Source organism: Lepidochelys kempii, chromosome 2 (genome assembly GCF_965140285.1).
Source record: "Lepidochelys kempii isolate rLepKem1 chromosome 2, rLepKem1.hap1, whole genome shotgun sequence".
Taxonomy (NCBI): Eukaryota; Metazoa; Chordata; order Testudines; family Cheloniidae; genus Lepidochelys; species Lepidochelys kempii.
The window spans coordinates 49,477,310-50,630,742 of record NC_136381.1 but is presented as its reverse complement, the minus strand read 5'-3'; the positions used below and the strand labels follow the sequence as shown (position 1 = coordinate 50,630,742).

Below are 1,153,433 nucleotides of genomic sequence, written 5' to 3'. Positions count from 1 at the left end.
TCGTGCTATAGACAGACAATGAATTTGTAATGTTCTTTGAGGTCTGAGTCATGTGGGTCAAGCTTGACTCCAGTATCTTGTACAATTTTTCAATTAATATGGAACCTAGACTTGTTGCCTAGAAGAAATGGCTTTAAATAATTGAATTATAATGATGAAGGCCAAGTTTGCTCATAGTGTAAATTTAATGAAAGAGCAAAGAGTCAACTGCAATTAATCCTCATGTGAACAATGACAGAGGGAAGGAGAAACATTTCTAAACAATTGTTAAGCCAAAACAAAGTCAGTGGTGAGTATTTTTTAGTTTTCTTACATTTCCCCCCTGAATTTTAGAGTTCAGGAAAAAGCAACCCTCAAGACTTTAAATATCTCCCATTTATCCACCAAATAATTTTACCATGAGGAGCTTTTTTCACTGACACAAGTACCAACCTACTCTAGCCATCTGGAGTTTCCATATTCATTCAGCCCTTGGCCATTCTGCTAAGGTTGTTAATGCCAGTTTAGCAGTGTGGACACTCGTATGGGTGGACTGGGATTTACTATATTTCACAGGGGCAATTATACCGAGTGGTAGAGTGGATAGGAGACAGGAGAGGAGACCTGGGTTCCATTTCACGTCTTTCCACTGACCTTGTGTGTGTTTGTACCATGTCTTGCAGAACTGGGCCACAATCTCAGTTGCATCTTCCCAAAACAACTGTAATATTATTACTACTAATAATAATAATTACCAGCTCTCTGTGATAATTTGAATCATCTCCAATTGAAGATCTACTTTAACGTGGTATGGTTTTATGTAGATGCAAGAGTGTCCACAGTCCTAATCCAAAACTCATTGAAGTCAATGGAAATGGCTTCAAATCCCTTTGTCAAATCCATAAGCCACCCACTCATCCAATAGGATCTATGTTCATTTACAGGTCAGTCACAGTATGCAGACAGAAATTATTCTAGCAGACTGTATTTTAAGAGGAGAATTTGGTATCATTCATATTGATTTAATTCAGGGTTTACACTGAGATGTGAATTGGTTTATCAGTTTTCATTGTCTTGCCTTAAAGAATGCCCATGTTCTCTCACTAAAGGAATGAATATATGCAACTAGAGAAAAGTCATTTGTATAAGGATTCTTAATCAAATATACAATATTATTTTTTCTCTTTTTTTAAAAACCACATTTTCCTTTTTAAATTAACCTCTTGTTTTGGAGTACTTACTTGTGCAGAGATCTTCTATTTAGGCATAATTAACTAAAAAAAATAAAAACTCCTGATTTCCAATGTTAAAAATTGTAAGGGGCCAAATCTGCCATTTTTATGGTTGAGTAATGTATATTTTTATACCTTCCCATGAAAACATATTTTACTTGGCAAAAGCCTGAGGAAATAAAGCATTTAAACTGGAGGGAAAGAACTTTAAAGTTGTCACTTTAACTCATGCAGTTATAGGTTTTTTTCATCATAAGAGTGACACTATGCCCTTAACTTACTTTAACTTCAAATTTCCTGCTTTTTATTGGTTTGTGTCAAATCTTTAATATTATTTAAAGATATCTCTTTGTATTTAATTAAGCAATGACGACTGTTACAGGGCATTCCTAGCTATTAATGACTGACTGGCAAAAGCTGAGTGTCTGCGGTACAGCTAACGTTGTATGGTATAGGAGGAAGCTGGACTGATGGGGTAGAGTAGGGATCTTAAAGAGGGCAGACTGTGCTAAGCTCATTAATACTATGACACTTTGAGGCACTCACCTGAGATGTGTCCAGGCACCTTGCGTTTTGCACTTAACCAGTCACAAAGGCTTTATATTCACTAGCATTGTTCTTAATATGTCCCACTGCAGCACTAGCATCAGTGCAATTCTACCAGTAGTCGCAATGGTTGGAGTGCTGGGTATAGATCAGACACCATCATTTGAACAAGCATAGTCTCTAACTCTACTCTGAGGAGGTCTAGCTTACATAGTGGTTAAAACACCAGCTACTGCCAGCCTGTCAACATTAGTGATCTCACTGTTGCCACAAGAGGTGGAGATGAGCCAGTGGTAGGGCAATTCAGAGACATTTTCAGAAAAATGGTAGTTGAGACAAGACCAAAGTGCAAGTGATTGTGAAACATATTAGCTCTTAATTGTTGGTGATAGAAATGTTGGAGAATGATGCTCTCACAAGCTAAGGACTTGGCCTGGTTAACAACTGGATGAGGTACCTCCAGGCAGAAACATCCTTAGGTATATAGTAGGTAGGCAGCATGGTCACTCATAGAGAGAATGCCCATATTATTTTGATTGATATAGATTGTTCCTCAGCTGGTATGGCAGCAAGGAAAGGGTCATAACCTCACCCCTTCTCTCTACTCACTTAAATATAGGGACTGCTATTGTGTCTGGCCTTTGTTCATGGAAGGCTCCTTGAGCCCTTCCACTCTTGGCATACGTTTGGCATACACTTCGTCACACACGCTGTTGCCCTTGAGGGAGTACCCAACCAACTGTAGGACATGTCATGGTCACTCTCCAACAGGGTAATTCCAAATGATCCCTTCTAGAAAAGTTCTGTAGAATTTCATAGAATGTCCCAGTCTATAGGACTTTTAGAACCATTGTATAGCATTTATCAAACAATTGCATATATGCTATAAAATTCTGTTGGTTCAAAAAACTTAAGAAAGGAGGTTGATTATTATATAGTTTTTTTTACAGTAATTTCTATAAAACCCTCTTACACTTCTATAGGACCCTGTTGGTTTCCTTCCTATTAAATTTTCTAGCATTTCTGTATAAAGAATCATTCCTGGCCTGCAATGAGTCTAGTCATCTACTCTCCACTAATTGCTGCATGTAATTAAGCAGAAATGGAGACAACCTTTTTCGGAGGATAGGAAGAAGAGAGCAGGGAGTGATGAGGGAACACTAACCTACACCATTACTTAGTGTGCAGTGAATGTACAACCTAGGAGCCAGAGAGAACTTTGGTCCTGTAGGAAGTGGAGTTGCTAATTCAGTTTAATAGAACTTTTCTACTCCGGGATTCAAGTTCAGGTTCTGGAGGGAAGTGATAGCTTGATGGTTTTGTTTACCTTTCATGTAAATGAGTTCCCATGGTCTCTTAACATACTTTGGAAGTACCTTCAAGATGGAGGAACCACATTCCTTTGTCTAGGGTAGGATAATTTCAGTCTTGCCTGATAGGTACACTTTAAGAACATAATTACTTATATGTTTGTAATCTTTCATTTGTCCTCTGTATGTACATCATGCAATAATAATGATTAGTATGTTATTAGCTTTTCACTGACATCTTACATGACACCTTTTACATCTAGGTTATGACATTAGTGAGTTGGGTACCCTGAAACAGTCAGTCCAGCTGAAACTCATTATGAGATAAAAGTGAGCTCCTTGCCCTCTTGCACTGGGATGTTGTTAGGTCACAGGTACCTTTATCCAGGTGATGGCATGAGGCCCAACTCCAGAAGAGGGTCCTGGATCTAGAGGGCCTTTCTAATGAAGAGCCTGGAGGAGGAGAAGGAGGGACTCGGATGCAGGTAGACTGATTAAAATTAACTCTTCCCCTCCTCCCTAGCTATGATGCTGGAGTGAAGGCTGATTTGCATGCCCCATTTGGCCTTTCATTAAATTACTCGACCCTTGAAGTGGCACTGTCCACTATAAACAAGCCTAACTGACCTTCTTGATCCCTGGAAGGGAAAACTGAGGAAACGACACAACCATGTCTGTGCCCTACTTATTTCCTCCCAACAGTCATTGAATCAAAAGTTTATATTTAGATTTTCAGAAAAACGTTTAAGAAGGCCCCTCACCAAAGGCTCTTAAGCAAAGTCAGCAGTCATGGGATGAGAGAGAAGGTCCTCTCATGGATCAATAACTGGTTAAAGATAGGAAACAAAGGGTAGGAATAAATGGTCACTTCTCACAATGGAGAGAAGTAAATAGTGAGGTACCTTAAGGGTCTGTTCTGGGACAGTGCTTTTCCAAATATTCATAAAGGATCTGGAAAGGGGGATGAACAGGGAGATGGAAAAATTTGCATACAATGCAAAATTACTCAAGATAGTTAAGTTCAAAGTTGACAGCAAAAGAGTTACGAAGGGATCTCACTAGACTGGGTGACAAAATGGCAGATGAAATACTATGTTAAGTGCAAAATAATACACATTAGAAAAAAGTATTCAAAATTATGGGATTTAAATTAGATGCTACCACTCAAGAAAGATCTTAGGGTCTTTGTGGACAGTTCTCTGAAAACATCTGCTCGATGTGCCATGGCAGTTATAAAAGCTAACAGAATGTTATGAACCATTCACAAAGGAATAGATAATTGGACAGAAAATATCATAATACCACTATATAAATCTATGGCATTCCCACAGTGTGCGGTTCTGGTCACCATATCTCAGAAAAGATATGTTAGAATTGGAAAAGATACAGAGAAAGGCAACAAAAATAATTAGGGTTATGGAACAGCTTCCACATGAGGAAAACTTAAAAGGACTGATTGCTCAGCACACAAAAGAGATGACTGGGGGAGAAGGATTCAGATGGAGACTATAAAATCATGAATGGTAAGAAGAATGTGAATAGGGAAGTGTTGTTTGCCCCTTCACATAACAGAAGAACTAGGGGTCACCAGATGAATCTAATAGGCAGCAATTTAAAACAAGCAAAAGGAATTACTTCTTCACACAATGCTCAGTCAGCCTGTAGAACTCAGTGCCAGGGGATGTTGTGAATGCCAAAATTATAAACAGGTTAAAAAAAGTGTTATATCTGAATTGTTCCCATGTCATTGGATTGTTCCCTTGTCATTGGTTGTTTCTAAGAGCATGAACAAGACTCTGGCATTACTTACTACCATGGTATTTGCCAGAATGGCTACTTTATTGTGTGCCATGGAGGATAGCTCCATCAATGGCTATTAGCCAAGATGATCAGGGACACAGCCTATGCTGCAAATGTCCTAAATCTCCTAATTCCAGAAGCTGGGGCAGGAGAACAGGGGATGTATCATTCAAAATTACCTTGTTTTCTTCATTCCCTCTGAAGAATCTGGGACTGGCCACTGTCAGAAAATAGCATACTGGACTAGATGGACCATTGGTCTGACACAATATGTCCATTCTTATATTCTTATGTGCAGATGACTTCTGATTATGTCACCAGGCCACTGGGTTTGTGACATGCTGCTGCTATAGTTTTTATATCACATGGCCCTTGGGATTGGGGAAGATAATGGAGATCTAGTGCCCCCACAGTTCAGGTCTGATGGGATGGATCTAGCTATTCAATTGGATTACTAATGGTTATATGGCACTTATTACAAGGGTAGCAATTTTGAATTATTGGACTTCAGTTATTGGATTCATTTGATCTTATTTCCCTCTGTAGTTTCAAATGCACAGGGTAATCCACTGCATTCCTCTTCTTATATGTTGTGTAGTGTTTCTTTGTGATGTTATATTGCTGCTGAATTTGAGAAGTGGATGAAGAATTTCCTGTGTAATGTCAGCCCACATACTCCCTGGCTGTGCAGTTCAGAGGAGGGCAAAGCTGAGTTAAGGCCGTATAAAGGGAGAAGTGGCTTTCAGAGATGCACTTTCTTTCCATGAAGCCACCTATCTCCCCACTACGAAACATCAGCATAGCCCAAAAAATGTGTGGAGTCAGAAATGGTTGGGGATGATTCCAATTCCTACTGGCAATGGGTGTGCTGGTGTTTCAGTTTGCAGTTATCACCAGGTGGAGAGAAGGATGTTGAACTTAACCCTTTATATTTAAAATAGACTATAGGCAAGTCTCCCTTCCCTGTGAACTGCATCTTGACATGGTGGGGTGGCTTGTTTGTTCCAATTACTATGAGAGCTAGGCCAGCAGGAGTTTTAACTCCTGGTGGGGCCACCCACCCCAGACCACTCAAAGTGTAGGGACCAGACAAGAAGCAGTCAACTGGCCCTCCAGGGTGGGGGTTGAGCAATAGGCCAACTACCTATCCTCATAAAAAATTAGGTTATAGAAACACAACAAGGTAGCCACTCTGGCAAATAGTGTGATAGCCAGTAATGGCAGAGTCTTGTTCAAGTTCTAAAAAACATCCGATGGCACAGGGATGATTCAGGTTCAGATATTCCTTTTAGATTTGCAAAATTCCATTGAGTCTAATGCAATAGACATGTATTTATCACAAAACCCAGAATTAAAAGAATACTGTGTGTTCTGTAACATAAAAGACAATCTCTTATTTAAACATAATGCATTTACCTTGCCATAAATACCACTACTAGCCTGTGATCATCCAAAGGGAATATACAGCCCTTTATACCTGTGTTTGAACCCCATTGATCTCCATGAAAATTGAATGAGCAAATCCATGGTGATGATATATTTCTCTAAATGTCCTTGGGATAGTTGAGAGGCCAAATATCATTACATTATTTTTCATGAAAGTGATTTCCCAGTGAAACTTCTGATACAAATAATTTATCGATATACTTAAAAAAACATAGCTCAGGTCTATTTCTACCATAAAATCTCCTTGACAGAGAATTATTTTTAAGTCTTTCAAACTGTCCGTTCTGAATTACTTCACTTTTAGAAATGTGTTTAACCAATTTAAATATAATACAGAATAATGATTTCATGAGGACTTTTGGACAGAAAATAATGACCTTAACCATCCACTTTAGCAATATGAGTGATGTTCTGTACAACCTTCAAGGTAAGGCACCTGCAATTTCATGTTCTCTTTATCTCCATGTTTAAAGCTTCCAGAGTCTACCTTTAATCTAAAATAACTTGGAAGCTTTGTCCTAACTGTTTTCTTTAGAAAAATAAGTTTTAAGCCTTCTAACTTATAGGTTATTACTGAAAATTGAGATTTTAACCTTCTTGCAGTGCTACAGCATAATTTGGATCATCCCGCTGGGGGACTTAATCTAAATTGAAATTATGAAGGGAAAAAGGTGTTAACTCCTTCACAGTGAGTCAGAAGATTTCAGAACTAAGACAGAATTCTAATCTCAGACTGCAGTAGGTCCACTGACTTCCATGGAGTATGCCTCATTTACAGAAATAATCTTGAAAGGAGAATCAGGCTATAAAGTAGTAAATATCTCCCATGGAAGTGAGAAACAGAGAAGAATTTAGTATATGAAAGAATCAAAATGAGTCTGTTATGCCCACCTGTTTCAGCAAGGTTTCAGCCAACTCCCATCCCAATCCACTTTAATTTATATGGAGACGGAACACTAAATCATGGGCCAAATTTTGAAATGTGTATGCACTTGATTTTTCTTACAAGAAAGTTAGACTTTAGACACGTGCACTTGTGCAACCCGTCTGACATCACATGATCTGTTGCACGCATTCAAATGATGCACAGTTTCTATGAGTGCAATCTCTTCAGAATATGTAGGCCTACATATTCATAGAAGTATGACCAACAAATGTTCTGGGAGCATGCAAAGATACGCAATTGTAAAACCTGCAGCAGGAATATAGAGAATCAAACTATATAGGACTGTCAACTATCCCCATCAGCCCTTCTACTTAGCAATAAATAGTTGGCTCGTGTCCCAGCCCAGCAAAACAATGACGCCTATGCTTAACTTTAGATTGTATTCAGGGATTGTCTTTTTACTCTTTCTTTATAGTGCCACCATCCACTGGGTGTCCAATCCTGACCGGAGCCTTTGGATACCACTGTAATATGAGTAATTACTATTACTACTACTACTAACTGTAAGGATGTGAGTAGTCCCATTGAAACACAACACATGTTTAAGTCCCTTGCTGGATCAGGGCCCAGTATTTTATTCTGAACTTTGCTAATAGAGCTGTGGGTGTTTCAGATTTCAGCAACAATTTCCCCCTCCCTTATGTCCATCTTCTGTAGATGGACATTGGAAAATTTTGTTCAGTGTATGTCAAACAAGGTTTTAAATGGCTATGAACCTAAATGACACAGTGCAAATGTTTTGAAAGGAACACCTTTAGCTACCATTGACCTTTTGGTATTAACAGTTGTTTTCATTTATGCTATAAGTGATGAGCAAAACTCTCTCCTATCCAAGCATCACAGAATTAATTTACTTAATTGTCATCTACGCTTAATTTATCACAAATTTCTCTTGTACATCTGCATTGGAACTTTCCTTTTTAAATTTCCCATGACTCTCATACTCATGAAGTACCGCTGAGTTCTCATTTTTCAGTATATTGTGTATTGTTGATTTTTATTTTATGCCTGCTGTTTTGCATACAATCCATCTTACTGTAGCTTCGTCAGTGATCTATGAGGCAAATGATTCTCTCTGTCAGCTCGCAGTGCCTCACAGATCCACTGAAAATGAACACAGTGGAAGCTGAGCTCAAGCTATACTCACTTCTGATTTGCTTGTTTCTGAATCAGAGCACTTTTCCTGAGCAGTCATATTGTGTGCTGCTGTTTCATTGTGTGGTTCAATAAAACAAAAAGACCATTTTAAATTTTAGTTGCTGCTGTGTGGCATGCAGTGCTACAAATAAGAAACATAGAAGCAAAAGTATTTTATACATATACTAACGGAACTGATGCTGTGCTAAATACAACTGAACCATAGATTTCTGAATTTCTTAGATTTAACCACCAGGGGTTTACATTAAGGGTTAGATTTTTGAGAAGTATGTGCAAATAGTTGAGGAACAGATGAACCAATATCTTAGATGTATGTATGACTACCACTGAAGTGAATCTGGGCTATATGTAAGTGTACAGAGGCACAGTTTGGTCCTCTGTGTGTTCTTGTTATAATTCACATCACAGATATGGGTGAGTGCATATGATAAATTCATATTGAATGTATAGTGGACTCAGTTTAGGCTGTAAGCCACACCCTCGGTATGAGTGGGTTGGAGCACGAGCATTTCCATGGAGGCATAAGCATGTATATGTACTGTGACTGCTATTTGTTACATAAAAACAAACAAAACATTAACAGTTTCTCACATATTCTTGTGACCTGAAATACTTTTGTAATACTACCATCTTATGTGGTCAGTAGTTAGTTTTTTAAACTATTGACTGATAGTTAATGGCTGTGAGCAATTCACTTGAATCTCTATCTTCAAAGAGAGAAATCTTGGCACAGGGTGATTCTGATGCTTCAATATAAATTAAAAAACAAAACCCTGGATGAAATCTTGACTGCCTTGAAGTCAAAGGCAAAATTCCCATTATTCCATGAAGCCAGGAAATCACACACAGTATTTAAACATATTTCATATTTACAGTAGCATTTCTCTTTTCTTTCATGTTTTGTCAAGGTTACCCCATCCTGATTTTAGAGAGAGGTCTAAAAAAATATGGCACTTTCCTAAATATGTGCAAAAGCAAGATACATGATGGAGTGGAATGGTATGAAGCTTTATTGATATAGGTGCTTGGAACATTTTTGACTGACCATTTTTTCATCATAATATTCTATTCCATTGTAGCCAAAGTGTTTTGGGGAGATGTATCAATTTCAACAACATTGTCAACAAGAAATTATCTGGGTTCCAGGCTGGATTCTGGGGAGAGAGAGAGAGAAAGACACACACACACACACACACACACACACACAAATCCAAATCAGAAACCAGATTTTTCAATCTGAAAAGAATGTTTTTCACACAATTCCATTTTGTTGGATTCCATTTTGCAGAAAGAAAACAAAACTTCAAAACTGCAAAAGTTGTTGCTAAATGGAATTGTCATTCTCCAGTGCTATTTATTCGCTTTCATATAGGATGACTTGCTTAATTCACTGCTGGCTTCACTATCCATAACTTCTGATGATCCAAAAATCATCTCAATAAATTCTTTATATCATGCCACTGCACCATGTATTCTCACTCTCACTTGTATATACATTTTGCAGAGATCAGAGAGAAGATCCAATTTGTTTCAAAGAATTGTCCCTTTTTTTTCCCCCTGCTTAAGGGACCAAATTGAAGCCGGTGAAACCAAAAGCAAAGTGTATCCAATTTTGAAATCTATCCTTCCAAACTCATAACAGTTAAGTCTTAGCAAATATTCTCAAGGTTGTAACAAAAACAATTATGTCAACAAGACTTTAAGTTGTGATAATTACCAGAATCCCAATGTCAGCCAGATACAGTAACTGGTCACATAATTTATTATACAAATCTTGAATATTTTCTGTCCTTTTTTTTATTATGTTCATGAATAGCAAAAAGTTCCTAGAGTTTATTAAGGAGTCAGTCTGTTTCCCTCTGTCACTGAAATGAATCTGTATTTGTTTTACAAAATGGATATTCACCATCTGGTGCCCAGATTGATATAAAGCTAAGCATATTTAATATGCATATTGATATCCATGATTTGCAAGCCTGGAGGGATGTATATTCTAAATAATCATTGATTATTTGCAAGAAATGTATTTAGGAAAAAAAGCTTTGGAAATTACATTTTTAATTCCCTAATAATAATAGAACCAGTTTATTCAACAGAAAAATAGAGCATGAGACTTCTAAAATATAAGTGTGGTCCCAGTTAAATGTAACATTTGGGCATTGTGCATGTATATATTTTCCAAGCTGCTGATGGGATTTAAACACAATATTACCATTAAAATATATGGGACCTGTTGATCTAAATCTCTTAGGTATGAAAACATAAAGGCCATACGGGGTCAGACCAAAGGTCCATCTAGCCCAGTATCCTGTCTTCCAACAGTGACCAATGCCAGGTGCCCCAGACGGAATGAACAGAACAGGTAATCATCAAGTGATCCATCCCCTGTTGCCCATTCCCAGCTTCTAGCAAACAGGCTAGGGACACCATCCCTGCCCATCCTGGCTAATAGCCATTGATGGACCTATCCTCCATTAATTTATCGAGTTCATTTTTGAACCCTGTTATAGTCTTGGCCTTCACAACATCCTCTGGCAAGAAGTTCCACAAACTGACTGTGCGTTGTGTGAAAAATACTTCCTTTTGTTTGTTTTAAACCTGCTGCATATTAATTTCATTTGGTGGCCCCTAGTTCTTGTGTTATGAAAAGGAGTAAATAACACTTCCTTATTTACTTTCTGCATACCAGTCATGATTTTGTAGACTTTTGTAGATTTTCATATCCCCCCTTAGTCGTCTCTTTTCCAGGCTGAAAAGTGCCCGTCTTATTAATCTCTCCTCATACGCTAGACATTCCATACCCTAATAATTTTTGTTGTCCTTTTCTGAACCTTTTCCAAGTCCAATATATCTTTTTTTTGAGAGACAGAGGTGAGACCACATCTCCACAAAGTATTCAAGATGTGGGCGTACCATGGATTTATATACAGGCAATATGATATTTTGTCTTATTATCTATCCCTTTCCTAATGATTACCAATATTCTGTTCACTTTTTTGACTGCTGCTGTACATTGAGTGGATGTTTTCAGAGAACTATCCACAATGATGCCAAGATCTCTTTCTTGAGTGGTAACAGCCAATTTAGACCCCATCATTTTATATGTATAGTTGGGATTATGTTTTCCAATGTGCATTAGTGTGCATTTATCAACATTGAATTTCCCCTGCCATTTTGTTGCCCAGTCACCCAGTTTTGAGAAATCCTTTTGTAGCTCTTCACAGTCTGCCTGGGACTTAACTATCTTGAGTAGTTTGTATCATCTGCAAATTTTGCCATCTCATTGTTTACCCCTTTTTTCAGATCATTTATCAATATGTTCAGTAGGACTGGGCCCAGTACAGACCCCTGGGGGCACCACTATTTACCCCTCTCCATTCTGAAAACTGACCATTTATTCCTACCCTTTGTTTCCTATCTTTTAACCAGTTACCAATCCATGTGAGAACCTTCCCTCTTTTTCCATGACTGCTTACTTTGCTCATGAGCCTTTGGTCAGAGACCTTGTCAAAGGGTTTCTGAAAATCTAAATACACTATCTTGGATCCCCCTTGTCCACATGGTTGTTGACCCCCTCAAAGAATTCTAGTAGATTGGTGAGGCATGATTTCCCTTTACAAAAACTATGTTGACTATTACCCAACAAATTATGTTTATCTATGTGTCTGACAATTTTGTTCTTTATTATAGTTTCAACCAGTTTGCCAGGTGCTGAAGTCAGGCTTACTGGCCTGTAATTGCTGGGGTCACTTCTGGAGCCCTTTTTAAAAATTGGCCTCACATTAGCTATCCTCCAGTCATTTGATACAGAAGCTGATTTAAATGATAGGTTACATATGACAGTTAGTAGACCTTCAATTTCACATTTGAGTTCCTTCAGAACTCTTGGGTGAATACCATCTGGTCCTGGTGACTTATTGCTGTTTAATTTATCAATTTGTTCCAAAACCTCCTCTAATGACACCTCAATCTGGGACAGTTCCTCAGATATGTCACCTAAAAAGAATGGCTCAGGTTTGGGAATCTTCTTCCCATCCTCAACCGTGAAGACCAATGAAAAGAATTCATTTAGTTGCTCTGCAATGGCCTTATCGTCCTTGAATGCTCCTTTGGTATCTCGATCGTCCAGTGGCCCCACTAGTTGTTTAGCAGGCTTCCTGCTTCTGATGTACTTAAACATTTTTTTGCTATTACTTTTTGAGTCTTTGGCTAGCTGTTCTTCAAATTCTTTTTTGGCCTTCCTAATTATATTTTTACACTTCATTTGCCAGAGTTTATGCTCCTTTCTATTTTCCCCATTAGGATTTAACTTCCACTTTTTAAAGGATGCCTTGTTGCCTCTCACTGCTTCTTTTACTTCGTTGTTTAGCCATGGTGGCTCTTTTTTGGTTTTCTTACTATGTTTTTTAATTCGGGCTATACATTTAAGTTGAGCCTCTATTATGGTGCCTTTAAAAAATTTCCATGCGGCTTGCAGGGATTTTATTTTTGGTGCTGTACCTTTTAATTTCTGTTTAACTAACCTCCTCATTTTTGTGTAGTTCCCCTTTCTGAAATTAAATACTACAGTGTTAGGCTGCTGTGGTGTTTTCCCCGCCACTTGGATGTTAAATTTAATTATATTATGGTTACTATTACCAAGCAGCCCATAATTCCAGCAGCTGTTTGTTGCGGGACTGGAGATATCTATGAAGAAGGGAAAAGTCCCACATAATCATTTTTTCTTCCCACAGCTTTTCCACAGTTTTCTCACTTTGCAGTACAGTTTTCACTTTTTGCCATCAAGTTTCCCACACAGTTAGCATAAAGTAGCATGTAATGTTAACTTTGCATTGGACTTATTTTCCTATTGTGTATATATTGGAATACTTAGCAATAGGGATGTAGTTTCACTAGTGGCTCAGTTAAATAGAATGAGCTTTTCACAAATGTTTCTCTACTATTTATTAGTATTATGTAGCACCTAGGAGGTCCCCATTTATTCAATTTTTTAAGTGAATTTAATGCATGTGAAATGTGCTGGTGGCAGTCCTGGGAAATGAAGTACATAGAACTGGCCGAACATGAGCATGCATAATAATTATTTCCCCACACTGTCCTCCTAGTGAGATTTACCGTACGCCTGATTTGGAGGGATTACTTATAAGGGATAGAGGACAGTTCAGTACTCATCTCTTTCAGTCTTTGGCTTCTTTGTATACACGGCCATCAAGAAAGTGCTAGTGTTGACAGATGATTTGGTTCATGTACGGTATATGATTTGTCATCTTTATCTTTAGGTGACTCTTTTAAAAGCTGGAATATCTTAAAACAGTTTGTAGCTGGGTCAGATGATTGGTGGCCTATCTACAATAAGCTGGTAGTTTTAGATGTCTGCATCATTAATATTTTTATATAAGTAAGTAAATCCACATTCCTTCTTTGTAGATATGGCCCATTTTTAGACCAGATCTAAAGCCCATCAAAGTCAATGGGAGTCATGCATTGGACCTTCCTAAAAAGAACCTTGATACTTTAAGAGATACTGAAACAATTGTTAACATCAGGCTGAAAGGAAGCCTATTTGACACTTTCCTCTTAACAAGGCTCAGAAAGTATATAAAAAATGTTTTGAAGCAGGCATTAGGCTTCAGAAATTAGGAACTGAGACCTAATCCTTTAGAAAAAGGATTTGGTAACCGAAACAACTATCAGTGAACACAATTTTAAAATTAGAAAACTGAATTCTAAAATATTGTTTTGTATAGGTTTTAATGGACCCATAATAGTTACAAAGTTGCTTAGTACTTTGTCTTTTCTAATGTCCGACGTTCCAGTTTGGACCAAGAACGTTTCTGGACAAATTAGTAAATGGTGGTATTTTTCAAAAATCTGTTGAAAGGCGAACAAACTCAGTCTGACTCTCTGTTTAACTGTGTTTTATATTTGTCTTGCATCCAAGATTGGATATTTTTAACCACATAGGTACATGCTAATCTGTATTTGAAGTATCATTATCTGGTTGCAGCAATCTAACTAATTTTTAGGTACAAACCCTTAAGGAACAATTATCACTGCCAGTCTTTTCCAGCTAATCTAATGCAACAGTTAAATCCCATAATGAGAGTATCGTACTAGGACATGCAAGCTTTACTAATCTTTACCACACTGTCATTTTCTAGAATGACTGAAAAATAAATCTGTTTAGGATGTTGCATGTATGTCTGCAATATCCAAAGTTTTAATAAAATTGCTCTCAAAATCTAAATGAATTCTTGTTTTTAATTAAATGAGAAGCTAGAGCTGACCCACACTTCTTTATAATAACAGTAGGAAAGTCTGATGTAAGGGTTTTGCTTGCTTTAGATTTAATAAGCCTTTGACTTGAGTATAAAGAAGCTGTCAGATCCATGTCTGGGAAAGATATAAATATACTACACATCTGACTTGAGCAAAAGATTTGAGGATTTTCACAATTCAACAGTTGTGGCATTTCAGGAGGTTTGGGTGTTGTAGGCAACAGGATTTTCACACAGAGAATTTCCTATCTAGGATATGGTATTGAATCTGTCATGGAAAACTGAACCACACCTTTTTTTGGAATCTGAATGATCTCTGAGACTTTACTCAGCTTTAGTAATAAATCTGCATCTGAATTTAATATTGAAATCATTATCTGACCCACAATCAGCAACTTATCAGCATTCCTGTGTTTATTATTATTAAAAAGAAGGGGACAGCTAATGTCTCTCTAATATGACATTTGAAATGGTCCTTGTTTTGGCACCTGGTATTGGAACCTCTGGCAAATTGAAAAATGAATGTAATGAATAGCATAGACCTGTGGCCATCTAGCAGGATATGGGGATGCACAACATAATACCTGTACTCCCTTGCCTCTAATCCCACTTCCAAAACCTTGTAAAGTGCCTTCCACATAAGTTTCAGAGTAACAGCCGTGTTAGTCTGTATTCGCAAAAAGAAAAGGAGTACTTGTGGCACCTTAGAGACTAACCAATTTATTTGAGCATGAGCTTTCGTGAGCTACAGCTCACTTCATCAGATGCATGCCGTGGAAACTGCAGCAGACTTTATATATACACAGAGAATATGAAAAAATACCTCCTCCCACCCCATTGTCCAGCTGGTAATAGCTTATCTAAAGTGATCATCAGGTGGGCCATTTCCAGCACAAATCCAGGTTTTCTCACCCTCCACCCCCCCACCCCCCCCATCACCAGCAGGAGAGTGAATTTGTGTGGGGGGGTAGAGGGTGAGAAAACCTGGATTTGTGCTGGAAATGGCCCACCTGATGATCACTTTAGATAAGCTATTACCAGCTGGACAATGGGGTGGGAGGAGGTATTTTTTCATATTCTCTGTGTATATATAAAGTCTGCTGCAGTTTCCACGGCATGCATCTGATGAAGTGAGCTGTAGCTCACGAAAGCTCATGCTCAAATAAATTGGTTAGTCTCTAAGGTGCCACAAGTACTCCTTTTCTTTCCACATAAGTAAGTCCCACACTATATCAACCTTTGTAGGATGCTAGGGAGTGAGAATGGGGTACTTCCAAGAGGGTAGAGGAAAATCCACTTTCAGAGCATCACCTGTGTGTACAGATCACCAAGGGATGATCCAGACCATAAGTAATTTTGTTTTGTAGTTTTGGAACAGAATTATTATACTCATAAATTTGCAAGTTATTTCTTCAAAGACTGACATCTTACTAGATGTACTACTATACTATGTATAGTATGGTGTAGTTTAAGCTTGAGGCCATTCTTTGTCTTTGCTCAATATGCTTCAACCATGTTTGGGGCTGTCTAATCAAAAATGTGATCTATCCCATCACTTGCTCTCTTACACTGTTTTTTTTTTAGCCACATTGTATAATTTTCTGCTGAGTATGATCTAGTGATGCTTTTTCTCCCTTCTGCTATTGCTAACGTAGAACAAAATATTTTTGTTTGTACATTTGTTTTAGTGGAGGTTTAAGGGGGAAAAATCTCTCTGAACTTAATAGGCTGGGTATTTATTCTAAGAACATAAGATTTGCCATACTGGGTGAGACCACGGTCCATTTTGCCTAGTATCCTGTCTCCAACAGTGACCCATACCAGAACTTCAGGATGAGTGTACAGAACAGGGCAAATATGGAGTTCTCTTCCACTCTCAGCTTCTGGGAGTCAGAGATATAGGGTCACTCAGAGAATGGGATTGCTAATAGCCATTGATGAACCTATCCTCCATGAACTTATCCAGTTCTTTTGAACCAATTATATTTTTGGCCATCACAATAGCAAATGGCAATGAGTTCCATGGGTCAGTTGTGCATTGTGGGAAAAGTACCTCCTCTTGTTTGTATTAAACCTGCTTACTATTAATTTCATTGGGTGATCCCTGGATTTTGTATGGGGTGAAAAGGTGAATAACCCTTAACTATTCACTTTTTCCACAGCATTCATGATTTTATAGACCTCTATCATATCCCGCAATAGTCATCTCTTTTCTAAGCTGAACTGCTCTAATCTTTTTAGTCTTTTCTTGTGTAGAAGCTATGCCATACCCTTGATAATCTTTTTTGCCTATCTCTGAACCTTTTGAAGTTCCACTATTTCTTTTTTCAGGTGGAGTGACCAGAACTGGACACAGTATTTAAGGTGTGGGTGTATCGTGGATTTATATAGTGGCATTATGATATTTTCTGTGTTATTTTCCCTCCCATTCCTAATAGTTCCTAACATACTGTTAGCCTTTTTGGCCACTGCTCGGCATTGAGTGGAAGTTGTCAGAGAACTGTCCACGGTAACTCCAAGATTTTTCCTGGTGGTAATAACTCATTTAGAACTCATCATTCGAAAAAAAAAAGAATCCCAGCTGTACATATAGAATGCACACTACTGTGAATTTATCAACACTGAATTTCACCTGTCATTTTTTTGCCCAGTCACCCAGTTTTGTGAGCTCTCTGTAATTCCTCACAGTCTGCTTTGGAGTTAACTATCCTGAGTAATTTTGTATCATCTGAAACCTTTGCCACCTCACTGTTTATCCATTTTCCAGGTCATTAATGAATATGTTGAACAGTGCAGGTCCCAGTACAGATCTTTGGGAGACCCTGTTGCTCACCTCTCTATTGTGAAAATTGACCATTTATCCCCTACCCTTTGTTTTCTGTTTTTCAACCGTTGCTGATCCATGAGAGGACCTTCCTCTTATCCCATGGCTATTTAGGGTATGTCTACACAGCCGATGTTAAAGCTGTGTAGTCGCAGCTCCAGCGCCTGGAGAGAGCTCTCCCAGCGCTGTAAAAAAACCATCTCCATGAGGGGAATAGCTCCCAGCACTGTCTACACTGCCATTTTACCGTGCTGAAACGGGCATCGCTCAAGGGGGTGGTTTTTTACACCCCTGAGCAAGGACAGTTTCAGCGCTGTAAGTGGCCGTGTAGACAAGCCCTTAGTTTCTTTAACAGCCTTTGGTGAGGAACCTTGTCAAAAGCTTTCTGAAATCCAAGTACGCTATATTGAATAGATCACCTTTATCTGCATGCCTGTTGACTCCCTCAAAGAATTCTAATAGATTTCTCCCATGGGAGCTAGGCACCTAAATACCTTTTGAGGATCTTGGTCTAAGGGACTATTTGAAAGTGGGACTAAGACTCTTAAGTCACTTAGGTGTTTTATTTAAAAATTTTACCCTCTGTAACTCAGTTCCACAGCTATAAAATGGAGATAACAATACCTCCTTTCTCACTTTGTCTGTCTTTTTAGATCAGAAGAACTCTTGAGACAGGGACTGTCTCTACCTATATGGATATATATATATATATCTAGCAGAGTGGAGTCCAATTTTAATTTGGAGCCTGTAGGCACTTCTGTAAAGTAAATAATTAAGCTTGAACAGCTGATTGACCTATGTTTATTCAAAGATTTTAAGGCCAGAAGGTACCATTGTGATTGTCTAGTCTCACCTTTCATTAACCACAGGCCATAGAACTTCCCCCAAAATAATTCCTACATCATATCTTTTAGAGAAAATATCCAATCTTGATTAAAAATTGTCATTGATAGAGAATCCACCATGACCCTTGATAACTTGTTCAAATAGTTAACTATTTTCACTGTTAAAAATGTATGCCTTATTTCCGGTCTGAATGTGTCTAGCTTCAACTCCCAGTCACTGGATTGGGTTATACCTTTCTATGTTAGATTGAAGAACCCATTATCAAATATTTGTTCCCAGGTAGGTTCTTTTAGGCTGTAATCAAGTCACCCCTGAACCTTCTCTTTGTTAAGCTAAAAAGATTGAGCTCCTTGAGTCTATCACTATAAGGCAGGTTTTTTCATCCATTAATCATTCTCGTGACTCTTCTGTGAATTCTCTCCAATATATCAATATCCTTTCTGAATTTCAAACACCAAACTTGGACACAGTATTCCAGTAGAGATCATGCCAGAGTAAAAAAAACAAAAATAAAATAACCTCTCAACACCTACTTGAGATTCCCCTGTTTATGCATCCCCCATCTATTGCATTAGCCCTTCTGGCCACAGCATCATGCTGGGAGCTCATGGTCAACTGATTATCCACCATGACTCCCAAATCCTTTTCAGAGTCACTCAGAAAAAAGTCTGCCATCCTGTAAATTATGGCCTCCATTCTTTGTTTCTAGATGCATATATTTACATTTAGCCTTATTTAAACATATTATTTGCTTGCACCCAATTTACCAAGCAATCCAGATCAATCTGTATCATTGACTTGTCCTCTTCATTATTTACCACTCCTTCAATTTTTGTATCATCTGCCAACTTTGTCAGTGATAATTTTATGTTTTCTTCCAGATCATTGATAAAAATATTAAATAGCACAGAGTCAAGATAGGTTTCAGAGTAACAGCCGTGTTAGTCTGTATTCGCAAAAAGAAAAGGAGTACTTGTGGCACCTTAGAGACTAACCAATTTATTAGAGCATAAGCTTTCGTGAGCTACAGCTCACTTCCTCAGATGCATATCGTGGAAACTGCAGCAGACTTTATATATACACAGAGAATATGAAAAAATACCTCCTCCCACCCCATTGTCCAGCTGGTAATAGCTTATCTAAAGTGATCATCAGGTGGGCCATTTCCAGCACAGAGTCAAGATACAGTCCCCGTGAAACCCCATTAGAAACATACCCTTATTATGATCTCCCATTTATAATATTTTGAGTCCTAGCCAGATTTTAATCCATTTAGTGTATGACATGTCAATTTCATCTTTTTATTACTTTTAAATCAAAATGCCATGTACTACCATGCCAAATGCCTTGCAGAAGTCTAAGTATATTACATCAACACTATTACCTTTATCAATCAAACGTGTAATCTCATAGAAAAAAGATATCAAGTTAGTTTGATAAGATCTATTTTCTATAAACCCATGTTGATGGGTATTAATTATATTACCTTCTTTCAATTTTTATCAATCCAGTGTGGTATGTGCCACTTCATAATCTTGCCTGGGATTGATGTCAGACTTTGAGACTTTCCCAAAGTTCTATATGGTCTATGTGCATATCATACAATCTACTTACCATTTGTATGGGTTGATAAATTAATGTTAACGTAACTGTTAACTTAATAGCTTTAACCCAAGAGTGGGAGACTTAAATGGGTCTCTGGTAAAGCTCAGCAAAAATTGGAATGCCCATCCTGCAGGAAATTCTGAGACATCAGTATTTGATTTCATCCCAAAATGGAATAAAAAGTAGGGTTTTTTTCCAGAACAAAAAGTTCTGAAAAATTTTATTAAGAAATAGTAAAACAATTCTTTTCAGTATTTTTCAATAAGAATTAAACACTTCAACATTGCCAACCCCAAATGTTAAAAAAATCCTGAGTCAGGCTCACCAAAAATCATGAGACTGGCTTTTAAATCATGAGATTATCTAAAACGAATAGATTTGGGGTTCTTTTTATTTGCTTTCTGCTTTCTGAGCCTTTAGGGTGCACTGGGGTCACATTCTGAAGCTTTCTCCATAGCCACGAGGGCTAGAAACGTACTTTTCCTTTAAGAATGAAGGCTGAAATCCATATATCCACTTGACGCCAGGAGCTGGGGCTTTAAGGAAGACAATAATTATCATGAGATACATGACAAAGTCATGAGAGTTGGCAACACTGCTTCAACATTCCTGGAATGAAACATTTAATTTAGGATTGTTGAACTCACATGAAACACTTTTTTTTTTACTCAAGTTAACATTAAATTGCATCAAATTCCATTTATCTGTTTATCTGACAACCTCATGGGAGCTGTCGTTCAGGTTCCCTGAAGCCATCATTCTCCGATATTCACCAGGCCCCTGGGCTAGACTACACCTGCTGCCTGCAGCCATGTGACACCCATGATGCACCAGTCAGAGAGAAGTCTGCAATGCATCGTGGGAGATATAGTCTGGCCATGGATCCCAGCCTATAGGAGAGAATGGAGGCTACAACTCCCAAACTTCAACTCCTATATGGCAATGTGCCACAATAGGAAAGTGTGGTTTAATGTAGAACTGTTTCAAAAAAGCCCCATTTTGGATCAGTTCAACAATCAAAATATTTTGGTTTGAGTCTAACCAACACAAAACAAAATATATTGTTCTGATTATCACAATGGAAAGTAGAGAAACTTTGGTGAAATCATAATTTTCTTTTGTAAAGGTAAACAGTGGTCCATGCTCGCTGATCATGTTGCAGGACTGAAGTCTTTAAGGTTATTGGTAAAATTTTCAAAAGTTCGTAAGCAATTTAGGAACCTAAAGCCAATTGATTTTCACTGGGACTTAGGTGCTTTTGAAAATTTTACCCTTGGTGTACTGGCTTTGAAATACATTCAGAAGAAGCCAGGGGCCCAAATCTTTAAGGACAGTAAGGGCTGGTTTATTTGTTGTAACTTTCATTAGGATTAATTTAAATAAACAATGGTGGAGAAAAGAAACTTCTTATCTAAGACAAGTCCTTTTGGATCCCAGAGAATACGCACAAGGATGCTTTGGCAGTTTCATAACACACTGTACTATATTTTGAATCCATTGTTGACACTATATAACCTAAGCATGTTTTGTTCCAATACAGTAATCCAAATTGTAAAGTCTCCCCTGAAAGCAGAAACTGCTCTAGTATGCCCAGATTTTATTGATTTTGGAATACAATTATAGAATACAATTCTATACGAGAAATCAGGATTATGCCAATGCAATTCTATTTACTTATACATTTTACTAATGACTATTGAGATTCCCTCCAATAAACTCCATTTGATCTCACTTTTATGTGCAGTAAATCTTTTTATAAATAGGATCAACACAAGTTAATTTAATAATTTTACAGAATTTAAAATCTAATGTCAGTATGGATGAATAAAACCAATTTGGAAACAACAAATTTTGTGCTCTCACCAAAGCATTTTGCCATAACAACTGTGGCTGGCAACAAGAGCATTTTGTTTATTTTGAAACTACCAATGCTACAGGATCAGTTCTGCTACTCTTGGGTCAACCTATCTGTAAGCCTCTGACATATTTAAAGCTGTTTGCCTGCACTGAATGTTGAGAATACTACAGCTAAGAATATCTGTAGTATTTAACCTTCTAGGAGAAAACACAGTGGATCTTCTGTAACAGAGAAAGATGTTTGATAACTGGTTAATGTGGATAAGAGAAGACTACCTATGTAGTCTGATCCCAAAGTCTTATGAAAAAATGTATCTACTCGTGTGTAAGGGGTATGTGGCAACTGTTCAGGTAAGATACAGATGTGGACATGAGGAACTCTAAGAAAAGCATCAAAAAAGTGAATATTAGATGAAACCAGTAGCGAAACAGGCTGCAATGAAAACAGGAGAACAGCCTCACTTTGCACTGAAGTAAAAAGTACAAGATTATTCTGTTTCTTTTCCTGCTATGTGCTAGGGACAGAGGGGAAGTGAGCTGAAAGGCCATTCCAGCACTCCTCTGGTGGCCTCATAAACTTCTGAATTTGTGTGCATGTGACAATCCTCTTTGTCTGTAGCAGTTGATCATTTCAGCAGAATAATCAAGCAAATGGATATCATAGGTGTTAAAGAGGAAAAATACTTCTTAGGTCATATAATCCATTTGTTGCCATGCATGGTTACTCCCTAGAGCAGCAGCGTCCAATACGTTCGCCACTAGCCACATGTGGCTAATAGGCTATTGAATTGTGGCTAATGTATGTGGCTTTTTTATAATGTGGCTAATAAGAAAAATTCAAAACCACAAGCGTAGCTAGCCGTGTGGCTAGCATCGAATTTCTATTGGACACTGCTGCCCCAGAGTATTTCCTCCAGGGCATGTAGTCAATTTTGATATGACCTGAGGTTACCACTCCTTTCTGTACTATTCCACAGCTTATTAGGAATTTTCCCACCATTATGAACAAGTTTCCTGATCTTTTTTCCCCACCAGATATTTCTCTTTTTTTAATTTCCTCCCACAACTCAGTTGCAGACCAGAACTCCAAGCAAGCCACTAGCAATGGATAAAGTGGGATAGTAGTCAGCAGAGAAGAGAGGAATTCTGATCTTTATTTTCCCCCTCTTCAGTCCCTGCATGGGGCTATGAACATTCTTGTTTCATAGACGCTACACTCTTTAACTGATTTTTTTTTCTTACCTGTTGGGACGAGACATTAAAACCGCTTAAAAAAATGAAACTACATTTTAACTAAAGTTTTCTAGCCCTCTTTTCAAAAATATACCTTTAAAATGAATTTGAAATATTACCTGTTAATTTGATATTCCAGGACTGATAGAAAAATGAGCCCAGATCCTACAAAGATTTATGCATATGCTTCATTTTACATCCTGTGGGTAGTTCCATTGACTTCCCTGGGGCTACTCACAATGCATAAAGTCAAGCATGTGCATCAGAAGTTTCTGTAGGATCAGGGCTTTGGTTTCTTCTTTGAACTGCACACACACAACACATTTATTTGTCCTATGTTCCCTGTTATATTTGTCACAACAGTATGTTCAGCACAGGCATGTTAGGAAGAAATGTGAACCTAAGATCATTTTTTTACAATTTTGATTTGGGATAAAATCTTGATTTACTAAGAATAAGCACTTCAATAAATGACAATCGTATTCTTTTTATGTATTGAGAAAGCAAAATCATTTTATGACACGGGGCAATCAGACAAAATGAATATTTTCAAAAATAAAAAAGCTGCATATATTCATCTTATCACTTTCCATAATGTCTTTTACTAGGAAATCCATTTATGTTATGGCTCTAAATGTAAATACTTTAATGCATTAATCCCCCAGGCTAAGATAATATAGTCATAGCCTGTGTGGAATTTCAATATTTAAATTTTAAAACCTCATTGACATGTCACCAAAACATATACTTTTCACCCCTTTACTTTAAAGCATCTACATGTACTGAAATTACTTCTAGCTAAAGCCTTCTGGTAGAAACTTCTCAAGTAACATCTAATTAAACAAAACTGTTTATATTAAAGCCCACCCTTATTGGAAATGTTAACTAAACCACACTGCAAGGCTGTGTACCCTCAAAACTTATTAATTGTCCATGGTATCTTAAGCCAGAAAGTAGTTAAGGCCCTGATTCAGCAGTCTATCCTTATTCAAAAAAACACATAAGCATTCTCTTATCTTTATGCATTTGCAGGATTTAAGCATGTGGTTAAAGTTAAGTATGTGCTTTAGAGCTTTGAATACTAAAAGACTTCAGGTTAAATGCTTTGCTGAGCCAAGACCTTAAAAGACTAATTATGGACACCATTTTTCACATGTGAATCAGGCAAAACTTCATCTGAAGTTAATGAAAATTTTACCTAAATAAGAAAAATATCTGGAAAGCAAGTTCTGGGTCTCTCTTGTAGCCCAGTGGGCCAGCTTACCTCTATTGTATTCACTGCTTTCCATTATATTCTGCTTTATTATATTTAGCAGTAATGCAAGGAACCTACAGGCTTGTATCCTGTAAGATATTGGCTTCAGCAGTTAGCAACTTCAGCATAGATAAACTTAGGGAACTCATAAGTTTGGGGGAACAGGAAGTAGAGTGTAGGAGGGAATTTTGTCCATAATGACATCAGCCAACCACAGACCATGAACTGATAACAGCTTCTGGAAGGTTTTGGACAGAACATCCGACCAAAAGTGCTTTTCCTTGGTATGGGCAGCATGCAAAGCAATGCAATTTTTCACAGCCCGCCACTGGTAATCCTTCACAGGAGCAATCCTTTATGCAACTGCTTTGGCAACAACAACAAAGAAGATTTTGAATAGCTCTTCCAGCATAACAATGCGATGAGTAAGGGGACAAAGGACTGTATGTTCCTGCAACCCCTGAGATGATCATCATGATGAAGACAACTGTTTTCAAAACTCTAAAGAATGAATATTCAGAAAAGAAAAAATTGTCCTATCCTCCTCACTCCAGTGGAAGCTGTATATATTGTATAAGGCAAATAGCACATCTGGCAGCTGGCAAATATCTTTCACTTTCTAATTATGTGTATTTTAGCTAACAGGAAAAGACTGATTGCAGCACGTACTCCTAACTAAGTGATTTTTAAAATAAATGGTAATGTGCGGACCTCAAAAAAGCTTAGAAGACTGATTTGGTGTGGGTAACACCCCCCAACTGTAAGACGCATTCAAATTTTATCTGATGAATCTAAATCTCTTGGCTATGCAAAACTGGATTTGCAAATCTCACAGAACTAGCCTCTCTCATAAGAAGAAAATTAACACTTTCCAGCTAAGGATGAACCTGAAAAAACTGATTTTTTTTAAAAAACAAAATGTATTGGTGTGCAGAATGAGGGAGTTATATGTACTACTCTTTACAATTACAATATGCCTCTCAGGTTATCTGTGTAACATTATTCTGCCTGAATGCATAAAGTTATATCAAAGCAGTTGTTAAAAGTACCCCCAGGAAAGGCAAAACCTTGACACAGAAGAGTCTTGAGAAGACAATGGGGAAGGTGATTATTAGGGAACAGGCCCTGCCTGGCTCCAGCCAGAGTAAGAATTGTTAACTCTTTCCAAGACTAAGCCTGGGATAAAAGATGATTCTAAATTTTAAAGATGAAGTCCTCAAGAAGGAGTGAGAACTGCCCAGGAAGTGAAAGCCAACAGGCATGCAAGCAGACACAAAGATATGTCTACAATGCAACTAGGCACAAGCTAGCTTGCTAAAAAGAGCAGTGTGGATGCTGTGGCACAGGTGGAGGCTCAGGCTAGTCACCTGAGCTCAAGCCCATCCTACCCCCTTGGTTAGAGCCTGGGTAGCTAGGCCGAGCCACCACCACTGCCGCAACATCCACACAGCTATTTTTAGTGCACTGGCGCGAGCCCCACTAGTGCAAGTCTGTCTACCTGAGCTGGGAGGTTCGCTCCCAGCTGCAGTGTAGACATAATGCAAGTAGGAGAGTGTGCTTCTTCCAACAAGAGAGGGGGATCTGTTCAGCCAGAGTAAGGTGCCAGAAGCCAGGCCTTTTCACCAGAGGGGTGCACTTGAGAGGGACAAAAAAGGGGCCGAAAGCACAGCTTGCCCAGTAACTATGAGAATAGGTAATAGTCTTTTAAGTGCAGAATAAAAGCATTTATTCAGGTTTGATTTGAGTCTGGGGCAAAAAAGTCTGAACTGGTTCTCATGTTTCTGGGGTGGTTACATTATGAATATGAAACTAGGTAAGGCTGACTCCAGATAAAATAATAGATCACATAATGCAAATATAATAAATTTAATAGCAAGCCAAAATGTATTCACTCAAACTGAATCACTTATTACTAAAACATCTTCAAAACCAGCTTCCCTTTATGTATCATTTCTCCCTTCTCTTTTTTCAGGTTTTCCGCTAAGTCTACTCTGAAACCTACAGCTGCATTTGTCTCTCTTATTATTTTCTTTTTGGCCTGATGGTGCAAGCTTTCTTTGTCCTGGTGGCCTTTACTCACATGCATTGTCCGCATTCAATCAATATTGAAAACAACCATTAATACCTCTAAAACCAGTAATTTTAGAAAGCAACAAATAGGCCAAGATTTTCAAAAATAGAAGCCTAAAGTAGGTGTCCTAAACCCATGTTTAGTCATTTAAATACAGTAACTCCTCACTTAAAGTAGTCCCGGTTAATGTTGTTTCCTTGTTACGTGGCTGATCAATTAGGGAACGTGCTCATTTAAAGTTGCGCAATGCTTATAACGTTGTTTGGCAGCCGCCTGCTTTGTCCACTGCTTGCAGGAAGAGCAGCCCGTTGCAGCTAGCTGGTGGAGGCTTGGAACCAGGGCAGACCGGCAGCCCCCCATCAGCTCCCCATTCCCCCAAGTTCCCTGTGTGGCAGCCGCCCAGCAGGCTACCAATTGCCAGCAGTTCAGCTGTCCCTCCCCCCACTGCCGTGTGCTGCTCCTGCCCTCTGCCTTGGAGCTGCTCCCCGGAGCTTCCTTCTTGCTGTGTGGGGGTGGTGAGGGGGAGGGAAAAGGGGGGATAATGTCAGGGTGTCCTGCTCTTCCCTGCACCTCTCTTACCCCATCTTCCATAGAGCAGGGGGGGACATACGACAGGGCTCAGGACGGAGGGAGCTTCCTAGCAGCAGCTGCCATCTGATTAACTTAAAAAGGTAGTGTACTTAGAGTGGAGTCAGTGTACTTAAAGGAGCAATGTGCATCTCTCTCTCACACACAGGGCATGTGTCTCTGTCTCCCATGTTGTCTCTCCTCCCTCCATTCATGCTGCCTTGTAGAGTGTGAGGCTACAGTAACAACGAGTTAACCCTTGAGGGCTCAGCCAATTGCTAGTTCATCATTTAGCAGTAAGGCATTTCCTGGGAAATATCCCACCCTCTGACTTCACCACCTCAACCAAGCTTCAGAATCATCATCACTGTGTACCAGTATTAAATTGTTTGTTTAAAACTTATACTCTGTGTGTGTGTGTGGAAATATAATTTTTTTTCACCAGACAGAAGACTAAAAAATTTCCCTGGAACCTAACCCCGCTATTTACATTAATTCTTATGGGGAAATTGGATTCACTTAACATCATTTTGCTTAAAGTCGCATTTTTCAGAAACATAACTACGTTAAGCGAGGAGTTACTGTAAGCAGTTTGACTTTTAAAAGTGCTGACCTCATTGGTCCTTTGGAAAATCAGATCACTTATTTAGGTGACTAGTTATGGATTTAGGATTACTTTAGACTACTAGAGGGAAATTCCCTGCTGGTGTGACCCGGAGCATTCCCACTGAGGAGAAGAAAGACTACACCAAGAGAATCTGTCCCTTATTTTTGAAAATCTTGACCAGTATGTTTCAAGCTCTAGAACTTGAACTGGTGACCAGCCTGATTCTGTAAGTGATACTCACAGTGGTGTGGTGTCCATGAGACATAGGGCAGGTCTACACTACCACTTATGTCGATATAACATACATAACTCGGGGGTGTGAAAAGCTACCCCCCTGAGCGACACAAGTTACAACGACCTAACCGCCGATATAGCTTCTGCCTCTTGCAGAAGTGGAGTAATTATACTGATGGGAAAGCTCTCTACTGTCGACATAGAGCATCTTCACCAGACACACTACAGCAGCACAGCTGCATTAGTATAGCTGTGCTGATTTAGCGCTTCTAGTGTAGAGTAGCCCTTAATTGTATGAGAAAGGGCTGCCCAGACCTTTAGTAAGATGCAGTATATATAATACAATGTTCATTTTTTAAGAATGTTGGCTTCTTTTCATTAGTGGTAGATATACTGCTCCTGAGCGCAACTGAGCAGCCAGAACACCTATGTCAACACGTAGCAAATGTCAGGCTCAGGCTATTGGCCAATCACAATGGCTCCAGTAGAAGTAAAATTGTTCTCATATGGTACGTTCAATTAAGGCTTTCGATCATTATAATTCTGGGGCTGGGTGTAGCCTTGCCCTATTTATTTTTGTTCATCTGGATCCTCATCACTTTTCACAAGATAATCCTCCCCTTCAGATGAGCCTTCAATACTTGAGTTTCAAGAATAGATTTCTCTAGCCCTATACTTTTTTTAACCTTATTTTGGGATATAGGCAGACACTTGCCACTTCAACTTCTTCACATTCTTCAAGCTAATTCACCACAGTTTCCTCTCTTATCCATGTTGTTCTTCTCTTCCTTATTATTTTTAGCAGTATAGTATTCACTGACTGCAGTTGATCCACTTTTGAGAAATTAGTTATGAATCCTGCCTGCTCCATCGAAGTCCAGAGGTCCCTGCAGTCTGGTCAGCAGCACTTTTGTAAAAACCATGTGTAACGTTGGCAAAAGGCCTTGAGATAATTCATGTCTCCTTTCTTTCTGATTAATATCAGTATTGCAGTGTCCTGACTTGATCACACTGTATTCTTCTGGCCTATTGTAAAAATGAAAAGAAAAGAAAAGAAAAGAAAAGAAAAGAAAAAGGCAATCTGTCTCTGTACCATTGCTCCACCATTTAAGAATATATCACGGGTAAGTCCATATTCTCTTGGTTTGCGCTTTTTGTGCTTGTTACTAGTAAATTCAGAAATTTGGTAATAGAAGATATTGAATAAGTTATAGGACTATAAAGTCACAAATTTTACTATAAATTGTTCTCTCTCGCCTCCTCCCCTCTATACCCAAGTTTTACATGGTTGTAGTTCTGTCTAATTAGTTTAACAGTTAGGATTAGAGCTGGGAAAACTCATTTTACCTAATTTCAAACACACACTATTCTCAACTGGGTTTTCAAGTTCACTATTTAGGTGTCTCTAAATTATTCTGGGAGCCATGATGGCCCCCATCCAACTTCAGAATGGGGAGGTTAAGAAAGGTAACATGAACCCACTTTACCTCTGTGCTATCTCCTTACCCGTACCAAGCATAAGCAGCTGAGGATTTGCCCCACATAAGTGCTCTAGAAGTTAATGATGTCTGATACCTACTCTTTATTCTAATGTCTGTAGTATTTGGTGGGCATGGTATCAAATTCACATAACAGATATTCGTGTGAAATACAAAATCCTTATTGCTGGTGGTCAAAATGATTCATCATTGTCAAATGAGTGGTTATATTACTCTCAGCTAGGGTCCTGTGTTTAGAAAAATTCCATCCTTTGAAGGAGCATGTTTTGACTAGAGATTTAGCACTTTGTTAGTCTGCCTGAACTCTTCAGCATCCGAAATAGCAATATTTGTACGCCACAGTTGTTCCCTTGCCTGAAGTGTTTATTTATTCCACTGGAAACTTAAGTTGCCTTTGTTAGGGAGCTTATTCCTTCACCCACTTACTTCCCTGGTCCTTCTCGCATGAACAGAGAGCAACAATACCCAAAGTCCAAAGGTGCAAACAATTTGATGTTTATTGGGGTGAACTTCCAGCAAGCATGATTCCAGTTTCCTTCCTTAGTATCCTCCTTCCCAGCTCTGACACCACAGAGCCTTACACCTGTGTCCCTGTTCCCATTCCTGCCCTTAGCCAAACATGATTCCAACTTCCTTACTCCCATTCCCTGGTTCCCATTTCCCCCTTTAGCAAAACATGATTCCAATTTTCTTACCCCCATTCCCTGTTCCCATCTCCCTCACCCACATGCCCATGCCCATGCCCACCCCTAATAGCCTTTTATATATTAAAACATATCAGGTTGCCTAATGGATAAATAAGAAGCTTTAAATAATTGTGATGTCTTTTGAGAATGCAGTATTTTGAAATTTCATAGAGATACCTTTCTCGGGTTTATTTATTACTATTTCATCACCTTCACACAAGCTACACAAAACTCAGATAATTGGACCTGAGGCTAAAATACCCCAGACTATACATTTTCCTGGGAGAATCTCATCTCTGTCCCCGAATGGCATTATGTCACTCATCTGAGTTCAATCTTGTGTATTTTGTAGGTCCCTAACTTTCTATCAGGTCAGTGGGGTATTCAACATCATTATTAATACATTTTAGGAGTTCTGTTAAGATTACCAGATATTATACGCACATATAGAAGAGAAGATATCCTACAAATAATTCAGCAACATACAGTACACCGTAAATCAATTAAACATATAGGTGCAAACATCAAAGATGCAACTGAAGATTTAAACAGCCGAAAAGCTTTGAGAAACTTTTTTTTTAAGAAAAGACTTAAAACATGAAAAGCACTTGGAAGGGCAGAAGAGGTAAGCAGTGCCATAAGCACTGGCCTCATACAAATAGTTGTGGAGCTCACACTAAGTGGGAAAAAATGAACTCCCCTTTATTCCCATTTCCTTTCTTCCTTCTCTTTTATTGCACACTATCCCCTTTTCACTGGGCTTCCCATCTCTCTTTCCTTTCCCTCTGCTGAAACAAGGAGCTTGTCCATTACTCACCCTCTGCCTACAGATGATGTTCCTGACAGTGGAGTCTTGAGGTGAACTCCTGGCCCTACTGAAGTCAGTGGAAATTTTACCATTGACTTCAACAGGATTTCACCCCTTCAACCACAGACCCTTCTGTCTGACCTTCCCCTGGTGTTGACTCCCACAATACATATCATCTATGACTAGTTAAGTCAAACTCCAGGGATGAGCTCCTGCAGTGCACACGTCTTCTGGCTGGCTGGCTATTTCTCGTAGTTGAATTCACTCCATTCCTCATGTTGCTCTGAAACCTGACATCCTAGCTTCGCCTAAAGTTTTCACTGGAAAAAGAGGAATGTATAATATCAATGAGGGGGAAAGGATACAGATGAAACAGGAGGCAGACTTAGCTGGCTCAACAGGTCAGCCTTTCAGAGGAAATGGATCCATGTATATTTTAAAATTTTTGGCAGGTTTTTTTTTGGGGGGAGGTTGTTTGTTACTTTGGGGGGTGGGGGTAGAGAGGAAGCTTGTAGTTATCCTCTGATCCTTCTATAATATGTTATTAAAATTTGGTATCAATTTAAAATTTCTGTTATCAAAGAATGTAAATGGTATTGTTGTTGTAGACAGGGTGTTTTCCAAGATAAGATTTGTTTATATATGTATAAGATCAAACTCCTTTATGTGTACATCCTGGGGCATAAGCAGGTAATACATGCACATATGTTTTCCAAAGGGCAGGGCTGGACATGTTTATACCATAGCATTATTGCTTGCAAATGGAAGGTGTGTCTTTATGGACACATCTATTTTCAGAACACAGCACAGTGCATTCAGGTTTTTTTTGATGACTGTGATTTAAGAGTAGTTTGGCAGGGGTGAGCCAGAGGCACAGGGAAAGAAAGTTTCCAGTCACTGCTGCACTGCCTTCTGCATCAGTCAGCCACTCCTACTCAAAAAACACACCAGCTGAGACTTCATTTGTGATTGTCTGGGGAAACTACAAGCTTTGTGACTAGATCCGCGCCACTGCTAAGGTTTCTTTATGCTTCCACTATGGCAAAAGAATCACATTAAGCCTATATTTAAAACACTTTGTCTTAATTTGCACCAGTTTGGCCTCAACTAGACTCAGAATTAGGTGAGAGGGAAAGGTGTCAAACTTTGCCTCTTCTTCCCTTAACTGGGTTGAGCAGGATACTGGAGCAGTTGAAGACTGAGTCCTTGCTGGTTGGGTCATGGTGTCACACAGCATTGTGGCAGAAAAATAGGGTGAAATATGGGTCTGGGAGGAGGTGGCAAGGAACAAGAAGTAATATCTATTTGGCCTGATGTGGATCCGAGAAATGCGGCAGGCTTGAGAACTGGGGCAAAAGAAGGGAGGACCACTGAGCACACTACTGGAGTCATCCTTCGTCTGGAATATTTTTGCACTGACTAATGCTGGGTGTGCAGCAGTTGTTAGCATAAGTTAGTGGTTCATTTGTATATGTTACTGTCACATTTGGAGCATAGCCATCCTTCCCTGTGTGAATGGCTAAGTAGCTCATATTTCTTGAAAATTTTATAAGACCAAAATATGTGCATGCCCAGATCTTGGTTTCATTTGTGTTGGGCCTAATTTTCATAGGCTTAAGCATACCACAGGCCAAGTAAGGAGCCATCATTCTGGCCAGCAGCACACAGAAGTGTGTGCCTCCAGGCATTTTCACATGTACATGTTGTTAGATCACTGAAACTTTATCCTAGCAGGTTGTCTGTTTTGACTTTTGGAATTTAGTTGGCAAAAGCATACCTGAGCTATTAGCAACAAGGGATCTTTTTTGAAAGTTATCTGTCACCATAGAGATAAAAATGCACTAAAAGTGGAACTAAAAGGTAAGCATTTTACAGAGGGGTCTGTTTTTTAACTTTTTTAAATAGCTTATTCCCTGGAGTTTCCTAATGTACCTATGTAATGGCTTTGAATCATGATAGACACTTTTTTCTCTTGTTTATTGTCAATTTAAAAGAAATGTTAAGAAGAGTTAGCAAGAGGTAGCTCTTTTGTTGTTGTTGGGTTATTTACAAAAGGTGAGGAAAGGGTTGCTTCTAGGTACACAGACAAGAGATCCTTGTTCCTGAGCCTGACAGAAAAGGGCTGTCTGTTTTTCTGATTAGCTGGAATCGTTATCTGTGCATGCTACAAATTTTCAGCTGCTATGAGATCGTTACTAATGTTGATATTTTATGGCATCTAACCTGCTGACTTCAACTCTCCTTGTCGGAAAGCTAAGGAATAGTGAAACACTCTATTTATGGGAAGGATAATGTGCAACTATGCCATTCATCTGATCAGCAGGTATTGTATCTGATAAATAATTATTGTTAATATTTATAGCACTTCAGTTACATATATTGTACATTTTATTAGCGTTACAATGTTTAAACTAACGAGGAAAAAGTCTAAAATAATTCAGATAGAATAATACAAAGCAAGACTGCTGACTATCAACATAACCAATATGTCTTTGTTAGTGTCTCACAGAGCTGTAGTCTGTAAAATATATATCTATTTACCTAGAGGGAGGAGGTGCTTCGAAGGGGAAAGCCTGAAATGTATCTTCCCAGTTCAGAATGGATTCTAGCAGTAAGGGCCATTGCTGGGCTAGGGCCTCGGGTAGTGTAATCCGCATAACTCTATTGCCTTCAGATGACATATACCAGCTGAGGATCTGGCCCTTAGATTGCAATCGTCAGAGTGACTTAACTGTGAAAGAATTTCTCCTTGCTTCCCTGTGTGACAAGCAAACAGACACAATTTAAAGGTGGCTTGTCTGAAGTCTAAACATGGAAGACCACCTAGAAAAGAAATCTTATGGGGAAGAAAATCTCCAAAATGATGGAACAATTTGAAGGGTCATTGCCTACCTCATAAAAATGTCTGACTGTATCTGGAGCAGGGACCCCCTTGCTTATCTGGGAAGATAGTTCAGCTCGAAAAACAGACATAGAGATTGGAATCTAGTACATAGGTTTCCCAAAAATATTCATATTTGGCTTGATTCCCGAGACAAGAAGGGTGTCCATATACAATTATATAATAGAACAATATCAATTCCAAATAGTCAATATCAGGGCTTGGTCCAGCATCCGGTGAAAATCAGTAGGGATCTTTCCATTCGTTGCAATGGACGTTGTAGCAGGCTCCTAACACAGAAGGGCTGTGCCCAGCTCTACCAGAGCCTGTATTTGGGTGCTCCCTTCCACTAGCAGAGCAGAAAAAACAAAGAACAAATTAAACTGATCTTTGAAGGAAAGGCAGCCTATAAATGCCAGTCATTTTAATTATTTTCCACTGAATTATTGAATCCATTGTTTTAGCTACGGACAGAGTTCTTAAAATCAAAAGACTGAATCTTGTTTAATGAAAATTTAAGAAAAACATTGGTTGCTCAGAATTGTCATGCTGTATAATTTATCTTAATTATATATACTGCTTTCTATAGCGTGCTTACATGTATAACACAGTAAAAAATATATGTAGAGATTACAAACATATTTTTGCTAGAGAAAGAAAAGATACCAGCTTCAACACATTGAATCCAAAAGAGAAAACTAAAATAAAACCACACCACACTGAGGCTATACTAGACTTTAAATATATACATTATATGTACATTTTTCATAATTTATTGTATGTCATTGCCCTACTTTAGTCTGTATAACAGTCTAATCAAAACAACGCAGGTTCTCACTGATGACAAGTAACTAATCACTATCAATCCTGCTTGCATTGTCTGAGGGCTTTTTTATTTTATTTTATTTTATTTTATTTTATTTTTTGGTTTCTTTGTAACTCTTTCTTGTCCTTAGCACAAATCCAGAGGAAATACTTGCTATATGTAGGTCACATTCTAGAAAGAACAAGGAAATGTTATTAATATTTCATTGAGACACACTAATTTTCTGGGTGGAAGATGGTTTAAGGTAGTATTAGATCACAATCCATGCTGATGCTGTCCTGTTGCTTTCCAATTAATTTCTTTCAGAGCTTTTTGAAAAAGAGGCAGACTGTGAGCTCATCGGCTATGTGCGTGTGTGCATGCACACACCACACACGCTCACAGAAACATAATATGGACCAGCTCCTCAACTGGAGTAAACTGAGAGGTAAGGCCACGTAGCTGCATGTTTGCAGCCTTGCTATCAGAATGGGAGGTGGGATACGAAATGAATGTATTGAACTGTGAGAATAGAAAGAATGTTTGGATTAATGACTTTGCTCTTGAGCGCCTCTGACACCTTTGACATGTAAATTTTATTGCTGTTATGACTAATGGCCCCTCTGAAGCCTGGCCACTAATCCTTTGGAACCATTTCAGACATTTTGGGTGACTATAAATGAATGGAATGCTCTAAACCTATTGCAACAGTGTGTGTCTGTGTGTGCACTTGAGATCTAATAGAAAAGTAGTTTTAGGTGAAAGTACTTTTGTTTGTGCCAATAATTTATCAGACAGAGGAGCTTTGATTTTATTCCTGATGCCGCCTGGAGAGAAATAGGTAAGTTAGCACTGGTTTGGGCTCTGAATACCCTGGGTAACACCAACAGCAACATCAAGCCTGCAAACTGCAAGGAAAGTTGTGCCCTCACCCTAAGGTATCTACTGGGGGTAAGGGTTAGTCAGGAGCAGAAATAGTGGATGGAGATATCGGTAGAAAGAAAAGAATCTCCCCAGGGCTCAGGGCTGACACATGCAAGAAAATCTGTTATATGCTCCCTCCCACTCCATTGCTCCTCCCTCAAAGACCAGGATCCACTGCCTAGCAGGTCACCTCCTTCTACTCCCCATCTTAGTAAGAGCTGGGATGCTTCTCCCCCATTATTAGGTGGGGAGGGCATAGATTTGTGTAATACAAATACATGCTTACTGGTATTTCCTATTGGAACAAGGGTCCACATACTCCTTTAAGTGTGATTGTTTATATTCAGAATAGTCAGTTTCCATTTCTACTGGTTCTAAAATAATAGGTGAAATCCTTGCTCCATTGAGTGTTGCCATTGACATCAACTGAGCCAGGATTTCACCCAATAACAATAACAAACGTACTCCCATCAGCCCTGGTGTGTATTTATATGCTGTGGAGACATCTTGCTTTTTTTTCCCCACAGTAGGCCTAATCCTGTATATAGTCTGATGACTGAATATGAAAACCCTGGATAGGTAGAAATACTTACATCCTCCTGTGAGATGGCGAGTGCTGTGAGCAACCATTGATTTTGGTACCTGACAGAGTTGGGAGAAAATACAGCCTACATATGAATACTAATTTATAGCTACAGATGTGTTTTCTGCCACCACTTGATAAGTGTTATAAAGTCTGAAGTCAAACATTATCACATTTTAAAGTGTAGAAAGCCCTATCTAGATATTAGTTTTCTTTTGTGTATGAAGTATTTCATAAAAGAGTAATGGCATTTGTATTTCAAATCACATTGAAATTGTATATAATCCAATATTTTTACTTTGGAGTAGACCGTATTTTAATACTAGCCTGGACAATTTCCATAAATCTAAGCACATTTTTATTAAGCTCAAAACTACTGTATACTGAACACATTTTTAGAGATGAAGTACAGAAATCCTTATGTCAAAGGTGTGCATCTTTTCTAATATTTTAATATAAGCTCAAACTGTAGCATGGAAATATTAATTTTCAGATTCATCCTGACCCATGCACATTAGACATTTTACTAAGCTTAACAAAGCTGAATACATAAAATCATTATAAGAAATCATCCATGCTCACAATAATGAGAATAAACCAATATTAGTATGCTTCTTGAACAAATTGTATAGATATCCATTTTATTTTTCCAATGTATAAAAATGCACTTCTCTGTAGGTGTAAGTACAGAGGGATATAAAATCTACATGTATATGTTAATCAACTGATACAATGTTAAGAAATAATAAACAACTCCCAATCACAAACCACCCACTGAAAACAGCCCAAAGGAAAAGTATGCATAAATTGATAGGCCTTACATGTTCTGAAGTTCAACAAACCGGGAGCTGAGAGCCCTCCCCTAAGAATGCCCTGCCTCACTCTTAGGGGAATGAATCCAGGGACTATCACCTCAAGCATCCTGGCTCCTTTCAACTGACAAGCTAACCATACAGAGGTAGAACCTGATGCTGTCCCACTTAAGGTAATGGGCGTTTCACCACAGATTTCGCTGGGGAGCTGGATGAGGCCCGTGGTCTCTAAAATAAAAAGGACCCAAATTATAAAAGGCTTTACTGATCCAAGTCAGCATCTTGAATTCTCCTTCACCTGACCTGAGCTCTTTCCCTTCTTCCCACCCTATGTAGAGCACAGGTCAGGAGGGCTGAGTATCTCCACAAGGACTGAGTTATGGCTGGAATGGAGCAGAGGGCAGCAGTAATATGAGGAGGGATAAATTTGCTTTGTCCCACTCCTCCCCAGTTTCTGGTGGGTTCTAGTAGTCAGAAGCTCTTGTTTTATTTCTCCACCTGTAGAGATACCCATCACAATCCATTTCCGGTTGCACCCTCCTGGTTGAAAAGTACTGTTATAGAGGATTCAAACAAGACGACTGACCTATATAATTAAGCCATATTGTTCCTAGCTCATTTTTTAATAACACATTTTATGACCTCTTAACACTTGCTGGAATTTCCTTATTCTCGTCTGAACTATAACTTGAGCTGAGGTTGGCAGGCCAAAAGTGAGCAGTTACAGTACATCCTAACCATGATGTTACAGAAGGGCAGAGGTTGCATAGCTCAGAGAGGAGCACAAGATAAAGCCTTCACATTTTAACTACCTCTTTTAAAGCACACTGCAGTATTAACAGCACTCTACTAATGTAATCTGACTTGGAGAATGACCAAAATTATTATTTTTCCTTTTACTTAATTTTTGGTCATGCTCCAAGCCAAGTGGAGTGCTCTAAATACCTCAGTATGTTTTAAAAGAGGTAGTAAAATGTGATGGATTTTGCTTCTGCTCATATGTGAACTGTGCATCATTTGCCCTTCTGCAACATCTTCACTAGGATGTAGTTTAAATGACATTCTTTAGCTTGCCAACCTCAGGGTCAACCCAGGTTAAAATTTAGAAGAGAATAATGACGTGAACAAGTGTCAATAGCTCATAAAATGTGTTGTGAACAAGAATGACTAGGGAGCAAGATGAGAACTTGACTGTATGATACTGTCAGTCCTCCTTACATTGAATCCTCAATAAATGTTGAGAGCAGAACATAGTAGAATATTTATAAGAGCTTAGCCCTTGGCTGTGGATTTGCATTGCATCACTTACATTAATGAAATTCATAGAATCATAGCAACGAGAAACTTCATTAGGTCATCTAGTCCAGTCCTTTGTACTAAGGCAGGACTAAGTATTATCTAGATCATCCCTGACAGGTGTTTGTCTAACCTGTTCTTAAAAAACCTCCAGTGACAGAGATTCCACAACCTCCCTAAGTAATTTGTTCAAGTGATTCACTGCCCTTAATTAAGGAAGTTTTTCGTAATGTCTAACATAAATCGCCCTTACTACAATTTAAGCCCATTACTTCTTGTCCTGTCCTCAGTGGACAAGGAGAACAATTTATCACCTTCCTCTTTATAACAACTTTTTATGTACTTGAAGACTGTTATCATGTTCCCCATCAGTCTTCTCTTCTCCAGACTAAACAAACCCAATTTTTTCAATATTTTCTAGAAGGTCATGTTTTCTAGACCTTTAATCAATTTTGTTGCTCTCCTCTGAACTTCCTCCAATTGGTCCACATAATTCTCAAAGTGTGTTTGCCAAAACTGTACACAGTACTTCAGATGAGGACTTATCAGTGCTGAACAGAATGGAAGAATTTCTTCTTCTGTCTTGCTTGGGATAGTTTGCTCTTCTGCCATTAGTAATGTCTCTTCAAACACTGCCAATTCTCCTGAACTCTGCTTTCCCTTAGATTTACTTCCCACAGGATCTTACTGACCAATTCTCTGAGTTTGCTAAACTCTGTTTTCTTGAAGTCCGTTGTTTTTATTCTCATGTTTTCTCTATTACCATTCCTTAGAATCATGAACTCTATCATTTCATGATCACTTTCACCCAACCTGTCTTCCATCTTCAGATTCTCAACTTGCTCCTCCCTGTTTGTCAGAATCAAATCCAAAAAGCCTCTCTTCTACTTGCTTTCTCCACCTTCTCTAATCAACAGTTGCCGTCAGTACATCTGAGAAACTTGTTGTATAATCTGTGTCTTGCTGTATTGTTTTCCCAACTGATGTCTGGTTAGTTTAAGTCCCCCATCATCAGCAAGGCCTTTGTTCTGGATGATTTTGTTAGTTGTTTAAAAAAGCCTCATCCACCTCTTCTTTCTCATTAGGTGGTCTAGAGTAGATACCTGCCATGCCATTATGCTTGTTTTTACCCCTTTCATCTGTAATCGGAGACCTTCAACAGGTCTGCCTCCCACTTCTATCGCAATCTCAGTGAAAAAGTCTAGATCTTAAATATACAAGGCAATACATCCTCCACTTTTCCCTTGCCTGTACTTCTTGAACAAGCTGCACCCTTCTATACCAATATTCCAGCCATGTGACTCACCCCCACCAAGTCTCTTTGATGCCAATTGTGTCATAATTGTAGTTATTCACTAATTCTAGTTCTTCCTGTTTTTATTCCACATACTCCTTGCATTTGTATACAGACATCTAAGATGTTTGTTATATTTCCTTTCTATATTCCCTCGTGTCTCTCCTTTGTCCATTCTATGATTGCCCATGTTCACTCCAGATTCTGACCCTTCTCCCAGGTCTTTTGGATTTGCCTGTGGGCTTTTGTATCCTGTCCCATCAAATCTAGTTTAAAGCTCACCTCACTAGGTTAGCTAGTGTATATCTGAAGGTACCCTACCTCTTCCTTGATAGGTGGATCCCATCTCTCCTCAAGAGTCCTTCTTCCTGAAATAAATCCCATGGTCAAGGAAGCCAGAGCCCTCCTGGTGACACCATCTGCGCAGCCATGTATTTACCTCCAGGAGGTGTCCCTCTGCATGGGCCCTTACTCTTGACCAGAAAGATTGATGAAAACACCACTGTGCCCTCAGTTCCTTCACCCTCCCCCTTCACAGAGCCCTGTAGTCACTTCTGATTTGATCAGGGTCATATTTTGTAGTATCCTTAGTGCCCATGTGGATGAGAAGCATGGGATAGTAGTCAGAGAGCCAGATTATCCCTGGTAATCCTTCCATAATGTCTCGGATATAGGCCCCTGGAAGGCAGCACACTTCCCAGGTCAGTCCTTCAGATGCCTCTGTCTCCCTCAGAAGGAAGTCACTGACCACCACCACCCACAGGCACTGATTCTGTGGGTGTTCCAAGGCTTCAGCATCCACAGAAAAAATGAGTGCCTGCTTAGCACCCACCGGCAGCCAGCACCCCACCTCCGAACCAGTGCCTTCCGTCTGCTGGTGGCCGCAACGATCAACTCCTCCCGCTCCCTCCCAGTCCCTCTCTCCTGCCATGATCAGCTGTTCTGCAGCATGCAGGAGGTGCTGGGGGGGAGGAGCAGGGATGAAGCATGCAGTGGGGAGGGGACGGAACTGGGCAGGAAAGGCAGGATGGGGACCGAGCACGGGATGGGAAGAGGCAGGGCCTGGTGGAAGCTTCAGGGAAAGGGGGGTGGGCGTGGGGGTGGGGGCAGGTCCTGGGGCAGAGTGGGGGATTGAGCACCCCTAGGTCCTGGAGGAAGCCAGGTGCCTGTGCAACCACGTTTGTTTTCTCTTGACAGAGGTGGCCGCAATCATCCCAGCCTTGGGGGTACTCTCCTTCTATACCTTTGTGGGAGATTCCTCATTGCACATTGTCAGGGCAGAGTACCATTTTTTAATCTCTGTGGACGGTGGGTAGGGAGCAGGGCTGGAGCACTGCCTTTTGCCAAAAGTAACCAGCGACCTGTGAAGGAGCCATTTTCTCCTACTCTAGTTGTGTTACAGCATTCCTTTCCAGCTGGATTGCTTCCTCAGACTTGAGGGTCTGCATATGCATTCATCCAGTGCACAGACGCTCCTCAGCCTAGCCACCACCTGCTGTAGCCCTCCCACCTGCTTCCTAGAACTCTACAACTAGGCACCTCTCACAGTGGATGTTCTCCCCAGCCTGGCTTTCTGTGATGGGGGAAATCCAGTCTCTGCAAATCCACACTAGGACCTTGGTAGAGGCTGCCATAGTTGGGTTCTCTGTCTGGACACAGGGGCTTTGCATACAGACTTTACCCATCTGTAACTGCAAATGTGTAAGAATGTACTAGAAAACATATCAGGCATAAAAGATAACATTTGAAACATGGAATATAAAGACTAAAATCTACTAATTTCTGCCCTTTCCAGTCCTAGGACAGTTTGTGGGATATGCCTGCCTGATCCTAATGACTAAACTCAATTGAATGCGTTAGAGAAGAAAGGCCTTCTCCTATCCTCAACTCTAGGCAATATCCCAAGTTGGGAAGCAGTTGAATTGCTTCTCAACCCCCAAAATGGTGTGCTAAAAATACAACTGTATTGAACTGAACTTTAAGAAAATCTGTGCAGGCTTAAGCTGCAACTTTGGGATTTTTGTCCCCTAGTAATTTATAAATAAAAAATGAGGCTAAATCCACCCTTTTTTTTGTATAAGTGTGTACATCACTGGACTGACTTTGTTCCAATACACTCTGCAACTCAACTAGCCAATTAATGGCACACAATATTTGTTTGCACCATAGGACAGTCAGCGTACGAACTCCAAAACAATAACACAAAAATGATAAACACTGATCATTTAAAAAATAATTATCAGCTCAGGATTTTCAAAGTGAAAATTGTCCTCTAAGCTTTAATACCTACTGTATCAGTGGTATAGTGGCTAATGATGACTTGGAATAAATCTTCAAGCAGAAATAAAGAAGGCAATAGCAAACTAAAGAGTATGATTTGGAGTTTGTGCAGAAGAAAAATTTCACAAATGTCTATCGGATGTATATTCTGTCATTTATCATTTGGCCCCTGCATTTGTTTTGTGGCCCACTTTTAAAGTAAATCAAAGTAGCATTGTATTTAGTGTCATGATTAAGTGATTAAGTGTAAAATATGATTAAGTGTAAAATACATCCTTCAGCCATTGTACTGTCACATGATTGGATGAGGTAAATGCATTATTAAAAAAATGTAGCTGTATAGCCAAGTCATAAACAGCAGGTCTGTTGTAATGAATCTTAGCTATTATCATTTTCAATAGGCAAAGATGTTTTACACCTATAATTGGTTGGGTAGTCTTTCATATTCCCTTGGCTCTTTAGCAGAGTGACAGACATATAGGGCTTTATTTGCTTATATAAGCGATCCAAGCTCTGATGAAAAATTGCTACTAGTTTATTACTCCACAGTTTGACCATTTTAAAATCAGTATATTTATATACCTGATTAAAACAGGCTTTAAATGTGATTGACTGGTGGTTGCTCAGACTGTGCTGATATCCAGTATAATAATGTGAATCGGGACTTATTAGCCTGTTATAGGATAAAACATGTATGAGTACTAACACACATTGGGACAAATCATGGACTTCTTACTCAGGCAAAATTTCCCAATGGCTTTTAAAGAGAAATTTCACCTGAATAAGATTTACTGGTTCAGGCCACCTAAGAATTGTTATACTAGAAGGACAATGATATGGTAAAACACTGGGCTGGGACTGATGAGATCTAGATTCCAATTTCTGACTCTGTTACAGAATTCCCATCTGTCCTTGGACAAATTACTTAATCTCTCTGGGCATGATCAAAAGCCCAGTGAAATCATTGGGAGATTTTAGTAGGATTTGGATCAAACCCTCTGTGCCTTAGTTGTACCACTTTAAACAGGGATAATTATACTTCCCTATCACATAGGGGCAATGTGAGAATAAACTAATGTTTGTGAGGTGCTCAAGTACTGAGGTGATGGAGGCCACATAAGCACTGAGATGGATAGAACCCTTCATTTCCTTGAATGGCTGATGGTGCATAGGCCTTGTTATATCATTGTTTATGTGAAGGTGCCTTTTTACTACCTGGTTAGGGTGAAGTACCCCTAGAGCACATCAGACTCATGCCCATGATTATCAGTCAGTTGAATGAATTAGGTCAGATTAGAGCTGTCTAGAAAATGGAAATCCCTTCCCACAATTTTTTTGTGTGTTTTTTGAAAAAAAATCCAGAATTGAGACAAAAAGTCAAACACATTTTTAACATACGTGTGTGTGTGTGTGAAACACATTTTTAACGTGTGTATGTGTGTGTGTGTGAAGGGATTTCAAGAAAAATTGCATTTTAAGAGAATGGAAACAGAATTTTTCATTTCGCTAGGAGCTGACCTGGCAAACTGGCCAGCTCCCCAGCTGTCCCATTCCCCAGGCTGTCCAGGAGTTCGGAAAGGCAGCTGGCTGGGGAACCAGCTGGCTGGGAAGACCAGGGAGACTGCCAAGGAGTTGGGGATCCAGGAGGTGGGAAGGCAGATTGGCAAGCTAGCAGGAAACCAGCAAGTTTCCACTGAAAGTTTTGAGGGAATCAAAATGTTACCAAAAACTGTTTCCACTCCATTGAATTGGTATTTTCTAACAGAAAACCATTCCAGCACAGAATTGCTGACCAGGTGTAGCTTAAATAAAACAGGGACTAGACAAGACCTTTGCCCTTTCTTAGAACCCAGCCAAAACAAAATTATTTGAAGATGTATATGAGTTAGGAAACTCCCTTCCCAAGATTCATCACCTCAGGTCCACAGAAGGGTCTTAATCTTATGGAGGGGATAATGGAGAGGAGAATGCATGAGCTTCCTGTACACCACAGTTTCTTATACTAGACCAGTCTGTTCCTTCCCTCTCTATTCAGATTAGGATTGCAGAGTCCGTGGGCTCCAACAGCCCAAACCTCTGTAAAGGATAGGCACGGGTAGTACTGTAGCCTGCAGAGGACCAATTTCGTTGTCACTCTGTGGCCTATGGAAAAGAAGTCCCTTCCCCCTACCCAGACAGAGCTCTCCTGGGCAAACCCTGTTTACCAAATCTCTGCACAGTGCAGAGATTTAAGCAGGAGTCAAATTTCCTGTGAATGTTCAATTCAGTTCCTACTTTATCCTAAGTTATATTTTCAGGTTGGGAGGAATGGGAGTGTAGATATCAAAGAGCTGTTGCTCCCTTGCTTCAGCACTGGAACTTGCTGTTTACAGCTCTGTCTGCACTTCGGGACCAAAAGTATGGTCTGTAATGGTGCCTTCTCCTGCTCCTGCTTCCTCCTGTCATGCTTGTTACATGGAATTAAGCTACTGATTGCTGAATGCTGTGGAGTGTGATAGCATGTTATACTCAGAAGAGCCTGGCTACCTTGCTTGAGGACACTTTTCCCCACATTGGAGTAGACCTAGTGAAGTGGGCTGCTGCGCCTAGCCTCCCTTTCCTGGTGCTGGCACCCACAATGTGTTCTGGAGGGCTCCAAGAGAGGCAGCCAAATGAAGAGGACATTGCAAGACACTCTCCTGACTAGACCTGTTTTTATTTTGGGGTTTTGCTTTTTTGTTTTTCTCACAATTTTAAAGGGACAGGACTCTCATTTCCAACAATGGTGATGTTTTTAAAGCTGTGCTTGGCTGGGGACCAGTCCAATCCTAATTCTAACTAATTTGCTTATAGCTAGTTATCCTTATAGGACCAGATCTTGGTTCCATTGAAGTCAGGAGCAAAGGCCCATTAACTTTAGCAGAATCATCTCACCCAGCGTAATTTAGATACCAAATGTATTAGACTTTGATTAAGGCAGTGTTCACTTATTTTCCAACTTAAACTACCCTGTAGTACTGGTGTGCCTCATTAAGCAATTACCATGTTTCACTCCAGAGGTGGCTGCATTTCAGTGTTTGGACGAATTAAGTCCTATAAATATAGTTCAATCAATTTTTACTGTTTCTAAAGCACTTCAAGATCATTCTGGATAAAGGGAGCAGTGTAAATAATTGTTGGGAAACTGTGTATTCATCACGGAAAGGGGTATTTGGGAGCCTTTTGATGGTTTGCTTATAGTAATAATATTAAACAAATTAAAACATTGCCCTTCTACGATACCTCTCATCCAAGTATTTCAGAGTACTTTTAAGTATTCACTAATAAAGTCTATTAGTAAGGCATGTTAAGCATTATATCTACTTTACAGGTGGAGTAAACTGAGTCACAAAGAAATTAAATGAATTTCCCAAAGTCATCCAGATAGTCAGTGGCAGAGCTGGGACTAGAATCCCCAGTTATGTCTAATGTACTTGTAACCCTTTCTGTGCCCAATCCACACAGGATGAGATTATTTTATAGCCCCCACCTCCGGATCTTGGTTCTTTATCTCTAACTGTTGAGATGTATGCTTTCAGCTCTGGAGAGCTCTGGCTCAGGCTGATGTTAGCCCAGATGGTATTTAGCACATAATCATCTAACCGTAGGAGAACTGCATGGAAATAAAGTGTGCAACGCTAGAAGTCCAATATGGATGAACAGTTTCCAAATTACAGAGTAGGCCTCTTAATTAGCATCAGACTCTTCTCTTCTAGAGTGCATGCTCCATTTCCTTTAACTTACGACTGTGCACTTGTAGACTTTTACACAGAACAGCCTAGAAGGTGAATGATATATTTTTATTTAAGGCATATTAAATAAACCTTAAAGCAGAAGCACAATTTCTAGTCGAGAACTCCTCAACTCACTTCTAGGTGCTGTGGACGTGTGGAGCTCCACTTCACCAAAACAGCGGCATCACTGTGAAAGCTGGCCCTGCCTCTCAAGCTCTGATTGGCAGGAGAATGAGTCATCAGGAGCGGGGCAGAGAGTTGGCAGGAAACCCTGAATCAATTTCCTGTGGCAAGGTCTCTCAGGAAGTGAAAGGAACAGCTGACGCATCAACAGTGCAGACACAAGCACTGGGAGGGGTGTCCACCCCAAGGCAAGGGTGGGAGTCTAGCAAGGGCAGCCCTCACTTGAGACTGCCCAATGAGAATGGTCAATTGCACTCAGCACAACTGGATTGCTCCCATTTCTGTATTGTGTATGTGACTGACAAAAGCTGGGATTATCGTTTCTGCAGCTGGCAGGGCACAGTGAGAAAGATAATTCTCTTCTTAAACACCGAATTGGGAAAGGAATTGAATTTGTGAAGAACAGTAGTTTTCTGACTGGCTGTCCCCTTGTGGCAATTTGAGGATTTGCCATTCTACACCCTCTGTAGCAGATCTGCCACTCCCAGAGAAGGACACACTAAGTTTGGGCTGCAGTGATGTGATAATCAGAACATCAACCCGAGCAGCTTAAGCTTTCTGGGAGACTTCTGAGCTTGGAGACAGTTTTAGTATAAGAGACAGTTTGTTTACCATTTTCTGGCTCTCCGGTTCTAAGGAACTTGGACCATGCTATTTCTTTTAAAAGTCACAGCAATAAAACTGTGAAAGAAAAAGAATGTCTAACCAAATGTCAGTAAGAAAGTTTTGGTTTAGAACATAAGAACGGCCATACTGGGTCAGACCAATGGTCCATCCAGCCCAGTATCCTGTCTTTTGACAGGTTTCAGAGTAACAGCCGTGTTAGTCTGTATTCGCAAAAAGAAAAGGAGGACTTGTGGCACCTTAGAGACTAACCAATTTATTAGAGCATAAGCTTTCGTGAGCTACAGCTCACTTCCTCAGATGCATATCGTGGAAACTGCAGCAGGCTTTATATATACACAGAGAATATGAAACAATACCTATTCCCACCCCACTGTCCTGCTGGTAATAGCTTATCTAAAGTGATTTCCAGCACAAATCCAGGTTTTCTCACCCTCCACCCCCCCACACAAATTCACTCTCCTGCTGTCTTTTGACAGTGGCCAGTGCTGATGCTTCAGAGGGAATGAACAGAACAGGGCAATTGTCAAGTGGTCTATCCCCTGTCATCCAGTCCCAGCTTCTGGCAGTCAGAGGCTTAGGGACACCCAGAACATGGGGTTGCATCCCTGACTGTCTAGGCTAATAGCCATTGATGGCCTTGTCCTCCATGGACTTAACTAATTTTTTGAACCCAGTTATACTTTTGGTCTTCACAACATCCCCTGGCAATGAGTTCCACAGGTTAACTGTGCATTGTGTGAAGGAGTACTTCCTTTTGTTTGTTTTAAATCTGCTGCTTGTTAATTTCATTGGATGACTCCTGGTTCTTATGTGAAGGGGTAAATAACACTTCCCTATTCCTCTTTTCCACGCCATTCATGATTTTATAGACTTCCATCATATCCCCACTCAATCATCTCTTTTCTAAGGTGAACAGTCCCAGTCTTTTTCATCTCTCCTCATATGGAATTTGTTCAATGCCCCTAATCATTTTTGTTGCCCTTCTCTGTACTTTTTCCAATTCTAAAATATCTGTTTTCAGATGGGGTGACCAGAACTACACACAGTGTTCAAGGTGTGAGTGTACCAAGGATTTATATAGTGGCATTATGATATTTTCTGTCATATTATCTATCCCTTTCCTAATGGTTCCTAACATTCTGTTAGCTTTTTTGACTGCCACTGCACGTTGAGGGGATGTTTTCAGAGAACTATCCACAATGACTCCAAGATCTCTTTCTTGAGTGGTAACAGCTAATGTAGACCCCATCATTTTGTATGTATAGTTGGGCTTTCATTTCCAAAGTGCATTACTTTACATTTATCAACACTGAATTTCATCATCCAGTCGCCCATTTCAATAAGATCCCTTTGTAACTCTTCGCCGTCTGCTTTAGATTTAACTATCTTTGTTTCCTATATTTTAACCGATTACTGAACTATGAGAGGACCTTATCTCTCAGATGTTATGACTGATGATGACTACTTTATTAAAAGTCCACTCTTCTCTCACAAAATTAGGTGAGCTACTGGGTTCAGTGCTGGACAGTTGCAGCTATATGGGCAGCCCAACAATTTTGCATCTGATCTTAGACAGTCATCTTTTAAATGGACTCCTGTCACTTGCTGCCAAAATCCTTAGCAGGATACATTCTCACAGAGAACCAAGTTATAAAACCTTGGGCCATAGAAGCATCATCTTAAATTTTCAAACTGACTATTGAGGTAGAAGGGGGTTGGGGAAGGAAAGCATTAGATTGGAATGACTATGAAGCAGGTTTTACTTGCAATGATTGTCAGTCTGCTGATTTTTTATTCTCTTTTGCTGAATATATTTGGTACTTATTTTTTCTCAAGGCATGTGGAATATATTTTTTGTCAATTAAGAAATATAGGTGTATCTTTTTCTGAAGGAAAACATCTTCTCTTCAATTGAATTTTGAATGGCATTTCCAACAAGTGTCTCAGATGAAAAATACATTTTCACCATGGGCAATTAATTCTTCTTGGATTTAGAACTCTGTTTCATCTCTGGCAGTCCTGTTCAGCTATCATTTTTCCTCTGACGCCAACTGCAGTACTGTTAATCTAAAAGGACACAGTCAAGACAAAAAGAAAAGGAGTACTTGTGGCACCTTAGAGACTAACCAATTTATTTGAGCATAAGCTTTCGTGAGCTACAGCTCACTTCATCAGATGCATACTGTGGAAAATACAGAGGATGTTTTTATACACACAAACCATGAAAAAATGGGTGTTTATCACTACAAAAGGTTTTCTCTCCCCCCCACCCCACTCTCCTGCTGGCAATAGCTTATCTAAAGTGATCACTCTCCTTACAATGTGTATGATAATCGAGGTATAAAAACATCTTCTGTATTTTCCACAGTATGCATCCAATGAAGTGAGCTGTAGCTCACGAAAGCTTATGCTCAGATAAATTGGTTAGTCTCTAAGGTGCCACTAGTACTCCATTTCTTTTTGCGAATACAGCCTAACACGGCTGTTACTCTGAAACGGTCAAGACAGAAACCATGTATTTAACAATCCCTTAACTATATTACTAATCACATAGATCAGTAAAACAAAGACTTTTTTAAACATCTGCTTTATTTTTATTGTTTCTATTATTTTTTCTTTACTTTTAGCATTTCATCCATCCTGGACACTGAACCTACACTGGTCAATTTCACTTTATTTTATAGTCAGACTCTCTTTCTGTTCCTCTGGTGGCCAGATGCACAAGCTTTATGCTGCATTGTACTGCCTGACTGGTGCAAAACAACCAGAGAATGACACACTGTTTTTGTCTTTTTTTTTTTATTTTATTTTTTTAACATGAAGTATGTAACTAATGCCAGGATGGCTGCCAAGGATGAACTGAAACTCTGTGAGACATTTGCCTTGAAATAAAGCACCACCATAAAGGGGAACTGGTGACACCAATCTGAGTTTTCTACTGGAACATTACACACACACACACACACACACACACGGAAATCAGACTACCAACCCTATCCTGAAGCTGGCCAGAGCTGTTATTCAGTTCAATATACTGGAATGTGAATGTTGATCATGTAATCCCAGTTATAATGAATTCAGGAACAGACTAAATTCTCTTGTTGGCACACTGTAAAACTGATATTCCAGTTTGTAATAAAAATCTCCATGTTGTTGTATTAATGATACAAAAGGATTTGTTTTGATCATTGTATTTTGTGTAAAAGCACGCTATAATTTTGTGCTATAATTTTCCATTCACTGAAGTATGTGCTACAATTTGGCAGCAGTAAGTTTGCCAGGTAAGTACGTAAGTATAAGTATGTAAATATATGTAAGCATGTCAAGAGAATAGGGTCACACATTAAAAAAACCCCACTCTCTTTCTCTCTTTCACACACACACGCACGCACACCACCACCACAACAACAGAATAATGGAATAAAATAATGAATTTAAATAAAATAAACAGTGCAACAGCTGCTTTCTCATCACTCCCACACCTTCTAATCAGAAGAAAATACAGGAATTGTGTGAATTCTAGTACTTACTGTTAGATAAAGTAAAATGCATTCCCCGAGATTTGCATAGTACGATCTACTATGGGCTCTTAGAGCCTGATCATGCAACTTTTACTCATGTAGATATTTTTAATCATGTGACTAATCACGCTGAATTAAATGAGAGTATATTTGTAAATAGGAGATGTAGGCCTTGGTTTAGTGGAGTTACATAATGGCACATGTTCCACTGGCTAAATGGTGCCTAGTGGTCTGCAGTCTGTGCAGCACTCAGATTTACTGCGCAACTTGATGTGGTCCAACATAATAATCTATCAGGACTTGGCACATTCTCACAGTATGTGTAATGAAGGGGCCTGTGATAATGTGGAATATAAGATGTTTCGTTACCATCAATTGATCTTTGTACTTCCAGGTGATTTGTCTTCACTGTGAATTGTAGCATTTTACAAGGCTGCAGGCTGAAATGCCAACTGTTTTTTTTCTCATGTTGCTTTATTAAATACAATATTGATTATATCCTTCTTATATCCTCATGCTGTAAATCTATCAAACACTTCCTTTGATTGAATTTCAAAGTCAGTTAAATTAGAGCAATCTATACAATGCCTCTTAGGGCAATTTTTAACTAGATGTTTTTTGAATAAATCCAATATTATATTTATATCACTGAGATTTTTTATGCCGTTGTGATAAATGAAGGCTGGGGGGGAGCTCCCTTACATGGACAAACAGCCATCCAGTTATCTATTGAGTCTCTCTTGGTGGCTGTTCTCTGCTTGCTTTACCTGTAAAGGGTTAACAAAGTCAAGGGAGTGGGCACCTGATCAAAAGAGCCAATGGGAAGGCTAGAACTTTTTAAAAATGGGGAAAAAGAGCTTTCCATTTATCTCTTGGTTGTTCTCTTTTGGCTGAAGAGACAAGGGAGCAGGAATGCTATGTAAAATTTGAACCAGGTATGAAAAATTATCTTTCATACCTAGAAGGATTCATTGGGACAGGGAATTTAGATAGACACAATCAGGTTTATTTCTTTATTTTGGCTTGTGGATTTCCTCTGTGCTAAGCTCAGGTATTTTTGTTTTCTTTTGTAACATTAAGCTGGACCCCAGGGAGCCATTCCTGGTGTTTAACCCCTTTTCAGTTACTCTATAACATCTAGCAATAGCCTGATTTTCCTGATTTTCTTCTTTTTTTAATATAATTTACCTTTTTTTTAAAAAAACGTGATTGGTTTTATGTCTTAAAAGGTCTGTGCACATGTTTTTCAATTAGCTGGTGGCAACAACTGGGTTTCCCTTTTGTTCGTTTTCTTTCTCGTCTTCGTCTTCCCCGAGGGAGAGGTGGAAAAGCCAAGGGGCCTCAGGGAAAACTTCCCGAGTGAGTTTTTTTCAGGATTTGCAAGAGGCAGTCTTTCACTTGGGTTGTGGCAGCATTAACCAAGCCAAGATCAGAGAAAAGCTGTAACCCTGGGAGTTTAATACAATCCTGGAGTGGCCAGTATTAATTTTTAGAATCCTTGCGGGCCCCCACCTTCTGCACTCAAAGTGCCAAAGTGGGGAATCAGCCTTGACAGTTGTATTACTAAAATTGTTTGAAAATGTTCACATTTCCCCAAATTGATTGAAATAGGATCACTGTTTGGGATGAATTTAAAATACAGTATTGTTAATAAAACATTTCAAATTTTTGTTTATATATAAGTGATTATCAATTTTTTTCCCTAGAGTCTCCTAAATGGATTAGCATATTTTTGGAGAAAAAAAACCCTATTCAGTCACACATTCATCATGAGGAACATTAATAGGAAAATGTAACACATCCAATCCAGTCACCCATTTAGAACTGCTTAGCTTGTACTCCTTTAACATATTTATAAAAGAAGCTGGATTTTATATCTTAATTTTTGCAAATAATTTTAAATTTAATCAAGAAGCCTTCTTAGGGACTCACAATAAAGAAGTATGTTTTTTCCAAGCGGGCTAACAAACATCTCTGAATTTTAGAAAGTATGGGCCCTATCCAATGCCCACTCATGTTAGTGGGAACCTATCCATTGGCTTCAATGGACATTGGATTAGGCCCTATAATATACACAGATTGTTATACTACTAGAAAACTGTGGCTGGATTGTACAAATGGATTCATAAATATTAAAGCCAAAGGGGACTATTATGATCTTCTAATCTGACATCCTGCATAACACAGCCACACACTCTAATAATTTCTGCTTCAAGCCCATAACTTCTGTTTCAGCTATGGCATATCTTTTAGAAAGATGTCCAGTCTTGATTTAAAGACTTCAAGTGGTGAAGACTCCATCAAGTTAATGGGGCTTGCATAGAAATCTTCCTGCACTGATCCATTTGCAGGATCTAGTCGCTAGCTGTTACTTTGTTTTCCCCAGTAGTAATTTATCCGTTTTTACAGGAATATTTTATTAGTTAGTCCACCAGTTTTCTTTTTACCTATTAATGTTGAGGTAGTAGATATCCTTTACTAAAAAGCATTTAATTGCTTATCTTAAAATGTCCATTGCATATTTAAAGCTATTCATAATAACTGTTCCGCCCTTAGTTTTGCTTCATGAAATTCTATTAATTGATTTATTATTTACTATCATCTATGGCAAGACTGAAACTTTATTTGTAGCCCGAAGTATAGTGTGGCAGAGGCTATGCTACCTCAGAAGGTGCTCTATGGACCTCTATGTGACTCAGAAGCACCCTTCTAAACCACAATTCACCCTTATGCCCTGTACTGTGCTGGGAGGGAGAATATGCTGTGTCAGCCCATTCCAGACACACACAGCCAGGGAGGAGTCCATTTAAATTGGGGGTAGGATGACATATACAGAGAGAAGCAAGGAAAATAATTCTAATGACTGTGTTTCGTATGGACTGCTATTGTGGGTGGCAGGATGGCCAGTGAAGAGGAGATTACAGTAATCGAGATGGGGATGAGGGCCTGGATAATAATTTTAGATGTACATACAGAGATAGACGATTTTATCTTCATAATATTGAGTAAAAGAAGCTGCAAAACTGGGCCAATGCCTGAATTTGTGGAACAAAGAGGAGGGGACACTGAAGATAATCCCCACATTATGGGCCTGAGTGACTGCAAGGATGATGGCAGCAAAAGTGGAGGTAAGAGGATTGTGGAGGAAAGATAAGGAGCCCAGTTTTGGGCACACTAAGTTTAAGCTGATGATGAGACATCCAAGAGGCCAATGCAAGATTAGGTAGAAGGAGTCAGGTGTGGAGTCCTTGGACTTGTGAGTCCTCATTGCTGAGATGGTAGTTGAAAGCCACCTTTCAGGTGGATGATACCATCCACAGACTTAGGGTAGAAAGAAGGAGTATAGAGGAAAGGGAGATCTAGGACAGAGCTCTCTGGTATCCCAACTGAAAGTGTAAAATGAGAGAAGGATCCACCAAAAGACTTGATGAAACAGAAGTGGCAGGAGATAAGCCAAACAAGAGCAGGGTACTGAAAGCCAAAGACGTACAAGCTGTTAAGCAAGAGGGCATTATCAAATGTGTAAAAAGCAGCTGAAAGATCAAGAATAATAAGGATGGAGTACAGGCCCAGAGATATGGCCAGGAAGAAGTTGTTAGAGACCATGGAAAGAACTGTGTCAATGGAGTAATGAGGATTAGAAAAATCAGACTGAAGAGGATCCAGGATGGAGTGGAAATAATTTTTTTAGGCAGCACAACTGAGTTTGGAGGTGAAAGGAAGAAGGGAGATATCATCATGGTATCTCAGTGCCCTGTTGCTATATAAATGTATTTTTTATTCATTACTTTAATCTGGGTCTCCAGATGGTGACTGAGCACTAATAAACTTTGCATTTGGTGGGGTTTATCACACTTCCTTCATTGTAAATATTCAGCCAATTAGCCATGCTAACCAGGAAGAACTTGCTACTTCAAGGGAGAATGAAGCATGTATTCTTTGTTGAAAGAACATGAGTGGACACAATCCCAGAATCCTATGTTCCTAGCCTAGTTGATTCCCAGATATTTAGTCTTATTCCTGAACAAAGATAGTAGACATAACAAGCTATACAGAGCTCTTTATTCACATCTCCAGGCAAAACTGTTCATCTGTTTGGTTTCAGAGCAAACAATGGAACCTGAAGGCTTACTCACACATTAGGCCTGGGGTTTAACTAAAACTGTGATTGTTTTAAACTTATTTAGTGAAACCGGTGAAAAGCCTGTTTGGACAATTTTATTTCACACTAAACCAGGATTATGAAATTAAACCAAAATAAATCACTCTTAAATCAGAGCAACCTCTCTGGGGTTTCAACCAGTGCAAATTTGTGTGCAGGCAACCCCTAATTCTCCTCTCACTTACATCAGCTTCACACCAGTGTAATTCCATTAACTTTAATGAAGTTACTCCTAATTTACACCAGTGAAACTGAAAGGAGAATGAGACCCATTATTTCTGCTCAACAATAATCCCCATCCCTCTCAGTCCTAAACCATATGATTTCATTTGTTCTCATAGCGGAGCATGACTTGGCCAGGTGGATCTGGGTATTTTCCTTTTGACCAGCAGGAAACTTAGTTGAATTCAGTGATCATCTTCCTTATACAAAGGCTCCAACTTCTGCTCTGGCTACGTAGAAGCCTTTGCTTTAGTATCTTGGAGATACTGAACACTGGGAGGCTCTCTGTTGTTTTCCCCTTCTGCTAGTAGTTTCTCATCAGGTATTCATTTCATGAATACATTTATTTACCTCACAACTGATACACTTCTCTCTGAACAGAGTTGGCTTCTGCCTCCAGCCTCTCTCTTCTCCTCTTCCCATGACCTACCCTGTCCCCACAAGCTAGCTACTTCAAGCAATTGCAACTTGTTTGTAGTCATTCTGGTTCCTCTGATCTCATTTGCTTTTGTTCCCTCATCCACTCATCCATTTCTATCCACAGGTACCTCTGTTCCCCCATCTGCATCACCCTTTTTAAATTTTCTTAGCTATGAGTTCCCTAAAACCCACCAAGCAACCCACTGATTTCCCACCCACCCCACCCCCACACACACACCTCCCAATTCCTTACATTTAGAAATATTTAGAATTTAAGGTGTCCATGAGCAAAGTATGAACTGTGGAAAAAGGCAAGCGTATTGAATTTATTTTTTATAGAATTAGTAAGAAATAGTCCCAACATTTTTGATTTTCTGTAACACCTTGCATTATCATTGAATGTGCTTTTTCATGTAGGAATAATGGGATGTACTTATATTACTGGAAGTAGTTCCATCCTTCCTGTTTGTTAAATGAAACCTTACCTCTATTAGACTGCTACTGGTGACATAAAATTGAATTGAAAGTTGCACAGTTCAGGACTTTCTGACCTTCCTGTTACACTAAGATACTATTTTACATATAAAAAGCTTTGTTTACCCCATACGCTCATGTGAAGTGTATAATTTACTTATATTGTTCCGTTCTGAGCTGCTGGCTGATTTTAGTGAGGGTGGCCTAAAACACCACACTTGAATATGAAGTCTTGTTTTGTTCCAGATAAGTAAGGCATGCATGACCCTGTGCTGTATTTCTTTATATACGTTACCTAGTGGATAATAACTGTAACTGCAGCAGTAATCAGAATTATGATGCAGCTTGATGTGATACAGCATGCTGATCTTTCATGACCTACCAGCATTCTCACAGCATGCTTAATGAAGGGATCTGCGATAAAGTGCAAGATAAGCCATTTTCTTCCCACCAGTTGATCCTTGCACTTCTTGGTGATTTGTCTTTAAAGTGTCTTGCAGTGTTTTACCAAGCTTTGGGCTAAAATGCCAACAGATTTTGTCCCTTTAATTATAGGATGCCTGAAGTCAAATATAAAGACAAACACAACAACAGATGACGTGTAATCAGAAATCATATGTTGGCCACTAGGAAGACGAAACAAAGCTGATTCAATTATTCTATTTCTTTCCAATGATGAAAGGATTATGGTAGAAACAGATATGAAATGTGTAAATATTTTTATTAATAAAATGTGTTTTGTAGACTTCAGAATCAACAGCAAAATAAAATGTCAATATTTAAAAGGTAGTTTAATATTTTCTATCAGTGCTGTGGTGAAGCAGAAAGTGAATGTCCATTAAGGATGTAAGTGGGGAATAGATCTTGTGCAGGCCCCCCCTACACAGTGGTGAATTTCACCAACTTGAGCACCCATTGCATAATATCTAAAAATGTAACCTTTTTCTCAGGTGTCATTAGCAGTAGTAAGGGCTAGGATGGTTCTGATTGTAACTATGGGTATCTCTATCCTGCTGCTGGGAGTCCAGGTAGACAGACTCACACTAGCTTCCGCACTTGTGCTAGCATGCTAAAAATAGCAGCGTGGATGTTGTGGCATGGGTGGAAACTCACCTGAGCTCAGCTCCAGGGAGTCAGGAGGCCTTATATCTAGGCAGTTCGTCTGAGCTTCCACCCATGCTGCAATGCCCACACTGCTATATTTAGCATTCTGGCTTCAGCAGAGCTAGAGTGAATCTGTCCACCTGAGCTGCAGGGCTCACTCTCAGTTGCAATGTGAACATATCCTGTGTGTTCCAAGACCCCACTTAAAATCTCATCCACTTCCAGGTTTTAGGAACTTTAAATTTAAATAAAAGCTTTATAGGTATTTCTCCCCTCACCCAGGAGACCTTGGGATATGAAACCACAAATATGTATTACAGTACTTGGGATGAACAAGATAAATGTCTATTTATAAAAAGAAAAGGAGTACTTGTGGCACCTTAGAGACTAACCAATTTATTTGAGCATGAGCTTTCGTGAGTGAGCTGTAGCTCACGAAAGCTCATGCTCAAATAAATTGGTTAGTCTCTAAGGTGCCACAAGTACTCCTTTTCTTTTTGCGAATACAGACTAACACGGCTGTTACTCTGAAACCTGTCTATTTATAGTATAAAATTAAACTGGCAAAATCTAAACAGTATATAATGGATATGCATGACCCCAAAGTCACAGATGATTGCCTATTTTTCATGGGCTCATATTATATTCACAAAACAATCCCTCTTTCCCCCCACTCATTAGTCCAATTGGACTCAGAAATAGTGAGTTGGCACCAGGAGATGTCTCTCCTCAGCCTGCCTGTTCTTGTTATGTGACTTATACCCTATCAGGCACCACTCAGGCCTGTGGCTCCCAGGTTATTTCAAGAAGGTTTTCTGCTGCCAGTCCTGGTTCAGAGAAATCAGCTCCACCCGCTAACCCACTGCTTCCAGGTCTGCTCCACCACGTTGGCTGCTGCTGGGTCCAGTCATGGAAAGTCATATCCAGGCAGGTTTCGGAATCTCTTGGCAGGAAACTCAGAATGAAGCAAGATCTCTGAACAATCTCTGCTTTTTCCAACAAAGTCCTTGATTGCCTTATTTCATTTGGGCTCAGTACCAATCAGAGCCCACCACCTGTCAGATCAGGGAGACCCACTTTTCCCAGACTATAACCCTCATAATATCACATACACCCTTTAAATACAGTTACATGCATCATTTAATATTTCCAGAAAATGGCAAACAAATAAACTCCACACAATTTAAAACACTGTACAGAACTTATGTTCTGATAATGAAGTTATGATAACGTATGTAAATAAAGATTTAGTTTTGTCTCCTATAGAGGGAGCAAAAAGCTCATTTTCCCTTACACCCTTCTTGCTCTGGGGCGTACATCTGTCTTCTTTACTGTTTTGTACTGTCACCCATCATCACACTATCTGAGCAACTTCCACATAAAATTGTAAATGAGGTCCCTAGTGGAATTCATGAAGTCTTCAGTTCTTCTTCATGAACTGAAGATAAACTACTGAAACTCCTAAAAAGCAAAGTAGTTATTTTAAAATATAAGTTATAGGAGATCAAATATTTACAGTGAGGTCTGAAGGGGTATACTATACATTATTCTGCACCAGTAGGTTCTACTGTATGATAGAAGATGTGACATAGGGTAAGAAACATTAACTAGCTAATCAAGTGAAGCAGATATTAGGGACTGTAAAATAATACCGTCAGTCCTTCTATTCTTACAGTGACAAACAGCAACTACTGATAAATCATCATGATAGACATGATGCTTGATTTTCATGGCTCTTGTCAAGACCAGTATCTGGGATTCAGACTTCTGTAAATTTTGTGGTCTGCTGAAGTTATTTTAAAAAAATCAGAGAAGAAGCAAACAGTTTAGCAAGAGCAAACACACTGCAAAATCGAAAGGTCCCTAGATTGTTCTCAAATTCCAGCAAACATTCTCTTTTTCGAGAGGAATCATGGTCTAGTGGATTTGAAATGGAGTTGGCAACTCAGTTCTGTCTGGGGCTCTTCCACTCACTCATTTGCTGGTCTTGGACAAATCACTTAGCCTCTCTGTACCTCATATTCTCCTTGTATAAAATACGCATAATAATACTTACTGTTCCTACTTCACAGAGGTTTTATGTGGATTAATTAGCTCATGTTTGTACAGCACTTTGAAAATTGTAAATCGCTACATTAGTGCCAAGTATTATTATTATGAAACTTATTAAAAACACAATGCACTGATCAATTAGCTCAGATCAAAGAACATGTAGCTGCAAAGGATCTAATTAAAATTTGATAAATAGAATTATTGAAAATAGATGAATTTCTGCACCACCTTTCTCTTCAAATGTGCAGAGATCTATCTGCTCACCACTATGCCCTATATTCCTCATGTCACAGACCAAGCAGCTAGAGGTTTGAGGAAAGTCAATATTTTCTTTATTTAAGAGCTCATTAAGCAGACTGAAAGACCTGTTCCACAACATCTAATGGCCCTTATATAAAATGCCACGTGAATGTGGTCCAGTGTATATTGGCCTACGATTTTGCATTAATATAGACTGAAGTTGATAATTTTAACTAAAAACAAGGCTACATCATTTCTTCTAAATATATAAATTAAAGGAGATGATTTGCATTTTGCAGCTTCCGAACAACAGCAAGAGCTTATAGAAAATTGTGAAATTTAGGACAAATTTAGGACAAAATTGTAAATAAGCTCTCAGCTTCTAAATCAAATAATGTAAATTCTGCCTGTTACAAAATCAAAATCAAACATTGTTTAGTTAGTTGGCAACTGTACATTCTTTGATCTGAGCCAACTGACTGATGTACTGTGTTGCATGTGTGAGTTTGGTCATGATACCCAAGCTTACAGGGACATTACTACTTTCTAATATTTTCAATTACAAAACTGACATCATTAGCACAAAAAAGCAGCATCATTAGCAAAAAACTAACTCAGATAAAAACTTTTAAAAACAAATTACTTTTTAAAAAATGTTAAAGCTGATCATCATTAGCAAAAAAACCAAACAAACCAAGAATTGTTTTGTTAACAGGCATATTATTACTATCAGGTTGAGATTGAGCCTTTAGGGTCAATCCTGATTTTAGAGTGGTGTGTCACTGCACTGTCCAAAAATAATACCATAAATATTTGTACCTCCAAGACACCATTCTGAGATACAATTCCTCCAGAGAGTGAATGTGAAGAAAGTATTCTGCATCGGCCCTTTACAAGAAACAGCTCCCCTGGATTAGAACCATTGCTCCACCTACTCTCTGTCACCTACCTACCCACTTGCTGCTAGGAGGAGAGGAAGTATTGGGCATAGTGTATAGCCCCATTTTCCTCCCCACCCCTGCATCTGGTCTGGTCCCGAGATCTGGTTAGATCTTAGACAGCTGCACTGGGGAGGGGTGGAGGTTTGAATGTGGAGGACATTACTCCCCTATGCAACCACATAGGACCAATGGAAAAATCTCATCCTTTGTGATTAGATGAAAAAAAGGTTAAACTATTGACTTCCAGTGTGAAAAACGTGCCTCACTCTTTTCCTCTTTCAGCCTTCTCTCTAAAAATATCATTAACTCATACTTAAAGTATTCTTTTGTTTTCTCATTCAAAATCAGTTCCATCTACCAATAAGGATATATCAGTATCCTCTATCTATGTATATCCATCTAGATACACATCTGTTCTCTTCTTTCAGGAGTCTAGTTACATAATGAATCTGAAATAGAATCTTAATAAAATGTAATAGCTCTAAACCAATCAAAAGTCAATCAACATTTAAAATTATGGAATTAAAAAGAAAATATGCTGCCAGACCTCTCATTCTTTTTTTCACTGTTTCATCTGTTCGTTTTTCTCCCTCTGCCTTTGTTTAGTCTTTTTGGTTAGGGATTCATCTACATCATTTTCCTTTTCTCACTCTACCTCATGAATACACGTTGCAGTCATGGACTCTCTGGGTACGGTGTATAATCTAATGTGCTATTTAAAAAAAAAATTCTGTGAAATAAATTCCATACAATCCGCTGCCCTGAACTTCCCCAGTTCCAAGCTGAAGTTCTAATGTTTAAATGGTAAATAGGTCTCGATTCTTCAAACACATAAGAGTGTACACAACATTGCACAGCTGAATAGCCCCATAATGTGCAATGGAACTACTCACATAAATAATATATGTGCTTAAGTGTGCAGGATCAGAGCCGTAATTTGTGGTATACCTTTATTGGTGCATGGATACATTTTCAGAAAAACCTCTACTGAGTCTCCCTTTGATAAACAAGGCTGTGCATGCCTGGACATGGATCCCCGTTGTAATTATTCTGAGATTTGCTCATACATTTTCAATATCCCCAAACTACTTTAAAATGGAGTTAAGTTTGAGATTATGATCTGTAATATAGAGTAGAATACATTCCGAGGTGAAATATTTATCCTCAGAACAGGCATTTCAAACTCTGGAAATTCAGAGTTGAGGTTACACTAAAACAAATTCCAAATGAGGTATGGAAATACACATGTAAGGCACCCAAACACCCATAACCCTTCACTGTAGTGGCACCGTGCAATAACTGCATTTCAATGTTCTTTGATGCCAGGTTAGATTCAATTGATTATTACAGACACATTAGGTTTTTTCCTCCTCCCCTGTTCCATTTGCTGTTGCAAAACATACACTGTTTACATATGCAATGTTGAGCATGCACGTACAGAAGACATGGTCTAAAAAATTACCTCACAAAGAATTTATTTAAAACGTTTTGCATTTCTTATTCCTTTAATGTCAGTGGGAGTTTTTGTTCAAGGAATGCTGGATGAATCCCCTGTTTTTTATCTCTTATGGTGTCTGTTAGGTCTCTCTGAATTCTTCTCTTTTCCAACCCTTGTTTTCCCAATAATCTTTTCACATAACTTACATATTTGAAACCTAATGTTTTGGGTGCTGCACTTCTTTTAACCTTCATAAAGTATTTTGAAATATATTTTACATAGTATTTGACATGAGATATAACCAGTGGAGTAGTATTCTCTTCTTTGATTTATACTTGTATTCCTCTACCAATAAAATTTAGCATCCTGTTTGCTTTCTTCTCTACAGCTGAATATTAGGTGGAAAGCTTTATGGATTTTTCTATAATAGCTCCCTAATCCCTTTCCTAATAAGTATTCTGAAGTATCTTTCTACAAAACAGATACATTTTAGACTCAAAATGCAATGAGAACAGGATTACTGAACTTATATCATATTTGAACTATATTTATCATTCCTGCACCTGGACACTTAAGGAGTCTAAAACCTTCAGCATACCTACACTTTCTTTCCGATTGATATCTATACCAGGCAAGGACCTTTGCATTTCTTACAAAAAACAGAGGGTTCATGTTCATCCCAGGAGTCATTTTGGGGTGGAAATCAGAAGGGCCTAAGTGACTTTATATCCCAAGTCCCATTTTCAAAAGTCTCTTAGGCACCTAAGGCCAGGTATGTCGGTGCCTAACTCCCATTGATCTTGATGGAAGTTAGGTGCCTAAATACCTTTTAAAAATCTGCATTGGAGGAGCCTAAATCACAAGGATTAGGTACCGAGGAGACTTTTGACAATGGGGCTTAAGCTAGAAAGTCACTTGACAAAATGTCTTTTTGCTTAACTATTTCTTTGCTTGGAAGCATGTTGCACACTTAGTTATTTGAGACAAAAACCACGTTTCCAATTTAGTAGGCTCTTTTCCTGAAGAGACCTGTCGTTCGTGTTGCTAAGTGTTGCTAATGCTGCAGTTCTTGGAGCTCTGATGTTAGCTGCTCTAGCAAAGAGTGCCGGGTGTTGATTTAGCGGACCTCAGTGTTACTCATACAGAAAGACCACAGGCTCGGTTCAGTGTGCAAGGTGCTCTGCCAGACTTATTGTTGATGAAGCATGGTACTAGTGCCCCATGGAAGCTACAGGTGAACTAACACGTGTATGCTCACAACAAAGGACCAGCTCAATCAACATAACACGAGGCTGTCCCTTAAGTCAGTACAAAGATGCCCTCCTTCCACTCTCCTTTTACACAGTACATAGATACAAATAAGTTGTGTATTACATTTCATACCTAGGGCTCCAGTGAAGCCTACAAGACCTTTTTAATATTTTACAACCTTTTTTGGGTGCTACAACATATCACTTCTGAGCAGTGGAGTAGAGGGAATCATAATGGTATCTCCCCAAAAGAATGATAGCATACCTTTCCCAAATTGATAATGTTCACTAACTTTTATTCCTGTTATTTGTTCTTTCCCCAGACAGCAGCCTTAAGCCATTGATATATCGCAAGGGCAGTGGAGTGTAACAGTTCACCAGATACATGCACACGTGCAGACACACACAAACAGATCAAGCACTGTTGGAGGCATTAGCTGATTTGTAATACAGAGCTTGATGCCTAAATGCTACAGGATTGAATGACAGGCTTGGCTAGTGTTTCCACCATCATAAAATATTTGCAACAGTATATTAGTTGCAATTGCTGCATCACACATCAGAATGCAAAAAAATGAAGCACTATTTAATTCTGATTTATAAGAAGTCTGATAGTAGGCTAGCATTAATCCCATGCTACTTTGGTAGAAAGAACTTAATCATAGAAATTATAAATGGAAATAAACCTATGTTAGGTCATCCACTCCATTCCATTGCCAATGCAGATTTTTCCCTTACAGTGTATTTTGTCTAGTGCTTTATCCAGTTACGTTTTAAATGACTGAAATGAATGTTCTGCAACCAATCCCTTTGGTAGTCTATAAAAAGTGTCCAGTAGATATTACTGTTAGGAATTTTTCTCATCTTCCGCTATATATTTATTAGTAAATAAATATTCAGTCTAAATTTCTTTGCTCAGTTTCACCGTATTACTCTGAAATAATTGCTCTTATTCTTTATGAGGTGTTTATGTCATCTAAGTACTTCTAGATACTTCTGCTTGCTCTTCCATAATTGGACTGGTTCTGCCAAAATAATAGCAGAAAAAGCAAACTAGCGAAAAACCCAATAGCTTTGGTTCTCAGAGCATGAATCTTTATTTTCAGCTCAGTTCCAATAAGTTCACATGCCCTGAGTTTTGCTTTGCATTGGGTTCTTTCAAACGCAAAATTTAAAAGTGAAACTCAATGAGAACTGATGAGTTTTGCCTAATTTGCCATGGAAATTAAATATCAGCCCAAGTTTGCTTGAATTTCAGCAGTGGCTCACTGAAAGAATTGCAGACTTCACCCAACCTTTCAGTAAAACTGTTTCAAGGTTTGTAATAATACTGAAATAGCAATTACTATAAGAGCTTTGACTACAGTCTTCTATCAGATTAAAGCTACATGCAACCAGCTGCTGACTGAAGAAACTCCATGAAGCCTGGTAGGTGATGTTAAACTAAGGTGTTGGATCTTAATGGCTAGATCTTGGTTCTGTGAAGGTGTTTGCTGAGTCCCTCCACCCCCAGACCTAAATAATTCTTTTTCGCACAATTGAAAAAGACAAGCATTGTTTGGGTAGAAAGGTCAGATAGTGTGAAATTTGCATGCCTCTGGAAAATTCATCAGACATAGACACAAATAAATGACCAAAGGAATGCATTCAAGGAATGTATTTATTGAAAGAGTTCAGTTTAGCATGTAAACCATGGAGAGGCAGATTTTTCAAAGGGATCATGACTAGATTTTCAAATATTCAGCCCCCACAACTGGGTCAGATTTCAAAAAGAGCCCTGTTCCAATCTAGGCACATAAATTAAGGACTCAAGTTTCAGCACCCAGTTTCTGCTCTCATTTGACACAGGTTTGTGAAAGAGCACAGCACCCAACCTACTGAGCACTTTTGAAAATCTTGCCTCTTATTTTGGTGCATATGGCAAAGCTTCTCTGTCTTGAAAATACAGCCCCAATTGTGGATGTTGTGCTCTTAAAAATCTGGCCCAAATGCTTACGGTAATATTTAAAAGGCCTGACTGCTCTCAGCAAAACTCTGAATTACACCTGCAGGCTGAGAGTACTTTTTGACCTCTTGTTATCTAAAACCCCTTTTTAGTAGCTACCAAAAACAAAAACAAAAACGGGCATAAATTCAGACATATGTGCTCTGCAATGGAGAGATGTGAGAGAAAAAAAGTCAACAGATGGAATATACTTTGAATGCAAAGAAAAATATTTACTTAGAGATGTTTACTGTATTACAGAGATCTCTTCTCATCCCTTCACTTCCACTATGGTAGGGTTTTTAGTTGTTCCTTAAGACCAGCTTAGACAAATGGAGAAAAACCTACAGTTTTGGCTGCATTGTTGTTACTATTATTTATTATTTTATTGGGGCCTTATTTAGGTGCCTAAATATCCATTTGGATGTTCATTTGATTGATTTATGTGAACTTCACAGTAGTTACACACAAAATCGAGCAGCCTAGTTGTTTACACAACTGGGGACAATACTTAAACTCTTACTCCTTATTCTGGGAAAATTTTAGTTGAAATTAATGGTTTGAAAATTTAGGGGTTCAGTTCCCAGATGTGTCAACTCTACACCTTTTTGTGTGGACAGTAGGTCTGTGGGGAAAACTCCTGTACTATGGAAAAATCCTCTTCTGCCTGCCTTTCCCCATTCACCTACCTCCTAGGGAATGGCAGCCAAATGGAGCTGCTGACTGTACTGAAGGACAGCCTGGTTCCCCAGTATTACTAACTCTAACGATTCAGTGAGTCTCACAATATTTGGTGTTTATAATTGAAATCCCAGCTTCTGGAGCCATGTGATTCTGTGAGAATCTCAGCTTTCATGAAAAAAGGAGAAACACAGTAAGTTTCTAATCTTCTTGGTTTTTGAGAAAACCTTGATAACATGAACATTGCAGGCTCAAAATACCAAAGGTAAATAAGATGAATGCACATTTGTTTACTTTTAAAATTTTCATGATTTTTAACCCAAATTAATGATTTTGAGGGCCCTGAGTCATGGTTAGAGCAGGTCTAAAAACAAAATTTCATCCGTAGGAAATTCTGAGATTTCAAAATTAGTTTAAGTCCAAATGAAAAGAAAGATGAAATTTCAGAATGTTCCATGAAACAAAATATTCCAGAAATTGCACTTCCACCTCACTGAAATGTTTGGTTTCAATAAACTCAAAACACTTCAGTTTGATATGGTTGAAACATTTTGTATTGACTTTATCCTTTCCAGTATAAGAAAGTAAATACTAAACATTCTGATAATTTCCTGCAAAAATTGTATTGAACTCTAGATGTTCATTGAATCAGCATTTTCTGACAGAAAACTGTCTAGTCAGAAAGCTTTTGCCCATCTCTACTCATGACTTTTGAATGCTTGGTATTGGCAACAATTCCGTCACCATGTGCAGCACAGAAAGCCCTTTCCCATTTCCCCTACAAACATAGGCCTGAAGTTCACCTGCAGCCCTCAGTCCCTCTGTTAGTTCTTGAGGAGGGGATAAGAATCCTACTATTGTTGCTGGTCCTCTAGGCAGGTGAGATGGGAGAAGATCTTGCTGCTATTGTCAGTCTTGCAAATCTAGAATTAGGGTGAAGATCCTTCTGCTGTTTCCTCTTTCCCAGTCCTGGAAGGATGAGCTTAGGATTCCATTACTATTATTGGTATCATATATCTGGGAGCTGAATGAAGATTTTTCTGATGCCCCTTTCCCAGTCCTGGAAGAGTGGGCATGAGAAACCTGCTGCTCCTGGGGGTAGGGGAATGGTGGGAGTGTGGCAAAGAACTCCCACCACCCTGGACTTCTTAAAGGGAGGAGAAGGATTTTAAAAATGAAATGCTGGAGAGCTTTGAGGGGGAGGCCTAAAGTGATGCTTGGTGAGTAGTATTACAGTTAAATGCTCTGCCGCCTTTCAGCTTTATATATGAATAGTTATGCAAATCTGTACACCTTTATACCAATGTGCCATCTATGAGTTTTTGATCTGAGGATGTTAGGATCATGGACCAGAAGATCTGAACTGACTGCAGAGTATCCTGTTATGACCTATCACCACCTACCACTCTATGGCTCAGCAGTAGCACTAGCTTAAACAAACAAAAGCAGACAGGACAAAATTTTTACGTTTTTTTTTGTTTCGTTTCAAATATGGAAAGATTTTAAAAAATGAAATTGTTCAAGTAGCAATTTCAATCTGATTTAATTAGTTTCAATCTGATTTAATTTTATATGGCATCAGCCCTGTGCTATACTCAAGCTGTGCTAAATTTCTACATATACATTCACCTGGAAGTAAGTGTATTGAACCATCCATTAATGCCCCAACTTGCTGCACACATGGAGCACCATTAAATTACAGGATCAGGGCCTTCAATTGCTATTGCTACTGGTATTCTGCTGTCTCTGTTTTATCTTAATGGTGTCTTCGGTCAAACTTTCTAAGTGGTGGATAGAATGACTTTGTTAATTTATATCTCTACCTTTTACAGTGTGAATTTAAAACTTTCAAACCAGTTATGCCTTAGAATGTGGTTTGATATTCTAAGTGAAAGCCTTTCTATATATTGCACCAGTTATTGCTTTTTGGGCTATTATCCAGAAGGACTGTTAACATTGCTACCCAGAAATACTGTAGAAGAAAATCTAGGCCTTTTTTTCCATTACTCCAATTTGCATTATAAACAGAGGGGTGGCAGAGAGTAGGCAATCTAGTTTCAGGCTTAATTTTGGTAGCATCAGGTACTTATTTAGTGTTTCTGCTATCACAATATTTGATTTGATATCAAATTACAAAATGGATATGGTCTGTATTATTGTGGCCCTGAAATAAAATGATAGAATGAGTCTGACAGAAAAATGAGGTATATCCACAAGATTATATGTGAGCCAATCTCAGACACAAAAAGAGAGGTAGCTATATTTTACTCACATTTATTGTACCCTTTAGGTTTCAAACTAATAAGCACTTTTACTTTCTTGAGTGCTTTACATTTATGAATTCTAATTTTGTTCTTCTCTCCTATAAAATGTTCTATAGCCAAGTTCTCTGAGAATTGGCAGAGTTTAAATTCTATCAAGTGTTTTTTATCTGGAATATTCATCGCTCATAAAAAAGCACACTTCTCATTTAGTGATTTACTTGGTCATTTAGAAAAGTTCAGTTTTCCATTTATTTAAAAAAAACAAGTCTGGGGTTTTTATTTTTTCATACTTTCCAGTTGTCTTTATAATTAAGGTAGTTACGTATGTGGTCATCATGCTCTTCTCTCATTGATTCTGCATTCAAAAGCTTTATTCCACCATAAACTAATGATACATATTGTATAAGGCCAGAAGGGACCAGTATGATCATCTAGTCTGGTTCTCTACATAACACAGGCCATAGAATTTCCCTGAAATAACTCCTGTTGGAACTAGAACATATCTTTTAGAAAGACATCCAGCAATATGTATAATGAAGATGTATAACTCCTATTTCTTCAAGTGGCCTCTGCACACTCATGTTCTTTGGATGAATTGACAGTTCAGCTTGGACTGGTAGAACCTTCTAATAGCAGGGTCAGTTGGAGTGCGGTCATGCCCTCAGCATCTCTCTTTGCAGCATATTCGGAGAAGGAGGCTCGAAAAGGAGGCATGATACACCAACCACTTCATTTTCTTCCAACCACTGTAGCAGAAACCTCCCCAGGTCCTTGGACCCTGATTTGTCATAATGGACCATATCCGGTGCTTCTGCCTTCTTAGTGAAGTGAGTTCTTTTTTCTTTCTTGTTTTTTTTGACTAAAGATCTTAGTGCCCTGACAGAGGTCCTTGGTTCTGCTGTGTGGGAACAAAGAAGACAAAGAAACACAGTTTCAAGAAGTAAGCCTCTTGTCCTGCTATTTTTCCTGCTTTGTATGCATATGTGCATTATTTGGCCTGCTTGGGTGAAAGTCATTTGGCCTTTTATTGCTCCAGATGCAGCACCTTCATCCACAGGGCCAGAAAGGTTCATCAGAATCACCTCCTAGCTATGTTATTGCCAGAAACATTAGCAGCTAAACCTTCTAGCTCCATAACACAGGAGCCATAAGTGTTGGGAGACAAACCTTAGCTACAACTCCTGAGGGGGATTAAAAAGCTGGCAGTCTTTGACTGGGGGCAAACCTAATGTACCGGTCACTTTGAACAGGCAAAGATCAGATCTGACAGACTGATAAACACCTGGCCTCGCATGTCTCTGCCTCAGTTGAAAGAGCCAGTCCTAGAGACCATAATCATGAGAATCTGGTACTTCCCATTCCACACACTGAACTGCAAATACATACTCATAAAGCCTTGGCTGTGGAAGTCAGAGCCACAGCAAAGGGCGCTATTGAGGGCCAAACCATGGTATAAATCCACACCTTGGCCTGGATCTGAGGCTATTGGTTCCATGACTGAAAAGGCTCCTGATGCTTCCTCAGAGATATTTGTTCATACTGGATGCACAATACCATGGAGGTTCAGGTTCATCTCCCTGAGCCTTTGGAATACCCGATTCAGATCTTCATTTGGATCAGAGGGTCCCTCATGTAGCACTGGATACATTATCCTCAGTATTTAAAGATAAAGGAAAGAAGTGTAAAGTGGTTAGATTGGTTCCTCTTTCTCTGAGAATGAAAAAAATCTTATAAGGCTAAACCCTTTCCATAACTATGCAAACCTCTCTGGAGACCCTACACCCTAGTAACCTTACTGGTCCCCCAAGGAAATATGTCTGATCTCTATTAGTTTTTCACTTATCCAAGTCATTGTTGTCACCCTTAGAAAATGTCTCAGATCTGAACTCTATGCGGAATTGTATCATGACATATTTACATATCCTTTCCCTCCCTATGAAAGAGTCAGGGAACCTAGAGAGCGTTATGGAGACTCATTTTTTCAACTTTTTATACTAAGACCACTTTCCTTCACTCATGGATTATCAGGAATTCCCTACTCATAGACTTTAAGGCCAGAAGGAACCATCATGATCATCTAATCTGACCTCCTGCACATTGCAGGCCACAGAACCTCGCCCACCCAATGCTGTAACAGTCCATAACCTCTGGCTGAGTGATTGAAGTCCTCAGATAATAATTTAAAGACTTCGAGTTACAGAGAATCCACCATTTACTCTATCTTAAACCTGCAAGTGACCTAGGCCCCATGCTGCAGAGAAAGGCAAAAAACAAAAAAATCTCTGGGTCTCTGCCAGTCTGTCCCAGGGGAAAATTCCTTCTTGATCCCAAATATGGTTGTCAGTTGGACCCTAAGCACGTGGGCAAGACCCAACAACCAGACATCTGGGAAAGAATGGTCTGTAGTAACTTAGAGCCCTCCCCATCTAATGTTCTGTCATCAGCCTTTGGGGATATTTGCTATTAGCAGTCACAGATGATTCTGTGATCAACCAATACAGCCAACTGCAGGAGCGCTGGAACCTTTGTAAAGGTTGGGCGGGGGGGGGGGGGGGCACGGCCAAAGCTGCAGGGCAGTCCAGGCACTGGGGCAATCGGAATCCACTGGGAACCTTTTGGGAAAGGAGGAGTCTATACAGGAAGGATGGACTACTCCTAAACCAAAATGGAACCAGATGGCATGTACCATTAAAAAGGTCATAAAGGAGTTTTTAAACTAAGGGTTGGGGGAAAGCCGAGAAGTGCAGAGGAGCATGCGGTTCAGACAGAGACATCCCTTAGGGGAGAATCTATTAATGAGGATTCTCTATATCATAGTAAGGAGGAAAGAATGGAAGATGATAAAGTACAAGTAGTATCTGATGAGAAACAGTCAAATAAAAGAGTCCCATTCAATTAAATCACATGGAGGCAGACAATTAAAAAGTGATAAGTGACAAATGCTAGAAGTCTAAATACTAATATGGCTGAAATTGAGTCCCTGTTATTAAATGAGGATATTGACATAATAGGAATCACAGAAACTTGGTAGAATGATGATCAACAGTGGGATACAGTAATACCAGGGTACAAGATATATAGGAATGACAAAATAGATCATACTAGTGAGGGAATGGCACTATATGTGAAAGAAAGCATAGAGTCAAATGTAGTAAAAATCTTAAATGAATCTCTATGGATAGAAATACCATGCTTGAATAATAAGAATATAGCAGTAGGGATATACTACCGACCACCTGACCAGGATGGTGACTGTCAAATGCTCAGGGATATTAGAGAGGCTATAAAAATAGAAAACTCAATTATGGGTGTGTAGTGAGGCGGTGTGGCTCCCCGCTGCCCCGGAGAGGGACGAGCCCATCCACGTGCCAGAGTGGGTGGAGCTAGGGAGCTCTGAGCCCGCCCCTCAGAGGGTCAGGCGGCGACCCGGAAGTATAAAAGCTTGCCCTCAGAGCTCATTGGGGGCCCAGCTGCTGGGGAGGCCAGATGCTCCAGCCTGGCCTGTGACTGGGAAGCCTCCGTGGTCCAAGGTGCATGCCAGGACTGGTCCAACCTGCCCTGCGGCCGCTACCCAGAGGAGTTGCCAGACCTGCCCTGTGGCCGCTGCCCTGTGGCCGCTACCCAGAGGAACTGATGGTGTTGGATGCCCCGGAGGACACCACCTGGACCCAGGTACCCCAAGAGAGGGAATCAGGAAGTAGCCCGGGGGTCAGCTGACCCTAGTCTGGCTGAGGCATTGCCAGAGCCTATGACAGTGTGTTGCGGCCAGGAGCCCCACTGATAACAGTAGCGGTCTTCTGCCACTGCTAGGGCCCCGGGCTGGGACGCAGTGGAGTGGGAGGGCCTGCGTCCCCCCTGCCACTCAACTCATGGGTGGCAGTCTCCCCCTCTCCCAGGTCCTTTAGAGGCCTTGGCCTGCTACTATTGAACTGTTTGCTCAGCCCCTGCCTGAGGGCCAGAGCTACTGACTTGGTTGCCCTGCCCTGACCCAGGGTCTGGGCCTATTTCTGTATACTGTTTGCTACTGCTCAGCCCCTGCCAGAGGGCCTGAGCACCTGACTTATTGTTGCCCCCCTTCCCCCCACCTAGGGCCCAGGCTTATGGTGCTTGTTTCACTGGCCGCAAGGGCCGCCAAAGGAGTCTCCCATGGCCGGACTAATTTCCCCAAACATTATCTGTGTGTAGTGAGCCAGTGTGGCTCCCCACCTCCCTGGAGAGGGTCGAGCCCTGGCTAGCCGCTTTGTAGGGAGATTTCAATTATCCCCATATTGATTGGGTATATGTCACCTCAGGACGGGATACAGAGATAAAATTTCTTGACACCATAAATGACTGTTTCTTGGAGCCGCTAGGCCTGGAATCCAGAAGAGGAGAGGCAATTCTTGATTTAATTCTAAGTGAAGCACAGGATCTGGCCCAAGAGGTGAAACACCATAATAGAGGCTCAAATTAAATGTGTACCTGACATTAAAACATATTAAGAGGACAAAAGAGTGCTGTGATTGCTCAACAACAAAAAAGCAGTTAGAGGCAAAAAGGCATCCTTTAAAAATTGGAAGCTAAATCCTATTGAGGACAGTAGAAGAGAGAATAAACTCTGGCAAGTCAAGTGCAAAAGTATAATTAGGCAGGCCAAAAAAGAATTTGAAGAGCAACAAGCCAAAGACTCAAAAACTAACAGAAATTTAAAAAAATGTATATCAAAAGCAGGAAGCCTCCTAAACAGTCAGTGGGCCCATGGCAATCAAGGTGCTAAAGGAGCACTTAAAGAAGATAAAACTATCGTAAAGAAACCAAATGAATTCTTTGCATCAGTCTTTACTGAAGAGGATGTGAGAGAGATTCCCACATCTGAGCCATTCTATTTAGGTGACAAAGCTGAAGAACTGTTCCAGATTGAGGCATCATTAGTGGAGATTTTGGAACAAATTGATAAATTAAACTGGAATAATACACCAGGACCAGATGGTATTCACCCAAAAGTTCTGAAGGAACTCAAATATGAAATTACAGAACTGCTAAGTGTGGTATGTAACTTATCATTTAAATCAGGTTCACTGCTATTTCTTCTTTCTTTGGTTTCTTTTAATTTATATATCTGTAGAACATTTTACTGTTGGTTTTAATTTCCTTTGCAAGATCCAGCTGTACGTGGCTTTTGGCAGTTCTCACTTTTCCCCTTCACTTTCTTACCTCCAAGAGAGAGCTTTCTTTATGGATCCATCCCATCTTCCATTACTTGTGGACTTTCTGCTTTCTCTTAATAATCAGTTTAAGATGCTTGTTCATCCAGCCTGCTCTGCAATTCTTCCCTACAATTTTTTTTTCCCCTTGCTTAAGATACAGGCTTCAGATAGCTTCTGCAACTTAGACTAAAAGTAATTTCAAGCCTTCTCCACATTCAGATCTTTCAGTTCTTCAGTCCCTAACTAATTCCCTTCATTTTTTAAAATTTGTCTTTTTGAAATCAGACCTATATTTGTTTAGCCTTTCATTTAGGATCAATTTAATTAGCTCATGATCACTTGAACCAGTCCCCTAGAACCAGCTCTTCTATGAGGTCCTCACTAATCAGCAATACCAAATCTAAAATGGCATCACCTCCTGTTGGTTTGATGACTATTTGTGAAGAAATCTGTCTGCTATCCCATCTAGGAAAATATGAGCCCTACTGTTAGTAGTAGCACTTGTCCTTCAGTCTATAACTGGGGAATTAAATCTCCCATAATCACACAATTCCCAGTAGTATTTCTTTCATTAAAACATTAGAGACTTCTATCTATATCCCATCAGACCTCAAACTACATTGCATCTCAATCTCCTTCTGACAACAAAACTTACTACACAACCCCAGAAGGGAGGACTGAAGCCTGAGCCCACCCTAGCCCTACTGCCCTGGGGTGTGGGGGGTGTGGGGGGGGGCGAAAGCCCAAGGGTTTCAGCCCAGGGTGGGGGGCTGTAAACTGAGACCCACCACTTGGCTGAAGCCCTTGGGCTTCAGCCCTGGTCCCCAGCAAGTCTAACACCAGCCCTGGTGACCTCATTAAAACAGGGTCCTGATCCACATTGGGGTCCTGGCCCAATTTGAGAAACCCTGCTATATCCAAATTTGATCCTGGAGTCTGTAGCATACACCAAGCACTATCACATGGGAGCCTCTGGTAGCTTTCTTCCCCAAAGTCATTTTGACCCAAACAGATTCTGTTTTATCCATTCCGTAACTTAATTTCTTTACATTCTACTTCATCATTAATATACAATGTTGCTCCACCTCTTTTATTTTGTCTTTCCTGACCCACACATCCTTTCAATACCTATACTGCTATCCTGACTAATATGCCACCAGGTTTCCGTTATCCCTGTAATATGTGGTTTTACTTCCTGCACCAATTGTTCTAGTTACGCCATTTTATTGCCCAGGCTCTTTGCACTGGTGTACAAACATCCTGAATTGTTTCTGCTTGGCTTTGCTCTGATTCCTCACTCTATTAGGTACAGTCATTCTACTGCCAGTATAACCTACCTGACTGTTAACATCACTGGCGTTTTTTCTGTTTTCCTACCCACTGCTGTTTCTTTCTCCATTGCTGTATTCTCTTTCTTGAATTTTTTTTCCCCAGTCAATATTAGAATCAGGCATGGAAACTACATGAGCATCTCCCAACCATCTCCTCTGTCTCCCAACTGTCTCCCCTTACTAGGTACTGGCAGGACTGGGAGGTATCATCATAGCCAAAGTACCCATGTTGGCCTTCCACAGGTATTACTTTGAATGTAAAAGGCCTGAAGAAAGGCAGCTGCAAGGGGAGCTTTCTCACTAAATGGTTCAAGGGAAATGTCCTGCCTGGACTCATTGTTCTTGCTGGCACCAAGGGAACAGTCTCCTTTACTTTAATCATTCTAGACAGTTTATTACACACAGCTAAAATTTCCTCATTAAATCCAGCATCTGGACGGAGAATTAAAAAAAATCTGCCTCTTGAGGGCTTCTTGTTCTTCCAAACTACATAGCTTAAAATTCATTGGTAGTGGTGGCTGCTGTTCAGAGCTAAAGTGCAACAAGTCCACCCTACCCCTTTGGATAGAATGAGTTAGAAGCTAGATGCTCTTGGTAGAAAGATGTTCTACTTTGCCACAGTGAGCATTAGAGTGGCAAACTATCAGGCAGTAATGTCCAGATAGCTATATCATCTGTCGGAGTAAATAGCATTGGCTGCCCAGTCACTGCTAGAAGACCAGAGAAAACTGGCCAGAGTCCTGATTACTGAACATCAGTGACTTGCTAAGTGTGCCTGCAAGGGCTGGGGGGAGGGAGGGGAGAGGTACCAGTGAAAGGAGGACACTCAGGCCTAAGAATAGTAAACTATGCTTTACGGAAGGAAGGAAGGAAGAACTTAAGCTCCAATCTGCGCTGGGAGCCCCTAGGACGCACGGAGGGGCTGCAGGGGACTCTGGCCGTTCAGGACAGCTGACCAGGCAGGATTCCACCCGCGGGGGGCGGGGGGATGAAGTCCTCTGCGGCACTATATTCTCCACGCTTATCTCGGGATTACATGGGGTCAACAGCTGGTTACATTCTTATATATGTATATAATTTTTATGCTTATTACGTAAACTGACTCATTTACAGGCAAAAATATGCTGAGCTGTGCTACAATATCTTTTGGCAGGGTCTGCTGGACAAAGTTCATTGAAACTGCCTGCATCCTCTGCTTACATCCAGTCACATACTCAGTCCACCCCTTAGCTCCTCTCCAATCTTCCGCAACCTTGCCCCTACACTCCACCCCTTGGCAGACTGAGGTGTATTAGTTACTGCCACCAACGCACTTTGAGCGTGCACACTGGTTTGGGGGTTGCCAGTCGGGCCAGGAGGGTGGAGGAGCAATTCACGCAGCATTGAAGAATGACAAACACACATACAAAGCCCAGTAGTCCAATCAATAGCAAAAGCCTGATGCGTCTCCCCCAGGTGCCAAGATCCGGAAGCCAAGAGGTTAGCCATCGCCAAGGGTCATCCCATACAGAAGCCTCAGAGCCCAGGTCATGTAACACCTTCAAGTGGTCCATCATATTATGAACATCAGTCTCGATGCGCTTATCTTGATTTAAGTAAAAACAACAACTTTCATTAATCAAGGCACAAATGCCGCCTTGAGCGGCTACTAAGGAGTCCAACGCCATACGATTCTGTAATACAACTTGCAACAAAGAAGCTACTTCTAATTGCAGGGCCTGGATTGCATCTACGGTATTATTCTCTATAATCTCTAATGTGGCTGAAATATTTACAATAGCCCTCTCCAGTTCGGCCACCCCTAGCCAGGGGAGGAAAGTGCGGACAAACGGATGGAAGCCCGTGGGTCTCTGCACAATGGGATTTGGGTTCTGTCGTGGATGTGCTACCAATATGTAATTATGCAGTGCATGAGCATGCATGGTTTGCATTCCATACGTCTAGGGGAGGAGCCGTCCCAACATGCACCATCCACAGCATTGGTTGGGTAGGGTTTTATATGCCCAACGGCCACATAGCCAGTACAGCCCCAGTACTCCTGCCGTGGACAGCCATTTTTATCTGAGGCATTGTGACACCAACTATCAGAGCTTTGGTTACACTGAGACCAGTAATGTGCATGTGGGGGTCTGTCCGCCTAATTGAGCTGAGGGGCATTTTCCTTCGGGGGCACTGGCATTGTAGGAATACAGAAAACCACAGGTATGTAGTCCCCACTTGCCCCAGCGCCACCACCGATGGCAGAGGGTGGTGCCATTGGTATAAGTCAAATTGGTTTCAGAGGAACTAGAGCAATTGTCACTCGAGAACCATGCCTCTCCGGCCATCCACTTACTGTGCATTTCTGGTGGGCCAGCAGTATATTAAACTGCCCGGTGTCTGGCAGGTATTCTGCTATCACTGCACACGAGGAAAGGGGAAGTTTTCCAACAGGATGAGCAGCGTCCGTCGCCGAAGGCCGCTGGACACACCAATACGCATCCCCCAGTATCACTACTGGTGTGTCTTGGTGCCGTTACATTATATTTAGTGAGAAAGGTGGTGTTGTTAAGGGCCTAGGATTCATTCCACGGCACTGCGGCCCATGGAATGTCGGCGCTTGCCAATTGGGGGGCATGTGCGCAGTACCAACAGTCCGACTTGTTACCTGCTAGTGCCATCGACTGCATCCACTGGACGGCCAAGTTGTGGTTGAGCACCTATTGCAGCTAAAATCAGTGCAAGGATTATTCCGTAGAGAACACACCGTAGGGCCAACACCGGTGTCGGCCTTCGGGTGGCATGACCAGGACGCTCCATGGACCCGCCCAAACTGCAGTGCGGCGGTTATGGTTGCCTGGAAGAAAGACACATAGAGGGCGCATAAATTGGGGCATCTTCCCCTTTTAGCAGTACAAGGTGATCTTCAGCTAGGATTTCCCCTTTGAGTGGGTTATGTTTGGCGGGGTCATGGACCCAAACTGCATGTCCAGTCGAGCCAAACCCTCCCGCTCAAGTGGTGGGTGCAAGCGCATCCATCTCCTGGACATCAGGCAACTCAATGCGCTCACAAATCAACCGCGCAATACGTTTGCCTTAGGGGAGGGTTACTGCCTGCGGGCCATTGTGAACCAACGGCACCTTCACCTCCCCGGTACAGTTGGCGTTGATTACTCCCACTGCAACATCTATGCCCTTAAGGGCCAGACTGCTGCATGGGGCAATGCGCCCATAATAGCCTTGCGGGAGCCCTATGGCTAATCCAGTATTTACAAGGTTCCAGCTATTGCGTTGTAGAGTGAGGCCCTCTTGAGGGACCCACAGATCGAGACCAGCACTTCCCGGGGTGGCCTGAATGGGGAGGTGGGCTTGCGGGTGCAGGCGCTGCACTCGCAACACACGGGGCCGCTCGATGACCTCCCCCTTGAATCTAGTGTACGGGGTGGAGCCGTAGAGAGGGCCGTCATTGAGCGCAGCCATAGCCTGGCGGAGATTACAGCTCCACCCGGCCAGGGACTCAGTGGGAGATAGTTTGAGTAACTGTTCTTTAAGCAAGCCATTCATGCGTTCGATGAGCCCGGCGCCCTGCGGGTGGTATGCAATGTGGAACACCCACGCAATCCCCCATCCCCTAGCCCATTCTCTTACTTCCATTTCAGTAAAATGGGTTCCCTGCTCACTTTGCACCTCGAGGGGGGATCCGTAGTAGTGGATGAGTTCTTCCAACCCCTTTGTAGTCTGCTCCTCTGTGGCGCTTGTGCATGGGTATACAAAGAGCAGACCTGAATACGTGTCTACTGCAGTTAGCATGTATTTATGTCGCTGACTTTCAGGCAGCAGGCCGATGTAGTCCACCTGCCATACTTCCCCAGGTTTCTGGCCTCGCTTCAGGTACCCCTTCTCTGCTTTTAAGCACTGGGGGGAGAGCCTGATACACTGTGGGCAGTGCTGACGGGCATCCCGCTGCACACCAATCGTGGTCTGCAAGCCACGATCCGTGGCCCATTGCATTGCTTTTTCCCCTCCCAGATGACCACTCTTTTGATGTATCCACTCAGCTAGGCCGGGGGCAGCTACTACATATACTGTGACTATGTCATCTACCTCTCTGTTGAACCGGGCCTCCTCTGATTCCCCTGTCAGGTGGGCATCTACATGACGAACAGCAATGGGTCTCTGGCTACAGGCATCCCAAATAGCAGACCACATGTCGTAACCCCAAAGGGGTTTGTCATGCACCTTCCAGCCAGCCGCATGCCAGACGGCCATCCACTGTGTCATGCCTTTGTAGACTGCCCAGCTATCCGTATACAGATGAAGGGGCCCTGGGTTCTCTATGATGGTCATGAACGCTGCCCATAGCTCAGCCCACTGGCTAGACAGGCCAGGGCCGGTTTCGAACAGTATTTCCTCAAGGCAGGGATTATATGCAGCCGCTCACCACCATCGTTCTGTCCCCCTGTACGAGACCGATCCATCAGGAAACCACGCGACCTCTTGTTGCTCAGTTAAGGAGGCGTAGGGAGGGGCCTCTGTACAGGGGGGTTGAGGCACTTCGACCAGGGGGGCATGAGTGTGCTGGCCCCCAGAGGGCAGTTCCTCGAAGGTGACAGCACCCAAAAGCCACGCCTGCGCATCGGTAATGCTTGCCTGGGTCATTTGCATATGCAGCTGCAGGTAGTGTTTCCACTTCCATAGGGTCTGAGTCTGGGCTACCCCAGTCTGTGTGAGCGGGCTTTCGTCCCAGACCCAACCCATAATCTGAAGCGGGGTACGCACCTTTACAGGCTCCGCATCCGCTATGGGCTCAGTTTGCTGCAGGGCCCACAGTACTGCAAGCAGCTGCTGTTCAAGGGGTGTATAATGCTCAGCCGAGCCTTGCAGGGATCGCGACCAATACCCTATGGGTTCCTTTCACGACGAAGCTTGCTGCCACAGCCCCCATGAGGCCACGTGGTCAGCCACCATTACCTCAAATTTGAAGGGGATGCCTTGTCTGCCTGGGTTCAGCACTGTGTGTTGGTTGAGTGCCTCTTTAGCCTGCTGGAATGCGGAATGCTGCTTGGTCCCCCAACTAAATGTGGCTTTCTTCCTGACTACTGCTTGTATGGGCTGCAAGATGTACCCTAGATGGGGAATAAATGTACGCCAATACCCAAGGAGGCCCAGGAAAGTTTGGGCTTGGCTTACGCTAGTGAGCTCAGGGTAATTGTTTCGATGGCTTTTTGTGGGATCTTATGTTGAGGCCCCGACCAAAGTATTCCCAAGAAGATCACCTCCTGGCTGGGCCCCTGGATTTTACTAGGGTTGACAGCCCATCCCCTGGCTGCCAGAGCCTGCAACACGTTGTTCTTGGCCTCGGAGAGTGCCGCCTCATGGGGCCCACTCAGCAGGACATCATCAATATAGTGCTCTAGTACCACTCCCTCTGGAAGAGTCACCTGCTCCAGGTCTCAACTGACCAACTGGTGGCACATGGTAGGGCTTTGCTTGTAGCCCTGAGGCAGCACAGTGAATGTATACTGCTGATCCTTCCATGTAAAGGCAAATTGATCCTGGCTCTGTGGGGCAATGCAATGGGAAGAAGGCATTTGCCAAGTCTACCATAACATGCCACTGCCCTACCCGCATCGTGAGGCGCTCCATGATGGAGACCATGTCAGGAACTGCTGCTATCAGGATTGGGGTGACCCTATTCAGGTTGCGGTAATCTATTGTCATGCGCCAGGTTCCGTCCTTTTTATGGACTGGCCAGATTGGGCTGTTAAATGCGCTCATGGCGGGGCGAATGATGTCTGCCTGGAGCAGACCTTTAACGATAGCGGTTATTTCCTCGTGCCCACCAGGTATCCGATACTGTTTGGTGTTGACCACTGTGGTGGGGGTTGAAAGCACCATGGGGTCCCACCACGGATGCCCCCGCAGCATGGTTACAACCGCTCGGACATACAGTGGGCGCCCAAAGGAAAAGGATCCCCATTGGGTATCTATGGTCTGCCCTCGGAGGAGGTCTATATCCAATATATATTCATGAATGGGGGAGATTAAAACGGTGACCTCGTATGAGGGGGGGCCTTCTCGATAGCCAGCCATAACTGCATCGGCGCGGGCCGAACGTCTGCCCCTTTGAGGCCGTTCACCGTTACCGACCAGCCTCGATGGGGCAGGGTGCCATGCAATATAGTCACCTCTACTCCTGTGTCCACAAGGGCCATTACTCGTTGCCCCCCGCTAGGCCAGTAGATCTCTACTGGGACATAAGGGTGGTGGTCCCACACTACATAGCGCCTTACCTCCAGGGCGGGAGGCAAGGGGGAGCCACCACCCCATGAATACTGGGTGAGCAGCTTCCATTCAATATAGTCTGTCGGTGGGGCAGACAGTTGGGGCCACTGGGGGTGCCATCTACTTTGTTTTGGGGTCCCCCTGTCATCAGGGCCCCTACCCTCTCCTTGGTACGCTGTTCCAGCTTAAGCTGCAACCAGTGTTTTAACAGCTCAGCATTGGTTTTCCCATCCACTTCCCCCAGGGGGATCCCTGCTTTCAGTAGGTCTTTAAACATAGTATTGCGGCTAACCCTCTCCTTTTGCTTCACATTCACCTGCCATGGCTTTGTGGTTTTCGTCACACCGTCAATTTCCATTAATTGCATCATGAGCTGCGCCACATTCCCCACCAACCCTACGGACCCTCCAACCATCAGCAGGATCATCGCCTTGAAGTGGAGGGAGGGCATTCTGCAGAAGCCGGGTGTGGATGGTATGGGTCAGCTCCATGACATCAGGCCCTTCGGAATGCTCAGCAAAGATGCCGGTGAGCATGCCCTGCTGCTGGAGCTAGCTAACCCCCTCTGGGATGGAGGCCCACTGTTCCAACCCATCATCCCTGTTTGCGGGTGAGCTCCAGACGATTTGGTCAACCATGGTCAACCATGCCAGGAGGGAGGGATACGGATAATTCACCTCTGAGTTGGCCCCTATCTTGAGATGCCTACGAAGGAGGAGGGTCAGTGGTGAGCAAACCCATCCTGCCTAGCTCAGGGGGGTAAGGGTAATCACATCTGCTCCATCGTCCCACAACCGTAGCAGCAAGGCCAGCAGCGACTCCTTGGGACGCTGCTTGAAACGCTGCATGAAATCCTGTATCTCAGAGGATTTATACTCCCGGATAAAATCCCTTCCTACCATTTGATCATTCTCCCCGTGCGGTCCCTCGTATCATGTCTCGACAATAGGCTGCAGTTGTGGGTACAGTCCCGCCGTCCCCCTCCCCGGGGATTCGTCCTCGCTCGTCTCCCAAATGTCCCCATCCCAGGTCTCTGGATCCCAGTCGCTTTTGCGTACCAGTGCATATCTTGCCGTCCTCCCTTTCACCGCCGGCGGGTCGCAATGCGAGCCGCCATAACCGCACATTGGTGCTCTAACCGATCGATCCATCCGGCTGCACTAGTGATGACTTCTTGGGTTAGTGAATGGGCCTCGTTTGCTTTCTGCAAATCAGCCTTTAATCTTCCCATCCTCTGGTGCTGAACCAGCAGTACCTCATCCACTGCGCAGACTGCGGTCAGGAAGACCCATCCCAGGTCCCCCGCCGCTTTTCACTCCACAGAAACGCTTTTTTCCAGCCGGAGCTTGGATATCAGTTCCTCCAGCCTAACTGGGGAACCCCTGGCTCCTGCTCTAGCTCTGGCCATGCGGCGGGGGCAGCCAACTCCACCACCTTGCGAGCCACCAGTGCCCACCGTCTCGTGGAGGGCCACCCGGGGATGCAGATCTCTCCCTCCACCTTATCCTTCCTTCCCCAAAGAGGCATCCCTCCGCTGGTATCCTATTCGTGATGCCAATTTGACCTCAAGGGCTGGGTGGGGGAGAAGACACCAGCGAAAGGAGGACACTCCAGGCCTAAGAATAGTAAACTATGCTTTGTTGAAGGAAGGAAGAACTTAGCTCCAATCTGCACGGGGAGCCCCTAGGATACATGGAGGGGCTGCAGGGGACTCTGGCTGTTCGGGACAGCTGACCAGGCAGGACTCTACCCTGGGGAGGGGAGTCCTCTGCGGCACTATATTCTCCACGCTTATCTCAGGGTTACATGGGGTCAGCAGCTGGTTACATTCTTATACATATATATATAATTTATGCTTATTACATAAACTGACTCATTTACAGGCAAAAATATGCTGAGCTATGCTACAATATCTTTTGGCAGGGTCTGTTGGACAAAGTTCATTGAAACTACCTGCATCCTCCGCTTACATCCAGTCACATACTCAGTCCAACACTTAGCTCCTCACCAATCTTCCACAACCTTGCCCCTACACTAAGTATGCCTCAAAAACATCCTCCGACCCTTCTAATGCTGTCTATGGTTGTGATGTTCATGATTACTTTGAGGTGCCACTTGTGGTTATATTTGTCTGAACTCCCTCTGGAAACAAAAACCCAGGTAGAAGAACCCTCATTTTATGGTGAAAGGTTTTTTTTTTTTTTTTCAGGACAAGTATTTTAATATGATGACTCTATTAGATTTTTGTACTGTGAGATTGTCCATCACCTTGCATGTTGGCTATTTATTTATTCCTATGCAAATAGAGTGAGGAGTACACGTAAAATACTACTAGGATGATTTAGAAGTATTTTGCACTCACTCTTCACTCACTTTACCCACATTTAGATGTCTACATAAGGTTCACCAGGCCCAGCATCTCCTTTTAAGGTGATTCATGCTAAGTATTCACATCTTCATCACTTACTCACCACTATGGATGTAGAAGCCCTCTACACCAACATTCCACACAAAGATGGACTACAAGCCATCAAGAACACTATCCCCGATAATGTCACGGCTAACCTGGTGGCTGAACTTTGTGACTTTGTCCTTACCCATAACTATTTCACATTTGGGGACAATGTATACCTTCAGATCAGCGGCACTGCTATGGGTACCCGCATGGCCCCACAGTATGCCAACATTTTTATGGCTGATTTAGAACAACGCTTCCTCAGCTCTCGTCCCCTAAATCCCCTACTCTACTTGCGCTATATTGATGACATCTTCATCATCTGGACCCATGGAAAAGAAGCCCTTGAGGAATTCCACCATGATTTCAACAATTTCCATCCCACCACCAAACTCAGCCTGGTCCAGTCCACACAAGAGATCCACTTCCTGGACACTACAGTGCTAATAAACAATGGTCACATAAACACCACCCTATACTGGAAACCTACTGACCGCTATTCCTACCTAATTGCCTCCAGCTTTCACCCTGACCACACCACACGATCCATCGTCTACAGCCAAGCTCTGCGATACAACCGCATTTGCTCCAACCCCTCAGACAGAGACAAACACCTACAAGATCTCTGTCAAGCTTTCTTACAACTACAATACCCACCTGCAGAAGTAAAGAAACAGATTGATAGAGCCAGAAGAGTTCCCAGAAGTTACCTACTACAGGACAGGCCTAACAAAGAAAATAACAGAACGCCACTAGCCGTCACCTTCAGCCCCCAGCTAAAACCCCTCCAACACATTATTAAGGATCTACAACCTATCCTAAAGGATGACCCAGCACTCTCACAAATCTTGGGAGACAGGCCAGTCCTTGCCTACAGACAGCCCCGCAACCTGAAGCAAATACTCACCAACAACCACATACCACACAACAGAACCACTAACCCAGGAACTTATCCTTGCAACAAAGCCCGTTGCCAACTGTGCCCACATATCTATTCAGGGGACACTATCACAGGGCCTAATAACATCAGGCACACTATCAGAGGCTCGTTCACCTGCACATCCACCAATGTGATATATGCCATCATGTGCCAGCAATGCCCCTCTGCCATGTACATTGGTCAAACTGGACAGTCTCTACGTAAAAGAATAAATGGACACAAATCAGATGTCAAGAATTATAACATTCATAAACCAGTCGGAGAACACTTCAATCTCTCTGGTCACGCAATCACAGACATGAAGGTCGCTATCTTAAAACAAAAAAACTTCAAATCCAGACTCCAGCGAGAAACTGCTGAATTGGAATTCATTTGCAAATTGGATACTATTAATTTAGGCTTAAATAGAGACTGGGAGTGGCTAAGTCATTATGCAAGGTAGCCTGTGTCCTCTTGTTTTTTCCTACCCCCCCCCCCAGATGTTCTGGTTTAACTTGGATTTAAACTTGGAGAGTGGTCAGTTTGGATGAGCTATTACCAGCAGGAGAGTGAGTTTGTGTGTGTATGGGGGTGGGGGGGGATGTGAGAAAACCTGGATTTGTGCAGGAAATAGCCCAACTTGATTGTCATGCACATTGTGTAAAGAGTTGTCACTTTGGATGGGCTATCACCAGCAGGAGAGTGAATTTGTGTGGGGGGGTGGAGGGTGAGAAAACCTGGATTTGTGCTGGAAATGGCCCACCTGATGATCACTTTAGATAAGCTATTACCAGCAGGACAGTGGGGTGGGAGGAGGTATTGTTTCATATTCTCTGTGTATATATAAAGTCTGCTGCAGTTTCCATGGTATGCATCCGATGAAGTGAGCTGTAGCTCACGAAAGCTTATGCTCAAATAAATTGGTTAGTCTCTAAGGTGCCACAAGTACTCCTTTTCTTTTTGCGAATATAGACTAACACGGCTGTTACTCTGAAACCTCACTCACCTCTGTCATATCTCTGCTGGACTACAACAATGCATTATACCATACATGAATCCATCAGCCCTTAGGAATCTCCAAATCGTATAGAACGCTGCAGTATATCTCAGCAATACAGGCTACTGCAAGCACATTAAATCTGTGCTTTTCTCTGCATTGGCTTTCTGTAGAATAATAAGTCAGGTTCCAGATCTCAGTCCTTATCTTCAGATCACTCAATGATGTGGGGCCTGGATATATAAAAAATTGTCTAAAGTTCTGGGATGAAAACTGTGGTTGACAATGTTGCCCCTCTGGCTCAATGAAACTTTCTATGAAAAGGATAAAGCTCATTTAAGCACAACATAGTTTTCTTGGGGGCCAGTCCAACACTGGAATGAACTCCCACAGGAACTAAGGACCATTACAAGCTTCACCCTCTTCCGCTTTAGGTGCCAGGTGCATTTCTTTGACCTTGCCTTCTCTAACCAACATAAAACAATGTGTGTTTTATTTCATTTGAATTATTTTATATAATAATAAACCCTGCCAAGACAAAAACACTCCACTGTACACATTTCTGCCCCTGAGCAGATGATGAGAGGACAAATACATGACAGGTATTAGTCATGCCACATAATGCACTGCTGGAAGGTACTCAGCTACTACAGTGATGACCACGGGATGAGAACCTACATACAATAGAATAGGTGCCAATAATAGGCATTTACTAGGACTGCTTGAAACCTTGAATGTGTGTAGAGGCAGCAATCTCTTAAATTGTCCTTATCTCCTTGAGTACTGGCATCAGGATTTTCACATATAATAAGTACTTGCTAATACAAAGGGCATCACTTCTGCTAATAGGGGCTATGCAGTCACCAACACCAGAGTACAAGAACATATATCCAGGAAGTTTCTATTTCTGACTATAAGCTATTGGAACATAAGGCCAATCTCATTAAAGCACCAAGTTACTTTCAAATATAATTCCTTACTAAAGGCAATGTTTCCTCATCCTGGTGATTGCTGATATCCAAATGAGCATGGTAAATCCCTTGAGGGTACCAAAAGAGCCTAATTTCTGCACAGTAACTTCCAAAGTCAATTCCTGACTATTGTCACAGGGCTCCCTAATAAATAAAATAAGTTCTGCAGAACCTGCTTTTTGTATTTGGAATGCCATCATCATGATCATAGACACAGATGAGAACTACTGAGGTTTGCTTCACTGTTCTGTCAAGAGACAACATTTTACTACATAGAAGCTAAAATTTACCCTCATGCAGAGGCCCAGCACAAGCCCTACATACAACTTAAGATTCACATAAGCCCCATTTTGAGGGCTCCAATTGCAATTAAGTGGTGCCTAGACCTTGATTTGTCCCTCTGTACAGGAGTGTCTCTCACCTCACATGAAAAATAATGTACACAAAGCACCTTCCATCTGTGAAATTTAACCTAACAAACATTACTGAATTGAGTCTTACTGTTCTGCTCCATGGCAGGATAGCATTTGTATTTTATTTCAAGTTGTTTTCACATCAAATTAGTGTTAATTTTTTAGGCTTCCATATTAAAAGAATGAAATTATATATTTTAATTCAGGAGAAAACCAATTAAGTTTCCCATATAATGAGTAATGATGCTGAAATAACAAATCAATTTCTATATAATTTGGAGGATGAAGTACTTTAAATCCTACAGCCACAATCAATAATTGGCAATAAAATATCAAGCTATAATTCTCCAACTTCCCCAGCCAAACTACACATCTATGTAAACGTAGAACTTAAAAGTTTGAGTTTACAGTCTACACATAATCCACATGGTCAGAAAATGTAATGGATCCAATCAAAAGGTACCACCTAGAATCACTCCAACAGACCTAAAAGGCATAAACGGACACTTTATACTCCTTCTGGGCCCCATTAAGGGCTCTCCACAGGGCTAGAGATACAGAAGTGAGGAGCAGGTGGACAGAGGTGAGGTCAGGAGAGACACTGAACCTCAAATTAAATCTCAGCCATTTGGGGAATGGGCTAAGGAGTAAAAGACAGGCTCTGTCATATGGTAGGGCACCTTCTTACACACACACACACACACACACACACAATTTAAGGTGAGTTCCGTGGGCAGCCTGTGCCAGGAGAAATGCAGGGGACTTGGAGGCAGCACAAAGTCACTCAGCTTACATTTGAATGGCCCTGATCAGACCAGAATCCTAAGATCTGGAGAGTTGAATACCTTCGTCTGAGTGTGTGTACACACGTGTGGACAAGTCCCATCCCCTATGAAGGAATTTGGAGAAAACTCCATAAAGTTCTCCTGTAACAGGGAAATTCTATTGCCTGTGTTATGCGGGAAGTCAGAGTAGATGAACACAGTGATCTGTAAACAGGCTCCCCCTTCCTCTCCAGGAAACCCTGGCTGGTAAACCTTCTTGGTGAATTAAGCAGCACACAGGTCTATGGAGGTACCTTCACCACATGTGTTTGTTGTTTGTCTCCTTCTGAAATTCCAGGCACAATACAACCATATAGCAGCAGTTATGAGGAACCATTTCCTGCTCCATGGCTTAGGTTTTTTTTTATATACTGCTTGCTTTCCTTTCTAGAGTCTCCAGCTGGTGAGCTAATTACCTCATTAATTCCTCCGGCTACCAGCAGGTGTAAGTGCTCCCTTCTACATTAACCATACTCAGTGCCCTGGGTGTTCTAAGTGACCAAGGGGCTGGCTTCCATAGATCCCAATTTGATGCTGCTAAGAGTACCCTGTCACAGATTCCTTCTGGTCTTAAAAATCTCTGAATCCACTCACCATAATCCCTGGCCACTCAGAGTACATCTACACTGCAAATAAAAACCTCACAGCAGCAAGTCTTAGGACCTGGATTAACTGACTTGGAGAAGACAGTGCACCAAAATATATGGCACTAGTAAATCATGTGGTTACGACAGATAGTTCAGCCAGACTATAGTTACACAGAATTCGGAATCTTTCTTACGGTTCTGATTCATGTGAAAGCCACCTACTTACTTAATAACAGCTCATGTGATAGCTGCATGGTTCTGTGTTTATTGGTTGATTGTCAAAATATATGTTGTATGTTGTTAGCACTTTGTTGGAGTTATCTGCTGGTCAGGTTACCTCACTGACTCTGCTGCTTAGCAGAGCTTCAGTGTCTTGTAACCTTGCATCCTTAATAAAACATTGATAAGTACTTACCAAAGTTCCAAAGTCAGTTGTCTCAGACCTGGTGGGTAGTAGGAGGCAGCCCAAGAGGATTCTAACCACGCAGAGGGGAAAGATAGAGTGGAAACCTCCAACATTTCTCGGTGCATGAAACCTGGGGTGCTGTCTATTGATCCAAATAAGATCATTCTGGTAGAGAATGATGGAAGGGTTTAAAAATTCTGAGAATGATAGGGGCCCTAGAAGTGTGGATATAACAGAAAAGAGACTCTTTTGAATTTCTTCAACACTCCACGTTGGATTGGTGTAATTAAGAAATCTTTCAATAACAGAACGTGAAGGATAAAAAACAAACAAAAAAAGAACAGGGTTACGTGAGTCCTTCTGCGAGGCCTAATGTTTGGAATTCAGGCCGTGGATCAGGAAAATAATGCCCTTATGATATGATAAATTGGAAGTGCAGTTAGCAGATAATATTGAGCAGAAGGAAGTGTATAAATTACATGCTCTAACAGCTAATAGTAAATACTTGGGCGGTGTGGAGGAACATTAGAAAGTAATGGCCTGGGTCTCATAGAAGGCCATTAGCTAAGTCTACAATGACAAACTCAGACAGGAGAGGGAGGATTTATTGCCATGGGAGCCATAACAGGAACTGTTAAAAGTACAGCTCCTTCAGTTGATCAAGAAAGGGTGAAAGAAATGGTCCTTATGTTCCCATGTGTGTGGACTAGCAACAAATTGGACAGTGGATACATGAGTATTAAAATTTTCCTGGAAGGGTGAGAACCTCCTCCACAACCAGGGTATCTAGTGCCCAGGGAGGCAATAGCACCTGTAACGGACATCTATTTCTATATTTACTGATTACTAACCTGCCCACCAACCATATGCCCAGCTAACAAGGTCTTGGATTCTGATTGTGTGTTTCAGGGACTGTTGTTGCTCCTAGCATGGTGGGTCTGAAATAAATATCAGGCTACTGGTATTAGTTACATTAAATTTATCCATGTCTGGCAGTGGACTGAGGACTTATCTTCTCAATTAGACAGAGTTGATGTCGTTAAAGTAAAGGCTCATGGGAAAAGAGAGAACATTTTAATGGGGGAGGGGGAGGCAATAATCTAGCTGACGTTTTAAAGGAGGCTGCTGTATCAGCACCCACCTGACCTGGCATGGCATGGGTAACTGCCACTCTATCTGTAGTAACTCGTAATTTGGTGGTGGTGTCTCAGGTGAAATCCCAAAGAATTCAGGCAATCCAAATGCATGACAGAATTGGGACCCTTGTATCAAAAAGCCAAGGAGGGTCAACTGAAATGGGAAGAGGCTACCCTGGTCATGCAAAGGGACATTATTTGTGCCCTAGTTGGTTCCAGCCTCATTTGGATAGTACCAAAAGGTAGCCGTAAAGGTTTATTAAACTGGAATAATGGTTCTAAGGCTGGTGGCCACTCAAAACTAAAAGAAGCTACTGAAAAACTACAATACATGGGATGGTGGCTGACCTGAAAATCAGACCAAAAAATGATTTGATGCTAAAGGAAATATTACTGAACACTTAGTTGGAACTCAGATTATGGTTAGAAAGAGAGACTATTGTCCTCCTTTCCTAAAACCAAGTGATTAGGTCCTTATATAATCTCTGACAGGCTGGGTCCCTCCCTGTATTTAGTGGACCTTTGAGCTCAAGGTCATAAATGGTACCATGCCAGATAAGTAAAATGGTATTGTAAGCATTCCATTAATGAATGAAGAATAACTGTTTTTCCTCTAGAATGTGGAAGTTGGTAACTTTTGGAATCCTATGGTGGCTGGTGAGGGCACAAGATGGCCTGTCTGTGACCAAATCTCTGCTCTCAAATAGTTTGGTAAATTTATCCTGTGTTAAATCAATTTCTTTAATTGGGTATGGTGATTTAATTGGGTATGGGTCCTGCTTTTGAGCAGGGGGTTGGACTAGATGACCTCCTGAGGTCCCTTCCAACCCTCATATTCTATGATTCTATGATTCTTATCCCTTAAGACTTTCAACTGATGTGGGAATTCAAAAGAAAACCCTCTCATGCTTGGAATATTCTTCAGGTGATCCCTGCCATGGTGATGTATGTAAAACCAGGCGAGTGCACCCAGTCGATCCCTCATTGGGACTGGACTGAACTGTCACCCATTAACAATCTTTGGGAAGGACTATTGCCTATGGATTCAATGAGAATGTAAACTTGTGAGACTTTACCGCTGTAGAATTCAATAGGGGATCAAACCACAACTCTAGTTACTGATGTTAAAAGATTCCGCAGTCTGAATGTCTGACAATGGCATCTCCTTATAATCAGGTAAGAAGGGCAATTAGTCAACCCTTGGCAGCAAATTGGCCATGCGTGAGCCATGGACTATTAGTTCAGAGAGTCTTTGGAAGGCCAACAGAACATGGAGGGTCCCTTAGTGATGTAACTATGACTCTGGTGACAATTGTGGGGCATGTTACCTTCATTATCCCCTTGGCTATAACATGGGGGGTGGGGGAAATCCTTGCAAAATGCATCCCTGGCATAATAATATCTTATTGGTATTAGGCTGCTGGGTCACCAGGGCAGGTGTTTGCCTTTGGCATGCACCCAATGCACATATCCTGACAGTAAAATCTACTGCATTTGATGATGAAAGTTCCATCCTTATTTGTTGGGTTAACATTACCTTTATTCAAGATGTAAGTTTCTCGTGCTGTGGGTCCAGTACATGGAAATGTCAAGAGGTGCCTAATAAAGTTTATTGTGCCCCACTTGTTAGACAATTAGTGTTTGTGCCTCAAACTACAACACCTACCACCATTACCTTTCCCAGTCCCACTCCTGAATTACCTAATGTCCAGAGTAAGGCCCTGCAGCTGTGCCTGCTCAGTACTCGTGATACCCTAGTGAGCCAGCTATGTTGTCCAACTGACCAACCTGCCTGACTGGCTGAGGAAACCAGCAGGCCAGTTCTTAAGCTCAGCAGCAGCAGCAGCTCACTGGCTGCTCAGTGCACATGCCCACAGTCTCCTCTAGGACTACGTTCATCTCTTGCCAAGCCCTGCTCCTCTCTGTTCATCCACAGCTCCAGTCCAGATTCAGCCCTACACGAGCCTTATTCCCATCCTGGCCCAGCCTTCTTCCTGCCTCAGAACCAGCCCTGCTTCTGCCTTTCCTGACTCCTGGTAATCCAGTTCTGACCCTCAGCTCTGATTTCTGACTCCAACTCTGTTTCCACCCTTGCCTCTAGCATTATGACTGACTCCAGTTCTGACCTTTGGCCCTCCTTCCTGGTTCTGGCCATATCTCTGGCATTCAGACTCCCATCACTAGGCCTGACTCCCACTCTGAACATTAAGCATGACTGACTACGACCTGGTCTCCTGACACCTAAACAACTAAATAATTGAGACCTCCCTTTAGTAAAAACAGGAACTTTCCAGATCAAAGTGGACCAAAAACATCTGGCTTTGGATGCTGCTCTTTCCCTAACCACAGTGACGCTCACTTTTATTAATGCCTCTGTCACTGCTTTTTATCCCAATTATACCCGTTTCATAAAAAAAAAAATAGTGTCACTTGCTCCAGGTACGGTGGGCACAGGACAATTACAGCAGGTAGTCATAAAAAGAAACAACATACAAGTATCGTATTAGAAGCATTTGGCATAGAAGTGGGAATACTTACTGGATTGGAAGCAGAGACATTACAAAATAAATTAGCAGTGATTTCAGATGCCACCAGCACTGTTTTTAAACAACAGATTGGGGCTAACACTCCAAACAATAAGTTAGGACTCATATTGAGTCAAGCTGTAGTAAATTCCAATAACTTTTGGGCAAGTAAAATTCAGTTGATCGCACAAACCAAGGACAAAATTACAAAAAAGGTAGCATGGGTTTTGCCTTGTCAACAAGCAAAACAGTCTATCATAGATAATACAAATGAAATAGTACTCATCCAGAAGACGCCTGATGGCCATAGCTGCTATGAAACTGTGTGGCAAATAATTTGGATCCAGAAAGTAATTATTAGCAATGCTGGTATATTAATATGCATTGCACAAAAATGCATTACATAAAAATGTACCATTGATATATAAAGTCCTACACAAGGTACAGATATATCCAGTTGTTAATATAGGTTGGGAATAGAGTTCTAGATTATAGTATCCTGTTAAAGATTAGCATTGGGACATTAAAAGGGATAATTTCTCTGTTATGTGGGCGGGCGGGTGGATGTATTGATGCTATCACCTCCAAAATGGATGAATTTGTCCAAATGGGGAAATGGGACACTCATCAACTCAAATGTAATAATCAGCAAGGGGATTGTGAATTGTTTGTTGCATCAGGCACAGATAAACACTTCTACTATTTGGGAGAAGGCAAAATTTGTTATGTTAGAGAGCCTGCTAATTTTGAAACAAACTCAAAATGCTACTTTTGTGGGAACTATGTACTATCCAAAGTATTCAAGAAATACAAGTAGGAGACCAAAAATATACTGTACTTATCGTTGCATTACAGAGTCAAGAAATGGCATTACAATTTCAGAGCATCTTGAAGGGGCGGGCATGGGATTGTCTGACCAAGTCCTAGCTCATTTGGAAAACATGACATATATTACATGACTTAATGCAGAATTAGAACATAAGCTAGGAAATATTAAGGTAAAATCAATATTGTTAATGGAAAAATTGTAAAACAAGTTGAAATCACTGAAAATGTTGGACAGCAGAGTTGGTGGGAATCAGTTTTGGGATGGTCACCTAACACAATGGGAATTTTGAATGTATTGTTACAAACTATAGTATTATGTAGTATACACATTTGTATGTTGTAATATTTTTATTAGTCTTTTAATATGTTGGCTCAAACGAACGTATTTTAGCTTGTGAAAGGTTCAAGAGAAAATGAAAATTTCAATGAACTTCTTAAATAACTTATATGTTAGGTAAACAAATTGTAAATAGATTCATAGATATTCAGGTCAGAAGGGACCATTATGATCATCTAGTCTGACATCCTGCACAATGCAGGCCACAGAATCTCACCTACCCACTCCTGCAATAAACCTCTCACCTATGTCTGAGCTATTGAAGTTCTCAAATCATGGTTTAAAGACTTCAAGGTGCAAAGAATCCTCCAGCAAGTGACCCGAGCCCCATGCTACAGAGGAAGGTGAAAAAACCCCAAATATGGTGATCAGCTGAACCCTGAGCATGTGGGCAACATTCACCAGCCAGATACCCAGGAAAGAATTCTCTGCAGTAACTCAGTAACACACCCCATCTAACATCCCATCACAGGCCATTGGGCCTATTTACCATAAATAGTTGAATCAGTTAATTGCCAAAATCATGTTATCCCATCATACCATCTCCTGGACCTGGAATGAATCATAACCTAAGAAGTACTGGAGTACTGTCATGGATGGTTATAAACTGTTCAGGAAGGACAGGCAGGGCAGAAAAGGTGGGGGAGTAGCACTGTATGTAAGGGAGCAGTATGACTGCTCAGAGCTCCGGTACGAAACTGCAGAAAAACCTGAGTGTCTCTGGATTAAGTTTAGAAGTGTGTGCAACAAGAGTGATGTAGTGGTGGGAGTCTGCTATAGACCACCGGACCAGGGGGATGAGGTAGATGAGGCTTTCTTCCGGCAGCTCACAGAAGCTACTAGATCGCATGCCCTGATTCTCATGGGTGACTTTAATTTTCCTGACATCTGCTGGGAGAGCAATACAGCGGTGCATAGACAATCCAGGAAGTTTTTGGAAAGCGTAGGGGACGATTTCCTGGCGCAAGTGCTAGAGGAGCCAACTAGGGGGGGGGGCGCTTTTCTTGACCTGCTGCTCACAAACCGGGTAGAATTAGTGGGGGAAGCAAAAGTGGATGGGAATCTGGGAGGCAGTGACCATGAGTTGGTTGAGTTCAGGATCCTGACGCAGGGAAGAAAGGTAAGCAGCAGGATACGGACCCTGGACTTCAGAAAAGCAGACTTCGACTCCCTCAGGGAACGGATGGCCAGGATCCCCTGGGGGACTAACTTGAAGGGGAAAGGAGTCCAGGAGAGCTGGCCTTATTTCAAGGAATCCCTGTTGAGGTTACAGGGACAAACCATCCCGATGAGTCGAAAGAATAGTAAATATGGCAGGCGACCAGCTTGACTTAATGGTGAAATCCTAGTGGATCTTAAACATAAAAAAGAAGCTTACAAGAAGTGTAAGGTTGGACATATGACCAGGGAAGAGTATAAAAATATTGCTCGGGCATGTAGGAATGATATCAGGAGGGCCAAATCGCACCTGGAGCTGCAGCTAGCCAGAGATGTCAAGAGTAACAAGAAGGGTTTCTTCAGGTATGTTGGCAACAAGAAGAAAGCCAAGGAAAGTGTGGGTCCCTTACTGAATGAGGGAGGCAACCTAGTGACAGAGGATGTGGAAAAAGCTAATGTACTCAATGCTTTTTTTGCCTCTGTTTTCACTAACAAGGTCAGCTCCCAGACTGCTGCGCTGGGCATCACAAAATGGGGAAGAGATGGCCAGCCCTCTGTGGAGATAGAGGTAGTTAGGGACTATTTAGAAAAGCTGGACATGCACAAGTCCATGGGGCCGGACGAGTTGCATCCAAGAGTGCTGAAGGAATTGGCGGCTGTGATTGCAGAGCCATTGGCCATTATCTTTGAAAACTCGTGGCGAACCGGGGAAGTCCCAGATGACTGGAAAAAGGCTAATGTAGTGCCAATCTTTAAAAAAGGGAAGAAGGAGGATCCTGGGAACTACAGGCCAGTCAGCCTCACCTCAGTCCCTGGAAAAATCATGGAGCAGGTCCTCAAAGAATCAATCCTGAAGCACTTGCATGAGAGGAAAGTGATCAGGAACAGCCAGCATGGATTCACCAAGGGAAGGTCATGCCTGACTAATCTAATCGTCTTTTATGATGAGATTACTGGTTCTGTGGATGAAGGGAAAGCAGTGGATGTAAGGTTTCTTGACTTTAGCAAAGCTTTTGACACGGTGTCCCACAGTATTCTTGTCAGCAAGTTAAGGAAGTATGGGCTGGATGAATGCACTATAAGGTGGGTAGAAAGCTGGCTAGATTGTCGGGCTCAACGGGTAGTGATCAATGGCTCCATGTCTAGTTGGCAGCCGGTATCAAGTGGAGTGCCCCAAGGGTCGGTCCTGGGGCCGGTTTTATTCAATATCTTCATAAATGATCTGGAGGATGGTGTGGATTGCACTCTCAGCAAATTTGCGGATGATACTAAACTGGGAGGAGTGGTAGATATGCTGGAGGGGAGGGATAGGATACAGAAGGACCTAGACAAATTGGAGGATTGGGCCAAAAGAAATCTGATGAGGTTCAATAAGGATAAGTGCAGGGTCCTGCACTTAGGACGGAAGAACCCAATGCACAGCTACAGACTAGGGACCGAATGGCTAGGCAGCAGTTCTGCGGAAAAGGACCTAGGGGTGACAGTGGACGAGAAGCTGGATATGAGTCAGCAGTGTGCCCTTGTTGCCAAGAAGGCCAATGGCATTTTGGGATGTATAAGTAGGGGCATAGCGAGCAGATCGAGGGACGTGATCGTTCCCCTCTATTCGACATTGGTGAGGCCTCATCTGGAGTACTGTGTCCAGTTTTGGGCCCCACACTACAAGAAGGATGTGGATAAATTGTAGAGAGTCCAGCGAAGGGCAACAAAAATGATTAGGGGTCTGGAACACATGACTTATGAGGAGAGGCTGAGGGAGCTGGGATTGTTTAGCCTGCAGAAGAGAAGAATGAGGGGGGATTTGATAGCTGCTTTCAACTACCTGAAAGGGGGTTCCAAAGAGGATGGCTTTAGACTGTTCTCAATGGTAGCAGATGACAGAACGAGGAGTAATGGTCTCAAGTTGCAGTGGGGGAGGTTTAGATTGGATATTAGGAAAAACTTTTTCACTAAGAGGGTGGTGAAACACTGGAATGCGTTACCTAGGGAGGTGGTAGAATCTCCTTCCTTAGAGGTTTTTAAGGTCAGGCTTGACAAAGCCCTGGCTGGGATGATTTAACTGGGAATTGGTCCTGCTTCGAGCAGGGGGTTGGACTAGATGACCTTCTGGGGTCCCTTCCAACCCTGATATTCTATGATTCTATGATTCTAAGGAATATGCTCCCTGGAGGACTGGTGAGCCAACGACGAGTAAAATCCTGGACAGATAGAGGCAACCTAAAACAGGCCCGGTCATTGGGAAGGAAAAGAAAAGAAGCGGAAAAGTAGGCTGCACTAACAGCACAATAACAGGATGTGGCTAGCAGAGTAAATGCAGCCTCAGGCTGTCAATCAGTGTTTGTTGGGTGACCTTTATAGGTCTGTACATGCACAGAAGGTGCTCCTGATCTAAGGAGAAGGCAGCATGCCAAAATACTTGGCACTCTACCAACGTATATTGAATAAAGCTTATGGTTATGATGGATGGTGCAGCCAGACTACGGTTATGCAGAATTCAGAATCTTTCTTATGGTCATGATTCATGTGAAAGGCATCCAGAGGAGAAAGATAGAGCGGTAGCCTCTGACTGTCCAGTCCCAGTTTCTGGCAATCAGAGGTTTAGCAACCCCTATAGCAGTGGTGGGCAACCTGCAGCCCACAGGCTGCACGCGGCCCATCAGGGTAATCCACTGGTGGGTTGCCAGACTGTTTGTTTACATTTGCACGGTCACCTGCAGCTCCCATGGGCCGCGGTTCACCGTTCCCAGCCAATGTTACCCTCAGGTTGCCCACCACTGCTCTATAGACAACTGGAGAGTTGTTAGGTGGTACCAAGCAAGTAAAACCTGATGAATCTGAAAAAAGGAAACAATTTTAACTCAGACTTCTTTTAAACCTCCCTGTTCATTTTTGATGACACCTAACAAACAACTGGAAGGAAAGTTCTTGTGAACAATTCATTACCCTAGCTCCAACAGCTAAAGGCTAGAAAGCTCCCAAACTGTGACAAAATGGCTGAGATCTCTAACAAAAGCAGGAAAACCAAGATTAGATTTTCTTGATATTTTTAAGCTCAAAACCCCAAGAGCAACTGCTTTCCCTTTACATTATTTAAACTTTTCAGGCCTTCTCTCCATATAATTATAAAGAAGTGGAAAAGGAGATCACTCCAATTTATTTTTTTTTCCCCACTGGTCACCTTTAAGAAAGTGAATGTTCCCACTGAATAGGTCAGTAATTTGGTTCTAACACAGAAAATGGGGCACCAGAGAGCTAAATCCATTCACAAGCAGCATTGGTCTTCAGCACTGGCAGGGAGACATTTTTATTATTCTAGGCACGAAAGACTAATACTGACAAGTGAAACTGGTTAAAGACTCCTCCTTGTTATGTACATAGAATACCAAACAGGGTTGCTAGCAATCCAACAGATTATCATTTGGGAATAAATATGCTAGTGTTCTATACCCATAAAAGACAAATGAAACATGATGATGTTCCTTGAATATGTACAATTGCTGATTACATGGTTGCTGCTGCATCTTATGAGACTAAGCATGATGGCCCACTAATAAATGTCATGCAGAGAACAAGAAAAAAGCATTAAATTGAATATAAAGGGTACACAGAACAAAGTAGCTGAAGGAAAGAACATGGCTGATGTATTGACTTCACAAGAGACTGGACCTGATAAACGGAAGGTTAGAACTATAACTCAAATGTTGGCTCCTGCATATAAAAAGGCTCCACTGTGAATGCTAGATATGATCAAGTGTCTAATCCAGCAGTTCATTCTCAATGAGGATGGTATCACTACATGTGTTTACAGACGCTATGGGGTACCTGTGGCGGCAGCAGCAAGGTACTGCGACTGGATATATTTACCAGTTCAGTGGTATTTTAACCCATATCTTCCAGTAATGATCAAGGGACTGCCTTGTGTAAATTTGATGCTCAATATGCACCTAGAGTTGTAAGTCTCGTGAACAGAAATATGCACAAAAAGAGAAAGTAGTTTTAGGCAATGGTTTACATTACTGAAATGTTTAATCGATGTGTTTGAAGCATCTGACAGATTGCAAAAACGTTGTTGCACTAATGAAACTATGACTGATTAATAACATTTACTCTGGGTAGAGAATTGCCTGTAGGTGATGCTTTATCCAGAGAAGTTGTAGATTCTCCTGATCAGGTACTAGAGACAATGATTGAGGAAAGAGTAGTTTATTTGGTAAGTACAATGGAGATGTGAAATGGTCCCTAGTTGGAACCTCTATGCATGGTCAAGACAGAGCCAAACTGTCTTAGTGCAGGTTACAAACACCTGACACTACGTTCAGAGAAACTCTGAGGAAGGAAACTGGAAAAAGGTGATGCAGTGCATTTCTTTATGCAGATGCTAAGAAGTGACTAACATCATAGAAACAAACAGGTAGATCAGACACTATGATCGTTTTGGGCTGCTAGGGATTACTAGAGATAGCTTAGTGTTTGTCCCATGAGAAGCTAGGGAATAAATATTAAAATATCTGCACAAGAGCAATTGGAATGTCTGGAGGAGAACAGTTAGGGCGTGAGCAGTCACGTATTGGCATGGTGTGTCCTGTGAGTGACATTCAAATTATTGCAGAAGCATGTAAAACTTGTAACTACCGAAAGTGTTTAGGCCACTAAAAATTCAGTATCTGAGGTGGCAAAAAAATAGGTACAATCATATTTTAATTTTTAAGGGGAGTCTTTCTGTAACAGTTGACTATTTCTCTAAATACCATGAACTCTTAAAAAAAAAGAGGTGGGGGGGGGTGGAGACAGAATTACCCAGATAATAATAAATAAATAAGTTTCTAGTGTTGTCACTAGATGACTAATAGGAATGGCTATTAACCACGTATAATTTACAAGTTGAGAGGTTAGAGATTTTCCAAATCAATGGGGAATATATGTGATAAACTGAAGTCTGGGGTATGCATAATCAAATGTTATGCAAGAAAGAATGATGTAGATAGTTTGGGCAATGTTAAAGGCAATGGAAGCAGGCATTTTCTTTAGTTTGTCTATAGTACTAATCACAGCTAGAAGAAAAACTACACATCATCTTGCTCCTTTAGACTTAAAATGTGGCTATCATAAGAAAAGTAACTATATAGAAACAGCATCTGTTTACTCAACAGGTCTGGTTCCTGGGTGAAATTCTAGTTTTACTGAAATTGAGGACAAAACTCCTATTGACGTCAATGGGGCCAGGATTTTATCTCCGGAGTTTATTCAATATTAGTGTCAGGAATCAGGACCTGCAGCAGAGCCAGGGCAACCTAATGCACACAGCTAGCCTGTAGTAGGCTGCCTGATTGGCTACACCTCCTGATTGGCTGCAAGAGTCAGCAGACCAGCTCTTAAGTCCAACAGCAGCAGTTCAATTGCTGCTCAAAACATTTGCTCATGGCTATCATGGCTCCTGATGCCCTGCCCCTGCCCCATTCCAGGTAATCCTATCCAGACCATCAACTCTGATTCCTGACTCCTGGCATTTGGCTCTGACTCTGACTCTGAGCCCCAATTCCTGACTCCTGCCCACATCCCAATCACTGACACTTATTTGCTCAGTTTTGTAACAAAAATAAGCTTGTACTGCTACTTATCCTTGTTAGCACTGCAGAGCCAACACAGCTAGGGGAGAGAGAATTGGGTTCTATTTTTGTCACATTCTTATTGCTAGTGATGGCATAAAATACAGTTTCAGAGTCTAGATTGAGTTTGCCCAGAATCCTTTCTTTGTGATCTAAGCAAATCTGATGTAGCAGTCGCTAAGAAACAATGAACACAGAGCACTAGAGAGGTGACAAAGTAAATCATGTACTAGTGAATATAATATATGTAGTCTCTTCCTGACAAGCAAGACTAGCATCAAAATAAACCCTATATTATGAACAGAAACTACATACAGTTAAGGTAATAAAACTTCCTACTACTCTGTTCAGCTGAGTTTGAGATCAGTTTCTGCTTTGAAGTTTTGGCCATAGAGAAAATTGTGAAATCTTGTACTTTCATACACCAAATTTAGTCTCTTTTTCACAGCTTGTATGTCTTTTCTAATGCTGTCCATAGCCCTGTATGCTTATGAGACTGGCAACCAATCCTTTCCATTACACTGTAACAGTACTGCTCTCAGCCCTCCTTTTGAGGCATCTGTGGAGAATCTGGCATCTTGCAGTGGGTCAAAAAAATCAAACAAACCTGCAGCACTGGAGCAGATGTCAGAATGTGCTTTAAATCACTGAACTCTTTTTTTATGCTCTGGCATCCATGGCCATTCAGTGACCTTCTGAAGGAGATCTCTTTGGTTAGTTGTGTGAGCTATATAGCTAGGTATGAATTTGCTGACATAATTCAACATTCCTAGCAGCCTTTGAATTCCCTTTTTATCTTCAGGTTCAGTATGTTCGTTATTGCCTGAATCTTTCATTCATCAGGCAAGAATCCTTTTGAGGTCAGTCTTCTCTCCCATGCACGATATTTCTGTTGTTTGAAATTGATATTTGGCTTTATTCTCTTAAAGGATATTAGCTCTTGCAATTTACAGCACCCTCCTCAATTGTTCCTGAAGTTCAGTGACAGCTGCCCCAAATTCTTATGTCATCAATGCACACTGTGAGCTGTAGCTCACAAAAGCTTATGCTCAAATAAATTTGTTAGTCTCTAAGGTGCCACAAGTCCTCCTTTTCTTTTTACTTTCATATCTGTTAGACTTTTGGCATCTGGCTAACTGCAGGGTGAAATATTTCTGGAGCAGAACATATCATGAAAGGTAGTCTTAGGAAGCAATATTTATCAGTGTGTGTTGAAAGATGGAGCTCTCTGTGTCCAAGAGGATCTGCTAAAATCCTAAAGATGAATCGAACTTGCTGAAGAATTTGGCTCCTGCCATATCAGACAATAGTTCACTTGTTATGGGCTCCTTAGGGCTTGTTTAGCTCCTTAGGGTCCATCCAGTCACTGATCAGGAAGTGGCAATGATCTTCAAACAGTTCCATTATTTCTGTAATGCTTTCCTCTTTCCATGCCACCGTCTTCATGGAATGAATTATGTACACCTGGGGCTCCTGTGCATGACAGTATTAAGAGCAGAGCAATCTTTTGCTCATCGTCCAGTTTATTTGACCCTGTAGCTTTTTATATAAAGCTGAAAATGCTGTCTGAACCTTTTCCAGGCACTTTCAGCATTCCCCCTGATATTCAGGGATGGTGGGAGAGTTCCATGAAGTTGCACAGGCTCCCTAGCAGCCATTTCACTGTCACCTCTCTCACTAGGTCTGCCAGTGGCAGTGTATTCCACTCCTGGTAACAGGCAATATCTTACTAATGAGCAGAGCCGTAACAAGACAATTGTACCAGAAGGGGGAGGGGCAGGGGGCCAGGGGGCCAGGGACCTCCCATTTTCAGACCTCCCCACAGCTGCCTGGCCCCGCACAGCTCTTATCATGGCCAAACTGTGGCTCCGAGATGCCCCTCCTCCAACCAATCGAGGAGGGCTGCGCGGGCAGCTGTGGGGAGCGGATCCATGCACCTGCCCTAGGCAGAGGGCCTTGGGGTCAGGGACATGGGCAGAGTACTGCTTTTGGCCCCAACCACCCTGGGCAGGGAGGGGCACGGACTACTCAGCCCCGCTCCGGCTTCCATCTTGGCTGGGGGCAAGGCCTTGGGGGGAAAAGGAGGGGTGAGGTCACAGGGGGCGGAGGCCCTGCCCCCCACTTTTGGGAAGACTCTGACACCCTTGTGTCAAGATAAACCTTTAATTATTAACAAACTATGTTCAGCTATGAGCTAGCAATGTCCTCTGTAGGTGTGGGCTGTGACTGTCCAGTACTGGACTTTTTTTGTTTCTCACAGGAGGAAGTTAGTCACAGGGAACCAAACACTGCATCTAGAGGGGACAGAAAGTGTGGGCTCCCTACACTTCTGGAGGACTTCCTCTCTTCGTTAAAACCTTAAAGGGCTTTATAAACCCTTCTATATATCCCTAAATCAACAAATCATCCTTTTTTTTTTTTTTTTTACTATTCAATCACTAGTTCATTTATAATAAGCTTAATTCAAAAGTCTAAATCACTGGATATTGACTCTAAAAAGTTCCCAAGCAGCATTTTTCTTTGTTAGCTTATCTGTAAATTTCAGTTACTATAGATGGAAATATTTTTTTTTGCTGGATTCGGTGTGCTTGGTGAAATCAATGTTTATCATCATTTATTGATAAATCCAATCTCTCAAAGCCTACATATACCTTGATATAAAATATTTGTAACTGTTATAAATTGTTTAGACTGTGACCTATATAGTGGATGCATTTTCTCCTTAATTGTCTGTCCAACTTGTATATTAATAATGACATTTATAGAGCACTTTATTAAAAATTTTAAAACTTAGTCCAGCTAAGAGTGCACAATGTGTTTACAAATCAGATATAATGCTAAACACTGCATTACATCTAACTCTAAATTCATTAATAGGAAAGGGAATTAGGTGCCTACATAAATTAATCTTTTATCTTTCACTGTTGGGGCTAAGGTTTATATCCAGCACTAATAAGAATACCCAAAAATTACTCTCCTCAGACTGCTAGAGTAAGCTGTGTTGAAATTAATTTCATGACCTCAATTGTAATCTGTTTGCAAATCTTATCCACCTAGCAGCACAATCCGTAGTCCTTGTTCTTTAAGCGAGGTTACCGAGTTGATGTGAATTTTGTTGTGAGCAGAGGAGGATTGTGTACTAACTGGGCATTAAGAACCAAAATGATATATCAAGCCTGCAGTGTTGTTTTTATTGATAAGCATGCAGAACTTCAGTTTAGCTCCTTCTGCAGAAACCAATAACAAGGATGAAGGATTGTGAATCTTAGTCTAAGTTTAAGCAAGGGATCTTCATCCCAGGTAGCCAGTTGACACTTCACATTAATTGTGGCAGACAGAAATTCTGATCCTGCAGTTTGATCTGCATGGACAAAACCCTCTGTCAGTTCAATCTGGGCATAGGGTCACAGATCCAATTGCAGGATCTGGGCCATATTACTACAATATTTTGCTATATTACTATAGACTTACCGGGCTTTCTCATATGAGTAAATAGAGCAGAATTTACCATCCAGAGAGAGAGGGGGAAACACAACTGATATAATAAGTCTTTGGATAGATATACTTGCCTTAAATAAACTAAAAACATAATGGAGGTCAACACCTCCATAAAGGAGGCATAATAGGGTAGTGTTAAATATAGCACTCCCTTGTGACAATGCACGTAAGGGTTGAGCTCTATTTTCAGGATTAACATTTGTCCATGGAGGCTTTGTTTCTACTTCCTTTTTGGAAGGGGTCTGCCACTTCCTGTTTGCAGCTGGATGCAGTTAATGTCAGTGTTCATACAATATCAGGGTTGGAAGGGACCTCAGGAGGTCATCTAGTCTAACCCCCTGCTCAAAGCAGGACCAATCCCCAGTTTTTGCCCCAGATCCCTAAATGGCCCCCTCAAGGATTGAACTCACAACCCTGGGTTTAGCAGGCCAATGCTCAAACCACTGAGCTGTCCCTCCACCCCAACTTTGTTCATCATTTAAGACTATATTGTGGCCTGCTTAACACTCCCATGCAGGCAAGTAAGAAGCACATTGTGAACTCCCTGCATTGGCCCACCCCATCATGAAGAGGAGAGAGAGAGAGCACGCAGCATCTACAGGCTATTACTCCCCTGACTGCACAGGTGAATGTAGAACACGCAGGTCTTTGGTTCATCCCCCTGTACTGGCCAGCACAACTGCATTGACCTAAAAGCTGCCATTGGAGTGGAAGAGAATTACAAAGCAGACTGCAACTGAATTGGGTGGGGAAGGGGAACTGCATTCAATATTTTTAATAGTTCAGCGCAGAAATATACTCTAATCATATGGATAAAGCAACAAAAAGGATAAAACCTGACCTATGAGGAAAAGTTTAAAAAAAACCTGAGCATGTTTAGTCTTGAGAAAAGAAGACTGAGTGGGGACATGCTAACAGTCTTCAGATATGTTAAGGGTTGTTATAAAGTGCATGATGATCAATTGTCATGCCTTGAATGGACATGGAAAACAAGTAGCAATTGGCTTAATCTACAGCAAAGGAGTATGACATTCTGGGGTGCAATCCATACCAGTAAGGGGCTGTCACCCTTACCCTAAAAGCTCATTGCCACACAATGCTTTGTTGCTGTAGCTCCCACCTGAACCACTCACAAACAGCCTTCCAGCATGCAGGTAATACCCTGAGTGTCTTTATATTGCTGCAGCTTGCCTGCTACGCGTCAGTCACATTCTGGCTTTCACCAGCCTTGTTTACCATTTTCAGGGTGACCCCAATGCACTCCCAGTCCTGGATTCCCCTAACCCGCCAAACATGTGTTCTGCACTGTCCAGCTGTTGCCTGGACAGTCTGGGTATATTAGGTCTGTTGCCTGTGTATTTATGATTTTATTAAGATCCTTTCACGGGCCACAGTCCACCTTCTCCTTCCAAGTGTTGAAAAATCCCATTATGCAGTGGGAACTGGCTGAGGCATGGCTGGCTGTTCTGGTTTGCCACCTTTCTGCTCTGAGATGGGTGTGGTGGGTAAGATCTCTTCCTTGGGCTCCACAATGCTGACATGGTCTGGCAGCGGTTTGTTGGGTCCAATCTTCCCACTTGGGTCCCAAGGCAACATAATCTTTACTTTAATACCCAGCACACCCTGCCTGAGGAGGACGTGGCGCACAGCTGTATCGACATAGTAGTTTACAGGATCTCCACTGTGGATCATCAGGCCATCCACAAACTTCATAGACTTGGCTTGCTGGCCTCTGAGTTTACCGGACACCACCACCTCACAACCCTTAGCACCACTCTCCATGATGAAGCGGAGGACGCCATAGCAGGCTCGACGCACTGCTAAACCTCCCAGAAGTTTGTAACGCAAGGATTCTGCTTGGGCAATAGCACAAAGCCCTCTTGTGGCCACCTTCTCAGCATAGAGCTCAACGCTTCCTTCAGGAAATCCAAACCTTTTCTGTACAACAGCAGTCAGCTCACGGATTCGGCGTCCCTTCTCACCAAGAACGTTTTGTGTTCTGGTAGCAAGGATGATAATTTCAGTCCTCGTTGGAGTAACTCGGACCTCTACTCCAGAGTATCCATCTTCAGCCAACTCACGAGTCAGAAACTCATTTAGCTCAGCTTTGAAGATACCATCAGCAACAAACTTGCGCTTCTTGGAGATCTGCACCGCCATCTTGCATCGCGCCGCCCTAGTGAAAGGGCTCCGTTGCCTGTGTAGCGGGGCAGTTACCCTGCTCCTGAGAGAAAAGGCTAGGCTGATTGGGGAAGCAGCCACAGCTGGGGCCATGCCCCAATCAGGTCAAACCTGGCCCTGTTATAAGGGCTCAGGGAGGAGCTGGGCTAATCTCTCTCTTGCTGGAGAGAGAAGGACCTGGCTTCCTGGGACATCAGGGTACCAGGAGTAGAGCAGGGTTGGGGAAAGGCCAGAGGAGCTGGGGAGCTCCAGCCTGGCAAATCTCCAGGCTGCAGGCCTTGCTAAAGGCTAAAACAGGTAATTGGGTTGCAGAGGTGCCACCCAGGATTAGGCAGAGGCAGCTGGTCCAACCTCCTTGCCAATGATGAGTGGCCATGACAGACTGCAGTTTGCCCCAGTGAGCAGGGACTAGATGATGACTGGCAGTAGCCACTGAAGCAAGGTGGGTTTAGAGGGTTGGGAGTTCCCCTGGAGGGGAGACCCAGAGCATGGTGGGGGTACAGCTGGGGCAGAACCCCAAGGTAAACTGCACTGGGGACTGGGAGGGACATGGGGGCCAGCCACAGGCGAGACAGGGCCAGTAAGAGGCACTCTTTAGGCTGGAAAGCTAATTCCCGAGACAACTGGCAGGAGGAGCCACACTGGTGAGTCTTTGCTTTGCTACAGCCACTATAAGGGGATCAATATACAATAGTTTGCTACTGTAAATGCAGTTACCCACACTCTTCAGTTTAAAGACAACACTGAGTTAGTTTTAATTAAAGAATAAAACAAGTTTATTTAACTGCAAAGAGAGACTTTAAGTGAGCACAAGTAGAAGGCATTTTAGTGAGGCCCTACTTGAAATCCTGGGAGGTGGGCAGGCAGAAGCAGGGGAGGCAATCAAACTAACACTGAGAGTTTGGGGCAAGGCAGGCAAGTGACATGTTGCCATCAGGATCCCTGCTGACCCAGTGGCAGACTGCTCTGCTGCTGTTAGGGCCCTGGGCCTGGATACAGTGGAGTGGGTGGGACTGCTCCCCCTCTCTTTGGCAAGAAGCCTGCGCTCGTTGGCCCTCCGCTAGAGTTAGGAGACTCAACTGTTTTGCTGCTCAGCATGAGTCAGAGACTCTTTGCTGCCCTGCCCTGCCCAGGGGCTGGGCTTTGTAACTGATCACAGACCTGCACTCATGTCTCCCGTTGCCCCGCTGATTCATAGAATCATAGAATATCAGGGTTGGAAGGGACCTCAGGAGGTCATCTAGTCCAACCCCCTGCTCAAAGCAGGACCAATCCCCAATTTTTGCCCCAGATCCCTAAATGGCCCCCTCAAGGATTGAACTTACAACCCTAGATTTAGCAGGCCAATGCTCAAACCACTGAGCTATCCCTCCCCCCATGATTCCTCATGCCAGGTGACCTCCCAGAGACATAGTGAGGCGGATTGGCTATCCGCAGACCTGGAGGGGGAGGAGCCTCCCCCACCCCCAACAGACTACACAGCTCAATAAAAAATTACTTATAACACTGATAACCCTTCTACCCCGAAATCCCAACCAACCAAACCCTAAAACAAATCAGCTTTAAAAAAAAAACTCCGGAACCCAATAAAAGGGATCAATAAAATTAGAAAAACCAGCCCCATGCAGAACTTTTATCTCAAAAAGGAAGAAGAGCCATTACCTCCATGGAGTTGTCAAGGTTCCTCCCCCACTCTGAACTCTAGGGTACAGATGTGGGGACCTGCATGAAAAAAACCTCCTAAGCTTATCTTTACCAGCTTAGGTCAAAACTTCCCCAAGGTACAAAATATTCCCCCCGTTGTCCTTGGACTGGCCGCTACCACCACCAAACTAATACTGGTTACTGGGGAAGAGCTGTTTGGACGCGTCCTTCCCCCCAAAATACTTCCCAAAACCTTGCACCCCACTTCCTGGACAAGGTTTGGTAAAAAGCCTCACCAAATTGCCTAGGTGACTACAGACCCAGACCCTTGGATCTTAAGAACAATGAACAATCCTCCCAACACTTGCACCCCCCCTTTCCTGGGAAATGTTGGATAAAAAGCCTCACCAATTTGCATAGGTGACCACAGACCCAAACCCTTGGATCTGAAAACAATGAAAAAGCATTCAGTTTTTTACAAGAAGACTTTTAATAAAAAATAGAAGTAAATAGAAATAAAGAAATCCCCCCTGTAAAATCAGGATGGTAGATATCTTACAGGGTAATTAGATTCCAAAACATAGAGAACCCCTCTAGGCAAAACCTTAAGTTACAAAAAAGATACATAGACAGAAATAGTTATTCTATTCAGCATAATTCTTTTCTCAGCCATTTAAAGAAATCATAATCTAACACATACCTAGCTAGATTACTTACTAAAAGTTCTAAGGCTCCATTCCTGGTCTATCCCTGGCAAGGACCAGCATATAGACAGACACAGACCCTTTGTTTCTCTCCCTCCTCCCAGCTTTTGAAAGTATCTTGTCTCCTCATTGATCATTTTGGTCAGGTGCCAGCGAGGTTACCTTTAGCTTCTTAACCCTTTACAGGTGAGAGGAGCTTTCCCCTGGCCAGGAGGGATTTCAAAGGGGTTTACCCTTCCCTTTATATTTATGACAGAGTCCACTAGGGACTTCATTAATGCTCTTTATTTTCAATGGAAGGTGCTCAGATAGTACTGGTGATGGGTGACTGGTGATCTCTAAAACAGATAGCGCTTTGCAGGGACATTTCTAGGGCCTAATGCCAGGCAGTGCTGTCACAGGGGAATCAACAGAAATAAGAATATTTCCTTAGTGCAGAGAGGACTCTGACACGACTACACTCCATCAGATGCTGCATACCCCTCTCTGTATGCTGATCTGACACATTGGCTAATAAAAGTAGTAAGTGAGGCAGTGGTGGGGAGAGGATCTGCAATTCTCTTTGGTCCTGCACAAGCAGGGAGGAGAGAGACTCTAGACAGGTTCCCAGCTGAAGGCCAGCCAGAATCTGTGTCTCCATGAAAAAAGGGTTTCTCAGCATTTTTACTCTAAGTATATATGGCCAAGGAGTTGCAATTTTGGCATGGATGTTCCTACTTGGATGGAACTTGGTATATAGAGTATCCTATGAGAAACCGTTGGTTGTAATTTTTGGAGCAGAAAAATGTCAAGAAAATCAATTATGTAGTTCTATGGACAGATTTAAATGTTTTAGTTCTAAGAGAAGTGAAGAGAAGAGAAGATAAATTACAATAGGCATTTAAGGAATGGAAATTGCAATGGAATGGGGGGGAAATGCAACATTTTTTTTTCTTTTTTGCTTAGAACAAACAGATTCTTCTTCTACTGAGGACAAAGTGGGAATAACATGGAGGGGAGAGGGAAAACAGATTTAGTAAAATCATAGAAATGTATGACTGGAAAGGACCTTGAGAAATCATCCAGTCCCCATCACTGAGGCAGGACCAAGTAAACCTAGACGATCCTTTGCCGGGTGTTTGTCCAACCTGTTCTTAAAAACCTCCAATTACTGGGATTCTACAACAACCCTTATGATTAGAAAAGTTTTCCTAATATCTAACCTAAATCTGCCTGTGATTGAATGCACCTCTGTATTTACACTCTATACACCATTGTAATAAGCTTTGTACAAAATGTGCCTTGTGAGGTATCATTTGAAAACAAATAACTTGCTGGTCAATAACATCATGGTAAAATGTGTCTAGCAGCAGTTATGAATTCCTCCAAATGATGTTGGTGGCACAAGTTCAAACCCCAAGAGCCCTGAGTAGGCAGAAAGGGTCAAGCAGGCCTATCTTAAACAAGGAAAGTGTGTTTACATCAGTTACATATAAATAGTAAAATAAGGTACTTGAGACAGCAAGAAGGAGACAAGGCAGAGCTGCTTTTTAGCAAACAGCATGTAACCTCTTTCACCACCAGAATCCTTGTCTCTCTCCTCACAGTGGGAATGAACTTTTTGTAGGGGTAACTCTCAGAAAAATGCATTACAAAGGGTGATTGCACTATAAAAGTGAAGGGCAAAACTATTCCAAATCTCATTCCCTATTCATCTTTCTTCTCTATCTAAGAAGATAAAAGAAACAGCCTATGGACTTTGGTCAGCCCTGTTGCTGGGAGCATGTGGTAAAAATTTTACCTTTAACTGAGTCTAGTTTGTTAAGTTTATCACTAGAAAATGTTTTCTCTTTATTTCTCTTGTAACCATTTCTGAGTTCAATGCCTGTAGTGTCTTAGCAGCAGGGTTCTTCCCCTTCTGGGTTCGCGGGAGCCCACTCCGCCTCACTATGTCTCAGCAAGTCACCTACTGTGACTCCTACTGAGGAATTCGTGGGGCAACAAGAATCTATCACTTCGGTCTCTGTTCGGGGGTGTGCAACAGACATAGTCAGGTAGCCCTGGCCCTTATTCAGGGTGGGATAATGAGTCTATAGCTCAGGCCTGTGGTCAGGGCTGAGCACCAAATGCATCTAGGTAGCCCCCGGCCCTTAGTCAGGGCGGGACAATCAAGATCTATGGATCAGGCCTCTGTTCCGGGCTGAGCAACAAAAGGTTTGGGCATCCTAGCTCCAGCGGATGGCTGACAAATGGTAGCCTCTTGGCTGAGAGGGGGAGACTACCACCCCAGGGGGCTAGGGTGGCAGGGAGGGATGCAAGCCACTCTCTCCATTGCATCCCAGACCAGAGCCCTAACAGTCGCAGAGTGGTCTGCCACAGGGTCAGCAGGGATCCTGACCTAAGCTCAGGCAGTGCTGCAGCCAGACTAGGGTCATCTGCCCCTGCGGACTTCTTAACTCTCCCTGGGGTTGTACCTGTGTCTGTAGAGGGCTCTCCAAATTGCCAGGGTAGAAGGCCTGCAGCAGTCCTGGAAACTCTTCCGTGGGCTGGTCAGCATATGGCTCCAGTGGCCCTGACCAGTCCTCAGCGCCCCTGCAGCGGTCCCCAAGCTCAGCAGCAAGCATCTGGCTCCTCTGACGGCTGCTGCCCACCTGAGATTCCAGACCTGCTTTTCTACTTCCTGTCTCACCCACTGACTTCCGGCAGGAGGGATGAGGACAGCCTGGCTCCCTCCACTAGGGCTCAGTGAGGGGTTCCTCCCCCTCTGGCTCAATGGGAGTTCCCTCCACGCCACTCCAGCGCCCAGCCAGTCTGCTAGCTGTCCTGCTGGCTGGAGCTCTCTCCCTGGCTGCTACTGTGCAGGGGGCCCTGTTGGCCTGCCCGCCCTCTGGAGTGGAGCGACTGACACCACCCCCACCCTCCCTGGGTCTCCCATGGCTGGCAACTGCTGCACTGGAGCCTGCTGCTTTCAGCGAGGAGGAGGAAGAGGGGACATTGTGGAGAGGGTTTGTTCTTGAACTGAAAGAAAAGGAGTACTTGTGGCACCTTAGAGACTAACCAATTTATTTGAGCATAAGCTTTCGTGAGCTACAGCTCACTTCATCGGATGCATACTGTGGAAAGTGTAGAAGATCTTATTATATACACACAAAGCATGAAAAAATACCTCCTCCCACCCCACTCTCCTGCTGCTAATAGCTTATCTAAAGTGATCACTCTCCTTACAGTGTGTATGATAATCAAGGGGGGCCATTTCCAACACAAATCCAGGTTATCTCGCCCCCTCCCCCCCCCACACACACACACAAACTCACTCTCCTGCTGGTAATAGCTTATCCAAAGTGACCACTGTCCTTACATTGTGTATGATAATCAAGGTGGGCCATTTCCAGCACAAATCCAGGGTTTAACAAGAACGTCGGGGGGGCGGTTAGGAAAAAAACAAGGGGAAATAGGTTACCTTGCATAATGACTAAGCCACTCCCAGTCTCTATTCAAGCCTAAGTTAATTTTGTCCAACAATAATAACACATTATTAAGGATCTACAACCTATCCTGAAGGATGACCCAACACTCTCACAAATATTGGGAGACAGGCCAGTCCTTGCCTACAGACAGCCCCCCAACCTGAAGCAAATACTCACCAGCAACCACATACCACACAACAGAACCACTAACCCAGGAACCTATCCTTGCAACAAAGCCCGTTGCCAACTGTGCCCACATATCTATTCAGGGGACACCATCACAGGGCTTAATAACATCAGCCACACTATCAGAGGCTCGTTCACCTGCACATCCACCAATGTGATATATGCCATCATGTGCCAGCAATGCCCCTCTGCCATGTACATTGGTCAAACTGGACAGTCTCTACGTAAAAGAGTAAATGGACACAAATCAGATGTCAAGAATTATAACATTCATAAACCAGTCGGAGAATACTTCAATCTCTCTGGTCACGCGATTACAGACATGAAAGTCGCTATTTTACAATAAAAAACTTCAAATCCAGACTCCAGCGAGAAACTGCTGAATTGGAATTCATTTGCAAATTGGATACAATTAACTTAGGCTTGAATAGAGACTGGAAGTGGCTTAGTCATTATGCAAAGTAGCCTATTTCTCCTTGTTTTTTCCTACCCCCTCCCCCCCTCAGACGTTCTTGTTAAACCCTGGATTTGTGCTGGAAATGGCCCACCTTGATTATCATACACAATGTAAGGAGAGTGGTCACTTTGGATAAGCTATTACCAGCAGGAGAGTGAGTTTGTGTGTGTGTGTGTGTGTGCGGGGGGCGGAGGGTAAGAAAACCTGGATTTGTGCTGGAAATGGCCCAACTTGATTATCATACACATTGTAAGGAGAGTGATCACTTTAGATAAGCTATTAGCAGCAGGAGAGTGGGGTGGGAGGAGGTATTTTTTCATGCTTTGTGTGTATATAATAAGATCTTCTACACTTTCCACAGTTTTCAGAGTAACAGCCGTGTTAGTCTGTATTCGCAAAAAGAAAAGGAGTACTTGTGGCACCTTAGAGACTACTTAGAGACATACTTTCCACAGTATGCATCTGATGAAGTGAGCTGTAGCTCACGAAAGCTTATGCTCAAATAAATTGGTTAGTCTCTAAGGTGCCACAAGTCCTCCTTTTCTTTTTGCGAATACAGACTAACACGGCTGTTACTCTGAAACCTGTCATTCTTGAACTGAGTGACTTTTAACATCTTTGCTCCTGGGGTAGTGGCAAGTTCCCTTGCTGGGGAGCAAGGTGGAGAGGCATGGAGCTGCACTTACCACCACTGCACTTACCATTGGGACCTCCTCTTCGCCCCTCGACGTGGCTGTTTGCTTCACTCCTGCTTACCATCTGGGACTGTTTGCAGCAGCAAGCAAAAGACTGAGAAATCAGAAGCGCACATGGGCGCACGTGCCCCTCTTCCCCCCTCTTTGGATTTGCCCTCCCTTTTTCAGCTACGTTTGGCTGGTCCTCCCCACCCCCACTGGTGTGCCCACCAGTGCCCCTGCCACACTTTGTCCCTTCCCTCTTGCTGCCTGCCCCGCCCATCCCTTGTTGCCTGTTTGTCCTCCACCCCCTCCTGCCTTAGCCCTTTGGGAGGGTTTTTTTTTTCTGTTAGTTTGCCTATCCTAACTCAGTGTTTGTTAGTTTGCCTGCCCCATCCTGGCCCCTCAGTGTTTGTTACCTTGCTTCTCCCACCCCAAACTCTGGGTGTTAGTTTGGTTGCCTGCTCTGCCATCACTCTTGCAGCTCCCCCCCTGTGATTTTCCTGCCCCACCCCTGCCCCATTGTCAACCTACTCCCTTACCTTCCCTTGCTCTCCCCAGCTCAGTCTATCTCATTTGTGCACCCATGCCCCCTCCCTAAGTGCTTGTGCCCCCTTTATGTTGCCCCCCCCACGCTGTTCGCTCTGCCTAGATGATACTGTAGTCCTCCCCCTTCCCAGTGCAGCCAGAGGAGCTGCTATCCCCACCTGGGCCAGTGCTTGTGCCTCCCTTTCCCTTCCTTTCTTGCCCCTCCCCAGCACTCATAGGTGCTGACTCTGTGGGTGCTCTGGGGCTGGAGTACCCATGGGAAAAAATTAGTGGGTGCTCTGCACCCACAGGCAGCCAAGATCCCCCAACCCCACCTCCTCCTCCTCCCCTGAGCACACTGCATCCCCGCTCCTCCACCTACCTCCCCACGCTTCCTGCCTGGCCACCAACAAACAGCTGTTTGGCAGCGTTAGCACGCTCCCGGAGGGAGGGGGAGAAGCGGTAACATGGCACGCTCAGGGGAGGAGGCGGGCCTGGGGTGGCCTTTTGGGGAAGTAGTTGAAATATTGGCAAGGAGGGGGCAGAGTTGGGGCATGGACTTTGGGGATGGGGTTAGAATGGGGGTGGGGAAGAGGCAGGGCAGGGGCGGGACCTCATGGAAGGGGTGGAGTGGGGGTGGGGCCAGGGGCAGAGGTGGGGGTCAAGCACCCATGGGAAAGGGGGGAAGTCGATGCCTATGCTCCCACTCCATTGGCACCCTCCTTCCCAGCTTGCAGCCTAGCGGAGAGGAGTGGTAGGCCTTTCCCCTATGTTTCCCTTCTCCCGCTCCCTCTGGTGTTTCCTCCCACGCTTGATATAATGGCAGGGGTAACTGTGGGTGTAGCCCCTCCCACTGACTCTGTGGGCCTCTCCCCGCCAAGTCCGCCATCTCTCCCAGCAGCCAACCTCTTGACCACTGGTCTGGACTCTGCCGCTGCCATGGCCACTATCCTCTCCGGTTTGGGGGAGACCCCCCAGAAGGTAAAAAGGACCAAGTGAATAAAAAGGGCAAGGACCCCACCCAGAAGGCACAGGCCCCCGTGGTTGGGGCTGCCCACCCCACTGCAGCCCCATCGTCTGCCATGCCCCCCACCCCACTGTTCCCTCCTCCAGCTTTGGGGGTGTTCCATCCATGGCTCCCAGACCATAAACCCAGGTGGCCACAGCCCCTCCACGTGCCACCATATCATCTGCCCCAACCATCACTTCCAGCTCCATCCCTGGTAGCCAGGGTCTCTTCCCCACCCTGACCAGGAAGCACGGCATCCGTTGCCTCCTGGTACCTGCTTCGCCCCATGTGGAGACCTACGTGCGGTTGCTGGCGCAGGTGGCGGGGCCCACAGCCATGGTGGTGGCCTCCAAGATGTATGGAAAGATTATCTTCTTCCTGGCATTGGAGGCCACTGCCCAGAAGACAGTGGAGAAGGGCCAGGCAGTAGGTGGCATATATGTTCCCATTGAGCCCCTTGAGGACTTGGGTGTATGGGTGGTTTTTACCTCCGTCCTGCCCTTCCTGCCAACGCTGCCCTTTTATCCCTTCCTCTCCACCCTGAGAAAGCCCATTTCCAATATCAGCCCTCTCCCACTGGGCTGCAAGGACCCCACCCTCTGTCAAGTCCTGTCCTTCCACTGGCAGGTCCAACTTCAACTGCCACTGGCAGCACGTGACGGGGTAGGGCTCAAGGGGTCCTTTTTAGTGCCCTTCCAGGGGGCCCACTACTGGGTTCACTACTCCTCGGGGGAGGCCTGGTGTTACCTCTGCCGGGCGACAGGGCACATCTGGAGGGTCTTCCCTTTGGCCCGGTACAGAGGGGTGCATGGGACACCCAAGACCCGGGAGGGTGCTGGCCCTGCTATCACCATCGATCCTGGTGGCCCGGCTCCCATAGTTGCCCCTCCTCCTTCTGCATTGGTTCCGCTCAGGCCCTGGGGGAAGCCCCCTCATCATACCCAGATGAGCAGGTGGGCCCCGCCTCTATTATGTGTAGTCTGGTGGGGCCCATGGAGGAGAGGGTGGCAGGTCCATTGCCGGGCGAGAGAGAGGGCCCAAGCACAGGGAGAGGTTTCCCTTCCCTCTGCTGTCCACCCCTTGCCACCCCAACCCATGGAACCTTGTCCCCTGGCCCCGCCCCTACTGGCTGGCCTTCTACCTCCACCTCGGAGGGCTGGGAACTCATGCAGGGGAAATGCACCAAAAGGAAGACTCAGGCTCAGAACCTCCCCCTCGATCCGGAGGTGGGGAGGGAGGCGCCCCGCAAGACCATGAGGACCTCCCCCCTCTCGGAGTCTCTTCCCGAGGAGGCCTCAGATGGAGCTCCCCCAGCCCTTTTGTTACCTGTGTCCCCCCACACACACCCCGTCGGCACTGAGACAATCGCTGCCTCGGTTGCTAGTGGGGAGGACTCTGGGGCAGTGGGGTGAGACTTCACCTCCATCTTTGAGGAAATCGCGGCCCTGGGTCTGATCTCGATCACCCAGGGGGGAGGATGACCCTTTGCCAGCGGGCCTCAATCTGGGTGGTGGCTTGGTCACGCTTCCCTCTCCTCCTCTTTCCCCCTTGCCCCAGGCTGCTGCCCCCGCTCTTGACATTGGGGCACTCCTGGGTTCGTTCATCTGCCTGGCCACAGACGGAACCCTGCTCATGGCTGCCAAGCCTCTGGTGGCGACAGCTGGTGCTGAGTGGCCAGGCTCCACTTAGGTGTGCCCCTTTCTGAGGCAGGGCGGCCGCCTCTCCTCCCGGTTGGGGGACTTGCCCCTGATGCAACCATGCCCGACGCCGTGGTTGTGCGCACCGAGCTTGTTGAAGTGCCCAGGCCCATTGTCGGTAGGGGCCCCATTCCCATCCCCGCCCCCTTGGCCCCTGAATCTGGTGGAGAGGTGCCACACCCCGGTGACATAACTGCCAGGGATCCCGCTCCCACTTTTGCCCCGTCCCTTCTCCCGCCTCCGTTCCAGGCCCAAACCCCAGCCCCACTCCTGCCCCTGGTGACGTATTGCCCGCCTCCTTCCCCTCCACCCCCCATATCGTTGCTGCCTCCGGAGTTGTTTCATTTCCCCTGTCCTCGGACAACCTTCAGGGGGCCATTTTCATGTCTCTATCTCTGACCCTTTAGGGGCTGCTTTCTTCCCTCTGCCATCCCTTCCCCTACCAGAGATGGAGATGGGTTGTGCAGTGCCACAACTACAGGCGCCAAGCCAGGGGTCCACCCCCTGTTTGCCTGTCTCCATGGACCACAGGACAGTCACAGGGGCCCAGCCAGAGGATGGCAGCGGGTCTGTGAGCCTTCTCGCCACTGTGCTACGGGATGAGCGGTGTCGCTTCCTGTTGGAAACCCATGGCTTCAAGGGTAAGGTGCAGCTTGCTCTCCAGCACTGGGGGGACTTCCATCTCATCCTCCAGGCTGTGAGGGCTGTTTTGCAGAAGGGGAGGGGAACCGAGAGGCAAGACATCATGGCTTACCGGCGGACCCGCAACTTTCCTGCTGGCTTTCAGGGTTGGTCACGGATTGTTGCAAGGCTGCTGGGAGCCGCCAACACCCCTGTCCACGAGGATCCTCCCCAGCTCTCACTATGAGACCGACCATCTTGGCTACCTTGAACACCCAGGGCTGTAGGGAAGGGTCTCCGCAGGAGTCAGGTGAGACCTGAGAGAGAGAGTACCCCCTCTCCTTCCTCTGGGAGGGGGGTACTCTGTGATTTTCCTGCAGGCGACCCACACAGCTCTGGCCACCAAGGTTAGCTGTCAGCTGGAGTGTGGGGGACGGGGTATACTTTAGTCACCTTAGTGCTCATTCGGCTGGGATGGTCACCGTGTTCTCCCCGGACCTATGGCCCAAGGTGATGGGGGTCGCCCTAGCAAGAGCTGATTTTCTCCATGTTCTCATCTCAGCTCCAAATCAGGACTCCCATTTGTACGCTCCAAAGGGCTCTCAGTGTGCCCCTCATTGATCTGGGGAGTTGTTGCTGATTGGCCGGGGCAAAAAGTCTGAGGGAGTGGTAAGATGTTGCAGTCTCCCTCAGGGATTCCTTAAGGCAAGGATCAGATAGGGCAGAGTTAAGATCATGGAGGAAGTGTCCCTTTAACTCTGTATTTCCTGGTATTGGAACATTTGAGTTTTGTGAATTAACTTCTCATGTTCTGGAAAGACATCGGGAGTACAAATCACTGTTTAGCATTTACATCCTAAATGCCACATTAGTGAAGTTTTTTGCATGTAAATAGTATCTGAAGTCTGTTGCTTTCCGAAGTGCCAATTCAGTATTGCAGAAAATAAATATATGTCAGACACACTTCGTATTTCTAGTGTCTATGGAGGAGCAGTGGAATTACTGAGCAAAAATAAATAATAGAAATTATGATTTTTCATTCCTTTCCCATTTTTTTCATTGAATTAGACTATTATCCTATAGTTACATAGAATTCAAAATTAAACGACAACCAGGGTTTGTATTTTTTTAAAAAAAGGGTTTTAAGGATTAGTCCCTGAGACGGTCTTAATAGTTTAAAATAATAACTTCATTGTTTAATGTAGAGAAACTCTAAAAACTGCAGAGAGCTTCGGGGGGGGGCCTTGATGGGGGTGGGTGGGTAGAAGTACAAATAACTAAACTTCCAAACAAAATGTGTTAATAGTCTTAAAAGGAGACCATCCTATACAGAAGTAATTTATGAGAAACCAATAAATATATGTTCAAAATTAAAACAAATGGCACTATATAGGGAAGAAATGTCTTTCCTCAGAGTGAAATTAAATGTCTTTCCAAAGTCGTCAGTGTTAACTTCCATTTTCCTAAGAGAACATAATACATCACAAATGAAAAATGACATTAAGTTGTCTGTAAAGCTGCTGAGAACCTTTAAAAGCAATGAGACCCTTAACCCCATTAAAATTGTCCATGATTCTTTTAAAGACTTCTGCTTCTAAAATATATGAACTCAATCTGATGAGGGAAATGCTGTCTTGAACATTTTCCTCCTATCTCTTTATAGACAGAAACATGTTGATTGTTAACCACTATCTAAACTTTTGATGACCTCTCCTATACAAGAAAGAATGTCATCCTGTTAGTTCTAACATTGCTGCAGATATCATTAAAATAGGTAATAAAACAGATGTAACAGTTACCTAGAAAAGAGATAAGTATGTCAAGGGATACATAGACAGCTCAGTGATATGACTAAAGCATGTACATGTATTTAGAGATGGCTAGAATAGCAAAGTTATTAAATATTCATTGGACCTGAGAGAGATTGACTATAGTCTAGGGCTTAGGACACTCCACCATGGGATGTGGGAGACCCGTAATCAAGTCTGTGTTCCAATGACTATTTAAGTATTTTATACAAACTGGAATAAACTTCAATAGGAGAGATTAGAGATGCCATCCCAGAATACCCTAAACCCCAGTGGTTAGGGCACTCACTTGATATCTGGGAGACTTTAAAGTCCCAGCTGCATATTAGGATGATGTGGGAGATCCAGATTGAAAACAAACATCATGGACGATGGCATTAACCATTGGGCTATTAGGAATGAGGGGACCAGGACCACCAACACCAGTGTTTTATGCAGGACCTAATCCAGCAGCCATGCTCTAAGGCATGCTTTGAGCACGCATACAAGATTAGACCCTATAGACAAGATAGGAACCTAATATGTGAATCCCATCAAGGCTTAGATGAAAGTAAGGTGCTGGGATGTTCTATGATGTCAGGACTGAGGTGGCTGTGCACATGCCCACCAACAGAAATTGAGGTACCTCAGGGATTGAAACCAACAAGGTTAGGCCATGGCTGAGCAGGGTTTTTTATAATCTAAACTTTCCACGTAGGCACCTAAGTCTCCCTTATGAATCTAACCATAATGGGCTAAGACAAAATTTAAAATGGCCTTAGGTAGCACTGGTCAGGAATCTTTCAACTAAATAGATTTTTGTTTGAATTAGTCTTGATTAGTAGAAACCAAAACTTTTCTGGGCACCACATCGATTTTCAACAAAATGTTCATTGGGAAACATTTCTTGGGCCCAGGATGGAATTTCTGATCAAAATCTGAGGGCACGAGACCTAGCTCCAGGATAGCCAATTCCAAATATTTTCTCTCTCTTTCTCTCTCTCTCTCTCTTTTTCAAAGATCTTGGTTTCATTCCAATGCAGAACAAAACTCTTTTCCTGAAACAAACTTCTCGTTTTCTTGCCAGACTTCTCTTAGGCTCCCAAGTTATTTAAGTACTTTTGAACATTGTATCCCTAAATTTAGCTGTTACCCGTCAGGAAAGAGATCTTGGAGTCATTTGCAGTTGTCTGGCTATGTTTCCAGAGTACTGCAACTTTATAAGAATCCTTCCACTGTGTCTGTATCATCCTGAACTGTGGAATGCTCATTCTTCAGCTTCAGAAGACTTAAAAATTATCTCGAGTAATCAGTGAGACAGATGCAACTGAATAATGTAGCTGTCCTTAACGTACATCAAGACCCTACCAGGTAACTAGATATAAATAAGATTGAGACATAATGTATTTAAACTGGAACGTTAGTGAAGACAGCTTGTGGGTGATTGCAATGATTTTAATATACTGTAATTCATGATAATGTAATTACGTAGTTCATAACAATTTAATCATTATTAAACTAGTAAAGATACCAATTATAGACACACTCAATAACTAGAATATGAAAGAAGTGTATAAATATGCTGAAAATAGCCTCTCTCCAAAACTGGCAGTGCCCTTCCTCCCTCTGAACACACACACACCTCTTCAAAAGCACTCACCAGCAAAAACAAAAGTCAGCACTTATAGGTTGGAGCACCTTTGTGGGCAGGTCAAGAGAACTTGCGCTGCTGCCCTTGCCATATCTATTCTGTGGCTACGTAATTAAGGGTACTGGGCTATAAATCCAATACTCTTTAAGAGAGCTAACTTCTCTTATTTTTTAAAATGAACAAGCTTATGTTGAGAGTTTCTTTTTACTTTGTACAATTTCACAAAGAGACTCAGGCATCTCCAGTAGGACTTCAATTTCTGAAGCCAAGCAGTCGGCAGCCGCTCTAGAAATGTGACTTCTTCATTGCGGTACTAGCGGACCATTCTGAATTGGCACTTGAGACAGTCTTGCCACCGTCTTATTGCTGACTACACAGATGATAGAAAAGTGGTGATGATGAAAAGGACTATTACATTAGTGATCTTGGTATTTTCAGTCTCTATAAAGGACTGAAAGTCATAACGATCTATCTAGAATTGCAATGGGCAGAATTATTGACATCTTGCCACCTCTGACAAGTTCTTAAATGCCTGTGAATGCTCCAAATCAGTTGGAACCTAATGTGTTATCGCATTATCCCCCAGAATTACGGTCTCTAGAAAATATTATTTCCACTTATCTCATAACTTAATTCAAGGAAGAACCCATTTCTGAGGTGGAACTTCCCCGGTTAACAACAAACAAGATGGGGTCACCTACCATTTTGGAAGTAGGTCAAACAAGGAAAACATCAGATCTACAATATCTGTGCTCCTTGGTCAGAAGTATGTGTCTACCTAAAATTGAATATATTCATGTGATCTCTAAGCTTAGCCACGCAAATACGGTATTAAGAAATTCAGAATACCCCGAGAGTTGGTTATTATGCTTGACATAATTATTTCTCCTTTATTTCAAACCCAAAGATAACTAACTTGTGCATTTTTACAAGAAATAACAGTGTCTTGCCTAAGCAGCAGAGTGATTTATTTTTGTTGTTCATGTTTTCAGTTGGCAGAATGATACGTAATTAAAATGTGCAGCTTGCTCTAAGGCAAAATGCTGTTGTTTTAAATGAAAAACTATCAACTGTTACCATTATCTGACAATGAATTTTGAATCATATACTTAGTGTACTCAAGAATCAAAACAAAACAAATTTTAACAGGCCTTGGCAATAACAAATGACCTGGATTTTTGTTAAACTTCAATTTTTTTAACCAAAGAACATACTGTCCTCGAGAGAAAAATACCAGCTAATCAGAGTGCAGTGAAAATACAACACAAGTTTTGGGGATACCAATAAAATTACTCTTAAATGGTACACTGATTGAAACAGTAATCAACCCACTCCCTAGATGCCACAGGATAGTAACAACGGAGCATTAAATTATGTCTGTATAGATATGTAAGTATAATTTAGCTGACCAAAATGCAGAAACTCAAATTTAGGTGCACAATTAATTATGTGGAAACTTAAGGTTACTAGTCACTTAATAGTCTGTTAAAATTCATCAGACAACCCACAGTTTATAACCTTTGCCGAGTGATTTCCTTCCTGTTTTGAAACCTGTCCTCTTTGTTACTCCTTCATTGAACATGCCGTTATTTTTTTCTAAATCTGTTTGGAAAGGTAAACCCTAAATCATCTAGACTGTAATCTGCATGATTATAGCTAGTGAGGCAGCACACTGTCTGGAAGGTAATTAAACCATAAAAACAAATGTTAAAATCACGTTAGTCAGAGAACAGCCCTGTGACTGAATGTTAGAGCAGCACACAGCCAAGCAAAGCTGTGCGTAGGCTGCCTGAGACCCTTGGGACCTGAGTGTATGATGGAGATGAGGCTTCGAGTCCTAGGGAGGAGGCTAGAAAACTAGCCACTTTGGTATTTACCTCTGCTGGCCACTGTTAATTTTTCCTCAAACAAATGGAGGCCTGTCCCCCCATCTATACGTGAATAAATAGTGAAATAGTCCTACTGCAGGAAAGGGAATTGACCGTAAAGCATGAACCATCCTCCATATGATGAAAATGAAAATGATGGGTGAAAGGTGAATGGATCAGTAAAATGTAGAATAAAGGAAAAGCAAAAATCAAATGGCTTTCCTAAAGTATGGAACAGTTTTCCCGAGTCACAGAAACAAGTGTTAGCAACAAATGAGAGCAATAATTCTCTGCCCATAGGGACAAGTAGGAATGAAACCTGGAGTTGGATAAGAGAGCAAAAAGTAACATATTTTTTCCCAAAAAGTAAGAATTTCAAAAGATGGCACTCCATCCCAAAAAACGTTTAAGGATAGTGAATGTCAACAGGAGAGACCAAACTGTGCACTAACCATAAGGGGCATCATACACATTGACATAAATAATAACGAAAAATCTAATAAACTTTGCAAATACTAGCAGTGATCCCAAAACAATGTCATGTACCTACTGTAGTTACAATTCATCCAACAGAAGCCATTTCCAGTTGAGGAATCTTCAAAAAGTTACCCTGGTTTGATTACTTTGTGCATCACCTTTCAGCCCACACTGAATATTTGTGGCTGAATTATAAACCTTTATAAATGAGATTATATGGGAAAGACAGAACCTTAATTTCAACAGCAGTGTAATCATGTCCTGTGGAAGTTTGGGGTTCATCCTACTTTATTATGTTTTTTCTCCCTGATTATCTGAGAAACAGAATGATGGCAAGTGGATATAAAGATTAATCCATTCCCCTGTACATGTTTCCATTTCAAAGTTTGTTAATTTTCTTTCTCCTTTGTCAGTTTTAATTTGTCACTCAAACAAAAATGAAATAATTGCACCAGTGTTTAAGTTCTATTACGTAGTCAAGGTTTTACTAGAGGTATAAAATTGCTTTTTACATTCTACTGACACAAATTAATAGATTACAAAGTAACACATGTTGAGACAAGGCTCCTGACATGTCAGATTAAATCAAAATCAAAATTAGTTCAATCCCATCTTGGTGCTGATATTCACCAGTACTGGATCATATTGAATAATTATAAAGTTACTGTTTACAAAATGTAGAAATGAAATGAAAATATATCCTTTGAAAACTAAATGGAGTGAATTTTGAGCAAAGATTTTTGGTTTAGACTCAAACTTTCAAATATAATTTAAAAAGAAAAAAGGACTGTCTCCTTAACAAAAGAATTTGTAATGCACCCGTCTGTCACATTAACATTATTTGACATGATTAAGCACCAAAACTATCAAAGTCATTCTAAATTTTCAGAACTCACCTTGAGCAGTTTCCTACATTACTCATAAAAATAGTACAAAGCCTACCTTCATTCAGCCTCTTCCAGCTATTAAAACAAATTGGAATATATAATTCACACTCTGACATTCTTTCAGAAAAGAGATCAGGAATAGGCAGTCACAATGCTTTGTAGAAGATCACCAGATGGCATTCCAATGCCAATCCATAGGGATGTCGAAAATAACATGGTACCTTTCTGAAAATAGCTACCAAAACAAAGGAGGCACAAACCTATATGACTTGAAAGTAAATGGTGCAACTCTATGCTTTGTTGTATTGCCAAACCAGATGCTGCAATCTTTAATTATGGCTGTAGAGACAGATTTTCTAGTGTATCCAAATGTCAACAGAAAGCTGCTTAGTGTGATTTTCAAAAGTGCTCATGTGGCTAATTTCCATTGAAATCAATGGGAATTAGATGCCTAACTGCTTTTGAAAAATCCCAGTAGATTCCTATTAAAGCACCTAAATACCTTTACAAATCTGGCCTGTATTTCCTATTTACACAGTAATCCTATTGTCTTTAATGGGATTACTTTCATGAATATGGGTTGCTCACATACATAAAGGCTGCTGGATTGGGCTCTTAACTTCCAGTGTGTGAGTGACTTTAAATTTATTAGAGATTGGTTCTATGACACACCCAGAAGTGTTTGCTGTAGTTAGCGTTGAATATAGAAATAGAAAAGCTAAGGGTTAAATCTTATGTGGCTTTCTCGTGTGAACTGTCCAATTGAAGTGACTGGATTGAAACTGCTGGCCAACTAAGGGCTATGTTGCTCTCCTTCCCTGGAATTCATGTTCCTGCTTTGACATGTTTATGATAACACTTCCTGATATCATCATGTACTGCTGTTTTTCAGCAGATTAGAAGGTGGGATTTTCAAAAGTGTTTATAATGCCCTAACTCTTCTCCCATAATTACCATCAAAAGTAGGATTTTGATATGTGTTGTTATCTAAAGAACACAAAGGCTCAAATAAGGGTCAGCCTAAACTCAGAATTACCTTGTGTTGTGGGTTTATAACTGAACTTTAATAGAGTACATGTGTATAATGTTTTTTATAAATAAAGAATATGAGGATAACAGATGGAGCAAAGTGATTGCCACATGCTAGAGTACGATTCCTTACTTGTAATATTAGCCTTGTTTGATTTTTTGTTATTTATTGCATATATATTTGGCTGTAATATGCCATGTGCTGGCTCTAGCATGATATCTGTTGTGGGCAGATTGCTATAGTTTATGTTTCTTAATTAAACTGCTGCACCAATGGGCACTCAGTAAATCAATAAAATGGATAAAACAAATTATTATAAATATCACCAAAATGTCATGGCAATAGGCACTTTAAAATATTAAGCGAGTAATAGTGTAGGCTTAGTTATGCATTGTTTGCACTCATATTTCTATAGATTTTACTCCTGTAAAATAAATACATCAGACATAAGCATATATTATGGTTTTGTGGTTTGCCAGGGTTGTTTTCCCTTTTCATCAATGCTTATACACCACCACATCCCTCAGGGTATAGATTCAGCTACATTGTGTACAAGTGTCCCTTAGACACAGTGCAAAACAGAGATCTATAATCAGATGAACTGTTCCCATTTATAGGAGCAAGTTATACACTTCAGAACCTTCAAATTATCTATATGTTCCCAGCTATGAGAGAGGGAACAGGGCTCCCACACTTACCCCACCTCTCCAAAAATACCTTCATGGAGAAGTCCTATAGAATTGAATAGGGATGAAACCAATAGGATTCCATAAGAATTACTTAAAAAACTTAGAGCGCTAGTGGGACAATTTGGGGAATAAATCTGTACTATTTATGAATTCTGTGAACAATTATGAATTCTCTGTATGTGTCTTTACCAAGATGTGAACTCCATTTTAATTGTGGAGGATAGCTACCTTCTTTGTTGCCTCTCTACCTCCATGTTGGACTGAAATTCCAATGGGTAGTGATACAGGGCTGACAATACAGGCTCATTAACTCAGGATGATCCTCTATTATAATCCTAGACAACAGACTGGCTCGCAACCAGGACAACTGGTTTGTTGGGGGGGAAATTGCCTAGCAACAAATTCAGCTAGTAAAGGTCTGGGATTACCTTAAGCAGTGATCTAGGAATCACCTGACTGAGGGACTGAAAGCTTATAAAAGGACTCACAGGGGAAAGACTGAGAGAGTTGCACAGGAAGTTTTGTCAGAAGGAAGGAAGGAGACAAGCCAGCCAAGATCAGAGGAGGTGAGCTGGGTGTAGAAGGCTCCATATTTCAAAACTCAACCCCCACACTGCAACACTTGATGACCCAGGAAGACCCTGACTCCAGCCCACAAAATGCTCTGGAGTGGTGAGGCAGGGAAATGCATGTAGGCTTTATGTGTTTGGGTATTTCTTGTCAGAGGCACTGACTTTCTAATGTGCTGGGGGATGCTTGACCACCGGCTCCGGTGCAGGCCCCGCCCCCACTCCATCCCTTCCCCCAAGGCTGTGCCCCACCCTGCCTTTTTCCACCCCCACTCTGCCCCAACTCCACCTCTTCCTGCCCCATTCCGCCCACTTCCCCAAGCGTGCCCCGCCCTTGCTCCTCACCTCCCAGTGCCTCCTGCATGCCACAGAACGGTGGGTGGGATGTGCTGGGAGGGAGGGGGATGCGCTGATCAGTGGGGTCACTGGTGGTGGGAGGCACTGGGGGGAGGGAGAGGAGCTGATTGGGAGGGAGAGGAGCCGTTTTTATTCCACCATTTTTTTCCTGTGGTTGCTCCAGCTCCGGAGCACCCACGGAACTGACAACCATGTTTCTTGTGGTATTACAGAAAAAACAGTAGTGTTTATAATCTTGGGCAAAGTAGGTGTGGGTGGGTGTGTTGAGCATATGCACTTTCATAGAATATCTTTGTCATGTGTCCCTCTGAACAGGTAAACCAGAAAGCTCACACCTATGGGTGGAGTTCTGGGATGTATCATAATCAGTGGAACAGGAGTCAAGAGTCCATATTCTCTGGAGAGATTTTTGTTGAGGGTATATTAATGGATCAGGGAACATGGAGAGCTAAGCTGGAAGCAACTCAGCCACATGGATTAGAGCGGCACACAGGGTTTATTGAACTTCCACTTATTCAACTTAACCTGCATTCAGTTTCACTCTGTTTGAGAATGAAACATATAAGAGGCTTTGTTTAAGCAAAGGGGAGAGTGTAGCACTGGTTCTGGAGGGTGTATGGACTAAACTCTTAGGAGGGGACGCCAAATAGAAGAGCTGCACCCCAAGAGTGTGCTCAGAGGCACTAAGATAGGGACAGTGCCTGGGCTCCATTCAGATTTTGGTGCTTAAAACAATTGGAGATTCAAAAGCTGGATCCCTTCACAGCAGTGTGGTGAGTGGCCAAGAGGGGCTGCCTGGCTGGAGCTGTGACACCTAGAACCCCAAGTGTGCCAGAGCACCCTGTAGGGGGCTGGCTAGGCTAGGGAACAGAGAGGCAGGTATGATAGTCTTACAATACTCACATGGGATGAGGGGGGACCCAGGTTCAAATCCGATATGATGTTGACAGAGAAGGGACTTGAACCTTGGCAGACATGCTGTCTTGCTCTCTCATTTTGATGAGAGAGAAATTCCAGCTTATGGGAAAATTTTGCTGAAAACTGATACATTCCCACAAAAAATATCAGAAATTTTCAGAAATTAGCTAATTTCAGAAATTAGCATGTTCTGACGAGAAAACATGTTGTTGAAAAGTTCCTGACCAGAAGAGTTGGTCAGAAATTTTTCATTGAAACTTTTTTTTAAATAGATGGATTTAGGACCCCAAATAGCTATGATCTGGGTTTGAGAGCCTAACCCACTCCTGCCTCCTTGGAAGTCAGAAGTTATTATGCCTTCCTATTCATCTCACTCACACCAGTTTTATACTGATGTTACTTCACTGACTTCAGTTAAATGACTCCTGATTTATACTGGCAAAAGTGAGAACAAGGTTAGACTTCTTATATTCAGAAGTATCGGAGAGTGAACACTTCCAAAAACAACAACAACCCCCAGCAATTACAAATTCAGCCTGTTATACAATAATTAAAACTCAGTGTATTAGAGAAAGAAGGAAAGAAGCCTACAAAACATACAAACGTAGATATCCCATATTCAGCATAAAAATATCTCTTAGCAGAAATTTATTAAGCAGGAATAAAAGCTTACATGGCAGAAAGGTCAGTATTTTTCTTACCAGTACTACACTGTCTCAGTATGTCTCTAGGGTCAGTGAGTGTCTGTTAGTCCACTCTGGGTAATTGTAGAACTTTAATTTATACTCTTTATAGGAGACTCGGTTCATACGCAAAAACCCGTCATTAGGATGAGGGACATCATGAAAGTGTTCTAATTCAAACATCCTTATAAAATTATCAGTTACAATATTTTAATTAAGTTCCTGATCCACAAATTTATCCCAATTTGCATTTTGAGTTTACTGGGCATTTCAAAGGTTATTGCTTATTACAGAGATTTCTTTTGATCTCCTGTAAGAGGTTGGTGAATATGTAACTAAAGAAATTCATCCAACAGTGGTCACATTTTAAAAGTTTCTCCCATATTACCAGTCCCAGCAATATTTTAATTATAGGGAATGTCTCACTCCAGTAGAATTTTTCAGAACAGAAGAGTGTTTAAGTGAGAATATTGCTAATATCTTGGTAATTTACAAAAGATGTCCATACTCTTAGGGTACATCTACACTTAAAACACTACAGTGGCACAGTAGCATCACTGTAGTATGTCAGTGTACCCAGTCACTACTACAGTGACAGAAGAGGTTCTCCCATCACTGTAGTTAATCCACCTCCTCGAGAGGCAAAAAATTCTCCCACCAACCTAGCACTGTCTACACTGGGGGTTAGGCTGGCATAGCTATGTCTCTCAGGGGTATGGATTTTTCACATGCCAATGTAAGTTTTCAGTGTAACCCAGTCCTTAAATGGTTTCTGGGCAAATATGTCCTCTTTGGAAGAGTCTCTTAGGATGTTCATAGACTTTGTCCACCATGGAAGGGTCTTATTTAACCACTTATTTAGGCTCTGATTCAGCAAGGTACTTAAGCACATGGTTAACTAAGTACATAAGTGGACCCACTGAGTTTAGTTGTACTCCATGTGTGCTTAAAGTATGCTTAAGTGCTTTCCTGAACAGGGTCCTTAGCGTGAAGTCTGTTTGCAAAACTAGCTCCTAGGAAATCCCTTAAGGGACTGAGTACTCTCCACTTCCCAGTGCCTGCAACTGGAGTTGCAGGTGCTCAACAGTTCTAAGAATGCTTAGCACCTTGCAGGATTGATCCCTGACAGTCTAGCAATCAGCATAATCTTATTGAGACACAGGTCCTGATTTATAAGCCTCACCCTCCCTTCTGTTTTTGAGGATGCAATTTTGTACTTGCAAATAATTGCACCCACATTTGTGTGCCTAAAACAAATAGCGGGCACAATATAGGCAGTTATCTATCTATCTGAAGAATATTTTCACATGTAATTAATTATGCATGCAATAATTCAGGCTCAATTATTTGTGCATGCAAAGTTGCAAACACAAAAAGGCCATTTCTTAACATCTAGAACATGATATTAAACTCACTATATTTCATACAACAACTACTGGCTTGTCAGACTATTGAAAATATCTGACTTTTATATCCATATGGGTATTTATGTTTTAAACTGGTAAAATAGGGGTTAATGTAACTTCTAGCTGTGTTAAGATGAAGTGAATTTGTCTATGGGCTGGATAGGAGGAGACCTTTGTTACTCCCTACAAGAACAAGAAATATACTTATCTGGACAGAGATAGGACAAAGATATTTGCTAAAAATACCCACCAAAGACAATAGAAAATCTGTATTAACATTTATGTTGGATAAAGTATTCCTGTATTTGTATGTGCCAACTGGTTGTGTTCAGAATGAGAATATATATTTTTTTAAAAATAAGAAATGTTGAGCGGGGTAGAAAAAGGCTCAAAAATGTCCAAAAAAGAAGAGTCAAAAGAAGCAGAAACAAGACTCTATCACAGTGGGAGGAAAAAAGGAAGTCAAATGTATGAATGAGGCTCTAAGATCCTTCCAGCTCCACTGAACTTCGGCCTTCAGCTACATAAAAAAATACCACGAGGAAAAATCTAAACTGGGAAATTAAGTGGTGAGACGAACTCTTTTTGTAAAGGCTGAGAATTGATGATTCAGCACTTTATTATGTCTACTCTTAGGTAACTGAGGGGAAAAGAGGAGAGTTCTGACAATGGGTAAAGCGAGGGAAGGAGAGACCGGGAGGGAAGCTGGAGAGTCACTTGCAACCTCCTTGTAATCCAGCCAGCATGGATTCACCAAGGGAAGGTCATGCCTGACTAATCTAATCGCCTTTTATGATGAAATTACTGGTTCTGTGGATGAAGGGAAAGCAGTGGATGTATTGTTTCTTGACTTTAGCAAAGCTTTTGACACGGTCTCCTACAGTATTCTTGTCAGCAAGTTAAGGAAGTATGGGCTGGATGAATGCACTATAAGGTGGGTAGAAAGCTAGCTAGATTGTCGGGCTCAACGGGTAGTGATCAATGGCTCCATATCTAGTTGGCAGCCGGTATCAAGTGGAGTACCCCAAGGGTCGGTCCTGGGGCCGGTTTTATTCAATATCTTCATAAATGATCTGGAGGATGGTGTGGATTGCACTCTCAGCAAATTTGCAGATGATACTAAACTGGGAGGAGTGGTAGATACGCTGGAGGGGAGGGATAGGATACAGAAAGACCTAGACAAATTGGAGGATTGGGCCAAAAGAAATCTGATGAGGTTCAATAAGGATAAGTGCAGGGTCCTGCACTTAGGACGGAAGAACCCAATGCACAGCTACAGACTAGGGACCGAATGGCTAGGCAGCAGTTCTGCGGAAAAGGACCTAGGGGTGACAGTGGACGAGAAGCTGGATATGAGTCAGCAGTGTGCCCTTGTTGCCAAGAAGGCCAATGGCATTTTGGGATGTATAAGTAGGGGCATAGCGAGCAGATCGAGGGACGTGATCGTTCCCCTCTATTCGACATTGGTGAGGCCTCATCTGGAGTACTGTGTCCAGTTTTGGGCCCCACACTTCAAGAAGGATGTGGATAAATTGGAGAGAGTCCAGCGAAGGGCAACAAAAATGATTAGGGGACTGGAACACATGAGTTATGAGGAGAGGCTGAGGGAGCTGGGATTGTTTAGCCTGCAGAAGAGAAGAATGAGGGGGGATTTGATAGCTGCTTTCAACTACCTGAAAGGGGGTTCCAAAGAGGATGGCTCTAGACTGTTCTCAATGGTAGCAGATGACAGAACGAGGAGTAATGGTCTCAAGTTGCAGTGGGGGAGGTTTAGATTGGATATTAGGAAAAACTTTTTCACTAAGAGGGTGGTGAAACACTGGAATGCGTTACCTAGGGAGGTGGTAGAATCTCCTTCCTTAGAGGTTTTTAAGGTCAGGCTCGACAAAGCCCTGGCTGGGATGATTTAACTGGGAATTGGTCCTGCTTCGAGCAGGGGGTTGGACTAGATGACCTTCTGGGGTCCCTTCCAACCCTGATATTCTATGATTCTATGATTCCTATCCACTATGAGGCCCGTTTGTGCCCTTCACAGTCCCAAAAGTGAGTGGTGCTAATCAAGGTTAGGTATGGCTATGGCAAGAAGGAGATGTCTCTATTGATGGGATTTCTATGGAGTTTCCTACAGAACTTAAAGCTGCTGCCTCCCTCTGCAAATCCCCAGTGGTGCAACATTCCCTGTTGTCCACTATGGGAAAATTCTTCATGCACTGAGACACAGTCACCCTTGCTGGTGCAGAGATGCAGCTATTACTAATGAAGGTGAATCTGACCCCACAATTCTTTTGAGTAAGGAATGCAGAACACATGTCTGATATGAGACCTTAGCAGTTACATTACATTCCACTAGAAAGTAGGGTTCCTACTTCTTAACGTCTGAAACATATAGCTGACCAAACCTGAACCAGATACACATTGCCCTATCGTATGAATTTTACTTTCCTTGACGAATAGTGAGCTGCCAAAGCAACTGCATGGCAGTTTTAAAGCAGCAGTGAAAATAAAACACATCTTTGTAATCCAAATTTCCTAATAGTAGTAATTTGTTCTGTAACACTTAGCTCACGAATGACAATCAGTTGGAGGAGCCAAGCGATTTTTTGAGCCATTGGACCCACATAGTTTCCAAACCCTACTTAAGAAGCAGATTTGTAGTCATCTCAGAAATTACTATCTGACTGTACAAATATATAATTGCTGTGAGTTTTAAAAAGGTAAATATAACAGAATCTCTGTGATATTACATGCAAATAATTTTTTCGGTAAACCAAAATATATTGGCTACCGGCTGAAATACAGGTGCATCAAAGGAGCAAGCAAATTCTCAATTTCAACTCTATTTTTCATTTAAGAAAATGTCCTGAAAGCCCTTGAGTTTAGATAATCTTCCATCAGCCTGCTGCCTGCAGCACTCCCCTGGGCCAGCATTTCAGATGCTCTGAGCTTGAGATCTACAGTAACCACTAAATCACATCACAAGCACAAGTTTTTCTTGCATATTCATAAAAATTGTATATGCAGCACAATAGAGTTCCACATATCTAGGAAAGATGCAATCTTATGTTATCTATCTTGTACACTTCCTCAAGAAGCAATACAAACATTTCCTGCCTTTCTGTAATGTCATCTATACAAACATCACAGGGTGCATTGCAATGTCCAAAGTTAAAATTACAAGCGAAAGACAACTGAAAGTTCAGAGAAGAATCATTTAAAAAATAACTAGGTGCCAAATTTCCAAAGGCAAGTGACTCAGTTGTACTGGTGACAGTGCTGAAAGTGTGCCATATCACAGACCCCGGAAACAGAATTTCTACAAAGCAAGCTAGGTAGGTTGCTGAGAGGACAACAGGTTTTGGCATGGGGGAAATCCCCATCTTATTGGCTTCCTTCTCCACTGCCCTGCCTATGGGTGACAGCAGCTAATCAGAGCTGCAGCAAGGTGCAAGCAGCAGGCAGTTTGCTCTCTTCTCCCTTGGCCTCAGGATCCAATATCTGTATTCCAGGAGGGGAGAAGCAGCAGCAGGAGTCTAGCAACAGCTCAGCACCTCAGGGTTATTTTACTCCCTCTTCCCTGCCTCCGAGCAATGGGATGGCTCCCCTGCTCCTCCCTCCTCACCTCTACCTTTTCCCTCCCTGGAACACGTGGTCAGGGAAGAGTGATAAGAGGACACTGCTGCAGCTCCCCCAGGTCTGGGAGAGCGTGTGAAGAGCCCCAGGAACTGCAGGAGGAGCAGAGGTGAGGCTGGGGAGACAGAACACACGTGGCAGAATTGATGTGGGTGTTGAAAGGGGCAGACCAGATGTGGGGGCAAAATTGATGTGAGGAGTCAGAGGACAGGATTCATTTGGGGATTCGGGCAGAATTAATTGCTGGGCAGGGGAGGGGCAGATGTGTGGGTGAAGACAGACACCCCACTTCAGACCACTTTAAGCATTGACTTGTGACAGATGTGCATGTACCAATTGTAGTTCTCTAGTCTGTGTGCACAAACACATATTTGTATGTGTGCTGTGATATAGCATACGAGTCCTCTTCTTTGAAACTGGAAAGGATCTAACAACATATTAAAGGGAACCAACACGTGGGTTGTTTGTCCTTTTTAGAAGTGGCAACTGCTCCAGGTTCAGTTTTAGACTCATAGACATTAAGGTCAGAAGGGACCATTATGATCATCTAATCTGACCTCCTGCAGGCCACAGAATCTCACCCACCCACTCCTGCAATAAACCTCTCACCTATGTCTCAGCTATTGAAGTCCTCAAATCATGGTTTAAAGACTTCAAGGTGCAGAGAATCCTCCAGCAAGTGACCCGTGCCCCATGCTGCAGAGGAAGGCGAAAAAAACCCAGGGCCTCTTCCAATCTGTCCTGGAGGAAAATTCCTTCCCAACCCCAAATATGGCGATCAGCTAAGCATGTGGGCAAGATTCACCAGCTAGATACCCAGGAAAGAATTCTCTGTAGTAACTCAGATCCCACCCCATCTAACATCCCATCACAGGTCATTGGGCCTGTTTACCATGAATAGTTAAAGATCAATTTTGAGCTGAACAGAGAAATATACAGAACTAGGTCCCTTTCAGTCTGGAAATGTGTGATCTGACTTGCTGGTTAGTGAACTAGTCTGAAATATTGCAAACAGCATGAAAATTTCCTTGGCAACGTTGGAGTCCTATGCTGTTGTATGTTGTCTGGGACTATCTGGGGGAAGAAAGAGAGGGGGTGAATGTTGAGAGCTCCCAAACTACTTGAACAGACACTCAGAGGATGCATGCACATGAGTAATTGGGTGTGCGCAAACAAATTTTGAAAGCACAATGGCTGCATGCACAAATTTGAATGGGATAGATGAACCTAACTGTCTGTTGGGGACACTGGGGCATGGCCACTAGGTAATTCGAGGGGATGGAAGACCACGAGTGTCGATGAAGCCCCCTCGCACTAGGCCCAAGTGTCCTTGGCCACTTCCCCCTCCCCGCCTGGAGGCACTCGCAGCAGTTATGCATACTAGGCCCATGTGTCCTTGGCCCCCCCGCCTGGAGGCACTCGCAGCAGTTATGCTGAGGATCTGCAACAATATGTTGCAGAGTCAGACTGCCTGAAACTAACCAAGGGCAGATATGGAAGAACAATGCTGAATAAAGCAGCTTTATGTATAGTTTAACAAATGATACAAAAAACAAGGGAACTAGCTGGTAACTGGATTGGCTGGCTATATGGATACTTAGGGCAGCTTGCTATTAGATAAGTATGCTGAAGAAAGGATGTATAAAAGCCTGTGTAACTTCCTGCTCTGTGTGCAGGATTTGAGATTCTATTCTCCTTGTACCTTTTTGCAGCTGCAAATAAACTTTTCTGCTTATCCACCCCGTTGTGATTATTGGGTGAAGCACACCAAGCACACCGGATAGCGAACCAACCCCTCCTGTTGTTTTGCCTCTCGGCACTGGGTGCCGGCAACATGTCCATCTTTGAAAATTTGGTATAAATTTTCAAAAATATCTTGAATTTCTCACTTCGATGAATGCCAAAGCCAGGGAGTAAAAAAGACTTAAAGGATCTCTATAACAATCTGACTTCAAATTACAATCAAGAATAGAAGGAACACACAGAGAGAAAGTAAATCATTTAAATAGAATCATAGAATTGGAAGGGACCTCAAGAGGTCATCTAGTCCAACTCTCTGCTCAAAGCAGGACCAATCCCCAATTTTTGCCCCAGATCTCTACATGGCCCTCTCAAGAATTGAACTCACAACCCGGGGTTTAGCAGGCCAATGCGCAAACCACTGAGCTATTCCTCCCTCTGCTGAGCTATCTGTCAGAAGCTTTTTGCTTCTCAGAAACTTTTTGCAATGGTTAATCCTCTGAAAACAACCCACTTTAAAGGTAAAATCTCAGCAGCATTTAGTTTGTGAAGATCGGTGCTGGCTAGGTAGTAGAGTATTAGGTGCTATGTTCGTCTTGCTTCCATATAACAATCAATTGCTAAATAAGGACCCGATCAATGATAGTGGAAGGAGCGGAGTAAATCTCAGCATCAAGCCTTGTGTGAATTGCTAGCACAATGTTCTGCCGACATTTCGTGCAATTTTCTGTAGTGTTTTTCACATTTTCTCCGTGGCTTTATGTGTATGTCTGGGCAGCAATTTTAAGATAAATATGTTTAATATGATACCAAGGAAGCAGCTGCAGAGTGTTTTCTGAAAAGTCCCCCTGTGTCACCTTGTCTACTCTGGTGGTAATTGTCTCAAAGAATATCATCAAGCTAGTCAGGCATGATCCTTTCATGAACCATACTGACAACCCTTAATCAGACTGTTTTCCTTATGCATCTCTTCCTCTTTGATCCTGAAGTTTTTAAAACTTTCCATCTGAGTGATGTTAAACTACCTGACTTGTAATTTCTTTGTGTGTCTCCAGGTACTTCTGTTAATCAATTTCATATCACTAAAATACCAATCTGTTCTTAGCAATGTTGTACCAATATATATTAAACACCAGTTCTGATTTTTAAACATTTGGGAGCTGCTCACATACTATGGCTCTGGAAGCCACATAAAGCAGAATCTAGTATTAAGGCATAGAAGCAAATGCATATATTTGAAATACTGTATATTTTGTTTCCTCAGGTTATTGTCTGTGTGCAATGAGTGCCAGATTTTGGCTTATGCTCTGTGAGGAGCCTTAGGACTTGAAGATGCAAGTGAGCAAATAGAGGTGCTGTAAGGCAGGACAGAGTAGACATAAGTCCCATGGAATGTAGAACACTGTGTAATGGTCCTTTAAATATAGTAATGAAAGGTCCTGTACTAAATATAGTCTGGACTGGTTTGAGTGGGCTGTAGGATCACACAAATAAAGACCATACTATTAAATTTGTGAATACACCATTGCCATTTTAAATCTTGTGTGCAATAGTTACTGAGAACTTCAACTCACAGGTGGAAGGATGGCACAGTTAAGTGTACTGGAGACTTAATTGCAAATATTCTGAATGTCATAAGAACATAAAAATGGCCACACTGGGTCAGAACAGTGGTCCATCTAGCCCAGCATCCTGTCCTATGACAGTGGCCAGAGTCAGATGCTTCAGAGGGAATGGATAGAACAGGGTAATTTCAAGTAATCCATCCCCTGTCATCCAGTTCCAGCTTCTGGCAGGTGTAGGTTTGGGGAGCATGAGGTTGCATCCCTGACTATCTTGGCTAATAGCAGCCATTGGACCTATCGTCCATGAAATTACCCAACTCTTTTTTGAATTCCTTTTATACTGTTGGCCTTCACAATATCCCATAGCAACAAGTTCCACAGCTTGGCTGTGCATTGTGTGAAGAAGTACTTCCTTTGTGTTTTTTTTTAATTGCTGCCTATTAATTTCATCAGGCACATTTCTTCTTCTGTTATGTAAAGAGATAAATAACATTTTCCAGTTCATTTTCTCCATACCATTCATGATTTTATAGACTGCCATATTCTGACTTCAGTCATCTCTTTTCTAAAATGAACAGTCCCAGCCTTTTTAATCTCTCCTCGTATGGAAGCCTGTCCATCCCCCCAATCACTTTTGTTGTCCTTTTCTGTATCTTTTCGAACTCTATATATGTCATTTTTAAGATCAGGCAACCAAAACTGCATGCAGTATTCAAGGTGTGGGCATACCATGGAATTATATAGTGACATTATGATATTTTCTATTTTATTATGTATCCCTTTCCTAATGGAGCCTAACATTGTTAGCTTTTTTAACTGCTGCACATTGAGTGGATGGTTTGAGAGAACTATCCATAATGATTCTAAGATCTCTTTCTTGAGTGGTTTCAGAGTAACAGCCGTGTTAGTCTGTATTCACAAAAAGAAAAGGAGTACTTGTGGCACCTTAGAGACTAACCAATTTATTTGAGCATAAGCTTTTGTGAGCTGAAGTGAAGATGAAGTGAGCTGCAGCTCACGAAAGCTTATGCTCAAATAAATTGGTTAGTCTCCAAGGTTCCACAAGTACTCCTTTTCTTTCTTGAGTGGTAACAGCTAATTTAGACCTCATCATTTTGTATGTGTAGTTGGGATTATTTTTCTCAATGTAAATGAGTCTGAATTTATCAACATTGAATTTCTTTTGCCTTTTTGTTGCCCAGTCCCACTTAGTGAGATCTCTTTATAACTCTTCGCAGTCAGCTTTGGACTTAACTATCCTGAGTAATTTTGTATCATCTACAAACTCTGCTACCTCACTGTTCAGCCCTTTTTCCAGATCATTTATGAATATGTTGAACAGTACAGACCTTTGGGGGACCTCGTTATTTACCTCTCTACATTATGAAAACTGACCATTTATTCCTACCTTTTCTTTCCCATCTTTTAACCAGTTATTGATCCATGAGAGGGCTTCTCGTGTTATCCTATAACTGCTCAGTTTGCTTAAGAACCTTTGGTGAGGGACCTTGTCAAAGGCTTTCTGAAAGTCCAAGTACACTATATTGACTAGATCACCCTTGTCCACATGCTTGTTGACACCCTCAAAGAATTCTAACAGATTGGTGAGGCCTGATTTTCCTTTACAAAGTAAGCTATGTTGACTTTCCCCCAAAATATCATCTTGATCTATGTGTCTGACAGTTAGGTTCTTTACTGTAGTTTCAACCAGGTTGCCTGGTTGAAAATAGGCTTACTGGGCTGTAATTGTTAGGATTGCCTCTGAAGCCTTTTTTAAAATATTGGTGTTACTTTAGCTACTCTACAAACATCTGATACAGAGGCTGATTTAAGTGATAGGTTAGGTTACATATCACAGGTAGTAGTTCTGCAGTTTCCTACTTGAGTTCTTTTAGAACTCGGGGGTGAATACCGTCTGGTCCTGGTGACTTATTACTGTTTAATTTATCAGTTTGTTCAAAACCTTCTCTATGGATACCTCCATCTGTGACAGTTCCTAAAAAGAATGGCTTGGGTCTGGGGATCTCCCCTTCATCCTCCATTGAAGACTGTTGCAAATAATTCATTTAGCTACTCCACAATGGCCTTGTCTTCCTTGACTGGTCCTTCAATACTTCGAAAATCCAGTGGCCCCACTGCTCCTAATGTACTTAAAATATTTTTGCTGTTAGTTTTTGTTTCTTTAAGTAGTTGTTCTTCAAATTATTTCTTATCCTGCCTTATTATACGTGTACACTTGACTTGCCAGAGTTTATGCTCCTTTTTAATTTTCTCACTAGGATTCTACTTCCAATTTTTAAAGGTTGCCTCTAACCACCTATTTTACTCTGCTGTGTAGCTCTGGTTGCATTTTTTTAAATTCTCTTACTCTTTCTTTCTTTCTTTTTCTTATTTGGGGCATACTTTTACTTTGAGCTTATATTGTGGTGTTTTAAAATAGTCTCCATGTAGTTTGCAGGCACTTTTCATTTAATTAGCTTCCTCATTTTTGTTTATATTTCCCCTTTTTGAAGTTAAATTCTACTTTGGTGGGTTTCTTTGGCATTTTCACCCTACAAAGATATTAAATTTAATTACATTATGGTCACTTATACTGAGCAGTTCAGCTATATTCACCTCTTGGACCAGATACGGTGCCCCACTTAGTACTTAATCAACAATTGTCTCTCCCCTTGTGGACAAACTGCTCCAAGAAGCAGTCATTTGTGGTGTCCATAAGTTTTATCTCTGCATCCCATCCTAAGGTCACATATACCCAGTCAGTACAAGGATAGTTGACGTCCCCCATTATTATTGCATTGTCTGCCTTTGTAGTGACTCTCATCTCCTTGAGCATTTCACAATTACCATCACCTTCCTGCTCATATGGTCAGTAGTATATTTCTACTGCTATACTCTTATTGTTCAAGCGTGGAATTTCAGTCCAGGGAGATTCTAATCTATATTTTTATTTATTCAAGGTTTTTTACTTTATTTGATTCTACGTTCTTTCACATATAGTGCCACTCCCCCACCCGTGTGACCTACTCTGTCATTCCTATAATTGTACTCTGGTATTACCATGTCCCATTGATTATCCTCATTTCCCCAAGTTTCCATGGTGTTTATTATGTCAATATCATCATTTAATGCCAGACACCCTCGTTCACGCATCTGAGTATTTAGACCTAGTATTTGTATACAAGTAGTTGTACATTTTGTCAGTATTCAGTTGCTTGCCTTCATGGGTTATATTTAAATGACACTCTTTTATGTCTGACAGTTCCTCACTAGCAGCTATATGTACTATACTGACTTCTTTCTTATCCTCTTTAGTAGGATATACATCAAATATTATAGGTTTGTATTTAAAATTATAATGCCTGCTTAATGTTTTAAAGGGTAATATGTCCTCAAACATAACGGTCTGATGATTTTTGTCAGTGCTATATATAATATCAGCTTCATGAAATTCAGTGAAACCGGCCAAAACTTGTCATCTGGAAGTGGCTTGTTGGTCTAGGATTATGGATTCTTTCTTCTTTAGTTCACAGGAATTAATTCAGGGAAGTCCTGTGGCTGTATTATACAGGAGGGAAGACTAAATGATCACAGAAGTCATTCTGGGCTCATAATCTATTAAAATTACTTACTGTGTACATTTTTACAGTTGACAAAATGTAATGAAATATTCCAGGCTTGCCACAAAATGGTGTAAATGCAGATTTACTCAGATGTAACAGTTTATTGATTTCATATCTTGTGGTATAAGATTTCGTTGGATGTTCTATTGCTATGCACATGTAAGTGCAGTTTGAATGAATGGAAATCACACAGGTGCATTGAAAGGAGACTATACCTTTAATTTACTCATGGTTAAGCTATGTAATCTTGCAAATTCAATGATATCAGGCAAGTGAATCAGACTGTTCAAGAGTAGTAACTAGTTTTTTTATGTTGCTGCATGCTTCCATTGTTGCCTTCAGAGTTCAGTGGCTACTATAAAAATAGTAAAGCAAGGAGTTAGTCTTTCTGAGCAACCAACCAAAGCTTTCATACGGTCATTGAAACTAAACCATTTTAGTAAAAGAAGAACATGATTTATTCATGTGTTTAAATGTTGAGCTGTCTTTTTAATTTTGGTGGTTATTCTGAGTTTTTACAGAAAGACATAACAAGTGTGTACACTAGTTAAAGTGCATAGCAGTGATGTATTTATGGATTCTTTACTAGAGCATATTCAAAAGCAATTCAGTGTCAATTTTTCTTTAATAATAACCAAACTTTTTATACTTTTATACTGTATTACTATCATAACTGGCTTTTAGCATGTAATCTTCTCTCTAGCCATAGGATTTCAGTAGAACTGTAAATGTTTTCTGTACATTTGGAGAGTCGAATACTTTTTGAACAGAAAAATTAATATTTTAATGCTCCCTCAAACCTGCTAAAATATGTATAAAGTGAAAGTAAAAGTCCACTTTAAAAAAATCCAAAGCCGGGTACTCACTTGCTTTCAGAAGGTAAAGGTCAGCCTTAACTATGGACATTTGTTATTCAAGAACCCTAATCTATAACCAGATAAAAATGCATGATACATTTTTTGTAGCTTGTGTTTATTATTTATTTTCTGTTACTGCAGACATGGATGTTAATTGCACAGATGAATTCTGATCACAGTATCATAGAAATTAAAAATGCAAAAAACAAAGGATCAGTGTCACTATATGTGCTGTTTGTGGTATGTTTTCAGCACCACACAGATATACAAACAAAAAAAAAACCCTGATTAATTTTAGTAAAAGAACTGCTTTATTGATCATAAAACTCAATGAGATTTTACAGTCAGTGGGCCAGATTCTGATCTCAGTTACGAGTCAGTGGGGTTATACCTGATTTCTCCTGGTGTAGTTAAGATCAGAATTGGAGTCAGAATGCTTAGTTTAAAAGCATGACCCAGTTTCCCCTAGGAGACTCTTTGGGATAATTCACATATTTACCCAGACTTTTAAGAAAAGAGGTGTATGATAAAGTTTGTTCTTAGTGGATGAAGTAAGGTATTATGAAAAAGACCATTAAGAAGTTAATCTTTGGTTTGGGATGAGGAAAAGTAATATTCTTATCTGTGTCTCATGCTCTGTAAGACCATTTTTATTTTATTTATTAATGTATTTTGGTTTGCTCTCACCATTTCTCTTGTCTGTACCTCAGAGACTCAATCCTTTATTCTGTGTGCATATAAAATATGATGGAATTCAGGAACAGAAGCCACATGATGAAAGCTGTGGACAGTGAATGTAGCTATGTAATTGTAAAGAATTATCTGCACTGCTACCTTTAAAAGTAAAATGGGCCCCCTTGCTTGCGTCCTGGGTACTTGTGAATTGCTTCAAGATGGCTGCTGTTACAAAGTGAGCTGCACATGCTGTGCTCTCTCCAAGAGATTATATATTTTTTCTTTGCTGTTTCTATTAATCTTAAGCAAATGTCATTAAGACAGAAAGTACATGTTTTGCTCTTTGTCCGTGGAAAAGCTTAACAAATGTGTTGAGGCCCTTATACGTGGTTATTTGCAATAGTTCTAAGTGCTTGTCCCTTTCCTGTCTAGAGAAAACAAACTGTAATACATTTCTTTCAATTTAAAGTGTCAACATGTTGGAGAATTCTACTGCTCCATTAAAGGTTTATTTAATGAAGTAGCGTCTGTAAATGACTCATATTACAGTTCTTGTTTATCATAATTTACAGGATGATTCCAGTTAAGCAACAAATATAACACAAGGTTTTTACTTCCAAGAGCTTAGACTGTAACTTCTGATTATTTCCATTGGAAAATGGTGGATCCAAATTTCTGTAATTTAAAAAAATATTTGAGGGTTCAATTTCACCATTTCAGGCAGACTTCCACAGCATAATTTGCTCACCCAACACATAAATTTGCGACAAGGAAAAATGAGCCTGTCAAATTTGCAACATGGCAAAGTGAGCCAATCAGCCTGTCCTCCATCCCATTCCACCTCCAGCACAGGCAAATACATGCTTCTACCTAGGGAAAAGCTATGCAAAGTCTGCCTTGAATTTAGTAAGTTTTGTTTACAGCTATCTAGTACTTTACATCTAGTTTGTATCCCTATTATTTCAGCATTCTCAAATGTATGTTCACTGATCTAGCGCACTAAGAATTTTTCATTGTCATGTAGGGTGTTATTTGTACACCTGTTTCTTTAGCTTCTACATCTACTTTTATTTATTTGTTGTCTTATTTAGACAAATGTCCACCCATTTCATGTGAAAGAAACAAGCAACATAACTTTCCAACTGTTCAGTAATTTCCATTCACTAACTCTCAATTGTCATTGTTATTTTCATTTGTATGTATCAAAAGTGTTGTTAGTGGAGGCATTCTTGATCTGTTTAATTATAGAATTTATTCCCCTTAGAATATACTAGTATTTATTATTTTCAGTATCCTTCAATACATCAGATATTTGGGGTGAAGTCCTATGCTTATTACAGTGCCAAACTGGAGGTGGAAAGAAGGTCCTGGCTTCAGACAGGTGCTTTGCAATCTACTCTTAAATGTCAGGGTGGCTCAAGGAGGCACGCTTTGTAGTGAAATTGAATTCTGCAAGAAGCAGCTTATACCTTTACTGCTTGGTACTGAGCCCAGCATAGCCTCAAGGGGGCCCAGAATCCTGATTAGCCCTCCAGACCAAAAGACCACATTCCTTTGTCTTTGATGTGCCATTCATGGCAGTGTCCAGTTTCATGCTGAGTGCTTGTAGAGGCTTTTGGGTGTATGTGTATGGGAGGAAGCAGTGTAATTCCTTATTCCATCTCCATCTTTAGGAGCATAGTAATTATTATAATGGAAGAGGCCAAAGATCTATCTAGTGCAGTGCCCTACCTCAGACAGTGGGCAGTACAATACAATTTAGAGGAAGATACAAGAATTTCAGTAATGGGCAACTATGGAGTAGTAAATTGTCTATGAGGGTATGTTTCCTCCTAATCCCCAGCAGTGCTTGATTTTGACCTTGAAGCAAGAGGGTTGTTAACCCTTAGACTTTTTTATACTTTTCCTCCAGCTGTTCATATTACCCATATAACTGTCTATTCTTGTTAATTTTGCGAAGCTTTGGATTGGGTAGTGTCCTGTGGCAATGAGTTCTGCATTCCAGTTATGTATCATATAAATAAAGAATTTGCTTTTCAATTACATTAACTGTCCTATTCTTTTGCTATGAGAGGGGAAAACTGAATTTTCAAATTTGCCTGCTCTAAAGTATTCATTATGTATATACCTCTGTCCTGTCACCTCTTATTAATCTCCATTCTAAATGTTCCCAATATTTACAGTATCTCCTCCTAAGGAAGTCATTCTATATGCCTCTAATCATTTAGGATCTGAAATAAAATCCACAAAAGTCAGTGGAAAGATTCCCATTGGTGTCAGTCAGATCAGGTTCCTTAGATCCTTTCTCTTTCTTTATGACATGGGGTGAGCATACTGTACAGAGTTCAAGGTGAAGAATATACTATCTATGCCTTAATGTTATTGTAGCAGGGTTGCTGCTTACTGAGCACCTTGTCACTCTGCAAGTACCTTGCACCTTGAGCACTACAGAGAGTCTTCATTATGGCTTACAACACCCCTTTCCAGGGATGGTTTAATATCAAATAAAGTTCACATAGTCCTCAGAATCCTCAATGGACAAAATAATCCAAACAATCCTCAATGAGCCCCCAACATAAAGCCCATAACCACAATTCAATTGTTCATTTTTAGCTCCAGTTCTCTGGACACACCCAAAGTGCTTCCTCTGTTGGTCTGCTCCCCCAGCGCTGCGAGTGCCAACACTTTCTGGCTAGAGCTCAGCCCCTTGGCCCTGCCTTCCTTCTCTTTCAGTGTTTCCCTTGTTCTGAGACAGAGGTAGTCTCTATACTGCCCTCCTCTAGAGAGCTCCTTCCACTGCCCCAACCTATTCTACAGGGCTCCTGATCCAACACCTATTTTTTCTTAAACGGCCAGTACACCCCATTACAGTAGTCATAATATTTTCAGCATTATTCACATTACCATCCTTCATACAATCCTCTAATGTTGTTTGCTTGTTGGACCGTTGATGCACATCAGGCAACATTTTCACTGGTGTGTCCAGTGACGACCCAGGTTGGGATAGAAGGCACAATTTTGTTATTGGTGTTTCTCCATAACCATTTTTCTTGTGTTTTTGCTCTTTATTGATCTGCAAAGCATTTATTTTCATTTTGTAAACTCTTTCTTTACTAGTGGAATATCTGTCCAAGAAATGGGTATATGTTGTAGAAATGATAGGGACCTTTTTCATTTGTTTGTTTATTTAAGTAATTTGAGTTCCCTGTTGTAAACTGATAAGTTCTAGCAAATCTGCAAGAGGACGTGCAATGTTTTTCCTGTACAGTAGCTTGTGGTGATCATTAGTAACATTAGGCATCAGGATTTCGCTTATGATCTTATCTCTTATTACAAATCCAGGTAAGATACCTTTCCAAATGATAAGCATCTTATAGTTCCTCATTATCTAAGTTAAGGAGGTGCATTCTAATTCTGTATACAATCTATTTTTATTCCGATGTCCAGCCCATAACCACCTAGGACAGAATTTCTGCCACCAGTGTCTAGAACAATAGAAGATGGTATAGTCAATGGACTGAACCCCATCCACATTGGTTAATTTAAATCATTCTTAGCAGTAGCATTCCACATGCTGTCAAAGTCACTCTTTGCGTCACTGCTGGGTCAAAAGCATATTATCAGGAAAATATGCTATTATACTCACTTGAACATAGATTTAATTGCTTCTTTGTGCATTACATGTACTTTAAAATAATCTCTGACCTCATTGGTTTTTTCAGAGAATAACGTGACAAGAGTGTCAGGTACTAGTTCAAGCTTAGCTCATACTCAGAGAATGGCATTATTTTTTCCCTCCAAAGCGCTCATTGTTGGCTTAATTCTGCTCCCTTTGAAATCAATGGATATTTTATCATTGACTTCATGGGAGCAGAGTAAGGCCAACTCAGAGAGGACTCCTGAAATCCTATCTATTATTTAAAATGACTTATATTTGTATTTGTTCTCTAAGCCTTTTTATCTGCTGATCTGCTATGTCTTTTTCACTTTGCCTTGAGTGTTTATAAGAGGTTTTCCATTTGTGTATATCCACTTGGGTTTTGCTTTCACGTTGAGCCAAGTTGAATGTTGCATTTATCCAACATTTACATTTATATTTTTTGTTGATTGTTATGTCTAAAATATTGTATATTTTGCTGTATTCTCTATTTCACTAAATTCAGGAATCACAAATTAGGCTTTCGCTAAACCTTTTAAGGAAGGGTGTGTTACATGAAAGATTTCAAAAGAAATGTTATGAGCTTTTAAAAGCTCATACTCTTGTGCTAAGAATTTCATGCACTAATCATATATTCCAAAATAATTGCACCTTGGTAAACAAACCTAGACACTGGCAGCAGCATGCAGGGTATGTGTGCCTCAGTGAAAAGCAGGCTATGTCCACACTGTGGTGTGTAGCTACATGCCACAGTGAAAGGCTCCGGTAGGGGACCAGAGTGAGAGCTGCAGGACACTTTCCCCACAGTCTCCCCCTGCCAAAGCCTTTCCCCACTGCTGGAACCTTTCCCTGAGCTTTTATTCACCATCTACACTTCTATTTATACCTATGCTAGGAGGGCTGTGTGTTTATGTACAGTGCACACTGCCAAAAGGAGTGTTCAGTGTAGATGTACCCTAGAATGCAACAAAGAAACTGCTGCTAACACCACCCACTGAATGGACAAGTCCCATGGGAAGAAATATGTTGATGGTAACACAAAAGAGCACCTGGCAGTGTGTTCATATCCACCTTGGGAGCCTCTAGCAGTAGCAAAAAAATGGGTATAGGCCTGTTTAAAGAAAGAACAGCTATTTCTTACTAAATTATCCTTTGGCTCCTGAGCCCAGCAGTCCTAAAGCACTTGCTCACCAGATCAGTTTTCCCCAGGCGCTCCCTGCTCTTCTGTCAGTCAAAGGCCTTTCAAGGTTAGTTTGAGTGAAAATCGTTAACACTGCACTATGACTCATGCCATTTGTTAGGGTTCTTTTGCATAAGGCCTGACGTATAAAAATAAATAAGTAAAAAGTATTCATAGTTACAGGAAAAAATCAGAATCCTTTTCTCCTGTAAAACTGGTCTCTGGAGAACAAGAAAATATATTTTAGCAGCCATTCTCATTTATGGCATACTAGAACAGTAAAGCTCAAGTTGAATTTTTACCAGTGTGTTTCAAGGTGAAAGTAAGACCTTGTCAAACCTTTGTAGTAGTTGAAGATGAGAGAGAGCATGATTAATAGTGGTAGAAAAAGTTCAAATAGCCTTGGTGCCAAATAAAGAAAGAATAATGTCTCTAAACTCTGCATTGATAAAGCAAATAGTTACATATACCTGTGCAACTTCATTTTATTTACACTTTTAGTCAAGATTTTCTAGATTCTTCTTGTTTATATTTGCAGTTAACAAATATCCTTCAATGCTTCATATTCTACTTGTGGTATTTCTGGCTGAAGTACCTTGTATATATTCATATAAAGATGTTGTTAAATATTTAAGCTGTCTAAGAATAAAATATGTTGATTGTTTCCCCAAGTTTTCTGTGTGCTACCCAGAATCCACAAAAGATCACAAACTAGCTGTGCAGGAAGCCAATCTATTCACAGAAAGGTTAGCCTGCCACAGAGATCCATTAGCAAAAAGAGAACAGTGTGTGGGGAAACAAACCAAGGAAATGTTGCTTGAAATCGCCAGAAAAAAGAGAGCAGATGAGATGCACAATTTTTGAATCACAATCACTCATTCTAAATTTAACCCTACCTTTCCTACATACCTACTACTCTGCAGAAAATTTCACAGTACGGAACGACTTGACTTGATCTGGAAGACAGTAAGATAGCTGGAGATTTCTGGCAACAGTGTATACAAATTAGATAACTATGTGCATAAATGTCCAACAAAGGACAGACATGATAGTGGGCTTTAAAGTGACCTGCATCCTATTTCCCCTCTGAGTGATGCTGACTAGAAAAGTATTTTATTTTACTAACTATTGAGTCAATATGCAGCCACACAGAGGCTCTAGAGGAGTACGCATCACACTTGTATGGTCTACTTGAATCCTGAGTCCCAGGTGTAAAGAGATTGTCAGAAGACTTCCTACTATTCCTCCTCTACCCACAGAGCAGGTGGGAAAGGGCAGATCCAATACATGGGTATCGTGTACTTCTGTACAAGATATGGACTGAGTAGAGAGCTTGCTTACACACACCTTTCATCATGAGATTCTTTAGTGCTCTCAGCCCAAGTGTCGCTGAGGTTCATTTAAATATGGTATTTTACACACAGCGTCCACTAGTGGCTGAACTAGCACAATTTAGAATTTCATTACATCTCCCCCCTTTAAGTTCTACATTCCAACCATTTACAATATTTACACTGTTACTCTTGTCTTTGAAGTTCAGTACATATCAGTCTGTTAAGTGACTCTGAATTGTACTGGTTTTCTAATTACATGACCAGAATATGTAAAATGTGGTCATCTGGCTGTCCATTAGTTGTGATTAGTTGGTATTTGAGAAGACCTAGTGATGGACAGCAGACCACAATTCATGTCAGCAGAATATGCAGTCATATTCTGAATGGAATATGATTTTGATCATATTACTAACAGCCCACATTACCCACAAGAGAATGGAGAAGCTGAGAGAGCTGTACAGACAACCAAGAAAATCCTACAGTAGGAAGATCAATTCCTCACTCTTCTGAGTTACAGATCAAAACCAGTAGTAGCTAAGATATAGTCCAGCAGAACTCCTGATCATCAGCATATGCACAATGTGTCCAACCATTTAATGGCATCATCATCAGCCAGATGAGGCGCTGGTAGCCCACCATTGAAATAAGTCAGTGGGCACTTGACAGTAATATGCAACATAATCTGAAGTTGACTGAAGCTGCATAATGGGTCATTAGTAAAACTCCATTTAAAGAGATTGGCCACACCGTTACTCTGCCCTGTTTGAAACTGGTTCAGAGATGTCCAGAGGTGTCTTGGCAGACCAAAACCTGGTGGACTGATGGTTGGGTCAGTGACGAGAGAGTAATAAACAACTATCATCGTTGACTACTCGTTGTGCCAAGCAGATTCCACCGTCATGTCCTGTGGTGGCATAAATGGCCATAAAGAGTGTCGAGTAGAAAGGAGAGCTGATCGGTGGTTGAAGAGGTCTGCATATAATGGCAGGTCACTACTTTCACAGATCTTAGCCAGGAGCGTGACAGAGGCCTTTGCACAGCAAATATCTGGCAGTGCTATGTTGCTAACTATCAGTAGCCATGGCAACAAAGTTGCCCATAAAATCCCGGTAGCAATACTCATAGCTTTGTTAAACTGTACGTTGACCAGCCTCATGTGAGACGAGCAGCACCGGACAGGAGCACAGTACTCTGCTGTTGAATAGCAGAGGACAAGGTCTGATGATCTAAGCATCCAGGCTCTCACACCCCAGGTTGAACTGGCCAATTTTCTGAGCAGGGTGTTCTGAGTGCTGACACATAAACACACTGTCAGCAAGGGTATTGGACAACTCAAAATTTGTAGGGGTCCTTGCCCGGTTTAAGAATGGCTATAATCTTTGCTTGATGTCAAGTGCATGGTAACTTCTTCTCATTGATGATCCATATGTAGAAGTATAGGCAATTTGGAATCCTTCAGTCTTCTTCTTCTTGTTCTACATCTGCCATCTATAGAGTTTACTCTGTTGACTGTTATTTCTGAGGAATAAATTGTAGATGTTAATGGTTTCAGCTGAACTATCCACCGTCAGTCTCAATCACATGTGGCCTGGGCATTAAATTATTTTTCTTTACAACAGCTGGAGTTGTCAATCCTTTTTCTCCATCCAATTTGATGTGAACATGGTCACCAGATTATAGACCTGACAGTTGTCTGAGTGATATTTGTTGTAAAAGTTTTCATAAGTTTTTTTTTATCTAACTTGACTGTTCTCTTCATGTCTGGTCACTTTGAAGAGAGATTATTTTCCAAAGTTTGAACAGTAGTTCTGAGTTGTCTTCCCAACATTTATAAAGCTGCATGCTTAGTTATACCATGGGGCTGTCATCCAATTTACACTCCCTGCCTGAGGCTGAATGTCAAGCCTAGCTCAGGAAATTCAAATTATCTGGCGACTTGGACATTGCTGACCACCTGATTAAGTCTCTGGATACCGCCAGGCTCACTCAATGGAGAAGCTTAACTTCACCTATTCCAGCCGGAAATGCTAAAACTTGATCCACTGGCTGGGCACTGCTCAACAACTTTCAGGTCAAAATTGCCCTCTGGTTAAGCTCAGCAAGTTTGCAAGCCATCCTGTGGGTAGCAAAGGTCCTCCTGGAGAAGCAATTCAAATGCAATATATATGATGAATGGCGCCAACTTTGACATCAGAATATAGGTAGGAGTCAACCAGACTCATTTACGGTCGATGAGCTACATAAAACCTTTACCTCCATCAAGCTAGGCATAGCAGTGGGCTAGAATAACATCTTGCTGGAATTCCTCAAGTGCCTTGGACCAAAGGCATCACAGTGGCTTATTAACTTCTACGTATGGATCATCAATGAGAAGAAGTTACCATGCACCTGACATCAAGCAAAGATTATAGCCATTCTTAATCCGGGCAAGGACCCCTACAAATTTTGAGTTGTCCAATACCCTTGCTGACAGTGTGTTTATGTGTCAGCACTCAGAACACCCTGCTCAGAAAATTGGCCAGTTCAACCTGGGGTGTGAGAGCCTGGATGCTTAGATCATCAGACCTTGTCCTCTGCTATTCAACAGCAGAGTACTGTGCTCCTGTCCGGTGCTGCTCGTCTCACATGAGGCTGGTCGACATACAGTTTAACAAAGCTATGAGTATTGCTACCGGGATTTTATGGGCAACTTTGTTGCCATGGCTACTGATAGTTAGCAACATAGCACTGCCAGATATTTGCTGTGCAAAGGCCTCTGTCACGCTCCTGGCTAAGATCTGTGAAAGTAGTGACCTGCCATTATATGCAGACCTCTTCAACCACCGATCAGCTCTCCTTTCTACTCGACACTCTTTATGGCCATTTATGCCACCACAGGACATGACGGTGGAATCTGCTTGGCACAACGAGTAGTCAACGATGATAGTTGTTTATTACTCTCTCGTCACTGACCCAACCATCAGTCCACCAGGATTTGGTCTGCCAAGACACCTCTGGACATCTCTGAACCAGTTTCAAACAGGGCAGAGTAACAGTGTGGCCAATCTCTTTAAATGGAGTTTTACTAATGACCCATTATGCAGCTTCAGTCAACTTCAGATTATGTTGCATATTACTGTCAAGTGCCCACTGACTTATTTCAATGGTGGGCTACCAGCGCCTCATCTGGCTGATGATGATGCCATTAAATGGTTGGACACATTGTGCATATGCTGATGATCAGGAGTTCTGCTGGACTATATCTTAGCTACTACTGGTTTTGATCTGTAACTCAGAAGAGTGAGGAATTAATCTTCCTACTGTAGGATTTTCTTGGTTGTCTGTACAGCTCTCTCAGCTTCTCCATTCTCTTGTGGGTAATGTGGGCTGTTAGTAATATGATCAAAATCATATTCCATTCAGAATATGACTGCATATTCTGCTGACATGAATTGTGGTCTGTTGTCCATCTCTAGGTCTTCTCAAATACCAGAGTAAGCAAGAGTGCACTTCAATTTCTCAATAAACTGAAACATATTATGTTTTTCAACTACATTATTTCTAGATAGCTGGAAAAATAGTCCATGACCGCTAGGTAATAATGTCCTCTGAATTCGCATAAATCTATATCTAGTTTCTTGATTGGTAGAGGTGTTGTTATTAAAGGTTCTATGTGTTGTGTTAGTCTGCTAGTTCTGTGATGTTCACATGCAGATACTTTATTCTTTATGTCCTTATTGATGCCCAGCTATCACACTGACTGGGTGGCCCATTCATGGCATTTAGTTAATCATGGATGCAGTTTAGGATTCTTCCTCTCATTTCATTTGGAATTATGATTCAATTGCTTTTAATCATGAGTCCACTTGACTTGCTTAATTGTCCATACACCACAAAGTAGTCTCTTTTCACTTCCTTAGTGTACTTCAGATACTTGGACCAGCTTCTCCTAGTGTAACTTAGAACTTCCTGAAGTTGTGTGTCTGTCTAGGTTGCTTTTTATAGCTGCTGTAGTGTTTTCTGACACTGGTCTGTATGTGTTCACAGCATCCATATATGCCTTTACCTCATCCTGGAGCTCATGGGTAGTTGAGTGCAATGCTGGGGTCCATGACAGAGCACAACCAGATTTTTCTCAGGAACATATTTAGTAGTTTGGGTTAAATCAAATTAAATTTAGCTATAGATATTGGCATCTCAATGGTGCTTAATTCAGGTCTTTCCCACTGATGAGGATTTCAAGCGATTAGTGGTCTGTTATCAGTATAAACAAATCCAGCTCACACAGATATCTGTAAAAGTTCTCATATGCCCATATGCTTGCCAGGCACTCACTTTCAATCTCTGCATATCATTTTCTGCTTCTGTGAGTGTACAAGAGCAAAATGCAACTGGCTTCCACTCAGACCCATATTGCTGCAACAATACACCACCTAGGCCATAGCTGCTTGCATCCACACTGACCATTGTGGGTTTGTTCACACTGTAGAATCTGAGAACTGGAGCAGTTGAGATAATTTATTTTACCTTTCTGAAGCACTTTCTTGATTTGGCCTCCATAGCCAAGATGTGTTGGATTTCCACAGTTCATGCAGTGGTTTTGTCACTGTAGAAAGGTCTTGTAGGTATTGACAACAATATACATTTTAGTTCTGGCACATTAGTTGCTGCATTCAATTCTTAAATTGCTTTTATTTTCTCTTTGTTTACTGTCTATTCCGAAAACTTGATTTAGGGTCGGCAGAAAATGCACTTTTCCTTGTTTAGCCTCAGTCCTGACTGACTGATTAGACTTAGGACTTCACTGAGCATTTTGTTGTGTTCTTCCATCAAAGATACATATACCATAATATCGTCCATGAAAACTACAACTCCATTTGTGTTCTGCCATCATTCTCTGGAAAGTTTCAGATGCACTGTTAATCAAAAAAAGTAGTCTTCAGAGGCAAAATCTTCCAAAAGGTGTGATAAATGTAGTCAATTTAGCACTTTCTTTGACTAAATGAATTTGCCAGAATCCACTCTAGGTATCCAACTTGGAGAATAATGTAGCTCCTTTCACTTCCGGGAGGATGTCATCCGGTGTTGGGAGGATATATTTTTCTCTCACAACTACTTCATTAAGTCTTTTAAGATCCACACAGGTTCATATTTTTTCCATTTTTCTTTATAATTGGTACCATTGGAGCACAACATGCTGTTGGCTCAGCAATTTTCTTGATTATGCCAATCCGCTCCATTCTCTTTAATTCAGTTTACACGTTACAAAGTAATGGGATAGGAATCCTGCAACGTGTATGTACTGTATATGTTTCAGCATTGTCTCTTTAGGTTATTTGTACTGGATCTCCTTTCAAAAGTCTAATATCACCAAATATTCCACCAAGTTCTTCAACATTTCTCACTGGACCCCTCATGGCTGGTAAGCTATGGCTGAGAAGGCTGTTACCTTTAGCCAAAAAAATGGTGCTTCTTTCCTGGTGGATGACTTGGCTGACAGGCTAGCTCCTGCCTCATCACCAGTCAGCCCTGAATTTAGCAAGGTTCTGTCCTTTTCCTTTCCCCCCAGGCCTGGCGTTGGCTGCAGACATAACAGGACAGGGCTTGCTGAGCCCCCAAGGCTCTCTTTAATCCTTTCCATGCTGGCAGATGGTTTCTCTGCTTCATCACATGTTGCATGCAGTTCAGAATGCCTCTGGGGCTTGTCAGAGCTGTGTCAGATGACTTCAGCTTTTGGAGGGGTTAAAGGTGATTGTAAATCCCTTCTGAGATGTCTGGTGATGTCAGCTCCTGAGTCAATTTTAAAGTCAGTAGTCTTGCCATGAATATTCAGTTTCATGCAGGCTCTGCATCATCAGAAGTGATATATCCCAGAAGCAATCACTGTTGATTATCTGTAATATGAGTCAACGCCCTGAGTGCTTTGGTGCAGCAAACAGCCACAGAATGTCCATATTTCATGCATTTATTACACCATATGCCTGCAACTGGACATGCATCATTTCTTAGGCTATGACTTTTTCTACACCTTGTGCATGTAGTATGGAATTTGTCCCTCTTAGCCTGGGAATTCACTCTCCTTGCCTACAGGGTTTTATGATAATCAATTTTAACACGCCAATAATGTATGCTGTTTCTAGGCTAGTTTCAGATTTTTCAGCACTGTCAAATTTCTCTAGATTTTGCTGTCTCATCAGTTCAGACCATTTTTCTATTTGAATAGCTGTGGCTAGGGTTAAATCTCTCTTCAGTTGAAGCTCCTGTGGAAGGTTTGTATCTGCTAACCCAATAGCCAGCCTATCTCTGATATTTTCATGTTTTGCATTCCCAGAATACAGCCAATGTATGCAGAGCCCTTATAAAACATTCAACATTTCCCCCTGGTTCTTGAATTCCCTGCTGAAAACATGCTTTTTCATAAACCACATTCCTCTAATGCATAAAGTGTGCCTCAGACATAGCCAGAACCCTGTCATTGCCAGCTTTGTGACCATCTACAGTAAGTCAAAGGATTTAAAGAAATGATCTGTTTACTTCTCCATAGCATAAATTTTAAAAGATACCCGTATATCCCCAGTTTCTTTGTGGAGTTTGTTTGCAATTCAAAATCTTGCTACCTACTGATTCCAGTCTGTCCATTGTGAAGGTTTGTCAAAGCTGAAGTTCACTGGGGCATTGAAGAGTGACATGATGATGAGATCCTGCAATTTTTGTTGCTGTTTTCCTTCTGTTTGCAACTTTTGTTGCTGTTTTTCAACTGTTTCTATTCTTAGTTTACTCCTGACACTGCATCATGTCCTTCTGTACCAGATATGGACTGGCTTGAGAGCTTACTTATACACACCAAATGTATTCATCATAAGATCCATTAATGCTTTCCCAGGTATGGCCCATGTTTGCTTAAATATTTTATACATAGTGCCGCCTAATGGCTGAACAGTATAATACAGTTTAGCATTCTATTACTTGGGGGTACAGACATATGTCAGCAGAAAATTACTACCTAGGGTGACCAGACAGCAAATGTGAAAAATCAGGACAGGGGGTGGGGGGGTAATAGGAGCCTATATAAGAAAAAGACCCCAAAATTGGGACTTTCCCTATAAAATCGGGACATCTGGTCACTCTATTACTACCATCTTAGAACAATGGAGGAATAGAACGGGAACTGTGGCTTGTTGAGTACCACTCCTTCTCTGGGATGCGCCTAGGGCAATGCAGCAACTCACCATACCTTACTGTTGGCTATATTCTGGTATCCCAATCTAGCACTTAAAGTGTAGTTATGACACAAGGGAAATATTTTACCTAATGATCACATCCTGAATCTGAATCCTACCTGTGCCATCAACCATCTCTTAGAGCACAAGAAGGCTGTTCCATTCCTTGTTTCTGTTTTTCTTACCAGGATTGGTTGACCTATCACTCAACCCCCAACCTGGAGGGCCAGTGGGCTGCTTTTTGTGTTATCTTTCCAGCTCAAGTGACCCTATCAGGATTTAAAACTCCTATTGGCATAGCTTTCATGGTCATTGCAATACACAAGCCGTCCCACCATGTCAAGCAGCAGCTTACAAGGAAGGATCATACGTCCTGCTCTCTATCTCTGATCAAACCTCTCTTTGTTATCAATGGGTCAACCACTGGTAGTCAAGGACAGTAGAATGGACTTTTACTTTGTGGACTCAACCCAAACGTGTCTGAACCATGTTTAAAACATAATTTTTAATATACTTTAGCGCTCTTCACAAACTGAGTTCGACACATACCTCCCTGCAGAAGAAATCAGTTGGTATGTTATTTGCTACACTCCTAATAAAATATGATCATGTATCTTAACAGTATTTTTGGTACTTTCAAACAGGTTATGTGCAATATTTATCAAAAGGAATGTGGCCATGGCTGAGGGGCTTTTAAAATAAAATGCCATGTTTGTGGTGTTTGAATAGCACTTGCACATTGAAAAGTAAGTGCATCTCACAGCAAATGTGTGTATAAAAAGACAGATTTGCAGAAATGGCACCCAATTTTCTGCATACAAAAGGTTGCTGTGCATTTTATAGTACTTAAGTATGTATGTGCCTGGCCACATCCACAAAACAAGTAATTATATACCCATGTGTAAGCTTGGCAGAATTCAATGTTTATTTTTTATAATTTTGACAGATAATATCTATATTAGGGCTGTCAAGTGATTAAAAAAATTAATCATGATTAATTGTGCAATTAAAAAAATTGTGATTAATCGACTGATTAATCGCAGTGTTAAACAATAATAGAATACCATTTATTGAAATATTTGTGGATGTTTTCTACCTTTTCAACTTTGCATTTATTTTTGATTGCAAGTATTTGCACTGTAAAAAACAAAAGAAATAGTATTTTTCAGTTCACCTAATACAAGAACTGTAGTGCAATTTCTTTATCATGAATGTTGAACTTACAAATGTAGAATTATGTACCAAAAAAACTACATTCAAAAATAAAAAAATGTAAAATTTTAGAGCTTACAAGTCCACTCAGTTCTACTTCTACTCAGCCAGTTGCTCAGACAAACAAGTTTGTTTATATTTGCAGGAGATAATGTTGCCTGCTTCTTGTTTACAATGTCACCTGAAAGTGAGAACAGGTGTTCTTGTGGCACTATTGTAGCCGATGTCACAAGATGATTACGTGCCAGATGCACTGAAGATTCATATGTCTCTTCATGCTTCAACCACCATTCCAGGTGACGTGTCCATGCTGATGACAGGTTCTGCTCGATAACAGTCCAAAGCAGTGAGGACTGATGCATGTTCATTTTCATTATCTGACTCAGATGCCACCAGCAGAAGGTTGATTTTCTTTTTTTGGTGGTTCAGGTTCTGTAGTTTCTTCATCGGAGTGTTGCTCTTTTAAGACTTCTGAAAGCATGCTCCACACCTCGTCCCTCTCAGATTTTGGAAGGCACTTCAGATTCTTAAACCTTGGGTCAAGTGCTGTCGCTATCTTTAGAAATCTCACATGCGTTTTGTGAAATCTGCAGTGAAAGTGTTCTTAAAATGAACAACGTGTGCTGGGCCATCATCTGAGACTGCTATAACATGAAATATACGGCAGAATGTGGGTAAAATAGATCACATACAATTCTCCCCCAAGGAGTTCAGTCACAAATTTATTTAATGCATTATTTTTTTAAATGAGCATCATCAGCATGGAAGCATGTCCTCTGGAATGGTGGCCAAAGCATGAAGGGGCATACAAATGTTTAGCATACCTATCATGTAAATACCTTGCAATGCCGGCTATAAAAGTACCATGCAAATGCCTGTTCTCAATTTCTGGTGACATTGTAAATAAGAAGGAAGCATTATCTCCTGTAAATGTAAACAAACTTGTTTGTCTTAGTGATTGGCTGAACAAGAAGTAGGACTGAGTGGACTTGTAGGTGCTGAAGTTTTACATAGTTTTGTTTTTGAGTGCAGTTATGTAACAAAAAAAATCTACATTTGTAAGTTGCACTTTCATGACAAAGAGGTTGCACTACAGTACTTGTATGAGTTGAATTGAAAAATACTATTTCTTTTGTTTGTCATTTTTACAGTGCAAATATTTGTCATAAAAATAACATACACTTTGATTTCAGTTACAACACAGAATTAAAAATATATGAAAATGGAGAAAAACATCCAAAATATGTAATCAATTTCAATTCTTATTCTATTGTTTAACAGTGTGATTAAATTTGCAAGTAATCACTATTAATTTTTAAATTGTCATTACTTTTAATCATGATAAATTTTTTGAGTTAATCGCATGAGTTAACTGCGATTAATCAACAGCCCTAACCTACATTCATTTGTAAGCATTTTTCTATTTTTATCAATCTAAATTTTCATAATTGTGCAAAATTATGGGGTGTAAGCATTTTTAATTTTTTTAGCTATTTTAATGTTCACAGTTGCAAGAAGAAGAGGCCAGAATTAGGGGCTCAGACAATGATTATTTAGTGACAGTAGACTTTGAGATTCAAAAAGTTAAAGCTTTATTAAAACACAGATTGTCAACATCACTTGTCAAAATATACAAAGTAAATATCTTTAAATAAAACTCTGATAAGTTTTCAAGCAGAAAGCTTTTTCTTATGTTGCCTGTCTGAAAATTTCTATTATTATCAATAGAAATATTTTTCTGTTGGTTTGTGTGTGTATGGTAAAATCGATGTTTACTGACATTTACCAATAAAAATCTAATCCTGCCATGCTTACCCATGTGTTATGAAATGGGCCCTCAGTTTGATGTAGGTGCAGAAAATGTGAAAGCATAATCAAAGGTCAGTTTGAGGAAATCGGAGTCTAAATCTGTTTTCTGGCCCTTTATGCTTTACTTACTTTGTATTCCATTACATGCTGCTCAAAAATATTCAGTTAGAAGGAGTTGAGAACAATCAGGACCTCAAGGAGAGACTCAATATCTCATGTTATTGGGCTCCATGAGCACAATTGTGCTAAGTGCTGGGCAGTCTGCTCTTGACTGGTCAAACCCCTTAAAGCACACGCTTAACTTCCAGCCTGGGCATAGTCCCATTGGCTTCAGTGGGACTATACAGGTCTTCAAAGTTAAATACATGTGTTAAGTAGTTTGCTTGATCTAGACCAGATCTTTGCTTTGCGGGACTGTGTTATTTAATTCATCTTTTGTGTAGATTTAATCTGTGTGATGTAGGCATTCCCAAACTCAGTTTCTGAAATGTTGGGTGTGTTTCACCCTGCATTTATTTGCAATGTGTTCCTGAAATGTTTTAATACAATCAGTATCATCCAGATTGCTTAGCTATGGCTGTTGAGAGCAGCCACCAAAACAGCAAAATAAAGAATTGCTTCTCGAAAGCTCTTGAATTAGTGTATATCTCTGTCCACCTGTTTCTTTATGAAATAAAGATATCAAACCCTCAGTTTATCCATATGTATTTCTCATTTAGACTTCACTCTCTTAGGCAATAGAAATCCAATGTGTGAAGCTAATGGCTTCTTCAGAAAAACCTTCTTCCACCTGCAGAGCTAATCTCCCATTTTAAATTCAGAATGAAATCTACTTTATTTCTTGTTTGTGGGTTTTTTTCCAGTTTTGTGATTGGAAAATAAAACTAATCCTATTATGGCAGCATGCCTTAATATCTATTTAGTTTTCATCAGTCCCTCTTAAATCATCTTGCACAGCAGTTTAATTGAAGGATGGAATGCACTGAGGAAGGGCCCTTGGCTAGTAAGAACCAAATGATAATAGAATGGAATAGTTTTCCTGGCTCGGTTAGTAAGTGTGTTTGTTGTTGTATGAGGTCATTCACCTGGTTTAATTTATACTGACCATTTGCTGCACATGTTGTGTGGATTACACTCAAATTTCTGTACATGGATTTGTTTCAGATAACGTAGCAATAGTTTTGTAAATACAGTAGGGATCTAGACACAATCATTTAAATAGTATTTTTTGCAATCCTAAGAGTGATATTGTGGCTTGTGTAGTACAAGCACACTGGGGTGCAAGGGATAAGTGTGTAGTGCCCAAGAGACTGGACGTATTATGCATCAATGGGGTAGAGTCAGAAAAATAATGCTTGTGTGGCTGGAAGCAGCACTTGCAGCAGCTTTAAAATGGTGCAATGTGAGTGCTCCCTCCATGCTGACCAGCGGACATGATCATATGCAGGGATGGCTGGAAGGACCCTGGATACATTCCTTACCATCTTGGGGCATTAAATGCATCCAGCAGTACTAGTCATCCTTCTGTATATACTGAAAGAGCACAAGCCGCAACAATATGGCTGCTTCTTTAAACAGGGGTTGAGGGAATAAGGATAGATACCTTCTCATTTTCTTCCCTCAGTCCACACTAGCACACACATACACAGTAGATGTAATTTGGCCCTAAAATTTTGTTCAGCACTGTTTTCAGCAAGAGTAAATTTATACATTCCTAATTTTGCCCCCTTCTGTTTAGAAGCCGAAATAACATTTTTCTTGGAAGTAAACAAGAACATTAGTCAGTGCCCATTTTTTTCTTTTGTGTCCATGTGGTCCAATTTTTATTGAAAGAAAGTTTATAAAATTGAATTTGGCAATAATTGTTGTTTTCATTTGTTTTGTTTCATGAATTAAATTGTTTTTTTCATAAATTCAAAGGCCGGACGGGACCACTGTTACCATCTAGTCTGACCTCCCTGTACAACATAGACCACAGAACTTCCCCAGAATAATTGCTAGAGCAGATCTAGTAATAAAAATATCCAATATTGATTTAATAATTGTCAATGATGGATAATCCACTGCAACCCTTGGTAAATTACCCTCACTTAAAAAATTATGCCTATTTTCAGTCTGAATGTGTCTTAGATCAACTTCCAGCCATTTTCTTTTGTTTCTTTAAGAAACATTTATAGAAGTTTTTTATTTTAAATCGTGTCTCAGATACTTGGCCCAAGAAACAGAAACCAAATTGAATCCATTAATAGCCTCTTATTTTTTTGGCAAAATATAGAATTGCATAACGCATAAGACAACTATATGAAGTATTTAATCCATATATCTGTCTGCCTATGCCATTCTAATTGATGAAATGAAGGCAAAAAATGTAAATGCTAGATCCAGGGACTCTTTACAAAAACACCAGCTAGCCCCACATTCTCAAATCAGCATCCTTGACTTAATTTTCTCTGGCTCTGATAATGTCCTTTTAAAATGTTGATGCTGTCACTCCCTTGTCTGATAGGTACAGTAACGTACAGAAGCATCCCTTTTTATACTCCAGGACTTCATGCCTTGTTTAAATTCAATTTAAAGTTGGCTACAGTAAAAAGAAAAATCCTGCCATCCAACTCTCCTATAGAAATGGTATTTACCAACACAACATATTCACCACGCAAAGGAACATTTCACTGGCACATCTTGAGCATTTGCAATGCCAAAAAGAAATGACTATCATATATATAGCAGACTGGCCACACAGACACTGACCTTGGCAGTATTATGAAGGTAATTTTATACAGCAGAATCAATTGTTTTCACATAATATTACTAATTCATTAGGCCTGTTGGAGGTTGGTCAGGAAGTGTTCACCGACCAAGACTGTGCTGATTGACATTGCTCTGCTTGTGGAGAAGCCAGAGAATTTCAGCCCTGCTCTTCAAGGTTTGCAAGATATTGCCCAAACTATGGCGTTGAACATCTTATGCCAGAAGAGCAGGGTCCAGAACCTCAGCAATGACTGGCAGAACCCCTGATGTAGTTGGGGTCAAGCATCATGGAAAGCATTAACAAGTTCATCTAAATAAGCTGCAAGTCCATATGGTTGCAGCAAACTATATATCCTCTGATGACTAGGTCTTGCTGCCTTCTGCATGAGTCCATGTCTCGCTTATGGCCACAAAAACAATTCTGCTCTGAGATAACTTTGTGCAAAATGCCATCATCTCACAGAGATCTCGTCATCTTCCAATCACTCACTACATTCAAAAGCAGCATTGCATGCTCTTCAGCTATGTCACCATGATGGACAAAAACACCCCACCACATCATGCTCTTAAACTTTCCATTGATGTGCATAGGGTGCATACCTTGACTCTACCTGGTGTCACCCGTGGGGCTGCCTCAGAGATTTGTGGACTCACAGGATTGAGCCAGATCTGGAAACTTCACTCTATGATGCCTAATATGATGCCATCATCCCATTGTTATTCTGTCTGGCGCAACGGTTCTCAGTAGATTATGTGCATTGATGACTAAGATCAGGCCTGTGAGCAGGTAACTTTCCCACTGGCTTCAAAACACACTCAACACATGTTTTATAGGTCAAAACTCCCCACTTCCTGGAGTTTGACATGATTAATAGGCAAAGGAACAACATAACATGTAGTCCAAGACTCCTCCCTAGATTTGTCTGCTTTTATGGTTCCCAACTCAGGGCTGCTCATCTCATCTCCTGGTCTAAGATCCAAGATCCCACTGTGAAGGAGTAAAGAGAGGAAGGTAATTTGACTCAGAAATGAGAGGCAATTTGAGGTTTAGAAGGTAGGCTGGAGGAAGGCATGATGATGAGTGGGGAAAGGATACAACTGGCTTGCATTAACAGAGGGACTGAATACTAAATTAAGAAGGCGATATATTCAGTTACTATGTATGGCACTTGTTGAAGCCCCATCTGCAGAACTCTGAACAGGATTAAAGCATGAATGAAATGGTGCTTACATGATTATGGGAGTGACACCTGGCTATGCTTTTGAAGGAGGAGAATCTTGGAGGCATGGTAAAAACCCAGAAAGATGAGATTAAGATTAAGCAAAAGGGAGGAAGCCAGTTGATCCCTATAGCCTTTACCTCTGCAAATATATCTTGTATTCTGTTAGAACAGGCAGTATGATTCCTGACAATTTTAGCAGAATTATACATAGCAAATATAAGGCTGAAAGCCAAGTAAATTTAACCACCCAGGAAGTGAAATAATCACTATGAAATGCATTGCCTGGAGTGCCATCTTGTTTTTATTAAATTTACATCCAAATGTAAAGAAGAGAGTATGTGTACTGGACATGATAGTCAGAGCCAGATCCTAGGAATTTAGACAGAATAGGGGCTTTATCTCATAAAGAGAACATTGATGGTTGTCACTAATATCCCATTTATGCCCACACTTCTAAAGTAATTTCATAAATCAGTATATAGTTAGTGTCACCTGAATACAGAGCTAGACCCTCAGCTGGTGCAAATTGGCATAGTTCCACTGTCTTCGATGGATGTATATTGATTTACACCAGCTGAGAATCTTCCCCCATATTCTCTGTATATCACTCGCTCTTTGTGTGATATGAAACAGTGACTGATATATAGGGAGAACAGGGCGTGGATTGATAATGAAAATGGAAGGCTAGAATCGGACAACCCAAAATAAAAATGAGCAGCATTAAAATGATCAAAGAGAAAGAGAGGTTAAGCTCGGTTTTATTGCCAATACTCCTGTGATTCTGGATTATAATGTGAAGAGGCAGCTCTTAATAACCTCAGCATCTTCAGTTCATAGCACTCTTAATTAGTGAATCTAAATCAAGTTGTTAAACATTACAAATATGGAACACTGCTTAAATTGGTCTTTATTTTGGCTGGACACCAGCTTGATCTCTGGGCTTCCCTATTTTCAGCAGTTGAAAACAGGGTAGTTCTAACTAGTAAAGTCTGACTGAGCCCCCCAGCTTTGCTGTTCAACCAAAGGGTTCTAGTGCTCAGGGTTGCAACCCTGAGATCTCCCCACTGGCCTCCCAGTGGCTGGCTGCAATTTGTCTCACCAGAAGCAGTGGTTTGCCCTGACCACTGTAGGCTGCTGGAATACTTGGTACTGGGCTGCCTGCAGCTGCTTCTCTTCCTTCTGGAGGGAGATGCTCTCTCTCAGTACTTGACTACTCTTGAATTAACAATTGTTGACTAACACAATTAAAAATTCTAATGAAGACAATGACACAATTGCATCAGCAGTTCATAGTTAAATGTACAACCTACTAAACAATCATGCCCTCATTTATGCTAGTTTTCAGTTTGATAAATATCATGTGCTGAAGTGTCAGTTGTCTTGAAGTGTCAGCAGGCCCTGGGATATCTGGATCCAATCCAGTGGGGGCCTTGAATACTAGAAAAGATCTTTGAATTAGACTGTGTCCTCAATAAGGAACTATCCTGGAGAACGGAGCATTAGAATGATGTGCTCTCAGCAACCTGTGTTGCTAAGCAGACAGGCAGCTGGTTTTATATCAGCTGGAACTTTTCCATATCTGTGTCTTTAGTCCTAGATAAAATGCACTGCAAAAGTCAACAGATGTCATGAACGTGTGGTGCACTGTGTCCAGGTCTGAGTCCAATGGGGTGGGATGTGAGTTTCTGGCTAGTCACAGGTGGCAGTGGAACTGTTGCAGAACTTGAATCTAATAACTGATACCACACTTTGAGAATTCAGTGTTTTGTATGTGGGTGTTTTAATCAGGAACGTATATTTCCCATAACAGATTGCATTTCAAAATAACTGAAACAGCTCCCAAAGGAATAGCGAACTGATGAGAATTCATTAGTTAGGCAGAGTGACAGGCTGCAAGCATTTTTTATAATGACAGGCATAAGGGCAAGTTGTGAATGAAAGTCATAGACACTATCGATATGAATTATTTAAAATGAGATCAGATTAAATGTTAATCATCCACTGTGTTGTATAGTAGTTGTTTTTATTCACTATTCATTTCCAATACTCTGCATTTATTTAACATTGTATTTTTTTTCCATAGATGAGTAGATCCAGTGCAACTGTGGGCAAAGATGTGCCTCCTGTCTCCTTATCGTTTAGATACTGTGGTGATGGGCTTTCTAGAAATCTCTATGATAGAAAAGGATAAGACAAGAATGAATGCTTCTCCATTAACTGGTTAATTAGAGGTGCTAGAAGTGGTACAATCAACACTTGTCCTGCTGGGCCATATTCAGAAATACTTCACCTTTCCCTTCCCATTCAACCACTGAGAAAACACGAGTGACGTCTCTCTGATATACATCTTATTGGCAGATGAGATTTGTTTTTTTGGAGACTTTCATGAATGTTTACAGAATTCTGGTACAACACTATTCTGTTGTACATTACATTGCTCCAGGGCTTATGCTGTTGCATATGCTATCTCCTCACAAGGAATGCTTTGGCATATAACTATAACCCTATACTATTCTGGCAAAAGACCCCTGGTGTGCACAGCGAAACTGACAAAGCTTGGCTTTGTACAGGTATAGTAACACCCCCAGTGAAACAAATGATACTTGTAAAAACATAGTTTGATAAGGCTTACTTCCATGACCTTTTAGACAAGAGGTGGAAGAGCCAATTATTGCACCTCAAGTATTAGAGGGGTAGCTGTGTTAGTCTGTATCCACAAAAACAACGAGGAGTCCGGTGGCACCCTAAAGACTAACAGATTTATTCGGGCATAAGCTTTCGTGGGTAAAAAACCCCACTTTGCATCTGAAGAAGTGGGTTTTTTACCCACGAAAGTGTATGCCCAAATAAATCTGTTAGTCTTTAAGGTGCCACCAGACTCCTCGTAATTATTGCACCTGTGACTGATTGCCTACAGGCTGGGGGCGGGGAGCTTAGCACCTACGTCTTATAAGGAACTGGAGGGAACTCAATAGGGAAAGAGTCTACACAGGACATAAGATTCTCCTGTAGAGAGAAACTTACAGGGAATAGGTCAGAGTCATGGGGGATGCCCTGCAATAGGGCTTAACCAGGCAAGAAACCTGATGGGGAGATCCACAGGAAGCTGGTTAGACTGCTGTGGGGGGAGATAAGGTCAATAAAAGTACTTCAGTGGAGCCTGAGAGGGGTGGAAGATTTATTTGTTCAGCAGAGAAGGGAGAGGCAAATGGCCAATAGTATGGTGCTGGAGATGAGAATCCCTTTCAGCATCGCACCCTGACACAAGAGGGTGCTATGGGTGATGAGTGCACTACTTTACACAGTTTGCCAGTTTAGCTGCATCTATGCTACAGACTCCTGCTGACACAGCATTGATGCTGAGGGATCACACCTCTCCACATGGTTAACCAACGTAGCTTTACCAGCAGAAGTCCCTTGTGTGGATGCAGTTTCACTGCAAAAAAATAGCTTGTTTTGCTCATGTGGGGCGGATTTACTATATTGTTACAAAGAACAGTTTTGCTGTTATAGCTGTGTCCATGCTTGGAGGGCTTTGCTGGTATAACATACCTGTAATGGTAAAGCGCTATAAACATAGCCTCAGTCTCCTTCATGCAAGTCTGCCATACATAATTATTTCCCTGTGTTTTTTAATAGAGGAAGCTGGATCTTTCAGCAGCTGGGTAGGGGTCACTGGGGAATGTATGGCACTTCATGAAATGTAGGGAGGTGGATGGAGATTGTAAATACATTAATTGGATATTTTTGTAAAAATAAATTGTAAGAAAATAGTTCTATGTTGGCTTTTAAAGTATTCTGTTAGGTTTCAGAGTTAACAATCCACTCAGATGAATGAGGCAGTTGACACCTCTGAGACCCACTGTTTCTGATTGCTTATAGACTCAGAAAGACAAGCTTGCCTGATTTTACCCTCTGTTCCCACCTTCCATGCTTTTCTTCAAAACCAAGAAAACTGAAAATTTGGATCTAAAAAATTAGAGATTGCTGCATACTCCTACTGCAAGGGAAGGATTCTACAGCAAATGTGAAAGCTGTGGAGCCTTAACTGTGTTCGATGAATTATTCACTGTTCACAGTGTGTGATCGATATTCTCTTTGTTTATCCTTTGCTCTCAGTCTCTTCAGCTATTATTGTCAACCTTTTTTTTCCGCTTCTTGCATAACATGCTCATTTTTTTGTTATGTTTTCAAATAGAAAACTGAGCACAGTTATTTAAATTTCAGCCATTTTGGAGTCATTACTTACCTATTCACCTTTCACATTTTTCTAGCTGTTCTATCTTTCCATAATGTTGTTCTTTTTTTCTGAATACAACCCTTTCTTATTTCCTTTGACTCCATTATCTGGCATAATTTAATCTTACTTTTTTGCATTCCTTATTTTATATGTGTATTCCTTGACAGCTAGCTTACATCTATTCCTTCCAATCTTCCCTCTCTTCCATTTCCTATACAGTTCCTTTCTGCATTTCAGTTATTTCACTTGCCCTCCTTTCACTAATGTGGCTTTCTAAAATATGTATTAAATGTTAGTGATGTTAGTTTTGGTGCTTCCAGTATCATGTCTTTTTTTAAAAAAAAGTTTTCCTTTTCTCTACCACCTGTCTAACTAGTACTGTGTCCATTTTACACAGCAATGTATGCTTTAAGGGGTCTTAATCTCCTGATGTGGCTATTCATTCCTGTAGTCCATCTTTGTGCTACAAATCCAATTAGTTTGTCCCCCAGCTGCTGCAAAATAGTTCTACACTTTTCTTTGATAAATATCTCCTCACTTCCATTCTCAACATATCTCCGAATGACTTAAACCACCCAATGTCACAGCATTAATTTATATTTTATATTTCCTCTGTAAGGGCCAAATCCTATCCTCACCTTTCTGGCTGCAGAGGGACTCTTGGCTGAGTTGCACTGTGGGAAGAGGACATGGTTTAGCAGGGCTTGTGCAGGATGTGTGTGATATTGAGCCTCGCTCTGTTGAAGCTCCACAGGAGTTTGAGGGCACAGTGGGCTGGGCTAGGATCCCCTGATCCTCTACTACTTATTCCCCTGAGATTAGGGCCAACCTGAAATAGCTTCTGTAAAGCAGCTACATAGCCACTGCAGGATTCCTTCCCCTTTTCCCCAGTAAACGTTCCTAGTATTCTAGTTGGCTATTTATGCCAGGCATTAGAACAAGATTTATCCCTAAGGTTCTGATCCTGCCTTCATTTGAAATCAACAGATCTTTGGCTGTGAACTTCAGTGGGAGATAGACTGGGTTCCAAGTGCCTTATCTCCCCGTTCTCTGTTTAACTATTACAATGAGTGGGTTCCTCATCCAATACATTCTCTGTCGTGTTAACCATTCTGCTATTATGTCTACATGAAAACTATCCTTTGGAAACTTTTGTTAAAGTTACACACAAATAACAAGATTAGGTATTTGAAGCCTCAGTTTCATCTTCACACACCTTTTTTTTTTTCATTTTGACATTGCATAATGATGAGTCTGTATTGCATAATGATGAGACTGCCAAATTTCTTTCTCTAAACTGGGGAGTGGGAGTTCATCTTCAGAATTTTCCAGATGCAAGAAAGCCTTAATCCAATACATTTCATGTTTAAATGCCACATATATAAAATGCAAAGAAATCCATTTGCAGGGAGAAGCTAAAATATTTTGTAACAATGTTCAGGGGATAGTGACTCTTCCCCTCCCCCCTCCTAACAGAGAACTTTTTGGAAACAGACATCAAAAAGAATCCTAATGAAACCCTCGCCATAGTTCTGTGCATGAGCTGGCACAATACAGTCAAAATCTGATAGCAGTTTTCACATTGCTCTTCAAATGACTGTAAAGGACATAAATAATCAACAGCCTTATCTCCAGTGATAAACCACCTCGGAAAGGTAGGATTTTAATCTGTCCTCAAAAGATGAAAGTTGCACTTGCAAATGGAGTACGCTAACTGTGGTGAATCAAATGAAATGAAACTCCCTTGCTGTTCTAGAGAAACGTAGTGCCCTTGTGTGGGCAAACTATCAAATTCAGCTTAGCTGCAAGCACAGCCAATTCTACTGAGTTCAGTGGACTTGTGCCTCTTCTTGCCTGTGGTGAATTTGTCCAATAGTTTTCTTATATCAAAAAGATAATAGCCAATAGGAGAATTCAGGAGCAGAATGGTTTCTTAGCCTGTTTTAGGATGGATAAATAAAATAAATAAATAAATAGAGTTAATCTGATGCAGCTGTTCAGTAGGGCGGGGTGGGGAGAGGGGAAAGCTATATAATATTCAAGAAAGAGGCAACATATTCAAACTTGAATCACTGGTGGGTTTTTTTGTTTTGTTTTTTGCAGTTCAGTAATGTGCTTAGAATGTTAAGAGCTCGTTCTTTTGAAGGTATGGGATTTCAAGTGTCTTTCTAGACTAACATCTGATCAGAAAACTCTTATAAAGTTATTTGTTACAATTGTACACCATTTAAGTGAATTTGACACTAAATAGCTTTCATTTAAAGGCCTGTTCTAGGTCAAACTGAAGTCATTGTGACTTCACATTGTGAATGTGAATCTTTTCATTGTCCTCAGTGACCTTTGGATTAGGGACCACAGAAGCAAAGAAAGAAACAGCATGTTCTACAGGAAACACAGACTTAATGAAAAAAATCTCTTCCTCAAGTACTTAAAGGTACTCTTATTTAGCTTTAAATAAACTGAAGTTCTGAAACAACATATATTTCTTTGTTAACTTGTGTATTTGCCAGAACAAGGTATTTGTCTTTGAAACAAGTAAGAAACATGTGTAGAAGATTTAGAAACAGCTTGAAATACTTATCCATTTCAGCCTAATGTTCATAAATAAATTTACAAAATAAGTTAACAGGAAAGCGGGGGAGAAATAATTAGCATACATATCTCCGTAACTCAGTTAACCACAATAGAGAATAATAAAATTATCCACCATTTCACATTAGAATTTCTTAGATATTTGTAGTTCACAGAAACACTACAAGATAATTATAGAACACACTAATTAGTATATGCATGTCTTAACCTTATTACCAAAATGATCAATATCTGAATCCTGATTAAATTTCTCTGGTGACTTTGCACTATTTAAAAATGCAGATTATCAAAATTTTAAGACACGCCTAGTCCCCTTACATCCCACTATCTTTGTAAGTTAAAGAATAGCTATTCCTGATCTTAAACTTTTCAAGTCTTCTCAGCAAAGAAACAAATCCCTTCTGTTCTGAGTAGATTTACAGTGTAAGGAAAAATGTGTTCACCTTGTCAATAAGTCTCTCATACACAAGGAATACAGAATACACCAACATTTTATTCAGACATGAGGGTCTGATTCTGATCTCACTAACCCCAGTGTAATTCAGAGGTAACTCTACTGAAATCAGTGGAATCACAGCTGTGTAAAACCAGTGCAAGTGAGACTAAAAATCAGGCCCCAATCCTTCTCCCACTGAATTCAACAGGCATTTTATCACTGACTTCAGTGGGACCAAAATTAGGCCTTTAAACATATAAGCAGGTGGGTAAGCACTATAGCTACTAAAGATCATACTGGCTGAGTCAGTCTAAAGCATTGCATGCAAAGGACTCATCACCCTATACCCTCTAGGTGAAATCGTGGCTTCACTGATGTCAATGGCAAAACACTCATTAACTTCAGTGGAGTCAGGATTTCATCCTTTACTTTTCTTTCTCTGTGATGCTTCCCCTTGATGTATTTCTTTTCCTGGTACTGCAGAAGATTGGCTAGTATTTTTAAATTAAGACGATGATGACATGAGCTGCAGTTGGTGTTGGAGGAGTCTCTTCATGTTTTTTGAAAAGTTTGTCAGTATCTAATGCCCTGGTAAGAAGCGTGGGTATTGCTCCTGATCTACTTTCCTCAGTATGCTATGTGGTAGTAGTTCTCTATTTTATTCTTCATGATCACATCCATGATCCTGTCCTGAGCAACTGAAGGGGAAAGTATATCAGTTTGTCCCAAATGTACACTGTCTGGTGGAGTCTCAAGGAAGAGGGATGGTGCCATATATGTGGTTGACACTCTCCACTCCACAAGATGTGTGACCATTATCCATCCTGCCAGGGTCCAGTCCCGCAGTTGTGAGTGAAGTTATACCGGGACGTGTTCTGCAAGACTGGACCCTTAACTTGCATTTTTGACTGTCTGATTGTATTTTCTTTGAGATTGCTTTTGAGCTTCAAATTGCCCATGTAGTAAAACAAGACCGAAAAATGTCAGACAAATCAAAACTGTTAAGATGAAACTAATAGTCTAGACCCAGCCAATGAGATAATGCCAGACTTCTGTCAGCATCCATGAGACTAGTGGGCTCAGATGGTGCATTGCACACTCAGGCACCTGCAACTGTTCGACCGTTAGGAGGATAGGTGTGATCATAAGGAACAAACAAACATTTCAGTGTTAGACTCCTTCCTTCCTAACCATATTTAGAAATTTATACAACAAGATGATTTACAAGATCAAGTGTGGTTTTTAAAAAAAAAACTACAGAAGCAGCATTAGCATGAGTTTTTCAACCTTTGTCTTTGGAGCTTTGCAAAAACATTCTTTCAAATATATGTAGTTTTCTGGGATTTTTTTCCTCCTCAATCCCAGTTAATCATAGATAGTAGAGATTGCCCTAGGGATCTTGTCTAGCTCCTTGCCAGTTCCATTTTTTCCCTGATGATATTTTCATTGCTTTGTATAGTCCAGTTCTAAATGACTAATGTGCTTCCATGACTTCCTTAGGGAGATTATTCCACAATCTTAAATAAGTTTTTCTTCATATTTGGCCTACATTTTCCTTCTCTTATTTCCATTTCATTAACCCTTGTTACTGTATCAGTCCTTTAATACTTTAGGAAATTCTTTCTTCTCTGTGGTGTTTACACCCTTCAAACACAAAAGCAATTATTAAGTTCCTCCATGGTGACATTATTTAACCAAGGCAGACATCCTCAGTTCTCTTACTCTTTCCTTCTAGTTACTCATTCCAATCCCTTAACCATGTTTGCTCTTCTCTGAATTTCCTCCAGTGTCTTTTTTTCCCCTCATACTGAGGTGCCAAGAACTGAATGCAGCATTTCCAGAGCCAAGTAGAGGGATTGTCCCATAACACGATGCCTGTGTTTCTCTGCAAATTATCTTGATGGTAAAGAACTTGTTCTCAGCCTGTTGCTTTGAGGCTGCATATCTGGGGCACAGCATGTGTCCGTATCTCAGAGATGATTTGGGATTGTCAGAGCCAGCAGAGTGCTGCTTTATAAGAATATTACCACTGGTGCCCAAAACACTCTGAGGGCCTGATTGGGATCCAGTTAATGCACTTATGCATAGTAGAAAGATAAAGAGTCCCCTTTACTCCCCTGTGCTGGTTACCCATATTGTGGAGACCCACCTCTGTGGGTATGCTGTTTTGTTCTTTTCAGGCATGATCTTCTTTTACACTGCATTTCTCATTGTGATCTGAATGCCTTCCAGTAATGCATTAACTGATAAGATGGACTACATGTGACAGGAATTAGTCCCTTCACCCCAGGGGAGAATTGTGTGGGCAGGTTTTTTGGTATAACTTGTGTGTTCGTTCTGTTATGAGTTTGTACTAGTGAAGGCAAGGTTGAAGAAGTGCCTCTTGCAGAACTGGCTGAAAAAACTGAGTTTCAAAATTCTTTGAGAGAAGGGATAAACTATTCACAAAGTATTTTCTGACCAACTGTAGTGCTTGCATGTGGAACACAGGTGATGAGGAATGGGCAGAGAAGGGTAGGGAGTAGGCTAAACCAGCTCTTTAAGGCAGTACCCCTGTCCTAGATACAGAGCTGACAGATCACCCTTGCTGCCTTCTCTCCCTCCTTCCACACTCAGCAAGGGGAGAGCTGGGAACTTCGTGGTGTCAGCCAGATTCCTGCTCTGCTTCTGGGACAATGTGACTGTGCTGCCCTCTATACAACGATTGTGGTATAGCAACTGATAAAACCTAAGTTGCACAGGGGATTCTGAATCAACAGAATGGAGACATCAGGATCACTCCTTGTCTTTCCAAGCTGACAGAAAGGGGAAACGATAGAAAAACCATCCCAAAAGCCAGGAGTCTGTGTAAGTGTTTAGGAGGTCAAAGTACAGGGGATGGGAGGATTTGAAAAGAGAGGAAGTACCATCAGTCAGAATTACAGACACACACAAAGGAATCTTGTCTTGATTACTGCTGCATTCTGATAAATCACTTGTTCCCCCACCTGTATACCTTCAAAATGCTGCTGCAAAGATCACTTTTCTGAGTCATTGCTTTGACCATGAAAACCCCCTCTCTTCTCCATTGACACCCCTTTCTCTATCACTTCAAATTTAAACTATTTGTCTTCACTGTGAAGGCCCTTCACAGCTTATCCCCGTCCTACCTGTTACATATCATACATCTTTGAGAAAACAGCCAGTGCCTCTTCTCTGACAATGATGCCCATCTTGAATTTCCTATTTCTTATGTTTTTTCCAAGATGCATCCTCCCACTTTCTCACATCCTTCCCCTTATGGCTAGGCAGAACTCCCTGTAAATAGCCACCAAAACACCTCCTCTTGTCTTTTAAATCCTTCATTAAACCTGTTCTCCACTGATGCCTACAAAAATATCGACAATGATTACCAGCTAGTGTCTTGTGATCACTATTTAATGTTGAACCATATCATCTCATTTCCTTGCATTCCCCATATGTCCATCTGTCGCTGCCTGTTCCTTCTTATCTTAGACTTAGGCCCCCAATCTTGCGAACACTTACACATGTGCTTAACTTCAGTAGTCCCAAATGCTTCAGTGGGGCTACTCCTTGATAATAAAGTTAAGCTTGTGCATAAGTGCTTGTTTATACCACATACCTCCTGGGTATAGTGTTCTGTCCCACCTAGGGGTACTGAGACCACTTAGAGATTATGAGTCTGCTTTTAGCTCATGCAATAGAGGCTCATGCACTAAACTCCAGAGGTCCCAGGTTCAATCCCACCCGGTGTTACACTTGCAGGATTGCTACCTTAGATTGGAAGTTATTCAGGGCAAGCATTGTCTTTGCTATATGTTTGTACAGCGCCTAGCACAATGGGACTGTGACAGGGTGCTGGGCAAAGGATTTGAGATTCAGCCCTCTGTCATGCCTGCTTCTCATTAGGGGAGCAAATTAGAGCGGGCTGGAGATAACCTGGCTCTAACTGGGGAGATGAAGACAGCTGCTACCTAATTAGCCTGGGGCTGCCTAAAAGCCTAAGGGGAAGGAAGCCAGGGGAGAACAGGAGGAAAGGGAAAAGGCAGGGAATGGAACTAGGGAGGTAGCTCTCCCTTCCCTCCTGCCTGCAGACAGAGAAGGGTTACTTGTTCATGGTAAAACAGTGGTGCGAACAAGCTGGAGAATAAAATGCACCAGTGGTTACTAAATCCAGGGTCTCTGAGTGACTTTTGTGAACCTAGCAGAGGCAGAAGCCAAGGGGGCCCTGCCACACCATGTTACCTCTAAGCACCACTATAATACAACGATAGTACATTGTAATGTCATGTGTTAGGATGTTTGTGTCATAGTGCTGCAATTAATATATGCTGCTCACGGGATGACATAGTGCCATAATCCAACTGGACATCTCACTGTAATTCTTTCTGCAACTCTATTCACTGACAAAGGGGCTCTCCAGTTCTGCAGGGCATACAGATGATTTCCATTAACTTCTTCTTTCAGCAAAATCTGGATGAAAGGGATTAAAGAAATTTTCAGTTCTCAAGAGTTGAAAATGCCCTTGCAAAGAAAAAAAATTGTGAGTATAATGATCTATCACCAAAAACCGTCATTGAAATAAAGCTCTGTTAAATGTTTGAGAAAAGGATGCAAAAGATTGTCTGAAAGGACTAACAACAATAGAACTTACAAAACCCTGACTCTGTTAAGGGTATCTAAAGACCTAGTAATAGACTTGTAAATTTATTTTTTCATTCCATTTTATGCAGATATTCTATTTATGAAATGTAAAAGTTCAGGTAGAACCTGTGTCCCTTTCATTCATCTCCAAAATACTAGCCACCTCACACACTTCAGTTTTTATAAAGGGAAGTTATTCATTTACTTAAGGTTTATTATATTTGTGCTCCATTACCCTTTCCCTGAATCCCAGCTGGAACTTGTCAGTCATTATGAACAGCCTGTTAAATCTCATGCCTGCAGCAACTCTTATCCAACGTTTCTGAATAAAATAGAGTGAGACACCATTACGTTCTACCAGGAACTTAACTATTGAAATATGGGAGCATAGAATATTCAATGGGCCTTCTAGCTTAGTGCTCTGTCTTCAAGAGAAGCCTATATTAGATTCTTCAGAGCAAGTTAGGGGGAGGGATAGCTCAGTGGTTTGAGCATTGACCTCCTAACCGCAAGGTTGTGAGTTCAATCCTTGAGAGGGCCACTTAGTGATCTGGGGCAAAAATTGGGGATTGGTCCTGCTTTGAGCAGCAGGTTAGACTACATGACCTCTTGAGGTCCCTTCCAACCCTGAAATTCTATGAATCTAAGGTGAGTGAGTGAGATGAAACATGATGCTTTTCTTATGCAGTGCTCAGTATTCTACTGTGGGGGCTGAGATTCCTACCTGATCCTCGCTGGTTATCAGTTTATTCCCTGTATCATTAGATTTGATAACCCTAATAACCGTATCCTACCTAGTGACTGCAGATGCTAGTCTATTCTGGTTTTAATCTAATTACTTGTTTCAGTAATAACCTGGAATAACTCTTTCTGAATTATTCCTGCCCAACTATGCTCTGCCAAGATTCTAATATCAATTGTGCTTGTTCCTTTAGAGCATTTTCAGCTGGTTTTAGGTTATGTTTAATTTTCAGTTTCATGTGACAACATAACATTGGAAAAGTTGAGCACATGACAAGATATTTTGTTTGTTCTGGTAAAATTCCACTTTTCCTAACCAAATTAAACCAATGACCGTTCTACTTGCATGTAAAGACAACGTACAACTGCGATCCTGCAGAAATTTCTACATGAAGATGTTTTGGGGACTGGGATCCCTATTACTACCCACTTTCTTAAAGTTAAGTGAGTCTCCTCACAATGTGTTTGCAGAGAAGGTGGCTATGTGGCTACAGTCTGGGGCATTTACATGATTAATAACTACAGAAAATTATGTCCTCACTTCATATTGTATTTTTCTGCATTGGAGATTATGCATAGGCTACAATGACCATAACATCAACTCAACACCAAATAAATGTTACTATGTTTCCTGATAAGTGAATCTGGTAGTGACATGAAGGATTCCAGGGTCAGAAATCCCTATGTAGGTCTGATGGTTTGTTTATTTCCACAGGGCTTTGTGTGGTTCATGAAGCCCCCTTTTCACCTATTCTAGACCATTTTTTTATCACCATTGAATAAACTTTGCCATATATTTTAAAGGAAGCTTAGTGCTGAGAACTTCAAAACTTGCCACAGGTCCTGAACAGTTCCCTCTGCACACACCTTCACTGGTGCATATCTGGGGGTGGGCATCCAAAGTCCTGAGAGACAAAGCTTGGTCATGGGTGCTCTTCACCACATCATCCATCTGAAAATCTGTGGGGATTCCCTGACATAATCTGATCCCTCTTAGCATTGTTTTAGGTGATGGCCCCTCTTAGGGTGACCAGAAAGCAAGTGTGAAAAATCAGGGCAGAGAGTAGGGGGTAATGGGTGCCTATATAAGACAAAGTCCCAAATATCAGGACTGTCCCTATAAAATCAGGACATCTGGTCACCCTACCCCCTCTGCTGAATGAAGTTCCTAAAAGGGGAGGTTGGGAGCAGTTTCAAACAGGTTTTTCATTTGTGCATGGCTTGTGATGGTGTCCTCTGAAGCTGTGTGAAAGCGCTTGCTTTTTGTGGTTGTCCCATTATCCACAAGTTTAGGAGGAGAAGCTCCTTGCCTGTTTCCTGGGAGACTGGGGTGGAGGGAAAAAGAAGGGAAACTCTACTGCCTCTCAGACTTATGAGAGAACAACCTTACTTTCCTGTCCCTGGGTTATATAATACCGGTAAGCAACACTTACAAGCAGCCACTTCCTTAGGAACATCTCTTTGTAAATTGCTGTCCCCTAGTCACTTGTCACCAAAAGGCTCAGTTTATGTCTGTGTCCCATATGCCAGAAGAAGAAGAGAGAACTTGCTCTGGGGACTGGAAGTCTGATCTGTTGTGTAATCCATAGTTTAAAGAATGCTTTGGTGTCAAAATACTCTGTTTTCACCATGTGTCTTCAAATTACTAACCTTTCGTCTTATCTACATAAAAGCACAGGCTATTGAAAAATATCCTTCCCATCGATTCCTTACAGCACCTCTTATAATTTTTATTTCTTAAGATTGATTCTAATAAACTTCATAATGCTGCTTATAAAACAGCCCCTTCACCAGTGATATAAGAATTAAAAGCTAACCTGACATTTGTTGTGTTGTGGGAACGTCGGGGCTGTTCGTATCGTTGGAATGAAATAAACTATACTAAACATCTGCATTCCAGATAATTACTTCATTTGATGGACACAAAACACCCACCCAGAATTTACCTACTTATGTGTTACAAGAAATTAATGTTGTCTTGACTTCTCTAGGTTTAATTTGTGTGGTAGATTCTCTCATCAGTGCAGGAGAATGAAGTGACCCTCAGGGAACTGGTTACAGTTCTCTGATTTTGTGGGCCAGTCTGCACTGTCTCTAGCCTTTGCCTTCTCCCTAGGACCAGCATGAGTTAGAGCAGCCAAGGGGATTTATGCTAGCTAAGGAATGCTGCCACAGAGCTCTTCCCTGTCTCTGATTTACCCTTTACTTTCCCCTGACATGCCCCCTGTGCTATGGGTGTAGTGCACCGGTAACTGGTTCCACCAGCTGAGAATTCCCCTCCACTTCAACTTCCACAGCTGGCACTGCACAGAATTTCACCCCATGTCTTTTCTCCAACCCGTCGAGGAAGGGAAGGGGTTTGAGGATTGGGGAAGATTATATTTTAAATTTTTCTGGCTTGTGTCTGTGAACTGATAGTTCAATATGTGATATTCAGAAAACTTAATACTGTGAAATTTAATCGTTATATGAACCCACCCAAGAGATGGGACGGGTATTGATTTAAATGATGTTTAAATATGTGGGTATAAAGTTTTAATTCTCTGTGCTGTCTTAGGCACAATTTAGAGGGAAATGGTCAATTGAATCAAAGTTGTTGGTATTGCAAAATACAGTTGGATAGAAACACATTGGAGACAAATATAGAACTGTTAATAATGGTTGCAAAGGAGAGAATAATTCAATTTGTGTTGAAAAACACACAAAAAAGGTAATTTTTCTAACTATAACAGTATGTTCATTGAATTTGTTAACTGAATATAACATCTTTTGTGTTTTGAAAGAAGAGATAAGCAGTTTTTCCCAGAATAAATGGAGTGTAAATGATTTTTCTGCTTGTTTAAGTGGTATTTGCTATTTTGCTAAGCTTATGGGAAATGTGTGGAGAAACTGAGGGTGAGACTGTCAGGTTTTAAGGTGTGGTGTCATTTACATGCAGCATACTAGATACTTTCACATGAGTGAAGTATTATTAACACAGCACACTGATTTTTGCATGCGCACATTGGACTCTATTGCCCATATTATTCCACTACAGTTCAGAAAAGATGTGGAAAAAAATGGAGAAAGTCCAGAGGAGAGCAACTGTGATGGGGTGCCTGCCCCTCACTGGGCTCTAAGAGGTTAATAGAGCCCTAGAAAGGCTGTGCAGGAGGCAGCCAATCAGAGAAGGGGCCAAGGGGAACAGCCACTCAGGGCCTGACAGGCCACTATAAGAAGAGCTGCAGGGCAGAGCAGCTTCAGTCACTCTCTGGAGCTTGAAGAGGGAGAAGGACTGGCTGATTTGCAGGCTGAAGGCAGATAGCACCCTGTACAGATTGGTGCTGCAGGTAGAGATGCGAAGAGCTACAGGCAGCTCCTGGTGGGCTGTGGGGATCTGCAGGCTGAGGCCCTGAGACAAGGGCAAAGAGGGTGCTAGGGCTGCGGGGAAGGGGCCAGGGAAATCTACTGAGGAGTCAGAGGGAGTGCAGCAAGCAGCAACCTTTTACAGGATCCATCTTCTCTCCCCCCCTGCACCTCTCCTCACTAGAGGGGAAGTGGCTAGACAGACTGCAGATGCCACTGAAAGAAGTGGCTGGACAGGGACTGTAGAGATGTCCCCTGGAATGGGGGAGCACAAAGTGTGGTGTGACTGGAGGGCTGTGTCAATGAAGAGGACACCATGGTCCTTGGAGGGACGTGGGTCCAGCAGCAGAAGAGGTGATGGGTGGATCACCACCAGAGCAGGGCACACTGGCTACCAGAGCTAATTCCCCTATTGGCCACGAGGAGGCACTGGAGTGGTGACTGAAACCCATTACAGCAACAAAAATGATTAAAGGTCTAGAACAGTGATTCTCAACCAGGGGTACGTGTACCCCTGGGGATACACATAGGTCTTCCAGCACATCAACTCATCTAGATATTTGCCTAGCTTTATAAAGGCTACAGAAACACTAGCGAAGTCAGTACAAACTAAAATTTCATACAGATAATGACTTGTTCATATTGCTCTATATGCTATACACTGAAATGTAAGTGCAGTATTTATTTTCCAAATTCATTATTTTATAATGAGAAAGTAAGCAATTTTTCAATAATAGTGTGCTATGACACTTCTATATTTTTATGTCTGATTTTGTAAGAAAATAGTTCTAAGTGAGGTGCAACTTGGGGGTCCACAAGACAAACCAGACTCCTGAAAGGGGTCTAGTAGTCTGGAAAGATTGAGCCACTTGTCTGGAAAACATGACCAATGAGGAAAGAATGAAAAAAACTGGGGTTCTTCTGGAGAAGAGGAGACTGAAGGGGGACATAAGTCTTCAAATACAGAAATGGTTGTTATAAAGAAGATGGTAAATTTTTCTCTTTGCTTTTTGTCCTGTCCTCAGTGGATAATGAGCTTAAATGGCAGCAAGGGCGGTTTAGGTTAAACATTAGGAAAAACTTCCAAACTGTAAGGGTGGTTAAGCATTGGAACAAATTACCTAGGGAAGTTGTGGAATCTCCATCACTGAAGGTTTGAAGACTAGGTTAGACAAAGGCCCTATCAAGGATGGTCTAGATAATATTTAGCCCTGTCTCAGTGCAGGGAACTATACTAGATCTACAGAGGTCCCTTACAGTCCTATATGTTGATTTTGTGCATAGTTGGGATTAGCATCCTAGTTCTTCAACCTTTACCTCTTGAGCTGAAAATATCTCTTAGCTGGTAGTTGCAATGGGTTCCTTATCCTACCCCAATCTAGTACATTATAGAGTCATAGGTCCACCAGTGGTACTAGACACTACAGAGGACACAGTGGGTATGGGATTACAATGTCACCCCTTTCTACTCTATTGAGAATCTGTACCTGATATATGGTGGAACAAATACTGCATCTCCAAAAATGAGGTGTAAAGACTGTTCTGCAGCACACTTACCTCAATGTTAATGAAGACACCCTGTCTTCTTCTGTGCTTCATGGGCAACTCAGTTCAATGTTTTCCCTCAGTGTACAGCAATGGTCCATCCTGTATTAATGCAGTGATAAGTTGCATAATTAAAATAAAATTTAGGGGGGAAAGAGTCAGGAAATGTTAGAGCAATATTAACTCAGCCATGCTGTACATCCTTAATAGTTTGGTACAGTAAGCTTCCTATTTCCTGAGAAAAGGAGGGCTAGAATGTAGAATGTAGGTGCAATGAGGTTTAGTCAATGTTGCTTTGGTAGTCTTCACTTTTTGTGGTTCCTGACTTTTTAAATTTAAACCTGATTACCTTCATGGTGTTAACATTGGCTTTTATTTATTTATTTTTACATTTAATAAACTGCAGATACACACAAATGCTTATTTGACTTTCCATATATAGCCATAACTTCCACTGGATTAATGCATATACCGAAAGAAGAACGGATCCTGAATTTATAAGGGGGAACAACAAACAAATGACTAAAGTATCAGACTAAAACAAGTCTATGGGTTCTGTATGGCTCAAGGGATAGTAATGAGATATGCAGCCTCTCACCTATCATGTCTAATCAACTACCTAATCTAGTTAATGCACCTCTGTAATCCCCTTAAAGCATACTTCCCAAATACATTATCAGCCATTTCTGTAAAAAAGATGTTATAAGAATTCTCATCCTCCATTTTTTTTAAAAGCACTTACCTTTTCAGACTGCATAGTTTACAGTTTTGAAAGCATCGTTCTTGAATATGTATTCTAACAGCCTTGTTTCATGTTTGCAGTTAATATTAGAAACAGCTTAGTTTGTCCTAGAAATAGCAAATTACAGTAATCCACCAGGGTATAGTGAAACAAATATTTTCTATGATGCCTACCCTAAATGTTCGCCTCTGAGCACTTCACTAAAATGGTCTGAGTCATCCTTTTTAAAGAGAGGGTGTGGTGAAAGAAAATGAACCACAAGTTGGATATCCTGAGGCAAATGCAGACCAGTGCATATGGTACATCATTACAAGTCTGATTTTAATGAAGTTTTAGAGCTTTAAATTTCACATCACAGTTGGTACTGATACACATTTTACTGTTATTGCCTTTCATTTGCCAAGTAAAGATAATTGATGGTTTTTACTAGTGACTTTTTAGATTTGGAAGCTCTCTATCTTTAACAATGAGTTCTGTTCTTTTTTTGTGTCTTTACTCATATTTATGCAGATTTTTATATTATGTCAAATGATTTTCAAGTGGGCTTAAAATATAAATCAGCAAGGGGCAGATTCTGCTATGTTTATCCCTGCTGAGCAGTAATTTACTCCTCAAATAGCATAAGTGAGAGAAGTGGCACTATCCATGGAGTAATAGTCCACTAGTCTGAAGGAAGAATGGGAAAGTCCTAAGTGAGTTTTTCTTCTATTGTAAAATCATTCAGTATCTAATATCACTGTCGCTTAGCTGAATATGTGTACTTACTCATCCAACCCCATTTGGAATAGTCAATGAGGGGAGAGGGCTTTGGTTTTTAATACACCTTGTGTGTGAAGACACATGGCTGATCAAAAAATAAAATTGAAAAACAATATCATTAGCAAGAATAATTAATATTTTAAAACAGGTGAAGATGAACAAAAATTGAATATGAATTGAATATGCATTCATGATGTATAAAATGGGAAAAATAACAAATGAGCAAGAACAATTATGAACATTAAGAAACCAACCTAAAACAAACACCAAAAAAAGTGACAAACAAGACATGCACCTGCCACTTACCTTGACAACACTGCACGTGTGATGTACCTCCCCCCATTCCCTCAGTTGTCTGGGTTTTGTCATTTTAGACACCAATCCTGGACCAGCCTTCATGGTCCTCTAGCACAGAACAGCTAGCAGGATGTGACCCTTAGGTTGTAAGCCCTGTGGAGCAGATTGTATCTTATTATGACTTTGTACAAGGACTGGCACAATGGTTGCTACTTCTCTATAAATGTATTTTAACAAGACATGTTGATTCATATCTATCACCCATTTTACTAATGTAAAATGCTGGAGATCAGTTTGGCTACAAAGCTTCTGTAAAGCATTAAATCTCAAGGACATCTAGCCCTTATCAATAAAAGGTTGATGACTGCTTGGATAGAGGAAGCAATGCATGTTTTGTAAGGTTACATGGTAAGGGGAAGAGCCAATGATCATAGGGAAATAATCCCTAATGATTACAGAACTAAAGCTCTACTAACCAGTAGCCATTACCACCAACTCCATGCTGTGGGTGTTCAAAAATACAGATTTTGAAGTATCCAGGTTAAAAATTAACAAAACCTTTTATCTTAGAAAATGATCTCTGCCTATTTGGGATTTGGGGGGGGGGGGAGGTAGAGCTCAGTGGTTTGAGCATTGGTGTGCTAAACCCAGGGTTGTGAGTTCAATCCTTGAGGGGGCCATTTAGGGATCTGGGGCAAAAATTGGGGATCGGTCCTGCTTTGAGCAGGGGGTTGGACTAGCTGACCTCCTGAGGTCCCTTCCAACCCTGATATTCTCTGATTCTATGATATCTGTGAGTGAATTCTGTGCTATTATGCTTATTAAACAGAGGGATTTAGTTAGATGCATGCACAGGTTCTCTTCAAACTCTCCACATTGCTTTGCCAGACCTGCAACACTTCTGTTCTGCCAGTTGTGACAAATATTATGGTGACTTAGGTCTTGTCTTCATGTACAATGCTGCAGTGGCGCAGCTGCACCACTTTAGTGAAGACGCTACTATGCCAACAGGACTGTTTCTCCTGTCAGCGTAGTTAATACATCTCCCCGAGAGGCAGTAGCTATGTCGACTGGAGAGCTTCTCCTGTCAACATAGTGCTGTCTATACCGGGGGTTAGATCAGTATAACAGTGTCATTCAGGAATGTGGATTCCCTTGAGCGATGTAGTTATACCGATTTAAGTCTCTGTTCATATTACTAAGGCCAGGTCTATACTAAACAGATAATAGAATGAGGCTACTAAACTCCTTATCACTTAGATTCTGAGCTAAGATTTTAACAATGCTCTGGTAGATATGAAAGTCTAGTATACTGACCCACTGTACCATTATCCCTGAATCGCTGGCTGTTTTAGAATGACTTATTAGGATTTACAGACTTGCAAAAAAAAATTTACTGGAAGGCCTGCTAGGGAAGAAAAGTGTGAGCAGAGAAGAAGGAATTATGTTAAAGGGGAAATAAAATCATTTATTAACTTAGTTAACAGTGGTCTTGCATCTCTCTGCTGTACACAGATGAGTTTCATAAATTCTGCTAATCTCTGCAGATACTCCAAAGGGAAAACTTTAGTGTCTAAAAGTGTAGATGGAAAATTACAACATACTTCTAGAGGAACTGTGCTTCAAATCTGCTAAGACAGAGGGTGAGTCAATCCCAGGCACATAGTGACCCAAAACCATCACTGCCGGAGGTTATTTGAAGTCTTATGTGAAATTAAGCTGGTGATCCCAGTCCAATTGCTGGTGGTTAGGCATTTGCACCACAGAACCACCTCTCCATGTGTCACCTGCATGTGCTGTCTTGGCAAAAAGGCCCAAGATTGGATGCGTACAGAGACTGATCTATCCTCCTAACCAAAAGATGCTCTCACCAAATTAGGAACGATATGGCACAGTGGCAAAATGTTGTGGGGAAGCCTGTACTGTTGCTATCAGTGCTATACATGTTCTGTTGTTAAACAGACTTCGGTCTGCATGACGGTCAATTCAACATGATTCAAAAGCAGATATCATTTCTAAATAATGACGGTATGACTGGCTGTATTATAGACTTGCCTCAAATAGCGTATGCATTTTTTGAAAAGCATGCATTAAGGACTCCTCCAAACATCCTCAGTGGTAAGTGAAAACCTAAATAATATGTCAGTTTTTACAGATTCAGAGTTTGTGACTTGGTTCAGGCTACAGATGGTTTTGGTGCTACAGCTAGAATTTAAAACTGGAGAATCCCTGGCTTGCACTCTACTGTCCAGTCAGTCCAGTGAATCACAGCTTGCTTCCATGATTAATGTTCAGTGAAAAATTAGTTTCTCTGATGCTATAAGGATAATTTGGGACTCACATCCTTCCCTCATCAAGGAAAGATCAGAACGAAGCCAACACACATGAGCAATTATCAGCTGGTATCACACTGAACCTCTACAATAATGGTTCTCTAGTCTAGCTGACAATTTCTTGCCAAATCTCTCAGGTGTAATTGCAAACTCAGTATCATGCTCACTGAGACCCTTCTGCTTTCATACGATCTGACATTCCAATAGAAATCTGTGTGTGTATAAACATGAAATGTGTTATGCTATAGGTTTTGCACTCCTAATAAGTGAGTAAGCAATGGGAAATAGATTCCTCATTCTCTACCTTGTGAGAACACAGTATTTTTCTTTTTGGCCAATTGACCATCAGACTACCTCAGACTTCTTTCATTTATAAATGAAACTACAAAACTGTGTAAACTATAAAATTTATATACTGTGACAAAGTTCCTCCTCTGCCTTGGTGGGTCCTGCACTTATTGGTGGATTTTTCTCACCTCAGAGGTTCACGGCAGCCCTCAGTTTGGCCACTTTCAAATCTGCTGTTCACTCAGTTAGCCTCACCACTGGCCAGCATGGGGAAAGGAAGAACAATCCCCACAGTCTCTGCTGATCAACCTAGTGGATCGGGGAACAGGCCAGAGACCTTCCCCTCTGGTGGAACCCACAGTCCAGTTCAACTCCTCTGGTATCAAGTAAGGAGTTGGAAGGATGGAGGGAACCCGGGCCTGCCCTCTATTCCAGGTTCTAGCCCAGGGCGCTGTGGATTGCAGCTGTCTACAGTGGCTTCTGTAACAGCTGTGTGACAGCTACAACTCCCTGGGCTACTTCCCCATGGCCTCCTCCCAACACCGTCTTTATTCCCACCACAAGATCTTCCTCCTGTTGTCTGATAATGCTTGTACTTCTCAGTCTTCCAGTAGTACACCTTCTCACTCTCTGCTTCTTGCTCCCAGCTCCTCACACACACCACAAACTGAAGTGAGCTCCTTTTTAAACCCAGGTGCCCTGATTAGCCTGCCTTAATTGATTCTAGCAGCTTCTTGGTTGGCTGCAAGTGTTCTAATCAGCCAGTCTACCTTAATTGTTTCCAGAAAGTTCCTGCTTGATCTGGAACCTTCCCTGTTACCTTACCCAGGGAAAAGGGACCTTCTTAACCTGGGGCTAATATATCTGCCTTCTATCACTCCCCCCTCCCCACACCCTGAACCCTTGAGCCTGACCGAGAAGTGCCACCACCCAGTTGCTCAGCTCCTGGAGCTCAGAATCTTGCCTCTGCCCCTACCCCTGTCCCTGACCCCGGCCCTGCCTCTGATGCCAACCCTGTCCCTATCCCCTCCACCTCCTGCGATGCTATTGCCGCCCCTGGGGCTGTCTCATTCCCTTTTCCAGAAAATTACCCCCAGGGAGAGGCCTTTGTATTTCCCTGTCCCGACCCACTAGGGGCTATCTTCCCTCTGCTGCCCCCTATTGCCCCAGGGTTCGAGGCTGGCCACGTGGCGCCAGATCATTGGGATCCCCATGGGGAGTCCATACCTTGCCTGCCCATCTCGGTGGGCCACGGGGCTGTGTCAGGGGCCCCACCAAAGGATGGTCAGGAGTCAGTAATCCCACCCCCCCACATGCACTGTGATAGGAGCTGCTGGAGTTTTTAGACGTCCGTAGCTCCCACAACAAGGTGCAGCTTGCTCTCCAGCGATGGGGGGAACTTTCATCAGATCCTCTGGGCCACAAGGGCCCTTATGGGGGAGGGTAAAAGGACTGGGAAGCAGGCTGCCGCAGCCTACCAGCGGGTCCACGGCTTCCGTGACTTATTGCTCCCCTACGGGTAGGTCACAGTTTTCTGCATGGCCTAATGGGGGCCGCGAGCATCCCTGCAAGTGAGGATCCCCCCCAGCCCTCCTCATGGCACCGCTCATCATCGCAACATTGAACATGCGGGGCTGTAGGATGGGTTTCCATAGGTCGCAGGTGCTCTTCGTCCTTCGTGGGGGGGGGGACTCTGTGGATTTTCTGAAGGAGACTCATATGGATCCAGCTGCCAAAGACAGCTGTCAGCTGGGCTGGGGGGACAGGGTCTACTTTAGCCATCTCACAGTTCGTACGTGTTCTCCCCTGACCTACGGCCCAAGGTGCTGGGGGTCGCCGAGGCTGTGCCGAGCCGTCTGCTGCACCTCCGGGGCCATATGGAGGGGCTCGTAATCAACCTCGTTAACGTCTATGCCCCGACATCAGGCCCAGAGCAGCTGTGATTCTATCAGCAGGCATCCGCCTTCCTCAGCACCTTGGATCCTCACGAGTGCCTGGTCCTGGGCAGGGACTTCTGCTCCTCAAGGGTGGTGTTGGACCGCTCAGGGACCGAGCAGTGCCTGGCCACCACGGACGTCCTCCGGGAGATAGTGGAACATCACTACCTGGTGGACGTCTGGCACAACCACCACCCAGATGACATTTCAACGTTCACCTTTGTCCAGGTGGAACCCCATCGGTTGCACCTCTCCCAGTTGGACTGCATTTATTTATCACGTTTCCACCTTTCATGAGCCCACTCCTCCAGCATTCGGCCAGCCCATTTTCTGACCATCATTTAGCCACCATGATGGCCTCCCTCTGAGCAGAGAGGCCAGGACCAGCCTATTGGCATTTCAACAACAGCTTATTGGAGGATGTGGGCTTCATGGCGTCCTTCCGGGAGTTCTGGCTGGCCTGGTGAGGGCAGCGGCATGCCTTTCCCTCAGCACGGTGGTGGTGGGACCTGGGGAAGGTGCACGCCCAGCTCTTCTGCCGTGACTACACCCAGGGCACCAGCCGACGGAGGGATGTGGCGATAGAGTAATTGGAACGGGAGGTCTTAGAGCTGGAGAGGTGTCTGGCCGCCAGCCCCAAGGATCTGCCCCTCTGTGAAGCGTGCCGGGAGAAGCGGGAGGAGCTCTGGGCCCTGGAAGATCACTGGGCCCAGGGCAGCTTTGTTCAATCCTGAATCCGTCTCCTTCGGAAGAGGGATCACTGCTCCCGCTTCTTCTATGCCCTGGAGAAAAAGAGGGGGGCCAAGAAACACATCACCTGCCTTCTGGCAGAAGACAGCACCCCCCTCACGGATCCAGTGGAGATGTGTGGGAGGGTGACAGCCTTCTATGCAAGCCTTTTCTCCCCAGATCCAACCGATCCTAATGCTTGCACAGTGCTCTGGGAGGAGCTCCCTACAGTCAGCGTGGACAAACAAGACCGGCTAGAGCTGCCTCTCCCTCTGGCTGAGTTCTCGGAAGCCCTCAGTCACATGCCCACCAATAAATCTCCGGGCATGGAGGGGCTGACCATGAAGTTCTACCGCGTGTTCTGGGACGTCCTCGGCCCAGACCTAGTCACCATCTGGGCCGAGTCTTTGGAGAGCGGAGTCCTCCCTCTTTCATGCAGGTGAGCCATGCTCGCCTTATTGCCGAAGAAGGGGGACCTTTTTCACTAGGAGGGTGGTGAAACACTGGAATGTGTTACCTAGGGAGGTGGTAGAATCTCCTTCCTTAGAAGTTTTTAAGGTCAGGCTTGACAAAGCCCTGGCTGGGATGATTTAATTGGGGATTGGTCCTGCTTTGAGCAGGGGGTTGGACTAGATGACCTCCTGAGGTCCCTTCCAACCCTGATATTCTATGACCTCCACAATTTACAAAATTGGTGTCCCGTCTCACTCCTCAGCATGGACTACAAAGTCGTAGCAAAAGCAATCTCGCTGCGGCTAGGGTCCATGCTGGCAGACATGGTCCGACCACACCAGACCTACACCGTCCCGGGCCACAGCATCTTTGACAACCTATATCTGGTCCAGAACCTTTTGGAACTCAGGTGTAGGGATGGTCTGTCATCGTCCTCCTGTCCTTGGATCAGGAGAAGGCATTCAACAAGGTGGACCATGGGTATCTCCTGAGCACTCTGCAAGCGTTTGGCTTCGGACCCCAGTTTGTGGATTTTCTCCTGGTGCTGTATGCCTCCGCAGAGTGTCTGGTCAGGCTCAACTGGACCCTGACTGAACCGGTCAGCTTCGGGCGAGGAGTACAGCAGGGGTACCCCCTCTTGGGCCAGCTGTACGCTCTGGTGATCAATCCCTTCCTCTGTCTCCTCCGCAGGAGGTTGAGAGGGTTGGTGCTATGGGAGCCTGAGTTGTGGCTGGTCCTGTCGGCGTACGCCGATGACGTGCTCCTCGTGGTCCAGGACCCGGGCAACTTGGCGCGGGTGGAGGCTTGCCAAGCCATCTACTCAGCAGCCTCCTCCGCCCGGGTCAACTGGGTCAAGAGCTCTGGCCTGGTGGTCAGGGATGGCTGGCAGGCGAGCTCCCTCCCACCCGTGCTTCAGTCCATCCGGTGGAGCGCAGGTCTGCTGCGCTCTCGGCGTTGACCTTTCTCCCACGCATCCCTCTCTGCCAGAGAATTGGCATGATTTAGAGGGCAGGGTGATAGAGCAGCTCCAGAAATGGACAGGACTACTCCGGTGCCTCTCCCTTTGAGGGAGAGCACTGGTGCTTAATCAACTAGCCCTATCCATGCTCTGGTACCGGCTCAACACTCTGGTCCCGGCCCCGGGTTTCCTGGCCAACCTCCGGACGTGGATTCTGGAGTTCTTTTGGTCAGGACTGCATTGGGTCCCAGCAGGGGTTCTCCATCTATCTCTGGAGGAGGGAGGGCAAGGCCTGAAGTGTCTGCACACTCAGGTCCATGTCTTCCGCCTCCAGGCCCTGCAGAGGCTCCTTTATGGTGCAGGTAGTCCGGCGTGGAGCATACTGGCGCACGCCTTCCTGTGCCGCTTCCGAGGGCTCAGATATGACCTGCAGCTCCTTGACCTCTCGGATGGAGATATTCCGCGAGACCTCTCCGGGCTGCCAGTCTTCTACCAGGACCTCCTCTAGACCTGGAAACTACTTTCAATGACCAGGTCCATGGTGGCCACCGAAGGGGCAGACCTCCTCACGGAGCCCCTGCTACACAACCCCCAGCTTCGCGTGCAGGTGGCCAAGTCCCCCTCAGTGTGCCAGAGGTTGGTCCTGGCAGAAGTCACATGAGTCGGAGACCTCCTGGACTAGGACCAGGGAGACTGGCTGGATCCCCTGACACTCACTCAGCGCATGGGGCTCTCCAGACCTCATACTCCCCGGCGCGTACCTCAGGAGGTGAGGGCTGCTTTGCCGCCTGCTGCTCAGGTTTACCTCAACCGGGTCATGCATGAGGGCGCATCCCACCCACCCTCCACCTCAGGCCCGCTGGACCTTTTCATCGGGTCCCTGCCACATGGACCCAACTGACCCCTCCCCCCCGCCCCTTTACCATGAGCCAGCTGCACGAGCTGCAGCCAGTCTGCTTCCAGACCGCACCAAGGAAACATCTATACATGCTCATGCTCCACACCCTTCACATCCTCACCCTCACATCCCGCCCCAAGACAAAATGGCAGGACCTTCTGCCGCCTCTGGAGGGTGAGGAGCCCCAGTGGGCCAGCCTATACTCCACCTTTGGTCCCGAGGCCTGCCGGGGATATCAGTTGACAGCTCCTTCATGGAGCCATGAGCATGGGCATGTACTTGGCATGGTTCACCCCTATCCCAGACACCTGCCCCTTTTGCAGCGTGAGGGAAACCCTGGCGCACACATACTTGGAGTGTGCTAGGCTGCAGCCCCCACTCCAGCTCCTCACCAATATTTTGTTTACGGTTTTGGTTGCACTTTTCCCCTCACCTTCTTATTTATGCACTCCCTATCTGTGGTCTCACAAAGTTACGGGATCTCCTGGTCAGCCTCCTCCTGGCCCTAGCTAAAATGGCCATCTATAAAACCAGAGTGAGGAGGTTGGCCGATGGAGTCTCCTGTGACTGTGGGACCTATTTCCAATCCTCTGTCCATTCACGTCTCTGGGCAGAGTTCCTCAGGGCGGCCTCCACTGACTCCCTTGATGCCTTTGAGGAGCAGTGGGTGCTGTCCGAGGTTCGCTGCTCAGTGTCCCCGTCCGGTTCCCTTCATTTGACCCTTTGACCACACTCCTTTCCCTGTTATTTCATTAGTTGTCCCCCGTATTCATTTGATATCCAGGTCCTGTGGATCCCCCTCTTAGGCTGGGGAAGGGATCCTTTAGCACTTCCTGGATCCCAATAGGATCGCTCTCTCCTGTAGCAATCTGGCCCGACCCTGTCACAGTACGTAACAGTTTAATGTATTGAGGCCCAAATCAGAACTATTCACAAACACTACTGGCCTGACCCAACTTCCACTGATATCAATGGATAACTCGCATTGACTTCAGTAGGAGGTGGATCAGCCCTCAGTCTGATAGTTTTTGCCCTTAAATTTTGAGTTTAGTTTCTTTTCTGAAATTTACACAGAACAGTATTTCTTTGCAGGAGCCAAAATTACTTTTATACTCACTATTTAACTTATCCATTGTTAAGAGTTGTTTGTGTTCCCCCCCCATCCCTGCATGGCTCTGATCAGTGAACAAAAACATTACTCACATGTATGAGATTATTGTATTAGTTGCTACAGCATATTTTTACTGAAAGTAATTTAGAAAATGACTCTAAAAAAATTACCTATGAAGTATTAATTCTTGGGAAATCACAAAGATGCTGTCAAACATATTTCAGTAAGTGGTAAATGAACCCTGCCTGCACTATAAATCATTGATGTTTAATCACCAGCCAATGCCTCAATAAACTCACTGGCATGGAAACTCGAAGATACTCAAAGGATAGTTCTAGCAAATCTGGCATGCATGGTTGGCTTGTGTGCTTAATTACTGTTTATGCATCGGCAGTATCCAAGCATTTGTATGTAATAAATAGAACACTGTCACAGTGTCCAGATGGTTTTAGATTCAAAGCCTAGGGAATATGTTTGAAGATTACAGGCCTGATTTACTAACAGTTCGCACCAGTTCAGTTGCTGAAAATCATGCTAATAGTATGAGTTTTAGGGATTGCATCAATGCAGAAATAAATGCACTGTTAATGATTTATTTAAAAAGTCATTTAATCCTCTATTTAGCCACCCTTCAGAGGACATGTAATGATTTTTGTGGTTTAGGGAGAGTAGGGGGGCAAAGCAGCTGTATTTGTGCACAGTGTCCAGTTGATTCAAGGAGAAAAATATTGGCCTGAGTTTATATAGTTATTTGTATTACCACAGTGCCTATATTGTCATATCACAGGGCTATTCCCAAAGCACTGCAACTGACAATATATAATGAGTAGATGTCTGGTAATAAGATGCCACAGTCCATGCTGTAATCAGTTTCAAATTCAGGATAAGATCCATCAGATCATTGACTCATTTGTGAAAAAACACTTGTAAGCCAAAGACGTCTGCCAGAGTTAGCTACAAATAGTTATAGATAGGCTTGTCATTAATTTGGTTTTTATTTTTCAATATTTCAACAGATATTGACATTTGGTTTTAAGCACTTTTTATTTTTTAATCAATTTAATTTTTACAGTTGCAGGGGTAAGACAATAGGGGGATCAGATTAGTTAACGGCAGAGGTATTTGAGGTTCAAAAATCTAAAGCTTCATAGAACACACATTGTCCATTTCACAAGTAAATATCCTTAAATCAAACTCTAAGATGTTTGTTTCTTCGCCTGTCTCTAAATTTTGATTATTATTAATGGAAATATTTTTCATTAGTTTGTGGGTGTACTGACACATCGTTTACTGTCATTAACCAATAAATATCTAATCCTTCCAAGCCTCGTTATAGATGAGGGTAGGTAAGTAATTTTCCTCAGTCTTAGGTTTTGCATGCACAAAGAGCCAAATATGTACTGTACCAATATGCCTCCGTGAGAGAGTGCGCGCATGTGAACACTCAATCTGTTACTCTAACATTCTGCTTCTGAACTGAATCACCAAATGGTAAAAGTCCCAGCAGCAGGAGTATAAACACCCCTACATTTAAAAGTGCACAACATAGGAAACAGAATAACAAATCTCCTTTTAAGAAATGTAGGTACACGCATCCCAACCTAAAACGTGTGTGTTTTGGACACAAAGCAATGACGAAGTATTTTACAAACATATAGTGGTTAAACCTAAATGCTCTGTTCCAGTATTACCAGAGTATTGCCTATTTTAATTATAGAGAATCTCTCACAAACAAGCAACTTCTGTCGGAATGATAGAGCTTTAAAAATGTTATCACTGTAAAGTGAGCAATGAATGTCCAGCAGCATGGTCATGAAAAGGATAGCCATTTTGCTGATCCAACCTGGTATGAAGCCCATTGTAAGAATTAGTCAGAGAGAGAGAGAGGATGGGTGAGGCAGTATCTTTTATCAGACCAAGTTCTCTTGGTGAAAGAGGCAGCAGGAGTTGGTCCAATGAAAGATATTACCTCATCCACCTTGTCTCTCATATCCTGAGACCAACACTGCAAACAATTACGGTATATAGCAATCCATTTTGTTTGGAAAGAGTTTGCCTGTTTGAGAGACATCCTATGTAGCCAAAATGAAAATCTCTGCAACTAATACCCTTGAAAATGAAATTAACTGAATGTAACCACTGTACTATAAATTCTTCAGATTAGAAAACCTGGGAATAAGCAATAAAAAGCAAGAATAATATATCATAAAACATATTTTTCTTTTACTTTTAGCAAATGTTTTGTTTTAATTATTCATGATAGTACTTCATACATTACTAGTAAATGTAACAGCATAGTTTGTAAAATAGTCTTACTACTTCAAAACCCCACGACAGCACTCTGCTATAAAATCTTCACTCAGAAGTGGGGAAGAGACCAATGGTTTTCATGTGCGAATTAGGGGCTATGAGGATTAGTGATGTACAAATTAGTGTGGTCTATGTATTAGCAACCAAGCATGTCCTGTGTGTTTAGGAGTTTGAAGATCATTTAAAGACAGTCTGTACAGAGTAGCCATGGTTAAAGTTGGTTTTTCTTTCCCCAATATAAACATCTCCTATTGCTTGAAATCATCAGAATTCATTTCTACTGCACTCAAAATTTTGAATTTTAGGTGGTGGCCAGAATTCCTCCCTCCCTGCCCCCTACAATTAGAGGAGACTGAGGAAAGCCTTTTTTGAGGTACACTACTCAGAAAAAATGTGTGTGATGCCTTAAAGGCTTGGGAACTTAAATGAGGTTTATTGGAAATCTTGAATAATTTTGAGAACAAGTGAGTCACTTTGGGAAGTTATTCACTGGTGAATTAGGGATATCAGAATGGTCAGCTGAGCTCAGACTTTAACATGGTGCAGAATGACCAGTGGTTACCAAAGCTTTCATTTAAAACAAATTTTGCGTCCTGGCAAAGACAGGTTTCAAATTATGATTTAATTGCTAGGGACATTTGTTATGCTGGAAGTGGTTGGTTTTTTTCCACCCATAACTAAATGGAAGGGGGGAATCTCAGCACGTCCCCACACTTCATCCCACCTGTCCTGCCCTACAGTCACCAGAGCTACTCTGTTACCTACTGTTGGCATATTCTTTCCTTGCCCTGTTAAAGGAGAAATTATACTATACATTTCCTGTGCAACCCTCTATCATAGCCACTCTTGGCATCAGTAGCTGTGCCACCAAGGGAAACTGTCCATACCACCTCCCAGCTACCTGCAGAAACTCAGAATAGCCTACCCTTTGCTGAGGAAATAGTATTCCTGAAAGGAATGCTTCCTCAAGGCATTTCTGATCATCAAAACTAATCCAGGAAATGAGCCTCCTCTTCAAACCACATTTGAGAAGAAAAAGAACTACTCCTCCTCTACTTCCATTCCTCAGAATTTGAGGAACCCTGCTTCCTCCTCCTCCTGGAAGTAGCCATGTATCAAAAGGGCTAACCTTAGGGAGACTTGGAGATGAATACTGCTCTATTCTTCCTCCATTGGAGGAGTCACCAATCCCTCACCCTCAGGGGCTGGGTTGTGGTATTACTTGCCCTGCATAGCCAACACAAGTGGAAGCAGAATCTTTGCACTGACCCTTGGAGGTGATAAGTGGCAGAATCTTTACAAATACGCCCATTTACTGTGGGTGCTTACGCACACACATCCACAACACAAGGGCCAGGTGGTAGAACTCTCATTCTGTTTGTACAGAAACTTTTCCAAATTTAGAATTTTTTTCTAAAAACTTTTCTCAAAAAAGTAATCTCCCAAAGCAGGTAGGAGAAGAACAGAAGGAAAGATGGAGGAGTGATATTGCTATTGGAGTTGACGTTGTTTGAGTGTCTTATGTATGCATCTCATTTGAAATGTTTGCATTTTTTTTCTACTATGATTTTAACCTATGAGTCACAGATTTATAAATACAGTGAAAGGAAAGAGCAGCAAAAGTCAGGAGTCCATTAAAAAATCTAATGCAATAAATGATTTTAATTTAAGATCCCACAGAAAGCATTTTCATTTAACTTGCAAAATTCCTATACAACTTCATAAGAAAGTAATATTCCTTTATGAATCCCTTCTGTTAAGGGCAAAGAGGTTTCTAACTTAAATCTCCTGGCAGTCAGACTAAAATAAGTTCCCCAAGTTAGAGCAAGTGCCCTGAGCTGAATGAGGTTCCCAGGCTGAAATAAACTACTGAAATAGAGTGAGCTTCTGGGCTAACACACCTAGGTTGAAGTGAATTCCTGAACTATACCAAAATCTCAGAGGGAAATCTTGGTACCATTGAAGTCAATGGGAGTTTTGCCTAGATTTCTCCCCTCCAACTCCCCAAGCTAAAATAAGTTTCTCAGGGTTGGAGCAGATTCCTAACTAGACTAAGATCTCAAACTAAAGTAAATCCCTCAGAGTTGGGGTAGGCTTTATAGTTCTTTAACCCCACCCCAATATGCTGTGACCAATCAACCCAAAATGGAGGGTCACACAGCTAGTAGCACACAGTGCAGCCTCTCTCAACTCCAAGAAGACTTCACTAACACACTGCTCAGAGGTAAAAATGCCCAACTCTTATTTCAAGATAAGGCCAACTAGGAGGAAGAAAGGAGAAAGCAAACCTGTAGACTCAGTGCAGGCTCTATTTCTCCAGTTCTCCTTGAGATTCATTTAATGATTTTTAGTACAAGTAACTTGTATTACCCATTTAGCCCTCACACAAACTTGCTCCCTGAATTTCTTAGTGTTCTCATGGCTGTTTTTGACAGCTATACATTGCTGTAATATTTTCTTACCCTTAAATTGCTGATATGTACATGGCTGTAATTCCACCTTGAAATTCCTTTTCTGTGACTGAAAAAAGATATCAAATGCCTCTTGTAATTATACTTGAGTTTTCATCCAGATAGCTTAATATTTTACAAAAAGGTTTGGCGTAAGTTCTTAGCTCTGTTTCACAAAGAGAAATTGATGTATGTAGAGGTTAAGATCCTGATTAGGCACATCCTTAAATTGCACACTGGCTCAAGTATTTGCATTCTTTACTAACTCTGATCTAGCACACAAGAAGTGTTGCTGTGGTGAGAAACATGGGAATAAAACCCCCAAGCGACCAGATTTCTAGCCCACATTCTTGGCAATTAAATGAAAGGGCTCAGTGCAACTGCAGCTAGCATTCTAGCCATGGGCACCCACAGACTGACTTGGTGGTGCCTTTCCAAGTGGTTCCCTTCTACAACCTATGCTCCTCACTCCAAATTCCGTGCAAGCTGGTACATTCACAAGCCTCTGGTCCACTCGTGCCCAGCTCTTTTGAGCTATATTGGCTTTTATACTGTCTCATCCAGTGAATGGAGTAACTTAACATTTACACACTCTACATAAAACAACAAGCAATGTCTGTGTATGATAATGCAAGATGTACCTGCTTAGGAAAATCCTGGAACATGTTTGCATTTCTGACTGTCTTGTTTATATCAACATACACTCAACTATAAATATAATAAACACATTTTGCTTACCTGCTGTCAAAATCTCATGTTGTATATTATAATGGTACACTGTAGTACATCACAAAGCTTACTGTAGACATTAATAATAGGGAATATTTAGTTCCATAGCAGAACATCTGAAATCACACCTTTTATTTCTAAGAGGAGGCCTTAATTCAACAATATATTTAAGCAGTGCTTAGATCCATCCCTGTTCAGCAAAGCATTTAAGGATCTGCTTAAAGTTAAGCACGTCCTTGAGTGTTGTGCTGAATCAGGGCCAGAATGATTATCATAGCCTAACATGTTCATCACTGTGTGAGACACCAATAAAATGGTGACAGGTTTCAGAGTGGTAGCCATGTTAGTTTGTATCAGCAGAAGGAACAAAGAGTACTTGTGGCACCTTAGATTAACAAATTTATTTGAGCATAAGCTTTTGTGGGCTAAAGCCCACTTCATCAGATGCATGCAGTGGAAAATACAGTAGGGATATATAGATAGATATACAGAGAACATGAAAAAATGGGGGTTGCCATATCAACTCTATACAGGACCAATCGATTAAGGTGGGCTATTATCAGCAGGAGAACTTTCCGAGTGATAATTAGGATGGCCCATTTCAAACAGTTCACAAGAAGGTGTGAGTAACAGTAGGGGGAGGGGAAATAAGCATGGGGAAATTGTTTTACTTTGTGTAATGACTCATCCACTCCCAGTCTTTATTCAAGCCTAATTTAATGGTGTCCAGTTTGCAGATTAATTCCAGTTCTGCTGTTTCTCACTGGAGTCCGTTTGTTTTTTTAATTTTTTGTAGAATAATTGTGACTTTTAGGTCTGTAACTGAGTGTCCAGGGAGGTTGAAGTGTTCTCCGACTGGTTTTTGAATGTTATAATTCTAGACATCTGATTTGTGTCCATTTATTCTTTTGCATAGAGACTGTCCAGTTTGGCCAATGTACATGGCAAAGGGGCATTGCAGGCACATGATGGCATATATCACATTGGTAGATGTGCAGGTGAACAAGCCTCCAATGGTGTGGCTGAGGTGATTAGGTCCTATGACGGTGTCCATTGAATAGATGTGGACAGAGTTGGCAACAGGCTTTGTTGCAAGGATAGGTTCCTGGGTTAGTGTTTTTGGTGTGTGATTGCTGGTGAGTATTTGCTTCAAGTTGGGGGGCTATTTGTAAGCAAGGACTGGCCTGTCTCCCAAGATCTTTGAGTGAGGGATAGTCCTTCAAGATAGGTTGTAGATCCTTGATGTGCTGGAGAGGTTTTAGTTGGGGACTGAAGGTGACAGCTAGTGGCATTCTGTTACTTTCTTTGTTGGGCCTGTCCTGTAGTAGGTGACTTCTGGGTACTCTTCTGGCTCTGTCAATCTGTTTCTTCTCTTCAGCAAGTGGGTATTGTAGTTGTAAGAATACTTGATAGAGATATTGTAGGTGTTTGTCTCTGTCTGAGGGGTTGGAGCAAATGCGGTTGTATCGCAGAGCTTGGCTGTAGACAATGGATTGTGTGGTGTGGTCTTGGTGAAAGCTGGAGGCATGTAGGTAAGTATAGCATTCAGTAGGTTTCCAGTATAGGGTGGTGTTTATGTGACCATTGCTTATTAGCACTGTAGCGTCCAGGAAGTGGATCTCTTGTGTGGACTGGTCCAGGCTGAGGTTGACAGTGGGATGGAAATTGTTGAAATCATGGTGGAATTCCTCAAGGGCTTCTTTTCCATGGGTCTAGATGATGAAGATATCAATGTAGTGCAAGTAGAGTAAGGGCGTTAGGGGACAAGAGCTGAGGAAGCGTTGTTCTAAATCAGCCATAAAAATGTTGGCATACTGTGGGGCTGTGCAGGTACCCATAGTAGTGCCGCTGACTTGAAGGTATACATTGTCCCCAAATCTAAAATAGTTGTGGGTGAGGACAAAGTTCAGCCACCAGGTTTGCCGTGACATTATCGGGGATACTGTTCCTGATGGCTTGTCCATCTTTGTGTGGAATATTGGTGTAGAGGGCTTCTATATCCATAGTGGCCAGGATGGTGTTTTCTGGAAGATCACCGATGGATTGTAGTTTCCTCAGGAAGTCAGTTGTGTCTTAAAGATAGCTGGGAGTGCTGGGAGTGTAGGGCCTGTGGAGAGAGTCTACACAACCAGACAATCCTGCTGTTAGGGAGCCAATGCCTGAGATGATGGGGCATCCAGGATTTCCAGGTTTATGGATCTTGGGTAGCAGATAGAATACCCCTGGTCAGGGTTCTAGGGGTGTGTGTGCAGAACAGTGAAATCACTGATTCATTACTTCCTAGAATTTGATAAATGGAGTATGTTCTATGAAACATGTACAGAGCTTGTTCTGTAGCTATACATTATGATAAAAAGACAACATTAAATTTAAGAGAGTCTTATAGTTTTCTAGGGGCCCATTCCTATAGTCCTTTCACAGAAATGCCCATTGAAATCAATTGGTCCTATGTAATGTCTGCAGGATTTGGCCCTAGATTTGTACCACTGCAAGATCAGACCTAAACCAGCTAGCTAATTTATTCTTAATTTGATGCCATCTAATTCTTACCCATGTGTCCACATTCTACTTTTCTTTTCTCTAGTAGCTTCAATAAATTAATATCAGTTACTTCAGCTTAACTCTGGTGTAAATAGGAGCAGAATTTGCCTGTATAAACAATTCAATATGTGCACACCAGATTTTCAAATAGAGCCTTGATTTTTGCAGGCATGTTTTTGTGCCTGCAATTAAGTGTACTCAAAACTCATTCCTGTTCTTTTCCAGTAGTTAATTGCACTCATGAAAATGGAGATGTGGCTTGAAAATAACTTCTTGTATTTTAATTAATTTTTGGTGGCGAGGCGGGGGGGTGGGGGGGGGGTTGTGTGTGTTACTTGTATAGAGTTCTCTAACCAAAAGCCATGGATTTTCTTCTGGCTGCATGTGTATGTACTATTTTTGCATAAAACATTATCTTGCCTCGAGCCAGGTGAACTGTGGGGGAAAATGTAATCATGATTTGATCTGCTCTTGCTCAGACGCTTTCTTTTAAAATTTGCTTTTCCATTGTCAGAGACCAATTGCTGTCTGCTTGAATGTTTGAAGAGGATCTTTTATTACCGTGAATACAGGCATTTTTGTGGAAATGAAGAGTGTTTTGTATTAGATGTGCTTACACACATAAAGAGCATATTTGTGCATCTGTATATTATAGCAGGAGCTGGTAGTGTCACTGATAATTAAGGCTGTCTGATATTTCACCTAAGTCTCTATTTTCAGCTGATTATAGCTTTGCCAAAAACTAACTATTAGGCTGAAATTTTCCTTGCCAGGGGTCTGCTTCAAAACATTATTTTTAAATTTCAACTAAAAAAATTCAGCTGTTGCGGGGAAAGGGGGGAATGTTTTGCTCATGTTTAAAACAGCAACAACAACTCTGGAAACATTTTTTTTCTTTGAGAAGCTCTAGCTATTTTAGAGCAGAGTCTTGACCTTGGTAGGGAGGTTGTTCTTGTGTCAGACGTGCTTTGTCCTGGCCCCACAAAAATCTGTAAATTTGTCAGTTATGAGCCTTTTGGGGGGGGGGAGGAGGAAATCAGCTTGCACATGCTCAGTAGAGGCTTGTTAGAACTTTGCAGCTAAATTCTCTGAATGTGGTAGTTGCACTAAACATGCTGTTTCCCAGGGCTGCAGGGGCCAAAAAGGGATTTTCCCTGCAATTGCTTCATCCTCACCAGAACAAAGAGCAAGAAGACTGTCTCCTGTGCTCTCAATGCTCCCCTGCTGGCAACCAAGTAGTATGTAAGAGAAAGTCACCTTACTTGAATGTAGAAAAGGCAAGAGTCAGACCTGGGGGCAGGGGAATAGACTGAGAAAAGGAGACTGGGGGATCAGGGTGGAGGTTAGAACTGGAGGCTGGTGAGACAATGGGGCGTGGGATTGGGTAGGTGTGGGGGTGGGGAACTGGGACTGGGAGTCTGGGGAGTCAGGTAGAGACTAGGAGCTGGGGAGAAAAGGACCCAGTAAGGATGGAGGGAGGAGAAACTAGGAGTGGCTGATAAAGGGGACTGGGAAACATTGGGAAAATGTATCCAGTGCAAAATGGCCTGGAAGACACCAAAACTTTCCAATTACCAAGCATTCAGATAAATAGAAGTGCTATTTTGAGCTATGTTCCAGCTACCAGCTAGAAGACAGCAAATGTCCAGGTACAGCTGGAGTGGTGTGCTGGAGTCACTCAAAGGCATTTCTTTACCTGGTTGACTGCTGTTCTTCTCATTCTAGGCTATGAGATAGCAGTACTTTGGGTGTCAGTCCCTGCCCCATCTTCCCTGTGGTTGTCCTGGGATTTATGATGCCTGTCCCAGGCTATGGCTGGATGTGGCCAGTCAGTGAAGGTTTTTATATTGGTGAGATCCTTGCTTCTCTGGTCACTGGGAGTGGCCGTGTCGGGGCCTGCTTAACTCTGATGGGAGAGGTGTTTTGACTGAAGATGCTGTATGGACACAACTAGTTACACAAGCGGTACTTTGAACTGGACACAATTCTGCAGTTGTGGAACCGCATTGTGAGTGGATCCATTGTTGCACTGGTGTAGCATGAATTAGATATGCTGGGGAAGGATATCACTGCTATTTTCTGTTCTTGTGTATGTATTTTTTGTGATTTGTAAGAGCTACATGAGGGACACTATGGATTCAGTTAACTAGAATTTTCAGATAGAGGGAATTCAGATAACAGTGTACAAAGAGGCGACTTTAATTCTGGCACTTTTTAATTTCTGAGTACTTAATTTGCAACCTTAATATTCTTTTAACATTGTTTTTGTGTGTAATATATGCATTTGTGCAGTTACACAGTGGAAATGTGGCATGAGAAATTTAAATATAAAGTTGGCTAGACAGCTAATTTTGTTTAGAGCTTTATCTTCCTTAATCAGAAGAAACCTAGCTATGCTTTAAATCTGGGCTCCATGTATGAAGCCAAATAGAATGCTTTTACATGAGCAAAAGAGAAACAGGGAAAGTTGTAAAATTTCCTAGGCCAACCTATCTCCTTTGCATCTCTCCTTAAAGTGCTCCCACCTTCTCCCACATTCAACACACAATATGAGGAAAGAAGAAAACCCATTGACTACTCTAAAGAGTACTTGCAATCAATTTTTAGTGGGGGAAAAATGCCAAATATCATTCACCAAACAAATCTCAGTAGCCAACAAACCTGGGGGGGAAGGAGCCAACTCTTATAAATTTTGCAATTAATAGTTCAGCCAATTCTAGCCTTTTCTGTAGGGGGATTTCCTCTGTTGGCCACAGTTTAAAAGGGTTCTTGTGAATATAAATTCTTATCCTGTAATTCCAATCATTTCCTGTAAGCACAGGCACCAAACAATAGCTAAAGATGCTACTGAAATACATTTGCTTCAGGGATCTGTCTGAGGCTGTCATTTTTTTACATTGTTACCTTACATCTTATCAAAATGTCTCAGAAGTCCAATGTATTCTTGTTTCCTTGTGACATTGTGCTTTGATACTGAAGCAAAGCTGAGGAGATAGTTGCATAAGTTTTGTCAAGGGGAATTAATAGGAAAATATCTCACTGGCTTTATTTTGAATTTAACAAACAATTCTATTCAGCTGAAAAATAAAGATTTAACATTATTTTGGCAATAAAGAGGTATCATTTTCTAGTTAATGGTACCATACTAATACCTCCGAGATACATATAGATAGTACTATGTTCTCTAAACAACTAGTAAAATTTATTAAGAATTTACCTACATATATTGGCATTTGTAAGATGTAAAAGGATATTTTTATACAAAAAACTAAAACCTGTGCATTTATCTCCTTTCACACTTTGCCTTGGATGATATTATATGATGATAGTATACAAATGGCTCTATACTACATAGGCTATAAATGCTGCAATAACAAAATTAAAAGGATAATTCTAAGTTGTCATTCTGAATAGTAATTAAAGCAATTGTGAAACTGAAATGGTTGTGCCTGTTTATAGGAAATAAATCTTGGGATAGTACTGTATAAACATGTTAAGAACTCTATTCCAAATAGATTCCTGTGGCATTGCAGCCTACTAAGGAACTGGAAGCTAATAATATTTATGAATAGTTTCTTCTTGTTTGTTCTATGGTTTCTTCTACACTGCTCTGAGACAGATATCACTTACTAGTAATCAATACTCCCTTTCCTTAGATAAGGAAACTGAGGCAAGGAGAATTGAAGTGACTTACCAAAGGCCTCCATTTGAGTCAATGGCAGAACTAGACTTAGGTCTTTAGCTCATTACTCTCAACTTTATGTATTGTCCTCTGTACCATGCTGCTCCTGAACAGCTAAAGGTATGCAATGGGCAAAGGAGAGAATAGGAGGAGAGAAAAGGTAAATATAGGGCCAGTAGTGGTTAAAATCTAAACCAGATATGAAAAGGCTTGCTGTGCCTTTTTAGTAGTGGGGTGAGATGTTGAGGGAGAACAAGTTGCACATTCTAAAGCCTACTATAACAAAAGTGCTATCTCCTGCCAATCTTAAAACACAATAGAATATCAGGGTTGGAAGGGACCACAGGAGATCATCTAGTCCAACCCCCTGCTCAAAGCAGGACCAATCCCCAATTTTTGCCCCAGATCCCTAAATGGCCCCCTCAAGGATTCAACTCACAACCCTGGGTTTAACAGGCCAATATTCAAACCGCTGAGCTATCCCACCCCCCAAAATAGTCGGTGGTATCAAAGCGCAGGCACTGATCAGGTTAGAGTTCTTTGAGGACCAAACTGTGACACACTTCACAGGCCCACACTGCTCTCCTGCACTGATTACCTGCATTGCTGGTCACAGTGTAGTGAGGAGAGCGGCCACCACTCCCCTTCCACCTATCTGGGCATTCTGAGATCCAGGAGTTGGTGGAGCCTTCATTCTCCTATCACAGTATGCCAGCTGTCACAGCTAAGGTAGCATCCAGGGAAGTAAGATATAGCAGATATAGGGCTGGCAGAATTTACTTCCTCCCCAAAGCAAGAAGGAATCAGGAAGCAAAGTGTGATTTATGAGAGTCACAGTTTGATGCCTGTTTTGCTTCTAGGACACCATAGCTATGCACTGCCCATTATGAGGAGATATTTCAAAGACTGGGACTTTTGTGCTTGGGAAAAGAGATGGCTAAGGGTGGGATATGCTAGAGGTCTATAAAATCATGAATGGTTTGGAGAATGTGAATAAGTGTTATTTACTCCTTCACATAACACCAGAACCAGTGTGTCACAATGAAATTAATAGGCAGCAGGATTAAAACAAACAAAAGGAAGTATTTCTTCACACAACACACAGTCAACCTATGGAACTTGTTGCTAGGGGATGTTGTGAAGGCCAAAAGTATAAGTGGATTCAAAAAAGAATTAGATAAGTTCCTGGAGGATAGGGCCATTAATGGCTGTTCTGTGCTAGGCCGCAGGCCTATCAGGAGTGCTCCGAAAGAACGAGGCCTACACGCAGCAAAGCAGTGAGTTATTGGCTTTATTGAAGGTAAGTGACAGACCCGCAACGGGGACTCAAAGCATTGCTGTCACGGAGGCGGGGAACCCAGCGCACCGGAGCTCTGCCTGGGACGGAGTCCGACGAAGGGGTAAACAGCAAGCCATAATAAGCACTACACAAACAGCTCATGAATATATAATTAGGTGCTTTCCTAAAGGGGCTTTCCGCTAACTGGCAAAGGGCCATGCAGGGCAGACAGAACCGGCCTAAAGCTGGTTACAGCTGGTTTTCATGTCCTACAGTGACCCGTCGGCTCTGAGAAAGCGGAAGTTCCCTAGCTAGGCTGTAACACAGTTTTCCACAGTCCCTTAAACTGGCTATTAGCCAAGATGGTCAGGGATGCAACGCCATGCTCTGGGTGTCCCTAGTCTTTGAGTGCCAGAAGCTGAGAGTGGACAAGAGGAAATGGACTCGATGATTGCCTCTTCTGTTTGTTCCCTCTTAAGCACCTGGCATTGGCCACTGTCAGAAGACAGGATATTGGAATAGAGGGACCATTGCTCTGATACAGTATGGCTGTTATGTACATAGTATCTCTGATTTACCCCTAAGTAAGTCTCCAATATCAACAGGTCATATACCCTGCAGGCTTTAAAACTCAACTGTGGCAACATATATATGTTTAGCAAAAACAACGAGGAGTCCTTATGGCACCTTAGAGACTAACAAATTTATTTGCCTCCTCGTTGTTTTTGCTGATACAGACTAACACAGCTACCACTCTAAAATATATTAATTTGAAACTCTATATGAAGAAACAGGGCAGAAGTAGCATGATCATGGTTGCTCAAACTGGTGGTAAACAAACATGCTGCTTTAGTATGAAGAAGCTGCAAGGAACAGAGATTCCCACCCAAGATTGTAAGATTATAATAAAGTTTTAGGATTATGAAGGCATATATGTTGCTGATATGAAGATATGACTGTGCAACTGAAAAACAAGGAATATTTGATTACATCTGACAGACTTTTGATGGAAAAGGCCTGATTAAAAGTGATTTATTATAATTTATGCAGTACAAAAAGCATTCTAGACAACTTTACAGCCACATTTTAAAAGGAATCATCCCTACCCTTTACAGTCTACTTTTTCCATAGATTTTAAGGCCAGAAGAGACCATAATCATATGTCTGCCTTCCTACATAACACAGACCATAGAACCTCACCCAGTAAATTTCATGGCACTCCCATAAATTCTGTTTGAGCTATCACACATCTTTTAGAGAGGTACCATTCTTGACTTAAAGACTTCCAGTGATGTAGAATTCATCGTGTCTCTAAATAAGTTGTTTCAATGATTAATTACCCTCCCTGTTTAAAAGTTTTATTTTACTTCTACTCTGAATTTGTCAAGTTTCATCTTCCAGGCACTGAATCTCATTATGCCTTTTTCTGCTGGATTAAAGAGTAATTCTACTATTAGAAATCTTTCTCACAAAAGTACTCTAGACTATGATGAAGTCCACTCCAAACTTTCTCTTCAATAAACTACATAGATTGATCTTAAGTATCTAAAGGTATGTCTTCTAAATCTTGAATTCTTATTGTAACTTTTTTAACTATTCCCAATTTCTAAGATCCTTTTTGAAATGACACTAGAGTTGGACATTGTATTCCAGACTGGTCTCACTAATGCTATGTACAGAGGCAATGCCACCTTCCTATTCCTCCTTGGTATTCCTCTTCTCATATATCCAAGGATCATGTTCACTTGTTGGAGTTCAAAAAAGAGCTAGATAAGTTCCTGGAGGATAGGTCCATCAATAGCTATTAGCCAAGATGATCAGGGATGCAACCCCATGCTCTGCGTGTCCCTAGTCTTTGAGTGCCAGAAGCTGGGAGTAGACAATGGGATGGATCACTCAACAATTGCCTGTTCTATTCATTCCCTCTTAAGCACCTGGCATTGGCCACCGTCAGAAGACAAGATACTGGTTTGGTGGACCATTGGTCTGACCTAGTCTGACCGTTCTTATATCTCCCATCTTATAAGTGTGACCTACATTCTTTGCTTCTAGATGTATGACCTTGCATTTGGCTTCATTAAATTGCATGTCGTTCAAATAAGTCCACTTTACCAAGCAATTCAGATCAGTTTGTATAATTGACCTGTACCCAACATTATAAACCACTCCAATTTTTTGTCATCAGCAAATTTTATCGGCAATGATTTTATATTTCCTTTCAAAATATTGATACAAATCCTTAAATAGCAGTGGGACAAGAACAGATCCTAACATGACTCTATGTTTCTAGAACAGTGTTTCTAATCCCTAAAGGATGATTCCCCATTATTGGTTTCAGAGGAACAGCCGTGTTAGTCTGTATTCGCAAAAAGAAAAGGAGGACTTGTGGCACCTTAGAGACTAACCAATTTATTTGAGCATGAGCTTTCGTGAGCTACAGCTCACTTCATCAGATGTTTACCGTGGAAACTGCAGCAGACTTTATATACACACAGAAATCATGAAACAATACCTCCTCCCACCCCACTGTCCTGCTGGTAATAGCTTATCTAAAGTGATCAACAGGTGGGCCATTTCCAGCACAAATCCAGGTTTCCCCATTATTGTTGCTTAAACAGAAAAAACAAGACGACCAAACAGTGTTTAAACAAAAATAGAAACTAGCAAGTTTTGAGCCACCCATCTTTGCTACACATTTAATATTGCAAAAATACATATTTTGAGATCTCACCAGTGTTAGACACTGAATTTTCCCAGTCATGTTTCAGAGATGAATTATACACAGTAGCTTTGTACTGATCCAATGTGAAAATGTGTAATATTCAATGTTCCTTAAAATGTCAAATTAGTTCAGCTGCTTAGCTGTATTTATCTAGCTTTCAGCTGCATAATGACAGATACAGACATTTGTTTCAATCTGATTTTATATTTAACTTTTAAAAAGAGAGAGGTGAGTGTCACACGGTAGCTGAACCTTGTAAGCAAAGTTGGTCCAGCATCTTTGTGTCAGAGCAGCTGTTGTCAGTTAAGCCATTCAAGGGAGGGAGGAAGGTGCTACATATGTGGCTATAAAGGCTTGTCAGAGGACAAGAAGAGGAGGAGTTGCTGGGACAGGCTATGGCTGGGGAGAAGTGGATAGGTCTCCTGTGATAGGTCCCTGGAGCAAGGTGCCTAGGAAGATTGCCCTGGAGCAGCAGTTCCAGAAGAGTAACAGAGCTGGCTGAATGAGGACTGGCTGAGAAAGGAGCTGGTTGGGACAGGGAAGCTGCAAGAAGCAGGATTACCCCTGGAAGGGGAAGCTGTGAAACCCTGGGACAAAAGGTAAGCTGAAGGACTGATTTTTCTTTAATTTGCTTGTTTGATCATAAATCTATTTAAAGGGAGACTGGGGGTGGCAGTGCATGCTTAGAAGCTGTCACGCTTGGTGGAGAATGAATTCTAATCAGTCTCTGACACTAGGGGGAGTGATCTGGACCCCAGGGGTCCAGAAAAAATAAAAATGAACTCATAATATTGACTGACTTATATCGTTTAGGTGGTTAAAGGGAAAAATGGAGGAAGTGGTCCACCTTTTGGTAACGAGGTAGCAGCAGCAGACAGCTATGTTGCAAAAGGAACAGTAGCAGACCTAGGCTATGGGGCACAATGCATGGAGATCCTTCAGAAACAGTAGGAGCCACAATCCAGTGCTTTCAAGAGCCCCATTCCAACAAGAATGGCTACAAAAGCAGTTGGGACGCTGGGTAACTCTGCTGGTGATGGGAGCTTGGGCTGGTTGTCCCCAGGCCTGGCAAAGCTGGGACCAAAAGACAAGGCCTTTCTCTGGATGTTTGTGTGACTGGTGAGTGCTGCGAAATGGGAAGAATCGACCTGGGTGGTTTGTGTAGCACTCTTCTTTGTGGGCAAGGTTCAAGCAGCTTACCAAGCAGTAAGCAGCAAACTGGTGAGCTCCTCTCCAGCAGTGAAGCCTGCCATCCTGGACCAGCTGGGCTGACTCCAGAGCCATATAGACATCTATTTCCAGTAGAACACTTTCCACAAAGAGCTTGACCATGGATGGTGGCTCAGAATGTACAGGACCTTGTGTCTCAGAGGCTTTGCCCCGAGGCCAGCTCGATAGAGAATCATGGACCAAATTGTCCTGGAGTAGTTCCAAAACATCCTATCCATGGGAGTCCAGAGCTGGTTAAGGTGCTTTGAGACTTCCTCAGTAAGGGAAGGTAGAGGCCTTTTTTGAGACAGAGGGAGACAAACAGCCTGAGTGACCTGGTAAACTCAATGAGTGTCCAAGGAAGGTGCCGCGGAAGAGACCTTGAATGAACAAAAACTGAGGGATACACAAGCTATAATGAGCTCAGGTAGTCCCATAGTCTACTGGAAACACTCATGAGGATGACTGAGGAGGCCCTGTTGTATGCTTCAAGTGTGGTAAGCTTGAGCATATTAAATAAGAATGTCTGTCATAGAGTGTGATTATCCAGGCAGCTACTACAGCTGGGTTGGGTGTCCACAGAGAATGATGTGGGATCTCAGCCATACATGGCACAAGTTAGACTGGGAGAAGCAATATGTGGAGAGGGTAGACAAGTTAGACCAGCATCTTCTGGTGGATGCATAAAATATACATGATGAGACCTGTGTCTATCCCATAGCAGAAGTTGAGCTTGAAAACCAGGCCTGGAGAGCTCAGCTGCACATAAAGGTGGTTAAGGTGCCTTTGCTGATGATTCTGGGCACGGGCAGTGGGTATAATAGGCCAGAGAATGCTAAGCCTCCCCAAACAGGATGTGACATATCTTCCTTTGGAAGTGTGCCACTAGCCTGCCAACTTTGGAGTGTCACCAAAAGGACTCCTGGGCCATGGCCCCACCCCGAGCATTCAGCTCTTCTCCCATGGCCCTTCAGAAGAGGGGGCAGAGACTCCGGGACCAGGGTAGGGTGAGAAAATAATATTCCCTTGCTTACTGTTACCTGAGGTCTACCATGTGTGGCCCCCTTTCCTGGCTCTTGCCTTTTGAGTGCTCACACTGGTCCTCTTCCTGCCCCTGGTCTGCCTCTTCCCTTGCGACCTCCTCCACCCACCACTTGTGCTTCTTCACCACTTCCCTCAGAGCCCACCCCCATCAGCTGCTCATGCCTTTCACCCCCTGAGAGGCAGGGAGGCGTGGGCGGGGGGGCCCTCAAGGGAGAGGGCTAGGAGAGAATGTGGGTGGGGGAGGCCCTGACGGGATGGGGTCAAGGAGGCATGAGGGTCTCTTGGTGGAGAGGAGCCAAGCGGAACCTGGGACAGAGTGGGGGTGGATCATGGGCGGGGCCTCGAGAGGAGGAGGATGAGTCAGACCCTGAAGGGAGCTCAGCAATAAGCCAAAGTCCAGATAAGAAGCATGGGGTCCATTGCAAGGGTGGAGACAGAACACCTGTTTTATGGTTCTCACCCTGGTGGCTAGAGAGCCTGCAGGACAATTAGAGGCAGCAGAACATGAGTTACAGGTTCTCAGGCAAGAGAGAGAACAACTGATGAGATACCATCGATTTCTCAGGCAGTGAACTTGAGAATGAATTAAAGACTCAGGGCACGGAGACCTGGTCGCCTCTGTGTGAAGGAATGTCAAAGTCCAAGAGAAGATGAAGCTCTGTATTGGCTGTGCCATGATGAGGAACTGGAAGCCACAGTACATAGGACCCAGGGTGACATGGACTAGGGACTTGTCCCCTTATGGACTGTCTTTAAGGACTGTAAGTGGGGGAGAGTGGGAGTTGAGGAATCCTTTTGTGATATATGTGAATTTACAGTGAATGTTTTGTGTAAAATGGTTGTGGAGAATGGTTGTGTTTTTTGGTTTAGGAGGCTGGGAATAAGCCAGGTTGAGCCTCCAAGGTCAATAGAGGTCGGTGGTGGGGGAAACATACCTGTGACAGAGGCAGGGTTGTTCTTTTTTGAAAGAGGGGAGGTATATCACAGGGTAGATGACTCCTGCAAGCAGAGTTGGTCCACCTCCCTGTATCAGAGCAGTTGTGGCCAGTGAAGCCAATCAGAAGGCTGGGTTGTGCCTGGGGCTATAAAGACTTGACAGAGAACAGGAAAAAGAGGCATTATTAGGATAGGGTGTGGCTGGAGAAAGAAACTACAGAAGAGTGGAGCTAACTCCTATGGTGAGTGCCTGAAGGAAGGCACCAGGTGCCGAGGAAGATGGCCTTTGGAGCTGCTTTTCCACCAGAGGAGACTGAGAAATGTCTGAGAAGCCATCTGGTCGGGACTGGAAAGCTGAAAGAGGCAGGATTACCAGAGACCCCTGGAGTGGAGGACGTGAAACCTTAAGACAAAGAGTAAGTTGAGGGACTGTTTGTTTGCTTTCTATTTGTTTGTGTTTGGACAGTACAGTGCCACACCCAGTCTTCTTAAGTAGGTTTACGTTTGGAAGCTGGAGAGAAGTCCTGCCATCTTAGAATGAGGTTTAAACATGCACCTGTATGATTTTAAGAGGAAGTTGAAATTCTGTATAGATCTGGAGAAAAATCATCTGAAAGAACATAAAAGTATGATCTGATCAGTCAGTGCAGTTCAGTATATTGCCAGAAATCAAAAAGGGTACATTGAATGAGGTTCTGAAAAGTGTTTATAGGACTGTTTTGTAATGATGATGACTGTCAAGGTTCCTCCCCCACTCTGAACTCTAGGGTACAGATGTGGGGACCTGCATGAAAACCTCCTAAGCTTACTTTTACCAGCTTAGGTTAAAACTTCCCCAAGGTACAAATTAATTTTATCCTTTGTCCTTGGAATATCCACTGCCACCACCAAACTCTAACTGGGTTCACTGGGAAACGTAGTTTGGACACGTCTTACCCCCCAAAATCCTCCCAACCCTTGCACCCCACTTCCTGGGAAAGGTTTGGTAAAAATCCTCACCAATTTGCATAGGTGACCACAGACCCAAACCCTTGGATCTGAGAACAATGAAAAAGCATTCAGTTTTCTTACAAGAAGACTTTTAATAGAAATAGAAGTAAAGGAATCACCTCTGTAAAATCAGGATGGTAGATACCTTACAGGGTAATTAGATTCAAAACATAGAGAATCCCTCTAGGCAAAAACTTAAGTTACAAAAAAGACACACAGACAGAAATAGTCATTCTATTCAGCACAGTTCTTTTCTCAGCCATTTAAAGAAATCATAATCTAACGCATACCTAGCTAGGTTATTTACTAAAAGTTCTAAGACTCCATTCCTGTTCTATCCCCGGCAAAAGCAGCATACCGACAGACACAGACCCTTTGTTTCTCTCCCTCCTCCCAGCTTTTGAAAGTATCTTGTCTCCTCATTGGTCATTTTGGTCAGGTGCCAGCGAGGTTACCTTTAGCTTCTTAACCCTTTACAGGTGAGAGGATTTTTCCTCTGGCCAGGAGGGATTTTAAAGGGGTTTACCCTTCCCTTTATGTTTATGTTTATGACAATGACTGATTACTTACAGTAGCATTTACATAATCTTTAAGACAGTGGCTTTTAATGTATTGAAATAAATAAATATAAATGAGTGTGTCATACTTTAGAGGTTGAAAAATATTTATGAGCAGAAGAAATAGCTAAGACATCTATCATAGAAATGTTATAGAAAAATGACACTTTCAAGGACAAGATAACTAACTATGAATTCTGCAACTGCTAATGGATGATTTATACAGTGTGTAATGACAAGGTTAAACAGATGACCACAAATGGAATTAAAAAATCCTATCAGAAGAAGCAGCAAAAGAATAATATATCAGAGTCAAAATATATTAGTCCTTATTCACACAGGCAGTTACTGTAAATTCAGTGGGACTATTTGTGAAGATAGAGGCTTCAGAATGGGGTCCAAAAATTACTTATGTAGGGAAAAGGATTGAGGGTTTTTTCTTAATATACTAGAATTATAGAAAATGGGAAAGAAGGGTTATAATACAGGATGGGCCTGAACCACAATGCTCAGATCTGGAGCTGCATATTCCCAATACTTGGTGATGTTTTGATCCTATCTGAAATCCTGGTATGGAAGATTCTTTATAAAATACACACTCCACTGGCTTATTTTGATGTCCTAAAAGCAAAGATTTCCTAAAGGTGTTGACTGAGATGCTGTGAAACTTGGCTCTGAACTTCCCAAGTTTTATTGCCCTAGGAGGCTTCAACATCCATGTTGACAATGCCTTTGATACAATGGCCCCAAATCTCCTTTCTGCACTTTAACATCCTCGGTTTCCCATAAGTGATGGACCTGAACACATGGCCAATCACTATACATATAGGAAATACCAACACCACCTCTCTCCTGGACTAATCACCTCCTTCAGACCTGAGATCATAACCCTCCTTGTTTCCAGGCTAGAAGCAATCAGAATGGCTCACACCTGGAAGTTCATGGAGTTAGTTAAATTCCAAAACATCCTATCAAGTAGCACCAGCTCACCAGAAGGCCATGGAATTAAAATATAAAGTGAGTCATTAAGACCTTTTGTAACAATAACTTTCGACAGTCTAGTACTAAAACATCTTTAATGCTCTCTGATTCCTTCTGAGAGAAGTGCGAAGCAAGAAAAACTGAGCATTGGTAGTGGAAAACAAGAGTAGACTCAGGCTCCAGGGTGAGAAATTTGTGAGAGCTTATGCACTATTCATAGAAGCATCAAATAAACCCCACCTCTCCTCCACTGTCAGCAGCTAACTGATACCCATCTAAACTTTTCTGGACCATGAATCTTTGTTTATGACAGATGTCTTCATAATGGGAAATGCTGACTTATGGAGTTGAGTGAAAAACAATCAGCTTGCTTCTCAAAGAAATTCACCCACATCCAAGATGGCTTCTAGGAAACCAGACACATGAACTGGTGACAAGTCCAGTAACATTCTATCTTTCCTCTGAATTGATCCCATTCAAAGCTCTTCAGGCAATGCAGAAAACCTGAGTCATCACTCAGGGCTCTGATCCATTCCTTTATTTGCCCTTGAAAGAACTGTGTATCTACCCCTCCATTCCTGAGCTAGTTAACTGACAAAGTTACCAAAGATTTCTTCCAATTCAGTTTAGTTATTGTCAGTTTTCTGGACCCCCCCTCCCAATCAGGCTTCAGGCAAAGACATGGAGATTATGCTGGTGACACTGAAAGAGTCTCCTCTAGGCCAGAGAAAAAGGTGTTTAACCATGGGATTCTGCTGTCTTTCCTCAGACATAGCAGGGTAGGCAGGATTAATCTGAGACTGCTTCAGTTATTCCTCTCTGATAGCACTGAGTCATGAGTACACGCTCTTCAGCATTCAGTGCACTCACCTGCGTGGTTCAACAAGGATCCATTATTTTTCACATATTGTAAAACCTCTATATAAAGCCATAAAATGAGGCTGTGAAACAGCACAGACAGAAGTGTCAACATTATGCAGCCCACACCCAGTTCTACATCGCCTTCAAATCATAAGCAAACAGCACCATCTCCCAGCTAAAGGAGGCTGAGTTAGCAATTTTAGGAGGAGCTGCTGGCTGAAGATTAATCCTTGAAAGGTTGAGAAGATGTTCTTGGGGAGAGGGAGCACCTCAAAGAACTCTCCACTTCAATAACATGTCTGTCTATGGACCCTTAAGAAGCTCTATTTTTTTTCTCTACTTCTCACTGCTTCTGGATAGCCACATGGTCATAACCACACAAAAAAAGTCATTCTCCATCTATGGCTGGCAAGTAGACTGTGCCATCACCCGTTTGAGTTGGCATTAAGTTAAAAAAAAATGCATGGATCACTGTGACTACAGTCTTGATCAAGTGACTCTAAAAGAGGTGCTGTTGGTTTAATACAACAGTCTGCCTACTCAGCATTAGAAACCACACCAGGTCAGAGCTCCACTCCTTACAGGCCATCTGCTGAAAAGCAGTTTTAAATTCAAGAGTTCAGTCTTCCCTATCAAAGCCCTGTATACAGTTGGAACACAGTTCCAAGGACTGCCCTATCCTTAATGATCATGCCATCCCACAACACCTCTTTTTTGAACAATGAACCTGTAAAACACAAGAAGCAGGCTTAGATGTACAGGACAGAGCTTTTTCAAGGATGTGCCCATGAATCTGGAACTCGCGTCCAGTAGTGATGAGAATGATCATGAGCCAAAGTGGTGTCAGAACAAAATACAAACTCTCTTATTTGAATTCTTCCCATAATAGCAAAACCAACCAAAAAAAGAAGTCTAGTCCCTGGAGATGGAAATATCTGTATATGCACAATTAATAATTTTGTGAGCTATTTTAATACCATAGTATGGCTGGTAGAAGCTGAAAAAGACGCACACAGCCAGGTTCATAGTGTTGGTTTGGCCTGTTCTAGCATTGGGAGCCAGTCACAAAGTTTAGATCCTAATTTTTTGTTGTACCAATAAAATAAAAACCAGCAGGATCTTATTAAAGGGAAAAAGGCAAAATACCACATTTACTGTGAATACAGAAAGAATCATAGTAAGCAGTTAGTTATAGTTATAACATTCCATTCAATCTCAAATTTATTCTCACATTCATTCATACAAACATACACACACACACACACACACACACAGGTTCTGCAAGGTTGTTATCATAGTTACCAGCCTTAGAGTTGCTCATGCCAAGCCACTGGCCAGGTGGCCTGGACATGAGGAGGGAGAAGGGCCTTGTCAGATGCTCATCTGATGCTCCTGGAAGTTGGTTTGCAGAATCAGACCCCAAAGTTCTCACTTTTTAGAGTCTATTTTTATAGGAATTTCTTCCTATGCCAGTCTATGGGAATTGCTTCATCATGCTGTTGCTGAATCAATCAGCAGATAGCACATTCCTGACGGCTCCAAGATGTTATCTTGTTCTTTGGTTCTCCCATTCTTGAGGCTGTTGGGTGGATGATTCCAGTCTGCCCTCCGGGGGGGGGGGGGCGGGGGGGTCCTCTGGTTATTTCCACTTGATGCCTTCTTCAGCTGATGGACACTGGATTCTTAGGCTGGCACCTCCCTGATCATTCAGTTATTATCCACACCAAGCATCCATCCACATGCATCCTCTATCTCTATTTTAATCACAATGGTTAATACAACAAAAGGGCGGGGAGTCTCTGGGTGCTGTTTCTGTTGTTAGAGTATTGCTTTGAGAATAGACTCTGTCTTAGAATGTACTAACACAATTAGCAGCTTGCAAGTTTCACACATAGAGGGAGAGAAACAGTACCAAAAACCAAGAGACCTCTTAATTAGTAATACCCTGGAATTTAAACTCTGGGGAATCAAACTCATTTGTGATTTTAATACAGAACTTCTTTAATATGATCCAACATTTTCAACAGTTCAAAGTTGTTCATATCTGGCATTTTAGTTTAGTTTAGAAGAAATGTAAAAGCTGAGATATTACCATCTTATCATTGATTCAAATACCAAAAAGATACAGAAGTTGTAGCATTAATCCATTTTATTTTCCATTATTTCTTTTTAACTACCGTGTGGCAGCTGTGCTGTACATGATGTCAGTTGGGAAATTTAATGTGAGAAAAGATTGTTCCAGAATTACAAAGATTCTTGTGATATTACATAATCATGAAACATTCATTATTTTCTTCAGAAAGCTAAATATGTCCTCCTCTAATCTGATACAGAAGTTCTCAAGTCATATGAGCATTCAGGAAGACTTCCCCATAAAGTTATTTTCTTCTGTAGCATCTGTCAGAGGGATTTCACAGAATATGAAATGATGATACTGATCACCAAAATTTAGGTTTTTTTAATCTCCAGTTTAAATACTTTTCCTGTTTTTAGGCAGTCGACACCATGGGTTTCAGCACCCTTGGGGCGGGGGGGTGGGGAGGGAGGGAATCACATCACTTGTATTTAGTAGACCTGGTTGGTTCTCAGCCTCCAAGAGTTTTTAAGATTTCAAAAAAGGTCTTGTGCTGAATGAGGACAATCAAAATCTTGAAAAATTTCACAAATTAATAATTGGAGACAAAAATGGATCAAGTCAAATTAAACATTTCAGTAATTTTGAAGCATTGTTTTGATTTCAATTTCTTACCATATATTAACTAAAAATTCAAATAGTCACGTTGAACTAGAAAATGAAACTTTTCATTTCAAAAATGTTGAAGCAGTCTATTTCAACAATTTTGAAGCATTGTTTTTCAATAATGTTTAAAACGGTGATATTAATCAAAACCAACTTTCCCATTAACACTTTTTTAGCTTTGACAAATCAACATTTTCAGACAAACACTTTAGAATATTTGCCACCAGTCTTGAACATTTTGGTCATAAATGTTTCCTTCATTGCTGTGCTTCCCTATTACATAAGTCAAAAGGCCAGATATTGAGACACTGATCTATTATACTCAGACAATAAGAGGTATCCTGAGACATTGGAGTAAGGACTAATGTGTCTGACAAACATAAAGCCTTTAAAAGCAAACTGGAGGTTTGTACTGGAAAAATCTAAGTATCAGTGGAGGTTTTTAAGACATCTCATGCCAAGTCCTCTTAACAGTGACAATGTGAGATCACACAGTAAGGGACACAATGACTAATAAATTTGAAAAGTGTGTAAGTTATGTATTTTTTTGTTTTGTTTTCCATCCTTCAGGTTCAAAGATGACCATGATATCACTGGTTGGTTTGGTTTCTGTGAACACGAGTGGCTGATCAGGCCAGTTTGAGCTTTGAACTCTCTGTGGCACACTGAACAAGAGATGTCATTGGGTTGCTTGATTAACAGCGGACATGCTTCTGTTGCGAGATTTATGCTGCTGGCGCTTCTGCTCTGCCTTAGTTCTCCTCTGCTCAGACTGCAGCTTCCATATGGATGAGGCTTCACTAGGTAGAAAAGTCTGTGTCAAGGTTGAAATTCCCCAAGGATAACTTAAGAGTCCTTGAAACATTTCTTTTGGCCTCCCTCAGAGTGCTTTTCCTCCTTTAGCTCACTGTAAAAGATCTTTGACAGTCACTCATCTTACATTCTGGTGACATGGCCTGCCCATCTCATCTGTGATTTCATCAACAGAGTATGGAAGCTGAGAGAGCCTGCCCATATGGGAACCTCAATATCTGGAACTTTGTCTTGATATCTTATCCTCATCAGTTTCCCCAGAGAGCCCATGTGAAACTGATTAAGCTTCATAGCATGGTGTCTGAACACCAGCCAGGTTTCACATGAATACATCACAGTTGGCAACATGATGGCTTGTAGACCTTCAGTTTTGTTTGTTGGACTGAAACCTCTACACTCCCGCACGTTTACACGTAGTCTGCCGAAGGCCACAATTGCTTTGGCAACTCTGGTGTTGATTTCATAATCAATGTGAACTTCACATGACAGTGTATGGTCAAGGTAGGGAAACTTGTCCACTGCCTGAAGGGTTTGGTGATTCACTGTGATAGTGGACTCTATGTAAGGCTTTCCTGGTGCATCTCTTCTGTCCTCTTGATGTTGATTGTGAGACCAAAGTAGTCACAAGCTGAAGAGAAATAATCCTTACTCTGCTGCATCCAATACCCTCTGTTCCATCACATGTAAACATCAAGATTGGTTTGATGAAAACAATACTGAATAGAGAGACTGTTTAAACAAGAAACATCTCCATAAGGCCTGTTTAGAAGACAGTACTTCAGCATCTAAGAAGGCAACTTTTGACAACATCATGAGGACTGTATAACACAAACTTAGAGAGATGCAAAACTCATGGGTGAGCAAAAAAACCAGATAGGAATAACACAATCTATGGGCCACAGTAATCGGGAATATCTCCAATACTGCATGCTGATGGTACCACACTGCTCACCGACAAAGAAAAGATACTGCAAAGTGGGCAGAATACTTTGAAAACATCCTCCATCAGTGATCATTTATTAGAGGAGGAAACTGATCAACTGCCCCAGATTGATATCAGCGTATCACTTGCTGATCTAACACTGACTGAAACTGAGTGATTTGACCTGCTGTGAAATGGCAAAGCACCTGGAGCACATGCTAAACCAACAGAAGTCTACAAGGCTCAAAGCTCACATATGGCTCTGAAATTGTAATTGCATATAATACATATCTGGTACTTGAGCTGTCCTTCTTTATGAGAATGTGTAAGAACCTCATTGCAGTGTGCCATTTCCTATGGGAAAGTGATCAAATGTCTAAATAACAGTAAGCACACACAGGGGGAAAGGGTAAAGATATTAAATATTTGATATGGGAGCCCACCTGGCTAAGGGTTAACAGAATCTTTTGCTCAATACCAAACAATTTCAGTGGTTGGAAGCTGAAGCTAGACAAACTTAGACTAGCAATAAGGGTGAAAACTTATGGGGTATTTAACAATTAGAACATTGCTTGAAGTCTTTAAGGCAACACAAGATGTCTTTCTAAAGGTATGCTATAGCTCAAACAGAATTATTGGGTGAGTTTCTACGACAGAGGGACCTAGACAAATTGGAGGATTGGGCCAAAAGAAATCTGATGAGGTTCAACAAGGACAAGTGCAGAGTCCTGCACTTAGGACAGAAGAATCCAATGCACCGCTACAGACTAGGGACCGAATGGCTAGGCAGCAGTTCTGCAGAGAAGGACCTAGGGGTGACAGTGGACGAGAAGCTGGATATGAGTCAACAGTGTGCCCTTGTTGCCAAGAAGACCAATGGCATTTTGGGGTGTATAAGTAGGGGCATTGCCAGCAGATCGAGGGACGTGATCATTCCCCTCTATTCGACATTGGTGAGGCCTCATCGACATTGGTGAGGCCTCATCTGGAGTACTGTGTCTAGTTTTGGGCCCCACACTACAAGAAGGATGTGGAGAAATTGGAGAGAGTCCAGCGAAGGGCAACAAAAATTATTAGGGGACTGGGACACATGAGTTATGAGAAGAGGCTGAGGGAACTGGGATTGTTTAGTCTACGGAAGAGAAGAATGAGGGGGGATTTGATAGCTGCTTTTAACTACCTGAAAGGTGGATCCAAAGAGGATGGATCTAGACTATTCTCAGTGATAGCAGATGACAGGACAAGGAGTAATGGTCTCAAGTTGCAGTGGGGGAGGTTTAGGTTGGATATTAGGAAAAACTTTTTCACTAGGAGGGTGGTGAAACACTGGAATGCGTTACCTAGGGAGGTGGTGGAATCCCCTTCCTTAGAAGTTTTTAAGGTCAGGCTTGACAAAGCCCTGGCTGGGATGATTTAGTTGGGATTGGTCCTGCTCTGGGCAGGGAGTTGGACTAGATGGCCTCCAGAGGTTCCTTCCAACTCTATTATTCTATGATTCTATGACATGTGTATGCAGATGGTCAGATTAGATTATAACAATCCCATTATGCCTGAAAATCTATGAATCTACTCAGTCATTGGGTGCCTCCAGCTCTGTCACTAACTTCAAGTGAGAGTTTGGTGCTCAGCATCCCTGAACACTCTATTGTTGGTTGTTTAAGTTAATGACCCATTAACACAAAAGAGTTGAGGCCTTGGGCCAAATTATGGCTTAACCAGTGTGTCTTAGTGGGGGGAGAGGATTCCGAGTTATTTCAACAACTTCATGTACCTACTCTACTTGCTCACGGGGTAGCCTTAATGTCTATAGGCCTCGGAGAACACTGAGAGCATGTCACACTAGCCAGTCTCCAAAGAGGTGTGTATTGGTGGAACACAAGTGCTGGGCCCTCACTGGGGATGACAACACCTTGCTAAATTTTTAGGGCAAGGTATCCTTTGCTGTGCTACCCCAAGTGCTCAAGAGGCATTAAGTCTTTCCCAGACATGATGCCACTTAGGTACCACTTCTCACGTATCCTATCTTGTCTTTGCTTCCCTTGAAGCATAATCAAGTCCCTCCAGTTTAGAAAGTGGGAAGTTAATACTTAAATTGAGGTGGACATTATTTTGTTGTACAGAATAATATGTAATGAAGTTAAAAGGTCATGCGATGCTATGAGATTCTTTGGCTTTAGGACTAGGAGCATTGCTAATGATGGCATATCCCAAAGTTCATTAACATGAGTGAGTGTTTTTCCTATTGACTTTGGATCAAGCCTCTTAGTGAGTAGCTGGAACAATTTGGAGAGAAGTCCAGAGACTAAGACCTAGATCCACAAAGGTACTTAGGCACTTAAGACCCAGTTTTAGGTTCCACTGTGATCCACAAAACTCCCACTCAGCTCCTGCCTAACCCTGTAGGCGCCTAAACTTACTAGTGCCTACGTTTTTGCAGTAAAAGTTCCCTAAGCATCTATGTTTCTGCCTCTGGGTATGTGCCCTGCTGCCTCACTCTAGGTGTCCAGATGTCTATATCCCATCTAAGCCCCAGAGTAATCCATGAATGAGGGGAAGGTAGGTGGAGGAGCACATCTCTCTCCAGCAGGTAAATTCAGAGGTCACCTACCAGCTCCCATTTAAAATCTGGCCTTAGGAAGAGACAATTACCTCATAACTTTGAGCCCAGTGGTTAGTGCACTCACCTGGGATGTTGCAGACATGGGTTCAAGTCCCCCCACCTCTGGCTGAGCAGGAGAAATGATTTGAAAAGGGGTGAGATAAATGAAGAGGGGGTAGCTCCCTTTTATGGACACCCAGCCAGCCAGTTAGCTATAAAATTCCTTAGTAGCTGTTCTCTACTTGCTTTACCTGTAAAGGGTTAACAAGCCTACAGGTAAAAGAAAGGGACTGGCACTTGACCAAAAGAGCCAATGGGAGGGCTAGAACTTTTTAAAATGCTGGGGGGCGGTTAACCTTCCCTCTGTCTGTGTTGTGGCTCTCCTGGAAAGAGCGGAGAGACAGAGCAGCTATGCTGTAAGCAGCTTTAAAACCAGGTATGAAAAAACATCAAATCATACCTCAGCCCTACTTATCTGAAAATCCAAATGTGTAAGTATATCAGAAATCTTTAGAAAGATGCAATTAGGGTTATTTCTTTTATTTCTTATTGGCTTGTGGATCTCCTCTGTGCTAACACCAGTTGCTTTTGTTTGCTTGTAACCTTTAAGCTAAACCCCCACATAAGCTATTTTGGGTGCTTAATTTTTGGAATTGCTCTTATAAAATCTAGCAAAAGCCTAAGTTCCAGGTGTATTTTCTTTTTTGTTTTTAATAAAATTTATCTTTTTTAAGAACAGGATTGGAATTTTTGTGTCTTAAGAGGTTTGTGCATATGCTCTTTTATTAGCTGGTGGCAACAGCTAATTTCCTTTGTTTTCTTTCTCAGCTCTTCCCCGGGGCCAGGGAGGGGTGTAGGAGGTGAAAGGGCTTGAGGTTACCACACAGGAAGGAACTCCCAAGTGCATCTTCCTGGATTCCAAAAAGGGGTTTGCATTTGGGTGGTGGCAGCGTTTACCAAACCAAGGTCAGAAACAAGCTGTAACCTTGGGAGTTTAATACCAGCCTGGAGTGGCCAGTATTCATTTAGAATCCTTGCGGGCCCCCACCTTCTACACTTGAAGTGCCAGAGTGGGGATTCAGCCTTGACAAGGGAAATATGAAACAGCTCTAAGCACTGAGCTAGGTGGGGTCCCTCAATCCCTCCTGTTAAAGCTGTTCTACTTTGGATAAATAGTCACTGGGAACAGGAGGTGAGGACCTAGGGTTTCCCACCTCTCAGATGGGTGCTCTAAGCACTGGGCTACAGTCACTCACCTCTGTCTCTAGCCCAAGGTGCCTCTCTCCAGCCCAGATTTAGCCTCATCTCTCACTGGATTAGGATACACCTATCTGGTCAACATTTTCCATTGGCTAGCTTAGGCAGTTCTTTGCCTAGCCTCTTGGCTTTTGTGGATCACATCCTAAGGCACCTGTCTCTGGCTTTGTGGATCATAGAGTGGTTCCTGTGGTGTTTTTTTTTTAACTAGGTGCCTAGAAGTTAGGCATTGTGAAGCTGTTCATTGTTGCAATACCTATTGGTCTGGTTGGGAAGCAGGACCAAGCTTTTTGTTGAGGGTCCAGTGTTTCACAACCTCTCTTTCCTCTGGCCATCTAATAGCCTTATTCAAATGTGTACATATTTCTAAGTATATTTGACCATAGTATAGCATCTTGTGCCTACATTAATTTATTTCTCTCATAACTAGGAAATAATCCCTTCTGGGTTCAAGTTTGTCTGACTACTTGTAAGCCAATGTAATTTTTGAAAGCTATAAGTTTCAGAGTTTGTTTCTGTTACGATTACATGATATAAGGATCCTCTGAGACCAGTACTGCCACTTTATTTACATTGCAATTGAAAAATGTCACTGGCTCCAAATCTCATTCTGAAATCATTTTTGTGATTATAATACATTCTTGCTATATTTATATCAAAATTGATTTGCCTTTGTTATGATGTTTTCATAGATGTCAAGTGACATTATTTTCTTTTGTAATCTTTCACTGCAATGAAGTCTCCATAAGTTTACATTTACATCATTTTGTCATTGTAGTAATCCATTGTAATGAAGCCTCCATGTAGCTGCAGTGAGATCATTCTGACATTGGCACGAAGTAGCTGCAGACTTCTATGGAAACTGATTTGCCAACCTACTTGAATACCATAGCATGGTCTTCCCTTATATACTCAGAACATTTATTTTATACCATATTATCGATAGATTTACAATGACAATATGGAGGCACTGCCAACTTTAAAACACCAGGTAATGGACGACGAAGTGAACTTAGGCCCCTGCAATTAATAAAGAAAGTTGTAGGGAAAGATTTCCAAATTACTATTTATAGAAATATTTTAACAGTTTCCACACTACAGTGATTGCTTCTCATCTTAATATAGCTAAGCAAAGTGGAACCAAAAATATGAGGATAAAGTGAAAGGAATGGGGATCTCTGAAACAGCCATGATTTTTTCCAGGAATTAATATATATCTGTGTTAACATTTTACTCTGGATAACAATATACAATTTAACGTGTTCTAAGAATTTGTAAATTAGGCCATAAAGATAGGAGATAAAGAACAGTTCAAAGATGCCTAATGAGTAATACACAAACCATTTTCTGTATATGTCTGTAGGGAGAATAACCACTCAGAAATTAATGAAATCTATTATCAACAGCTATGGCAAAGCTACTTCAGGCAAAGTACAGATTCTGTATTAAAAACATGAAAGTATGGGAGTTCTGGCTGCGTTCAGCTCAGTGTACACTACATGCTCATGCAATGTTATTTCTTTCATAACTCATGATCTTTGTGATCACTACTGCACTTAACCTATGAACTTGTTGGGGGTTTTTTACTGCTATTTTTAACTGATACACTAGTTTAATAGTAAACTTGGGTTATCAATCAGCAAATAAACCCATGTTAGGAATCATCACCTCAACCCTTTAACTAGTGTCATGAGCAGAGTTTCTTTCCTACTCGACACATTGCCACCCATTGAGGCTCCCACTCCTATCTCAAGACTAGAGTAGGAGACTTCTGGGAGGCACCACATTACCATAGGCACCCCAGAATTCCCCTTCCTTCCTTCCTTGGTATGGATGTGTCTGCTCCTAAATCTGTTCCACTTACCATCAGTTTCTTTCCCATTTCTGCTTTTTAGGCAGCCAGGTGGTTGGCCTTCATGAGCATGTCAAGCAGCCTTTCGTGGTCGAAGCTTTAGGAGCCCCCAGAGACCCTATGGTCTGTACAGCCCCTGTAATAGTGGAAGTAGACCACCAGTATTCTTAAGCTGTCTGATACTAGAGCAAAACCATCTGCTCAATGTCTAGAGTGGGTGACCTATTTCTCTGGGCACATAGTTCCCACAGCTGGCCAGAAAGCATAAATCTCCACTTAGGCTTTTAAGTCCCCTAACTTGTAATATTCACACTTTTCTGATGTCTGTCACAGTGTGACAAGTCCCCTTTAAGGAGAGATGGGGCCAGCTGCAGCTGTGCAATCATTAATTAGCTGCTTCCCATCCTGGAAAAAAAAATGGGGAAAGGCTCTCAGGGTTAGACCAGAAAGGGGCTTGGAACAGCCCTACGGGGTGGGCTGAAGAGACTTCCCAAAAGGGCAGAAAAACCTTTTTTGTTGGGACTTCTTGTTTTGTGACTTGGCCAAAAGGTTAAGGCAAATCTCCAAGACTGACCAGTATGTGAAGAGCTGTGGCAGAGGAGGAGATAAGGAGGAATCTGGAGAACCAGATTTCTGTTCTTTATTGACAGGTGATGGCTGTAGAAAAAAAATTCAGAGCCATGAAGACAGGAAAAACTGTGCTGATAAAGGAGTGAACACAGAGGCAGTAGAAACAACAGACTCTTCACCAAATCCCATACTGCCAAGACTGAACAGAGAAGCCTATGCAGCATTGAAGAGTGTGGCTGTGAAGAACCTAGTTTCTGTGATGGCAAGGCACCAAAGGGAGCTCTAGAAGGCACTCCTGGAAAGGGACCAGCTAAAAGGACTGTAAGAGATGTGCTTGTGCCAAGAGAGGGTCAGGGTGCAAGCCATAAAGCAGGTGCTGACCTGCCTCAGAGAGGGAAAACTAAAGCAAGGTGTTGCAGAGTCAACCCCGGACATAAGAGGGAGTATAGAAGGCAGACATCCTGCTTACAGTTCTACCTTGAGTAGGTAAAGGAAACAGGTGGCCTAAATAAACCTAACACAGGTTTCCAACAGAAAGGTCCTCTGCTCCTCATGCCAAAAATATCCATCAGTTCCACAACTTCAGCTCAGGCACAGACAACAACACCTGGCTCAGTTTTCATCCATAGCGGTCAAAGAACTTTGCAATCATTATTAGTCTTATTTTGCAGATGGGGAAACTGAGGCAAAAAGGTTACATGACTTTATCCTTACCCAGAGGCTAACATCCCCAGCAGGCTGGGAATAGACCCAGGTCTCCTGAGTCCCTGCCCAGTGCTTGATTCAAGGGCCACACTGACTCACTCTTCTCTGCTGGTGGCAAAGGCAAACAATTTGATTTAGTGACTCCAAAACATTTAGACCTTTAGGGGTAATCCCCTAAGGTCATCAACAAAAGTCTTGAATCTGTGTCTGGCCCAAAGTTAGCCTTGTTGTAAGCAGCTGCAGCTGCTATTAACTTCAGTGCTAGGTGAAAAAATTTGCTGAGGGCTGGTGTTGGTTCCAAGGCCACATCTGGAATACTAATGTGGTACTCAAGAGTAGAAAAAAATAAATTTCTCATCATCTTGAAGTGACTGTCAGAAGAGCTAAAGCTGCGTTTTGCTTCCAGTCTTATGCAAGAAGTCTGTCCATTCTCAGAGATGTTGAATTTGATTTGTTTGTTTTCTTTCCATTTGTTCAATTATTAAAAGGCACTTATCACAAACTCTAGGCGTCCTTGCTATATACTTTATATACAATCCATTATTAATTATAAATCCAGCTATTTCACTTCAACCCCCACAGCAGAGATAACCAAGGAAGACCATTCTCCCTCTTCCCAACAGCCTGGAGAGTGAACAGTCTGTGCAGAGTGCCTTGGAAGTCCACAGATTTGAGCTCTTTTGCACCAGTGTGTGAAGTAAATTTCAGTGAGGGCCTCAGAATTACATGCTTTGTTTTAAATGGAAGGGGCTCTCACTCAGATATCTCCATGATCACAAATGTGCCACTATCACATGCAGAGAGAGGAGATCTCACTTGGGGATTTATAAGTGATTTAGGCTCCACCCAGAACCTAGCAGATCCTGAAGCACTGGTATAGTGTGCTCATAGTGACATACACCACTTCACAAGCATGCTGTAGCTTTCATAACATAACTCCAATGTTGAGCCAGGTGACAGCAACAAGATATTAAAAATTTAGATAGTGATAATCCTCGGTCTCTGGAGAAGGAAATCCTAGAATGCTGAGATCCTCAAGTCTTAGAGGTATTATGAGCTGCATGAGCATCCTGAAGAGAGTGGAGAAGGAGACAAATTCCATTTCTGCTTCAGGTCCATTGCGGATTACGTTCTAATTCCCACAAAAAATGAATACCTAACAAACATTTCCATATAGGCAGATTCAAGGGCTTCTAGGACACGGGTTGGAGCACTGACTGCAAGGTAACAAGTATCTAACTGGGAAGCTGTCACAGACTACTTGGCCATATTTCATTAGGTTGATAGGCTTCCTGCACTAGCCCCACTTATGATTAGGGTAGACGCTATTGGGAAGAAACCTTCCAGAACCTAGAGGTTTTACTATAATGGTTTTCCCAGTGTGCTATTACAGAGCTGGATCTCTTTGCTAGCTCTCAGAATCACAGAACTCAGCAATATTTCACAAAGGTTCCCGTGGAAGACTGCAGTAGAGCGATGCTAAATGGGGGGGAGGGATAGCTCAGTGGTTTGAGCATTGGCCTGCTAAGCCCAGGGTTGTGAGTTCAATCCTTGAGGGGGCCATTTAGGGATCTGGGGCAAAAATTGGGGATTGGTCCTGCTTTGAGCAGGGGGTTAGACTAGATGACCTCCTGAGGTCCCTTCCAACCCTGATATTCTATGATGCATTTCCAGTAACCCCTTTCCTAGTGCTCTAGAAGGTGATGGTCAAAATAATGAACAAGCTGGAAAGGGCGGTGTGCAGAGAGATTACTCAGGCTTTGTTCTGGGAGGGTTAGTATTTACCCAAAATCTTAAAATACAGCAGTTAATTTTTGTTTTGGTAACACACCACAACAAACAAACACATACAAAACTAAACCAACATATCTGGTAATCATAATTGTGAGTTCTTTTGTTCTTATTCTGACTGAATAGAATGGGGGTGAGGGGTGGGGAATTCCTTCTAAGCTTCTTTGGTTCATTAGGCATGTTGGAATTAATTTTCAGCTTTTCTCCCTCTATAGCATTTCCTGGTTATACCACAACATCTGTTTATCCTGGATGTTATGACATCAAATTAACTTCAATGTTTGCTGTGCATTTACAATCATTTGCTGAAAATTCATCTATGCATTAAGATCCAAACCCTGCTTTCCAATGTGTGTGTGAGAGCGCATGTGTGACCCAAGAATCCCTTATTGCCAACTGGCAATGGGGTTACAGGAATAGCTTGTGTCAGGGGGTCACTGGGCGACTCATCAAGGCAGGGGTGGAGCCAGTTTAGGGAGGTGCAGGTGCTGGTATAGGGCTCGCTGGGGAAAGAAGGCTGTATGCATGAGACAGGGATAGGGGGAGGAACAAGCTGAAGGCCTGAGACAAGAACAGGGGCAGAAGTAAGATGGAATGCAGGGGCAGTCTGTAACACCATGAGGCAAAGGAATAGTTGAGACTGGGTTGCTGCTCTTCCTGTGGGATTAAATAGCTGCCCCCGGGTGTCATCTGAATGGGTTATGGCTCATGATTGGCTACTGCACCACACCTGAGGTATGAATCACCTCAGTCTGAGAGAGAAATTATCACAGGCTCTGGCTGGGGAATTACCTCCCATCTTGATTCTGGTACAGACATTCTGGTTCACCAAAGAATCCTATCTGAGTTCTTAAATGAAAGCTATGGTTACTCTGGTCATTAATATTGTCATGAAAATGTATTTACGGACACTATCAAAGAATCATAGGACTGGAAGGGACCTCGAGAGGTCATCTAGTCCAGTCCCCTGCATTTGTGGCAGGACTTGTTATCTAGAGCATTCCTGACAGGTGTTTGTCTAACCTGCTCTTAAAAATCTTAAATAATGGAGATTCCACAACCCCTTAGGCAATTTATTCCAGTGCTTATCCACCCTGACAGTTAGGACGTTTTTCCTAATGTCCAACCTAAACCTCCCTTGCTGCAATTTAAGCCCATTGCTTCTTGTCCTATCCTCAGAGATTAAGAAGAACAATTTTTCTTTCTCCTCCTTGAAACAAACTTTTACATACTTGAAAACTGTTATCATATCCCCTCTCAATCTTCTCTCTTCCAGACTAAACAAACCCAATTTTATCAATCTTCCCTCATAGGTCATGTTTTCTAGACCTTTAATAGTTTTTGTTGCTCTTCTCTGGACTCTCTTCAATTTGTCCACATCTTTCCTGAAATGTGGTGCCCAGAACTTGACACCATACTCCAGTTGAGGCCTAATCAGAGCAGAGTAGAGTGGAAGAATTACTTCTTGTGTCTTACTTACAACACTCCTGCTACTACATCCCAGAATGATATCAGCTTTTTTTGCAACAGCGTTACACTGTTGACTCATATTTAGCTTGTGGTCCACTATGACCCCCCCACCCCACCTCCCACAAGATCCCTTTCCGCAGTACTCCTTCCTCGGCAGTCATTTCCCATTTTGTATGTGTGCAACTGATTTTTCCTTCCTAAGTGGAGTACTTTGCATTTGTCCTTATTGAATTTCATCCTATTTACTTCAGACCATTTCTCCAGTTTGTCCAGATCATTTTGAATTTTAATCCTGTCCTCTAAAGCACTTGCAACCCCTCCCAACTTGGTATCGTCCGCAAACTTTATAAGTGTACTCTCTATACCATTATCTAAATCACCGAGAAAGATATTGAACAGAACCAGACCCAGAACTGATCCCTGTGGGACCCACTTGTAATGCCCTTCCAGCATGACTGTGAACCACTGATAACTACTCTTTGGGAATGGTTTTCCAACCAGTTTTGGACCCACCTTTATAGTAGCTCCATCTAGGTTGCATTTCCCTAGTTATTTATGAGAAGGTCATATGGATGTAAGCAGTGTCAGGATGAGCTCCACCCTGACATCTGGTGGTGAGGTGTGAAAAGTTGTGGAAAAGAACTTCAGGGGCTGATCTCATTTGCATAGGCACACCCACCCCGCCTAGAATGAGACCATAGCTGCCCAAATGGTCACTTTGGCTGCTGTGGGCTCCCCAGTGTCTCTGCTATTGGGGCAGGAAGAATAAATTGTTATTACCCTGATTATGGGAACTTTGCTTGGAACTGTACTTGGCCTTTTGTTATGATGGAGGGACTCACCAACAACTAAGTGGCACTCGCTAGGCAAGGGTCATGGGTTCCAAAACTCTGTGAATTGAGAGAGGTTGGGGACAAGTATTAATACTTGGTGGTATGGGCCCCTTGGTGAGGGCTTTACATGCTAATTGCACTTCCTCCTTTACTAAAATCAAGATATACCATGTTTACTGCTTCCACAAGGCTTGTTACTCTGTCAAAGAAAGCTATCAGGTTGGTTTGACATGATTTGTTTTTGACAAATCTGTGCAAGTGTTACTTATCATCTTATTATCTTCTAGATGTTTGCAAATTGATTGCTTAATTATTTACTCCATTGTCTTTCCGGGTACAGAAGTTAAGCTGACTGGTCTGTAATTCCCTGGGTTTTTTCTTATTTCCCTTTTTATAGTTGGGCACTATATTTGCCCTTTTCCAGTCTTCAGGAATCTCTCCCATCTTCCATGACTTCTCAAAGATAATTGCTAATGGCTCAGATATCTCTTCAGTCAGCTCCTTGAGTATTCTAGGATGCATTTCATCAGGCCCTGGTGACTTGAAGACATCTAATTAGTCCAAGTAATTTTTAACTTGTTCTTTCCCTATTTTAGCCTCTTCCAATCCTACCTCATTTTCACTGGCATTCACTATGTTAGACGTCCAATCACCACGAACCTTCTTGGTGAAAACCGAAACAAAGAAGTCATTAAGCACTTCTGCCATTTCCACATTTTCTGTTGTTATTCCCCACCACCACCTCCATTGAGTAATGAGCCTACCCTGTCCTTGGTATTCCTCTTGCTTCTAAAGTATTTAATCATAGAATCATAGAATCATAGGTTTCAGAGTAACAGCCGTGTTAGTCTGTATTCGCAAAAAGAAAAGGAGTGCTTGTGGCACCTTAGAGACTAACCAATTTATTTGAGCATGAGCTTTCGTGAGCTACAGAATCATAGAATATCAGAGTTGGAAGGGACCTCTGGAGGCCATCTAGTCCAACTCCCAACTCCAACTCCAATCCCAACTAAATCATCCCAGCCAGGGCTTTGTCAAGCCTGACCTTAAAAACTTCTAAGGAAGGGGATTCCACTACCTCCCTAGGTAACCCTCCCAGTGAAAATTTTTTTTCTAATATCCAACCTAAATCTCCCCCACTGCAACTTGAGACCATTACTCCTTGTCCTGTCCTCTTCCACCACTGAGAATAGTCTAGAACCATCCTCTCTGGAAACACGTCTCAGGTAGTTAAAAGCAGCTATCAAATCCCCCCTCATTCTTCTCTTCCATAGACTAAACAATCCCATTTCCCTCAGCCTCTCCTCAGTCTCTCCTCATAAGTCATGTGTTCCAGACCCCTAATCATTTTTGTTGCCCTTCGCTGGACTCTCTCCAATTTCTCCACATCCTTCTTGTAGTGTGGGGCCCAAAACTAGACACAGTACTCCAGATGAGGCCTCACCAATGTCGAATAGAGGGGAACGATCACGTCCCTCAATCTGCTGGCAATGCCCCTACTTATACACCCCAAAATGCCATTGGTCTTCTTGGCAACAAGGGCACACTGTTGACTCATATCCAGCTTCTCGTCCACTGTAACCCCTAGGTCCTTCTCTACAGAACTGCTGCCTAGCCATTCGGTCCCTAGTCTGTAGCACTGCATTGGATTGGATTGGATCCGTCCTAAGTGCAGGACTCTGCACTTGTCCTTCTTGAACCTCATCAGATTTCTTTTGGCCCAATCCTCCAGTTTGTCTATGCCCCTCTGTATCCTATCCCTACCCTCCAGCGTATCTACCACTCCTCCCAGTTTAGTGTCATCCACAAACTTGCTGAGGGTGCAATCCACACCAACCTCCAGATCATTAATGAAGATATTGAACAAAACCGGTCCCAGGACCGACCCTTGGGGCACTCCGCTAGATACCGGCTGCCAACTAGACATGGAGCCATTGATCACTACCCATTGAGCCCAACAATCTAGCCAACTTTCTACCCACCTTGTAGTGCATCCATCCAGCCCATACTTCTTTAACTTGCTGACAAGAATACTGTGGGAGACCATGCCAAAAGCTTTGCTAAAGTCGAGGAATAACACGTCCACTGCTTTCCCTTCATCCACAGAACCAGTTATCTCATCATAGAAGGCAATTAGATTAGTCAGGCATGACTTTCCCTTGGTGAATCCATGCTGACTGTTCCTGATCACGTTCCTCTCATGTAAGTGCTTCAGAATTGATTCCTTGAGGACCTGCTCCATGATTTTTCCAGGGACTGAGGTGAGGCTGACTGGCCTGTAGTTCCCAGGATCCTCCTTCTTCCCTTTTTTAAAGATTGGCACTACATTAGCCTTTTTCCAGTCTTCTGGGACTTCCCCTGGTCGCCATGAGTTTTCAAAGATAATGGCCAATGGCTCTGCAATCACATCCACTAATTCCTTTAGCACTCTCGGATGCAACACATCTGGCCCCATGTGCATGTCCAGTTTTTCTAAATAGTCCCAAACCACTTCTTCCTTCACAGAGGGCTGGTCACCTCCTCCCCATGCTGTGCTGCCCATTGCAGTAGTCTGGGAGCTGACCTTGTTTGTGAAGACAGAGGCAAAAAAAGCATTGAGTACATTAGCTTTTTCCACATCCTCTGTCATTAGGTTGCCTCCCTCATTCAGTAAGGGGCCCACACTTTCCTTGGCTTTCTTCTTGTTGCCAACATACCTGAAGAAACCCTTCTTGTTACTCTTAACATCCCTCGCTAGCTGCAACTCCAGGTGTGATTTAGCCTTCCTGATTTCGTTCCTACATGCCCGAGCAATATTTATATACTCATCCCTGGTCATTTGTCCAATCTTCCACTTCTTGTAAGCCTCTTTTTTGTGTTTAAGATCAGCAAGGATTTCACTGTTAAGCCAAGCTGGTCGCCTGCCATATTTACTATTCTTTCTACACATCGGGATGGTTTGTCCCTGTAACCACAATAAGGATTCTTTAAAATACAGCCAGCTCTCCTGGACTCCTGTCCCCCTCATGTTATTCTCCCAGGGGATCCTGCCCATCAGTTCCCGGAGGGAGTCAAAGCTGCTTTTCTGAAGTCCAAGGTCCGTATTCTGCTGCTTTCCTTTCTTCCTTGTGTCAGGATCCTGAACTCGACTATCTCATGGTCACTGCCTCCCAGGTTCCCATCCACTTTTTCTTCCCCTACTAATTCTTCCCAGTTTGTGAGCAGCAGGTCAAGAAGAGCTCTGCACCTAGTTGGTTCCTCCAGCACTTGCACCAGGAAATTGTCCCCTACAGTTTCCAAAAACTTCCTGGATTATCTGTGCACCGCTGTATTGCTCTCCCAGCAGGTATCAGGATGATTGAAGTCGCCCATGAGAACCAGGGCGTGCAATCTAGTAGCTTCTGCTAGTTGCCAGAAGAAAGCCTCATCCACCTCATCCCCCTGGTCCAGTGGTCTAGAGCAGACTCCCACCACGACATCACCCTTGTTGCTCACGCTTCTAAACTTAATCCAGAGACTTCGTAGAATGTTTTCTTGTTACTTTTTATGTCTCTAGCTAGTTTGATCTTGTTTAGTGCCTTGGCCTTTCTAATTTTGTCCCTACATACTTGTGTTGTTTGTTTATATTCATCCTTTGTAATTTGACCTAGTTTCCACTTTTCGTAGGACTCTTTTTTTATTTATTTATTTTTTTTAGATTATTGAAGATCTCCTGGTTAAGCCAGAGTGGTCTCTTGCCATGCTTCCTATCTTTCTTACGCAGTGGGATAGTTTGCTCTTGTGCCCTTAATAATGTCTCTTTGAAAAACTGTTAACTGTCTTCTGTTGTTTTTCCCCTTGGACTTGCTTCCCATGGGATCTCACCTACCAACTCCCTGAGTTTGCTAAAGTCTGCCTTCTTGAAATCCATTGTCTTTATTTTGCTGTTCTCCCTCCTACCATTCCTTATAATCATGAACTCTATCATTTCATTATCACTTTCACACAAGCTGCCTTCCACTTTCAAATTCTCAACCAGTTCCTTCCTATTTGTCAAAATCAAATCTAGAACAGCCTCTCCCCTGGTAGCTGTCTCAACCTTCTGAAATAAAAAAAATTGTCTCCAATACATTCCAAGAACTTACTGGATAATCTGTGCCCTGCTGTGTTATTTCCCCAACATATGTCTGCTCTTCTTCCTGGTTAGGTGGTCTGTAGTAGACCCCTACCATGACATCACCCTTGGGTTTTTACCCCTTTTATCCTTACCCAGAGACTTTCAACAAGTCTGTCTCCTATTTCCATCTCAACCTCAGTCCAAGTGTATACATTTTTAACATATAAGGCAACATCTCCTCCCTTTTTTCCCTGCTGGTCCTTCCTGAGCAAGCTGTACCCTTCTATACCAATATTCCAGTCATGGGTATTATCCCACCAGGTATCTGTGAAGCCCACTATGTCATAGTTGTTTTTATTTACTAGCATTTCGAGTTCTTCCTGCTTATTCCCCATACTTCTTACTTTAGTATACAAACATCTAAGATACTGATTTGATTTTGCACCCCAAGTTCTGACTTGTGTCTCCTTTATCGCTGCTATAACAGCCCATGCTCCCCACGAATTCCAAACCTTCTCCCAGGTATCCATGTTTTTATTTACCTGTGGGCTTTGGTCACCTGCCCCCTTCGAACCTAGTTTAAAGCCCACCTCACTAGGTTAGCCAGCGTGCATCCAAATATGCTCTTCACGTTCCTCGGTAGGAGGACCCCATCTCTGCTTAGCAATCCTCCTTCCTGGAACAGCATCCATACATAACTATGTAAAGTTATGTATAAATACTGAAAATATACTTTACATCTGTTCAAGACATCCGTCACTAGCGGAGATGAAAAACCAGGTTTTCTTCCAGACCAGAGGTAAGAAATGTTTCTCTCTTTTATCACAGAGGTCCCCAAATTGTGGGATGTGCCGCCCTAGGGAGGCACAGAGGAATGTTCTGCGGGATGCAGCAGGCCAAGCCAGTCCTCAAGGAGGGAGAGGAGGAAGCACCACCCAGCCTCACTCTACCCCGCCCCAGCTCTGTTCCAGCCCTGCCTCTAGGTGCACTTCCTTCACTCCCAGCCCCATGCCTGTCCCTATCCCTAGCCTACAGATGCAGCTCCATTCTGGTCCAGAGCCGAGACTGGGATGGGGCCAGGAGCAGAACTGCACCCGGCCATGGGCCTGGATGCCAGCTCCCACCGCGGCCTGGCTCCCGGGAGGGGTGGGGGGTACCAGTAATGCTAAGGTGGGTGTGAACCTCAAAGCAGTGGTCCCCAAACTTTTATTGGGATGTGAATTAAGCATTGTCAACTAACACAATGGACGCCCATTTACATATGAAGTCAAATGCTAATGAAGAGATGTGGGATCAACAGGGAAGCAGCACGCAGGTAGACAAGCCACATGGTGTTATCCTGTCTCTGAGAACAGACAATAACATCTGGGAGTATAGGTAGAAGGCAAAAAAAACACCCACTCATCCTGCACCTAGGAAGTAAATGGACAGCACGTTTCCATTCATGAAAATGGGATCTGAGCCAACCTTGGCTGTAAAGGCTTTAGAGGACATTGTGTGAGATAAACTGCTTTAGGCAGAAGGTAACCTGTTAGTTAAGGTTAGTCTCTAGAAAGCATGTTATGATTTGGTGTTCTATGTAATCATTTGTTTCCAATATTCTTACGCACTATCACTTGAATCTTGAGTCTTTGATAATAAACTTCTTCTTTTCAGTATAAATACAGTATAGCTCAGTGCTGTGATGTTAAAGTGCTGATCCGGACCTGAATCTTACAAGCCGGTGTGTACACCATTCCTTTGGGGGCAGCAGACTGGTACTTCTTTGAGTGTTCAGTAGATAAGGGGATGGACACAACAAAGGGGCTTCAAAGGGACTCAGGGGCTGGGGTGCACCTGTGGTTAACCTGCAAGGCAAAGTAAGGGCTGGCATAGCTCAGAGGAGAGTGCTTGAGTGGCTGATAGCCTGGTGATAGGAAACTAACACCCAACTGAACACAAGCAAGACTCCCTTTCGCTAGTGGCAGGGGGGTAACAAGGTGACTCCCAGTCCTGGATACCCCGCGAACCGTCACAGCATGATTCCCGTTGACTTGGATTTTTATCAAGTTGGAGTAATGGCTATGAACCAAGGTTTGTTCTGTTTGCCCCCCCTCCCCGCCCCATATTATTTCTTCTATCACCTACGGTATGGTATTTATCATAGGTCTGAAAAAACAACTAAAAAACTAGGCTTTAAGGTAGCATTGGCTTGCACATTAGGGGTCATTGATGTATAAGCATGCAGGTCTTCAGTAAGGAAATGTATAAGCACTCTCCCTTCACTGGAAGTTAAACCACAGACGTTCTTTTCGTGTTGTAAAGCAGCTGCACAGAGGAGGATTGATGTCCAGACTCAACTTTCAAGGACATATGGTTACAGGGGAGGAGTTTTGAACAAGGAGAGTTTTCAAGATGACAACTCTAGGCTTGGGCAGGATGAGGGAATTATGTTTTAAGCAGTTAGATTGGAGAGAAAGCCCAAGAAGGACAGGTACCAAGACAACTATTTCTTCAGGAAAGAACAGAGGCACTTTAGCTGAGGCTTCTACAAGAGAGATTTGCCTGTGGCCCCGATTCTGCACCCATCAAAGTCAATGGGAGTTGTGACCACCTTGTTGTGAGGTTAGTTGTGACCTGTTTCAGGAAACAGGACCTGTGTGAAATTTGCATATAAATAAATTACATTTTTATATAAAATTTTATATATAAACAATTACTGATGGTCAGTAATAATATTATGTCTGAATGCTGTCCATTGATTTAACATGTTCTAAAGATCAATTGTATTTCATATTCTAGAAAGCAAGAGATGAATATATTTAGGATGAAATCCCACTGAAATCAAAGGTACAATGCCCACTGACTTCACTGAGGCCATAATTTCTTTATATTTGATCAAAATAATTAGATGTTCTATTTCAATTACTGTGGTAGTATCATGCATATTAAAATTTATTTTAAGAAATGTGAAGCTTTTGTACGAGGGGGGAAAAAAGGACTTGTGGCTTGTTTGAATGTGCATCTTTTTATTTGTTGGTCAGGAAGGCTGCATCTAAACATTCAAAAAATGGGAATCATATTTCACTGTCTTTCCAGATCCATACCTGGTTGCAACAGCAGAAGCTGTAGCATGGACAGGGATCAAGTGGGTTCAGGCATTTTTACCACCATGTCTTCTAACCTTGAGCAGGGTTGACATTATAAGATTATAATGCCTGAACACTGTCTACACTTTAGCTTCACCTTTGCTATCGCTGGTAGAGTTGTGCTATTGATAAATTACAGGTGCCATTCTAGGCAATGTCGAATATTCAGTATTTAGTACCGTAAGGAATTGTAATTGTAATTCCTTATGGTAGATTCAAATGTCATAGCCCCTTCCTGTAGCATATGAATCTCAAGTTATCTATATTAGGCAAGCAATCAGATGCTACCGGGATGGGCACTTTAGAAATGTACACTGTACCTAATGAAATAAAATAAGAATACTGATTTGTAGAACAGAAATTATAAGAGTTCCCTGATAAAAGTGTGTTTGAGCACCACTCTCCTCACAGTGACTTAGGAGGTAGTTGATTCATCCACAATATGTATCAGCCAGTATAGATTGTTTGCCTAGTTTCACTTAGCTGAGTACCCTTCTGCTATGTCATCTATTTAACTGTGGGCATGGTCCAGTACTGAGTCTTCAAGAAGGTTCTAGGACTGGGTCATCATGGCAGCATTTATCTTGGAATTATAAGAAATCTTGATTTCCAGCTTCTCCATCTCTCTTATCTATCTGTCCCATAGTCTTCATTATTAGAGACGACTTTAGCCTTCCAAAGCAGGATGGCAAAACAAAAGTCCAGCAAGGATTAAGAGATCAGGTTGTTTGTTGTAAAAGGCTGGTTTTCCTACCATTGTCCCAATGAGGTCTGCTGAGAAATGAGGAAGAGCCTTCGACTGTTTAGACTTGGAGACTCTTTCCCTCCTTGAGGACGACTGGATAGGTATAGCCACTGGAGCAACCTTCTTCTTGTCATTTAATGAACCTATTTCGTACCAAATAGATTATTATGGTAATTTCAGCTTTGCTTTTCTTTATGAGGGGTCCATTCTTGTGCCGACTGAAGTTCCTTCTAGATTTGCCATTGACTTCAGAGAAGCAGTATCAGACCTACTAGGTATCAGCAGTATTGTGTTACTTTTGTTTGTCTCTTGAGTGACCTACTGTTAACAAATATTTGTTTATTAGATCTGTGAATTTCTTTTGAAAAACAAAAACCTGTGCCTTTCTCTCTCCCATGCTCTTTGTAGACCTTGGTGTCTCATAGGCCACAGTATCTGAAATACATTCTTTCACTAACTCACCTGCAGATAATACATTTGTGTAAAGTTAAGATTCCACTTTGATTTTAAATATAACACACAATATTTTTAGATTTCAGAGTAACAGCCGTGTTAGTCTGTATTCGCATAAAGAAAAGGAGTACTTATGGCACCTTAGAGACTAACCAATTTATTTGAGCATAAGCTTTCGTGAGCTACAGCTCACTTCATCGGATGCATACTGTGGAAAGTACAGAAGATCTTTTTATACACACAAACCATGAAAAAATGGGTGTTTACCATTACTATTACCAACAGAAGAGTGGGGTGGGGGGAGAGAAAACCTTTTGTAGTGGTAAACACCCATTTTTTCATGATTTGTGTGTATAAAAAGATCTTCTGTACTTTCCACAGTATGCATCCGATGAAGTGAGCTGTAGCTTATGAAAGCTTATGCTCAAATAAATTGGTTAGTCTCTAAGGTGTCACAAGTACTCCTTTTCTTTTTACACAATATTTTATAATTCCCATTATTCAAGGACACTTCATTCTTGGGCAAAACTCATCATGGGAAGAGGGCCAGGCTGTATGCTAGTGACACAAGTACTGGATGTCTTCTATGTTTTAACTTGAGTCACAGAGAAGCCTTTCTAAATATTACTTGCATTCTGGCACCTTTTCTTTGTCCTATTTTTCTTATACCCTCTCCCCTGTGTACTGAGTGTTTATATGTATAAGAAATCTATTATCAAAATTATGAAGAATAAAACCCCAGCTGCACAAAATTCCAATAGGCCACACTCATTGATTGTAACCAAAACAGACTTTACAGACATTAAATTAACTACAGAAACATTGAGTATTATAAGGAATGCCACAGGTTACAGAGTTCAAATGAAGCTTGCTCATGCAAACAAGGTTTAATTTACAGTATTGTGGTTTGTGTCTTCAATAGAAGAGTGAGAATGGTAAAGATAAGAATTTTCTTATATTTTAACAGCACATAATAGGAAAATGTCAAATGATTGTTATTTTGTAGCTCAGAGGTGGGCAAACTACAGCCCGCAGGCCACATCCGGCCCCTGAGCTCCTGGCCTGGGAGGCTAGCCCTCAGCCCCTCCCCTGCTGTTCCCCCTCCCCAGCAACCTCAGCATGCCGCTCTGCCGGCACAACGCTCTGGGCAACCAGACAGAGCAGTTGTAGAGCCGTGGCCTGATCCAATGCTCTGGGTGGTGCGGCTGTAGCACCGCCAGCTACCGGTGCTCCAGGCAGTGGGGTAAGGGGTCGAGGGAAGTTGGATACAGGGCAGGGGAGTTCAGGGGTATGGCCAGGGGTCGGGGGTGTGAATAGGGGTTGTGGCAGTCAGAGGGCGGGGAACAGGGGAGTTGGATGGGGCAGGGGTCCCGGAGGGGCAGCCAGGAATGGGGATGGGGGGTTGGATGGGGCAGCAGAAGGCAATCAGGGGTGAGGAGTCTGGGGGTGGTCGGGGACAAGGAGCGGGGATGGTAGATGGGGCAGGAGTCCCAGGGGAGCCGTCAGGGGACGAGAAGAGGGGAGGGTCAGATAGGAGGCGGGGGCTGGGTCACGCCTGGCTGTTTGGGGAGACACAGCCTCCCCTAACCGGCCCTCCATACAATTTTGGAAACTTGATGTGGCCCTCAGGCCAAAACATTTGCCCACCCCTGTTGTAGATGGTGAGAGTAATGAAGACTGAGTGCAACCTACAGGAGGAATTAGTTTTGCAGCTGAATGTAGAGTATTAATAATAGCTATCGGCTCAATCCTGCTTCCATTGAAATAACTGAATTCAGTGGGACCAACTGGGTAATCAGCAATTCTGTAAATCAGACCGCTTATTCAGGCACCTAAATATGTACTTAAGGAGCTTAACATTAGGTCCCTATTTTTGAAAATCTTGGCCCAGATTCAGATATTTAAATACATCAAAAACAGAGACTGTTCTACAAACTGAAAATCTTATGACTGATCTCCTTCTCTCCTGATATTTTCCCCTTCTGTATCCAGTAATGTCACCATGAATGCCAAGCTCTAATTAGTGGTATGTAAGTAATTATTAGCATGTGAAGTGAACTCTGTATAGATGACAGTAAATACTTTGCATAGGTTTAATAGCTCAGGTATATATTTAATAGATCATGTATAAGACATTTGTTTGGCTGCAATAACCCAAATGCTGCTCTCATTTACATTAATATAAATCCAGAGTAACTCCATTTTGTTCCTTTGTGACATATAGCTTTTTCTGTTCTATTTCTAAGTTAAATTCTGGTGCAGCATAAAAGAATGCTTGGCATCACATTTGAAGAATCAGTAATAAAATCGGTAATTTACTTCTGGGGGAGGTCTGTGCCACTGTGCAATGCAGAATTTCCAGAAATTAACGTTGTGCACACAGAATTTCCTTCCCCTCACAGAAATAGGCTGAAGTGCTGCTAGCTGCCACTATTGGCCGCTGGACCTGGCACATAGAAGACACTGCTGGGGTGAGTGAGAGGGAGCTAGAGGGTTCCTGGCAGCTGCAGTTCCCAGCATGCCCTGTGGGAAGGAGAGGGCTGCGCACAGGAAACTCCGTGCAAGCCTGGGACCAAGCATCAGGCTGTTTCTCTCTCTGGTTCCCCGGAGTCTGGGGATGGGGAGGGCATTTGTCTGGGCAAGGGGCGGGGGAACAGCTGGGCTCTGGCAGGGAAGGACTTGTGAATGTCTGGCCCCTGGCTGGACAGTGAGGGGGCGGCAGGGAAGGGGCAGAGAAACAGGAACTGGGGTGTCCTATGGGGTTTCTTTACTCCTCTCTACTCCTGGGGGAATTTCTGTGTGTCTGTATTGTTACAGACATACTTGCTGACAGGCATTTTTAAATAAATTACCAAAATAATTGAAACTGGCGTGATTATGTAGTGTTATTTTGACAAATGAAATTTGCAGAATTTTGCAGAAGTTTAGAATCTTGTGTGCAGAATTTTTAATTTTTTTTTTTTGGCTCAGAATGCCCCCAGGAGTAATTCAAAGGCCAAATTTACAGACATGGCATTTATGGATCAGCAGTTACTTTATAGCAGCTGATAAAATAAAGAAATGATAATCAGGTAAATTTATCTGTAAAACAGAAGTACACATTTTTCCTGACTGACATCTCAGATTTCAGGGTAGCCAAATGCATGCAAAACTTGGTCAAAGTAAATTTCTTGAGAGAAAGTTCAAATGATTTCTTCTGGTTGATAATTATTTGAAATTTTTTTTTCAAAATCTTCAGTTACATTGATCTTAATGGGATTCAACCACAGCACTTATTCAGAATGCTTCCAAACAAAGGTACCGTACAGTAGGTCTGAATCCATCAGTAGAGAGCATTGTTCATGTATATATACACATTAGCCAGCGGATGATTGCAGCTTCAGACTTTTAGCTTTTCATATTATCATTTTCCCCTGCGCTAGAGATTGTCAAAAAATCATTTGTAAATGCTCACTGAAACTATTTTAATAAAACCCAGAAAACCCTTATTTTGGCATCTCCTGTTTAAAAAATGCTCCAATCATCAAAGAAGTATGGATTGCTTTTTTTCAGAAGAAATGTTTGTACATTTCTGAGCCACACTCTTAATAAAGGTGGTTGTTTATTTAAAAAGAAACCTGAATAAAAACACGCTCAGATCAGATTTTAACAAAAAATAAATGTAAACAAATATGCCTGTAGACAAATGTGCCTAAACTAAATTGTTTTCCTGTGCTGTGCATCCTCTCAGACAGACACTATTTACCAGAGCCTCGAATTTCAAGCATTGATCTAGACATATCAGAGTTTTCTTTGATCACTTTTCCATGACACAGTAGTAATATGTACATAAAGGCTAAGTAGTTGCCTCATGAATACCATCTTTCAGAGGTTTTTAATGCCATGCTAATGTATTTAACTGATGTATCAGCTAACTTTATAAGGAGAAATATACATGATAAATTTTAACTATAATTTTAAAATACTGAATTTTTATTTTGGTGTGCATAAATAGATATGGTAAGTCCACATCATTGAAGGCTGGGTTGAGCTGAAGTCAGAGTTTTATGATTTTGACCATTGTGCTTTCAAATAATTATACAGCTTGACTGCTGCAGAGCCTAAATACTGATTCTGGAGCTGTAGGTTTTTAACACTAATCTCAAGAGCTTAAATTCCAAATCTTGACAGCACCTTTGGACTAGTGAAATCAGATGTGACACCTTCCCCTCTGCCCTTACACAGAAGATGTCATTATGTTGGCCCAAATGAACCTGTTCATATAAAGAAGATTTGTAGGGTTAACTTGTAGAGGGATGGCTCTCAAACATAGACATCCCTGCAACTTATCCAAAGTAAAGGAGAAACATTAATGTGACTGTCATAAATATAAAGGGAAGGGTAAACACCTTTAAAATCCCTCCTGGCCAGAGGAAAAATCTTTTCACCTGTAAAGGGTTAAGAAGCTAGGATAACCTTGCTGGCACCTGACCAAAATGAGGAGACAAGATACTTTCAAAAGCTGGGAGGAGGGAGAGAAACAAAGGGTCTGTGTCTGTCTGTGTGATGCTTTTGCCGGGGACAGAACAGGAATGGAGTCTTAGAATTTAGTAAGTAATCTAGCTAGGTATGCGTTAGATTATGATTTCTTTAAATGGCTGAGAAATTAAGCTGTGCTGAATAGAATGGATATTCCTGTCTGTGTGTCTTTTTGTAACTTAAGGTTTTGCCTAGAGGGATTCTCTATGTTTTGAATCTAATTACCCTGTAAGGTATTTACCATCCTGATTTTACAGAGGTGATTCTTTTTTACTTTTTACTTCTGTTAAAATCCTTCTTTTCAGAAACTGAATGCTTTTTCATTGTTCTTAAGATCCAAGGGTTTGGGTCTGTGGTCACCTATGCAAATTGGTGAGGATTTTTACCAAACCTTCCCCAGGAAGTGGGGTGCAAGGGTTGGGAGCATTTTGGAGGGAAAGGCATTTCCAAACAACGCTTTCCTAATAAAAATAAACCCAGATAAACGTTTGGTGGTGGCAGTGGAAGTCCAAGGGCAAAGGGTAAAATAGTTTGTACCTTGGGGAAGTTTTAACCTAAGTCGGTAAAAGTAAGCTTAGGACATTTCCATGCAGGTCCCCACATCTGTACCCTAGAGTTCAGAGTGTGGAAGGAACCTTGACAGTGACTAAAGCAGAGCTGTAAGTACACAGTACTAGACAACTGGTGGTCTAACTATATAGTTCTATAAACAACACTTAATATAATTCAATGAGAATTACAGGACTCAGATTGTAGGGGGCTGGATGAAAAGTCTTTTTCATCACACAAAGCCCCTTGGGGATCTTACTTGAGGACACGCAGTACTTTCCAGCAGGGGCTGTGCACCTTGCAGGATTTATGTCAACAAGACAGATAAATGACTGCACCTTACATTGATTTTGCCAGTAAACTGCAGGGAGCTGCTTAGGTGGGTAAGAGTTCATACTCTTTGAATTACTCTGTTCCTCAATGAAAGAAATCAAAAAAGTGTTGGTTTGGTGATGTCTGTGTAGAAAGGGCTTCCACAGATAAATATCTCTATTTACGGTCTTAGGAGATTCCGAAGATGCTTACTGATGCCCAACCTTAACTGCAAGTTGAAGTTCCTATGAAATTTGTGTCTTCCTTCACTTTTTTGGTAAATAAAAAGTAATATGGCATTGCTTTTTCTAGGGGAAATGTAGTGAGGCGTTGTTGTTCCCCGCCGCCCTGGAGAGAGACGAGTCCCTCTGGACACCAGAGTGGATGGAGCCAGGGAGCTCTGAGCCCACCCCACAGAGGGTCAGGCATTGTCCCGGAAGTATAAAGGCCTGACCTCAGGGCTCACTGGGAGAGCAGTCACTGGGGAGACCAGATGCCTCCGGCCTAGCTTGCGATTGGGAAACCCCAGTAGCCTGCGGTAAACACGAGAACTGGCCTGACCTGCCCCACGCCAGCTACCTGGAGGAGTTGCCGAGTCTACCCCTTGCCAGCTATCCCAAGGAACCCATGGTGTGGGACCCCCCCACCCCCCAGAACACCACCCTGACCCAGGTACCTCAAGAGGGGAAGTCTGGAAGTAGCCCAGGGGCAGCCAACCCTAGTCTGGCTGCAGTACTGCCAGAACCCATGTCAGGGTCTTTTGCCGCTACTAGGGCCCCGGGCTGGGACGCAGTAGAGTGGGAGGGCCTGCGTCCCCCCGTCACCCAACTCACGGGTGGCAGTCTCCCCCTCTCCCAGGCTCTTTGGAACCTAGGGCCTGGACCTACTGTCAATATACTGCTGTTGCTCAGCTTGTGCCCAAGGGCCTGAGCGCCTGACTCATAATCGTCCCGCCCTGACCTAGGGCCTGGGCTTACTATCTATATACTGTTATTGCTAAGCCCCTGCCTGAGGGCCTGAGCATCTGACTCACCATTGCCCTGCCCTAAGGCCTGGAATTATTTTGTTATTTCTACCTTCACAAAAGCCACAGAGGACAACTCCTGCAGCTGGACTAATTCCCTGCAAGACCTATTCCCCAATTTAGTGAGGCAGTGTGGTTCCCTGCTGCCCCAGAGAGAGACGAGCCCCAGCTAACCTCTCTATAGGAGTAATTTTCAATTGAAGAGAAAGTACAAACACTACTATTTACACTTCACATGTTCATCCATATCCTGATGAAAGAGCATCATGTACATTACATACCTCAAGCATGAAGGTATAAGCAAGAATCTCTCATACAAACATAAAGGCAAAGAAACATGCTTATGGTTAAAGGGGAATGCAGTCTCCTGAACTCTGTGTATCCACTGTTTCCTGTTAGTGTATATTTCAATTGCACTATATGCAGAACCACTACCCTATAAAGATATTTCTAACTTTTTCCTGTTAAAACTGTATTTTACACTGCCACTGCTCCACAGATAGAGGATCAAGAAAACACTGAATATGTGATTGCTCTTGGCTGGATTAATTTTAACCAATAGTCATAGCTATCACAGGTGATATTTTTGGCCCATTTGAGTAAGGAAGATTGATTGTGGAGATGGAGGGAAATACTGGAGCCCAAACAGGCTTCTGCACCTCCTAACATTTGGCAGAATAGACTGGCAGGGTATAGAAACATATTACACAGCCTTCTATGCATGGAAGAGTTGCCTAACATTTGGTACAGTACACAGAATCTTAAAGAATTACACATTTACCAAAGGCATCCATTGAATTTATTCACACAAATGGGAAACGCACTGCAGATAGGGGAATTGTACATTTCTCCTGCTCTGCAAAGATGTATTCATCTGTGCATAAATAGCTAAAATTACTTGTGAAGCCAACAGAGGTGCAAGCCAAAACTCCACCCCCACAGAGAAACCAGCGAAAGAATGGTACATTTCCCATGCATGTTAGCTTCACATTTCACCAACTGATTCAGGGAGAATTCAGCCAGATTGCAGAAGCCTTTTTTATTATCATTTATGCAGGCTCAAATTCTGGGAGCTACAGCTCTACTTGAGAGGCACTGTATAAAGTATATGAATACTATCTGCCCTTGGAAAGGGGGAGAGAAGGGAAAATGCTGGTGTATGTATGTATCATAAAACTGAATCAAAGTAATATTTTAAGGCATTCAGATGCCATGGGAATGAGAGTTATAGATAGATATTGATAGACAAAGCATATAGATTAAATAGATAGAATTAACTTCCTTTTACCTGTGGACTCTTCCACCCAGTTATCCATTCTACTTCCATGCCTTGCACAGCACAGAAACTGCCCTTTCTAAAGTCACCAGTGACCTCTTCCTGGGACATTATCAAGCAAAGGCATCACCGCTGTGGAAGCTATCCCCTAGCTGTTTACTATTCAGTTGATGTACCCTGCAGTGCAGTTTTGAGTCTTGTACATTTTCACACTGATTCTCTTGCCTCCCAACTTTGTGATTGCAAGTTGGGACACAAAGCCTTCTTTTCATTCTCACATTACGAGATCTGTCTGCTCCCACTCTCTCCACTAGAGACATTTTCCTTCCCAAGCTTCTAAGACTTTCTGCTTTCTTGGTTCTCATTGTACTGCTGCAACTGCTCCTTCAGTATTTGCATTGGTGACGCCTCCTCCTTGATCTCACTCTCCATCTGTGTCCCTTGAGGCTCTCCTCTTCATCCTCTTCCCTGACCTCCGTTACTTGGCTCATTCTGTCCTCTCAAATACATCCAGAGTGTGGTTGCAAAAATATACCTTGCCCACTGCTCTGACCCTGTTCACATTTCTATTTCAAGTCACTTCACTAGCTGCTGCTTGCCTTCCACATCAAACTCAAGCTCCTTGCTCTCACCTCCAGTGCCATTCACAATTTATAGCTTACCTACTGCTATCACCTTGTCTTTTTTCTTCCCACTTTGTTTTTTTTCACTCCACCCAAACTTCATGCCTAATCATCTTTCTTTCCAGCTGCTGTCCCCATGCATTTTTACATTCTGCTCCCCATGCCTGCCATTCTTTTCCTGAGACAAGGTGGGTGAGGTAATATCTTTTATTGAACCAGTTTGTATTGGTAAGAGAGATAAGCTTGTTGGTCCAATAAAAAATATTACCTCACCCACCTTGTCGCTCTAATATCCTGGGACAGACATGGATACAACTACACTGCATACATTTTTTTTTCCTTAGCAGCTCTGCCACGCATTCACTCCTTTTCCTTCAGATCCCTTCTTGAATTTACTAATTCCATATGCCCATAAACCTTAGTTCTCCCTTTCAAAGAAACAAGTCAGTTTTTTTTAAATGTGGAATGAATGAGGTGTGCCTATCACAGTGGCTCCTTCATAGTTTTTATGTTGACCTATCCTCTTTCCATCATTGGTATTTTTCTGTTGAAACTACTCTCATTTCAAGGCAGGGAACTTGTCATCTTCCACATTGATGAACCAGTCAATGCACTTTTGGCTCTATAGAAATAATAATCCATATAAAAAAAATCCTCCCACAGCTGGATGTGGCTGCGGAGTTAAAGATGACCTTTGCCAAGTCTAGAACCTTTGCCAGCAAACTCTTACTCCTGTGAGTAGTACTCACTCACAAGTGTATCCCATTAGAAATTAATGGTACTACTTATACAGTCATAGAATTGGAAAGGACCTCAAGAGGTCTTCTAATCCAGTCCTCTGCACTCAAGGCAGGACTAAGTATTATCTAGACCATTAATGACAGCTGGTTGTCTAACACACTCTTAAAAATTTCAAATGATGGAGATTCCATAATCATAGAATCATAGAATCATAGAATATCAGGGTTGGAAGGGACCCCAGAAGGTCATCTAGTTCAACCCCCTGCTCAAAGCAGGACCAATTCCCAGTTAAATCATCCCAGCCAGGGCTTTGTCAAGCCTGACCTTAAAAACCTCTAAGGAAGGAGATTCTACCACCTCCCTAGGTAACTCATTCCAGTGTTTCACCACCATCTTAGTGAAAAAGTTTTTCCTAATATCCAATCTAAACCTCCCCCACTGCAACTTGAGACCATTACTCCTCGTTCTGTCATCTGCTACCATTGAGAACAGTCTAGAGCCATCCTCTTTGGAACCCCCTTTCAGGTAGTTGAAAGCAGCTATCAAATCCCCCCTCATTCTTCTCTTCTGCAGGCTAAACAATCCCAGCTCCCTCAGCCTCTCCTCATAACTCATGTGTTCCAGACCCCTAATCATTTTTGTTGCCCTTCGCTGGACTCTCTCCAATTTATCCACATCCTTTTTGTAGTGTGGGGTCCAAAACTGGACACAGTACTCCAGATGAGGCCTCACCAACGTCGAATAGAGGGGAACGATCATGTCCCTCGATCTGCTCGCTATGCCCCTACTTATACATCCCAAAATGCCATTGGCCTTCTTGGCAACAAGGGCACACTGCTGACTCATATCCAGCTTCTCGTCCACTGTCACCCCTAGGTCCTTTTCCGCAGAACTGCTGCCTAGCCATTCGGTCCCTAGTCTGTAGCTGTGCATTGGGTTCTTCCGTCCTAAGTACAGGACCCTGCACTTATCCTTATTGAACCTCATCAGATTCCTTTTGGCCCAATCTTCCAATTGGTCTAGGTCCTTCTGTATCCTATCCCTCCCCTCCAGCGTATCTACCACTCCTCCCAGTTTAGTATCATCCGCAAATTTGCTGAGAGTGCAATCCACACCATCCTCCAGATCATTTATGAAGATGATCTACCTAGGCAGTTTATTCCAGTGCTTAACCACTCTTGCGTAAACACTATTTGTATGAGTATTTTTAGGATTAGCGCCCCCACCCTCCAGGTTGTTTTACTACTAGGAATTTTTCACTCATGCAGATTTGATCAATATAAATGTTCTTTTGTGTATATGATCACTATTTTTAAAGGTACAAAAAATAAAAGAGTGGAAATGTAAAAGTTCACTTATCTTTTTTAAAATCCTCTTTTTATTTGATTCAGTAAAATAAAATTTATCTTGCAATATCTTACATATAATAAAGGTATGTGATTTTTTTTATTGTGGAAAATCTTTTCATATCAGCTAATCTCCATAGTATGCTCCATATAGGCTGACAATTACAGTGTGTTGAGAGGGGGTGGAAATGTTATTCTGTTGTGACAAATGAGCATCATATTTACAGTGTACAGATTTATTTGGTGCCACAAATTATGTGAATGGTTATGTTCTAATTACAGTCTTAGAAACCACCAATAATTTGGGTTTCTAGCTTCATGTTTAAACTATCATTAATACCCAATTTGGCAATGCTCAGACTAGTTCATTTTTTTCTTTTATTTTTGTCATCCTCATTTAGAGACATGATCACTGGAACCCACTGATTCCAGCTGGTTTTATATTATTCCTTCTGTGCTGCAATGCTACTGACCACCACTATCATTATAAACTAAAAAGTATACACTGCTTTTTGAACAGATGCATAAATAGGATGTAGAAGTGAAAGGAATATATGACTATAAATGCATTTTGCCACAACTTGCAATCGTCCTGTGGAATACAGAGGGAGAAAATATGAGGCTAATGTTAACAGAAAAAATCCTTTGTCTGATCTCATAAATATCATTGCTATCAAAGCATAGTTGTTAACATCCCTCACAATCAACCACTAAATTACTTTCTTTTTAACCTTCCTGTAATCTGACTACTATTTCCTTAATATTGATTTAATTTAGCACAGAGGGACTGCTATACTGTTAGCATTGTCAATATCACTGGGAGTGACTCACTTCCTTTCCCCTGTATTAGCTAAGAGCTAACATTCACTTGTGGAAATACATGCTAAAAAACTACTTAAGCCTAATCTAAATGTTATGTGTTTAGAATTTTTTTATTTTAGTTTTACATTAATAGTGCAAAATAGAACCAAATAAATTAAAGTTTAGATTTTTATTATAGCTTTGTGTACACAAAGCTATCACTGAGACCTACCATCATTCCTTTCATAAACTTCTGTATTCAGGGTCATTAATACTCACCCCTCCCAAAGCCCCTGGCTGGGCACAGTCTTCCTTCCTGTGGACACCTATCTTCTTTCTTCTTCCCCTATTCACACTTTGTGGTGCATTTTCAATAGAACTAAAAATTATCTAAGGATTTTCTATTCACTTAATATTGCCATATTGTTTCCACTTTACTGCCTAAACCAAGGGGCCAGAGATAATTTACATCTCCCAGGAGCCTTGAGTTTCACCTTGTCACTTGCATTGCTAAGAGAGTTCCTGAACATCCCACGGAAGACAGACATCTCTAGCATGGAGAGATTCCTTGCTCGGACTGCATTTCCCATTATATTTTTTTCTTGGCATTCTATATAAGAGATGTGCCAGAAGAACTGATGCACCTGACATGCCAGGAATGTTGCTGGTAGGTCGTCTACAAATGTGACAGTCTGCATGAAACTTCATTTGAGATTTTGATGATTGAATAACTAGTAAAGGCTTGGTCATCGGGTTATAACAATTCTTTAGAGAACATGCATGCTCTGTCTTGGCAATGGAAATGTATGTGTCATTCTGTACAAGATGGAATGGCTTCCTGTTTCTCTCCTTCTCTTTTTATTCATAGAGTGCCAGTTACTGCAATAATAAGGCACTGACCCACCACCATGCCACATAACTATTAGCTGCTTCGGGACCTTCCCCATGATATAGAACCTGTTGATAGCTGGCAGAAACAATGTGAGCAGCAGTATCAGGTGTCACTACTTGTGAGATGTTCACCACTAGCAGGTAGCACTCAGACTGTCTCCACTTTAGTGTGCACTGGGGACACAGTGGCCAACTTTGCTTCATTGCTATTATGTGGTATGTATGTTTTAACTGATCCTAGGCAAACTTTCTCACTCAGAATTTGAACACAGGTAGGACCTAAATGAGGTCGGACCTGCTGCTGCCTCTAATGCAGATTCCGAAGAGATAGCATGCATTTCTAGACATGAGTGTTGTGCACTTATATGAATCTGATTTGCTGGTGGGTACCAAAGTAAATGTATTGATTTCAAGCTAAACACAGCTGGTGGACTATTATGTGCCTGTTCTCTTGTACTACCATGGAAGGGTGGATCTTTTGCAGGATAGGTATAGATATGAGCTGGCAACTCATAAAGAACCATTGTGATCTAGTCTATGACCTGGGCTAATCAAGAGGTCAGAATTTCACCCAGGAATTCCTGCATCAAGCATAATAACTTGTGGTTGGAAGTCAATGGTATCTACCAAAAGGAGAAAAAGTCTGTAAAGATCTGAAGGCTACGTTTGAAATAGTTTTGGTTTTGAAACCGCCAGATTGTAAATAATGCTGAGTATACATTTAGCTTCCATAGGGCTAAGCATGTATTTTTATAATTCATGCTGATATGTATTTAGATTCCTTACGGTTTGATTGTGCCCTATAAGGAGTAGTATGTGAGTTAACCGAGGAGAACACCTCTAAGGCATGATTCCTCCAGCTTTTCTCTTTTTTTTTCTGCTGGATGGAGGGAAGTGTGTTGCATTAGTCATCTACAAACTGCAAGGAACTTCTGCTTGCTCACAAGGGGGAGCATCAGCAGCAGTGCAGAGGCCTTGCTCTGCTAAGGATCCAAACCCAAGATCAGGTTAGCCCTAGTGGGACTGCACCTGAGAAAGGGGGAAATCTAGCCCTTTATTGTTTGTTCTAGATTGGTCATTCTCATAATTGTGTGGGATTCCAGAAGACTTGGTATTGGGGAGGGAAATGAGCCCAGAAACCTAAGCCCAGAGGTAAGTGGGGAAGTGGGATACTGGGAGGAAACACAAGGAGGAGGGTACAAGATGGGAAGCCTCCTGAATCATACTGAAAAAGTAGGGCAATCGGCTAGTTATCTTAGGTGCATGTACACAAACACAAGAAGCCTAGGAAACAAGCAGGAGGAATTGGAAGTCCTGGCACAGTCAAGGAACTATGATGTGATTGGAATAACAGAAACTTGGTGGGGCAGTTCACATGACCGGAGCACTGTCATGGGTGGGTAAAAACTGTTCAGGAAGGACAGGTATGGGAGGAAAGGTGGAGGAGTTGCATTGTATGTAAGAGGGTGGTATGATTGTTCAGAGTGCCATTATGAAACTGGAGAAAAGCCTGTTGAGAGTCTTTTGGGTTAAGTTTAGAGGAGAGAGCAACAAAGGTGATATTGTGGTGGGCGTGTGCTATAGACCACTGAATCAGAAGGATGAGGGTAGATGAGGCTTTCTTCAGAGAACTAACTGAAGTTTCCAGATCACAGGCCGTGGTTCTAATGGGGGACTTCAATAACCCTGATATCTGCTAGGAGAGCAATAAGCAGTGCACAGACAATCCAGGAAGTTTTTGGAGAGTGTTGGGAAACTTCCTGGTACAAGGGCTGGAGGAACCAATTAGGGGCCATGCTCCTCTTGACCTGCTGCTTACAAACAGGGAAGAATTGGTAGGGGAAGTAGAAGTGGGTGGCAACCTAGGCAGCAGTGACCATGAGATGGTTGAGTTCAGGATCCTGACAAAAGGAAGAAAGGAGAGTAGCAAAATATGGGCAGATGACTAAGGAGGAGTATAAAAATATTGCTAGAGCATGCAGGGGTGTAATCAGGAAGGCCAAGGCACGACTGGAGTTGCAGCTTGCAAGGGATGTGAAGGGTAACAAGAAGGGTTTCTACAGGTATGTTAGCAACAAGAAGGTCAGGAAAAGTGTGGGACCCTTACTAAATGGAGGAGGCAACATAGTGACAGATGGTGTGGAAAAAGCTGAAGTACTTAATGCTTTTTTTGCCTCGGTCTTCACAGACAAGGTCAGCTCCCAGACTGCTGCACAGAGCAACACAGTATGGGGAGGAGGTGAGCAGCCCTCAGTGGTGAAAGAACAGGTTAAGTACTATTTAGAAAAGCTGGACATGCACAAGTCCATGGGTCCAGATCTAATGCATCCAAGGGTGCTGAGGGAGTTGGCTGATGTGATTGCAGAGCCATTGGCCATTATCTCTGAAAATTCGTGGTGATTGGGGGAGGTCCTGGACGATTGGAAAAAGGCAAATATAGTGCCCATATTTAAAAAAGGGAAGGAAGAAAACCCAGGGAACTACAGACTGATCAGCCTCACTTCAGTCCCTGGCAAAATCATGGAGCAGGTTCTCAAGGAATCCATTTTGAAGCACTTGGAGGAAAGGGAGGTGATCATGAACAGTCAGCATGGATTCATCAAGGGCAAATCATGCCTGACCAACCTGATTGCCTTCTATGATGAGATAACTGGCTCTGTGGATATGGGGAAAGTGGTGGATGTGATATATCTTGACTTTAGCAAAGCTTTTGATACGGTCTCCCACAGTATTCTTGCCAGCAAGTTAAAGATGTATGGATTGAATGAGTGGTCTATAAGGTGGGTAGAGGGCTGGCTAGATTGTCGGGCTCAACGGGTAGTGATCAACGGCTCGATGTCTAATTGGCAGCCAATATCAAGCGGCGTGCCCCAGGGATCAGTCCTGGGGCCAGTTTTGTTCAACATCTTTATTAATGATCTGGATGATGGGATGAATTGCACCCTCAGCAAGTTCACAGATGACACTAAGCTGTGGGGAGAGGTAAATATACTGGAGGGTAGGGATAGGGTCCAGAGTTACCTAGACAAATTGGAGGATTGGGCCAAAAGAAATCTGATGAGCTTCAACAAGGACAAGTGCAGAGTCCTGCACTTAGGAAGGAAGAATCCCATGCACTGCTACAGGCTGGGGACTGACTGGTTAAGCAGCGGTTCTGCAGAAAAAAATCTGGGGATTACAGTGGACGAGAAGCTGGATATGAGTCAGCAGTGTGCCCTTGTTGCCAAGAAGGCCAACGGCATATTGGGCTGTATAAGTAGGAGCATTGCCAGCAGATTGAGGGAAGTGTTTATTACCCTCTATTCAGCACTGGTGAGGCCACACCTGGAGTATTGTGCCCAGTTTTGGTCCCCCCACTACAGAAGAGAGTAGACAAATTGGAAAGAGTCCAGCGGAGGGCAATGAAAATGATTAGTGGTCTGGGGCACATGACTTACGAGGAGAGGCTGAGGGAACTGGGGTTATTTAGTCTTCAGAAGAGAAGAGTGAGGGGGGATTTGATAGCTACCTGAAAGGGGGATTCAACTACCTGAAAGGGGGTTCCAAAGGGATTGGAGCTAGGCTATTCTCAGTGGTGGCAGATGACAAGGAACAATGGTCTCAAGTTTCAGTGGGGGAGGTTTAAGTTGGATATTAGGAAACACTATTTCACTAGGAGGGTGGTGAAGCATTGGAATGGGATACCTATGGAAGTGGTGGAATCTCCATCCTTAAAGGTTTTTAAGGCCTGGCTTGACAAAGCCCTGGCGGGATGATTTAGTTGGGGTTGGTCCTGCTTTGAGCAGGGGGTTGGACTAGATGACCTCCTGAGATCTCTTCCAACCCTGATATTCTATGATTCTATGAAAGGGTATGTGATATTTAGTACAAAGGGACTAGATGACTTAAACGATATTACTCAGCAAGCTCATGTGCATTCTAAGGTACTGGAGGTAGGTTCTGATCTCAACTATTATAATTATAGAGTAACTCCACTCATGTTAGTGGAAATACTTTGGAATTTATTCTGGGGAAGCTGTGGTCAGACCCAAACATCTGTCTATCTTTTCAATCTGCCAATTACAAATTATATTTTCCATGAATAAAAAATAAAATTGTATAATTATGTTAAATTACACAATAATATGATTTTACTTTGAAAGACTTCTGTTTCTTTGCTTTGCCCAGTGGTCTAGACTTGGTGCTTTGCCTTGTTCTGTGTGTTCCCATTTCTCTCCAAGGCTTCAGATGAATTAAACAACATATAAAAAAATCCACTCCATTCAGCCACACTGCCATAGGCTGTGATCATGTCAGATCTCATAAACTTAAGCAAGATAGATTCTTGTCAACATTTAGAATGGAGAGATAGAAGAAAAAAAATCTGTGTTTATATACAAGGTATCTGTACATGTGTATGGATGACTGTACATAATTCAGACATACACACAAACCTATGTTAAAAGAGCTAGGGTTGCAAACTCAAGCTCTCAAAAGTTAGGAAATGCCAGAATTCAGGTTACCTGTGCAACTTTAATTTAGGCTCCTTGTTCATATGCATTATGAGGCAGTTTTTAATTATTTGATCTCATGCTATTTTTTTCCCCATAGGATCCCTGGCTCATTCAGTGCACAGAATGCACAATACTCTGCGTATGAACGAAGGGTGTGTAGAGAAGGAGGCTGCTGCATGTAGGACTCCTGTTTCATTTGTTAGAGAAGTTGAAAGATGTGTAGTGAATGAGGCAGGGACCTGCAGGAAATGAAAGGAAGTCAGTTGAATGCTGTGCTGGAGAATTAGATTCTGTCCCTGCCTCTGCCATAGCGTTCCTATGTGATCCTATTGGGATCCAGGAATTGGGCGGGCGGAAGCCTGCCCACTGCTAAAGGATCCCCCCCTCAGCCTAAGAGGGGGATCCACAGGACCTGGAAACCAAGTAATTCTGGGGGACAACTAATGAAATAATAGGTACGGGAGTGCAGTCAAAGGGTCAAACGAAGGGAACCAGACGGGACCACTGAGCAGAGAACTCCGGAGAGCGCCCACTGCTCCTCGAAGGCATCAGTGGTTGCTGCCCAGAGGAACTCTGCCTGGATACGTGAACGGACGGGGGATCGGAAGTAGGCCCCACAGTCACAGGAGACTCCATCAGCCAACCTCCTCACCCTGGTTTTATAGATGGCCATTTTAGCCAGGGCCAGGAGGAAGTCCCACGACTTTGTGGGGCCACAGATAGGGAGTGCATAAATAAAAAGGAGAGGGGAAAAGTGCAACCAAAATCTTAACAAAATGTCTAAGAGGAGGGGCTGCAGCCTGGTGCACTCCAAGTAAATGTGCACCTGGGTTTCCCTCACGCCGCAAAAGGGGCAGGTGTCTGGGATAGGGGGGAACTGCACCAAGTACACGCCCATGCTCATGGCCCCCCATGAAGGAGCCGCCAAAGGATATCCCCAGCGGGCCTCGGGACCAAGATGAAGTAAAGGCTGGCCCACCAGGGCTCCTCACCCTCTAGAGGTGTCAGGAGGTCCCGCCACTTTGTGTAGGGGCGGAACGCGAGGCTGAGGAGATGAAGGGTATGGAGCACGAGCGTGTATAGAAGTTTCCTTGGTGCAGTCTGGAAGTGGACTGGCTGCAGATCGTGCAGCCAGCTCATGGTGAAGGGGTGGGTGGGCCAGTTGGGCCCACAGGGCGGGGGCCCGATGAAAAGGTCCAGAGGGCCTGCGGTGGAGGGTGGGTGGGGCATGCCCTCTCTCAGGACCCGGTCGAGGTAAACCTGAGCAGCGGGTGGCAAAGCAGCCCTCACCTCCTGAGTTACATGCCGGGGAGTACAAGGCTGGGAGAGCCCCATATGCTGAGCGACCGTCAGGGGATCCAGCCAGTCTCCCCGGTCATAGTCCAGGAGGTCTCTGACTCTGGTGTCCTTTGTGTTTTTAGGCAGTCACTTAAACAAAACTTTTCACAGGTGGTCACTATTTGTGTGTTCCTCATTTTATGGGTGTCCATCTTGAAACCCTGGGATCTGATTTTCAGAGGGCTGAGTACATTCTCTCTCTCTCTCTCTCTCTCTCTCTCTCTCCCGGAGTCCTTTCACTTATGTCTCCAGACTCCTTACAGATTCATAGATTGCAAGGCCAGAAGGTACCGTTGTGATCATCTAGCCTGACCACCTGGATAACACAGACCATAGGATTTCCCTGAATTAATTCTTGTTTGAACTAGAGAATATATTTTAGAAAAAAAAATCTTCAGTTGAGCTTTTATTCTTTCTGGTCTTGTGGACTCACAGATGTGCTCTCTCTTGATCTAGTCCCTGGCCTGTCACATGCACTCTCAGGTTCTATGCCTGACTGGCCCTTTGAATGCTCTACTGTCTCTCTCTGGGTCCCTTTGAATGCTTTAATATGTCTCTCTTGATGTTTTCATGTTTTTACAGCTCCAGTCATCAAGCCATCAGATACCTCTTGCTTAAAAAAAAAAAAAGCATGTTTTGAACTGTCTTTACATAGAGAAATTGTCATGTAGGAAATTATTGCATAATAGCAGATGGTGCCAACCAGTGAATTTTGTCACTTGCAGCTATATCTCATACTGTGCATAGACTTATTTATTGCCAAACTCTCCCCCCCCTCCAAAAAATGCCTCCTTTATTAGTTTTATTTGTTAATTAACTCTTCCATGTAGAGAACAACTTAAAACAGCAAAAAACAACTGTTTTGAAGACAGGAGGACACTTGCAACAATATTAATAAACTACAGGGGTATATGCTCTTTTCTTGGGGCTTAAAAAGAGTTGATTTATTTTTTTATTTTTTAAAATATAGATGTCACTTGCCACATTTGGTTTGTTATAAGACTATATACAGTATGAAGTCAAATGTGGGGACATGTACACTCTACAATTCTAATAAAGCATGTTGTACACTATGTACTTTGATTGTAATGTGATTACCTTGAAGGTCACGATATTCAAGTAGTGAAAAGAATTAAAGCAAGAAGCATTCAGGACATAACGCTTCCCTCCCCTCCCCCCCCGCCCCCTCAACAACATGAGTTAAAAGTGAAAAAGGGGTATTGAAGATTTTATTAAAATGTTTTTATTCAGTTTACTCATATTGTAGGTGCAGCATTCATATATTTAATTTGCCCTACTTTACAGTAGAGTTGCCTTTTGCTTTTACTCCTTCTGTCACTTATTATTGGATTTTTTTAATCTACATTGTGCTCTTGAAAGTTTCAGTTGAAAGGGAGGTGATAGAAGTGAGCTATTCTCACTATATACAAAATATAGCATCTTTAAAAAGCATTGGAAACAAAATAGGAGGGGAAAGAGTGCTAAAAATTCTGTGAACATAAAAAGAACTGGAAAATGGAGAAAAACAGAATGAAGATCTTAGAAACAGAGACTAATATAAAAAAAAGTAGTGGTGAAAGAGGAGAGTGAAAAAGTCAAGAAGATGCCGAACACGTTTAGTTTTTTAGGCTTTAGTAATGTCTCAGGAAGCACAGTAGTCTTCCAGTCAGAATGAACGTTATTTAAAATGTGAAATATATCTGTTTGGCTGTCTCTAAGCTACAGCAATGAAACAAAAACAAACAAAAGACAAAAACAAAATAGATTATGTTTGTAATGATCTTACACTCACATAACTCAGAGATGTATTCATGCTTTTCAAAATTATATTTTGCAGATTTCTGAGAAGCCTATGTTATTTCTTGTCCTTCAAATGTTGGCTCACAAGTGCAATTATAAAAGTTTCACTTAGGTAGTTCCTTTTTTTGTTTTTATTTATTGTCAATTTCATCAATTCTCAATCCCCAGTCTTTACTGCAGCTGTGAAAGTCATACTGGCTGATCTTGCAGTGCTCTAGCTATGCTGACTGGTCATATAGTCCTTGCATATGACAAGTTACCAATTAAGACAGGATCAGACCTAAAATCTGTGTCTGAAAAGAGATATATATTTTATAATTTGTAAACTCTGCCTGCATACAAGGGATGCTAGACAATGTTTGGCCATCTAGGGCTCAGTCCTGCAAGATGCTGAGTCATGCTCACCTAGAGAGGACATGGAATCTCCTTCGTTAGAGGTTTTTAAGGTCAGGCTTGACAAAGCCCTGGCTGGGATGATTTAGTTGGGGATTGGTCCTGCTTTGAGATGAGGGTTGGACTAGATGACCTCCTGAGGTCCCTTCCAACCCTGATATTGTATGATTCTATGAAAATGTTGAAAACCAAATTGCTAGTGCTGGCTGGGTGCTCCGCACCTGTGCAGAGAAGCTACTGCATATTTAAAACTAATGTGCACCATGCTCAGCAATCTGAGTAAACCTCTAGCCACTCACTCATAGTAGCATCAGCAGGAAGGTGGGAGAGTTGTTCCAGCAGAGGGGATACACAGTAGACCACAGGTAAAGCACAGAGTCTTAAATGCAATCCATTGAATACCATGGGCTTAGTGGCAATCTTTAAATTCACTTATTTCTATACCCAAATGGGGGGCTTGATCCTGTGGGGGTACATATAAAGATTGTGAGCGATTGTACTGAGTCAATATTAGGACTACTGAGCATAGTACAGTCGAGGTGGTTTATAAAAACATTTCTTAGAAAGCACTGAGCAGCTGATTGTGAGAAATAGTGTTTCATGGGAACCTTCAGAATATTTCTGTGTCAGTGGCCAAGGTATGGGTGTGTAAGTGCTTATGCATGCCCCTACTCTTAGTTACTTTTATGTGCAGCTTTTATCATACTTCAGTGAGGCTCTATGGCTGGTTCAGAGAAGTCAATGAAAATCTTAGAAGTGGCCACTAGACACAACATTTGCTTGCAGTGAATTGTATTTAGATACCTATGCCCCGGCCATGACTTCAGTAATGACTCTAATCCTTCTCTTCCAACTGGGTATTCACTGCAGTTGTAGAGACTTGCTCACATTGTTGAGCGCTATACTCATTTCTCCATACCAAATTGTAACATCTCTGCACAGGTGCTGAGCACTGAGCTCTCACTCTGCTCTGCACACTTTTCAGTAGCACTCAGTATCCTGTTGGTCCAGAAGTAATGGCTTACATGAGTACGCTTAAGAATGCTCTTAGGAGAAACTGATATTGGGGCAGCAAGGAGGACCAGTCACTGACACAGAAATGTTTCCTAAAGTTTCAAGAAAACAGTATCCCTACCAACCTGTTGCTCAATGCCTCATGCTGGGCACAGTGTTCTAACCAGACCACCCATAGAATTCACTCCCTACAGCTTACTTCACCTTATTGGATTATGAATAGAAAAGCGCCATCATTTTGGTAGATCAGTGCCACTGTCTCCTAACTCTCCTCTAAACTGCTGCAGGGTCAAACCTTTAGAGACTTGAAAGTTCATTTTCTCAGTGCTCACAACTTTGGCCAAACTGAGAAGTGAAAGTTTTGTTATAATTTCTGAGCTTGCTCTCCCATAGAAGTGTGCACAACACTGTCCATAGGCCATTAAATCATCCTTAACAATAACATTTTTTAAAGTGCTCAAGTACAGATCCTACACAATGTATCATAATGACTTTTTGGCTCAGTTACAGTGTATCAAATAAATATGCCATTTCAAAATGAGGACAGGGCACAAAATACATACTCACCCGATATCCAAAATGTTGTAATCCTCTGATAAATAATGTGTACGACAATACGTAAAATGTGTATTCTAAAAATTATGTACTCTAAACAAATTCCTAAATATGTGTTTGTGATCCAGATTTACCAGTGAGTTCTATAATGATTTCTTGGACAATTAATATATACTCTTACATGAAATAATTTATTTTTTTCTTCTTTGTACAGGAATAAATATATATTCAAATGTCTGTTTAAAAAACAATGGTGGAAATGGGGGAAAGAGGGGCATTCTAATTTAGGCCTTGATCCTGCAAACAGGAAGTCAGTGGGCCTATACACACATACTTGAAATTCAACACTGCATAAATATGCAGGATTGGGACCTTAGTCCTTAATTTGTTCAGTCATAGTCCTTCATGCAGTGTCTAATACTAATGAGAAATTAGTGTTTGCATCCAAAAAAAAAAAAAATCTCATACATGCTGAATCTCTAGGCTTTTGGGAGTTTGTACCACAACCATAGCTGATGTGTTAGTTACAATATAAACCAGTCTATGTTTCCTGGAGGTTTTCTATATCCATAAGGATCCCTTAATATTTTTCCATTTTATAACTACCTATGAATTCTGAGATGCACAGCCCTGCTGCTGAGAGCCAAATTCAGCTGTAAAGAGTTGCTGGAAGCAGTGTGAAAAGACAGAACAAATCCAACGCAGAATATAAAAATAAAGCAACAACAAGTAACAAGTCTTTTATTTGACATTTTTTAACCTCTAGCCTTTATTCATAGAATCATAGAATCATAGAATATCAGGGTTGGAAGGGTTATTCTTTCCTCTTGTTTCTTATGGAGAGCTGGAATTTTAAAACAAGTCAAGAGAAGGGAAGAAACAGAAAGGGAAAGTTTATTTGTTTGCCAAGAAGTCTAGGGGACAGGTACAAGGATGGAAGGAAAGAAATTGGAGTGATTTACACATGAATAGGAGAAACTGGGGGAAAGAGGAGAGGAAGGTGGGATGATGTCATCAATCTTTTATTCAGCAGGACAGCATGTTACCGTGCAGGATATATAATTTTATTGTGTAATACACTCACTGTAGCTTCTGCGTCCTGATTTGCTAAGAGGTTTGACTATGTGTAGTATGACTAAATGACTAAACAGAATGTTTTTGAAAGTTCTTCATGGAATGTCAGCTGCTCAAATTAAATCCACACAGAATAGTGGGAAGGGCAGAATTGTTTCTCTGCTAATGGAACAATTGTGGCAGTTCCTCTCACTGAATGGATCCCACACAACAGCAAAGAAAGGTTGTGAGGGCAGATGTGTTTTTCAGTCCTTTCTTCTATTTACCAGAAAAAAAATAGTTGACAAATATGACAGCTCTGTCTTTAACTGACTACAGCTGGGAAATACCAAAGGGTAGGCAGTGGGAGAATGAGGGGTTGGAAAAGGAGCAAGGAAGTAAAAGAGGGGGAAAGTCCACTTACGTTTCTTGTTAATGGAGGTATTTATAGTCTAAAATGAATTTATTTCACACAAATATCTCATTATTTCTCCTCTCTGTGTAAACAATAAGGCCTCAATCTCATTAGGTAAATATTCAGTAATATTATTATTAGTTTTAAATATTTTTTTCATTGTTTATGAAATTACAAATATTTTCTGGCCCAGTAAATTTGAGCCAGAATATTTAGGACACAGAATTTGCTAATGAGATGGTTTAGCTGTATAGTGATGCGGGCTTGACAATCCTGTTCCGAGAATGTCATATTTCTAACTGTAGTTCCAGAAAAAGCTACTCCTAGTTCCAGCAGACGGTAGTTCCAGAAAAAGCTACTCCTAGTTCCAGCAGACTTCTATGTGCAACTGCAATGTTTGTTAATAAGGGTGGGGGAATTAAAACTGAGTTGGATTATTAAAAAATGCTAGTAACTCCCTATCTCTACTAGAAATACTTTGCCTGATGCACCCTAAAATTGTGTTAGTGTTTTCACGGACACATTGCATTGTACAAGGCACTGGTGAGACCTCATCTGGAATACTGTGTGCAGTTCTGGTCTCCCTTATTTAAGAAAGATGAATTCAAACTCGAACAATTCAGAGAAGGGCTACTAGGATGATCAGAGGAATGGAGAACCTACCTTATGAGAAGAGACTTACGGAAGTTGGCTTGTTTAGCCTAACCAAATAAAGGCTGAGGGGAAATATGATTGCTCTCTACAAATATATCAAAGGGATGAACACCAGGGAGATAGAGGAGTTATTTAAGTTAAAGGCAAATTGAAATTAGATGTCAGTTTCTAACTATCAGAAGAGTGAAGTTTTGCAACAGCCTTCCAAAGGGAGCAGTGTAGGCAAAAAAACCTAACTTGTTCTAAGACTGAGCTTGATAAGTTTATGCAGGGAACAGTATGATGAGACTCATTACACTGCCTACAATGGCACATGGTCCATTCATGACTACTATTAGTAAATATCTGCAAAAGCCAGAGACAGGACACTAGATGGGGACAGTTCTGAGTTACTACAGGGAATTCTTTCCCAGGCATCTGGCTGGTGGGTCTTGCCCACATGTACAGGGTCTAACTGATCACCATATTTGGGGTTGGGAAGGAATTTTCCCCTAGGTCAGGTTGACAGAGACGGGTTTTCTCCTTCCACTGCAGCATGGAGCACAGGCCACTTGCTGGTTTGAACTAAATAAATAAATTTGTTAGTTTCTAAGGTGCCACAAGTACTCCTTTTCTTTCTGTGGATACAGGCGAACACAGCTACTACTCTGAAACTGGTGGATTTTCTGTAACTTGAAGTCTTTAAATCAAGATCTGAGGACTTCAGCCACAGGTTATGAGTGTATTACTGGTGTGTGTGGGTGAGGTTTTGTGACCTGCGATGTGCAGAAGGTCAGACTAGATTATCATGATGGCCCTTTCTCGCCCATCTAAAACAAACAAAACAAAAAAAACCTAGGGCAGCTCTCACACAGTAATAATGGTGAGTGATGCCTGGGATACTTCTTTGTTTATAATGGGGCTGTCCGGTCCAGAACACCATGTGTAAGTTGCTCTTGACTGATTTGGGGCCCCTTCACTCAGACAAAACCTCAGGCGAGTGAGGGATGCAAAGTGGGGTCCCTGATGATTGCAAATGCCCTTTTTAGGTAACACATGCTACCGTTAAACGTGGGCAAGGACGGCTGGTGGGGAACAACAGGTTCACCTACCATCTGGCTGAAAGAGTTAACCTGCCGAGGAAGTAGCGGTCCTGCGTGACGATGCATTGCTGCTTCTCTGGCTAGCACACGCCACCTGCAAAGCGCTCTCCCAAGAGCAGCCTTTCGGGAGTCACTTGTTTGACTTTAGCCTCTGCCAATAACTTTGTTATTAAAAACAACAGCCCCACCGCACCAACAACAGAGCAGAAGCCAGGAAAGCAAAACAAAGTAGCGAAATATTGAACGTGTCTCTCGGCACTTTCTAGTTTCTGTCCAGCTGCAACCGTGAGCATCTGCTGCCCAGTGCGCTCTGGACAAGCCTTGCTTCGGGTTTGCACTTGGACGGAGCAGATCCAGCCCAAGCAGAGAGTGCAGCTCCAGAGCACTCAGCCCCGGCCCCGGTGCCTTGGCAGGGGACGCTGGAGCAGCGCTGGCTTGCACCGCCACTTGCCACCCAGGCTAGCCAGCCCCATCGGCAACCCAGAGCAGGGGACTATTTATGGAGAAGGTAAAACCCTTAATTTGGCAGCACCGGAAGCAGCCGCGCGATAACTTTGAAGTGAGGAGGCGGCAAGTTGTGGCAGCGCCGACCCGCGCCCGCGCAGCAGCAGCTGCTCCCGCTCGCACGGCGCCGGCTTCCAGCTCCCCTCTGCCTCCCGCCCGCGCCCCTGCCTGTGTCTCCGGCGCGCGCGCGCGCGCGCGCGCGTGTGTGTGTGTGTGTGTGTGAGTGGGTGGATGGGTGGGTGTGCGCGGCGCGTGGCGCTGGGGCGGGAGGCACCTGCTCGGCTCGCGCCGCCGCCGCCGCGCCGGCTGCCCAGGCTCCTGCCCCTGGCCCCTGGCTGCGGGCTCCCGCCTCCCGCTCGCCGCCGCCGCCGCCGCGTGAGTGAGTTGGGCTGCTCCAGCGGGGCTAACCCCTTCCCCCTGCCTGCGAGTCAGCCCGGCTACGAATCACGTGTCCGCTGCCTGAGGCAGAGACTAGAGAGGAGGGGAGGGGGGGGAAGCGCCTCATTCCTTCTTCCACCGCCATACTGTATTTTATAGTAACTCATTTTTATTCCTCTCTTTTACTCCCGCTCGGTGAGTACCTTTCCGCTGACATTCTTGTCCTCCTTTTTTTGTCCTTTTTTTTCTTCCTTTTTTTATTTTTCTCCTTTTTTTCTTCCTCTTTGATTATTGTTTCAATGGATTTGATCCTTTTTCTGATGACAAGTTTTTTGTTTTTGTTTTTTGTTTTGTTTTTTTCTTCTTCTTAGCATGCGATGGTTACTAAACTGTGAGCAAAAGGTGCTGCTGGGGCTGGGAGTCACTGGGAATTGAGCAATGCAATAAAATTAAGACTTACCAGTCCAGCAACAACATAGATAAATTTACTATCTCTAGATCTAGATATGCAACTGGTTTTGTTATGGCACGAGAAAAGAAAGCAATGTGAAATATGCGTTTTTTAAAAGATGAGGAAAAAAGGCATGTTTCTAACTCTTTTGCAGAGGATTTTTCCAGATGTTGTTTTGATGCTTTTTTAATTTTTAATTTTTGGTATATAGATGTGAATTGCAAATGCATTTTACAGCAGTGTTTACAAAGAGTTTGTGATCTTGCAATACTGGTTTAGGCCACTGAGCAAGATGTTAATTTTATTATTTTTGGTTGTTGTTTCCTTTTTTGACACTCGGTGCAGTTAGCAGTTTTTTTCTTCTTTTTCTTTGATGCCCGTTTATAACGTGAAACTTTTCTTGCAGCTTGTTAGAGTTGATCATTTTTAAATACTTTTTTCTCCTTAAAAAAAAAAAAGCCAAAAAAAAAAAAGCCAAAGCAATGATCGTTACTTTTGCACATTTGACTTTTTTATTCTTTTACCGAGATAATTTTATTATGATGATTATCAGGATGATGATGATAGATATGCACATATATACAAATAAATACATTTTAAAATGATGGCAGTGGAAGGTTTTCCTGGAGAATGAAGTGCGGTTTGGTTTCCTTGTCAACGGAAGATGAAGTGAACAACTGAACATCTCCCCAGTGCAGGTACTTCATCTCCTTGTAGGCGTTTCCACTCTTTGTAAATTACATTGTGGGAATAATAATGATTATTATTAATAATAAAAATATCTCAATCCCTCGCTAAATATGTGTCCTCAATGAAATGAAGACGAAACTAAATTATCTGCCCCTTGATCGCTCGGATGTGTCCAAAATACTGCGCTAATTGAGCCTAGGTCGGTTAAACTGCGTGTGATAGTTTATGTACTATCCTAGACATGCGGGTAGCCAGCTGACAAACCTGAATGGAACCGTGAGATGCAAGTTATGAGCAGGGACTCTTCTAGGGCTTAAAAATAACGGAACTGGATTGTGAGTAAGAAGGGGTGTGTGTGTTTAAAAAATGCCTATTAGAAAATCTTGGGTGGCTGTGAGAGAAAACAGTAGCAGCAATCTCTCAGAGGGGCTGGCTCACTGCCATATGAGCTTGACACATATTCCAAATCCATAGGGATAACAAACCCCCTTATTTCCAATTCCTACGCCTCCTATTAACAAGGAATAATCAAGGCAACAAGCAGGTCGTCTGTCAGGTTTAGCTCATTGGGCTGGCGATTAATTATGAGCAGATGCATATTTTGAGGTGTTTCCTTTTGTTTTGGTGATTATTAATGCTGCTGTCTGCCAGGGAATAGGAAACAGTTACTTTCCGTGACGGTCACTGAGAGTTCAAGATTAGGGAAGCAACTGTTACTTTGCTTTAACAGCACCTAAACTGTTCCTGATTTAGAGACAGGATATTGGTGCACTGAAATATGATTTTGAAAGATTTTTCCGACTGGCAGTTTTTCCAGAAAGAAGATAGAGCTGAGTATTTTATCAAAGTTGAGGTGTCCAATACTTGGATCTGCAGTGTTCTGCATGGTTTGCTTTATTGTGATGGTGCTGTTTAGTGTATTCTCTATTAAAAGATTTCAGGGATTTTATAACTTGGGTCATAAAAATTTGCTCTGCATTTAAGCATTGAAAAGAAAGTGTCTTTTAGGGAATCCTTTTTTTTTTCTTTCCAGATGTAAAGAGAAACTTTTTCTCTATTTTTCGTTTATAGGAATAGAAATGCATTTGGAAGTTAGAAACTTCAGACACATATTTACATTCTTGGAACTCGCAAATACATTCTCTTTTAAACTGAAAAGTTTTTATCCAAAGTCTGTAATGTGCACTCATTCTGTTGAATATGTTGTGAAACAAAACCCAATAAATGTTAGTTATCTGGTGTGGAAAAGTAACTATTATACATGGCTGGTGGGTTTTTACAACAACACTGTGATTTTTTAAAAAAGCCTAACTAATCTAACATAGATTTAATTTGCAGTTGGGTCAATAATCCATCTTTCTAAAAGTCACTATCTAGATATTTACGTGATAGATTATAATACCTTGTTTGGAGTAGTTACAATCCACTGGGTCAATCATCCACATTTTAAGAAGACCCCTACTTTTATTTATTCTTGGAAGGATTAGATTACCAGTAACTGTTGGTAAATGTCTATTTCACCACACACCCACAAACTGATGAAAAAATATTTCCATTGATGATAATCTAAATCTGCAGCTATGTAATGTAAGAAAAATACTGCTTGAGAAATTTTTAGAGTTTGATTTAAGGATATTCACTTTTTATATTTTGAAATGTGATTTTGACAGTTTGTGTTCTAATAGTTATAAAGCTTTAACTTTACTGTCATTAAATAATTATTGCCTGAGCTCTCCATTGTTTGGCCCTCCCATAATTTTCTGCAACTGTAAAAATGTAAATGAATAAAAATTTTAAAAATCTAAAAATAAATAATGGTATTATTTATTGGAGTTATATTAACATTTTAATTCTGCTTAGCCTATTTCTATTTTCATAATTCAGATTGAAAAAAATCTGTGAGTACAAAATAGTGATCAGCATGCTATGCACTATTTTCCCGCCTAGTTTTAAATTATTATTTTTTTCAGTTTTTCATAAAGTTGAGGAGAATGGACAATAAATCCAGAATTCTTAGTATTGGTAAGTTGTTTTAAACAAATAAATCAGGCAAGTAATTTCTGGACCGACATTCCTTTGGCCCATAACTTGTCTGTTTTTATGGGCAGTGATATATCAGTAATTTGGACAGATAGTTGCTGACTATGAGTAAAATCCTGGTCACTTAATCTTTCCTTGAAATCCATGATAAAAAGTTTAGAAGTGCACTACTATGGACACTCAAATGGAGTGTATAAAATACCCATTGCATGTACACAAGTCAGGAATTGATGTGCACACATACCTTTCATGTGCACAAGTTGAGGTTGTATTGAATATTTTACATGTACAACTTGGGTATGCACAAAACAGCATATGCACTTTTAATAACATGGGCCAAGGGGCTTACTTTTGTAAGGAGAACGGTGTTTGGCTCTGTATATGCTGCAACATCTATGCACTGTACAACTTAATTGAGAATGCTATATCAGGCTCACCTTGAAATTTCCATGCTTTATGTCATAATGTAATGTTATTGAAAACAGGACTTTGTGTGTTAATTTGCATTCATGTTTGGAAAGCCACCAATATAAATACTGTACAAGACTAGTAACTGTTCAGTTATTTTCAAGATATAAAATTTTATAAATAAACTAGAAAATTTGAAAATGGACATCTGATTAACTCTGTTATTACCTTTGCTATAATATTTGCTGCATTCCCTACATTTATAATGGGAAATACTGCTACTACTATAGTAATTTTAACTTCTGCAAATGGAACATGTCCAGTCTTGAATATTATCTCTTTATATTTTAAATCTCTCTTCTGATATTTAAAGGGAGGTGAGAGAGTTAATTTGCCCTTCCAGAAATTTGTGAACTGAAAACATTGGAAGGCAATTCTTGTTATCTTTTTCACCCAAATAATAAATTTGCAGTACCTGCTGAATGAAAATCTGACTAGTGAACAGCCTGGTTTCACAGGGTTCTGGGTGCCCTCAACATCGGATGAGCACTGAGTCATAAATAAGCAATACAGAGGATATTAGCCATCCCAGGGCTGGATGATAGAAGCAAATAATGGATGATAAAAGCAAATCATCCTTTCCCCATATCTATATCCCAACACTGGGGATGTTTTTTCACACAACTCTTTAATTTCCAGTATCTAGGAATTTTCCATTCTCCCTTTCTTTATATTCATACCACCTTGTCCTTTGGATAATGTATTGGCCAGTATGCATTACCATGATAGACTCCTTTTGTTTTGCATGAAAATGAAAGTTTGCTAGTTACTTTTTAAAACAATGTTTCTAATTACAGTTTCTTCTCAAGGTACTTATTTCCTAGACTCTGTTCATAGTCATTATCCTAAAAGCCGTACTTCCTATCAGCCATTAACAGGCTAGTTCTGTCTTATAGCAATTTTTCTCTCATTTAACTCAGGCCAACCATCAAAAAATTCACAAGATAAACAACATAACACTATGTATAAAAGGTGCAAGATATTGAAGGGCCTGATTCTGCCCTCATATATGCATGTATAATTCCCACTGACCTCATTGGCACTCACACTGCCCAAGGACATAGATGAGTCCTTATTTTTAATTACAGTTGGATTTTGTGAACCCAAGTTGAAAGTGGCTGTTTGCTAATGAAAAACAGAGTTGTCTGTGAATGTGGGACCCCAATGGAATAGTTTGTAATCCAGTGTATAGCCTTATTCAACATAGGTCTATCGTAAGAAAACAAAACATATCTAAATAAATGGACATACACATTATGACACCAATTTGTTTATCTGCTGAAATTCTTTTATGATTTTTGAACAATCACTCTATTTAGCTAGTTTTCAAATTATTGTTTTAGGCTTCATCACTGTAGGTAACTTAAATACCATGCCTTTCCAAGCAATGTCCAGCACTAGATTCAGAAATGCCAACTATAACCCTTAAAATACTTTTCAGAATGTATTCATGGGGGCAAGTGTTTATTTCTCTACAAACTTCCTTGTGGATGAGGCAGAGCAAAATAGGCTCAGTTTTCCTTTAAGAAAATCCAACCGTGCAGAACTGAGCATGAAAAGACTTATGGCAGAAGTAGCATTCACAACAGGAACATATTAAAATCAGTGAGAACTTGAAAAAGAGCACAAAGAGATGAGGAAGAAAGGGAAAGAGCGAGGATGTTGAGTAGTGAAAAAAAGTGAGGAAAGTTTGGAGAAAGAGATTTTATAGACCATAACTTTTTGGTTATGATCTATAAAATATAAAATAAATATAAAAACTCAATAGAATGTGTAAGAGATATCTTAAATAAAGGATGACCATGCCTTTTTATTGCTTAGTGTATCTGTGAACAACTAATTATTCAGAACACTATAGCCCTAATCCTGCAAACACACTGGAATAATATTACAGGGGTGAGTAGTCAATCGCACTACTTGTGTGCATGAAGTTATTCACATGTGTGAATGTTTGCAAGATTAGGATCCAGAAAAGAGAAAACTGTACATTAGAGGTGGTGCAAAACTCATCATTATAGTATGAGACGTTAGACAGCTGTATAGATTTGTTATTTCACAGATATAGACTCAAAATACTGTTGCTCAAATTGTGGATTTTGCTTTGTTTTGATTTTTGGTTTGAGTGACCACTGATGTTACTTGTTCTTTTGTTGAACACTGCATAAATTCAGTTATTTTTCAGCTGATATGCTGTACAGTAACATTTAAACAAATCTCATTATTTGTTAGTCTAAAAAAGGTTGAGGTAGTATTTCAAACTCCTCCACCTCTTTGTTGATCTTTCTGATGCAGCTGAATAGATTGCATCATTTTAACTCATGATTATTTTCTTGCCATTTAGAAATGCAGTTTTAATTTCAATAATTAATTTAATCTTTTAGAAGCATTTGGACTTTGATTTTGGATCACTTTTCTGGGAAGCATTATTTTTGCAAAATTGAGTGTGATTTTCTGACTGGATGAGTCATGCACCAGCAATTAAAACAAATAATCAAATTGCCCTTTCAAATTACTAAGCAAATTTCAGGTTGCTAGGCACTAATACAATTAATTTGTTTTATCACTGTAAAAGCCTGGAATGTATTTAAAACATGTGTATATAATTACAGGTAATTTCAGCCTGATACAGAGTTAGTAAAATATTTAACTAATCAATTAACCCATAGTGCATACATTGTGTCTTAGTGCTTACATAGTTATTATGCCAACATTTTTCTTTTTAGAGGAATTGTATCTGTATGGTTACCTACTCCCAGTTCAGACACTCCAGTGTGAAACACTGATTGATGGCTGAAGTTAAGTAGAAAACTCTGCAACCTGTAGTCCACGTGGTTTCTACTGGTTGGAGAGTTTTGTACAGATTGCAGCAGGGACAAGGGCTGAGGTCTCCAACCTTGGGATATACTAAAATCTGTTTGGGTTATATTATAGATCTCAAGATTTCCACTGTGGATCAGGTTATTCAGCCAGAAAGCCAGACTTTCTATGGTGTTCTCTATCTATCTGTCAGTCTGTCTAATTTTCATTTTACATCAATCACTATGGATGGTATTGTAGCCCCTTGGTCCTCCCTGTTATCAGACTCCTTTTAGAGCCATTCTGCTATGTCAATGTCTAGCACAAGGGGACCTGACCTATTTGAGATTTCTAGGGGCTGCTGTGCTATAAATAATCATTTGGCCACAAATCTAGCCTCTGAAGCATTTACAGGGACCCATGGAAATTAATTCTGACAGAGTCCTCTTCATGAGGATGATACTAGATAGAATGGTGCTCTTTGGGCTCTTTCCTCTCACTGCCCAGTCATGAGCTGTTTACCCAAACTCTGTGGAGTCCTGGTTAAATGAGGTTTGCATGGAGGGACTTTACCAAATGATGGGAGAACTGATGTCATTAGGTTACTGCCAATTATTACTACCTCCATTAAATTGTACCCCAGTGAATCAGTGCAGCAATATGAGCACAGGGGATATTTTGCTTCAGCAAGAATGAGCTCCTCAGGGAAAAAATGGTCAGAGCCTCTTGACAAACCACAGATTATAAAGGCAGTACAGAACATACCTGAGAATCAAGAAGCAACATGGATCTAACAGAACCTTGATACTATTAACGAGTTTGGTGAAAAGCAGGCCCCAGGCTTCTAGAGGTATGCCACGCAGAATCACACTGGCAGGGCTTGAGTTACCGTGCTAAAAGTATAGTATGGACATTGTGTCTTAGGCTCAGGTGGAAGGTCAAGAAAAAGGAGATAATTGGCCAAAGTGAAATATTAGTGGGATTTTGACATGATTATAACAAGTCTCAATTTGGTCTGTAGAGCAACATATCATATTGATGACACTCAAAACCAAAGATGTCTTGCTTTCAACTAAGAGCTTCACATAGATATTCAGTGGCTGACATGTCAAGTGAAACAGAGAACTTGTAAACTCAGAATGGTGGTATTATGTTTTGAGGACATCCTGTGTACATGGCAGTTTTTATTTTGCTTTCAAGTGTTTTGGATTTATAAATCCAATTTCGTGGAACCCGTTTTGATTTGTTTTAACTGTGCTGTTTGGTATTAGAGTTGTTTAGTATTTAAAATATTAAAATGTTTTCCTCATACTAAGCATTCATTTTATTTCAGCAATAGTGATTAATTAAATATAGAAAAAAAGTAATTAATGAGTTTGACAAAGCTTTTTATAAATACCTGAACAATCACACAAGGCCTCATCCAAAGAGGTGGTGAGCACCTGCAGCTCTCAGTGAACTTGGTGGGAGTTATAGCTGAATCCCATGGTATATAGTAAGTGGAGCATCATGTTTCTAATGCTGTCCAGTACCCAGACTGTAAAATAAAAAGCTCCTTATGACAGAAAAGAAGGAAATTCCTGCCCAATTATAATACTGAAAGAGCCTTTTTACTTAAATATTTAAAAGGATGGAAGCTGTTTAACACTGAAAAAATGCTCTGTGCAAACAGTCACTGTACGTGCTGTATAATACTATGTGGTTACCTTGTAGGTACAATTGAAAACAAAACACTTACAGTCAGATGCCTATGAAAGGGCTTGATTATATCATGTTGTAAGTGTCAACCTTTTGGGTCCAATTCTGCTCTTGAAATTCCCATTGATTTAACTGTGAGTAGCCTCAGACCTTAAATTAGGAACGCAGCTAGTGAGGTCAGTTTTCGCCATTCTCTAAATTGGATAAATTCAGGTCAGTCTTTTAAAATGCTGCAATGGGAGAGTGGAATCATTTTCCTCACTATTGATTCTGTTTTCCTTCTGCATGCAAAGCTTCCATTGATTAAAATGGGGTTCTACGTGGAACAGCTGCAAGACTGGCTCCTCCAGATGTATACACGTAAATCTTATAAACAATTCATGAAAGTTATGCCCTTTGAAAAGAAAATTTACCCTGAAGTTTTGGTGTTACTGTCTCTTTTGCCATGGGGGATAATTCTTCAATGTAGCAGCTGCTGTTATTTATTATTGTTATTATTATAACACACAGTGGCCCTTATCATCAGGATTGGTACACCAGGGTGCTTTACAAATAAATACTGATATTGCATGAAATCCTAGCCCTATTTAAGTCAGTGGTAAGGAAAGCTGAAAAATTTCCATATAAACTGTATTCACTGAAGCTCTGTGTGGTGGTTCCTTGTCCAACTGGCTAGAAGAAAAGGAATTATTGCCCCTTTAAAGAATCCTCTTACAACTGGATAGTAGAGGGGAAGGAGAGGGAAAGTGTACAGGGAAGGAGCAAGGAAGAGCAAGAAGCAGTTGGAACAAGGTGGTGGTGCTGGAGGGGGCACTACCCTTCCTACTGATTGGAAGAGAGGCGGTATTTATACCCTGTGCAGTCCTGGAAAAGCCCTCTTTTGAAAACTGAAATTTTGACTAAACAAAATCTTTTGCAAAAATTGTCTTCTTTCTGTGGAAAATTTCAGTTTTTGTCAAAAGATTTTGGCCAAAAACTGGAATGATTGTGGGTTTTGAGTTTTTGGTGAAAATTTAAAAAACGGAGTAGAAAATTTTGAGGAAAAAAGGAAATTTCCACCGGGGGGGGTGGGGGGGGAAATCAGACCAGCTCTAGGCAATGGCTAAACTCCCATTAGTCCCAGTGAAGTCAGGATTTCATTCATTGTTCCTTCCCAGAAGAGCTTATAACCTAAGGCCCTGATATTGCAGTAAGTTCCACCACGCATGAGCCTGCACAAAAATCCATTTACTTCATATAATGGATACAAAGGGTCCACCTGTAGGGAGCTCATGGTGCCTGAGAAAAGAGGCAAAGTACAAAGGGTGTGGGGAGAGGAATACAATCAAATATACACAGTTTGGATATACTGATATACAGTTACAATTTTAAAAATTTATGAGTAAATAAAGTAAGTGGCAAAAATCCCCCTCACCCTCTCAACTTAGTTATCATTAATTGCTCATTTAAATGAATTCCTAGAATATTACTGACAAATGGTCTTTCAAAGTCCATTGGTAAGTGGAGGATTTAGATCAGTATCCAATGGCGGAACTGTAGAGCTTGTCTACTGTCATGGTTCAATGGCCTTGCTATGAATATCACTAACTAGTGTAGTATGAGGTCATAATCTATTGCAGTACAATGTGAATTGAGTCCAATTAGAGATAGTGGTGAGATCCCATTAGCAGTAAGATGAAGTGTGACGAAAAACAACGAGCTATTATAGCTCATAAATAATATGGAGTCCTGTTTGATTGCAAGGGTTTCGCTATTGCTGTATGAGTGTCTGCAACATTTTTTGTAGGATTTTAGAAGAATGATAACACTATGTAAATAGATTGAGATTTATGGAGAGCTTTGTGAATTCCACAATGCAAATTCCTGTAAGGAACCTGAGTTGGCCACACTTTTCAGCTGTCTTCACCATTATGTAATTTAAATTATACTGTATAGTCCAAAGTACTATAAGAGGAAACCTGAATCAAGCTAGTAAAGTATATAGTTCAATCTGATATGAATAAGTGCAAAACATGGCATGTCCTGAGTTAATTCCCAAAATAGCATAGTGTTATTCATATTCTAAAATAAGGCACATCCAGGGTACTATAACTGCCATGTTAAAATGGTATGCATTAAGTCAGAAATCTGATTGATTAATAAGACTCAAGAGACATAGGTTGGAGCTCACAGTGTAAAACATTCAAATAACCATTTCCTAAGGGCAATAGAGTGTATAGTTACAATATCGTGTACACACTTCACCAGACGAGGAGGCAGTTGGCCTTCATATTTATTCTTCAAAGTGTATCTATATATCTACTGTAAGGTTTTGTACTACCTATTGAAACTGTAGTATCTGAGCACCTCTTACATAAAATATCCTGGTAATAATGAAGTCCTTGGTGGAATTCATGGAGTCTCTGGCTTGTCTCCCTTTTTTGTGTTATGCACCTAAGGCACCATGGCTGGACACCATGCGAATATATGTATTGCTAACACATCTAATATCATACATTAGTTACAAACAGAATGTTTGTCATTGGAATATAAGGAGCATGTGGCATAATGCATTTTCAGTATATGAAAGTATACAACTGCTGATTGAGCTACTAGGTAATAGTATGACATATGAACCAAATTCTGCCATCACGTGTCATAAGGTCCCCATTCTGCAAGCTGCCTCTGTGTGAGCAGATAATCAATAGGGCTCCAAGTGGATGCAAGGGTTTGCCTATGCAGAGAAGCTTGCTGAAAAGTGCTAATGCTCTGATTCAGGACAGCAGTTAGAGCAAAAAGCTTAAGTGCTGTCCTGAAATGGGATGTTGTCTTGAATTGGGGCCTAAGACAATAAGCAGGATGGTATGGCATACCACAGCAGAAATTTTAAAATGGGTTCAGAAATCCCTGCTACTTGGTCAAAATAATAATGAATCTTGCAACAGTAACCATAACCACAGAGTTACAGCAGGAACTATTTTCACTGCCTAAAAAGTGCCATTTATCAGAAGGGGAAAAATGCATTAAACTTTGTTGTTTTATTTAACTGCATTTCTGAACCCATTTTATCTTTTCTTTGTAATTTTTTTTTATTTCAGACTTGCTGGACCTTCCCTCCTGCTCTGGACCTCTCCCCTGGCGTCGGCAGAGCTCAGAAGGATGAAAGAAAAAGAAGCAATAGGAGAGGGATGGAAGAGGGGAGAGGAGTAAAAGGAGGAGGAGGAGGGCAGCAATTGAAATGGAGAAAAATTCAACAGCGGTTCAGTTAAGGCTTAAACAATGGAATGTTTATAAGATCCCCTCCTACTGACCTTTCCTTCTGGGTCATTACCCTCTCCCGCTCTGTCACCTTAGCTATGGGGGCCTTTCATCAGCACTTCAGCCACAGCAGCCTCACTTTTAACTTTTGCTTATTATTATCAAGAACAAAACAAACAAAAAATCCCAGAATGCAGCACCCTGCTTACAGACCTAATTTCCAGGATGGTGGGGTTTTTATTTTTGTTTTTTAGATGAAATACGGTTACATTGTTAAGTATGCAAGTCAGTAGGAGTACTAGCGTGATTAAGGACTATTTCTGTGAGTTACGCTGGGACCAGATTTGCAGTTAGGCAGTCCTAAGTTGCATCACTGTTGCAATGGCCCCTTATGTGCCATTGCAGGAGTGCAGAACTGCTGGGCTGAAAGGATTCCACAGCCATGCCTCCTCCCATTCTGATGTGCCCCTTCCTCTTCAGGCCCACCCCTATCTGGAATGCCTCCTGCATAGTAGGGCTGTTGCAGGAGGGATCACAATATTGGTAGAGACAGTACTCAGCCTAGAGGACTCCTAAAATGGGTATTTCCTGAGTGGGGGGAAAGGGGACTTACATCTGTTCTATTGCACCTCTGTACAAGACGAGCATAAAGGGGCCATAGGGCAGCCATTGAATGGGTACAAAGGCAGCCTACCATATCAAGTTTGCAGGCTCAAATCTTTATACTGGAAGTGGTAACAAATTCCTGATGTTGTATTTCAAATAAAAATTGAACATGGTTGTTAGTGAAGTTCTTTTGTTTTTCACATCTAGCCCAACAGGTGCTGGTGGAACAGGTCCAGAGCAGAATGGTCAGGTCTGAAAGCCTAAAAGGAATGTTCTTGACCTAAGCAAACAATCTTTTTTAATAATAATGTGCACGCACACACAACACACTCGTTAAATAAAAGTTTGAGAGAATAGTAACTTGCTGAATTTGTTAAAATATTATTATTTTATAAACGTTTTCATTTTATAATTTCTCTCCACTTACAATGTAAACATGGACTGTTGTCTCATACATTACTCTATATTTATAATATTCATTAGTAATAAATGCTCCATAGTGTACTGGTCTTAGTGCTGAATTGTTTCCTAAATGGCATGTTATACTACTCAATCTAATTGACAATAATTCAGTATGGTACATAGAATTGGCAAAATCCTGCCTGCTTTTATACATACAAGTAGTTGTTTTGAAGTCACTGATCTTATTGAAATCTATGTAACTGCCTGTGTAAGTAAGGTAAAGACAGATTTGATCCATAGGGCCCAATCCAAAGCTCTTTGAAGTCAGTGGAGAAACTCCCACTGACTTCCAGTAGGCCTTGGGTCAGGCCCTTATTCCTGATGTCCCCCTGCAGTATCAGCAGTGTTGTAGAATAACACATTACAAGTTATTCTATAACTTTGTGCCTTGTTTTGTAACTTTCAACTTTTATTTCAAAATGCAGTGAAATTGCTAAATACACTAGTTGCCATTTCATTTTAAAATGTAGCCTTCAGCCATAATCATCAGTTATTTTTATGACCAAATGCTTGGTATAATATTATACTACCTTCAGAGCCATTGGAAAAGAAGTTTTATAGCTTTGGGGGAATGGTATTGGCACCTTGAAGATACGGACTTTTGATTAAAACTTTGAAAGGCCACAACTTCTGATAGGGCAGTGCATTTTGGGGGGTGTTAAATTTATACTTATTTCAAGTCAAGAGCTATTATTGACATTGGAATTTGTAACTGAAACATGTTAGATGGCCTCAAACGTAACTATAACATGTTTAAGAAGTAACATTAACAAACCTGTATCAATAAGCTTGGGCCAATTTTTTTTTACAAGGGTGCCTAAAGCCATGCATCTACTGTAAATCCATAATTAGGTACTTACATAAAAGCAGCTCAATTTTCAGAGGTGTTAATCACCCACAGCTCAGACTGATCTCAGTGGGAACTATCAGTGGTCTGCACCTCTAAATAAAATCCAATTATTTATATGTAGATGCTTAAGTGTTGGAGCTAATCAGAAATATTTTTTCTGAAAACTTTCAATTTTCTCAAAAGTTGATTTTTTCTAACCAGTTCTATTTATTATGGATTCAGATGCCTGATTTTAATAATTCCAGTTTGAAAATGTTTTAATATATTTTTCCTTTAGCAATATAACCTCTCCCACTGAAGACAATTACATTCTTTCCATTGACTTGAATTGGGAGTTAGACTAGACCCAAAAGATCTTAGTGTACTCTGCATTTGAAACTTATAGAATTGGTAAAATTTCATTTTAGTGTGTGTGATTCTCTTGCCATTACATCGACTTTAGGGGCCAGATGCTGCTCTTATTTATAGTTGTGCGACACTTTGACATCAATGAATTGGCCTCAGTTGGTTTGCACTGAGAACAGAATTTGTCCTGAAGTCACTACCAAGTATGGCTTGCTGTCAGTTATTTCTCAATATGGTATTACATACTGTAAATGTCAAAATATAATAAATAAAGAAATAAAATATGCCCATTATACCTTCTCATAACAGTCAGTCTTATGGTGCATTGGTGCATTGTTTTGTTGTAGCACAAATACAACATGGTACATGTGTATAAATAACAGTATCCAAGCGGATGATACCTATTTCCAGTGAAGTCTGTGAGAATTTTGTTATTGATTGCACTGGAAATAAGATCAGGCATCAGTTTTCCAATATGGTAGGATGTGGTTCGGATACAAATATGGTATAATGTACTGTTTCAGTAGAATAGACAATTTGATATTGGATGATTCAGTAGTTCCCTAGGTGGAAAAATAGAAATGATATTTAACTAAAAATGTGTACTGCTGTTGCTTCCAGTTAATGATATGGTGCAAATTTTGTCCAATATGCTAAAAGTACAGTATGAGTAGAGTGCTATTTGCTAATCAGTAAAACAGAGTAAAGGATGATGGTTCAAGAATGGTTAGTCCGGTGTAGTTTAATATTATGAGATCAATTCTTTGTTCAGTAAGATACATATTGGGACAAAGCACAGAGTTTTATGAAACATTGAGTAATGTCTACTAAAAATCCTAATGATTAATACCATAGAAAGTAATTTACCATACAGTGTCTTAGTATGCTGTGAAACATTTTCATTTCCTTAGAACTTTGCAAACCTTTAATCATTTGGACTACCAGGTGTCTGGCTCAGGCCGAAATGTTTTGGAACGTTTCAGCCAAAATGGAAATGGTTAATTTCCAAGAATGAGGCTAGTGAAAAATATACTGTTTTGCCCATTTTAAAAAAATTCTAGTGACTTTTTTGTGTGTGAGAAACTCTAGTATCTCCATTCTTTGGAGAAAGGACTTGAAATTTGGCAAGAGGATGTCTTTTTCTGACAGGGATGTGTTTTGCTATTCCCATGAAAATGTACCTAAACTTAGTCAAATTACAAGATTTTGAAAAAATATCAGTTTTCACATGCTAAATAGAGACCTGCTCGAGCTTCTCAGCTGAAACCAAGGAAGATTCCATTTTTACTGAGCATGCTCCAGCCCAATGCTCAGTAGAATTGTGCTGCAATGGCAGCTTTGCACTACTGCAGACCAGGCTAAAGCCAGGCACTGGAACTCAGAGCAGGGAGCCTCTCTCTTCTGTGTTCTCAATGTCCACATGCTGGGTCCAGTCAGCAGTAGGAAGCTGCCACATTTGAATGCCGAGGGGGCAAGAGCCAGACCTTCATTAGTGTGTGTGTGTGGGGGGGAGTAGATTGGGATAAAGGTCCTGAGCAGGGGGGTCTGGGGTTGGACCCTGGCTGAGAGAGAGGGAAACTTATACTGGGAGTTGGTGGAGGAGGGGCGGGGGGGAGACAGAGACTGGGACTGGCTGGGCCAAGAGACTGAGACTTGGAACCAGTATGGCAGATGGGAAGAGGTGGAGGGGAGCAGAGAGTGACAATGGTGTGGGGGGAAGAATTTGGACTGTTGGGAAAAGAGACTGGGACAAGAAACTTGCAGAGGAAGGGAATGAAATTGGACAAGGACCCCAAGGAGTTGACTGGGATGAGGAATAGAGGCAGAATGGGGGCGATAACTGGATGCTGAGAAGAAAGACAGATTTCACAAGAAGCCAGGAAAAGGAGAACTGGAACTGACTGGGCAAGGAGACTGGAACTGGGTAAGAAACCCGAGGAGTGGAGAGTGTGACTGGCTAGGTTAAGAGAATAAGACTGGGATGAGGAGCCATGGTGAGGGAGCGACAAGACTGAGACAGGGACAAGTCGGAGAGGACAGGGCAGAAAGGATCAAGCTTTGGGGGAACAGGCAGAAGAGCCTGTGACCACTAAAACACATTTCCCTCCAGAACCTGGAATGAAAGCTAGGATTCCTGCATCTCACCATTCTTAGAATCATAGAATATCAGGGTTGGAAGAGACCTCAGGAGGTGATCTAGTCCAACCCCCTGCTCAAAGCAGGACCAATCCCCAACTAATTCTTCTCATGTGATCATGTAAATAAAGACTATTGTAATGCATATGCACAAGGAGAGCAATTAAGTTTGCACTGGCATTTGATAACTTTTGAGTGCTTGACTTTGCAATCTTAATAATGTCCTTTTAACATATTTCTGTATATAATATATCAATCATATATGTATCTATACTGACAATATATACTGCAAACTTTACAACAAACTGTGAGATATGATATATAATCAAACATTATAAAATTGGATTTATTTATAAACTTTTATGGAATGCTCTACTGTAGTTTTTGAGTTCCTAACAAACAGTAATCACAGTCCCTCTGAGAGGTAGAGAATGTTATCATCTGCATTTAACAGAGAGAAAAACGAGGAAAAAAAGATTAACATATGACTTGTCCAAAGACCTAGCCCACTGAAGTCAATAGGAGTTTTCCCCTGATTTCAGGGGAGCCATGGTTTCACACAGGGAGTATACAGCACTAGGCTAGCTCTAATTTCTGGGTAAATTTGTACTCCATGCTATACCTCTGATTTCAATGAGATTACGTGGTATAAATTGGTATAAAAGAGCATAGAATTTTTCCCTTTGAAAAATATAACTTTTTTATGAATTGAAGTCTAAAATATTAGGAAAAATGTACTAAATCCTATAAAAGTATGAGTTGACCGGAGGATAGGTCTGTTTTTGGTATGTCATAGATAATTTTGTAAGATTATGAATATTTACTCTTATTTACCTTGCCAGTTTTCAGAGAGAGATTATGAACCTGAAGTTATAAAGTCTTTGTGAAAAGCAGTTAGTGAGCATGTGCAACAGCTACTTTTCAAAGTTAAATTTATTAATTTCAGTAGCAATCAAACTATAAATCAGAGGTTCTCAAACAGGGAGATGCATCCCCTTGGTGGGGCATGGAATGTGTTTGGGGGGAGGGAGCATGAGAAGCGTTAGGGGAAAAAACTTACTGTGCACAGTTGGAGCTGGGTGGCCAGAGAACAGTGGTTGCTGGCCAGACACCCAGCTCTGAAGGCAGCACCGCTGCCAGCAGCAGTGGAGAAGTCAGGGTGGTATGGCACTGACACCCTTACTTCTGTGATGCTGCGGGTGGTGGCGATGTTTTCAGAACTGGGCGGCTGTAGAGGGGCGGGTGTTGGCTAGGCGTCAATAGACGGGAGTAAACTTCTACAGACACAAAGAAGGGGAGGGGATCAAATAAGTTTGAGAACCACTTTTATGGGCCATTCACTGGCCAAATTTTGTTATATAGATCAGAGACGTGTGAGTTACAGTATAAGGGAACAATCCACTATAGGGTAGGAAGATAACGCAGTGTTGCCAACTCTTCCAATTTTATCACGAGTCTCAAAGTATTTGACATTTTACTTGGAGCCTGGAGTGAGGCATCATGCGAAAATCCCATTGGGGTGTGATCTGAGTATGGAGTACATAATTGGACTCTTCTGCTGTGCAGTGCAATAATTATGAGTAGTCAAATTATTTTGTGTTTGTATTTGCAAAATATGCAAAGAAAATTTTATGACTGCTTGATTTTGGTGTCGACAATGTTACTTTAAACATTGAAGACAAATTCACAAAAGGAGAAAAATGCAGTATTAATGGTAAATTCTTGAGGCATTATCTAGGTACTTTGAGGTGGACTGAATGTGAAGTCTTATGTTTCTTAACAATATGAAATTTGAATATATAATGATAAGTTTCCTAACATTTGCAAGGTTGTTACAGATCCTTAATGTTATTTTTACATGAGTTTTTATCAAATAAACCACTTGCCATTTTAAAATACAATTCCTTATGTATTCCATAATTATTGTAAAGATTACCTTAAATGTATTTCCATATGTGAAAAGACAACTTTATATCACGATTATATCATAAAAATGTAATGTCATTGGGAGGCAGCATGAGTTAGTGGACAGAGTAGACAATTGAAAGCCAGGAATGCCTGTGTTTCAATACTGACTTTATTTATCACTGCATGAATTTGGAAGTACCTTAACTGCTCTGTATCTCAGTTTCCCCATATGTTTATAGAGGCAATATTTCTTTGCCTACCTCACAAATGTGCAGACATGAGTTAATCTTTGGACAGCACTGTAGCACTTTTAAATATAAATCATTATATGATTACAGTTAATAATATAATTTTGTTAAACACTCAACATTCACCTGCTAAGGTATCTTAGCCTGTACTTAGAATAGGATATGCCATGATACTGTACTAACTGTAGAGTAGCAAATGCTAAGTTTGTATAGGTGCCTACTATGCACAGCCCCTTTTATCTAAGAATTTCAAATCCTTTGCAAACAATAATTAAGCTTCATGACACCACAGGCTTTTAAGTATCAATTATTATTTTTATTTAATTTTATTGCAGTAGCACCTAGGAGCCCCAATGATGGATCGGAGCTCCACTGTGCTAGGTGCCATACAAGTATGTAACAGAACAGCTTCAAAGAGCTTACAGTCTACTATAAGTGTTAAGAATGCTAGAGTATCATATATTCACGTGACCTAATGACTATTTCTTTAAAAGAAATTATGCATATACCTGTGGTTACTTATGCATGCAAATATTATTTTCCTTGTGCAATTGACTATTTTGCATGCAAAAATGCAGGTTTTGTATACACAGTCACCTCTGTGCATGCACAGGTGCACCGTTTTTGTAGGTGCAATTATGACAAAAATGTGTTCTGTAATTTTCACTTTTTCAAGACTTCCTATGAAATCTCATGGTCATGGCCTTCTTAATGCACATTTATTACATCCTTATTTTGGTCAAGTGCCACCTGAGGCACATTGCGCCTACTCTAAGAAGATCCGCATGAGTGAGGAGAGTCATATTTTCCTCTATCTCCCTGTCAATACTATGCGATGTAGAGCAAAGTATCTGATAATTCTACAACAGTGTATCTGTCCCAGGGTGACAAACATCAAGAAAGGACCTGTAACTCTGCAGGAGAAGAACCCTTCTCTATTTTTTTGAGTTCTTGAGAAAATCTTAAGCATGTAAGTTCTTGTAAGTCAGGGTATGATAGCAGGTCTCCAGGTTGCTATGCTTTATATGAAAGTGGTGCTGGACAGACTCAGGAATTCTGAGAGGGATATAAAAAAATGATATTCTACTGCTACCAAATAGAAACAATGTTACCCAAGTTATTGAGATCAGTGTCAAGTATCAGAATCTCCAATAATTTTCTGCAGTCCAAAAATCACTGAGATTTGAATCAAAACCAAATTCAATTAAAAAACTCCAAGCAGATTTTTATAAAAAACTATGGAAAAAAAGCTTCCAGGGCTCAAATGTGAAGATTCAACCCAAAATATAATTTTACAGCCAAATAGTAAACTTCTAATACAAATGTTGAGAAACCATTGTATGTGGAGATATGAATAACACCAAAGTAATATTGAAAAACATTTTTAAACATGCTACTGCATTCTCTAATACCTTTGAGCTCAGTTCAACCTTTAAAAAAAGTGGCTTCTTTATTAATAGAATAATAACGCCAGATTTCAAAGCAGATGGACCAGAAACAGACATCAAAGACAAGTTAACAAATCGTGAAATTACCAGAGTGAAGTCTGCAGAAAAATCATACAGAAATTTTGTAGGTAAAGGTTTAAGTAGACATGTAACTAATTTAGATTTTTAAATAATGAGCTGATTTTGAGTGGAAGTAGTTATCATACATACAGTAATAGAACAGCTAGCAGAAGCTACTGGAGGAGCTGAGAAATATAAGTAAAGATTTTGTTATCCTGGATGGGCTAAAATTGTCATTAGCAGCAAATGTTGTGGCTTTCAGAGACAAATCTAAAAGGAAAATTATATGTACTCAAATTTCAGTTGATACGTGTACCATACCTATAATAAATTGCTTGTGCTTGAGAATTAAAGCACAAACATACATAGGTGTTCTTGTGAAATATGAATTCACAGAAAGGCATTATATACGTTTTTATTTCTGGCTTAAAAATATCTTTCATTTATATATCTTACTTTCCCTCCAGAGGATCCCAAAGTGCTTTGGAATCCTATGTATAGCACTATAGCACTCCCTACAATTAGGGTGACCAGATATCAAGTGTGAAAAATTGGGATGGGGGTGGGAGTTAATAAGGGCCTATATAACAAAAAGCCCCAAATGTTGGGACTGTCCCTATAAAATCAGGACATCTGGTCACCATACCTACAATATATAAGGCTTGCATATGTAGGTAGTGCTAGAGTGATAGCTATAGATAAGACTGCATAACAGTTTACATTGTTCCCCAGTGTTCATAAGGTGAATAGGGCTGTAAAAGTTTAACCGATTAACTGATAATCTCGATGCTTAATGGTTTCAGATAACGATTAAACTCTGCTGCCACCCTGCGTGCCCAGGGTCTTGGCTGCTGCCCCGTGCAATTTCCTGTTCATGCATGACTTTAGCTGCATAGTGAAGTCCAGTCAAGCTGCAAATTGGTCAGGATACCTGGGAATATAATGAGAACTCCTTAATATCTCATAAATTGGAAAGAGAGTGGGGAAGGGCTCCTACAGACTTTGTAAAGTGTAATGAAGGGAGCCCTATGCCTGTGTACCTTAGAAACTCTGCTGTTGGAAAGACACAAAAATACTATCCTCAACTGTGAACTAATTTAAGTTCCTAGATGTGGAGATCTCTCCTGCAAACCTCCTAAAATGCACAGGAGAGGTGCTCCCTACTGCAGATTTTCTAAGATGTGACTATAGTAAGCATGTGTAGTATTTGATCATATAATTAAAGATCACACAAATCTCACAAACCACCACTCTTTCTAGGATGGAACATGGTTACTATTTAGCAGATCACAGAACTACACAACACTTGAGGGAAAGAAGTGAAGAATAACTATCCACCTGAATAATACCAGTGGTTTTAAAACTCCTCTGAAAGTTAGTTTCTCCAACAATGGCATGCTCTCTAACTTTGTATTGAAGAATGGCTCTGGTAGTTATTCAGAAGAAAGAGTGACCTCTACTCAATCAACATAAAACTACTTCTTGTAGTCCAACCCAACTCATCCAATTTCTAACCAAGGTCAACCTTGAATTGCTGGTGAGATCTTTTGAGATTATAGTCAGAATTGGCTGATATATATAGCCACCTGGCAACCTATACTTCTATGCAAATTTGTTTGGCAGGAATAGGTAGTATTTCCCAGAATCCAGACTGCATTTTAAAATAAAGCCATGCTGCAAAACCAAATCAAACCGAAATGTTGTATTAGGTATTTTATTCAAGAGAAACAATAATAAAATCAAAATAATGATGCCTTTACTAATGTGGAAAGCTTGTGTGATCGTGTGCTACACCCCTTCACAAAATTTATTCCCTATCTTATTGTTGAAACCCAAACATACATTTAAATAGTCTGGATCATAGTGATGTTGTGTATATATAATGGAATGGAAAAGTCACTGGAAGAATGCCTTAAAAATTAAGCTATTGTAAAGTGCAATAAAGTTATTTTTACCCTTTTGAACCAAGCAATTAGCCAATATTTGGAGTTTTGCAGGTTGTTTCTGTTAGGAAGAGAAATTGATGCTGGAGTCAGGTATTGTATTGATACAATCCTAATTATTTACAAACAATTCACACAAAGTCTTGTTTCCCTGAATACAGTAGAAATCAAACAATGGGTTTCTTTGTTCACTGTTCTAAGCTTCTTTTCAGCCAGCACTCTGCCCAAAAGCTTTCTCTCTTAGCTTTTTTCTCAGGATCAAACTGCTGGTTCTCCCTGGGGCTTCCTTTCTGCTTTCTTTGTCTGCTGCTTGGTGTTTCTGCTGCTTCTCTGCCACCCACACACAGCTCCCTCAAACAATGCCCAGCCCCCAGTGAAACTCATCTGCCCACATATTTCAGATTTTTGACCAGCCTTGCACATGGTCTATGCTCTGGATGGTGGCACCTATTATTTCAGCTATTTTACTCCAGAAAGGATCTTACCTTCTTTTTTCTATTTATCCTGAATAAAGGGAAATGTTACACTCACCCACCCACCCATGAGGTTTTCTCCAACTGCCAGCTTAGCATTGTAATTCCTGTGAGAATCAGTGCCGCATATTGTGCTATATATATGTATGTATGTATTAGTTAGAATCCCCCATGCCCTTCTGTGCTGGGCACAGGTGCTGGTAGATAACCTAAGGTAGGAAGCCTGCACCTATTCCTCCACAGGCTGGGCATTTGCCCCTTTTGCTTATGTGGGTCTGAAAACTTTAGCTTGCTCAGGACTATTTTTTTTTAAAAAAATGGTTAAAGATACAGAAAAGAAAGAAAAAGAGTGAAAGTATTTGAAATATAAAAGTAAGGTTTTAATTTTAACAACATTTTTTGTTTTATTCCCTTTAGCTGGAGAAAGTTTTAGAAAGGAAAAAACCCTTGTCTGAGATTCTCTTAGATTGTATCAAAGATGGTAATAACTGTCCTTTGGGGTAAAATGAGAAGTTAGTTGAGATGAGCTAGAGCTGTGGTTGTTGCTGGTGTTGTTAAAATCTGATCCCCTTTTATCTCACATGGTATTTGGGATTCAGCTGGAGCTGGTAGAGGCTGGTTCCTTCTCTGGTCTCAGAATTTCTCAGAATTAGGATAATGAAGGCCCTGGGGTCCCAGGAGATGGTTGGAGTGACAGCCACGATGGTGAAGCTTGCTTCAGTAGCCTTTGCCTGTTCTTCATATTTTCCCCCTGAAAGTGTCTTTAAGGACCCAAAAAGGGTGTGATGGGTGGAATAGTGTACCCCCTCATTACTTTATCTACCAATTAGGCTTAATATTTAACACCCCGGTTTTGGTTTATTAATTTCCAGATTCACATTTGCTTGTTTATCAAGCATGACCTTACCACAGACCATGAGTTACATCAATAGGCTAATTCAGTTTTTCTGTCTCATTTTCAGACCTTTTTCCAGCAACATTTGTTATTATAGGCTATTGTGACATTTTATGAACTTTCACATACTTTTTACAGTTGAGTTCACAATTAAGGTAAATTTGTTGTCCCAATTATTACAACAGTATTCAAGCTATTTACATAAAAGAATATTAGGTACGGGAATGGGGCAAACCAGCTGGTTGAAATGGGGATGGGAAACTTAAGGAAATTCCATAACAACAGTAGGAGAGTGAAACAATAGCACAATCTCTTCTCCTACCTCCAGATCTGTCTCAAATCTTTATTCCCCCTTGTGATAGGTTTGGTTACAGAGACCCCCTTGGGACTGTCACCTGGCGTGCTTAAACTACCTCTGAGCCCATTTTCCCTGTCAGCTGGGGACTCCAGAATCCTGTCTTGTTGAGCCAGACATGTCAGTCTGCTGCAACACAGACCCAGGGTCTGAACCATGCCCCCAAAGCTGCAGACTTAACTGAAAACAGCTTAGCAGGTTTCCTATCTCCAGCACCCAGCTCTGAATGGGATCCACATCCCAAATAAATCCATTTTACTCCATTTAAAACTTATACAGGGTAAACTCATAAATTGTCCACCCTCTATAACACTGATAGAGAGAGATGCACAGCTATTTGCTCCCCCAGGTATTGATCATGCACTTACTCTGGGTTAGTCAATAAACAAAAGTGATTTTATTAAGTATAAAAAATGGGATTTAAGTGGTTTCAAGTAGTAACAGACAGAACAAAGTAAGTCTCCAAGTAAAATAAAGCAAAACCACGCAAGTCTAAGCCTAATACACTAAGAAACTGAATACAGGTAAATCTCACCCTCAGAGATGTTCCAATAAGCTTCTTTTACAGACTAGATTCCTTCTTAGTCTGGGCCCAATCCTTTCCCTGGTACCGTTCTTGTTAGTTCCAGGAGGTATCTTAGGTGAAAAGCAGGAGATTCCACATGACTGGGACCATTTTGTTCTGTTCCACCCTCTTTTATAGCTTTGGCACAAGGCAGGAATCCTTTGTTTCTCTTTGGGTCCCCGCCCTCCTTCTAAATGGGAAAGCACCAGGTTAAAGATGGATTCCAGTATCATGTGACATTTTCACATGTCGTGTGAGACTTCGTTACCTACTTACTGGCACACATGTCTACAGGAGGGCTTACAGTAAACAGCCATCTACAACCAATTGTCCTAGTTAATGGGGACCATCAAGATTCCAAACTACCATTAATGGCCCATACTTTGCATAACTACAATAGGACCTCAGAATTATATTTCATATTCCTAATTTCAGATACAAGAATGATACATTCATATAAATAGGATGAACACACTCAGTAGATTATACGCTTTGTAATGATACCTTACAAGACCTTTTGCATAAAGCATATTCCAGTTATGTCAAATTTACACTTATAAACATATTTCCATAAACATATGGAGTGCAACGTCACACCCCTACCTATCCGCCCAGGCCTCTGATCCCATTGTTGATACACACAGAGCTGAGATGTGCTTGGCTGGTAAGGTAGCTGTGCCTCTGTTTGCTGCTCAGTCTGGACGCCCAGTCTGGTGGGGTCACTGCTCCTCAGCTACTCGGCCTTCACCCTTGGGACATGTGAGTCTCAATTCAAAGTGCTCACCCGCACCTTCAGTCTAGCTGTGTCCAACACAGTCCTTTCCCCTTGCTCATGCACATCCACTCCCACAGAACACAGCCCTTCCTTCCATAGAGCCCCATCACACACACTGCAGGCAAGATAATGCCCACCCTCCAGCTCCTTTCTAGGGTGAGCAGATGTCCTGATTTTATAGGGACAGTCCTGATATTTGGGGCTTTTTCTTATACAGACACCTATTACCCACCCCCATCCCAATTTTTCACACTTGCTATTTGGTCAGCTTAGCTCCTCCCAATTATCATGAAATCTTCTATCTTCTTGCCCCTCTAGGCCCTTGATCCACGAGGGCTTGGCTGCTTGCACTTAGGTGCCATCCGCTGGCTTACTGCAGGAAATCTGTTGCAGCAACATTTGTTTCTTCATTCATGAATTGGTGGTGACTCTTATGAGTCTATTTCCTTCAAGCACTTTTGGCTCAAAGTGATAGTGATTGCACTTTCAAGCAAAGATTGACACCCATTTTTATCTTTACTTAAAAAGCAAAACAAGGGATGTACATGGAACACTATGTTGCTGCAACAAATTTGAGGTTCTTTTAACACAAAATCAGGAAATTGACAGTTGTGTTTCATTATTGTAACTTGGCCATACATTGCTGATAACCTCTTCTACATAGTATTACAGTGAACAACTTCTAGAGTGAAACAAGATATGGGCCCAGTTCATTTCTACTGGGGGAATCCAGTTTGTGGTCTTTGGTGGCAGAAGGTCCAGTCTGATCTGTCAGCTATTAAAAGACCTGAGCAAGTCCATAGGAGTGTTGTACAGAGACCCCCTTGGGACTGTCACCTGGCGTGCTTAAACTACCTCTGAGCCCATTTTCCCTGTAGTGGAGTAATATTTGTGTGGGTTACAGAGGCAGGGGACAGTGGGGTGAATGGAAGTTGTAAGAGAGAAACTTTTGTGCACAATGAAAACGTTTAGGGTCTGATTCATCACTGTTATTAGTTTTATGCCAGTGTAATTCCACAGAAATCACTGAGGTTGAAATCAGTGGAGTTACTCCAGTTTTATACCTGTGCTACACAGTGGAGAAACAGGCCCTGGATGTTTAAAAGTTTTATATTTAGCAAAATTTAAGTATCTAAAGTTTAACATGAATAAAGGACTCTCTGCCTTTCTCAGCCACCTTGTGACATCTCCATATGCCCCTTTTATATAACTGTTTAGGTATCTCTGTAATTCTTCCATTACCTCTGCAAAACAAAACAACAACAACAAATACTAAAAGGCACTTCTCTTTAACAAGGCCAACAAAATGTTTATACATTTGTTGACCAACCCATTTTGGAGTTAAGGTAAGCCTATATTAGGAAAATGTTCAAAAGTCAAGGCTATGAGACATTTTTAAACACCATTGTGAGATTCTGAGCTGGTGTCAATGAGCGTATCTCTATTAATTTCATTGTTGCTACACTGATTTACAGAAGCCAAGGATCCACCTTCATAACTTATGTGCATGAAATTTAATGGGGGTTGCTTTTTTTGGGACCGGGGGGAGGTGGGTTGTTTGGACTTATAATGGGGAGCTAGTTTCAGTCTTAACTATGGAGTGACTACTGCTGCTATATAGACACCTGTCTTTGTGAATGAGTGAGAGAGAGAGATTAATATGGTGACCATGAATAAAGGGTTCTAGGGAGCCATTTTTGCAATGAAATCCATCCAGCTCCACTGCCTACCTTGTGCGGTTTGAAAATGGTTTCAGGAGAGTGCATTATTCATGGTGACAGAATGGTCAAAATATCAGTTGCTTCTGAAAAGGGTAGAGGGCACCAACTTGCACATTTTTTACCTCCATTCTGTTACATTTCATTGCAGAAAAATCCATCTTCAGACTCGAGCGGTGTATTGATTAAAATCAATAACACATTTTACGTAGGCTAAGGTTTACCCTCCCTAGCAGGAGTTGCATTGACAAAGAGAGTATATTAATGGATTCTAGAGATTGTTGGCATGTGATTAGGCCAGCTATAGACAAACAGAAGACTTGTGTGACTTGTTTTCTTCACAAAAGAAAAATGTTTTATTCAGTCACTTGACAGTTTAATTTTAGAATAATTTTTCAGTATCACAGTTTATAATGTTAATCTTTAGGATGGGTTAAATAACACAAGGAACAAAGGTAGCCAATTCCCAGAGATCCAACTGTAAATGATCTTTTTATCCATTCTGCTTTGCCCCAAGGATTACACTTAAGGCACACACAATGAGTAAACCTTGAAGCCAACAAACAACTTCTTTGTGTATGGGCTGAAGGATCAAGCCCGATATAGTAATATCCCTAGCTAGAAGACACTAAATTTTACTGATATTAAGAAAACTTGGGTTCTTTCCATGATGACAAACAGAAAACTACCTAAAAGTGAGCATTGAATATAACTCATATTAAGTTTAAAAAGATAATTATAGAGTAGAAATAATATTATAATAGCAAATTTTTTTCTGTTCTATGTTTTAAAGCTAGTATTTCTGTTCGGTTACCATGTGTAACGAGCTGGGTGAAATGTATGCCATTGTGCTTAACTTCTTTGACTATCAGCTTTCCATTATGCTCCATTATCCAAAATGGAGTAAATTACCTACCATGGATAAAAATTGAAAACATATAAGATGTGTGGCACAGCAAGGTAAAGTATGTTATTTAGAGGAAGAGGAGAATTCTGATCTAGCGGATGAAGTGTAGGACAAGGGGGTAAGAAGACCTTGGCTGTGCTATTGGTTGTGTCAGTCTGGGCAAGTAACTTAGCCTTTCTGAGTCTGTGTGCATTCAAATGTATAATGGGAATAACGGCACTTTCTTCTTGGATTAGGGCAATATAATCAATACTATTTATAATGTTTTATATGCGTGTAAAGAATTTTTAATACCAAGGGATAATTGTGAAAACTGCTCAACCTACGTGCCTCCTAGCCCTGTATTCATACTTCTTTAGGAAACACCTTCTTTTCTGGCAACTTTTTCAAAATTCATAAATGTGACTGTTCAAGCAAAAAACAGCTTTTCCGTATTTTTGAAAACATCCAGACAGTGAAAGAAATGTGTGAAATCTGATAAAATTGCTCCTGTTTAATGGAAACTCAGTGAACTTGAAAAATAGGCAAATTGTATTAAGAAGCATTCACTATGAGTGTTTCATCCAACTCGATTAAGAAGCATTAAAATGTCCTCAGAGCCAGATGACCTCTGGTTATTGCAGGGCCCAAGAGGTTGTGGGGTGTGTGTGTGGAGACAAAGGTGTCTGTATGCCAGCTTTGCACTCCCCTGATTTCTCAGGGCTACTGGAAGCTTCTACAGCTTGTGTCAGCTTATAAAAGCCCCAAAGAGCCAATTTACATTAGCTGGGAATTGGCAAAGTGCCGCGCACTCCGGACACACCTCCTCCTGCCCCTGGTGTGTCTATGCCAGAGATGGTGGTATAGAACAAGATATGTCAGCCAGAAATTCTGCTATGCTGGAGGAATCCTCAAAAGGTTAGGGCATCTTTCTGTCCCAGAATCATAGAATAACAGAGTTGGAAGGGACCTCTGGAGGCCATCTAGTCCAAGCCCCTACCCAGAGCAGGACCAATCCCAACTAAATCATCCCAGCCAGGGCTTTGTCAAGCCTGACCTTAAAAACTTCTAAGGAAGGGGATTCCACCACCTCCCTAGGTAACGCATTCCAGTGTTTCACCACCCTCCTAGTGAAAAAGTTTTTCCTAATATCCAACCTAAACCTCCTCCACTGCACCTTGAGACCATTACTCCTTGTCCTGTCATCTGCCATCACTGAGAATAGTCTAGATCCATCCTCTTTGGATCCACCTTTCAGGTAGTTAAAAGCAGCTATCAAATCCCCCCTCATTCTTCTCTTCCGTAGACTAAACAATCCAAGTTCCCTCAGCCTCTTCTCATAACTCATGTGTTCCAGACCCCTAATCATTTTTGTTGCCCTTCTCTGGACTCTCTCCAATTTCTCCACATCCTTCTTGTAGTGTGGGGCCCAAAACTGGACACAATACTCCAGATGAGGCTGCACCAATGTCTAATAGAGGGGAATGATCATGTCCCTCGATCTGCTGGCAATGCCCCTACTTATACACCCCAAAATGCCATTGGCCTTCTTGGCAACAAGGGCACACTGTTGACTCATATCCAGCTTCTCGTCCGCTGTCACCCCTAGGTCCTTCTCTGCAGAACTGCTGCCTAGCCATTCGGTCCCTAGTCTGTAGCGGTGCATTGGATTCTTCCGTCCTAAGTGCAGGACTCTGCACTTGTCCTTATTGAACCTCATCAGACCTCTTTGCATTGCCTGAGTGGTGCAAAAGGGCTGGCTCTGAATAACCTTCCTCAAATATTTCTAAAATTGGAAGACAAATATGTTAAAATAATATAGAAATAATGTCTCAAGCTTGACTCAGAAATGATCTATGTGCCAAATATTAACTATTTTTAATTCAAAGAAAACCTTTTGAACTGCTATCTAATACTGTGTGTATGGGATTAATAAAACCTGGTTGTCACAAAAGTATAGTTTAAACATTCCCTGTTATTCATGAAAAGCCTTGTGGGATGCACAATGCACAAAATGTCCCTGACATAAATAGCTCCAGTGGTGACTGTTACATTGATTCAAAAGAAAAGCAGTGCTGGAAAGAGTAACCAAAATTTGGTATTCTTTGTTTGTAAGAGTTCCTACAAGTATTTTCTTCAGGCCTAATTTGAAGAGGTTCATAGCCTCAGAATTTCAGTTTGAATGTTGGATTCCAATAAACCCCCAAAATTCAAAGCGCACTTCATTCACATCTTCTAAATTTTATTAGGTTTAACTGTGAAACTATAGATTAACCCAGTTTGAAACTCAGAACAGGTTTATTAACCTTTCTGGTTCTTCTGATTAACTTACGCTGCATTCTCGGGGCCTCAGTTTTCACAACTGTGAAATGGGAATAAAGATATTCATCCTCACAATTCATACTTGCAGAGTAGTTAAGATGATGATTTGTATATTTAATTATCTTCCACCTCCTCAGGGCTTAAGAGCAAACTTGCTGCAGCAGCTGTGGCTTGATCCATTGCCACTCATCTCAGAACAAAAAGATCTAGAAGGTGGCCACTGAATCTAGTATGCACTAAACGTTACAAAATATATCTACAACCTGTTTTGCTTGCTGCATTCAACTGAAGGGGACTCTAGGCAGTGGAAGAGGAAAATATATGCTCTGAGGATGAGGGATAACTTTGTTTTTTTTCCTTATCCTCTCATTCTTCCTTCCTTTCAGCAAAGTACTCAGAGATAGCTGTATTGTTCCACATGTTGGCATCAGCGACAGTGCTGGCACAGGAAAGCCTCTCTGCCCCTCAGCTAAGCTCTGGAGTGTTGGGGGGAAAGCGATTTCCAGCCTGTTCACACCCCAAACCTGCAAGCTCCACAGTAGTCCCCCAGGGCAGGGGCCTAGCACCCTTTTCAGCCCTCCCCCCCCCACCAATCAGGGTCCTGCCACCAGGGAGCGTGAGGCTGCTCCATCCTGTAGGCATCCTCCTCTGCTGAGCCGGGTTTGGTTTGCTGAAGCCCCTGCAGTCAGGTTCCCTGGGTCCTGGTGCACAATGTATCCTTAGGGCTTAACCCCTTCCTGCCCACTCTGTAGCCGGAGGACAGGAGGTGGCTGGGTTATGTCAGTAGCCAGCAGCAGCCTGGAGGTGTTAGCTGCCTTTTGACACTGTGTGAGCAGGAAGGGACAAGCTGCTTCCAGCCACATGGGAGCAGTGCGGGACTGGGGAAGAGATGAGCTCTGCAAAGACACAGGCCAAATCATCCCTTCCCTCCACGCTCCTCCCTTGTGGCTGGAAGCAGCTCCCATCCCTTCCCTCCCGCACAGTGGCAAAAGGCTGCTACTGGCCACGTTCTGGTGTGAACCCTTGCAGAAATCTGGGGGGCCTTGTGACCCTGCACGCCCTCTCCATGTGTTATCTCAGGAGGATGTGGTGCCAGGTACCAGGAGAGGCAGGTCTGTCCCGCAGGGCCAGCCAGGCATGGAAGGTGGAGAGCACTGGGCAGGTAGGGTCAGGTTGCTTGGTCAGCCCCGCATGTGAGAGAGGTATGCAGGAGTGTGTGTGTGTGTGTGTGTCACCCCTCCCAGTGTGTGTGTGGTGGGGTAGGGGTATGTGTGTCACCCTTCCCCATGTGAATCCTAAAGCCTTAAAGATAAGATAAATAAATAAAAAAGAATCCAACTATGCAGTATTTCTTTTTAACAGGGGCTCAGTCAGATTTGAACGTTTGTACAATTGATTGCTGTTGAACTTGCTTGAATATGAGTAATTTCACCAGGTATCCCGTATTCAGCATAGGGAAATATGGTCACCCTAAACATACACCCCAATCTGGACCTAGGTTAGGCTGATTAGTTTATGTAAGCGTGTGTAGTGATTTTGACTTTTTAGACAGAGGATAATGTTTATGAGAAGGGCCAGTGATTTATTATTATATTGGAATGTAGTATTTCTGAATGAAGTTTTTAATTCAGTGTACTCTTTGGAATGAATCATTCTACTAAGAATGTCAGAGGGTGGATTTGTCTGCTACTGGACCTGTGACTGAGATTGGTTCTGATCACCCTCCAGTCAGATGCTACCATCATGAAAGGATTGATGGATTTGGTTGATTAGAGAACAGAAAATTGCAGGCAATCAAAATTTTCCTAGATACATAATTAAGCTGAACTGCTAAACAAACATTGCACTGTATTTTGTCACTGGAGATAGTTCTTTATGAGATGATGACTCATCATTGATCTTTGCTCTCTGTCTATGGAACAGTTGTTCTGGGAGAAAAGCATAATCTGTTTCTGTCTTATTAGTGTGATGAGTTAAAGAAAGCATATTTTAGAAAACACAATTCTCTTTTTATGTGGGTGATTTAAAAATACATTTTCTCTTTATTCTAAGAAGATGGCTTTGAATCTAGACTACACAAATGCTGCTTTTTATAAGCTTCAGAAGCATGTTTTATTTTCAGTTAACGAATAACCCTTTACCAGCAGACAGCTGTAAATACATAAAGTGTTCAAGTTTTTTGAGGCATGACTCCAAATGCCAGCACAAAATCAATGATAAAAATCAATACCTTATATGTGCTGTACTTTGCTTAATAATTTTAAAAAAAAATTATTTCAGGGAGACATAATAGGCCAGATCCTGAGTGGAGAAAATTGGCATAGATCCATTGGCTTCAATTGAGTTACACTGGTTTACACCTGCTGTAGATCTGGCCCACTACATTCATTGATAAACTATGAAACTACATTTAATACAGTTTCAATCATATAGTTATATATTTTGCTGAATATTTTCTGAAACCTTCATAGTGGACCATGTGTACAGTGTATTCTTTACTGAGTGACTCTTTGGGTTTGTCTGCACTTGAAATGCTGCTGCGATGTAGTTATACTGACCTAATTTCCTAGGGTAGGCCTTAGTGAATTAGTGAGTCTACACACAATCACTTAAAAAGAACTAAAGCTAGAACATAGTTTCCCAAATATACTTTATGCATTGATTTAATGTGTGTCATTCAGTTGTAATGATTTATGATAGCACTTGATATAGGTAAATGTTCTGAAGAATATTTTGTAAAAGTACAGAAGTCTTAGAAGTATTAGACATCAGTGCAGGGCTCTGCTACTAAAACTTTGCTAATGAGGGGAGATCACTATTTTGGGTATGGTAATTATTGGAGGCATTTCTCCAAACGTTACTCAATATGCATAGGATTTACTCATACAAGTAGTTTCATTATCATTAGTGGAATTACTTGTTTGTGTAAGTGCTCAAGTTTGCACAAGGAGGCCCTATGTTCCGTGTGGATTCGGTTCTCCAGCATACATGAAGAGTTGTATTTTCAGACATGCTGAGTACTTGCATCTTCTCTTAACTTCAACTGAAGCGGAGGATGCTCAGCAGTTCGGAGTATTATGTTCTGATTTGCAAATGGGTAATTAAAATATTTTACATTATACTATCAAGTTAATGTTATTGTGAGTATCTCTACTACCTCAGTTCCTGCCTTAATGAATATGAAATTGTAGCCGTCATGTTTAAGTCTAATCCTGCAGTCCTTATTCAGGGAAAACACCCATTAAAGCAAATGACAATTTTGCTTGAGTAAGAAGTGCAGGATTGTACTCTCAATTAGTGGATCTTTCTCTTCTTAGGTAAATAACCTGACTATTGTTGCTTCTTGAATGATATACTTTTTTATTTCTCTCTTTAAACAGTTAACACTTCTGTACTTTGCTTTGTCTTTTGCTAATTTGCTCTACTCTATCTGTGACACCTCATTTATTATCAATTGCTACAACTTGTATCCAATACCTTCACCAATTACTGTGCAGAGTATACCAGATTAGGTCATACAGCAGTTTTTACCTTTGGGTGAAAAAGATAAAAAAGGTAATTTATGCGGCATACAAATCAACTTTGAATCATGATCAGCTGCAGTTTGTATACCAGTAGTCAATATGACTTCCTATACTTAATATATAAAGTGTCCTATAGTCAGATACATTTTGCCAAAATTCATTTATATTTTTGAGAAAGATTTCTGTGGGTAATATAAAGACTATTCTGCCTAGGTACAGTCCTTTCTTGAATTTAGATAAATTTAGTGGATGGATTAGGCATTGTGATTAACCCTTGGATCAGACTTCATCCAAATGCATAATTAAATTAAAAATAATTATTAGTAGGGTGAATTTCCTTATTCTCCTATTCATGAAAAGATAGAGTGACTTCTGTTTAAAAGTCAATTAGACAATATTGCTCTAGATTTTAATTGTATTTTTAACATGTATATTTGATTGATTTGTGTCTGGTTGTTTTTCCTACTACGTCTTTAGATTTTCACTGTTCTGTAAAATATCATGATTGTTGATAGTTTGTATTCAGCATAAAGACAACACCAATCAACATTACACCTACACCCAAAGGACTGTGTCAGTGAAATCATACCAAGAGGCAGTGCTAAACCACTGTGCACTTGGAGGAGAAATTGGGTTGAGATTAAAATGATGCAGCTCTGTGGTCTGAAAGGTCAATGACAGTGATAAAAATGGGATTTAGTTATACATTCCAACACCATTACAGTATTATAAAATAAATTAATATATTCACGAATAGATATTATTTCCCTAATGATATCTTAAGGTTGTGGAAATATATCAACATGTACTAAAGGGGGAACAAATGCAAATTTTCATTTAATTAAGACAGGTTTCTGAATCAATTGCTGATTTACTGGAAAAGCTCTTTAAAGTGAAACTTGGGTCAGTCAAGGGACAGTGAGGTAATATATGAGGAAACATTATTCTTTGGATAAGGAAATAACTACATGGCTCTTTGGCTGTTGCTGAGGAGTATATAGCCAGTGTATATTTTGTTGTAAAGGTACTCCCTGAAGATGAACCAGCTGTGTGCTAAAGACTGCAGGAAAGTACACCAGCTCCCAATTGCCCTGGGGCTGTTACCACATTCAGAGATTGCAGGTTTGCTGGGAGGTCTGTGTCACATCCCATTTCCCCTGGCCACAGTGCTGGTGCTAGCTGTAAGGAGGGAGACTGATGTAGTCTGCTTTGCCAGTTTTGCAGGGTCTTGCTACACTGCAGTGAATTAAGCCTGGTACTTTGGTTTGAGGAGCTGTTTTGTGACGGTGGAACAGTGCAAAGCAGCTAGGATGCAGGTGAGGATTGGGGCCTATATCTCTAATGTAAGTGAATATTTATTCACAGTTTTAAGAAGTTATCTTGCAGAGGCAGTAACATTAAAATTTGAGAGAGGGTGAAATCATGGTTGCATTGAAATCAGAGGCAAAACTCCCATTAACTTCAATTGTCCAGGATTTTGCCTAGAGTAGTTAACAGTGATCCTCCACAATGAAGCTGCTTTCTCTGTGACCCCACTTTCATAGGCTCCGTGCAATGATAGAACTGTTGGCCAAAATATTCTTCCTTGTGAAAAGCCAAAGTCCACAGGCTTTATGTAAGGCTTCTCTGCAGAGCTCCTTGGATGGGATCCTCCCTCAAGCCCATGGACTGCTAGCAGCCTTCACTGCTTTATTGCAGCATATGGTTTTGCATGAAGGGGGATTAGCCCACTGTGCAGAATTAATTGACATTATGTTTAATATTGTAATATATATAATTGCTCATAGATGTGCTTCTCTGAATCATAGCATTATTACTGTTCTAATTACTTAAAGTAACTAACACAATCATGATAATACAGCTTATATTTCAGTACAGGATAAGGTCTTTAACATCAAGTCCTTATCCAAGCAAAACTCCCATTAACTTCAAAGGAGTCTTGACAGAGGACCAAAATTTCTTAAATGGAGATGTGAAACTGCTATGTGAGGACAGAGGGCAAGTCGCACAGAGGAATTTTCAGTCATGAATCACTTTTGCATAGTGGTTTGGGGGTTGGTCAGGGGATAAGTGGTATGGGATCATGATTAGCCTGTTTCCACTTGCTAAAAAAAATCCCCCATCACAGGAGAGTAAGGACAACAGCTACTATTACATACAGCCTATGGGATTATAGTAGGTTTGGTGCAGCTGCACTGCTTTTCTATAGCTAGGGAGAGCATTTTGTTTCCACCAATCCCCTTATGATTCCTTGTGCATGGACTGTTTTACTTAGACTTTGCTTGGAGGCTGACTGTGATATTGAGTAAAGCATGCAGGATTCAGCTGCAACTGTTAGCAATTGACCAAAACTATGTTTCTGATGGATCTTGTGTGTGATTTGATGAAAACTTTCATTCTAAGTAAAAATAGTGAAAAGGCCTGTGTGCTGTATCTTGGAAGGGATTACTTGTATTTTTACAAGACTCTAAACTGAGCTCTAGAAAGGGAATGCATGAAAGCAGTAATGCATTCTTGTAGAACATAGTTCCATATAGCACATAGTAAAAATTATCAGGAAAAGAAGCAAGTGCTTGAGCTTCTGATCTTTCACTTTTGTAAATATGAAAGAATATTTTTTCTTATGGGTTTGAGTGCAGGTTTTCAATAGTGTCCTCAAAGGTTTGGGGGTCTGCATTTTTGAGTGCCCAGTTTAAGACTTAGGTCTATCAAGTTAGGCATCCAAAAACTGAGACACCTGTAACACAAGGGCCTCTTGATACCAACTGCCAGAGGGCACAAGTGTACGTAGGGGTACAGGGATCCTATAGTTTCACCAAAAGAATGTCATGTAAGGTCTCTAATGAAATCCTGTGTCACATTGGTTGTCATAATCATTGTGAGATGTATGTACAGAAAATGTGAAGAATTTATGGATATCTACTAAAAATCTCTAGATCTGAGAGTTTACAGGTCATCAAAAGATGATCCACATACTCCTGGCAGGCAGGAGGTAAGAGATGCTTATCTCATTCTGGCTGGCCATATACAAATTGGGTATTCTATGGTTCACAGTGAATGTTCATTAAAGCCTGAGCAAATACTAGTCAGTAGATTTGAGGGGCTGGAGAAGAAAAGAAAAAAACAGCAGCAGTTATCCTGTTAAGGAGTAAGACAGTGAAAGTTTGAAACGATATCTGGGGAACAGAAGAACACCTAGGGTATGTCTACACTACAGAATAAGGTCGAATTTATAGAAGTCATTTTTTTAGAAATCGGTTTTATATATTCGGGTGTGTGTGTCCCCACAGAAAATGCTCTAAGTGCATTAAGTGCATTAACTCGGCAGAGTGCTTCCACAGTACCGAGGCTAGAGTCGACTTCCGGAGCATTGCACTGTGGATAGCTATCCCACAGTTCCCGCAGTCTCCGCTGCCCATTGGAATTCTGGGTTGAGATCCCAATGCCTGATGGGGCTAAAACATTGTCGCGGGTGGTTCTGGGTACATATCGTCAGGCCCCCCTTTCCTCCCTCCCTCCGTGAAAGCAAGGGCAGACAATTGTTTTGCGCCTTTTTTCCTGAGTTACCTGTGCAGACGCCATACCACGGCAAGCATGGAGCCCGCTCAGGTAACCATCACCGTACGTCTCCTGGGTGCTGGCAGACTCAGTATGGCATTGCTACACAGTAGCAGCAACCCATTGCCTTCTGGCAGCAGACGGTGCAATACGACTGGTAGCCGTCCTCGTCGTGTCCAAGGTGCTCCTGGCCACGTCGGCTGGGAGCGCCTGGGCAGACATGGGCGCAGGGACTAAATTTGGAGTGACTTGACCAGATCATTCTCTTTAGTCCTGCAGTCAGTCTTATTGAACCGTCTTATGGTGAGCAGGCAGGCGATACGGATTGCTAGCAGTCGTACTGTACCATCTTCTGCCGGGCAGGCAAGAGATGAGGATGGCTAGCAGTCGTATTGTACCATCTTCTGCCGGGCAGGCAAGAGATGAGGATGGCTAGCAGTCATACTGTACCATCTTCTGCCGAGCAGCCATGAGATGTGGATGGCATGCAGTCCTTCTGCACCATCTGCTGCCAGCCAAAGATGTAAAAGATAGATGGAGTGGATCAAAACAAGAAATAGACCAGATTTGTTTTGTACTCATTTGCTTCCCCCCCTCCCCTGTCTAGGGGACTCATTCTTCTAGGTCACACTGCAGTCACTCACAGAGAAGGTGCAGCGAGGTAAATCTATCCATGTATCAATCAGAGGCCAGGCTAACCTCCTTATTCCAATAAGAACAATAACTTAGGTGCACCATTTCTTATTGGAACCCTCCGTGAAGTCCTGCCTGAAATACTCCTTGATGTAAAGCCACCCCCTTTGTTGATTTTAGCTCCCTGAAGCCAACCCTGTAAGCCGTGTCGTCAGTCGCCCCTCCCTCCATCAGAGCAACGGCAGACAATCGTTCCGCGCCTTTTTTCTGTGCGGACGCCATACCAAGGCAAGCATGGAGGCCGCTCAGCTCACTTTGGCAATTAGGAGCACATTAAACACCACACGCGTTATCCAGCAGTATATGCAGCACCAGAACCTGGCAAAGCGGTACCGGGCGAGGAGGCGACATCAGCGCGGTCACGTGAGTGATCAGGACATGGACACAGATTTCTCTGAAAGCATGGGCCCTGCCAATGCATGCATCATGGTGCTAATGGGGCAGGTTCATGCTGTGGAACGCCGATTCTGGGCTCGGGAGACAAGCACAGACTGGTGGGACCGCATAGTATTGCAGGTCTGGGACGATTCCCAGTGGCTGCAAAACTTTCGCATGCGTAAGGGCACTTTCATGGAACTTTGTGATTTGCTTTCCCCTGCCCTGAGGTGCATGAATACCAAGATGAGAGCAGCCCTCACAGTTGAGAAGCGAGTGGCGATAGCCCTGTGGAAGCTTGCAACGCCAGACAGCTACCGGTCAGTTGGGAATCAATTTGGAGTGGGCAAATCTACTGTTGGGGCTGCTGTGATGCAAGTAGCCCACGCAATCAAAGATCTGCTGATATCAAGGGTAGTGACCCTGGGAAATGTGCAGGTAATAGTGGATGGCTTTGCTGCAATAGGATTCCCTAACTGTGGTGGGGCATTGACGGAACCCATATCCCTATCTTGGCACCGGAGCACCAAGCCGGCGAGTACATAAACCGCAAGGGGTACTTTTCAATAGTGCTGCAAGCTCTGGTGGATCACAAGGGACATTTCACCAACATCAACGTGGGATGGCCGGGAAAGGTACATGACGCTCGCATCTTCAGGAACTCTGGTCTGTTTCAAAAGCTGCAGGAAGGGACTTTGTTCCCAGAGCAGAAAATAACTGCTGGGGATGTTGAAATGCCTATAGTTATCCTTGGGGACCCAGCCTACCCCTTAATGCCATGGCTCATGAAGCCGTACACAGGCAGCCTGGACAGTAGTCAGGAGCTGTTCAACTACAGGCTGAGCAAGTGCAGAATGGTGGTAGAATGTGCATTTGAACGTTTAAAGGCGCGCTGGCGCAGTTTACTGACTCGCTTAGACCTCAGCGAAACCAATATTCCCACTGTTATTACTGCTTGCTGTGTGCTCCACAATATCTGTGAGAGTAAGGGGGAGACGTTTATGGCGGGGTGGGAGGTTGAGGCAAATCGCCTGGCTGCTGGTTACGCGCAGCCAGACACCAGGGAGGTTAGAAGAGCACAGGAGGGCGTGGTGCGCATCAGAGAAGCTTTGAAAACCAGTTTCATGACTGGCCAGGCTATGGTGTGAAAGTTCTCTTTGTTTCTCCTTGATGAAACCCCCCGCCCCTTGGTTCACTCTACTTCCCTGTAAGCTAACCACCCTCTCCTCCTCCCTTCGATCACCGCTTGCAGAGGCAATAAAGTCATTGTTGCTTCACATTCATGCATTCTTTATTCATTCATCACACAAATAGGGGGATGACTACCAAGGTAGCCCAGGAGGGGTGGTGGAGGAGGGAAGGAAAATGCCACACAGCACTTTAAAAGTTTACAACTTTAACATTTATTGAATGCCAGCCTTCTTTTTTTTGGGCAATCCTCTGTGGCGGAGTGGCTGGTTGGCCGGAGGCCCCCCCACCGCGTTCTTGGGCATCTGGGTGAGGAGGCTATGGAACTTGGGGAGGAGGGCGGTTGGTTACACAGGGGCTGTAGTGGCAGTCTGTGCTCCAGCTGCCTTTGCTGCAGCTCAACCATACACTGGAGCATACTGGTTTGGTCCTCCAGCAGCCTCAGCATTTAATCCTGCCTCCTCTCATCACGCTGCCGCCACGTTTGAGCTTCAGCCCTGTCTTCAGCCCGCCACTTACTCTCTTCAGCCCGCCACCTCTCCTCCCAGTCATTTTGTGCTTTCCTGCACTCTGACATTATTTGCCTCCACGCATTCATCTGTGCTCTGTCAGTGTGGGAGGACAGCATGAGCTCGGAGAACATTTCATCTCAAGTGCGTTTTTTTTTCTTTCTAATCTTCACTAGCCTCTGGGAAGGAGAAGATCCTGTGATCATTGAAACACATGCAGCTGGTGGAGAAAAAAAAAGGGACAGCGGTATTTAAAAAGACACATTTTATAAAACAGTGGCTACACTCTTTCAGGGTAAACCTTGCTGTTAACATTACATACATAGCACATGTGCTTTCGTTACAAGGTCGCATTTTGCCTCCCCCCACCGCGTGGCTACCCCCTCAACCCTCCCCCCTCCCTGTGGCTAACAGCGGGGAACATTTCTGTTTAGCCACAGGCAAACAGCCCAGCAGGAATGGACTCCTCTGAGTGTCCCCTGAAGAAAAGCACTCTATTTCAACCAGGTGACCATGAATTATATCTCACTCTCCTGAGGATAACACAGAGAGATAAAGAACGGATATTGTTTGAACACCAGCAAACATACACTGCAATGCTTTGTTGTACAATGATTACCGAGTACGTGTTACTGGCCTGGAGTGGTAAAGTGTCCTACCATGAAGGACGCAATAAGGCTGCCCTCCCCAGAAACCTTTTGCAAAGGCTTTGGGAGTACATCCAGCAGAGCCGCGAATGCCAGGGCAAAGTAATCCTTTCACATGCTTGCTTTTAAACCATGTATAGTATTTTAAAAGGTGCACTCACCGGAGGTCCCTTCTCCGCCTGCTGGGTCCAGGAGGCAGCCTTGGGTGGGTTCGGGGGGGTACTGGCTCCAGGTCCAGGGTGAGAAACAGTTCCTGGCTGTCGGGAAAACCGGTTTCTCCGCTTGCTTGCTGTGAGCTATCTACAACCTCCTCCTCCTCATCATCTTCTTCTTCATCCCCAAAACCTGCTTCCGTGTTGCCTCCATCTCCATTGAAGGAGTCAAACAACACGGCTGGGGTAGTGGTGGCTGAACCCCCTAAAATGGCATGCAGCTCATCATAGAAGCGGCATGTTTGGGGCTCTGACCCGGAGCGGCCGTTCGCCTCTCTGGTTTTCTGGTAGGCTTGCCTCAGCTCCTTCAGTTTCACACGGCACTGCTTCTGGTCCCTGTTATGGCCTCTGTCCTTCATGCCCTGGGAGATTTTGACAAGGGTTTTGGCATTTCGAAAACTGGAACGGAGTTCTGATAGCATGGATTCCTCTCCCCATACAGCGATCAGATCCCGTACCTCCCGTTCGGTCCATGTTGGAGCTCTTTTGCGATTCTGGGACTCCATCATGGTCACCTCTGCTGATGAGCTCTGCATGGTCACCTGCAGCTTGCCACGCTGGCCAAACAGGAAATGAGATTAAAAAGTTTGCGGTTCTTTTCCTGTCTACCTGGCCAGAGCATCTGAGTTGAGAGTGCTGTCCAGAGCGGTCACAATGGAGCACTCTGGGATAGCTCCCGGAGGCCAGTACCATCAAATTGTGTCCACAGTACTCCAAATTCAAGCTGGCAAGGCTGATTTAAGCGCTAATCCACTTGTCAGGGGTGGAGTAAAGAAATCGATTTTAAGAGCCCTTTAAGTCGAAATAAAGGGCTTCATCGTGTGGACGGGTGCAGGTTTACGTTGATTTAATGCTGCTAAATTCGACCTAAAGTCCTAGTGTAGACCAGGGCCTAGATATTCCTTCAAGGTGTGAGGACAAGCTGCCAGCAGGCTTGAACTTAGGAGAAAGGGTTTCAGTCAAACTGATTGAAAATGTTGGGGAAATAATTTGGGGTAAGCTATCCCGTATTGGGGACTGTCTTGTTGGTTAAGTGTAATGATTTTGTTTCATAGGTAACCATTCGTTTCCAATAGTCTCACTCTGAATCAGTTGAAGCTGTTATTTGATAATAAACTTATTATTTCCATTATATCTAAAATAATGCTGTGTGTTAAGCAAAGGCATGATCCTAAGTTGACTCTTGCAAGTTTGTGTGTACTATTCATTTGAGAATAGTGGATCTAAGATTTCTGTGAGTGTTCAGTGGAATGGGGAGCTAAACATTCCAGAGGGGGACTTGGGGGGTTGGTGTGGGTCTATTGCTAATCTGCACAGAGAGAGTAAGTCCTGTGGGGGCTTGGAAGGCAGACGCTGATGTTTTCAGGGAGCTGATCCAGTGCAGGCGCAGACAAGACTTATTGTAAGGGCAGATGGTGGTGGCAGTGACATGCCTCACAATTCTAGGTAGTCCTGGGTAGGGTTGCCAGGCGTCCGGTTTTTGATCGGAACGGTTTTTGATCGGTCGAAAGGGGACCCTGGCGGCCCAGGTCGGCACCGCCGACTAGGCCGTTAAAAGTCTGGTTGGAGGCTCAGCGGTGGCCCGGGGGCTGAGGCAAGCTCCCTGCCTGCCATGGCTCTGTACACCTCCTGGAAGCAGCTGCCAGGTCCCTGTGGCCCTAGGCCCTGGGGCACCTAGGGACTAGGAGGCTCCGCAGGCTGCCCCTACCCTGAGTGCCATTTCCACAGCTCCCATTGGCCGGGAACTGCGACCAATGGGAGCTGCAAGGGGAGGCGCCTGTGGACGCGAAGGCAGCGTGCACAGTCGCCCATGCGCAAAGAGGCTGCAGGGACCTGGCAGCTGCTTCCTTGGAGCCGCGGTAAGCACCACCCACACCCCCTTCTGCACTCTAACCCCCTGCCTGGAGTCCCCTCCTGCACCCCAAAACCCTCATCCCTGGCCCCAGCCTCAAGCCCACACCTCTGGCCGGAGCCCTCATCCCTTCCCGCAACCCCTCCCCAGCCCGGAGCCTTCTCCTGCACCCCAGCCCTACCCCCAAGCCCTCACCCCCCTGAACCCCAGCCTGGAGCCCCCTCCTGCAACCCAAACCCTTCATCCCCAGCCCCACTCCAGAGCCCACAGCCCCTCCTGCTCTCTGAACCCCTTGGCCCAGCCTGGAGCCCCCTCCTGCACCCCAAACCCCTCATCCCTGGCCCCACCCCAGAGTCTGCATCTCCAGCCCAGAGTCCATATCCCCTCCCACACCCCAGCTCCCTACCCCAGGCCAGTGAAAGTGAGAGAAGGCGGGGAAGAGAGAGTAAGGGAAGGAGGGGGATGGAGCTAGCAGGGCATGGGTGAGCCTCGGGGAAGGGGTGGGGCAGGGGTCTTTGGTTTTGAGTGAATAGATAGTTGGCAACTCTAGACCTGGGAAGCATCACAATACCACAAGTTAGTGAATATTTTTGAAAATGTAGGAATTAATGACTTTCAAATATTTAAAGTTGTTGTTTTAAGTGTCAGAAGTCCATATAAACATCTGCTGACTGGTTTGGGAAAGTTTTTATGCTCACATAAATTAGTTAGATTATTATCGATTTTGTAAATCATACCCTGTAGGTATTTTTCCCCCCTCCTGCAGTGCAAGTGAAAAACAGTTAAATAGTTTTTACAAGAAAATCACTTCTAGATGGGTTACTTTAGGCCTGGGAAAAAGCAATTGCTGAATTGCTAACCCTGAAACCAAAACCATTCAATGGAAGTACTGAAATACCTTAGCTGTTGCAATACCAACAGTCAAAGCTTAAAAAATGGGGTTAGACTCTTTTAAAACAGATGCCTGCTTATTACTGAAGACAGATTAGCCTCTGAGCCTGAGCAATTGTTTTTATATCATTAATATGCAAATCTGACCTGCTGTGAGGTTCTTCCTCTTTCTAAAACTATGATCCATTCAGTGTTTCCTTGTTTTCCTGTGAATAATTTTGCCCAGGAGGTTTATTTTGCATCCCAGTTTATTGTGCACCTGTAATTTCCAAAAGCTGCTGTGTTTTAGGTCATTTTCTTTAAAATACTAAATAAGAAACATCATAGTTTCCCAAACACAAAACTGGTAATTTTAAAAATTAAATGTCTATATTTATTATCCCCATATGAAAAATATGGGATTATACCATATATTTTAATGTATCAATTTATTAATTTAACAAGCGTCTGACTGCATGGAGCAACACGCAAGATTGATACCTTAGATTGTATGCTGTTCTGGGTAACAACCACATCTGCCCTTATTTCTGTGAGGCAGTGAGCACTCTTTGATGTGTTTCATATCAGCACCCTAGTGAAATCAGATTCACGTATGAGGGGCAAATTTCTCTGATTTGCACTGATGGTTTCTATTTCACACATTTCATTTATTCTGTGTCCAGAATTCCCATGTTAGCCTGGTCTAGTTCTTAGAGCAAGGGTCTGGAATTCAGGAGACCTGACGTTTATTTCTCATTTTTCCAGTGGCTCACTGTATGACCTTGCATAAGTCACACATTCTGTCTGGGCTTTGGTTTCCCTATCTGTACAATGGAGATAATCTTGCAAAAGTGAGTATGCAGTACCTTGGAGATTTTCAGATGAAAGGTGCTTTTAAAGTGCAAACCTTTGTTGTTGTTTTCTTATTGGCCATGGATAGTTTTGTATGGAATAAGTGCATTTTATGCTTCAGAGATTTGCAGTGCTTATCAGAAATTTGCCCTAGGTATTAATACAACTAGGATGTAAATGAGAGTGCTGAAAAAATAGAAAATGCAAAAACATATTTAAAATATATTTTTACCATTATTTTTTTATGAGTTTGTCTGACTGTTGGAGCTCTGTTGAGAAATTGCCTCTGTGAACCTTTTGGCGGGGATTATTTTGGAAAGACTTCCTGCTCATAGGTAACTTTAGAAACGTCATTTAGCTTTATGAGGCCTCCCAATAAAAATTCAGTACTTTGGGGCAGACAGGATGGATTGACCTAAAATAAAACAATTTAAATCAGTACACAAGAAACATTTGACTTAAATTTTTGATTTTAATGATGTTTTGTATTTGTATTGTTTAGTTATTTTCCTAAAGAGGAATTAAATACAGTCTTGATGCTAATTTTGGTGCTGCTTTATCCTAACCAAGAGGGTACAGTATATCTATAAACATTTATTTAAGCAATTATATAGCTTAATTTACATTTCTTCTGTTTTTTAATTATTACATTTTGTGCTAGAAAATGGTGAACGATGCATTTCTTATGTACTAGATTAATTTCTTACTGGTGATTTGTATCCAGCTCAATTTGGATGGAAATTCAAGTTCAATTAAAAATGCACAAAATCAGCATTTTATTTGTTTATTACTTAATACTACTTTAAATGTACTGGATACAGAAGAAAAATGTTTACTAAATATCTTTTTTGCTTTTAAAAATTGTTTATTAAACAAAGAAGTGTTATCTGTAGTTAGTGAACTGAGCTGATTGTTTCTGGTCACCATGTCCCTCAAGGTTATAGAACTAGTAGATCTCAGTCTCTCACAACTACTTTTTATTCATAGATTGGAAGAGGAAAAACAAGCTTTCCTGCTTTTTCACCTCTGAGTTGGTTTCTTAACTTTGAATGAGTAAGTCATTGAACTGAACTAGTTAAATAGAAAAGAAAACATTCTTTCTGCCCCTACAGAAGAGCCTAGTGCTGTCAAAAGCTGGTTTAACACTTCAACAAACTCTGGCTGCAAGTGCTAAGCCAGTGACTTCTACCAGTTCAGTGCTTTAATTTTCATTAAAACTTGGCAGCAAACATATATTGCTTAATATTTTTTGTATTTAATTTAAATTATTTTAATAGATTATAATAAATTTAGGCCTTAACATGAGTTGACAATTTCAAGTGATAAATAGGCTTATTTTTAGAAAATAAACTTTCTTTAATTTAATTAGAAAAGAACATTCAATTTAAATACAAAAATCAATTTTTTGATAAAATCGTATATTTTTTCCACTTGTGGAGTAGAGCCTGCAACTTCATCTCATCCAATTGGTAAAGTAAGTCGTTTGCTATATATAATAGCCTATGAAACTGTCAGAGAAGTAGAAGAGGCAATAGGTTGAAGGTGAATTATGGGAAAAGGGAGAATCCCACAACAGTGAAGGAGGGGAGAGACCTCCAAAGTAGCAATTGCGGTCAGGGCCTTTCTACCATATTTGGGATAGGAGAGTATCAACAACTCACTTGAAGGTTCGTGTTTGCTAGGATCCTTGTTTGACTCCTGTCTTCTACTAGAGTCAGATATAGTGCAGGCTCTGTGAAGCTGTACTCAGTTGTGTATCCGTAGTCTAAAGGGATGGAAATGAGGGATGTGAGAATGTTTGTCTGTAGTGATGTGTGCTGCCTCATGAGCTTCCTGTCTTCAGTCAAACAAATTCCAAATGTGAAATGGATTTATTTTTCCCTGTCATTAACTCCTTCTAAATAGGTCAACCCACGTGCTGCATGCTCATGGCCATCTGGCTGTGGTGCCCACCTGAAGACCTTTTAAATTTTAACTGGAACGGGCCCTCAGGCAGCAAGCTCATCTTGTGGAATTTTATTTTGACTGTTCAGTTCTTTCTCCTCCTGTATAGCGTCTTCTAGCTGCCATGTTCAATAGCTCCCCAGAGAGAATTGGGCTTTTCCAAGTGTGGGTTTAATTAAGCAAAGATAAAGTTCTTTTTAAACTAATAATAAAAGTAGAATGAATCTGAGTTGCCTCTGGAAGACTGCACAGCATAGGGTTGGGCTTTGGGACTTCAGATAGAAATGCTGCATTCAAGCAGAGTCCCACTGTCACACCTGGCTACCAAGTTCACCGGCATCTCACAACTGCACATGCAAGTAAGCTGTATTATAATAGTGGGAACTTCGCAGCTGTGTCCTGTCCCATATTAACATTGTAATAAATATAAAGGATGTTGATAACAATTTTATAGTAAACTATACACAGCTGTTCTTGCACCACAATTTTACTATCTACTGATCAGACATTAGAAATGGATTAGGGCTGTTTTGATATCAGTCACATGGACATCCTGGAGTCTTGGTTCAAATGATATCGCTTACATACACAGCCTTAAGGGATAATTAAAATAAAATACCTCTACATATAGAAGGAATGTGGTACCATATAGTATCTTAAATACTTCAACTTAGCTATCCAAAAATGTCTTACGAAGCAATGAGTTATTGCTGGGAATGAAATTCAGAGCTGAAGTGTGAGATGGTGTAAATTACACATTGGCCAATGGATATATGTGAAGGGACAGTAAGGGAATCTAATGGGATATTAGTAAGCATAGAGGCCCCATCCTGTGAGGTGTTAAAAAGCCAATGAAGCTGAGGGTGCTCAACACCCAACAAGAATGATCCCTAAGTGAGTGCCAAGGTATCTGATGCCTTCATGGAAAAAGCCAGAGTAAGGTATAATTTAAAATGGAAATGACTGACTTTAATTTATTCCCTTCAGACTATTGCCAACCCCAGGTTTTAAAAATTGAGTCAGTGCCCCCAAAATCATGAGACTCTCTTACAAATCATGAAGGTTAGCGAGTAGGTCTGAGTCTAAGAGAATCTGAGGGACTGTAACGTCATGTAGCAGGCATGTAGGTGATTTACTCATGTAATTGGATGTAGACTGAACTGGAAGCATCTAAATTCACCTCTGAAGTTGGTGCTGGGAGTTAAAAGGATACAGTAAAAGCTTCGTTATCCGGCATGTTGGGGAAATGGGGGGTGCCGGTTAGTCAAAAATTCCGGTTAACTAGGAGTTATACTTAGCAATGGAGGGATGGAGTCTGGGTGCGGGAGGGGGCTCAGGGCTGAGGGTTGGGGTACAGGAAGGGGTGTGGTGCAAGGACTCTGGGAGGAAGTTTGGGTGTGGGAGGGGGCTCGGGGCAGGGAGTTGGGGTGCAGGAGGGGTTTGGGGTGCTGGATCCGGGTGGCGCTCACCTTGGGCGGCTTCCACAAGTGGTGACATGTCCCTGCTGTTCCTAGGCGGAGGCGCAGTCAGGCAGCTCTGCACGTGGTCTCCGCCCGCAGGCCCTGCCCCCACAGCTTCCATTGGCTCTGGTTCCCAGCCCATGGGATGTGTGGAGCCAGCGCTTGGGGCAGCGCATAGAGCCCCCGTGGCTGTTTCTCCACGGAGCAGGAGCAGGGATACGTCACCGCTTTTGGAAAGCCACGCGGACCCAGGTAGGCAACCTGCCGGCCCTGCGCCAATCCAACTTTTAATGGATATCAGAAATGCCGGTTTCTAGAGCTTTCCGGTTGGTAAAGTGCCAGATAACACAGTTTTTACTGTATTTAGGCAAATTCAGCAGTCATTTTGACTGAGCAGTAGCCCACTCATGTTGAAACCATTCTAGTAACTTTGGCCTAAATCTGCAAAAGGACTTAAGCATTGGAATGCTCAGCTTAAAGCATGCCTATCTGATTGGACGCTGCAGGTGAGATGGGTGGGACAATGCCTATCTCCACCTGGTTTGAGGATTCTGCTGGGGCTTTGGCATGAAATTGGTGTCCAGATGCACATACCACCTAACTTTAGGCATGTCCAGGGTCAGGGTTAGGCACCTAGGGGACTTGTGTGGTGAAAATTTAGGCACTGAGGGATTTTAGGCACCTGCAGGATTAGCCAGTAACTGAGCAAGGATTTTGAGGATCTCAGTGGTGCTTAAATTTTGGACTTAGGCAACTAAGTCTTTTTGTAGATCTGGGTTTTTGGGGCTAATTCTTCTCTCAGTAACACAAGTATAACTTATTGACTTCAATAAGTTACCTCTGATTTATTTTACTGGTATAAATGAGAAGAGAATTAGGGCCTTTGTATTTCAGATTGTTTCTTCTTCACCAGAATGGTGGAGTCATATTGTTCTATAAAGAGAGAAACTCAGCAGAAACTGTAAAGTGGCCACGCATCCTGTCAGATTATACCCCTCACTCTCTCTCACAGATGGATGGGCGGGGAGAGAAAGAGAAGAGTTCCTGAGACAGCCATGAAGCAGGTTCATTAGGCAGACCAGACATGAAGCCAGACCAGATACTAGAGTAGCAGACAGTGATAAATTTCCTTTGTTTTTTTTCCTTTCTTTTAAATATATTTGTTCTCCTGAAATAACTCTATCCTCACCTTCACTTTATAAGCCATTTTCCAAAAAACTGAGATATCAATGATAAAGGGGCACAAACAAGGAAGTATAACTCTACCATTAATTTCAAACTTCATCAAAATCAAATTGTAAGAAAAATCAAGTGGAAAAAATCCTCTTTCATATGGAGATGGAAGTTGGTAGGAGATTTTTATGCTCGGTCTGATTTTCGAAAGGATACTTTTATTTTAACTCTTCTATTCATTGTGCTTGCAGTGACTATTTAATTAATTACCTAATTTTTAGCATAGAGGAGTGTTGGGTGTGCAAGTAGGGTTTCCAACTTTCTAATCACACAAAACTGAACACCCCGTCCCACCCTATGCCCCACCCCTCTCCTCCATCCCCCTCCCTCCTTTGCTCGCTTTTCCCCACCCTCACTCACTTTCACCTGGCTGGGGCAGGGAGTTTGGGTGCGGGAGGGGGTATGGGCTCTGGGGTGGGGCTGGGGATGAGGGGCTTGGGGTGCAGGAGGGGGCTCCAGGTTGGGGCCAAGGGGTTCCATGTGCGGGAGAGGGTGTGGGCTCCAGCGGGGGGTTTGGGCTCTGGGATGGGGTCGGGGATGAGGCGTTTGGGGTTTGGGAGAGGACTCTGGGTGGGGCAGGGGGTTGGGGTGCAGGGGAGGTGAGGGTTCAGCCTTGGGTGGGTCTGGGGATGAGGGGTTTGGGGTGCAGGAGGGGGATCTGGGCTGGGCCAGGGGGTTGGGGTGCGGGAGGGGGGAAGGGCTCTGGCTGAGTGTGGGGCCAGGTATGAGGGGTTTGGGGCACCGAAGGGGACTCTGGGCTGGGGCAAGGGGTTGGAATGCGGCAGGGTGGGAGGGGTGTCGGGTACCAAGGAAGCGGACACCAGGTCCCTGTAGCCTCTAGGCCATGGGCAGCCAGGGATGCTCCATGTGTTGCCTTCACACCTGCAGGCACCGCCCCCCACAGCTCCCATTCTTTCCCAACCAATGGGAACTGCGGAACCGGCACTGGGGTGGGGGCAGCAGACGGAGCCTCCCAGGGCCTAGGGGCCACAGACACCTGGTGGCTGCTTCCAGGGCTGCGCAGAGCTAAGGCAGGTAGGAAACCTGTCTTAGCCCCAGCCCCCCAGTACGCCACCAACCGTACTTTTAACAGCCCAGTCAGGGTGCCAACTGGAGTTGCCAAGGTCCCTTTTCAACCGGGTGTTCCAGTCAAAAAACGGACACCTGGCATCCCTAGGAATGCAGGATCCAAGCATGTGTTGTGACACCTAAAAACAGTCTGGGATTTATATATTATAAATCGGAACAAATTAGCTTCAGTGAGTTTAATGGAATTTTACAAGAGAATCTCAGCCACAGAAGAATTGTCCATCTTCTTGAGATGGTACTGAAACGCTCTAATTGTCAGATGAGCAAACTTTCAAAGCAGAGCGCAGTGGCTGAGCCTTGTTGTTCCCACAAGGGTCAGCACAAGACCTATCCATCACTTAAATTTCAGTTAAGCCAATTTAAGTGGTGCAGTGAAGATAGAGGGGTGATTTCACCCATAGGACCCTATGCTACCAGCCACTTTCAAATCAGGTGTTCTTAAACATCCAGTAAGGCTTTCAGCTCTGTGATTTGCGCTTGTAAATGCTGATTTGAGCATGAAAACATGAGGTTTTGCCAACATATCTGCTTTTGAAAATGTGAATCGTGCATATCTGTCCATCCACAACACTCCTTGTAATACAGTCATCTTGGACTCCTGTATTATTTTTAAACCCACAATCAGAACAGTTATCACACATTTTTAGTTTTATCCCTGCTTGGTTTTGCATGTTGGCCAAGTTCATGTGTGTGCCACAGAAATGTCAAACAAAGAGGCAGCGCTTTCAGATGCTCATAAGGCAGAGATTGTTTTCCTTGTTTTTCTTTTTTCATGTTGTGGTTTGTTGTGTAAATCTCTCTTGCTTTGTAATGTATGTGTAATAAACAGGGTTTGAAATTCATTAAACACTTTAGCTTTACTTAGACTATAATCTCAGCAGCCATTTATTGGTTTGAATACTCCAAAGGAATGGAGATTATCCCTTAATTAATTCCATTGAGGCGTTCTGCCGCAATCATCAACCACAATATGGTTTCATAAATTAATCTTGTAGGGAATATATCATACATTTTATATTAAAATACATGTAATACTGGAAATCGTGTAACAAAAGGTAATTTTATATGTATATATCTAAGATACACTAATTTTAAAAAGTCATACTTCTTTGTAGCCATACATTTAGTCTTTGCTGAATGTAGTGACCCTTCAGAAATGTGTAAAAGAGGAATCTTTCTGCAGTGTATCCTCCTCAGCAGGAGGGGATTTTTTTTTTAGTCGTGTGTAAATATTTAAATGAAAGTATAGTTTAATATACACATGAAAGACAGAGCCTAAGAGATCGTTAGAGCTTGAAGTGAGCTCTAACTTTTTAGATTCCCAGCTTATAGTGTTCTAATTTAAATGTTTGTAGTAGCGTGTACAATGCAAATAAACTTTTTTATGTTATATGAAACTTTTTCATGGGGGGGGGAGGGATAGCTCAGTGGTTTGAGCATTGGCCTGCTAAACCCAGGGTTGTGAGTTCAATCCTTGAGGGGGCCATTTAGGGATCTGGGGCAAAAAAAAAAAAATGGGGATTGTGCCTGCTCTGAGCAGGGGGTTGGACTAGGTGATCTCCTGAGGTTCCTTCCAACTCTGGTAGTCTATGTGCTTCTGGGAAGCCCAATCCTGCTTTCATTGAGTAGCCAAAGCCCCACTAAGCTTAATGGGAGGTAGGATTGGGTTCTGAGTTTACTTAATTTTAAATTTTATAGTCTAAATTAAGACACCCCCTCCCCCCAAATAAAGGTATCAATGTCAGATATTTAGAATTAAACTTGTCTGCTCTTAGTATCAGAACTGTAAAACACTTACTTTAATAATACGTACAAGTATTTCTACTTATTGGTATCCATTTCATATACTAACTGCATTTACAGTATATGACATGTTGATTACTATTAAATTTAACTAGCTATTTTAATAATCACTTATCAAATATGAATATTTAATGTAATGGTGTAATTGTAATTCTGTTACATGAAACCCATAATGTGGAAGTTATTCTCCTCCTTGAGTAGACACCCCAGGCTAGAGCCAAGGATTGTGTAGTCATTTTAGTAATTCCAGACTGGCCAAAATGGAGGAAAAGTAAATATTACAACAGGTATTCCCTTTCTGACATTTTTCAGAGTAGCAGCAGTGTTAGTCTGTATCCGTAAAAAGAAAAGGAGTCCTTGTGACTAAGGTGCCACAAGTACTCCTTTTCTTTCTGATATCATTTGTGTTAGGAATTTGCAGAATGGCAACTAATCTATGTAGTAAATTAAATAGAGTGCATGTACTGCCTAAAAGTCTGCATAAAACTTTATTAATTACATTAATTAAGTAGAATTCTCAAGGCTTTTTAATGCAGATTGTCTTATTAAACCCCTGAGCTTTGTAATATATTGCAAAACCTCTCTGTGGCTTTGATGTAAATCCTAATATTTCATTGATCTGGGTAAAGCAATTCAGATTGTAAAATGGGAGGGAGGGGAGTTTTCCTTAGTGATATTTTTTTTCTTATACAAATCTGTTGTGTTGAGTTCTGTCCCATGCAGACCTTAGAATAAATAGAATTGTACACAGTATTTTTTACTAAATTACACAGTATAAGGCTGACTCCAGTATTTAAAAAAACAAGAAAATTAAATTATATTTGCAGAAACTGTTTTCTAGTTACACAAGTGCAATATGTGAGTTTAGTCCTGCAAAGAGACAGGCAGATCCCCTGTACCATGTGCTCTTCACAGAATTATATGGGATCAATACAGTGCATATCAACACAGATTAGAATGGCTCTCACTCACAAATAAAGTAGATGGGAAAGCACTGCATGGCATAAATTGGGAGCCAGTATACAGTGTAATGAGTGCAAGGCCAGAATTGTATCAGTCAACAAGCACTCTTAAAAGAAGTGTGGAAAGCAAAAATGGCAGTGCTCTTCTATTCCAGTATGTGCTGAGGCTTCTGGATTATGCAGCTGGATGCACACAGTACTTAGCAATGGTAGCATAACTCTGCACTCAGAGTGAAATCAGCATAACAGAGTAGTGGAAGGAGGGGATATAATTAAAGGAGGAGACAGGGTGTGGCCAGGACATAGGTGCTTAAATAATATCTACTTCTCAGGATGTAGAGCAGCCAACTGCTCAGTAATTGCCACTGCATCTTTAGGGTCGCAATTATCTCCAGAGCCTTAATGTGCTCCCTTAGCAAGGTTTATAGAACCTGAGGATCTGCATAGCAACAGATCCATACTGCTTCCTCTCTTTCTCCTTTGTTCCCTCACACCTTACTGACTGGTATCTGTGAGAGCCTGCCTGCTCTATTCAACAGAAATACATCAGTTCTGCCACCATGACTTGTTCACATGCGTAGAGGAACAGGCAGGATTTGTTCCTTAAGAAGCAAAATATGTCTTGTGAGGCAGCGTGTGCATTTGCGCTCTTACTACTCACTATACAATTTTTCAGCATAAGGTGTAAGTTATTTACATATTTTCTGTTAACATACTGTAGTAACGGCCTGAACCAAAAATCCATTGAAGTCCAAAGACTCCACTGACTCTTATGGGATTGGGATCAAATCCTTAATGCTGGTATGGGAAAGAATTTTGTGTTGATGCAAGACTTTTGAGTTCACAGATGGCAATAGAAGCAGGGTCATAGAAACGTGTCTCTGATTTACTAGCTGAAATGTCAAATGATGTTAGTCCATCTAATGATGGGAAGTAAGACCCACTCATATTGGATAAAAGAAAACTAAAGCATGATTCTAGAGCCTATTTGATTAAATTGTTTATGAAGTGACAAGATGCACCCAATTTATTAATACTGTTTTTGATACTATATTTAATTGTTTAATAGAAGCATTATGACATCGTAATTATACTGATTTTGTATAGCATAGTGAATCTGAATGTCTTTTGGGAGCTAGCCAATAAAAAAGGTTTTAATACTTGCTTGAACATACTTATATATAGAATTTGTATTTGGAGATTTGTACATGGGAATCAAAGTACAATAAGTAACTTTCTTTTGTTTTTGAACACAATAACGTCTTACAGGTTCATATATTTACTGGGATTCGCTTTGTAGCAGGTAAGCTTGACATCAATAGTGTCTTATAATACTGAATAACTGATCAAATTAAAAAGCTGAAATTTACATATGGTGAAACTTATCCCAGTCAAAGGACTTCTGTACATCCCTTTGGATTGATAATGCTCCACTTAAATCCTGTGTTAAGGATTGAAGTGGAGAATTAAAGTTATTTACTGGTGTGATGGGATTCCCAGGGTATGACCTGGAACTGGGGTACCGCTGTGCCCTCTTAACTCTCCAGCCTAGACTGTCTCTCTCAATGCTTTGCTAGTGACAAGCAGCAAACCACTCCAGATGCTGTTGTCACTCAGCACAACAGCATGCGGAGCCCCACATCCAGCTAGATTGAGTGAATGCACCCAGAGCCACTTGTGAAAGGCAACAGCCAATTCTCCCCAGCTTCACAGCCTTGCACCTCCAGAGCTGTACCATCTTGCCCTGGTTAGAAGCCTGTTCATTTGAAGTTTTTGCCTTCTCAGCGTTCTTATTGCTTCCAGTGTGGGTGGGGAAGGAGAGAGGCGAAGGTATGATGCGCCACTGTTCCCAATTTTATATCCTTAGTTTATGTGCCTAGAAAACATTTGCCCAGACATGTCCTGGTGGGTTTCCTGAGCAATCCCTGTGGTGGTCTCGTGCAACTGAGCCATAGAGTTGAGCAGTCACCATTATGTGATGCTTGTGCAACTGTCATTGAACTGTAAATCCTTTAGTTACAACTCCACTGGTGATTAATGGTGGAAGTGATGAGCAGTAGAGACTCTCAAACTTAAAACATATTTCAGTAACAACCATACAGCAAAATCTCATAACTTCATACACACTAATGATATACATATTTGGAAAGAACAATGGGTTTCAGCAGATCATTACCTTTCATAAGATATCTTACTTGGCATGCTTTGTATGAATATCACAACTGTATATAAATGATGACTATGAGGGTTACAGGGTGCTATTTTTAGGTACAGTGTGTCACAACTAGGCCTTTTGCTAGCCCTCTACAATGTGATGTATTTCTCTCATAGAGAGTAGCTTAAGGAAACAGAAGAATAAAACTTGACTGTTCAGTGACAAAATATGAATACAAATATGAACTGATCATAACACACAGTCTCAGACTTGGGAGAAAGACCTGGGTTTAAATCACACAGGAAGTCTGTGCTGTAGTGGTGAAGTCAGGGAATTTACATAGGCATAAGTACTTAGATTGTGCAGAGTCCTGTGCGTGTGCTCTCACTCTTCTAACTTTTTACCTTTGTCTCCCTTCCTTCTAACAGGAAGGATGAGATTCTTTTTAAAGTCTTTAACGTGATAGTTTTGTTACCAGTTAGTTTATGGGGTATATTTAGGAGGTCGGGGTATATGATACATATAGATTCAAGAAAACTGCATGACTTTCATTTAATTGTTCTTCCATCATTTCTTTGCCCAGTGCTAGCTACAAATTTACCTTTACATTTTATCCTTGAACTAAGGTGATAATTACTGTGCCTGGAAGTAACCCTTTTTCTTCAAAAGACAGTTTATTCACGGAGTTCTTACAGTTGGTGAATTTGGGTGGTGTGACCTGTTTGTTGATACAAGTGGTATTACTATACTTAGGCTTGGCAGAATTTGATTTTTGTATAATTTTGACAGATAATATTGATATTAAACATTTTTATTGAATTAAATTTTCACACTTGCTTTGGAAATTGTGTGTGTGGGTCAGAAAATAATTATTTAACAACCATAGACATAGAGATTCAACAAGTTAAAACTTTATAACAGTTAAAACATAAATTGTCAACATCCTATATCAAAATTTTAGCCTTAAATCAAACAGTTCTCAAGCTGCTTTTTCCTTACTTTGTCTATCTGTAAGTTTCAATTATTATTGATAGAAATACTTTTCATTGGTTTGTGTGTATAGTGAAATTGACATTTACCAATAAAAATCTAATCCTTGCAGGCCTAGCTATATATGATCCAGGGTGCTGATTCTTTGGCATTTGTGCATGTACAACTGCCACTGATTTTAGTGGAAGCTGAATATGCAAAACTGATGGAATAATATTCCAGGATATTGGAAGTGTTTTGTCACCCATCCTAGACTCCATACTTTGGACTACTAGCACTCATAGTTTGGTCTAAAATAAATAAAAAAACAAGAGTTCTTCCAATAACATAGATAACCTGAAAAATAAGGCATAAATATAATATCAGAAGGTCATAAAAATGAAACTAAATCTAGATTTTTTTTCCCCTGCCCCCTACATTTATCTTTTGGATTTATAAAGGTAAGGAACCAGATTCTCAGCTGATGTAAATCACTATAGTTCCACTAGTTTCAGTGGAAATTTACTCATTTACACAATGGCCCAGGTAGGAGACCTTCTAAGAAAGAGGCCCAACTACCTACTCCTTATACAGTCCTTGGCATATGCAAGATTCCTCAAGCAAAACACAAGAAGATTTTGAAACAGTGAAGAACATGTGGCAAAGTAGACTATTTCATTGATTTGTGGTGGTGATTTATCCTGACTATCACACTCTTGGATAAAATTGAAGAAAATGTCTGCCTGCCAAGCAGCAGATCCAGGAGCTCTCTGGAGGCTTAATCTCTCACAGATAGCAAGCAATATGAGCTTAGTTAAAATGTGGAATTCTCCAAAATAGAATCCTCTGATGCTGTGATGTTGCTTTCTGTTTTGTGAACACTGTATTTCTTTTTGTCATTTTATGAGAGTATTTCTGAATTGTCCCATGATGACAAGAGGAGATGCTGAAAATCTGTGTGTCTTTTAGTAATACTTTGCTTGATGAAATAGTTTTAGTGATGGAAAACTTTTAAGAGGGTCACTCTTCAGTGATTGTCTTTTGTCCTGCTAGTTCTCCAGTGAAAGGACTAATTTATCCCAAATTGTATCACAGCAATGTAAGCAGGCAGCATTCTCACCTAGATCTGAAAAAAGTTCACATATTCCATATGTAGAGCAAACCCATACCCCCCTTGAGTTTGGCTTTAGTAACATAAATAATAGTAGAAATGCTACTAGAAATGCTAGCCCAGTCCTTCCTCCCCCTGGCTTGGCTATCTCTAGGTTTCTTTTTATTGGATCTTTCTTTTCCAGATCTGATCTCTTTTCCTGCAGACAGATATTCCAAACTTACTTATGTTCAGGATGGAGTTAATGAGTCACCTGCCACAATTGTTATGTCAAGACTGGGTTTAAATATCATTAGCTAGCATGTTCTAACAAGCACGTTCTGAAATGCTAGTGTGGACAAAGCACTTCATAGTTGTACACATGCTAGCTGGTCACGCTGAAGTCTAGCAGTTAGCACATGTTAATGTCATCACTGGACTCTTAAATTGTGCTAGCTAACACATTTTAGAAAAAGGCACCATTTTGTCCTACTCAAGACAAACCCATTGAGTATTTAGGAATTATCATCTCTCTGTTGAGTATCAGTACCTACCATGAGGGTGCATCAACAGAAGAACCCAGCATCCCTGTTGTGTGGAAACTATGTTAATCCCAAACCTGATGTATTTTTCTCCCTCTCATTACAATAAATATATTGTGCCTCTGACTGATTAGCTATGTTCCCTTTTTAGGTTTAGTCATAAAATTCCTCTGCTTTTTGTTTTCTTTAAACTGTCATAAGAACATAAGAATGGCCATGTTGGGTCTGACAGTGGCTAGTGCCAGATGCTTCAGAGGGAATGAACAAAACAGGGAAATTTGTCAAGCAATCCATCCCCTGTTGCCCTTGCCCAGTCCCAGCTTCTGGCAGGCAGAGGTTTAGGGATACCCAGAGCATGGGGTTGCATCCCTGACCATCTTGGCTAGTACCCACTGATGGATCTATGCTCCATGAATGTATGTAATTCTTTTTTGAACCCAGTTATACTTTTTGGCTTTCACAATATCCCGTGACAACGAGTTCCACAGGTTGGCCATGTGTTGTGTGAAAAAGTATTTCTTTGTTTGTCTTTAAACATGCTGCCTATTAATTTAATTGGGTTACCCTGGCTCTTGTTATATGAAGGGGTAAACAATGCTTGCTTATTCACTTTCTCTGCACCATTTGTGATTTGATAGACCTCTATAATATCCCCCCTTAGTTCTGTTTTCCAAGCTGATCAATCTGTTTTTTTAGTGTCTCTTCAGATGGAAGCTGTTCCATACCCCTAATAATTTTTGCTGCCCTTCTTTATACCTTTTCCAGTTCTGGCATATCTCTTTTTTTGAGATGGGGTGATGAGAATTACATGCGACATTCAAGGTGTGGGCGTACTATGGATTTATATAGTGGCATTATGATATTTTTGTCTTATCTATCCCTTTCCTAATGGGACTTAACATTTTGTTACCTTTTTTGACTGCAGCTGTGCATTGAACAGATGTTTTCAGAGAACTATCCCCAGTGACTCCAAGATCTTTCTTGAGTGGTAACAGCTAATATAGAACGCATCATTTTGTATGTATAATTGGGATTATGTTTTCCACTGTTCATTACTTTGCATTTATCAACATTGAATTTCATCTGTCATTTTGTTGGCCAGTCATTCACTTTTGTGAAATACTTTTGTAGCTCTTTGTAGTCAACTTTAGACTTAACTTGAGTAATTTTGTATCCTCTACAAACTTTGCCACCTTACTGTTTACCCCAGATCATTTTTGAATATGTTGAACATCACTGGTCCCAGTACAGATCCCTGGGGGACCCCTTTGTTTACCTCTTTCCATTGTGAAAACTGACCGTTTATTCCTATCCTTTGTTTCCTGTCTTTTAACCAGTTACTGATCCATGAGGGGACCTCTCCTCTTATGCCATGACTGCTTATTTTGCTTAAGAGCCTTTTGGTGAGAGACCTCGTCAAAGGCTTTCTGAAAGTCCAGGTGCGCTATATCCACTGGATCACTCTTGTCCACATGCTTGGTGACTCCCTCAAAGAATTCTAATAGAATTGTGAAGTATGATTTCCCTTTACAGTTGCTCTTCCCCAACAAATTATGTTCATCCATTTGTCTGATGATTCTGTTCTTTACTGTAGTTTCAACCAATTTGCCTGGTACTGAAGTTAGACTTACCACCCTGTAATTGTCAGGATCACCTCTGGGACCTATTTTAAAAATTGGCATTACATTAGCTATCTGCTGGTTATCTGGTACACAGGCTGATTTATGTGATAGGCTACACACCAAAGCATAGGTGCTGGAACTAGGGGTGCTGGTGCACCTCCTGACTTGAAGTAGTAATAAAAATCCAAATACATGGTTCCTGCCTTCATCACCCTCACTAGTACAGTGGTGTTGAAACAATTTTTCTAAAGTTAGTAGCTCTACAATTTCATATTTGAGTTCCTTCAAAATTATTGGGTGAATATCATCTAGTCCTGGTGATTTATTACTGTTTGTTCCAATTTGTATCCACTTGTTCCAATTCCACCTCTATTGTGGACAGTTCCTCAGATTTGTCACTTAAAAAGAATGGTTTGGATGTGGGACTCTCCCTCACATCCTCTGCGGTAAAGACCAATTCAAAGAATTCTCTTAGCTTCTCCACAATGGACTTGTCTTACCTGAGTGCTCCTTTAGCACCTTGATTGTTCCATGGCCCCACTGATTATTTGGCAGGCTTCCTGCTTCTGATGTACTTTAAAAAAATTGCTGCTGTTTTTTGTGTTTTTGGCCAGTTGCTCTTTTTTGGCCTGCTTAACTATACTCTGACACTTGTTCTTATCTATTGTATCTACACTTAATTACTACACTTGTCTTTATTCCTATGTGTTGACTATCAGGTTTTCTTGATGCTCTGCTTGTTATAAGGAAGATTCATATACAGTTAGGTGATACTACAGCTATCTAATAGGTCTAATCTGTAAAAAGAAAAGGAGTACTTGTGGCACCTTAGAAACTAACCAATTTATTTAAATTGGTTAGTCTCTAAGGTGCCACAAGTACTCCTTTACTTTTTGCAAATACAGACTAACACGGCTGCTACTCTGAAACCAGTCTAATCTGTAATGAGCAAAAACCTTTTGTTGGGATATTTCATTGTGGAACATTTTGCCCCTGTAACCTTGGATTTTAGACTTCCCAATTGAAAACAGGAACTTTCAGATTCATTTTTAAATGAATCACAATGAAACAACTTATCAATGACAAATTGAGGAGGATCCCATCCTGGCTTGTATCCTGGCAGTTTTATGAGTGAGCCTCTGAAAGAGGATATCTGTGTAGGTTTGTTTAGAAAAGTTGTGGGACTATATTACATAGAATTACATGGGGATTAGATTTTCTTTTCTTGTGGATTGTGCAACTCTATTCTATGTTGAGTGTTGCCATTTTTTAAAAAGTTAATTAAATGGTTTTGAAATGTTGAGACAATTGTTTTCTGCTTACAGTTGATATGGTATTGTGTTCTCTGAACCAGTATATGCCTTTGCCACCTTCAGCTATAAAATATCGTTTCAAGCTGAAACTTGTCAAACAAGGTCACTGTGGCTTTATTTTCTTTTGAAGGTTTTGTTCTGAGCTAATTTAGTGCTTGTGAAAAGTCAGAGTGACGACAACACTGAAAACTGAAGTCTTCTTTTACCTACAGAAAAACCGCAGTGCTACTGCAGCCTTCTCCATATTGCCCTGACAACCTGTCATCCGGCTGTACCAAAAGGAGAACAGGAGACACTTGATATGGTTTTAATCAGCCGCAACTTTATTATTAGATGTTTGGGACTACCTGGCAGATAAAATACAGTGCAGGTAACTCCATGATCATTCAATATCTACTGGGGGGGAAAGGGGGGCTTCTACTAGCCCCCTCCCCCCTTTTTTTTTCATCCAGGTCACCAGCCAACCCATTCCAGGGACCTTAATATCCCCTTCTCGAATGAGGGTTAATGTGGGACTATAAGGAAGGAAGGTTGGATCCCTGTTGTGCCAGTCATACGAGCCCTGAACCTCACTCCCTTCTCCCCACCCCCCGCTACTTTAAAAAACACCTTCATGTTAAGTACTTTGCCAAGCCATTCATCTGGAAACTGACTGTGGAGTACCTGCACTGACATCCGCCATGAGGAAGGACTAGCAATTAGCTTGGCTGCCTGCCCAAAAGCTCAGTTGGGTTCCCAGACATCTCCTAACACCCCCTTTTTATATCTGCCAATAATGTACCTGTGCCCAAGTCTGATAGGTAAACCCCATCTTCCCAAAATAACGCTGGTACCCCTTATGCTATGCCAGGATATGAAATTACTGCCCTTCCTGTGGCCCCCAGGAATTTGGCCACCTCCCTGTTCACATACCTTCTCGCTTTGTCCACCCAGGGGGCTTCACATTTCCCTGCCAGACCCCATGTCCAACCACACAATTTTTACTCCTGGAAAAATTTCCAGGATCTGTCTCAAGTCCATCTTCACTCCAAGCAGTAAGTCCACCCATTTACACATTCCCAAATCATTGGGGAAAATGTGTACCACAATTATATCTGGTGGGGGCTGATGCCCCCCACCCCCAGAGTACAGTAATGGCATCAGCTGGTGCTATCACACGCCATTCCCTCTATGCCAATTGAGGATTGCTTCATCACCGAACCCCAGCTGTGAACCCTTGGGCAACTGGGAAGCCCACGTAGGTGCCCAATAAACAACACTATGCCCACAGATCCACACCACCATCTACATGGCTAGTCTGCCCACATCTAGAATAAAAATACAACAAATTAATGCTCACTCACCTGCTGGGGTCTCATATATGTTCTGTATACTTCTGAATGACAACTCCTGATTGCCTGAATTGCCTCTGCCCCAATGCCCAGCAGTGCTGCTGCTGTAGCTACCCTGATCCTGAATACTTGGGAATCAAATTCCAGGCCTGGCAGCCCCAACCTCTTCAGTCCTCATCTCAACATCATAACGAACTGGCACGTTGTGAGAGGACATCCATCACTGTTTATAAAGAGGGGCCTATCCTTCCCCAGTTGTATTGACATGTATGCCCTCAAAACCTCCACAGGGCAGACCCCGGACTCACCACTGTCCCATGGATAACAGATTCACCCAGCCTCCCGGATCAGTCTTTGACCTTCACAAGTTTAATATCGCTGCTTGCCCCTGCCAGTGTAAATCCCACAGTTCCAAACCTCTTCCTGTAGATTCCCTACAAGACCCAGGTACCAGCTCAATGATCCTCTCTGTCCTGCATCCCCGTGGTGCCATGCAGACTCATGTGCTGCAGTCCTCTGATTCCCTCCTGCTTTGCTGCGGGGAAAGGGCTTCTCCTACTCCTGGCCTGTCTTTTTTTCAACTCCCCAGCCCTTCCAGTCTCTGGGGGATGAGTCAGCATCACCATGCTGACACATTCCCCTTTTGCAGCAGCTTCTGAGCCCTTCCTCCCACCCATAAACCACTATTCCCCTTCCCCCAGCTAGCTGGACAACTTGCCTCCCCCACCCACATCAAAGGTGTGGTCATTTTGGAGATAGCACTTTTAGTTTAGTTCACAATACCAGTAAATCCTTGATTTTTCCTACTGAGTCTACCAGCAAAGATGTCAATTGCGTTGTGTGTTCCTCTGATACAGACAGATACCATTGTCTCAGACATACAGGAAGAAAGACTAGATGCAAAGGATGTGGTTTAATTAGGCCACAACTTTATTAATTTATCTGGGAACTAACCAGCAATAAGTCTTACAGTGCAGGTCAACATTCCTTTCTTAATTGTTTCCATCTGGTGGAGGGCTGCTGTCAGTCTCCTGCCCCTCCGCACCTGGTCCCTCAGCCAGCTTCTGGGACTCCACCTCTGTCCCCTCATATGAAGTTAGAGGGGCTTGGGAAAGGGGGTTTTCTCCTCACTGTACCAGATATTAGTAACCCTAGACCTGACCCTCAACTTCTTCAGGGGATGCCTTCCTCCGAGTCCAGTTCCAACTCTGGTTTATCAGGGAACCACATAACCTTATGAAAGGAGTATGTGCACTAGATATCTGCAATCAGTTGACTATCAACAGCTTGACTGGTACCTCTTGATTCTACCTAGCTGGGTCCTGGGGGGGAAATGGGTGTGTCTGTCTGTGTGTGTGGGGGGGAGGGGTTGTATCCTGCCCAGGCCAATCTGGCAGTGAGGTTGTAGGGGTTATATTAGCAACTGAAAGGACACTGCTAGCACTTTACATAGGTAATTGAACAGACTGATGATAAAAGCTCTCAATCAGGAGACACTGACCACACCTAAAGGGATTTAATTCAGATGTTATTGTCTAATCAGAGAAGGAATCTCCTCACTAATTTTGTAAATGTGGTGGGGAAAACTCCAAAATTTTAGTGGGGAGACTTTATTTAAAATTAGTGGTGAGGAGATGCACAGTGTAGTGTGCAAAGTCAGCCCTTCATTGCACCAGATTCACCAATACGCTATAAATATTCACAGCAAGGAAAATCATAGTAAGGTTGAAATTCCGCCCTTAGCTCATTTCCCATTGCTTCTGTGGGTTTGTCATCACAACCTTTGCTTTATTTTAATATAAGGGGATTTGTTTTAATTATATTAACTGGATTTTTTAGAGCAGTGTAGGAGTGGAGGATATGATATAAAAATAGCACATTGGTATCATTTAGCTGGTTCATTAGTAGAAATAATTGCTAATGTTAGGTGTGTTTGACAGAGAGTTTGCAGCAGCACTCTTATGTGAGTTGTCAAACTAGATATATATTCATTACAATGTGTCAAATGACTACTTTAGGAAAAGAAAAAGCTGGGAATTTTTAAAAAATCATTTGTAAGCAGTAAAACTGTCAAACGGGGATAACTACAAAATTATTTAAAATGAACGTAAGTGTAAAGTGGTAAGATACTGTTTTTGTTAATGATTTTCTGTAAAAAAAAAAGAGGGTATTTTTAATTCTCTGCAATGTACTTACACTAAAGATATTCTTTTTCACTAATGCCATCTGTAATTATTACAAATTCTGGGCAATTTGGCTCTCATGATGGATAGGATAAGAAAAACAAGGAAAGGATAATTGCAAAGGTAGATTAAATATATATTTATAATTATTATACCCTGATTTAGGTGTAAGTATCCAGAGCGTCTACTAGGGAAACCCTTCTTTTCATACGTTTCATACTTCTTTTCATACTTTTCATACCTCTAGTCCCCCTTTTAAACCAGACTACTTGGCAGATGGGTTAGGGGAAGCAGAGGATATCATGAAAGGAAGACTTTAGAGAGGAAGGATAGTCTGGTGGCTAACACATAGGATGGGGATTGCCTGAGACACAGATTTATCCAGTCCCTATCCACTGTCCTGCACTCAGGGCTGTGGCATAAATGCCACAATCTAGCTAGGAGGACAAAGCCAGAAGTGTGGAGGGAAGCAGATTTGTTGTTTCACGCAGAGCATCACAAAGGCTTGTGCCATCCCTGCTTGCAAACTTTCACAACAGAGTCAGAACATTGCCTGGGTATGGAGTTAAGACGGAACAAATGGTTGGTGAAGGGTCACAAAACAATGGAATTTCTATTCATTTGTCTGATGGACAACTGTGGGGCATGATAGTTACTTCCTGACCTTGCAGATATACCTGTTCATTTTCAAACACAGTTTAGAGTTTGTCTGCGTGGCCCCAGAGTGTGGACTACCAGAGTGTGGACTGCAACATGTGCCAAAATGCAGTGCTGTAACTATCCTGTGTGAACACTGTTTACACAAACTAGTTACCTTGTAGTTTGTGCCATCGGAGTCCACACAGGGAAGTTACCGCACAACATTTTATTGCACACTGCAGTTCATACGTCTGGAGTCTGCCCTGCACTGCCACGTAGGCATAGCCATATACTGAATACTATACAAGCAATTCCAGTTATCACCTTTTGGATATGGAAAAGTAAGAACATGAAGACACATTTTTGAAAATGATTATTCTCACTAATCCTTCCTTACACCTTTTAGCATTTCAGTTGATTTGTAATCTTTAACTGAAGACCTGTAAAGTCCAAGGTCATTCTATATTGACACATCTGTAAGTTTGGGGAGAAAATAATTTCTGGGAAAAACGGAACAATGCAATGGCTTTATATTATATGTTGTCAGTATAATGGTCATCTTTCAGTTGAGTTCAGTCTGTAAGATCTTCAAATATGTATTGATGCTTTTGATAAGCGAGCAAAGGAAAAAGCATTTTATACTGAACAATCTTACTCCGAACAAAAATTACAAGAGCCAGGAACTTTACTGCAAGTCTGTATATACTTAACCTTTTTGCTGTTAGTCTACCCTCTATGATCCACTAATAGTCTCTTAAATCAGTGACACATTTGGACATACTAGGTACATTAAGTTAACAGAGCGGGTTTGTTATGTGGCTGTGTCCTGGAGTGTTCAACAGCCACCAAACTCTTAATGCTGTCCAAAAAAAGAGTGCAACTTTTTTATACAGGCATTAGCACAGGGCTTTAGAAGACTTTAACAGAACATCCTCCTTTGTTTTGTTTTTGTTTGTTTGTTTGTTTTGTAATATAATTTACTCTTAATTTACTCGTACAAGTGTGACCTTTAGAGTCAAGATCTACATTGCCATTTTGATAACCTACTCAAGGACCAATTTTGTAATCCTAACACATGGTGAGCTTTCATACTGGGAGCTGTTCCTTCACAAAAACTGCAGGACTGTGCCCAAAATATTGTCGTATATTTAAACGCGTAGGGTCAGATTATTCTTACACCAACTTTACCCTGGTGGAAGTGAATCTCCACTGACTTCATTGGCATCACTACTGATTTACATTGGTGTAAATGAGAGGAGATTCAGACTCAGCTTCAAGCATTTCTTTTGACATTTGTACATGTCAAAGTAGTTGTCAAAGGAATCTGCATTAAAGCTGTTATTGTCTATGGCATAATGATACTTTTTTTTACTTTGCATTTATAATATAGACGTCCTCCTCATTTTGTAAAGCTTCATCAAATTACATGTGATTTATCTGTCTGATTAAACAATATCTTATTTTTCTGTTTCCTGCTGGATATTTTCAATATGTACCACATACAAAGTTTCCACTGACATTTATTTTATTGATGAAAATTCAGCACTCCCTAATTAAACTAGAATTTATGTACAACAATTAAAAGAAGTACTTTGAGGGCTATTTTTAAATAGCTATAAAAATGTATTGTGTTGATTAAAGATTAAGTAATTTAATTAATGGAAACTGCAAAATAGGGTGTGTATTATAGGTTGTGCAAGTACAGATGACAATAGTTAAAGTTGCCCCACGCTTCCGTTATAAGGCTCTCTTTCAGTTGCATATAATTTTACCAGATATAAACCGCTGCTGCTGAAATTTTGCAGGCCAGTTGTCTGCCACAGGCTGATTTTTTTTTCTTTTGAAAGATTTGGCTAAAAATGTTCAGCCATTTCGTAAACTGAGGTAGCTCCTCTAGAAGCTGGTCCAAAGAAGACAGTAGTCTTCTATTGCTACCAGTTACTCCCTTAGCTCAAATGGTAGAGAGCGTTGTGCTGAGCACCTATAGATCCCAGCCATACTGTTGATCCATGTTGGGAGTCAATGGGGTCCCAGAGGATTAAATCTTTTTTTTTTTCAATTTTTTTTTAAACTTCGTTGTGAGGGGATGTCATTTCTTATGTTAAAAAAATGTTAAGGCTGAAAAGCCAGTCATTCAAAAGTTGTCATGAAATGTGTGAACCGAGGTTGCCTGTGCAACTTTAATTCATGCACCGCCCACATTATAATGGATTACGCATTATGATGCAGTCTTTAATCAAATGCTGACATGCTGACTTTTTTTTTTCAAAGTACACCGTTTGCATTCATCCCTGGCCCTGGCATGGGGAGTTCTGGGGTTAAAGGAGAAGACTCCTTGTGTCCTTTCCCTTTCACACCACCCACTTTAGACTAGGGACAGACTAGCCCTTTGCTTGTAGAGTACATAAGACTTTACACTGGATTTTATGAAGTTGATTTTCATGTAAGCAGTCAGGAAGGCTAGACATCACTCAAACCTGTTTGAAGCTACAATTATATGCTTACCTTGTTGCTTAATGTGTTTTGATAAATGTTGTTGATTGAGTACAATATTTGTTTGTCATTATTTGGCATGGGAAACTTTTTTTAAAAAAAATTTTGTTACTTTCCTCTGCTTCTCAGTAGCAGGGAAATGCTGTAGGTGATCCTGTTTGTGTTTTATTTTACAAAGATATTAAAGGGAATTATTTCGAACAAAGGAGAGTTAAACATAATTGTATGTCATCTTAATGTAATACTGTAGAAATGATTAATATTTCATTCACCTAATCGAAGTCACGGAACTACAGAAAGGACTGGTGTGATGGCATGTTATTGTGTATCATGAATTCTGTGCTCTACAGTTTCTTATACTGTCTTATTCCTGGTAACATCTGAGTACCTTCCAGCAATACGCTGAGCAACATGCCTAACATCGGTCATATGTGGTTTGTTCTCTCTCTGTATGTGCGCGTACACATGCGTGTGTACAATGGAGTGTTTTCTTTTGGTAGGACTATTTTGGTTTGTTTTTAAAGTATACATTGCTATGCGTTTATGTAAGAGAAGGCTAGGTTGAAGAAGTGCATCTTGCACTTGGAGAAGAAAGTGGTGAGGTTTGTGATGGCCCTTAGTTCCTGCAGGAGTTCATTCCACACTCTTGGGCTGACCCCTGAGAAAATTTGACTCCTGAACAGGTAAACGTTGTGAAGTACCTGGTGATGTCCTGCCAGTCAGTGCTTGTAACTAGAATATTTCCACACCTTTTTGCTAAAAGAGATGTACTGTCATGCAATGGAGTATCTAATTGACAGTTCCATTACACTCTCTGTTGGGAAGGGCATTGAAAATGAAAATGTGAACAACTTCTGTGCCAGGTACTGGGACCAACACATTCCTAGCCAGGGAATCTCTGGTGCAGCTGATTTTTATGTGCCATCTGTGATTAGCATTCTATTTTTTTTACTGAGCTCTAATTTTTAAAACTGATGGTAAAATCCTGGCCCTTTGAACTCACTGCCAAAACTCCCCTTGATGTCAGTGGGACTAGAATTTCATCCTAGGTTTTCAGCTATGTTCTGAATAAAATATAGAGCTCCCACAAACATGATCCCTACAAATTAAATAATATATGTTTGCACAATGTCTAGCAGAATGAGATCCTGATTGAGCCCCAATGTAATATTGAGACCTGTAGTGTACTTAGACCTCTACATCACATATACAGTATCCTGTCTGGACTGCTTCAGGCTGAAGAACGCACTGTATACTGTATCTGGATCTAATAGGTATTTGAAAAAAGACATTTAAGAGATGTGGATTGAGAACACAAGTTTGTTCAGTAAGTTGCATCTGAGATAGATATTTATTTTCTTTTTCTAATTCCTTAATGCAGCAAGGATTGGTTGAAAAAAGCATGTTGGCAGTTCTTAAGATGAGACCTTTTCGGATGACACAATTATCCAAAAAGAAAAGGAGGACTTGTGGCACCTTAGAGACTAACCAATTTATTTGAGCATAAGCTTTCGTGAGCTCACGGAAGCTTATGCTCAAATAAATTGGTTAGTCTCTAAGGTGCCACAAGTCCTCCTTTTCTTTTTGCGAATACAGACTAACACGGCTGTTACTCTGAAACAATTATCCAAGCAAGCAACATTTTAGATTTAGCAACTGCTTTAGCCAGAAACATTTTTTGTCTTATTTTTGTGAATTAGTATTAGTATTCAAACTTGAATAATCCCATCAATGTCTTGGCAAATGCTAACATTCCAAGGTCAACATCTCATGATACCTCTATTACTTATATTTAAAATAATCAAAATGTGTGGCTTCGCTAGCAGGATTGTATAAAACATGGGACATAGACGCTGTATGTTTTTTATCTTGTGGGTTAAAATGAGATATGGAGAAATCTACATAATATTGATAAATCTGTGGCCGTGCTTCCTGTTTGTTGCATGCTGTGAGAGTGGTGTGAGCTACTGTTAAAATACTCTGGCGAGAGTTAGCCAACTATAATACTTGCTTTCATACTTCGCATGAAATTGTCATTGGTAACTTATGTCCTCTACCTTTTTGTGGTACAAATTCTTAAAAAACTTAGAACTGCCTAAATGTTTGAATTGAAAACCCCAAGCCCTGTGAAACCCACCTGGCTTTGGGTTTCACTGAAATTTTCCAGCTATGTTTGTATGATGCAAACCCATGGAGATTCAAAGAGAATGAAATGCTTGTTGTGAAGAGACACCAATGAGATTCACAAAGCTCTTTGAAATCTGAAAATTAATGTAGACTTACCAATGTCAGTATTGATTTTTAAATCTCCAAGTGTTAGTAAAAAGAAAAGGAGTACTTGTGGCACCTTAGAGACTAAGCAATTTATTTGAGCATAAGCTTTCGTGAGCTACAGCTCACTTCATCGGATGCATCCGATGAAGTGAGCTGTAGCTCACGAAAGCTTATGCTCAAATAAATTGCTTAGTCTCTAAGGTGCCACAAGTACTTCTTTTCTTTTTGCGAATACAGACTAACACGGCTGTTACTCTGAAACCTGTCAAGTGTTAGTATTAGCACAAACACAAGAAAGTTTCAAATATGACAGTAAAAGCCAGTGAGATTATCCTGCAAGAGGACCAGAAGGGGCCGCAGAACATTGGTAGAGTGGACTCCTGAGGGGTTTGAGGCCATCTACCAGCATCCTGCTGCCTCCTCCTTTTCACCCCCTATTCCAAAAAGCTCACAGCTGAAATTATGCTGACATAGACATGTTCAGGTTCAACAGGAATGGAGATCTTCTCTTCAACCAGCAAATCTGGGAGAAGGAGCGGGAAAGATGAGGAGAGACAGACACACAAAGCCAAGGTGCCTCTGCTGACAACAGTGAGAGTTCGCTGATTCCACTCAAATATGTAATTACAGGCACCCACACAACTAAATGTAGGAATAATAGTATATTAGTTAAAGTAATGAAAATACGGGATGGGCTCAGGAATCATTGTATCTTTTTCTCCTGCATAGGATACTTTGTCTATGTTGAAGTTTTGGGAAATAAACTAGTTCAGCGTAATTCTTATATATATAATTTTTTTAAAAGATTAACCAAGCAGCTATAAAAACAAATGTGTTTAAGTGCAAATGTCACTGTTATGGTATTCCTACCTTAATTTACAAAGGTATAACGCAATGGTCAAATTGAGGTTACAACTGAAATATAATCAATAAGTCAATGGTTCAGTTTATTTAGCTTTCCCATTAGCAATTAATTATGATGAGTAAGTTAAGAAAAACAGGTTTTAAGATCTTACAGGAAGGCGAGTGGGCAGTCCATTGCATTTTTAATTTAAGCCATTTAGTTAAGCATTTAGCAAAGGCAGAGGCTCCAACATGCCTTAATTTTAAGTAAGTGAACCTCTCAAAATAATTTCTTGGTAGATTGCTTTTTTTTTTGGGTGGGGGGGGGAAAGCTACTTTTTCTCCCAGTCTGCAAAGAATACATTAAGCTTGGTTTGTTTAAATGTATTTCCCTCCCCACTCTAACACAGTGCCTGCATCTTTCTGGCAGGTTAGCACAGATGTAGAATAATCTATGGAAGAATTTTTGCAGCTTTCTGAAGTCTTCAATTCACGTGATTGGTCTTAACTTGGATCTAAACTGCTATTTACTGGCATCTTTGTTGCTAAGCTGTAATTTAAGTACTTTCACAGGTGAGGAAGACAGGTGGTCTTTTTAACTCTTCGTTGTTCAGGCTTGGCTCAGCCAGTGGTCAGAATCTTTTGCCTCTCTTCCTTTGGAGGGCCAGTCCAAGGAGGAAAAGAGCAGGATACAACTTCAAGTGTTGTGCTGATCTGAGAGGGGGGCCCCCCCTTTACTCCACATGGTTGGCATCTTTTGTAGGGATCAGTGACTCTTCTACTTCACCTCAGGAGATGTTCGTGTCCAATTAGGGATTCCAGCATGTTGGCTGTAGCTCATTGTGGAGTAGTGACCTGGAACCTTGATCCTGGAGTCACATAGTCACAGGTGAAAGAGAAACCAAGTCATCGCTAACTGAAAATAGATGTCTCTCAACAACAGGATGCAAGAAGTTGCCACGTGATAAGGATCTGGTAGGCAAACTTCCAGTTAGGCCCCAGACATAAGTGTCATGATTGTTGAAATATAATTCATGGCTAGTCAGCATTATGCACCAGCTCATTTCCACACATTCTCTTGACAATGAGTCAATTATGACACTTGAAAAGTAGTTTAAGCAGGTAAAGGCAGGGTGTAGGGCAAGTGAGTGACCTTATCCTTAATAGCCTTTTTGCCTATGTACCAGAAAGCTGCTTTAAGAATCTCTCAGCAACACTAACTTAAACATTTTTCCAACCAGTGTTACTCAGGCCTGAATCCAAATGTGGCCTATGTTCCTTACATAAAGCAACCTTCTCCAAACAGTGTCTAGTATTGAATTGTTGCAGCTGCTATTAGGCAACATGTTAGAATTAGAGGGTCGTGTTTCTTCAGAAAAGGAGCAAATGCAGGGCATGGCTGCCCAAACTAAGAAACACCCTAGGGATCTAAAATCAATTAAATCTAAATTGGTCAATCTGGAAGGCAGATCACACAGAAACAATCTTATAATCGTAGGAGTCCCTGAGGGGACAGAGCAAGGAAATTATGTAAAATTTATCCCCAGACTTTTAATAGAAATACTCCATCTGCCTGAGGACCGTGTATTTGATATTGAAAGAGCCACAGGTCCCTGACTCCAGTGCTTGCCCCCTGGGCTAAATCCAGATCCTCAATAATCAAATTTCTCAAGTTTGTAGCTGAAGAAACAATTGTACAACAGGCAATGGGGGGAAAAAGAGGTTCAGTATGGCAATCTCCCAATTAAAGAGCCTTTTCATGACTTTGCAAGGGAGGTTATGAAGCAAAGGGTGGCTTTTGGCAGGGCTGGGGCACTGGCAAACCAAGGGAGCTCAGATATTACCTGCTGTTTCCTGCAAAGCTTCATGTAATATCTGGAGAAGTAACCCATTCATTCCAAGAGCCATCAGAGGGCAAGAGCATCATTAATCATTCTATAAAACTATTTTTGATGTGTGCTGTTCCTGATTACTTTGATCATGGGCATTTTGTTTGCCTTTACCATGTGGATCCGGCTGGCCCTCATTACATTTGATCCTCTGTCCATCTGGGTCTTGGCTATGAATAGTGAAGATGAAATCCATGGATATACTGGGCTGCTGTGTTCCCTACACAGAAGTCTGGAACGACAACAACAACAATATACCATGGATATGCATGGACCATCTCACTACTGAATATTCAGTGCCATGCCCTTCCGTGCTGATTTGCTGTGGCTTTTATTGCCTTATACACAGCCTTATACTGAGGGAGTAGAGGCACACAACTCCCACACCCAAACCCTGCACCAGTGAGCAACACAATTCCAATCTGAACCACTTCCTAGCCACTACTAGGTGGTTCTGTGCACAGGATGCTGACTTGACTTAAGACAGCCCTGCTGGCAATACTTTCCTGCTGCAGTAGGAACCAGCTCAGTAACATAAAGATGCACATAGAGACTCCAGTCAGTAGCAGCAAGTCAACTGGGCATCTTTGGGAACCAAATAGAAGAGAATCCCTTTTGACGTAGACTGTGCCATACTATCATTGGTGGATACCCTAGAGAAAGAAATAAGCTACATATGATTGCTTTTGCAAACCTCATCATTTTGCTGTAGGGCCATAGTGCGACCATCAAACACGTTTAGCTCACAAATCGCATCTCTAGGGCGCTGCTATATGTCCATGTACTTACAGGGTAAGGTAATAGTTTTTGGATTAATTGTTAATTATTTGAAGGATGGCGGTGTGTGAAAATTACCTCACATGGGAACTCTAACAGGGACCTACATGCATAATCATAAAACACAAAGTTCCTACTCCGGAACGCTGTAAACCCATGCAACCTATACTATCTCAGAGACTGATGTAACCACTTGAAGGACTCTTGTTATAGCATGAAATATGAACTCAAACTTTGCACACCCCCTGAGTTGCGGATGTGTCTTCTACATTTAGCTGTTCTTTTCAACCCCAGTAATCGATGACATCAGTTCTGGCTGTTGCCAAGTACGTACATGTTAGTATATTGCTCTACTTATAACTTTATTTTGTGTTTTCCTTTGTTATGCTCTATTTGATTCCCTTTTGTCACCCACCCCATCATTCTTTCTCTCTTCCTTCTTCCTCCTGACCTTCATAACTTAGAGTGCATTGGTCTTGCTGGCAGTACGTGGTCCCAACAAGTGAGGTGAAGGTGCATCCCTGTCAGTGCCTCATCTTTCCCTTTCCACGTACTCCAGCTCCCTGGCGGTCTTGCCTCTGTTGTACTTTCTGCAAGGTAATCAAACTATCAGCATTAGACATCTGGGTGCCCCTGTCCCTGTGGCCCATTGGGTTTCCACAAGCACCAATGCCCTGAAACTTTCCTATCTATGTTTAAAACCCATCTTAAAATCTCTCCTCAGGCCCACGTCATCCAGGTATGCTTTTTTGATGAAAAAAGACTCCTTGAGTCTTGAAGTTATGACTAAAGCCTGGAGCATCTTTTAAAGGCTCCACAGTGGTCTGCTGTATTACTCAGTATCTTGCATTTGCATACTGCTTTACAAGCTGCTTGCAACCTAGAGAAGAATCATTTAATCAATCACAGAAGTGCAGCCAATGCTGCAATAGAATGCAGTACCCATAATGCACAGCAACACTTATAAACTCCCAAACAGTTGAGAATAGGTAGAGGAAGAGAAGAAAAATATCATATCCAATTGAAACTGCCGTGAAAATGTATGTAGACACAATATCATTACTCCATTGGTAATTTGGAAGGGGGGTAGAGCTAATGCTTTGAAGGCTTTCTTTTCAATAGAGTTGCAGTGTTTGTTTTGGCTCATTTGTGGCTTAAAGATTGATTGTGTCCATACAAAGTTCTGCCTTGCAATCACATAAGTGCTCTATCATCTTGATCCAGCAGCAGAGCTCCTGCATGTCTACCCTAGAGTTAGCAGCAGCTATGCATTCTGGTGACTTCAAAAGGCTTCCTGTGTTCTGGGGAACTATGGAAAATATGTGCCAAAGGATCATTAATGACTATGAAAATGTAGATATTTGCAAAATCATTTTGAGTGCCAAGGTATCAGTAATAGAGTGCTCAGGGCCTTGACTTGACATCTCATCTGAAAGATGCAACCCCTAGTAACAGTCCTCTGTGATATTATACTGGTTGAAAAGCATGACACAAATTGAATTATCAGCTCCACTGCTTCAATACCTGGACTTTTTTCCTTAAAATGAATACTTTATCCTGCAAATATCACATAGCTCCTGATCCTGCAAGCTGCTGAGCATTGAGTAATTCCCAGGGAATTACAGACCAGTCAGCTTAACTCCTGTACCAGGAAAGATAATGGAACAAATAATTAAGCAATCCATTTGAAAAATTCTAGAAGATAATAAGGTGATAAGTAATAGCATAGATTTGTGAAGAACAAATCATGTCAAACCAACCTGATAGCTTTCTTTGACAGGGTAACAGGCCTTGTGGTTAGGGGGGAAGTGGTAGACATGGTATATCTTGACTTTAGTAAAGCTTTTGATACTGTCTCGCATGACCTTCTCATAAACAAACTAGGGAATGCACCCTAGATGGAGTTACTATAAGGTGGCTGCATAACTGGTTGGAAAACCATTCCCAGAGAATGGTTATCAATGGTTCACAGTCAGCTAGAAGGCCATAATGACTGGGGTCCCGCGGGGAACAGTTCTGGGTCCGGTTCTGTTCAGTATCTTCATCAATGATTTAGATAATGGCATAGAGAAAATACTTATAAAGTCTGTGAACGATACCAAGCTGGGAGGGGTTGCAAGTGCTTTGGAGGATAGGATTAAAATTCAAAATGATCTGGACAAACTGGAGAAATAGTCTGAAGTAAATAGGATGGAATTCAATAAGGACAAATGCAAAGTACTCCACTTAGGAAGGAAAAACCAGTTGCACATATACAAAATGGGAAATGACTGCCTAGGAAGGAGTACTGCGGAAAGGGATCTGGAGGGTCATAGTTGACCACAAGCTAAATATGAGTCAACAGTGTAACACTGTTGCAAAAAAAGCTAACATCATTCTGGGATGTAGTAGGAGGAGTGTTATAAGCAAGACCCGAGATGTAATTCTTCTGCTCTACTCCGCGCTGATTAGGCCTCATCTGGAGCATTGTGTCCAGTTCTAAGTGCCACATTTCAGGAGAGATGTAGACAAACTGGAGAAAATCCAGAGAAGAGCAACAAAAATGATTAAAGGTCTAGAAAACATGACCTATGAGGGAAGATTTGAAAAAAAATTGGGTTTGGTTAGTTTGGAAAAGAGAAGATTGAGAGGGGATATGATAACGGTTTTCAAGTACGTAAAAGTTTGTTACAAGGAGGAGGGAGCAAAATTATTTTTTCCTAGCCACTGAGGATAGGACAAGAAGCAGTGGGCTTAAATTCCAGCAAGGGAGGTTTAGGTTGGACATTAGGAAAAACTTCCTAACTGTCAGGGTGGTTAAGCACTGAAATAAATTGCCAAGGGAGGTTGTGGAATCTCTGTCATTGGCGATTTTAAAGAGCAGATTAGACAAACACCTGTCAGGGGTGGTCTAGATAATGCTTAGTCCTGCTATGAGTGCAAGGGACTGGACTAGATTAATTCTCAAGGTCCCTTCCAGTATTTATTCCAGTGCTTAACCACCCTGACAGGAAGTTTTTCCTAATGTCCTACCTAAACCACCCTCGCTCCAATTTAAGACAATTGCTTAGGATTATGGTTAGGAACTGCTGCTGTTACTGATTTTTAGGAAGTCCTTTATTATTACAGAATTTTTAATCTCTCTCACTGTGACACCATTTTCGAGGACAGTATCTCCTGTTCTGACCCAATAGAAATAATGTAATTGATATGGGAAATAGTTTTTCTATTGCTTATTAAGACTAGAGCAGCAGCATTGATTATTTCTAGATTAAAAAGCTAATTAATTTGGTATTCATGAACTGGTGGCCACTTTTTTTTAATGCCAAGACATTTTAAAATGCTTTAGTAGCATCAACATTCTATACACTTAAAAAATCAACAGAAGTGTTTGCAGTTGGACAGATTGACAAAGCTGTGGAATGCAGCAGTGTTGATCAATGCACATTAAGCTAAGGAGAAGTTTACTTATTTATTAAAAAGACATGCTGTGCTATGAAATCTTATTTAATTAGTCTCTAAATAAACATACTTTCTCTTGAGTTTCTGCCCTTTCCATATTACTATAGCCACGTTAATTTAAATTCCTTTGTAATTATAAACCACATGTTGTCAATGACAAAGATCCAGGTCATTAAGTTTTAATTAATAGCAGAGACTGATTAGCAGTGAATGAACATCATCAAAGTGACTTTTTTAATCTATTTAATGTTACCAAACCATCTACTTATTTTTTTAAGAAAGCTGTTTCTATTAGCAATACCTGTTCTTCACCAGTTTGCATCTTTATAACTTTATTTGAAAAAAAAATGGAGACGATCAACTGTCTACTAATACATGTTTTTTGTTCACTTCCATACAGTTATTGATGATCCTTAATGAAGTAATTTAAACACATGATTGCAGTGGAGACACTTTTTGTTCTAATAAAGTCAAATTATATTCATTAAAAATTATGCTAAGGAGGGTATTATAGTCAAAACAAAAGACTTTTTTAATATACAATAGATTCTGACGCTGGTTTCACACTGTTATTTCAAGGCTTTCTAACTGCTGAAGCATTAAGCAAATAAGCTCCCAATCCTGCAAAATTTTGTTCATGTTTCTACAAAGATTTACACAGGTGCTTAACTTTAAGTGCATTGACTTCACAGCCTCTGAGTAGTCCATTATAGTTTAAAGTGAAGCATATGAATAAATCTGTACAGGACTGTGTCTTAAAAGCTATATAGATCCAGTCCTACTTTTACTGATGTCAAAAAGTGATAGTATACATTAATTTAAATAATTAGAATCCCACCCAGGTGACACTTTGTGTGCCATTTGGAAAGTTTACAGAGATGCATTATTTACTGCAGCTTGTTAATTTCTGTGAGTTTGCATAGAAAGGCTTGATCAAACATTTACCTAAGAACAAAGTGAGGCATATTGTTTATAATATGCTTATCTGAAATTAGCTGTCATACATCACCGATCTGATTCTACAGGGAATTTCACCAGAGAAAATTATTATTTTCTATTATAAATGTGGTGTATAATTGTTAAAGTATATTTCTTTACATTTAGGTGTTAATAGCTGTTGCATACCGTCCTTGCTCTTACTCAGCACATTTGTGGAAGCTATTTACTGCAAAGTATATTAATAGGGAAGTAATATTATAATTTTATGGCTACATAAAAGCAATAATAAAAATGTCACTGCTATTTTGTGCCTCTTCCTCTTTTCCAATTTTAGCTTGCTTCTGTGATGAGTATGGGGTAACCTGTTAAGTTTACAGCAAATCCGAATATAGGAAAACTGAATTTTATAGAATACTTGACTAATTTGGTTAGCAATTAACACTTTTTAGCTTCTAGAAGGATAGATCTGGTAACCCTGCATCCATCATACAATCCAGTGTATAAACGGGAAGAGAAAACTAACTTTATGCTAATGAACATGTTTCCTTTGAAATAATTATATTACAATTCAGACCTAGAGCATGAATGGACCTTTCCTGTTGCATTGTGTTGCAGGGAACATATTCATATTATAGCCATTGCCAAAAATCTGAATTCCCATTTATGCTTATGGTTGAAAAATATTGTATTAAATTATTAGGAATTCACAATTTGGAGCTATTTGAGGTTTTGTAGAAATTGAAATGTACTCTGCAGGAAAAAAATACATTCTTTCTTGAGATTTATTCCTTGCCATTTAATTGAAGCTGTAAAGTGCCACAGACATAATACCTGTAAGAACATTTGAAGGTTTAAGACACTTAGGGTACAGTGCTTACATTTTTATTACTTGCACACATGTCATTTTTTTATCATTGACTGATTTTTTTAATGGTTCTTGGCCTTACCACTTTATCTCTCTGTGTTATACATGAATTAACGTCAGATTTAGGAGCATTGTTGATCTTTATAAAGGGGGATATGATAATACAATCTCAAATAAGTGGGAGTAATGAACTACAGTAACAAATATCAGATTTGTTTTTTTTTTGCAATGGTAAAACTTTGCAGGACATGTATCTCACTTTGGAGCATGATATGTATTTATATGTATTATAAAATTTCTTTATTTAGTGAGACAATTTGCCACAAGATTTTTCGCTGTGTTAAAGGTTACTCATTCACAGAAAGTCAAGCATTAAAGTAGAATATTTCTGTTTTGAACGAGACTTTTTTAAGCTCATAACATCATTCTCTGCAGTACTGGGGAAGTAGATGGTTTTAGAAGCTATAAACTCATTTCTTCTTATTATCATAATGTTGACCCTGGCATTTGGTAAAACAACCCTGCATTTAAAAATAACAAAAATGAACAAAATAAATGAACTGTTCAGATTAGGAATCATCTCTGAAGTGATATTGAGGGACCAGTTTTAAGAACTCTAATTTTCTTTTGTTTGCTATCCTATAAATTGAATCTTGAAGTATAGCATTGAAGGCATCTACTGAGAATTTCATATGCATTGCATTTGAAGAACACCAACTAACACTCTTTACTTTATTACAGTTAGCAGAGATAGACACTGGAGATTTTATGATGAAAGCAGACCATGGTGATGGTATTATCAAACCAAATCATGGGTAAAATCTTCAGTCACAAGACTCTCACATCCACCATTAAAAAGGCAAGAGAATAATAGTATAAGGAAAGCTCTCTGTAATTTCACACTTTAAAAATATTATTTTAAAATTAATCTAAGTACAGTAAGGTATTGCAGAAGCCTAAAAAACATGTTGGCTTTCATGACATCAATAGATTAAACTCCAGTTGTTCTGACTCCACTGGTATCTTTCTGATGTGGGAAAATGTAGAGGTCTGTGATCGAAAACACGCTTGTGTTCACACTCTATACATTGTGATAATTTCTGTGCAAAATATGTCTTTTGAGGTTATCATTTTAAAACTAATAGAACACGGATTGTCAGTATTCTTGTGTAATGTATGTACATAATAAGAGTTATGAACAAAACCTGAAATTATGACTACAATGTGTTTATCAGACAAGTCTGGGGAGTGGGTAAACTGGTTTCTCATTGACAAAGGGCAAGCTGATGCCTCTAACCAGGTGTTATTAAACTGGCAATTACTGGTCAAGTGGGAGGGCAGGAGCAGATGGATCTGCATTTTAGCAAACAACAGCATGAAACGTCTTTCACCATGAGACTCCATGTCTCCTTCCGCACAACTGGAATGAAGTTTACCGAGAGATAACCTTAAAAAAATGCATTTCAAAGGGTGATTGGACTATAAAAACGAGGAGCAAAAACACTCCAGCTTCTCTCTCTGTGTGTTTCATCTAAGAAAACAAAGGAGCCAGCCCTTTTATTTTGGGGAGAAATCCTGACCTGAGAATTTGGTCATCGATGTTGCTGGGAACATGGGGGTAAGGATTTTACCTTGAGCCAAGTCTAGCTTGTTATAAGTTTTATCTACTAGAAAGCATTTTCTTTATTTCTTTTATAACCAGTTCTGGCTTTAATACCTTGTGCTTTGTATCTATCTCTTTGTAATTAAATAAGCTAGTTTTACTTTTAATTTAAATGAAGCCAGTGCCATGTTTTGAAAGAACTGTTCAGTAACTCCTGTTAAAGTAGTAAAATGTTGAATATTAACTCTTTTACAGGGCAATGGACCTTCAGTATCTGAACTGTCCAGGAGAGGGCTGAACAGTGCAGAACACACATTTTGTTTGTTTGCTTGTTTAGAAAATCTGGGACTGGGAGTGTGTTGTGGTCACCCTGCAAGTAGTAACCCAGGCTGGTGGAAATCAGAGCATGACTGGAGACAGGAGCAATCATTTGCTGTCAGACTGCTGGGGTCAGAGCTTCTGGACCAGGGCTGTAGCTATACACAGATGCTCAGGTGTGAACTGTATGCTTTTAGGCTATTTGTGAGAGGCTCAGATTGGGAGCTACAACAGCAAAAGCATTGTGAAGCACTCAGGGTTGTGTGGCAGGTGGTAACACACCCCCTCACTGGTCTGGTTTGCACTCCAGAACTTCACAAGGTGAAACAGCCATTTAAGAACTGTAAATTAAGATCTGTTTTGTATGGGGAGACATGAGAGGGGGGCAAAGGGTGTTCCATAAGTTGCGTACTATTCAGAAGTTGTTTGCTTGCATGAATGGTCATGTTTTCCCAGGATTGGGTCCACAAGAGTGAAGTGAAGGATACAAAGTCAGGACAGCTGGAATTGAAACTCTGAGTGTTATACAAGCTGCAGCAATGCTTAGTCTCTAGCAGGGTTTTAGGCCTGATTCTGCTTCCTTTAAAGTCAAAGGAAATGTTGCCCCCTGACTTATTTGGGAGTAGGACTGGGCCTTTGAAATGTACCAGTTCACTTTAAACAGGATATGCTGGGGTGGTTGGTGTTTTTCTGCAACCTCAGTTGTTTGGTTATGATAGCAAAAAGCAAACTCTGCCCCTATTTATGGTTTTTGTTTTTAGATTCATAGCCCAAAACCACTGTGTTGCCCTCTCCTGTATTTAGATGTTGTAGTCATGGTTCTCATGACATTGCCTTCTGCACAACAACTGGAACTTTTGGCTTGCCCTGCTTCCTGGCCTCAAAGTTGAGCACCCAAAGTTTCCAGAGTCTTCAGTTTGAGGTGTTGGGGCGTGAACCTGCTCCCATAGTCTTCAATGAGAGAAGGACTGGACAAGGCTCTGGAATATGTTCCTTTGTCCCACCAGTTGTTATAGTAAATATTGAAAAACTAAGACTAAGGACAGAATATTATAAGTGTTTTTCCTTCCATGGACATTATGTATAATATGAGAGGAAGGAAATGTATTGTTATGTGATAACATATCATAGGTAAAGCCCTATTTGTCCAGCTTATATGATAAACATTATAAGCATCACTTTTATTCCTTCATTTAGATTAAATTTGCAGAAAGCCAGAACAAGACCTATACAGCACTAAAAGCTTATTTTGAGGAAATAAGAGGAACTGAATTGGTTCAGGTATCTTGTGCTAGCCCTCTGCATAGGGATGCATTCCATCTTTTAAGAGGAGGGAAAAAATGCCAGATGTAGAAGTCCATGGTAGAAGAGGGTGTGGGTGTGTAGTTAGTTAGTCAGGAAGTATAAATGTCAGGAAGTTACAAGTTAGAATTTTTGTATAGGGTGTTTCTTGTTTTTTGGTTTTTACATCAGAGGATGACAATGCATGATTTTAATGAATCAAAACAAGACAAAACACACTTCTGAAGTAGTAAGCTGCTCTCCACATTTACAAAGGGATATTTTCTCCAGTTTAAGGGAAAGTCAATAACTTTATTTTATTTGACTAATTGACTAAAGAATTGAGATAACTTTTGTGGATTTCATTAGGATTTAAAATGAAGTACCAACCTCAATATCTTAATCTTCACTTGAATATGAGTCCCAGTCTTATTACATAAAAAAAACCCCATGGTATATTTTTTAAAAATATGGAATTTCATTTGAAGTAGATCTCCAGCGGTAAGGTTATTAGTCATGGTAAGAGTAACTTCATACAACACAGACTCATTGTTATGAACAAAGGTGTGTTTCAGGTAGAAGGCAATTAATAACATTTTTATCAGTTAAACAGTGCTTACTCATTCCAGAAAAAATTGAAAAAAAACCCTTTATCTAGGTGGATCCGAAGGAGTTCTACAAACTATGTGATATACAAACAAGTATAAGAATCTTTTCATGCACTGCTGTAGTGCAACTTACCTCTTATACAAAAGTAATCACTGCATTGACTCTACAGGACTTGATGTGAATATATTTTTTGTTGGGATCAGCTGATATAACTAAAGTAATTAAAGATGTGACAGCCAGAGAGCAGTATTTACAGAAAATAATTAGAAGCCGAATTTCTGAGAGATGACCAATTTGATTGATATAAAAAAACATTTACAAGTAGAATTATTTAAATGAAGGATTAAAGACTGAAGTTGAATCAATGAAAGTTGTTTCATCTATCCCAATTAAAGAGAATCTTGTTTTATCTGAAAAATTGAAGTACTAAAAAAATCATGTTGAGAAACAGATATGGCTATGGCTCTTCATATCCCTAGATATTAAAGATGGAACTATACAAGTTCCATCTGTGTGTGTTCTTTCTGTTGTGAGAAATTTTGAATGTGAACCTGTATTACACTATATTCAACCTACTTGTCCTTGTGGAGAAGGGATTCAGGATTGAAGGTTCATCTACTGGTCCTGACATAGGTAGAAATTCAACTGGATCTAAAGACAAAAAAATAAAGGACTTTATGTTCACAACCACCTTTGTGCCGGATATAAAGGTCACAAATAATAAGACAGAAAAAGGTCTTCCTTCTTGAACAAAGAGTGGATATGTTCCTTGATTTTTTGCATGACCTACCCAAAGATGTTGAAAGGTTGATGCTTGAAGGAAGAGTTCTCAAACAGGAGACTCTTTCCCACAAACTGCATGTTTTTTCCATGTTAAGTATTGTGGGTTGTTTTTATTGCAATTTTATGTCAAAAAATCTTTCTGGATACAAAATATTTTGGATTGTGATATGATGAATAGAATAAGTGGATTAGTATCTATTTAAGGGTAGATTCTAGCTGTTTACCAGCAGAGGCACACTGGAAGGAGTCTTCAGAGAAGTTATGTTCCAGCAGGAGAAATTCCCAGGAGAAATTTTAGCTAACTGCAACAAAATTCCTCTTGCTGTCTCATTGGAAAGCATGCCACAGCATCAGCACTAAAGCCACAGCAAGCGGAATTTAATTTGATTGGAGATTTGATTGAGTATCCTCAAATAATAAGGGGTGGCCGCTATGCACAATATTGGTGTCTACTATGATAATAGGATAATGTGTAGTATAAGCTGTAGGGAGCTTTCTGAAATATGCAGAAAAAGGACCGGGGTGAGGTGGGGTGGGGGGGTTAGGGCCTAATCCTAAACTGCCCCACTGATGCATTAAAGCCTTGAGGAGTCATGTCACCTCTCTGCCTCAGTTCCCCTATTTTAAAGTGAGGATAATGACCCTTAATTAGCTACTGCCTAGGGGTATTGTGTAATTAATTAGCTAATGTCCACACACAGCATTTAGCATGTTCAAAGTCTTTATTATTATTGATTTATACGGTATCACCCTCTTATCCTTCTGTTATTGAATGTAATTTATGCTTAATATGTGAATTATTGTTTGATTTCATACAAATACAATTTTCAAAGCTGTAAAAATGAGACATACTTACCTCATAAATATGTGAGTTTAGATTTAAACTAGTTCTTGAGAAGCCCTTTTACAAAGCTATCTAATTGTGTACTGGCTTTTATTGAGTAGTGCTGACTGCTAGAATCAACATATTCTTCATACTGGCTCCTAAATGAGAGAGACTCTTCTTTATTAAATCTCAGACTTCTCTTTATGTCCAAGATTTACCCACACTATTCCATTTTCAGGAACTAGCAATTCTCTTTTAATCCAAGTTTAATGAATCTCAAATTCCATAAATGCCATAGGAGAAAAACAACACCGGCAATTCAGCCCTATTTGTGTATGTAAAGCCTCAAATAGATTTAGAATACAGAAAAATGTTTTTTTATAATTACTTTGGCACCCTGATCAGCAAAGTAACATTATTTAAGGAAAAATAGAACAATATTTCTAACTACATCAGCAGAAATAGCCTACATCAAAGATGGCAGCCATCAACCTACATTTCTCAGCGTGCTATGAGTTTAGTTCAAAGTAAAGTAAGATTAGCAAAACAAAAATCTCAGCTGCTGCTAATCCTTTTCCCGCATATAAGGACATCCAGGTAAATAAAAAGCTTTTTTACTTTAGCTGGCAGTATTCTTGCATGAGCAAACAGGGGAAAAAAGAAAGAAGTACCTTGTTTAAGCAAAGCCAAACTTTTGGACATTTTTAGTTACAGATACCGTATCAGGATTGGGTGGTGCAGAGGGTCTTGTGCTAGTCCTCCACACTAGAGCTGTCTGGAAGATGACCGTTTTCATTTGTGGCAACTTTCATAGTTTTGAAATTTTGTTTTTGTTCAACATTGAAATAAAAACAAACCTTTTTTGAGTGTATTAAACTCAGACTACTCCAAATCAGGCAGAGTGGGATCTTGAACCTTGGTCTTGCATATACCAGGCCAGTACTTTAATCACCAAGCTTACTCCTGGGGGAATTCTGTGTCACTGTGCATGCACATATTTCAATTTTTTTTGGCAGAAAATAGTTTTGGCTGAAAAGTTGCTGTGATCCTGCCTTTTGCCCACCAGAGGGTGCTGTGGCACTAGAACAGTGCAGCAGCTCCCAGCCAGCTAGGGAAGAGAGAGAGCCTGCCTTCTTCACAGTGGCTGTCGGGCCAGGTCAGGAGACTGGGGCTATGGGGAGTCAGACAGTGTGGGCTGCTGGGTGGTCAGATGGGCTCATAGGGGTAGTGAGGGAGGACAAATCAGGGCAGGGGATGAATGGGGAGTGGAGGTGCAGGGCCACAGGGGAAGGAAGATGCAGGGCCACATGGGCAGAGGGGGAGGAAGTGCAGAGCTGGAGGGGGATGGCTGAGTGGGGGCACAGAGACACATGGGGACTGGGGATGCAGGGACTATGGAGATGAGGGGAGGGGGCTGGCTGAGGCAGTGAAGGGACATATGGGGAAATGGGGGAGGAGTGTAGGGCCACATGAGGATCGGATGGCTGAGTGGGAGCACAGAGACACATCGGAACAGGGGGAGAGGTTGCAGTGCCACATGGGGGATGGGGATAATGGGTGTCAAATCAGGCTAGGACGTTACATAGGAGATGTGTTGTCAACATGTTTAAAAATGAAATTTGAGTACGTTCTATAATTCTAAAAAACGAAAGTTGTGATTAGCATGGAAGCCTATTTTTTCTGGGTGTATATTGGTAGCTATATGGGGTCTTGTGTTTAGACTATGTAATGTCATATTTATTTAAAACTGTTTAAACTGTGTCCATATTTGAATATCTGCTTTAATTCAGATTTTTATTTCCTTTTTTAAAATGCTTAAGATTATTTTTTACCTAGAACATTCTTTATCAGATTGAGGCTGGAACTCTGGACTTGCACTCCCTCTACTACTTAGCCTAAATTCCTCATTGACTTAAGGGCTTTGCTCATTCAGGGCCTGATCTAAATTTACTGGAGTATGCCTTTTAGTCTTAAGTACATGCTAATCTTTATTAAGATCATCATGTACTTAAGTCCCAATGGGATTTAGGTGCCAGTTTAAAGTTGAGTCTTTCCATTGATTTCAATGAGTTTTGGGTCAGACCCTTAGTCACTTTTTCAATAAGAGCTGTAAAATAAGGCCTTTAGAGCTTTATCCTGCAAGATGCTTATACTCTGGCCCATATCTCACAAAACCTTTGGGCCCCAATTCAAAGAAGGTTGTAAAGCATGTGCTTCGCATTAAGTTATGTGTGTGTATAATTAAGTTGACCCCTGTTTGGGAAAAAAATCAGGATCTAAAGCATGTGTTTAATAGGATTACTCATGCGCTTAAAGTTAAGCATGTGCTTGAAAGCTCTGTAGGATCAAGGCCAGAGTGTTTATTATCTCTCAAGACTGAGCACTTAGTTCCAAAAATGACAATATACAATGCCACTCTTAGGTGGACAAACACAAATAGATTACAGAAGGAGAGTAAACTCAGAAGAGGTCAGATAGATACAGTATTAAAAATGTACATTCTTAAAAAAAACAGTCAAAACATGTCCTTTTATGTTTATTAAAATAATAGCTCCACCAAGTTGTGCACATATGTGAACTGAGTAACTATGGGATCTCAATTTTGTAACTTTAATTCAACTCACCTACCCACTCCCATTTTTTATTCCCAGTCAATGTGTCATGTCTAATATTAGACCCTGATCCTGTAAACACTTACCCATGTAACTACCTTTATCAATTTCAGTAGTCCCATTTAAGCCAACTTGACTATCAGGGTGAATAAAGTCACCTATATTTGTAAGTATTTGCAGCAATTTCAGAGAAAAATACAACGAGCATGTGAAAGCGGGGATTGTAATGTAACATTAACTATAGCAGGCACTACAAGGCAACTGCTACAATTGTTTGTCAAGCACTGTGGTATCCTTCAGGTTGAAAGGCACAGTATAAATGTAAGATCATTATCATGACTTTAGTAATAGGGATCCAATTAGGAAGGGATTGTTTTCCTCCTTGTGGCACCTTCTAATTGAGTATAACATCTTTGATAAGATTTGAATTAAATGGCATGATAAATTCTGCAACTTTTGTTAGCATGAAACAAATATGCACTGTATTTTTTTCAAATAAACTGAAATAGGCTCTAATCCTGCAATCAAATCCATGTTTGGAATCTCGTACCCTGCAAATCCCCTTGAAGCCAGAGGGCCTTTGTACAGACAGAGGTCTACCTGCATAGGTCCCACATGTTCCAAGCCATAGTTTGGATAACTGAAAGAGATTCAGTATTTCTGTAATATCTACCTTTTATTAAAGTTATGTTATTGTTAAAATTCCAAATAAATGGACACATTGCAGAGTTTCTGACAAAATAAGAATATGAAATAGTTTCTTTTGCTTATTCTGTACATTTTAAATGGTGTTTAAGTACATCTGATATTTACCGAAGATTAAGTGGAGGTTACCCTGTGTACACATGTAAGATCAGACCTGAAAAACTGTTGTATGAGCAGAACAAAAATTATTAGTAGTTGGACATTTAATAGCTATACAAGTATATCCTAAAAAACCTTGAGATGGTATAGCTGCCTTGTAATTGCTGACTACTGTGTAGTTGTAGGTTGAAGATCATGCATGCTTATCAGAGATTCTGTTGACTCATGCTCATTCTGTTTATTGATTTGCTTAATTACTTTCTAAAATAGCTAATCAGGGACAAATAAGTGTAGACTTGTGACACCTAAACTACTCAAAGCTCAAAATTTTGGAGCTGGGGTGAGACCTATACAAATAAAATGAATTTTAGTGTACTCCATTGGCATGAATCATGCTAAGGGTACAATGTTGGTGCAGGAGTGCATTCATTATATCATGGCTATAAAGAATATAGTGAGAAATTAGCATTCTGACTCATCCTGTGGCTTTCTGGAACAAAGGACTTTTTCTTTTCCAAAAGATAGGGCAACTGCTCTTCTGTATGTTTTTTCCTACTGAGACTTGACTGAGTGCCTAGAGTAGACGGTACAAAAAGCTGCTTGGTTGACAACCTACTCCCTACCCATATCTATGGGTTTTTTCTGCCACTTTAGCCTTTTGAAAAATAATCAAATACATGTAAACATTGTACATTTAGAACCTGGTACTGTGATGGGTTCGGTCACAGAGACCCCCTTGGGACTGACACCTGATGTGCTGAGATTACCTCTGAGCCCATTTTCCACTGCCAACTTGGAACTCCAGAACCCTGTCTTGTTGAACCAGACATGCTACTCTGCTGCAACACTGACCCAGAGCTGCAGACTTTAACCCAAAACTGCTCAGCAGGTTACCTATCTCCAGCACCCAGATACCCCACTCCCAATGGGATCCAAACCCCAAATAATAATGGTTTACTCTGTATAAAGTTTATATTGGGTAAACTCATAAATTGTCCACCCACTATAACACTCATAGAGAGACATGCACAGCCATTTGCTCCCCAGATATTAATCACTTACTCTGGGTTCACTAATAAACAAATGTGATTTTATTAGGTATAAAAAGTAGGATTTAAGTGGTTCCCAGTAATAACAGACAGAACAAAGTAAGTTACCAATCAAAATAAAGCAAAAACAGACAAGTCTAAGCCTAATCCATTAAGAAACTGATTTCAGGTAATATCTCACCCTCAGATAAGCTTCTTTCACAGACTAGACTCCTTCCTTGTCTGGGCCCAATCCTTTCCCCTGGTACAGTCCTTGTTAGTTCCAGCAGACATCTTAGGAGAAAAGCAGGGGATTTCACATGACTGGGACCCCCTTTGTTCTGTTACACCCCTTTTATAGCTTTGGCACAAGATGAGAATCTTTTGTCTCTCTGGGTCCTCACCCTTCCTTCTAAATGGAAAAGCACCAGGTTTAATAGATGGATTCCAGTTCAGGTGACATAATCATGTCACTGTAAGACTCCTTCATTACCTAGGAGCTGGCCGACACGTGCACAGGAAGGCTTGCTGGTAAACAAACCCATTTACAGGTCATTGATTCTGAAGCACTGTTAATGGCTTCCACTTAATATGTTTACATCAGTAATACAAGTTTATATCTTATTTTCCTAACTCGAGACATAGAACTAATACATGCAAACAAAAAGGATGAACACACTCAGTAGATCATAAGCTTTGTAATGATACCTTACAAGAGACCTTTTGTATAAAGCATATTCCAGTTACATCATATTTACACTCATAAGCCTATCTCCATAAAACATTATGGTGTGTAACGTCACAGGTACATCACTCACAGTACTTCATTATGAAGGGTGTAGTCCAGCAGTCTCGGTGCAGAAATGAGAGCAAGGCATCCCTGATCTATAATCCTGACTGTTACTGACTCCGTGTGCATGAGCAAATTACTAGAAGTCTCTTCTTTAGTTTCCTTATCTGTAAAATGGGATAGTATTCGTCTAACAGAGCTCTCAAGAATAATTATTAGCAGATTTAAAAAAATGCATTAGACATTTTTATTTTTACACACACACACACACACACACACACACACGGCACTGTGTTAGGTAGGATCAGCATTCAGAAGGAATATAGACTTTTTCATTAGCTTTGAAAGAATTATCAGTATCTTTCACAGTAAGCTCAGCCTCTTTATCACATCACATTTGTGCTATTTTCAGTGCTTTGACCATAAGGTGGGGATCAGCGAACCACAGCAATCTGTCTAGGTCAGCCTGAAGCTGAGGGGTTTAGTTTGTCTTTTCTAGCCCTTTCATCATGTGAGCTGAGTACTCCAGTGCTAGAGTTTCTCAGTTACCTGAGATACTACTATAGCACGCTATTATAGCTGTTTAACCTTTCAGTGACCTGGGCCACCTGTCTGTAAGCTTGCTGTCCAGACTGGAGGCATGGAAGGTAGTAAAACACTTTTTAAATGCAAAGTACATGAGCCAAGAGAGCTTAACAGAAGTCAGTGGAGACAAAAAGTGAAAAATTAAAGCAGCAAGAAACAATTTTGTATTTCTAAAAAACCTTTATTTAAAATGATTCCTCTGTCTAAAAGACTTAAAAATAAGGAACATTCGCACCACTGTCAAAAAGGCAATATATCATCACCTAAAAATTTTAACAAATATTCCAGCATGTCGTGTACTTACACTGATTCATATGCATTTAAATTTGCTATAACACTAGGCATTTTTGTGATCAGCAAATTACTTTCTTGTAGTCTCTCATTCAAAATGGACTTGTTTGTTGCCATTGCCACAGACAGTTATTTTTTCAGATATGGTTAAAATAGTATACATTAATTTATCATCTGGAAGAGTCTACACCTGCCACTGATTCATCACTTATAGATGGCATAGGACTATGAACCAATGGCAAGTTCAAATCCAAATTACTAAGGCAACGAAAGGCTTCTGTGCATGGCTCACAATGTTTTGTTCCTTGTGGATTCATTTGCCTCTTGCTGCATCTGCTGTTGCTACCACGAGGTAATTTAATTCTCCTTTGTTACTTTTTCATTAAAGTATTTTACAGGGGCAGCCAATGTGCGGTAACTGCCACAACTAGATAGTTTTTAGAAATCCTAGGAGATAACTAGTCTTTGAATTTGAAACTAAATCTAAGACCATCTATTGGAATAGATGTATTGTTTAGAACAAAGATATGGCCCATTTCCATTCACCATTTAATTACATCAAGACATTTCCATTGAGTACTTCTCCACATTTTCTTCCATCTATTTGTAAATATTTATGTGAGCAGATCTCATTTTATAAATTCAGAATAATTTGGAACTTTTCTCTGATTCAAAGGAACCTGGATAAGTCTAGGAGATCTTACTTAATAAAAGCCAGGAAATGTGTAACTTTGGGGTTTGCTAGTGGTATATGGCTGTACCAACCATCTGTGATTGTGATTGGCATGTGGTTGAAGAATAACAAGAGGAAAGTTAGCCTCTCCTTTGAAAGGTTTGATGGAATCATTCAGGAATATCAAATGATGCCTAAGCTCCCCATAATCATGCTTCCTAGAACATGTGTTCTCTCTCTAATGCACTTGAATAGCCCTGAGCACTGTAGTAGCTGAGTGTTTCACAGTCAGTAATGGATTTGTTCTCAAGCATTAAGAATCCCTATTTTACAGCTGGGAAGCTGAGGCTCAGACAGACTGTGACTTGGCCAAGGTCATGCAGGAAGTCTGTGGTAGAGCAGGGAGTTGAATCTAGGTCTTCCTATTCTTAGGCTATTTCCCTAGCAGCTGGACCATCCTTTTTCATGATGCTCATTCCAAGATTTAGCAATTCTTGTATTCAGCTTTTAAAAGGCCATGCCCTATTTTTCTCTTCTAGTAGAGCATAAACAGAGAGGAGTAGATTCACCTTCAGCCAGACAACTAGGATTAGGCTGAGGTTGTCAAGTTATTTATCTAAACGAGGAATGGAGGGTTTTCCACCCCAGCGTACTAGATACGAGAAGCTGAAATCTCCACTAAGGGAACAGTTCCAGACAAAAGGCAATCGTGACTGTTTCACACTGAAATGTCCAGTTAGAACAGAAGAACACTGTCTGTTAAAATGGAGCACAAAGCCAAACAGGTTATTTTTCAGTTCAGTTTAAGGTCTAAATTTTCGAAAGTGGCTACTTGTTTTGGGTGTCTCTATTGAATCCACAGGCTCTTAGAGCTTCTGATAATTCAGCCCCTTATAGTGTCTGTAAGGGCACATCTACACTGCAGTTGGAAGTGTGCTAGCAGCTTGTGTAGGCATTCCTGCACTCACTCCAGTTTGGCAAGCACAGCTAAAAATAGCAGTGAAGACAGTGCATGGGCATGGGCTGTACAAGGCTATGCTAGATATGTCTTTATATCCTAGCCTACACCAGCGTTTGTGCTGCACTGCTCTTTTGAGCCATGCTAGGTAGATTAAGTTTTAAGCTATTTTGGGTGTACCTACACGAACTGTAATCCATACCTCTGACAACAGTGTGGATGTACCCTAAGGGAACCTAAAGTGTGTGACTTCTCAAAATCTGGCTGTAAGCTATTACAATATGATTATAGCAGAGTGGAGGGCACCACAGGAAACATGGTGGCTGTACAAGAAGAATACAAATTATTGGACTATGAAGCTTACCAGGAGGCTTGGGAAGATACCAAAGCTGTTTGACTATGTCTGCATCAGGTACACACCCATATCATGGAGTTTACTTTGAGAGATACCATAGAAAGGACAGCGAGGTGCCACTATAATTGTTCTGCCTAATAGCACATCCCTGCAGAAGTAAAAAATCTGACTTGTGGTAGCTGGTCACTGTCTCTGAAGCTCAAAGTATTTCCATTGTGAAATCATTGTTTACCCTTGGAACCAAGTCTTTCTTTTAACTTTGCACTAAAACATTTTATATTAGCATTAGGATCTCCAGAGTCCACTGGTTCCAAAGGATTAATATATCAATTTACATACATTTTTGTAGTCAGCACCATCATCAACTCTTGAGACAAAGGTAGCATAGACATGCTCAAAATAACAATTGGGATGTGGACAAACACTTGATCACATTATCGGCACGGCTCAGTGACTATGTTCCAGAAAGCAAGCCTCTTAGTCATTGCAATGATTTTAAAAAATAAACTGCTCTGTGCTTACTCTCTGAGGGTAATGAAGATCACAGACTAAGAGGTGTATGGAGAGGTGACTTGCCTCTGTGTAAACAAGATGAGAGCTAGCTTCTCCTTATCGTGTTGTTAAAATTCTCCTTAGAACGTTGAACACTGAGGCTGGTTTTGTCAGTGGTGCCTAAATGAGCTCAATGCCCAAATCCAATGAAAGTCAATGGCACACTTAACTCCTTTGCAGTCCTTTGAAAAACCCAGACTAAAATTAACAAATCTCTGGGTTACATTTTGAGTAAAATTCAAGCAGTTATTTGCATTACAGCCCAAACATGCTCAGTCTGAGACTGGCATGATGTTCAGTGTGTTCTGCAGCATACAAAGATTTTTATATAATCTTAGCTAAAGAGATCAAGACATCTGGGAAGACAGTAAACTGTCTTTCCCTTGCTAGTCTTTCCAGCTCCACCCAATAAGCATTCAGATGCTAAATTGACAGGTGCTGTGGAAAACCCTTAATTAATAAGAAAGTACAATCCCCAGAACCCCCAAAATAATGGCAATCTTTTTGCTTGCTAAGAGGGCAGATTGTGCCAGTAGGGAAAAGGTGAGGCAACAGTTTCAAATCCCTTCAAATTAAAACTTCCGGTGCAACTCCAGAAGTTACTCCATTTTCAGTCCAGGAGAACCAAGCTGCAGGGTTTAATTTCCAAACCCCTTCACAAATGAAAATCTGTAGCTTTACAGACCTCATTTCAGGTCTTCCCTGTTATTGATGTCCAGGACGATGGGTACATTAGTGATGTGTGGTGTAAGATGCCTAATTCATATCAGTACCTTCTTTTACATATTGAATTTACTGATGCTTAGCTTTTCTCAGCATGGTGGTATTATTTTTATTTATTATTAATTTATTAGCCACCAGGAGACACATGCCGTGTTCTACATATAGTAGAAATAATTCAGTAAAAGCAATATCTCTCAAAAATCATTAGTTCTGATTCAGCACAGTATTTAAGTATGTGCTTAACTTTAAGTACATGAATAATCCCAGCCCTCTTCAGCAAAATACATAAGCACATGCTGAACTTCAAGCACTTGCTCAAATGCTTTGCTGAATGCAAGTCTTAGAGAGCCACAAGATAAACATATCCATTTGCAATTCAAGCTTTTGCTTTCTGAGCATTGTTTTAAGGAAAAAGTGGGAGGGAGGGAGATCAGGTTGACAAGGGCAAATAAGGAAATTATAGCCTAAGAAGGCATGAGCATTGTCTGATGCTCAAAATAATCTTAACTTTCCTATAATGTTCAGGTAACAGAAAGTGTAGTTTGGTTTTGCTAACATTGGAAGTTTCGCTGTTCCAAAGCTGACCCTCTCAAGTACAATTTAATGTTGCATGTATTTGTTTATTATAGGAGTTTTTTAGGGTTTTGTTTTTTTAAATACCTTGGTAAAGGGAGAAATATCTCGTTGGAATTCAATTCATTCTCAGGGAGTGCTTAGTGTGGTCATTTCTGTTACCAAAAGGGCTTTGTTGAATGCCTGCTCTCTGCTACCCTCCCCTATGGAAACAAGTTTAGCTCAGCAGCTCCTGAGGTCCTCCATAAAACACTCACCTGTATAGAGCATGAGTATAACTGTTCAAAACATGTAATCCATGACTCCAGCCAGAGAAGCACAGAGTTGTTAATAACCCATGCACAACGTCAGATGGCACTGGGCAATGCACACTCAATGGAACACTTTTTTGTTTGTCAGAAAGGTTCGAATACCTAGTGAAACACATTCATTTAGAGAGAGAGAGAGAGAGAGAGAGAGAGAGAGAGAGAGAGAGAAATGTATACAGTAGGTAGGCGTGGAATGTCTTCTGATTTTGAACAGTGGCAGTTTATGAAATAATCATATCACCTTTGGAAGGAGAAATTATTTGGACCAGAATAGAACACGAGCTGTGGGACCTTAACCTACATGTATCACACTATAGTGTCATACCACTTCCATTTTAGGCACATTTAGTGTAGCCCTGAGCCTTCTCACAGGTTGCCACTGTTAGGCTTTGGTTGGGCTACTTAGAGTGTAGGTAAAAGCCTAGTTAATTTACAAAACAACAGTAGCATTATGTGGAAATAGACGGACCTGTGAATGCTCGTTTCTGAAATGGAAATATAGGTTCTGCCTTGCTATAACTACAGTTTACTTAAGCTCCCTGGTATTCATTAAAAGAGTGCTTGTAGTGCAGCTGGGAATGTTGTTACAAACAGATGAGCGCATCTGAAATGACTGACATTCTGAAAAATAAACATGGAAGCCTTTCACCCAGAAGAGGTGGCTGCTATTGCACATGCTGATGTAATGGGCTCAATCCTGATTCCAGTGGAGTCAGTGCGACAACCACTCATAGGAAAGGAGCTTGGAGTGATACTGACTAACTGAAAGGTACATCCGGAGAGTACAGATAATACTAAACAAATGTATAAATATTTCAAAGGGAGATGTAGTATTTGGCAGGATTCAGCAATATTACTCATTTGTATCTATTTACAGAATGTAAATATAGCTGAAAAACTGTAAATATGGATCTAGTTGGATTTTTTTTTCTACTTTTTGATATTCACTTTTCTTGTCTACTGATTTCTGTGAAACTCTCTCTTGGCTAATTAATAGAGTTGAAAAAGAAAAGGGGAAGTTGCTGGACTAACAGTTTTCACCATCTCTCATTTTTTTTGTGTGTGTGTGTCCAATCTGCACTCTTCCCTTGGCCACCTGGAACCAATCAAAATTCCCATCCTTAACTTGAGTGACTTAACACCACCTTCCACTAGTCTAAGTGATTTTTAGTGTCTATCAGAGTCTACTTCTTGCTGCTGTATTTTTAGCATATTATATTTTCCATCCAGGAAAGTTTACTTACGCAAGTTTACGTTGACTAAGTGGGTGTTTCCTTGCATGTAAAGACTGAGTAACAGCCAGAGGATTTGGTCCTGTTCTATATTAAGCAAATATACAGATAACATTCTTGTCAGGCAAACATTTACTGTTCTCTTATTTTCTGTATCTCTTTCTCTCATTGTTTTTTAATGTCAATTCAGTAAATTGGTCCCATTGGACTATTCCTGTGTATGCCGTTTGAAGATTGGGCTGTTAAGCTGTAAGCTGTCTCCTACAAACATGCTTTTCTTTCAGTTATATCTTTCTAGAGTGAACAGTACTCGGTTTAATAGAAGAGGAGGTATATACACAAAAAACATCATTTAAAAGAGCTACGGTTGAAAGATCATTTTTCAGTGGAGTCCAGCTAACACCCAAAGATAACATCTTCACAATTTTTCTACAACTTGATAAAATATAGTTTCTGGAAACAGATAAGGGATCAAGTCAGATTCCCATTGCCTCAAGATGAGACAGCTGTATCGAGCAACACTTTAAAACCACCCCAAAACTGAAAATGGTACAGAATATGGTGGCCTTCTTGGTAAGTGGAGTATCTTCCTGTGAGCAGCCTTGATCTGCAATGGCTGCTTGTGAGTGTTAGGGTATAGATATTCAGGCCTGTCTGCAAAGGCCTGTACTTTAAGAATTTAGGTGTATTCTTATCGCTTGGCTAGTTCTAGAGGTATAAAAGAAAGAAATCACTGTCTGCCGGTGTAAGGGCCTTCGGTGACAGTTTGTGGACCTGTGCTTTGGCTCAGGCCTTTGGCTAAGCAGCAGAGGCAGCCATAAGCTGGGAAGCGAACGGTCACATCCTCACATTCCAAACTAGTCACATTGAAATAAGGTGCTATTGGGCTGTTAGGCACTATCAGGACAGGATTGTATTCCTATCACCTCCAAAGAAAGGGAAGTGCCTAGAAAATGTAAAAGGAAACTTAGTTTGATAGCATCCTGTCTGGCAAGAACTCACTTATCAATAGCTGGGATGTGAAACCCTCACTTCTGTATTGTCTTGTCGTTATAGTTTCCACTTTGCTATTGTTTGTCTGTATAATCTCTGTCTGGTTCTGTGATTGTTCCTGTCTGCTGTATAATTAATTTTGCTGGGTGTAAACTAATTAAGGTGGTGGGATATAATTGGTTACATAATCATGTTACAATATGTTAGGATTGGTTAGTTAAATTTCAGGAAAATGATTGGTTAAGGTATAGCTAAGCAGAACTCAAGTTTTACTATATAATCTGTAGTCAATGAGGAAGTGAGTGGGCGTGGGCATGGGCATGTGGGTAAGGGAGATGGGAACAGGGAATGGGGGTAAGAAAATTGGAATCATGTTTTGCTAAAGGGGGAAATGGGAACAGGGAATGGGAGTAAGGAAGTTGGAATCATGTTTGGCTAAGGGTAGGAATGGGAACAGGGACACAGGTGTAAGGCTCTGTGGTGTCAGAGCTGGGAAGAAGGGTACTAAGGAAGGAAACTGGAATCATGCTTGCTAGAAGTTCACCCCAATAAACATCGAATTGTTTGCACCTTTGGACTTCGGGTATTGTTGCTCTCTGTTCATGCGAGAAGGACCAGGGAAGTAAGTGGGTGAAGGAATAAGCCCCCTAACAGTGGGCATTTTTGGTTACAACTTATAAAGCCCTTAATGGCTTAGTACCTTCTTGTCTGAGAGACCACTTCTCTCCTGTACCATGCTACCAGCTGAAGTCAGAGTAGATACTTGAGCTGAAACACCATTGGTATAAATGAGAAGGGGCCACTGTTAGGCCATTCACTGGTGTCCTACAGATTTGAAATTCACTTCCAGCATTAGCCTGAAATAGTCTGAACCTGGTGCTCTACAGAACATGCTGCAGAGTGTATGTATCTTCCCCGGGCATTTGAAAATGGTGGAGAATTAAAAGAGTGATGAGCAGTTGAGGAGAGAATGATTTTAGACTCTAAGTTATCTGGTGATGGGGTGTATTGAATTGGACTGCTGCACTGTACTTCAGTTTTAGTATTATTTTAAGATATTTTTAATTATGTCCAAGGACCTAAAGGGTATGGATAGGTGCCCTGTCACAACACTTGTATAAATCCAAATAGATACATCCATAAATATAATCCTTCATCACTCTCAATCACCCCTCTTGATTTGGACTCCTCAACAACCTTAACTTTGCCATTTGTTTTGTTCTGTCATGAAAATATGTTGACTGTATATTTACACATTGTTTGTGTTTAGCAAATATTTGGAAAGGAATAGCATCCCAGGCTCCATTAAATATGTCAGAAATTAATATGTTGGAGGACTAAAAATGTTTTCTGATTGCTTAAACTATTTGATATTATATAATATCTTGAGCATATCAAGCTTCAGGTTTATATCTGTTTAAGTGTGTCATAAATATAAAGGGAAGGGTAAACCCCTTTAAAATTCTTCCTGGCCAGAAAAAAAAATCCTCTCACCTGTAAAGGGTTAAGAAGCTAAAGGTAACCTCACTGGTACCTGACCAAAATGACCAATGAGGAGACAAGATACTTTCAAAAGCTGGGAGGAGGGAAAGAAACAAAGCGTCTGTGTGTCTGTCTATATGCTGTTTCTGCCTGGGATAGACCAGGAATGGAGTCTTAGAACTTTTAGTAAGTAATCTAGCAAGGTATGTGTTAGATTATGATTTCTTTAAATGGCTGAGAAAAGAATTGTGCTGAATAGAATAACTATTTCTGTGTATCTTTTTTGTAACTTAAGGTTTTGCCTAGAGGGGTTCTCTATGTTTTGAATCTAATTACCCTGTAAGGTATTAACCATCCTGATTTTACAGTGGTGATTTCTATTTACTTCTATTTCTATTAAAAGTCTTCTTGTACGAAAACTGAATGCTTTTTCATTGTTCTCAGATCCAAGGGTTTGGGTCTGTAGTCACCTAGGCAAATTGGTGAGGCTTTTTACCAAACCTTGTCCAGAAAGTGGGGTGCAAGGTTTTGGGAAGTATTTTGGGGGGAAAGACTTGTCCAAACAGCTCTTCCCCAGTAACCAGTATTTGTTTGGTGGTGGTAGCAGCCAATCCAAGGACAAAGGGTGGAACATTTTGTACCTTGGGGGAGTTTTGACCTAAGCTGGTAAAGAGAAGCTTAGGAGGTTTTTCATGCAGGTCCCCACATCTGTACCCTAGAGTTCAGAGTGGGGGAGGAACCTTGACAAAGTGTAAACTTTATATCAGGTTTGTATGAATATATGTAGATCTTGTAAGATTATAGTTAACTATATTGTGTCACAACTGATAAGTATTTCCTGTAATGCAGGGGTAGTCAATAGGCAGACCGTGGGCCAAAGCTGGATGTCCAGATGCTTTTGTAAGGTCTGTGAAATCTTTTATTTACTTATTATCATTATTATTTTTGTATTTTCTCTGGAGTCTGGACTTTGACTATACCTTGACCAAGAAATTGGGACCTTGACAAAAAATAATTGATTACCCCGGCTGTATTGAGTAATGTTGTACTAGGGTAGTGCTGGAGAATGTTGGAAATAGATGTTTGTAATGAGATATGGGATTTTGCAGTCTCCTTGTGGCAGAACTTGACCTGGAGTATGCCTTGGGTAGAGGTGCTTAATCCCTGTAGATTTTGAACCATGTGCGATTCACAAACTGAAGACCAGGAGCTGGCATCAAACCAACCATTTTTGTTCTGAGTTGTACCCTAGAGAGGTGGTAGGGACAGGGAAGCAGCAGTGCCATCTGGCCAAAGGAGGCCCCACTGCACCCAACAGCTCTGTGAAAAGAAACATAATGGACAGGTGGGAGTGAGACAGGGAGGAGGTGGCCAGGCATTGCACATGATACATAAATATTTTTGTATCCTCCACAGCGTGCCCTCTCAACTTCTCAGTGCAGGGGTCATCCCCATTTTTATCGTAAACGGAGCCAGGCACATTGTTGACACTCTATCAAACAAAAATAATAGTTGGCTTATCTCGCCTGTGCCTAGGGCCTCCAGTGAGCCACTTGAATAGAAATGTTAGTCACTTCCAACCTAAAGAGCTTGACATTAATTACAACGGGAAATTTAAATCTCAGGACAGTGATTTTAATCATGCATAATAAAATATAATTTTCACTGTTGCATTTGCAACTCACCACAAGACAAATATGCTAGGTTATGACTCATGTCACAGTAACTATTATGATTTAATCACTAGGGTGAATTACCAGAAAGCTTTTGCAGAAACTATAGTTTTGCTACAGCAGCAATATAATTATCCTTTAGTATGTTCTTCTGAAATTCCCAACCTGAATATATACACTATATAGTGGCTTCACATGCTGTAAGGCTGCACTCTTTCTCTGGCTATTGTGGGAGTCCTGCTGTGGTTCTATAATTAAGAAAAATGCCCTGTACTTTTGACCTTTTGATTTTGAAGTACATTTCTCTTTAAATAAAAGAATGGTGTGTGAATGGGTGAGTTGTTAAATCTTTGAGGGTCTTCCTGAAGCAGCCTCTCTGAACTTCACAAAATCCTAGAAGAGAAAAGAGAACTCGCCATGAAAGGCAGGGTGCACATAAAATCAAACAAGAAAGATGACCTAATCGAGGCAAGGCCATAACTTTATATGGGACTAGCAGTAAAATACTAAGAGCCTAACCAATGCTCATTGAAGTCAACGAGTCTTTCCGTTGACTTCAGTAGGTGTGGATCATGTCCTGATGCAGCACAAGAAAACCAGTTTGAAGGAAAACATGCCAGCAGAAGGGTGTCTTGAGTAATTCAGAGGCTCATTAACCCTTACAACAGAACTAAAAATAAACCTGAGGGCTCTCAGGATGGTCCAGCATCTTCACACCAATGAACTTGTCAGTTTTCTATTAAAAACTGTTTTATGTTACATTTTCTTTTAAACCAGCCTTTCAAGAGCTCTTATTGTATTTCTCATAAACTGTTAATACACAATGAGCATTCATTGTGCCAACACTAATCTGGCAGACATTACACTTCAAATAATTGCTGCCTGCCTTAATTCCTGGTTTGTCCTTTTGTAAGCATTAATTACATATGTCAACTACAATCAGTTTAGAGTAAGATAATTGCAGGTATGGAAAAAGGTTACTCTTAGCAAATATGTACTTGAAAGATAATGTCTTCATACTATTAGTTTTATTTGCTTCACAAGCTTGAGTATAGTTTGTAGTGGGGTCCCTTAGGCTTAAATACATAAATAAAATGGAATGCCCTGTTCAAGTTTTGTGCCCCTAGCTGAAGGATTCCTGATTTTTGCAATAATTAACATGCATATATTTGTTAATATTTAGGGATAAACATTACACACACTTTTTAGATGTTTAGCATAATTTTTGTTCTACTGTGTCTGAATATTACCCAATGGGTTTCATACATGGCATGAATTTTGTTGAATTCTATTACTTTCCCATTAGATTAAGTTCAATTTGTCTAATCTGCAACAATTTACAGAAGGATTTCCAATGCCAGCCAAATGGTTCAGAGGAGGTTAACAATATCTTCAGCTCGTATTTTATGGGTTCTTGGCCTTCTGTTGGGTTTTCTCGTGTGTTTTGTTGGTTTTTTAAGATGACTTAGTCCTGGATTGCAAATTTGGTTATGATTTTTTTTTAAATCGATCGGTTATATGTCCTTCTATTAAGGAGAAGCTATCAGTATGACTCGCACTTAAAAATCTTGACTGGCGTAGCTGACCTGAGGCTGAAAATGAAAACAGGCTTCCCACTTCAGTTGGGAAAAAAATTGGACCAGTTTTCTGCACCAGCCCCCTAATCTTCTCCTCTTGTTCAGATCAGCCATTTGCATCTTAAAATACAGGAGAATATGCAACTGCTACTTTAAAAGAATACTGTTTTAAAAGAATACTGCAAAGGGAAGTGTTGTCATAGATTGCTGGGAGGTTCTTTAATAAAAGCTCTAAGACCTCATATGTTGAGGTACATAACTGGAATTTTATGATACTAACTAAAATTCTAAAGTTCTTTTCCTGCATACACTGGCCTCAGTCTGAAGCACTGAATACCCTCCAGGTCAGGGGAGAAGGTTTCTTCTTTGTTTTTTCCTAAGTCTTGGTCAGAGACCATATCAATTACCATTTGAGCCTCATGTTGGATGTGGACTGATGTGTTAATTGGTCAATTAAACTTCATTTGTGTGGACCTATATTTTTTTACTACGGCTGCCAGAGAATAAGCTTTTTCCTAGCCTGTTTGATTAAAATATTAACTGTGCATTGGGGAACAGAACCTACCTGCTTATTCACATCTGTCTGAAACCTGCCAGTGGCATAGTCTGAGCAAATGAAAAAGCCTATTTGAGTCAGTTCTCAACTTTTATTTAAACTGTTGAAATATCCCAATTCAACCTACAAAATACCAAAGGACAGAATATCGATTAAAGTAAAATGAATGGTAACATTTTATATAATTAATGTATATCTGTTTATAATTTATGAATGTATAAAATCTCAGGTTAAGATCTTCTTAGGTTTTAAAGTTATGGGGGAATTCTTAAATAAAAAATTACTTTTATCTACCCAAATCATCTACTGATGCAGTGCATTAATAAAACATCTAGTACTTTTTAAAAAGGTTGATAATTAGTTGTCAGCACTTAACTAATGGCAGCTGTAGAGAATATATTTTTATCTTGTATTTTATTCAGATAATATTAACAGTTAGAGTTAGAAGCATAATTAGCGTAACTAGGACACGATGATTCATGCCATTATTGATTTTGTTGCAGCCAACTTTATACTTCTGTGCCAGAATCGTTGATTATTTTGTGCCTGATGGTATGAAGTACTTATATCAAATCCCTGTCTAGACAGTAACATCTTTGATAAAATGTTTAGTAAGAATGTTCATGGCTTGAGCATTTTCAGAAAGAGTATAATAAATGAAGCTTAGTTTTACTTGTTTTTAATTGTAAGTGTAAGGACAAGAACTGAAAATATGGCATGGTTCCCCAACATGCCAGTTCTGAATAATCTGTTTCTGTCAGCTATGTTTTTTTCTGAATCTGGTTTTAAACGTGTAAGGGTACATTTATGCAACTGGAAAATTATCATCTGTTATGTTTATTAATCTTAAACTTGATGCAGAATTTTTTTGTTGGGAGTGGAAGGGGGCTGTAAGTGATGATGTTTTCAAGGCTACATCTGTCATCAGTGGGAGTTTAGCTGGCAACAAAACTTTTCATGACAGTCATCTTGAATCTAAAGAACTGATATTTTCTAATGTAATATTTCTGCCTTTAGTGGGTGCCAAAGAAATGAAGAGCCAGATGGTCCTTTTATGTGGGGGAAAGCCCGTGCAGACTAAATTCTGAAAATACACACAGGTTGCCTTGTTCCAGGAAAACGACCTGTGATCTACCCAATTTATGAGATCCATGCATAAGGATCCTCTAGAGCCGCCTTGATAGAAACTCCATTTCTCCACACTTCCAGTTCCCTGTCATTGTGGCTACTAACCCACTTCTATGTTTTCCCCAAAACCACAGTGTGAATAGGTACAGCACACTTGTGTGCTGTGGTCCACAAAGAGAACGGATTGAGTCTGAAAGCGAGCAAGGGTTAGAAAGTAAATGGTAATGTCTATGGTTTCAATGCAGGTTTACTTTAAGTTTTTAGAATTAGAATCAGAGGGTTAGAACGGACCACAAGAGGCATCTAGTCTAACCCTCTGCCAAGATGTAGGATTTGTTGTGTCTAAACCATCCAAGACAGATGGCTATCCAGCCTTCTTTTGAGAACCTCCAGTGAAGAAGCTTCCACAACCTCCCAAGGCAGTCAGTTCCATTGTCCTACTGGTATTACATTGGGAAGTTTTTCCTGAGATTTAATCTGAATCTACTATACTGTAGTTTGAACCAATTCCTTCTTGTCCTGCCCTTGGTGGCAAAAGAGAACAACTTTTCTCCATCTTTTTTATAGCAGCATTTCAAATATCTTGAGAACCGCTATCATATCCCTCCACCCCCCATCTCCTTTTTTCCCCAAACTAAACATACCCAGTTCCTTCAGCCTTTGCTCATATGGCTTGCATTCCATCCCATTGATCATCTTTGCCGCTCACCTCTGGATCCTTTGCAGTTTCTCTACATCCTTTCTATACATTGTTGACCAAAATTGGTTACCAATTGAGGCCTAACCACCTCTGAGCAGAGCGGTGCTATCTCCTCCGGTAACTTGCATGCTATCCCTCTGTTAATGCAACCTAAAATTGCATTTGCTTTTTTTGCAACAGCCTCACATTGCTGACTCATGTTGAGGTTGTGATCCACCACAACCCCCACATCCTTCTCAGCAGTGCTGCTGCCAAGGCAGTTTCCCCCCATTATGTATTGTGCATTTGGCTTTAATTCCCTAAGTGTAGCACCTTACATTTTTCTTTGTTGAATTTCATAGTATTGTCTATAGCTCAGTTCTCCAGTTTATCAAGATCTCCTTTGAATTTTAGCTCTGTCTTCTGAAGTATTAGCAAACCTCCCTCCCCCACAGCTTTGTGTCATCTGCAAACTTGATCAGTGTGCTCTCTGTAGCTGCATCCAAGTCACTAATAAAGATACCAACATCATTCCATTAATAGATACTCTTTGTTTGTGATTGTTTAACGAATTATGTAGCCACTTAATGGTAGTTCTGTTTAGACTGCATTTCTCCAGTTTATTTATCAGAATTTCATGTGAGACTGTCAAAAGCCTTGCTGAAGTCCAAGTATATTATGTCCACCACATTCCCCCATGCACCAAATCAGTTACTCTGTCAAAGAAGGAAATAAACCTGGTTTGGCATGATTTGTTCTTGGTAAATCCATGCCGGCTGCTAGTGGTGATCCCTTCATGCTCCAGGTATTTGCAAATTGATTGTTTTATACATTGTTCTAGTAGCTTCTCCTATCATCCATGAGTTTGTAAATATTATTGCCAGTGGATCAGAGATTTCTTCAGCTGTTTCCTTCAGTACCCTCGGGCAAAAGCATCTGCCCCCACTGCTCTGAATTCATTCAAATTGGTCAGAAGGTTTCTGAAGTCGTCTTTATTTATCCAGATCCACATACCTTCCCCTTTATTGTCTATAGTAACTTCACTAGTTGTCCAGTCATGATATATTTGTGAGAAGTCTGAAGCAAAGTAGGAATTCAGCATCTCTGCCTTCCTGTCACCTTCCATTACCAGCTCACCTTCTCCATTGAGCAGCACACCCAAATGTCCTTGATCTTTCTTTTTTGTCTGACATATTTGAAGAACCCCTTCTTATTGACTCATTTCTTGCCAACTGTAACTAGTTCTTTGCCTTGGCTTTCCTGATTCTGTCCCTACACTTTTGTGCTTTTCCTATGTATACTTCCTTTTTTGTCTCTTGGGAATAGGGGAATATCACTGTATGGAAGGAGGGGCCTAATGTAGCTTCTTGAGTGTCAGGATAAGGTGGATAGGCCCAATTACAAGAGTGAGTTTGGAGCCAAGGTTCTACTATGTGTAAACAATTAGATTATTTTTACTAAGGGGGGGAATGATTTTTTTCAAAGCTCATAACGTTTAGTTGTAGGTTACATATTGCTAAAACAATGTTGGTGAACATTCATTTGAATGCCAAACGTCTGTTAAGTTCATTCCCCATGCTATTCATACAAATTGCATTTGGCTTGTACACCCTTCTGGGGAATGGCTATTTGTATTAATGCCCTATTGTGCATGCAAACATATATACATGCTTAAGCCAAAATATTTACCATTCATTCTCCACTATTCATAATTTGTTGTTCTATTCTTTCAAAATTTTTAATCATCTAATGAGGGCAAAAACAATACTATGTGACCAAAGAAACCAGTCACAAAGCACAAAAAATGAATAGCAAATAGCTGAATTCAACAACATCCAAGAAGACCCTAGATTGAAATTTGTCCACATTATTCACTCAGTACTGCTAATGACAAATAATATACACAGAATCTGGGACATGTTTAATGTTTTATTTTCAGAATAAAAGGGTTACATTGTCAGTTAATTTTTTGCACTGAATAATTCAACCAGTTTTATAGTTTAGATTGTAATCTCTGTGGGTCATGAACTCTTTCTCATGCTGCAAGGCACATAGCAACTATTGATACTGACTAAATAATAATGGTAATTATAGTGTAAGAGAGGGGTTTTATAAATTTGAAAGGGGCAGACAGATTTTTCACAAAATCAGCTTCTGTAAGGAAAGCAATATATTGAGTCAAATACTTGTGCCAGAGGATCCCAAGAGAAGATCCAAGGAGGAGGGAGAAAAAATATTTTCCCTTAACCTCTGAGGATAGGATAAGAAGAAATGGGCTTAAATTACAGCAAAGGAGATTCCTAACTGTCAGGGTAGTTAAGCACTGGAATAAATTGCCTAGGGGGATTGTGGAATCATTGGAGATTTTTAAGAGCAGGTTAGACAAACACCTCTCGGGGATGGTCTAGATAATACTTAGTCCTGCCATGAGTACAGGTGACTAGACTAGATAACCTCTCAAGGTCCCGTCCAGTCCTACAATGATATTATTCTATGAGTCTATCCTTGTGATATTGTCAACCTTGGGGCTTCTCTGGAGGTCCTATGACACAAGCATGGTAAGCTGTCCAGGAAAAACTTTTAATTGAAGGTATTCAGACACATGGCTTGCCTTACTTGTTCAAGCTACCTGCATATGTCTTATAGGACTTGGGTAATCAATTGGCCGTTAGCCTTAATTTCACCATTTGCAGCTGGCATGGGAGCATTGGTTTTCTTCAAGTTCAATGGGAGGACAATTTTCTAAGACTCAAGAAGTGATGAAGTGATGATACAGTTTTCTTCAATGCGTGTCTGAAAACTGAAAACATCCACTCAATGTGCAGAGACAGTCAAAAACACTAATTGAATGTTGGGAATCATTAGGAAAGGGATAGATAATAAGACAGTAAATATCACAATGCCTCTATATAAATCCATGGTATGCCCACATCTTGAATAGTGCATGCAGATGGGGTCGTCCCATCTCAAAAAAGATATACTGAAATTGGAAAAGATACAGAAAAAGGCAACAAAAATGATTAGGGGTATGGAACTGCTTCCATCTGAGGAGATGAAAAAGACTGGGACTTTTCAGCCTGGAAAATAAATAACTAAGAGGGGATATGGTTGAGGTCTATAAAATCATGACTGGGGTGGAGAAAGTAAATAAGGAAGTGTTATTTACTCATAAACACAAGAACTCAGGGTCACCCAATGAAATTAATAGGCAGCAGGTTTAAAACAAACAAAAGGAAGTATTTCTTCACACAATGTACAACCCATGGAACTGTGTCAGAGGATGTTGTGACAGCCAAGACTATACCAGGATTCAAAAAAAGAACTACATAAGTTCATGGAGGATAGGTCCAACAATGGCTATTAGTCAGGATGGGCAGGGATGCAAAACCATCCTCTGAAATGTCCCTAGTCTCTGTTTGTCAGAAGCTGGGAATGGGTGACAGGGGATGGATAACTTGATGATTACCTGTTCTGCTCATTCCCTCTGAAGCACCTGGCATGGGCCACTGTTGGAAGACAGGATACTGGGCTAGATGGACCATTGGTCTGATGCCAGTATGGCTGTTCTTATTTTCTAATGTGCAGTCTCACAGTCTGGGGTGGGAATTCCACAGACAGCTCTCTCACTTGAATACTGGGATGCTGAAGAAGGAGTCTGTTGCTGTGGTGGAGCTGGGATTGTGGTCTATGTTGTGTGTGGCCTCAGTAGTGAGCAGACCACCATAGAGCTTTAGAGGATAAGCTATATTCTCATCCTTCAAGTGTTGGCATGCACTGTTTGCCATGCTGGGAGAGATGACCAGCACTCTGTCACAGGTGATGGACAAATTAAGTTTTAAGAAAGTAACTACTAGCTCACTTTTTCATGTTTGCATGAAGTGTCAAAGCAATGTAGATTGGTAAAGGTGATTCTCGAGCTTCGTTGTGGTACAAGCTTTCTGTTTCTTCATGGTGACTGATATTGCTTTTGTACTGAAACAGTTGTACCAAAGTAAAGCCAGCTGGATGAATGGAAACTTGTTCAGACTCACTTTTAACATTTGGACCATTCTATATCCTGAATATCAGTGCTCATAGTGACACAAGCAAAGATTTGGCTTGCTCTACAGTAAACTGTTTTCATTTGAAACAGTTCCCTTCGGATAAGTTTTAGTGTGTGCGACAAAGAAGCACTTCACCTATCCCAGTCTTCCTCACATGATTTTGGAGAGCATGTCCAATATCCTGGTTGAAGGCAAGGAGTACATCATGTCCTTATTTGTGTGGTTGGAGATATGGAAAGAAACAGGTTTTTAGTTTAGTGCTAAGTGCCCCTGAGCCAGTGTCATCCGAAGCTGTTTGGAACCTTGTGAGGTCAGCTGGTTTAAAGACTGGAGCCATGCCTTCATTTTCTTGTCTGCTCAATGTATGCTATGAGTTCAGCAAAGGCAATCCCATGCAACATCATCTGTTTTGCTTTTCTCAGTTTTCTTCCCTGACTTCGTTGTAGAAAGACATCAGACATCTTGCATGGTACTTTTTCTCTTGGGCCATTAAGCCCCCTGCACTTAGGTTTGCAAGCAAGTGGTAGTCTAGCAGCTAAAGTGCATGTTTGCGGACTCGACTACCCAGGCTGACGTTAGAAGCTTCATGGAGGTCTTCTGATGAAATAGAGCATGCCTCTTTTTCTGGAGGTTTTTGTGTGGGTCACTTATTCCTCTGTAACATGCCAGAGTGATCCACGGCATTCTGGTGATGGGTTTTTATTCTCAGCCCTTTTAAATTTGGTCCTATTAAATCTGATGTAGCAGAATTTGTGCCAATGTCCATTGTTCTTGTTGAAAGTCTTTTTCAATACCATCAACATCATATAATCTACGTTTATCTGTGGACAAAGGAAGTGCATTCAGATTATGGAAACATCTGATACTTTCTGCAAGAGTTCGATAGCTATATTGAACATGCTTTCCTTTTGGTTCTGCTGGGTTAATCAACACTGTACTGTGTCTTTCTGACAAAGCACAGAGATGCCCTAGTCAGTAGTGGAATGGAATGTCTCTGAGATCCAGATCCATCAACAAGCTTGTATCTTTCTGACATGTTTGAAGCACTAGTAATAGCCAATAGTAATCTCACATCTTTTGTTACTCTGTACAGTTAATATTACCCAATCACCAAGCAGCTTTCACACAACCAAAGTAGCATCTGAAAGAAAAAAAGAGAAATGTGATTAAATTCAGCCAAGACCATGTTGACAATCAAAAGTAGTACAAAATGTGACCAATTTTAAAGTCATGTTGAAGCAAACCAAGAATATACCACAACAGTAATACAACAACATTTGCAGATTATGACAGTGTTGTTAAAATTGCTGCCACAGGCAACATGGCATCAGTTGGTGATGGCCTCATATCTGAAAATCTTTTAGGTCATGTCCCAAGACTGTGGCAATCTTCATGGTTTTATCACAAGCCCACAATTCTTCTGTTCCTGCCCCCAAATCTGATCAGCTACAACTCAAGACACTAGATAGCAAAGAAGCTGTTTCTCAGCCAGCTCTTCCATGTAGATGCCTGAAACATCCAACTAGGAACAAACTGGCAGTTTACTATATATTTTTAGCTGCCTCCAACCTTTCATTTATCTTGTATAAAATACACAGGGTAAAGAGGTGAGGTTCCAGGTACCTCCTTAATTAGTTTTAGGAACCTAGTATGCTGGTCAGATCCCTATTTATTCCCATCCCTTCTCCTATAATAATCTCTGAATATAAGTATTACTCTAGTTTTACACTGATGTTTATGGGGTAGTTAAAAATGGTTTTACAAAAGTATGTAGGAACAGTGTATATTATACAGTAGTTAACCAAGGAAACGTGTGTGTGTGTACAGAAATGGTTGTAGAATTGAGGCCTTTGCAGTTTCCCCTTGCAAAAGTATGTGTGTGTGTATACATTTTATGAGAATAATTTAAATAATTATTGTCCCTTAACTTAGATAGTTATTGTCCCATAACTATGTAACACTGACAGACTCCGGTCGTCAGCGGGCGGGATCAAGCCTGGGACCTCTGTAGCTGAATGCATGAGCTAAAAGCCATATAGATCTTAGCTAATGCTATAGAGCAGACTAATTAATCTCTCTCTCTCTCTAAGTGGTCTCTGCCACTAGATGGGAAAGAACACCACACCTGGAAAGTGTGTGTGTTATGTACTTTCCCTAGCTGAGGAAGTGCGTCCAGAGCTTCAGAGACTTTCCAATTGAAATCCCAGACAAGCCCCCATTTGTAACACCAACATGCTGGTTGTTGGCAGGCAGGATCAAACCTGGGACCTCTGTAGCTGAATGTATGAGCCTCTACTGCCTGAGCTAAAAGCCATATGCCTCTTAGCTAAGGCTGTAGAGCAGACTCATTAATCTAGCTCTCTCTAAGTGGTCTCGGTGCCACTAGATGGGATAGAGCACCCGGAAGGTGTGTGGGTTAGAACTATTTAACAGATTTCTATATAGAGTTAATTGTTTCTAATTAAACCATATCTAAATGCTGTCAATTGATCTATGGATAAGAGTGATCTCTTTTTTTTCCCAGGTTGTGTTACAGCTTTGCAATATTGATCTACAGTTCAAAATAGTGTTCCCCATCCCAGTGTATAGAGGACTCCAACCTCATTTCCTAAAACTCTGTCTAAAGTCCAAATTCCCCACACTTGCTCCTGGTCAGGCAAAGTGGTGGTAGAATAAGCAAAGCCTGTTTCAGAAATTTCTGAAACCCACCTGACCTCATTTATCAGTTGCACTGAATCTAAAACTAACCCATTAATTTGACTCTTACAGCCTATACTTTCTCCAATACTTATTACTGCTAATCCCACTGTTGTTCTCTGTTGTTTAATATCTGGTTATTTTTTAAATCTTCCTAAGCATTTGAGTATATTTTGTAAATGTGAATTAATATTGAATTCTATTTTTAATTTTGTTTTGAAGTGATGATTGACATAAGGGTATTCAAGATACAAGTGGGGTGAGGACCAGCTTCATTTGGTGAGAGAGACAAGTCTGTCTGGTCTCTCTCACCAAAAGAAGTTGGTCAATAAAAGATATTACCTCACTCACATTGTTGTTGTAATATCCTGGGACCAACACAACTACCACACTGACAAAAGGGTAATATTCTTATTTAGGGATATGCCGGATATGAAAGTTTTTATAATAAAGATGCCAAATATTGTATATTCAGATACATTTAAATGACTACTTATTTATATTATGATAGCATCAAAAATGTGCAAAAGTATATCTAAACATATTGGAAGACTAAGTCCCTGAAATGGATAATTTATTCAGCCTTCAGAGTGAGAGAACCTACAGAAGATTATTCATCCATATAGTTTTCATTATATCTTGGTGCACAATAGATTGTTATTCTTTTTGCCCATATGATACATGTCTAGAATAACACTGAGGTTGTTTTATAACTTTTCAGTACATTGAACGAAAGAAAAGTATGACAGCAGAAAGCATCTGATAAATTAAATTTGACATGTTTCTTATCTATATAAAATGGATTCTGAACAGCTGGTAATTGTGAATATTTTAGCAGTCATTTTTTATGTAGAATATTGCTTCTGTGCTCAACACTAATGAGATGTGAGTTGTACTTCATCAAATTGACAGTTACTTTTTCTGATGAGCACATGGTACATTTTTCAGAGTACTTGTTAATGGATACACTTACCTGTAAAGACAAGAACAATTTCTTAGTTTCAGTACCCAACAGTAACAAGGGCTTTGAATTGAGAAACTGAGCACACAAATAAAAGGGTAAACAAAGAAACAAATTGGAAACATATATTCAACATTAACAATGAATACAAACTTTGAACAGATATGTACAACTGGAGTATAAAAAGCCCTCAAAGAAAAATTGAAAAGCACCTTTGCACCCATTCAAAATAACTTAGAAAGAAAAGTCCTCACTATTCACCTTTGATTAATGACTGAGACTTATTATAAACTTGTTTGTGACACTATTTATTTTATAATTTTCTTATCCTTTTTGTCATTGAAAAATTAGACCCTGATCATGACTAAGACTAACTGTAGGCTCATGAGTACTTTCATTGCCTCAAAGTGACTACTCCAAGGCAGCTACAAAAGTGGTTGGGGCCTTTGATTGCAATTTCCCCTTGCACATTTTTTTCTGTTGTCCAACGTGTCACCTACAATATAAATGTGATGTATTGAGTATGAGGTTGTTTGGTAGTTCATAGGCCTTGAGGTGCTTGTACGCATCTTTGACCCTTTGGGCACTTTGAAACCTCAAGCTGTAGTCACAGGCATATGAGCTGGAGCAAGCATTTGACCTCTGTGACAAAGTTCCTCCTCTGCCTTGGTGGGTCATGTGCTTATTGGCGGATTTGCTCGCCTCAGAGGTTCACAGCAGCCCTCAGTTTGGCCACTTTCATGGCTCAAATCTGCCATTCACTCAGTTAACCTCATCACTGGCCAGCATGGGGAAAAGGAAGAAGAACAATCCCCGCAGTTTCTGCTGATCCACCTAGTGGATCGGGGAACAGGCCAGAGACCTTCCCCTCTGGTGGAACCCACAGTCCAGGTCAACTCCTCTGGTATCAAGTAGGGAGTTGGGGGGATGGAGGGATAGGGGGAACCCGGGCCTGCCCTCTACTCCAGGTTCAACCGAGGGCCCTGTGGATTGCAGCTGTCTACAGTGGCTCCTGTAACAGCTGCATGACACCTACAACTCCCTGGGCTACTTCCCCATGGCCTCCTCCCAACACCTTCTTTATTCTCACCACAGGACCTTCCTCCTGATGTCTGATAATGCTTGTACTTTTCAGTCTTCCAGAAGTATGTCTTCTCACTCTCCGCTTCTTGTGCCTCTTGCTCCCAGCTCCTCGCACGCACACCACAAACTGAAATGAGCTCCTTTTTAAACCCCAGGTGCTCTGATTAGTCTGCCTGTTTTAATTGATTCTAGCAGCTTCTTGATTGGCTGCAGGTGTTCTAATCAGCCTGTTTGCCTTAATTGTTTCCAGAAAGTTCCTGATTGTTCGAGAACCTTCCCTGTTACCTTACTCAGGGAAAAGGGGCCTACTTAACCTGGGGCTAATATATCTGCCTTCTGTCACTCTTCTGTAGCCATCTGGCCTGACCCTGTCACACCTCCCAGAAGCCTGCTTTATGAACCTTCTTCAGGGGCAGCAGACATGAGACCCCGAGGAGCAGGAAAGCCCTACTGTGGGTGTATCTACAGTTGCCAAGAATTGCTACTAAAGGGAAGGTGTATGAACTTTCCCTTTCCAGCTGTCTGAAACTGGAAAGGTTTCAGAGGGTTAGTCCTAGGGCTAGCCAAAAAACAGTAATGCCATTCTGCAGAAAAACTGAGGTTTTGAAATGTTCCTTTCTGATGCAGAAACAAAATCAGAACTATAATTGATTTTTTGAGGGAAAAAATACATATTTTTTTTCAGATCCTCAGTAATGCAGATAAATAAGTGTTATTTTCACCAGGATCAGTTATTTTGTCTCACTTTAGCAAGCAAATATATTATTCAAACCTGATAGTAATATATCTGTATGTATGAAAAGTAGTGTTTGTCCTCGCTCATTTTTTTTCAAGAACAATAAAATGCAGGATTGTCTATGACGAATGACTGGAAAAAGGCTAATGTAGTGCCAATCTTTAAAAAAGGGAAGAAGGAGGATCCTGGGAACTACAGGCCAGTCAGCCTCACTTCAGTCCCTGGAAAAATCATGGAGCAGGTCCTCAAAGAATCAATCCTGAAGCACTTGAATGAGAAGAAAGTGATCAGGAACAGCCAGCATGGATTCACCAAGGGAAGGTCATGCCTGACTAATCTAATCGCCTTTTATGATGAGATTACTGGTTCTGTGGATGAAGGGAAAGCAGTGGATGTATTGTTTCTTGACTTTAGCAAAGCTTTTGACACGGTCTCCCACAGTATTCTTGTCAGCAAGTTAAGAAAGTATGGGCTGGATGAATGCACTACAAGGTGGGTAGAAAGCTGGCTAGATTGTCGGGCTCAACGGGTAGTGATCAATGGCTCCATGTCTAGTTGGCAGCCGGTATCAAGTGGAGTACCCCAAGGGTCGGTCCTGGGGCCGGTTTTGTTCAATATCTTCATAAATGATCTGGAGGATGGTGTGGATTGCACTCTCAGCAAATTTGCGGATGATACTAAACTGGGAGGAGTGGTAGATACGCTGGAGGGCAGGGATAGGATACAGAAAGACCTAGACAAATTGGAGGATTGGGCCAAAAGAAATCTGATGAGGTTCAATAAGGATAAGTGCAGGGTCCTGCACTTAGGACGGAAGAACCCAATGCACAGCTACAGACTAGGGACCGAATGGCTAGGCAGCAGTTCTGCGGAAAAGGACCTAGGGGTGACAGTGGACGAGAAGCTGGATATGAGTCAGCAGTGTGCCCTTGTTGCCAAGAAGGCCAATGGCATTTTGGGATGTATAAGTAGGGGCATAGCGAGCAGATCGAGGGACGTGATTGTTCCCCTCTATTCGACATTGGTGAGGCCTCATCTGGAGTACTGTGTCCAGTTTTGGGCCCCACACTTCAAGAAGGATGTGGATAAATTGGAGAGAGTCCAGCGAAGGGCAACAAAAATGATTAGGGGACTGGAACACATGAGTTATGAGGAGAGGCTGAGGGAGCTGGGATTGTTTAGCCTGCAGAAGAGAAGAATGAGGGGGGATTTGATAGCTGCTTTCAACTACCTGAAAGGGGGTTCCAAAGAGGATGGCTCTAGACTGTTCTCAATGGTAGCAGATGACAGAACGAGGAGTAATGGTCTCAAGTTGCAGTGGGGGAGGTTTAGATTGGATATTAGGAAAAACTTTTTCACTAAGAGGGTGGTGAAACACTGGAATGCGTTACCTAGGGAGGTGGTAGAATCTCCTTCCTTAGAGGTTTTTAAGGTCAGGCTTGACAAAGCCCTGGCTGGGATGATTTAACTGGGAATTGGTCCTGCTTCGAGCAGGGGGTTGGACTAGATGACCTTCTGGGGTCCCTTCCAACCCTGATATTCTATGATTCTATGAATCCGCAGAAATTCTAAAATAAAATACAGGATAATGTTTGAATAATAAGAGAGTTCAATAACCCAGCTGTAAGATGAACATAGCTCCTTATTTTCTATTTGCAAATTTTTGTCTCCATCTTTTTGAAAAACTAGATTGCCTTAATGGGAGTGGAGCATAATTGTAGTTGGCTTTAGGGAGAGACTTTGCCCTGTTCTAAATGTCTGTGCAAGTGGGAGGTGGACGGTGTATGTGGAACAGGGCCACTGCACAAAACACAGGCACCTTTCAATATGTCCTAAATTAATCAGCATAGTTAGAGCCAAGGCAAGTTACAATGCCACCACATGAGGCCCTGACTTAAGTCCATCATTGTTGTCTAACATTGATTGACTCTACGACTTTTACAAGTGTTGATGAATGCAAGTAATTGTTTGTTTATGCCTCAAATTAAGGTCTTATCTACACTGGCAAGTTTCTGCACAGGAAAGCAGCTTTCTGCGTTGTAACTCCCGAGGTGTACACGATGCCAGGCCACTTTGTGTGCAGGAACTCCTGAGTTACAGCATTGCAAAAAACCCATCTCAACTAGAGTCGTAAGCCTTATAGGGCAGAGGCTCCAATTCTGTACTGGCAGTGTAAACACATTACAGCACAGAAAGCAATCAGTTGGCCTCTGGAAGTATTCCATAATCGCTCAAGTGCTGCTCTGCTCATTGTTTTGAACTCGGCTGGCTGCCCTGAAGGCTTGAGCCCCTCCCCTTTCAAAGCTCCATTTCTGACAGCTCTTGTGTGCTATGCTGATCTGCTCCGGGACACAAAGCAAACCATTAATCTGGAATGCTCATGCTGTTGAACACAGAAGCGGGGTGTGTGTGTCTGTGTGTGTGTGTGTGTGTGTGTGTGTGTGTGTGTGTGTGTGTGTGAGAGAGAGAGAGAGATTGCTGTCCAGAGAGCTGGAGAGGGAGGCAGGGGCTGATGTTGGGGTTTCCCCCTCACCCTGCCTCAGGACTGGTTGCTTCCTGTTGCTGTCTGGACTTACAAGACAGCATGCTGACACACACTCTGTCCCCCAACATACACACACACTCCCTGTCACACACTCTGCCATCCCCCACTTCATTGGAAAAGCAGCTCACCATGTAGGAGGATGCCCATGGAACAATGGGATTGGGAAACCTGCATCATGTGGTGCTGTGCCTGCCCCATGAAGCATTGCAAACCCTTCCCGAAGCACCCTGCGGCCAGTTGCACAGTGGGATAGCTACCACAATGCACTGCTCTCTTTGCTGTTCAAGAGCTGCTAATGTGGATGCGCTCCACAATCACAAGGAGCACAGTGTGGATACACAACAGCAGTTTAATTCCAGTGCTTTAATAAAAGTGGTATCACTTGTTGCACAGAAACTTGCCAGTGTAGACATGCCCTATGACACAGGAAATTCCTGAATATCAGTCTCAGAAAGGTTAATTGGGCAAAAAGTAAAGCTGTAAAGCTTTAAATAGAAGAGGCAGTACAAATTGGGACTATAAGTATTTGATCCTACTGATAGTTGATTTAGAACTGTCAGCATCAGCATTCCTAAAACAACTCTCACAAGTCTTCCTTGGATTAAAATAAGATTGGAAATTTGCTTATAAAATGGTTAAAAATCTGGCATTTTAATCTTTCATATTATAATAAAATAATCTTTCCATTTGGGAACCTGTGAAGTTGATGCTAATTAATAAATTAGAGATTGTACAAAGGAAAACTGTTAGGCTTGTTATAAATAGGCATTCTGAAATTGAACCTATTAAAACAATTATGATGGACTTGAACTGGTTTCCCTGGAGCTTATGTAGACAGATCTGTAGGTTCAAATTTTTTTCTCTTTCTTTCTTTCTGATAATAACTTAATTGGAATTGATAAACTAAATATATTACTGAACCATCATGCTTCTGAGACAGTGTCAGACTAAAAAAAATTACTGTTCAGTTGTTTTACTGATGGCTTAGTGAATTCTTTTCTTTATCTAAACTATTAAATGGAATACATTAACATCTAATTGTGCTAATTATTTTAATAATTTAGGGTGAAATTCATAAAGGAAACAATTTAGCAAGGAATGTAAGCACATTCATGACTTTAAGCCTTTGTTTAGTCCCCTTGATTTCAGTGGGATTATTCAGCCGTTTAAAGTTAAACACATACTTATGTGCTTTGCTGAACTGTCATCTTAGGTTTCTGTAGCTGTGGAAGGGCCACTGTGCAGCTGAAGAGTTCTACTGTTTGGGTGGAGGTGAGCAGTTATGAAGTGGCCATGCAGGGGAAAATCCAAATCCCTTGAGAGCTAAGGAAGTTCCTTGCTCGTACACCAGTGTGAGAACAAAGCACATTCTGGCCCCTCGTGAATAACTGTGATGCATTGTGTTTTCACCCTCTTATGAAACCTGTATAACATAGGTTTATGAACATGTTTTAAATAATCTGAAAATTGTGCTTTCCTGAGGAGTGCCTGCAACTCATGTGGAGAATGGGTGCATGCAGTTTCCAGTCTCAGTCAAAGAGAAGGCATCTAATCTAACCCACCTAACACTCTTACCCCTACAGAAGTCTTGCCTACATCTCCATGTCCAAATCAAAGCCAACAACCCACTGGCAGTAGCATGTGAACTGGTGGGAGGGAGGCCACCAAAAGCATCCTGTCCTTTCCAAAAGACACTTCTGTTCTGTTGTGTTTGGTCTGAATAAAATCCCAGCAGGTCGCTGAGAGCACTTCATGTCCAAAGCAGACTAGTTGAACAGAGCTCATGTCCACCCAGAGGAATGGTCCCATCAGACAGATATTTAGGGGATTGACAGTCAGTCACTTTGTTACACAATTACAGACAAAGTACAACACCAGATGAATAAGTAGTGCAGACAATTCCCAGGCACTGAATGTGTTCAGAAGTAGCAGAGCCAGGAGGGCTGGTTTCTGAGTCTTTAGTGTGCACCCATGATTTCAAGATTTCTCTGCATCCACAATGGCTAGAAACTTACCTTAAAAAAAGAACAGATTATCCTTCAATTTGCTGACCATAAGAGCTGGGGTTTTAAGAAGAACACCAAATGTCATTAAAGTCCCAATAAAATTACAAGAGTTGTCAACACTACATAATTCAGGAATAGTTTTATTTTATAACATTGGTGTATGGCCCACAATGGTTAAGTGTTTTGTCTTTCGCTTCATCACTCCTGTTAACTTTGCAACTGAGCTGTACCATCACATTTAACTTCTGCACAAACAAGGAAGTGATGATAAACCCACTGATTTCACTTCAACTAGCAAAACAAAGAAACAATTAATATTCTAAGGAAAGGTCAAAATTAGTTAGAGAGAAATATTTCCAAAGAGTGTATTACAAACTATATGAATTAAAAGAAGACTGACTACATTGATTAAAACTAACTGATAGGGCTTGTGACCAGGTACATGGATGGGCCACACTAAGAATGCCACACTCAGGGCAGACTGCAAGTAATAAGTAAGATAATCCCCAAAACTGCTGGTTTATTCTATCATTATATTTACCAAGCCAGTAACAAAGAGCTTCTGTACTACCACACTGGTTAACAAGAAGCCAAACACTCTCTCCTATTGGCACTTGGCTTCCATCTAGACAACAAAGTCTACTATAGTGAGGGGTTACTGAAAACCTGATTCACCATATGTGAGGTTCTCCAATCCCAAAAGACAGGACAATTATCCCCAGGTCTATGAATCTCAGATCTTACCCAAATATCATGCTGTCAGCCAATCCTTAATAAATAAATCTAAAATTTATTGTTAAAAGGATCAAAGTATGTTAACTTAATTTTATGTATGCAGAGAAGATTTCTTCTGGTTCCTTGCATACAGTCATAACATTGCATACATTCATATTTAATTAAGGGCTTTATCAGTAAGTGGGTCTTTCTTTAAAATTTATCTCTTGTTAGGGGTATTTTGCTGTATGCAGAGGACAAAGGGTTCTGTTTCCCTACATGCATTGTTTATAATTGTGTTCAGTTTCTGTAATTGTCTAGCTTTTTTACAAACATAAATCAGTGACATTTGAAGCCATTTATGTGTATTGAAAGATGTGGTATTTCAAAGTACATAGAAGACTAGCTTTTTTAATATGCTTAGTGAACATCATAGAAAATGTGAACTGTTTAGTTGGGAAATGGTATCAGTTCTTGAGAGAGACTGTGTGAACCCAATCCTGCCAGGGTTTCTGTAGCTGTAAGTATTTGGCATCTTGCAGAACCAAACTCCACATGAACACCTAATATAATTCCCAGAGATGTTACTTAAAGTCCCTCATTCAATGTTAAATCACCCTTTTATCTTATCTCCTCCTGTGTTTCTTTAAGTTTAAAGAGCGAATCAGATCAAATTTCAGAGCCATACATAGAGAAAAATAATAATAAAAACTGTAAACCAAACAATGCCCTCGTATTATATGTTCTGTCCTCTTGATATGCAGAAGTGAAACACGAATCCTAGAGTTTGACAGAAATAATAATTTGAGATGTTTATATTTTATCAAGGAACCTCTTCATCTGGAAATCTCATCAAAGAAATCAGCAATGGCATTCCCATTCTAAATGTACTAAATCTGAAATTTATGGGTCCAAGAAGATGCAATGATTATACAATAAATAAATAAACAAAACAAGAAAGACTCAGTAACTTTAATAAAATCAGTAAGTATGATAAATATGGAACTACTCATCCTTAAAGAGTTATAGGAAGGTTGGAATCAGAATCTGCCATATCCTTATATGTAGGTTGCTTGCTCCAATCCAGCCATCATTCTGCTGATGTACTCCCCCAAAAATATTACACCAGGATATTTTTCAGATATTTTTGCAGGGACAATTTTTGGACACCAGTTCAGTTTTAGGCTAGATTGGATATTTTTCAAATGGGGTCATGTGTTGAGAGGGTAGCTAGAACTGAAATACAGTTCCTTTATTTTCCCATTTACCATTTTTATATCACTTCTTTAAAAATGAAAAATCACTATGTTGTTTTTGCCTCCAGTTTCTTGAATTAATTCCTGCTTGTTTTCTCTATGGAAAAGTAGATTCTCCTCAGGGTTTTCCTACCAAATGGTCTACTGCTACTGCACTGAACGGCTATCCAAGAGACCTGTTTTTGTGGCAAGCATAAAATGCAGGTCTAGACACACATTTCTTAGACACAGAAAAACTATCTACTTTCTAATTGCAATATTTTCACCACCCATTAGCTTAAAAGACAGGGTTCCTGCCCTCTTTACTGGTTGGCAGAGCTACGATTATAATACTGTGAGCGTGAGAGAATGTGGTTTATGTTTTAGACTTTGTCTTTAATTATAGAGTTCTCTTTTCTTCAGAATTGTCTGAGGAATATGATACGTGATTATCATTTGCTGTTATAGGCTTCTAATTTTATCCCCATCTCCATCACACTCTATTCACCACTACCTCTTATGCCTCCAAATTATTCATTTGTGAGACTAGCTGGCCTAATTTTCGATCCATGCCAGCAATTGTTGTTTGTGAGAGAACAGATTTTTTACTAAGGTCCTCCAGGAATAATACTGTAGTGTGTGTTAGACAAAAATCTTGCAATGACAGATAAACCTTTGCCTTGCCTTTCAGTGGGTAAAGATGCTGGCCTTGGAGCTTTTGGAGTATTGTCTCTTAACTGAAAAAATATATGCTGATGCCATTTATTTTTCTTCTTTTTCCATAGTAAAACTTCAAAATGTCATGATCCTGACCTCATAGAGTTTAAATAATGAAAGTAATTAAAGAGGAGGTGTGGTTCAGTGTACTTTGTTCCTGAGGTTATACCAGCACCTCCATCACCCCAACTTTTAAAAGAAAAATGGCTTTTTCCACATAGCAGAATAAAATATGTTAAAGCTTAGCAGTTTGCTGGTTGTAAATTTCAAACAGGACAGGAATATACTCTGTTTCCCCAAGTTACCAGGCACCCTCCTGTTTCTGCCAATTTATGTGAGTCTTACTGGGGGCAAAGATGAAAAACATCTAGAAGGAACGCTGGAAGGAATATTCAGAAGCATATTCATGTGTCAGGGTTGGTCTCCATGTTGAAAACAGGTTTCAGAGTAGCAGCCGTGTTAGTCTCTATTCACAAAAAGAAAAGGAGTACTTGTGGCACCTTCATCAGATGAAGTGAGCTGTAGCTCACGAAAGCTTATGCTCAAATAAATTGGTTAGTCTCTAAGGTGCCACAAGTACTCCTTTTCTTCATGTTGAAAACAATGTTCAAAACCAGAAATACTTGAAAAACTTCAGTGTGCCATAACAGAATGCTAGAATTCAGAGGAGGATAGTCAACATTGTATGAGGCTGGTGTTGTGAGTGTAAAGCTGTGGCTTTTCTAGTAGGAGCGGAACACTTTTAGGAGTGTATTGATAAAGCAAAGACATACGCAAGCTTATCATTTTTGAAGCACATTTTTTGTTTAAACCATATGCTCCAATTTCTATTTACGTAGCAATACGTGCCCTATGCTAACAAACATTTTAAATTTTGTGATAGCACATATGCACTTGCATGTATAACACATTGTGTTTTCATTACGTTTGGAACATCCACATCCTACAGCTGTAAAGAGAAATTCCAAACTTTAATTGCAGTCCTAGTGCTTTGACTACCCAGAGAAGAACCATTTTATTCCTTGTGCCTAATTACTTTGCATTAATGAGAAATGATTAAAGGCCAGATCCAAAGTCCATTGAAGTAAATTGAAAGTCTCCCATAGACTTTGATGTGCTTCAGATTAGGTCCTAAAAGATCAGCCATAGCATACTTTATGGAAGATGATTGAAGAATGATGTGAATTGTGCACACAGTTAGTCAGTCCAGACTGAAGTTTTCTAGTTTTGTTTACACCAGCATTCTTCTCTACCCCCTCCCCTCTTCACCCACTTGTTTGTTTCATTCACCTGTTATGTCCAAGTCTTTTTTTTTTAGACTATCAGCTTTTGGAGGCAGGGAATGGTATTTACTATACATTTGTGCACTATCTAACACAATGCTGTCCCAACCTGATTAAAGCCTCTAGGTGCTACTGCAATATAAATAAGAATTAATGTAACTGTGCTTGAAAAATGCCATTATCCCTTTTTGACCTGAGCAACTAGTCAAAGTTTGGGGCGCTTGGGATGTTCCAGTTAGGAGTAGAAATTGATGATGATTTGGTATGTTCTCTGATGCAGTCTTGTGACCCAGGCTCCTTCAGGGTCACACTGGGCTTACAGGCTGTGGCGTGGCTTTTCTGCCTGCCTCTGAGTCTGTCTCTGTGCTACCCATGCACGTAATGATACTCAGTAAACGTCCCTCTGCTCAACCAGGTCTAAAACTCCTGGGTGGGTTTGCATGATCCTTTTGTCTTAAATTGGGTGGTGATTAATTTATCCTTAAAGTTATGTTAATGGAAAAGGTGCCTTCAAGCCCATCAACCTCACTGTGGTTTTAACTTGGCCAACAACAAGATTTCACTCAGCACGCAACAAGATAGATGTAAATTTACTTATGAAATAAGTGTCTGAAAAAGTATAAATATAGTTATAGGGCTACTTTGTAGCTCCTCTTTCAAGAAGATTCAGTGAAATCTTGTGCGGGTATAGATAACTGTTTTTTGGGGGGTGAAGGCTGTATGCTCCCCTCCCCTAAAATAGAGATTGCATTAATAACTAAAGGAAATACTGAGTTTGGAACAGAAGCTCATTTATCTCACTTTATAAAGAGTGGACAAATTTAATTATGGTACAAAACTACTCCTTGAAATGATATTGAACAGCTGTTTTATTTTTTAACTCTGCTCCTGCTCCCCAAGTAAAGAAGTTGTCTGTGTTCCTGCTTTGTGATAGATGCAGAGGTTTCCTTTGAATTGATAGCTAATAACCTTGAGCTCCTCTATGAAAACAATTCAGCGAGCCATTTACAGGGACACTCAGGTTTAATACATTAGAGTAAATTCTTCAGCTGAATTGTGCAGGAAACTGAAGATTATCTGTCTTGGAGATCTGAACAGAATTTTACTTTTAATAGTCTGTCCTGCTTCCATTAAAATTAATGGGAGCAGGAGCAGAGCCAGTGTCTTGTCAAGCACTTATGTCCCTGGTGGGTTTTGTATCAATAAAATTAGTATTGACTTCATCATTATTAGTATTATCATTCTAGTTTAAGGAAGTAAATTAGAGTAAATGATGAAGAATAAGGTGGAAACTGGATATTTGTGTTCATGAATGTTATCTCACAGCCTTCTCATAGGAGGAACATTTTGGTACCAGGTATAATGTCATGGATTGTATTTGCATCATCATCCTAAAATGGTGATGTTCAAGACCATAGGTAGCTGAGGTTCAAGTTAAAGGACCAAATTCATACTGGCATAAGCAAGGTCTTGGCTCAAGGGATGAAATCCTGGCCCCATTGAAATTAATGGGAGTTTTGCCATTGACTTCACTTAGGCCAGGATTTCACCCAAGATGTCAAGTAAGAAGTCAGTAGAAAAGAATAGAGGGTGAAGGAATTAACCTTAAGGAACTCCAAAGAGGAGAGGTTTTAGCATAGAAAATCAATCACCAGTGGCTAAAATAAAGGGGAGGATAACAGAACATAATAGGAGGATGGGAGATGTATATGGATAGGGTGCTGGATGGCTGAGGAATGATAGAGGTATTGCGAAACTTTGTTGGGTAGGGAGGGCAAGGATGAATGCAAAAACAATGATTTGTGTTCCCACTTCTATCCTTAGCAAGGGAAGGGCTTGGAAAGACAAGAAGGGGTGACAGGGAATTGGAAGGAATTGTGGCAATTCTAATTGCCAAAGAGAAGTATTGAGAATAAGAAAACAAGGGTTGAGCTGAGGAAAGAAAGAAGTGGTAGAAAAGGATAAGGAGAGAAAAGGAGCAGAGCAGACTGGGGAAAGGTTTGAGGTGTGAGAGTTCAGGAGGTTTAAAAAAATGATTGTGAAAGGGAATTGAACATGGAGGGGAACTGAAGGATGAGGAAGGAGCAGGAGCAGATAGTATCAAAATGATGAAGAACAGAGGAGTCTGGGGAGAAGTGAGAAAAGGAGAGCTACCTCTGTAGGCATCATCAAGACTTTTTGAGACGCTTGCATTCAGGCAATCTGTGGGTCAGATAGGTGGTGACTTATTTGGGTCTTTGTTTGTTTTCATGTCATGTACAATGCCATTCCTTAACAAATACATAATAATTAATAAAATGGAAATACTGCTCCTGGGGGTATGAGACTTCAGAATAAGATGACAGAATAGAGGAACAGAGTCAGAAGACAACATACAAGGAGGGGGCGGGATTACAAGTGTAAAGAGTAAATTAAACATAGTCTCTAGGGGAACAAACATGGCAGGCATAAAACATAGTTGTTGGAGGTTAGAAAGCAGTGGGATAGCAGTTACATTTACACACACAACTGACCATGACTTTCAAGATTCTGGGTGGCTCAATTTTAAGAGTGCCCAACATTAAATACTTTAAAAGAGTCTTAATTTGAAAAAGTGCTGAGCACATTTTAGGCCCTGTTAAGGTATCTCAAGTTGGGCACCCAAAAATTGAGGCACTCAATATCCTAAGTCATCTTTGACAGTTTTGTCCTTTGATGTTCCTCCATACAAACGGTTAGTGGAATTCAGGTAAATGAAATGTTAAAAGTGATCCTGTCAATGAATGATATGACTTGAGCATCTATTATGATAGAACCAGATGGAATTCTTTCTTCACTCTTGCATCTAAGTCTAAATAGAAGACATTGGATAAAAATCTACTTGAACACTGAGACATGTTTTCCACTTACATAACTTTGGATCAAATAGTAAAACCCTTCAGAAGCTACAATAAATCGTTTTGCTTGGTGACACATCAGGTGTACTAGTTTCTTGTACTAGTACCAACAATATTATTCTTGGTCACAGATCAATCATATGATGAACACTTTTCTGCAAGACAAGCAAGATAGCATTATGTTGTAGCATGTTCCTTAAATAATAGGTTCTCCCATGATACTGTTATATAACAAAAGTGAAGAAATTGAGAAAATAATGCATTGAAAAAAGATGTACTAAAGTACTATCATCACTGAATGATTGAGGGTGAAATGTGTGTCTCATTGCAGTCTATGGTATAGTGGAGTATTAAACAAGTTACCGCACTGGCTCATTTTTTGATGCAAAAGTTCTTTTCAAAATAATATGATTAAACTGGCTATAGTATATGTTAACCAGATGCACAGACATAGCAATTCCATGTCGCAGGTGTTTTTGAGGGAGACATACTCCCTTGAGCAACAGCAAAAAGAACTGCAATGTGTTTGGAGTGCAGTTGAGGCACACAGGTTATGTGCAAGAGATAGGGAAAGTGTGTGTTTCAGACAACTGTCTGACAGTTGCTCTAAAAGTGTTACTCTTTGCTGTATATTTCATTGCTGTTTTTGCTGTCTTGTCAATGTTTGTTCAAAAGATAGGAAATCTGTGCGTGTTGTAAATACAGAGAGACTGAGGAAGGATATCCTTAGGCTGTATCCAATCATTTCTCCCTCAACAGGGAATTGATGCACTCCAAAAGTCCTTTCCCTGCCTTACAGCTTGGCAGTTAGGACATTAAATATTAGCTATGATTTTTTGCTACAGGGACATTAGTTGAAAATAAGAAAACAGAACTGTATAAAGAGTAAAAGTCTATATTTGAAAAACTGTTACCTATAAACAAGGTAAGTATTTTAAACTGGGCCTTGACATAGGCTGTATCTCCCATTTTACAGGACACTAAAAAACAGTTCCTGAGACCTCTAGTCTGGTTACAGTTATGCTGGAGACCAGTCATGTGAAGAGGGTTGAGGAAACACAGAGTCACAACCCTCCCTTTTCCTTCCCCCCTCCCACCCTGGAGATGTTCAGTACCAGGCAGAATCTTGAATGAATTCACTTATTAGCATTTCTGCAGTCGAACTTGTAGCACTGTAGAAATTATAATGTATACGGTAATGTAAGATAGCCCTTTTTGTGGGGCGTAAAGTCTCTAGTTTACACAAAACTTGATGGGATGCCAAGGCTATATTTTTTTCAGTGCTCTTTCTCTTTAAGGTTTGAAACTCTGATGGAAGGTTAAAAGAGCACAGCCCTGGTGAGCAGAGTGTGACCATATCCAAGTTTGGTGCTTCTGGAAGGAGCCTCGCCAGTTGGTTTTTGTAAGTAGTGCGTGTGTTTCTTGCCAACATGTCAATTAAATGCTCCAGTTGGAAGCAGCATGCTGGTGTGGGAGTGTAGCAAACCCCATTTAATAAGTGCCCAGATACAATGTTGATAGGTGCATTATACAGAGTTCTCATTTAGACTACATTGAGAGGTTTTGTGTAGATGGGAGGTGAGGCCAATCATAACATGGATCTTCCAGAATATATAATATTGCCAACTTTTGTGATTTTTTTTTTGGTCATAAATCTTACCATATTTAGTGTTTTTCTATTAAAGCCCATCTTTTTGAGGCATGTTCCTGAGGACCTAGGTATTTGTTTAAAAAAAAAAACCCTCCTGGTTTCAGCGTAAAGCTTGAAAATGGGATGAGGGGGCACCCTAAAGGCTCAAAACCCCAGCATTTTTGAAAAATCCTATGGTTTTTAAACCAGTATTATAATTTTGAGGGTCTCAATGTGTGATTGATGAAAGCTTGGGGTTGGCAGTATTGGGAAAATTTGGCTCAATCCTGGATCCTTTAGTGCTGCTTTAGTGGTGCAACTGATCTAACTATTATTGCTGACTGATTTAAACAGCCAGAGGATGTAGCCAGCTCTGTGCCACCCCTCTCCCAGCCTCTAGTGTAGGGGCATGTCAGGAGGGGCCTGAGTGGAAGAGGACACCTGGTTGAAGCATAGCAACTGACAGATGATCGTTTCTGGAGGCCATTACAACAGAGGCATAATTTAGAGCAGACACAGGGTCAGGACTTTGGCAGCCCCATTACTGCTGCCTGTCCCCCAGGATTGGGCAGCCACTACTAGCTCTTTTGTGGCTTTATTGTACTCCCCAAGGATGGCTATAGCAGAGTACTGGGCCCTCAGTAGTGAAAGGCTGACCCTTACAGTTATGGATTCTCTTCCTTGTTAGAACCTCAGGACATGTAGTATTGGGACTGCCCTGTCTGAGCCTCCCTGCCCCAATCCTCCCTATTTAAGAGAACTGGGAAGCCCTGCAAACTGGGGTCAGCCCCTTCTTTCTAACTCTGTCATCCTTTTTACCATCCCACACCCCATTCTTGGTGCTTCTAACATGGTACAGTAATGAAATGATACTGTGTGTATGTATCATCTTCTTTCCACTCCTAAACCTAGTCAACAAGGATACCTTTTGTTTCTGCTATGAGTGAACAGAAATGAAAATGTCCCCCTAAAGTGCCAGAGACAAGCAGGTCGAGCATGTCAAATGTGAAACATTCCTCCCACCTCCCTTTCTTTAAAATTTTCCTTGGGTTGCTTAACTTTGCTTAATTATGGCAGTAACTGGGGTTAATTTAAATGAACTATATCACCCTATCAATTAGTAAACAAGAAAGTCAATTAAACCAATTAAAATTTATTGGAAATTGGCTACTGCCATCTGGAAACTTCCACTGTCAGAATTTACAGCTGGAGTGACCTTTACATTTTGAGCTAGCAGGACTCTTTTGAGATTTTTCTAAGAAATGTTCAGTATTTGCAACGCTTGTTTAATAAATGCACCACCATAGATATTTAGAAACACATACAGTGTGTTTCAGTGTCAGTAAAGATAACAGGTGAACAGATGAAGATATGCAGCTTCTGATTATGGTATATGCTGTATCAGGTGTATGTACTGAAATAAAATACACAGTGATTCTTATTTTTCTTTTATTTCTTATGTACAATATTCAGTCTGTTGATGTGATGGGCCTTAGAGTCACAACAACAGTGGCCTTGCTCTAGAAAACTTTAAATGGTATAGTTCTTATTTATATATGAGACTGCCTTTTCCCCTGCGATCTGTTAGGGGAAATTGAGACCAGATGGGACCAGTTCCTAGATTTAAACATCAATGGGCATATCCCATTCTGCAGCTGGTGTAAATTTGTCATAGCTTCATTGATTTCATTAGAGCTATAACAATTTACACTGGCTGAGAATAGGCATCTTAAGAGGTGCAGACAGTATTCTCTCATTGGAGAGCCTTAGGCTCAGAATTCGCTTCCTCAGCCAGCCTCTTCCCATTGCTGGGCTATGTTCAACTTGTAGACTTCATGCTTAAAGATAATAAATTCAGACAACTTTGCTTTTTCATTAAATTATAAGTCACCTAATTATTGGTGAATCACTATAGAAGGCTATGAGCAGGCAGCAGAAAGAAAGTGAATCTCGAAGAGGAATGAGAAAAATGTCCCAGGGCAAATAGAGAAAGATTTTGTGTGTATTCACATTGTATAAGTAACTTAAGTCTGTAGTGTAAACATCTACATGTAAATGCAAAGGAAACAAATCAGTTTTGTCCTTGCCTTTCCTGGGCATACAGAAGTGATGGTAGGTAATCTAGTGCCAGTGCATTAAAACTCTTAGCTGCCATGGCAATTGCAATGGTATGGTTTGGTTTAGTGCATTTGCACACTTAGCTGCTGCCATTGAGAGAGCTTCCCTTAGCCCATGTATCAATCTATCTCAGTTACTACTAAAGTGCCGTCATTCTCCAGTCTATTCTCCAGGCCAGCTTTTCAACAAATCTTTCAACCTAATTGAACCATTTTGATGATTATGGAGAAGTGTATTTTTGAAGAAGTAAACACAGTGGGTCATGTCTCTGGCTGAGTAAGGGCCAAACAGCATGGGTCCTGTGGGAAAGAGATGGGGGGATTGCAAAAACGAGATCATGTTCACCTTTGCACTCCCTTTATACCGGGTGGTACTGTGCCGCTCCAGCTCTTGGTTAGAGAAGTCTCCACATCCAGATTCTGCTGCCGGTGATGCACAAAGTGGTCCCACCACATCTGAGGATATAGCCCTGTTTATTCACAGATGTATTTTTTCCTTATAGTATATTTCCAGTGACAGTCTGTTGTTCCATGACTGGTCATTGCTCTAACATGGACGCTTGTAGTTTGGTTTCCTGCTCTGTTTGTTGTGTATTTATTACCATAGATTAGCATTGCTCAGATTAGTAAACCTATTTCTTTCATATTTAAATCACTGTTACATAACTAAACACTTAAAGGCATTCTTCCCTTTACTGAGTTACTGTAAATACACTTTTATAAGACTACACTGAGCAAAATCCTGACCCACAAGCTCAGCCTGAGTTCTAGAGCCATTCTGGGCTTCATTCCTGAGGAACTGTGTTGGTCCTGAGCTTCTTGACGGCCATCCAGACTGGATGCATATGGCACTTGAAGTACGGTGGAAAGAGGTGGGGTGGAGGTTACCTCCTTGATGCCCCTAAGTGCGGGTCTCACAAGCTGACAAAGCTCTATCAAGGAAACACGGAGGAGGCCAAATGGTCCACTATCCTGGAGACACAGCAGCTGGCTGAACAGGTGTCCAATGGGCCATAAGACACTATGACCATCAGCCCCTCAAGAACAATTCGGGGTAGACACAGCTGAGCATCTCTGATATATTCCTTATCCCTTCCTCTGCTCCATGGAGCTATCTACAATAAGGAAACAGAAAACCTAAGGATCAGAGGTCTCAACTTTCTTGTCTCCTCCTCCTGACTTACAGCTATTTTCCTTTTTAGAGGAGGAGACTCATTTCTGGGCTCCCTGGTTCCCAGCCCATCTGTCTCCTTAGTGTAGGTAGCTCTATGGGGGCAATTACAGACAGCAGCCCCTGCCATGCTAGCACGAGAGGCAGAATGGACGGGATCTGCAGAGGAAGGGTGGAGTAAGAGTAGAGTTAATTCATGGTTTAGCTGTGTTAAATCTGGGTATTTTAGTGAGGTAGGACTCCAGAAAACTCATGTTTTATTTCCCATAAGGATTGGATAAGAGGCAGCTAATGACGCTCACATTAAAGAGTGAGGATAAAATATAAATATTGAATAGGTGCCTCACTCACTGAGCACTTTCCAACCTGTTCACAGAATGCAGGAGAAGTCCCAGGAGAATTATAAAAATAGTATGTGAATAAAGGCTGAATTCAAATGCACAGAGGGCAGGGTTAAGGTGTTTTGGTTAACACTATCATTACCAAAAAGAAAATGAGTACTTGTGGCACCTTAGAGACTAACAAATTTATTTGAGCATAAGCTTCTGTGAGCTACAGCTCACTTCATCGGATGCATTCAGTGGAAAATACAGTGGGGAGATTTATATACACAGAGAACATGAAACAATGCATGTTACCATACACACTGTAACGAGAGCGATCAGGTAAGGTGAGCTATTGCCAGCAGGAGAGCGGGGCGGGGGGGGAACCTTTTGTAGTGATAATCAAGGTGGGCCATTTCCAGCCGTTGACAAGAACGTCTGAGGAACAGTGGGGGCTGGATGGAGGGAATAAACGTGGGGAACTAGTTTTACTTTGTGTAATGACCTATCCGCTCCCAGTCTCTATTCAAGCCTAAGTTAATTGTATCCAGTTTGCAATTAATTCCAATTCCGCAGTCTCTCGCCCCCTCCCCCTGCTGGTAATAGCTCACCTTACCTGATAACTCTCCTTACAGTGTGTATGGTAACACCCATTATTTCATGTTCTTTATGTATATAAATCTCCCCACTGTATTTTCCACTGAATGCATCCGATGAAGTGAGCTGTAGTTCACGAAAGCTTATGCTCAGATAAATTTGTTAGTCTCTAAGGTGCCACAAATCCTCCTTTTCTTTTTGCGAATACAGACTAACAGCTGCTACTCTGAAAACTAACATTACCATTTTCACACTCTTCAGTGTTGCACACAGCTTTAACATTGTTCTGTTATAAAATTTTGTATGCAGAATTATATATGGGGGAGGAAAGGGGAGATCTGTTTTGGCTTTATGAGTTAGTTCACAACAGAACTTACCATTTCCATTATTTTTACTAATTTTCTCAAGAGCTATTTTCTTCTGAGGTGAGGATTTTCCCTCGAGATAAGTGGTAGATAAGAGGTGCTTGAATTCTTATAAGAAGTTGTTGAAAACAAACTCTGCTACAGAATTTCCATAATCTAATGCTACTTTCTTGCAGGCATCTTCTGCATCAGCGTAAAAACTAGGCATTATATCAATCTTACATTCTTGTGAACCTAATATAGTGGACAAATGAAGTGTTAGCTGTCCTCTTTTGGAAAGATTTATGCATAAATTTAAAAGTGCCCTGTACTGAAGGGAAGTGTGAACCCATTTATTCTGATTATAATAACATAAAACACTGGTCTGAAATGTGGTTTAGAGGCTTATAAATTCTTAATGTAGTTAACTCTGCCTGGAGATTACCTCATTCCTTTTAGTCAGACGTTGCAGAATTTATGGGTGCTTATAATCACAATTGGGTTTCTGTTCACTTATGAAGTTAACCTAATTGCCTTGTATGATATTTCTGCAGTATAGAACATGTATGTAGTCATTTGTGCAACATAGGTGAGCTCCTCTCTCACATAGATGATTTGAAGTGACTTAGTTGTGCCTCTGCTTTGCAATTACTATGATCCTCAATCAGGGAGCTGCAGAATATTGGATGCTGAGGCAGACCGTAAGACCTGTCATGTGGATATCAATAGGATGAATTAGGTGTCAGCCTTAATTTTGACAACTTACATTTAGTTCTTTATGTCCTTGTGCATGTCCCAACCTATCATCAGTCTGAACTCCATAATGTGTTTTTTTTTAAATTACTTAGAGATTTCGTAGCAACACATGAATGTTTGTGATGGTGCATAGCAAGCAGCATTCTGAGCACGCTTACGCTGGTAACTCCACTGACTTACTGGTAACCAGTTGCTCCAGATTTGAACTGGTGTTTGATGTCAGAACTGGGCCCCGAATAGCTCTCTACTGTGATCCTAAAACAACACGCCAAAGGCTGTTACAAACTGTATTGTACTTCTTATCCTCCGAGTGTTTTTTTTAACATATAGAATGTTGACCGGCTCAAGCATAAAAGTGTTGTGAAGACCAAGACTATAACAGGGTTCAAAAAATAACTAGATAAATTCATGGAAGATAGGTCCATCAATAGCTATTAGCCAGGATGGGCAGGGATGGTGTCCCTAGCCTCTGTTTGCCAGAAGCTGGGAATGGGCGACAGGGGATGGATCACTTGATGATTACCTGTTCTGTTCATTCCCTCTGGGGCACCTGGCATTGGCCACTTTCAGAAGACAGGATACTGGGCTAGATAGACCTTTGGTCTGACCCATTATGGCCATTCTTTTGTTCTTAAATATTATTTTGTTATGTTCTAAGTGGAAGATTTTCACAGTGACAGGTCAGTGCAATAGACAAAGTTTGCTGCACATTGGCTTTCTCAGATGCAATAAATAGATTGTAATGCTGTGGTTCATTAAATAAAAGAAGAGCTTTAGTGGTGTATTGTTCTACAATAGATTATTTTCCACTAGCTTTTAGAAACCAAGATCAGTATATTGCTGAAGAGACGGAGCAGGGGGCCTTAAAATACTATCCACTGTTTGTAGTTGAATACTTAGAGATGTATTTTTATCAGATGAACCACCAGACTTTGTTATAGCTTGATGTTTGAATATTTTCCTTGCCTCTGGTTAAAAGCAGAAGGCCCAAGTATGAGCCCAAGATCCACTTATGTAGGGGACTCTACACACGCAGCTCTTCCCCTCCTCCCAGTGCACACATTTACATCCTGCTTGCAATGCCCCCCTTCCATACCATGTGAGGGAAACTCCATGCGGAGGGACGAGGCAGGCACTGGGCAGCCTAGGCAACCTCATGGTGTGTCAAGGCAGGGGAAGCAACTCATCCTTCACCAGAGATTACCTAGGAAAGGTAATATGGCCTAGGGAAGAACTTTTTTCTGCAGAACCCTCTCCAGAATAGGTATCCTGGGCGCAGTGGAAGCTAGAGTTATTCTTTAATGATGTAGCTCCTTTGGAACTATGCTGTGGGAAATAGGAGGAGGAAGCCACCAGGAGCTTGGACCAGTAATCCCTGCCCCTTCTCTGGAAAGATAGGGAAGAAATTTCATTGGGGGATTCTTCCAATGTTGTTCTCCTCTGTAATTGCTTTGCCATGGGGATTTTCTATGGGGGGGGGAGTGAGATGCTGTGGTCCTGACTACAAGTGTATGTGAATTGAGAGAGAGGCAAGGCAAGTTCAAAAGTGTGGAAGATAGACTAATAGCAGTATTCAGGAGATGTAGATGCAGAGTCACAACTCCATCCAAGTACAAGCATTTACAGTTGGCTCTATAGTCAGAATAGCCTGCTAACAGCAAATATTGCTGTCCTCCATCAACTTTATCAACTCCTATGTTCTCAGAATATTTGGAATAGAGGAGGTGACTTACTGGATCCGATCAGTGGCCCAGCTCATTCAATATCCCATCTCTAACAGTACCAGCTCCTTCAAAAGAATGAGCAAGAAACCCTGCAGAAGCCAATTATGGAATAAGCACCCTACAGGGAAGTTTCTTCCTAACTCTTCCATGAGTTTAGTTTAAAACATATGGCTCTGCCTTGGTGCTTGGTTATTTTATTATCTATAGTTGTTAATCAGCTATATTTCAGTAGCACCTAAAGGCTTTAACCAGGGTGGGAGGGGGCCCATTGTCCTATACACTTATGGAGTAAATGACAATGCCTGCTCTGAATAGTTTACACTCTAAAAAATCAGACATAATTGGCTGAGAAAACAAAGAGGCAGAGATGGGCAGGGGCACAAGGTAACAAAGATAAGAGGATGTCTGGTTTAGAAAAAATGTTGGCTGAAATTTTCAAAATCCTCATAGAAATATTTTTAATTTACCAAAATGTTGGTTTTCAATAAGAAAACATGACTATTATGATAACAAATAATAAAATTTGAAGAAACACTTTAGTAAAAATATAATGGAAAATGGACTATACAAAATGGAAAGAACTTTGAAATTGTGTGCAAAGTCTTCTTCCTATTTCTCAACCAGCTCTAGCCTGAGGTGAGTTTTTTAAGGAGTGACTTAAAGGAGGCTGGTGGATTTGAGGATTTGGGCCGAGAGTTCTCCCCCAGCCCACATTATTATAATTTACATTACCATTGTGCCCAGGAGCCCTAGTCATGGACCAGGACCCCATTGTTGCTAGACACTGTACAAACACAGAACAAAAAGACAGTACCTGCCCTGAGGAGCTTACAATCTAAGTATAAGATGAGAAACAACAGGTGGTTGCAGGCCGACAGACTGGGAAGTACAAGGAAACAGTGAGGCAATATTGGTTAGCATGATTGGCACAAGCAGGCATGGTAAAAACTCCAATCAAAATCGATCAAATCATGACAGCCTCCTTTATTTTGCTCCTTAATATTCACCTTCTCTCCTTACAGTTAAGAAACCTGATTGTTGGTATTTATTGCATCATTGTGATGGAAGAGCTCAAGGAATGGAAAGCTAAAGTCTTTTGTAGTGATGACTGACTGGCAAGCCACATCAGTTTCACTACTATCCCAAAGACTGGATGTAATCGAGTGATGTTATGGCAGCAGTAAAAACAACATGTGTTGTAAATAGTGCTGTTTATTGATTTTTATTTGTATTGCTTTTTGTTTGAGAGTGTTACTGCACTGAGTGGCTTTCCTGTGGCTTTGGTGTTTCACAATGATGATCTCATTGTGCAAAGCCCTGTTAATAGTCAGTTGAAATAATAATTTTCATCCATGGTGTTTTTATTAAAAACCTATTCATATGATTCTAAAAGGGGAAAAAATGTGTTTTTTGTTTTTGACAAAACTTTGAGAGACGATTCTAAATTTTAACAAAACTTTGAGAGACAATCCTATATTTCCTCAGACACAGCAGTCTGATGTGCAAATATTTGGTTTTTTAAGGTATTTTTGAGCCAGAGTGTGTACTATCACCAGTACTGTAAGTATAGGCTGAAACAATCATTCAATTCAAAACTCCTGTTTCTTTATCTTGTAACTTTCTCAAAAACTTTCTTTTGTGTGTGTGTGTGTGTGATCTCAGTCATTGCTCTTGCTATTAGGACGTATCTGATCAAAATTACATGTAGTGAAATGTGTATGTTTAGAAAGGTATCCCATGTGGGTTGGGCTGTGTCTATGTAGATACAGAAACAGTTTTGCTTTCTCCTTTTATTGTAATTTGTTTGTCATATTCTTCAGTAGGTAACAAGGGAAAATTTTACTGTTGGCATAAATAGGTGCTACTCTACTGATTTCAGTGGATCTGTGCCTGCTTAAGTCAGTGGCAGATTTGGCCCTTTATCTAAATGCTTTTCTTCTGAAAGATAAGCAACTCTTGTTTCTCTAGCAATATGCTAAAGTTTATTATAGTATTGGTCAGTGAAAGAGGGCTGGTTCGGCTCCTCCAATTGGTTTTTGTATTAACCAGCTGAAATATTTGGTTAGCATTGCTGGTATGATTGATGTCTCTCTTCTATGATTTTCAGTTGTGTACAATTAGTGCAAAACTTTCTAGATTTACCCGTAACTAAATTGCACTCCGTGACTAATGACATAACATGAGAGAGAAGCTATGAGAACAATCTGTAATGTGGATGCAGGAAGATGTGGTACTATTAACACAATGCTTGATCATGAGCATTGTGTCCAATGGATTAGCTACATAGGTTTTACAAAAGAAAGGATACTGTTGCTGCTATTAATTATTTTATGTTAGTTGGTGTTTCAGAGTAGCTTAGTAAATAACTTGTGCCACGACAATATAATACTGCATGAAGAGCATTTCCTTCAATTGCTCATTCTTCTTTACTGTTTTAACTTCCATCCATCCTTTCACTCATTGTTACATAATTTGACATCATATATTTCAATGTAGCATCTTACCTTGTCAATACTTCAAGTTAGCTTAGTTCAAGTGATGTTATACTCCCATGCCACTATGTGATGACAATGTAGCAAGTGTCTTTCAGGCCACAACAAGAAAAATATACCATTCTAATTGTGGTTTGCAGCAAGGGCATTCATAGTGGATCAAATTGTAATGGATACAATCCTGCAAATTCTGTTTTTCTTTTTGGTCAGCGTTTTCATTGCTGCTTACATTTCCGACAACTGGTGATCAGCATCTTCTACCCTGTATTCATCTCCCTTTTGATTCCTTTAGGACAAGTTTGATTTCTCTCATCATTTTCTTCTGTTTAGATGAAGAATTTTCAGCTCAGAGTAACCTTTTAAGCACAAATTATTATTACTATTTAATTCCATATTTAACGAAAACTCTATTAATTGTCTATTAACTCTATTAATTAAGTCATGTGTGGATGCTGTATTTCAAAGATGAGGCAAGTAGACAAAAATGATCCAGGCATTTGTAGCATAATACATAAAATAGAGGCATACATAGACTCAATAAGTGCTGTGTATTGTTTCCTTAGGAATTGCTCTATTAATGTATACTGCCCTCTGGTCTACAGATCACTTTTTGCAGTGGAAGAAGTTGCATTGGTTGCCTGATACAAGTTAACAACAAATGGTAGCAGAGAGACTGGAAGAGGATGTACTTTATAAAAAAAAACTTTCATTTTGAAAGCTGTTAATATTAATTAAAGACTGCTATGAGAAAATCCACACTCGGCTTGCAGAAAACATTTTGGTGGTCATGGCATTGGCACAAAATCAACAATATTTCCTCCTCATAACCAAGCTGTAGAATCATTTTCAAATAATTGCAAAAACAAAAAATAAAATGCATGTAGAAATAGTGACATAGGGCCCAATCCAAAGATCAGTGAAGTCAATACGACCATTTCTATTGACTTCAATGGGCTTTTGGATTCCCACTACTGCTCTTCTAGACATTAAACTATTCATGTTCTGAAAGCATCATCTGAAGCATTGAGGCTCGTATTACCCCTTCATTTTCTACAAAAAACACAGTCAGTATTTTCATTAAGGAAAAATATATATATTGTCTTTAACATGGAATTTGCTGGGAAAAGAACTGAAGCTTTAATGTCCAGTGGGAAAAATAAACTCTGACAAAAGAGTCACAAATAGTTTAAATTTGCTGGTATGATTCAATAGCTTTGGCCTCAGGTCTGCTAAGGTAAGACCCCCACCCCTCCAATCCCCCCTGCACATACACTGCCTTCAGAATACTTTTGTTCTTCCATGCTACCTACATAACTTTATCTTTGTCAGTAATGAGGATAAAAATCACAATTAAATTCTACTTCATATAAAACAGGCATGGCAATCAGCAGCCTGTTCTTCAGCTGGATTTTTAAATACTTAGGAATCCGGTAAGGAGGAATTAATGTACTGTGTCTATTAATAAAAACAAATAATAATGTATCAGAAGACTGTATTTCCAGATCTTCAGGTAATCCTAAAACATGAATGTAACATACTTTGGCATTATTTGCCAATTGCTCAGCTTTATCAAAGGAAGCATTATCCTTAGTGATAACAGCAGGTAAGGTCGTTAAGCTATATTCTGTGTCTGAGGTTCTGCACTACTATTTTCCAAATTGTTTGTATGTTCACCAGTAAATTCTGTCTCTTTTTAACAAAATCCAGTATTTTGGAATGAGACCTAGATTTAATTGAATCACAGAGAATTAACAAAGCCATGATAATGTCATAGTTCTCGCTTAAGGCATTGGCCTATAGTGTCTTTGCCCAAGACATTTATGTCAGCATCACAGCTTTCATTCCTGTTAATGGTTGCATAGAAAACTTGAAAATGTATGCCAGGTGTAACTGATAAAGGGACGTCACCCGGAGTCTGCGGAGAGCATAAAACAGTAGTTATTAGATGTGCGGGAACTCTCGCGTCTCTCTCAATGGTGGAGTAACTCCAAAACCTCTGATCTAGGTGGCCTTGCCAACACCATCCTAACTGAGGACTGTGTGTGGTGGGAGGAGAAGAGTGCGGGGATCCTGGCCTACCCACAAACTGATGCACATCTGCTATTGGGTTAAGTGCTGGGGGGCTGCTCCCATCCCTGATGCTCCTGAGGTTGTGCATGTGTGTGGGGATGGGGGTGGGAGGTTTCTGTTATTCCTGCAGGTGGGTGGAAGTGGGGAGGGAAGCACCCTTCTGCTTCTAGTGGGGAAAATCCTTGTTGTAAGCCAAGGGCCCTGAGTTGCCTTAGTTTAGCCCTGTAATCAATATGACTTAGAGCTTTAAGGAACCTTGATGTAGGGATGCTGTAATAGGCTGACAAATTTATTTGAGCATAAGCTTTTGTGAGCTACAGCTCACTTCATCAGATGAAGTGAGCTGTAGCTCACGAAAGCTTATGCTCAAATAAATTTGTTAGTCTCTAAGGTGCCACAAGTCCTCCTTTTCTTTTTGCGAATACAGACTAACACAACTGCTACTCTGAAACCTGTAATAGGCTGGCAGCACTTCCTAACTTATCTACCCAGTTAGCAGCAACTTTGAAGCTGGATAAGAAAGGGGAACTAAACCATTGTTGACTCATTGCTGCAGCTGACTTAAGCCACCTAATATAAAGGAAATGAAATGGACCTCCAGGATCCAGCTGGGGCCTGAGCAGTCAGGTCTGAGGAGGCAGGACTGGCAGTCTGCAATAGACTAGTCTGGTCACAGAATCCTCAACAGGACCAGTGGATGAAAGGTTTCTGGTAGGGGTGTGTTTGTGTGTGTGTGTATGTGCATGCAAAATAGGTTTCTGGTAGGGGCGTGTATGTGTGTAATATAAACAGCAACCATAACCTCTGATGAGGAATGACTATGCATGTGGGAAGTTATCTGGGTCAACAGACCAGAACCCAAGAGAGCTGGCTAGCTTTGAGAATGGAGTTTTGTGTGAACAAAGCCAATCCCAGAAGGGGTGACATCAGTTGGGCTTAGTGTCTGGGGTCTTGTTTAGAGTGGATTGGGTGAAAATAGGACCTGCTTATGCATGCCCATTGATCATCATCACAAATGGTCTCTCTTGCAGTGGCTGCAAAAGGAAGTGTGGAAGGAAATAATTTAAAAAGGGAAAGGCTATTCTTGCCAGTGCTACATTGTATTAGACTATTCACAGAAAGTGCTTATTCCACTGATGAATTTCTTTGTTCCTTGGCCTTCAATTACCTAGGAGACCTTTTCTAAAGAAGGAAAGGAACAAAGTAATAGCTCCTTAAAGCTTAACACTGTGTTTTTAATTCATAGATTTTTTTAAAATGGCACAGCCTGAGATGGATTGCAGTGTGTTCTTAATCCCCCCACCCCCTCCGCCAATATAAAGCAGGCAGAGATTTCAATTCACCCTTTGACAACAAGAGAGCGAAAACTAATAACCCCCTGAACACAGCCCGTGGCATTTTCCCTAATAACTATTTACAGAATTAAAAAGAAAAGAAATCACTCAGTCTTACTACAAATGTTGTTTTTTGTAAGTTTCAAAAGGTCAGGTATGTACTTATCAAGTTGCAATGATGAGCAGTCCCTCAAATTCAGGTATAGGTACAGTAACTGTGAGGAATTCTCTTAAATGCATGTTATAGAATCATAGAAGGTTAGGGTTGGAAGAGACCTCAGGAGGTCATCTAGTCCAACCCTTTGCTTCAAGCAGAATCAACCTCAACTAAATCATCCCAGCCAGGGCTTTGTCAAGCCAGGCCTTAAAAACCTCTAAGGATGGAGATTCCACCACCTCTGTAGGTAACCATCCCAGTGCTTCACCACCCTCCTAGTGAAATAGCTTTTCCTAATATCCAACCTAGACCTCCCCCACTGCAACTTGAGACCATTACTCCTTGTTCTGTCAACTGCTACCACTGAGAACAGCCTCGTTCCATCCTGTTTGGAAACACCCTTCAGGTAGTCGAAGGCTGCTATCAAATCCCCACTCATTCTTTTCTTCTGCAGACTAAATTAGCCCAGCTCCCCCAGCCTCTCCTCATAAATCATGTGCCCCAGCCCCCTAATCATTTTTGTTCCCTACGCTGGACACTCTCCAATTTGTCCACAACCTTTCTGTAGTTGGCGGGGGGGAGGGGGGGAACTGGACACAATACTACATATGTGACCTTACCAGTGCCAAATAGAGGGGAAGGCAGGCAGGCAGACAGGGAGGGATGGGCAGCCCCTTTAGTGCAAGTGGACCTTGGACACAATTTTGAAGGAAAGACTGAATTCAGTGAATAGTCTATAGCTCACAGTCCTGTTGGAGATCACTTCTGTAAACACAGTTACTTTCTCATGTTTTGTCACTGTAGTTAAATTAGTTCACATAGATTTCCCCAGTTCATAACTGTATGTTTTAGGACTTATTTTTGTAAAATATTCTTTTTTATTCTCTAGGGTATTTTTTTATAAGTGAATTTTAAATTAAAAGAAAAAAAACATTTGCTGTGGGGCACATTTATAGGGATGTGAGTGATGTGCTGCCAAGACATTGTTAGTATTATATATGTACTCAGCTTACAAATATCTGCCAGTTATTTATTTCTCTGTTCTTCTATGACATCCATTGATCTTAACTTTTCTTGACATACTGGGTATGGAAGAGGAAGATGGAAGAAATCTCAGCTATGAAAAGTTTTTTTTTTTTCTTTCCCTCAAGCAATAAAAACATTCTTCTTGGGAGAGAAAAGACTAGCTATGCACATTTTCCGGTAAGGGGGCAAATTTAAATTTCATTGGATTAAAAAAGAAAAGAAATACTTAGCCAGTATTTTTCTGTTTCTTACAAATAGTCTCCAGCAATAGTTATTGTAAAATCCAAAGCATACAGTAGCTATATTAATTCCCACTCAGATATATTTTCAGTGATAGTCATCTCAATGCATATGAGTGATGCAGTAGACAGAACCACTTCCACTTATAAGGGAACTGTACCCTATTAAAAACAGTCACAAATATAAAAAGTGTCTACAACAGTAACAAAAAGTTTTGATTGTTCTAACAAGTAACAAAAAGTTTTGATTGTTCTAACAAGTAAGTAGAAGCCAAAATCACTCACAAGAAGTTCTCTATTTAAAGGGCCTGATACAAAGCCCAACTTAAATCAATGAAAGTCTTTAAATTGACTTACGTGATCTGTGGATCAGGCTGAAAAGCATAAGTGTACAATATATCTATAGAGTAGACATCGTTCCTTAGCTTATCAGAAAATATATTGTTTAGGTGTATAGTTGACTGAATCTACTTTTAGACACACATTAGTGTTGACAGACCCAAACATTTACCTAAATGATTAACTAATTGTAACAATTAAAAAATCACAAGTGAACCAAAATACTAGAGGCCGATAGGCTCATGCTTACATAAAATATCTGTATATCCATAAGGCAGAATATTATATACTGCACGGAGTGTATGGTCCCAGTTTAGTGGCGATGTAAATCCATATTGCCTGAAGGGAGGAACAGGCTAAAGATCTGTTCCAAAGATCTCCTAGCCCAGTGGGAGATGGAATTGGAGGAAGGATGCACAAGTGGAGAAAAATGTGTTATGAAAATAGAACTCAGCTTTAAGTTTCCAAAGGCATTGTTAGCAGCCAGTCTAAAGGGATAAACAACAACTCTTATCATTTAAATGAAAGATATTTTCATCATTCCCTAGGCTGCTGTTCCTAAAGGTTCTGTGGTAGCCAGCCCTAAAATATACAGGATAGCATTTGGGGTATCGGCTGAGGGCTGGTTTTTAGTTCGTAGGGTAGTTTTGGTCTCTGAACAGCCTCCAGTTCAGTGATACGCAGACTGAGACTCGTGAGCTGCAAGTGGCTTTTAAAGCGTCTTCTGCTACTCTTTGGAGCACGTGATATTAAAACACTCTGTGATTTAATTATTAACCAATCAGGATGCTTTTACTATGTTATTAATCAATTGTATTTGATAAAATAATAATGGTAATTTTTCTGTGAGAAAACATATTGATATAGTTAGATATTTCCCTTATCATGCTGTTTAAATATGAATATGTAGTAAATGAAACAATGAATTCACACTACTGTGGCTCTTTTGGGTAATGATGATCAATAATTTGGCACCTGAACCACTGAGGGCTGAGTGTCACTGCTCCAGTTGATCTGTGTATGTGGGATATAGCAATTTTTCATAAAACTCAGTTTGAGCCTTCTGAATGCCACCTTACTGATGGCATTCTCTCAAGTATTAGACCCAGACCCTGGTGCAGATCCTCAGCTGGTGTAATCAAGGTGCCATTGACTATAGTAAAGTTATGAACTTACAAAAGCTGAGGACCTGGCCTCTGATGATATTGCTCTGAAGAACTTTAACATTACAACTTCTACTGTGTTGTTCTGTATTGTTTCAGAGGAACAGCCGTGTTAGTCTGTATTCGCAAAAAGAAAAGGAGGACTTGTGGCACCTTAGAGACTAACCAATTTATTTGAGCATGAGCTTTCGTGAGCTACAGCTCACTTCATCAGATGTTTACCGTGGAAACTGCAGCAGACTTTATATACACACAGAAATCATGAAACAATACCTCCTCCCACCCCACTGTCCTGCTGGTAATAGCTTATCTAAAGTGATCAACAGGTGGGCCATTTCCAGCACAAATCCAGGTTTTCTCACCCTCCACCCCCCCACACAAATTCACTCTCCTGCTGGTGCTAGCCCATCCAAAGTGACAACTCTTTACATAATCAAGTCGGGCTATTTCCTGCATAGATCAAGGTTTTCTCACATCCCCCCCACCCCCATACACACACAAACTCACTCTCCTGCTGGTAATAGCTCATCTAAACTGACCATTCTCCAGGTTTAAATCCAAGTTAAACCAGAACATCTGGGGGGGGGGGGGGGTAGGAAAAAACAAGAGGAAACAGGCTACCTTGCATAATGACTTAGCCACTCCCAGTCTCTATTTAAGCCTAAATTAATAGTATCCAATTTGCAAATGAATTCCAATTCAGCAGTTTCTCGCTGGAGTCTGGATTTGAAGTTTTTTTGTTTTAAGATAGCGACCTTCATGTCTGTGATTGCGTGACCAGAGAGATTGAAGTGTTCTCCGACTGGTTTATGAATGTTATAATTCTTGACATCTGATTTGTGTCCATTTATTCTTTTACGTAGAGACTGTCCAGTTTGACCAATGTACATGGCAGAGGGGCATTGCTGGCACATGATGGCATAGATCACATTGGTGGATGTGCAGGTGAACGAGCCTCTGATAGTGTGGCTGATGTTATTAGGCCCTGTGATGGTGTCCCCTGAATAGATATGTGGGCACAATTGGCAACGGGCTTTGTTGCAAGGATAAGTTCCTGGGTTAGTGGTTCTGTTGTGTGGTATGTGGTTGTTGGTGAGTATTTGCTTCAGGTTGCGGGGCTGTCTGTAGGCAAGGACTGGCCTGTCTCCCAAGACTTGTGAGAGTGTTGGGTCATCCTTTAGGATAGGTTGTAGATCCTTAATAATGCGTTGGAGGGGTTTTAGTTGGGGGCTGAAGGTGACGGCTAGTGGTGTTCTGTTATTTTCTTTGTTAGGCCTGTCCTGTAGTAGGTAACTTCTGGGAACTCTTCTGGCTCTATCAATCTGTTTCTTTACTTCTGCAGGTGGGTATTGTAGTTGTAAGAAAGCTTGACAGAGATCTTGTAGGTGTTTGTCTCTGTCTGAGGGGTTGGAGCAAATGCGGTTGTATCGCAGAGCTTGGCTGTAGACGATGGATCGTGTGGTGTGGTCAGGGTGAAAGCTGGAGGCATGCAGGTAGGAATAGCGGTCAGTAGGTTTACGGTATAGGGTGGTGTTTATGTGGCCATTGTTTATTAGCACTGTAGTGTCCAGGAAGTGGATCTCTTGTGTGGACTGGACCAGGCTGAGGTTGGTGGTGGGATGGAAATTGTTGAAATCATGGTGGAATTCCTCAAGGGCTTCTTTTCCATGGGTCCAGATGATGAAGATGTCATCAATATAGCGCAAGTAGAGTAGGGGCTTTAGGGGACGAGAGCTGAGGAAGCGTTGTTCTAAATCAGCCATAAAAATGTTGGCATACTGTGGGGCCATGCGGGTACCCATAGCAGTACTTGATCTATGCAGGAAATAGCCCGACTTGATTATGTAAAGAGTTGTCACTTTGGATGGGCTAGCACCAGCAGGAGAGTGAATTTGTGTGGGGGGGTGGAGGGTGAGAAAACCTGGATTTGTGCTGGAAATGGCCCACCTGTTGATCACTTTAGATAAGCTATTACCAGCAGGACAGTGGGGTGGGAGGAGGTATTGTTTCATGATTTCTGTGTGTATATAAAGTCTGCTGCAGTTTCCACGGTAAACATCTGATGAAGTGAGCTGTAGCTCACGAAAGCTCATGCTCAAATAAATTGGTTAGTCTCTAAGGTGCCACAAGTCCTCCTTTTCGTTCTGTATTGTGTTCCCCGGACATTTCTTTTCCTCGTGATTTTTGTTTTGTTAATTACTTAGTTCCCCAGACTCCTCTGGATCTGCTTTTAGCGGAATATAGAGTATAATATACTTTGGCTTATTTGTTAGAACAGTCAAAACTTTATATTGAGCTGTTACTATAGTAGATGCTTTTTTTGTGATTGATTTTAATAGGGTGCTTCTTTCAGACACCCAATCTCACGTGATTAGTTTCATTGGCATCAGTATTGTTTTTCTATATAATGTGAGTGTTTGTTTAAGGATACATTCAGTTGAGTGTAAGAAGGTCAGTGATTTTTGTGTGGTTTTGTCCTTTAACTGTGGTGTAGGTAGGCTTCACTGATATGCTATACAGTATAACTGAGAATGCATACTGAATTTAGAGACCACAGGGAATTCTCTTGCTACAATGATTTTATTGAGTTCTGAGTGGATTGGGCTTAATCCTGCCATTTGAACCAGACAGGTAAATGGTTTCATTTATTGCTCTGTAACATGTATATGTTATGTCTGTGTGCATATGTTCATTATTTTATTTGTATTACCATAGTCCCTTGGAGCCTTGGTCATGAACTGGAACCCATTATATGTGTATGTATATAACATTCATATGTAATTTTTATGGCTCCTAAGAATGAAAAGGATTGAGGCCTTTCTAAAGAATGGCTTGAACAGGAAATTTATTTTATTTCTCGGGGAGAAAAGAAGATGTAGTGATCATGGAAAGAAGGGGGACTTAAGGAAGGATTGGATATCTTTGCTTCACAAACATTAGTTCAGTAGGAGGAGCTTCTGATACTTTAGATACCATTTTGAACAGCAGTTTAATCGAGATTTGACAACATACTTTGCTTCAAGCTATTAAAGATTTAGAAGTTATACTTGATTCTGCAGTAGATTCTCTTGAACATAGATTAGGTGCACTTGAAGAGAAATGAAAAATGTATCAGATGGATCTAATGCTTGTCAATCAGAGATTGCTACTGCAAAGATTTTGCCAGTGATTCTAATTAGCGATAGTGAGCTGCTACATAGATTCAGGGCTAGATAATGGCAGGTCTTAGTGTGGGTGTGCAAGAAAAGGAGGGAGTAAGGAGTTTGTACCACTGTGCAAGGCCAGACAAAATAGCAATTTCAGCACAGGAGAGAGTATCGACTGCTCTCTCCTAAAATCCTGTCACCCCAAATCACCACAAAGGGAACAGGGTAGAGTCAGGACTTTGCCCCGTTCCCAAACCTCTACTGGCCCATGTGCTGGCTAGACATGCAGCAGGGTGCATGCTTCACTATCAAGAAGGATGATGTAGCATGCACCCCTGTACTGCACAGTGAGAACCTGGGGAGGTGCCTCAGGTAGGCCAAGTCCTTCCTAGAGCACCTCTCCACACTAACCCCATCATAGGTAAGTGCATAATGCACTCACTATCTCACCATTAAAACTTAATAAATTCTCTACAAAAATAGTAGCTCCTTAACCATTTTTTCCCAGAGAGAGCCTGTCACGAGGCAAGACTCACCCCTGCGGCACCTCCTGCTGGTCTCTCACAGAATTAGCTCTTCCAGCTTCCAGAGCACCCTCTGCAGGCCAGTGTCCCGCTTGCCACTGTGTCCCTCCCAGACCCCAGTGCCCCTTTTACTCAGGGTGCTGCCCCCAGCAGTACCCCCACAGTCTCTGGGTCTCCCCTTCCCAGGGCACCCCCACCCACTATCCCCACCTCACCTCAGTCTTTGGCTACTGCCAGTCACCACTGAGCCCCCACGCCCTGGGGCAGACTGCAGTGTATAAGCCAATCATCACAGGCAAGGGTGGTTTGGACCTGCTGCCTCTGCCTACCTGTGGGCTGCCCCCTGCAACTCCAGTACCCTTTCTGGCCTTCCACTTGGCCTTCAGCCTGGGGGGTTTTCAGGCCAGTGCTCCTCTGGCCTTCCCCCAGCCCTGCTCCACTCCAGGTACTTTCTCAAGCTCCCCAGCAGCCACAGGCATCTCCCTCCACAACTAGAGGAAACTCTGTCTGCTCCTAGCCCACTGCCGTCTTATAAGGGCCAGCTGAGCCTTGATTGGGGTGTGGCCACAGCTGAGCCTGCTTCCCCGAGTCAGCCTTGGAACTGCTTGCTCCCAGCCACAGCCCTCTCCTGGGCTGTTTTAAGTCCTTTAAGACTGGAGCGGGTGACCACCCAGCTACAGAACCACATAATCAGTCCTTGACACTGAATATGAGACTTTGATAACAATGGATGGGGCATCTCCAATACGGTTGGAGTTCCTAATAAGTTTTAAAACCTAACCTGGAAGAAAGGATTATGTCCCCATTCCTGCAAATATTTAAGCATGTGTATAAATTGGCTCATCTGAGTATTTTGGCTGAATTATAGCATGACTTGCATGAATAAAATTAAATACACATGGGACCTAAGATATTGATTGTATATATTTCCTATTCCCACACAAAAAGAGAGTATAAAAGTTCTGTTTTCCCAATAAGAAAGGAACATTTATATTTTCCCTGAGTTAGCCTGGGTGATGCAAGCATATAGGAACAAATTTATTGCCCTGAAAAATGGACTCTCCTTTCTTTGTGTAGGCATTGCAGCACTCTTCCCCTGCAGAGATGAGAATGTTTTGATGGTCAAAAATATTTTTGTGGTCCAAAAATAACTTTGATTATAATAAGACTCAATCGTTTTTTTTTTAATCAAAACAGGTTAAATATATGGGTTAAGTGCCAACAATGCATGAGACAAAGATGATCTCTTTACAAAATGTGATTACTCCTCAGTCTTGGAAAAGATCAATTGATTAATTTTATCTCCCCTAGATTTTTTTTCTGGGAGTTTTATGAATGTCTTGAACAATTGCAAGCACAATTCTGTGACCATCGCTCATGTGAGATTTTTTTCTTTTACCAGAGATAACTCTGGTGATACTGCTAATATAAGAAAAGACCTCTCCCATGACTGAGAACCTGATAGCAACCTGACGTAGGCCCTGACCCTTTGAGGATATGTAAGATCTTGAAGAGGGAACAGTTGTTTATTCTGTGGGGGAGGAAATCTTACCTTTGTTTCTGTGGCATAGTCTCCCCAAATAGAGCATAATTATAGAGTTAAATCGTAGAAAGGACCACTAGCTCATCTAACAAACTAGGGAAATCTCTTTGAGGGGACCCTGGAGATTTCTTCCAAGTCCCCTCCCAGAGGCTGTCTTGTGGAAGGGGACAATGAGGCTGTATAGTATGTCAATGATGAGGACAAAATAATCTGCTTTAAGTAGGGCTTCTTCTTTAACTACATATAGATAAGTACGCTCACATTACGGTGTCTTTACCCAAAGCAATTCATGAAAAATAAATCCCTATGGATCCTTCTCCTCCTCAAGAAAACAATCTCAGCATTCAATAAAATTAAAATAATGGATAGAAAATAGAACATTATTCTTATGGCACAATTTCAAACAGAAGGATTACAAAGGCTCATTTCTATCCTGAGCATTCATCATACTTGGAATTTCAGCATGTGTTCGTGTTTAGCCTCTCCTCATTCTAACTCTAGCATAAGGACACATGAAACCCAACAGTGATACATGAAACTGAAACTTAAAAAAAACAAGAACATAAAAACAGAAGCATGGAGATTTTAGTGTCCTGTGCTATTTTGCCATGCAAAGAGAGTTTTGTTTCTCTCTCTCTCAAAAAAAATTGACATCTCAGGTTTCACTGAATATTGCTTGTATAAACTTGAAATGAATAAGCAACAGTGCTTAAGATTTCTGTTTTTTTCTACTGTAGAATTTGAAAGATTTGGAGACTGAGCACCATGGTTGGGGCATGTCTAGAAGTTATCAGGACAATGGGGAAACAACATGGTCCCCCCCCCCGCCCCCCATTCTTAAGATCACAAAATGGGACGTTGACACTCTGTTCTTGTTTGTCTGCTCAACTAGTGGATGGTTCCTCCTGCTGCTGCTTCTGTGTCTGGGGTGGCTGAGAAAGTGCAGAGCCAAGCCTTCACTGTTCTTAAACCTCTGCTGGGGCTATGAGTCTGAGATACGACTATTTGCCATTTACATTGACCACTCTCTCCTAAGCCACCCATGCAAGGTGGATTGATTTAAATCACCATATTAATCATAATTGACATTGGAAAGCAAGAAAGCTTGGTTTAAATACTTGGTTTTAAGCTTGTTTTGCATTTATACTTTTTAATAACCTTCCTTAAAGACACATTCATTCTCACTGGCTGGTAACCGTTAGAACATATTTATGTGCAATGAAAAAATAGTCTTTTCACTAACCTGTCCGTGTGTTTCACAACTACTTTTGAGTCACAATGAATCATTCTTATAGCAAACTGTACCTTTCTGTCCCGCCCATGCATACAAAAATATTTTAAACTAAATTCTGTCATTAAACACATCTCCTCCAAAAATAAAATAAAACCTGATTATTGAAAGGTGATAGTCCGTACCAAGGCCAACATGTAATTCTGGAGTTTCTCATTCAGGAAGTTCCTGCATTTTGGCAGATCATAAAATCTTTGAGGTGAGGCGACCTAATTTCTTAAGCCTCCTCCCCAGTACTAGCCTGGCTTCACTCAACTTAGCAGAAAAAGTCTTTATATAAGACTTTACATGTGCAATTTCAGGTTGATTGAATCATAGAATATCAGGGTTGGAAGGGACCTCAGGTGGTCATCTAGTCCAACCCCCTGCTCAAAGCAGGACCAATCCCCAGCTAAATCATCCCAGCCAGGACATTTTCAAGCCTGACTTTGGTTTAGTATTTAGTATTTATTATTAACAAAGTTAGGCTTGGGGCTGGTGGTCAAAATCAGGTTTATCATGAAAACCTAGCATCAGCTTTAACTATGGCGAGCCAGGTATTGTCTTTTCCCCATATGGGTGTTGACTTTATGGACTTCGTAGTTTTGACCACATGTCAAAATCACTTTTAACTTAGCAATCTTCCTGGACCTATTTCGTAACAACAAAAATGTGGAAACAATTCAGTTGACAATCATTTAAATCTCAGGTTTCATCTACATGTTGTAGATTGATTCCAGTAACATGTTTAAATGGGGCTAGTCAGTTACCACATATGTGTTATGGTATTGTAACCTTTTAACTCTCTTACAGAACAGTTGATAACAAGTAACAGAAAGTTTTGACTGAAGGAGAATATGTATTAAGGGGAAAATATTTTTTCTCATAACTCAAAAACTTATCTGAATGATTTCTCCCTTTACAAATTGTATCTATTGCATTATCTCTCTACTATGATATAGGAAGAAAGGATTTATCTTTTGTCATGTCTCCTTTGACACTATGTGTAATCTGCTACTACAGAGATTCTATCTGATGGGAAAAAATAAAATGAAAGGAATTCACAAAAGTATATGATGATAATGTGTCTGTATTTTTTCTCCCATTAAAAGAAACTGTAGCTTTTCAAAAGGAGACAAAAGATATTCCACAATAAAGTTAGCCTGTTAAAGTAATTCATGCTGAGTGTAGAATGTACCAACCAAATCTGAAGCATTCTTGCCAGGGGTGTAGCCTTTTAGAGTTATGCACAAAGATGAGTTACAAAAAAGGCTAATGTAATTCAGTTGGTTTTTCCACTTTGAGCCAAAATGTTTGATTAGTGTCTGAGGAACATATAACTAACAGAGAATGAGGTCAGAATCCTGGGATTCTGATATAAAACTAGTTTTATGGTTTTGTACAACAAAAATACAGAGGGATGTGAACTTATGGTTCATTACATTTTAGCTAGACATCCAAAAGTTGGGGGAAATTTTATTCTAAAAATTGAAATCTTTTGATGTTACTTGTCCCTCAGTACTTGAATAATGTGTTCTCCCTCACTCTGATAGAATCTTCTACCTGACAAGCTCCAGTTGTTCCCTACTTTGTTCTGTCACTTCTTTATCCAGATGTTCTCAGCCAGGCAGGGAGTAGCGTTCTCAAGACAATTTACAACCTGAAGGAGAAAGTGGTGATTGTTGCAGGCTGGAAGGGTAGATTATCCAAACCATTACTTAGCTGGACACTGGTCCTTTCTGGCTTCATTCATAAGGATGGAGAAAGGTGTGGGCTGCTATGTACTATGCGTGAAACAGTTAATCTGTGCCTACACTAAAGACGTTAACTTAATACATGTTTTATGTTGTGTAGCATATCAAGGGGTTGGTCATGAATCACTGTAGTTAAGGATGTGTAATTCTTTTCATTCCTCCTCTTGTTTTTACTCAGCCATAACTCTTACATTTCTACCTTTGGGGCTGAAATGGTTAATCTCTGCCTGAAACTGATTTTTTGGAAAGCTTGGATAAACACAGCTGAGCTGTTCTTAGATAGCAAGGAGAGTATGGAAAATTACACATACTCTTTAATTAGTAAAAATTGTGTCTTTTTTGTTGTTTTTTAAACAACTGAAATAGCTTGGCAAAAATAGTCTTTTGTGAGGAAGGGTGTATGACCTAGATCTGGAGGAAATTAGAATTGATTTGAGTTTTGAGGTGTTGAATCATGTATCTGTTGAAAATGCAAATTCAGTTCCACCAAAACGTTTTGCTAACTTGTGTCCATATTGGGCAACATGGGTAGTGGGCATAATAGGCCAGGGGAGACTATGCCTCCCCTAACCCAGGCCCTCATCCCACCCAGGCTCCACCTTCTCCTGAAGCCAGCAGGGGCTCAACTTTGGCTGGAGGCCAGCAGATGGCTGGGACCAGCGGGTAGCCCAGCGCTGAGGCCAGTAGGTGGCCCAGCGGCTGGCCCAGGGTGGTTCAGGTGGGGCTCAGCTGGGGCTCCTCTGGCTGTGGGGGAGGGGCAGGAAGGGAAGGGAGGCTTGGGGGGGTGGTAGGGGTGGGGCCTCGAGTGTAAGGGGGGGGACATGGCTAGCCTCCCTGAAGGGGCGGGGGCTCTCACACTGCCCATGTTGGCCAACTCTTTTGTTAGAAACTAATAAAAATCAGAAATGTTGAAACAGTTTATTTCCACATTTTCAGAATGAAACGTTTCAATTTTTTTATTCACGAGACAACTTAGGTGCCATTCACAAAATGGAGGAGGAGGAGGAGGAGGAGGAGATGATGGTGGCCCACTTATACACTATAGCCCAGTGATTAGGGCACTCACCTGGGATGTAGGAGACCCAGCATAGGTTAGTCTCATTCTCTCTTGTTAACACTGTTCTACTTTGCATAAATAATTAGTTCTTGGACAGGAAATGGGAGCAGGATACCTCCTCGCCCTCAAGCGAGTGCCCTACCCATGGGACTATAGAGTCATTCTCACTCTCCGACTCAAGGAATATCTGGAGCAGGGACTTAGTCACAAAGTGTAAGACTCCAAGGATATGTCTGCACTACACACTAAACATGTTTCCAAGGCCATGCTTGAGCATCTGCACTCCATTGTAAACCTGGGCTTACAGTTGCTAGAACTGGGTCCGGCAGCCATGCTAACATGTCCATACTGCACTACACAGACCTTCTGACTTGGCTCTGCAGCTTGATCTGCATCCGCACTGCAAAATGACAGGGCTTAAACCCAAGTCACAGTGGGACTTGAGCTCTGAGCACCCTCCTACTAGCATCCTAGGACCCAATCCCTGTGTGTTTGCTGACCTGAGTCAAACTGATTTGTGTGTGGATGGAAAGGGGGCTTGGACTCAAACCTGAGTCAGAGCCTGGCCTTAGTGTCTTTGTTCCAGACTTGTACCCAGGTCTCCAATATCCCAGTGAGTGCCTGACCACTAGACTATTAGGCATAAGCAGGAGGTAGTGGTGCCCTCTTCTTCCTGCATTTGTGACTCTAATCTAGCCATTTACTTCCAAATTTCTTTTGCTTTTTAAAAAAATACAGCTAATATGTTTTCTGTCAGGTCAAACATGCCTTTTTGTTTATCCTAAAATGATATTTTGTTTTTTGTTTCTTTGTAAACCAACATTTTGGGACTGCCAGTGAACTGAAAAAAATCAATTATTCACTCAGCTACTATTTCACCCATTGGGTCCATATATGTGAAAAGTACATAGTAAATCAAACATACAAAACTATTATGGCCTAAGTAGTACAGACTAATAGTGAAATAGACCACTTAAGTTTTCAGCTATGTTAGCTTTGTAGTTAAGTGTCTCATCCCATGTGTATCTTGTGTTAGAAAAAAGACAAGTCATTGATTATTAGGGGTATGCAAAGATTTTTTCTTGAGGTCACCAGAGTGAGAGAGTCCAAGTAGTTTTCCCTGACTCCCGCAACCTCTGCTACTTAATGTTGCCACATATGGTGTACTTGTGTCATAGCATGGAGTAAGTGGACATGGAATGGAGGATGCTGGCTACATTGCAGTCCCCTGAATTGCACCAAACAAAGGTTGTGCCAATGGTTGTCAAGAAAATGATAGAATAGAGGGGTTCTGACAAACTTTTCTCCCCCACCGCCTGCCTCTTTCTTTCACCATAGGAAAAGGGAGGTGGTGAGTAAGGTGAGAGAGATGGGGATGCATGGCAAAAAAATTAAAATAAATAAACTTTAAAAGTCCTCTTTAACCAACCCCCCCACCCCCCAAAAAATCAGCCAGCTTTTTAACCAGCTTTTTGAATGAAAAATTTCAGCTAACTCTGATTATAACATATACATACAAGGAGGCAAAAATAAGCTCCAGGATTCCCTTACTGTTCAGTTCTTAACTATGCAATCTTAATTGTGTTTTTTTCTTATATGTTTTTTTCTTATATATATATTTTTTTCATATATATATATATATATATATATATATATATATATATATATATATATATATATATATATTTCTTTAATTATGGAATATAGATAGATATATAAATATAGTGTTTAATAGCAAAGATTTTCAAAAGTGACTAATTGTAAAGTTTTGGATACCTTACTGGAGGCTACTAATTTTCTGAGGGTTGGCGATTGGCACTTTTTTGAACATCCGTTTTGCTCAGCAAGCTGTTGGGTGCTGAGTCCTTTTGAAAATCTGGTCTTACAGTCCTGATTCAAAGTTATCTGAAGTCAAAGGAAAAACTCCCATTGACTTCAATGGGCTTTGGATCAAGTCTTAAGAGATTTTAGGAGATATTTCCTACTACAAATGTTAGTCTGTGGCATACGTTAACCATCAAAGGCAGCCATAGAATCTGCCATCATGAACACACTTTAAGGAGTTAAAACAGCATTTAGAAGGAGGAAAAATCTTCCCAAAATATTATCACTAGACATAGACACAGATGGGCCGTATGCTATCTTTCTGGTCCAAAATATAACCAAATAATATGATTGGTGAAATCAAAGGCTTTATTACAAATAATTGGGCTCCTACAGTCTTTTTATTCTCTTTGGGAGATTAGATTCTCATTTGTAATAATGTCATGCAGTGCACAAAATAACAGCTTAATTATCTAATTTTTTCCTGCTTAAATTAGCCATAAATTGTTATCAATAGCAAATGAGTATTAAGGAAAAATGAGATGGAGTTGAAGAGTTTCAGAGACTGAAAATATCTTACAAAGCTCTGTTTGCAAGATTCAAAGGATTCTCTGCTATTTCAAAATTTAGCACTTCAAAAGAAGTTTTCAATTTGCAAAACTCCATATGTAATATATACTGATGCACAACAAAAATGCATTAATTAGGCAGATTACTCTGAGATGGATTGAATTATCAACATTTGCAAGTTAAATTCAATATCTCCGTGAACAAATTTGAAGAATGATTCAGAATTTGCATAGTTTTTGTGCCCATAGTGAATAACTAAAAGCTGGGGTAAAATTAACCTAAATACAATTTTAAGTATTTATCAGGTGAATTGTCATTTCATTTTTACTTCAAAACCTATGGACATTTACTGGATTCTAGGCTCAAATAGCCAATAAAATGTGAACAGATTAAAGTTTTAGATGAGTCAAAACCAGGACAACTAACTATCCAATGTTTACTTCATACATACATGCATCTCTACTTCAAAATGATGCTAAACCATCAAACATGTATGGAATTTAATATTAAAAACAATAACCACATATTTCCAATGTTTCCTAGGTAAGAAATGATGAATACAGGACAAAACAAGGGGAACATTGTCTGAATTTACCATACTCTATTGTGACATGCTAGTATTTTGGTTATATTTGCAATGTATTATTTCAAGGCATTTTTCTTTTCCCTTTTAATAAAGTGTAAGTAATGCCTTATTTATTTGGCATTTTTCCTGGTATTTAAGAGATTGCTTGAGTTGTAATTTTCTTTAACATTTGTTGTGTTCTCCGTAGGCTGCTGGACTTGGATGCAGTGTAGATTATACTGGTGATCTATTTATTTATTTATTTTATTTTATAATTGCAGCTTGTGTGGCATGGGATTTAGCACTGCTGGCTTCTAATCCCCAATCTGCCATATTACTACACAGGAAATGACTTAAATGTCAGAGCCTCAGTTTACTCATCTGTAAAATGCATGTGATAATGAAACTTTATTCAGTGATTGTAAAGTCCTTTGGGGGTCCTTTATCGGAAATAAGCACTGTATATAAATCAATACCAAGATAGGTGCATTTTTATAAATAGATGATACAGTATTATTATAGAACATTTTATTTTAAAATGGGGTAATTTTTATCTGGTACATTGTCTTGTCTTTCCAGGTATTGATATTTACCTTCCTTAGAGTAACCTCACATAACTTTTATCAGAATTGAGGTAGGATTTCTGTAGTCTTGCTTTTTAGCCATTTTGTTGGCTTTTACAATTTTAAGTCTCTGCTTGGGCCCTGGGGTCTAATTTCTGTGCTGCTGTTAAATGGATGTTCAACTCCAGTCAATAGCTCCACCGGTAGAGCTAGGTTTTGCAGCCAGGGGCAGGGGGCAATGGGTCACCAGTGGTGGGCTGGAGAGTGAACTCACTCTGCACTCATTTGGCAGTGGCAGCTCCTGCTAGTGGGGCTGGGCCTGGCTTCCACCCCAGGCATTGAAATTTGGAGCACAGGGTTGCAGCGCCATTCAGATTTGGCCCATCCTTTGGCCAAGCCAAATTTGGGAACGTGGAGATGCAACATGGGGCACAGGGACACAGCAGCATGTGACCCTGTGCATCATGTTGAATGCATGGAACAGGAAGTTGGTTCCAGCCCTGCAGAATAGGAAACACTGCTGCTGGGCATGTGTGGGGCAGACTTACTCTTCAGCCCCATATGAAAATTCATGTTGTACCCCTCCTTTTGTCAGCTGCATAATATGCTTGAAAAGGTGTCATATGTACATCTAAGGGCTACTGCAGGGGTAGTTGCCCCCCTACTCTGCTATTAGCTCTGCCACTAAGTAGTTGGTACCAAGTATGTCTCAAAGCATTTAAGCACTTGTGTATAAAATTGTGCTCCTTGAAGCTTCTCAAAGGTTTGGGAGTCAGTCACATGGATGAGGAAGGATTATTTGACATAAGGATTCTAAGACTAGGCCCTTGGTATTCTTGTAGTAGTTCTTTGGAAGACAGATTAGTGGTCACAGTGCAGGTGAAGTAGTCCTGGATATTAATACTACCTATGTGGGATGTGTGTCAATATGGTTTTATTTTTGTATTTTTGCTTTAATTATATAAGATATTAAAGAAACTTATCTTCCTACAAAGGTCACTTGATGAAAAGGCTATAAAGTTCTGTTTAAAATACCATTTTCTTCAGGTTTTTTTCATTATTAGTACCAAGTTAAGAAGGCAGTTTATTAAGGTCTAAATTAGCCAATGTCACAAAAGTACATTTCAATAGTTCTTTTCTACAGCTGTACTAAGAAGTGACAGTTTGACTACCATGCAACCTTTAACTTTGCATGTACAATAAAAGCAAATGCTACTAAGGAGTGGAAAATGGTAAGTACTAACAGTCAACAAAATTATTCCAGCAGGGTTTATAGACAATTGTACTTAGTTACTCAGTGAAAGAAGGGACTCCTGCTTTGCAAATAGGTTGTTAGTGAAAGAGTTGAAAATTTCATCAGCATGCAACCACTTACAAAGAGACAAAGTAGAGCATAATCAAGAAAGTGCTGGCATTAGCAACTCTCATCCCCTCACAACTTGATTTTTCCCTCTAGTTTGCCTCACCTCACTCTAGCCTTTTCTCCATGTATTTTAATCTTAACTATCATAAAATATCTTTTAGTAAATTCATGCAATGAATTGTTGCAGGGAATTTTGCAGTCTGTGACCTTTAATACTTGGTTATTCAGGGACTTGGCTATGCTTGGTCCTTGATGTCTGTTGTGGTGGCTGGGGATGGGGGTGAGACTGCAAGGAGCCTCTTTCTGTTCATTGTGGAAATGTGTGGTTCCTGTGCTCAGGGAAGCACAGGGACTCATCCCACTTTACTTTCTCAGGGATGCTGGCATCACAAAGAGGGCAAGAAAGGAGTAAGAGGAGTTACGTCCATATCCCTACTGCCTTGTTCTCAACTGACCTTCAGAGTACCCCAACATGCAGGGAGGAGAGTGTGCACCCCTTAAAGGATGTATCAGTGAATGTGCTTCACCTGAGTGCCAGGTAGATCCAAGAGGTGCAATATCTCCTTGTGTTTTCTTAAGCAGTGCAGCTTGGCACTATGTCCAGCATAAGGCTGTGTGGTTATTTCTCTCTCTGTTTCTCCATCCCCCCTCTCCCCCGCCTTTTTTTTTTTTTTGAGGTTGAGGGACATGTTGAAACTCATCAGATTTCTATTAGCTGAAAGCTGATATGAAAAACTGAACCCCCCAAGAAGGGTCCAGGGATATCACCCTGGTAGAGACCTCAGCACCTTTCCTTTCCCTACATTTGGGAAACAATAGCTCTTCATCTGGGCATATGCCCCTACTCAGTGGGGGGCCACCCATCTTCCTCATTGGACTTTGGTGGCTGGTAGGTTTAATCCTTTGGCTATTAGGTGTGTGTGGTATAGCTCTTTGTCTGAGACACCTTACAGCCAAAGGAGTAAATGGGATTATTATCTCACTACAGTGAAATGTGCAAAACCTTGGCAGACTCATTAAATACTGAACCAGTGACAATAAATTAGAGTTGGAAACTTGGGGCCACAAAACAGTCCAAACCCCTAAGAAGATATTGTCTAAATCTCCCCTTTGTTACATTGGTTATACAAACACTTTCTACTCCAACTTCTGAAAGGGAATGTGAGAAAGACATTTCTTCAAATTACCAATCCTTACAATGCAGGGGCCTGCCAGACCTCTGAATTCCTCTAATGAAGGATTCATGCAGGGTTCATGCACTTAGCAACATTCAGGGCACACCCTCAGTGTTGTGTAGGAGCAGTGCACACACGGCTCCTCTCAAGGACATGAACCTTGGAAACTCGCCCAGAGGACATGAACCGTGGGAAGCCTCCCAGAATGGGCTCAAGGCCCAAAAGCAAGGAATGCGGTAAATAAAAATTAATAAATAAAAATATTAAACAAAGCCAGTGTATTCCTTTTGTCTGTTGGAGTATGTAATGCGCAGGAGGAGGGGAAGAATAAAAGAGAGGGTGAAAAGCTGACAAGGCAGACCAGCCTGCTTGCTTGCTTAAAGCCTTATTCTGCCTTATTCTATACTCTAAACTTTTTAAAAAGATGAGACTATCTCCCTAGAGCTGAGCATCTCCATATTGAAAACAAATCAAAAATTATCCTTTGAGTTACAACCCAGCTATGTCATTCCACTGTGATTGCCCCACAGTTTAAAACTAACGTCGAATGCTGTGATTTCACTGTTCAGGCTTGATACACTAGTTCATCAATGATTCTACGTGGGATCACTTTAAAATTGTTCTGCTCCAAAACCCCTATAACAAGTAAGATGCAAAAGGAATACAATCTCCTGTAGACTGGCGGGCATTCCCATATTCAGAGAGCTCCTATTCTATTGTTTCCTCTCTGTGCATAATATGCTGCAGGAACTAAAGTAGGCAAGAAGAGAAGCTTTAGGAGAAGCCCATTTCCATTTCTTTATTTCTCTTTAAAACCACAAACAAATTTGGTGCTTATCTCTTGAGTCGTATCTCTCAGTACCAATTATTGCTACTTGAGTCTTAGGCACTTGAGTCTTATCTCTCAGTAGCAATTATTGCCATGGAAGAAATTTACTAGCTATGTTCTGCCAATTACAAGTATTCTTGATCAACAGCAGCAGCACCTTTGCTATTTTAGTCCTGATTATTCCCTGGGCACAAATTTACAAACGTGTTCAGTAGTCCTGTGATCTACCTTTCCCTGAAGAGAGAAACAAAATAAGACCAAACCTCAGCACTTTAGGATTAGTTCACTTGAGAAAATATTTAAGCTTATTAAAAAGGGTTAGTAATATTCGGACAACTCTTTCCCTATTTGCAGTTTCCCTTCCTTACCCTAATTTCTCTACCCCTGCACCGTGTGGTTAATTTAGTCAGGATCTCTGTACAATACATTATATTTTCTGATGTTCATGTTGTAAGGTGTGGAGCCTTGAGCAGGTCTGGCAGCTCGCCCCAGGATTCGTATTGGAAAGCTGTGCATTCTGGGACTTCTCTCATTCAGAATGCCTTGTACACTTCTCCATGGAAATTTCCAGCGTGTGTCTGTCTGGATATCATAGGTACCCCCCCACACACACACATACACATTACTTTAGTATGAGAGCCTCACAATTTTGAATGTATTTCTCCTTACAACACTCTTGTGAAGTAAGGAAGTACAGACCTTCCAAATCTTAGAGATGGGGATGAAAATAAGGCATGGAGAGAATAAGTAAACTTGCCTGAGGTGACTCAGGAAGACCTTGACAGAGCAGGGAATTAATTCATGTCTCCTGAGCCCTAGGCAAGTGCTCTATCCACTGGAATATCCTTCCTCTACAGTGTGTAAAGTAGAATGTGTCAGATTATCATACTACACTTAAACTTTGAATAAACTTTAAAGAAGCTGTGACAGAAATCAACACAAAGAGAGGTTTCCAAAATTAACCTTAACACTGTAAAAGGTTACAGAATTTTTTTTCCTGATAATTTATTTTGTATTGGACTCAGCAACAAAAAAAAGTAGACTAATTTAGGCTGTTTTAGAATTTGAAAAAAATAATCTCCTCTCCCTCACCCAGGAGCCTCTTTAATTGTGCTATATTTCTGTGTTTCATTAACACTGTCTGGGATAATCAGTATTTGTAACAGTATCTTTGACCATCTGCAAAATCCAGATGGATACTCTAATTATTAAACTAGAGGTGGATTTTAACTCTACAGCCCAAAGTGTTTTATGAGTGGAAGTCAAGAAGGTCTTACTTAAGATTACATGTGAAGTAATTTTCCTTATGTATGTGATCTTAAGTGACATAAAAAATTATTTTGGTTAGATGGCTTCTGTGGGCTTAGGGGAATCAGATCATACATAGACTGGTTTTATATGGTGTATTAATAATACCAATATGAATACTTTCAGATAAATTTGAAAGGAAAAAATTTTGTTGACTTAAATTTCAAAAAGCTAGTACTTTTGTCTCAGTTTCTGACTTCACCCCCCTTTTCACATTTCTGATGTAAATACTTCAGAACTCTTTTCTTTCCATTTTGAATTGTAGTTCAGCCGATGGCACGTTGTTTTCACCATGCAAAATCTCCTACTCTTCCATTGTCACTGGCACAATAGCTCCACAGAAATCCTAGAGAAATCAACCGAATAACTGCTGAGCAGAGATGATTTGTTTGAAACATCAAAATACAGAACCTGCCTACTCTCGGTGGAATGGCTATTTATGATATACAATACCTGATTGTGTCTAATATTCCACTCTAAGCCTCTGCAAGTTGTAGTAGCTTTGCCAGATAGGTGCTATAATGCTAGTCTTGAGCTTACTTGACTTTCATATTTTATTCTAATTGAATTGCAGCTTAGTATAGCAATTTTAAGGATCAATACTTCTTCACAGAGCCAGGAAGAATAAAAATCAATTTGAACACTTCAGATCCTTCATCAGGTATTACATCTTCAAATAGAGCCCCTTTCTCTGCAATAATCTGCGTGATTCTGTTAGCAGCATCAGTCACTGACAAGAAGAAACTTGGATCTTTCATTGTTACAGAGACTGATATTCCTTTTCATAGGGTTAGAAAAGATCCATAATAGCTTTTATACCACTATTTTTGGAACTCTAGACTTCATTAAAACCCTCTTCAGCTTTTTCTCTTTTAGCTTCCTTGCTGCTTATGAATTATTCAAGGCAGATTTCACTTGAGGTAAATAGTTTGATTTGAAGGTTTTTGTATCTGGATTTAGATGCAACAAGAAGTGTTAAATGCTCAGAATTTTAAGTGAATAGAATTGCAGAGGCCCAGCTATTAAGATGGAAGACATTTGCTGTTAGTGCTCTGGGGCTGCCATTGAGATTTCAGCTCTGTGCTATTTGTCACTCTGAAGTAGGTAGGCATTATGATGCCTGGAGTATAAATCAGCCTTTACATGGTGTCGAGTCCCGAAGCACTTTGAACATTCTAATCCACTTCTGAGTTAACAGAACATTTTTGGTTTTACAAGCTTTTAAGTTTCCTTTTCTATTTAACCCTGTCATTGTATAATTAATCATTATTATTTTTTGGATTTTTATGCATCTCAATCAAATAAAATTCGCAGTGCTTACTTCAAAGCTGTGGTGCCCCTGACTGAGATACAAGCTTGAGTTTTTATCTTCCACTGGAAATAGTTTCTGTCCAAGTGTTTATTCTTTTTTTTATTATCCCTGTACTAAAAAAGTTCAGTAAAATCCAGCCTTTTTCTACCAGCTTGGCCAGTTGGACAGGCATTATTTGAACAATCTGAAGTAGGATTGTTTGTGTGCCCGTTTGGATTTTATTTGTGTGTGTCTTCCTTGTGGTGGTGTCTACTAGAAAAAGTAGAATGTGAGAGAGTAACAATTTCCCATGACTGTCATTAGCGTTGTCCTGTGGTCCAGAAGCCAATACTGGCTCAGTGCAGCATAACAAACGCTTTTAAATTCTTACCTTCTATCAGCTGGGTAGATATCCCAGAACCCTGACCAAGTAGAAAGGGCCAACCCAGTTACTCTGTGTGTGTGTGTGTGTATAGAGTGCATCAGTTCATTGAATCCAGCTGGTCTCTGTTCTTGCAATGCACCCATTGATTAAATGTTTGAACCTGCATAGGGCGTGTATAATGTTGTACTAACTTTCATTGGATACTTCAACTTTATAATACAATGGAATTGAAATCATAATCTCCTGAAGTGTTGAGATCTATTTAATTTTATTTTTTGTTGCCATTGGTTATTTACATTAAACTAAAGTGCTAGGCACTTTAAAGACTTACAATTTATTTTAGCGAAAAGAAAAGGAGTACTTGTGGCACCTTAGAGACTAACCAATTTATTTGAGCATAAGCTTTCGTGAGCTACAGCTCACTTCATCGGATGTAGCTCACGAAAGCTTATGCTCAGATAAATTGGTTAGTCTCTAAGGTGTCACAAGTACTCCTTTTCTTTTTGCGAATACAGATTAACACAGCTTCTACTCTGAAACCGGTCAATTTATTTTAGATGCATTGCAATGAGTTGAAGATTAACCAAGTGAGTGTATGGGAGGAGGGGAAGAAAATGGGTTTCAATGATAACATTACATAGTTACTTATGTTTAATTATAACCTGAATCAATGTAACCTAATCAAATACTGGGCTGTGAATTGATTAGCTCCTTGAGGGAACTGGAGGACAGAAATCATAATTAACAGGATATTCAGCAGCTGCATCCCTGAGGCAGTAACTTGTCCCTCTGCAGTGGGGGAAGTGGAGGGGGGTTCTGTGTAACAGTGGATCGTCCAGCCAGTTCCCACTCTGTTTGCTTTCATGCTCCATGCTGTGAAGATTGTGAACTCTCAATGTGTGCTCTCTTCTCCTCCTCCTATCTCCCTCTTCCCTCCTCCCCTCTGCACACAGCAACTCACTCTCATTCTTTGTACAGCAGAACTGCACTCTCCACTTTGGTTGTGGAAGAGGAGCCGGTTGTGCCCCATTTTGCACTTATTTTACTGTGCTTTACTTTTTTAGGGCCAGATGAGATCATTAAGCTAATACTACAGTGTCCTTCTCTATCAAACAGAACATATAATTTCCCCAGTGATTTCTGCATGAAGCTGAATTTTTGTAAAAAGACATCCTATCTTGACTTTAAAACTTATCCTGACTTTAAATCTCCAATTGATGAAGAACTGACTGTGTCCTGTAACCCTCACTGATTAAACATTTATGTCACATGTCAATTTTGAACTTTGCTAAGTTAAACTTCCAGCCATTGGATTGTATTGTGCCTTTGTCTGCTAGTTTAAAGAACCCTCTAGCATCAGATATCTCTTCCATGTTTAGATACTCTATGGACCTCTGAAACTTCTCTTCAGTTAAATAAAATGAATTATTTTAATCGGTCATTGTAAGACATGTTTCCCAGATGACAGATCATTCTTATCACTCTTCTTTGATCCCTGTCCAGTTTTTCAACATCCTTTTTAAAGTATGGAGATCTAAACCAGACACCGTATCACTGGAGGAATCTCACCAATGCTGCATACAAAAGTAATATTGCCTGCTTACTGCTACTTGATATTATCTTCTTCTTATTATTATTATATTATTACTTGATATCCTGTTTATACATCAAAGGATCATGTTAGCCCTTTTTGCCACACCATCACACTGGGAGTTCATGTTCAGTGGTTATCAACAATGACTCTTAAATCTTTTTCAGAGTCACTGTTTTCCAGATTCAGACCCTCATCCTGTAAGTCTGGCCTACAGACTTTGTTCATAGATATATAATCTTGAGTTTAACTGTTTGAAAACATGATTGTCTGCACCTGGTTTATTAAGGGATCCGGATTTCTTTGTATCAATGACCTGTCCTCATTTGTTGTTCACCATGCAACCAATCTTTATATTCTTTGCAAATATCAATATCTTTATATTTTCCTCCAATCAGCTGATAAAAGTATTGACTAGCACGGGGCCAAGTAGTAACCCCTGACTGACCCCACTAGGACAGACCACTGGTGGATAACTTCCCACTAACAATTATATTTTGACAGGTTTCAGAGTAGCAGCCGTGTTAGTCTGTATTCGCAAAAAGAAAAGGAGGACTTGTGGCACCTTAGAGACTAATACATTTATTTGAGCATAAGCTTTTGTGAGCTACCTGAAGTGAGCTGTAGCTCACAAAAGCTTATGCTCAAATAGAATTATATTTTGGGATATATTAGCCATCTTTGAGTCATTTAATAACTATATGCCATATTAACTTTGTATAGTGCTATTTTTTTAAAAAATCAGAATGCAGAGTGGAACTAAGCAAATGTATATTATGTCAATACAGTTACATTTATCAACTAGATTCATAATCTCATCAGAGAATGTTATGATGTTCATTTGACAACCTATTTTTTCATGAAACCATGTTGAATACTATTAATTGTATTTTCTGTTTTCCAAGATGTTATCAGATAGCTGTAGGAGGCAGCAGGAAGGAAGAGGAAGAAAGCTGTAGAGAATTAGGGATAGGAGGAGGAGAGGAGATACTGAAGGCTATAAAACCAGATGAGATGATGGAGGGGAAAATTAGAGGGAGAGCAGAAAGTAAGAGCAAGGATCAGTTCAAAGAAAAGAGAAGTGAGAAGTCTGAAGCAGTGTTGTAGAGTTGTCTTTGGTACAACAAAACTGCAAAAAGACTGTGAATGTCATGGGGCTGCTAAAGTGAGGAAGACTGTAGTTAAAGTGTGCTCACAGGTATAGTTCACCAAATGTTATTCTATCAAGTTAAATGCACTGGAAAACAATTTTTGAGATGCATGAAATGACTTTTCTAGTGGAGTACTGTGTGGCTCAGGAGAGTGACCTTTTCATTTTTTTAATCACCAGTTTGAAATAAGCTCAGGTTAGTGATGACCAAAAAGTGTTACCATTTGGTGGTGCTCTCAATTTTGTTCCCGGGGTATACTTCACAACACGCACGTGCAACTACAACAGTTGTTACTAGTTGGCTGACAGCAGAAAGACCAATGTATGTATGGTCATTAATGGAGGCTGAATGGGTATTCCCCAAATTATTTTCCCATGTAGTGAGATGAATTATTGCAGACACATGTTGGAAGCTTGTATTTACAGTGCCCATGCTGTACTTATTTGGCCAAACAGAGGACTTTGTTCCTTAGGGCTGTTGTTCTGGTATCCTTAACAGCCCTGAATTTCTGAATGTGCACAGTGGTTTTTTTTTTCAAGGTTATTAGTATTCTATAATATAACACATACTTTGATTAACTCATGGAGAGAGCTCAATAATGGATATTTCCTGGGAGACTCTAGAAGGGCAATTCTCGTCTTAAAAGTGGCTTGTGTCTCAAAGACTCTTGTAAACTGAGTGTATTTAATAAACAAGGGAAATATGTCTTTTCTAAATGACAGCTCCAGCAAACTCACCCTGGTTCTGAGAGCCAAGATGGATGGTTTTCTTCTTAAACATCATGATCAGTTCTTATGTAGGAAAAATTAGGCTCTCAGTTACATCTGCAACCCCATTTTCATCAGATGATGCCTTCAATGACAGCTAGGTAAGCTCCACTTTCTTTGCTGGGTTTTCACAGATGTAACTGTGTAGATAATTCTTCTACAATGCATGAGAAGGAACAGAACCCAGCTCATTCCTCCTTACCTGCTAAAAGGAGTAAAAAGCAGCAACAGTTTATTTTCTCAGTATCTAGAACTCTGAATACACACAGGGAACAGATCTGTTGAGTAAATATAGCCATTTTTACCTACTTACTTTTCAGAGAAGTGCACTTTAAGTTATACTTTTTAATCTGTATTATGGCAATAGAGCGATAATTGCCTTAAGTTTAGAGCTCTCTGGAGATGATGATTTGTTAGAGATGTTTAGAACAAATAAGACTCATGTTGGTCATGATCACTACTGAAAGCTGTGAAAAATATGAAAAAAATAATTACCTAGTCATGCAATTGCAATGTTTTTGATATCATAATTCTCTGCTGCCATACATGCTAATTCAGTGTTAGTGTTTATTCACATGCTTTGTGCAAGTGCACGTCTACACAAAAGTGCAGAGCAGTGAAGAATCAGATCCCCATGTCTGCTTGTTTGTGTGGATATTATCTGTTCTAAGTAGCAGCTCCATCTAAGAAGATTCCTCAGCCAGAGAGCTTGAAGTTGAACTGTGCTTTGACACACATGCTGTATATTCTCTCTGTGATGCTATTTTTTTTCAGAAGTTGTAGACTATAAATATAGCAAATGAGAAGCAGGTCTTGATTGTCTATGTTCTTTTTATTTCTAGAAGTAATGCCCACAGATTTTCTTCTTTTTGCTGCTACAAAACAACATCCTATTCAGGACTAACCATGTGTAAATTTGGAAGCTGCCAGAGGAGTTGCTACAGCACTGCATTTTTGAGTGCTTAACAGTCTGCAACCTACCAGAATATTGTTGTTTGTTGAGCTCCTACTTCTTAAATGAGATTAGCTAGTTTTAACAACACAAAAATGGATTTAAGTGGCTTTGTTTGCTTAAAATCTTTGAAAATAGTTTCTTTGAAAATGCTACAAAATTGTAATGACTTTTTCCATTTTAAAATGCTGGTAAGGTTTTGAATAAAAGGATTAAGTTGACTCTCCTTTTTCAGGAGACATTTATAAAGGCTGAAAAACAAATACATTTGCACTGAATAGTTTTGCAACTGAACTGATTTTGTTCTGCAATGAAATGTGGTCAGTACAATGAAAAACTTGTTTTGCATAGGCACTATACATACCAGTGCAGGCACCAAGCCTACACTAAGAAATGTGGGCCTACCAGTTTGCTAAGCCCCTTTAATTTAAGTCAGGGCTCATTGCTGGGTTTCCCATGTGGTTCTTAATGCAGGATTAAGGCCTCACTTAATACTGTAGAGACAATGTCTCCTGAATGCCAGCCTATGAAAAGACCAGTTGTAAAGAGCTTCCACTGCACCCTCTTAGGAAAGTACAGTGGCTCCAGCTGCCCCCTCCTCCTTAAGAACATAAGAACAGCCCTACTGGGTCAGACCAAAGGTCCATCTAGCCCACTATCCTGTCTTTCGATAGTGGCCAGTGCCAGGTGCCCCAGAAGGAATGAACAGAAAAGGTAATCATTAAGTGATCCATCCCCAGTTGCTCATTCCCAGCGTCTGGCAAACAGAGGCTAGGGACTCCATTCCTGCCCATCCTGGCTAATAGCCATTGATGGACCGACCTCCATGAATTTGTCTAGTTTCTTTTTGAACCCTGTTATGGTCTTGGCCTTCACAACATCCTCTGGCAAGTAGTTCCACAGGTTGACTGTGTGTTGTGTGGAAAAAATACTTCCTTTTATTTGTTTTAAACCTGCTGCCCATTAATTTCATTTGGTGACCCCCAGTTCTTGTGCTATGAGAAGTAGTAAACAACACTTCCTTATCTAATTTCTCTACACCAGTCATGATTTTATAGACCTCAATCATATCTCGCCTTAGCCGTCTCTTTTCCAAGCTAAAAAGTGCCAGCCTTATTAATCTCTCCTCATACGGAAGCCATTTCATACCTCTAATAATTGTTGTTGCCCTTTTCTGAACCTTTTCCAATTCCAGTATGGCTTTTTTGAGATGGGGCGACCACATCTGCACACAGTCTTCAATATGTGGGCAAACCATGGATTCATATAGAGGCAACATGATATTTTCTGTCCTATTATCTATCCCTTTCTTAATTATTCCCAGCATTCTGTTTGCTTTTTTGACTGCTGCTGCACATTGAGTGGATGATTTCAGAGAACTATCCACAATGACTCCAAGATCTCTTTCTTGAGTGGTAAGAGCTAATTTAGACCCCATCATTTTATATGTATACTTGGGATTATGCTTTCCAATGTGCATTACTTTGCATTTATCAACATTAAATTTCATCTGCCATTTTGTTGCCCAGTCACCCAGTTTTGAGAGATCCTTTTGTAGCTCTTCGCAGTCTGCCTGGGTATTAACTATCTTTAGTAATTTTGTATCATCTGCACATTTTGCCACCTCACAGTTTACCCCTTTTTTCAGATCATTTATGAATATGTTGAATAGGACTGGTCCCAGAACGGATCCCTGGGGGACACCACTATTTACCTCTCTCCATTCTGAAAACTGACCATTCATACTTACCTTTTGTTTCCTATCTTTTAACCAGTTACCAGTCCATGAGAGCACCTTCCTTCCGTCTTATCCCGTGGCTGCTTACTTTAGGTAAGAGCCTTTGGTGAGGGACCTTGTCAAAGGCTTTCTGAAAATCTAAATACACTATATCCTCTGGATCCCCTTGGTCTACATGCTTGTTGACCCCCTCAAAGAATTCTAGTAGATTATGAGGCATGATTTCTCTTCACTAAAACCATGTATACTCTTCCCCAACAAATTATGTTCATCTATAAGTTTGACAATATTGTTCTTTATCATAGTTTCAACCACTTTGCCCGGTAATAAAGTCAGGCTTAAGGGCCTGTAATTGCCGGGATCACCTCTGGAGCCCTTTTTAAAAATTGGCGTCACATTAGCTATCCTCCATTCATCTGGTACAGAAGCTGATTTAAATGATAGGTTACAGACTACAGTTAGTAGTTCTGCAATTTCACATTTGAGTTCCTTCAGAACTCTTGGGTGAATACCATCTTGTCCCGGTGACTTATTGTTGTTTAATTTATCAATTTGTTCCAAAACCTCGTCTAATGATACCTTAACCTGGGACAGTTCCTCAGATCTGTCACCTAAAAAGAATGGCTCAGGTTTGGGAATCTCCCTCACATCCTCAGCCATGAATACCGATGCAAAGAATTCATTTAGTTTCTCCGCAATAGCCTTATAGTCCTTCAGTGCTCCTTTAGCACCTCGATTGTCCAGTGGCCCCACTGGTTGTTTAGCAGGCTTCCTGCTTCTGATGTACTTAAAAAATAAGTTTGCTATTACCTTTTGAGTCTTTGGCTAACTGTTCCTCAAATTCTTTTTTGGCTTTCCTAATTGTATTTTTACACTTCATTTGCCAGTGTTTATGCTCCTTTCTATTTTCCTCACTAGGATTTAACTTCTACTTTTTAAAGGATGCCTTTTGGCCTCTCACTGCTTCTTTTACTTTGTTGTTTAGCCACAGTGGCTCTTTTTTGGTTCTCTTACTATGTTTTTTAAATTGGGGTATACATTTAAGTTGAGTCTCTATTATGGTGTCTTTAAAAAGTTTCCATGCAGCTTGCAGAGATTTCACTTTTGGCACTATACCCTTAAATTTTTTTTTAATAACTAACCTCCTCATTTTTGTGTAGTTCCCCTTTCTGAAATTAAATGGCACAGTGTTGGGCCGCTGTGGTGTTTTTCCTGCCACAGGGATATTTAAATTTAATTATATTATGGTCACTGTTACCAAGAGGTCCAGCTATATTCACCTCTTGGACCAGATCCTGTGCTCCACTTAGGACTAAATCAGGAATTGCCTTTCCTCTGGTGGGTTCCAGGACCAGCTGCTCCAAGAAGCAGTCATTTAAAGTGAAAAGAAACTTTTTCTCTGTATCCCGTCCTGAGGTGACATATACACAGTCAATACTGTATAGCGATAATTGAAATCCCCCATTATTATTATTGAGTTCTTTATTTTAATAGCCTCTCTAATCTCCCTGAGCATTTCACAGTCACTATCACCATCCTGGTCAGGTAGTTGGTAATAGATCTTTACCACTATATTCTTATTATTAGAGCACAGAATTTCTATCCATAGAGATTCTATGGTACAGTTTGATTCATTTACGATTTTTACTTCATTTGATTCTATGCTTTCTTTCACATATAATGCCACTCCCCCACCAGCACGACCTGTTCTGTCCTTCCGATATATTTTGTACCCTGGTATTACTGTATCCCATTGATTATCCTCGTTCCACCAAGTTTCTGTGATGTCTATTATATCCATATCCTCATTTAATACGAGGCACTCTAGTTCACCCATTTTATTATTTAGACTTCTAGCATTGGTATATAAGCACTTAAAAAACTTGTCTCCTTTTAGCTGTCTGCCATTACACGATGTAATTGAATGGGACTCTTTTTTATTTGACTGTTTCTGATCAGACCCTGTTTGTATTTTATCATTTTCCATCCTCTTGTCCTCACTAGGACATAGAGATTCTCTATTAATAGATCCTCCCTTAAGAGATGTCCAAACCATGCTCTCCTCCGCACCTGTTGGCTTTCCCCCAGCCCTTAGTTTAAAAACTGCTCTACAACATTTTTAATGTTAAGTGCCGGCAGCCTTGTTCCATTTTGATTTAGGTGGAGCCCATCCTACCTGGTCCATCTTTCCCAAAAGTTTCCCCAGTTCCTAATAAATCTAAACCCCTCCTCCCTACACCATTGTCTCATCCACGCATTGAGACTCTGCAATTCTGCCTGTCTAACTGGCCTTGTGCGTGGAACTGAGAGCATTTCAGAGAATGCTACCATTGAGGTCCTGGACTTCAATCTCTTACCTAGCAGCCTAAATTTGACCTCCAGGACCTCTCTCCTATCCTTCCTTATGTCATTGGTACCTACATGTACCACAAACCACTGGCTCCTCCCGAGCACTACACAAAAGTCTATCTAGATGTCTTGAGGGATCCACAATCTTCACACCAGGCACCTTCCCCTCTCTCTTTCCTCCCTTCGTAAACAAACAAAGATTCCTTTGGAGGCCTCTGCTTATTGACGGGAGAATGAGGAAAAGGAGAGGACAACACAACTGCTACATTATTGAAGCTCATTCAGCTCAACAGAGTATCTGAAACAGTGGATCAAGAATCTAGAGCACACCACAGAAACTGGCGCTTAAGATGTCTGATTCAAGGATAACGCCATTTGAATCAGTGGAAGTTACATCAACGTACAATCTGTATAAATAGGATCCAAATCAGTTTCTTACCTCTCATAACATTAATCCAAGCTAAGGGGAAAATCCCTTTTTAACACTGTGTATGCAACTCCTACAGATATCCGTGGGAACTGTATGCATGGTACACTTGCAGGTTTTAGTGGTTTGCTTAGAATTTTCTCTGTGTAATCGTATAACCTTCTTTACCCTCTATTTTGAGTCATTGAGGTATGGGAATGGGTCCTTTCATATACTGTAATTGGATTTAAATGTTAATTTTTTTTTCATTTCCTTAAGTGTGTGATTGACACAAGTTTAATATCTTGTGCAATAACGATAGTTTCCTATATTAGAAAAAAATTCTTCTACTTTCTGTTTAAAATGAGCTAATGGATGCTCCCCTCCTTGCTTACACACAAGCACAAATCTCTCACTGCTCAATATCACTTCTCAGAACTCTCTGTAACTTTCCCTGATGGAAAGTCCCCATTGCCCAAGACTAATGAGCATGGATAGGGATCTGACGCTTTATTTGTACCATTTACTTTTATAGTTGTTGTTGGCGGGGGAAGGGGGAAGGGTTTTTTTCGCCAGATTATTTATCCTGCAAGTATTTCTCTACTCAGCTGTTACTCAATTTGAACCCAATAACTTTTTTGCCCTAGCAAAGGTGATCCAGCAAAGGCCCAAGTCTTGCAAGTGATTGCACACAGGGAGGCCCTTTTGCCATGCAGACTCTTTTGTAGGATTGGAAGTAAGTTTTTCATTGTGATAAGAAATAATGAGGAAGTTTCTGCCCTGTGCCAGAGCTGTGTCAGGGAACCACTTTTGGCTCTCTTATTCTCAGGGCCAGCATCACCCCGGATGCCCCTGAGAACTGACTGACAGCAGCTAAATTCTAAGGTCTAAGTTCTGCCACTGGCTTAGTGACCTTCATGGACCATATGCCTTTGCCTCTGCCATGCACCTTCCCTGTTCTGACACCCAAAAAGGTAGGTATGCACATGAAGGGAAGGGGTAATAAGAACAAGGCCCAGATCCAGAAGGAAGCTTCTCTATTCTGCGTAATTCTGTACTGGTGATCTGTAGCCAGTTTCTGGCCTCACAAAGGAGTAAGAATCGGGCCCAATGCATTCATTTACTCCTCTGAAGGACACTTTTCTTAGCCGCATGAAATTCTCCATCCCCATTCAAAGGACTAAGTCTTGTTTGAAGAGTCAGGGTGCATATTACTACACCTCTTTATTAGACACAATTTACCTTCTCCACCCTGTGGGGGCAGTTGGCTTGTCACTATGTAGGGAGCTGAGTCAAGCATTGCCTACTTCCTGCCCCTTTTGGGACACTGTGAACACAGTTTTTACACTCCCATGAACAGAGAGTTAGCACTACTGCTTGGCTCTTACACCCAACAGGTGGGAGGCATGGGGGCTGGGGAAACTGCTTATATGTGCTTCCCCTGTCATTGGACAGCTCTGCTATCGGCACAATTAAGCCCAGTACATATGATAACAAATGAACATGAGGTATGTGTACTGTTGCATGCCTCTAGCAGTGTTTGTTTATTTGATTTATTTACTGCTCTGCTGGAAGAAATTTGCTACCGTTTAATGTGAATCGAGAACAATGACATGTCAGGTGTAAAGGCTGCAGCCTTGGAGAAAGCATTAGCAGACTCAGCCTTGCTACATGACAAGAAAGTTTCTAAAATTCTTCTGATGTCTGAGACCTAAGCTTCCTCTTGGGGCTTAGCTGTAATGCAGTTTTATGGACTGTCAGTATGAAGGGAATATTTACATATTTTTATCGTACCCAACAGCTAGTAATTGGTTTTTTTATCATTTGTGTTTTCTGTCTAGTTGAATTATAGTGTATCATGTTGTTCATAAGAAACTACAGCATTGTCATGTTAAAAAATAGACATCAGTGTTACCCCAAAGTGACTTATTTACTTTTCAGTAGTTTCTTTTGATAGAACTATGGAATTAATTAATGGCATTCAAACCACACATCTTAGTAAAAGATGGTGTTTTGCATTTGAAACAAAATAAGTCAGATTTTCCTTTTTAAATTAGCGTGTATGGTGCATTAACGTGTGTGTGTGTATGTACGCGTGCATGTGTGTATTTTTGGGTCTGTTTTTTTGTTCTGTTTGTACAGCATCTAATACAATGGGATCCTGGTTTATGACCAGGGCTCCTAGGCTCTACAATAATACAAATGTATGAATAATACATAAGGTATGAATGTGCTGTATAACGCATAACCATGTTCCAATGGCTAATACCCTCACTGTAAAAATTTGCACCTTATTTCCAGTATAAATTTGTCTAGCTTCCACTTCTGGCCATTGGCTCATGTTATATCTTTCTCTTCTTAAAGAACCCATTGTTAAATACTTGTTCCCCCATATGTACTTATAGACTATAATCAAGTCACCCCTTAACCTTCTATTTGTTAAGATAAATAGTTTGAGCTCCTGGAGTCTGTCACTATAAGGCAGGTTTTCTAATCCTTTGATCATTCTCTTGGCTCTTCTCTGAAACTTCTCCAATTTATCTATATCCTTCTTGAATTGTGGGACCAGAACTGGACACAGTATTCCAGTGGCACTGGCATCTGTGCCAAATACAGAGGTAAATTAACCACTCAACTCCTACTTAAGATTCCCCTGTTTGTGCATCCAAGGATCGCATTAGCTATTTTGGCCACAGTGTTGTACTGGGAGCTCATGTTCAGCTGATTATCCACCATGATACTCAAATATTTTTCAAAGTCACTGCTTCCCAGGATACAGTCACCATCCTGTAAGTATGGCCTACATACTTAGTTCCTAGAAGTATACATTCACATTTAATACATATTGTTTGCTTGCACCCAGCACACCAACGGATCAATATCACTCTGTCAGTGTCCTGTCCTCTTCATTATTTTCCACTCCCTTAATTTTTTGTCATCTGCAAGCTTCATCACTGATGATTTTATGTTTTCTTCCAGGTCATTGATAAAAATGTTAGATAGCTAAGGGCCAAAAACCTGTCCCTGCAGGAACAGAAACACACCTCTTTATTTATGATTCCTCATTTAGAATTACATTTTGAGAACTTTGATAGTCAACTTTAATGAATTTAATCTGCCCCAGTTAATTTTATATCTTTCTAGTTTTTTTAATCAAATGCCATGTGGTACCAAGTGAAATGCCTTGCAAAGTCTAAGTATATTAAATCAACACTATTACCTGTATCAACCAATCTTATAATCTCATCAAAAAAGATATCAAGTTAGTTTGGTAGGATCTACTTTCCATGAACTCATGTTGATTGGCATTAATTATATTACCCTCCTTTAATTATTTATTAATTCAATCCCATATCAGCCGCTCCATTATCTTACTTGGGAAGAATGTCAGACTGATAATTTCCCTGGCCATCCCCTGGACCCTTTTACATATTAGTTCAATATTAACTTTCTTCCAGTCTTCTGGAACTTCCCCAATAGTCCAAAACTTATTGTAAATCACCATTAATGGTCTAGCAAGCTCCACAGCCAGGTCGCTTAAAACATTTGAAAGCAAATTATCCAGATTTCCTGATTTAAAAATGTCTAACATTAGTAGCTGCTGTTTAACATCCTCCAGAGATACTAGTGGAATGGAAAGAGTATTATCCTTTGACTTGACTACACATTTTGTTTTCTTCTCCAAACACAGAACCCCAAAACGTATTGAACACTTTTGTTTTCTGCATTAATAATTGTGCCATTTCCATCTAGTAGTGGACCAATAGATTGTTAGGATATTTTTTATTCCTAGTATACTTAAACTCCGTCTTGTTGTTTTTAAGTTTGCTGACCTTAGATTTTTTTCTTGTGTTCCTTTGCTTCACTTATCAATTTCCTACAGTGTCTAGATACTGATTTATATTTATTTCTATCAATGTTCCCATTATTCCAGTTTTCTTTATATATTTATTTCTTTATTGTTGAAAATATTTAAAACATTTGAAATCATTAATACTAAAATCACCAAACACCAATTTAACCATAAATTTCTTTTTTAAACACAAAGGCCAAATGGTACTTCATGCATTTGCTCTAGACATGTCTAAAAAGCCTAACTAATAAGCAGTTTACTACACCCAAATAGTAACAAAACATTTAGAAGCATTTGATGAAGATACTTACAAATGGGCTAAAACCATGGGCGACCCATACTGGTCAGCTCCAGCATGGTCAGGCAGGTGTTTGCAATAGACTCTTAAGAGTTTACTTTTTATGCTTTTTAGCAAACAATTGTCATTGCCAATTATTGACTTCAACTAAAAAACAATTTGAGACAGTTCACCGTATTTTTTAGTTTTAATCCAGATAAGATTTATAATCTCGTTTCCCCTCTTCCTTCTTGCTGTTCAACAGTTTTCACATTGCACCTGGGTTCTCATAGGCTTTAACACTGGTGTGTGGGTTGAGGAAGGGCTATGTTTGCTCATTTTAAGACAGATTTTCTTTGTTTGATTTAAAACCATCTGCAATCACCCCTATGGGTCAGAGGCCCTTTTAGAAACTTCCCCTTATCTCATTAGTTCTTCTTTGAACAGACATCCTCCCCACTTCATTCCTTTTGGTCTTATAACTCATTATTTCCTTCTACTTGCTAGTCAGGGCCTTTCTTTACAACACATATCTATTTCTTAACCAAATTTAAGCTAACTTTATTTTTTTAATTTTATACATATATATTATTTTTATAGCTTTCTATAAATTGCAGAATAGTTCATGACTATTATGTCTATACAGCCATGGAATTGTAGTATATGACAGAGGTTTGACTTGTATTCAGAAAGTAATACTGAGCCCAAAAAGCTGTGATGAACAAGGATTTCATCCAATGATTCACTTTACTTTCAAAAATACACTGTAGTCACTATAAGGCAAGTTCCACTCTGAATTATTGGTTAAGTTCCCCCAGGATCCATCTCACAATATTACTTGGTGGTTGTAATTAGAGTGGTGGTGGGGATGAGGGGGCAGGGTGATAGACTGTCATGGGTGAAACCAATTTTTTTTTAAATGTTGAATTTTTGTAATAAAATAATATTGCAAACATGAAACTTCACAGGACACCTCTGAGGCAGGCAGCTTCAATAATCATATAGCCATTTTACAGGATAAACTCTGGTGCTGAGAAGTGTAGTAATCTTCCTGCAGCTCAGACAGTGTCAGAGCCTAAAGTAGAACTCTCCCATCCTAACCACTATTCGCCTGCCTATCCACCAATTTTGGTCTGCTGATATTGGCACCTATTACGATTCAGGGGATATACCTGCCCTCTGTTCATATTTGAAACCTGGGAGGCATATAAGACTGTACACTGCTCCTGGGATCCCAGTAAGTAACAGTAACTGAGAAGGAAGGGTGTGTGTGTGTGTTCTGAGGAAATTGTTTCCTTTCACATATGACATTACTTTGTAACTTCCAGACTATAATGTACTCTACATTAGGGCTACACTAAAAGACCTCTACCTCTATGAAATTGAAATAGAGCCATAGGCAGTGTGCCCGCTTATATAGTGCTATTTCATTACACTCCTGTTGTATAGACTGCACTATTTTCCCCTTAATTTCTGTGTACAAATCAAAATACTTGGGCTTAATATATAAAGCCTGGTGTGGTTTGGGTCATTGCTATGTTAGTCACACCTTTTTTCATGTGAAAGTTCAGAAATTGAGATCAGATGGGAAATTGAATTAATAATCCCTAGATGTATACATCATGGGGCTGGTTGTTTGGTCAGTCCAATTGGGAGACTCTTGATACTGGAATTTATTTTCCCCAGGGGTACAAGAGGATTTATTTATTTATGTATTGATAGGTATTTTCATGTTTATCACTGAGTAATACCTGTTGACCTTTAAAGCATGTTAAAAAGCCTGTATGCCCAGGCTTTTGCTGAATTGGGAAGATTGAGAGGGATTTGCCTTTTCTGATGCAGAGAATTTCATTTTGCCATGTTTGATGCTTCAATGTCGATCTTAATAAAATCTTATCTAATGTACATGCAGCAGTGGTGCTGATAGATGAATTTTTACTTTAGAAATTGTAAAAAGTGCCAATGGAAGCCAACACCTTTGTTAGGTACCTCTCATTTTTCATCTTGCAACTAATAGCAATGAAAGATTTCCCACTTTTGCAAACTACCACTTAGCCTTAAATACGCAGATTCTCTCTAAAAATGTTGACATTTTGTATAGATTAAACTGGAAAGAAAAAATAGTTTCATGATCATTGTGAAATGCCTCAGGCTCAGTATGGAAAAGTTCTTAAGCATGTGCTTAATATGACAAAAATGAGTAGGTTTTATTGACTTCTCTTGGACTGTTCATGTCCTTAAATGTAAGGACTTAGACTCCAATTCAGCAAGGTGCCTATTGTCCTATAACCAAGGAAGACAGAAAAACAGACAATTTCATAGGGATCTCACTAGGCTGATCTAACTTACCTTGGAAACATTTGTTTATTAGAGCAATGGATTATACAGAAAAACTGAAGATTAGCAAGAAGCTACATTTGTTGGCAGAAATAGTAATGCCCCATCATGGATCAAATTCACAAATACAAAAATCTCAGGTTTTTATTATGTAGTTTATAACTACTTGGCAAGGTGAGGCACTTGTATGTAATATTACTTGCTCCCTCCCCTTCCCCCTTCATATAAGGGGTAATCACTCAAGCTATATTTAAATTTTCAATCTGATCCATTACCCTGTTTCAGAAAACATGTTCAGGAATTTTCAATAGGAGGCAATTTGCAATTGCATTGTCAAACTCCCCCCACCCACCAGCTCAGTGTTCTCCTTTTTGCTTTTCTCCTGTTTTTCTCCCTTTTTCATTTCCTCTTGCTGTTGCAAGGATGTGCAATGGCAATGACACAAGAACTGGTATCCTTTAGTTATGAGCAAGATGACTTGCCTGAGCAAGGACTGTAGAATGTTGTAGCTAAAAAGTTCTGTATGGATCTGACTGCAGATGTTTGCCAGAAACGAATTATGTACAAAAAAGCCCAATACTAACTGAAGGTGGTTGAAATTTCAAAATCTGGTTTAATCTCAAATTGGAATGAAAAGTCAAAATTGTGGAATTTTTTATGAAACTAAATATTTTGAAAAGATTTCATTTCAGTAAGATCAAAATGTTTCATTTTGAGTATTATATTAATATAAAAGTCAAAGGAAAACTTTTGATTATTTCCCATTAAAATTTTGATAAAATCACTGTTCCCACAATATTTACATTTTGTTAATCAGCATTTTCCAGCAGAAAAATGTTCTGTCAGAATTTTTGATCAGCTCTAGTATTAACTCTCATTTTTTTCTTCTAAGAATTTCAGACCTTTATATATTATTAAATTAATCAAAAGCAGTAATCACATGTGTGTGTGTGAGAGAGAGAGAGAGAGAGAGAGAGAGGTCCTCTCTGTGTAGTAAGGCTAAAATACAAATACAGAGTAGCAAATCCATGTCCTCCACTGCTGCAAAAGATCTCTGCATAATTGAATTGGTCACCCATTGTATGAATGATGGGGGCAGAACTGGATGCTGAAGAGCCTGCCTTCTGTGCAGAAGCATGCACCAGGCAAGAGCAACACAGAAGCTTAGAAATGTAGGGCAGGAAAGGACCCTAAGAGAATATCAAATCCAGCCCCATGAGCTGCGGCGGGACCAAATGAACAGGTATTTGTCCAACCTGTTCTTAAAAACCTCCACTCATGGGAATTCCACAACTGCCCTTAGAAGTCTCTTCCAGAATTTATTAATAAAATCTAACCTAAATCTCTTTTACTGCAGATTAAGCCCATTACTTTTTGTGCTACCTTCAGTGGAAATGGAGAACAACTGATCACAGTCTTCTTTATAACAGCCCTTAATATATTTGGAGATTCCGTCATCTTTTCTGAAGTCTAAACATGCCTAGTGTGTAACCTCTCATCTCTTACATACAGCATTCATGTTAGTACATCCTAGAATATTAGCCTTTTTTTTTTTTTTGGAACTGCATCGTCACACTGTTGGCTTATACTCAATTTGTGATCTAGTATAACCCCCAGATCCTTTACAGTGGTACTTCTGCCTAGCCAGTTATTCCCCCATTTTGTATAACTCCCAGATCCTTTACAGCAGTAGTACTACCTAGCCAGTTATTTCCCCCATTTTGTATTTGTGTATTTGAATTTTCCTTCATAAATTTAGTAATTTGCTTTAAAGAATTTCAGTCTGAACATGTCTGGTTGCATGTAGCTCCTCTTCCCAAAGGCATATTGGGCTGCATTAGTAGGAGCATTGTCAGCAGACTGAGGGACGTGATTATTTCCCTCTATTTGGCACTGGTGAGGCTACATCTGGAGTATTGCGTCCAGTTTTGGGCCCCCCGCTACAGAAAGGATGTGGGCAAATTGGAGAGAGTCCAGCGGAGGGCAATGAAAATGATCAGGGGCTGGGGCACTTGACTTATGAGGAGAGGCTGAGGAACTGGGCCTGTTTAGTCTAGAAAAGAGATAAGTGAGGGGGGATTTGATAGCAGCCTTCAACTACCTGAAGGGGGGTTCCAAAAAGGATGGAGCTCGGCTATTCTCAGCGGTGGCAGATGATAGAACAAGGAGCAATGGTCTCAAGTTGCAGTGGGGGAGGTCTAGGTCGGATATTAAGAAACACTATTTCACTAGGAGGGTGGTGAAGCACTGGAATGGGTTACCTAGGGAGGTGGTGAAATCTCCATCCTTAGAGGTTTTTAAGGCCGGACTTGACAAAGCCCTGGCTGGGATGATTTAGTTGGTGTTGGTCCTGCTTTGAACAGAGGGTTGGACTAGATGACCTCCTGAGGTCTCTTCCAACCCTCGTCTTCTATGATTCTGTGACCCAAGCTAGAACAGTGCTGTGGCAAATGCAAATATCTAGGCTGATTAGTGCAAGTCAAAAGAATTATTTGGACTACTTGTACACATTATTATAAGTTAACTGTAACCATGCACAAAAAAGGTCTGGGTACTATTGTTGATGTTTCAATGACAAACTCTGCTGAATGCATAGTGATTGACAACAAAAGCAAATGAAATATTAAAATGCATAAAAATGGGGTCGAAAATACTGAAATTAATATAAGGATATTTATATCACCTCGTGGAATGCCCTCATTTATACTATCATGCTCAGGTTATGTCATCCTGTCTCAGAAAGATATAGCAGAAATGGATTGGGTCCCGAGATGAGCTATGGAAATTACTAGAAGCATGGAAAGAGATGGAAAAGTCTGGGACTGTTGTTTTTTCAGAGAAGATAGATAGGAGAAGTGATAGAGAGCTAGAAAATAACTAGCACAACAAAGATAAATCAAGTCTTCTTATTTACCATCTGTCATAATAAGGGGAGATTCACATTCATCTTTAATTGAAAGACAGTGAATTAAGGACTCATAAAAGGAATTACTGGTTTACATTGTACAAAATTAAGCTGTGTAATTCACTGTCACAAGAGTGCATTCAATTCAGGAGCCTATTAAGGATTTAAAATAAATCAATTAGTAAAAAAAAAGTAGATGCTATATAGAGATATTGAAAATATCCATAATTAGAATAGATAACATTTATTGAGAAGGGATGTTCAGACTACGAGCCTGCCACTAACCCATCAGGATTAAGATGGTTAGTTCGTAATCGTCCACTGTAAGGCGTTTTGCACCTGCTTCTGAAGCATCTGGTACCAACCCCACTCAGATACAGGAGATTGGAATAGGTGAACCAGTGGTCCAATCCAATACAGCAATTTCTGTCTGAGTATGACTACACAGCCCGTGGCAGCCCCTGGCAGCAAACCCTTGAGCCTTAGTTGACAGACTTGGGCTCACACTACCAAACTAAAATAGTGACGTGGACAGCACTTTTGAGTTGTAGCCCAGGCTCCCTAGTCTTCAGAGCCTGAGCTACAGCCCAAGCGTCCACATCTAATCGCCTTTTATGATGAGATTACTGGTTCTGTGGATGAAGGGAAAGCAGTGGATGTATTGTTTCTTGACTTTAGCAAAGCTTTTGACACGGTCTCCCACAGTATTCTTGTCAGCAAGTTAAGGAAGTATGGGCTGGATAAATGCACTACAAGGTGGGTAGAAAGCTGGCTAGATTGTCGGGCTCAACGGGTAGTGATCAATGGTTCCATATCTAGGTGGCAGCCAGTATCAAGTGGAGTACCCCAGGGGTCGGTCCTGGGGCCGGTTTTGTTCAATATCTTCATAAATGATCTGGAGGATGGTGTGGATTGCACTCTCAGCAAATTTGCGGATGATACTAAACTGGGAGGAGTGGTAGATACGCTGGAGGGGAGGGATAAGATACAGAAAGACCTAGACAAATTGGAGGATTGGGCCAAAAGAAATCTGATGAGGTTCAATAAGGATAAGTGCAGGGTCCTGCACTTAGGACGGAAGAACCCAATGCACAGCTACAGACTAGGGACCGAATGGCTAGGCAGCAGTTCTGCGGAAAAGGACCTAGGGGTGACAGTGGACGAGAAGCTGGATATGAGTCAGCAGTGTGCCCTTGTTGCCAAGAAGGCCAATGGCATTTTGGGATGTATAAGTAGGGGCATAGCGAGCAGATCGAGGGACGTGATCGTCCCCCTCTATTCGACATTGGTGAGGCCTCATCTGGAGTACTGTGTCCAGTTTTGGGCCCCACACTTCAAGAAGGATGTGGATAAATTGGAGAGAGTCCAGCGAAGGGCAACAAAAATGATTAGGGGACTGGAACACATGAGTTATGAGGAGAGGCTGAGGGAGCTGGGATTGTTTAGCCTGCAGAAGAGAAGAATGAGGGGGGATTTGATAGCTACTTTCAACTACCTGAAAGGGGGTTCCAAAGAGGATGGCTCTAGACTGTTCTCAATGGTAGCAGATGACAGAACGAGGAGTAATGGTCTCAAGTTGCAGTGGGGGAGGTTTAGATTGGATATTAGGAAAAACTTTTTCACTAAGAGGGTGGTGAAACACTGGAATGCGTTACCTAGGGAGGTGGTAGAATCTCCTTCCTTAGAGGTTTTTAAGGTCAGGCTTGACAAAGCCCTGGCTGGGATGATTTAACTGGGAATTTGGTCCTGCTTCGAGCAGGGGGTTGGACTAGATGACCTTCTGGGGTCCCTTCCAACCCTGATATTCTATGATTCTATGATTCTATGATCTACACAGCTATTTTTAGCACAAGCCCACCAACCTGGGCTCAGAGGCTCGCTGTTGTGGGCTATGTAGACATGCCATATTAGGCCCTGCTAGAGCATTGCTTGATTTGTCTTACTTGAACTCAATGTATTGCTTTTCTTGGAAGATGCGGGAGGAGGGAACCAACCCTCCTTGCTTCACCTTTATTTTTGTGAGTTTTGATTAATCCACTAATATTTTCAGAGTTTGACTGTTATGTTAGTAAGCTTGTCCTGATAACAAACTAGTTGGTAATTTTGTTACTCTTTGACTTTATGTGCCCGCAAGGGCTGTGGGGGAGATACCAGCGAAAGGAGGACACTCAGGCCTAAGAATAGTAAACCATGCTTTATTGAAGGAAGGAAGAACTTACGCTCCAATCTGCGCGGGGAGCCCCTAAGATGCGCAGAGGGGCTGCAGAGGACTCTGGCCATTCGGGGCAGCTCACCAGGCAGGACTCCGCCGGGGGAAGTCCTCTGCGGCGCTATATTCTCCGCGCTTATCTCGGGGTTACATGGGGTCAACAGGTGGTTACATTCTTATATATATAATTTATGCTTATTACATAAACTGACTTGTTTACAGGCAAAAATATGCTGAGCTGTGCTACAATGTCTTTTGGCAGGGTCTGTCGGACAAAGTTCATTGAAACTGCCTGCATCCTCCGCTTACACCCAGTCACATACTCAGTCTACCCCTTAACTCCTCTCCAATCTTCCGCAACCTTGCCCCTACACTTTAATATAGTACTGCATCAGTTTTGTTTTCCCCACCACCCTTTCCAAAGCCAGGAAACACTTTTCATTGAAAAGCAGCAATTCTATTTTACTGTATTTGTCATCATACCATGCCATCATTGTATTTGCCATCATGCCATCATTTGCCAGCAGGGTTCTCTTTTCCTTGCCTGGTCTTGTTTAAAATCTGTCTCTCATCTAAGCCACTGTTGCTGTAACTAATCATAATGGCATCAGCAGTAATTATTTTTTAATGTTTGTCCCCCCCACTATCTTTTTTTAATGTGTGTATGTTTGGGGTTTTTTCTGGGACAATCTTTCCAAATCAGAAAATAAAATCCATCTTCAATTGTACATAATGGTAGAACCTCTCACTTTCTAGATAATCTTTCAAAACAAGCTGAAAGATAACAGACTTATTTATTGAACTGTTGTTTCTTGTCACCTAAAACAAACGCCTCTTCATTATAGCTTTTTGACTTTCCTTCTTGTACCATGCCATTATAGAACATCACTTAAATGTTTCATTTAAGGCTTTAGAGAAAAACATAGATGAATGTGTTGGTAAGTGTAAAATAAAGGCTAGAAAAAGATTGTAAAGTAGTTTTCTGCTTGAATTCCCATTTTATGCCATATATACAAAATGAAAGAACAAAGAAAATATGGGATGAATAACATCATACTGAGTTATGCTGGTTGTTGTCATAGGTATAAGAGATTTCTCATGTATAAATCCTCACAGAGATAGAGTTGTCTTCCCCATAAGTCAGAGAATAGTGTAAACTAACTATTCGGGGGGGAGAGGGGGAGTTATGCACATCTGGTCCACTTGTTTATTAAACAATATTATATAGAGAGGAAGCCAGCAGCTGTCAAGAGATTTTTTTCAATAAATCTGCCATATTGCTGGCTTTGAGTTTGTGCATAGTATTTTGGTGCCAAACATCCATAAACATATTTAATGGCCTGTCAGTGGAGTTTTAGGATGCTAGACTTCATGGAAAAAGGAAAATAGAGGCTACAAAATGTTACACAGCTACAGCACCCAATGCTTTTCATAATCTACACTGAGAATTGCAGCTATTAGTGACAGGCAGTATAGCCACAGCAGCCCTCTCATAGGCAGTTTGTCATAAAAATGACCTAAATATTGTCTGCTTCTCCAGACCTAGTAAATAAGAAATTTGTTTCTTCAGATATAGCTGTTTATGGGATAGGAAAACTTTGTCTTGTTAAAAATGGAAGTTCCTCATGTACCTAAAATCCTGCCCAGTTACAAGTGCCTCAGTTGTGTGAATGACCTCTTCAAAAGGCAGCAGCAGAAACTGTAAAGATTTTGCACCTTATGATGGTCTAGGGGGAAAATAACCCTCATGTATCAAAATAATACTAAATTTAACCCTCCCCAAAAGCCCTCAATTCCCAAAGCTGGGTATATATTGGGATCAGTTCCAGGGTGGGGAAGGGAACTCTTCTCAGTACCTATCATTTCAGCACAACATCCATGTTGTTTCATTTTTATGTAATTCGTTTTTATCATCTCAACTTCAAACTCTTGGCAATTCACAATTGCAAGAAAACAGTGTCTGCTACAAAGCTTCTAACAAGACACTTTAACTGAACAGTCCAACGTCCACTTCATCAACCTATCACTCATCATCTTCTCATAATCCACAAAACAGAAATTGGCTTTGCAGCATGCCAGTGAAGGTTAAGAAACAAAGGTTCTGGTGAACCAGGTGGGGAGCCAGTTAGAAAGTCAAGGGAACTCCATGGAGACTGCCCTGCCAGGAACACCTTCCCACTTTTAAGTTGAGGACATTTAGCTCTAGCACCTTTGTTATTTCAACTATGACAATATCACACAAATTGAGAGAGAAATCTCTTAAGTGACTGGATGCCAAAACAAATTAGGGCTTTGCAGATTAAAATGAACACTTCAAAGTCCACCTGAAATTTACTGGCAGCCAAGGCAGAGCATGGCACACTGGTGTGATATGCTCTCTGCACAGTGTACTGTTTAATGAGCAGGAAGCCATATTATGTACTAGTTTGAAAGAGAACTATGCTAAAGCACACTAGGGAATTTTTAATACACTTCAGCAAAGTCTACGTGGACCAATTAGTGCATAACTTGTCAGTGCGCTTCAGAAATCAAACTCCTGTTGTGCACGTTGCTGCACTAAGTAGAAAATTGAGTTGGGGCAGCCCGTGTTAACTTGGCTCTCCACAGTGATTGAGTTGAGAGTAGGACTTCGTGGATACTCTATTCTTACTGATTTATCAGTGAGTCTGTCTTGTCCCTTATTTCTCTACTACCTAGTATATTTGTACAAGCCCTTTAAGTTATTCATTCTATCTCTGATTTTTTTCTGCCTTTATTTTCACATGCAAGTCTTAGGTGACTCGTTATTCTTATGGATTCCTCCCTCTTTCCTCCCTTCATTTCTGTTAAGGTACTTTTTATCTTCAGAGCTGTGAACAGCCCCCTGTGAAGCCGCATTAGTCACTTCTTGTGACTTGCATTTTTCTTGTTCAGTCGGACTGTAGTCTGTTATGCTTTAATTATGGTGTCCTTTTTAGGATTCCATGCCTTCCACACACCAGGATTTAACACTTCCTCCTATTTCACCACACTCTCTAGGTTTTTATATTCCCAAAATGTTCTTTGTTAACAAAATAATGCCCCTGTACTGCTGTTTTCTTTAACTCATTCCTTAAGAAGTTGAAATCAACTACACTAAATAGGATTAAAAAATTGAAAGGAATATCTGCTCCCTTACTTCTGGGCATGGGATAACTGTCTGGGATTAGAAACACACTTCTTTAATAGGTGAATGATTATGAAATTTTCTGATATGGATGCTTTAAATTAGCCTTGAAGCACCTAATACTAGCTACTGTGGAGGAGAGGATAACCAGACTTGATATACCATGGGTCAATCCACCATGACAATTTCTGTGTTTCTTCATGAATCTACCTCTGTTTTGCCTACATCATTGCACATCAGTGTACTATCAGTCTTTTCTTGTCTTTGTTTGCACTTGGCATGAAAGGATATCTGAGAAAATCACCTGCGTCAACTTGTCTTTAGTTTCCTAAACTGGTTGGTGGGTGGAATCATGCATAGGCTCGAATCTGTTTAACATAGGTTTGAAATGGAAGAGAAAATCAAGAAACATTAACACTGACAGTAAGTGGGTAACTTAATCATTCAATGTAATGATGAGGCATAGTGCAGTAGTCAGTACAATGCTCATTATCTGGTATAATGAGTGATTTGTATTCATTAGTATTTTCACAGGTTCATATTCTAACATCTCCATGACTGGGAAAAGTTAGTGAACAAAATAAATAATTTTTAAAAAGAAAAGAAATTATTGGAAAAGCTATCCTGTCTGGGGGTAGGGAGAAATAATACCACTTTTAAAATATTTTTCTTTTAAAGAAAGTAAACCACATAAGCCTGAGATGTGAGGAGGTGAGATGTGAGCTGCATTTAGTTTTTATATGTTCTAGATCAAATGAATCCTTTATTGACTGGAAGGGAGGGGAACAGTTATTGATAATAATGGCCTGCAGCAAAGATAATCATTATATATTATTCAATTTTCATGATAAAACTTAGAAACCAGCTATCATGGGAGGAGAGAAAATAGCCTCAAATGCAATAGACAAATGAGAGGGAATTTAAACCAAGGTAGAGAATCTGCTATAAACTGGATTGAGTATGGTTTAGAACTAGCAGTTGTTACTAGCTGGATGCAGTGTTGTATCTATGCTAGCTACAGGAAGACTCTGGAATACCATGCCAACTGTTCTTCCCCATTCAAGTTGAAGAGTGAGAAAGGAGGGTTTCCAATTACCTTGATACATTTCCTACTCTCTTCGGAATAGAGAAGGTGTCAAGGTTCCTTCCCCACTCTGAACTCTAGGGTACAGATGTGGAGACCTGCATGAAAAACCCCCTAAGCTTATTTTTACCAGCTTAGGTTAAAACTTTGCCAAGGTACAAACTATTTTACCTTTTGTCCCTGGACTTTTTTGCTGCCACCACCAAGCGTCTAACAAATATAACAGGGAAAGAGCCCACTTGGAAACGTCTTTCCCCCTCAAATCCCCCCAAAGCCCTACACCCCCTTTCCTGGGGAAGGCTTGATAAAAATCCTTACCAATTTGCATAAATCTTAAGAACAATGAAAAACAATCAGGTTCTTAAAAGAAGAATTTTAATTAAAGAAAAAGTAAAAGAATCACCTCTGTAAAATCAGGATGGTAAATACCTTACAGGGTAATCAGATTCAAAACATAGAGAATCCCTCTAGGCAAAACTTTAAGTTACAAAAAGACACAAAAACAGGAATATATATTCTATTCAGCACAGCTATTTTCTCAGCCATTTAAACAAAACAGAATCTAACGCATATCTAACTAGATTGCTTACTGACTTTTTACAGGAGTTCTGACCTGCATTCCTGCTCTGGTCCCGGCAAAAACAACAATGACAGGGAGAACCCTTTGTTCCCGCCCCCCTCCAGCTTTGAAAGCATCTTGTCTCCTCATTGGTCATTTTGGTCAGGTGCCAGCGAGGTTGTCTTAGTTTCTTAACCCTTTACAGGTGAAAGGGTTTTTCCTCTGGCCAGGAGGGATTTAAAGGTGTTTACCTTTCCCTTTATATTTATGACAGAAGGACATATTCTATAAAGTTCACATGTGCATAGTAAGCCTATAACCATCTGCTGAAATTATAAACAGTGTGTTAGCTAAGTTTAGTATGTGGAGACCAGGTCTGAAGGTCAGCTGTCCTTCAGCTGCAGTGGAGAATTGTAGGGGGCAATTTTATTTTAGCAATAAATGTATAGACATCATTTAAATTGGGTCAATTAATTTTTTCTTAAATACCCACTAAAGAAAATCAATGGATAGAATAATCAGCCCTTTAATATACCAGCAGCTAAAGGGTTGCTAAAATCTTTAGAATATTGTACTATCTTCTTGGCAGTTTACCTTCCTAAATTATGATGATCTGGAAGATAATAGAACAATTCACCAGCATGTATTTGTTTGTTATGAGTAGAATTGTTTCATTTGGTTGATTATGGAATTTTGTCTTTAAATGTGATTTGGAAAATGTCTTTGTGATGCAGCATTTCTCTTGTTGCACAGTAATACTCAAATTCCTTGTGAGTGAATTTGTTAGTCTCTAAGGTGCCACGAGTACTCCTTTTCTTTTTAGTGGCAATCTGGTTATATAATCTAGATGGTATTATTCCTATTTTATTTTTAATTCTTCTCCTTAGGCCCTGTGACCAACCAGTTCTCCAGAATATTAGCAAGTACTCTACAGATTGTCAGTAGTCCCTGGGTCACAATTTGGGACCCTGTAGTCTTCACAGCTGCATGTGCCTACGTATTAGTGGTTTTGTGGATACAAATGCTAGCACTTTTACATTGGATTAGCCTTTTTAAGGAAGGGAGCAAGGGTTGAAATTTGTGGCAGATGTTTACAACTGCACAGTACATAGGTACGCTTTGCTCTACATTCATAAGTAGAGGCTGCACAGAAGCCTTTCTGAAATCCTGCCTCTATTCTATTGTTTAAATTCTCTCTCAATTCTAACATCTGCTTGTTCTAGAAGAGTTCTCCAATAGATATTCACTACATCTTTGACCTGCTCTATCTACATTACCTGATTCACTGTGAACATTTTAATTGCATCTCTGTCAGGGACGGCCTTGGAGGAAATGGTGCCCTGGGCAAACGTCCTGTGGCGTCCTTTAAGTACTGCTCCCCGAGCAGCAGGCAGCTGCTTAACAAGTAGAGCAGCAGCACGTGGAGCAGCAGTGGCACTGAAAGCATCATGCTGCCAGGAGGGTGAAGAGGGGACACATATGAGCACGTGGCTCCCGCCCTCTAGCCCCCTTGATCTCCTCCCCCTGGGTGGGCACGACCATTCTGTAGCCTATTGGCCACGGCATCTCCCCAAGCCACTGCGTCCTGAGTGGTCACCCACATTGCCCACCTGTAAGGCCAGCCCCGATCTCCATTATGGAGAAGAATGAGACTGGTATTCCAGTGGGGGCAATGGAACACTAATCACCTTGTGGAATGCATTATGGGTCATCTCCTGAGCAGCCTTGTATAGCTTCAGATTACACAAAATACAGCAGAAACACTGTTATTGCTTTTACCTCCCTAATCCCTGCACAGTATGAAGCTAGCTTCATATTGGTTCTCCATACTGGAATAGGGTTGCCAGGCATCCGGTTTTCAACCGAACACCTGGTCTAAAAGGGACCGTTAAAAATCCAGTTGATGATGCAGCGGGGGCCCGGGGCTAAGGCAGGCTCCCTACCTGCCCTGGCTCTGCACGGCTCCTGGGGATCACGGCCAGTGGGAGCTGAGGCTTCATGCGTGAGGGCAGCGTGTGGACCCTCCCTGGCCACCCATGCGTGGTGGCTACTTCCTGGGAGCCACAGTAAGTGCCGCTGGAACCCTGCACCTCATCCTGCACACCTCTACCCTGCCCCAGCCTGGAGTCCCCTCCCACACTCAAATTCCCTCCTGGAGCATGCACCCCAGACCCCAATCCCCTACCCCAGCCCTGAGCCCCCTCCTGTGCCCCAAACCCCTCATCCTCAGCCCCACCCCAATACCCTCACCCCAGCCAGATCCTGCACTCTGAACCCCTCGGACCCAGCCTGGAGCCCCCTCCTGCACCCCAAACCCCTCATCCCAGGCCCCACCCTAGAGCCCTCACTCCCATACACCCCAACCCTGTACCCTAGCCCGGAGCCCTCTCCCACACCCCCAACCCCTCCTTTCTGGCCCCACCCAGAGCCCAAACCCCCCATACCCCAATCCCCTGTCCCAGCTTAATGAAAGTCAGCACGGGTGGGGGAGAGCGAGCGACGGAGGGAGGAGGGAATGGAGTGAGTGGGGATGGGGCCTCTGAGAAGGGGCAGGACAGGGGCAGGGGGCAGGGCAGGGGTGTTCCGTTTTGTGCAGTTAGAAAGTTGGCAACCCTATACTGGAATGCAGAGATGGCAGAGGAGGTAGCCAATAGCACCATCTGTAGAAGCCGACCTTTTTTTCTACTTACTTTGTCTTTCATTCAATATTCGGCAGCTGCAGCTAAAGTCTAACTGCCTGCCAGGTACCAGAGCTCAGTAGACTATTTTCTGTAGGGAAATTGTATTATGAAACATTGAAAAAATTCATAATTTTTTTTCTATCTGCTACCGCATGTTGGATCTGAGGATCCTATTCCTGATCTCTGTACAATATGCATGTATTTTCTTGAACATACAACTTGTTCAGGTTACATTTTAATTTCAAGGCTATTATTTTATGTAAGCTGCCGTTCTGTAGTGCAAATAATCTCTACAGAATTGTGCTTCTTACAGTACTTTCTAGTAGGACTGTCGATTGATCACAGTTAACTCACAATATTAGCTCAAAAAAAGTAATCGCAATTAAAAAAGTAATTGCAATTAATCGCAGTTTTAATTGCACTGTAAACAATAGAATACCAGTTGAAATTTATTAAATATTTTGGATATTTATCTACATTTTCATATATATTGTATTCTATGTTGTAATTGAAATCAAAGTATATTATTTTTATTACAAATATTTGCACTATGAAAATGATAAATTAAAGAAATAGTATTTTCAGCTCACCTCATACAAGTACTGCAGTGCAATCTCTTTATTGTGAAAGTGCAATTTACAAATGTAGATTTTTTTTTTGTTACATAACTGCACTCAAAAACAAAACAATGTAAAACTTCAGAGCCTACAAGTCCACTCAGTCCTATTTCTTGTTCAGCCAATCGCTAAGACAAGTTTGTTTACATTTATATTTATATTTCATGTTATAGTCGTCTTCGATGATAACCCAGCACGTTGTTCATTTTAAGAACACTTTCACTGCAGATTTGACAAAACGCAAAGGTGTGAGATTTCTAAAGATAGCTACAGCACTCAACCCAAGGTTTAAGTATCTGAAATGCCTTCCAAAATCTGAGAGGGATGAGGTGTGGAGCATGCTTTCAGAAGTCTTAAAAGAGCAACACTCCAATGAGGAAACTACAGAACCCGAACCACCAAAAAGAAAATCAACCTTCTGCTGGTGGCAACTGACTCAGATAATGAAAATGAACATATGTTGGTCTGTACTGCTTTGGATTGTTATCTAGCAGAACCCATCATCAGCATGGACGCATGTCTGCTTGAATGGTGGTTGAAGCATGAAGGGACATATCAATCTTTAGCACATCTGGCATATAAATATCTTGTGACACTGGCTACAACAGTGCCATGAGAACACCTGTTCTCACTTTCAGGTAACATTGTAAACCAGAAGCAGGCAGCATTATCTCCTGCAAATGTAAACAAACTTTTTTGTCTGAGCGACTGGCTGAACAAGAAGTAGGACTGAGTGGATTTGCAGACTCTAAAATTTTACATTGTTTCATTTTTGAATACAGGGTTTTTTAAAAAATAATTCTAAATTTTTAAGTTCAACTTTCATGATAAAGTTGATACTTTCATGATACTATTTCTTTTGTATTTTTTTACAGTGCAAATACTTCTAATAAAAAATAAACATAAAGTGAGCACTGTAAACTTTGTATTCTGTATTGTAATTGAAATCAATATATTTGAAAATGTAGAAAGCATCCAAAAACATTTAAATAAATGGTATTCTATTGTTTAACAGTGTGATTAATGGTGTGATTAATCACAAGTAATTGTTTTAATCACTTGACAGCACTACTTTCTAGACTGGATCCTGGATCCTCCGCTTACTTCTGTGTAGAGCTGTGTAAACTTAATAGTTTACTTTCCCATGTGGTTCAGAAAACTTTCTTATTTGTCTCAGGTCATGGGGATGCTTGCCCCTCCAGAAAACTCAGCTGAACTCAGCCCAAAACATAGAATTTCTCCTACATTCTGAAAAATTTCATGTCATTTGGTCAAAAAGTCTCCTTTTGGCCTCTTTGGGGGACAGGGAACTCCATGACAGTTAGTCCAGGTTTGCCCAAAAGGTTTGTGACTCTCAGCAAATTTTTCAGTGACCCTGGCTGAGCTTCAGAGTCATAAATAATCCCAAAGTTTTGTTTTTCATTAGGAGAGGCTTGTATGACTTGACTTTGATAATTTGCATCCTGTAGTCTTTTTCCAGGTTGTTGTTTTTGACATTTTCAGGTTTATGTTTTCCAAGCAAACATTTTGTTTGGACAAGGAAAAGCTGCTGCCTCTAGATGCTCTTCTTTGGAAGGGTTGGTAGTTTTCTTTTCTCTTAAATAAATCATTGGACCCCCTAAGTGAAAGACAATTCATCTGTGCATGGGTTGTTTTTGTTCTGTTTTTAAAAGGGTTGAGATTTTTTTTTTAAATTAACAACCAAAAAAACCTTTCTAATGCTCTGAGAGTCTAATTCTGATATCACTTTTATAGCTTTTACATAGGTTAACTGTGACTTTAGTGGAGCGACTTCTGATTTACAGCAATGCAAATGATATCGGGATCCAGTCCAATGCTGGAAACATGTAGTATGAAAAATGTTATTAATCAGAATCTAAGTGAAAGGCTTCTAATAATTAAGATTCCGGCTCTGTTATGACTGACAGTGGTTAGTCCTTTATAAAATGTTCACTTCCACTGTGGCAGAGGTCTTTGTGTTGAATCTCAAGGGAAAGTGGCTCTTTCATAACATATCTTCACCGGCTTTTATCTCTTTAATATAAAGGTGGGTGAATAATACCCTCTCTCCCCCGCCCGCAAAAAAAAATCTGTATGAATGTTCACCCGAATAGCTTACTCTGCTTTCTTTGGCCATAATTGTGCTGTTTTTGTGTTCACTTTCTATGAACATTAAAGTGATCAAATATTTACAGAAAACAAATTTTGCAACTGTATGCATATTTGCTCCAGAAGTGCTTTTGTGCTGCTCCAGCAAGAATACAGACTGACTGATCACAACTAAGCAACATTGCAGCACATCAGCTCTGAGTATCCAGAATTAATTCATCACATACATTAAAAAATTCTAGGAAATTTGAAATCTGCTTCAACCTATGCCAGAATCAGATTTTTAGTGGTGACACTTTGAGTTAGTTTCCCAGACCTGAAGAAGAGCTCTGTGTAAGCTCAAAAATGTCTCTGCCCACCAACAGAAGTTTGGAATAAAAGATATTACCTCACCTATTTTGTCTCTCTATTGATAAGAAAGATACTAAACTAGCTAAATGGGGGTCCAAATTATTTACTCAACTCTACTTGAATAACAAGCCTAGTCTCTCCTTGATGTTCATGTATAATTTATATTAATGTTAATACAAATATAGAGGTTATGCAATCTTACTGGGGGAACAGACTCCCAAATTGAAGGGTCTTCTGATTACATACCCCCTGATATCAGGGCACAGATTCTATAAGGGCCAGACTATATCTCCATTTAAGTTGACCCAAGTTGTTCCATTGATTATAAAGGGACTTCACATATGAGCAAATAAGTTCTGAGCCAGATCCTCAGCTATGTAAATCCATGTAGCTCCATTTAAGTTAATGAACTGTGCTGATTTCCACCAGCTGAGGACCTTGTCCTCTGCCTTTGTGGTGCCATCTATTGTCAGGTCAAAGGGAAGTCAACAGCTGAATGAGCTGAAATCCCGTGACATACAGTATTTCTAAGTCTGGTGTTTATAAGAACTGTCTTTTTATTATCTATATTTCCACACCTAGTCCTGAGTGTTTCTTCCCATATCTGCTCAAAATCAACAGTTATAAAAACACAGGTATAAAGGGTCAAATTCTGCTCTGTGATACTTGTGCAATCCCATTCACTTCAGTGGGATAATGAGGGCACAATTTGGTCCGTTGTTTCTGGCAAAGTAAGTCCTGGCTGTGAACATAGATCTTGTATTTGAAAATAAAATGGTTTGAGTTATCAATAAAGCCATGCCTGTTTATATTTAGTGTGCATATATTCTGTTGAGAGCAGTGTAGAAAGCCCACATACACATATATGACTCAATGAATCATGACCAAATCCATAGCATCTCTTCAATGAAATACATAAAATATATATTTTTAGCATGTAGTGTCAGAGTTCCTTTGGAAATAGGATGAGTATTTAGGCCTGTCTCAAGATCATGGGTTTCTCTTCTTGCCATGATGCTGAAATATATTTTGAAAAAAATTAGATTTGATGACTGCCAGAAATTTTTTTTAACCCTGAACTAAGAGACATCATAGTGATTAAAATAAGATGTAAATATTTGAATTGGCCTCTATAACTGTTTCCTTTTATAATTATGATTACTAGAGAAGGCTTCCTCATTAAACAATATTGTAATGATCAGATTCAGCTGCTGAAGTTGTTTGTACATTTCCTTTTCATTTACCCCAGCCACAGGCTATCAATTATGTTTCACCTCCTACTTGGAATATCCATTCTAGATGCAGTACCCACTAATATTAATCAAAGTACAGTTTAGTACAAAATTCACAAATGCCATATGAATTATGCACTGAAATGGGTGCAGATTGCACTTCATAGATTAAAGTAAAAAAGATGAATTTTTTCCATTTATAGAGAAATAGATAAATCCTCCACTCAGAAGAAATAAAATAGCAATACAAATATACCCATTAAACAAATTTTATTTTGCAAATTTAAGATTGCTTCAGCATAGTGTTTGTGCATGTGTGTTAGTTCAATAGTACACACACATGATGTGACATAATATAAAGGTTTGTGATGGCTGCATTCTTCGCAATGTTGGAGTAACAAATAAGCTGTGTGAGTCAATAAAACCGTTAATATCTGGCAACATCATATGTTGTATAGATCTCATATATTTTGCACAAACCTATTTTAGGAACATAGTATTTTGGTAAAAATACACTGGTGCTATTGTTCAGACTGATCTCTCTAGAAAGATTTGCCTATAGTATAGAGAGCCTAACTGCAGTTTTGCTAACACCACACATTCAAAAATTGAATCGACTAAAAACATGAGTTTTTTTTTTTTTAATGATCAGTTTGGAATTCTTATTTTTCTTCTGGTGTTTGAACCTTTAAGGTTCGTATTTTCATTTTTTTCCCCCATGTAATGACAGGGACCAGAAAAAGATTTCATATAATCACATGACTCCAAGAGCTGGGACTTTAAGAAAAAATCCAAATATTGTGAGACCCACAATAAAATTAAGTGTTGACAACACTGCAACTGTGTAGCACTGAGATAAGGAGGAAAACTATAACAATTTTTAAAAACTAATAAAACTTAACTAAGCTACATCTTCCATAAATGTTCATGTTAAAAAAACATATCTGATATTTAGAGACATTTTGAGGCTACAAGTAAATTTTGAGCCATTTTTAGAAGACTTTGTTTGAAATAATACATGAATAAAATTTTGATTAGAACACTTCCTTTAAATTGAGAAAAGGAGATATGCAAATATTTTACCCCCACTTGATTCAAACAAGCGGAATTGACTTAGAGACCAAAAATGGAAAGATTCATTAGAAAAAACTAGTTTTCTAGGAAGTTATGAGTATATTAAAACCAGTGTTGCCAACTCTTGTGGGTTTTTTTTATCATGATTATATTAATTTGAGGGTGGGGTTTTTTTACATATCCTGTGAAAACCTAATGAAAGGTGCCAATTTGTGAATTTTCCCTTATTCAAAATGGCCATCATTTCATATTACTGTCAATCGGACAGAAGCAAGAAGATGGCTGCAATTTCCCTATAATCTATCTGCATGTAGAAGTGAGGCTGTCTTTAATAAAGTTGGTGGCTGCCTCCCACTGTTTTCAGTGAAAATGAAGCCCTGCTTTCAGGCAAAATGGCTGCCATTCAATGGTTCAGGGAGCTGGACAGGACACAGGGACTGTGAGCAGCAGCAGAGACACTGAGAAGGGTGGATGGAGAGAATGAGGAGGAGCAGGTGTCAGATTTAAGAGGTGCAAGGGGTTGTTTGATGCAAGGGGATGTACAATCAGGAGGGAGGCTGGGGGGTACAGGAGTCTGATGGGGTGGAGAGGACAGTGTTGGGGTGGGAGATGGAGAATAAAATGGCAGCTTCCTTAGCTTGTGGGTTGGGAAAAGTCCTCTCCAAGCAGCCAGAGGAAAGCAGTGTTGCCAACTGTCTCAAATTAATAGTGTGCCATTCTCTGTGGGAGAAGCCATTGTGATGATGCAAGAAGCTACTCTGATCCCATGGTCTTCAGGGCTATGCATGTGGGCAGAGCTCTGTGAGAGCCTGGGAACTAAGGAAGCAGACCTGCACTGCCTTCATGAATGGCCCTCTAGCAAAGAAAGGATCCTGGGGCAGCAGGAGGCCGGGGAATTGGGGAAGTGGTGCCACTGGTCCCAGGCAAAGAAGTGCTGCTGGTGGGTCAAGACACTAATGGGAATTAAATGGCAGTTTCCCTATCTTAGGGGTGAGGAGAGGGTAAGTGAAGTTTCCATCTGACCAGCCAAGGAGAGGCATGCATATTTGTGTAGTTTAGGTTGATTTTTTACCTGGAAGTGTCACACGCAGACACTGGAAGAGGATTCGAGGATAGTTGAAAAGTCAAAAGACTGACTAAAAACTTAGTTTTTTAAAAAAATAAACTTATGATTGTGTGGGGTTGAACTCATGATTTTTCATCTCTTGACAATGGCAATACTATAAACACTTTTTGCAGCTTGAACTGTAACTTTGAAAATTCTGCAACGTTAAATTTTCAATACCTATTTTCAAGCTATTTTTTTATGTAGCCCCTATAGTAACTCATGCTCATTCCTGATTTTGTAACAGCAGCTATTGAAACACATGCAGTTACTATATCTAGTCCTTCAATCCCTTTGTAGGCTATACTCTTATTGATGTCATTTGGAAATCTTGCCTCCAAACGCACTGTAAGATCCAGCTAATTGAGTTTAATACATCAACTTTCTTTGATTTATTGAACCTAATACATCAACTTTCTGGAAGGTTAAGCTGAAGCTACAATAAAAAACCCACATAGATGAACACTAGCTCTACAGTAACAGTCATTTGTTATGGCTTATGCAACCTTCAAACATAAGCAGGACTGCAGATTTCAAACATCTGGAGAGGGAGATGTAACATCCCCAGGGCTTGTGGGAGGCAAAGTGTTGAATATGAACTTTTTTTCTCCTTGGGCTAGGGAAAGTGACCTGAATGCTTTTGACCTTAGCAGTTGGGGGCTTGCAATATGGTCTCTTGGTAGGGGAGGTGGAGAGAGAAGGTTTGCTAATTTTCACTTTCTTCCCAACCTGACACATTTGAGAGCCATAAAGGTATTTTACTCTCTATTCATAAGTATTTTACAAAAAGAAAAGGAGGACTTGTGGCACCTTAGAGACTAACAAATTTATTTGAGCATAAGCTTTCGTGAGCTACAGCTCACGTCATCGAATGCATCCGATGAAGTGAGCTGTAGCTCACGAAAGCTTGTGCTCAAATAAATTTGTTAGTCTCTAAGGTGCCACAAGTCCTCCTTTTCTTTTTGCGAATACAGACTAACACGGCTGCTACTCTAAAGTATTTTACTGTTACCTTCAACTTGTCTTTGATCTCAGCTACCCATTCTCTGAGCAGAGTCAAAGGATGATTTGTGCTATATTGACCTTTTTAGACACATGTTTATATCTCAACAGCTGGTAGGGGTGTGTTTGTTGTTGGCAGGAAGGCGCCCCAAATCCCATAAATGTGGAGTTCTTTTTTCTTTGCATTCTGCTTTCTGAGCCTTCATGGTGCACTTTGGTCACTGCAACCAGGAAGGCTATTTTTTAATGAAAACTGAGATTTTCACAATTGCTTGTCTCCAGGAGCTGGGGCTTGAAGAAAAACACCAAATATCACGTGGGTGGGCAATACTCCAAATAGAAAAGTATTTTCTATTCTATACCAGATATAAGAAGAGATTGTTGTCCTTGTCAGGAAGGCTATTACCCTGTGCATCTTGTGTCTTGATTATAGAATCATAGGATCATAGAATATCAGGGTTGGAAGGGACCCGAAGAGGTCATCTAGTCCAACCCCCTGCTCAAAGTCCTATTGGCATTTCTGGAACTAGTTTGCCTGTGCAAATGGTACTGCTGGGGTTCCCACTGGCACTGTGAGAGGGAAGCAATATGGAGAGGTGCTTCTCAAGAGGGACAGTGGGTATAATTAAGTTTGTTTAAGAGCCTTCAAATTTTCCCAAACCACCAAATGTAATATAGTATAAATCACAGATTCTGTGGAAGTGGATGGAGGTGTCCAGAGTTATGAAGCACCTCGTTACCACCCGCTCTAAGCATGAGGAAGCCTTGTGTGACAGCCACGCTCCAACCCCATGAGCCCGCTGAGCGTTGCCCTGGAGTGTCCAGCCTTTGATCCAGTGCACCAGCTTACCAGTTCCACCTCAGATCACTGTTCTGCTTGATACACAGCACTTTGCTTTCACTATAGACACATCTAATAAAAGTTTATTTAACGATGCACAGAGATTCAAAGAGTAGCAAGTAGGAGTATTGGAAACAAATGGTTGCAAAATCCTACCATGCATTCTAGAGCCTAGATTTAAGTTACAAACTACTTTCATGTCTTGTGGAGTATTGCTTCCCTCAGATCCTCATAGTGCTTTATAGCCAGGCTGGGTGTGATCCTCCTTTCATGAGACAAGTATGCTCTCACCTTGTCTCCGAGGTGAAGGATTCAGTGTGTTTCTTTGTCCCCCAAGATATAGTGGAACGATCCTTTGTCTTTATTTATAAACAGGACATTTCCTGCTGGTTTTTTTATTCCTGTAGATTTTCTTCCTGGTAGATTTTGCTGTTTCTTATTTAGCCCCTCCCTCCCTCTGCTCACTATGCAAATACACATACATTGTGACACCTAAAATACATAACTGGCGACAGGGAGGTATGTATCTGTTACCTCCTGCCTGGAAGGAATGCATCTGAGGCATGTCACATTTTGGTGACTTTACTCCAAAACCTTAAGAACATAATTTTCAGTATACATTCATAACTTCTTAAATATTCTCTGTACACATATATGCAAAGATTATGGGCTCTCAGTAGAGACCTCAGGTGCCACCCTTTGCTGAACTGTTATGCATATATCTGACCCAGGGGATCACTGTAAAACCCTATGCATTCCCACCTCCACACCACCCATGCCCTCTACCAGCTGGCTCCAAGGGGGCCCCGAATCTCAAATGGTTGATGAAAGACAGCAGTGCAGAAGCATGACAAATATATCGCCAGTGTATCAAATGTTAGTCATGTTCCATCATGTAATTACTTAAGCATTGTAGGAATATGAGATTTGCAGGATTTCCATGGCTCAGACTATTTTATTTTAAGACTATTCTGGTATTACTTCTGGCTTCTCCCTCCCTATCGTGTAGGAAGCCTTGCATGAAATGCAGGCACTAAAAAAGGCAATGGAAAAATTCTTATTGACTTCAATAGAGCCAGGATTTCACCCTTTATCTTTAGTTTTAGAACTAAGAGGATTCTTACTTTTGAAGCATGCTCTGCCCCATTTACAACCCAACCTTTCCAGTGAGTCAGAATTTAACTGGAATTCATTCTTGCTTTATAAAGTATATTGAAAAGCAGCCAAAATGGTATAATGAAAACTTGAAGCCAGCATTTTTCTAGTGTGGTGAGCCCCAGGCACTACTGTAATATAAATAATAAAGAAGAATAATTTTATAAATATGTATTCAGTACTGAGACACTTGGCAAAATTAGGCTAAGCGTGTGTGCTTGCACTGCAAACTCTGCAAAATACCCATGGTATGTTTACTTGTGGTGTTGTAACCATGTTGGTCCCAGGGTATTAAAGAGGCAAGGTGGATGAGGTAATATCTGTTGTTGGACCAATTGCTGTTGGTGAAAGAGACAAGCTTTTGAGTTTAGTCCCATAGGAAACCTACAAAGAATCCTATAAACACCTGACCTTGTATACCTTAGGGATCTGAATACTGGATTTCTATTTTTAAAAACTTCAAACTATGTCAATTGAAAAACAAAGAGCACAAGCTACAAATGCCGTCATGACATGTCAAAAGACATTCCAAAGTCAGAAGACAGAGAAGGCCTACATTTCAAGGCCTGTTTTTGTGTGTGTTCACAATAAGTGTATGTATCTGTTTATATACATACATAACTTCTTTAGTGGACAAACTAGCTAATTGCACACAGAACTACTTTATTTTATCAATGCAAATACCCACCTGGGCAAATGAATTGCATGCAAACATTGATGCCCTTTGAACATTTAGTAATCTCTCAAACAGTGCTTTAATCTGAACATTTATTGTGAAAATATTGCTATAATTTAGGGTTAGATTCAGATTAGTTCTAAAGTGGATACAGTAATGTGTCTATGATAAAGTGACATTATAGTGTATATGTTATGCATCTGATTAGCTTGTATGGCACCTTGTATAGTACAGTACAAAGTGAGTATAAAATGTTACCAAACAAGGTAATGATAATGTCTTCTATCCACTATGCACATGTGTAAATGAATGCATAAGGTGCAAAACAGTGGAGAAATCATTCATCTAATGTAGTAATTCAAATTTAACCTACTCATAGAGAAGCTTACAATTTTGCATACTTGTCTTCTGTAAATTAAACTATAGGTAGAAGTTCTACAAGTCAAATTGGTCTTTCTTGCCTTAGCACTTAAAATTAAACATAGAGGTTTCTTATTATTTATTTGTGTGTGTATGTGAATCTATTTCTAATGCAAATATTATTGGAGTAAGCAGCAACAGCTGATTTATTTTAACACTGGTCTAAAAGGGGGCATGCTCACAATGCCATAACATATAGGGAAATTGTGCTTGTATGAAAAAGGTATAGAATCTTCAGACTCTTAGCATACAGTTTATTGTACTCTACTGTTAGGGATTCAAAAGCATGCTAGTGTAGTAGTAATTGGATTTCTTGGTATTTCTTTTTGAGAATAGGCTGCTTAAATCATTCAAAAGCAAATCACAGCAGAAAAGAATTGGTGAAGGAATGCATTGTAACATGCTGTTTCAGTGCTTATAAAATAAGCATCACATAGAGAACAATGATCAGCACTAATGTTCAGCTGTTGAGATATCACAGATCTCGTTTTCATCTTTGTACCTCTGCAAAGGCTCATAGAAATACACAACAGTACAGTATGAAAATACAAATGCAATTTTTTCTCCCTCCTGAGGTGGTTATGTTAAAATGGCACTGATTGTTCTAGAGAATTTGAGAAAATCAGGTACTTTGTCTTTGCTGTTTGCATACACTATGGATACATGTTTAGCCTTAATGGTCCTTTAATGAGCAAGATTTGAATTTAGTGTATGAAGGAGCAGCTCTCTTGTCTTCAGTAGAATTATTCCCCCCTTACACCAAGTCTGAATTGGTCCCATGTTCACAGGGTATGAAAAGTCCTTCATTTATTTCTAAGGGGCAAATTCTGTGCTCAAATACTGGCACAGGGTGCCAGATGCATGAATGCACCTGAGGACATAGTTTGGCTTTATGCATTTGTCATTGCAACTATAAATTTAAAAAGAGAGAGAAGAATTGTGCTTTCAATTACAGTGGTGTAACTAAGAGAAGAGTAACTTGCAGAAGGACTTTAGGATTTCAGATGCTTTTAGCAGGCAGTCACATGTGTTTTGTTTTGTGTTTAAAGTGCATTTATGTTGCTTTCATTGTCTGTTTCATTATGCTTTATTAACAACTAGACATGACATATACCAGTAACAGACCCAAGGCTAGATTTAGAAAATTACAAATGGCAAATATTTTCCACAAAATATTTAGCGAATTTTGCAAGGCATATTTGGAAATCGTATTCAAAAAACAAAAAAGTTAAGCAAAGTGAACATTTTTTTGCAATAATTTTAGTTTTAAAAGACAGCATTTTGTCAATTTTTTTCTTTAAAAAAATTTGACAACTGGTTCTTATTTTCCTGCATAGCTCCAGGGCACATTCATGGGAGTGAAGCCCCTTCCTGCACTTCCTTTTGCTGCTATGTAGGATCTTTCTGGACTTGAGTCTGTTCATGGGTAGAGGAAAACTAGGTTCTGTCCCCAACAGTGCTCTACCCACCCACTGTTGGTTGGGGAGTGGGTGATGTTATGGCTTCATTTCTTCTCCTTTTTTTTTTTTTTTTTTGTCACCAACATATGCCAGAAAGCAGATCTGGCTGGATTCAGGAAGCAGAGGTATGTTGCATCTTGTAAAGGACTGACAGCTCTGTATTCTCCAACCAGAAAAAGGGATCTCAGCCGCAAATGTGTTTCACAGGCTGTCTGTGCCTTCCTAGTATTGCTCCTAGGGCAGTGGAGTACAGGTTACCCATACCCAGAGTATTTAAAGGACTTTGAAGTGGGTAAAAATGAAAATGGGTGAACCTCTAGAGGTCTGGAGGTTCAGTGGGTTAGATGCAAATGGGCATCCAAAACTTGATATGAAGAACAGAGAACTTTTGGAATAGAAATCTCAAGTTTTCTCATGAAACTTCAGCACTTCTACTTCCAGGCCTGGCCAGAACCAAGAAGCGCAGAAAATGAAACCTAAGGAGAGGATATAGAGTTCAAACTTACGTGAGTATTGGGGAAAAAAAGTCAATTCAAAGTTTGGGCAGAGGTTATGGCTGTTTTAAATAAATGTATACAAAGTGGTAAGCCCAAACTTCGGAAAATCCAACATTTCTTCACATTTATTTCTGCTATGCTTGCCTGCTACACATGGTTTGGGCCATTAGTTTCCGTGACCTTGGCAGATATGCACGTTACTGTGCAATGTGTGGTGCTTTAAGAAGATGCAATTATGAAGAGGTGGGAGATTGGGGGAGCTGCATAATGGAGGTAGGGCTATGTTGGGATACTTACGTTTTTGATTAGTTTTTGCTGATGTAGAGATATTGTGATTGGGGTTAAGTAAAATGAGGGAGTCTGTGTAAGTGTATGTTGGAGATTGTAAAGGGTATCAGAGTTACTGGGCTAAGTGCACCTCTCACATCTCCTGGCTCTCTGGGTATGTCTACACAGCCCACGGAAGCAAGCCTCCCAGTCCAAATTGACAGACTTGGGCGAAGGGGGCTCATGCTGCCACTCTAAATATAGCTGTGCAGACCTTCTGGCTCAGGCTCTGAAGCTTCGGGAGAGGCCAGGAATTCAGACCCTGAGCTCCAGCCTGAGCCGCAACTTCAAGGCACTGTTTACACAGCTATGCTTAGAGCGCTAGTGGAAGCCACACTAGCCCAAGTCTGTCAACTGGGGCTGAAAGGCTCGCTGCTGCAGGCTGTGTGGACATACCCCCTGAGCACACTCCCTCTGCGCCTCAGGCTGTCATCTCTTTCTTGCAGTGGAAACGTGCGTTTCTCACACTCTCAGACCAGGTGCTAGGTTTCCACCGTGATCACCTCTATGGGTCTGAGTTGGGCTCAGACCCTGAAGTTCTGTCCCCTGTGGGGCAATGATGGTGATAATTAGCGACCAAACTATTTATTTAGAACAAAAGCATGTCAGAGAAAACGCATGTTAAAAGCAGTAAAGAATTCTGCATTCATATCTCGTTCTTCCCTAAGGCTTACCATTCCTTGGATCTGGAAGGCCCATTTCCTTTAGACTCCTCCCCAGGGCTTGTCTATGCCAGCCTGTCTGCCTGTTCACAGCCCCTCAGAGAGGCTTTTTAACTCTTTAGTCTTCTTTTGATCTGTAGTTCACATCCTGACAAAACAAGGTTTACAGTGTCAGAGACAAGTGTAATTCTCTTCAAGGTTACCTGTGGTGTCCAGGATAAATCACTACCACCTGCTTACAGTGTGAGACAGCCTTGTCTGTGCCTACTGGGATAAATCCTTCCAGCTCTGCTGGCACTCAAGTTCCCAGGCCCTTCTCTTCTGGACACCCACAACATACACCTCTGTTGAAGCAGTGCACCCCAGGTTACTGGCTTTACCTCAGTTCAACATCACCATAGTACAGAGCATTTAGACATGCCTAAAATACAACCAAATTGAAGTTTATTTAACACAACTTCAGTCAAAGATTCACATAAAAGCAAGTAAAAGGATTTGGAAACATGAAGTTATGGGTAAAAGAAAAATATAAAACACATTCTATAGTCTATACTTACTAACAAGGTACTTTCCTGACTAAAACGGTATTTCTCACCCACTGGTCAGTCCTTATAGTGCTTGTCCAGTCCAGAGGGTTGGAATCCACTTTTCACAAGACACTCCTATTGACAGAATGTTGCTTCTGTAATGGATAACATTTGTGCCATCTTTTCTGCTCTTATACAGTCCCAGACCTTTTGTTGTTGTTAATATTCAAGTTTGCATCTGCAGATTGTGTACACAGGGTTGGGCTGAGTCAATGGATGCTGATTGATCTCAGTGATGCTTGTGCCAGCTCTGAGACCCACTCAACCTCTGGTGACCTGTGTCAACTCCACCAATTTTTAAAACCAATATTCCACATGCTGCATAACTCTAAAAATGTTTCCTTGACAAGCATCTTGCAATAACTGTGATAACTAGCTCGTTTTTAACTTTTGGTAGAGACCAAACATGATGCTCCCCACCTTTGGTGAAATATCAAGATGATGACTGGACACAGATATATCTGCCAGAGCATATCTGTGTCACAAGTTACAGGATCTTTGAAGCTAACTCTGGGTCCCAATTGTCTTTCTAGTGTGTACCTAAGTAGTAGTTGTTATGTTGAAAGCCATTGTGTTGCCTTCCCATACTGTTTACCATTGACTTCAAGCATCGTAGGTGTCTAATAGACATTCCACTAACCCCAATATGTGTTTGATCAATATACTCATGCAAGAAAGTCTAATAATCCAATATATAATAACTTCCCCTCACTGACCTGGTTATATATGGTGTTCATACCATTATTGCATCTCAGTATTCATATATTACTATATAGAAATCCATACAGCACTAGAACCTTATTACGTATCTGCAATATTTCTGTCACACTGGCAATGAGTATTTGTGTTGTAGATGTACTAACCACAAGAGGCATGAAAAATCACTGAAGGGAAAGGGAATATACATACTTTGATACCATACCAAGAAACCTACAGTGAAAATAATTATTCCGATGCTATGGAGGATGAGCCTAATATCACAGACATGCAGCCTGGTAAAGTGGATTGAAGACAGATCTCGGAGATAGAAATTCTCAGTGAGAATTAGGAACCACAGTGCCACTGATTTGATGTTAATATTTATGCTGTATATTTTAGAGACTGTGCTCAGTCCAAAAGTTGGAAGTGCAAGTGGTTAGGGGAGGAAACAGTTAATTATCATTACACCAAAAGAAAATGGTACCAATTAACAGAAGTAAAGTAGCATACATATACTAAAGCTTCCCTAAGCAGCAGGTCAGTTGGCAACACACAATTGGATCCCAAACAGATACGTTTGGAAAAAAAATTCCTTGGGGATAGAGTGTCAGGGATTTTCTGACAAAACAGGTTTTCATCAGAAAATGCCAGTTTGTTGAAATAGAGATATTTCACAGAAATGTATTGGTTTCAGAAAACTTCCAATGAAACTCAGGCAGGGTTCTATCTGAATCTTGCTTGGTTTCCTGCCTGCTCACCTGGCAGGCTGCTGGGAACCCTGAAAGCCCTGGGAGCTCCAGTTGAGCTGGGAGGTTGGACATTTCGATTATTTTGAAACATTTTTTTCTCTTTCATGGGACATTTCTAAATTTCTGTTTTCCCCCACAAAATGGAAGAGTTTATTTCCAGAAATTTGGGATTTCCCAAAGAACAGAATTTCCAGCTTTGAACCAACTCTAGTCAAAGGCGCATATAGTGACTGCCCCAAATATTAGCTAGGGTGACCAGATGTCCCAATTTTATAGGGACAGTCCCGATTTTGGGGGCTTTTTCTTATATAGACACCTATTACCCTCCACCCCCTGTCCCAATTTTTCACGCTTGCCCTCTGGTCACCCTAATATTAGCACAGGTGTTACAGTTTACCAGACTCTTTGGTTACAGCAGCTGATGACCAATGTTGGACCAATGATGATGGCTCGAGGTGGAAGATTTATGGCAAATGATCATGTCATGCATAACTGTCCAAGAAGCTGAGTATGTAAGATGCCTTGTTTAAGTATCATCAAGTGTGATCCCCTCAAACACTTATGCATTGATTACTGCCTTGAAGTGAGTGGAAATGGTCCCCTCAGAATATTCCTCTGCAGAGGCCTTCTCTGGCTTGGGTAGAGCTGGTGTAAGAGCTGTACAGTGTCTTGGTTCCTAGCATTCAGCAAGAGGACTGCTGGAGGTGTGTTCAGTGTGCTTGCTGAAATAATTCTGTGCTTCCCAGGGTTAACAGGGAGCCAGGGAAAGCAGTGTGTATAAATTAGAGTAGCCCTGAAGCTGTAGTAACTTGCACATGGGGCCAGGCAGGCCTCTGGTTGGCAGCAGCATATGGTCCTGTCTTACACCCCCCATAAAACTCCACTGAAATGATGTAATGGCTGCCAGAACTAGAACACATTACATGTTTAATATTCTGGAATATTTGCTGAACAATTTTGTGCTAGACAAGACTGGCTAAATTGTGAAGTCTCTCTTAAAGTCTCCTTTTGTCATGCTGCTTATTAGTGAATCCTGTTGATATATATAAGGCTTATATATAACACCTCCTTCCCTGCCCTATCAGTGTCTGTCCATCTGTGTGGATATAGACTGTGAACTCTTTCAGGTAGGGACTGGTCCTTCTTAAGTATCTAGAAAGTGCCCAGTGCTTCATAGGAGCTACCACCCAAAAAAGGTCTCGCTATTGCAGGGAGAAACAAATTCCAAAGCAGCTTCAGGCCACGAAAGCCACAAGCATTTGACATGGGAAAAAAATCATGTATGGAAAAGCATGCTAAATAAACTATTGATGGGTTCTGTGTTGAATAGACAAAAATATAAAAATACAACAGGTAGAAAGTGATCAAATACAAAGCCTCAATCATGGAAAACATTAGACACTGAATGTGGAAACATACAGCCATTAAGTATAAAATGAATAGATTAAGTGTCAAAAGGTATAAGAAATAACAAAGACAAGAAATCATTGACTGCTCAGCCGAGAAATATATGACTGGCATAAATTAAAGGCAACCCTCTTCTTCCACTTATACAAGGCCCAGTTTTGCACGATTTACTTACATGAGTTGCCCTTATGTAAAGAGTCTCATAGACTTCAGGGATACTGCTTACCAGAGAGATGGCTGCAGGCTTGGAATCTCTGGAAGGATTTTTTTTATCAGGAGATTCAAGAGATCTTCAGGAGATTAAAGGAGAAAAGCTTTAACCCCAAGTCTTGTATGTGCTTCTTAAGAACCAACGTGTTTTAATTCCCTTTATCACAACAAAAGGAAAATGCAATGGTAGGGGGTGAAGGAAGAGGAAAGCAGGGAGTTTCATATTCCTTGAAAGAAGATACTGCATCGTGACCATTTAACATCAAGGATGAATGCTATAAATCTTCCATGGGAGAATTATCTAAAGATGAAATTGCAGTTATGAATAAAGGCTTGACTTTTTTAGCTATCTAGAAAATCCAGCAAAATATCCTGTAAAGTGTTACAAGTGTAATCAAAAACTTAATTTGAAGCTTTTCTTTGCAAATATTCTGGACACTAAGAAACCAGTTGTTAATACAGATGTAGTCAATGTGGATAATGAGTATAAGAGGAATATCATATTTAGAAATGAATCCATCTTTAATCCACCAATTACTAATTCTACCTTGTTAATGTTCTTTCAGCAGGATTTGGATGTTTGGGAAATTCAATCATCAGAAGACATGTTAGATTTAAAAATCAGACTCTTACTGCCCACTAAAGAACTGCATGGCGTTTATCACAATGAATCAAAATATTATTCTAAATGAAGGTGGCACTTATGATAGTAGTACTGCGTAAGGTTAAATATACAGCCAAAGGTATAATTTACTAATGCAACCTCTTATAGACAAGTGAAGTGTCATCTCATTAATTTGCTGAAGACTACATATTGGTACCCTTGCTGAGTGATGCTAAAGAAAATAATTGGAATTCCAAGTGAGACAGTGTTCAGTCACTAATGAGAATCCATTTAAACCAACTATTAAATCTAACCACTTTGTAAAATCCATAGAATGTGGTTGATCAGCCAGGAAGATAAGTAGTAATCTCTTCAGAATCTCTAAATATATTTATAATTTGTTATAGTTTTACATTAGCCCTTGAGACTCTAATCAATATCAGGGCCCCATTGTGCTAGGTACTGTATAAGCATAGAATGACACAATTCCTATGCCAAAGAATTTATAGTCTAAAGCCCTGATACTGCAGGTTGTACTGCATAGATACAGGAGCTTCTGGGGAGTAACTTGCAAGATGAGGACCTACCTTAAAACACGATGTAACTGGCATTACAGCGACAAGAGAAAGGAGGAGGTAGGGAGGAGAAGGAAAATGACAGTAAGAACTCTTGTAATATAGACCAACTATATGCACAAAAGAGGGAAGGTCCGCTCATGGATCAGTAACTGGTTAAAAGATATGAAACAAAGGGAAGGAATAAATGGTCAGTTTTCATAGTGGAGAAAGCTAAATAGCCGGGTCCTCCAGGGATCTGTCCTGGGAGTGACAAAGGGATCTCACAAAACTGGGTGACTGGGCAGCAAAATGGCAGGTGAAATTCAGTGCTGATACATGGTAATGTTTATTGTAAATCATAATCCCAACCACACATACAAAAAATGATGGGCTCTGAATTAGCTGTTACCACTCAAGAAAGAGATCTTAGAGTCATTGTGGACAGTTCTCTGAAAACATCTGTTCAATGTGCAGTGGCAGTCAGAAAAGCTAACAGTGTTAGGAACCGTTAGGAAAGTGATAGATGATAAGCCAGAAAATATCAGGACACCACTGTATAAATACATGGTACGGCCACCCCTTGAATACTGCATTCAATTCTGGTTGCTCCATCTCAAAAAAGATATGTTAGAATTGTAAAAGGCACAGAGAAGGACAACGAAAACGATGAAGGGTATGGAACAGCTTTCGTATGTGGAGAGATTAAAAAGACTGGGATTGTTCAGCTAAAAAAGGACGACTAAAGGGAGGGAAAGGTAGAAGTCTATAAAGCTATGAATGATGTGGAGGAACTGAATAGGGAAGTGTTATTTATAACACAAGAACTAGGGGTCACCTGATGAAATTGATGGGGAGCAGGTTTAAAAGAAATAAAAGGAAGTACGTCTTCACCCAACACACAGTCAACCTGTGGAATTCATTGTCAGGGGATGTTGTGAAGGCCAAAAGTATAACTGGGTTCAAAAAAGAAAAGGAGTACTTGTGGCACCTTAGAGACTAAACAATTTATTTGAGCATAAGCTTTTGTGCGCTACAGCTCACTTCATCGGATGCATACTGTGGAAACTGCAGAAGACATTATATACACAGAGACCATGAAACAATACCTCCTCCCACCCCACTCTCCTGCTGGTAATAGCCCATCCAAAGTGACCACTCTCTTTACAATGTGTATGATAATCAAGGTGGGCCATTTCCAGCACAAATCCAGGTTCAAAAAAGAACTAGATAAGTTCATGGAGGATAGGTACACTAATGGCTATTAGCCAGGATGGTTAGTGATGCAACCCCATGCTGTGGGTTTCCCTAAGCCTCTGACTCTCAGCTGCTGGGCTTGTATGACAGGGGATGAATTACTTGATAATTGCCCTGTTTTGTTCATTCCTTCTGAAGCATCTGGCATTGGTCACCGCCAGAAGACAGGATACTGGGCCCAGTATGGCCATTCTTGTGTTATGCTCACAGCTAGATAGTGTTGGGTCTCTTTTCTTTGAAGTATAACCTACACATAAATGAAGAGACTATGAGTAGCCCCTGAAAAGTGATGAAACAGCATAGTCTCACATTTGAACTCTGTTCTTTACATTAATTGTCACTGGCTAGTATGCTAATATGCCCAGAAAGAGACCACTATGAGCAGTTGAATATTATCTGAGAAATAAAGATGTGAAGCTTAAAGTCCATCTCACATTTTTTCATTTGAAAGTGATTAGACCAGGTATGTCAGTCGGTGTTATTTGGTCAACCATGCATACTAATTTGGTGCTAAATTATGTTAATCTGTTTCTGAGACAATGGAACAAATTATGTTTCAAATCCTGACCCTTGCTCCTCCACAAAGCCAGGTAACTAATCTATGTGCTGGAATGTCTTCATTCCGCTGGGGGAATGTTTAGTAGACCTGCATACTTGCATTTTCCCCCGTCCCTTCCCCCACACCCTGCCAACTCCCTTGCAAATTTCTTTCCTATCAGCATGCAACCAGTTTAACATTCCGTGGCATCTGCTCATGCAATTTCACACATCCTTTATTCTTTCCATAATGCCCATGTGGTCATGCTATATGTTATTTAGCCCTCTTTTTGAGAGAGACCATCCACATTGACAATCTTTGTACCACTGCTGTGTGGTGATATATTGCTGCAAGATACTGCTCCATCTCAGTAGTTTAGCATTAGCTCAACTCCCTATCCATTTTTAAAAAGGAAAGAGGTCAGTGTCACTTAAAACTTTGTCCACAAAGGTAAACATTCAGAGCCCTGTTTGCAGCCACTGAGAATGGGATAGACTTTTCCCCTAACTAGATAAAGATGAATAATAAAAGGTATTACCTCATCCACCTTGTCATTCAGCATTAGTGACATTATAATGACTCAGTTTATTTATTATGAAATGAGAGCATAGGATTCTTTTTATACTGGATCATCAGATTGCTCCCTCAAATGAGGAATTCTGCTTTTGTCGATAGTCTTCCTGATCCTTGTAGGTGATCATTTTTTGGCCTGGAGCATCAGATTTGATTACTTATTATATTTCATCATAAAAGTACAAAGGTATTCATGATACCTGGCCCTTTAAAAAATATATATTTTGTTGAACTCCATGATAAAAATAAGGAATATAGAACAGAGTGAAGAGTACGATGGTCACCAGTAATCAGAAATCACAGCAATCTTTAAGAAAAGTGGTAGTGGAGAAAAGATTTGCTTTTATCACAAGCCTGTATTAAAACAGACCGGAATGGTGACCTGTGAAACCAATAACCCAAATCCTGGAAGCCAAGTTTTCAAAAGGTTTCAGAGTAGCAGCCGTGTTAGTCTGTATTCGCAAAAAGAAAAGGAGTACTTGTGGCACCTTAGAGACTAACCAATTTATTTGAGCATAAGCTTTTGTGAGCTACAGCTCACTTCATTGGATGCATAATGAAGTGGGGGGAGAAAGGGGCAGGAACAAACAAGGGGAAATAGGTTACCTTGCATAATGACTTAGCCACTCCCAGTCTTTATTCAAGCCTAAGTTAATTGTATCAAATTTGCAAATGAATTCCAATTCAGCAGTCTCTCTCTGGACTCTGGTTTTGAAGTTTTTCTGTTGTAATATTGCAACTTTCGTGTCTGTAATCGCGTGACCAGAGAGATTGAAGTGTTCTCCAACTGGTTTATGAATGTTATAATTCTAGACATCTGATTTGTGTCCATTTATTCTTTTACGTAGAGACTGTCCAGTTTGACCAATGTACATGGCAGAGGGGCATTGCTGGCACATGATGGCATATATCACATTGGTGGATGTGCAGGTGAACAAGCCTCTGATAGTGTGGCTGATGTTATTAGGCCCTGTGATGGTGTCCCCTGAATAGATATGTGGGCACAGTTGGCAACTTGCTTTGTTGCAAGGATAGGTTCCTGGGTTAGTGGTTCTGTTGTGTGGTATGTAGTTGCTGGTGAGTATTTGCTTCAGGTTGGGGGGCTGTCTGTAGGCAAGGACTGGCCTGTCTCCCAAGATTTGTGAGAGTGATGGGTCATCCTTCAGGATAGGTTGTAGATTCTTGATAGTGCATTGGAGAGGTTTTAGCTGGGGCTGAAGGTGACGGCTAGTGGCGTTCTGTTATTTTCCTTGTTAGGTCTGTCCTGTAGTAGGTGACTTCTGGGTACTCTTCTGGCTCTGTCAATGTGTTTCTTCACTTCCGCAGGTGGGTATTGTAGTTGTAAGAATGCTTGATAGAGATCTTGTAGGTGTTTGTCTCTGTCTGAGGGGTTGGAGCAAATGCGGTTGTATCGTAGAGCTTGGCTGTAGACAATGGACCATGTGGTGTGGTCTGGGTGAAAGCTGGAGGCATGTAGGTAGGAATAGCGGTCAGTAGGTTACCGGTATAGGGTGTGACCATCGCTTTCAAAAAGTTTTCAAAAGCGTGCCACACCCATTTTCAGTGGCAGCTGTTGGATGCTGAACTCTTCAGAAGAATCTGACCCTGCGTTTTTATCTGAGTTGCACCTGAGCAACAAACAGTTTCGGTTTTGCACATTACTAAGAGCTCAGCGTAAATGGTGTAACTCCTCTACATCTAAAGGTTGTAGTGAGGAGGGATCTTAGAAATCTGCTTACCATGGAAAAACGCAGAATTTGCATATTAACAGAGAATCTTTGGTTTTTACATTTTGCAAAAAAACAAGACCCCATACATATACAGTAGAACCCTGTTTATCCGAGCCTCCATTATCCGGCTCTTCTTATTAACCAAACTGGGAGTGGGCAGTGGGACCTCAGCCTGTCAGCCCCGAGTGGCAGGCCTTCCTACTGTGGCTAGGGAAACGGAAGTTAAAAATTAAATTTTAATTGTGGAAAAAAGTGGATTTTTATTTTTTATTTTTCACAGAGAATTTTGGTTTTTTTATTACAGAAAACTAGGATCCCTGGTAGTGAGGTATAGCAGGCACAAATTTTCACAGTGTATATAATATCAAAAGTGTTAACAAAAGCATAAACTGTCTATAACATACAGCATATGTTAATAGCCAGAAATACAATAAAATTAATAAAAGGGCTACGTAATTTGATTATGCTGCAGTTTACATTTACACTGAAAGAAGACTGTTAAGAAGATGTCTGTTTAAAAGGGCCCAGGAGATCTGGGGAAACTTTGACAGGAGAAATCAGAAGTGTGCAGTCCAGTGAAGAATTAAACTACTGGGAGTAATAATATGGGCTGATGCACTCAATATAGCAGTAATGCCCTCCGAGAAGAATAGGAAATCATTCAGTTCCTCTAGGCTGCACGGAAGCTAAATACAGTATGACAAGAAATAGTAGCAGTACTCATTATGTTTGATTGCTAATTACCCCTTTGAATGATTCAGTTATGCTTGCTACTAGATAATTAGTTTAGTAATTTATGGCTGCAGCACAAACTAGTATTTTAATTTTCACTGCACAATTTTCACAACACCTACAGTTCAGATAATACCTCCCTTTTTTATTCAATTTTAAATTGCTTTTTTGATAGCCTATGGAAAAAAACAGCAATTCTTTCAATTTTCTATTGTGGCTTTAATGTTAAATTATGCACTTTTATGGAATTTTATTCAAACCTAAAGTATACAAAGGTAGCAAACGTCTTTATGTGCCACTTTTATTATGGTTACTTTAGAGAGTTGAGACCTGATCCTGCAAACCTTTACTCACATGAGTAATTTTACTCCAGTGATTATTCACATTGCCTGTACTGAGACTAGTCACTTGAATAAAGTTAGTCATGTATGTGTTTCCAGATTGAACCATTGCAGCAAATTAATAGTTTAGTGGGGGGGGCAGGGGTTATTTGTATATTTGCATAGTTATTTCTCTAGTTTCAGAGTAGCAGCCGTGTTAGTCTGTATTCGCAAAAAGAAAAAGAGTACTTGTCGCACCTTAGAGACTAACCAATTTATTTGAGCATAAGCTTTCGTGAGCTACAGCTCACTTCATCAGATGCATAAAAGTGGAAAATGCAGTGAGGATGTTTTTATACACACAGATCATGAAAAAATGGGTGTTTTATCACTTCAAAAGTACTCACTGATACTACAATTCCATATGCAGAGATTGATCCTGCTCACATATATGAGTCTTTAATGATGAACACAATATTGTGGGTACTTGCATGTCTTTTCGAAGGTACTGGTCAGTGGGATCCAGCACTTCTCTGGATCAGCCCTTTTATTTGTTAGAAAAGCAGCTACCAAGCTTGAGTGAGCTAAGCATTAGATAATTTTACAAGTTATTCAGAGATGTATATCCAGTAATTTGAGAGCCATATTCTTCTGTAATAAAGTTGCATCTTGGTAATTTGGGTAATCTGAACAATGCATCTGCCTTGCCAATTTGGTATGATATTCTGAATTAGTGGTGAGTGAACCTCAAAGGAATTTAATATTTGGTTCTGTTTGTACAAGCATGAAAAAGTCTGGAGGTGTATTGAACCTTATCCAAACTAGCTAAATCTCCGGAGTGTGTACATGCACGCGATATGGAAGAGAGAGGAAATATATAATGGATGGCAACACACTTACTAATATGGAGTCAGTACTGGAGGCTTCACCGCATTAAATGAATATGGCCAGTACTTAGGTGTCAGAGTAACAGCCGTGTTAGTCTGTATTCACAAAAAGAAAAGGAGTACTTGTGGCACCTTAGAGACTAACCAATTTATTTGAGCATAAGCTTTCGTGAGCTACAGCTCACTTCATCGGATGCATACTGTGGAAAGTGTAGAAGATCTTTTATACACACAAAGCATGAAAAAATACCTCCCCTCACCCCACTCTTCTGCTGGCGATAGCTTATCTAAAGTGATCACTCTCCTTACAAAGTGTATGATAATCAAGTTGGGCCATTTCCAGCACAAATCCAGGTTTTCTCCCCACTTCTCCCCCCCACCACAAACCCATTCTCCTGCTGCTAATAGCTTATCTAAAGTGACCACTCTCCTTACAATGTGTATGATAATCAAGGTGGACCAGTTCCAGCACAAATCCGGGGTTTAACAAGAACGTCGGGGGGGGGGAGGGGTATTAGGAAAAAACAAGGGGAAATAGGCTACCTTGCATAATGACTTAGCCACTCCCAGTCTCTTTTCAAGCCTAAATTAATTGTATCAAATTTGCAAATGAATTACAATTCAGCAGTCTCTCTCTGGACTCTGGTTTTGAAGTTTTTCTGTTGTAATATCGCAACTTTCATGTCTGTAATCGCGTGACCAGAGAGATTGAAGTGTTCTCCGACTGGTTTATGAATGTTATAATTCTTGACATCTGATTTGTGTCCATTTATTCTTTTACGTAGAGACTGTCCAGTTTGACCAATGTACATGGCAGAGGGGCATTGCTGGCACATGATGGCATATATCACATTGGTGGATGTGCAGGTGAACGAGCCTCTGATAGTGTGCCTGATGTTATTAGGCCCTGTGATGGTGTCCCCTGAATAGATATGTGGGCACAGTTGGCAACGGGCTTTGTTCCAAAGATAAGTTCCTGGGTTAGTGGTTCTGTTGTGTGGTATGCGGTTGCTAATGAGTATTTGCTTCAGGTTGGGGGGCTGTCTGTAGGCAAGGACTGGCCTGTCTCCCAGGATTTGTGAGAGTGTTGGGTCATCCTTCAGGATAGGTTGTAGATCCTTAATAATGCGTTGGAGGGGTTTTAGTTGGGGGCTGAAGGTGACGGCTAGTGGCGTTCTGTTATTTTCTTTGTTAGGCCTGTCCTGTAGTAGCTGACTTCTGGGAACTCTTCTGGCTCTATCAATCTGTTTCTTCATTCCGCAGGTGGGTATTGTAGTTGTAAGAATGCTTGATAGAGATCTTGTAGGTGTTTGTCTCTGTCTGAGGGGTTGGAGCAAATGTGGTTGTATCGCAGAGCTTGGCTGTAGACGATGGATCGTGTGGTGTGGTCATGGTGAAATCTGGAGGCATGTAGGTAGGAATAGCGGACAGTAGGTTTCCAGTATAGGGTGGTGTTTATGTGACCATCGTTTATTAGCACTGTAGTGTCCAGGAAGTGGATCTCTTGTGTGGACTGGACCAGGCTGAGGTTGATGGTGGGATGGAAATTGTTGAAATCATGGTGGGATTCCTCAAGGGCTTCTTTTCCATGGGTCCAGATGATGAAGATGTCATCAATATAGCGCAAGTAGAGTAGGGGCATTAGGGGACGAGAGCTGAGGAAGCGTTGTTCTAAGTCAGCCATAAAAATGTTGGCATACTGTGGGGCCATGCGGGTACACATAGCAGTGCCGCTGATCTGAAGGTATTGTCCCCAAATGTAAAATAGTTATGGGTAAGGACAAAGTCACAAAGTTCAGCTACCAGGTTAGCCGTGACATTATCGGGGATAGTGTTCTTCACAGCTTGTAGTCCATCTTTGTGTGGAATGTTGGTGTAGAGGGCTTCTACATCCATAGTGGCCAGGATGGTGTTTTCAGGAAGATCACCGATGAATTGTAGTTTCCTCAGGAAGTCAGTGGTGTCTCAAAGGTAGCTGGGAGTGCTGGTAGCGTAGGGCCTGAGGAGGGAGTCTACATAGCCAGACAATCCTGCTGTCAGGGTGCCAATGCCTGAGATGATGGGGCGCCCAGGATTTCCAGGTTTATGGATCTTGGGTAGTAGATAGAATATCCCAAGTCAGGGTTCCAGGGGTGTGTCTGTGCGGATTTGATCTTGTGCTTTTTCAGGGAGTTTCTTGAGCAAATGCTGTAGTTTCTTTTGGTAACTCTCAGTGGGATCAGAGGGTAATGGCTTGTAGAAAGTGGTGTTGGAGAGCTGCCGAGCAGCCTCTTGTTCATATTCCGACCTATTCATGATGACAACAGCACCTCCTTTGTCAGCCTTTTTGATTATGATGTCAGAGTTGTTTCTGAGGCTGTGGATGGCATTGTGTTCCGCACGGCTGAGGTTATGGGGCAAGTGATGCTGTTGAATTGGAATTCATTTGCAAATTGGATACAATTAACTTAGGCTTGAATAGAGACTGGGAGTGGCTAAGTCATTATGAAAGGTAACCTATTTCCCCTTGTTTTTTCCTAAGCACCCCCCCAGACATTCTTGTTAAACCCTGGATTTGTGCTGGAAATGGCCCACCTTGATTATCATACACATTGTAAGGAGAGGTTTCAGAGTAACAGCCGTGTTAATCTGTATTCGCAAAAAGAAAAGGAGTACTTGTGGCACCTTAGAGACTAACCAATTTATTTGAGCATGAGCTTTCATGAGCTACAGCTCATTTCATCGGATGCATACCGTGGAAACTGCAGAAGACATTATATACACACAGAGACCATGAAACAATACCTCCTCCCACCCCACTGTCCTGCTGGTAATAGCTTATCTAAAGTGATCATCAAGTTGGGCCATTTCCAGCACAAATCCAGGTTTTCTCACCCTCCGCCCCCCCCCCCCCCCACACACACACAAACTCACTCTACTGCTGGTAATAACCCATCCAAAGTGACCGCTCTCTTCACAATGTGTATGATAATCAAGGTGGGCCATTTCCTGCATAAATCCAGGTTCTCTCACTCCCTCACCCCCCTCCAAAAACCACACACACAAACTCACTCTCCTGCTGGTAATAGCTTATCCAAAGTGACCACTCTCCCTACAATGTGCATGATAATCAAGGTGGGCCATTTCCAGCACAAATCCAGGTTTTCTCACCCCCCCCACCCCCATACAAGGAGAGTGGTCACTTTAGATAAGCTATTACCAGCAGGAGAGTGTGTTTGTGTGGGGGGGGGGGGGGGGTGAGAAAATCTGGATTTGTGCTGGAAATGGCCCAACTTGATTATCATACACATTGTAAGGAGAGTGATCACTTTAGATAAGCTATTGCCAGCAGAAGAGTGGGGTGGGGGAAGGTATTTTTTCATGCTTTGTGTGTATAAAAGATCTTCTACACTTTCCACAGTATGCATCCGATGAAGTGAGCTGTAGCTCACGAAAGCTTATGCTCAAATAAATTGGTTAGTCTCTAAGGTGCCACAAGTACTCCTTTTATTTTTGCGAGTACTTAGGTGGTTGTCCACCATGGAGATGGGTGCAATATAAGAACCTACAGAGGATGTACTTTGAGATTTAATCACCAATGTTTGTAAAGTGTTTGAAGATCATTGGATTGAAAGCACTGTATAGGCACACAGAAGTATCATGACAGCTATTATTTCTAGTGGATAGTCTTACAAGCTATAGAATAGTTTGAAGTAATCTGTGTAATTAAACTATTGTAACCCTTCTGCAAGGTGGTGTCAACAGCAACAAGGGCCAGATTCCATAGCTAAGGGTTCTTCTTAACATTACAAAACTGAACCAGCTCGGGCCCTCACCCAGACATCCACACATATGAGTAAATTTGCCAAAATGAAAACTTTCCTAGACGGATTTACCAATACATTTTTCTATTACATGTAAATGTGGATTTTCTTCAGTCCCATGTGTTTTAACACATACCTGTCCCTCTGAGTCAGTATGAGAAATGACCTTCACTTCAGTCTCCAGTTCTTCATTTACCTGCATCCTGTGATGGCATGGGGTAAGTGGAAAGGTTAGATCCATACCTTCCCTTTCAAAAAGGAAAAGGAAAAAGTGGGTGGGAAACCTAACTTCTGTTTTGCACACCTTAGCTTTCCACCCCCACTTTCTCCACTGCCTCAGCTTTTCTTAGTGCAAATTGTTAAATCATGAGAAGAATGTGAGTTAAACGAATTCACCCCACATTATTTCAAGCTTCCTCCTCTGCTGTTTTCCCTTTTTGTGTGCCTCTCTCCTTTTTTATCTCTTCTACAATGGCAGGGTCACTCATCCCTGCACAATATTTGGGCCTTGTCAGGCTGAGAATTCTGAAAAAAAAAACCCAATAGTGAAAACAGATGTTCAAGAATTGAGCAGTGCGGATTGCAAGGAACACTGATAAGCCACAAGTTTCAGAGTAACAGCCATGTTAGTCTGTATCCCCAAAAAGAACAGGAGGACTTGTGGCACCTTAGAGACTAACAAATTTATTAGAGCATAAGCTTTCGTGAGCTACAGCTCACTTCATCGGATGCATAGAATGGAACATATATATGTATGTTAGAAGTTACCATACAAACTGTGAGAGGCTAATTAGTTAAGATGAGCTATTATCAGCAGGAGAGAAAAACTTTTGTAGTGATAATCAAGATGTCCCATTTAGACAGTTGACAAGAAGGTGTGAGGATACTTAAGGAAATAGATTCAATATGTGTAATGACCCAGCCACTCCCAGTCTCTATTCAAACCCAAGTTAATGGTATCTAGTTTGCATATTAATTCTAGCTCAGCAGTTTCTCCTTGCAGTCTGTTTTTGAAGCTTTTCTGTTGCAAAATTGCCACCGTTAGATCTTTTACTGAGTGGCCACAGAGGCTGAAGTGTTCTCCTACTGGTTTTTGAATGTTATGATTCCTGATGTCAGATTTGTGTCCATTTATTCTTTTGCATAGAGACTGTCCGGTTTGGCCAATGTACATGGCAGAGGGGCATGCATGGCACATGATGGCATATATCACATTGGTAAATGTGCAGGTGAATGAGCCCCTGATGGCATGGCTAATGTGATTAGGTCCTATGATGGTGTCATTTGAATAAATATGAAGCAAATACTCACCAGCAACCACACACCACACAACAAAAACACTAACCCAAGAAACTATATATCGGGCAACAAAGCCCGATATATATATATATATATATATATATATATATATAATCTTACTATATGTTCCATTCTATGCATCCGATGAAGTGAGCTGTAGCTCACGAAAGCTTATGCTCTAATAAATTTGTTAGTCTCTAAGGTGCCACAAGTACTGCTGTTCTTGATAAGAGACAAAACACTTTCAGACCTTGGGTGACTTATGTAAATGAACAAGTAGCCGTGCGTCTGTAGGAAGATGGTATTCTCTTGTACTCATATTTACAATGTATCATCCCAAAAGACCCATTTTAAAAGCCTAAGACACTGAAAGCATGAAACAATTTTTGCTTAAAAATACATTGTTTATTTCTTTGGCTATCTTCTATAGCATTTAGCATTTCAGATTTTATAGTCCAACGAAAAAAGAGGTCTGCACTGAACATTGGATTATGACAAGCCTCTTTGCAGAAGTAATTATGTAATTTTCTTGTTCGGGGATAGCAACAGAGATGCTTGGAATATCAAAGTAAGAACAAGAGCTCTCAAAATCTTTGCATTACCATTCCTACCACATTAACGCTGTTGCTTACAAATCAGTTGGGACTAGCAGGCAAATATTTAGATTATCAAAATGAGTTTTTCCTTATGGGCAACAGTGCAGATTGTTTGGAGGTACTGTATTATTGTGAAAAATATTTGGTATTATGAGGTTATCAAGCTTGCTTTATTCTTGTTGTTTTGTTTTCACTGCAATCCAATAACATAATGTCCATGGTTTGTGCTTGCAGCAAGCTGTACTGTCCTCTTACCCAATATTTACTAACCCTGGATCAATGTTCTAAAGGGCAAACCTGACAGTGTTATTTCTGTGAACATCACGCTTGTGTTTATTACAGAATGAAACTATGCTCTTTATAACCAACAGTCTTGCTTGAAATATGTGTTCTCTGACCCATTTAATAAATGTTTCCCTACAGGTTGGACGCAGTGACACTTCTCCTTTACCACATAGACACGCAAAAACACACTGGTCCCCATAAGACAGGATAGCGAAGCATCATCTCGACCTTTCCAACTTTGTTCAGAGTGACAGGTTTGGGTGTTTTTTACCTGCTAACTGGATTGCTGGCAGAGGTTTATATTTCTGAACCTGTAACCATCCAGCTGGCCATTTCCCCTCCCCCCGTTAATATGAGTTTTGCTACTAGCAATGAATACTATAGAAGAATAAACATACACAATACACAAGTGGCTCAGATTCTCTCCTATATTTGGACTGCTCTGCACTGTGCTGCCAGAACAAAAACAATCCCAAAGCTAGTGTATCCAGCCACAGAAGAATCACTCCAGAGCAGGGGATCTTCCAGGGCCCCAAAGATGGCATAGTAGCATGCTTGCTAGCCCCCACTCCCTGTTCATGTTGTAGGGGGACATGGTTTGGGAAAAGTGTGTATGCTTGTGTTTTCCTTGTGCCCTTGCAATCCTCAGGTGCTGTAACAATCACTTAGGGACCATTTGCATTTCGTGGGACTTGCAGCCTTCTGGATGCTCTAAATTCTACTAGGGGACCAGACTAGTGCACAACAAGCCCAAGGTAGGGGAATATTAGGAGTGTTTGTAAAGCCACCTTCATGATCCTTGGCTGTATCCAAGGATCTGGCCAGTATGTTTTCAGTACTACTCCTGGGGGAATTCATGACCCCCTGCAGTTTTTTTCTCTGCAGAATATAGATTCTGCTGGCAAGGCACTGCAGTTACATCTTTTGCCCACCAGGGGCAGCTGTGGCACCAGAAGAGAGGCCAGCCAGTGGGCAGAGAGGAATTGGGAGACTGCATTCCTCACAGTGGGGACAGGTGAGGAGGTATGGGATGGACAGAGCTGTGCATATGTGGCTGCTGGGGGGTCACAGACTGGGGTTTAAAAGGGCAAGTGGGCGGACTGACTGCGACAGGTCTCAGGAGCTAGGGGGATGACAGCATCAAGCCAAGGGCTGAATGGGAGTGGCGCTGCAGGCCACGGGGAGACTGCAGGGCCACATGGGGATGGATGTGGCAGGTGCAGGGCCACATGGGGACAGGGGAAGATGTGCCTGACTGATTGGGAGAGGCTAGGGGTCAGCCAGGGTCTGCATGGGGGAGGCTCCCCAACTCTCTAACAATCCACTACTCACCCACATCCAACAACCCTCCAGGTTCACTCTCAGGCTCCTTCCCTCTCCCTCAGCTCCTTAGTTCCCCCTGACTCCCTCAAGCCTTTGCACTGCTTCTGAATGGTGCAGGAAATATGTTTCTATAGTGTAGTTTAAATGAATTACTCAAAGTTCTGTATTAATATGCTTAGTAAGGAATCTATTTATAAAAAAAAAAATCCTGAATCTCGTTTGTTGTCTGTATTGTTCCAGACATACTTTCTGACAGATATTTTGAAATATATTACCAAAATATTTGCAACTGGTATGATTATATTGTGTTATTATTTTGAAAAATAAAATATGCAACATTTTGCAGAATTTTAAAATACTATATGCAGAATTTTAATGTGGTGGTGCAGAATTCTCCAAGGAGTATAGTGTACCATGCTGAATAGTAAAAATACTGAATCAACCAATATAAAATGTCCATCGTTTGTGGACATTCACAAATTCTTGGTGAGTTATCTGAAAGTGTTGCCACTTATGGTAAACATTTTGTTGACCTGAATCTCTGGGATCTTTCTGCAGCTGAACAGTCTGTGTTCTCCTGAAAATTCTCCTGTGAAAAATCTTGAAAGTCACATTTATTTGGCACAAGATTTTGTGTCTGAAAACTTGTACCAGAAGTTCATTTCTTTTTCTTCTGATTACAAAAGGTGAGGTCATCCAGCCATGGAACTAAAATGATAACATATTACAAATAGCAGTTAGCAGTTAGCAGTTCTCAAGTAACCTATCAGCTGACAATTGTTAAACTATTGCAAAAATGAAAAAGGAATAATTAGCAAAAATCAAAGTCCCTTCATGGGCAATTCAAGAACATTAAAAGAGCTAAAATCAGTGGTGGTCAACTTGTGACCTGCAGGCCTTACGCAGCCTGTCAGGGTAATCTGCTGGCAGGCCGCCAGACAGTTTGTTTACATTTGCACAGCCACCTGCGCCTCCCAGTGGCCGTGGTTCACCATTCCCGGCCAATGGGAGCTGCGGAAAGTGGCGGTCAGCACGTCCCAGCAGCCTGCGCCGCTTCCCGCAGTTCCCATTGGCCAGGAACGGCAAACCACAGCCACTGGGAGCTGTGGGCAGCTGTGCAAATGTAAACAAACTTTCCGGCGGCCTGCCACCAGATTACCCTGATGGGCCGCAGGTTGCCCCAGCACTGGCTAAAATTGTCATATAAATTACTCTGAAAGTCTAACAATTACCCAGATTTGTAATAGGACTTTCTCTACTAATAGTTCTGAAAGTGTATAAATCTAATATGTCCAGCTGTTTCCTGAAAGGAACACTGAGAATGACCTCACTGCACCTTTAAGCGTGTGTGTGTGTGTTCAAAAGGGGAGTGGGTCAGTGTGGTGACTTTGACTCATCCCCAGAGACCGGAAGGGCTGGGAAGCTGAAAAGGGCGATGCCTGGAGGGAGGAGCCCATTTTCCACAAACCAGGCAGAGCAGCACCCATCCTCCCTCCCCTTGAGATAGCAAAATACCAAGTTTGATTAGAACCTGCTGTGGGCATCGCACTAGCCGCTCCTTTCTAGGGGGGATGGAAAGGAATTTTTTCATCACCACCAGAATAGCCTTGGTGCGGGGTGTGTGTGTGTGTGTGTGCAGGGAGTGGGGGAGGGGGGTTGCCTTCCCCACAGTGGGTTCAGGGAGGGCTTTGTTATGGTGAGTAGGAAAAGAAGTTAGACTATGATGTCGTAATTCATTATACAAGTGTGGGGCAGATGTCCAGTGCAGGTACTCCATAGGGAAGGGATAGAGCAGGGCTGGGGAACCTATGGCCCGTGGGCCAGATTCAGACTGTTGCTTAATTTCATTAAGGCCTCGGCAAGTTTCAGCACCCCGGGCGGGGCTGGAGCCATGAGCGTCAGCTTGCCCCACCATGTGGAGAAGCCATGAGTCATGGCAGCCCCCCCCCCCCCCCGCCCCGCAGGGCTAGAGCCATGAGCATTGGCTTGCCCCGCTGCAGGGGGAAGCTCCAAGCCTCTGTGCCCAGCCCAGGCAGGCGAGTTGAACATTTTATATTTCTCTCTAAAAAATAACCACCCTAAATTAAGTTGCTTTTTACTTGTGTGTGGCCCGCGATTGATTTTCTCTGTGGGTCAGTGGCCCATGATAGAAAAAAGGTTCCCCACCCCTGGGATACAGTGACCAGATAAATAGCTTGGTAAAAGATTTAAAAAGGAGGTGTTTCTTAAAGGAGTGGAATAGGGTAGAGTTCAGGGCTACTGTGACTGATGCAGCAGGGAGCCAATCCCTGCCTTCTTATAGTCCACCTTAACTCTCGTTCAAGGGAGGAGAAGTAAGGACCCAGCAATGGGGTTAGTTGGGGGACCTGCATGGAAGAAGAGGGGCATTGGTGGAAGCTCCTTGGGTAGATATTTATTGAACATGGAATTACCTGCACTGTACACTTTTATCTGCCGGGTAGTCCCAGACATCTAATTATAAAGTTGTGGCCTGATTAAAACCCTGTCAAGTGTCTCCTGTCCTCCTTTCAGTATAGACAGACAATGTGTTTTTTTCTCTTTTGTAAACTTAAGTTTTGATCACCGTCACTTACGCGAACCTTCTCACGGCTAGAAAGTGAAATTTATTTCATTTCCCTTGTTCTCTATTCTCTCCTATGCACACTGGTTTGTTAATTGAGAATTGCAGATGAGCATAGGAGTGTGGCATTACTTTTCTTATGAAAAAACACACACACAGATGCCAAAAAAAAATAACATTGAAGCATTTGTTTTGGAAAAAACAAACACGGATTCTAAAATGACAACATGAACTTTGCAAACATATAAGGAAAAAGTAGGTCAAAATGTAGGCCTACTAACTTTTAAGCCTCCAGTCTGTAAAGTATTAGTATAGATAAGTGTGTTTTGAGGTCTTTTTGTTACTTTCTATTTTTCATAAAGCCACAATGCCCTAAACTGGTGCCTGCATATAATATACAAATTTCACTAATGAAATAGCATGAACTGGAGTACAGAATAATAGAGTACACATAGATTTAAAAAATCACTTTATTTTTTACCTGTTGTTGGTTTGTTTATGGTAGGAGATGGAATAAAACATTTTGTTTTTTAAGGAAGCCAAATTGGGTGAATATAGTGTTGCATTTTTAGACTGGGCTCTTACCATGTGGGAAAAAGGACAGCCAGATAAATATTGAAAGATTTAATATAGATTGTCCTGATAAGTTAGCTTGTCCATGCTGAAGAAATATGTTGAAAATGTTTTAAATGGTTATCTTGGAGAAATACTTTGCCCAGACCTGATTATTCTTAATTGTGATGCAGAGACTCATACCTAGAGCAAGGAACATGCTGACCTCTCTTCACCTAATCACCATAGTAGCTAAGTGCTGTGGGAGACTGCAAAACCAGAAAATAGACTGTGTTCCAGTCTTTAAAGCAGACAATTTAAGATGTATATATGGCAAGGTAAATATGCTACAGTCTGTAAAGGATTAATAGGTCCTGCTTGGTCATGGGGCTGCTCAGGTCCAAGTATAAAAGGAAGGGGAAGCTGGGTCAAAGGGGAAAGGTATGTTCTCTTCTTCCTGTCTGATTAAAGCTGGGAAAGCCTTTGTGGGGATAATTGCCCTGTGTTTTTCAGTTGACTTTCTTTTGTTTTGGGACTGTTTTGTAGATAATACACAAAGTCAGAGAAAAGAGCTTTAAAAGGACTAATGCTTGGAGTTTTATTTCCCTTTCCTAGGCCACGTAAGTGCCTTTCAGCATACAGTGACCTGAGCTACAGCTCCTTTAATGGTCCTGCTCAGTACATCTCTAGAGCCTATCAACCCACTACCTGATCACTAAAAGCAGCAGGCCAATTGTTGGACTAGAAAAAGATCAGGGCCTGAGGAGAGAGAAGTTAGGAAATAAAGTTTAAAAAATGGGTATAAGAGAAAATGGATATATGTCCTAATTCCAAAAACATGGACCCTTCAGCATCAAAAGCCCATATAAAAAGACCCTTTCTTACATCTCTTCAGTGCTGAATTAATGCATGTTTCTTTCTTTGTTCAAAGAACTAATTCTCTGTGGGGCCTAAAGGACATAGCCTATTTACAGAACCTTTGTTCTACAATATGCTGAAAATAGGTGGAAAATGACTGATGACAAAAAAGGCTTCTGAGATTAAGGATTGCAAAGGATGGTTAGATTCACCAGTGGGTAATAGACTTTTCCATCCCTTTATCCTATCCTTTTCAATTCTTATTATTTCCACTGACCTCGGAATCATGCAAATTCAGTTGAGTCTGTGTCAGAGCAATGCAATACCACAATAAAGAAATATGTGAAATTAATTGATGCTTTTGTTACAGCCAAAACATAATACACTTTCTGCCTATTATGTAATCCCTGAACAGTTACAACAGGGGTACTTTTAAGAATGATCCAAAGATTTCATTCACTAAGCACAACTCTTAAGGGCATTTGTTTTTCAACGTCAGTTACACTGAGAATATAAAATGAAATGATCATTCTTTTTATGCCATGAATATTTCAAACCTGCTTTTGTTCACCTTACATTAGTCTTCATTATATTTTACGTGTAGCACTATCTGTACAATATTCATTTAATTTAGATCAGTGAATACAAGTTATTTATGATGTCACATAAAATCTCTTACCAAGTCAGTCTGTCAGCAGACCAGCCTTTAGAAAAAATGAAAGGTATAGTGGGGAGAGGATTTTACATTTATCTTTATGTAGTTTATGGCCAGTAAGAGACAGAGAGAGAGAGAGAGAGAGAGTGTGTGTGTGAGAGAGAGAAACAAACAGACAGACAGACAGACAAGCTATAGTGTAGTGATATTTTGTTAAAGGAGCTTTGCTAGAAAAAACAGAACAACCCAAAATCTGTTTGAAATGAAAAATAGAACTATTTAAAATTAATAGGAATTATTTACTGGATGAGTGAGTTCAACTAGACGCATGTCTTGATCTGACATTTGATGGTGTGGATTAATTAGCACTGTTTACTTTTATTCTATATACCACACAGAAAGGAGCAAAAATGAGGGGGTGGGGGAAGTAAGGAAGATCACAAAAGCAGTGTCCAAGGGAAGGAGAAGCTGCCTGGGACATAATTCTACCCCATCCCAGAAGCCTGTGGGCAAAAACTATAGAGTTAAGGGTCATCAGGTTTGGGGAGGATGCCAGGCCAGACCCAGCAAAGCCAGAGCTCAGCATGCTCCCCTCCAAACCTAGTGGATTTCTAGGATGAAATCTGTATGAGCATTAATTCTGCTCGAAGCAGCACCCTGTCCCCATGCACTGTCATCAGAGGAGCACAGGGTCAACCAACTGAATCACCAGCGCCACTTACAATAGCATCCTGCGGTTTTATTGGAAGTCTCCTACCCAAGTATTAGCAGTCCAAAACCCTTTTGGCTTATGACATCTGACAAGACCACAATTCATTGTGACTTGCTTATCTGATCAGTCCTTGGTCTCTCTGCTGAGGCTCCTACCAGGGTGTCCATTAATGCAAATTCTGATGTGGAAATCTGTCGACTGGGCATTGGACTGAGTCCACAAACTCATTTCACATAGAGTATGTCTCTTAACACCCTTCAGATTGCAATGAGCTTGGGAGCTACTCATCTGGGCCACATTCCAGTTAACAACCTGGAGGAAAATGGCTCCAAATGTCATTGACAATCTCTGGGGATTTTTTTTTTAACACTAAGTCTTCCTGTTTACATCTTGAAAAAAATTGGAATTGCATTAGCAGAAAACATATCAATTTCAAGTCTCGGTGAGTTTTGCTATCCCGTTCAAGGGTTGCATTTGAAACACATCAACTTGTTTGCCAAATGCCTGTGTATAGGAATGCATGGCTTTGCTTGTGTAGATGCAATTTTGTGTCTATTTTACTGATGAAGCATACAAAAGGGTAAAGTTTAATTTTTGCGAATAAATCCCCAGAGCAAAGATACAAAGACTGCTTTCTGATTTAAAAAAATATAATGCAGTGTGCTTATGCTGAATTATTGCTATGGAAAAATCAAAAATTGAAAAAGGAAGACATAGCTGATTTATAGCGAGAAGGCTACATTGTAAGTTGAACATTGATTACTGAATATTAATTGTCAGCTCCCAAGCCAATAGTAATGGTATAAATTTTAGATACAAATTGGAAATGTGTTTCTTGAATCTAATTCTCAAGTTTTTAAGGGCAACGATTATAGATTGTCCACCCACGGAAGCAAATATTAATTGGTCTTTGTCAGTACTATTGCCAATATTTGAGAGTACCCACTGATGATAAGCCTCCAATACAGTTTAATTATAGACCTTTTGTTTCCACATTATCATAACTTTCCAAAATGTTCAGGTTTGGGGCAGGATTTTTTCTGTGCTTATTTACTGCTTAAAGGTTAACTTACTAAAAAAGTTAGAACAAAATATCATCTAGCACAAAGGAGTTCATCAGTGTTGATGTAAGGGTGACATTTCCAGTTAATAAAATTCTAGTAGTCTTGCCAACTCTCATGATTTTAATCTCACATTTGGTGTGTTTCCTAAAACTCCAGCTACTGGAGTCATGTGAAGACATGAGGATTTCAGCTGTTTTTTTAAAAAGCCAGTTTCTTGTCTTCAGAGTTGCAGAGAAAAGCTTGAAAATGTGACCTGAGTGCACTCAAAAGGTTAGAAAGCTAGGTAAATAATCCAAACAGCTTTTTTAAAATCGCATGATTTTTAAGCCAACCTTGTGATTTCTGTGTGTTTTGACTCATGATTTTTGAACACTTGTCAGTGATAATACTGTTCAAGCCACATTGCTTTTAGGCAGAGCTATAGCAAAGATGGCTGAAGTGTGAAGCTTGGTGTCAGAGTTCCTTCCCCACTCTGAACTCTAGGGTACAGATGTGGGGACCCGTATGAAAGACCCCCTAAGCTTATTCTTACCAGCTTAGGTTAAAACTTCCCCAAGGTACAAACTTTGCCTTGTCCTTGAACCCTATGCTGCCACCACCAAGCGGGTTAAACAGAGAACAGGGAAAGAGACCACTTGGAGACATCTTCCCCCAAAATACCCCCCCAAGCCCTACACCCCCTTTTCTGGGGAAGGCTTGATAATAATCCTCACCAATTTGTACAGGTGAACACAGACCCAAACCCTTGCAATCTTAAGAAAAATGAAAAATCAATCAGGTTCTTAAAAGAAGAATTTTAATTAAAGAAAAGGTAAAAGAATCACCTCTGGAAAATCAGGATGGAAAATACTTTACAGCGTATTCAGATTCAAAATACAGAGGATTCCCCTCTGGACAAAACCTTAAAGTTACAGAAAACAGGAATAAACCTCCCTCTTAACACATGGAAAATTCACATAAAACAAAAGATAAACTAATCCACCTTGCCTGGTTTACCTATACTGGTTGCAATATTGGAGACTTGGATTAGGATGTGTTGGAGAAGATGGATTTCTGTCTGGCCACTCTCAGTCCCAAGAGAGAACAAACATGTAAACAAAGAGCACAAACAAAAGCCTCCCCCCCCCCCCAGATTTGAAAGTTGGTCCTTTGGGTCAGGTGCCAGCCAGGTTAGCTGAGCTTCTTAACCCTTTACAGGTAACAGGATGTTGCCTCTGGCCAGGAGGAATTTTATAGCACTGCATACAGAAAGGTGGTTACCCTTCCCTTTATATTTATGACACTTGGCGTAAATCTTTCTCATTAAAGACTAGTGTCTTTGCTGAACTTGAAACTGTTGACTGAACAAAGATAACATTTTGAAAATTGCTTTATGGACATACCCAGTAGCAAATTTTTAATGTCTAATGTCTGCTTAGACACAGATACACTGTTCATGCTAAGCATGTTGAATGAACAGCTAGTTAGCCCTGTGTGGAGAGTGTGTGGAGAGTTCCAGATGTAGGCGCGGACTCCGTGGGTGCTCTGGGGTGGGAGCACCCACAGAAAATAAATAGTGGGTGCTCAGCACCCACCAGCCACCCTGGCGATCAGCTGTTCTCCCTCCCCCACCCAGTGCCTCCCACCCACCAGTGATCAGCTGTTCAGAGGCGTGCAGGACGTACTGGGGGAGGAGGAGGAGGAGCAAGGGTTGGGAGAGGTCAGGGGAGGGGGCAGAGCAGGAGTGGGAAGAGGTGGGGTGGGGGTTGAAGGAAGGGGTGGAGTGCAGGTAGGGCTGGGGCAGAACGGGGGTCAAGCACCCGCCGGGAAATCACAGAGTTGGTGCCACAGATTCCAGAGGCTTATGATCACTACTGTTACCCATGGATTGCAGTTTGTAGTCATAGCTTTGGTACACAGGTACCTGATGCCCTGCCATTGGGATTGGGAATTATTCTCCCCTCCCTGCTCTGGTCCCCTGCACAGAGCTGTTTTACTTGAGCTTTGAGTGGAGAGTTGTCCCTTGTTTAATTTGACCCTTTAAATAGTTAAGTCTTTTGTAATGTGATTTTTTTATAATCTGTACATGACCTAAATTGTTCTCATTGTAATCTGACTTTTTTGTGGTATGCCTCTAAAGGAAGTGAGAGGTAAAGTGTATCAAAGGCTAACTGCAATTCCCTAATGTTTGTGCTAGTGACTCAGAGACGATGGGGACGGATATCAAAGAAAAAAAAACCTTAAGAAGAAAACAGTGCTGCCTTGTATTTCATATCCTTTTATTTTATTCCCCTCTATTTTCCCACCTTCATTTTTTTCTTATTTAACATTCCATAATTTATCAAATTAGTCTAAGGGGGTGATCCAAAGCCTTTTGAAATCAATGGCAGTCTTTCAATCAAATTTTATGTGTATCTATTTCCAGAGATTCCATAATCCAAGTATATATGCTATAAAATACTTTATTCCCCCTCCCATATTTTGAAACATTTTGTTCTGATGACTTCCTGCACACCCATCATTCTGAAACAGTTAAAGGAAAAGTGTGCCCATTTTACACACCTTAATAATCTGAAAGTTAAAAAGAACAGCCGTGCTCCTTAGTACAAAAAGACCATGAAATATATTGTATTTGAAAATAGTTTTGAATGCCAATTGCTATCATAATCTTTATTTTCAAATTCATTTCACAGTCTATTCCTACCTACAAATCCTTTTTCTATTTTGGACTTTTAAATCCTGCCTTCCTTTTTTTTAGTTTAGCTCTAATCAGAAACTCAAGTTCAAATACTTGAAAATTTCAGGGAACTGGACTGGCTTTCAATCGTTGGATCTGAACCCTCATGGGAAGAGGGCTTATTATCTTCTGCTCTGATTTGGGTGCCCAGAATTCCATGGGAGCAGCTGATTGCATGACCACACACTATTTTGAGTTCTAGTGAGATTTCCATGCTATTAATATTCAAAACTAACTTTACTACAGCCTCAAACTCAGACCTTAAACTGTAGTTTAAATAGGTCACCACCTTCTCTAACTTTATAGATGAACTATGTAGTAGATGAAAATCCTATATTTTGTCTACACTAATGTGTTCACTGGGTCATAGACCTCAGATCCTCTAGCTTGTGCTATAAATCAAAATGATGTCCCTGGAGAATTCAATAATAATGAAGCCAGTAGGGGTTCTATAGACATTTAATAGGATTTGTGACTGAGAATTTGAATCCCCATCCCTAATTCATAAATTATATTTTATAACAGATGGGTTGGGATGAAGTGAATTTACTTTAGAAAAGAGACACCACCACATTGGAGATATGGGATGAGCCTATCCTCAAATGTAAGTGATTCAGAAAAGCTTCTTTCCCTAGGAAAATGTGTAAGTTTGTTCTTAAGTCCTATTTACTACAATGGAACTTAAGCATGTACTTAAAATTAAGTACTTTCTTGAATAGAGAGAGGTGCAAGAGCTTTGCTTATCTGAAGCCTCTATTTTTATAGTGCCTCAGAAAATCCTCTTTCTTGAGGAGAAAAAGTTAAGTGGGAAAGATCTTGTAGTTATGACAGCTGCTCAGTGCTGCAGTATAACAAACACTAAGGTGCCAGTAACATCCCTGGGGTACCACCACCCAGAGACATGCATGGATGCTTCTGAAGCTAGTTCTGGTGGGTCCCCATAACCAGTAAGACACATGGGTAAATGAAAGGGTATTTTACTTGGACAAGCAGGAAAGGGAAAGGTTGCAAATACCCTAGGTTCAGGAGCTCAAACAGTTCCATTTCAAAGTGAGCAACAATAGTTCTTGTTTGGGTCACTGAGGCAGTGTAGTTGAGGATTAGGGCTCTTCAGGTCTGGTGCCTCTCCAGTCCAGCCTCTATTAAAGTAAAGAGGAGCTTGCAGATTTCCAGGCCAGGATCACTTAGTAGTATGTCTCTCACTTGGGCTCCTCTGCACTGGCTACTGTTGATCCCCCCTAAGTCTCAGACAGATCTGCATCCACCTGTAACATCTGGCAGTCAGAGCTTGTTCCACACGCAGCTTTCTTTATGGTGTTGGGGTTTCCTCTCTACATCTCGCATCTCTGCAGCTTCAGGCTCACCATGGAGCAGCTGCTTCCCTAAAAAAGCCCAGCTGCTTCTTCTTCAGGGTTCTTTTTTCTGCCTGGCCACTGGCCAGGGGAAAGGGAAGTGCTGGGGGTGGAGACTGATGGCAGTTGTAGTTCCCTGCTTAACATATTCATCACAATCTTATCTTTGCTAAATGAAATAAAAAACAATAACACAAACAACATTGAAACACTGTTGCAAATATATCTATTAGTCTAGCTGTCATGCCTACAAAAACAACTTAACCGTTAGGCTGCTGGTGCTCTGGTACCTCTGCATATCACGTTGACCAATATTGTCTAATTGTTTCCTTATACTCCCCCATCCATCTCTTGTCTTTTGTCTTATTCTTAGATGGTAAGCTCCTTGGGATAGGGTCCGTCTGCTTGTTCTGTTTTTGTACAGCTCCTAGCACCGTGGGGTCCTGGACTATGAATGGGGCTTCTAGACGTTATAGTAATATAAATAAATAATAGAGTAAAAGCTTACTAAAAACATATGTAGTTTTCAGTAGCTGGTTTTAAAAGACTTGGGTAAGCTCCTTAATTTCCTGACAGGTCTCCATTGCTGTCAGTTTCTCCTTTAGGTATTGTGGCTGGTCCTAAAAAATTCCAAATGTTCATTGTTGACAGTGACCCTAGATATTGTGAGGAAAATACAATAGAGCAGCAGGATACAGGGCTCTGTTCTAATGTCAGAGCCACATAAGTGTAGAACTGAAAGTACCCGTCACTAAAAGCTGCAGTCACATTTCCATTCAGTTGTTTTCTCCTGCACATAATGTTCTGAAACAGTTAAATGAGATTAATAGTTTCACAGTATAGCAATGACTTGTATTCAGTTGCTTAGATTAGTTGTTCTTTCTATCTCTGATAGATCTATCAAAGGTGAATAATGATGAACCTCAGTTGGGCCTCTCAGATGTACACATGAAAGGGACTCTCCAGGGGGGTATGAGGTACCCATGAGGGGAGTGCATTAGCTAGAGGTGGATGGCAGTGGGAGCACTATACATGTTCTGCTGCCTCATTGCCTTGTCAACACTCTTCATGTAGTGAAACCCTCCAGCCCCTTTGAGTGGTATTAAGGGGCTGCAGTAGACAGAGGCTTCCCTTGCAGTGTAGCTACAGTGGAGAGCCCTGGCCCAATGTGTTCAGGATATGAATGTGCATACATATTCACAAAGCCAGGTACTGGATTCTGCATACGAATTTCTGAGTTCGCTGACAGATATGTAAAAATCACCTTCTCGGCAGACAGCCCTTTATTGACTTTGCATCTCAGTAGGCTTTGGCACTTTTTAAAAAATCTTGTTACTACGTGTAAACTATTGTGTGAGTGAAATAGGCCCCAAACACCAGTATGTTTCAGCATGTCTTTAATATAGGACCATTCTGTCTGACTGTGGGATCATCTGTTGCCCTCTGTCCTGTCACAGCAATTACAATTGGCAGAATTGGAATGGCTGGCTATCCCACATCAGAAGTACATACCAGGGTACATCCTGGACAGCAATGGGGCAAGTTGCAGGACTTTTTGTGGGCATGTTGTGAAACAGTGGTTTATTTTTTGGAGACATGTTCAGAGCTTCATTATCCTCCTCACACAGGAGGAATGGAGAATTTGAACAGGTGGGTGAACCACAGGCCTACTTTTCTCTTGTTGGCACAGAACAGTGAAAGTCCCTTCCTTCCCCCACAGGCTGCTGGAGGAGCAGAAGAGAGGAGCAGAGATATTGTGGGAGTGGGAGCTTGGGAGAAGCATGACAGTGGTAGGAGCAGAAGCTGAAGATTCAGGGAGGAGAAAAGGATGAATGGGGACACAGGCAGGTGCTGCTTATTTTGCCGGAGAAGGTTGGAACAGGGATGAGAAGAGGCACATGAGTGACTAGTTCTCTTGCTCCCCTCCTATTGAATTGAAGAACAAGCAGGCTGTGACTAACTGTAGTGCAGTGTGTATCTGGAGATGAGTAGGGTGCATATATCACAGGACTTAGTGTGTACCATCAAGGTAAATCAGGGAAAGAGAATCTGAGAACACTGAGAAAGGAAGGAGGAAAAAAAGGAAACATGGAAAGTAGAGAGTAGATGGCTTGGAGGATGGGAAGCCTAAACAACACCCACAAAAAAGAATGATTTATTCCCTTACAAATGTGAGGTGTCCATATTTAGTGAATGTTAGAGAACTCGGGACACCAAAGAAACAAGTTCCACTCCAATAGTCAGCAATCCACTTTGTCCCTACTTCATGTGAGTGTTGAGACTTTTAGTCCATTGTTTGAAAAGTGCTTCAAAATCCTTTAATGGAATGTGCTATGTGAGTACAAAGTATTATTCTTACTATGTGTTTCTGGAGCCATGTCACCCCTACATGATGTTTGCATATTTTTTGTTTTGTGATGGATTTATCCATAATTCTACATGTTTTGTCCTTAATTCAAGTTTTCCCTCAGAAGACAATGAATTAATAACAGCTATTTCGGTTATAGTTCAATGTGCTCATTTTTAAGGATTGTTTATGCACAAACTATGACTTAGTTTATCAGTACTTTTGTAAATTATCATGCATCACCCCATATTATCACTTTTTCTGTAGTGCCATAGCCCCTTTTTATTTAAGTTTCCTGTGGATTGATATGTAACATACTCTTGCAAAATTCCAGAAATTAAACCCTGGACTATATTGTAACTTCTGACCAAATTGAAAGCAAAGGCAGGAGGTCATCTCCAGCAAAGCCACTGGGAGAAAGGGCAGAGGTATTGGTTTTGTGGTTATCTCTTCTCAGCAAAAGTAACAACAAAAATTATCTGAAATTCAAATAATAACATGGTTAATTTTTCTTTGGCAACATCAAATGTTTGATGTTTCACTGATATTATAGCCTGCCTGCCTTATGTGAGGCACATTAGTGGTGAATGCTGCTTATTTTTCCCAGTGACTTTTCAAATGATCATTTTCTTTGGTCTCTTATGGAATACCAGCAGTATTCCAACCCATTACATTTCTCACCAATCAACTCACCTTTTGCTTGTGTTCAATAGCCTGATTCTCCAACTCTGAAAGTTATTTCACACTCTTTTTCTTTGCTTCTAATTCAACATTCATTGTGTATAATTGCAGAGTAGAGACACGATTACACTCCAAAGAATTACAATCAAACTTGGCTTGTTAGTGTATAAAGCTCTGGTTGTTAATCACAATCATTTAAATAGTAACTAACCCTCACTAAAACACAGATGGCATGTTGTTATCATTTAGAGCTACCCAGATAAGACACTGTTGCTGTATCCCAAAGAGGGCTTTGCTGTTATGTTTTTCAGTACTGCTTCTCTTCTGTAACACTGAATAATATCTTGTTGGGTGTGATTGCCTCTCAGACACTTAGGGTAAACATAGGAATATTGTACAGCTGTAGTATCTCATTCACATAAAAATGCATATTTTTTCACTGGAAATGAAAAGAGTATAACCACTCACTCCAGACAAAAAAAGAAATAATTTACAGAAGAACAATTGAGACCACTTCCTGTTTACATTGATTAAGATCACTAAAAAAGTATGTTACAAATATGTGCATATTTGACTCTACAAAGCCTTTTTCAAGCTTGATTGATAATGAGAGTTTGAAAAGGTCCCACATCCTCATGCTGAGATACAGGACCTTTGAGAATGCTAAGGTCTGGTGAGTTTCAGTATGCCATAAAATAAGTAGCTGCCTGTTGTCTTTTTCAATGCTACTGACCTAAATAAAACCCAGCTACTGTACATCAAGCACTAGAGCAAATCATAGCATCAGTGTCAAGCCGTTAAGCAAGGATGTTTAATAAGAATGATGAAATACATGATACAGCACTACGATCCACTTCGGAACATCCTGCCTTACTTCAAAAGCATATTGTGGCAAGGATATAAACTGTGTGAATGTAGAAAGGATGAATTGTTACAGTGAAAAGGAAGAGGGATCTTTTGAGAGGCCATGTAGTTCAGTAGTGGCATGAGCAAGAACATCCTGGCCATGTCACTGATTTGCTCTGTGGCCTTGGACAGGTTGCTTAGTCTCTGTGCCATGGCTTTCCCGTCTGTAAAATGGAGATAAAAATGCTTGCTTCCCTTATGCACAAAATGTTGCGACAGGATGAATTAATGTTTTTAAAAATGTAACACAATTCTCAAGAGGGTGTTGTTAATTAGGGACCAAATTGCACCTGGCCTTTCAAGACCGTGCATTTGGAGGAGAATGTAAGGGTCTGGCCCATCTGCACTCTATGTGCTTCCCAAAGCACGAAGGCTGTGCCCTCCATACTTCTCTGAGGATGCTCAGAATCCTACAGGGGAAGGAAAGGGTAACCAAGGTAGGACTGGATCAAGGAAGTAGTATGCTGTACCCCATAACAGTGAAATGGCTTCTGATGCTTCCCTTGAGTTGGTGCATTTCCACACTGCTCCCAATGCCAGGGTAAGCCTCAATCTGAACCTCAAATTGGTACCATCATCACAAGTAGGTCTGGGAAAGGTGTAGCTAGTGTTAGGCACAAAGGCCTCTCTAACCATGTATGAGAAGGCATTTTCTTTCTCTCATTGTAATCTGGCAGTTTTGTTTATCACATTTTCCTTTGTCTGGGAATAGGAGAAATTTTCTCCCTCTGAATTAAACATCTGTAATTCTAGCATTTTACTGCTAACAAGTATCAAAGGCACATATCATTCTATAACCTGCTTAATCCTCACTATCGGGGAATTAAAGTTCTGGACTATTTTCTGACCTTTTAACAATATGGGTTTGTACAATCAAATGCTTTGAAATTGAATTTATGCAAACGGCAGCAAGTATAATGTGAAATGTTCATATGCAAATTAAATTAATTTGTTGCTTTCGTTAATCGACCTCCTTTAGATTAATTTTCAAACTTTACATGTTTGTTTAATCTTAGTACCTTCTGTTTTATTCATGAAATGTTGCTCTCCTGTGCTTTGAAATGGCCTCTGTCTATTCCAGCATTTTCAATAAGAGATTTTCCATCCTACATTTTTAATAAGGTTTCTTATATATGTGTTTGTTTTAAAACAAAAATCATGTCTTTTGGGTGTTCATTAACCGAATATTGCAAAGCATGTCTATTTAGGGAAATCTCATCAATTCCAGAGGAGGTCACCAAATGTCATTCCAATAAAAATAAAATTTGCATGCAGTGCTTCATTTGCAAGCAATGCTTGTTTGTCTTCTCTGGCATTTATTACAGTGATCAAGCAGCTGAAATAATCTGCATATTATGCAAACTAGTCCATTCCCCAGGAAACTTTGTGGGCTTTTTAAAAATATATTAAGCAAAAAAGATTAATGCAAAGGTCTGATGTCAGGCAGAATGAAACAGAATTGGATCTTGTCACAAGAAATTCTTGTTGCTGTCATTATAGGTGACTAACCTATTTCAGGCAATTAAATGTTCTGATACATCAAGGGGTGTATCAGTAAAATATGCTTTATTGTGAGTGACTTAAGCAGAATGAAGGATGACTTTACTTGGTTCCTGGCTAATTGGATTATTGTCCACTCTACCAGTGTAACCACAAGGTTCAGTAATAGAACTGGAGCTTAAAAAAAATGCTGGTTATGTAGTGAAATGAGCTTTTAGCTAAAGAGAATTTCAGTGTGGAAATTCTAGCTCAGCTGGGAACTGAATATTAAAAGTACATATAGCTTTCCTACCTCAACAGTGTCATGCTACTGATTGTAAAAGGTCATTTTGTTGTTTGCTGCAAATGGTCAAAATCCTTGTGCTTCATAGAATAATAGAATCATAGAATATCAGGGTTGGAAGGGACCCCAGAAGGTCATCTAGTCCAACCCCCTGCTCGAAGCAGGACCAATTCCCAGTTAAATCATCCCAGCCAGGGCTTTGTCAAGCCTGACCTTAAAAACCTCTAAGGAAGGAGATTCTACCACCTCCCTAGGTAACGCATTCCAGTGTTTCACCACCCTCTTAGTGAAAAAGGTTTTCCTAATATCCAATCTAAACCTCCCCCACTGCAACTTGAGACCATTACTCCTCGTTCTGTCATCTGCTACCATTGAGAACAGTCTAGAGCCATCCTCTTTGGAACCCCCTTTCAGGAAGTTGAAAGCAGCTCTCAAATCCCCCCTCATTCTTCTCTTCTGCAGGCTAAACAATCCCAGCTCCCTCAGCCTCTCCTCATAACTCATGTGTTCCAGTCCCCTAATCATTTTTGTTGCCCTTCGCTGGACTCTCTCCAATTTATCCACATCCTTCTTGAAGTGTAGGGCCCAAAACTGGACACGTACTCCAGATGAGGCCTCACCAATGTCGAATAGAGGGGAACGATCACGTCCCTCGATCTGCTCGCTATGCCCCTACTTATACATCCCAAAATGCCATTGGCCTTCTTGGCAACAAGGGCACACTGCTGACTCATATCCAGCTTCTCGTCCACTGTCACCCCTAGGTCCTTTTCCGCAGAACTGCTGCCTAGCCATTCGGTCCCTAGTCTGTAGCTGTGCATTGGGTTCTTCCGTCCTAAGTGCAGGACCCTGCACTTATCCTTATTGAACCTCATCAGATTCCTTTTGGCCCAATCCTCCAATTTGTCTAGGTCCTTCTGTATCCTATCCCTCCCCTCCAGCGTATCTACCACTCCTCCCAGTTTAGTATCATCCGCAAATTTGCTGAGAGTGCAATCCACACCATCCTCCAGATCATTTATGAAGATATTGAACAAAACCAGCCCCAGGACCGACCTTTGGGGCACTCCACTTGATACCGGCTGCCAACTAGACATGGAGCCATTGATCACTACCCATTGAGCCCGACAATCTAGCCAGCTTTCTACCCACCTTATAGTGCATTCATCCAGCCCATACTTCCTTAACTTGCTGACAAGAATACTGTGGGAGACCGTGTCAAAAGCTTTGCTAAAGTCAAGAAACAATACATCCACTGCTTTCCCTTCATCCACAGAACCAGTAATCTCATCATAAAAGGCGATTAGATTAGTCAGGCATGACCTTCCCTTGGTGAATCCATGCTGGCTGTTCCTGATCACTTTCCTCTCATACAAGTGCTTCAGGATTGATTCTTTGAGGACCTGCTCCATGATTTTTCCAGGGACTGAGGTGAGGCTGACTGGCCTGTAGTTCCCAGGATCCTCCTTCTTCCCTTTTTTAAAGATTGGCACTACATTAGCCTTTTTCCAGTCATCCGGGACTTCCCCGGTTCGCCACGAGTTTTCAAAGATAATGGCCAATGGCTCTGCAATCACAGCCGCCAATTCCTTCAGCACTCTCGGATGCAACTCGTCCGGCCCCATGGACTTGTGTACGTCCAGCTTTTCTAAATAGTCCCTAACCACCTCTATCTCCACAGAGGGCTGGCCATCTACTCCCCATTTTGTGATGCCCAGCGCAGCAGTCTGGGAGCTGACCTTGTTAGTGAAAACAGAGGCAAAAAAAGCATTGAGTACATTAGCTTTTTCCACATCCTCTGTCACTAGGTTGCCTCCCTCATTCAGTAAGGGGCCCACACATTCCTTGGCTTTCTTCTTGTTGCCAACATACCTGACGAAAACCTTCTTGTTACTCTTGACATCTCTGGCTAGCTGCAGCTCCAGGTGCGATTTGGCCCTCCTGATATCATTCCTACATGCCCGAGCAATATTTTTATACTCTTCCCTGGTCATATGTCCAACCTTCCACTTCTTGTAAGCTTCTTTTTTATGTTTAAGATCCGCTAGGATTTCACCATTAAGCCAAGCTGGTCGCCTGCCATATTTACTATTCTTTCGACTCATTGGGATGGTTTGTCCCTGTAACCTCAACAGGGATTCCTTGAAATACAGCCAGCTCTCCTGGACTCCTTTCCCCTTCAAGTTAGTCCCCCAGGGGATCCTGGCCATCCGTTCCCTGAGGGAGTCGAAGTCTGCTTTCCTGAAGTCCAGGGTCCGTATCCTGCTGCTTACCTTTCTTCCCTGCGTCAGGATCCTGAACTCAACCAACTCATGGTCACTGCCTCCCAGATTCCCATCCACTTTTGCTTCCCCCACTAATTCTACCCGGTTTGTGAGCAGCAGGTCAAGAAAAGCACCCCCCCTAGTTGGCTCCTCTAGCACTTGCGCCAGGAAATTGTCCCCTACGCTTTCCAAAAACTTCCTGGATTGTCTATGCACCGCCGTATTGCTCTCTCAGCAGATATCAGGAAAATTAAAGTCACCCATGAGAATCAGGGCATGCGATCTAGTAGCTTCCGTGAGCTGCCGGAAGAAAGCCTCATCTACCTCATCCCCCTGGTCCGGTGGTCTATAGCAGACTCCCACCACTACATCACTCTTCCATAATATCTATAAAGAAAGCCTTTTCCACCTTGATACTTGGTATTTTATTTTGGGGGAAGGGAATAAAGAAATAATAATTGTACTTATTAAAATGCTTTAATTTGTTACAAACTGTAGTTTTCTGGTAAATAAGTAAAATATTGCTACCAAATTACATTTTGGTATGTGCATTTTTAGCTAGTAGAAGGCATTACAGTAAAATTCTCAAAGGCCAGCCTGCCTTTGTTTTAGTGTGAAATCAGCCACGTGTACTTGTAATTTTGCACTCAAACATGTGGAAGCTCAATAGGAAGTTTACATCTGTAATGTTATAAGGGAGCAGTTACATTGCAGCAACCTTGAATTCCAGGAGACTGTTACTAAATAAAAATATGTGAAATCGTTGTAACGAATGGCAGGTTTCAGAGTAACAGCTGTGTTAGTCTGTATTCGCAAAAAGAAAAGGAGTGTTTGTGGCACCTTAGAGACTAACCAATTTATCTGAGCATAAGCTTTCGTGAGCTACAGCTCACTTCATCGGATGCATACTGTGGAAAGTGTAGAAGATCTTTTTATATACACACAAAGCATGAAAAAATACCTCCTCCCACCCCACTCTCCTGCTGGTAATAGCTTATCTAAAGTGACCACTCTCCTTACAATGTGTATGATAATCAAGGTGGGCCATTTCCAGCACAAATCCAGGGTTTAACAAGAATGTCTGGGGGGGGGGGGTGTAATTAGGAAAAAACAAGGGGAAATAGGCTACCTTGCATAATGACTTAGCCACTCCCAGTCTCTATTCAAGCCTAAGTTAATTGTATCAAATTTGCAAATGAATTCCAATTCAACAGTTTCTCACTGGAGTCTGGATTTGAAGTTTTTTGTTGTAATATCACAACTTTCATGTCTGTAATCGCGTGACCAGAGAGATTGAAGTGTTCTCCGACTGGTTTATGAATGTTATAATTCTTGACATCTGATTTGTGTCCATTTATTCTTTTACGTAGAGACTGTCCAGTTTGACCAATGTACATGGCAGAGGGGCATTGCTGGCACATGTTGAATTGGAATTCATTTGCAAATTGGATACAATTAACTTAGGCTTGAATAGAGACTGGGAGTGGCTAAGTCATTATGTAAGGTAACCTATTTCCCCTTGTTTTTTCCTACCCCCTCGAGACATTCTTGTTAAACCCTGGATTTGTGCTGGAAATGGCCCACCTCGATTATCACACACATTGTAAGGAGAGTGGTCGCTTTAGATAAGCTATTACCAGCAGGAGAGTGGGTTTGTGGGGGGTGGGGGGGGGAGAAAAGCTGGATTTGTGCTGGAAATGGCCCAACTTGATTATCATACACATTGTAAGGAGAGTGATCACTTTAGATAAGCTATTACCAGCAGGAGAGTGGGGTGGGAGGAGGTATTTTTTCATGCTTTGTGTGTATATAAAAAGATCTTCTACACTTTCCACAGTATGCATCCGATGAAGTGAGCTGTAGCTCACAAAAGCTTATGCTCAAATAAATTGGTTAGTCTCTAAGGTGCCACAAGTACTCCTTTTCTTTTTTTGTTGTAACAAAATGTACCATTCATGACTTTAAATTCATCATGGTCTGTGAAAGAAAAGTGTCCTTTCTATCAGAAAACTTTAAAAGCACTAGAAATTGAATTACTAGGAATGTTCATTCAGAGGAGATGTTTATTTTTCAGATGGTATCCAAGTCCATTTTGAAACGAGGAACTATATATGGGACATGTTATGCTAATAACATAGTGACTGATCCTGCAAACCATTACTCATGTGAGGAGTCATATTGTCACTTCAGGTTAATAGGATTATTTCTGAAAGTAAGAAGGGTTTGCAGGATTGGGCCATTATTTTTGGAAGGCTTTATGAAAGATGATGATAGCTAGTTAGGTGACCAGCAAAGACTGTTTATCACATTAAAAAAACAAAAACAAAAAACACACACATAATTTTGCTTTTAAAAAAATAACCAGCTGTAAACACACAGTCCTGTTGCTATGACCCTCATGTACCCACCTCCATTCTTTTCAGTAGTTACACTCACTGGTATCTTGTCTTAAATTAGATTGTAAACTCTTTAGAGTAGGTTCTGTGTCTTAAGTTTGTACAGCTATTAACACAATAGGGTATCTATCTTATTGGAGGCACTAAGTGCTGTTGTAATACACAAAATAATAAATCTACATAGAGATTGAGGAGACAGTGATCTCTTAATGGGGGTGGAGGAAAGTAGTTTAGATGTTTTAAAGATAGAAGATAACACAACTGAAAGTTTACTTTCCTAACTAATAAAACCAAATGGTCACAAACTGTGCAGATAATTGTTTCACATACACGGCACATGCTTAGGGTAAAAGATGGCCATCCATAGAATCATAGAATCATAGAATATCAGGGTTGGAAGGGACCCCAGAAGGTCATCTAGTCCAACCCCCTGCTCAAAGCAGGACCAATTCCCAGTTAAATCATCCCAGCCAGGGCTTTGTCAAGCCTGACCTTAAAAACCTCTAAGGAAGGAGATTCTACCACCTCCCTAGGTAACGCATTCCAGTGTTTCACCACCCTCTTAGTGAAAAAGTTTTTCCTAATATCCAATCTAAACCTCCCCCACTGCAACTTGAATCCATGCTTTGTGACTATGGAGGATGTTGTGGGCATGGTCTGAAGAGTTTTGGAACTAATGTAGATGTTTCCACTTCATTACTTTCAATGGAATGGAGTCTTATCTGTCTGCATTAATGAATGGATACCCCTCCAGAAGATATGCTACTGGTTATTTTCTAATGATGATATAATTAGAAAGCAGAAATAGCTCTTAGTGAAAGGAATGCCTGTAGCCACAACCCACAAGCTTCTCAGTTTGACTGTGTTCAAAATCAGGATTATTTGAAGTGTGGAGAGAGGAAACTGGGCAACATTAGAGAAGATGTCAAGATCATAATGATGATCTGAATTTTTGGCATATACTATTTTCCTGCAATTGTTGGATAAATGTAAGTTTTCAGATGCTGTGTTTCAACTATATTTTGTCATTCTTATGATGGATCCTGAAATACAGATCAGAGACTGGTGCACCAAACTGAAATATAGCTATGTTAGCAACCCTAGCCTCAGGAATAATGTCTTGAATTATTTTTAGAAGCGGGGTGTGTGTGTGTGTTTTGTTTTATTGTAATAATAAAGTTATCTTTAATGACAGGGGAATAAACTTTATGTCAGGCTAGCAAGCAGACCTGCTTTTGGGAGTGAAGGTATGAATAGGGAGCCATGGTCCTTACCCAGAAAAATCAGAGCAGATATTGAAAGAAAGTGTTAACTTAAATGGGGCCTCTTGGTGAGAGAGAGCATCCACAGAATAAAACACATGTATAATAATTAATAATAATATAGTAATAATACATGTTCCATCTCATACCAACATGAAAGTACAAAATCAACAAAATACTTTTGTACAAAGAATGCCAAATTATGAAGGTATACAATGTTAGTCTCTGATGGGTGTCCTGGCAACTCTTGGAGTTAATATTCTGTAAAAAACTAAAATGTACTTTCATATACAGTTTTCAGAGTAGCAGCTGTGTTAGTCTATATCCACAAAAAGAACAGGAGGACTTGTGGCACCTTAGAGACTAACAAATTTATTAGAGCATAAGCTTTAGTGGGCTACAGCTCTCTTCATTGGATGCATAGAATGGAACATATAGTAAGATATATATACACATACAGATAAGTTGGAAGTTACCATACAAACTGTGAGAGGCTAATTAGTTAAGATGAGCTATTATCAGCAGGAGAAAAAAACTTTTGTAGTGATAATCAAGATGGTCCATTTAGACAGTTGACAAGAAGGTGTGAGGATACTTAACTTAAGGAAATAGATTCAATTTGTGTAATGACCCAGCCACTCCCAGTCTCTATTCAAACCCAGGTTAATGGTATCTAGTTTGCATATTAATTCAAGCTCAGCTGTTTCTCGTTGCAGTCTGTTTTTGAAGCTTTCCTGTTGCAAAATTGCCACCCTTAAATGTTTTACGGAGTGGCCAGAGAGGTTGAAGTGTTCTTCGACTGGTTTTTGAATGTTATGATTCCTGATGTCAGATTTGTGTCCATTTATTCTTTTGCGTAGAGACTGTCCGGTTTGGCCAATGTACATATGCTCTAATAAATGTTAGTCTCTAAGGTGCCACAAATACTCCTGTTCTTTTTTCATATACAGTGTATCTGCATGTGTGTTCTGAATTTCCTTTGCAAGCAGTGCAATCTGTATGAATATTCTTGGGGCTGGAAACAAACAAGAATCCTGGATTCGTTATTGAGTCACAGAGGGATTCTGGACAAGTTGCTTTGCTTTATCTCAGTTTTCCTTTATGGAAGAGTCATATAGAACTTGATAGGAAAGGTTTATCTTTCTGTAGGTTCTTTTTAAATTATTATAGAAGCTTTCATGGATTCCAAGGCCAGACGGAACCATTGTGATCATAGAATCATAGAATATCAGGGTTGGAAGGGACCTCAGGAGGTCATCTAGTCCAACCCCCTGCTCAAAGCAGGACCAATCCCCAATTCAATCATCCCAGCCAGGGCTTTGTCAAGCCTGACCTTAAAAACTTCTAAGGAAGGAGATTCTACCACCTCCCTAGGTAACGCATTCCAGTGTTTCACCACCCTCCTAGTGAAAAAGTTTTTCCTAATATCCAATCTAAACTTCCCGCACTGCGACTTGAGACCATTACTCCTTGTCCTGTCCTCTTCTACCACTGAGAATAGTCTAGAACCATCCTCTCTGGAACCACCTATCAGGTAGTTGAAAGCAGCTCTCAAATCCCCCCTCGTTCTTCTCTTCTGCAGACTAAACAATCCCAGTTCCCTCAGCCTCTCCTCATAACTCATGTGATCCAGACCCCTAAACATTTTTGTTGCCCTTCGCTGGACTCTCTCCAATTTATCCACATCCTTCTTGAAGTGTGGGGCCCAAAACTGGACACAGTACTCCAGATGAGGCCTCACCAATGTCGAATAGAGGGGAACAATCACGTCCCTCGATCTGCTCGCTATGCCCCTACTTATACATCCCAAAATGCCATTGGCCTTCTTGGCAACAAGGGCACACTGCTGACTCATATCCAGCTTCTCGTCCACTGTCACCCCCAGGTCCCTTTCCGCAGAACTGCTGCATAGCCATTCGGTCCCTAGTCTGTATCTGTGCATTGGGTTCTTCCATCCTAAGTGCAGGACCCTGCACTTATCCTTATTGAACCTCATCAGATTTCTTTTGGCCCAATCCTCCAATTTGTCTAGGTCCCTCTGTATCCTATCCCTCCCCTCCAGCCTATCTACCTCTCCTCCCAGTTTAGTGTCATCTGCAAACTTACTGAGGGTGCAATCCACACCATCCTCCAGATCATTTCTGAAGATATTGAACAAAACCGGCCCCAGGACCGACCCCTGGGGCACTCCACTTGACACCGGCTGCCAACTAGACATGGAGACACTGATCACTGCCCGTTGAGCCCGACAATCTAGCCAACTTTCTACCCACTTTATAGTGCATTCATCCAGCCCATACTTCTTTAATTTGCTGACAAGAATACTGTGGGAGACCGTGTCAAAAGCTTTGTTAAAGTCAAGAAACAATACATCCACTGCTTTCCCTTCATCCACAGAACCAGTAATCTCATCATAGAAGGTGATTAGATTAGTCAGGCATGACCTTCCCTTGGTGAATCCATGCTGACTGTTCCTGATCACTTTCCTCTCATGTAAGTGCTTCAGGATTGATTCTTTGAGGACCTGCTCCATGATTTTTCCGGGGACTGAGGTGAGGCTGACTGGCCTGTAGTTCCCAGGATCCTCCTTCTTCCATTTTTTAAAGATTGGCACTACATTAGCCTTTTTCCAGTCATCTGGGACTTCCCCCGTTTGCCTCGAGTTTTCAAAGATAATGGCCAATGGCTCTGCAATCACAGCCGCCAATTCCTTTAGCACACTCGGATGCAACTCGTCCGGCCCCATGGACTTATGCACGTCCAGCTTTTCTAAATAGTCCCTAACCACCTCTTTCTCCACAGAGCGCTGGCCATCTACTCCCCATTTTGTGATACCCAGCGCCGCAGTCTGGGAGCTGACCTTGTTAGTGAAGACAGAGGCAAAAAAAGCATTGAGTATATTAGCTTTTTCCACATCCTCTGTCACTAGGTTGCCTCCCTCATTCAGTAAGGGGCCCACACTTTCCTTGGCTTTCTTCTTGTTGCCAACATACCTGAAGAAACCCTTCTTGTTACTCTTGACATCTCTTGCTAGCTGCAGCTCCAGGTGCGATTTGGCCCTCCTGATTTCATTCCTACATGCCCGAGCAATATTTTTATGCTCTTCCTTGGTCATATGTCCAACCTTCCACTTCTTGTAAGCTTCTTTTTTATTTTTAAGATCCGCTAGGATTTCACCGTTAAGCCAAGCTGGTCGCCTGCCATATTTACTATTCTTTCGACTCATCGGGATGGTTTGTCCCTGTAACCTCAACAGGGATCATCTAGTCTGACCTCCTGTATAAGACAGGCCATGGAACTTCCCCAAAATAATTTCTAGAGCAAATCTTTAAGAAAAACATCCAATCTGGATTTTAAAATTGCCAGAGAATCCACCATAATTCTTGGTAAATTGTTAATTACCCTCACTGTTAAAACTGTGCATGTTATTTCCAGTCTAAATATGCCTAGAGAATTATATCCCTGCTACAGAATGCTATATGAAGACTTAAAAATACAGAAATGGTATCATCTATTAAATCTCTATCAATTTTTTTAAGAGTGACTTCTATAGAATTCTATTAAATTTAAGGTACCTACTGGCTTCATTTCTATTAATCCTGTGGGATTCTTTTATAAGTGTCAATCCTCATCTGTAAACTTCCCTCACAGGATTAATTGCTTAGGACTCTGTTCTGTCTTGGGTAGCCAGCTTCCAACTTAGGAGGGAGGGTACAGGTGCTATTTGCAAGCAGTTGTCCCCAAAAGGCTTTCTGGGTAATTTAGCCAGACTATCTCCAGGAGTGCAGGGAGGACCATGCATCAGAGCAAGTCTTTGCATTGTGACAGTCTTTGAAGAAGTGCTGTCCTGCACTGGGCCTATTAAGTTGGACAGTGAGTAAGGGGGTTCAGAGCAACGGTGGTTGCCCCACGCCCCTTGTGTTGTCTTATACCATTATTTCTCCTTGAAAAAAAATGCAGAGCTAGTCACATTCTAGCTCTTGATGTTTGAACAGTTCATCAAAGATGTAAAGTGCTAAGTAAGTGCTAAGTATTAAGACAATATGACAAGCCACATACTCTATTTTTACTTACTGAAGTTGCTAGGTGACTTGTCATAATATCTTGTTATATGTCATATTATAACATAAAATTTATTTGGATCCTATATATGCTTCTACATATTTATCTTTAACTTTATAATCCAGCAATGGCAAAATTAACTTCTAAGAAGAGCAGGCTGGAAAAATAGGTTTTTTTGTTCAGTGAAAAATTCAGATTTTGACTTTTTTCTATCCTGAATCAGGATGAAAAGCTAACATTTTGAAATTTTTCACAAAGCTAAACTCCAAAGAAATTGTTTCAGATTGATTGAAATGTTTTGGTTTGGTTTCAACTCTTTTTAATTTTTTTATAGAGCGTAAAGGAAATTTCAAAACAAAATTGTTTCAGACTGTAAAATAAAAACATTCTGTTCTGAAAATGTTAAAATGGAATGTTTCAACATTTTCAAACCATTTTTTAAAATGAAATTTCATTGAAATATTAACAATTTCATGAAAATGCCTATTTAATTAAACACCATTTTCTGATGGAAAACTGTTTTGATGAAAATTTGCAGACCATTTCTTCTTCCCAGTTTCCTCCACATATCTTGTAAGTAGTTCAGAAACTCTGTTGTACTGAGAAAAGGAGTACTTGTGGCACCTTAGAGACTAACCAATTTATTTGAGCATAAGCGCTCACGAAAGCTTATGCTCAAATAAATTGGTTAGTCTCTAAGGTGCCACAAGTACTCCTTTTCTTTTTGCAAATACAGACTAACACGGCTGCTACTCTGAAATCTGTTGTACTGGATTTTGGTTTTGTATTGCTGCCCATTACCATGTGCCTATCAGCACATTCCATGTAGCATAGATTGGCCCTTGTAAAATAGATTAGTCCTGTTCCTCTAACTTTTCACCCATTTGTGGTTATTGAAAGCTGGGTTTGGGTTAAGGTCTCTTTGTGGGTAGAAGAGAACATGTGATGCCATGAATGTCATTGTGGTCCTAGTGAAAAATTTTGTCAAACAGAAGCTCAATGAAATCACTGTTTACTGTGTCAATGTATATTGTAATGTATGACATAAAAAACAACTTGTGTCAGCATTATGCATAGTGATCGAGTTTAGAATATGTTATTCAGAGTTGTTATATGTAGTAACTTGTACAGAAATCAGAATCTTGTAATGAAACTCAGTGAACTTCTGTTAAGCAGGGCAGAACCTGCACACATGCTCAACTGGCAACTCTTTTCAGAGCTGTGTGTTAACTAGATACCTTGTAACGCTCTCTCATTTGGATTGAGGTGGGTGCCTACATGTGTGGCCAGGGTTTCCATTCCCAGAGACGGTGACGACACTACTGTCGTCTAGCTGAATGGCTCCCAGGAGCTAGCAGAGCCCAGCAATCTTATCAGGAAGAGGTTTCTCCACAGAGATTTAGGGCTGCTAGATCATTCAGTGGGTTCCTACAGAGCGTAAGTGTTCTTAAGTGATAGAGTTCACTACCACGTACAGCTTTGATCCAATTTGAAGTCTTTTATTTTTCTATAAATTGGCTGCTAGTAGCTCCAAAAAGTAACTTGAATAAATACAGCAGTTTCACCATAGGATCACTGTGTGGATTCCAGTGATTTATGGTAACATATGACATAATTAGAGCTGGGCAAATTATTTTCCGAAAATACATTATTTGATTAATGGTGTTTTTGAACACGTTTCAGCCCAGGGATTGCTTCTGAACTGTTTGCTGTTACTGTTGCTTCAAGTGTTGACTATTTTTAATTCATGATGGCCTCTGTGTATTGGTCACCTGAGTTACATTGTCACAGTTCACAGGAGGTGCTACGCCTCTGACCTTTATGCAGTCTCTCTGGGAGAGAGTGTACCCTTCTTACTGACAGGCCGAGGGCCTCCGCTTTGCTCAAGGTGGAGCCCTGCGATTCCGCTACTCAGAGACTGGGTCCCTGGCTTCCGCACCTTTTTCTCACTGTGGCTTCTTCAACAGGTCCAAATGAGCTTGGAGCCCTGTTGGAAACTTACCTTTCTGGGAGCTATGCAACCAGCAGAAGTTTGCAGTAGGATAGTCTTTTCAAAACAAGTAATCATTTAGTACTCAGCTGGACTACAGTGGTAAGCAATATTGGATTAAAATGGTAACACAAAGCCTAAACACATGTCTCTCATTTAATTTGCCAGCTCTCCTTGTTTAATTAGGCAGGTCTCTTTTTGCCCTGGTCTGGATGGCAGACAGCATACTTGCAGCAAACTTCCCTGGCCTTGCCTAGCTGTTCTGGATGGACTTACCCAATCCATTGGGAAAGGAAGATACTTACCCTTCTCTCCTAACGTCTTAGTCCTTCATCTCAAGGCCCAGTCACACAGTTTTGATGTGTACTGCCCAGATAGGGGAGAGGCTGTGGTCAAACAGGTAATTGCCCATGCACATCCAACAGGTCCATTTGGCCAGAAGTTATTAAACACTAATTGCCTGGTCTCCACTGTATCTTCAAGGTAGCTCCATTCACATGTTGATTTAAAAATAAAATAAAAATTATATTAATAATGATCAATGATAATCCATTAATGCCAACTCAGATTCATTTAGGTGGCCCCCACACTCTCAATTTATTACTTACTACTTTTTTCTGCAAAGAGATTAACCCCTTTACCAAGTGGGTTGGAGTACAGTTTTCATAAAATACAGAAATTTCCCATGTTCTCCACACAAATTATTTTTGCTCCTGAGTAAATGACCCTCAAACCCATGAATGGCTTTCAGGATGGCTGCTGTGCATTTCCAGCACAGATACTCTTCCTAATTCACATTCATACATATATTTCTTGAAACTATCTTAAGAAGTAGGATAGCTCAGTGGTTTGAGCATTAGCCTGCTGAACCCAAGGTTGTGAGCTCAATCCTTGAGGGGACCACTTAGGGATCTGGGGCAAAAATTGGGGATTGGTTGTGCTTTAAGCAAGAGGTTGGACTAGATGACCTCCTGAGGTCCTGTCTAACCCTGATATTCTATGAAAAGCTTATGCCCAAATAAATGTGTTTGTCACTAAGGTGCCACAAGGACTCCTTGTTGTTTTTGCTGATACAGACTAATATGGCTACCACTCTGAAACCTGTCTCTTTCCATGATTATCATTGCCAAACAAAACTTGCTCTCATAAATTTCATGAAAAGCAAATAAACAGAGTAGTGAATCCTTATGTTTATTATTAAAATAAATGTTTGCAACTTAATTTTGGTAGACTTCATTAACCACTAGACATAATTTATTCCTTTGAACTTTGTTCTTTTGTGGTGTTGTGTATATCCATCTCTCTAACTTCCATATTGTATATCATATTCTTTACCATGGTATCAGAGCATCTTATAGGTGAATGATATAATTGGTTTTTTTTTTAATTCTTTTCCTCTTCATCCTCCCACCACTTGCCCTCATTGTTTGGGTTTTAAAATAACCTATAGTCAGATTCTGCTGCCCTTCCTCATGTTAAGTAGTGTCATCATATTCCACAACCATCCCCTTGAAATAACAGCAATTACTTGTGGAGCAAGGTACAATTCAATGTGAGTAAGGGTGGTGGAACTGAACCCATAGTTCTTATGGGAAAGCCCAGCTAAACCAAGTGAATAAGTGGCATTTTGGTCTGGGAGCAGCGGGGTTAGTGACTGTCATATATTATTACCTGGTAATACTCACTCAAGGAAGCTTCCATTCCAAACAAAGCTGACTGGAAAACTTCATCAAAATAAAATTTCAGGTAGTATAGGTGAGTCATAGACTTTTGTTTTCTAACCAACTCTTGTCCCATGTCTGTAACTGTATTACTGAGTTATTATGCCATTTATTTTCAGTACTTTGATAACTCTGCAAGAATTGCAAGGATCCATTGTGATGAGTCAGAATAACGTCCACAGGCACCTCTCTGTATTACCTCTGTGTGTGTGTGTGTGTGTGTGAATGTACTAAATGTTTTAACACATTCATTTAAAAGCTAACTGTTTTTGTATGGCCATTTCCAATATTTATCCATATAAATAATGGAAAAATATTTTACTCTGTAGCCTCTTTTGAATGTGAGCTTAGGACCAATGCAATGCAAAAACCCTCACAGTGATGGTAGGGAACAACATGTGTTTTGATGCTTGAAAGTTCCTAGGTAATTTTTATTTGATCATCAAGCTAAATAAATATGAGCTTTGCATAATTTAAACACAAAGGCACAAGTATTACAGGAATAATAAGTGGAATTTGTTCAAATGCCCACACTAGAAATACAGGTCCATAATAAGTAGTGCCCTGCAGTGCTCACGTGTTGTTCTGTTCTAAAACTAACATTGTATTTTATTAATTTTAACAGCATACAGAATAAGCTTCCAGGCAAGAGAAAAGCAAGCCTGGGAAGTGGAACTGCATAATTTAAAAAAGATTGAGTTTTGTAACTCATGAGAAATACATTAAGAAAACAAAACATGTTTGTGTCTGAATTCCAAATTGGATACTAATTTTGGATCTGATTTTGCAACTCTGAATCATGTTGATCATCACCTTTTGAAGTCATCTAGAATTAATCACTTGAGTAAGTGCTACATGGCATGAGTAAGGGTTGCAGAACTGGGCCTCAAATGCAATATCTTATTTTCCATTTTGCTAAAATTAAAAATGCAAACAAAAATGGGGTCTGAACTCTGAAAAGAATTATCCAAGTCATCAATTTAGAAGGCGTAGTCTTCCAAAAAGCCACACTCTGATCTAAACCCAATTGTTTGGGCAAATATCAAATATCAAAGCAGTCACTACCCCACCTAAACTTTGCTCTTCAAAAACTTCTGCTATGAAGTGGCATTCTTTTTCATAGTATTTTGAAATTAAGGTGGGCAGCTTACTCACTGAGTAGTCATTTTGATGTCAGTGGGACTACTTTCAGAGAAAGGTTTCAGAATCTGCCACCCCTGGCCTGATTTATTAACACACATTTCAGCATGGTACATTCTTTTGTTTTTGGTTTTGCTCTACGTTTCAAATTTGTGCTGTTTAACACAAACTGGTATGGATGTTGGTGAAATGCATTATTATTACCTCAATAACTATAATTGACTACTGCTGGCAGTTCTACCAATAGGGCAGCCTAGAGCAGTGCTCTGCTCAGAACAGAATAAAACCCTGAATTAAATAAATATACTCTAATCCCATTTCTATGGACTATTCCAAACTGTTACTGTTGTTGAATTGTTATGTTCAAACTGTAGCTCTTTCAAATTGTATGTAATGGTCAGTGGGTCAGAGAAGTGCCCAGTGCAGAGAGTGACAGATCCATGAAAATGAATCTTCTATGGTGCTTTAGATTCTGGAACACATATTCCATATTGAGGGCTCCTCAGTAAAAATATCAGAACTCCAGGTAGTAGGTACTTCTATTACTTTTGGGAGTATACACAATAATCTCTTAACAAAATTCCACTCACTTTTAGGGGAAAATGATTTTGAGAAATCTTTTGTGAAATATTTTAATTTAATTTGTTTGTTTATTTATGTCACTTGATACAATTCATTTTAAGAAAATTATTCCAAGTAATGCCCGTCACTGTGATATGGGCCAGATTCTGCTGTGGTGAAAATTGGAAGAGACTCCAGTGAACAAATAAGATTGGATGTTATCCAATAAACAGATTTTATCCAGGTGTTCCTGATTTGGAAGTGCAGGTCAGATTTCTAGAAGTTGCTTATGTCAGAACTGCATTATTTCCTGATGGAACAATGAAATGTGAAAATAAAGATTAAAAAAGAAAACAAAAGCAAAACCAATGTTTTTTTTCAAACCTACAAAAAGGTTTGGGTTCAATTTAGATGAAAGTTAAAGCTAATTTTTACTACAGAAACTGGGTTTCCAAACTCAATATTTTGACTGCTGTTCATCTTGTTTGCATTTTAATGAAAATTAATATTAAGGAATAGATATTTGTTGTTCTAAAGCACTTTGCAAATAATTGTAGTGCTCATGAAAGATGCCAGATTGACAAGCCTAGAACTAAAGTTCTCTGTATATTCACCAAACAGAGCTTAGATAAGAGTGCAAATTTCTTCACCAATGTGACTAAACTTTGATCTGGAAGGTTCATTCTCCATGAATCAATCAATACTTAATGTAAGGGGACTGTTGCCCCCTTACTAACATTCAGGGAGGGGTGTTTTAATTGCTAGCTCCCAGTACTAAAAAGAGGGAAGGGTCGATGGGGAATCAGGGCCCTGAGACTGATAGTCCCCAGGAACAATGGGGAGAGACCAATGCTCCAGGTCAGTCTGAATGACAGGGCAGGCAGGCTAATCAGAGAGTCAGGAGGCCAGGGAGGTCCCGTCCTCCATATGAGCTGGATTTGCCTGTGTCAGACAGAGTGGGGGCCGAGCTAAGGAGAAAGCGCGGGCCCAAGCTGAGTTGGGGAGCAGAGCTGTGCCAGATCCAGAGGGACCAGAAAAGCAGCCCAGAGAGAGCAGACCCTGTCCTGAGAGCAGAGCTGCAGCCCCAAAGCCAGAGGCACAGCCCAGAGAGAGCAGACCTGTGCTGGGGGCAGAACTGCAGCAACCAGAGCCAGAGAGGCCAGAAGAGCAGCCCAGGAAGCAGGTCAGTGCTGGGAGCAGTGTCACAGAAGCAGCCTGCAGAGCAGACCTGTCCTGGGAGCAGAGCTGCAGCAACCAGAGGCAGAGGGGCCAGAAGAGCGGCCCAGGAAGCAGGTCAGTGCTGGGAGCAGTGTCACAGAAGCAGCCTGCAGAGCAGACCTGTCCTGGGAGCAGAGCTGCAGCAACCAGAGGCAGAGGGGCCAGAGAAGCAACCCAGGGAGCTGGAGGCAGAGCAGCAGCAGCAGTGCAGAGACCGAGTGGTGCAGCTGGGGCTGGAGCAGTCTGGAGCTGGGTGCGGTGAGCAGCTGGGGAGACCGAGGGGGACCCTGGGCAGCAGGCCCAGCACAGGGAGACGCCTCAGCCAAGAGGCTCTGCAGGCCAGGCTTGGATCATAACCCTGACAGGGCGGGGGCGACACTGGGAAGAAGGGTCCTACCACTTAGAGCCTGAGAGCGTGAGGCCACCACCAGAGCAAGCGTCCAACCCACAGCATCCCGGCAGCACAGCCAGGACCTGAGAGGAAGGCCTGGGACTTACAAGGACCAGACTATGAACTGCCCTGACATTCCAGAGACACTATTTGTGATGTTCCCTGCCACAGAGCGGGTTGATGTTTCCTTTAACCTTTCCCATTTTCCCTTATTCTTTTTAAAATTAATTGTTGATTAAATAACTTGCATTTGCTTTAAATTGTATGTAATGGTCAGTGGGTCAGAGAAGTGCCCTGTGCAGACAGAGTACCCCGGAGTGGGGACACCCTAGCCCCTGTCCTAGGTGACCACAGCAGGGTTGGGGTTTCGAGCTCCTCAGGAATCCTGGGCCCAGCCCTGTTGGGGTTATGAGGACTCTGCCAGACAGGAGAGTGGAAGGGAAGTCCTCCAGGGCAGGGAGGGCACTGGGTAAAGGAAGTGGGAGCGAGGACTCAGATCCTTTCACTAGCCCACTTCACCGGGGTAGTGCAGAAGCCAGGAAAGTTCCCCACAATAGCGGGACTATTCCCCTGCTTACATTAACCTTGGCTAAAACTGCCATTTTGTGGGAGAGCTATGGTGTATTGTTTTTTCTAATGTGGTAAGTTATGCATTAGGAAAATAAATGAAATCTACAGCTCCTGTTAAGCTGCTAAACACTTTTGGTCCCTTTTGACCTAGACCAGATTTGATCCATTTTTCTAGAGGTAAAAAACTTTGTATTCCATTAGAAGTTTCATGATCAGTCCCTCTACTTTGTGTTATTGTTGTATGAAAGATGCTAAGGAAATGCATATTGTGAATTATTGATATATAAGTAGTCAGTACTAACCTTTCCATAGAAAGAGTGAAATAATTCTCTGTGGGCTTTATCCTTGAGACTCCATAGAGCTGCAGTAACTGCACCAACACAGTGACTAGGCAGACTGTGAGTAGAGTAAAATCACTGTTGCCAACTCTTACAATTTTATTGCAGAAATTTCAGTATTTTTTCTGAAATCCCCACCTTCTAGAGTCATGTGATTATATGATAATCTCCACTTTCACATTCTTTAAAAATAAAACTAAGTCTCTAGCTGTCTTGGTTATGGAGAAAAGCTCAAAACATGAACCCTAAAGACTCAGAATCCTGAAGGCAAATACAAATGTATTATTTTTAAAATGTCATGATTTTTTCAAGGCATACTCAAGATTTCTGGGCTCTTGGTGTTCATGGCACTGCTCTATTTTGTCTGAATGAGGACTAGATGACTAATCCTGCACCACTGAAGTTGATGGCAATATTTCATATGACTGCAATGGTGCAGAACCAGTTTCTTGCAGAGGAGCTTGCTGCAGTGGATATTGGTCCCATTCTGTTCATTTAGTGATACAAACCTATTTTAGGTTTCAGAGTAGCAGCCATGTTAGTCTGTATTCGCAAAAAGAAAAGGAGTACCTGTGGCACCTTAGAGACTAACAAATTTATTTGAGCATAAGCTTTCATAAGCTACAGCTCACTTCCTCGGGTGCATTCAGTGGAAAATACAGTGGGGACCCGACCGTATTTTCCACTGAATGCACCTGATGAAGTGAGCTGTAGCTCACAAAAGCTTATGCTCAAATAAATTTGTTAGTTTCTAAGGTGCCACAAGTATTCCTTTTCTTTTTCCGAAACCTATTTTAAACTGTTAGCTCCTTGGAGCTGTGATCTGTAGGTACACCATTCCACTGTACTGCAGAGCAACTGCACAAAAGGCAATTATGTTCACTGCACTATTCCATATGGTCCAGGGCTAGGATCTTTGAGCTGAATGGTTTCGCAAGGGAAAACTGCAGGGCAGAGAACAAGGGAGTTGTTTCTTGGAAATAGAGCTGATTCAAGGCTTGTCTATATAAACTCTTATCTCACAGCAAGCTGGGATGTAAATCTACCCTGCACAAGCCTTCCGGGCATGAAGTGTTCATGCTGACCCTGCTGCCATACACTAAAATTTCCCTAGTGCACTTTGATCTACTCCTGTCTAAACACTCCAATATGAGCACAACCTTAATTCTGGTATTTCCTAACTTTGAAGAACTTGCTTTTGCAACCTTAATAATGTTCTTTTAACACAAGGGTGGGGAACCTTTTTTCTGTCATGGGCCATTGACCCACAGAAAAAATCAATCGCAGGCCACTCTGGGCGGGCGCGGAGGCTTGGGGCTTCCCCCCGCAGCAGGGCTATCTGGCACTTGCGGCTCCAGCCCCACAGGATGGGTGCAGAGGCTCGGAGCTTCCCCCCATGGTGGCTCAAAACTGTGCTGGCAGCTCCAGCTCCGCGGGGGGGAGGGTGCCGCGGGCCAGATGAAATTAACCAATGGGCCTGATCCAGCCTGTGGGCCATAGGTTCACCACAGACGCAGTGCATGGGGGGCATGCAGGGTCACGTATTACCCCAGCCCCAGATTTGCTGCTTGGCTTGGACTGAGCATGCTCAGTAACACTGCGGAAGCCGGCTGCCCTCACTCTGCACCCTTCCCACAACTCTCAGTAAGCACAGGTCATCTCTGTCTTTTAACAGGTTTTCTTGAGTGTAATATGTATATAGACTGTTTGGATTTTCCATTATAAATTTTAAATAAGCCACACTTTAAAAAAAGGCAAAAAACTTTGTTACTGTAATAGAGGGAGCTCCAAATATTAAACGCCAGATGTGACATTTCATAGTCTTCCCTTTCATTCTTGAGATCACAATTATCCCTGTCCATGAAGATTTTCTCCTGCATACTACTATTTTTTTTACTGTGCTCTTTCATTGTTCTAATACTCTATGCATGGTAATTGTTTTCCCTTTGAAACTTAGACTCTTCATGTTTCAAAGCTTGTACTCAGTGTATTATGTTTTTGCAGTGATTTGCTTGAGGTGCCCAGTTATTACTGCTGGCATTCATAACATGGCAACCGGTGAAGTTGCTGATAGACCTAGTGAGTCTTGCACAGCTTTCATAGGCAGCAGTTCAAGTTTGTGCTATTTAGTAAAAACAACCATTGGGCTCCAGTAAATTCCTGTAGATGTTGCTCCCCCTCTTGCTCACTACATGATTTCATTGGCTGCTGTAATGATAGTCAATTGCAGAGTTAAATGTATATAACAATGGAGGTGCTGATATTAGAAGCTCTCAGGGTAGAAACCTAGGGAAAAATGCCATCATCTTTATAATCTAATATAATAATCTAATGTAAAAGGTATTGCAAAGGATGGGGCAAGAGGGTTGTGAGAATAAATGGCTGATTTAAAAATTGAAATGTTTCTCTCAAAAACATCACTTCTGAGAATCTTCTAGAATCAAATATTTAACATATGATTTCTACATGTGTTCACTCTTTTACATTTAGACACTTAGAATCAAGTATCCTGGAATCCTTGTAGGCCCCAAACTCTCATGGAAATCATTAGGAGTTTTGGGTGTAAAAGGAATGCCAGATCAGGCTCTCAAAGGGTGAACTTATCTTTTCAGCTGCTCGTAGCTGATCTTGATTGATATTTTGCTCTTCTAGAAACGTGAAGAACTCCCACTGACATAAAATGAGAGTACACTGCATGGAAGTAGAGAGAGAGAAAGCAGATTTCCGTGGTGAGCTTTGATCGTAGAATTTTGCTGCCTCTTCCTTCTAAATTCCCTTTAAATATACTTTCCATTCGACTCACTTTCACTGTCATTTTCCATATTTTTCATGGCCTACACTTCACTCTGTTATCACTCTGATGCTACTGTAAGTTGCAAGTAAATATTCACTGAAAGCATTAGCAGGGAGATTGACTTGTAAATAATTAAATTTAGAACTCAGCATTAGGCTCAACATATAGAAATAAAATACATTCTGTGTGATTTTTTCCTCTAGTCTTTCTTACAATTGTTGAATTGTTTGCTGTACTGAATACCGTCATAAGAAAAAAAAACATAAATAAGATTTTATGAAAATGAAATAGGAAGCAGTAGATACAATTCATTGCAGTATTGCAGTATGAAGCTGCTGCCACATGTACTCAGACTTTCTAATGGGCTTTCACAATCAGCCATCTGTAAGCTTCCACTAGGTATGGATCCTGTAGTCTAGCTGTTTATTGTGAAATATTGTATAATGTCAAAATGTCTGAAAATACCCACAGTGCATATTGTGCAGCTATAAACTATATAAATGGTAGGGAGGATAGAATTGACATTGCTATAAAATAGTTTATTTGTTGAACCATGCTTAAGAGGCAAGAGTAAAATGGAATAAGGTGGACGACATTGTGGTGCGTCTTTATAAAGTAATGTCATACACCCACACACACTCTTTTTGTTTTTTTACAGCTGACATGCTCAGCTAAATCTCTGCCTTAAAGTGAGAGGAAAAGTGAAATGAAGAAGAAATGTTGTGGATTATTAATTTAAAAGTAGAATGAAATAAAAACAAAATACACTAAAAGTGTTGCACTAGGAAAACCTAATGGAACAATGGCCATTGCTCCATAGTTGAAGTAGCCACCTTGCTCCATTGTAAGTCTAATTTTTAGCTACCCTGTGGCTCTATTGCTAGTATAACTGTTTGACTGCAAATTGTCGTACTTACCCAAAGACCATTTATTGTCTTGCAAAGTTTGAAGAAAATTCATTGAATTATTTTTCAAGATAGACGTGTATTGAAGGGACCGGATTGGGATGCAGAATAATCCCAGGTTAGTTCCTGGCTCTGGCACAGACTTCATGTGTGATCTTGAGCAAGTCCCTCAGTTCTCCATGATTAAACTGAAGTACATAGTACTTCTCACACTCAAAGGGGATTTGAGGGCTAATTCAGTATTGTTTGTGAAGCATTTATGTACTGTGTTGAGGAGGGCCTTAGACACATCTCAGGCCTTTGACTTTAATGGTTGCTATGGGTACACAGCACCTCCTGGGATCAACCGCTTGATGTATAGTTACAGTTCCTTTAAAAAGTTAGACAGATTTGAAATCTGTCATAGAGCCTAATGTTTCTTTTGGTTTGTTCTGTTGAAAAACAGCTTGTTACATTCCCTTTAAACTTTCCATATAGTTAAATCTCCTTTAAAAGATGTGCATAAACTATATTTGAAATTAGATTGTAATTGAGTAAACTGTTAACAGTTGTTTTATAACCATTATAATCTGAGAGTGTGAGAGGATGCCAGGCTTTTAGGATCCCATGTTGAGGCATAGAGCTCTTCTGCTGATTTGCCCTGATAGCTGCATTAGTCTCATCAGGGAAAAAAAAATTGGCAAGGAAAAGGCTGAGTGGCTTTCTGAGGTGACAGGTAGAAGGAGTTCATGCCTTCAGAGAGACATCCTGGGAGTAAGCCATCTTTGGACAAAGGTTGCAAGTGCAATTATGGAGAACTACTTGAGAGTACAGGCTTGCTTCTTAAAGTGTAGGTTAAAGGCAAATCCCCATCTAAGAGAGTATTTGGGAGGAAGACAGTGTGTGGCTGGGTCAGTGATGGTGGTTTGTAAGAGTCTGAAGTTCCTATTTAAAATGTTTATGATACAGAGTGGGTGCATATGTGCTGGGATTTTTATGGACTGTAAACCAGAGCTATGCAGAAGTGTTGGGGCAGAGTTAGTTGTTTTTTGGAATGTGTGATGTGATATCTTACACACATTACATGTGTTTTAAATAGATTGTTCATGTACCATCCCTTAATTGTTCATTTCTATGCTTTTATCTATTTAGTTAGGTATATCAGGAATATTATAATTAAGATATTTCTCAATTTAGTGTTAATTTAGCAACCTTTACCTTAAAGGAAAATTAGAGTTTTATGTGTGTGTGTGTGTGTGTTAACAGTGACCAACAGTATGATAACCTAGGTCAGCTACACGTCAAGAGTCAAGAATTCATCGGTTGAAGATGTGCAATGATGGTTCATAAATTCAAGGAATAAATGTTGGTATCTGCACATCTGGAATTAATACAAAATACTTCTGAGAAATACCTACGGTGTGTTTCTGGCTTGTACAAAAAATCAGTGGTAAAAAGGTAACAGTATAATGCAATTTAATTTTCCTACCATTTGTAATAAATGTACATTTTAAAAGACTCCCTTTGAATTCTATAAAATGTTTCATAAACTTTGGTTAAATGGGCCCTGAAGTCTTCACAGTAACTCTCATCTTGCATTATATACATTGTTTCAGGCATCAGCCTACTTTTTATCAAGCTAGTTGAACGGTTAGCCTCAAACATAAAAAGATACAGCGTTCAGCAGGCCCACTGCATTTAGACTTGTCCAGAATCAATGGAGAGTATATAACTTCTGTCCAAAATGAGTTTGAGGCATGAGTTAGGTGAAAGAGCCGAACAATTCCAGCAAATTTAAGGATCAGATGAATACTATTCTGCTAGGAATGGCTAAAGCACTTATTGTGAAAAGTCAGCGTCAGACCACACCACAGGTAACCGAGAGGGTGTTTGAGTGAGCAGAAAAACAACACAATAAAAGAGAACGGGTTGGAGACAGAAGAATTTTAAGGAACTGAGCAGACAGATTTAAAGGCAGACTAGATGAGATAAGCAAATACATAGGGACAAAATGTATGGAACTTGAAAATTATAAAGGACAAATAATATAAAAGGTATGTTCACAGTGGTCAGACTTCTTACCAAAAGGTTTTCTCCACAATCAAACATAATAAAATATTGTGATAATGAAGTCCTCACTAAGAGATTAATGTATCAATCGGTATGCCCTGCCAGAGAGACACATGATACAGGGCCAAAAAAAAAAAAGAAAGAAAGAAAGCATGGAGCCAGAGCCATCAATTCTGCAAGAGAAAGTGGTGCATGTTGTTATGAAAATTATGTTTGGGAAAGCACTAGGGGTAGATAACATGCCTGTAGAATAGTCAAAAGGAATTGGCAAATGCTGTACTCATCCCATGTGGAAAATTTGTAATGATATGTGAATGCCTAGAAATTGGCCCGAGGATGAAGGGAATTTTTCTACCCTTACCAAAAAAAAAGAGAGATAAGGTTGTAGCAAATATCACACCATCTGCCTGATATCATACGAGATGAAAGTCCTATTCTGCATAATCTAGGATCACATGAAATGAAGGATAGAAGCAGAACTACCAGCACTGGTAGTTGAGCTGATTTTAGAGAGCTGATTTTAGGAAGCACTGAGGCACATACAACCAAATTGCAAATATCCATCACACCATTGACAAAGTCAGAGAGTACAATCATCCACTGATCATATGCATCATTGACAACTCAGAAGCATTTGATACCATCTGATATGGCAGTCTTTGGAGGACACTGGCAGACATGGGAATTCCAAAGCATCTCACTGAACTCATTGCAAGTTTCTACCACCATCAACAGACCGCAGTCTGAACAGCAGAAGCCCACAGTGAATTGTTTTCTACTGGGTAGGGTGTGAGACAAGTGTGTATTTTGTTCCCAACCCTCTTTAACATTTTCACAGAATTTATTATGAGACAAACCTTGGAAGGTTTTGACAAAGTGGAAGCAGCTGGGATTTCCGTTGGTAGACACCTCTTAACTGACCTCAGATGTTCTGATGACATGATGCTCTTTGCTAAAACCAACAGTACACTGCAACAAATGTTGGAGTCCGTAAAACACCGGGAGGAACATGGATTGTTTCTGAGTGCAGCAAAAACAAAATTTATGTGCGGTGACACAACTAACACAGAACAAGACACAAGTGAACATCAGCCTTAATGGCCAAGCTGGAGAGGCAGTAGATGATTTAAATTATCTAAGATCATATATATCCAACATGAAGGCTTCTGAAATGTCTCGCCTCTTCCCAAAACCAAGAAGAAAATAATGTTTTTTCCCCCAAATCAGTTTATACTTTGGACTTTCTAATTAATATAGATTACTACCGTGTGTGTGTGTGTGTGTGCTTGCACATATTTCAGATTGAAAATTAATTTTGACATTACACAGAAACCACAACACTTCCTGGACTTTAAATCATGGACCTGGTTCTTTTAAAAACACACAGTTGGGGTCCACAACTCTTCCAGGATTAAGAATATATTTTTCCTTCTCTGTTTCTTGAAGCATTTAAGGAAAAAGTAGAATGGCTCCCACTTGCTACTTCAAATTTTAATGCCAGGTTTTATTCAAAACAACTTTCTAATAATCATTGAACAGATTAATTTGTAAATACGTCTTCCTTATTAATAATATGACAAATCTGATAGGGGCTTTATTTGATAGAAAGCTTCAGTAGGCAGATGTCATTGTATTACAATGAAATGTATATTAAAATATATTTTTAAAGCAAGAAGCCCATAGATCCTGCCTGTTTCTGACTGATCTTTATCTCATTTTCCTTCATTTTTGTTATATCCTTGTGTCTGTAAAATTAAAGGACAATGTAATTTTGCTACACACCCATTCTCCTTTCTTCAGTCAATTTTCCAGTCACTTATTCAATATTTTTTTAAAACTTAGCATAAAGTAGTTCTACCTGATTTTTTTCCCCTTTAATATCAACACTCCTTAATTTCAAAACTATATCTTCTGGTTTTTGAACCATTGGCAGCATAAAATGAATGACTTTGAAGTCTCCTCTTCTCAAATGAAAATATACTGAATTACCAGAACTGTCCTCCATAACTTGAATACTTGAAACCCAATATCTGTCTTGCTGTAGGCCTCACCCTTTCCAGTGAGATAGTATCCTCGTTCTGGTACAGTAACCAGCACTGCACATAGTCTGTCAGATTTGATCTAAGAGGTGCTTTACATAGTAATACTATAACATCTTGCTTTGTAGTCTATGCCTTTTCACTCATGTATTATTACTGAAGTGATGTTGCCCTTAGAGGCAAATGCTAGCTTTTAAAACAATGTTTATATTTTTTATTCGAAAACTGTACCTATCCTATGCTCAAGTTGCATACATAATACAAACACACACACAAATGACAAACGGCACTAGTGACAATATAATGAATATGATGAAATACCAGGGTTAAGAGTAACACCTTTTTAATTAGGCCTATAATATTTAAGTCTTGAGGTCCCCTGTTGCAATCATCATACTCTGAAACAAGGAGGACTTGATAGCAGTCCCTTCTGAGTCTGTCGGTGCCCCACTTCCTACTAAACCACAGCAGTCATTGTTGAGGATTATCAACAATAGCACTCCCTAGCACTCCCTAACTACCAGTGGCTGAGTGCACTTTATCTGCAGCTCTCAGCTCCTCCTGGCTGAGGAGACAAGAGTATTCGGAGGGTAGGTGGGTGGGAAAACAGAACTAGAAATCATATTAAATTTTCATACATTTTCAGTGAGTGTGTCATAAAGACTTCTTTATGAACCAAAGCATTTACTCAAAGTGCCTTTTGCATCATGCCAACATGAGAACATATTTTTCAGCAGATTATTGTAGAGGGTAAGACAATATTCCATGACCATGCTGAGTAAAATGCATTATGGTATGTCCTCTAAAGAATAAAATAAACCTTCCCCCACCACCCCATATCTCCGGCCCAAGCATAATCTTGTCTGGAGAGAATTCAACACAGTCAGAGATAGTAATATATTAACATTGTTACATTGTATATACATTAGCTATATTCTTGTGGCAGGACTTCTCTTGTAGGGGTGACTATCAGCACTGTCTGTGAGATTGAACTGTTCAGGAACACTGCTAAATGTTTATGCCTTGGAAAGCAATTGTTCTTTTGGACAAGGTTATTTCAAATTCCTGATTTAGCTATTGTAACTAGACCGTCTGTATTACAAACAGCTCTGTGCAGATTAATTGCATCCCTATATGGTCACATCCACCAGCCCAAACTTATATGATGCACACATGACGATTTAATGGTCAGACAGTAATAACCAAAGGGAGAACAAGGTTTTTTCATGCTCTCAGACATTTTTTCTCTTCAGATTCTGCAGTCTGCACTCTGCTTTCAGTAATATCAGTCAGCATTTCACAGTTCTGTGTCTGAGGTACTGCTGCAATGTGGCAGAAGGAAGAAAGAATTGGTGCTGGCCTGGAGCCTTCTTGTAGAATGATTCTGTCTTGCAACCGAACTCTGCACTCCCTCACAAGTCTATAGGGCAACAGTTCCCCAAGAGGCGCACCCAGGGCAGCAGTTCCCCAAGAGGTGCACCCAGTGAAGGAGTCCTCATCGCTTTAAATTTGTGTGTTGAGCTTAAAGCATTTCCTAAGGGCTCAAAAGTGAGGAAAAGACATCAAGGACTAAACACTCCTTTTTATAGATCATAAGGCAGAAGGAACCACTGTGATCAGCTAGTCAGACCTTCGTAACACAGGCCGTAGAACTGCCCTGAAATAATTCCTGTTTGAATTAGAGTGCAGCTTTTAGAAAAAACATACACTCTTGATTTTAAAATTGCCAGTAATGAGGAGTCCACCATAACACTTAGTAAATTGTTCCTGTGACAGATATGGCAATTTCCTGCCATATCCTTGGGAGACCTTAATGAGTTAAGTTTAAGTATCGTTTGGGCCCATTGTATTAAATGAATGGAGTATATATTTTGAGACCTGGGTGTTGAAAGGACTGTATTGAACAATGTGCCAGACAAGAATGAACTTTTCGAACAAAAATTGTAAAGTGGTTTTCCTGGGAAATATCTAGGGGGAGGCAAATGCAAATTCCCCACCTCTGGATATGCAAAAACCCAGCTTTTTTGAAGTTATGCTCAGGGGAGTGAGCCATTTTCTGCTGCTCACTTGTTCCATGCGGACAAATCTAAGGCCCGAGCTATATAAAGGAAAGACTGAACAGTTCATGGTCGTTCTTGTTGTGAATCTGAGACAGCTATGAACTTGCAACCACAGGGATCACCTAGCTGCATGTTTTGAAAGACTGACACCTCCCAGAGCTCAAGTTTGGAATTGTGGTGACCTATGGTAAGCTTTGTAACGTGTAGATTCTTATATTGTTTTTAATACATTTTCTGTGATGCTTTCACAGAACAAATATGCTTGCTTCTAGAGAGCTCTGTGGTAACTTGTGACTGCTGACAATTAAACTATTCATAACCTCTGGAGAGAAAGCAAAAAAAAGGTGCTGTCCTTTTAGATGGTCTGGCTTGCTGGGGTTATCACAGAATAGGTAGTGAATTGGACAGCTTTGAAAACCTCTAGACAGGAGGGAGAGAGACCAGGGCCTCTGCCCAGGTGATGGCTCTGGAGCCTAGAGTGATGGCTCAGGAGGTGATGGCTCAGGAGCCTGGAGTGACTAGCCTCGAGGGACCATGAGGCAGAATACAAGTGGAATTGCCCAGTATTGTGACACTTCCAATGGTCAGTACCAATGGTCAATTGTGACGCTTCCAATGGTTAATTACTCTCACTATTAAAAATTTACGCCTTTTTATACTTGGCATATCTTTAAAAAATCCCCACCGCTGCTAACACCACCGTGGCTCCTCTAGTTGTATCAAAAGTGGGAGCACTAGTATAGAAAAATTGTCAGTGGGTCTTTAACTCCCATGTCATCTAGATCTGTTCCGAGCAGGGCTGCATGACAGGGTTAAATGCCAACAAGAGGTCTGCATTAACACTCCCACCTTTTAACATGCTGGCATACTCCTACCCCCTGCTGCTGGTGACTTTCCACTAATTTTTAATTCTACCCGTCAGCAAAGATGACACACAGGGAAAGAAACATCTCTGTCACACCGGTCCTCAATAACAGTATTACAGAGGCAGGAGGCATTCCTACTGCCATAGCAACATTGAGAGTACTAGTGTAATGGCAGTGTGAAAATTTCATTTTGTCTTTAACACCCGTCTGTGTTCTGTGTTTGAGCCACTGCCATTTGTACTTTCAGTGTTCTTGGGATGAAATTCACCCCTCTACACAAGGGACCAGTACAAGGCCTATGCACCATTTTAAGTCCTCAAAATAGGAGTAAATTTCAACCTTAGCTGCTACTGAATAGTGCTAACACTAGAAGAAATGGGATACTAATAGTCACTTCCTTAGGTCACTTTGTCCTATATTTCACAGGGACATGGCACTTTGTACTTTGAAACTAGCTTATAAAAATAGAAAGCAACCAAAGTATCTTTTTGCTATAGATATGCGGATAATTTGAGATGCAGCCTCTTCCATAAATTGAAATCCTGATAACTTAAAAGATCTAATTTATAAAATTCATAAGTGGGCGCATTTCAATTTCTCTTAGTGCTATAGCATGTACATTTGGAATTACCATTCTAGTTTCTTACTGCATGACATCTGGTAAACTTTCCTGATAATCAAGAGCTGAATAACTTACAAGAACATCTGCAATCAGCATGTAATCAAATTCGATGGAAATATTCAGACATGCTTTTTGCATTTCCCGGGCAAAAAATATTTACCAGCACTATTTTAAGTACTGCCCTTTAATGTTGCTGATATTAGCATTCTGAAGTTACAACCCTGCATCTGTGTTAGTCTTAGAATTAAAAATCATTGCAACAATGCTTTCTCTTAACATAAATTGGCCATATCTTGCCCATATTACTCACCCAAGAATCCTGTTGAAATCAGTGGCATTACTGGCATAAGCAGAATGTGCTCTTTTTATTAGTAATATAGCAGATATAATTTTTAGAAAGATAGAAATACTTTAAATGGAAAGGAAGATATTTTTTTCAAAGGGGAGATTTAGCAAGAATGTAATCACATTAGAGCAGTACCTGGTGGTACTAATGGAAATAAAATATTGTATGTTGCATGCGATGTGGTTGGGGAACTGAGACTTGCATGTTAAAAGGGCAATGTTGATCCCTCCTGTGTACGTTCAGAAGTCTTGAAATAATTAGTTCTGTCAGATAATTAATTTTTATTGACAAGGCCAAGTTGAGATCATACAACATCACGCCTGTATTATAATTAGTTGAGATGATATGATTATATGAAACTAAAATAATCAATTCACAGTGCCATAGTTTATGAGATGGGCTGCATGAATAATGCAAACTTCTTTTTTCATGAATATTTATACAGACTTGTAAAGGAATTAGCTTTGGCCTTGTTTGTGAACTTTTTGAGGTAAAGATTCATCCCTGAACTAGATTCAGGGGATGGACCACTTCATGATTACTTGTTCTGATTACCTCTGGGGCAACTGGCATCTGCCACAGTTGGAAGACAGGATACTGGGATAGATGGACCTTTGGTCTGACTCAGTATGGCCACTCTTATGTAAACCACATTCAGTGATGAGTCATTCCTGTGCTAGGCTCCAGTCAGTCCACAAGCCAGGAGCTGGTCTGATGATTCTCAGGGCAGGAATATAAGCCTTACAGGAGAAATGGCAGTTCAGTCTGCTTGGAAATGTTCTCTTCCTGATGGTGTTGACAGCCTCCATAGACCTCAGTCTAATCCAACCCTCCTCCAGCTCCCGCTCCAGCCTTGTTCCCAGTCCTGTTCCAGCTGTGCCCTTGCTCCAGCCTAGCTCCTAGCCCTACTCTTGTTTTATTCCAAACACACTTCCAGATCCACTTTGGATTCCAGATCTGACTTCTGACTCCAGTTCCTGGCCTGCTGCCACCATGGCACTTGGCCTGACCCTCCATGTTTCTGTATCTGACACCCTTTTATGTTTGCTGTCTGTGAGGATCCAAGTTTTACCGGCATAAATGTTTCTGGAAACTAAACTTCAAAAATACATGAAGGAATATTCACAGAATTTTAAAGCAGTTGCATACTCATCCAGTGAGGGAATGAATAGTAATATGTGACGTACAACATCATAAGAACATAAGAATGGCTGTTCTGGCTCAGATCAATGGTCCATCTAGTCAAGTATCTTGTCTTCTGACAGTGGCCAATGCCACATGTTTCAAAGGGAATGAACAGAACAAGGCAAATTATCAAGCGACCCATCCCCTGTCATCCATTCCCAGCATCTGGCAGGCAGAGGCTTAGGGACACCGAGAGCATGGGGTTGCAGCTGTGACCAATTTGTCTTATAGCCATTGATGGACCTATCCTCCATGAACTTATTTAATTAACCCATTTTTTTAACCCAATTTAATTTCATTGGGTGACCCCTGGTTCTTGTGCTATATGAAGGGGTAAAGAATGCTTCCTTATTCACCTTCTCCACACCATTCATGATTTTATAGACTTCTATCACATCCCGCCACAGTCATCTCTTTTTTTTCAAGCTGAAAAGTTCCAATCTTTTTAATGTCTCCTCATATGGAAACTGTTCAATACCCTTAATCATTTTTTTCCACCTTCTCCATATCTTTTCCATTTGTAATATAACTTTTTTTGAGACAGGGCTACCAGAACTGCCTCCAATATTCAAGGTATGGGCATACCATGGATTTATATAGAGGCATTATGATATTTTCTGTTTTATTATCTATCCCTTTCCTAATTGTTCCTAACATTCTGTTAGATTTTTTGACTGCCACTGCACATTGAGTGGATGTTTTCAGAGAACTATCCACAATGACTCCAAGATCTTTTATGAGTGGTAACAGCTCATTTTGGCCCCCTCATTTTGTGTGTATAGTTAGGATTATATTTTCAAATATGCATTACTTTGCTTTTATCAGCCTTGAATTTCATCTGCCATTTTGTTGCCCAGCACCCAGTTTTGTGAAATCCCTTTGTAACTCTTCGCAGTCTGCTTTGGACTTAACTATCTTGGGTAATTTTGTATTATTTGCAAACCTTGCAACCTCATTGTCTACCCCTGTTTCCCCAGATCATTTATGAATATGTTGAACAGCACTGGTCTCAGGACATAGCCTTGGTAGACCACACTATTTATCACTCTCCATTCTGAAAACTGACCATTTATTCCTACCCTTCCCCCCATCTAAAACAGTTACTGATCTATGAGAGGACCTTCCCTCTTATCCCATGACTGCTTACTTTACCTAAGAGCCTTTGGTGAGGGATTTGTCAAAGGCTTTCTGAAAGTCCAAGTACACTATATCCACTGGATCACTCTTGTCCATATGTTTGTTGACCCCCTCAAAGAATTCTAATAGATTGGTGAGGCATGATTTTCCTTTACAAAAGCCATATTTACTCTTCCCCAATATATTGTGCTCATCTACATATCTGATAATTCTGTTTATTACTATAGTTTCAACCAATTTGCCTGCTACTGAAGTAAGGCTTATTGAGCTGCAATTTCCAGGATCATCTCTGGAGCCTTTTCTAAAAATTGGCATCACATTACTCATCTGATACAGAAGCTGATTTAAGTGATAGGTTACATATCACAGTTAGTAGTTCAGCAATTTCATATTTGAGTTACTTCAGAACTCTTGGGTGAATACCATCTGGTACTGCTGACTTATTACTGTTTAATTTATCAGTTTGTTCCAAAACCTTCTTTGCTGACACCTCACTAGGTACAAGTAAACAAGCTCCTGAAGAGTGAATAAGGAAGGTTTTCATGATTGAGTCGTATTGGCAAAAATTCTCAAATGCTTACTGAATAGTTTCAAATAATAAACACTGAGGAAATCAAAGTCTTCTGTTGTATCGTCCGCAAACAGAAAAAGAAGATGGCTGGGATTTTTGAAAGGGATTACATAATAGTGGCCCCACTGAAATCAATCAGTCTTATTATGGACTTCAGTGAGAGCAGATTTAGGCCAATAGTGGACCCTTTCAGATATCCCACCCACTAAATCAGAGCTTAGATATCATTATGGGCGCTATAGAAAAAAATTAAATAAATAGAAATTAATGGGATAAATTATTCATTGCAAATTATTTGCTGTTTGCAGTTTCTACTGCACTTTTTTTAGAAATTTAATGTCCCTTCACTGTGATGTACAAGATTCAGAGTAATCAATAAAGTGAATTATATAAAAATAAAATTCATTGGGGGTTTTCTTGACTGTCAGAATTGTCAGAGCTACTACAGCACAGGAAGATCAGAAGAATAAGTATCTTCTAAATGCATTAACCTATGAGGACCATAGTGCCATTTTTCAATATCTAATACATAATTTTAGCTTCAGAAACCTTGATGGGTGCCTGTAAAATGTGCTGGATTTTAATGTTTTGTTTTCTATTGCTGCTTGTAAAATCTTGCCGACAAAGCTTTATTTCTGGGTGTATTTTTTTCCCTTCAAAATAAATCAAAATCCACTTTGTACTTCAGAATTGCAGTGGAAACACTTTTTAAAAACATTGTTATTCAGGGGAGGAGGGGTGGAGTGTTGCACAGGCTACATCAGTATTAGAGGTTCAACTTATTTTCCAAGTTTTAAAAATATAATACAACATAAGGGCCCAATCCCATTCCCACTGAAGCAAATGCACTGGAGGAGAGAGAAAACCTCCAAGAGTGAAATTCTGATGCTATGACTTCAATGGGACTTTTGCCCCATTTATTTAGATGGGGCCAGGACTCCACCCCAATTGACTTCACTGGGAGAAGGATCAGACTCTAAATAAAACAATCCAGATTGTGCTATCTGTTTTTTTAACAGAATTCCCTATTGACTTTGATTCTTAAGCAGAGCACCTCATTAATGTCATTATTTATTATGCCTAGTGTGGTAGTGGCAAGAGACCACCCAAGAATGGGATCATTATGTTATGGCCTGCACAGACACAGAGTAATAAACATCTATGACCCAAAGAGTTTCGTCTAAATAGTCAAGGCAGATACTGGGTAGGGGCAAATCATACAAGCAGAGTGAACGGTGGAATGACAGCAAACCTCATGTTAGTGCCACAGATTTTTGGGTGTGTGTGTCGGGGGGGGGGGAATTGGGCATAGTTAGGAGAGGATTAGCTAAACAGACAAAAGACAGAGGAGACACAGAATAGAAGGAAACAGGGCGGTGGAGAAGAGGGAGGCAATGAAGGAGGAGGGATGAAGATCAGGTGGCTGAGGTGAAAAGTAGTTCTGAGGGGCTAGGCGAAACAGACATTTAGCACAGGCGAGAGAATGACCATCATGTCACAGCTTATTAACATTAGTGGGAGTTACAATTGAAGGACTAAATACTGCTTAGACTTAGGCCATGTCTACACTAGGACCATGTTACTGGTATGGGAATACTGGTTGTGACGTTATTGACATGAACTGTAACCCTATAGATCATTGTTGCAAACACTGTTATATATTTGCAGCAAATATTGTACAAAGGTTGTCGAGTGAGGCGTCTATGGAAAGGTTATGATTTGCTGGTTATGATTATGCTATCTGTATGCATGTATCATTTTTGTATTTGAAGCTATAAATATTGGCTATGTACTTGTATGTCAATGTGTTTGATTCTAAGTAGCACCAGTGAAGCATTTGGCCAGCTTACTGAGAAGATTTCAGAGTAACAGCCGTGTTAATCTGTATTCGCAAAAAGAAAAGGAGTACTTGTGGCACCTTAGAGACTAACCAATTTATTTGAGCATGAGCTTTCGTGAGCTACAGCTCACTTCATCGGATGCATCGGATGCATCCGATGAAGTGGCTGTAGCTCACGAAAGCTCATGCTCAAATAAATTGGTTAGTCTCTAAGGTGCCACAAGTACTCCTTTTCTTCTTACTGAGAAGAGACTCTTCAGATTAAGTGCCCAATCAAGAAACACTTAACTGACAATGGACCCTGGGAGACTCCAATCCACATGAGAAGTCTTCCTGGGAACCTTCGAAGTAGCATGTGAGCAATGGCTGCTCTCCCTGTAAAGAACGGAGTCATGCATGGAATTGTGACTCGCCCATCTGACTCCAAACTCCATCTCGCTGCTGTGATTTTCCACAGTAAGAACAAAGGGGTGTCCTTCCACATGGCAGAGGATATAAAAGGGCCTGGAAACCCCTCCATTTTGTCTTCAATCCTGCTTCTTACCTCTGAAGGAACTTTGCTTCAAACTGAAGTACTGAACAACGGACTGAATGATCCATCCAAATCTGTGGATGTACTCCAGAGACTTGATTTGAACCTGCAGTTTATTCCATCACTGCTTCAAGCCTGAACCTGCCATTACTATATGTTATTGATTCCATTTAACCAATTTTAGCTCTCATCTATATTTCTTTCTTTTTATGAAGAAACCTTTAGATTTTAAATTCTAAAGGATTGGAAACAGTGTGATTTGTGGGTAAGATCTGACTAGTATATTGACCTGGGTCTGGGGCTTGGTCCTTTGGGGTATTGGTTTTCATAACCATTCATCCTAATAAGGAGTGGCTGCTAGTGATGATACTGGGAAACTGGAGTGTCTAAGGGAATTGCTTGTATGGCTTCTGGTTAGCCAGTGGGGTAAAACCAAAATCTTCTCTGTTTGGCTGGTTTGGCGTGCCTAAATAGTAAAGGAACTCCAGCTTTGGACTGTAACTGCCCTGCTCTAAGCAATTTATCCTGAATTGATACTCTCAGTAGTGTCCCACCAGAGGCCGCTTCGTTACACGGGTATACTGTAAAAAGAAAAGGAGGACTTGTGGCACCTTAGAGACTAACAAATTTATTGTTGTTTAGTCTCTCAGGTGCCACAACTTCTTTTCTTTTTTGCGGATACAGACTAACACAGCTGCTACTCTGAAACCTGGTCCACTGTACTACACTAGCAAAGTGGCCCGAGTGTAGACACAGCAATATGGGCAAAGCTCCACTTTGCACTGGTATAGTAAAACTGTGCCCCTCAAGCAAATCAAACTATACCAGTAAAAGTGCAATTGTACCGATATAGATGCATCTACATTAGGCACTTCTGCCAGTACAGCTCAGCGCACTTCTTCACTTCACACTCCTGACCAACATAGCATTCTGCTGGCAGAAGTCTGCATGTAGACCTGGCCTTACGTGGCTGAATTGATCATTTACACTTCAGTGGGGCTACTTGTCTGTGTAAGATGAGTAGAGTCTTGTCCTCAGAGACAACTGTGCTCTTAGATGCCTAGATGCACTTCTAATGGAATTAGTACCCACTTCGAACCTTATCCATTAACTTCCATACAGACATTTCCCCCCTATTTTAATAGATATTTTGCATGCATTAGAACTGCAAGATCAGGATCTTTAATATTCGTCAGGAAAAATGTGTATCTCTTTCAAAAGTAGAATGTGAGATGCTGGATCTTTCTCCTTTTTGTCCAGGATGTTCTATCTGCATTAAATATGGATTCAGACAAAAAACCCTGACAACACTGTTTCAATAAAATCTCAACCAAAGGTTTTTGTTAATGTTTGTAAGTAATGCTGTGTTTATTCACTTGGATATTCTACCATAGCTGAATAGCCTTAGGAAAGTCAGTTTTTAGCTTCTTTGTTTCTGACAAGTAGCTGAAATGATTACAAACACATATAATTAGAGAAGTGACTTCAATTATTATGCTGTAGCATGAGAGATGGACCATATAGTTAGGAGAATCTAAAATCTGAGCGAAATTCCAGCTTTATTGAACCTCATGATAGAGTTTTCATAAAGGCATATTCTTAAATTAAAAATAACACCTGTATGGAAAAAAATTTACCTGCTATAGGTAGAAGTAATAGCTAAGACTATGGAGACTGAAATAAAATTGTGCAAAATAAATCTTTTTCAGTTTGTTTGCTTTTTGTATTTGGCAACAGCACTTTATCTATGGTCAGTTTTCACTCTTATCTGTCTAGATTGTTTTTGTTTGTGTAGGTCTTTCTTTCACAAGGCAACAGGGGAGAGAAACATTTTTTAAAAACAGGAAAATGATTATAAAACCATACATATTTCAGGGGGCTTAGGGCATATGTAATTTTTGAAACGGCTTTTAACAGCTTGTTTTAAATTAACCTAGTTCTCTTGGGTCCTTATATGGCCTCTATTCCCGTAAATTCTGAATCTCTCACAGTTTTTAATGTATTTATCCTCTCAACATCCCTGTGAGGTAGGGAAGTGCTATTATCTCCATTTTACAGGTGGGAAATTGAGAGATTAAGGGCCAGATTTGCAAAAGGCATTTAGATGCCTATTGATGCAGATAAGTGCCTAGTGGGATTTGCAAAAGCACCTAACTGCTTTGAAATCAATGGGAGTTAGGCACATAAGGAAGGGCCTACTGGGATTTTCAAAATTGCCTATCTGAATCTTTAAGCACCAAAATACCTTTAAAAATCTGTTACTAAAATCACATAGGAAATCTGTGAGGGTGCAGAAACATGAAGTCAGTTCTTCTGAAGTTCATGCTAGAACCCTACCACTAGATCATCCTTCCTCTCTAACATTCACTGGATTTCAGCTTGATGAAGTCCATTTCGTTCTTTTAGACTCCTGTCAGATCAATACGACCAAACAGCAAATTCTCTATGAATGGGTAAGGTATGTGGAATTTGCAATAGTTTCTGCAGGTGACTAATTGCAGATGGCTACTGTATATAATTATTGGTGAGAAAATGCCATTCAAAGAAAATTTTGGTGAAGAATTTACTTATTCCTTCAGCAGCAGTTGAACTGGGTTGTAGTCTCAAACGCTCAGATACCACAGGGATATGGTATAAGATGCTGAATAGAACAGGAGCTAAATTTTGCAATTGATACTCTTTTTTCTCCCTTCTTGCTCTGGGGTGGAAGTAAGTTACTACAGCTCTCAAAAGGATGTAACGTGCTTTCCTCCTCATACCTGGTTGTCTACACTGACCAGTTAGGAGGGGGTGGAGCCAAACTCTGCCTCTTTGTGGCCATTCCTAACCAGTTGCTCACAAAGGATGTTCCAAAGTGTAAAGGACTGCAGTCCACATGAGACCTGTACCCTGTTGTGTTCACAGCATGCATACATTAGATGGAAAACAAATACTGTTGCTGGAAGGGTGCAGTGTAACAATACTTTAATTTTCCTTAGAATTCAGAACGATAACACACAAGAACCTCAAAACACACAGAGAGAAAACAGTCTGCTCCTATGGCACAGAAGCACAGATCATCCTAGTTTGCTTCAAGCTGTCTCCAGACTGGTGAGACAACCCAGATCACATGGCTTCCCTCAGAGCCTCCTAGCCTACAAACACAACCAGAAAATCCCTCACATTTAAAGTGATAGCTTGTCATTTTTAACCTGTTTCCAATATACCATAAACCCAAGATCCAGGTAGGTTTAATAAGAGGTTGGTGGAGAGGGCTTACTCCTCAGCTCAGCTGAGTAAAACAATGACACAATCCCGCATTTAGCAACTTTTCCAAAATTAAGCAGTAAATAGGTGATAGAGCTGGGATTAGAAATCAGACAAGCTTGGCTCCCAGCACTGTGCTTTGTCTTTTAGACTATATCTTGTGTCTAGTAGTTATTAGCCAAAGGGATTGAGGGAACCAAGAACAGTTCCAAATATATCAGGAAAAACAAAATACTGGAGAGAAAGTAGGACCAAGGGAAAGAGGGTAAACAAGGAGGGGGATGATGTTACTGTTGATTCTGAACTGTCTATGATACTGAAGTACTTTTAAGTGTCTGTATTTAACATGAACAGTAAAATAAAAAGTTGGGACAATGAAGCTATGAGGAAGACTATGTAAATCCAGTTATGGATTTACAAAGCATGTAAAATACTTGGAACAATTGTACATACATAAATCCTGGGGTGGGTTGCTGATATGCGTGCTAATATATTAAAGGAGTTAATGACAATTATTTCTGAAGAGTTGTGAAGAACTGAAGATAAGAGGAAAGTAAATATAGCACTAAGTATAAGGGACCAGAAGCAAGTGGACTGGCCTAGCAGTTAGAGCTGGGCTGGGGTCCACACATCAGGGATGGTAGTTGGTGTGCCGGGATCAGAGGAATCACTAGAGTCGGGTTCAATAAACAATAGTTGGGGTCAAAATCAGACTGGGGTCGGAGAGTGGAAACCAGAGGTAGTACCAGGCTGGAATCCAGAGGCAGGAATCAGGGTCAGGCTGGGATCAGAGACCAGAGATCAAGAGATGAGATGAGGTCTGGAGTTGCAGCAAGCCCCAAATCTGTGTTGTTGCCCAGACAACTTCCTGGGGCATCCTTTAGGGCTAAATAGGGTGGTTGGCCCATCAAAGGGCTTCAGGATACTGTTACTCTGGGTCCCTGGGTCCTTAGGTCCCAGGCCTATCCCTGCAGCACCTATTCTCCACGGTGCTCCCTGGCTGTGGCTTTGCATGGCCTTCTGGTGGCTCCGTGGGAACATCAGGTTTCCCAGGCATGGGATCTAGTCCCTGCATCCTTATGCTAAGCTTCAAAAAGGAACCCTGGCTATTCATTTTCCATCAACCTACTAATGCCAGAGCATTTTACTTTATAGGCAACTAGTTAATGTTCACAATAACCTTGTTAGGTAAGTGATTGTGAGTATTATTACTCCCACTTTACAGATGGAGAGGCTGAGGTAGCGATATTAAATGAGCTGTCCAAGGCCATACAACTAGTCAATGCTGATAGAACTCGGAAGCTTCTAACTTCCTGCTTGGCACCATTGACCATGATGACTCTCAAATCTAACTTCAATCCCTAGTAAAATAACATAGCAAATATTAAGGGCCAAATTCTACCCCAATTATAGTTACTGGAAGTTTTGCTGTTGACTTCAGTGGGATGAAATTGGTCTAATTAGATGCTCTGTAAACAGCTAATAGATAACTGAGCCATGAGCAATTAAAAAAACAAACAGGTTCTTATAAGACACAAATTGTGATTTCAGTGAAGCAGTTGATGCTATGTCTTAGAAAATGTTAGTTGAAGAATAAATTCAAATTGGCTTGGGTATGAACATTGTCACATAGACTGACAACTAGCTGTAGGACATGACAAATGAAAACAATGAGAAATGACAAGTTATTGAGTTGTGGGAGAGTTGTCTAGTAGGATGCTACGGGGATCATCATTAGATCTGTTTTTATTTTAATATCTTTAATTATTTGCAAAAAGAAAAGGAGTACTTGTGGCACCTTAGAGACTAACCAATTTATTTGAGTATAAGCTTTCATGAGCTACAGCTCACTTCATTGGATGCATAAAGTGGAAAGTACAGTAAGGAGATTTTATACATACACACAGACCATGAAAAAATATACATTGTAAGGAGAGCGATCACTTAAGATGAGCTATTACCAGCAGGAGGTTGGGGTCGGGGGAGAGAAAACCTTTTGAAGTGATAATCAAGGTGGGCCATTTCCAGCACATTTCCAGGAGTTAACAACAACATCTGAGGAACAGTGGCGGGGGGGAAGGGGGAGAAGGAATAAACAAGGGGAAATAGTTTCACTTAGTATACTTTCCTGCTGGTACTAGCTCATCTTAAGTGATCACTCTCCTTGCAATGTATATTTTTTCATGGTCTGTGTGTATCTATAAAATCTCCTCACTGTACTTTCCACTTTATGCATCCAATGAAGTGAGCTGTAGCTCACGAAAGCTTATGCTCAAATAAATTGGTTAGTCTCTAAGGTGCCACAAGTGCTCCTTTTCTTTTTGTGAATACAGACTAACACGGCTGCTACTCTGAAACCTTTAATTATTTGGAAGAGTTAAATTTGCATATGGTATTAAACTTAGGAGTTACAAACGTCTTTGAGAGCAAAGAAATCATGTAAAAGGTCTTTGAAAGTTAGAAATAAGAAAACAGAATGAGATTGAGCCTTGACCTATTCAAGCTGACATATATGAGGACAATTAACACTAGACACAGATATTTAACTAAAGGGAAAGCAGTAATGTCAAAAGAGACCAAAAATTGGAACAGCAAATTCGCCATGAATTTGGCACGTGGTATGACAATAAAAAAGCTAATGACATATTGGTTGCAATTTATAGAAGAAACAAGTTGCTAAAAAGGGAGAGATGCAGTTGTCGTCCCCGTCCCCCCCCCACCTATACTTTCTGGTATCATTGCACCTACAGCCAGAAACTACATTCAGTTTTAAGCACCTCAGTAACAAAGATTTTATTACATTGGAGGAAATTCAGAGAAATGCAACAAAAGTGATAAAGAGGATAGAAGGAATGACTGATGAGGAAGTATTAAAATAGCAAACTAGACATCATCTTACTAAACGATAACTAAGAGGAGACAAGATAACTGGCTACAAATATAGTGGCTGCCCCTACAAAAGTGCCTCTCTTTCTCCCCAGCCCATGTGGCTAGGGAAAGAGGAGCCTGCTGATATCTGGGCCCAGTGATATGTGGAGCAGGAAGGTATTTCCCCCTATCCTGCTGGCCCTTTGCAGCCCCCTATTTCTGCTTGATGTACTCTCTGCCCCTTAGGGACTGACTCTTTCATTGTCCTCCTTCATTTTTTGGAGTTTAAATTATTTTAAAACAAATGTATTCACAGAAATAGCCTAGAATATTTTTCTGTGTGCTATGGCAAATCAGTATGTATTACATAAAACCCAGATTTATTAGAATGGATGTTCTTATTCACCTTATCCAGAGAATGATAAACTGCTTATCTCCTTGAGAAGAACAGCAGCAGCAGCAGCAGACCAAGAAGTGCAATCTACTAAGTCTTTTAAACCCCTTCATTTTCTTCCAGGCTTGGAAAGAATTGATATATTTTTTATTGGTATGATTCTCAGCACTGTCAGCATGAAAGGAGCTTTGTCCATGTTACAGACACAATGTGTCAAGCACTTCTTAAAAATAATTGAAAGAAAAAGCTGTAAAACCAAAACAAACAAACTGTACTAAAAAGGTCTGATCCAAAGATCATTGAACTCATTGGGAGGCTTTTCACTGATTTTAATAAGCATTATATCAGACCCAAAATGTTTTGACACTAAGGGTATGTCTGCACAGCAAAGAATAACCCGCAGCGGGCCTTGTGCCAGCCAACTCAGGCTTGCAGGACCCAGGCTGCGGGGCTGTTTCATTGCTGGGTAGATTTCTGGGCTTGTGCTGGAGTGCAGGCTACGTGACCAAGCCCATGTTTTTCTTCCCTGTGTAGACATACAGTTAGTGATTTAACAACAGGTGCCCTCTTCTCAGTAACTGATTACTCTTTGTTTGCTTACCATAGATACAGTAGCTTATTTTAAATGACCTTAAACCAAGAAGCAAGGCTTTCCCAAGCTACGTATGACAGATTTTTTTTTCTTTTTGTCCAAATAAATCTAAAATTCTTTCTTTCAGCAGGTGTATAAAATGTTATATTGTTTTATCGTTGACTAACTTTAGCTGAGATAAAACTATTTTAATGGCCAATTAAAGGGAATTAACATGAACACTGAATTTTGCTCATAAAATGTTATTGCCATTGTATGGTAAATCCATGCTATAGGACATTTCAGCCTAACAAAGAACACTTAAAATATTTTGATTGCAGTTTGAATCACTAAGAAATGTATGTTAACGTTGTCATTATTGTTACTGCTTAAATACACATCTTCAGACATTTAGAAAGGAGGGGAATTTCATATAGAATAAAAAGAACTTATACATGTTTTGCTACATGTTTTTGCTTTTCAGTGATAAACATGTATTCTTAATATTTACAGACTCTTAACCCTTGTGACAATGGACACATGCTATGAATCATGACAAAACATTGACCAACTATTAGCAAAATGCAAGTGTGGTAGGATTTATGGGACCATGAATTTCAGTCTTGAAAGCAGAATAGATTCTGGAGAATATTCAGATAAAGATGTCCTCATTCTAATGATTTATGTTTGGAAAGTACGAACATGTAGGGAAGTGCTACATTTTGCCCATTTAAGGATGGATAGGACAAGAGGTCACAAAAATGTTGTCTAGTTCCCATGCTATGGAAACCCGCACAACTCTTAAACAAGTAAATTTTCAGTGATTGTGGTTTTTTAGTATTTTTAATATTGTGCAGTTGTCAACGTTTTAATGAAATTGGCAACCAGAAATTATGTACATACCTAATTTTATTCCTATGGTTTTTGTGCATTGAATAAGCCATGAAATGTCATGTCTGAAAGACCTGATGGCGTGAACCAAACAGGAAAAAGATGTTTGGAAAACTCACAAACCTTATTGACCACATCTCCTGTTTGAAGCCTGTTGGGACAGTCAGTTTTTGTTTTGCTGAGGCTACGTCCACACTTAAAGCACCACAGCAACACAGTTGCAGCACTGTAGCTGTGTAGCTGTAGTGCTTCAGTGTAGATGCACGACAGCAAGGAGAATGGTTCTCCCATTGCTGTAATTAATCCACCTCCTCAAGAGGCAGTCGCTAGGTTGATGGAAGAATTCTTCCTTTGACCTAGCACTGTTTACATCATGAGCTACATCTCTCAAGGGTGTGAATTTTTCACCCCATTTTAGGACCTGGTCCTTCAAAGACTTACTTACATGCTTAATTTTAAACAGGTGAGTAGCTCATATGCTCAAGGTTAAGCATGTAAGTAAGTCTTTACAGAATTGGAGCCTTATACTGTAATGTCTTTGGGTCAAAGACAGTGGGTAAAATCCTGACCCCACTAAAAGCAATGGCAAACTTCCACTGATTTCAGTAGGGCCAGGGTTTCATTTGCCATGCATACCTGTTCTCCCTGTATAAATAATAGCATATATATATTATTCAAACATACTGTTCTAAAAACAAAGGAGGTTGCATTCATATCTACATAAAAATAAAATTCTGGTGGTCTTTTAGAAGCAAGGTTGAAAATTACTAAATTAGAGAGGGTTGTGATTTCAATATACCAAAGCATTAGTAATCTGCATGGTGAGGAATGATTTTAGTTCTTAAGTCAAGTAAGACAGTTTAAGGGTTTATTATTACTGCTGCAATTCTGAGTCAGTTTCAACATAACAAAACAAATCAATGCATTTCATCAAAAGTTGCATACTTATTGTGAAATAGTCTTTTTGAATATATATCTCTTATATGCCAGATATATTTATAACCACAGCTGGTATGCACAGAAGATATTTGTAAAACTGATATGGTAAGAAATTAACAAGATGATTGAGTTATATCTTATTAAAAGCTACAAGGAAATTAGATCAATTCAAATACTACGTTAGGTTCCGCAATAATTGCAAAAAGTAAATGGTTTTCTTTTTCCTTCAGTTGTCAGAGCTTAGGCATATCATTTTTACAATTCTGTAGATAAGAATACAGATATGCTGAGTACAATTCATTGTTCACAAATGGATATTGTTAGCAGGATGCAAAACTTATCGTAAGTTCTTTATCATTGTAATGGAGAATCCTGTGTGTCTTTGACTTTGTGAAATATGCACAGTTTTATTATACATAGCCCAGCAAGGCAATCCAATCTCAATTACACAACTGTTAATATTATTCTTATTCTTTGAATTTCAGTAACACATTTTCCTTACTGTTTGTTTGAATATGAGAGAACCCACCAGACAAACACTTTTCTTTTTGACACAAAATCATATACTTTGCAATGCAAATTCTGGTTACAGGACAGAAAGATACAATGTCCTATTCAAACTCTGTTTAATCTATTGCAGAGCAAAATTGGGTGTAAAAATGAAAAAGGATTTTTTTTAAATCAAATAACAAATGAATGCTCCAAAACTCCCATGTCAAATGGTGAAACAACATGGGGGAGTTAGAACATAATATATTTTTAATGGCTATAGCCATAACTTAACTTCTGTTTTCTTTTAATTTTTATCTTTTTTACTGCCAGTTTATTATTTATTTATGTGATGGAAGTGCCTAGAGACCTCAACCCAGATCATACACCACTGTACTATGTGCTGTATAAACATAATGAGAAACAGGTCCTGCTCTGAAAAGCTTATAATCTAAAGAGACAAAGTATGAAAGGGAAACCAGAGTCATAGAGAGATGAAGTGACTGTCAAAGTTCACACAGTAAATTAGGAGAGGAGGCAGGCCATTACCCTATCCATTGGGCCATACTGCCTCCAAGTGGCTTTACTAAAACCATTGTAGTTAGTTACTGCAAACTTAATGGGGTTATCACAGATCTCTTAGCTGATCCTACCTAGCCACCATTCCATACCACCACTCCAACTTGGATTGCTGGGTTTGGATGCTGCAATGTGGAGGGAAGGGTGGTTACTTTGGTGCGAATCTTGCATACAATGAAGCGGAGGCTTCTTTGGTGAAGGCTACTTCATTGGCTTTTGTAGGCTGAAAGTTGTGTGTTCTGTTTGTGTGCCTTCAGGCAAGGATCCATTTGGAATTGATGTTGTTATAATAAATAATAGTCTTTTGTCTAATTATAAATTCTTTGAATGTTGTATTATTAAGTAAGTTTATTGCTGGTGAAAGTTGCCCGACTAATTGCCTATATTGTGTGTGTGTGTTCTTTTGATAAATCAAGTACTTGGTTTTCCTTGGCTTTGAAAGCTCAAGCTTGCTAGCATGCCTCAACCATGATCGCACCATGAAGGTAATTAACCTTTGGAACAATTTACCAAGGGTTGTGGTAGATTCTCCATGAGTGGTAATTTTTAAATCAAGATTGGATGTTCTTCCAAAAGATATGCTCTAGGGATTATTTTGGAAGGGGGCGGGGAATTCTATGGCATCTGTAATGCAAGATGTCAGACTAGATAATCACAATGGTCCCTTCTGGCCTTGGAATGGTCCCTTCTGGCCCTTGAAGCCAACATCTGGTATGTGGGACTGAATCAGTTTCTTCTAAGAGTGCCAAAAATAGTGCTAGTCGTGGTAATGGTTCTTTTGATGAGGACATTTTTGTGCCCTAGGAATTGTACTGAGTTCAATAACAATGGTTTCCTTTCTTCTAGCTCTTAATATGTGGTAGCTATTGATTTAAAAAAATTATACTTGTGCTAGTTACTGTCAGTCTTTAGGAGTCCAGAATGGAGGTCTTGAGAAATGAACCATGCTTTAACTAGAAAGAATAGGAGGACTTGTGGCACCTTAGAGACTAACAAATTTATTTGAGCATAAGCTTTCGTGTAGCATAAGCTTTCGTGTAGCATAAGCTCACGAAAGCTTATGCTCAAATAAATGTGTTAGTCTCTAAGGTGTCACAAGTCCTCCTCATTCTTTTTGCAAATACAGACTAACACGGCTGCTACTCTGAAACCAGTGCTTTAATTGTAAGCAGTTTTTAATTGGACTGCCTTCTCACATTATGCCTTGCTTGAGCTGCTATTGTGATATGATCTCAACTAAAATATGACTAAATTAAAACAGAGCAATAACAAAGTAGTTGTAAGAGATGGTATGTACTTAATTACTATATGAATGACCTCATATTTATTAAAATTGTTGTTTAATGTATATGGATGTTTTTGACCGTTTATTGCTTAGTGTAGCTGGAGAAATGCCAGCAGCCATATGGAATACTCATTCTACCTCCACTTAAGTGATAGCAGGTGTAAATGCAAGGAAAGGAAGCTTTAGGCATGTATGATTTGCATATTATACTTATTAGCTTCTTGGTTATGAAATATTATCAAAGTTAGCAAAAAGAAAAGGAGTATTTGTGGCACCTTAGAGACTAACCAATTTATTTGAGCATAAGCTTTCGTGAGCTACAGCTCACTTCATCGGATGCATTCAATGGAAAATACAGTGAGGAGATTTATATACACACAGAACATGAAAAAATGGGTGTTATCATACACACTGTAAGGAGAGTGATCACTTAAGATGAGCTATTACCAGCAGGAGAGCGGGGGGGGGGGGGCGAAGGGGGGGGAGAAAACCTTTTGTAGTGATAATCAAGGTGGGCCATTTCCAGCAGTTAACAGGAACATCTGAGGAACAGTGCGGGGTGGGGGAAATAAACATGGGGAAATAGTTTTACTTTGTGTAATGACCCATCCACTCCCAGGCTCTATTCAAGCCTAAGTTAATTGTATCCAGTTTGCAAATTAATTCCAATTCAGCAGTCTCTCGTTGGAGTCTGTTTTTGAAGTCTTTTTGTTGTAATATTCCAACTTTTAGGTCTGTAATTGAGTGACCAGAGAGATTGAAGTGTTCTCCGACTGGTTTATGAATGTTATAATTCTTGACATCTGATTTGTGTCCATTTATTCTTTTACGTAGAGACTGTCCAGTTTGACCAATGTACATAGCAGAGGGGCATTGCTGGCACATGATGGCATATATCACATTGGTAGATGTATAGGTGAACGAGCCTCTGATAAGGTGGCTGATGTGATTAGGCCCTATGATGGCGTCCCCTGAATAGATATGCGGACACAGTTGGCAACGGGCTTTGTTGCAAGGATAGGTTCCTGGGTTAGTGGTTCTGTTGTGTGGTGGCTGGTGAGTATTTGCTTCAGGTTGGGGGGCTGTCTGTAGGCAAGGACTGGCCTGTCTCCCAAGATTTGTGAGAGTGATGGGTCGTCCTTCAGGATAGGTTGTAGATCCTTGATGATGCGTTGGAGAGGTTTTAGTTGGGGGCTGAAGGTGATAGCTAGTGGTGTGCTGTTATTTTCTTTGTTGGGCCTGTCCTTGATTATCACTACAAAAGGTCTCCCCCCCCCCATTTTTTCATGTTCTGTGTGTATATAAATCTCCTCACTGTATTTTCCACTGAATGCATCTGATGAAGTGAGCTGTAGCTCACGAAAGCTTATGCTCAAATAAATTGGTTAGTCTCCAAGGTGCCACAAGTCCTCCTGTTCTTTTTGCAGATACAGACTAAGACGGCTGCTACTCTGAAACCTATCAAAGTTAGGTGGATCTTATTTATAAGCATAGAGCTGCATGAGCACAGGAAGTTGCAGCTGCTGTTTTCATGGGAGTAGACAGAGCATGCAATATATTGATGCTGCTCCACCAAGCTATGTGATTTGTAAAAATAAGGGCATAAATCTACAATCTGAAGCCAAATCTTTCCCTAGTGTAACTTTACTGATTCCAGTAACATTATACCAAGGCTGAATTTGGTTTATTGCCTCTTCAGAAAAAAACAACAACACTATTTTTATTCCATAAAGATGATCTGTTTTCATACTTTGTCATTCTAGGTGAATTAGCCATTTGTACTTTCTCTGCATTTTTTTTTTGTCCTGCGATATTTCTAATGGGAGAAAATTGTTAGTTTCTAATAAAACATATTGATTATGGTAAGAAACTGTATGAACTGTAAATAGCCTGCTCTGTGCTCCTCACAATGGTCAATGGTATTCAATGGGGTATTTAATGGTGACTGGCTGACACTTACCAAACAAAGGCAGAGAAGTCTTTCATTGTTAGAGTTTGTTCTCTACCTAGCCTTGAATGTTCATTTCATTAACACAAGATAATGGTTCATTCTCTTTCTTTGCAGCTCTAGATAGTTAGGTATTTAACAAGTCAATGCTGAATTTCAAAGCCCAAATCCACAACTGTCTGCAGTAGAGCCCACTGATGAACATCAGAACATTAGATTACCAGATTTATGGATATATTTAAATCCATAAAAATGAAAGATTAAAAATTGACTTCTTGATAATATTTAAAAACTCACAGTGCCAATTTTATTGCTACTCATTTTTAGAAAACAGAATACTGATGAATTTGGATTTAGCCTAAGTGAGTTATTATCACTGAGAAACTCTCTGAAGCCAGTGGTAACTGTTTTCTTTCTCTTCTTTGTTTAAGGGTTAAAGCTAAGTGAGCCAACCATGACCGGCAAAACACAGACCAGCAATGTCACCAATAAGAATGACCCTAAGTCAATCAACTCTAGAGTCTTCATTGGCAATCTGAACACAGCCATTGTCAAAAAAGGTGACATAGAGGCAATCTTTGCAAAGTACGGAAAAATAGTTGGCTGCTCAGTGCACAAAGGTTATGCATTTGTACAGTATATGAGTGAGAGACACGCAAGGGCTGCAGTGGCAGGAGAGAATGCCAGGATCATTGCAGGACAACCACTCGGTAAGTGTTTATAGGCTATTTTTAATGGCAGAAATTGTTTGGTTGTATTAATTTCTCTTCTCTTTCCCCTGTTTATTAACTATCTTCGGTGCTGAATGTTGGTTTTGGTTGTTTCTTTGTTTGTTTCAGTCATAGCTCTAGGAAACGGAACTGGGGAAAGTGTTTTTTAAATGTCAGCTAGGTTTAATGAAATGGCTGTTGAATGCTATTAAGTACTGTGTGGTTAAATACTTTTTTTCCTCAATATTTATAGTTGTTACATTCCAATTAATAACTAAATAATTCAAAAGGCCTCAATCTTGCCACAGTTATGCACATGCTTAACTTGAAACAGAGTCATCCTGTTGAAGTCAGTAGGATTATGCATGCAAGCAAAATTACACATGTTTTCAGGATCAGGCCCAAGATTCGTAAATATAACATGTTATACAGTGTTATAATTTGCAGAACAATGTGTGTGTAGGGGACGCAGTGTGTGAGCACATATACAAGTGGACCAGTGGGATATCCTGTACCCAATCCAGCAGATCCGGTGTATCTGCCTGGACAACTAATTCCTCCATAAGGGCCCTTTGAAACGATTTCCAGCTCACTCTCACCCCCCGATGGATGGACAGCATAGTGGCTGTGCACGCTTTTCCTGCAGCCAAGCCCCAAAACAATAGGTTTCACAGGTCAGAACTTAATGCTGCATGAAAGAAGGTGAGACTTCCTAGGGAAGCATGCCGAACAGAGCAGCTTTTCCCCAGCTGTCCCTCCCAACTTTTCACATGGCTATGCTTCTTGAAATTGCCAGGAGCCCTACCCATGCATTATATCTGTGGAAGGTCCTCCTTTTTTCCAGGAACCAGGTTGGGAACATGCAGCACTGAATCCCAGGACCAGAATCATACCATCTGTGTATATTTGCTGCTTCTAGGCTGGCAACAGTCACACAGGATACATTTTGGGCTGTTAAATATCAAGAAATGGTTTTGATATTTGACTTTCACAACTAAGTCTTCACACATGCACAGAAACTGCATTTATCAGACTGATTCTAAAGCTGTGCCCAGTTCATACTTCGGTAGCATATCAGATCTTAGATAGCAGAAGCAAGAGGATGAGCTATGTTAATTGTTTAAATGGTGCCAAGTCACGTGTCTAGAGGGACGTTATATTGAAAATTTAGGCACCTTATGCAGAGGTGCGCAATTCCACGTAGCATCAGTTGGTACTGCACTTGCTTATCTGGAATTAAAAAAAAGAATTTGGCCCCTTTGAACTGAATCTAAACAGAAATAGATTTTTATTTGCTTGTGTTTTTACATATTCTTATATAGAGTCTTGATTTTTCTCATGGAAGCTGTTCTCCATCTGTCAAAGTTAACTGCTTTTAGGTAAAATGCCTCTCAATAAAAATCACTTACAGCATTCAGCCATGCAGTTTGTGAGAAGTCTGGGAAAACTGGATAATATGACAGGATATTTTGGTTAGAACTTCATAGTTGTTTTGCTTAATCCACAGTGAGTATATCTAGGCTAGGAAAAATGTCAAGGTTAGCTACAGTGATTATTGGCTAACTTTGACTTAACTTTGCCTACTTTTAGTAGTCTACGAAGTGAGCTTTGGCTCAGGAAAGCTTATGCTCAAATAAATCTGTTAGTCTCTAAGGTGCCACAAGTACTCCTTTTCTTTTTGCATGTATCCTTTGTGCATTCCTGCTAATTTGGTGTGAAATCTCAGTGCTTCTTAGCTGTTGACACAAAACATAAGACATTTCTCTTAGCACTTGAAAGATGTTTTAAAAGCTATAAACTTCTTTAAAAGAGTGACAATTAAATAACACCCAAGTAAATGAAACCACCAATGGCCTGATTCAGCAGAAATTATCTCGAGCCTGCTGCAACACATAAGCTTGGAGTAGTTGTAAGATACTGTGGAGAATGGTTAGTTGTCAGGATGACTAATTCATCACAAATTTCTTAAGCCTTTGGTAGCTAGTTTGCTGAATATTTGTAGAACTGACCTTTTATGAGGTGATTATTGGCAGCTACTGTATAGAGGAACTGGTTTGCAGCAACTTTATATGTAGTCTCCAAAAGAAGTAAGGGAAACAGCTGATATAAAATCCAATTTGATTTTTTTGTTTATTTTATATGAAAAAGATGAGAGAAAAGCAGAGAAGAAAGAGGGTCAGATGGTTGTATGCAAATAAAGCATGACAAAAAGCCATGGGCTTGTAGTAAGTAGAAGTTTGTTGCCATGGGTGCTTAGCTACGAAACCTCTTTGGGATACAGTGGGGTGGCAGCTTTAGAGTCTGGATCTTGAATCTGTAATATTTGTGCAGTACGTAAGGAATGCAATCAGTGCATTGCATGCAGCTCCTTACCTATCTACCCATACACAGAGATTTTTTTTTGAAATGGTACCTAGTCAATGGTCTAATATCACTGCCATCATTGCTGCTTCTGTTTTTTGTCTGTTTCTGGTAATGTCCCTTCTGTGCTGGGCATTCTCATAAGAAGGTAAGTTTCCTGTGCTGAAGAGAGCAGAGTCTGGAAGATGGACAAAGGGCAGGTGAAAGGGATGTAGAAAAAATATATTGGCCAAGCTCCATTCTATATAATAAAATGTATTAATAGCATGATGGGGTTTTTAGATTGTACGTAATTTCAGTCATCACAATCTAACCATAATTTGACAGTTAATTTCTTGTATGTGTCATTAGAAGTGGGTCTCTTGGAGCCATTTGAATATGGAGGCAATAGTAGCCTTGAGGACCATGTCAGGAAGGACATTCCATGAATAGGAGGTGCCATAGGTTATAGGAGTTGAAAGGACCTTTTGAGTCATTGAGTCCAGCTTCCTGCAATAGCAGGAAACCCAATCACTTAATCATGTTCCTCAACATGCAAGATTGTGTGGAAATGTTTGTAGGCAAGTGGATAAGCAGAGCAACAAGGTTGACATCATTGGTGGAGTGGAGGGGACAGGAACGGGGTGAGAATGTAAGATATGAGTTTGGCTAAGATATGAGTTTGAGCAGGGCAAAGATATGTATGGTTTTCTAGGCCATCACATGAAGCTTAAATTTGATATGATAGAGAAAGTGGAATTTGGGGGGACAATATTTTTCATTGACTGGAGGGAAGAAAATTGGTGGCAAAGAGAGGGTTACAATAATCAAGATTAGAGATAGTGGCCGAAATGAAATTACTAGCAGGGTGGAAAGAAACACATACTACCCAGAAAATCTTTACAGGAAGAAGCATAGGATTTGAATTCAGAGGAGGAGGATCCACCCAAAGAGATGTTGTATAAGCATCCAGAAGGGTAGCAGGAGAAAAAGGAAGATGTTATCAGGAAAGCCGAGGTGGATAAGATGGGAAGAAAAAGGATTCATTGATGTATAGATTCCAAGGCCAGAAGGGATCATTGTGGCCATCTATTTTGGCCACCTATATAACACAGGCCATAGAACTTCACCAGTATAATTCATAGAGCATATTTTATATAAAAACACCCAATCTCAATTTAAAAATTTCCAGTGATGGAGAATCCACCATAACTCTTGGTAAATTGTTCCAATGGTTAATTACCCTCACTGTCAAAAATGGTACAACTTATTTCCAATCTGAATTTGTCTAGCTTCAATTTCTAGCCACTGGATCATGTTATACCTTTCTCCGCTAGATTGAAGACCCATTATTAAATATTTGTTCCCCATGTAGATACTTATAGCCTGCAATCAAGTCACCCCTTAGCCTTCTTTTTGTTAAGCTAAAAAGATTGAGCTTCTTGCCTCTGTCACTATAAGGCAGGTTTTCTAATCATTCTTGTGGCTCTTTTCTGAACCATCTCTAATTTATCAACATTTTTCTTGAATCGTGGGCACCAGAACTGACCAGAGTATTCCAGCAGCAGTCGCACCAGTGCCAAATGTAAAAAATAACCTCTCTGCTCCTACTCAAGATACCCCTATTTATGCATCCCAGGATCGCAGTAGCTCTTTTGGCCACAGCATCATATTTGGAGCTCACGGTCAGCTGATTATCCACCACAACCACGAAATCTTTTTCAGAGTCTCTGATTCCCGGGATAGCCCCCCATCCTACAACTATGGCTTTCTTTTTAGATGTATACATTTACATTTAGACATATTAAAACACACATTGTTTGCTTGTACCCATTTTACCAAGCAATCCACATCACTCTAAATCAGTGACCTGTCCTCTTCATTCATTATGAAGTGGGGAGGGAACTCCAGCTATTAGAAAGAGACAGGTATTAGTAATGGACGATTTGATCATTAGAAATATAGATAGCTGGGTTTGCGATGACCAGGAGAACTGCATGGTAACTTGCCTGCCTGGTGCCAAGGTTGCGGATCTCTCGAGACATCTAGATAGACTTATGTGCAGTGCTGGGGAGGAGCCAATGGTTGGGGTACATGTAGGTACCAGTGACATAAGGAAGGATAGGAAAGAGGTCCTGGAGGCCAAATTTAGGCTGCTAGGTAAGAGACTGAAGTCCAGGACCTCCATGGTAGCATTCTCTGAGATGCTTCCAGTTCCACGTGCAGGGCCAGTTAGTCAGGCAGAATTGCAGAGTCTCAATTCGTGGATGAGACGATGGTGTAGGGAGGAGGGGTTTAGATTTATTAGGAACTGGCAAACTTTTGGGAAAGGGGGAGCCTATACAGGAAGGATGGGCTCCACCTAAACCTAAATGGAACCAGATTGCTGGCACTTAAAATGAAAAAGGTCGTAGAGCAGTTTTTAAACTAAGGGCTGGGGGAAAGCCAACAGGTGCGGAGGAGCACATGGTATGGACAGACATCCCTTGGGGAGGATCTATTAATCAAGAATCTCTATGTCCTAGTGAGGATGAGAGGATGGAAAATGGTAAAATACAGGCAGAGTCTGATCAGAAACAATCAAATAAAAAAAAGTCCCATTCAATTACATCGTGTAATGGCACACAGCTAAAAGGAGACAAGTTTTTTAAGTGTTTATATACCAGTGCTAGAAGTCTAAATAATAAAATGGGTGAACTAGAGTACCTTGTATTAAATGAGGATATTAATATCATAGGCATCATAGAAACTTGGTGGAATGAGGATAATCAATGGGATACAGTAATACCAGGGTACAAAATATATCAGAAGGACGGAACAGGTTGGGCTGATGGGGGAGTGGCATTATATGTGAAAGAAAGCATAGAATCAAAGGAAGTAAAAATCGTAAATAAATCAAACTGTACCATAGAATCTCTATGGATAGAAATTCCATGCTCTAATAATAAGAATATAGCAGTAGGGTTATATTACTGATCATCTGACCAGGATGGTGATAGTGACTGTGAAATGCTCAGGGAGATTAGAGAGGCTATTAAAATAAAAATATCAATAATAATAATGGGGGATTTCAGTGATCCCCATATTGACTGGGTACATGTCACCTCAGGGCGGGATGCAGTGATAAAGTTTCTTGACATATTAAATGACTGCTTCTTGGAGCAGCTGGTTGTAAATTGTGCATTTGAAGGGAAGAAAGTTAATGGTGCAATAGTTAGCACCATGAAGAGGTATATGATGCTTTACAGACAAAACAAAAAATTACAGGTCCCTGTCATGAGGATCTTACAATTGAAATTAAACACACCGCAGTATTTTATACCAAGAAAGAAGATGTGGTGAAGGGACAGATTGTGAGCGATATGTACTGTGATGTCCACATCAGGTTAGCATTGTTAATTTGTTCTTTTTAAACAAAATTAAAGTATGTGAACAATGGAATGAAGGCTGGAGGGAGGTCAGTGGGGGAAGACTAACTAAACAAAGTCATATTTGAGGAGGGATGAGAACTGGGTGGATTTAAAGGTGTGTTTATGGCACTCTGTGACTAGTAAGCAATACTTTTAAAGTTATGTTGTCCTGTAATTCATAAATCCCATTGGATTATTTATGTTCTAAACAGATTGACAATTTATGCCAGCTCCTGACTTTATGGATTTCCTTGTGCACTTTGTGCTCAATTCTACTCTCATTTACAGCAGCATAATTGAAATCAATGGCATTACTGGAACTACATTAATGTAATTAACTTTACAAGCTTTACATAATTATCTGAAAATATTTAAGAAATATGAGCGTTATTAATGGTGTTACCATGTTATTTATGTATGTGTGTTGTGGTAGTACCTAGAGACTCCAACTGAGATGAGGGTCGCAGTGCTTTAAGCACCTGTAAAAGTGCCTAGTAAGAGACAGTCCCTGATCCAAAGAGCTTACAGTCTAAATAAATGAGAGTGAACAGTAGGAGAACAGAAGTGTTATCACTGCCATCGAGTTTCAGTACAGATTCTTTTAAATGCTATTCTAATATTTCCCAGGAAGGACCAGCTCTACTGGACAGGCAAAATAGGCCATAGGACAGCAAAATACCAGGCATAGCAATATGTTTTTGTGGTGCTTAATGTGTATATAACTGTAGGCTGGGAATATAGGAAATGTCCCAATTTGCCTAGGGCAAAAACTCAAAAGCCAGTAAACATAGCAGAAACATAGCCAGAGACCCCCACACTATCAGAGTATCTCAGCTCCATTTTTGTCCATCCAGTTGCATCTTTGGGTCAGAGTGTACTCATCTCTTTGGCATTTAGGCCAGGAAGAGTTTGGAGAGGCACTGTATTGCAACAAGTGCCATCTCTCTCCCTTCGGTGTGCTTCGCAGAAGGGCTAGGGACAATCATACATCCTTGCACATGGGACAGTACAGGAGCTCCTGCATTTGCTCCACAGGGAATGTGAAGGAGTTGGAGCATGTACCTGGCCTTCCTCCATGCCATTGCACAGAGGGGGTGGGCTCAAGAATGAGGAGCACGCTGCCCTGACATGTGAGCTCTCCCTATGTGCTAGAGCAGTGGTTCTCAACCTATTTAGCATTGTGGGTCGCATATGTGTTATGTGGGCTGCATCCAAAACTACCTGAGGATGTCACATGGGCCACAGCTGTGTGCTGATTCCAATTCTTTCCTTACTTCTTTCTCCCACACTTGCACACCCATGCAAGGGTGGAGGCAATCTGTTCCTCTGTCTTTTAGCTGGTGATATATTCATCCCAGTGCAGAGGGCCAGTGCAAAGCCTGCTACGTCATGTAAAGGCCACTTCAGCCCCACAATCAGGTCTTAAATGGGGTGTGTGGAGGGGTAAATTTCCTTTTTAAGGCAGATAAAGATATCATGGCAGTTCCTACATCTTAGTGTATTTTGGGGGTGGTGGGAGGAGGTTTGAAAGATAAGGTCTGATTTTTCACTGCATCACATTATTCCTACACTGATGTAACTCTGCCAGCAGTTACTCCTTATTTACAAGATTAGAGAACAGAGAACACCTCCTTATTGATATGGAGAGAAAACATGTCACATACATGACCGGGCTTGACAGAGTTCAGTTTTTATAGTTTTGACAGATGATATCTATATTAATGTTCAAGCTTTTTTATTGATTTAAATTTTCACAGTGGCAGGAAATTGCGGGCAGGGAGGTGTCAGACAATTATGTAATGACAGTCAATGTGGAGATTCAAAAAGCTTAATAAGCTGTTAACACACATTTTTAACATCACGTCAAAATATACAAGGTAAATATCCTTAAATCAACAAATCATACCTGTTTTTACTATTAGTCCATTTGTAACAAGCCATATTCAAAAATCTAAATCACTGCATTTGGACTCCTTAAGTTCTCAACCAGCCTTTTGCTTTCTTTGCCTATCTGTACATTTTCATTTTTGCTGGAAATATATATTTTTGTTGGTTTGTGTGCGTACAGTGAAATCAATGTTTACCAACATTTCCCAATAAATTTCTAATCATTTCCAAGCTTATATATGACTAAAATAATGTTTTTCAAATGTCTTTGTGAACATTCATTACTGAATGCTACAACAAAAAAATTGCTAAGATATATGATACGAAAAGCTTATATTTGTTAAGAGTAAGAGCTACAGCTTATTTGGTTGATTTCCTTTTTAACTAATAAATTAGTTCCATTATGGCTTCAATCCTGTTTCATTTCTGTAAGTATTATTCACGTGCAGCTGCCTTTAGGTCCAAATTAGATGCAGTCTCTGAGTACCTAGTGAGCACAGACTGACATATAGCCTCAGGTAAGGTGGTGGTTACAGATAATTATTTTGGACAACACACTGTATTGCACACCCTCTTCAGAAGTACAGAAGCCCTTCAGGGGCTTTCTAAATCATGGCAACACAGTAGAAAACATCCAAAGAGTAGAGCAGATAATAAAGTGTACCTTTAGAGAGCCTTTGACATACACCTTTGTGTAAATTGAATTGATGTGACAATAGACCTGTTTATCCTTCTTGTGTCTCTGCACAAAATAGATCTTTGGTATCTTGTGTTTTTTAATACCTCACAAAAGTGAGAGACTCTTAACCATGCTCCTAGAGCCAGTAATCTTCCAAGTGAATCAATTATTTACTGCTGCCTGTGTAATGTCACAAGTGTTTATAAAAGTTACTTCTCCACTTCTGCAGCAGAGACATTAACTCTCCTTTATGCAAAATGGGTTGCATGCCCTTAGAAACCTACAGGTAAGTAATGCAATGGATAAAGCTTTTTTTTTTTTCTTTTTTTTTTTTTAAATCAGAAAGGCATTTAGCTCAGTGGTAGACTCAGAAAGGAAATCCAGCACTGAATTACTGGTCAATCAATGTCCTTCCTTTGTCCTCAGTCCTGCAACTGATAGCATGTCAGCGAGGCAGTTTGCATGTGCACTATCAAATTCAGAACCAGAGCTTATGATCCTACTGTGGTCCTGATCCTCCAGCTCTAACCCATCTATCTCCCATTTAATTCAGTAATAGTTTTGTGGGTGTACAAGATTGGGCCCTAAATTAGGAAATCTGCATGATCATGTTATAAATACTGGTAGTAACGTGGGAGAAAGGCAGTAACTAGAAGATATTTTCTCACATTTTGGTTCAGTTTAAATCAGTGATGCCTTTTTTTTGGGGGGGGGGGGGGCGTGGTCCATGATCAAATCAAACTAAACTATGGAGAGTGACAGCCTCAGTGAAACCTCAGAGATTGCTTGTGTCTAATGAATATCTGGGAACATTTTAGAATTTCAATATATATTTAAATGGGGCATATTAATAAACTATTTAATTTCCACATATTCCAGCACAGGTTCCTGCCTCCATTTGTGTGTGTGTGTGTGGGGGGAGAATTGCTGAACATCACCCACTGCCCCCAGCCAAACAGCTTTTCAAAGCTGTGAGTCAGCATCAGCACAGTTCAACTACTAAGTAAAACCGCTAATGCTTAAGGGCCTGAAACACCAGAATTGTCCATAGCTTGCTGTACCGCATAAACCACAAGAACTGTGACATGTCAAGGATATTGACTCATTTGTGTGGCTAGCTACTTTGTTGAAAATTTCCTGAATCAAGCCCAATTTGTTGTTGTTGCTAGTATTAGCAGTTACCTAGCAACTGGCTTACAGAAACTTTATTTGATACAGTATGCATTCTCTCTCTCTCTCTGTCTCTCTCTCAAAATACCAATACAGAAACTTGGAAAAACACATGATCTTTTTAAAAAGAAAAACATAAACGGGATTTACCTTACTACCTTCTAGCCAGCTCCATGTGTGTTTTCTATCTGATGGCCTTTATCCCCTGAAGGGAGAGTATCCAATACAACTGCAAATTTCATACAAATTGCATCTCAAAACACTGTAATTATTGAATAGTTTAAAGAGTTAAATAACATCATAGCAGAAGAGAAATTAAAAGCTATAGGGAAGGATGAAAATATATTTCTAGAAATGGTTATTGGTTTGTCTTTGTTTTTAAATCTCATGTGTTTTATACTGCTGCCATCACCATAGTAGCTAGGTGCCTTCCATGTAAAATCAATAGCAAAGTCCTTAGTGGACTTCAAGGAGTCTCTGGAACATCTTCCTCTTTTAGGTCACAGTTCTGTTTGGATTAGAGGTGCTATTTTTTTTTTATTTTGAACCTTAATTTTAGAGTTTATTCCCCTCCTGCCCCTTTTTTTTTGGTTGGCAGGATTTGGGGGGAAGAAGTGGGTATGGTGTCAGTGTTGTGAGCTGATACCCCATGAACTGACACATCATTCTTATGTAGAAAGGCTTTTTTGAAGAGGAAGTCATGTAAATAATGAAAAAGTGAATGGTGGAGAGTTGATGAAGTGGAGGGACACAGGAAACTGTTGCAGATGGGAGCTGTCACGGCAAAGATTCTCCCACCAACAGGGGTGAACATGTGTGAGGTGACAGGCAGAACCTGTTGAGACAGGAATGCCATCAGAGGCTGTAACGCTGGAGCTTTCAAGACCTTAGAATTCAATAGACAGAGGCAATTTTGTTTGTTCATGTTTTTTAAAGCCTTAGTTATCTTGCTTTAAATTTCAGTCAAGGGGTCTGTTCTGCGTTTCAAGGAGCAGCACTCAGAATATAGAAGAAATAAATGTTCTTCACACTCGAGTTGTATTAAATGGAATGTTACTTTTCCTGATCATAAAGCTTAGCAAGTGAGGAATTGGACTGAAGGAAGCAGGCCCATTGTATTCCAAAAGCAGTAACTCTTGGCTGAAGGAATTGTAGTTTGGGGGAAAATATTTATGGAAAGTGAAATTTGCTCTGAAATGAAAAATGTACAATTTTGGTATATTTTCTGCATAAAACAATGGTTGTGGGTTTTCTGTTTTGGGAATTCAACATGCCTTTTAATAGGAAATAGGGAGATTGGAATGGATTCAGCAGTAATGGAAGTCCCCCTCTCTCCCAAAATCTTTAAGTATAACTTGGACACATCATTTTACACCAGTTGAGGATCTGGCCCATAAAATCAACATAGTAAACAGAGCTCATTGAGATAGTGATGAACTACAATAATTTAGTAGGGTGAGACTTGGAAACATATTTACAAGAATATAGCAAGGACTGTGATTGTCTTTAGAGTGCAAATGTTGAGGGCTTTTTGTGCCTTTAGCTCCTTCCCTCTCCTGCACACCTTTTAGGGATCAGGGATGATGTGGTTCTTTGGAGTTTATGTGGTGTTTTAAAATCTGTGGGCCTGATTCTTCTCTCACTTACACTTGTTTAAGTCAGGAGTAAATTCATTGATGTCTCATAGACTCATAGATATTAAGGTCAGAAGGGACCATTATGATCATCTAGTCTGACCTCCTGCACAATGCAGGCCACAGAATCTCACCCACCCACTCCCGCAATAAACCTCTCACCTATGTCTGAGCTACTGAAGTCCTCAAATCATGGTTTAAAGACTTCAAGTTGCAGAGAATCCTCCAGCAAGTGACCCGTGCCCCAGGCTACAGAGGAAGGCAAAAAACCCCCAGGGCCTCTTCCAATCTGCCCTGGAGGAAAATTCCTTCCTGACCCCAAATATGGCGATCAGCTGAACCCTGAGCATGTGGGCAAGATTCACCAGCCACATACCCAGAAAAGAATTCTCTGTAGTAACTCAGATCCCACCCCACCTAACATCCTATCACAGGTCATTAACTATTCATGGTAAATAGGCCCAAAGATCAATTAATTGCCAAAATCATGTTATCCCATCATACCATCTCCTCCATAAATGTATTGAATTTAATCTTAAAGCCAGTTAGGTCTTTTGCCCCCACTGCTTCCAGAACTTCACTCCTCTGATGGCCAGACACCTTCGTCTAATTTCAAGTCTAAACTTCCTGATGGCCAGTTTATATCCATTTGTTCTTCTGTCCACATTGATACTGAGCTTAAATAATTCCTCTCCCTCTCCGGTATTTATCCCTCTGATATATTTATAGAGAGCAATCATATCTCTCCTCAACCTTCTTTTGGTTAGGCTAAACAAGCCAAGCTCCTTGAGTCTCCTTTCATAAGACAGGTTTTCCATTCCTCGGATCATCCTAGTAGCCCTTCTCTGAACCTGTTCCAGTTTGAATTTATCCTTCTTAAACATGGGAGACCAGAACTGCACACAGTATTCCAGATGAGTTCTCACCAGTGCCTTGTATAACGGTACTAACACCTCCTTATCTCTACTGGAAATACCTTGCCTGATGCATCCCAAGACAGCATTAGTTTTTTTCACGGCCATATCACATTGGCGGCTCATAGTCATCCTGTGGTCAACCAATACTCCAAGGTCCTTCTCCTCCTCCGTTACTTCTAATTGATGCATTCCCAGCTTATAACTAAAATTCTTGTTATTAATCCCTAAATGCATGACCTTACACTTCTCACTATTAAATTTCATCCTATTACTCCAGTTTACAAGGTCATCCAGATCCTCCAGTATGATATCCCGGTCCTTCTCTAAATTGGCAATACCTCCCAGCTTTGTATCATCCGCAAACTTTATTAGCCCACTCCCACTTTTTGTGCCAAGGTCAGTAATAAAAAGATTAAATAAGATTGGTCCCAAAACCAATCCCTGAGGAACTCCACTAGTAACCTCCTTCCAGCCTGACAGTTCACCTTTCAGTATGACCCGCTATAGTCTCCCCTTTAACCAATTCCTTATCCACCTTTCAATTTTCATATTGATCCCCATCTTTTCCAATTTAACTAATAATTCCCCATGTGGCACCGTATCAAACGCCTTACTGAAATCTAGGTAAATTAGATCCACTGCGTTTCCTTTGTCTAAAAAATCTGTTACTTTCTCAAAGAAGGAGATCAGGTTGGTTTGGCACGATCTACCTTTTGTAAAACCATGTTGTATTTTGTCCCATTTACCATTGACCTCAATGTCCTTAACTACTTTCTCCTTCAAAATTTTTTCCAAGACCTTGCATACTACAGATGTCGAACTAACAGGCCTGTAGTTACCCGGATCATTTTTTTCCCCTTTCTTAAAAATAGGAACTATGTTAGCAATTCTCAAGTCATATGGTACAACCCCAGAGTTTACAGATTCATTAAAAATTGTTGCTACTGGGCTTGCAATTTCATGTGCCAATTCCTTTAATATTCTTGGATGAAGATTATCTGGGCCCCCCCGATTTAGTCCCATTAAGCTGTTCGAGTTTCGCTTCTACCTCAGATATGGTAATATCTACCTCCATATCCTCCTTCGCATTTGTCATGCTACCATTATCCCTAAGATCCTCATTAGCCTTATTAAAGACTGAGGCAAAGTATTTGTTTAGATATTGGGCCATGCCTAGATTATCCTTAACCTCCACTCCATCCTCAGTGTTTAGCAGTCCCACTTCATCCTTCTTTGTTTTCTTCTTATTTATATGGCTACAGAACGTTTTACTATTGGTTTTAATTCCCTTTGCAAGGTCCAACTCTACTTGACTTTTAGCCTGTCTCACTTTATCCCTACATGTTCTGGCCTCAATAAGGTAGCTTTCCTTGCTGATCCCTCCCATCTTCCACTCCCTGTATGCTTTCTGCTTTTTCTTAATCACCTCTCTGAGGTGCTTGCTCATGCAGCTTGGTCTACAACTCCTGTCTATGAATTTTTTCCCCTTTCTTGGGATGCAGGTTTCCGATAGCTTCTGCAGCTTTGACTTAAAGTAATTCCAGGCCTCCTCTGCCTTTAGATCCATAAGTTCTTCAGTCCAATCCACATCCCTAACTAATTTCCTTAATTTTTGAAAGTCAGGCCTTTTGAAATCAAAAACCCTAGTCGCAGTTTTATTTTTATTTATCCTTCCATTCAGTTTGAACTGAATTAGCTCATGATCACTTGAACCAAGGTTGTCCCCTACCACCATTTCTTCTATGAGATCCTCAACACTCACCAAAACAAAATCTAAAGTGGTATTCCCCTCTAGTCGGTTCAGCAACTACTTGATGAAGGAATCCATCAGCTATCGCATTTAGGAAAATCTGAGCCCTATTATTATTACTAGCACTCGTCCTCCAGTCTATATCTGGGGAACTCCCATGATCACGCAGTTTCCATTAGTATTTACTTCATTAAAAACATTAAAGAGGGCTCTATCCATATCCAAATTAGATCCCAGTGGTCTATAGCACACCCCAAGCACTACCACAGGGGAGGCTCTAGTAGTTTTCTTCCCCAATGTGATTTTTGCCCAGACGGACTCTGTCTTATCCATTCCATCGCTTCTTATTTCTTTACAGTCTACCTCATCATTGATATACAGTGCTACTCCACCACCTTTATCTTTATTTCGGTCTTTCCTAAACAGCACGTACCCTTCAATAGCTGTAGTCCAGTCATGACGACTATTCCACCATGTTTCTGTTATCCCTATAGTATCTGGTTTCACCTCCTACACCAGTAGTTCTAGTTCCTCCATTTTGTTACCTTGGCTCCTCGCATTGGTGTACAAACATCTTAATTTTTGCTGTTTGGCTTCGCTCACATTCTTTACCCGACTAGGCACGGTCATTCTACAGCCAGTGTGACGTATTAGACTGGTATCCACACTGCCATTCCTCCTTATGTCCATTCTTATGTCCATGGAATTAAACTGATGTAAAATAGGTATGAGAGCAGAATCAGGTCTTCTGTTTGAGGAGAAAGAGTACCAGGAGGTTGAACTTCTGATGTATATTTAAAGAGACTTTTCAAAGCATTTATGGAGTTTTTTGCTACATTTTTCTGTCTTTCTTATTTCTGGAATGTGTTCCAATAGCCCATGAAACTAATTTATAGTATTGGAGGTAAAGAGCCACAAATGGACTATAAGGTGGAGAGAAGGCTGGCTAGATTGTCGGGCTCAATGGATAGTGATCAATGGCTCCATGTCTAGTTGGCAGCCAATATCAATCAGAGTGCCCCAAGGCTTGGTCCTGGGGCTGATTTTGTTCAATATCATAGAATCATAGAATACCAGGGTTGGAAGGGACCTCAGGAGGTCATCTAGTCCAACCCCCTGCTCAAAGCAGGACCAATCCCCAATTTTTACCCCAGATCCCAAATGGCCCCCTCAAAGATTGAACTCACAACTCTGCGTTTAGCAGGCCAATTCTCAAACCACTGAGCTATCCCTCCCCCCAGTATTTTCATTAATGATCTGGAGGATGGCGTGGACTGCACCCTCAGCAAGTTTGCAGATGACACTAAACTGGGAGGAGTGGTAGATATGCTGGAGGGTAGGGATAGGATACAGAGGGACCTAGACAAATTAGAGGACTGGGGCAAAAGAAATCTGATGAGGTTCAACAGGGATAAGTACAGAGTCTTGCACTTAGGATAGAAGAATCCCATGCACCGCTACAGACTAGGGACTGACTGGGTAGGCAGCAGTTTTGCAGAAAAGGACCGAGGGGTTACAGTGGACGAGAAGCTGGATATAAGTCAACAGTATGCCCTTGTTGCCAAGAAGGCTAACAGCATTTTGAGCTATATAAGTAGGGGTATTGCCAGCAGATCAAGGGATGTGATCATTCTCCTCTATTCGACATTGGTGAGGCCTCATCTGGAGTACTGTGTCCAGTTTTGGGCCCCACAATACAAGAAGGATGTGGAAAAATTGGAAAACATCCAGCAGAGGGCAACAAAAATGATTAGGGGACTGGAACACATGACTTATGAGGAGAGGCCGAGGTAACTGGGATTGTTTAGTCTACGGAAGAGAAGAATGAGGGGGGATTTGATAGCTGCTTTCAACTACCTGAAAGGGGGTTCCAAAGAGGATGGATCTAGACTGTTCTCAGTGGTAGCTGATGACAGAAGAAGGAGTAATGGTCTCAAGTTGCAGTGGGGGAGGTTTAGGTTGGATATTAGGAAAAACTTTTTCACTAGGAGGGTGGTGAAACACTGGAATGCGTTACCTAGGGAGGTGATGGAATCTCCTTCCTTAGATATTTTTAAGGTCAGTCTTGACAAAGCCCTGGCTGGGATGATTTAGTTGGGGATTGGTCCTGCTTTGAGCAGGGGGTTGGACTAGATGACCTCCTGAGGTCCCTTCCAACCCTGATATTCTATGATTCTATGATTCTATTAAATGAAGCCAACAATCAAAGGGTCTATTCCAGAGCTATGCAAGGTAATGGGATGGGATTAACCTTTCTCATCCTATTAATGATCTCAGAAATTGTTTGAAAATTCCTTTAGTATTAAATATGCTGATCTCACTTAAAGTGAAAGTCCATTATGGGGCAGCTTTTCAAAGCTTTTAATTAGCAAATAACTTAACATGCCCAACTTACTCAAATACTTGCTGGGCACATGGAAATTATCTGTTTGTGTTGGCACATAGCTAGATAGATAGCACACCTCGTTAGCTAAATGTGCAGATAAAGTGATAAGAAGTACACATCAAATTATTCCATGCCTAGAGTACATGCAATTATTTGCCTGTTCCTGAATATGAAAATGAAGGTTGGCAAAGATTCAAGGGCCATGGTTTTAAACATAAGGGCAATTTTTTAAATGGGTCCTAAAGTGAATGAGTTGCTAGAATGGTATTTTTTGAAGATGGGAATGATTTGTTGTCTTATCAAAAGGTGAGTATCAGCATTCTGAGCAAGCAAGAATCTGGAGATCTGGGGAAGTTGTATAAGAGGAATCTACAGTAGTCCAATCAAGGGGGAATGGATGAGACATTCATCAGAAGTAGAATCAACACAATGATGTGTACAGAAAATATTGATAAGCAGATTTGTAGGTATATGTCGGGGTTCCTTCCCCACTCTGAACTCTAGGGTACAGATGTGGGGACCTGCATGAAAAACCCCCTAAGCTTATTTTTACCAGCTTAGGTTAAAATGTCCCAGGGTACAAACTATTTTCCCTTTTGTCCCTGGACTTTATTGCTGCCACCACCAAATTTCTAACAAATATATAACAGGGAAAGAGCCTGCTTGGAAACGTCTTTCCCCCAAAAAATCCTCCCAAACACTAAACCCCCTTTCCTGGGGAAGGCTTGATAAAAATCCTCACCAATTTGCATAGGTGAACACAGACCCAAGCCCTTGGATCTTAAGAACAATGAAAAATCAAGCAGGTTCTTAAAAGAAGAATTTTAATTGAAGAAAAAGTAAAAGTATCACCTCTGTAAAATCAGGATGGTAAATACCTTACAGGGTAATCAGATTCAAAACATAGAGAATCCCTCTAGGCAAAACCTTAAGTTACAAAAAGACACAAAAACAGGAATATACATTCCATTCAGCACAAATTATTTTATCAGCCATTTAAACAAAACAGACTCGAACACATATCTAACTAGATTGCTTATTAGCCCTTTAGAGGAGTTCTTACCTGCATTCCTGCTCTGGTCCCGGCAAAAGCATCACACAGACCGACAGACAGAGATTTGTTTTCTCTCTCCCCTCAGCTTTTGAAAGTATCTTGTCTCCTCACTGGTCATTTTTGGTCAGGTGCCAGTGAGGTTATCCTAGCTTCTTAACCCTTTATAGGTGAAAGGGTTTTTCCTCTGGCCAGGAGGAATTTAAAGGTGTTTACCCTTCCCTTTATATTTATGACAGTATAGAATGAGGAGAGACATTCATGGCCAAAGATGATGCCAAAGGTGTTTAAACACACACACACACACACACACACACACAACTGGAGACAAATGAAGGGGATAAGATGAGGAAAGAAATAGAGAAGCAACTGTATTAAGAGATGCACCTCTTTCAATTTTTCTCCTGCTGATAATAGCTCATCTTAATTAATTAGCCTCTCACAGTGTGTATGGCAACTTTCACCTTCTCTGTATGTATATATATGTCTTCTTACTATATGTTCCATTCTATGCATCCGATGAAGTGGGCTGTAGCCCACAAAAGCTTATGCTCTAATAAATTTATTAATCTCTAAGGTGCCACAAGTACTCCTGTTTTTTTCACAAGGGAAACATTCAACTGAACGAAGCTGAGATAAAGCCATGCATTTGTGTGGGTAAAACACAAAGAGGAGGAAAAGTGATGATGAGGTATTGTTCAAAAGATTAGAATTTATGTTATGAACTAGGGTTAAATAAGGAGGGGACTGAAAATTCCACTCTGTGGAACTCTAAAGATGAAGAGTCAGGGCTGAGGAGAAGCCACAACCAGAGAGACAGAGTGAATGATTAGATAGAGAGGAGTCAACCTCAAATGCTAACACTGAGAGAGTGTATGTAGTCAGGCCTGGAGCATGTAATGCTGAGGGTTACATTGTGATGCAAAAGCATGAGACCTGAGAAGAAGGTCCTAGTGGAGGAGGATACACTGTATGGCTAAATATTCATATGCGAAATTGCTCAGAAGAAATTGATTAAAACTCTTGTAATCAAAACAGAGTACTTTTTTAAAAAGCCTGACTTTTGGGGGCATATTTTTGAAGAACTCTGTGCATTTTTAGATAAGCGACTCCTGTTGATTTTTAATGGGAACCACAGCGTTAGGGACCACGTGCATTATTTTGGAAATGTGGAGGTGTGTATTCCAGCATTTTGATAACCTATTAACTAAAGATGAAATGCATTAATCAGTGTCACTTGCCCCGATTCATTCACAGTGTGAGAAGAGGGGAACAAGAAGGCTCACACCTTTGGGTAGTGTTCAGGGAGAGGATGTTTTAAGATACTGGGGAATCTTGAGGATCAATGCTGGACCTGGAAGAATGCAGGTCTCCATTTCCATGAAGGGGATAACAGACTGAGAATCTGAGTGCCCAGGAAATGTTCCAGAGAAGCTACAGAAGAAGACCACGCTGCAGGCTGCTGAGACTCAGGGAAGTTTAGAGTACATGGAGGATTCAAGATCTGCATCCCCTCACAGCAGTCTGGTGAGCTGCCAGCAGGGGCAGCCTGACCAGGTCTGTGACAGAGGGGTTGCTGCTGCCCACACTGCAGGGAGGGATGGGGACTGCCTGCTTGATCTCAGTCATAGTGTGGTGCTGGAGCTCTGATCTAGGCTCCCCTTGCACTATCTGCTATGAGACTACAGTGACCACCCATCCTTTATTTTAAGGGACCATCCCTTATATCATTGATTTTTTACCTTAAGGTGGCCACCTGTCCCTTATTTTAAAATGTATTAACACTGATAATAAGTACCGTTTGAACATTAAATTGAAGTTTATGATAATTGGATTGTATGCTTCAGGGCAGTAGAAATGTACACTTGAGAGAAAAAATACATGTTATGCTAAGGGAAATGGCATTTCCCTAAAATGTCACTTAAAAGAAAGCATTATCCCTCATTTTTATATGGATTTCCCTTATTTCCATCCATCAGTGGTGGTCACCCTAAGTGAATCAGGCATGCAGAATAAGGCCTTGCAGTCCCTTATGTTCACTGGCCCCAATATTCCCCTCAAATACGACAAAAGAAAAATTAATTGAAAATTTCTTGGAGTATTTTTAGAAACTGTATAATAAGTGCTGTAGTCTCATGATAAAATGTTAAATCAATGAATCACTGCAGGATGGTGTGGGAAGTAGACTAAAACCTGATACGCTTGCAGGCAGGGATGTTTTGTTAGAAGCTTAACTATGAAGGATACATCTCAGCAATGATTCACGTTCAGTTAATTGGCATAGTGCACAGTTCAGACATTTGAAATGTCATAATTTATTGTAATTTCATGGCTGTTCCCTCTGAAATTGTACACCATGTGGGAAAGAATACAAATAGAGAGAGACATATTCGGGGCCTGATGCAAAGCCCATTAGAAGCCAATGGGAGTCTGTTTATAGCTTTGTTGCACAAAGTCTCTTTGATGTCAGTGGTCACAAAAGTAAAGTTATGCATGCTGAAGTGTTTGCAGGACCAGACAGTTGTTCACCATGAATTCTGTGAAAGGACAGTCCAGTGATATTAATCATTAGGGAGTGTCATCACTTTATGTGGCTGTGTACAACTACCAACAGTACTCCAAGCAGCCCACTATGAATCTTGATGACACAGAATATATCCATCCTGAGTTATCTTGATAGGGAACTTACCACACCACTATACACTATTAATACATTTAGTCCAATAAAAGTTCATTGGCAGTCATTGGAAACCACTGTACTGTGTGATATTAGCAAAAAGTGTCAAATTGCCTTAAAAATTTATAAGAGCTTACAAAATTCATCAGCTGAGATAGTAAAAATCTCAGACAAAATAAAATTATGGCTACCACCTATTTCATAATGTACTTTTTTTATGTTCTGTTTTCAGTGCCTAAAAGAGTGAAAGCTGGTTACCCTAGCTTCCTTCTCAGTCAACATTTCAGGGAATTGGCTACTGTTGATTAACGGTAGTTTGGCACCATCCTTAGCACATTTAAAATTAGATGAGAGAGGAAAGGGGAGCAAGACAAATGTGAAATGGACCAGACAGAGTCCAATAAGGTGTGCAGATCAGGGTATATTCACTTGGATAAAACTTTCCTGCAGAACGTATGCACTAGAGGCACTGGAACGAGCAAAATATCCTTTTGTCCTTGTTTAATTTGGTCTAGATGCTACACTGATACTTGCTATATAAAAAAAGAAAGCTAAGTTAAGTGTGGCGTAGCTAGGAGTGGAAATTCGGGTGGGCCCCAATTTTTGGGTGGACAGGCAATGACAGACTGTGCTAGCTCAGCTTCTCCCCTGATGCCACGCCCTCTTCCTAGCCCTGGTGCCTCCAAACACAGGGCTTCACCTGCCAAGCTGGGAACGCGTACGAGGCGGCTCAGAAAATGGCAAAGCAGAGCTGCCGGATCGTAGCTTTCTGAAGCGCGGGCGCATAGCTCCGTCCTGGATTTCAGGTGCCTGAGTGGAGTGATGCTCCAGGCTGCTATGGCAGCACTACACCCCTGCTCAGATTTGGGTGGACCCGGATGCTAAGTGGGTCTATTGTACAGACAGATCATAGAATCATAGAATATCAGGGTTGGAAGGGACCTCAGGAGGTCATCTAGTCCAACCCCCTGCTCGAAGCAGGACCAATCCCCAATTTTTGCCCCAGATCCCTAAATGGCCCCCTCAAAGATTGAACTCACAACCCTGGGTTTAGCAGGCCAATGCTCAAGCCACTGTGCTATCCCTCCCCTACAAAATCATCACAGAAGAATAAAAAAGATTTATATTTTACTGATGTAGCCAAAGTAATACAAGCACAATGGGGGAAAAATTCTGATCTTGAAAACTGAGTTTACTTTGAGCAGTGCTTTGCTGCCAGTTTCAAGCTCCAATCTCCGTCAATGAGACAAGCACAGGAATCTGCCCTATGGACCCAACTTCAGAATCGGCCTGTGAAATAGGAATTCATTTTCCCTTTTTTCTTAAGCTGTTGGTAGTATTTGAGTTTGCTTACTTGATAGATAAATATGCTAACACAGTAGATACTGGTAATACCTATCTTTTTGCTGATACTTCATGATGTATCCAGATAACTAAATTCTGCTTCCAGTTCACCAGGATAAATCCAAGGTAACTCCATTAAAATCAGTGGAGGTGGTCAATCAGTGTATTTGAGAATGTTCACATCATTCTGTGCACAGCTGTACTGTTTTTAAAATATATAATCTAACAAATTAATATTACTTTTGTGACAGATATTTAATTTCTTTTTATAATAAGGTCATGAGCATTAAGAGGAAATATCAGAACATGAAATGACCCGTGTATGGTGTTATAGAAAATTGGCTTTTTTATAAAGTCCTGATTGGTTTCTTTTCACTAAATTGTTGCAGAAGCAATATAACAAATTAAGAACAAAATAAAGGCCATTAATCCCATTAAGTGACTTCAGCATTATATTGTTAACAATTAAATCTGCAAATTTTATACAAATGTTTTATGTCAGCACCTTTTAAAATTATATTAGCAATGTCCACCTGGCAGCAAACCTGGCCTAATTCAGCCCTCTACTGTACATGTTGTTTCAGTGGAATTTAGAGTGAAGTGAAAGAGTGGGGATGCAGAAGCAAATATACTGGCTTGTTACAGCTCATAATAGTAAACTCCCTTTTGGCTGTGATTTCAGTTCACCAGGAAAGATTCACATAAATATTAACAAGATTTATAAGAATTTGAAATCAGGCAAAAATGTCAGTTAAATCGCTCTCTTGCTCTGGTATGTATTTTCATAGATTTTTTTCTTAAGATCTGAAGGGACCATTATGATCATCTAGTTTGATGACCTGCATAACAGACAAAAGAATCTCACCCAATCATTTCCGCCCATGATTTCTCTTTAATGATATACTCTTTTATCTCTTTTTATGCTCATCCTGGTGCAAAGGGCCAGAATGAATTTCTTTGTAGAAAATACAGTGTTCTAGTTCAGATCACTGTTTATTGGTGTCTCACATAGCCACTTCTGTAACTGTTCTCTACTTTTTCTGAGTATGTTAGTAGAAGATTCCACATCCAGTTTTCATCCAAATGTATTGCCTTTACAAAAGCCTGCACAACATGCCAGATTAAAGAAGAGTTGCTCTCCAATTGCTTGTATAAATGATTGTTTAATTCCCACCAGTTCTTCACTATGTGTCTGGACTTAGGTCAGGTCATGTTAGAAAATATTAGGATTTTATTACCCTCATATTTAGTAGTTGCAGCCAGGATTCTTTCTCTTATATCAGAGTGTAGCCATTATGGTCCTTCTCATGTTACCTTGATATGCTGTTTCCCACCTGGGCACCCTGTAATTTCTTTTCACATGCAGTGGACATCCCAGAATATCAGAATGGGAGTTTAATTAAACAATGTTAATCAAATAATTTACTTGACAAATTTCACTATATTTTTCAACCAATTCTTTAATGTGTGTTCTCTCAGTCTATCTAAATGATTTTCCCAGTTTATAAAGCTAGGTAAATAGCATTTTAAGATGCACAAATTTTTTCATTATTGACCCTGTTCTAGTCAGGATATAGCAGGGAGGGGAATTTGTTTTACAGAAGAAGCACATACCTGCCAATATCTTGTGACCAAAAAAATCCCTTTAGACTTTGAATATGCATAACACTACACAAATTTGCATTAAGTATTGCCTGATGGTATTAAAGACTCCAGGCTCTCCCCAAACCCCAGTTAATTAATGCTGTACCCCTCTCGCACCATAGCTGTCTGTTTTCCAGCCCCCCCCCATCAATTTATTATGCACCTTTAATTTCCCAACACCAATTAATTATGCACCTACCAGCCTCATGTCAATTCATGCTGGCCCTATCAGCCCCAGATCAATTCACTTTCCTCCTGCTCACACATCAACGCTGCACCCGTCTCAAATCCGTTCTGCACCCACAACTCCAAACCATTATTTTCTGCTTCCCCCAGTTCGATATCTGCCCCTGCCCCCACATCCACTCTGCACCCATCCCAGCCCCACATCTCGCCCTTGGCATATCTGTGCTTGTCCTACAGCTGTGGAGGTTTTTAGGTTGTCTCTGTCAGTGGGCAGCTCCATGAGTTTTCACCTTTCCCACCGTCTCCCCCCTTCACAGGCCTTAAGTTGCAAGGAGGAGAGGGTAGAGAGGAGCTGAACCAGTGATAGAGGAGATAATAGATCTTCCCTGAACTTCTGGGTTCTTTCTGCTCCCTCCTTCCTCTTCCCTACAGACACACAGGAGCATTTGAAAACCTGTAGCTGGTACAGCTGTGCAGATCTGCAAATGATTTATATCAGGTATTCTCCAGAAGGTATTCTCAGAATCAGGATGTGCCTGCTCTGAGATGGATTTCCAGCAGGTCAGCCTTTTGATAATGGGCTAAATTATGCACTAAACCTTAGGGCCACCCTGACTCACCTTGAGGACTAATCTGTGTTATGACTAGTCCCATTGACTTTATCATTACTTGGATTTAGCACGGTCTTGTCTTGTCCGGTTTTGTATTCCAGGGGTCCGGTTACGTGGATTGCTTACGCACCTCTGAGACTAAGGGTTCCACTGTCAGCTCCCAAAGGGTCAAGTATTCCAAGCATGGCTCAAGTGGCCCAAACAGTCTAATGGTTTTCTCCCTTTCGGTTCATGAACAGAGACACTATATCCGTTTATGTAAAGAAAGGAAATAAAATGGAAAAATATTCATGAGACACTGCAGTTGGTACATGTGGTAGAGACCAATAGGACCCTATTAAGAGCTGATTGTGTCTAAATAGAATGCATTTCTTGAGTTACGTGAAACTGTACCCTCTGTTTCAATTAAACGGAACCTGGTAGAAACAGATGTGCATCTCAGACACATTCTCTTAGACTCATAGATTTTAAGATCCAAAGGCACCATCATGATTATCTAGTCTGACCTCCTGCACATTGCAGGTCAAAGAACCTCACCCCCCATTCCTGTAACAGACCCCTTACCTCTGGCTGAGTTATTGAAGTCCTCAAATTATGATTTAAAGACTTCAAGTTACAGAGAATTCACCATTTATACTAGTTTAAACCTGCAAGTGACCTGTGCCCCATGATGCAGAGGAAGGCAAAAACAAACCCAGGCTCTCTGCCAGTCTGACCCAGGACCGGCTCTAGGCACCAGCAAAGCAAGCACGTGCTTGGGGTGGCACATTTCCAGGGGCAGCATTCCAGCCATCCTTTTTTTTTTTCTGGAAAAATCCACTGCGTGGGTCGCTCCGTCGAGATCAGGAGAGAGATTTTGACCAGCTGAGACCACCTTGGGTCCAGATTCGCTGTCAAGCAGCAAAGTAACAGTCAAGGTAGAGGAGACAGTGCTTAGCTGGCGGTCAGCTGAGCCACAGGGCACCCCTCTTTGTAGGAAGAGAGTGAGCACTCAAGGCTCAGTGTGGAGGGGGTCACATGGGGGGATGCACGTATGCGGGGGTGACTGAGCGAGGTGGGGGGACACACTAGCTGGGAGGAGAGGAGAGCGGCTGTGCAAGGAGTGAAGCATCTGGGCGGAGGAAAGCTACGAGGGCGCGCAGCACTAGCGGGGGAGGGGACAGCTCTCGGCAGGGTGCCTGTGATGGGCAGGCATTGCTTTCCAATCCTGGCCGCTGCAGCTGCCCCCGCCGCCTCCCTGCACAATGGCAGGGCTTCCCTGCGGTCTCTCTCTGCATGGGGAGCGTGTGTGCAGCAGGCGAGCAGGGTGGGAGAGAGAAGGGAGACGACAGCCAAGTTACTCCTGGGATCGTTCCCGCGGCTGGGGGCCGCAGCGTCACCCATGGCTGGCTCGGGGGGAGCCCTGCACTCAGGTGCCCCTGAAGGATCAGGGTGGGGAAGGGCGGGACTGTAAGGAAAAAGAAGGCGGTGCAAATCTATCATGCTGGGTGGCGCCAGAAGTGTCACTAGTTAACGCAGTGGAGTGGGAGAGCTCGGGGCGAACTGGCTATTTGGCGCCCTCAGGCATGCAGGTGGGGGCTGGAGCTGCAGGCGGCGAGAGGGACCTGCTGGCTAACACTGCTGCTCAAGGGGACGTGCAGAGGGTGCAGCTGCTGCTGGAAGCCGTGGTGAACCCCAATACTGTACTGTTAGTTTCTTCGGCAGGACCCCGATTCAGGTACAGGCAGGTACATGTGTAAAAGCCAAAAAAAATGGGGGGGGCAAAACTTTTTTTGCTCGGAGCGGCAAAAGACCTAGAGCCGGCCCTGATTTAACCGGAGGTAAAATTCCTTCCTGACCCCAAATATGGTGATCAGTTAGACTCTGAGCATGTGTGTAAGATCCATTAGCCAGACACCTGGGAAAAAATTCTCTGTTACAACTCAAAGCCCTGCCCACTATCATTTGTCTGCATTAGAAATTTGTGGAGATACAGATCAGCCCTGGAGCAGGCATGCAGGGAAGATGGAGTATGCAAAGATCCTCCCCTTTCCTGTACTGCCTACATGAGGGCCAAGTACATTAGCAGCCTGGGTGAGAAGGGAGCATTCTGTCTCTGTGGAAAAAATTAAGAAGAGAGGTGAAAGACTATTGTGCCATCCCATTCACACCCAACCTGCAAAGTGGGGTCAACAAACTAGGGGAAAAAATCTGACCCAATTTAATGTTTAAGATTCCCTCTTTACTTACCTTCTTGAATATCTTAAATCCTTCCAACGCTTTACACAAATGGCACTTATATCGCCTTTAGGTATACAGTACATCATCCTTCGGACCTCTTCATTAAATGTAAAATATACATGGTAAAAAGTAGTCATTGATTGTAAGTGTTCATTGAGGGAATACGTGTAGTTTTGGGGTTTTTGGATCTCTGCTGTGCTCTGCTCAGCAGGTCTCTTTGCCATACTACTTAATGTTCAGTATCTCCTGTATTGCTCATTTATGTTTGTTCTAACATATGATGGTCCCCTTATGACTATAAACTTGCTCTGATTTTTTTTTAAATCTAATCTGGTTTAGCCATGTTTTTATTAGCCATCACCTATCATCATTGCAGTGCCCTTATGTCTCCATGGCTGAATCAGCACCCTCAAAGCACTCCTCAATCAACCAGAGAGAAAAGACCTATTTCTTCCATGGGCACTGATGCAGCACAGCAGAAACAGGGCTGTGTATGGTTGTAGCATGCACTGCTGGGGCAGATGAGAGAAATAGTTATTTTGAAGAGGGATAAAAGAACATATTAAAAATTGTAGCCCAGTAAAGCCTTGAAAAATAGAGATTGTTCTACCTCAACCTGTCTCTTCACCTCTTCTTCATCCCTACTTACTTCCTGGTATAATAGTTTGTACAACACACAGCTAAAAGGCATAACATACAATGACATGTAAATATGAATATTCTCAGTGCAGCAACTGAGTTTGCGAAAAATGTACTTTTAACAGAAAATCAATAATAATAAAGAAGGGAAAAGAAAACTTGTCCCTCTCTTGCAATTCATGAAGTAGTATTTTATGGTTTTGCTTCTGGATATCATTCATCAAGAGCCATTATAAAGAATCTTTCCTTCCTCATCCTCATTGGTAATGGTTTCTTATTTTAAGGGGAGAAAATCACTCAGGATATTTCAGATGCCCTTACAGCCTCAAACATTTAAGCTGTTCCTCAGATTTCTTTTTGTAAACTGAGTATCAACAGATACTTTGACTTAAAAGTGTTTTCTGTAATTGATGCTTTATGGCAGTAGTTACAATAAAAAAAAGGTGGGATTCAGTGATGTGAATCTTAGCTTCACAAATCCTGTCAAACTACCATCTGCCCTGTGAACTGGGGAAAAGATTCACAAGCATCTGGGTCACCTGCTAGCAGATAATCAACAGCCAGTACTTAAAGCATCTGATGTAACTGACCTGCCTAACTACTACCTGGTACATAACCTCAAAACTAATTGAAAAGCTTTCCAGGAGTTACCTCTAACTGTATCTAGATAGTGTTGTTATCCTTGTCTTGTCCCTTCTCTTCTGGGTTTCAGGCAAGTGAAGGGTCAAGGACTGGAGTCATCAAATGATGATGTCTTATTGACCCCATATCCACACTTGGACACGTCTACATCATTTGATCTGATCCTTTTGTACCAGGAATACTGCTGTCCCTCCTGAAGAATGTGCCAGTATATAGTGAGATTGCTGAGGGCTGGTCTTCACTACAGGGAGATCAACGCTGCTTCAATCGATACAGCAGGGATTGATCTAGTGGGTCTAGGGTCTCTAAATCAATGGCAGAGTGCTCTGACCCCAGTCCTCCAGCTCTCTGAGAAGAGTAAGGAAGTTGACCAGAGAGTGTCTCCCATCGACACAGTACAGTGAAGACACCGGGGAAAGTCAACCTAAGCTACGTTGACTCCAGCTATGTTATTCACATAACTGGAGTAGCGCAACTTAGGTCGACTTACCCCTGTAGTGAAGACAAGACCTGAGATTCCTTCCACCAGTCCTCTTCCACTGCACCAAAAGAACTATGATGGGCATCTGTTTGCCTTCCAAATTCTCACTTAGCTTTTTTTGAATGTGAATATGTCCTTTTACCCACCCACCCCTGCCACCACCCCACTCAAAATCTGTGTGAAAATTCTAAGGGAAATTCTGAGACAGGATGGATTAAAATGTCAGCTACACACTTAACAGCACTCAGTCAAATGCAAACAGAATCATATTTCAATGATTCGAGGCCAAGATCAGCAACTGGATGAAAAGAAACTTTCTGAGCTTGAATATAGGAAAGACAGAGGTGAGATTGGCAGAGAGAGAAGACTCTTGGGGAAAAAAATCACCACCTCTATAATTTGATTCTCCACTGACATCATTTGCCCTCACAACATAAAGACGATCCAGTCTTGCTGATCTCCCTGCTGTTTCTGGACACTCAAATAGTAAGGACTCTTAAAACCACTTATTTCTAACTGTGTTTGGAAAGACACTGCCACAATATATCAGATTTATACTTGTCCACAGTGATCCACACATTTTTGACCTGCAGACACAATTATTATAAAGTACTGCACCTAAGAATGAAACCACCACGCTAAAATATATGTTCCAACTGATTCAAAACACAGGAGGACATCTTTTGAACAAGAGAGAACACCAACGGCACAGCACAGCACTGCTCTGCTCTCTCCACTTGCTTTCTGTTGAAAGTCAGTGAAAGTCAACATTTTGTTCTTTGTCTGTTTGAAGTCTCTCATTCGTTAATCGCTCCCTGATGGTGAGGGCAGAGCTGAGCTGAGCAAAGCAGAAAGACGCGGTATAGAAAATCACTTGCTAGGTGAGCTCAAAAGCTATGAACAGAGGCAGCTAATAGGAGAGTCTTGGAGGGAGTTTAGACAGGGAGTGTGAGCGACTTTCCTTCCAGCTTCAGCTCTATGGGTCATTTCAAGATGGCCAGTGATGTAATAGTGATGGTGGCCTGCAGTGGATATGCCATGTTTTCTTTCCTGTGTGAAACCAGAAGGCATCTCCTGTGCATGAAGTGCAAGTTGATGGCTGTGCTGGTGGAGAAGATTGTTGGATTAGATGAGCAAGTAGAGATGCTACTGAGAATCAGAGAAACTGAGGTGTTTCTAGACTGCCAGGTTCAGGAAACATCAGTCCTCTAGCTTCAAGAAAGAAAGGAGCTGGCCGCCAAGGAGATGTAGAGAGAGGAAGTCAGAGGGGAGATCAGGCAATTTATAACCACCAAATGCGAGAGGTCACAATGGCATTCTACATGGCTGTAGCTAGATGAGGATAGACAGACTGTGCCCACTAGAGAGAAGAGGACCAGGAAGAATTCATCACAGTTAGAAATTTCCAATCGATTCCAGGTGCTCAATGTGGAAATTGTGGAAGACATCTCTCATTATCTAGATGGTCCAAGGGAACAGAGGGTTGTATGGGACACATAAGAACAGCCATATTCGGTCAGATCAGTGGTCCATCTATCCCACTATCCTGTCTTCCAACAGTGGTCAGTGCCAGATGATTCAGAGGGAATAAACAGAACAGGACGATTATCAACTTATCTATCCCCTGTAAGCCAGTCCTAGCTTCTGCTAGTCACAGGTTACAGAACAACCAAAACATGAGGTTTCATTCCTGACCATCTTGGCTAATAGTCATTTGATGCACCTATCCTCCATGAATTTATATAATTCTTTTTTGAACCTAGTTATACTTTTGGCCTCCACAACATTCCCTGGCAATGAGTTCCACAGGTTAACGGTGTGTTGTTTGAAGAATGATTGTTTTAAACCTGCTGCCAGCTGTGGAGGGCAGCTCAGTCCAACCTGTAAGAATTAAGCTTATCCACAAAGAGTTTTCCAATCATCCAAAGACAGGTGATACTTGCTGGGATTCAATACTCAGAAAAATTAAAAGAACATTCTTTAAGGGACAGGCACACAACAGGCAGCCTTTCTGGAGCTAAGAGACAAGACAACACTCTAAGATCAGATAGGTGTTTGAAGTCAATAGGTAAGTATCCATCAATAATGGTTCATATCATCAGTAGAGACACAGCTCATTGGATACCTCACAGCTAATAGATGACTTATGGGAACTGCTGAAGAAGATGCAATCTTCTATGAGCTCTTCCTGTTCCACAAGCAAAGGAAGACAGAAGGCAAAAGATTCTGGAAGTGAACCAATGTCTAGGTAAATAGTGTAGGGTTTTGGTTTTGCGGACATTGGTCCACTTTCTCAAGGGAGACGGGACTATAGTTGGATGGCCTCCATCTCAGTAGAAGGGAGACCAATCTTCTGAGGGACTGGCTGGCTAGAGAAGTCAGGAGGGTATTAGACTAATAACAGGAGAGGAGGGTTAAAAAGAGGGATGTTGAGAATAAAATAAATCAAGGAACCAAAGGACGTGAAGAAAAGAAATTCCTTAATTGCTTATATACAAAAACTAGGAGCCTGAGAAACAAACAAGAATAATTGGAATTGCTCACTTATGAATGTAAATCTCATCTAGTTGGTATAACTGAGATCTGGTGGGATGATTCCCATTATTGGAATGTTAAAATCAATGGTTATAACCTATTTAGGAAGGATCAAGGGGGCAAAAGTGTGGGGGGGGGGGAGGAAGTGACTCTCTGTCAAAAATGACATTACCTTTTTCTGAGTCACTGATAACTCAGAAAACAATGATCTTGAGTGCTTATGAATCAATGTACTAACAGATAAAGCACAAAATGGGGTTCAGTTGGTGTCTGCTACAGACCACAAAATCACACTAGGGAACAGAGCGACTGACTCTTTATGCACCTATCTGCAGGGTGTTGGGAAAAAAATAGCTTCGTGATCATGGGGAACTTCAATTTGCGACACATATCCTGGAGATCTCCTGCTGCCATTACAAAAAGTAGATTCTTGGAATTTCTAAATATTATAGATGATAATTTCCTAACTCAAAGAGTTGCATACAACATGGTGGAATTCTACATTAGACCTCACCTTAACAAATAAAGAGGAATGAATCAAAGAACTAAAAATTCATGGTAACTTAGGTACAAGTGATAATGACTTGAGCACACTTTTAATGTGCAACCAAAATAAAGTACAAACCAGTGAGATATATATACACACACACACACACACACACACACACACGGTGCTTTAAAAGGCCCAGTTTCACAAATCTGAAAACAATTATGAGCCAGATCCGGAGGGTGGAAGAATTTAATGAGAAAAATTTGAATAACTGAGATTTTTAAAGAACACTTTACTAGATGCCTCAAAAGCCACATTTGAGGAAGAAGCCCATATTGGTTCAAACTTGTTTGGGAAGGGAATTGGAGGAAGCTATAAATATAAATATATAATAAAACAAATAGAAGAAAGGGGAAATTGATGATAATGAATATGAAGCAGAAGCTAGAAATTGTAGAAAATTAATAAGGGAAGCAAAGGGACACAATGAAAAATATATGGCCAGCAGTGTGAAGGACAATAAGAAGTATTTTTTCATATATTAGGAGCAAAAGGAATCCTAACAATTGTATTTGTTTATTACTTGATGGAAAGGGTAGAATTATCAATAGTAATGCAGAAAGTGCAGAAGTGTTCAGTAAGTATTTCTGTTCTATATTTGGGAAAAATAGATGATATAGTCATATGATAACATACTTTCCATTCCCCTAGTATCTTAGGAGGATGTTAAACAGCAGCTACTAAAGTTAGACATTTCTAAATCAGCCAGCCTAAGTAACTTGCATCCAAGATTTTTAAAGGAGATGGCTGAGGAACTTGCTTGTCCTTTAAGTACGTCTTGGAGCATCAGGGAATTGCCAGAAGACTGTAAAAGCTAATGTTGTGCCAATAGTTCAAAAGGGGAAGTGGGATGACCTGGATAATCATGGGCCTATCAGTCTGACTTCAATCCGAGATGAGATAATGGAGCGGTTGATATGGGACTTGATTAATAAAGAATTAAAGGAGAGTAATTTAATGAATGGCAATCAGCATGGGTTTATGGAAAATAAATCCTATCAAACTAACTTGATATCTTTTTTTTTTTTGCAATTACAAGTTTGATAAAGGTAATACTGTTGATGTAATAGACTTTTGTAAGGCATTTGACTTGCTATTGCACAACATTTCGATTTAAAAAACCTAGCATGATATAAAATTAACATGGCACATGTTAAATAGATTAAAAGCTGGCTAACAGATAGGTCTCAAAATATAATGCTGAATGGGGAATCATCACTGAATGTGTGTTTCTAGTCAGGTCCCACAGGGAGCTGTTCTTGGCCCTGTGGCTATTTAACATTTTTATAAATGACCTGTAAGAAAACCAGTGGTGTAGCTAGATGGAGCGAACAGGGGCAGCGGACATAAAAAAAGGTGCCACCCACTCGTACTCACCCAGCGGTGCTCCGGGTCCTTGGCGGCATTGAAGGCTCCCGCTGCCGAAATGCCGCTGAGGCTCTGGAGCAAGTGAAGGCCCCCTTCAAGCCGGAGCACGTGAAGGCTCCTGCCGCCAAGCTGCCACCGAGGAGCTGGAGCATGTGCCGCTGAAGACTTGGGGCGTCGCCGGGTGAGTAAAAATTAAAAAAATGCGCCTATAAATTAAAAATGCGCCACTTGTGCTCAAAGCGGGAGTGACCACTGCCCCCGCTTGCCCTCTGGCTACACTACTGAAGGAAACAGAAAATCATGACTGATAAAGTTTGCAGATGACTCAAAAAATTGGGGGTGTGGTAAATAATGAAGAGGACAGGTCACTGATAGACAGTGATCTGTATCACTTGGTAAGCTGGGCACAAATAAACAATATACATTGTAATATAGCTAAATGCAAACATATATATCTAGAAACAAAGAATGTAGGCCATACTGACAGGTTGGGGAACTCTATCCTGGGAAGCAGTAACTGAAAAAGGTTTTTGAGTCATGGTGGACAATCAGCGGAACATGAGCTCCCAGTGCAATGCTATGACCAAAAGGGTGGATATCCTTGGATGGAAAAACAGGGAAATCTTAAATAGAAATAGAGAAGTTATTTACCTCATTTGGCGCTGGTGCAACTGCTGCTGGAATACTGTGTCCAGTTCTGATGTCCAGAATTCAAGAAGAATGTTGATAAATTGGAGAGGTTCAGAGAAGAGCTATGAGAATGATTAAAGGATTAGAAAACATGCCTTATAATGGTAGATTCAAAAAGCTTAATCTGTTGAGCTCAAAAAGAAAAAGTTAAGGAGTATGGTAGGGTTAACGGGGGCTTGAAAGGCCAATAGGGTGACCTGATGTTACCTGAGAGGAGGAGGGGTAGGGTTAATTGAGAGTGAAGACCAGATGGGGAAGGTCTGGGCCATACTATAAAGCCAAGAAGCTGAGTACAAAAAGGGTCTACAGGGGCAGAAGTCTGCCATCACTTCCTGAGGAGGGAGACTGCTAAGACAAGGGGGAAGTCCAGTGGGAAAATAAGCCCTTGGATTGCCCTGGAGTGAGGAGTCTGCCAAAAGGTTAGAAGGGGTGAAGTAGCCACGGAAAAGTGGAGTGAGCTCCAGTGGTAAACTGAAAACCAGGAAAGAGTAGGAGGGAGGGTTGATAGTTGAAAAAGACTGTTACCCAGGGTTTTGCTGAACCCAAAACTCTTGGCAACATTTTACTCTTTGCGAGGTAGTGGCAGGAAATGAATTAATGGAGACACAGCTATCTGGCCACTAGATAACTGATGCAAGCAGACAAGCAAAAGTGTTTTCACTCAAAACTTCTACCTTATTTAATCTCCAGCACTTACAAATGTCTGCAACAAGTTTGTAGAGAATCCCCAAATTATCCCCAGATTCATATTTACCCAGGGTCTTGAGGAGATCTTGAGCGAATAACTGTGGATGTCCAGTGGTCAGCCTTCCATCTGCAGAGGAACTTGAGAGGTGTCCAGCGAGTCTTGATTTCTTTCTCTTTTTATAGTTAGTGTTATATAGCTTGTTTGTCAAAAAAATGGCTGAGCAGAAGCTAAGTTCAGTGTGGAGTTTTCCATCAGTTAACCAGCTGTATTTCACATAGCAATTGTTGTCAGGCTTTCCATCATGGAAAACTGCATGCTTCAGCAAAAATCTTAAGTCAGGAGAGCACAAGGTCATGTTTACTCCTTGTGGTCACTCATTCCCCCACCCCCACCTTCAAGTCTCTTAGTTGTAGTAAGGTTTCAGAAAGGCCTTTCTAGCTGCTTTCAGCAATAAGCATAACAATTGGTTTCCAGCTGCAGGCAGTGGTTTAAGCATGTAACTGGGTTAACAAAATTTCCTCCTTACAAGACCAGGGAAAGAGCAATAGGGATGGATTGCTGGTTATAGAGTTCTGGGGCTGGAACCTAGTTGTAGCCATGCCTCAGTAGGTCACAACTGAGAATACCAAATACAGGACAAACTGCTGAGAAATAGGGCAGACACACCCGCAAACTGGTGGTTATTATTCCATAAGATATACCAAACTAGCAACAAAAGTAAACTTCTGTCTCACCACACTGGCTAACAAGAAGTTAGGTAAGCAGTTTCCTTAGATATTCCAGTCCTTGTATCACCACCAAAAACACTGGATTTAAAGATGAGTTCTTTAAAACCAGGTTCATCAAACGTAAAGTTCTTCTGATCCCAAAGGACTCAGCCATATGTCCAGGTCAATATGGGTCAGATCTTACCCAAAAATCACGCTGTTGCAAATCCTTTAGTATCTAAAATCTAAAGGTTTATTTATAAAAAGAAAGAAAGGTGAGAGTTAAAATTGGTTAAAGGAATCAAGTACATACAATAAATGTGAAGTTCTTGGTTCAGGCTTGTAGCAGTGATGGAATAAACTGCTGGCTTAAGTTACGTCTCTGGTTGCTTTCAAATCATTGGAAGGTCCTCAGTCCATTCGTTAGAATGCTCCTATTAGCATAAGTCCATAGTCCAAAGGTTTGGGCAGGAAAGAGGCAAAATTGAGGTGTTTCCAGGGCTTATTATAGCTTCTGCCATGTGGAGGGAAGCCCATTGTTTCAAACAAATCCCTCAGCATGGCTAGTGGAAAATTACAGGTAAAAGATGAGAACTTGGAGTCCCATGGGCAAGTCACATGTCCTTGCATAATTTTGCTTAGTCACAGCAGGAAAGTCCATTATCTATAAATAGGCATCTCCCATGGTCCATTGTGAGTTGTGTCCTTTTGATGGGCCACTCAATTTGAATAGTCCTTCCAAGATGTGCTTGCTAACTACCTAGTGGGCGTTACCCAGTAGCAAACATTTGAAATCCAGGTATAGAGCCAATATTCATAATTTCTAATACAAAAACGATACATGCATACAGATAGCATAATCATAACCAGCAAATCATAAACTTTTCATAGACATCTTACATGCCACATTCTGTACAAGGCTTTCTGCCCTGGGCCCCAGCATTCTAACACTGGTCCTGCTTGGGTGACCCCCTGAAATCTGCTTGCGTCCCCACAGGAGGCCCCAGACCCCTGGTTGAGAGCCACTGCACTACATCATTTCCTCTTAAGTCTTAGCTAATGTGCTTTTCAGAATCTATAGTGATGCTTCCAACATTCTTTAACTTACTTGTTTAAAAAATTTGACCATGGACTCTACTCCAACTACTTTCCCACTCCACTCCTCTTACTTCTCCTTAAATCTCCTTGAGCATGCTGTGTACAACCACTATAATATATCAACTTTCTCCCCTCTGTCCTTCCTATGTCCATCCAGACTGACTTTCAACTGCTTCACTCCACCGCAAGTGCCCTCACCATAACCTCCACTTACTTAATCCTGGCCAAATCCAGGGCAGCACCTTCTTGATCTTTTTGAAAATATCAATCACTTACTCTTCCTGTGCTGTGTCTGTGTTCCACAGCTCCCTATGGCTTAAAGGGCTCCCAAAGCCATGGGAAGTCAGTGTTATCGGTGGAATTTCATCTTCTGATGGGATTTTTTTCTATCAGAAAATGCCAATTCATAGACACTGAAATGCTCGGTGGGAACATGTTGGCTTTAACAAAATTTTATTTTTTTAAAAAAAGAAAAATGAAGCATTTTGATATGGTCCAAACATATTGTAATGGAACATTTTGACTTTTTGTTTTGAAATTTATTGTATTGTGTGTGTGTATATATATATATATATATATATTTATTTTATTGTAATATTAGTTTTATTATTTTACATTATTTTTGAGGTTATAACAATAAAACCAATTATCAATCCAATGAGAATATATTAAAATGACCAATTATAAAACCAATTATTGAAATGAATTACCAATTAGCATACAGATTTCCAGACAATTTAGAATACCAGTTACAATGCCACTTGCCACTTAGAAAGCTAGTCACTGATTATTATGTTATGATTGTATTTTAAAATTATACCCCAATTGTAAAATAATTTTACAACATGAAAAGTAAAATAAAAATAAAGTTTGAAATTGACCCAAACCTTTTTTAAATATAATTTCCTTTTGTTCTAATTCAGAACATTTTTTTAAATGTCAGAATTTCCTGTTGGATCAAAATTGTAAAGTTTCTTTGACCATCTCTAAATTTTACCAGCTTGTAACAAAACTTTTATCATTAGCTGGGTTACACTTAAATGTACCTTCCCCAGAAACTGAACCAGCACAAACCCCCATCAGAGGACCCTAAATATCTGCCTAGGTCTGCAACCCAGTGTGCTTTAAATTTTGGTAACCTCATATTATCCTGGCTTCATTCCTTTGCTCCCTGACCATTCCTTCTGCATTTCCTTGGATTGTTTCCTCTCTGTGTTGGTGTCTCTTCAGAATCTGTTTTCAGTGATCTTCTCTCTTCTCCCCTCCCCCCCCCCCCCTCAAACACCATACCCATCATCTGCTTGTAACATTTCCATTGTCATAAATCAACTGCTGATCCCTTTCCTGTTATCCAGTCTACCATGTCCCACTGTCTTTTTGACATACTATGGGTGTCTGTAGTGGGGTGGATACCCACTTGGGCCCAGAGGGGTTTAAAACAGCCCTGAGAGAGGGCTGTTGCAGAAGAAAGGCAGCGGGGCTGATTGGGGAAGTAGCCTCAGCTGGGGGCCACGCCCCAATCAGGGCCCAGCTGGCTCTATAAAGGCTGTGAGCCAGAGGCCCAGAGAGAGTCTCTCTCTGCCTTGAGAGAAAGAAGGGCCTGGCTGCAGGGGCTTAACCAAGTGTCTGGAGGGGACCAGGGTTGGGGATAGGCTAAGGGAGCCTGGGAGCTCTGGCCTAGGAAAGCCCCAGGCTGTGGGCCTGGTAAGGTCTATTAGGGGTTGCAGGGGCAGCCACGGGTAGGCAGAGGCAGCAGGTCCAAACCCAACCTTGCCTGTGATGAGTGGCTCATACTGCAGTCTGCCCCAGGGCGCGGGGGCTAGCTAGTGATTGGCAGGAACCTATGACTGAGGTGAGGTAGGGATAGTGGGTGGGGGGATTCCCTTGGGAAGGGGAGGCCCAGAACTGTGGGGTCCTGCCAGGGGGCAGCACCCAGTGAAAGGGGCACGGGGGTCCTGGGAGGGACACGGGATCCAGCAGTAAGGCGAGACACCAGCCGGAAGAGGGCGCTCCGGAGGTTGGAACGCTAATTCCCTGAGACAACCAGCAGGAGGTGCAGCCTGTGAGTCTGCGCCTGGCTACAGTGTCCCACTGGTAGTCAAACAGAAACCAACAAAAACTCAGCTCCTCCTGTTTCCTCTGAAACATTTTTCCTACCTTCCACATTAGTGTTGCCAGCATATCCCAGTTAATAGAAGAATAATAATATATTAATAATTAAGATAGTTCTGTCTCATGGCTGAGATCAGTTTCCACTGACTCCAATGGATTGCGTTAGCTTCCCCTTTATGTAAATGAAACATAACACCAATAAAAACTAACAGTGCGTGTATGTGCCTAAATAGCCTAAGCCCATTGTTAAGGAATTTTGACTCAGGAGTTAGTTCTTCTACTGTACCAGTATTCATACAGTGGGATAATACCCCTAGTCTGTACACATCTGTGAATCTTGTTGAAATTGATGTTGTCCTGACATTAATCTATTGTTTTAAATAGTGATATCGTATTAAATAAGCTTTTCTTCTTCCACTGGGGTCTATAGTAACTAGTCTGAAAAGCTTTTCTTATATATTTGAGTACTAATGCCATAACACAGAGTCTGTGTAGCTCAGCCAGAATGTTAGATAAAGGAATGAGCTAATTCTACACTGGACAAGTATGTGATTATGATAGCTGTGATATTGGAACAATATTTTAAAATGTGGCTCTGCTACAAAATTTTGCTACAGCCTTTAATTACTTTTTTATTTTCTCATTTGGAATTTTGATATACTGATCTTTGGCCTGTGTTTTGAGTTTTTTGTTTATGCATAACAGTTTTAAGTAAGATGTGGTTAATGAGCCCATATGTCCCACATTTACTCTAAAAGCCCTGGTTCTGGCTGGAGGAAGATGCCCCAGTACAGGCATTGCTGAAGACAGCTCAAGGCTATCCTTCTGATGGCCCCTCCTCAGAAACTCTGGCATAGAGGTCATGTTGGATGTGTAGTACATAGGGCGGCCTGGTGAGACTAAGTAACTCTGGGACCTCTCCAGCCCCTAGAACAGCTCATCACTGGGAGGGAGCAAGGCTGCCACCTCCTCCCTCTGTGCTGCAACTGGTAGAAAGACAGTACAAAATTTCATTCCATATACTTACTATTGAGCATCAGTTCTGATTTCAGTGTACTTCAGTAAGCACTGCATTGGACCCACACTGGTTATTCTGGTGAAGATGTTTATTGAAGCTATTGATGGTAAGCACTATACCTAGAAGAAAATGTTTTGTTTTTTTTCACGAGGCCCCTGGTTAGTCGAATAGAAAAAAATTAAAATGCTTATTTTGGATACCATTTAAATGTCTTTTGTCTTATCTATTGTCTTATCTTAACTCGTGGCGAACCGGGGAAGTCCCGGATGACTGGAAAAAGGCTAATGTAGTGCCAATCTTTAAAAAAGGGAAGAAGGAAGATCCTGGGAACTACAGGCCAGTCAGCCTCACCTCAGTCCCTGGAAAAATCATGGAGCAGGTCCTCAAAGAATCAATCCTGAAGCACTTGCATGAGAGGAAAGTGATCAGGAACAGCCAGCATGGATTCACCAAGGGAAGGTCATGCCTGACTAATCTAATCGCCTTTTATGATGAGATTACTGGTTCTGTGGATGAAGGGAAAGCAGTGGATGTATTGTTTCTTGACTTTAGCAAAGCTTTTGACACGGTCTCCCATAGTATTCTTGTCAGCAAGTTAAGGAAGTATGGGCTGGATGAATGCACTATAAGGTGGGTAGAAAGCTGGCTAAATTGTCGGGCTCAACGGGTAGTGATCAATGGCTCCATGTCTAGTTGGCAGCCGGTATCAAGTGGAGTGCCCCAAGGGTCGGTCCTGGAGCCGGTTTTATTCAATATCTTCATAAATGATCTGGAGGATGGTGTGGATTGCACTCTCAGCAAATTTGCGGATGATACTAAACTGGGAGGAGTGGTAAATACGCTGGAGGGGAGGGATAGGATACAGAAGGACCTAGACCAATTGGAAGATTGGGCCAAAAGGAATCTGATGAGGTTCAATAAGGATAAGTGCAGGGTCCTGCACTTAGGACGGAAGAACCCAATGCACAGCTACAGACTAGGGACCGAATGGCTAGGCAGCAGTTCTGCAGAAAAGGACCTAGGGGTGACAGTGGACGAGAAGCTGGATATGAGTCAGCAGTGTGCCCTTGTTGCCAAGAAGGCCAATGGCATTTTGGGATGTATAAGTAGGGGCATAGCGAGCAGATCGAGGGACGTGATCGTTCCCCTCTATTCGACATTGGTGAGGCCTCATCTGGAGTACTGTGTCCAGTTTTGGGCCCCACACTTCAAGAAGGATGTGGATAAATTGGAGAGAGTCCAGCGAAGGGCAACAAAAATGATTAGGGGACTGGAACACATGAGTTATGAGGAGAGGCTGAGGGAGCTGGGATTGTTTAGCCTGCAGAAGAGAAGAATGAGGGGGGATTTGATAGCTGCTTTCAACTACCTGAAAGGGGGTTCCAAAGAGGATGGCTCTAGACTGTTCTCAATGGTAGCAGATGACAGAACGAGGAGTAATGGTCTCAAGTTGCAGTGGGGAGGTTTAGATTGGATATTAGGAAAAACTTTTTCACTAAGAGGGTGGTGAAACACTGGAATGCGTTACCTAGGGAGGTGGTAGAATCTCCTTCCTTAGAGGTTTTTAAGGTCAGGCTTGACAAAGCCCTGGCTGGGATGATTTAACTGGGAATTGGTCCTGCTTTGAGCAGGGGGTTGGACTAGATGACCTTCTGGGGTCCCTTCCAACCCTGATATTCTATGATTCTATGATTCTATTACTGTAGTTGCAGTTTAATTATGGTTTTAAAATCCATTGTAAAACCCATATTGACATACTCAACAATGTCTTTTTAGAAACTATGGTTTGGATTGATTCCAATTTCTTACTGAGTTGGGTGGGAATTTTTTTTCTCATTCTTGAAAAATTGGATCGGACAGGTTGGGAATTGATTTCCTGATGTTTTGAAACTTTTCAATAGTCCATTTATCAGTGTTATCTTTGTGAGATTCATAAGCCACATCAGACAACCTGCATACAGGTATTGCAATCTCTTTTTCTGCTATTGAAGTGATGGGAAATAGTGTAGAAAATAACATGAAATATATTTTCTAGATGTTTTTGCAGCCTGCACAAATAGACTAAAGTTAATGCACCTCTAACTCTCGTTGGAAGTACCAGGTACAAGAAACAAGATGAGGGGCTTTGCACCAGCATTTGACTACCTGCTGCCCAGTTACAAGTACCAGATATGTTATAAGAGGAAGGCAAAAAGGTAACAGAGAACCACTTTTGGTTTTGCAAATATGGCTACAAATAATTATTAAAATTAATGTCTATATTTTAATTTAGGGTCTAAAGCTACAAAAATCTTATTCATGCAACTCATACTCACTTGAGTTCCACTGAAGACAGAGAGTAAGAGTTACTCTCATGAGTAAGGGTTTACTGGATCAGTCTCTCGTGTCATCTCATATGCTTGTAAAATGTCATGGATACTTCTAGGACTATGAACTTGAAGTCTGTGGCAAAACTCCAGTTGACTTCAGTGGGTGCAAGGACAGACCTGATTCAGCAAAGCATTTAAGCAGATGCTTTAACCAATGATCCGTTGGGGGTGGGGAAGAAAAAGGTTTAAAATCACACAATAACAATAACTGTTATGCTTCTAAACCAAAAAGACAAATGTATGTACTGTGACAGGGTCAGGCCAGATGGCTACAGGAGAGTGATAGAAGATAGATATATTAGCCCCAGATTAAGCAGGTCCCTTTCCCTGAATAAGATAATGGGCTGTTTTTGAAACAATCAGGAAGTTGCTGGAACCAATTAAGGCAGACTAATTAGGACACCTGGAGCCAATTAAGAAACTACCAGAATCAATTAGGACAGGCAGGCTAATCAGGGCACCTGGTTTTAAAAAGGACCTCACTTCAGTTAGTGAGGCACGTGTGAGGAGCTGGGAACAAGAGGCGCAAGAAGCTGAGTGAGTAGGTGTACTGCTGGAGTACAAGCGTTACCAGACATCAGGAGGAAGGTCCTTTGGTGAGGATAAAGAAGGTGTTGGGAGGAGGCCATGGGGAAGTAGCCCAGGGAGTTGCAGCTCTGTCACAGCTGTTACAAGCAACATTGTAGACAGTTGCAATCCACAGGGCCCTGGGCTGGAACCTGGAGTAGAGGGTGGGCCTGGGTTCCTCCCATCCCACTCAACTCCCTATTTGAGACAAGAAGATGTGACCTGGACTGTGGTTCCTACCAGAAATGAAGGTCCCTGGCTTATCCCCCGACCCACTAGGTGGGTCAGCAGAGACTGCAGGGATTGTTCTCCTCCCTTTCCCCATGCTGGCCAGTGATAGGGTTAGCTTAGTGAAAGGCAGGTTTGAGCCACTAACAAAAGTGGCCAAACCGAGGGGTGCCGTGAATCTCTGAGGAGAGCAAATCTGTCAATAAGCGCAGGACCCACCAAGGCAGAGGAGGAACTTTGTCACAGTACCTTATAGGCTAACTGTTTCTTAAAGTAAGCATTAACAATATTAACACAGAAATATATTTCTTAAGCTTCAACTACATAATTTCTTCAGCCAACAGTTAGCAGTTCAATTATTATGCACAGCCTGGTCATTTCTTAGTGTGTGGTCTACAAAATGATGCCACAACTGAGTAAAAGCTAGTTTTCAATATGTTGTTACAGTTAAATGCAGTTACAGACTTGAGGTTTTTTTGGACATGATTAGGCCAAAATAATGACCATCTTTAGAGTTAGAGCAAATACTTGCTAAAGTAATTCTTTGAGAAACAGCCTAATGCATCTACACGGCTGAACAATATGTCATTTGATTACAGTTGATTCAGATCTTTCTCTAGATAAAAGCAGCTTTACATTTTTCATTCCTCATGACCTTTATGTCTTGTTTAGTCTGAAATTGACGGCTGCTGCTCAGCATTTTCCTTCCATAATAAAAGCCACTACTCCACAGGGCTCATATTTAAATTGTGCTGCCATAACCTTAAGGGTAGCCTAAAATTCCCCCTTACCTGTAGGGGGTTAGAAGCTCAAATAACCTGGTTGGCACCTCACCAAAGGAACCAATGGGGACAAAAGTTACTTTCAAATCTGGGGGCGGGGGAGGCTTTGTTTTGGGTTCTTTTTTTGGTGTTCGTTCACTCTTGGGACTAAGAGGGGCCAGACATCAATCCATGTCCTCCAAACAATTCTGAACCAGTCTCTCGTATTACAGAAATTGTAAGTACAGCCAGGCAAGGCATATTAGTTTTTCTTTTTTTTCTCAACTTGTGAACTTTCCCTTTGCTGGAGGGAGGTTTATCCCTGTTTTGTTGTAACTTTAAAACTAAGGCTAGAGGGGGTTCCTCTATGTTTTGTGCATCTTTTGTTACCCTGTAAAGTTATCTTCCAACCTGATTTTACAGAGGGGATTTTTACGTTTTTTTTTTTTTAATAAAATTCTTCTCAAGAACTGCTTTTTTTTTTCAGTGTCCAAAGATCCAGGGATTTGGGTCTGTGTTCACTTTGTAACCAATTGGTTAGGATATTATTCTCAAGCCTCCCCAGGAAAGAGGGTGTAAGGGCTTGGGGGAGATATTTTGGGGGAACAGGAACTCCAAGTGGTCCTTTCCCTAATTGTTTGTCTAAATCACTTGGTGGTGGCAGCATACTGTTCAAGGACAAGGTGGAATTTGTGCCTTGGGGAAAGTTTTTAACCTAAACTGGTAAAAAATAAGCTTAGGGGATCTTGCATGCAGGTCACCACATCTGTACCTCAGAGTTCAGAGTGGGTAAGGAACCCTGACAGGTGCTAAGCAGCTATTTGCTAGGATGCAGGGAAAATCGGTTGCCAGTTAGACTACTTATTGGGTTTTTTTAATTGTAGCAGTTGATTGGGAAATTGCCAAATATTGTAGTAATCAAGTTGTTCACAAGTTGATAGGTCTGGAAAAGAGAGAACTTTCAAGGTGGACTTCTCTTTCTCTGGACCTAAACTTTTGTTGTTTAAATATTAAAAGATTTGATCGCTAAATCAACTAGTAGTTGCTTGTTCCTTATGTATTTTTGGACTGACCTATATTTACCATAAGTGTTTTTTAAATGTGCAGGAACAGTGGTTGATGATCTCAAGCAAAAATAATTAGGGGAGAAGGGCTGCAAATGCTCAGCGTGTGTTATAGAGCAAAGTCTCTTTTCTCATTTCTTTTAGCATTTACTTGTTTACTTCTAATAGCCATTAGCCCAGGGGTTAGGTTGTAGTTACAATGCTATTGGAAGCATCTGCCACCTCCCAAGGCAGAAGTTGCAACTAGAGTGGGTCACGTTTCAGAGGGGTAGCTGTGTTAGTCTGTATCAGCAAACACAACCAGGAGTCCTTGTGGCACCTTAGAAACTAACAAATTTATTTGGGCATAAGTTTTCATGGGCTATAACCCACTTCATCAGATGTATGGAGTGGGGGAAAAAAAGTAGGCAGGTATAAATGTACAGCACATGAAAAGATGGGAGTTGCCTTACCAAGTGGGGGGTCAGTGCTAATGAGGCCAATTCAAACATGGTGGATGTGGACCATTTCCAACTGTTGACAAGAAGTTGTGAGTATCAACAGAGGGAAAATTATTTTTTGTAGTGACCCAGCCACTCCAAGTCTTTACTCAGGCCTAATTTGATAGTGTCAAGTTTGCAAAATAATTCCAGTTCTGCAGTTTCTCGTTGAAGTCTGTGTTTTTATTAAAGAATGGCCACTTTTAAGTCTGCTGTTGAGTGTCCAGGGAGATCGAAGTGCTCTCCTACTGGTTTTTGAATGTTACAATTCTTGATGTCTGATTTGTATCCATTTATTCTTTTGTGTAGAGACTGTCCAGTTTGGGCAATGTACATGGCAGAGGGGCATTGCTGGGTCAGGAACTTTTCAATAAAACATTTTTAGTGTGTTGTAGTTTTATATTTTGTTTCCTATGAGGAGAGAGAGACTTATTTTAACTCTAGTCAGTCAGTGACTTTCAAAAATAGTAGTTATTAGGGATTTAAGATAGAAAAGAGGATTTTAAATATAGCTGAAGTAAGAGTCCTTCCTATGCTAATCAGCTAAATACATTTCTCTTTGAAATTTAGTTTTATTTAGGTATTTAAATGACAACAAATGAGACAGAAGATGGAAAGATAAAACCAAAATACTAACAGAAATGGACAAACCTACACACAAGAGAAAACAGAGTTGCAGGCTAATTACAGTATTTAGGGTTATTTAATAGGGACCTGTGACAGAGCGTCTACTCCACACAGGTGAACAAAGTTAACAGGAGTCAGAAAACTCAGTTAATCCACCTTGGTGCACCTGGAGAGGGTCTGAGGCTTGATTTCTTAACAAACCCAGCTGGGCAGTGAAAGCTAGGGAAGAGTCCAGGAGAGGAACCCAAAATAGCAAACCCTAGGAGAGAGGGGGTAGAGTATTCATACACTTTAGGAAGGCAGACTGAAAAGGACCATAGAGATTAAATTAATCTCTATTTTGTGCCCTGGAAAGCGGGTAAGGCACAGAGAGGCAGTCAGGAAGGGTCAGTATTCCAACAGAGAGAGAACGAGCTGGCAGGACCTAAGAAGAAGCCAGTGTCCTGGGAACCAGAGGAGGGGGCTAGGTTAACCACAGGGTAGCAGCACACCAGGCTTGGAGGTGGTAGGAAATGGGATAGGCAAATAGAAGCATGGCTGAAGGAGCAGACTTAGAAGTGTAATACCACCTGGACCAGAATCCAGAGCATAGGGTGGGCCTGGGTTCTCCTACCAGCCACAGTGAGGTGCGGGGAGGAGGGCAAAGGTACAAGCCCAGCATAAGGACTGATTATTTCAGGCTGAGGCTGAAGATAAAGCCTCATTGATGGGCATATGAATAGCCCAAGAGAGGGTAGAAGAATCTTTTGTGTTGGGACGTTTTTGGTCTTTAACTTTTGTTACCTTGGAAGGGGTGGAACTAAATCATGACCTGAACAGAGGACTGAGTCACAAGAAGAGGCAGACATCCATCAACCTAGAATAACCAAGAGCAGGCATTAGAGAGGAGAGAGCCTGCTATGCCGCAACCAGCAGGAACTCCGGTCACATTGAATATTTTTTTAGGCATCAATAAGAATTTTGCCTGAGAGAGGCCTAAGTAAGGACTACTGGGTGTGGCTGAAGATCAATTAAATTTAAGCAACAACTCATTCTCCTACAATACAGATTATAAGTGGGGGAAGACAATCTTGTGGTTAGAACATGAGTCAAGAGGTCTGGGTTCTTTTTTCAGCTCTATATAAACTTGGGAAATTTACTGATATCTTGACCTCCTTTGCAATAAATTACAGTTTTGTCATTGACATTGGTTACAGCAGCATTGGGCCATTAATATATAAATAGTGCCTATTAGCCATCAAACTAGAGCTGAAGTGAGACTTCAGTGTCCATAAGACCTTGAGTTGACCTTCTGGATAAGGGTGAATTTCCTCCCTGGTGAACATAAACAAACTATGTGATTTATATGACCAAAAGATAACCAACATTCTTGAATTTTAAATGTTTGTAATCCATACTGTGCACAATTTCAAAACTGTTATCGGTTATCTAAAAACACAGTTTGTCCATGAATATTCCACAAGCAGAAAAAGTGATTCAATTGTTTGAATAAATTGTGTTGGGAGTAACTCTGTTTGAAAAATGTATCCTCTAATATTTGAATGAGTAATCATAGATGCAAAAATATTTTTGTTGCATAGCTAATTGAGCTACAGATGTACAGTGAGACACGCAGCAGTTTTTGGGGGGTGCCTATTTCCTGTAGAGTTTTGCATCCCATTGTTATCTCGCATATAAATAATGAAAATAGTTGCTAAATCTGAGTGAGTTACTGTAATTTCCTGGAGAGTTTTGAGTTCTGCTGAAAGAAGAAATTACAGAACCAAACTGATAATCTATTAACAACTGAGAAGATGAATTCCATGGTGTGTTTTTTTTTTTTGTTTTGTTTTTTTTTTAGATTCGTAGATGAATACATTTTTAAGGCCAAAAGCAACAACTGGATTGTAGAGTCTGGTCAGCTGCAAAACACACATCCTAGGCCTTCCCTGGATTAATTCCTTCTGCAAGACCAATAGTCATAGTTCAGCTAAATCATATTTTTTAAAAAAATCCAATCTTGCTTTAAAAATCTCCAGTGATTGAGAATCCACCAAAACTCTTGGAAAGTTGTTCCAATGGTTAATTATCCTCATGCATACTGACCAACATTTTCAAATTATTTTCAAAAAGAAAAGGAGGACTTGTGGCACCTTAGAGACTAACAAATTTATTTGAGCACAAGCTTTCGTGAGCTACAGCTCACTTCATCAGGTGCATGCAGTGGAATATACAATGGGGAGATTTTCAGGGACCCCTATTCCCACCAATGCTCCCTTTCTAATACCCTTAATGCCATCTCCTTACCCTGCCCACTAATACCCTTGTTCAGTCTCCTTGCAGCCTCCACCAGTCCTTTGTACTCTGTAAAACACACAGCAAGGTTCGTGGAATTGCAGTTCCTCCTGCCCCCCGGGCACACCTTGCGGGGCTATGCCTTGGCAGGGCTATAACAAGCTGAGTCGTAGGTGGTGGTCAGGGAGGCAGGGCTGCAGTTGCTCTCGGGGAAGCAGATACCATATATTTGCTCTCGGCAGGGTATTTGCAGCAGAGCAGAACCACATGGGCCTGCCCTTGCCTGCTGCATCAGGTCCTGGGAGGGGGCCTTACCTCCTCCCTGATCCCCCTTTTGCTGCACCTAAAGGCCCTTGGGGGGTGGGGGGGAAAATGGGGCATGACCGACCCCCCCCCCCCGCGATCCCTGGACCTCTGCTGCTGCATTGAGTGGGGTTGCTTCCTGCCTTTCTGAACCCACCATCTGGTCCCTCCTTGCTGCAGCTATGGCCTGGGGAAGAATGGGGTGTGACCTGGCATGAATTTGCACTTGATATACTGACTGTTCCAGTACCTGCCGCCATCTCATGCTACCCAACCTCAGCACCACCACCATAGCCCCAAGCTTCAAATCTATACTGTACCCTGCCATTGATTGCCACTGACCCTGCCCCTCCTGCACCCCCATTGGCAAGAGCAGAGGTTAATCACGTTATCCACACATGCACGCACATGGCTGACACACATCATTCTTGGGAATATCCTTGTCAGAGCCGGCACAAGGCATAAGTAGACTAAGCAATTGCTTAGGGCCCAAATAGCTCAAGGGGGTCCCCTATTTCCTTATTACTATGTGTTGTAGGGCCCCCAATGGGCTAGCCATTTTTATGTTTTATAACATCATTAAATTGAGAGTTGGTGTTTTTTGGTTGCAAACAGGACTCTCCCTGACATGCTGATAGAATTGGTCTGTCTGCCTTCCTTGTTGTTTTTAGTCTGAATTTGCACCTTATTTTTAGTCTGAATTTGTCTAGCTTCAACTATCAGCCATTGGATATAGTTTTACCTTTGTCTGCTATGTTCATTTGCTTTATTTATTTACTTCACATTGAATGAAAAGGGAAGTGTGCCATATGCAAGCTAGAAGGGGAGCAAACCTGTCATCCAGTCACTGAAGATGTCACAGAAGGAAGTGGGGTCTACTGACTACCTCTTGCTTAGCACCAATTCTCTCCACTTTCTCCTACAGGAGACAGCAAGTACTTTAAGCAGAGGAGTCATGCTGTACCATTCTGGGAGGGTCACTTTGTCAAAGGTCTGATTCAACTGTCAGTGGAGTCAATGTAATCTTGTAATTGAATTCATTGGCCTGATTTCTGATCCTTTGGGTTCTCATGTGTCTGGATTTATGTCTATTTTTGCATGGTGGACAGTGATGTGTGCGTGCTCTTGTTTATTTTCACTATAATACATTGTCATGACAAAGCATCACGTACTGATGCAAAAGATGGGTCAGATAATGTAAGGGCATGTCTACACAACAAACTTAAGTCAACTTAAGTTACACCGATGTATAGCCAGAGCTGTAATTAAACCACTGGTGCATGACCACACTATGCTCCTTGTATTGGTGGAGCATGTCCACATTAGCAGCTCTTGCATCAACACCGAGAGCAGTGGGCTATAAGTAGCTATGCCACTGTGCAACTGGCCACTATCTGCCTCACAATGTTCTGGAGAGGGTTTGCAATGCCTCCTGGGAGCAGGCTTGGTGTCCCATGATGCAGCTTTCTCTGTCCCATCATTCCATGGGCTTCCTAGTACGTTTCATGCCACTTTTCAACAGCCCCTGTAAACTGCCTGCCCACCATCTGTCAGAAAGCATGGATCCTGCACTGCTCTCCAGTATTGTCGTAAGTGTTATGAACACAATGGGCCTGATGCTGCAGTATTTCATGAGCTGCGAATCTGATGATGATGACACTGTGGTGTCTTCCCAGCTGTGTGCCATCGAGAGAAACTATTCAAGATTGCTGTTGCTATTCATGGAGCAGTTGCATATGGTGGACTATCAGTTCTGGGCTTGAGACAAAAGGACGGGGTGGTGGGATAGCATCGTTATGGAGGTCTGGAATGACTATCAATGGCTGCAGAACTTTCGGATGTGCAAAGCCACCTCCCTGGAACTGTTTGTGGAGCTTTCCCTTTTCCTCTGGTGCAGGGACTCCAAAATAAGTGCAGCACTACTGGGGGAGAAGCAAGTGGCAATGCCAGACTGCTACTGATCAGTTGCAAATCAGTTTGCAGTCGGGAAATCCACTGTGGGTGTTGCAATGATGCAAGTGTTCAGGGCCATTAATCGCCTCCTGCAATGAAGGACTGACTCTGGGCAATGTGCATGAAATAGTGGATAATTTTGCAGCAACGGGATTCCCTAACTGTGGGAATCCCCCCACCATGGTATGAACCTTGTAATGATTAGAGTAGAATCTCAGAGTTACGAACACTAGAGTTACAAACTAACTAGTCAACCACATACCTCATTTAGAACCAGAAGTGCAGAAGCAGAGACAAGAAAAAGAGAAAATACAGTACACTACTGTGTTAATTATAAACTAACTAAAAGAAAAAGTGAAAGCAACATTTTTCTTCTGCCTAGTAAAGTTTCAAAGCTGCAAGTCAATGTTCAGTTTTAAACTTTTGAAAGAATAACCATAATGTTTAGTTCAGATTTACGAACAACCTCCTGAAGTGTTTATAACTCTGAGGTTCTCCTGTATTGTGTGTGTGTGTGCTATTAGAACTCTGCACATGAACCTATTGCTACCGTCACTGAATGTGAGCAGTAGTCACCAGAAGTTGGAGAATAATAAAGATTCCCTCACTTTCCAGAGGTTCAGTTTTATTCCACAGCCATGCAAACATATTTATGTATTGGTAACCTAAACATCATGCATACAGGGAAAGGTACCTTTCAAGGGAAAGGAACAGGAAATCCACAAACACATTTGTCTGAGACTCTGAGTTGGGTGTATGGTCTGCTGTCATTCTGTCCCATGGGCTGGAGTGCCTGCGATTCTGCTGAGGCCCTTGAGGACACAAGGCCCGTGTGGGGTGAGGAGTGTGGGAGGTACAGGAAGGCAGTTCTGTATAGGCTGCACGGATGTGTTCAGCCTGATATTCAATCAGGGACTGCAGCATGTGTGTTTGCTCCCTGACCAGGGTTGTTACCTGTTCCTGCCTGTTTCCTATTCTGACTATCTCGCCATAATTTCTCACTGATTGCCTCCCTCCATGCTCTCTGCTCACGATCCGAAGCACCAGACAACTGCAGCATCTCCTTAAATGTGTCTGCTTTACTCCTTAAAAAGAAAAGGAGTACTTGTGGCACCTTAGAGACTAATCAATTTATTTGAGCATGAGCTTTCGTGAGCTACAGCTCACTTCATCGGATGCATACTGTGGAAACTGCAGAAGACATTATATACACAGAGACCATGAAACAATACCTCCTCCCACCCCACTTCCTGCTGGTAATAGCTTATCCAAAGTGACCATTCTCCTTACAATGTGCATGATAATCAAGGTGGGCCATTTCCAGCACAAATCCAGGTTTTCTCACCTTCCCTCTCCCCCCCCCCCTCCCAAAACACACACACAAACTCACTCTCCTGCTGGTAATAGCTTATCCAAAGTGACCACTCTCCCTACAATGTGCATGATAATCAAGGTGGGCCATTTCCAGCACAAATCCAGGTTTTCTCACCCCCCACCTCCATACACACACAAACTCACTCTCTTGCTGGTAATAGTTCATCCAAAGTCACCACTCTCCCTACAGTGTGCATGATAATCAAGGTGGGCCATTTCCGGCACAAATCCAGGTTTTCTCACCCCCCACCCCTATACACACACAAACTCACTCTCCTGCCTCTGTACAGGAGACCATCAAGGGCACATCTGCAGCGGCTAAAGAAACAATAGACAGAGGTGGTATTGTCAGTGCACTTACACCCTGGATCCAAATAAGTAACACACACATCTTTCTCACTTCCCCTTGGCACTCACACAGTGCACTGGTAGCCCCAGCCACAGCCTGCGGGGAGGGGTTGAGTACTTATCAGAGGTTCCCTCCCTTGCATCAGCTCACCAGAGCAGAACTGCTGGGACTGGCTACACTGATCAGGAGTCAGAAAGAGATTCTGGCTCGCCGTGCCAGTGGATCATCCTCTTGCTTGTCTACCGTGCTTCTCCACCTCCACTTCCTCAACCAGCACATCATCCTCTAGGTTCACTCCAGTGGCCACTGACTCCAGCATCCCTGAAGTATTTCATGGGCTCTTGGCAGTGGATGGCATGCCACTCCCTGTAGAAGCAACATGCCTGCAGCTCCACCCCAGAGAGTCTATTTGGCTTCCTTGCTTTCTGGTACACCTGCCTCCACTACTTGATGTTTACACAGCACTGTAGCATGCACCTGTCATAGCCCTTCTCCACCATGCTTCAAGTGATCTTGCCATAGATATCACAGTTCCTGCAGCTGGAGCGGAGCTGTGACTGCACAGCCTCCTCCTCCCCACAGACCCAGAAGATTCACCACCTCCCATGTACTCCAGGCAGAAACATGTTTGCTGCGTGGAGCCGGCATGGTCAGCTGGGCTGTTGCTCTCCAGGCTGACCAAACAGGAAGAGCAATTTTAAATGGGGAGGGGCGTTCACCTGTGTACCTGGCTGCGGGGCAGCAGAGTTGAAAGCAGTGACCAGAGCAGTCATGGTGGCCCACATCCTTTCCCGCAGGTCCCATGGGCCAGGAACGGCAGACCGCAGCCACTGGGAGCTGCGGGGGGCTGTGCCTGCAGACAGTCAACGTAAACAAAATGTCTCGCGGCCCGCTAGCGGATTACCCTGATGAGCCGCTTGCCAAAAGTTGCCAACCCCTGATCTACGCTGACATTGTGTCGCTCTAACTACATAGCAAAAAGCACTATGCCTCTCATCCAGGTGGTTTTATTAGGTCAGTGTAGCAGGCATGTTTAAGTGGAGGGAGGAGAATTGCAGTATGTACACTCCATAGTTAGGTCAGGGTAAGCTATCTTACGTTGATTTAACTTTGTAGTGTGGACATGCCCTAAGAGTTAGGGGATTATTTTTCTGAAACCCTCTGGTTATTGAGGGGCCTAGTGGCTTCTAGGCTCACTGCTGAATTGGAGTATGTGTCTGGGGGGTGGAAGAAACAGGTCAGATGATGCCACTTGGATACTTTAAAATAGTTTGTACAGCACTAAGTCAAATATTTCAAATGCAGGTGCTATGGAATTTGGAGGTGTTCAGGGCCTCTAAAAAAGAGCTCAACAAGGCACCAATTCACCAGTCCATTGCTGCTTAGGATAAGAATACATGTTTAAGTCTGATTTACCTTATGGAGACTTGAGAACTTAATTAAGTGCCTTTCTGAATGGGAATGGACTCAAGCATGTGCTTAAATAACTCACTGAATCAGAGACTGGCTGGTGCCTTGTTATGGATTTATGTGCCTAAAGGTAGCCACTCATATGTGAAAATGTTGTCTCTGGACTTCATGTCCTTTGGTGGGGCTGTTTTGTTTTGTATGTGTTTGTGGGTTACTTTCGGGTTTCAAAGATTTGTTTCTTTGAATGAAGGGAGAATTAAGCTGTTAGAAGCTATTTTTCCCCAGCGGCTTTTTTTTTTAACCTGATATTCTGGGCTTAACTCTGTTAATACTAAGTGGGTGAAATTCACCTTTGTGTAGAGGCAGAGCCATCCCTTGGGTACGGCAAATTGGGGCAACTGCTCCGGGCCCTGTGCTTTGGGGGGGGCCCATAGGCTGATGCAATTGGCCAGCGTGGTCGGTCCTGGAAGCGATGGGTCGGTCCAGGAAGTGACACATACGTCACTTCTGCCCCACACTCCCTTAGGGATGGCCCTGTGTACAGGGCCAGTACAAGCCTATGTAAAGTGATAGCTTAAATGGGACCCAGATGATGCATAAGGCTTATATGAGCCCTCTACCCAAGAGAGGATTTCACTTACCAGGAAGAACACACAGGAATTTATGCATGCAGAGCAACATATAGCATCGAGCCTTCTCAGTGCTCAATATTAAGTGTAAAGATGAGTAAGAAATCACTTCTTTCCATTTTCTACGTATATACACACACAATTTTGCCTTTCGGTAGACTTTAACCATTTTCTTCACAGTCATGATAAAAGATGATGATCTTTCTGATGTTCGTGACAATGATGACAAGAGCTGTCAGTCTCAGAACAATGTAGGTTTCTCTATTTGTTTCACATTAGTCTACACTTTATTCCCTTCATACAATGAACAACAATTGTTTGGTGTGTTTCCTTTGTTGCTTTATGTGGGAGTACATTGCTTCAGTTGAAAAGAACTTTTTTTCTTTAAAGACTTGAACAGAATTGCTCTTTTTTGAGTCAGAGGGAGAATGTCTCTCTGTTGATTCGCCCTTGAAGCTGATTATGTTAGTATTCAGTCTTGTGTCACTTTGTAAATCTTCATGCATACACAGAATCATAATCTCTACATATGTAGATATGTAAAATACACATACAAACAAATATATACATATAAGACATGAAATTGTGTTCTAATTCTTTTTCTTTATTGTTTTCATGTTGTGTTACTTTGCTACAGTTGAGATACATAGAATATATGCAGTGGAGGAGGCAGTAAGAATGTACACACCAAACGCTGGTACTATTCAGGGTAAACCCAGGACTAACTTGGACTATTATTACATTTTACTGTTCTTATTATACTCATTTTATTAAGATAAAGGATTTTGTAGAAAGGTGACTATGGGTCTGATCTGAAGTCAAGGGAATCACTTTCACTGACTTCAATAGGTTTTGGATGAGGTCTGGAATCTTAGTTGAAATATTCTGCAAGAAACATTTTGGTACAGTCTGGATTGTATTCTTTTTTCCTCCTAACAGAGATCTGCAATGTACAAACATGCACTAGTGAGAGGTAGTGATGGAGTAATTTCCTTTAAATGCTCTTATACTTGCATTTATACTGAAGCCCCTTTACCAGGGTGCCTGTTTCTTTGGCAGCTGCTCTGGGGACTTGATTAGCATTCCATTGTACCAGAACTTCTGCTTACGTGGTGTTTTTCTACTAAGAATTTTGCTGATCTCTCTAACTTATGCTAAAAATGTAATAAATAAGGCATAAAAACTCTAGAAACTAGATGGTAGGTATCAGTTTAAGGTAATAGTACTTTAATTGCAAAATTACTTAGCAATCCTTGTAGATTAAATTACATATCACATCCACCTAACTGAAAGTGAATTAATTCATCATGATTAATGTTAGTGACAGCCACATGAATTAATGAGGACTGGTCACTTATTTTAGTGTTTCCAAACTAAGCTAACACTTAAGTGCCTGTTATCTAATTCTGAATTACACTGGAACTTCTAACGGGGTATAGACACATTAGCAAACGATTGAAAACTAATTGAATTAAATACCTGTATATGATCAATGAACAGCAAATTAATTGAGAAAGGTCACTTTAAAGAGTTCAGCCATTTTGCTTTCAGGATCTGTCAACAACATAATGTAGTAGCAGAGGTGTCTGATAAATATAATTGTATTGTATATGTTACATAGTGTTGGCATCATGGGACTGGAATGACTCCTTTTTATCCTGAAGGGGGAGGGAGGAGACCTAATCCAAATCCCCTTACTCTTTCTGTGCTGAGGATATTCTTCAGGGTGTTCTAATGCTACTGAGTCTTCTCCTGAAGTGCTTCTTGTAATCACTGCTCTGTTCCCTGCACTGTAGCACAGACAGAGCATGTAGTGTAAGCTATGCTACAAATACTGTAGTGGAATAAAAGGAAGAGTACTTTTCAACACTGGAGAAGGATGTATTTCACTTCTGGCGTCCGCATAACACCTGAATGGTGGGTTTCCACCATATTGTTGCTCGCACTCAGCCAATTTGGGAATAGAAATAGCTTTTTTTGGGCAGTAAGGGGGAACAAGTAGTACTGACGTTTTGAACATTACCAAGCCAAGTCTTGGCTTGACCTTAATTAAGATTTTGAAGAAACCATTCTGGTGAAATTGATAGTTTGAAAACCCATCCCCAAACACAATAAGAATTAATTTATGGATTAAATTGGTGTAGTCATGTACATTCCATAATTAGAAAAAAGAAATAAGCCATCTACCATTGGTAGGGACTTTCCAGGTATCATGGACCTATTGTTTTGGAGGTGATTAGTGGTATTTGAACTCTTAAGCAAATGATCACATTTAACTTGGATAATGTAAACCAGATCCTGGAGTGGGGCTACGTCGCACAGAGTGCAAAGTTCACTGCTGAACATCTCTGGCTGAAGGGCTTTGTGCAGGCTGGACCCCCTACATCATGTTAGAGCTATGCCAGACTGCAGTGGCCTCGTGCCCAAAAATGCAGCCAAGGATCACTGTAGCACAGGGGTCTCCTGGTGACACCCCTTTCCTCTCTGACTATGCTCTCTTTCCTCTACTACCATATCAGCACTGGATGGGGGGTGAGTAGAGTAAGAGCTCTTGCGTCACTATGTGTCCAGTGAAGGATCCCATTGACACTAGAATGGTCCTCTCTCCACTAGTTTAAACAGGTTCTTGGCCACTGCACAGGAGAATCTTACAATATCTACAGAATGCATCAAAGATTGGGTCTATCTCACTGGGTTTTAGTAGGGATGGAAAAATTACATGCTCTTGTAAGAACTAAATATAATCAGACTTCAAAGAATAAGTATGCAGAACTCAAACCTATGATTTTAAAAATGCATAGTTTTTCAGAATTCTTTTGAGATTTATTTTACCTACCAATGTCAGAGAGGGTTCCGTCTTAGGAACTGTAAATGTGACTAGCCAACTCTTCTTTTACTATATGATCAAAAAAAATGATAACCAGCTGTAATCAGCAAACAGAAAATCTGAATAGATAGTGTTTGCTACACCTCATGTATTCAAATTGCAGCAGCAAGAGCTGATCTCTTTTCTACAAGTTCTTTTCTCTTTGACCATTTACCACTGTCAAGCATGAATTCAGGCCATAATCTGTGAAGAGGCAAGAACGTAAAGAACAGTCAGTTGTTGATTAATCCTGGGACTGCTATTTCTTGGATTCAAAAGAGACTGCAGAAACATATCCCCAGGTGATAACCAGGGGGTGAATGCTGCTTTTCATGCTCACAGCTCTGCCAGCTAACAATGCTGTAAAACTCACCAGTTTGAAAATAACCAAGAAGCTGCCAAACGTATGCAAAATTGTTTCCTTTCACTTCTGGATTAACCAACAACATTATCAGCAGTGGGGAAGCAGGTGTTCTGCCAGCATTGCTCCCTCCCACACACACACCCCCACCTGTCTAAGGACCAGGAATGTATTGGCCTATATTAGAAGTGGGTTGTGCATACTCAAACTATTCGTTTTCGCAGACAGAGCTAAATTATATAAAACTCAGCAAGTTCACACAGCAGTATTGACAAACATCAGTCATGCTGCTGATGCTACTTTAGCCAGAAGAATGGATAGTTTCAGTAGCAGCTTGCTTATGAGCCAACCAATCATCTCCATCCTAAGCCCAAGAATAAATAATCATACCACATCCATCATACCAGGTTTGTAATGTTAGAATACTTACAGAATGGATGTTGTAAAAAGCACACACACAAAATAGGTTCTCAATTAAAAACATTTATAAATGCAAAATGTCATTAGTAATATATTATAATAAAGTAATTTTAAAGTAGTTCTAGTAAAAACTGTCATTGTTAACTGCTATGAAGTATAATTGATCATTAAAAAAATTTCACTACTTTGACTTATATAGTAATAGTAACAGTTCTAAATATGCATATTAGACAATTGTTACACCTCATATTTTCAGTGCACCTCTAGCATTTATTATTGTAAATTAAATACATATTTGGGAACCTAGATGTAAACATTACCCACAATAGTTTCTAAATCTAAATAGTGAACATAATACTAGAGCTGACGGGAGGATGACAATACTGTTTCGTGGCAACTTTTGATATTTAAAAAAAAAATTCCTTCTGCATTGGAACAAAAACAAGTGTTTGTGTGTTCATTCTATAGCATGACAGTTAGGGCACTCACTTGTTATGTGGGATATTCAGGAAGTCCCCACACTGATTAATTGATTCAGTTTTTCATCCCAGATTGCTTGAAATTAAGTAGAGCAAGGACTTAAACCTGGGTCTCTCACATTCCAGGCTAATACCCTAACCACCAAGCTATTCACCAACTTGCTTTTGGGGGCAGGAGTAGAGCTTCGAACCAAAAATCTTTTAGTTTAAGTCTGTCAAAAACTCAGGTGGCTTTGGTAAAACAAGAGATTGACAATTTCCTTTAATCAAAAATGTTTAGACCTCATGATACTCCGAGTAGTTCCAGCCATCACAAAAATGCACCCCACCATGATTATTTGATCATCTTCTTTTTTTTTTTTAAATGGGGAAGAAGGTGGTAGTGGAACTCTGAGAGCTATGTTGACAGTTGTATAACTGCTGGTAGGCTCACAACCAGACAGGTCAAATGATAGGCGCCAGACTAAAGGCAGTATACCGGTGGTCCTGGCAGAGGGTTGTGAGTCAGGCTAACAACCAGTCCATGTAAAAATGCTTTATGTTATGGAAACAACCCAAAGACCAGACGACTGTCAAAGATTTGCAAATACAGACATCAGCTGTGGAGAACCATGATCTGCTAGACCTAAGACAAGATAGTACTGGTCAGCCAGTAAATCCAGGCTGACACAGTGATGAAGAATCAAAGCCACAAAGAAATTCTGCATTTGAAAGAGGGTATCTTCACAACTAAGATTAAGACAAGAATTGGATGTTGGAATGTTAGATAACTTTGAAGCATAGGTAGACTTATACAAGTTATCAGAGAAATCAAAATCTTTGGCCTAAGTTGGCTTTGAGTGAGATGAGGAGGACTGGATGGGGCAAATTATTGTTGGAAGGTGTGATTGTTTTATATTCTGGAAGAGGATGGCAAACCCCAGGAAGGAGTAGGCTTATTGTTGAGTAAGGAAACTACTAAAGCACTGAAGATATGGAACCTGTAAACTCAAGAATATTAACTCCTCACTTTGTGACAAACCATGCTAAAGTCTCAGTTTTCAGTGTTATGTGCCAACAAATGATTGCAATGAATAGGTCAAAGACTGTCTCTATGAAAGATTGCAGAGCATCCTTAGCAAAGTCAGTAAATCACATTTTTTCTTATGGGAGACCTAATGCATAAGTTGGTCATGATAGTGCTAGATACAAACACACTCTGGGCAGACTTGGGATCCCAGGATAGACTGACAAAGGAGAACATTTTGCTGAACTCTGACCTATGCAGTCTTTGCGTTGGGGATACATTATTATTTGCGGATGATACTAAACTGGGAGGAGTGGTAGATACGCTGGAGGGGAGGGATAGGATACAGAAAGACCTAGACAAATTGGAGGATTGGGCCAAAAGAAATCTGATGAGGTTCAATAAGGATAAGTGCAGGGTCCTGCACTTAGGACGGAAGAACCTAATGCACAGCTACAGACTAGGGACCGAATGGCTAGGCAGCAGTTCTGCGGAAAAGGACCTAGGGGTGACAGTGGACGAGAAGCTGGATATGAGTCAGCAGTGTGCCCTTGTTGCCAAGAAGGCCAATGGCATTTTGGGATGTATAAGTAGGGGCATAGCGAGCAGATCGAGGGACGTGATCATTCCCCTCTATTCGACGTTGGTGAGGCCTCATCTGGAGTACTGTGTCCAGTTTTGGGCCCCACACTTCAAGAAGGATGTGGATAAATTGGAGAGAGTCCAGCAAAGGGCAACAAAAATGATTAGGGGACTGGAACACATGAGTTATGAGGAGAGGCTGAGGAAGCTGGGATTGTTTAGCCTGCAGAAGAGAAGAATGAGGGGGGATTTGATAGCTGCTTTCAACTACCTGAAAGGGGGTTCCAAAGAGGATGGCTCTAGACTGTTCTCAATGGTAGCAGATGACAGAACGAGGAGTAATGGTCTCAAGTTGCAGTGGGGGAGGTTTAGATTGGATATTAGGAAAACCTTTTTCACTAAGAGGGTGGTGAAACACTGGAATGCGTTACCTAGGGAGGTGGTAGAATCTCCTTCCTTAGAGGAAGGTCATCTAGTCCAACCCCCTGCTCAAAGCAGGACCAATTCCCAGTTAAATCATCCCAGCCAGGGCTTTGTCAAGCCTGACCTTAAAAACCTCTAAGGAAGGAGATTCTACCACCTCCCTAGGTAACGCATTCCAGTGTTTCACCACCCTCTTAGTGAAAAAGGTTTTCCTAATATCCAATCTAAACCTCCCCCACTGCAACTTGAGACCATTACTCCTCGTTCTGTCATCTGCTACCATTGAGAACAGTCTAGAGCCATCCTCTTTGGAACCCCCTTTCAGGTAGTTGAAAGCAGCTATCAAATCCCCCCTCATTCTTCTCTTCTGCAGGCTAAACAATCCCAGCTCCCTCAGCCTCTCCTCATAACTCATGTGTTCCAGTCCCCTAATCATTTTTGTTGCCCTTCGCTGGACTCTCTCCAATTTATCCACATCCTTCTTGAAGTGTGGGGCCCAAAACTGGACACAGTACTCCAGATGAGGCCTCACCAACGTCGAATAGAGGGGAATGATCACGTCCCTCGATCTGCTCGCTATGCCCCTACTTATACATCCCAAAATGCCATTGGCCTTCTTGGCAACAAGGGCACACTGCTGACTCATATCCAGCTTCTCGTCCACTGTCACCCCTAGGTCCTTTTCTGCAGAACTGCTGCCTAGCCATTCGGTCCCTAGTCTGTAGCTGTGCATTGGGTTCTTCCGTCCTAAGTGCAGGACCCTGCACTTATCCTTATTGAACCTCATCAGATTCCTTTTGGCCCAATCTTCCAATTGGTCTAGGTCCTTCTGTATCCTATCCCTCCCCTCCAGCGTATCTACCACTCCTCCCAGTTTAGTATCATCCGCAAATTTGCTGAGAGTGCAATCCACACCATCCTCCAGATCATTTATGAAGATATTGAATAAAACCGGCCCCAGGACCGACCCTTGGGGCACTCCACTTGATACCGGCTGCCAACTAGACATGGAGCCATTGATCACTACCCGTTGAGCCCGACAATTTAGCCAGCTTTCTACCCACCTTATAGTGCATTCATCCAGCCCATACTTCCTTAACTTGCTGACAAGAATACTATGGGAGACCGTGTCAAAAGCTTTGCTAAAGTCAAGAAACAATACATCCACTGCTTTCCCTTCATCCACAGAACCAGTAATCTCATCATAAAAGGCGATTAGATTAGTCAGGCATGACCTTCCCTTGGTGAATCCATGCTGGCTGTTCCTGATCACTTTCCTCTCATGCAAGTGCTTCAGGATTGATTCTTTGAGGACCTGCTCCATGATTTTTCCAGGGACTGAGGTGAGGCTGACTGGCCTGTAGTTCCCAGGATCTTCCTTCTTCCCTTTTTTAAAGATTGGCACTACATTAGCCTTTTTCCAGTCATCCGGGATTTCCCCGGTTCGCCACGAGTTTTCAAAGATAATGGCCAGTGGCTCTGCAATCACAGCCGCCAATTCCTTCAGCACTCTCGGATGCAACTCGTCCGGCCCCATGGACTTGTGCACGTCCAGCTTTTCTAAATAGTCCCTAACCGCCTCTATCTCCACAGAGGGCTGGCCATCTCTTCCGCATTTTGTGATGCCCAGCGCAGCAGTCTGGGAGCTGACCTTGTTAGTGAAAACAGAGGCAAAAAAAGCATTGAGTACATTAGCTTTTTCCACATCCTCTGTCACTAGGTTGCCTCCCTCATTCAGTAAGGGGCCCACACATTCCTTGGCTTTCTTCTTGTTGCCAACATACCTGAAGAAACCCTTCTTGTTACTCTTGACATCTCTGGCTAGCTGCAGCTCCAGGTGCGATTTGGCCCTCCTGATAACATTCCTACATGCCCGAGCAATATTTTTATACTCTTCCCTGGTCATATGTCCAACCTTCCACTTCTTGTAAGCTTCTTTTTTATGTTTAAGATCCACTAGGATTTCACCATTAAGCCAAGTTGGTCGCCTGCTATATTTACTATTCTTTCGACTCATCGGGATGGTTTGTCCCTGTAACCTCAACAGGGATTCCTTGAAATACAGCCAGCTCTCCTGGACTCCTTTCCCCTTCAAGTTAGTCCCCCAGGGGATCCTGGCCATCCGTTCCCTGAGGGAGTCGAAGTCTGCTTTCCTGAAGTCCAGGGTCCGTATCCTGCTGCTTACCTTTGTTCCCTGCGTCAGGATCCTGAACTCAACCAACTCATGGTCACTGCCTCCCAGATTCCCATCCACTTTTGCTTCCCCCACTAATTCTACCCAGTTTGTGAGCAGCAGGTCAAGAAAAGCACCCCCCCTAGTTGGCTCCTCTAGCACTTGCGCCAGGAAATTGTCCCCTACGCTTTCCAAAAACTTCCTGGATTGTCTATGCACCGCTGTATTGCTCTCCCAGCAGATATCAGGAAAATTAAAGTCACCCATGAGAATCAGGGCATGCGATCTAGTAGCTTCCGTGAGCTGCCGGAAGAAAGCCTCATCCACCTCATCCCCCTGGTCCGGTGGTCTATAGCAGACTCCCACCACTACATCACTCTTGTTGCACACACTTCTAAACTTAATCCAGAGACACTCAGGTTTTTCTGCAGTTTCGTACCGGAGCTCTGAGCAGTCATACTGCTCCCTTACATACAGTGCTACTCCCCCACCTTTTCTGCCCTGCCTGTCCTTCCTGAACAGTTTATAACCATCCATGACAGTACTCCAGTCATATGAGTTATCCCACCAAGTCTCTGTTATTCCGATCACGTCATAGTTCCTTGACATCACCAGGACCTCCAGTTCTCCCTGCTTGTTTCCAAGGCTTTGTGATGAAATGAGTGATGGCAGCTGCCGAGGACACTTGTATAGTTTGGGCAAGAAATAAGCTGAGAGACTTGCATTTTGTAGATGATATAGTCATACTGGATACCAACTTGGATGGAATAAAAAAGACCCTGTATGAGAGAGGTGGGCAAACTACAGCCCATGGGCCACATCCAGCCCATGGGACCCTCCTGCCTGGCTCCTGGCCCGGGAGGCTAGCCCCTCCCCTGCTATTCCCCCTGTCCTGCAGCCTCAGTGTGCCAAGCCGCCGGCGCAACGCTCTGGGCAGCCGGGCAGCTCAGTTGCAGAGCTGTGGCCTGACCTGGTGCTCTGGGCAGCACGGGTGTAGCACCACCAGCCGCTGGTGCTCTGTGCTGCGCGGTAAGGGAGCAGGGGGTGTTGGACAGAGGGCAGGAGAGTTCGGGGTGGGGTCGGGGGTGTGGGTAGGGGTTGGGGTGGTCAGAGGGCGGGAAAAAGGGGGTTTGGAAGGGGCAGGGATTCCAGGGAGCAGTCAGGAATGGGGGAGGGGGTTGGATTGGGTGGCAGAGGGCAGTCAGGGGTGGGGAGTCCGGGGGTGGTCAGGGAGCAGGGGGTGGTGGATGGGGCAGGAGTCCTGGGGTAGCTGTCAGGGGGAGAGAAGCAAGGGGGTCGGATAGGAGGCAGGGGCCATGCCTGGCTGTTTGCGGGGAGACGGCCGCCCCTAATCAGCCCTCCATAAAATTTTGGAAACCCGATGAGGCCCTCAGGCCAAAAGGTTTGCCCACCCCTGCTGTATGAGCATAAAAGGGGAAACTGCCAAAGTGGGACTTCATATCAGTAAGCAGAAGACCAAGATAATGGAGATAGGAGAGCATGCTGTCAGCACTGGCGGATGTGTGATTGATGGTGAATATGCAAGAGGTAATCGTTTTGTCTGTCTATCTTGGAAGTCCAATATCTGCTAATGGCCTGCTCATTAAGCAAGTGAAAGCAAACATTAACAAAGTCAGTAGATTGTTTTTCCATTTGCCAAACTCTGGAAGAGGCAAGGAGATTATTCAACTCTGTTGATCTTCCAACACAACTGTATGTCTCAGAAATGTGGCCAATGAGAGAAGTACACAACAGGAAGCTGAATGCACTCCCTCAGCATTCGTTAAGAAGCATCTTGGGAATTCACTGGTAAAATCATGTAACCAATGTGGAAGTCTTGTGCTGCATGAGTCAGCAGTCTGCTGCCTCAGTCTGTAGACAGAGAGAATTATGGTGGTTTGGCCTGCCACCAGGCTACCCCATGGCAGAAGCACAAGGTATGTTTTAGACTGGATCCCACCTGGAGGAAAGAGAAGGCATGGAGGACAAAGAATGACGTATCACATGATGATGAAAAAGGATGCTTCCATCATAGTGACGACTTATGATGGAGCCAACCAGACATTAGTGGGAAAGAAAATGGGTAGCCTCATGTGCCACTAGACAGCAGATGCTAAAGCAGTTCTGGGGGCTTCTGTGAGAGGGAGGGGATAGTTACCTCTCATGGTTCACCTGTTTTCGTACTGGTGGAAATCAGTTTACATTATTTGGATAATGTAAAACTAACCATCTTAAAAACAAAATCACTGCAGATATATTTTACTGTTGGAACAAACAGAAAAATGTAATTATTCTCTGACCATTGCTTGTCCGTCAAGGGGAGCTATGCCAGGAGTATCTGGCCTTTAATATCTCTTGGATTCCGCTGGCACAGAGCAATAAAGAAGTAAAAGGCAATGGACTAGCCTATTCCTGCTCACAGTGATATTGCAGGAAGTAGAGTCAGGGCTACTTCTCCTTTCACTTGCTCCCACTCTCTTCATTTTCTTTTTGCTTCCCCACCCCCTTTTACTTGGCTACTTCTGTCTGCCCCTCTCCTCGCTCATCTATTTCCACTTTCCTCCCCAATTTGCCATAAATTTCCAACTACATATTATTTAATAGACAGGAAACGAAGTGCAGGCACACACTGATTACAGCCTGTTTTACATTGAAACATACGTGCATGCACTAGATGTATTGTTTCTCTTCATTTTCAACAATACTTAAATCTCTTCCTAGAGAACAACTGAAACCTCTCGCCCTTTATCATGACGATGGCAGTTGCTCTGTGCATTTTCAGACACTTGCGCTAGTCTGTAATTAGTCACTCCATCACGACTGCAGCACTGAATGTGTGCTTTCAGTACCTAGATGGAGGTGGACAGCTCAGTCAATAAAAGGCTATCCTTTCTAGTGTTGGTCTCTTCAGTACAAGGAAGGGTCATTCTTGACACATAAGTAAATCACAAAGAACTGTCTGGCATGATAGATAAAGACTTGGACATCTGCTCCTTCCCATTAATCAGGCTCGGGAATTGACAGGGAAATTTGTGACAAGACTGTTCACAGGTTTACATTTGAGGAAAGGAAAAATGAGCTCTGCAGCCTGAAATATGCTGGCGCGCGCACTCTCAGGCTGAGAAAATACTGAGTTCTTGAATGGACAAGGGAAAAGGAGCTACTCTGTTTGAATGCCACTTGGTAAATTTGACAGCACTCCTTGCTCTGAGGCATACCCTAAAGGGGGTGTCAGCAGTTTTCTGGGGGAAGACCGGGTCAAAAGTTTATTCTACTAATTTGTCTCCACTCTCATGATGAGATGGGTTTCCACAGCCACTTATAAATGGGCCTTCTTCGATGCCAGAAACATCTCTTAAAGCACTGAGCCGATTCCATTGAACACACAACGTAAAGGATTGCTTGGTGTATCTGAAAAAAAACAGTTTTGTAAGGGGATGAACATGATGTCATTGTATCAATTCCTGGGCATAAGCTAACCAGAAATCAAGCATTTGATTGAGACAATTGGTTGCTTTCCCACTCTCCTCATCTACAGATATGCCAAAGATTTCCACTAAGAATTTCATCTGTACTAGTTTTTCGTAAGAATAAGCTCTCGAGAGAGAGAGACAGGAAGCTGCCCAGCACAAAATAATCTTGGGCCTGGAAGATGTATTTTTTTTGCCTTTTGGTGCAAGCTGTTTTATACACACCGCTGCTGGGCAAAACAAATCAAAGCCATGCACAGAAAGCTGATCACAGGGATAGATAAATTCATTGTTCATCTATACACATGGTTAAAGTGCCTAAATTCCAAGACCCCTAACCTGTGTTTTAAAACCTCAAATATAATATTTATACAAATGATTGTAACCATTCTACTATGTCTTTAAAATGATCCAAAATATGTGTGCGAGGTACTGTATTTTTGTCAACTAAATCTCTATGTAGTGTTATGGAAATGTGTCCCCTAGCCCCAAATGGGTGGGATAATTGGACTCCAATATGTTCTACTTCTAGTCTGATCCCTAAGAATATGGCAAACTTACTTAAAAACACCTTTCCTGGGGATCACAAATGCCACACTGTGTGTATAAACACCCTTCACTGAAATATGTAGGCACTGCAAAAGATTTAAAACAAGAGTAAATCTCTGATCTCATATTTCTGGATATTGGTGACTTATACATTTTTTGTTTTGTTTTTGGTATCCAAGTATTTAAAAAAATTATACAAGGATTGCTAACAGAGAGCTACTTAGTACCTCTTGACTGATACTGCACACAGTTTTCTTGCTAGCCGACCAAGCTATAGGACTTGCCCCTTACTGGCTTGCCATACTCAGCTGCCCTATTAGCAGCTCATCACTACTCTCACAACCGTCATCCACTTTCCTGTAAGATCAAGCCATAAGTGTTCTGCTTCAAAGCAATGGATCTTTTAGGGGGGCATTGTGGTCAATTGGGATCTGGCTTGGGAATCCGATTATCTGAGTTTTAATCTTTGCTCTGCCTCTGATCTGCTGGGTGAGTTTGGGCAGTCACTTCACTTCTCTCTGCCTCTATTTCCTCTCTATGTCTATCTAGATCAGAGGTGGGGAAACCACAGCCCACGGGCCACATCCGGCCCGCAGGACCCTCCTGCCTGGCCCCTTCCCTGCTGTTCCCCCTCCCCCGCAGCCTCAGTGCACCGTGCCGCCGGCACAACGCTCTGGGTGGCCGGGCAGCTCAGCTGCAGAGCCGTGGCCTGACCCAGTGCTCTGGGTGGTGCCGCAGTAGCACCGCCAGCCACCGGTGCTCCAGGCAGTGCAGTAATAGGGCAAGGGGGGTTGGATAGAGGGAAGGGGAGTTCGGGGGTATGGTCGGGGTGTGGATAGGGGTCGGGGCAGTCAGACGGCAGGGAACAGGAGAGTTGGATGGGGCAGGGATCCCAGGGAGGCAGTCAGGAATGGTGGGGGGGGGTGGATAGGGCAATCAGGGGTGGGAGTCCCGGGGGGGTCATCAGGGAGCAGGGGGTGGTGGATGGGCAGGAGTCCCGGGGGACTAGAAGCGGGGGTGGGGTTGGATAGGAGGCAGGGGCCAGGCCACGGCTGGCTGTTTGTGGAGACACAGCCTCCCCTAACTGGCCCTCTATACAATTTTGACAGGTTTCAGGGTAGCAGCCGTGTTAGTCTGTATTCGCAAAAAGAAAAGGAGTACTAGTGGCACCTTAGAGACTAACCAATTTATTTGAGCATAAGCTTTCGTTAGCTACAGCTCACTTCATCGGATGCATTCAATGAAGTGAGCTGTAGCTCACGGAAGCTTATGCTCAAATAAATTGTGTATACAATTTTGGAAACCCAATGAGGCCCTCAGGCCAAAAAGTTTGCCCACACCTGATCTAGATCATAAGATCTACAGTGCAGGGACCACCTCACATTGTTTGTATGGTGTCTAGCATGATTTCTTGCCTAGCTCAATTGTGGTCTCTAGGCACAGCTGCAATATTAATAATAAAAAAAATTAATCAGTGACATAGTTTCTCTCTCTTTTCTTAATTGGCCTAAGTCTGAAAGCAGTTTTCTAGTGTGAGGTCCTAGATTTGCAGTGAACTGGAAGGTTTGGTTCCTCCATGTGTAGCCTTCACACACATACCAGGATGGAGCCCATGAGAGAACAATTAAAATTGTGTGACCCAACACACCCCTGTTTACACACTCTGCACACTACTGCAATGATATCTATACAAAATACACAGTGTGAGGTGTCATTTGAAACTAATAACACACTGGTCAATACTATTGTGAAATTTATGTGACAGTTCTGTCTATGGAATTATGGGCGCTCACTGATATTATGCTTTAAAGTCTGTGATAAAAGTGTTTAAACCAGTCACATCAGGAGGAGTTGACAAACAGGTTTTCTCAAGACAAAGGAAAGAGGCCAACACCACAAACCAGGTGTGGCCAAATTTGATGGGTTATTCATTTGTATCGAAGGTTGTAGGAAGAGAACATTTACATTCTAAAACTGCAGCAGGAGGCATTGCATTGGAATATACCAAGGGATACCTTAATCAACATGGAGTTGGCCCCCTGGGGGAAGCAGGAGATTGACCCCAGGGAATCAATTTGACCCTTGACACAAAGGAAAACTGTGAGATATAAGGACAAACAGAGAGACTTTGGATTCTCCTTCACCTGAGGAGACAAGGAAAATAAGCACCTAGCACTCTGTGGGGATCCTGGCTAAGAGCTAGTCAGCTATTGCTGGAAAGGGAAGATTGGTGAAGAAACGACCTTGAAAAATGTGTGTAGTTTGTTAAGTTCAGTCTTAGCCATGAGAACTCATATTTTTACTTGTATTTGTTTGTAATCATTGCTCTTTATTCCTTCTGCTTGGTATTACCTAAACTGTTGTTTTTACTATAAAGCAGCTCAGTGCTGTGTCTGAATGGAAGTGTGTGTTTACCACAGTTAAGTTAATAAGCTGTAATGTAATGACTCTTTTAAAGAGCAGGGAACTTAATATTTTCTGTAAATGTACAGTCATGGGGTTTCAGAGTAGCAGCCCTGTTAGTCTGTATCCGCAAAAAGAAAAGGAGGACTTGTGGCACCTTAGAGACTAACCAATTTATTTGAGCATAAGCTTTCATGAGCTACAGCTCACTGCACTGGAGAGAGACTCTGAGGTGCTTGAGGGCTGGAGTTCACTTGTTAGGCATGGTTTGGGCTGGGAGATCCTGGAGGAGTTGTCTGGTGAGGAAGAGAGACTGGTGCAGCAGGGAGTTGACACACAGTCTAATCTCCAGCAAAGCTCACTCTAGCCGAGGCACACAGTAACAGTGACTATGGCCTGGTCTACACTAGTGGGGGTGGGGGGGATTGATCTAAGTTACGCAACTTCAGCTACGTGAATAACGTAGCTGAAGTTGACGTGCTTAGATCTACTTACCGCTGTGTCTTCACTGTGGTAAGTCAACGGCTAATGCTCTCCTGTCGACTCCGCTTTCGCTTCTCACTCGGGTGGAGTGCTGGGAGAGCACTTGGTGGTCGATTTATCGTGTCTAGACTAGATGCGATAAATCAACCCCTGCTGGATCAATTGCAGCCCGTTGATCCAGCGGGTAATTGTGGACAAGCCCTAACAGTTCTGGTGTACCCCCCCCAGTAGAATGTTAGTGTAAAAAGAGGCTGGAAAATACAGCGTCTTCTGTATAGCCGTGCCAAAGCCCGAAAGTTTGTCCCAGATCCAAACTTTCCCGGAGTTTGTGGGTATTCAGTTCCAGACTGTTGCTTTGGGCCCATCTCTACTTTTTCTTAAACTAGAGAAGAGGATATTTGAAAGGAACCATCTATAAATGCAGTGTGGGATTTTCTTTCCAGAAAACAATATTCTCTGGTGCCTTTTGAGTACTGTGAATAAAAAGCCTGTATTATTGTTTAGAAAAAATAATCATGCCCTATATTCTAGTCCAAGGTATTGTCTCCTCACTTTTGCAAACAGACTGAGCACTCAGATGGGCAGATAAAACACCCATCTGCTCATCAGTATTTCCAAATTGCCCAGCAGTGAATTGTCATTTCTCAACATGCCACCTTAGGAAACAGTATTTCTGCAAATGACCATTCAGTAGTAGAAATGATTGAAGTCGATCTAGCTTCAAAACATATCCCAGTCTTTCAACAACATTCATCTGAACAATCCAAACACCAAACAACTGCCAACTGAGACACTGATTAGCATATATAGTGATGATTTCTGGCCAATCAGCTTTCCGGCAGCCACATACTAGTTTCCTTCCCTTGATTCTACTGCCTTAGTTGTCTTCTTCCTATTGAATTGGGGCTGTACATAGTAGCTGACAGGTGTTTTCCCAGAGGTGATACAAACTCCCTCGCTCAGCCATTATCTGACAGTTTTCAGGTCTCCCCATACCAAGCAAATGATAGCTAGGCTATCAGACAAGCAGGCAAACAGTTGCACTTGGCACAATTGCACATTTCCTGAAGGGAAAGAAACAGTCAATCACACAGTTTCAGTCTGCCTGACACTATCCAACTATTTAGCAAAGTGCATTCAGAAAGTTCAGACAGGGAATAATACTGTTGATTGACTAAAGCCAAGGAGAAAAGGCTAAATGTCAGGCTTTTAACACTAAACTTGTGGCAGCTCTCTAACAGCCTGGCAGGTGGAGTGAAGTGTAGAATGAAGAGTGACAGAAAAATGGCAGGTAGTAAAGAGAGGAATTGTGTTAGTTCTTAAACAATGGTTCTGTGATGTGGGTTATTTTTTAAGCTTTTTAATATTGATATCAAAGAGCACAATTATCTCAAACACTGAAAAGCCAAAAATACTGAACTCTTTATTAGAATAACCACTTTTACCAGTTTAAACTGTTGAACATTTAAAATGAAAATTGTGTGCTGTGTAAGGAATGGTGTTGCAGAGAGCGGGATCTGTATAATCTGTTCTTGTTTGTTATCTTCTCCCACTGAAGTTTCTCTCTCAAAGTTTGAAGCAGGAAGATTAGTTTCAGTGACCATCTCTGCAGTATCAGGCAACTGGTCAGAAGAAAAGCATGACAAAGTTTTCAGAACTGACCCTAGGAAAACTAATGAAGATGGAGAGTAGCATTAAAAGAATTAAAATGAAAGGAAGAAAGATATTCAAGCCAATTGATAGTAGTACACAGGCAAGAAAAGTAAAACAAGAAAATACTCTAAATAGGAGAACAGAACAAGTCCTTTTAAAAAAGTAAGGGAAATGCTTCTGTGTTTTATTATCTCCCCTAAAACAAACAAGACTTAAGTTTTTAGAACTTGTTGCTATTTCTAGGGGGACAGGGTGACTGCTGTCTAAACACTTTTTTTTTTAAACAGGAGATTCAAATTGCACTAGCAGAAGGTGACTGCATTGTGAGGTGCAAAAACCACAAGACAAACAGAAGCCTAGGGCTTTGATTTTTCCAAATGGGAGAAAGTTGGAGAAGTGAAAAGAGGAGCTGTTGAACGATGTACTCCTTTCTAGTGCAGAGCACACATTTCATGCAGGTTTTTACTGTTGAACAGCAGGTGTTTAGGAATTTGCCTAGGGTGCACTACACATCTCTCAGCATCCTGTCCTGCTGTGAAGCATGTATTGGAAGAAAAGATGTCCTGTCAAATTCTCAGTTGTAAGAAGAAAACTGTCAGTCACATTACATTGATTTTTCTCGTTGACATGATCAACTTTGGAAGCAGTATCTGTTTTTTATAGGATGATAAATTGGATTGCATTTGCCAAAATTAGAAAGCAAGAGATTTTTCCCTCGGTGGTTCATAATAGGCATGAATTTCAGTATATTAAATATACATACTTGTTTTTAAGAGACCTCAGTGTTTTATCCAATGAGTTCTAATAGTGATAATGTGAGCCATTTGGTTTTCAATGTTTCTGAGCACCCAAAGCTCCTTTTGACATCACTGACAATTCTGAGTGCTCAGCACCTCTGGAAATTAGGCCAAGTATATGTATTATCCTTGATTCCAGTTTGTCTTGTTTGTTTCCATGCTCATTCCTGCTGCTATTGTGCTGTGACTTTAAAAGATTTGCATATGTTTTAGTGACCCAATCTTGAAAGTACTATGTATATCATACATAAAACATTAGTGTAACTGTGTGGGGTTGAAACGACAGTAGTAATTTGATTACCTCTGATGCAACAATTTAGGGGGCTGATTTTGCAACCCTTCCTTGCAACAGTAATCCCTACTCATGTCAGTAATCTCATTGACTTCAGTGAATTTAGCTATGATAGCTCATGTCAGTAAGGGTTGCAGCATCTCAGTCTAGGAGAGACTGTATATTTCCTTAACTTGAGATAACAGAGACAACCCGAAGAAGAATAATTCACTGTAAAGATGTAAGTGGGATTTCAGATGTACAATTTAAAACAGGGGTGAAGAGTAGAAATTAGAATACCCAACATTATGGAGGCACTTTTCATGACTTCATAGTTACATCTGAGCTGAGTTTTGCGCTGAAGAGCAGGGATTTGACAGCATATGCTCCCCATACACATTGTATTTACTCTGAGTACAGAATGAAAGTTCTAAGAACATAGTTATATCTGATAATTAATCTGAGTTCAAATTAATTTTAACATGGATTCTTTAAGAAAATTTAGACTTGTTCTCAGACATATCATCCCAAATGATCTTAAAAATGGATTAACTCAAACTCTTTTAACTTTTCATGTAGTTAAAACTCATTGTAACCTCATGCATGTGCTACATGCTATATAGCATATGCTGTATCTAAGTGTTATGATCATAGCCTAAAAATAGGACTAGGTCAATAGTTCAGGTCACTCTTAAGTGGTACTATTATGTCATCAGAGAGAATTCAACCAATCATGACTCTCCTTCCCAAGCTAGTTTTGCATGCTACAGTTATATTGGTTGTCCAGTCATTGGAGGCTATATCGGGTCAAAAATTATTTTTGGTAGATGATGTGACCCTCACTGTCACTGCTCTTTACAGTTTCCATGACGACTGAATAGCTCCTGTTTTGTCAGAGGGGAGTCCTGTTTTGATGGACTTAAATTCATTGGAACACTAGTCCTGCAGGGAAAGGTGAACACTTTTCCCTGGAGCTTGGTTAGCATCAATGGTGTCAGAGAGATAAGACTATAGATAGGGAAGCTCTGCTCCATTCCCTTCTCAGAACATACTGCTGAATTTGACCCTAAAAGTTACAATTAAAATAAAGTGTTATGATTTATACCTCATATCTTCAACTTATTAGAGATACTGTATGGTAGTATTCTCTTTTGATTTCTTGATTAATGTTGGAGCATGAAATTTAATACAAACTTCAGCTAAAAATATATTGCTAAAAGTAATTTAAATGTTCAACACAGACTGAAAACCTCTTTCCTAGACCCATTCTATGGCACATCAGTGGGCTGATATGATTGAAGGAGGAGATTAAAATTTTCTCTGAGAGCTTGATGCTGATTTGTGCTGCCTTTGATCTTGTGTAGTTATTTATATCTGTTTAACCTGGGTGTGAAACACAGCCAGTTCAGAACTTGTCACTCACATTGATGTGTACACAACATTTTAAACCCAGTTTTGCACATCGGTTAAACAAAAAATGAAAGATTCAAATGATGCAAAACACTGGAACATCAAGCCCTCTGCTTTTTCCAAATCTCCTTGCTCCATCAGAACTCCTGTTTGTTTGAAAATATTCAAGGACTGAAAACCAGTTATTGATTCCTGAATTTTTCATTTACCTTGGAGAAAGGTATTGCTCTGCCAATATTGCTTATTTGTGGTTTATTATATAGTATTATTTTTCTATTTTTTCCTCTTTCCCTGAATGTCTAATGTCAACAAGTTATAGTAATTGTATTGTGAAAAAGTTAAACGTAGGTCCTTGTTCCCTTTGGTTTGTTTCTCTGTGGTAGAGTTTGGACACGAATTCTGGAATGAAGAGGGAATATACACTAAAAGATGGTGTCTGTTTCATCTTTTTTCCCATCTGGAGTTGGTCTTCTCTATTCCAGGCTGTTGTGGTTTTAGATTTCTCTCGTATACTCCAAGCCGGTATGAAGAGAAAACACAAACACACATGTTAACAGACAAGCCTCAGACAATTACACATCTGCTTGACATCTGGAGTTTCTACACAGAGCAGACTACGTAGAAGCATTTATCCACTGCAATCCTTTTCTTCTATAGCTCCTCAATCCACTGAGGAGAGGTTCTTCATAATTCACCATTTTGCAGACAATAGCTTCATCGCATGAAAAAAGGAGATGTAAGCAGGACTTAATTTGTGCCAGGGCTTGCCAAGTTCTGAGCCCTGGTACCTCTAGGCTTAGCAATTCAGAGCCCCGGCATCTTCAGGCTTGCTGCATCAGTTATGAAAGTGTGTTTAAAAAAAAATTGCTTGTACCTCTTTCATTATGAATTAAGCACTGGGAGGAAGAACCAGAAACTTCTGATATCCATACTAAAAGCTTTTAGAGAGGAAGATAGCTGAATTAGAGGAATCTCATTAATCATCAGATAATAAATGTGGAGTTGTAATTGGAGATAATGTTACATTATATTGTATTATTGAGCAGTTAGAGAATCAGTCAAGAAATGAAAAGTTCAGGATATTAGGTAATAAAAATCAAATTTCTGGAGTAGATGTAACAAACCTATCACTTTTTTCACAGGGGCCAATCACCCTGTATGTCCAGCTCCCCTATGCCAGGACAGCTGTTACTAATTTGGTCCATTAAGAGGGTGGGACACCACCTGGGGGGCTATGTAGGATGAGGAGAAGCTGAGAGGGGGAGAGTCCTAGTGACAGTCAGCCAGAAAAAGTAAGGAGACTGAGGAGGTCTCTGGGGAAAGTTGTGGAGAGCAGGAAGCTCTCTGCAGGACCTCTCTGGAAAGAGGGAAGGATTGTCAGGAAGCCAGTGGAGAGGTTAGTGTGTTGACTTTCAAAAGCCAAAGCCAGCGCTGGAAGCTAGGAAGCCAATGGAGGGGTTAGGCTGCTGACCTTCCTGAACCAAACAGCCAAGACTGGAGAGCTGAAGCCTGAGAGCAGCAGAAGGAGGAGATTCCAGCTCTGAGAGCCAGTGAGTGAGAAAGTAAGAACAGCCATACTGGGTGAGACCAATGGTCCATCTAGCCCAGTATCGTGTCTCCCAATAGTGGCCAATGCCAGGTGCTTCAGAGGGAATGTACAGAAACAGGCAAATATCCATCCCCTGTCATCCACTCCCAGTAGGGTAACCAGATGTCCCATTTTTGGGGACTTTTTCATATATAGGCTCCTATTACTCCCCACCCCCTGTACTGTTTTTTCACAGTTGCTATCTGGTCACTGTAACTCCCAGTTTCTGACAGTTAGAGACTTAGTCATACCTAGAGCATGGGGTTGCATCTCTGAATATCTTGGTTAATAGCTATTGATGGACTTATTCTCCAGGAACTTGTCTAATTCTTTTTTGAATCCAGTTATACTTTTGGCCTTCAAACCATCTCCTGGGAATGAGTTCCACAGTGTGTTGTATGAAGAAGTACTTCCTTTTGTGTGTGTTAAACCTGCTGCCTATTAATTTCATTGGGTAACTCCTGGTTCTTGTGTTATATAAAGGAGTAACTAACACTACCTTATTCATTTCTTTTCACACCATTCATGATTTTATAGACTTCTATCATATCTCCCCTTAGTCGTCTCATTTCCAAGCTGAAAAGTCATAGTATTTCCTCATATGGAAGCTGTTCTATGCCCCTAATCCTTTTTGTTGCCTTTCTCTGTACTTTTTCCAATTCTAATGTATTTTTTGAGATGGGGCGACCATAGCTGCACACAGTATTCAAGGTGTGGGCATATCATGGGATTTATATAGTGGCATTATGATATTTACAGTGTTATCAATCTCTTTCCTAACAGTTTCTAATATTCTGTTAGCTTTTTTGATTGCCACTGCACATTGAGTGGATGTTTTCAGAGAACTATCCACAATAACTCCAAGATCTTTCCTGAGTGGTAACAGTTAATTTACGCCCCATCATTTTGTATGTATATTTGGGATTATGTTTTCCAATGTGCCTTATTTTGCATTTATCGACATGACATTTCATCTGTCATTTTGTTACCCAGTCACCCAGTTTTGTGAGAGCCCTTCGTAATGCCTCACAGTCTCTTTGGGCTTAACTATCTTGAGTAATTTTGTATCAAATTTTGCTCCTTTTTCCAGATCATTTATGAATAGGTTGAACACCTCTAAGAGCTGAATCCAGAGGGCCAGAGAGGTCTAGGCTGGAGAGCCAGGGCATGTGAGATGTGCAGGCAGGGTAAGGGACACCAGAGCAGCGCTGTAGGGCTGGGGCAAGGTGAAGGACATTGGGGCATGTGACAGGGTTCAACTGGTCCACCGAGCTGCTGGGGGGCGGTGGGGAGCTACTGCCTCACCAGCAGGCCTTGGTCACACCTTTCTATCACGAGGGAATTAGCGGAGGGAGGTGTGCTGGCCAGAGTCAGTGGCGCGCCCCTCAGGCAGGGGCGTTGTTGGGATTCTGCTACCTGAGGCGGGTTGGCCGGGGTAGGGGAACGCAGGCCCACCCAACTCCACTGCGTTCCAGCCCAGGGCCCTGACAGTGGCGGGAGGAGAGGGTCCCGCCACTGGGTCAGCAGGGAGCCATCCGCAACACGCTGACCAAATAGACCCACCGCACTGTGCAGTTCTGCCCCTGGGCTACTTCCTACCCGGTCCTCGAGCGGGTCCCTCTGGTCCCCCCAGCTCATCAGGGTATTCCACTGCTGGCAGCTCCAGTTCCAGCTCCCCCTCCACGTCAGGCTCACGCTGGCCCGGGTTACAGCCTGGCTCCTCCAGTACTTGGCGGCTGGCAGTCCTGGTATCCTCAGTCCTTCCTCCAGGTCAGGTTTCTCCTAGTCCAGGGCCTCCCCCGGCTCAGCAGCAGAGTCTGGCAGGAACAGCCTGTGTCTGTCTGTCTGCCTCCCTGGTGTTGCCCTGACTGGGCTAAGGGCCCCGCCCTTTGTACTTCCTGTTCCACCCCTCCCCTTTCGGGGGTTGGCGTAAGCTTGGTCTGGCCCCGCCCACTCAGGCTGTGTGTGGCTCTTTACCCTCTGGTTTGGAGGGAAGTCACCCTGGCTCCCTACAGGGCAGTATTTGGTATATTGCCTGGATTATGGTTTTGGGATTTGTGATGCTCATGGGGTTTTCTTCTGTATTTAACTTCACAAGTGCCATTTGCACTACTGTTTGGACTCTGTTGGTGAACTCTGGAAGGAGAAACTGAGGCAGTTGCACCAGTTATGCTGAGAACTACTGGCAGAGGTTGCTCCAGTCAGGGCTGTCCTGTGATAATCACTTAGCTATATTGCAACCATCTTGGAATTGAAAAGGGATCCCTTTCTGAAGATAGCTGATGTTTATTGACTAGTGCATACATTAGTTTTATCTCAGACACTGGCTACAGGTGAAATATGTAATTCTTTAATGTTACTTCTCCACTATCAACTGAGACTTTTTTAATACAAATGTTAGAAAAGCAAATATTTCATCTGAGTCATAGAATGTATATTTTTTTTATTTTAGCTTATCTAGGTTTATAGACCAAAATGAACATTTTAAAATCAGAATTTACTGAGATTGCTGCGCATATATTCTACCTGGCAAAACTAAAGGTTACCTGTAAGTAGTTATGATCAAGTAAAAAAAAATTCGTATGCATTAGTTCGTAATCTAAATGATTTAGAAGATCAGAAACCATCCTTCTTGGTTCAGAAAATCAGATTAATTTTACCTGATTTAAAATGGTTATAGTCTCAGAAATATGCCATACATTTTAATTTAGTTAAATTATAATGAGGCCGTATTAAATTATAGAGTTGCCTCTTTGTCAATCAATAAGACTTTGAGGGGTTGAAGTGGGTCAGGTTTTTGTTGTTGTTGGAATCAAAGTTTATGACAAATTTAGGATATTTTCTATCTGATTGTGTTACAGTAGCAAGACTTACATACACGTAGTTGCACTTGCAGATACCCCAGCTACAATAGTGTTTTGTCTATCCCTGTAGCCAAAAACTGGCTCCCTCTCTGACCTTAGATGTTTTTGTCACAAGCTCTCAGCACACTGTCCATTCAGGTGTCCTATCTCACTTCTCTGTTGTCACCAGGGAAAGTCTTTGGTCCTAAATCACATACAGCAGGACTGCATGGAAAAGATTGGTCTGAACACTGACCAGTAGCTTATTCAAATGGGTTTAGGTGTTAATCCACCCTTTTCCGACCAGTTATGTTCACCTGTTCTGCAACACAAAGGAACTCCTCAGACAGGTTCAGAACAATGTCCACTGAAGCACTTTTTTCGACAAGTCTGCATCCAGACATAAGTGAGCACTTAACCCCCACAATCACTTTAACAAGTGTCTGGGTGTGATTTGTTCGAACACAGTCTTTGCAGTGTCCTTTAGGCAAGGTTCTCTATATTTAGCCCTGTAACATACTTTTATCAATAATTCATAAAACCTATATTATGCTTGCACCTTTACCATAATCATGATATTTCTACATATACATGGTTGGTGGCTTTTTTCATTGTTATGCCAGTTAATGCATAATATTTACAGACTCTGAGAGGTAAATATAATGTCTTTTTTTCTTGTAAAATGTACTCTAGCTCTATTAGAGAGAAGTTGGGAGAGGTACTATCTTTATTGGACCAACTTCTGTTGGTGAAAGAGACAAGCTTTCAAGACATTACCTCACCCACTTTGTCTCACTATTATTCTGAGACCAACACAACAATGTACTACAACAACAATGTACTCTGGCTCTATATCTCTTCCCGTCAGCTGAGGATTGTTGTGATGGGAATAAGTGTTGTATTATAGTGGTATTTATATGGAGATCCTCAGTAGATCTCAAAACATTTTACCAAGGAGGGCAGTATCATAATCCCCATTTTAGAGATGAGGAAACCAAGGCAAAGAGAGGTTACATGATAGGCCCAAGACACCTAGCAGGCCAGCAGCAAAACCAAGAATAGGACCCAAGTTTATTGAATCCTAGTCCAGCACTCTATCAATTAGGCAGAATGACCTCCATTACCATGTAAACTGCAGTTTTTAACACTTCAGATGCTGCGGTCAGGGAAATATCACTGCATCCTGTCACAACATGCTATTATGTTTAGGGCCATACCAAATTCACGGCCATGAAAAATGCGTCATGGACCATGAAATCTAAACTCCCCCCATGAAATCTGGTCTTGTGTACTTTTACTCTATACTATACAGATCTCATGGGAGAGACCAGTGTTTCTCAAACGGGGGTCCTGACTCAAAAGGGAGTTGCCGGGGGGTCACAAGGTTATTTTAGGGGGGCACAGTATTGCCACCCTTACTTCTGCGCTGCCTTCTGACCTTGGTGACCAGAGAGCAGCAGCTGCTGACTGAGGGCCCAGCTCTGTAAGCAGCAGCGCAGAAGTAAGGGTGGCAATACCATACTATCCTTATTTCTGCACTGCTGCTGCTGGCTCTGCCTTCAGAGGTGGGCACCCAGCCAGCAGCCGCCACTCTCCAGCTGCCCAGCCCTGAAGGCAACGCCGCCACCAGCAGCTGTATAGAAGTAAGGGTAGCAGTAGTGCTAACCCCCCTACAAAATAAGACACCCCCCCTACAACTCCTTTTTGTGTCAGGACCCCTCCAATTACAATACTATGGGTACGTCTATACTACGAAATCAGGTCGAATTTATAGAAGTCGGTTTTTTAGAAATCGGTTTTATATATTCAAGTGTGTGTGTCCCCACAGAAAATGCTCTAAGTGCATTAAGTGCATTAACTCGGCGGAGTGCTTCCACAGTACCGAGGCAAGCGTCAACTTCCGGAGTGTTGCACTGTGGGTGGCTATCCCACAGTTCCCACAGTCTCCGCTGCCCATTGGAATTCTGGTTTGAGATCCCAATGCCTGATGGGGCTAAAACATTGTCGCGGGTGGTTCTGGGTACATATCGTCAGGCCCCCGTTCCCTCCCTCCCTCCATGGAAGCAAGGGCAGACAATCGTTTTGCGCCTTTTTTCCTGAGTTACCTGTGCAGACGCCATACCACGGCAAGCATGGAGCCCACTGAGGTAACCGTCACAGTATGTCTCCTGGGTGCTGGCAGACACGGTACTGCATTGCTACACAGTAGCAGAACCCATTGCCTTCTGGCAGCAGATGGTGCAATATGACTGGTAGCCGCCATCGTCATGTCCGAGGTGCTCCTGGCCGTGTCGGCCGGGAGCACCTGGACAGACATGGGTGCAGGGACTAAGTTTGGAGTGACTTGACCAGGTCATTCTCTTTAGTCCTGCAGTCACTCCTATTGAACCATTTTATGGTGAGCAGGCAGGCAATACGGATTGCTAGCAATCGTACTGTACCATCTTCTGCTGGGCAGGCAAGAGATGGGGATGGCTAGCAGTCATATTGCACCATCTTCTGCCAGGCAGGCAAGAGATGAGGATGGCTAGCAGCCGTATTGCACCGTCTTCTGCCAAGCAGCCATGAGATGTGGATGGCTTGCAGTCCTTCTGAACCGTCTGCTGCCAGCCAAAGATGTAAAAGATAGATGGAGTGGATCAAAACAAGAAATAGACCAGATTTGTTTTGTACTCATTTGCTTCCCCCTCTCCCCTGTCTAGGGGACTCATTCCTCTAGGTCACACTGCAGTCACTCACAGAGAAGGTGCAGCAAGGTAAATCTAGCCATGTATCAATCAGAGGCCAGACTAACCTCATTGTTCCAATAAGAACAATAACTTAGGTGGACCATTTCTTATTGGAACCCTCCGTGAAGTCCTGCCTGAAATACTCCTTGATGTAAAGCCACCCCCTTTGTTGATTTTAGCTCCCTGAAGCCAATCCTGTAAGCCATGTCGTCAGTCGCCCCTCCCTCCATCAGAGCAACGGCAGACAATCGTTCCGCGCCTTTTTTCTGTATGGACGCCATACCAAGGCAAGCATGGAGGCCGCTCAGCTCACTTTGGCAATTAGGAGCACATTAAACACCACACGCATTATCCAGCAGTATATGCAGCACCAGAACCTGGCAAAGCAATACCGGGCGAGGAGGCGACGTCAGCGCGGTCACGTGAGTGATCAGGACATGGACACAGATTTCTCTGAAAGCATGGGCCCTGCCAATGCATGCACCATGGTGCTAATGGGGCAGGTTCATGCTGTGGAACGCCGATTCTGGGCTCGGGAAACAAGCACAGACTGGTGGGACCACATAGTGTTGCAGTCTGGGACAATTCCCAGTGGCTGCGAAACTTTCGCATGCGTAGGGGCACTTTTATGGAACTTTGTGACTTGCTTTCCCCTGCCCTGAAGCGCATGAATACCAAGATGAGAGCAGCCCTCACAGTTGAGAAGTGAGTGGCGATAGCCCTGTGGAAGCTTGCAACGCCAGACAGCTACCGGTCAGTTGGGAATCAATTTGGAGTGGGCAAATCTACTGTTGGAGCTGCTGTGCTGCAAGTAGCCCACACAATCAAAGATCTGCTGATATCAAGGGTAGTGACCCTGGGAAATGTGCAGGTCATAGTGGATGGCTTTGCTGCAATGGGATTCCCTAACTGTGGTGGGGCCATAGACGGAATCTATCTTGGCACCGGAGAACCAAGCTGGCGAGTACATAAACCACAAGGGGTACTTTTCAATAGTGCTGCAAGCTCTGGTGGGACGTTTCACCAACACCAACATGGGATGGCCGGGAAAGGTACATGACGCTCGCATCTTCGGGAACTCTGGTCTGTTTCAAAAGCTGCAGGAAGGGACTTTATTCCCAGACCAGAAAATAACTGTTGGGGACGTTGAAATGCCTATATGTATCCTTGGGGACCCAGCCTACCCCTTAATGCAATGGCTCATGAAACCGTACACAGGCAGCCTGGACAGTAGTCAGGAGCTGTTCAACTACAGGCTGAGCAAGTGCAGAATGGTGGTAGAATGTGCATTTGGATGTTTAAAGGCGCGCTGGCGCAGTTTACTGACTCGCTTAAACCTCAGCGAAACCAATATTCCCACTGTTATTACTGCTTGCTGTGTGCTCCACAATATCTGTGAGAGTAAGGGGGAGACATTTATAGCAGGGTGGGAGGTTGAGGCAAATCGCCTGGCTGCTGGTTACGCGCAGCCAGACACCAGGGCGGTTAGAAGAGCACAGGAGGGCGCGGTAAGCATCAGAGAAGCTTTGAAAACCAGTTTCATGACTGGCCAGGCTACGGTGTGAAAGTTCTCTTTGTTTTTCCTTGATGAAACCCCCCACCCCTTGGTTCACTCTACTTCCCTGCAAGCTAACCACCCTCCCCTCCTCCCTTTAATCATTGCTTGCAGAGGCAATAAAGTCATTGTTGCTTCACATTCATGCATTCTTTATTCATTCATCACACAAATAGGGGGATGACTACCAAGGTAGCCCAGGAGGGGTCGTGGAGGAGGGAAGGAAAATGCCACACAGCACTTTAAAAGTTTACAACTTTAACATTTATTGAATGCCAGCCTTCTTTTTTTTTGGCAATCCTCTGTGGCAGAGTGGCTGGTTGGCCGGTGGCCCCCCCACCGCGTTCTTGGGCGTCTGGGTGTGGAGGCTATGGAACTTGGGGAGGAGGGTGGTTGGTTACACAGGGGCTGTAGTGGCAGTCTGTGCTCCAGCTGCCTTTGCTGCAGCTCAACCATACACTGGAGCATACTGGTTTGGTCCTCCAGCAGCCTCAGCATTGAATCCTGCCTCCTCTCATCACGCTGCCGCCACATCTGAGCTTCAGCCCTGTCTTCAGCCTGCCACCTCTCCTCCCGGTCATTTTGTGCTTTCCTGCACTCTGACATTATTTGCCTCCACGCATTCGTCTGAGCTCTGTCAGTGTAGGAGGACAGCATGATCTCAGAGAACATTTCATCACGAATGCGTTTTTTTTTCTTTCTAATCTTCACTAGCCTCTGGGAAGGAGAAGATCCTGTGATCATTGAAACACATGCAGCTGGTGGAGAAAAAAAAAGGGACAGCGGTATTTTAAAAGACACATTTTATAAAACAGTGGCTACACTCTTTCAGGGTAAACCTTGCTGTTAACATTACATACATAGCACATGTGCTTTCGTTACAAGGTCTCATTTTCCTCCCCCTACTGCGTGGCTACCTCTTCAACCCTCCCCTCTCCCTGTGGCTAACAGTGGGGAACATTTCTGTTCAGCCACAGGTAAGCAGCCCAGCAGGAACGGGCTCCTCTGAGTGTCCCCTGAAGAAAAGCACCCTATTTCAACCAGGTGACCATGAATGATATCTCACTCTCTCCTGAGGATAACACAGAGAGATAAAGAACGGATGTTGTTTGAACACCAGCAAACATACACTGCAATGCTTTGTTGTACAATGAATCATAGAATCATAGAATATCAGGGTTGGAAGGGACCCCAGAAGGTCATCTAGTCCAACCCCCTGCTCGAAGCAGGACCAATTCCCAGTTAAATCATCCCAGCCAGGGCTTTGTCAAGCCTGCCCTTAATGATTCCTGAGTACGTGTTACTGGCCTGGAGTGGTAAAGTGTCCTACCATGAAGGACGCAATAAGGCTGCCCTCCCCAGAAACCTTTTGCAAAGGCTTTGGGAGTACATCCAGGAGAGCCGCGAATGACAGGGCAAAGTAATCCTTTCACATGCTTGCTTTTAAACCATGTATAGTATTTTAAAAGGTACACTCACCGGAGGTCCCTTCTCCGCCTGCCGGGTCCAGGAAGCAGCCTTGGGTGGGTTCGGGGGGTACTGGCTCCAGGTCCAGGGTGAGAAACAGTTCCTGGCTGTCGGGAAAACCAGTTTCTCCACTTGCTTGCTGTGAGCTATCTACAACCTCATCATCATCATCTTCTTCTTCTTCATCCCCAAAACCTGCTTCCATGTTGCTTCCATCTCCATTGAAGGAGTCAAACAACACGGCTGGGGTAGTGGTGGCTGAACCCCCTAAAATGGCATGCAGCTCATCATAGAAGCGGCATGTTTGGGACTCTGACGCGGAGCGGCCATTCGCCTCTCTGGTTTTCTGGTAGGCTTGCCTCAGCTCCTTAAATTTCACGCGGCACTGCTTCGGGTCCCTGTTATGGCCTCTGTCCTTCATGCCCTGGGAGATTTTGACAAAGGTTTTGGCATTTCGAAAACTGGAACGGAGTTCTGATAGCACGGATTCCTCTCCCCATACAGCGATCAGATCCCGTACCTCCCATTCAGTCCATGCTGGAGCTCTTTTGCGATTCTGGGACTCCATCATGGTCACCTCTGCTGATGAGCTCTGCATGGTCATCTGCAGCTTGCCACGCTGGCCAAACAGGAAATGAGATTAAAAAGTTTGCGGTTCTTTTCCTGTCTACCTGGCCAGTGCATCTGAGTTGAGAGTGCTGTCCAGAGCGGTCACAATGGAGCACTCTGGGATAGCTCCCGGAGGCCAATACCATCGAATTGTGTCCACAATACTCCAAATTCGACATGGCAAGGCCGATTTAAGCGCTAATCCACTTGTCAGGGGTGGAGTAAGGAAATCGATTTTAAGACCCTTTAAGTCAAAATAAAGGGCTTCATGGTGTGGACGGGTGCAGGTTTACATCGATTTAACGCTGCTAAATTTGACCTAAAGTCCTAGTGTAGACCAGGGCTATGACATTTCAGATTAAAATAGCTAAAATCATTAAATTTAGGATTTTTAAAATCCCATGACAGTGAAATTGACCAAAATGGACCACGAATTTGGTAGGGCCCTAATTATGGTGTTACCAACCACAAACATTAAAAAACTATAAGTCAGACGCTAAAAATCAAGATATATTCTTAAAAAAATTGAATGGGATTTCCTTTTTTCATTTTTAATATCAGCCTTCAGATATTAGAGTTTTCAGGATGCTGTGAGATAACATTTCCCCTCAATTATGAGAGCTGGAAACTCACTTTAAAGAGAAAAAGAAAAATATTGTTCTCACAAAATCACTTGACTCAAGAAGCCAAAGCTTTAAGTAAAACACCAAATCTTTTATTGTTCACATTATAAATGACTACCATTAAGGCAGGAACATGGTTGGGGCCCAGTTAATTTAAAGGGGAGTGTAACAAGATGCCGAAACTTTCAGTGGAGGTTGTAGACTAAATATGGGTCTGGTCCCCATTTAGTAAGGAACAAGGGAATTCCGGGAGATGTAGGTTCGAGTGAGATTCTGAGAACTGTAGGATAAAGCCAGGTTAAAGCCATGCTGGGAAGGAGTGCCAAGGAATTGTAAGGAATAGTCTTTCTGCAGCGTGGAGAGAGGCTAGAATGGCTAGGGAAAATGTAAGACCTGAAGTAATTCACCCAGTTGAAGAGGGCTAGGAAGAGGCCTGTGAAGAACCACGGAGAAGGAGACCCAAAGAGGCACAAGAAGGAACCATGTTCAGTGCATTAGATAATTGTGAGCCTTGTGCTAATGAGTGAAGATTTAGACCCATAGCAGAAACAAAAGAACACAGCCTTCATTAGAGAAGAAGGGTGGGTTTGAGACATGGTATATGCACTTGCTCTCATTTAGCGCTCCCAGATTGAATCTTCCAAAGAGGGTGGGAGAAAGATGCCCTTCACTCACACATCAAGAGAAAAGATCCAGGTGGACCTAGGACAAAAGACTGTTTGGCTTGGAGTGGTAAAGGACTATTTTCTTTGTTAGGACTTTTAATTATTCCAGCAGGGGTGGACTCTTATATTTGGATGCAAAGCTAAACCACCCACCAAGAAGAGTAATACCTACCTTGAAAGCAAAAGCTGTCATTACTTACCACTGGAGGGTAATTGCAGCCAGTGAAGGGAAACTGAGGCATACTGACAACAAAAGGGTAAGCCAAATGCCTAGAGGGAAGGGGTAAAATAGTAAATGTTTTTGCCTTGTATGCAATCAAATTATATGCATGAATTATACTGTTTTCTTGGTCCTGACTGCGATAATCATTCTGAGGTTGAGAGAGCGCTTATCCACATTGGTCAAATCATTAGTTTTTAGAACTAATAGAATATTATCAGGCCTTTGAAACTTCTGCCTGCTTTTTATAACACCTGTACTTCTATAAAAACATTGAAATAGAGCGCTAATTCTCTTTCAGATAGCATGTCTTAGGTTTATATCTCTATGCCATTAAACAGTGGGCGCAGAAGGAGAAAAGCACTTCTTTAATATCTCTGGCTCTGATATTTACAGTTCAGATTGGATTTTTTTGTATTCCTCCCTTTATATTTTTTTCTCCCTTCTCCCCTTCCTTTTTTCCATCCTTTCTTCTTTTTCCTCCATCTTTCCTTCTCTCCATGATTCAAATTAGGGAGGGACTATGACATCAGGGGCAGGGAGAAAAGGCTGATTAATGATTTCACACACACATACTCACAGTTCTTGAACAATCTCTGCAAGGTATTCAGTATGAATAGGCATTTCTTCAACATTAAGGCTTTCTAGCCATCAGGAAAATGCTTGCATGAAGATATGCATCTTGCTGTGCCTAAAAGGTGATAAGATTGGTCTCAGTCCAGCCTCTGGGGAAGCCATTTCCACACCCACAGATCCTCCACTGAGAGAATTCTGCCTACCAGGGCACTGTCAGCTGAAGTGATGTGTATGGGCATAGCTGGTGAGACACTGGGTAGAACAAGAGAGTGAAGGGGTCTGATTAACCATATCTAGGAATGAGACTATCAAAAGTGCATCCTTTTCCTGTATCACTAGTGCATGTTATGGTAGCAGCACCACAGAGTATATGGTGGCAGTTCCATTTCTGTCGCTGTAATTGGCAGTATTTTGAAAATCATATTTACACTGTGTTGAAGGAATTGAAATGCTTGGGCATTATATAATTTGTGGAAATGATTATGGAAGAATATCCTTTCACATGTACATTGTTTGGCCTAGGTCAGTGGGCCTGATGGCAGTGTTCTGTCATGCAGAAGACTCCAGCCTGGCTTTCTCTATTCTCTTCTAATTGCCAATCTATTGGTTTCCTATGCTGGCAAGGATTGGGTGTGCTATAAGAACTAAAACTGGATAGGGAATCCATAGCGCTCTGTGAGGCATGTAGAAAATCACGCAAGTAAAATCAGTCTGGGTCATTTTGCCATTCTCAGAAAAGGAAATTGCCATTCCCATATTTGAAATCCACATGAAAATACTCCATTGGTCAAACTCTGTCCAATTTGATTTGAAATAATATAGTTTATCCATCAGCTGCCATGTTCACTTGTGTCAATATAAATTAGCCTGTCCTTTTACTATTTTCATCTTTATTGAATTTTGTTCTTGAAATATTTGTGCAATCTTGTGCCTGGAGAAGGGTTGAGAAATGAAGGATCTGAGTAGCGCAGATGTTTTATGGACTGCAAAAGCATATGTTTTTGGCTGAGCCATCTCTGACATAACAAGCAATCAGCCTACAAATAACTTCAGTCTATTGACATATTGGATTTCTATCAGCTCATATAAGATGAAAGATATCTGAGGCATTTCCTCTACTTTCCAAAAGTACATTTCATTACTCTAATATTATGCACCCAACTGAGAAATACACTGCCCACGTGGCCCAATCTTGTAAACACTTACCAGTAGGCATAGAGCTTACTGCTGTGAGTCAGCCCAATGAAGTCAGTAGTACATATAGACAGGATCAAGCCCCTAAGGAGGAAATATGTCTCCCTCACTAGCTGGTAAGACAATTTTACTAATATCTAGGAGATGTAAATATGTAGAGTGCTAATAACATGGGACATTTTAATGAGTCAGCTCTTAGTAAAGACAATGTCTTGCATCAGATAGTGTTGGAGAAGAGAAATGACTGCATTTCAAAACCTGATACCCATGTGTACTATGATAATACCACAAAGCTGCAAGCCTGATTGCTATTTAAATTGTGTCCATTCTGATGAGAGGGTCCAGTGGTCCTGCTGTGATTGTATTACATGACATACTTATAATATGAGTGTTAAGGGGATTAAAACAGGCACACGGGCATGCTGTTTTGTAAAAATATTAAAGTCATATATTTGCATATTATGCAGCTGGTTGCAAAACCATCAATCATCATATTATCTGTACATAAAGGATGATAAATGGGTTTCATTCTAATGAGAGAATCTAATCACGTGCAGAAATGAAGAGGGCACACAGTACAAATGCTTCAGCTCCAGCAGCTATATGTTATCATTAATAATATACAGCTCTGTGTGCCTTTAAAATCTCTGCTCCACTGTTCATTTGTACACATGCATTTCTACATTCATAGCTTTGGGAAAAGGTCAGGTCACTAATTTCTCATCCGTAGCAAAATGGCAGCTCAAAACCAGGAAAAAGTTAAAAAGGTAGAATATATGAAGCCTGTCAGAAAAATACATGTATTAATATTTTGGGGTGGATTATATCTGCAGTCACAAAACATATTGTAAGTGGTTATGCATTACTTGCCTAGAGGCCTGGACAGGGATCACAGCTCGATACTATTAGGTACTTTACACACATGGAATAAAAAGAGCTGTCTGAAAGATCTACATCTCTGATGAGACAAAACAGGTAATACCACACCAAAACAAGAGAGGGGAGGAAGAGAACATAGCAGTGAAACAATCATTAGTATAATAAGCAGCAGTCACAAGCAAGCAAACAATAAAAAGCACGGATAATGCATCATAAAATGTACTTTGTTCTTTTATTTTTCTGACGGTAGTTGAGTTGTAGTAATTTGTGACTATTTTCCATAGTACAGTATTACATGTACCTAGGTACGTTTTGTGAAAATAAAATACATCTTAGCAATGCAAGGCCATACTAGAGAATCTACTATTAAATCTTTACTTACAGCTGAAAAGGAGCCACTAGTTTTCTGCGCAGGAGGAATGTGTGTTTCAGCATAGACTGGACTGGTGAGATTCTGCATCATTGGCTTTGTGAATTCAATCAAATATCTATGCTTCAGCATGTTCTAACTGGGAAAATTTTTGCTGTCCATAGTGGAGGTCATTAGGAGCTATGCCTGGGAAAAGACTGCAGGGTTTGGTTATTGATTGATCATTGCCAGTTGACCATATTGCTGAACAAACACAGAGGAAGATGTCATCTCTGTCCTGAATGTTTTAAAATCTAAAATCAGATAGAACAATTCAGGCACTGGAAGCTTGAGAGGAAGATAGTCTTGATCCAGTGCTGAGTTTGGTTTTGTTTTATAAATTACCCTATGTTCAAAAATCCTATTGGAAGTATGTGTTAATGTTGAGAGGGGAGGCAGTTTCAAGCAGAAAAGAAGTGAACCTGGGAGGGGAGACAAGTATAAAGAAGATGTGTGGCGTGTAGGGAGCTGGAAGGGGAATAGTCTTCATTATGGTCTCATCTGTGCAGATGTATCTCCCTCAGCTCTGGACATGGTACTTGGCCACAGCAGCCCATGCCATGCTCTGGGGGCACCACAAAGGGCAGAGACTGGGTTACCCTCTCTCATCTCTATAAACAACACCTGGATACAGCGCCTGGACCCACTGGCCAATTGCTCCCAAAGGCATAAAGGGGAGGGAGGGTTAGTGCCTAGGCTCCACACAACCTCCCCAGGACCCAACAGCTATACCCAGAGGTCCATTTCCCCCCCTCCCGCCCCCTGGATAATAGCCTTTTCCTGCTGCCAGCTACTGTGTGCAAGTGGTAGCAGTCTGTGCAGCAGTGCTGAAGGTTTCAGGTTTCAGATTCCATTGAGGATGATGCATGTTAAGGGATTTGTTACAGTTGCACAGAATGGAATTTGTTTTTTCCCTTGTTCTCTAAAACAAAAATATTCCAAAAATAAAACTAGGAAATTACATCTAAAAAAATTGTTAAAAGAAAGTTAAGGTTGCAAAATCAAGCACTTAAAAGTTGGGAAATTCCAGAAATAAGGTTGCCTGTACAACACAAGGTGTTTCTCACTGCGTTTTGTTTCTAATAATTGTTTTGTCAAGGAGGCAGGATTTGTTCCCCCATTTAGTTGAACAGGACACAGGGCCCAACCACATCCCCTGAAGAAGAGCAGCAATCTCAGGGTGGTGTGTGGAGGGGGTGGGTGAAGCTTCTCACATCACTGTGCCTTGTAGTGGGAGTGCTATATGTTGACATATATAGAGGTGTAGGAGCCACTAACAGGAAACTGAAGTAGAGGCATTGCTGGCCAGCTGCTCTTCAGTAGAATTTTAAGAAAACTTACTCTGACAAATTTTCAATCCTGGCAGTTTTATAATTTCAAGGCTCTTTTTCAGGCCAGACCCCCAGTTAAATGGCAATTTAGATTAGTAGTATCATCAGTGATTAACCATTTGAACTTTATAGATTTACCGGTGCCTTACAGAATTTTCAAAGGTTCAGTTATATTCTGTATGGGTTCTTATACCATACTCATACCTCTAGCATCTCAATAAAATGGTAGTTAATCACCCAACTTTCCTTAGATTTTTTTTAAGTCATTGATTCTCCTAGAAGACCATAGAATGTTAAAAATGTGAAGTTTCTAGACCAAGACATTTTTGAGTGATGACATTGGTGGGGCGGCGGGGGAAGACCTTTCCAAAAAGAAATAAAACTCTCTCATTTTTCATACTCTCATCTCCAAGACACCTTGTCTGACTAGCCAACAACTTTTGCTGAGGGAGGGAGGGAGGGGAAAAAAAGGCAAAATATTATCTGGCCAGAAAACATGCAGCAAAAATTTCGGGTGAAAATTTTTTTTAGGCGGTTGGGTGTGTGTGTGGGGGGGGGTTGAGGGGCAGTGACACACTTACAATATTAATTATAGTGCCGCTACTGTAGCTTCCCATAATAAACTCTGCAGACGATACAGAAAGTTTCAGAATAGGGAAGCTGGATCCATATATGGCTAAAAGGAATATCTGTAGTGATACAGAGGCATCCCATTCATCCATGTCTTGCTGATATATTTCTTCCCTCTTCTGTTGTAACATTGCAGCCATGAAACATTTATTAGTACATTGATGTATTGCTGATGTGTTACTTTCAATAGACATAAGATGCTGCAGCATATCCATAGTATTTTTTCCCACCAGCAGTGTTTTGTCCAAAATATGCGCACTTATTTCTGATTTTCATACTCCTAAATAGATTTTTGTATCCTATTTGTTTAAGGCCCATTGGTTCAAGGTTTTCATTAGAGAATGCAAGTTTAAGAATTTAAAGTGTTAAGTGTCTGCAAGTGTAGAAATTTTATAGTAGGATATAGTTGGTGGTCAACTGTGATGTGATGCTTGTTTTAGAAGAACATACATTTTCAGGTATGGGTTATTTGTATGAAGGTCAAACAGGAGATCAAGACAGCATACTATAAAGGGGAGAGCACAACTGTATAGCTTTCTTAATTAAAGAAGCAAACATTGCTGGTCATGAAGGATCCTATTTATTGCAATAGAATGCACGTTAAAATAGCATGACATCTCCGCACTGAGAAGTTGATTTGATCTATTACTTTTCACATTTAAAAGCAGAGATTGTTTTTAGCTGATACAAGTTTTATGGAGAAGCCAGGTGTATAATGATGTACTTTGCCTTCAAGGGAGATGGGGGAAGGAAGAAAACCTGCTCTTCCCTTTAAAGACTTCTTGTTTGCAGAGCATCAGCACAGGGGATAGACTCTGGCCTGTGTTGCCTGAGTCAGGAAAGATGTGGAACTGTGTGATTAAAATCGAGAGAGAGATAAGGAAGTTAGGGGAGGGGGACAAGAGTCCTAAAAACAAGTGAAAAATATGCTGGTGTGGGAGGAGAAATCAAAGATGACACTTTTTTTCTCTCTCTCTCTCTCTTTAATCTAGGCTAATAATAAAGGCATTGTGTCACCCAACAGTCACTCTGTGGGTCATAGCCTACCATCACAATAGCACTGGCTTAATGGTCCTTGAATTTCTGAACTTAGTATTTCCACCATTGATTTATAAAATAATATTTTTTAAAAAGTTTCCATCACATCATGTGTGCACGCTATTTGGGACTGAGGTGAAACATCCTCTGTGAGATGTAGGCACACTTAAAATAGTTTGTCTCATTCAAAGTTTACCCTGGCTATTTAGAGTTCTCATCCTGCTCCCATTGAAATTACTGAGAATTTTTGAATGGTGCCCACTCAGCACGTGCATACATGTTCTGCCTGCAATACTAACCCAGAATAGTCTTCTCTGGGCTGGATGATACCTTTTTAAAATCTTCACAGTTTACTAATGGCATTAGGGCATAACAGGAGTTCTGATTTAAAACAAAAAATGGCAGGATATGGCCACTTGATCACAACCATTTGGCTTTGTCTAGTTATTTTACCTGTTAGTTACACAATAGGGAACTTTTTTTTCATTTTAAAAACCTAGGAAATTAAATGCCAAAAATACAACAATGCAATGTAGACATCACACAGTCAATGCTCAAAAATCCTTACACCTAATATTAAGGTAAAATATGTAAGTTTTATTCTGCTTCTTTGGGAGTATGCTTTAGGATGCAGACTTTCAATCTGTGCTCATGGTCCTTTTGCTGTAGCTGCATGTCTAAGCTTGTAGGAAATAATTGTATTATATAATAGTGGCTTGTGTTTGAGAAATGCTATGTACTTGCATAATATGCATGTATAGGCAGACTAAATGAGATTATAGGCATTTTAAAAATGACATAGCTGGACGGCTAAGGTTTCACATTCAGCCTTAACTCTCAATATGAAACCCTGACTTCATGTGAATGTACTTTTTACATTTAATATTGAAGTACACATTCTACTTGTCTGTCTTTAAAGTGTATGGCTCTATAAGTTAGCAGCCAAAACCAATCTGTCAATGGGAGAAGAGTTTGAAAGTGAAGATAACACTGTCACCGAAACCACACATCTCAAGGCCCGTCATAGATATCAGTTTAATCAAGGGACTGTGACACCAATAGAGCTTCCAGGTCACACTGAAGAATTAACTATCTGGCTTTATTGGTTGCTCCTGTAACCTTTTTATATGAAGGTTTCCAGCCTATTTGACTCCAAATCCAAAACTTTGGACTGAAACTGATATGTAGTTCATTGAAATGTGAGCCAGCTGAATCATAAAACTAGCCTTTCAAATCGAACAAACCCTCTCTGGTTTGGAAAAGTCAGCCTTCATGCACACTTCTTTTTATTGCCCTTGATGTTCACAGATGGAGGACAGTTATACGACTAGAATATTGAGTGGCATCTTTATATCATCAGCTTCTTGTATGATTGTAAGTTTAGCAATGGGAAAGAAGTTGTGAATATTTGATCAGCCTCTGTGTGTTTGAAAAGCACTAGACTAAAATGAATACAAACAGAGAACATGGTTTCTGAAGAACAAAATAATTGAAATAATGTTCACTTACAACTTCACAGTGATTTGGAGGGTAAATAAATAACAAGACAATTTTAATTTTCTTCCAGGGTCAAAACCAGTCAAATGCAGTTCTGTTGTGCTCAAGGCAATAGCATATTGATGATGAGGTTGTGTTAACTAGTATATGAAACAAACCTCATAATTTTCCTAAATTGTTCTTGTAGATTCCAGAGTCCAATGTACCAAGGGAGTCGTTATTTTGTCAGTGATTTGGCTTGAGGTTCAGGTTCCTATTCGGATGGGCAATTTCTTTCAAAATAAGAACCATCCTCCAAACTTGGCTTCCCCATTTAACTAAATGAAGTCCAATCCTAAAAACTGCTGAGTATCTACAACTCTGATTGAAACTGATGGGAATTGGGAGTTGTCGATGTGTGTCACTTTAAAGATTTGGATAATTCTGTTCTGGAGGCTCTTATATTGCCTTCAGGACTGCAGTATCTCACCACATTCCAGTAGTGAGTTAAGTGATATGACTAATAGAACAAGCCATGCATAATAGATTTCTCTCATCATCTCCCCAGAGACAGAATTGTGTGTGTAGTGGAGAGTTCTTTGGGGGGAGCAGAGTTGTTTAGTTTTATACATGTTGCTGTGGGTTTATGTTATAGAAGGCAAGGGTGTAGTGGAAAGTGGGGAAGTTTGTGACCGGCCTTAGTTCCTGTGGCCAATTTTTTGTCTTGGATTGGCCACTGAGAAAGCTCTGTTTTTTGTGCAGGCAAACTTTACTCTTCTGGTTGAACATTCCATTGTGCCTGAAAAGAGCAGAGTTAGAAACTGTGAATCTGGCATTTTAGGCAATGTTTTATAAATCGTGGGCCCATGCCATTGGGGCCTTGAAGATAAAGACTGAGACCATTCCTTCTGTGTTGCCCAGTAAGAAGGACCCTACTGTGGTACCTCCATACAACACTTGGTTTCTTCTGTGCCTCCTCACAACCCCAATATGTCCCTGTATCTTTTGAGGAACTGATCACAGAGTCCATTAGGTCTGATATTTTCACTGCTAAACCTACTACATTCCAAACATGTCTTCTGTGGCACACATTGCTCTTTAGGGCTTCTTACAGGTGCCCCAGAGTACAGGAAATGTGAATATAGAATTACCGAGGGGCAGGCAGAGCTGCTGCAAGACATGTTGCTGTTCAACTTGCAATTGCTGAAAGCTGTGTTGACTTTGGAGAGGTGGTAGAGAGAGGGGGAAGATTTGGGGGCTTATTGTGAGGGTTGCAGACCAGGAAAAGAGCTGTGGGATCCAGATTAGGTTTCCAGAAGAGTTGAGGGTTGTAGTGGAATGGAACAGAGCCAGGTGACTGTGTTCAGGAGTTTGAGAGGGTAGTCTTTAAAAATTTTGAAAAAGCACTGATGTTCAAACTCATTCAAAAGAATTAACTTCATATATCATTTTTAAAGGCACAAAATTGGGTTTGGTTTGAAATGTGCTTCAATAGGTTTCTCACTCCATCAGAATTATGGTAAACTGCCCCACAAATGCAATGTGATTAGTGCCTTCCACTATGAGTAGTTTAGGAGTGAAAAATTCAACTTCTCAGAGAAAAGCTGTTTTCCAATGTTATCTTTTAGTGGTGACTGCTAAAGAGCTTGATGTGTTCTGTAGATTTTGAATTGAGTAACTGCATGGAACAATGTATTATAAGGCAAATTTCCTTTATTCCATGTGTGCCATGCCACAAGGGAGGTTCATTTTTCAGTTGTATCTACTGTTAACACTTCTTATTGGCCTTCGAAGGATTGGCATTTGTCAGAGTTGCAAAAAGTTTATGGTGGTTGTCCCAGAGAAAGTTGCATCCTTTCAGAAGAACCATGGTGATGCTTTCTATTAAGCAATCTCAAAAATAATCTCACTTTTTCTGCCCACTCTCTTCTCCACAAGGATAACAGCTACAGTGGTGACGTTTAATTAATTAGAATATTGGCAATATTCTTAACTCAGCTAATGGTGCAAAAAATAGAACCAAAGCCTGATAAATTCACAACAGTATATTTTAGCTAACTCACTCTGATGAAACACTTTGTCACTTTATATCAGGATGACCTCTTTCATTATTAATTATTATTATTAATGTAGGCTTCTATTATGACTTACAGCCATGGACTTGCATTTCAGGCAGTGCAGAGCCACACCAACTCAACAGGAGTTCCGGGAGGAATTGTGTCTGAGGAATCTCCCTGGCACATGGGGATATGCTGCCTCTTTTAAGGAGGATAAGCATATTGCACTGTCCTCTGTGACCAGCCATCTCTCCCCCACAAACCTACATGCCCCTTTGGAGTAGCTAATGTTCTTAGTATCATGCGGTTCTTACACTCAGGTAGTGCAAAGACTAATTGTGCCAAGCATTAGTGTCTTGTGAGAGGCTCCCTTTGTCCCTTATCCATTGTGAACCCCTGTATATGGGCTGGATGCTCAGAAGCTAGAAAGAGGGACACTATGTTCACACACAAACAAGTTCAAATACTGTATGTATAAAGAAAACAATGAGTAACAATTCACAGAATAAGTTTCAGAGTAACAGCCGTGTTAGTCTGTATCCGCAAAAAGAACAGGAGGACTTGTGGCACCTTAGAGACTAACCAATTTATTTGAGCATAAGCTTTCGTGAGCTACATCTGATGAAGTGAGCTGTAGCTCACGAAAGCTTATGCTCAAATAAATTGGTTAGTCTCTAAGGTGCCACAAGTACTCCTTTTTGCGGATACAGACTAACATAGCTGCTACTCTGAAACCTGGCATAGCTTAGTTTCTTTGTACCAGTACAAAGTAGCACATAGTTCTTTTTAAAAACAATGCAATGCCTTTTGCGCTTATAATCCGAGAGAGGTTTAAAAATTGTGATTAACACTGTCTTGGAGACGGGAGGAGCTGTGACCTTTCTCATGCATGTGTTTAATGTCTAGAAGAAAACAGATTTACAAGACTGGTGTTTTGCTATACAAAGCACACGGGATCTTTTATAAGAGAGAAGGCAAATAGGCCATATTTATTGAAAATACAACAGTTAGCATATGCTTTTCAGTCACACAACATACACACACACACATCATGCACACAGTCCTGCCAGCTGATGTTCTTATAGTTGTAGCTCGAGTCAATCTAATGGCCAGTTAGATTGAACACGAATGAGGAGCTGGGTTCTGTCAGTCATGATCCGATGCTCCAAGGTTTTGGCAGGACTGAACCCAGAGTTTCATGGCAAAACACCCCAGCTTTATACTTGTAAATTCCCATTTGAGTCCATGCCTTTTGCAATGTCATTCTGTAATCATTAGTCCTTAAGTGGTGGTAATCTTGGGGTTTTCCGCTGTTATCATTTGATGGTTATTGTTGGGCTTCCCATCGTTATCTCCTGTGTGTTGTCTTGCTTTCGGGGGGGTGGTTGCCTCACCTCTGAGGCCGTCAGTGCTGCCAACATGTTTAGCATCAGATACAATGGATGTTTTCTGATTGTCTCCTGGTGTTTCCAAGTCTCTCACTTTCTCTTGACCATCTGGACATTTGTGATGGCTTTCACACCTTATCTTTTCCTGATGCATGCATTCCTCATTCACACATACAATCTCTCACAGAGAAGACAGCAATATTTTATATTCAGCAGAATACATTGTAAATTAAACTTCACTAAATCTTGTGGTCAAAACGGTTTACATTGTGGCTCAGGCCTTTAACATTCCTTTAATCTAATTAACATAGACCCAATACAAGATCCTGTCTTTTACTCACTAAACCTTAAACCAAAGAAATGACTAGAGGGAAGTTTATAATGCATATAGGAAACAAGATCCCAGTCTCAGTCATTCCTTTCTGTTATTCAAAAAGGGTGGCTGGAAGAATTAATTCAAAGTTTACATCAATTTTTATAGTACAGTTATAAAATCCTGTCCTTACACTTTCACCTAGATACCATGGTGATGGGGACCTTATAAATCTGTGGATGAATACAGTGAAATTTACTGATTCTGTACCAATAACATGTCCTTGTGTTTCATATCAGTCTGTACATGTGTGTGTGCAGTCTGTGGATGTACCTGGTACTGCATAGTGATTATATAAACAAACACACACACACACACACACGGAATAAAATCCATTTGATGTAGTGATCTGTCTTACCAATGTCCTAGAAAGTACAGATAGACCCAATAACTGATTCCAATTGGAGAAAGTAAGGAAATATGTTTGTGATTATTCTAACTCCCTGAGCAGAGAACTAGCAGTGCAATTCACATTAATGCAATTCACAGAGGGGGCTATGCAAAGCATCAAGCTATATGTGTATATATGTATATACCTTTTTCAATTATAAGAATTTATTATTTCAGATTTTTGTAAGGATCGTGTTGAGATGATGTACTATTGAAACAATGGGCATGTTTCCATTGACTTTAGTAGAAGCAGGATCAACTCTAACTTAGTGGCCCATCTCAGGCAGAACATTGTATTAATGATTGTTCCTTTCTCAAGTACTTTCCCATTGAAATGTCAATATATATGTATATCACCAAATGTCCTTGGAGCAAGCTGTTTCCCTCCTCCTTTCTATCTAAGGAACTTGTATGGCCCCCATTTCTTAAATATCTGAGTGCCTCACAATCTATAATGTAATTTCAGAGTAACAATCGTGTTAGTCTGTATTCGCAAAAAAGAAAAGGAGTACTTGTGGCACCTTAGAGACTAACCAATTTATTTGAGCATGAGCTTTCGTGAGCTACAGCTCACTTCATCGGATGCATGCCGTGGAAACTGCAGCAGACTTTATTTATACACAGAGAATATGAAAAAATACCTCCTCCCACCCCACTGTCCTGCTGGTAATAGCTTATCTAAAGTGATCATCAGGTGGGCGGTGAGAGAACCTGGATTTGTGCAGGAAATGGCCCAACTTAATTATCATGCACATTGTGTAAAGAGTTGTCACTTTGGATGGGCTATCACCAGCAGGAGAGTGAATTTGTGTGGGGGGGTGGAGGGTGAGAAAACCTGGATTTGTGCTGGAAATGGCCCACCTGATGATCACTTTAGATAAGCTATTACCAGCAGGACAGTGGGGTGGGAGGAGGTATTTTTTCATATTCTCTGTGTATAAATAAAGTCTGCTGCAGTTTCCACGGCATGCATCTGATGAAGTGAGCCGTAGCTCACGAAAGCTCATGCTCAAATAAATTGGTTAGTCTCTAAGGTGCCACAAGTACTGCTTTTTTTTTTATAATGTAATTAGCATCAGAACAATCCTGTAAAATAGGTAAATATGATTATCCTCATTTTACAAATGGGGAAACTGAGAGATTAGGTTACTTGCTAATCGTACAAGAAATCTCTGGAACAGGGACTCTGAAACCTAAGTTACTGTCCTAAGCACTGCACCAAGCTTCCTCTTTCCAAGAGAAGCATGGTTTCTCCCATATCAGCCTGGTGGGCAGGGTTCTGCACTTGCTATACCATCCTTTGGATGGAATATCCTGCTCTCTGAGTGTAGCTGAGTGTACCTACTCTTTGGGAGGGGCCCTGACCAAGTATTCTTCTTGCCCTGTATAGGGAGTGGCAGGATTGCAGTTTTGACAGACCTCTGCACGGGCCCTGTGTGGGCCATCCTGTCCATTCTCATAAAGAGAACCAAGCTGGGTGGTAGGGTAATTTTTTTTTTTTATTGGACCAACTTCTGCTGGTGAGAGAGACAAGCCACTCATCTTGTCTCTCTAATATCCTGGGACTAATACAGCTAAAACAACACTGCGTACAGTCTCATAGGTCAATCACAATCTGATTATAAGTAAATTATGTTAAATGAAACATAGGGAAGACTGACTTTGGATACAGCATTTGTCTGCGCTCACTGACATTTTTCATAATTCTTGGATTTACTAGTCAAGCTTAACTAGTGTTGCCCTTGTTGCCAAGAAAACTAATGGCATATTGGGCTGCATTAGTAAGAGCATTGCCATCAGATTGAGGGAAGTGATTATTCCCCTCTATTCAGCACCGGTGAGGCCACATCTGGAGTACTGCGTCCAGTTTTGGGCCCCCCACTACAGAAAGGATGTGGACAAATTGGAGAGAGTCCAATGGAGGGCTACGAAAATGATTAGTGGGCTGGGGCACATGACTTATGAGGAGAGGCTGAGGGAACTGGGTTTATTTATTCTGCAGAAGAGGAGAGTGAGGGGGGATTTGATAGCAGCCTTCAACTACCTGAGTGGGGGTTCCAAAGAGGATGGAGGTAAGCTGTTCTCAGTGGTAGCAGATGACCGAACAAGGAGCAATGGTCTCAAGTTGCAATGAGGGAGGTCTAGGTTGCATATTAGGAAAAACTATTTCACTAGTAGCGTGGTGAAGCACTGGAATGAGTTACCTAGGGAGGTGGTGGAATCTCTATCCTTAGAGGTTTCTAAGGTCCGGTTTGACAAAGCCCTGGCTGGGATGATCCTGCTTTGAGCAGGAGGTAGGACTAGATGACCTCCTGAGGTCTCTTTCAACGCTAATCTTCTATGATTCTATGAGTTACAGGAACTGGTAGGAGGCAAAGGAGAGGGTAGGATGTTTAAAAAGGAGTGGTTTTGTAAAGTGGAAAGTGGTGAAGACGCTGAGGAGAGTAATGTACACTCATTTAATCCCCTCAGCAAAGAGCACTAGACAAGTATCTTACTGCACCAGATTTTAATCATTCTGCCCAATGATCCTGACTTCCTTTGAAAAGTTCTTTGAGATCTACTGATAAGTGTTATATAAGAGCTGGGTGGTATTATTTATGAAGACATAGATACAACTGAGTATATGAATCCTACTACCTTGCATATGTTAATATTGTGTCACTCATAATAGAAGATGTGAATAAAATCGTATGGCCTGGGAGCCCTGGGCAGGATTTGGTAGGTAACATTTAAGAGCCATGTAAGTGTATCCCGTATATGCTGGTGGGAAATCTGCCATGGACCTATGACAACAGTCAATATTGAACCTTCTGCAGTGGGGTGACCAGGTTTTATTCATGAGACACCACTGAATGCTTGGACTTTCCCCAGAGCAAATAAATCTTTTTACTTTATGTGAAGAAAACCATGTTTGTATTGACTTGGCACTAATGTTCAGTAGACCTTAGAAATAAGGCTCATTCAGACCCCAGAAAAAAAGTTGTTTCCTGAGACCATAAGAGCACTCAAAAAATGAAGCTGTTCCTTTGTTCCTCTCTCTCGTCATGTGCTGCTTGAAAGAATCATAGATTTTTGCAGAGTTACTCACCCCTCCCCCCGCCCCCATCAGTCACCACCTTCAAATGCTTTCAGCAGCCTGCAGTGTTGTAGAGTTTAGTGATTTGCAGGTCATTCTCGGGTTGGAATTTAATTATTGCCTTGCAAATCTTTGCCAATTTCTGTTGAGAATTCTTAGTGACACACAGAGATTTGTCGGTTTCCTATGGTGGTTTATGACACCATTTGACCTAATTATTTCTAAAGCCATATGGCCTAATTTAAAGACTCTAGATTAGCTCTATATTTAGATTTCTATTAGCTTCAAAACGTCATTTTCCCCCTATGATAAATACAAATGCTAGTATAGTAATGGGTCATGAGGCCTCCTCTAGTGCAAGCGAGATACTTCAGAGATCTTTAAAGGTGACATTTTTTCTGAACCATGTGAAATTGCATCATTGGGCCCCATTAACTGTGGCTGTGTTCTGGGGATTTCTTCTGAGGATGTGAAGTACTTCAGCTGTAGCCATCTACTTCAGCTGTAGCCATCTGCATCACTCTGGTTCTTTTCTCTCTGAGCTGGGGTGTGACCCCCCCCCTTCCATTTTTGGTTTCTTTGTATTACATGCTGTTGCGTCTTTTTGTCTGATTTACATGATTTTTTAGATATTATTGCTATGAAGATTCGCTTTAGCCCCATATAGTGAAGTTGAACTTTGCTTTTGCATTATATGGAGTAAATAGGCAAATACTGCATGGTTTCTAACACAAACTACCAAGCCCAACATTCACAGTGAAAGATGTTCTGGATTCTGTCCTTTCATTGAGTTCAACTGAGTTTAAAAACAAAATATCAACCATTACTTTGTGTTTCCTTGGTTTCATAAGTTAACAGCTCAAGAACCTTGGTTAAATCTGTAGATTAGAAGTTTATTTTTAAAAAGTCACACTCAAACATATGTATCATTGTAATATTGGATGAGCCGCCCCATCACATCACCATGGCCCTGATTCCACCACTCTTGCCCACTCTGAACTCATGTCTATTGATTTCAACGGGACTGCTCACAAATGTTTGGTTATGAGCCGGCCCCTGCACAATACATGGAGAGAGCAGCTGCCACCAGGTTGCTGCTACTCTACCTGTGCAAGTGAGGGCAAGTGGGTGAAGAGGGGAAGGGAAGTGGATGGAGCCTGTCTCCAACCACTGGCCAGTGCAGCCAAGTCATTGTGGAGAAGTTAATAAGCTACATCAGGAAAAAGGGCTTGCACAGCCTACTACCCAATGAAGAAGTGCTCTGTTCTTGGGTACCACAACTACACACTGCCCCATTACTTGGGATGCATTGTGTGGTGCTAATCCAGCCCAAAGTAATGGAGTAAGATAGTGATGGAATCTGACCTTCTTCAATTGTGTGTGTGTGTGTGTGTATATATATAAATGCACACACACTAAGGTTGTGTCACTGGTCAAATGAAACAAGGTCCTACACTCCACTCAATGGCATGTCTCTGTTTGGAAGTCGTGCGGTAATTTTTGAACATCTCATCTGCTCAATTTCAAATCTTCAGGGAATGTTCTAGGCCTCATTTACCAGAACCCTATTGATTTGTGGTGAAAATCAGTAAATTGGAAAGGGAAGAGATGGAGGCAGGTACGCAGAATGTCTTGCATCGGGTTAGCAGACCCAGCATCTTCAAGCACCTCTGTAACTGTCTAGAGATCAAAGAAGCAGTTAACAGAAACCATTAACATCTTCTAGGATAACAGTCCCCCCACCCGTCCCTTCAGCTCTGCCCATCCGCCCAATACAATGTTAAGTGTTGGTTTCAGAGTAGAAGCCGTGTTAGTCTGTACCCACAAAAAGAAAAGAAGGACTTGTGGCACCTTAGAGACTAAAAAATTTATTTGAGCATAAGCTTTCATGAGCTGCAGTTCACTTCATCGGATGCATACAGTGGAAAATACAGTGGGGAGATTTTATATACACCATGTTAAGTGTTGACACCCTGGGTGACCGAAAGAAAAACAAATATGAATAGTGAAGGTAAGAAGGGAATTAGGCAGGTGCGCAGAAACCCGGGCACAGGGAGGCCTAATGGAGGACACTGGCATTGAGGGAAGGGTAGAATGAAGGGGCACACTGAGCCCCTGATGTGTGATGGAGAGGGGGATGGGGTTGCATAAAAAGTCCCTAACTTGGAGAGAAGGAGCAGTGGGGCAGGGGGTAACAGGATGGCACACAGAGCCCCTGCATCATGGGGAGAATGGAGGACACTGGTGTATTGCTGTATTGTGGCTCCCAGAGGACCTGGCTTGAGGGAAGAGGTTGGGGGTTTGCAAGGAGCCCCTGAAATAGAAGGGGATGAGAGAGTGACACACAGGGATATTGGGGTGAGGTGGGGTGAATGGATGCAAGGAGCCACTGGGGTGTGCAATGTGCTCAGCCAAAAGAAGCAACAGAGTGGGTGACTCTCTAGTACAGGGGTGGGCAAACTATGGCCCGGGGGCCGCATCCAGCCCTCCAGACGTTTTAATCTGGCCTGCGTGGCTCCCGGAAGCAGAGGCATATCCTGCCTCTGGCTCCTACACATACAGGCAGCTAGGGGGCTCCTCACATTGCCCCTGCCCCAAGCACTGCCCCACAACTCCTGTTGGCCAGGAACTGCAGCCAATGGGAGCTGTGGGGCGGTGTCTGCGGACAGGGCAGCACACAGAGCCACCTGGCTGAGCCTCCATGTAGGAGCCGGAGGGGGGACTGCCGCTGCTTCTAAGAGCTGCTTGAGGCAAGCACTGCCCAGAGCCTGCACCTCAACTCCATCCCATGCCCCAAACCCCCTGCCCCAGACCTGATCCCCCCTCCTGCCCTCCAAACCCATGAGTCCCAGCCTGGATCACCCTCCTACACCCCCAACCCCTCAGCCCCACCCCAGAGCCTGCACCCCCAGCCGGAGCCCTCACCCTTCCTGCACCCCAACCTACAATTTCATGAGCATTTATGGCCCACCATACAATTTCCATACCGAGATGTGGCCCTCGGGCCAAAAAGTTTGCCCACCCCTGCTCTAGTATAAATGAAAGCAGAATTTGACTCACTACATAGTAACTAGGAAGGGTGAATATAAACAGTGGACTTTGTGGCATGGTAAATCTTTATCCTGCAACTTCTTGTGTGCAGGCAGATTGCTGCACCCACACAATGTCTCACTGAATTCAGCAGGGCTTCATGCTGGCACATCTGTTGACCCACAGGCAAGAAGTTTTCAAGCTTTGACTTTACAAACCTTTTCCTCTGAAGTTTAAACCCAGGTTTCAACCACACCCCCAAAGGAGAGTCAATGAAAAACAGATTATTTTTTCAGCTACAGGGAAACCAGTGATCTGTGTTAGCAATTGGGAAAACACAACTCAAACCTAGTTTTGCACAAGTGGCGTGCACTATCATGTATAGTCTGTTTATTTTCCCATTTAACTCTTTTTCTATCCCCCATTTTCTCCCCCCTTTTCGTTGTCTGTGTGCCCTTTTCTCTTTCTACCCTTTCTTGCCTCTATTTTACCCTTTCTTGCCTCTATAGATTTCTTTTTCTCATCCCTCCTGTGTTTTTGTTTTTCCCCAGTTTGTCAGAAGTGGAATGTGACCCAAATACATTCTGAGTTCAACATTTCAACCCATAATGTTCTGGTAGGTTTGAAATCAGGAAGTGAATTTTCTCATCTTTAATTATTCAGGTTATGCTGATAAAGCTATACCACAATGAAGAACAATGCTATTGTATGCGGCAGTCCATCTTCAACCTTTTAAAATCTGAAGGCGCACTTACGAATAATGAAAATCTTCCATGCCTTACAAGTTCTTGATTTCTAAGTTGCGGTGGAAACCTGACAAGGGCATTGAGAGAGACCCAAATCTTACTGTGTCAATCAAGCCTCATATTTCCATTCTCCCTGTTTTTTTCCCTTCACAACAGCAACTTCAATGACTCTAAAACAGCATATAGAGACACAGGAGCTTCAGCACTGAGGGCAAGAGTCAGCCATGAATGAAAAGAGTGTGGCTGATTGACACCCTGTAATACACATCAGGCCTCTCTGCTAGTGCTCTTGTTAGGTTTGCACTGCTATAAACTCAGCCAGCTTGAACCAACAACAAATAACTCGCTGCAATTGTCGGATGGGCACAGCACACTGGTGAAGGTGCTTTTCTCGGGAGGCACGCCCCTCCTGTTTGGTATAGTGTGTTCACTTGATATATAATTCCTTGGCAAACACATCAAAGTAAATGAAGTGAGCTGTAGCTCACGAAAGCTCATGCTCAAATAAATTGGTTAGTCTCTAAGGTGCCACAAGTCCTCCTTTTCTTTTTGCGAATACAGACTAACACGGCTGTTCCTCTGAAACACATCAAAGAGAGGTATCATTGGATTTCTGATGTTCTTTATTCATGATTTTTTTTTTCAGGTGGGGTTTTTTCAACCTTTATTTTGACCATGTTATGAAGGATCCATCCATTTTCAGCACCTTTGGCCAGAAACAACTTGTAAACCTCGTGCTTACAATTTTCTCCTTTAGGAGTCAACATTACACTGCATTTTGTTCTGATCGTATTTGCTGCTCTAAAGGGAAACACTGTGAGCAGCAAACATACTGTGTGGAGGTTGTGGAATGCAAGAGCTCTGACAGAGCCTTTGCTGCCGCCACGTGGTACAAGCTCAAAGTACATTTGCTCACACTGCAGTTTACCCGGACCAGTGTAGGCCTGTATTATTGCTTTGCATTTGAGATCTTGCGTTAAACTCATTCTAAAAAAATCCAGCACTCAGATTAAGGCTATAGGCTGCGACATTCAAAACTAAGAGCCTAAAGTAGACTCCTACACATATTGGATACTAAATAACTGATCTACTTCTCAAAATTACTGAGCACCCAAGAGCTCACATTGAGGTTACTGGGAACAGCTGAGTGCTTAGCACTTATTTATGTATCTAAATATGGAAGCCTGACTAAGCTTTGGTACACTAAAATCGTGAAGACAGGTTTCAGAGTAGCAGCCATGTTAGTCTGTATTCGCAAAAAGAAAAGGAGTACTTGTGGCACCGTAGAGACTAACCAATTTATTTGGGCATAAGCTTTCGTGAGCTACAGCTCACTTCATCCCAATGAATGCTCAATCCCAATGCTCAAATAAATTTGTTAGTCTCTAAAGTGCCACAAGTACTCCTTTTCTTTTTGTAAAATTATGAAGTTTGTGTTTCAGTGATGTGTCTAACTCCACTTACGGATAATATGGCTAACTCTGTTCTCATTTAAGTCAGTGAGAACACTGAGTACTTTTGAAAATCTCACCTTACTTTTGATTTTACCCAGAATTCCAGTTTTCAAAGCTGGGAATTAGCTTGATGTGTGTGTATTAGTAGCAGCTGCTGACTATATTGTTGCCCTGTGGGTTGTGTAAAACAGTGGATTGTAATACCCATAGTGGATAGCATTGTTGCCCACCAAAGGTTACTTTTTCAGTTCAAATGGCAATAGTTTTCTCTGTAAATGTAAAAATTCCAGTAAGTGTATATTCTATTACAACCAGGATCCTGTGTAGCCCACAGCACAATAGGATTAGGTCCTGTGACAGTATTACCTTCCCGAACTTCATGCATAGGGTTGCCAACTTTCTACTCACAGAAAATCGAACACCCTTGCCCTGTCCCCTGCCCCACACCTCCTCTGAGGCCCCGCCCCTTCTCAGAGGCCCCATGCCCTGCTCACTCCATTCCCCCCACCCCCGTTGCTCTCTCTCCCTATCCTCACTCACTCATTTTCACTGGGCTGGCTCAGGGGGTTGGGGAGCGAGAGGGTGTGAGGGCTCCAGCTGGGGGCGCAGGCTCCAGGATGGGCCCAGAAATGAGGAGTTCAGTGTGCAGGAGGGGACTCTGGGCTGGCGGTGGGTTGGGATGCAGGAGAGGGTGAGAGCTGGGGGATGTGGTCTCTGGGTTGGGGCCAGGGATGACTGGTTTGAGGTACAGGAGGGGGCTCTGGGCTGGCGGGGTGGAGCCAATGGGTTTGGAGTATGGGAGGGGACTCTGGGTTGAGGTAGGGGTCAGGATGTGGGACTCTGGGTTGAGGCAGGGGTCAGGATGTGGGAGGAGGTACAGGCTTTGGGCTGGGGTGCAGGTTTCATAGTGGGGCCAGAAATGAGGGGTTCAGGGTGTGGGAGGGGGCTCCAGGCTGGGGCAGGGGATGATGGGTTTGGTGTGTAGGAGGCTGGCCCAGGCTGGGACCAAGGGGTTTGGAGGGTGGGAGGGGGATCAGGGCTGGGGCAGGGGGTTGGGGCATGGGAGGGGGTCGGGGTGCACGTTCTGGGCGGTGTTTACCTCAAGCAGTTCCCAGAAGCAGAGGCATGTCTCCCCCTGGCTCCTATGCAGAGGTGCGACAAGGTGGCTCTACACACTGCCTTGTCTGCAGGCAGCACCCCCACAGTTCCCATTGGCCGTGGTTCCTGGCCAATGGGAGCCGTGGAGCTGACTCTTGGGATGGGTGCAGCATTCGGAGCCCCCGGCTGACCCTATGTGTAGGAGCCAGAGGGGGAATATGCCACTGTTTCTGGGAGCTGTGCGGAGCCACGGCAGGCAGGGAGCCTGCCTTAGCCCCATTGCACCACCAACCAGACTTTTAGTGGCCTGGTCAGCAGTGCTGACCAGAGCTGCCACGGTCCCTTTTCAACCAGGCGTTCTGGTTGAAAACTGGACACCTAGCAATCCTATTTGTGCATCCCAGAGAAGCAGAGAAAGTATAGTCATCTTCAGGAGTTTATTTTCTCAGCTCCCCAAGCCTTGGCTGCTGGCAGCCTAGCTGCCTAGCCTGCACTTCTGGCTCCTCCTGCTACTTGGTTGTAAGCTGGATCTTAGCTCTGTCTCCCTGCCAGCACACTTTTGCCTGGTTCTATAGAAGAGTGAAGGGAGAGCGAACTGTTACTCCTTGGGAAATTCTGCACCACTGCAGTGCAACAGAAAAATGCTCCCATACCCCCGCAGAGTCTCTTTAGTTTCTCCAGAAAATGGTTTCTGTGGGGAAGGAAAGAGAAGCTGTACCAATGCTCATTCACCCCTCATGCGCAGCTCAGGTGCGTCTGTTCGGGCAGCTGGAGGAGAGGTAAATCACTGAGGGGAGGGAGGTCTGAACTTCAACTACCTGAAGGGGGGGGTTCCAAAGAGGATGGAGCTAGGCTGTTCTCAGTGGTGGCAGAAGACAGAACAAGGAGCAATGGTCTCAAGTTGCAGTGGGAGAAGTGTAGGCTGGATATTAGAAAAAACTATATTTCACTAGAAGAGTGGTGAAGCACTAGAATGGGTTACCTAGATAGGTGGTGGAATCTCTATCCTTAAGAGGTTTTTAAGGCCCAGCTTGACAAAGCCCTGGCTGGGAAGATTTAGTTGGGGTTCATCCTGCTTTGAGCAGGGGATTGGACTAGATGACTTCCTGAGGTCTCTTCCAACTCTAACCTTCTATGATTCTATATGACTGCTCTGGCCACCTAGGGACTTTAGTTCCGGCTTGGCGGGGCGCACGGGAAGTGGGAAGGAGGAGGAGGAGGATGGAGACAGTTCCCCCCTCCGCTCCCCCTTTCCTTCCCTTCACAGAGCAGCCCGGGATGGGTCAGATCAACCCCCAGAAACTCCCCCTGGCTGCAGGAAGCTCTGCACTGTGGGGGGAAGGCTTGGAGGCGGGGTCTGGGTGCGGGGCAGTGTGACTCAGTGGGGTGGCGGTTCCAGGTGCAGGGGGGTGAGGCTCGGTGCAGGAGGGTCCAGATGCATGGGGTTGGGCGGACGGGGAGCAGCTCCCCGTACAGTGATCCCTCCCGCACCCACGCACCTGGAACCCCCGCCTTGAGCCTTCCTCTACATTGGGAGCCGCCTGTACCCAGAAACCTCCACCAAGTGCCCCGAACCCAAGCCCCCATTCCCTGACCCTTGCCACCTGCATCAGGAGCCTCCCACCCCCGGATCCCCACCCCACTGAGCCCCAACCAGCTGCACCCTGACCCCCCCCCCACCCCTCCGAGCCCCACTCCATGCCACTGAGCTCTAACCCACCTTCACCTGGACTTCCCTGCAAAATCCCATTCCCCCTGCACCCAGAACCCCACACAGAGCCCCTGTGCATCCAGATTCTTTCCCCGATCCCTGCACCTGGACCTCCCACTGAGCTAACTGCATCCAGATTGTACCACTGGTACTCTTGAGGGAATTCTGCACCAAAAAATTAAAGGCCTGCATATTTTATTTGTCAGAATAATACAGTAATATAATAGCAATATAATCACACCATTTTCAATTTTGGTAAATTATTTTAAAATACTTGGCCGCAAATAATTGAAAATGGTGGGATTATATTGCTATTATGTTACTGTGTTATTTTGACAAATAAAATATGCAGGCCTTTAATTTTCTGGTGCAGAATTCCCTCAAGAGTAAACTATAATTTAATGAATTGCCCCTTGTGCGGAGCATGCAGCAGCTGCAGACAGATTGCAGCAGGGAATGTTGGGTGCCAGGCTGCAGCAAAATAATGAATTATGTGTTATCTTGGAAAAATACCAAACCCCAAAGCTGCAGAATGCTGGGGTCCACGGCGCCTTGTGTAAGGTGACTGAGGCAATTCGTGTCTCTCAGAACCATTGTTTCAAGCTCCTTGCAGACTCAGGTGGGCATCAGTTAGACTCAGTTCACACTTTCAAGATTTTTCTTTACAACTATAATACTAGAAACTTATTTTTTTCTTTTTTTAATAAAATGAGATTCTAGAGCTCAGTTCTGTGGCAAATGGTGAATTCTGTGGAAGGTCCATAGGCAAGGCCATCCCTCAGGGGGGTGGGGGGCCCGGGACAAATCGGCATCCCTGCTAGTCTCCTTGCGGTCAGCCCGGCACACCCACCTGCCCAGCCACCACTCTCCTCCTCACTGTCCATCCGCCCATCTGCTGCTCGCCTCCTCACCTGCCTGCCCTCTGCTCGTCTCCCTGCTAGTCTCCTTGCTGTCCATTCAGCACGACCCCCCACTCCGCCCGACCACTGCTCTCTTCCTCGCTGTCCCCCTGCCTCCTCACCCCCATCCCGTCTGCCCTCCTGCCGCTCGCCTCCTTGCCCGCCACTCGCCTCCCTGCTAGTTTCCTCGCCGTACGCCTGGTGTGCCACCCCCGAGCGCCTGCCTCCTCACCCCCCTGCCGCTCACCTCCCCATTTGCTTCCTCACCCTGCTCACCCACCCACCTCCTGCCTCACCTCCTCACCCGCATCCTCATTTCAATATCAGAACAAATGGCGTCCCGATTGTACATCAGTCAGGATGCAGGAAAAAGGGCTAAATATTGGGACAGTCCCAATTATATCAAAGCACGGAGCCGCCCAGGGTGGTCGCCCTGTACCACCCTATCCAAGGGACGGCTCTGTCCATCAACAAATGGAGAAGAGAGAAAATTAACCTTTTCCTCATCAATTCTGTCTCCAACCCCTATCAACAATCCTTTCCCCTGCTGTTCATGTTTATTAAATAAAAACTTCAAAACAAGAACCAGAAATTACAGTCACAATAGGGACAGTCACAGATACAACTAAAAAACATCCAAACCCTCCATAATCTAAAGTCTTTGTCCTGAGAACTAAAAGGTCAATATGCTATTTTAGGCCCCCCAGGCCAACTGCCATTTTGCTGAACTCATCTGTTTTTTCTTCTCATCAATTGCTTCTGACATACAATTTAACATGAAATATCCCTCTTGTCTCTCCATTCTATGATTAGTTTGGCCTCCTCTCTTTCCTTCATCTTTTACCTATCACTCCCTTGTGGTGGATTTACTGAGTCAGACTAGCCTCAGCCAGCCAATGCATTTTGTGCTGAGATTATTTTTTTTTATTCCTTTAAAGTTATAAAGCATACCTATTGCATCGCCTATGAGAAGGAATAAATGATTTAATACAAATAATACCTTCCAGTGGGACGGTATTAGTCACAAAATTCCTATGTCATTTCCACCCGCCCTCCCAGACAGAATTTGATGACATTTTCTCTACTCTTAATCCTTTCACACACACTCTTACAAAGTCTTCAAAAATAGATTGGTTGCTTACTTTGTCCTGAGGGTTAACAGACTTGATTCTACCTGACAGTGGGAAGCACATTTCAGAATGAGGGACCCTTCAGAGAGAGGCACCCCAGGGGAAGCCACACATAGAATCATAGGACTGGAAGGGACCTCAAGAGTTGATCTAGTCCAGTCCCCTGCACTCAGGCAGGACTAAGTATTATCTAGACCAACCCTGACAGGTGTTTCTCTAACCTGCTCTTAAATGGCCAATGATGGAGATTCCACAGCCTCCTTAGGCAATTTATTCCAGTGCTTAACTACCCTGACAGGAAGTTTTTCCTAATGTTCAGCCTAAACAGCTCTTGATGTAATTTAAGCCTATCCTCAGAGGTTAAGGAGAACAATGTTTCTGCCTCCTCCTTGTAACAACCTTTTATGTACTTGAAAACTGTTATGTCCCCTCTAGGTCTTCTCTTGTCCAGACTAAACCAGTCCAATTTTTTCAACCTTCCTTCGTAGGTTCATAGGTAATGTTTTCTAGACCTTTAATCATTTTTGTTGCTCTTCTCTGGATTCTCTCCAATTTGTCCACATCTTTCTTGAAATGTGGCACCCAGAACTTGGCACAATACTCCAGGTGAGGCCTAATCAGCGGAAGAATTACTTCTTGTTTCTTACTTACCACACTCCTGCTAACACATCCCAGAATGATGTTTGCTTTTTTTGCAACAGTGTTACACTGTTGACTCATATTTAGCTTGTGATCATCCACAAACTTTATAAGTGTACTGTCTGCCATTATCTAAATAATTCACGAGGATATTGAACAGAATCAGATCCAGAACTGATCCACTTGATATGCCCATCCAGCTTGACTGCAAACCGCTGATAACTACTCTCTGAGAACGGTTTTCCAACCCATTGTGCACCCACCTTATAGTAGCTCCATCTAGGTTGAATGTCCGTAGTTTGTTTATGAGAAGGACATGTGAGACGGTATCAAAAGCCTTACTAAAGTCAAGATATACCACATCTACCACTTCTCCCCTAACCGCAAGGCTTGTTACCCTGTAAAAGAAAGCTATTAGGTTGATTTGACACAATTTTGTTCTTGAGAAATGCAAATGACAAATTCAGATGACATCTACTGGTACTTAGGGGATTAAACTTATTTGACAGGTTTCAGAGTAACAGCCGTGTTAGTCTGTATTCGCAAAAAGAAAAGGAGGACTTGTGGCACCTTAGAGACTAACCAATTTATTAGAGCATAAGCTTTCATGAGCTACAGCTCACTTCATCAGATGCATATCGTGGAAACTGCAGCAGACTTTATATATACACAGAGAATATGAATATTTCATATGTGAGATGTATTTCATATGTGAATATGTATATTTCATATTCTCTGTGTATATATAAAGTCTGCTGCAGTTTCCACGATATGCATCTGATGAAGTGAGCTGTAGCTCACGAAAGCTTATGCTCTAATAAATTGGTTAGTCTCTAAGGTGCCACAAGTACTCCTTTTCTTTAAACTTATTTGATGACTTTTTGTGTTGGTGACTGTGCTATCTCCTTTGATACACTGTGATAACCATCCCTGAGCCCTCCTATAATACCTACCCTGCCCATGTTTGAATCTCTGTGTACTGTACTGCCAGCAGTGATTCTAGGATTTTGTATAAAAATCCTCAATTTTAGTTTTCCCTTCCATAACTTCTGTCTACTTGTCTGTATTTCCTTAAACCGCGAGCTGCTCAGGGCAGGGACCATCTCTTAAATGTCTGGGGAACACCGATCACATAGTGCACACTACCATAAACAAATAATTATAATCAATACACAGGGTGTTTTCTTTGAAGCATTGTAGTGAAGGTCCCAGAGAAGATTCTGGGGACATAGCATATGTGACCCTGAAATACATGTACTGAACATGGGGGGGAGGGGAATCAATGGGCGCCCTAAAGGACTAAGTTGGCGAGGATATGGCATATGTTAAAACCAATGTGTAAAGAATGGAATGGTCCCTCATTTAAAATGGACAAACACAATCCGTGTGGCTGGGACACGCTTGTGTAACCTTGGAGAGTTAATGGCTAGCTTAGTCAGAAACTCTTTGGTCCATTGACTGTCTAGTCATGGAGCAGACAACTATATTTTAGCTTGTATGATTATGTCTTAACTGATTGATTTGTGTTCTGTAATCTAATGGTTTGATAATGGCATCATATTCTGTATATCTGATGATGAGACATACATGGTCTAAATCAGGGGTAGACAACCTATGGCACGCTGATTTTCAGTGGCACACTCACTGTTGGGGTTCTGGCCACTGGTCTGGGGGGCTCTGCATTTTAATTTAGTTTTAAAAGACCTTATTTACATTATGTACAACAATAGTTTATTTGTATATTATAGACTTATAGAAAGAGACCTTATAAAAATATTAAAATGTATTACTGGCATGCGAAACATTAAATTAGAGTGAATAAATGAAGACTCGGCACACCACTTCTGAAAGATTGCTGACCCCTGGTCTAAATCCTTGTATAATTCAGGGGGAGCTCGTATATATGAGGTTAGATTAAAAAGATTGGGACAGTTCATCTTAGAAAAGAGGCAGCTAAGGGGATATAAGGTAGATGTTTGTAAAATCATGGATGGTGTGGAGAAAGTTAACAGGGAAGTGTTATTTACCCCTTCACATAATGCAAGAGGTTACCCAAGGAAATTAAAACAAACATAAAGAAGTAGTTCTTCACACAGTGCAGTTGAGCTGTGGAATTCATTATCAGGGGATGATGTGAGGGCAAAAAGCATAACAATTCAAAAAAGTATTAGATAAGTTCATGGAAGATAGGTCCATCAACGGCTGTTAGCTTAGATAGTCAGGGATGCAACCCCACGCTCTGGGTGTGCCTAAACCTCTAGCTGCTAGAAGCTAGGACTGGATGACAGGCGATAGATCACTTGATAATTGCCCTGTTCTGTTCAATTTCTCTGAACTGTTTTGCACCGTCCACTGTTTGAAGATGGGATACCGGGCTAGATGGACCATTAATCTTACCCATTATGGCCATTCTTATGTTCAATTTTCTTGGCTTGCTACAAGACAGCAAGTTAAAAAGGCTAATTAAGATTCCATGACTGGTCTACAGCATACACTGGATCAGAACCAATGATGAAATCTCCTAGATATGTTTAATAGTAATCAGCGTGTATAGTACTTTCAACTTCTCAAATAATCTGGAGTTCAGCTTTTAACCCAAGCCTTTGTTGAATCAACTTTAGTGTGTAAAAGCGGCAAAGAGTCCTGTGGCACCTTATAGACTAACAGACGTATTGGAGCATGAGTTTTCGTGGATGAATACCCATTTCGTCGGATGCATGTAGTGGAAATTTCCAGAGGCAGGTATAAATATGCAAGCAAGAATCAGGCTAGGGACAACGAGGTTAGTTCAATCAGGGAGGATGAGGCCCTCTTCTAGCAGTTGAGGTGTGAACACCAAGGGAGGAGAAACTGTTTTTGTAGTTGGCTAGCCATTCACAGTCTTTGTTTAATCCTGAGCTGATAGTGTCAAATTTTCAAATGAACTGAAGGTCAGCAGTTTCTCTTTGAAACTTTAGTGTGTGTAACAGTTATGAAAACTTTCGAAAGAATCCAGAAAATTCTCTGGATTTAGACAATTTTATCTTTCAGCAGCAAGGCAATTCAAATGCTGCAGCTTAGCTACCTTAACATACAGATGGACATCATGGACCAATATCTTCAGAACTTGTAAAGGCATGCTAAACTATATCCTACTGTAAAGCCACTGGGTGGCATGATGTGTAATATGCCTTAAACTCTCACAGCCATTCTGGGCAGTGCATTATAGGATCTTATTGTGGATAAGGACAAAGGAGCTCTGTAGCCAGTTCATATTCGGTACAAGAGCCTGACCTATAGCATGTCAGAAGTAAACTAGTGCCAGAGAAGAACAGAAACGGAAGAAAAACAGCTACAAAGGTTGCAGGATCTCAACAACATGCCATTCTTCAATGCCCAAAAGAACTTCAGCTTTGAATTGACAGAATGGAAGCATAGTTGGCAAGATTTCCCATTTCTACAAAACTCCACCAGGAAACTGGAGATACCCAGATATCTTCTTTAATTTGTGCTATGAGAAAGCAGGCAGATTATATCTTTAAATCCTTTGACCATACTTTGAAGCCAGTAGCAAAGATGACTGTAACAGGGATCTGGCTATGTTATATGCATACTTTACACCACAGAGAAATGTGGTATATGAAAGAGCATGTTTTCAACAGAGAACTCATGAACCAAGAGAAAATGTTGACTTCTTTATAAGAGCTCCGTATCCATTGGCTGAAAACTATCATTTTGGGGAACTGCGAAACATAAAAATATCAGTGACAGGCAGGGTTTTGGGCCTTTCACAACAGCTCCAATTAAAGACAGATTTAATCCTAGCCACCTCTATGCAAATAGCAAAGCAGTCTGAACTTGTGAAATACTGGAACAAACCTGAAAAACCAGAAACTAGCTTAGAAGCTGCAAAGGGGGACAGCTTCAGTGCTAAAAGTCATTACCTTAAAAGCCCTGAGGCTAAAAGTGACACATTCCATGCAAACTGTAAAGACTTTCAGGATAATTGTACAAGATGTGGGAAAATTATAGCACAACAGGTGTATCTCCAGCCAAAAACACAAAGTGTAATGAATGCACAGAATATGGATATTTGGTAGCTATTTGCCATACCAAAACAATCAGGGAGTTGACTAATATTACAATCAGAGCCATTGTTTCTGGGATCTTTCACATGTGATAACACAGACCCTGTCTGGAGAATGAAACTGAATATTCATGGAAAGATTATTGACTTTAAAATGTGACTCAGTAGCAGATGTGATCATTGTCTCAGAAGGGACTTACAATCACCTTCAACCCCTCCCTGAGATGAAATTATCTGATACAAGCCTGATTTGGCCCGAAGAGTATTCTGAACTCCATAGATCAGTCCACGACAGAAACAACCGAATGCAAAGCTTTTGTCTTCGTATATAATCAAAGGACCAACAGCTTTCTCAGCTGCAGCATGGCAGCCATGATGCAGAGTTAGTGAGACAGGTGGAAGAACTTGAGAATTTGGTGATATTAAATTATTTGAAAGGAGGCCCAGTACTAATAAGCTTGAGACAATGTTGAACAGTATACTATACAAACACTATACCAGACAGATCTTGGAAGACACGAGCTGCAGTTTTATGCAGATTCAGAGGATGCCATTACCCGATTACCATGGACTATTTTTCCAGGGATATAGAAATAATGTACTTGAAAGATAACGAGGCAGTGTTACTGAGAAACTGAAATGCACTTTTGTTTGTTTTAGTATTCCTGAACAACTATTGACACACAACAGACTGCAATTCACTGCAGCAGAATTTGTCATTCCAAATGAAATATGATTTTGATTACATTACCAGCAGCCCACATTACCCACAAGTGAATGGAGATGCTGAGAGAGCTGTACAGGCAGCTAAGAAAATCCTACAGCAAGAAGATCCATCCCCTGCTCTTCTGAGCTACAGATCAACATGTATAACTGCTACTGGTTGTAGTCCAGCTACTGGATATAGTCCAACATCTAGAACTGCTATTGGATATAGTCCGGGAAGACAACTCAGAACTACTGCTCCAATTTTAGAAAAGAATCTATCTCTAAAGTGGCCAGACATAAAGAGAGTAGCAGAATTGGATAAGAAGGCAAAAAAAGCTTATGAACACTTCTATTACAGATGTCACTCAGGTAGAGAACGTCCATGTCTAAAACCTGATGACCATATTAGTGTCAAGCTGGATGGAGAAAAAGGATGGACAACTCCAACTGTCTTAAAGAAAAGGAATTTATCACCCAGACCATATGTAATCGAGACCAACAGTGGAGAGTTCAACAGAAACCATCAATATCTACAGTTTGTTCCTCAGAAAGAACCAACAATAGCAAGAACAGATAGAAGATGCATCACAGAAAGAAGATTCAAAGATTCCAAACCAAGCACAGCCAGTCATTGCAAACCATGGACAGTCACAGGATGAAGTTGTTATACGTTCAGCCTGTGGAATTAGAAAACCAGTATGATTCACATACTTAACAGACAGATATGTACTGAGCTTGAAAGAGTGTGATAATGTAAACTTTATAAATTGAAAGAAAGTAAAACGTAAAGGAGGAGACATAATGGAATTCTAAACTGTATAATATGGTTCAGCCACGAGGTGATATCATGTGTAACATACCTTACTTAAGCTCATAACAGCCATTCTGGGCAGTGCATTATAGGATCTTATAGTGAATACATCTGGGGTATCTCTGTCCCCAAAGAAAGCTCTGTAGCCAGTCCATATCCAGTACAAGAGCCTGACCTGCAATCTACTGTGTACAAGGTGAACATTACAGAACTAAAGAGCTGAAAGCATCTTAGTATTGAAACAAATACTGACCATGGGCCATAGGTGAGCGTAATGTCTAGTTGCCGAGGCAGGCTTGGGGACAGTATAGAGCAGTAGTCAAGTATGTGTGGGTAGCTGGCAGGTCAATCCATATCAGAGGCAGCTGGGGACAATGGTCTGAATTCTTACAGGGGTCAGTACCCAGAAGATCCAACCCAAGTCAGGTCAGTGATTTAGGAAGGTAAGGTAGGGTCAAGTGAGCAAGCAGGGCAACAAGGCAGGATCAGGGAGGCAGCAAGTCAAGGTGATCTAAGGAGCAATCAGCAGGCAATGGTTTACTGCTCAGACAGCTTCCTCTTCCTGTTGGGGCCATTATATAGTCCAGGTATCCAATGAAAATGCTGTTTGTCCATCTAGTAAGGGGCCTGGAGTGTCGCTGCTGTGGGCCTGTAGGTTTTTAACACTGCTGTTGGTTGGGGAGCTGGTTCAGTGCATCTCAGTGTTGCAGCAATTAAGGATGCCAACTAAAGACTTGGCAGGCTTGAGTTCAAATAGCGGGGTCCTGACAGTGAGCCAGCAGAACCCAAATTTGAGGACCTGTGACATGGGACACTCGCCTTCTACGGCTGTGTCTGGTACTGCAGGCCTTTTCCTGCCCTTGGTGCCCCCTGTAGGTTGTCAACTTCACTTGGTGGGTCTTCAGTGGCTCAGCCCTCCAGCCAAGTCATACACTCGGAATAAACCCCTTCCAAGGTAGCAAAGTGTTCAACAAACCATGTATCAGCCTTCTCCAGGGTCATTGGCCCCATCTCTGGGCCCTTTAAATTCATCCCTTGCTTAAGCTACCCAATGAGCCTGGTCCCCTTTTTGGGGCTGTCATAAATATAAAGGGAAGGGTAACCACCTTTCTGTCTACAGTGCTATAAAATCCCTCCTGGCCAGAGGCAAAACCCTTTCACCTGTAAAGGGTTAAGAAGCTAAGATAACCTTGCTGGCACCTGACCAAAATGACCAATGAGGAGACAAGATACTTTGAAAGCTGGAGGGGTGGGGGGGAACAAAGGGTCTGTCAGTCTGTCTGTCTGGTGCTTTTGCCGGGAACAGATCAGGAATGCAGGTCAGAACTCCTGTAAAAAGTTAGGTTTCAGAGTAACAGCCGTGTTAGTCTGTATTCACAAAAAGAAAAGGAGTACTTGTGGCACCTTAGAGACTAACCAATTTATTTGAGCATAAGCTTTCGTGAGCTAAAGCTCACTTCATCGGATGCATACTGTGGAAAGTGCAGAAGACATTATATACACAGAGACAATGAAACAATACCTCCTCCCACCCCACTCTCCTGCTGGTAATAGCTTATCTAAAGTGATCACTCTCCTTACAATGTGTATGAAAATCAACGTGGGCCATTTCCAGCACAAATCCAGGTTTTCTCACCCCCGACCCCCATACACACACAAACTCACTCTCCTGCTGGTAATAGTTCATCCAAAGTGACCACTCTCCCTACAATGTGCATGATAATCAAGGTGGGCCATTTCCAGCATAAATCCAAGTTTAACCAGAACGTCTGGGGGGAGGGGGGGTTAGGAAAAAACAAGGGGAAATAGGCTACCTTGCATAATGACTTAGCCACTCCCACTTAGTCACTCATGCACATTGTAGGGATCTTAAACACAAAAAAGAAGCTTACAAGAAGTGGAAGCTTGGAAAATGATCAGGGAGGAGTATAAAAATATGGCTCAGGCATGCAGGAGTGAAATGAGGAAGGCCAAATCACAATTGGGGTTGCAGCTAGCAAGAGATGTTAACGGTAACAAGAAGGGTTTCTGCAGGTATGTTAGCAACAAGAAGTAGGTCGGGGAAAGGGTGGGCCCCTTACTGAATGGGGGAGGCAACCTAGTGACAGAGGATGTGGAAAAAGCTAATGTACTCAATGCTTTTTTTGCCTCTATCTTCACGAACAAGGTCAGCTCCCAGACTGCTGCACTGGGCAGCACAGTAGGGGGAGCAGGTGACCAGTGCTCTGTGGAGAAAGAAGTGGTTCAGGACTATTTATTTAGAAAAGCTGGACATGCACAAGACCATGGGGCCGGATGCACTGCATCCAAGGGTGCTAAAGGAGTTGACGGATGTGATTGCAGAGCCATTGGCCATTATCTTTGAAAACTCATGGCAATCGGGGGAGGTCCTGGAAAAAGGATAATGTAGTGTCCATCTTTAAAAAAGGGAAGGAGGAGGATCCGGGGAACTACAGGCAAGTCAGCCTCATCTCAGTTCCTGGAAAAATCATGGAGCAGGCCCTCAAGGAATCAATTTTGAAGCACTTAGAGGAGAGGAAAGTGATCAGGAACAGTCAGCATGGATTCACCAAGGGCAAGTCATTCCTGACTAACCTAATTGCCTTCTATGACGAGATAACTGGTTCTGCAGATGAGGGGAAAGCAGCGGACGTGTTATTCCTTGACTTTAGCAAAGCTTTTCATACAGTCACCCACAGTATTCTTGCCACCCAGTTAAAGGGCTGGATGAATGGACTATAAGGTGGATAGAAAGCTGGCTATATCATGGGGCTCAAAGGGCTATATCATTGGACTGGCTATATCATCAGTGGCTCCATGTCTAGTTGGCAGCCAGTATCAAGTGGAGTGCCTCAAGGGTTGGTCCTGGGGCTGGTTTTGTTCAATATCTTTATTAATGATCTGGAGGATGGCATGGACTGCACCCTCAGCAAATTTGGAGATGACACTAAACTGGGAGAAGTGGTAGATACGCTGGAGGGTAGGGATAGGATACAGAGGGACCTAGACAAATTAGAGGATTGGGCCAAAAGAAATCTGATGAGGTTCAACAAGGACAAATGCAGAGTCCTGCACTTAGGTTGGAAGAATCCCATGCACTGCTACAGACTAGGGACCAAGTGGCTAGGCAGCAGTTCTGCGGAAAAGGACCTAGGGGTTACAGTGGACGAGAAGCTGGATATGAGTCAACAACGTGCCGTTGTTGCCAAGAAGGCTAATGGCATTTCAGACTATATAAGTAGGAGCATTGCCAGCAGATCGAGGGACGTGATCATTCCTCTCTATTGGGCATTGGGCCTCATCTGGAGTACTGTGTCCAGTTTTGGGCCTCACACTACAAGAAGGACGTGGAAAAATTGGAAGAGTCCAGCAGAGGGCAACAAAAATGATTAGGGGACTGGAACACATGACTTATGAGGAAAGGCTGAGGGAACTGGGATTATTTAGTCTGCAGAAGAGAAGAATGAGGGGGGATTTGATAGCTGCTTTCAACTACCTGAAAGGGGGTTCCAGAGAGGATGGATCTAGACTGTTCTCAGTGGTAGCAGATGACAGAACGTGGAGTAATGATCTCAAGTTGCAGTGGGGGAGGTTTAGGTTGGATATAGGAATAACTTTTTCACTAGGAGGGTGGTGAAGGACTGTAATGGATTACCTAGGAAGGTGGTGGAATCTCCTTCCTTAGAGGTTTTTAAGGTCAGGCTTGACAAAGCTCTGGCTGGGATTATTTATTTGGGGATTGGCCCTGCTTTTAGGTCCCTTCCAAACCTGATATTTTATGATTCTATGAACTGGATGACTGGGCAACAAAATGGCAGATGAAATTCAGTGTTGATAAATGCAAAGTAATGTACATTGGAAAACATAATCCCAATTATACATATAAAATGATGGGATCTAAATTAGCTGACTCAAGAGATCTCGGAGTCATTTTGGATAGTTCTCTGAAAACATCCACTCAATGTGCAGTGGCAGTCAAAAAAAGCAAACAGAATATTGGGAATAATTAAGAAAGGGACAGATAATAAGACATAAAATATCATATTGCCTTTCTATAAATCTGTGGTACAGCCACATCTTGAATACTGCATGCAGATCTGGTCACCCCATCTCTAAAAAGATATATTGGAATTGGAAAAGATTCAGAAAAGGGAAACAAACAGATTCCATATGAGGAGAGATTAATAAGATTGGGACTTTTCATCTTGAAAAAGAGACGACTAAGGGTGGATATGATAGAGGTCTATAAAGTCATGACTGATCTAGAGAAAGTAAATAAGGAAGTAGTTAAAGAACTAGCTACATTCATGGAGGATGGTCCATCGACCGCTACTAGGCAGCATGGGCAGGGATGGTGTCCTTAGCCTCTGTTTGCCAGAAGCTGGTAATGTGCCACAGGGGATGGATCACTTGATGATTACCCATTCTGTTCATTCCCTCTGCAGCACTTGGCAATGGCCACTGTCGGAAGACAGGATACTGGGCTAGGGGACCTTTGGTCTGACCCAGTGTGGCCATTCTTATGTTCTTATGACTTTCTCCCGGGCTGGATCTTCCACAAAAGTACAAGGTGCTGGTGCCTTTCATCTTCCTAGCTGAAAGATGCAAAAATGGATCTTTCCCCTTATATTGCTGAGTTCATTGACCCTGCTTCAAGAGGCAGGATGACCTTCTTTCCTTTCTGTGGACCTCCCTTACCCCTGCTGATCCATATGTAAATGGGGCTTCCATTGCTTTGATTCTACCATGCTACCTTCCCTCCTTCTGAAAGAAAACCTGTTTCTCCCTTTGTTTGATCATAGGGTTTAAAGCATAATATAATAAGTATCCCACACTTTTTTATGTAGCGTTAATATGTACATTTCACAAAGATATTAATCACCAGTGTATTATAGGCTTTCATAAAATACATTACTCAATACACTTTTATAATCCAGTAATATTATATACAATCAGTTGACTCAATTGCATATTCTTTGAGGTTCAGTCTTTATAACCCAGTAAACCTTTGAAATGTATTCTTAAATAAAGTTCCTTTACTACTGCAGGGGGAGAGACGCCATGAGGTCTCATGAAGACTTCATGCTGGTTCCTCCTCCCCCCGCGGAAATGGTTTAGTCAGTTCCTCCTCCCCTTATTACCTTGATGGCTTTGTTTACCTTTTATGTAAAAATACCTTCATCGTTTCTGCCTGATGACCAGGCTGGTCGGACGTACAAATACATGTTCCTTTGTCTAAAGCAGACTGGGCTTATGCATTCCTTCCACAACGCATCTTAAGGACATAATTCTAGTACATATCCATAACTCTTTGTACAGAATCCATACATACATTGCGCAATAATATTAATGATCAGTGAGGCATTAGTTTTCCAAGGATATGATATATGCTACCTTTTGGGTATGGCAGCAGTGTATTGGGTGTAGTGAGCATGTCAGGCCTAACAAGAGTTGCTGACACAGAGAGTTGAGACCATCTACTTGTATTTAATGCTCTCATAAATAAGATGAATGTTAGGTAGAAATTAAATTAGATGTACAGTACAGAGACCAAAAAAGCATTCTTCTTATGCGTATAGCATATGCATTGTAACTGTTTTTGCCTTTGATTCGTGATAGAATTTATTGGCTACACTTCAGCCTCTACAGCATTGCAATGAGTTCTTAGAAAAGTGGATGCACTTTCTATTTGTCATTGCTTTACATGAATTATGGGCACTGCAGAGAAATAAATCTACTGAACTTTGTTGAATGTCACTGCCTTCACGTAGACTAGAACATGTCTTGTTTTCATTTGTAAGGATCTGAATGTTTTTTACCAGTGCGTCATCTTTCCTATCAATTACAATGTGAGAAGGCTGTGTATTAAGATTACTTACTATATGTATTGGCCCTGATTTTCCACTGAGACTGAGCACAGCTCAGATACAAAGAGTGCAGCCACAGACTACTGTTTCCTGGTCCTCAGCTGCTTATACCTGGCAGAAATTGGAGCAGCAAGTGGGCTACTCTAATACCACCGGTGTAAGCTCCATCATGCCAGCAGAGGATCAGGCATGGTGGAGTCCAGCTGCAGCACCCCTCTTCTAGTCCCCACCTATGACAGGCTCTCAATCCACCCTGACACACCCTGCCTTCCCCCCCTTTATGCCAGGTTGGAGGAAGCAGCAGGTGCCATGATGCAAAGTGAACTTGGTGGGCCAGAGAATCCAGCTGATTGTATCTTTTCCCCAATAGTCATAATGCTTTTTTTCACATTAATGTTCATACCTGAATGCCTAAAGATAAGAACCCAGGCCAAGATTTTCAAAGTTAGGCTTCTAAATTCATCTTTCAGCACCTAAATATGTGTCTGGATTTTTCAAAGATTCTCTCAGTTTGCTGGTTAAACTGAAAAATTATTTGCCCAGCAGCTCCCAGAGAATTCCATAAGAATTGTTACTTCTAAGGGTTTAGATGAGAGCCTGTCAGTTGCACATGACTGTTGTAAGAAAAATGCATGACAATTACTCTGAAATTTCCTTGAGCAGATTATCTTCTTTTGGTAGGACAGATTAAAAACAGCAAAGTAATAGTATACAGAAAACAAATAAGCAATGGAAATAGCATGCTTTAAAAATGTAACTTTGTTTCAGGGCTCAAAAAAGTTCCAGAATGACAAAACTGGAGACTAAATCTTCTCTTCATGAAAAGGAAGAATTAATAATAATTCCCTCACATTGCACCTTGCAACCATGACTTGACTTGAGCACCTCTACACGAGACAGCTGTTCAATCTCCATACCCTTTCAGCCTTTGGCCTACTATCTGAGATTGTCAGTACAGATAGTAGCCAATTGTGATGTCACTCCCGTACAGTAAAGAAAATAACTTATAATAACTGAACAATGCAAAAGTGAATTTACATCCCCCCTTCTCCAGTAGCCAGAGGTCAGCATGCAAAGCAGTTGTAGCAGCGACCAGAATGTGACACACAAAGACCTCAATACACATACAGTCACAGAAATGTAGGACAGAAAGGTTATCTAGTCCAATTCCCTCCACTGAGGCAGGATTAAGTATTATCTAGACCATCCTTGTCAGTTGTTTGTCTAACTTGTTCTTTAAAAACCTCCAGTGACAGAGATTCCACAACCTGCCTAGGTAATTTGTTCCAGTGCTTAACTACGCTTACAGTTAGGAATTTTTTCCTAATGTTTAACCTGAAATCTCCCTTGCTGGAATTTAAACCCATTACTTCTTGTCCTGTCCTTAGTGGATAAGAACACTTTATCACCCTACTCTACATAACAACCTTTTACGTACTTGAAGAAGGTTATCATGTTCCCCCAATCTTCTCTTTTCCAGACTAAGTAAACCCATTTTTTCAATCTTTCCTTGTAGGTCATGTTTTGTAGACCATTAATCATTTGTGTTGCACTCCACAGGACTTTCTCCAATTTGTCCACATCTTTCCCAAAGTGTGGTGCTTAGACGTGTACTCCAGTTGAGGCCTTATCACAGTGCTGAGGAAAGTGGAAGAATTACATTGCTGACTCCTATTTAGCTTGTGCTCCACTGTAACTCCCAGATCCTTTCGGCAGTGCTCCTTCCTAGACCGTCATTTCCTTTCATGTATTTGTGAAATTCATTATTCCTTCCCAAGTGTAGTACTTTGAATTTGTCCTTATTGAATTTCATCCTATTTATTTCAGACCATTTCTCCATTTGTCAAGATCATACTGAATTCTAATCCTGTCCTTTAAAATGTTTGCAATCCCCCAGCTTGGTGTTGTCCGCAAACTTTCTAAGTGTGCTCTCTCTGCCATTATCTGAATCATTTATAAAGATAATGAATAGAACCAGACACAGGACAGATCCCTGCAGGATCCCATTTCATGTGCCCTTCCATCTTGAATGTGAACCATTGATAACTATTCTCTGAGTACTGTTTTCCAATCAGTTGTGCATCCATCTTGTAGTAGGTTTGTCTAGGTTATATTTTTTAAGTTCATTTATGAGACGGTCATATGAGATAGTATCAAAAATCTTATTAAATTGTGTGTGTGTATACAATATGCAAATATAAAATTTGAAGTGTTCCCTATCTATTCTTATTTGGGCATTGTAAGATTTGTGGTGGCCTTAACTCTTCATTTGTTTGCTTGTAAGTGTTTGGGATTGCAAATGATGTGACAAGTAAATACATTGTTGTTGCATAGCAAACTTAACTGGTTTATCTCAGCTTGTATTGGTCCAAATTTTGGAGGAGGAGGTCTGGCTTGGTTTTGAAATAACTATAAGAACACCCTTAAATCATACAATTATCACCCTTCAAAATTTGGAAATTTTCCAAATAATTATCTCCTTATTTGTAGTATTCCATATATTTATTTTAATAAACACAGAGAAATTACAGATCTTGAGGAAATGTAATCTAAGGTAAAAAAACAAGTTTTCAAATGTTAATACTCAACTGAAAAATAAATATTTTTGTATATTATATTTATATTATAAATATAATATAAATTTTTGTATATTATATTTTTGTATGTTATATTTATTTTTCTTAATATCATCTGAGCTACATCTCCAACAGCAGTGTTTATCTGCAATTTCTGTGATGCAGACATTTTACTTAACCAGACCTCTGTCTTTCAGTGTCATGCCTGCATCTGACCACAAGATGGTGGGGTTTCTTCACATTGGAATCAAATGAGACTTATGTTAGGGAAAAAGAAGATCCAACCATGTAGAAACAGAGAGAATTAAAGAAGGGAAGATATTTACAAAAGAGATTCTGAAATTTCTCTTACACCTTGGCTTCCAGTCTCACTCATCAGTGCGTATATGGAAATGAACAAAATAAATTTACATAATGAAATGTCTCCAATCCGTCATAAGTAAAATATATTTACTCTCTAAGCAATTGTGATTAAATCATGAGGGAGCACTAATCTTTTACTATTCTTAACAGGTGATGAACATTTATAAAAATGTAACCAGTTCCTAGGTAAAGAGATGTTAAGACAAACAATAACAAATTGTTTGGGGCACGGTATATTTTAGTGTCCTCCTTGTAGTATATTACATCTCAGTAGCAGGAGTCCTCTTGATTTTCATGAAAACAGATAACCTGTTTTCTAACCCTGCCTTAGAGTTTTAAGTTAACTTAAGTCTTCTTTGTTATGTGCTCTCCTGTAGCCACCAAGGCAGTATCCCTGGGAGAAAGCTATTACCAAAATCAGGCACGCCCCTGGTTTACTGTGATCCTTGACTGTTCCCAAAGATAGCTTGATGAATTTTTCCAGCTGAAGCAATTTTTAGCCACATTCAGTGACACCAAAAGGTTTTGCAAACTTGTGTCAGTTTTACCAAATTGCTTTGGTCCCCCCAAAAATTCAGGAAAAAGTTGAAACACTTCACTTTGACATTTTCATAAGAAATGTTTTGGGGGTTTTGGTTTGAAATGAATTTTCATTTCAAAATTTCCTTTAATTTTATTGTATTAATCAAAAATGTTTTAAAATAGTCAAAATTGAAATTAAATATTTTGATTTGTTGAAACAAAACATTTCATTTGACCCAGAATGATTTTTTTTCAACTTTTCAAAACTCAAAAAAAAAAAACATTTTCTGTTCAACTGGAGATCTTTTTTTTCTGTGAGCCAGTACTGCAGTAGGTATCTTTAAAAATCAGCAGCAGTGTGCAATATTCCAAGACTTAGTGTTCTTAAAGAAGTGCCCGGATTGTCCATGCTTAGCAGTAACATTTCATTTGTTTATAACAAAACCATAGGACATTGACAACTTATTTAAATACATTTACAAAACTTTTGCTTACTTGGGACACTTTACTCACCAATGTGCCTTGCATATCAGCAAACAAAATCCAGTTTAAAGAATTAAAGGTAAATTATAACTGGGTCCTCTGTACAGGAGGCAAACAGGCAATAAAGGGGGCAAAAAATCCAAAATAGCTCACATACTTCTCTGGCATTGAATTGTTGATAGTGACAATATGGTGTAATGACCAAAATCAAAACCTTTTCTTATTACAATTACTAACAAGTCAATGAAAATAGTTACATGCTTACTCATGCAGATGTGGAAGTGCTTTGCTGACTAAGGGTCAATAATAGCAAGACTCTATCAATGGCTGTATCACACTAGAAGTTATTTCTTGCAAAGGTTTGACAAAGAGCTGATTTGTAGCACGCTCTGGGCAAAAATAAATACAAATAAAATATTATGGGGCTGTTTGCATTAAGTGGATAAGTTGGGGACCAATTTTCTATTAACAAGCTTGACAACAAAAAATACAATATAGATACAGCCTTGAACAAGTAACTGACAAAGAAGGAACTATTTCAAGAATACTGGTTTTTGCGTGATTCGTTGTGAAACATATCACATTTTTCATTCATAGTGAACACATTTAAACAAGTAGTTTCACAAATGTTTATGAGGTGGACCAAGTTAACTACAGTTATTTTAGACCACACACTTCAAGGACTTTGGTATTTAGATTTAGATTTTAAATGCCTTAATTTCTAAGTTCATTGCTGATGTGCCATTCTTCTGGTTTATAATTGCCTCATCATACTTTAGAGCTCTGTGGACTCATTCTTGGATTATTGTACTTTCTTATCATTTGTATTGTCAGAGGATATTTCCTTGCAGTCAGGGCTATGTATGCAGCTGAAATGTGTGTTTTCTATGATAAAGTTTTGACAAACTAGATCAACTATTAGGAACCAGATGGATTTTTGGACATGGGAAGATGAACTTGTGCTCCTCATCATAGCTACCTAATCAGAAATGACAAAAGAGTGAGAGAAATTACAACATATTTTTTTTTACTGAATTGACATTAGCTTTTACCATACTTGCTAGGGATAAAGGATTTGGGGAGGCAAGAGTGGGTCCTATGCTTCGGTAGCAGCTCTCCCAGGGCCATATTCTCCATCCATTAGGTTCAATGGGAATTACATGTGTCCTGGGGTGAGAGAACAGGGCTTTGGGGTGGATCCATTCCTGGTTATATTGATAACTGTCTCACTGTTTTTACTAAGAAGTTTGGCTGAATTCTGGGGCCAAGTGTTTGATTATACCATCAGTTGTTCATGTGCAATTTCCATTGAAATCAATATTGGAGACCTTGGTGCACAGGATTTTGAAAACGCTGTTAGCTTTAAATCTTACTGAAAACATACTATGTAAGTACTTATTGGTCTGGGACAGGAGAGTGGTAATTATTCTTAGGAGTATCCTAGGAAGTTTTGTGAGAGGTACATGAGCACTGCACTTTGCACAATACATTTCCTCTAAATCTCTCTTTGATCTGTGAATATAAATATGTATGTAGAAAGGTTGTCAAAAGGTTTTCACTCATTGCCTACATTTGTTCCTCTCACTACACACTTGCTCCCTCCTGGGCCTTGGTGGCTTCCATCTTGTTCTTCAGAAGGAACTGGATGATTGTCCATTGTATCTTTCCGTTTCAGACTGCCATTTGTTATGAGGAAGACCCACAGCTCCCTAGCAGCAAAAGGTGTTCAGGCAAACAGGAAGTTCCTCACCCCAGTAGCTAGCAGGACTAGGAAAACATTACTACCGCCCTCCTGTGCTGCTGAACTCAGCCAGTTCAGCTATCAGTTAGCTAAAACTGCTAACTTTGAATCCATAGCTGACTATTGTACGAATGGAGCTTTTTAAAATGATGCCCTTACAGTAAATATAGCTGTGTTTACTTCTATAACTTAACTCCAGCATGTGTGTGTAGAAACATTTGAACTTTTTATTTAACATAGCTTGTCTCTTCATTTGTTTTCCAGTTCAAATACACTGAGTGAAATGAGAGAACTATAAATATATAAAGAAACACAAACTCTTTGATAAGGTGTGAAAAAGGCAATATAACTTAAGCAATTCCAGTGAAATGCTGCGCACAGAGGATCAGAAAGAGGAATTTATAGATACAGTAACCAGGATAGTATTCCACTGAGAGGTTTTGGTGAAATCATCAGCTACCCGATACACAGCTCAAGAGGACTGCCTTGTCATCAGAAACTAAAGACCCCTATTTCTTTAGTTTCATACATGGCTTTGAAATTGAAGCAGTGCTGTCAGTAGGTGGCAATAGAGAGAGAGCTGTCACAACATATGATGCTTTAGACATAACCGCTGTTCAATTATAGGCTATGTTCATAGAAATAGATTCTTTTCTGTTTTATCTGGAAGAAAAATAGAACAGGTGTTGTTTCTTGTAAAGTTTTTAATAATGAATGTGAATATTCCGCTAACCACATCAAGTCATCCCACCTAACATGAAATCTGTCTCTGTGATATTAGATCAGGGCCATTATAGATATAACTGATGCAGTTCTATGATTATTTTATTTTATTATTTTGTCATACATGAAATTCAATGTACTGGTAGCCCATGATTAGACTCCTGTCGTATAATAGATTTATAATAGGCTAATCCCCCTATTCTACATCAAGTGCTTGGAACTCAGAAGTAATAACCATTCTCCAGCCAGCACTCAAGTGTACTGCATCTTTTTTATGTGCAGTTAGAATTAAAGTATATCTATTGCAAAAAGTAGCCAAATGAAGACATCTGAATCCTTCCATTTGGAAGGAGGCCTGGAAGAGAACTGCAGAAGTGATTACTAAATTGTGTCCATGTTTTTCTGGAAGTAAGAAGGCAAAATCTTTCATGCTGCTATCAGTAACCGGTGCAGAGACACTGGAGGTCTATATTACATTCCAGTGGAAGCATAAGGCAGTCATTTTAAAACTTCTAGAATACTTTGATCCATTCAAGTTTGATGCTTGGGAAAGGCACACATGCTTTCTAAACAAGTAGCTGCCATATAAGACTATTGACTATTATGTAACAAAGCTAAGTCATGTGAATTTGATTAATTAACAGACAGATTGATTAGAAACTGAATTGTTTTTGGCATAACTCATAATTAGGTCCAAATAAGTTTGTGAGAAATGAACTTGACAGTTTATATTTGCAGGGCTACTAATAGCTGCTTCCTATATGAAAGTGTTAATAAGACGTGAAATACAGTTTAAAGCATAGTGATAGAATACTACAGTAAACAAATGGAAGACACCAGATTTGGTTGCAATAAATATGACAATAGCACTATGGCACGAAGGTGCCTAGCACAAAGAATGCATCATCCTTTATACAATAATAAAAGCATGCGATCATTTTGCAGAAATGTCACTTGTAATACAAATTGCAGAGAAACACAAAAGCTAAATGTACTTCAGAATATCCAGCTGGTGAACAATTTCTTGAAAATGTAGAAGCAGTTTGTTTGGGTTTCTTTATACATTTTCAAAACAAGATTCTGTAGCAAATCTGGTTTTTAATATTAGAAATAAATGAACAAAAAGTGAATTTAAAAATCTTTATTAGAGCTGAGTAAAACCTAATCCTGCAACCCTACAAAAAGATCAGTGACTGCCCAACATTAAAAGCAGAAAGTAAAATTGTTTCATGTAGTGGGCGCAAATGAACTCATGTCGCTAACCCATATTGGCATGTCAGTGTGATGGATATTAATGAGAGTCTGAAATAATGGAACAGGAAGTCCCTTGTATACTAGGATTGAAGTGCAGTCTGCAAATGCAGATGATTAAACAGGTGTATAACTTCTCTACTGAATTGGATGCAAAAGGTGTAATGATCTGCAATCTGCCAAAAGAAAAAAACTTTAAATTGAACAGGAGGAATGCCAGACTGGAGTTAATTGGCGTCATAGCTGTAATCTTCTGAAGCATGAGGTTCATATTCCTTCTTTTTAAAAAATCGTATCTACTGTAGTTGTGACTGTTCTTATTATTCATATATAAATGTCTAATCCTTTTTTAAATCCTACCTCAACTAAGGGAGTTTATCCGTCCATCTCCCCTTGGCTCTTTCCCATCATGGGACTTAACTTTCTCAACCAGAGGATTAGGGCAGTCAGTGCTGAGGTGGGACCATTCCATGTTATGCTCTGTCTGTGAATAATTGTCTCCTTACTGGTAAAAGTTATTGGCCAGATTCTGCATAGAATTACTCTCTGTGCAGCCCACTGAAATCGGAGTTAGGCTGGATTTATACTTGGGAAGCCAAGATCAGAATCAGGTCCACTGAGAGGTAACAGATTATTTTTGTTATTGGATAGCATGTCATTCGGACACTACTCTGATAATGTATATAAAAATAGAGAATATTCTTAACTGGTGAAGTTTCATTTGTTTAAATTACTAAGATTTAGCATTTACTGTCCAGAAGCTGAATACAACTATACCTGTTTTTTTGTATAGCATCTTTATAGGCTAATTTAGATATTTGTTTTAAATTGCTGTATCTTAAAATGGGATTATAATGAAATCGTAGAAGCTTTTAGAGTGGTGAGACATTAAAATGCAAAGAGATAGTTTTGGTCGAAAGAAACATTCTAATACACAATAAGAGCTATAATGCTGATTCAATTGGCATTATTTCCTCTAAAACGCTAAAAATCCTTCTTTTATTTTAAATTATCTATAATTTTACAAAATCAGAGTGTGTTTGCATTTTCAAAGGTGTTATAAAGCTCTGAACTAATTCCATTTCCCTTGTGAATATTTTAAAGTATTTTTCATATTTTTGTCTTGTTTAACTAATGATGCTCCATAATGGTCAACATTGCAAGTATCTCAATCCACTGTCCACCTCTATCTTAAGGACATCTGTCTTGTAGTTACAGTAACTAAGGGGATTCACACAAGCTTTACCTACTTGGGCATACCAACCCCCTATGGATCAATGTAGGGCATTACTTTCAGGAGTTGTGCCAATTGATCATCATCCAGTACAGTCATTCTTGGAAGTACTGATGTCATATATGTTTTCAGGAATGGCTATTGCCAGCATAGTGACAATCACTACTCAAGAAAATGATTGGGTAGTAGATAGTCAGAGATCATGATGGGATAACATGATTTTGGTAATTAATTAATCTTTAAATATTCATGGTAAATAGGCCTAATGACCTGTGATGGGATGTTAGATGGGGTGGGATCTGAGTTACTACCGAAAATTCTTTCCTGGGTGTCTGGCTGGTGAATCTTGCCCATATGCTCAGGGTTTAGCTGATCGCCATATTTGGGGTCGGGAAGAAATTTTCCTCCAGGGCAGATTTGAAGAGGCCCTGGAGGTTTTCACCTTCCTCTGTAGCATGGGGCACGGGTCTCTTGCTGGAAGATTCTCTGCTCCTTGAAGTCTTTAAACCACGATTTGAGGACTTCAGTAGCTCAGACATAGGTGAGAGGTTTTTCTCAGGAATGGGTGGGTGAGATTCTGTGGCCTGCGTTGTGCAGGAGGTCGGACTAGATGATCATAATGGTCCCTTCTGACCTTAGTATCTATGAATCATGTATTTAACCAGGGTACCATCTCCAGATCAGAATTGTCTATCTTAACTTAATCTCTGAACTAAAGACATCTACTAATCTGAAAAGTTAGAAATTGAGGGCCAAATATTCAACTGATTCAAATTAGAATAGTTCCATTGAATTTCCATGGATTTATGCTGATTTATACCAGCTGAAAATCTGGCCCTGTATTTTCTTAACCTCAGAACCCATGACCAATGTAACAGTTAGGTTCCTGGATGTCAAGATATTTTTTCCATGTATCAGTTAATAAGAAAGAAGGAAAAAATAAAAACAAAATTGGTCCTCTTTCCCTTGAACTTGGGTATTTTAAAAATTTATTTAAACAAATTGTTATAAGCAATATTTTGGTTAATATTTAGAAAAACAAATTGATTGTAATTTCCTGGTCTGATAGAGGGATGTTCAATAGGCCATATCCTCCTAATATACTGTACGTTAAGATTCATATTAAATATTGTATCACTATAAGGAACTTGAATTCTCGAAGCACTCATGATAGTGTTGTAGCATTGTTCTGCAAGTGGTACTGTGCCTTCATAGAAGAAAGCTTATCTAAATTACAAAGTCCAATTGATAACATCACATTTCCACATTGGATTCTGATGAGAAGATAGTTTCTTGATTTTCCTAGTTGAGTACATATATTAGAAATTTGATTTTTATTCTGAAAAAATGGAGATGATTGTATGACGGGGTTGCTTGTGATAGCAGAGGGCAGGGCTCAGCAGACCTGGACTTCCAGTTTGTCTTATATTCTTAACTCAGACCTCAGGGTTCCTGCTGGCCACCTGAAGGGGTCGGGAAGAGATTTCTCCTCAAAGTATTCTGTGGTGTTTGTTTTTGTTTTTGTTTTTATCTTTTTTCTTTGAAGTATCAGCGATGGCCATGGGTTGGGTGGGCCAGGGCTCTGAGGTGGTACCAAGCATTCTCTCTCTCAGATGCTTGGCTGGCTGGTTCTTGCTCACAAGCTCAGGGTTTAACTGATTGCTGTATGTAGGGCAGGGAATTAATTTCCCCCCAAGTTGGATTGACAATGTCCTTTTCATCTTCCTCTGCAGCGTGTGAGTATGGGTCACTGCCAGGGTTATCTTGGTATAGCTCACCTAATCATTTTCCTGCCATTGCAGGTATCTTGAGCACTGTTGCACCTTGATCCCTCCTATTCTTGGCTTGTTTCAGAGTAGCAGCCATGTTAATCTGTATCTGCAAAAAGAACAGGAGTACTTGTGGCACCTTAGAGACTAACAAATGTATTAGAGCATAAGCTTTCATGGGCTACAGCCCACTTCATCGGATGCATAGAATGGAACATATAGTAAGAAGATATATACACAGAGAAGGTGGAAGTTGCCATACAAACTGTGAGACGCTAATTAATTAAGATGAGCTATTATCAGCAGGAGAAAAAAAACTTTTGTAGTGATAATCAAGATGTCCCATTTAGACAGTTGACAAGAAGGTGTGAGGATACTTAACATGGGGAAATAGATTCAATATGTATAATGACCCAGCCACTCCCAGTCTCTATTCAAACCCAAGTTAATGGTATCTAGTTTGCATATTAATTCAAGTTCAGCAGTTTCTTATTGGAGTCTGTTTTTGAAGATTTTCTGCTGCAGAATTGCCACCCTTAAGTCTTTTACTGAATGGCCAGAGAGATTGGCTTGTGGCACATAATAGTCTACTGTGGGCTGTAATACTTAGGTCTAATTTCAGTTGGTGGATTTACTGTGAGGGTCCTGGGTGGTGGTGGTGGCGGCCTGTGGTGTACAGAAGATCAGACTAGGTGATCTGGTAGTCCCTTCTGGCCTTAATCTGTATGGCTGTATGTTTATGACTAAAGTTGTGCCAAAAATTGATTCAGAATTAGAAGTACTTCAGATTTGCCCCTTCATATTTTCAGGGCATTTCAGTGAAAATGCAAAATTACTATAACACTTTTCACCTCCTCAAATTAGCAGAGCCCTGCGCAGATTCAAAATTTGTATCTGCATCCAATCTGTGATCTGCAAAAATGGTTCACAGATATGAAGCTGATATCCGCAGATTTGCAGGGCTTTACAAATTAGCACACAGTTTTATTTTTCTTTTACTGGAAGTCACTAATTTGAATGCCACCTTTCACTGTTTGAGTTTCAAGCTGGGTCAATTGGATTTTATCACATGGTTGAAACTGTCTGGCATTTCTTCTCGTTCTCTGCTTCCATGTACCCAGGTAGATCAACAGAGCTTCATTTTGTCTCATTAACTCAGTGGGGAAAGTCTGAGGGATTGATTTTGCTCTCACTTAGCCCTGTGTAAATCTGAGGTAAATCCATTAAAGTCAGAATGAAAGTATAAAACCTCTCAGTGTGAGAGCAGAATGAGACCCGGAGTCTCTGAGACCGTCATGGAAGAAAAACCACCTTTTTGTGTTTATTTTTCCTGGAATTGAAATTCTAAATACAGAAGAACCTTGATTAGCCAAACCTCACTTGCTCAAATCTCTGGATTATCAGTGATAACTGATAACAGTATCAGAGCCCCACAGGGTTTTCTAGAAAGTAAGGGTCAGGTTTCCATTCTCCCCTGCTTGAGCAGAGGAAAGGTTCCTTTAAAATGAGTTCATTTTCTCCATAGGAGTTACAGTACATGTCACCCCAGAGAAGCAGGGGCTGAGGCTAGATTTAAAATGGAGAATTCTTCTGATATGTCACTCCCAAAAAGAGCTGACCCCTGCATCCCCCCACTGATGAAAACAGGGAGGGCATAAGGCAGGAGATTACTGATGAGTGGCAGTGAACAAATGTTAGTGATGAGGACTGATGAAAACCCACCTCGTTCCAGTGCACTGAGTCAGGGCAAGTGCTCCGTTTGCTCGGAAAGCAAAGCAGGGGCTGTATCCATGATCACAGTGAGACAATAATAAGCAAGGAAAGGACAACCACTGGTAGCAGCAGAAGCTGTAACTCTCCATTTCCTGCTAGTTCATTTGAATCACTGATGTCGTGACACCATTGAATCAAAGCACGGAGCGGGAGGCATCCTCATCTTCCATCCTCTGGCTTTACACTGCACAGGTCAAATTCAGTTAATGTGCAATTAATATGAGCAGGATCAGGAGTGTGATCAAGGTTTGAGTTAAATGTGCTGCTGCAGGTGTTCTGTGCATGGATGTATGCATTTACCATCCCATCTCTTGAGGCTACTACAGCTGTTTTCTGCAGAGTGGTGGCATTGCTGCTTGCCTTTCTCTCTAAACTCCAGCATATCCACCCTGCAGCCATCTTATTTAACTCAGGAGAGCTATTCATCTGTCAGAAATGCTGGCATTTCAGTTACTGGTATTCTCATTTGTGTGGGAAACATAAATCACCTCATAATCAACACAGAGTAGAGAACAAATGTCAAACAAGTGAAAAATTATATCTATGAGTTCCCAGTGGGTCAGCTCTGGGGAAGAAGGATAATCAGAACTGCAGCAGCAGCTGACATGATGCCATCAAAGAGGAGAGGCTCACCTGTTCTTCCCCTTCCTGTGGATTTGTGGCTACAGACAACAGAACCAATGTCATTCTTGCCGTGCATGACACTGTTCGTCCATGTGCCCTATTAAAATCAGCAAACTGATTCCTTTGACATCTGCTAAGTATTTTCCAAGCACAAACTTTTGAGCAACATTGGATTTTCCTAATTCTTCAAGCTTATGTCTCAGAATTTTCACAGTAAAGCAAACATTCCAAAGACTTATCTAGTTTATTTTAATTTGACATGGGGAGAGGAGGCTGGATTTTGGTTTTGTAAAACAGTGCCTATCTGGTTTTGCAGAAGGAAATGTGGGTTGCTTTGGATCTGAGCTCTTTTCTATCATAATTGTGAATGTTCAGGCAGCTTCTGGCACAAGGTTTTGGCTATGTCTATAAAATAAACCAACCATGTTTCTGGTTTTAAAAGTTCTGCAGGAGACAGGGTTTTTCCTGGTTTGAATCTGGGACCTATTCAGTCTGCACCACCAAAGTTCAGTATAGAAGTCAGATTTCAAAGAAAAGATCTGGCTGTATCCCATTTCTAATTAGAATCTGACAAAGGGAGCTTTTCAAATTGTGACAATGCACCTCTTTTGTCACATCAGGGCTCAGCGTTTCTCCCTCTGGCATTTAAGAGAGGAGGGAGGTCTTGGGGTAAATCAGTCCCTACTCCAGAGGTTTAGTTATTCACATTCGGTTTTTTTTGTTTTTTTTTTACAGGTTAGGCCCTAGGTTGGCCTGAGGGGCTTCTTTAAACAAAAACAAAGTACATTTCCTAACTCCCACTGAATACTGCATTGTCTTATGCTGGCTACCAATCTGCAGCCACTCTCCCTAACTGACTCTGGGCCTGGCTATGCTGGGAACCAAGGCCCTTTCCCCAAATAAGAAATAATTACAAGATTTCCCTTGTAGAGAAAAACATCTCTTTACCAAGGAGAAGCCTTTTCCTTCACTGCATACAACCCTTCTGCAGCTTGCTTTTTTATTCTCTCTCTCTCTCTCATTGGAAGAGGTTTTTTAAAGATCATACGCTGTCATTACTTAAGCTCAGGTGTCCATAATTACTGTGCATAAATAACCTGAGGTAACTTCTTTCAGTTCTTAAGAAAAATGGCTTTAACCATTCTAAGGCTGATATACCTGCCTTCAGCCATCCTTCCAGAACTGTCAGGTGTGACTTTGTCATTTATCCCTTTCCCCTCCACTCCCTTTCAATTGTATGGGGTTGGGCTACTTGGGCTGAGAAATGGTGTACCTTGATAGACCAGTGCTGCCATGTCTGATTCCAATGCTAGGCTGCACTTAGAGGAGGTTTTGGAACAAATTGATTAACTAAAGAGTAATAAGTCACCAGGACCAGATGGTATTCACGCAAGAGTTCTGAAGGAACTCAAATGTGAAATTGTAGAATTACTAACTGTCATCTGTGACCTATCATTTAAATCAGCTTCTGTACCAAATGACTGGAGGATAGCTAATGTGACACCAATTTTTAAAAAGGGCTCCAGAGGTGACCCAGGCAATTAGAGGCCAGTAAGCCTGACTTCAGTACCGGGCAAACTGGTTGAAACTATAGTAAAAAACAAAATTGTCAGACACCTAGATGAACATAATTTGTTGGGGAAGAGTCAACATGGTTTTTATAAAGGGAAATCATGCCTCACGAATCTACTAGAATTCTTTGAGGTGGTCAACAAGCGTGTGTACAAGGGGGATCCAGTGGATATAGTGTATTTAGATTTTCAGAAAGCCTTTGACAAGGTCCCTCACCAAAGGCTCTTAAGCAAAGTAAGCAGTCATGGGATAAGAGGGAAGGTCCTCTCATGGATTGGTAACTGGTTAAAAGATAGGAAACAAAGGGTAGGAATAAATTATCAGTTTTCAGAATGGAGAGAAGTAAATAGTAGTGTCCCCCAGGGTCTCTACCGGGACCAGTCCTATTCAATATATTCATAAATGATCTGAAAAAAGGGGTAAACAGTGAGGTGGCAAAATTGCAGACTATACAAAACTACTCAAGATAGTTAAATTCCCAGGCAGACTGCGAAGAGCTACAAAAGAATCTCTTAAAACTGGGTGTCTGGGCAACAAAATGGCAGATGAAATTCAATGTTGATAAATGCAAATAATGAACATTGGAAAATATAATCCCAACTATACATATAAAACAATGTGGTCTAAATTAGCTGTTACCACTCAAGAAAGAGATCTTGGAGTCATTGTGGATATTTCTCTGAAAACATCCATTCAATGTACAGCGGCAGTCAAAAAATCAAACAAAATATTGGGAATCATTAAGAAAGGGTTAGATAATAAGACATAAAATATCATATTGACTCTGTATAAATCCACGGTACACCGACATCTTGAATACTCTGTGCAGATGTGGTGGCTGCATCTCAAAAAAAGATATATTGGACTTGAAAAAGGTTCAGAAAAGGGCAACAAAAATGATTAGGGGTATAGAACGGCTGCTGTGTAAGGAGAGATTAATAAGACTGGGACTTTTCAGCTTGGAAAAGAGACTAATAAGTGGGAATGTGATAGAGGTCTATAAAATCATGAATGGTGAGCAGAAAGTAAATAAGGCAGTGTTATTTACTCCTTCTCATAACACGAGGCTAGAGGCCACCAAATAAAATTGATAGGCAGCAGATTTAAACAAAAGGAAGTATTTTTTCATACAATGCAGAGTCAAGAAGTTGTTAAAGCCAAGACTATAACAGGGTTCAAAAAAGAACGAGATATATTCATGGAGGATGGTTCATCAATGGCTATTAGCCAGGATGGGCAGGGATGGGGTCCCTAGCCTCTGTTTGCCAGAAGCTGGGAATGGGCAACAGGGGCTGGATCGATCACTTGATGATTACCTATTCTGTTCATTCCCTTTGGAGCACCTGACATGGGCCATTGCTGGAAGACAGGATACTGGGCTAGATGGATCTTTGGTCTGACCTTATGGCCGTTCTTATGTACTTTGTATGGCCCCTGCCATCTGACCAAGAGCTTGATTTCTGCTGTGGGCACCAACACCATTGCCTGATCACCAGCCTGGAATTTCCAAACCCTTGCTTGTGGATTATAATAGGCTTGTAAGACCTTTTGTGCTTTTTCCATGTGTTCATGCACTATTGGAACAACTTGGGATATTCTGTCCCGCATCTGCAACACATATTCAATGACGTTCATTCCTTGATTAGGCTGTTCACCCCCAGTCTTCCTTAGCAATGTCCAGTATGCCAGGGGTGGTGACCATATAACAGTTGAAAGGAGGAAAACCCCAGGGAAGCCTGGATTTTTCCCAATATTAGTGAACATCAGGCAGAGCAGTAAGGGATCCCATTTTTCCCCATCTTGACTCACTGCTTTCTCTATCATGCTCTTCAGCATTCTGTTGAAGCATTCAACCAGGCCACCTGTCTGTGGGCACTAACCTGAGATGCATAGGACCCATATTCAAAGCATCACACAGAGGTCTTTCATCATCTTTGACACAAATGGAGCTCCTGATCTTGTCAATCTCCTTGGGTATTTGTACCTAAGGGAAAATCTGGAGTACTTCCTTCGCTATAGTCTTGGACACTTTCACAGGGATATGGCTTCCCGACACCAAGTAGAATAATTTAGAACAAAAAGCACACACTGTTGACCTCAGACTGACTTCTCCAGTGGACTGACTTCTGACCTCGGACTGACTTCTCCTATCAGGTCCATTTCTGTCTTGTCAAATGAGTCTCTGATAATGGCTATTAAAGGGACCCTTAACTGAGGTTGTGGACTGTGCAATTGGCAGTCAGAGCAGGAGATGCAATAGAATCCAGTCTCCATACATTTTCCCAGCCAAAAGAACCTTTGTAAGAATCTATCTAGTGTTTTGTGGACCCCCAAATGTCCCCCAAACAAATGACTATGGACCAGATTTAATGCTGCCTTTCTATGTCCGTGGAGTACTAGAAGCTGCTCCAGTTCTTGCTCCTAAGCTGGATCAGTCTATGTAAGAGGTCCTTTTTTTTATAACAAAGTAAAGCCCTGGAGCTTTGGTTTTCCCCTCTGCTGGGATCTCATTTATCTTGACTACTACTGTTCTAATATTTCGGTATGGAGAATCAATGGTCTGGTCTTGCATAAAATTCTTAGGAGGGTCCAATATATCCAAACTCAAGGAGATTTATTTCAGTTTTACCCCCAGGGTTTTTCTCTGTGGAACTTTCCCCCACCTCAGGTTTGCCTCACTGCCTGCTGGAGGAGACCAGCCACACAACTTTTGATTCTGGGCCAAGATTTAGGTCCCCAATCTTTTGTCTACCCTCTTTCTCATTTAGTTTTCTGAGATTTACCAGTTGTTGAGCTAATTCAGAGAGAATTAGAGGAGTGCTATTTACTAGAGCCAGGATATTGGTCCCCAGATTACTGGTTTTCCACCAATTCTTTCACCAGGAGTAGATTTCCAAACCCTGGAAGTCTCATCTATGAGCATGGGGAACAGAAGTTTAGGAATTACTCCCACTGTCACCCTTGTGGTGCTTCCCTGAACCTCTATTTTTCGGAAATGGCAGAGTAGTAATTAACTGTCTCATATATGCAGGTTACTCCTGTACATTTAGCTTGAAATGACTGGTTCCACCCTACTAGTTTCACAGACACCAGCATGAGTGCACTTCCTGAGTCTACTAAAGCAATGGTCTCTATACCATACATTTTAACTGCCCGTGTATATATATGTGGAGTCATAGCGACCCCTATGAGGTTGATTATGCCACATAGACACTCACTATTACCCAGATTAAACTATATGCAGTCCTCAGTGTTATGATAGTGAGCTGCTATATGACCTATTTCCCCACAAGCATACCATCTATATGCAGCACTGGTTACTTTCTCCAGACCTGAGGAGCTCTGCGAAGGTCAATAAGCTCGTCCCTTTCACCAACAGAAGTTGGTCCAATTACCTCATCTACCTTTCCTCTGTCAAGAACAAACTTACCAAGAATTTAGTAGGGTTAGCGAAGAGACAGATCTAAGATTAGAAAGAATAAACACAAAATTTTTGGAACACCAAAAACAAACGAAAGAGTTAAGAATAAGTCATTTGCTACTGATTTACAATTTACAGACCTTTCTACCTGCCAAAGCAAAAGTTACAATATTCATTCCATCATAGACTCTACCATCAAGTTTTTATTACGGTGCTTGACAGTTTTCTACCTTGCTGCTAACCATCACAACAGATATGACTGCACTTCAGTTGTACCATATGCACTTTGTGGAGCACTTTGAGATCCCCACAGATGAAAACTGCTACATAAACATGAGAGATTATTATCCGTTGCTTTCATTTTCTTTTATCGGGGCCAAATTTTATCCTCAGTCACACTGGTGCAAATTCTGAACAACAGGGTGTGTGTGGGGATGAGGGTATGTAGATCTCTCTTTAATTCCCTTTACCTCCTTAATGATGCCAAGTTATCAGATGCCAGTAAGTACATGCATTACCTGCTTTCTGCCATTTTGCTTTGCAGCTCTGTCAAGAAGCTCTCCCAGAATTCTCCTGTCTCACCTCCTGTAGTAAGATGTATCTTAGTCCAACACTGAAAGCTAAAATCTAAAGTACACTTTTGGTCAGGTCCCAACAGAGAAGAAAATAGAAGAATCAAAAGCCAGACTGTCTGGGTCAAAATTGATAGGCCTAGGACATGACTAACAAGCTTAGCAATTCTCTTGTGCAATGTTTTTAGGCATAGACGAGAGGAAGTCAATGGATGTTTTGACAGTGAATTCAGCAGAGCTAGGACTTCACCCAGAATTTCCTCAATCGATAGAGTTCTCTCACATTGTGATTAGTGAAATATTAAAGAAAAGAATGGGAAAAGAAAAATGTTAGCGGAATACCACAAGAAACTCTAAAATGTTTTTATTGGAGATATTAACAAAGCATTGAGTGTAATGGAAAGTAGTAAGGAAAGTAAAATTATAGGCATCAATATAGTCTCACATAGGTGGGTTTATATTTTAAGTATTTTTGTTTTCATTGAGCAGAAAATAAGAAAAAAATATTATAGGCCAATATTTTTAGAAAATGGATGTTAGTTATGGTCACCACTTTTGGAAGCCATGTTTATTTACCAAAATAAGGATAAACTTTAGGTACTTCTGTTTGAAAATTCGACCATGATATTTTAAGTTGGATTTGGATTTCTTTGAATAGTTCAGAGATCTACTGTTGATTCATTTGGCTAAAATCATTTGTTTTTAACAACATTTGTGAAACTGTAGTGGTATGCTTGGAGTTTTGTAAACTGTCTTAGGCCCTCTGTGTCTCGTGACAGCACATCATTTTTGCTGATAGCATTCTCTGTCTTCAACTCCTTGATGTCTTTTCATTTGTGATATTAGGATCATTGTCTCAAACCATCAAGGGCTTGATCCTGGAACCCCTTACTCATGTGAGTAATCCCATTGAAGTCAAGGATTATGTTGAAGAAAGGATTACTTATGTGTGAACTCCAAAGCAGAATGCATGTCTACTTCCAAAGCACATAATCACTCCCATTGTGTTGCCTCTCTGGCAGCAATGATCATGTCTCATCTGTCTGGAAAAGTATGATTTTTTGAAGCCAAGTTCTCCTATTAGGAAAATGCCTGAACTTTTGGCAAATATACCATACGTTTAAAATATCATATAGTGCTTCTTCCTCCCTTCCCTAGCTCCATATGATCATCATGTTAGAAGATAGTGAAGAAATTAAGACAAAGCCTCTTATTAAAAATGGAGGTCAATGTGACTATCTACTTAAAGAGCTTTTTCCAAATAGATATCTTTGAAAGCAGCCAACCAGCAGCACAGGAGCCACCAAACAGAGGAGAAAACAGGGGAGTTTGAGTGGTAGTGGCATTGTATTGTATCTTAATGATGAGGTAGACTGTAAATAAATAAGAAGTGAGGGAATGGATAAAACAGAACCTGTTTTGGGTCAAAATCTCTTTAGGTAAGAAAGGTAGCAGAGACTCTACTGGGATAGCACTTGGGGTTTGCTACAGACCCCCCAAGGATCTGATTTGGATATTTGATTTCACTAATATTTTAATGAAATAAATACTACTGGGAATTGTGTGATTATGGGAGACTTTAATTTCCCAGATCTAGAATGAAGGACAAGTGCTACTAATAATGTGGGGTCCAGATATTCTGGAATGGGATAGCTGACAGATTTCTTCACCAAATAGTCACTGAACCAACAAGAGCCGATAGCATTTAAGATTGAGTATTGGTAAGTAGTTAGAACCTGATAGAAGAACTGGTTGTAGAGGACATGGTTCGAGTGATCATGAGCTAATTTAGTTTAAATGAAATGGAAGGATAAACAAAGCTAGGTCTGTAACTAGGGTTCTTGATTTCAAAAGGGCAAATTTTAAAAAATTAAGGGAATTAGTTATGGAAGTGGACTGGACTGAAGAACTCAAGGATCTGAGTGTGGAGGAGGCTTGGAATTACTTTTAGTCCAAGCTGACAAGCAATTTGAAGCCTGCATCCCAAGCAAGGGGGAAAATATCATGGGGAAGAGGTGCAGAACAAACTGGATGAGCAAGCATCTCAAACAAGCTACTAAGAGAAAGCAGAAGTCCTATAAGGAATGGAAGATGGGAAGGATCAACCTCTTGGAGGTCAAACAGCATAGGGAAAAATTGAAAACTGCCAAAAGCCAAGCAGAGTTGGACCTTGCAAAGGAAATTAAAACCAGTACTAAAAGGTTCTATCACTATATAAATAAAAAGAAAACAAGGAAAGAAGAAGTGGGACCACTAAACACTGAGGATGGAGTGGAGTTTAAAGGTAATCTAGACATTGCCCAACACCTAAACAAATACTTGTCCTCAGTTTTTAATAAGGGTAATGAGGCGCTTTGGGTAGTGGTAGGATGGTTGATGGAAATGAGGATATGGAAGTAGAAATTGCCACATCTGAGGTGGAAGTCAAACTCAGACAGCTCAATGGAACCAAATCCTGGGGACCTGGATAATCTCCATCCAATAATATTAAAGAAACTTGCACATGAAATTAAGCCCAATAACAAGGATTTTTAATGAATCTGTAAATTCGGGGGTTGTACCCTATGACTAGAGAATTGCTAATAAGATACATATTTTACAAAAGGGAAAAAAAGTAATCCAGGAAACTAAAGGCCCATTAGTTTGATCTCAGTTGTATGCAAGGTTGTGGACAAATTTTGAAAGTAGTAGTAGTTAAGGACATAGAGGTAAATGGCAAGTGGGATAAAATACAAAATAGTGTTAGAAAAGGTAGATCATTGCAGACCAACCTGATCACTTCCTTTGAGAAGATAACTGACTTTTTTAGACAAAGTAAATGCAGTAGATCTAATTATTAGTTAAATTGGAGAAGTTGGGGATAAATATGAGAATCAAAAGATCGGTAAGGGACTGGTTAAAGGGGAGACTACAGTGGGTCATACTGAAAGGTGAACTGTCAGGCTGGAGGGAGGTTACTGGTGGAGTTCCTCAGAGATCAGTCTTGGGACCAGTCCTATTTAATATTTTCATACATTACCTTGGCTCAAAAAGTGAGTGTATTCTAATAAAATGTGCAGATGACACAGTATTGGGAGGTATTGCCAATATAGAAGAGGACTGGAATATCATACAAGAAGATCTGGAGGACCTTGAAATCTGGAATAATAGAAATGGGATTAAATTTAATAGTGCGAAGTGCAAGGTCATTCACTTAAGGACTAACAACAAGAATTTTTGTTATAAGCTGGGGACATATCAGTTGGAAGCAACACAGGAGGAGAAAGACCTGTGTATATTGGTGGATCACACAATGACTATGAGCTGCCAATGTGAGGTGGCTGTGAAAAGGCTAATGCAATCCTGGGATGCATCAGGCAAGTTATTTCCAGTAGAGAGGAAGTGTTAGTACCATTATACAAGGCACTGGTGCAACCTCATCTAGAATACTGTGTGCAGTTCTGGTCTCCCATGTTTACGAAAGATGAATTCAAACTGAAGCAGCTGCAGAGATAGGCTACTAGGATGGTCAGAGGAATGGAAAACCTACCTTACTAGAGGAGACTCAAGGAGTTTGGCTTGTTTAGCCTAACCAAATGAAGGCTGAGGTGAAATATGATTGTTCTCTAGAAATACATCATAGGGATAAACACCAGGGAAGGAGAGGAGTTATTTAAGTTAACCAATGCTGAGACAAGAACAAATGGCTATAAACTGGCCATTAACACATTTAGACTTGAAATTAGATGTAGGTTTCTAACCATTAGAGAGGAGTGAAGTTCTGGAACAGCCTTCCAAGGGAAGCAGTGGGGGGCAAAAAACCTAACTGGCTTCAAGACTGAACTGGATAAGTTTATATCGGGGATGGTATGATGAAACTGCCTACAATGGCATGTAGCCAATCTGTGAGTGCTAGCAGCAAATATTTCCATTAGCTGGAGATGGGGCACAGATAGGGAGGGCTCTGGGTCACAACAGAGAATTCTTTTCCAGGTGTCTGACTGGTGGCTCTTGTTGACATGCTCAGGGTCCAACTGTTCACCAGGAATTTTCCTGCAGGTCAGATTGACAGAGACCCTGTGGGGTTTTCATCTTCCTCTGCAGCAAAGGGCACAGGTCACTTGCCGGTTTAAGCGAAAGTAAATGGTGGTCTATAACTTGAAGTCTTTAAATCAATAACTCAGCCAGCACTTATAGGTGTATTACATAAGATAAGTGATCTCTCTCCTGCCATCCATCTCCACCCTCTGACAAACAGAGGCTAGAGACACCATTCCTTACCCATCCTGGCTAATAGCCATTAATGGACTTAACCTCCATGAATTTATCCAATTCTCTTTTAAACCCTTTTATAGTCCTAGCCTTCACAACCTCCTCAGACAAGGAGTTCCACAGGTTGACTGTGTGCTGAGTGAAGAAGAACTTCCTTTTATTTGTTTTAAAATAAAACAAATTTGCCCATTTCATCTGGTGGCCCCTAGTTCTTATATTATGGGAACAAGTAAATATCTTTTCCTTATTCACTTTCTCCACACCACTCGTGATTTTATATACCTCTATCATATCCCCCTTTAGTCTCCTCTTTTCCAAGCTGAAAAGTCCTAGTCTCTTTAATCTCTCCTCATATGGGACCCGTTCCAAACCCCTAATCATTTTAGTTGCCCTTCTCTGAACCTTTTCTAATGCCACTATATCTTTTTTTAATGAGGAGACCACATCTGTACACAGTATTCAAGATGTGGGCGTACCATGGATTTATCTAAGGGCAATAAGATGTTCTCCGTCTTATTCTGTATCTTTTTTTTAATGATTCCTAACATCCTGTTTGCTTTTTTGACTGCGCTGCACACTGCGAGGACGTCTTCAGAGAACTATCCACAATGACTCTAAGATCTTTCTCCTGATTCGTTGTAGCTAAATTAGCCCCCATCATATTGTATGTATTGTTGGCGTAATTTTTTTCAATGTGCATTACTTTACATTTATCCACATTAAATTTCATTTGCCATTTTGTTGCCCAATCACTTAATTTGGTGAGATCTTTTTTTGAGGTTCTTCACAATCTGCTTTGGTCTTAACTAACTTGAGCAGTTTATCTGCATCATCTGCAAACTTTGTATCATCTGCAAACTTTGCCACCTCACTGTTTACCCCTTTCTCCAGATAATTTATGAATAAGTTGAATAGGATTGGTCCTAGGACTGACCCTTGGGGAACACCACTAGTTATCCCTCTCCATTCTGAAAATTTACCATCTATTCCTACCCTTTGTTCCCTGTTTTCTAACCAGTTCTCAATCCATGAAAGGATCTTCCCTCTTATCCCATGACAACTTAATTCACAGAAGAGTCTTTGGTGAGGGACCTTGTCAAAGGCTTTCTGGAAATCTAAGTGCATTATGTCCCTAGTCCATGTTTGGTGACCCCTTCAAAGAACTCTAATAGATTAGTAAGACATGATCTCCCTTTACAGAAACCATGTTGACTTTTGCCCAACAATTTGTTTTTCTATGTGTCTGACAATTTTATTCTTTACTATTGTTTCAACTAATTTGCCCGGTACTTACCGGTCTGTAAATGCCAGGATCACCTCTAGAGCCCTTCTTAAATATTGACGTTACATTAGCTATCTTCCAGTCACTGGGTACAGTAGTTGATTTAAAGGACAGGTTACAAACCATAGTTAAGAGTTCCACAATTTCACATTTGAGTTCTTTCAGAATTCTTGGGTGAATGCCATCTGGTCCCGGTGACTTGTTACTGTTAAATTTCTCAATTAATTCCAAAACCTCCTCTAGTGATACTTCAATCTGTGACAATTCCTCAGATTTGTCACCTACAAAAGATGGCTCAGGATGGGGTGAGTGAGGTTCTGTGGTCTGCAATGTGCAGGAGGTCAGAGTAGTTGATCATAATGGTCCGTTCTGGCCTTAAAGTCTATGAGAAAATAATTCAGAAATAAATACCCAAAGCAAGGTGGGATTTTTAGATTCTGATCGTATATATTTGGTTAGCATAGTAACTCTTACAAAACTTATTTGTATTCATGAAGGGCCCAGTTTTGTAGTCCATATTCCTAAAGCAAAAATTTTTTTGTTTTGCTGAGTCAGCAATTGAAGTTTGGGTGTATAATATTTCTAATGCCTTTACATACATATTTTGCAGCCTCTCAATGAAAAGTTAGTTTTTAATTATGCATACAGGTACTTATGCAAGATATTTTCCATGTACCTCTCCTATTTCACAGAATCTTTCTTGTCAAACTATTAAATCACAAATTACTGCATTCTTAATGCAGCATGGCTTAGTATGACCCCTTACCCTGTATGGATTGTATTTGAAGTTCCCTAATGTTAGGGAAAATAAAGGAAGAAATTCATTTGCTCTCTAGGGTTCATGTTAGAGAAAATAGTTTGAGCCAGTAGCATCTCCCCGGGATTTTACAAAAATGGTATTACCCTGGCTTTCACTGAGACATTGCTGGTTACCTTCTGTCAGTGAGCAACTGTCTCACTGCAAAGCAGAAGCACAATCTCCTTTCTTTTGTGTCTGTGTTCAAGGCAGTTACTTCTTAGAGGGTGGAATTTCTTCACAATGACTATGTACAAGAGCAAACGCAGAAACCAAAGATGTAAGTAAAACCTGAACTCTTTTTTTTTTTATATATATATATCTGACCATTGAGGGGAGAGGAAAAAACCCTCCAATGTTATTGAAAACTATATATTACTTTTTCCCACAGTAGTTAAATAACACCAGAACAGCAAGAGTGGTATTTGCCACTCTTTAGGCTACAGTATCTATTTGTTAAGTGGATGAAGGATCTTAAAAATTAAAAAATTAGCTCTCTTGTTACTATGGAAACCCTCAGTAAGTGACTGCTTTATAAAATCAACAAAGAGAGATTAAATGTAAGTTGAGTCTAGCCCCAGTGTCCTTTATTCAGGGCACAATGATTCGATAGTTATATCCTTCACCTTGACAGGGTTAGCACATTCTCACCTTGTGAAAATTCTTTTTGTAGATTTGGGAGGTTAGAGGTGCTAAACTTCAAAAGTAGTCATTTTCCACAATTACAGTTCTGTGGGAAGAAGCTACTGTAGTTTAAACGACACATACTATTGGCGGAGTCATAAGTAATATGTTTAAAAGTAAAAATATTCTGAATTCTCATCAGCATGCTAAAGGCCAAATTTTCCACTTCCAAGAGCCTGTTTGGTGTCTTAAAATATGGCATTAGCTAAGCAATTTTAGTAACAATATTAGACACCTTTGCATAATGTTCTGGAGGAGTCGAGCCAAATCAAAATGTGATGTCATGGGTCAGGCTGTAAAGTATGTACTACTGAAAGTACAAGTAAAGTGAGACAAAAAAATAGGTGGGGAGGTAGTTTGGGGCTTGGGAGGGAGATATTCCATTTAGAAAACCTGTGTGGAGGGAGTGTAGGAAAAGCAGCAACCAAAATTAAAGCAAATATGGAGGCTGTTCTAACAGGAGCATTGTTACTCTTAAGCGTTTAGGGCTCTTTCCTGTTTTTCCACTGAATGCCGGTTTTTGGCTCTCAGAGATGAAGCTCTGTATGGGTCTTGCGTAGTTTTTCTTGTATCCCATAGCCAAAGTGATACACTGCATGTAAAAAAAGTTTCAGTGAGACACCTGTCTGTGGCTTCTAAAACCTCTGACATAGAGATCCATCTCCCCCTTTTCACATTCACATGAAAAGACCCACCTTAAACGTTGTCCTGGTAACTTCACAAGCAACAAAATAGATAACCCACTGTGTATAACTGAATTTGGTTTACTGCAACCATAACATAGTTTCCGGATTCTTTTCTCTCTTATTTAGTGTGCCAGTTAAACACAAATATGTTTATCACAAGATCAGAAGCACTTTCATGCAAATGCAAAGCCTCCAAATATGTCAGATGAACCTTGGCATTTTACAACACTGTACGAATGGCAACATAGGATTATTTTTTAACAAAATGAATCTTTTCATTCATTCAGCTCTCCCTTCTTCGTAGCTTGAACAGGTATATATTCTATGACAAATTTTTAAAAAGTAGATGATTACATTAAAGGAAGAAAAGTAGTGGATGCAAGGAACAGAATGAGTGTCTGACAAATCTCTTTTCTTTGACATTGTTTAATTTTTGCTGTGGAACAGCAATGATGGTTTCAGTTTAGTTATTATGTAAAGACTGGTGCAAACTCCAACAGTAACAGGTGAGAAGTCCTTCTGTTGCCAAAGTTATTGTCTTGTGTTCCCTTGTGCTCCTGTTTAATTTCAGTGCACATGTGAATGTATCGGTGTGAGTGGCCAAGTTTTCATTTTTCTATGGGCACAGTCAAAAATAGGGAGGTAGTTTAGGGACGGGGAGGAAAATATTCCAAGGTATTCATGGAAACATTGTATGAGACCCAAGAAAGGATATTTTTATCAAGTGTAGTCAGATTTGTTTTCGATGAAGGAAAGTCTGATTTACCAATAGGAGGAAATTTTGAATTGCAAATGAGAGGAATCAGAAGTATAATTACAACGATGGCTGTTGGAATGATTTTGCTGAAAAACTAAAGTAATAGTTGGTTTGTAATTTTAATAAATGCTAATAAACTGCTGTTATAACTGTTTCCATTATGCCAAACATCTGCTTTATTACAGCAGGCAATTTTTAATACCTTATATTTAATTAGAATCTGCAAAATGTCAATATAAAATCTTAGCAGAGATACTGTGTGTGTGTGTGTGTGTGTGTGTGTGTGTGTGTGTGTGTGTGTGTGTGTGTGTGTGTGTGTGTGTGTGTGTGTGTGTAATTTGGGAGATTTTCTGATACTTTCCCTAATCTTACAACTCAAAAGCTATTTGAAGGTTACAATGCATATAAATAATTGTTTTGAAATATCACAGGGGGATATCAGTACTAACTAGTTTACATAGGACATTTAATCCTTGACTTCTCCTATCAGTTTTTCTTGGAGAACACTTTCAAGCAAGCAAAACACAGATGTTATTCTTGAAGCCAATTTTGGTAGCACTAAAAAGACAGTAATGAGATGTATTAGAGAGTCTATTCTGAGCATAAATTGGAAAAAACTGTTGGCATTTTCTTATGAAAATGTTTTGAACATCTGGCACAAAAGGCAAGTGAGCTTTGGGGCTTTCTTATTCATTAATTCCGGCTTCTCTGTCTGCTAAATGGTGCACATAATTTTCAGCATTGCTTTGTCAAAAGCTTCTGAAAGTACGAAAAAGAGTGCAATCATACAAAAATTGTTTGCTACAAACAATTTGAGAGCACTCTTATTCAGAAAGGGAGACAGAAAAATGGAGCCATTTGCAAGGTGCAGCTGTTTTACCTCTGGCACTTGTCTATAACTCTACTTTTAAGCTTATTTGTACTTCATTTTGGATGCAGCATTTGTTTACTTAATTCTAATCCACCCAACAGTATGACATTCTGTATTAGGGTAGCTTTTGTTGTTGAATTTTGTTACATCAGACTTTTGGAAACAACCCTGTTGAGATCAAATGAAAAATCACAGTATATTATCTTAATTCTGGATTTTACTCTGACTGCATAAAATGACATAGTTTATGCAATTGTAAGAGTGAATGTCTGAGACACAACGTAACAGAATGAAACTGTTTATAATTTTGTGAATTACACATTCTGTGCATTTCATAAGTAGATTACAACTAATGGGAATTAGACAAAATACTACTGTAAACTAGTAACATAATTTCACTAAATATCAAAATTTGGTAATATGTGCATGTATGATATATATGTATACATGTTTAGTGTGCATTAACTGCACCACACTAAGGATACTGAATAACTACTGGGTTAGATTCACACTTTCTCACTTGTGTTGCCTGGATGACTGAGTATATTGATGTATCTGACCCATTATACTACATACTCCTGCAGGAATTCTGTGGCACTGCACAATGCAGAACTTAATGCAGGAATTAACGTGCATGCGGAATTTCCTTTCCCACACAGAAATGGACTGCAGTGGTGGTAGCTGCCACTAGGGGCCACTGGACTCTGCAGAGCCCAGCTCACACATAGAAGACACTGCTGCGGAGAGGGAGAGGGAGCTAGAGGGTTCCTGGCAGCCGCAGTTCCCAGCATGCCCTGACGGAAGGAGAGGGTGGTGCACAGGAAACTTCATTCAAGACTGTTGCTTCCTCTAGATCCCTGGGCTCGGGGGGGAGGGGGAGAAAGAGCATGCAGGTATCTGGGCCAAGGGTGCCCCGCAGCTGGGCCCTGAGGAGGAGGAGGTGTTGGTATCTGGGCCAGGAGGGCCCCATGGCTGGGCTTGGTCAGGGGGGAAGACATGCTGCAGGTATCTGGCTGGTGGGGTGGCCCGCAGTTGGGCTCGGGGAAGTGGGAGTTTGGGTGTATTGGCTTTGGGGGGTACACATGTGGGCTCTGGGGGAGAGGGGTTGTGGGTGTCTGGCCCCTGGCTGCGCTCTGGAGGGAGGGGGCAGAGAAACAATAACTGGGTTGTCATAGGGGTTTCTTTAACTCTACTCCCAGGGGCATTTTTATGTTTGTCTGAATTGTTACAGACATACTAGCTGACTGGTATTTTGAAATAAACTACCAAAATAATTGAAACTGGTGTGACTATGTAGAGTTATTTTGACAAATAAAATTTGCAGAATTTTAAAATATTATACACAGAATTTAATTTTTTGGTACAGAATGCCCCCAGGAGTAACTATAAACACCGAAATGTTGGTAACCATTTCTCCATCTAAGATAAGTGCTTTGGGGGACAGAGATTAAATCTTAGACTAGCCTCCTCTGAAGCTGCTGTTAATGATGGGAATGGTCTTTGTGGACCTACTCTCATATTGCTTGGGGAGATGCAGGATTTCTTCTTGAAGACTCTGATGCTCGGAGTCTGTGGATAGTGGTCAGATTGACTGTCGCAGGGATAAAGACGGCTGTCTCCTTAGACAGTGCTGTTCATCGGGAGTTAAGATATACCTTAGTTATAACCTACCCAAACTTTAAGGATTGTGCAGTTTGAGGTCAGGGACTTATCTGTTGCCTTCTTCAGTTTTATTTTCTTTGTCCTTGGAATGTCCATCACAAATGGCAATGTCAACGTGAGAGTCTATAGCAGGCTGTGATGGGGCGCATGCCAGGCACTGGCGCTGGTAGGGTAAAAACCAGCTTAGGGAGGCTGAGCAGCAGGCAGCCAAAGGAGTGGCTGCAGGGGAAACAGCCAATTAGGGTGGTGGCTGCAGACAGTTAGGGCGGCCGCTGGATCAGCCAATCAGGGCCCAGCTGGCCCATATAAAAGGAAGCTGCAGACAAGAGCAAGTAAGTCTGCTGCAGGGAGCCCTAGGGAGAAGACTGGCTTCCGAGAGGGCTCCTGGTGGGCTGCCAGGACTTACATGTTTGAGGCCCAGGGAAGAGGACAAAGGAGCTGGAGGCAGGAGCAGAAGGAACAGAGCCTGCATGGAATTGGCCCAGAGAATAGAGACAGTGAGCTGGAAGGATGAGGCAGCAGGAAGCTGCTGTTTGCAGGGTCCCTGGGCTGGGGTCCAGAGTAGTGGATGGGTCTGGGCCACCCCCACTAGTTGCTGAAGGAGCGGCCCAGCTGTGGACTGCCAAGCTTAGGGGGTCTTTCATGCAGGTCTCAGTTCATGTGGACTTGCTGCGAGGAGTGTTGGAGAAGTCTCCCGGAAGGGGGGGAAACCGGATGGTGACATGGCTGGAGGGCTGTGCCATGAAGCTGATGCCAAGAGGAAGGAGCCATAATGGGTCTGCAGGCAGAGGTGAGGATGGGAGAGATATCACCACCTGAGGGCTCACTCAATGTAGCTAATTCCTGAAATGCCCAGCAGGGGGTGCCAGTGAATGACCCCATGACACAGGCAAAGTCCAAAAAGTTGGTTTGAAATATTAGAAATATATCCACTTATTCAGTTCATAACAGCAACCTTGGATACCAGGCAGTTTCAGGGGATGAATGACAAAAGCTCAAAGTCAGTAAGAGTCATCTGACTGATTTAAATGAGCTTGGAATTGGGTCCCAACTGAACTAATACCTTTTGCCAGCAGACCTGTTATTGTTATAATTAGAGTTATGTGATAAGCAGTAATTAATATTCATGATTAATACTAATATAATCTGTGTTGTGTTTTCATGAGCTCACTGTACATATCACCTGTTAGTGCCTAAAGCTTTGTACAAGATTCAAACAATTTCCCAGACTCTCTTGTCTTTGTTCAAGGTCCTTGTTCTTTGACAGTTGCAGAGTGAGAGGTCTTCCCTTCCTGGATATTATCTACGTACTGTATGGACTGTCATCCATAATGGTAAAATCAGAATGATGAAGCTGAGCCTACAGATGAATTGCTGATGTGAGAAGATTGCTGAGAGGCTGACAGGAAATATCCATGATACCAGTTGACTTTACTGGGAAAAACAAACAGTGTCCAACCTTATGCATGTCTCCATTTTAACTGAAGGCCTTTCCAGGTGGCCTGATCCTGTAGGGGAATAATTGAACAAGTGACAGGCAAAGAAAAGATTATCTATCTTGTGTCATACCTGATTAGTAGGGCTGTCAATTAATCGCAGTTAACTCACGTGATTAACTAAAAAAAATTGTAATTAATAACTGTTTTAATCGCACTGTTAAACAATAGAATACCAATTGAAATGTATTAAATAGTTGGATGTTTTTCTACATTTTCAAATATGTTGATTTCAATTACAGCACAGAATACAAAGTGTATAATACTCACCTTATATTTGGTTACAAATATTTGCACTGTAAAAATGACAAAAGAAATAGTATTTTTCAGTTCACCTCGTACTAATACTGTAGGGCAATCTCTTTATCATGAAAGCGCAACTTACAAATGTAGATTATGTTACATAACTGCACTCCATAACAAAACAATGCAAAACTTTAAAGCTTACAAGTCCACTCAGTCCTACTTCTTGTTCAGCCAATCGCTAAGACAAACAAATTTGTTCATATTTACGGGAGATAATGTGGCCCACTTCTTATTTAGAAAGTAAGAACAGGTATTCGCATGGCACTTTTGTAGCCAGCATTGAAAGGTATTTATGTGCCAGATGCACTAGAGATTCATATGCCTCTTTATGCTTCGGCCACCATTCCAGAGGACATGCCTCCATGCTGATGATTCTTGTTAAAAAATATTAAATATCTGGCTGAACTCCTCGGAGGAGAATTGTATGTCTCCTGCTCTATGGTTTTACCCACATTCTGCCATTTCATGTTATAGCTGTCTCGGATGATGTCAGGGTTTCCTCCCGACTTTGAACTCTAGGGTACAGATGTGGGGACCTGCATGAAAGACCCCCTAATCTTATTTCTAGCAGCTTAGGTTAAAAACTTCCCCAAAGCACAAATTCCCTTCCTTGTCCTTGGACGGTATTGCTGCCGCCACTAAGTGATTGAGACAAATTCAGGGAAGGGTCACTTGGAGCCCTATCCCCCCAAAATATCCCCCAAGCCTCTTCACCCCCTTTCCTGGGGAGGCTTGAGAATAATATACCAACCAATTGCCTTTAATATAAGTACATACCAGATCCTTTATCTTTAGGACACTGAAAATCAATCAGGTTCTTAAAAACTTTATAAAGAAAAAAGTAAAAGAATCACACCTGGAAAATCAGGATGAAAGGTAACTTTACAAGGTAAATAAAAAGATTTAAAACAGAGGATTCCCCAAAACAGGAATGAAATTACCTCTTAGAATAGGGAAAATTCACAAGCTAAAACAAAAGATAATCTAATGCACTTCCTTGCCCTTACTTACAATTTCTCTAATTTTAGATGGATCATTTCAGGTATATTTTCAGGAGATATGTTACCTGCCTGGTCTCTCTCCATCCAGTGAGGGCACAAACAAAGAGAGCACAAACAACCTCCCCCTCCTCCCCCTGCAGATTTGAAAGTATCTTCTTTCCTTATTGGTCCTTTTGGTCAGGTGCCAACCAGGGTATTTGAGTTTCTTAACCCCTTACAGGTAAAGATTCAGTACAGCTACTCAGGAGGGATTTTATGCTACCCTTAGCTGTATGTTTATGACAGATGATGACCCAGCACATGTTGTTCATTTTAAGAACACTTTCACTGCAGATTTGACAAAACACAAAGAAAGTTCCGATATCTGATAGCTACAGCACTCGACCCAAGGTTTAAGAATCTGAAGTGCATTCCAAAATCTGAGAGGGATGAGGTGTGGAGCATATTTTCAGAAGCCTTAAAAGAGCAACACTCTGATGTGGAAACTATAGAACCTGAACCACCAAAAAGGAAAATCAGCCTTCTTTTGGTGGAATCAGAGTCATATGATGAAAATGAACATGCATCGGTCCACACTGCTTTGGATTATTATCAAGCAGAATCTGTCAGCATGGATGCATGTCCTCTGGAATGGTGGCTGAAGCATGAAGGGACATGAATCTTTAGCACATTTGGCACATATATATCTTGTGATGACAGCTACAACAATGCCAGGAGAACACCTGTTCTCACTTTCAGGTGACATTGTAAACAAGAAGCGGGCAGCATTATTTCCTGCAAAAATATATTCATACATATTTTTAAAAAAAACTTGTTTGTCTGAGTGATTGGCTGAACAAGAAGTAGGACGGAGTGGACTTACAGGCTCTAGTTTTACATTGATTTTTGAATGCAAGTTTTTTTGTACATGATTCTATATTTGTAAGTTCAACTTTCATGATAAAGAGATTACACTGCAGTACTTTTATGAGGCGAATTGAAAAATACTATTTTTACATTGAAAATATTTGTAATAAAAATATAAACTGAGCACCATACACTTTGTATTCTGTGTTGTAATTGAAAGCAACATATTTGAAAATGTACAAAACACCCAAAAATATTTAATAGTATTCTATTATTGTTTAACAGCGTGATTAATTGTGATGTTTTTAATCACACAATTAATCACTATTATTTTTTTAATCACTTGACAGCCCTACTAATTAGGACTGATTTTTTGGAAGGTTCTGATTTGTTTAACGCCTGCAGACTTTTGTTTGTAATTGAACCTTATGAGGAAGGAAAAAAAAAACTTAGATTTCTCTCTGTTCTTCTGTTTGTTCTGGCCTCAGGGCACATGCTCTACCTCTTCCATGATACCTGTCAAATTCATTTTGTCTGACTTTGCCTTTGGGCCCCAGGTTCCATTGTCCAGTTGTGGAATTACATCCATGCAGGGGAAGTAGACTTACTGCAGAGTTTTGAGTAATACAAATTATCTAGTATATCACCTCATTACCTGCTGCAATATAAAATGCTGACGTAACAAAAGACCATCGTATTGATGGCTTAGTCTAGATTATGATTTAAAGGTGTGTTGGTAGCACGTGCTAACTAATATGTGTATTTGCTGTCCACTGCCAAGTATCCTTGTCTTCCTGGGGAGAGAAGAAATTCTCATGCTGATAACACGCGCTGACAGGTTACGTAAACTTCCCCTTCGAATGCACAGCGTGTTCCAGTGCTACCAATACTTTGTCCTGTAGCATGTCACCCTCTGTATTCACGCGCTGCTGTCCTGCTGCCCCTCTTGTTCACCCCAAATCAGCTGCCTCCCCCATTTATACACTTTTACGGCTAGCATGGTCTCTTCTGTCAACCAGCCTGGTGCCTTGTTATACCTTAGTGGTGTTCTCGTCTATCCTCCCCGTGGAAGGAAAAGGCCTGGGTAGGGACCGTCGAATCGTGGAAGTCAACGAATGGCTACGCAGGTGGTGTCGGAGAGAAGGCTTTGGATTCTTTGACCATGGGATGGTGTTCCATGAAGGAGGAGTGCTGGGCAGAGACGGGCTCCATCTTACGAAGAGAGGGAAGAGCATCTTTGCCAGCAGGCTGGCTAACCTAGTGAGGAGGGCTTTAAACTAGGTTCACCGGGGGAAGGAGACCAAAGCCCTGAGGTAAGTGGGAAAGCGGGATACCGGGAGGAAGCTCAGGCAGGAATGTCTGTGAGGGGAGGGCTCCTGCCTCATACTGAGAATGAGGGGCAATCAACAGGTTATCTCAAGTGCTTATATACAAATGCACAAAGCCTTGGAAACAAGCAGGGAGAACTGGAGGTCCTGGTGATGTCAAGGAACTATGACGTGATTGGAATAACAGAGACTTGGTGGGATAACTCACATGACTGGAGTACTGTCATGGATGGTTATAAACTGTTCAGGAAGGACAGGCAGGGCAGAAAAGGTGGGGGAGTAGCACTGTATGTAAGGGAGCAGTATGACTGCTCAGAGCTCCGGTACGAAACTGTAGAAAAACCTGAGTGTCTCTGGATTAAGTTTAGAAGTGTGTGCAACAAGAGTGATGTAGTGGTGGGAGTCTGCTATAGACCACCGGACCAGGGGGATGAGGTAGATGAGGCTTTCTTCCGGCAGCTCACAGAAGCTACTAGATCGCATGCCCTGATTCTCATGGGTGACTTTAATTTTCCTGATATCTGCTGGGAGAGCAATACAGCGGTGCATAGACAATCCAGGAAGTTTTTGGAAAGCGTAGGGGACAATTTCCTGGCGCAACTGCTGGAGGAACCAACTAGGGGGGGCGCTTTTCTTGACCTGCTGCTCACAAACCAGGTAGAATTAGTGGGGGAAGCAAAAGTGGATGGGAATCTGGGAGGCAGTGACCATGAGTTGGTTGAGTTCAGGATCCTGACGCAGGGAAGGAAGGTAAGCAGCAGGATACGGACCCTGGACTTCAGGAAAGCAGACTTCGACTCCCTCAGGGAACGGATGGCCAGGATCCCCTGGGGGACTAACTTGAAGGGGAAAGGAGTCCAGGAGAGCTGGCTGTATTTCAAGGAATCCCTGTTGAGGTTACAGGGACAAACCATCCCAATGAGTCGAAAGAATAGTAAATATGGCAGGCGACCAGCTTGGCTTAATGGTGAAATCCTAGCGGATCTTAAACATAAAAAAGAAGCTTACAAGAAGTGTAAGGTTGGACATATGACCAGGGAAGAGTATAAAAATATTGCTCGGGCATGTAGGAATGATATCAGGAGGGCCAAATCGCACCTGGAGCTGCAGCTAGCGAGAGATGTCAAGAGTAACAAGAAGGGTTTCTTCAGGTATGTTGGCAACAAGAAGAAAGCCAAGGAAAGTGTGGGCCCCTTACTGAATGAGGGAGGCAACCTAGTGACAGAGGATGTGGAAAAAGCTAATGTACTCAATGCTTTTTTTGCCTCTGTCTTCACGAACAAGGTCAGCTCCCAGACTGCTGCGCTGGGCATCACAAAATGGGGAAGAGATGGCCAGTCCTCAGTGGAGATAGAGGTGGTTAGGGACTATTTAGAAAAGCTGGACGTGCACAAGTCCATGGGGCCGGACGAGTTGCATCCGAGAGTGCTGAAGGAATTGGCGGCTGTGATTGCAGAGCCATTGGCCATTATCTTTGAAAACTCGTGGCGAACGGGGGAAGTCCCGGATGACTGGAAAAAGGCTAATGTAGTGCCCATCTTTAAAAAAGGGAAGAAGGAGGATCCTGGGAACTACAGGCCAGTCAGCCTCACCTCAGTCCCTGGAAAAATCATGGAGCAGGTCCTCAAAGAATCAATCCTGATGCACTTGCATGAGAGGAAAGTGATCAGGAACAGCCAGCATGGATTCACCAAGGGAAGGTCATGCCTGACTAATCTAATCGCCTTTTATGATGAGATTACTGGTTCTGTGGATGAAGGGAAAGCAGTGGATGTATTGTTTCTTGACTTTAGCAAAGCTTTTGACACGGTCTCCCACAGTATTCTTGTCAGCAAGTTAAGGAAGTATGGGCTGGATGAATGCACTATAAGGTGGGTAGAAAGCTGGCTAGATTGTCGGGCTCAACGGGTAGTGATCAATGGCTCCATGTCTATTTGGCAGCCGGTGTCAAGTGGAGTGCCCCAAGGGTCGGTCCTGGGGCCGGTTTTGTTCAATATCTTCATAAATGATCTGGAGGATGGTATGGATTGCACTCTCAGCAAATTTGCGGATGATACTAAACTGGGAGGAGTGGTAGATACGCTGGAGGGGAGGGATAGGATACAGAAGGACCTAGACAAATTGGAGGATTGGGCCAAAAGAAATCTGATGAGGTTCAATAAGGATAAGTGCAGGGTCCTGCACTTAGGATGGAAGAATCCAATGCACAGCTACAGACTAGGGACCGAATGGCTAGGCAGCAGTTCTGCGGAAAAGGACCTAGGGGTGACAGTGGACGAGAAGCTGGATATGAGTCAGCAGTGTGCCCTTGTTGCCAAGAAGGCCAATGGCATTTTGGGATGTATAAGTAGAGGCATAGCGAGCAGATCGAGGGATGTGATCGTTCCCCTCTATTCGACATTGGTGAGGCCTCATCTGGAGTACTGTGTCCAGTTTTGGGCCCCACACTACAAGAAGGATGTGGATAAATTGGAGAGAGTCCAGTGAAGGGCAACAAAAATGATTAGGGGTCTAGAACACATGACTTATGAGGAGAGGCTGAGGGAGCTGGGATTGTTTAGTCTGCAGAAGAGAAGAATGAGGGGGGATTTGATAGCTGCTTTCAACTACCTGAAAGGGGGTTCCAAAGAGGATGGCTCTAGACTGTTCTCAATGGTAGCAGATGACAGAACGAGGAGTAATGGTCTCAAGTTGCAGTGGGGGAGGTTTAGATTGGATATTAGGAAAAACTTTTTCACTAAGAGGGTGGTGAAACACTGGAATGCGTTACCTAGGGAGGTGGTAGAATCTCCTTCCTTAGAGGTTTTTAAGGTCAGGCTTGACAAAGCCCTGGTTGGGATGATTTAACTGGGAATTGGTCCTGCTTCGAGCAGGGGGTTGGACTAGATGACCTTCAGGGGTCCCTTCCAACCCTGATATTCTATGATTCTATGATTCTATGATTCTTTGTGTGATCGGATCTTGGCTACTTCCATCTCTTCTTTGTCTCTCAGGGTGATTGCAGCACCCAGCTATAAATAGACAGGAAACTCCCCTCAAAGAAAGGCTGTAACACAGGATAAGCTGAGGAATTCAAGTGTCTGATAACTTGACAACTAACTGATAGGGGGAAACAACTGTAGTCACTGATCCAGACATATATCAGAAACCTCTGTCCCATTTCATAGAATATCAGAGACCTGAAGAATAAGAATATATCTTTGGCAGGATACAGAGACAGCGCTCTTTATGTAAAGCTGCCTTAGGTGGAAGATCACTCCACAATATTTCCAATCCCTGAACACCTTTTCAGGAAATGGAGTTCTGTGCAATTAAGTGGTTCAGTAATGAGGGTGAGCAAAAAGACATCGATCACCCACATGAGTACAAAGGCTATTGAATATTCACATCACATAGATGATATTATTCAAAGAATATAAATACTACTCAGTGCAGGGGATTATGCTTCTGAAGTAGAATGTACTCTTGGCACAACTTGGAGGGGATGGAATGTAGGAATTCATATTTTGACCTGAGAAGGCTCAGTGTAAGTACTTCTTTCAAATTACTCTTTTCTCTCTGTCACTGGTAATAAAACTTGAAACGTATGTTCCTCAAAGAAATGCAGAGGAATAATAAACTAGATCTTTCTGATGCCACATTTTCATTTCATGAGCATCGGATATCAGAAAAGAAAGAAACAACCCACTGGTTCACTAAGTGGTACCAAAGGTGACCTTTCTTTTTTTTTAATCCCTAAATACAGCAGAGGTGAAGAACAAAGCCATTTGGAAATTCAGGTAAACTGAGTAGTTGCACCAGTACAGATGTTTGTTTGCCAGGCACAAACCTACCTACTTATTACAAATTTCATGACTGATGTCAAATTAAGTAATATTGCCAAAGCATACAGTTTGTACTTAGTTCATGAGCTACAGATTGATTGCAGGATCGTCTTTGTGTCTGTATATTAGGAGTGAGGGGACAGGAAAAGATAGTGGGTATGCAGTCTAACACAAGTACAAAGGTGAGTAGTTGGGGATCAGAACCCCTTTTATGTATATACACAAATGCAAAGATTTTGGAAAAGAAAAGAGGTCTGTATCAAAAAATGCATGACTCTCAGGGTATGCGAAAACACAGAAAAGCTAGACAGGCTTCAAGTTTACAAAGCCTAGGACTAAAGCACACTAAACCGTCAAGAATGAGTTGAGGTTTGGAAAACCTGCCTTATAGTAAAAGACTTAGAAAACTCAATCTACTTATTTCATCCAAAAGAAGCTTCAGGTGATTTAATCACAGTCTAACAGTACCTACACGGGACAAAATTTTTTATTCTGATTCTCTTTAATGAAGAAGACAAAAGCATAAAAAGACCCAGTGGCTGGAAGCTGAAGTTAGATAAATTCAGGATAGAGATAAAGTGCAAATGTTTAATAGTGAGGGTAATTAACCATTGGAACAATTTACCTAGGAATGTGGTAGATTCTCCAACATTTGGAATCTTTACATGGAGATTGGATGTCTTTCTAAAAAAGAAAAAAAATCCTAGTTTGAAATTCTATGACCTGTGTTATGCAGGAGGTCAGATTTCTGGCCTTAAGATCTCTAAATCTATTAACTTCTCCCATTGTCTACTTTATTCTTTTAAGGCTCCTAGTTGCCTGGTTGACTACTACAAGGTCCTACCTTTTCCTCTATCTTATCCTCTGTCTAGGACAGATTTGTAGTCCTATTCACTACATCTCCCATCTGCAACCAGTTTAGCTTCTTACAATACTGAATTTTCTTTAAACAAGTGTTTAAACATTTAAGCTTATGTTGTTCCAGGTTAAGGCGGTACTTGTGGATGTTTGGAGGTGTCATCATACTGGCACCTGGACAAAAGGAAAGGTGTTTGTAAAAACTCCAGCAGTTAAACCCCCAGGTTAAAATCTAAGATTAAATCTGCCCTTGATTACATTACTTTCATACAAGTCCCAGTAAAGTCTGTGGAGTTGCATGCTCCTTTATGTGTGTAACATTTGACCTATAAACTTTTTATAACCAAATGAGGGTATTTTTTGCCACAATCAGAAAGATATTGGAAAACTGAAATCCCTGCTCTCTTCCTGACACTACACAGGCAATCCTTTCTTAATACAGCATTAAAAGTTGTCATTGGGAAATTAAACATATAAAAAAGGCAATATTAAAGACATGGTCTAATAAATCCCATAAATATGACCTGTATCAAGCCATAACTAAAGAGAGGACTATGCACAGTCCTTGCACACTAACAACTTTATAAAAAAGGAATCATAAAGAGTTCAAAAATACATTCCAAATCTGAGTCTTATCTAAAATCTGATAAACAATTAAGTACGCATTTACTGCTTTTAAAGCATCAGCCATGATCCAAATGCTACATAAAATGAGGCCAGTGTTCCTGTACTGCAAAGGTGTAATTCTGTCTTATTCTTTGAGAGCAGAATCCAGAAATTATTTCTCAGTCATTTCCAGGCAAAACTCCTACTGAAGGACTGTGTAAGAGCAGGATCTGGCCCAAAGAGAACCTCATTTTTGGCAACTATAATTATGAAACAAATTGTCAACATTTTGCTCATAGCTTCAGTCACTAAAATCACTTTTCCTATTTCATGTTTTACTTTTGAAATCTTGCATGTTTTTGATCCTATTATTCACCTAAGCTTCTGCTTCCTTCTGTTCCATCTCAATCCCTGTAATTATTAATATATTAAGCACTCTCATAAATTGTTTGCTTATGTTAATTGTGGCTCAAGGTCACGGAATGTTCTGCCCTTGCTTAACACTAAAAAGATGTCTATTTTTTCTCCAAGCCTCAAGTGATCTCTGCAAACTATTCTTTATTTTGTGTTTGTCTTCATTTTCTAGAGAGAGTACCTAGGTTTGCAAAAAGAAAAGGAGTACTTGTGGCACCTTAGAGACTAACCAATTTATTTGAGCATGAGCTTTCGTGAGCTACAACTCACTTCATCGGATGCATAACTGTGGAAACTGCAGAAGACATTATATACACGCAGAGACCATGAAACAATACCCCCTCCCACCCCACTGTCCTGCTGGTAACAGCTTATCTAAAGTGATCATCAAGTTGGGCCATTTCCAGCACAAATCCAGGTTTTCTCACCCTCCGCCCCCCCCCCCACACACACACACAAACTCACTCTCCTGCTGGTAATAGCCCATCCAAAGTGACCACTCTCTTCACAATGTGTATGTTAATCAAGGTGGGTCATTTCCAGCACAAATCCAGGTTCTCTCACTCCCTGACCCCCCTCCAAAAACCACACACACAAACTCACTCTCCTGCTGTGTGTGTGGTTTTTGGAGGGGGGTGAGGGAGTGAGGGAACCTGGATTTGTGCTGGAAATGACCCACCTTAATTATCATACACATTGTGAAGAGAGTGGTCACTTTGGATGGGCTATTACCAGCAGGAGAGTGAGTTTGTGTGTGTGTGTGGGGGGGAGGCGGAGGGTGAGAAAACCTGGATTTGTGCTGGAAATGGCCCAACTTGATGATCACTTTAGATAAGCTATTACCAGCAGGACAGTGGGGTTGGAGGGGGAATTGTTTCATGGTCTCTGTGTATATAATGTCTTCTGCAGTTTCCACGGTATGCAACCGATGAAGTGAGCTGTAGCTCACGAAAGCTCATGCTCAAATAAATTGATTAGTCTCTAAGGTGCCACAAGTACTCCTTTTCTTTTTGCAAAGACAGACTAACACGGCTGTTATTCTGAAACCTACCTAGGTTTGCTTATCACATGAAGCACTTTATAAATTCATATTGTATTGTAAGGTTTGTTTTGTCCCCTGGTGAGTTAGAAACTGCCTTAGAAATACACCCACACATAATTCTTTAAACAAAATACATGTTCTTCGATTTCCTGGGCAGCTGTCTTATTAATAAGTTTCAAAGGCAATTGTATTGCTAACTGTGGAATCACTTCTGGTTTCATGATATAGCTAGGTCTGTGTGTGCCTTGCTGCTTGGATGATATTTTGTGCTTGGATTATATTTTCTTGGTAATCACTTCCATTCCTTAAGATTTTGCTTACTTATTTTAAAAAACGTTTTGTTTTGTTGTGCTATTGCAGGGCAACGTGTTATTTCAGGACAAAACTGGAGCCTCTGTAGCAGTCCTCTTACAAACAGCAATCCTGCTTGATTCTCTAAAAGCAGCTTTTCTTCATTTTATATGCTATTCTTTATTTTTCAGGGGAAAAAGCATAAACACTTTTCATCCATTATCAAAAACAGCCTGAAAGGGCAGGAGGAGGAGAGAAGAATCTGTCTTCATTTGGTCTCCATGATTGGACTAAGATCATAAGAAAATAGCAGCATATTAGCATTGCACGCTAGTAAAATGTGACCTCTGCCCCATGCAGCAGACAGACACTGAAACTCCAGTGATGTTGCCCCGATAAGCCTTCCTACTGGAGGTCATTTTATGTATCTGCCTTTCGCTGTTCTTCCTCTGTACTGAGTCTTGATAAAGTGGGCACAGATTCATTCACAATAAAGACTGGAGCCAGGGCTGGCCTTAGACCAAATGGCGCCCCAGGCGAGGAGCATCTATGCCCCCCATCCCCCATTTGTTAAACTTCTGAATAGCTTATTTTTATGGCATTTGTAGCCCATTTCATGATTTGCATGCATGATTTATCCCTGTCATATAAGATCCGTAAATCTGTATTTATTCATGCCTGTAGCGAGGCAATGACTCACAGGTGCGGCGCCTCCTGCTGGTTGTCCTGGGAATTAACTCTCCAGCCTCCAGAGTGCCCTCTGCAGGCTAGTGTCTCTCCTGCTGCTGGCCCCTGTGTCCCTTCCAGACCTCAGTGCCCCTCTAAATCAGGGTTCTGCACCCAGCAGTAACCCACAATCTGGGTCTCCCCACCCAGGGGAACCCCCAACCCTCAATCCCCACCTTGCCTCAGTGGCTACTGTCAGTCACCATGTAGCCCCCACTCACTGGGGCAGACTGCAATCTGTAAAGCACTCATCATCGGCCAGGGGATTGGACCAGCTGCCTCTGCTTATTCCCAGGCTACACCTCTGTAGCCCCAGTACCTTTCCTGGCCTTTAGCAAGGCCTGCAGCCTGGGGGTTTTCCAGGCTGGAGCTCCCAGCTCCTCTAGCCGTTCCCCAGCCCTGCTCCACTCCAGGTACCCTTCTCTCCCAGGCAGCCAGGTCCTTCTCTCTCCACTACTGGAGAGAGACTCTCTGAGCTCCTGGCTCACAGGCCACAGCTAAATCAAGGTAGCTTCTCATCAAAGTAGTAGCGGTCGCGATGTCTATTGACTGAATTTGTGATGCCTTGTTTGCAATGTTTACTTGGAACAGAATATTGTGCTAAACCACATGGAGACCAGAAATTTGAAGTCCGTGATCTGGTTTGCCAAGCTTTGTGCCTCATGTCGGATTCCAGCCTTGGCTTTGCTTAAGTGCGCCAGTTCCATAAGGGCATCATAAACCTCAGTCACTTAGTAACTCACTGGCCTTACACTGTCAATGTGGCTCTCCCAGCGCATGTCACTTAACTGCTTCATGGTCAGATTTGTAACATTATACATAAGGATTTTCCACCTGGTAGTTGATGCTGAAAACATCACATTAAACGCTAAGCATAGCAAAAGAAATAAAAGTATTGTTGCATAGATAGGGGATATCTCCAGCATCTCATTAAATATGTTCTTTATCAGTTACTACTTACACTCTTCAAGTCTTAAAAGTACAAGTACAAGTACTTACACAAGTACGCTTTCACAATTACACAGTAAAACAAGGTGCACAATATCGCAGTTGGGTTTTCATGTCATTTCAGTTTGTTCTTATATGTCTCTGACTGGTGACACCCTGCCCCTTGTATACCCATGGCTGACAACATTCTAGGAGGTTTGAGGAAAATGTAGTTCTCAGAAAGTCTGGAATGTTCCACAAGATTCTACAAAGGTCCAGAACATTCTAGGAGGTTAGTGAGAAATGAATCCACATATGGGATACCTGAAACATTATTTCAAACATTCTATTTTCCCTTTTGTCACTAACAACAAAAACAGCTCCCCAAGTCCCACTCCCCCTAAGCCCGGCACCCTAGGCATTTGCCTGGGTCACCTGACCCTAAAGCCGGCTATGACTGGAGCTAAAGCAGTGCTGGGCAAATAACTTGACTTCTCAGTTTGCTGCAGTTTAAAAAAGTTGATTGGGTTGAACAAAAACTGAAAATTCTGAAAAAACTATTGGCAAATTGAAAAAGTCAACATATTTAATTTCAGACAAATTAAACATTTTCTTCAACCTAAGCTAGATTCACAAAATGGCTGGAGGAGAGGTGGTACTTCCCTGATAACCTTTTGCCTAGTGATTAGAGCACTCACCCAAGACGTGGGAGACCCAGGTTCCAGTCCCCCTGCTCCAATTACTGTTTAATTATTTATACACAGTGGAACTGCTTCAACATGAGAGAGTGAGAGACACGCATCTCCACATACAGGGCATTCTCCTGAGAAGTAGGAGACCCAGGTTCAAATCTCTTCCCCACATCACACAAAGGGAGGAATTGACCCCTAGATAAGTGCCCTAACCACTAGTATAAAGTGACAGCAGGGTCACCACCTAAGTTCCCGAAAAATAATTTGTGACAAATTTGTAAATAGCTTTGGGTAGACCAAAATTGCATTTTTAGTGGATCAAATGTTTGTCTGAAAAATTTCACCTAGCTCTGTGGTAGACACCTCTTTTTAGTCTTTTCCTGGAATTCAGATTGCTTTTAAGCATTAAGAGCATGTTTTTCCATAAATTCGTATCACTGAATTAGTAGGTCTGTCTATTGAGGTTCATATTTTGTCACGCACCATCATCATAATATCTAAACATCATACTCCCTCTGGTCCCAATCATCAACTCTTTAGAAAGGATAGATTGTTCAAAGACTCCTCAGTAACCTCCCCCTGGACATCCAAGCTATTTGATATATGCTGCACACTTGACCTTGAACAATTATTGCAGATAAAACTGTCTGGACAGAAACCTCTCTCCTTTTCTGAAAAAGGACTTACTTAACTTGCACGATGAAGTAGAAGTGCACAACAAACAATTCTCTACATGATCATCTCTCATATAAAGGCATGCATGGGCAGTGATGTGCACTTATGAAAAAAATCTGCCATTTTAAGCTTTTTCCTGATATTCTGAGCTGAAGAATGCATTGATTGCAAAAAGAAATACAATATATACTGTAAATATTTCACATTTATTTTTTATCTTGATTATCACAGATGAACAGCTGCGAATTTGTGATTTTTATAATGAGCATATTAATGCTTATTTTGGAGTTAAATTTCTAGGGAGCAGCTCAAGTCAGCTATACTCTACTTTGAACATAAACGGAATATTTTATTGATAATCATATAAATATTTTGCCTATATCTGACCTACAGATTTCCTCCTGGTATGCAGAAGTGAGAATCTGGAGGAAAAACTGGGCACAAGAAAATTAGCTGTCTTTGTAGTGTACTGTAATCTTTTTCAGTGAGATGTTACAAATAAACCCTGTTAGTTTAATTACAACTTCCTTCCTCAAAATTAATACTTGGCTAATAATGCAATTAAGATTTCACAAATATTCACTGGCGTAAAGACTACTTACCCCAATGACATTCACAATCTTATATTTGTTTTCTGAGACTATTTATGCAAATGATTTAAGTTGTTAGCAATGTTTTTTGTTAGAGGGTTTTGAGGTTTATTTTAAGAGACTGAGAAAAGAGCATCATCTCATGAATACTAGTGTGACTATATGTCTATAAATACTAGATGTGAACTTCTATGTTAGAAATGTTCCTATGTCCATCTCGAAATCTTTGATTTCTCTCCTCTTGTGTATAAAAGTTTGTCATCCATTCAGGGAAGAAAATAGATAAATAACTTAGTGAATAGTCACTAATAGTTGAAGACACAAGTCTAATAAGCATAGTAAGAGTGAATAGGCTGAAAAGTGTTTATTGACCAATTTTGAACAACAAACAAATTCATATAAACTCAGTCTGTTTAAACTATTGTGAAGCGGGGAAAAAGGGATGAGGGTACAGCCCTTTAAAAAGTTAATTTGCTATGAATATTACCCTGAGTTCCACTGAAAATACATTCACATTGTTGTCCAAGCTCAGAATTGCATGTAGTATTTAGTAAGAAAAATATTTATAGAGAAAAAAACCTTTATTACAGTTGAAAAACAAAGTGGCATCAGCATTTGAGGCGTATTCCTGTAGGCTGTACGGTATGTATTCAGACAAATAGAGAGATCCACCAAGGATTTATCTATATTCAGCCATCTGGCCAACCAGTGTCCAAAACACATGGTAGCTCGATTTGAAAGTTGGATATTCTAGCATCTAAACGTTGCTAGATATTCTCTAATGGTCAAATGGGGACACAGGTATGTAAACAGAAACACAATTGGAAGAAAAAGGAAAAATACTGTAATATACCTTATAGGAGGGCTGAAAGTTCCTTCAGTAGCATCACAGTAGTTTCCATTTCCATCACATAATATTCCTCCTGCCAGCAATTTGCACCTTAGGTACACAAAAGCCATCTGTTTTACTGTGAGTATTTAAAATCCCTAGGAAGTGATTAATATATAATTTTTCCTATTATCATTTGATTCTTGGCATACACAAAGCAATTGAAACCAATGGGTTTTTCATGCATATATTTAATTATATGCAAGTAATATCCACTTGAGAACATTCAATCTTGTGTATGTGTATAGTTAAGGGGAGTTGGGCTTTCAAAAGCCCAAATGAAAGGCACTTTTAATGGGAGTTAGGCTCCTAATTACAATTTGTGCCTTTGAATGTCATCTCCCCCGCTTCGCCCCGCACTGCCCTTTTTGTTTTATTAATTAATGTTATAGGAATCTAGTGCTTGATCATGCACATAGGTGTCACAGCTGGGTCGTGGGCAGCCAGACCTGGTAGAGAGAGCTAGAATCCACAGTCACAAGACAAGAGTCAGCTGGGTCAGGATGCCAGGAGGTCAGAAGCAGGAGACAAACTGGAGATCAGAACCACAAGTTAGGAACCAGAGTCAGGCCAAGTCAGGATACCAGAGTGTCAGAGTCAGGAGACAAACTGAAGGTCAGAACCATGAATCAGATTCCAGGAGTCATGCAGGGTCAGGATACCAGGACACCAAGCTGCTGGAGCGGGAGCGGGAGCAGGAAGCACAAGGCACATGGTCCAGAGTCCACTGGAGTCCAGTTATTCAGACAGCTTCCTGTTCCGGCTATTGGCTTAAGTAGGGCCAGCCAGCCAATCAGCTGCTCTGGGACTCTGTGAATAGGACTGCAGGGGCAGAGCCTCAAACTGGGGCTGGGCTTCATGGGTCTTAGGAAAGCATCAACACGCTGTCAGATGGAGGGTTGGAGCACAGGTGCTCCTATAAATCCTGCAGACCCAGGTTTGACATGCTTGGGTCATGACACTAGGCCAGGGATGGGCAAACTTTTTGGCCCGAGGACCACATCGGGGTGCGAAACTGTATCGAGGGCCAGGTGGAGAAGGCTGTGCCTTCCTAAACAACCTGGCCCCCACCCCTATCCGCCCCCTCCCACTTCCTGCCCCTTGACTGCCCCCCTCAGAATTCCCCACCTATCCAATCCCCCTGCTCCCCGTCCCCTGACTGCCCCCCCGAACCTCTGCCCTATCCAACCGCCCCCTGTTCCCCGTCACCTGACTGCCCCCTCTTGGGACTCCCTGCCCCAAACCATGCCCCCTGGGACAAAACCCCCTATCCAATTGCCCCCTGCTCTCTGACTCCCCCCAGGACACCCTGCCCCTTATCCAACCCACCGGCCCCAGCCCCCTTACCATGCCGCTCAGAGCAGTATGTCTGGGAGCCACACCGTCCGGCCAGAGGCAGACACGCTGCCACGCTGCCCTGCGTGAGTGCACAGCTCTGCCACCCAGAGCGCTGCCCGCACGGCGATGTGGCTGTGAGGGAGGGGAGACAGCAGGGGAGGAGCAGGGGCTAGCCTCCTGCGACAGGAGCTCAGGGGCTGGGCAGGACAGTCCCGCGGGCCGTAGTTTGCCCACCTCTGCACTAGGCCATAAAATTAATGGCAAAACTCACATTGACTTAAATGACACAGAATCAAGCCCTTAATGCTCAGGAAAGACTTACTATCTTGCAGCCCACACATCAGATGCAGTGAAAACAGCAGTGTAAGATATCCCCTACTGCCTTGATAGTGTGCCTTAACCATGAGGTGACCAGACCAGTCTGTTTGTCTGACACTGTCATAAAGGGTGTCAGACATTTGTGAGGGAACTTAATGGAGAACACTAAACTTATTTCATATGAGCCTATCAAACAGCCATTAGGCAGTAAAACTTTTCAGTCATTATTGGCTTGGGTTTGCATCAGCAATCTAAGGAAAATGACTTTGGATGATCTCATTTCCCCACTTTGTGCCTTTTCAAGTGGAAAAATAAGATACAGGAAGTGTTGGATGGATAGGGTGACCAGATAGTAAATGTGAAAAATCTGGACAGGGGGTGTGGGGTAATTGGCGCCTATATAAGAAAAAGCTCCAAATATTGGGACTGTCCCTATAAAATCGGGACATCTGGTCACCCTATGGATGGAGGCTTGCTAAAAACTGATCAGAGTAACCTCATTCAGCTTTATTGCCTCCCATTCTAGAATGTCATTTGGACCAGATGTCAATATAGTGACAGCAGACAGCTCTTGCTTAACATAAGATGTTATCCCATACCACTTGTGATGGTGGTGAGCCACGACAGCATAGACTGTAACTGAAAGTTGCACTTCAATGATGGAGTGTGTCCCCTGGAGCACAACTGCATGTGCTTCAAGATGTGTAGCTAGCTGGAGGGGGATATCCCTTTTTGCCCCCAATATCGCCTCGATATTGAAATGCAGCATATTGAGAACTGGCCCCAGAGCTAGAGTTTGTGGCATTGGCCCTAAAAGGGACCCCAATGGAGGACGACTCTTTTGAGCTGATTGTTACTTGGAACGCAAATCTATGTCCCACATGTTGTCTACTTTCATTTTGCTTTATGCTGCTCCCAGAAGTGCTGACTCCATATTACACATTAACACTTCTTCAGTATATCGTTGTTGTTTTTTAAAAAAATACTGTGTACTTGAATGTAGTCCTGTTGAAGTCAATAGATGTTTTGCTGCTGACTTCAGCAGGTACAAGGTTGGGTCTTACAATGATCACCCTTACAAACTTGCCAATTGCCTTGGACAATTCCATAGGTAATCAAATAACTTTATCTCATGGTTTGTAGTATTTTAGGTATTCCCTCTAGTAAGGATAAGGAAAATTGGATACTACTGACAACTGGGAGATTTTTTAAAAGGCAGCTAGGCACCTAACTACTATTTGTGTCTGACAATCTGCCGCCGTCCCTTCTCTATTGATGTAAGGCAAAACTGGCAAGTCCCTTCTGCATGTCCTTTATTAGAGGAGCATTAAAAAGCAACAAACATCTTTTATTCTGTTTCTAATTCTCTGTGATCAGAACGAAACCATCAGCCAGACCAATTTAAATTACATTTTGTAAAATAAATGCTTTTTGACAAACCACGTATTTGGCCATGCTTCAACCAAATGCAAATTAAGCAGCCAATTTATAATTCCTGCAATAACAGGCGTTTGTAAGTGAAGCCATCACCAGTCTTGAATATACTCATACTGCTCAGTGTTAGTATAATCTTCCAAATTTAAATAATTCAAAACCTCTGGAACATGAATATAATTTAACACTTCATATGACTTGCTGGTGTGAATGTGCTGCTGCACCCTCTGGGAAACACATGACAGCAATGTTAAGAGTTCTCTGATGAGCTTGTCTGTGTTGAGAAAGACCAAAAGATTTGTTACAATCATATCAAGATTCGGGGTTTTTAAAGGAAGATTTAGTAGCCTTTTATTGGGACTTCTAGATTCAAATTGTGATAATGACTTTGTTTTCCATGGTGTGCTTTCATCTTTGAGTTCGTATGATGTACTGAAGCATCTGTGAAGTATTAGTGGAAATTTTAGGTGTTATAGGGTTCTCATCATGTGTTTTATTAACCAGTTAAGGTAAGCTGTTCTATGAGTATCCTTAGATTATTAACTTTCAGTTTGATTTTCCAGATAACCACAAGGAGGTACTATCCTGTGATCTCTGAGCTTGGATTTATTCCTCTTTTTTGTCATTGATGATGATAGTACAAGAATTAATTAAAAATCATCAGAGGAAACAGGGTACTATGGTATTTGAATTGAATTATTCTCAGCATTTCCATAACACTAGTGTGAAAAATTTCATAATCTCACAGGCATACTTTCTTTTAGAATAACCTATCTTGATTGTATTATTTTAACCACACATCTCCTATGTCACTCACATTTTTTCAGAAACTATTCTGCATAGTTAAATTCTGCTTTGACTTGTATTGCTGACTTTACATTTTGTTGTTGTTTCTTTTACAAAAAATAGGACACCGCCTTAGGTAAAAGGAGAATGTAGACAAAAATGATGTGTGGGAATGGTGTTCTGTTCATTCATAGACTACACTTAAAGCATTTCCATGTGGTGTCTTGTTTTGAACCTCCTTTAGGAATACCAAACATTCCTCTTCTTAACGTGATCAGGATGTAAAAATTCAGAATGAGAATGAGCCCACTCGTGGTAGGATAACCAGTAATCATAACCTTATTTTGAAAGAACTCTCTCACTCTCAGAGCCATCTAAATTTCACCTGTCTGGGGATTTTGGAGCAACTCATTTCATCCCTTGTTTAAAAGCTGATATTGTCCCATTCTATTAATTCTGTGGAGAAAAACAGTTCTGGGTCTTTCCAAAATTTATACCAGAACAACCTGATAGATTACTTAATGAAAGATGCTAAAACAGTAGAACAAATGGATCCTTCCTTTTTGGCATCATAACTTAAATGGCAAGGACCAGAAATTCTATCTGAACTGAAATTCAGTTCTCAAGCAGCTGGAAGCTCAACATGTTACCATGAGGCCAAAAATATTGGATATAGCATAGCTCCTCTGTGTATTTCGTTGTGTTTCGTTAATTTCCCCAATGGAACCATTTCAAAGCTATTTCAGTAATTCGGGTGATATTATAAGCCCTAAGAATGTTGTATTCTGAAGGCATCCATTGATTATGGAGCATAACTTTGTCAATGTTTCCTGATGTGTAGTAAACCTGCTGTGTAGCCGTCCTTTAATTTTATGGCATGTTAGGCTGCTACATAGTCTTAAATAGTGTCTGTCTAATTAACATTCCTGATTTCATCACTGCACACCAGCGATTCCTTCTGGCACTTTCCTTTCATTGTCTGTGTGCTGCTGCTGTTCAGGTGTGATACATCACAGGCATCATTCCCCCCCTGCATTTGGCATGCATAGTTTAGCTTTGTTTTGTGATGTATAACTACTGGCAAGGTCCTTACATTAAAACTGAGACTGCAATCTCTTGACAAAAGACCAACCAAGAATGCATGCAGGTTACACCTGTTTCATTTCCACATCTGTGCAAATTTGATTTGCAACAATGCCAGTTAATTATTTTGATCAATTAATCTTCTCAGCCTAGTCAGTTCACCAAGGAAAATGGAGAGTGTTAAACAAGGATGTTGATAAAGTTGGAATGTGTCTGTGTGAAAGAGCAATTAGTTTGGTGCATGTTTTAATCAAAGCTGTATGCATGTGGCCTTTGCCAGATATTACTTCTGCTCATGCACAGAAGAAATATGCTGCTGCAACAGTTTTAATTTCAAACTCCTCTAAGAAGAGTAATTTTGATGCTTATCATAATCCTGATAAGTGTGGCTGTTAAATTCTCACTGAAATGTAACTCTGAGCCCCCTAGATTTAGGAATGCAAGTCACTGTGAAGGATCATAAAACTGTCAGACCCTGGATACGTGAAACTCATAACGAATGTTGCTGAAGCTTGTGTGTTGGGCCTATAAACATTAACTGTGAGGAAAAGCCTAATCTGCTTGATAAACAGCCCACATAAACACTATTTAAGCCTTTCCTGGTTGTAAAAATGATCATAGGTAACATTCTTAAACCTTAACAACAAAGGCATGACATTGCTGCAGCTCAGTGTAAATTGGAAGAGAGTTCTGAAATCTCTATTCAGTGCTTAAAATAATTGGTTCACTCTAAATTATGCACTTCAATGAACTGACACCTGGATGACTAAAAACAACTGAGATAAATGTCTAAAACCTCTTGAGGTTGCTGAAGGAATTCTTTGTTCTAACTTCTAAATCATTTCATGTATCTTAAAACAGCCAAAATCAAATTTCAAGTTATACTTTTCAGAGTAACAGCCATGTTAGTCTGTATTCGCAAAAAGAAAAGGAGTACTTGTGGCATAGTCTCTAAGGTGCCACAAGTACTCCTTTTCTTTTTAAAAAGAAAAGGAGTACTTGTGGCACCTTAGAGACTAACCAGATTATTTGAGCATAAGCTTTCGTGAGCTACAGCTCACTTCATCGGATGCATACTGTGGAAAGTATAGAAGATCTTTTTATACACACAAAGCATGAAAAAATGGGTGTTTAGCACTACAAAAGGTTTTCTCTCCCCCCACCCCACTCTCCTGCTGGTAATAGCTTATCTAAAGTGATCACTCTCCTTACAATGTGTATAATAATCAAGTTGGGCCATTTCCAGCACAAATCCAGGTTTTCTCCCCCCCCCCCCCACACACACACACAAGTACTCCTTTTGTTTTTGCGAATACAGATTAACACCGCTGTTACTCTGAAACTTTTCTTTTTAAGTTATACTTTAAAACCAACAGACCTGCTTATTGGTTAACACAAAAGAAAATATGCTGTGTTTTGTTTGTTTTTTATATCTTCAAGTGATCTGAACTATGAATATATTAAAAAATCAATGTTTAATGGCTGATTTATAAAGTTACCTAAATTAGTGTCATCTATAGTTACAGCAGCTGATATAAAATCCTCCAGTACTAGGATAAAAGATGATCACTAACTGGAGGGGCAGAAAGATATCTCCATCACACAAGTCCTGTGTTGCCAGTATCTTCAAAAGTGGCTCCCATAAAATGTCCTTCTTACCTCTCTGGTACAAAATATTTGTCAACCAGAGGGATTGGAGATTGTTTTATTTCCCTTGGATATGTTTATGAGAAGGTTTATGAGAAGGTGGCTGTATTTACAAAGGCATGAGGCAACTTCATCCGACAAACATCTACGTTAAGTGCATTGACTGGAAATCTTGAGACATTATTCCTGAAACTATATACTACATATGTGGCATAGCAAAGTGTTCCACCTGTGTAATTAGAAGTGAAGGCTTTGTAAACGGGGGAGGCTGGCACCTTGAGGATTCTCCCAGGCAATTTCTTTTAAGATACTTGCTTTTTGTTGTAGTCTTTTTCATTCCAAAACCAACAAATGTGCCCTTTAGAAGATTTTTATGAACTCTAGGGATATGTTCTCTGCAACAGGCATGAATTTAGGCAAGGAAGAGATGTTCTTCAGTAGAGGCACACACAAAAAATTATTCCACGCCCTTCATTTAGTTTGATGGCAGAATTTTAACAAGGGACTTCTGGGAGTTTCCAGCATATCACTGTCCCATGGCATAGTATTACAAATTTTGGACTCATGAGAATTTATACCTTCATTTGATATATCATGCAATAGCCACTTCTGCAATCAGGATACTGAATTAGATGGATTATTGGTCTATTTCAGAATAGTAATTTTATGTACATAGTAGTAAGATACAATTTTTATAATTAACCACTATGTCTGAAATTCAAGCTCAGCAATAAGTAGCTTGTATATGTTTTCAGAAATGTTATATGTTTTTAATATGTAAACATAATTAAAGGGTATATTGTTAGGACCAGATTTCTTTTCATACTATAGGCCTTGGCTATATACAATGCAACACCACTAGTAGTAGCTATAGCAATAGCTATAGTGTAGACAAGACAGGTGTTTTATCATTGTATGATGCTACAGCTTCCACCATTGATGGTGAAATATGCTGTAAGCTGTGCCATTTTGTCTTTTTAAACTATAGCAATAATTGTCATTTTGGTCCGTTCAAACTTGATGTGTAGTCACGGTCATTAGTTGTTTCCTGTGCATCTGGAGGATGCAATCCTGCAAGCAACGCACCTCACAGGAGAGCTCATTAGTTGATGGCCTTGCATTGATAATCTGGAACAGTTCAGACACTGTCCATTTGCTATTTTTCTTGGAAGATAAAGTCGGCTCCTCACCTCATCAGGACGGTATGCATGAAATTCCCAAACAGTTCATAACCACAGAGGCCGAATTTTCTAAGAATAGAGAAACAATCAGGTTAAAACAAACCACATATTTTGGATGACATATCTAGTCTAAGCTTGATAGATCCCACTTGTGTCATTAGGGAAAATAATTAATGTCTTACCTTTCTCTAAAGTGAATCATTTTTCCTCTCTCGCTGTCTTACTAGGCAGCATGTCAAGGACATTGCCCCTAGTCTCAGATGTTTCAAGTCATCTTCCTTTTCAATTTTATCCTTCAGATCCTAGTCCATTATTCCTTTATAGTTTGTGCCATTTTGGGTGTTGAACATGTGACAGAAATGATTATCATATCAGACCCACAGGTCAAGGTTATATCAGCCTTTCAACTATTTAATATTTGATCAGGTGAATAGTCTCTTGTCTTTCATAAAATGGCAGTTGTCCTCTTCATCTGCTGACATCCCCCTGAAGACCATCCTGCTCTGGAGTTATTTGCCTATTTCCTTGCTCAAAACCTAGCATTTCAAATTCCACTTTGGTCTTGCCTGGATCTTAGTATCTTATTTACAAATACCATCCCCCACTCCAATTGAGTTCTGCTCTTTTCTTCTGTGCTTAATGACCATGTTTTAGCATTTTAATGGTGCTGGCTGGAAACCTATTTTAAACCTGTATTTTAAAGAGACTGGATCAATGATTTTCTTACAGTTCCCTCTTCCCTTTATTCTATTCTATATTTAAAAATGACAGATGAATAGACACTCTGTGTCACTAATGCTTAATGGAACATTCACACATGCTGTTGTCTCTAGCTGTGAGAAATTTAACCTGTAGAGATTCTTCAAGCAAAATTATGAAAATGCACAAACATGAAACAATTGCAGAAAACAATTGATACACACAGATCTGAAATATGCCGTAATCATTATGTGTCTAGTAAAATATGTAATTACTTTGCATATTTATGCAGCTATATTGAGTTTCTTACTAACGTCAATGGCAATACATGCAAGAGTGAAGTAACTAATTATTCATTTACTATTAGAATATTACTGGCCAATAGAAAATTGAGTGAAATCTCATTCATGAGAACATAATTCATATTTATTTTGTGGCTCAATCCTGAAGGCTGCTGAAAAAAGAATAGATAGTGAAAACACTTGAGTTCAGCCCTCTCATTTGCACACAGAGAGGTTTCTGTGTAGTGAAGAGGAATGTGTGCAGAGCAAGGCAACGAGAGCAAACCTGTGAACTGGGCACTGGTGGAAGTGAGCATGACAAGGGCAGAGACAGTGCCCAGGTATGGACAGTTCCCAAACAGAAAAAGGTGACATTGGTGTATGTATTATTTGTTTTAAATTGTTCACCGGGCTCTATATTATTGACTTGCATATGAAGAATACTTGTTTACAAATGAAAGCCTTTTATTTTTGCAATCACTCTACTTTTATTATATAAAATAACAGCTATTTTAGCAACAGCTAGAGAATATATATGTATGTATACGGGATCAGCTCCTAGGACTGCTTTGCATTGGTATTGCAAAGGGGCTACAAATTAGATTATCCAGCTACCTGAGGAGTTTATCACAGAAGGGTAGTGTCACATATCTGGCTCTGTGCCACTCTCTCCTGCCTCCCCTTGGTCGTAGGGGTTATGTCAAAGGAAGAGAGGGTATGGCTGACAGCAGCATTGAGGCTCCAGAGTGAGGTGTGGCAGGAAAGCGGTTCAAAGTTTTTCTCCCCGCTGCCACCAGTCTGGGCCCTCCACAAAGTATAGCTCAGCCAGAATCGCTAGGTTAACTACTTTGTGGATCATGTGTCCCCTTTAATTCTTTCCAATGCACACTGTAACCTTTTATAACCTTTGTGTTGAAATGTCCCCAATTAATATTAAAGTTGTTAAGGGCGCAATAAAACCCAACTTACTTTTCAGGTTCCAGTCTCTAGGTCAGTTACAGAAAATGTATTTAGTAGAGGACCACTAGGAGACATTTAGAATGATAAAACCAAACTTTATTCAAAAGAGAAATGATTCGTTAAGCAAACAGAATGCAATTACCACTTACACAATAATACAACTATACTTACACTCAAAGATGAAATAGTGTGTCACATGGACAGCACGACGTACAGCCTTATAATCCTGGAACCTAACAGTACCCTTTAGAGGTTAATTGGAGCGCTCCCCAAAGCAGCAAAATTACTCCTTTTATATTCCAGTATAATACTAATTAACATTAAATTGCCCGTACCATAATTATATTTCTGCCACCTCCTTACTGGCTTTTTACATTACACATTTCAATTAACATCTACACCAATGTCTTTCCCATACTATCAGTATAGATAGCACTTTAATAAAGCATTCACAATTCCCAAAAACACTCATTAAAAACCTTGCTTAAACCAATTATAACCAAAACATCACGGTAACATAGCCCTAGGTCATGTCCTTGCTAACTCCTACTTTCCCGTCACTCTCTATTCCCAATTTATAGCTAATTTTCCTCATATTAACTACTTCAAATTCCAATACTCCTCGACACTTAGGCTAATTTATGCACAAAACCTAATTTCTACTTATTTCTGAACTTTAATCCTATAGGCTCCATCACACATGCATGTGCACACGCAGACACACACACGGCAGTGGGAGAGGCCCAGAGGCATAGAAGGGGGTCAGAGTAATGGACTCTGTTCCCAAAAGAAAGATTAGAGATGAGATACCAAGTAGATGCTACACAGCATCCCTGTGGGGAATTCTCCCTTTCAGGATTCCAATTGCATGGAGCTCGGGAGAGCACTGTTAATGCATTTTTACACTTTGAATTTAAATATCATCAATTAAATAATAAAAATTTAGGATGTAAGGCAGACTGGATAGCATGGGGAATTCTTTATAAGGTGCAGAATCTTTCATCATTGCTCACTAAGACAATTCTGGTCCGGGTCAAAAGGAATTTAGAGTCATCATTTCATGGTCTATAAGAAATTAGTTCATGGTCTTGGTCCAGTGGACAGGTGTCATCATCATAAACGACTCTAGTTGGAACCCTGTTTGACAGTTGTAATACACTGATTGCGTCTGGACAGTGAATTATCCAGTAATCCCTGAAGGTAGTTCCTAGTGCTCAAGGTTTGAGGCATGTTGTCAGGGAATGTGCAGTAGCTGATCTGTTAGATAAATGACTGGATTTTCCAAGGCACCCTAAAGTATTTTTTTAAATACTTGTCTAAGTCAAACCTCTGCCCATTCATTTAGAGAAGAAATAGCTGTGCATCATTTAGAGGTACCGGTGATTTGGTGAAAAATGCAATGAGTAGCTATGAGAAAAAGTTGATTCTTTAGGTATTATCATCCCCTAAGATGATATGGTTATGAAACAGAAACTTTGTTGGAAGGCAAAACATTTTCTATTTACAAAAAGACTGTCTTTCTTTTCTTTTGTTGTGCCTCAGATCGTTACTGTGCTAATTAGATGTATTACAGGTTTTTGTATAGTAATTGCAATCATATATAATTGCATAATTCTATTATTTCTTAGCTCATTTGGCAATTCAGAATTTTAGCCTGACTGTCCTAACCTTGGATTAATCCAACTGCAGGATTAATGGTATCCATTTTCTTCAGTGAGTACCCCAAAGGCTCACATGGACAGAGTTTGAAATGAGCTAGGACAGAGATTCTCTATCACATCACAAAGAAAAATGGAGAAGTATTACCTGTTTCTTACACAACTTCTTTGTGTCTTTTTCTGTGCTCCCTGAATTTACCTTCATCTTATTCAACAATCTCCTCAACACCCCCAGCTTCCATTTGGTCTGCAACAAATTGGCAAACTAATAATTCAAAGGTTGAGGGACAGTTTAGGATATAGTTTGTATATTTAATAAAAATGGTACGTATTTTGATCATATCCCCCTCCCCGCACTCACTCTTTGTAAGTTGCTTGTTATCTTCAATTTTTTGCACTTTCTTCCTGTTTGCTGGATAGCACCTAGCAAGTTATGGGGGCTTCCACAACAAATTATAACCACTGTCTTCTGTTTTTCTCCTGAGACAAAGATCACCTTCCTCCATTACACGAAATATCTGCATTTTTGAAGCATATAGTCACTATGGTACTTAGGAGCAATTACAGATTTACTTCATTGTTTGCCCAGTAATACTTAGTTCTGTGTTCATCTCTTCTGAGGAAAAAGTTAACATTCAAAACATACTGGTTTCAGAAAATGGAAATGTACTGCATACTCGATTATTTGGGACAGGAATAAAGGCATATAAGGCATCTATGTGTGTGGCCTATGAACTGCAGAGAGCTTGGGGAATATGCCCTAAAGACACAGATAATTAGGGCATCAGTGTGTAGTATCAACCTCTCCTCATTTCCCATCCCCTCGCACTTTGCAGCTAGAGGAAGGCATGAGTCAGAAACTCAAATTTGAATACATACCTTTTGTAGGAGGGAGGTGGGAGGAAGGATTAAAAGGTTTTGTGTTTGATCTGGAACAAGCCTATTTCCCAGATCCAGTTCAGATGCAATCCACCATGGCAGCAGTGACTTCTTGCAAGATCTTGTGAAGTTTTCCTATTTGGTGCAAACATTTTGCAAAAATGGTTCACAAAATTTCATCACTATCAAATCCAAACCTGCTTTGGTGGCTAATGTTGGCTTCTGGGGATGCTTCTCTTCCCTTACACCACCACCTGGACTGCCAGAGACATGGTACTCAGCTCTAGCGTTGTGCTGCTTCAAGAGATGGTGACGCTGGCTCCCCAGAGCTGAGCACAGTGTGGGCTTGGGCAGGAGGGAATTGTGATGGGTTTGGTCACAGAGACCCCCTGGGGACTGTCACCTGACATGCTGAAATTACCTATGAGCCTGTTTTCCCTGCCAGCTTGGGACTCCAGAATCTTGCCTTGTTGAGCCAGACACGCAACATGTGGTTGTTGGTGAGTATTTGCTTCAGGTTGCGGGGCTGTCTGTAGGCAAGGACTGGCCTGTCACCAACAACCACATACCACACAACAGAACCACTAACCCAGGAACTTATCCTTGCAACAAAGCCCATTGCCAATTGTGCCCACATATCTATTCAGGGGACACCATCACAGGGCCTAATAACATCAGCCACACTATCAGAGGCTCGTATACCTGCACATCCACCAATGTGATATATGCCATCATGTGCCAGCAATGCCCCTCTGCCATGTACATTGGTCAAACTGGACAGTCTCTACGTAAAAGAATAAATGGACACAAATCAGATGTCAAGAATTATAACATTCATAAACCAGTCGGAGAACACTTCAATCTCTCTGGTCACGCAATCACAGACATGAAGGTCGCTATCTCAAAACAAAAAAACTTCAAATCCAGACTCCAGCGAGAAACTGCTGAATTGGAATTCATTTGCAAATTGGATACTATTAATTTAGGCTTAAATAGAGACTGGGAGTGGCTAAGTCATTATGCAAGGTAGCCTATTTCCTCTTGTTTTTTCCTACCCCCCCCCCAGATGTTCTGGTTTAACTTGGATTTAAACTTGGAGAGTGGTCAGTTTGGATGAGCTATTACCAGCAGGAGAGTGAGTTTGTGTGTGTATGGGGGTGGGGGGGATGTGAGAAAACCTGGATTTGTGCTGGAAATGGCCCACCTTAATTATGCACATTGTAGGGAGAATGGTCACTTTGGATGAGCTATTACCAGCAGGATAGTGAGTTTGTGTGTGTGGTTTTTGGGAGGGGGGGGAGGGGGTGAGAGAACCTGGATTTGTGCAGGAAATGGCCCAACTTTATTATCATGCACATTGTGTAAAGAGTTGTCACTTTGGATGGGCTATCACCAGCAGGAGAGTGAATTTGTGTGAGGGGGTGGAGGGTGAGAAAACCTGGATTTGTGCTGGAAATGGCCCACCTGATGATCACTTTAGATAAGCTATTACCAGCAGGACAGTGGGGTGGGAGGAGGTATTTTTTCATATTCTCTGTGTATAAATAAAGTCTGCTGCAGTTTCCACGGCATGCATCCGAGGAAGTGAGCTGTAGCTCACGAAAGCTCATGCTCAAATAAATTGGTTAGTCTCTAAGGTGCCACAAGTCCTCCTTTTCTTTTTGCGAATACAGACTAACACGGCTGTTACTCTGAAACCTGCATACAACAGTGGAATTCTTAGTTATATGTCAGTTATATAGCACAGTGGTGTCACCACAAGTTGTCATGCAACTACCCCTGTTTTAAACTAAAGTACTGGTATCATTAAAACCTAGGAACAAATGCAAATGTCTAGATCTTATTAACTAAAGCAACAGCAAACTTCCCAGGTAGAATCTCTGTTTTATAAATACTGACACTTTAGGTACAATGGGTAGGCTAGGCATGGACATGTTCTTCCTATGCCTTTAATCCAACTGAATTCCAACCCAGAATACAAGCTTCCAATCTTAAATCTATTTTCCCCCTTAGTTAATATTCGTACTAATACTTAGATTTTTCAGATTCACACCTATAATTTGTGACTCCTCTTGTGCTTAGTAAGCAGTTTCAGAAACTACTATCCTACCACCCACCAACAGTTCTAGCTACAGTTATCTAGTATTACATGTAAAGTGAAAATGCAAAGTAGAGACCATTGTAATCAAGAGAGTAAAAATATCTCAGCAATAAAACTTCTATGACTAGACTCGAGAGCAAGTCAGTGCAACGTTGATAAATCAGATCCACTATGCTTTGGGCGTGTCTGCTCAGGCCAGTCATTTTAACTGTATTTGTATATCTTTATTCCATTCCTGGAAAGCCCTCTGCCTTTGGTTTTGGTTCTAATGCAGGTCTATTTCTGGATCTGCCTCAGAGTTTTAAAATCATGAAGGTGAAATTCTGGGCCCAACTGGGCCCTCTTTGAGGAGAGTCTTTGGCAGTCCCTTACCTGATGGAGGGTCTCTCACTCAAGACCCTTACTAGAACTAGGTGAATAACAGAAAATTATTTTATACCTTTCATAAAATTTATAAAATTAATTATCTGATTAATGTTTCATCACTGGGCTCCCATATTCTGTTTACCTTCTAGACTTTTATTCTTAAATCCACTTCTGGTTCAATCATAATCCCAAAGAAATTCAAGGAGTTGTTGCAATCTCTCTTCTTCAAGTGATGCCAGGGTAAAAGGAAGGGAAATCTGGTTACTGATTATCTTTATTTCTGGTCCGATAAGAAGAGAAACTCACAAATCTAAATTTGTGTCTGAGTGTGGAAAATTAAATACATTAAAAAAATCAAGGGAAATATTTTTCAATTTACTGTATCTATATAAGAATTAGACATTGTCACTCTGTTTTTATAATTATTGCTGGGACTCTAACAATACGGACAGAAATACAAAGGACGTACATGGGGCAAAGATTTCATAACAGAGCTCAGTAATAACGATTAATAACAGCAGCAAATGCACTTGCATTTTTACATTCAGTAAGAAGTTGTCCTTCATCGTTTTCATTTCCTTTGTTTTATTGTGCAAGAATTAGTCTTGCAAGCATCATTCTGGTCCACTTGTAAACATGGCGAAGGCGGACCACTGGTGTGAAGCCAAAAAATTTCCAACTGTCTGTTAGTGACTACTATACTTCTATTTGCCTTCTATCACTTAAAATAATTCTAGCATGAGGGAGGATTATGGTTCTGCACAATTGACTTTATTTTTATTTTTATTCTTTAAATTTCTGCAGTTGTCTTTTGTCATGGTTTATTATTCCTGCTTCACATCAAGCCATAAAGCAGAAGTGAGTGATAGGTGTTCTTTTATCAGATCTAATTATTTCAGAGGTAACTTCAATTGTGCTTAAGAAAAATATGCTTATTTTTGATTGCTCTGTGAATGAAGCCATAATTATTGTCTGCATTTAGAAACTGTGCACCAGCAAAATTATTTTTATCAGGCAGGTTTATGACTATCTTGTTGTGGAGAGAGAGAGAGCTATGATATAGTATTTAATTGTAACAGTTCATTCAGTTAATTCCCATTCTCCTTACCGTAACTCAGGAATAGGCTAATTATAATGCAGATATGGCCGTTTCAGCAAAACAAATCAGTGACTGTAACTGATCTATAAGAAAAATGCTATTTTTACTACAGAACAATATCCTGTGCCTTTAAGCCAATGCTCAGTTCATATAGGAGAAACCTATCTCTGTGATCTTTCTAAACTCTTGGATAACAGGGTTCTACTTCACTTGGCTGCTCCATGGTATGGTGCTATGCTGTAAGTCCTTAGTGTCACAGTTAAATGTTAGAATCAAAGGGTTAAGGCTCGAAGGAATCACCAGATCATCTAGTCCAGGGGTGGGCAAAATTTTTGGCCTGCCACATCAGGAAATAGAAATTCTATGATGCGCCATGAATGCTCACAAAATTGGGGTTGGGGTTCAAGAGAGCGTGAGGGTGAGGGCTCTGGTTGGGGGTGTGGGCTCTGGGGATGAGGAGTTCGGGGTGTAGGAGCGTGCTCTGGGTTGGGACTGAGGGTTTGGAGGGCGGGAGGGGAATCAGGGCTGGGGCAGGCGTGCAGGTTCCGGCTGGGGGTTCAGGCTCTGGGGTGTGGCTGGGAATGAGAGGTTTGGGGTGCAGGAGGGTGCTCCATTCTGGGATCGAGGGGTTTGGAGAGCAGGAGGGGGATCAGGGCTGGGGCAGGGAGTTGGGGCATGGGGAGAGTCCCTGGGTGCAGGCTCCCAGTGGCACTTACCTCAAGCAGCTCCCGGAAGCAGTGGCATGTCCCTTCTCCAGCTCCTACGTGGAGGCGCGGCCAGGTGGCTCTGTACGCTGCCCCATCCGCAGCACCGCACCTGCATCTCCCATTGGAGCGCCGCAGGGAGCCATCGGAGCATGTAGGAGCCAGAGCAGGGCCATGCCGCGGATTCCAGGAGCTTTGTGATGTGACCCCCCAATCCAGAGCCCCGGCCGGAGTGCCGGTGCAGTGCAAGCCCCAGGCCCTGCCCCCCACCTCGCAGGCCAGCTTAAAACATCTCGTATTTGGCCTGTGGGCAGTAGTTTTCCCATCCCTACTTTAAGCTGTAACTAGAGACCTGCTGGTTGCAGGATCCTGGAGGAGAGGAGGCAGTGGGCACCTTTTACCACCGGGGGTCTTATGTTCTGGGTTACTCCAGCAGAAGCTGTTATAAACAAAGACTGTACCTAACCCACTATCTTTAATTAGGTTCTCTTTCCATTCTGGGAATGGTTTATATTACACTATATTGTCTGCTTTTCTATAGTTGTAGTCTGGCCTTTGCACAGATATCTCATAAAAGGAAAATGTACTTGTTTTAATCTAGAAAATAATGGCTAGCAATCTGTACTAACAAAAGCCGGCAGAAAGGTATTCTTGGATACATTTAGTGCAGGAATTTGTTTATGAACGAATAACTTGTACAATGTATGTATAGAGCCAAATAATAATTCCTCAGAGTATACTCTGTGTGTGTTCATTTTAAAAAACGATTTACACACTTTTCAATATTCACACAGGGTTGGTTGAGATATTTTCATGTCATGTAAGGGCAGAAGGTTAGATTAACATTTCCATTTAGGATACGTTTTCAGACAAATTCATTTGTCATCTGAATATAAGCATAAAACAGAGATGGAGCCATCTGGGCTACATGCCACATACGGGATTAGAGTTAGTATCTAATTTTTGCCAGACAAAATACCTGAATAAATAATGGAACCAACCTGGATAAATAATGGAAACAAAACAAAAACCCTCAAAATGTAGCAACTGATTCCTCCAAGATTACAGCTTGTAAAAATTCTGCAGTAAACATTTGTTTCTTCTAGTTTACTGATGTTTGGTCTTGGCAATTGGCCATTTTTGTCAACTTGACTATGAGAAAATGTTTGTGTGGTACAGTTTATGATCTCTCTTTATTAACCTCAGGCTTTGGAACACTTTATATTGTTAAACAAAAGCTTCTAAGGAGCAACAAAAAAGAAAGGCAGAGAAAAAGGCACAGGAAAAATGAGAAGTTAATTGCTATTGTTGATCCTGTAGTATTTACAGAGGTTGCTGCTAATGACTCTACATGGAATAAGAAGATAAAGTGAATGAATATGTTTACTAATATCTACTGTTTGGTGTAACTGTAGTCTTATTTTTAGTCCTTTGTGGCACACTGAATGCAGTGGCAATGGAAAGTTTCTTACAACAAATACAGTATGTGAAGCAATGTAGTCCAGTGAGTTAGGGCATGTCTTCACTGGCAACATTAAAGCGCTGCCACGGCAGCACTTTAACTGGGCTTGCGTAATTGCGGCACAGCTCTGGGAGAGAGCTCTCCCAGCTTTCTAAAAAAACCACCTCCATGAGGAGCGTGCACTGTCTGTACTGGTATGTTACAGCCCTGAAACTTGCAGCATTCAGGGGTGTGTTTGTTCACACTGCTGGGTGAGAAAGTTGCAGCACTGTAAAGTGCCAGTGTACACAAGCCCTAAGTGTGACCGGAGTCCCAGGAGAGCCACACTGAGGTTACTCAATTAGGGTAAACTGCAAAGAATGGGGAGACAATCCCCAAAGCTGGTGGATATTCCAATACTTAGATTTCCCAAGCCAGCACATAATACCTTACTCGTTACCGAGAAGCCAACAACACAGTTCCTTTAAAGCAACCCAGCCTCAGACCTCCACCCAGACACCCAAGTCAAATATGATGAGGATAATGAAAATGAAAATCTTATCATATAATAAAGTTCTACCAATCCCAAAGGATGGACACATTACCTCCCAGGTTAATAAATATTTCAGATCTTACCCAAATACTCGCTTACAGCCAATTCTTATTAACTAAACTAAAATGTATTGATAAAGAAAAGAAAGTATTGGTTAAAAGATCAGCATACATACAGACATGAGTACAGTTCTGAGATCAGTTTTATAGTAGAGATAGTGAGCTTTGCAGTTGCAAAGAGTTCTTTCAGAATTAGTCCATAGGTTATAGTCCAATGTTCATATTGAGGGTGATCCAGATGGGACTGGAGATCTCAGTCTTACGACTCAAGCTTCCCTGGATAAAGCATCAAGCAGATCTGAGATAAAAAGGATCAGGACCCAAGACACCTTTATACAATTCCAGGTCTTTTCTTGACAGCTCGGAGTTCTTAGGCGAACAGTAGGCAATCATGGAGACTTTGAAGTTGACCTGTTTCCTAAGCATCACCGGTAATTAGCTACAGGGATAACATAAAGCAATTGCCTGTTTTCCACCATTCGCAAGTGATTTGCTGTACATTTCAAAGAGAGATGAATACAGTGATGCTACTATTACATTTCATTTAAATGTCAAGATCTCCTTTTGATCTCTGAATTAACAGAATACAGCATAGACAGGAACTCTTTGGTTACATTGTTAACCTCTAAAAATATATACGTAAACACAAAAAACCACAAACATTATCTAATAATATGTCTCTAGAGGTTGTATTTGGATTATTTATCCTGCAGGATGCTTAACCCTTTCTGGCCATGTGTCACAGTAAGGCACTGGACTTGCAGTCAGGAGATCTGGGTCAATACCCAGCTCAGCTACATAGAATCATAGAATATCAGGGTTGGAAGGGACCTCAGGAGGTCATCTAGTCCAACCCCCTGCTCAAAGCAGGACCAATCCCCAATTTTTGCCCCAGATCCCTAAATGGCCCCCTCAAGGATCAAACTCACAACCCTGGGTTTAGCAGGCCAATGGTCAAACCACTGAGCTATCCCTCTCCCATTTTTTTGAAGCCCTGTACAATTACTTTATTTAAAAGATTCTAGAGAATTTGACAGCCACCAGAAACTGCTTTTGGACAGATTTACAGGTCTTCAATAGGTTTGTGTGGCCAGTATGGATACAATTTGGTTTCAGAGAAGACCTCATTCATATCCTCAAATGTCATCTGATCAAATGGAATCATGGTTCTGAACTTCTCAAGCTGTTTCTCATCCTGGACAATACGGGATTTAGAGGCCTGCACATATTCAGCAGCGCTACACACTAAAATAAATACAGACACTACACACTAAAATAAAGGGCCATGCTCTATATATCACATGTTCTATGAATATGCACAGCTGAGAACATGCAAACCCAGTTGTAATTTCTCATTATTATTTGGATCACTTTTGCAGGGGGTTATATGTATCTTCTTTATAATAAGCAATGGCAGCTATATAACCAGGAACAAAACCACTCAGGGATGGTGGGCTCATTTGCATCCACTGTTTATTCCTTTTTCTTAAGGAAAGCTGGCATGCTCAAGTTGACAGTGACCATGAAGTGATGATTGAGGTAGGCAGAAGTATGCAGGGTTGCACCTATTTTAGCTACTTATTGTAAGTTCCCAAATTTCATCTCAGCTCTTTCCAAAAAAGTTAAGATCTTTGTCTGCAACCTCTTATTCAAGATGTTTAAACCAGATGAAATTTATCATACTGTGTGATATAAGCATAAATGGGACTTTCCAAAGCCATTAGCACTGACCTAAATCTGCTCTTACTGAAGTCAGTTTTGCCAATGACTTCAGTGAGAGCAGAGTTATGCTCACATTGGGAACTTCTAAAAATGTCACTCTCAGAATTCTTCATCAGAAAACAACAACCGCTACTTTTGCCACCGACGAGTAATTGCTAATGAAACAACAGCACAAATATTTCTATTCACAGGATTATATAGAGAGAGTTTGGTAAAGCAACAGTATGGCCTGTTAAAGACAAGGATTATAATTTTATGTCACAACAGAATATAAGTGTGGGCATAGAGCTTTTAAGATTCACGCTAATAATACTATGGCTGTCAGTCCAGAATAAATATATTTAAAATTTAGCAATATCCAAGAACACACTTAAGAGTACAAAATGTTTCCTGACCTTAAAATGTTGCCAAACAGGGATCTATCCATTAACTGTCCACACATTAGGAGGAAACATGCTGTTCTGACATTGTCAGAGTTTTATCCCCTTATATTTAATGGGACCACTCAGTCCTAAAACTTAAAACTGACTGTAATAAATACATACATTATAAAAACAATCTTTTTTTAACTAAAAATGTATTTTAAAATAACAGAACTTGAAGGCTTTAAAACTTTTCTTTTCCGTAAAAATGACAGACATGAAATTAGCAGTTGATTCAGTGTGTCCAAAAGATTAATGTTTCCAGGTGAGCTCAGGGAACTGTTTCATTTGGTCAGCCACTGGGAGGTTTTCATTGCACTGCAGAAAATCTGACAGTTCTGAAAGCTGCAGGTAGAAGTTCCAGATAGGATTTATGTCACCACTGGTCCCTTTAAAAATTATGATAAATAGCAGTTTTCAGAAAGAAAATTTCCATGATTTATGAATGTTTTATTTTCTGTATATTCAAGCAATTCATTCCTACATCAATTTCAATAATATTAATTTAACTCCAGGTTTAGAGATTGGTGTATAGGACATCTCTAATTCAAGATTTCTCAGTGTTTGCATTATAAATCTGTATTTTCAGATGATTAGGAGTCAGTAGTAAAAATTAGTTCCAGGATTTGGCAAAAATGGTTCCAGTCTATGATTACACACACACATACACACACACTCATATATAGTGTGTGAATTTTATATATACTGTGTGTATATTTTATATATATTACATACAGAAAAGTGTGTATGTGTGTGTGCATATATATAAAAATAAATAAAATATTTAGTTTTAAAACAACAACAAAACACATTTTTGCCACGGCCTGAATTAATTTTTACTTCTGACTCCTAATCTTCTGAAAATACAGATTTATAATACAAACACTGAGCAATCTTGAATTAACAATGTCCTAAACACCAACCTACTAAACCTGGAGTTAAATTAATTAAAACCTATGCACATTATACACTTTTCCCCCCAGAAGTGTATAGTACTTTTGTTTTAAATTACAAGACAACCATATAGAAAGGGTTTGCAGGGTTGATGATTTTTTACATTTGTTTATTAAAACTGCTTTGATTTTTTTTAATTAAATTTGACAAACTATATTTATGGTCTCAATTTTTCTAATATATTTGATTTTTAAATTGAGTTTAAATCAGGTTTAAAACAGTTAGTTTATTTTATAAACTGATTTTTGCATAACATTTGCTATTTTAGATTCAAAATACTGCTAATAACACAGAATACACTTCAAGCTGCTCAACAGAGATCTTGTGAAGAATAGGTTATAAAGTGCATATGAAGAAATCTCTGCACACAAGGTGAAACCTGAATCTTTTGAAGTCAATAGCAAAAGTTCACTTGACTTCAGTGGGAGTAGAATGAGAGGGAATAAGAAGCAAAGAGAGATGCGTTGTTTATTTAGATAATCGGAATATCTAGAGTTATGTTAGTTGATGCTAACAAAATGATTACTGGAAAAAAGATAAAAACTCATGCTTCGGGGATTACCACAATCATTAACTATTAATTATTAGGATGAGACCTTCATAGGGGAATATTTTCCGACATCTATCTATTGTAGGGCTCTTGCATCTTCCTCTGAAGTATCTGATGCTGGATATTGGACTAGATGGACCACAAATCTGAGCCAGTCTGGCAATTCTTATGTTCCTACCATCATCCATTTACACCTTCCTCTGGGGAAACACAAATTATATTTATTGCTAAACAGAACAGACCCACTCTGTGTCATTTATCCTGAAGCTTGCCTGTACTTTCAGTTTACTGTAGCTCCTGCTTGCAGCAAGCTGCATGGTTATGGTTTAGGTATCAGTATGAATCGAATCCACTCAGGGAAGTGTGCATTGGAAGTGACAGAGAATTAGTAACGGGCACTTAACGTAAGTGTTAATTGTACTGAAATTTGGCATGTTGTTTATTTGAAAATTAGCTCCTGAATAATGCTGTCTCCCTTGTGTCATTCTTTGGCGGAATTATGCCTCCCTGTGCTGTCATTTTGTTCAACCTTGAAGTGTTCAAGAAAATGGCAAACAGGTCAGTGAATGCCATGGGATACTCTGAAATACTTAAATATGCTAGAGAAAATGGGTATTTTAAAGTTTTATGTAAAAAATATGGGCCCCTCTAATACTGTTACAGTGCTTCATAAATATTTTACAGCAATCACATTACAGATAAAATTTCCACAACAGCTACCATATTGTATCTGGAATAGTGTAATATTTCCATATACTTGAAATAGGAAATAATTCCTGGATCTCATATAGCATTGTATGGCAAATATTATTATATACTTTAATATGTATACACTATTATAGTATCACTGTCCATTGTGTGTGCTTACTTGATATATACATATATAATCTAAAATTGATATATCTACGATATGATGATAACAAGCAAAGGGAAGTGATACAGGAAGGAGTAAGACGGGTTACATTACAAGATGAAGTGAGCTGTAGCTCACAAAAGCTTATGCTCAAATAAATTTGTTAGTCTCTAAGGTGCCACAAGTACTCCTTTTCTTATTACAAGAAGGGAAATAACATTAATCCTATGTGTGGTGAATAAATATTACACATTCTGGTTTTCCTTATTTTAATTTTTTTTAAAGGAAATAAGGTGGGATCAAAATGGAGGAGTAGCTCACTCTAGGCAATGGAGGATAACTAGAACATAAGAACCAGGGAAAATAAATGGTTTTCAAGGAGGAATTTGACAGCTGAGAGTGAGAATGATTGATCCAAAATAAGAGCAATCTGGCTGAGAATAATGGTCTTGTGGTTAAGGCACTAGAATAGGGATCTGGGTTCAGTTCCCTGCCGCAGGCTTCCTGCATGATCAGTGCACTGTAGTCCTTGGTTTCCCGTCTACAAAATCAGGATGACAATTCCTTTGTCTCTATTGGCTGTCCAGTTAAGCAGGAAGCTCCTAGAGGCAGGTATTCTCTTACTAGGTGTTTGTACAGCATCAAGAACAATAGGACCACAACTGAATGTGCCATCCATAAGTGCTACTGAAATACAAATCATTTGTTGAAAATTGGGAAAACAATTTTGTGAAAGCAATTGAAGTCATTTCTGTTATGCAGGGTTCAAAACAGACTCTTTTTGTTTGTTTGTCTTTTGTTTTATGAAATGATCTGAGACTTTTTAAATCAAAAACCTAGTTTTCAGTAAGATAGTACAGAAAATGAAAAATTTCAATAATGTTGGAAATTTAGATTACAATTTTGATTGAAATATCAATTTCAAATGTCACAGGAACAGTTTGCAAAAAAATGGGAAAGGCCAGAATGTCAACAGGGTTTTTTTTTGCAACTTGTATTGTGAAGAACTTTTTGCATGAATAATGTTGACTGTCTCTAATAATAACAAGAAATGCCAGGCCAGATGCGTGGGACAGCATGAGACAAGGAAACCCTAAGACTCCACAGAACCTCCTTGCATCAAGTCTCGGTACTTGAGCTTGGCATGGAGAGTTAAGCCTCACAGAATGCGGAGTTAAAGGACATGATGTGGGGCAGACAAGCCATCTAGATCAGTGTTGAAAAGAGAGAAAAATATTTTGGAGGAATAGGAAAAAATGGCTGAAGTTCGTAGCCATGTTGTTTAAAATGTGTCATAGATATTAAGGTCAGAAGGGACCATTATGATCATCCAGTCTGACCTCTTGCACAATGCAGGCCACAGAATCTGACCCACCCACTCCTGCGATAAACCTCTCACCTATGTCTGAGCTATTGAAGTCCTCAAATCATGGTTTAAAGACTTCAAGGTGCAGAGAATCCTCCAGCAAGTGACCCATGCCCCATGCTACAAAGGAAGGCGAAAAAACCCCAGGGCCTCTTCCAATCTGCCCTAGAGGAAAATTCCTTCCCGACCCCAGATATAGTGATCAGCTGAACCCTGAGCATATGGACAAGATTCACCAGCCAGATACCCAGGAAAGAATTCTCTGTATTAACTCAGATCCCATCCCATCACAGGCCATTGGGCCTATTTACCATGAATAGTTAAAGATCAATTAATTGCCAAAATCATGTTATCCCATCATACCATCTCCTTCATAAACTTATCGAGTTTAATCTTGAAGCCAGATAGGTCTTTTGCCCCCACTGATTCCCTTGGAAAGCTATTCCAGAACTTCACTCCTCTGATGGTTAGAAACCTTCGTCTCATTTCAAGTCTAAACTTCCTGATGGCCAGTTTATATCCATTTGTTCTTGTGTCCACAGTGGTACGGAGCTTAAATAATTCTTCTCCCTCTCCGGTATTTATCCCTCTGATATATTTATAGAGAGCAATCATATCTCCCCTCAACCTTCTTTTGGTTAGGCTAAACAAGCCAAGCTCTTTGAGTCTCCCTTCATAAGACAGGTTTTCCATTCCTTGGATCATCCTAGTAGCCCTTCTCTGTACCTGTTCCAGTTTGAATACATCCCTTCTTAAACATGGGAGACCAGAACTGCACACAGTATTCCAGGTGAGGTCTCACCAGTGCCTTGTATAACGGTACTAACACCTCCTTATCTCTACTGGAAATACCTTACCTGATGCGTCCCAAGACTGCATTAGCTTTTTTCACGGCCCTATCACATTGGCGGCTCATAGTCATCCTGTGGTCAACCAATACGCCAAGGTTCTTCTCCTCCTCCGTTACTTCTAATTGATGCATTCGCAGCTTATACCTAAAATTCTTGTTGTTAATCCCTAAATGCATCCCTAAACCCTTATGTTAATCCCTAAACCCTTACACTTCTCACTATTAAATTTCGTCCTATTACTATTACTCCAAGGTCATCCAGATTCTCCTGTATGATATCCCGGTCCTTCTCTAAATTGGCAATACCTCCCAGCTTTGTATCATCCGCAAACTTTATTAGCCCACTCCCACTTTTTGTGCCAAGATCAGTAATAAAAAGATTAAATAAGATTGGTCCCAAAACCAATCCCTGAGGAACTCCACTAGTAACCTCCTTCCAGCCTGACAGTTCACCTTTCAGTATGACCCGCTATAGTCTCCCCTTTAACCAATTCCTTATCCACCTTTCAATTTTCATATTGATCCCCATCTTTTCCAATTTAACTAATAATTCCCCATGTGGCACCATATCAAACGCCTTACTGAAATCTAGGTAAATTAGATCTACTGCGTTTCCTTTGTCTAAAAAATCTGTTACTTTCTCAAAGAAGGAGATCAGGTTGGTTTGGCACAATCTACCTTTTGTAAAACCATGTTGTATTTTGTCCCATTTACCATTAACATCAGTGTCCTTAACTACTTTCTCCTTCAAAATTTTTTCCAAGACTTTGCATACTACAGATGTCAAACTAACAGGCCTGTAGTTACCCGGATCACTTTTTTTTCCTTTCTTAAAAATAGGAACTATGTTAGCAATTCTCCAGTCATACCGTACAACCCCTGAGTTTACAGATTCATTAAAAATTCTTGCTAATGGGCTTGCAATTTCATGTGCCAATTCCTTTAATATTCTTGGATGAAGATTATCTGGGCCCCCCGATTTAGTCCCATTAAGCTGTTCGAGTTTCGCTTCTACCTCAGATATGGTAATATCTACCTCCATATTCGCATTTCATAGAATCATAGAATATCAGGGTTGGAAGGGACCTCAGGAGGTCATCGAGTCCTTCCCCTGCTCAAAAGCAGGATTTATACCCAATTAAATCATCCCAGCCAGGGCTTTGTCAAGCCTGACCTTAAAAACCTCTAAGGAAGGAGATTCCACCACCTCCCTAGGCAACACATTCCAGTGTTTCACCACCCTCCTAGTGAAAAAGTTTTTCCTAATATCCAACCTAAACCTCCCCCCCTGCAACTGGAGACCATTACTCCTTGTCCTGTCCTCTTCCACCACTGAGAATAGTCTAGAACCATCCTCCCTGGAACTACCTCTCAGGTAGTTGAAAGCAGCTATCAAATCCCCCCTCATTCTTCTCTTCTGCAGACTAAACAATCCCAGCTCCCTCAGCCTCTCCTCATAAGTCATGTGTTCTAGACCCCTAATCATTTTTGTTGCCCTTCGCTGGACTCTCTCCAATTTATCCACATCCTTCTTGTAGTGTGGGGCCCAAAACTGGACACAGTACTCCAGATGAGGCCTCACCAATGTCGAATAGAGGGGGACGATCACGTCCCTCGATCTGCTCGCTATGCCCCTACTTATACATCCCAAAATGCCATTGGCCTTCTTGGCAATAAGGGCACACTGCTGACTCATATCCAGCTTCTCGTCCACTGTCACCCCTAGGTCCTTTTCCGCAGAACTGCTGCCTAGCCATTCGGTCCCTAGTCTATAGCTGTGCATTGGATTCTTCCATCCTAAGTGCAGGACCCTGCACTTATCCTTATTGAACCTCATCAGATTTCTTTTGGCCCAATCCTCCAATTTGTCTAGGTCCCTCTGTATCCTATTCCTGCCCTCCAGCGTATCTACCACTCCTCCATGTTTAGTATCATCTGCAAATTTGCTGAGAGTGCAATCCACACCATCCTCCAGATCATTTATGAAGATATTGAACAAAACCGGCCCCAGGACCGACCCCTGGGGCACTCCACTTGACACCGGCTGCCAACTAGACATGGAGCCATTGATCACTACCCGTTGAGCCCAACAATCTAGCCAACTTTCTACCCACCTTATAGTGCATTCATCCATCCCATACTTCCTTAACTTGCTGACAAGAATACTGTGGGAGACCGTGTCAAACGCTTTGCTAAAATCAAGATACAATACATCCACTGCTTTCCCTTCATCCACAGAACCAGTAATCTCATCATAAAAGGCGATTAGATTAGTCAGGCATGACCTTCCCTTGGTGAATCCATGCTGACTGTTCCTGATCACTTTGCTCTCATGCAAGTGCTTCAGGATTGATTCTTTGAGGACCTGCTCCATGATTTTTCCGGGGACTGAAGTGAGGCTTACTGGCCTGTAGTTCCCAGGATCCTCCTTCTTCCCTTTTTTAAAGATTGGCACTACATTAGCCTTTTTCCAGTCATCCGGGACTTCCCCCATTCGCCACGAGTTTTCAAAGATAATGGCCAATGGCTCTGCAATCACAGCCGCCAGTTCCTTTAGCACTCTCGGATGCAACTCATCCGGCCCCATGGACTTGTGCACGTCCAGTTTTTCTAAATAGTCCCTAACCACCCCTTTCTCCACCGAGGGCTGGCCATCTATTCCCCATGTTGTGATGCCCAGCACAGCAGTCTGGGAGCTGACCTTGTTCGTGAAGACAGAGGCAAAAAAAGCATTGAGTACATTAGCTTTTTCCACATCCTCTGTCACTAGGTTGCCTCCCTCATTCATTAAGGGGCCCACATTTTCTTTGGCTTTCTTCTTGTTGCCAACATACCTGAAGAAACCCTTCTTGTTACTCTTAACATCTCTCGCTAGCTGCAGCTCCAGGTGCGATTTGGCCCTCCTAATTTCATTCCTACATGCCCGAGCAATATTTTTATACTCTTCCCTGGTCATATGTCCAACCTTCCACTTCTTGTAAGCTTCTTTTTTATGCTTAAGATATGCTAGGATTTCACCGTTAAGCCAAGCTGGTCGCCTGCCATACTTACTATTCTTTCGATACATCGGGATGGTTTGTCCCTGTAACCTCAACAGGGATTCCTTGAAATACAGCCAGCTCTCCTGGACTCCTTTCCCCTTCATGTTAGTCCCCCAGGGGATCCTACCCATCCGTTCCCTGAGGGAGTCGAAGTCTGCTTTCCTGAAGTCCAGGGTCCGTATCCTGCTGCTTACCTTTCTTCCCTGTGTCAGGATCCTGAACTCAATCAACTCATGGTCACTGCCTCCCAGATTCCCATCCACTTTTGCTTCCCCTACTAATTCTTCCCGGTTTGTGAGCAGCAGGTCAAGAAAAGCTCCCCCCCTAGTTGGCTCCTCTAGCACTTGCACCAGGAAATTGTCCCCTATGCTTTCCAAAAACTTCCTGGATTGTCTATGCACCGCTGTACTGCTCTCCCAGCAGATATCAGGAAAATTAAAGTCACCCATGAGAACCAGGGCATGCGATCTAGTAGCTTCCGCGAGCTGCCGGAAGAAAGCCTCATCAGCCTCATCCCCCTGGTCCGGTGGTCTATAGCAGACTCCCACCACTACATCATTTGTCACGCTACCATTATCCCTAAGATCCTCATTAGCCTTATTAAAGACTGAGGCAAAGTATTTGTTTAGATATTGGGCCATGCCTAGATTATCCTTAACCTCCACTCCATCCTCAGTGTTTAGCAGTCCCACTTCATCCTTCTTTGTTTTCTTCTTATTTATATGGCTATAGAACCTTTAACTATTGGTTTTAATTCCCTTTGCAAGGTCCAACTCTACTTGACTTTTAGCCTGTCTCACTTTATCCCTACATGTTCTGGCCTCAATAAGGTAGCTTTCCTTGCTGATCCCTCTCATCTTCCACTCCCTGTATTCTTTCTGTTTTTTCTTAATCACTTCTCTGAGGTGCTTGCTCATGCAGCTTGGTCTACAACTACCATCTATGAATTTTTTCCCCTTTCTTGGGATGCAGGCTTCTGATAGCTTCTGCAGCTTTGACTTAAAGTAATCCCAGGTCTCATCTGACTTTAGATCCATAAATTCTTCAGTCCAATCCACTTCCCTAACTAATTTCCTTAATTTTTGAAAGTCAGGCCTTTTGAAATCAAAAACCCTAGTCGCAGTTTTATTTTTATTTATCTTTCCATTCAGTTTGAACTGAATTAGCTCATGATCACTTGAACCAAGGTTGTCCCCTACCACCATTTCTTCTGTGAGGTCCTCACTACTCACCAAAACCAAATCTAAAATGGTATTCCCCTTTAGTTGGTTCAGCTGATGGATTCCTTCATCAAGTAGTTGCTATCGCATCTAGGAAAATCTGAGCCCTATTATTATTACTAGCACTCATCCTCCAGTCTATATCTGGGAAGTTAAAGTCTCCCATGATCACGCAATTTCCATTAGTATTTACTTCATTAAAAACATTAAAGAGGGCTCTATCCATATCCAAATTAGATCCCAGTGGTCTATAGCACACCCCAAGCACTACCACAGGGGAGGCTCTAGTAGTTTTCTTCCCCAGTGTGATTTTTGCCCAGACGGACTCAGTCTTATCCATTCCATCGCTTCTTATTTCTTTACAGTCTACCTCATCATTGATATACAGTGCTACTCCACCACCTTTACCTTTATTTCTGTCTTTCCTAAACAGCACGTACCCTTCAATAGCTGTACTCCAGTCATGACTACTAGTCCACCATGTTTCTGTTATCCCTATTATATCTGGTTTCACTTCCTGCACCAGTAGCTCTAGTTCCTCCATTTTGTTACCTTGGCTCCTCGCATTGGTGTACAAACATCTTAATTTTTGCTGTTTGGCTTCGCTCACATTCTTTATCCGATTAGGCACGGTCATTCTACAGCCAGTATGACGTATTAGACTGGTATCCACACTGCCCTTCCTCCTTATGTCCATTCTCCTACCCATGGCTGCGTCCTTTCTTACTTTGTTTTCTTCCCTCTCAATGCTAAAATCCGGCTTGGAAATTATCTGGACATCTCCCAACCATCTCCCCTAGATTCCTAGTTTAAAGCTCTCTTAACCAGTTGTGCCAGCCTCCATCCTCAAAGTCTATTTCCTTCCCTACTCAGATGAAGTCCATCCCAAGAGAACTGTCCTCTATCCATGAATGCCTCCCAGTGGCCATACATCCCAAAGCTCTCCTTATAGCACCACTGCCTGAGCCATCTGTTGATAGTCATAATCTTGTCACACCTTTGTTGCCCTTCTCTAGGAACAGGCAGAATCCCACTGAAGATCACCTGAGCCTCAATTTCCTTAAGCGTCTTCCCCAGCCTGGCATAGTCTCCCTTGATACATTCCAGCGAGAATCTACCAGTATCATTTGTTCCCACATGAAGGATAATTAGGGGATTCTTTTCCTCTCCCTTTAGGATCCTTTTCAACCTCAGGTCTACATCCTGTATCTTAGCACCTGGAAGACAGCACACCATTCTATCCTCTGGATCAGCTCTGCTTACAGGCCTGTCTATTCTTCTCAGTAAGGAGTCCCCAATCACGTAGACCTGTCTTTTCCTGGTGATGGTGCTATTCTCCAGTCTATCCCCTGTTCCCTCTGGCTGCAAGTTCTTTCCATTCCTATTCTCCCTTGTAATCCTCTTCAACCCATCCTGTATTCTCCTGGGGCTCATATTTGGTGTAGCCTCCATTGACTTTTCCTCTTTCCCTATAGGACTAGCTGCTCTTCTCTTCTTTCTTGCCGTTCCACCTTCAGTGACCACCTGCTGATCCCCTTCTTCATTTTCCAACTCTGCAAGCCTATTCTTGAGCTCTATTTCTCCTTCACTAGCCCATCTTTTCCTCTGCCTGGCTCTCTTAGTCAGATGCTTCCACTGTCCACTTTCCTCACCCAGTAGTCTCCCCTCAGAATTCTTCAGTCCTACTTCCATCTGCAAGTCTGAGCTTTTCCCTTCAGCTACCTCATGTCTTTGCTCCATAATCCACTCAAACCCCTTCTAAACTCAGCCAGACTTTCCACCTGCATCTCCAATCCCCAGATCTTTTCCTCCATCAGCTCTATCAGACGGCATTTCATGCAGACAAAACTCTTACCAGGTACCCCCTCCAGGATCATGTACATACCGCAGCTTCCACATCCAGTCATCGTCATTGTGTCTTCCGCTACATGAGTCACTCCCACTGCTGCCTCTGTATCTGTCATAGCCTTCCCACCTAAATCCTGTTAATCTGGGAAACACAAACCACACCAAAACACCACCACCCACAGCAAAAACAAGCACCACAATACAAACTCCCCCTCAATCTCCCCTGTTTACAGCGCTATTTGCTGGTTCCTGTGCCACTGCCTGACTGGCTGGCTACCTTTATAGGACCCCTAGTCAGAGAAGCCCCGCCCCCTAATCAGGGCTCAGCTTCTCTCCCAGCACAAAGCCCCTACAAGCCTCTACACATACAAATAATACAAATACAAAACCAAGTACAAATCCTTTCTCCTCCAACAGAGCATTGGCAGGTCTGAAGGAGTTAATATGAGAGTCTCTTACTGCATCCCAGCTGCAATATTGAAAGTCACTGCTTCAGGCTAAGTGCAGTGCTGAGGCACTTAAACATCTACTCAACATTAAGATTTACCAGAAGCTTGTGAAAATAACTATCTTTGGTTACTGAAGAGGAACACCAGATAATTTGGTAGCTGCTGCCCTGTAGCAATTATTCTTGATCTGAAACACAAGCACTCTATCTTCTTTTTGTAAACAGCATCTTTATTGCTGTCAAGAGAAGGCAAACGAATAAAGGAGTTCACTCAGCTCCTCACTATATGAAAAAGCTGCAAGCTTGGCTTGCATCTTCTGGGAGATAGAAGATAATGCCCACAGCTATTACACAAACTCCTTGTTTAAGACAGACCATGTCACCACTGTTGTGGCACATCACTCACTTGTGGACTGGTGCTATCTCACTAAAACCAACGACATGCTTCCTATTCATAATAACAGTGTAAAGTAATAATGCAAAGGGTACAATAATATTATGTGACAATCCCCGTGTGAACCTTTTTAGGACTGGCTATCCTGACATCCAAGGCAGTTTTGTTGCTCTCCAAAAGGCAAAAATAAATAAATGTCATGTGACATTTCCCCCCCCCACCTCTGTTGTCTTATTAGACTTTATATACATCTATATTTAGGGGTAGGCAGGCTAGGCCCTACACAGATGCATGTGGGATGGGAACCCTGCTCTCTCGGTGATGGAGCAGCTCCAGAATTGCTGCACCAAAGGCTACTCCAGCCCAATTGCAGATCCCTGTGTGACAGATCCATGTAGTAGTGGATCTTCCAGCCCTAGCTTTTCTATGCCCCGGCTTCTGCTATCCCTGAGTGCTGCTGTGCGGAGAACTTGGTTGGGCTCATACCATGCCAGGGAGGGACAATTCCAGCACATCTTCAAATGCAAAGGCGCCCACTAGAGGGCAGGCAATTATATTTGCCCCATACTGTGGTTTGGCCAGTTGAGGTGCAGCCCTTGGTAACTGTAGAAGTTCTTCACCCTGGACGAAATCGTGTGGAAGGATAAGAGCCTCAAAGGCAATGAACCAGTGCACTTCCCTTTTGGGGTGAGAGGAAGGAGGTCTCCGCCTCTGTACACTGCAGATAATTGTTGCACAGTGGCTATCTGAGCCCCACTATGTGGAGCGTTTCAGGAGAGTCACCTAAGACATGGACAGGGAATGTGCTTCTACACAGGTAAAGGGTAGCACAGGGGATATGAAAACTATAGAAGCCCCAAGGCTGCAGTATCTGCCACAAAGCAGCTCTGCTCTTCCTCTGCAACCTAAGTAGATAATTCCATTTCCCTTCTGCATCTCCAGAGAGCCAACTTGGTGCAAGATCTGTTTTCTAAGTTTGTTTAGAAGGGTCAGGATTTTCTGTAGAACTGAATAAAGTTTTGGGGAGTGTGGGGTGAGGGAAGGGTTTCAAACAACAGCATGCCTGCCACTTTAGTTAATCAATGGTGTTAAGAAGAGATAGTTGAACAAAGCACTTTCTTACACTATTCAAAAAGGCAGCTCTTTCTGGTTGAAGCATTTACAATAACTGTCATCTTAGTTAGTATAAAGAAAATTTCCAGCTACTTGCATGCAAATGCAGCGGATACACGTGAGCAAATTATTTTTAGAACTATAGGTGAGTAGCATGTCACACACCTTCATTTAATATTTTACAAACAATGTTTATTTGAGTTTGTAATTAATTTTCTGGGAAGTTTCTTCCTTCACAGCTCCAAAAATTTGGTAGAGTAGAACAAAGCCTAGACCCTCTTATGGCAGTTGGCATTTCCCACAATTTAAAATAACTTAATTGCTTTCTTACTCAAGCCACATAAATGGTTTACTCTTATTACTAAGGGAGACAAGAAGTTGATGATCAAGACATCATTTGATCATTACTTGTTAAGTTCGCTCCCTCTGGGGCACCTGGCATTGGCTACTGTCGGTAGACAGGATATTGGATTGGATGGACCTTTAGTCTGACCCAGTATGGCCATTCTTATGTTCTTATGATATACTGTCTAAATTTTGTAAGGTAGATAACTACTAAGTATAACATGACTTGGTTAAATTCCCTTTGATATAGTATATACATTGTTTGAAGTTCCCCACATGTGGCGCATTCTGGTTTTTATGACACATCATTGATTTCAAGCACTGTAATTAAATATTGTTTTGAAGTGGACATGCTGTGCAGATATCATTGTGGAGTTCCACATATGTTGTGTCTCAATGATTTACATATCTAATTTACTTAGTTTATGTGTAATTTGCTAGCCCTGAAACCTCAGGGATCTGGACAACATTATTAGCAACAAAGATTCTGTATTCAAAATTAGTTATCAATTCTGCTGATGGTGCATAAGACAGAAAATAATCTAGGTCCTTGTCTCATAGCTTTATTGGCTCCGCTGTTCTAAGGATAGAAAGTAGTAAACAACTATTTTATTCAGAAAAGCAATCAAATATGACTTTGAATACACAGAGATTTTGTTGAGTAATAATGTGCCTTTTTGCATAGTCATTTTTCTAAATATAGTAGTACCTTAATAATATTGTGGTGATAATGTTAAATACTACTGCTACTACTATATACTACATGATGAGTCATAACAATTCAGGAGCCTATGGGCTTGATCATTCCCTCAGAGAAGCAAACATGCATCACTATGTCTCTTGTCAAATTGCAAATGTATCCGTTAATTTTACAGCGTAAGCAGTGATGTTTATCTGTAGAGCCCTGTGTGGATACAAAACGTGTGTCCACATCCAACCCACAATCTGCAAATATGGTCCATGGATATCTGCAGATTTCAAGGCCTCTATTTATTTGCATTCCTGAGGGGAGAATCATTGACAGCAGGTACATCTTCATACTGTTGCCAACAGCTTTATTTGACACAAAGTTTATGATCTAATAAATGTAAAGGTCTCCTATGAATCTAATGATGGATGAACCGTGTTATCTCACAAGATTTCTATTTGGTCTAGAAACAGCATGAAATCATCTTTCCTGAGAAATGTTGACAAATTCACTGCTAATCTTAGAACTGGAAGTCAAAGCACACAGAACTGGAAAATAATGTGATGTGAAAAAGCAACGCTAACCTGCTTAGTTATTCATGTGCTGCTGAGCAGTGATGGAAACCATAGAATGCTAGAAATGTAGGCCTGCAAGGAACCTTGAGGTCATGAAGTCCAGCCCCCTGTGCTGATGAAGGACCAAGTAAAATTAGACCATCCCTGACAGATGTTTGTCTAACCTGTTCTTAAAAACCTCCTGTGATGGAGATTCCACAGCATCCCTTGGTAACCTATTGCAAAGCTTAATTACTCTTACAGTTAGAAAGACTTTCCTAATATCTAACCTAACTCTCCCTTGCTGCAAATTAAGACCATTATTTTCCTATCTTCAGTGGACGTGGCAAACAATCACAGTTCTCTTTATAACAGCTCTTCACATATTTGAAGACTGTTATTGGGTCCTCTTTCAGTCTTCTTTTCTGAAGACTTAACATTACCAGTGTTTTTAAACTTTTCCTCATAAGGTCTTGTTTTATAAACTTCTTATCATTTTTGTTGCCCTTCTCTGGATTCTTTCCAATTTGTCCACATCCTTCCTAAAGTGTGATGCCCAGAACTGGACATAGCATTCCAGCTGAGGCCTCACCCGTGCCAAGGAGAGTGGGACAATAAGTACGACAGTCCTATTAATACAACAAATAATTATATTAGCCTTTTTCACAACTGCATCACATTGTTGACTTATTCAGTTTGTGATCCATTATAACCACCACGTCCTTTTCAGCAGTACTATCACCTAGTCAGTTATTCCCCATTTTGTAGTTGTGCATTTGATTTTTTCTTTCTAAGTGTAGTACTTTGCACTTATCTTTATTGAATTCATCTTGTTGATTTCAGATCAGTTCTTCAATTTGTTAAGATCATTTTCAATTATAATCCTATCCTCCAAAGTGCTTGCAACCCCTCCCAGCTTAATGTCATCTGAAAATTTTATAAACATACTCTCCACTCCATTATCCAAGTCATTAATGAGACTATTGACTAGTACCAGGACTGACCCCTGCAGGACCCCAGTAGATATACCCTCCCAGTTTGACAGCAAGCCATTGATAACTACTGTTTGACTGCAGTCTTTCAAGCAGTTGTGCACCCACCTTATAGTAATTTTATTTAGACTACATTTCTCTAATTTGCTTATGAGAATGTTATGTGGGACTGTCAAAAGCCTTACTAAAATCAAGATATAACACATTTACTGGTTCCCCCCATCCACTAAGTCAGTTATCCTGTCAACAAAGGAAATTAGGGCGGTTTGGCCTAGTATGTTCATGACAAAGCCATGCTGGCTGTTTGTTGTAACCCTATTATCTTCTAGATGCTTACAAATTGATTGTTTAATAATTTGCTTCAGTATTATTTCAGCTGTCAAAGTTAGGCTGACCAGTCCCTGGGTCCTCTCTGTTCCCCTATTTAAAGATAAATACTATGCTTGCCCTTCTCCAGTACTCTGGGGCTTCCCATCCTCCAAGAGTTCTCAAAGATAATTGCTAATGGTTCTGAGGCTGCTTCAGCTAGCTCCTTAAGTACCCTAGGCTGAATTTCACCAGGCCCCGACGACTTGAATTTCCCTAACTTATCTAAGTATACTTAAACCTGTCCTTTCCATTTTTGGCTTGTTTCCTTCTCCTTTGTTAAAATATTGTGTTAAGTATCTGCTCATCTTAACTTTCATAGTGAAGACTGAAGGAGAACAAGCATTAAACATCTCAAGTTTCTTGTTGTCATCAATTACTAGCCCTTCTTCCCCCCTAAGTAGAGAACCTACACTTTCCTTTCTCTTGTTCCTAATGTATTTTAAGAATGTCTTCTTAATGCTTTTTATGTCCCTGGCTAGGTGTAACTCATTTTGTGCCTTAGCCTCTCATTTTGTCCCTACATGTTTGTGCTATTCTATTGTACTCCTCCCCAGCAATTTGTCCACGTTTCCACTTTTTGTAGGATTCTTTTTGATTTTCAGGTCATTAAAGAGCTCCTGATGGAGCTAATGGCCTCTTACTCATCTTCCTATCTTAGCTTCACATCAGGATAGTGTGCAGTTGTGCCTTTAATATTGTATTCTTGAGAAACTGCCAGCTCTCCAGATCTCCTTTTTCTCTTAGTTTTTCTTCCCATGAGACCTTACCTACCATTCTTAGTCTGTTAAAGTCTGCTTTTTTGAAGTTCATTGCCCTTCTGCTGCTCGCACTCTTTCCTTTCTTTAGAATCATGAAATCTGTCACTTCCATTTTGACCTGAATTGCTTTCCACTTCAGATTCACTACCAGTTCCTCCCTGTTAGTCAGAATTGAGACTAAAATGGCTGTCCCTCTCAATATTTCCTCCACTTTCTTAAACAAAAAGTTGCCCTGATATCTTTCAAGAACTTATTCGAAAATTTGTGTTTTGCTGTATTACTTTTCCAGCAGATGTCTGGGTAGTTAAAATTCCCCATTACTACCAGGCCTTGTGTTTTGGCTGTTTCTTTTATATGTTCCACAAATGCCTCATCCACCTCCATTTCCTGATCGGGTGGTCTATAATAGACCCCCTAGCATGACATCATCCTTATTTTTTACCTCTTTTATCTTAACCCAGAGTCTTTCAACTGGTCTGCCTTTCACCTCCTTCTGGATTTCAGAACAAATGTATCTGTTCTTGATGTATAATGCAACTTCTCTTCCCCTTTTATCCTGCCTGTCCTGAACAAGTGATATCCCTCAATACCAGTGGTTCTCAACTGTGGTCCACCGCTTCTTCAGGTAAAGCCCCTGACGCGCCGGGCTGGTTTGTTTACCTGCTGCGTACGCAGTTTTGGCCGATCGCGGCTCCCACTGGCCACAGTTCGCCGCTCCAAGTCAATGGGCGCTGCGGGAAAAGCGAGGGCCGAGGGATGTTCTGGCCATCGAAGGGTCAGTCCTCGGGCTGGTTTTGTTCAATATCTTCATTAATGATCTGGAGGATGGTGTGGATTGCACCCTCAGCAAGTTTGAAGATGACACTAAACTGGGAGGAGAGGTAGATACGCTGAAGGGTAGGGATAGGATACAGAGGGCCCTAGACAAATTAGAGGATTGGGCCAAAAGAAATCTGATGAGATTCAACAAGGACAAGTGCAGAGTCCTGCACTTAGGACGGAAGAATCCCATGCACCGCTACAGACTAGGGACCGAATGGCTAGGCAGCAGTTCTGCAGAAATGGACCTAGGGGTTACAGTGGACGAGAAGTTGGACATGAGTCAACAGTGTGCCCTTGTTGCCAAGAAGGCCAATGGCATTTTGGGATGTATAAGTACGGGCATTGCCAGCAGATTGAGGGATGTGATCATTCCCCTCTATTCGACATTGGTGAGTCCTCATCTGGAGTACTGCATCCAGTTTTGGGCCCCACACTACAAGAAGGATGTGGATAAATTGGAGAGAGTCCAGCGAAGGGCAACAAAAATGATTAGGGGACTGGAACACATGAGTTATGAGGAGAGGCTGAGAGAACTGGGATTATTTAGTCTGCAGAAGAGAAGAATGAGGGGGGATTTGATAGCTGCTTTCAACTACCTGAAAGGGGGTTCCAAAGAGGATGACTGTAGACTGTTCTCAGTGGTAGCAGATGACAGAACGAGGACTAATGGTCTCAAGTTGCAGTGGGGGAGGTTTAGGTTGGATATTAGGAAAAACTTTTTCACTCGAAGGGTGGTGAAACACTGGAATGCGTTACCTAAGGAGGTGGTGGAATCTTCTTCCTTAGAAGTTTTTAAGATCAGTCTTGACAAAGCCCTGGCTGGGATGATTTAGTTGGGGATTGGTCCTGCTTTGAGCAGGGGGTTAGACTAAATGACCTCCTGAGGTCCCTTTCAACCCTGATATTCTATGATTCTATGCTCTTCCCCTTCTTGACCAGGTGGACCTCATCTCTTCCCATCAGACTCTCTTCCCAGAACAGCATCCCATGGTTGAGGAAGCCAAATCCCGCCCATTGACACTATCTGTGCATCCATGCACTCACCTCCAGGATACATGTCACCCTGCCTGGGCCATTGTCCTCAGCTTGGAGGATGGACAATAACACAACCTTGGCCCCTTACTCCTCTTTCCCTGATTCCAGAATCCTGTAGTCACTGCTGATCTGCTGAGAGTCATACCTCGGTATCGTTAGTGCCCACACGGATGTGAAGCATAGGCCTAGTGGTCAGAGGGATGGATGCTCCTCAGAAACCTTTTTGTAATGTCTCAGCTGCAGGCTTCAGGTAGACAGGTAGACTTCTCAGGCATCCTGTCAGGTCAGCAGTTTTTTCAGTTGCAGTCTTGTAGACACCAGTCAGTCGATCATATGTGTAATGATGACATATTTGTATTTCATCGAATTCAAGATGTTTCATAGATTTTACTGTCCCTTGCATGTGACCTGCCCTTACAATTTTCAATAAAAATGTTCTTTTTAAACTGATATTAGCTGAGAATATTAATATATAGATGTGCATATGTATATATATATTATTTATTTAGATTGTCAACTCTGTGGGGCAGATAGCATTGTTTTGTTCTGTGTTTGTACAGCACCTAACACAATAGGGTCCTGGTCCATGACTGAGGCTTTTAGGCATTATCTTAATAAAAATAAGAATATGTGACAACAGTTAGTGAATTTCAACTGTCAATTTTCTTTTGAGACACAAGGTGATATCTTTGGTTGGATCATCTTCTGTTTGGTGAGAGAGGCAATCTTTCAAGCTGACACAGAGTTTTTCTTCAGGTCAGGGAAATATACTCAGCGTCACAGCTAAAAACAGGGTGGAACAGGTTGTTTAGCATAAGGAGTTAACACACATTTCAAGGGACATTTAAGGCAGACAGTTAAACTGATTGAAAAGAAAACCAATAACAGAAATAATAAATGGAAAAGCCCCATGGATGTGCCTTTTCTTCAAAATATTCCCTGTATTAAAAAGCAATTCTCACTATTGATATTGATACCATAATGCAATTCAGTTTTTCCAGGTAGTGCCTTTAGGGATTTATTTGCACCTGATGGTATCTTAATTGAGTCTGAACAGCTTTTCTGCTGTGTTTTCTGATAATGTTATTTTTCTGACAGTATTTGGTTAAAACAAAAACATTCATCTGTATTGGATGAATTTGTACAACTTTATGAATGTAGGTCTATAATTAAATCACAAAGATAACACTGCTCTGTACCCAAAAGGTAAGGAAAAAAGATCTGAGAATTCTTTAGTGTTCAAAGTGACCTTGGTCAAAATTCTGGAAAAATAAATACATAAACCAATAAAAAAAAGAGGATGATAGACATGAGAAATATATGGAAATTAATGCTGCGACCTTAGATGTTTTTCAAAAGCAGATTATAAACATTGCATTTTTTCCCCAAAATTTGACTGAGTTTTAGGAAGAGATGGTGAAAGTCAGCAAAGTCAATGACCTAAAGCTGTCATATTAAAATAGCATGGAAGGGTTTAATTATAGTAAAGGTCATAGGATGAAATTTCCATTCCAATTCTAATACTCAGTTTTCCAGGAGGTAAATGGAAGTCCAACCCAGGTAACAATGGTTCTCAATCACTTCCTGCAAAAGGGCCATGTGCACCCAGGAGGTGGGGATAAAGGGGACAGCTGGAGCATGGCCACGCAAGCTTTGGTTCTGTTTCTCCCCTCCCAATGCTTCACCAGGAAGCACCCCGGACTCAGGCTCTTCTCCCTCCCACCCAATCCCTCATCTTGAGGTGGCAGGTCTCCTGCTCTCAGCCCCAGGGTGGCAGCAACAGCATAGAAGTAAGAGTGGCAATGGGGTGCTAAGGCTGCTATGAAAAGTGATGACAAATATTTCCTTACTTCTGCACTGCTGCACCCTTACTTCTAAGTCTGCTGTGAAAAGTGGTATTGACAAATATCCCTTTTCACATTGCCTCCCTCCTGTGCTGCTGCTGGCGTGTGCTGCCTTCAGAGCTGAGGGGCAGTATATGTACTTGTGGGGGAGACGGTGCACATAAATGACTACTGACACAAAGAAGAGGGGCCTGATCAAATAAGTACGAGAACCACTGATTTACTGTAATGCCAATTCCAACACAGCACCGGTACTTGAAACTAGATCAGGCTGAAATTTTTCATGTGGAAATTTTTTCCAACCAAACTGATTTTTTTTTTCCCCTTTCTGGGAAACTGTCAGTTCCAGACAAAAAAATATTAGTTTTTCTATTGCAGATCTTGAAATGAAAATTTTCATTTTAAATCAATATTTTAAAATGAAACAGTATTTAAAGTAAAAATTTATTTAAAATATTCATTTTGATGAGAAATTATTGAAATGGTATGAAACATCCAGTGGGCAATCCAATATTTTTCAACTAAAAATTTTCAAATAAAGATTTTTCATTCACAATTTAGTCTTCTGAGCAGCTTACTCTGAAACGAAACAAATTTCTGTGTGGGAAGCAAGTCAAAGATATAAAGAGATTTATTTTAACTGTTGAATTTACCAAGGAAAGTTTGATGCTCTCAAGTCTGCTCTCTCTACAGGTGGTCTTCCCACACTACTGCTTTCCACTCTGCTGTCCTCTAATCTGAAGCAAAGTCCTTATCAGGACAATAAGAAAAGGAGTATTTGTGGCACCTTAGAGACTAAAAAATCAGGACAATGTTAGTCCTTGAAAGCTTTCAGAGTAGCAGCCGTGTTAATCTGTATCCACAAAAAGAAAAGGAGTACTTGTGGCACCTTAGAGACTAACAAATTTATTTGAGCATAAGCTTTTGTGAGCTACAGCTCACTTCATCGAATGCATTCAGTGGAAAATACAGTGGGGAGATTTATATACACAGAGAACATGAAACAATGGGTGTTACCATACACACTGTAAGAAGAGTGATCAGGTAAGGTGAGCTATTACCAGCCGGAGAGCGGAGAGGAGGGAGAGGGGAGAAACCTTTTGTAGTGATAATCAAGGTGGGCCATTTCCAGCAGTTGACAAGAATGTCTGAGGAACAGCCGGGGGGGAGGGGGTGGAAACATGGGGAAATAGTTTTACTTTATGTAATGACCCATCCACTCCCAGTCTTTATTCAAGCCTATGTTAATTGTATCCAGTTTGCAAATTAATTCCAATTCAGCAGTCTCTCGTTGGAGTCTGGTTTTGAAGATTTTTTGTTGAAGGATTTGTCACTTTGTCACTTCAGTGTAAAACTGCTGTAACTCCACTGACTTTGTTGGCATTATTCCTGATTTATATTGGCGTAAATACCAGGTGAATTAGTCCCAGTATGTATAACGGTGTCACAAAATTTCTTTGCTGAGGTGAAAGGGTTACTTCTCCACATGGCTTCCACGGTATAGACACTATGATGTCCAATTTCCTGGCAAAATACCTTATTTATATAAGATAGCCCAAACTGCTTTCTGTTTAAAGCAGAGTTAAAGGCTCTGTGCATGAAATTGCAGGAGTCTTCTATTTCCACAGCTGTTGTGTAAGTATGGGTATAACCATTTTAGTCAGAGCATTCCCAACAGAATAGGCTGTGATTTTTCCTTCATTGGTAACTGTCACTAGAACTAAAAATGGATTTATGAACATTTTCTATTGTGCCCTCATCAGATTAGCTCTGTCCTTGTTTACGACTCCCAGGAAGGGCAAAGAGAGTACAGTAAATAGATCCAGGGTGGGTAATGACTTCTCACATGTCAGACATTAGAATATTTTCAGGATCACTGTACACTCTTGGGGTAAGGGAATGGAGATACACTATGAAGTATACAAGGCTTCTAGCATTTCACTGAAATGTACAGAGGATGTCTGAGAAAGTAACTGTTTAGGATAAAATTATATATGGAAATTACAATGTATTTCCTCCTTTGTCAATTACACACATTTAAAACAATAAAGTACATTTTATGAAGATAACTTGCCCTCAGAACTTTCTCTACTTCCTCTAAAGGGTTGTGTTTGGGAAAAGTAGTTTTACATTGCAGTTCAATTTATTTTTTGAGGAAGGCAGAGATTATGGCAATCTGTGGACCAGATTGTGGTGCATAGGGACTAGTCAGAATCACACCTTGTGTTCCCTGAGTAAAAGATCCATTTCAAGCTAGCACCACAAAAGTATTTGTTTAACTCTAAAAGGGACACCAGGACGTGGGGGACATGGACCCATTGCCATATTTAAATGCGAGAGCTGTGGTGACTGGTATACGGTGAGAGCTGCTGATGCGGCACTCCTTCAAACGTTGGCTTGATCTCAAGGAAGAATTCTGCCTGAGTCACCGTGGGCTCTCACAGCAGCATGTGACAGCTACTTTTCTGAACGATGGTGAAGTGACTCAAAAGCACTGTCTGTCTCTTTGTCTAATCTCTATTCAGATCATTTCCAGATCAGAGATACACTATTAGCCTAAACTTAACAATATCTCCATAAACCACACCATTAAATTATCAAAAAATATGAATTCTATATATTATCCTTGACTGGTGTGTTGCTTAAACCCATAGGCAAGATAGCAAGATATTTTTTTAAAAGGACACTTTTATAGCATCAGCTTAAAAGCAGCTAAAACTTGATCAGAGTGTTAGGTCTACTTTCCTGTTCTATCTTTTATTATTTATTTTCACAGCATCTTGTGTGTGTGCAGACTCACTCTTAGCTGCTAAGCTTTGGCTTACGTATACCAAATGTTTGCTTTCAGACATCAACATGGCAGGAGAACCAAAACCATACAGACCAAAACCTGGAAACAAGCGGCCACTTTCAGCCCTTTACAGGTAGGTTGTTTATTACAATAGTTGGGAATTAGTTGCATTTTTATTGGGAAAATTATACCAGCCTGAAGGCCTTGTTCTTATTTTAAGAATATTTCTAACTAGGTGCCAGGATATAGCCCATATGAGTTAAATGAAGTGGGTATTTTTCGCTGGGTAACTAGAGTGTTTGGTGCCACATTACATCAAGGGGATGTTGAGTGGCAGAAATGTAAAATCTTGTGGGAACCAAAAGTTTTAGAACATGAGAAAAGGGTGAAAACTGTGCTGTTAGATTTTATACTTCTTAATAGATTCACTCCAGAACAATTACCTTTGACTTCATAGGTTAAAGCTGCCCATTTAGTGTCTTTACTGAGCACTTCATTGACACAAACACAAGAAGCAGGTGAAAAAGCAGAATTCCTGCCTTACATGCACTGGCAAAAAAAGTACAAATAATACCCGGATTTGATAGGACAACAAAAACCAAATGGCTTTTCTAATAAATAATCCCAGGAGGTGTTCAAATGCCTTTTCAGATCATCAGCGATGATTTTGCGCAGATACAGAAAAGAAATAAAAAAAATCAGCATATTGGATGAAATCCTGGCCCCACTGATGTCAATGGGAAAACTACCATTGACTTCACTGGGGCTAGGATGTCACCCATTGCCTCTTCTAGAACTCACAGCCCATATCTTTTGTGTGCCAAGTAGAACAGGAAAAACATCTGCAGAGGAAATAAAATTATCTTCAAAATTGTATGAATGCATTACATACCCAGACAGCATTAAAATATTAACAAGCTATTTAACAAGTCATTTGTCAGTGTCAAACCTGCCCTGACCCCTGGGTATGTACTTGAGTGGCTAGCCTGAGCCACCAGCCATGGTACCCCCAATGACACTGCTATTTTTAACATACTAGCTGGAGCAGAGCTAGCATGTGTCTGTCTACCCATGCTGGGAAGCACACTCCCATTTGCTGTATACATGTGTACTTAGTGTATTCCAGTGTAAGTGACGTGAGATTCAGATCCTCAGTCTGGAATTTGACCTTTCCCTCTAGATTGCTTTACTTTTAATACATTTAAACCAGATTCTTAAATTTAATGTATTTGGTAAGAGGTGTTTTATTTTGAGTGGGTGGGGGTATTTTGTTTGGTTGGGGCATTTTGGGGTAGTATTAGCAGTAATGGAAATGGCAGTGCTTCACAGAAAATCATTTTAAACATTTTAAAACACATTATTTAACAAAATTGTGTGTGTGCATGTGCGTGAGAAAGATAAAATTATATATTGATAGCTTAATAAACATGCTGGCCAACATGTTCAAAATAGACTATTGATTTTGGATGCTTCCATTTCGGAATGCTCAATTTGAAGACACCTTCAAGGGGTGAGACTTTCCGAAAATGCAGAGCACTTTCCTCCAAAACCAGGCTGCTTTAATGCGTTTCAAGTTGGACACCCAACAACTGAGGCAACCAAAGTCAGTAGTTATTTTGAAAAGTTTGGCTGCTGCTTTAATTTCAAAACTTTATGCTCCATTCTATGAATATGCTCTGAATTATTGTGACTACTAATGTTAGGGCCTTGTGAACATAAAAAGTATCACCCAGTTTAAGTGCTAAGCATTATAAATTCCCCTTTAGATCAAGTGTTGGAGGATTCTATGTTTAGAGCAGAAGGTTCTCAGTTTTTAATCACTACTGACAACTGAGTTCTGAAACTATGGTTTGGTGGTATACTCCTGTGTAGCCATGGAATTGTTATATCTTTGTGTTACTGTTTCAAAAAGTGGCTAACCTGAAGAACCTGTGTATCTAAATGCAACAAGTCATTCTGGCTTCTAGCATTTTATTCTGAAGGCTAAGACCTTTACTTTGGAGTGTATGTCTGTTGTGTTTAAAAGGTTAAAGTGAACTTTTCACTGACATGACAACCACTATTTTGAATGCATTATGAAACATTTGTAATGGTGGCCATCATTTTATCAAACTATTATGATGATATATTGTGTATATGGACAATGGTATCTCATTGGCTTTATTTTTTCCACTCAAGAAGTATTCATATGCAAAGTTTGAGAAACCAGTACATAAAAAGCAAACTGTATGTAGATGTTTCTATAATTGTACTGTACATATTTTAATTTTTTCTCTAACAAGATGTTATTCACTTTCAGACATATTTTCCACTTAATTCACTTCAGGTAATTGAGACAGGAGATAATAACCAGCAACCACAATAGTAGGCCAGTCAAGTGATTAAAAAAATTAATCACAATTAATGGCACTGTTAATAATGGAACACCATTTATTTAAATATTTTTGGATGTTTTCTACATTTTCAAATATATTGATTTCAATTACAACACAGTATACAAAGTGTACTGTGCTCACTTTAAATTTATTTTTGATTACAAGTATTTGCACTGTAAAAAATCCAAAAGAAATAGTATTTTTCAGTTCACCTAATACAAGTACAGTAGTGCAATCTATTTATCATGAAAATTGAACTTACAAATGTAGAATTATGTACAAAAAACCTGCATTCAAAAATAAAACAATGTGAAATTTTAGAGCTTGTAAGTCCCACTTCTTTTTCAGCCAATCGCTGAGACAAACCATTTGCAGGAGATAATGCTGCCCACTTCTTGTTTACAATGTCACCTGAAAGTGAGAACAGATATTCTAATGGCACTGTTCTAGCCTGTATTGCAAGATATTTGTGTGCCAGATGCCCTAAAGATTCATATGTCCCTTCATGCTTCAACCACAATTCCAGAGGACACAAGTCCGTGCTGATGATGGGTTCTGCATGATAACAGTCCAAAGCAGTGCTCATCGACGCGTGTTCATGTTCATTATCTGAGTTAGATGCCACCAGCAGAAGGCTGATTTTATGTTTTGATGGTTCGAGTTCTGTAGTTTCTGCATTGGAGTGTTGCTCTTTTAAGACTTCTGAAATCATGCTCCACACCTCGTCCCTCTCAGATTTTGGAAGGCACTTCATATTCTTAAACCCTAAATAAAGTGCTGTAGCTATCTTTAGAAATCTCACATCTCACATCTTCTTTGCATTTTGTCAAATCTGCAGTGAAAGTGTTCTTAAAATGAACAACATGTGCTGGGTCATCATCCGCAACTGCTAAAACATGAAATATATGGCAGAAGTGGGTAAAACAAAGCAGGGGACATACAATTCTCCCACAAGGAGTTCAGGCACAAATTTAATTAACACATTATTTTTTTAACGAGCATCATCAGCTTGGAAGCATGTCCCCTGGAATGATGGCTGAAACATGAAGGGGCATATGAATGTTTAGCATATCTGGCAGGTAAATACCTTGCAATGCCGGCTACAAAAGTGCCATGCAAATGCCTGTTCTCACTTTCTGGTGACGTTGTAAATAAGAAGAGGGCATCATTCTCTCCTGTAAATGTAAACAAACTTGTTTGTCTTAGTGATTGGCTGAACAAGAAGTAGGACTGAGTGGACTTGTAGGCTCTGAAGTTTTACATTGTTTTGTTTTTGAGTGCAGTTATGTAACAAAAAAAGAATCTACATTTGTAAGTTGCATTTTCTCGACAAAGAGATTGCACTACAGTACTTGTATTAAGTGAATTGAAAAATGCTATTTCTTTTATCATTTTTACAGTGCAAATATTTGTAATAAAAATAATATACACTTTGATTTCAGTTACAACGTAGAATGCAATATATATGAAAATGTAGAAAAACATCCAAAATATTTAATAAATTTCAATTGGTATTCTATTGTTTAACTGCAATTAATCGTGATTAATTTTTTTGAGTTAATCATGTGAGTTCACTGCGATTAGTTGACAGCCCTACTTAATAGTGATCATAAAGTCTTCCCAGTCAAGGAAATAACTAAATGGAAGGTTCGTAGAAATGGGTATGTGATCATCTTCTCTCACATGCACACTCACATCTGTATTTCTATATTTTGCCACACATCTGCTGCACTGAGTTGTCTATTTTTACACACTAACTATCTGGAACTATTGTCTGAGGAGGCCAAAGTTTAGGGGCCCTCAGTGAAATCCTGGCCCCACTGAAGACAATAGGAGTTTTGCCATTGACTTCAGTGGGGCCACTACTTCATCCTCTCTCTTCAAGAATACTTTATTTTCCTTCTCTGTAATCATGCTTCCTTACAGGATGGCTGATTGAGGAGCTTAACTGTTCATCCATCTTCAGAAACAGCAATAACTGAGCTCTGATCAGCCAGCAAATATTTTTAAGTAACATGAACTGCGTTCCTCTAAGAGCTGAGATACAGTCTTTTCAATAAGAAAAGGAGTATTTGTGGCACCTTAGAGACTAACAAATTTATTTAGTCTCTCAGGTGCCACAAGTACTCCTTTTCTTTTTGTGGATACAGACTAACATGGCTGCTACTCTGAAACCAGTCTCTTCAATGGTTCTAACTACTGCTAGGTCAGGATATTATTTACCACTGTTGAACCTAAAAAGCTAATGTCGTCTTGGGATGCATCAGGAGAGGTATTTCCAGTAGGGATAAGGAGGTTTTAGTACCGTTATATAAGGCACTGGTGAGACCTCACCTGGAATACTGTGTGCAGTTCTGGTCTCCCATGTTTAAGAAGGATGAATTCAAACTGGAACAGGTACAGAGAAGGGCTACTAGGATGATCCGAGGAATGGAAAACTTGTCTTATGAAAGGAGACTCAGGGAGCTTGGCTTGTTTAGCCTAACTAAAAGAAGGTTGAGGGGAGATATGATTGCTCTCTATAAATATATCAGAGGGATAAATACCAGAGAGGGAGAGGAATTATTTAAACTCAGTACCAATGTGGACACAAGAACAAATGGATATAAACTGGCCACTAGGAAATTTAGATTAGAAATTAGACGAAGGTTTCTAACCATCAGAGGAGTGAAGTTTTGGAATAGCCTTCCGAGGGAAGTGGTGGGGGCAAAAGATCTATCTTGCTTTAAGATTAAACTCGATAAGTTTATGGAGGAGATGGTATGATGGGATAACATGGTTTTGGTAATTAAATATTCATGGTAAATAGGCCCAATGGCCTGTGATGGGTTTTTAGATGGGGTAAGATCCAAGTTACCCGGGAAAGAATTTTCTGTAGTATCTGGCTGATGAATCTTGCCCATATGCTCAGGGTTTAGCTGATCGCCATATTTGGGGTCGGGAAGGAATTTTCCTCCAGGGCAGATTGGAAGGCCCTGGAGGTTTTTCGCCTTCCTCTGTAGCATGGGGCACGGGTCACTTGCTGGAGGATTCTCTGCTCCTTGAGGTCTTCAAACTACAATTTGAGGACTTCAATAGCATAGATATAGGTGTGAGGTCTTTTTTAGGAGTGGTGGGTGAAATTCTGTGGCCTGCATTGTGCAGGAGGTCAGACTAGATGATCATAATGGTCCCTTCTGGCCTAAATATCTATGAATCTATAAACCGCTAGCTCATTCCCTATTTCTCTCTTCTCTGCTTCTGCTGCTCCCAGTACCTTATTTATTTTTTACTACCTCTTTTTCTTTCTCAATCCTCTTTACATGTAATGTGTAATAACTTATCAAAAGTTTCCATTTTATGACACCCCTCTACATATGTATGCAGCAGCTCTTGTTGGTATTTTGAGAAGTGCTGTTTCCATTTGTGCTGAGTAAGTTGCAAGGGACAGACAGACTACCCACCTAGAAAGGCATTTGCTCAATCAGCTTTGAACTCTGGAACTAGACATATGAGTTATATAGACACTATGCTGCTCGCTTCAAATGTGTCTCGTCAAAATATGCTGACAATTAAAATCTCACACGTTGGCTTGGTGAAGGACAAGTGATGAATGCAAATAACAGACAGTGCATGTCCTGTGGCTTTTATGAAGAGCACTTTCACAGTGAGTTATATATTCTCTCTTCTGCTGTTTCCTTTAGTTCTGCACTGTGGCTCATGATACCAGTTACAACTTATGAATTCACAGTATATCTAAAGGACAGAGACGAGTTCATAAATACTGTATGTTGCTGTTCAATGTAGAACACTCACAAATAAATAAACTCTAATAAATCTCAGCTTCCCACACTATATTGGACCTGGTCCTGCAGCCACTGGAGTTTTGCCATGTACTTTAATGGGAGCAGAAATTAGCCCTTAGTTTCTAAGGGCCAGATCCTGCCTACTTGTGGATGCACAGTTTGCTGGAGGAGGGAGTCTCCCCATGATCCTTGCACAGTCAATGTAGAAAACAGACAGAACGGTAGCCTTTTTGCTTCCTCCCTTTTCAAAGGGGCACACAGCAATGAGGGAGGTGAGCTCACGACTCCACACACTCCAGTTGTGCATGGGGAAGTAAATTTCACCTTACCTAGGAGTGGCTGCCTTAGCTCCAGGAGGCATTCTACTGTCCTGAGAAAAGAACAGCTGCACAGGTTCCTCCTACGTGGGGGAGGTATACACCTCTCCTTAGTATGGGCTCTGCTTAATTCTATCCCTAATTTAGAGTCCAATCCCATGAGGTGCTGAGCGTTCTCCATGCCCATTGATAAAAGTAGGGATTTAGGTGCTCAACATGGCCCAGGGTCAGGTCCTGAATTGTAGAAGATGAGTGGAAAACATGCATATGAAAATGCATTTTATTACGCCAACTAAATACTTTTCTACAAGGTGTGAAAAACAGAGACGTTTAACTCTTAAAGGTCCAAAATCTGCATTAGTGACGAATCACTTTCCTAATATCTTATTCCAAACTAAGTACCTGATCACAGCCCTACAAGCATGGAACTCCCTGTTGAAAGAACTTCCTTGTGTTGCTTGGGCTCTAAAACCATTGTGAGAACAATAGAGGGCTTAGGCCTTGATTTAGGAAGATATTAAAAACATACCTAATTTTAAACATGTAAGTAGTCCCATATGCTAGAAGCGCTTTTGCTTAAAACTAAGTGTGTGCTTAAGTGGTGACTCGAGGTTTATGCCTAGTGTAACTACTGGAGCCAGTGACATAGGTGTTCAGTGAGAGGGAGGAACATAAATCCCAGTGTCCAAAATTGGTGTAAACTTCCATATTTTAGTACAGTACATCTGCAGAATACAAAATTAGACAAATTTTTTTTAAATAGCTTTTTACCTGGCTCCAGCCTGAAGCAAATCTTAATTTTAATGACTAACTTGCAGATCTTTGAACTACAAGGTACAGAATAGAAGTGCTGACACGACTATACACATGCTGCTTTTGGGAGCACTGGCTTGGCAAAATAGTCGCGTGCTGTATTTTCAGTCTACCAGTATTTCAGTTTGTATCTCATTAAATCAACTGCTCAGAAGCATGTGAAAATGCATTTGTGAATTACGTTGATATCAGCAACATGCACTGGCATAAGAAAGTAGAATCAACCCCAACAAATGTTGATGGGGTTGCAATCTGGTTTCTGTTGATTATAAAGAAATGTTTTAATAGTATGCACTGTCCTTTCCATTTTCCTGGAACTTGCTAAAGTGGGCAGTGAATCGAAGAACTAAAAGGTTCCCATCAACTGTGGACATTTTATGTAGTTTTTTTTTAAAGACCAAATAAGGCCAGGTTTTCTAGTGGTGTTATTTTGAATTCTGCAAATTGCTTGTTGCCATTCCTTTCTATACACATTACTATTCATTGGCCTTTAAAATAAGTGTGTCAAACAAGGATTTAATGAGAGATATATTGCATATTACATGTTCTCCCACATGTATTTTCCTTCATCCTTGGCAGAACTCAGAGGAGCTCACCATTTTACATTCTAACTTACCTTCAGAGCTCCTCATGATGCCAAGGTAGGCAGGATGGACTTACTTCACTGTCACTCCTTAATTGCCTAATGCTGAGTTGTGCAGCACATACTTCTCCTACTCTTTCCACCCTGTGGCTCACATGATGCCAACATATTGTATCTAACCTTTGTCATGCTGAGAATGAGAGACTGGGATTTAGAGTGAGGCAAATAACAAACTGACTAGATTATGAGGAAATGGGGCTTTGAACTACTCAGTAAGATCCATCACTGTGAGGCCATAAACTTGCTCTATCTTCTTAGCTGGCCTGACTTCCACACCACACTATTATGGTACTTACAGCACTGCCTGTCTGGACTGGTGTAATAACAGACTGCACTCGTATCAAAGGTTCCTCTCAGAGACAGACTATCAGTTTTTCCACTCTCCAAGATATTTTTAAAACTTGCAAATCTACGTATCTGCACCATTTGCCTATCATGAGATTCCATAGCAACTTCCCATCAACTTCCTAAATATACAATAGCTTTTCTAAGTAATCCTATTGATTTGTGTAGTAAGGCATATTTAGGGCACTGGATTTATCATGCTATCAATTATTCACATTAAATAGCAAGTGCATTACAATGTATTAAAACCCATAAGTGTTAAACAGATATTCTCAAGAACAAGATTAAATCAGTCTCTTTCAAATATGCACATTTAGCTATGTTACTGGTGGGGTGTCCTTATTATACAGTGTAGAGATGTTCTCTCACATGGTTATATATTTATATTGAAGTTTTATTTATTTTTCTTTGTTGATCTCAGTATCTTTTATTTTTATAATCTCCATCCCAAGGTTGATTGAATTAGGTTTCCCATCATGTTTCCTTTTGGTTCTGTAGCTTTATACTATAGATCAGGCTTAAACCACTGCTTATGCTCTTTCTGTACTTCTCGTCTGCTCCTCAGATTTATTTTCAGATAGCTGTCATGGAGTTTGTTTTGTTGTGTTTTGCCTTCCAATTGTCAGAGCCATCCATTGTTGTTCTGAGCAGTCTGGGGATTCTTGTTCATTTCAAGAGAGAGCATGGAAAGCATAGTGATCATTTCTTTTACTGTTAAAAAAAAAGGGTTCTTGAAGTCACTCCACCAGTTCAACTCAAAACTAGCATTTCTATTCTATTTGAAAGTTGCAGCATTCAAGATAATTCCTTCTTTAGTGTATCATTGGCTGTATATTAACAGTATGCTATAACCCTGCTGGCATTTACTGAAAATAATTTCAGGCCAGATGGGGACCTCCAGCAGTGGTAGGGAGCTCACATAGGAGAAGGAAAATTCCAGATTAAACCCCTTGGAGGAGGGAGAAAACTTAGAGTACTGGGCAACTCTGGAGAGACAAGCAGAAGCTGCATATACCAAACTGGATGGACCAGTACCCTATGTGACACCCTGTACCCCATGTTCACCACTTTTTATATGGCTATATTTTGTATTAAGTATGATTTGTGAGGTATCATTTAAAAACTCATAGTCTACTGAATATCATTGTCCTGTTAAAATGTGTGTATCGGCATTGTATATAGAGCTATGAAATTTTACTTATAACTGTTACTGAAGTATACTGTAGTTCTGGGTAATGCCTTCAGACCATTTTTTCCAAAGACAAAGGCACACTGGCTCGGTGCTAAAAGGCCATTACCTATTTAATCAGAGTTTCACCAGGAGGGGAGTTGTAAACAACAAATTTACAATTCACCTGAAGAACAGTTGGCAGCTCACATTTGCCATGTAACTGCCTGACCCTATGACCTATCAAGGACTTTTTTAGTAAAAAGGGTCAGGATATAAGAAGGGGGGCAAGACCTCTGACCACTTTTCCTCTCTTTTCCACCTTATATCGGTCTGCTCATAACATCAATGAGTACCTGAAGAACACTGAACTAAGGGGAGTGATCCCAGGGTGAAAAGAAATCCAGCCTGTGAACTGAGACCTGTCATACCATCTAGTGGGGGTGAGAAAGCTATTTGCTTCAGATTTTATTTAGGCTGGTAAAGTTTAGGAATGAGGAATCCCAAGTGAAGCAGTCACACCCCAACACAAGCCATTGGAGGTAACGACCGTGACTGATCCCAGAAGGGGATGGATCACTTGATGATTACCTGTTCTAGTTATTCCTCCTGGGGCACCTGGCAACTGGATTAGATGGACCCAGTATGGCCGTTCTTATGACTGGCAAATGGATCTGGTATGAGCTTTTCTCTAACAAGACATGCATCATGATGTGGACAGTGCACAGTGTGAATGCAGACAAGTTTACGGAGACAGTCACAAGCTTTGAGCTGAGAGATACGCAGATTAGAACAGCAGAAGAGGAGTGGTGTCTCTTCAAGAATGTATTCATCCGAAAAGCTGAGGTGCTATGTGGATGCATTAAGCTGGATAGACCACAATCTCATAAAGAATGGTGGTGGAACAAGAAGTGCAGAAAACCATATGAAATGAGAGAAGCCAGAAAGGTGATGGAAAAATAAGCCTTTGAAAGAAGCAGCTACCACCTATAAAGTCTCCAAGTGGCCAGCAAAAGAAGTCAGAAAAGCAAGAATCCTAGTCTTAGATGAGCTGTATCATGAGCTGAACAACTACCCTCAACATGCCATATATATATATATATATATATATATATATATATATATGCAATTGTGCAGAAAAATTAAAAGAAGGAAAGCAGACAAAGTCAGCACACCATTTTTACAGGATGCTGGGGGCAATCTGTTTGTGACGGTATATAGCCAATGGTGAGACTACTCTGAGAGTCTACTTAATGAGAAAAAACCTTTATATGCTATGCTACCATTGTGTGAACCAATAATTACAGATGTCAATGACCTGTCAGAGGCAGACTTCAAGGCAACACTGATGAAGATGGCACCTAGAAAAGTAGCATGTCTGGACAAAGTCACAGCAGAAATGATCAAAGCCGTGAGATAGCTTGTGTGCACTGGCTTAAATGAGTCCTGTGCACAGTTTGGAAAACAAAGAAAACCCCAAGAGAATGGAGAAGTCCATATTAGTACCAATATACAAATAAAAAGTGACATACATGACAGTTCAATGACTGAGGAATTAAGCTGCTGTCCCACTGCATGAGACTGTTAGAATCATAGATAGTTGCATTTCACCAAGTAGTAAAGCCCATTTTAGGAAAGAAGCAGTTTAGTCTTATAAAAGGAAAAAGGATGATTGTGGAAAAGAAGCTTGAGGAAAACAATGAGCATGTTTTGGCTTTCCTCAATTTGGAGAAAGCATTCAACAAAGTAACTAGAGAGAACTTGAGAAGAACTGAAGCCATTGACATGAAATGTTTGAGGCAATGAGAGGGGTGACAATGCTGGTCCACATGCAGAATGTTGTCTTCGGGGAGTGAGATTAGGGTCTGCAGTATCAGAGAGAAGCTGTAAGAGAGGAGGCTGAGGTGCTATGGTCATGGATGAAGGATGAGTGAAGAGAATCCTGTTAGAAAGCAATTGCAGATGAGAGTTAGTGGGCAGAAAACAAGAGAATGGCCAAGAAAATAGTGGGTGGACTGTGTATTGGAGGATGGAGCGGATGTGGAGACAGTGTTGGACTGACAAGCCTGGAAAAGACTGATTTGGCAACTCAACCCCAGTTAGCCGGGGAAAAGGAGAAGAATAAGAATTAGAATTTTAGGTTTGTCTCACTCAGTTGAATATCTCAAAATATCTGAGTACTTTCTTCTCTTTTTATTCCTCTTTTTTCCCATTACACATGTGTTTTTCTTTTTGTTGTTGATCTACAAGAGACTCTAGATATTAACTTAGCAAAATATAAATTAAATCTGTTTGCTCACTTTCCCCAAATATCTTAAATCACCATGACTTTAAAAAAAACACTAGAAAGTGTCATATTCTTCCCATTCATATACAGAGCTGATTTTTTTTCCATTTAGTCCTTTGAACATTTTCTTATCAATGACTATGATATATTATTTTAAGCTCACTGTAAGCATGTGACTCACCAGCCAGTGCACCTCTGGTGACTGGGTGTGGCATAGTTAAGTTCTTCTCCTTCAGCACCCCCTGCTGACAAAGATTCCAGCCCTACAGTGGTCTACTGCTTCTTGCGACTTGGCCGTCTGGTGGAGTCACATTTAGGTCCACCCCTTCTGGGGTAAACTAACAGTCCAACAACTAGTCCTTTCACCTTCATGTTGGACCCTCAGTCCAAGTCTGGTCTCACTAACCCTGGTATCAGTGGGGTTTTAGTAGTTCTTACACCTTGTCAGGAGGGGGCTCTGCTCCACTTTCCTTGGTGGGCTGATAGAGGAACCTAGGTCCTCCCTCTCAGTAGGTTCCAGTCCAGGGACCCTTGAATAGGCAGCCAAGACATGACTACACCATTTCCATGCTGCTTCCATGTACCACATCCTGCCTTCTCCTGTCTTGCGCCTTTGGCTCAGCCTCTTCCTGGGCTCCCAGTATATCAACTCCACTTCTGCTCTTCCACTGGCTCACTGCAGAGCTTCTTAGCCATTTCTGCTCTCCAGCTGGTTCTGATGAAGAGTTTTCTCCACTCCTTTCACAGGGCAGTCCTCCTCCCTACAACCCCTCCCCACAAGAGTCTTGGGTGGACTTCCTTTTTGACTCTCCTTCTTAACTGCTGTAAGCTCCCTGTTGCAGGTCTACCTTCCTATCTACCAGCAGTCCCACTCAACTACCTGACTCCAGCCTGACTTGTCTCGCTGAATGACCAGCGGAAATCTGCTCTCCTTCCTGGTCAAGCCTTAAGTGAGTCAGGTTCAGCCCTTTTAACTCCTTCCTTCAGGTCTGATGCTTACTGCAGCCATAGCAGGATGAGGCTGATTGTGGCCACGGGATCACATTAACCCTTGCAGGCCCAGTGCAGGGTTGCTACACCCCAGCACACCCAGGCAGCATGATCCTCCTCCTGACTCAGACTAACATATTCCATTTTACAGAAACATATTCTGTTGGTGCCTTTGATTATGTTTCACCATGAAATGAGCTATTTGATTTCCAACATTATTGATGTTACTCTAAGAAGGACACTGCTTTTATAATCTCATTGTGATGAGAAATCTATTGTCACATTGAAAGTGGTCAGAAAACAACATTCTTAAAAATGTTTAGACAGGGCATATTGTAAGTGCGGTGAGCAGGAATTTAAGCCCTTCTTTTCAATGAGCATTAATGGGAATTGTTGAACCTTGCACTCAAAAATTGCCATCAATCTTGCAATTGTTATGCAGACAAAATTCACATTGGATGCAGTGGGAGTTTTGCCTGTATCAGGAAGTGCTGTCTCCACAGTGACAAAAATGGTACAGCCATGAAGATGTCATGGAGACCAGGTCTATGGCATATTGAGTTAGAAAATGTTCACATATAAACCATTCTTCAATAATAACTATTTGCTGTTAGCTCTATTTGGCTTTTAAGGCACAGCCCCTTGTGAAATGCCTGTCAAATAACAAATTAGTTCATAAAAATCAAAGGACCAAATTCTGTGCTGATGGAAATAGATTCACATTAATTGACATTGATTTCAGTGGAGCTGTGCCAATTTACATCAGCAGTTATCCAGAATGTGGCTGTAGAATATTCACAAACAGAAGAAAGGTCTAAATTTGTCAAATATATTCTTCACCCTGAATTATTCACCCAGTCCTATTGTTTCCAATCTGTAATGTAGCAGCTAAAATAATATATTGGTTCCTAGTATCCTTGACAGTAGTTGCTGATGCAATCTTCTTGTATTTCACTATTTTAAATTAATTAAATTAAGAATTAAATAACACCCTTTATAATATGTGGTTCTGCCCTTCTTTACAACTCACTGTGTACAACTTATGTTCTTACACAGCTCCCCCTCCACCCCCGTTTTTAGTGTTTGCATTTATTGAACTTCAAAAGCAACTTATTCCACAACACTTTGAAACAGGACTAGACTTAGACATAGTTCCCCTCAGTGTTCCTGAACTACTTATTCTTTAAAGCTTGCAGAATCTTGTCCCACTCTATTTTTCACCTTCCAGGTGGGGAAAGTCTCTGCCTTTTATTTCTGCTGAATGAGAGCTAATGAGACACTCCTACCTGAGTTAGCAGAATAGCTCTGCTCCTCCACGCAGCTGTTGATGCTTTTTTCCCCTTGTAGAAGAAGGCTTGTGGTATTGCATGATTGAGAATATTTCTCCCACAAGATCCTAGAGCCTGGACTCCATGTCACAGATATGCTGAGAGATTAGGTACTTTATAAGCATTTTTTATGAAAGCATATATCCTGTTTGCTTATAATCTTTCCTTCTCAGCTGCTTTCTCTAATTTATAATCTAATAGTTCTCCCTTTTTTATCTCCTGCAGATTTTAAAGCAGAATACAGCATCTGTTTAAAAACAGCTGACAAATTACAACTAATGACTTTTTGATATCTCTGTTTGTTTGTATCTAAATGGGACAGAAAAAAAAACCTTCTGATTCCATTGAAATAACATCTGGCTCCCTTCTTTTTCAAATTTGTGCTCATAATGAGAATGAAGGAAGTCTCCAAGGAGTCTTCTTTGGCTTCTAATCCAAAAATTCTGGAAAGGTCTAAAGTACTTGGAGAAGTGAGTTACACATAACTGATGTCCTTAGATTTCCACCCATATACAGTAGGCATATAGCTAGACAGGCAAACAATCTTTTCCTTCCAAGACAGTAAGAGAGCCCAATGCTATAAGTTCCATATACATGGAATTTCCATTGATTACAATGGGAGTTCTGCATGTGAATTTTTTCCAGAATCGGGGCCCAAAATTGAGCTAGTATTTTATATGAACGATCTCATTTAGTGATATTAGAGAAGGAGGAGTATGAGAGAGTAAAATGCCAATAAAAATGCCAATTATCTTTACGTCCTGATTTCTCACTACCGTCTCAAGAAATAAAACATAAAATAAAAAAGAGAAACTGGAACTTACTCATCAAATCCTAGCAGTAAAGTTGACTAGTTCTGTAGTTCTTCACCCGTGCTTTTACTAGGTTAGAATCTACAACATACATCTATAAAGTAAAATTAGAAGCAGGCACTTGTCTTTCTGTCATGCATTCAGATTAGAGTCATAGCAAGGTTGCACTGCTAGAAACTGTATTTACAGTAGATTAGTAATACTCATGTTGTAGAAACCTTAAAAAGGGAGGGGCATACAGTAGGCCTTTGGAACAAAACAATGGATGCTCGTGCTAATATGAAATACACACTGACTCCTTGTCTTAAAATTAGAAAAGTTAACATTTATGAGGCCTTCAGTGGTGCTGTTAAACAGGCAATCAGGGATGCCAGGGAGTGCTGTGCTTCTGAGCATAGATTTGGGGTCCATAATTAGGCACTGGATCCCCGATAACAATAACCTTCCCTTATTGTATGCCAGGCTGTAATTCAGCCTTGGAGTTGCTGATGTGGCACTGTAAGGGCACATCGTTCAAGGGGACTGCAAAAGGCAGCAGAAGTATGAGATTGGATTATAGCTTTGGTATTTTGTGACCAAACAAAGGTTAAAAAAATGGGGAGGTTGAAAAAGCATGAGATTGCTACTCTTCAACCAGCAGTAGGATAGTATATTTTATAATCTGATGAATGATACCTGAGGAGAAGATTTAGCGTACACAGAGTTAAAGAGAAAATGGGCTATAGAATATGTTTGAAAATAGATGTTTAGAAGGAGAGACTGGACTCTGATGCAGGAGGACATATAAAAAAGACTATTCACAAATCTGTATTAGTTGTGAAATACTCCTGTAAGTGTATTATCTAATGAATGTTTTTGGATACTGTCTGGACCATGCTCACATGCACTAACTATCCAGATATGATTCAGTACTGATGATAGTTTATTCAATAAATACTTTAGGTTTTTTTATTAATTATGTTTTTATGGTATTGCCTAAGGGTCAACCAAGAATGGAGCCCCATTGTGCTAGGCACTGTACACACATAGAGGAAGTAGACAGTCCCTGCCCTGAAGAGCTTACGATCTAAATAGACACAGGGCCAGGGAAAGGGCATACCACACAGACTGAACAGTGGGATATAGCAAATATTATGTTAGTGCCACAATTTCTTTCGGTGAGTGAGGGGAGGGAACACAGTGAAAGTTTACTGAAAGAATAGGGAAGGGAAGGGAATGAGGGGTATAGTACAGGGGACAAGGGGATAAGAGGAGCAGGCATAGAGTGACAATGTAAGTCCAGTCAAAACTGTAGCAAGTTCTCCAAATGTCCAGAGATATATTTCAAGCAGTTGGCCTTGCCAAAACTTTTGGTTGAGAAGTGGCTTTTTTGCATGTTGTGTATTCAGATTTAAGAAGTCATGATGTCAAATAACTAACACCCACTGAAATTTTATTTAAGTAAGACAACAAAGCAATACTTAATACAGCACTGTACAGAAAAGGAAAGTTATGTACCAGATCTGAGACTGGAAAAATGAGACAAGGTGCTATCACCTCCTGTGACTTGCATGCTATCCCTCTGTTAATGCAACCTAAAATTGCATTTGCTTTTTTTGCAATAGCATTACATTGCTGATTCATACTGAGGTTGTGAGCCACAACTCCCAGATCCTTCTCAGCAGTTCTGCTGCCAAGCCAGTTTTCTCCATTCTGTATTTGTGCATTTGACTTTAATTCCCTAAGTGTGTAGCAACTGACATTTTTCTTTGTTGAATTTCATTTTGTTGTCTATAATGCAGTTCTCCAATTTATCAAGATCCCTCTAAATTTTTAGCTTTATCTTCTCAAGTATTGGCAACCCCCTCCCAGCTTTGTGTCATCTGCACACTTGATCAGTATGCTCTTTATACCTACATCCAGGTCGTTAATAAAGATGACACATCGGACCCCGAACAGATCCCTGTGGAACCTCACTTGAGACCTTCCTCCAATCCGATATCATTCCGTTAATAATTATTCTTTGTTTGTGGTTATTTAACCAATTATGTGTCCACTTAACGGTAGTTCTGTAGAGCCTGCATTTCTCCAGTTTACTTATCAGAATGTCATATGGGACTGTGTCAAAGGCCATGCTGAAGTCCAGCTATATTATGTCCACTGCAGTCCCCCTGTCCACCAAATCAGTTACCCTGCCAAAGAAGGAAATCAAGGTGGTTTGGCACAATTTGTTCTTGGTAAATCCATACTGACTGCTAGTGAATACGCCTTCATCCTCCAGGTGTTCACAAATTGAATGTTTTATACAGACTTCTTTTCCTGGTGTCTGGTTTACATAACTGATAAACTGAAGACATCTGTTCAACCATCCACAATTTTATCAATTCAAGGATATCTAAAACCAAGTCATTATGATAGAAATAACTGGTTGGATTAATTACTGATAAACTAAAGGCATTCTTCAAAGATTATTTTATTAATTACAGAAAACATCTTCCCCATATAGGCTACAAGTGGGCCCTTTCTGGACATCTCCCTAAAGGTCAAGAGTTTAGAGTAAAAAGGTATGACATTCCGGGGTGCAATCCAGACCACTGAAGGCCTGTGTCACAACGACCCTGCAAACTGGGGTGCCTCCCATGCTTTGCTGCCGTAGCTCTTACCTGGGCTGCTCACAAATAGTCTTTCAGCATGCAGTTCACACCCTGAGTGTCTTTGTATAGCTGCAGCCTGCCAGCTACACATCATTCACACTCTGGCTTCCACCAGCCTTGGTTACACTTGCAGGGTGACCCCAAGACACTCTCAGTCCCAGATTTTCCCCCAAAATGTGTGTTCTTCACTCTCCAGTTCTCTCCTGGACAATCCAGATATGTTAGTGGATCAATATACAACAGCTGGCTACCCTAAATGGTGTTAGCCACACAGTATAGTTTAGCCACAACACTGGATTAGTTTTGATTAAAGAATACAAGTTTATTTAACAACAAAGAGAGAGATTTTAAGTGAGTACAAGTATAAGGCATTACAGTTAGAAATAGTTACAAGAGAAATAAAGAGAAAACATTTTCTGGTCCTAAGTTTAGCAACTAGATGTGTTTCAAGATAAAATTCTTACTACATGCTCCCAGCAACAGGGCTGACCAAATTTCAGGCCAGGATCACTCCCAAAGTCAAATGGGCTGGTTTCCTTTGTCATCTTAGTTGAAAGAGCGAGACGTGAATGGGGGTGTTTTTGCCCCTCACTTTATAGTCCAATCCCCTTTTGGAACTGCATTTTCCTGAAGGTTACCCCCTAGATCAGTGGTTCTCAACTAGGGGACATGTACCCCTTGGGTACTGTGACAAAGTTCCTCCTCTACCTTGGTGGGTCTTGCGCTTATTGGCGGATTTGCTCGCCTTGGAACTTCATGGCAGCCCTCAGTTTGGCCGTTTTTGTGAACCCACAGTCCAGATCAACTCCTACTGTGTCTGATCAAGAGTTGGGAGGTTTGGGGGGAACCCGGGCCCACCCTCTACTCCGGGTTCCAGCCCAGGACCCTGTGGAATGCAGCTGTCTAACAGAAGCTCCTGTAACAGCTGCATGACAGCTACAACTCCCTGGGCTACTGCCCCATGGCCTCCTCCCAACCCCTTCCTTATCCTCACCATAAGATCTTCCTCCTGGTGTCTAATAATGCTTGTACTCCTCAGTCCTCCAACAGTCCGCGTTCTTATTCTCAGCTCCTAGCGCCTCTTGCTCCCAGCTCCTTACACGCGCACCACAAACTGAAGTGAGCTCCTTTTTTAAACCCAGGTGCCCTGATTAGCCAGCCTTAATTGATTATAGCAGCTTCTTGATTGACTCTATATACTACTATACACTGAAATGTAAGTACAATATTTATATTCCAATCAATTTATTTTATAATTATATGGTAAAAATGAGAAAGTTAGCAATTTTTCAGTAATGGTGTGCTGTGACACATTTGTATTTTTAGGTCTGATTTTGTAAGCAAGTAGTTTTTAAGTGAGGTGAAACTTGGCGGTATGCAAGACAAATCAGACTCCTGCAAGGAGTACAGTAGTCTAGAAAGGCTGAGAGCCACTGCCCTAGATAAAGTTCATTCCCGCTCTGAGGGTGGAGTCATTGAGTCTCATGGTGAAAGAGCTTTCATGCTATTGTTTGCTAAGATGCAGATCTCTTTGTTTCCACCTCTCTCCCTTGTCAAAGAATGGCCATTTGATAGGTTATTGTCCATCATCTGTGATGACATCTGGCTAGAGTTGTCAGCTTGTCCTTTGCCTTTGAGAAACTACTTTACCCAGACTTGTCTAGTAAACATATTTCAGACCTAATTTCAATTAATGTTTATATCTTTACATATAATGTTGCTACACACATTTCACCATGCTATTATTGAGTAGTAGTTATTAGTTTTCAAATGATATCTCACAAGGCACATTTTGTAGAAAGATTATTACAACAGTGTGTAGGGGTTCATTCGATCACAAAAGGACATACAATCCATTGTTTAATAACATAGTACAGTCCAACTAAAATTCAGATTATTGATAACACATTTGGTTCAGCTAAAGTTCAGAGTAAAACAGGGTAGATAAGTATAGGCCTACGAGGATAAAGACATTCATTTCTCCAGAGTAAAACCTTCTTTAACATTAGAGTTTAGCCAGCATCTCTGGCTAACACGGAAAAGACTCAGGGATGTCTGTTCAAGAAATCATGAGAGGTTAATATAAAAAGAATCATAAAAGATTGATATTTACTAACAGATGTAAGAAATGGATTCATAAAGATGAGTAATGTGGTTATAGGGCTTCTGGGAAATGAACAGTTTAAAAATATCTACTGGTGTCAAAATGTGTGTATTATTTAATCCAGTCCTACAAAGTGAGATTATTCAAGGGCATAGCATGAAAACATGAATCATATTTTGACAGTGCAGCATATCACCAGTTATTTTATTGGTACTGTCTGTCACAGTTGCTGAGGTAACTACACCTTCTGACCCCTTCATGGCCTGCTTGAGGGCACCCCACTTAGGCTTCAGGCCTCTAGCCATCACCTTTCTAGGGGCAGGATCCTGAAATCCTCTCCCTGCAGAACAGGAATTTAGGCCACAGATGTCTGTAATTCAGGGGTTGGCAAGCTTTTTGGCCTGAGGGCCACATCAGGAAATAGAAATTGTATAGCGGGCCATGAATGCTCACAAAATTGGGGTTTCGGAGGGGGCTCTGGTTGGGGGTGCGAGTTCTGGGTTGGGGCTGGGGATGAGGAGTTTGGGGTGCAGGAGGGTGCTCCATGCTGGGATCAAGGGGTTCAGAGGGTGGGAGGGGGAACAGGGCTGGGGCAGGGGGTTGGGGCATGGGGAGAGGCTCAAGGGCGCAGGCTCAGAGCAGCGCTTACCTCAAGCGGCTCCCGGAAGCAGTGGCATGTCCCTTCTCCAGCTCCTACGCGTGGGGCGGCCCCTGCCCCATGCTCCAGCTGGAGCACAACAGCGGGGCTGAGCCACGTGGTGCGGCCTCCGACCCAACTCCCTGGCTGGAGCGGGGCCAAGACGCATGCTGCGGCCCCGACCCGGTGCCCCAGCGGGACCTCACAGGCCGGCTTAAAACAGCTCGCAGGCCAGATATGGCCCGCGGGCCATAGTTTGCCCACCCCTGCTGTAATTCATTGTGTTTATCTCAGCAGGTTTTACTTTAGTTCAGCAGCAGCAGTCCTGTTCTCTCAGGAGCAATGACAAGGTTAACTAGTGACCAACCAGCTCACATGAAGCAATATACCACTTATTCAGAACAAAAGCATTACAGAGAAAGCATGTCTTGAAAACATTCAATAGCTCATACATGTGTCTAGCTTACCAGGAGTGACCCATCTTCCATGTGGAACCTTGGCAGGTTCTCAAGTACTGAAGGCCCTATCCATAAAGTCTAACTCTCTTGGTAATAGTTCCATGAGAGTTTTCAGATCAGGGGAGAGTGATCTCTCTCCAAACATCACAACGGTCAGTATATACAATTTTCAATTCTTTATTTGCTGGGCCTTTTCAATCAGACCAAAACAGTATATGCCATTTCCTCCAGGTTATGAGACTTCTCCACACTTGTTAGCTGCCTTGGGATTTGCAATGATTACCCTCCAGTGATTTTAGTTCCAGCAGGAAATCCTGTATCCCCTAAACCCCCACTGAATCAGAAATACAGCCACTAACCCATAAGGATACATATACAATTTATAAAATGGATAAAAAATATTCCATAGGTCCATAAAACCTGTCACAGTGTCACTGAGGGAAAGGAAGAGTAACCCTCTACCCTGGGGAATCTCAAAAGGCATGTAGGCATTAACCTTCATCAATCCGTGACTATAAACAGGCATGCAACAAAGTAGTACTGATCGTTTGCATTAGCTCAGTTACCACTATTTTCTTCAGCCTACTCTGATGAACTCATTCCAAAAATTTTTAGACAAGTGCTTGTTGACTTTGTTATACTCTGATTCAGTGTAGGAGGTGGTCAATTGATGTCCACTTTCTTCAAAAAATGATTGAAGTAGTCAAGAGACAGAATCCTAAGAAAGATGGCTGAGTATATTTTATTCCCACACTGTTACTGTTGATGGGAAGCAGTTTTTTTGCAGGATTTAGCAACTATTAGCAGACAAGATAAGCAGATTTAAAATGACAGCAGTGGTATGGGGTTGCCTTTTTTCCTCTAGAGTTTGCTTCCTTTCACTAGAAGAATGAGAACACTGAAATGAGCAAATTTTCTATTTACAGAAAGGTGATTGGAATTGAAGTTGAGGGTGTCATCTTCTGAAAGAAAAGAATGCCCTTAGAGTTAATTAATGTGTTTTGTAATAGAGGCTGGGACATGTTTTGCGATGGGTGGAGCAGAATATTATACATTTGTGGTATGCAGAGCAAATTCAGTTTAGGCTCTTTGTGTCTCCCCAGTCACACGGACTTTATTAATACTCCTTTCTGTCAGTTTAGGGTGGATGGCTGGCAATCCTCCTTCAGCCATGCCCATGCAACCAGACCATCACCCATAAAATCTGAGCTTGCCTTTCCTGAGTGTAGAGCTCTGTTTTTCTCTGAGGCACTTGTCAATCCTCATCTTCGCCAAATAGAATCCAGCTCCCAGTGCAAGTTGTCTTAAATAAAAGCAAATGTTACTGATAATGTATAGGTATATAAAGGAAATAACATTAAAGTCCAGGTACAAAATATTCTCCCCTAGTCTAATAGTACAGAAAGCTAGGTAACTCTTAAGCATAAATTATGTTTTGTTCTACCTACCCAAAAATGTTACATTGTTAAATGAACTTTATATGACCCAGATCTTTTTTGTTTTTAGCCTTTCTACATGCCAGATATTCAGGTCACACCTTTAGTGAAGTGGGGGCAAGGAGTGGCAAGGGTTAGCTAATCCCCTTCTTCCTTCCTTCCTTTTGTTATACCAAAAGCCCATCCTTCTATCCAACAAGAACAACGAGTAATGGTCTGAAGTTGCAGTGAGGGAGGTTTTGGTTGGATATTAGGAAAAAAAATTTCACTAGGAGGGTGATGAAGTACTGGAATGGGTTACCTAGGGAAGTGGTAGAATCTCCTTCCTCAGAGGTTTTTAAGGGCAGGCTTGACAAAGCCCTGGCTGGGATGATTCAATTGGGGATTGGTCCTACTTTGAGCAGGGGGTTGGACTGGATGACCTCCTGAGGTCCCTTCCAACCTGATATTCTATGATTAAGGAGCAGCTGTAGGCCTGATTTGCCCTGCCCTGCCCTACCTGCAAATAGATGTTTACCAACATTTAGTGATTAAAAACGTAATCCTTCCAAACCTACATATATTCAGCAAAGGCAAACATATATATTTTGCATACACAGGGCTACTTTTATCCAATGTTTAATTCTCATTTGGAGAAGGAGGAGTTGCATTAAGGGGTGGTATTTGGGGGCTGGAGTGTTTTGGTTTCTGTTTTCTTTCGCGTTTTAGAGAAGCTATTTGGCTTACTTTAGTTTGCGTTAGTATTTGTATTTTCAGTATATGGCAAAGGTGCTTTTTTATGTTTGATTTGTGTAAATTCAAATAAAATATTTGTTCTATTATGCTAATAGGGAAAAGAATATTATGCTTCATTTCTTTGTTGTTTTAAAACAGCTGTCACCACCTTAAATTTCACCTTAATGGCACAAAGCACAGAGAAAAATTAACAGAGATGAAATGCTGCACTTACTTAATGCTTCAAGAGTTTTACCCATTACACTAAGGGAAAGATTTTAAAATTATTTAACATGTTGGTAAAAAATGTTGTGACTGCCAAACATTCCGTGTACCCCCTTCATCTTCATCCTGAAAACTTAAATAGCCATACTAGATCACACCTTGAATGCAGTTAGTCCAGTATTCTGCTTATGGTACAGACCAGTAGTTAATGCTTCAAGGAATATGAAAATACTCTGTAATACAAATTGCAAACATTATAATGCTGTTTATGGGAACCACAGGAGAATGTAAAACCTTCCAGAATAGGGCTGGTCAGGAATTTTTCAGTTAAGTTTTTTATCAGAAAATGCTGATTTGTCAAAAATAAAATTTTTTGAAGAAAAACATCAGATTTCACAAAACTTTCATTATGAAGATTTCTCAGGTCCAGGATCCAGTAACCATGAATGGTGCACTAATTCAAAAAATATTCTGAATGGTCATTTGAGTAGTAACTAGAGCTGGTCAAAAACTGAAATTTCCATTTTTCGGGAAATATTGACTTTTTGAAATTTTTTTTGTTCCAAATAGAAATAAGGTGAAAGAAAAAAATACTGTTTTCAAAATGTCCCATGAAACTGAATTCCTGAAAAAAATCCATTTCAGAAAATTTTCGTTTTGGAAAATTTCAGAATTTCAGTTTAGAATTTTAGTTTTTTAGTTTGAAATTTAATTTCTGTTTTTAAAATCTTTTTATATTATTTTATATGATGGCATGTCACTACTAGTAGTGCAATATCCACATGAAATAATGTAAAATAATAAAAATAGTCTAAAAATGAAAATCCCCCAAATAAAATAAAATTCAAATTGAAATGATTACCTGTTCTGTTCATCCCCTCTGGGGCACCTGGCATTGGCCACTGTCAGAAGACAGGATACTGGGCTTAGATGGACCTTTGGTCTGACCCAATATGGCCATTCTTATGTTCTTATGAAAATTTTCCAAAACAAAAATATTTTTGCTTCAAAAAATCTTTTGGCCTTGGAAATTTTAATCAAAGTCTATATGTTTTTCTAAATGTGTTGATTTTTACAAAAATTGCATTAAAAAAAAAGTTTAGATGAAAAATTTCTAGCCTGCGCTTGTGGTAACTTGTCCTTGTCCATCAACCATCAACTTAAAGGATCATCGATGAGCAAACAACAATAGTTGCAAAGCTCAATTTTCTGTGATTTAACATCTATTTTTGTTAAATCTCTGCTTCTAAAACAGACAGAATGCACAAGGACAGATATGTTTGACACGTAAATAAGTCAACCAAATCAATCAAGAAATATACCATAAAACAACACAGCCAATCCATGAAGTGACTGAAGTTCAAAATGCTTTTTGACTAGCAAAACTTTCTGACATTAATAGCATATAAAATTGAACTGTTAGATTCCTATCAGAGGAATTAACTGTTCAAATCCTCCAGATCACAGTACTGTTGCAGTTGCCCTAAAGCAAAAGGAAGAGGAGGAGGAAGAACTAAGTTTAAACCCTATATAGCGTATCACAGACCTAAGAGCCATTTGCCTGGTTTTGCACATCAACAGCCACCCTATATCAGCAAGTGACATACATTTTAGCCTTCTCTTGGCCAATTTGCATATCATTATTTGCAAAGTCAGGGTCCTAGTTGGAACATGATGTAAGTGTAAGCATGCTCCACTGAATGATGTATTTTAGAGTATCCTCTATGGTTTTGGAAGAAGCTCTTGTATAGTTTTATGTTCTCTTTGGTGCTATACTACTTCCTGTATTGCTAGATGTTCTATAGAAGTATCAGGAAAAGGCTTTCAGAAGCCTTTTCGCCACCTCAAGGACATAACAGACTCTACTAAAGCAGCAGAAAGCTATGCATGCCAACTGCAATGTGGCTGCTGGCGTTAGGTATAATGGAATCAGTATTTTCAGGCTGTAAATCCAGACAAGCTGACATCAACAATAGAGTCAAACTCCATTTTCTGAGACAGTACTACCCTAAAGGGGCCTTATTTTCAGAAAGTGCTGAGTTACCTACCCTCTGAAATTTGTTCTCAAGTTTGATGTACAAAATCGGGAGTCATTTTTGGAAATCTTGGTCTTAGTTTCTGAACTTTGCTTTGTTTGGTCCAGAGTAGACTGTTTTGTCACACTTGAGGTAGCAGAATAAGGTAGCAAACAGAAATACAACATGACTGGTTTTTGTCCACACCTTAGCTATGAATGATGAATCATCAGCACTAAGCATATATTGATTCCAAATGAGTTATCTTAGAGGACCACTTAGCTGAATTCTGTTTGCCTATCTACAACAATGATGTTGTCAATGATGTATCCAAATTTCCTGTAAATAGATTTTGGGAAGGAGAGAGGGGATGGTTTAGCCTGAAATGAAATTGATTTATGTATGTTGAGTTGTGTCCCAGATATAAAAAGGCATCTTGCCTGTAATCTTAACTAGAACAATTATGCTAAGGTTAAAGGTTTAGAGTTTACCTCAGGTTTTTCCAGTCCCCTATATGTGATTTGTTGACATATTGTAGAGATAGTTGTTGTAGAGACTGTTGACATGTATTGCATTATTCTAGTTTTTATAGTACAATGTGTATGATTTTTTTTAGAAACTTTGGAATAGTACATCTACTGCATGACAAAGGTATCATTGGATGCACATGGTATCAAGTTAGTTGTGCCAATAGGCCAACTGAAAATAGGCCAAGAATCATGCAATGTATTAAAAAAAGTGTATATGTGCTATTGAGATTCCCTTTCATTAGACATTTTTCCCCCCTGAGCACTGCAGGTTATGGGCGATAAAAACATTGCAAATCAGAAAGGTTCTAGCACCCAGATTTTAGAGATAGCAACAAATCATAGGTTATAAAATATATCATTTCATTGTGTCATTACTGTTACTGCATTATTTTAAAAATATTATTGTATTTATGTATTTATTTATTTCAGTATCCCTGCATTCTTTTAGGGTTTGATCCTTTTTTTTCTTCTTAAGCGCAAACATTCCTCTTCTAATAGATTGTCTGCTGAAGAAATATCTCAACTTCTTCTGCAGCAACCCAGGATTACCTTTTAGGATGCGTCACTCTTAGCTATATAAAATACTTTAAAACTCTGAGGAATTTTGGGTTCTGAGTCGCTGGGAAGGAAGTAATAATTGATAACATGGATAGATAAATACTGCCACTAAAGGACATGTAGTATATTCTTTTACATTGAATTGCAGTTTTAGAGCCCTTTATATTAATTTGTATGCACTGAATTACCTGTTAAAATAAAAGGCCAATGGATGATTGTATTCCCTTATTACCTGAAACACTTGAACTAATTTAAAATAATGCTGCATATTATCTAAAAGCATTTAGTCAAATATATAGAGGCGGGTCAAACTTAGGCCAGCACAGTTAAAGCAAATGGAATTCCATCTTGAGAATGAATTTCAAATAGATTTTTAATTGCAGTATTTTATCCAGAGAACATTACCTCAAACATTTCCTTTGTGTATTATACCCACCAGATTATGTCCTTCATCAGAACACTGATGTCCCAGAGCTCTCCTCATGACAAAATTGTTGCTGTAAGACTGCACAAAAACACAGATGTGCTTTCAGTTCTCTTTCATCTTTACTATTATGAAGAAAATATCAGAGGCCAAAACTTATGAGATTCTTATGAGGGCTGGATAACCCCCTTGCGTGGAAAAACCCACTGGAGGGATGATAAGGGAAAAGGAAACTCTGTAAGGATCATCACAGAGTTTCTACCTGTTTTATTCATAATGGGAACAGGACTTGCACCTTACAGATGGAGCCACAGGGCACACCCCCAAAATATGGATCCTCTGGGAGGAAGCCACGGCCATCTATATGGAGGCCCCCACTGACCATCCTGCTTCCTGTCAGCTTGGCATAGAACTTGACAGGCACTAGTGACTGTCCAGGGTGTTCTGCAGTAAAGGTAATGCAGTCTTACACTGTAGTATCTTTCCTGGGGTATGATATATATCCACTCACAAATACATCAACACAGGGCCACCCAGTCCCTTGAAAAGGGCAGACGCTGCCGTGGAGACAAATGACTCTATTCTTAAGTGCTAGAGAGGAGGGAGAAACATGCACAGAAAATACATTGTGATGGGTTTCTGGCATCTACTCACCCTTACTTAAAGCACATGTGTGAAAGTTGCATTAAAAACTTAGGTTTCAGTCCCAGGAAACTATATTTCAAGTATATTGCATCCAACAGTCAAGAGCAAGACAGGTGCTTAAGCATTCCCACCAGTAATTTTAGAAACCTCTTCCTGATAATTAAATGCTTTGCAAAAGTTGATGAACATTATTAAAATTAAACGTAATACTTGAAGTTGACTGTCTTTAGAATGTGCTAAGATGAATACATGTTTAAAAACAAACTTCTGGCTAGATTATTATAAACGTTTGTACTAAACCTAGTTTTGTTTTGACTAAATCTTTACTATATCATGTACCTAATAAAATTGTGGGGTGGGGAGAGAATAGATTTTGAGAAATACATTATTTTGTAGTATTTTTGTTTAGTGTGGTTGGATTTTTGTGGGGTTTTGTAGTAGTTAAGGTGTTCAATTCCAGAGACATGCCACCATTTCTCTTTGGCTATCATCATTATTAAAAAGACGCTGACGAATATTTTATAGAGTTTGTTTTGCTTTTTATCTTTTATTCTTTGTAGTGCTCTCTTTCAAATGAAATTCACCCTTGTACAGAGGGCCTACATGTACTCTATATACCACTTATATATCACCTAAGATCTCAAAATAGGTCTGTAGAGTTTTTCTTTTAACCCCTCTTCACAAGGCCCTTCATTCACATTCACACCCAGTTAATGTTATGGACACCAAAACTATCATGACACATCTGCCAGAAGTGCCTGAGCTAAAAGGGTGATGACATTCTACAAAATGGATGATACGTGGCATAACAAGGCAAGGGAGATAGCATGTGTGACAGGTTGGATCACAGAAACCCCCTTGGGGCTGCCACCTGATGTGCCATGACTACTTCCGCCCCTGCTTTCCCTGCCCTCCCAGCTGGGGACTTATGGGGTATGATATACATCCACTCACAAAACCAGACCAGTGCCCTGCCTGGTTTGAGCCAGACCTGCCAGCCTGCTCCAAACCCAGACCCAGGTCTGAACCACGTCCCCTAACAGCTGTAGGCTTAAACTGAAAGCAGCTTAAGAAGTGTTCCTCTCTTTAACACTCAGATGCCCAACTCCCAATGGGGTCCAAACCCCAAATAAATCTGTTTTACCTTGTATAAAGCTAATACAGGGTAAACTCATAAATTGTTCGCCCTCTATAACACTGATAGAGAGGTATGCACCGCTGTTTGCCCCCCACCCCCACCCCAAGTATTAATACATACTCTGGGTTAATTAATAAGTAAAAAGTGATTTTATTAAATACATAAAGTAGGATTTAAGTGGTTCCAGGTAGTAACAGACAGAACAAAGTGAATTACCAAGCAAAATAAAATAGAACACGCAAGTCTATGTCTAAGAAAACGGAATACAGATAAAACCTCACCCTCAGAGGAATTCCAGTAAGCTTCCTTTTACAGACTAGTCTCCTTCTAGTCTGGGTCCAGCAATTACTCACACCCCCTGTAGTTACTGTCCTTTGTTCCAGTTTCTTTCAGGTATCCTTGGGGGCGGAGAGGCTATCTCTTGAGCCAGCTGAAGACAAAATGGAGGGGTCTCCCACGGGCTTAAATAGACTTTCTCTTGTGGGTGGAGACCCCCTCCTCTCTCCTATGCAAAGTCTAGCTCCAAGATGGAGTTTTGGAGTCACATGGGCAACTCACATGTCCATGCAAGACTCAGTTTTTAGTAGTAAAGTATCTTCCTGAACTGGAGCATAGGAGAAAAAGAATTTGATTTCACATGGAAGTAGGCAGCATGGGAGGGGGAACATATGAGTGGGATGAAAATGCTCCTGTTACACTGCTTATCAAGTCAAGTGTCCGTCCTGTGAAATGCACCCTGAAGTGGGTTTAGTTTGGATCAGGCCTCTAGTTTGCAGCTTTGTAAACATTCTGCCAGCTGAAGTCATTGGGAGTCTTGTAACTAACTGATTTCAATGGGAGTTGGATCAGAACTTTGATGCTCTGCTATTGCTGCCAGATTGTGCATTATCACCATATAAAGTGCAATAGATCGATTAGAGCCTTTTAAGTCCATATTTTAAATGCTATACAATATAATATGTGTATATATATATATTTTTAAATATCTGTTATTTACTTAACAGACTTGATTCAAAAGAACCTTTCCTGTCTGTTGGGTGAGTATGTTTATATATGTATATATATCTATATATTTTTAACCATTATACAATATTGTTGACCCCATTAGACCAATGAAATATAAAATGTTGAAATGTTAAATTCTCTCATTTAAACAGTCATTCATTACTAAACCTAAGGTTGGAAAGCATAGATTTTAGTCAATAAATGTCAGCAGTCATTGATTTCTCCTTCCACTCAAACATGACAAAAAATGTTTTGTCTTTGCTGAATAACTGAAATGAACAGAGGAGATTTTACATATATGTTAGATGATGCTCTTGTAGACAACTGTTGTATTAGTTGTCTTGATGTTGTTCTATCAGTTAATATGAATTTCATGTTACCAAATTTATTAATCTAGTATGAATTTTGATAGTATTTTCAATACAATTAACATGCTGTTTTTAAAATGTCACTACTAGTGCAAAAAATTAAGTTGATAAAACTGTTTGTAAATATTGCTGTTTTTCATTCAAATTTGTAAAATATAAAATCAGATCTTTTTCAAGCTTATGAACCATATGTATATTGGTATGTGTGTTAAAACAGTTATAAAACTTGTAACCTCACATGCACTGTCACCAATTTTCATACTTTGTTAATTCAAGCAATTCTTCATCTGTTTAAAACATTATTTTTAAATATGTTGTATTCTGGAAAACAGTACTCACTTGGTAAATGCACCTTTGTTTGTATATCATAAAGGTAAGTATTAGTATTGTATTTTTGAGTCACAGCTGCACTCTTCTTAGTCTGTCTTCCCTGTATCAGTATCACTTTTCTCTAAATCTGCTCTAACACACTGTTTTCTCTCTTTCTTCTTTCCACTTCACTCTCCTTGTTTTATTCTATCCAATTCTGTCTTCTTGGTCTCTTCTCATTCCCTCATGCTTTCTCCTTGGTTCTCAGTCCTCAAAACTGTAGTATTGTATACTGCTAAGAATATATACAACCAGGCAAAGGGTCCTGATGCAAAGTAGTCAGGTAAGAGCTAATCTGAGCACATAAATGATCCGTAACTTCCAAACCATAGTATAAAACCAAGGAGTCAAGAAATGCTCCATAACGGGTATATATAAAATAAAAGCAAACCAGAGAAACATGTGAGTTATGGAGTCAAAAATGTAGTGAAAATAGGGACCATATTCCTCAGACATTTCTGTCCACGAATAACTGAACTCATATGAGTTGTCTCAATGATGAAAATGGGACTGTTGCATGAATAAAATTACATGCATCAACATATGCCAGATTATGCCTAATCTTTCTTCGTTTCTGCCATATAAAGTAACTAAGATTTGTTTGGTCGTATCTTGAATTAATTGCATACTTTTTTCTCTTTTTTTACTTTTGACATATAATTTAATTTGTTTTTTCCTTAGGCACTCAGAAATGTCTAAAGTGAATAAAATGCTTTTTTAAATTTGTTCTTGCTTTTGCACTGGAAATGACCAAATGAATTATTATTTCACCAATTTGTGTGGCTAATTCTCGCAATTTTTCAATTACCATTTTTTTTCTCAAAGCCCCAGCTTCTGAAATCAGGGGATTAGATGAAAATCTCTGTTTTCATTAAAAAAAAAAAAGTTTATGTCCCTTGTGGTTGTAGAAAAAAATTAAAACTTGGCATAGTTGTACTGTAGAGGCTCAAAAACCAGAAGGCAGATAAAGAAAAATATCTCATAATTAATCATTTATAATCACATGATTTGGGGAGACTATCTCATGATTTTTGAATGTTTGGGGTTGACAATACTGCATTTGTTTTTAGCTACCGCTCTGTAGAGTCAATTTACCCCCAACACAGTATAACAACTCTGTGATTTTTTGCTGCTCAAACTAGCTGCTTCCCAGGAAGGATAATCTGAACAATGAAACCCAGGCTCTATGCAGAACTGTGCAGAGGTTTGTCTGGGGCACATCCTTGTTTTCCTCAGTTGTAATTATCATATGTCAGAATGCAAAAACTTCCCTCATCTGTAACTTCCTTGCCTATATACTTGCCTTTTGCCATTCCTACGTAGCCAGGAAGAAGAAACAGACTTGCTGAGTCACAGGTCTGAGCAAACAGGTCTCCTTCTTAGTGCTGTGTCAGGGATTTACTCCACCTAATTGCAAACTGATTTTTGTTTTAACTTGTTCAGAGGCTTTGCTCCCATGCTGAGATGTTGGATTTCAAGTTTCAGCCCAGAATGACAGTTGAAGCCATAAACTCCTGAAACTACATTAAGTGCTTGTAATAGAGCTGCTGACTCAACCTTAATTAGAATAGCACGTGTACCCTGTAATGCCCCTTACATTTAGAATAGGCCAAAGCAGCTGTCTAAATTAATTTCCGTTGCTTACAGATGATTTGCTTCTGCAGGTGAGTTTTTAGTTTATCTCCACTGTGCAGTGGAGACTTGCTTGCACCTTATCATTTTACTGCTAGCGAATGATAATTATACTTTTTTATTATCATTATTGCAGTGTCTAGGCTAATGATCAATAGGGATCTTCATGATTGATTTTGTGCGTTTGTATGTGTGCATGCTATGCAAAGCAATATTAAATGTAGCAACCTAAATGCCAAAGGCTAATTAGACGTGTGTAGAAGTGATGAGGAGCTGTACTGCCCCAGTGGGAGCTACGGTGAGCATAGACAGAGACTCACGGATTGTATACACTCAGAAAAATTAATCTGAATTAACTAAAGGTGTAAATTTAAAGACGTGTAGTTAAAGCACCGTAAGCCCCTCTGAGGACACTCTTTGGGCTTGTCTACAGTTAAAACGCTGCAGCTGTGCTGTTTTAGTGTTTCAGTGAAGACACTTCCTACACTGACAGGAGGGCTTCTCCCATCAACATTGGTAATCCACCTCCCCGAGAGGAGGTAGCTATGTCAACAGGGGAATTCTCCCATCAACCTAGTGCTGTCTACACCAGGGGTTTGGTTGGTTTAACTGTTCACCCCCTGAGTGAAGTAGTTATTCTGACCTAATTTCCTAGTGTAGACCAGGCCTTATTCAGAATAACAGTAGCCATGGGACTTGTTACATAGTGCAGCAATGTGCACTACAGCGTGCGACTTCTAAAACACACTAATGTGTTGTGCACTAATTGGTCTGGGTAGACCTTGCTGGTGTGCAGTAGAAGTTCACTGGTGGACTTTCACACCACTGTTTCAAGCACTAGAGAAGTTTTTGCGTGTGCCAGCAGGATCTGTGTGGACCAATGAGCACACAATACATGAGGTGCTTTAGAAATCATACACCTGTAGTGCACATTATCACATCATGTAGACAAAGCCTTTATTCTGTTTACCTTAACCCGCTTTGAAAATTAATTTGGATGAACTGTCCTGAGTGTCTCCATGCAGACAAGTCCTTAGAATGGTGTGGTGTTTATTTTCCTTTCCAAGGGTGGCCATTTCCACAGGCAAAGGTATAGGAGAACGATGCCCATTTCTTCTTTGCCCCTCACCACACTCCTGGGGCAATTTGCACACCTGGAGTACATGTGGGTCATAGTCCCTACATCTCCTGAACAAAGAAGATGTGATTATTCCCCACCAGAAGGGACCACTGTGCTCATCTAGCCAGACCTCCTTTATTACAGAGGCCACAGAACTTCCCAGAATTAATTCCTGCTTGAACTAGAGCATATTATTTTTTAGAAAAACATCCAGTCTTGATTAAAAAATTTCCACCACAACCCTGGGTAAATTGTTACAATGATTAATTACCCTTACTGCTAAAAATGTGTGCCTTATTTGCTGCCATTTAATATGTCACATTTGGGTTCCATTCAGAAGGGTCATGACAGGAAGAGAGAGAAATACAGCTGATTCTTTTTATGTCTTTCAGTCTCTGCCAGCTGCACAGAATAGGTTTACTTAATAAGCAGGCAGCAGCTTTTCACAGTGATTGAAAATCCATTCGCTTTAAACATCTTGTCAGCTGAGAGTCAAGCTATTTCTCCTCCTTTTGTGTAGATGTTTAAAAAAATCAAATCCAGAGTGCTAATTTTTCAGATTTTTTTCAAGCTTAGTCATTTGTGATAAACGTTACACATGTGGAAGAGGGATGATCTGGAGATGGGGAAAGTGGGCTAGGGTTGGGATGGGCTGGGATGTGAAATGAGTTGGTGGTCAGAGTTTATTAGGGGTTGTCTACACATGAAAGTTAATTTGGATTAAGATATGTGTCTGAGTTTAATGCACAATAGTTATTCCTAAATAACTCCATGTCTGGACATTCGTATTCCAGAAAAAGAGGGCCTTGTTCCGCTTTAGCATTATCTTCTTTGAAATTTATTCTGGAAAGTTAAACTCCATGTGCAGATGAGAATTTACATAGTGTATAATTGTCCTCTTATGAAAAATCACAAACAAAATTGGCACTAATTGACACATTTTTTGACAATCTTAGCAGAGACCCCATCACCTGAATGAGCTACCCTGTCCTCAGTAGGATCCCAGTTCAGGAAAACACATAGTTAGGTGTTGTCCTGAAAAGACGTGCTTTCTTGAATCATGGTCCAGGAGAGGTCCCTCTAGAACCAAGTGAGGAAACTTTGATTAAATGGGATGATGAAGCTCGCAGTGCTGTCCCCCAGTGTATGTGACTAAATTCTGGAAAAATTTCATGCTACAAAAATTGGAATTATTTTCAGATACTTTTAAAAAAGCAATGCCAAGTCCTGCTGTAAATTTCCCCCCTTACATATCTATTATTTCCTTACAGTACTGTCAAACTACATAAAATCCTTATTCTCGCTACTGGCAAAGCTATTTCTATAAATTTTATTTGATGCTTGCTTAATATAAAATCTTTCAACATTATTTATAATGCAAACTTCTGGATTAAATAAACACACAACAAAATCTTGCATACACAGCATAATTTTAACCAATCCTTTGCAATTTTTTGTACATTTCTAAGACATAGGTATTTCATCCCCAGACTGTAGTTTAGATATAGGACACAGCTCAGAAATGGAATTATACCTCCATCTCATTTGCCTTAGAGGGATATATAATAATCTGTGCTGAAACTTAAGTATCATGTTTAGTGTTGGCTAAATGTAACCTGTTTATTCATTTACTGTATGAACGGTCCATCCTCCTAAATAATCTTTATTTTAATTTTGCATTCCCTTCTCCAGTGACTTTTGCAAATATCCCTCATGACTGCTAATAAAAAAAAAAGTAGGGAATGTCTCTCTAGTATTTTGGTGCAGATCTGCTCCTGGCTTCATGGTTCAGGGATTTAGTTTTCTCTCCTGTACCATTCCTTCCTGTCCAAGAGCCCACGGAGAAAGCTCTGGGAGTCCGGGGAACTACACCTGGGCAGGGAACAGAAAAAGGGAAGGCTGGGGGAATATGTGAATTATCCTCACCTTCTCAGACCCGCACCCCATTTGAGTCCCACTGGGCATTCAGATAAGAATTAATGCAGTCTGAGCCTGTCTATGTTAACTTTCTGCTGCTTGCCTCTATGTTATGGACCACCAGCCGAGGAAGCCCTGGCTGCATTGCAGTCCAAATGGAGACATTTTACCTAAGAGCTAAAAAGGGAGGGTCCCAAAGCCAGTTCTGAGGTACAAGGTCTCCTGTAGATCATCTAGGTGCCCCAGAGATTTTCGAGTTCTGGGGAAAAAGCTTCCTGTTGATTTCAAGGTTGGAGGGCAGTGCAAATTTCACCCCTCAGAACTATGTGGAGAAAACTCTTCCAGACGAAGTTTTGCAGATTTTTAATTCCGATGAGAAGGAGCAATCAGGCCCTATATGAATTAGCTATTTCCTTTGATTAATATTCCAACCGGATATTTCTGTTTTCTAAGGTGCTCAGTAGAGGTTCTTTCGTTCGAGTTCATTAATTCCTTGAACAAGCTTTAATACACACAGCATGAAGCAGAATAAGAATGCCATGGCAGCACAGCAAGATTATTTTGATAACAATGGCACAAAACCTTAACCCCTGACTGGCTGATGGGAAGGGGGAGTCCACTATCCCTGATGCTCCGCTTCAGCTTGTAGCTGTCAATGGGGAAAATACTTTCCTTGCGAAGAGAAAAATGGAGGATAACCAGAGTGAGGGAGAGGGCAGCTTTTAAAATTAATAGTTAAAAACTTAGCAAATTCAGCAGCCCTTCGTCGCATTCTTACATGTGGGCCAGCTGCTCAGCGTGAGTAATGTTCTCAGGACCACGTGGATGGTGAGAGGAGGGACTACACACTTGAATATAATAATTCTAACCTATATAGAGCTCCCTCTTTGCAAGGCAGCAACTGTATCTTTGGCTGAAAATCACTTCAGGCTCTGTGCTTGGAATTTATTCTGCCCAGGAGACAACAGTTACCTTAAATACAGGGCACCGCCTAAAAAAAGTGGAAGAGATTAAGTTTTCCATTTTGTATAGCAGCAACGTGTGTGTGGGTGGGGGGGGGGGATTTGTCACATTCGGATGTCAAGGGGTTCACCATGGCCCTGCATTTCACTTATTGCTAAATGGGAAGGAGGTGTAGCTAGATCCCAGATAACTGGGCAGGAGGCTAATACAGAATGAGGGTCCTCGTATGGAAAAATTTGCAAACCACTGTGCTATACTTTAAAAGAGCTTTACTGGATACACAATTTTCCCAGTAGCTTTCCACAAGATTTAAGATTTAATATTCTCTGTTTCCTATCAGGCTAATTAAGATTCTTAAATAATCACCTCATCCACCCACAGCACTGACTCTCATACTGGTTCATACAGAGCTCTTTGCTTGAGGATCTTCCTGAAAATCTGAGATTACTGAGAGTTGGATAGAAAGGGTGCAGCTCCATTTCCAATTACTGCCTCTCTCAGTGTGCTGGTAGTCTCATCTTGTCTCTGTCTGCATAGAGATTACATCTTATTTATTGTTACACTCAGCTGCAGTTTAAATAACAGTAGTATTGCCCCAATGTTTCCCTGATTATTTCCATTACACACACACACACACACGTACTAATACTTTGGGCAAGGAAAGCTTTTTCTAATTCCATTAACTTTGATTAGCGACAAACTGACTGAATGAACACCCTAAGAAATCCCTCTTCAGCTCTCTGACCTTAAAATCATTAGTTATGTTGCACTTCATAATTGAGAGAGGCAATAGAGCATGAGATCACTTTTCCCTCTCCTGGTTATTCCATTTGCCCTTCTCTTTTTCTCTGTCTCCTTCACTTCTGTTACCCAAGACTACCTTTCCATTACTGTTTCTCTGGAAGCAGTATGTAAGTAGTATTTTTATGCTCTGGGTTAATATCAAATCAGTAGCAGTAACCCTCTGCAGATAAGGATCCTGGTCCCATCTATACAAGAGGGCCTCTTGCTCCAGCTTTGCTGCTCACTGTCCTTGACAAAAAGCCTATTTTGTTGCGGTCATAGGAAAACATGTTGAATTTCTCCTGCTACTTATAAAGCTTCTTGGGCTTCACAAGAAGTAGAGTGTTTTCAGGGCTCTGACACCTTTTTGGCTTCTCCATCCAGAGCCTCTCCTGAGTACAGTAACAGGCAATGCTAGAGAGGATAATTCCTTCCTATAGCAGCAACTGGATGGCAAAGCAGAGCAAGTAGTGGTATGTTGCAAAAAGAGGGCTTACTCAATTAAAAACAAAAACAGGTTGTAGCTTGGGACCTGAAGTGTGGTGTTGAAGACACGGTTTTCTTCAGGGTTCTCTGCTGTTTTGGTAGCGGTTTCCTTTCAACATACATGATACAGAATTGGCAAACACTCCCTTACACAGGGTTCACCAGATGCACATACAGACAGATACCATAAATGCAGTAGCTGAGGAAACACAGTTGCACAGGATACAGAGACCTATTCTTGGGAGTGTCTATTACTAATTCCTAAACATATACCATAAGATGAGTGCCAGTGGTGGGACCAGGGAGCTGAGGCAGGGAAAGAACTCTGGGGAGAGGAAATTGTAATGTATCAGGAGTTCCTGAAGGAAAACTCATGGGAGGAGAGAACTCCGGAGCACTGTGGCACTCTCAGCCACACACATGCAGTGCAGACATGCCAAACCCACAAAAAACCTCGGGGTTTGTTTTTGGCATAACTGGCTTGTGAGTTGCTTGTTGGCTTAAGTTTTTGGCTTGTAGCTTGTTGCTTGTTGCTTTTTTTTTTTTTATTGGCTCCTGGCAAGCAGAGGCAAGGGGGGCAAGCAGGGGCAAAGGGCGGGAGAGAGTCAGGGGCGCACAGCGGGCCCACCACAGTCCCAGACTGCACGCCAGAAGGATCTAGTTACATAGAGTGTTGGAGTTCTTAGGAATTGGCTTGTTTTGGCCTTGTTTTGAAATGGGATGAGCTTGATTTTTGGCTTATTATGAAAATCGGGGTGCTTATTTACCCCATGAAAGTTGGCAACTGTGGCAAGGGTAACAGTTGGGGGCCAGGGCAGTTTGCCCCAGGCCTCCATTTGAGAGGGGTCCCAAACCAAGTGGTGTTGCAAGCTGGCACGTGAGGTCACAGCACCACTCACTGAAAATAGGTCCGGCAACCCTTCGGTCACAACAGAGGGACCATGAGGCCAGACCTGAGTGGTGCTGTGACCCTGTTCACCTTGAGTGGGGAACTGGACCAGCCCTGTGAGACAGAAACCAATGCTGCTCTTCCAGATTTGAACATAGTAAATACACATTTAAAGTTTCATTTGTATTTTCATTTTGTTAGTATCGAGTACTGTATTAAAATTTATAATGTATTTTCTGATCATTAATATTGAATTACAAATTGTGTTGTTATTATCATCATCGTCCATCTAGGCAGCAGCTACCATGTGTGTGGACAGTACAAATATCCTTTTAGCTTTTCAGGTTCACTGACACCCATGCTTCAACAGCAATGCCAGATAGTTACAAATCATTTTAAACTCTTTAAATAAAGAGGGTGCTCTGAGGGTCAGATTGTCTAGTGGCTGGCACACCTGACTTCCCGCCCCTTGCTTCTCTGGCAGAGGTACCTTAGTTCTTAAGGAGGTGTGGTAGGTGGACCTGGACCCTCCCTCTCTTTCTCCCTCCCTCCCCACCAGGGCCCTCTGTGAAGCAATGCCCGAACAGGGACCTCCCAGTAGAGAGTCTAAGTCCATTGCCCGGGGCTACCTCCGACCTCTGTCATTCTGTTTGGGGCGTGGCCTCTACAGTCTGTTTGGACTATAATGGCTCAGTTCAAGTAGTGGCCACTTGTGGATTTTTTGCAGCGTTCTGACATGCTTCAGGTCCCTCCGGGCAGGGCAGCAGTAAGATTGATGGGGCCTAACCCCACAGTATCTCAGTCACACAGTTCACTCAGATCCTAGGTGCACCTCCATCTCCGTAGCAGTTTCCCTTGGTTAGGGATTCAGTGCTTCTTCCCTGGAGGCTGTCCCCAGCCATCAGGCTCCTAGTGATGGTCTCTTCATATAGGAAGGCAGCTAACTTCTACCTTTTGCCCAGTCAGCCCAGAACTGAGCCAGGTTCTTTCCTTTTCTTCTCCCTCCAGTCCTGGCATTGGCTGTAGGTACAGATGGGTGGCTCTCTTTTACCCATTTTTTGGTGGTGTTAGGTTTCTCAGCTTCATCACAGGGATCCTACATCCCTTACTCACATGGGTAATTAAGGGATGCAGGATCAATCCTCTAGGGGACAGGCAGAATGCAGAAAACAGATAATTTTTTCCGGACACCTCTGCCTTTTATCTCTGGTATCACCAGCAGATACTGTTCAGTGACTACAGACCATTAAGCCCATCCTCATTCATTATATTATTTAAATTTAAAGTTAAAGTTAGCCAAGTCCTAGTTCTAGTGAAACTGGGTTTTAGAATTGGTTGAATCATTCTAAAAAGAGGTGAAGATATTTTAAGAACTAAATGGGGCAAGTTCATTCCACGGCTACTCATGGCATCATATTATTCAGACTAAAACCAGCTAATTTCTAAAAATGTTGGTGAATCCCAACATTTTCATGAGTTTTAGAATGAGTAATTATTTGTCAAAGTCTTCCTACTGGAGTCGTGCCAGTTGCTCTTCATTATTCTTCTATCATCTAATCAGGGAGCAAAAACCACAGTTAGATTTCCAAACCACAGACACCTTATGACTAACAAATACAAAACAATCAGAAGTGCACAAACAACCTAGAGACTGAAATGTGTTCACATGAACTATTTGTCAAATATCTAGGAATAGTAAATACCTTCACAGAAACCAGGATGGAATCATAGACAGAAAAAAGGGCTAAATTAGTTGGATAATTTATTTGAAACTAATAATTTAGCCAGTGCTATTGAACTTTGTGTTACTGGATGATCTAGAGCAGGAGAAATGAAACTGCAGCTTTTGGGATGCTGAAGTCAATGCAGCAGAAAGAATTAGACTTCATTAACACAGATCCTTTGCATCATACTGAGTCAAACTGTTCCCGTCTCTACTGTACTGATAGAAGTAGTTGCTGGGTATTGTGTAAAGCTTTGTTTCCTTGCAAAATGAAGCTCTCCTGTATAGTCAATAGAAAATATTAAACATAATCATACTTTATATCTGTGCTCAAATGCCATTTGGTTTCAACCAGACCTTATCTAGGCATCAATAGGTAGACATATTTCATGTTCTGTCTGATACTTTATAGGCTATAAAACTGTCCTGCTGTGTAAAGCATTCATAGAAAAATAACTTCACAACCATGTAAATCCAATATTGATGAGTAATGGTAATGTGTTTTTCTGGGGAGAAAACAGAAAATACTAGAGGTAAGATCAGCAAGCATATACAAAGAGAGAGAGAGAGAGAGAGACTTTAAGAGTTTCAATTCCTTCACAGAGTCTTGTGGATTATAGGACAGTATGCTATAGGCAAAACTGAGAAGTAAATTATTATAATAGCTTAATTAATAGACTATACAAAAGCAAATGTACTCTAAGATATTTTTGTATATTTGAAGTATAGTGTGGTTTACCTGTAGTGATATAAACATTGTAAATGAAGACTTCTCTAAATATTTACTTATGGTGTCATATTCATATTGGTACATTAATTTTCTCAAGCAATAGTTTGCAGTGTTATAAATGAAGACTTCTCTAAATATTTACTTATGGTGTCATATTCATATTGGTACATTAATTTTCTCAAGCAATAGTTGGCAGTGTTATAAATGTTTCTCAGGCAAAGAAGGGCTGATTGTCTTAGAAACATGATGATTAATGTATCTCAGTTAACAACAATTACAAATGTGTCTTTCCAATTGTGGGATTGAATTTATTAGCATTTAACAATCATGGACATATCTTCACTGTTTCTGGAGCAGGTAACACTGTATACTCGGATACCATTTATGAATTCTATATTAAAATAGAAGAAAATATTTATTAAAATATTATTAGATACAAAAGCTGTTGAATAAAGCACATTATAAAAGTGAATTAGTATTATGTTCTTAAGGGATAAGAAGTATAAGAAAATATAATTAAATATTTCCCCCCATGAGTATTTTGCTAAAACAACAGGTGTGTCTGTTTTACTGCTTCATTGGAGCTTAATGTACTGGGTATGTTGCTTAGCAGTGCTTCCACATATATCTGCTAGTGTATGTACAGACTAGCAAAAAGGCCAGTATCCCAATGGAATGTTTCATTTCACAGAATGTTGCTGCATTCTAGTGCCACATGTCACCTCCAGCTGAGAATATTGGGCCAAAATCTGCTCTCAGTTATACCAGTGTAGAATTGGAGTAAATCCATTGAAGGAATTGGAGATAATGCCAATTTACACTCAGATAAATAACAGGATCTGGGCCATTGACTTCAACAAGTTATTCTGGATTTACAAAGAGGTAGCTGGGAATGGAATGTGGCTACTATTATTTATTATTCATTACTTATTAAGCACCATCAATTACTTCATTGTTGTACAAATCATATATATGTTTAGTCCCTACCACAAGCAGTTTACATGGGAATTAGACAATATAAATTTACAATATATTGGAGGACAACACAAAGATTATTCGTGTGAAAAAAATAAGGGCAGATAAGTATATAGGGGAAGCTTAATGCAGGGATTTGAATGCAGTAACAAGAAGGTTTGATGGGATAGAAGAGGGGGAGCCAGTGGATGTTTTCAGAGGGAGGGATGACACTGTAACACTGATAGACAAGTTTCAGAGTAACAGCCGTGTTAGTCTGTATTCGCAAAAAGAAAAGGAGTACTTGTGGCACCTTAGAGACTAACCAATTTATTTGAGCATAAGCTTTCGTGAGCTACAGCTCACTTCATCAGATGCATACTGTGGAAACTGCAGAAGATATTATATACACAGAGACCATGAAACAATACCTCCTCCCATCCCACTCTCCTGCTGGTAATAGCTTATCTAAAGTGATCACTCTCCTTACAATGTGTATGATAATCAAGTTGGGCCATTTCCAGCACAAATCCAGGTTTTCTCACCCTCTGCCCCCCCACACACAAACTCACTCTCCCGCTGGTAATAGCCCATCCAAAGTGACCACTCTCTTTACAATGTGTATGATAATCAAGGTGGGCCATTTCCAGCACAAATCCAGGTTTTCTCACCCCCCCCTTTTTTTTTCCTCAAAAACCACACAAACTCACTCTCCTGCTGGTAATAGCTTATCCAAAGTGACCACTCTCCTTACAATGTGTATGAAAATCAAGGTGGGCCATTTCCAGCACAAATCCAGGTTTTCTCACACCCCGTCTCCCCCACACACACAAACTCACTCTCCTGCTGGTAGTAGCTCATCCAAACTGACCACTCTCCTTACAATGTGTATGATAATCAAGGTGGGCCATTTCTAGCATAAATCCAAGTTTAACCAGAACGTCGGGGGGGTGGGTAGGAAACAACAAGGGGAAATAGGCTACCTTGCATAATGACTTAGCCACTCCCAGTCTCTATTTAAGCCTAAATTAATAGTATCCAATTTGCAAATGAATTCCAATTCAGCAGTTTCTCGCTGGAGTCTGGTTTTCAAGTTTTTTTGTTTTAAGATAGCAACCTTCATGTCTGTAATTGCGTGACCAGAGAGATTGAAGTGTTCAGTTTGGATGAGCTATTACCAGCAGGGGAGTGAGTTTGTGGTGGGGGGTGAGAAAACCTGGATTTGTGCTGGAAATGGCCCACCTTGATTTTCATACACATTGTAAGGAGAGTGGTCACTTTGGATAAACTATTACCAGCAGGAGAGTGAGTTTGTGTGTGTGGTTTTTGAAAAAAAAAAAAAAAGGGGGGGGGGTGAGAAAACCTGGATTTGTGCTGGAAATGGCCCACCTTGATTATCATACACATTGTAAAGAGAGTGGTCACTTTGGATGGGCTATTACCAGCAGGAGAGTGGGGTGGAAGGAGGTATTGTTTCATGGTCTCTGTGTATATAATGTCTTCTGCAGTTTCCACAGTATGCATCCGATGAAGTGAGCTGTAGCTCAGAAAAGCTTATGCTCAAATAAATTGGTTAGTCTCTAAGGTGCCACAAGTACTCCTTTTTACTGATAGACAAGGAAGATCTCATATGCAGTGGTGATGTAGCCATGTTGGTCCCAGGATATTAGAAAGACAAGGTGGGTGAGGCAATATTTTTATTGGAACAACTTCTGTTGCCGTGGGAGACAAACTTTCAAATGTGCACAGAGCTCTTCTTCAGGTCTGTGAAAGGTACTCAGAGCGTCACAGCTAAATACAAGGTGGAACAGATTGTTTAGTGTCAGTAGTTAACACGGGACAAGTTTATTGTAAGCGCAGAAGCTTGTCTCTCTCACCAACAGAATTTAGTCCAATAAAAGATATTACCTCACCCACCTGTAATATCCTGGGACTAGCACGGCTACAACAACACTGCATACGTGTTCCAAGGGATCATTCAAGGTGAAGTGGCCTGCTAACACCTCTCCAGTCATAGAGGGGAAAGGGGAAAAAAAGGGCTGGGGAGAGGGATGTAAGTGGTTATAGATTTTATAATAAGCCATATAGCCAGTGTCCTTCCTATTCAGTCCATGATTTTTAGTATGTAGCAAAGTTATGAATTTAAACTCCAGCACTCAACTTTTGAAGGTGTTGTGCAGGTTTCCTTTGAGGATGAGGACTGAGAAGTCAGGTATAGAGTTATCGCTTTGTGAAAAGTGTTCACCGACAGGTGATAGGTGTTTTTGTCTTTTATCATTTTTCTGTGTGAGATCATTCGAGAGTGTAGTGACTGTATTTTTTCACGCACGTAGTTGTGATTCGGGCATGTAGTGCACTAGATGAGGAACATCACGTGTTGTGATAGGCATGTGCAGGACCCATGGATGTTGAAATGTGTGGGAGGTGTTAATCATTGTAACAGTGGAGATATGTCTACAGGTTTTACATCTGTTCTTGCAGGGTCTGGTGTTGTTTTGAGTTTGTGCCTCCTGGTCTGTGTGGAGCTTGTTTCTGAAGATGAGCTTTGAGGGCTTGGGGTGTAGCCAAGGCCAGAAGAGGGGGTTCAAGAAAGATTTCTTTCAGGATGTGGTCTCCATTGAACAGTGGTTGTAATTGTTTGATAATACCCTGTATGGGTTCCAGTGTGACATGGTATGTGACAACTAGAGGTGTGCTAATTGGAAGGGATTTTAATTCTGTATTGAAGCAGGTTCTCTCAGGGTATTTTGTGGCCCATTCTCTGATGCAGCTACTTCTCTGCTGGGGTGTCCTTGTTTGGTGAAGGCTATTTAAAAAGGTGTATACCCCAGTGTAGCAAAGCAAAGCCTCACCGGCGTGGTGCCTCCTGCTGGTCACCTGGGAATTAGCTCTTTTCCAGTCTCGGAGCGCCCTCTGCTGGCCTGTGTCTCACCTGCTTCAGGCCCGCATGTCCCTCCCAGACGCCGGTGTCCTTTTCCTCGGAGTTCTGCCCCAGCAGTACCCCCACACTCTGGGTCTCCCCTCCCAGGAGGGCCCCTAACCCTCTAAGCCAACGTTGCCTCAGTGGCTACTGCCAGTGATCATTTAGCCCCCTTTCACTAGGGCAGACTGCAGTCTATAGTGGCCACTCATCATTGGCAAAGGAGTAGGACCTGCTGCCTTTGCCAATCCCCGGGCTGCCCCTCTGCAGCCCCAGTACCTTTTGTAGGCCTTCAACAAGGCCTGCAGCCTGAGGGTTTACCAGGCTGGAGCTCCCCTGCCCTTCCCCAGCACTGCTTTGCTTCCCTTGCTCCCAGGTAGCTAGCCCTTCCCACTCCAGGACTAGAGTGAGACTCATTGAGCTCCTGGCTCACAGCCCTTTTGTAGGGCCAGCTGTGGCCTGATTGGCATGGCCCCATCTGCGGCTGCTTCCCCAATCAGCCTAGCCTTTCATAGCCGCAGCCCTCTCCAGAGCTGCTTTTAATCCTTGTTTCCCAGGAGTGGGGTAACTGTCCCACTACACCCAGACTTTCTTCTTGGAGCATATTCTGTGGTATCTGCTATAGATAACAGATTTCTTAGTGTTTGGGCTGATTACTGGAGCTTTGAAGATAGATGTGGAGATCTTTAGGTTTTTTGTGTATAGTTGTCTGCAGGGTTCCATTGCTGAAGCTGATCATGGTGTACAGGAAATTCATGCTAGTGTAGGAATGTTCTAGAGAGAGTTTAAAGGGTGGCTGGTGGTTGTTGAAGTTGTAAGTGGAAATCTGTGAGGGAGTTTACGTCATCTGTACAGGCAATGAAATTATAATTGATATATCTCAGGCAGAGGTGAAAGTAAACCGGTCTGGTCTGGTATGGCGTACCGGCAAGAGCCAGTACACCATGCCGGACTGGACCGGCTTCCCCAGGCTGGCACTTTAAAGGGCCTGGGGCTCCTGCAGCCCTGGGCTTTTTAAGTCTGGGAACTTAAATTAATAATTATGCTAGATACTAAAAAACATGGGCTGAACAGAGAGCCTTGATTTATGTCTTATTACAGCAACCTACAACCCGCTAACCCCCATCCCAGCTTTTTTTCCCCTTTCTCTCTCTGACTGGAGAGGTGTTAACTTGCCACTTAACCTTGAATGGTCCCTTAAAATATTTCTTAACTACTTAAGCTAAACATTCTGTTCCACCTTGTATTTAGCTTTGACACTCTGAGTATATTTCCCAGACCTGAAGAAGAGCTCTGTGTAAGTATGAAAGTTTGTCTCTCTCACCAACAGAAGTTGGTCCTAAGGAAGATCTTGGCAGCCGCATTTTGTATGGGCAAGCTTGGGGCAACTTGTATGTCAGAGAGGCCTGAAAGAAGGTTGTTACAATAATCAGGACAGGAGATTGATGAAGGCCTGGATGACAGACTTATCAATAGAGTTGGAGAGAGAGCATTTTTACGGATGCTTTCTTTTTATATGTCTGACACAACTACCGTGAATGATCATCTTCACTCACTCATAGACACAGTGTGGGCAATCCATGTTGGCTTCTCTTTCTTTATCCATGCCCACCTTTTAACTGGTCTCTTTGTAGAAGGGATAACTCATGAGGTGCTTAAATGATTTGAAGAATGGAAACAAAGCACTCAGTACATTGGAGTCTCAAACCCTATCTGTACAACCATACCAGGTAGAAAATGTCAACTATATCAATTACCCAGTGCAAGTGGTGAGCAGATAACTTATCTTTACAAAACAGTGAGAGTGCTCAAGAATATAAGGTAGTTAGACAAAGCATGCATGCTGGGAATGGAAAGGAAGAAAGGCTACTGAGCCGGGGGTAAAAGTAAGTAATTTCCCTCTTTTTTTCCTTTTTGTTTTCTTCTATTTGCCTCCTGTCTTCTTTCTCTCCTACCACTTCTTGTTTTCCTTTTTGTGAAAAAAGTGAAGCAGCACATCCTTCTCCAGAATATGGAAGCATTCTTTTATCAGGGAGACTCTTCTCCCACTTCCTATACCAATTTGGCTTTATGAGAAGTTAACAGGTACAGTGGTTGCCATTAAAATGTCAGCATTTTCCAACAGTTACTATACAGTGAGTCAGAGATAAAATAGTGTTTCCTTATACTTAGAGTAGGACATAGATATGGTATTTCAATTATTGCCCAGAGTTATCTGTTGATAAATATTGATATTTTGTATGCTGTTTGCCAACTACACTTTTGAAAAAACAAGTGATGTAGAATAGGATAAAATACTGGGCAACCAAATTGTCTTTTGATTGTCCAGCAATAATAGACCTGTTTCCACTCTCCATTATGTTGGTTTAAATCAGAAGTCACTCCATCAAAGTCAACAGATTTACACTGGTGTAAATACTGTCTAACAGATCAAAATCAAGCCCACTTAATTTCAATGGGTTAGCGCCAGCATTTTATGACTCTGCGTAAAGGGAGAAAGAGCCAGCCCTTGAATTTGTTGTTGTTGTTGTTTTGTTTGTATAACTCTGAAATTGTCACCTTATAATTTATGAATCCTTTATATACTGTGCTTTTCTTGTTGTTGCATTCATTGCTCCTCAGGCTACCTCTCTTGAGAGTATATAAAGTTTCCAGAGCTCTATTTTTGTAACCTAAAGTGGTGATTCTTTCAGATCTGATGCTGCAACTGTAATTTTAATTTATCAATCCGCCATTCAGTGAAATGCTGTAGCAACATTTGAAAAGCGTAAACCTGTCATTTATCCCTATACTTGTTGATGACACTCTCCTGCACTTGTCAAACTGAGTTAAATGGCACTCCTGTGACATGTACAATATTTCCAATAAATTGGATAATCAATCATGTATATGTACAGTTTGACAGGAATATCCTGAATACATTGAATTCAGAACAGATTTTTAAGGGGCAGAAGCTCATTACTCTTGAGCTAAAAAAAATACTGTAGTGGCATCAAGGCTGGCCTCACTTGCTCTATACAATTAAAGGACACCTTGGGAAATGGTAAGGTAAAAAACTTTTTCATTCTTTGGTCTAAAGTTCTCCTGGGGAAAATGTAAGAAATTGGAGATTACATCAGATGACCAAAAAAAAAAAATCTACCGGGGGTAGAAATACATGGAAACAGTAAGTAGATTTATTTAGGATTCTTGAACTAGAAAAGTAATGATGCAGCATTTGGTTTCTAAAAGCGTTGAACTAGCCACAGTCGAATGCATTGTGCACACATGCACAACAGCGATTTTTGAGCAGGAACAATAATAATACTTAGCACTGATGCAGCATGTGACATTCTTTGGGCTACATTTCCATTAGAGATCCAGCCCTTTTGCAGCTCTCATGCACCCTATGCTGCTCTGACAACGGGGCCAGTTGTTTCTTAGAATCAGAGAGCCTTATCCCTGATGTCCTTGATATCCCCTGTTGCCCCGAGTGGAGTTCCTCTGCTGGGGAGAATCTGTCCCTCAGTGTGCTTTACAAGCTTAGACTAATCCTCACAAATCCCAGGGAAGGGCCTAATGTCGCATACTCCACTTTGAAAAATGGGGCCTAAGTGGCTTGTTCACTATTCATGCTGGTCACCAGGCTGAGGATTTCCCCAATCACATTTTAGTGGCAAACTACTTTCATCTTGTGAATGTGTTTTTGAATATGGAGTACAAATATTTCCTAACAGTACATACAACCTATGGATCCAAACCAGCTCCCATGAAATTAATGAGGAAACTCCCTTTCACTTTTCTGAGTGCCGGAATCGGGCCCCAAATGTATACATGGCTTGCTATAGTAGCAGTTTATTGAAAAGGTAGAATTGACTGAATTGTGCCTACAAATATGAAGGCAAGAGAAAAACTAGCTTTATTATTACACACAGGGTGCAGTTCCTGCGTGTTGGACTTTCAAGAAATCCTTCTGATTTTCCCACAGAAATCAGAAATAGTCTATGTAAATGACTGTATCTCAAGAAAGTGTGTTCCTTTGTGATCTCCAAACAAACCATGCTGATCTTGTCAATTTCCTTTGTAAGAATTTGCCTTCCAGTCCTTCTAAATTTTCCCTTCCTTCTTTTCCTAATCCAGACCTACAGAAAAATCTTAGAACCTTTGAAATGATGACATGGGTCTTTCCTGCCTTTAATTTTATACACACAGATCAGTATTTACATGTTGGACCCTTTGATTTGCCTATATGTGCACAAACACAGTTAAAATTGACCAATAATTGAAATTTCCAGGTAATCAGCTAATTTGAAACTTTACCATCTTCAAGCATTTTGACTGGGGGAAAAAACGGGGCAGGGGACCTTGCCTACTTGAAAAGGTGAACTACACCACAGAAATAAGTTAAAACTTAAATTTTCTATAATTCCTTTTTATCCTCTGGCACTTTCTGGTTTCCGAAAAACCCTCCAGAACATGTTAGTCTGAGAAATCACTAATGACATTTGTCCCTTGACAGTAAGTATGTCAGCCAAAATCAGACTCTAAAGACTGTTTTCTGTTTATCCCCAGAGCAGATGTAGCACGGGCTGCAAAATAAGTTTCTCCCAATGTGTCTCAACCCTGACCTAAATGGGAGCATCTCTATTGTAGAGATGGTAGTTGAGTCCCCCTGCTCCTTCCGTCTTTGGCCTCAGTGGTGAGCTTGTCAATTAATATGCTAATTAGTGCCACCTGTATTGTTGTTTTTGTAGGATGTGGACTCCTGTCCACTAAGAACTGGACTGAGATCTCCAATTTTTTTCAAATAGACCACAGAAAATCAATCAGGTGACACTGGCTTTTAGTAACTACCAGCCTAAGATGGATTCAGCCTGACAGTTTAGAGGTGAAAGGCTCCATATCCCATTGTTAATTCCCTACATAGGTCAAACAGTTCCCCAACTTTAAATTTTTGACTGCAATTTTTAATATTTAGATATCAGTTTAACTTAGGCTCAATCCCGTTTGTATTGAAAGGATACATTTTTTGCAATCGTTCTTTGTGAGAGGAGAAATGATTTTACAAATGACTGGATCGCTAGTTTAAATCATTGTGTTGACAAGTACTTCCTAAAGAGAGTTGGATTGAAAGAATATTGCTTTAGTATTGAATATTTTTATCAAGCGTTGACAACAAAGGAGCAATGGATGGTGTTTAGTGGTGATAGTGCTGTCAATTCTATTAAGACGCATCGTGCCTGGTTTATAAACAGTTACAATTTACAAATAAATCTGAATCTGTACTGAAGAACGCAAAAGAGATATTAGCTACAGGGTAAATCGCATGCAAGATTCAATCTCTTACTGCAATAAAAATACCGAAAACAAATTCTGCTCTCCATTACTCCCCTGAAGTCAATTGAGTTGTCTAAGTTTTAAAGTAAATGAGAGCAGAATTTGATCCTTGGTTTATAAAAGTTTATAAAACGTTTTGCTGCCACAGAATGTTGATCACAAAAAAACAATGTCCTAACATAAATAAGAGCTTAATAATTAATAAATTTAATTTTATTTCAAAGGTACATAGAAAGGCACAATTTTGCATTTTCTTGACTGAAACTCATAGAACTCCTGATACTCAACTTTCATGTGCCTGTGTTCAAAATTATACCTGTGAAAAATTATGGGAATCCTTTATTCTTAAAGACTACAGAATTTAAAGTGAAATGTGGTTAAAAAAATACAGCATCTCCAACAGCACGCAACCAATTCCAGCAGGATTTTTTTTTTTTTAGTGATGTTGAGCTTAACAGGAATCCATCTTACTTTTTCATTGATGAGTTTTCTTTGGGCTCAGAGTGAGCATTACAGGGTGTTTTACTGTGTCTTTCATTTTGTTAGTAGCTTCACGCACACAGTTAATTGTGGTGTTAATGTTGCAGAGATGGCGTATGTTTGTGGGTAGGTTATTAGCCAGTTTTTAATGCCATTATGAAACTTCTGATTCAACTAGTCCACAGGATTGTTTAAACCTCTCTCTGTTTCCAGCTTTCTGTATATTTGGTAAACTAGACAGTACAAGTGGATTCCTGCAGCATCTGTAACACAGATTGGTTGCTAGGGAATAACTCTCAAGAGGTTAAGAGTCCTGCAGTCACCTTGATCTCTGGGCCAATGATCATCTGCTAATTTGCAGCTTCATGTTCTGCAGTGTAGCAGTGACTAAATCATTGTGACTGACTGCTGGCTTGGAAAAGTGTGAGCAATTAAGTCTGTAGCTGGGGAGAATATATTGGACTTTTACAGTGTCACCTCATGATTACGGTATTGTCAAGCATTGAAAAATCATGAATCGGCTCCCCCCAAAATCATGAGGTGGTTTAAATGACACATTTCGGATTCTTTATTTTTGAGCCTTTTCAGGTACAGACGGTTCATATTTTCAGTCTCTTATCGACAACCACGAGGGCTAAAAACTTACGGTGATGATCTGGGGCTATGTCAGTACAACTTATGAATTCTGATTAATAGTGTGAAGTGGTATTACGAAAAACTTCTGTATAATGAGTGACTCTATGTATGTGGATCTATCATCACTCACATGCAGTAGCAGGAGCACACCAGGCAGAGATACAATGGGGTGGTGCTTCAGTCTCAAGGACCCTATTCAGTGCAAACACCTAAAGGATGGTGAGTGGCATCGTTAGAAAACCAGTTTAGCTAACTCCTCTGAAGTGATGGAGGAAGGAAGGGGCTGTGGAAAATTATCCAAAAGACAGAACAAAGGTGGCCAAGAGGAGTTTAAGTAGCAAGATACGCAGGAATGGAGGAAGCCAGACAGAAAGAGCAAGCATGGGGCAGGAGAGAGCAAGGTCTCAAACTGGGGAAGGGACTTCATGAGGGAGAGAGGTCACCCCACATGTAACACTCTGCATGAGTTGAGGACACCTTGCCTGCCTGCCTGCTTTCTTTGCACCCAAATGGTCCCCAAGGACTCACAAAGGAAGGGCAAGCTAGTGAGAACATAGCAGTTTAAGACGTATTGTTTTGTCTGATCTGTACTCTCCTGAGCTCTATGTGATTAAGGAAAAGAGCATTCATATGTTAGACTCTGGACAAAGTGTGTGTTTTATGCTTCACAGCTTCTGTATGCCCTTGAGAGTAGCTTTACACTGTATATCAGAAGCTTCACATCTTTGGCAGAGTTCTGTGACAGGGGTGTGTTTAAGTAACTGAATATCTTGGGGGTCAGCGCTAGTCCTTGGGCTAAGGGCAGGTGGGCTGAGGAGCCCCATTTCTGAGATGGGAGGGCAGACTAAGTCTGTGCACAGAAATGTCCCACAAAGAACAGAGGATGATAGCACACAGATGTCGCGCCTAAAGTGCCAGAGACTTTTTTGTGTAACTGTATTGCTACTATACATTTTTAATACATGGGATTTAATATTATGGTATTCATAGCTCCCTGTACAAAGCCTCAGTTAAACAAGCTTTCTCCAGGAAACTAATCACAGTTAGCTCAATCAGGCCTGCTACTTCCAAGGTCTGGTTCAGTGAAATCTGCAACACCTGCATGGCTGCTGGTACAAAGTCAGCTTCACTCAGGGCCCTGAGTCCCTGGGTGGGAAACCCAGAGCAAAACAAGACTTCTAAGCAGACAAGACCCTTTCTAAGACAGAACACCTACTCCTTTTGAGCTATTTGGGGCTTACTACCCAACCTAAGTTCACAGCGTGTTCACTCAGGGTGATGCACCTTCTCCAGGGTATATCTTTTATGATTTCTGCCCCCTTTCATAAATACAGTTGCATTCATCATTTAATATATTTCCCCAAACCAGCACACAAACAGTCCCCCAAACAATATAACAAAATGTTGGTACAGAACTGCATTGGGGTGACATTATAATCGATCTAAATTACACCTGTCAGAGCTAGCTTTTTTCCCCTTTCTCCTATAAGACAGTTTCTTTTCCCTTTCACCTTCCTAGCTTTGGGCCTTACAAAAGAAAAAAAAAAGAAAGAAATAGGTGGGGCATCGGAAGGAAAAGCCAAACATTTTCAGTTAAATTGCACACACAGAGAAATATTTTAAAAAACAGGTTATTTGCAAAAACTTCAAAATTAAATGTTGAAGGAAAAAATCTGGGGTTTTTTGTTTGTTTGTTTTTCCCCCTGATCAGCTCTGCAAACAAGGATTGTCCAAAACATACTATCTATCCTACCATGGGGAAGAGCCATCCCTGATAAGACACTTACTGTTGTGTGTTTCCATTGTTGTTTTTTTCTGCACACATTTTCTTCTATTTTTTCATCCTTTCTAAATCCGGCCCTCTCTCCTTTTTCTTTTCTAGTTTCTTGCTAAATCTTCTAATTTTTCCTTTGATAATTTCTGTATCTTCTTCCCTTTTATTCCTGTGCTCCTGGCTCATTTAATGAGTTTCACCCTCACTTACTTGTAATAGTTTATCCTCTCAGGCAACTGAAGCAATGTGTGTTTTGTCTTCCCTGACCTTGTCCGAGTACCTGCAGTAGCTGGGAGAGTAAAAAATCCCCTGCAGCTCATTTTGTTGTGTGCAGACCTTTTACCAGCTCTTCAATCTTCTTTTTTTTTTTTTTTTTTTTTTTTGGCCACTGTGATAGGCTTCATTACTGACACTCGCTACAGTGGCAAGAGGTGATTATTGTGACTGGGATACTCAGGAATGACCATGCTAAATTGACTTTGCACTTCCCATATCAAACATGGTTGTTCTCTAGGCCTTTCCAGTTCCCACCTGCATTTATTTGCCTTGATGTCTAGTTACTAAGTATGCCTCCAGACAGTTTATTCGCATCTCTCTCAAAGTGGCATGCATTTCCCTTTCAAAACCTAAAGGAACGGCATGGAAACAGACCTCAGGGAGAAGTTACTGTTTGTAAGATACCTCATCTGTTTTCCTAGAATCACTTCTTTTTCTCCTTGTACATTTTAGGGTTTTTTCAGTTAGAAGGCTCAGGCAGCAAGAGTCCCACCACCTCATGTTCTCATCCATCAAATGTTTTCATCCCCTGCCTGTTGTTCTTAATTACAGGCCTTTTTGACCCTCCCACTGGGTAACCTAGATGAACACAGAAAGAGGGAAGAGGAAGGCTGCAGATTTGGAGTCCTTGCCTCATTTGAGCCCTAAGAATTATACTAATAGTCATCTAACCACCGAGCTGTTATGCTGTATTAATTTCTTTCCATATGTGCTGCCAGCTTCTTTCATTGCTATGTGTAGGGGCTGTTAATAATAATTCACATTCCCAAATGTACCAAAGACTAGTAGTATGCAAAATGGCATCATATCAGATTTAGAAATAACCTTGCTAAATCCTTTTCATGCATTAACAATTATAGAAATTTGGGGGGCTGGAAACAGTCTTCAAATGTTTTTGACTGTGAAAATAAATTCGTATTACAATAATACCACAAATATTTTAATGAAAGTAATTTTTCTATATGCCAGTTCATTATTGCTTTTTGTGTTCTTTCCACAGAGGTTATGTCTTTGATTATGATTACTACAGGGATGATTTCTACAATCGGTATGTGTGATTTTATTTCTACAGATCCTACACAGTTTTCACTATTTATTTTTAATGCTGTCACATAATTTACTTAGAGAGAGTTTTGGTTTTAATTTTACACAATATTCATTATCTTTATTGCATTTTGGGGAAAAAACTCTCTAGGAATAGACTCAATTTAAGATGAGATTTACAGAAAACCTTGAAGATTCATCCCCTCACTCCCCAGGTCCTCCCATTTCTTCACGTTAAGCAGTTCTGTTGGTGTCCTGACTGTCTGAAAGCTCTTTTTTGAGCTTTTCCTTTACTGAAAAATTAAAGGATGCAAAAGGAAAAGTCTGTGGTTTCTTATCCCTGCAGAGTTCTTCCCCAGTATGATTTCACTGGGATACATTGCAGATGTGGAAGTTCTTTAAGTATGAGGGTTTGAGAAAGTGTTTATCTTGATGTTTATATTTGTGAAATATCTCCTGAGAAATGTGTTCTTTCAGGCCTCTCTCTAGAAAGCTGAAGAGATCTTCCATCATGTAATCATTTGCATATACTATTCTGCGGCAACTGCAGAGGTATAGATTCAGATAGGGTATGCAGAACAGAGGAGGGCCATTTTTTTATAGCACCTTGCAAGAAGAACAGACCAACAGTGAGTGGGGTGGGCTTAATGCCACCTTTGTGCCCTCCAAATTCTTTCTTGATCAAAATTCTTTCTTGATCCCATCCCTTGGTGTGAGTCAGAGCAGCACCAAGTGTTACTCCAAGTACTACCTACCATAGCTGCCTATTGGACACTCTGGGGCCCACAACATCCAGAGCACAGTGCTCTTTTACCATACCTCTTCCCTCCTATTTATAAGCCTGCCTCCAGCACACACCTACACTAGGGGCAGCAGAGGAGAGTAGTGTGGGGCTGCTCTGCCAGCACTACGCCAGCAGGTGAACCCCTTTATTCAGGGCAAAGGGACCATAGCTGGGACAGAACGGGGCCTGAAATTTTAGGGAGAAAACAAATGAAGTGGTAATGTGTCCTGTAAATCTATATTTTGAAGCATTTTAGAAACAAAGAAATTTTCATCCAATAGGCCACCTATGCAGGTTCCTTTTTGGCCATTTGTTTTGCATCCCTTACTCAATGACCCTAACACCTCAGGCAGCACTGAAGATGGTAGACACCTGGAACTGTGAGCCAGCACCTCATCATACTCCCACTTTATCAGACCCTGGTAATAATAGAGTGACCTCATCCTAAGAGAGGTTCATTTGTGGTGTTTTCACCTTCACCTTCTCTGAATTTCTTCATCGGAGTTGCTATGATGGTACAAGCATTTCACAAAGTACTTTTTTGTGACTGCCCATAAATATAAAGGGAAGGGTAAACCCCTTTAAAATCCCTCCTGGCCAGAGGAAAAATCCTCTCACCTGTAAAGAGTTAAGAAGCTAAAGGTAACCTCGCTGGCACCTGACCAAAATGACCAATGGGGAGACAAGATACTTTCAAAAGCTGGGAAGAGGGAGAGAAACAAAGGGTCTGTGTCGGTCTATATGCTGCTTTTGCCGGGGATAGACCAGGAATGGAGTCTTAGAACTTTAGTAAGTAATCTAGCTAGGTGTATGTTAGATTATGATTTCTTTAAATGGCTGAGAAAAGAATTGTGCTGAATAGAATGACTATTTCTGTCTGTGTGTCTTTTTTGTAACTTAAGGTTTTGCCTAGAGGGATTCTCTGTTTTGAATCTAATTACCCTGTAAGGTATCTACCATCCTGATTTTACAGAGGTGATTCCTTTACTTCTGTTTACTTCTATTTCTATTAAAAGTCTTCTTGTAAGAAAACTGAATGCTTTTTCATTGTTCTCAGATCCAAGGGTTTGGGTCTGTGGTCACCTATGCAAATTGGTGAGGATTTTTACCAAACCTTTCCCAGAAAGTGGGGTGCAAGGGTTGGGAGGATTTTGGGGGGAAAGATGTGTCCAAACTACGTTTCCCAATAAACCCAGTTAGAGTTTGGTGGTGGCAGTGGATATTCCAAGGACAAAGGATAAAATTAATTTGTACCTTGGGGAAGTTTTAACGTAAGCTGGTAAAAGTAAGCTTAGGAGGGTTTCATGCAGGTCCCCACATCTGTACCCTAGAGTTCAGAGTGGGGGAGGAACCTTGACAGTGACTGATTGTCCCCAAGCATGAAAGCTATGTGAGTTCTGCAACCCTACAGTCTACCTTAGGATTCAGTAATGTAGGTGTAATACATGGGTAACAAGAATGATTAGAGGTAAGAAATAAATTACATATGAAGACAGATTGAAAAGATTGAGAGTGTGTAATTTAGAGAAAAGATGATCAAGAGGGGAGGTGATAGAGGTATACAAAATAGTGAGTAATAGAGAGAGAAAGCATGGTGTAGAATTGGGCACTCCTATTTACTATTTCTCTTAATACAAGAGCTAGAAGACATTCTATGTTCTTGCTTAGTTAGCTTCCTAACACAACCAGGCTATTAATCACTAAAGTGCTCTCCTCTGGGCTATTCCAACCCTGTCTTTGCCTTGCAGGTTAACAGGTGTACTCAAGTCCTTTTGATTCAGGTGGTATCCAGTCCCTGACAATGGTTACTCACAGAAATCCCAGATCTTTTCCCCCCAGAGGAGCAGTGTACTCCAATTTAAACTTAAACCCCAATCCTGTATAACAATCACCACTTTTAATAAAGGTTTCAGAGTAGCAGCCTTATTAGTCTGTATCCGCAAAAAGAAAAGGAGGACTTGTGGCACCTTAGAGACTAACAAATTTATTTGAGCATCCGATGAAGTGAGCTGTAGCTCACGAAAGCTTATGCTCAAATTAATTTGTTAGTCTCTAAGGTGCCACAAGTCCTCCTTTTTCTTTTCACTTTTAATTAAAAGGCTTATTTAAGAAAGAATGGAGAGTTAACTAGAAATAAGAGAGAGTGGTGGAAACAAATGGTTATGATACAAAACAAAATCATAAAAAGCAAAGCTGGGTCTACTTTTATTAAGAGTTACCTTTCTTATCTAATAATAGGTTTTCCACTCCAAATTTCAGTCTGTTACAGAGCTGGCCAGCTTCACAGGAGCCAGGATCCAATTTTTCATGAGAACATCTCTGCTCCCCAAGATGTCTCCTCAGTGACAGGATACAGGGTTTCCCCACCCTATGTGAAACCAAAAGAATCTTTTATCTTTATTCATAGACAGGGTGATTGTCTGTTGTAATGTTCCTTTTTTTACCTTCAGGGGGTTTCAGTTGTTTGTGGTTGTCTCTGATGGTTTTCCATTCCTAGTCTTGGGATGGAGCAAGGCTAGACAACTGAGCCTTACATTACACTACCAGCTAACCAGGGCAGAGCGACAACTCCCTCCTGCTTGAATGGGCCATCACCTAGGCATATGATCTGGTGACTAACTTTTACTCCAAGTCCATAAAGCATATTTGCAATATAATTACATTCTTCCTTAAATATTACCCATACATACATCTCACAATGATTATGAATCTTGACATCCCGTTTGCTTTTTTGACTGCCGCTGCACACTGCGTGGACATCTTCAGAGAACTATCCAAAATGACTCAAAGATCTCTTTCCTGATTAGTTGTAGCTAAATTAGCCCCCATCATATTGTATGTATAGTTGGGGTTATTTTTTCCAATGTGCATTACTTTACATTTATCCTCATTAAATTTCATTTGCCATTTTGTTGCCCAATCACTTAGTTTTTTGAGATCTTTATGAAGTTCTTCACAGCCTGCTTTGGTCTTAACTATCTTGAGCAGTTTAGTATTGTCTGCAAACTTTGCCACCTCACTGTTTACCCCTTTCTCCAGATCATTTATGAATAAGTTGAATAGGATTGGTCCTAGGACTGATCATTGGGGAACACCACTAGTTACCCTTCTCCATTCTGAAAATTTACCATCTATTCCTACCCTTCGTTCCTTGTCTTTTAACCAGTTCTCAATCCATAAAACGATCTTCCCTCTTATCCCATGACAACTTAATTTATGTAAGAGCCTTTGTTGTAGGACCTTGTCAAAGGCTTTCTGGAAATCTAAGTACACTACGTCCCTGGATCCCTCTTGTCCACATGTTTGTTGACCCCTTCAAAGAATTCTAATAGATTAGTAAGACATGATTTCCCTTTATAGAAACCATGTTGACTTTTGCCCAGCAATTTATGTTGTTCTATGTGTCTGACAATTTTATTCTTTACTAGTGTTTCAACTAATTTTCTCGGTACTAATGTTAGACTTACCAGTCTGTAATTGCCGGAATCACCTCTAGAACCCTTTTTAAAAATTGGCGTTACATTAGCTATCTTCCCGTCATTGGGTACAGGATGGTCCACTACAGGATATCTTACACCTCCGTTGAAACTTTGTGTACTGGTCACCGCCTCTCAGGAGAGTGACGCACTGGTTGGATCCAATATGGCAAATCATATGATTTATAATTGGGGCCCTACCAATTTCACAGCGGTGAAAAACGTGTCACAGGCCATGAAATAAGCCCTTCCCCATGAAATCTGATCTCTCTCTTGCTGCTGGGAGTGCCCGAGCCAGGGGGCTGCTGGCTGCAAGTCCTGGCTGGGCTTGGGGGGGCGGGGGAGAGGACTTGTCCTCCCCCTGCACGGCTGCTCTCACTTTCACGGGGAGATCAGACCCATCTCGGAGAGCCTCCCCCTGCTGCAGGAAGCTCCAGCCCCAGAGGTTCCTGCAGCTGGAGGAGGTTTGTGGAAGTGGGTCCGATATCCCCCTGCTGCTGGGAGCATCCCAACCAGGGGGTTTCTAGCTGCCAGTCCCTGCTGGGCTGAGGAGAGACCGGACTTATCCTTCCCTTGCATAGCAGTTCTAGGGGAGTGCAACGTGGGGAGATCAGACCCACTTCTGGGTATCTTTTGGGTTGGGACCCCCACAGTTATAACACCATGAAATTTCAGATGTAAACAGCTTAGCTGAAAACATGAAATTGCCCAATCTTAAAACCCTCTGGTCGTGAAACTGATCAAAATGGATCGTTAATTTGGTAGGGCCATATTGATAATAAAGCATACCATATGTACACTAAAAACAGTGTTAACTTTTCAGTGATGAACTGAATACACAGTTAGTTAACTGTGTTGAGAATTGAATATTCACCTTAAGTTGAAGGACTTTGTAATGCATGTGGCACAGGGTTGTAATAAGAGAATATGACACAGCAGGATTAAATGACTGTGGAATTAAGGCACAGATAAGTAAAGGCACTCTGGTCTAGTGGATTAGGCATGTATCAGGCAGAATATACATTAAGAGACCTGAGTTCTAATTCTGGGTCTGGTTCTGATTTGATATTTGACCCTGAGCAAGTCCTTACTCTTTCTGTGTGTCTCTTTCCACATATTTACCTAACTCAGTCACAGGAGATGTGTCATGGTTGCTCTGAAAATGAAGCACTATATAAATATTATTATTATTATTTATTATTATTAGCTATTACTAAAGTTTGAAGGGACTATATAACAGCACTGCACACAGAGAGTAAATGTCTTTTCCTGCTATTTCTGCACAGAGGACTGGAAACTGAGTTTTCATTAGCAGATTTTCCTCCTCAATGTTCCATCGGATTTGGTGTTCACCTCCCGGAGGAACAGGAAGGAAGTTCAGCACACAGAACCTACATATATGCTGAGATCCACCAGAGACCAGGACTGTTTGTAACTTTGTCTCCATTCTACCTCCTGACCACTCCCTTTATCTCCCTCTGAGCCCTTGGCAGCCTGGCTCCCCTAGCAGCAGCAGCTAGCCCCCAAACCCTGCCTAGGGGGCATTACAGCATTCAGGAAACCTCAGACTTTCCATGGTTTGGTGTCCACCATCTTTTGCTGCCCCTTCCCATCCCTCATCACCACCCCTTGCTGCCCCTTCACAACCACAGAAACCAATCACCATAGAGCTGCAAGGGGACTTGCAAGAAGGGGTAAGTTAATATCAATGAGATGGTGAAATCCCCCTGCCCAGATCCTCCAGTTTTTTATCCCCTCCCTAGCTCACGGCTTTTACGTTCTAAATGTGTTTCCTAGGCTTTCTGTCAGCTCTTTATCTCTCTCCCCTTGTCCCCTAACTTGTGCACAGATTAGTGAACTGGTATTGATCCACTGTGTTTAGGATTCAAGGAATTTAATTGGGGAACACTTCATTGTGGGGACTTAGGGAGTATTTTCATTTACTTGATGGGAATTTTTTGAATTCATAGTTGCCATAATGCAGAGGGCCCACACTAGGGTCATCCATTAAAGTAGTCCCAGGAGTTCTGGTGGTTTCAAAGTGTTCCATCTTTTATTTAAAAGTATATATGTCACTCTGTCTTGGACAGGTTCCACTCTTTTAATGCCTTCCTCTGACAGACGCACACGTCTCTCAGTGAAATGTCCCTTACGCAATTGCACGGGTGGTGAAATCCATCATTTGGCAGCATGACACTGTTGCACTATTTTCTTTAATGTTTGGTCTCAGGACTGTTCATCCCCTTTAATGTGTGTGCAGTCTGGAGCTGGAAAACTAAAATCCAAACCATGCATGTAATAAAGGAGCCAAAATGTCATCACGACAAAGTGTGTAGCAGTTATTTGTGCTCAATGAAATGTAGTGGATCTGCAGAGAGCAGGAGATGGATTTTCCATGATGCAAATAACAGCGCTCCATAAAGCATCCCTCATTTAATTACACAAAATCTGAGAGCTATGCACACTGGGCTGTGACTGAAATCAAAATATGGCACTTAATGTGCAGAGGTCCTTGAAATCTAATTTGACTGTGATATGAAGTGATTGATTTGAAAGAGAAATTTCCTTTAAAATAACATGAAAATTTAATTGACAGGATCACCAGGACATGAAACCACATCTCAGGATTTGTAAAACTATTTTTTTTTCTCAGATTGTTTGATTACCATGGTCGTGTCCCACCACCACCTCGTGCAGTGATACCATTGAAGCGCCCTCGTGTGACCATGACAGCAACTCGTAGAGGGAAAGGGGTTTTCTCCATGAAAGGGGGATCGCGATCAACATCTAGTGGGGCATCTTCTTCAGGATCCAAATGTAAGTTGCTTATATCAGTTAGGTTTCAGAGTAACAGAGCTCATGCTCAAATAAATTGGTTAGTCTCTAAGGTGCCACAAGTACTCCTTTTCTTTTTATATCAGTTAGCTTATCTTGGAACTGGCTTTAATAAGGGGAAACTCTTTAACTGTTATCCTGATGGTTACTCTGGTGAAGGTCGTTGCCATCTTCCATTGCAACCCTTTGTTTTAGTCCCTTTATTACTTTGTCTTGGAAAATTGGTTTGGCTTTGAGAATTGCCAGACTTACTCTGAAAGCAAAGAAAAACATTTCTGCAAAGTTTGGAGGAAATCTATTTAATGGCATTTCAGTTACAGATCATTTAAAAATTACCCTGATCGGTAATGTTGACTCTTGTCTAATGTTCATCTTCCTCTATGTCAAAAGTGGCTTGCTCAAACTTTCAATGCCATGAGATCTCCTTGGCATCTCATAGAATCATAGAAATGTAGTGGCTGGAAAAGACCTCAAGAGGTCACCCCACACTGAGGCAGGATTAAATATGCCTAGAACATCCCTGAGAAGTGTTTGTCTAGCCTGTTCTTAAAAACCTCCATTGACAGGAAGCTCATGCACCTGCTATACGTGAAAGAAATAGGCTGTAATTAAGCAACATTATGAAGTATTTTGTTGTTGACAGTTTGAGGCCCAATCCGTCTCCCATGGATTTCAGTGGGAATTATGGGCCCAGTCCTGTTCTCATTGATATCATTAGGATTTTGTTTGCTGTTGACTTCGGGGGAGGGCAGAAGAAGGAGAAGTGCAGGCAAAAGTGTCTTGTTGTTGTTCAAGAGGGTGCACAAAGCAGGGCTGGGCATTCAGAGAATAATCAAAGTAGTTTGTTAGTTGCACTCAGATCAGGGACTTAACTAAGAAAAATAGACTTGACCCACTTCCCTCATCATCACCTCCCAAAACATGCCCTGGGAAATTCACTTACCTCCCCATGTCTCTTCAGCATCCATTTATCTCTTCCCTACCACTCCTGTGGAGTGATAAAGCCCCCTGGAACTTCACTGGAAGAAGAGGAAAAGGGGGATGGGAGTCAGACACTAGACAGCATGGAGGGGCCTAGAGAAAGATCCTCTTAACAGATCTGGACATCACTTAACAACAGCGCACCTAGCGGGGAAAAAACATGAATTCAGCAACAGTACACATGACTGGAAAGTAAAATAAGAAAATGATTACAAACATGACATAATAATGAGATAACATAGTGAGTTTTCCCTGCTTGAACTGCCCCATCCCAATGTGTTTGCCAAAATACGTCCCCGGATGCTAGACACAGAGGCTTACAAATAAATACCTGACTTACCACCATGATGTCCTTGTGTGTGAAAGCATCGACAGGACAGGGCAGGGCACACTCACTATCTCTCACAGAACAGGTGTAGTTCCTTGTACAGGACAGAACCATTGGAGACAGGTAATGGGAGAAACCAATAATGTTAACAGGAAAAATATGTTCTACAGATTCTGGGCCTTGTGTAATAAAACCAGAGAGCAGTGCTGAGCAATGATGGGGAACAACAACAAGCCACAGGCATTGCCCCAGCCTGAGATGGGCATGCAGAGTAATTGGAGTGATTGTGCAAGGACAGCATGAGGTGGTGGATAGGAAGAGCAGACTTTCTCAATTTCTGTCTCCAAACTGTTCATCATTGATTGCTCAAATACCATGACCGATCCATGTCACCCACTGTGAGACTGCCCTCCTTCTGCTCCTTCCTTGCATCCTACTCCCCACTCCCACTACAATGTCCAGAACAGTTCCTGTATAGAACCTCGTGTATCAGGCATTGTGAGGGGGGTGAGGCTAGTGGCATCTCCTAGTCATTAAGTTGTTGGGCCTCCACTTTCCCCCACTCAGATCCAGAAGGAGGTAGGAGGCAGACAGGTTGAAAGTCTGTGGGTAAAGGTGAATAGGGTAAAAAAAATAGGGGTGATATTATAATATGGATCTACTATAAACCACCAAACCAGGAACAGGATGTAGATGAGGCATTTCTAGAACAAACAAAAGAAATATCCAAACACAAGATCTGATTCTACTGGGGGACTTTAACTACCGAGATATCTGTCAGAAACACAAAAATGTCCAGTAAGTTTTTGGAATGTACTGGGGACATCAGTTTCTTCCAGAAAGTTGAAGAAGTCACCAGATGGACAGCCATTTTAGATTTGAATCTGAACAACAGGGAGGAATTGGTAGTGAATCTGAAGGTAGAAGGCAATTTGGGTTAAAGTGATCTTGAAATGATATATTTCATTATTCTAAAGAAAAGGAGGAGTGAGCAGAATAGTCACAATGAACTATAAAAAAACAGACTTTCACAATTTTAGAGAACTGGTAAGTAAGGTCCCATGGAAGAAAATCTATGGGGAAAAGGAGTTCAGGAGCATTAGCAGTTTCTCAAGGACAATATTAAAGGCACAACTGCAAAGTATCCTAAGGCGAAAGAAACATAGGAAGAACAGTAAGACACCAATATGACTCCATCAGGTTTAATTACCTGAAAATCAAAAAGAAATCCTACAAGAAGTGGGAATATGGACAAATGGCTAAGGAGGAGTATAGAAGAATAGCTTCTAGCTTCATGTAGGGACAAAACCAGAGAGGCTAAGGCACAAAATGAGATACACCTAGCAAGGGACATAAAAGGCAATAAGAAGAGATTCTTTAAATACATCAGAAGCAAGAGAAAGATGAAGAAACATGTAGGTCCTCCACTTAGTGGGGAAGGAGAGCTAATAACTAATGATACCAAGAAAGCTGAGGTGTGTGATGCCCATTTTGTTTCAGTCTTCACTTAAAAGTTTAATGGTGACCAGATACTCAACCTAGTTAATATTAAAAACAAGGGGGAAAGAATGCAAGCCAAAGTAGGGAAAGAACAGGTTAAAGAACTTAGATAAGTTAGATGTATTCAAGTTGGCAAGGCCTGATAAAATTCATGTTAGGGTACTTAAGGAAGATGCTGAAGCAATCTTGGAACCATTAACAATTATCTTTAAAAACTCATGGAGGTCAGGGGAGGTCCCAGAAGAATGGAGAAGGAAAAAGATAGTACTGATATTTTAAAAGGGGAAACATAGAGGACAAGGGGAATTATAGACCAGTCAGCCTAACTTTGATACCTGGAAAGATACTGGAACAAATTATTAAACAATCAATTTGTAAGCACCTGGAGGATAATAAGGTTATAAGGAACAGCTAACATGGATTTGTGAAGAACAAATCATGCCAAACCAAACTCGTTTCCTTCTTTGACAGGATTACTGGCCTAGAGGATGTGGGGAAGCAGTGGATGTGATTCATCTTGATTTTAGTAAGGCTTTTGACACAGTCCCACATGACACTCTCATAAGCAAATTGTGGTCTGTTATGAAATTACTATAAGGTGGGTGCACAGCTGGTTGAAAGACCATACTGAAAAGGTAGTTACCAATGGTTCGCTGTCAAACTGGGAGAATATATCTAGTGGGGTCCCACAGAGGAGAGTTCTGGGTGTGGTACTATTCAATATTTTCATTAATGATTTGGATAATGGAGTGGGGAGGATGCTTGTAAAATTTCCAGATGACCCCAATCCGGGAGAAATTGCAACACTTTAGAAAACAGGATAAGAATTCGAAAAAACCTTGACAAATTGGAGAATTGGTCTGACGTCAACAAAATGAAATTCAGTAACAACAAATGCAAAGTATTTCACTTAAGAAGGGAAAAATCACATGCACAACTACAAAATAGGGAATAAATGGCTAGGTGATAGTACTGCTGGAAAGGGTTTGGAGGTTATCATGGATCACAAATTGAATTTGAGTCAACAAGTGATGCAGCTGCAAAAAAGGCTAATATCATTCTGGGGTATATTAACAGGAGTGTTGTATGTAAGACGTGGGAGGAAATTGTCCCACTCTACTCGGCACTGGTGAGGCCTCTGCTGGTGTACTGTGTTTAGTTCTGAATGAAAACTGGAGAAAAAGATGTGGACAAACTGGAGTGAGTCCTGAGGAGAGCAACAAAAATGAAAAAAAAAGGTTTAGAAAACCTGATCTGTGAGGAAAGTAAAAAAACTGGGAATGTTTAATCTTGAGAAAAGAAGACTGAGGGGGGATCTGATAAGTCTTCAAATATGCAAAAAGAAAAGGAGTACTTGTGGCACCTTAGAGACTAACCAATTTATTTGAGCATAAGCTTTTGTGAGCTACAGCTCACTTCATCGGATGCATACTGTGGAAAGTGTAGAAGATCTTTTTATATACACACAAAGCATGAAAAAATACCTCCTCCCACCCCACACTCCTGCTGGTAATAGCTTATCTAAAGTGATCACTCTCCTTACAATGTGTACGATAATCAAGTTGGGCCATTTCCAGCACAAATCCAGGGTTTAACAAGAATGTCTGGGGGGGGGTAGGAAAAAACAAGGGGAAATAGGTTACCTTGCATAATGACTTAGCCACTCCCAGTCTCTATTCAAGCCTAAATTAATTCTATCCAATTTGCAAATGAATTCCAATTCAACAGTTTCTCGCTGGAGTCTGGATTTGAAGTTTTTTTGTTGTAATATAGCAACTTTCATGTCTGTAATCGCGTGACCAGAGAGATTAAAGTGTTCTCCGACTGGTTTATGTATGTTATAATTCTTGACATCTGATTTGTGTCCATTTATTCTTTTACGTAGAGACTGTCCACTTTGACCAATGTACATGGCAGAGGGGCATTGCTGGCACATGATGGCATATATCACATTGGTGGATGTGCAGGTGAACGAGCCTCTGATAGTGTGCCTGATGTTATTAGGCCCTGTGATGGTGTCCCCTGAATAGATATGTGGGCACAGTTGGCAACGGGCTTTGTTGCAAGGATAGGTTCCTGGGTTAGTGGTTCTGTTGTGTGGTATGTGGTTGCTGGTGAGTATTTGCTTCAGGTTGGAGGGCTGTCTGTAGGCAAGGACTGGCCTGTCTCCCAAGATTTGTGAAAGTGTTGGGTCATCCTTCACTCAACCCAACCAAAGGATATTCTGTAAGGAATCAAAATGCAGATAGAGCAGATCTCCTCTAGTATTGCCCTCATTTTTCATTGCTATAGTGTACATTATGAGAAGTTAGTATAGGAGCATGCAATTTCTTACTTGTCTGCACTGATAGTCTAATATGAATTGGCTTCTTGGATTTTCTTTGCCTCAGAAGGATAAATTATTTTAGTTGAGGGTTTTTTTCTACACCACAACATTGCCGTATTCCCTATTCCAAGAAATTCCATTCCAGGAAATAGTGCATTGTGGCAAAAATCAAGATTTTAATAGCTCCCACTATAGATCAGGGCACCTAAACTTTGTCCAATTATGGGCCACATTGGCAACTTGCTATGAGCCCGAGGTCCATGCCACGTGTATAAAATGAAGCAAATTGCAGCACCCCTATATTTTTAATACGGAGGTGCAGCTCAAGGACTCTAGATCCCAGCATGCTGTGCTCTAATGTAGTGCCAATCTTTAAAAAAGGGAAGAAGAAGGATCCAGGGAACTACAGGCCAGTCAGCCTCACCTCAGTCCCTGGAAAAATCATGGAGCAGGTCCTCAAAGAATCAATCCTGAAACACTTGCATGAGAGGAAAGTGATCAGGAACAGCCAGCATGGATTCACCAAGGGAAGGTCATGCCTGACTAATCTAATTGCCTTTTATGATGAGATTACTGGTTCTGTGGATGAAGGGAAAGCAGTGGATGTATTGTATCTTGACTTTAGCAAAGCTTTTGACACGGTCTCCCACAGTATTCTTGTCAGCAAGTTAAGGAAGTATGGGCTGGATGAATGCACTATAAGGTGGGTAGAAAGCTGGCTAAATTGTCGGGCTCAACGGGTAGTGATCAATGGCTCCATGTCTAGTTGGCAGCCGGTATCAAGTGGAGTGCCCCAAGGGTCGGTCCTGGGGCCGGTTTTGTTCAATATCTTCATAAATGATCTGGAGGATGGTGTGGATTGCACTCTCAGCAAATTTGCGGATGATACTAAACTGGTAGGAGTGGTAGATACGCTGGAGGGGAGGGATAGGATACAGAAGGACCTAGACAAATTGGAGGATTGGGCCAAAAGAAATCTGATGAGGTTCAATAAGGATAAGTGCAGGGTCCTGCACTTAGGACGGAAGAATCCAATGCACCGCTACAGACTAGGGACCGAATGGCTAGGCAGCAGTTCTGCGGAAAAGGACCTAGGGGTGACAGTGGATGAGAAGCTGGATATGAGTCAACAGTGTGCCCTTGTTGCCAAGAAGGCCAATGGCATTTTGGGATGTATAAGTAGGGGCATAGCGAGCAGATCGAGGGACGTGATCGTTCCCCTCTATTCGACATTGGTGAGGCCTCATCTGGAGTACTGTGTCCAGTTTTGGGCCCCACACTACAAGAAGGATGTGGATAAATTGGAGAGAGTCCAGCGAAGGGCAACAAAAATGATTAGGGGTCTGGAACACATGACTTATGAGAAGAGGCTGAGGGAGCTGGGATTGTTTAGTCTGCAGAAGAGAAGAATGAGGGGGGATTTGATAGCTGCTTTCAACTACCTGAAAGGGGGTTCCAAAGAGGATGGCTCTAGACTGTTCTCAATGGTAGCAGATGACAGAACGAGGAGTAATGGTCTCAAGTTGCAGTGGGGGAGGTTTAGATTGGATATTAGGAAAAGCTTTTTCACTAAGAGGGTGGTGAAACACTGGAATGCGTTACCTAGGGAGGTGGTAGAATCTCCTTCCTTAGAGGTTTTTAAGGTCAGGCTTGACAAAGCCCTGGCTGGGATGATTTAACTGGGAATTGGTCCTGCTTCGAGCAGGGGGTTGGACTAGATTACCTTCAGGGGTCCCTTCCAACCCTGATATTCTATGATTCTATGATTCTATCTTGATTCAAGTGGCCTTCAGAGGTCTATACTTGTGTATTAGGCCATGATCCAACTCCCACAAAAGTCAGTAAAAGGGCTCCTAGTGATTTTAATGAGCTTTGGATTGGGCTCTTAATCTTGAAGAGACCAGTAGGCTGCTTTATTAAAAGTACTAAGGCCACATTTTTGCAACCCTGCATTAGATTTTCAAACTCTCTCACGGTTGCATATGAATTACAGTTGCAAAATCTTTCACATGCTTGAATAAATTACAGAAAAATATTCTTTTTGTGTGCAGCACACATGAAAATAAACAGGGGAAATCAAAAGTTTTTAAAAAAGAGACAGGTCTACAGTATATAGACTTTGACACTTGATTTCCCCTTAGAATTACTTCCCTTTTTTTACAGGTCCAACCAGCACATCCATAAAGGTGGAGACATTATTTTGTTGACTTGGACAGAAATGTAATCAGCTTATTGTAAGGTGTTTATCAGGAAAATATCCAGGCAGTTCCCTCAGGGGCTTCAAGTTTGAAAGCAGAGAATGTGTTTTTCTGTTGCTTCTTTTCCACTGTACAGAAAAATTGTGTTGATTGACATGTAGGATAAAGCAATGAATTGCTTTATTGCTATTAGTTCTTGTCATTTAATCCACACTTCTTGAATTAATTAGTTATTATTTCTAATTGTAATATATATTTATTTTATTATTATTTAAGTGGCAAGTCTCTTTACCAGTGAGCAACATCATTTTTTTGCTTGATTTTTTTTTTTTAATTCAAAGTCAAGTCAGGGCTAAGGTGCAGAATCAATTATGTCAAAATCATGTTGGCTGTTCTTGTGAGGGTTCATCACGTACTAGCAGAAATCTCATGAAATCAGCTGCCCTAATTGACTTTTACCATATTGGGCAGAAATCTCACCAGAAAAACAATTCCTGCAAGATTTCATCCATACTAGAACTGGAACCAAAAAATAGGCTCTTTCAGGGGCTGGGCTTACCGGTAGTATAATCTAGCAGTTAAGCCACTGGGCTTCTACTTTCCCTTGACTCCAGTGCCTCTTGTCAGCAACCACTCCAACACTGTGATGGCTTGCATCTTGGTAGGCAGTGACTCAGCCTTCCAGCCAGGTCACCAATTCAGAATGTCCTCTTCCAGGGTAACAGAGATCAAAAAAACATTTAGAGTCCCACATCCTCCCAACAATGAGAGCCTTAAGTTCATCTCCTGATCCCTGTATGTAGCTTGTCCTCGCCTCAGGGCTTTCAGGGTCTCAACCATCTCCTTACTCCTGAGGGGGCATTGTGGAAGGGTGGTTAATGTACCGTCAGTGGGTGGTAGAGGAGCCTATGCTCTCCCAATCAAGGCCCTGTGAGAGGCAACAGTATCAAGCACCCTGGAAAGGCTCAAGGCTGCTTCCCTGGGACACTTCCTACCACTTCCCTCCCAACAAAGTCTCAAAGGCCAACATAAGAAAGCAAAAGAAAATGACTGAGCCTTCAGCTGGTACCCTCTTCCTGACAGTGAAGGCTTCTGCAGTTCTCCTGTGCAGGTACTGTCAGGATAGGCCTGTCCTCCTTCTCTGCCTGTCCCCTTCTGACCTGTCTGGCTCCTTTTGAAGCTCCTCCTCCAGCTAGAGCAGGCTCTTCAGGTGCCGGGGTTTGGAGTCACCTTCACCCAGAACTGCTCCTTAACCCTTTCAGTTCCAATGTGTGGCTTATACGCCGCATCACACAGGTCCATACCAATAACTGTCGGCATGGCTTTACATCAAGGCTTCAAAGAACCCCTCTCTGGAATTCAGAGGTTTGGATTAGGTCTGGTTTGGGGCTGGTTCTGAATACAGTGAACCCTATAGAGAATCTTATTGTGGACTCATGGAATGCAGTAGTAACATTATAAATAAATGAAGTAATTGTCATAAACACAAATTCCTATACTCCCCACAAGGGGCAGCCTTGCCCATTAGTCACTGTACGTGCAAAAATAATGGAAACAGCCATTATAACTGCAGTGAATTCTTCTCTAGCAAGTATTAGAAGTCTGAGCTCCCAGATTGGTCTTCCAACACAAAATAAGCTTGGTGAATTTGCATCCTTTTCTGAATATATTTGACCTAAATTTAATTGACCATATTTTTCTCTTTTCTTTTTCTAGCCTTTTGATTTAAAATTGTTCCATATTAGCAAGAAGGTGCTCATAAAATGGACCACATAACTGGTAGTGTTACATGTATGTTAACAGTATGAAGAAGCAGATGGAAATTGTTCTATTGGCTAAATGGCAAACTTTTTTTTCTGATGGAAAAATAGATTCAGAAGCTTTTCAAGTATGGTATTTCTTTTTTCTAAAATGCCAAACAGGCAGAAAATACTAAACCGATTTCTCTCTACTGCATTTATGAATGGATAGTAGGTATTTAAGAAGAGACCTCTTATATCAAGCTATACCTTTAAATGGGTGAATTCATTTGGACTATATAGTTTACGTTTGGCTTCATCAGCTAACCCATTTTTGCACTGAAGTCTAAAGTACTGTAATTAGATAAAATGTTTTATACTAACCTGGAGGGGGGTTATATAAAAATATGACATATTTCTATACAAAGAAATCTGAATCATAGTTTGGAGGCGAATCAATTTGTAGTTATGGTAGGCAATGTTTTCCAAATATTGGGCAATTCAACAATATCACTTCCATTTCTAAATATGTAATTGACATCCACCTTAATCCTCTGTTTTGAGCCGAGTGCAGGCTGTCACTTATACCTCCACATTTTTATGAGGAAAAATAAATACCGGCAAAGAACTTTTCCTCATTGCAGAGGAAAGGAATTGTTTTAATAGTGTTTTGCACAAGCACAAACTAATATAAAAACCAAATAAGCTATTCCATTATTTTTTATCCTCGTATTTGAAAGCAGATAAATATGTTTGAAAATATGTAATTGTAACTGCAGTATCTTATGTCTGTAAAAAACTTTTTTGCTTGGATGAGTCCTTATTAGAAAAAAATCAGAAAGATGGGACTTTTATTCGAGAGTTTAAAAAAAGTAGGAGCTAGCCGTCTATGTCCGCTGTAACACACAAATCTTAATTGTAATGCTTTAATGCGTTACATTTTCTTCTATATATGAACACTAGGCCTGTTCTTCTCTCACACCAGTTTTTATAACACTGTAATTCCATCAGCTTCTAGGGAATTATTCCAGGTAGACACTAGTGAAATGTAACTGAGAGCAGAATTTAATCACCAGGGTCAGAGAATCAAAGGCCTGCACAAATCCCTGCAAATCAGAAGTCCATGCAAATCAAACACCTGTCTCCCTTTTCCCCTACACACACACCCACGAGTGGTTGTATGGCAAAGGTTGCTTTTGTTGCGCATTTGAAAAATGTGGCCTTTGTCTTTTTCTATTATCTTGTCCTTTTTTGTTTAATATTGACCTGAAATGAGTGCTGTGGTAATGGAACATTTAGATTCAGCTCCATTGCCTCAGGTAAAGTTTGAGAAAATGGGTTTGGCACCAGGGAGTCCTGTAAGGCTGAGGGGAAGGAGTTCTCCCACTGCAGGCAACAAGTAGCAGTAGGGCTCATCCATGGCTGCTATTGCAACTTCAGAGTTTTACTGCTAGATTCACAGAGTTGTCCGGGCCCGCCTCCCACCACATTCTTCCTCCCAAACCTGGCAGTACACAGGGAGCCCCTGTGGAGCTGAGTTCTGTGGCATGGGTTGAGTGGTGGCACAACGTGCATGCCCTGTCATCCTGCACCAACCTCCCCACTGCACAATGGGGACAGATTAGGTGCGTCTTTTTTAGGTTGGAACTACATATCAAGGGTTTCTTCTGATGTCTATTCCGACTTTTTCATTCTTAGGTTTGTCAAGCCTGCCACTTCCCAATCAGGAAGCACTTCAAAACTGCTGCTTGGCCATGTTAGGTCCATCTCCAGCTGGCTGCGGCAGACACACAGCATTCCCTGTTGGGAAAATTCACACCGTATCAGCTTGGAATACCTACTGCTTCTTCAATCCACTATTAATAGAAACATACCCCTTCTCCCTCAAGGGAAGCAATAGCATTTGCTCATACAAGTTGTCAGAACCTTAACATTTTGTTACAACATTTGGGTATTGGGTAAACCCATGACCCTTTTTGCGGGGGGGGGAATGTTTTAAGCCCTGTGAAAAATGCTGCAGAGTAATAGGAAGGACCACTTTTGGGGTAACTGCTGTATTTTCAGCTGGCTGAATAGCATGGCCTGAAAACCCCTAGATTAAAACAAGGCCACAGAGGCTGCTGAAGCCTCTATAATAATAGTAATATGCTATATTCTATCCTTGTTATCGGGATTTAACTGAACAAAGCTCAGAAGGCTCAGAAGTTTAGATCAGATAAGTACCCAGTACCCAGACCCACAATAAGCTTTCCAGTGGTCCAGAATCTATCTGTGGCAGGGTCAGACAGATGCACATCATATTCCCTCCAGTCCCATGGAGTTAAGGGTGGAAGGGTAATACAGCCCAATTATAACAATATTACAACTAGAACTGCTCTGAACTACCACCCCCTCACTCTTTGGGATAAGGACCCCCTTTTGCCTTCAGAAGCCTTAACAATATGACTCCTTTGGAGCTATGTGGCAAAGGTGGGGATAGGTCACCAGAGATCTAATGGTGGCATGGAAGAATGAGACCTTTGTAGAGATCCCATATAATTTCTTCCGACAGGAGGCAGACAACTGAACCCATAGTTTGGAGCTTCTCCTCAGTCTACGAAACTGGGCTAGAAATTCCATGGGAATAGATTTGTTTATGAGGTCTCCAATACTTCCTGTTTCTGATGAAGCCAGAATACCTCCATGAACAGTCCTTCCTGTTAGATCAGTACTTCTTCTTACAAGCCCAGCTGGAAGCAGGGCATGCAAGGGTGCACATAAATGAAAAATAAATTACTGCAAACACTTTGGAACGTCACTTGAGTCTTAATTTATTAGAATTGACTTGCCAGTCCCTAGACATGATCACAAAAATAGTATTCTTATATTTTATCTGCAGTGGGGAAAAGTACAAGAAGTTACTATGAATTGAAAGTTTTAACAAGCAATAATACTCAACACCACCTTTTGCGATAAAGCCGTTGACTGGGACAAAACATTATGTCCTTGGCTGCTCCAGCATTTGTTACTATTTAGTCTTGTTGAAAAATACCTACTGCAGTGGAGGGACTCTTTATTATTATTTATTATTAGAAAATTGCACTGCAAAATACCATTACTAAATTGTAAATTGCCTGTCATGTTTGAATCATTCCCTGCATTTGAATCTACATCACATCATAGGTTTATTGTCACTGAATATGACTTGCATTTGCCAAGACTGAATCTGATCTAGCCTTAACTGTTTTGTCGCAAACATTTATTACTGAGTTACACCCCCTACATGATCTGCCGTCACTCAAGATTTAGTACCATGCATTCTACTAGGATTCCACATTTGTAACTGACAAAATTGGTTTTAAACACTCATTCACCAAAAGAACTGAAAGAAATCAGAGTGTAGTGATATTAGGAAGCATACTTTGAGCTATGTTTACCAGGGAATGGGACAGAATATATTCAGATGCGTCTTTGGGGTGAAATTGTTGTATCTTTCATGTTTTCTGCCTTTTTTGTTTTCCTTCCTCAGTAAAATCAGATGAGTTGCAAACAATCAAGAAGGAATTAACCCAAATCAAAACAAAAATTGACTCCTTGCTAGGGAGACTGGAGAAGATTGAAAAACAGCAGAAGGCTGAAGCAGGTAGGTGAAAATGATTTTTAGCCACAGACAGCTCATTAAGAGATTAATTAAACCAGGGCATAGTTATCACTCAAACTGACAAAACACAGAGAAAATAAAAGCTTTACAGACATTTTGCTACATAATGTAGAGTCAGAATGAAGGTAAATTAAACCACAATTTGGACTGATGGAATAAGATTTTAATATCTTTCACCAAAATAATTTCAAGAATGTGTTCTGTAGTACAGTAGCGCAAAAAAAAAACGGTTTTCCAACTAGCTCTTCAGGAACCAAAGATGCATTATAGAAAAGAATTTTTAGAGTGACAAATACATTCTTGAACATGTAAAAGTAATTTACCTATTGTCTATATTAGAAAATATTGCCTCAATATAGCTACACTGAGGTAGTTACGCCATGCAAATCCTCAATATAGACCTGCTGCACCAGTGTAAAGCAGGGAATGTTCTAGTTCTGAATCAGCTTACCCCCAGTTTGAGACAAGCCTTTAGATTTACAAAAGATTGCAGTTTAATGATCTATGTATTACACTGTTAGTGCAGTAATGAAATGTCATTAGAAAGTTAGTCATATTTTCATGATGCTGCACTGAAAATTAGCCACATAATTCCTATCAACGCCAATGGTACTTTCTTAGCTAATTCCTTACACGTCACACCAACCAGCTGTGTATTGTGTGTACATCACAGTCTTTATTAATTAGAAGCTAGTTATAATCAATCACAAACAACCCTACATATAGGGTTAGTTCCTTAGCTGGTGTAGATCCATAATTTGGCCCATAAAAATCAGGTTCTTTTTCAAATCTCTTTTTCAAATCTATGACAGATAGTAAATATAGAGCTTGATATATCTTTATAGGAGAAGTGTGCACAACATGTATTAATTATGGTTTACATTAAAATTTAAAGTATGCAGTGGTGCTGTAGCCATGTTGGTCCCAGGATAGTAGAGCGACAGGGTGGGTGAGGTAATATCTTTTATTGGACCTACTTCTTTGGGTGAGAGAGACAAGCTTTCAAAGCTCTTCTTCAGTTCTGGGAATGTACTCAGAGTGTCATGGTGTTAAATACAAAGTAGAAAAGATTATTTAGCATAAGTAAATAACACATATTTCCAGGAAACATTCAAGTGAAATGGCTGGTTAACCCCTCTTCAGTCATATAGGAATAAGGGGATGGGAGGAAGTTTGGAGAGGGGGGTCTTAAGTGGGTTATATACTGTTTTAATGAGCCATAAATCCAGTGTCTCTATTCAGTCCAGGATTTTTAGTATCTAGCAAAGTTATGAATTTATGCTCCCAGGGTCGTCTTTTGAAGGTGTTGCACGGGTTTCCTTTGAGAATGAGGACTGAGAGGTCAGATATAGAGTCATCATTTTGTCAGAGGTGATATGGTTTTTGTCTTTTTTATCATTTTTCTCTGTGACTTCATTCAAGAGCATAGTGATTGTCTCATTTCACCTACATACTTATAATTGGGGCATTTAATGCCCTGGATGAGGTACCTCACATGTGTAGAAATCATGGATCTTTATCTTGAAAGGTGTGTCATGGGGATGTTGATCATTGTAACAGTGGAGATATGTCTACAGGTTTTGCATCTGTTGTTCTGGCAGTGTCTGGTGCCGCTTTGAGTTGGTATGTCCTGGTTTGTGGGGAGCTTGCTTCTGATGATGAGCTTGGAGAGGTTGAGGGATTAGTTGAAGGCCAGAAGAGGGGGTTCAGGAAAGATTTCTTTCAGGATGTTGTCTCCATCTAGTATGGATTGTAATTGTTGGATGATACCGTGCATGGAGTCAACAACCACCACACATCCATGAAACTCTCTCTAGAACATTCCCCATCCCCATCCCACACTCCATGACTGGAGAGGTGTTAACATACGACTTCACCTTGAATGGTACCTTGAAATATAAGTTAACTACTTATGCTAAACAATCTCTTCCACCTTGTATTTAGCTGTGACATTCTGAGTTCATTTTCCAGACCTGATAAAGAGCTCTGTGTAAGCGCAAAAGCTTGTCTGTCTCTCACCAACAGAAATTGATCCAATAAAAGATATTAACTCACCCACTTTGTCTCATTAAAATTTTAAGCAAATTAGATAAAAGTTGGTGATATATTCAGAGAATATGTAGTTGTACAGCACCCAAATGAATCACTGGTCTATGGAAATGAGTTGAGATGGCATATCCCCACTTCAGGGAGCTTTTATATAAAACCCATTACTATGCAAAACAAGCCACATGTCACTGGACTTTGAGAACCAATTTGCACTTTTGCTAAAAGGATTGTAATGTGGTCATTTAAATATAAATCAGCTGAAAGAGAAAATGTTGATTCATATTGAATCATACTATTATATCTCCCAAAGTACTGCAATGAATACCCTTCATAGAGCTCTCTTGATAAGAGGGTAGGAAATGGATACAGTGATCCAGATTTTCCATTAAATTCAGTGGAATTATTCTGGATTTACATGGATATAACTAATACTACAATCTGGCCCAATAATTTTTAAATGTTTTAAAACACTAAGGTGCAGAGCCTGTCCCCTTGCTCTCCATTCCTTCCACCAGGAAGGTGGGAGGGGAGAAAGATTCTTGGAGTCTACACAAGGGATCTGCAGAATGGTTCCATTGTTGTTCTGTGGTCTGATGAGAGAATTCCTTTCCTTCATAGAATCATAGAAGATTAGGACTGGAAGAGACCTCAGGAGGTCATCTAGTTCAACCCCCCGCTCAAAGCGGGACCAATACCAACTAAATCATCCCAGCCAGGGCTTTGTCAAACCAGGCCTTAAAAACCTCTAAGGATGGAGACTCCACCACTTCCCTAGGTAACCCATTCCAGTGCTTCATCATCCTCGTAGTGAAACAGTGTTTCCTAATATCCAGCCTAGACCTTCCCCACTGCAACTTGAGAACATTGCTCCTTGTTCTGTCATCTGCCACCACTGAGAACAGCTGAGCTCCATCCTCTTTGGAACCCCCCCTTCAGATAGTTGAAGGCTTCTATCTAATCCCTCCTCACTCTCTTCTGCAGACTAAACAAGCCGAGTTCCCTCAGCCTCTACTCGTAAGTCATGTGCCTCAGCCCCCTGATCATTTTTGTTGCCCTCCGCTGGACTCTCTCCAGTTTGTCCACATCCTTTCTGTAGTGGGGGACCCAAAATTGGACAGAATACTCCAGATGTGGCCTCACCAGTGCCAAATAGAGGGGAATAATCACTTCCCTCGATGGCAGTGCTCCTACCAACACAGCCCAATAAGCTGTTAGCCTTCTTGGCAGCAAGGGCACACTGCTGACTCATATCCAGCTTCTCATCCACTGTAATCTCCAGGTCCTTTTCTGCAGAACTGCTGTGTAGTCAGTCGGTCCCCAGCCTGTAGCGGTGCATGGGATTCTTCCATCCTAAGTGCAGGACTCTGCACTTGTCCTTGTTGAACTTCACCAGATTTCTTTTGGCCCAATTCTCTAATGTGTCTAGGTCACTCTGGACCCTATCTCTCCCCTCCAGCATATCTACCACTCCCCCGAGCTTAGTGTCATCTGCAAACTTGCCGAGGGTGCAATCCATCCCATCATGCAGATCATTAATAAAGATATTGAACAAAACCGGCCCCAGGACCGACCCCTGGGGCACTCCGCTTGATACCAGCTTCCAACTAGACATCGAGCCATTGATCACTACCCATTGAGCCTGACAATCTAGCCAGCTTTCTATCCACTTTATAGTCCATTCATCCAGTCCATAGTTTTTTAACTTGCTGACAAGAATACTGTGGGAGACCGTATCAAAAGCATTGCTACTGTCCAGATATATCACGTCCACTGCTTTCCCCATATCCACAGAGCCAGTTATCTCCTCATAGAAGGCAATCAGGTTGGTCAGGCATGACTTTGCCTTGGTGAATCCATGCTGATTGTTCCTGATCACCTTCCTCTCCTCCAAGCACTTCAAAAAGTGTGTATCCAGTGCAGAACTGTCCAGTACAAAGATGGTGTCTCTTGGCTCCATGCTGGGATGAGGATTGGGGCATAACTTTGTTATTAAGAAAAGAGACAGCGCGTGTACATTTGGTTGCAATTTTTTAATTTTAATTTTTTTTCATGAACTTACATTGCCATTCAGAAGGATATTCTAAGGACTTGAAGTTATTCCTTTTGAGGAATGATACACGTTAGAATCTGAATTCAGTGTTTTTACTGAACTTATTCACTGACTAACCAGGGGATAAATTCACCTTGCAAATTTCGCTAGTGTTCTTTTCTTTATTGTTACCAATATCCTGAAATTTTTAATATTTGAAAACAGAAAAGAGAAATTGAGGGTAAAAGATTGCCTTGTGGTTTTATATCCCAATGGTTGTGCACAGTTTACATTCCCTTTTGCATAAGTTCTTTAGATTCACTTTAAATACAAATAGTATAAGAGAGAAGGAGGTGTTTTTACTTTAGTCTTTCAACCAAGAATCGATGTCACGCTTGTCAATCTCAGCTATGGGCTCAGGTTGGAAACTCAAACTCTACAAGTGATAAATGTTGTGTTTTAATACTGTGGATTGCTGCAAATTGTGTCTCTAATAACTAATACTTATTTGGAAGCTTCTATAAAACTGGATCTATTTGGTAGAGCAAATAACTCTGAAAGCTCAATAGCTAGAGTTTATAGAGAGGAAAACTGAATGTTTAGTGTGTCTCATTTGTTGGTGGAAATTAGGAGAAGGAAGCCACAACAGAGCAGTGGCTGACTGCTCTGATTCAGTAAGATGGCAGCAGGAGAGTATTTTTTTCTGTCTATACAAAGACCAAGATTTTCAACAATGAGTGCCTAAAGTTAGGGTCTGAGGTGTGGATTTTCAAAATATCCTAAAAGTTTTAAGTATCCAATATAATGGGAGTTGGACACTTAAATCCTTAGGCATCTTTGAAAATCCTATCCCTAAGTTCTTACTTAGACACTTTAAAAAGTGGCCTGATTTTCAAAAGTGCTAAGCTCCCAACAACTCTCATCAAAATATATCACAAACATAATGCTAGCACCCATTTTTGAAAGTCTTGACCAAAGTGTGGTTTTCCTGTCTCTTTTATTATGTATATGCTGTCATTCAACTCCTTATTTTATAATGTCCTGTCCTTCTTTTACATACATATCCAATAGATTTTGTTAGGTTTAAGAATACTTTTATCATATTTCCCTCACCTTTATATTTGCTGTTTATAATTTTAAGACACTAAATTAAGTAAGCAGGGAAAAAGTTCAATATGACTTTCATAAAGGCAGTGAGACAAAATGCAGTGCTGCATATAAAAAGGATTAAAATTTCCACTGCTTCTTATCTGCTGTTTGTCTTTACGATTTCCATTATTCATTCTGAGCAGGAGCTCACATTGCCTGTTCATGCTGTTTAATATATTATGCATAAAGTTTGTCTTCTGAAATTTCCAGCCTTTCAAGACATTCTCTTCCTTAGCACAGATCTTGAAATGAGGAAGAGCAGAAGCAATGCTTAAGCAAATTAAAAAGGTTTTAGGTTGTTACCATTTGTTGGTAGCACTACAAGTGTGTACCAAAAGACTATTGAATCAAATGCCATAGCAGAAATTTGGCTGATACTATAGCTTATCCTCACATCACTAGTTATAACTATGAAGCTGTTATACTGATAAACATTGAATATTTTATAAAGCTCCAGGGCTGGTTTTTGCACTAACAATCTGTACAACCACATTGATTTCAAAGAGGGATACCTATGATGTTCCTTAATTCTTTGAGTTCAAGATTCTTTCTGTAAAGATGTTAGGTTTAAGGAAACAAAGCCTTATTTATTCTGAAGCTTTAGCAAGCACAATTTGAGAGGGAGAGGGGTCAAAGGCTAACAAGACTGAAGAGATTAAAACAAATGTGTATATACAGAGGGAGAATCTAGTGCTGTCTTTGCTTAAGATTATGTGATACATAACAGTGTCAGGTGTTTTGAGTACTAGGTATGGCATGTAATAATTTAAAGTAGAAACCATAATGTGTTCATAAAGCTGAAAGATATATAACTTCACAGCCAATTTCAGATTCATTCACTGTGTAACAAGATATGAGATGAGCTTTCTGGTAATATAAAACAGTCAGTTTAGAAAAGAAAGAAATGTTTCTTTTCTTTTGTAAGTTCCATCCCTGATAGGTATTGTCACTTTCAGACTGAAATAACATTGCTAACCCAGCTACAGGCAAATAGTCCCTAACCTGCTGTCCTTTTGAGTGCATAAAGGTTTCCATCATGAGCTCCTAAAGTGAATAGGAGTGAGTCTTTGGTCCCTCCAAGCCCCCTGCTCTGCTGCTCCTCCAACTACTCTATAAGACAATCTGTCAGTCCTCTCCCATCCCTCCTGTGGACTTCTGCTGCCTGAGTGAAATTCTTCAAGGTATGGAGGACAAATGCAAGGCCATCTGCATCACTTAAGTCCCACACTGGAGTTGAGCAGGGTGGATCATGGAGGGGAGCTTCCATGAGCTCTGCGTGCCTTGAAAATGGTCTTTATGTTGACCCCGCTTTGGCAGGAATGGAAAGCAGCAATGCATCTGAGCCAAGGGTAGGGGCCATAAATGGATCCAGTTGTCCCAGCACACTGTGCAAACAGAGAATGAGGAGATGCTGCAACTGCTACTCCAGCCCTTAGTAATGGGACCAGTTTGACTAGTAGGATTTATTAACTGTATACTTATTGAGAAATAATCACACAATGATTATGCAAATCCCTGCACACTTATTGGCCATTATCATCTGTCAGCCAGTGAGAGCACAGGAATTTAACTGCACAACGATTATGCAAACTGGGTTCCCACAACACAGCAGAGTCCAGAGAATTGCATGACTGGGGCAAAACTGTATTTTTGCACCACTAACTGTACTCGGTCCCTTCACTTTGATTGGCTGAATGCGCCGGTGTTGCAGATTATTTACTCAGTAACTTTAGGAGTAAGGGAATTTGATAATATTTATCTGGTGGATATTAACATACCATATTTCATAAACCTAGCTCCATCTGGAGAATGGAAGTATGAAGTCTGCCTGAGAGCACTGTTCATTCCAAGCAACAGAAAAGGTTATTGAATTTCTACAGGGTATGCTTTCCTTACAGAAGCTCAAAAGAAGCAAATGGAAGATAATGCTGAGTTGATCCAAGAGGAATGCATATCAGAGAATGCAGATAACTCTACAGAAGAGCCTATTGAAGTAGGGCCAGATGCAGATGGGGATGGAGAAGAGATGACTGATGGAATAGAGGAGGATTTTGATGAGGATTGCAGCAATGAGCTGGTAAGAAATTAACATGCCATGGCTATGTATACAGTTATTATGAATAACCATGGAAGTCCAATAATAATTTTTTTAGGATCAGGATTAACAAAAATGTTAATAATGACACTTTGCTGCCTCCACCTCCGAGGGACTCCCCAGGCTTCCCCGAGTCCCTGGGAGCCTGGGAAGACCCTCACTGCCAGAGTGAGGAACCTAGAAGCCCTAAGAGCCCTGTTTCCAGCCATGTCTCTCCAGGCTCCCAGCTCTGCATGGCAGGGCTGCACCAGAGCTGCAGACCTGGGAAACCCAGGCTCCTCTGCAGCCCACCAAGCAAGCTTGGCGAAAGTTCATCAAAACTAAAACATTTCTGCAGAACATTTTGGTTTTGACTAAACTGAATTTTCTGATGAAAACCTGTTTCATTGGAAAATTGCTGACCAGCTCTAGTGCTAATTCCTGTTCAAGGGAATTGGTTTTAATACCAGTGGGAGCCATTTTGTAGACAAGAGTGGTGGTTTCTGGTGTTTTTTACCACTGTATTGATTAAACCAGGTTTCAGGTTCCCTAATGTAGACGTGGCCTGAATGGCTGAGTGTTGTACATCTTGGAAACCAGAGCCAATGTTTGCTGTGGTTATGAGATCCTTGTATTTTCATGCCTGCTTGTTAATTACATCATTATTTGGAGCAAGACTCTTCCCTTCTCTGAGCCTCTGTTTTCCCATCTGTTATATGGGAATAATGATACTTATTCTCTTTTGTAAAATGTTGTGATATCCATGGATGTAAAGTTGCTATACAAGTTCTAAGTAGTAGTAGGATATATTTTACCTACTGGATACACTGTAATTCGCTATGGATACCTTTGCATTTGGTGACTTTACCTCTCTCTCTTTATTTCCCCTCTACAATATGTGATATACAAGTATAAAGCAATTCAGCCATCTCCACGAGGCAAACAGATTGCTTGGTATAGTGTAGTTTAGGTTGTGAGGCAGAGAGACTATGAAAAGCCCACTAAAGACACTACTTCCATGGTTTAGTTCATCTCCTATGCATACTGTATAAACAGTGCACACCTGTGTTCATTTAATGTATTTAGAAATATTTTTAGAGTTTCCTGGGAAAATGCTGGAAAACTGGTGACTGTGTTGCAGTCAGTGAGACCACTCTTGGTTTTCAAGAACAGTTCGACTTCAAGTTATGAAAGCATTAGTTTTCTTTATTTACTGCTTCTCCACCAATGATAAATACGTTTCCTTAAATTCACTATTAGATCTGAGGATTCAGGTGATTGGTAGAGTAGATTCCTCTTCTGGTGCTCTTTGCCTTCCTATTGGCCACATGTTGTTTTCCTTCTTCATTAGTTCCTTGTCCAGTGGTAACTTAAAGCATTACTGACTTTAGCTATGTGTGGAAGTGAAAGAGTCACACAATTAGAAAGAAGTGAGGGAGAAGGAATTGCTATGAAATATTGCTTGAGAGCATATCTAAGCAATGGGTAGTTCTCTTAGGGTGACTGTTTTGGTATAATTGACCTATGTGTCTTTCTTCAGCAGTTCTCATTCTGATACTCAGCTCCTTGGGCAAAAGTTATTATGATATGATATGGGCAGTTCATTATGTATTTTGTGAATTTCACCTATTCTATTATATATTTAATTTTGTTAAGATGCCTTCAGAAATTGACATAAATTTAATAGAAGATGAGATATATAAGTATTATGGTCAAGTGTAAAGAAGTCTTGAGCACCTTCTCAAGTCCCACTTAAGTCAATGATACTTCAATCACTGAAAAGTCAATTTGCATCTTGCAAATGTGGGTTCTCAGTGTGTTTGTCTATGTATTTGTATTTGTTCCTTATCTTTTTTTTCCTGGTATAATTTAGTTATGTGGGGCTTGCTAATTCAAGTTGCTTCTTGTTCATTTGCACACTCATCCTCTAGCTCCCAGACTCAAACTGATTCACATATCAATTGACTGCTGCTCAAGCAAAAGACAGTGATTGTTCCCCTTAAGAGAATAATCTAGCCAGTTTTTATTATAATAAAAGAAGTTTCACACAAACATGACTTCAGCAAACTTTCCACATACAAAAATTTATCCTGGGGCTAGGAACAAATATGAAAAATTTCAGGGCACATTTTCTGAAATTTATAATATCCTAAAAATAGGGATTTAGAATCAAGATGGGGAAAGTGTCTTTTCTACTGCAACACATATATCAGAATAATTGAGAGCATATGCAAAAATATTTGTAAAGGTGAATTGGTTAGGTTATTTCCTTGTGGAGAGAGAATAAGAAAAATCAAACAATTGATGATTTATCTTAGTCTAATTTATTTACAATACACACCTTTTGAAAAGCAATGTTAGAGAGCGAAATCAATGCAGATTAAGTTTAGATTATAGAATCACAGAAATTTAAGGCTGGAAGGGACTTCATGAGATCAGCAAGTCCATCTCCCCATGCTGAGGCAGAACCAAGTATATCTAGACCATCCTTGACAGGTATTTGTCCAACCTGGTCCAATGATGAGGATTCCACAACCTCCTTTGGAAGTCTATTCCAGAGCTTAATTACCCTTATAGTTAGAAATTTTTGCTTAATATATAACCTAAATCTCCCTTGCTGACTCTTAAACCCATTACTTCTTGTCGTACAGATTTAGACCTCAAATCAGCAAAGCATTTAAACCCATCTATATTATATTGTCCGAGAAGAATAGCATCCATCAAGTTGGATGCCATTCATAATAAATAATCATAACAAACTACAATAGTTACTAATAATGCAATGATGGTTCAGTAGTTATGCAGTCACTAGACCAGATTATGATCTCAATTTTGTTTACATTGACCATCTGCAGGCACGGCTCACCGTTGCCAGCCAATGGAAGCTGCAGGAAGCGGCACATCCCTGCAGTCCGCACCTCTTTCTTCAGCTCCCGTTGGCCAGGAACGGTGAACCACGACCACTGGGAGCTACAGGGGACCGTGCCTGCGGATAGTCAATGTCAGCAAAATGTCTGGCGGCCCACAATCAGATTACCCTGATGCGCCACATGCCGAAGGTTGCCAACCCCAGCACAGATTCAATGCAGTTATTCCCCGTGTACACTGGTGCAGCTGACATCAGAATTTATTCCCTATCTATTAACTACATTTCTGTTACATTTGTCTCACAGAGATATTTCATTTCTCTACATTATCTGTTTTATAGCCCTCTGTAGTGTATGTATCCAGCCTAGTCCATTTTCTTGTCATTTTTCATGCTTTTACTGACTTTAGATGAAGAATCATGTGTCAGAAATAAAGGACACCAGTAACTGAAACATATAGCACTCAGGGTTAGTTTTCTTGCTGCATTCAGTTTTATCATGCAAAAATTAAATCACTGCCATATGATTTGATAATATCAACATATCTTCTCTACCTTCATCACAGCACACTACCAGAACACACCACATACCTTGGACTATACAGACAAGACCATATTTCGACCACTGAATTTCAACTTTCTGACAAATTAGTATCTATAAATACAAATTCCCTTTAGTATCTACAAAGTACATATTCCAAACATTTCCTAGCACTATAGAGTTAAGCAGTTAACTTTGGGTCAGGCCCATTGTGATAATTTTTGTCCCTACTAATAAGTAACAAGGAATTACTTTTTTGGTAAAATAGCAAATCTGCATGGAACAAGAAAATTTAAATTTTCTTGCATTTTTTACAAGAATGCCAATATTCAACAAATGCAAAGTAATGCACATTGAAAAACATGATCCCAACTATACATATAAAATGATAGGGTCTAAATTAGCTGTTACCACTCAAGAAAGAGATCTTGGAGTCGTGGATAGTTCTCTAAAAAGATCTACTCAATGTGCAGAGGGAATCAAAACAGAAAACAGAATGTTGGGAATCATTAAGAAAGGGATAGATAATAAGACAGAAAATATCATATTGCCTCTATATAAATCCATGGTGCGCCCACATCTTGAATACTGCATGCAGATTTGGTCGCCCCGTCTCAAAAAAGATATATTGGATTTGGAAAAGGTACAGAGAAGGGCAACAAAAATGATTAGGAGCATGGAACAGCTTCCATATAAGGAGAGATTAATAAGATTGGGACTTGTCAGCTTGGAAAAGAGACAGCTAAGTGGGGATATGACAGAGGTCTATAAAATCATGACTGGTGTGGAGAAAGTAAATAAGGAAGTGTTATTTACTCCTCCTCATAACGCAAGGACTAGGGGTCACCAAATGAAATTAATAGGCAGCAGGTTTAAAACAAACAAAAGGAAGTATTTTTTCACACAACGCACAGTCAACCTGTGGAACTCCTTGCCAGAGGATGTTGTGAAGGACAAGACTATAACAGTGTTCAAGAAGAACTAGATAAGTTCATAGAGGATAGGTCCATCAATGGCTATTAGCCAGGATGGGCAGAGATGGCGTCCCTAGCCTCTGTTTGCCAGAAGCTGGCAATGGGCAAAGGGAGATGGATCACTTGATGATTACCTGTTCTGTTTATTCCCTCTGGGGCACCTGGCATTGGCACCTGGCATTGGCCCAGAAGACAGGCTACTGGGCTAGATGGACCTTTGGTCTAACTTAGTATGGCTTTTTTATGTTCTTATGTTTAGGTAGTAAAATAAACTGTACTGAAAAGAAATAAAAGAATCATTCTACTGAACCATACACATCTTACACAAGCAAGTACTACTGTAGCCAAGTCCTGTATTTACATATCTCAAGCAAAGCATGATGGATTTTATCTAGTGTATTTCACATTCCAGTCGTCTAAGTTTGATTTCTAATACCAGATTTGCTTTAAAGATTATGAGCCAGATTCTGCTCTGAGTTGCATCAACATAAGCCAGAGTGATTCCACTCTAATCAGTAGAGTTAACTGGATGTGGCTCTCCAAGATTAGTAGCTTGCAACATCTTTTCAACATTGCACATTTTTCCATTGTACTAGTTTCCACAGAAGAAACTATACCATCAAGTAGAAGGTTCAACTATTGTATCTGCTGAAGTGATGCTGGGCCAAAATCTTGTTTTGGTTAGTCTGAATGTTTTAATGTCAACAGAAATACAGTTGGACAATTTCCCTGGTGTACTGAACACTTTGGACTTCAGTGAGCTTTTTCTCAATAGCACTGAAATCATGGAGTTCTTCATGCCTAAGACAAATGAATAGGTAAAAGGTTGTGTTCACTTGATGAATATCAGTGCACGATACTTAGCTTGCTCAAGTATAAGAAAGTCATTAGCAGAAGCATACCTGACAGATACTAATGTGTTGCACCTTCTAAAGCTGCCGTGAATCTAATAACCTGTGACTGAAAAAATGGAAAAAGTAATAAAAGCATGTCATCAGAAATCAGAAAATTGCAAGAAACTTTCTGACATGCCCTTTTTTATATTTAATATATGCAGTATCACAATAGACTCATTTATTGTTCACACTGTTGTATAAATGAGTCATTGGAAAGACCTTGCCATCCCACATTTTTCTGGCAGCTGCTCCGAGGTAGACTTCCTAAGCATAGTACAGGATTTTGAGCATGTTACTCTCACTGGTTGTAACTTGATTTTTTTTCATCTAAATCCAGTATAGCTTTAGGAATTTGTCCAACAAGATTTCCATCACTCACTTCATGTCTATTAAACCCTTTAGCAATTCAGTTATTTTTCTGGATACCTAAAATTGCACACTTGAAAAAATACTAAACAGGCAGAAGAATTTGCCCATCATCTTTCACATAGAATATCAGGGTTGGAAGGGACCTCAGGAAGGCATCTAGTCCAACTCCCTGCTCAAAGCAGGACCAATCCCCAATTTTTGTCCCAGATCCCTAAATGGCCCCCTCAAGGATTGAACTCACAACCCTGGATTTAGCAGGCCAATGCTCAAACCACTGAGCTATCCTTCCCCTTCTTTACCTACTTTTCTATGTAGTATCCAACAACAAAACTCTTTCACAACATCAATTTTTAAAACAATATGCATAACTTATATGGCTAAACTACAGGCTTCTAGAGACTTAAAAGGTTGCGTATATGAGTGTGGGCTATTCTGTTGTTCAGATCCAGTGATTTGAGCAGGAACCTGGGAGTCAGGAATAGAAGTGGGCAAAACTTTTCAGATGAATAATATATTAGCTGAAATGTGATTTTTGGGTTGACCAAAATTATCCACAAATTTGGGTCAAACTCAGCAAATAGTTTTGGCCAGGAAAAAAATGAAATAAAAAATTATTTTGAAAAGTCAAAATGTTGTGTTTCAAGTCAAAACTGTTCAACTTCTCATTTCAAAACAAGGATTTACTTAGAAATTTTGCTAGATTTATTGTTTTAAGGATAAAAAACACAAAAATAAAGCAAAACCAAAAAAATTAATTCCAGGTTGAATGATGCATTTAGTTTGACCGAGACCAGTTTGGGGTTGTTTTTTTGTTTTTGTTTTCCTTTCAATGAGAAAAACTGAAGAATTCTATTTTGGATCATCCTGAAACAAACTTTTGGGGATTTTTCAGTTGAGCCAGCAAACAAAAATCAATTATTCACTCAGTTCTAGTCAGGATTCTGTTGGATTGTATTCCCAACTGTGCTGCTGTTCAATGTGTGATCAATATTACTTTTAGTTCTTAGTCTCCACTGGTGCACAAGCAAAGCTGTGCATGTGTATACTTGCCTTCTGCATGCAATATGAAAAATACATCTTTACCAAGTAGCGTATGCAAACTTTGTCAGGAGGAAACCCCAAGATGTCTTCAAACTACATCTTTCTGGGTTGGAGGGGAAAAAATGTAAGAAGTCTTTACCCATGGAACTAACAGGTATACCCTTCAACAAGACAGAAAAAAATTAATTTATTTTCTCAGAAATACTATACACAACAATCCTGGGCCTCCTGAATTTTCAACAATCATTTACCTTATAGCATGGTCTGCAAAGACATATAGATAATTAGGTATGAGCTAATCTGAGTTCTCAGAACCTGATTCTCCACTCACTTATACTTCTCTTGACATCACTGAAGTTACTCCTGTTTTAAATCTGTGTGGGCTAGATTCTCAGCAGTCAAGCCGTGTAATCTTTGACGTGATTGGAGCTATGCTGATTTACACCAGTGCAGCATCAGGCCCTGAGTTTATAAAATTAATGCCAGAAATTCAATGAGGAAAAAGTTGGACCCTTTAGCATCTAGTCTCTTTTTGAAAAAAGAAAAGGAGTACTTGTGGCACCTTAGAGACTAACCAATTTATTTGAGCATGAGCTTTCGTGAGCTACAGCTCACTTCATCAGATGTTTACCGTGGAAACTGCAGCAGACTTTATATACACACAGAAATCATGAAACAATACCTCCTCCCACCCCACTGTCCTGCTGGTAATAGCTTATCTAAAGTGATCAACAGGTGGGCCATTTCCAGCACAAATCCAGGTTTTCTCACCCTCCACCCCCCCACACAAATTCACTCTCCTGCTGGTGCTAGCCCATCCAAAGTGACAGCTCTTTACATAATCAAGTCGGGCTTATGTAAAGAGCTGTCACTTTGGATGGGCTAGCACCAGCAGGAGAGTGAATTTGTGTGGGGGGGTGGAGGGTGAGAAAACCTGGATTTGTGCTGGAAATGGCCCACCTGTTGATCACTTTAGATAAGCTATTACCAGCAGGACAGTGGGGTGGGAGGAGGTATTGTTTCATGATTTCTGTGTGTATATAAAGTCTGCTGCAGTTTCCACGGTAAACATCTGATGAAGTGAGCTGTAGCTCACGAAAGCTCATGCTCAAATAAATTGGTTAGTCTCTAAGGTGCCACAAGTACTCCTTTTCTTTTTGCGAATACAGACTAACACGGCTGTTCCTCTGAAACCTCTCTTTTTGAAGTATGTTCCTCTGAAGTGAAATTGCTGGATGCGTCCTGTAACACCCAGCTAACAGCTGTAATCTCCACTAGTGGCTTCCAGTGAAGAGTCCACCCATGTGTAACAGATGTATTTATGACTCTGGAGACATACTGGACCCTGTTCTCCTACTGCAAGATACGAGTCCCATTGAAATCACAGAAGTCATGTGTGTTCTGCAGTGGTTAAATCAGACACACCAATTCTGAGAAAAGACATTTACAGTTAAGGTTGAATTAGTGTTTTTCTAGAGAAAAGTAATAAAAGAACTTGGTACAACCTACAAGTATTTAGACCATTTCTGAAAAGTATGAATAAACTGCTAAAACCCAACACCATGCTACGGCAATCCAAAAAAAAATACTCTTAATTACTAGATATACTGTCAATAAATAAAGCCTGCTTTGGGGAAAACTCTTGTATACCAAATGTTAACAGGAACTGTAGCCTGACAGTGTTTTAGCTATGAGCCTTTTTTGAAACATTAGCATAGATGATATTTTGACAATATATTTGAAATGTAAAAGCATTTCTGACTACTGCTGTACTGTGCTGAGTTGCCTAAATAGCTTATGCCTAGCTCTTTTTTTGCTCTTCTGTGGATTGTGATTGAAAAGGATAGCTCAGTTATCTTCTTGCGCTGTTTGTTAGCTTGCCAGGTCGTCACCAGCAGATTCATCATCACTGAGTAAGTTTGTTCAGACTCTTGGATCAATTTTTGTTTTGTTTTGGCTTTTTGATAGGTCTCTATTGTTACCTTAAGCTTTTAAAAAAATAACAAATGGTTTCTCACCTCTCATGGTATTCAGTATTTTAAGAGATGAAAATATTTATTTTAATAGTCCATTTTTAAAACTACCAAAAGCATGATTTAAAAAAAATCATCTCCTACTATTACACCCACAATTGTTACTGTGTCAGATTGATTCAGACACACAATAGTCTCATGACATAGGCCAACTATTGCAGGCTGTATAGTTGTACCCATGTTGGTCCCAGGATATAAGAGAGACAAGGTGGGTGAGATAATCTTTTTATTGGACCAACTTCTTTAAAGCTTGTCTCTCTCACCAACAAAAGTTGGTCCAATAAAAGATATTGTCTCACCCACATTGTCTCTTTCATAGCATAGACCAACTTTCATGTCAGGTCAAATATTTTTCTCGGACGGACACACACAAAATACTACACTGAATAGGCAAAATACATTTCTGATATAACTTGACTTTAATGTCTGATACTACTAGCCTGATTTTGCTGATTCTTTTCCTGATGTAAATCAGGAGTAACTTCATACAAGTCAGTGGAAATACAGCAGTGTGCAACTAATGAGAGCAGAATCAAACCCTGTCTAAGTGTTGTACAGAACTAGGCAGTTAACACTTTTTAACTGCAAAAAATCCAACATAAATTCCAAACTAGATTTTTGTGTGCTCATGAAAAATAGGTTCTGAATTTGTAACTTTAACTCAGGAAGATTACAGAAATTTTAAATAATTTGCTAATATTAGGACAAAATTACTTTAAATAGAGTAAGTTCTGTACTCACTAAGTTAACACTGGTATAACTTCTTTGATTTCAGTGGAGTTATTCTTGATTTACATCAGTGTAAGTATTTCAGTTGACTTCATTAGGCATTGGATCAGACCCCAAGATGTTTTTGAATATTTCCACTGCCTACAAAAGTATCTCCAGCCCGGACACCAGAGAAGCAGTGTCAGGGGACCATGCTATTGCTCTGCAGTCTCAGTAGAAGTTTCTACCTCACACTGAGAAGTTCCTAAGGACACAGCCACGCTGCTTGGGCTGTGCATTGAACTAAGGATTAAACCTATCCACTCAATCCTGCAATTCTTTGATTTAACTGTAGTTGAGCAGCCACCATATCTCATACATTTTTCCTGGTGTGCCAGACTTTGAAAGTACATAGCTTTAGTTCCCCTGGAGAACATTCATTTCACAGTCCTTATCAAAATGCTTCAGATACAAGAATGGTCAATAATAAAACCATCAGAGGGAACATTTTCCTTCAAACCATGTCTGTAAATCAAAGAGCATCTTTGTGGAAGTAAAGTGGGGCAATGCTCAACAGTCAAAAGGTAGCTGTTCTTTTTTCTGTATAAATTGACAAAAATTATAAACATTATTTTATTCCTTTCTACAGCAGTCCCAAAGACACTGTAGTTAGTGACCCATTGTTACCAAAAGGTCTTATTTTCTGAGAAAATATAAATATTATTTAAATGTTTTTATGACTGGCTAACACCGTAATGACAGGTTTCAGAGTAGCAACCATGTTAGTCGGTATCCGCAAAAAGAACAGGAGTACTTGTGGCACCTTAGACACTAACAAATTTAATACTACTAAATAAATGTGTTAGTCTCTAAGGTGCCACAAGTACTCCTGTTGTTAACACTATAATGTGAAAGATTGAATTTATCAGTGTGCAGCCATTTATGGACCTCAGAAAAGGGAAATAATTATTAAAATGGTAGCAATTTAATTCCTTTAAATGCAAACCAACTAACCTGTTAGAAACAAAATTACTGGCTCAACTTTCCAGATAACAAGGTTTTGGACATCGATTAAATTCCATTTTAACCTGGTGTTAGGGAGCTTATTCCTTCACCCACTTACTTCCCTGGTCCTTCTCGCATGAACAGAGAGCAACAATACCTGAAGTCCAAAGGTGCAAACAATTCGATGTTTATTGGGGTGAACTTCCAGCAAGCATGATTACAGTTTCCTTCCTTAGTATCCTCCTTCCCAGCTCTGACACCACAGAGCCTTACACCTGTGTCCCTGTTCCCATTCCTACCCTTAGCAAAACATGATTCCAATTTTCTTACCCCCATTCCCTGTTCCCATTTCCCTCACCCTCCCACCCACACCCACCCACTTCCTCGTTGACTACAGATTATATAGTAAAACTTGAGTTCTGCTTAGTTATACCTTAACCAATCATTTTCCTGAAATTTAACTAACCAATCCTAACATATTGTAACATGATTATGTAACCAATTATATCCCACCACCTTAATTAGTTTACACCCAACAAAATTAATTATACAGCAGACAGGAACAATCACAGAACCAGACAGAGATTATACAGACAAACAATAGCAAAGTGGGAACTATAATGACAAGACAATACAGAAGTGAGGATTTCACATCCCAGCTATTGATAAGTGAGTTCTTGCCAGACAGGATGCTATCAAACTAAGTTTCCTTTTACATTTTCTAGGCACTTCCCTTTCTCTGGAGGTGATAGGAATACAATCCTGTCCTGATAGTGCCTGACAGCCCAATAGCACCTTATTTCAATGTGACTAGTTTGGAATGTGAGGATGTGACTGTTCGCTTCCCAGCTTATGGCTGCCTCTGCTGCTTAGCCAAAGGCCTTAGCCTAAGAACAGGGCCTCAGACTGTCACAGTAAGAGAAGGCCCTTACACCAGCAGATAGTGATTTTGATTCTTTCTTTTATACCTCTATAATTAGCCAAGTGATAAGAATACACCTAAATTCTTAGAGTATAGGCCTTTACAGACAGGCCTGAATATCTATATCCTAACACCTGGCCTACTCTGTTTGTACAGCAGCAGTCTCCAGTTATGTTGCTATTGACCATTACATACATTAAATTTTCACAGCACTTTTCAAACATAGAGTAAGACATACTCCTTACTCCAACGAGCATAAAATATAAAATCCAAATTCTGCTCCTCCTCCCACTAAGGAAGTATAATCCTAGTGCCCTGCTGAGTCATTCTGCCTCCATGGATAGAATGCGTTGGTCTTGCCAGTAAAGTTCTCTGTAGAAATTATTCATTATAAGGGAAAGATGGGTCGGTTCCTAGAAGACGTGTGTTTGAAGGAGAGAGGGATTGTCAGACAACAAATGGAAGACTATTCCAAGTACTGAAGGCAGTATAAACTTATTTTAGAACCTAACCCTGCTCCCAGTGAATTCAATTGGATTTTTTAACCATTAACTTCAATGAGAGCAAGTTTGGGTTCTTAGAGTATAAGGATGTTTGGGTGGGTAATGATCTGGTTCAGGATAATAAAGTCAACATCCATGTCACATGACAAAGGTCAGTATACACTGACTCCAGTAGCTACTGTTACAAAGATCAAGTTTTATTCTAAGTTCTGAAAAATATCTAGCACACTGCCAGAGCTAATCAAATTATCATTAATAAGATACAAAAGCTGAAAACTGAGTGGAAGAGGAAGAAGGAAGCTGCATTTGCAATAAGGGAAGAGGAATGGAGGCACACAGACTGTGCGGGGCAGAGCTGAAGAAGGTGACAACAGAGAGTTAAGTGAGTGCACCCAGTGGTTCTACATTTACGTAGCACAATGCAATCTTTAATCCAGCATTTCAGTTTTTGTCATTTATGTTTAATAGAAAAAACTCTTGGAAATCTCATAGAATAAATTTGATAGATGCTATTATGCACTGTCCTGTGTAGGTAAAATAAGTATTAATGGGGAAAGAGCCTGAGAGAAGCTATTTAAAATATACTATTAAATTTATGTCCTGCTTCTCTTCTCATTTCCAAATGTTCTGGTAAATCTTGCTTGCTCTTTCATGCCATTACTTCTCTTCTCTATCCACCAGGATCACACTCTCAAACCCACCCTTTTCCAAGGCAAGTGTCAAAACAATCTACCTCCCTCTTTCTTTTTTTTTTTTTTTTTTGATTGCCTTCATTCAGGACCGTATCTCCACCACCTGCAATACCTTTCTATTACTCATTACTGTTACTGTCCCGTCCCTCTTCCTCTCCATTCATTCCTTCTCCTTTCCCCTGGGCCTATTGTGGACTCTGTAACATCATTCCAGACTCTTTCAACTACCTGTTCCCATTAACACCCCTTTTCTTCTCCCACCATTTTGTTTTGCCTTGCTCTTTACGTTGCCTACAATGTCTACATTTTTCCCCTGTCCAATTCCTTCCTCAATATTAGACAAAACTGGGCAAGCTTAACAGATGTTTCCTTAATTAAAATGAGTTCTCTCAGTCTTTCACTTTCCTAAACCACACATTAGTGAAACATTAAAAAATAAAATTAAAAGCTTAGTCATGTTGAGTGGCCTTCAAGTAGGATTTTCAGCAGTTCTTTAAAGTTTAAACCCTCCATTCAGTCCTGCTCCCTTGGCACTGGTAGGGCAGGAATTCTTACCTTTAGCATTAATGCTAATTGGATTACCGGTTCACACCGGGGAATCCCCACTCCTCATATCAAGCAGAGGTTAAAGCAGCTAAAATTTTCTTTTACAACTTTTTGACAGCACTCTGAATCCCAAAAACACCTCATCTGCACCATTAGCATTATCAGGGCTCATGCTTAAAAGTGAGCTCGCTGGCATGCCAATAGAAAGACGGACTTACATCTCATGCCACTAGAATGGGCCAGATCCTGAGAGGTGCTAAAATGGGTTTATCATTGTCTTCAGCGGAAGTCGCAGCACCTCTCAGCATTTGGCATGATATTTGCTCATGTTTGGGGGTCAGGAACCATAGGGGCATCTGCACAGTTACTGCTCCATAGAGCTGTATCCTGGCATGTGCAGAGTGTTCTTCACTTCAGTTTGTTTCAGTGGGAGTTGAGGACACTTAGCACATTGCAGAATTGAGCCGATACTGCACTGATTTTGGTCTGTGCCAGACGAACTCTTATGTCTCCCGCTTCTTGACTTCACTCTTCTCAAGGAAAAAAAAAACTATGAATAAAAAAAAAAGAAGAGAAAAATGTAGTAATTTATGTACATTATATTGATATATCACAAGCAGTAAAACACAAACCCATGTTTTCTAGACTGTGGGCCAGATCCTCAGCTAGTGTAGATGCTCTGAAGTCAATAGAGATATGTCAATTTATACTAGCCGAGGATCTGGCCCATAATTAGTGCATTCAGATATAAAGAGAGAGGTGACTCAAAAATAACTATAGAAACTATGTAGACATCATAACTAAATGAAATGCAGGCCTATATGGTCATGTGTATTGCCAAAGATATTTACTAGATCCCAGAAAAACTGGCCAAAAACAATGGGGCAAACCCCTATATCAATATAAAGAGCCACAGGATCTGTACAAAGCAGACCAAGCCTCAGTTATTAAGATATTATGCAAAAGAGCCACAGGCAGTAAATTGCATGGTAGATAGCTGGGAAAGATGAAGGACTGAGCTGACCCTGTCAGGATCTGAATCTATTGTCCCAGGGAACTGGTTACGCTATTTAGAACCTGAAGTTTAGATCACCAAGCTACTGCTTAGGATTTTATAAGGGTGGAAGTTTTCATAGGACTCTTTTTAACAAAGATGTTAAGATACCATTTGCTAAAATATTTGTGTGCAAATGGATGGAAAATAATCTATCACTAAACTAGATGCCAAAAGGATAGCTAACAAAATGTCACTTTTTTTAAACAAGGCTCCAAGAGCTATCCTGGCAATTCCTGGCCAGTAAACCTAACTTCAGTACCAAGCACATTCTTTGAAAGTATAGTAAAGAACAGAATTATCAGACATATATATGAACACGATTTGGTGGGGAAGAGTCAACACGGATTTTGTAAAGGGAAATCATGCCTCACCAATCTATTAGAATGCTCAGAGGGGATCAACAAACATGGGCAAGGGTGATCTAGTGGATATAGTGTACTTGGACTTTCAGAAAGCCTTTGACAAGGTTTCCTCACCAAAGGCTCTTAAGCAAAGTAAGCTATCATGAGATAAAAGGGAAGGTTCTCTCATGGATCAGTAACTAGTTAAAAATAAAAAAGCAAATGATAGGAATAAATGGTCAGCTTTTTAGAACGGAGAGTGGTAAATAGTGGTGTCCCCAAAGGATCAGAACTGGGACCAGTGCTTTCAACATATTCATAAGTGATCTGGAAAAAGGGGTAAACAGTGAGGTGGCCAAGTTTTTAGATGATACAAAATTACTCAAGATAATTAAGTCCAAAGCAGACTGCGAAGAGTTACAGAGTATGCTGGCCCCTCCAAGCCTTCTCCCCCCTGCACCAGCAGGAGTCCCGGGCTGTGCGCTGCCACCTGCCCCTCCTTCCCGGCACCTAGGACGCCCCCCCACAGCACCCGCGGAACCCCTGGGCAGCCCCCGACCTCCCCACCCCAAGTTTTAGTTGGGGTATATATATAGTAAAAGTCATGGACAGGTCACGGACCATGAATTTTTGTTTACTTCCCATGACCTGTCCGTGACTTTTACTAAAAATATCCATGACTAAAAAGTAGCCTTAATCATAAACAATGATAATTAGTAATGCCCAAATGTGTTTTGCTTAATTTCAAATTCACTTTAATTTTGAAGAAAATTATAGATAGAGTGAGATATGTTTGAGATGTTTGTTCTATTAGGAATTGGCATTTTCCCATTTTTAAATGTAACTTTAGCAAAAAAAGGCACATGGTCTCTACCTACAAAGTGTTTGTGAGGCAAACGTGCTGGTGGTGAGAGAAGGATTGTCCATTTTGTCTACCTACAGTCTTGCACTGGAGTGTGAGACCCTCCAAATAAATAGAGTGGCAGCTCACTTCATTGTACAATGCTTGTGCCCTGATTTTTTCTGTTTTAGGGGCCGTGGGAGAGGAGTTTCTGGACCATTCATGGATAGACTAGGGTTAAATTGATGATGTGTGTGTTCTGTAGATAGGCCTAGGTCTTCAGATTCCAGGGCTGTTAATACAACACATTTCATAATCAGTAACATCTATTTAAAGAAGGAAAAAAAGAAATAGACTATGTTTTGCTGGAAGGGAGAACAATGGAGTGTGAGAATGTGGACCCAGCATTCTCAGGGGTCCTTCCCCACAGGCTAGAGAACAAAACAGGAGAGAGTTGCAGAAGGGGATGCACCTCACAGCTGATTTTTCTCTGACTGCAAACTGAGGAGGAACAACCCAAAAAGCATACCATTATTGTGACTTTTGTGGGGGAGCAGGGGAAAGTGGAAGGAGGCAGCAGGTGAGGGTCCCATTCATCACAGGCAACACTTAGCCAGTGGCAGCAGGAGCCACTGGGGAAGGAGTCAGGCACTGCCCACAAGGAACCACAGGGGCCACAAGGATCATCTAGTCTAATGCCCAGGAGATGGGACCAGAAACATAAGGGCAGGGGATCAGGCCTGCCTACTCTGAGGTATTAACCAGCATTTGCTAGGGCTGCTGCCAGCTCCACAAAACCCATTGCAGCCAGGAGTCCAGCTTTGAGAATGGTAGTATCGTGAGGTCAGAAGGAAATGATATAGAAAGAGTAAGATTAGGAATTAAGCAAGGATACTTGGAAGGCCCTGACACTTGAGGATTTGCACCTCATTTTTGTCTTATACATGTGAGCTATTCAGGAGTAGTTTATCCATTTATCTGCCTGTTCTATGTATTTCTAAACATATATCACCATGATAATGCTCAAAAAACTGATGCAGTATTTCAGCAGGTGAACTCTGTGCTCGTGCTTGTTAGAAACATTTATCCCAGGCAGTGATTTAGGGGAGAACATACAATACATTTTCCAACATCTGCACACTACACAATATCCCTCTACTCGGGTTGCGAATTTTCCAATTTCTAAAAACCGGACACCACTGCTCTGCCACCTCCCCTAAGGCCCCACCCTCCACTCACTCCTCTGCCATTCTCCCTCCATGGCTCGCTGCTCTCTCCCCTTTAAAACTAAAACTGGCATTTTATTGTTACTAAACAAGCTGTAATGGTTTTGAATATTTTGAAAAGAAAAAGTTGAAACTGACAGACATGTTCAAGGACTCGATCCTGAAAACCCTATTTCATGTGTTCTTGCCCCTACACTCTTTTGTGGCGGTTCAGTGATGAGACAGAACACAGCTTTATGCAAGCAAACAGGCTGGTCAGCGGAGATGGGCTGTTCTGCCCCCCCCGCCTTCCACCTTCTCCTTTTATTATATTTCTCCCCCTAAGCATTACACACTGCTACCCAAAGGAATGTATGACGTTGATTCATATACTTAGTTACCATCCTTTATCTACTACAATCCTGGTTCTCAGGCCTTGAGCCCAGGCTAAGAAAGCCTCCCACAGTTGCTGTCCAAACAATCAAGTTCTCATGGTTTATATCTAGCCCTTGTCCTTGGATAGAGCAATGTGTGCATTGCTTCTACGAAACAGTCAGGGTGTGCCCCGCCTGCTTCCAGGTGGAATAGCTAAACATTAACCCTTCATCTCCCCGTTTTTTATTTATTGATATTTGGCCATCTCATGGTAGCCGTCAATTTGTTTTGTCATGCTATTTAACTCCCAGACAGACAAGGACATAACCTGGGGAGCTTTCCAGGGCAAAATTTTACAAAGTCTTAACAAGGAAGGAATACATTGTAGACAGCAGCAGCAAAAAAATAAGCCCAATAATTACAAACACAGAATAACCAAAAGCTCGACATCTGCAATATAATCATCTAAAAGGGGTACACTTCTTTTACTACAATTGTAACCAGCAAAAGGCAATATAAATATCATTCTACTAAGACAGCAAAGGGTACCATCACTTAAATTTGCAGGAATATAATTAAAGGTGCGTGAACCGCAAGTAAAAACCCATCCTGATGGTAGGATGATATGGCCATAATTATATGAAACATTAACAGCATGGGAACAATTTAAAAGGGGTTGAGAAATTTTTCGACAGCCCAAGGGCACCTTTGTACTAGTGCAGTTAACTACACGCGCACAGGTGACATTGCGAGCCCCGGCCGGGTACGGTGTGTGGAGGGATATAGCCGTGCGAGGCAGAGTATAGTTGGCCGGGCCCCAATTAGCCATGCTAGAGTACTGGGAGGAAAGATTAGCATAAGCAGAGAACAGTGTCTTATTCTCCATCTCCTCAGGGTGATGACATACTGGAATAAGGCATGTACCTAACAAATCTCCGGCTGCTACAAAATTAAATAAACAAAAGTGAGTAACATTTGCTATTGAAGCCAATCTTTCCCATATGTTATATGTCATTTGGGCTTGTAACGGGGGAGGCGCTTCCGAGCCAACCCCTACAGGAAATAGCAGGCACAAAAGGCACACAATCATCACAGAATTAGCAGTGATTTGGGCGAGAATCGCCACAAACAAAGTCTCAGGAGACTCTGGCTGTTGGTTTGCTGCCAGTCTTCGTTGAGCCGCGGCGACCAATGCTTTTACTGCTCCCCATGTCACGGGCTGGCTTGGGACGCTACGCCTCCTCCGTTTCCGTCCCGCCGTTGTCGACTCGGGGGGCAACGCAGTCTCCTCCAAGGTCAGCTGAAACTCTGGTATGGGATTCGACAGTCCCTGGTGCCATGCCATGTTGTTTAAGTGCCGGTCGCACACACCGAGCTGGAACCCACAACGGTCCTGCAGGGAGAGACACAGCAGCATATCCCCAACCCCAAGTGATTAGAGGTACTGGGCCCAGCCACTGTGGATCGGGCAGCTGACGATAAAAGACACGCGGTCTTTCCAGTACCTCAGATTTGTAAAAATGCCGATCCGCAGGGGTCTGCTGATCTGCATTCAGTGTTAAATTATTTAAAGTAAACAAGAGGATATGCATTTGTTGTTAAATGTCTCCTAAGGTTCGGAGACGCAGCTCCCCTTGTTTTAATTATTTATCTAGCAAGGTTTTTAGTGTGCAATTGGCACGTTCAACAATGGCTTGGCCCGTGGAATTATAAGGGATTCCGTGTTTAAGATGGACATCCCAGCGGGCACAAAAGGTGGAGAGGGCTGCAGAGCAGTAGGCTGGGGCATTATCTGTTTTAATTTGGCAGGGGCAACCCATAACAAAAAGGCAGGCCAGCAAATAATGAATAACTTTGTTAGTGGCTTCCCCACGTTGTGGGGAAGCCCAAAAGAAAGCCTGAATAAGTATCAACGAAAACATGTAAAAACAAATAGGGGCGGAATTGTGGCACATGAGTAACATCCATCTGCCACAGCTGATTTGCTGCGGTACCTCGGGGGTTAACGGCATAAGAAAAAGTAGGAGCAGCAGCAGCACAGTGGGGGCAGGAACGAACAATGGAACGTGCATGATCAGCAGGAATGTGAAACTGCAGGGCCAAAACAGAGGCAGACTGCTAAAAAAAGGCATGGCTTTCAATGGGGTCAGAAAAAAGGGAATTTACCTGACCATGTAACGCGCGATCGGCGCGTGCATTGCCTTCAGTAAGTAGCCCAGGCAGAGTGGTATGACTGCGAATATGAGCAACAAAAGAAGGGAAATTACGAATGGTGAGGAGATACTGTAAGGACAAAAACAGGCAGAGGAGGTCCGCATCGACCTTAGGGGTAATAAGGGCAAGGGGTAAATGATCAATTACCTGATAAACATAATGCGTGTCCACGATCAAATTAAAGGGACAATCAGCAAAAAGTTAAAAGGCCAAAATAACAGCAGCTAATTCCAAGGACTAGTAAAGCTCTCCAAGCGCTGTGCATGCAAATATTATTGTACAAGTGAATGAAGCGCTTTCAGCTTTTCTAGGGGGAGGGACCACTGGTCAATCCATACGGGCTCTAAGGATTGCCATAGTAATGGTAATGCGGATGGCAAGGTGGGTGAGGGAGGATTTCGGCCCATTATATATTAATATCGAGGGTGGTGTCCAGCTTTGTAAGTAAGTCATGGCCCCAAATATTGAGGTGGACAGGGAGCACAAAAGGGCGGATAGTAGCAAGGGTACGGCCTCCCGGTTTAGAGACCGTGACCCAAGACAAACTTTGGCGCCCAGGTTTACTACCCCCGATCCCCCACAATTCTTTAGAAGGAACCGTAGGCCAACTAACCGGCCACTCCAGATCACGAATCACCGTAACGTCAGCTCCAGTGTCCACCAGCCCTGTAAAAGGAACATCATCTAAGAGAAGTGTTAACTGAGGTTTCGAGGGGCGGACCGACATTGTTAGAGCAACAAGTGGAGTGGACATGTTGTGAGATGGCGACTGAGCCAGAGTCGATCCAAAGCCGCCTCTGCCCCGGGCTCGATCCTCTGCAGCTGGCACCTGATAGGGGACTAAAATCAATTGCGCAATTGACCGTCCACGCGGGAGCGACTGTGGAAGATGAGTCCACACCTGAACCTTAATAATGCCAGTGTAATCAGCATCAATGACCCCTGGAATGACAAAAAAGCCCTGTTTCCCAGCATGTGAGCGAGGGAGAACAAGACCTACAAAGCCGGCAGGGAGAGGTCCCGTCACCTGTGTAGGTATGGCACAGACCTCCTCTGGCAGCCGAAAGTCAGTGTCCTCCTGCATGATCAAATCAAGCCCTGCACTTCCAGCAGTCGCCGCCCTCATAGAGTCTACGGATTCCAAGGCAGAGGAGCAATTGCCTGTGTAGGAAACACCCCCGTTTGGCCCTGGGTTCGGGGGGGACCCGTCGCGCAGTTTCCCGACCCGCTACGACGCTGATTAGCCCAGTGATAACCTTTCCCACTTTTGGGGCACTTCTTTAAGGGTCGGGCTGGTGCCTTAGATGAGTGGCACTCCCGCTGAAAATGACCCTCCTTACCACAGCGGTAACAGCGCTTCCCCTCCTTCCCAGTTTTTCTGAGGGCGGCAGCCAGAACTCCAGCCTTGTGGGCTTGTGTGCCAATGTTCTGGCACGCCCGCAGCATGTCTGAGAGCTCTAAAATACCAGAGGCTTGTGCTGCCTGGAGAGCACGGCGGCAATCCTCGTTTGCATTTTCAACTGCCAATTTTAACAGGAGCTCGTGAGCTGCCTCAGTGTTATCCACCTGTCGGAGGACAGCCTCCTGCAATCTGTTGGTAAAATCCAAAAAGTACTCTGAGGCACCCTGACGGATACTGACAAAGCTTTTGGTAGGCTTGCCTGAATCCGGGACCTTCTTGAAAGCATGCTGGGCACAGGTGGAAATAATGGGGAAGACAGCCTGAGGGAGTTGAGACTGCATCTCAATAGTAGCAAACGGGCCCTCCCCTGCCAAATGCTCATAAATGATACCGCGCTCTCTATGAACCTGAGCTTGGCGTTCTGCCATCTGCCGATACTCACTAAGCCAAATAACATACTGACTGGGTGACAACATCATGCGCAGCAGCGTTTTCCAATCCTCAAGGATTAGGGAGTACCCAGTACCCATCCCTTCAATGAGACCACGCACAAAGGTGCTAGTGAGGCCAAATTCACGAATTGCTTTCTTTACCTCTCTAACCACCGAGTATGTCAAAGCGGTCCAGGTGCCCACGGGGTTGCCCTGGTCATCATTCTGCCAGGTCACCGGGCAAACGGAGACCAGATCAGCCAGCTCCTCCGCTGTAAGATCTGATCAAGCTTTTGCTGCGTGAATCATTTGTTGCACAAGCGAAAGCTTCTGAGCAGATGCAGATGACCCTCCGGGGGGCCCCACAGGGGGAGGGTGATCACACACCGGCTCCGGTGGGGAAGGCCAGGGAGGCGGCGGTAATAGAGGCACTGGGGGCGAAGCAGGGGGAGGGATGGCTGCAGGAGCGGACGGGGGTGGCGGGATCGGCAGCCCCTCTGTTGGTGCTGGAGAGGGCCTTTCCGAGGCGACACGCTGTGTCGCATCGCCAGGAGGGGGGATGGCTGCAGGAGCGGACGGGGGCGGCGGGATCGGCAGCCCCTCTGTTGGTGCTGGAGAGGGCCTTTCCGAGGCGACACGCTGTGTCGCATCGCCAGGAGGGGGGATGGCTGCAGGAGCGGAGGGGCGTGGCGAGATCACGAAGTGATCTTACAAGATGGCTTACAAGAAGTGGAAGGTTGGACATATGACCAGGGAAGAGTATAAAAATATTGCTCGGGCATGTAGGAATGATATCAGGAGGGCCAAATCGCACCTGGAGCTGCAGCCAGCCAGAGATGTCAAGAGTAACAAGAAGGGTTTCTTCAGGTATGTTGGCAACAAGAAGAAAGCCAAGGAATGTGTGGGCCCCTTACTGAATGAGGGAGGCAACCTAGTGACAGAGGATGTGGAAAAAGCTAATGTACTCAATGCTTTTTTTGCCTCTGTTTTCACTAACAAGGTCAGCTCCCAGACTGCTGCGCTGGGCATCACAAAATGGGGAAGAGATGGCCAGCCCTCTGTGGAGGAAGAGGTGGTTAGGGACTATTTAGAAAAGCTGGACGTGCACAAGTCCATGGGGCCGGACGAGTTGCATCCGAGAGTGCTGAAGGAATTGGCGGCTGTGATTGCAGAGCCATTGGCCATTATCTTTGAAAACTCGTGGCGAACCGGGGAAGTCCCGGATGACTGGAAAAAGGCTAATGTAGTGCCAATCTTTAAAAAAGGGAAGAAGGAGGATCCTGGGAACTACAGGCCAGTCAGCCTCACCTCAGTCCCTGGAAAAATCATGGAGCAGGTCCTCAAAGAATCAATCCTGAAGCACTTACATGAGAGGAAAGTGATCAGGAACAGCCAGCATGGATTCACCAAGGGAAGGTCATGCCTGACTAATCTAATCGCCTTTTATGATGAGATTACTGGTTCTGTGGATGAAGGGAAAACAGTGGATGTATTGTTTCTTGACTTTAGCAAAGCTTTTGACACGGTCTCCCACAGTATTCTTGTCAGCAAGTTAAGTAAGTATGGGCTGGATGAGTGCACTATAAGGTGGGTAGAAAGCTGGCTAGATTGTCGGGCTCAACGGGTAGTGATCAATGGCTCCATGTCTAGTTGGCAGCCGGTATCAAGTGGAGTACCCCAAGGGTCGGTCCTGGGGCCAGTTTTGTTCAATATCTTCATAAATGATCTGGAGGATGGTGTGGATTGCACTCTCAGCAAATTTGCAGATGATACTAAACTGGGAGGAGTGGTAGATACGCTGGAGGGGAGGGATAGGATACAGAAGGACCTAGACAAATTGGAGGATTGGGCCAAAAGAAATCTGATGAGGTTCAATAAGGATAAGTGCAGGGTCCTGCACTTAGGACGGAAGAACCCAATGCACAGCTACAGACTAGGGACCGAATGGCTAGGCAGCAGTTCTGCGGAAAAGGACCTAGGGGTGACAGTGGACGAGAAGCTGGATATGAGTCAGCAGTGTGCCCTTGTTGCCAAGAAGGCCAATGGCATTTTGGGATGTATAAGTAGGGGCATAGCGAGCAGATCGAGGGACGTGATCGTTCCCCTCTATTCGACATTGGTGAGGCCTCATCTGGAGTACTGTGTCCAGTTTTGGGCCCCACACTACAAGAAGGATGTGGATAAATTGGAGAGAGTCCAGCGAAGGGCAACAAAAATGATTAGGGGTCTAGAACACATGACTTATGAGAAGAGGCTGAGGGAGCTGGGATTGTTTAGCCTGCAGAAGAGAAGAATGAGGGGGGATTTGATAGCTGCTTTCAACTACCTGAAAGGGGGTTCCAAAGAGGATGGCTCTAGACTGTTCTCAATGGTAGCAGATGACAGAACGAGGAGTAATGGTCTCAAGTTGCAGTGGGGGAGGTTTAGATTGGATATTAGGAAAAACTTTTTCACTAGGAGGGTGGTGAAACACTGGAATGCGTTACCTAGGGAGGTGGTAGAATCTCCTTCCTTAAAGGTTTTTAAGGTCAGGCTTGACAAAGCCCTGGCTGGGATGATTTAACTAGGAATTGGTCCTGCTTCGAGCAGGGGGTTGGACTAGATGACCTTCTGGGGTCCCTTCCAACCCTGATATTCTATGATTCTGTGATCACCAGCCTCGCGAGGGAGGGCCTGTCCGAGGCGACACGCTGTATCGCGTCGCGGCAGAGGTGCCAGGCATGTAGAGCCTGCACGGGCGCCCGAGGCTCTTTATTCAATGTCTGGCCCAACCGCTCCCAGTCCGCTAGCTTAAGGGTTCCAGCTTCAGGGTACCACGGGCATTGGGCACTCACCTCCTGTAGCAGGAGAGTGAGTTCTCGAGTGGGGCAGTCATGCTGAGCCTTACACAGCAAATACTGCAGCTCATTGCGGTGTTGCACTTGCAAAGCAGAGAGGGAGCTTCCCATACTTACCACAATGAAAAATACTCACCGGGCTCCACGAAGCGGATGAGTGACACGTCTGAAACCCTTGCCGGGCAAGGTGAGTGCTGAGGGCCCTACATTTGGGCGCCAGTTGTGGCGGTTCAGTGATGAGACAGAACACAGCTTTATGCAAGCAAACAGGCTGGTCAGCGGAGATGGGCTGTTCTGCCCCCCCGCCTTCCACCTTCTCCTTTTATTATATTTCTCCCCCTAAGCATTACACACTGCTACCCAAAGGAATGTATGACGTTGATTCATATACTTAGTTACCATCCTTTATCTACTACAATCCTGGTTCTCAGGCCTTGAGCCCAGGCTAAGAAAGCCTCCCACAGTTGCTGTCCAAACAGTCAAGTTCTCATGGTTCATATCTAGCCCTTGTCCTTAGATAGAGCAATGTGTGCATTGCTTCTACGAAACAGTCAGGGTGTGCCCCGCCTGCTTCCAGGTGGAATAGCTAAACATTAACCCTTCACTTTTTGGAATCTTTTTCTTGGTACTCTTGAACTATGTGTTTAAGGACATAGAAGATGGAGTCTATCTCCATACAAGATCAGATGGGAAACTCTTCAACCTGTCACGACTTAAGTCAAAAGATCAAAGTCAAAAAGGTACTAATCAGGGAACTTCTATTCACTGATGCTGCTGCCCACATAGCCCACAATGAAGATCTACAAGAACTCATGGTCTGCATTTCAAGTACCTGTCAGGCATTTGCTCTCACCATCAGCAACAAGAAAACGGTAGGACAGGGGGTTCCAAAAGATCCTTCAATCACCTTAAATGCAAACCATCTAGAATTCCAAAAGTTCAGCTACTTAGGTTCTTCAGAGGGCAAATTTACCATGTGTCACAGCCCTGCTCAAGCAAAGACGACTGCGCTGTCTGGGCCATCTGAGTAGGTTGGAAGATGGACATATACCCAAGGACATGCTACATGGGGAGCTATCAGAGGGAACAAGAACAACAGGACATCCCAAGCTTTGCTATAAAGACACATGCAAGCAAAATATGAGGGAATTTGGAATTGATCCTGACCAATGGGAAATCTTGGCAAGTGATCGTAACAAGTGGTGCCATCATCTCCATCAGGGTATCCAAGTCCATGACAGGAGCTGGTTCCTACAGCTTGAAGAGAAAAGAGCCTGTAGGAAGCAAGCTGCTCCCAACCAAGATACATACATTTGCAATAACTGCCAAAGATCATGCAAATCTCGGATTGGACTATTCAGTGACATGAGACACTGCAAACCATTTACATCATAGGCTGCAATTACCACTGTCTCTCATAGATGAAAGGATGCCAACAAATTCCATCTGACTACTTCTTAATCACATCAGCGATCCCATTGAAGTCAATTTAAAGTCAAGAGGATTATTTCCATGAGCAAAGATTATTCTTGTAAGTAAATGTGCAGGATTGGGCCCAAAATTATTACTGTGGAAAGAAATCAAAAGAACTGTGCCAATTCCATCCGCTGAAGAGTATATAACTTTTTAAAAGCTTATAATATGTACTTTATTAATAGATTGGAATGGCTCCAAAGTTATTCACAAGAATAGATGTGTTTGCAGACTGGGCTCCATAATAATTTATTTGTAGAAGAGAAATCTAAGGCAATGTCCACCCACCCCTAACCTATGCATTCTCTAGACTGAAAACACGAGAGAGAGGCAGGGAGCTGAGCTGGCCTGTCCCTTCTCCTCCTCTGCCCCAGGACTCACCTGCTGCCTGCAAAGCCAGGCTGGGAGATGATCACAGCACTCTGCCCCCTGGCTTCCTCGGCAGCCAAGTGCTGCGCTGCGGTGGGTGGCGCCTGCTTGGCCCCCACTGTTCCAGCACCCCTGAGGTGATAACCAGACTTTTGGCATCTGGTCAGTGTTTCTGAGCCAACACTGTCACGTGCCCTTTTTGACCAGAAACTGGACACCTGGCAACCCTACCCTCTATTCACTTTCTGAATGCGCCCATTATGCCTGACTAGGTGGTGGAAGACATGTCCCATATTATCTTAATTGTGAACATCTTTGCAATCTTTTTTTCATGTCACACTTCTAACACTCTCTAAACAAAGGCATATGCTCAGCAATTATGCATTCACAGAGAAGCTTGCACTTACAGCTCTAGGCTGGGCACAGAAGAGGGAGTGCAGCTCCTGCAGCATGCCTTTCCCTCAAGCCTGTGGGAACCCCACCAGAGAGGAACTGCACACTTTTGGAGGGAACTGGGGAGGTCATGCTGACTGGTCTCCCTCCACTATGTTCTCCGGCCCCCAAGCCTGTGGGATACAACACAGTAAGTTAGTGCAGAAAGAGTGCAGGGTTTGTTCACAGTTCTGCCGGCAGAAACCAAGACTCAATCAGCAGAAAGTCTAACCAAAAAGGAGCTGGGGGGAGCAGGAGGTAAAGCAGTGCAAAGTGACTACAAACACCTGCTCTGCTACAGAAACAAAGAAATGACCAGTACAGCCCCAAATTGTGCTGGAGATGGGGGTGCCCACTATACCCAAAAGATTCACTGATTCAGTGCAACTCTTGGACAGGCTCTGCAATCAGTGCTGCTATAAATCATATTTTAATGCTGCCTGCTCCCAAAAAAGCCCCTCGGATAATGCAGTAGTGCAAACTGCAGGAAGAGTTTTGCAGCGTAGCTCTTGATGTTCAAGGGTAGCAGAGAACCAGGATCAGAAGGAGGACAAGTGACAGTGTGAAGGCAAAGAAGTTCCACACAAATGCGTCTAGCCTCTGACAGATTCACAGAGATCCATGGATTTATGGAGTGGAATCTCTCTCTTTTCTGGAAGGCCAGGGGCAAACCTACTAAATACTATTCCCATGGAAGAATCAGAGTGAATCTCATGGAGTCTCAACTCCCCGATTCCATAGTTTTTAGCTGAGTATAGTTTGGGAAACTTTGGAGCCAGTAAATCCTGCCATGCAAATAGGCTCTCACATGGATTTTTGCTTTAACATTTAATTTAGGTCTTGCAAATCTGTACATGGTATTACAGCAATGTAAAGTTTAAATTAATTGGATATTGTTTGGGATAGATGATGAGTGATGAGGGCTTCTAAATTTAACAGCCGGCCAAAAGTGGCACCTTAGGCGCCGACTCTGTGGGTGCTCCAGCGCTGGAGAACCCATGGGGAAAATTTGGTGGGTGCAGAGCACCCACCAGCAGCTCCCCGCCCAACCTCAGCTCACCTCACCTCCACTCCGCTTCTTCCCCTGAATGCACTGCCCCACTCTGCTTCTCCCTGGGGCCCCCCGCAGGGTTCCCGCTAATCAGCTGTTCACGCAGGAAGCCTGGGCGGGCTGAGAAACAAGCGGAGGCTTCGTGCTCAGGCCCAGGGAGGCAGAGCAGAGGTGAGCTGGGGCCAGGGGGGGAGGGGAGCACGAGGAGGGCCTCCCGGGCCGGAGCAGGTAACCTGGTGGGCACGCAAGGGAACTGCTCCCCGCCCCAGCTCACCTCTGCCTCCCTGGGCCTGAGCACAAAGCCGCCGCCTGCTTCTCATCACTCCCAGGCTTCCCGTGTAGACAGCTGATTCACGGGAAGCTGGGGGGAGGGAAGAGACAGAGCAGGGTGGCGCATTCAGGGGAGGAGGCGGAGATGAGCTGGGGCCGGGCACAGGGCGGGGAGCTGCCGGTGGGAGCTCTGCACCCACCAAATTTTCCCCATGGGTGCGCTCCAGCCCCGGGGCGCCTCTGGAGTTGGTGCCTAAGGCGCCACTTTTGATGTGATCAGTGGGCAGAGTGGCTGCTGCTACCCCTGCTCCCCCCCAGCTATGCTACCCCACCCCTAGGAGCCAGAGGGACCTGCCGAATGCTTCCTGGGAGCCACCCCAGGTAAGCACCTCCGGGACTCCGCAGGTCCCTCTGGCTCTTAGGGGCAGGATGCGGTGGGCACCCACTACGGTGGTCCAGGAGACCCTCCTGCCCAGTTCTGGGAGCAGACAGGGGAGGGGGGTGGATGGGGCAGGAGTCCCAGGGGGGGCATCAAGGAACACAGGGGGCTGGATGGGGCAGGAGTCCCGGGGGGGAGGGCCATGACCCCCTCATGGGGTGAGGAGGGAACCGGTTGTTAAGATTTTGGCAGCTCATCACTGGATAGGTCATGTACAAAAGCCAGAGGGCTCATATTGGAACTGTAAAAAGAAAAGGAGTACTTGTGGCACCTTAGAGACTAACAAATTTATTTGAGCATAAGCTTTCGTGAGATACAGCTCACTTCATCGGATGTATACTGTGGAAAGTACAGAAGATCTTTTTATACACACAAACCATGAAAAAATGGGTGTTTACCACTGCAAAAGGGTTTTCTTTCCCCCCACACCCCACTCTCCTGCTGGTAATAGCTTATCTAAAGTGATCACTCTCCTTACAATGTGTATGATAATCAAGCTGGGCCATTTCCAGCACAAATCCAGGTTTTCTCCCCCCCCCCCCGCCCCCACACACACTCTCGCTGGAGTCTGGTTTTGAAGTTTTTTTGTTGTAATATCTCAACTTTTATGTCTGTAATCGCGTGACCAGAGAGATTGAAGTGTTCTCCGACTGGTTTATGAATGTTATAATTCTTGACATCTGATTTGTGTCCATTTATTCTTTTACGTAGAGACTGTCCAGTTTGACCAATGTACATGGCAGAGGGCATTGCTGGCACATGATGGCATATATCACATTGGTGGATGTGCAGGTGAACGAGCCTCTGATAGTGTGGCTGATGTTATTAGGCCCTGTGATGGTGTCCCCTGAATAGATATGTGGGCACAGTTGGCAACAGGCTTTGTTGCAAGGATAAGTTCCTGGGTTAGTGGTTCTGTTGTGTGGTATGTGGTTGCTGGTGAGTATTTGCTTCAGGTTGGGGGGCTGTCTGTAGGCAAGGACTGGCCTGTCTCCCAAGATTTGTGAGAGTGTTGGGTCATCCTTCAGGATAGGTTGTAGATCTTTGATAATGCGTTGGAGGGGTTTTAGTTGGGGGCTGAAGGTGACGGCTAGTGGCGTTCTGTTATTTTCTTTGTTAGGCCTGTCCTGTAGTAGGTGACTTCTGGGAACTCTTCTGGCTCTATCAATCTGTTTCTTCACTTCCGCAGGTGGGTATTGTAGTTGTAAGAATGCTTGATAGAGATCTTGTAGGTGTTTGTCTCTGTCTGAGGGGTTGGAGCAAATGCGGTTGTATCACAGAGCTTGGCTGTAGACAATGGATCATGTGGTGTGGTCAGGGTGAAAGCTGGAGGCATGTAGGTAGGAATAGTGGTCAGTAGGTTTCCGGTATAGGGTGGTGTTTATGTGACCATCGTTTATTAGCACTGTAGTGTTCAGGAAGTGGATCTCTTGTGTGGACTGGACCAGGCTGAGGTTGATGGTGGGATGGAAATTGTTGAAATCATGGTGGAATTCCTCAAGGGCTTCTTTTCCATGGGTCCAGATGATGAAGATATCATCAATATAGCGCAAGTAGAGTAGGGGTGTTAGGGGACAAGAGCTGAGGAAGTGTTGTTCTAAGTCAGCCATAAAAATGTTGGCATACTGTGGTGCCATGCGGGTACCCATAGCAGTGCCGCTGATTTGAAGGTATACATTGTCCCCAAATGTAAAATAGTTATGGGTAAGGACAAAGTCACAAAGTTCAGCCACCAGGTTAGCCGTGACATTGTCGGGGATAGTATTCTTGACGGCTTGTAGTCCATGTTTGTGTGGAATGTTGGTGTAGAGGGCTTCTACATCCATAGTGGCCAGGATGGTGTTATCAGGAAGATCACCGATGGATTGTAGATTCCTCAGGAAGTCAATGGTGTACACTGCACATCCACCAATATGATATATTCCATCATGTGCCAGCAATGCCCCTCTGCCATGTACATTGGTCAAACTGGACAGTCTCTACGTAAAAGAATAAATGGACACAAATCAGATGTCAAGAATTATAACATTCATAAACCAGTCGGAGTACATTTCAATCTCTCTGGTCACGCAATTACAGACATGAAAGTTGCGATATTACAACAGAAAAACTTGAAAACCAGACTCCAACGAGAGACTGTTGAATTGGAATTCATTTGCAAATTGGATACAATTAACTTAGGCTTGAATAGAGACTGGGAGTGGCTAAGTCATTATGCAAGGTAACCTATTTCCCCTTGTTTTTTCCTACCCCGCCGCCCTCCTCAGACATTCTTGTTAAACCCTGGATTTGTGCTGGAAATGGCCCACCTTGATTATCATACACATTGTAAGGAGAGTGATCACTTTAGATAAGCTATTACCAGCAGGAGAGTGGGGTGTGGGGGGAAAGAAAACCTTTTGTAGTGGTAAACACCCATTTTTTCATGGTTTGTGTGTATAAAAAGATCTTCTGTACTTTCCACAGTATGCATCCGATGAAGTGAGCTGTAGCTCACGAAAGCTTATGCTCAAATAAATTGGTTAGTCTCTAAGGTGCCACAAGTACTCCTTTTCTTTTTGCGAATACAGACTAACATGGCTGTTACTCTGAAACCTGTCATTATGCATTGGAATTGTAGGAGCAACAATAATTCTGTAAAACTAAGATACAGTATATGACTGACCACAGTTCCTCCAGTATCCTATGCTCAACAAGTCAACCATATAGAAAAAGAATAGCAAAGGCAAATTATTTCAGGAGGAAAATGAATGAATGAATAAATAGTCCATAACAACTTTTCATTTTCCCAAGGGATGTTATCACAAGTAGGACAGTATTTACTGTTTGTCTGATGTTATTTATGACTGCAGCTGCTATATGTTATCCAATTTTTAATGCAATACGTTTGAATCTTGCTTTTGGGGTTGATATGTTCCATTATAACCACACCAAATGAAAGCCATATTGCTTGCTTGAATGTAATTCATTTTCCTCTCTATTGTGTCAGGGTCTTTTTTTATACATAACTGGAAGGAAATGAAAAGATTTAAAAAAAAACATTAATCATCATGAGTGTTTTTAATATCATCAGAGCTACCATAAAGCCAGTAGATAAATTACACACTATTCAGCAGAAAGAAGTAGAATAAAATTAGTATTATATTAGACTAGATTAATCATAGCCCTGGGTGACTGTCATTCTGGAGAAAATAGAAGCTTGAATATCTAACATTTTAACCTTTCTTCCGAGCCTTTAAGAACAAGAGACAAATAACAAGCCCATGTACTGAAAGAAAACACAAGATTTTTTTGCTTGTGGGACTGGTAAATTTTTACCATTGTTTCTAAATGACAGCAGAGCAACATTCACAGTTTGGATCCAGATGGTTAGCAGCACTGCTTCATAATAGTAACCTAATGAAGCTTTTTATTACTAGCGATAGGTAAATGCCTGGAAGGTTTATGGCAAGGAAAAAGCTTCAATAAATAATTTGAAAATCTGTCTCTCTTCTTCCTTGGATAATTATTGTCTTTTGCATATATAATGTAGCAGTGAGGCTACAAAAGGCTAGAAAAGGAGAACTGTCTCTGGAGCTAATAGGGTGCACAGTGGAACCGCAGGCTTTCTTCCTCTCACAAGATGAATAGCTACTTAACAACCATCAGGCCTCTCTCTGACTTAAGGGGAGGATTGAAAATCCTTTTAATGTAGTTAAGTCTGTCTAAGGATACAGTGCTAAAAATAGGGCGATATGAAAAACTTCTCTATGCGTGTGGAGAATAATATTTTTAAATATCATTTTCACTTAAAACAGAGCGGCAGATGGTAGGTGCTTTTGTACAAGGATGGGAGGGCATGGGGACTCTCCACCACAGCCCTGTCTACCTGTGCTGGGTACAGCCAGAATGCTGATGCTCCCTGGGGATAAGGAGGGAGTGAAAATGCATAATGTCTCCGGAGTGCTACACAGCTATAAGAAGACTTGGGCCAGTGCTGTTCGGAGTGGAACTGGTCAAAAAAAAATTCCATCTGATCTTTTCAACAGAAAATTGTGTTTTTTTCAATACAACATAAATGTTTGCAGGAAGCCTCTACTTTTCTTTAAAACTTTTGATTTTTTCAATAGAAAACCCAAAAACCTGAAACTTTTCCACTGTAAACAAGAGTTGGCTGAAAAATATTCAGTTTTTGTCTGAAATTTTTCAAGTTTTGGTCAAAAGGTTTCAATTTTATTTGTCAAAAAGTTTAAAAGATGGTTTTCAGATTTTTTGGTTTTTCAATGAATACTTAAAAATTTCTGCTGAAAATTTCAACAAAAATGGAAAATTCTTGGTTTTAATCAAAACTTTCTGCACAGTTGAGGAGACTTCTATCTTCCAACCCTTGTAGATGGGAGCTCTTGCTGTGCACTTTTAATGGGTGTTGCAGCTGTTTAGTGGCTCAGTGCTCCCACTGGGCCTGATCCAATGCCCATCTGAAGTCAATGAAAAGCTTCTCATGACCTTCAGTGGTATTTATCCCAAGACCCTAGTGTCTGCAGAGGCAGGTATCTCCAGGCATAATGCCCTTAGGAAGTTCCACTACATTCCACTCTAAAACAGTATTGCTGAAAAAGCCACAATAGAAGCCAAAAAGTGATGGTATTTAACTAAAACAAATAAGATCTAATCCTTAATAAACAGGACAGGCCTAATGCATGCACACTATAATAATATTAAAACTATTAGAAAGCAACTGGGAAAAGACTCATGAACCAGATAACAGGAACTCTCCTCAGCCCCCCAGTGTTAAAGCATGTGATCAACATAAATGGCATGTTTCAGAGTAACAGCCGTGTTAGTCTGTATTTGCAAAAAGAAAAGGAGTACTTGTAGCACCTTAGAGACTAACCAATTTATTTGAGCATAAGCTTTCGTGAGCTACAGCTCACTTCCACAGATGCATACTGTGGAAAGTATAGAAGATCTTTTTATACACACAAAGCATGAAAAAATGGGTGTTTACCACTACAAAAGGTTTTCTCTCCCCCCACCCCACTCTCCTTCTGGTAACAGCTTATCTAAAGTGATCACTCTCCTTACAATGTGTATGATAATCAAGTTGGGCCATTTCCAACACAAATCCAGGTTTTCTACCCCCTCACACACACAAACCCACTCTCCTGTTAATAATAGCTTATCTAAAGTGATCACTCTCCTTACAATGTGTATGATAATCAAGGTGGGCCATTTCCAGCACAAATCCAGGGTTTAACAAGAATGTCTGGGGGGGGGGGGTAGGAAAAAACAAGGGGAAATAGGTTACCTTGCATAATGATCTAGCCACTCCCAGTCTCTATTCAAGCCTAAGTTAAATGTATCCAATTTGCAAATGAATTCCAATTCAACAGTCTCTTGCTGGAGTCTGGTTTTGAAGTTTTTTTTGTTGTAATATCTCAACTTTCATGTCTGTAATCGCGTGACCAGAGAGATTGAAGTGTTCTCCGACTGGTTTATGAATGTTATAATTCTTGACATCTGATTTGTGTCCATTTATTCTTTTACGTAGAGACTGTCCAGTTTGACCAATGTACATGGCAGAGGGCATTGCTGGCACATGATGGCATATATCACATTGGTGGATGTGCAGGTGAACGAGCCTCTGATAGTGTGGCTGATGTTATTAGGCCCTGTGATGGTGTCCCCTGAATAGATATGTAGGCACAGTTGGCAACGGGCTTTGTTGCAAGGATAGGTTCCTGGGTTAGTGGTTCTGTTGTGTGGTATGCGGTTGCTGGTGAGTATTTGCTTCAGGTTGGGGGGCTGTCTGTAGGCAAGGACTGGCCTGTCTCCCAAGATTTGTGAGAGTGTTGGGTCATCCTTCAGGATAGGTTGTAGATCCTTAATAATGCGTTGGAGGGGTTTTAGTTGGGGGCTGAAGGTGACGGCTAGTGGTGTTCTGTTATTTTCTTTGTTAGGTCTGTCCTGTAGTAGGTGACTTCTGGGAACCCTTCTGGCTCTATCAATCTGTTTCTTCACTTCCACAGGTGGGTATTGTAGTTGTAAGAATGCTTGATAGAGATCTTGTAGGTGTTTGTCTCTGTCTGAGGGGTTGGAGCAAATGCAGTTGTATCACAGAGCTTGGCTGTAGACAATGGATCGTGTGGTGTGGTCAGGGTGAAAGCTGGAGGCATGTAGGTAGGAATAGCGGTCAGTAGGTTTCCGGTATAGGGTGGTGTTTATGTGACCATCGTTTATTAGCACTGTAGTGTTCTGGAAGTGGATCTCTTCTGTGGACTGGACCAGGCTGAGGTTGATGGTGGGATGGAAATTGTTGAAATCATGGTGGAATTCCTCAAGGGCTTCTTTTCCATGGGTCCAGATGATGAAGATGTCTTCAATATAGTGCAAGTAGAGTAGGGGTGTTAGGGGACGAGAGCTGAGGAAGCGTTGTTCTAAGTCAGCCATAAAAATGTTGGCATAATGTGGGGCCATGCGGGAACCCATAGCAGTGCCGCTGATTTGAAGATATACATGGTTCCCAAACGTAAAATAGTTATGGGTAAGGACAAAGTCACAAAGTCCAGCCACCAAGTTAGCCGTGACATTATCAGGGATAGTGTTCTTGATGGCTTGTAGTCCATGTTTGTGTGGAATGTTGGTGTAGAGGGCTTCTACATCCATAGTGGCCAGGATGGTGTTATCAGGAAGATCACCGATGGATTGTAGTTTCCTCAGGAAGTCAGTGGTGTCTCGAAGGTAGCTGGGAGTGCTGGTAGCGTAGGGCCTGGGGACGGAATCTACATAGCCAGACAATCCTGCTGTCAGGGTGCCAATGCCTGAGATGATGGGGCGCCCAGGATTTCCAGGTTTATGGATCTTGGGTAGTAGATAGAATATCCCAGGTTGGGGTTCCAGGGGTGTGTCTGTGCGGATTTGATCTTGTGCTTTTTCAGGGAGTTTCTTGAGCAAATGCTATAGTTTCTTTTGGTAACTCTCAGTGGGATCAGAGGGTAATGGCTTGTAGAAAGTGGTGTTGGAGAGCTGCCGAGCAGCCTCTTGTTCATATTCTGACCTATTCATGATGACAACAGCACCTCCTTTGTCAGCCTTTTTGATTATGATGTCGTTGTTTATGAGGCTGTGGATGGCATTGTGTTCTGCACGGCTGAGGTTGTGGGGCAAGTGATGCTGCTTTTCCACAATTTCAGCCCGTGCACGTCGGCGGAAGCACTCTATGTAGAAGTCCAGTCTGCTGTCTCGACCTTCAGGAGGAGTCCACCTAGAATCCTTCTTTTTGTAATGTTGGTAGGGAGGTCTCTGTGGATTAGTATGTTGTTCAGAGGTGTGTTGGAAATATTCCTTGAGTCGGAGACATCGAAAATAGGATTCTAGGTCACCACAGAACTGTATCATGTTCGTGGGGGTGGAGGGGCAGAAGGAGAGGCCCCGAGATAGGACAGCTGCTTCTGCTGGGCTAAGAGTATAGTTGGATAGGTTAACAGTATTGCTGGGTGGGTTGAGGGAACCATTGCTGTGGCCCCTTGTGGCAGGTAGTAGTTTGGAAAAAGGTAGGAGAATAGTGTTATGAAACCCAAAATATAGAGAGCCATATGCAGTGTATTTAGAATACATGTAATTATGCAGGTCAACGTATTCTATGTTATCTCACGAAGTAGCTGAGATACATTCTTCCTTTCCCTGTTGTTACACATATAAACTACTGAAGAGAGGTGTACTTCACCAAAGAGCTGGGTTGTGACTTGAATCAGTGTAGTTAATTCTGGGCAATGCATTCTAATTTAGGGGTATTTATGGTATCGGCTGTCCATTGTAGCAGTTACATGACATTCCTTTTAGCTTAAAAACGTAATTAATTTAGTGTCAATGTCAGATGCTTGCACTGAGTGATTTGACCATGCAAATAAATAAATAAAGCTGATTTGACCAAATAAAGCTGCCCTGTTCCCTTTCCCCTGCAGTTTATTCTGACGCCTTTTCCATGTGCTGCTGAAACAAAGCCCATGTTTTCATATTAAAGCAAATGTTTCATTTTTCAGTTTCTACAGATCAAGTGATGAGGTGTCATGTGTGAGCCCCTTGGAGGCTGAGAAGAGAAACTGTGACTTCCCCTTTCCACTCCCCCACAGCAATGTGAACTGCGGTTTCTTACTGGCTAGCAACACCTTTGATTCAATTTGTATGAAAACTCACTTTACTTATTAAAATGGACATTATTGTTCAAACCTTAGAAATTTCATTTCTTATATGTTCTAAGCTGTACAACTGTCAGATTTTTATGGTTTAGATTGTAAATGTGTTTTTCTCTGGCTAATTATTGGTATTATTTGTTTTTAATTTTGATGTCTTAAAGGCCAAGGTACTGTATGATAATAATATGAAGGACATATTTAACAGGCGTGAGAGACACTGTATACAAATGTATATTTGTAAAAGCTATTTTTATGATTAGCATGTTTTACTGTTTAGCATATTTAAAGTCAGTTGATATTGCATTTCTATGTTTATAGCTTAATTCAAACACAGTCATGTTATGATCACAGACGTATGATCAGTCATGTTGTGTGGTATTTTTCATTACTTTTCATTATATTCATAGTTCAAAATAATTATGTTTACTAGTAGGGATAATATTGAAAGGCAAAGTAATAGTTCTGCTCTGTTCATGCACTATTTCACTGTAATCTCTAAAAAGTGCAAATATGTCAAATATCAGATCAATTGATAAACTATAAATTAGACCCACTTATTAATCCCTTTTTTTTTCAAACAAGCACTCTCTGTGATGCCATAGATTAGCACAGTTATTTCATCTGTATCTGTTACTATCTCAAAGCAGTTTGTTGTTACCTTATGGAAAAGTTTACATGCCAGTGAATGTCCTATCCAAACTGTATTCCAGACAGGTGAATGTTTTATATATTGCCAATATTTGAAACCTTACAGTAGATTATCAATTGTTTTGTTTCACTTTCAGTCAATAGGATCGTTCCATTCCTCAATCTCTCAAGCATTCTCCACATGCTTGAAGTTGGAATAATCCATTCTCACAGAGGCTGTAGGGGAATTCAGTATATAATTTCTTAATAAATCATGTTTCTTTTCAAACAAAATTGATTCATTATTTCTCTTATGTGATACTCAAATGTGTTTTAATACACTTAAGCTATATTAGCCACTGGTGTGACTGCTTCTTCTTGAAAGAAAGTGCCAATTTGTTCTCAGTGTATCTCAGTTCTCATGATAGGACTGTTCACGGTTCCAGAGAACCAGTTCAGAAGACACTCATAACAGGGAAGAAGTATCCACATCTTTATATGAGATACACTCAGATAGAAAACATTTTATGCAAGAGAGAGGCAGGTCTTGAGGTTGAGTCATGAGGCATATCTAGAGTTAAGAAGGAAAGTCTTACTGGCTGGATTGCTTAGAAGTAGCCACATTTAGAACATGTTGCCAGGAGAGAGATCTCATCCAATTAAGTGGAGGTCTGCTGCAGTATGTTTCAAGATATTGAACTACAGAGATGTGACTTGCACTACCATGTTTGTCCTGCAGTACCTGATGTTTCATTGAACAAAACTGACAGCATTTCTAAAGATGACTTTATGTCCTGTCCTTTCAACCATTCTCCATGGGACCTGATCCAAAGTATACTGAAGTCAATGGAAAGACTCCCATTATAGTTCAATGAGCTTTGGACTAGACCTGATGATACTGGCTGCATGTGATGGAGAGGTGGAGAGTAATTGATGGTGACCTAACAGTGAAGAAAATGGGAGAAGACCCAAAGACTGTATCCAGACTGGCTTTAGGTAAGGGCCAGTTATAAAAAAGGAGAGATACCCTTTAAATATATGTGAGGGAGAGTATGCACCAGGCTCCACTTGACTGTGTGGAGAACTTAAGTCAATAGGAGAATAGAGAAAACAAGACATTTTGGCTCTCAGTTACACTGGTGTAAATTCAGGATAATTCCACTGAAATCAGTGGAGTTATACCAGTTTAACTGAAGCAGAGTTTTGCCTATTTACTTTAATGAGAACAATACTATGAGTAACTATTGCTCAACATAAGGGATGTAGACTAGGGCCCATTTTATATTACAATCACAGCAAACCCAAACAAAATGTTACAATCACTAATATTAACCCAAATAACACCAGTAGTCTAGTAATCACTGAAATACCTCAGGGAAGTATTTTAAAGATATAATTGTCCTTTTTGTTGTTGTTCTCTAAACTTACTAAAAACTGGAGAGAACTATTCCATCTTATGCCCATTTTATAGCGGCAAACATTAATAACAATGCCCATGGTTCTTATTTGATTTACAGTAAAAATAAATAATAAATCCAAATCCTATTTATTCAGTGGGAGTTTTGCCTCAGTAAGGAGTGAGTAAGGGCTTAAAAGATATGAGCTGAATACTTTTTGAAATCATGGAGAATGGCCTCTTAGTAGATCAATTATGGGAACTGTGGCTAGTAGTTAAAATAATTTGTAATTCTGTATTACAGATGGTTTGAATGAGCAATCCCTGAACCTGCTCAGCACCAACAAAGCCATGATTAAGTGGGTACTCTGAACTGTAAAATACCACACCAGGATTTTACATTATTCCTTAATGTGCCATCATCTGTTTTTGGTGTTTACAGGAATGATTTCGCAGTCTCAACAGACAACACTGTTCCACACAGCGATGTTATTCCTGAAAGTATACTTTTTCTGGCACAATAACATCTAAGATGAGGTCTATTGATACTATTACATTTGAAAGCTATGGGTTTGCTGTACTGTATAATATATTCTCCTAACTTTCTTAATGGCATATTAGATTCAAATCATTGAAGAGATGCTGGTATTTTAAATAAGCCTTGATGCTTTATTGGCTGTCACACACACAGTATACAGTTGCTTGCCATTGTCACATACACTTGGCTTACTAGCTTTTTTGTGTTACGTATTCTTTGCAGCACAGTAAGTGTTTAAACCAGTAAGTGTTTAGGACCTAATTTCCATTTATACTAATGCCCCTTTACACCATTCTGGCAGTGTAAATGTAATTTACAAACATTTTATGGAATCTTTACACTGTCAGCTGCCCAGGGACCTCAGTGTAAATTAGAATCAGAGCTATAATATTCAGCCTCAGCATCACTTGACCCTGGGAATGAACTGAGTACCAGAAACCATCATTTTTAAACATTTAAAATGATATTATAGCCAGAAAGAGAGACATTTGTAGTTGTAGTTCTCTAGAGCCACAGTTACATCCAGTGATCATTTCTGGGACCTGGGGGTGAGTGAAGTCGCAGTACCTACTTTTGTTGTATAACATTGTAAGTCAAAATCAATTTGGCTAGTGAATATTCAGCTTTCTCAATTTATTTATACACCATCCTAGATTAGGATATTAAAATCATTTTCTACATAGGCTCCCAACCTCAATTTGTCTAAGATTGCTATTTCAATCTGTGCAGTTGCATGAATGGAAAAGATTTGCTGAATGTTAGTTTTACAGCTTGATCCGGAGGAAAAGATTTTTACTCTTGTAAATTCTTGTATTAAGTACCATTGCTGGGGGTTTTTTTGTGTAGAATCATAGTATATTACTTGGTTCTGAAAAAATAATCGTACTAAAAACTATGTAGATAGCTCTAACCAAGCAGTGGTATTTTTAATAGACAATACTGAAAGGTAACTAAAGTTAAGTGTTCAACATTTTGCCCATTTACACCTGTGTAATGGTTTGCAACCCTTTTTTTTTAAAATGCTGTAACATATCTCTACATGTCTGTAAATAAATATTTTCTTTGATTTATTCACTAATTCAGTTTTATAATTTCTGCTGCTAAATTGTAGGTCTAGAAAAAAACATTTATCGATACAATTAATATATTTTATTTCTTAAAGGGAAACACCATATAATTTTGTGAAATAGTGCTATGTTTTCAATTTTCTAGAAATAGGCACAAACATCAACAGTAAGAAGGATTATAGTTAATAGATAAACTGGAGACAGACGACTAGTGCTAACCACACCCAATTCCTTTACATCACATCTCTGCTTCAGTAGTTTAAAGTGCAGTTCTATGCTGAAAAGGGACCATGAAAAAAGTCACTATCTTATTCAAGCCATCTGATCCCTCTGTGGTTTGGGCTATGTCTACACTACTAACAGATTGACGCCCTGGTGATTGATGCATCAGGGATCAATTTAGCGGGTCTAGTGAAAATCCACGAAATCGACAGCAGAGCACTCTCTGGTCAACCCCAGTACCCACCCAGAATGAGAAGAGTAAGGTAAGTCAACGGAAGAGTGTCTCCCGTCGACCCAGTGCGGTGTAGACACGGCAATAAGTAGACCTAAGCTACATTGACTCCAGCATCGCTATTCACTAAATATGTGTAGACATAGCCTTAATAGTCCTACCTGCCATTATTTGCATCACCAAAAATGAGAAGCCTGGTTATGTAAAGTCCCACCAAATTTATAGGGATGAAAGCAATAGGTTTGTACAGCAATGGCTGAAAAAATCTAATAACTTCAATAGGAAATACCTTTCAAATTTTTCATCATGTTATAGATTTTTAAGCATTGTATAAGAACTACATATTATTAATATTATTTATTATAATAGCAAGGGTATAGTTTACTATAAATTCTATAGAATGATGGTCCAAAAATACTGATAAGAAAAGTTACTTTTTTCTATTCAATATTCAAAGATATTTTTCTATTCAGAGGGCCTTATTCTATTTTTAGGACATTTCCATGAGGGCACAATGAAAGTTTGGTCCCAGGAGTCTGTGAGAATATTGTTAAAATTATAGTGGAATTTAGGGGAAAGGGATAGGGAGGACAAGATGGGAAGCAAGAACATAATCAGAATGATTGTTGTTTGTTTGTGACATCCAATTTACTATTATTTTCAAAATTGTTGTTCTTATAACCATGTAAAATTTCCCAGTAGTTTCACAAAATGTATAAAAATGTTAATATTTGTATCTATACTTTCATTCCCACCTCCACCAAAGTCAAAAAGGCTCTTTGAGTCCCATTCTCCTACAAATAACATAGGTTAAATAATAGCCCTTAAATTTAAAAACTCTTGTTGACATCAATGAGGTCAGAATTTCACCCCACAAAAATTTCCTGTTTCCATGTTCAAGAGAACTTACAATGGTCTACTGAAATTAAATGGAGAAAATAGACTGTGGGGTGGGGAGTGGGAGGACAGGATAATAAAGTCATTTAATTTTCTCTATCGTGTTCTTATGCTGCATGTATGACCAAGGATCATACTGTGATATCATTGTACACTATATTGAATACAGACTGACACTGTGTACAGACTCCCACTGAAAGCAAGGGATCAATGAACCATTGCAGCTCAATATTAACTTTAAGATGTGTGAAATGATTGAATTTTTATTAATGAATATTTAATAACAAAAATGTTGAAGACATCATTTAAAAAATGAAGACCAAGCTTTAAAGTCCAATCTTTTGTGATGTGCTTGGGAAAAGAAACATTTTGGATCCCTGGTCTTTGTGGAAAGGTTCCTATAGCAGTTGATTGGAAATGATAATCTTTCTGAGCTCTCCTACAGAATGTCATAGAAGCATTAAACCTGGCTGTAGAATTCTATGAAGTTGCCCCAAAAAAAGTATTGAAAGGATTTCAGTCTCTCTTAAATTCTATGGCATTTTAAAGTCATTTCTGATATGATTAAGTTTCTATAGAACCTTATTGGTTTCATCCCTGCTGAATTCTATGGGACTTGTCCATTGGAGAGGCCCAGCAATGTCCCCTGCTTACCCACAGCAGCCGTAACTACCAACTCTATGCACCAGAAACAGCTGCTGATGTGGTTGTCTTCCTGCACTGGGGAGGAGGGTGACTGTCTTGCTGCCTATGTGTGATAAGAGATGTATCAGAGTGAGATAAGAGATGCTTTGGGGATGTACTCAACATCTCTGAAAATCAGGCCCAATGCATCACAAGTTCAGCTCTCAAAATGAGTGGACCCTTCAAAATGTTGGCCTTAATATTTAATTCCAAATGTTTTCTATATTAGCCAACAATTATCACTACTGTATGTGAAGATAATATCTGTGCACATCAGTTTATTATGCTTCTGTTTCTAGGTCATGTCCTTGTACTCAAACATCTGAGAAACCCACAAGAAGGGAAGATCCAAAGTGATCCCCAAAAGAGTGAGTTCTTCCCCAGTTGTTCCATACAGGGGTGAGGTACTTTTCTCTCTGAATAGCTGGCCAGGCCAACTCAGAAACCCTGTGGATTAGCTGGGATATGCCAGACCCCTGGCACTCCTTCCCAATTATGTGGACCTATGCTGGCAAGGATCCACTGGCTGTGACTACCTTCTCTTCTCAGACTCCCTTACAGGGGAATCTCAATTGCAGAAACAAGCCATAGAAAATGACTAATGATGTAATCTCTTTGCCTCACAAAATTCATGAGGCCAGTGGGGGGATGATGTATGTTTTCTCCACTCAATATGAGGCTACTCATATCCCTCCCAATCCCCTTCCCATGTACGAATTCCAGCTCTGCAGAGTGGTTCTCTTTGGGGTCCTGAGAAAAAGGAGATAGTTGATGCCCCTGCATCAGCACATAAGCGTCACCTCCATGACCAGACCTTGGTGGACCTTCATGTTTATTTTTTTTATTACTTTGGTCTCTACCTTAAGTAACTATTATGGCCCCCAATGCCATAGTGTCTAATTTCCTCACAATCTTTAACATATTTATCCTCACAACCAGGCTGAACAAATGTTCTGATTTTATAGGGACAGGGCCGATATTCATGGCTTTTTCTTATATAGTCACCTATTACACCCACCCACCCACCCACACACACCCCGTCCCGATTTTTCACACTTTCTATCTGGTCACCCTACTCACAACACCTCTGCAGCAGGGAAAGACTTCAGCAGCAGGAGGCAGCAGGACACTACAATACACTAAAAATAGCAGTGTAGTACTGTTTGGGCATGTAGAGAGATGTGCAGGATATATACCCTAAAGGTTCAAGCATGTTTTTAATTGCTTAAGGAGTGCCTCACTGTCTACACTGCTGTTTTATACCCATAGGGAGTGTGCAGCATAAATGTACCTTAAGTGACTTGCTCAAGGCCACACAAGAAGTCTGTGACAGACTAGGGAACCTACTCTGGGTCTTCTATGTCCTAGGCTAAGGCCCTAACCAGTGGGCTCTCACTAGGTAGGTATTGACTAATTTCCTGAGTTTATTTTATTTTTCCTAGGAAGTTTTTAAAATTATTATTAGGTAAAAGAAGCACAATGAGCAAAATATATATCTAAGCTTGGAAAAATTAGATTTTTATCAGTAAACGTCAACAAACGTTGTTTTCACCACACACACAAACAAACCGATGAGAAATTATTTCCATCAATAATAATCTAAATATACAGATGGTCAAGAATGAACAATGATGCTTGATAACCGATTAGTGTTTGATTTAAGGATATTTACTTTGTATATTTTGGCCTGTGATATGTTTTAATGGTTATAAAGCTTTAATTTTTTGAATCTCACCGTCTGCCATTAAATAATTATTGTCTAACCCCTCCTCCATAATTTTGCACAACTGTGAACATTTAAATTGATAAAAATATATTAAAACCTGTAATTTTGCACAGCTGTGAACATTTAAATCAATGAAAATGAAAAAATGTTTTAAAATAAACACTGATATTATACATCAAAATATTTTTTTTAAAAAATCAAATTCTGCCGAGCCTATGTATCTCAGTTAAAGTCACTTACTGTTTAAAATTCCAGGACCAAAATTTCTGGTTGTGTAAATGAATGAAACTCCATTGAAGTCAGTGGAGGGGTATCAGTTTAGACCAGCAAAGAATGCGCTCCATTGTTATACGGAAGCATGAATTATTGTACTCTTTCCTCTAGAGGCCTAATGTGTTCTCTGTCATTGCCTGGGAGAGCGGGGTGGGAATACTGTAAACATTTCTCTGTAAACATACTTTTGACTTGAAAACAAACTGATTGTGCTTGCATCTCATCTATGTCCACTTTTCCTCTCACAAATGGGTTAAACTGGCACCAAAAAAAAAGTGAATTTTAAGCAAATAAATATTTGGGGAGTATTTAGAGAAAGAAAATGTTTAACTCCTGAAGACAAATATTCACTTGAAAACCGAATTTTAAGAGTTATGCTCCCCCCATTCAGGGGATGGGCTCAGACAGTAAAAGCTCTGACTTCTGTAATAGATAGACTAACATGACTACATAAAACATAGATAACAGTATGTGTCTGAAAGGAAGTGTGGAATTTTTTCACCAACAGTTATAATATGCATATGTGACAGTATGACATGTTACAATAAAATCTTCCATTCTGTTCTTCATCAGTATTCTCTTAACATACAAGAGATTGAAATCCTATAGCCTGTGATATCAGACAGACAAGGCAAATGTATCCTCAAACTCTACAGTCTCCTTGGTCCTATGTATGACAGCATCGGTTGCGTTTGTTAGGAAATCATAATTGAAGTCTCTGTTCTTTGGTTCACTTCTAATGCCAGATTACATTGATTTTAAGTAATGTAATATCAATCATTTTATGCAATGCTGTTTTACATATCTATTTAATCAAGCACTGTTATTTAACAGACAAGGCTTCAGAGAGCAACTGTATCAGATCATGTCTTGGGAACACAAAAGCAGTTTTTTGATAGAAAGCTACATAAAATCAATTGTGGCAATTTCAAGGATGACTGGGCTTTTAGATTTGGTTACCTTTCCATTTACTTGAAGATCATTTGTAAGTGAATTGTGCATTCTTGGTGCTTTTTTGTGCTAGACTGACAAGGTGGAAAAACAATAATCCAGCATTGCTACCAGTTAAAATGATGCTCATTCTGAACAATTTGCTCAAAGTTGGTTTCAGAGATGTCACAATGTAACATGATGAGAAGGATAATCAATAATAGCAAGAAGAAATATGTTAAAAATCACTATCCATGTAATTATATGTGGGCAGCCATGTAGGCAAACCACAATGCTGACTGCTCTAGAAAATATAGAATTTAAGTGCAGCACTGCTGTGAAAAAACATAGTGTATGAACCGAAGAAGAATACTTCTCCTGGCTTCTAAGTGGAACAAAGAGCTTGAATAGATGTAAGATTTCCAGCTGCTTTCTCAGAAAGTACTTTTCAAAGATGTTTTGTTCATAGGGGACAAACTAACCCATTTTTTTTCATTTTCATCCCTGCGGAGATGAAGGAAGAAGGGGACACACATCAAGGCCCTAACTGTGCCCTGGGTGATTGCTACTTCCCACCACCCAACACAGATGTAATGAGGTTGAGTAGTGCCCGTATAAGAGGAATTAAAACTACTAAATATTCCTCAAAAAAGGTTTTTAATGACTTCCGGCTATAAAGGCAACACAGACAAAATAAGAAAAGAAAGATTAAAGAGCAGCACTGAATAAGGATTAATATAAATGGCAAGTTATACTGAAGACAAGCACAGGTATGTGTATTAACTACTTACTACTATTCTTAACACTATAGTATTGATACAAACTTGAGATCAATTCAGCTCGAGCAACCAGACTTCTTCACTTCATAATCTTACCCTGCATTTGTCTGAAAATACGTTACCCTTCAGTCAGCTGTTTTGCGCACTGGCCAGGTACAGACAGTCGAGAAGTGCACGTCCCTTCAGTTCAGGGGGTGTGGGTCAGGTTTCCCGATCAAAGAGGGGTCCCCTTATGACCAAAACACACACCTTTAGTCCTGTGCCTTCATACTTTTTATCTTATCTGTCGGCCGTGTTTTAAAACAGACCAACCAATCAGGGTGGGCCAAATTCTTAATGTGGTTAGTGTGGTTGCTTTGATTTTATAAGCTATGCGTGGGTGCATAGTTTATCTCCATGTAGCCAATTATCTCAAATGTAGTCAATGTGTGTCAATAATCTATGTACGAGCACATAGATTATCTCAATTCATCTGAGTCTGCCTAAAGTGTTATCTGGTTGCAGCACATCCTGACCACAAGTTTCAGTTTAATTCTGCAAAGCTTGCTTTCTGAGGCTTCCGGAAGTTTGAGGCCTTTGACAATACATTGACAATACCTTTGTCCATTTTAATCTTGACAATACTTTTGTTTATATTAATCACAATCCCCATTTGGTTGGTGGTTTGTCTCATCTGTTAAGTATGAGCTTTTTCAGAGCACAGAAATACAATAAAATTTCCTATTAAGAAAATGTATTTCTCAAACTGCTGGTACCAGGGTATAGAGCCTTTCACCTCTTTTTACAAGGGCCAAATTCAGATCTTGAGGGTGAACCTTCATTGATTTCAGTTGGGTTGCACCAGAGCTGAATTTGGGTTAATACTAACTCCTTCTGAATAATAATAATAATTAATGAATACTTAGCTTTTATACAGCGCTGTCATCTGTAGATCTCAAAGTACTTTAGAAAGGAGAATATCATTATCCTTTGTTTATAGATGGAGAACCTGAGGCCCAGAGAAGCAAAGTAACTGTCTGTTGGAACTGAGCAAAACTCCCATTTGACTTCAGCTGACGTAAGGCTAGTGATTTAGGCCAGGAAAGAGTTAATCTCTAATGGACATATGTGCACGTCATATATTCCGCCATTTTGTTGGGTATAAATCCCCCCCACACACACACACACACACAGGTAGTCTCCTTTTTTTGCACCACTGATTTTTTTTTATTATTTTTTTTTAAGCAAAACTTCTCATTGGAATAAAACAGTTTCATCTGGGTTTCAGGCTATCAAATTGTTGCCAGGTTTTGATCCAATGTGGTTTACAATAGCAAAATAATTTAATCCCCCAAAGTGAGAGTGATAATATAAATAGCAACCTTGCCAACCAAAATCACATTTTAATGATCTCTGCAGAGAGGTAGATAAAATTTTAAAGTCACAAAGGCATCCAAGAGCAAACATATAACATATATTATTTATAAATGTATCCCACTGAGGCTTGATTTGCAGAAAACCTAAGACCAGTGAAATAAATATTTGTTTAGTACTGAAAAGAATAGGACATAGTGCTTGTAAATCATATAGCTATAATTTAATAAGAATCAGCTACTATATTGTAGGCAACCTCAGTGAAGAAATGCCAATGTCATTTTTGTTTTTGCAACAAGATGCATACAAAAAATACAACCACCACTCTATCAGTATTAAAAAATATTTCGCTATTATATTCACTATTCTAGTCACCACTGGTATATATGTTTATAAATTATATAAGCCAACTCATACAGGGGCAAAAACTTGGAAAACAAGTTGTCATCCTGGAGCCCAGATGAAATTGTTTTATTTTTTATTTTAAAAAATACAACAATTTACAGATTCAGAGATTCTAAGGCCAGAAAATCACACTATGATAATTTAATCTGACCTTCTGCAGAACACAGGACATAGAATTTCACCTACTAATTCCTGTAATGAAAGGAATTATTGTACCCTCTTGTTATAGAATGTTAAGATTATTTTTATAATAAAATATCTTTTATATACTATATTGCCAAGCTGTAATCTCAACAGTCTTTATTTTGTTTTTTAATGAATTCTTGGAGAATGTGTTTAGTGCAAACTAAGCAATATGCGTGTTTCAAAATTATTTAGGTTTGAGAAATACTTACTTTAAGCCTGATCCAACTCTCCTTTTACTAAATGGAGCAATTGCACTGGCTCCAGTATGGCTTCTTGTGTGAGTAAGGGCTACAGGATACGGCCCTAAGTGTTGTGCAGTATAACAGTGCACCTACATCCAAAAATCGACATGAAAAGAATGTTAATGTTTCAAAGTCAAATTGTGACAAGCATACCAGGCCCTCTGAGGCTCCATGCTGGAGGCTTTCCGGTCCTAGCACACCTGTCCCAGAACAGGAGCAGTGTGGGTAGCTCCTCCAGATCTTCCTGGAAAGGCTTCGGGGAAGCAATCAGAGCTTCTGGGGTAGGCTCAATTAAAAGGAACCGCCGGTGTTGCCCTGGATTTAAGGTGTGTGCGTACACCAAAACATGATCAAGCTAATTGCAACCATATTGTGTGCATTCAGCCACCATGAATTAATAAAATAAAACACCACATAGTATAGGGTTAATTTGAAAGCAGGATTTTAGAGGCAAGGTCAAAACTAGCTGGTAGTTTCTGCTAATCAGAATTGGAGGAGGGGAAAGAAATGTCAACAACTGAGACTGATAACTTTGGTTGACAAGAAACTTGAATTTGGGCGCTTTTGATATAGAAGTATTATGATTAAGAATGTTTTTTGATAAGTAGTTAATTGAAAGTTAGGAAAAGTGATGATTTAGTGCAGGTCATTATGACCTATGTGTTTTATAGAAGTTAGTTGTAAAAGACTATAAAAAACCCTGGGTAACACAGGGGTTGACTAGGTCAGTTTCTGGCTGGGACCCAGAAGGGTATGGATGGGCTGAAATATTGGGAAACTCTCTGTGCAAAGAGGTCTGGCAGAGACCCTGCTAAAACAGGGGTAGGGCAGAGAAACTCTCCAGGTCAGGCGGCTTGGGAGCAGATGGAGAGAACCCAAGGACTGGTAACAGGTGAGGGAGATGGGACTATGTGAGAAGCAGCCCAGAGAATAGTTGCAGCAACTATTAAGAGAAGCAGTACGTGACTGCTGTTTACAGAGTTGGGTTGGTACCCGGAGTAATGGGTGGGCCTGGGTCCCCACACTGGCCACTGGGGAAGTGGCCTAAGCCCTAAGAAGAAGATAAGACTCTTTACTAAAAGCCTTAGAAAGGGGCTGGAGTTTAAACAGGCCCAGAGATCTCCAGGCCCAGGCTGAAGACCGTGGAGAGGGCCAACCATTTGTTGAACTATTCTACTCTGGAAAGGCAGTGAACTTAAGGGATGACCTGGCTGGAGAGCTGGGGCAGTGAGAACAGATGAAGACAAAATCTCAAGGGAGCACTGCTCTATAACAAGGCAGGGATGGACTTAAGGCTAGCACAGAAGGGGCTGGGAACTGAGTCCAGAGACAGGGCTAAAGACACTAACAAGGGCACAATGATAGGCCCCGTTGGACTTTTGCTACCTTGGAATGGGTTACATTTTAACACTATGAAAATAAGTTTATGACAACAGTATAGGATATGCAATTATATCCATCCTTGCAGCATAGCCCCTTTGAGGAAATGAATGGTACAGAAAGCAGAGCCAGAGGACTAATAATAGGATGTACACAGAAGGAAGTAAGCCATGGTGGAATATATGAGTGCATATCTACATACATAAAAGTGCAGGGTATATGAGAATCTTACTGCATTTGTTTGAAGTAAGAAGATATCATTAATAAGTATATGATTTGGTCATGAAGATTATGGATTCCATGATTTTAACACAGTGGTACGGACCACGAGACATTTTGCCACAGCTCCCAGTGGCCGTGGTTTGCTGTTCCTGGCCAATGGGAACTATGGGAAGCAGCGGGCCACAGAGAGGTGCTGGCTGCTGCTTCCCGCAGCTCCTATTGGCCAGGAACGGCTAACCGCAGCCACGGGGAGCTGCAGGAGGCGATGCCTGCGGACGGTCAACATCAGCAAAATGTCTCGCAGCCCACAATCAGATTACCCGGGTGGGCTGAGTACGGCCTGCGGGCCGCAGGTTGCCCACCACTGCTTTAACAGATGTCTGCAATTTCTTTGGCTCGGGCTTTGGCCCCAGGTGGCGGGGGACAGGTTTCAGCCTCAGGCAGTGGCCTCGGATTTTGGCTTCAGCCCCACCATGACCATATCCTGATTTTGTGCATTTTACCATGACTGTTCTGTGAATTTTGCTTAATTTAATCATAATCCATATCCATAATCATTAATAATGGAAGTGTTAAGTTCTCTGCAAGAACCAAATCTTGGCCCCAATGAAGTCAATGGGTCCAGGATGGTGCTCTAGAAGAAATGCATGTTGACATTGATATTGTCCCTAATCCTGGGTGTAAAATGCCTCTTGGCACAAATGCACCTTCCCTGTTCCTTGCTGAGCAGTCTCTTAGAAGCATAATTTACTCATAAACACGTTAGATTTGATGCATAAAATCTGTGGTAATTTTAGCTACACAATCAGGCACAAATTATCAAGTGTCCACAATCTTGCAGTGTTTCAGTATGATGTTCAGTTTAGACATTCAGGGCCTGGTTTGCAGAGGTGCTAAGCACCCACAAGTCCAAATGAAATCAAAGGAACCTGAAGGTGCTTAACACCTCTGAACATCAGATTGTAGGTGTCTCAAGCTACGCATCAAAAATGGAGATAATAAAATTAGTGGAGACTTGTGAAAGTTTTGGCTTTAACCCTTTGGCATGGTAACCATAATAATGGACCATACGACAGGGTAGGAACTCACAAGGATAAACCCTTATTCCAGGGCTTAAATTTTCAAAATGTAGCATGAGGCTTTAGCTAGATAATTCCTACAGTCTGACTCAGTAACTGAGCACTTTCCTAAAGAAATTCATGGCAAACTGGAAAAAGCAGATTGAGACAAAGCAGGTTTGAAAATAAGTTAGCAACAACAGGAATCTAAGCTCAGAGAGTCCTCTAACAGTGAACAAAAATGGGAACTTGCTAATAGAGCTTTTGAAGGTCTGATCTAATGTTACCTAGTGATATGAAAAATACATATAGCATGTGCTAAATTATTTTTTTATCACCTAAGAAAAAAATCAGACTTTGGCACCTATTATTGCCATTAGATGGCCTATTCTTTAGTCACGCTTAGACTCAATTATTGCAACAGTGATATCTGCAGCAGGCTATATCAAAATACATCCCAGGTTCTCCTATCCTTGCACTGTAGGACTCCCAATTAAAAGAAAATTACTAATACCCAAATACTAATTTCTCAGCCTAACAGTCTCTGTCCCGAGTTTCCCCCTCCATTGCCAGTCCCTTTATAGATGGCTGCTTGAGTCACCTACTTCTTCTGTTCTCCATTACCTCCAAATCCACCTCCCTTCAGGCAAGAGAAGGAAGTGCGTTCCCCCAATTAGAATTAATTGTCCCAAGATGTTTTCCTTTGAATAGTGCTGATCACTCACCATTATCTGTGGCCTGGCAGAGACATGACACAACCCTTCACTTTGAATGGTCCTTTGAAATATGTGTTAACTCCTTATGCTATACAAGCTGATCCACCTTGTTTTTGGCTGTGACCCTCTGAGTATGTTTCCCAGACCTGAAGAAGAGCTCTGTGTAAGCTGAAAACCTTGTGTCTCTCACCAACAGAATTTGGTCCAATAAAAGCTATTACCTCACCCACCTTCTTGCTCTACAATGTTGCTAAATTATGATGGTCCCACATACATAGAGGCTTTCCATGACACAGTAACTTCATATGCAATTTCATAAAGTCATCCACAATTCAGAAGTGGTTCAGACAAACTCCCCAAATCATCACAGTGGCTATTTATGAAGTAACAAACCAAGCTCACCCCTTTTTTCTGGCTGCCATACTGTGGCAAATTGGGGTTTTTTTCCCCTTAAACTAATGGTTCTTAACATTGTTTTTAGTAATATAACTAGACAATGCCTCTCAACCACTATATACAGACCTGGTTTCAAAATATTATGCCTGACCTGTGGGAAGTCGGTATGTGTCTAATTAATTTTCCTGAAGTAAATTCTCCATGTAGGGCAGGCAGCAGAAATATGCAGTTTAGCCAGTCCCCACGTAATGGAGCTGTTGATTCCAGATTGCTTGTGGGTCTAATGGCTTGTTCCATGAATTAGTTCAGACTTGCCTGGGCGGCCTGTACATGTATTATGGCACTGGTGCTCCATCCTCACATCAGAGCAGAAGCAATAGATAACTGTGACATACCAGGGGTACAGTCCAGACTAGTGATGGGCTGTGTCACCCCTCTCCTGCAATCTTGGGTGCCTTATAATGCCGTGTTGAAGTAGCTCCTACTTAGGCTGCTCACAAGCAGCTTTCCACCCTGAGTGTCTATGTGTAACTGCAGCCTGCTAGCCCCACTTGGGTTACATTCTCTGGCTCTCATCAGCCTTGGCTATACAGATGACTCCAACATACCTCTGGGACCAGATTTCCCCCAGAAACGTATGTCCTGTACTGCCTAGCGCTCTCTAGACAGTAGAAATATTTTGTCTGTTATCCCTTTAAGGGAATAATCAGCCAATCTATAATTTCAAATATAATTTAAACACACTGGATTAGCTAATGTAGTAAACAAGTTTATTAGCTAAAAGAGAGATTTTAAGTGAGTACATATAACGAGGCATGAAAATCAGAAATAGCTACAAATAAAAGTAAGACATTTATTAATGACTAACTTAACGAAGTATATTAGATTCAAGCAAAGTTTCTCATCACATGCTCCAGCAAACTACTAACCAAACTCTCAGGTCAGGATCCCTCCCCCAAATGATTCTTTTGTCTCTGAAAATGCAGTGAATGGGATGAGCAGTGGGGAGAGATGGGTTCCTGGAGCTGGGCACAAGGAGACAGAGTCTATGTGGAAAGATGTTCCCTGCTGGATTTTTCTCACCTGTTTGGGCTTCCTTTGTTTCCCTCTCTGAATGATGACTCTATTTACTGCTTAAATGAAAATTAAGTAGAGCACACATTCCTTTGTTTAGGACAGACTTGTTTGTCCACTTCTGTTTGGGCAAGGCTATGGGATTTGAAATTTCTGTTAATAACACAATACTGGGGAATCTTATAACTTGTTGCCTATGACGGGGCGCACTTGCCATTGGGTACCACAGCCCTGTGGGAAGGGGCCATCACCCTGACTCTGGCCATTGGCCCACCTAACCTTGAGCGAGAGAGCAGCCATATTGACTTTTACCGTTAGTCCACACAACCCCAAGACAAGGGGTAGTCTTGGGGACGCGACCGTGGGGAAGTAATTACCCCGCCCAGCCCCAAGACGGGACGGGGCACACTTGCCCTGAGACATTGCTGCACATTTTATCAGGATAATACTGGCCAGCAAATTCTGAGTTTTCAAATGCTGGGCCTTTGTCAATCAATTTCTGGATTTGGCAACCAGCTATCTAACTGGGCAAAGTACGAGGATGTGAAAACCATAAAAAAATCACTTTTGGCATTTCTAATGAATGCTGCATGTCTTATATATTCTGAACAACTTTTAAGCAACTTTACATCGTAAGGCCTAATTTCCCTCCATGTTTCAATGAACACTTGGAAGAAACTTTATTTCGGAGAGCCCACACACACACAACAGGCTGCTATGGAAACCTTTTCCCATCTATCCATGGCACGCCCTGTCACTGAAGGAAAGGGAATGCATGACCACAAAGGTGAATTGTTCCCAGTTGCATTTTATTGATACCACTTCATCTGATCTGCCAAAGAAGGTCATTTATTTACTGGTGGCTCTGTTCCATTTGGTTTGTAAATCTTTGTTTCACCCTAATCATCACATGTACAATGAGGTTTAAGAAAAGGCATTTGACTCACCATAATAAACCCATCCAGCCCATAAGACATATAAGTCACCAGTCATGTGGGTTCTCATGATTATTGCTGTATGGTTGTCTGCTGGCCCACTGGATATTTAGTAAATACCATACTCCCTGTCCCAATACACAATCCAGTACTTTAAAACTGCAGAGTCCTCCAATGGCAGAGTAACACCTGGTATTGCCCACCATAACTGGCCTGTAGTTCTCTTTAACTACATTCTTCTTTGTGGCATCTCATGGCCACTGTGCTCTTGGTGGAACCTAGTTCCTTCAAGGCTCTGACAATATTATAAAGGTTGGATCCTTGCTCATTCATACTCTGCAGATGTCCTGGATATATTCAGGTAGCAACACTCTCACTTCCACAGCACATTCATTTTGCTTCTGCCCTTCAAGTGCAACACTGATAGCTTTGATACAGCTGAGGACATATCCACTGCAGACGAGACAGGATCAATCTGTCTTCCTTTGCATCTACCATGGAAAAAATCCTTTTTTTTTCCCCACCTGTAAGATATTCTTGCTTTTCCCTGGGTCATTGTATTGACTGAGTAGCACTATTTATTAGGTAGCACATCAAACCTATATTCTGTGGCAGATGCCCTGAATCACTCTGTCATAGGTTCATCACAGACATCTATTCGATGTGTGTGTGAGAGTGATGGAGGAGATAGTGAGGCAGTTTGGGTTGCATTTCTATCCATGTACAGATGATATGCAGTTCTGCGACACCTTCCTTCTAATCTAACTCTCTTGGTATTGTCTTTGCTTTCCCTGTGCCTCGTCAATATTATGGCTTGGGTGATGTGAAATTGCACTGACACTTAAGAGCTGAGAAAGCATTTAGAGAGCATGACAAGCATGGTGCCTTCTCCCATTACTGAAGGTATTAATCAGAGCTGGTCAAAAAAGGAAATAATTTTGAAAAAATATTTTGTGAGAACTTTGTCACTTTCATGCCAAAATTAGGGCTGTTGATTAATCACAGTTAACTCACGCGATTAACTCATAAAAAAAAAAAAAGAATTGTGATTAATCGCACTGTTAAACAATAGAATACCAATTGAAATTTATTAAATATTTTTGGATGTTTTTCTACATTTTCAAATATATTGATTTCAGTTGCGATACAGAATACGAAGTGCACGGTACTCACTTTGTAATTATTTTTATTACAAATATTTCCACTGTAATAATGATAAAAAAGAAATAGTACTTTCAATTCACCTCATACAAGTACTGTAGTGCAATCTCTTTATCGTGGAAGTATAACTTATAAATGGAGATTTTTTTTTTGTTACATAACTGCACTCAAAAACAAAACAATGTAAAACTTTAGAACCTACAAGTCCACTCAGTCCTACTTCTTGTTCAGCCAATTGCTAAGACAAACAAGTTTGTTTACATTTACAGAAGATACTACTGACTGCTTCTTATTTACAATGTCACCTGAAAGTGAGAACAGGCATTCGCATGGCACTTTTGTAACTGGTGTTGCCTGTTCTTTTCTCTTTTCCACTGACTGCAGCATATAATAAGTGATGTCCAGGTTAAGCTGGGTGGGTTGGTTGGCTTTTTTCCCCCTCCATTTGTCACCCAATAACTTCTCAGCTTCCACAAATTTGAAGGTTCTTGTAGCAAGGGGGCATGGTCTCCTGGTGGATGGGGAGAGAGCCATGACCACCCCCTGGTGCGCAGAACTGGGACAACCATGGCCACCCTGCTGGAAACATAGGGGTGGGACAGGAACCAGAAATATAAAGGGCCGTCCTTCTATCTCCCCCTCGCTGCTGAAGAGAGAGAGAGAGATCTGCCAGAGGAGCAGGACATCTCCCCCTCGCTGCTGAAGCCCAGACCTGACGGAGGCCATGTTAGGATATAGATATTCAGGCCTGTCTGTGAAGGCCTATACTCTAAGAATTTAGGGGTATTCTTATCACTTAGCTAGTTATAGAGGTACAAAAGAAAGAATCAAAATCACTGTCTGCCGGCATAAGGGCCTTCTCTTATTGTGACAGTCTGATGCCCTGTTCTTAGGCTAAGGCCTTTGACTAAGCAGCAGAGACAGCCATAAGCTGGGAAGCAAACAGTCACATCCTCTCATTCCAAACTAGTCACATTGAAATAAGGCAATCTGGGGCTGTTGGAAAGGCGATTCGATCTATCACCTCCAGAGAAAGGGAAGTGCCTAGAAAATGTAATAGGAAACTTAGTTTGATAGCATCCTGTCTGGCAAGAATTTACTTATCAATAGCTGGGATGTGAAATCCTCATTTCTGTGTTGTTCTATCATTGTAGTCCCCATTTCCCTATTGTTTGTCTGTGTAATCTCTGTCTGGTTCTGTGATTGTTTCTGTCTGCTGTATAATTAATTTTGCTGGATGTAAACTAATTAAGGTGGTGGGATATAATTGGTTAAATAATCATGTTACAATATGTTAGGATTGGTTAGTTAAATTTCAGGAAAATGATTGGTTAAGGTTAAGGCTAAGCAGAACTCAAGTTTTACTATATAGTCTGCAGTCAATCAGGAAGTAAAGGTGCGGGGAATGGGAACAGGGAATGGGGATGGGGAAATTGGAATCATGTTTTCCTAAGGGGGGGAAATGGGAATAGGGACACAGGTAAGGCTCTGTGGTGTCAGAACTGGGAAGGGGGACACTAAGGAAGGAAACTGGAATCATGCTTGCTGGAAGTTCACCCCAATAAACATTGAATTGTTTGCACCTTTGGACTTTGGGTATTGTTGCTCTCTGTTCATGCGAGAAGGACCAGGGAAGTGAGTGGGTGAAGGGATAAGACCCCTAACAGGCCACTACAGCCGGGACTGCCGGAGCTGCCAGAGACGAGGGACACCAAGAGGCTGTTGGGGCTGCCACTAGCTGTTTACCCCAGCGAGACGAACGACAACCCTGGAACCCAGGTACCTCCTGACTGGGAGTGTAGGAAGGAGCCCAGGGAAGCCAAATACGGTTCGGCTGTGTTACTGACTGCAAGCCAGCCAGTGTGTTGTGACTGGATTTCCCTGCTGACCCAGTGGCAGACCACTCCAGCACTGTTAAGGCCCTGGGCTAGGACACAGTGGAGTCGGTGGGCCTGCACCCCTTACCCACCCCTGCCACCTCACCCTGGGGGTGGCAGCCTCCCCCTCTTTAGGCCAGGAGGCCTGCACTGGTCTGGAGCCTGCCCGAGATAGGACGCCAGACAGTTTTGCTGGTTCTCTTGCCAGAGAGCTGATCTCCTAGACTGCTGTGTTGCTCTACCTGACTGCAGGCCAGAGTCCTTAACTGGTTGCTGCCCTGCCCTGATTGAGGGTCTCAGACATATAGACTCCTTACTGCTCTGCTGGACTGCAAGCTGGAGCCATTAACTGATTATGGTCCTGCCCTGATTGAGGGCTCAGGGCCTGATTGAGGCTCTCCTGCCCGACTGTGGGCCAGAACCATTAACTGTGTGCTGCCCCATTCTGGCTGAGGGCTGGGGCTCACAGACCCAGTTGCTGCCCAGCCTGGACTGCTGTCTTGGGCCTATTAACTGTCGGCTAATTCCCCCAGGAACGGAATCGCTTTAGGGACATTGCAACGACGGGGTGTGGCCTCTCTCCCTGACGGACGGGGAGAGAGCCGCGATCGCCCTACAGTTCTAAAATGGCAAAAGGAAAAATTTAAAAGTGGCAAGGAAAAACCTGAAGATATCATTTACTCCATGACGAGAAGGAAACAATGAAAAACAAACCCTGAAATTTTTGGTTACAGTGGAAAACTGGAAAATTTTACTAAAATAGAACCTTTGTTCAAAAGTTTCTGGTTTAGAGTGAGACATTATTCTTTTTATTTTTTGTCTAATAGCTTGGAATAGCTTTGTTCATGCACCTTTCCCTGCCCTTTCCCCCCACACACACACACCCCCCAAAAAGAGCTCAGAGCTCAGACATACTTTTGGATCTCCAGTTGTTCATGGATTCTTTGGAGGAATCAGTGTCTGAATGTATCTTTACTAGTGTCACTTTACCAGGTAAGGGGAAATTTTTCTCAAATATAGAATTTGACACAGGTATCTATGCCTATGCGATTTCTAGACTCAGGCCTTGTCTACACTTAAAATGCTATAGTGGCACAGCTGCATCGCTGTAGCTTCAGGATAGATACTGCATATGCCGACAGAAGTTCTCCTGCTGGGATAGGTAATCCACCTCCCCGAGAGGTAGTAGCTAGGCAGACAGAAGAATTCTTCCGTTGACCTAGAGCTGTCTATACAGCGATTTAGATTGTCTTAACTATGCTGATCAGGGGCATGGATTTTTCTTTCCTCCTTGTGGGCTGCCATGGCAGCTGAGATCGGCTTGTGAGTGTTTTGCTGCCGTTCTGTGTGTTTGAATATCTATAAATTGGAGGCAGGCCTTTCTCAGTGGAGAGCTGTCAGCTCTGGAACTTTTCCTCTTAAATTCCATTAGCGCTTTAGGCTATGTACTATTACAGCTTACATTGGTATAAGTTATATCGCTCAGGGGTTTGAATAAGCTGGGGCACATGACTTACGAGGAGAGGCTGAAGGAACTGGGCTTATATATTAGTCTGCAGAAGAGAAGAGTGAGGGGGGATGTGATAGCTGCCTTCAACTACCTGAAGGGAGGTTCCAGAGGATGGATCTAGGCTGTTCTCAGTGGTGGCAGATGACAGAACATGGAGCAATGGTTTCAAGTTGCAGTGGAGGAGGTCTAGGTTGGATATTAGGAAAAACTATTTCACTAGGAGGGTGTTGAAGCACTGGAGTGGGTTACCTAGGGAGGTAGTGGAATCTCCATTCTTAGAGGTTTTCAAGGCCCAGCTTGACAAAGCCCTGACTGGGATGATTTGGTTGGGTTTGGTCCGACTTTGAGCAGGGGGTTGAACTAGATGACCTCCTGAGATCTCTTCCAACCCTAATCTTCTATGCAGGGCCATCCCTACCCATACACAAAGTATGCAGCTGCGTAAGGCACCAGCAAATTTGGGGCGCCAAATTCCCTGGTACCCTATGCAGCTGCGTGCTGCTCCAGCCCCTGCTCCGCCCCAGCCCCACCTCTTCCCGCCCCTGCTCTGCCCCAGCCCTGCCCCCACTCCCCTGAGGACTGAAACAGGACTGGGTCTGCACTCACCGGCAGCGGGAAGTGCAGCAACCTGGCCCCAGCCACGCCACCGGTGAGTGCTGGGGGCGGTTCCACCCTTCCCCCCTAGCAAGCCCTCCTCCCCCTCAGAGGCCTGGGGCCAGCCCCTTCCCCCCCCATGGAGGGGGGCTGTGTAGAGCCCCAGAATGGTTAGGGACGGCCCTGCTTCTATGATTCTATGAACACAAGTTTCAACAACCTAAGTTGTTGGAGCAGCGGGGAACAGCAGAGCAGCACACAGCAGGAGTTTGCCTGGGATTGGTGAATATCCGAGTGCGTGTTTGCTGAGAAAGTATCCGAGTGTGTGTTTGCTGGGAGGGCAGTGTGAGAGCCTGAGTGAGTGCCTGATTGGCCGGTAGCCTGCAGGGGGCGGGCATTGAGGCTGTCTGTTTGTTTGTTTCAGGGAAGCCTGGCTGTTTAAAAATAGCCAGAGCTTCGCGAACCAGCTGAGCAGCGGGGAACCGCAGAGCAGCACACAGCAGGAGGTTGCCTGGGAGTTCGCCTGGAGTGAGCCCAATGAGGCTTACATCTTGCCAACTTCTCTGAGGAAGCTCATAGTAGGAAGGTGATATGGAAGGGGGGGTTCAGCTGTTGTGACCTGCACTGGATATGCCATGTTTGTCTTTCTTCCACAGGACAGAAGCGACTTTGTCTGAACAAAGTGCAAGCTGGTCTCCATATTGGAAGAGAAGATTGAAGGTCTGGAGCAACAGATAACGACCCTGCATTGCATACGAGAATCTGAGGTTTTTCTGGACAAAAGTCAGGATATGCTTCTACGGGCACAGAGCTCTAAAGATTTAGAGCAGGTTGCACAGCGGAGCCAAGAGGCCAGTGAAGAAGCTTGGCAACATGTGACCTCCAGAAGAAGAAGGGGGAATGTCCGGGTTCCAGCAACACAGAAACAGGTAACTAACCGCTTTCATGTTCTCTCCACAGGTACCATTGTGGAGAGTGGACCAGATGATATGTCTGTGGGGAGAAAACAGAAGGAGACTCCGCTGGTTGGAAGGCATGAGATGCACTGTCCTGAGATTGGGGGTTCCACGACCACCACTCCGAAGAGAAGGAGGCGGGTGGTGGTGGTCGGGGACTCTTTCCTCCAGGGGACTGAGTCATCTATCTGCCGCCCTGACCGGGAAAACTGAGAAGTCTGTTGCTTGCCAGGGGCTAAGATTCGCGATGTGAGGGAGAGACTGCCAAGACTCATCAAGCCCTCGGATCGCTACTCCTTCCTGCTTCTCCATGTGGGCACCAATGATACTGCCAAGAATGACCTTCAGCGGATCACTGCGGACTACGTGGCTCTGGGAAGAAGGATAAAGGGTTTGAGGCACAAGTGGTGTTCTCGTCCATCCTCCCCGTGGAAGGAAAAGGCCTGGGTAGGGATCGTCGAATCATGGAAGTCAACGACTGGCTACGCAGGTGGTGTCGGAGAGAAGGCTTTGGATTCTTTGACCATGGGATGGTGTTCCATGAAGGAGGAGTGCTGGGCAGAGACGGGCTCCATCTTACGAAGAGAGGGAAGAGCATCTTTGTGAGCAGGCTGGCTAACCTAGTGAGGAGGGCTTTAAACTAGGTTCACTGGGTGAAGGAGACCAAAGCCCTGAGGTAAGTGGGAAAGCGGGATACCGGGAGGAAGCACAGGCAGGAACATCTGTGAGGGGAGGGCTCCTGCCTCATACTGAAAATGAGGGGCGATCAGCAGGTTATCTCAAGTGCTTATATACGAATACACAAAGCCTTGGAAACAAGCAGGGAGAACTGGAGGTCCTGGTGATGTCAAGGAATTATGAAGTGATTGGAATAACAGAGACTTGGTGGGATAACTCACATGACTGGAGTACTGTCATGGATGGATATAAGCTGTTCAGGAAGGACAGGCAGGGCAGAAAAGGTGGGGGAGTAGCACTGTATGTAAGGGAGCAGTATGACTGCTCAGAGCTCCGGTACGAAATTGCAGAAAAACCTGAGTGTCTCTGGATTAAGTTTAGAAGTGTGAGCAACAAGAGTGATGTCGTGGTGGGAGTCTGCTATAGACCACCGGACCAGGGGGATGAGGTGGATGAGGCTTTCTTCTGGCAACTCGCAGAAGCTACTAGATCGCACGCCCTGGTTCTCATGGGTGACTTTAATCTTCCTGATATCTGCTGGGAGAGCAATACAGCAGTGCATAGACAATCCAGGAAGTTTTTGGAAAGCGTAGGGGACAATTTCCTGGTGCAAGTGCTAGAGGAGCCAACTAGGGGGAGGAGCTTTTCTTGACCTGCTGCTCACAAACCGGGAAGAATTAGTGGGGGAAGCAAAAGTGGATGGGAATCTGGGAGGCAGTGACCATGAGTTGGTTGAGTTCAGGATCCTGACACAGGGAAGAAAGGTAAGCAGCAGGATACAGACCCTGGACTTCAGGAAAGCAGACTTCAGGAAAGCAGGGAACAGATGGCTAGGATCCCCTGGGGGACTAACATGAAGGGGAAAGGAGTCCAGAAGAGCTGGATGTATTTCAAGGAATCCCTGTTGAGGTTACAGGGACAAACCATCCCGATGAGTCGAAAGAATAGTAAATATGGCAGGCGACCAGCTTAACGATGAAATCCTAGCGGATCTTAAACATAAAAAAGAAGCTTACAAGAAGTGGAAGGTTGGACATATGACCAGGGAAGAGTATAAAAATATTGCTCGGGCATGTAGGAATGAAATCAGGAGGGCCAAATCGCACCTGGAGCTGCAGCTAGCAAGAGATGTCAAGAGTAACAAGAAGGGTTTCTTCAGGTATGTTGGCAACAAGAAGAAAGCCAAGGAAAGTGTGGGCCCCTTACTGAATGAGGGAGGCAACCTAGTGACAGAGGATGTGGAAAAAGCTAATGTACTCAATGCTTTTTTTGCCTCTGTCTTCACAAACAAGGTCAGCTCCTAGACTGCTGCGCTGGGCATCACAACATGGGGGTTAGGTGGTGGTTAGGGACTATTTAGAAAAGCTGGACGTGCACAAGTCCATGGGGCCGGACGAGTTGCATCCGAGAGTGCTAAAGGAATTGGTGGCTGTGATTGCAGAGCCATTGGCCATTATCTTTTACATACACCAACCTTAATCCTGGCCTGATGCAGAGGAGCGCAAGCCTGCTCCATGCTTGTCCCACAACAGCAACTCCTGCCCAGAGGGCTGGGCCCAGCTCCCCACTTCACATTATGACCTGGTATAAGGGGTTGCAGCCCCACGCAGGTTTGCCCTGCCCAAGGGGCAGCCTCATCGAACCTGGTCACAATGCCTTGTGTGAGGAAAACTCGTGGCGAACGGGGGAAGTCCCAGATGACTGGAAAAAGGCTAATGTAGTGCCAATCTTTAAAAAGGGGAAGAAGGAGGATCCTGGGAACTACAGGCCAGTCAGCCTCACCTCAGTCCCCGGAAAAATCATGGAGCAGGTCCTCAAAGAATCAATCCTGAAGCACTTACATGAGAGGAAAGTGATCAGGAACAGTCAGCATGGATTCACCAAGGGAAGGTCATGCCTGACTAATCTAATCGCCTTCTATGATGAGATTACTGGTTCTGTGGATGAAGGGAAAGCAGTGGATGTATTGTTTCTTGACGTTAGCAAAGCTTTTGACACGGTCTCCCACAGTATTCTTGTCAGCAAGTTAAAGAAGTATGGGCTGGATGAATGCACTATAAGGTGGGTAGAAAGTTGGCTAGATTGTTGGGCTCAGCGGGTAGTGATCAATGGCTCCATGTCTAGTTGGCAGCCGGTATCAAGTGGAGTGCCCCAGGGGTCGGTCCTGGGGCCGGTTTTGTTGCATATCCTCATAAATGATCTGGAGGATGGTGTGGATTGCACTCTCAGCAAATTTGCGGATGATACTAAACTAGGAGGAGTGGTAGATACGCTGGAGGGCAGGGATAGGATACAGTGGGACCTAGACAAATTAGAGGATTGGGCCAAAAGAAATCTGATGAGGTTCAATAAGGATAAGTGCAGGGTACTGCACTTAGGACGGAAGAACCCAAATGCACAGCTACAGACTAGAGACCGAATGGCTAGGCAGCAGTTCTGCGGAAAAGGACCTAGGGGTGACAGTGGACGAGAAGCTGGATATGAGTCAGCAGTGTGCCCTTGTTGCCAAGAAGCCCAATGGCAATTTGGGATGTATAAGTAGGGGCATAGCGAGCAGATCGAGGGACGTGATCGTTCCCCTCTATTCGACATTGGTGAGGCCTCATCTGGAGTACTGTGTCCAGTTTTGGGCCCCACACTACAAGAAGGATGTGGATAAATTGGAGAGAGTCCAGCGAAGGGCAACAAAAATGATTAGAGGTCTGGAACACATGACTTATGAGGAGAGGCTGAGGGAACTGGGATTGTTTAATCTGCAGAAGAGAAGAATGAGGGGGGATTTGATAGCTGCTTTCAACTACCTGAGAGGTGGTTCCAGAGAGGATGGTTCTAGACTATTCTCAGTGGTATAAGAGGACAGGACAAGGAGTAATGGTCTCAAGTTGCAGTGGGGGAGGTTTAGGTTGGATATTAGGAAAAACTTTTTCACTAGGAGGGTGGTGAAACACTGGAATGCGTTACCTAGGGAGGTGGTAGAATCTCCTTCCTTAGAAGTTTTTAAGGTCAGGCTTGACAAAGCTCTGGCTGGGATGATTTAATTGGGGATTGGTCCTGCTTTGAGCAGGGGGTTGGACTAGATGACCTCCTGAGGTCCCTTCCAACGCTGATATTCTATGAATCTATGATTCTAAGTGCCAGTGTAAACAGTTTTATGTCGGCAGGAGAAGTGCTCCCACCGACATAGCATTAGGTCCCTGCAGGAGTCTGGTGCAAGAGATCAGAACTGGATCATTTATAGACCACATACTTTGATGTCAGTGCAGCTCAAGGTTCAAGGAGCCATCAGGGTTTTTGCATTACCCGACCCCTGCTGTGTCACCTCACCTCACCCCTTTCTACATCACCATTTTCCAATCCAATTAACCAGTTCAGTGACTGGGAAGACTGACCTCACCAAGCCTTCTGAGGCTGGTATTGTTGGCCAGCCTCAGTCTTGGGAAGTCACCACACCCATGTTCCCACAAAGCTCTGGATCTGAGGGTGAACATTTGGGAGCTTTGAGGTAAATAGGAAAACAGTATTCAAATGTACCTGAAAGTTTCACAGTGACTTATGGTAACAAATGTATTGTAAACAATGTCTGATATAGTCGGATGAAAAAAATCTCAGCAAATAGTAAAGTTATCAAAATGCATTCTGGGGGGGCACTGATGCTATTTGCCAGTTCAGGTTGAATTCAGTCAATAATTTCAGCCAAAAAGAAAAAATTGAAGAAAAAAATTAGAAAAGTCAAAACAGTTTTGTCTTGGCCTTTTTGAAATGCATCGTTTCAAAATGTTGCTTTATTTTGAAATTTAGCTAAATATTTCTTTAAAAAAATACAGAAGTGTGAAAAATACCCCCAAACAACATGAAACTAAATTAAAGAAATGTGGGGTATGGAGAATGCATGGGCTTGAACTGAATCAATTTTTTCCCCAGATTTTTTGTTTTGGCTCCTAAACGAAATAATTATTCTCTCAGCTGTAATCTGAAATGTAAAAATTTAAAATAGCAACTCCAATCTTCTGTGTCAGGTGTTATGGGGGGAAAGGTTTGGGGATTTTTTATGTTTTATTTTCCTTTTCCAATTTCTTTAAAATGCTGCATTCCTTGCAGCTCATGAAACCCCAAACAGAACACACAGGAAAGGTAAATGCCTGACTATAAAATACATAATAAAATGTATATCAAAGTCTAACACATTCTGATTCCTTCAGCTCAGTAAATAACTTCTTCTATAATATGACTAATTAGTTTTTAACTAAATTCATAGTGCAGAGGGGGAAAATGAAACAAGCCTATCTAAACAAGATAGTTAATTTTCAAAGTTGTTATGACAGAAATAAGTTTTGACCTTCAGAAGATGCAAAGTTCAAGTAATCCAATTCCCCTTGCTAGTACTGGATTGCATTTGACTATTTTTAAAAGGATGAAACTTTCTTATTAAAATTCTTGGCACTGCAGGTACATGTTCTTGTCTGGAAGAGATATTTATAGCATACTTTCAAGCATATATGAATTTATTCATTTTGAGTTATTTGGTCAGGATATCTACTTTTCTTTGAGCCAAGTTAACCATGCATTATGCAAACAATCTACACTTGAGGACCATCAACCCCAAATTGCTATGAATGATGGATATGTTGTGCCGTGGATTGGATATAATGCTTAACCGTATGGCTGGTCATGGTTTGTATTGTACTGAAACTAAGTGGCTAATTTTGGGGTCAGAGTTAGTTAATGGTATATATTCAATTCAAAAGTGAAATCTGTTTGGCCTCAACCAAGTATTTGTCTATCTCAAAACATGCCCCTTCAACAGGTCATTTGTGGTCATTTGACAACAGGTCATTCAACTGTGGTCATTTGACAACCTCTGTCCAAGAGAGGCTAAGTGTTGGAACAGCAGAGGTTGCAAGAACTGAAGTGCAGTAGTGGAACTATCTTGAGAAGCTTGTACTATATGTTAAGTTAGAAAATAAAATACAAAGAAATAGTCAGGAGAAAATTTGAAACATAATTCTACCTTGATTTTTTTTCTTGTAAAACAAACATTTGATGGCTATGACCAACTGAAAGAGATTTGAAACCAAGTGACAAGAAACATATCAAGGTGACCAAGTTTCACAGGCATGTCAGTGAATTTCTTTCATCGTGCTGAAATTTACAATTTACATTATAAATTTGCATTTGGGGACTTTATGAGAAATGATAAAATCTGTTGTTCCTTCTCCCAGTAAATATATCCAATACACAGCTATTAATGATCTAATTATACTACAGGGTCTAATTTTATAGAGGAGATATTTGGGTTATTTATATGTTTTTCTGCATGGCTGACACTATATTGTGAATTTATCCTTGCGTACTACAGATACTTCCATAACTCAGAAATTTGCTACAGCATAGAAATCTAATATTGTAGAATAAAATAAGGTCTTGTGTGAAATAAAGTAGTGTTGGTAAATCTGATAATTCAAAACTTTCCAGCTTTTCTTTTGATATTAAAATGAACTTCATCAAAATTTTCCAACCAGTTCTAATTAATAGTGTGTATAAACCAAGCAGCATGATCATACCTGGGCAACTTATTATATTGTGTCCAATTAATTTGAAGCAACGAGTGTCTAACAAGCATGTCTCCCAGATGGTGGATGGGGGAATGTCCACATATGGACAGCTGCAAATAATGAGTAAGGAGCCTTGGACCTAAAGTTGTGCACAGGGCTGGTAACTCCATCATGTAAAACAAACTGATTCTAGAAATGAAGACCAGAGGTCATATTGGTGTGCAGCAGGCTTGAAAAAGAGATCAACTTCATGTGGAGAATATGATGGGGATTGGTCAAACCCATCAGAAAGTCCATGTCCCAAAAAGTCCCTTGTTCATGGCCAGATCTGTAATGAAAATCAGAATTTTGGAATGTAAGAACAATGTATGAAATCACTAAAACCTCTCAAATTAAAGAAATGGGCCATCTTGAGGTTCTTGTGTAGACAGTGAGTGTGGATGGACAGATTCAAACAAGCTACACTTTAGAGAAACAAATAAGACCATATATTCTGGGAATGTGGATGATAGACATGAAGCCGGCATAGCATTTCTAATGTCAAAGGGCACAGAGCAGACACTGACTGGGAATCAATCAATGAAAGAATTATTAGAGCTCTCTTTCAGACTAGATACTTCAGTCTAGCACTCATACCATTCTGTGCACTACCCAATGAAAAGCCAGATGGGGAAAAAGATGCTTTTTATGGTTTGTTCCAAGCTGTGCTAACCAAGGTCCCAAAACATGATATCATAGTGACAGTCGGGAAGTTAAACACAATGGTTGGAAGTAACAACTATGGGTTGGATAAAGTTATGGGCAAGTGCAGCAGGGGGTTGAACATGAATCAGCATGGTGAACAATTAGTAGAAATTTGCAATGTGAACAATCTAGTGCTAGGTGGAACAATATTCCCTCTTATAGAAATCCAGCAAGTGACATGGAACTCCCCAGATGATACTACAAAGAACTAGCTAGATCACTTCTGTATTTCAAAAGAGACTTAAAAGCTCATTGGCAGAGGTACATATATACAGGGGAGCAAACGTGGGCAGTGACCATAACCTTTCTATCATGAAATTGAAGATCAAATTAAAGAGGCTGAATAAGGTTAAAAATAGACTGTGCATCAACCGCACACAATTAAAAGATCAAGACACAAAAAGTGCTTTTCAGCTTGAATTGAAGAAGAGATTCAGTGGTCTGATGATGACAACCAAAGAACACCAAGACATTAACACTCTGTAGGAAAACATCAGAATGTTAACTAGAAAGTGAGAAGACAGTCATACTAATGAAATCTAAGAGGGAATAATGGATTACCAGTGCTAGTTGGGCAACTGTGGAAAAGAGAATTGTAAAGCAAAATCTCATTAATGCCAAGACATGAAGAGACAAGCAAGTGGCAAGAAGAATACAGAGCTCTACATTAAGAGGTTAAAATGAATTCTAGAAAAGATAAAAGGGAATATATTGTTAGAAGAGGCTGAAGATACTAGCCAAAAATGTGAGCTTATAACCTTATAGAAGGCAATCAAACAGCTAATAAGAAATTTGAACTCTAGAGGGCCTTATTAAAGATGCAAATAGAAAGACTCTTAGTACAGAAGAAAAACAAAGGAAAAGATGGGCATAACCTTTTCAGTCTGTTTTTTACATAGACCAAGACCAAGAAAACTACTAGAAATACATGGCTTGATATTGATTTAGGAGATAGTACAGTGGAAGAAGATAGAAAAGTCATCAGCAAACTTAAAAATGGGAATGTAGCTGGAAAGGATAACATTACTAGGGCACAATGTTCTGAAGATTCAGAGCAGGCCGCACAGCGAGGACAGGAGGACGGTGAAGAAATTTGGCAGCATGTGACCTCCAGAAGAAGAAAGGGGAGCGTCCCTGTACCAGCAGGGCAGATACAGGTAGGAAACTGTTTCCACGTTCTCTCCACAGGTACTAATGCGGAGAGTGGACTAGATGATACATCTGAGGGAAGGGAACAGAAGGAGACTCCACCAATTGGAAAGCATGAGATGCACTGTCCTAGGGATGGAGGTTCCACGACCACCACTCCCAAGAGGAGGAGGTGGGTGGTGGTGGTCGGGGACTCTCTCCTCAAGGGGACTGAGTCATCTATCTGCCGCCCTGATGGGGAAAACTGAGAAGTCTGCTGCCAGCCAGGAGCTAGGATTCATGATGTGACAAACAGACTGCCAAGACTCATCAAGCCCTCGGATCGCTACCCCTTCCTGCTTCTCCACCAATGATACTGCCAAGAATGACCTTGAGCGGATCACTGCAGACTACGTGGCTCTGGGAAGAAGGATAAAGGAGTTTGAGGTGCAAGTGGTGTTCTCGTCCATCCTCCCTGTGGAAGGAAAAGCCCTGGGTAGAGACCGTCAAATCGTGGAAGTCAATGAATGGCTATGCATGTGGTGTCGGAGAGAAGGCTTTGGATTCTTTGACCATGGGATGGTGTTCCAAGAAGGAGGAGTGCTAGGCAGAGACGGGCTCCATCTTAGGAAGAGAGGGAAGAGCATCTTCGCAAGCAGGCTGGCTAACCTAGTGAGGAGGGCTTTAAACTAGGTTCACCAGGGAAAGGAGACCAAAGCCCTGAGGTAAGTGGGGATGTGGGATACCGGGAGGAAGCACGAGCAGGAGAGTGCGAAAGGGGAGGGCTCCCGCTTCATGCTAAGAAAGCAGGACAAACAGCAAGTTATCTCAAATGCCTATACACAAATGCAAGAAGCCTGGGAAACAAGCAGGGAGAACTGGAAGTCCTGGCACAGTCAAGGAATTATGATGTGATTGGAATAACAGAGACTTGGTGGGATAACTCATATGACTGGAGTACTGTCATGGATGGATAAAAACTGTCCAGGAAGGACAGGCAGGGCAGAAAAGGTGGGGGAGTTGCATTGTATGTAAGAGAGCAATATGACTACTCAGAGCTCCGGTATGAAACTGCAGAAAAACCTGAGTGTCTCTGGATTAAGTTTAGAAGCGTGAGCAACAAGGGTGATGTCGTGGTGGGAGTCTGCTATAGACCACCGGACCAGGGGGATGAGGTGGACAAGGCTTTCTTCCGGCAACTAATTGAAGTGACTAGATCGCAGACCCTGGTTCTTATGGGAGACTTCAATTACCCTGATATCTGCTGGGAGAGCAATACAGCGGTGCACAGACAATCCAGGAAGTTTTTGGAAAGTGTAGGGGACAATTTCCTGGTGCAAGTGCTGGAGGAACCAACTAGGGGCAGAGCTCTTCTTGACCTGCTGCTCACAAACCAGGAAGAATTAGTAGGGGAAGCAAAAATGGATGGGAACCTGGGAGGCAGTGACCATGAGATGGTCGAGTTCAGGATCCTGACACAGGGAAGAAAGGAGAGCAGAAGAATACGGACCCTGGACTTCAGAAAAGCAGACTTTGACAACCTCACGGAACTGATGGGCAGGATCCCCTGGGAGAATAACATGAGGGGGAAAGGAATCCAGGAGAGCTGGCTGTATTTTAAAGAATCCTTATTGAGGTTACAGGGACAAACCATCCCAATATGTAGAAAGAATAGCAAATATGGCAGGCGACCAGCTTGGCTTAACAGTAAAATCCTTGCTGATCTTAAACACAAAAAAGAAGCTTACAAGAAGTGGAAGATTGGACAAATGACCAGGGAAGAGTATAAAAATATTGCTAGGGCATGCAGCAGTGAAATCAGGAAGGCCAAATCACACTTGGAGTTGCAGCTAGCAAGAGATGTTAAGAGTAACAAGAAGGGTCTCTTCAGGTATGTTAGCAACAAGAAGAAAGTCAAGGGAAGTGTGGGCCCCTTACTGAATGAGGGAGGCAACCTAGTGACAGAGGGTGTGGATAAAGCTAATGTACTCAATGCTTAACGACAAGATAACTGGCTCTGTGGATGAAGGGAAAGCAGTGGACGTGTCGTTCCTTGACTTTAGCAAAGCTTTTGACACGGTCTCCCACAGTATTCTTGCCACCAAGTAAAAGAAGTATGGGCAGGATAAATGGACTATAAGGTGGATAGAAAGCTGGCTAGATTGCGGGCTCAACGGGTAGTGATCAATGGCTCCATGTCTAGTTGGCAGCCGGTATCAAGTGGAGTGCCCCAAGGGTCGGTCCTGGGGCTGGTTTTGTTCAATATCTTCATAAATGATCTGGAGGATGGTGTGGATTGCACCCTCAGCAAGTTTGCAGATGACACTAAACTGGGAGGAGAGGTAGATATGCTGGAGGGTAGGGATAGGATACAGAGGGCCTTAGAGAAATTAGAGGATTGGGCCAAAAGAAATGATGAGATTCACAAGGACAAGTGCAGAGTCCTGCACTTAGGACGGAAGAATCCCATGCACCGCTCCAGACTAGGGACCGAATGGCTAGGCAGCAGTTCTGCAGAAAAGGACCTAGGGGTTACAGTGGATGAGAAGCTGGATATGAGTCAACAGTGTGCCCTTGTTGCCAAGAATCCCAATGACATTTTGGGATGTATAAGTAGGGGCATTTCCAGCAGATCGAGGGACGTCTATTCGACATTGGTGAGGCCTCATCTGGAGTACTGTGTCCAGTTTGGGGCTCCACACTACAAGAAGGATGTGGAAAAATTGGAATGAGTCCAGCGGAGGGCAACAAAAATTATTAGGGGACTGGAACACATGACTTATGAGGAGAGGCTGTGGGAAGTGGGATTGTTTAGTCTGGAAGAGAAGAATGAGGGGGGATTTGATAGCTGCTTTCAACTGCCTGAAAGATGACAGAACAAGGAGTAATGGTCTCAAGTTGCAGTGGAGGAGGTTTAGATTGGATATTAGGAAAAACTTTTTCACAAGGAGGGTGGTGAAACACTGGAATGCGTTACCTAGAATCGCATTCCTCTCCGTGCCTAGGAAAATCATGTGCAGCATCAACATGGAACAGATCAAGAAACAAATCTCCAATTTTGAGAGGAACAAGCAGGTTTTAGTATCTTGAGAGAACGTACAGAATTTTATTGTTCTCAGGCACTCTAGAACAAAGAGTAGCCTGATCTATAGATTACGACTAAAAATTCCAGGTTATCAATTTAAGGGTTGACAGGTTCTTGTCCCAATATCAGGCCCAGTATTATTAAAGTTATTATATAGTTGGGAACTCCAATGTTCACAGGTGCAATACTCACACTATAGGAGCTCCTTTATATTTACAAATAAATAATTTATGAATAAATTTAGCAAAGTCACACACACTCTAACTCAGTAAGGTACATAGCAATAATACAGAAAGTACACCTGAACATTCATACTCATACTTTCCCTTGCAGAACAACCTGAAATGTTAGCCAGTATCTTTCTCATCACCGTCACCCTCCTCATCTTCACCAGTGGCCATCATTCTGGCCCCTCCCGGGGGCTACATCTTTCTCTACTACTGCCCCCAGGCTGGGATGCCACTTTTATAATAGGTTACGTTGATGTTACCATCTCTAATGCATATTCAATAGTGGTTTCTCCCCTCTACAGACTAGGGACTGAATGGCTAGGCAGCAGTTCTGCGGAAAAGGACCTAGGGGTGACAGTGGACGAGAAGCTGGATATGAGTCAGCAGTGTGCCCTTGTTGCCAAGAAGGCCAATGGCATTTTGGGATGTATAAGTAGGGGCATAGCGAGCAGATCGAGGGACGTGATCGTCCCCCTCTATTCGACATTGGTGAGGCCTCATCTGGAGTACTGTGTCCAGTTTTGGGCCCCACACTACAAGAAGGATGTGGATAAATTGGAAAGAGTCCAGAGAAGGGCAACAAAAATGATTAGGGGTCTGGAACACATGACTTATGAGGAGAGGCTGAGGGAACTGGGATTGTTTAGTCTGCGGAAGAGAAGAATGAGGGGGGATTTGATAGCTGCTTTCAACTACCTGAGAGGTGGTTCCAGAGAGGATGGTTCTAGACTATTCTCAGTGGTGGAAGAGGACAGGACAAGAAGTAATGGTCTCAAGTTGCAGTGGGGGAGGTTTAGGTTGGATATTAGGAAAAACTTTTTCACTAGGAAGGTGGTAAAACACTAGAATGCGTTGCCTAGGGAGGTGGTGGAATCTCCTTCCTTAGAAGTTTTTAAGGTCAGGCTTGACAAAGCCCTGGCTGGGATGATTTATTTGGTCCTGCTTTTGAGCAGGGGATTGGACTAGATGATCTCCTGAGGTCCCTTCCAACCCTGATATTCTATGATTCTATGATTCTTCCTTATTTGTATTTCCTCCCCTTACCAATGTTAAGGTGTCCTTCTTCTATAGGTTAGTGTATTTATGATTTCATCCCATTATCATATACATCAATTTGTTGCCATGGCACTCTTGCGGTCAGATGTTCCATCCAAAACCTTCCAGAAGCTGGTGTCAGTTCATGTTCTGTGGTTCGCTGATGTCGTTACGGACAAAATTCCCCTCTACACTCTACTTCCAGTTCCCCAAAACTTATGAGTTACCTAAGTTTATCTATGCCAAAGTTCATAAGCCTCAAGCCTCATGCTAACTGCTGAAGCCAAATCTTACAGGATACAAGCCTGTAGGTTCTTTGCATTACTGCTGAATATAATAAAGCAGAATATAATGAAAAGCAGTGAATATAATAGAGGTAAGCTGGCCCACTGGGCTACAAAAGTGTTGAGTGGCAAGCACTTCTTGTGATAAATTTTATAAATTTCCAGAAGGCTTTTGACAGTGTACACAAAGGCTGTCTTCTGAAAATTTATGGCATACTGCAAAAATATCAGCAAAAATAATCAGAGTCATGAAATATCTATATAACAATGCTGAATGTGCAGTCAGAGATGGTGACAACTTGAGCCAATGGCTTGCAGTGACAACTGGAGTAAGGCAAGGGTGTATTATGTCCCCACTATTGTTTGCACTGGTCATTTAATATTTCAAGAGGAAAATAACCACAGAAGGTAACTAAGGCCTTGTCTACACTGGCAAGTTACTGCGCAGTAAAGCAGCTTTCTGGGGTGTAACTTCCAAGGTGTACTCTCTGCCAAGCCACTTAGTGCACAGAAACTCCGCAGCTGTAGCATTGCAAAAATACACCTTGATGAGAGTCGTACGCCTTACAGCGTGGAGAGTCCAGCACTGTATTGGCAGTGTAAACACATTACAGCACAGAAAGCAATCAATTGGCCTCCGGAAGTGTCCCATAATCCCTAAAGTGGCTGCTCTGCTCATTGTTTTGAACTTGGCTATGCTGAAGACATGTGCCCCTTCCCTTTCAAAGCTCCATTTCTGACAGCCGTTGTGTGCTGTGCTAATCTGCCCCGGGGCACAAAGCAAACCATTAATGTGGAATGCTCATGCTGTTGAACACAGAGGCAGGGACACGCGCATGTGTGTGTGTGTGTGTGAGAGAGAGAGAGAGAGAGAGAGAGCGCTAAGGAGGGAGGCAGGGGCTGATGTTAGAGTTTCCCCCTGCCTCAGGACTGGTTGCTTCCTGCTGCTGTCTAAACTTAGAAGACAGCATGCTAACACACTCTGTCCCCCAAAACACACTGTCTCTCCCCCCCGCCTCCATACACACACACACTCCCTGTCACACACTCTGCCCCCACCCCTCTTCAGTTGAAAAGCAGCTGGCAATGTAGTAGGATGCCCATGGAACAATGGGATTGGGAAACCTGCATCATGTGATGCTGTGCCTGCCCCATGAGGCATTGCAAACCCTTCCCAAAGCACCCTGCAGCCAGTTGCACAGTGGGATAGCTACCACAATGCACTGCTCTCTTGGCTGTTGCAAGAGCTGCTAATGTGGATGTGCTCCACTGTCACAAGGAACACAGTGTGGACACGCAACAGCGGTTTAATTCCAGCGCTCTAATAAAAGTGGTATAACTTGTTGTGCAGAAACTTGCCAATGTAGACATAAAGGAATTGTATGGAGAAATGATAAAGCGCAATTGGATTGCCATGTTTTTGCTGATGACACTGGCCTGCTTAGTTAAACACTCCACTTAATATATAAGAACATAAGAACGGCCATACTGGATCAGACCAAAGGTCCATCTAGCCCAGTATCTTGTCTTCCAACACTGGCCATGCCAGGTGTCCCAGAGTGAATGAACAGAACAGGTAATCATCAAGTGATCCATCCCCTGTCACCCATTCCCAGCTTCTGGCAAACAGAAGCTAGGGACACCAAATGGAAGACCCAGATTTTGGCAGACTCAGCAAAACAAGTTGGGTTTTTCATCAAGAATGGGAAGACAAAATATATGGCTATCAATGTCCCAAAAGCAACCATCAGAGTAGATGGAGAAGCATTAGCAGAATTAAGCCATTTTGCTTTCCTTGGGAGTGAGATGGGCAGTGATGGTGATACCATGCTAGCTGCTAAGCAATGAATATTAAGAGCAGCAAGGAACTTACATAGTCATGAAGATTTTGAAAAGGTGCATCACTGGCACGGAAAAAAATATAAATTTTTAACACTGGCATCATGTCTGCCCTCCTTTTTCATGGAACAGAGTGATGGAAATCCACAACAGAAATTGTTAAGAAAATCAACTCATTCCAAAGTAAATGGCTTTGAAAGATCATTCAAGTTTATTGAAAAGAGTTCCTTGCAATGTCAGCAATTCTAAAGAGAGCAAACCAACCTAAAGCATCAAACATAATAAGAAGACAACAGTGAACATATTTAGGACATGTTTTAAGAATACCACCACACTACTTGTACGTTAAGTGATAATATGGACACCACCTGGGCAACCTAGAAAAACACGTAGAACAATAGAGAGAAGCCAAATCCATCAACATGACACTCAGAAGCCTGAACAGACCAGCAAAAGACTGAAATAAATGACGAAAACTGGGGAGAGACTGACAACTACAGATGGTCCCAGGTATTTTAAGGATGCTCTAAGGACAGTGTAATATGTAGAGGTAAAAATCGGTGTCCACCACCTACAGTAACAGATTATATTGGAATTGATGGTCCTGCAGAAGAAGGTTTTAAATAGTGTGTAATCTTCTGCTTTTGTGTAAGCAGAGTCAGGATGAGCTCCACCCTGACATCTGGTGGTGAGGTGTGGCAAGTTGTGGAAAAGAACTTCAGGGGCCGATATCATTTGCATAGGCACACCCACCCCGCCTAGAATGAGGCCATAGCTGCCCAAATGGTCACTTTGGCTGTTGTGGGATCCCCACTGTCTCTGTTATTGGGGCAGGAAGAATAAATTGTTATTACCCTGATTATGGGAACTGCTTGGAACTGTACTTGGCCTTTTGTTATGATGGAGGGACTCACCATCAACTAAGTAGCACTCGGTAGGCAAGGGACATGGGTTCCAAAACTCTGTAAATTGGGAGAGGCTTGAGATAGGTATTAGTACCTGGTGGGGTGGGCCGGGCCCCTTTGTGAGGGCCTGAAACACCAATTGCACCTCTGTCTCTCTCCACTGTGGAATGTTAGAGCTAATTTTGGGTCTATTAAGCGTCTTGCTACAGGTACTGTGCTGTATTCACTTTGGCCTTATGGTGCACCAGCACTAAGGCTCCCACTACTATGAGCTGAAATCACTGAGCGCAGTGGGGAGCTGGAAGATCAAGAGTGCAGTGGTACTGTTTGTGGATAGGCTGGCAGAGCATTCATGAGATGGCAGAGCGGAGCCCTGTGGGGCAGTCAGCTTCAGGTCATGTAAGGTGCCCCTTACCTCTTTCCCCCCACACACAGGCACATTTTTAGCCAGACTGGAGAGTAACACTCTGCAGATGAACTTTTGAACTCTGGGGCTGGACTTTTTGGACTTTGGGTGATTTGTGGCTTGCTGGACTCAAGAGACATTTGAGTTCTGGGACTCAAGAACCCGAGGGAAAGGATGTGGCCCAATTTGCTGGGGTGGGTCTTTGCTCATGGTTTGGTTAATGAACACTAATTGTGGTGTTTCCCCAATTTAATGCTGATGTGGTTTACCTCATGTTATTAAAGATTCTCTGCTACACTGAGACTCTGTGCTTGCGAGAGGGGAAGTATTGCCTCTTTGAGGCACCCAGGGGGTGTGTAAGATTTTCCCAGGTCACTGGGTGGAGGCTCGAGCCAGTTTTGCATTTGCTTTGATGAGAGGGAACCCCTGTGTACTGAACCCGGCCCTTGCTGCTATCAACTTGGCCTGGCAGAAGGGTTACACTTGTATTACCATTTCTTAGGCTTCAGTGCTTTTCCTTCTTATCTTGGAATAAACAGTAACTCTTCTTCATAGAGCTTGCACATATCCTAAGACCAGGAGCATCCACAAATGTGATAGTACACCAAGTCAGATCCAAAAAAAGAGTATTTTTGTTGTGTATTATATCCACTAGCAAAGACTACCGCTCTTTATAAAAAGCACATTAAGGGAGGCATACAAGTAGATTGTGCCTCTGCTTTGGGTGCTAATGCTGTTGTTTCAGTCACCCAGTTACAATGACTTTACATTTGTCCTGAATGAAAGTGGCAGTTACACCCAACCCATAACAATAAGGTTTAACCCAACCCACAAGAATAGTTACCAAGGCCCTAATCCTGCAAACACTTAACACATGCTCAGCTTTACTACCCTGAGTAGTCCCATTGATGTCAAAAGGATTACTCAAGGTACTAACATAGACCATGTGTATAAATGTTTGCAAGATCATGGCCTATGACCTCACAAAATTATAAAATGGGTGTAGTCTATTAGAATAATCTGTCAGGGAATAAATTCCACAATCATTGAATGTAAGAAGCATAAAATTCTAAGATGAGTTTATCAATTATATGGTATCAAGTAAGAGAACATCTATAGTTAGGTCTCCCAATTTGGATAACCATTAATGCAAATCCAGACCTTAATCAGACTTATGAAATGTAAAATCAGCATGGAGTGAATACAACTTCCTACAATTGCATAGATGCAGTGTTGTAATCATGTTGGTCCCAGGATATTAAAGTGACAGGAAGGAGACAGACTGGTGCGGCCGGGAGCTGATGCACAGTCTAATCTCCAGCAAAGCACTTTTGCTAAGGCAGAGGGGTAACACAATGGCATACAGTTCTGAGCTGCTCTGTGGAGAGCATCACAGTGGTGTAGCTGGCAGGATTTACACACAGTGGGCTAGCAGACTGAGGTTTACACTTCCAGCACTGGTAAACTAGATTTTTAAGTGATTCAGAGTGAGAAGGCTGGGAACAGTCAGAAAAGGTCACAGTTTGTTGTTTTCTGTTTGTCTATTTTGGGTAAAGAAAAGAGAACCAAGGAACCATAAAGTAAAGAGAACAGCAGCAAGGATAGGATGAACAAAGAAACGTGCTAAATACACAAAAAAAGCAGTTAGAAGTGTTGTGCGCAGAGCACTGCATATTCTTTGATGGAAAAAAAGATGGTTGAGTTGAAAACTCTCCTCATGGAGCATGACAGGCTCCATGGAGTGCAGCTGGCTCCCCAGAGTGTATCTGAGGTCTCAGAGGCTTCAGTGACAGGAGGAGACAAACCTCCTGCTTCAAGATGAGCCCAGAATAGATGCAGCTGGAGAACGAGAAGCTGCAGCTGAAAACCCTTCAGATCAAACTATAACAAGAAGAGAAAGAGAAGCAATGCCACCTTGAACTCAAGGTATGGGAATTAAACTAGAAAATCCTCCAGCAGTAATTGATCCTTCTCAAAAGACACCCAGTTGGGATAAGCTATGCCCTGCATACAAGGAAACAGATTGTATTGAAGAATACTTTACTACTTTTGGAATACTCTGTGACTGCATAAAATCCCAGAAGACAGGGAGTTCCCTGCTCCACCCTGGTTACAAAGCTCTCAGTTAAAGCATTAAATATATTTAATGAATTGGAAATTGAACAAGCTTTGATATATGGCAAATTTAAAATTACCCCTGTAATGCATGGGCTAAGGTTTAGAAACCTCAAAAAGAATAAGATGAGTCATAGAGACTATGTATGTAAAATGTGTTTTTACGAGAAAATGGGCAAAGACGAAGGGAGCAGAGAATTATGACCAATTATTTGACCTCTTTGCTCAGAAACATTTCATGCCTGTATGCTCTGAGGACCTCGGAGAAGCCATTTGCGGTAAATCCCTGGGTTCTGTACAGGAAGCAGCAGATCTGCCTGATTCCTATGTATAAAATAGAGTGTCCAGTGAGTGCAAGCCACAAAGAGAAGGGTAGAAGCCCAGTGTAAAGGAGGGAACTCATTTTACCTTTGGGAAAAGGGAGGACAGTTGGAAGCCTGGGCACCCACCTCCCCAGAACCAACTCCCTTCTGTTAATCACATTTGCAGACTCCCTTCACAGGACTATGGTTCCAAAAGGTGTTTCACCTGTAACTCCGCTTAGCATCTGAGGGATAATTGCCCTAAACAAAGGGAATCTAAGCCCACACCCCAAGCAGGCCATTTTAATGTTGCTGTCCTAACCACAGGAACAGAGGTGCCTGAAGGGCTCTTGATGAATTTTGTAAGGTCTGACCCACTGGACGTTGCTACTGAATTTATTAAAGTTGCCAGTGGCAAAGAATGCCCAGGGTGAAGGGACACTGGCATCCAGATCTCTCTGATCAGCAAGGGCAAGGTCGGGGAAACTTGAAATGTTACCTGGGAGAAATGTAGAACTCCTAGCATTGGGAAAATATAAAACCACTGTGCCTTTGGCTAAAGTGCTCTTGAATTGGGAAGGCTGCATGTTGGTGTGTTGGATTGTGTTCCAGGAGAAATTATCATGGGTATTAACTATGTCTCAAGCTGTTAATATAACCTGTAGTAAAAAGGAATATTGCCATGTGATCCCAGGAAGGAATTGTGAAGACAGAGAAACAGCAAAGGGGGCAGGAGACAGTTCCAGCCCTGTCCTGACAAAGGGAGACCGTATGTCTCCACAGATGAGAAGGGAGGTGTCACTCCCAGTGGATGAGGCAGCTTGAGAGCTGACAACAGGCCTGCGCCACTTCCCACAGCCCCCACTGGCCTGGAATGGTGAAGCACGGCCAGTGGGAGCTGCGATCAGCCAAACCTGCGGATGCTGCAGGTAAACAAACCGTCCCGGCCCACCAGTGACTTTCCCTGACGGGCTGCGTGCCAAAGGTTGCCGATCTCTGCTCTACTCCATGATTAGTACCATTGACTTAAAGAGGTCTTTTGCAGAGCAAGGCGCTACTTGGTATCAGTACGTTTATCTTAATCTAGTCCTTAAAATTACCCACTTTCTACCTCAGATTCAGTTTCATTGACTTTCAATGGAACTTGCACTCTTAAGTCACTTAGGTGCTTTTGAAAAGCCCAAACTATATTATATAGACTTAAATCTCTTCCCCAATTTCTAGAGTACTTTGGGATCCTCCAGATTGAAAGGACATAATATTAAATAAATAGAACATATTAGTAAATAATAAAGATGTGCTACATATATGTCTATGGTAAAACAAAAACCCTGATTCCAAAAGATATTCAATCAGGGAATAATATACAAGCTAAATGACTTATAGATAAAGGAGTATATTAACTACTGTCACTTGGATGATGTAAAACACAAGTACTAAAAATAGAGATGCAGAAATGAGAGGATTTAATGGCAGACAAATCCCAAGGCAACCCTTTGATAGTTTTAAAGGTGTTCAAAATATTTTATACCACCAAAAAAAACTGCTTCAGAGAATAAAGTATTTCTTTCGCTATAGTGAATTATGAACAATATTGCAGAAATGCTTAATTTAATTTAATAGCATTGAGATGTGTGTTTCATATATGAGGTGATCTGACTGCTTGGAAACATTTATTCACAGCAGTAGACAGCAGAGCTGGTCAAATAATCCATTGTGAATAAAATTTATTGCAAACTTTGGCAATTTCTCATACAATAATTATCCATGAATAACTTTCATTATTCAGTTAGCTCCAGGCCAAAGTATATCTATTTCTGAGGAAAGGACTAGATGCCTCAGATTCTTTTAATTGAGAGGTATGCTGCTTTACTTGGACTTAATTGCATTCACTGAGGTATGTTCACATGCCTACCTATTGAATTGTATCATATATAGTACATAAATATAGGCTGAATAATCCTACATCTTTGCTTAAACTTTCAAAACAAAAAGTATTCAGGCAAAGACCAATTTGGGGAAATTTCAGCCTGAAAGGTGAAAATTTCAGAAAGCTATGAGAGAATGGAAACCCTATGACAGCCTTAGCAATAACTGTTGATAGGTCTCTAGTTACAGTAATGTCTATTCCAGGGGTTCTCAAACTGGGGGTCGCGAGCTGCCAACCTCTACCCCAAACCCTGCTTGCCTCCAGCATTTATAATGGTGTTAAATATACTAAACAGTGTTTAACTTATTAGGGGGGTCGCACTCAGAGGCTTGCGATGTGAAAGGGGCACCAGTAAAAAAGTTTGAGACCCACTGATCTATTCTGATATGGCAAAGAAATGGCAAGCCAGACATTACCTGTACTACCATGCTCTTTCTCTGGTTAGTGCTGCCATTTTTCAAGTTGCACAAGTATTAGAAGGGTGTAAATGAGGTGTACCCTGTTAGGTGTCCTAGGGAACTTCCAAAATCCTCTCATAGTCTTAACAGGTGAGATTATGGGTACCAGTATTAAGAATTGATTCCAAGGCAGCAGCACCTAGAAAGCAGATGAAGAAAGTAAGGTTGACTGTTACTGTGCAGTCACAGAGATCAGTTGGTATCCAGAATGTCTTGGGCACTGAGAAAGTTGGTGCTGGAAACGTCTGCACCATGGAGGCCAACCTTGGCCACCAGGTTATCAGTACAAAGTGGGCTGGTGCTGACATCAGTACTGAGGAGTCTGTACCAGGGGAAGTGCAGACCAGCTTCAGGTGGTAACGTGACTATTTGGTGACCAGCCAGTTTCAAAGTGTCAGAGGGACCCAATTTGGGCCATGAACTGTCTTTTGGCTGAAGGGCATGAGCTGGTACTGTACTGAGATTGATGGGACTTCTGTCTCATCTTACTAGGCACTGGGGAGGGGGACCTTTGAACAGCTCTCCCGAGGAACAATACTCCTTCCTACCTCTTTCTGATGATGGCTGCTGCACCTGATTCATTGATCGAGGACTTTGGTCTCTGGTGAAGAACAAACTCAAGAGCCCAGTGTAGAGCCATGGCTCACTGGAGTACTAGTGGAAAGTAACTGACCCATCTTGGCAGGATTTTGAACCTCAGGCTCTGAAGCTCTCACTGAGCAATCCAGAAGGAGTTTGAGATGGGCTTCTCTTCCTTTATGTATCCTTTTGGAAAACAAACTGCAGATTAACCATTTATCAGGAATATGTCCATTGGAAAGGCAGAAGAGGCACATAGAATGTCCATCACTGAGCAACACAATAGCATTAGAAGAGAGACAAGTTTTAAATCTTCATGTCTCGCTGTCCCGGCTTAGGTCAGGAACTATAATATGATTAAAAATAGCACATGGACAGGGACTTTTGGGCAACTGCTGTGGAGTTGTCTGAATTGTGCACAGCTCTCTTTTATACACAGTACTTCATATTTCTCTTTTAACCACTTCCCTGCACACCTGTCTTACCCCTGGAAGCAGTCTTCAAAATGTATGTAACTTCATAAAAACCATGCTGAAAAATAAATATGTTTTGTTGCTTATAGGTTCTTTTCAAAGCAAAGCAAAGACACAAATTAGGCTGGACTTTTTTCCCTACTAAATACATGTCTCATCTTCTACTAAACTTGCTACTGCTATAACACTTTTACATAACTCTAGTGAAAGTATAGCTTCTTCCTTCAGTCTATTTTAGCTCTTCCAGGTGTGTCAATGGCTGGAAAGAAACACTGACATAAAAAAGCCCATTTAGTGAGATCCTTACTTAATCTCACTCAAGGTTCAGTATCATAAAACCTGGAGATAAATGATATAATTTGATACATAAGAAAAATTAAAATGAATTTCACATTATATTAGACTATCTCCTCCCTTGGGTGGGTTTCATATAAAATCAGGAAAGTTGGGAATTCAAATCTTTTACATTGAATGTTTTCAATATAACAAGGAACAAGCCAATACATTTATAAATGGATGATATTTTTGCATCTGAATGGGGAAAAAAGTCAATTCTTGCCTTTTGATGACCATTGTATTTTGCTCAAGGTGGTTAGCAATGCTACAGAATTGTAAGGCATGTTTTATATTCTGCAAATAATGTAATACATCTGTGAAGCACGTGGAGAAAAATGAATTGGAAAACAATGATTTCCTCCTGCGTTATGGACTCCTTGTTGACAATTTATTTTCTGTAGAATGCTGTCAATATAACACAGTGAAATGAGATCATTCGAACAAGGAGTATGAGATGAACTGAGAAATGATGGCAAAATAGTTGTACTTTTAATTGAATGCTGCCAAAAAAAATTTGCAAAACTCACTGATGCTGTCAGATTATCCGCTGTCAGATTATCCACTGTTTTCTATGAGACCATATTGCAATATGGACACTGAAAAAGATCCATTGTTCACTGGTTTAAAAATACTGGAGCTGTACAATTAATACATTTGTAATTCCTTTTTTCTAAAATCAAGTGTTTAATTATAAAGCACTTGAGGCACGTGGGCAAAAGGAAAATCATTCATATATTAAGGAATTTTGAGTCAAGGAATTTGTTTGTTAATCTAGCAATTGTTTCAACTTCCTGAAGCCTCAGTATATTTCAATATACACAATAACTTGGATCCAATCCTGAAGTACTTTCTCAGGGCCTGATCCTGTGATGTGATGAGCTTTCTCACCTCCCATTAGAGGGAGTTGAAGGGACTTGTGACCTTCCAGGACTGGACACAGAATGAATTAACCTCTCAACCACAGAAGTGATTCCTTCCAAATATATATAAATAGTGTCACATATCAGGAGGACACCCTCAAGCAGCATCATGCTATTGTGCTTGCTCTTTTCTCAAGAGAAGATTTGTCTCCAAAACTGATATTCAGTCATATTTCATTCATATTTCATAATTGCTCCATTACAGTTTTTATGAGTTCTCTTTATCTGAAGCCTTCTCCCAAACAGTGACAAAGGAGCAGATCACTTGATTTTCCATTATAGTGGATGACATCTTCTTCCTTTTCCAACATGCAGTATCCAAAATTATATTTAGCCAACGGAGTGTTGCACTTGGTTGTAAAATAAAGAAATATACAATAGCGCTGGTTTAAATATTAATTAAATATGAATTGTGAGTAAACTGACAAATATAACCCTTTTTCTATTCAGGTATCATACATAAATAGACGTTGATCTTGGTGAAAGTATTAATTATTTTGTATTTGCCAAATAGTTTGGACAAACAATGTTATGGCAAGCTAGTGCTCTATCTAAATTGAATATTTATAGTGTGTGATGAATCACCAAAATCACCTGATACTATTTCTAGCTTCCTGATTGGAAGACAAACTTTTAAAACAGATGAATGAGGAGTATTGACAACTCTTATTCATAACAAATATGATTTTAAAATATATTTTACTTTAAAAATAGATTTCCTCTTTTGGACATACCTATCGTTGTATCTATTATTTATTTTAGTACTTCCCACATCCTATGACATTACTTAATACAGTAAGCTGTCTTTAAATCATGAAATAACTATAAATTAGGGCTGTCAAGCAATTAAGAAAATTAATCATGATTAATCACATGATAAAAAAATTAATCACAATCGCACTGTTAAACAATACTAGAATACCATTTATTTAAATATTTTTGGATTTTTTTACATTTTCAAATATATTGATTTCAATTACAAAACAGAATACAAAGAGTACAGCGCTCACTTTATTTTTGATTGCAAATATTTACACTGTAGAAAACAAAAGAAATAGCATTTTTCAATTCACCTAATACAAGTACTGTAGTGCAATCTCTTTATATGAAAGTTGAACTTACAAATGTACAATTATGTACAAAAAAACAGATTTCAAAAATACAACAGTGTAAATCTTTAGAGCCTACAAGTCCACCCATTCTTATTTCTTGTTCAGCTAATCGCTCAGACAGACAAGTTTGTAGGAAAAAGTTTGTACAAACATTTGCAGAAGATAATACTGCCTGCTTCTTGTTCACAATGTCCCCTGAAAGTGAGAACAGGTGTTCGCATGGAACTATTGTAGCCAGTGTCGCAAGATATTTACATGCCAGATGCGCTAAAGATTCATATGTCCCTTCATGCTTCAACCACCATTCCAGACAACATGTGTCCATGCTGATGACGGGTTCTGCTTGATAACAATCCAAAGCAGTGCAGACCAATGCATGTTCATTTTAATCATCTGAGTCAGATGCCACCAGCAGAAGGTTGATTTTATTTTTTGGTGGTTTGGGTTCTGTAGTTTCCACATTGGACTGTTGCACTTCTGAAAGCATACTCCACACCTCTTTCCTCTTGGATTTTGGAAGGCACTTCAGATTCTTAAACCTTGGGTTGAGTGCTGTAGCTATCTTTAGAAATCTCACATTGGTACCTTCTTTGTGTTTTGTCAAATCTGCAGTGAAAGTGTTCTTAAAATGAACAACATGTTCTGGGTCATCATCCAAGACTGACATAACATGAAATATATGGCAGAAGGTGGGTAAAACAGAACAGGGGATATACAATTCTCCCCCAAGGAGTTAAATCTCAAATTTAATTAATGCATTTTTAATGAACATCATCAGCATGGAAGCATGTCCTCTGGAATGGTGGCTGAAGCAGGAAGGGGCACCGAATGTTTAGCATAAGTGGCATGTAAATACCTTGCAATGCCGGCTACAAATGTCCCATGCGAACACCTGTTCTCACTCTCTAGTGACATTGTAAATAAGAAATGGACAGCATTAGCTCCCATAAATGTAAACAAACTTGTTCATCTTAGCAATTGGCTGAACGAGAAGTAGGACTGAATGGACTTGTCGGGCTTTAAAGTTTTGCATTGTTTTGTTTTTGAGTGAAGTTATGTAACAAAAAAAATCTACTTTTGTAAGTTGCACTTTCACAGTAAAGAGATTGCACTACAGTACTTGTATGAGGTGAATTGAAATTTGCTATTTCTTTTCTTTATTAATTTTACAGTGTAAATATTTGTAATAAAAATAATATAAAGTGAGCACTATACACTTTGTATTCTGTGTTGTAATTGAAATTAATATATTTGAAAATGTAAAACACAGCCCTAAATTTCAGTTGGTATTCTATTGTTTAACCATGCGATTAAAAATGCAATTAATCATGACTAATTTTTTAATCATTTTTAATTTTTTGAGTTAATCGTGTGAGTTAACTGCAATTAATCGACAGCCCTACTATAAATTAAAAATAACATAATCCAGAAACCATGCTGGAACTCTTCGAGCTTTCATGAAAGTACTTTATAAACATTAAGCATCAACAACCATGGGAGGCACAGATGTTAAATATTGTTCCTATTCTAAAGCTGGGTAAATGGAGGCAGAATTTAAATAACTTCATTGTATGGTACCATGAGTCAGTCAAAGTGTTGGCAATAGAACCCTGGAGTCCTGACTCCCAGTCCTCTGTAGAACCCCCTGTTTCCTAATACAATTGGCCACATTCAAATCTTCTTCAGTATGCTTGATAATTATTCAGGTTTGTTTGTTTTTAGTATTTCAAAACGCTTCATTTGACCGGAAGTTGTTTGCTCAAATAGTTACAACAAGTAAAAACTAAGAGATGGCATTTAAGAAAGCATTTATTTGAGCATTAATTCCCCGTGTGATAATTCATCCATGTCCAATTCAGAGAAATTATACTACTCGGTACAAACTAGCTAACCTATGGATGGCAAAATGATATAAAGTAGTCTTGCCCAGGAGCTTGTATATGCCCTCAGGATCTAATGAGTCCAAAGTTCTTTGCAATGCCTGAGTCAATCATTATTCATGACATCTGTGTTACAACTTGCCTTCTATTTTACACCAAGGCTGCTTCTGCTTGTTAATAAAAGTACTGTATTGAAATGCAATACAAAAAGAGGCTGCAAAATGTTTGCAAGTTGTAAATATGGATTAAGCACTTGCAGTTTGGCAGATTGATTTTTCTCTCAAGATGGGTGCCCTGCCTCATCGACAAGATATCTATTTAAATTGTCATGGACCTCCGTACATTGGACTTCTGTTTCTGAAAGAACTGGTTTTCTAAATCCTTAAAAATGATTGAGCATAGAGGGTCAATAGGAAATTTGAGCAGAGTGGAATCAGCTGATTTTGACAACTTCCATTTTAATCATTACATCTTAAGTGCTATGCACAAATCCATAAAAGAATGAACTTCTCATATCACACAAGAGTATGCAAAATTCTCCACCTAGCAAAATTCTTCTAGTCATTTTAATGCTAAAGCAGGTCAATCATAATTAAGCTCTAGATACAATTCCTACAAACTATAAAAGTATTTATTTACAGTTGAGTGGCACTCAGGAGAGAGATTATTTTCTGCCTTTGAAAACCAAGACATTATTTCATTATTACAACTGAAATGATTTACCTCATTGTTTTACCTTTGAGGCTATTACAATGGATTGGCTGTTTGATCATGAGATGGCATTTATGCTTGAGTTTATATAACATTCGTAGTGACTCTTCTGTTCACCCAAAGCAGCAGCAAACTCAATGCTTAAATGAGAAATGACAGAGTGGCTGGAGCCAAAGCCAGCTGAAGTCAATAGAAAGGTTCCTATTAAGCCCATAGAACACACACCTTTCCTCAGCTGTTTTACACCCATAGTTTCTTCCACTATATTTTGAACAGGTCTTTTCAAGACAGGAGGAAAACACAGAGCCAGATTCAACAGTACACAATGGTAACTCTGCTTTTTAAAAAAACTTAAGATCCCAGGGTTAACAGGGTCTTTATCTTTGGGGCAGCCTATGGAGCAAAACCTAGTGCCCCAGTAGCTTACTTGGTGACCTGCCACAGAACTGTATATGCACATATACTTAATGGGTATAAACCTAAGTGTTTTGTATCTACAAATCGAGTGTGCTATACCTATCAAACTGAAAAGTTCTTTGTACTTAGTTTGAAAGTTAGAGAGCAATCAAATGAAGAACTGTATGTAATCCATAATGGACTGGGTATAATCTTTTACTCTGATTTCATTGACCTGTGGAGAATTGTGTCCAGAGAGGGACCACTGGTAGGTGAGGGTGACCCAGTGTAAGGAGTCAAAAAGAAGTGATGTGATTCAAGCTCTGCACAGTATTGCCAGCCTCAGATGTTCAGATATCATGAGTCAGGTCCCCAAGATTGGCTTGAAAATTAAAATTAAAATAATACTTTTTGTGTGGGGTGGTGGTATTTGTTTTCTTTTTCCTGACCCTTGAGAGTACACTCAGGCCCATTTTCATGCTTTTCTCTGCAACTCTGTGGGCTAGAAACTTACCTTTAAAGAAAGCAAACTGAGATTATCACATAATCTCTTCCCCATCCCCCCATCCCACCCAGAACTTGGGTCTTTCAGTAAAACATTAAACAATAGACACTCAATAAAATCACAATTGTTGGCAACACTTAATGAATGAGAGAGATAATAGAATAATAACTGGGGGTACATATGACAAAAGATTTGTTTCAGTATTCCTGACTCAAATGCTGCAATATTCAATTGTAATTATAGCACATAACATAACTGGTAGATTAAGACCCTGCAAGAATGATCTCTGTTTGTTTCTAAAAAATATTTGACTGGTTTCTCATATGAAAACTATGGTGAAGTTTGCTGCTCAGGGCTTAGAAACATGTTTTGAATAGTTTATGTTTCAGCAATTTGTTTCAAAAGTGCCCATCAGCTGTCAAGTGATTCTGTTTAATTGACATTCTCTACTCCATAATTTAGCTCTGGATAGAGCATCATTCACATATTTTAATGAGGCCTTTTGACAGTGTTGCTCAAACAAACATGAACTCTATTAAAACTGGAATATAATAAACCAATCTATAAAAAGCTAGCAACAGCGAACAAATAATTTATGTTAAAATGGTTAAAAAGAAAAAGAAAAACAGTTGTGAATAATGACAAAGGCCTGTATCACTACATTGCCTCTATTGCCTGTTTGCTGAGTAGTAGAGTTATGGCAGTTCGGAGTGGGCCAGTTTCTTTCTGGAAGAGAAGTTAGTGAAACAAAGACTCCAGCTATTTCTATTCTGCTTTATTCACATGTACACACACTTTGTTTGCCTTGAGCAGTGATGGCACAAACAAGAAGGTTACACAGAAGGGTTACATCTTGGACCGACTCATGTCAATGGGAGTTCTGGCAATGATTTCAATGGCAACAAGTTCCGTTGACTTCCGTGTGTGTAGGACTTCACCTAATGTGGCTGCCATTTATGGAAACCTCTGTGAATACATCATTGTGTCTGTAACCAGAACTCATCTCCCCCCATGGGCTTGATGCTGCTGTCTCTCTTTTTCCCGGCAACTGGGAGGCACACCCATGAACTATGTGAGCCTTTCCTGCTGACTCCCTCTGCCGCATTCACGTCACCTCAGGGGCATAAGATAAAATATGTGACAATGGAAAATAAAGCACCTGGGTTTAAAAACAGACTAAAGAACAGACAAATCCCTGGATGGGATGATTTAGCTGTGGTTGGTCCTAGATGGGGGTTGGGCTAGATGACCTCCTGAGGTCTCTTCCAACCCTAATCTTCTATGATAACAGATGGAAAACTAAGAATGCTCATTATGAGGGGGGAAAAAACCCACAAACCTTGGTAAAACAGTGAAGGCTGGAGATCCTGAGAGAACCACTTAAAGGTGGGAAGAGGGAACACAAGTCAGTAGAGGACAGAGGAAGGTAGAATGTGTGACAAGAGAAGGTTGCACCCAAGATAGCTCTTCCATGTAGGGGTGCCATCTGACCAAGTTTTCCCAGGATCATCCCCTTTTTGAGGTGGCTGCCCCAGGAAATCTTTAAGGGTGCTTAGTACACACTGCCAGCTGTCCAGTTTTATGGGCTCAGGGTCATCACGGATGTCCTGTTTTTTTGTACATCAGAAGTGTCAACCCTACTTCAATATCTTGTCCCTGCTCCTGTAAATTCTGCCTACTTCTTCTTCTTCTTTTGTATGGCTTGGGTAGGTAGCAATGACTACAAATTTGTATCTAGATTTGATAGCCAGCACATTGCTGCAGCAGTGAGCTGGTGAATGTCTTTCAGGCCCCTGGCGAAAGAATGAAGGGAACACTCAGATATGATGTGCTCCATCGTTTGTGCCTCATGATCACAGTCACATACAGGTGTTTGCCTCTTTCTCCATTTAAAGAAGGTTTGTCCACCTCTCCCAGGAGATGTCCTGATGAGATTCAATCTGCACAAATCTTTCCGACATAAATCAAAACTCGGTGGTTCCTTGGCAGAGTCAGTGACAAGCTGTTTGTTCTAAGCGGTCAAAATGCTGCATGTGCCTCTCTATTGAGCCTCAGCGTCCAAGATGAATGTAAAGGTCTTTATGCCATTCCACAGAGGATTGTGGGATTTTAATCTTGTCTTTTGTGAGTTCTGTAGGTCATTGTGCAAAGCGATTCTTATGTTTGTATTGACATGGTTGAGAAAGTGAGATATCTGGGCAGCTGTTCTAATCTGTGCGATAGAACCTACAGCTCTGGCTCTTAGAACAGTTGGGTGAATGGGAGGTGGCCTTATGACTTGGATGGCTTCTTCATATTTTGGCATTTCTCAGAGCGACATGGCAGCCCCTAAATGTGGTATCCTAGGTCCATTTTTACTCTAAAACTTCCCCTACTAACTAGTTCTGAGGCAGATCAAATGAGTTCCATGAAGGTCTCTATATTGATCCTTTGGATGAGATCTTAAAAGCCATTGTCCACTTTGCACTGTTCAAAAGAGTCGGGATTTGTGCTCTTAACCAATGGTCTTGTTCCTCTTACTGCTATGCAATATGCTGTGGGGCAGATGGCAATCTAGCTGCTCCTCTCCCAGAAGTATTTTCACCCAGGAAAGTTGCTATACACAGCAAATATAAGATGCTGGCAGTGAAAACCAAGTTTCTAAAATATGTAGCACTTATATCCAATACAAGATGCACCCTGTCATCTTAATAAAGTTTCTGCTTCTTGTCTTACTGCAAATACTATGCTTTGCCTGACTGATGAAGCTTTCATATTTTTAAAGGGAAAAGTCCCTTTCCAAAAATTCATAAAGGCATAAAAATAGATTAAAATTGTGTTAATTCAAAAAGTATCATCTTTTTTAAATCAGGTAATGAAAGCTGTCAAAGCCTAAGTGCTGGAGACTGGAATGAATGCTTCGCTCCACTACAGTGACACCAAGGCCATCAAGTTAGCTGTTGTCAGCACTTAAGATAAATGTACAGAGAAATACCACAATATATTGCTAGCTCGTGACAGCTTTTAAACCATGCTTTATTATTTAATAATGGATTTCATGTACTATCTCCTGTAAGTTGTATACTGTAGTTTGTAACAATGATTTCTTACACCTTTCTGGTTTCCACTGGAGTGGTTTCTCTGCAAAAGATCAAGAATCACCATAAACAAAATTTGTTCTTTTATAAAATGGTTCTTAATAACATATGGAGAGACAGAGAATAAACTTGTCATTAATTGCTCACTATAGTACTGGCAACTCTGTCACAAGACACACTACTTACTGAAGAAGCACTTACTGTTTTTGGTAAGAGGCAGCAAGTTTATTAAAGGGCAAATTATTTATATCCTACATCATTACAACAGAATCACTAGTCATTATCATATGACCTATTAATATGTCTGAATGAAATTTTGAGGTCATCCGATATCAGTGCCTTTAGCGGAAACTCAAATATAGTGGAGAACTTAAGGGATAGCAAGCTGAATCCCTCTCTATTAAATACATATAGGCCAGTGGTTCTCAAACTATGGGTTGCAATCCCAAAGTGCGTTGTGACTCCATTTTGATGGGGTCACAAGGGCAGAAACCCACAGGCAGAAGTGCCAGCAGTGGCAGGGGGCTGATGACCGAATCCTGCTTGGGCAAGTTAGCTTGGTGTTGCCCCCGTGGCATGGGGCCCCTGCAATTGCCCTGCTTCCCATCCCTGCAGGCCCTGTGCACTTCCTGTACTGAGGCACTTCCTACTCATGCACTTCCTGTGCTCATGCACTTACTCATGTTTACCTACCAGCCCACTCACCACATGTTGTGTTGAAACCAGTTTGAAAAGTTGCTGTGGAAATACTTTTAGTAATGGACCATTTTCTGAAGAAAAGTGAAGGAAAAGGGGGCAATAAAGGGGAGTCAATTGCCACTTGCAGAAAAAGGAGGCCTGACAACCAGGATCCAAACAGCAGTAAAAATAGGGCTGTCAAGCAACCAAAACAATTAATCGCAACTAATCATACGATTAATCGTGCTGTTCAACAATAATAAAACACCATTTATTTAAATATTTTGGATGTTTTCTACATTTTCACATATATTCATTTCAATTACAACACAAAGTACAAAGTGTACAGTGCTCACTTTATATTTATTTTTATTACAAATATTTGCAGTGTAAAAAACAAAAGAAAAAAGTATTTTTCAATTCACCTAATACAAGTACTGTAGTGCAATCTCCTTATCATGAAACACCAACCAAATCATCATAGCCACAGCTTTGTCAAGCCAGGCCTTAAAAACCTCTAAGGATGGAGATTCCACCACCTCCCTAGGTATCCCATTCCAGTGCTTCACCACCCTCCTAGTGAAAGAGTGTTTCCTAATATGTAACCTAGACCTCCCCCACTGCAACTTGAGATGATTGCTTCTTGTTCTGTCATCTGCCACCACTGAGAACAGCCTAGCTCCATCCTCTTTGGAACCCCCCTTCAGGTAGTTGAAGGCTACTATGAAATCCCCCCTCACTCTTCTCTTCTGCAGACTAAATAACCCGAGTTCCCTCAGCCTCTCCTCGTAAATCATGTGCCCCTGCCCCCAAATAATTTTTGTTGCCCTCCGCTGGACTCTCTCCAATTTGTCCACATCCCTTCTGTAGTGGGGGGACCAAAACTGGATGCAGTACTCCAGGTGTGGCCTCACCGGTGCCAAATAGAGGGGAATAATCATGTCCCTCAATCTGCTGGCAATGCTCATATTAATACAGACTAAAATTCTGTTGGCCTTCTTGGTAACAAGGGTACACTGCTGACTCATATCCAGCTTCTCATCCACTGTAATCCCGAGGTCCCCAGCCTGTAGCGTTGCATGGGATTCTTCCTTCCTAAGTGCAGGACTCTACACTTGTACTTGTTGAACCTCATCAGATTTCTTTTGACCCAATCCTCCAATTGTCTAGGTCACTCTGGACTCTATCCCTACCCTCCAGCATATCTACCTCTCTCCCGAGCTGAGTGTCATCTGTAAACTTTCTGAGGGTGCAATTAATCCCATCATCCAGATTATTGGTAAAGATGTTGAACAAAACCGACCCTAGGACCGACTCCTGGGGCACTCTGTTTGATACTGGCTGCCAACTAGACATCAGTTCTATTTCTTGTTCAGCCAATCACTCAGACAAATAATGACAGGTTTCAGAGTAACAGCTGTGTTAGTCTGTATTCGCAAAAGAAAAGGAGTACTTGTGGCACCTTAGAGACTAACCAATTTATTTTAGCATAAGCTTTCGTGAGCTACAGCTCACTTCATCGGATACATACTGTGGAAAATACAGAAGATGTTTTTATACACACAAACCATGAAAAAATGGGTGTTTATCACTACAAAAGGTTTTCTCTCCCCCCACAAACCCACTCTCCTGTTGGTAATAGCTTATCTAAAGTGATCACTCTCCTTACAATGTGTATGATAATCAAGGTGGGCCATTTCCAGCACAAATCCAGGTTATTGCCAACAGGAGAGTGGGTTTGTGAGGGGGTCGGGAGAAAGGAGAGTGATCACTTTAGATAAGCTATTACCAGCAGGAGAGTGGGTTTGTGGGGGGAGAAAAAACCTTTTGTAGTGATAAACACCCATTTTTTCATGGTTTGTGTGTATAAAAATATCTTCTCTATTTTCCACAGTATGCATCCGATGAAGTGAGCTGTAGCTCACAAAAGCTTATGTTCAAATAAATTAGTTAGTCTCTAAGGTGCCACAAGAACTCCTTTTCTTTTTTCAGACAAATAAGTTTGTTTACATTTGCAGAAGATAATGCTGCCTCCTTCTTGTTTACAATGTCACATGAAAGTGTCAACAGGCATTTGCATGACACTATTGTAGCTAGCGTTGCAATATATTTATATGCCAGATGCGCTAAAGATTCATATGTCCCTTCATGCTTCAACCACCATTCCAGTGGACACACACCAATGCCAATAACAGATTCTGCTTGAGAACCATCTAAAGTAGTGCAGACCGACACATGCTCATTTTTATCATCTGAGTCAGATGCCACCAGCAAAAGGTTGATTTTATTTTTTGGTGGTTTGGGTTCTGGAGTTTCCACATCAGAGTGTTGCTCTTCTAAGACTTCTGAAAGCATGCTCCACATCTCGTCCCTCTCAGATTTTTGGGAGGCACTTCAGATTCTTAATCCTTGGGTTGAGTGCTGTAGCTATCTTTAGAAATCTCACATCAGTATCTTCTTTGTGTTTTGTCAAATCTGCAGTAAAAGTGTTCTTAAAACGAACAATATGTGCTGGGTCATCACCCGAGACTGCTATAACATGAAATATATGGCAGAATGCGGGTAAAACAGAGCAGGAGACATATAATTCTCCACCAAGGAGTTCAGTCACAAATTTAATTAACACACCATTTTTTTTAACGAGCATCATCAGCATGGAAGCATGTTCTCTGGAATGGTGGCCAAAGCATGGAGGGGTACACATTTGTTTAGCATATCTGGCACATAAATACCTTGCAATGCCAACTACAAAAGTGCCATGTGAACACCTTTTCTCACTTTCAGATGACATTGTAAATAAGAAACGGGCAGCATTATCTCCCGTAAATGTGAACAAAATTGTTTGTCTTAGCAATTAGCTGAACAAGAAGTTGGACTGAGAGGACTTGTAGGCTTTAAATCTTTACATTGTTTTGGTTTTGAGTGCAGTTATGGAACAAAAAAAAATCTACATTTGTAAGTTGCACTTTTACAATAAAGAGATTGCACTACAGTGCTTGTATGAGGTGAATTGACAAATACTATTTCTTTTTGTCATTATTACAGTGCAAATATTTGTAATAAAAATAATTACAAAGTGAGCACTGTGCACTTTGTATTCTGTGTTGCAATTGAAATCAATATATTTGAAAATGTAAAACACAGCCAAAAATATTTAATAAATTTCAGTTGGTATTCTATTGTTTAACATTGCAATTAAAACTGTGATTAATCACGATTAATTTTTTTAATTGTGGTTAATTTTTTTGAGTTAATCGCGTGAGTTAAGTACAATTAATCAACACCCTTAGTAAAAAAACAAAAAAACAGCAAATACAAAATATTTGGATTATGGATTTATGTGGACTGGTTTTCAGGAGGACCCATGGTCACAGTGTATGGTTTGTGTCAAAGTTCTGTCAAAGGAGAGCTTAAAACCATCTAAAATGTTGAGTCACTTGCAGACATAGCACTGCTCTCTTCAAATAAAAGCGCTCAGTTCTTTCAGTGAAAGCTGGGAGACTAAAGGGCCAGAAAACAGTACTGAGAACATTAGCTATAGCAAATGAGAAAGACCTTGAGGCATCTTTTGCTGTGTCACACTGGATGGCTAAAACTGGGAAATCGCACACTACTGGGAAAACTTTTTTCTGCCATGTGCCAAGAAAATGTCGATTATGTTGGGGCAAGGTGCAGTGACTCAATTTGATTAGTTTCCCCTGTCTAACAACACCATTGCTCGGTATATTTACAGTATGGCAAATGATGTGACTGAACAACTGATTGCCAAAATCCAGCGAAGTACCTTTTTTTCCATTCAACTTGATGAAATGACGGATTTGTTGGGTGCTGTTCAGATGCTGACATACAAAATTTGAGAACAAAGAAAAATTCCAAGAGGAATTTCTGTTCTGCCTGCCATTACCATAATATGCAACAGGGGAACAGCTTGTTACACTTTCGGATGCTTTTGCCTCTGATTCTTGCTTGGAATGGCAGTGCTGTGTAGGAATTTGTGGTGACCGTGGGCGTGCAATGACTGGAAAAAACAGCAGGCTAGTCACCTGAGTGCAGGCTGTTGCCCCACAAGCAGTTTGGACTCACTGTATTACACACAGGCAAGCCCTAGTTGCAAAAAAAATATGCCACCCCTTCTCAAACAATTTCTTGATGAAACTGTTCACACAGTTAACTTCATCAAGAGTAGCTCAACAAATGTACACCTGTTTGGAGCTTTGTGTGATGAGATGGGAGCTGAGCACCATCAGTTACTTTACCACACAGAAGTTCGATGGTTGTCATGGGGAAAGGTTCTCAATTGTTTGTTTGACCTCAGAAAGGAAGTAAGAATTTTTCTTTCAGACAAAGCTTCCCCGCTGGCCAAAAAGTTTGCAGATACCAACTGGCGTGCTTTTGCTAGCTTACCTGGCAGACATTTTTGGATGCCTAAAATACTTCACTTCAAGGGCAAGATGCTTCTGTATCATTATAAATGTACAAATCCATAGCAATTTGACAAAAGGCTTGTTCAGAAGTCAACATGTGTAGCATTTGTATTTACATTTGAATTATGGTACTGTCTGCCTTACACTTCTGTTGCATTTGTTACCCCTTGGAAAGTAAAATATAGGTGAATATTTTCAAAGTTGTGAAATTCTAATGGAAACTAGAATTAAAACAGGGCAAAATTCTCCTTAGCTGCTTGAACTGCAGCCAGTTAGTCAGCAATCAATCAACAGGCTCAAACAGCCACTGGAGTGAGATAACAGTCTGCATGCTGAAGACAGCTATCTTGTGGTATGGTTATTTTATTTGTCTCCTTTAAAAGATTGCTGTGGCAGAAACCCAGTGAAATAACCTGTCAATGTCTATTACTGATAACTTCTGTTTCCCACAAATGATTAACTTCCAGAGACTAACTTCCCTAGGCTCTTACCTGAGACCAGCCCCCAAATCTAATGGCTTGATCCAAAGCCTACTGTAGTTAACAGAAACACTCCCATTGAGGTCAGAGGGCTTATGTGAATAAAAATGTATCAACATGTATGCCCATCCCATCATCCAGTTCCCCGTGTGATTTATTTTATTTTTTGTTGCATTGTTTTTCTTTTTGTTCGGAAAGGTCTTTAGGGAAATGAGTCCTGTAATAATGAAATAGCAGTAAGCCCCACCTCAGACAAATGTATGCAAATGTTATAGGTGGAACTGGTAATGACACCTGTAGTTAAAACTGCCTGACGTTCAGAGGTGGCAGAACTGGGGAGGATGGGAAGTTGTGCCTCCACAATGGAAATATTGGGGGGCTGATCTGTGTTTCTTCCCTCCAGCTCACATTTTCCATTCCCACAGTATCTCACAGAAATGAGAGTTGGACCCAGGTATGTTCCTTCCTGTGTGCACACGCCAGGAGTGTGGAGGAACCAGAGTGAGACACAGTCATGGAGGAGGGGCTGGAGCAGCTGACACGGTGCACAAGATCAGGCCAACCACCGTGGAGCAGTTAGGACTCCCTGCCCAACCCAGTCCTGCCTTCCAGCCACCGTGGTTTGCAGTAGAGACATCCTGAGAGAGGGGCACAAACACAAGTATGTGCTCTGCTGACAGTGTGGGTGGATAGGGGTTACAAGACCCTTTCTTCCGTTGCTGTGACTTTGCCAAATTTTAACCATCTGGGCTGAATTTTTCCATGCCAGGTGTCTGCCTCAAGCTACATTTGTTTTTGGAATGCTTCAGTAAAAAATAGTTCATATATTACCAAGAATGAGATTAGGGGAAGATACATTTTCCCACACTTTAAAAAAACCAACGCTGCAGCCATTTGATTGAGAAGATTTAGAATCTTTATGCTTTGGAGCAGGGACTTGACACTCTTTTTTTGGTCACAGATGTGCCATTTGTTATTCTGGTTAAAAAAAAAAAAAGGCTGCCCAAATTTGGCCAAGTTATAAACCTCTGAAAAATTTTCATTTGCACATGCTTAGCAGAGGTTTGTTAGACTTTGGGAGCTAAATTCTCTGGAGGTTATGTCTGTATTAATCTTCTCCACCCATGGCTGCAGGAACTGAGCAGGACTTTCCCTGCAATTGCTGTTCCGCCTGGTGTGGAACACGGCAGTGCCAGGCACAGGAACTCAGAGCAAAGAGCATGTTTCTCCTGTGCTCTCAATGCCCCCTCTGAAAATGTCCACTAAATTTCAGTGCCCAGTTTGAGACACTTAGGATCTGATTTTTCAGAGTACTTAGCATTAAACACAGATGACTCATGCCTCCCCATACTGGGAGGGCACAATTTAAAGGGAAGGACATGTGACCGCCCCACCTGTCTCCTCTACCGAGTGACCCTCCCGAACCTACTCCCAGCCTGGAGCCACTGCGCTCTCCCTGCCCCATGTTACCTGGGGGGGACAGAGAGGGGCTCTCTCCTTCTCTCCCTTGCTTGCCCTACACACATTTGGCCACTTTCCCTGGCAGCAGGGTGGGGATTGGGATGGAGTCTCTTCTGCCTGAGAGAGCAGTGCCACCCAGAGGATTCAGGGGGCCTGGGGCAAAGCAATTTCAGAGGCCTCTTCCATAAAAAAAAGTTGCAATACTATAGTATTCTGTGGGGCCTGGGGCAAATTGCCCCACTTGCCCTCCCCTCTGGGCGGCCCTATGAGAGAGTCTGGCTGGAAGGCAGTGGTGGCCCACTCCCTGCCCTAGCTTGGCTGCCAGAGACAGGGGCCAAACGAGACAGAGCCCCCCTTCCCCCACCCCCCATCACCGTATGCTCTGCCCTTGTCCCTGCAGCCAAGCCCAGGCAGGGAGCAGGCCACCACTGCCTCCTAACCAGACTCTTTCAGGCAGAAGCAGCTCCATCCCGCTTCTTGCCCGGCTGCCAGGGACAGCGACTGAACGTGCCACAGGGGAGGCACAGGGAGAGATGGACAGAGCCTTCCCACCCCTTGCAGGCCAATCTGGTGGGGGCACTTGACCCCCACCCCCATGTGCACCCTATGCATCGCCTCCTCATACTAGGGGTGCACCAGCTAAAGGAGAGGACATGTGACCTCCCCATGTGTCCCCCACGTTACCTGCAGGGGAGGTGCTCTGTCCTCCCACTGCCCCAGCTCCCCCCACCCCGGCACATTTGGCCGCCCTTCCTGGCAGATTCTGTACCCCACCCCACTCCACTTCCATTGCAACACTCAAGCATTGCAAAGGGAGCAGAGAATGGCCACATCACCCTAACTAGGGATTCCTCTGGCAAGTGCAGAACCAGAGCATTCAGCTCCTACATCACTCTCCCTACAGTCTGAAGCCTCGGGGGCCCTTTGGTGGCAGGAAGATAAGAGGAAGAAGAGGAGGAGTGGTCAGGTTGCACTGTGCTTTGGCTATGCTAAACTGATTGACAGTCCTTTGGGCACCATTGTCAGCGGATGTAGCCAGGTTACAGCAGTCTTTCGGCTGATCTAACCTGCACCAGGGCTGGGCAGGTAATCTCTGTGTAGCAGAGAATCTAGCTACTGTATCTCTAAAGACCACTGAAGTTTTTGATAACTCAATTTAACCAAGTGTCCAGTCCTATCAAAATCAATGCAAGTTAATTGCAGAAGCAAACACTGAAGAGGAAAACTTTCAAGTTTGTTTCGTGCAATGTCTGTAAGAAGTACAGTTATAACACAAAAACATTGCATAAACAGCTTCTGGTCACCAGTAAGGCATAGTTTACACAATATATTTTTGGAAGAACTCACAAATTCTACTTGGCAGAGGTAGCTATTTAGTGTGAACAAGCAGATCAAGCTTCAGCAACGAGGAGACCTAGAAAACAGCATATTTGTGGCTGTGAGGTTGATTTCTCCTTCCGCCTCTCCCCCAACCCCGCTGTGCCTTCCACCAAAAAAGGGGCATGTAATTTAAATCACTGAAGTGGACAGCTAATGCTGACTGTATTACACAATGATGCCCAGAGGCCTCTTCTTGCCTTGCTAGAGGCATTGCACACCAATAGGCTTAAAGCTGAGGCTGTATGATGCTTTTGCAATCTATAAATTCATGGAAAAATATTACAGTACTGGATATAAATCCTGCCAGTCACCAGGATCCTTGTCACGTATTGTGAAAGCTGATTAGACTTCATTATCTACCATTTACAAAATGATCTGGCAGTACCTTTCTGCTACTAACACAAAACTCATTGACAGCCTGCCCTAGTAATGCAAAGAAAACTACAAGTTTTCAGGTACTGTGACCCAAAGACCTCTTGGTGCCAACTAGCAGAGGACACAGGAGTCACTAAGTTTACAGGTTGTGTCATGTAAAGTCTCTAATGAAAGCCTGTGTCACACTGGTTATCATAATCATTGTGAAGTGTATGTGTGGACAATCTATAAGGAGATATGTATGTATGTATGTATATACTGGAAATTATGTTCTTAAAACTATGAATTAAAGGTAGGTCACACAGACGTAGCATACCCTAAGACAGGTTCCACTAGACAGAAGGTGGGAGATACATATCTCCCTGGCTGACCATTGTGTATCCTACAATGTGAGACTGAATGCATCCGATGAAGTGAGCTGTAGCTCACGAAAGCTTATGCTCAAATAAATTTGTTAGTCTCTAAGGTGCCACAAGTACTCCTTTTCTTTTTGCGAATATAGACTAACACGACTGCTACTCTGAAACCTATTTGAATACTGAGTCAAATGCTAATGCAGACATTGGGGGGACTTCAGAAATGGAAATTAACAGGAATAGGTCATCAGTAGGGGACAACCCTGTTTACAGGTGAAGAACAAAGTACCAGTCAAATATAGCTAGGGTTCCAGAAAGACACCCTGACATCCTTCATCTGGGGAAGACAAGCTGCCAGTGGGTTTGGTCTCATGAAAGGAGAGTCTCAACCATCTTAGTTGCAAAACACTGTGCAACTTTGGGTAAGCAATACCTTATTAGCCAACAGGGCATCTTGTTACTCAGTTTAGGCACTTGAATGCATGTTATGATTTCTTTTATATGTAACCCTTTGTTTCCAATATTTCTGTTTGCTAGCATTTGAGTCTCTGTTCTTGGTTAAATAAACTTATATTTGCTTTCTTTATAAACAAATCTAAGTGCTGTGTGCTAAGCAGAGCTGGAGTCTAAGGTGTAACTAGTAAGCGGTCATGTACTGTTCCTATGGGAACAACAGGTCTGGTAATTCTGTGAGTGTCCAGTGGATAAGGGGCTGTACACCACAGGGGAATACCAGGAGGACTTGTGGGGTTGGACTGTGACTTCTGCTAGTCTTTCCCAAGGGACAGCAGATCCCATGTGGTCTGAGAAGGGTTGCCTGAGGCTGGTGGAGTCGGGAGCTGACTCCTGGCAGGAACAGACAAGGTTTCCCCATGCTAAGGGCAGATGATAAGTGCATTACAATTTTGGGTATCCCCAGGAAGAGTCACGGTCAACGTTCCCTCTAATTTTTGACAGGCCGTGGGTGCAAAAAATTTCTTCTGTGAAAATGTATGTGCTTCTGTGCAAATTTCTGGGTGCGCGGTGTTTCGCCGTGTGCGCAGGGTTTAGGACCTGTGTGCGCATGCTCACACGTGCACAGCTAAGGGGGAACAGTGGTCATGGGTACCAAAAGCACAGGTGCAGAAGAGTCTTTGACCAGTGTCAGAGATAATAAGTGTAATCTTCCCTCTGTGTTCATTGCTAACATATGAGGAAGAAAATAATAAGAGGTTACAGAAGTTTGTGCAAAGGAGGTTCCTGTTGTTAAACTATATCGTGGAGCTTACCTTCTTACAGCTAGCTTTGTCACACATGGAGACAGCCCACTGTAAAAAATGCCAAATCTCTTACCAGATTTCAGAGCACTTTAGGTATTAGTAGCAAAGAATTGAGATCAGCAGCACGAGGACACAATTTCACAGTATAGCGGTTTCTCCACCTCACGGATACACTTCTGTGAATATTTTCATGCACTGATGGAAGCTGGTCTACACAACTGTTCCACTGGGCTGATACATCTCTTACTGACTACAGAGAGGGTTTTACAAATTATGAACTAGGGAGACCGTATTTAGGTGATAAGTCTTGGCAGACATCTTAGTTGTTTTTCAGTAGCTTTCAGCAATCAGCTCAGAATGATGCAATCACTATTTTCAGTTTAGAAAGAGCAAAGGGGCATAATATGAACTAATTACAAAAATTTTAATAAATATTCAAGGGGTCTGTGAGGCACAACTAAAAAAATGTAATTAAAAAAAAATAAGCTCAACAACAAAGTTTATTTAGGCTACTGACAAAATGGTTGATTACCACATGCTTCACATTTGTGACTAACCCCAAAAAATCTAGAAACAACCAGGACAAAGAAATAATTCTCTTTCTCTGCAAGGTACTTTTCAAGAGAGAATTAATCATGGTCTGGCAATCAAACTCTGCTCTGGACTCAAACATTCTCGTGGAGGTGCCTCAGATGAAGAAATTATTCAATCACTATATAGTTTGTTTCAGAGTAGCAGCCGTGGTAGTCTGTATCTGCAAAAAGAAAAGGAGGACTTGTGGCACCTTAGAGACTAACAAATTTATTTGAGCATAAGCTTTCGTGAGCTACAGCTCACTTCATTGGATGAATTCAGTGGAAAATATAGTGGGGAGATTTATATACACAGAGAACATGAAACAATGGGCATTACCATACACACTGTAACGAAAGTGATCAGGTAAGGTGAGCTATTACCAGCAGGATTTTCACCCCACCATCAACCTCAGCGTGGACCAGTCCACACAAGAAATCCACTTCCTGGACACTACAGTGCTAATAAGCGATGGTCACATAAACACCACCCTATACTGGAAACCTAATGACCTCTATGCCTACCTACATACCTCCAGCTTTCATCCAGACCACACCACACGATCCATTGTCTACAGCCAAGCTCTATGATACAACAGCATTTGCTCCAATCCCTCAGACAGAGACAAACACCTCCAAGATTTCTATCAAGCGTTCTTACAACTACAATACCCACCTGCTGAAGTGAAGAAACAGACTGACAGAGCCAGGAGAGCACCCAGAAGTTACCTGCTACAGGACAGGCCCAACAAAGAAATGACAGAATGCCACTAGCCATCACCTTCAGCCCCCAACTAAAACCTCTCCAATGCATCATCAAGGATCTACAACCTATCCTGAAGGACGACCCATCACTCTCACAGATCTTGGGAGACAGGCCAGTCCTTGCTTACAGACAGCCCCCCAACAAATACTCACCAGCAACCACACACCACACAACAGAACTACTAACCCAGGAACCTATCCTTGCAACAAAGCCCGTTGCCAACTGTGTCCACATATCTATTCAGGGGACACCATCATAGGGCCTAATCACATCAGCCACACTATCAGAGGCTCATTCACCTGCACATCTACCAATGTGATATGTGCCAGCAATGCCCCTCTGCCATGTACATTGGTCAAACTGGACAGTTTCTACGTAAAAGAATAAATGGACAGAAATCAGATGTCAAGAATTATAATATTCAAAAACCAGTCGGAGAACACTTCAATCTCTTTGCTCACTCAATTACAGACCTAAAAGTGGCAATTCTTCAACAAAAAAACTTCAAAAACAGACTCCAATGAGAGACTGCTGAATTGGAATTAATTTGCAAACTGGATACAATTAACTTAGGCTTGAATAAAGACTGGGAGTGGATGGATCATTACACAAAGTAAAACTATTTCCCCATGTTTATACCCCCCCCCCAGCTGTTCCTCAGACGTTCTTGTCAACTGCTGGAAATGGCCCACCTTGATTATCACTACAAAAGGTTCCTTCCCCCCCTCCCCCCCGGCTCTTCTGCTGGTAATAGCTCACCTTATGTGATCACTCTGGTTACAGTGTGTATGGTAACACCCATTGTTTCATGTTCTCTGTGTATATAAATCTCCCCACTGTATTTTCCACTGAATGCATCCGATGAAGTGAGCTGTAGCTCATGAAAGCTTATGCTCAAATAAATTTGTTAGTCTCTAAGGTGCCACAAGTCCTCCTTTTCTTTATACAGTTTGTGTAGTCTTGCAAGGAAGCCATCTTGATTTAAATGAGTGAAGCATAAAAGTAAGCCTGACATCCTGAAGACTGTTTTTTCTGTGGGGAAAGTGAAACTTTATGGCTATAGCATTAGTGAGGATTTTAGCTGTGAAATCATATTCCTGTATGTGTGCCTGAATTTACTTTTCACTATATACTATGCAACTGGTAATGAGAATATTAAGCCTGTGCTGACAAACACAGTAAGACAAAGCAGAATTAAAATGAAAATCCTGATTCTAAAAAGCCACATTATGGAACAATTCAAAACAGTCTTATCAAGGCCAAACTTTAGCTGACTAAGTTTAGAGAATGAAGCAGAAGACTTGACACACTCACTCCCAGTGAAGAACAAATACCTAGTAAATAGAGCAAATAGGGGAATAGTCAAGGGAAAACTGTGAATATTTTATCTGAAAAAAATCACAAAATTTGTGTAATTATTTTAATCCGTTAAAACGATTCACCCTTAGCTACTATCAAGCGATCTGCCCAATAGAGAATACAAGTGTCCAGTTAGTATTGTAGAATTCTCATGTTATAATGAGAGCAGCTGAACTCAGTCTTGAGTCCTCATAAACAAAAAGGAACATCACAGTACACAGAAGCAATACAGTGCTACAGTCCCTGCACTGAATAACCATTTTGAAGTATCATATATATATATATCTTATTGATTAAATGTTAACAAGGTTAAGTCTTTAATTGGTATTTTAGCAGGGATAGAGAAATTCTACAGCTGGGAATTAAATGGAGCTTGTTGAACACAATAATGGAGATCATTGTATAGAATCTAATTAAACTGCTAATTCAAATTAAATTGTGGCAATGGATTCTGTTTGGTTGCTGAGGCATTTTTTAAAAGGATGTTGATGACTTATCCTTTGCTACAGTCACATGGCGTTTCTGCTTTTGTTCAGCAAATCAACTACTCAAAATATGCTAACGTTTAACTATTTGTCAAAAGGTTATTTATTTGAATATCCAGAAATTAGCAATGTTCGTATTTGAATTTAGATTGGTTAGCTGGTTTCCAAAATCTTAGATTGAACAGAACCCATTTTATCTCTAAATAGAAAGCTGTAGATAGAGATCAGATGAGATATAATATCTGATGAATGTTGCTTTTTATATATATAACAGAAGGTGGAGAAAGCTGTGGAAATGTTTGCACATTTTCACATTATAAAAACCATTTGTGTTAATGCAACTCTTTTTTGTTTAACAAAGTTAATTCATAGGAGATTAGTAAGAAAGGAAGACCAGGGCCAGAGTTTTCTCTTGCAGCAAGTTTGAGAGATGAAAGCCTCACAATGTGTATCAGAGTGAGCTTGGAGTCTGATAAACTGCTGCGTCCAAACAGGGAAAGCCAGGAGGAACTCACAGGCAACAGTGAAAACTCTTGTCTAACATGAATATTTGCAGGGGCTCAACATCAAGTGATGTGTCTGCATAACCAGAGAATGGAATACAGTTTGGCATCTATACTTCTCTGCCACTCCCACAATATGAGCATGTCTGCCCTCATTCTAAGGGTGACATAGCTCACTTTGGACAATCAGAAGCTGGAGGGATAAGTGCAACATAAATAATTAGAGGCTACTCTCAATTGGGTTAAGGGATTTCTAATTGACTGGCACTAATTTTTCATCTGTGTGTGAGACATAGCTAGAAGAACCTAGACACATGACAAGTTTAGTAGAGAGGTACAATTAGAGTATTGTTACTCATGAACCCTTCAGGGTTACAAGAATATCCTCATTCCAATACATACATTCTAGTTCACCAAAGAATATCATGTGAGGTCTTCAATGAAAGACAGGGTTGTACTGGTCATTAATATTGTGCAGATGTAGAGAGTTATGTATGTATACTAAAAATGTTCCTAAAGTCTGCATCAAAGCAGAATTGACAAACAGGTTTTTCTGCCAAACAAAAGATGTTTATTTACCTGTCTCTCTGTCAGCATGTAAGTAAGCATTGTAAGCCAACACAATGGAAGCCCTATTTACATATGAAGTAATGGATGTTTTGTGTGTGTGTGTGTATATAATATTGATTATTTAAGAATCCCCAGTTATCACTTTGAGGGTTGACGGGTTCTTGTCCCAAGATCAGGCCCAATATTATTCAAATTATTATATAGTTGGGACCTCCAGTGTGCACAGTTGCAACACTCACACTATACGAACTCTTCTAAATTTACAAATAGTTTATTAATACATTTAGCACAGTCACAAACACCCCAGCTCAATAAGGTAGATCGAGATACTAGAGAATGTACATCTGCACATCCATATACTTACAAGATCCCTTGTAGAACAACCTGAAATGTTAGCCATCATCTTCCTCATCACCATCACCTTCTGCCTCATCACTGGTGGCCATCATTCTGTCACCTCTCAAGGACTACATCTCCTTCTCCTACTTCCCCTGCTGACCCACTATGTTTGATGCATATGCAGTAGGGGTATTTCCCCTTTTCCTTTTTTTGTATATCCTCACCTTACTAATGTTGGAGTTTCCTTCTCCTATAGGTTAGTATATCAATTATTTCAACTTATCATATTGTGACCGGGGTCCCAGTGGGGGCCAGCTGAGGTCACCCAATTAGGATGAACTGCAAAAGAAAGGAGCAGACAATCCCCAAAGCATGGCCCTCTTGTGGTTAGATAGCTCATGTACCTGCTACGTACGGCTATTCATTGCCATGACATTTTTATGGTTGGACTCTTGGACACTCTTGTGGTTGGCTGTTCCTGTCATCAGAAATTCCCCTTAAACACTCTATTTTCAGCTCCCCAATACTTGGGGTTTTCTGTTGGGTTGTTTATCTGTTCAAAGTTCATAGTCCTCAGCCTTATGCTAACTTGCTGAAGCTAAAGTCTTACAGGATACAGGACTGTAGGTTCCTTTCATTACTGCTGAACATAATGAAAATCAGTGAATATAATAAAGCCAAGCTGGCACTATGGGCTACAATGTGAAATCAACGGGGAGGCAACACACCAGGGAATAAGCCCTCGGGGTTATTCTGACTCTGCATAGAGACAATGAACTTTAGGTGAGATAAGGAGAAGGCAAGAAGATACCCCTTTATCCTGCACCTAGGGAGTAAATGGACAGTTTCTTTATATTCATGAAAACATGATCTCTACCTACCTTGGTGGAAGATGCTCCAAAAGACTCTGGGTGAGATAAGACTTCTGTAGTCAGGAGGTTAGCCAGATACATTAAGTTTAGTCTTTAGAAAGTGTGTTATGATTTTGTTTTCTATGTGATCCTTTTGCTTCCATTATATTTACTCACTAGCTCTTGAATCTTTGGTAATACACTTATGGTTGTTTACACAATAAATAAATCTCAGTGCTGGGGTATTCAGCAAGGAGCTGATCCTGAGTTGAATCATAGCTGGTGTATATACTATTCCCTTGGGGACAGCACACCTTGTATTTCTGTGAGTCTTCTGTGGATAAGGGCCTAGACACTACAGGTAAATGCTTTAATAGAGCTTGGGGATTGTGGTACATATATTGTTAATCTAAAAGACAAAGTAAGGGCTGGAAGAACCCAAGGGAGATTTTTTGGGTAGCTAATAGGCTGGTGATGTCAGGGAGCTGACACCCACTTAAGCTCAAGCTAGTCTCCCTCTCACTGGAGGCAGGGACTAACAAGGTGCCTCACAACCCTGGGCACCCCAAGAACCATCACAACCAGGAATTGGCACATGAAATTGCAAGTCCATTAGCAAGAATTTTTAATGAATCTGTAAACTCAGGGGTTGTACCGTATGACTGGAGAATTGCTAACATAGTTCCTATTTTTAAGAAAGGGAAAAAAAGTGATCCGGGTAACTACAACCCTGTTAGTTTAACATCTGTAGTATGCAAGGTCTTGGAAAAAATTTTGAAGGAGAAGGTAGTTAAGGACATTGAAGTCAATGGTAAATGGGACAAAATACAACATGGTTTAACAAAAGATAGATTGTGCCAAACCAATTGATTTCCTTCTTTGAGAAAGTAACAGATTTTTTAGACAAAGGAAACGCAGTGGATCTAATTTACCTAGATTTCAGTAAGGCATCTGATACTGTGCCACATGGGGAATTATTAGTTAAATTGGAAAAGATGGGGATTAATAAGAAAATTGAAAGGTGGATAAGGAATTGGTTAAAGGGGAGACTACAACGGGTCCATCTGAAAGGTGAACTGTCAGGCTGGAGGGAGGTTACCAGTGGAGTTCCTCAAGGATCGGTTTTGGGACCAATCTTATTTAATCTTTTTATTACTGACCTCGGCACAAAAAGTGGGAGTGTGCTAATAAAGTTTGCGGATGATACAAAGCTGGGATGTATTACCAATTTAGAGAACAACTGGGATATCATACAGGAGGATCTGGATGACCTTGTAAACTGGAGTAATAGTAATAGGATGAAATTTAATAGTGAGAAGTGTAAGGTCATGCATTTAGGGATTAATAACAAGAATTTTAGTTATAAGCTGGGGATGCATCAATTAGAAGTAACGGAGGAGGAGAAGGACCTTGGAGTATAGGTTGATCATAGGATGACTATGAGCTGCCAATGTGATATGGCTGTGAAAAAAGCTAATGTGATCTTGGGATACATCAGGAAAGGTATTTCCAGTAGGGATAAGGAGGTTTTAGTACCGTTATACAAGACACTGGTGAGACCGCACCTGGAATACTGTGTGCAGTTCTGGTCTCCCATGTTTAAGAAGGATGAATTCAAACTGGAACAGGTACAGAGAAGGGCTACTAGGATGATCCGAGGAATGGAAAACTTGTCTTATGAAAGGAGACTCAAGGAGCTTGGCTTGTTTAGCCTAACTAAAAGAAGGTTGAGGGGAGATATGATTGCGCTCTATAAATATATCAGAGGGATAAATACCGGAGAGGGAGAGGAATTATTTAAGCTCAGTACCAATGTGGACACAAGAACAAATGGATATAAACTGGCCACCAGGAAGTTTAGACTTGAAATTAGATGAAGGTTTCTAACCATCAGAGGAGTGAAGTTCTGGAATAGCCTTCCAAGGGAAGTAGTGGGGGCAAAAGATCTATCTGGCTTTAAGATTAAACTTGATAAGTTTATGGAGGAGATAGTATGATGGGATAACATGGTTTTGGTAATTAAATATTCATGGTAAATAGGCCCAATGGCCTGTGATGGGATATTAGATGGGGTGGGATCTGAGTTACCCAGGAAAGAATTTTCTGTAGTATCTGGCTGGTGAATCTTGCCCATATGCTCAGGGTTTAGCTGATCGCCATATTTGGGGTTGGGAACAAATTTTCCTCCAGGACAGATTGGAAGAGGCCCTGGAGGTTTTTCGCCTTCCTCTGTAGCATGGGGCTGGGGTCACTTGCTGGAGGATTCTCTGCTCCTTGAAGTCTTTAAACCACGATTTGAGGTCTTCAATAGCTCAGACATAGGTGAGAGGTTTTTCGCAGGAGTGGGTGGGTGAAATGTTGTGGCCTGCATTGTGCAGGAGGTCAAACTAGATGATCATAATGGTCCCTTCTGACCTTAGTATCTATGAATCTATAAACCATACGTACAGCATAGCATACACATGGCTCCTTTTGTACGTAGTTTCCAAGCCTTGGGTTGGATGTCAGGAGCCATTATAGACAGAGGCTCAGTCAGGTGATCTTATCCTATAACTGAGATTGCTTTATCACAGGCCACCAAGTGTAGATGAGTTGACCAGCACAGTTCTTGTTACTGCAGTCATATGACCAGGTGTAGCAAATGAGCAGGCCTTAACAAGAAGGCTGTCTTTATAAATCAACAATGGCCATAGGCAGCTATTAAAGGCGTTTGCACTGGCAGGTTGGCCGGAACTAAAATGCACCACCCCAACAGCATTCCTGAATATTGGAACCACAGAGAAAATGTTTCCTGTAGAAGATGTCAATCTAAGAGGGAAAGTTAATGATTCCATAAGCCCTGCACTAGGAAATGCTGTCACATGAACACACCAGTCATAAGTAATTGGATACTATGGTGAAGAGTGCTATAAAAAATCAAAAGACAGACAAATAGGCTTTAACATTTTTAAGGAAAGAGCCTCTGACATTCTGCTTTTGTCTACCCTGAGTAAATAAGTTCAGCAGCTGGTAGGATAATTCTCCTGTCTCAAAAGGTTCTGGCAAACAGCAAGGAGCTGGTAACTTCACATGAGATTCAACCATAAAAATCTGCAGGGGCTCTTTAGATTGTGTGTACAATTAACCAGGTCCGCATTGCACTAACCAGCGATTGAGCAGATTCTTTGAGGTAGAGAGAAACCACACACTGCTATAAATGCTTAATAATGCTTAATGCTATAAATGATTAATAAGCTTAGCATTCTTGAGAAAGATTATGAAACCAGCATGTATCGCATGAATTTGCCATCTTTGCAGAACAAATTTTGCACAAACTGTTTGCAAGCCTGCTGAATGGGAAAGACTCGCTGGGCCTCCCCTTTCCCTCAGAGAGGCCTAAGAATGGACTTGAGGGAAGAATGGCACTAGTCAGCACCTGGCTTGGGGTGCTGACTTCTCCTTGATGCCTGGAGTCTTGGGGTAGGAGTACTATTATTTTGTTTTTGTTCAAAGATGACTCTTTCATATCTCATCCTCTATGTGGCCAGTTGTGTGGATACCCCATTAGCAGGGGCTGAAGTTCACCCACATGAATTTATGTTTAGATTTACAGAACTGACTTATCAACCTCTTCAGACATTGAATAAAACATAACATCCTAGTCCATTGTTTTACAGAGGAAAAAAGTACATGCCCAACAAACAAAAATGCTCAGCCCTCCCCTTCCACAAACTTCAACCCATAAACACTTGAGATAGTTTCATTTCCTTTTTGCAAAGCACAAGGAACTACTTTTGTATTTTGCATTAAGTCTAGATTTTCTTTGTATTTAGGATTTCAAAAATTAACAGGAAGCATTTTTATGCATCTTCCCAGGTCTATGATGTGGGTGCACATTCAGCCACCAATGATCGTATTGGCTGTCTTTGCCATTATATTGCATTCCAATCTTGGGCATCGGGGCATCACTTGCTATGGGGTGGGGGAGGGGGGAGAGTTGATCCTCCCCCCAACCCCCTGACCTTGCTTTTCCCCAGCCTTTTCATCCCCACTTTTTTTTGGCCCAGATCTCACACTGTTCCATGTTCATTTGTCCCCAGGTTCATTTTAAGAATTCCTTTCCAAAAGACTGAAATCTTACAAAGCCAGTGTTTTACATGCACTCTTGAGTAGTTACATCTTTTCTGCATTTTCCATGTTACTAATAAAACCTAGTTCTTATATAGCACTTTTCATCTGTAGATCACTTTACAAAGGAGGTCAGTATTATTATGCCTATTATACAGACGGGGAACTGAGGCACAGGGAAGTGAAGTGACTTGTGAAAGGTCACCAAGCAGACCAGTATGTGTCAGGAATTGATTTGATACACTCATTCCCAGTTGTCAGCTCCTCTCAAATATATTGACAAAGACCAGCTGCCCAAGTTACTACAGTAAGCTGTTTGTTCTCCAACAACAGAATAGAGAAAACAAATCATAATTATTTTAATTTGATTTTCTCCAGCTGGTGCTTTCACCAGCCAATCATAAATACTAGAGATGGGGCCCAAGCCACAAAATTCAGATCTGGATCGTAAAAAGAAAAGGAGTACTTGTGGCACCTTAGAGACTAACCAATTTATTTGAGCATGAGCTTTCGTGAGCTACAGCTCACTTCATCGGATGCATACCGATGAAGTGAGCTGTAGCTCACGAAAGCTCATGCTCACGAAAGCTCATGCTCAAATAAATTGGTTAGTCTCTAAGGTGCCCCAAGTACTCATTTTCTTTTTGCGAATACAGACTAACACGGCTGTTACTCTGAGATCTGGATCGTAATACCCCACATCCAGTTTGGTGATGTTCAGGTGGTATAGGATTTTTTATATAATAAAGATAAGGTGCATTTGCAAAATTCAGATGTGTGTTCAGATTCCAACCTCCCCAAAACGAATAGGTGGCCAGATCTGGTGTTTTAATATGAGCCCAGCCATACAGAATATACCTTTAGACTAATAGTGCAAGAAAAGTTAACCTACGTTGCTTGACACATTTGGTTCATAAAGATACATCTTTGAGCTACTGGGTAAAATATTTTCCCACTTGCCTCAGCTTTCTCCAGGAAAAAAAAATCTCTTTAAATCTAACCTCCACTCTGAGGCCTGAGGTATACAACACAACACATTGCAGCACCAGAATTTTAAATAGCGAAAAGAATATTTAACTCAGTATTCTATAAAAATCTGATTCCTATTTTAAGTCATGCTTCATTGAGGTTAATTATGGCTATTTCCATTTTTCAGTGAAAACACACTGATATGAAAAGCAAAATAGGGCAGAACTCATTTAATCAGCATTTTGGCAAAGGAAAAGGCCATTCTGTAGTGCAATGGAGTGCTGGCTCTTTGCCTTCTGATATCAATCTTTTCAAACATGGGAATCCAGGATGAAGCAATAAAATATGAACTCCCAATCCTCCTCTTCTTTTTTCAGAATGTAGAAAAGGCCACATTAGTCAGACAAAAACAGGAAGATGAATCTTTCTAAGCGCTGAGGTGTGAAGTCAGGTAAAAGCTGTTTCAACGGCCTCCAAAATCTCACCCACCTCTTTGAATTTTTTGAAGGTGATTGGTTTTTAAGGTTTTTAATTTTAAATATGCTTGTGCTCTAGTCTCACATCAGCCATTGCTATTCTCAAGTGTGTATCCTACTATACATGTCTCAAACACAGTTATAGCATGAAGCTGCTCAAGATGGAAAAGACACTATTATACATAGTAACTAATATATTATATTTACCATTGCACTTCTCATCCTGAGGGATCCCAAACTGCTTCTACAAACTGTATGCTTCATTATATGTAGTCATGTTGCTCATCAGTGAAATACAGCCACAGCTATGAGGGAGCACAACTGCACAGCCCCTGGGGGCGGGAGGGGCACGGGGATCTGCGCACTGCCCTTGCCGCTCCTCCAGGTACCTCCTCCGAAGCTCCCATTGGCCGCGGTTCCCCGTTCCTGGCCAATGGCAGATGCAGGGGGCAATGCCTGGAGGCAAGGGCAACGCACGGAGCCCTTTCTCCCCCCTCTCCCCCCCGGGCCGCAGGGACATGGTGCTGGCCACTTCTGAGAGTGGTGTGGGGCCTGCAGCACCTCGGGAGGTGGGGGGTGGTGTCAGGGTTCCCTCCCCACTCTGAACTCTAGGGTACAGATGTGGGGACCCACATGAAAGACCCCCTAAGTTTATTTCTACCAGTGTAGGGTAAAACTTCCGCAAGGCACAAACTCTTTGCCCTTGGAGGGTATGCTGCCACCACCAAGTGATTTAACAAAGAATCAGGGAAAGGACCACTTGGAGTTCCTATTCCCCCAAATATCCCCCCCAAGCCCTTACACCCCCTTTCCTGTGGAGGCTTGAGGATAATACCCTAACCAACTGGTTACAAAGTGATCACAGACCCAAACCCCTAGGTCTTAGGACCATAATGAAATCAGTCAGGCTCTTAAAAGAAACAGAACTTTATTAGAAAGAAAAAAGGTAAAAGAAGCACCTCTGTAAAATTTGAAGGGAAGCTAATCTCACAGGGCAATCAGATTTAAAACAGAGCTCTGGGCAAAAACTTTAAAGTTACAAAAAGAAAACCAGGACTACACCTTCCTCTCAGCACAGAAAAAATCACAAGCCAAAACAAAAGTAAACTAATGCATTTCCTTGCTAGTACTTACTAATTCTAATGAAGTTGGATTGCTTGCTTTCTAGATCTCTCTCCAGCAAGCACACAGAACAGACAGACAAAAGCCTTCCCCTCCTCCCCCCAGATTTGAAAGTATCTTGTCCCCTTATTGGTCCTTTTGGTCAAGTGCCAAACAGGTTACCTGAGCTTCTTAACCCTTTACAGATAAAAGGATACTGTGCCTCTGGCCAGGAGGGATTTTATAGTGCTGTATACAGGAAGGTTGTCACCCTTCCCTTTGTATTTATGACAGGGGGCAATCCCGTGGGCTGGATCCAAAGCCCTGATGGGCCAGATTCGGTCCACGGGCCGCAGTTTGCCCACCCCTGCCATACTGGGTCAGACCAATGGTCCATCTAGCCCAGTATCCCGTCTTTTGATAGAGGCCAGTGCCAGAGGGAATGAACAGAATAGGCGATCATCAAGTAATCCACCCCCTGTCATCCACTGCCAACTTCTGGGGAACAGAGGCTAGGGACACTCAGAGAATGGCGTTGCATCCCTGCCCATCCTTGCCTAATAGCCATTGAGGGACCTTATCCTCCATGAACATATCTAGTTCTTTTTGAAACCCTTTTATAATTTTAGCCTTCACAACATCCTCTGACGAAGAGTTCCACAGGTTGACTGTGCATTGTGTGAAGAAGTACTTCCTTTTGTTTTAAACCAACTGCCTATTAATTTCATTTGGTAACCCCTAGTTCTTGTGTTAGGTGGAGTAAGTAACATTTCCTTACTCACTTTCTCCACACCAGTCAAGATTTTATAGACCTCTATCATATCTCCCCTTAGTCATCTCTTTTCCAAGATGAAAAATCTTAGTCTTTCCTCAAAGGGAAGTTGTTCCATACCCCTAATCATTTTAGTTGCCCTTCTCTGTACCTTTTCCAATTCCAATATATCTTTTTTTGAGATGGGGAGTCCAGATCTGCATACAGTATTCAAGATGTGGGCATATCATAGATTCATATAGAACAGCGTTTCTCAAACTGGGGTCCACAGACTTCTGGGGTTCTGCACAGGTATTCCAGGGGGTCTGCAGGCCCCGCTGATCAACTCTTCCCCCTCCCTTCTTCAAATCCTCCCTTTCCCTCCCAGCGCCTCCTGCATGCCAGGGAACACCAGGTGTTCCCTGGCATGCAGGAGGCGCTGGGAGGGAGGGGGAGGAACGGGGTTGTGGTGCGCTCCGGGGAGGGGGCAGGAAGAGGAGGGGCAGGAGGGAGCCGGGGGGGCAATAAAAGTTGGGGTGGGGTGGGACCTTGGAGGAAGGGGTGGAGTGAGGGTGGGGCCTTGGGTAAGTGGGGAGCTTGGAGGTCTGTGAAAAAATTTATATCAAAATGGGGGTCTTCGGGTTGCTAAAGTTTGAGAACCGCTGATATAGAGGCATTATATTTTCTATCTTGTTATCTATCCCTTTCCTAATGGTTCCTAACATTCTGTTTGCTTTTTTGACAGCCACTGCACGTTGAGCAGATGTTTTCAAAGAATGACTCCAAGATCTCTTTCTTGAGTGGTAACAGCTAATTTAGACGCCATTATTCTGTATGTATATTGGGATTATGTTTTCCAATGTGCATCACTTTGCATTTATAAACATTGAATTTCATTTGCCATTTTGTTGCTCTGTCCCCCAGTTTTGTGAGATCCCTTTGTAACTCTTCGCAGTCTGCTTTGGACTTAACTATCTTGAGTAATTTTGTATCATCTGAAAACTTGGCCACCTCACTGTTTATCCCTTTTTCCAGATCACTTATAGATTCATAGATATAGATTCATAGATATTTAGGTCAGAAGGGACCATTATGATCATCTAGTCTGACCTCCTGCACAATGCAGGCCACAGAATTTCACCCACCACTCCTAAAAAAGACCTCACACCTATATCTGTGCTATTGAAGTCCTCAAATTGTAGTTTGAAGACCTCAAGGAGCAGAGAATCCTCCAGCAAGTGACCCGTGCCCCATGCTACAGAGGAAGGCAAAAAACCTCCAGGGCCTTCCAATCTGCCCTGGAGGAAAATTCCTTCCCGACCCCAAATATGGCGATCAGCTAAATCCTGAGCATATGGGCAAGATTCATCAGCCAGATACTACAGAAAATTCTTTCCCGGGTAACTTGGATCTTACCCCATCTAAAAACCCATCACAGGCCATTAGGCCTATTTACCATGAATATTTAATTACCAAAACCATGTTATCCCATCATACCATCTCCTCCATAAACTTATCGAGTTTAATCTTAAAGCAAGATAGATCTTTTGCCCCCACTACTTCCCTCGGAAGGCTATTCCAAAACTTCACTCCTCTGATGGTTAGAAACCTTCGTCTAATTTCTAATCTAAATTTCCTAGTGGCCAGTTTATATCCATTTGTTCTTGTGTCCACATTGGTACTGAGTTTAAATAATTCCTCTCCCTCTCTGGTATTTATCCCTCTGATATATTTATAGAGAGCAATCATATCTCCCCTCAACCTTCTTTTAGTTAGGCTAAACAAGCCAAGCTCCCTGAGTCTCCTTTCATAAGACAAGTTTTCCATTCCTCGGATCATCCTAGTAGCCCTTCTCTGTACCTGTTCCAGTTTGAATTCATCCTTCTTAAACATGGGAGACCAGAACTGCACACAGTATTCCAGGTGAGGTCTCACCAGTGCCTTATATAACGGTACTAAAACCTCCTTATCCCTTCTGGAAATACCTCTCCTGATGCATCCCAAGACGACATTAGCTTTTTTCACAGCCATATCACATTGGCAGCTCATAGTCATCCTATGATCAACCAATACTCCAAGGTCCTTTTCCTCCTCCGTTACTTCTAGTTGATGCGTCCCTAGCTTATAACTAAAATTCTTGTTATTAATCCCTAAATGCATGACCTTACACTTCTCACTATTAAATTTCATCCTATTCCTATTACTCCAGTTTACAAGGTCATCCAGATCCTCCTGTAGGGTATCCCTGTCCTTCTCTAAATTAGCAATACCTCCCAGCTTTGTATCATCTGCAATCTTTATTAGCACACTCCCACTTTTTGTGCCCAGGTCAGTAATAAAAAGATTAAATAAGATTGGTCCCAAAACTGATCCTTGAGGAACTCCACTGGTAACCTCCCTCCAACTTGACAGTTCACCTTTCAGTAGGACCCGTTGTAGTCTCCCCTTTAACCAATTCCCTATCCACCTTTCAATTTTCCTATTGATGCCCATCTTATCCAATTTAACTAATAATTCCCCATGTGGCACAGTATCAAACGCCTTACTAAAATCTAAGTAAATTAGATCCACTGCGTTTCCTTTATCTAAAAAATCTGTTACTCTCTCAAAGAAGGAGATCAGGTTGGTTTGGCACGATCTACCTTTTGTAAAACCATGTTGTATTTTGTCCCATTTACCATTGACTTCAATGTCCTTAACTACCTTCTCCTTCAAAATTTTTTCCAAGACCTTGCATACTACAGATGTCAAACTAACAGGCCTATAATTACTTGGATCACTTTTTTTCCCTTTCTTAAAAATAGGAACTATGTTAGCAATTCTCCAATCATACGGTACAACCCCTGAGTTTACAGATTCATTAAAAATTCTTGCTAATGGGCTTGCAATTTCTTGTGCCAATTCTTTTAATATTCTTGGATGAAGATTATCTGGGCCCCCCGATTTAGTCCCATTAAGCTGTTTGAGTTTCGCTTCTACCTCAGATATGGTGATGTCTACCTCCATATCCTCATTCCCATTTATCATGCTACCATTATCCCTAAGATCCTCTTTAGTCTTATTAAAGACTGAGGCAAAGTATTTGTTTAGATATTGGGCCATGCCTAGATTATCCTTGACCTCCACTCCATCCTCAGTTTTTAGCGGTCCCACTTCTTCTTTCTTTGTTTTCTTCCTATTTATATGACTATAGAACCTTTTACTATTGGTTTTAATTCCCTTTGCAAGGTCCAACTCTACTTGACTTTTAGCCTGTCTCACTTTATCCCTACATGTTCTGACCTCAATAAGGTAGCTTTCCTTACTGATCCCTCCCTTCTTCCACTCCCTATATGCTTTCTGCTTTTTCTTAATTACCTCTCTAAGATGCTTGCTCATCCAGCTTGGTCTACAACTCCTGCCTATGAATTTTTTCCCCTTTCTTGGGATGCAGGCTTCCGATAGCTTCTGCAGCTTTAATTTAAAATAATCCCAGGCCTCCTCTACCTTTAAACCCATAAATTCTTCAGTCCAATCCACTTCCCTAACTAATTTCCTTAATTTTTGAAAGTCAGCCCTTTTGAAATCAAAAACCCTAGTTGCAGATTTATTTTTGTTAATCCTTCCATTCAGTTTGAACTGAATTAGCTCATGATCACTTGAGCCAAGATTATCCCCTACAGCCATTTCCTCTATGAGGTCCTCATTACTCACCAAGACCAAATCTAAAATGGCATCCCCTCTAGTCAGTTCAGCAACTACTTGCTGAAGGAATCCATCAGCTATCGCATCTAGGAAAATCTGAGCCCTATTATTATTACTAGCACTCGTCCTCCAGTCTATATCTGGGAAGTTAAAGTCTCCCATGATCACACAGTTTCCATTAGTATTTACTTTATTAAAAACATTAAAAAGGGCTCTATCCATATCCAAATTAGATCCCGGCGGTCTATAGCACACCCCAAGCACTATCCCAGGGGAGGCTCTAATAGTTATCTTCCCCAATTTAATAGTTGCCCAGACAGACTCAGTCATATCCATTTCATCGCTTCTTATTTCTTTACATTCTATCTCATCATTGATATACAGTGCTACTCCACCACCTTTACCTTTATTTCGGTCTTTCCTAAACAGCACATACCCTTCAATACCTGTAGCCCAGTCATGACTACTATTCCACCAGGTCTCTGTTATACCTATAATATCTGGTTTCACTTCCTGCACCAGTAACTCTAGTTCCTCCATTTTGTTACCTAGGCTCCTTGCATTAGTGTACAAACATCTTAATTTTTGCTGTTTGGCCTCACTCACATTCTGTACCCTATTAGGCACGGTTATTTTACTACCAGTATAACCTATTAGACTTGTATCTACACTGCCCTTCCTCCTACCTACAGCTGTATCCACTCTTACTTCATTTTCTTTCCACTCTATGCTAAATTCTGGCGTGGAGATTACCTGGACATCTCCCAACCATCTCCCCCAAATTCCTAGTTTAAAGCTCTCTTAATCAGTTGTGCCAGCCTCCATCCTAGAAGTCTATTTCCTTCCCTACTCAGATGAAGTCCATCCCGAGAGAACTGTCCTCTATCCATGAATGCCTCCCAATGGCCATACATCCCAAAGCCCTCCTTATAGCACCATTGCCTAAGCCATCTATTGATAGTCATAATCTTGTCACACCTTTGTTGCCCTTCTCTAGGAACAGGCAGAATCCCACTAAAGATCACCTGAGCCTCAATTTCCTTAAGCGTCCTCCCCAGCCTAGCATAGTCTCCCTTAATACTTTCCAGCGAGAATCTAGCCATATCATTTGTTCCCACATGAAGGATAATTAGGGGATTCTTTCCTGCTCCCTTTAGAATCTTTTTCAACCTCAGGTCTACATCCCGTATCTTAGCACCTGGAAGACAGCACACCCTCCTATTTTCTGGATCAGCTCTGGTTACAGGCCTATCTATTCTTCTCAGTAAAGAGTCCCCAATCACATAGACCTGCCTTTTCCTAGTGACGGTGCTATTCTCCAGTCTATCCCCTGTTCCCCCTGGCTGCAAGTTCTTTCCATTCCCATTCTCCCTTGTAATCCTTTTTAACCCATCCTGTATCCTCCTGGGGCTCATATTTGGTGTAATCTCCATTAACTCTTCCCCTTTTCCTATAGGACTAACCGCTCTCCTCTTCTTCCTTGCCCTGTCACCTTCAGTGACTACCTGCTGAGCCCCTTCTTCATTTTCCAACTCTGCAAACCTATTCTGAAGCTCTATTTCTCCTTCACTAGCCCGTCTTTTCCTCTGCCTAGTTCTTTTAGTCACATGCTTCCACTGACCACTTTCTTCACCCAGTCTCCCCTCAGAATTCCCTAGTCCTGCTTCCATCTGCAAGTCTGAGCTTTTCCCTTCAGATACCTCATGTCTTTGCTCCATAATCTGCTCAAACCCCTTCCTAAACTCTACCAGACTTTCCACCTGCATCTCCAAACCTCTGATCTTTTCCTCCATCAGCTCTATCAGACGGCATTTCATGCAGACAAAACTCTTACCAATACTCCAATACTTACAAAACTCCCCCGCCCACAGCTCTGTTTGCCAGCTCTTATGAATATGTTGAAAGCACTGGTCCCAGTTCTGATCCTTTGGGGACACCACTATTTACCACTCTCCATTATAAAAAGCTGACCATTTATTCTTACCATTTGTTTCCTGATTTTAACTAGTTACTGATCCATGAGAGAACCTTCCCTTTTATCTCATGATAGCTTATTTTGCTTAAGAGCCTTTGGTGAGGAACCTTGTCAAAGGCTTTCTGAAAGTTCAGGTACACTATATCCAGTGGATTACCCTTGTCCATGTTTGTTGATGCCCTCAGATAATTCTAATAGATTGGTGAGGCATGATTTCCCTTTACAAAAGCCGTGTTGACTCTTCCCCACCAAATCGTGTTCACCTATGTGTCTGATAATTCTGTTCTTTACTATACTTTCAAAGAATGTGCTTGGTACTGAAGTTAGGCTTGCTGGCCTGGAATCAGAAGCTGATTTAAATGATACGTTACATGCCACAGTTAGTAGTTCTGCAATTTCATATTTGAGTTCCTTCAGAACTCTGGGGTGAATGCCATCTGGACCAGGTGACCTATTACTGTTTAATTTATCAATTTATTCCAAAACCTCCTCTAATAATTCCTCAATCTGGGGCCTGGTCTACACTATACAGTTAGGTTGATGTAAGGCAGTTTACGTTGACCTAATTATGTCTGTGTCTACACTACAGCTTTGCTCCCACCGACGCAAGTGCCCTACTACACCAGCTTAATAACTCCAGCTCCACAAGAGGCGTAGGGTTTATGTCGGTGTAGTTAAGGTGAGGTAGTGTCTGTGTAGACATTGTCTTAATTACATCAGCTGCTGGCTGTCTTGTCAATTTCATGGCAGGAGCCAAGAAAGCCAGGCAGCTAGAGCCCAGCTGCCGCTGCTCCCCTCGAAAGCTGGGGGGCTGGACCCTGCTCCCAGCTGGGAGTCAGGGCGAGAAGCCCAGACAGCCACACAAAAACACCCCGCCTGCTCCCCACTGGGAGCTGGCAGCCTTGTCAATTTCATGGCTTCCTGAGCTGTGATGTTGAAGAGGCTGTTCTGCTCCCAGAGAGGAGTGGGTGGTGGGGAGCGAGAGAAGCTGGGGCACCTGGACCCTGCTCCCCGGTGTAAGAAGCTGCTAACGGGGAATGGATGTTGGGGGGGCAGCCCACTGGGAGTCTGGGAGACTATGGGGTAGCGGGGCTCTGTTAGCCGACGGCCAAGGATGTTTGGTGAGGTGCCAGCTATGCCCGTTTATACCATCCGTGACTTTAACCGCTAGGACGCACTGTCCCTTCGCGGCGGGCAGCCCGGGCTAGGCTGACGGATGCCCCAAGGTCCTAACCACCCGTGACTTTAACTGCTAGAGCTCAGAGCTCCTTCGCAGCGGGCAGTCAATACTGACTGACAGGTGCCCCAATGGCAACACTAAGAGCCTCTCCACACCCGTGACTTTAACTGCTAGAGCTCAGAGCTCCTTCGCAGCGGGCAGCCAGGATTGACTGACAGGTGCCCCAAGAGTTTGCCCCGTGGAGGCGGCACAACTCAACGCTAGGCTCTTAGTACTCTCACCTAATGGCCAGGCTTTAGAGCCAAAACGGCTGAGGTTCTTTAATTGTGTTGGCTGCTTTACAGTAAACCAGAGAAAACAAGTCAGGCTTATGCATAAATGGTTACCAAAATTTATTAAGCTAGATTCTAATCATGTGGTTACAAAATTGCTAGTGCCTACTTATTTAAATGTAGAGATGTTACACATACAAACAAGTTACAAAACTGAAGCCACAATCCCAAAGAAAGAAAACAAAGTATAGAGCTCTATTTCAAAATATGTGTACACTAAAGATAGGAGATCAGGTGTGGGTGCTTCTTACCCTCCTTGCATCTCTCGATTCCAGCGGTGCCAAGCCAGGATCGGTCACTCAATTCCGTGGAAAGACGAATAAGGGACAAGGCGTAGGGACCCTCTTAGCTGCAGAAGCCTTGGGAGGCTGTCACTTATCTGACCAGCAGATAGATAGTGAAAAGCACTCAAAAATCATGGTGCTGTAGGTCCCCTACTTATACCTCTGTACTCCTTTATTCTCTTTCTCCTTTCTTATGCCAAATTGAGGCTGGTCTGTCGGGGTGACGCCAGCTTTCGCAAGAGTAGTTTACACTTGCAAAGGAGAGAAACAATAAGTGTCGACTACTGGACATTTCTTTTATCAGGGTAAATATTTTCCCAACTAGGATGTTGGTGTGTGTGCATCACGCTATTTAGTTGGGGCTAAGAGCCATGTCTGTCACAGGGCCTCTGCCTGCTGTGAGCTTAATCGTTGTATCTGTTCCCAGAGGCACATTGTAGCAGCACACCTGTGCTTTCACAGCTTCAAAGGCTGTGCTGGAATATATGTTAAGTGCCCTGTTCCTGCTTCCTCCTGTGTTTCCAGCAATGCTGGTCTGAGAGGGGGGGCTGGCTGTCTGGCTACAGGCTCCCATCAGGAGCTGCCAGTGGAGCTGAGAGACTGGGCTCTCAGCTCCCCACGCTGCCCCTCTTAGGTTGGTGGAAGCGCTCCTGGTGAGGACACATACCACCAACCCAAGCAGGGTAGTGTGGACATGCGCCACCACAGTAATTACTGCTGTGACTGTAAGTAGATCTAATATAGGTCAACTTACATTTCTTGTCTAGACATACCTTGGGACAGTTCCTAAGTTTTTTCACCTAAAAAGAATGGCTCAGGTGTGGGCTTCTCCCTCACATCCTCTGCAGTGAAAACTGATGCAAAGAATTCATTTAGTTTCATTGCAATGGCCTTATTTTCCTTGAGTGCTCCTTGGTCATCCAGTAGCCCTATCAATTGTTTAATAGGCTTCCAGCTTCTGATGTACTTAAAAAAAATTGCTGTTAGTTTTTGAGTCTTTGGCTAGTTGCTGTTCAGATTCTCTTTTGGGCCTGCCTAATTACACTTTTACATTTGACTTGCCAGTTTATGCTCCTTTCTATTTTCCTCAATAGGATTTAGCTTCCAACTTTTCAACTTGGACTTTTTGCCTCTAACTGCTGCTTTTACTTTGTTGTTTAGCCACGGTGGCACTTTTTTGGTCCTCTTACTATGTTTTTTTTAATTTGGGGTCTACATTTAATTTGAGCTTCTATTATGTTTTTTAAAAGTTGCATGCAGCTTTCAGGCATTTCACTTTTGGGGCTGTACCTTTTAATTTCTGTTTAACTAACTTCCTCATTTTTGTGTAGTTCCCCCTTTCTGAAATTAAATGCTACTGTGGTGGGCTTCTTTCGTGTTATCCCCCCAACAGGGATGTTAAATTTAATTATATTATGGTCACTATTACCAAGTGGTTCAGCTATATTCACCTCTTGGACCAGTTCCTGTGCTCCACTTAGAACTAAATCAAGAATTGCCTCTCTTCTTGTAGCTTCACAAGTAAAGAATACTGGATTCACATAAAACAACAGGAAGACTTAGATAGGCCTGCTACCTCGAGAAAAATAGGGGATAAGTTAAAAGGATGCTATCAACCTGTTTAAAGCACCAAATGTAGTGGTTTTGCATAAAGATGGTTAAATATCTGTGGGTTTTTTATTATCTTCAAATTTTACTTCGCAATGTTTTAAATTAAAATTATTCTCAGCTGGTGTGTGCAACCCAAAACTGCTTTTCTGAGCAACTGTTAGCTTACAACGGAGAAACCTGTGTTTTGAGGGGCAAAAGGTTGTGTATTTAACACTGAAGCTGCACACATAATACACAGAAGAATGAAACAGACAGAGGATGGCTTTTAAAGGGGAAGGCTGCAGCTTTATTAACTTTTAGGGGTTTTCTTGCAGCATGAAATCAGTAAAGGGAAATGTATGTGTATGTGTGTGAATGTAAAGCACAGTACTTTGTTGACTAAGTGATCTCTTCACAGAATCCAATACCTTTGCTCTCCTAGCTTGCCTAATACATGCTCCAGATATAATTGCCTTTACCAGTAGAATTTCTGGAGAGTTTCAGGCTGAACACACTGTACTTTTTCTTTCTCCTGTTACATTTCTACTTTTTAAAAAATCTCCTTTTTTCAGGTTTCATTCTACTAGGCTAAATTCTGAGCTCATTTATAATCAGGAAATTGAAAATGATGAACTAGCATTGTTGTAAATGAGATTGGGCCTATTCATGAAAAGAAAAAGAAATAATCAACTCCCTAAAAGAGAAGATTATGTTCCTTCTTTCATTTTTATGTGGACTCATTCTGTTCATCAACCCAGCCTCAGAATCTGTTTCAGCTTTAATATTTGCTGCACATCTAACCAGCCTTTCTTCCATGGAAAAAGCTGCTCCTGAAGCAGTCAAGAAAAGCATTGCAATTACAATTATTCTTGTAAAAGGCATTAGAACTGCTTAAGTGTGAAATAGATCATTGGAGTGCAGAATGTCTTTATAGTGATAAAGCCAGCTCTTGAAGTTAAAGCAGCTTTTAGCATCATTGTCCCTAGTGGCTTGGGTCAGCTGGAAATGGGGGAAATGAAAAAGTCCTTCCTTGTGTCTGTTTTGAATTATCCATCATTTAATTGTATTGAATGTCCCCTGCTGTTCACTTCTTTAGCACAGATGTCCTTTTTAAATAAGAAATTGTAGGCATCTCACGGAATCTCCAGCTTGAAATACAACAGCTTTTTACTGAAGTTGAAATACAAACCACAATGTAATGTAAAGATAGACCAGAAAATAAAGTCTTGAGTATGTTCCTGAACAAGTAGGCAGATAGCTTGGATGACCTAATATATCTTTTCCTTCTCCAACGCTCTGAGTGTCCAACAATGTTAACAAATGTGAATAGCCCCCTTCTATTTGGGGACACGCCGCAGAATTGTCCATTCAAAAAAAAAAAAGTTGGGAAAGCAAAATATTGTAGCAACAGAATTCAGTCTTGTTCTTCTCAAGATGGAATTGTGTCTGATTATTAAAAACAAGTTTACATTTTATAATGGCTGGCCTCTGAATACACTTGCATTACGCTGATAAGTGATGTCAGTTTTATTTCCCCTCACTGTTAAGTGGGATAAACAGGGATTCTGGCTTCCTGGTCATTTGTCTTATTCCCCCCTTCCTCTCCCCAGATTCATCATTAAGTTTTGTGGTCTTTGTTACATTATTTTTTGCAGAAATGTACGACTGAACAAGGGTGCTTGGGAAGGGTAAAAGTATAAGAGAAGTTGAAAATAAAGATCCTAGGAGTGAGCTGTAGCTCACGAAAGCTTATGCTCAAATAAATTGGTTAGTCTCTAAGGTGCCACAAGTACTCCTTTTCTTTTTGCAAATACAGACTAACATGGCTGCTGCTCTGAAACCAATTAAATCAGATATACTATGGGCTTAGTCCTAGGAAAGAGAGCCAGGGCCAAGTAAACAGGCTATCTGTAAACTCGGACAAACAAGTGCAGGGCTGAGGAACAGATCCATTAGTTTCACCCTTGCAGTAGCCACCATACAGTCAGGCTGAGTCTGCTAATACAGGCTAGAGAGAGCAGTAGAGTGAACATAACTTGCTGCTCCCCTCTATGTACACTCTGGGCCAATGGATCCACATTATGTATTGAGCTACAGTTCAGCCTCCCTCCAGCCCACCCACAGCTTTCACTTCTCCCCACTCTTCCTCCACCACTCCGATGCAGAGAGCTGGGCTCTACAACATGCAGGGACATGTAGCTTTCCACTGCAAAAGCCGTCCATTGCTTGGTCCCATTCACCCCACCACCATCATGTGCAGCAGAAATGTGGTCTGGAGGGCATGATTTCCTCCTCAGAAACTGGGGAATGATTGCACAAGATTCCAAAAGCTCTAATCTTACCTGACCTATAAACTTACATTTGAAAGTGTATAAAGGTGTTTTAATTGGACCTAGTAATATGAGTTCAATATATTTTTGAGCTTTCTGCTTTCCTTTAGCATCTCTTATAAAGGTTCTCCCAGACTGTGACAGGGCACTATTAGTAGGACCCTGGTCACTGACATTGCCGCAGCACTGGGAAGACTGCAGGCTTAACGGAAGCCAAATAATCAGTTTCTATTGGGGATTACTGACAGTGGGCTGGCAATTGCTGGGTTAATGGGGCAATTGGCTCAGTAATTGGGAGGATATAAGTGGGAGGAACAGGGTGGAGGGGAGGGATGCACGGAGGGTGAGCCTGGGCTGAGGAAAGAAAGTTGTATGGAAGTCTCTGACTGTCAGTCTGCAGTGCATTCTGTTATACTATGTAAGTGAAGAATAAATACACGTGGTGAAAGTATAACAACCTAGTGTGTGTTTGTGGTTACGAGATCAAGAAACAAGCCAGGCAGTGCAGCACACTGGATAGTGACAGAGGTGCCCTGTGGCACGGATACAAAGCCAGCTTTGTTGTTATGCTTCTAATATGACAGAATTTGCTGTAGATTGTTTTACCTTCCTGTTAGGACGGAGGGGATTATTTGCAGTTCTGTGTATTTGTACTAAAGGGTTATTAAATTATGGCTTATGCCAAATATGTACAGAAAGCCAAAATATATTTTCCTCCTTCTCCACAATATGAAGCACTAGAAGAGTGGTTTTGAAAGTGAATTACAGAGTATGTAGCCAGGAACAATATGTAGATATTAATAGTTATTAAATAAAACTATGTTCAATTACACCACAGATCTTCCTGATTTATATGGTCAGAGATTCTATATGAGATTGGATCTTTCACTGCTAAAATATAAAACCCAATAACTTTTTTTAAAAAAGTAAACAGGATGTAGCTAACTGACAGTACAAAAATAAGGTACTGGGAACACACAATTGCAATCCTCAAACAAAATATCCATCCCTAAATAGGGTTGCCAACTTTGTAATATTTAAAAATTGGACACTCCAGCAGGAGTGCCGGAACCTCCACATCCTGCCTCTTCACCTGGACCCCACCCCTGCCCCACCTCTTCCCCCAGAGGTCCTGCTCCACCTCGTACCCCCAAGTCCCTGCCCTGCCTCTTCCCTCCAATGCCCAGCTCCCAATTTGCTCCTCTTTCCGCCCCCCGCCCCACTGCTTGTTGCTTTTCCCCTCTCCCACATCCCCTCCCTGTCTCTGGGTCAGGAGGGACTCGCCTGCAGAGCCAGGTAGGAGGCAGCCCCGGCTGAGTAGGGGCTGGCACAGGTGATGACCCAGCCTCTCCTCACCTCCCTGTCCGCAGTAACCAGACTTTGGGTGTTGGATCAGTAGATCTGACCGGACACTGTCAGGTCCCCTTTTTGATCGGACTTTCCGGTTGAAAACCGGACACCTGGCAACCCTACCCCTACAATAGCTGTGCATATGCTGCTATCCTCCTAATCTTCTAAAAATCTAATACTGTTTCAAATCTTTATTGCATGGAAACAGCATGTGCAGTGTGCATAGAAGTCGTAGTGGGTGGGGATTCGGAGAATACTAAAAAAAGGATCTGTTAGCTGGTGAACATGTGAAAGCTATAATGGAAGGTATGTACTGCAGCTATTGAAGGCCTAAAGCAGGGTTCCCAAACTGTGTGGTGCATCCCCCGAGGGGAGCGTGGAGGAATGTTTGGGGGGTGCACAGTGGGGCCCAGGCCAGCCCCCACGGGGGCAGACAGAGAATGCCACGCCTCCAGCTCCCCCCTCAGCCTCGCTCTGCCCCCATCCCCATTCAGCGCCCAGTCCCATTCTGTCTCTAGGTCAGGCCAGCCCCCATGGGAGAGGAGAGGGAGCTCCATGCTTCCAGCCCAGCTCTGACTCCATGCCCAGCTCCACCCCCCAACCCCACTCCACCCCCTGCTACAGCTCCACTCTGCCCTCTGCTCAACCAGCCCCACCTCTAGTCCTAGCTCTTCCCCCCTCTTCAGTTCTTCCTTCAGCCCAAGCTCCACTGCTGAGGAAGCCTTCGCTGTGCAGTAATGGAGGGGGTGTGGACAGATTCCGTTAATGGAAGGGGAGGGGGGTGACTGGAAAAGTTTGCATACCACTAGTCTAAAGGCTCTAAAAGAGGGACACTTTAAAAATGGGAAAACTGCAAGAACCGAGAGAGAGGACAGGAAACCATGTGAATGAGTGTTCAAGAATGATTCTTCCTGAAGGAAAGTAAAAATAAAATTATAAGCCCTCAGCGATTCCACTGCCAGAAGTTGGTGAAACCCAGACATGAGATCCTTGGCAGCAGGAAATCCACTATGAACACAGATGCAATGGTTCAAGCCATCTGCATCTTCTTCCCTGCCTGGGGCCTGGAGCCAGCTGGTACTGCCCCCAAAGTGCACAGAGCCAAACTGGCTAGGCCATTGATTCAGCTCCTTCCCTGGGCAGTCTCTCCTGGTCAGGGTCCTAATGGAGCCACACCCATAAACTAAAGCTTCGCACTTTGGCAAAATGCTTGGAGAAAATAGTAGCAGTACTTCCAGAAGAAGCCAGGATGCATGAATCATGCATGAATGCATGAACTGCCACTGTGCAAGAGGGTTGAAATTGCACCTACTTGTTCCTGTGAGGATTAAACTGGTCCATCAAGTGTAAAGTCCTAATGCAAAGCCCTTGGAAGTCAAATGGAAAGGGAAAATGGATAACTGACTGTGTAGATGCTGGTTTTCATTTGTTTTTAATGGTATATTCTAAAAATATGCTTAAGAAGTTTAAGTAAATTAAACCACAATATTTGTTATAATGTCTAAAATTCCTAACTGGAAACTTGTTCTCCAAGCTCCAATCCACATGCACTGGTGTTTAATAGTTTTCATTGCAAATCAAAGGAATACTTGTTTCTCACTAACGGTCACAGTACAGGGCTAATATCTCAATAGTATTAAGATGACTAAGGTTGAAGCAAAGTATTAAATGTTAACTGATCTTAAAGAGAATGCTTTCATGCTGTTTGTCAGTATCAGAAATGGAATGTCCCTTCTAGACTCCTCTGGTCTGAGAAAGGCCTTTGTCACTGGCTGTTGGACCACTTTTAAAGTCTCAGCTGTAGGTAAATACAGGTCACAAACAGAAAGTCCAGCCATAGAAGGGAAATCTTCACTGACTATGCAGAACCGACACTGGTGATGCAGGAGAAAGAGTTAGTGAGCTTTCTCTTTTACTTTCCTATTCGTAGTTATAGGGCAAGGGCATGATGATACATGCATGGCAGTCTAGTCAGTCCTCTTTTGAAATGCCTATCCTCCACTTAGCTTGACCCCATTGGGCTGGTTCATAACAGGTAATGGATCAGATCCAAAGACCATTCAAGTCCATTGGAGTCTTCCTACTGACTCCAATGGTCTTTGGGTGGGATAAATTTGAATAGGGGGAAAAAGCATCCGTTCTGTGGGAGGAAACTGGCTCTGATTTGTGCATCAGTGCCTGCAAGGTTTGTTATCTAACATTTTAAAGTCAACAAGATCTATTTGTGGGTCTTCTGCTTCCTGAATTAATGGTGTCCCAAGCAATATGCACTGGTATCAAAGTTACTGAGATTATTTGGCCTGTGTTATACAGGAGGTCAGACTAAATGATCTAATGGTCCTTTCTGGCCTTAACATCTACAAATCTATTTGTAACATAGGCTATGTCTAGACTACAAAAACAACAAGGAGTCCGGTGGCACCTTAAAGACTAACAGATTTATTTGGGCCTAAGCACTTTTGTCTGTAAAACTTTTGTCAGTCAGGGGTGTGAAAAAAAACAAAACAAAACCACACCCATGACTGACATAAGTTTCACCGACAAAAGTGCCGTGGTGGACAGTGCTATGTCAGCTGGAGACGCTCTCCTGCCAACATAGCTACTGCCACTCATTGGGGGTGGTTTAATTATGCAGACAGGTGAGCAGCTACATTGGAGACCTTACAGAGGTGCAGCTGATGCGGTACAGCTGTGCCACTGTAAGGTCTATAGTGTAGACATAGCCCTAGAGGGAGTGTACGTGAATGACTTGACTCTTTGTACTGTTCCATACAGCTTATCCAGCTACTGATTATGACATATTTATTCTTAGGATATGGCCCTCTTTTCTGTGTGGAAACCGTCCAATCAATTTTCTTTTTAAACAGATTTGTTCTTTGTCAAAACGATTCATGTAACAGTTAGGGACATATCTGCGATCTTTGGGTTTTCATGAACTCTTAAGAGAGTGTGCCTTCAATATTCAATCTGTGTGATTGATCAGCAAAATCAATACCAAGTAATTAAAGAATCACACACCAAATTTCTGTGCCCTGATTGGTTGACTTAACCTTCATAAGCATGAGTGTCTAAAGGATTCACTGAGGTTCTTGAATCTTTTAGGAAAAGGTTGGTGAGCAAGACAAAAAGGCATTTGAAATTTTGGGGGCATTTGGAAATGGTTTCCTGTCTTCTCTTGATTAGGAGTGAGCATTATATTTGGCTTTGTTCATGATCCTGCACATTTAAAATAGCCGTTTCTTCCTGACTGAGGAAAAAAGAACGTTAAGTCAGGTTTTTGGCTGTGCACCATCTTTACATTATTTTGTATCTGTCACATTCAGAACATGGAACTTGCTCTTCTGTTCTCTTCCTGACTCCTAGCACTCTCTCCCACAACACACACAGAGAGCAAGAGGCTAGGAAAGCGTTTACAATGTAAATCCACTTGTTTTGTGCACAGGGTGTTTGGGTACACCCATGTGTACACATGTGCAGGTAAAATTGCCGCCCCAAACACTCACGTGAGAAGAGTCTAGTCGTCCAAATTGTCACCGAAAACATAGGCTATGAATGTGGCTAGATCAAGCCTCAAACCACATTTAAAATGTAGATAAGTCCACAGATGGATGCTGGAAACTCACCGTTTGTGAAGAATTGGTGGGAAAAGAGAGATGAAAATGAAGGTTACTTGTACATTCAGAATTAAGTATTCAAGTGAAATGTCTACAATATTGAGCAGTATATTTGTTTTCCTTTTAACAGATTTTTGACTAGAACTAAGAGAATATAATTCATACTATATCAGTTCTTAGATTAACATTATTCTTCAGATAATAAATTTCAACAAATAATTCTTGGTCTGTAGCTTGTTCTTGAGGAAGTGCAAATAGTTGATCATTCAAGGTTTTTTTTTTGGCTGGGCACATAGTAAGTTTCCATTCCCTGATTTGATTATGAAAAATCTTTAGAATTCGGTCTCTGGTTTGAATACCCACATTGCTTGGAAAGTGAATTTTGAGCTTGTCAATCTGCAATATTTGCTTAAAAATACTAGCTCTTTCAGCAACCATTCTAGCCAGTAAATTCACTTATGAGGCATTTGTAGAAACACATAAGGGATGTGAACACTGTAAAAGCAAAGTTATTTAAAAATTCAAATTAATACTCACATTAAATATTTTGCAGTATTCACCCACCTCCCATTTTGACCTTAGGCTCAATGAATAGTTGTTGATGTGTGCAAATACTCCAGGAAGTCATTAACAAATGTTAACATTTAACAGTTAAGTAGATTATAAACCCATAATGTTTCACTTGCTGGAGCTGAAGATGGGGGAAAAGGTAGTTCTAAATCACATTCCTAGTTTCCCAGGCACGGGGCAGTGCAGGCAGAAATGGCCCCCACTATAATTCATAGCAGCTTAAGGGTTGCTCTAATTGTGTTATGGCAGGGAGAGCATTCTAATAGGGACCGCACTGAGAACTGTTTGGAGCACTTTGTGCTCCATACTCTCCCCAACGCACTCTCTACATGGAGGCTGGGAGCAGAAGGTGCAGTGCCACTTATGTTGATTTTATGACACCTGAATAGTCCCAAGTTATTGGATTTGCTGGCTGCCTCTGTAGGACAAATTTCCAGCTACTCTACAGAATTACATAGTGCAAAGCAACTGGAACAGGGGCTTAGAGTCTGTGCTCAAGGGACCCAAGCCTACATACGTGCATGGGCTGAAATTGTGGAAAAGCAGCATCGCTTGCCCCCATAACCTCAGCCGTGCTGAACACAACACCATCAACAGCCTCAGGAACAACTCTGACATCGTAATCAAAATGGCTGACAAAGGAGGTGCTGTCGTCATCATGAATAAGTTGGAATATGAACAAGAGGCTTCTAGGCAGCTCTCTAACTCCACATTCTACAGGCCATTATCCTCTGATCCCACTGAGGATTACCAAAAGAAACTACACCATCTGCTCAAGAAACTCCCTGAAAAAGCACAGGAACAGATCTGTACAGACACATGCTTAGAACCCCGACCAGGGGTATTCTATTTGCTACCCAAGACCCATAAACCTGGAAATCCTAGATGCCCCATCATCTCAGGCATTGGCACCCTAACAGCAGGATTGTCTTGCTGTGTGGACTCTTTCCTCAGGCCCTACACTACTAGCACTCCCAGCTATCTTTGAGACACCACTGACTTCCTGAGGAAACTACAGTCCACCGGTGATCTTCCTGAAAACACCATCCTGGCCACTATGGATGTAGAAGCCCTCTACACCAACATTCCACACAAAGATGGACTACAAGCCATCAGGAACAGTATCCCTGATAACGTAACAGCAAACCTGGTGGCTGAACTTTGTCCTCACTCACAACTATTTCACATTTGGGGACAATATATACCTTCAAGTAAGCAGCACTGCTATGGGTGATTTAACTGGGAATTGGTCCTGCTTCAAGCAGGGGATTGGACTAGATGACCTTCTGGGGTCCCTTCCAACCCTGATATTCTATGATTCTATGGGTGCCTGCATGGCCCCACAGTATGCCAATATTTTTATGGCTGACTTAGAACAACGCTTCCTCAGCTCTCGTCCCCTAACACCCCTACTCTACTTGTGCTACATTGATGACATCTTCATCATCTGAACCCATGGGAAGGAGGCCCTTGAGGAATTCCACCAGGATTTCAACAATTTCCATCCCACCATCAACCTCAGCCTGGACCAATCCACACAAGCAGTCCATTTCCTGGACACTACTGTGGCCACATAAACACCACCCTATACCGGAAACCTAATGACCACTATACTTACCTGCAGGCCTCCAGCTTCCATCCAGGACACACCACACGATCCATTGTCTACAGCCAAGCTTTAAGATACAACCACATTTGCTCCAATCCCTCAGACAGAGACAAACACCTTCAAGATCTCTATCAAGCATTCTTAAAACTACAATACCAACCTGCTGAAGTGAAAAAACAGATTGATAGAGCCAGAAGAGTACCCAGAAGTCACCTACTACGGGACAGGCCCAACAAAGAAAATAACAGAACGTCAACAGCCGTCACCTTCAGCCCCCAACTAAAACTTCTCCAGCACATCATCAAAGATCTACAACCTATCCTGAAAGACGAACCCTCACTCTCACAGATCTTGGGAGACAGACCAGTCCTCGCTTACAGACAGCCCCCCAACCTGAAACAAATACTCACCAGCAACCACACACCACACAACAAAAACACTAACCCAGGAACCTATCCTTGCAACAAAGCCCGATGCCAACTCTGTCCACATATCTATTCAGGGGACACCATCATAGGACCTAATCACATCAGCCACACCATCAGGGGCTCGTTCACCTGCACATCTACCAATGTGATATATGCCATCGTGTGCCAGCAATGCCCCTCTGCCATGTACATTGGCCAAACCGGACAGTCTCTGTGCAAAAGAATAAATGGATACAAATCTGACATCAGGAATCATAACATTTAAAAAACAGTAGGAGAATACTTCAACCTCTCTGGTCACTCAGTAACAGACTTAAAGGTAGTAATTTGGCAACAGAAAAGCTTCAAAAACAGATTCCAACAAGAAACTGCTGAACTGGAATTAATTTGCAAACTAGATACCATTAACTTGGGTTTGAACAGAGACTGGGAGTGGGTCATTACACAAATTGAATCTATTTCCCCATGTTAAGTATCCTAACACCTTCTTGTCAACTGTCTGAAATGGGCCATCTTGATTATGACTACAAAAGTTTTTTTTTCTCTTGCTGATAATAGCTCATCTTAATTAATGCCTCTTAGAGTTGGTATGGCAACTTCCACCTTTTCATGTTCTCTGTATGTATATATATCTTCTTACTATATGTTCCATTCTATGCAGCTGATGAAGTGGGCTGTAGCCCAAGAAAGCTTATGCTCAAATAAATTTGTTAGTCTCTAAAGTTAGTCTCATGTTCTTTAAGCCTACATAAGACAGGAAATCCAAGATGAAGCTGCACCCCTAGCTCAGTGGTTCTCAAACTTTTGTACTGGTGACCACTTTCACATAGCAAACCTCTGTGTACAACCCCCCCGCCCTTATAAATATGCAAAAAAGTGTTTTTAATTTAACACCATTATAAATGCTGGAGGCAAAGCGGGGTTTGGGGTGGAGGCTGATAGCTCATGACCCCATGTAATAACCTCGTGAACCCCTGAGGGGTCCCGATCCCCAGTTTGAGAACCCCTGCTCTAGCTTCTGTAAAAGCAACAGAGGTCACACCAGTGTGTGTAATAAGGAAAAGATGCTCATTCTAATGCAGAATGTTGGTTTGTCTGTTTGCTCACAGACTTTCCATTTAAACTGTTTGTCCTTCTGAATTTCACATTTTTTATACAGTCCAGTTGTTTTTCAGATGAATGCAAAATGTTCTAAAATTCTCATTATTTACTCCAGAGAGAAGACTGCAGCTGCCACTGAGCCAGTAAGTACATGCAAAAGCTGTGATGGAATGCTAAGTACTGCAGCAGTTAACATGGTTCTTCACTGCATTAATGGACTGAAACAAAAAAAAGCTACAAGCAAGTATAGTAACAAAGGCAGAGGAAAAAGCCTCATGAATAAAACTCCAGGAACAAGTGTATCAAAGAGAAGTAAAAATATCCTATGAAGGAAAAGTTTAAGGAATAAATACTGAAAATCAGGGTGCTGGATTATTGTAGTGTAAAGGTAAAAATGCTGCTTTGTGTTCTTATGAGGAAAAAGTCTATTTTTAAGATATATATTTTAATGAATATGCTTTAACAACTTGCAAAAACTTACACCCAAGAGGTAACCAAGAAGTAGAATACAGCAGGAGTAGCCAGTGGTGCATTAGCAGATCTGCAAAGTGAAATTTCAGATAGTATCCATACATCCTATGCATGACTCAAGTCAATGTTATTAGGGCCTGAAATAAACCCAAAGGGAGTCATTTCACTGACTTCATCAGGGTTTGACTCAAGCCCCTGATTAAAACTTAAAAACAAATATTTCTAGAAATTGTGCCCCACACCCTATAAACAAAAACAATTCCTTCCCCATCATTGGTTTCCCACTCATTACTTATGTGTTTCAGAACACCTCACAGTTTCCAATTGATTATAATTAGACTTCAATTACCAGCAGTTAATTACCACCTGTTCCTCCTGTAAATCTGTGAGATCTCTAGCTTGTACTGATAGCAAGTACTGAACTATCTGCCCCTCAACTCTGGCTTAAAGTGGAAAAAGCTTTCTGTCTCCTAGGGAATTATCCCTTTATCTGTCAACCTCTCTCTTTTTCTCACCCATCTGTCCCCATCTTGAAAGAAAACCTGTATGACACTTTCAAAAGACAAGCCTGGGAGCTTACCTTCATAACTTTGCTAGACGCTAAAAATCATGGACTTAGTAAAGACACTAGATTCAGAGGCCCCAACTTTCTAATGTGCTGGGGGGTGTGCCCCACAGTTCTGCTCCAGGCCCCACCCCCACTCCACCCCTTCCCCTAAGGCTCCACCCCCGTCATGCATTGCTCTGCCCGGTTCCACCCTCCATCCTCCCCACCCCCATGCCCCAGTACCTCCTGCACACCACAGAACAGGTGATGGTAGTGGGCAGGAGGCGCTGGGGGGAGGAGCTGATTGGGGCGGCTGCCGGCGGGTGCCGAGAACCCACCTTTTATTTCCATGGGTGCTCGAGCCCTAGGTTCATACCTTATTACAACAATCTGTAACGCACTGACCCCCCTCTTTGTCCTATGACAACAAGAGTGTTAATGGGCCACTTCACCTTGCATGGTTGCTTAGAATATGTGCTAATTACTTTATGCTAAGCTATCTGTCCAACCTCATATTTAGCTGTGACACTGAGACCTTTCCCAGACCTGCAGAAGAGCTCTGTGTAGCTGAAAAGCTTGTGTCTCTCACCAACAGAAGTTGGTCTAATAAAAGATATTACCTCACCTACCTTGTCTCTGACCTTTCTGACTGCCTCAGCTGGTGTTGGATAACAGCTAGGAACATTACATTTAATATTATAAACCAACAGAGGACAAGGTCAGGTAACTGACGTCAGCTGTCTTGGACAGCTGGTTCCTTACGCCTCTCCCTAGGGGCCTCTCTTAACAAGGCTGCTCTGTAGTCCTGGTGGAGAGTAAGGCTGGCTGCCTGCCTCTGCCAGAAATCCCAAGGAAGGGCAGATGGAAGTACTGCCACCTGCCTCCCTTACGACAATCCCCTTTAGACCGCAGTAGGCTGGACTAGCAGAGGGAGGTGCTGTTTATACCTCCCTGGCCTGCTGCATTTAATCTGGCCCTTAACTTTTAACTTACTGAAACAATGAGGCATTAAAGAGAGAGGGCTTAATTCAGCAAAACATTTAAGACCACACTCAACTTTAAGTATATGCCTGGGGGTTTTACTGAATCAGGGCCTAGATGACTTCACCAGTGTTGCACAGGAAGTCTGTGGCAAGGCCAGGAACTGAACACATCACTTGAGTTCCAATTTACTGCCTCAACCAAAGACCTTCCTCTCCACGTGGCTCTGCAATTAATTTTGGCCAAGGATATCCTGCTATGTATACATCAGAAGCCCCGAGCTCATGGGTAGAGTAGGGAGTGGCACTGGGGGGCATTACCCCCCCAAAACTACAGTGTGTTAGCCAGAGCATGGCAGTCCCAGGGACAGCACCAAACACCCCTCCACCTCCTCCTCTCCCCCCTTGAGGCTTTGCCCCCAGGCAGGTTGGAGGCAAGAAGCCAGAGCTGGGCAGCTTCTGCTCTGGCTGGTGCCATGGAGCAGGCAGCTGTGGTGCTCCCATGTCTCCTATTCCTATTGCCTGGGGCTCTGGCTGTTCCTCAGCTCCCAGCTCCCTTTGACTGCACACAGCTGGTAAGAGCAGCCAGGGACTCTGGACAGCTGGGGCCAGTGCTCACTCCAGCCAGTGCTCATGCTGCCCGGCACTGGTGGCCACACCTCCCACTCGCCGAGCACTCCGGGCTAGGGACACCGGGGGCCACACCACTTGCCCTCCTGGTGCTCCGGTGCTGGGGACCGTGACGCCCACCCATCCAGCGTTCTAGGACTGGCAGTGCTCAGGCATCCCAGGGCTGGGGTGAGGGGGCTGGTGACCACAGTGAGGGGTCTCTGGGCTCTGGCAGAGGAGGGGCTTGGAAGGGGCGGGGTCTCAGAAAGAAGGGGCAGGGCTGGGGTCTAGCCTCCCCGAGCCAACAGTTTACATGCTGCCCATAACTACTCCTATGCTCAAGGGCCCCACCCAGCAGCCGGAGCCCCAGAGCCCTGCAGGGCAAAAGCCCTGAGCCCCCCCATGGCTGAAGCCCCGAGGCCACCAAGGCTTATCGCCCCCACTGGGCCTTGGTGTTCTTATAGCATGTTTGGGGGAGGGAGGACTTAAAGAAAAAGTAGAGAACCCCTGATCTACATTACATACAAACATGTGACATTGTATTTTAAGCTGCACTATTCTGCAGACTAATCTTGTGTGATTTCCGTAGGGCAATATATTTTCAGTGGTACTTTATTTTGTTTGACTTCATGTCCTAGCTATGTTAGAAGTTGGGTGGAGGGGAGGGAAGAAGGTGTGTGTTTGGAGTTCTCATTGTTTTCGTGTTGTTGTGTTTTTTTTTTTTGTCTGTGTTTTAATACGCTTTATATAGAAAGTTCCGAAAAGGACACCAGCGATGCGTGATGGCATTGAATAGTTATTTCTGGATGTGGATCATCTTGAAACCTACGCTGTCTGATTTTTGTCTTCCTTGATTTATTGCACACTTGAAGAAATTAAAGTTGGGGCTAATTATTTGTATGCAAATTCTCCAAGCTGATAGTTTACTAATAAATTATTGTTGAAGTGGGTGAATTTGTTTATCAATAATACATACAGAGTATGATTTAAAACAAGCAAACAAGAAAAATAATACCTAAAATTAGGCCCTTATGTGCATATAGACTCATAGTATTAAGGTCAGAAGGGACCATTATGATCATCTAGTCTGACCTCCTGCACAATGCAGACCACAGAATCTCACCCACCCACTCCTGCAACAAACCTCTCACCTATGTCTCAGCTATTGAAGTCCTCAAATCATGGTTTAAAGACTTCAAGGTGCAGAGAATCCTCCAGCAAGTGACCCATGCCCCATGCTACAGAGGAAGGCAAAAAACCTCCAGGGCCTCTTCCAATCTGCCCTGGAGGAAAATTCCTTCCCAACCCCAAATATGGTGATCAGCTGAACCCTGAGCATGTGGGCAAGATTCACCAGCCAGATACCCAGGAAAGAATTCTCTGCAGTAATTCAGATCCCACCTCATCTAACATCCCAACACAGGCCATTGGGCCTATTTACCATGAATAGTTAAAGATCAATTAATTGCCAGAATCATGTTATCCCATCATACCATCTCCTCCATAAATTTATCAAGTTTAATCTTGAAGCCAGATAGGTCTTTTGCCCCCACTGCTTCCCTTGGAAGGCTATTCCAGAACTTCACTCTTCTGATGGTTAGAAACCTTCATCTAATTTCAAGTCTAAACTTCCCGATGGCCAGTTTATATCCATTTGTTCTTGTGTCCACATTAGTACTGAGCTTAAATAATTCCTCTCCCTCTCCGGTATTTATCCCTCTGATATATTTATAGAGAGCAATCATATCTCCCCTCAACCTTCTTTTAGTTAGGCTAAACAAGCCAAGCTCCTTGAGTCTTCTTTCATAAGACAGGTTTTCCATTCCTCGGATCATCCTAGTAGCCCTTCTCTGTACCTGTTCCAGTTTGAATTCATCCTTCTTAAACATGGGAGATCAGAAGTGCACACAGTATTCCAGATGAGGTCTCACCAGTGCCTTGTATAACGGTACTAACACCTCCTTATCTCTACTGAAAATACCTCACCTGATGCAATACTCCCAGGTCCTTCTTTTCCTCCGTTACTTCTAAGCGATGTGTCCCCAGCTTATAACTAAAATTCTTGTTGTTAATCCCTAAATGTATGACCTTACACTTCTCACTATTAAATTTCATCCTATTACTTTTATTCCAGTTTACAAGGTCATCCAGATCCTCCTGTATGATATCCCGGTCCTTCTCTAAATTGGCAATACCTTCCAGCTTTGTATCATCCGCAAACTTTATTAGTCCACTCCCACTTTTTGTGCCGAGGTCAGTAATAAAAAGATTAAATAAGGTTGGTCCCAAAACCAATCCCTGAGGAACACCACTAGTAACCTCCCTCCAGCCTGACAGGTCACCTTTCAGTATGACCTCCTGTAGTCTCCCCTTTAACCAATTCCTTATCTACCTTTCAATTTTCATATTGATCCCCATCTTTTCCAATTTAACTAATGATTCCCCGTGTGGCACCGCATCAAACGCCTTACTGAAATCTAGGTAAATTAGATCCACTGCGTTTCCTTTGTCTAAAAAATCTGTTACTTTCTCAAAGAAGGAGATCAGGTTGGTTTGGTACGATCTACCTTTTGTAAAACCATGTTGTATTTTGTCCCATTTACCATTGACCTCAATGTCCTTAACTACTTTCTCCTTCAATATTTATTCCAAGATCTTGCATACTACAGATGTTAGACTAACAGGGTTGTAATTACCCAGATCACTTTTTTTCCCTTTCTTAAAAATAGGAACTATGTTAGCAATTCTCCAGTCATACGGTACAACCCCTGAGCTTACAGATTCATTACAAATTCTTGTCAATGGGCTTGCAATTTCATGTGCCAATTCCTTTAATATTCCTGGATGAAGATTATCTGCCCCCCCCCCCCCGATTTGGTCCCATTAAGCTGTTCGAGTTTCGCTTCTACCTCAGATATGGTAATAGTTACCTCCATATCCTCATTCCCATTTGTCATGCTACCATTATCCCTAAGATCCTCATTAGCCTTATTAAAGACTGAGGCAAAGTATTTGTTTAGATATTGGGCCATGCCTAGATTATCCTTAACCTCCACTCCATCCTCAGTGTTTAGTGGTCCCACTTCTTCTTTCTTTGTTTTCTTCTTATTTATATGGCTATAGAAACTTTTACTATTGGTTTTAATTCCCTTTGCAAGGTCCAACTCTACTTGACTTTTAGCCTTTCTCACTTTATCCCTACATGTTCTGACCTCAATAAGGTAGGCATTTAGACACCCAAACAGCTGATCCGAAGTGACTTCAGTGCGAGCTGCTGGGTGCCCACCACTTTAGAAAATAAGGCCACACAGGCTGAGACACTGCAATATGGACTTAAGAGCCTAGCTTTAAGTACCTTTTTTAAAAGAGTGCCAATCTTATCTTTGTGGATTGATGGATGAATTGATAATACATGTGCTAACAAAGATAGATTACAATCATGGTGACCGTTAACAAAAATCATCTTCTTCCAGTTTGTATGTCAAAGCATTTAAAAAGCTGTGGTAAAGGTACTCTTATGCAATGGAAGAAATCTAATCTTTCCTTCACTGAAAACAAATAGGGGCAACTTTGATATAAGAAAAGTCCTAAAGAAGTCAGTCTGCATGGAAATACCTGGATAATATTAGAAAAACAAATGAAAGCAGAGTCCCTCTCACTAACCCTATGAAGCCAAATTGTTCCTTGCAATAGTTATTATCCAAGCAGGTAAATGAAAATTCAGCAAGTTCCCACATTCCACTGGGGAGCATAATAGGGTCAAAGGTTTACCTCCACCAACCTATGGATTCCCCAAGGTCAGTATAGATCTTAGATAATAGGTAGGAGACCAGATCTACATACACAATGGTTACTTGCCTCTATGCTGGCCCCTTTGTCCTCCTGTTTCCATAGCAGCCTGTCTCCTGCAGATGTCATGTTGTCCCTTCCTACTTGTGCCCTGAAGCTTTCATTTGGGGCTGTTTCAGTGTGTACAGTGCTGGGATTGGAACAAGTTAATGAAGCCCAGTTGGCATTAACTTCCATCAGTATGGCTCTTGGACCTACGGGGAGGGAATTAATTCTTCTGAGAGTGGCTCTACTCCAGCCCCACTCCCAGCTTTCCCCTGCCCGGTCCCTACAGAGTATCCATGGTGGAACTTCGGGGGGAGCCAGCTCGCACCATCTTAGCCCAGCTGCTAAACCTGGGCTCCTCTCCATTCTCTGAAGTGGAGGCAACCATTTAAATTGTGGTGTGCAGCACAGTTGTAGCAAATTGGAAAACAGGGCAGTAAAAGGGAGTGACAATTAGTACGTACCACAAGATGCAGCTTCAGATGACAGGTTATATGGAAACTTCTGGTGTTGGGAATAAGGAACTCTGAGAAAAAGCCCAAAACCCCAATTTGATGATGCCTCTTTGCACGTTACTGTTTTCCATGAATATTTACAAGCACTAGTGTAGGCTGTTCTGCCAAACTAATCCAACCATTGACATTGCAACCAGGATAAACTGCAGATCAGGAAAGCAGAATTTACAAGGCATGGAACAAATATGATAAAATTGAACTGACCTGTTTTGGCAGATGTCTTGTTTATCTTCAGTAGTTTTCAGAAGTAAATTCAGAATGAGCCCATAACCCTTTGGGGCTTAGAGAAGGCTCAAGACTACTGTGTAAAATGATTAGATGATTTTGAAAAGGGAGAACTCACAAAAAGAGCTAGAAGGGAAACTTTGGGACACTGATAGGAATTAATTTTACAGCAAATTCTGCTAGAATGTGGAAAATACCACAGCTTTGTTACTACACAAAGGGATTCAGAAGCAATAGCGATAGGAATAGAAGTTATGCATTCTTCCCTTGGAGGGAGGGGGAAAATATATTTATTAGAAAGGCTGAAATGAAGGCATTCAATTAATTTTTAAGTTTTGCCCAGCAAAATAATCTACCAGAAATTCAGCCTCTCTAATAATTTTTTCATGGCTGTACAAGAACTAAATATTCAGGAGAATTTCAGCCTCTTTTGTGAAGGACGAAAATTGAAATCTTCATACAAACTGAACCAATTAGGTCCAAAGAGTGACCCCAAGCCTTCTGAGGGCAGTTGCATGTATATAGTGCCTTTTTCCCCAAGGATCTTGAAGAACTTGAGAACCTTAATACATTGAGTCTCACAACCACTCTAGCAGGTGGGTAATTACTGAAATAAATGCACAGCAACCTAAGATATGTCAATTACTATGCTGCATGTTGTGGTCATTCTGAACTTCTGAGGAAGCAAGGCTAGAATTTAAATCTTCCTACTCCAAATGTACAGCGGACTTGACTTTCAGAGATGCTGGGCCACTTGCAACTCCAAATGAAGGCAATGGAAACTTTGGGGCCCAGATTCTCAAAGGTTTGTAGCCACCTAGTTCCTAATGATTTCAGTGAGAGTAAGACACCTAAATACCTTTTGAGGATCTCGGCCTATGGGCTCAGCACCTCTCAAAATTGAATTAGATGTTCCTACTTTTTAAAATAGAGGATAATCTCAATTAGCTTTCAGAAGTCCAGACCTAGAACAAAAAGATCAAGTAATTCTGATTACATCTGGGCCAGGGCCAGGAGGCAGGGTATGTGTGTGTATGAGCTCAGGCCTTCTGTCCAGTGGAGGGGCTAGGGGTTCTGCCCAGCAGGGAAGGGGTCTAGGGGTTTCAGCCCCACGGGAGGCACCTGCTGGGGCTGGGGGCTTCAGCAGGAGTGGGGCTGAAGCCCCCAGCCCCAGCAGGTGCCTCCCACAGGGCTGAAGCCCGAGACCTCCCTCCCCGCCGGGCAGAAGCCCCATCACCATGCTGCAGGGCTGAAGCTCTGAGCCCCAGCAGGCACACCTGGCTCTTGAACTTCTGAAGATTATTGTATGTGGCTCGGAAGGGCACTATGTTTGGCCACCCCTGATATATAGATAAGTACAGAAAGACTGGGTGATTTCCCAGAGTCCGTTATCAGAACCAGGAACAGAAACCAGATTTTCTGGGATGCAGTCCCATAACTAACCCACAAGCTGCTGCCTTATACTTCCTCCCCTGGATACAAGGGAAACTCATGTATGCAAATAAAAATCCCCACACCTGCTTAAAACTGTAAAGTTGCACTGCAATATCTTATTAGTTGGTTAACATCTTAAAGGCATCACAACTAACAATAGCCAGGTAGACAGCTAGTTGGGGGATAATTGATATTTATCTAAAGACAAATTGGTTGTATGTTTTAACCGTCTTCCTCACCCTGTGATTCTTTTGCTTTTCCGCTTAGGTTGTGTGTTATCGTTTGGATAGCACCTAGCACAGATTGGGTACTATTGTGATGCAACTCTCTTTTTTAAAAAAAATCTTTGCTTACAGTTTTGTTAGCCTTTATTTGCTAATGGTGACATTTGCAGAAAATAAGCAATGCAGCCACAAATACAAGGGGGGAAATTGCATATTGCAAAAGCAAAAAGTGACCTTATATAAGATTGGAAATCAAGCACCAACATTTAAGCCCATTGGGCTGAAGATCTTTTACTGAAGCATGTGCGGGTTTCAGAAGGTTTGCCAAGACACAGTTAAATACAAAGGCGTGAATTTTATTAAATAAGCAAATCAGACTCTAACGTGGTGATAATCATGCTTTCTTGATGTGGGAGCAACTGTTGCAATGGAATGCTGGAAGCTCATGGCCAGAGCTCTTGCAAAGGCGATTACTGCAAAGCTACATCCCATAGATACGCAGCGCAGGCTACAAGTAAACAGATAAAAAGGAAGTACACCTAGCTGTTTTGCTATGTTAGACTGGCTGTGTCCAGAGTGCTGAACCCGTTGTACTTCTGGAGAGTAAATTGAGGTATGAAAGCATTCACTGAGCCCAGTTAATGTCATTGAACAAATGCTATCATATAAAAAGAGGAAATATTTCATAGCCACAGTAGTTAATAAAAAGTTATCAATTTTAATTCTATTCTTTTTATTGTGTACTGGGAAACATAAAATGATCCTAGGAGAATAAGACTTCTACAGCATTTGTTTCCTTATATTTTAGCATAATAGACCACTATAGTGTACACACACACACACTATATATATATATATTACTCACAAAAGCTCCTTGAAAAGAACATTATTAAAGTTGCAAAGTCACGCACTCAAAAGTTAGGAAATGCCAGAACCAAGGCGGTCTGTGCAACTGTAATTCAACTCCCTTGTGCATATACAGTGTGCTAGTCTTCAATTACATGATCACACCCTATTTTTCCTCCCAGGGTCCCTGCCTTGTTCAGAACACAGGATGGACAATGCTCTGGGGAATGAATCAGGGCTGTGTTATAAAGGAGACTGTAGTCTGTAGGACCTCTGCTTCATTTGTTGGAGGAGGTGAAAGGTGTACAGTGAATGAAGCAGGGGATTGCAGGAAAATAAAGGGTAGCCCAGAGCCGGCACTAGGCATAAGCAGACTAAACAATTGCTTAGTGCCCTGAGCAGCTCAAGGGGGCTCCTATTTGTTTTTTAGTAGGTGTTGGGGGTGGACAAAAATATTTTTGCTGTGGGCCCACAGTGGGCTAGCACCACCTCTGGGATAGTCTCATGGCTAAGTCAATTGAATGCTGCCCTGGAGAATTGGATTTCCTCCCTCCCTCTACCATAGAGTTCCTATGTTCTCCACCTGCCCAGACTCCATGTCCTCAGTCTCCTTGCCCAGCCAGTCCCAGTTCCTCCCTCCCAGCTCCTTGTCCAATATGTCTCTCTCTTCCTCTGCAGTTGTCCATCCCTACCCCTATTACCTATATCCATCAACTGATTCCTAGTCCTGTCCCCAGGCTTCTCATCCAGGCTCAGTCACCTCCAGTCCCACTGGTTTCCTGTCCCAATCTCCTTGCTCAGTGAGTTTCAACTTCTCCCCACCACCACTGGCTCTGAATCACGGTCACCCACCACCACTACTGGTCTGGTCCCAGGCTCACAAGGCTCCTTTTCCCAATCGACTCCTTTCCTTCCTCTACTCCCGGGCAATTTCTGTGCCAAAAAATTAAAATTCTGCATATTTTATTTGTCAAAATAACACAATATAATCATGCCGGTTTCAATTATTTTGGTAAGTTATTTCAAAATACCTGTCAGCAAGTATGTTTGTAACAATACAGACAACAAAAAAGATTCCCCAATGAGTAGAGCGTTAAAGAAACCCCTACGACAACCCGGTTCCTGTTTCTTTGTTATGTTTTTGTCAGGTGCCTCAGTCTGGCTGTGACACACATACCAGCTGGGCACATCTTGGGGGAACACTCTGCCCCTCTGGTCTTTTAGTGGATTCTGGTTTTTTCACCCTGACCCTATAGGATTCCCATATTTCAAGTTCCCAGTGCTGGGAGGAGAGAGATTTGGAGTGGGGACAGTTAGGAAGTTCTAGAGGGAGTATTTTGGGGAAGCTGGAGGGGGTGCATGTACTGGGAGGGGGTATTTGGAGGGAGTTGGGCGGTGTTTGAGGGGGGTGTACTGTGAAGGGGGTATTTGGAGGAAGTTGGAGGGGGGTTGGGTGGTGTTTGAGGGGGGTGTACTGTGAAGGGGGTATTTGGAGGGAGTTGGAGGGGGGTTGGGCGGTGTTTGAGGGGGGTGTACTGTGAAGGGGGTATTTGGGGTGCTGGAGGGGCATGTGTGTACTGGGAGGAGGTATTTCAGGAGTGCTGGAGGGGGTTGCGCAGGCTCCCCACCACAGCCAAGACACTCATGCCCACTTCCTCCCAGAACCCAGCCACAGGCTCCGCTCCATGCAGCTTCGTTACTGTCCCACCAGTCAGAGATGAGCCATACCTGCTGATAGTGTGGGGCACAGTTTAAGGGTTCAACCACCCCAGAAACAGTTTGAGTCATGCCTCCCTCGGCAGGCCCCTGCCCTTACCTTCAGTCTCCCTCCTGGAAAGCAGCAGTCCCTCCCTGTAGCTCCCAGCTGTTGCTCCTCCATGGTGCAGTTCGCGGGCTCCAACAGCTGCCATGCAGGGAGGGGGCATTACCACACCATGTGACTGAGCAGGGCTGGCAAACCCTGGCAGAAATTGGGGGGGGCATGTGACCCCCAAATGCCCCCACACGCATCACCACTGCAGCCCCACCCTTCCTCACACTTTGCACAAGCCAGATCTCCCCGGTCCACTCTCATCCCAAGGCAGATGAGGGTCAGGCCTGGCAGCCAGAGCATGCAGAGCCATGTGATTCCATCCCCACCAGGCCAGGCACTCGGCTCACGGCAGGGCAGCAGTCCACCCCGCCTCCTTTGTTCAGGGCGTTCCGGGAACTGCAGCCAGCCCATGCCTCCCACACAGGTGCACTATGAGCTGGGGAGCCAGGGTCTGATGGGTCCAGCAGCCCCCAGCAGTGGACAGCAGCTCTGCAGAGCCAATTCTTGGGGAAAAATGAAATGATGTGCAGAACATTCCTCAGTGGTTTGAGCATTGGCCTGTTAAACCCAGGGTTGTGAGTTCAATCCTTGAGGGGGGCCATTTAGGGATCTGGGGCAAAAATTGAGGATTGGTCCTGCTTTCAGCAGGGGGTTGGACTAGATGACCTCCTGAGGTCCCTTCCAACCCTGATATTCTATGAAACATTAATTCTGCAAAAATTCTGTGTTGCACAGTGGTGCAGGAGTATTCTTCTTGACCCAGCTCTTTCCCCATCTGTATCTGAGGTATGGGGAAACACAAAGAACATAGGAGATACTGTCTTCCTGCTTTAAGTTCTAGTACCTGGTCCCACCCCAGGGATGGTTCATGTGGAGTCTGGTCAACACTAGAGCTGTGAAAATAATTGATTTTTCAGTTCACTCACAATTCCAAAAAGTTGAGGGGATGTTTTTGCTGTGTTTTTACATGTTTCTGAACTTTGAAAGTAAAATTGAAGGCAATTTCAGGGGGGGGAAATCATTTTGAACTGAAAAATTGAAACATTACATTTCAAAAATGTCTAAATGAAATATTCCAACTTTTTCTGAATTTTTACATGAACAATTCTGCAAAACTGACAAGAATTCACAAAATGTTTGTGTCACTGGATCTGCATTTTTTGACAAAGCAAATGTTTCAGCTGAAAAATTTTGCCCAGCTTTCGTCAGCGGTAGTAAGGGGATGGAGCGTGCGCAGTGAGCAGAGACTTCTGAGGTTTTAGCTAATTAATTCGAAGATGACTCTACTCAGCATGCGCAAATTGAGATTATTCAAAGGCTTATAACTTGGCCAAATTTGGGTGGGTTTTTACAGAAACAGCATTAGACACATTCTTGACTCAAAGGACACCCAGCTGCCAAATTTCAAGTCCCTGCTCCAAAACAAGGGGAAGCTAGAGCACCTCAAAGAAAAGGGCACTCAAAGTTTTTAACAGTGTAAAGCAATGTACTTTTCCCTTACATCATCCTTGGAAACAACTGAACCATTTTGGTTGAAGCATTAAAAAAAAAATCATCTGGAGGCAGACAGCTGGCATGGAAAATTTTCGCCCAAACAGTTCAAGTTTGGCAAAGATATAAGCAATTGACACCAGGATCTTATCATGGGAAGTTCTGGACAACCTTATGGGAGATCTTGAAAAAGGCAAAGGTGTGAGTGATAAATTCAGCTCTTCTTCTCAGGAATTCTTTTCAGCTCTTCTTCTTAGGTCTCTGGTTAGACCCTTCAGGAACAGATCAGTTGGCTGCAGTTTGCTGCAGTCTTAATGAGGAGAAAGAAAAGGAGTACTAGTGGCACCTTAGAGACTAACCAATTTATTTGAGCATAAGCTTTCGTGAGACATACAGGTAAGTCCTTTAAGCTTTCGTGAGCTTATGCTCAGATAAATTGGTTAGTCTCTAAGGTGCCACTAGTACTCCTTTTCTTTTTGCGAATACAGACTAACACGGCTGCTACTCTGAAACCTGTCATTAATGAGATGAAGTATTACTGGTCCCATTAGACATATGTGAATGAAAATCTATTTTTATTAGTATTACAGTACCATAAATGTGAATGGTGCTCTAAAGAGAAATGAAATACAACATCCATCTCAGAAAGAATTTACAGTTTAAGGCTCTGACCTTGCAACTAAAAGAGACCCCATTAGGGTCATCGAGTCAGTGTCAAGGTCAGTATGTAAGACAATACAGAATAAGGGAGGGTAACAAACACAAAGATTGGGTTAGGAGGACCTCGTGTGCAGTGACTACAAATACAGTTATGTGGATGGTGAGGTTAATGATGAGTGTCACACACAGGTCTATCAATAAATGACATTGAGAATGCTCAGGAAGGTGCAGTTTTTATATTTATGTCTGCTTTCTATTTCATACTAGCAACAATGAACTGCGGGCACAGCATTGCAGAATGAATGTTGTACTTCTAGGTGGTTGAAATCATTCAGCCTCCAGGCTCATGCTTTGTAATGCTAATTGATACCTGATATTGTCACCCAAAAATGGATTGGAGAGCATATCTACTTGCTTAGTTCTCTGTTCATTACGGTACTTAAGTATGTATATAAACGGAGGTGAAAGTAAACCAGTCCGGTCCAGTCTGGCGTACCAGTAAGAAAGTGGCCGCCGGTACAAAGGCGACTGTACTTGCAGGGCCACTGACGGGGGAGCAAAAGGGGCAGCTGCCTCGGGGCCAGCAATGTAAATCACTGCCAGAACCCCCAGCAGCATGGGCTGGGTGGAGCTGAAGGGCTGGCTGGGGGAGTCTGGCCCCTTCCGCCCAAAGCCCCGCCCCTTCCAGAGGCCCAGAGACGCCCCCGCCCTCCCACCTGACCCTGGACCCCTGCCACCCAGCATACAGGTAAGTCCTTTAAGTTACTTTCACTCCTGTATATAAGTTCTAAGTACAGAAATATGTCCATTGACTAAGAAGGGTCTGTTTATAGGCTTAAAATTATAGATTTGCTTGAGTATCTTGATGAACCATGGCCTTAACCTCTATTTTTGTACTTATATGGCTCCCATTGACATAGCCTCAAAACACCTCATAAACATTCTTTTTCTTTCCTCTTACAACACCCCAATTTACAGATTGGGAATTGAGGCACGGAGTTAAATAAGTGACATGCAGAAAGACACACTGGACATCTGTAGCTCAGCCAAGCACGCAATCCACATTTTTTAAATTGCCAAGTCAGTGCTTTGGCCACAAGGCCATCCATGCTTTCCCTTAATACTCACCAGTGTTCAAGACTTAAAATAAAAATTACCCCAACTAAAGTTTAGCTGAGTCTGTGAAATACATTTTCTTATTAATTTATAAGAAAGCAAATACACTTCTGATGGCTCTACTGAATTAAATTGTTTGTTCCTGTCTTATATTTAAAAAGCAGTTTCACTTTATCCTCACACAGATTTACCTCACCCCTTATTTGCATGAGATTTTTCTTCCTACAGTGTTTGAAAATCTTTTACCCATGCCTCATGCCCCCTTCCTACGTACACTTTGGGCTTTACATAAGGAAACAGTGGAGGCCTTTCTGTGTATATTTTCATTTTTGGCCTCTCTCAATATAGAGTTAAATTATTCAGAAAACGCTTACAATGGTTTCTGGAGTGAGCAAACTGTTCCTTGTATTTTAAGTAGCTTTGCACACAGCCAATTCTATCTCATTCTAGCTTGAAAAATTTTTATCTGCTGGAGAACTGAATTTCTTATACCAGTGTAAGTTTTGTAATAGGATAGCATGTAAAACTATTTAGTTTAGGTAATGTAACATTCTGTAATCCAACACTTTCTGTAATGACAGATATGTTAACATGGAGCCATCTAGTGGATGCACTGGTGAGCACTATCTAGGGAAAGAATAAAATAAAAATTTATTAAAGACAGAGCTATATTGTGTGTGCACACACACACACGCACAAAATCTATTCACTTAAATATGTTCTGAAATGCTCTTAAAAAGGTTTGAAATCCCAAATTATTACTAGAATGTGTATGGACTGAATATAGCTCATTACAAACCATGTATAATATGGTTGAAAATAACCCTTTCCCCCCCATTCAGACCCTGTATAGGATTCAGTATTTCCTTTGCAAAAGCTGATGTGACCTGACGCAAAGTAAGGAACACTGCAAAAGGAGTTGTTAGTTACAGATATATGAGTCAGCAAAGACTCACAAAGAAGTCTTTGGTTTTACTGGTTTGACTAGGAGAAGAACTCTGACTACACATGTCAAACTCCCTGTTTTGTTTTGTTTTTTATAACAAGGAAAAATGGAAGCCATTGCAAAGGCAAAGTTTATAATAATGAGTAAATTTATTATCTAGCTTCTATGTAGTAGTCAGTAAATTTACTGCCACTATTAAAAAGTATGGCCAAGATTTTTTTTAAATGTATACCTAAGTTTAGCCTTCTAAATCCATATTTGGGTACCTAAAAGAATGTCCTGATTTTCAAAACTACTGAGCACCCATTTGTTCCCAGTGTTTCTGTGGATTTAGCTACTAAATTGATATGCTGTTATCATTATATTGGTCCACGAGGGTGTCAGAATTGGGTCTCTTAATTAACCCATTAATTGAAGACAAAAACTTTTGTCTTAAAAGATACAAATCACTCCATTCTGGAAGAACCAAAACTCACTTAGATCATATACTCTTATCATGCTCTATTGTACCATAAGAACATAAGAACGGCCATACTGGGTCAGACCAAAGGTCCATCCAGCCCAGTATCCTGTCTACTGACAGTGGCCAATGCCAGGTGCCCCGGAGTGAGTGAACCTAACAGGTAATGATCTGGTGATCTCTCTCCTGCCATCCATCTCCACCCTCTGACAAACAGAGGCTAGAGACACCATTCCTTACCCATCCTGGTTAATAGCCATTAATGGACTTAACCTCCATGAATTTATCAGGTCTCTTTTAAACGCTGTTATAGTCCTAGCCTTCACAACCTTCTCAGGCAAGGAGTTCCACAGGTTGACTGTGCAGTGTGTAAAGAAGAACTTCCTTTTATTTGTTTTAAACCTGCTGCCCATTAATTTCATTTGGTGGCCCCTAGTTCTTATATTGTGGGAACAAGTAAATAACTTTTCCTTATTCACTTTCTCCACACCACTCAAGATTTTATATATCTCTATCATATCTCCCCTTAGTTTCCTCTTTCCCAAGCTGAAAAGTCCTAGCCTCTTTAATCTTTCCTCATATGGGACCCGTTCCAAACCCCTAATCATTTTAGTTGCCCTTTTCTGAACTTTTTCTAATGCCAATGTATCTTTTTTGAGATGAGGGGACCACATCTGTATGCAGTATTCAAGATGTGGGCGTACTATGGGTTTATATAAGGTCAATAAGATATTCTCTGTCTTATTCTCTATCCCTTTTTTAATTATTCCTAACATCCCATTTGCTTTTTTGATTGCCGCTGCACACTGCGTGGACGTCTTCAGAGAACTAGCCACGATGACTCCAAGATCTTTTTCCTGATTAGTTGTGTCATTACCTTGACACATACACGAAAAATCCAGGAACCATAATTACCTGAAGTATTCAGGAACATAGTGAGAGGCCTCCTAATAGAAAGGTTGATATTGAGACCCTGTTTGTTTCAGCAGTAGGTCCAAGCAGACCTGTCATATCCAAGTATATGGAATTTTGCTTAAATGGAAAAGTAAGCTCACTTATTTCTATGAGGCAAGAATCATGTCTCTTGTATAGATATAAAACTCCATGCGTGTGTGTGATACTGTAGAAGTAATACTTAATAATTAAGTGTCTAATTACAGGGCCTGTTCATTTAGAGGAGCAGATGGACCTAAAGCATTCAGCAGGAGATGTGACATCTCTGCAATATCATCTCAAGCCTAGTGGTCTGTGGCAGTGTCTTTGTGAAAAGTGGTGGACAAGGACAACATGGCTGCTGTAAATCTCAGGCATTAGGAGTAACCTCCCAAACGTCGAAAATATAGCATTATTCCCTGATTTTAGAAGATTACATTTGATTTGAAGAACAGATAACTCTATCTGAGGGAAGTGATGACACTTTGTTTTCCCCAGTTTCTCAGATATTCACGGGGTAGATCTTTTTTCTTCCCCGCTCATATTTGTTTGTGTGCTTCTTATTTGATATTCTAGATTTTCTAGGCACACATTTTATCTCTTAGAAAAAAGTGAACATCCTTAGCAAGATCAGGTATCAGAAAGGCCCAAGGAAGATGGTGATCTCAGCTTTTTTCAGAAAATGCTGTAAGGTGCCCCTTTAATGTGGGGACTTGAATTTGAATAATTAAGATAAATTTTACTTTGCTTTCCCTAGTCTATGGGAATACTTTTATTGACTGTTCAAGGTAAGAAAGAAAAGTATTGTGACAACAGGTGCCAGTGTCATGCATGTTATGAGTCATTCATGTATAAGCACTCAGGATTCAACTCTCCATAGAAAGAATTAAAGGAACCCCATGCAGTAATCAAACCCAGATGGTCATGATAGGGATTGTGTGGGTTTAAAGCACTCTCAGGATGGACAAATAAATGTCTTCTGAGGTTCCCTTCTGTTTCAGCTCAGTGGTTTGAGCATTAGCCTGCTAAACCCAGGGTTGTGAGTTCAATCCTTGAGGGGGCCATTTAGGGATCTGGGGCAAAAATTGGGGATTGGTCCTGCTTTGAGCAGGGGGTTGGACTAGATGACCTCCTGAGGTCCCTTCCAACCCTGATATTCTATGATTCTATGATTCAGAGGCGCTGCACAAAAGGAGGTTTTGTAGCCATGTGACCCTAGGTCAGGAGCCTTGAATTAGGGGGTTTTCCCAGGTGTAAAACCAGCAGCTGAGGCAGGAAAGGGGAACAGTGTATTTAAGCAATCAGATTCCAGTAAAGTCCACGAGAGACAGAAATCCCAAGCAGCTGCTCCTTGGTGATTGGCAGTGGTGCCTGAGCTGAGATTTCTGCAAGAAGGCATTGCCTGTGTGTCCTTTGTGAACACCTCTGTTCCAGGAAAGAGGAGGTATGAACATTCTGCAAATGAACACACTACACTAAGAAAATACCCTCATACTCTGCCACTGATTTTTCCTCCAGTGGGAAACTGACAGACAAGGCCCCCCAAATCTGCTACCACTCAGCAAAGGTCAATAGTCTCTTCACATATTGCTTTCTTGGTAGTTACATTCGTATTTAAGCTGTTTTATATCATGTTATGGGAATTTTTTCCTCTTTTTTAGATGTTAAACCAGGGTTTTTACAGATGCTGTGGTGTGTATTTTGCATAGCACTAGTTGAAAAATTTCTGTCAAAACTGTTTTTCAATAGAATATTTGGTTTTTGTGAAGGGTCTGCTTTTGATGGAAAATATTGATGGGGGGAGCATCATCAAAACTCCCCAAACCTGAAATATTTTGATTTGGATATCCTCCTGCTGTGACTCATGGGAATTGTATTTTGGTTTCCTCATGTCCCCATGCTCCCATATGGGCCAGGTTCCCCAGCTGGACTATATCACCCAAGATGATGCATCCACATTACCCTGAGCCTGGGACTCTCATGATGCAAGCACCTCACTTCAGTAGGGGAGACTGTGGTACATCATAGCCGATTTATGAGAATAAAGTACTTCATGGGCTCCTATGCTTGGGGCCTAAGTAATAATCATGGAAAATTGTTCCTTTTTTCCCCCATGAAATATGACTTGGTATGTTACACTAAAAACATATTCATTGAACAGTGCAAACAACTCTCTTATTGCCTTATCTGATATTTAATAAGATATCATTTGTACATTTGTATGTATAGTTTTAAAACAGCCAAGCACTCCCTGTGGGTTTTTTCTGGGATTAAAAAAAATAGTGTCAGGCAAGAAGGTTAGGTTCTTCAAAGTTTTTAATCAATTCAAGCCAGCACAGATGAAAAATATTACAAATTATTCAAATCCAGAAGCCCTAGACTACAAACTACTTAATACTAAAAATAATCAAAACATCAATTTACTCTACACTGGATTCCTAAAGTAGATGTGATCATATTGACATGTATTCAGTTAATAGTATAGTTTATATTTGCGACTATTACAGTGGGCAAACACAAACACTTTTTCCTGCTTTTATAGATTTTACAACTTTGAAAGAGATTCTCTCTACATAAAGGGCTTTATCATGCAAGGTGCTGAATGCTCTGACACCAATCTAGCAAAGTCTTTAGGCACATGGTTAACTTTAAGATGATGAGAAGTCCAATGAGATTGCCTGAGATTATAATTTTTAATCCCTATGGGACTCTTCACCGTCTTCAATGTAAGCACATGATTTTTAAGGTAGTTAGGTGTTGCTGCACTCAACATTGCAAATTACGCCAACCTGATTTAGGAGTCTAAGGACTCGACTAGACTGTGAGTTAACCCACAGTAGAGAGATGTAAATGCCATTTCTGCGGAGACTATGTTAACGAACACGAGGGAACTGTTAATGCTAGCAGGTCCACGCGGGCCAGTTAGTGCACAACACCCTAATGCTCACTAGAATTTACATCCTCTAGTGTGAACTAATGCACCATGTAGACGAACCCTAAAAAGTATTTTCAAAAGGGATTTAGGCACTTAGGAACCTAAATCTAATTGAGAGTCAGTCAGCATTGCCCAAATACCTTTAAAAATCGGGGCCTAAGTGTTTTCCTGAATCAGAGTCTTAAGCACATGCTTAACTCCATGACTGCAACCACTTGAGTTAAAAAAGAACTTCTATTGGCTGCTAGCAATATAGGGTTTAAACATTTGCTCTTACTCATATTTACCATCAGCAGATACATCAGCAGGAGAAACTTCCAACAGTAGCTGTAAGTAACAAGTAATTTTGTCAACAAAATTAAAATGTAATTTAAAATGTACAAAAGGCAGGTAAATCAGAAGTCCCCCCAACATAAAGAGAAGGGCATAGCTATACTGCACCTTGGGAGACCATATTATAGGAGCCAAAACTAAGAACAAAGAAACTGCCACCATTGCAAATGCAACTGGTAAAAACACCTGCAAAAGAAACAAATTGTTAGAGGAAGCAAAAATAGACATTTGTCATTTTATGCATTAAATGCAAGAGAACTAAGTAGCTTTGCCATATTGCAAGCACAATTAATTGCCCCGCCACCCCTTTTGCCTGGGGTTATGTCAGCAAAAAGAGTAACTCAAAGCTTAATCTAAAAATGAATTGTGAACCATCCATTTACAATTGCTATTCACAAACTAGATGTTCAGGAATTTTTTCCCCAATGTTATCCCAAGATAAAATGTTACACCTTTTAACTCTTTTTTCCATTTACCTTGTATGGTCGCTGTAGATTAGGTTCCCGGTATCGGAGTATAATCAGGCTGGCACAAGTCAGTCCAATCATTAGCCATACAGAAAATCCAAAGTAATTTGTTAAAGTAATTAGATCAGCGGGGATAATAAAAATGGATGCAATGATGGTTGAAAAAATCATGGCCGGTGCTGGAGTCCAATAGTGGACATTAAGCATGGATATTAAAACAGGCAGGTGTCCCGACTGACTTCCAGCATAACTTAATCGTGCTAATGTAAACATGCTGCTGTTGAGGGCACCAAATATTGAGGCAGCAACAGAGAGAGGAATGACCCAAGCAACCGAGGGGATCACTCTGTCAGCCCAAGTGACTGCCACAGCAACTGCAAGGAAACAAAATGTCATTAAAACCGTGGGTGTGGTGTCCCAACAGTCTTACTGAACTGATGACAACTCAGTGGAACCAGTTTGTGAGTAAGAACTAGGGGGTACAGAGGGTTCTGTGGCTGTGTATAGTGAAACCACACTATTTACAAGTAGGCAAAAGCAGGAGATGGGATCAGGGCATGGTGGGGAGAACAAATGTGTTAACCCCCTGTGACATGGACTGCTACTGAATGGGAGTTTCCTGCGTGGCAGTATGCAGAGGGCAGGGACAGGTCAGATGATTCATCAGTGCACAGAATCTAATCCTTTATCCCTGCAGTTCTCAACCAGGGGCCTGGGGTGCCCCTTGGGGGCCGCGAGCAGGTTGCAGCGGGGTCTGCCTTGCAGGGCCAATGTTAGACTTGCTGGGGCCCAAGGCAGAAAGCTAAAGCCATGTGGCACGGTGCTGAAGCCTGGGGCTCCAAGACCTGTCACCTGGGGCTGAAGCTGAAGCCTGAGCAACTTAGCTTCGCAGGGCCCCCGATGGCATAGGACCCCAGGTAGTTGCCCTGCTTGTTACCTCCTAACACTGGCTTTTATATGAGAAAAACAGTTGCGACAGCACAGGTGGGTTGTGGAATTTTTATAGCATGTTGGGGGGGCCTCAGTAAGAAAAGGGTTGAGAACCCCTGCTCTGTCCCATTGTGGGACTCCACAAAGAAATGTGAAGGGCTACTTCCCAGCACCTCTTGAAAATTCGCTAGTCAAGTGCCCATGCTAGTGCAAAGGGACTGGTATTTACTGGGCCAACAACCAAAGGGCATAAGATACTCAGATACTACAGTGATGCGCACAGTATAAGAAGCTGATTAGGACAGAAAAAGGACAATCAGAGAGAGGAATACAATTCTTCCTGGACTTTCTATAGCAGCTACAATCCAACGGAAGATGAGAGACTCTAAGCGCATGGCACTTTTAGTATAGAGCCGCCTACAGAATGAGGACATTTGTTCTGAAAATTAACCCCTAAAAAAGGCCTGTAATAAGACCATTTTTGTTTTATTTATTTGTAGGCTTTTTCAACGGTGCTCATTGCTCAAACATTAATGAGTTTTTCCTTATAACACACCTGTGAAGTAGGGAGTATAGTCGTACTATTACAGGTAGTGAGCTAAAGCACAGAGAGACAAAGGCCTGGTCTTCTTACTGAAGACGAGCTCTGTGTAAGCACAAAAGCTTCTCTCTCTCACCACCAGAAGTTGGTCCAATAAGAGATATTATCTCTCCCACCTTGACTCTCTAATATCCTAGGACTGACATAGCTACAACAACTCCAGTTTTACTAAACAGATTTAAATTAAACTGTGGCAACTTCTATGTACACACAAGCCCCCAAGGAGTTTCCTCAGAGCCCCACAGGAAGTCTCTGTTAAGGTATGTCTACATAATAGCTGGAAACAAGTGTCCCAGCCCAGGCAGACATACCCACACTAGAGTGACTAGAGCTAGTGCACTAAAAATAGCAGAATGGACATTGCAGCTTAGGCTGGAGCTCAGACTCTCAAGCCCACCCAAGACCCTAGGCTTGAGAGCCCAAGACCCTAGGCTTGAGAGCCCAAGCCACAACATTTGTACTTCTATTTTTAGCATGCTAGCTTGAGCCCCACTAGCACAAGTCTGTCTGCCCAGGCTGAAGGCTCACATCAGCTGCAGTGTAGACATACCCTAAGGGCTCAGAACAGAAGCCAGATCTCCTGACTCAAAGTCCAGTGCCTTCCTATATGTAAACCCTGAATTCATCTGGATCTACGTGACCCCAACAGGGTGGACACCGATAAATAGTTGAAATGATTACCTCTCCTTTTGATTTATCAGCCTTATATCCTTACCTGAGGAGACAATTTCCTTAGGTGTCAGAACTGTCAGGTACGAGATGTTTACCAGTAAATAAAACAAAGTCACTGCAGGAATTGCAGTCATCACAGTCAAGGGGATATTTCTATTAGGATTTATCATCTCTTCTGAAAAAATATAATTTAGAAAATTATTTAATAAAATAAATATACTCACAATATTGCTTTCGAAAAAGTGCTTCCCTGACAAACTTGATAGGAGTAAGGAGTAAATTTGTGGCAATGTTTCATAAGGTAACAGAGGAGAGAGAAACATTGACTGTGAAACCATGAAAATTGGCGGAGGTACTTGGTGACACCTGTAACTACTTTTAAATAGAGCTAGTCAGAAATACAGTATATACAAAGTGCTGTCCAATGCACAAAGTAAACAAACTGAAAAGCCTTACCAAGCCCTAACCAAGTGTAAATCTGGGTTGCTGAGACAACCATTTATTTTATTAAATCTTGTTTTATTGAAAGACCTGCTCTCTGTGTGCAAATTTCACCCTGTCCCATCTCTGAACCAGGCATCCTTGTTGAGAGGGGCTTAAAGGGTAAAGACTTACTGAAACCTAGACAGCTCATTTTCATCTGTCAAAAGGGCATGGACAGAGGGGTCCACTCCCAATGAAGTGAGTTGCAAAAAAAAGCATATAAGCAGGCAACTCTAAAGGACCAAACAGGGTGAGAGAGGTGGAGGTGGCCTATTATTGACAGTGGCGGGAGAAGGGTAAGCTGTCTCTTATTTTCCTCAAATCTTCTCTGTTGTTTAAAATCTTCTAAAATGCAGTAAATTGTCTTTGGTATTTTAAACTGTTGAAGGGCAGGATGCCTAGAACCCCGACTTTTAATTTTTATCTCCCAACTTTGTTTCACTAGTGACAGGCCTGGCATTCATCTTAGATTGAATTCATTGGCTCCCGGCAGATGGGGTAGAAATCTTTGTTAAAAAAGAAGAGAATTCGGTGTCAAAAAGTATTGAGATGTAGGTCCACTGCATTTGCAGCTTCTAACTGTTGGCTAATATGTTGTTTTGCAGTAGTAGTAATTGAATCCAGACAAATTAGTAGAGTATGAAAAAAATTGAATTTTATTGTGTTAAAAAGTATGGTTTTATGTAATGCTAAAAAAAGTCCTAATGTGATTTAAAAATAAAAAATCTAACTTTTTTTTTTACCAAAAGGGGAGAAAAAAAGGCTTTTGCCTACAGCATATTCTCAAGCTAGAAATAAGTGTTTCTACGCTGTCATTTTTTAAAACATTAAATCATTTTTCATGTTCTTTTTCTTTCCAATAGCCTTTGTTATTTTTAGTTTGTTTAATGTTTGACTTATAGGAAAGGATAAAACTGGAAGGGAATGTTAAAGACTAAAGGACAAAAACTGAAGTATACGGTGTGATTCTGCAAAACCCTTATTCATACGAGTAGTCCCAGTGTTCATGATCATCTACGTTATCATGAACATCTATCATGCAAGCTTGCAATAATTGTTCATATTATTAAATATCACATGCAAAGTGGAATAACCAAATGACTAACCAAAAACTAGGAGGGCTTTAATATTTAAAAATGAATATATTAAAAAGGGCACAGAAAAGATGTTTATAACATTTTCCTTACTCTTTTCCTTTACTCTTTTTCTTTATTCTCTACTAAGAATTATTTTCCCAGTGAAATGATTGACCTCTTATGAAAATCAAAACTGATATTGTTAAAAGTATTGTTTCTGAGTGCAATGCAAAATGAAATAGTTCATGTACTTGTCAAAATAAGCAATTCAAGGGTGTGCATTAGTAAGCTTCTGGTATGTGCCCTGGGTGGCTGAAGGCACTCAGTCTTGATATCTGCACTCTGCTCTGCATACCCTTTTGCAAATAATTGCAATAGCATTGAGAGAGGGGAAAATCACTATTTTATGTCCGCAAATTCTATTTGCATATGCATTTAAACTAAACCTTTTGTTTTCCACATTTGTTTTCCACATTTCTGCTTTAAATATGCCACTGGTTCTGGAGACAGTAAATGCACATTATGCAAACAAGCTGCATAAAAGACGACAATGCACCTTTACAACACAACCAGACACAAAGCTTGAATATAACCAGTGTTTTAATATAAATGTCTTTACAGGCTAAATTGGTCTCACTGGGAGACAAGCTCTAATAACATTATCTGAAGAATGTAAGAATGTTGGCCACAAATTAAATGTAAAAAACGAGATATACCTGCCATGTAATTGAGGGACCACCAACCGCCATATGCATATAATCCCTGGAAAAAAGCTTCTGCAATCTGTGAGGCATCAGGAATCTCTGAGCTGAATGCATTCTCAAACCTTCCTAAATTCTCCTTTCTTCCTCTAACCAGCAGGACAATGCCTCCTATGCCAATTACAGATAGTGCCATCATCTTCAGTACTGTGAAAACAGTTTGAACCCAAGGAGCCATTTTGAGACTTCGGCCATTCAGAATCCCCAAAGACCAAAGAACTGTCAAAGCCAAGCATTTCTTTAGCAGCTCTGGTGCAGGGCATACACCATAGAAAGGTTGGGTAGCATATTCGGCAAACAACAAGGCTCGAGTAGCATTTGATGCTGGTTTGGTAAAGGTTGCTGTCCAGATAAAGATGAAAGCAGGTAGGGATCCAAGCGCTCTTTTTATGTGACTGTATTCTCCTCCAGATAATGGTAAGGCAGTCCCCAGCTCTGCATAACAGAGGGCTCCCATCAGTGATATTACTCCACAAGCAGTCCAGATGCTTAGCGCAACACCCACATTAAGTAAGGAGCATTTTAGCACTCCTGTGGGAGACACAAAGATCCCTGCACCTACTATGGTGCCTATAATAAAATTTACCCCATCAAAATACCCTATTGTTCTTTTGAGCTGCATCCTGTCATTTTCATTACTTCTCACTTCTTCTTTGAGATAGTCATGCTCCCTTTTCCCATTTTCTCTATCTGTTCTCAGCTAAGGTCAATGATTGTAGGGGCTTGAGAAGCCCCTTATTCCATTGCTGTGTTGTTATGAAGTTGACCTGACCTTACTCGCTAGTGAAACGCTTCAGGAATATTGGCTTAGTCATTCAGAAGACAAAGCCTTCTTTGGTTGTTTGATGTTTAATGTGTGAAGATGATTAACCAAGTATTGCAAGAACAACTCGTTATCAAATGTCAGTATAATCTGTACTTCACAGATTATTAGGTTTTTTTAAAGAAACGGTCATTATAATACATTAACAATAAATGCTTTCTAGTTCTATAGTGTCTTCCTTCAAAGGATCTCAAAACATTTAACAGTTATTAAAACTACCCTGTGTGGTTGGTAAATATCTGGTTTTTACAGATGGGAAAACTGAAACATAGCGGGGTTAAATAAATTACCCAATGTCAAATGTGAAAGTGTTTCTATGACAGAATATGAAAGTCTGTCCTTCATTTATAAAATCTATTACAGATCAACTACCTTTAAAAATCAGTATCACGGTTGCAAAGTCAAGCACTCAAAAGCTAGGAAGTTCCAGAATTAATGGTACCTGTGGAACCTTAATTCAGTCATCTTGTGCATATGCATTATGATAGTCTTTAATTACATCGTCACTTGCTTATTTCCCCCACAGCACCCCTGCGTCATTTAGTGCATTGTCTCTACTTAGGATGTTCAGATGTAACCCTTCTGCCAGGCCTAGTTGATAGCAGCAAGGGCCGGGTTCAGTACACAGGGGTTCCCTCTCATCAAAGCAAATGCAAAACTGGCTCGAGACCCCACCCAGTGACCTGGGAAAATCTTACACACCCCCTGGGTGCCTCAAAGAGGCAATACTTCCCCTCTCGCAAGCACAGAGTCTCGGTGTAGCAGAGAATCTTTAATAACATGAGGTAAACCACATCAGCATTAAATTGGAGAAACACCACAACTAGTGTTCATTAACCAAACCATGAGCAAAGACCCACCCCAGCAAATTGGGCCACATCCTTTCCATCAGGTTCTTGAGTCCCAGAACCCAAATGTCTCTTGAGTCCAGCAATCCACAAATCACCCCAAGTCCAAGAAGTCCAGCCCCAGAGTTCAAAAGTTCATCTGCATAGTGTTACTCCCCAGTCTGGCTAAAATGTGCCTGTGTGGGGGGGAAAGAGGTAAGGGGCTCCTTACCTGTCCTGAAGCTGACTGCCTCACAGGGCTCTGCTCCGCTCCACTGTCTCATGAACGGCTCCACTCTGCACAGCTTGCCGTCTCACGAACGCTCCACTCCGCCGTCTCCCGAACAGCTCTGCTCAGCTCACCGTCTCATGAACACTCCACTGTCTCACGAACGGCTCCGCTCTGCACAGCTCACCTCACCGTCTCACGAACACTCCACCAGCCTATCCACAAACAGCACCACTGCACTCTAGAACTTCTGTCTCCCCACTACTTGACACAGTGCTCAGTGATTTCAGCTCATAGTAGTGGGAGCTTCAGTGCTGGTGCACCATAAGGCCAAAGTGAATTCAGCACAGTGCCTGTAGCAAGACTCTTAATAGACCCAAAATTAGCTCTGACGTTCTACAGTGGAGAGAGACAGAGATGCAATTGGTGTTTCAGGCCCTCACAAAGGGGCCCACACCACCAGGTACTAATACCTGTCTCAAGCCTCTCTCAATTCACAGAGTTTTGGAACCCATGTCCCTTGCCTAGCAAGTGCTACTTAGTTGATGGTGAGTCCCTCCATCATAACAAAAGGCCAAGTACAGTTCCAAGCACAGTTCCCATAATCAGGGTAATAACAATTTATTCTTCCTGCCCCAATAACAGAGACAGTGGGGATCCCACAACAGCCAAAGTGACGATTTGGGCAGTTATGGCCTCATTCTAGGTGGGGTGGGTGTGCCTATGCAAATGAGATCAGCCCCTGAAGGTCTTTTCCACAACTTGCCACACCTCACCACCAGATGTCAGGGTGGAGCTCATCCTGACTCTGCTTACACAGACTTCAATTTTTATAATTTGGGTACATTTGTGCTGATTTTTCAAGGGGATTTCAAAAAGACTCATCCCTGACGCAAAAGCCACCCCTCTGACAATTTCAAGTCCCTGCTCCAAAGCAGGGGGAGGTGCAAAAGCTTGGCAAAGAAAAGATTACCAGAATATTTTAACATGGACAAAACAACATGTTTTCCCCCAACCTTGTTCTCAGAAATGGCTGAAACATCTTAAGTGATATTTTCCCAAAAGATTCAGCATGGGGCAGACACCCAGCATGGAAAATTTCAACACAAACAGTTTAAATTTAACAAAGTTATGGGGTCTTATAATGGGAAGTGTAAGGCAACCTTTATAATCACTAGTGCTGCCAGCCCCACCAAAATGATAGTTAAGGGAGGAAAGTTTGTTTTAGAAAGCAACTAAACCCAGACAGACTAGCCCCCATGGGGTAAACACATTTCCCAAACACACTGAATAGGGCCATTAAAACGTAATGGCCCAGTCCTCATCAAAACCAGTACATCCACAGCTGAGCCTGAATTTTACAAGCCATGTTTGAAATTGCAGTTGTGAGGCCCACGGAACTGGACCGACTGGTTTAGGGGAGGGTGCTATCCACTTGGGATATGTATCCACAGACAGATAAATCCTTTGTGAGTATGTTACGAAATATTTGCTTGTACATTAATATCAGTTTGGGGTGTGAATTCTTTAATGACATTTTATACTGGCAAAAGCCCTAAAATAGATACCTTTATACTAGCATAAAATGTGCTGGTATAGCTTATTTCATTCAGGGAACCAGTATAAACTATATTGGAAAAACATTTTTTCAAATGTAACATACACACCTCCTGGGTGTGGTATTCTGTCCCATCTAGTGGCAGAGAGAGAGAGAGATGAGTTTGTTCTACAGCCTTAGCTAAGAGCCATGTGGCTTTTAGCTCATGCAGTAGAGTCTCATGCATTGAGCTCCAGAGGTCCCAGATTTGATCCCTCCTGCTGACGACTGGGGTCTATCGGTGCTGGCTCTTAGCTAAAGCTGTAGAGCAAACTCATTAATCTCTCTCTAAGTGGTCTCGTGCCACAAGATGGGACAGAACACCATACCCAGGAGGTGTGTGGGTTACACACAGATTCCAAGGGACCACTGTAATCATCTAAACTGACCTCCTGCATAACACAGGCCCTGGAAATAATTCCTGTTTGAACTAGAGCATATATTTTGAAAATAACAGCCAATCTTGATTTAAAAATTGCCAGTGGTGGAGGATCCACTGCAACCCTTATTAAGTTATTCCAATGGTTAATCACCTTGATTGCTAAGAAATTATGGCTTGTTTCCAGTCTGAATTGTCTAGCTTCAATTTCCAGCCATTGGCTTTTCTTATTGGATCTTCTAGATTGCAGAGCCCATTATCAATTATTTGTTGCCCATGTAGATACTTATAGACTGTGATCAAGTCTCCTTTTTAGACTGAATAGATTGCGCTCCTTGAGTCTTACACTAGAAGGCATATTTTTCAATCCTTTCATCATTCTTGTGGCTCTTCTCTGAACTCTCTTCAATTTATCAACATCCTTCTTGAATTGTGGACATCAAAACTGCACACTAGTCCAGCAGCAGTCTCACCAGTGCCAAATACAGAAATAATATGATCTACTTTCTCCTACTCAAGATTCCCCTGATATAGGCTGTGTCTACACTAGGATGGTTTGTGGTATAGCTGTTCTTGAAAACAAGGCCTAAGATTTACGTCTGAGATACTCATGACAGCAGGACAAGCTGGTCTCCATATATAGTCGTTATCCCAGGAGGGGGAATGAGAATGATGATAAGATGGTCACAACCTAGAGCTTGCTGTCTGGATCATATAAACTTTTTATGTTTTTTTCTGTAACGGAAGCTGAGAAAGACGCACATCTTAAAGCACATTAAAACCCTGTGCTTTTATTCTAAAGGGGCCTTAGTTCACTATAGCTTAATACCTTTAACTTAGTCAGTCACATTAACTTCACATCTTTTGTTGATTTGTCTTTGCTTGCCTGAGCATCCCTGTATAGACATGGCCTTACCTAGTTTAGCTCTCAACAAGAATAAATCTGGGTATGCTGAGACAACTATTTATTTAGTGTTAAATTATTTTCTGTCTAGTTTTTAATAAATCTCATTTTAGGGAAAGGGTGCTGTGTGTGTCTAAATTTCACCCAGTTTCATCTCTGAGGAGAAAACACACAGATAACCTCTTAGAGAGAGTACTACATCTAAAACCCGAACACCCCACTGTAATCTTGGCCAAAGGGGCATGGACAGAAGGATCCACTCCCAGTAAAGTACATTGCAGACGTTAGGACAGGTAATCCAGGTAATCCATAAATGGGAGACACTGAGAGGAGATGGTGGTGGCCTTTTAGTGACAATACGATAGAGCCAGGCTCCAGGAATAGACCCAGGCCTGTAGTCAGTGAAGTAAGAGTGGACAGGACATAGGGAGCTGTTTGGAGGCTATTAACAAACAAGTAGAGGGGTCAGCATTAGACACTGTCTCAGTATGCTGCAATCTTAAGGACTGAGATTGTTGTTGCTTTTCTTTCCCTCACACGCGTTCCCAGGAATAGCTGTAATCCATCTCAAATTTCTCAAATCATCTAATTTGTTTTACTGTATTTACTGAAAATTGTTTAATTATTACTCTGCAGAAAGTGTAATGATTTTTCTCTCTCCTCATCTTGAGTTTCTGCTACAAACCTGAACAGACCTCTATTACAAATATTTTGCATGCATTTTTAAGATTTAGTATTAGAATACTTCATCATTTAATTTATTCTTCCGATGAATTACAATAGAATCATAGAATATCAGGGTTGGAAGGGACCTCAGGAAGTCATCTAGTCCAACCCCCTGCACAAAGCAGGACCAATCCCCAATTAAATCATCCCAGCCAGGGCTTTGTCAAGCCTGACCTTAAAAACCTCAAAGGAAGGAGTTTCCACCACCTCCCTAGGTAACCCATTACAGTCCTTCACCACCCTCCTAGTGAAAAAGTTTTTCCTAATATCCAACCTAAACCTCCCCCACTGCAACTTGGGACCATTACTCCTTGTTCTGTCATCTGCTACCACGGAGAACAGTCTAGATCCATCCTCTTTGGAACCCCTTTCAGGTAGTTAAAAGCAGCTATCAAATCCCCCCTCATTCTTCTCTTCTGCAGACCAAACAATCCCAGTTCCCTCAGCCTCTTCTCATAAGTCATGTGTTCCAGTCCCCTAATCATTTTTGTTGCCCTCCGCTGGACTCTTTCCAATTTTTCCACATCTTTCTTTAGTGTGGGGCCCAAAACTAGATTCAGTACTGCAGATGAGGCCTCACCAATGTCGAATAGAGGGGAATGATCACATCCCTTGATCTCCTGGCAATGCCCCTACTTATAGAGCCCAAAATGCTGTTAGCCTTCTTGGCAACAAGGGCATGCTGTTGACTCATATCCAGCTTCTCATCCACTGTAACCCCTAGGTCCTTTTCTGCAGGACTGCTGCCGAGCCATTCGGTCCTTAGTCTGTAGCGGTGCATGGGATTCTTCCGTCCTAAGTGCAGGACTCTGTACTTGTCCTTGTTGAACCTCATCAGATTTCTTTGGGCCCAATCCTCTAATTTGTCTAGGTCCCTCTGTATCCTATCCCTACCCTCCAGCGTATCTACCACTCCTCCCAGTTTAGTGTCATCTGCAAACTTGCTGAGGGTGCAATCCACACCATCCTCCAGATCATTAATGAAGATATTGAACAAAACTGGACCCAGGACAGACCCTTCGGGCACTCCACTGGCTGCCAACTAGACATGGAACCAATGATCACTACCCGTTGAGCCCGATGATCTAGCCAGCTTTCTATCCACCTTATAGTCCATTCATCCAGTCCATACTTCTTTTACTTGCTGGCGAGAATACTGTGGGAGACCATATCAAAAGCTTTGCTAAAATCAAGGAATAACACATCCACTGCTTTCCCCTCATCCACAGAGCCAGTTTTCTTCATCATAGAAGGCAATTAAAATTAGTCAGGCATGACTTGCCATTGGTGAATCCATGCTGACTGTTCCTGATCACTTCCCTCTCCTCTAAGTGCTTCAGAATTGATTCCTTGAGGACCTGCTCCATGATTTTTCCAGAGACTGAGGTGAGGCTGACTGGCCTGTAGTTCCCTGGATCCTCCTTCTTTCTTTTTTTAAAGATGGGCACTACATTAGCCTTTTTCCAGTCATCCGGGACCTTCCCCGATCGCCATAAATTTTCAAAGATAATAGCCAATGGCTCTGCAATCACATCCACCAACTCCTTTAGCACTCTTGGATGCAGCGCATCCGGCCCCATGGACTTGTGCTCGTCCAACTTTTCTAAATAGTCCCGAATCACTTCTTTCTCCATAGAGGGCTGGTCACCTCCTCCCCATGCTGTACTGCCCAGTGCAGTAGTCTGGGAACTGACCTTGTTCGTGAAGACAGAGGCAAAAAAAGCATTGAGTACATTATCTTTTTCCACATTTTCTGTCACTAGGTTCCCTCCCTCATTCAATAAGGGGCCCACACTTTCCTTGACTTTCTTCTTGTTGCTAACATAGCTTGTTAGCAACCCTTCTTGTTACTCTTAACATCTCTTGCTAGCTGCAACTCCAAGTGTGATTTGGCCTTCCTGATTTCACTCCTGATTTCACTCCTGATTTCACTCCTGAGCAATATTTGTATACTCCTCCCTGATCATTTGTCCAATCTTCCACTTCTTGTAAGCTTCTTTTTGTGTTTAAGATCAGAAATGTTCAGCAATGTTCAATGTGTATTGATGTTCACACATAGATGTATTGTGTTTTAAAAATGGCTACAAGTATATTGTTCTATTTGACTTTAGTGATTTTTTTCTGTGAACAGTTCTCTCTTACAATATTTACTCTTTGCTGCTCTCAGGCCTTATGATTATTTATTGTTTTAAATACAAAGAAATATTAAACTAAATAGGAGCTTAAAAGTCAGATACTACTGAGATTGTTTTGCTGTTCATCTTAAAATATATTAATTTCTAGTACAGAACTGGCATTTCTAAAATTTATAGAGAAACCAACTAATTTAGATTTTATTTTTTAACATATCCTCCTAACAGGCTTCAAAAAAACCCACTGAGATTATCTTGTTATATGTTTGTTTGTTTAACTCACAGATAAATGCTTGTTACTAAACTGTTCGTGAAACTTTTCCAAGTTTTATGGAAAGTATGTGTTTTTCTTTCGTGTGTTTCATAGTAGGAGTTGTAGAGTACGGGTAAAATAATGAAAATGTGTCTACAAAACCCATGAAAATAAAAGTTCTGGAAACTGTTGACTTCAGAAGCCACAAACCAGAACTAATGGTGGAGCTCAGTGAGTGTACAACTGATTATAAAATAAAATTCTTTTTAAAAGGATCAAGCAACCAAATTGCCTTTTTCTCAGTATATGAAAGCAGAGTCATTACCAACTAAAGAGAGTAGTTATTTGTGCCAAGAATCCAGTTTCTACAGCACGTTGTGATTATGCAACATCTTCTCCTAGCTGAGAAAATAACCCTGACTGCCAAACATGTCTGTAACATTAACCCAAGGTCTCACGTTACCCTTCCCAGACAATACACACAAGATCTTGTCCACCACGCAGCTATGCACTGGGTACCCAGCTCTGTCACATTCACCTTCCCAGCATTGTCTAGAAACTTCACGCTCCAGATACAGGACTAAGATAAATAACTATAATAACCTAGTGCATGTTTGTAAGACAAGCCTGAGTATCCCCTAGTACTTTGTGTAGGTTGAAAGGTTATATCATCATTGAAACAAGTGCCAGATTATTGCCATTTTTATATTCAACAGGGAACAACTACATTTTTGAGTGCCACCTAGTAAGCTGCTTCTGCCAGTAAAATGAGGTCATGGGAGTTTTCTGTAGTAGAGTTAAGATTTATGTTGGAAACTTAACTGAGCAATTTCAGTTTTCCTGGCTTTTAAGTTTTTTGAACTACAGCCTTCTAATTTCCTGACCTTCAAATATATTTTAAGCTTAAATTTCAAATTTTTCACTATTAAATTCTAGCTTCTTGTTATAACTGTACCCTTCTAATAGTATAGTTTTAATTAATGTAATACAGAGACCTTACTCTGTCTTAAAGATTTTGGGGGGAATAACTATTTCTGTCACCCAAAGAGAAGGATAGGTACTATGCCCTACTTTAAAGTACTTTGTTCCAATCTACTTTGACCAACAGTTTTCTCTATCACTTTATAACTTTTCATAAGTATTTTTGGCATGTATTGAATGGGACATTCCTGTGTTCCAACTTATGCTTAATGTGGTTAGATAGAAGAGGCATCTGGAAAACACAGGTTGTTGCCTGTACAGAATATATGCTCTTTAATCTATATATTCACCTTCAGCAAACTATACTGTGGGCCAAATTTTGTGATAACTTATCTCCTGAGCAATTCCACTGATTTTACTGGGAGTGGCTGGGATGTAAATCAGTGCAGGATCCATCTCCAAAGCTGTAATGAATATATTTTTTTGTGCAGTGGTTCTAAAGAAGTTTGCTGCTGTTGCAATTCAGTGAGGATAAAAAAGCATAAGGAATGAGGACGGGCTGAATAGAATATCTAGTAGAAAATGTTCAGTCTTCAATGCAAAGTCATGGGCAGTTAATTTTCTCTAGCAACCTGTCAGAAAAGAATAAATATTTATAGCCCTCCCATTTTCCCTCTTTTTCAACTCATTTCTTATGTGTACTATACAGTGCTAAAGCTTTACAATCTCCTTTCATTGAGTGAGTGACCTCAAAGGAGCTCACCAGCACTTCCAAGATTTCCTTAAGTCCCCACTGTAAATAAGTCAGTTTGCCATCTCTCACATTGTGCTCCATGGTGTATTAAAAACTGTTTTATTTAAAAAATTCAATTGTCATTTAAGCTACTGCCTTGGCAATTTGCTTCTTTTCTGGAGCTCTGCCAAAATGATTGTACATCTGCCTTTTTACTAAGCCCTGGTCTACACTATGAGTTTAGGTCAAATTTAGCAGCATTAGGTCGATTTAATCCTGCACCCGTCCACACGACCAAGCCTGTTTTGTCGACTTAAAGGGCTCTTAACATCGATTTCTGTACTCCTCCCCGGCGAGGGGTTTAGTGCTAAAATCGACCTCACTGGGTCAAATTTGGGGTAGTGTGGATGCAATTCGACGGTATTGGCCTCCGGGAGCTATCCCAGAATGCTCCATTGTGACTGCTATTGACAGCACTCTCAACTCAGATACTCTGGCGAGGTAGACAGGAAAAGCCCCGGGAACTTTTGAATTTAATTTCCTGTTTGGCCAGCGTGGCGAGCTCATCAGCACAGGTGACCATGAAGTCCCAGAATCGCAAAAGAGCTCCAGCATGGACCGAACGGGAGGTACGGGATCTGATCACTGTATGGGGAGAGGAATCCGTTCAGGCAGAACTCTGTTCCAAAAGACGAAATGCCAATATATATGCCAAAATCTCCAAGGGCATGATGGACAGAGGCTACAACAGGGACACACAGCAGTGCTGTGTGAAAATTAAGGAGCTCAGGCAAGCCTATCAAAAAACAAAGGAGGCAAATGGTCGCTCCGGGTCAGAGCCCCATACATGCCACTTCTATGATGAGCTGCATGCAATTCTAGGGGGGCCCCTACCACTACTCCACCACTGTCCATGGACACCTGCAGGGGGGGAGTCTCATGCAACAGGGATGAGGATTTTGTGGAAGAGGAAGATGATGAGGAGGAGGAAGTTGAGGATAGTGCACAGCAGGCAAGCGGAGAATCCCTTCTGCCTGGCAGCCAAGAACTGTTCATCACCCTGAAGCCAATACCCTCCTAACCCTCCCAAGGCGAGCTCCCGGACCATGAAGCTGGAGAAGGCACCTCTGGTGAGTGTACCTTTGTAAATATAATACAGGGTTTAAAAGCAAGCGTGTTTAATGATTAATTTGCCCTGAAGACTTAGGATGCATTCTCGGCCAGTGTAGCTACTGGAAAAGTCTATTAACGTGTCTGGGGATGGAGCGGAAATCCTCCAGGGACATCTCCATGAAGCTCTCCTGGAAGTACTCTAAAAGCCTTTGAAGAAGGTTTCTGGGGAGGGCAGCCTTATTCCGTCCTCCATGGTAGGACACTTTACCACGCCAAGCCAGTAACAAGTAGTCTGGAATCATTGCAGAACAAAGCATTGCAGCGAATGGGCCCGGGCTTTGGTGGCATTCAAGCAACATCCGTTCTTTATCTCTCTGTGTTAGCCTCAGGAGAGTGATATCATTCATGGTCACCTGGTTGAAATACAGGAAATTTGTTTAAGGGGACATTCAGAGGTGCCCGTTCCTGCTGGGCTGTTAGCCTTTGGCTGAAAAGAAATCATCCCCGCTGTTAGCTATGCGGTGAGGGGAGGCCCGTTCATGCTGAGCTGTTCGCGTTTGGCTGACAGAGATCTTCCCTGATACTAGCCACACAGAGAGGGGAGGGGTGAAGCGATCATCCCAGAGAATTGGGTGTGAGGGGGTTTGGGCTGTGTTGCACATTCACCCTAAAACCGCAGCCCCTCCTTTTAAATGGCCAACCCAACAGGCTTTGCTTGGTATGGGAAAGGAGGGTGCTGCTGTTTGAAACCATGCCCACACGTTGTGAAGGTTGAAGAAGCTGAAACCCTTTGCCTTACCATGGCTGCCGGCAAGCCGAATTCTGTTGCCCAGCCGATCGTGTGTAATGTCTCACACCAAACTGGCAAGCACTCAATATAAGAGGCAAAATGTAACGTTGTACCAAAAGTACATGTGCTATGTAATGTGAATCGCTTGATTCAGTGAGAAACAGTCTTCCCTTTGTTCTCCAAAATGTATACTTTTAAATACTACTCTCCCTTTTTTTCCTCCCACATCTGCAAATATTTCTACGCTCCCCCTATCATCTCCCTCCCAGAGGCTAGCACAGATTAGAAGGCACAAAAACCCACACTCACAATGACATGTTCGCAGAGCTCGTGCAGTCCTCCAGCACTGAAAGAGCTCAGCAGAATGCATGGAGGCAAACAATGGCAGAGTTCAGGAAAGTGTTAAATGAACGTGATGAGAGGAGGGAGGACCACGATGAGAGGAGGCAGGATGCAATGCTGAGGCTAATGGGAGAAGCAAACTGACATGCTCAGGCATCTGGTGGAGCTGCAGGAAAGGCAGCAGGAGTACAGACCGCCACTGCAGCCCCTGTATAACCACCTGCCGTCCTCCCCAAGTTCCATATCCTCCTCACCCAGATGCCCAACAACACAGGGGAGAGGCTATGGGCACCTAGCCACTCCACCCCAGAGGATTGCCCAAGCAACAGAAGGCTGGCATTCAATAAGTTTTGAACTGTAGTGTGGCCTTCTCCTTCCCTCCTCCCCTCATCCACCACCCCACTTGGCGCTTCCCTCCTCACCCACCACCCCCAGGCTACCTTGCGAGTTTTCCCCCTATTTGCATGAAGAATTAATAAAGAATGCATGATTTTGAAACAATAATGACTTTATTGCCTCTGAAAGTGGTGATCGAAGGGGGGAGGTCAGTTGGCTTACAGGGAAGTAGACTCAACAAAGGGGGCAGGTTTTCATCAAGGAGAAACAAACAGAACTGTCACACTGTAGCCTGGCCAGTCATGAAACTGGTTTTCAAAGCTTCTCTGATGCGCAGGGCACCCAGCTGTGCTCTTCTAATCGCCCTGGTGTCTGGCTGTGCATAATCGGCCACCGGGCAATTTGCCTCAACCTCCCACCCCGTCCCCCACTTACTCTCACAGATATTGTGAAGCACACAGCAAGCATCAATAGCAATGGGAATATTGGCTTCGCTGAGGTCTAACCTAGTTAGTAAACTGTGCCAGTGAGCTTTTAAATGTCCAAATGCACATTCTACCACCATTCTGCACTTGCTCAGCCTACAGTTAAACTGCTCCTTACTACTGTTCAGGGTGCCTGTGTACAGCTTCATGAGCCATGGCATTAAGGGGTATCCTGGATCCCCAAGGATAACTATTGGCATTTTAACATCTCCAATGGTAATTTTCTGGTCTGGGAAGTAAGTTCCTTCCGGCAGCTGTTCAAACAGACCAGAGTTCCTGAAGATGCGAGTATCATGCACCTTTCCCGGCCATCCCACATTGATGTCGGGGAAACATCCCTTGTGATCCACCAGCGCTTGCAGCACCATTGAAAAGTACCCCTTGCGGTTTATGTACTGGCTGCCAAGGTGCTCCGGTGCCAAGAAGGGATATGTGTTCCCACCACAGTTAGGGAACCCCATTGTAGCAAAGCCATCCACTATGACCTGCACATTTCCCAGAGTCACTACCCTTGATAGCAGCAGCTCAGTGATTGCGTTGGCTACTTGGATCACAGCAGCCCCCACAGTAGATTTACCCACTCCAAATTGATTCCCAACTGACCGGTAGCTGTCTGGCATTGCAAGCTTCCAGAGGGCTATCACCACTCACTTTTCAACTGTGAGGCCTCCTCTCATCTTGGTATTCTTGCGCTTCAGGACAGGGGAAAGCAAGTCACAAAGTTCCATGAAAGTCCCATTACACATGCGAAAGTTTCCTAGCCACTGGAAATCATCCCAGACCCGCAACACTATGCGGTCCCACCAGTCTGTGCTTGTTTCCCGGGCCCAGAATTGGCATTCCACGGCAGAAACCTGCCCCATTACCACCATGATGTCCAAATTGCCAGGGCCTGTGCTTTGAGAGAAGTCTGTGTCCATGTCCTCATCACTGTCATGATTGCACTATCGTCACCTCCTCGCCTGCTTTTACAGGTTCTGCACATACTGCAGGATAATGCACAAGGTGTTTACAAAGCTCACAACAGCAGCGGTGAGCTGAGCGGGCTCCATGATTGCTGTGGTATGGCGTCTGCAGGAGAGCAGTAGAGCAGAGTTGCAGCAGAAGCGGTGGATGATGACGGATGCCATGAGAATAGATATTTATACAGAACAACAAGAGGACCTGCGAGGTGGATTCGTGGCACCATGAGAGCAGAGTTGCAGCGGAAGTGGTGGATGACCACAGTTAGCAGTCCTACTACACCGTCTGCTGACAGCGGCACCCAGGACACAACAGCAGCAGTGACAGTGAGCTGAGCTGAGCTGAGCGGGCTCCATGCTTGCCGTGATATGGCGTCTGCACAGAAAAAAGGTGCAAAACAATTGTCTGCCATTGCTTTCACGGAGGGAGGGGCGACTGATGACATGTACCCAAAACCACCCACGACAATGTTTTTGCCCCATCAGGCATTTGGAGCTTAACCTAGAATTCCAATGGGCGGTGGAGACTGTGGGAACTGTGGGATAGCTACCCACAGTGCACCGCTCCGTAAGTCAATGCTAGCCACGGTAGTGAGGACACACTCCACCGACTTAATGTGCTTAGTGGGGATATATGCAATCAACTGTATAAAATCGATTTCTAAAAATCAACTTCTATAAAATCAACATAATTTCGTAGTGTAGACATACCCTATACTTTTCTAGGCAGATACAAGCTGTTTCATTCTATACTTATTGAAGCTAAGGAAATATCACACCAAGGTACTTAGCTAATGGTTAAATCAGAGAACGTCTGCAAACCCAGCATCCTACAGACTTCAAACATCACTGGCAAACACAGCCAATCCCACAGGATAGCTCTGTGGTTTGTCATTCTGAAGCATATCCCTTCAGATTATGTAGAATATCGATGAAAATTTGCATGAAATACTATAAAAAAGAGCCATCCCATATATTCTCTGCAATGCCACACTGTGTAAAGCCAGTAGAAAAATGAGGCACCTTCTTGCGGTACCATCCACATAACAGATGGCTTGTGAACCTGTTCACAAGTCTGTTAGGACTTGCAGACTTTCTGCACTAGATATTTATATGTTTGATGCTATTCCCCGCCAGCAGAAGCTTTGGTGGAAGGCTTAATAGTTGAGCTGTGGGAGACCAAGAAAAGCTTGATAGTCAGCCTCTGGAAGCTAACTTGTGGCCCTTGGAGATGCGGGTCCCTGGACCCCATCTTCCCAACCAGTGGGGGCATAGGCAGTCCCCCAAGCCCAGACCACTGCTGTGAGCACAGGAGCACTCTTCCAGGGGACCAGCGGCACTCTATGCCTTTCCTTTGGATTAGGAGAGTTTTCCCAAATTCTGACCCAGCGGGTCCAGTTTCATCTCCCCTGGACTCCAAGCTGCCGGCCAGGCACTCCGCAGCTAGCCAAGCGCACTCCGAGAGACAACTTCCTAAGCAAGTGCAGCATTTTCTGAACCCTGTTGAGATGCAATTAGCTGGGTAGTTATCCAAAGCAAGAGCGCCGGAGCACACCCAAGACTTTTTGGGTGTAGCGGCTGGGTAAATGTTATCTGCCTACCAAAATGGCTGAGTGGTTAAGGTGTTGGACTCAAGTTCTAAGGGGCGTGATGGTGGGTTTTTGGTTTGGTGTTTTGGTAGGCGGGGGGAGAAGCAGCAGGTGGGCAGGTTAAAGGGAAACAGCAGCTGCTTGAAGGTTTCTACCAACTAGTCAAAAGGAAGCAGCTAAGGCCAGCCAGAAGCAGGATTCAAATGGGTAGACAGCTAGGCCACTAGAGGTCAAGACCTTAACCACTCAGCCATCCTGGCCAGCAGTGAAGAGAAGCATCTCCACTCCAGGAGAAAAGCCTTGGATGGCCTCCGGCCCTCTCGCTCTGGGCGATTCCACATTGGCCCAGACTCTGCGGCCACCATCCGATACATTAGGTCATGCCACAGGCTTGTGACAGAGAACTTGCTCTTCTGCGGGGTGGGAGAGCCAAAAGGAAAAACGGCACCCAGCTAGAGCTCGAAGAGCAGCACACTGGACGCAGTGAGATTCCAAGCCACGCAGACACATGCCTAGTGGAATGTGAGACCAACGCCTTCCCTGCTCAGACATCCCGGGGCTCCCCGAAGGCTCTTGCAAGGAAACAGGAAAATGTTGGGACGTCTCCGAGGATCCAGCTCTGTTTGGGCTGGCATCCATCCCCAGACAATCCTGACAGGAGCAGTTTCACCGAGGTGGGTGGACTTGGGCCTGGCTCCGTAACTCAGGGTTTAGCGCACTCGTCTCATGAACCAGGGTTGATGAGTTTAAATCTTGCTGGAGCATTGCTGCAGGGGCAGATTTTCAGACTCGTTTGCCTTGTCCAGTGATGAGTAGTTGGAGTAGTTTAGCAAAGGGCTAAAACACAGCCGCTGAGAGGTCCCAGGTGGGGAGAGTGGCACCTTACCAGAAGTGGGGCTCAAACACATGCAGAAACATGTCCATTGGAACTTAAGTCCAACGCCTTAACCTCTTGGCCATTCTGGTGAGCGCCCAAAGGCTGGCCCAGCAGAAGGACTTCTTGGGACACTGTCAAGGTTCCTTCCCCACTCTGAACTCTAGGGTACAGATGTGGGGACCTGCCTGAAAGACCCTCCTAAGCTTATTCTTACCAGCTTAGGTTAAAAGCTGCCACCACCAAAGTGTTACACAAAAAACAGGGGAAGTGCCCACTTGGAAACATCTCCCCCCCGAAAAATATCCCCCGAAGCACTACACCCCCTTTCCTGGGGAGGGCTTGATAAAAATCCTCACCAATTTGCACAAGTGAACACAGACCCAAACCCTTGCATCTTAAGAACAATGAAAAAGCAATCAGGTTCTTAAAAGAAGAATTTTAATTAAAGAAAAAGTAAAAGAATCACCTCTGTAAAAACAGGATGGTAAATACCTTACAGGGTAATCAGATTCAAAACATAGAGAATCCATCTAGGCAAAACCTTAAGTTACAAAAAGACACAAAAGCAGGACTATACATTCCATTCAGCACAACTTATTTTATCAGCCATTTAAACAAAACAGAATCTAACGCATATCTAACTAGATTACTTACTAACTCTTTACAGGAGTTCTGACCTGCATTCCTGTTCTGGTCCCGGCAAAAGTATCACACAGACAGAGCCTTTGTTTCCCCCCCCTCCAGCTTTGAAAGTATCTTGTCTCCTCATTGGTCATTTTAGTCAGGTGCCAGCGAGGTTATCCTAGCTTCTTAACCCTTTACAGCTGAAAGGGTTTTTCCTCTGGCCAGAAGGGATTTAAAGGTGGTTAGCCTTCCCTTTGTATTTATGACGGACGCCATCAATGTGCCCGCTGCAATGAGTGCATGACCATGGCAGGCACAGCATCACTTAGGTCGGCATGGTCGGAGAGGGAGGCACTATGGGACCTGGCTCCATAGCTCAGGGGTTAGCACATTGGTCTTGGTAAACCAGGGGTTGTGAGTTCAACTCTCACTGAGGCTTAGGTAGCAGTTTTTGGCTGGGCCTGTTGTCCCCCAGTAGTGTGGTGTGTGACATTGCACTCCATATGTTTATGGAAATATGCTTGTGAGTGTGAATATAATGTAACTGAAATATGCTTTATGCAAAAGGTCTCTTCTAAGGTATCATTACAAAGCTTATAATCTACTCTTTTCATCCTATTTGTATGAATGTATCATTCTTGTATCTGAAGCTAGAAATATGAAGTATTATTCTGAAGTCCTATTGTAATTATGCAATGTGTGGGCCATTAAAGGTGGTTTAGAATCTTGATGGCTCCCATTGACCAGGACAACTGGTTGTCAATGGCTCTGTTTACTTGTAAGCCTTTCTGGATATGTGGGTGCCAGCCAATGAGTAATGAAGTCTCACAGGACATGTGAACATGTCACAAGATACTGGAATCCATCTTAAACCTGGTGCTTTTCCATTTAGAAGGAAGGGTGGAAACCGAGAGAGAGACAAAGGATTCCTGCCTTGTGCCAAAGATATAAAAGTGGGTGGAACAGAACAAAGAGGGCGGCAGTCATGAGAAAACCGCTAGTGACCACCTGAGCTGGAACTGACAAGAACTGTACCGGGGGAAAGGATTGGGCCCAGACTAAGAAGGAGGCTTGCCTCTGAAAAAAGTGTATTGGAACATCTCTGAGGGTGAGATTTACCTGGATTCAGTTTCTTAAATATATCAGGCTTAGACTTGCATGTTTTCTTTTATTTTGCTTGGTAACTTACTTTGTTCTGTCTGTTATTACTTGAAACCACTTAGATCCTACTTTTTATACTTAATAAAAACACTTTTCTTTATTATTAAACCCAGAGTAAGCGATTAATACCTGGGGGAGCAAACAGCTGCGCATATCTCTCTCTGTGTTATAGAGGGCAGATAATTTATGAATTTACCCTGTATAAGCTTTATACACAGTAAAATGGATTTATTTGGGGTTTGGATCCCATTGGGAGCTGGGTGGCTGGAGATAGGAAACCAGCTGAGCCGTTTTGGTTAAAGTCTGCAGCTTTGGGGGCGTGGGTCAGACCCTGGGTCTGTATTGCAGCGGAGTAGCATCTCTGGCTCAACAAGACAGGGTTCTGGGATCCAGTCCCCAGGGGGTCTCTGTGACTGAACCCATCACAAGGTGCTTCGCTTTTCTTAGGTACTTAATAATTTTTGGGAGGGGCACAGAAAGGCAGGACACCAGAGGGCTTTGTTAAAGAGAAGCAGCAGCCTGAATTTTTGTACCCATCGGTCAAAGGGCAGAGCAACAGGGGCCTACCAGAAGCGGGAGGACACAGAGTTAGTGATGACACAATGCAAGGACTGGGCCTGGCCCAGAAACACCCAAGGGCCTTGCCCTATGTGCCAGTTGCACCAGGTGTTGGGAGGCAGGCTCATCAAGGCAGGCTCCAAGTGTGGAGCGATCCAAGTGTGGGCTGTGAGGCTTCCTACCCCGGACACAGAGTTAGTGATGACACAATGCAAGGACTGGGCCTGGCCCAGAAACACCCAAGGGCCTTGCCCTATGTGCCAGTTGCACCAGGTGTTGGGAGGCAGGCTCATCAAGGCAGGCTCCAAGTGTGGAGCGATCCAAGTGTGGGCTGTGAGGCTTCTGTGTAGGGCAATCTGGGTGCGGGCAGCTCCGTGGGGGATCCAGGTGCAGGGGGTGTCCAGCTGCAAAGGGGCTTGTTGGTGGTGGGGAGGGTTCTGGGTGCAATGGTTATGGGACTGCAGGGGGGTCCAGGTGAGGGTGCTTGGGCTCAGCGGGGGGGTCTGGATGTAGGGTGGGGCTAGAGCTCAGCAGGGGTGTCTGGGTGAGGGAGTCTCAATGTGTGGTTGAGATGCTGCGGGAGTGTGGTCAGTGAGGTGGGGATCCAGGTGCAGCTGGTTGGGGCTCGTGGGGGTGAGGATCTGGGTGCAGGCGGCTCGTTGGGGTGGTCCAGGTTCAGGGGGAGGGGGTTTTGCGGGCAGGGGGGTGAGGCTCAGCGGGAGGGTCCATATGAGGTTGGGTGGATGGGGGAGCAGCTCCCTGTACAGGTTTCAGAGTAGCAGCTGTGTTAGTCTGTATTCGCAAAAAGAAAAGGAGTACTTGTGGCACCTTAGGGACTAACCAATTTATTTGAGCATAAGCTTTCGTGAGCGGCAGCTCACTTCATCGGATGCATAAAGTGGAAAATACAGTGAGGAGATTTATATACACATAGACCATGAAAAAATGGGTTTTTATCATACACATTCTCATCTTAAGTGATCACTCTCCTTACAATGTGTATAATAAAAACCCATTTTTTCATGGTCTGTGTGTATATAAATCTCCTCACTGTATTTTCCACTTTATGCATCCGATGAAGTGAGCTGCCGCTCACAAAAGCTTATGCTCAAATAAATTGGTTAGTCCCTAAGGTGCCACAAGTACTCCTTTTCTTTTTGCTCCCTGTACAGGGATCCCTCTGTGACGAAGCGGGACTCTTCTTAATGTGTCCTCTGAATATTGTGGGGGTGCCTCAGTTTCCCCTATGCAGTTCTTAAGTATCTAGGTGGTGGGATAAGGGTGTATGATTGTTTCAGAGCCGTAGAGAGCACGTATGTGCAGGGGTCTGGACACAGAGAATGGCCAACACCCTGTTTCCTGGCAATTGATGGCCTGGCCCTTCCCCCCTACAACGTGAGAGCTAAAGGTATTGGAGAATTAAGGAATCAGGTGACCTTCTAGCCCGGGAAAGGGACAAAGCCCAGAAGAGGAGGTGCTGGAGAGAGTTTCAGTTTGGGGCTGGCTGGGGACAAGGAGTGAAGTGCAAACATGGTTGTCCGGCTCACTGCCCCCCCAAAATGGACCCCGCTGAGGGGTCCTGTTCTCTGCACCTACAAGCTCCGTTTTAGACCATGTTCCTGTCGTCTAATAAACCTTCTGTTTTACTGGCTGGTGGAGAGTCACGTCTGACTGCGAAGTTGGGGTGCAGGACCCTCTGGCTTCCCCAGGACCTCACCTGAGCAGACTCGCTGTGGGAACCGCATGGAGGGGCAGAGGATGCTGAATGCTCCGAGGTCAGACCCAGGAAGGTGGAAGTTGTGTGAGCTGTGTGTCCTGCAGACAGTCTGCTCCCAGAAAGGAGACTTCCCCAGAGTCCTGACTGACTTCGTAGGGAGCAGTTGCAGAGCATCACCCGGGGACTCCGTGACACCCTCTCCCTGCAGCTGAAAAGCAATGCGTGCAGGTAGCGGGGTAGGGGTGAGGTGGGGTGGGGTGAGAATGGAGTTTGCAGAGCTTTCTGCAGCTGGGGAAGAAATCTGGGGTTGGGTCTGACCCGGCCCCAGATGCCATGCCCCACATCCCCTCCCAACAGGGGTTGGGAGATCCAGGCCCATTAGGTGCAATGGGTTGACCTGGTGGCCCCAATTCTTTCCAGCCGGGCTGTCCCCCAAAGTGGATGCTGCTCCCCCCCAGGAGAAGCTATTGTGGAAGGCTTAATAGTGGAGCTGCAGGAGACCAACAGAAGCTCGATAGTTGGCCTCTGGAGGCTCCTACCCTGCGCTGGGCTCTCCCCCTGCACGGCATCTGCGGATGAGTCAGACCCACCCCCAGCTGCAGGAAGCTCTGCAAAATCCCCTCCCCCACACGCATCCCTCCCCCGCTTCCTGCACCCGTGTCCGGGGGGTGGGGGGAGGAGCTACACAGTGATCTCCCACCTCTGTGCAGCTAGTGGCCGGTGCTCCCCAATGCCATGCTGGAGCCTCCACATTTATTTGACAAATAAAATTTGCAGAATTTTAAAATATTGTGCACAGAATTTTTAATTTTTTGGTGCAGAATGCCCTGAGGTGTATGATTTGCCTAGGCCCCCCCACCTCAGGACCCCCACTTTCCAAGTCCATTGCTATGGAGGAAGGCCAGGTGATGCACTGCTATGCACAGGGCTGGGTGCGGAGAGCCTTCTTGTTGGGAGTAGAGATGTGGCCAGAAGGGAGCCGCCACTCACCCGGAGCGCACCTCATGTTCGTGGGGAAGCTGGCTCTAAAGCCTTCATAGAAGGCCTGGCTCAAGGTTTTGTGCGTAGCGGAGCAGCAGCCTCGCTGCCACCTATGGAAAGCGGGCCCTTGACCCAAGACTCTCTCCCTTTCCCCAACAGCTCTGCTCTGGGCGGCCCTTCAGCTGAATGGTCAAGGTGCCCTTAGCGCAGGTGTGATGAATGAAGTCGGGGGGGAGCTCCCTTTGATGGGCACCCAGCCAACCAGTTAGCTGTAAAATAGCTCTTGATAGCTGTTCTCTTCTTGCTTTACCTGTCCATCCTGGGGTTGCTGAAAACATTGGCATGAAACTGGTGCACAGCTTCTGGATTTGCTGTCGCTGCTTATGCCCAAGGGTCATGGAGAGGCTCACCTCTTCCACGTCACTGTTGCTTTTCCCGTCATAGTAGACTCCTTCAGGCCACTCAGCGTTGTGTCTCTCTCCTGGGCTGTAATCTGGAGAACCTTAATTTCTCGGGAATAAAAGGGCTTTAGAGAATTAACATGGTACACTTTACATATACTGAAGGCAAATGAAAAATTCCTGTCACTATGACAAATCTCCTGAGTTTGGGAGTCTGACTCCTGATGGGTTTCAAAGAAGCAGCCATGTTAGTCTGTATCCGCAAAAAGAACAGGAGTATTTGTGACACCTTAGAGACTAACAAATTTATTTGAGCATAAACTTTTGTGGGCTACAGCCCTGTCAAGTTTCCTCCCCCACTCTGAACGCTAGGGTACAGATGTGGGGACCTGCATGAAAACCTCCTAAGCTTATCTTTACCAGCTTAGGTCAAAACTTCCCCAAGGTACAAAATATTCCACCCTTTGTCCTTGGATTGGCCGCTACCACCACCAAACAAATACTGGTTACTGGGGAAGAGCTGTTTGGAAACGTCTTTCCCCCCAAATACTTCCCAAAACCTTGCACCCCACTTCCTGGACAAGGTTTGGTAAAAAGCCTCACCAATTTGCCTAGGTGACTACAAACCCAGACCCTTGGATCTTAAGAACAATGAACAATCCTCCCAACACTTGCACCCCCCCCTTTCCTGGGAAATGTTGGATAAAAAGCCTCACCAATTTGCATAGGTGACCACAGACCCAAACCCTTGGATCTGAGAACAATGAAAAAGCATTCAGTTTTCTTACAAGAAGACTTTTAATAGAAATAGGAGTAAATAGAAGTAAAGAAATCCCCTCTGTAAAATCAGGATGGTAGATACCTTACAGGGTAATTAGATTCAAAACATAGAGAATCCCTCTAGGCAAAACCTTAAGTTACAAAAAAGATATACAGACAGAAATAGTTATTCTATTCAGCACAATTCTTTTCTCAGCCATTTAAAGAAATCATAATCTAACACATACCTAGCTAGATTACTTACTAAAGGTTCTAAGGCTCCATTCCTGTTCTGTTCCTGGCAAAAGCAGCATATAGACAGACAAAGACCCTTTGTTTCTCTCCCTCCTCCCAGCTTTTGAAAGTATCTTGTCTCCTCATTGGTCATTTTGGTCAGGTGCCAGCGAGGTTACCTTTAGCTTCTTAACCCTTTACAGGTGAGAGGAGTTTTCCTCTGGCCAGGAGGGATTTTAAAGGGGTTTACCCTTCCCTTTATATTTATGACAAGCCCACTTCATCGGATGCATGCAATGGAAAATGCAGTAGCACAATTTTGTATACACAGAGAACATGAAACAATGGGTGTTAACCATGCACACTATAACGAAAGTGATCAGTGAAGGTGAGCTATTACCAGCAGGAGAGAAAAAAAACCTTTTGTAGTGATAATCAAGAGGGGCCATTTCCAACAGTTGACAAGAGCGTGTGAGGAACAGTACGGGGGGGGGATAAACATGGGGAAATAGTTTTACTTTGTGTAATGACACATCCACTCCCAGTCTCTATTCAAGCCTAATTTAATGGTGTCCAGTTTGCAAATTAATTCCAATTCAGCAGTCTCTTGTTGGAGTCTGTTTTTGAAGGGTTTTTTTGTTGTAATATTGCGACTTTTAGGTCTGTAATCCAGTGACCAGAGAGACACTGAAGTGTTCTCCGACTGGTTTTTGACTGTTATCATTCTTGACCTCTGATTTGGGTCCATTTATTCTTTTACGTAGAGACTGTCCTGATGGATTGAACGCTGAGTGTTAGCAATGCTGAGGTTCTCCACGTCGAGCACCACAGCCTGGCCATGCACGCGCACCTGTGATTACAGGGGCGTGACCAGGGGCTACAGCAGCCGTGTCTACACTAGGGGCGCTCGGGGTTAAGGCGCCCAGTCATGCTGCAGGCCATAGGCCCCAGCTGCGCAACCAACACAAGGGCGGACAGAACCACGTTCCACTCGTTAATGCGCATGCTCACAAACGACAAGGCTTGGGGAACTTGTTCCAGAGGCGGCCCAACCGCTCTCTCTTTGAGAGGGGAGGAAGAGGAAGCGCGACGGCTCCTGCGGGGGGGGGGGGGTTGCTTTACGGCTCTATGTCGTAACGACCTCTGACCCATCCGTAAAGCTTGGAACTCGCGGGCCCCGCCCACCCCCGGCGATGCCGTTGGATTCGGGGAGCTTTAAAGGGAAAGGCGCCAGAATCCGCTGCTGGCTCCTCGGCCGCCTCCCGTAGCGCGGCGGAGCCGCTGGCAACATGGCGAGGGCTGGCGCCGTGCCTGGGGAGCTCAGCCTCATGGACAAAGGCATTGGGAGGTGGGGGAGCCGCGGAGAGCCCCGCCGGGGCCGGGGGCGTTGTGGGCTTTCTCCGGCTGGCTGGGCGGAGAGTGGGGAGGGGCTCCCGGGGGCCTAGCCGCAGGGAGTCAGGGCAGCTGTCGCGAGTGAGGGGCGGAGGGCGGGGGGGTAGAAGAAGAGGGAGCGATGATGTCGCTATTTCGATAACGGTGGGGCACGGGAGCGGGGAGACGGGCTGCTGCTGCTGGATAGCGTCCGCTTTGGTGTCCCTCCAGGAGCGGGGCCTCTGGGACCCGGTGTTACCAGGGCTACGCTGAACTCTGCACTTTCAGAGCTCCCCCGCGAGCCTGTTCCTCGGGGCAGAGTCGCAGGAAGGGGCAGAGCTGCGAGGAGTCTTTTGTGTTCTTCATGCATCCATTTCACGTCCCCTCGCCATTTATTGTAGCTACCTGTGGTCTGTCATTTATAGCGATTATGTGATCCATTTCCCTAGACTGTATTTTAAAGAGGTTTTCCGTAGTACTCATTGTGTGACCTCCAGAAACTAAGGCAGTGTATTAGAAATGCTGCACTTTCTGTTTAACACTTTTTAGCTCCAGCTAATATGTGCTCACGCTTAGATACTGTTGTCAAGGTTACTTGAGCTATTCCACAATCTTTTATATTGGGGTGTTCAGGTAAATCAGCTTCTAAAAATAAGCAGAGTAGCAAATCTTAAATCGTTTTGCCTACAAAGATGGGTATTAAGTGCATATTAAATATTAAAGTGCCTAAACAATAGCACATTTCTTTGCTTCACAGACTTTATGGTCTTTTAAAAACTTTTAGAAATAAACCCTCAGTATAAAAAGATCTAAGTCCTTATACTTACTTGAGCATGGGCAATAACCTGGCTGTAGTCAAACAAACGCTTTTGAACAGAGACAGAAATTTGCTCTTTGAGGACAAAAACCAAGAAGGCAAGTTCTTTAGTACCCTAACTAAACTGTATGTTTTTTCCTAATTGTCCACCACATTTAAGATGACAGCATTGTAGTTAATGTAGGTGGCGAGAACAGAATTTTTGTTTTAAGCATGTTTTTTATGAGAGAACGTGTGAGCAGTAGGCTTGGTCTAAATGAAAAAAATTAGGTTGATTTAACTACAAGAGTAGGTTGTGAAAAATTCACACCCCATAGCAGAATAGTTAAGTTGATCTGAGGCTTCGTCTACACTAGAAACTTCAAACCGCTGCTACAGGAGCTCTCCTACGGCAGCGCTTTGAAGTCCAAGTGTGATCAGACTTGAGCGCTGGGAGACAGGTCTCCCAGCGCTCCTGGTAATCCACTTCCACGAGGGGAATAACACCCCCAGAGCGCAGCAAGTTTCGGTGCTGTAAAGCGCCCGTGTAGACAGTGCACCAGCGCTGGGAGCTGCATTCCTCGTGGAGGCGGGTTTTTTTAGAGCGCTGGGAGACCTCTCTCCCAGTGCTGCGCCGCGGCTACACAAGCCATGTTAAAGTGCTGCCGGTGTAGACTAGTCCTCGGATACAAAAAAGATCTAACTTTTAGCGGGGAGGAGGGCTAAGGATACTGGTAAATATAGTGGATTATTTTCAAGTTTAAATATTGAGAACCTTAAATGAAAGGCAGATTATTTTGATTTGCTATAGTATACTATTCTACTTGAATAAAATATATTATTTTTGTAAATAGTGATGTGTAAAATTTGTGATTTGCACCCCTTAAACTGTTGGTTAATTTGAGATTTAGAAATGTTTTATAAGTTAATTATCTTAAGACATCTTAATTAATACTGGGTATTTTCATTTATAGCTTGTTGGAGATAACTCTAAGTTCAGAACTTCACACAATCAACCTACATTGTAACCAAATCTCCAGGATTGAAGGGCTTGGCCATATCTGGAATTTGCAGCATTTAGACTTGTCATCTAATCAAATAAATCAAATAGAAGGACTAAGTACCCTGACTAATCTTCGCACTTTAAATTTGTCCTGTAATTTGATAACAAAAGTAGAGGGTTAGTATATTTTTGTTTTCTTTCCCTTTAACATTTTATGAGCCTTTTCTGAAAGTTTTGTTGAGGTTTGATTCAAGGAAGATCTTAAGCCTGTGACTGAAGTTAAGCATGTGCTTAACCCCCATTGAAGTCAAAATCCCATATTACATATTGGATTAAATTGAAGAAATAATACACAGATCATTCCAAAGGACATCATGGCAATATTTCCCAGTTGACTATTTAAAGCAGATTAAAAAGTTTTAAAATAAACTTTGATCTTCATTCCTTTTAAATATTATCAACCATAGTGTTTGTATCATAATAAACGCAGTTTATATTTGTCATTTATAGTGTCAAGTCTGACTGTCTTCCTTATTTTACCAGTCAGACATGTTTATCTCTGTGTATTTTTTTTAAAGCTCTTGCACTAACTTTTTCCCCCACTTTGTTTAGGACTGGAAAAGCTACATAATTTAACTAAATTGAATTTGTCATACAACCGCATACATGATCTTACTGGTAAGTGGATCTGGCAGTGATGTTGTCACACGTAATATAAAATATCTGACTAAATGTATTTGCAAAGAACTAAAAGATAAGAAATGCAGAACATTGGATGTCTCAGGAATTTACTACCATTGGAATATAAAGCTTTTAATCTTTAGATCATAGGTTCAAATCCTGACCAGGTCACAATTGGCTGAAATTAATTACCATTAAACAGTTAAGTGGCTAATGTGAAATGTATTAATAATCTTAAACCATCATTTGCAATGGACTTATGTTCCTCTTGTTGGTAGTATCAGCAGAGAGATCAAAGATTGTAGACATGTTTAAATGCTTTTGCTGAAGCAGAGTGGGAATCTTGAGTTGCTTGGTGCTGTGACAATGATGAACATCTGTCATGTACAGTGAGCACTATATTCACTTTTAGAAAAAACAAACCCAACATTTTTTAAACAAGGGAGAGTTCAGAAATAGTACAGCAGGAAGGAGGCCTGGGTTTTATTTTCAATTCTGCCAATGTCTTGTTGTGGTAACTTCATGTGTAAAATGCAAATTCTTCCCAACTTGATAAAGCACTTCAAGATACTCTGAATTGCGATATCCAGATACAGAATATTATTACCAGGAGATTACTATTGTAATAGTTCTGTTATGTAAAACCTTTCATCTGAGGTTCCCAAATAACTTTTTTTAATCACTTGCCCTCACAATACCCCTGTGAGGTAGATGTCCTACATGTTCTGTATTGTAGGTACTTTTTGAACACAGAAGAGAACAGCCTCTCTAAAAATGAATTTTTAGGCTAGCTTCCCGGAGTAGTCATCATATCTTACTTGTGGTCACAGCATGTAGGCAGCAAATTCCAAGTATGTGCTATTAACTGTAATACTCAATGATTTAATAGTCATATCAAGCTGTCTTGGCACTAAATAGAGAAAATGTTCCCAGTGGTGCTTGCAATATTTATCATCTACAAAGCATCCAAGCCTGACATCGACACACAAATGTATTTACACATGGTATGTGTGTTGCCACTACTATTGTGACAGCAACATCATGAAATCTTTGCACTTAATTTTGTCTTCAGTGATGTAGTCTAGGCTGATGCAATGCCATTGTGTATGGAAATTGCAGACATTGCAGCCCTGTCAATTGAACTGGCCTTCCCATCACAGTACCATAGTGATTTTTGATAGGACCGCTGGGGGGGAGAGTTGGACTGCGGGTGGCTCGGGGGGCAGGAGCTGGGCTGGGGCTGGCTGGGAAGAGACAGGGGGTGGCAGAGCCAGGCATGGGACTGCTGGGGAACACAGCTGGGATGGGGGTGGGGGGCAGAGAAGAGAAGGAGCCGAGCTGGGCATAGAACCGCTGGGGGGCAGACTCTAGATTGGACTCAGGATCCAGTAGCCGCTGGTCCAATATCTGCAGAAAAGGTGCTGGTAGTCCCCGCTGGGCACCGTCTGGGATTTGTCTGGAGTTCGCCAGGGAGGAAAAGGGCAGGGTCGGTCTGGGGAGAGGAAAATATTTTGATGACAGCACTGGGGCTGGTGGGGGGGGGGTGTTTGAGGCTATTTTGATTTGGGGCTGGGGGCTGTTCCTTGGGGTCATGTGGCTGATCTCATTAGGGGATTGTCACTAGTTTTTGGAGATGGGTTGTGGGTGATGGGATTATTGGAGATCAGGGCTGGTAGTTGGGGGTGGGGATGTGTTGCTGTTGGGACCTCTGAAAAGAGAAAAGTGATGGAGTCTCACCAGAGGATTTATGTATGTTCAGTAATAATAATCCTGGTGGATGCTCCATCACGGACCATTTTTTAAATCAAGAGCTAAAAGATCTGCTGTGGGAATTATTTTGGGGAAGTTCCATAGCTTGTGTTATGCAGGAGGTCGGACTCACTAGATGATCACAATGGTCTGTTGTGGCCTTGGCATCTGTGAATTATGTATGGTCAACTAGGGATCACTTTGTCCTCTTTCAGCAGGCCAGCAGCAACTGAGGTATTACTAGGCAGGAACATAAGCATAGTTGCTGCTTATCTGTGATGTGTGCTCATACTAATGGGCTGTATTTAGACCTTGAGAACCAAAGTCTAAAATACTGCATTTATGTAAATTTTGTATACTTACTTCATTAGCTACCTTCACTTAGATTTGCAAATATAATACATATCCACTGAAGAATATTTCACATTATTGTGAAATTTACCCGTGTATAGCAAATAACTATAGAAATAGCTTTGTCTTTTGTCAGATGCTCAACATTCTTTTAATGAACTTCTTGTCAATTTTACTGTCTCTTTTTAATTAAATCTGTAGATTTGTAATCCTCACAATTTGGCCATGAATACTGAAATATATAATCCAGTGATGGAGCCATGAATTAATATGTAGTCAGGTGACACAGGGCTTACTTTTACAAGCACCTTGCAGGATCATGACCTAAGTTTCACAACTGTGAGGCAAATACAGACTTCTTCGTAGGGTATGTCTACACTACTGTGTGGTTGTAAATTAAGTTTTTAATTACTCTGGTGGTGCATGTCTGTACTTCCCTTGTTGGGTCAGTGTCCTCACCAGGAACGCTTCCACCGACCTACAAGGGGCAGTGTGGGGAGCTGAGAGCCTGGTGTCTCAGTTCGCTGGCAGCTCCCTCCCAGGAACCTGTCTGCCCAATAGGCTCCTGGTGGGCTCTTTTCTCCCCCCCACCACCTCTTTCGGCTCCCAGTTCCCCACCTTAGTGGCTGCAGAGAGTACACGTGCAGCAGAATTGGAGGTAGTGGGAACTAGACATGAGGGAGCACTGTTTTCATGGTACTGAGCCTTGTTTTATGTAAGTTTCCTGTGTTATAGTGCTTGGGGTGGAGAGGAGGAGGAGGAGTTGGTTGGGGTGGAATAGGGGGATCTACTGCTGTGTAAATTCCCATGAAGGATTACATCCACTGAAGTAGCCTCCCTGGAGCTGCTCTATTGTATTATTTACAATGTCCATAGAAGTACAGTAAACTTTTTAAGATAAAAACCTTTTCAGGGAACTATTTCCAAAATAAGTGTGATTAGACTTATTTTTGGTCACATTTTTAATCCTACATCTCTTTAAGCATTCATTTATATAATAAATATAACTTTTATTCTAAGGGCTGGCCCTAACTAAGCTGAGTAGAGTGTAAACTGCGACCTTAGTAACACATTTTGCATTTACTAAAATAGATCTTCAGGCAGAATATTCTCTATTTTTAAACAACTAATTTTTTTTAAACTGACACTATAATCCCTTTTAAAAGTTACTTCTCAAAATTAACATTCATGCAGTATTGTCTTATACTGGATAAACCTTAAGACGGAAGTGGGGCAAAATGTTGGATAATTTCAGGGCGTAAAATATTTTAATATATTTTTGTTGTTGTTAGCTTTCCTGTAAAATGCCTTATACCAACTTAGGAAATGTTTGTTCTTAAATACTTGTTTGTAATAGAAGCCACTGCTTTGTATTTTTCTGAATTTTACAGGATTTCTGGACCTTCGTGGAACCAGTCATAAAATTAGTCACATTGATCTCCACAGCAACTGCATAAGCAGTATTAACCATTTACTTCAATGTATGATGGGACTGCACTTCTTGACCAGTCTTAATTTAGAAAAAAATGGAAAGGGCAATCCAGTCTGTGACACAACAGGTATGAATAATATACTAGATAATTACTTTGAATTCTAGTTACTGTCCAAACATCAGTGGCTTCTGTGTCTTATAATCCTGTGATCTAGTTTCTGCAACTAGTAGCTTGATTCATAAATTATGGCCAGCCATCAAAAACCTAAATTCTGTCATACTGTGGTGACCTTTGTGATCAAATCTCTCTACTCCCTGATTCATGTTGTCAAAACCATGGAAGTTTTTCTTCCTTTCTACTTATACAATGTACCATGCATGCTGAAAGTCGTCTTTTTATATATATAATTTTTTTGCTACATTTAAACATTAAGGCCTGATCAGAGAAACTGTTTATTTTCAAAAGCAGCAGTTGTCAAAGGTCAGCTGAGAACTGGCTGGTCATCTGGTGTTGCTGTAGCAGGGATTTTAGTCAGTTGCAAATGGGCATAGAGGAGTTCTGTGAAACCGTCTCTATTAAAATGTGGACCACACTGGACAAAATTTGGGAACTGAAATTTTTTTTTCTTCAGCTCCTGCATAGAATTGTATTGGGGTGCTCTCTGAACATGTTGAGAAGTGTCATGGTATAACTAAAATATGACTATGTTCTGCATTCTGGTGATGAGAGTGATAATACTTGAGTTATCAGTCGTTCACACATCTCATGGGGAATTAATTTTGATCCTCCAAGCGCTAAGTTTGTCCCAATGTATTCAGTGGTACCATTCCAGAACACGGTGAGCCTGAACTGAAATTGTGAATTAAAGGAAATAATTACACTTAATATGTAGTATGCTGATTAGGAAAATGCATTTTTAAAGATGACATGTTTAAACTGAAAATCTTATTAAAGAAAGAATGCCTTGGATAAATATTATGCTGAAAATTTGTGAGTTACATTTCAGTTACCTTTAGCATGAAGGTGTTTATAGCAGTTGCCAATAGTGAACACTGTAGTTAATGTTGAAAAAACAGTTTCTGTAGTATACTTCTGGAATTGCAGGTTCATACTGTACAAAATCTTAACTTCAGTCCAAACAGTGATCCATGTTTTGGTTTCTGCACAGAGATGACATTTTTGGAAAGCTTGTGCAAAATCTGTTAAAAAACAATCAGCAATTTAAAAACAAAAAAAATAGAAAAAAATTTTTTTTAATTTTAAATTACTTTTTTTTATAAACCATTTGAAATTAAGACAAGCTATGTTAAAACCATTGAAATAAAATTTAATATTAAAGCAGTACATGTTTGTTGCTGAAGTTGTAAAGAAACCACTGGTGGAGTCGCTGAAGTCTCTAGCTAAGCACTGAAGTTGCTGGCCAAGCACTTGGAACCAGTTTGTTGAAGTGCTATATCAGCTTTTGACAGCAGTAGCTTCTTTTGCAGGTGGTAAGTGTCAGTTTCAAGGAGTTACTCAACCTTCTGTGGTCTGCTCCAGGAATGCCCCTCAGGTTCCTCTCTCTGTCACTTCTCTCTGGGCAGGGACCCATGTCCCACTCCTTTCTGAGCAGCGGTTTTAGGCTGCACTTTCACTTCACTATGTTTATTCCACACAGGCTTGACAAACATCCAGACACTGGACAATGACAGTGACAGGTTCTGGTAAAACAGCTCTTTCAAAGTAGAGTACATTTATTTAAGTACAAAAGCATACAGAGAATATGTACAAAACAATAAGAGATGTAGACGAATACTAAACATATCACACATCAGTCTTACGGGGACCATGGCAGGTTTAATTCTTCCAGCTCTTCAGGTGGGCTAGATCACTCTTGGACCACAGATCATGCCTGTTCGTTGAATCCAAAAGGAAAGTCCCTCTGTCATGTTAAATGAAGTCTTTTTGTTCCAAAAACCGTTTTGGGTTTTGTTTTTTCTTGGGCCTCTGATACCTGTTTGAACAGTATATATCAACCACCCCAAGGGTGATCCTTCTCTGGAGCTATGTAGAATCCCAGGGACTGCAGTAATCACCCCACACTGTTTTTAGTTCCTGGAACAGCTGTGGTAACGTTCCCCTGTGGAGTGAAACAAAATTCCTAACCCACAGTGATTCACAAAATAGAAATAAACTTAATACTGCAACCAGATATATTATCTTTGTATCTGTTACACAGAGAATATTTTCTTCATTTCAGTTTATCTAACTAGTTCAAGTCAATGACCAGTTTATTGAAAGTTAAGAAATTTATTGGGAGTTGAAAAAAGCAGTAAAGCTTGTTTTCCTGTTCCAATCTGTGAATAAAAACTAGCTGTGAGAGGATGAGATTCACTAGGTCTGAAATCTTAAAGGAGATTGCTTCTAGTCATCACTTCAGTTCCCTAACAACAGATAATATTTCCTTTTACTTAATAAATCGGTTGGTTTATCAAAACATGTCTTTTATTTTTTCTTACATATCCAGGACATACAAGGTAGTTTTATTCAATCCTCATGCAAACATTGGTGTAGCATCTGTACACTGGGGTTTACCCAGTGCAGTTATGTCACTGTAGCTACAATAGTGCAAAAAAAGCCCAATGTAGTAAGACTTCACCTATCAAGTTCCTGGAGGATTTTGTTCTGTAATGTTTCCTGTTGACTGGCTGCTTTATATTGGGGGAAGGCATTTGTGGCTCTTCTTGCTTTTAATGTTATATATTTTACTTCTAATAGAAGGTAGGGTGCCTAGAATCCAGCAGGTATCTTTTTTTTATATTTAAATTGAAATAATTTATGAATAATTCATCCCTAAAGGTTACAGAGAGATCATTCTTCAGACTTTGCCTCAGCTAACAGTCCTAGATGGAAGGAATGTATTTGGTGAACCAGTAAATTTGACAGAAGAGAATTCATCAGATTTGCAGTGTTTAGAAGGTCTCTTGGATTGTTTGGTTTCATCCAGTGTCCCCTGCCATGAAGAACAGGTGCTCTCACTGCTATTTTCAAGTGTAAAAACTGTACTAATTTAATTACTGCTATGTTGGATATGATTATTGAATCTCTTTTTTATTTATTTATTTAAGAGTTGTGTTAATTTGCGAGTGATCACCCCTCATATTGATAAGGTGTTAGCTCAGTTTCGACAACGTGCAAGTATACCAACACAAAGCACCTTCAGTTCTTCTTCAGAACCAGTCTCCTCTTCAGAACCAGAAAGGGCTAAAATTGATAATGACTTATACAATGAGATGAGGATCAAAAAACTAGAGGATCAAATTTCACAGCTCTTGCAGAAGGTTACTAGTCTTAAGGTACATCACATTTACATAAAGGCCTTTTTTATGTTTCAGATGTGCATCTTGCTGGCTGATATAGGTGTGGCAGAGTGAGGAGAGAGATGTGTATATTAATGTATGCACACTCATTTTGGAGGTAATCAGGTGCCACAAGTGATGAGGGGACAATATAAGAACATTCATAAACTTGAAAAACTATAGACAGTACTTACAACAGATCATAGGAATTTGCATACAGGATCAAATGTGTGGTCCATTTAGTTCATTATGCTGTCTGTTATCTGGGTATGATATGGGTATGACGTTAATATTTTTCTTAATCTTTTGACACATGCCACAAACCAGTTAGAAATATGAAAAGTGGTAAAATCCTAGCACTGTGAAAGTTGTTAATGATACAAAATAATGGCCCAATCAGTCTGAATTTACCTTTGGGGGTGGAGGGGATATTTTCCAGTGTATAGTGGTGGTGGTTTTTTGTTCGCTTGTTTTGGGTTTTTTTTTTTTTTTTTAATGGTAGTACATGATGTCCCTGGCATATTTATAAGAGCTTGACTAAATGCACACAAGCAATAGATGCAGTTGTTTTCCATGTCCACCAAGCGTAGGACTAGAACTAATTTTCAGCAAGGGAGATTTCCAGTGGATGTTAGGAAAGTGTTCCTAACTATAAGTATAATTTAGCAATGGAACAGGCTGTCATTGGTGGTATTTAAGAATAAGTTAGCCCATCCCAGACAAAATGTTTATCTAGGTATATTTAATTCTACCTCAGTGTGGAGGGGATGGAGTAGATTACCTCTTGAGGTTCCTTCTAGCCTTACATTTCTATGATCTCTAGTTATGAACAAACTTGATGAGATAAATTAATACATAAAGTGCTCTCTGGCACCTACATCTGTAGAGTTGAACCAGTATAATTTCACTGGGTAGAAGGGGGGCATGATTTGGGGGTGCATACCTTTGTTCAATGCTGGGCCCTAATCCTTAGAAGATGGGCTGAACTAAAATAGAGGGTCTTCAATTTTGTAGTTCCTCTATCCTGATGAGGGAGCAAATTATTAGAATACTTTATTCCCATGTTTGTTTATAACCTTGTTGTCAGATAACTTTATACTGGGGAATTTTTTTTTCCTTTCATGTGAACTGAAAGTAGTTTAGATTTTTAACTTTTCCTTTTGAGAAACAACTTTTTAACAACCTTCTTTGGTAATTGCAGAAGTTTCAAAGAGTAATGAGTAAGCAATTACCCATGATCTGGCACACTGTTCTGCCAGCATAGCTAGGTTTCCAACATGAGAGCAAAGGCTGAAATGGTTGGCTGACAAAGGGGGAGAAATGTGTAACTACTGTATGTGGAATCTTCTGTGATTCTATGATTGATTCTATGAACTAATGAATACCAGGGTTTGAAGGGACCTCAGGAGGTCATCTAGTCCAACCCCCTGTTCAAAGCAGGACCAATCCCCAACTAAATCATCCCAGCCAGGGCTTTGTCAAGCTTGACCTTAAAAACCTCAAAGGAAGGAGATTCCACCACCTCCCTAGGTAACCCATACCAGTGCTTCACCAGCCTCCTAGTGAAAAAGTTTTTCCTAATATCCAACCTAAACCTCCCCCACTGCAACTTGAGACCATTACTCCTTCTTCTATCATCTGCTATCACTGAGAACAGTCTAGATCCAGCCTCTTTGGAACCCCCTTTCAGGTAGTTGAAAGCAGCTATCAAATCCCCTCACCCCCCCCCCATTCTTCTCTTCTGCAGACTAAATAATCCCAGTTCCCTCAAACAGTAAATCTATTTCTATCAAAACCCTAATCCTTCAAAGTAGATTTGAAAAAAACACTTAAGTAATTTTTTATTTTTTATATTTTTTGGACTAACAACTTTTTACTTGTTTTTGTTCTTAGGTGTCTAATTGTTCAAGAACAGGCACTCCTTTGAAAGTTCTCAAAGCAAAGAGAGACACAGATCTGACTTCTGAGAGTGAGTGTGAAAGTGGAAAAGAGAATAACAGAAAGCTGGCTAAAAGAAGCAAGATCCCTAATTATCGTAAATCTACTTTGTCTACTAAGCACCATGCTAATCATCTGAAAGGCAACGTAACTGACAGGTACATTCAGATCGGACACCAAAATACCCAAAAGGTTTAAAAAGATTGAGTACTTACAAAATTTTAAGTTGAGCTCAACGAATTCAGGATTTGAGGTGATAAAGATGCATGATGCCTGTGGTGGTGATTTTTATAGCATTAATGAAGTTCCCAGTTCTTAGAAATTTAATTCATGTTCTCTTCATTGATTAGTGCAATGTTTCTTAAACTTCTGAAAGCTTTTCCTCAGCAGGAAAATACAATCAACCAGTTGTTGTGTTCTTCCTGTAATCCCATCATAGGGGTTGGGGTTTTTTTTTTGTTTTTTACTTTAGTTTTTTTTTTAACTCCATATTCTGCCTCTTTTTTTTCCTTAATATTAGCCTTTCATGCCTCCCACTTTGAGAAATGATGGGGTAGATTGGTGCAGATTTTAATTTAACTTTTTCTTTTCTTACATGCTTTGCATAGTGAATGGTTAATTAACAAAGTTGACATCTGAAACATCCTCACTAGCATCTGAGTTAACTCCATTTAAATGAACAGGACAGTTCATACCACATGCTGCTTTAGACTCCATGCAAACTGAAGCAGACATTGCTACACTGATGTACTTGTCATGTTTTTGAAGGTTCTCTCCATAACCAAGACAACTAAAGACTTTTTTTTTAATGAAAGCTCAGACTCTGAAGAAACAAATGTAATCTGTCCATACATCCCTGGATAGTCCTTTGTGCTTCCCACAGAGGGTCATGTCCCATACTGTGGGAAGTATTGCATTAGTAGATGGCTGTGATGACAGACTGTATTGAACAGTTTTTCCCTCAATACATGCAGGTAGCTTCCCTTTAAAGTAAAACCCTGTGGACAGAGTGGTACTTAATGTGTTATGACAAATGTTATAGTATTTTGGTTCTACAGTGACCCCACATGAAGGCAAAGAACCTTCCTTTCAGTGCTGCCTTTGATCATGTCAATGTAGGTCAGACAGCATACTTTAGAAACTACTTGATTTTTACAGGAGGGCAATTTCTAACTATGCTAGGACATTCTCAAGATACTTGAAAATCACAGTGAAAATATAAGTTTGTTAAACAGATACAGAGGAGTGGTTCTCAGTTCGCGGGTCCCTTGCAGACCAATCAGCACACAGCTGCAGCCCATGTGACATCCTCAGGGTCATACAGGTGGTGTGTGTGTGTGTGTGTATACGTATGTGTGTGTATATATATATATTTATTTTGTGGTTGCTGCTCGCATTACACATAGAGAGCTGTATATGTGGCCCACCATGGTAAATAGGTTGAGAACCACTGTTTAAGAGCATAAATATTCATTTACACTATACACATGTAAGACCTATCACACTATTACAGTATTTGGGTATTTCAACGAAGGATCCCAAAGCATTTTACAAACTAGGTCCTGATCCTGCAACTGTGTCCTCAGAGCCCCATTGAAATGAATGGGACTCTATGTGGATGCAGTTGTAAATTCGACACAAGTCGTGGATGAAACAATACTGTAGTGCTGTCACATCTGGGATAAAATACATTTCACAAAACCATTTTAGCACAGGAAATGAGAATATTTTATTTAGTTGAAACTAGGGGGAGCTGCAGATGGGCATAATTAGTCAAAATGTTCTGCTTACTGAGGCTACTCTTAAAGATCCTAATTTCCTTGGAAATAGGCTTGTAGACAAAGAACCAAACAACACGGATGTTCTTACTTTACTTGGTTTTAAGCACTGGAAAAAAGCTAATGTACATATATTTAGAAAGGTTAAACAGGTTGACCCAGATAACTTTAGGTTTGTTAATCTGACGCTGATCCCAAACAAAATGGGGGAAAGATTGGTATAGGTTGCAGTCAGTTTTAAGAAAAAAAAAAAAATGTTGGTTGATATGGCCTTATGCAGACTAGGTCTTGTCTAATTTGACAGCATTTTTTTATAAGTTTACAAGCTTGATAAGGGTAACTGCTGACAAACTATGTGAAAGATTTAATTTTAGTATTGTGCAACATTCTGATGGGGGTGGTGGGGTGGAAATTAGCACAGCTGGCCTAATTGAAAGCTCAAAAAGAAACTAAGGCCATGTCTTCACTACGGAGCTAAATCAGCACTGCTGCAGTCGATGCGTGGCATCAATTTAGCAGATCTGGTGAAGACCCGCTAAATCGATTGGAGAGCACTCTCCCATCAATTTCTGTATGCCCCCTCCCCTAAAAGACTAAGGTAGGTCAGCAGGACTGTGTCTCCCATCGACACAGCACAGTGTAGATACCGTGGTAAGTGGATCTAGCTAGTTCAGTTATGTTGTGTTTACGTAACTGAAGTAGTGTAACTTAGATCAATTTGCCACAGTAGTCTAGATCCGGTTTAAGGGGTGAGGGCAGTGGTGAGCTGGAGCCAGTTAGCACCGGTTCACGCGAACCGGTTGTTGGTAAAAATTGTTACAGCTCCCTGAGCTCCCGGCCAGGGAGGCTCCCCCGGCCCCTCCTCTGCCGTCCCCCCTCTCGCAGAGCCTCAGTGTGCCGTGCCACGCCACCGGCGCCAGCGCTCTGGACTGCTCCTGGGCAGCTCTGCAGCTCATGCCGCTTTGAGCAGCATGGTAAGGGGGTGGGGCGGTGAGCTCCAGCGGGCCGTGCGGCATCCATACACGCTGCCCTGAGCAGCATGGTAAGGGAGCCGGGCCAGGGCTGGGAGGAGGGGTCGGATAAGGGGCAGAGAGCAGTTGTAGGGGGTGGTGGTTCTGGGGGAGTGGTCAAGGGATGGGTAGGTGTGGGAGTTCCAGGGGGGGTCTGTCGGGCAGGACTGGTGCAACGACTAGGCAGCGGCCTAGGGCACCAAGTGGTGGGGAGCACCAAAAAGCGGTGCCCCAAAAATTTTTTTTAAACAGCGGAGCACAAGGCTGCCACTGCTCCCCGTCTCCTGGCTCCAGAGGGGCTGCCCGTGGCACAGCCAGTCCCTCCACCCGGGGGAGCAGCCAGCAGTGGAGCAGGGAAGGGGAGGGTCTAGCACTAGCAGTTGCGTCGTCTTCCCCGTGCTGTGGGCCGAGCTGAGCTCCCCGTTGCCCCTGGGGCTCTCAGCAGCAGCCACCCCCGCTGAGAGCCCCAGGAGCAGTGGGGAGCCCAGCTTGGGTGTGCGGGGGCTGGCTGCCTGCGCTGCTGCTGAGAGCCCCGGGGAGCCCAGCTTGGGCTCAGGGGGGCTGGTTGCCTGCGCCACTGCTGAGAGCTCCAGGGGCGGTGGGGAGCCCAGCTCAGCCCGCAGCGCTGGGAAGAAGGCACAGCTGCGCTCTGCTCTTCGGGCGGAGAAGCTGGGTGTCTACTCCGCCTGAAAGGTACCTAGCCAGGCCACGGGGAGCTGCAGGGGCCCACGGAGCGCTGGGGGGTGGGCAGGTCCTGTCCCTGGCCTGGGGAATGGTGTATGTGGGAGAAACCCGGGCACCCCTCCCCCAACCAGTGCCACCCCTTCAACACCCACTGACCAGCTACTTCTCCCCTATGTACCCACCACCCCAACAACCTACCCCGTCCTGCCACTTTTGCCTCTGGGCAACCTCCACCCGGCAACCCCCCCCCCCCCCCCCCCCCCAAGCCAGCCACGGTCACCCTCACCCCTGCATCAACCTCGGGACCACCCCGCCTCCCATCTCCCTCCTGCCCACTCCTCCCTTGTGCAAACCCCGCCCACCCACCCCCACCCCGCAATAACCCCAGGCACATACACACCCCTGCCTGCCAGCCAGCCCCTTGTAACAACCCCCTCCTGCCTACTTCTCCCTTGTGCCACTCCCTCCTTGCCACTGCATCCCTGCAACAAGCCCCTTTTTCTCTGTGCAATCTCTTCCCTGCCACTACACCCTCCCACCCCCTCTACCTCTTGGCACATCCCTTATATCAGAACTTTTTATAGGGAACCGGTTGTTAAGATTTTGGCAGCTCATCACTGGGTGAGGGGATCATCCAGTGGATGTGTTTCTAGCGAGGTCCCCCACAGATTTGTTTCTTGGTCCAGTGTGATTTATTATCTTTTTCAATTATATGAAAGAAGATATAAAATCATTGCTGGTTAAATTTGCAGATGATGCAAAAATTGGTCCTTGTCATTTACTACTCACTAATTTAGTTATACAGAGCAACCTATATGGTCTGGTTCATATGAACAACCTGTTTTAACTTAGCCAAATGCATGACCTTGCATTTGGAAACAAAGAATGTAGGTCAAACTTTTGGGATTTTATTGTGGAAAGCAGAGACTTCGCTAAGGACTGCAAGTTCAGGTCAGTTAACCATTTTCTAGTAAAAGATTAAATAGCACAAGTTTATGACTTCACATGGAAATAGTTGGCTGTTAGTATTTGTTTCTCTTGTATTTACCCCTTTCCTATCATTCATACATCTTTTTTTTAAAGAGAATGTATTCTTTTCTTATGTTAAGGTATTTGTATACCCACATCTTGGAAATGAAATTGGTTATTGATTCATCTGTGGCTTATGAATAATATAACTTCCACAGTTAGTTGTTCTTTGGATTTCACTAAGGATCAGTAAATTTTCATTTTGGAGCCCAAGAATAGATTATTTCAAAACTGTTTCCAGAATCTTGACTCCTCAAAAGGTCACAGAGAACCTAATCAATATTCTATAATAGATAAAATGTCAGCAATTGAGTTATGTACCGAGCATCCAGGTAGACTGCTTATATGTTAATATATGTGTACTTACATTTATTTACACTTTGTGGTCCTTAGTTTTTCTTTATCATCACACATTTAAATCCTATGTTTTTGCTTTTTCTCTCCTGCCCAAGGAAGGAGATGTGTTTTGTTTTTGTTTTTCAAACAAATCGAAGAAACCCACATGCTGCTGTGTCAAAATCTTTCCTTGGATCACTGTACAAACTAAAAATGTGGATTTTTTTCCAACTTGACCTCCTCCTTATTTTCATGAATGAAGAAACAAATTATTAGATTCATTCATGTAATCCTTTTATGTAGGGCACCATTCACTTTTTCTGTCTCTGTTCTTGCTGATTACTTGTCTTTCTCTTCCTTGCCTCTTGAGCATCCGCATTTAGGACCAGGACCACTGTGAATCCCAAAAGATACATGTATCCGCTGCTTGAACTGGATTTGACCCAAACATCCTCCTCTACACCTTTATGGAATGGAAGGCTACTGTGCTGCTACAATGGTCTTTGCCCAGTTGTTCAGTCTTCAACCATGAGTGAATGCTCTTTCCACTTTTAGTGGCTGTATTGAAGCACCTGTCTGAGAGTATGTCCACACCTCAAGCTCAGGGTGTAATTCTCAGCCTGAGGAGATTCACTCATGCTAGCTCTGATTGAGCTAGCATACTAAAAGTTGAATGTAGTAGGAGCAGGGGGAGGGTCCAGCTGCCCTGAGTTTGTGCCATCTTGGATAATAACTACCTTTTTGTGTCTGATCACGATACCTGATGGCTGTACTTGCCGGTTTTTTAATTATACCTTAGTGTCCTTTACATACTAACTGCGGGATATAAAAAGTGAGATTTAGAATGTAGTTAATACCAATGGTCTGACCTTAAAATCAAACCTCTGAAATTCTCTTACTACATTTAGATTGACAGTGTCTGTAGACCACCATTAAATGGCTTTCAAAATAACATATCCATGAGTACTGCATATTTTTACAGTTAACCTTCTAATTATAATTGTTAATTCCCATTCTGTTTACAACTTGTTCTCCTAAATTTAGATGTGCATTTCAGTATAGTTGACTCTTCCAGCTTCTAATATTGGCAGATGTTGTCTTGTGATATAGGCGCTTCTGACACTTGATGTCATTAGTGTGTAAAGAGACATTTAACTTTCTACACTTCTTAAGTACATTAACTTTTTTCTACTACTGCAGGAGAGAGGAGCAGAATTTCTTAAAGCCGAAGTGTCTGCATTCTCAAATGAAAGAGAACTCTTCTTTTGTAAATTCAGCTTCAGAAACACCAGACTTGGAAGTGGTGGGAAAATCAGCCAAGAAATTGATGGGAAGACCAAAGAGTCAAATAAGAAAAACAGAAGACCTGAATTCAAGTACTGCAGAGGAATCTACTTACAGGGTATGTTTTTACTTGCAATATAGTAAATTAGAAAAATGTAATCTTCACCTGCAATAGAGCAAGTGTGAATACAGAGGCTGTCCAAGGAAAATTCTAAAATGAGTTGTGAGTAGGATCATTTTGCTAAACTGTTTTGTAAAAGTAGTGGTCTTTTAATAATAAAAAAAATTAAAACAAACTTTTTAACAACATATTACTATGTGTTTTGTGTTGTAATAAATTGTTAATGGTCACCTCTGCCAGAAAAGACGTCTTCTACAAATTTATGCTCTGCCAACATAAATCCTTCTACAAATAAGTAGAAAACAATAAAAAGCAAAGCTGTAATGATATAACCCTCCTATATAAGTCAGTTGGCTGAGCCAGTGATTCTGTTAAGCTTTCCTACCTCAAGCAGGTGAATGCAACTCCTCTGGCTGGCTAGACTAGATGGTTACTGTGTTCTATTTACCCAATATTCTTTTGCCTACTCTGGTCTTCCATCAGTTTCCTAAAAGTACAAACAATTTTATAAGAGCTATTAACCTAATTTAAGCAGAAGAGCCAATCATTTTATAAAACTTGAAGGTTTCAGAATATGGGTTTTTAATATATTTTTGTTCAGGTATTAGTTCAAGAACTGGATCAGGAGAAAGAGAAGAGGTGGAAAGCTGAACAAGCCAAAAAAAAACTCGGAGAATATGTCAAAGAACTACAGAAACAATCAAAAGAAGAAAAGGATATTCAGAGTATGGCTGTGTACGCTACAGACAGGTAAAGGAAAAAGATGCTTAAACCAAGGCACACTGCTTATGTGGCTTAGAGAAATGAGGAAAGAGTTAAGCAGTAAATTTTCAAAATAATATATGTACATAGGGAAGTAATACCAGGACTTCAGTTGGTTTGGTTTACAGGGAAATCCCCTCTTTGAAAGTGTGTTCCTCAGTCTTTTCTGTCCTCCAAATGGACAAAGTGGCCTATCTAATGAGTTATATGCATTTAGTTCTCTTTCCTCCTTGTGCCAGTCCTGAATGAAAGAAAACACCCAGCCATTTCAAAGTAAACAGTTGTTAACATCTAGACTAGCATAGGTCATCTCATCAAAAAGCCCCAGGGGCCACAGACATGTGTTGGCCCTCACTGCTCCTGGAAGGGGCCAGCTTAGGCAGGGAGCCTGCTTTAGCCTTGCTGCACCTGCCACCAAAAGGGAGCCACTGGAGGTATGTGCCCCCTCCAGGAGCCAGCACCCCATACCCACTCCTGCACCCCAACCCTCTGCCCCAGGCTCAGCCCAGAGCCCACACCCGCTCCCAAACCTCTGCCCCATGAAAGTGAGTGAGGGTGGAGGGAAATGGGGCGGGGCTTTGGGGAAGGGGCGGGGTAGATCCTGGGTTGCCCTTAGATTCAAAAAGTGATCTTGGCCATAAAAAAAGGTTGGAGACCACTGTTTTAGTAAATATAATTAAGAGGGGAATGTACTTATGTTATTGCACTAACGTTTAGGTTAAAGGAACTGATTTTGAGAGAGAGAAATACAAAAACAGGACTGCAAGCTGATATCCAGCAATTGAAGGATGAAACTGAAAGACTTACCAATGAGTTAAATCAAGCAAGAAATAAAGAGGAAGATCAACGAAAGGCTCTACAAACTTTAGAAGAAACGTTATCCAAGATGGAGACACAAAGAGTACAGGAACAAGCAACAGGGGTATATATTTAGCATTGGTTGCCTATAATAATGGGATGGCATCTAATAAGCACATAAAAATACTAAAGAGCCCCTAAAAATGTCAAAGCCTCAATTTCTGTTTTTAAATTGTAGTTTTTACTGTGAAAATAAATCTTTGATTAAATATGCATTTTTAATTACTGTTCTTTCAAATTTAAAGAATGGGCAGGCAATAAAGTATTAAATGTATATTATAAAAAAATGGGTAAGGGTCAATCACTTTTTGATTCAATGTTTTTTTTTCAACAGTATATATTAATGAAAAGAGGCTTGTAAATAACCTAAAAATATGTATTCTTTAAATTGATAATACAGGCCTTAACAATCCTACCAAAGAACTTAAATTTTTTTTGCAATTATCTTGTGTCTGTTTGACTGAAGAAATTAATTGTATGCCTGTAAGTTTATACAGAACAAAATAATAATAAGCAGTAGTGTATTAGATGCTTTTTGATTCTTAAAGTGAAAAAGCATGGTGATACTATGACCAAAAGAGGCACTGGATTTTTTTTTTTTTGGCTTTTATACAGCACAAAGAGCAGATACTAGACTCGTTCATCAAATTATTTTACAAGTAGTCTAGGATTACTGAGAGTTTGGAAATGATCTCCAAATCCAAAGCATGTATCCTGCCTTTCACTTAGGAAGGGAAAGAACTAAATCCAGTCATACTCTTCCAAATGTACAGGTTTGGAGGTTGTTCTTGTTTTAGAAAGGTAATTATTTAGTGGTGCATAAAGCCCCTGATTTCTTTAGTGGTGGGGAAGATCCTGGAATAAATCCCTTACCATCGGGTAGCAGTGACATCATCTTTTTACCTACAAAAAGAACCGTTTATTAGGTGAATACCTATCTACTGTTTGGGTCTTTAGAGTTTTATTGACCTGTATTGTTGAATATTATAGATTTTCAGATAATAGACAGGATTACTTTGAAACTAAATTTTTCTTCTCAACAGTTCAGCTGTATTATTACTGTGCTTTGTCTTTCAGTTCAAATAATAGATATTTTCTAGAATATTTATCAAGTTCTTTTCCTAAATGCAGTGCAGAGTTGGCTTGATTTTTGAGGTTAACATGATGGTTGAGAACTTCACTATTCAGGAACTAATACCAAAGTAATACCTTTACCAGTGATTAGTTATTTGTTTGTTCTATTAATATGAACACAAGATATTTGTGACCTATTGTAAATCTAATTTTTGTACTTTCATTGTATGGCTAATTTTCATCTCAAAGTGTATATCCCCATTGTAGAGTCTTTATCAAGGCTTTCTGTGAAAAGTCACCAGGTTTAATGAACATTAAAAAATCAACAACAAAACTTGATTGTGCCCCATTTCATCCCCAGTAACAATGGGAATAAATAGATTGTTAGACATGACTCATGGGGAAGCATGTCCTAAAATGAAGAACTAGAAAAAATGCTTTTATTGTGGAGAATAAATAGATCCACAGAACTTGATTAGCCTGAACGACTTGGTCTTTAGACACCCTCCTAGGTAACTTTAGAACTTATTGCCAATGAAAATTAAACCTTGACTGAGATACTTCTGTACCTTATTATTTTTTCCCTCCCCTCTTCCCTCCTCCCCCCCCAAGTGTTCATGCAGGAGATGATGTCCCATTGAAAATGCAGGGCTTTTATACATTGACATAGGGCATCAGGTATTGAGATTACCTCCCTCAAAACTATACCATCTCAAATTGCTTACTTGCAATATCACAGATGTCTTTTGACCTTCTGATTTGATACGATAATCCAATATCAATTGGGAAGATAGTGAAATAACTGCAGAGAAAACTGCTCGCTATTTTGCTTTTCTGAGATCAGGAAACTAAACAGCTTGTTTTTGTTTCCCTTCCATCTCTACCCTTTAAATCAGTAATGCTTTAATAATTGTTCCTTTAGAATGATACTCAGAGAAAGTGCTTTGTCTGTTAATCAACTTAACAGCTTTACATTACAGTTATTCTCGTGCTTTTTCTCTCTCTGGCCTAATGACTCTTGACTTACTCATCCACAGTGAAATATAGTTGCTTTTTGGTGACAATAACTCAAAATCAGTAATCTACAGATTTTATTGGTCCAAAGTATAGACTGCACCAAGTATTCTAAAGATTAAGTGGCATTGCTTCACCAAAGTTCTGTCTGAAATTGTGACTTTATAATTGAGGTAAATAAGTCTTTCAAGGTACTTATATTTTTTTAAATCTGTAAATTGGTAAATATCCCTTGGCTTTTATAAAGTGCCAAAAACCCTTTGAAGATTTTCAGTTAGCATTGTTACATTTGATATGGGGTATACTACATTGTTGCAAATTTCGCTGCATATTCAATATTTCTTGGAGAAGTCGTGTTCTGTATTAGACTGGTAAGGTGACAAAAACTGTGGCCTTTTATGAAAATACCTTAAGTCATGGTGTTTGCCACAGAAATAATAGCCCTGATAAACACACTGCTTTAATAAGACCGTTGTTGTTTTTTATCCTAATTGAAAGCTTTAGGAAGAGGCAGCAGTTTTACGACTTGTTCTACTGATTTTATAAATTTTATACAGATGAAGCGGATTCAAGAGGCAGAACTTAAAGCTTCAGCAACTGAGAGAGAAGTACAGTTACTTCGAGTATCTCTTCGACAACAGAAAGAGAAGGTGCAACAACTACATGAGCTTCTCCTGTTAAAAGAGCAAGAGCACAGGTTTGTTTCTTTACCATAATCCAGAGAGGGTATGTTAATACTGCAGAACCTAGAAAAGCTTTGCTTGTTTGGGGATGTTCTGCTATGGTTAGAATCTAAGCCAATTTATTTGAAAATTATGTTTTGAGAAGTCCTATCCTGTTTGTCTGCCCTTTTGTTAAAATGGCAGATTTGGAGGTTTTGGGGAGGATAGCAGAAGAGGTTACTTCCATTCTCTCCTCTCATCAGCTCCATAGTAGGTGCTGAGAAGGAAATACTGGGCAGCAACTTTCCCTCATCTGAGACTTCCATGCAGATAAACGTATTCCGCAAATCTTTCTTTGATTTGTTTTTCATCAATGACTTACATTGTTCAAAACTGTCAAAGACTTGAATGAAAGATACCTTATATTCGTTCCTGGATAAAAGCATTTCATACGAAATTCACTTTTTCATACAAAATTTCTTTGCATTAACTTTCAGTGTTTTACAGTATGAAAGATAAACAAGTCCTACAGCATCTATTCAAGCTGAATCCTAGCAGATTAGTCCTTTTGTCAGTGATCGCAGTTGTGCTGACCTTGCGGGAAAACAGGTTTTAACACATGTGCAGTTTGGATAGCTCAGTACAGCAAACAAGACAAATTATGTGCAAGTAGTTCTGATTTTTATACTGGTCTTGATTTGTGTTTGTTTAAACTTTTGCTGAATAGCATAGTCTTAAAATGGCTTTCAGAGGGATAGCAGTCATATAATCTTATTCCAGCATACTTCAGTAAAATACAAACAATATAGTGCAGGACTCTCAGTGGAAATGAGTTTAATGTTGTCATATGCTATCAGAGTTTCAATTTGTTCTATCCTAGCAGAATTTCTAAGGCTAAGAACATTTTCATTTCTTATTTTAAGAACATTAAAGTAGTGGACTAATATTCCTAATTTGTGTCTTCCTAAAAATGTCTTATTTACATCCCCATTGCATACTTTACACACACTTTTTTTTCTTCTCCTTTCTATTGCTATTTTTAACAGAATTATGGATTATATGTATTCGAGGACAAATTCAGAGGTTCTGTACGTTTTTATACAGTAACTCCTCACTTAACCTGGATGACATTAACGTTTTGTTGTTAAATCGCTGATGTATTAGAGAATATACTCATTTAAAGTTGCACAATGTTTGCTGCTAATGTTGTTTGATTGTGGGGGCTTGGAACCAGGGTGGGTCAGCAGCCCCCCTCCCCCATCAGCTCACCTCCATCACCACCACCCAGCACTTCCCGCAGATGAGCAACTCCCCCAGTCCTTTCCACGCTTTCTGCCCTTAGCAATCAGCTGTTCCATGGTGCTTAGGAGGCTCCAGGAGGGAAGGGGGAGGGGCAAGGATGCAGCACGCAGCCTCCTTCCTCCCCTCCAGAGCCTCCTGAATGCCCTGAAACAGCTGATTTCTGCAGGCGGGAGGAGCAGGGAGGCTGCGTGCTGCATCTTTGCTCCTCTTCCCTACCCTCCCAGTGCCTCCTGAATGCCGCAAAACAGCTGTTCCACAACATTCAGGAGGCAGGGAAGAGGAGTGAGGACATGGTGCACTTGGGAGGGTGGAGCAGGGGTGGGGTGAGGGCGGGCCTGGGCGGAACGAGGGATTGAACACCCCCCGGCACTTTGGAAAGAACAGCAAGAGGAGCAGCCAGATCTACCCTCTGACACCACTACCTCAACCAAGCTTCACAATCATAATTGCTGAGTACAGTATTAAATTTTGTTTTAAATTATTTAAAACCTACACTGCATATGTATAGAATGTCTTTTGTCTGGTGAAAAAAAATTTCCCTGGAACCTAATCTCCCCCATTTACATTAATTCTTATGAGGAAACTGGATTAATTTAACATAGTTTCACTTAAAGTTGTATTTTTCAAGACCACAACTACAGCGTTAAGCGAGGAGTTACACAATATAGTAAGTGCAGATGAGGGTGTGGGTTTGTAGTGGGAAAAGCAACCCACAGAATGGTGTAAATATGAGAGGTCTGAATTTTTGAGGATATTTTGACTATTTATTTGCCAGTGACCAAAAGTCTCAGTCTTCTGAAACTTTTTGCAAAGTAAGTCTCTCCAAATTTTTGGACCCTTTTTTGCACAAAACTGTAGAACCCACCAGTTTCTAAACTCAGGTATGTAAATATCCCCCTCATTTGAACTACAATAGATTTTCTTAAATCTATTAGTCTTAGATTTCCACTCAACTGAAAATAAAAACACCAAAACAGGGCTGTTGGTTTTCAGCAGTGTCAACATAATGCCCTTTGAAGGTGAGGGGGAGAGAGACTAAATAATAATAATAATGTATTCCTTGCCACGGCACCATAGTGCAAAACCTTAACATTGGCCCCAGCAACCTCAAGAAGCACATCTGGTAGGCATCCTTGCACTGGTGAAATCTGTGGTGTGATGTTTTCCCACAAAAAAATACTAGGTCGGGGTTAAGATTTTGCACATTAATGCGATGGTGAGGAGTCTGCGGTATGTTTTTGTGTTACTATAGAAGTAGGAAATGTGAGGGGTGTGGGACTTATTTATAATTGGATGAATGTCTGTCAGTGAATATGTAGTGTGAGAATGAAGGTATGTTAACTGATGCTTGCTGCTAAGGGTTCTGATGGGTGTTTCCCTTTAGTGAAAAACCAGTTATGGTCACTAAATAGTTTTCGTTTTCCTTCTTTGTTGGAATTATACAGTTATACTGAAGTATAAAACATGGATTATCTACCCACTGTTCTCCTTGACCCTCAAAAAAGTATCTCATGAAGAGCAATGATGTAAATACATGGTTCCTATCTTGTTCTTCTTATTATAGTGTTTTAAATTTTTTTTTAAAATAAACCTAGTGATATAGTATCGAAAGATACTGCAATTCTGAATTTAATGTACATGTGATTGGTAACTCCAGGAGAGAACTTGAAACGCGAGTTGCTTTGAATGGATCTGAATTCCAAGATGCCTTGTCAAAAGAAATTGCTAAAGAACAACAACGGCATGAAGAACGCGTTAGAGAATTTCAGGAGAAAATTAGTATGTTAAACCAGCAGTATATGGAGTTAGAAAATGAATTTCGTATTGCTTTAACTATTGAAGCCAAAAGGTTTAAAGAGGTAAGATTAAGACAGTATCTTGAAAAATGTGTGGAGTCGAGGAGGTTGTCAAATTCTGTGCTTGTATTTAAAAACAACCAAAAAAAAAAAAACCCCAAACTTTTTTTTCTCTCCTTGTTCGTTAATCAAAAATGACAATTTTAAGTGTTAAAGTAACAGCTGGTTTTAAATTAATTTAATTCTTTTGTTGAGATCCAATTTAATCTTTTGAGATACTATTTGAAATGTTTTTCATTTGGTTTGACTGAATAAGTTCTGTGCATTCATAATTTAACAAATAACTTCAGGTGATATAAAATACCTTTGGAATGGATGGAATTAATCTCACTTCCATTATTTCAAATTACCAGATTGTATTTTCACTCTACCCTACACACACAGATTTGGAAAGCTAATCTTTTTATTAACCTGTTTTTATCGTACAGGTTAAGGACGGTTTTGAAAATGTTACTGCTGAGTTAGCAGAACATAAGTGTACCCTTTTTCAATCTCAGCAAAAGGAAAAGCAGTCAGCAGCTCTGATTCAAGAGCTAACATCTATGGTGAAAGAACAGAAAGTAAGAATTACAGAGGTAGTGAAGTCAAAACAAGAAACAGCAGCAAATCTAAAGGTAAATGTTTTGAAGCCTTTTTTTAAAATTATACAGCACTTTAGACAAGAAGTTGCAGCATTAACAATACTCAGTATATTTCAGCTTAAAGTTAACATTGTTTATTTCCTGATCCCATTTTTAGCCAATGTTAATATTGACAGTAATCTCAATTCTCACATCTTATCACTCACTCAGACTTCTCAGATGCACAATATAGCCAAATACACACTCATGCAATTCCTCACAATTGCACTCCTGTTTTGTGGTGATAGCAAGTTGTACATGATAGTAACTACTTGAAACTGAGATTCAGAGAGTATTTAATACTGTGAACTTTTGTAAACTCAGAAATGACAATATTTAACTGCAGAACAGTTATTTTCAAATGATTTGTACATGAATTAACTTACAGTACTTAGGAAGTACTGTACAAAGTACTGTTACTGGGATTTATATCATTAGCATTATTACAGTGATTTAGATGATGATATAATAGTGACTACCTATAATTTGCATTAGCTGCTGTGCAGCACACTTTCTGAAGATATTATCTACAATATTATAATAATTACAAATAGCCATTAAAATATTAGGAACATCATCACATTTAACAAATTTTCTAGCTGTTAAATAAGTCCAGCAATCATGGACTTGTAGCTTTTTCCAAGAGGCCGGGGAAAGGTATGCATAGCTTTAGAGATTGCAAATTACTTTTTTAATGTCAAGTCAGCTTTCAAAAAGAAAATAAATTTTCAAGAGCATAACGTTCAATGTATTATGCCAAATGGAATCTCTGTCAGAGAATAACTGTTGGAAATTTTGATTATTCCTTGAAACTATTTTTAAAAGTATAAAATATCCTTTTTAAAAAAAGCCTATTTATAAGGTATGGAAAAAATGAATTTTGCATGTTTTGGGTTAGATATGTCTTGTGGTGTTGAAGCCCACCCACTACAGCCCCATTTGTTTCCTTTGGATTAACTTCTGCTGTGCAACCTAAATTCTCCATTTCCTCTTTTCAGATTTTTTGCACTTCTTTAAAGTTATTTCCTCTTAAATTTATTCATATATATTTTCAAGCAAACTCTATTAGGTTTGTCCGTGAATAAAATGCATAAACTGTGTTGACTGATAAAACAAATGCCAGTGCTTTGTTACAGATAAAAGATGCCAATTTTTTTCAGACAAAACCTTGTGTGTAAGCAGAATATCCTCTTAAATAGCTAATTAGTATTAACTGTCATAGTTAAAGTGGTGTTAATTATATTGAATTCTTGCATATTTGTCTTACAGAATCTTACTGTGTGTTTTTTCTACTATTCATTCATGTATACAGAGTCGAATCAGAGCACTTGAAACTATGGTTGAGGAGGACAAACAAAAGACTATACAAATTGAACTCTTGAAACAGGAAAAATCAAAACTTATTTCTCAGCTGACAGCCCAGGAATCTGTAATTGATGGATTAAAAGTGGAAAGAAAAATGTGGGGACAAGAGTTGGCACAACAGGGTAAAAATACAGCAATTTTGTGGTAGAATATGATACCATAAATTAAATAGATATTTCACTTGCATTTCTTCCCTGAACAGTTGTATTGCCACAAGGCACTGTAGCACCACCTGAGACAAATAATCTCCAACCATAGTTTATTTGACACAGAAAGGGCTACTTCTCATAGGAGTGGCATTATTAAAAATGATTAGCCTACACTTCCTGCTATACATTTAAGTAGTTGGAAAGAGTAGTGTTCTGGTACATGACCCTCTTCATAGCACTACATTTTTGAGAGTCATGTCAATGAGCAGTTATCCAGTGGATGGAAACTCACATGAAAGCTAAAATATTTCTGTCCAAACACCACTTAAACGGTATTGTCATCTTGTCATAAAGGAATACATATTTACTATACTTTTGTTAAGGATAGGTTGAAGATCTACAAAAACAAGTAATAGAATCCCAAGGAAAAAAATCTTGTAGAAAAACCATACACAGTTTTAACTTTTTGAGCTCAGAATTTTCACTAAATACAATGTCACTTATCTGTTAATTAAGTGAAAAATAGGCTTATTATATCCGGATACCATAGTTAAATGTTAAAATTAATCAGAATGTGAGAGAGCCAAAGATAAGGAATAAAAAGATAAACTGTTACTAATTATAATTTTGTGTGGTATTCTGTTAACTCAGTATATTTTTTTATACTTAATTTGATTATTTATGGGAGGAAACTATTTCTTAGTGTGTGGGCTCAATAAGGGACACTTCAGAACACCTGATGATGTGATTATTTTGGTTTTTACTTATACATAACTGGTTTGGAGGGACACCTCTGTTTGCTTTCATCCCCTTTTATACAGTTTTTCCATACATATTGATATGAATTGCAACAGGAAAAAAAAGAAATTGTTTTACCCAGTGGTGGAGATGATTTGCTTGGATGTGGCCATTCCTTTGTGCAAGCAACTACTTGGAGTCACAGCGACAGTTGAATAGTGCCTAGAAAAATGGTTTAAAGCTATTCATAAAACAAATAGTAGTATCACAGGTTTCAGAGTAACAGCCGTGTTAGTCTTTATTCGCAAAAAGAAAAGGAGTACTTGTGGCACCTTAGAGACTAACCAATTTATTTGAGCATGAGCTTTCGTGAGCTACAGCTCACTTCATCGGATGCATCACAGAATATATCACAGTATATTCAAAGGTGGTAATCTCAGAGAATGCTCTGTACGTACCCTGTTCTCACTTCTTTTTCATTCAGGTGTTTTTATATTTGGCAAAACATTATGCTTGCCATATTAAAATTGAGGCTTTTTAAAATGTATTTTAAATGTATCTTGTTTTTAAAATGTATTTTAAATGTATCTTCATAAATGATCTGGAAGATGGTGTGGATTGCACTCTCAGCAAATTTGCGGATGATACTAAACTGGGAGGAGTGGTAGATACGCTGGAGGGGAGGGATAGGATACAGAAGGACCTAGACCAATTGGAAGATTGGGCCAAAAGGAATCTGATGAGGTTCAATAAGGATAAGTGCAGGGTCCTGCACTTAGGACGGAAGAACCCAATGCACAGCTACAGACTAGGGACCGAATGGCTAGGCAGCAGTTCTGCAGAAAAGGACCTAGGGGTGACAGTGGACGAGAAGCTGGATATGAGTCAGCAGTGTGCCCTTGTTGCCAAGAAGGCCAATGGCATTTTGGGATGTATAAGTAGGGGCATAGCGAGCAGATCGAGGGACGTGATCGTTCCCCTCTATTCGACATTGGTGAGGCCTCATCTGGAGTACTGTGTCCAGTTTTGGGCCCCACACTTCAAGAAGGATGTGGATAAATTGGAGAGAGTCCAGCGAAGGGCAACAAAAATGATTAGGGGACTGGAACACATGAGTTATGAGGAGAGGCTGAGGGAGCTGGGATTGTTTAGCCTGCAGAAGAGAAGAATGAGGGGGGATTTGATAGCTGCTTTCAACTACCTGAAAGGGGGTTCCAAAGAGGATGGCTCTAGACTGTTCTCAATGGTAGCAGATGACAGAACGAGGAGTAATGGTCTCAAGTTGCAGTGGGGGAGGTTTAGATTGGATATTAGGAAAAACTTTTTCACTAAGAGGGTGGTGAAACACTGGAATGCGTTACCTAGGGAGGTGGTAGAATCTCCTTCCTTAGAGGTTTTTAAGGTCAGGCTTGACAAAGCCCTGGCTGGGATGATTTAACTGGGAATTGGTCCTGCTTTGAGCAGGGGGTTGGACTAGATGACCTTCTGGGGTCCCTTCCAACCCTGATATTCTATGATTCTATGATTCTATTTAATTGAGTTTTAAGCACAAGGCCAGAAGCATTGTTCTGGAACAGGTGAGGTGGACCAAAATTGGTCCTCTAGTACTCCTAATGTATTGAGTAATATACATCTCTCCTTGTGTGATTAAGTCAAATTATAGAGAACAAATGTGCAACCATCTACTTTCATTGACTCTTATTACTTGTTCAGGGAGGAGGATAGCACATAAAATGCTACATAAAGTATTGCAGGGAGGTTCAAGTTTGAGAGAATTCCCTCAGTATTAAATAGCATTACTTACTCTGTATTTCATAGTGGTATTGATACCTGTGTCACAGAATGCCCATTTCCACTTTCATCCCCCAAAGTGAAAATCAAATTGCAGGTGTCCTTGAAGACCAATTTAAATGTTGGAGCAATAAGTGATGTTGTAGCTTTTATCCTTCTTGTTCTGCTGCAACATAACTAGCAGTACAGATTTAGCACCATCTGGTGGTCTCTTTGAGATTGCTTAGCTTAGATCTGTAAGCATTATTACTGATCATTTGTTATAGAAGTGCCCAAAGGTCTAAACAGCAAGTGTTTAATACCATTAAGTAGCCACTGTTGAACATTTTCCAAAAAAATTGTGTAGTTACAAATTAAGGTTCCAGTACAGCAGTTTGCTCCATGCAGGCGTTATATGTATGTCCACACTTGCATAAAATGTTCACTTTCCTGAAATTTGCTTGGAAAATGCCTTCAAGATCTGCAGTGCTGTAATGTTGTGTTTATCCAGGTGCTTCTCTTGCTCAAGACCGTGGAAAACTAGAAGCAAAAATTGAGGTTCTGACCAATGAAAGTGAGATTCTGAAAAAACAAAATGAACGTGACCATGATGCTCTAAGAATTAAGACCAAAATAGTGGAAGATCAAACAGAAACAATTAGAAAATTAAAAAAAGTAAGTGGTGTGTGTGTGTGTGCATGTACAGCATGCTTAAATTAAACAGAGTTGGGGTGAAAATTGTGGCAGTGACTTGAATAAAATTAGAAAGGCAGTGCCATGGCTGTCTGATGAGAGTGCACTCCCATTGACTTCATTGGGTGCAGGACAAGGCCATATATGATTGTTGCAATGCTATAACTTATCTCTGTATTTATGTTCAGACTTACTCCCATATAGCCCACATAAAAATCATTATCAGAAATGTAGAAGAAAAATGTAGGATAAGTCTCACTTAATTGATAATGTTTTGCTTATTAAAATAATCGGTTGAATTTGCTTGAAATTTTATATTCAAGTATAAAATATTTTCTCTCTTATTCTGTTCCTTTTGCATTCAGGGAGCAATAGGGTAACATACTTACTGTTAAACTAGCATTATAAATTCCAGTGGGGCTCAAACCTTTGCCTCATTTATCATAGCAAAACTGCGTTATTTCTGGAGGAGTTTTGTCTAAGTAGATTAATATAGACAAATTATCTGCTAGTTATATAGAGTATATCTTTAAAAGTAGCAGAGTTTTTGAACTCTTCAGTGTTCTTTTATTACAACTTTTCCATCAGAAATTATATAACGTATTCTATTTAAGGATACTTCAGTAAATAAAGCAAAATATAAAGCTGGACTTGAAAGTAGTTGAGGTTCCTTTGCCTAAAAGAAGCTAATTAGATTCCTTAATCAGTTGTTGCTTTGTTTTTGTTTTGCAACCAATATATCCTGTAAGTTAACATAATTGCAAGAAAGTTTTATGTTAAGAAAAACGAGGAGCATACATAGGACTAGAATGGACCTTGTGGGTGCTTGAATCTAGTACCCTGCTGTCACGAGCAACTGTCGCATCCCACTCATAAACGTATCAGGCTTCATCTTAAAACGAGTTGAGTTGTATAGGAAGTCTGTTCCAGAACTTCACTGCTCTGATGGCTTTAAACTTTCATCTAATTTTCAGCCTAAACTTATTTATGGCCAGTTTATACTACCCATTTATCCCAAAACAAATGTGTTTTTTCTAGGATTTACAGGAGAGAGATGAGCAGATGAGAAAACAGCGTGAAGAAAAAGTTGAAATCCAAAAGACTTTTCAGGTGCAATTGGATGAAAAAACTGCACAATTGGAAGAGCTAACAGAAAAGTTAGAAAGGCAAAATTTAAGAAAAGAGGAATTAAAACAACTGTTAGAAGAAAAAGATGCAGAACTGGAAGATATTAGGAAAGCATACAGGTGATGTATAATATTGTAAGCATAATGAAATGTTATGATCCACACTGAAATTTCAAGTGAGATCTTGCGTTCAGATTGGTTGGGAGAAGAGTACATGAGTAGGCCAGAGCCCCACTTTTGATGGTTAGAACTAGAAAATGGGGAAATGTAGAAGTATCACTCCCTCCCCTCCTCCCCCCCCCCCCCAGTTTTAAAAGATGATAGACTCTGTATGTACTCCGAACGCGTGTGTTTTATTTTCAGTGCAGTGAATAAGAAGTGGCAAGATAAAGGAGAACTACTAAGCCACCTGGAGACACAAGTTAAACAAATGAAAGAAAACTTTGATATCAAGGAAAAGAAGCTGATCGAAGAGAGAAACCAAAGCCTTCAAACTCAGAAGTAAAAACAAAAATACTAATAATGGTTGTCTTGTACATAGTCCACCATGCAAGACAGGTGAAATCTTGGTACACAATATTAGAGTTCATAATGAAGTTGCAAGTACTTTCTGTAGGTCCAATCCCACACTCTTATATACACAAGTATTTCTTGTGAGTAAGAACTACTTCTGTAAAGTAGGTATCTGCAGAATCTTCCCCTCAGTTTTTAACTGCACTTTCAATGTATTTGAAGATTTTTAGATTCCCAGCTCTTTGCCCCCAAATGTTAGTACTCAGATGAAGTTACTACCTATTGGAGATCCTAGTTCTATGGCCACACTGAGATTAAACAAGGATTAATAAAATTTATATAAAACATAAATTTGTAATCCACAGATAGGAGGCCCATTTAGCGTAAATTTATTGATAGGCTAAATGCGTATTCCTGTTTGTGTGACTTAGCATTTGTGTTGCTACAGCACCAAACGTGGTTATAATTAATTGCCAGTACTAAGGTTTTTCTTTAATGCCTAGTATATTTGAGGGGAAAAGAATAAGACGGACAATGTCTGAATTTCCTTCTCCCTCCTCTCCTTCCTCTCACCCCCCACATTATTACTGAAAAGTTGGAGTGGTTTTTTTGTTTGTTTTTTTGGTTTTTTTACATTTGGATCCATTGTATGTTTTAATATGACTTTATTTCTCTGTCATCAGTGCTTTCAGCGGAAGTGTTAGTTGACGCAATTAACAGTGGATTAGGAGTTGATAGTAAACAAAAAGCCTAAGGAAATGACACCTTTAAAAAAAAAAAAAATCATGTAGCCATATTGTGAAGATGAAGGCAGTTTCCAGTAAACACATGTACAAGTGGCACTACCTACCATGTCAGCCAAATAAATACTGAATGATGTGTCCATATAACTGTAGTCTCATAAGCCTTGTCTATGCTAGGAAAACTTTTCAAAGACTTCCCACTATATTGTTAATGATGCTGTGGCTACTGCAACCATTTTTAAGCACTGTTTGCTTTCTCTTTAAGCATAGGTAGTTTAACAGTGGACCTTGTGTAGTTAGGCCACACACACAACAGCAATAAGCAAAGACATGGCAAGTTATGCTAGACCCAATGATGCAAAAGAAACAATGACTAATGAGATTAGGTAGTCAAAGACATTATTTTGATTTTCCACAAAACTTCTTTGAGAAAAGGACTGCTCATTGCTACAACTATTCTGTTAGTGTGCCTCACTAAAATATAACTACTGATGAAGTACCTCTTTCTGCTAAGGACTTAGTCTACATATCCCCCACTAAAACTGGTAAAATGTTTTTCCTTTGGTGAGGATTTCCTCCGTTATTCTAAGAGAGGTGGGATATAATGGTCATCTGGTCAGCGGAATAATCTTAATGATCTAAATTTCGTTTCTCCAGAACAAAATGGAATAGCTGATAGGGCTAAGCACTGGAAGCAGTGCTGGAAACTCAGTGCTGCTGAAATGTATCCTAGAAAAAGAACATTGTATGTGAAATTTCATAGGGCTGTGTATTCATAGTGTCTGAATAATATTCATAGTGTTGCTCTACTGTGTAGTTGCAAATTCTAGTTTTATACTGAAACATCCTCTCAGGAGCTTCTGAGTCCGCAGGGATCTGCCACAAGATTTACCCTTTTAATTCTCAGAAAATGTGTTGTAATAGGCCCATATTCGCCCAACCTGCTTCGAAGAAATGGTGGAAATAATACTTAAACCATTTAAGTAAGAACAATAATATGTATATCTTTTGCTACAATAAGTAGACGGTTGAAAGCCTTAGGGGTCGTTAGCACCCTTAACAAGAGCAAGTGTGAATCTTCTAGTTCAGTGGTCACCAGCCGGTTGATCGCAATCGACTGGTCGATCCTAGAGGAACTCCCAGTCTATCGCAATCTCCAGCTGTGCAGGAACCACAAACCGCAGCCACTGGGAGCTGCGGGCAGCCATGCAAATGTAAACAAACTGGCAGCCCACCAGTGGATTACCCTGAGGGGCTGCATGCGGCCCATGGGCCACAGGTTGCCCATCACTATTACCATTACCTTTTAAGACTCTGTCAGTTATTTCTGGCTTTCTTAAGGATTAACATATTTCATCCTATTTTAGGGTTGCAATGGAAAAACTTCATTCAGTGGATGATGCTTTTAGAAGACAGCTTGAGTCAACGCTAGCAGCTCATCAGGCAGAATTACTGCAGCTGGCAAATGAAAAACAAAGACAAATTGAAGCAGCAAATGAAAAGGTAATGTATTTTAATAAAATGTCAGACCTTAAAATCTGTATTTTCAGTCCCAGCATTGTTATATGTAGTCTTTTTGGGTGTCTGTGTTGGCTAATCACCATTAATGAAAGCATTGTTGACACTGATTTTTTAGTATTGGCCCAATAATAGATTCACTAAAAGTGCATAGACAGTAGGCAGACTCTGAATATTCTTTGTTCAAGGAACATGCAATCACTTGCCAGTGCATGAACATCCTTTAATTATTAGAGAGGCGAGAAAAATTGTGTTAAAGTATTTTATGTAACACTGTACTTTTGTTTTAGCTTTTATAATTCCTGTGACACATGTGAGACCTTAGAAGCATGCAAACTTCAAAAGACTATTCTATTGAGATGTGCCAGTGGATTAGTTGTAAACTTTGTTTTCTACAAATGTTACATTATCATCGTGAGATAAGGACTGCATTCTCGCTCCATTGTGGAGGGTTACTGAGCTTCCCCAAAGAACAAGTCACTTGGGAGTTGCATGGATTGATTTAAATCTCTGACTTTGATAATTAGTTAAATCAGGAAACCTTGGTGTAAATGATTGATTTTTTCCTCTTGTTTTGCATTTTTACATTTTAGTGATTTTCCTAAAGATGGGTTGATTCTCATGGTTGGTAACCATTAAAACACGTTGACTTGCAACTAAATATAGCCTTTACACTGAATTTGGTGCTTTTTTGCTAAAGAGGGGGAGGAGGATGATACTCTATATGGATACACATTTAGGCAGTTTTATAGTTTTACATATATTCAGATTCTTTATTTACATTTTCATGTTAAAAATGGTAACTGATGCAGTACATGCTTACTAGATCATTAATTTTTTTACTTGTGATTTGTGTCAAGCCATTTGGAGCCTCTCTTTGGCGCCTGCACCAGGTTAAATCCTAGGAGCTAGGGAATGCTCAGCAGTCTGCACTCCTCTCCCCCTCCCACAACCCCAACTGGCCAATGCATGCCAGAGACTCCTGGGGGGGAATTAGAAGGGGTAGAAGCTATCTGATGTCCCTCAGCAAGTGTCTCCTTCCCTCACTGCTGGGGCTGTCCTCCTTTCACCACCAGCCGCATCACATTTCCCCCACCCATTGAGGTATGTAGGTGGCATTTTGGATGGAAATCCAAATTAAATTACAACTGCACAAAAACAGCACTTTATTTTTTTATGAAATAAAACTACCTTAAAATACTGTGTACACAAACGTCTTTAGATTTTAAATGATTTGCATTTAAAATTAACTGATTTATTAAACAAAGGAAGTATTATATGAAGTTAATGAATTGAACTTATTGTTCCTGGTCACAGTGTTCTTCAAAGTTTTTAGAACTCGTAAATCTCCTAGATTGGAAAAGGAAAAACGCTTTTGTGCTTTTTCAACTCCCAATTAGTTTTGTAACTTTGAATGAACTAGTAATTGAACTGAACTAGTTGAATAAAGTGAAATGAAGAAACTATTCTCTTTGTACCTCAGAAGAGGCTACTTTTGTCAAAAGCTGATTTAGCACCTCGGTGAACTCTGGGTCCAAGTACTTATCCAGTGACTTTGACCAGTTCAGTGGTTTGACTTTTTTTAAAACTTGACAGTAAACATACTCAATTTTTATTTAATTTAAATTTGAATATATTATAATGTATAAATAGATTTACTAGATTGTTTAACATAGATTTTAATTTCAAATATAATACTAAATTAGTTATTTTTAAAAAATTATTTAATTTAAAAAAGAATTTGTTTTTTGTTTTAAATCCACCCTGGTTGGCAGTAATTACTCCAGATCCTGGGACAGTTGAACAACTCCAGAGAAATACCATTCCTTGGGGTGAATTGCATATACTGGTTCAGACAGGGTTCAAGAGGAACAGGAGACATAGAAAGAGCTTTTGGTATGAATGGTCAGGATGAACGGAATCCTCTGGTTCATTTGCATCCAAAAACTGACATGAGATTGTCACTAAGAGGGCAGAACCTAGCTGTAAGAGTTTGACAGACTAGAGCCTGCCTGGGTCTTTGTGTAACATGGGTGACACCTGGTAGACTTACCGGGTGTCTGAATTGTTTGTGTATTGTCTTGATGTTCTCTAATGCTTTTTGTCCTAAAATAAATGTGTTGGGCTTTGTGAAAGGTGGCTGGTCACTGGTAACCCTATCATTGTCCCTGAAAGAGTGAACCACAGGGGCTGGACTAAGGTCAGACCTGCTGGGATAATCGCATTGAATTGCAGGGGGACTGCAAGCCTAAATCCCCAGGGTGAGACGGGAGAGAGACACTAGGTCCCTTCCCATAGAGGGCTGATAGCTGGAGGAGACTACAGAGGGGGATAGAAGTGCAGGTAATCATGGAACTGTGACAATTCCCACCAATATTCTTTTGAGCTATGAAAACACCATGATTTCTAGCAATACTGTTCTTAATTTTGTAATCTTCTTTTCCCCCAAAGAATTAAATAACTAGCTGTAGAATCATCATTTAGCAAAACTTGCTGCTATTACAGATTGTAACAGGGTCCCTGCCTCCCAGATTTCACCCTAATTGCACAGGGCAACCATGCAGCATTCCTGCCTCAGTTTCTCCTCAGTGATTGGCCCTCCAGCTAAGCCATTAATAAAAAAGTCCACAAGTATACAAGCTGAAAAACAAACACAGAATTCACATACCAGTTTCAAACTGGACCTAGCCCCTCCTTTAAGGGCCACATCCCATCCATGTTTAATAACTTAGACACTCTTGCCTTTTTATGTAATAAAAAAAATTAAAATGCTGTTATTGTGCAATTATAATCTAATTTGAATTTCACCCTTTCCCATTAGCCCCTTGGGTTGCTCACTTGCTCCCTCCCAATCAGCTTTCCCACGCTTTTGTGCCTGGAGTCTTTTTCACTTCTTTTGCAAGCCATGCCCAGTCCTTCCTAGCTGGGGTGTTTTCTCCTTTGGTGTCTCAGGGTCTACTGCAGGAGCCCTCCTCCTCTCTGTAGTCCTCAGCAGTCTTCTCCAGGATTCTGCTGAAGTCTCTCTCCTTTGCACACTGCCCTGATCTCTGGGATAGGTAAAGGATTGAATCTCACAACCCATTTTCCCCACTTGGGGAGATGAGTTGGCTGTGTCACAAGTTGGGCTGGGACTTCATCTCCCTTTAAGGAAGCAGTCACCCTATGACTCCAATACTGACATCTAGTGTGTCCCTTTTACAAACATTTGATGTGAAAGACTTTCTAGTTTGCTGTTCTGCTAGCAACTTTGTTTATCCCATCCTGTCTTCCTTTATCACCTGTTTTCACATTGCACAATTCTTCATGAAAGTTTTTACTTCCTACTACTCCTGTTGCCGTATCTGTCATACAACATATGAAGCAATCTGTACTCAAATGTACTCTTTATAAGAATAGCAATATATTGTGTAATTACTCTGGGATTCTTAATCAGTGATAAAAAGTAAGCAAGATTACTCTTCCTATAATATACTTACATGCAGGTTGAATTTATGTATCTTTTTATAATTTCAGGTTTACCAGGTTGAAAAAGAAATGCGTCAGCTTCTGCAAGAAACAGCAAACAGTAAAAAGGCCATGGAAGAGAAAATAAGACGACTTACAAGTGCATTAAGTGACATTCAGCAAGATCTCTGATGAAATGTGTAATTCATTAAATCTGACCATCCTGCTGCTCCTTTAATAAAAGGAGTTGGAGAAGTAGTGTAAAATATATACATAAACTATATAAACAAATATACAGTATCTTTGTTAGTTACACTTCTTGCTCTGATTTTTAGTTTTCCTTTTTAAAACACTTATTTCCAGAGTAATTTTTGTGTGATTATTTTGAGAGTTCAAGAATCAAATAGGTATTAAAACTGTGTACAGTATTTTCATACTAGTTATCTGATGTGTCTGGTAATATTTGTGTTTTGACCTCTCTAAGAAATAGGTGAAAACAAATCAACAGATGAAAAGCACCGTATGGGTTAAGGATTATCCGTAAAGGAAGAGAGGGTGGAGTTGGACTTTTTTTAATAGCACACACCATACATGACCATTTTGCATATCTGGAGTTAACCCTGTTTGGAGGTAGCGTTCAGTGACTTTTCAGAGTTAATACTGTTATCCCAGAGAAAAGAGATCTTTTCTCCTTTGAGTTCAGCAGTCACTGAAGGTGTTCAATAATCTCTCCTAGACATTATCATTCAAACCCAATGCTGTTCCTTGATGTCTTTCATACACTACACTGTTCGTTTCAAAGGATGTAGGGGTCCACCCTCATGAAACAGCTTGCAGGATCAAGTGCTAAATAGGAAAATTCCTGATCTCAGGAATTTACTGATGTACAGGTGAGGTCAATTACACAGAGGCTTAACAAACAAGTGGTACTGAAAACTTACTTCATGCTGAATGACATGCTTCAGTGATGACTTGATTTATACTATTGCATTTCTTTAAAAATCCAATGTTTTAATTTTTTTAATAATAGCTATGCAATTACTCCCTAAAGTCCCAGTGAGAGCTGGGGGTTTGGTGTTCTGGGCACTGTACAAGCTTTTAGTAAAATCTGTTTCTTGACTACCATTCCTGCATGCTCAGATAATTCCATTTCTCTAGCTGAAAGGGCCTCTAAATCTGCTTCCTGGAGAAGGAAATAGCAACTTTAGACAGACTTTAAATCTTTATATGGAAATAAAGCCATTTTAAAAGGAGATGGAAGTTATCCAAGATCAGTTTTTAGGGTCTCTAGTGTATCGCTACATTTCTTCCATTTAGTTACTTACAGTGCTGAATGGTACGGTGCTATAAAATGATGTATGTGAATAAAATATTCAGCAGATTTGGAGTTGGAGCTGTCCTCCTAATGGAGGACTTTGCAAACATTGTCATCTCTCTCCTAATAAGCAAAGAATGCACGTGTTCTTCCACCCTTACCTTTTCATTTCCTCCACAGTGCTTGAGCCTTGCTGTTTGAGGAAACACTTTTCTAGAAAACACTTTCTGTAGTTCTCAATTCTCAGGCAAACTAGTGACACTGACTTAAAGCTTGAGCATTCTGAAAATGTGACTAAGCACACATGCATGCTGGGCCCTGAAGCACCAAGATATTTGCACCCCTATTGTGATTTTTGTACCAAATATGCCTTGAGAAATCTTTTAAAAACTAGTAACTTGCAGGTCACCACTACCCTGGTGAAATATGTAGCAACATTTATATATAAAGTTATGAATTCCCCCTGTATGTTACTAGAACATATTCAAGACCACATGGCCTTGCCTAGGTAAAGGTGTTAAATAGTTCAATCCTAAACAAAGGAATGGGGGTTTGCCTCAATTTACATATAAGCAGTAAACATGATCGAGAGACTGCAGGAAACAGAACAATTTATATTTTAGCCAATACCAGTGTGCGTGGGGGAAAACATCCTGGAGCTTCCTTCACCACCAGACTCCTTGTTGCCTTCCTCACAGCTTGAATAAACCTCTTTGAAGAGTAACTTTCAAAAGAATACAGTGCAAAGGTTTACTGATCTTAAAGACGAGGGCTTCTGAGCCTCAAGTGATAAGCAATTGAATCAACTGATTGTATACAGTATTACTGTATTATAAAAGTGTATAGAGAGCTCTTTTCTAAAAGCTAATGACATACTGGTGATTAATATCATTGTGAAATATAACGAGGAGTCCGGTGGCATCTTAAAGACTAACCATTTTTTGGGGGCATAAGCTTTCATGGATAAAAAACCCACTTCTTCAGATGCATGGAGTGAAAAATTACAGATGCAGGCATAAATATACTGACATAAAGAGAAGTTACTTTACAAGTGGAGAAGAAGTGTTGACAAGGTCAATTCATTCAGGGGGGATTTGGTCCACTCCCAATAATTGAGGAGGAGGTGTCAATACCAAGAAAGGGAAAATTGCTTTTGTAGTGAGCCAGTCATTCCCAGTTCCTATTCAAGCCCAAATTAATGGTGTTAAATTTGCAAATGAATTGTAACTCTGCAGTGAAATATGTAAAACTCTCTATATGAAGAAATATGGATAGTTAATGATATTATGCATTAAAGTCTGTGGCCAAACAGGGAGAAACATTTACCATCTATCATGAGCAAAGGCAGCTATTTACCTGTGTCCAATGACATTAAGCAAGGTGTGACCAAAAACAATAGAAGATCCATTTACATAGAAATCAGCAAGGGAATGGGAAGTCTACAGGAAGGGAAGAACTGGTAGCATTAGGTCATCCTACCTCTTGAAACAAAGTCATTGAATTTTGGAAGATAAAGCAGAGAGAGAAGCCATCTTTGGCATTTGTCACTAGACAACACAAGGCAACAGAGCTCTTGCAAGCTGAGAAAGATAGGTCCTTCAACCAAGTGTGGGGTGGAGTTAAGGCTCTGGGAACTGAAAATAGGTGAGAAACCTGCTTAGGCAAAGATCTTTCACTTAGGAAGACAAGGGAATACAGCATCTTGTACTTCTGTGGAAGGTCCTGAATGAGGGGAAGTCAGCCATGGGTGGTAAGAAGACTGAGAGAAACCACCTTGATCAAAGCCTGTACCTTGCTAAATTAAGTTTTAGACTTTTAGATGCATGTTTTCACTTCTATCTGCTTGTAACAGTTTCTAATTTTGTTCCTTTTACTTGGCATCACTTACCTAGTCCTATTGTTAATAAATTAGTTTTATTATAAACCAACTCAATGCCGTGTTTAAATGGAAGGATGTATTTAGCCCAGTTAAGTTGATAAGCTGTGATGTGCTTTTGTGTCTTTCAGAGGAACAAATGAACCTTATTTCTCTGAACTTTCCAAGACATGGCTGGATATTACAGATCACATGATTTGGGAAAATTCAGGATTGGGAATGTGTTGGTTTACCTTGCAAATAGCACACAGACACTCAGGATGTGACTTGCATGCTTGTAGACTGGTTCTGAGTGTCCCAGGGTAGGAGCTACAGCAGCGAAGCATTGTGAGGCACCCAGGGTTGTAGGGAAAGTGGTGGCACAATCCCTTATTGGCCTGGATTGCACTCTGAGCCCTATAACACATGCACACCAAATTTGGCATTTAAAATCTCTAGCCAATTCTATTTCTCTTGGCATATTTCTAAGGCATTTCATTTTCAGTTTTTACTGGTTTTTTAAACTGAAAAAATCTTGGGTTTTACAAAAACTGTTCACTTTTTACTGACTCGTTTTTTACCTTAACTTTGGACCGCTCAAGTACCTGAAAATACTCATGTTAAAATCTGATGCATTCCATGAGGTAAATGAGTTTGTTAATAGGTTAGTCTAAGTGTAAATGCAAGGTTGTCTGTTTTAAGCAGTGTAATGGAAGATACATGTATGTGTGTTTGTTTATGTACTGTTAATGTACATGTAGCACCCGCTCTCCACCTGCTTGCCTCCTTTAATGCCAATCCGCTTACAGGTTTTGATGGACAGGTCTGGGTTCTTTTGGATCCCGTCACCCACTCAGCAGGGTGTATCTTCTTTATTTTTTTCCTATGAAATTATTTGGCGGTGCCTCCACCCCCCTAGCTCCTTCCTGGCAGGGTCACTAGGTAAGCTTGGGCGGAAAATTCTAACTACAGAGTAATCCCCACTTACTTGCCAGACAGTTGGAGACTTCCAAGAAATAACACAATTATATTAAACAGGAGACAAATACAACATAACAGGGTAAAACACTATTATTAGGGTCACCGGTGCCCACACTGCAAATACCCATGACTTGATGTAGCAAATGTAAAATTAGTGTCCCATGGGTATGCATACTTAGCTGGGGCCCTTGATGACCTATGACCACAAAATTCTTCTCTGAAGTGGTTTAGCAGCGTGGCTGACTGGGTTCAGTACAGCCCAAAGGACTCACAAGTGGGAGAAGGTGGTAAATCCCTCCACAGATGTAATATGCAGCAGATTATAAAATCCTCAAACCCTTACTCCCTGGCTTGAGGACACAGTTCAGGGAGTAGGAGGTCCCTAAAACAAATTCCCTGGCTGACTAACTAAAAGATGGTGCACTCACAAACTCCATGAATGATCCTCAGGTTCGAAGATGACTCTGGAGTCCTCAGTCACTGCAGAGGGGCTGCTCTCTGCTGACAGGGATCCTCCTCAGGCAGGAATCAGGCTGCTTCAGTCCCAGGATTTCCCCTCATCACAAAGGGTGCAGGGCTCAAGGTGTAGGTTACACAACTACACTAACATCCAAACTGTAGCCTCCTAGCCCAGCCTCCATGTTGTACCAATAAAATAAAAACCAGCAGGATCTTATTAAAGGGAAAAAGGCAAAATACCACATTTATTGTGAATACAGAAAGAATCATAGTAAGCAGTTAGTTATAGCTATAACATTCCATTCAATCTCATATTTATTCACACATTCATTCATACAAACACACACATACACACCCACACACACAGGTTCTGCAAGGTTGTTATCATAGTTACCAGCCTTAGAGTTGCTCATGCCAAGCCACTGGCCAGGTGGCCTGGACATGAGGAGGGAGCAGGGCCTTGTCAGATGCTCATCTGATGCTCCTGGAAGTTGGTTTGCAGAATCAGACCCCAAAGTTCTCACTTTTTAGAGTCTATTTTTATAGGAATTTCTTCCTATGCCAGTCTATGGGAATTGCTTCATCATGCTGTTGCTGAATCAATCAGCAGATAGCACATTCCTGACGGCTCCAAGATGTTATCTTGTCCTTTGGTTCTCCCATTCTTGAGGCTGTTGGGTGGATTCCAGTCTGCCCTCCGGGGGGGGTCGTCTGGTTATTTCCACTTGACGCCTTCTTCAGCCGATGGACACTGGATTCTTAGGCTGGCACCTCCCTGATCATTCAGTTATTATCCACACCAAGCATCCATCCACATACATCCTCTATCTCTATTTTAATCACAATTGTTAATACAACAAAAGGGCGGGGAGTCTCTGGGTGCTGTTTCTGTTGTTAGAGTATTGCTTTGAGTCTCTCTCTCTCTCTGTGAATTGCTTTGAGAATAGACTCTGTCTTAGAATGTACTAACGCAATTAGCAGCTTGCAAGTTTCACACATAGAGGGAGAGAAACAGTACCAAAAACCAAGAGACCTCTTAATTAGTAATACCCTGGAATTTAAACTCTGGGGAATCAAACTCATTTGTGATTTTAATACAGAACTTCTTTAATATGATCCAACATCCAGACACACACTCAGCAGGCAGCTTCCCTGGACGAGCAGCCAAAGCAGAGCTGACCATGCGGTGACCAGTCTCACCTAGGGAGCTGGAGGCCGAACTCAGCCTGGCTGGGAAGTTTCCCAGCAAATGCTACAAATTGGGAATCATCAGTGGGGAAGGAAAAACCCAGCTGAGGGATCTGCTGTCAGGTCCCTAGAGGCCTGTTCTCAGGAGGAACCCTGCATGCAGGCCTGGGACTCCCCAGCTCCCTACACAGCCAGTCCTGCCCTTTCCCTCGCTGGCTCCAGACTGACTTCAAAATGGCTGCTCCCTGGGAGGGCCTCTCACTCCCTATTGGTTGCTGGGCGGAGTCTGAGTCTCCCTTGGCTCCTCCTCCCTACCAGGGACAATGAGCCTCTCCCTGAGCTGCCAGCAGAGAGAGTCCCAGGGATCTATGTAATCTCCTTAGGGGTTACATACAGTTCATGAAATAAACCATACCATTAAACTACTTTTACTTTTCTTTAATAGCTGCTGCTTTCTGTATTCCCAGCCCAAATATTAACCCTAATATTCACCCAGAAAACTGCTTCATTCTTTACGCCAATTTTTCATCCATTTTTAATTTTTCATAATGAACATTGATAAATTCCTGGGAAATTTTAAACAGTAAAAATCAGAAATAAAGAGTCTTGCTTATTTATCTCCATTTCACTTTATTTGAGTCAACAGCAGCCCTGGTGAATTCAAGATGTCATAAAAATAAAGGGAAGAGTAACCAGGATTGGCGGATGTGATTGCAGAGCCATTGGCCATTATCTTTGAAAACTCATGGCGATCGGGGGAAGTCCCGGATGACTGGAAAAAGGCTAATGTAGTGCCCATCTTTAAAAAAGGGAAGAAGGAGAATCCTGGGAACTACAGGCCAGTCAGCCTCACCTCAGTCCCTGGAAAAATCATGGAGCAGGTCCTCAAGGAATCAATCCTGAAGCACTTACATGTGAGGAAAGTGATCAGGAACAGTCAGCATGGATTCACCAAGGGCAAGTCATGCTTGACTGATCTAATTGCCTTCTATGATGAGATAACTGGCTCTGTGGATGAGGGGAAAGCGGTGGACGTGTTCCTTGACTTTAGCAAAGCTTTTGACACGGTCTCCCACAGTATTCTTGCCAGCAAGATAAAGAAGTATGGGCTGGATGAATGGACTATAAGGTGGATAGAAAGTTGGCTAGATTGTCGGGCTCAACGGGTAGTGATCAATGGCTCCATGTCTAGCTGGCAGCCGGTATCAAGTGGAGTGCCCCAAGGGTCGGTCCTGGGGCCAGTTTTGTTCAATATCTTCATAAATGATCTGAAGGATGGTGTGGATTGCACCCTCAGCGAGTTTGCAGATGACACTAAACTGGGAGGAGAAGTAGATACGCTGGAGGGTAGGGATAGGATACAGAGGGACCTAGACAAATTAGAGGATTGGGCCCACAGAAATCTGATGAGGTTCAACAAGGACAAGTGCAGAGTCTGCATTTAGGACAGAAGAATCCCATGCACCGCTACAGACTAAGGACCGAATGGCTCGGCAGCAGTCCTGCAGAAAAGGACCTAGGGATTACAGTGGATGAGAAGCTGGATATGAGTCAACAGTGTGCCCTTGTTGCCAAGAAGGCCAATGGCATTTTGGGATGTATACGTAGGGGCATTGCCAGCAGATCGAGAGAGTGATCGTTCCCCTCTATTCGACATTGGTGAGGCCTCATCTGGAGTACTGTGTCCAGTTTTGGTCCCCACACTACAGGAAGCATGTGGAAAAATTGGAAAGAGTCCAGCGGAGGGCAACAAAAATGATTAGGGGACTGGAACACATGACTTATGAGGAGAGGCTGAGGGAACTGGGATTGTTTAGTCTCTGGAAGAGAAGAATGAGAGGGGATTTGATAGCTGCTTTCAACTACCTGAAAGGGGGTTCCAAAGAGGATAGCTCTAGACTGTTTTCAGTGGTAGCTGATGACAGAACAAGGAGTAATGGTCTCAAGTTGCAGTGGGGGAGGTTTAGGTTGGATATTAGGAAAAACTTTTTCACTAGGAGGATGGTGAAACACTGGAATGCGTTACCTAGGGAGGTGGTGGAATTTCCTTCCTTAGATATTTTTAAGGTCAGGCTTGACAAAGCCCTGGCTGGGATGATTTAGTTGGGGATTGGTCCTGCTTTGAGCAAAGGGTTGGACTAGATGACCTCCTGAGGTCCCTTCCAACCCTGATATTCTATGATTCTATGAACCACCTTTCTGTATACAGTGCTATAAAATCCCTCCTGGCCAGAGGCAAAACCCTTTCACCTGTAAAGGGTTAAGAAGCTAAGATAACCTCACTGGCACCTGATCAAAATGACCAATGAGGAGACAAGATACTTTCAAAGCTGGAGTGGGGGAAACCAAGGGTCTGTCTGTCTGTGTGATGCTTTTGCCGGGAACAGATCAGGAATGCAGCTCAGAACTCCTGTAAAAAGTTAGTAAATAATCTAGCTAGAAATGCGTTAGATTTCCTTTTGTTTAAATGGCTGATAAAATAAGTTGTGCTGAATGGAATGTATATTCCTGTTTTTGTGTCTTTTTGTAACTTAAGGTTTAGCCTAGAGGGATTCTCTATGTTTTGAATCTGATTACCCTGTAAGGTATTTACCATCCTGATTTTTACAGAAGTGATTCTTTTACCTTTTCTTTAATTAAAATTCTTCTTTTAAGAACCTGATTGTTTTTTCATTGTTCTTAAGATCCAAGGGTTTGGGTCTGTGTTCACCTGTACAAATTGGTGAGGATTTTTATCAAGCCTTCCCAGGAAAGGAGGTGTAGGGCTTGGGGGGATATTTTGGGGGAAGACGTCTCCAAGTGGGCTCTTTCCCTGTTCTTTGTTTAACATGCTTGGTGGTGGCAGCAACAAAGTTTGTACCTTGGGGAAGTTTTTAACCTAAGCTGGTAAGAATAAGGTTAGAAGGTCTTTCATGCAGGTCCCCACATCTGTACCCTAGAATTCAGAGTGAGGAAGGAAACTTGACACAAGAGTTCAGTCCTTGGACCATATTAAGGGAACTAAGCAACTCAACAGTGTCACCCTGCCTTCAGTTTATTTGCATGGCAGGCTTCGAGCCCCTGGGCTTTCATAATTCCCACTCTGCCCTTGCCTTCCAACTTTCAATTGTATGTATTTACTGCCATTTTTCTCACCAATTTTCCTTGTTACTGTTGGGTTTTGGCCCAACAACCTTGTCCTGTGAAATTGGTTCCACTTAGCTGGCTCTGCTCTTCTGTTTTTTGTATTGTTTTTCCCCCCTTTGTATATTTGCCTATTTTTAATACAATTTTTTAAAAAAATTAATTATTTTTGCCATTCCTGCCTTAGATACCACAGCACTAGGTACCAGAAATAACTTCACAAATTTATTAATGTAATTGGTGTATGTAGTAACATGCCTGTTTCTTATGATTACGGACTACAGGAAAAAGGAGGGAAAGAAATCTGTTGTGTGTTCAAACTGCAAATAGCTAACTACTTTCTAGTTGGACAAGCCTCCTTATGCAGCCTTGCTACTGCATCTCAGTAATATGCACTAACTGCTCCTCCATGGCAGTCTTCCCTTTTGAATACAACCTATCAATTGTGCCAAATTTTACAGTGCCCAGCTAGTGTGACTGTTCTCAAGGTACCCAGGATTGTTGTTACCCCATGCCTCCAGCAAGAGAGAGTCATTCTTATAAAGCAGAATTACCCCCAGAGTTTAGTATGTTGCAGAGCTGGCTAGTTTCACAATAACCAGGATCCAAATGTTCATGAAAGAACGCTTGCGCCACAAGGGGTTTCCTCAGTGAACGGACCCAGAGTGCTTCTCCTTCTGTGTTATACTGAAAATGACCTTTTGTTTCTATTCATAGACTGGGCAAATCCCTCTCTTGTTGTAAAGTGTTTTTTTTTTAATCTTTAAGTGGTTTTAATTGTTTGTCAATGCCTCTGACAGTTTCCCATTCAAAGTCTTAAAGCTACACTATTGAGCCTTGCATTGCATCACTGGCCAAACAGGGCAGGGTGACAACTCCCCCTTGCCCGAATGGGCCATCACCAAGACACATCATCATTGATGACTAATTTCTACTCCAAGTCCATAAAGTGTACTTTCAGTATAAATACATTCTTCCTTAAATATTACCCATACATACATCTTGCAGTGATTATGAATCATAACAGATTACAAGCTTTCTGTAGATACTTTATGGGTTACTCTTTATGGATAAATAGTCTGTAATCCATGTTGGTGTACTGAGTTTATCAGGTCTGCAGTGAGAGATGTTTGCAAAGAACAGGGGACCCTTTGCCAAGGAGCCTCTATGTCACAGTAAGTTTCTACCAAAGGTTACTGGTGTGACTGGGTCCCTGGGATGGACCACACTGAGAATGCCTCACTCACGGCAGACTGCACGAAACAGGGCAGGCAATCCACCAGAACTGGTAGTTTAGTCTATAATTAGATTAACCAAACCAGTAACGAAAGAGCTTCTGCAGTAGCGCACTGGTTAACCAGAAGCCAAACACAGTCCCCCTTAGGCATTCCAGTCCTTGGCTCCCATCCAGACAAACAAGTCTAATATAGTGAGAGGTTACTGAAAACCCAATTCACCATATGTGAGGTTCTATTAATCCCAAAGGACAGACACTTGCCCCAGGTCAATATGTATGTCAGATCTTACCCAAATATGCTGTCAGCCAATCCTTAGTAAACTAACTAAAGATTTTATTAATAAAAGAAAAGAAGAGATTGAATGGTTAAGGAATCATATACATACAAGTGATTGCGGGGACCTGGGGGGTGGTGGAATTGGGGTGGGGCCAGGGGTGGGGAGGGGTCAAGCACTCGCAGGCCAGAGGGGAAGTTGGCGCCTATGTGAACAGGGATCTCTCACATCTTGGGAGCAAGTGCTAACCCAGGGGCAAGCAAACTTTTTGGCCTGAGGGCCGCATCGGGTTTCTGAAATTGGAGGGCCAGTTAGGGGAGGCTGTGCCTCCCTAAACAGCCAGGCATGGCACGGCCCCCACCTGCTATCCAACCCCCCCCACACACTTCTCGCCTCCTGACAGCCCCCCCCAGGACTCCTGCCCCATCTAACTCCCCCTGTTCCCTGACTGCCTCCCGGGACCCCTGCCCCATCCACACACACCCCTGCTCTATCCCCTGACTGCCCCCGGATCCCCCGCCACCCCATTCAAGCCCTCCTCTCATTCCTGACTTCCCCCCCCCCGGAGCCCTACCCTGTCCAACCACCCCTTCTCCCTGAACACCCCCAAACCTGCCACCCCTAACTGCCCCCCGCCACACCATCCAACCCCTCTTCTTCCTGACTGCCCCCCCACCCGGTACCCCTGCTCCGTGCAACCACCCCTTCTCCCTGTCCCCTGACCGTCCCTGGAACTCCCACCCCTGACTGCTCCCTGCCACCCCATCCAACCCCTCCTCTCCTTCCTGACTGCCCCCCGGAACCGCTGCCGCCATTCAACTCCCCTGTTCCCCATTCTCTGACCACCCCAACCCCTATCCACACCCCTGGCCTCTGAGCACCCCCTGAACTCCCCTGCCCTCTATCCAACCCCCCCTGCTCCCTGCCCCCTTACTGCGCTGCTTGGAGCACCAGTGGCTGGCGGCGCTGCACCAGGACAAGCAGCCGTATCGTCGGGCTGGAGCCAGCCACACACCGCCCAGCACAGAGCACTGAGTCAGGCCGGGCTCTGCAGCTGCTCTGCCCCGGGAGCTCACAGCCCCGCTGTCCTGAGCATTGCGTTGGCGGCGCTGTGAGCTGAGGCTGTGCGGGAGGAGGACAGTGGGGGAGGGGCTGGGGGCGAGCCTCCCGGGCCAGGAGCTCAGGGGCTGGGCAGGAGAGTCCCACGGGCCGTAGTTTGCCCACCTCTGTTCTAACCACTGAGCAATGGGATATTCTGATGTATGTGTGGTGGTAGGGGCTTGCTGTTAAAGCTATTCCATCATAGATAAATATTACTCACTGGGCCAGAGTCTGAGAATGATTCTGAAGTCCAGTGGTCAGGGCTAGTGGTGGCTAGTTGTATGGGCCCATGGTGCCTGGGCTACAGCAAATTCAGAGCCCAGGGGGGACCAACTTCACCAAAGTTTGAGGCCAGGTCTCTTTCTCGGCCCCCCCACCATCCCCATGCACCTCCCCATAGCGTCCCTCCCTGCCCTGGGCAGGGGGCGGCTGCCCCCTGCAGCTCCGCACTGCGCTCCCTCGCCAGCCACTGCCACAGCCGGCTACAAGGGAGCGGCACCGGGGCAGGCTGAGGCAGCTGCTGTGCCTACAGAGGGAAGAGAGGAGGAGGTGCTTGCATGGCAGCCCCCATTTGTCATCCCCACCCCCCTGCCCCGGCAGGCAACTCCAAGTCAACTCGGGAGGAGGGGGTTATCCAGGCTGGACCTCCTGAGCAGCAGCCTGAGGGGACTTAGGTAAGTGTCGTGCCAGTGAGGCCGGGGAGGGCACCACCTCCCCCGAAGCTTGCTGCTGCTGGAGGGGAGAGGACTGGGGGGAGCCCTCCTCTCTGGCCCCGGCCCCAGCCCCAGCCCTGGGGCAGCCTGCCTGCTGCATCCCAAATTCCTCATCCCCAGCCTCTCCCCATGCCCCACAATCCCTCCTGCACCCCAATCCCCATCCCAGCCCAGAGCCCGCAGCCAGCACCCAAAATTCCTCCCAGAGCCTGCACCCCCAACTCCCTCCCGGAGCCCACACCCTGTACCCCCTCCTGCACCCCAATCCTCTGCCACAGCCCAGAGCCTGCACCCAGCACCCAAACTCCGTCCCAGAGCCCTAGGCAGGTGTGTGTGGTGGGGCGGGACTTGGACCTGTTCTGGGCACCACCAAAAATTATGCAAACCTGCCGCCCCTGTCAGGGCACCCACCTGGGAGGTGGGAGACCCCAGACTGTAATTGAGAGGAACTGGATATGTACATTATGATGGGTCTGCTCTCTACAGTGTTGTTGCCACAGCGTACCAGACAGCAGTGCAGCGGGGAACCCAGCCTCTGACTGCACTCCCAAGGCATTGCTTCCCGGTGTGATGAGCTAACAAAGGGAGAAGTGCTGTATGGGACAGACCCAAACCCATCACAATTTTCCTATCTAATTCCTCATAATGTTACTCAAGCACAACCTTAATTCTGATCTTACCAGTAAGTAACTGTGGGCTAATAATTAGGATTTTTGATCCAAGGATCTCAGTGCTTTACAAAAGGGGGTGAGCACTATCATCACCAAATTACACTAAGCCAATTGAAGAAGTTTAACAGAAAGCACAAATTTCACTCCCAGAACTTAGTCTTGGCAGGTAAGTTAAAGAGAATTTGATTTTTCACACTGCTATAAATATATTTAGGGTTTAATTCAAAAACTCTAACTCGCAATGATTTAGGATAATTAAAAGAATTTGACTCTGACTAAGAAGTATTCCATATCACTTTTAAATCCATAAGGAAAAGCTCTACTTTTTTTTAAAAGTTACACTCTCTCCCAAGCAAAACAGCAATGGTCAGATCAGAGGACTAACAGCATGGTAACAGTGACCTGATTTGTTGGAGACATAGTCCACACCTCCTTTTGATTTGGACTTTAAACTTTGTAACTGAAAGAAAAGTGGTTGCCGTGAACAACCTTGAGAGGGAGTCTGTATTTCCTTGTAGGTTTTTTTTTTTTTTTTTTAAATATTGTGGCATAATATTTTATATTAATGCTAAATACTAGTCTTTGTATCTGGCTTCTTAGCCTATTGGAAACTTTGACCCAGATCCTGCAAACACTTAATAACATGCATAGTGTTCAGTGAGGCTATTCACATGAGTAAAGTTACATGTGCTTAAGTTCTGGCAGGATTGATGGTCCTAAGAAAAAAGCAGACAGAAAAAGGGATGGCCAAAGTGAAACCCACACCATTCTATAACACAGTCTGTGGCTGCCTTTATTTTTTATGCAGGGATGCAGCTGTGAAGATTCCAATTCCCAATGAGCAATGCTTTATCTTGATCCTAGTGGAGACTATATCATTCAAAAATGGGACCTGCTGTACATAAAAACTGCTTCATTTAAAGCTAATTTGCTGTGGTTTCCATGTCCTCCCTCCCCTTAATTTACTCTTTGTTTGGGCAAAGTTTTGGGAAACCCTGGGTTAGAAGAAAACGTTCCAGATGTCTGGGCTAGTTCCGGGTTAAGTGTTTTCTGCGAAAGGCCAGTTTACTTTGTCTTCTCTTGGAGAATTTTCTTTAACATCTGATCACCCATCAGCTGACCCCTGACCTATCTACTGACCTAAAATCAGCTTGCTCATTAAGGAAAGGGATGAGGAAGATTCCATCATATAGACCTACCCCAGGCTTGTCTAGGACCATGTCTACACTACAAGCTTAGGTTGATGCAAGTTAGATTGGTGTACAGCAACCAAAATTAATATGTCGCTCGTTTGAATACATACATGGCTGCTTTCATCAGCACTGCACATATTCACCAAGAGTGCTTGTGTTGATGCAAATGCGGTGCACCATGAATAGGTATCCAGCAGTTTTCTGCGGTGGGGAAAGTCTCTGGCAGCAGGGAACTGCTGGAGACTTTACCCCCTGCCAGAGTCTCTCCCTACCAGCAACAGGACACTATCCTGCTAAAAACAGCAGTGTACAAAGGGGAAACATTTGTTGGACAAGTAGAGAGTCATGTATGGTATATACCTGAGTAGATACCCACAGGGTTCAGGCATGTCTTTACTCACCTAATCAGTGCCTGCCTCACCATCTACACTGTGCAAGGGGGACACGTACATGACACACTGCAGAAAGAAGTGTGCAGTGTAGACAAGGCCAGCCCTAGCCATTTTGGTGCCCTATGCAGCCCCCCCACAGGGTGGGTGGGTGTAGCCCCAGGCCTCCGCGGAAGGGGTAGGAGCAGGCTTGGAGGGCAGGGGGGAACGGCCCCCCAGCACGAACTGGCGGAGCGGAGCAGCGATGGGGCTGGGTCGCTCCACTTCCTGCTGCCTGGTGAGTGCAGGGTGGACCCAATCCTGCACTCACGGGGCGGCAGGAAGTGGAGTGACCTGGCCACAGCCCGCTCCACTCTGCTCCCCTGGCTCCTAGCCTTGTGACTTGGAGGGCAGGGGAAGCCACCCCCCAGCACTCACCAGCGGGGCGGCTGGGAGCCGGTGGCGTGGAGCAGGCTGCAGGGCACCTGACCACTGCTGCAGTCCTCAGGGGAAGGGGTGGAGTGGGGCGGGGCTGGGGCAGAGCAGGGGCAGGAAAATGCAGGGCGGGGGCAGAGCAGGGGTGGGGTCTTTGGAGAAGGGGTGGAGCAGGGGCCATAGGGAAGAGGTAGAGCAGCACACAGCTGCGTACTTTGAGTACAGGTAAGGATGGCCCTGAGTGTAGACTTATCTTGTGAGGCAAAGGGGGAAAAGCTGCTACCAAGATGGAGGGCAGAGGTGGAGCAGCTGTCTGCTGACTTTGAAAAGCCAGATATAAGGGTCATTACAAATATTAATGTGGAGCTATGTGGTTGAGGAGCACTTTGAAAAGAACACTTTAATGGTCAGCCACAGTGTGTTGTCTGCTGAACTGCTCTCTGGTCCTGATGCTTTGCATGCTGTTAGCAAGCACTATGCACTTCCTACACATTTATAACTACTGAAGCTATTAATTATGCAGTGCTTGCTTTACTGTTATACATACAACTGGGTGTTTTCTTAAACCTATGAGTTGGGTGGTGCTGTACATTTGAGTGATCTAAGTACTGCAATGCATTCTGCAGTATGTGTTGTGAAAGAATAAAGAAGTGGCTCAGAACCGGATTGATTATGGTTTGTTTCACATGGCACTGCTACACAGCCCCATTGTACCCTTTGCCTGCATGCCCCCTACAATCTGTTTGAGATGTCCACATTTCTACGGCTGGTCCACAGTTGTGTGTGCACAGCCTCTTCTCCACACAGGGCCAGGAGACCTAATACCACCTGTCTACTCCACGCAGGAGTGCATTCCCTGGATGGAGCTGGCATGGTCAATTACACCAAGGAGAGAGAGATGCTAAGCATTCTTGCAAAGCTGGACAAACAGAAAAAAGCATTTAAAAATACGAGTGTTTTTAAGGGGGAGGTAGGCATGGCTTTGGTCTGCGTGACCCTGGGCACCACAGTCCACAACTATGACCAGAGGGGTAAGCTGCTAGCTGACTGTTAGGGTGGACAGTATCTACATTTGCAGTTTTCAGAGTAGCAGTGGCGTTAGTCTGTATCCACAAAAAGAAAAGGAGTACTTGTGGCACCTGAGGTCAGCCACAGCTTCATGCCGTTGGGGGAGGTGGTTTCACTGCGCGCCTACCTAGGCTGGAGTCAAATCTGAATGTTTTGGGGGGCAGGTACCGTAGGCAGGGCTCGGCTGTGCCTTCCCAAACAGCCCAGCATCGCGGCCCACGCTCCGCCCCCAGGCTCGGCCCCCTCCCGCGGTTCCCAGTGCTCTGCCTTGGCTTGGCGGGAGGGGACAGTGCTGGTGTCCCGGCTTCCGCACCCGGGCTTTCACTCGCCGACTGCGGTGAGAAAAATCACACCCAACGGAGGAACGCTGGGTGCAGGCCCCTGGGCTGCCCCACGCTGGGCGGGGCTGAGCAACAACCCCAGGCGGAGGAGGGGCGTGGGGGGGGAGGGGGTGCTGGGTGAGTTCAAACGAGACGTTCACGCTCTCGCTCCGCACCAGCGGTGCTGCGAGGAGCGCTGCGGCTTGAAGAAAGACTAACAAGCACCAAATACACGGTTTCCATCAGCAGCACCCGCCCTGTAAACACTGTTCCGGCCCCGGCCCCGCCCGCGGGGAGCCCTGCCCCTGCCTACGCCGGAGGCCCGCCGGTGGCGGCGGCGGGACAACCCCCGCGGCCCCATCCCTGCGCGCTGGCGGGCCGGGGGCTGCTCGCTCACGCTCCGCGGCCAGAGCGCTCCTGGGAGCTGCCTTCCCTCCCCGCCCTTCCGTGGGGCGCCCGGAGCCCCGCCCCCAACAGCCCGTCTCCAAGCAACAGCGGTGGGTAGCGTCACTTCCTCGCACGGTCTCACCCCCCCCCCTCCCCCCCGGCCCTGGGGCTCCTGCAGGGCTCGGATTGTTGTGGCCGGGGCCTCCCGGGACACGTGGTGCCGCAGCCGCCGGGGACGCCCCGCTCGCTGGAGGGCGGGCAGCAGCATGGCCGCTCTGGCCGAGGCGGTGAGCAGCAGCAGCAGCAGCAGCAGCGCGGGGGCCCCGGCGGCAGGCGGCGGCGGCGGCAGCGGCAGCAGCAGCCGGCACGAGAAGAGCCTGGGGCTCCTCACCACCAAGTTCGTGTCGCTGCTGCAGGAGGCCAAGGACGGCGTGCTGGACCTGAAAGCGGTGGGTGCGCGGGGCAGGGCCGGGTCTGCCTGGCAGGGGGCGGTCGGTCGGATCTGGAGGGAAGCCGCTGAGGGGTTGCGGTCTGCATGGGGGTTCCTGGGCTAGGCTGGGATCTGGAAGGGGCTGATGGAGTGAGTGTGAGTGGGGGGTGGGGTGTTCTCCATGTGAACGCGAGGGGCTGACCTGCCCGGGGGCCCTGAGGAGAGTGGCGGGGGGGGGGGGGTGAAGGGGCTGAGGAGGGGGTGTCCAGACCTGTGTAGCGTGCGGGGGAGTGTGTGTGTGACTCTGACGGAGTGGTTGCTTGTCCCTGCCTAGGTGGGCCCACCTGTAAGGAGGAGTATCTTTCGGGGAGGACCCTGTTTGTGAGAGGGGTCTCCCTGTGTGTGGTGGATCTGGGTGGTCTTTGCAGTGGAGGTGGCCCAGTGGTGGGGTGGATGTGGAGCTGAACGTCATTGGAGGGTGTAATGTGTTTTGGGATGGGGAGTCTGGAGTTAGTCTCTGTGTAGGGGGTTGAATATGGGAAAAGGCATGGGGGTCTCTGGAACTGAAAGTGGTGTGTGTTTGAATAGACAGGCTTCTTTCTCATGCGCTATTTCCCATAGTTCTATACAAACTATAACTTTCCCCTATTGACTTTCCAGAGAGAAACTAAAAGCTGTATTAAGACTCCTTTCTCAATCAAAGTGCGAAAAGGTTGCAGTTGGCAGGGACTGGAACACAAGCAGGATCCTCTCCCAAGGGAGAGTGGAGTCCTGTCAGAGCAAGTGTTTTCTTCCTTTCCAGTTCCCCTGCAGTGTAATGGGGCTGGCTTGTAAGTTGGTAGGATCTGTGGAGCCCCAACAGGTGGCATGAATCAGCTGTGACCGAGGCCAGCCCAGGTTGCAAAAGAGAACCTTTTCTGTCTGAGAACCAAGCAGAGAGTAAAAACGCCTTTATTAGTGTATCTGTGTCTGGAGGCAGAGAGGACTAGGGGCTGAACAGGGTTGGGGGAGGAGTGAGGCAAGGGTTGGAGGTGGTCTGGGGGCAGACGGGGCTGGAAGTGTGGTATTCCTTCCCTGACCCCAGTGGGGGCTGGGCCCAACCCGTGCCCCCCTGAACATTCCTCAGTGCCCTGCTAGGGGTGCAGTCATGCCCCACAGTTTGGGGACCACTGGTATAAGGCTTGTGCTGGTCTGTACTTGTAAGGCTTTCTCTGTTGCATGATTTATTTCAGGGATTGGATGGTCATTTTTTGACGAGCCAAGAGGTTTCAACTTTCCAAGAGACCAAAAGGCTCTCTTAATAGGTACAGAATGGAACAGATTGTAGGCACCTTACCCTTGGATGAGCACTCGTGGAGACAGATCTCTGCATAAGGTGTAGCCCCAACTTAGTTCAAGAGGGCATGGTGAGGCCGCCTGCCAGATCATGATGAACTGAATCTCTAGTCTCCATAATTTGGGTTGTGTTGTAGAGCTCTGGCCACTCTGGATTTATGTTTATGCATTACTAGTGCTTCTAACTTCCATTTTTAGAAAAAAGGCAGTTTGTGTATCTCATTTGTTCTGGAGTTATTTTAATGGAAGCACTTGTGAGATGGCTGAAATTTAATCAGCGAATGCAGATTATAGAATTCAGAACTTGTGTGACTTACACATATGTTCACAGAAACCTCAGAAAAGCAGTTATTGGCATCTAAAATTTCCTTGCCTGTTTTCTACCTATGACTGACAGAGATACTAGAAAATTTTGTGTAAAAGGAAGATCCTATTCTGTACATTACATCCTCCATTGGAAATTCGGGAATGTCGTGTGATACATTTTAATATTATGTTGTACTTGCAAACTCTGATTTTGCTGATAGAAAATTACTATCTTTTGGTTTTTGCATTTGCACAGAAGAAAATCAGGTGACTTCCAGCTAATTCATTTAAAAATGTATTAACTTTTTAAAAATAATATCCAAGATTACCTTAACTGAAACAGTTTAGTGAACACTTTTTCCTTCTGGTTTGCTCACATTGTGCATTTGATAACAATGCGTATTGTCACTTTCACTATCTTCCTATATAAACAGTTTTTCCCTTGTTGAAAAGACCCTTAAATGTCAATAGGGGAGCAGAAAAACAGGTAATTTTAATGAACAAAAGGACTTTTAAACAATACAAAACAAAACTTTTCAGGACGTACTATTTCAATGGAGCTCAATCAGAAACTTAAAAATATTCAGTTTCAAAGTTGATAGTATCCCTTTAACTCATTTCAGCACTTGTTCAAGCCATAAATTATGAGCAGCCCAAATTGAAGTGATTTTGAAATGGTGTGACGTAAAGTAGTTGTCTTGATACCCAATCAGATGTATCCAACTATTGCCAGAGATCTCATATTTGGAGTTTGTCAGAGATCCTTGATTTAACTGTACCACAGAGAAGTTGTATGTTGCGTGATGCTTTGCTGGTCAAGAGGTTGTGTTTGCTGAGGTCTTTTAAACTGTTTAGTGTTTGAAGTAGGGTGACCAGACAACAAGTGTGAAAAATCAGGACACGGGGTGGGCGGGTAATAGAAACAGATATAAGAAAAAGACCCCAGAATCGGGACTGTCCCTATAAAATCAGGACGTCTTGTCACCCTAGTTTGAAGTGACTTGGAGACTACTTATTGAAGAAAATCTTCACAGAAGGAAGAAGCAGGATGTTCAGACATCAAATCTTGATTCCACTGAAGTCAGTAACAGAATTTTAGTGGAAGCAGGATTTATCCCTACAGCCAGGTGGACACTCAAGAACTATTGAAGATGGAAAATTCGTATTACCTACAGATGAATCTCTTGAAAAAGGATGGATAATTTTGCCCAAACTGTCCTAATTACATAATTTATTTGCTATGTTGTTGTTGCCATGTTGGCTCCAGGATATTAGAGAGACAAGGTCAGTGAGGTAATATCTTCTATTGGACCAACTTCTGTTGGTGAAAGAGACAAGCTTTCAAGCTATGAGGAGCTCTCCTTCAGGATCTTTCACCAACAGAAATTGGTCCAATAAAAAATATTACCTTACCCACCTTTTCTCTAATTAGGAAATAACATGTACAATGAAAATTAATTTTTGCCAATTGACTGAGATCTCATGTACTGTTTTTAGTGCAAAATACAGTAGAGGTTAGCTAGAAAATTTTGTGCTCCCATATAATTAATAATAAACATCAACTGTTCTTTTTGGAGTTTTATGGTGGAGAAAATGTACTTTTTCTTAGTGTTTAGTATTGTGCATCAGCATTAGATTAGAAATGCTAATGACTAAAGTGCTGGGTCTGACTTGAAAATGAAACTTTTCAAGGGAAGCTTGGAGGGTAGCCGGAAGATATTAGGACTGTCCCAGATTGTACCACAGACTTCCTATGTGATACTGGACAAGTCAGTAAGCCTTTTTGTGCTTTAACTTTTTCGTCTGTAAAATAAGCATAGAACATCCCTGCCTTAGGGGCTGCTGTGAAGTTTACTTTATTATCTGTCATGAACTTTGATATCCTCTGAGACAGTTTGAGAAGTGGAAAGTATAAAAGTCAGTAATGATGGTTCCAAAGATGATGGAGCAAAAGGAGATTTGTTTTGAACACTAATATATTTACATTATGGCCCATAATGGCTCCCAAAAGTATTAGGGTTAATTTATTTAGTATTTCTAACTCTCATCACCATAGTATCTAAGGGTTTGTCTACATGTTAAAGTTATTCTGGAATAAGGTAGATTATGAATTTAAAGCAGAATAACTATTTTGGCATAACTCCATGTGTGGACACTCTTATTCCTGAATAACTGTGTCCACACATGGAATTCTTCCACAGTAGATATCCTGAATAACTCGATGTATACACAAGTCCTGAGTTGTCTGTCTGTTGTCCACTTTTTCATGTTGTCTCTTTCAGGGTCATGGTAGTATAGTAGTAGTGATGATTGATATTTAAAGTTTTGTCTGTTTTTACCCAGAAAAACAAAGAAAATTTGAGTGAAGAATGAAAATTAAGGCTCGGGTTTAAATCTTACTACTACTTTCACCATCGTGGCAGGTTTTCTAGGTTTAAGTCAGAAACTGTTTTCTTACACATTTTGTTTGCTGAGCTGTTAAGTATGAGTAGAAGATAGTAGTAAACTTTATTAAAGCACAGTCTGTGCTAAATAAATGTTTAGTACTTTCATGACCAATCAAACTGAACATCTGTTTACCCCAGTATCTGCTGTAAAGCAGTTATACATGTCTCTATTAAGAAAAGTAGAAACCAAGTTGCATACCATAGCTACATTTTCAGGGAGTTACAGAATTTCTGTAGGCAGGTGGCTCATGAATTTTAGTTCCAGTAGCAGGTATCTTTATAAGGCCAGGGGTTCCACATCTTAGAGAGACATTGTTTTGTGAGCCGCCTATCCTCCCATTCAAAATCACTTACCATTTCAGTAACTCTTCTGTGACAACTATACCAGTTGTTTATATGGAAAATAATACTTAGAAGGCATTAAATAAATGTGTTTTTAGCTTCCTGATTTAGCAGCAGAATATGAAGAGGAAGAGGAGCTGGCTCTCTACCCGTAGTCCACTAGCAGGACTTGAAAAGCTTGAAAATCACAGTTAAACTGGCTGTGGGATTATGATTTGGGCATGTGATACTGCACAGTTGTTGTCTTGTCATTCTTTTTCCTTCTCCCACCCCCATTAGGTTCTGGTGCACTATCCCATAAGTGATCACTAGGAGCAGTTCTCTCTTTAGATGGCTCTGAATGCCTGTCATTGGCAATAGTTCTAGCATTAGACACATACCTTGTTAACATTTAGAGGTAGATGGACTGTGGGGGGAGAACTGGGAGCTTGTCTACACTTCAAAATTAATTTGGATTAAAGGAGGGTGCGAATTTAAAATGCAACAGTTATTTTTCAGTCATTTCATGTGTGGACATTCTTATTCCAGAATAATGTCCATCCCCATCTGTGATGTTATCTTGGAATAACTGTGTGAGTAGACAAGCCTGGTCAAGGAGATGAAATAAAATTATCAGTGAAGAAGTGAGAAGGGAAGAAAGATGAGGAGGGAAAGGAGGTTCCAAAACAAAAAAATCCCACTGGAAAAGTAGAAACAAGAAAAGAGAGACTAAATTAATCACACCGGAAATGGTTCCTCGTGGCAGTCAGGTAAAAAGCAATGCTTGCAGAAATGCAAGTGCACACATTGTGTGCTACAGCGAGCAAGAAGAGCAGAGCTGAGTTGTCTGAGGTTTATATTTTTTTAAGGGGCAGGGAAGCAGCATACTCCTTACTTCTCATAACTAGTGGTATGCTGATGCTGCCCCTGCTTTGATAAATGTGCCTGGATTCTAATTTCAACCAAATACCAATGAACTACTTTTTAAAACTTCCTTGGAAGCATAAAATGGGTCACAGTTTAAATATTCACAGAATCTGTGCATCATGCTGTGTATTTGTCTGCGAGTCACAAACCTTCGTAAGAGAAAGTCAAGTAATATTTGCCTGGGTTTATACTTATTTAAAATGGGAGGAGTTACTAGAAACAGTGACTACTGTGCAGCTATTTTCCACTAAAGATATTTTATTGAACAATTCCAAATATGAGAAATTTGGAGGGGGAGAAAGGAGAGCTGATCCCAACTAAAGTGAAATGGCCTTTTTTCTTGTAGACCAGGCCTGTTGTGAGCCACCTTGGCACATCTGGTTCCCTGTGGCAGTGCTACCAACAGTGGGAGAATTGTGGAGAAGTCTTAGGTAAAATTTTCAAAAACACCTAAGTTCCAATTTTGAAAGTGACTTAAGTGTTTAACAGCCTTTTTTGTCTTATTGAAAGTTAATAGGACTTAGACTCTTAAGGTGCTTTTGAAAGTTTTACCTCCCTGTTATTAAAACTTAGTGGAACATGGCATTTTTCATGAGTTCTGTAATTGTGTTGAAACCAGTTTTGTCCTGCCTGTAGTATCAACTAAAGGGTTTTCACAAGTTTGTGTGCTGGAGCATGATGGGGACAGTATAAACCCGTTGCTGAAAAATTTTGTCAGAAATAGGTCACTTTCCTCTTGTAGATGGGCTCTTTCTGAATCATCTGCCATATACAATTTTCAAACCCCTTTTATTTTAGAAGGGTGTATTTTTGGATGGGGGATGGGGCAATGCATTTGAGACCAGTCTGCTAGCTCAGACTAACAGTATAAAATGGATATTTTTTTTAACGAGAGGTGGTAATAAAGACCACCATTAACTCCATTCTTCTGCAAGTATGGGGATGGGTTTTAATTCAGCTATGCAGCAGAATTCTTTGTTACATAAAAATGAAATTTTGTGATGCATAAATATATAAATGATTAAATATAAATCTAGAATAGACCGTTCCAGCACAGCTGTTATATTAAAAAATATGCCCTGTGTGATTTTCGTAGCATTGCCTACTATTAAAGTTGACCAACACTTCCCACTGTAAGGTCCTATTTACAATTTTAACCATTTGGGCTGAGATGTTCCATACTGAGTGTCTGGCTCAGGCTGAATTTCTTTTTGAAAATTTCAACCAAAACTGTTCATCTATTTCCAAAACTGAAGCTAGAAAAAAATATATTTTGTCCATGTTATAGAACTCTGGTGCCCTAGTGCCACCCTCCCTGCCCCCATGCTTTGGAATAGGGACTTGAAATTTGGCAGGGGGTAGCCTTTAAATCAGGAATGTCTTTTGATGTCCCCCTGAAAATCCACCCACATTTGACCAAGTTATAAGCCTTTGAAAAATTGCAGCTCATGTATGGCCAGTCATCTTACATTTTAGCAGCTAAATTCCCTGAAGATTGTGTCCACACAGGGCATCCTCCAGTCGGGGCCTGAATAGGACTTTCCCTGCAGTTACAGATCTGGGCCGCTTTGGGCCAGGTCTGGGCACTGGAACTAAAAGCAGGAAATCAGTCTCCTGCCCAGACAGTGAGCAGGAGGAATCTATCTGATGCAAACATAAAGGGAAGAAGAGCTGGGCTTGAAGGGATATACTGGGACAAGGAGGCTGGGAAATAGAGGGGGGAACTGGGCCTGCGAGCAAGGGCAGGAAGGACATTGGAACTGGCTGGGCAAGGAGATTGGATCTGGGAGCCAGTAGGTGTATGTGGTGAGAGACAGGGATTAAGAATCAAGGCCCGGGGGGAAGAAAGACAGATCTGATGAGGAGCCAGGGTGTAGGGTAAAACTGGTACTGGCTGGGTAAAGAAACTGGGGCAAGGAGCCAAGAGGATGATAGTAGGACTGGGAGCCAGTGGGGACAGGGAACATGGGTAGGTGTGGGGTGTTGGTGACTGGAAGCCAGGAGAAGGGAGAGAAACATTGGCTAAAAAGATGTGCAGAGTAGAAGTGGTACTGGATGGAGAAAGAGAGTGGGACGGAGAGTATAGAGGGGTAAGAGTAGGACTGACTGGGCAAGGAGATTGGAACTAGGATGAGAGTCCTGAGGAATGGAGATTGACTCTGGGTAGGCTAGGAGAATGGGACTGGGATAAGGAGCCTGGAGTAGGGAAGAGATAGAACTAGGACAAGGATAGGTTGAAGAGGACAGAGTAGAAGGGCTCACACACTGGGAAGAATGGGCAAAAGAGTCTGGGCCCACACTCCCCTCCAGAGCCTGGAACAAAACCTAGGATTCCTGAGTTCACCATTCCTCTGCTGTCAGCAAATAGGAGTGAAACCCTTTGGCAAAGTGTCTCCTCCCCCCTAGCTTAGAAGGTGACAACTTATTACTTCTGTCAGTTACTCTGTCAGCTCAAGTGACAAAGGTGTAAAGGTTCCAACCCAGCTGATGACCTATGTGGGTCTCAATAAGATGCCACATGATAAAATTTGTTTTTTTCAGTTTGCTTATTTAAAAATCCTAGGAAATTACCCAAAAACTAAATTAAAGGACTATTATTAAGTTTGCCTGTTTAACCTTAACTCACCTTCTTGTGGCTATTATTAGTGAAAAGTCTTTGATTATATGATCATGTACCATTTTGTCCACAGGGATCTCTGCCTCCATCAGTGCACAGGCTGGACCTCCTCTGGGTATCATTCAGAGTTGTGTAGTGAAGGAAACTGTTGTCTGTAGGACCCCTGCTTTATTTGGTGTGGAAGTTGGAAGGTGTGTTGTGAATGAGGCAAGGGATTTCAGGAGTGATAGGATGGTCCCATGGTTAAGGCAGCTGAACACTGCCTTGGAGAATTGGATTCTAGCCCTCCCTCTGCCATTGAGTTCATATGTGATGCTAGTTGAGTCACCTAAACCATGCTTTTCACAGGTGGTTGCTAATTGTGTGTTCCTCATTTTCTGGTTTCCTGACATGAGACCCTGGGGTCTGATCTGCAGAAGAGCTGAGCACACACAGCTGCAACTGAAGTCAATGGGAACTGTGCTTTGAACCTAGAAAGTGCTATATACTGCTAAGTACTCTGAAAAATCAGTCTTAGATGTGTTAAATTTAGCACCCAAAATTAGTGGCTGCTTTTGACCTTAATCTCATTAGGTATGTCTACACTGCAATTTGAGAGGTATAATTGCAGCATATGTGTACATACCTGAGCTAATTTTCATCTAGCTACATCAAAGCTAGCTTGAGTAATAATAGAAGCGGAGACTCAGCAGTGGTCACTAGAGTATGTACCCAGGGTCCTGGCTGGGCAGAGCTAGTGGGTGAAGTTGCCTATGCTTTGGTATGTCTGCAGGTGCTGCAATCACACCATCTGATTGTAGTAAAAAGAAAAGGAGTACTTGTGGCACCTTAGAGACTAACTGATTGTAGTGTAGACATACTTTCTGTGCCTCAGGTCCTCATCTGTAAATAGAGATAATACCTCCTTCCCCCATGCACCAACACCCCCACTTTACAAGGAGTTGTAAACATTAATTAAATAATATTGATAAATTGGAGAGGGTTCAGAGAAGAGCTGTGAGATGCTTTAAGGTTTAGAAAATGTGTTTTATAGCAATAGGCTCAATGAGCTTAATCAGTTTAGCTTAACGGAGAGAGAAGCTTAAGGGGTGACTTGATTACAGTCTATAAGTACCTACATGGGGAACATATTTAATTATGGGCTCTTCAGTTTAGCAGAGAAAGGTGTAACAGGATCCAATGGCTGGAAGCTGAAGCTTAACAAATTCAGACTGGAAATAAGTCTGAAATCTTTAACGTTGAGAGTGATTAACCATTGGGACAACTTACCAAAGAGTTGTGGTGGATCCTCCGTCGCTGACAACTTTTAAATCAAGAGTGGATGTTTTTCTAAAAGATCTGCTCTAGGAATGTTGTGGGGAAGTTCTGTAGCCTCTGTTACACAGGAGTTCAGACTAGATGGTCACAATGGTCCCTTCTGGCCTTGGAATCTATGAAGCAGTCAAATATTATAATGATGAATGCCATAGAAAAACCTATGAGGAAATTAATTCTGGCTTTAGAGCAGGGTTTGAATATTGTGCAGTAAATAAGGCATAGGGCACACATTAAACAACAAGGAGAAAACAGAATATTGAATAGCTGCTCATTAAGTGAGCACAGTCCATCCTCTGCACTGAATGAGTCAGAGGTCCTGTGAAAAAATAGTGTATGATCATATAAGTAAGGATGGCCGTGAAAAAAGCTAATGCGGTCTTGGGATGCATCAGGCAAGGTATTTCCAGTAGAGATAAGGATGTGTTAGTACCGTTATACAAGGCACTAGTGAGACCTCATCTGGAATATTGTGTGCAGTTCTGCTCTCCCATGTTTAAGAAGGATGAATTCAAACAAACAGGTACAGAGAAGGGCTACTAGGATGATCCGAGGAATGGAAAACCTGTCTTATGAAAGGAGACTCAAAGAGCTTGGCTTGTTTAGCCTAACCAAAAGAAGGCTGAGGGGAGAATTGATTGCTCTCTATAAATATATCAGAGGGATAAATACCAGGGAGAGGGAGGAATTATTTAAGATCAGTACCAATGTGGACACAAGAACAAATGGATATAAACTGGCCATCGGGAAGTTTAGTGTTGAAATTAGATGAAGGTTTTTAACCATCAAAGGAGTGAAGTTTTGGAACAGACTTCCAAGGGGAGCAGTGGGGGCAAAGACATATCTGGCTTCAAGGCTAAGCTTGATAAACTTATGGAGGGGGATGGTATGATGGGATAGCCTAATTTTGGCAATTAATTGATCTTTGACTATTAGCCATAAATATGCCTAATGGCCTGTGATGGGATATTAGATGGGGTGGGATCTGAGTTACTACAGAGAATTCTTTCCTGGGTGTCTGGCTGGTGAGTCTTGCCCACATGCTCAGGGTTTAGCTGATCGCCATGTTTGGGGTCGGGAGGAAATTTTCCTCCAGAGCAGATTGGCAGAGGTCCTGGGGGTTTTTCACCTTCCTCTGCAGCGTTGGGCACGGGTCACTTGCTGGAGCATTCTCTGCACCTTGAAGTCTTTAAACCACAATTTGAGGACTTCAGTAGCTCAGACATAATTAGGTTAGGGCAGGGATCTCAAACACAAGTTACCAGGAGGGCCACATGAAGACTAATACATTGGCCCGAGGGCCGCATCACTGACACCCTTGCTGCCCCTGGCCCCACCCCCACTCCACCTCTTCCATGAGGCCCCGCCCCTGCCCCACCTTTTAAAATGAGATTCTTTCTACCTATCTTTGCTGGATTTCCAGGTAGAAGTTAAGCTTACTAAGCCTTTTGAAAAAGGTTGGGGATAATTCTGGAGACGTAATCAACATTTCTGTTCTCTAGTGAAACATTTCAATTGTCCAAAGCCATGAGCTATTGCTAAGTGTGTAATGGCTTCAACATTTGTCCATTAAGTTGCTGTGCTATGTTTCTATCTCATTTCTTTCTATGTGTTTAGATAGCTTTAGTATGGAACACGCTATATAAAAGCAAAATCACTTCTACTCCCAATTCTAATTGTGTATTACATTCTTAATACAAGGGTCTGTATTAAAGGCATTCTTAATTATAAAGTTGCTACACTCTGTTATGTCTCATGATTTCTACATTTCTAATGGAACACATGAAGAGTCAATCTGCTTTGTCGCTCTATAAGTGTTTCCTCAGTGATTTGGAGAGAAGGTCCAATGGTGGGATCCAGAAATATATTAACAGAAGGTAGCTGCTCCATTTTATATCACACAAGATACACTGAAAATCCTTTGGCTAGACTACCCCTGGTTATTGAGGCTTTAACTACTCCGTGATGTGTGGTTCTAAGGTGAACATGAGTTAATCCATCATAGAACTGGATTAGTTTTTCAAAGTCACCAGAGGAGGTAGACTTCTTTCTAGCCTCCTCTACTCTGAGGGTTTATTTGGTTATTGTTGCAGAGAGATACTGCCCTCCTCCTTCCATATTCTCATTCTCCACCTTCCAAAAAGAAATTTTCAGACTTTTTTATGGGGGTGGAGGGAAGGAGAGGGATTGGTTATTTAATATTTGGGACATGCACAGCACCTTTATACTCTTTCCTGCATGGCATATACCCAGCTGGCCACGGAATAACTGGCCCCTATGTTGAGGTAACTGGCGGTTTCTCTGAGCATGGACTGTAGAGCCCTGCGTGCCATTTTTGTATGGAGTTTGGCTGGACTTAGCCAGGGACTCTGATCTTGAAGGACAGTGGTGCAGAATGTGCAAGGCCTGTGGTTTGTGTTTTGTTTAATGTTTCTCACGAATTTATCAGTGTTTGTTACAAAAATTTAAAAAATGGGTGAAAACCGATACAAAAAAATCAGTCAGTTGTTTTTTAGGTAAATATTAGCAGTTAATATTGTGGGATGGAAGGAAAGAAGAAGCAACCAATAGAAAGATAATAGTAGTGAAAGTAAAAGCAGTTTAATGCTGGTTCATTTCATTAGCTGTATATTAACTGTGCATACACACACGCATTCATGTACATGTGCGTATCTTCCACTACGTTGACTTACTTTAACAGACAGCCTTGCATTTACAGTCAGACTATTTTATTATTAACATAAGAAAATCCAGTCCATTAGGTAGATGTGTTTAACATAATCAGTACTTTTCATGTACTTAAGTTGTCCAAAATTTGGGTTAATATCTGTAAAACCTGAATAATAGCTTTTGTAAGAACTGGGAATTGTTTTTTATTAAAAATTGGTAAAAACTGAAAACTGAGGGCCTTAAAAATGTATAATTGGACATCTGTGAGTGTTGAATAGTGAACCCTTTCCCTTCAGAATTATGACTAGAGCAGTGTTTCTCAATCTTTTTGAGTTCAGGACCATTTGTAAACTTTGATGATTTGTTGCAACCCAGAGGCCGCCCTCCTCCAGGGGGCAGGGGGATGTCGGACAGGGACAGAGGAGCTCAGAGCTAAGATTCCAGATGCTCCAGCCAGATGTGAATAGCTGGAACCCCAGCAACTGGGGATGGGGGGGTGAGCCAAGATAATCCCCCCAAAACACACTGTCCCCGCATATGGCCCATGTCAGAGGTGGAGGAGAACCTGGGGAAGGAATTTTGTGGGAGGGGGCAGAGGGATATGGGGTATTGGGGGGGGGAGAAGGATATGGGGTCAAAGCAGTGTGGGGGAGGGGCAGTGAGCCTATAGTGCCCCCAAAAACATAGCCGCACGCATTACCCGTAGGCAGCAGAGGGTCAAGGGGTAGGGGGAATTTGAGGTCCTGGCGGTAAAGTGGGGGGAATGGAGGAAGAAATTAGTTGGGGTATAGGTAGCATGACAGAGGGGAAGTCACCTGGCTGAGTGAGAGGGGTATATTGGGTGGGGGCAAGCTTCGTGGGGAGGACAGGAGTGGAAGATGGGGTGCTGCTCAGTTGCAGAGCAGGATGCACTTTGGGAGGCCAGTACTTATTGGAGAACACGACATCAACTGTTCCCTCTCGGCTCCTGTCCTTGTAGGCGGCGGGGCTTGGCTCCCTGCTCTGGGTGTTACATACACCAGTGTCAAAGTACTGCTCAGGTTTAGCATGGCCACCCTGCTGGGGGGAGGGGAGGGGAGTGGGAATTTGTGTGAGTGACATTGTGGCCTGGCTCATGGGGTCATAGCGCCCAGCTTGCCCACCGTTGTCATTACGGAAGAGTTGCTAGGCCAAACCTAAGCGGTACTGCAACCCTGTGTACCAGGTCACAACACAGGGAGCAAGGAGCCAAGCCTAGCCAGCCCTGCAACTCTTTGAAGTGTTCTGGCGACCCAGTTTAAGGTCGTGACCTGTAGGTTGTGAAACCAGGGACCTAGAGTCTGTAGCACTCAGGAAGCTTGCTGAGCTTCAGGTGAGCAGCCTAATGGGCCAGCCTTTTGTCTTGGTGTGCAGATTGCTGACACTTATCTCTGTTCTTTTAACAGGCTGCTGATACTCTTGCTGTGAGACAAAAAAGAAGAATCTATGACATCACCAATGTTTTGGAAGGCATAGATTTAATTGAGAAAAAGTCAAAAAACAGCATCCAATGGAAGTAAGAAGTGTCAATTCTGCAAGTTTTCACATTCTCAAGGGGGGAAAAGTTGGCCTAATTCCTTTTTCCTTGGCTATATTCAACAATAATTAAAATTCATTTTGTAATCAGTGGTAGCCTATGTAGAATATGTCAGTGGTCTCAATCCAATTCCTAATGACCAGGTGTCCTCTCTGCAGTTGGCATCCTTGCTTTCAGAGAGGCCAAGAACTGAATGGTGCTAGAGACTGAAGTACTCTGAACTGTGAAATCTGAGGTTTTCAGCATATTTGAGGGGCAATTTAGCATTGCTGTTTTTCATATTGTACTGTGTCTAGATTGACAGTCCTGAAAAGTGAATCTGGCCATTTTCATGGGCACTAAAATTTATATAACATAACTTTATAACTTGCTACTCAAAAGAAATAAATCTTTGAACTTCAAGAAGAGTTTGGGCAGGGATTGGAGATGTGGCTCTGATGTGTGTGGTAGAGTTGAACAGAGCAGCGCTAAGGACCAGGCAGGCAGTGTGCTAGCCTAAGATTCGGCCTATAAGAAAACATGTTCCATTCTTCCATCGCTCATGTGAGGAGCTAACTAGGGGGAATTGAGCTGGGTACACAGTCCTGACACAGAAAACACCACCTGCCTTGAAAATGGAAATCAGTGACGGGAATCCTAATGTTGGCCCCACATTTAAAACATTTTTCAATATTTTTATACTTAAAAAAGAAAAGCAGGGAATTTACTACCTCTTAGTATTTCATAATATAATTAATATGGTGGGCTTAAAAAAAAAAAAAGCAATACCCATGCTTCAAACTCTCTCTCTCTGTAGTTTTTTTACATTATCATTGCACATATTGTGACTGCATAAAATATTGTACCTTCTAAAAGAGGTGTAGGTGCTGGCTGCAATACGAAAGAAGTCATAGACAGACTGAGGTATCTTGAAGCAGAAATTGAAGATTTGGAACTAAAAGAAAAAGAGCTGGATCAGCAAAAATTATGGCTGCAGCAAAGCATCAAAAATGTTATGGATGACTCCACAAACAACCAATATCCTTTGGGACGTACATTGTGTGCATTCGTGAAATAGAATTAAAGAAGCACCAGTCATATATTAAAAGGTTGGTCACATAATATGACCTGCTCTAGAAGTGAGAAGATACTTGAACTAGGTGACCAAGGGGGGTTTACTAACTCTAGAAAAAATGGAATTGGTCTCAAGCATTTTTCCGTTAAAATATGATTTTCAATTTTCTTTTGCACTGGTAGCGAAATTAACTCGCCTTGTGAAGCAAGTGCTATGAGACAATAGCGAGATCCATTAGGCTGTGGAATACACAGTGAGATCTAAAGGAGTAGAAGAAAGTTTGCTTGTGGCATTTTAAAACCAAGCTAGACAAAGTGCTGGAAGATATACTGTAGGGAACAATCTTGTATTAGCAGAAAGAGGCACTGGATGGTCTAATACAGTGGTTTTCAACCTGTGATCCCTGGATCCTTGGGGGTCCACAGACTATAGCTAAGATTTCCAAAGGGATCCCACCTTCATTCAAAATTTTTTAGGGGTCTACAGATGAAAAAAGGTTGAAAACCACTGGTTTAATAGGTCTTTTCAAGTTTTGACCTCTGTGGTTGTATCAATGGTAATCTGGAAATAATCCATCAGAAATTTACACAGTGGTAATTTTTTAATGCAGAAAATCCAGACTTTAAGCTTTAACTGAAATTAATTGCTTTCGTGGTTTTGTTAGATTTAGGATACTCCTGGATACTCTTCTTTGGTCGTTCATAGGATAGGTTATCTAAATCTTTTGAAAAGATACATGAGTTGATAAACTCCTCAGGCTTGTTGAAACTGGAACTGAAATTATCCTGTGTGTAAACAGGTAATAAGTATATTGTTTAAACTATGTTTGCTCATTACTTTGTAACCACATTTAGCATTTTTAGGGCTAGTCTACACTGGCAGTGGTAAAGTGCTGCTGTGGCAGTGCTTTAACGTGGCTTGTGTAATCGTGGCAGAGTGCTGGGAGAGAGCTCTCTCAGCACTCTAAAAGAGCCCGCCTCCGCAGGGGCGTAGCTACCAGAGCTGGGAGTGTGGCTACCAGCACTGGTGCACTGTCTACACTGGTGCTTTATGGTGCTGAAACTTGCTGCACTCGGGGCGGGGTGTGTGTGCGTGTGCGTGTGTTTTCACATCCCTGAGGGAGAAAGTTGCAGTGCTGTAAAGTGCCGGTGTAGACAAGCCCTTAGAGGATGTTGAACAAAATAGGTTCTTAGAGACTTTGGAGAGGGAAAAATGCACTCTTATCTATAAAATGAAAAGGAGGACTTGTGGCACCTTAGACACTAGCAAATGTATTTGAGCATAAGCTTTCGTGAAGTGAGCTGTAGTTCACGAAAGCTTATGCTTATGCTCAAATAAATTTGTTAATCTCTAAAGTGCCACAAGTCCTCCTTTTCTTTTTGCAGATACAGACTAACACAGCTGCTACTGTGAAACCTGTCTTATCTATAAGTAGTTCTAAAGCACTTAACACTGTATTATGATTGTTCAATAGAAACCGCTCCAATCAAATCAGTGATTTTTATCACGTCAGGGCCTGCTTAAATGGACAGATCATTAACCTGATAGACTACAGCTGTTCTGAAGTGAATCCAATCAATACAGATGACATAACAGGTAAGGTCCCTAATCAGCAAAGCAATTAAATGTGTTTAAGTGCTATGCTGAATTAAGGCCCAAATGAGCAGTGAAATTTTAAATTTCCCATGGAATAATTAAATTTCCCACAGCTGCGCTTTACCATTGCCAGTGTAGACTAGCATGTGCAACTATCCATTTTTAAATGAATTATCGATTGTGAAGGCACAGTTTGGTCCAGTTTCGCAAAGCTCTGAGTGGAGTCAGTTTGCTGAGAGTGCTGGGAATGGAGTGGGATTAGGCACCCCAAGCCACCAGAGAAGGTCTAATAGTGAGTAGTGTACCAAACCTCGTTAACAAAATAATTTAGTAATTGGGATATAATTAAATATCTAAAACAATGTAAGGCTAAATTTTGTCTTGTGTGATACTGCAAGCTGAATACCTAGTAAGCAAAACAAAACCCAGAGTGCCTGGCCTCTACTTCTAAACGCTACAGATAAAATGACTTTCAGAAAACAGCTTTTACATTTGAAAAAGGGTAGATTTGAAATGAAAACTACAGTGATTAGTTATAACCTAGTTGAAACGTTGACTAAGAACGTATTGCATGAAACTTCAAAACAGTTGATATAAATTATGGCACTGTCTCTGTAGCTCCAAATGGTCTCTCAGGGAAGTCCAGTCCTAAAAAAACCACCATGTGCAGTACTCAGTTTGAAATAATTATTAGTTGAATGTGGTGGGATTACAGGATTAAACCCAAAATGTTATTTTCCAGGAGGAGTTTTGACTAGGACCCATTTAAAAGTGGAAGGGAAAGCAGGTGGTTTCAAAGTTGTTGTAAGTGTATGAGGATATGGGTATATACACAATTTTTTAAAATAGAACTTGTTTTACACCTTTGGAAGCCCTGCCATGCCCTTGCATTAAGATATATTCAGAGCTCTCTGTCCTGCTTCTCAACATCAACAGGTTCCTATTTGGTGGTTTAAATTTTTTAAATTACATTTTAGTGGCTTACATTTGTTACAAAATAATTTATATGTTAATGGTGGCAGAGTTAGCAACTATCATTTGACTGCACCAAATTCCATCAGACAAAATCATTAAAACTAAATCATTTTGGTTCTAAATTATTTAGAAGAAAAACTTACATAACGTGGATCTGGGAACCAGTATTCTCTCTCTTGATAATGACAATGTCTTGGTTTTGCTGTAGTTTTTACACAGAAACAGTAAAACATCTCATAGCTTTCTGTTCTGTTGACTTCTCTTAACTATACTCACAGCAGCCAAAGTTATTTTTTTCAGTAAAGTGAACAATACTTTTTCCAAGCTCCAGTGCTGACCTGTGTATTTTTACGGTTGACAGGTAAAACCTTCAACATAAGGATTTTTAATAGAGAAATTCCCGTAACTATGAGTTAAATCCAGGACAAACACAGGATGTTGTTTCTTTTCCAAGCCACTTGCCTCGACTATTCTGTAGGCTGCATTTAGTTTTTTGATGGGTATGTTGTCACTGGCAGAATTCATCCTGGATTCATCCAGAATTCGTGCTGATCCACGATAGCTTTGGACATCCTGTATCGTAGCGATATGATATTAACCAGACTTATCAGTAAAAAGGAAATGGTGATAGTATGTGTGAAATACATTTAAATAACATTTTGGAAACTTTCTAATAGTAGTCTAAGGCCAAAGCTATGCTTGAAAGGCTTTGCTGGTCTAGTTATACTGGAATGCTATATTGGCAAAGCATTTATAATGTGCACATAGGTGGTAATGACACAATTCTGCATTTGTATAGCTGCATCCACCTTAAGGGTTTTTGCCACTGTTATGTCAGTCACAGATCCCACTCTTGACCAACATTAGCTATAACAGTAAAAATGTAAAGTGTAGACCTCACTTAAACAACACACTGTAGGAACACAAACTTCTTTTGTAAATGGCACTAAATATCAACTTCACATTCCTTAGGCAAAAATCTCAGCTTCTTACTTCTTTAAAATTTCCTTGACATAAATCACATTTTCATATGTCACTCATGAAGACATCTGTAATTGCTTCAATGGTAAGTTTCTGCTAGACTGTATTTTTGTAAGATGTTTGGAGCAGGTGGTTTAACCAGGGAAGACAAGGCCATAGTGGAGAAGCTAAATTAATTCTTTGCATTAGTCTTCACTGCAAAGGATGTGAGGGAGATTCCGATATTTGAGCCATTCTTTTTAGGTGACAGATCTGAGCAACTGTTCCAGATTGAGGTGTCAGTAGAGGAGGTTTTGGAACAAAGTGATACATTAAGCAGTAATAAGTCACCAGGACCAGATGGTATTCACCCAAGAGTTCTGAAGGAACTCAGAAATGAAATTGCAGAACTACTAACTGGTATGTAGACTATCGCTTAAATCAACTTCTATACCAGATGACTGGTGGATATCTAATGTAACACCAATTTTTAAAAAAGGCTCCAGAAGTGATCCTGGCAATTACAGGCCAGTAAACCTAAATTTAGTACCCAACAAACTGGTTGAAACAATAGTAAAGAACAGAATTATCAGACACATAGGATGAACACGGTATGTTGGGGAAGAGTCAACATGGTTTTTGTAAAGGGAAATCATGCCTCACCAATGTATTAGAATTCTTTGAGGGGGTCAACAAGCATGTGGAAAGGGTGACCCAGTAAATATAGCATACTTGGACTTTCACAAAGCTTTTGACAAGGTCCTTCACCAAAGGCAAAGTAAGGAGCCATGGGGTAAGCGGGAAGGTCCTTTTGTGGATCAGTATGGTTAACAGATAGGGTAGGAATAAATAGTCAGTTTTCACAGTGAAGAAAGATAAACAGCCCAGTCTCCAGGATCTGTCCTGGGACCAGCGCTGTTCAACATATTCGTAAATGATCTGGAAAAAGGGGTAAACAGTGAGGTGGCAAAGTTTGCAGATGATAAAAATATATATATATTCAGATAGTTAAGTCCAAAGCTGACTGCAAAATGTTACAAAGGGATCTCACTAAAAGTAGGTGACTGGGCAACAAAATGGCAAATGAAATGCAAAATAATGCACATTGGAAAACATAATCCCAACTATACATACAAAATGATAGGATGTAAATTAGCTGTTACCACACAAGAAAAAGATCTTGGAGTCACTGTGGGTAGTTCTCTGAAAACCTCCACTCAATGTGCAGTGGCAGTCAATAAAAGCTGACTGAATATTAGGAAAGGGATAGAAAATCCATGGTATTCCCACACTGTGAATATTGTGTGCAGTTCTGGTTGCCCTATCTCTAAAAAAGATATATTAGAATTGGAAAAAATACAGAGAAGGACAACAAAAACGATTAAGGGTATGGAACGGCTTCCATAGGAAGAGAGATTAAAAAGTCTGGGACTGTTCATCTTAGAAAAGCGACAGCTAAGGGGGTGATGTGATAGAGGGCCATAAAATCATGAATGGTGTGGAAAAAGTGAAGAAAAGTGTTGCTTACTCCTTCACGTAACACAAGAATTAGAAGTCTCCCAATGAAATTAATAGACAGCATGTTTGAAAGAAACATAAGGAAGTACTTCTTTACACCATGCACAAACAACCTCTGGAACTCATTGCCAGGGAATGTTGTGAAGGCAAAAATTATAACTGGGTTAAAAAAAGAATTAGGTAAATTCATGTAGGATAGGTCCCTCAATTTGTTATTAGTCAAGATGATTAGAGACGCAACCCCATGCTCTGGGTGTCCCTATGCCTCAGACTGCCAGAAGCTGGGACTGGACGACAGGGGATGAAGCACTCAATAATTGCGCTGTTCTGTTCATTTCCTCAAGCATCTGGTGCCAGCCACTGTTGGAAGACAATTTAGTGGGCTAGATGGACCACTGGTCTGACCCAGCATGGCCATTCTTATGTTTTCATGCATTAACCATCAGACTTGAAAGAAAGCTGTTTGCTGTTTGAAACCTCTAGAAATGGGATCTTTTCAAATACCTCTCACCCCAGCCCCTCGCCAAAAACACATATCCTACAATACAAAATGGCTATTTAATGAAGATCTAGAACCAGGGATTCCATATTCCTGCTATTGAGCAAAGTTCTTACAACATGAGGATCGTTATTTGTATTTATTATTTTGTTACATAAACCTCACTGTAACATTAGATCCCTGTTTTTTTCCCATGGTTACTTTGAATTTAGAAAATGTTTGCAAGTGTAATCATGTTTGTAAGAAATGGAACTTACAATACATAGCTACTTGATACTTTGAAACTACATACTTTGACAGAAGCAACATGAGCTATTAGGTGTCTTTTCCATCTGCAGTTATGGAAGGGGGGCTTGGTTGCCCCCGGGGCATTGTTTTTCCTAATGCAGGCTCTGCAGGACCTGTCCAAGTTCTGAGGTAGGAGATGCGGGGGGCAGGGCAGGACATGTTGGTCTGACCCACCAGAGGTTCCCCAGAAAAGACAACTCAGGCCCAGGCTTCCATATATTTTCTGGGGACAGCTGCAGCCAGGTGGAATCCCTGACAGTACAGTTCCAGTGGAGCCATGCTACTGGGGATAGGGGAAGCCAAGAGCTGGGGAATAAGCACATAACATCTGCACAGATGGCTCCACTCTTTTCATGGACTCCTCCTATTCCATGCAATTTGGGGGTGGTGAAAAACTGGGACCTCTCACCCACTGGAGAATGTGGGAGACTCTCTGCAAAGATCTCTAGCAGAGATTTCCCTCCCAGGTTCCCCTCCTGGTTTTTCCACAAGAGGGGACAATGTGGTCCAAAGTTTAGAAAACAATTCTAGGTTACATAAAATGCCTTTTTATTTTTTTAACTTCTCTAGTTTTGCCTGAGGAAGAACTTCAAGATAATGTTCTCTGTTACCATGTACTTCTATGTACTATAGAGTTTAACCCAAAAATGAAAAAAGGTTATTACAAGAGTTCACTAATTATAAAATATGGAAACACTTAGCACTTCTCTCACTGTAAACCTCATTCTATCTCGCAATATACTGTGAGAGGAAAGAAGAATTATCCTAATTTCATAGGTGGGAAACTGAGGCACAGAGAAGTGAAGTGACTTTCCCCTGGTATTTCAAAGAGTCAGTAAGCTACAGAAAGAACAGTGGTGTCCAAGTGCACTGTGCAAGTTGTACATTGTAAATTGTACATCTACAGAGGCTGGAGTTCTGGGGACATTTAAAGCTAAGTCCTTGGATATCATGGTTATGAATACAAAGATGGACAGCTTTTCTTCAAGCTTTGCTCTCATTCATGTTATAATTTGTTCCTGAAGAACACCAAATTGTGCACGATTTGTATCAAACTAATGCTGAAGTGGCATTAGAGAAGAACTGTATTCCATTTGAGTGTACACAACCCAAGAATGTGTAAAATTACATATGGTTAACATTTTCTTAAATTACTACTTCACCAGGAGACACACTTCTAGCAATTCAAGCACCTTGTGGTACACAATTAGAAGTACCTATACCTGAAATGGTATGTACAAACTGTTTGCTTACATATGTGTGGTGAGGGAGGGGGTAAGGATGCCTGTGTTGCAGCTAGCAAGGTTTGTCTCTTCGTCTGTGTGGGAGGAAAAAATTAGGATTCACCTAATTGGATGTGGACTGATATTGGGTAAACAGCATTTTTGCACATCTTGGCAGAGTAAAAGTGATTGGACCTTTCAGTTAAAACAAGATACTTTCGGTTTTCCACTTCCTTCTCTCTTCTGCTTGCAAAAGCCCAATAGCTGCTGTTTCCCTCCAGGCAAAAAGCAGTGGTGCTTCCTTCAGAGTCTGTCAATGGTGGTCTTTCAGTGGCAAGCTCCTCTCTTCCCAACCCCTGCTGGGCCAGGGAATTTGGAAACCCAAATCAGATCCACATAGAACAACAGAGGAAGCGGTAGAAAAACAGATAGAGGATCAGAGAATAGAGAGAGCAAACTTGCTTTGACAAAGAACAATGGATTAAGACAATCTATTTGGCTTCATGTTTTTTACCTTCTGCTGTCTTTAATTTCTGTGATACAATGCTTTTCAGTTTTTCATGCTGCCTACATAGGTGGGGAAAGAGTGGCAAACATTTTTTGTGCAGTAGTAGGAGGATAGTGATTCCATTTGATGCGTTTCATATTTTAATTTGAGCAAGGAATGAGTAAAAAGCACCATAACTAAACAATGAGGTTATAAAAAATGCCACAAGGTGAACTGCAATGCTAATCTAGTGAGACTGTCCTTTGAACTGGTGGACACAGATAATTTGTATTAGAGTTGTCTCCATGACTGAAATATCTCACCTGTTCCCAAAATAGAAAGATAATGACTTAATCCCATTAACTAGCCAATGGTAGCAGCACTGCACATGCCAGATTGAATCACAAGAACTAGCTCTTTAACATGAAGGCTTTATGTTGACTATTCTGCAGGGAAATTGTCCCCATTAACACTAATTTTCCTGTGTTCACTGAATCACAGGGATTTGGCTATGGTGGGACAGTTAGTTCTAATCAAGACAATTTTGCAGATGAGAAAATTATTTTAAAGAGGCTATGTCCCAGTGGTCAGTTTTTAGTGGGAATCCTGCTGTGATTCACAGCTAAGCTTGTATTCAATTACATGAGCATGGCACAGAATTCTGTACTTGAGTGCCATGTGTCAGTTGTTAATTATGTGAGAATGTAGAAGGGTTGTAATCTTATCGGTTATGGGGTGGGTTGGTTTTAAATCTTTTTCTGTGATATGTGAGGTTAGTTAACTTTGCATAGAACTGTCTTAATGTGGTCTTATGACTAGAAAATTGTATGTCACCTTGCTATAGCACCTTGAGAATTTTATTCTTAAATAAAAGTTTTCTACTTAGGCAATTATGCATTTCCATTACTTTCTATGGCAATTGCTGCATGCAGTTACTTGGCTTAATTGTCAGTCACAAAGAATTGTAACTGTTGTTTCAATGTGCCACCTTTAAAGGGACAAAACGGACAAAAGAAATACCAGATCAGTCTAAAGAGTAGTTCAGGACCTATCCATGTGCTGCTTATTAATAAAGAATCAAGTTCCTCCACACCTGTGGTGTTTCCAGTTCCTCCACCTGATGACCTTACACAGCCCCCATCTCAACCTGCAACTCCACTGACTCCCCCAAAACCTACTGCATCTACTGAGAATCCATCAGAGCAGCATGACATTAACCAGGAGCAGCATTTACCACATACCCCAGTTACAGATACACCATCAGGTGGGTCCCTGGTTTGTTCCCCCTACCCCCAAAGAGATTTGTTTAGAGATCGGGTAGAGAAAGGGAATCAACTGTTAGCATAATGTAGCAGCTGCCAGCCTGAGACCTGACCCCAATGGAGTTACTATCAGCTGGCTGGAGGTTGCAGGGGGAGGTCACTATCCTCTTCCTGTTCTATGTTCAGACTTCTGTTGAAATGGATTGTTCCACTTGCAATTTATCATCCTATACCAGAAACACCTCAGAAGTGATCCAGGAACTAGCCCACAACAGGGCTCTGGGCTGTTCCTCAAGGTGATTGCATGTGCTGTCTGAAAAAGGCTTCAAACCTCTACTGGAATGTAAAGCTTGAACATTTAACATTTACCTTTGACAAGCTTGTACTAGGACAGTCCCTGCTGTTGTTGCAAAAGGCAGTTGTATGTGAAAAGCAGGCTCAGCAAGGGAGATTACCTGAACTTGTTTTTATCACTAATAGATAATCAAATGCTGTTTAGCAACATACTACATTGTGAACCAAATCTCTGAAGGGCCTTGAGACCTGTGCCTGGTTTTTGAAAGGAGATGACATCTCAAATACTGGCCATGTTCTACCAGTAGGACTTAGCCAGATACAGGTGTGTGCGTATAGTTTACCATACCAAACTTTGTAATATGTACTTTTCTGCCATTGTAGACAACAGTATGCAAGAGAACAATACAACTCCAGCAACTCCTTATTCTAGCCTTCCGGACTCCTTGCTGTATACGAGCCTTGCAACAGATACAACACAAACTACTGCTAGCTCAAATGACTATCAGGCCTTGCTTCCCTTGGATGTTAATTGTATTCTCAAGCCAAACTCATTTGATATAGCAAAGATGGATGAGCCCACAGGTAGGCAGACTTTCTTTAGTTTAACCCTTCCTGACAAAGCTAAAAGCAGATTTCCCAGGGGAGAAGAGGCCAGCAGTTTGTCTTGTCTGCAGCCTTTCCCTTCTCCCTCCTGCAGCTCTTTTCTTTTCACCATTTTGGCTGTGGTTTCTGTCTGGTTTGGGGTAAAGTGCATCCCGCATAAAGATGCTCCATTCTGGTATACTGGTTACATTCCCTTTGTAGTTATAAGTGTTTGTGCAACCTAAGAATAGCACCAGAAACTGTCCAGAAGGAAAAGTTAAGGGGTTTTATTATTTTTAGCCCAGTAGGATACTGGTCTGGTTGACTATCTCTACTGCTCTTGCAAGCATTAAATTATAAATGTAGCAGCCTAGCAGCTAACACTCTCCATTTCAATAGCTGTTTAATGCATAGAGCCTGGGTTGACTTTCACAAACAAGTGCTTTTGTGTTTAACAGGAACTATTAGTAGTGATATCATTGACGAATTGATGTCTTCAGATGGTAAGCATTTAGCATTCCTATCTTTTTTTTAATAAGCAGAGTTATATTTTAAGAATGTGATTCATTCAAAGAAACATAGGACTGGAAGGGATCTCCTGAGTCATTGAGTCTAGTCTTCTGCTATTGCAGGCAAATGTCATTCATATCTGAATTCACCATTTCCCTAGATGTTTGTTCAAATCTGATTCCAAACTTCATTACAAATATCTGATATTAAAACAGCTGCCACACAGGCCCCAGCTTCCTCATTTCCCCAGCGGTGCTTGACACCTGCTCTGCCCCCACTCCACCCCTTCCTGTAAGTCCTCTTCCCTGAACGTGCCCTGCCCCCCAGTGTCTCCTGCATGCTGCTGAACAGCTGATCCCCAGCGGGTGGGAGGAGCTGATTGGCAGAGCTGAAGGTGGGCAGGGGGTGCTGGGGTGGGGGTGGAGCTGATTGGCAGGGCTGTCAGTGGGTGCTGATCACCTACTATTTTTTTTTCCACGTGTGCTCCAGCCCCGGGGCACCCATGGAGTCAGCGCCTATGAGCTGCCAGCACCATTTTAACCATGACCTATTTCACTCCCACTTCTTTCCTGCTGCAGCTCCCCCTTTACACCCTTATTCGAGTTTCTATCACTAACCTGTTTTCCCTTCCAAACTGACCGTCACTGTCAAGGTATTAAGGCCCAAATCCTGCGAGCACTTACGTGTGTGAGTAATATTATACATGTATAATACCTTTAGATTCAGTGATATTACTCATTTGCATTAAATGATGCCAGTGTTCAATTTTTTGCAGGCTCAGGGCCTAATTGAATATCCAGTTGGTGAGAGAGAGAATGACTCAGTGGTCAGGGTATTAGCCTGGAGACACCTGGGTTTAATTTCCTGCTCTGCTGCAGGCTTCCTGTGTGAGTTTGGGCAAGTCACCTAGGGCTTGTCTACACTTACCGGAGGATTGATGCTGCAGCGATCGATGCATGGGTGGTCAATAATCGACCGCTGATCGCTCTCCTGTCAACTCCTGTACTCCACTGGATCAAGAAGAGTAAGGAGAGTTGATGGGAGAATGTCTCCAGTCGACCTCATGTAGTGTGGACCACGCAGTAAGTAGATCAAAGCTACATCAACTTGAGTTATGCTATTAACATAACTCAAATTGTGTAGCTTAGATGGACTTCCATGCATAGAGTAGACATGGCCTCAGTCTCTTCATGCCTTATTTTCCAGTCTGTAAAGGGGGATAATAGCATGCCCCTACCTCACAGGAAAAATACATTTGAAGATGGTGAGGCACACAGCTACTACAATAATGGAGGCTATATAATACAAGAGATCCACTGCTAGGTACGAAACACAAAGGCTGCTTAAGTGTTGCTTTGCTGCAGCAGAGGAGACTAATCTCTGTTACACTGCACTGGCTTTGCTGCAGGTAAGATGGCAAAGGAAATTCATTTAAAGCATAGTTAATAAATTGCGTCTGTGCATTTAAATTATTTTAAACCTTATTTTGGTGGAGTTGCACCAGGATCCCCAATGCACAGTCCAGTGCTTGCAGATAACTACTGCCAAAGCAAAGCAAGTTGTAACATTTTGGACTACTGAAACTGGACATCAAAGTTTTTATTTATCTTCTGCTGGAAATGATTTGAAATTTATAGGATGTTGCAAGGCAGAATTTCAAATAATAGATTTCTGTGATTCTATGATTAACAAAACTGTTCTTGTTTTACAGTTTTTCCTCTCTTACGACTCTCTCCTACTCCTGGAGATGACTACAACTTTAACCTGGATGATAATGAAGGAGTCTGTGATCTTTTTGATGTGCAGATACTAAATTATTAGATTCAGTGGCAACCAGACTGTCATATCTACCTCTAACTTTATAACATTCTAGACTTCTTCATAACCTAAGTATTTTAAAGAATGAATGTATAACCTCTTAGTTCACTGACTCTGGGAGTGTATTTCCTTTTGCTTCCTTACCTACTTCACAAAACACCTTAAATTCAAAACCATAAGAAAGGGCTCTTATCAAAGTGTTCTCTGGTATTTTTTTACAAGTTACATTAATGTAACTCAGCTTTGAGATCCCAAGTTCTCCTCTTCTCCCCTCCCATTTTTCTTGCAGTCTTCTGGTCACTTAAAAAAAAAAAAAAGAGAAAGAAAGACCCAGGCTTGTCACTTAGCAGAATTTTCTTTCTGAAGCTTTACTGCCAAGAAGCTTTCTGTATGTTTTTAACCTTTCACTACAATTTTTAAAAAACGTTCACTGCCAAATTTTGAAGTGAAGGACATTAAATGGGTTATGTTAAATTGTTTCAGTGAACCAATTTTGTGAAGTGCCTTCTGTTTTAGCACTTTAAGTTTCTCACATTTTAACTTCTGACATTCCACTTTCCTAGATTATAGGAAAAGTCTGTTTGTAGTTTGTATTAAAGTGTGCCAATGCTTGTATATTAACAAGATTTTTTTAATAAAACTGTACAAACCGAGTATTCAGTATCTGCCATCCACTGATTTGCCAGTAAATTTTGCTTTTGAAACTCGGATATTTTATTATGCGTTACAACTGAGATAATAAGCTTGCAGCTGCATCCACATCAGCTGGTTCACCTTCCAGGTGCTTGGAAACCTGAAAATTGAAAAGGAAAAAAAAAATTTACATAAAATAGGAAGCTGAGGTTGTATAAAAAGCATCATTGATGGAAGATATAAAGCTAACAAATACTTGCTGTCTGAAAGATTGATTAGCTTGGTGTACTGGACTGCAAGACATCCTACATTTCTTATACCTTATTCACTTTATGGGAATATGTGATTTGGTAGACTAGATGGACCAGTGGTCAATACTTAATGCTTCAGAGGAAGGCCAAAACAATCCGTGCCCATACCATATATGGCCAAAATGGAGATAAGCTTGAATGCTCTAGTCAACAAAATCTAAAATTGTGAAGGAGATTATTACTGCACAGAGACTAACACACTGTCTAACTTGTTCCAGGGAGATGGCTTGAATTATTACTAGAGCTCCAGAAAGAGAGAATATTTTGATGAGGAAGCTGCAACTGGAGCAGAGGTTGGGCTGATGTTTTTACAAAAAAAAAAAGTTAATATTTTCCTATTGACACTGTCATCAAATGGTTCAGCCAGGAGATCCAGGATGTCTTGCAAAAGCAACCACCTTTATTTTCTATGCCTATTCGTGTTAAGGGTTAACTCGATGAATCAAGGTTTCCAGTTGAAAATCTATTTTATTAATTTTTAAAGCTCACCAGTAAAAGAATCAACTAAAACATCCAGATATTAAATGAAAAATCTATTCTGGCAACAATTTCCTCTCTTCTGACTAAGAAGGGAGTTTGCCCCCTCAGAAGAACTGCTAAGGTTGCTTGCAGACTTGACACCTCTTCATGATGGGGTCACAACTATTTTTTTTCTTCAGTCAAGACCTAAAAACTTATTAAAATTAAACCTTAACTTTGGAATCATTCTAACCTGAGGTTGCTGCTACCCTCCCAACCAAAGATGCATTAAATAGGACTCAAAATTATTACCCGCTGCCTCTTTTGAGATTTTGATGAAATGCCTTTTGATAGTTGTTTGACTTCTTTCTGTACTTCAGTAAATGCTTTATTTACTGTTCTAACTTTTTCATCGTTCACAATGTTTATCTTTAGAGGAGAAAAAAATGCACAAGTTAGTCAAAGGCAGAAAGAGATCTTAATATGATGCTAAGACTTATTCATAGCCTATTTATTATATATATTTATAATGGTTCTACCTTTTAAAAATTGCTTGGAGTGGGGCACATTCTTTAAATTATATTTTAATTGTACTACTGTTGAATGTGTAAATATTAAAGATAGTGAATTTTTAATAGAACTTTCATATAAATGGGTCACTAGCAAAGAAATCTAATGAATAGGTCAAAGCTAACTTGTTTATATTGGGGATAAAAGGGGAAGAAAGATTTCCTTCTGGAAATGGAACACATAACAGAAAAATAGTTCAGACAAACTAGCCCACCTTCAGTTTATTTTAGCCAATATGAAGAGGCACCCAGTCCAGACAGGTTCCTTATTTCTATCAGCAGGTACCTGTAATTTGTAGTTGCTCATCTCATCTTAACTTGATCTAATGGGCCACTTTTCTGTAACAGCATTCTCAAATCTATTTTACTATTATATACAAAATACTATATAAAATGGAGATTTGGCTCCACCTATAGATATTCCTGAGTAGAAACTCACTGCTATTGTTTCTCACTGAAAGTTATCTTTGTATCTGAATAACATCCTCAGGTGCCAGTGACACAAAACATTTTCCCTTTGAGTCACTGTTTATTTCCATAGCTTTGGTAACATTCCAACTTTCTACTGAATGATTTGTTTTCTTTTGTCTATAACTTTCAGCAGGAAAGTTAAGAGGTCTTTCCTTAAACACCCTCCTCAGAAAAAAAAATGTGATTACAATTGGCTTAGCTATACGTTTTCCAACAGTTGGAAAATACTTACTGGAAAAATTTCTTTGTTACTTTATTAGATTCTTAACAGTTTAATTCTGTGGCAGATTATGCAGTTCAGGACTGACACAAGTTTTGGGAAAACAAAGCCAAGTAATGTGGTAGCTAACAAGTCTAGTGCATCACCTGAACAGTACAGTTTTGTCTAATTTTAGAATGAAAGCTCATTAAACCAGGGATTACATCTTAAGTCTTGTTCATTGCCATGTTCCCCAGTAATCAATAGCATGCTGCAAAACCACTTTCAGAATAACCATCTCCAAGATAAAGCCGTATGAAAGCCTTGTATTGGGGATATATAGAACAGTTTTGTGGACTAGCCTTCAAGCTTTCAGCACTCATTAAGGTAATACCATTACATTTAGAAATCATACCCCCACCTAGAAACTTCTTGTACTTACCAATGAAACAAGTAACAGCAAGAATTGGTTTTAAAAAAAGGGTTCTCAAAAAATCTTTCTGCAAAAATTTTCATTTACCTAGATCCAATTTTCTTGTTTTGAAATAAATTTCCAACCAGCTCTAGTAACAAAGATTACAGTAACCGAGATTATTTCTGTCAGGTTTTCTGTTTAACAGTGCTTGGTATGTAATCAGTTTTACTGTTTACCCAGTAACTCTTCTGTCTTTTGGTTTTTCTAGGTCTTGCAGCAATAAAGGCCAGGGTTTTTTTAGTTTTGTTTCTTTAAAGAAAAAATGGCAAAACCACAAAAATGGGCAGTAAGACTTAGAGGCAAAGGGTAGTCCCCAAAGTTCTTAAAAAACCAACAATCCACCCTAGATTTCAAGTTGACTGTTCTAGTGTAAATGTCTACTTCTTGTGATATTTTCTTGTTTGTTGCAAGCAGCTTTGTCAATGGAGTTCCTATCAACCAGTATTGATTCAGAATATCCACATATAATCTTGGCTTCTTCTATTCTAGCCTGATTGATGAATCAGGAAAGGGATAGTGTTTGCTTTTAGTCATCTCTCTCCATGCTCATTAATGTTTTACACAGTGGGGCAACTGAAGGCTTTTTGCCTCTGCTCTGTGGGTGATGGCCCTAGACATTCACTGTTCATTTTGGTCAATTTCACAGTCCTATGATTTTAAAAATCATAAGTTTCATTATTTCAGCTATTTAAATCTGAAATTTCATGGTGGTGTAATTGTAGAGGTCCTGACCCAACAAGGAGTTGTGTGTGCAGGGAGTATGTTGCAAGGTTATTGTAGGGAGTTAGCAGTACTGCTATGCTTGCTTCTGCACTGCTGCTGGCAGTGGCGCTGCCTTCAGAGCTGGGCAGCTGGAGAGCAGTGGGTGCTAGCCAGGAGCCCAGCTGTGATGGCGAAGTCACTGCCAACAGCAGCGCAGAAGTAAGGATGGCACGGTATGGTATTGCCACCCTTACTTCTGCGCTGCTGCCTGCAGAGCTGGGCCCTCAGTCAGTAGCTGCCACTCTCTGGCCACCCAGCTCTGAAGGCAGCGCATAAGTAAGGGTGACAATACTGTGACATCCTTAAAATAACCTTGAGATTCCCCTGCAACTCCCTTTTGGGTCAGGATCCCCAATTTGAGAAATGCTGATTTTGCCCATGAAATCTGTATAATATAGGGTAAAAGCACACAAAAGACCAGATTTCACAGTCCATGATGCATTTTTTTGTGGCTGTGAATTTGGTAAAGCCCTACCCAGGGTATAGGTCGGGTTGGTTTTTTTGTTTTGTTTTGACTAAACTATGCTTGGTAGAAATTTCTAAAAGAACATATGAAGAAAAAAATGTTTACACAGGTTGATTACTGGGGCCACACTAACCTTCTTCAGACTTGTTGTGACAGGTTTAGCTTTATTCTTGGCCTTCAGGGATTTGGTGTTGGCCAGGTGGAACACGCTCTTCGGCTTTGACCCTTTGGCTTTGTTCTTGCCCATGGCCTAGAAGGGGGTAAGACAACGAAATTCACCTTGTAAGTATGTGGCGGTATGGGCCGGAGCACGTGCCAGCTTTTTCACCGGTAAAATCGGTTTCTGGGCCTGCTACCCCAGGGAGTAAGAGCACGGGCGGGGGTTTGTTTACAATTGAATCAGGCCGGCCCTCAGGAGGCTTGCCCCAGAGACCGGGCAGCTCAGACTAAAGGAGGCGGCGGGTCCCTGCGCCGATCGGCCGGGTGCGGTCTGGCGGCAGCTGGGCGGCGCTGCGAGCCCGGCTGCCATCCCGCTGGGCCCAGCCCCCTGCAGGTCCTGCCCGCCCGTAACTCTCGGGAAACGGCGGCGGAGGCTTCGTTCCCCCGCCCGCCGACGCGAGTAACAGGCGGGGTCGAGCCGGAATCCCCCCCCCCCCCATCCCCCTCGCAGCTAGATGCGCTGCCGGGCGCGGAGCAAACCCTCGCCTTCAGCCAGAGCCGGGCTGCCTCATGGCAGCCCCCCGCTTCCTCAGTAAGACCAACCGGCCCCGCCGCCCGCCCTGGCCTACGGACACGCGCTCCCCCCGCTCCGGGCCGAGCCCCAGCCGGCGCACGAGGGGCTCCCGGCCCCGCGCCCGGGCGCGTGCCCACCCCCAGCGCACTCACCGCAGCGGCGGCCGCTGGCTCTCACAGGGGGCGGCTTCGCGAGCGCCCCTGCGTCATCACAGGCGCGCTCCCGCGAATTTCCCCCGCCCCGGAGGCGGGAAACCCCGATCCTGAGTTTAGTGTAGACTCCAAAGCCTGTGTCTTGGCTGAGTATGGCAGGCTGCTGGTTCCTAATCTCTGCAACCTCTGGGATTTGGTTAGCCCCTGGCTCTGCCTGTGGCTAGAGTTGTTACTTTTTGAATGGGATTGTCACCCATCAAGTTAGCATATATGGCTGTCCCTACCGCTATGATCATTGTCATGAGCGAGCCCTGGCCTGACCCGCCCATGAGAAGGGCTGCATGCCTATGCTGACCATGAAGCTGTGCTCTGCAGTGTGTGAGCTAATCTTCCTCCTGCCAAGGCCTGGTCTTGGTGTCAGCAGCACCCCGTCCCGCTTATCTCCACTAGCAAAGAGCCCTTCCCTCTCTGTTCTGTGGCTCTGCACTGTCATGGCCAGTGGGGGGAAGGGAGCCTTCTACCCCCTGCAGACTGAACCCAGCCATCCTTTTTAGGTGACAGATCTGAGGAACTGTCCAAGATTGAGGTATTGTTAGAGGAGGTATTGGAACAAATTGATAAACAGTAATAAGTCACCAGGACCAGATGGTATTCACCCAAGAGTTCTGAAGGAACTCAGAAATGAAATAGCAGAACTACTAACTGTCCTCTGTAACCTATCATTTAAATCAGCTTCTGTGCCAGATGACTGGAGGATAGTGAATGTGATGCCAATTTTTAAAAAGGGCTCCAGAGGTGATCCTGGCAATTACAGGCCTGTAAGCCTGACTTCAGTACCAGGCAAACTGGTTGAAACTATAATGAAGAACAATATTGTCAGACATATAGATGAACAGAATTTGTTGAGGAAGAGTCAACATGGTTTTAGTAAAGGGAAATCATGCCTCACCAATCAACTAGAATTCGTTGAGGGGGTCAACAAGCATGCAGACCAAGGGGATCCAGTGGATACAGTGTACTTAGATTTTCAGAAAGCCTTTGACAAAGTACCTCACCAAAGGCTCTTAAGCAAAGTCAGCTGCCACCAGATAAGAGGGAAGGTGCTCTCATGGATTGGTAACTGGTTAAAAAATAAGAAACAAAGGGTAGGTATAAATGGTTAGTTTTCAGAATGGAAAGAAGTAAATAGTTGTGTCCCCCAGGGGTCTGTTCTGGGACCAGTCCTATTCAACATATTCATAAATGATCTGGAAAAAGGGGTATACAGTGAGATGGCAAAATTTGCAGATGATACAAAATTACTAAAGATAGTTAAGACCCAGGCAGGATGCTGAGCACCCTCAGATGCCACTTACCCCCTTGCAACACTGGACAACAAGCAATGATCCTCTGTTAAAAATGTCACTATTAATAAACTACGCCGATGGGAGCAGCAAAGTTTGGATCCAGATCTGGACTCTTCACAATCTTGGCCTTTTCCAGGTCCAGGGTTTGGGTTCAGGCCCATCCCTGATGTACAGGAACCCAAATGACCCCATGGGGGGTTGGGATCGCAGTCTTGGCTGTTGCTACTCGAGTAATGTTACCTGCTCTAGGTGACTCCCCGCTGGAGGGGGCCAGGTCCCCCAGCTGGCGGAAGGCGGGAATTACAAGCGGCGCCGGGCCGCCCCCCGGGGCTCAACCAGACTTTATCAGCCCCTGCGCATCTGGGCGCCGCCTGCCTCCTTCAGAGCGCCCTGTGCCTTGCTCCGGACAGCCAGACGTTCTGCTCCTCTCGCCAGCAAGCGGGGACGTGGGTGGCCATGCTGCACTGGGGATACGACGAGCACAACGGTGAGTGAGGACAGCTCCTGCGGGGCGAGCCCAGGTGAGAGGAGCACAACCTTGGCTCAGCAGCAGCAAGGGTTGCCCCAGAGCTTGCTCCAACTTTTCGCCCTCTCCAGTGAGGGGGCTGCCCGCCGGGTGCAGGAGGCTGAGTGCGGGCGCTGGGAGCCGAAGGGGGCGAGGCTGCGGTTGAGAGCAGGGGAGATTTGGCGCCCGAGCTGAGTTAGCGGGTTGAACAGCTTTTCCCCGCTGGAGCTGCTACTGCCCCAGGAATGGTCCTTGGGTCCTTCGCTCTTCTGGTTATTAGCACCGACCTGAGCAAACCGGGTGTCAGGCTAGGGAGCCCCTGCAGGAGGCAACTCAACCTGGGAGAGTCTCTTTCATCCCAGTGAGTGAGGTGGACCCTGCCCATTTCCACAGAGGGGGCATCCTGGTGCCAGGCAGGGTCAACACTGCAGCAGAACCTTTGGGTCAAAGATTAGGCTTTGAAGTGGGACTTAGGCAGGTTATTTTTTTTCTTAGCACAGCCAAATAGTTCCCCATTAGAACATTTTTGCTCTTGGGAGATAAGGGTTTTATCCCCGGTTAAGAAATATTGTCCTATTATCAAGCTCTGTAATAGCTGTTGGTGGAAATATACCAACCGGCTTTAATTAGAATAGTTCTTCTTGCTAATGGCAATGTGTTTGCACTTGGAAGTATATATTTATCAGCTAAATGGTAAACAATAACTATTCTGTAAGAATTTGATTCCCCCTCCTTTTGTTTTTGCAGCGTTAATTTTTGTTTTCTCCTGTTTAGCACTGCTAAGCGAGTGCTTGTAAAAGAAATGTTAGCTCCCCACAGCCTGTTTTTGCTTCTACATCTATCAATCAGTCAATCAATCATATTTGTAATGAGCGTGGTATCAAAGCACCAAAATTCTAAGAGCCAGAATCTGCCATCTTGTCTGGAGTTGAGCCATGCCTTACTCCCTAAATATCTCCACTAAAATCAATGGGAGTACTTGAGGAGGCACAGCAGAATATGGCCTTACATTATAAAAAGAAAAAACTACCTTGTACAGTGATTCAGTGACAGTAACTATTTCTTTCACATAAGAAGAGTTACCCAGATGATGCACTGCCAGATTGTGGGTGGGTGCTGGTTGTCAAAAGTAGATACAGGGACAGTGAAAATGTACTTGCGCTCTTAGAGGACTTTAAACTTGGAAAATGACTTTGGCAGCTGCTGTGTTTGTAAGACAGTTTAGCTGGAGGGAGTATAACTCAAAGGAATATGCAGCAGGCTGAGCTGCATCTGTAGATAAATTATAGAACATTGAAAGTTGGAGAGCTGTATTTTGGTGTACACTGTGATCCATGAGAAAGTTGTATTGGTTAATGGCTAAGTAATATAATTGTTCCTACAAAACTATTCAAGCATATTCCTGTTAGAATGATGCTTGTTTAATTTGCATATGGACAGTCAACATCAGCTGTATTTTTAAATGGTTGAGTTAATGGTAGCTATTGTATTAAGGAATTTCTTACTGACTTCAGCTAAGTTCTGCTCTCCCAGTTACACAGATATAAATCCCAAAAACTTCCATTGAAGTCAGAGTTACTCAGGATTTACACCTTTGTAAGTAAGAGCAGAATTTGACCTATTTCTACTCACCACTGGTGAGTGGGCAAGTGATTTTTTTCAAACATTTTCAGATTTCCCTCAATCTTCTCATACTTTTTTGAACTCTCAGGATTATTTATTTGCTCTTAGTCTTGGGGGATGATTTTCCTCTCATCTATAATGGCAAACGACTTCAGTGGAGTTACTCCTGATTGACACAAGTGTAAGTGAAAGGAGAATTCAAGATTTTATTTTCAGTGGGTTCATGAAGAGAGGCAGCCCTAATAAAATAAAACTTAAAAAACCTGAAATTGTTCCATTGCTTCACAGGTAGCTAAATGAGAAATGTAAACGTGTAGCTATATGGTGACTACGTCTTTTATAGATTGGGAGTCAGGAGGAATAGCTATGCAAGTCGCTGCCTTCTTTCTCTACCTCTCTGTTTTCACTGTACTTGTGAGGATATACTTTTCAGAATGGTTGGGTGATGTTGAAATGTGGCAATGCTGAAATGATTAGATTTGTTCTCTATTGTTATACATTATACTCTATCCTGTCCCTCTCCCCTCCCCAGATTGAATAATGTATGACAACACCTTCTTGATGGAGCACAACACCTGAAAAACAAAGATTCTGGGCCCCACCTGCAGGTCCAGATAAGATACCCTCCCTCTCCTTCCTCTCCACCCTCCCAGTTTCTGGGAAAGGGGAGGGTGTTGGAATTTCTATCAGTTTTCTGCCCTTGGACCCTGTGGAGGCCCCAATCTCTCATATCAGGCTCTGCTTGGTGACTGATAAACTTGAAACTCCACACACCCCTTAATCCCACCAATATTCTCCCCCTTGAGAGCCCCCAGCTGTTACTAGACAGGCAGATCTTCATTAGTCAATCCATTCAGCCTCGGTGGAGGTGGTATCTACTCTCTACTCCTCCCTGGCAACATTTCTTTTTTGTTCCTCATGTTTTTATGATTCTCCATTGCCTGTCTCTGCTCTTGCTCCGAGCTTTGTCAAGCAGCAGAAGTATGAAATTGATGTGATTCTTGACACTTTCACTGCTCTGCATGATTCCCAGTATGTTCTATAAACGGACTAGTCTTAATTTCATTCTGCCAATGCAGTTGTGTCTTTCTGATTCTGCAGAGAGACAGCTTTAGTGTCTTTGCTGCTCTTCAAATAGCAGTGTGCTGCTCTTGGCAAAGCTGCTACTTGAAGAGCAGTAAAGATACTAAAGCTGACTCCCTGCAGATTCAGGAAGGTAAAACTGCAATACTTTATATTCAGTTCACATTTTCAATGTTATCTTTGCAACCATAAAGATGAAAGCTTCTTTTTTTTTTAATGAAAGTTTATGTCTGCACAAATTGATGATTTAGGTGCCACCTGCCAGAGAAAGCTTTCTGCTTTCTGCTTGTCACTGGTAAGAGAGCAAGTGAATTTTTTAAAGCATTACACTACATTTGTGTGTGTATGTCCCCATGTATAAATAGATAGATATAGAGATACACTATACTCATTGGTACGCTGTATAGCTACAGATATACGCTATATTCACTGGTTCCAACTGGATGAAATGATCAGTGCAGATTGTCCAGTGCATTTATATCACCAATACTAAGTGTGTTACTTTGTCACCACCCTAATCTTTGCTTTGTTCTTGTAAGTGCTCCTATTTCACATGATATAGGCATCTGATATAGGGAGGCACAGCAGTGACACTTTGAGAATTGGCTGCCATGTGGAATAGGGCTCAGTCCTATAAGGTGCTTAGCACCTCCTATGAAGAGATGGGTGCTCTCAGCACTTGACAGGATTGGGCCGTTAATGACAAATGGGGAATGGTTACCTTTAGTATGCTATTTCTCTAATAAAGAATTTGAAAAATGCTTGTATGTGTACTGTGTATGACTGTAAAGAAATTATAAAGCTGTTGCAACTACTTTAGGATTAAAGTGTTTTTGTGGTCACTGATAAAAATGAAACTGTTATGGATAAAGTAAAAAGAGTGTTGGAGTTTCTCAGGGCATACCTCTGCCCCCATAGGTAGGTTAATTTCAGTGTCTTGTTTGAGAAGTACACACTGAACTCTGCATTTCCAACGATTATTTTATTTAGCGCTAGCATTCTTGTGAAATAATATTTTCTTAGAGCACTGTGATGTGCTAGTGACCTTAACTTCAGTTTAAGGTTTTTGTGTGGCATAAATCCATGCTATAGTTGCTCTTTATAAATAATCAAAGATATAATCGAACAACAAACCAACAACCTTACTCCGTATAAAAGAAGCCAGTCCACAAACTGAATATCCTCAACTCAGCTCCTGCAAAACACTAATTCATGTCTACAAATATAAATCTACACCCTCACCTGAACCCTGACCCCCAAATGCATATGGTATCTCTGATAGTCAGATCCCAAGCTATTTAGGGTTTTATAGGTGAAAGCCACTACTTTTAATGCCACCTGAAAATCAGCAGCCAGCCAGAGGAGATTTTGGAGGACTGGTATCATGTGCTCATCATGACAAGCTGCTCTCTTCACGAGAATCAGTTTCCAAGTTGATACAGGGTGTAGCCCTATGTGGAATGGATTGCAATAGCCTAATCTTGAAGTGACAAACACATGAGTGACGTATAGTGAGCTCTGCCTCCAAGATAAAGGAATGCAATCTTCAGATGGAGGGAAAAATATTTTGGTCACTGTTGCTATATGATCATTTAACTGTCCCTGGGATTCTTAACAAAATACTTTCTAGGATCTCTCTGGCAGGGCTTGTCTACACTTACAGTGCTGCACTGGTGCAGCTGCACTGCTGTAGCACTTAGAGAAGATGCTAGCTACACCAACATGAGAGCTTCTCCCATTGCCGTAGTTAATCCACCTCCCTGAGAGGCAGTAGCTATGTCGATGGGAGAAGCCCACCTGTCGACATAGCGCTGTCTACACTGGGGATTAGGTCAGTATAACTGTGTCACTCGGGGTGCAGATTTTCCACACCCCTGAGCAACATAGTTATACCGACATAAGTTCCTTGTGTAGACCATGCCCAAGCTTCAGAAAAGAATGAAATAACTGCAAGGTAGTCCCATCTACTTGCACTCGGGGCTGCGTGGTTTTGTACATATCTGATAGATCCAGTAATATCATCATGGACACCTGCAATGAATTCCTGGCCCCAGTGAAGTCAATGGGAGTTGACACTTACTTTTATAGAGACAGGATATCACCTCATATTTTTTACATTGGTAAGAGATCAGTGATCAATACTAGTAGTGCAGTCCCATTACCGTAACAAGGTCTGAAGACAGACTGACAAGAGTCAAGGAGATCTGAGTCCTCCTCGTGTACTCTGAGAATTGTCTCATTACAACCTTATCCATAATCTTAACCAAAACTGGAAAATTAGATACTGTGCAATATCTGGCTAGACTGTCAGTGTCAAGTGATAGTTTCTTGAGCCACTATTACACATTTTTCCTTTAGAGCACTCAACATTTGGCCCTTCCTTAAGTATAGACAATCTCCACCAGCAAAGGATACAGTATTTTCCTGCTAACTTTCACCAGAAAGAAAAGGCATGTGTCCAAAGAACAGGTTTTGGAGCAAAGTTCTCTCAGTATAACCAGAAATGTAACAAAATAAATTAGTATATCAGTTAGAGATTGCTTTGAGTTTCTTAGGCAAGTCATGTGGGCATTTTGTGAAAGTGTGTATCAACTTTCCTTTAAGGAAGTACATTCAACATTAGAATGGGGGAAGCAAACAACATTTTCCTGGCTCAATGGAGGCATATAGGTCACAGATCAAATTCAGCAGTGATTAACAATTCATTAAATCCCATTGATTTTAAATAGGGTTGCACAGAGTGTAGGTCAGCACTAAATTTGGCCATAATGTATATATTCCACCAATTAGAATGATTCCGTTTTAGCCAATCAGACACAATATCTATGCTTGCTATGTGAACTATAATAACCAGTTATGTAACGGAGGTCCCAGAGTGGCAACAGTATCAGATTAAATATATTGGTATATTGTAAACCATATTTTAACAAAATTGTATAAATAAAAGTTAAAGACTAAAACATTTTGACCTTCTGGCCAGATTTACTGAAAAGCCAAAGTTTATGGATGCTTTGTGTCACTAGAGTGGTGCAAAGCAGCTGAAGTAAACAAGTGAATCTGACCCTCTTAACTTATGAAAAGTAGGAAAGCAGATGCTCATCTCTGTTACATATTTCTGCAATTTCTTTATTAAACCAAAGTAAACTTTTGGGTGCACAACTAGCTAATGACTTGTAATGTTACATTTATTTTATGTACCAAAACAGTTTCAAACTAGAATTGCAGAATCAGGCCTTTTCATATATTCTGAAGCCTGAAGGGATCATTGTGACATCTAGTCAGGCCTCCTACATAGTCCAGGCCGTAGGATTTACCTGAAATAATTACTTTTTGAACTACACCCTATCTTTTAGACAAGCATCCAATCTTGATTGCCAGTGATGGAGAGTCCACCACAATCTTTGGTGAGTTGTTCCAAAAAATTATGCCTTATTTCCAATCTGCATTTGTCTAGCTTCAACTTTCAGCTATTGGATTTTGTTTTATATTTGTCTGCTAGATTAAAGAGCCAATTATCAAAATTCTGTTCCCCATAAAGTACCTACAGATTGTGAACTAGTCACCTCTGAACCTTCTCTTTGTTAAGCTAAATAGATTGAGCTCCTGTCACTACAGGACATGGCTTTCCAATCTCTCAAACATTTTCATGGCTCTTCTCTGAACCCTCTCCAATTTATCAATATCGTTCTTGAATTGTGGACACCAGAACTGGACACAGTTTTCCAGAAGTGATTGCACAGTGCCAAATACAGAGGTAATATGACCTCCCTACACATACTTTTTCTGTCACAAGTCTAGAGAAGCTAAAATTGTCTTTGTTACAATAATTCACAAGAAAATTCTTTCCCACTGAAGGATGAAGTAGTCAGTAAGAATTTGAAAATAAATTATTAATCTGGTTTTGTTGTGTTTTAGGCATTCGATTACAAAATATTTAGTGATGGTTACAAATTGTTAACATTAGATTGGTAACGTTCGTTTTTTTGGCTGTCAATTTATGACTTTTAAAACAGTTGGGTTTGAAGTAAAAAGCTATGATGACTTCTTGATCTGCCGTTTCAAGCAAGTAAGATGTGTTTTGTAAATTCTGCTATTTAGTTAATAGATTTTGAGTTTCCATCTTATTGAGTAAAAATTACCCTCAGACGCATCCCAGACCGAAAGCCTCTACCTCTATGCTGCGTGCAGACAGCCTTTTTTCTGACATGCAAATAATTGCTCTTCTCTGAGACCTATTCTGTGCATTTTCCCTCTGTTGTTTAGGAGAGCTGTACTCTCTTTATGAAAGTGATTAGAGGAGAAAGAGATTTCTAAGAGACCTGCTTTCCTAAAACTCATGCAGTGGTTTGAGCATTGGCCTGCTAAACCCAGGGTTGCGAATTCAGTCCTTGAGGGGGCCATTTAGGGATCTGGGGCAAAAATTGGGGATTGGTCCTGCTTTGAGCAGGGGGTTGGACTAGATGACCTCCTGAGGTCCCTTCCAACCTTGATATTCTATGATTCTGTGATTCTATGATTCTATGTAAGCTTTCTGCGACACACTGAGGGCTTGTCTACACTGGCAATTAACAGGATTGCAACTTTCTTGCTCAGGGGTGTGAAAAAACACCCCCCTAAGTGCAACAAGTTTCAGTGCTGTAAAGCGCCAGTCTAAACAGTACCTCAGCGCTGGGAGCTACGCCCCTCGTTGAGGTGGGTCGCTGTGCCGCGACCACACAAGGCACGATAAAGTGCTTTAGTGTTGCCAGTGTAGACTAGCCCTGACTTGACACATTGATGCTATTTTAGGGCCTGTGAGGTGCTGAGTGCCAAGCACTCCATTTAAAATCAATGAGTGTGAAAGGTACTCAACACCTCTCCGATTTAGGCCATTAGTTGAAAAGCACTGAATGTGCTAGGGAAAGATGGAGCCAAAATGGATGAGGATAGGGCACAACTAGTTTGAGTGATGGAGACAAGCAAGCCTGGTGTGAATGAAGCTGACATTTCAAGAGTATTTAATAGCATCCCCAGCATGCATTTAGCAGTGCAATAGCGGGCAAACACTGTGATACTAGTACATTTCTAGTACTGAAAAGACAAATCAATTGCACTTTTATTGGAGGATAATGGCAGTGCCAACACAAGTTACCATGGGCTAGATTCTCATACTTCTTTACTCCTTGAGTAATCCCATTGATTTCAATGGGACTACTTGCACAGTGAGACACTACTCAGCATCTGATTTACCATTGCTTCTAATATTGTTCCTGCTTTTAGTTTATACCCTGAAATCTATGTAGCCAGATTCTGATACTTTTACTTATATTAAGTACTAATGGGGCTACTCAAAAAACAAAATATCAGAATCTGGCCTTACATAGCTAACTCGTCACCAATACATTTTGCTCAATACCAAGAATATCTCTCTTGTGTCTCCTTAAAAGTGATAATCCTACACGCAGTTTAGTATATCTCTTGTATTGTTGTTTCCTGATTATCACAGATTTATAGCAAAATTCTCTATTTTGCTTGGCATTATTTTCTAACTTTGTATGAACAAAATAAAATGGAAATCCATTCAGTCTTACAAAGGAAGCACAAATTATTGCTGTGACTATTATTATTCATATGGAAAGCCAGGGAATATGTAGACCAGACAGCCAAGGATATTGAGACAAATCAGTAGAACTTGTTTAAATACATCAAAAGTCAGATGCCCATATCTGAGTCCACCAGATCAACAAGAGCTAGAAGAATCATTTAAAGCAGCATTTGTTTCCAGTCTGTAAGAGAAATAGTTTTGTTTGTTTTTTATTGGGATGTGTGAAGATATTATTAAAGAAAAGACAAATCAAAAAGATGAGCTTGACATTTAGTTATGAACGCTGTGAGATCCATGGTTAGTTTTATTATACGCAGGAACAAACTCCACTGTCCAGACGCAGCTCCTGGGAACATACTGTCTCCTGCATGCATGAATCTGTCCCTATTGATAAACCATTTGTTGTCTTAAGGAATGTTGCTGTCATGGCAGGTTTTGAGAGTGAAGGAAGGAGGGTGTTTCTAGTAGCTAGGGCCAGTCTTGAAGACAATCTTGATTGGGACAGAGATCTCATACTGGACTCTGTATTCAATAGGCAACCAGTGCAGAGAGCATATCATAACCTGTGTTATTAAATAGGTGGGCTGATGCATTTTATACCAGCTAGAGCTTGTTCAGTGTGTTGTCTTTATTCCTATATGTAACTAGTTTGGGAAGGATTATATTTTTATCGCTAAATGTTAGTAAATGTCACACACTCACAAACGGATGAAAAAATATATTCATCCATAATAATTAAAATTTACAGATAGGCACAGTAAGAAAAATGCTAATTGTGAATTTATTTGATGTAAGGATGTTTATTTTGTAAACTTTTACATGTGATGTTGACCCCTTCCTAACCCCATAGTTTTATGCAACAGTGAAAATTTAAATAAATAAAAATGGAAAAAGCTTAAAAATAAACATTGATCATCCATCCATCAAAATTATATAACATGAAATTCTGTTAAGTCTATGTATAACAAATTGTAATAATCAAAAGGTTATAAATGACTGGATTACTGTGCCCTAATTCTGAGAGTGACAGGATGGGATATAAACTTCTGGTCCTTATTTGTTTGTGTGCGTTCCCCCTGCCTGTCCCCCTGGCTACCCCTCAACCTCTGTTTGGGTTTATGGTAGCACTGAGGAGTCCTAAAGGACCCCAAGCTACAGACGGACTTAACAATTTTGAAAGCAGATGCCCTTAATAATGGGAGGAGGAGGAGGTCATAGAGGAAACAAGTTCTTCAAAATTATTTCCTCCTCCTAGTAGCATCACCTTAGTCTTGCCTGGATCCATTTTTAGCCATTTGCACTCCTTCCATATGCGGATTTTGGCTAAACACTGAGAATGCCGAGAGATGGTGCTGTTTCCATTTGTCATAAAGGAGATATAGAGTTAGGTGTCATCTGTATATTGTTGACACCTCCACCTATTTACCCTCGCCATCTCATCCATTGGCTCCTCACTGAATAAAATGGAGGTGGGGGGGAGAAGGGGAAAAGGACTGATCCTTATGGAACTCCAGTGGTGCGGGCTGTGAAGATGGAGATACAGTTGTCCAGAATGCCCCTGATCACAGAAGTATGACTTGAGCCATTTCAAGGAAACTCCATCCACCCCTGCGGCTAGTGGGACAGGAGAATTTGATCAGTGGTAACAAATGCTGAAGAGAGGTCCTGCAGGATGAGAATGGAAGTACTTCACTTGTCTATGCACAAACCCCAGCATCCCCACACTGTCAGAGCTTCTGCCTCCAGGGATACCATGAAGGAACCCCTTAAAGAGGGGGGCCTTGAGGAAAGATAATGTAGTGAGGTCTAGATGAAACACTGTTGGATTAAAGCAAGGTCTTTGGAGGCCTGAAAATTTAGTTGAGACACACAGTATGCTAGAGGCAGGATACTGGATTGGAAGGAAAACTTGTTAAATATTGGTGTTGCTCAGATGAAGAGTTAAGTATCTCTGAGCTTACTGAATGAACAGGTGCCTGCTGCATTCCTATTGGCTAGAAGAACCTGGGAAGAGGCAAAAAGTGCCAAACTAATGTTCTAATTTGTGTTTGATCAATTAGACTGGAGAAGGATCTGTGTTGAGAGCGGAGAGCTGTCTGATGACCTGGCAAAGACAGCCGTATGATATATTGAATTCCATTCTTTGGTGAATCTTTCTGTTTTTAATTTAAAATAAATAAATAAAATTAATTAAAATAATCCAGGTGAGTTCTTGTGATTCATTTTCTCATTTGTCAGTTGCTTTTTTCTATGAAAATAGCAAACACAGTGAAATTACTTACTTACTTACTTAATTAAAAACACCTTATTCCCCACTTCCTTCCAATACATTTTAGGACCTGCTCGCTGGAAAGAGGTTTTCCCTGTCGCTAATGGAGACCGTCAATCCCCCATTGACATCAAAACTGAAGAAACCAAATATGACCCTGCTCTACCTCCTATTAGCCCCAACTATGATCCAACTTCTGCTAAAGTCATCCTCAACAATGGACACTCCACCAGTGTAGAATTTGATGACACAGAAAATAAATCAGGTTTGTTTCTGTTCATATTTAATTGTACTTTCTTTCTTTCCCTGTCTCTTGAATGGAGTACAGTCTGGGTATGTTGCACTGGAGATTATATCATGGCATATGAACAGCAACCCTGTAGTTCTGAGTCCAAAAGAAATACTTTTTCCTGATTTTCAGTTTGTTGCAATATTGAGATGATTTCTTAAAGAAATTCTAAATCACAGTTTCTCAGAAAATGCCCAGGTTCACATTCTGTTAATTTTTCCCCACATGGTATAGTATCATCCATACGGTATCCAACCCCCAGTTTGAATTGTTTTATAACACATTTTTCAAACACTGCTCTCCACAGCATAGATGGAGCCTTTGTGTCTCATTGCAGGTCCATTCAAATGAATAAGGTCCACTCAAATCTCTTATCTGTGTTTAAATACAGGTATTGCATGATTTATGTTCTTGCTCTGAACTCATGCCAAGAGTTGATCAATAAAGAACAAAGAAATTATATGTCAAAGGATCCTTTTTCTCTCTAAGAAATGTCATTGTCCCATTTTTTTTTAACACCCATTGACTCTCCTTTTGCAAACAACTATGGAGGCTCGGAGGTTGTCCTGTCCAAAAAACATTCTGTTATATTTACTGACTTCATATGGGTTTTCAGAATGCTTCCTTTGCATAGCAGAGAGGCAAGTTGCATCTACAGAAAGCTCTTTTTCAAACAATAAAAGTGTAAGCCCTTCACAAGCGAGAGAAGCCTCTTATGGTTGATCTGTTAATTTCAGATACTGCCTCACTACTTGGAGAAGGTTAGCAAGAGAAGCCTTTGTTATAAAGGCAAGTGAGAAGATAAACCCAAATTAGTATGGAACTGTTTTGATTTTTCTGTTTGCTGTTTGACATTTACAGGATGTCAGGATGTATTCGTAAATATTCTCAAACCCTTCTTTGTAACTAATCCAGTTTCATTAGCAGGTGCTGTAAGATCAAAGGTTGTTTGTATGTTTTACCAAGTTTAGGATAGTTAGGAAAGTGAGCATGGACAAAATAAGATTTACAAAGAAAGCTGAGCAGGAGAATCCTGCCTTCCCACATTACAGAGGAATGAGGAACTGCTTTAGGCAACAGTTTCTTTTCCTTCCATTTACTATATCTTCCAGATTGTTGAAACTTCTAAACTTCTGTAAACTTCCTGTAACATTGTTACACTTTACCCTATTGTGCAATATATTCGCAAGGCAGTATATGCCACATTGCCAAATTACAAATGCAGAAGCTGTAATCATATGAAGATTCTGGCACAGCAGACATTATTTTGAATGAAATGTTTGTAAACAGAAAATGGAATTGTGATATGTTCTGAAAAAGAGTTACAGATAATTTTATTGGGAACTTTTTGATGAATTATTGAATATTTCCTTGAACAAAGCATTTTTTTCAGTTTGCTTATTTGTAGGGCCGTCGATTAATTGCAGTTAACTCACACGACTAACTAAAATAAATTAATCATGATTAATCCCAGCTTTAATCCCACTGTTAACAATAGATACCAAATTAAATTTATTAAATCTTTTTGGATGTTTTTCTACATTTTCAAATATATTGATTTCAGTTACAACGTAGAACACAAGTGTACAGTGCTCACTTTATATTATTTTTAGTACAAATATTTGCACTGTAAAAATGATAAAAGAAATAGTATTTTTCAATTCACCTCATACAAGTACTGTAGTGCATTCTCTTTCTCATGAAAGTGCAACTTACAAATGTTGATTTTTTTTGTTACATAACTGCACTAAAAAAAAAAACCATGTAAAACTTAGAGCTTACAAGTCCACTGAGTCCTACTTCTTGTTCAGCCAATCACTAAGACAAACAAATTTGTTTATATTTATGGGAGATAATGCTGCCCACTTCTTATTTAAAATGTCACCTGACAGTGAGAACAAACGTACTTTTGTAGCCGGCATTGCAGGTATTTACTTGTGAGATATGCTAAACATTTGTATGCCCCTTCATGCTTTGGCCACCATTCCAGAGGACATGCTTCCATGCTGATGATGCTCATTAAAAAAATGTGTTAATTAAATTTGTGGCTGAACTCCTTGTGGGAGAATTGTATGTCTCCTGCTCTGTTTTACCTGCATTCTGCCATATATTTCATGTTATAGCAGTCTCGGATGATGACCCAGAGCATGTTGTTCATTTTAAGAACACTTTCGCTGCCGATTTGACAAAACGCAACGAAGTTACAAATTTGAGATTTCTAAAAATAGCTACAGCACTCGACCCAAGATTTAAGAATCTGAAGTGCCTTCCAAAATCTGAGAGGGACGAGGTGTGGAGCATGCTTTCAGAAGTCTTAAAAGAGCAACACTCCAATGAGAAAACTACAGAACCCGAACCACCGAAAAAGAAAATCAACTGTCTGCTGATGGCATCTGACTCAGATGATGAAAATGATCTGCTTTGGATCATTATCAAGCAGAACCCATCATCAGCATGGACACATGTCCTCTGGAATGGTGGTTGAAGTATGAAGGGATATATGAAACTTTGGCACACCTGGCACGTAAATATCTTGTGACACCGGCTACAACAGTGCCATGCAAATACCTTGTCAAGGTTCCTCCTCCACTTTGAACTCTAGGGTACAGATGTGGGGACCTGCATGAAAACCTCCTAAGCTTACTTTTACCAGTTTTCTTACAAGAAGACTTTTAATAGAAATAGAAGTAAATAGAAGTAAAGGAATCACCCCTGTAAAATCAGGGTGGTAGATACCTTACAGGGTAATTAGATTCAAACATAAGGTTTTGCCTAGAGGGATTCTCTAAGTTACAAAAAAGACACACAGACAGAAATAGTCATTCTATTCAGCACAATTCTTTTCTCAGCCATTTAAAGAAATCATAATCTAACACATACCTAGCTAGATTACTTACTAAAAGTTCTAAGACTCCATTCCTGGTCTATCCCCGGCAAAAGCAGCATACCACAGACACACAGACCCTTTGTTTCTCTCCCTCTTCCCAGCTTTTGAAAGTATCTTGTTTCCTCATTGGTCATTTTGGTCAGGTGCCAGCGAGGTTACCTTTAGCTTCTTAACCCTTTACAGGTGAGAGGAGCTTTCCCCTGGCCAGGAGGGATTTCAAAGGGGTTTACCCTTCCCTTTATATTTATGACATGCCCCCCAAATCTCAGCTAGGGTGAAACACTGGCTGGGATTTCTTCCTGGAGCTCTAGGAAAAACAGCGTTAATAAGACATATGCATCTCTAAACATACTACCAAGTACATAAAGACTAACAATATTTTCCACATCTCAAGGACGATTTTAACCAGTTGATTCTTGGAAACTTTCACGGGAGAGTGCATCAGCCACTTTGTTAGAAGCTCCTGAGATGTGTAGGATGTCGAAATCAAAATCTTGGAGAACTAAACTCCACCAAAGAAGTTTTTTGTTATTTTCTTTGATGGCGTGAAGCCACTTCAGTGCAGCATGGTCGGTTTGCAGGTGGAAACGCCGTCCCCAAACATATGGGCGTAGCTTTTCCAGAGCGTAGACAATGGCGTAACATTCTTTTTCACTGACTGACCAGTTGCTTTCCCTCTCAGACAGTTTTTTGCTGAGAAACACTACAGGGTGGAATTCTTGATCAGGTCCTTTCTGCATTAAAACTGCTCCCACACCACGCTCGGACGCATCGGTGGTTACTAGGAACGGTTTGTCAAAGTCTGGGGCCCTTAGTACAGGGTCAGACATGAATGTTGCTTTAAGCTTGTTAAAGGCCTTCTGACACTTTTTGATCCACTGAACAGCATTTGGCTGTTTCTTTTTGGTTAGGTCTGACAGTGGGGTGGCGATTTGGCTGTATTGCGGTACAAATTGTCTGTAATAACCGGCCAAGCCTAAGAAGGATTGAACCTGTTTCTTTGACTTTGGGACAGGCCACTTTTGGATAGCATCCACTTTGGCCTGTAGGGGGCTGATAGTTCCTTGACCCACCTGGTGTCCAAGTTAAGTCACTCTGTTTAGGCCTATTTCACACTTCTTAGCCTTAACAATCAGTCCTCCCTCCCATATGGGCTGGACGACTTTTTGTAGATGTTCCAGGTGGTCTGCCCAGGAATCCGAAAATATGGCCACATCGTCAAGGTAGGCGACTGCATATTCTCCTAATCCCGCTAGGAGACCATCTACTAGTCTTTGGAAGGTGACGGGTGCATTTCGCAGCCCGAAAGGGAGTACATTAAATTCATACAGCCCGAGATGTGTGATGAAGGCTGACCTTTCCTTGGCAGATTCATCTAGCGGTACCTGCCAGTACCCCTTGGTTAAGTCCAAGGTAGAGATGAACTGGGCCCATCCCAGTTTCTCTAATAGTTCATCTGTGCGTGGCATTGGATAGTTGTCTGGGCGAGTTACAGCATTTAGCTTACGGTAGTCCATGCAAAAACATATTTCCCCATCTGGTTTGGGAACTAGAACCACTGGAGATGCCCATGCACTTCCAGAGGGGCAGATTACACCCATCTGTAACATATCCTGGCTCTCCCGTTCTATAGCAGTTTTAGCTTGAGGAGACACCCGGTAAGGTTGGACTTTAATTGGGCGAGCATTACCTGTGTCAATGGAGTGGTATGCCCGTTCAGTCAGTCCTGGGGTGGCTGAGAACGTTGGCGCGTAGCTAGTACACAGCTCCTGGATCTGCTGTTGCTGCATACGCCCAAGGGTCATGGAGAGGTTCACCTCTTCCACACCACCAGCACTTTTCCCTTCGTAGTAGACACCTTCAGGCCACTCAGCGCCGTCTCCTCCCTGGGCTGTAAACTGACAACCCTTTAATTCTCTGGAATAAAAGGGCTTTAGAGAATTAATATGGTACACCTTAGGCTTTCGGTTGGAGGTGGGGAATGCTATGAGATAATTAACAGCTCCCAGGCACTCCTGGACCGTGAATGGCCCTTCCCACGATGCTTCCATTTTATGGGCCTGGAGTGCCTTTAAGACCATGACCTGGTCCCCTACTTTGACGGAACGCTCTCTGGCATGTTTATCATACCAGGCTTTTTGCTCTTTTTGAGCATCCTGTAAGTTTTCTCTAGCAAGGGCTAAAGAGGTTCGGAGGGTGTTTTGTAGGTTGGTTACAAAGTCCAGAATGTTAGTTCCTGGAGAAGGTGTAAATCTCTCCCATTGCTGCTTCACCAACTGTAATGGCCCCTTAACCTCACGGCCATATACAAGTTCAAATGGGGAAAACCCTAAACTGGGATGGGGTACAGCTCTGTAGGCAAAGAGCAACTGCTGCAACACTAGGTCCCAATCATTGGAGTGCTCATTTATGAATTTACTTATCCTGGCCCCCAAAGTTCCATTAAACTTCTCCACCATGCCATTTGTTTGATGATGGTAAGGAGTGGCAACCAAGTGATTTACCCCATGAGCTTCCCAAAGGCTTTCCATAGTTCCTGCCAGGAAATTAGTCCCTGCATCGTGAGGATGTCGGAGGGCCAACCTACCCTGGCAAAAATGTCTGCTAGTGCCTGGCACACACTTTTAGCCCTGGTGTTGCTTAGAGCTACTGCTTCCAGCCATCAGGTGGCAAAATCCATGAAAGTCAGTATGTACTGCTTTCCTCTGGCTGTCTTTTTCGGAAAAGGACCCAGAATATCCACAGCTCCTTGCTGAAATGGAACTTCAATGATGGGGAGTGGCTGGAGAGGGGCTTTGACCTGGTCTTGGGGTTTTCCCACTCTTTGGCATACTTCACAAGACCGGACATAGGTAGAAACATCCTTGCCCATTCCCTCCCAGTGGAATGACCCCCCCAAACGGTCTTTGGTCCTGTTCACCCCAGCATGGCCACTAGGGTGATCATGGGCTAAGCTCAAGAGCTTGGCCCGGTATTTAGTTGGAACTACCAACTGTCTCTGAGGATGCCAGTCTTCCTGGTGTCCACCAGAAAGAGTTTCCTTGTATAAAAGTCCTCTTTCTACAACAAACCTGGATCAATTAGAAGAGCTGAGAAGCGGTGGGTTGCTCCGTGCCGCCGTCCAAGCTCTCTGGAGGCTTTCATCTGCTTCCTGTTCGGTCTGGAACTGTTCCCTTGTTGCTGGAGACATCAGTTCCTCATTGGATTGTGGACCTATGCTTGGTCCCTCTGGAAGCGATGTAGGGGATGGGGCTGTTTCCGTTGACTGTGAACCGCTTTCCGCTGGTGCACTATGTTGGGATTCAGGCTCCGGCTGAGCCTCTTGTGTAGGGTTATCGGCTGCTGCTGGTTCAGGTTCGGTGGGGCCCGCTGGTGTTGAGTTTGCAAGTACTGGATTCAGTGCTGGCAAATGGTCTGGTGCTGGTTGTTCCGCTGGTTCCGGTTCTGGGACTGGTTCCATCTGGGTCTCTGGGACTGGATCCACTACTGCTGTTGCAGACATTGGCCTGGGGTCTAGATCCATCACCTCTGACTGGGTCCTGATCGAATTTTCCGGAACAGAGCTAGGCCTCACGGCTTGTATAGCCTGGCTATGGGTGACCATTCCTACCCTCTTGGCCTGCTTCACATGACTGGCCACGTCTTCCCCCAACAGAATGGGGATGGGATAATCATCATAGACTGCAAAAGTCCACGTTCCTGACCAGCCCTGGTACTGGACAGGCAACTTGGCTATAGGCAAATTGAAAGAGTTGGACTTGAAGGGTTGAGTCGTCACTTAGATCTCTGAGTTGATTAAATTGGGGTTCACTAAGGAAGCATGGATAGCTGACACTTGTGCTCTGGTGTCCCTTTTTCCTGCCCACACTCAGAGTTTCCTTCTGCTCCAAGGGTATCTGGGAGGTATCTGGGCCTGCAGACCTCTGGTGTGATCCCGGTGCAATGAACTGTAATCTGTTGGGGTTCTTGGGGCAGTTGGCCTTTACATGCCCCAGCTCGTTACATTTAAAACATCGTCCAGCTGACGGGTCACTGGGGCGAGGTGGGTTGCTGGAGAACGGGGTGGTGGGACGATAAGGTGTCTGGAGGGTTCTTTGGGAGGTAGGTGGGGCTTTGGGTGGCCCCCGGTAATAGGGTGTGTTCTGGGGTTGTCCCTTCTGGTCTCCGCTCCAACTGCGACCAGTTTTCTTCTTCTCTGCCACCTCCACCCATCTGGCTCCAGTCTCTCCTGCCTTGATTACAGTTTTGGGCTTCCCATCTAGGATGTATCTTTCTATTTCCTCAGGAACCCCCTCTAAGAATTGTTCCGTTTGCATTAGGAAGGGCAAATTTACTGGAGATTCAACACTTGCTCCTGATATCCAGGCATCCCAATGTTTCACAATGTGGTAGGCATGTCGGGTAAATGACATGTCTGGTTTCCACCTTAGGGCTCTGAACCTCCGACGAGACTGCTCGGGTGTTATCCCCATTCTGACTCTCGCCTTGGATTTAAACAGTTCATACTTGTTCATGTGTTCTTTAGGCATTTCAGCTGCCACCTCAGCTAAGGGTCCACTGAGCTGCGGCCTCAGCTCTACCATGTATTGGTCAGTAGACATGTTGTACCCAAGGCAGACCCTTTCGAAGTTTTCTAAGAAGGCCTCAGTATCATCGCCTGCCTTGTAGGTGGGGAACTTTCTGGGATGGGAAGTGGTACCTGGAGAAGGATTGCTAGGGTTTGTTGGTATATTCTGCTGAGCCTTTACCTTCTCCATCTCCAGTGCATGCTTCCTCTCTTCTTCCCTCTCCTCCTCCACATGCTTCCTCTCTTTTTCCTTCTCCTCCTTCTTCAGCCACATGAGTTCTATCTGTCTTTCATGTTCCCTTTGTTTTTCCTCAGCCTGAAATCTGGCTAATTCCAGCTTTTGTCGAGCCGTGGATTTTGTCATCCTAACCTCTCTGTTTTTAACTAACTTTACACCCAATTTAGAAATTGGTTTAGAAATAAACAAAGAAAACTTTGCTGTAAAATTTTGCTGTGCTGGAATAGAATACCTATTCTCTGATAGTGATTGTCAGCCTACAGAAAAAGACAATTCCCTTGTCTCTGCTCTGGCCCCAAATCAAAGCAAAAAACCTCCAACTACTTGGAAACCTGCTTACCAGCAGCCCAAAGGGAAAAAAATTCCTTTTCAAACTTGTGCTCCTTGTAAAAAAATCAAAATCCTAAAAAAAATAAGCCCTTCCACTTTTGTCTCCAGGCAAATGGGTAGAACACTTTCCCTATTTACTTTTAGGGAAAAAAAACCCCTTCTGGTTTGGAAGACTGAATTTCCCTGCAGGAGTTAAGTACCCTGCCTCCAGGCAAAGAAAACCTGCAATTCACAAAGATAATCCCCTTTTGTCTCTCCTCTGGCCCCAAAGCAGAGAAAAAACAAACTGCTTTCAGTTTCAGCTGCTTTCTGGACCTCCTTTCCAGCAGCCCCAAAGGAAAAAAAAATTCCTTTTTAAAATCTGTATTTCTAGTTCAAAAAATCTCAAATTGATCTCAAAATGATTTCAGGTTAATCCCACCACTCTGCCACCATGTCAAGGTTCCTCCCCCACTCTGAACTCTAGGGTACAGATGTGGGGACCTGCATGAAAACCTCCTAAGCTTACTTTTACCAGTTTAGGTTAAAACTTCCCCAAGGTACAAATTAATTTTATCCTTTATCCTTGGAATATCCACTGCCAGCACCAAACTCTAACTGGGTTTACTGGGAAACATAGTTTGGACACGTCTTTCCCCCCAAAATCCTCCCAACCCTTGCACCCCACTTCCTGGGGAAGGTTTGGTAAAAATCCTCACCAATTTGCATAGGGGACCACAGACCCAAATCCTTGGATCTGAGAACAATGAAAAAGCATTCAGTTTTCTTACAAGAAGACTTTTAATAGAAATAGAAGTAAAGGAATCACCCCTGTAAAATCAGGGTGGTAGATACCTTACAGGGTAATTAGATTCAAACATAGAGAATCCCTCTAGGCAAAACCTTAAGTTACAAAAAAGACACACAGACAGAAATAGTCATTCTATTCAGCACAATTCTTTTCTCAGCCATTTAAAGAAATCATAATCTAACACATACCTAGCTAGATTACTTACTAAAGTTCTAAGACTCCATTCCTGGTCTATCCCCGGCAAAAGCAGCATACCACAGACACACAGACCCTTTGTTTCTCTCCCTCTTCCCAGCTTTTGAAAGTATCTTGTTTCCTCATTGGTCATTTTGGTCAGGTGCCAGCGAGGTTACCTTTAGCTTCTTAACCCTTTACAGGTGAGAGGATTTTTCCTCTGGCCAGGAGGGATTTTAAAGGGGTTTACCCTTCCCTTTATATTTATGACATACCTGTTCTGACTTTCAGGTGACACTGTAAACAAGAAGTGGGCAGCATTATCTCCCACAAATGCGAACACACTTGTTTGTCTGAGCAATTGGCTGAACAAGAAGTAGGACTGAGTGGACTTGTAGGCTCTACAGTTTGACATTGTTTTGTTTTTGAATGCAATTATTTTTGTACATAATTCTACATTTGTAAATTCAACTTTCATGATAAAGAGGTTGCACTGCAGTACATGTAATGGGGGAATTGAAAAATACTATTTCTTTTATCATTTTTACATTGTAAATATTTGTAATAAAAAAGAAATATAAAGAGAGCACTGTACACTTTGTATTCTGCTTTGTAAATCAATATATTTGAAAATGTAGAAAACATCCAAAAATATTTAAATAAATGGTATTCTATTACTGTTTAACAGAGCAATTAAATGCACGATGAATCTCGATTAATTTTTTTAATCACACGATTAATCACGTTTTATTTTTAAATCACTTGACAACCCTACTTATTTGGTTTAAATACTGTGTTTTGGTAGCTTACAAGTGTGTGTTCAAACAATATTCAAATAAGTATGTGTTCAGAGATATAAAAATCATCCAAAGCACAAGATTTCAACTACTCAGACATCTGTTGGGAAAATAACACAGCAGGGCACAGATTATCCAACAAGTTCTTGGAATGTATTGGAGACAATTTTTTATTTCAGAAGGTGGAGAAAGCTACTCGGGGAGAGGCTGTTCTAGGTTTGATTTTGAAAAATAGGGAGGAACTGGTTAAGAATTTGAAAGTGCGAGGCAGCTTGGGTGAAAGTGATGATGAAACGATAGAATTCATGATTCTAAGGAATGGTAGGAGGGAGAACAGCAAAATAAAGACAATGTATTTCCAGAAGGCAGACCTTAGCAAACTCAGGGAGTTGGTAGGTAAGATCCCATGAGAAGCAAGTCTAAGGGGGAAAACAATTGAAGACAATTAGCAGTTTTTCAAAGAGAAATTATGAAGGGCACAATAACAAACTATCCCACTGCATAGGAAAGACAGGAAGTAGGGCAAGAGACCACCCTGGCTTAACCAGGAGATCTTCAATGATCTAAAAATCAAAAAAGAGTCCTACAAAAAGTGGAAACTAAGTCAAATTACAAAGGATGAATATAAACAAATAACACAGGTATGTAGGGACAAAATTAGAAAGGCCAAGGCACAAAATGAGATCAAACTAGCTAGAGACATAAAGGATAACAAGAAAACATTCTACAAATGCATTAGAAGCAAGAGGAAGACCAAGGACAGGGTAGTCCTGTTACTCAATGAGGGGGGAAAACAATAACAGAAAATGTGGAAATGGCAGAGGTGCTTAATGATTTCTTTGTTTCAGTTTTTCACCAAGAATGTTGGTGGCGATTGGATTTCTAACATAGTGAATGCCAGTGAAAATGAGATAGGATTAGGGACTAAAATAGGGAAAGAACAAGTTAAAAATTACTTAGACAAGTTAGATGTCTTTAAGTCACCAGGGCCTGATGAAATGCATCCTAGAATACTCAAGGAGCTGACTGAGGAGATATTTGAGCCATTAGTGATTATCATTGAAAAGTCATGGAAGATGGGAGAAATTCCAGAGTACTGGAATAGGCAAATATAGTGCCCATCTATAAAAAGGGAAATAAGGACAACCAGGGGAATTACAGATCAGTCAGCTTAACTTCTGTACCCAGAAAGATAATGGAGCAAATAATTAAGCAACCAATTTGCAAACATCTAGAACATCATAAGGTGATAATTAACAGTCAGCATAGATTTGTCAAGAACAAATTTTGTGTCAAACCAACCTGATAGATTTCTTTGACAGGATAACAAACCTCGTGGATAGGGGGGAAGCAGTAGATGTGGTATATCTTGACTTTAGTGTGGCTTTTGATACGTCTTGCATGACCTCATAACCAAAATAGGGAAATACAACCTAGATGGAGCTACTAGAAAGTGGGTGCACAACTGGTTGGAAAACCGTTCCTAGAGTGTAATTATCAGTGGTTCACAGTCATGCTGGAAAGGCATAAAGTGTGGGGTACCACAGGGATCAAATTCTGGGTCTGGTTCTGTTCAGTATCTTCATCAATTACTTAGATAATGGCATAGAGAGTATACTTATAAAGTTTGTTGATGATACCAAGCTGGGAGGGGGTTGCAAGTGCTTTGGAGGATAGGATTATAATTCAAAATGATCTGGACAAACTGGAGAAATGGTCTGAAGTAAATAGGATGAAATTCAATAAGCACCAATGCAAAGTACTCCACTTAGGAAGGAACAATCAGTTGCACACATACAAAATGGGAAATGACTGCCTGGGAAGAAGTACTGCGGAAAGGGATCTGGGGATCATAGTGGACCACAAGCTAAATATGAGTCAACAGTGTAACACTGTTGCAAAAAAAGTGAACATCATTTTGGTATGTATTAACAGCAGTGTTGTAAGCAAGACATGAGAAGTAATTCTTCCGCTCTACTTCTCGCTGATTAGGCCTCAGCTGGAGTATTGTGTCCAGTTCTGGGCGCTACATTTCAGGAAATATGTGGACAAATTGGAAAAAGTCCAGAGAAAGCAAACAAAAATTATTAAAGGACTAGAAAACATGATCCAAGAGGGAAGATTGAAAAAACTGGATTTGTTTAGTCTGGAAAAGAGAAGACTGAGAGGGGACATGATAACAGTTTTCAAGTACATAAAAGATTGTTACAAAGAGGAGGGAGAAAAGTTGTTCTTCTTAACCTCTGAGGATAGGCTAAGAAGCAATGTGCTTAAATTTCAGCAAAGGAGGTTTAGGTTGGACATTAGGAAAAAATTCCTAACTGTCACGGTGGTTAAGCACTGGAATAAATTGCCTAGGGAAATTTTGGAATCTTCATCATTGGAGATTTTTAAGAGCAGGTTAGACAAACACCTGTCAGGGATGGTCTAGATCAGTGCTTCTCAAAGCCGGTCCGCCGCTTGTTCAGAGAAAGCCCCTGGCACGCCAGACCAGTTTGTTTACCTGACGCGTCCACAGGTTCGGCCGATTGCGGCTCCCACTGGCCGCGGTTTGCCACTCCAGGCCAATGGGGGCTGCGGGAAGCAGCGCGGGCCAAGGGACATGCTGGCCACCCTTCCCGCAGCCCCCATTGGCCTGGAGCTGCGAACCGCGGCCAGTGCGAGCCGCGATCGGTCGAACCTGTGGACGCGTCAGGTAAACAAACTGGTCTAGCCCGCCAGGGGCTTTCGCTGAACAAGCAGCAGACTGGCTTTGAGAACCACTGGTCTAGATAATACTTGGTCCTGCCATGAGTGCAGAGGACTGGACTAGATGACCTCTCAAGTCCCTTCCAGTCCTGTGATTCTATGATATCTCAACATGTTCGGTGTTGCCTGGACTTCTGTAAGGAATACTTCTGCTGGATTCTCTTGACCCAATTTATTTATATAAATAATATGTTTCATATTTAAAGTGACAGTGTCATGACAAAAAGTTAGAAATGGGCCCAACTGTAACTTCAGATCTGAACCTATATTCAGACTTCATTGGCTAGGTTTTCTCCTATGTTGTGGCCTCAATCCAAGTCAGCTAATCCAAGCAGCTGGGAATCCCCTCAGTGTGGGAATCCTAGAGGTGGAGCTGATATAGCCTATTAGAAAGAGGCATGGCTGAAGTGTGACTGTGCGTTGGTGATCCCCTCCACCTGGCATACCAGCCACTTGGGGCCACAGACACTTGGCATAGTTTAGATCAACCCTGAGGCTATTTCAAATTAGGTCAGGGACTGACCTGGCATAGAAACAGCCCTGGGTCTGGAAGCTGCAAATGGCTTCTTTGGGACTTCTCCTTTGACTCCCCCCACCCCCAACATATATGCAGCACAGCTGAGGATCAAGGCCCATATTCATAGATTCATAGATCTTAAGGCCAGATGATACAATTGTGATCATCTAGTCAGATCTCCTGCATAACACAAGCCATAGAACTTCCCTGAGTTAATTCCTGATTCAAACACAATAGTTGTGCTTGAACGAGAGCATATATTTTTTAAAAAAATCCAAACTTGATTTAAAAATTTCCAGCAATGGAGAATCCAGCACAACCCTTGGTAAATTGTTCCAATGGTTAATTATCCTCACTGTTTAAAAAAAAGTGCTTTATTTCTAGTCTGAATTTGTCTAATCTGTTTTTTCTAGTCTGGATAGCTTCAACTTCCAGCCATTGGATCTTTGTCTTTGTCTGCTAGATTGAAGAGCCTTTTATTATCAAATTTCTGTTCCCCAATAGGTACTTGCAGATGGTGATCAAATCACCCCTTAACCTTCTCTTTGTTAAGCTAAATAATTGAGCTCCATAATTCTCTCACTATCAGCCATGTTTTCCAATCCTTCAGTCATTCTTGTGGCTCTTCTCTGAAACCTTTCCAGTTTTTCAACATTCTTCTTGAAGTGTGGACACAAGAACTGGATGCAGCATTCCAGTAGTGGCCACACCAGTGCCAAATGCAGAGGTAATATATACCCTCATGACTCCTACTTGACATTCCTGTTTATGTGTCCAAGGATTAGCCCTTTTAGCCATGTTTCACTGGGAGCTCATGTTCAGCTGATTATTCATCACAATCTCCAAAAAATTTTCCTGTGTTCCAGGATAGAGTCCCCCATTCCGTAAGAATGGCTTACATTCCCTGTTTCTAGATGTATGACCTTACATTTCACTGTATTGAAATGCATATTGTTTGATTTAACCAGCTTACCAAGCAGTCCAGATTACTCTGTATCAGTGACTATTCCTCTTCATTATTTACCCTTCCCCAATCTTTGTGTCATCTGCAAATTTATCAGTGATGATTTTGTTTTCTTTCAGGTCATTTATTGTTTTAAACTTTGTGACACTGGCTCTTTTAAAGCAGTGTGTGTGTGTATGTGTGTGTGTATGTGATCACACAAGCGTGTGTGTAATTGGCTGGGATTTTATTCTCTTTGAACAGAAATGTAATCAAAACATGATAAATTGTATCTAAGTAACTTTTTGTTCTGTGATCAGTTCCTCTTTATATGTCAAGATGAGGTCTAATGTAGAATTCCACCATGTTGGATGCAATGCTTCTTGAGTTAAGAAATTGTCATCTATATTTTTTTCCTATTTAAGGAGCCGGTCATCCTGTTCTCCACTCTGATTTGGTGTGGGTTTTTAGCTTACACCAACTTGTATCCTATTGTGTACTTTATCTGTTAGAACATTGATCTGTAAGCGTTCAAGGTCATTTACTTCTGAGTTGTCAGTGACTCAGAAACAAGTAATGCCATTTTTGACAGTGCCACTCCCCCTCCTCCTTTGTCTACTCAAACCTTCCTAAATAGGTTATAGCCAGTGATTTTAACATTCTAATAATTCAAATTTTCCCACCAGATTTCAGCGATACTAACTAGGTTGAATGCACGCTCATAAATGTGCAATTTCAGATCCTCTTGTTTGTTACCCAGACTCCTAGCATTAGTGTATAGGCAAATAAAGAAATTCTTCTCTTCTCATCCTTTGGTGGATTTTTGTTCTTGATAGCTTCAATTTATTTCTCCTTTTCACCCTCCACTTTTGCTGTTGGTGTACGTCCTACCATCCTGTGCCTTAAATGACTGGATCCCCTTTTCTATATCTCTATAATGGGTCTAGCCAGAACTCCAGAGCACAATAGTCCTTTTTTCGGGTGTGTGTGTGTAGGGGGGGAAGAGCTGAAATCAGATGAAGCTTTTCTAAGAGGCAGGGAATTCAGCGTCAGGGAATTACAGAGAGAGACTGCAGGTGAGATCAGATCTACAGTTCTGATCTTGAATTTTGGTTTGGATCCATCTCTAGTTTGTTTGTTTTTTTAAAGAGAGACATATTTACACAAATAAAACACACACGTGCCTTACATGTGTTCTTAATGTGCCATTTATTTACATTTTACACGCACTAATTTTGAACTTGGACAAAACAGATTCATTATTAGCTTCACTTTGTTTATAGTCATTTTCACTGCCTGGTTTTCATGCTTTGGTACAGTACAGTTTCATCTGGGTTTCAAACAATGCCAAGGAATGTTGAAATAAATTTTAAACCAACTGACTATTTTCCTCCAATTTTATTAAAGAATCTACCTTTTTATGGCATAATCTTTAGGCCTAATTTGGTTGTCAGTGTCACTTTGAAATGTGTTGATAAGAATGTAGCTGCCAAATAGATTGCATAATAATAATTCAATTTCTCAGAAGAATTAAAAAAAAACAACCAACAAGTACTGCTTTCTGCCTATAGTAAGACACATTGGGTGATCTCAGTTCATCCCCTAGTAGTATTAATTAGCTAATTTACATATATAACTTAAGTTTTGAAGGGCATATTCTCTCCTTTCTATTGTTGTTGTGCAGTAGTGGTATCCTATTAATACATATGCTTTGAGAATCTATTTGAGATGCCTGGATCCCAAAATAATGCTGTATGCATGAAAGTATAGGTCAGAAGATTTTATTACAATGCATGTTGCCTTGGCTAAAAATCTCTTATTATCTGGTTTATAGTGCTGAGAGGGGGACCACTCACTGGAAGCTATAGGCTGCGCCAAATTCACTTTCATTGGGGGGCCAGCGATGACATTGGCTCTGAGCATGCAGTGGATGGAAAGAAGTATGCAGCGGAGGTAAGGCATTGTATTGAATTATATAGAGGCCATAGTCTCTCTGTAGTTAAGGTTGAACTAGTGTTCCATTATAAGACAGATTTTGCCTCCCTAACTTTTCAAAACATGAGCAATGTGCCTAAAATTTTTCGTGTGTGATCCTCTGCCAAAGGAGAATATATTTGGAGACCTTGGCAAAGGATAAGACAAGAAGTACATGAAATATTATAAGTGGAAAATTTAGAGGATTTTTATTGTTTGAGAATTGTTTTAATCTTTTTTGTTTTTAATTTTTAACTTTTCCTTTGGAATCGTTTATATCTCAAAATAAGCCTGACATAGAAACTGCAGATTTGTTTTTTTTAATCGGCCTTACTGAGGATATGTGCATTTTACTATTTGCAGAAGAGTTGGGTGGTTATTTTTGTGGTGTATGTAGCAATGTGACAGTTATGCCTTTGTTTTCTGTGTACTGCACCTTTAAATCTCTAAGGACTATGCTGCCTACAGAGACAGGCAGCCATTGTGAGTGTTCCATTTAGTGCAGAATGTCACAGAGGAGAAACGCACAGTGTGCTCTCTCATGGAGTCTTTACTTATGCTCTTTCTTGTTCCTTGCTTTTGATTATTCTACAATAAAAATAATTCAGACTGAAAGTATCTGTTTCCTCTTTGCGTATGGGAAAAATAAAACAAGTATTTTAGTGAGGAAAATGGGATCTCAAACAACAAATAGCTCAGAGAAAGTGAGAGTTTTCCTGGGTAAAAAAGGAAAATAGAAAAGGTAAAAATATTTTTTTATGGAAATATGGCAGATTTTCAATATAATGCAAAAGAGGAACAATTTGAAATATATGTACAAGTCCTGATCAGTATTTTATTGGAAATGCTATAGAAGACAGTGGTAAGAAAAAAAATCAATTTTTCTACCACTGGTGGGAAAAGTGACATTTGCAGTGTTTAAAGGCTTATGTTTTCCACAGGAACCAGGTGAGATGGAGTATAAAGAATTAATAGAGGTGCTTAAAAACATTATGTACCAAAACCAAATTTCTAGCTGAAAAAAAAAATAAGTTCCATCTCAGAAACCAAATGGAAGGAGAAAATCTCTCTGAATTTCTAGCCAGTCTAAAAAGCTTCCCACTGCTTGTCATTTTGGTAACTTTCTGCAAGAAGCACGTTAGACATCGTTTTGGTTTTGGGATAAGGAAACCAGAAGAAAGAGTGAGGCTGCTGAGCACTGGTCATGCAGAAGAAATACCCCAGGAGATGAGAATGCAGTTTCAGTGCCGAACTCCCTGAAGAAAATGCTCTAACAAATCAAGAAAGCACCTCTGCCAAATTGGCACATGCTAGAAGAAAGAGAGAGTTCACAAGCAAAGAAGACTACGTGGCTTGCCCCATGTCAGAGGACATCAGGAAACAAGAGGGCTCCCCGGTCCTGTTGAGTTGTGGCATCGCATTGGCCAGACCAAGTTCTCTTCAACAAGCTGCAGTGCAGGAGCGGTGGTAAGATGGGATACATACCTTAAAAGAGAAGTCACAAGCCATTGAGAATGGGGCTCTACCCCAAAATGTTTCACAGCTCTTGTTTGTTTTGTTGGTTTTTTTGTCTTTTTGAAAAATTACAGGGAATAGTGTGGTTTATTTAGCTATAGGGATTTTACTTTTTGTTCTTTCTTGTTTGTTGTTTTTTAATTCACAATAAAAGTCATTCCGACTGAAAGTATCTGTTTCCTGTTTGTGTATGCAAAATATAACATTTTAAAAGTTATTCAATCTAGCTTTTGTGAATCTAAAATCGTGAATGGTCCGATGGAGACATTGTAAGCTCCAGAATACTAACATGCATACATGTGCACACAGAATGGTCTATTGGACTGAGAAGTGAGGTATGAATTCCTATATTCTATTTCTGGTCTTAATAATACTACTTTGGACTTCTGTGGTAGCTTTCCTGCAAGGATAACTCAGGGCTTGTCTATGTAGGGAAGCTATTGCTAAATAAGCTAGGGTATGAATTTAAAGAGAAATAGCTATTCTGTACTAACTCCCCAACTGGACACTCTTACTCTGCACTGAAAGTACCTGGGTGCAATTTAGCTTCACTTCCAAAACATGTTAAGCTACACCACACTCAGACACCTTCATGCGAAATGAGATTGTCCACACAGGAGCTATTCTGTGATAGCTGTTCTGGGCTATTTCCCCATGTAGACAAGTCATAAGGCCACAATCCGGCGACACACTTAAGCATGTGTTTAACTGTAAGCATGAGGGTATTTCCATTGACTTAAATGGGAGTTTTCACGTGCTTAAAGGTAAACATATACTTATGTACTTTGTTGGTTTGGGCCTAAGAGCTTAACAAACATTAATTATGCCTCACAACACCAAGTATTACCCATTTTACAGGTAGGGAAACCTTAAGGCCATAGAGATTAAGCAGTTTGCCAAAGGCCAAGTCCATGTCTGAGGCAGGATCTAGAATCAAGATCTCCAAGACCCCTGTTTTATCCACAAGACCACACAGCCTCCCATGCAGTTCATTCAGGCAAGCCATTAAGACCCATGTTTTCTAAGGAAGCCTTTACTTTTGGGGTCCCCAGTTTTTGTGTGTCCGTCTGGAGCTCAACAAGCATGTGAAGTCTTCCAAGTGAAGTAACTGGGAGCAACAGATTCTCAGCACCTCTGAAAATCAGGTTCTGAAAATCTGAAAATGGACCCAAAATTAAAAGCCTCTTTTGAAAAATGTGATCTTCAACTACTCTGAGTTTCCGTCTCTGAAGAATAGGGAAGATAGACTCTGGGTGAGTTAGTAAGTCTTATAAGATTTATTAGATAATGTTTGTACAGTACTTTGAAAATAATAAATTAATTTTTATATAGCACTTACGTACACTCAACAGCATGGCAGTGCAGAGAACAGCAGTACTCTGCACAAGCTAGGAGAGACATCTGACTCTGACTTAGCACCTTCCATAGAGACTTGAAGGCTCCTGACAGGGGAGTACGAACATGACTTTAGGGAGCATGGCTTGGTGGGAGGGGTTGGAGGACACTGGGGCAAAGATCACTTTGCTTTTTACCTCGCCAAATCGTGGCAATCCTAGGACTAGCCAGAGTGGATCTTCTGAATTTGGACCAGTCTGCGTGAAGCTTCCAAGCAATTACACATCAAACAAGCGAGGTTGCTCATTACAAATCTACCACAAAACATTCCCAGTCAGAAATCAGTTGGAAATGCAGGTGCTCAGCACCTCTGAAGATCAGGCCACTTTTATTTAGATGCCTAAATACAAAAGCTGGTAATTTTTTTTCCAAACTTCAAGTTTTCTTTGAAAATTTTTCATGCAAAATTTAAATTTGAGAAAAAAGAGGGGGGAGGGAGATTTTTTTGTGAAAATTTCATTTTTCCATCCCCTCCTCATTTCATGACCAGCTGTAAGGCAAATCAATGTTTTGCTGAAATTTTGACTGAGGAAATGGGAGCTGAGGAAAAGGACTGAGGGAGGGGAAAATGCTGATGAAATTTGCATGATTTTATTCTACCACTTATTTTTACCAGCTCTACTAAATGTGGATTTAAGAGCCTAACTTTAGCCTTCAGTGTTTGAAAATTTTGGCCTAAGAAATTGCAGTTTTTCCCCATATTTAGAACAGTGAGTATCCATAGATACTGTGGTGGTGGTAACTTGCTAAATTTTGACTTTTAATAGTAACTGCTGTACCTGAAATGTAAAAATACTGTTAATTGTGCCATTCTCATATCTATCCAGCCACATCAGTGCTTGTTGTTGCCCTTTGTATGATTATATATTTCCAGATTTCAATAAACATAAATATTTGCAGCTGGAAAATTGAATGCGTCTGAATATAAACAGGTGAAGTAGAAACCTCAACACTAGTACAATTGCATGTTAATTGTAATTGCACCAGTTCAGTGGGAATTGACAGTATTTGTGCTTTTGCCTTTCAGCTTCATGTGGTTCACTGGAACTCGGACAAATATTCCACTTTTGTTGAGGCTGCTCGGCAGCGGGATGGATTAGCTGTCATGGCAGTATTTCTAAAGGTAAGCAACGATTGCTTTATCCCTTTTAATAAATCTGTGTTATAAGCTTAGACAACAAAACTGTTATTCTGTAGCAAATATCTCTTTACCCATAATTCTGCAGCAGCAAAAATATGAAGGCAGAAAACACATGCCTAATTTTTAATGTCTTTGTAATAGTAGATTGCTGCATCACCTGTAAGACACCATAATTCATAGAGTTTAAGACCAGAAGGGACCATTAGATCCTCTAGTCTGACCTTCTGTATATTGCAGGCCATTTAAATTCACCCAGGCACTTCTGTATGACCCAATAACTTGTGTTTTTCTAAAGCATATCTTCCAGAAAGCACTAGTCTTGATTTGAAGATGTCAAGAGATGGAGAATTCACCACTTCGCTTAGCCGTTTGTTCCAATGGTGAATTGCTTCTTTTCTGTCTCAAGAGGAAAACAAACATTAGAGGGTTTCCTTAAAATCTCTGAACAAAATCGTACCTCATACACTTGATAACCTGCTCATTCTAGGATAAAAAAATCACCCCATCCCACAGCCTCACTGACTTTGTGCAAGGAACCCCAGAAAGGACACAAAAAACTTAACCTGTGATTAGAGGACAGGGTGCCGAGCAGCTCTGTAGCCCCTACTTCAGTGTCACGTTAATACGGTGATGGCCACTGCCACTTTGGAAATGCCAATGCCCTGGGTTGGAGCAGTGCTTAAGACCCTTGCTGTCAACAGGATTTTGTGGCCTTTGCATCCACAAAATTGCAGGACTCCTGGCTACACAACAGGCACACACCCTGTCTTTGCAAAGCAAATGCAAACCAAGCTTTGCTTGATATCAGTGATATGGAGGGCTGCTACAAAGCTACCTTCTCCCCACTTTCCTCCCATACTGTGTAACTGCAATGGTTCTGCTTCATCTGGAGCCTTCTGTCCCTGTGCTGACTGGTAAATTTCACCTCTGTGACTATATTACAGCTGTCATGCTGCAGAGATCAGTGTCATCAGGGATTCTTGACATGTTTTGTGCTGCTTGTTCATGTTGAACCTATCCCATTCTTGCCAACTAATTACAAAGTACTCTTTTCATGAGCCACTCCTTTATACGTGTTGTCACCTTCCCAGTGTACACCCTCCTGACCCAATGAACATTGCTGAGAAACCTGATTTTGCATGAGTCACACAGAAGAGTCATGTTCATGAATTTTCCAGTGTGCTTTAAAAAACTTAAGCTTAAAAAGGGTGTAGACTAATTTATTCACATCATGTATACAGCCTGAGGTTCTTACAGTTCCTCTGTAAAACACTGTTAAGAAAAATAGCTTTTATTCTACTGCCACAAAAAGTGAACTAAAAATAAAATCAACTCCCCAGACTGATACAGCTAATGAAAAAATAGCCTCAGCAAAGTGAATGACATCCCTCTTTCTGAATAATCAGCATTTGTTCCAGGTTGTTTTAATTAATAATGGCCTGATACTGCATCCATTGATGTTTATCAGTTTTACCATTAACTTCACTGGGTGAAGGATCAGGCCCTGTGTGAAAAACTTTAAAATTAAACATTAATAAGTGGAAAGTGAATGCATATTCTTCCCTCGAGAGTTTGATCTTTGACTATTTGCCTTTATAGATTGGTGAATGTAATTCTCAGCTGAAGAAAATTACTGACCGTTTGGATACCATTAGAGCCAAGGTAAAGTAATTCTCCTAAAATTCTCCAGTACTTCTTGCTGCTGTTCTTTTTCTTCCATGCTTCACATTCACATTCCTTAGGTATTTACAGCCGGTAAACAAGGATTAGCTCTGATTTGGGGCAGTTTAGGGGCACTTTTGCTGGATAAAGTCAGACGCAAACCAGCACATTGTAATTATTTTGTTGTACAATGCGGGGGGAGGGGAGAAGATCATTAATTAGCTGTAACAATTTAATCCCTGACAAATAACATTATCATCAAGATCACTGATGGAGGATAATTGCACATTTTATTTTTGTGGGATTTTTTTTTAAGAATATGGAGAGTCGAGACATATTTCCTCCCTTGTTTTATGGGGGGAGAAGAGAATCGTGTCCCCTTTGATCAGCACATGGAGTGGCCTTGCATGCATTAATTGGCCCTTCATTTGTGACCGGGAGGGGGGCAGTTATCTCTGTGACATCAAACCCTGCAGAAGCCTCTCTCTTAATCCAAAAATCCACATGAGGAGGGAGGGCATGGATGGGTGGACCAGAGAGGCATGAATGGGCTAGTGTCAGACTGCAGAAGACACAGATTGCCATCCCATCAGCTCTACAGACATTCCAAGCAAAGGATAATATATCCCGATGTTGTATTACTTTTGCATCAGACCCCCATCACTAGGCTATTCATAGTTAACAGGGGTGCCTGGTAGCATGGCTTCAGTGGAACCCTGCTGTCACCAGAAGGAACACTAGGGGCAGATCTGCTGTAGAGGCACAGGACCTCCACATGGGTAGCTCTGGCCCACTCCCCTCCCTAGGTTTCAGAGCCTAAGATGCAACATCTACAGAGCTATTTTTAGCACAGTAGCGCAAGCCCAAGTCTGTGGAGCTCGGTTGGGAGGCTCATTGCCATGAGCTGTGTAGATGTACCTCTGTGATCCTCCAGAGCCATGCAAACCTGGCCCCCACCAATGGAACAATCTCTTACAGTTTTTCTCTCCATAATTCTCCTTTGGCATGACTAGTGGGGGAGATCCTGCTTGTCACTTTTAAATAAACAAAATGTTATGACACCATAAAGAAATTAACTAGACTGCATAATAAGTGGTTGCTAAATGTGGTGGTTCTGGGTTAGAATGTGCATGCTTCTTTTTCCAGGGTAAACAAGCACTGTTCACAAACTTTGACCCTTCCTGTTTGCTTCCTCACTCTCTGGACTACTGGACTTATCTTGGCTCTCTTACTGTTCCACCTCTTCTTGAAAGTGTCATCTGGATAATTCTCAGAGAGCCTATAAGTGTTTCCTCTGAGCAGGTACACTTTGATCCCCCCAACCCTTCAAATATAATGTTTTTTAAACTGAATTATGGTTTAAAGTGATACTCACAAGACTATTTTATTTATAGCTTTAGATATTTAATTATGACATTTCTTACCCTACCAAATTTTGTGCTTTACATTTTTGTCTTGAGTTTCTAGATAAATTTGAAATTAACATGAATTTTTGTTGATGTCCTTTAGGCATCAGAATGATCAAGTATTATTATTAAAATGTTTTGAAATTTAAAAAAATTGTTTGGGAGCTACAAATTGGGAAAAATGCAAGAAAGAAACTGATAGTTAATTTCATTTGAGGGTTCTGGTGATGATAAGAACCACTTGAGTTTAATTTTGTATACTTTACTGTCTCCAAAACGCCACTATCCATTTATTTATTTGTATTTAACTCATTCATTATAGAATTCCAGTTTAGCAAATGGCCAAATAAATACAGAGCCTTTCCTAGATACCAAGGGTATGAAATTTGGTTGATCTGAGTACTGTGGTTACTACTAATAACTAGTTCCTAACAGTCAGGCTAAATGAATGTAGGAGAGGGATGAGCACACCACTTGGAACTGCCCTTTATATTTCTCAGGTTACTTGCAGCTGTAAAATTGACCTTCCAGCTGTATATTTGTAGACCAACAGTGACATCCAGTGGTTACTGAGGTTAATATTCTTATGCAATGAAGATGCTAAAGGGAATATGGGTTTCTACTATTAGGAATTGGTAACCAGTGCTGCTGTTGGTGGGCATCATTACTCCAGTTGGCACATTACAAACTTGTGGCTTATCACACCTCAGTATTTACCTGTTCTGTGTTATAGATAACTCACTCAGTAACATTAATTGTTCTTTGCCAGATAATGCCACTTCCAACTTTGCCAATGAACAGCTTTGCTGAGCCATCCTGTAGCTCAGACTAATCCCCTAGCAGGACTATAATTAAGAGGAATAAGATTGTCCCACTGAGTGATGCTACTCAGTGTGATTAAGATTGGTAGAATGTGGCATGGCCCAGTAGCTGCTAAGTTTTAAATGGTGTGGTTTGACTGGTATCTCTTTGCTGGCGGATTCTAGAGGTGAAATCATGGCCCCGCTGAAATCAGAAAGAAAACTCCCATTGACTTCAGTGGGCCAGGATCTCAACCTAGAAGCATTATCTCTCAAGAAAGTTCAAATACTCAAAAGAAGAGCTAGGAAGTTTAAAGGTCACATGAAGAGTAGCCTTCTTTTTATGTGTAGCATTTTCTTTGAGTAGCATTTTACTAAGAATGAAAGAACCAGTTCAGAAGAAATAAGAACTGGCCTGAATCTTTGATCAAAATGCAAACCAGGTGTTTCAGTGGATAGGACACCAGTGAGGGAATCAAGAGACGTTGAGCTCTGGGAGCAGCTGGCCTTGAACAAGTCACTTACCCACTCAGTGTTTCACCTTCCCCATCTGTAAAATAGGTATAATGCTTACTGGGCTTGGTAAAGCTCTTTAAGATGAAAAGGTGCTATATGATGATTATTACTGCTGTCCAAAGTTTACATCCAGCCCTGAACTTCCCAAATCCAAATTTGATTGGGCATAGTCTCTAGTTAAGATACTTTAAAAGTGCAATGTTGCATGGAACAGGGAACGTGTATACCATTTTTAGGGAATGAAGTATCAGTATCTGATGCAACACATTACTTCATTTCTTACTATGTATTATTTCAAATTCGATCTATCCTGTTCAGTGTGTGATATTTTATATGCTCTATAATTAAATACAAAAAATGGTTTGTTATTACATATTATTTGTTTCCAGTTGCGCCCACCGTGCCATGTGCTGTACAAACATAAAGGAAATCATAGTTCATGCCTTGACTGGTACTACTTTGCAATTTGCTTGTTAACTCTTCATTTTTATATTTTTTTCTTAGAAGCTTAAAATACAATTTCTTCCTCTATTGATTTTATTCTTTTCCACTTGGGAAATATTTTAAAAATAAAGAAACAAATGTCAGTTTCAAGCTTCCAGTGATTTACCAGAAACATCATTATGGAAAAAATGCCTTAATTTTTTGAATAGTAACTTCAAAGGGAGAGTTGTTTTATTTTTTACTTTTTGTTAATTAATTGCTTAATGAAAATTAATTTATTCTCAAATACATTTTCTTAATTGAGCGTGCCATGTTATTAGTTACTTAAATACTTTAATTTACATAGTGGTGCATGTTCTTAATTTTGGGTTTTGAGGTGTCCTGCCAATGAAACTGTGATTAAAGAAGTATGAGTCAGTAGTTTCTGTTTTTATTCTGTCGACTGAGACACTGACATACATCATAAGGCTGAGTTTGGAAATCTGGATGTATTATGCAAATTTTACTGATTTGCATAAGTAATACATAAGTATCACCACCCCATTTACATACTTTTCCCTCCCTTGCCATCCATCATTTCCATCTACTTCAGTTCAAGTTTTCCCTAGCTTTCCATCCCCACCTCCACCTCCTGGGCTAGCTTCCCTCTTGAATTCCTCCACTTCTCTTCCTTTCCCCTCCCAAGATCACCTTCTGCCCCTAACCCCACTTTGAGTTTCCCTGATGTAACCCCCTTTGATTCTCCCCTGTATCTGGAGCTTCCCCCACCCCCCAGAGTATGGTCTGTGCCCAGTCTGTGCCTAAAGCTGTGGGTAGAGTGACCCTTACTCTATATATCCCCTCCCAGTGCTGCTGTTCTAGCCATATTTCTAGGCTCACAGACAGGCAGCCTGATTCTAGGGAGCTCTGTGGTAAGGGTGCACCTGCAGCTGGATCTCTATGCTTAGAATCCAGACTGTAACTATGGAGAAGCAGCCTAGCATGCCTCTCTCTCTTTCCTACTTGGGAGCGTGGAGCTCAGGACCCTAAGAGGGGACAATAAGGCCTGGTCCACACTAAAATGTTAGATGGACATAGCTATGGCAGTCATGGGTATGGAAATAAAACCTTAGCTATGCCCTCCTACCCCACAGTGTAGACATATCTGTGTTGACAGAAGAATATTTCAGTCAACCTTGCTCCCATCATTTGAGGAGGTGGGGTTCCTATAGCAATGGAAAAATCTCTTCGTTTTGTGTAGGCTGTGTCTACGCTAAGAGATTATGCCAACATAGCTTTGAAAACATGGCTTTGCTGGTATAGTCTCTGAAGTGTAGAAATACCCTAAGAATGGGACTCTCCTGGCCAGTCCTAAAGCCTTCTGGGCTCTGACTGTGGGCTTGATTCTCTACTCTCTTAGGGCTAAACTGTACTTCTGTGGCACAGCCCAAAGCAAAAGACAGTGACCTACTGAAATCAATGGGAGTACCTGAGGAGTAAGGTTCTACTCAGTGTGAGGAAGTGAGAGAATCTGGTCATCAGCTATTTTCTACCCTCTGCTGCCTCTCCCAGATAACTATCTTAATAACCACTTTATTTTTGATGCTTGTTTTCTGAAGGAAGTTTGTTTCCCCCCTCCCCCCGGACAGTGACCCTGCCATAACGTACAATATATCCACTATCAGAATCATGACTTTTGTGCTGCCCTACTAATGTTAACTAAATAAAGGAAATCAGTCTGAAGCAAGCTAGTGTATAAAACTAATAACTTTTCACAATAGGTCAGATTAGCAAGGTTCAGATCTGGAATCAAATCCAGATCTAAATGCCCTCACAGTTCATAATTATTTGTGCTGGGCATTCCAGTTTGCCTTATTGTTGAGATAAATCCAAATTGTGAAGTTTGGATAAAGATTTAAACATTTCCTAATTGTCAGTGTGTGTGAGAGAGAAAGTTTGGATCAGATATTTCAGTTTGGGCTCATCTCTAGTAATTATTATTTGCTTTGTATTGTGTGCCAGGTAGATGATGTAAAAATGGTAAGTAGAGAAGTGTTTTGTAGCACAGCATCCATCACTCTTCACTGATGGTGATATTTCTGCACCATGACGGCATACAATCAGATTTTGTTTGCTTGCTCATGTTGGCTCCCAGGCAATCCGTATGGGACGAAAAAATTAGTCGGAATTATGCTGGCCTTTGGACTGCAAAATAGAGTGCAGAAATCTTAAAAGAGAATTCTTTTGAGGCTTCAGGTTAGGAAAGATCAAGTGTGAATACCGTGCTATACCCAGACAATGTCTGAAACATCACTCACAAAATGTAAATGAAAAATAAAAGCTAACAGGAATAAGGGCTGAAATGGCCAATTGGCCATTCCAGGTGTGCTGTAGAAAATACGATCCCCATACTTCTTGGTGAAATAAAGGTGACAAGTATGTTCATGTTTATTACTTAGAATTCTTCATTTAGCCTTAGCATGACAATTCTCTGCTGAACTCTATATACCTCTTTTCATCTGCAGCTAGCCAAATTCCGCAGCCTTCTGTGTACTGCTGAGGGAGAGGCAGCCTGCTGCATGCTGAGAAACTACCGGCCACCACAGCCTTTAAAGGGACGGGAAGTCAGAAGGAATTAAGGAGTAAAGCAAGAATCAGCCACTGCTGAGACCACTTAGGCTGAATTAGTTTTTTAATAATAATATGCTTTGTGCCTAACGAATAGGTATTATTTTATTATTCAGTTTCAATGCAGTCATTTCAGCAAGACAAAGATGTCCTGACTTGTAGCACTTGGGCTGATTTTAACTGGTTTGAATGGGTTTTGCCCCAACTGGTGCGTGTGCATTGTGGTGTTAGTGTTTGCAGCAGAGCTTTCTGAACAACTTCGTTTCAGTCTGTGTATGTGAATACAATCATTTATATTGAGTCTGATCCTGCAAAGCGCTGAGCAACTCCTGCAAGGTACTGGACACCCGCAACTCCCTTTCATGTCAGTTGCAGTTGAGGATACATAGCCCCCTAAAGGGCTAAGCCTATTTTTTTAACACCATAAATCTTTCTTTAGGGACTAGACTGGCTTCTTCCTTTAATTTTCAAGGAGAACTTAGTATTTTAAAGCTGGTAGGATTCCATTACTGATCATAAGCAAAGGGATCCTGTTTAAGTTGGGACGCCATGATAGATTTACCAAAAAACATAGTATCCACTAATGACATTTAACCCATAAAGTATACAAATGTATTCACAGGCGTCGACTTCCTGCGGGGCCCAGGGGTGCTCAAGCCCCCTCTCTGCCCCAGACCCTGCTCCTGCCCCACCCACACCTCACCCCTTCCCCCAAGCCCTGTCCTGCCTCTTCCCGCCCCCGCTCCACCTCTTCCCACTCAGTTCCACCCCTCCATTGACTGTGCCCCATCCCCGCTCTTCCCCGCTCCTCCAGCACCTCCTGCATGCTGTGGAAGAGCTGACTGCGGCAGGCGGGAGGCACTGGGAGGAAGGGTGAGGAGTTGATCAGTGGAACACCAGCAGATGGGAGGCACTGCGGGGAAGGGAGGGAGCTGGCTGCTGGTGGGTGCAGTGCATCCACTAATTATTTTCCATGGGTGTTGTGGCCCTGGAGCACTCATGGAGTTGGCCAATTTTCTTCTTTTGCTTTTAATGAACTAGCTGTAGCCCTTAAAATATGAAAATTATGACCCAAACTTTCCCTTCTGCTTCTGCAAGCAAAGGGAACTGAAATCTCAGTAGCTCTTTCGTCTCAATCTTTTTCCTTCAGCATTTCTCCACTGGTCTTCTGCGGAGCTGGTGCCATGCCTTGTTTTGAGAACAGAGCTGGATGTTGATGGGAGTGGAGCAAAGGACCAGCCACTCTCTACAGCAACTTCCCTGTTGAGCCTGTGGATTTCTGCTCAAAAATCCAATCAGGATTTAATGCCACATGAAGTGGTAGTAACTCCCCCTGACTCTCTCCGGGGCTGTAACCGTGAAGCCAAGGGAGAATCAGCCAGTGGCCACACAACTCGTGCAGGAGTGGGAGGAAGTATGAGAGCAGCCACATGGAGGGAAAGCCACCTTTCCATGCAACTGAGTATTTCTTTCTCCAGGATGCCTAGGACTGTAGGTTTTGTAGGCTGCACCTCTTGCCTTCTCCATTGGTACGGTGACCCATCCTCCAGGAGGGAAAAATTGAGGGGATACCATACGAGCAAGGCCAACCTTGCAGAGATTCCCGAGTCCCTCACATTCCTCTATAAGTAAATAGATTGTTTAGTTTGGTTTAGATGATAGATAGATAGATAAAGTAAGTCTTATTGTCCTCTCCTCCACTCCAGTAGAGTGCTTCTTCTCAGGGGGAGCTTAAGTTGCTTCTGTTACTGCAGATCCTCTCATTGCAATACAGTATTTTGAGCAGTGAGAAAAAGAAAACTGTCCATGGGAGAAGCAATAGAGGCAATGCAGCAACAGGAGCTGTGGACAAGAATGGCCAAATGTAAAACCTGCAGGCACTTTTTTTTCAGTCCCCGCTAACCAGGATAGGCAGGAGGACCCAGGTAGATATAAAAAAAGTGAGTGTGGTCTTGTTCAAATGACAAGTATGTGTGTAGAGTATAATTGCTGGCACGTGTGTTTTTTCCCTTTCTTTTTTGACCTGATGTTGCATCTGGTCTGTTTCCCTGTCGTGTGAGTAGCTGCAGGATGTCATGAATGAAATTTACACATTGTGTAAAGGGTGCTAAAGAACTGATTTGCCTGAGGACAGGAATAATGAGGCTACTGCTGTGTGTATTCATATTAGAAATATAAAAAGTTTTAGCTGTTTTTCCTGCATTGAAAATAAATAGTGGAGTCGATACAGTGGTTTGATATTTGTAAGGATTTTATCAAATAAAAACAGATGTTGTCAATGTGTCTTGTACTTTCCACTGAATAGACTGGAGTTTGCCGACAGCCTACAGATTTGCCTAGATGCCCACAGCCAAGCTTGTGGTTCAGTTGCAGCATTTGCTTTTCAGCTCTAGTTTTGTGATGGATCGGAAGACAAAGTAGTTGAAACGAAGTCTGGAGTAGATATTGTTAACAGGATCTAAGTGAAATGTCTTGGGCAATCTTAGGTCATCCAATGTCTTAGGCACTTTTTATTTTAGTACAATGCATCTAAACTATTGTGGTGCCCTATTAGTTGCTGAGACATACTGCAACTGAGCAGGCAGTGCTAAAACATAGACCTCCTCTGCCTCTTAGCAGTGGCTTTGTTCGATATATTGATTGTGTTGGCCTCCTTCTGTGTTTGGGACTTGATACCGAGAAGTATGAAATGTGCAGTCAGCCAAAAGATGAAGGGCATTTGCTGAGAACTGGAGCTGTCAGGAATGACACGTAGCTGGATGGCTGGTTGTCACAAGACTTTTATTTTCAGAATTAAACAGACCCTTGGCTCCAGGACCTGAGTGAGGCTGTGGAGCTTTATGATTCTCAGGGCAGTTCCGACGCCAGCACAATTTAGAGCAGCCTCAAGACTGTTGTTACTTGTGCCTGGCTGCCCCAACCTCCAAGGAGTTGTTCCAACAGCTGGAGATACTGGATCAAGAATGCAGTCCAGCCACCTTCCTTTTCCACCAGTCCTTCCCCTAACGTGCCTCCATGTTGGTGCCTGTGAGAGTGTTGATGTGGAGTTAGCTGGGCCAAAACTTCAGCAGTTACACTGAGGGAATCCCCAGAAGCTGATTAAACTGGCTTGAAAGCCCCTTTAACCTCTCTTTACCACACTGGTGGTGCATGGTGGGGGCCAGAATCTAGCCCACAGTTTTTATTTAACAGAATGGTAAAATAGCACTTGGAGCTCAACTGTGCCACGACTGCACCCTTTTGTGGGTTGCGTCCTATTACCCATCTTGCAGCCAGTCAGCTCTGCTGCCTGCTGATGTGGGGGCAGGGGAACTCCACTGCCTCCCAGCCCCTTTGGGGCACTGTGCTCCTGCAGGGAAGGTAGGTGGGGGAGCAGTTCCTGGGCTCTGGGGAGCATAGGGTCTGCAGTTTGGCTTGGTACCTGTGCGGGCTGCACAAAGTGGTGAAGACCCCTAGCACTTTCCCTTCCTCTGGCTCTGCAGCTGCAACAGTGCCAGGCAGAATCTGGCCTTTACATCTCATGTTTTTGTAGGGCTCTTGCTTTTCTGTAATGTGCAGAGGGCAGGGAGAGGGTCAAGTCACAATGTCTCTCTCTCCTTTTGTATGGACCGTGCAGAATTCAAGTCCCTGAGCTCATGGGAATACAGGTTCTGCTTCCTTTTATTCTCTTGCGTGCACGGTGCCCCACTGAGGGTGGGAGGGAGGCATGGCCACAGCTCCATGCACAATGCACCAGCCAGTAGAGCTGCCCAGCTGTGTAGGAACATATGGGAAAGTAAGCTGTAGCCTATTAGATGGCATGCTTCTTTCAGGAGCATGCCCACTCCAGTAGAATGCTTCTCAGTACTCCTCCAGGGGCAATGCATCTTCCCAAAGCCCTTTAAGAGGCTCTACCTAAACGGCCCAATCAAGCAGATCACTTTCTCTGGGTCAGATCCTGCAGCCTTTACCCACAGAGAAAGCAGGCACTAACCAATGGGATAATGTATGAAGGGCATGGTGGATTCTCCATCATTGACAAGTTTTAAATCAAGAGTAGCTGTCTTTCTAATAGATCTGCTCTAGGAATTATTTTGGAGAAGTTCCGTGGCCTGTGCTGTAGAGAAGGACAGGCTAGATGATCAAAATGGTCCCTTCTGGCCTTGGAATCTGTGAATCTACAAAAAGTGCAGGATGAAGTTCTAAAATAGAACCATAGTTTGGGAAAGGGGCAGAGAGATGAGCAGAGGCTGCTCTAGCTAAAGGCAGACTAGGCAGTTGCCCAGGGTGGCAGTGGCGGTGGCAAGGGATGATGCTGGTGGAACTGCCTGGAGGAGAGGGCAGCTACCAGCCAGGGCTCCAAGGAGCAGGAATCAGCCCCCACCTGGGGTGCTAGGGAAGCGCTCCTACTCCCCACCCCCATCACAGGTAAGTTCACTGCCATGGCCATGACTCAGCAACTCAGAGCTACTCCTAGTGGCACTGTGAGTGCTGCAGGGGCTTTGGCCACAAGTGCAGCAACCCACCCAGCTCCACGTCAGCCCTGGCTGCCACTTCAACTATGTCCAGGCTTTGAAGGTGCTACCACTGCGAATACTGCAAGTCTGATAGTGAAGAGTGCATTCAGAAAGGTGCAGGGGTTACAGAGGGTGCCAGGTGGGGGGTGCAGGCTGGAGGTGTGGAATGTGGGGGTGTGGGCTGGGCTGTGGGTGAGGGGTGCACACTGAGGGAGCAGAGTGTGTGTGTGTGGACTAGTGGGAGGATACAGGGGAGCTGGGGGTGTGGAGTGCGGGTGGCTGGGCGAGTGGTACAGGCTGGGAGGGATTGGGGATGTGGAATACAGGAAGCGAGGCTGAGGACTGGCAGTGGTGGTGGTGGTGGGGAGGCGCGGCAAGGTGTGAGGCAGGGCCAGGCTGGAGTTTTAGGGGCCAAGGTGAGGAAACTCTGATTCTGTTCAGTGAAAAGGAACCCACTGCCCCCTGTGTGAGGGGGATCAGCAGTCCCAGCCCAGGTGGCTTCATGCGTGGCAGGGGTTCTGTGCTTTCCATTAACTGGGGCCCCACAGGCTGGGAGCTGCCTCCTGCCAGTGCCTAGGTGTTGGACTGTTCTATACCATGGGGTCTGTCACCAGGGCCCAGCAATCTCTGCAGCCCAGTCCATCCCCTGACCTCCTCCACATCTCCTTTCTCTATCACTGTAAACAACACCACCATCTTGCCTGTAAATCAGGCCCATATCCTGAGCATCATCTTCAACTTGGACATCTCTCTGGATCCTCACCTCCAGGCTAGGTCTAAATCTTGTTGATTCTTTCTGCATAACACCTCTAAGATATAGCCTTCCTTATCCATCCACTCAGCTAAAACACTCATCCAAGCTCTGATCATCTTGAGTCTCTAGTGTGGTAAAATCCTTCTCTTTGGCCTTGACAAATGCAGTTGTGCCCCATTCATGTCCATTCACAATGCCGCTACAAAGATCATGTTCTTAGCCATCACTTTGCCCTGCCTTGTATGCTTCCATTGTCTTCCCCTTCTCCAGCTCATCAAACATAAGCTGCCCTTTCATGGCTTATCCCCACTCTGCCTATCATCTCTCATTTGCTCCAATTGGCTCAATACCAGCCTCTGTTGTCTACTTGTTAATTTTCAAACAAGAACCTTTGTGCTTTCTCCCATGCTGCGCGCATGTGTGGGAGGAGCTCGCCATAAATATCCATGAAACTAACTCATTATCCCCCTTCAAAATGTTGCTCAAAACTCACCTTTGCTCTGATCCCTACAAAAAAAAATTGACAACAGTTGGGCTACTGGTGCACTGATACCACTGCTATCATGCTGGCCAATATTGTCTCATTGTTTCCTTGTAATTCTCTGTTTATCTGTAGTCATCTGTTGTCTGTTTCCTTATACTTCGATTGTCTCTGCCCCCAAACATCTTACAATCCTTTTGTTCTGTGTTTGTACAGCACCTAGCACAGAGAAGTCCTGATTTATGGCAGGGCTCCTAGGCACTGTGATGAGACAGATAAGCAATAGCCATCACCATCGGAACTGTGCTCACTAACACCATAGTCTAGCAAGTAATTTTGGCTGAAAGCTTTGTTAGAACCCTATTACAAGGCTGTGCTGTAAACTAATATGTGGTCTATATGATGGTTTGGAAAGCATGGCTCTCAGAAAAAAAATCCTTGTCCCTACTTGTAAGTAGGGTCTGAATGAGTTCTCCCCTGACAGCTAGCTGGGAGCAGGAGACACTTCAGGCGCAAACTGTATTTACATGAAAGCACCTATTCTGCCAAAATATCCAGCAGATAGAGTGGTGTTGCTCAAAGTGATCAAATTTGGCTGGTGTTGGGTTACTAATCACTTTACTACTGAATGCAGGGGTAGTGAAATGTTGTTATCAATGTTGTTGTCTTTATTGTATGAATAAAGGGGAACAGAACTGTGCTTAGCCTGTCCCAAATGAGGGGGTCACCCTCAGCTGAGAGGACCTTGTTAAGCCAGGGCCTCGAAAGCCAGACCCCTGTGAAAGTAAGAGGGGTGGGGACAGATGTCCCAGCAAGGAGGTGTGGACTCTCCCTAAGGGTCCCTGGTCTGGTTTTACCTGTTTCTACCCACTATTCAAAAATAGAGCTAAAGAGGCTTCATTAGGAGCCTTTTGTTATTTTAAGTACTCAATAAGAGCTGAAATAACTAGTGGTGGCAGCAGTGTTTCTGTCCAGCCTGCTGAGAGCTAAGAAAATCACTAAGAGACTGACCTACAGAGGTCACAGTGGAGAAGCAGGTGGCAGCAGAAGGTGACTGATGGGCAGCCGTGGGAGTGGCTGGCGCAAGTGGCGAGCTGTTGGCTGGCAGGAGCAGCCGGTGAAAGTGGCGAGCCGTTGGCTGGCAGGGTGGCCAGCCAGCGAGGA

At 41.4% G+C, this 1,153,433-nt stretch overlaps 6 protein-coding genes, 1 long non-coding RNA gene and 1 pseudogene across 44 annotated transcripts; 4 read left to right on the top strand and 4 right to left on the bottom strand.

Annotated features, from left to right (window-relative positions):
• Positions 1-103,776: 103,776 nt before the first annotated feature.
• LOC140905878 (small ribosomal subunit protein uS3 pseudogene) lies at positions 103,777-104,590 on the bottom strand (annotated as a pseudogene).
• A 57,809-nt stretch (positions 104,591-162,399) lies between these two features.
• LOC140905877 (uncharacterized) lies at positions 162,400-178,749 on the bottom strand. Its single transcript, XR_012156972.2, has 4 exons — positions 178,629-178,749; positions 177,899-177,988; positions 171,951-172,084; positions 162,400-162,515 (listed from the first exon to the last, which is right to left on the bottom strand). It is a non-coding gene; the product is annotated as an uncharacterized LOC140905877 (long non-coding RNA).
• Positions 178,750-259,851: 81,102 nt separating this feature from the next.
• RALYL (RALY RNA binding protein like) lies at positions 259,852-874,050 on the top strand. 28 transcript variants are annotated; one of them, XM_073330690.2, is made up of 13 exons: positions 260,399-260,590; positions 261,458-261,544; positions 385,093-385,196; positions 478,944-479,059; positions 544,836-545,114; positions 756,307-756,382; positions 785,634-785,666; positions 809,971-810,018; positions 816,928-817,091; positions 829,690-829,803; positions 836,929-837,125; positions 849,241-849,362; positions 872,977-874,050. In XM_073330690.2, exons 5-12 carry the CDS (start codon positions 544,859-544,861, stop codon positions 849,337-849,339), a joined length of 987 nt encoding a protein of 328 aa, XP_073186791.1. In that variant the 5' UTR covers positions 260,399-260,590; positions 261,458-261,544; positions 385,093-385,196; positions 478,944-479,059; positions 544,836-544,858; the 3' UTR covers positions 849,340-849,362; positions 872,977-874,050. The 28 variants fall into 28 exon arrangements, with proteins under 28 accessions (XP_073186802.1, XP_078707620.1, XP_073186791.1 ...); XM_073330692.2 differs by lacking the exon at positions 478,944-479,059 and adding an exon at positions 423,908-424,053; XM_073330689.2 differs by lacking the exon at positions 478,944-479,059 and adding an exon at positions 358,135-358,190.
• Positions 874,051-989,955: 115,905 nt separating this feature from the next.
• Positions 989,956-996,691, bottom strand: SLC7A13 (solute carrier family 7 member 13). Its single transcript, XM_073330679.1, has 4 exons — positions 995,871-996,691; positions 993,639-993,770; positions 991,402-991,766; positions 989,956-991,111 (listed from the first exon to the last, which is right to left on the bottom strand). The coding sequence occupies exons 1-4, from the start codon at positions 996,535-996,537 to the stop codon at positions 990,866-990,868; spliced, it is 1,410 nt and encodes a 469-aa protein (XP_073186780.1). The 5' UTR covers positions 996,538-996,691; the 3' UTR covers positions 989,956-990,865.
• Positions 996,692-1,019,454: 22,763 nt separating this feature from the next.
• Positions 1,019,455-1,057,769, top strand: LRRCC1 (leucine rich repeat and coiled-coil centrosomal protein 1). Of its 6 annotated transcripts, XM_073330672.2 has the most exons (19): positions 1,019,455-1,019,716; positions 1,021,510-1,021,715; positions 1,022,151-1,022,216; positions 1,025,711-1,025,878; positions 1,028,591-1,028,760; positions 1,028,860-1,029,087; positions 1,030,984-1,031,186; positions 1,037,066-1,037,267; positions 1,037,872-1,038,020; positions 1,038,750-1,038,954; positions 1,041,536-1,041,675; positions 1,044,600-1,044,801; positions 1,045,227-1,045,412; positions 1,046,731-1,046,905; positions 1,049,952-1,050,115; positions 1,051,172-1,051,380; positions 1,051,624-1,051,761; positions 1,053,884-1,054,019; positions 1,057,548-1,057,769. In XM_073330672.2, exons 1-19 carry the CDS (start codon positions 1,019,658-1,019,660, stop codon positions 1,057,668-1,057,670), a joined length of 3,129 nt encoding a protein of 1,042 aa, XP_073186773.2. In that variant the 5' UTR covers positions 1,019,455-1,019,657; the 3' UTR covers positions 1,057,671-1,057,769. The 6 variants fall into 6 exon arrangements, with proteins under 6 accessions (XP_073186773.2, XP_073186774.2, XP_073186775.2 ...); XM_073330673.2 differs by lacking the exon at positions 1,028,860-1,029,087 and having other exon boundaries at positions 1,019,457-1,019,716; XM_073330674.2 differs by lacking the exons at positions 1,019,455-1,019,716; positions 1,021,510-1,021,715 and adding an exon at positions 1,024,521-1,024,686 and having other exon boundaries at positions 1,022,159-1,022,216.
• Positions 1,057,770-1,074,433: 16,664 nt separating this feature from the next.
• Positions 1,074,434-1,101,811, top strand: E2F5 (E2F transcription factor 5). The gene is made up of 9 exons (XM_073330661.2): positions 1,074,434-1,074,616; positions 1,087,959-1,088,068; positions 1,088,945-1,089,108; positions 1,092,739-1,092,780; positions 1,096,146-1,096,210; positions 1,097,686-1,097,953; positions 1,098,630-1,098,830; positions 1,099,289-1,099,333; positions 1,101,052-1,101,811. Exons 1-9 carry the CDS (start codon positions 1,074,434-1,074,436, stop codon positions 1,101,159-1,101,161), a joined length of 1,188 nt encoding a protein of 395 aa, XP_073186762.1. The 3' UTR covers positions 1,101,162-1,101,811.
• On the bottom strand, positions 1,100,085-1,107,362 carry RBIS (ribosomal biogenesis factor). Of its 6 annotated transcripts, none has more exons than XR_012157147.1 (4): positions 1,105,637-1,105,753; positions 1,102,874-1,102,990; positions 1,101,809-1,101,951; positions 1,100,085-1,101,458 (listed from the first exon to the last, which is right to left on the bottom strand). XR_012157147.1 is itself a non-coding variant. In XM_073330669.2 (4 exons), the coding sequence occupies exons 2-4, from the start codon at positions 1,105,748-1,105,750 to the stop codon at positions 1,101,883-1,101,885; spliced, it is 300 nt and encodes a 99-aa protein (XP_073186770.1). In that variant the 5' UTR covers positions 1,105,751-1,105,753; positions 1,107,338-1,107,362; the 3' UTR covers positions 1,100,085-1,101,882. The 6 variants fall into 6 exon arrangements, 5 of the variants coding, with proteins under 5 accessions (XP_073186770.1, XP_073186768.1, XP_073186772.1 ...); XM_073330669.2 differs by adding an exon at positions 1,107,338-1,107,362 and having other exon boundaries at positions 1,100,085-1,101,951; XM_073330667.2 differs by adding an exon at positions 1,106,389-1,106,767 and having other exon boundaries at positions 1,100,085-1,101,951.
• A 409-nt stretch (positions 1,107,363-1,107,771) lies between these two features.
• Positions 1,107,772-1,148,817, top strand: LOC140906549 (carbonic anhydrase 13-like). The gene is given in 10 exon segments (XM_073330660.2): positions 1,107,772-1,107,927; positions 1,107,929-1,108,054; positions 1,108,056-1,108,221; positions 1,114,299-1,114,349; positions 1,118,866-1,119,063; positions 1,134,913-1,135,031; positions 1,138,990-1,139,085; positions 1,140,703-1,140,765; positions 1,141,912-1,142,067; positions 1,146,436-1,148,817. Coding segments are annotated over 10 exon segments (1,230 nt in total). The 5' UTR covers positions 1,107,772-1,107,786; the 3' UTR covers positions 1,146,550-1,148,817.
• The last annotated feature ends 4,616 nt before the right edge of the window (positions 1,148,818-1,153,433 follow it).

Bases quoted from the DNA above. Each gene is read 5' to 3' on its own strand.
- LRRCC1 (XM_073330672.2), top strand. From the start codon at position 1,019,658: ATGGCGAGGGCTGGCGCCGTGCCTGGGGAGCTCAGCCTCATGGACAAA. The intron at 1,021,716-1,022,150 runs GTTAGTATATTT...CACTTTGTTTAG, and splicing joins TTTGATAACAAAAGTAGAGG to GACTGGAAAAGCTACATAAT. The intron at 1,054,020-1,057,547 runs GTAATGTATTTT...TTATAATTTCAG, and splicing joins TTGAAGCAGCAAATGAAAAG to GTTTACCAGGTTGAAAAAGA.
- SLC7A13 (XM_073330679.1), bottom strand. From the start codon at position 996,537: ATGCAGCTCAAAAGAACAATAGGGTATTTTGATGGGGTAAATTTTATT. The intron at 993,771-995,870 runs GTATATCTCGTT...ATATTTTTTCAG, and splicing joins GTCCCTCAATTACATGGCAG to AAGAGATGATAAATCCTAAT. The intron at 991,112-991,401 runs GTAAATGGAAAA...TTTCTTTTGCAG, and splicing joins ATCTACAGCGACCATACAAG to GTGTTTTTACCAGTTGCATT.
- E2F5 (XM_073330661.2), top strand. From the start codon at position 1,074,434: ATGGCCGCTCTGGCCGAGGCGGTGAGCAGCAGCAGCAGCAGCAGCAGC. The intron at 1,088,069-1,088,944 runs GTAAGAAGTGTC...ACCTTCTAAAAG, and splicing joins AAAAACAGCATCCAATGGAA to AGGTGTAGGTGCTGGCTGCA. The intron at 1,092,781-1,096,145 runs GTAAGTTTCTGC...CTACTTCACCAG, and splicing joins CATCTGTAATTGCTTCAATG to GAGACACACTTCTAGCAATT.
- RALYL (XM_073330701.2), top strand. From the start codon at position 544,859: ATGACCGGCAAAACACAGACCAGCAATGTCACCAATAAGAATGACCCT. The intron at 545,115-756,306 runs GTAAGTGTTTAT...GTTTGCTTTCAG, and splicing joins CATTGCAGGACAACCACTCG to ACATCAACATGGCAGGAGAA. The intron at 756,383-785,633 runs GTAGGTTGTTTA...TTTACTTAACAG, and splicing joins CCACTTTCAGCCCTTTACAG to ACTTGATTCAAAAGAACCTT.
- RBIS (XM_073330669.2), bottom strand. From the start codon at position 1,105,750: ATGGGCAAGAACAAAGCCAAAGGGTCAAAGCCGAAGAGCGTGTTCCAC. The intron at 1,102,991-1,105,636 runs GTTAGTGTGGCC...TCTCCTCTAAAG, and splicing joins TCACAACAAGTCTGAAGAAG to ATAAACATTGTGAACGATGA. The intron at 1,101,952-1,102,873 runs GTAATAATTTTG...TTCAATTTTCAG, and splicing joins AATCTCAAAAGAGGCAGCGG to GTTTCCAAGCACCTGGAAGG.